This window comes from Erinaceus europaeus, chromosome 7 (assembly GCF_950295315.1).
Source record: "Erinaceus europaeus chromosome 7, mEriEur2.1, whole genome shotgun sequence".
NCBI lineage: Eukaryota > Metazoa > Chordata > Mammalia > Eulipotyphla > Erinaceidae > Erinaceus > Erinaceus europaeus.
In genome coordinates this window covers 50,586,804-51,740,236 of record NC_080168.1, presented here as the reverse complement: position 1 = coordinate 51,740,236, position 1,153,433 = coordinate 50,586,804, and the positions used below count along the sequence as shown (strand labels likewise).

Here is a 1,153,433-nt window from a genome sequence, read left to right as displayed (position 1 = left end):
GTACTTGTTCATGTATGAGGTGTTAGAACCACAGGGGAAGAAGAAAAGGCATTGATTCTATTTTAAGGCTCAGAGCAGGAGAGTGACATAACCTATCTGTATTTACTCTTTTTGTTTTGCTTGTCGTTTACTGAGACAATGTTGATTTACAAGACTGTATATAATTTAGTGGTACAATTTCATACTTCTTCAAAGCATGTGTTCCCCACACCATATTCTCTAGTAAAGTAGAATCTATTGGAGCCCCTCTTTCTGCTCAGCTCACTCTTCCTCCATTTGATAACATTAAATTGAGGTCAGAGTCTAAGAGTTTGTGTTTGTTTGGCTTTGTTTCTTTATGTCCCACATATGAGTGAGATTATCTGGTATTTGTCATCTCTTTTTGACTTAGTTTGTGTAGCATAACCCCCTAAATGGTAAGATTTCATTTTTTATTAAAGTTGGCAAGTATTCCATTGTGCATAGGTATCACATTTTTTAAAACTTCAGTTATTTATTTTTGAGGCAATATTGATTTATAATACTACATTTGTTTACAATTATTTCATATCTCTTCAAAATGTATGTTTCTGAATGTATGTTTCTCTTAGAGAGAAGGGAACCGTGCTGAGTGAGAGCAAGCCAGAAGGAGAAAGAGGAATAGTGGATGGTCTCCCCCAGAGGCAGAGTGGGGGACACCCCAGGGGTGACCCTCAGTGGACTGAGCTGTGTGAGGGCAGGGAAAAAAAATGTATGTTTCTACACAAGTGACTTTTAACTTTTATTTAAAACTCCTGCAAATCCCAAATGAGACAAATGAAATTAAAGGTAGCTTTTACAGTAAGCTATATTTACTGCTGCATATATAAATAAAAAAGAATATTGTTACACTGCTGGTAGGAATGCAAACTGGTACAAACCCTATAGAAAACAGTATGGAGAGTTCTTAAATAAAAATGGCAATACTTTATGGTCCAGCAATACTACTGCTAGGCATATTTCCAAAGGACATGCAAACATATGCATATGCAGATATGCACCCTGTTGGGAAATTGTGCAGATGTGGTTGTTAGGCAGGACCCACAAACCACCATATTTCCAAGTGAGTATTATTATTTGCATATCAATCTTCTGCCTTGTTTTAAAAATGACTCCTCCACCACCACATTATCCCCTCAGGGTATTGCCCGTTCCTGCCAGCAAAAACTACAGCAACCGCAACTAAGGAAGTTCCCAGAATGCCTTTTTCTTTTCTCCACCCTCTTCCCTAGCCAATTCTGTCCTGACTTGCCACTTCCATTTTCACCCTATAAAACCCGCTGCTGTTCCTGGTTTCACCCCCTTTTTTTCTCTTCTATGTCCCATCCTGGAGAAGACCTGGAGAAGGGCTGGCATGCATAGTGGGAGGTGACCATTTTGCTAGTTCCATGTGGCCTAAACCCTATGTGCTCACACCCGACTCTGGGATGTCTGCATGAATAAAGATTTGCATTCTTGCTCCACCATGAGTTCCTGGTCTCTCTCCCGCAACACAACTCCGACAGCACCCTTATGTTCATAGCAATCCTACATATTGTTTATCTACTCATCTGTTACTGGGCACTCATATTGTTTCCATATCTTGGCTATTGTAGATAGTACTACAATGAACTTAGGTGTGTATATATCTTTCCATGATTTTGTATTTTAAAAAGACCACTCTTTAAAAATATGGAGGATGGACAGGGCAGATGGAACATGAGGAATGTCAGAAGCTAAGATAAAAAACAATAGACTATTATTGGAGTAAGAAGCTTAAGGGGAATGTGGGCTTGGATGATTGAAATTGACATATATCGGACAAATCCCACATTTTGCTTCTGCCTTATAATCCTTTTGTAATTCTTGTTGACTTCAGCCACAGTATAGACTTGTCAATTGGGCATATCAAGCCCTCCCTTAAAGTGGTTACTCCTTCTTCTTTCTCCCATCTTCCCCAACTGCACCTTATGTTCATGTCTCTGCATGTTGCTAGTTAAGCTAGAATAACTTGTCCCTTTCTCTCCTGAGGAGCTTATGTTTATTTTTCAAGACCATATTCCAGGCCTCACCTTCAATGGGACATCACTTTGGTATCTCTTTCTCCCCCCTCTGGTGTGGGCAGAGGCCCATGTGCCCCAGGACACTTTGGATTTATTTTGCCCTTGAATTGAATTTTGCCCAGAAACTGTGCCCTTAAGTAGATAGCAGACCCTTTGAGGGCAGGAGTCATGTCTTTTATCTTGAGGCATCCAGTGTGAGACTAATTTAGTATAGATTGAGTAGGCTCTCAACTAATGCTTCTTAGAGATTGAGTGAATCCAAAAATGCCTGGGTCACTTTATGTTCACATTCTACCTCTACTAGGCCTGTTCAATTCCAGTTTGAGCCCGACTCCCCACCTGCAGGTGGGGTTATCGCTTTGCAAGTAGTGAAGCAGGCCTGCAAGTATCTTTCTCTCACTCTATCTTCCCCTCCTTTCTCAATTTCTCTATGTCTTATCCATCAACAATGGAAAACAGATGGCTTCACATCTTGCAAAGAGACACCCTCCCCCCTGCAGGTGGGGAGCCAGAGCTTGAATTGGGATCCTTATGTTGATCCTTGTGCTTCCCACTATGTGTGCTTAAGCTGGTGTGCTACCACTCAGCCCACAAAGATTCATGTTTTCACATCATCTCTCTCTCTCTCTCTCATGTTGTAACAGTGGATTCATAGTGCAGGCACTGAACCCAGCGATAACCCTGGAGGCAAAAACCAAAACAAAACATGAATTTGTGGGAAAGAATCAGAACATGTAACATTGCTGCTAGGTCTAAATCTTAGAGGAAGCATCTGCCTCAAGTCTTAGCAGATTTTCTTCCCTCCCCATAATCTGTTCTTTTCCCCAAAAGATATCTGAGTACTGAACCTTCAAGATAATTAATAACTCAAAGGTTGAGGGAAGAGAGTATTACACTTTTCCTTTTTAAAAATTTTTTTTATTAATTTTTAAAAACTTTATTGGCTAGAGACAGAAATTGAGAGAGGAGAGGGAGATAGAGAAGAAGACAGACACCTGCAGCCCTACTTTACTGGTCACAAAGCTTTCCTCCTACAGGTGGGGACTGGGGGCTCAAACCTGTGTCTTTGTACACTGTAATATGCCTAGATACCTTTAAATATGAGTAACTGTTAACAATTTATAATTACGGGCTATGGAAGAAATGGCAGATTTGGGGTCCTGAAAGTCAGAAGAGAAGAAGAACCAGGAATCAGAGCAGATGACAGAGCATTTAGGAAAGTAGTTGGTTTAGATGAATCTAAAAGCAAGAAGAAAAAAAAAACAACAAAAAACCACAATGATCCCCTCCCACCCCCTACTCCCAAAAGCAATCTAAGGTGTGGAGTTGTCCTTATTTGATCTCCTTATTGCTTTAGGTGATGGTTCTAAATGTGTGCTCATGATTCTTTGGAAGTCTTTGGAAGGGTTATAACTTGAGATTAAAATCCAAGCATAAACTTGTCTTTTTTTTTTTTTTTGCCTCCAGGGCTCGGTGCCTACACCATGAATCCACTGCTGCTGGGGGCTATTTTTACCCCTTTTGTTGTCCTTATTCTTTTATCACTGTTGTGGTTATTATTGTTGTTATTGATGTCATTGCTGTTGGATAGGACAGAGAGAAATGGAGGGAGGAGGGGAAGAGAAAGATAGACACCTGCAGACCTGCTTCACTGCCTGTGAAGCGACCCCCCTGCAGGTGGGGAGCCTGGGGCTCAAACCAGGATTCTCATGCTGGTCCTTGCACTTTGCACCATGTACACTTAACCTACTGCTCTACCACCTGACCCCCCTAAACTTGTATTTCTGGGCTAGCAAGATTGCTCAGCACTTTATAACATAGGCCTCACATGCCTGAAGGTCCAGGCTTGACCCCTCCCCAGCACTACCATATACCAGAACTGAGCAGTGTTTTGGTGTCTCTCTCTCTCTCATAAAAATAAGTAAAAAACGTTGTATCTGTCAATTAATAGACAATTAAAACCTACAATAACTGATATGTATTGCATATTTTAAACTTCCATATGTTTAGTTGTGTCCTTAGAAGGTGGGAAATAGGCCTTGGTGAACTAGTAGTTCTCATCTTGGACTAGAAGCACTCATTTCTAATTTTTTAAATCTTTTCTTATATTTATTTATTTATTAGATAGAGACATCCAGAAATTGAGAGGGGAGGGAGAGTTAGAGAGGGAGAGAGACAGAGAGACACCTGCATCCCTTCTTCACCACTTGTGAAGCTTTCCCTCTGCAAGTGAGGACTGGGGGCTTTAACCTGGGTCCTTGTGCTTTGTAACATATGCGCTCAACCAGGTGCACCTCCAACCAGCCCCTCATTTCTAATTTTTACAATAAATAACAAGTATAACATTTTTTTACTTAGAGTAATTATTATTATTGCACCAAGGTTATCACTGGACTCAGTGCCTGCATGACTCCATTGCTCCCAGTGATCATTTTTTTCTTTTATCTAGATGTGGAAGAAAAGATTTTATTTTCAAGGTTGTAGAGAGAGAGGAAGAGGGAGGGAAGGAGGGAGGAGGGAGGAAGAGAGGAAGAGAGAAAAGACAAGGCTCTGTAGTACTGTTCTACCTCTCATGAAGCTTTCACCCAGTGCTTCTGTGTGGTGACCAGAGGCTTGAACCCAAGTACTTCATCGATGGTAATGTGCACTCTACCAGGTGAACCTCTTGCCAGCCCCCACTAACACTAATTTATATTTGCCATAACTCTGTGTGGTAAAATATGTAGGTATGTTCATTTCAGATGCTCAAACTGAGACTTAGACCATGATTTATACATGGTCTCATGAGTTTTACAGATACAATTAAGACGTGCTTATGAATTTTATGGTTCTTAGTCCAGTGCTTTCTTTTCTATATCACAAAGAGATCTCCAGGAGTTGGGCGGTAGCACAGTGGGTTAAGCGCAGGTGGCACAAAGTGCAGGAACCCACGAAAGGATCCCGGTTGGAGCCCCCAGCTTCCCACCTGCAGGAGAGTCACTTCACAAGCAGTGAAGCAGGTCTGCAAGTGTCTGTCTTTCTCTCCCCTTCCTCTCTCCATTTCTCTCTGTCCTATCTGACAACAACGGCATCAATAATAATTACAACAATAAAAAAACAAGGGCAACAAAAGGGAGTAAATAAAATAAAATAAAATAAAGAGATCTCCATGGGCAAAAACACATACAGAATCACAGACAGAAAAAGATGGGATATATATTAAAGATGCACTTCTGAGGAAAAACAGGAAAGAAAGAAAAGAACTGGCAGTCAGATTGGATTATTTATATTGTATATAAATAATATAAAATTTATCTTATTTATATTGAATATATGTAAGGAGTTCTGGAAGTGAAACTTGGTTATGAAATTAAACAAAGCTACACTGTGCTTAAATAACCATAATTAATTTTTCTTTTAAAAATATTATTCTGGTTGGGGGTATAGCATAATGGTTATGCAAAGAGACTTTCATGCCTGAGGCTCTCAAGTCCCAGGTTAAATCCCCCACACTGCCATAAGCCAGAGCTGAGCAGTGCTCTGGTAAAAAAAAAAAAAAAAAAAAAAAAAAAAAAATATATATATATATATATATATATATATATATATATTGCTCTGTAGATGGTCTTGTATGTATGCGGCCTTGGGTTTGGTTCTCACACTGCAAATAATGGCAGAACTCTCTCTCTTAATCACAGTAAAAATTAATTGATTAATTCAAAGTAAATTCTCCATACATTAAGAAGAGTTTTATTGGGCGGGAGGGTAGATAGCATAATGGTTATGCAAACAGACTCTCATGCCTGAGGCTCCAAAGTCCCAGGTTCAATCCCCTGCACCACCATAAACCAGAGCTGAACAGTGCTCTGGTTAAAAAATTAAAAAAAAAAAAAAAGAAAGTATCTGGGATGCTATCATGATTTGGGTTGATCAATTAAAAACCTGAGTTTGTCATTTTCATTATGTAAACACTCTAAGGCACTGAAAAGAAGCTATCGAAAAAAAATTAAAAAAAATGAAAAAAGAAGAGTTTTATTTTTTGTATTTAAGACATACCACTGATCTATAGTGAAGATTCGTTTTGAGAATAGATATTAAGAGATAACTGAAAGAGTTTTAGCTTCAAGGTTGTATTGGATTGTAAGGAAAGTAAAGATGTATTTTTCTATAATTTTCAGTGCAAGAATACATCATGACTTTCAAATAACCCAGTAGATGTAAAAATGAATCTCAAACTTCCATTTCAGGAGCAAAGAAGGGAGCATATGTGATACACACTTAATGAAAATTTTAGTGCCATTTTTGAAAGTCATTAGAATATTTATTCTAGGCAGCAGCATAACAAAGAATGTATAATTCCTGTAAGGAAATCTGCATTTATCAAACCCAAGCTGTGTTAATGTAAGCATTTAGAAACTGATCATCATCTCCTGTTTAGTTCAGTTAGAGGAGTTGGGAGAAGCAACCCATAGAGAAATGAATATTCTATGGAAATCCTTCACATAGCTAATAATAGAAATAATTACAATTTATTATTACCTAAGGATAAACAGCATATTTATTATTCTTCTATCTAATTATTATATTAGTAATTAAAATTTGGCTAGAAATTAAAAATGAACCCAACATGAAAATCAAAGGTTAAATAAGAATTCATCAAAGTTTTAAACCCACACAGATATGGATACTTAATATGTGATCAAGGGTCCAAAACAATTCAGTGTGTGTGGAGAAGGCCTCTTCAAGAAATGGTGCTGAGGATACATTGCTAGGGGTATTGAAGAACCTTTCAGGACAAAAACAGCTTGAACCTTGAATCAGCAGCAGGCAGCACCATTTTGGTAGTCACATAACAGGCTCAGTCTGGAAAGACTGGGAAAAACCTGGTCAGAAAATAAAACTGCAGTTTACTCAGACTGCGGCAGTGGGTTGCAAGAGGCCAGAGTACAGTCTGAAACAAAGCAACAGGAACCTATTCTGCCTACCCACAGTAATATGGAAAAATCTTCCCATCCCACAACATATGAACAACACAGCCACAGCACCACCTGCTGGCTGAGCAGCAGAAACCATGCCTAATCAAACATGAAAAAATTACAGCTGTTCAAATGCACAAGGAAAAATGTCTTGAGTTTGAATTCAGAAAGTTTATTATGAAGGCAATTCAAGATTCCAACCATAACAGACTGGCACAAATTCAGAATCTCAGAGATCATGAGTTACATGAGCTACAAAGAGCTACAAAACTCACAAAGAAAACTTTGAACAGAGCTACATGATGTGAAGGATACTTTGGATGGAGTTGGAGCTTATATAAGAAGCCTAGTAGATAGAATAAATCAGCTTGAGGAGAGAATATCAGGGCTAGAAGATACAACCACCACACTCTCCAGGTACAAAGCTACTGGAGAGGAAAAGTTCATGAAAAGTGAAACAATTCTCTGTGAAATAACAGACACCATCTGGAGTGAATGAAATGACATATTAAAAGTATTAAAAGATAAGAAATTCCAGCCATGAATACTCTATCCTGGCAAATTATTTTCATATTTATTTATTTATTTTTAAATTGAGAACTTCATTTTTCTTTTTTTTTTTTTTTTTGTTGGATACAGACAGAGAGAAATTGAGAGGGGAGGGAAAGAGACAGAGAGACACCTGCAACCCTGCTTCACCACTTGTGAGGCTTCCCCCCTGCAGGTGGCAGGGGGGCTTGAAGGGCTTGAACCTGGGTCTTTGTACACTGTAATATGAGCACTTAACCAGGTGTACCACCACCAGGCCCCTTCTTCTAGTCTGAAGAAGAAACTAAATTCTTCCTAAACATATAGAAACAAGGAATTAACTATGACCAATCCTGCCTTGCAAAAATTATTGAAAAGAGTCCTACATGAAAAGAAGCAAAGGAACTCTATTGCTAAATGAGGTGATCAGAAGTAGAATAGAACCAGTAACACAAACAACAGAACATGAGAAGCAAATACATAGGAAAACGGAGGGCAAAATGGACAGCAAAGTGGACAAATATTTGTGAACCAGGCCAACTATCAAAGACCTAAATATTAGACCAAAAAAAAATTTAGAATCCCAGTATTTACCTCACCTGGGAACCTAAAGGAATCGTGAGTGGGATGAGTAAGGAATTAACAGATGAATATTGGATGATTTCACATGTAGATGGAACTCAGGAGACAGAGTCAGAAAAGTAGGCCACAGGGTGAAACTTGGACTTGGTGTAGTGTACTGCATCAAAGCAAGGGGTTCTGGGGAAGGATCAGAAGTGGGGGGGCTAAGTAGGGGGTTGAGGTCCTAGGCTGGAGGTGAATGTATATTGCAGCTACCCATTACTGAGAGCAAAGAAATGGTGCCCATGTGTTGTAAACACATGTAAAATGTAAATTTAAAAATAAACAAATAAATAAATAAAGCAGGTTGAAGTTTAAAAAAATTGCTAAGATTCGCCTTGACAACCACTTTATATTATCAAGGAGAAAAAAACAAATAAAAAGAAAGAGAAATCTTTTAAAAAGCCAATGGGTTAGAGTATTGAGTTATAGCACTAATTTGAGGCCCCCTGGCTTAGCTAAATGAAATTTGAGCCAATTATGCTTCTGCATTTCTCAGAGTGATCTCTCAGTTCTTCTTCTTCTTTTTTTTTTTTCCTCCAGGGTAATCAATGGGGCTTGGTGCCTGCCTACACTGTGAATCCACTGCTCCTGGCAGCCATTTTTTTCCATTGTTGTTGTTGTTGGATAGGACAGAAAGAAATTGAGAGAGGAGGGGAAGACAGAGAGGGGGAGAAAACCACCTGCAGACCTGCTTCACTCTTTGTGAAGTGACCCCTTTGCATGTAGGGAGCGGAGGCTCAAACCTGGATCCTTGCACAGGTCCTTGTGCTTGGTGCTTTGTGCACTTAACCCAGTGCGCTACCACCCAGCCCTATCTCTAAATTCTTTTTTTTTTTTGCCTCCAGGGTTATTGCTGGGCCTCGGTGCCTGCACCATGAATCCATTGCTCCTGGAGGCCATTTCCCCCCCTTTTTGTTGCCCTTGTTGTTGTAGCTTTGTTGTGGTTATTATTGTTGTTGATGTCGTTTGTTGCTGGATAGGATAGATATAAATGGAGACAAGAGGGGAAGACAGAGAGGGGGAGAGAAAGATAGACACCTGCAGACCTGCTTTTGTGAATCGACTCCCCTGCAGGTGGGGAGCCGGGGGCTGGAACTGGGATCCTTATCCTGGTCCTTGTGCTTTGCACCATGTGTGCTTAACCTGCTGCCCGACCCCCAATCTCTGAATTCTTAATCTTATATTGTATTCATGCAGCCACATTAAAAGGTAAAGAAAGCAAGAAAGAAAGGAAAGAGAGGGAGAGAGGGAGGGAGGGATGGAGGAAGGAAGGAAGGAAGGAAGGGAGGAAGGGAGGAAGGAAGGAAGTGGTGCTGGGACTGTTTTGCTTATTTGAAGGGAAGAGGAAAAAGGAAGGACACTCAGAAGTGGAGATAGATGTAGGTGTGACTTAGAAAGGAAGTGAAGGCAGGGCTGTGGAAGTGAATAAAAATGAGCAATATAGTTAAGATATAGTCAACCCATATCTGTGACCTTGGGAGAACTATTGCTGCTTCTGCTGGAGGAGGATGGGGACACAGAATCTCATGGTGGGAATGGTGTGAAATTATACCCCAATTATCATATAATTTTGTAAGTCACTATTAAAGCCCTAATAAAAAAATTTAAAAAAAGAGATGGTGCTGAGAAAACTGGACAGCTACATGTAGAAAAATGAAACTAGATCATCATTTAGTACCACATACCAAAATTAACTAAAAAGGGTCAAAGATCTGGATATTAGACCTGAAAATATAAGGTACATAAAAGAAAACATCAGTAAAACACTTCAGGACTTTAACATCAAAGATGCATTTAGAGACTCAACCACATGGACAAGTGGTTAAAACAAGATTAAATAAATAGGGCTACATCAAACTAAAGATCTTCTACACATTGAAAGCAAACTTCACCTGAATAAATAAATAGGCAACCCAGTAATTGGGAGAAGATATTTGCATTAAGTACACACATTACCAAGCACAAGGACCCGGGTTCAAGCCCCACTACCCACCTACAGGAGGTCTGCTTCACAAGCAGTAAAGCAGGTCTTCAGGTGTCTCTCTTTCTCTCCCTCTCTTTATCTCTTCACCTTCTCTCAATTTCTCTCTGTCCTAGCTAATAAAAATTAGAAGGAAAGAATAAAGAAGATGTGTTGTTAAAGTTCGGAGGCTCCAGCAGGCCAGGCTAGCGTCGCAGCGGTAGACAGAGATAGAGATTCGAGGACACATGGCTGGGCCGGGAAGCTGTACTTCTTTATTCACGAACAACGATTCGTAAACTAAACCAAACTAATCACCACACAGATCTGTCCTGCATCCTTCTCTGGAACTACATAGCACAGGGGGTGGGGAGAAAGAGAGGCACGAAACTAGCAAGGGCTAAACCAATTCTCCTGGCAGGGGGAGAGCAAGACCAAACCATTGTGAAACACACAACAAAGATGTCTGCCAGGAGCAGTGGATTCATAGTGCCGGCACTGAGCCCCAGTGATAACCCTGGTGATAATAAAAAATATTTGTATATTATACCTCTGACAAGCATATGGCATCAAGCATCTATAAAGAAATCATACAGCTCAACAAAAGGAAAAAAAAGATAAGAAAAAAAAACAATAAGAAAGTATGCAAAAGAACTAAATAGAAAGGTTTCTAAGGAAGAGGTATAAATGGTCCACAGACATGAAAAAATCCTCCACTTCAATTATTATTGGAGAAGTGCAAATTAAAACTACACTGAGGTTCACCTCACACCTGTGAGAATGACCCACATCAACAAAACAGGAAATGACAGGTGTTGGTGAAGATGTGAGGGAAAAGGAACTCTTACACTGCTGGTGGGAATGTAAACTGGTGCAGCCTCTCTGCCTCTCTGGAAAACAGCCTAGAGACCTTAAACGAATAAAAATGGATCTAGCAATACCACTCCTAGTCATTTATCCAAAAGACGTGAAAACACTAATTTGAAAGGACATGTGCATCCTTATGTTCATAGCTGTATTAATTACTAGTAAAAGTAAAAATATGGAAGCACCTTAAATTCTCATTGACAGATGACTGGATAAAAAAGTTGTGGGACCTATACTCCATGGAATACTACTCTACAATTAAAAAAGATGATATCGTATCCTTTAGGATAAAATGGATGTAATGGAGTTGATTATACTTAGTGAAATAAATAAAGAGGTAAAAGACATGGTTTCACTCAAGTGGAATTTAGAGAACTGAAGCAAATGAACTTGCAAGACAGGACAAGACAAGACAAAAACAAAATAACAGAAGAAGTGACCAAATTCTTCTCATTCTCCTTTTTCTTCTTCTCAATGGTTTACAGTCAGTAGTAGTTGGTACATGTGTAACATTTCCCAGTTTTCCACATAACACCCTAACCTGCTACCTAGGTTCTCCTTCGCCATCAGTGTTCTAGGACCTGAACACTCTCCCCACCCTTACCCCAGAGTCCTTTACTTGGTATAAGACACCAAAAAGTGGCCAAATTCTAAGGCTTGGTAAGAACCACAGTGGTAGTTGTTGGGAGTGTGGAGACAGAGAACTTTTGATGATGGGTGCAGTGTGGAACTAAGTATATATACCCTGAAGTCTTATAATATTGTGAATTACTATTAAGTCACTAATAAAAGTTAGCTATTATTTTGTATTGTTTTAAAAGTCTTGTTCTAAAATTTTATCCATGGGGGGGGCAAGTGGTGGCACAACTGGTCAAGTGCATGTATTACAATGCACAAGGACGCAGGTTTGAGCCCCCCCAGTCCCCACCTGTAGGAGGAAAGCTTTGCGAGTAGTGAAGTGGTGCTGCAGGCGTCTCTTTGTCTCTCTTTCTCTCTATCTCCTCCTTCCCTCTTGATTTCTGACTGTCTCTGACCAATAAATAAAGACAATAAAAATTTAAAAAATAAAAAAATTATCCATTTACTAAGGAAAAATCCAAAACATCATCTGGAATTATGTGGTGTCAGGGATCAAATTTGGGATCTCACAAATGCAAATCTTACACTTTACTACTGAACCACAGTCCCAGTCACAAGAATTTATTGAATCCCGCCCCCATTTTTTCTTTTTCTTTTTTTCTTTTCTTTTCTTTCTTTCTTTCTTTTTTTTTTAAAGTAAGCCAGTTTTAAGACTTCATGAGAACTATGGTGGTTATCTTTGGGAAATGGGAGCATGGAGGACACAGAACTTTGATAGTGATTATGGTGTAGGTTGTGGTGTAATCTTACAATTTTGTAACCCAGTATTAGTCAAAAATTAAAAAATGAGGAAAAAATTTAAGGTAAATAACTTGTCCAAAATCATAGACAAAACACAGTAGGATGTATATTAGAGATATGATCTCAGTGTTCATACTCTTAACCTCATGCTAGATGTTCCCTGGAAATCTCTGATGTTGAAATGTAGGTGTGACTATTGTATCTATAAATACATTCTCTGGCTTTTAGCTGTCAATTATGTAAACTTGATCCAAACTGAATGGTTGAGTGCATTCTCTCTAAAAGTCAGTAGATGGAGCCAGTGCACTGAAAAGCTATCAGATAGCTAGGGCAGGTTTTATTCTAGGAAGTCAGTAAAGGCTGGTTCTGATTGGGAAAATGCTGAAAAAGAACAGTCCCTCTGACAGCTGTTTTTATTTTTTTTTAGTTTTTCCCTTCCTGGATAATGTCGATGAAGAAGAAGATGAGAGGTCTCTGGAGGTGTAGAGAATTGCTCAAGCCAAGTGCTATGTGGGATGAATGCATAATCAACGAATTCTGTTCTTCCCCAGGAGTGGTTTTAATAATCTCATGTGTGGTTGGGTTGTAGAAGCAGAGCACAGCATCAGCCTGCCCTGGGTGGCTTTCCTTCCCTTAGAGAGCCCAGTCCTTCACATTACGTAACACTAAGCGTACCTCGTTGAAGCTTGTGCTTTGAACGGAACAACTACAATGATTATACTTATGGAGATAATAATAATTGTTATCTTGTTATCTTACATGTAATGTTCATTGTGCTTCAGAGTTTGTAGCTGCCTTTCACTTGCACTCATTATTGAGCTGATGGAACCTCAGGCTCTGGTGGGACCTTAGCGCACTTGAAAATTTTCTCTAAGCACTTACAAATATTTACAAATAGACTACCCTGAACATACATGGGATAAAGGCAGAACGATGGGAGTGGATTGTTTTCCTCTTTGTTTAGGAAGATGAAGTGAGAATGACAACCAAAATAATATGGAGGAAAAGAAAGACAGAGGAGAGAGATAAGAGAGGCAGAGAAAGAGAGTGAGAGAGAGAGATGGAGAGACATGGTGTTTTGCAAAGGGATTTTTTAAAAATTTTAATTAATTAATTTTTTTGCTGGGGCTTGTTGCCTGCACCATGAATTCACTGCTCCTGGATGCCATTTTTCTCCCCTTTTGTTGCCCTTGTTGTAGCCTTGTTGTGGTTGTTGTCGTTGATGTTGTTCATTGTAGGGTAGGACAGAGAGAAATGGAGATAGGAGGGGAAGACAGAGAGAGGGAGAGAAAGACACCTGCAGACCTGCTTCACCACCTGTGAAGTGACTCCCTGCAGGTGGGGAGCTGGAGGCTCAAACTGGGATCCTTAGGCCAGTCCTTGTGCTTTGCGCCACGTGCGCTTAACCCCCTGCAAAGGAATTTGACTTCTATAATTAAAGGTTGGCAAGCCCCAAGTCTGCAGGGTGAGGAATAGGATGGAAACTCATGGAAAATTTGCTATACATGGTGTATTTCATCCAAAGGAAGTTTGGATGACAGATTTCTTGGGGTACCTCAAGTCTTCCATTTCTCTTTCTTTCTTGTCTCTGGTGGTGTTGGGGCCTTACACATATGTGACTTCATTGCTTCCACCAGGTCCACATTTTCATGCTTTTAAAGTGGAACATGTTTTCAGTACAATTCCAGAGTGATATTAAGATATACAGAAACTAAGCAGATAATGGAGATAAATGTTTTAGAGAATTAGAAGAGAAGACACCCCAGAAGACGTATTACTGATCTGGGGCTTAAAGGGTGAGTAAAAGTCAAGTAGAGAAGGCAAAGGAGGACATTTGAAACAATGGGCTAGATAAATGTTTATCCCTCCCCCCAGGTAAGTATTTATTAACTACCCCAAACAATAGCTGAATGGTTCATTATTTTCCAAAGACAATTTATTTTGCTTGTGAATCTGTATTTTGATCAGATTTTGGAATGTAGCCTAAGAAGTTATATAGTTCACTTCTACTCTAATATTAAACTAATCCAGATTTAAGGGTAGACTCCACATTATCAATGGAAGAGTGTTAAGTCACACTGTAAGAAGATATTTGAACACTGAAAAATATGATCTGCTATGGGCACAAAGGAATGAAACATGGCATGTTCAGGAATATTTCATAGCATAAGCATTTCTTTTCTTTTCTATCTCCTCTCTTTCTCTCTCTTTTTACTACAGCATTGTTCATCTCTGATGCATGGTGATGCCAGGGATTGAAACTGGAATCGCAGAGCCTCAGGAACGAAAATCTTTTTTTTTTTTTTTACCAGGGTTGTCGCTGGGCTCAGTGCCTGCACTACAAATTCACTGCCCAACGTCCATTTTTCCATCTTCTTTTTATTTGACAGAACAGAGAGAAATTGAGATGGGAGGGGAGGTGGAGAGGGGGAGAGAAAGATAGACACCTGCAGACCTGCTTCACCGCTTATGATGAAGCATTTCCCTGCAGGTGTGTGTATGTGGGGGGGCAGGGCTCCAATCCAGGTCCTTGAGCACGGTGATATGTGCACTTAACCAGGTGTGCCACTGCCTGGACCACTGAAAACTTTTTACATCATGATTATACTATCTCCTCAATCCAAGTATTTCTGCTTTTTTCCTAACAGAGTAAACAGTAAAGATTTTTTAATTTTTATCGGGGAGAAGGTTTTCAGGTAGACAAATACCTCAAAATTGCTTCAGTATTTTATTTTTTCAAACAAACATAATCATACTGACTTTACTTATTAGTAAGATGATCCCCCAGTTTTACTGAAGTATAATTAGCACATAATAATGTGTATTATAGCATATAACACTGTGTGAGTTTAAAGTGATGTGATAATCTGATACACTTGTATATTGCCAAATGATAACCATACTTAGGTTAGTTAGTACCTGCTAACCTCTCAGAATTACCGTATTTTTTTTTTGTGAATAGAACATGTAAAATTTACTCTTTTAGAAACTTTCAAGTATATAATACAGTACTGTTAACTATAATAAACATGATTACGTTAGATTCATAAGGCCTATTCATCTTGTAATTGGAAGTTTCTGCCGTTTGGTCAAGTTTCCCCCTTTGTCCTCACTTTGCAGTTCCCTGGCACCCTCTATTCTAATTTATTTCTGATACTTTATAGCTTTTTTAGATTCTATGTACAAGTGATATAATACAGTATTTGCCATTCTTTTCTTCACTTATTTTACTTATCATAATATTGTAAAGGTGTACCAGTCTAATAATCAGTTTAATGGGCAGAGGAGATCACTAGACTTGCATGTGCCAGGCCCTGGGTTCCTTTCCTTGCATCACCATATGCCAGAGTTGAGTGGTGTATTTCTCTCTTTCTCTCTTCCCTCCCTCATAAAATAAATAAATAATATCTTAAAAATTGTGTATGTTGGTTTATTCTTGCAACTTAGTGATAAGCCAATTAGGTCATGACATGTGATCCTTTTAGTCAGCCATCAAATTCAAATTCAAATTCAGTTTGCTAGGTTTTTTTTGTTTTGTTTTTGTAAATGTCCTTACCTGGGTTTGGTACTATGGTAGTTAATGTTAATGAATTAGGATATATCCTCTCCTCTAATTTTTTGTAATAATTTAAGAAGAATTGGCATTCTTCTTTGAGTGTTTGACAGAATTCACCATGGAAACCACCTGGTTTAGGGCTTTTTTGGTTGTTGTTATAGTTGGAAGGTTTTGGATTACTGATTAAATCTCCTTCTCATTATTGATCTATTTGGATTTTCTATTATTTTATGATTCAGTATTGGCAAGTATTATATTTCTAGGAGTTTACTGATATTTTCTAGATCTAGTTTGTTAGTATATACTATTTACAGAAGTCTTAACAATACTTTCCTGTGTTATCAATTGTAAAGTTTCCTCTTTCATGTATGATTCATGTAAGTCTTTTTTCTTTGTCTCTCTTATAGCTAAGAGACTTGTCAATTGCACTTAATTTTATTTTTTTTCCTATTGATTTTATTTCATTGCTTTTTAAAAATTGATTTAGTAATGATCAACAAGGCTGTAGTGTAAGAGGGTACAATTCTACACGATTCCTGCCACCAGAGTTCTGCGTCCCATCCCATCTACTGGAAACTTTTCTAGTCTTTATCCCTCTGGGAGTATGGACCCAGGATCATTATGGAGTGCAGCAGGTGGGAGGTCTGGCTTCTGTAATTGCTTCTCCGATGGATATGGACATTGGCAGGCCGATCCGTACTCCCAGCCTGTTTCTATCTTTCCGTAGTGGGGTGGGGCTCTGGACAGGTGGGGTTCCAGGACATATTGGTGAGGTGGTCCCTATATTTTTGCCTTCTTAAACTCTTAAGTAGCAAGAACCTTCCCCATTCTCTATAAAACCCGTATTTCTCCCAGTACTGGAACCTCTGAGCATGGCTTATTTTCTTTCATGTTTCTCTCAATTCATACCATTTGATACTTGGTTGAGAGCACACATTACAGTGTCCATGTCCTCCCCCCATTTTTGGATGGGGTTATTTTTTGTCTTGTTGTTGAGTTTGGCAATCTCTTTATATATGTTGGTTATTAAACTCTTGTCTGATGTATGACATGTAAAGATCTTCTCCCATTCTTTGAGGGGTCTCTTGGTTTGGGTAGTGGTTTCTTTTTTGCTGTGCAGAAGCTTTTTAATTTGATGTAGTCCCATAGGTTTATGCTTGCTTTAGTCTTCTTTGTAACTGGATTTGTTTCATTGAAGATGTCTTTAAAATTTATGTGGAAAAGAGTTCTGCCAATATTTTCCTCTAAGTATGTAATAGTTTCTGGTCTAACATCCAAGTCCATGATCCACTTGGAATTTGCTTTTGTGTTTGGTGAAATATAGTGGTTCAGTTTCATTCTTCTGCATGTTTCAACCCATTTTTTCCAACAACATTTGTTGAAGTGTCTCTGCTTCCCCCATTAAATAGCCTGGGCACCTTTGTCAAAGATTAGATGTCCATAGGTGTTGGGGTTTACTTCTCGGCTCTCAATTCTATTCATGTTCCAGTGCCAAGCAGTTTTGATGACAATGGCCCTATAATACAATTTGAGATCTGGGAGTGTGATGCCTTGAGTTCTCTTCTTTCTTCTCAAGATTGTTTTGGCAATTCTTTTCTGGTTCCAGATAAACATTTGTAGCATTTGTTCTATTCTCCTAAAAATGTGTTTGGGATCTTTATGGGGATAGCATTAAATTTGTAGATGGCTCTGAGTAGTATATTCATTTTAGTGATGTTAATTCTTCCAACACCTGAACATCGAATATCTTTCTATTTCTTTTTGTCTTTTTCAATTTCCTTGAGTAGTGACTCATAATTTCTAGTATATAAGTCTTTCACTTCTTTGGTTAGGTTTATTCCTAGATATTTTATTGTTTTTGTTGCTATGGTAAAAGGAATTGATTTCTGGATTTCATCTTCCTCTAACTTAGTGTTTGCATAGAGGAATGCCACTGACCTTTGAATGTTAATTTTGTAGCCTGACAGCTTATTGTATTGCCTGATGATTTCCAAAAGCTTCTGGATTCAAGATTCCTTAGGTTTTTCTATGTATACTATCATGTCATCTGCAAATAGGGAGTGTTGACTTCTTCTTTTCCAGTCTATATCCCTTTAATTCCTTGGTCCTGCCTGATTGCTATGGCAAGAACTTCCAACACTATGTTAAGTAATAATGATTATAGTGGGCATCCCTGTGTAGTACCTGGTCTGAGGGGAAATGCTTCCAGTTTTTCACCATTGAGTATGATGTTGGCTGTAGGTTTGCTATATATAGATTCCACTATCTTGAGGAATTTTCCATCGATTCCCATTTTTTGTAGTGTTTTGATCATAAAGGGATGTTGTATTTTGTCAAAGGCTTTCTCTGCATCTATTGATATGACCATGTGGTTTTTGGTCTTGCTTTTATTGATGTGGTGGATCACATTGACTGATTTACGTATATTCAACCAATCTTACATCCCTGGGATAAACCCTACTTGGTCATGATGAACAATCTTTTTAATATAATGCTTTATCTGGTTGGCTAGAATTTTGTTCAATATTGTAGCATTTATGTTCATCAGAGATACTGGTCTGTAGTTTTCTTTTTTGGTTGTGTCTCTGTCTGCTTTAGGTATCAGAATGATGTTGGCTTCATAGAGGCTGGAAGGGAGTATTCCAGTGTCTTCAATCTTCTGGAAGACTTAAAGTAGAGGTATTAGTTCTTCCTTGAAGGTTTTCTAGAATTCATTTTTAAAACCATCTGGCCCAGGACTTTTACTTTTGGGAAGGTTTTTGATAACTGTTTCAATCTCATTAGCTGTGGAGGGTCTGTTCATATTATCTAGTTCCTTCTTCTTTATTTAATTTTGGGAGTTTGAAGGTATATAGGAAATCATCCATTTCTTCCATGGTCTCTTTCTTGGTGGCATATAGTTGTTCTTAGAAGCCTTGTACAATGTGTTGAATTTCTGTGGTGTCTGTTGTGATATCCCCTCTTTCATTTATGATCCCAGTTGTTTGGGTCTTCTTCCTTTTTTGTTTTGTGAGTCTGGCTAAAGGTTTGCTGATTTTGTTCACTATATCAGAGAACCAACATTTACTTTTGTTGATCTTCTGTATGGTTTTCTTATTTTCAGTGTTATTGATTTCTGCCCTAACTTTAGTGATTTCTGTCCTTCTGGTTGCTTTAGGGTTCCTTTGTACTTCTTCTTCTAGGTCTTTAAGATGGGCAATCCAGCTTTTTATTTGTGCTTTTTCTTGTTTCCTAATGTGTCCTTGTATGGCTAGAACTTCCCTTTCAGTATAGCCTTAAATGTGTCCCAAATATATTGATAGCTTGTGTCTTCATTTTCATTGAACTCTCAAAACATTTTGATTCTTTTCTTTATTCCTCTTTGACCCAGTAGTTGCTAGGTAGTGTACTGTTGAGCTTCCACATTTTGTAACTACTACTAATCTTTTGTTGATTGTTAAGTGTTAGTTTAATTCCACTGTGGTCTGAGAGGATGATTGGGATGATTTCAGTGCTCTTGAATTTGCTGATGCTGTCTTTGTGGCCTAACATATGGTCTATCCTTGAGAATGTTCCATGTGGACTTGAGTAAAATGTATATTCTAGTTTCTTGGGATGAATAACTCTGAAAATGTCCAGTAGTTCTAGTTTACCTATTTCCTCATTTAGCTCCCTCATTTCTTTATTGATCTTCTGCCTGGATGATCAGTCAAGTTGAGAGAGTGGGGTGTTGAAGTCTCCTACTATGACTGTGTTGCTGTTAATATGTTGCTGTAGTTCTTTCAGTAGATGTTTGATGTCTTTAGATGGCTTATCATTGGATAGATAGATTGCATAGATGTTAATAATTATTAAGTCCTCTTGATTGACTGATTCTCTGAGCACTAGTGTCCATCCCTATCTTTTAAAATTTTATTTATTTTAAAGTCTATCATATCAGATATGAGAATAGCTGTTACTGCCCTTTTTTGTGAGCCATTGGCTTGTATGATAGTCTCCATCCTTTCATTTTGAGTCTGTGTTTGTCTTGTTGAGTTAGGTGGGTTTCCTGTAGACAGTATATTGTTGGTTTCTGTTTTCTGATCCATCCTCCTACTCTGTGCCTTTAAATAGGTGAATTCAGGCCATTGACATTTATTGATATCAAAGACTGAAGATATTTTAATGCCATTCTTGTATATATTTAGAGTGTTCTGACATATGGCATATTTATGGTGTTCTGACGGTTTATAGGAGACCTTTCAGAACTTCTTTCAGGGCAGACTTGTTGATAGTTGATTCTTTCAACTGTTGCTTGTCTGAGAAGGTTTTGATGCCTCCATCTAATCTGAATGACAATCTAGCAGGATACAGTAGTCATGGTTGAAAGCCTTTCTCATTGAGCACTTGATAGGTATCTTGCCATTCTCTTCTGGCCTGTAGTGTTTGTGTGGAGAAGTCTGCTGCTAATCTTATGGGTTTTCCTGTGTAGGTGACTCTTTGTTTTTTCTCTTGCAGCCTTCAGGATTCTTTCTTTATCCTTATTCATTTACATTCTAAGTAGGATGTGTCTTGGTGTCTTTAAGTCTGGGTTAATTCTGTTTGGGACCCTCTGGGCTTCTCAGACCTTTATGTCTTTGATGTTGTCTAGACTAGAGAATTTCTCAGCTATTATGTCCTGAAGAATGCTTTCTTCCCTTGTCTCTCTTTCTTCCTCTGGTAAGCCAATAATGCATATATAATTTCTTTTGAATTTATTCCATAGGTCTCTGTTAATTTTTTCAGTATCTCTTTTTGTTGGTGAAACAGACTGTAGGTGGTTTCTCAACTGCAAACTGCTGGACTGTTATCAGCCACTTAATCTCTCCCTAGGCTCCTTTCTGTCTATGAGCCACAGGTGTTTGCACTCACTGGTGATTTTTGGATTCCTTGAGTGGTTCTAATCCTGTCTTGTTGTAGTCCCAGGTGGTCTCCTCTTGCATATGTTATTTATTTTGAAGTTTTCCCATAGGTCTCTGTTGTTTTTCTTTTCAGTATCTCTTTTTATTTATTTATTTATTTATTCCCTTTTGTTGTCCTTGTTGTTTTATTTTTGTTGTTATTATTGATGTCATTGTTGTTGGATAGGATAGAAATGGAGATAGGAGGGGAAGACAGAGAGAGGGAGAGAAAGAGAGACACCTGCAGACCTGGTTCACCACCTGTGAAGTGACACCCCTGTAGGTGGGGAGCCGGGGGCTCTAAGCAGGAGCCGTATGCCGTTCCTTCCGCTTTGTGCCACACCACTTGCACTTAACATGCTGTGCTACTGCCAGACTCCCCTTCAGTATCTCTTAATCTCTTTTTTGAGATCTCTTACTTCTTTTTTAGTTTTTTCTAATTCATCCTTGATCTTGCTAATTCTGTCTTCAGCCTCATTTATTCTATTCTCTCTCACTTCTACTATTTTTCTGGAGTTCATCTATTTTGTTACCCTATTTTGATACTGTTTTAGCTTCTTCAACTAGTTGTGTTCTTAGCTATTTCAGCTTTCAGCTCTCTAATAATCTTGAGATAATTAGTGTTTTTCTTACAGAGTCTCATTTGTTGTTTCTGCATTTCTGATGACAATTCTTTCAAACTCTTTACTCACTCCTGTGATTATTTCCTTAACTAGTTTTTGGATGTTGACCTCATTATTTTGTGGTTCAACCTTTGGGAGGATTTTAGCCAGACTCTTGTCCTGGTTCATTTCTCCAATATTTCTTCTTGTTGTTTTAACCACTTTATATAGTATGTTATGAGATCCCTCTCTTAGTACTTTTCAAATTACAGATCATTCTTGCCTGGATTGTCTTGTGTCTAAGTAAGGTACTTAAAGGGATCACTGTTGTGGAAATTGGCACTTGTTTCAATATTATTTTAATCCCTGAGTTGGAGCACAGTGGCTTAAAAGCCTCTTTTGTTCTTTTTCTTCCCTGTAGGCTATGGGAGCCTGAGGGTTTTAAAACTATAAATAGTCTTTTTAGCTTAATCCCTCACTCTTGACCAAGATATAAAGCAGGGTGAGGTAGAGATAATCCAGTGGTCATGCAAAGAGACTCTCACAGCCACACTGCTAGGCCACCGAGGTATAGATCTTCTCCAGAGTTTTCTTGTTAGTTAGTTCTCTGTTCCCTGGTGTCAGCACAGGGTCTCCCTGCTGCTGCTCCAGATTCTGAGGGCAGTAGCAATGGAGACTGAAAGTTGCATTTGGTGATTCTTAGGGGAGTCCTACCTTCCCTTCAGCTGTCTTTTTGTTGGTGAAACAGCCTGGAGGTTTTGTCTCAACTGGTAAACTGCCTGACTGTTACCAGCTTCTTAATGTCTCCCTAGACTCCTTTCTGTCCACAAGCCATACATATTTGTACTCACTGGTGATTTGGTGGGTTCCTAAAGTCATTCTAGTCCTGTCTTGTTGCAGTCCCAGATAATCTCCTTTGGTATTCCTCTTGATCCCTCTTTTGATTTCTTCTTTGATCATTGGTCGTTTAGGAGTCTACTATAATATAATCACATATCTTGAGTTTTCTATCTTTACTACTCTTGACTGATTTCTAATTTCTCATCATTGTGGTTAGAAAAGTAACATGGTATGATTGTAATCTCCTTAAGTTTTCTGAAGTTTTTTTTTTCTACTAATGATCTATATTGGAGAATGTGTGCTTGAGAAGATTTTGTGTTCTACTGTTGGATGGAAAGTTCTATGTTCTATTCCATTTAAAGTAGAGTTCATGTACAAACCTTTTTTGATTTTTTTTAATTAAAAAAATTGTTGTGGGGGTGGGTGGTAGCACAGTGGGTTCAGGATCCCGGTTCTAGCGCCTGGCTCCTCACCTGCAGGGTGGTCTCTTCATAAGCAGTGAAGCAGGTCTGTAGGTGTTTATCTTTCTGACCCCCTCTGTCTCTCCTCCTCTCTTGATTTTTCTCTGTCCTCTCCAACATGGACATCAATGACAACAACAAGGGCAACAAAATGGGAAAAAATGGCCTCCAGGAGCAGTGAATTCATAGTGCAGGCACCAAGCCCCAGCAGTAACCCTGGAGGCAAAAAAAAAAATAGAATTATCTTTATTTATTGGATAGAGATAGTCAGAAATTGAGAAGAAGTAAGGGGCACTAGAGAGGGAGAGAGACAGAGAGACATCTACAACACTGCTTCACCATGTGCAAAGCTTTCCCCCTGCAGGTGGGGACCGGGAGTTCAAACCCAGGTCCTTGTGCATTGTAACATGTGCTCAACCAGGTGCACAGTGGCCCCTTGATTTTTCTATCTAGATGATTTAACCATTGTTGGAAGGTGATATTGTAGTCACCCTAGCATTATTGTACTGTTGTGTATATCTTCATATCTGTTAGTATTTTAGTTACATACATAAACTCTCTCTACCTTCCTCTCTCTCTCTCTCTCTCACACACACACACATACACACACACACATACACACACTCATTCCTTCATAGTGGAATATATATATACATAACAATGGTTATGTCCTCTTGATAATTTCACCTCTTTTTATTTCTTGTTACAGCTTTTGAGCCAAGTAATTTTGTTTATTCTAAGCATATCTCCTCCTGCTTCCTTGTAGTTTTCATTTGCCTGGAATATCTTCTTCTGTCCTGTAAGTTTGATCCCACTGTATCTTTAAAACTGGAAATAAAAAAAAACTGGGGTGAGTCTTTATATGCAGTTTGTAGTTGGGTTTTCTTTTTATTCCCACTCAGTTACTTTCCATTTTTTTGCTTAGAGAACTTAATCCATTTGCAATAGAGTAATTATTTAAAATAAAGACTAATAGCACCTCATTATTTCTTTGTTGTTTTGTGATCCCTTTGTTTCTTTATTTTCCTCATGCTTCCTTCTTTTATGAATTGAGGACCATCTATAGTGACATGTTTTGATTTCTTTGTCTTTATCTTTTTATGAATCTATTGCAATAACAATATATCAATAAAAACAGTAATAACTACAACAATAAAAAACAAGAGCAACAAAAGGGAATAAATAAATAAATATTTAAAGATAAAATAAACATAACCATCCTAAAATATTTTTATTGGGGGATTAATAGTTTATAGTAAATACAGTTGTTGATGCATGTATAAAATTTCTCAATTTTGGGAGTTGGGCAGTAGTGCAGCAGCTTAATCACATGTGACACAAAGCACAAGGCCTGGCATAAGGATTCTGGTTCGAGCCCCCGGCTCCCCACCTGCAGGGGAGTCGCTTTACAAGTGGTGAAGTAGGTCTGCAGGTGTCTGTCTTTCTCTACTCCTCTCTGTCTTTCCCTCCTCTCTCCATTTCTCTCTGTTCTATCCAACATCGAAGACAGACAACAATAATAACTACAATAATAAAGTAACAAGGGCAACAAAAGGGAATACATAAATAAATTATAAAAAAGAAAAAATTCTCAATTTTCTGCAAAACACTCTCACAACCAAACCAGCCTGAGTCATCCTCACTGTCATGCACCAGTATCTGAAAGCTCCCTGCCCTACCATCAGTGTCCTTTACTTTGGTGCAATACACTGAACTCAACAAAATTCTACTTTGTATTTCCCTTTTCTGTTATTTTTCTTTTTTGTGTGATTTAATATTGGTCTACAGAATTATAAGATAACAGGGGAACAATCCCCCCCTCACCCCCCCCCCCCCACAACTAGAGATCTGTGTTCCCATTCTGTCTATTGGAAATAAGCAGTGGTTCTCCCAAGGTCACAGTATGGATTGACTATTATTTCTTTTTCTTTTTTTTGGATTGACCATTATTTCTATAAAGATCTATCTGTCTGTCTATCTCTCTACATTTTGCCCATTTTTTTCTATGGTCCTGCCTTCTCTTCCTTTCTAAGTCATATCTACACATATTACTACCTATGAATGTCTTTCCTTTTCCCCTCTTCTCTCTGGGTCTTTATGGAATTGGGTTTCAGAGCCCTCTAGTGATCTTCCCCAAACATTTATCCCCTTCTGGGCATATGGACCAAAATTATTTTTGGGATGCAGAAGGTGGGGGTTCTGACTTCTGTAATTGATTCTTCACTGGACATAGGATAGGCATTGGCAGGTTGATCCATTGCCCCACACTGTTTCTATCTTTTTATAGTGTGGTAGGGCTCTGGATAGGTGAAGTTCCAGGACACATAGTGAGGTTGTCTTCCCAGGAAAGTCAGGATGGAATCATAGTAGCACTTGCAACATGGTATCTGAAAAGAAGTTAAATTATGAAGCAGGACAAAATGTTTAATAAGTAAAAACCAGAAAGCAGGAATAGAGCAGGTGAAAATAGGGATTCTAGGGCAGTAAGCAGGTAGGAAGTCTATTTTAGGTATATTCCTAGGGGGCCATGACTTTAGTAATTTTAAGCTTGATATTTAACATGGAGGTGGACTAAGAATATTGTATGGAAAGGTATAGTCAGTGTTGAGAATAGAACTAGAAATCTGGCTTAGTGCAGAGAGTAGTTACCAAACTTGAAGAAAATATATAAATACAATTAACTGTTTACCACATCAGTCTGACCTAGGGCCCATATATATTAATATTTAACACAGGAGGCTGTAGTAACCTTCAAGTCCCTGCCAGTCTGAGCTCACAGTCCATGTTCTTAGCTGGGAAAATTTCAGTCTACATACAGTTCAGGACTAGTCTTCCTTGAGTGGAAGACTAGGCTGCCCCAGCCTCTCTTCAGAAAGTGTGGCAGTCTCTACCATTGCTACTTTTTTTCCTAATATTTCTTTATTTATTCCCTTTCTTGCCCTTATTTTTTTGTTGTAGTTATTATTGTTGTTGTTATTGATGTCATTATTGTTGGATAGGACAGAGAGAAATAAAGAGAGGAGGGGAAGACAGAGAGGGGGAGAGAAAGATAGATACCTGTAGACCTGCTTCACTGCCTGTCAAGTGACTCCCGTGCAGGTGGGGAGCCGGGGGCTCAAACCAGGATCCTTATGCCAATCCTTGCAATTTGTGCCACCTGCACTTAACATACTGTGCTACTGCCCAACTCCCCCATTGCTACTTTATAGTGAGGGCATGGTCCTGGAGAACCTCTCAAAAGGGCTTATGATGGAAGTGACCAGTGTTGGAAGTGACCAGTGATGTGAGAGAGAGATGACTATTATAGATCTAGACTCATCATATCCTAGGATGATCCTAAGGGAATCCTAGGATTCATTGACTAGGGCCCCAGGTGATGGGGTGACCTTGTATTGACTAAAAAAGCCACCATTAGTTGATCCAGTCTCTTGTCCGTTTCCAGATTTTTTAGTCCTGTCTTTATCAGATGAGCTCCTAGTTGTTAAAGCATTCAGTGCCATTTGTTGTATTCAAATTTGTATTAGTTCTATGGTGTCTGTACTCAGTTGGTGAGGAAATACAACTAGGATTTTAGTGGAGTCTAAATTAGCCTCCAGTTTTACTTCATTTGCTTGTTTGATGATTCTAATACAGGTTGTCTTAGTGACAGTAATTGTCCTTTAGTTGATATATATATAGTATGTATGTATGTATTTCCCCATATATCTCTTGGCTAAATGTATATAGTGGTTTTTTAAAATATTTATTTATTTTCCCTTTTGTTGCCCTTGTTCTTTTATTATTGTAGTTATTGTTGTTCTTGATGTTATCGTTGTTGGATAGGACAGAGAGAAATGGAGAGAGGAGGGGAAGACAGGGGAAGAAAAAGATAGACCTCTGCAGACCTGCTTCACCACCTGTGAAGGGACTCCCCTGCAGGTGGGGAGCTGGGGGCTCGAACCAGGATCCTTATGCCAGTCCTTGCACTTTGCGCCATGTGCGCTTAACCTGTTGTGCCACCGCTCGACTCCTGTATATAATATTTTTTTGTAAAGGTTATCAATGGGTTACAATAATTCTGATACTGTCAGAAGAGATTAGGAGGTATATCCTTTGTGTAGTTAGTTGAGTAGATAGAGTGAGAGAAATGAAATATGGGGTAGGAGAGTAGGATGTATGTGCTTAGCACTATGCACACTTAACCAGATGCGCCACTGGCCAGCCCCCCTTTCTTTCCCTCTCTGTCTCACCCTTTCCTCTGAATTTCTCTCTGTCCTTATCCAAAAACTAACTAAACTAAATGTGAAGCAGCACACCATCTAAGTGAGCTATTTCACTAGCTTTGTTTCATACTTCTTACTTCCTCTGGTGGATTTTTTTTATGGTTGCTAGATTTCTGTTAGGTGTTCTCTTTTTTTTTTTTTCTCTTAAAAAAACTAGCTACACTTTAAACAATATTTATTGTAGTTAGTTTTTGGATAGGGTCATAGAGAAATTGAGAGGAAAGGGAGTGATAGAGAGGGAGAGAAAGGGGGGACCGGGCAGTGGCACACCTGGTTAAGTGCACATAGTACTAAGCAAAAGGATCTGGGTTTGAACCCCCAGCTCCCTACCTGCGTTGGGGAGAGGGATGCCAAGCAGACCTGCTTCACAAGCCATGAAGCAGGTCTGCAGGTATCTGTCTTTCTTTCTCCCTCTCTGTCTCCCCCACCTCTCTCAATTTCTTTCTGTTGTATCTAATAAAAAAGAAAAAAATGGCCACCAAGAGCAGTGGATTCATAGTGCTGGCACTGAGCCCCAGCAATAACCTTGGAACAAAAGAAAGAAAAAAGAGAGAGGGAGAGAAAGAGAAACACCTGCAGCATTGCTTCACTTCCCTTTTGCGGGTGGGGACTAGGGGCTTGAGCCCAGGTCCTTGTGCACTGTAAAGTGTGCAATCTACTGGATGCACTACCACCCAGTTTTATAAGTGATTTAATAATGTTTACAAGATCATAAAGTTAGAAGGATATAGTTCTACATGGCATCCATTACCATAGTTCTGTGTTCTGTGCTGCATCTCCATCCCCCCCCCCCCCAATAACCATCATACTTTTCACAAAGTCTTGGGAACAGTTTAATTACTTTTTCTTTTTCATTCTTTCCTTCCTTCCTTCCTTCTTTTCTTTTCTTTCTTTTTCTTCAAATTCATGTATGTCAATTCTTTATATTGTACATATGACTGAGACCCTTTCATAATTGTACTTCAGAGAATTGCAGCTCATTTAGTAACAGATATAAACTATAACAACAAAGGTTCTTGAGCAAAAAGAATTGAAGGATAAAACTCTTGGACTTTACCTCTTTCCCTCTCCTCTACATTTAAAAAATGCAGAACCAGGGGGTAGAAGGTAGCACAATCATGATGCAAAAGACTTTGCTGTCTGACACTGAAGAGTTTCAGGGTCAACCCTAGGCACTACCATAAGACAGAGCTGAAAACTGCTCCTGGAAAAGGAACAAAAACAAATAAGAAATAAAGAAAAAGAACAAAACAGAATCAGGGGATAAACTCAAGACCTCTTGCATATAGGACACAATTGAGTTGTGTTGTTTATTGTTTTTTAATTAATTTAGCGAGAGAGAGAGAGAGAGAGAAAGAGAAAGAGAGAGGGAGAGAGAGGAGGAGGAACAGTAGAAACACCATAGTACCATTCTACCATCCATAGAGCTCCCTGAGGCCTTCCATGCTGTTCTCTTATAGTGCCAGGTTTCAATCCAAACCATCACTCATAAAAAAGCAAGTGCTCTACTAGTTAAGTTGTGTCTTCCCCTAAGTCCCCTTCATTCTTTTGTAAAATTCATTTTTCTATTGGATAGAGACTGAGAAATCAAGAGGAGATAGAAGAGGGAAGAGGAGATAGAAGCACCTGCAGCACTAGTTTACTGGTCATGAAATTTCCCCCTGTAGGTGGACACTAGGAGCTTGAACCCAGGTCCTTGAACATAGTAATGTATGCACTTAACTAGATGTACTATTGCTCTTTCCTGCCCTCATCGTTCTTTTTTTTCTAATTATTTTTTAAAAATTTTATTGGGGGGGTTTAATGGATTACAGCACATTTGTTGATACATGTGTATGGCTTCCCAGTTCTGTATAACAGGTGTCTGCAACATACTCTTTTTTTTTAGATTTAATTTTATTATTTTATTTTTACTAGAGCACTGCTCAGCTCTGGTTTATGGTGGTGTGGGGGGTTGAACTTGGGACACTGGAGCCTCAGGCATGAAAGTCTTTTACATAACCATTACTATATCCTCCACCTGCTACATACTCTTATTCCACCCTGCCCATCAAGGATCCTAAGCCCCACTTCACCCAGACCCCTACTCCATTCCCTCCCCAATGTCCTTTGCTTTGGTGCAGTACCCCACCTTCAGTCCAAGTTTCACCCAACCTCCCCCCTTTCTGATTCTATCTCCCAAGTTCCATCTACTTGCGGAGTCATCCCATGTATACCCCTCTCTTCCTGACCTATCCCTCCTGACACTTTTCCTTCTGTTTCCAGTGAAGGTGAGACTCATAGCTCAGCTTTGCTTGCCTTTTCCAGACTGTACTCTGACCTCGGGTTGCCCTATTCCATAATCTCTGCATCCCCACACTGCTGTCTGCTGCTTGGTGCCAAGTCAAAATGATTTCATCTACTTTCCTCCAGCTGTTGGTATAGCCTTGGCTTTAAGCCACCTCTGTCCCACCTTGCTCCTCCCAACCCCCACCCTGAACCCCTTCCCATGTACTCATTTGCATGCACCTGCCTCTCAGCGAGTTTCCTCAAACTTTTGTATATTGTGTTCTTTCTTTTACTGTTTTATCTGGTTTTCCGCCAGTGTGATCTTTCAGTCCTTGTTAGTCCTTGGCTACAGCTCTGTCTTCCTTAAACATGGATTGTCCCAGAAAAACCATCTCATACAGCTGTAAATAATACAAAAGTAGTTGAATACATAATACTCAGGCAAGAGACTACATATTAATAAAAATAATAACAATCTACTATGTGGAGAAAATAAACTAGAAAATAGCTTCAGCAAAGTGGGTAGAAAATAATAAACAATGTTGTGGCAGAATTTTTAGGCTGCCTGCCTTCTCTTGAGCCTGTATCATACTAGGTTGGGTGGGCTCTTTTTGATTTCCCAAGGGTAGCACTAGCACTCATTTGTAATCCCAGAGATTCAGGTTGAATTTCTATATGTGCTCACTAGACATCTGCCTAAACTCACTCTTGCTGCTGTAATGATTGCACCATAGGGAGCAGGCCACAGGATGCAGGTGTGCCAGTGAGGAGAAGGAGAGTTGAGGGTGCATGTGCATCAGTTGAGCAGGTGTCCAGAGATAAGGCATTGCCAACTGCACAGAATCAGGCTTCCTGTTGGCATCCCAAATGCAATTAGTACTATCCATGTCCCTTTATTGTCCTCTAAAAAGTGCTCTCCCAGTCTCTGCCCATTCATGAGTCATGCAGCTCATGACTCAGTACTTTGGATGGGGTAAGAGAAATGGGTCTGTTTGGCAACCTCTGGGGGAAACCAGGTACTCATGCACATGCTCTCACTTTCTCTGTGGTAAAAGTAATGGTTGAGAAGGTCTGTTTTGGTGTAGAATTGTACCACCACGAAGGGGAGAGATGATGTGGATAAAGTCAGACTATCCCTTTTATCCTTTTCAATATGTCCAAGCTGTCCCCCCCCCAATTGTACTAGAATTTATTTGCTGGATTCTGGAATTCAAAAAAAAGTTCTGTGTCCATGATTGATTGTGTAGATAACTTTTCTTCAGGTTATGATTGAGAGGGGCTCAATCCAATTTGTGAGCCACTGAAGGATCCACAGGCAGGTCCAGTCCAGGATTTGTATGCCTCTACTAGGGCATCCTGAGTCCTCTAGCATGTGTCCGTAAAAAATGTCCACAGTTTCCACAAATGCATTTTTTTTCATGGATTGATGTCTACTTGCTGCTGTTGGGGTTACCTTGCTCACGGAATGTTTTTGATAGTCCAGTGATATATACCTATCAACATTATTTGAAGCTGGAAAAGCACCATTTACAGTCATTTAGTCATACATTTCTTCCTCTACCCAGCATCATCAATCTACATCCATCCATCCATTCTTTCACTTATCAAATATTTATTAAACATTCATCTTTCACTGTATTATGGGATGGACTTATAAGTAATTGTTGATTCTTTGATAATATTCACAAATACCATTTTCTGAATCAATGCAGTGAATTGGAATCACCTCTCTTAGAAAATTTAGTGTGTACAAATTGCTCACCAAATGTAACAACAGTCTTCTTTAGTGTTAAAACTTTATGTTTGATTCAGCCTCTTTATCCAAAAAATAGTGAAATTTAAAAACCTCTCATTGGATACAATTTTAGAGTAATTATGATTTTCTTTTTTTTTTTAAAGATTTTATTTATTTATGAGAAAGATAGGAGGAGAGAGAAAGAACCAGACATCACTCTGACACATGTGCTGCCGGGGATTGAACTCAGGACCTTATGCTTAAGAGTCCAAAGCTTTGTCACTGTTCCACCTCCCAAACCACTAATTCTGATTTTCCATAATAGCAATACAAAAATGCTCAAGTAACCTGCTTTGTTAGATTTCTCATAAATTTCAACTTGTGGGCCCTGTTTGGTTAGAATTGTGGGTTTGTATCACAGCAGTTTTTTCCCCCTCAGTGTTATGTTTCTTTCAGTAACTGTTTTCCAACATGTTATTGGGGCTACATTATTGTATAAAATTAAAAATATATATTTTATTTATTTAATTATTATTTTAAATCAAAGTATTTTTTTCAGCTCTGGCTTATGGCAGCATGGAGAATTAACCTAGAACCTCAGAGCCTCAAGCATGAGAGAGATTGTTTTCATAACCATTATGATATCTCCCCCACCCTAAACCCTTTATCTTTTCAGGATTTTTTTTTTTTTTTTTTACCAGAGCACTGTTCAGCTCTGGTTTATGGAAGTGTTGGGGGATTGAACCTGGGACTTTGGAGCCTCAGGCATGAGAGTGTCTTTGCGTAACCATTATGCTATCTACCTCCTCTGTATAAAATTTCCAAATGAGGGAGTCAGGCGGTAAAGAAGCGGGTTAAGCGCATGTGGTGCAAAGCGCAAGGACCGGCTAAAGGATCTTGGTTCGAGCCCCTGGCTCCCCACCTGCAGGGGAGTCACTTCACAGGCGGTGAAGCAGGTCTGCAGGTGTCTATCTTTCTCTCCCTCTCTCTGTCTTCCCCTCCTCTCTCTATTTCTCTCTGTCCTATCCAACAATGATAACATCAATAACAACAATAATAACTACAACAATAAAACAACAAGGGCAACAAAAGGGAATAAATAAATATTTAAAAAAATTTCTAAATGTACGAGCAAATTGTGATTATATTTATTTTTTCTTTTACAATATTTTTATTTGTTATTGATAGTTTGTTACAAAACTGTAAGATTACAATGTATAGTTTCACAACACACCCACCACCAAATTTTGTATCCCTACCCTTCCACCTCCCAAAGATAACCACCAAAGTTCTCACAGATCATTTTTTTCTTTTCTCTTTTTCTAAAAATATCTTTATTGGGGGATTAATAGATTACAGTTGACAGTAAAATACAATAGTTTGTACATGCATAACATTCCCCAGTTTTCCACATAACAATTCAACCCCCACTAGGTCCTCCTTTGCCATCTTGATCCAGGACCTGAACCCTCTCCCCAACCCCAGAGTCTTTTTCATAAGTCTGTAGCCTTATGTAGGACGTAAGGTAGTGCATGACCTTTAATGAAGGTTTCTAGATGCTGCCATATTGTTCCATGTTCATTCTTTTGTTCAGATTTTAGGCACATGTTCAAACCTAACTGAAATGCGAAATAGAAAAATATTCTCAGTTCTAAGTAGATACAATACACCAAATCCAGTCCAAGTTCTGCTTGTTGCTTTCCCTTATGATCTTGTTTATTATTATTTATTTATTTATTTATAAAAAGGAAATACTGACAAAACCATAGGATAAGAGCGGGGTACAACTCTACACAATTCCTACCACCAGAACTCCGTATCTTATCCCCTCCCTTGATAGCATTCCTGTTCTTTAACGCTCTGGGAGTATGGGCCCAAGGTCATTGTGGGATGCAGAAGGTTGAAGGTCTGACTTCTGTAATTGCTTCCCTGCTGAACATGGGCGTTGATAGGTCAATCCATACTCCCATCCTGTCTCTCTCTTTCCCTAGTGGGGTGGGGCTCTGGGGAATCAGAGCTCTAGGACACATGGTGGGGTTGTCTGTCCAGGGAATTCTGGTTGGCATCATCTGGAACCTGGTGGTTTAAAAGAGAATTAACATATAAGCCAAATAAGTGTTGACTAATCATGAACCTAAAGGCTGGAGTAGTACAGATGAAGCGTTGGAGGGTACTCCATTTTGTAGATAGCTAGTAGGCATATTTTAGTTATATTCCAAAGGGCCTGTGGCTATAGTAGTTTTTTTCCCCTGAACCTGAAATCTGATATGCAGGTGGATCCTAATTATTGTCTGGGGAGATGATGTCATGGCTGGAAAAAGGAACAGAAATCTGGATCTGGGAAGAGAGTAGCTCCCAAATATGAGAAAGGTATATGAATATTGTTGACTGTAAACCCCATCGATTTGATGTGATCTGGGGTCCATATTCAGCTTAGGAGCCTATGTGACCTCTGCATCCCTCTAGATCTGAGCTCAAATTCTGTGGTCATCAGTAGGAACGTTCCAAGCCGCCTGAACTTCTGTCTGTGAGTGAGATCCTTTCATTTCCAACTTATCTCAGTTAACGTGATTTCTTCAAGCTCCATCCAGGATAAGGTGAAGAAGGTGAAGTCACCATTTTTAATAACTGAGTAGTATTCCATTGTATATACAAACCACAGTTTACTCAGCCACTCATCTGTTGTTGGGCAGCTAGGTTGCTTCCAGGTTTTAGCTATTACAAATTGTTCTGCTGTGAACATAAATCATGGTTTTTAGTATCTATGTTATTTAGACTAGGCTGACTTGAATAGGTATCATAGTTCTTATTCTTCTACGTTTTAATGCATAGATTATTTTTGTGAGGTTTTTATTTTCCATATTTTCACATAAAAATTAGGTTAAACTATGTAGAGATATAAAATAACAAGGACTTAAAGTACTTAGACTCTTGCTTTTGCATATAAAAGACTATCCAGGGCTGATATGTTGAGACTCTATTTCTCAAAGTTCCCAGGAATCAACTCTGACTGTTGATTTCTCTGCCTTTTTGGGTTGTAACCATTATCATAAGGAACCAAAATGTTAACTGTAGCCTTATGTAGGACATAAGGTAGTGCATGACCTTTAATGAAGGTTTCTAGATGCTGCCATATTGTTCCATGTTCATTCTTTTGTTCAGATTTTAGGCACATATTCAAACTTAACTGAAATGGGAAATAGAAAAATATTCTCAGTTCTAAGTAGATAGAACAAGGCAAACAAATACTAGGGAATACTGGGACACATTTCCCACAATATGCAACTTTTATATTAAACCACCTCCACTCATTGTGCTTTCAATGTGAATGACTTACTTGTTTAATAACTTCCATAGTTTTTGTTCTGCCAAATCACCATATCCTCCTGCCACGGTCTGGCACCGTGGTCTCCTGGTCAAGATCTCAAGATGCCTGCCTCCATGGGTGGCCAACACTATATCGTTTCTTCTCCAAAACAGAAGATTCCGGGTGCATCTGGGTGACAAGTCTAGCAGATGGAGACTTGTCTCAAGTGGCCTCCCCCAGGGCTCTGTTCTGGCTCCTACGCTATTTAATATTTACATCAATGACCTCCCAGAAACTTCTTCAAGGAAGTTCATCTACGCCGATGACATCTGTTGTGCAACTCAGGCATCAAAGTTCGACATCCTCGAGGAAACACTCACGAAAGACATGTCTCTGATATCTGATTACTGTAAAAAATGGCGACTAATTCCTAGCACTGCTAAAACGGTATCATCTGTTTTCCATCTACACCATGCCTCGGCCTCATGTGAGCTTAATGTGCAGCTTGGCGATACGAGAATCCGGCATGAAGCCCAGCCAGTCTATCTTGGCGTTACTCTCGATCGCACTGTCATTTCACAAACATCTCATAAAAACTGCAGCAAAGGTGGGCGCGAGGAATAACATCATTGCAAGACTGGCCAGCTCCTCATGGGGCGCGAGCGCTTCCACACTATGATCATCATCTCTGGCATTATGCTATTCCACTGCAGAATACTGTGCCCCAGTATGGTTCTGTAGCCCCCATGTCCACTTGGTCAATTCCAAATTATATTCCTCCATGAGGATAATTTCTGGAACCATCCATTCCACCCCGGTTCCATGGCTGCCAGTTCTTAGCAACATCGCCCCGCCAGATATTCGTCGGGATGCGGCATCATCTAAGTTCATTTCCCACGTCTACGCTCGACTGGACCTGCCAATATACGTGGATATCTTCGCCCACCCTGTCCAACGCTTGACGTCTTGTCACCCAATCTGGTCCCCTACACCTACACTGAACTTCTCTGTTCCAGTCTCTTGGAAACAGAGCTGGCAGTCAGCTGAGGTAAAGAACAAACACCTCATCACAGACCCCTGCAAGCGTCAACCCAGCTTTGACCTAGCACGTTATGATTGGGCCCTCCTCAATCGCTATCAAACAGGCCATCGCTGGGGAGCCGGAGACGACCCGAACTGCCCCTGTGGCTCCAGACAGACTATGACCCACATAGTCAACGACTGCCACCTCTCCAGATTCAAAGGAGGTCTCAAAACTTTACATCAGGCTCTACCTGATGCTGTTGACTGGCTACGCAAGAAGGGCAAACGCTAGAAGAAGAACCATATCCTCCGGCAGGCAGTTCCTCTGGTTTCTTATAGTCTTCTATCACTTTTGAGAATTATTTGAGTACTATTGAGAATAATCTTGTTTCAGCTTGTGCTCACCAGTCTTTGTTTATTGGTTCTATTAAAACAAGAGATAGATAGATAGATAGATAGATAGATACAGGGAAAGAGAGGGAGAGACTATATCACTGCTCTGTCATTTAATGCAGTGATAAGACTTCCTATATGCTAGACATGTGATCTTCTGCTGAGTCTGCCCCAACCTCTCCATTTAAAAACATCTGTCTGATATTTAATTCAAATTTATTCTTCCCTTAACTCCACAAACCCAGGTTATACTAGTTCAGAGACTGGGGGAACTACTTTCTTCTGTTCTCCTCAATCTCCCCATTTCTTCCTCTTGCTAACCTTCCTGGGAGTGAGTCAGAGATAAGACTGGGAGAAAAGGGTGGTAGCATCTCTCCTTTCCTTTGATCAAACTCACTGTTGTGGCAGGTTGCCAGGAGACCCAGTGGGAGCAGTGAGGATTTCTGTGGGACCCGTTGATGAGGTGCTATCTTGAGTGTTTCTTTGCTGTTGGAAGCCCTTTCATGGCCACCTTCCCTCTAGGCCCAACTCCCTATCTCCACTCAGGGTCTACAGTCAATGTGGCAATCCATCTTTGACATGCTTGGGAAGCAGGCATCAGGGGAGACCCCATTCCCCTACCCCCTCCTAGCTGTGTCCCTGTGCCCCACTCCATGGTGCTTTCTTCTGCTCCAGGGACTACTCAGCAAACTCCATGGCCTTAGACTGCATAGATAGTCATTGTACCTCTCTGCCCCCTTCCCTTCCTTCCTTCCTGTGGTAAAAATATATAAGCAATATTTTGTCATTTTAACCCTTTTTGAGTGTTTAATTCAGTGGCCTTAATTATATTTACAATACTGTACAACCATCATTACAATTTTCATAATGTTTTCTTTACCTAAGTAGAAATTCTGTACCCATTCCATAAAAGCTGCCTCTTTAGCTCACTCCCCCAGTCTCTGGTAACTTCAGTCTACTTTGATCTCTATGAAGTTGCTTCTTCTACATCTTCCATATATGTGAAATCATACCATGTTTGTCCTTTTTTTTCTTTTTTCTTTAAAAAAAATTTTTTTATTTAAGAAAGGATTAATTAACAAAACCATAGGGTAGGAGGGGTACAACTCCACACAATTCCCACCACCCAATCTCCATATCCCACCCCCTCCCCCGATAGCTTTCCCATTCTCTATCCCTCTGGGAGCATGGACCCAGGGTCATTGAGGGTTGCAGAAGGTAGAAGGTCTGGCTTCTGTAATTGCTTCCCCACTGAACATGGGTATTGACTGGTCGGTCCATGCTCCCAGTCTGCCTCTCTCTTTCCCTAGTAGGGTGTGTCTCTGGGGAAGCTGAGCTCCAGGACACATTGGTGGGGTTTTCAATCCAGGGAAGCCTGGCCAGCATCCTGATGGCATCTGGAACCTGGTGATTGAAAAGAGAGTTAACATACAAAGCCAAACAAATTGTTGAGCAATCATGGACCCAAAGGTTGGAATAGTGGAGAGGAAGTGTTAGGGAGGTACTCACTGCAAACTCTAGTGTACTTCTGCTTTCAGGTATATATTTTGCAGTATTTTCACATTTCATCTATATCATAGCAAATACCAGAAATTCACTCTTTTTTATGATCGGTTAAAATTTCTCTGTAGATACATACCATTCTTTGTTTATACATACCTTTTTTTTTTTTTTCCTAGCCAGAGTGCTTCTCAGCTCTGGATTATGGTGGTGCAGTAGATTGAACCTGGGACATTGGAATCTAAGGCATGAAGGTCATTTGCTTAACCATTATGCTGTCTCCCTGGCCTCTTACCCACGCTTTTAATTTTATTTATTTATTTTTACTATTATGAATAATGCTAAAAAGTACAATGACATCTTTTTGAATTCTTATTTTCAGTTCCTTTGGGTATGTATTTGGGAGTATCTATTGATATCAATATCAATATCTACTGATAATCTAGTTTAGTTTAGATTGGGGGAATGTTCTTTGTTTTTCTCTCTCTTTTTTACTGTTATGAGTAATGCTGCAAAGTACAATGATGTATTTTTGAGTTATTATTTTCAGTTCTTTGGGTATGTATATGGTAGTATCTGTTGATACCCTTACTTTTTTTTTTTTTAGAACACTGCTCAGCTGTGACTTATGGTGGTACAGGGGGTTGAATCTGGGACTTTGGAGTCTCAGGAATAAGAGTCTCTTTGCATAACCATTATTTTATCTAACCCTGCCTTCTCCTTTCTTCTTTATCAGGTATCTGAGTTCAGTTTTTTGTTTTTTGTTTTTAAATTGGGAAGCCTCCCTCCCTTCTTTCCTTTCACTTCCAGGGTTATTGCTAGGGTTTGGTGGTACCAGCACTATGAATCCACTGCTCCTGGTAGCCTTTTGTTTTTGGATAGGGCAGAGACTTGCAGCCTGTTTCACAACTTGTGAAGTGTGGGTCTGTGGGTCGTCCGTCCCCCCCCCCCCCAGATGGTGAGCTAGTTGCTAATTGCTAGTTGCTAGTCACTGGAACCTTGTTCTGGCCCCTGTGCTGAGTATTATGTACACTTAATCAGGTGTGTCACCACCTGGCCCCCTTGGGATTGTATTTCTAGGAGTGGAATTGGTGGATTACATGCTAATTCTATATTATCTTTTTTGTTGCCTTTTATTTGATAGGACAGAGAATTGAGAGGGGAGGGAGAGGGAAAGGGAAAGAGGTGGGGGGGGGAGAGGGAGAGCTGCAGTCCTGCTTCACCACTCCTAAAGCTTCTCCCCTACCTGGGGAGAAGGTGGGGCCTGGGGGCTTGAATCCTAGTCCCTGTGCATGGTAACATGTGCACTCAATTGAATCACTTTCTGGGCTCTCTATATAATTTTTTAAATGAATAACCAAATTGTTTTCCACAGCCTTTGCATCAGTAGTGTGTGTACAAAGGCCCCAATTTCTCTACATTCTCACCAACACTTGTTATTGTTCACTTTGATTATAGCCATCCCAGTAAGTACAAAATCATGTATTGATGTGGTTCTGATTTGCATTTCCTTCACAACTAATTATGTTAAGAATCTTTTCTTGTGCTTTTTGGCCATTTGTGTATCTTCTTCAGAGATATATCCTTTTCCTTCCTTCATCTCTTGCTAAGTGAATACAGGTAGAGAAGAAAGAGGAGAGTTTATCTTCAGGTTACCCATTATCATCTGCTTATGCTTTGTTTTTATTCTTACTATTACTGTTCTTACTATTTTACCAGAGTTCTGTTCAGCTGTGTTTTATGGCTATACTAGCGATTGGACCTGGGGGCATTGGAGCCCTGGGCATGAAAGGCTTTTCATAATCATTATGCTGTCTCTCCAGCCTGTCTCCTCTTCCTCATACGGCTGTTGATTGGTGAAACAGTTTAGGCCCTTTAGCTCCTGAAATTAGGGTTGGGGTACAGTGTGAGACTCTCAGGAAGACCTAGGCTTGTTTTATTTTTATTTATTTATTTATTTAAATTAAAAATATTTCTTTTTATTTGATAGGACAGAGAGAAATTGATAGTGGCAGGGAAGGCAAAGAGAGAGAAAGACATACTTGCAGTACTGCTTTGCCACTTGTGAAGCTTTTCCCCTTGCAGGTGGGGGGCTGGGGGCTTGAACCTGTGTCCTTGTGCATGGTAATGTGTGCATTCAACCAGGTATGCCACTGCCTGGCCTCTAAACAATCTTTTAAATATTACTTATTTATTTAATTTGGACAAAGGGTGAGACAGAGAAAGCTAAAGTGGGAGAGAGACAAAGAGAAGGATATATATATATATATATATATATATATATATATATATATATATATATATATATATATATAACTTGCCCCTGCTTGTGAAGCTTTCTACTCTCTAGGTGGGGACCAGAGGTGGCTTGAACCTGGGTCCTTGTGCCTGGTAATGTATGCTCTATTGAGTGTGCCACTACCCAGCCCTGTAGGCTTTTTATTTTATTTTATTTTTTTGCAGTTGAGGTTTTTCTAAGGCTTTGTGACTCTCCCAGTAGACTATATTTTCTTTTTTTTTTCCCCAGAGGATGAAAGATTAAGAGGGAGAGTCACACACACACACACACACACACACACACACACACACACACTCAGAGAGAGAAAAGAAGAAGAGACATCATTGCAGTATTTGTGAAGCTTTGCCTAGTGCTCCCATGTGGTGCTGGGGGGCTTGAGCTAGGATACTTGCAAGTGGAAAGGTGTGTGCTATACCAGATGAGCTATCTCCAGGCCCCTAGACCTAGATCTAAAAAACTGAGTCCCCAAAATCATCTCTAGGGACTCAAAAAGATCTTAACCAGGTCTTATAAAGTGCACCTATTTCATTTACGTGCAGTAATTTTCTCTTAAAGAAGAACTGGACATTCAAGTTCTACTCTATCATTTTATAGCTGAGGTCTCATAGGTCCTGAAAGGTGAAGCAACTTTGCCATGCAGTTTTCTAATTTAAAACACATTTTTTAAATGCCTGATTTATATGTCATTATGATGGTCATAAAATTGTTCCTTCATTTTTTCTTTTTTTGTAATATGGAAGGACACATTAGAGATATGACCTATTTCCATTTTTTCCCCTTCTCTGTGTGGCAGAGGCAGATTTCAAGGTGAAAATATATAGATGATTTCTAGGCTTTCTGGGTGATTATACTAGGTGAATGTAGATGAGCATTGTGCTTGTCTAGAGGTCTGCTCTTTGCAAAGTGCTATCCTATTCTGCCAGCATCCTGCCCATCAGTGAGTGGGTGTGACTGTTCCTATCAGCTGGGTGAGGACATGACCAAGTTCATCAGTAAACAACTGGCAACACTGTGTAGAGGCGATAGTCCCTCTTCTCTGTGAAGATGACCTGCCTGTCACCCCACAGAGGACCAGAAATGGAAAGAATATCAGAATGCGGAGAAAGGTACCCCAAGTCCAATCACCAGCTCCATCCCGGCTGGTGTTACTTCAGCACTTTACTTTTTATATCCTCAGTCTCCTCATCTGTAAAATGGAGACAAAAACAACCCTGACACATCCAGTTGTTGTGAGGATCAAGACAGATAATGGAATAAAAGTATTGTGCCAATGCTAAGCAAATATCAGTGATTGCCATAATCTGGCTGTCTAGGCAGGGGGTCACTGTGTGTTATAAATAAGGCTTGGTTGGGTTTAATGACATTAGGAGTTTAGGAGCAGTTCAAAGGACTCCTGCAGAGTAAACCATGGTGCATCCTTCATCCTCAGGTCTTATCCTAACCCCTAGCCATTATTATTTAGAATTCAACAAACATAACAAGCTAAGCCTTCTTGAAATATTCCCCACTTTGTAAATATAGCTTAGCTTTTGCAGTTCTTTCACCCACAGAAAGATACAACATTTATTCATTTCACCTAGCATTTGAAGGGTCAGTTTTGAAAATCTGAAAATCTTTCCAACACACAAATCCAGTCACGATGCTCCTATTATTAAAACCTTTTTATGCCCCGTGGCTCACAGGATAAAGTCCAAATGTCATGCTGCAAATCTTTTCCCTATCCAAGTCGGCTATAAATATGTAAATGAATGTATTCATCAAACACTCATCATGGGCCCTGAGGAAGTGGCTCAGCAGTAGAGTACATTCCTTGTCTGCATAAGTCCCCAGTTCCATTCTGGTACTACATAATGTGATAGAGAGGTGCTCTGATCTCTCTTATCAAAATAAGCCACTATTTTAAAGTTATTTTTAATTCTTCTTATATTTGATAGAACAGAGAAAAGTTGAGAGTGGAGGGGGATATATAGAGAAGGAGAGACAGAGAGATACCTGTAGTATTGCTTCATGCTCACAAACCCCCCCACCCCCCAAAGATGGAGACTGGGAGACTTGAACCTGGTTCCTTGTGTATGGTAATATGTGTGCTCAGCCAAGTGTGTCACCACCTGGACCCCAACATAGAAATATTTTAAGAAGAAAACAGGACCCAGTCTGTGCTTCTAGTCTAATCTCTGACCCCTCTCCCCACACTCTTGTCACTTTGTATGCCCGCCTCCTCTCACCTGCCTTCCTTTGACTGTGATACCTCAGCTGCCTGCTCTCTCTCCATGCTTGTTACTTTCACAGTTATCTTTCAAGGCCTGGATCAAAACCCACCTTGTCTGTGAGCCCATTCCTGCCATATTCTTCCTCACAGAGAGGATTAATCATTCCTTTTCTGTGCCAAAATGAGAGAGAGGGAGAGGGAGGGAGGGAGGGAGGGAGGGAGAGAGAGAGATAGATATATAGAGAGAGTCAGTCCTATCTCAACATCTTTTGTTTTATTCCCTTTTGTTTGAGATTTCCCAGGCCTTTAGCCCACAGTCATTCTGGGGATGACTCCAAGAGTATTATTTTCTGCATCTTTGCACCTTGGTGCTCAAACTCACATATAGAAACAGCAGGTGCTCAATACATATTTACTACGTGAATGCAAGATTCCATTGGAACAGCTTGACGAGGAAAACAAGAACCTGCTTGTGCTGACTGAACACTCACCAGAAATCCCTCCTACCTAGAGCTAAGGGCATTACTGCTTTGGTCTTCTATCCCCTTTGTTCAAGGCTCTAAAGATTTCCCATACTTCAGTCATTAGTAAGGCTTGAACTGGACAATAATACCAGTCCTTGGGTTACACCTCCATGTTCCTGACCTTACTTCTTGCCATCAAGGGTATTAATTGGAGATCTAAGGGCTGTGGCAGCAGGGTCCTTTCTCCTTATGTATAATATTTTAGTCATGTGACTTTGCCTGTCTCTTTGTTTTGGGACCTCTGATTTTGGAATCAGGGAGTTAGACTACACATTCACAGAGGTCTACCTCAGTCCTTATTATTTTCTTCATATAGTTGACACTGGGTGTGAATGAGGCAATCATTGCTGAGTGAGGTAAATGAAAGGCAAATAGCTATGAGTGAAGTCAGAAAGACAGCCTGTAGACTCAGTGGGAAGAAGAAAAGGGGAGTGGGTTTGGGCAGGGGTCAGCACAGAAGCCCTGACATTCCTTCAAAACCAGAATGGTTCATCAGGTAAAAGTCACATCTTGTGGTGTGTGAGACCTTGGACTTGATCCCCAATACCCCCATGGGGGGGGCATTACACATAAATGAAGCTCTGGTTCATTCCTTGAATAAAAACAAAGAAAAATCAGCTCTGTATTATTTTTCTCAGTCCAGAATAAGTCTTCTGCCTCAAAACGTAATTTCTTCAGAGTGCTGACCCTTTCCCAACATGCTCCCTAACCCTAGAACTTTTTCCTCAAATCTGATTATACAGTCTCTTAGGATAGACACCTCTCCCTTTGACTTCCTGTTACTGTCTCAGAATTTCAACATATTACTGCCAGTAGAATTTGAGTGGGAGAAAGCAAAAGTGTTAGATGAATCCAACCTTATACTTGATTGGGTGCAAAGAGGAAAGGAAGAGAATGAAAAAGAGAGGAGGAAGAGGAAACATCAGAGATGGGAGGGAGGGCAGATCTGTTGTTCTGCAGACTGTTTTTAGCAAGGAACTTTGTGAAAAAAATACGAGGTGTGAAAATTACACCCAGTATGTAGGATGAGAGCAGTTCAAGAGCACATAGTCAAATATTTTGTAAAATACATTGTATGTGTATTTTCTTTCTTTCTTTTTTCTTTTCTTTTTTTTTTAACAGAGCACTGCTCAGCTCCACATGAACCTGGAAGCTCAGAAACTCAGAATAAGAGTCTTTTGCAGAACCATTATGCTGTCTGCCCTGCCCTGCATGCTTTTTCATATGTATTTAAGTGAAAACAGACACTTATTGAATGACTATGAATAAAATATTTCAATAAATTCTAATATTTTTATTCCCCAAAAGAAAATCAAACATCTAAGTCTAACTGAGAAGGCTATGTCAAGGTGAAAGCCAAGAGAAATATTTTTTTATTAAGTGATGAAAAAGGGAGGCAAAACAGATAAATGAAATAAATAAACTATAGAAAGAGGACCCCAAATGTCCAGTATTAAGGCAATCTCACATCAGACATCATCTGGTACATATCAGCTTAACCCTTCCTCCCAGACTTCCCATCTTAACAGTTTCCCTTACGTAAGAACAGGATAACGTTGGTAGTCAGGAAAATGTTGCTCACAATTCAACTAAAGATAAGTAACAGCAAAGATATATCCAGTCCCTCGGCAAACTATGGAGGTTGCATAGCAACAACTGCCTAGTTTTATTTCTGTCACAGTATTGCCATAAGGAAGCTTTGAAATTAAGCATTTAAAAAAATTTTAAACAAACATGGTAGCGTACCTCACTGTATCTATACAAGTCACCTGTTGTCCTCTAAAATTAGAAATCAGGAAACTATTCAAAGGGAGGAGATTATTAAAAGGGGCATTAGGAAATTTAGGGTGGGGTCCTTACTAATATTCTTTCTCTTCATTGTTACTTAATCCTGACAAGAATGAGGTAAGGCAGGTCTTACTTCTGCTCTGTAGTGTAGATGCATCAAGGAATTGGGTCAAGGTCACCTGGTCAGCAGGGGACAGAGTTAGGATTTGAACATTTCCTCCACCCTTTTCCTGTCTGATTCAAGATCCAGTGTCTTCCTGTCATTTGATACCATGCTGAAGTCTACTCTGATTGCAGCAAAGACTCTTGCCCCTATGGAAGGCATCTGGGATTGTGTTTATAATAGGATAGTCATGCTTCTAGAAGAACCCTGAGAGAAATTTCGACTTAAGTCTGACTCTGTGGACTGTTGTTTCAGGGTACAGGTTTATTAGAAAACCTGAACTCCTCAAACTCAAGAGGCAATAGAGGTTAGGAAAATAGTCTCTTTTAAGGATACTTGTGTTCTGACCTATATTTGAGAGGTATCCATACTACAATTCCTGGCATTGGCACTGGTCAACAAGCAAATCAGAAATATTCAAGAAATAAGTTCCTTGTGGGTTGAGACATTTACTTTAATCATCTTTTCTTAGTTGTGTTAGTGTTTATAGACAGGAGTGGCTGAGCTCAATGAAAGGAACCCAGGTGCAGACATGTTTGAGATTCCCTGTGCTTATGAGTTGGGCATGTGTCATGGAAAGATCCCATCTTCACTTGTTGACTACCCAATGTGAGGAGGGACTTAATTTGGTAAATATTCACTGAGAACCTTTTTTTTTTTTTTTTTTTTTGCCGCCAGGGTTATTGCTGGGGCTCAGTGCCTGCACCACAAATCCCCTGCTCTGCTTCTGAAGGTCATTTTCCCCCCTTTTGTTGCCCTTGTTGTTTTATTATTATTGTGGTTATTATCATTGTTGTTGCTGTCATTGTTGTTGGATAGGACAGAGAGAAATCAAGAGAGGAGGGGAGACAGAAAGGGGGAGAGAAAGATAGACACCAGCAGACTTGCTTCTCCGCTCATGAAGCGACTCCTTTACAGGTGGGGATCCAGGGGGCTCCAACCGGGAACCTTATGTCAGTCCTTGCGCTTTGTGCCACGTGCACTTAACCCATTGCACTACTGCTCGACTCCCTGAGAACCTATTTTGTGTTTGTCTTTGTACTGAATATTGGGGTACAGAACTGTATTGCCATGACCCCTGACCTCACAAAATTCTATAGCCTAATTGAGGAGACAATTCATATAATTGGTACTGTGTTTATTACAACAGATATAATATTTCATTTGTGTTTTGTTTATTTTAATCTTTCATTAGTGATTTACAAGATTATAAGATAATAGGGGTCTAGTCCAACACTACTCCTACCACCAAAGTTCTGTGTCCCCACCCCCAAGAACAACCACCACAGTTCTTCCAAGGGCTTAAAGATGGGATGCTTACTTTCTTTTCTTTTTTTAAGTTCATGTGTTTGAATTCTATATATTTCACATATGAGTGAAAGCATAAGGTAGTTGTCTTTCACTTCTTTACTTCACTAAGCATAATCACCTCCAATTCCATCTATTTTGTTCAGAAGGACACAATATTATCTTTTTACTTTTTGGAGTAGTGCTTTATTGAGCATATGTCCTATAATTTTTTTTTTATCCAGTCACCTGCCAATGGGCATTTAGGTTGCGTCCATATTTTGGCCATATAACAGAGGTACTCTTGAAGCATATCATGGACACAAAAATAGGTGTCACTCAAGTAGGCATATGAAAAAAGGACTCCCCCCTGGCGGGGGTAAGGGTGGGAGGGAAGAACACGTGTTCATGTAAATTCTGGTTTTAGGATCACTGAGGCATTCCAGGTTGGACTTTCTGACATCATGAGACCACAGACAGTTTAGTAAATCTGGAGTATTTATTGAAGGGTGTAGGAAGGGCAGAGAGGGATGAAGTTAGAGAGATAGTTTGGGATCAAAGATGTGTGTTAGGGGTAGGAGGGTTGCTCATTCTAGGGATGATGAGGACCATGGACAGATTTATAACCAGGGGAGTAACTTGCTAAGGTTTGTGCTTTAAGTAAAACTATCTCTGTTATCTAATTAGGAACTAGACACATGTGGACAAGACTGATGCAGAAAAATCAGAGAGACACTCAAACAAGTTTGAAGCAATTCCTAAAATTTATTTAAAATCTGTTATTCTTTTAAAAATATGTTGGTATGCAAATAAGTACTGTGAGAGGCCTTTGTTTTGGATGTCCTCTGTTTCCCCCCAGATATACTGTCTGCCCTTCTCTACCCTGACTCCAGGAGCGCCACCTTCTGAAAATATCTTTTTTCTTTGGCTTCTTGTTGGGTTCAGCCAGTGGAAGGCACCAGTATATCAGAGGGTGGGCTGAGGGGGGAGAGAAGACCTTTATGACCTCCTTTATTGGTTTGGTAGTGGGTTAAAGTCATAGTTCTAGTTGGAAGGTCACAACATACTCTGCATGCTAGAGGTACAATTCTCTCTCTCTGCTTGTCCCTTCAGAGCCAGCAGTGACAGTAACTTCTTATTGTCTAAGGGAACATCACCATCTCTTTCTTATTCTTTATTTTATTTTATTTTATTAGTGATTTAATAATAATTGACAAGATTGTGGGACAAGAGGAGTACAACTCCATACAATTCCCACCACCAGAGGTCTGCATCCCATCCCCTCCATTGGAAGTTTTCCCTACTTTTTTTTTTTTTTTTTTTTTGCCTCCAGGGCTTGGTGCCTGCACCATGAATCCACTGCTCCTGGAGGGCATTTTCCCATTTTTGTTGCCCTTGTTGTTGCTGTTGGAAAGGACAGAGAGAAATCGAGAGAGGAAGGGGAGACAGAGAGGGAGTAGAGAAAGATAGCCACCTGCAGAAGTGCTTCACTGCTTGTGAAGCAACCACCCTGCATGTGTGGAGCTGTCGGCTGTAACCAGGATTTTTACATGAGTCCTGTGCTTTGCACTACATGTGCTTAACCCAGTGCACTACTACCCGGCCCCTGGAAGCTTCCCTATTCTTTATCCCTCTGGGAATATGGACCAAAGATATTTTTTTTTAAAAAAATTATTTATTCATTTTTCCCCTTTTGTTGCCCTTGTTGTTTATTGTCTTTGTTGTCGCTATTATTGTTGTTATTGCTGTCATTATTGTTGGATGGGATAGAGAGAAATGGAGAGAGGAGGGGAAGACAGAGAGGGTGAGAGACAGACACCTGCAGACCTGCTTCACCACCTGTGAAGCGACTCCCCTGCAGGTGGGGAGCCAGGGGCTCAAACCAGGATCCTAATGGGTCCTTGCACTTCACGCCATGTGTGCTTAACCTGCTGGCCACCAACAGGCTCCTGGACCAAAGATCTTTATGGTGAACAGAAAATGGGAGGTCTGGCTTCTGTAATTGCTTCTCCACTGGACATGGGTGTTGACAGGTCGACCCATACATACCTCCAGCCTGTTTCTATTTTTCCCTGGTAGGGGTAGGGCTCTGGGGAGGTGGGGTTCTTGCTTATGCTTTCTACCTTCCTGAGTCTATGTAGATAGTCCCTTCATCCAAGTTATCTTTTATTACCTCTTTGGAATATAAACCCATTTTCTGCTGGGGCTCTGTTACTGCAATCCTTACTTGCTCTTCTTAAGAAATAACTGTTTCATGAACATGCAGGTGTGAGGCAGAAATAATCAGACTCAATAGGAAATATAAAGACAAGGATACAGATTGGGAAAGTATTTTGGAAGGTGGCCAGCAGAGTGCTGAGTGATGAATGGGAGATGGGGGAGAAGAAGAGAAAGAAAATGTAGGGTGGCCTTTTGGCTTTGGGTTGAGTCTAATGGCATCATTCACCAAATCACTGATTCTAGAAGAAAGGACAGGTACTGAGGAGAATATAAATTATACCCTTTGGGTCATACTAAGTTCAGGGTGCTTTTTGGGTGGTGGGGGAAGAAGAAGGAAAGACACTTGATCATCTGTTAACTTGAGCATGTGCAGCTTGATTATTCTTTTCGATGATCCTTCCTAGCCGACTGAATCCACATGGATCCCAGTCACTTTCAAAGCCAGCAACAAGCAGCTCCTGACAGCTTTCAACCTGACCTGTTGACTGGCTACGGAAGAAGGGCAAACGCTAGAAGAAGAATTGCTACTTAGAATTTTCCCATTTACCATTGTTAGTCTTTTTCTCACAATGTTGGAGAATAATGATATGTTTAGACAGCAAAGTATATAGTTCCGGTTATCTTTATTATGACTTTGTAATATGGGAACCAGATACCTAAAAATATGGAGAACCTAAGGCAATATTGATCTCCTTAAAGGGTTCACATATGTCTCTTACAAGGTCCTTGTAAGACAGGCAGGAAGAAGCCTTAGCTACCTGTCAGTCAAGTGTGGCTGAGCTCCCCAAGTCCCTTCTTGTCTGCAGCCTCCACTTAATGGACAGGCTGTCTGCACCTGTCACAAGGTGGCAGTCCTGCCCAGATGACCCAGTCTGAAGCTGGAGGTATAGACATTAATGCCTAGCTTCAACACCCCTTTACTTCTCACATTGGCTTCAACCTTATCTCAAAACCCTTCAGCAATGATAGACTTCAGATTTCTTACCTGACCATCTAGTCACACTCAAGACAACGTGAGAGGAAACATTACTTTTCTTGTTTTATGTGGCACTGGGGATAGAACTCAGGGCTTCACACATGCAAGGTGTGTATTCTACCATTGAGCCAGTAAACCCATAGCCTTAAGTTTTTGTTAAATCTTTACTATTCCTTTCTGTTGTTCACTCAGCAGGGAAACATGCTACATTCATTGTGATTTTTCATGATATCTTTTTTTTGGGGGGGGGAGTATGTGTGAGTGTAGTCAAAACTATGGAATACTTGTCATGCATCTTTTATCTTGTATCTTATTTTATTATGTATTATTTTTTTTCATTTATGGGGGATTAATGATTTACAGTCAACAGTAAATTACAATAGTTTGTACATGCATAACACTTCTCAGTTTTCTTTTTTTAATAAAAAAATTTTATTTATGAAAAGGAAACATTGACAAAACCATAGGATAAGAGGGGTATAGCTTCACACAATTCCGACCACCTCTGTATCCCATACCCTCCCCTGATAGCTTTCCTATTCTTTAGCCCTCTGGGAGTACGGACCTAAGGTCATTGTGGGATGCAGAAGGTGGAAGGTCTGACTTCTGTAATTGGTTTCCTGCTGAACTTGGGTGTTGACAGGTCAATCCATACTCCCATCCTGTCTCTCTCTTTCCCTGATGGGGAAGGGCTCTGGGGCAGGGGAGCTCCAGGACACATTGGTCACATTGTCAGTCCAGGGAAGTCTGGTCAGCATCATGCTAGCATCTGGAACTTGGTGGTTGACAAGAGAGTTAACATACAAAGCCAAACAAATTGTTGAACAATCATGCACCTAAGGGCTGGAATAATGCAGATGAAGAGTTGGGGGGGTCTCCATTTTGTAGATAGCTAGTAGGCATATTTTAGTTAAATTCCAAAGGGCCTGTGGCAATACTAGTTTTTTTTTTTTTTTCCTTTCGTTTTTCTTTTTGCCCTGAGCCTGAAATCTGATATGCCATTGGATCCAAGTTATTGTCTGGGGAGATGATGTCATGGTTGGGAAAAGGACCAGAAAGCTGGATCAGGGGAGAGAGTATCTCCCTAATATGGGAAAGGGGGTATAAATATTGTTGACTGTAAACCCCATTGATTTGAAGTGATCTGGGGCCCATAATCAGCTTAGGAGTCTATGTGACTTCTGCATCCCTCTAGATCTGAGCTCACATTCTGTGGTCATGAGTAGGAACATTCCATGCTGTCCCAATATGGACCCATCTTCCTCAGGTATAGTGTAGAGTATGCTGTCCATCCTCTCTTCAGAGGATGGAACATTCTTTACCATTGTTGATACAAGTTGAGGGCAAGGACCCATGTGGGCCCACAAAGGGGTCTATTATGTTTTTCCTGATAGAAATGACCAGTAACAATGGAGAGAGGGATTTATTCGAGGTCTAGGCCCATCATGTCTGTTTGGGAATCTCAGGACACCCCGAATAGGGCCCCAGCTGATAGAATGCCCTGATAGTGACTGAAGAGTCATTGTTAAAGTATGCCATTCTCTTGCCCTTATTCAGCTTTTGCAGTCCTTGCTTTGATAAGGTTAGCTAGGAGTGAGTGAGAGAACTGTAATAGGAAGTGAGTGAAGAGGGTATCTAAGACTAAGTAGACACTGTTTCATTATGAACTTGATACTGACTCACTACAGACTATTGTGTATTTTTGCTTTCAGGTATATATTTTGCCCTAATTTATGGATACATGTGAATATATGCTCTATCTTACAGGACCTGGTCTATATCTAGGTTTTTGGGACTTTGTTAGGAAGTGAACCACCTGGAATGGAATTAGAGAATACCATGAAAGGAAAGGTCTCACCCAAGTAATGAGGGTGAAGGACTGGCATTCCATGCTTGACGTCTGAAGTGAAGCATGCTGAGATGGTACTCATTGTATTGATTAGGATAGGATAGGATGGAATATAATTTGGTATGATTTGAGAGAAGTCTGCAGGAAAGTGAGCCCCATTCCAGAGGGGAAATGCTTCCAATTTCATCACTGAGTATGATGTTTCCTGTAGGTTTGCTATATATAGACTCCACTATATTCAGGAATTTTCCATCTATTCCCATTTTTTTGTAGTGTTTTGATCATAAAGGGATATTGTATTTTGTCAAAGGCTTTCTCTGCATCTGTTGATATGACCATATGGTTTTTGGTCTTGCTTTTATTGATGTGATGGATCACATTGACTGATTTACATATATTAAACCAATCTTACATTCCTGGGATAAACCCACTTGGTCATAATGAACAATATTTTTAATATATTGCTGTATATATTGCTGTTCATCAGAGATATTGGTCTGTAGTTTTCTTTTTTGGTTGTGTCCCTGTCTGCTCTTGGTGTCAAAGTGATGTTAGCTTCATAGAAGCTGGCAGGGAGTATTCCAGTGTCATTAATCTTCTGGAAGACTTTTAAAAGTAGAGGTATTAGTTCTTTGACGGTTTTGTAGAATTCATTTGTAAAACCATCTGGTCTAGAACCTTTATTCTTGGGAAGGTTTTTTGATAACTGTTTCAATTTCTTTCACTATGATGGGCCTGTTCATGTTATCTAGTTCCTCTTTACTTAATTTTAGAAGTTGGTAGGTATCTAGGAAATTGTCCATTTCTTCCAGGTTCTCTAGCTTGGTGGCATATAGTTGCTCATAGAAGCCTCGCATGATATGTTGAATTTCTGTGGTGTCTGTTATGATATCTCCTCTTTCATTTATGACCCAATTTATTTGGGTCTTCTCCCTTTTTTGTTTTGTGAGTCTGGCTAAAGGTTTGTTGATTTTCTTCACTCTTTCAAAGAACCAACATTTACTTTCATTGATCTTCTGTATGGTTTTCTTATTTTCAATGTTATTGATTTCTGCCCTAACTTTAGTGATTTCTGTCCTTCTAGTTGCTTTAGGGTTCCTTTGTTCTTCTTCTTCTAGGTCTTTAAGATGGGCAATCCGGCTTTTTTTGTCCTTTTTCTTGTTTCCTGATGTGTGCCTTTATGGCTATGAACTTCCCTCTCAGTACTGCCTTAGCTGTGTCCCAAATGTTTTGATAGCTTTGTCTTCTTTTTCATTGAACTCTCAAAACATTTTGATTCCTTCCTTTATTCCTCTTTGACCCTGTAGTTTTTAAGGAGTGTACTGTTGAGCTTCCACATTTTGGGACTACTACTAGTCTTTTGTTGATTGTGAAGTGTTAGTTTAATTCCACCGTGGTCTAAGAAGATGCTTGGGATGATTTCAGTGCTCTTGAATTTGCTGATGTTGTCTTTGTGGCCTAACATATAGTCTGTCCTTGAGAATGACCCATGTTGACTTGAGTAAAATGTGTATTTCAGTTTCTTGGAATGAATGACTCTGAAAATGTCCAATACTTCTAATTTATCTATCTCCTCATTTAGCTCCCTTATGTCTTTATTGATTTTCTGCCTGGATGATCTGTCAAGTTGAGAGAGTGGGGTGTTGTTTTCTGATCCATATTCCTACTCTGTGCCTTTAAATAGGTGAATTCAGGCCATTGATATTTATTGATATGAAAGATTGCAGGTATTTTAATGCCGTTCTTGTAGATTTTTAGATTGTTCTGACATATGGCATATTTATGGTGTTCTGACTGTTTATAGAAGACATTTCAGAACTTCTTTTAGGGCAGACTTGTTGATAGTTGATTCCTTCAACTGTTTCTTGTTGCTTTTTGTTGGTGAAACAGCCTGGAGGTGTTGTCTCAACTGGTAAACTGCCTGACTGTTACCAGCTGCTTAATCTCTCCCTAGTCTCCTCTCTTTCCATGAGCCACACGTGTTTGCACTTACTGGTGATTTGGTGGGTTCCTGAAGTCATTATAATCCTGTCTTGTTATGGTCCGAGATTATCTCCTTTGGTATTCCTAGTTGACCCGGGAGAGGAGAGGAGAGAAACACAGCTGCTGCTGTTCTGTAGCTCTGCCTCCCGATATTTATCTTTTATCCCTAATAAGATCATAAAATCACAACATTTTTAATCTTTATAATTTATTGATTATTTTGTGTTTAAAACATCTTGCTGAATTCAAACCAAGCTCACCTTGTATCAAAAGGCCTGTGGTAAGCACCCTGCTTATCCTTTGACAGTATAGTTTCTTTTAATCCCCATTCAGTTAATTATCTCAAGGTCAGTTAAATTTGAGAGTAGGAAGAAGATTACTATAAAGAATGGAATCATGCTCAATAGGTTAGCACAGAGGTTCAGCTACTTGCTTGTTGTAGAATCTTAAGCAAATTACTTAATCCACTTGGACCTCATATCTTTGTGAAATTAATGTATTATGGAAAGTCAGCAGAGTTTAGTGAAAGGAGCATCAAACATAAATTAAAAATTACTGGTTCTAGTCTTGCTCTGTTTTGACTGGTGTCACCTGAAATTCCTTTAGCCTTGGTTCTACAATTCTGTGTACATGAACTCTTAGAATAATTCAAGTGAAAAAAAAGCAACCAAATCAGGGAGCCAAGAAATTGCTACCTGGTAGAATGCATGTTTCACCAGACTTGAGGACCCAGGTTCAATCTCCTAGCCCACCACATGAGAACACCCTGCAAGGAGGAATTTTCATGAGAAGTGAAGCAGTGCTGTCTTGATTTTCCTTCTTTATCTCTCTTTCCCTGTCTCTTAAACTAAAATCAAAGAACTGTCTATATTTTAATATCTAGTTTTTGCATTTATTCTTTCCCCCATTTTTATTGGTGGTTAATAGTGGGTTATAATATTTTAAGATTACATTGCATAGTTCCACACCACACCCACCACCAGTATCCTACCTCCCAAAGATAACCACCATATTTTTAAAAAATTTATTTATTTATTATTGGATAAAGACAGAGAGAAATTGAAAGTGAAGGGGGAGATAGAGATGATAGAGACATAGAGACACCTTCAACCCTGCTTCACTACTTGTGAAGCTTTCCTCTTGCAGTTGGGGACCAGAGGCTTGAACCTGGGTCCTTGAGCACTGTAATGTGTGCATTCAGGTTAGCCCCACCTGACCCCACAACCATAGTTCTTAATAGTCTTAGAAACAGTTTTTGTTTTTTTGCTTCTGTGTTTTATTTTGTTTTCTTTTTTGCAAGTTCATATGTATCAGTTTTCTAGATTCCACATATGAGTAAAACTGTCTGGTAGTTGTGTTTCATACACACACACACACACACACACACACACACACACACACACACACATTTATTATTGGTAGTTGTCTTTCATCTCTTATTTGCTAAGCATAACCATTTCCAGTTCCATTCATTTTGTCTTAGAGGATACAATATCTTCTTTTTTGATTGCAGAGTCATATTCCATGGAATATATATATCCCATGTCTTCTTTAGCCAATCATCTACTGATGGGCATTTAGACTACTTCCATTCTTTGGCTACTATGAACAAAGCAGCTATGAGCATAGGGGTGCATATGTCCCTTCAAATTAGTGTTGCAGTGTCCTTTAGATAATTGCCCAAGAGCAGTATTGATGAATCATAAGGTAGTTCCATTTTTATTTGTTTAAGTACTGTCCACACAGTCTTCCAGTTTGCATTCCCACCAGCAGTGTAGCAAAATTCCTTTTCCTTCAAGACCTCTCCAACACCTGTCATTCCCTGTTTTGTTGATGTAAGCCCTTCTCTCAAGTGTGAGATGGAATCTCAGTGTAGTTTTAATGTACATTTCTCTAATGATAAGTAAAGTAGAACATTTCTTCATGTGTCTGTGGGCCATGTACATTGCTTCTTTAGAAACTGTTTAGTTCTTTGGCCCACATTTTTTTGGACAGTTTACTTTCTATTTTTTTATATTTTATTTTTTAAAACTAATTAATTTTATTAGTGATTTAATATTGATTTATAAAATCATGAAACAACAAGGGTATAATTCCACACCATTTCTGCCACCAGAGTTCTATATCCTCATTCCCTCCATTAGAAAATGCAGTAGTTTTCTCAAGGTCACAGATATGAGTTGACTATTATTGTCATAAGTAAATAAATGTATACATATTTTTCTCTGTTGGCAGGATTAGTAGTGTATAGTCAGTCGACAGTAAAATACAATAGTTGGTACATATGTAATAGTTCTCAGTTTTCTGCATAACACTCTAACCCCCCCACCTAGATCCTCCTCTGCCATCATGTTCTAGGACCTGAGCATTAGATCTCCCTCCTCCCCTAGAGTCCTTTACTTTGGTGCAATATACTAAATCCAGTCCAAGTTCTGCTATGTGTTTTCCATTCTGTTTTTATTTTTCAACTTCTATGATTGGAATCATTCCATATTCAGCCTTCTCTTTCTGGCTTATCTCACATAACATGATTCCTTCAAGCTCCATGCAAGATGAGGTGAAGAAGGTGAATTTTTAATAGCTGAGTCATATTCCATTGTGTATATATACTACAAATTTCTCAGACACTCATCTGTTGTTGGGCACCTGGGTTGCTTCTAGGTTTTGACTATTATAAAGTGTGCTGCTATGAACATATGTATACACAAATATTTTTGGATAGGTGTCTTTTGTTCCTTAGGATATATACCCAGGAGAGAGACTGCAGGGTCATAAGGTAGGTCCAGTTCTAGTCCTCAAAGAGTTTTCCAGATTGCTCTCCACAGAGGTTGCACCAATTTATATTCCCACCAGCAGTGCAGGAGGGTTTCTTTGTCCCCGCAACCTCTCCAGAATTTGTTGTTATCATTTCTGATGTATAACATTCTCACAGGAGTGAAGTGGTATCTCATTGTTTTTATCTGCATTTCTCTGACAACTATTGACTTGGAACATTTTTTCATGTGTGTTGGCCTTTTGGGATCTCTTTTTTGTTGAATATTCTGTTCATATCCTCATCTCATTTTTAGATGGGGTCATGTTTTTTTTGTGTGTGTGTGTGTGCTGGCTTAGTTTGGTGAGTTCTTTATATATTTTGTGTATTAGCCTCTTGTCTGATGTATGGCATGTAAAGATCTCTTATTCTGCAAGGGGTCTCTTTGTTTGGGTGGTAGTTTATTTTGCTATGCAGAAGCTTTTTAATTTGCTCTGGTTCCTTTGGTTTACTTTTGTTTTAGTCTTCTTTGCAATTGGATTTGTATCATTGAAGATGCCTTTATAATTTAGATAGAAGGAACTGGGTGGTGGCACATCTGGTTGAGCACATATGTTATAATGCACAAGGACCTGGGTCTAAGCCCCTGGTTCCCTCTTTCAGGGGGAAAGCTTTGCAAGTGATAAAGTAGTGTTGCAGGTCTCTCTCTCTCTCTCTCTTTCTCTCCCTTCCCTCTCAATTTCTGGCTGTCTCTACCCTATAAATAAATAAAGACTATGTGTGTGTGTGTGTGTGTGTGTGTGTGTGTGTGTGTGTGTGTATTTAGATTTAGATGGAGAAGGGTGCTGTCAATATTCTCCTCTAAGTATTTGATAGTTTCTAGTCTAACTTCCAAGTCCTTTATCCATTTGGAATGTACTTTTGTGTCTGGTGAAATATAGTGATTCAATTTCATTCTTCTGCATGTTCAACCCAATTTTTCCAACACCATTTGTTGAAGAGACTGTTCTTTCCCCTTACAATAGTCTGGGCACCTTTGTCAAAGATTAGATGTTCATAGGTATGGGGGCTGTTTCTGGACTCTCAGTTCTATTTCACTGGTCAGTTTGTCTGTTTTTGTTCTAATACCAGGCAGTTTTGATTACAGTGGCCCCATAATACAATTTGAGATCTGAAAGTGTGTTGCTCCAGTTCTTTTCTTTTTTCTCAAAATTGTTTTGGCAATTATAAGTATTTTCTGGATTTTGGCCCATATTTTATTATATTTATTTATTTATTTATTTATTTATTGGACAGAGAAACTGCGAGGGTATGAGGTTACCGAGAGGGAGAGAGGTAGAGAGATACCTGTCGCCTTTCTTCACCACTCATGAAGTTTTCCCCCTGCAGGTGGGGGTCAGGAGCTTGAACCCGGGTCCTTGTGCACTCAGCTAGGTACACCACCTGGCCCTTGCCCACTTTTTGATTGGATTAGTTTTCTTTCTTCTGTAGATAGGTGTATGCATATATATCTATTTTTTTAGCTTTTAAAATATTTTTTTCCTCATTTGTATTAATTCTGTATAGATGTTTCATCTCAGTCACTAATTGAGTGTGTGATGATCAAATATCTTTTCCCATTTACTGAGCTGTCTGGTTATCTGTGTAGTTTGCTTTCTGTGTTTAGAAGTTTTTTTTTTGTATAGAAGCCTTTTAATTATATTTAATCCCACTTATTTACTCTTGTTTTCATTTCCCATGTCTATGGGGGTTGAGTTTCCAAATACAGTTTTCATGTGAAGATTCTTTGAAGTTTCATAGATGTTTTCTTCTATAAAAATTTACAATTTATAGTCTATTATCCAGATAAAAGATCTATTTATATTTGGGCACCAGGTGGTGGCGCAGCAGGTTAAGTGCACATGCTGAAGCAGGTCTGCAGGAGTCTATATCTCCCCTCTGAAAGGGGTCCACTCTCTGTCTTCCCCACCTCTCTCAATTTCTCTCTGTCCTATCCAACAACAAGGGCAACAAAAATAGGAGAAAATATGGCTTCCAGGAGCAGTGGATTCATAGTGCAGACACTGAGCCCCAGCAATAACCCTGGAGGAAAAAAATATCTATTTATAAAAATAAATAGGGAGAGAGAAAGAGAGAGAGAGAGAGACCTATATGGTGTGGAGAGAGAGCATGGGACCTCATGCATGTGAGTCCTGTGTTCTTCCACTAAACTTTCTCCCTAGCAATTAACGATCCATCTGTTAGCAACTAATGTATGCACTGCTTATTAGAACAAATGTTTATGACCTCACAGTGCTTTAGGGGAGGTACTTATCTTTTCACCAGGGTGCAAACTGTTGAACCAGGGCAACCATTATTTCAAGTCTCATTGCTGGAAAAGCTCAAGTTCCCAAGCTCATCACAAAATTATGGCAGGCTCTATCCTTGGTGGTCCATGGTTGGAGGCTTTAATTCTCTTATATCCAGAGTGGTATATCCCAGAGAGCTAAAGCTAAGGTAGAAGTAGACAGAGGAGGTTCACCCAAGACATTCATTATAACCTAATAATTTTGGCAGTGGCTCACTATCATTTCTACTGTGTACGATTAGTTTCATAGACCAACCCTGCTACAGTATGGGGACAAATCACACAGGGGTGTTTAGGGAAGTAAAAACCCTCACCTTTTAGCAAAAGATTAATTTCCTAGGAGGGCCCTGGAGGCAGAATGGAGTTTACTTTTGATCTGTAGGTATTTCTGAGGGAGGATCTGGTTTGTTAAGAGAGCACAACTTGAGACTACATGTCTTTACTCCTACCATTCCCTTTTGGCAACTTTTCTACTTCCCAAAGTTCTCTTTGCTAGAAAACGACTTAAAGATCATAACTAGGGTCATATGGGGAGTTATTCAGAATTTCTGAATCTGCCATTATGTATAGGAAATATACCTATTATTAGTAAATTGCTGTTTATTGTCTCTCCTATCAACCTGCTCCATGCTTCTTTATTTGTCTAGTCTCTTTATCTCCCCCTACTCCCTTGATTTCTGTCTGTCTCAATCCAATGAAAAAAGATAATAAAAAAGAAAAGAAAAGAGAAAAGAAGAGAAAGGGAGGGGAGCAAGTAAAAAAGAGCTTGTCAGTGACACACCTGGTTAAGTGAACATTTTACCACCATATTCAAAGACCCCAGTTCAAGCCCCTGGTCCCCACTGGCAGGGGGAAAGCTTCACAAGTGGTGAAATAGTGCTGTAGGTATCTCTATCTCTCTTTCCCTCTCTATTCCCTGCCCCTCTCTGTTTCTCTCTGTCTATCAAATTAAGTTTAAAAAGTATTTAAAAAAGAAAAAATAGAAAAGAAAGTCATCAAGAGAAATAAGAAAGAAGAGGCTGGGTGATAGCACAGCAGGTTAAGTGCACATGGCGCAGATTGCAAGGACCGGTATTTAGGATCCCAGTTTGAGCCCCCAGCTCCCCACCTGTAGGTGGGTTGCTTCACAAGCAGTGAAGCAGGTCTGCAGTTGTCTATCTTTCTCTTCCTCTCTGTCTTCCCCTCCTCTCTTGATTTCTCTCTGTTCTAGCTAACAACAACAACAACAACAGCAATGGCAACAATAACAATAACAAGGGCAACAAAAATGGGAAAAAATGGCCTTCAGGGGCAGTGGATTCATAGTTCAGGCACTGAGTACAGTGATAACCCTGGAGGAAAAAAAGAAAAGAAAAATAGAAATAAGAAAGAAAAACAATCAGGCAGTGAACTCAAGTTCTCTTGCATACAAGATACCATTGAACTATCTCATGGAATCATTTTTTTTCTTCCTTTGTTTTTATTTAGTAAAAGAGGAAAAGGAAGAGATAGAAGGGACAATAGAGATAATGCAGAACTGCTCTACCACCCTTACAGCTACTTTATTGCCTTCCATGGTGTTCCTTTAATGCCAAGGCTCAGATATATGGTTCTTTTTCAAGTCCTTCTCGACATTTTAGGAGGAAAAGCTAGAAGAACAAGCAGATTTCTTTTAGGAGAAAGCCTTCCTCTGGAGCAGAGGTGGGGGGAGGGATGATGAAAAAGAGGCGTGAAGAGAAAATACAAGTAACTAGCCTGCCCTCCCCACCAATACAGTGTTTTTAACAGCATGGGATAGAGAGAGGGAGAGGGAGAGGGAGAGGGAGAGGGAGAGGGAGAGGGAGAGGGAGAGGGAGAGGGAGAGGGAGAGAGACAGGGAAAATGCCTTTTGTTCTCTCCCATTTACTCTGGCTTCCTGATCTTCTCTTTTTCCCCTGTATATTTCTTGAGTCTATACCTAAATCAGGAAAGTTAGTCATGAAATGGCCATGGGCTATCCTGTCTTTTAATTTTAATTTTAATTTTATTTTTTTCTTTTCTTTTTTTTTTTATTTAAGAAAGGAGACATTAACAAAATCGTAGGATGGGGGGGTACAACTCCACACAATTCCCGCCACCCAATCTCTATATCCCGTCCCCTCCCCACTAGCTTTCCCATTCTCTATCCCTCTGGGAGCATGGACCCAGGGTCTTTGTGGGTTGCAGAAGGTGGAAGGTCTGGCTTCTGTAATTGCTTCCCCACTGAACATGGGCGTTGACTAGTTGATCCATACTCCCAGTATGCGTCTCTCTTTCCCTAGTAGGGTGTGTCTCTGGGGAAGCGGAGCTCCAGGACTCATTGGGGTCTTCAGTCCAGGGAAGCCTGGCCAGCATCCTGAAAAGAGAGTTAACATACAAAGCCAAACAAACTGTTGAAGAATCATGGACCCAAAGGATGGAATAGTGGAGATAAAGTGTTGGGGGGTACTCACTGCAAACTCTAGTGTACTACTGCTTTCAGGTATATATTTGCCCTGGTTTATGGATACATGTGGACATATGCTCTATCTCCTGGAACCTGGTCTATATCTAGATTTTGGGACTTTGTTAGGAAGTGAACCACCTGGGATGGAGTTAGAGAATACTATGAAAGGAAATGTCTCACCTGAGTGATAAAGCTGAAGGGTTGTCATTCCACACCTGAAGTCTCTGGACACAGTCTGAAGTGAAGCATGCTGGGGTGGCACTCGTTGTGTTGATTAGGTTGCGATCAGTGGATGCAATATTATTTGATGAGAATTGGGAGAAGCATATGGGAAAGTGGGCCCTATCCTAGGGTCCCAGGACTGGGGGAAGTTCAGGCTCTATAGTGGAAATGTGAGGTTCCTGCTGTCTTAGGGTTCAAGAAGATAATGGATAGTTATTGTTATCATCACATTATTTGGTAATTGGGTTAACTTTGAAAAGTCCCTTTGTTAGACATACAGTCAATTTTCCCTCCTCTCATATTAAATAAATAGTGATTTATATGACTACAATTTAATAGGTGTGTACATAAACACTATTCCCACCACCAAAAGATTGTGTCCCATCCCACCTACCCACCTCCACCCTCACCTCCCCTGCCGGCCCAGGAAGCCGCATGTCCATCCTCCCCCTCACCACAGGGTTTTTACTTTGGTGCCCTACTTTCAATTTAGTCAGATCCTGCTTTTAGTTTCCCTTTCTGATCTTTCTCAACTTCTGTTGATGAGTGGGATCATCCCATACTCATCTTTATCTTTCTGACTTAGCTCACTTAACATAATTCCTTCTAGCTCCGACCAAGATGGGTCAGAGAAGTTGAGTTCATTGTTTTTAGTAGCTGCATAGTATTCCATTGTGTATATATACCACAGCTTTCTCAGCCACTCATCTGTTGTTGGGCACCTGGGTTGCTTCCAGGTTTTAGCCATTATGAATGGAAGAAGGAGGCTCTCTTCAATAAATGGTGCTGGGAAAACTTCAATAAATGGTGCTTCAATAAATGGTGCTGGGTTGAAACATGCAGAAGAATGAAACTGAACCACTTTATCTCACCAGAAACAAAAATCAACTCCAAATGGATTAAAGACCTGGATGTTAGACCAGAAAAAAATCAAATACTTAGAGGAAAACATTGGTAAAACACTTTCCCACCTAAACCTCAATTACATCTTTGATGAAACAAACCCAGTTGCAAGGAAGACTAAAGCAGAAACAAACAAATGGGACTATATTAAATTGAAAAGCTTCTGCACAGCCAAAGAAACTATCACACAAAGAGACCCCTCACAGAATGGGAGATCTTCACATGCCATACATCAGACAAGAGACTGATCACCAAAATATACAAAGAGCTCAGCAAACTTAGCAACAAAAAAGCAAATGACCCCATCCATAAATGGACAGAGGATATGAACAGAACATTAACTCCAGAGGAGATCCAAAAGGCTAACAAACATATGAAAAACTGCTCCAGGTTGCTGATTGTCAAAGAAATACAAATAAAGACAACACTGAGATACCACCTCACTCCTGTAAGAATGGCATACATCAAAAAGGACAGCAGCAACAAATGCTGGAGAGGCTGTGGGGACAGAGGAAGCCTTTTGCACTGCTGGTGGGAATGTAAATTGATCTAGCCTCTGTGGAGAGCAGTCTGGAGAACTCTCACAAGGCTAGACATGGACCTTCCATATGACCCAGTAATTCCTCTCCTGGGGATCTACCCCAAGGATTCCATAACACCCAACCAAAAAGATGTGTGTACTCCTATGTTCATAGCAGCACAATTCATAAGAGCTATCCTTTCTTGATGGCCACATCAGCCTGGAGGGTCAGCACTAGCAGGACTGCGGGGACTGCTTTGCCCAGCAGAGCCTGGTGCTGGCAGCCTCGCTTGCAAAGGAGGGTCCTTTCTCAACAATGCTGAAGTTAACTTTTCAATTTTTTTTTTTTTTTTGTAATTCTGGTTGTCACACAGTGTAGCTCATGTACGGATGACAAATGTTTACTTTTTAAAATTAAAGGTTAAAACAGTTAAAATTAAATTTGAGAATATATGCACCCTCTTCCCCCAGACCTCAGTGGAGCTAAGGTGATATCAGGAAACAGGATTGGATAGTGAATGCCTTCCTTTTTTAGCCATGTGTGTTTGATGCCCTTTAGTCTGATGGCTGAGTCTTAAGAGAACCTACATTTGGTGTCCACAGAGTAGGGGTTTATCTGGGGCTCCAGGAAGAGTTTATGTGCATTTGGAGGACTTGAGTGTTAGTCATGGTAGTTCATTGCTGTAGTCTTCTGAAAGGGCCTAGCTCTGCAAAGCAGACTCTAGGTAATATTCTCTGGACTGGATGTGGTCCCTGGGGCCTTTTCATGACCACCTCAGCAGTTCTTGGCATGTTCTAGGCTTTTCCAAGACGGTAAGAGTATCTATTTTAGTGACTGGCCTATGCAAACTTTGTTATCACTGATGTGCTTGGGCAAACATAGCAGAATGATGTTCAGATAGTCTTCTACCTGTGCCTTGGCACTTCTGTCCTGTTATCCCCAGTACTTCTCTCTGGATAGATACCAGATTCTTAACCCTGGTCTCTCAGAAATTGCTCTCCTGTTTTATTTAGACCTTATAAAACAGGAACTGGCAGAGCTGTGGAATGCTTCTTAGCATTTCAATGTTGTTACGTTTATAATGTTATTCAATTTAAAAATAAATGTATTTTCTACTTTGCAGCTCCTATGTTCTCTTTCATTAAGCTGTTTAATAATGTCAAATGCTTAGAACCCAGATTAGAGTTTTTTACAATGGTCTCTGATTAAACCCCAATAAAAGCACAGTCAGGGAAACTCATAATGTGAGGCATGCTAACTGACTCTTAGAAGCTCAATTTACATTTTGTAAGTCTTAAATTAATTTGAGGATTATGGCTTAAACTGAAAAGCTTTATGGGTACTTTGGCAAAATATTATTAATAAGAAATAAATAAATCCCAAACTTTGATAGTTTTACTCATTCATTACTTCGCCTATTAATAAAAAATGATTTGAGACACTGTACTATAAATAATTATTTAAAACTATTGAAGTAAAAAAAAAACATAAGAATGAAGACAAATTAAGGGCATTGCATAATTGTTCTAGAAAAGTGGAGCTGAGGGAAATAGCTACTTTTAAGTCCAAGACTTAATTCCAGGTTTCTCATAGCCAAGACCAAAATAAATAAATAAATAAATAAATAAATAAAGTTATTTATCTCCCATGTTTATTATTAAGAAGTGTATTTGGACAAGTGTCTTCCTGCAGTTAAATCCATAAAAGTCATGTGATGAATCTTTGGAGTTGTTGATTAAGAAAGTGGGCACAGCTTCAGCAAAATAAGATGTTCCTTATTTAGTGTTATCTATACAAACTTTTGATTTTTACAGTGAAGGCATGGTTTTATTAATTATTTAGTTAATGAGAGGAAGAGAGAGAGAGAAAGAGAGATCAGAGCAATGCTCAGCTCTTGTTTATGGTGGTGCTAGGGATTGAACCTGGGACCTCAGACCCTTAGACATTAAAGTCTTTTGCATAACAGTTATCCTATATCCCCAGATAAAAGGCCTGGTTTTAAATCACAGTATATGGAACTATGTAGAGTTGGAGCAGTATTTAAGTATGTGACTTTCTGGTGAGATAACCTGGTATAGCATAGAAACTGCAAAAGAAATATAAGAATAAAAAGCTAAAGTCACCATAGTCTTTTTTTTCTTTTATTTATTTTCCCTTTTATTACCCTTGCTTTTTTTTATTGTTGTTGTAGTTATTGATGTTGTTGTTAGGACAGAGAGAAATGGAGAGAGGAGGGGAAGACAGGGAGGGGGAGAGAAAGACAGACACATGCAGATCTGCTTCACTTCCTGTGAAGTGATTCCCCTGCAAGTGGGGAGTCGGGGGCTTGAACCGGGATCCTTATGCCAGTCCACGTGCACTTAACCTGCTGTGCTACCACCCAACTCCCCATAGTCTTTCTTTCTTAAGCATTAGCAGTCTCCACTGGTTTTTATTAGTAATTCATAAAAGATGCTTCAGAATTGAGATTATTGGTAGGATCCTGAACTCTGGGTGGCTTCTTATTTGAAATAATATCCATGTATTTTAGAGATAAGGTGAATTGCTATTTTCTTCTACTTTTAAAAGATTCTGACTTGTCTCCCTATACAAGATGAGACATTCAAGCTTTGAGTAAATGAAAACATACCCAATAAAACTATAAATAAACACTTAGAGACTGACTGGGACTTAGAAAGCATCTGCATGTGTCTTGAAGGTTTCTGACATTCTTCTTTAGTGCACCTGGTAGCAAGCTTATACCTCTCCTGATAGTTTTTGTCACTAGTCACACTGAGCCAAGTAGGCCTAGTACAACTATCCTGTAACTGCTTAATCCACAGGAGGAAAAGTACTACATAGCTTCAAAATATTCAACTATTGCTCCTTTTTCTTTAACTCCCTTTGAAATACCTTGCTTTCTGCTTACAGCAGTGTTTCCAAATTGATCCTATGGTTCTGGTTTTTGGACCCTGTGTTCCTCTTTCACAAGCAACCTGTTGTGCATACAAATACCTCATGCTATCTTTGTTAGGTTTGGAAGCTAGCAGAAAAGCAAGCACTAGTTGACTTCACCAATGTGTCCCAAATTCTCACCTCTCTAGAACACTACCCCATTAGGGAAAGACAAAAACAGGCTGGAGGTATGGTTTGACCTGCCATCACCCATGTCCAGTGGAAAAGTAATTACAGAAGCCAGACCTTCATAAGACAGAATACATATATTCTATATCATTTATATGTAATATATAATTAGAATATCCTCAGGACAAACTATGTAGAATATGTAATATATGTAATATATAATTAGAATATCCTCAGAACAAATATATGTATGCATATATTTGCTACTAAGAATAATTTTTAAAAAATTTCTTTACTGGGGAATCAATGTTTTACATTTGACAGTCAATATAATAGTTTGTACATACATAACATTTCTCATTTTTCCATATAACAATACAACCCCCACTGGTCCTCTGTCATCATTTTTGGACTTGTATTCTCCCCCCCACCCACCTGAGTCTTTTACTTTGGTGCAATATGCCAATTCCAGTTCAGGTTCTACTTGTGTTTTCTTTTCTGATCTTGTTTTTCAACTTCTGCTTCAGAGTGAGATCATCACATATTCATCACTGTCTTTCTGATTTATTTCACTTAACATGAATTTTTCAAGGTCCATCCAAGATTGGCTGAGAACGGTGAAGTCACTGTTTTTAATAGCTGAGTAGTATTCCATTGTGTATATATACCACAACTTGCTCAGCCACTCATCTGTTGTTGGACACCTGGGTTGCTTCCAGGTTTTGGCTATTACAAATTGTGCTGCCAAGAACATATGTGTACACAGATCTTTTTGGATAGGTGTGTTGTGTACCTTAGGATATATCCCCAGGAGAGGAATTGCAGGATCATAGGGTAGGTCCATTTCTAGCCTTCTGAGAGTTCTCAGGACTGCTCTCCACACGGGTTGGACCAATTGACATTCCCACCAGCAGTGCAGGAGGGTTCCTTTGACCCCACACCCTCTCCATAATTTGCTGCTGTTACCTTTTCTGATGTCTGACATTCTCACAGGAGTGAAGTGGTATCTCATTGTTGTCTTTATTTACATTTCTCTGACAATCAAAGACTTGGAGCATTTTTTCATGTTTATCGGCTGTTGGGTAGTATGACAGCTCCCCCTGGCTTCTGCTTAACCAAGCACCGGTATGCCTCTATAGGGATTGGGTTTGATCCCATTCAAAGCTTTGGTCTATTTGCATAAATCACATTTACATTTACATAAAGCACTCCCTCCAGGGCACTGGAGGTTCAGTGATAGGATTCTCGCCTGCTCCACCCCCTCCTTGTCACACTCTGATTTTCACCAGTCACTTTTCTCTCCACCCTCTCTATATCACATCCTGTTTCCACCCTACTTGGAGAGTATAAAAACAGCTGCTCTTCTGATTAAAGACACTTGGAAATTGCTTTCTGGCTCCGAGAGTTCCAGAGTGTATCTCCTGCGAAGTTAGTGCGGCACGAGTTCCTAATCCCTCTCCCACACAACAGCCTAGATCGGCTCCAGTTGAGTTCTCTCCAACCCAGAGAGCACTAGCTCGGGAAGAAGTACCCTCAGGCTATCCCAGCATCTGGCGCCCGGAACAGGGACACGTAAGCAGCAGATTTACAAGAAGACATCCTAGATAAGTACACACCTTTTGGGTATCTGCAATATTGTGTTAAGGCACTGTGATTTTTTTCTTTCTTATTGTTTTCCTGAGATCTCTCCACCATGGAAAATCTTTTCCAAATTCTGCATTCTTTTTCCAGTATACAATTTTTATATATCTGGGACATTTTTCTCGGGGCCGCACCTTATATCCTGTTGATCATCATAGCAGCTTTTAAGGGATATATAGGGTAACCTCTCAAAAGGCTTAAGGACCTGGAGGCTGAGGTCCAAGAGATAAAGGAAGTGATCATAGAACTTAACTAGCCCCTTAAAAACAAGAAGAAGCAAAGGCCTGTCGTGATCTTGACCCACCCTAATTCCTCTGCATCTTGCCCTGAGGCCCCTATTTTGGCAGACACGTGTCCAAATTCTCCTTTGAACTCCACAGCCACTTCTTCGGCCACCCCCATTTTGGCAGAAACATGTCCAGAACCTCCTGCTGCCTCCATGGCTGCTTTTTCACCCACCCCTGTTTTGACAGACACATGTCCCAATTCTCCTGTAGCCTCCAAAACCACTTCTTCGGCCACTTGTCCAGAAGCTTCCACTTCAGTGACTCCTCCTACCGCTACACACTTATCAGAGCAAGTCCACACATTTCCAGTCAATGTTGCCCCCAATAGACAAAAACCTCAGGCCTGGTATCCATATTCCGCCACAGACCTGGAGGAACTACGCCAGGCTATCAAGGATGATGGTGTTCATGCCCCATGGACCAGGTCCATTTTACAAGGCCTGCTTCAGAACCTTAATACCCCCCAAGATTGGGGGGATGTAACTCGCGCTACTCTCCCAGGCCCCCTCTTCCTGCAATGGGAGGCATTATTTCGTGACGAATGTTTACAACAATCACGGAAAAATATTCAAAATCAGCCAGAGGGGAACTTTGATGCATTGTTTGGAACAGGCCAATTAGAAACAGGGATTCAACAGGCGGAAGCCAAGTTTCCACCGGGGTATTTTGATCAGGTACGCCTGTGTGCATTAAAAGCATGGGAGCGATTACCACCACCCATGGGAGCGGCCTCAGCCCCCATTCTCTCCCTTCAACAAGAACCTGATGAATCCCTTGCTAAATTCATTGCCAGGGTCCAGTCGAGTTTGGAAAGGAAGATTTATAATCCTGACACTCGTTTTCTCCTCCTGCGATCCATAGTCTGGGATGGAACACTTCCGCATTTTCGACAGGCCTGTATCACTCTTAAAAATGAACACCCAGATACTTGGATTATAGCTACACAGGATCTCAGATCAAGCTTTTTTCAAGGACCTATGTTACAGGCCTATGCAGCTACCTTACATAAGCAAAAAGGGGCTTGCTTTCAGTGCGGTCGCCAAGGGCATCGGCGTAACCAATGTCCAGAAAATAGACCGCGACCCTGCCTCCAGTCAGGGCAACCCTGCCTCCAGACAGGGAGTCAGAGACCACGAATGCCTTGTCCCAGATGCCAGAAAGGATTTCACTGGAGGAGAGATTCTTGGTCAAGGTTCCATAGGAACGGCACGCCTCTGCCAAATGTAAACAGGGATTTAAACTAGGTGTGGGGCTTCCCTTAGCCCCACCCCCAAGAGGGAAGGAAGCAGGTCGCCCGCTTGGTGCTGTGCCCTTCTTCCACAAACAGAAGCCCAGCTTGGGACCCAATCCGTCGCTACACCCACCACGCCAAGTAACAATAACAGAGGGTGAGCAGAAGGAGGAACCCACGGTATGTGGGAACTTCTAGCATAGAAATAACCGGCTGGAGCAAGAGAACAGCTTGAATTCAGACCCTGAGATTTTATGGACCACCCCTGTTTTAGAAAGGGGTCACCCAACTATGACAGTAAAGATTGGTAATATTCCTTTTAAGTGTTTGATTGACATGGGAGCAGATAAGACAATATTAAGACAAGCAGAGGTTCCCCAGAGTTGGGAACTCCTCCCAGGACCATGCTTACATGGTGTTGGAGGATTGACTCAGGCATTCCGCACATGAGATTCCCTTGTGTGGGAAGATCCAGAAGGGACTACTGGACGCTTTCAGCCTTTAATAGCTGATATAAGCACCAATTTATTGGGAAGAGACTTGCTGGAATCTTTAGATGTAGTGATATCCTCAGACACCTCTGCAGGACACCACACTCACTCCTGTGAGACTGCTAGACCCAACCAGCACCCCCAATACTAACTGCCACTGTTCGTAACAGAACTCCCCGCTTAGACTGGCTTTCTAATGAGCCTGTCTGGGTGGAACAGTGGCCTTTGCCTAGGGAGAAGCTAGAAATTTTAAAAGAACTCGTCCAAGAGCAGTTATCTTTGGGACACATTCATCATTCTCGGAGCCCATGGAATACTCCAGTCTTTGTGATTAAAAAGCACTCAGGAAAATGGCGCCTCCTCCAAGATCTTCGTGCAGTTAATAAAACCATGCAGGTTTGGGGTTCCTCCCAAAGGGGTTTGCCTCTTGCTTCCGCAATTCCCACAGGAATTCCAATCATAGCTATTGATATACAGGATTGTTTTTTCTCTATTTCCTTACACCCACAAGATTGTAAACATTTTGCTTTCTCTGTTCCTTCTATTAATAATTCCAGCCCTGCCGAGAGATTTGAATGGGTGGTACTGCCCCAGGGCATGGCTAATAGTCCTACTATTTGTCAAGAGGCTGTTAAATCTGCCCTTTTTCCATATATTCATAAGGGCCTTAAGGTTTTTCATTATATGGATGATGTGTTAATATGGGGAGAATTAGATACAGATCTCTCCGCCCTACGTGATTTTCTAATCCCTGCCTTAAAGAGAAGTGGACTTAATGTAGCTCCTGAGAAGATACAGCTAATCCCTCCAATATCTTTCTTAGGCTCAGAGATTTCCCTAATGCAGATTCGTCCTTTAAAACCTTGTGTTACTTTTCCTTCTAATCTCACTCTTGCTTCTTTACAAAGTTTTCTTGGAAATTTGAATTGGCTTAGGCAGTATCTTTATCTGCCTACGAGCTGCCTGCAACCACTGTTCGATATGTTAAAAGAAAACAAACAGCCCTCCTCAAAGCATATGTTAACCCCCGAAGCCTTCTTGGCACTGGAAAAAGTTAACCAGGCTCTCCAGGACATGCACCTCGTTCGGTTCTCCCCCTCCTCTCCAGTAAATCTTCTAATCTTTAACTCCACCCCCACGGTAGTGGGGGCATTGTGGCAGAAACATGGCGTTCTTGAATGGCTTCATACGCCAGTAGGCGGAGCTCCAAGACTCCTTACTGAGATTGATGCCTTACCATTTATGGTTCACCAAGGAAGAAACAGATCGGTTCAGATCTTAGGAAGGGAACCAGATTCAATCATTCTTCCCTTTTCTCTCACAGATACAGAATGGCTCATACGCCACCATTCTCGTTTTGCCATAAGTTTAATGGGTTTTCCAGGACAATTAGATAATCATTTTCCCTCTAATAATTTGATAGCTTCTTTACCTCTGTTGCCTCTACTAGTACCTAAACTTTTCTCTCGAGATCCCATCCCCTCTGCTTCCTACAGTGTTCACTGATGGTGGAAAAAAGGGAGCTGCTGCCCTTATATATTATCCAGACCAGCAGTACCTCAAACCTCTCTTTACTGAACTTCCTGATAATTCCCCTCAGTACAAAGAATTTTATGCTGTTTTCCTTGCATTAAAAGTTGTACCAGAATCCTTCAACCTTTTTTCTGACAGTGTGTATACTGTTAACTTACTTCCATGGCTTGCTCGATCTTATGTAAGAATTGATGACAACCCACTTTCTCCTCTTTTAATTCAAATTGCCTCTATGCTCTGTTCTCGAACCCAAACACTGTATGTTCAGTACCTACCTTCCCACAGCCCTCTTCCTGGTCCCCTGTCCGAAGGGAATGCTGCAGCCGACCACCTTGCCTCCACAGGAATTCTCCTAGCCTCTGTCTCTAATCCTGCTGACTTTCATTCCCTAACCCATGTTAATCTTAAAGGTCTTCGAGCTCGATTTCCTGATATTCCTCTGCCACAGTTAAAACGTATTCTTGCTACATGTTCCTCCTGTGCAGGTCTAATCAAAACACCTGCTATTCAAACTCTGGGGGTTAATCCTCGAGGTTTAAAAGCCAATGCTCTTTGGCAAATTGATGTTACCCACATACCCAACTTTGGCAAACAAAAATATGTGTTCGTCTCAATTGATACCTTCTCTAAGTTTATGTGGGCTACAGCTCTGACTGGAGAAAACTCAAAAAAGCTTATAAGCCATATGCTCTCCTGTTTTGTTGTAATGGGATTACCTCTTCAACTTAAAATGGATAATGGACCTGCTTTTACCAGCAAACAATTTAAAGATTTTTGTTCCCTCTGGAACATTACTCATACTACAGGCATTCCTTATAATCCACAGGGACAAGGCATTGTTGAAAGGGTCCATCAAACTCTTAAGGCTCAATTAAATAAAGAAAAAGGGGAAATGTACCCCCCTAATATCCAGCTGGCAAAAGCCTTAACTACATTAAATCTCTTTAATATTTACAAAAACTCAGACCAACCTCCTATTATTCATTGGCAAACACCACCCACCCTCCCAGCTATTAAAGTCAAATGGAAAGACCCACTTGATAAAATTTGGAAAGGACCTGACCCCCTGTTGACTATGGGGAGGGGTTTCGCATGCATTTTTCCACAAAATTACTCCAAGCCTGTTTGGGTTCCTGCCCACCATGTCCGGCAATGCCCACACGATGGTGCTGATATCCCTGAAGAACAAGAAACACTGCAAGAAGACTGGCTGCAAGAGGACTGGCTACAGGATGCACCCCAGGATCCATAATACAGCATGGCAGAATGAAAAAAAAATCTGATTCACAGAACTCTCCCCCCACCCCGAATGTCTTATGCTATGACTGGGCAGTTGTGTTTTGTGAGTGAGTGAGTGAAAAAAAAATTGAGTGAGTTGAGTGACCAAAATTTTTGTACGACCCATTGTGCTCAGAGTACTCTGAAAGTTAACTGACTTTATATAAAATGGCTGGATGCAGCTATGGTTTCTGGAGACGTCCAGAAACAGTCCAAAAATTGTTCATTCCCCTTTTTGATTTCTTTTTTAAGTCTTGATATAAATATGAAATGTTTAGTCTTAAACTGTGTGAGTAAAGATGGTTCAACTATGACAGTAGATCTAAATTCGCATTTGAAATGATATGTCTTATTTACAAGTTTTTCTCCTCCTGTGTGTTATAAACTATATGTTTAATATGCGTGTTTCAAGTTTGGTAAACATTAACTTAACGGTTAAATTGTAACTTCAAAGCTACATTCTTACAAGAAGAGGTAAAATCAATTCATTAAAGTAACTGAGTGTTTAAAGTAAAACTCTAAATATTCAGTGTGACAATTCATCATCTCCTAAGTTAAAATACAAATCCTCTATACAGGACATTTTTGGAGGGCCCCCAAAAATGTCCTGTAAGCTATCTTGTGGAAATTAATCCACAACAAATTTGGCATCAATCTGATATTGTAAATGTACCAAAAAAACCTGTCACTAAAATGTGTTAACTCTAGTAACCTGAGTTTGCTTAAAAACCCAATGTAAAAATAGTTAAGAATTAATATATGTGACTTAAATTAGGTATGAAAATTTTGCTATATAGAGACTGCTACATGAGGTCACATAAGATGACCTTTACATGAAATTATAAAGATACCTAAACCAATTATAATCATTGAGTTATCAATTGTAGTAAACTTCTAATTTGTTACAAAGTTTTTCATAAGTAATTGACTACAGCTATAACAAGCCTTCACATAAAGAAGCATCTGCTCATATAGAATCCCCAGAAATCCATCTTGGACCCCTGACCTCTGACACCACCCACAATTACAGCCATCCCCCGAAACCCATGATGTGACCTGACACGATCTGGAGAACCTGATTCACAGACTCCAAAGGACAAGACTTTCCTACTGCCTTTCTCTCAACCATCGGTGTCTGCTCTTCCTGCTTCTGTTTCGCCCATCATGTTTTGGCAGTTCCAGGTCACTCTCTACAGAGAAGAAAAGTTCCAGTGGCTGTCCTCCTCCATCAAGATAGATGTGTGGCATTTATTTCCTGGCCGTTGACATTGGACTGATGCTTCTATAGAACTTGCTGGACACTCCCTTTATACTGCTGGACTTCTTGAAGAATGACTGTAGCAGTTCATAGAACTTTCCGCCAGCTGACTCGGGATTTTGCAATGCCAGATCACCCCTCTAGCACCTCGGCTTATCAGGCCCCCACTACTCCACCCATCAAGCTCACTCTGTCTCTTGCTACTCTTACTTATCCCTCCCTGTCTTGTGCTAGTTCTTTTTGAAGACACTTACACGCTATCATTCTGCTTTCTTCCCAACAGGTTTCTGTTCACCCCTACACTGCTATTCCCCTGATAGAGATGAAACCTTTTACAGACATTGACCCAGTTATATATGGCCATTAAGTAAGAGGGAGATGTTGGGGAATTGTGAGGATATGGTTGAGCATGGAAGGGCTTGAGCCTGAGGGGTGTGTCAATCCTGTTAGTCTCTCTCTCCACGGAGAGGTTGAGCAAGGAGGGACAGTAGAACCCCAAAAAAGGTGTGCCTCTTATCAGTCTCCCTGCCTCACAAAGTACCCCGTACTCCTGATACTATGGCAAATAGTTAAAAAGAAAGGGGGAGATGTTGGGTAGTATGACAGCTCCCCCTGGCTTCTGCTTAACCAAGCACCGGTATGCCTCTATAGGGATTGGGTTTGATCCCATTCAAAGCTTTGGTCTATTTGCATAAATCACTTTTACATTTACATAAAGCACTCCCTCCAGGGCATTGGTGGTTCAGTGATAGGATTCTCGCCTGCTCCGCCCCCTCCTTGTCACACTCTGATTTTCACCAGTCACTTTTCTCTCCACCCTCTCTATATCACATCCTGTTTCCACCCTACTTGGAGAGTATAAAAACAGCTGCTCTTCTGATTAAAGACACTTGGAAATTGCTTTCCGGCTCTGAGCGTTCCAGAGTGTATCTCCTGCAAAGTTAGTGTGGCACGAGTTCCTGATCCCTCTCCCACACAGCAGCCTAGATCGGCTCCAGTTGAATTCTCTCCAACCCAGAGAGCACTAGCTCGAGAAGAAGTACCCTCAGGCTATCCCAGCACTTGGCCTTTTGGATCTCTTCTTCTTCTTTTTTTTTTTTTCTCTTCTGATTTTTTTTTAATTGGGGAATTAATGTTTTACATTCAACAGTAAGTACTATAGTTTGTACATGCATAACATTCCCCAGTTTCCCATATAACAATACAACCCCCACTAGGCCCTCTGAATCCTTCTTGGACCTGTATTCTCCCCACCCACCCACCCCAGAGTCTTTTATTTTGGTGTGATACGCCAATTCCATTTCAGGTTCTACTTGTGTTTTCGTTTCTGATCTTGTTTTTCAACTTCGGCCTGAGAGTGAGATCATCCCATATTCATCCTTCTGTTGCTGACTTATTTCACTCAACATGAATTTTTCAAGGTCCATTCAAGATCGGCTGAAAACGGTGAGGTCACCATTTTTTACAGCTGAGTAGTATTCCATTGTGTATATATACCACAACTTGCTCAGCCACTCATCTGTTCTTGGACACCTGGGTTGCTTCCAGGTTTTGGCTATTACAAATTGTGTTGCCAAGAACATATGTGTACACAGATCTTTTTGGATGGATATGTTGGGTTCTTTAGGATATATCCCCAGGAGAGGAATTAAAGGATCATAGGGTAGGTCCATTTCTAGCCTTCTGAGAGTTCTCCAGACTGTTCTCCACAGAGTTTGGACCAATTGACATTCCCACCAGCAGTGTAGGAGGGTTCCTTTGACCCCACAGCCTCTCCAGCATTTGCTGCTGTTATCTTTTCTGATGTATGACATTCTCACAGGAGTGAAGTGGCATCTCGTTGTCTTGATTTGCATTTCTCTGACAATCAGAGACTTGGAGCATTTTTTCATGTGTTTCTCGGCCTTTTGGATCTCTTCTGTGGTGAATATTCTGTCCATGTCCTCCCCCCATTTTTGATTGGGGTTATTTTTTGTCTTGTTGTTGAGTTTGGCAAGCTCTTTATATATGTTGGTTATTAAACTCTTGTCTGATGTATGGCATGTAAAGATCTTCTTCCATTCTGTGAGGGGTCTCTTGGTTTGGGTAGTGGTTTCTTTTGCTGTACAGAAGCTTTTTAATTTGATGTAGTCCCGTAGGTTTATACTTGCCTTAGTCTTCTTTGTAATTGGATTTGTTTCATTGAAGATGTCTTTAAAATTTATGCGGAAAAGAGTTCTGCCAATATTTTCTTCTAAGTATCTCATAGTTTCTGGTCTAACATCCAAGTCCTTGATCCACTTGGAATTTACTTTTGTATTTGGTGAAATACAGTGGTTCAGTTTCTTTCTTCTGCATGTTTCAACGCATTGTTTCCAACACCATTCATTGAAGAGACTCTGCTTTCCCCATTAAATAGTCTGGGCGGGCCCCTTTGTCAAAGATTAGATGTCCATAGGTGTGGGGGCTCACTTCTGAGCTCTCAATTCTATTCCACTGGTCAGTGTGTCTATTCATGTTCCAGTACCAAGCAGTTTTGATGACAACGGCCCTATAATACAGTTTGAAATCTGGGAGTGTGATGCCTCTGGTTCTGTTCTTTTTTCTCAAGATTGTTTTGGCAATTCTAGGTCTTTTCTGGTTCCAGATAAACATTTGTAGCATTTGTTCTATTCTCCTAAAAAATGTGCTTGGGATCTTGATGGTGATAGCATTAAATTTGTAGATGGCTCTGGGTAGTATATTTATTTTGATGATGTTAATTCTACCAACCCATGAACATGGAATATCTTTCCACGTCTTTGTGTCTTTTTCAATTTCCTTGAGTAGTGACTCATAATTTTCAGTATACAATTCTTTCACTTCTTTGGTTAAGTTTACTCCTAGATATTTTATTGTTTTTGTTGCTGTAGTAAAAGGAATTGGTTTCTGGATTTCAATTTCTTCCAGCTTAGTGTTTGCATAGAGGAATGCCACTGACTTTTGAATGTTAATTTTGTAGCCTGACACCTTAATGTATTGCCTGATTATTTCCAAAAGCTTCTTGCTGGATTCCTTAGATTTTTTTGTGTATACTAGCATGTCATCTGTAAATAGGGAGAGTTTGACTTCTTCTCTTCCAATCTGTATCCCTTTAATTCCTTGGTCCTGCCTGATTGCTATGGCACGAACTTCCAACACTATGATTGATGAATAGTAATGGTGATATTGGGCAGCCCTGTCTAGTACCTGATCTGAGTGGAAATGCTTCCAGTTTTTCACCATTGAGTATGATGTTGGCTGTAGGTTTGTTATATATAGACTCCACTATCTTGAGGAATTTTCCATCTATTCCCATTTTGTGTAGTGTTTTGATCATAAATGGATGTTGTATTTTGTCAAAGGCTTTCTCTGCATCTGTTGATATAACCATGTGGTTTTTGGTCTTGCTTTTGTTGATGTGGTGGATCACATTTATTGATTTACGTATATTAAACAAACCTTGCATGCCTGGGATAAACCCCACTTGGTCATGATGAACAATCTTTTTAATATACTGCTGTATCCGGTTGGCTAGAATTTTGTTCAGTATTTTAGCATGTGTGTTCATCAGAGATATTGGTCTGTAGTTTACTTTTTTGGTTGTGTCCCTGTGTGCTTTTTGTATCAGAGTGATGTTAGCTTCATAGAAACTGGCAGGGAGTATTCCAGTGTCTTCAATCTTCTGGAAAACTTTTAAAAGTAGAGGTATTAGTTCTTCTTTGAAGGTTTTGTGGAATTCATTTGTAAATCCATCTGGTCCAGGACTTTTATTTTTGGGGAGGTTTTTGATAACTGTTTCAATTTCATTGGCTGTGATGGGCCTGTTCATGTTATCCACTTCCTCTTTACTTAGTTTTGGAAGTTGGTAGGTATCTAGGAAATTGTTCATTTCTGTCAGGTTCTCTAGCTTGGTGGCGTATAGTTGTTTATAGAAGCCTCACATGATATGTTGAATCTGTGGTGTCTGTTGTGATATCTCCTCTTTCATTTACTATCCGATTTGTTTGGGTCTTCTCCCTTTTTTGTTTTTTGAGTTTGGCTAAAGGTCTGTTGATTTTGTTCACTCTTTTGAAGAACCAACATTTACTTTCGTTGATCTTTTGTATGATTTTCTTATTCTGAATGTTATTTATTTCTGCCCTAACTTTAGTGATTTCTGTCCTTCTGGTTGCTTTAGGGTTCCTTTGTTGTTCTTCTTATAGGTCTTTACAATATGCAATTAGGCTGTTTATTTGTGCTTTTTCTTGTTTCTTAATGTGTGCTTGTGTAGCTATGAACTTCCCTCTCAGTACTGCCTTAGCTGTGTCCCAAATGTTTTGATAGCTTGTGTCTTTGTTTTCATTGAACTCTTGAAACATTTTTATTTCTTCCTTTATTCCTCTTTGACCCAGAGGTTGTTAAGAAGTGTACTGTTGAGCCTTCACATTTGGGACTATTACTAATCTGCTGTTGATCGTTAAGTGTTACTTTAATTCCACTGTGGTCTGAGAAGTTGCCTGGGATGATTTCAATGCTCTTGAATTTGCTGATGCTGACTTTGTGACTTAACATATGGTCTATCCTTGAGAATGATCCATGTGGTTTTGAGTAAAATGTGTATTCCAGTTTCTTGGGATGAATGACTCTGAAAATGTCCAATAGTTCTAGTTTATCTATCTCTTCATTTAGCTCCCTTATGTCTTTATTGATTTTCTGCCTGGATGATCTGTCAAGTTGAGAGAGTGGGGTGTTGAAGTCCCCTACTATGACTGTGTTGCTGTTAATATATTGCTGTAGCTCTCTCAGTAGACGTTTGATGTCTTTAGATGGCTTCTCATTGGGTGCATAGATGTTAATAATTGTTAAGTCCTCTTGATTGACTGATTCTCTGAGCATTAAGTAGTGTCCATTCCTATCTTTTTAAATATGATCTATTTAAAGTCTATCATGTCAGATATGAGAATAGCTGTTTCTGCCCTTGTTTGTGGGCCATTGGCTTGTATGATAGTTTCCCATCCTTTCACTTTAAGTCTGTGTTTGTCTTGTTGAGTTAGGTGGGTTTCCTGTAGACAGCATATTGTTGGGTTGTGTTTTCTGATCCATCTTCCTACTCTGTGTCTTTTAATTGGTGAATTCAGGCCATTGACATTTATTGATATCAAAGACTGAAGCTATTTCAACGCCATTCTTGTAGAGTTTTAGAGTGTTCTGATATATGTCCTATTTATGATGTTCTGACTGTCTATAGAAGACCTTTAAGAACTTCTTTCAGGGCAGGCTTGGTGATAGTTGATTCCTTCAACTGTTGCTTGTCTGAGAAGGTTTTGATGCCTCCATCTAGTCTGAATGACAGTCTATGAGGATATAGTATTCTTGTTGAAAGCCTTTCTCGTTGAGCACTCGACAGATATCTTGCCATTCTCTTCTGGCCTGTAGTGTTTGTGTGGAGAAGTCTGCTGCTAATCTTATGGGTTTTTCTCTGTAGGTGACTCTTTTTCTTTTGCAGCCTTCAGGATCCTTTCTTTATCCTTATTCATTTACATTCTAAATAGGATGTGTCTTGGTGTCTTTAAGTCTGGGTTAATTCTGTTTGGGACCCTCTGGGCTTCTTGAATCTTTATGTCTTTGATGTTGTCTAGACTAGAGAAGTTTTCAGCTATTATGGCCTGAAGAATGCTTTCTTCCTCTCCCTCTCTTTCTTCCTGTGGTAAGCCAATAATTCATATATTGTTTCTTTTGAAGTCATCCTATAGGTCTCTCTTTTTTTGTTTTCAGCATCTCTTAATCTCTTTTTGAGATCTCTTACCTATTTTTTTAGTTTTCTCTAATTCATCCTTGATCTTGCTAATTCTGTCTTCAGCCTCATTGATTCTATTCTCTCTGCCCTCTACTGTTTTCTGGATTCATCTATTTTGTTTCCCTGTTGTGATACTGTTTTAGCTTGTTCTTCTAGCTGTATTCTTAGCTCAGCTATTTCTGCTTTCAGCTCCCTAATAACATTGAGTTAGTTAGTGTATTCTTCCAGAGTCTCATTTGTTGTTCCTGTATTTCTGATTATAATTCTTTCAAACTCTTTACTAACTCCTGTGATTATTTCCTTAGCTAATGTTTGTATGTTGAACTCATTATTTTGTGCTTCACCCATTGGGGGGCTTTTAGCTGGACTGCTGTCCTGGTTAGTTTCTCCAGTATTTCTTCTTGTTGGTTTACCCATTTTATATATTATGTTATGAGTTCCCTCTCTTAGTACTTTTCAAATTACTGATCATTATTTCCTGGATTGACTTGTGTCTAAGTAAGGTAGTTATAGGGTACACAGTGGTGGAAGTTAACAGTTGTTTTAATAGTATTTTAATCCCTGAGTTGGAGCTCAGTGATTTAAAAGCCTCTTTTATTTATTTATTTTTCTTCTCTATAGGCTATGGGAGCCTGAGGGCTTCTAATTATAAGTAGGCTTCTAACTTAATCACTGACTCCTGACCAAGAGATAAGGCAAGGTGTGGCAGAGATAGTCTGGTTGTTATGCAAAGAGACTTTCATAGCCCCACAGCTATGCCACTAAGGTATAGGTCTTCTCCTGAAGTTCCTGGTTAGATCTCTGTCCCCTGGTGTCCCTCCCTGCTGCTGCTCCAGATTTTGAGGGCAGTAGCAATGGAGACTAAGGGTTGCATTTGGTGAGTCTCCGGGGAGTCCTCTCCTCCCTTCAGCTGTCCCCTTGTTGGTGGGACAGACTGGAGGTGGTGTCTCAACTGATAGACAGTCGGACTGTTACCACTTAGTCTCTCCCTAGGCTCCTCTCTGTCACCAGCCACATGTGTTTGCACTCACCGGTGATTTGGTGGGTTCCTGTAGTCGTTCTAGTTCTGTCTTGTTTCAGTTCCAGGTGGTCTCCTTTGGTATTCCTAGTTGATCCAGGAGAGGAGAGGAGAGGAGAGAAACAGATCTGCTGCTGCTCGTAGCCCTGCCTCCAGAAGTCTCTGCAGTTTTTTTTTGACACCTGCAGACCTTTATTTATTTATTCCCTTTTTTTGCCCTTGTTTTATTGTTGTCATCATTGTTGGATAGGACAGAGAGTAATGGAGAGAGGAGGGGAAGACAGAGGGGGAGAGAAAGAGAGACACCTGAAGACCTGCTTCACAGCTTATGAAGTGACTCCCCTGCAGATGGGGAGCCGGGGGCTCGAACTAGGATCCCTATGCCAGTCCTTGTGCTTTGTGACCCCTGCACTTAACTTGCTGTGGTACTGCCCAACTCCCTGTTATTTCTTGTTAATGGGTTTTACGCTCCATTTTACTTTGCTTGGCAGTTATGCTCTTTAAAATGAATCTAGTCCCTGTAGCCTTGCTTCCTTTTCAGAGGAGCACTGTTCATGCCTCTCTGTGCTGGTGGTTATTGGCTATTTATGGTGGTCCTTGGCCTTTAGATGTAGCATTTGTCTCTGCTTCTGTCCTCATTGCCTTCTTTTCTGTGTTCTTCATGGAACCTTTCTAAAGGACACCAACCACTGGCTTGACTACCTGCTTTGAGCTACTGTGGTCATACCCCAAGGTTCCTGGTGGACAAGGACAATAATGATGGTGGTAGGGGGGAGACTATTCAACATGACATTGCAATGCTTTATAGTGCCTATTTATTCAACAGTTTCTTCTCCTTCTACATCTCCTCCTCATCCTCCTTTTGGTTTAAACACTAGCATTTTTTTCTCATAGTTCTTCTAGAGGCTGGAAGTCACAACTCAATATCCACCAGGTTGGGTTTCTGGTGACATCTCTCTTTCTGGTTAGCTGTTAGCTATTTTCTTGTTAATGTCCTCACAAAGCCTTTCCTCTGAGGTAGAGGCCGGGTTGTGAGAGGGAGATACACTTTTTGGTGTCTTAATCCTATCAGACCAGGGGTCCACCCTTAGTATCTCATTTTATTGTAGTTGCCTTCTGAGAGCCCTATTTTAAACACAAGTCACACTGAAGTTAGGACTTCAACATAGGAATTGAGAGAGGGGTCATCAAAGCAATGTGAGAGCTTAGTAAAAACTGTAGGAGCCTCCTCCCTATTTTGATTCAGGGGCTTCCTATTTACCACTGTGAAGAATCAGCTAAATAAAACATGTGCCTTACATCTTGTTTAACTCCTCCTCCAGCAAGCATTCGCCAGTGTTCCCTTCCTCCAACTGAGCTCTATTTTCTGCCACATGGCACTGACAATTTATTTGCTATTGAACTGTAGAAGACTTCACTTCTTTGCAAGACAATGTAAATGTATGTTGCACTCACTCAGTGTTTTGTAGGAGGAAAAGGGATTTATATCTATTTTTTCATTTGTCATTTTCAATAGAACAGAAAGGTTCTCTGGGGAGGTGGTGGGAAAGAGAGAGACCCTAGATCATGGTCTTAAACATGGAAAACACACGATACCCTCCAAGCCACCTTGCCAATCAGAAAGTTTTTAAAGAATTATCTTTCCTTCAGAATAAAAGAAAGCATACCCAACATTTCACAATATCACAATTTAGAAAACCCATAACAAAATTTGAGGCTGTTTCTTAGGAAAACTAGCAGATTCTCAATTCTCACAACCTGTTTTTTTTTTTTTTTGCAAGGTTAGTGAAACCAACAGTTTAGATGTGTTCATAGTAGATTTATAGTTTTAAAGAATGTTGGAGGTCATGAAAATTCTGAACGCCTATCATTCCCTTTACCTTACAGAGGAGGTGAATTAAATCTGAAGTGACATAGTCACCTGTAGCCAGATAATCTCCAGTCTTTATTCTTCAAAAACTGTTTATTTCTGCCTAATGGCTACAGTTCACCTCCTTGCTCTGCTCTTTAGACCAGGCTCAGTCTCTCCAGGCTTCAGTAGTGTCCCTTAACTCAGAAGAATCCCAGCACCTCCTGGCCCAGTGGTCTAAGTTGGAGAAAATGAGAGTGGCCTCATATATGGACTGGGGGACCTCAGAGCTCAGACTTCTGAGCCTTTTTCAAAAGGTTATGCGTGTCTTAAACATACAGGAAAAGAAAAAAAAAACATTTTAAAGCCGTTTTCATTCGTTGTCTTCAGTCTAAAAATAGGGTGACAGAGGGATCGTGGGATAAGCAGCGGGAGCAGGGAAGAGTCGGTTGCCACAGTAACCAATGAGCCATTTCTCTGCATTTGACTTGACTGTGTGATTTCTGGGAGTCCCCCCCCCCCCCCTTCCTTCTCCTATGCGTGGGGTTGGGGGTAGGTGGTGTGGGCATTTTTAGATTACATAATATGGAACCAGTTTCCTTACTTTCGGTGTCAACCAGTCTTGAGGAATCAAATGCGATTCCCTTTTACTTTGCTCCCCGACCCCCAACCCCGCAGGCAGGTGAGGGTCACAGGCTTTGCTGGGGATCAGTTGGAAAGATCAAGCTCACACCCATCCCCACCAAGAGCAGTGCTTTCCGCTAACACTTCTCCCATTTTTGACAATCTAACTCCCTGGAGATACTTCCCTTTCCAGCTCTGATCAGGTCCTTAAATGGCCTCGGCATAGCACCAAAGACCATGAGGGGCTTTCTCCGTTTGGCTCAAGAGGGAGGCAGCCACATAGGCGGGTCAAGTTGGCAAAGTCACTCTGTGGTTTCTAGCCCTCCACCCCACCTGCCCCCAATCTGCAGATCCTGGAGACCCTAGCCACGCCCACAGCAAAATGGAAAGTGCTCTGACTTTGGAGGCAGACCTATGTCTGATTGCTTAACCCACCACCTCAGGCAGTTATATGTGAGTAGGTACCCAAAGCATCCAGTTGTGTCTGATATGTATTAGAAACTGAGTAAATGTTCATTTTTCTCTTCACTCCCCCATTTTCTTCCCTCCCTAACAGGGTTATTGCTGGAGCTTGATGCCTGCAGTATGAATTCACCACTCCCAGCAGCCATTTTTCCTTTGTTTTTTTCTTTCCTTTCTATTTTTTCTTGTATACTACAGAGAGAAATTGAGAGGAAGAGCAGATAGAGAAGGAGAAAGACACCTTCAGACTTGCTTCACTATTGTGAAGCAAACCCCCCCCCCCCAGGGAGCTGAGCTCAAACCCTGGTCCTTGCATATGGTAATATGTTTGCTTAACCAGGTGCACCACTAGCACCACCACGCGTAATTCTCTTTTTTAAAATCTTGATTTTTCAAAAAAGGATTAATCTATATATATTGTTTAAATCACATGAGAGAGGTAGAGAGAAAGAGTGTATGTGTCTGTAAGAGAGGAAAGGAGAAGCTAGAACACCACTGTAGGGGACAAAACCAGGAGTCTTGAGCATGGGAGTCCTCTGCTCCTCTAGCCAAACTGTTTCTCTGACACTCTCACTCACTTTGCCAATTTCTCTCTCCTTTCATACCTCCTCCCATTCACCACTACTCCTGTGGTGCATCATTGAAGGATTACACTCTCCTGTGTCTCTTCTGAAGGATTCTGTCCTATGTGATGCCCTACCATCTTCATTCTCCTCCTGCTGCCTTGTGTCCTCACATGCTATCTCTCTAAGCTTCAGTTCTTCCCTGAGTCCTTTTCATCAAAACACATCTGCTCTTTATCTCATTCATGAAGAGCCCAGTGAATGCTTACATAGCTAACCAGGTTTAAATCAAAATGTAAAAATATGTTCAGTGTATCCAAATGGGTTAAAATGACATGTGGAAGTCCTGATTTTTACTGCTTATTACTGTAATCAGTTACAAATAAATGGAATAAGACTTTTATTAGTTAGAAATAATTTTTTAGTTGCACTGATAGAAATCCAGCCTGAATTCACCCAAGAAAAAATATATGTTATAGTACATATTATATAACATTTAAATATATGTTGATATATATTTACATATATCTTTATGTATATATTTAGGTCTATATAGTACAATATATATTGCTAAAATAAGTAAGAAGTCTAGGAGGTGACAGGGACCCCAAAGATTCAATGACTATCAATTCTTTTTGTCCCTTAATTTCACTTGTCTTGGCAAGAGACTAGCATGCTTTAATGATAACTCTTTAGTCACTATCAGGGCATTCCATCAGTTGGGGTCCTAAGTCCTGAGTTTCCCAAACAGACTTGATGGGCCTAGACTCGAATAAATCCCTCTCTCCATTGTTACTGGTCATTTCTATCAGGAACAACACAATAAATCCCTTTGTGGGCCCACATAGGACCTTGCCCTCAACTTGGATCAACAATGGTAGGGAATGTTTCATCCTCTGAAGGGAGGATGGACAACATACTCAATGCTATACCTGAGGAAGATGGGTCAATATTGGGGCAGCATGGAATGTTCCTACTCATGATCACAGAATGTGAGCTCAGATCTATAGGGATACAGAGGTCACAGAGGCTCCTAAGCTGATTATGAGCTCCAGATCACATCAAATCAATGGGGTTTACAGTCAACAATATTTATACCCCCTTTCCTATATTAGGGAGATACTTTCTTCCCTGATGCAGCTTTCTGGTCCTTTTCCCAGCCATGACATCATCTCCCCAGACAATAACTTGGATCCACTGGCATATCAGATTTCAGGCTCAGGGGCAAAAAGAAAAAAGAAAACAAACAAACAAACAAACAAACACAACTAATATAGCCACAGGCCTTTTGGAATTTAACTAAAATATACCTACTAGCTATCTACAAAATGGAGACCCCCAAACTCTTCATTTGCACTATTCCAGCCCTTAGGTCCATGACTGGCCAACAATTTGTTTGGCTTTGTTTGTTAACTCTGTTGTCAACCACCAGGTTTCAAATACTAGCATGATGCTGACCAGACTTCCCTGGACAGACAACCCCACCAATGTGTCCTGGAGCTCCACCTCCCCAGAGCCCTTCCCCACTAGGGAAAGAGAGAGACAGAATGGGAGTGTGGATCGACCTGTCAACACCCAAGTTCAGCAGGAAAGCAATTACAGAAGCCAGACATTCCATCTTTTGCATCCCACAATGACCTTGGGTCCATACTCCCAGAGGGTTAAAGAATAGGAAAATTATCAGGGGAGGGGATGGGATAGAGTTCTGGTGGTGGGAACTGTTCGAAGTTGTACCTCTATTATCCTATGGTTTTGTCAATGTTTCTTTTTTATAAATAAAAATTTTAAAAAACTGAAAAAAATTTCATTTGCCTTTGAGTGGTTTTCTCTGCATTCCAGACAGGCTTTTATCAAAATTGGTGGTGTGGTCTCTGACTGACATATTTCTAACTTCTATGATCTAAGAGATAAATCTCCTCTGCCAACTCCAAATTAGAAAATTTCAGGATAAAGTTTTGATAAGCAACTTGGTTTAGTCTCATATTCACTCTGATCAACCACAGAAGAATGTGCACCACCACAGACTATGCAATGTGTAATACTGGGGAGGGAAAAGTCAATGATGGGTTCAGAATGACATATTTCTAGTGGGGGAGGATGGACTTTCCAAGGGAAGATGGCCTTCTGTGGTGAAGCAGGAATAGTAGAGGTTTACTTCAGAAGAATCACTGGAGTTACCTGGGAGATGCAGAGGTAGGCACAAAACAAATGCAGGGTTGACTCTTAGGAAGAAGACAAGGTTCTTTCTTTGCCCTCAGGGAGCTCTGAGTTCAGTGCAGGAGGGAAAACTACAGTCATCACATAACAATATTCTGGTCAACAGTGATCCACATGACAACAGTAGTCGCTGCATACCACCTAGGCTATACCATCTATTTGTATAATCATACTTGATGACTTTTGCATATTGGTGGACTTTTCTAGTGATGTATTATCTCATAAAATATCCCTGTCATTAAGCAACATTTACCTGTAAGAACACATAGAGATCTTCCAAAATGCACATACATTGAGGGAGTATTGAGAATGAAGACATAACTGTATCCTATGGTAAATGAACTTATATTGTGCAACATCAGTGTTATAGTAAATGTTTCCCAGTGCTCAAGAAGAAAAAAAGAAAAAGTGGAGAACAAGGGGGAATAAAGGAAAAGGAAAGGCAAAAATAGCAATCTGTAACTGTGTTTTAGAAATTATAGCCTAAAGTGAATCAGACTTAGTATATATTTTTTGTTTCTTTCTTATGCTTATTCTTAGTCCACACTTGTTAGAAGCCATCAGTAAAGCACAATCCATTAATTACAAAAAAGATCAGTTTTCTGTAATCAGAATTTAAATCTTTTACTCTGTAGGAGTCTGTCTTAATTGCTTGGACCAATATGATACTCCCATATTTGAGTTATGTTGTTCTAAATTCTAGTCCTGTGTTAGATATTTAATTTTCAAATACTTGCTTCCAGTCTGTCACTTATTTATTTGCACTGTACACTCAAACATCTAAGTATTTTTTTGTTTAGCAATTGTAAAATATTACATTTAAAATTTTGATGTGCATGCATTCATTGTTTATATGTAAATTTAATTAAATTTTGTGGGTTTATCATACATATATCATGTGCCTTCCTTGCTGAATTCTCTTAGTTCTAGACAGACATTTGTAATTTCCTTAGAATGTTCTTTGTACACAATCATGTCATCTGTGTGCCTTTTATTTCTTTTTCTGCTTTGTTATACTAGCTAGAAATTCAACAACTATGTTGAACAAGAATGAGTATCCCTGATTAGTTCTTAGTCTTGGAGATAAGACATTCAGTCTTTCAGCAATGACTATAACATTGAAGTTATTATTTTTTGAGGATACTTTCTATCAAATTAAGGAAGATCCATTTTATAGTTATGACAGATTTTATCATGAATAGGTGTTAAATTTTATACGTGCTTTTACTGCATTATTTGATCATGTACATTTTATTTTCTAGCTTAGTTTGATGAATTACATTTGTTTTCAAATATTGAATCAACTTTGAATATGTGTAATCCCATACTTTTTCATTGTGTTCTTTTTACATAATTCTGGATTCTACTTGGTAATATTTTGTTGAGAATTTTTCTATTTACATTCATGAAAAATACTAGATTTAAGCTATCCTTTTTGTTTTCTCTTTTTATGATTTTTACACTATACTGATAAGCACTTTATAAAATTAATTAGGAAAGACATCAGGCAGTGACACATCTGGTAGAGCACACACTTTAAAACTAATTATGAAATATTTCCTCTTCTTGTGTTTTCTTGAAAAATTATATGAAGTAACCATAGATAAGTATGCAAGCAATAATAAACCTAATATATTTGCAATTCCTGTGCTTGAAAGTCTACTGTACAATCTTCTAGGTCCCTTGAGACATTTTTGAGAGTTATCTTGAAAGTTTTAGTAAGGGAGTGGACCTATTCAGACCTTCAAATAAAGAATGGTCAAATAACTTTGCCCATCTCTATTCTGGGAAGATTATCTTCTACTAGGTGAGGAATTTTAGGAGGAGTGAGAAAGGAACCTTCCCAGTCTTTCCACTCTTATCTGCCTATATCATTTTATTTGAATCTAGTTACTTTATTTTATTATTTTTTAAATTATTATTACTATTTTGCTTCCAGGATTATCGCTGAGGCTGGGTGTCTGCATTATGAATCCACAGTTCCTGGTGGCTATCTTTTTTCCATTATTGTTGTTGCTGCTGCTGCTGTTATTGCTATTTGTTGTTGGATAGGACAGAGAGAAATTGAGAGAAGAGATGAAGATAAAGAGGGGAAGAGAAAGATAGACACCTGCAGACTTGCATCATTGCTTGTAAAACAATCCTTCCTCAGGTGGGGAGCAGGAGCTTGAACTGGGATCCTTGAGCTTGTCCTTGTGCTTTGTGCTATGTGCACGTAATCCTGTGATATGCCATCCAGACCCCTATTTAAAAAATTTTTTTATTTGTTAGTGATTTAATATTGATTTACAAAATCAAATGTCAACAAGGGTATATAATTCCATACCATTCCCACCACCAGAGTTCTGAGTCCCCAATCCCTCTCTTGTGAGCTATAGCAGTTCTCCTAAGGTTGCAGATATGGGTTAACTATTATTCTTGAAGCTATCAGTCTATATTTGTATATTTGTATATAATTACCTTTTTTTTTTTAAAGGTACCATCTTCTCTTCCTTTCTGACCTACACATAACTCTATTACTACATCCAAATGTCTCTCTCTTTTTCCTCTTCTCTTTTCAGGTCCTGATGGAGTTGGAGTTCAGAGAGTCCTCTTATCCTCTTCCTCCTGTCACTTTTCCCCCACTGTGAGTATGTATCAAAATTATTTTTGGGTTGCAGAAGGTAGCAGTTCTGGCTTTTGTAATTGCTTCTCCGCTGGACATGGGCACTGACAGGTCAATCTATAACTCCAGTCTGTTTCTGTCTTTCCCTAGTGGGGCAGAGCTCTGGAGAGGTGATCCGGGAAATACTGGTGAGATTGTCTGCAACTTGTTGCAGTGTCTGCAACTTGGTGGCTGAAAGGCAGCAAGATATGAAGTGGGACAAAATGGTTAGTGAACAGGAACCAAAAGGTAGGAACAGAGCAGATGAGATTAGGGATCTTAGGGTACAAAGAAGCTAGGCAGTCCATTTTAGGCATGTTCTTAGGGGTCCATGACTATTGTAGATTTTTTTTTTTTTGCTTTAGTTTGATAGCAAACATGGAGTTGGACAAAAATATCTTCGAAGATGGTGTCAGAGTAGAGAAAAGGGCTAGAAAGTTGGATTAGGGCTGAGAATAGTTCCCATTCTTGAAAAATATCTATGAGTAAAATTAACAGTTTACCTCATCCACCTGATCCAGGCCATATATATGTATTTAGCATAAGAGCCTGTGCAACTTCCAAGTCCCTATTGATCTGAACTCACAGTTTATGGACACAGCTGGGAACATTCTAGGCTGCACTCATTTCAGGACCAGTTTTCCTAGGGTGGCAGGGCAGGATGACTCAACCTCCCTTTGAAACCTAGGGCAGTCCCTACCTTTGCTGCTTTATGGTGAAGGCAAGGTCCTGTGACAACAAAGCTAGTTGCTTCAGCACAGAGTTAGGTTGCACTTTTAAATTAAGTCAGTTAATATCTTTTACTTGGTGTATTCAGACAACTTACTTACAAGTTTGGGCTATTGCAAATTGTGCTGCTATGAATACTTAACATAATTATTGAAAAACTAGACATACAGCTGTTTTATGTTTTTTCTTTCTTTCTTTCTCTTTATGTTGTATTGTCTTCTTTTTTATCATTTTATGGGAGGAGTTAATGGTTTATAGTACAGTAGTTGACACATAGATACAATTTTTCATTTCACCATGATAGGTGTCTGAAAAACACATTCATCCTCAACTTATGTCCTTTCCCACCACTATGCACCAGGACCTCACAGCACCCCTGCCGCTACTCTTTATTCTCCCTGCTCTCCTTCCCCAGAGTTCTTTGCTTTGGTGCAATACTCCAAACACAGTCCAAGTGGTTTTTCTCAGTGTTTCCCCTTTTTATTCTTGTTTCTTAAGTACTGCCCATGAATGAGTTCATCCTGTATTCATCCTTTAATTTTTAGCTTGTCTCACTTAACATGTTTCCTTCAAACTCCAGGCAAGATGAGGCAAAGGAAATGGCTTCATCATTTTAAAATGTTTTTATTTTGCTGTAAGAAAAAATTCTTTTATTTAAATAAAAACATGTTTAGATGTTAACCGTGATGAGTTATACTCTAGAATGTGACAGAGTTCTCCCAAGTTTTTCTTTTCTTTTTTTTTTAATTTTTTTATTTAAGAAAGGATTAATTAACAAAACCATAGGGTAGGAGGGGTACAATTCCACACAATTCCCACCACCCGATCTCCATATCACATCCCCTCCCCTGATAGCTTTCCCATTCTCTGTCCCTCTGGGAGCATGGACCCAGGGTCATTGAGGGTTGCAGAAGGTAGAAGGTCTGGCTTCTGTAATTGCTTCCCCGCTGAACATGGGCATTGACTGGTTGGTCCATGCTCCCAGTCTGCCTCTCTCTTTCCCTAGTAGGGTGTGTCTCTGGGGAAGCGGAGCTCCAGGACACATTGGTGGGGTCTTCAATCAAGGGAAGCCTGGCCAGCATCCTGATGGCATCTGGAACCTGGTGATTGAAAAGAGTTAACATATGAAGCCAAACAAATTGTTGAGCAATCATAGACCCAAAGCTTGGAATAGTGGAGAGGAAGTGTTAGAGAGGTACTCACTGCAAACTCTAGTGTACTTCTGCTTTCAGGTATATATTTTGCAGTAGTTTATAGATACGTGTGAACATATGCTCTCTCTCACAGAAACTGGTGTATATCTAGGTTTTGGGACTTTGTTAGAAAATGAACCACCTGAGATGAAATTAGTGTGTACTATAAAAGAAAAGGTCTCACCCGAGTAATAAAGCTGAAGGGTTGTCATTCTACACATGAAGTCTCTGGACACAGTCTGAGGTGAAGCATGTTGAGGTGGCAATCGTTGCGTTGGTTAGGTTGTGATCGGCGGATGCAATATTATTTGATATGGATTGGGAGAGGCATATGGGAAAGTGGGTCCTATCCAAAGGTTCCAGGACTGGGGAATGTAGGGGCTCTATAGTGGAGATGTGAGGTTCCTGCTGTCTTAGGGTTCAAAAAGGCAAATCGATAGTTAATGTTATCATCATATTATTTGTTAATTGGGTTAACTTTGAAAAGTCCTTTTGTTATGGTTTGCTGTACAGTACCCAGTATCTTGTATATAGCTGTGCTATTGGATGCTTCTGATCTACTTGGTCTAGGCTTTTGAGAGAGTCCGCATATCAAATACACAGCCTATATATTAAAAAGATTCAGTTTGTGTTTTGAAAAACTTTGAAACATACAATTGATTTTCCTCCTCTCATATTAATTAACTAGTGATTTATATGTCTACATTTTGCTAGGAGTGTACATAAACACCATTCCCACCACCAAAAGACTGTGACCCATCCCTCCCACCCACTCCCACCCCCCACTGGCCCAGGAAGCTGCATGTCTACCCCTCACCACAGGGCTTTTACTTTGGTGCCCTACTTACAATTTGGTCAGGTCCTGCTTTTAGTTTCCCTTTCAGATCTTCTTAGTCAACTTCTGTTGATGAGTGGGATCATCCCATACTCATCTTTATCTTTCTGACTTAGCTCACTTAACATAATTCCTTCTAGCTCTGTCCAAGATGGGTCAGAGAAGGTGGGTTCATTGTTCTTGATAGCTGCATAGTATTCCATTGTGTATATATACCACAGCTTTCTCAGCCACTCATCTGTTGTTGGGCACTTGGGTTGCTTCCAGGTTTTAGCTATTATGAATTGTGCTGCTATGAACATAGGAGTACACACCTCTTTTTGGTTGGGTGTTATGGAGTCCTTGGGGTATAACCCCAGGAGAGGAATTACTGGATCATATGGAAGGTCCATGTCTAGCCTTGTGAGAGTTTTCCAGACTGCTCTCCACAGAGGCTCTACCAATTTACATTCCCACCAGCAATGAAAAAGGGTTCCTCTGTCCCCACAACCTCTCCAGCATTTGTTGCTGCTGTCCTTTTTGATGTATGCCATTCTCACAGGAGTGAGGTGGTATCTTAGTGTTGTCTTAATTTGCATTTATCTGACAATCAGTGACCTAGAGCAGTTTTTATATGTTTGTTAGCCTTTTGGATCTCCTCTGAGGTGAATGTTTTGTTCATATCCTCTGCCCATTTTTGGATGGGGTCATTTGCGTTTTTGGTGCTGAGTTTGCTGAGATCTTTATATATTTTGGTGATTAGTTTCTTGTCTGATGTCTGGTATGTGAAGATCCTCTCCCATTCTGTGAGGAGTCTCTCTGTTTGTTTAATAGTTTCTTTGGATGTGCAGAAACGTTTCAATTTGATGTAGTCCCATTGGTTTGTTTCTGCTTTAGTCTTCCTTGCAATTGGGTTTGATTCATCAAAGATGTCCTTGAGGTGTAGGTGGGAAATTGTTTTACCAATGTTTTCCTCTAAGTATTTGATTGTTTCTGGTCTGACATCTAGGTCTTTTATCCATTTGGAGTTGATTTTTGTTTCTGGTGAGATAAAGTGGTTCAATTTCATTCTTCTGCATGTTTCAACCCAGTTTTCGCAGCACCATTTATTGAAGAGAGCCTCCTTTTTCCATTTAATCCTTTGGGCCCCCTTATCAAAGATTAGATGTCCATAGGTGTGGGGATTTATTTCTGGGCATTCAATTCTGTTCCTCTGGTCTGTGTGCCTATTTTTGTTCCAGTACCATGCTGTTTTGATGATGATGGCTTTATAATATAGTTTAAGGTCTGGGAGTGTGATGCCTCCATTTCTGTTTCTTTTCCTCAAGATGGTTTTGGCAATTCTAGGTGTTTTCAGGTTCCAGATAAATGATTGTAGAGTTTGTTCTATTCTCTTATAGAAGCTTGGTGGAACTTTGATGGGTATTGCATTAAATTTGTATATGGTTCTGGGGAGAACATTCATTTTGATGATATTTATTCTTCCAACCCATGAGCATCGGATATCTTTCCATTTCTTGGTATCAGTTTATATTTCCTTGAGTAGGGACTCATAGTTTTTAGTGTACAAGTCTTTCACTTCTTTGGTCAACTTTATTCCTAGGTATTTGATTGATTTTGCTGAAACAGTAAATGGGAGTGATTTCTGGATGTCTTCTTCTTCAGATTTAGTGTTTGCATAAAGAAAAGCCACTGATTTTTGTACATTGATTTTGTAGCCTGATACCTTGCTATATTGCCTAATAACTTCCAGTAATTTTCTGCTGGAATCTATAGGTTTTTCTATGTATACTATCATATCATCTGCAAATAGTGAGAGCTTGACTTCTTCCCTTCCAATCTGTATTCCTTTGATTTCTTTCTCTTGCCTGATTGCTATGGCAAGAACTTCCAATACTATGTTGAAGAGTAACGGTGACAGTGGACAGCCCTGTCTAGTCCCCGATCTGAGGGGGAATGCTTTCAGCTTCTGACCATTGAGTATGATGTTGGCTGTAGGTTTGCTATATATAGACTCCACTGTCTTGAGGAATTTCTCATCTATTCCCAATTTTTGTAGTGTCTTGAGCATGAATGGGTGTTGGATTTTGTCAAAGGCTTTCTCTGCATCTATTGAGATAATCATGTGGTTTTTGGCTTTGCTTTTATTGATGTGGTGAATGATATTGATTGACTTACGGATGTTGAACCAGCCTTGCATTCCTGGGATGAATCCCACTTGGTCGTGATGAACAATCTTTTTGATATGTTGCTGTATCCGGTTGGCCAAGATCTTTTTAACATTTTGACATCTATGTTCATCAGAGATATTGGTCTGTAGTTTTCCTTTTTTGTTGTGTCCCTATCAGCTTTTGGTATCAGGGTGATGTTGGCTTCATAGAAGGTGGAAGGGAGTATTCCTGTTTCTTCAATCTTATGGAAAAGCTTAAGAAGTATGGGTACTAACTGTTTCCTGAAAGTTTTGTAGAATTCATTTGTGAAGCCATCTGGTCCAGGACTTTTGTTGTTGGGGAGATTCTTAATAACGGTTTCAATTTCTTTTTTTTTTTTTAATATTTATTTATTTTCCCTTTTGTTGCCCTTTTTATTGTTGTTGTAGTTATTATTGTTATTGATAGACAGGGCAGAGAGAAGTGGAAAAAGGAAAGGAAGACAGAGGGGGGAGAGAAAGACAGACAGCTGCAGACCTGCCTCACCGCCTGTGAAGCGACTCCCCTGCAGGTGGGGAATGGTTTCAATTTCTTTGTCTGTGATTGGTGCATTTAGCTTTGTAGTTCTTCTTGGTTCAGTTTTGAAAGGGCATATGCTTCTAGGAATTGTTCCATTTCTTCCAGATTCTCTAGCTTGGTGGCGTATAGTTCTTTATAGAAGTTTCGCAGGATTCTCTGGCTTTCTGTGGTGTCAGTTGTGATATCTCCTCCATCGTTTACAATTCTATTAATTTGAGTCTTCTCTCTTTTTTGTTTGGTGAGTCTGGCTAGGAGTTTGTCAATTTTGTTTAATCTTTCAAAGAACCAACATTTGGCTTCATTGATCTTTTGTATGGTTCTTTTATTTTCGATGTTGTTTATTTCTGCTCTAACTTTCGTGATTTCTGTCCTTCTGGTTGCTTTAGTGTTCCTTAGTTCCTCTTCCTCTAAGTCCTTGAGGTGTGCAGTAAGGTCGTTCATTTGAGCTTCTTCTTGGTGTTTAATATGTGATTGTATGGCTGTAAGTTTCCCTCTCTGTACTGCTTTAGCTGTGTCCCAAATATTTTGATAGGTTGTGTCTTCATTTTCACTTGTTTCCAGGAACATTTGAATTTCCTGCTTGAGTGAGTCTGACCCAGTGGTTCTTAAGGAGCATGTTGTTTAGTTTCCAAATTCTGTGACTTTTAATAATTGTCTGTTTGTTGTTAAATGTTAGTTTTACTCCACTGTGGTCTGAGAAGATACTTGGGATGATTTCAATGCTCTTGAATTTATTGATGCTGTCTTTGTGGCCTAACATGTGGTCTGTCCTTGAGTATGTGTTATGTGGATTTGAAAAGAAGGTGTATTCCATTTTTTTGTGTGAAGGACTCTGAAAATGTCCAAGAGGTCTAGTCTGTCAATCTCTTCATTCAATTCTCTTGTATCTTTATTGGTTCTCTGCTTTGTTGATCTAAGTGTGAGAGTGGGGTATTGAAGTCTCCCACTATTATTGTATTACTATTGATGTATTTTTGAAATTCTTTCAGTAGGTGCTTAATGTGTTTAGATGGTCCCTCATTGGGTGCATAGATGTTAGTACTTGTTAAGTCCCTTGGCTGATTGATCCTCTAATCATTATGTAATGTCCTTGCCTATCTTTTATTACTTTATTTAATTTAAAATCTATCATGTCTGAGATGAGAATGGCTTTTCCTGCCCTTTTTTGTGGTCCGTTAGCCTGTATGATAGTTTTCCATCCTTTCACTTTAAGTCTGTGTTTATCTTGTTGTGACAGATGGGATTCTTGCAAGTAGCATATGGTTGGGTTATGTTTTCTGATCCATCTCCCCAACCTGTGCCTTTTGATGGGTGAGTTTAAGCCATTGACATTTATTGATATTATGGATTTAATGTATTGTAGTGCCATTGTTAAAAAAAAATTTGTTTGCTCTGATATATTGGAAGTATTATAGTGATGTTCTTGTTTATAAGAGGTCTTTTAGAACCTCTTTCAGGGATGGCTTGGTGATGGTTGCCTCCTTTAACTGTTGTTTGTCTAAGATGGTTTTGATCCCTCCATCTAGTTTGAATGAAAGTCTAGCAGGATATATTATCCTTGGTTGAAACCCTTTTTCATTCAGGGCTCGATAGATATCTTGCCATTCCCTTCTGGCTTTTAGAGTTTGAGTGGAGAAGTCTGCAGATAATCTTATGGGTTTTCCCTTGTATGTGACTTTTTGTTTCTCTCTTGCAGCCTTTAGGATCCTTTCTTTATCCTTAGTTCTTCTCATTGTCACTATGATGTGTCTTGGTGTCTTCAGGTCTGGGTTGATTCTGTTTGGTACTCTCTGGGCCTCTTGAATCTTGATGTCCTTTCTGTTATTCAGGTCTGGGAAGTTTTCTTCTATTATTTCCTCTAGAATGTTTGCTTCCCCTTCCTCTCTTTCTTCTTCTGGCAGGCCAATTATACGAATGTTACTTCTTTTGAGATCAATCATATGTCTCTGTTGTTGTTTTCATTGTCTCTTAATCTCTTTTTAAGCTCTTTCACCTCTTTCTTCATTTTCTCTAACTCATAATCTGTCTGACTAATTCTGTTTTCTGCTTCTGGTAGTCTCCTTTCCCTTGCCTTAGCTTCTTTCTTTATTACAGCTATTTCCGCTTTCAGTTCTCTAATTGCCTCAAGATAATCAGTATTTTCCTTGGTGGTCTCAACTGTTGTTTACCTAATACTGCCATTCCTTTCCTCCAATGTTTTTTTCATTTCTGTGATTAATAAGTTTATTATTGCTTGCGTACTTTTCTTATCTATGGTTACGTCTGGCTGATTTGTAGTTTCTTCTGGGCTCTTGTCTTTATTCATTGGAGTAGCAGTTTTATTATTTTTTTTGATCTACCCATTTTTTTGATTTATGTGTTTCTTTTTTTTTATGCTCTGTTGTCCCTCAGTTGTTGTGTCTTGAGTATAAGTAACACTGTACTAAATACCTATATGACAATTGCACTCACCAACCTCCGGAATTACAGTAGCAACTGAAGCAACTATTGAAGCAGTTTAATCGTTACCAGTTAGCCAAACAATTTCTCCAGTCCGTGAATAAATAGTAAGCAAATCCCAGTGAAGAAGTGAAAAGAAAGAAAGGATAGCAAGAATAGACAGTTATGCAAATATACTATCCACTGTATATTCTAGGGGTAACAAGAGTGGAAAGGGAACTAGAGCAGAGATACACACATAGAGAGTCCACTCTGAGTCAGATTTCTTCCCCAAAATAATTCATGAATTCAGAAAGGCAAAGAAGAAGGAAGAAGTGTATGACAAGATAAAAAAAAAAAGAAAGAGACAAGAGAGAGAAAAGGGAAAAGATAAGAAAAAGAGCTGTAATTAAAGAGCAGTGAAAGGAAATTCCCAAATGTGTATCAGTGAATTCAAAAAAGCACACTGTTTGGTTGTGTGGGGGCTGGCGGCTGTGACTTTGGAAGCTGTAGGATTAAGGAAGAAAGGATGACAAGAATGAGAAAAAGAACGAAAAAAAAGAGAGAGAGAGAAAAAGATAAGAAAAAGAACAGTCATAAAAGAGCAGTGAAAGGAAAGAGTTTTTTTTTGTATTTATTTTTAATTATTTATTTAGCTATGTGGGGTGAAGTGGGGGGGGGGTTGGCTACTTAGAAAGAAAAAAGGCCAGAGGTTTCAGAAGGGTATAGACTTAGAATGAATTATATTCTCTGGTGGGACAGGAATTTGTTAAAGAAAAGGTGCTCCTAGCAGGGGAGCCTGCTAGGAGCTGGTCCCCAGGTACTGGTTATGGGGGGGTGGTGGGCAGGGAAGGAGGTATGCTTAAAAATTAAAAGGAAAAAAAATTTTCCCCCTTTTTTCCTACTCTAATTCTTAACCCAAATTAAGTTATAGTCACCTCCTTGGTGTTACCGCTAGGACCCCTTATTGGCTGGCCTACTAAAGGCAGAAAATCCTACCGTTTCCAGGAGATGTGGTCAGAGCTCAAGCCACTAGCAGCTTCTCAGTCCGCCATCTTCCAGGAACCCCCGGCTAGGACCTTTCTTTTTTATTTTTTAAAGTTTAATAATTTATAATTTATCTGCTAGCTCTTTACTTCACAAGTTGTGAAGACTTCATCATTTTTAACAGCCGAGTAGTATTTAATTATGTACATGTACCACAACTTTCTTAGCTACTCATCAGTTGTTGGAACAACCTGGATTTCTTCCAAGTTTAGGTTATTGAAAATTGTGCTGCTACGAATGTAGATGAACATAGATCTATTTTGCTAGGTATGTTTATTTCCTTTGGATATGTCTCCAGAAGAGGAATTGCTTGGTTATAGGGTAGATCGGTAGATCCAATTCTAGCCTTCAGAGAGTACTCTATATTGTTCTCCACAAGGATTGGACTAATTAACATTCTTTATTTTTGTAATTTTTATTTATTTATCTTCCCTTTTGTTGCCCTTGCTGTCTTTTTATTGTTGTTGTAGTCATCATTGTTGGATAGGACAGAGAGAAATGGAGAGAGGAGGGGAAGACAGAGAGGAGGAGAGAAAGACAGACACCTGCAGATCTGCTTCACCACCTGTGAAGCGACTCCCCTGCAGGTGGGGAGCCGGGGGCTTGAACCGGGATCCTTATGCCGGTCCTTGCGCTTAGTGCCACCTGCGCTTAACCTGCTGCGCTACAGCCCGGCTCCCTAATTAACATTATTACCAGCAGTTCAGGAGGGTTCCTATATCCCTGAAACATCTCCAATAATTGTTATTACTGTCCTTTTAAAAAAATTATTGATTTAATAATGATTGACAAGACCATAGAGTAAGAGGCATACAATTCCACACAATTCCCACCACCAGAGTTCTGCATCCCATCCCTTCCATTGTAAGCTTTCTTATTCTTTATCCCTCTGGTAGTATGGACCCAGAAGGTAGAAGGTCTGGCTTCTGTAATTGCTTCTCCACTGGACATGGGCATTGGCAGGAAGATCCATACTCCCAGCTTATTTCTATCTTTCCTTGATGGGGCAGGACTCTGGTTTCTGATATATGATATTCTCACAGGAGTGAAATGTTACCTTATTATTTTATTTATTTGTATTTCTCTGATAATCATGTTATTATTTTTTTGTGTGTCACTGAAATTGGTGAACTCTTTGTATATGTTGGTTATTAACCTTTTGTCTCATGTACAGCATGTAAAGATCTTCCATTCTGTAAGGACTCTCTTTGTTTTGGTGGTGACTTCATTTTTCATGCAGAAGCCTTTCAATTTGATGTAGTCCTATTGGTTTGTTTTTCTTTCCCTTGAAATTGGACTATCGTTTCCTTTACTCCACTTAGGCATTTAGAAATTTTAACTTTTTTTTTTTTTTGCCTCCAAGGTTATTGTTAGTGCTTAGTGTCTGCACCATGAATCCATTGCTCCTGGAGGCCATTTCCCCCCGTTTTGTTGGCTTTGTTGTTGTAGCCTTGTGGTTGTTATTGTTGTTGTTGATGTCGTTCATTGTTGGATAGGACAGAGAGAAATGGAGAGAGGAGGAGAAGACAGAGGGGGAGAAAAGACACCTGAAGACCTGCTTCACCACCGTGAAGCGACTCCCCTGCAGGTGGGGAGCCGGGAGCTCCAACCGGGATCCTTACACAGGTCCTTGCGCTTTGCGCCACGTGAGCTTAACCCGCTGAGCTACTGCCCGACCCCCAATTTTAACTTTTCAAAATTACGTGTGTGAGTGTATGTCCAAGTGGTTGCTCTAGGTATTACACTATAACCATATAACAACACAGTTATCTATTATTCTATCAGCTGGAGTGAAGCATAGAAATCTCATTTTCCTTTACATCCTGTTTTTTAGTTTTAATTTTTTAAATTGCCACCAGGATTATTACTGGGATTCAGAGTCTGCACTACAAATCCACCACTCTTGATGGACATTTTCTTTCCCCTTTCTTTCTTCTCTTTGATATGAAAGAAATAGGGGTAGGGAGAAGTAGTCACACACACACACACACACACACACACACACACACACACACACACACATACACACACCACTGCTTCACTGCTTCACTACTTGTGAAGCTTTCCCGTGTAGGTGGGGACTGAGGGATTGAATTCAAGTCCTTGTGCATGGTAATGTGTATACTAATATAAGTGTGCCACTGCTCAACCTCATACCTTTTTTTCTTTATTTCATCTACATATATTTAGAATCTCATTAGGCAATGTTATGGTTTTTGTTCAACCATCAGCCATAATCTACAAACATTATAACGGGAAGTTTATGTTATCTGTTTTTTTCTTATTTTATATTATTTTCTGATGTATCCTGGCTTATATTTTTAATGATTTCTGTTCTCTTTAGAGGTCTACTTTTAGGGTAGGTCTTCTCATAATAACACATTCTGTTTTCATTTTTCTGAGAATGCTTTCATTTCCCCCTTATGCCTGAAAGATATTTTTGCTGGAACTTTTTGCATTTTAAAAGTGTAACATTTTAGGGATAATACAAGGCAAAACTTAAATGGACTGTGGCCTATCACAGTAGATCCAGGATTCAGAGGGAAGGTGGTAGAGGATAGTTAGTGGGAGAGATGGGAACTCAGTGTCCTATGATAGAGGAAGATGAGGGTTTGGCAGAGGTGTGTGGATTCAGTGTGGGGAGGTGGAAAACTGGAGCCCTATGACAACAATGATCCTGATCTTGGAATCCAACATTTTCTCAATAAAGTGAAAATAAAAATGTGCAGTTTTCTTCTGACTGCTATGGTTTTGATGGAAAAAAAAAAAAAACCCAGGGTTTTTAAATTGAAAAAATATTTCAGTTTTCTGCAAAACACTCTCACTCCCAGCCTAGGTCCTCCTTCACTATCATGTACCCGGACCTGAAAGCCCCCTCACCCCCAGAGTTCTTTACTTTGGTGCAATACACCAAACTGAGTCCAAGTTCTTTGTTCCTCTTTTTTTCTATTCTTATTTCTCAACTTCTGCCCCAAAATGAGATTTTTTAAAAATTATTTTTCCCTTACAGATAATGTGTTCTTATTTTTTAAATATAGTTTCATTAGGGAAATAATGATTTGCAAGATAGCTATCACATGAGTACAACTTTTCTTTTCATGTGATAGGTATCTACATGCCATTCCCACCACCAATTTAAATCCTCATCCACCATTGTGCACTGAGTCCCCAGTACCACTCAGCTATCTCTCCTGACACTCCTCCCCATTAAATCTTTGACATTGCTTCAACAGACCATGCATAGGCCAAGTTTCACCCTGTGTTTTGCCTTTCCTTGCTTGCTTCTTTCTCTCTTTTAAAAAAAATTTCCTATCTTTTAAAAAATGTATTATTATTATTATTATTTTAATTTATTGGATAGAGACAGCCAGAAATCAAAAGGGAAGGGGATGATAGAGAGGAAGAGAGTCAGAAACACCTACAACACTGCTTCACCACTTGCAAAGCTTTTCCCCTGCAGATGGGACTGGGGGCTCAAACCTGGGTCCTTGTGTACTGTAACATGTGTGCTCAACCAGGTGTGCCACCCCTCCTTGTTTCTTAATCTAGTATTCATTATTCATCCTCCTTTTCCTGGATACAAATGCACATACACACACAGCAAGAGGGGGGAGGGAGAGAGGAGGGGAGAAAGGGAAAAAAGGGAGGGAGATGGAGAGGGAGAGAGAGAGAAATGAGTGCACCACTATGTTCTGGCATATGTGATACCAGGGATAGAATCTGGGACCTGACACATTCAAATCAAGCTCTGGCATATGTGGTAGTATTGGGGATTGAACCTGGGACCTCAGGCTTATAAATCCTGTGCTCTAATGCTGAGCTTTCTTCTTGGTTCCTCTTTATTTTCCTTACTGAGAATTTCTGTTTCTTTGCTGAAACTTACAATTTGAAAATTTGTTTCAAAAATGTTTAAAACTGCTCATTAAAGCATTTTATCATAGCTACTTTAAAATATTTGTCAAGATATTTCTAACATTTCTGTCATATGTTGCCTTTCTTCATTCAATTTGAAAATTCTGGATCTTGCTATGACAAGTGATTTCTAACTGAAATCTGGACACTCTGGGTACTATGTTATATGACTGTGAATCTTATTTAAACATTCCTTTTCAGTTCATTTTCTGATTCCACTCTATGTTGGGGGCGTGGTAAGGGTTGCCATTTAATTGCTTTCAGATGAGAGTTGAAATGCAATGCCAACTTCCTTTTCAGCTTTACCTGATTCCCAGAGGAAGGGAAGTGGCCCATCTTCAGTGAGTGCTAGAGCTCTGTCTCCATAGAATGTCCTCACAGATAATTCTACTGACAGGACACATAGCCTCCAGTAACACTGTGCAGGGAATGGTCCCATACTTGCCTCTTCTAACACTGGCCCAGCAGAGAGAAGGGTGAATACCTCCAAACTGCTGGTAGGGCTGGGAGTCCAGGCTGCCCATTAGGTTTTCACTGGTGCCAAGGGGTGAGTTTGCCTCCTTCTAGTTGGAAGAAAGTGTTGGTAACTACTTGACCTTCTTTGACTGCCTTCTGGTGGAGATGTGAAGGTGGCTCACTACAATTTGAGGAACACAGAAGTTAAGCACCCCACCCTCCTTTTTTCCTGAACACTGCTCAGGTCTGGCTTTTTGTGGTATGGGGGATTGCGTCTGGGATTCTATAGTCTCAGGATTGTGCCTGGGATTTTATAGTCTCAGGCATGAAAGTCTGTTTGTGTAACCATTATGCTGTCTCCCCCATGCTGTTCCTTTGGTTAAAGAAAATAGTACTAGTTGGGGCTTATTTTGTCCGAAGTACTGCTGTTTAAAAATTGCCCATCTTTGAATCTTTAAGTTTGGGATACTGGAGGAAAAAGAAAGTCAAAGGACTTCATTAATGCACTGTTTCTTAGCTCTCAAAGTCCAAACTGATCTGCCTTTCCCTTCTCACACCCCTTCAAGGATCTCCTTATGTCGGTTTTATAATATAATGTAGAAAGCTTTTGGTGTACTTTGTGGGAGGAATAGGGGAAAGTATGCATATTTAATCTTCCTGGAAACAGAAGCTCTCAACACACTTTTGATAAGATAAGGGAATTGAGACTTAGAGAGGTTAAATGAACAACCAGAGAACAGCTATGTTCATATCCAAAGTGAACTAAATATCCAATTTCCATTTTTGCCAGTATTTGTTTCATTTTTTCACCTGAGTGAGAATTACAGTTTAAATCTCTCCCTAACTCTGGAGTAGCTCTCAAAACTCAGAATTTTTAGGGAAATTGTATGATGAAATGATTTGTAACCATGAGTTAATGCAGCGGCAAGTTGTCTGTTAGATAAGAATAGCAACTGTCAGTGATTTATTATTTGCTTAACAAGAAGGGACATTTGGGAATAAACCCAAAATGCTGTGTCTTGAAATAATATGCTGTTTTTACTGTCAGACTTAATTTCAGGCTCATAGACTTACAGCAGATGTTTTAAACTGGTCCTTTTCATAGTCATGTTTCTCATTGTTTTTCATACAGAAGTTTTATGAAATATTTGTAACTCATTTCATTCCCTCCTTAATGTCTGAACCAAAATTTTATAGAGAATGCTGGCTGGATTGGTGGGTTTTTGTTTTTCTCTTAGCATTTCATTTAATTTTTTTCTTATTTGCAGGAGATGTTTGATATGATTTTTTTTAGTGGAGCAGAGGGCTATCCAGCTTGATGTTCAGTGAGTTTCTTAGATCTTGGTATGAAGTTTGACATTAATTTAGAGAAAGTCATTACTGTCACATTTTTCTTCCATTCTTTTCTCTCTTTCTTCTCTTTATGGTATTCCCATTATAAGTTTGTGGACTGGGAGTCTTAAGCAATAAACACTTAATTTTCATAATTATCAAAGTTGAAAAATCAGGGTGTCAGTATGGTTGGGTTCTGGTGAAAAACTTCTCACTGGGTTACAGATTGCTGTCTTCTCATTGTAGCCTCACATGAAGTAGAAAAGACATGAAGGTAGTTCTCTGTCCTCTTAAATGGGGATATCCCATTTGTAAGGGTTCCATCCCATCATTTAGTCATCTCTGAAAGACCCACCTCCAAATGCCATCATATTAGAGTTTGAATTTCAATCTACAAATTTTTGGGGAAACAAAAGTACTCGGTCCATAACAGTGTACTGAAATTAGACAAACTTTGGGTTTTTAACACTAGTTCTCCCCTCCATCTGAAATGTGCCTCATCTTACCACCCCAGTTCCTCCCATGACTGACTGTTTTGTCATCCATTTCTCAATCAACTTTACATTTCTTCACTATGATGGTTTCTTTATGTGTCTAGTTTACTGGCCTATAGTGCCAAGTTAGTCAATCAAACATTGATGTAGTTGTTACTGTGAAGGTATTTTGCTGGTGTAATTGCTATTTATAAAGCTTGATTTTATCCAGTGAATTGAACCCAGACTCTGTTCATTTGAATCATGTGCTCTACCTCTGAGCCATTTTCCTGACCCAATATTTAAATTTAATTAAAGGAGATTTCCCAACATAATATGTGTGGGCCTCATCCAGTAAGTTAAAAGATCTTTAGAAAAGGGCTGGTAAGATAGCTCACCTAGATAGTGCACCTGCTTTTTCATGCTCCTTACTCAGATTCGAACCTGGCTCCTACTGCACTGGAGAAAGCTTTGATATCTTTCCCTTTGTCTCTCTGTCTCTGTTTCTCTGTTTTTTTTTTTTAAATTAACAGTTCTATTGGGCTTTTGTTTGCGGTTTATTAATATGGTTAGGTTTATTTGGTATATAAAAACCACAACAGGAAAATAATCAGGAGTAAAAGGCTAGGTAGACATGTGGCAGGAGTTATTAGTTCGTAAACTTAGTTCACCAATATGTGCAGGTCCTGGAAGAACAGTATCACACGGATCAGACAGGAATGGCAATGGTGAAAGGCAGATGAGAAGAGAGCTGAAAGGGGAACTGTGAAAAAGGGCTGAATTCTCACCAAATGCCTGCTTAAGTAATCTCCTATGCCCACAATCCCTTGTGAGTTACAATATGTCTGTTGTGTGCTCTTGAAGTCAGCCTGACATCAGCTATATGCTAATTAAGCTCATGTCCCATAACCCCTTTTGCTCACAGTAAGTAAAACAGTGTTCCCAAGATCTCTGTATTTGGAAAAGTTGACTCAGAGCAGTGAAGCCTCAGTGATGATCAAGAAAAAAAAAAATTCTTAAGAGGCAAACAAGTTTCCCTGAGGGAGTAGAAATTCTGCCTCAAGACTGCAATATCAGCTCCTGTCTGAGAGTTAAAGCCTGCCAGTCAGCCCTACAAATTTTGAACTTGCCATGTCTCGCAACTACATAAGCAAAGTCCTTGAAGTAAATCCTATGTGTGTGTATATACATACCTCAATTTCTGTCAACCTGTATGTGTGTATATATATATATATGTATCTCCTCTAATTGCTTGTTTCTCTGTTATTTCTTTGGAGGACCCCAACCCTCTACTCTAGTCCTTTCTAGCAGTCTTTCCTCATGTCACTCTTTAGTCTATATCCCTGTTTTTTTTTCTTTCTTTTTTTATTTAAGAAAGGATTAATTAACAAAACCATAGGGTAGGAGGGGTACAACTCCACACAATTCCCACCACCCAATGTCCATATCCCACCCCCTCCCCTGATAGCTTTCCAATTCTCTATCCCTCTGGGAGCATGGACCCAGGGTTATTGTGGGTTGCAGAAGGTAGAAGGTCTGGCTTCTGTAATTGCTTCCCCGCTGAACATGGGTGTTGACTGGTCGGTCCATACTCCCAGTCTACCTCTCTCTTTCCCTAGTAGGGTGTGTCTCTGTTTTTTTCTTTTTTATATATTTATTTTGCCTTTTGTTGACTTTGTTTTTTTATTGTTGTTTTAGTTATTGTTGTTGTTATTGATGTCATCATTGTTAGACAGGACAGAGAGAAATGGAGAAAGGAGGAGAAGATGGTGGGGGGGGGAGAAAGATAGACACCTGCAGACCTGCTTCACCACCTGTGAAGCGACTCCCCTGCAGAAAGGGAGCTGGGGCTCAAACCAGGATCCTTAAGCTGATCCTTGCGCTTAACCTGCTGTGCTACCACCTGACTCCCAATCCTGTTTTTTTTTTAAATTTTTTTTTATGCCACTTATTTCTGCAAATCTCTCATGGTCAAATTTTAGTTTAATTATTGTTTGCCTCTCACATTTCCTTGCAAGAAACAAAGAAGCAGTGCTATTTTTGTCTGCTTTCTTCAACTTTTGTATCCAGTATCTGAATAAACTGATCTTTAAATTAAGTGGATGAAAGCTACTCTGCCTTCTCTCCTCTCACCCTGGTCAGTCTCCTTTACCTGCCTTGGCCCAATACTAACCTAGAGCAATGTATTCTTAATTATCCTGGTTTAATGGGCTGTAAAAATAGGACTCTTGATACCTGCTTTATCTGATAATATCACCTCTGTTTTCTTTAAGGTGCTCAGCTACCTTAGCAGAGGTTGAGAACTGGGATTCTGCAACTGGGGAGAAGGTTCAGTGGGCAGAGCATAGGACTTACAAGTCTGAGATCCCAGGCTTGACCTCTTGCACTACATTTGATGGAGTGGTGCTCCGGGCTCCCCCTTCTAAAAATAAAACAAATAAATAAATCTTAGAAAAAGAATAAGAACTGGAGTGGAGTGAGAGTGATCAGGAGAGGAGTAAGGGTAACCTTTCTTCACACAGCTTCACTGGGGGGGGGGGGGGGCTTCAGCAGGAACGCTGTGGACTGGGTCTGCCTCCTGCTTGTGGCACATAAGGGCAAGTGACCACAGCCAGGCCAGGTCTGTCAGTCTGTCAGTGTTTTACAGAGAATTGTATACTGGATCTTGATGAGAGAGATGAAACTGGTGGAACTTTCCCTTTCTTTGGGCTTTTCTTTTAATCATCTGAGAAGGCTACCCACAGGGGCAAGAAACAGCAGCAGAAAGTATAATACTACATGTCAAAATGCTGAAGGAGGAGCCATTCTGACCAATTGAAGAGACCTTTCTTGCTTCAAGGGAGCTACAGCTAAGCCATCTCCAGTGTCTGAAGGGCACCAAGGCCAGCTGACAGCATTTTTGTCAGATCAGACCTTAAGGTCTGTGGAACAGTCAGCTCGTCTGGCACTGATAACAGATTAAACCCCAAATCTCAGTGCCTTAACCCAGAAATGCTTTAATTTTTTCACATGAAGTCTATGCAGGCAAGGTGGCCTCCTTCATCTCTTGGCAGGTGACCATAGGATGGAGGAGACACACAAGCTCTCAGCAGCTTTGATCCATCAAGTCAGTGACACCACTCCCACTGACAGTTGTATGGCCTGAATCTGACTGGAAGGGAGGCTGGAAAATAGGGGAAGGGCACATGGGATATTTGATGAGCACACCCTCTGTCCCTCTTTCCTCTCCCCCTAACTCCCTCCCTTCCCCTCGGTGTGGCCACACTGACTGTGAAAGTCATATAAATCAAATTAATAGATTCAAAACAATCATTGTATTTCTACTTGTGTGTATTGGTAAATGTTAACTTGTTTACTGGATATTTATTATGTTCTAAAGTTTTCATTAGCATTTTTTTATAGTTCTTCACAAGGCTGTGGAGTGGGCATTATAAAAACTCCATCTTATAAACAAGAACAATAAAGCACAGAAAGATGAAGTAACTTGACTAGAAATGTAGATCTGGTAAATAATTTCACATGAATTTCCATCCAATATTATTTATTGATCAGAATGGGAGGTATTTGGGTACAGGGATTATTTTCTGATCATGCCAGTGCCTCTGGCAACCAGTCTAGAGCTTAGTACAAAAATAAGTGGAATAGTCATTTAAATCACTAAAATAAGAGTGTAGTATGACTTGTGGTTAATGAAGAAACTGAAGAAACTTTAGTTATTTGCATGAGAGTAGAATAGTCATGGAGTATGTCCTAGTCTTCCAAGGGGCAGGAAGAGCCAGGCACTACTAACTTGAGCAGAGAAGGAAGCTTATTTTCTTTCACAGCCCTTTTTGTCTCTTATGTTTCCTGTAACTGTTTTTAAAAATCATTTTATTGGGGGACTATTGGCTTACAGTACAGTTATTGACACATGGGTAAAATTTCTCATCACACCACAAGTATCTGTGAAACACTTTTACCCCTAACTGAAGCCCTTTCCCACCATCATGCACCAGGACCCCCCACTCTCTGCCCTCCTTCCCCAAAGTCCTTTACTTTGATGCAATATATCAAACCCTGTCCAAGTTTTGCTTTGTGTTTTCCCTTTCTGTTCTTGTTTCTTAAGTTCCATGTATGAATAAGATCATCCAGTATTTTTCTCTTTTTGGCTTATCTCACGTAGCATGATTCCCTTAAGCTCTATCCAAGATGAGGCAAAGGAGATGACTTCATATTTTTTAAAAGCAGAGTAGTATTCTATTGTGTATATATACCACAGCTTTCTTAGCCACTCATCTGTTGTTGGAAGTCTGCTTCCAAGTTTGGGGTATTACAAATTGTGTTGCTATGAACATAGGGCAAAAAAAAAAATGCTCAAAGCCACTGATTATCAGAGAAATGAAAATAAAGAATGAGATACCACTTTGCTCCTGTGAGAATGTCATATAAAAAGAGTTCTGGGGCTAGGTGGTGGCACACCTGGTTGAGTGCACATGTTATAAAATGTACAAGGACTCAGGTTTGATCCCCTGGTCCCCACCTGCAAAGGGAAAGCTTTGCCAGTGGTGAAGCAGGGCTGCAGGTATCTCCCTGTCTTTCGCCCTCTCTAGTCCCCCTTTCAATTCTGGCTATCTCTATCAAATAAATAAAGATAATAAAAAATTAAAAAAGATCTTAACATTAAAAAAGGATAGTAATAAATGTTGTAGGGGTTGTCAGGGTAATGGAACTCTCCTGTACTGCTGATGAAAATGCAACTTAGTCCAACTGTGGAGAGCAATCTGGAGAACTCTCAGAAGACTAGAAATAGACCTACCCTATGACCCAGAAATTCCTCTCCTAGGAATATATCCAGAAGAAACAAACACACCCATCCAAAGAGATCTATGTATACCTATGGTTATAACAGTGTTAGTTTAGGACCCAACATAAATACCTTTACCTTATAGGGACCTTTCCTGAATATTGGGGATCAGACAAATCTCCTTTCTAGCTCTAGGCCCATCCATTCACTGGTTCCTTTTATAGTACTTACCACAACTTTCAATTTTTTACTTACTTAAAAAAAATCTCTAACAGAAGATGAGTTTCATGAGTGAAGAATTAGGTCTGTTTTATTATTTTTTCCCAACTAGAAAAGCAAATCACAAATGTTTTGTGTTCAAGTGAATAAATAAATGAATGAATGCAATCATGTTTTCTCCTTGTTTTACACTTCAGGATTGATCATGGATGGCTGCAGGTCATCAGAGTTGTACATGGATGCTATTTGGTGGATGGGACTGGGAGAGGGAAAGTGGCAGGGGGATGCATCTGATCCAGATGAGAGCAGAGGGAGATGTGGGCATGCAGGTGGATAGTTTCCCAAGTGCTATTTGTCCAGCACAAAGTTCTGCTGCCACTATTTAGTGGATGTGTGTGTACAGTGGGAAGAGGGGTGAAATAGTCTCACCCAGAATCTCATTATCAATCACAGTTGTGCTTTTTTATTTTTTATTTAAGAAAGGATTAATTAACAAAACCATAGGGTAGGAGGGGTACAATTCCACACAATTCCCACCACCCAATCTCCATATCCCACTCCCTCCCCTGATAGCTTTTCCATTCTCTATCCCTCTGGGAGCATGGACCCAGGGTCATTGTGGGTTGCAGAAGGTGGAAGGTCTGGCTTCTGTAATTGCTTCCCCGCTGAACATACTCAACAATTTCTTTGGCTTCATATGTTAACTCTCTTTTCAGTCACCAGGTTCCAGATGTCATCGGGATGCCGGCCAGGCTTCCCTGGACTGAAGACCCCACCAATGTGCCCTGGAGCTCCGCTTCCCCAGAGACCCACCCTACTTGGGATACAGTTGTGCTTTTAAGGGAAAATGCATTCTGAGTTTAAAACTGAAGACTCTCATCAGGATCTTGCACATAATGAATTGGTAAGATAGTGCTTGTGGATATATAATACTAATTTCTCATTAGGAACTCAGAAGCTGTTTATACACTTGATGCTACTGGGAAATACAGAAAACAAGGCACATTTTCTTCTCTCAAAGGAGTGCATGATGTAGAACAGAGAAGGGCTAAGGTTTCCAGTCCTCTCTTGAACATTTGAAAAGATTAGTTCTCACTCACAGCTTTATGTAGTTCCATTATAGGAAGACTGAGGCATGAAGATAATGATAATTTAATTATTTAAAAAATACTCTTGAAACTTTATTTATTTAATAAAGCAGAGAAATTGAGATTGGAAGGGGAGATAGAGAGGGAGATAAGAGAGACACTTGAAGCACTGCTTCACTGCTAGTGAAATTTCCTTCCTGAAGGTGGGACTGGGACCTTGGGGCTTGAACCAGGTTCTTGTGCACGGTAATGTGTGTGGTTAATACCACTGCCTGGACATCATTTAGTTACTACTTTTTAAAAAAATTCTTTATTGGGAGATTAATGGTTTACAGTCAACAGTAAAATACAGTAGTTTGTAAATGCATAACATTTCTCAATTTTCCATTTAGTTACTCTTAATGTGAGCTATACACAATACAGTGACAAACCTGGGTGTCCTTTAAGCAAAACTTGCCTCTCTTATTTTGAGGTTTTTTTAAAAATATTTTTTATATTTATTTTTATTTATTTATTCCCTTTTGTTGCCCTTGTTGTTTTATTGCTGTAGTTATTGTTGTTGGATAGGACAGAGAGAAATGGAGAGGGGAGGGGGAAGACAGAGAGAGGGAGAGAAAGATAGACACCTGCAGACCTGTTTCACCGCTTGTGAAGCGACACCCCTGCAGGTGGGGAGCCAGGGCTTGAACCAGGATATTTTGAGGTTTTAAAAATACTTATTTATTCCCTTTTGTTGCCCTTGTTTTATTGTTATAGTTAATATTGTTGTTGTTATTGATGTCATTGTTGTTGGACAAGACAGAGAGAAATGGAGAGAGGATGGGAAGGCAGAGACAGGGAGATAAACGTAGACACTTTTTTTATATTTACTTATTTTCCTTTTTGTTGCCCTTGTTGTTTTTTATTGTTGTTATTGAAGTCGTCGTTGTTGGACAGGACAGAGAGAAATGGAGAGAGGAGGGGAAGACAGAGAGGGGGAGAGAAAGCTAGACACTTGCAGACCTGTTTCACCGCTTGTGAAGCGACTCTCCTGCAAGTGGGGAGCCTTGGACTTGAGCTGGGGTCCTTAACATCGGTTCTTGCCCTTTGCGCCACGACTCCCTTATTTTGAATTTTTTAAAGTAGCTGACCTCCACCAGTATCCCACAATATCTGTATAAATTTTACTAGGCATTCTGTATCTTCCCTAGTTTGTAACCTAGTGAAATACTTGCTATATTTGTCTTGGAGCTGTAGTTGGTGGTTGGCATGTTCTGTTTCCCCATAGACCATACGTCTTTGTATGTCACGGCAATGACTCATGCTCTTTGTGGTTTCCAGCCCACCTATGTCTTCCTTAGGCTTGACCCACAACAGGCTTTCACTTGCCGTTAATTAGTGGAGTTTATGCAGATTATGTTTTTTATGCTTTTTTATGCCATTCTGTTATTATTGTAAAAGGAAACAGGTTTGTCCTGTATACACTCTGGCTATTTTTAAATGTAGCAGTTGTTAACAAAATAGGAGATGCTCCCATGTCTTTGAGACACTACTGACAATTCCATACTATAATGAAAAAAGTTACATACAATTTTGTGCAAGGGATAATTTCCATTTTTAGGATTGTGAGTCAATCTCAACTAAGGAGCTCATTTTTCTTGACAGGAATGTAGACTGATCCCTATACCATCTTATAAATTGTCCAGAGTTTTAATTTGTTTGAAGTTTAGAGATGGAAATGCTCTGGTCTTTTTTCAAAAGTGTTTGGAGCTCATTTTGTGTCCATTTTCCGAAAGCAGCCCTGTAGTTAGTGTTCTTCCCTTTCACTGTAAGAGTCTGTCAGTTGACTGCCACCATTAATAACAAACAACCCAAAACTCAGTGGCTTAAAACAATGATTATTCACTTGAGAGTTTACAGATTAGTTACTCTGGGTCTGGGCGGTTCTGTTCATTTCAGCTAGTTTTCTTCCCATGTTGGGTGATCAGCTGACTGTTGAAGCAGGCAACTGGGTCACTAACTATCCAGCTAGTCCATACATGTTCTTTTGGTAACAGCAGGACAAGAGTGATTTTTCCACCATTCTACAATATCGTATCTGCTAACATCTCATTAGCCAAAGTCAGTCATGTGCTAAGGCTTAAAAAATACTACTTCAGAAATACTTGTCACCTGGAAAAATGGAATTGATACAAGAGAGGTGAGAACTGGGGCCACCAGTGCAGTAGATATAACAAACTCCCTCAGTCATTATCATGTCTTTCATACTGAAGAAGGAGAAGGAAAAGGAGGAAGAGAACGAGGAAGAGGAGAAAACTGCAGAGGAGGGTTGAGAACCTTAATTGGACTCTACTTTGGTGGACTGAGAATCATCCTCCTCCTGCTCTACCCTCAACTTTTCCTGTACAGCATGGTAGGGGGAATGGACTCAAACTAGAAAGTTGGGGTGAAATCCAGAATTTTCATATCTTTGTGATTTTTGATTAGTTTGGTTCACCTCCATAAATATCATTTGTAAAAAAGGGATTAATGTTACTTGTCTCACAGCATGTCAAGATCAGATTTGATTATTATAATGCTTGGTGTTGTGTCAATTCAATGAAGTTTCTTTTTTCTGTGCTACATTTTGGCTTTTTCTGGTGTGTACACAGGAAGTAGAACTGCTCTTTTGATTTTGTATTTTATTAAGAGGAAACTTTCATTTTCAACAAATGGGTGGCATGCATTGTAATATTGAGGCATATGCCTTGTCCACATCATGTGATTCAGAAATAGTAATAAATTCATACTGTAGGCCATCCATTATTATTTATAGTTATACCAACTCTCTAAGACATAATGCATTTATAAGATAAAGTTTTTTTCTAATTTGTTATATTAAAATTTCTTTCTATATTTCTATTGTCTTGAAATAGTTTGCCCCAGTTGAGTTGATGTGTGAAGATTCTTATTTATTATTTAAGGTCCCCATTAAGGACACAGATGTCAAAGTCTTTCACTTCATGGGATATAAACAAAGCCAAGACGTATCATCTGGGAAATTTTAACTCCATTAATGCTCAAATATGCAAGAGACTGCATTAAGAACAAATGTGTTGCATGATAAGTAAATCCGTTTCCCCCCAGTAGTTTGTTTCCAATCCATTTAGGAAAAGTGGTCAGGCAGCTTTTGAGATTTTTATTTTAATGTTAGTAAAGATGTAGTGGGACCATTAAAAATATTTGGTTAAAAAGTTTAAAGGTGAACTGATGTTATCTGGCTTTTATAGCAGATTCTTTAATGTAGTCTTCCCTGTGTAATTTGGAAGCTAAAAGCAGTGTCTGATCTACGGCCATACCACCCTGAACACGCCTGATCTCATCTGATCTCGGAAGCAGTGTCTGTATTTAAGTTGGTTTTCAATAGCATTGCGAACTCCTTCTGTGATGATCCTCAATAGCTGCCCTTTTTGTCCCCTGCCTGAGATCTACTCATTAAGGGGTGAAGGGGGATATGGGGAAGCTGTGTATTATTACTGTCTGCTGTATTTGTTAGTGAACTATGTTCAATATTATAAAGTAAATTATAATTAAATGTTTAATGCTGAATATTCTGGTAATCACTTCTTTCCATCTTTTTCTTAACCCCATACATATTATTCTTGACAGCCCTTATTCCTCTATTCTTCTCAGGTATTAAGTAGAATTGTCTGATATAGCCTTTCCTTTCATAAAAAAAATTTTTTTTTAGTTTATTTTTTTTCATATGAAAGAGAGTCCAGAATACCAGCATTGGGGGACAGAAGCAAGAGCCTCAGGTATACAAGTCCTATTCTCTATCAGCTGAAATATTTTCATAGCCATTTTCCTTTGTTTTTTGACATTTTGTTCATTGTGGATTATTTTTGTTCACGATTATTATTTGCTTATCATTTATTTTTAATTATCCCTGGGCTTCACTGCTTCTGACCAACTTTTTTAAATAGAAAAAGAGAGAGAGAGACAGAGGGAAGAAGAGCACCGAAGCATCATCCTCCATTGTGGTAGAAACTAGACTCCAACCTGGGCTTGCACTTATGGCAAAGCAGGCACTCTCCCAGTTAAGCTATCTTGCCATCTCAAAGGCGACTTTTTGAACCATGCCTAAACATATTACTTCTTTTTTTATTTCTGAGTTTGTAAGAATTACCTTAAATCTTCACCCCAGCAGATGCCCCACTCATATCCCTCTTTTCATATCCATTTTACATGACAGATTAACATGATGTTGAATTTTTTACCTATTATCAAAATAACTTCTTAGACTTGGGGTTGAGGGAATGATGCTAAGAAAGGATATTGTAGCAGGTAGCTGTTGTTCCATTACAAATCATTCCAAAACACTTTTAGTTAAACAGACTCCATATATTTGGCTCTCAATTATGGGGTCAGTGATGTAGGCTGTGTCATCTGGGTTGTCTTCATTGTCTGTAACTCCTCATGAGCTTGGTAGGTAGCTTTGCTGAGCTTGGTCAGCAGGTTTGGTAATAGACAAAAACAAGTGAGAAATTGAACTTGATCTTATAGTAACAGGCCAAAAAATTGTGTCTGGGAATAAGAATAATAGCAATAGTTTCATTAGATTTATATTTACAAAGTGTGAAGTACATGGAATAGTTAGAAGGCTCCTCTGAACTCAAACAGTGGCCATGGAAACACTGAGGAAAGTGAAATGACTGCATAGTATTAATGAAATGTTTCAATCTGGGATCATACTTTGCATTTAATCATCATGTTTCAATAGTATCCTTTAATCTGGAACAGCTTCTCAGTTTTCCTGTAATGTCTCTGACCTTGACACTTAAAACCTAACAGCTCTTTAATAGAATGTTCATAACTTTTCACTAGTAATCTCCTGTGTTTTCTTATATTACCCTAGGTTATATGCCCAAGAATGAAATTCCAGAATTAAGACATTGTTTGGCGATCCTAAACTTTTTTCTAAGATACTATATCAGTTCACAAATTCAGAAGTGTATGGGAGTTACTGTTGTGCCATATTTGTGCCAACATTTTGGCATTAGTGGATATTTTTAATATACATCTTTATGATGCAAGGGTAAGAGCATTTATTTCATTGTGGATTTAATTAACATATTCCTGATGACTAATAAGTTTGTGCACACTTTCACACATTTGGAGATTTTCTATTATGAAGTAGCTTTTCAAGCCTCTTTTTATAACAGGATTTCTTTAAATTATTGAATTTGTGGGAGATTCTTATAAATTCTGTATGTAGGTTCTTTGTCACTTATATATGATAAAAATCCATTGTATAGCTTGCTTTGTTCAGTTTCTTTATTTTTTTTAGAATTTTTTAAAAAAATTACTTATTGGCTTGAGACAGAGAGAAATTGAGAGGGAAGGGGGAGGTAGGGAAGGAGACACATGTAGCTTCACCACTTGTGAAGCTTTCCCCCTGCAGGTGGAGACCTGGGTTGAGCCTGGGTTCTGTGGACTGCAATATATATGTTCAACCAAGTGCACCACTACTTGCCCTTCCCTTCCTCTCTCTCTCTCTCTCTCTCTCTCTCTCTCTCTTCCTTCCTTAATTCCTTCTTTCCTTCCTTCCTTTCTCTCTCTCCCTCTCTCTCTTCTCTTTCTTTCTTTCTTGCCTCCAAGGTTATCACTGGGGCTGCTCCAGAGGCCATTTTTTTTGATAGGACAGAGATAAATTGAGAAGGGGAGGGGAAGATAGAGAGACACCTTCAGATCTGTTTCATCACTTGTGAAAGGACCCCCCTGCAGGTGGAAAGCTAGGGCTCAAACTGGATCCTTACACAAATCCTTGTGCATTTAACCTGGTGCTCCACCGTCCGGCCTCTACCCCCTTTTAGTTTCTTAATGGCTTATTTCACAAGTGACAGTCATTAATTTTAATATGTCAGTCTAAGAGTGATATGGCTCCTTTATTAAAAATGCAATATGTGTTCTGCTAAGACATTTTTTTCCTACTCCAGGAACAAAAAGATACCTTCTTATATTATCTCTTGAAAGCTGTATTTTTCTTGCCTTTTACATTTAGACCTTTTACATTCAGCTATTGGGTTGTCAGGAAAATCATGATGCATTTTTGCATAGAAAGACAGAAAAAAAACCACATCATGACTTTCCCAACAACCCGATATAATTCATTTTTATGTTTGTATGGTATGGTGTAGATGCGAGATTTCAATTATTTCAGAGAAATTTATTTATTATTCATTATTTTTATTTTTTCATTTATAAAAAGGAAACATTGACTAAACCATAGGATAAGAGGGGTACAACTTCACACAATTCCTACCACCAGAACTCCATATCCCATCCCCTCCCCTGATAGCTTTCCTATTCTTTAACCCTCTGGAAGTATGGACCCAAGGTCATTGTGGGATGCAAAACGTGGAAGGTCTGGCTTCTGTAATTGCTTCCCTGCTGAACATGGGCGTTGACAGGTCGATCCATACTCCCATCCATACTCCCTAATGGGGAAGGGGTCTGGGGAAGTGGAGCTCCAGGACACATTGATGGGGTTGTCTGTCCAGGGAATTCTGGTCGGCATCATGTCAGAGCAAATTTTGAAAGCTGTCCTCTCATCCTTGTTCTGCTACTACTTTTGCCATAAAATAAGTGTTCATATATGTATAGTTTTCATGTATGTTTTCTGCATTTTATTCCACTGGTCTATTTCTCTGTTACTGCCTTCATGCCAATTACTATAGTAATTACAGCAGATTTACACTCTTGATATCTGTAAGTACAAGTCAGATAACCTGTTTCTTCTTAAAAAGCATCATGCTATTTTCAGCCATTTGTATTTCCAAGTAAGTATAAGAATTTCTACATGAAGTACTAGTTATTTTATGTATTTTTTATATTATTTTCCCTTTTGTTGCTCTTGTTTATTATTGTTGTTATTGATGTCGTCGTTGTTAAGACAGAGAGATATGGAAAGAGGAGGGGAAGGCAGACAGGGGGAGAGAAAGATAGACACCTGCAGACCTGCTTCACCACCTGTGAAGCGACTCTCCTGTGGGTGGGGAGCTGGGGCTCCAACTGCGATCCTTATGCCCAGTCCTTGTGCTTCACGCCACGTGTGCTTAACCTGCTGCACTACTGATGGACTCCCGAAGTACTGTTTTTTTTTTTCTTTTTTAATCAGTATTTGACTCTTTAAATCAGTTGGGAGAGAGTTAATAACTTCATGATTTTCTGTATTCAAAATCTATGAATATAGTATGTTTCATTTATTTAGACTATACTAACTTCCAGTAATGCTTTAGTCTTACTATATTTTCCAACTTTACTGACATATGATTGACATGTAAGAGCACTAACTGACATGTAAGAGTACTGGTTTATAACACTATGTTTAGAGTGTACAACATGACTCACTTATATATTGCAAAATGATTATCACCATAGTTTAACTAACACTTCTCCAATGCCCCGCAATTACTATATACTTTTTGTTGTGAGAACATTAAAGATTATTCTCTTAGCAAATTTCTGTTATATAATATGCTATTATTATCTATAGTCACTGTACTATATATGTTAGTCCCTAAAACTTACTCATCACCTCACAAGTGGAAGCTTGTGTTCTTTGACTAACATTTCTTCATTTTTCTCATTTCTAGCTTCTGCTAGCCACTTTTCTATTCTTTTTTCCTTATGGGCTTGATGTTTATATTCCATACACAAGTAATAGCATACAGCATTTGTTGTTTTCTGTTTGACTTATTAATGTAATGTCATCAAAGTCCATCCATGTTGATGCAATACAAATGAAGGATTTTCTTTCCTTTCTTAAAATTAATTAATGATTAAAAAAAAAATCAGAGCACTGCACAGCTCTGGCTCAAGATGGTACAGGAAAGTAAAGCTGAGACTTCAGAACCTCCAGCATGAAAGTCATTTGCATAGCCATTATGCTGTCTCTGCGCCTGAGGATTTTCTTCTTTATTATAGCTGAATAATATTCCATTGTGTATATGTGTATGTATGTGCATAAATTCTACTACATGTTTGTCCATTTACCTTTTGACATACATATTGTTTCCACATTTTGGCCATTGTGAATAATCAACATGGGAATGCAGATGTCTTTTTGAAATCCTGTTTTCATTTTTCTCTTGATATATAGCCTGAAGTAAGATTGATGTGTCATATGGTAGGTCTGGTTTTTTTTTTAAGTTTTGAGGAATTTCCATGATGTTTTTCATAATGTCTGAATCAACTTATATCCCCACTACAGTACACAAGGCTCTCTTTTCTCAATATTTTGACCAATACTTGTTGTTACTGGCTTTTATCATGGTAGCAATTCCTACAGGTATGAGGTGATGTCTTACTGTGGTCTTGATTTTAGTTTCCCTAATAATGGCCATTTGTATGTCTTCAAAAATGTATTTTACATCACCTGCATATTTTTAAATTAGCTTTTCCCTAGTGAGTTGCATGAGTTACTTTCATATGCTCTATATTTATTCCTTATCAGAAATTATTTCTTTATTTGCTCTCATTCCATAGGCTGTCTTTTCATTTTTTTGATTGCTTCTTTCATAGTATAGAAATCTTTTATTTATTTTCACTTTTTAAAACATTTTTTAATTGGGGGCATTGATGGTTTATAGTAAATACAGTTGTTGATACATGTGTAAAATGTTTTCAGTTTTATGCAAAACACTCTAAGTCCCAGCCTAGGTCCTTCTTGTTGTGGTTCTACTTACTCATTTTTGCTTTCATTGCTGTGTTTCTGGTGTCAAATTAAAAAAATGTCACCAAAACAATACCAAGAAGTTTTTATTTTCTGTTTTCATCTCAGTCCTTGCTTAATTTTTATGAGTAGAATAATAGGGATCCAATTTCATTGCTCTAATTGTAGTTACCTAGTCCTCTCAAGGTTATTTAGTAAAGAAACTATCAAAACTATACAAAAAAGAAAATATGTCACCGAGTATTCTCTTCTCTCTTATTAAATATTACTTGGTCATTTATATGAATTTTATCTTTAGATTCTCAGTTATGTCCAATCTTTTCATTTTATAGTATTTAGATTATTATAGATTTGTAGTATACTTTGAAATTAGGAAATATGATACATGGACTTTGCTCTTTCCAAAGATTTCTTCATCTATTCAGGCCCTTTATAACTATATTTTATTTATATGTAAATGTTATTGGAATTTTAAGAAACATTTATTATTTTATTTTAATAAAAGAGAGAGAGAGAAAGAGAGAGAGAGAGGGAGAGAGGGACCAGAGTTTTTGCTGGGGATCAAACCTGAGACCTCAGAGCCTCAGGCATGGAAATCTTTTGCAGAGCCATTATGCTATTTCCCCAGCTCACCACTGGAATTTGGACAGCTTCTGCATTGAGTTTGTATGACTTTCAGTAAGTAGTATAAATATTTAAACAATATTAATTCTTCTGACACATGAACAAGATGTCCTTTCCTTTTCCTTGTGTCTTCTTCAGTTTCTTTCTTTTTTTTTTTTTTAGAGTTTTTATTTATTTATTTATTATTTATTCCTTTTTGTTGCCCTTGTTGTTTTATTGTTGTAGTTATTATTGATGTTGTTGTTGGATAGGACAGAGAGAAATGGAGAGATGAAGGGGAAGACAGAGAGGGGGAGAGAAAGACAGACACCTGCAGACCTGCTTCACCACCTGTGAAGCGACTCCCCTGCAGGTGGGAAGCGGGGGCTTGAACCGGGATCCTTAGGCCGGTCCTAGTGCTTTGCGCCACCTGCGCTTAACCCGCTGCGCTACAGCCCGACTCCCTCTTCAGTTTCTTTCATCTAAATCTTGAGATTTCAGTGTACAAATCTTTCACCTCCTTGATCAAATTTATTTCTGTGCATTATATTGTTTCATTTTTATTGTGATTTGGATTTTTAAATCTATTTTCAGATATTTTGCTACTAGTGTGTAGAAATGAAACTGATTTTGGTATTGGTATGTTGATTTTTTTTTTTTAACATCAGGGTTATTGTTGAGACTAGGTAGGTACCTGCATGACTCTTCCCAACAATCTTTTTTTCCTTCCTTCCTTCCTTCCTTCCTTCCTTCCTTCCTTCCTTCCTTCCTTCTCCCCTAGTCTCGCCTTGCCCCCGCCCCGCCCCTCTGCTACTGTCTCCTTCCTTCCTTCCTTCCTTCCTTCCTTCCTTCCTTCCTTCCTTCCTTCCTTCCTTCCTCTCTTCCTTCCTCCCTCCCTCCCTCCCCCTGCCTCCCTCCCTTCCTTTCTTCTTCCCTTCCCTTCCCTTCCTTTGTTCTTCCCTTCCTTTCTTCTTCCCTTCCTTTCTTCTTCCCTTCCTTTCTTCTTCCCTTCCTTTCTTCTTCCCTTCCTTTCTTCTTCCCTTCCTTTCTTCTTCCCTTCCTTTCTTCTTCCCTTCCCTTCTTCCCTTCCCTTCTTCCCTTCCCTTCTTCCCTTCCCTTCTTCCCTTCCCTTCCCCTTCCCCTTCCCCTTCCCCTTCCCCTTCCCTTCCCTTCCCTTCCCTTCCCCTTCCCTTCCCCTTCCCCTTCCCCTTCCCCTTCCCCTTCCCCTTCCCCTTCCCCTTCCCTTCCCTTCCCTTCCCTTCCCTTCTTTCCTTCCTTCCTTCCTTCCTTCCTTCCTTCCTTCCTTCCTTCCTTCCTTCCATAAAAGGGAGAGAGCAAAGGAGAGAGAGAGGGAAGATTTGTAGTACTGCTTTAGGGCTTGTGAAGCTTCTCACTGAAGCTGGTTATCAGGGGCTTGAACACAGGCCATTATACATAGTTGTGTGTGCTCAACCAGATGCACCACTACATGGATTCCAGCATATTGATTTTTTTTTTTAAATCTGAGTTTTTAAGTTAGTGTTAATGGTTTTTTAGTTAAAGGACACTTGAATATTTTTCTGTACATACATACTACTTTCCAATCTTTTATTCTTTTTTTTTTTCGTTCACCTAATTGCTTTGGCTAGGATTTCTTTTTTTTAATATTTATTTTATTTATTTATTCCCTTTTGTTGCCCTTGTTGTTTTATTGTTGTAGTTATTATTGTTGTTGTCGTTGTTGGATAGGACAGAGAGAAATGGAGAGAGGAGGGGAAGACAGAGAGGAGGAGAGAAAGATAGACACCTGCAGACCGGCTTCACCGCCTGTGAAGCGACTCCCTTGCAGGTGGGGAGCCGGGGTTCGAACCGGGATCCTTCTGCCAGTCCTGGTGCTTTGCGCCACCTGCGCTTAACCCGCTGCGCTACAGCCCGACTCCCTTGGCTAGGATTTCTAATACTGTGCTGATTAAGAGTCTTGAGGGCTTGGGAGTCAGAATAATAATTATGCAAAAAACTTTCATGCCTGAGACTCTCTGGTCCCAAATTCAATCCTCAGTACCACCTTATACCAGAGTACTCTGGTTTCTCTCTCTCTCTCTCTCTTCCTTCCCTTTTTGTACCTTTACCTCTGTATCTCTCTCATTAAAAATTGAATAAATAAAATATTTTTTAAAAAGCATAGTAAGAATGAAAACATTTTCTTGTTCCTGATCTTGGAAAATTTTCAATACTTCAGTACTGAGAATGATACTGGCTGTGGGTTTGTCTTAAACGAACTTTATTGTATTGATTTATGTCCATATACATGTTTATATAAACATATATATTAAGTTTACTAGTAATTTAATAGTAGCTTACATTATAAGATTACATGGTATAGTTCCACACTGCACCCACCATTGAAGTTCTATGCCCCCATGTTCTCAAGGATAATCACCATAGTTCTCACAAAGTCTTAGAGACCGTTTATTTCTGTTTTTTATGCTTAGCATTTTTATTAGAAAAATGTGTGTTTTGTTAAACGCTCATTTTGCATTTGAGATGATAATATGAACTTTTTAAATTTCACTCTATAGATGATTGTTAAAATAAAACACACTGCTTTTTCTCTCTTTTTTGAAATATTATATAAGGAAATCTATGTTCTATTAATAAAAATTAGTTGATTAATTATTTTTGATTTGGCAATACAAAGCTTAGGCGTTAGGTTTATAAATTCCTTTAGTTGCTTTTTTCATGTTTGTGTGTATTTTTGTTTATGAGTAATAGTAACCTGTATTTTTTCTTATCTATTTTTATTTAGTTTTGATATCAAGGATATGTAGGTCCAAAATGAGTTTCTTTTAATTTTTCTAGAAAGAGTGTGTATAAATATGGCTGTGTTTATTCTTATACACTAGTTTAAATATATGTGCATATCTTCTTGCTGAAAGGATTTAAGTTACAGATAGCAAGTTACATATTCTCATATAACACTCTGAGTAAGAATTTTTCCCCTTAGGGATCAACTCATTTCATCAAAAATGTTTCAAATTTCTTTGCATCATTTTCACTGCTATGTAATTCAATAATATTTTTATTTTATTTTATTTCATATTTTAAAATTTTACTAATGACTTAATGTTGATTTACAAAATTGTAAGATAATAAGGGTTTAATTCTGCACTGTTCCTGCCACCAGAGTTCTGTATCCCCATTCCCTCCATTGGAAGATATGGTTATATCTCTCAAGGTTATAGATATGGCTTGACTATTATTTCTTTAAAAAAATTTAATTTAATTAGTGTTTTAATATTGATTTACAAAATTACTAAATAACAGGGGTATAACTCCACACTGTTCCTACCACTAGAGTTCTGGATTCCTAATCCCTCTATTGGAAACTAAGGCAGTTCTCCCAAGGTTGCAGTTATGGGTTAACTATTATTTCTACAACTGTCTGTCTATATTTGTATATATTTGCCCATTTTTTTTAAGGTCCCATCATCTCTTCCTTTTTTTTTTTTTGCCTCCATGATTCTCACTGAGGCTTGGTGCCTGTGTTATGAAACCACTGCTCTTGGTGGCCACTTTTTTTTTTTAATTGATAGGACAGAGAGAAATTGAGAAGGTGGGGAAGATAGAGATTGACTCCTGCAGACCTGCTTCACTGCTTGTGCAGGTAGGGAGCCAGTGGCTTGAAACAAGATCTTTGCACTAGCCCTTATTCTTCCTACTATTTGCACTTAACCAGGTGTGCCACCACCCACCCTCCCTTCTCTTCCTTTCCAAATCACACATACACCTATTATTACATTCAACTCTCCCTCCCTTTCCCCTCATTTCTCTTAGGTTTCTGATAGAGTTGGGAGTTCAGAGCCCTCTATTCCTCTTCCCCCTGGGAGTATGGATCAAAATTATTTTGGGGGTGCAGAAGTAGGAGTTCTGGCTTCTGTAACTGCTTCTTCACTAGACATGGACATTGGCAGCTTGGTCCATAACCCCAGCCTGTTTTCAGTATTTCTCTAGAAATTTAGGGCACTAGAGAGGTGAGGTTCTAGGACACATTAGTGAGGTTGTCTGTCCAGGGATGTGAGGATGGAGTCATGATAGTATCTGTAACCTGGTGGCTAAAAGGCAGCAAGATACAAAGCAGGACAAAATGATTAATGAACAGGGAACAAAAAGTAGGAGTAGAACAGATGAGAATAGGGATCTTAGGGTAGAAAGAAGTGAAGAAATCCATCTTAGGCGTGTTCCTAGGGGTCCTTTCACAGTTTTTTTAAAAAAATATTTATTTCCTTTTGTTGTCCTTGTTGTTTTATTGTTGTAGTTATTATTGTTGTTGTCATTGTTAAATAGGACAGAGAGAAATGGAGAGAGAAGGGGAAGACGGGGGGGGGGGGGGAGGAAGATAGACACTTGCAGACCTGCTTCACCGGTTGTGAAGCGACTCCCCTGCAGTCTTGGGGAGTTGGGGGCTCAAACCAGGATCCTTACACTGGTCCTTGCGCTTTGTGCCACCTGTGCTTAACCCACTGTGCTACTGCCCAACTCCCCTTTTCACAGTTTTTTGCTTGATTTTGATAGTTAACATGGAGTTGGACAAAGCTATTGTCTGAGAAGATGGTGTCAGAGTTGAGGACTAAAAAGCTGGAGCAGCTCCCAAACTTGAAGAAAACCTATGAATAAAATCAACTGTTTACCCCATCCATCTAACCCAGGGCCCATATATATTCATATTTAGCACAGGAGCCTGTATAACATCTGAATCCCTGTTGATCTGAGCTTGCAGTTCATGGTCACAGCTGGCAACATTCTAGGCAACATTCATTTCAGGACCAGCTTTCCTTGTGTACCAGGGTAGGATGACTCAGCCTCCCTTCTGAGAGTGGGAAGTCCCTACCATTGCTACTTAATAGGGAGGACAAGTTCCTGAAGTGGTTCATGAGAGCTCTTATGATGACATTCTTGGTGGAAATGACCAGTGATGGTGGAGAGGGGGATCTATTAAAGGTCTAAACCCATCATATCTGTATGGGAATCCAAGGGTTCCCTAACTAGGGCTCCAGATGTTGGGGTGGTACTGACCAAAAAGGTCATCATTAAGTGAGCCAATCTTTTATTCTTATCCAGCTTTTGTAGTCCTTTATTTTTGGAATATTTTTATTACTTCAAATTAGTTCCTGTTAATGCATCCAGTAGCGAATCTCTACACTTCCTTCTACTGCAGGCTCTAAAGCAATCCCAATTCTACTTTCAGTTCCTATGTATTTGCTTATTGTGAACATTTTGTATAAGCAAGTCATTCTGGGTTCAACTTGGCATAATATTTTCATGATTCACCCATATTGTACCATGTATAGATATTTTATTGCTGAATAATGGCTGTTGTATAGATGTTTCACATTTTATTTTTTTCCATCCATCAGTTGGTAGATACTTGGATTTTTCTCCCCTCCCTTCCTACTTTCTTTTAGGACTCCCTTAGGGCTTTTTGCATGTATTATTGCAGCACTCTTGGAAGACTTTGTTCCTCTTCTTTCATTTGTTTTTCCTTCCCCCTTGCCAAATTGAGGGTGAGATGGGCAAACACCACAGCACCACTATACTGCTTGCAGAGTTTAAGTTTCCTGGTTGCATGGTGCTCCCTTGTGGTGCTGAAGACTCCTGCTCAGTCCCCTCACATGGTAAAAATTGTGTGCTTTGCTGGGTGCACTGTATCTTGGCTCCCTATCTTCTACCGTTTATTTTTTAATCACTGTGCTGCTGTAAATAAAAGTCTTTGTGTTAATATGTTTTTAATCCTATGTATCTATGCTTTGAAAAATTTGAGTCATAGGTAACACTAGATTTAACATTTTGAAGAACTGTCAGACTTTTTTTTTTTTTTTTGCCAAAGTGCAAGCATTATTTTCTGATTGCATCAGGTTTTTTTTAAGTTCCCCTTTTCTCCACACTCTTGCTAAATTTGTCATTTATTTTTTTAATTTTAGCCATTCTTGCATGTTAAGTAGTATGTCATTATGGTTTTAATTTGTTCTTCTTAGTAACTAGTAATAAGTATCTTTTTTTTTTTAACTAGTGATTTAATAATGATCGACAAGATCGTAGGATAATTCCACACAATTCCTGCCACCAGAGTTCTGAATCCTATCCCCTCTCTTGGAAGCTTCCTTATTCTTTATCCTTCTAGGAGTATGGACCAAAGATCTTTATAGGGTGCAGAAGGTGGGAGGTATGGCTTCTGTAATTGCTTCTCCACTGGACATGGGCATTGACAGGTTGATCCATACTCCCAGCCTGTTTCTATCTTTCCCTAGTGGGTCAGGGCTCTGGAGAGGTGAGGTTCCAGGACACACTGATGAGGTCATCGCCCAGGGAAGTCAGGTTGGCGTTACGGTAGTATATGCAGCTTGGTAGCTGAAAAGCATTAAGATATAAAGCATAACTAATTGTTTAGTAATCAGGAACCTAAAGATAAGAATATAGCAGGAGATTTGGGGTCTTCATGTTGGAAGAAACTAGGAAGTCTATTTTAGGTATATTCCAAGGGGCCCATGATTTTACTAAATCTGCTAACATGCAGATGGGCTAAAAATATTGTCTAGGAAGAAGGTGTCAGAGCTGGGAATAGTACTAGAAAGCTGGATTAGAGCAGAGAGTAGCTACCAAATATGGGGAAAGTATATAAATACCACTAACTATAAACTCTATTGATCTGACCTAGGCCCCATGCATCCCTGCCTGTCTGAACTCTCATTCCACCATTATAGCTAGGAACATTCTAGGCTGAACTCATTTCAGGACCAATCTTCCTTGAGTGGCAGAGTAAGTAGGTTGATCCAGCCTCTCTTCGGAGAGTGGGGCAGTCTCTACTATTGTTGTTATAATAATGGGCCTAGACCTCTAACAGATCCCTCTCTCCATCATCATTGGTCATCTCCATCAGGTTTCATTATTCTTAATAACTGAGTAGTATTCCATTGTGTATATATACCACAACTTGCTCAGCCATTCATCTGTTGGGTTGTTTCCAGGTTTTGGCTACTACGAATTGTGATGCTATGAACATAGGTATCCACAAATGTTTTTGGATGGATCTTTTTGAGTCCTTAGGGTATATCCATAGGAAAGGAATTACTAGGTCATGAGGAAGGGTCATTTCTAGCCTTTCTTGGGTTCTCCAGACTGCTCTCCACTGGGGTTGGACCAATTTACATACCACCAGCAGTACAGGAGGGTTCCTTTGTCCTTTAAAACTCTCTAGCATTTGTTGTTGCTGGAGATGTTTCTGATGTATGACATTTTCACAGGGGTGAAGTGGTATCTCACTGTTGTATTTATTTGTATTTCTCTAACAATCAGTGACCTGGAGCAATTTTTCATATACCTATTGTCCTTTTGTATCTCTTCTGTAGTGAATATTCTGTAGTGAATACTCTCCAACTTTTGAATTGGGTCATTTGCTTTTTTGTTGCTAAATTTGGTGAGCTCTTTGTATATTTTCTTATTAGCCTCTTTTCTGATGTATGGCATGTAAAGATCTTATCCCATTGTGTGAGAAGTCTCTTTGTTTGGATGATGGTTTCTTTTGCTGTGCAGAAGCTTTTCAATTTGATGCAGTCCCACTGATTGGTTTATTTATTTTTATTTTATTATTATTATTATTATTTATTCCCTTTTGTTGCCCTTGTTGTTTTATTATTATTGTAGTTATGATTGATGTCATCGTTGCTGGATAAGACAGAGAGATATGGAGAGAGGAGGGGAAGACAGAGAGGGGGAGAGAAAGATAAACACCTGCAGACCTGCTTCACTGCTTGTGAAGTGACTCCCCTGCAGGTGGGGAGCCAGGGGCTCGAACTGGGATCCTTAGGTTGGTCCTTGCGCTTTTCTCCACCTGTGCTTAACCTGCTGTTCTACCACCCGACTCCTGGTTTATTTTTGTTTTAGTTTTCCTTGCAATAGGATCTGTATCATCAAAGTTGCTGTTGAGATTTAGATGGGAAAGAATTCCACCAATATTGTCCTCTAAGTATTTGATACTTTCTGTTCTAACATCCAAGTTCTTGATCAATTTGGAGTTTACTTTTGTTTCTGGTGAGATAAAGTGGTTCAGTTTCATTCTTCTGCATGTTTCAACCCAATTTTCCCAGCACCATTTGTTGAAGAGATTCTCCTCTCTCCATTTAATATCTTGGACCCCCTTATAAAAAATTAGATGTCCATAGGTGTGGAGATAAGCATATTTTTATGTGTTTATTAGTGATTTTTATATTTTCTTTGAAAAACTTCCAAACAGATTCCTTTTCCATTCAGTTGGATTGTTTATCTTTTTATTGTTGTGTCACAAGTGTTCTTTAAATGTTTCATAATACTAGTCTCTTACCAGTTTTACAATTCACAAGTATTCTTTTATTCTATATGTATTCTCTTACTTTTTAAAAATTTCTTTATTGAGGAATTGTTTTACATTCAACAGTAAATACAATAGTTTGTATATGCATAAAATTTCCCAGTTTTCCATATATCAATACAACCCCCACTGGTCCTCTGTCATCAATTCTGGACCTATATTCTCCTACCCCACCAACTCCAGAGTCTTTTACTTTGGTGCAATACACCAACTCCAGTTCAGGTTCCACTTGTGTTTTCTCTTCTGATATTGTTTTTCAACTTCTGCCTGAGAGTGAAATCATCCCATATACAACCTTCTGTTTCTGACTTATTTCACTTAACATGATTTTTTCAAGCTTCATTAAGATCAGCTGAAAATGGTAAAGTCACCATTTTGTATAGCTGAGTAGTATTCCATTGTGTATATATACCACAACTTGCTCATCCACTCATCTGTTGTTGGACAACTGGGTTGCTTCCAGGTTTTGACTATTACAAATTATGCTGCCAAGAACATATGTGTACACAGATCTTTTTGGATGGGTGTGTTGGGTTCCTTAGGATATATCACCAGGAAAGGAATTACAGGATCATAGGGTAGGTCCATTTCTAGCCTTCTGAGAGTTCTCCAGACTGTTCTCCACAGAGGTTGGACCAATTTACATTCCCGCCAGCAGTGTAGGAGGGCTCCTTTGACCCCACAACCTCTCCAGCATTTGCTACTGTTACCTTTTTTGACGTATGACATTCTCACAGGAGTGAAGTGGTATCTCATTGTTGTCTTTATTTGCATTTCTCTGACAATCAAAGACTTGGGGCATTTTTTCATGTGTTTCTTGCCTTTAGGACCTCTTCTGTGGTGAATATTCTGTCCATGTCCTCTCCCCATTTTGGATGGGGTTATTTGCTTTCTTATTGTTGAGTTTGGCAAGCTCTTCGTATGTTTTGGTTATTAGCCTCTTATCTGATTTATGGCATGTAAATATCTCCCATTCTGTGAGGGGTCTCTTGGTTTGGGTAGTGGTTTCTTTTGCTGTGATGAAGCTTTTAATTTGATGTAGTCCCATAGGTTTATGCTTGCCTTAGTCTTCTTTGTAATTGGATTCGTTTCATTGAAGATGTCTTTAAAATTTGTGCGGAAAAGAGTTCTGCCAATGTTTTCCTCTAAGTATCTGATAGTTTCTGGTCTAACATCCAAGTCCTTGATCCACTTGGAATTTACTTTTGTATTTGGTGAAATGTAGTGGCTGAGTTTCATTCTTCTGCATGTTTCAACCCATTTTTTTCCAACACCATTTGTTGAAAAGTCTCTGATTTCCCCACTTAATAGTCTGGGCACCTTTGTCAAAGATTAGATGTCCATAGGTGTGGGGGGTTACTTCTGGGTTCTCAGTCCTATTCCACTGGTCAGTGTGTCTATTCATGTTCCAATACCAGGCAGTTTTGATGATAATGGTCCTATAATACAATTTGAGATTTGGGAGTGTGATGCCTCGAGTTCTGTTCTTTCTTCTCTAGATTGTTTTGGCAATTCTAGGTCTTTTCTGGATCCAGATAAAAATTTGTAGCATTTGTTCTATGCTCCTAAAAAATATGTTTGGGATCTTGATGGGGATAGCATTAAATTTGTAGATGGCTCTATTCATTTTGATGATGTTAATTCTTCCAACCAATGAACATGGAATATCTTTTCACTTCTTTGTGTCTTTTTCTATTTCTTGAGTAGTAACTCATAATTTTCAGTATACAAGTCTTTCACTTCTTTGGTTAGGTTTATTCCTAGATATTTTATTGTTTTTGTTGCTATAGTAAAAGGAATTGATTTCTGGATTTCAATTTCTTCTAACTTAGTGTTTGCATAGAGGAATGACTTTGAATGTTAATTTTGAAGCCTGACACCTTAATGTATTGCCTGATGATTTCCAAAAGATAATTGCTGGATTCTTGCTTAGGTTTTTCTATGTATACAGTTATGTCACCTGCAAATAGGGAGAGTTTGACTTCTTCTCTTCCAATATGTATGCCTTTAACTCCGTGTTCATGCCTGATTGTTATGGCAAGAACTTCCAACACTATGTTAAGTAATAATGATTATAGTGGGCATCACTGTCTAGTACCTGATCTGAGGGGAAATGCTTCCAGTTTTTCACCATTGAGTATGATGTTGGCTGTAGGTCTGATACATATAGATTCAACTATCTTGAGGAATTTTTCCATCTATTCCCATTTTTTTGTCGTGTTTTGATCATAAAGGGATGTTGTATTTTGTCAAATGCTTTCTCTTCATCTATTGATATGACCATGTGGTTTTTGGTCTTGCTTTTATTGATGTAGTGGATCACATTGATGGATTTATGTATATTAAATAACCCTTGCATGCCTGGAATAAACCCCACTTGGTCATGATAAACAATCTTTTAAATATATTGCTGTATCTGGTTGGCTAGAATTTTGTTCAATATTTTAACATCTATGTTCATCAAGAGATATTGTTCTGTAGTTTTCTTTTTTGGTTGTGTCCCTGTCTGCCCTTGGTATCAAAGTGATGCTGGCTTCATAGAAGCTGGAAGGGAGTATTCCAGTGTCTTCAATCTTCTGGGAGACTTTTAAAAGTAGAGATATTAGTTCTTCTTTGATGGTTTTGTAGAATTCATTTGTAAAACCATCTGGTCCAGGACTTTTATTCTTGGGAAGGTTTTTCATAACTGTTTTAATTTCATTAGCTGTGATGGGCCTGTTGATATTATCTAATTCCTTCCTCTTTATTTAATTTTGGAAGTTAGTAGGTATCTAGGAATACGTCCATTTCTTCCAGGTTATCTAGCTTGGTGGCATATAGTTATTCATAGAAGTCTCCCATGATATGCTGAATTTCTGCGATGTCTGTTGTAATAGCTTCTCTTTCATTTATGATCTGATTTACTTGGGTCTTCTTCCTTTTTTGTTTTATGAGTCTGGTTAAAAGTTTGTTGATTTTGTTCACTCTTTCGAGGAACCAACATTTACTTTCATTGATCTTTTGTATGGTTCTCTTATTTTCAATGTTATTGATTTCTACCCTAACTTTAGTTATTTCTGTCCTTCTGATTGCTTTAGGGGTCCTTTGTTCTTCTTCTTCTCATCTTTCAGATGTGCAACCAGGTTGCTTATTTGTTCTTTTTCTTGTTTCCTAATGTGTGCTTGTATGGTTATGAACTTCCTCTCAGTACTGCCTTAGCTGTGTCCTAAATATTTTGACAGCTTGTGCCTTCATTGTCATTGAACTCTTGAAACATTTTGATTTCTTCCTTTATTTCCTGTTTGATGCAGTAGTTGTTAAGTAGTGTACTGTTGAGTTTCCACATTTTGGGGCTATTACTAATCTTTTGTTGATTGTTAAGTGTTAGTTTAATTCCACTGTGGTCTGAGAATATTCTTGGGATGATTTCAGTGCTCTTGAATAATTAGCTTATGCTGTATTTGTGGCCTAACATATAGTCTATCCTTGAGAATAACCCATGTGGACTAGTCTGAAATGTGTATTCCAGTTTCTAGGGGTGAATGACTCTGAAAATGTCCAATAGTTCTAGTTTATCTATCTTCTCATTTAGTGCCTTCATGTCTTTATTGATTTTCTGTCAAGTTGAGAGAGTGGGGTATTGAAATCCCCTACTATGACTGTGTTGCTGTTAATATATTGCTGTAGCTTTTTCAGTAGATGTTTGATGTATTTAGATGGCTTCTCATTGGGTGCATAAATGTTAATAACTGTTAACTTCTCTTGACTGACTGATCTTCTGAGCATTAAGTAATGTCCACACCTATCTTTTAAATTTTAATTTATTTTTTAATTCTATCTTGTCAGATATGAGATTAGCTGTTCCTGCCCCTTTTTTGTGGGCCATTGGCTTGTATGATATTTTTCCATACTTTCCCTTTGAGTCTGTGTTTGTCTTGTGAGTTAGGTGGGTTTCCTGTAGACAGCATATTGTTGGTTTGTGTTTTCTGATCATCTTCCTACTCTGTGCCTTTTAATAGGTGAATTCAGGCCATTGACATTTATTGATATCAAAGATTGAAGATATTTCAATGCCATTCTTGTAGAGTTTTAGATTGTTCTGATCTATAGCATATTATGGTGGTCTTACTATTTATAGGAGGTCTTTCAGAACTTCTTTCAGGGCAGGCTTAATGATAGTTGATTCTTTCAGCTGGTGCTTGTCTGAGAAGGTTTTGATGCCTCCATCTAGTCTGAATGACAGTCTAGCAGGATACAGTAGTCTGGGTTGAAAGCCTTTCTCGAGCACTTGATAGATATCTTGTCATTCTCATTGGGCCTGTAGTGTTTGTGTGGAGAAGTCTGTTGCTAACCTTATGGGTTTTCCTCTGTAGATGACTCTTTGTTTTTCTCTTGCAGCCTTCAGGATCCTTTCTTTATCCTTATCCCTTTCCATTCTAAATAGGATGTGTCTTGGTGTCTTTAAGTCTGGGTTAATTCTGTTTGGGACCCTCTGGGCTTGTTGAACCTTTATGTCTTTGATGTCTAGCCTAGAGAAGTTTCAGCTATTATGTCCTGAAGAATGCTGTGTTTCCCTGTGTCTCTTTCTTCCTCTGGTAAACCAACAATACGTATATTATTTCTTTTAAAGTCATCCCATAGGTCTCTGTTGTTGTTTTCAGTATCTCTTAATCTCTTTTTGAGATCTCTTACTTCTTTTTTAGTTGTCTCTAATTCATCCTCGTTCTTGCTAATTCTGTCTTCATCCTCATTTATTCTAGTCTCTGTCCCCTCTATTGTTTTCTGGAGTTCATCTATTTTGTTACCCTGTTCTGACACTGTCTTAGCTTGTTCAGCTAGTTGTGTACTTAGCTCAGCTATTTCAGCTTCCAGATCTCTAATAATCTTGAGATAATAATCTTGAGTTTTCTTACAGAGTCTTATTTGTTGTTTCTGCATTTCTGATGAAAATTCTTTCAAACTCTTTACTCACTCTTATGATTATTTCCTTAACTAGTGTTTGGATGTTGACCTCATTATTTTATGGTTCACCCTTTGGGGGGCTTTTAGCTGGACTCTTATCCTAGTTCATTTCTCCAATATTTCTTCTTGTTGGTTTAACCATTTTATATAGTATGTTATGAGGTCACTCTCTCTGTATTTTTCAAATTTCTGATCACTCTTGCCTGGATTGACTTGTGTCTAAGTAAGGTACTTAAAGGGTTAACATTTGTGGAAATTGTCAGTTGTTTCAGTATTATTTTAATCCCTGAGTTGGAGCACAGTGGCTTAAAAGAAAAGCCTCTTTTGTTCTTTTTCTTCCCTGTAGGCTATGGGAGCCTGAGGGCTCTTAAACTATAAATAGGCTTCTTAGCTTATCCCTCACTCCTGACGAGGAGATAAAGCAGGGTGGGGCAGAGATATTCCAGTGGTTATGCAAAGAGATTCTCACTGCCCCACTGCTAGGCCACTGAGGTATAGATCTTCTCCTGTGTTTCCTGGTTAGTTCTCTGTCCCCTGGTGTCAGCACAGGGCCTTCCCCCTGCTGCTCCAGCTTCTGAGGGCAGTAGCAGTGGAGACACACAGTTATATTTGGTGAGTCTTAGGGGAGTCTTCTCCTCCCTTCAGCTGTCTTTTTGTTGGTGAAACAAACTGGAGTTGGTGTCTCAACTGCTAAACTGCTGGACTGTTACCAGCCACTTAATCTCTTCCTTGGCACCTCTCTGTTAATAAGGCACATGTATTTGCACTCACTGGTGATTTGATGGGTTCCTGAAGTTGTTATTATCCTTTCTTGTTGTGGTCCCAGATGATCTCCTTTGGTATTCCTAGTTGACTGGGGAGAGGAGTGGAGAGAAACACAGCTGCTACTGCTCCTTATCCCTGCTTCCAGAAGTCCTGTCTCTTCTTAATTTCTTGATAGTGTCCTTTAAAATATAATGTTTTTGATTGTGAAGTTTAAATTAAATTTTCTTTGTCATCTGTGCTTTTGCTGTTACATTAAAAATCTGGTTCCTAATCTGAGGTCACAATGTTTTCTTTTTCTCTAATAAATTCACAGTTTTGTCTGCTACTTTTAGATTCATGTTCTATTTTAATTTAACTTTTTTATTTTTATTTTTTTTCCTCTTCCAGGGTTATTGCTGGGCTTGGTGCCTGCACCATGAATCCACCACTCCTGGAGGCCATTTTTCCCCCCTTTTGTTGCCCTTGTTGTAGCTTCGTTGTGGTTATTATTATTGCCCTTGTTGACACAATTCGTTGTTGGATAGGATAGAGAGAAATGGAGAGAGGAGGGGAAGACAGAGAAGGGGAGAGAAAGATAGACACCTGCAGACCTGCTTCACCGCCTGTGAAGCGACTCCCCTGCAGGTGGGGAGCCGGGGGCTCGTTTAATTTAACTTTTATGTATAATGTGAGAGGGGAGTCCTAGTTCATCCTTTAGCTTGTGGCTATTCAGCTGTCCCAGCATCATATGGTGAAAAGATTATTCATTCCCCATTGAATTTTCCTTAGTTGAATATCAGTCCACCAAAAATGAAGGAGCCAATTTCAGTACTCACAGCTGTATTCCATTAATCTTTGTGTTGTTCCTACCTATTAAGTTTCTGTGACTTTGTAGTAAATTTAAAAAGTTTTTTTAGCACTCATCCTTGCCATCTATTGAAATGGGACAATGGGCATGTTAGAATTGTCTTAATTCTGTCATTGTATGATCTTGGACAAGATACAGAGTTGATGTGAGAATCAGTTTCCTTCATCACAGGATATTAAGTTTTTAAAGTTACAAATTTTATACAAGTCCACTGTAATAACCTTTAAATGCTTCATATACATGAAATATATCTCTTGTTTCGATTCTGGTACTGTTAAAAGTTTGCTTTGGAGCCTTAAAGATATTTCAATATCAACTTTTTATTGAAAACATATATATGCTTACACAATATATGTACCCAACACACATATCCTCACACTTTATGTAATTTGTAAATGTTCTTGTATAACCATAAATTCATAAATTCATACTTTCAATATCAAGTCTCTCTAGACTAAGAAGGAGAGACAGAGAGAGACAAAGAGAGATAGCACCCCTGTGCATGTTGCTACCATGTAGTGTCATGAACCTGGGTCCTCAGGCATGGTAAAGTGTGTGTTCTACCAAGTGAATTAATTATCCCTGGATTTGAAATGTTGAAATTTTTCTTTTTAGTTTTTTAGTCAGAACATTTCTCAGCTCTGGTTTATGGTGCTGCAGGGTATTGAACACACAATTTTTAAGTCTTGGGCAAGAAAGCCCTTTTGTATAACCATTAAATTCTTTCCTCTACCCTTGAAGTTTTTCTTGATTTTCATGTTAAGTATTTTGGGTTGCATCATTAAAAATCTGTTATTTGTAACATTAATGAATATCTATGTCGTGTTTGAATCCTATAGAGAATGTTACTGTTTGCTTGTTCATTTTGGTAGGCATATTAATTACATACTGCAATATAACAAATTACTCCAGACTCAGTAGCTTGAAATAGCAAATGTTTATACATCTTGGATCAGAATCTGGGGGTAAATTAGTTGAGTGGTTCTGCCTGAGAGCCTCTCATGATGCTGCAATCCATGTGCTAGCCTTGGCTGCAGCCATCTAAGGACTGATTGGGTCCTGAACATCCACTTACAGGCTCATTCATGTTGATTTCTATAGAAGACTTTAGCTGAGCCTTGCTCAAGATATAAATTTGCCCAGAGTGAGCAATGAGAAAGTGAACCCAAGACAATGATCTCAAAAGATGCAGAAACTCCTTTTGGTCACATTCTTGTAGTGACACAGAACAGTTTTTAGCACAATATTGGAAGTAACATAAGAGTGGGAATACCAGCATGTGCAGGATGTTTGGGCACCATCTAGAAACTGGCTACCACATTAGTATTCAACCCATTTGTGTTTAGGCTGCATGTTCCTGGCTATTTTCAGTGAACTGTGTTTTCAAATCAGCCCTGTTTCAAAATCTTTGCAAGCTATTTGAATCTTTTTCATGTGCATACCATTTAGTGAGTAATCTGGGTCCTGGTTGGTGTTCTATCACATGACTTAGTTTTCAAGCTTTGACATATCATTTAGTATTATTTCACAAACCAAGGATGAGCCTAGAACTTTATCATCACTATATGGGGCCATTTTCTGAGCTTTCTCTTTGCAGTCTTCTCACACTCTGGCATCCAAAGTACTTTTTCTGGTCTTTTAAGTAGAACACAGAGTATTTGATTTCTGCACTCAGCCACATGTTTCCTGCAGCTGGATCTATATCGACATTTAAGCAGTGACACACACACACACACACACACACACACACACACACACACCATCACCACCACCCCTACTCACATCCCTACCCCCACCCCCAACAAAAAAACCACTAGTGGGGACTTTTCACTGGTGCTTCCCGTTGCTGCTGTTAGTGTCCAGTCACTACCCAAATGTCTTGCTGTTTGCTTGAAACCTTTTATGAACATGGGGGTGGGGAGTTGAGATTGGGGGAGGGAGGAAGAAAGAGGGAAAGAGAAGGAAGGGAGAAAGGTTGGAAGGGAGGGAGTGTGTAACCAGGGAATCTACCCCATTCTCTCTGACCCCTTACAGAACCCCATTCTCGCTCTTCAGAAGAGACAGAAAGTGCCTCTTGGACCTCTTCTTGCTCTTTGTGCCAGATCCATAGCTGTGGGATTTCAGTTCAGCCTGGGATTAAGGGAAGGATGCAAATGAGCCAAGCCAGGAAATTTACTACCAGATTGTTCATAATTCAGTTCTTTTTTCCTCACTCTGCCTTCTGCATTTTCAGATAACTTATCCAAAAATTTTGTCTAGGATTTTGGTCGCATTTAGTCTAGATTTACCAGATAAAGTACATGATGTTTTGTGCCTGAATACACACACACACACACACACACACACACACACACACACACACACATACACACACACGTACATGTGTGCACACAATATAAATGTATCTTAAATATTTCATGAAATATATTTTTACTGAAATCATCATTATATATCTGAAAATCAAATATTAGTGCATTATCTGTGTTTTTGTCTGCTAAATTTGGCTGTCCAAATTGAGTGGAATACAGGATAGAGTGATTTTTCTATCTTATTCAAACAGGAACTTTGTCACATTATTATTTTTTAGATTCATTGTTTTATTGTGTGTGTGAGAGAGAAGGAGGGTTTGGAGAGAAACACTAAGAGGTCAGAGCACCACTCAGCATATTCAGTGTTGTGGATTGAGCCTGGGACTCTAACATTATATCCTGTCCTCTATCTGTTGAGCCACAGCCACTCATCTTATTACATTTAGAAGTTTTAGCCTCCACTTCACCACTGATAGACTTTTAGTCAGTTTCCAGGTTTTTTCCTCTTTCAAATGATGCTATGGTGATATTCATGTGTATTTATCTTTGCACACTTTGACTCTCAGTTTCTTTATACCAAATAGGGAAGAGCAACTGCCTGTCTCAAAGGGTTGTTGTGATATCAAGTGATATAATAAGTGTGAATATGTTTAGTAAGCTGTTAAAGACTATAGAAGTTTTCCTCAGCTCTTGCCTTCTACTGAGTTGCAGTGGATTTATAAGCACACATGTTCAGCTTTCCTGTCAGATTAAAAAAAAAAATCCTTGAGTGGATGGATTTTATTTTATACTGCTTTCTAATCACCTTTATCAAATTTGATCACAGTTCTTTATTTTTAAAATGACTAAATAAATGTAGTTGAGGGGGTTAGGCGGTAGCACACCCACTTAAATACACATAGTTCTAAGTGCCAGGACACATGCAAGGAACTAGGTTCAAGCTCCTGGCTCTCCACCTGCAGGGGTGATGCTTTACAAGCGGCAAAACAGGTCTGCAGTTTTTCTCTCTCCCTCTCTACCCCCCCATCCTCTATCAATTTCTCTCTATCCTATCAAATAAATTGGAAAAAAGGGCCACAAGGAGCAGTGAATTCATAGTGCCCAAGCGATAACCCTAGAGGCAAAAAAAAAAAAAAAAAAACCAACCAAAACCAGTTGAATAAAAAAATGATATTTGTCTATATTATCTAACATACTCTTCTTCTTTCAGAGCTCTCATTATTTATCTTAGTTCTCTTTCTCAAATTACGCATTTCTAAAAAACCTCATTTTCTAAAATCGTTGATCAGGTTTTTGCATGAATTTTTATCAAGTTTCCCAGTGATTCATGTCACCAGCCAGGTATAGGAATTCTTAATCTCATACAAGGTCCCAGTAGTGCAGGCCTTGGCATTTATTTTTTCTGCTGTTTCTCAGACTGGGGTGGGGGTATTATCATCTGGCCTTGCTTTCATATGGACAGGGGACTCTTTATGGCTTAAGCCATAAAGGTAGACAAGGGCAGGAATATAGCAATTATTTGAACTAATGGGTCAAAGGATGTCACCAGGATGGCCACATTGCTCTGGCCTTCCTATGTAAAAAGTTGGCCCTAACACTTTAGATTTCCCCCACAGACTGTTAAATGGCCTCAGGAGCTCTTGATCTTGAAGCTTTCCTTCCTTCCTTCCTTCCTCCCTCTTTTTCTCCCCCCCCCCCCTCTTCTTTTTCTCCAAGAAAGAAAGTCTCAAATTATTCCAGGAGAGAAGACTTTTCCTCTTAGAAGTTCCAACAACTCATTGGCTCTCATTCCTAATAGGTTTTGAGTCCTAATCCAGTGTGGCTGAGGGGGTAGAGGGTGGGGGTGGGGAGGTGCATGGAGGAGGGTGGAATGTGTTGATTGACTGAAATCACACCAGCCCCTGCTGAAGAGGGCCTATTTCTTCCAACCTCTGGGTGACAATGAGAAAAGGGTTTTTCAGAGGAAATTCAGAACACTTTTAGGAAGCAGAAATGATGCTAGGGAGCCCAACAATGACATATGTTCTCTTTGGGGAACTTCTATGTTTCAGTTTCATTTCATTTCATTTATCTACTGAAAGCACTTTATTTTTTTCTCATCTTGATTACTTAATTTTTCTGCATCAATACCAAATCTGCTTGATAGAAACCTGCTCAATGGTAGTTTTGTTTAATGAAAATGTTTTTCTAAGAGTCAAGTAATATCCTTCCAGATGCATGTAAATTGTAATTAATCATTTTTTTAAAAAAAAAGTCATTTTAACCATCCCCATTGAAAATCTCTCATCATTATACACCTTTGCATTTAATACAAATTGAAAATACCAACTTCTTTCTCCAAAGGTAGGTTTAACATGGTTGCAGGTGGATTCTCACTTTAAAATTGAATTTAATTATAATGATTTGCCTGGGCAACAATAATATTAAACTGAATAGGAAGAGGATAGCACTTTTCATTAACATGTAGAGTCAAGGCAACTGAAAGCAGAAGCTGTGGATAGAGGCCTAAAAAGAAAGAAAGAAAGAAAGAAAGGAAGGAAGAAAGAAAGAAAGAAAGGAAGGAAGAAAGAAAGAAAGAAAGAAATCACATAGACCTAAGAAGGGCCAACAGACAGGAAGAATTGAATATGCTCGCTCACTCCTTACTTTTTCTCCCAAAGTCTTTAAAAATGAAAGTAAATAAATGGTCATCAGTAATGGGGATTCAAGAAGAGGAAAAGCATAACCTATACATCCCACCTTCTATATCAGTGTCTGCTCAAGGCACAGGGAAATGAGACACTCATAGAACCATCATTGCAAATTAAAGCCATGATTTTGTGCTGCACTCTGATTTTTCTCTCCTACTCTATTTTTTGTTATTTGTAGATCATCTAAGGTGACAGCCCAATTCCCTCCACTTAACAAACACTATCTTGATCTGGTGAGGGACAGCCCTTTCTTAGGATGTACTCATGAGCCATACTGTACTGCTGCCCTGTGTTTCTGTGCAAGTAGGCTAAATTGCTTCTACCTTATTGTTCTCTGGTTACTGAGCAACCATGAAGTCTTTGCCAGTACACTCCCTCCCCCCACCTCTGAAGTTAATCTCCTTGCTTAGCATCCAGTGATTCACCATCTGGTTCTTCCACTCTCTCTTGTCTGTTCCATTTTCTTAGAACCCCCTCTCTCATCTGCCATTAGATCCTCTCCGATTCCCACTTTTTTTTTTAATTTAAGAAAGGATTAATTAACAGAACCATAGGGTAGGAGTGGTACAACTCCACACAATTCCCACCACCCAATCTCCATATCCCACCCCCTCCCCTGATAGCTTTCCCATTCTCCATCCCTCTGGGAGCATGGACCCAGGGTCATTGTGGGTTGCAGAAGGTAGAAGGTCTGGCTTCTCTAATTGCTTCCCCGCTGAACATGGGCATTGACTGGTCGGTCCATACTCCAGGTCTGCCTCTCTCTTTACCTAGTAGGGTGGGTCTCTGGGGAAGCTGAGCTCCAGGACAGATTGGTGGGGTCTTCAATCCAGGGAAGCCTGGCCAGCATCCTGATGGCATCTGGAACCTGGTGACTGAAAAGAGAGTTAACATACAAAGCCAAACAAATTGTTGAGCAATCATGTACCCAAAGCTTGGAATAGTGGAGAGGAAGTGTTAGGGAGATACTCACTGCAAACTCTAGTGTACTTCTGCTTTCAGGTATATATTTTCCAGTAGTTTATAGATACGTGTGAACATATGCTCTCTCTCACACAGAAACTGGTGTATATCTAGGTTTTGGGACTTTGTTAGAAAGTGAACCACCTGAGATGAAATTAGAGTATACTATGAAAGGAAAGGTCTCACCCGAGTAATGAAGCTGAAGTGTTGTCATTCTACACATGAAGTCTCTGGACACAGTCTGAAGTGAAGCATGTTGAGGTGGCAATCATTGCGTTGGTTAGGTTGTGATCGGCGGATGCAATATAATTTGATGTGGATTGGGAGAGGCATATGGGAAAGTGGGCCCTATCCAAAGGTACCAGGACTGGGGGAAGTAAGGACTCTATAGTGGAGATGTGAGGTTTCTGCTGTCTTAGGGTTCCAAAAGACAATCGATAGTTAATGTTATCATCACATTATTTGGTAATTGGGTTAACTTTGAAAAGTCCTTTTGTTATGGTTTGTTGTACAGCACCCAATATCTTGTATATAGCTGTGCTATTGGATGCTTCTGATCTACTTGGTCTAGGCTTTTGAGAGAGTCTGAATATCAAATACACAGCCTATATATTAAAAAGATTCATTTTGTGTTTAGAAAAACTTTGAGACATACAATTGATTTTCCCCCTCATATTAATTAACTAGTGATTTATATGTCTACATTTTGCTAGGAGTGTACATAAACACCATTCTGACCACCAAAAGACTGTGACCCATCCCTCCCACCCACTCCCACCCCCCACTGGCCCAGGAAGCTGCATGTCTACCCCTCACCACAGGGTATTTACTTTGGTGCCCTACTTACAATTTGGTCAGGTCCTGTTTTTAGTTTCCCTTTCAGATCTTCTTAGTCAGCTTCTGTTGATGAGTGGGATCATCCCATACTCATCTTTATCTTTCTGACTTAGTTCATTTAACATAATTCCTTCTAGCTCTGTCCAAGATGGGTCAGAGAAGGTGGGTTCATTGTTCTTGATAGCTGCATAGTATTCCATTGTGTATATATACCACAGCTTTCTCAGCCACTCATCTGTTGTTGGGCACCTGGGTTGCTTCCAGGTTTTAGCTATTATGAATTGTGCTGCTATGAACATAGGAGTACACACCTCTTTTTGGTTGGGTGTTATGGAGTCCTTGGGGTATAACCCCAGGAGAGGAATTACTGGATCATATGGAAGGTCCATGTCTAGCCTTGTGAGAGTTTTCCAGACTGCTCTCCACAGAGGCTGTACCAATTTACATTCCCAGCAACAATGAAAAAGGGTTCCTCTGTCCCCACAACCTCTCCAGCATTTGTTGCTGCTGTCCTTTTTGATGTATGCCATTCTCACAGGAGTGAGGTGGTATCTTAGTGTTGTCTTAATTTGCATTTCTCTGACAATCAGTGACCTAGAGCAGTTTTTATATGTTTGTTAGCCTTTTGGATCTCCTCTGAGGTGAATGTTTTGTTCATATACTCTGCCCATTTTTGGATGGGGTCATTTGCTTTTTTGGTGCTGAGTTTGCTGACCTCTTTATATATTTTGGTGATTAGTTTCTTGTCTGATGTCTGGCATGTGAAGATCTTCTCCCATTCTGTGAGGAGTCTCTCTGTTTTTTTAATAGTTTTTTTGGATGTGCAGAAGCTTTTCAATTTGATGTAGTCCCATTGGTTTGTTTCTGCTTTAGTCTTCCTTGCAATTGGGTTTGATTCATCAAAGATGTCCTTGAGGTGTAGGTAGGAAATTGTTTTACCAATGTTTTCCTCTAAGTATTTGATTGTTTCTGGTCTGACATCTAGGTCTTTTATCCATTTGGAGTTGATTTTTGTTTCTGGTGAGATAAAGTGGTTCAATTTCATTCTTCTGCATGTTACAACCCAGTTTTCCCAGCACCATTTATTGAAGAGAGCCTCCTTTTTCTATTTAATCCTTTGGGCCCCTTATCAAAGATTAGATGTCCATAGGTGTGGGGATTTATTTCTGGGCTATCAATTCTGTTCCACTGGTCTGTGTGCCTATTTTTGTTCCAGTACCATGCTGTTTTGATGATGATGGCTTTATAATATAGTTTAAGGTCTGGGAGTGTGATGCCTCCATTTCTGTTTCTTTTCCTCAAGATGGTTTTAGCAATTCTAGGTGTTTTCAGGTTCCAGATAAATGATTGTAGAGTTTGGTCTATTCTCTTAAAGAAGCTTGGTGGAACTTTGGGTATTGCATTAAATTTGTATATGGCTCTGGGGAGAATATTCATTTTGATGATATTTATTCTTGCAATCCATGAGCATAGGATATCTTTCCATTTCTTGGTATCAGTTTATATTTCCTTGAGTAGAGACTCATAGTTTTTAGCATACAAGTCTTTCACTTCTTTGGTCAACTTTATTCCTAGGTATTTGATTGATTTTGCTGAAACAGTAAATAGGAGTGATTTCTGGATGTCTTCTTCTTCAGATTTAGTGTTTGCATAAAGAAATGCCACTGATTCTTGTACATTGATTTTGTAGCCTAATACCTTGCTATATTGCCTAATAACTTCCAGTAATTTTCTGCTGGAATCTTTAGGTTTTTCTATGTATACTATCATATCATCTGCAAATAGTGAGAGCTTGACTTCTTCCCTTCCAATCTGTATTCCTTTGATTTCTTTCTCTTGCCTGATTGCTATGGCAAGAACTTCCAATACTATGTTGAAGAGTAACGGTGACAGTGGACAGCCCTGTCTAGTTCCCGATCTGAGGGGGAATGCTTTCAGCTTCTGACCATTGAGTATGATGTTGGCTGTAGGTTTGCTATATATAGACTCCACTGTCTTGAGGAATTTCTCATCTATTCCCAATTTTTGTAGTGTCTTGAGCATGAATGGGTGTTGGATTTTGTCAAAGGCTTTCTCTGCATCTATTGAGATAATCATGTGGTTTTTGGCTTTGCTTTTATTGATGTGGTGAATGACATTGATTGACTTACGGATGTTGAACCAGCCTTGCATTCCTGGGATGAATGCCACTTGGTCGTGATGAACAATCTTTTTGATATGTTGCTGTATCCGGTGGCCAAGATCTTGTTTAATATTTTGACATCTATGTTCATCAGAGATATTGGTCTGTAGTTTTCCTTTTTTGTTGTGTCCCTATCAGCTTTTGGTATCAGGGTGATGTTGGCTTCATAGAAGGTGGAAGAGTGTATTCCTGTTTCTTCAATCTTACGGAAAAGCTTAAGAAGTATGGGTACTAACTGTTTCCTGAAAGTTTTGTAGAATTCGTTTGTGAAGCCATCTGGTCCAGGACTTTTGTTGTTGGGGAGATTCTTAATAACGGTTTCAATTTCTTTGTCTGTGATTGGTGCATTTAGATTTTGTAGTTCTTCTTGGTTCACTTTTGGAAAGGCATATGCTTCTAGGAATTGTTCCATTTCTTCCAGATTCTCTAGCTTGTGGCATATAGTTCTTTATAGAAGTTTCGCAGGATTCTCTGGATTTCTGTGGTGTCAGTTGTGATATCTCCTCCGTCGTTTACAATTCTATTAATTTGAGTCTTCTCTCTTTTTTGTTTGGTGAGTCTGGCTAGGGGTTTGTCAATTTTATTTAATCTTTCAAAGAACCAACATTTGGCTTCATTGATCTTTTGTATGGTTCTCTTCTTTTCGATGTTGTTTATTTCTGCTCTAACTTTCGTGATTTCTGCACTTCTGGTTGCTTTAGAGTTCCTTTGTTCATCTTCCTCTAAGTCCTTGAGGTGTGCAGTAAGGTCGTTCATTTGAGCTTTTTCTTGGTGTTTAATATGCGATTGTATGGCTATAAGTTTCCCTCTCAGTACTGCTTTAGCTGTGTCCCAAATATTTTGATAGGTTGTGTCTTCATTTTCATTTGTTTCCAGGAACATTTGAATTTCCTGCTTGAGTGAGTCTCTGACCCAGTGGTTCTTAAGGAGCATGTTGTTTAGTTTCCAAATTCTGTGACTTTTAATAATTGTCTGTTTGTTGTTAAATGTTAGTTTTACTTCACTGTGGTCTGAGAAGATACTTGGGATGATTTCAATGCTCTTGAATTTATTGATGCTGTCTTTGTGGCCTAACATGTGGTCTATCCTTGAGTATGTGTTATGTGGATTTGAAAAGAAGGTGTATTCCAGTTTTTTGGGGTGAAGGACTCTGAAAATATCCAAGAGGTCTAGTCTGTCAATCTCTTCATTCAATTCTCTTGTATCTTTATTGGTTCTCTGCTTTGTTGATATGTCTAAGTGTGAGAGTGGGGTACTGAAGTCTCCCACTATTATTGTATTACTATTGATGTATTTTTGAAATTCTTTCAGTTGGTGCTTAATGTATTTAGATGGTCCCTCATTGGGTGCATAGATGTTAATAATTGTTAAGTCTTCTTGGCTGATTGATCCTCTAATCATTATGTAATGTCCTGGCCTATTTTTTATTACTTTATTTAATTTAAAATCTATCGTGTCTGAGACGATAATGGCAGTTCCTGCCCTTTTTTGTGGTCCGTTAGCCTGTATGATAGTTTTCCATCCTTTCACTTTAAGTCTGTGTTTATCTTGTTGTGACAGATGGGATTCTTGCAAGCAGCATATGGTTGGGTTATGTTTTCTGATCCATCCCCCCAACCTGTGCCTTTTGATGGGTGAGTTTAAGCCATTGACATTTATTGATATTATGGATTTAATGTATTGTAGTGCCATTGTTCAAAAAAAATTGTTTGCTCTGATGTATTGGAAGTATTATAGTGTTGTTCTTGTTTATAAGAGGTCTTTTAGAACCTCTTTCAGGGCTGGCTTGGTGATGGTTGCCTCCTTTAACTGTTGTTTGTCTAAGATGGTTTTGATCCCTCCATCTAGTTTGAATGAAAGTCTAGCAGGATATATTATCCTTGGTTGAAACCCTTTTTCATTCAGGGCTCGATAGATATCTTGCCATTCCCTTCTGGCTTTTAGAGTTTGAGTGGAGAAGTCTGCAGATAATCTTATGGGTTTTCCCTTGTATGTGACTTTTTGTTTCTCTCTTGCAGCCTTTAGGATCCTTTCTTTATCCTTACTTCTTCTCATTGTGACTGTGATGTGTCTTGGTGTCTTCAGGTCTGGGTTGATTCTGTTTGGTACTCTCTGGGCCTCTTGAATCTTAATGTCCTTTCTGTTATTCAGGTCTGGGAAGTTTTCTTCTATTATTTCCTCTAGAATGTTTGCTTCCTCTCTTTCTTCCTCTGGCAGGCCAATTATATGAATGTTACTTCTTTTGAGATCATCCCTTATGTCTCTGTTGTTGTTTTCATTGTCTCTCAATCTCTTTTTAAGCTCTTTCACCTCTTTCTTAGTTTTCTCCAACTTATCCTCTGTCTGACTAATTCTGTTTTCTGCTTCTGTTAGTCTGCTTTCCCTTGCCTCAGCTTCTTTCTTCATTACAGCTATTTCAGCTTTCAGTTCTCTAATTGCCTCAAGATAATCAGTATTTTCCTTGGGGGTCTCAACTGTTGTTTACCTAATACTACCATTCCTTTCTTCCAATGTTGTTTTCATTTCTGTGATTAATAAGTTTATTATTTATTTATTATTTATTATTATTTATTAATATTAATATTATATATTATTATTATTTATTATTTATTATTTATTATTTATTTATTATTGCATACTTTTCTTATCTATGGTTACTTCTGGCTGATTTGTAGTTTCTTTTGGGCTCTTGTCTTCATTCATTGGAGTAGCAATTTTATTTGTTTTTGATCTACCCATTTTTTTGATTTATGTGTTTCTTTTTTTTTATGCTCTGTTGTTTCTCAGTAGTTGTGTCTTGAGTACAAGCAACACTGTACTAAATATCTTTATGACAATTGCACTCACTAACCTCAGGAATTACAGTAGCAACTGAAGCAAGTATTGAAGCAATTTAATCGTTACCAGTTAGCCAAACAATTTCTCCAGTCCGTGAAAAAATAGTAACCAAATCCCAGTGAATAAGAAAGAGAAAAGAAAGAAGGGATAGCAAGAATAGATAGTTATGCAAATCTACTATCCACTGTATATTCTAGGGATAACAAGAGGGGGAATGGAACTAGAGCAGAGATAGACACATAAAGAGTCCACTTTGAGTCAGATTTCTTCCTCAAAATAATTCACGAATTCAGAAAGGCAAAGAAGAAGGAAGAAGTGTATGACAAGATAAAAAAAAAAAGAAAAAGAAAAAAGAGACAAGTGAGAGAAAAGGGTAAAGATATGAAAAAAAGCTGTAATTAAAGAGCAATGAAAGGAAAGGTTTTTTTATTACTTTATTTTTAATTTAATTTAATTTAATTTTTTTAATTAGCTAGGAGGAGGAGGGAGGGGAGAGTCTGTAGAGGAGGTAGGAGTAAGGAGACAAGTTCCTCTCACAGTAGATAATATGCCCACTACCCTAGCAATGAAAGATACCCTAAGAGTTAATTCTGATCAACCTAAAGGGGGGGAAAATATATGCCTTTATTTAATATTAATAGTAAAATAGAGCAGGGTAAAAATAAAATAAAATAAAAACCCTGTCCCAGATTACCTCAAACCTTGTGATCAGAGGCAGCTGATTGTTAAGAATGAGAAAAAAAAAAAAACCTCAGGACTAGACAAGGATGGCTGAAATAGACAGTTATGCAAATCTACTATCCACTGTATATTCTAGGGGTGGCTAAAGGAGGAAGGGAAGTTGAGCAGAGACACTCGCAGTGAGAGTCCACAGTGAGTCAGAATTCTTCCCCCAAATAATTCCCAAATGTGTATCAGTGAATTTAAAAAAGCACATATTTGGTGGTGTGGGGGCTGGGAGCTGTGGCTTTGGAAGCTGTAGGATTAAGGAAGAAAGGATGACAAGAATGAGAAAAAGAAAAAAAAAAGAAAGAGAGAGAGAAAAAGAAAAAGATAAAAAGAACAGTCATAAAAGAGCAGTGAAAGGAAAGTTTTTTTTTTAATTTATTTATTTTTTATTATTCAATTAGCTATGCAGGGTGAGGTGGTGGGAGTTGGCTACATAGAAAGAAAAAAGGCCAGAGGTTTCAGAAGGGTATAGACTTAGAATGAATGATACTCCCTGGTGGGACAGGAATTTGGTAAAGAAGGAAGCTCCTAGCAGGGGAGCCTGCTAGGAGCTGGTCCCCAGGGATTAGTTATGAGGGGGGGGGGGGCAAGGGGGAGGAGGTATGCTTAAAAATTAAAAGGAAAAAAAAATTTTTCCCCTTTTTTCCTACTCTAATTCTTAACCCAAATTAAGTTATAGTCACCTCCTTGGTGTCACTGCTAGGACCCCTTATTGACTGGCCTACTAAAGGCAGAAAATCCTACCGTTTCCAGGAGATGTGGTCAGAGCTCAAGCCACTAGCAGCTTCTCAGTCCTCCATCTTCCGGGAACCCTCCTCCGATTCCCACTTTTACAACTGGACTTACCCCTCAACTTTTTATTCTCTCACTTCATTTCACTCTACTTTTAATCCTCTAGTTTTTCTTTGTCCTCATTTACCTTTCCCCATGCTAACCATCTTTTATGAATGTTGGCAAAGTTAATAAATAGTATGAATGGCTTTAATGTTATTAATAGAAGCACTCAGGGGCAGGGGTAGATAGCATGATGTTTATGCAAAGAAACTCTCATGCCTGAGGCTCCAAAGTCCCAGGTTCAACCCCCTGCACCACCATGCCAGAGCTGAGCAGTGCTCTGGTATTTCTCTGTGTGTCTTTCTCTCTCAAAAATAAAATAAATAAAATACTTTAAAAATTTTAAATAAAGAAGCACTTGGTTCCTCTGAGTTGGGGCAGTCAGTACTGGGAGTTATGAATGGTACTTGCAAATGAAGGGAAGAGTTCAAAAAATCTTCTGTTTTCCCAGACATTTTCTGAAATTGCACCCAATCCTTTCACCTCTCTGCCTCACCAGACATGTAACTAAGAGATTTATGTGTAAGTGCTACACACCCTCTAGAAGTAGAAAACTTTCACTGAGTTATGTTATTAGTCTTGTAGTTTCCATCTTTAATGTGGTATTTAAAAGGATGTATTGAAATGTAATTTCAATATTCAACTGTATTCAAATGTATTTCAATATTCAACTGTAGGATTTCGTTGTCAGATACTAATTAGGTCCACTTTTAGTCAGTAGTCCCTGATCACCTTTTCTGTGCCCTCCACTCCCTCTCTCTGTCAAAAACTTTATAGACTGTATTAATAAGGGTTACAGCAGTAAATAGATGCCACTCATAGATTAGGCACTGGAGGAGAGTTCAATAAAAGACTATTTACAAAGTTCTGGAAAGCTATAAGTGAACCATGATGGCTCAAGCCCAGGCCCCCTTCACTGACCTCATGCTTGCAGGAGCAAGAGTGTGAGCAGTTCCTGGACTTTCTGTGGGAGAATCATGAAAGGAGGACTTCCAAGGTTGTGCTGTTACCTTTGCTTGAGGGGCACAGCTTTCTCCCCAATCTCATTTTCTCCCCTTAAGGTCTATGTGAGGTTTACAAGGTTTACACTCTATGAGTACCCAAAGCATTAAAATGCATACCAATATTTAAGGTCCACCTAGTAATACTACATATGATGTGGGAGGGAGAAGCTTAAACATGCTCATAGCTCAGTGTTTAATGTATTGGCACTGATTAATTTTGATAGAGGAGTGCTGTTATTTCTGCTGTACTCATGAGGAAATGCTCTAGACGACGTATGTTGACTTTTAGGCTCCCTTCCCCCTTTTTCTGTATATGGTTTCTTCAGTTTCCATTGGGGACTTAGCTCCCTCTCTCAGTCCTTGTGGTGGATAAGCATGTGGATGGAAGAGTACACCCATCACCCTTTGCCACTCTGATTGGCTTTTACAGGACGGAGGCAGTGATAGTGATAATGAAATATTATTGTCATTCGAACATCTACCCACTATTTAACATAGTATAAGTCCTCAGTCAAGATTAGCTTGATAGGGAGCATAGAGTGGACAATATAAGAATTCAAAAAAGGTGTCTCTGTAATCAACTTCCATTTGCCACTACTTAGCGAGCTCCAGGTTCTCTTGTCACACGGTTGAAAAGTGACTGAGGATCACATTGTATTTCAAATCTAAGAACTGTGCAGCAAGCTCAGGATCTGAAATTAACTTTGCCTTTATATTGTTCATGCTAGTTGCTCTTCAAGTACAATTATAATCAGAAAGTGAGCACTAAAAATAGTACCAATTCTCATTTTTCTCTCAGTGTTATCTGCTGCCAGTGTTTCCTAGGCATGCTTATTTACTTGATTCACAACAATGACTCTTTTCTCTTCTTATCCTGACAGCAATAGTTGGGTTCCATAGCAATATTCAGAAATCTTGATTACTGGTGAAGCACCGGAGGCCTCCATGGCTGTTTCCCCTTGAGAAGCTCAGCGGAAGTATTTGTCATGACGACAGTTGCCTGAACAATTTTGTGGTGGGGGAAAAAGGTGGGGGCCAGAGTAGAATTTTCCCTTTGACAATTTCAGATCTCTCCTGCCTCTCAGTAGAATGACAATTCAGCCTTTAGATTTCCCCCTGTCCTCTTGCATGGCACGTCTATGCTTTGTGTGCAAGCGTGAATTCAGTGCAGGTCAGAGGCTGGCTGACAGCTTCTACTCTTATCTGTCCCCTCTTGACATCTCTCTCACAGCTTGGCAGAAAGTGAAGGGAATTACAGGAGGATTCTGTTTATATTTTTTTTGTTTATTCCATGCTAAGATGTTGACAGAGAGGTGAATCAAAATACTATAAGGTGAAGTATTTCACCTTGGGGTGTTTACCTCTAGAATATCTCTAAGTTGCTGGGATGATGTGGGATCTTAATGGAGTTAATAGGTGAGTGCCAGTCCTATAATTTAATAATCACTCAATTCTTGTCTTCTCCTCACTAATACACCTCTTCCATTAGGAAAAAAAAATTCATCCAACCCTGAAAAACAGCAACAGGCAGCCCAAGGGCAGAGCTCTGTAATCTGGCAGCTCAGAGAAGCAGCATCTGAAACAAGCTAGAAGAGAGGGGAAGGGAGGGGAGGTGGATAAAAGGGAAGGAAAAGAACGTGAGCAAATTCAGAAACAGCAATGGAAGACAAAAAGAAGAAGAAAAGACAACCAAATAAAAGCAAGCAATTTTATATCTTGGTCTTGTCACAGGTCATATACTGAGGCAGTCACTGCTAGGGAGGAGTGAGAGGCTCAACCCTGGCCAACCACCACAAATAACATGGTTGGGGGGAGGTAGCAGTCTCTTCTGCCTGTTGGGTGGGAAAAGAGCATCAGTGTAAAAGGACTTGGCTAGTGTGCTGAGGAGCTCTGTGGTCCTTAGAGTCCTAGAGTAGCTGAAAATAGGTTTAGATCAGATTAGTCTAAATTGTTTAGAGGAGATTAATTAAAGCCTTTGTTTATTTATTTAAATTTGAAGAGAAAGTAGAATCCTTGGTGTCCTATAACCATTGTTGTAGCCAGACTGTTTTTATCAACTATTTGGCAAGTCCACCCTATTCACTATAAACTTGCTAAGACCCTGGAGCTTTCTTTATTTTGTCTTATTTTATTTCATTTATTTTTTTGATGAGTGAGAGATACAGAGAGAAGATAACAGAGACAGAAAGGAACCAGAGCACAGCTCAGCTCTGGTTTATGGTATGCTGGGGATTAAACCTGGGACTTCACAGCCGCAGGCATGAAAGTCTTTTTGTGTAACCACTATGCTGTCTCCCTAGCCCTTTGAGGCTTTCTTTACATCTAGCTATGATTCATATTGAGGACCAGACTGAGGATCTGACTGCTTTGACAAGATTGAGGCACCTTTGAAATTTCCCAGAGGGTTCTATTCTCTGTATCACACAAAGAAAAGGAGATAAAGCATTAACCACATGATCATAGAAAGAGAATTTTATGTGCATTAAAATCACTTAATAGAGACAGACTTCCCTCTTTGTTTTATTGTCCAGGTTCTTCATTCACTCACACAACATTAATTTATTGAGAACTTGATAAATGCATAGCACCACAAAACCAACAAAAATTCACTGTTTCAAGAACTACATGCTCTCAAGAGATTTTTAATTAATGTGCCCAAGACTTATGAGGTGTATTTATAGAAACAAGGTACATGGGGCTAGGTGGTGGAGCACATGGTTGAGTGCACATGTTACAATGCACAAGGACCCAATTTCAAGCCTCCGGTCCCTACCTGCAAGGGGAAAGCTTTGCGAGTGATGAAGCAGTGCTGCAGGTGTTTCTCTGTCTCTTTTCCTCTCTATCGTCCCTCTCAATTTCTGACTGTCTCTATCCAGTAAATAAATAAAGATAAAAAAATAAAAAAGAAAGAAAGAAGGCACAGGACCTATCTCTGTGTTCATAGTTGCTCTGTTCCCAGTAGCCAAAGAGTAGAAGCAACCTAAATGCCCATCAGCAGATGGCAGGATAAAGAAGTTATGGGATATATATTCAGCAGAGTGACACTCTGCAATTAAAGTAGATTATATTGTGTTCTTCAAGATAAAAATGGATGGAACTGGAGGTGATTATGTTAGTGGAGTAAGTAAGACCGCTAAAGACAACTATCAAATGGTTTCACTCATGTGGAATATAGATAACTGAAACACATGAACTTGCATAAAGAAAGAAAGGAAAAAGAAAAGGTAGCTAAGCTGTCTCTGAGACACTGTGAGGACTATGATGGTTATCATTGGGGTTGGCAGGTGGGTGAGCATGGGAGGGGCTCAGAGAGGGCATAGAATTTTGGTGTGGCTGTTTCCTTATAATCTTATAATCCTGAAAACCATTATTAAATCATTAAAAATGTTAATAATAACAAAATGAAATATGGTGCAAGAAATCTCTAGGATCAAAAGAGTAGTAGAGAAAGAAAAAAAGGAGTGAAGGGGACAGGTGGTGGTACACTAGCTTGAACATATATGTTATAATGTTCAAGGACCTAGGTTCAAGCCACTGGTCCCCACCTGCAGGAGGGAAGGTTTATGAGTGATGAAGCAACACTGCAGGTGTCTCTCTGTCTCTCTTCCCCTCTCTCTACCCCCCTCTCTATTTTTTTTGTTTCTACCCAATAAATAAATAAGATACTAAAAGAGATATTGCAAATAAGGAAATAAGGACTATAATAGGAGCTCAGAGGATGAAGGGAACCCCTGAACAACAGCATGTATTAGGTAGAATCATAGAGGAAGGGGGGCTTAAACTGAGCTTTGAATGAACTCTGAGCTAAGAGTCAGATTTGAAAAGTGTGAGGAGAGTACAAGTCAAATCACTTGGAAACCCAACAAGAGTAGAGAAGGTACAGAAGGAGAGACTGACTCAAGACTGAAATGGAGGTTCAGTTAGACTGTTACCACTTACCTCTGTGATCCTGAGAAAGTTAGTGGTCACCGTTTAGCACCATTTTTCTTTTAAAAATGAATAGTTCTTGGCTTTGAAGGGTTGTCATGACTAATAAATGAGATAATGAATATGCAGCGGTTAGTAAAGCACTTGGTTCAGAGTGAGACCTTGATTATTGGTAAATCTGATACAGTTAAATGGAATTTATCTTTTTTTTTTCCTCTGGGGAAAATAGAAAACACTCTTTCTGGAAGATGAAGATGAAGGTAGTTGTGTGAACAGTTTATGGAGAGAGAGAGGAGAGAGGCAAGGAGAGGAGGTTAGGTGTAGGAACTACAAATATAAAACAATTTTATAATCACTTTCTACCAAGTAATGATCTAGATTATGGTGGAGGAAAGTAAAAGGTAGAAAGAAAAGATAATTACTTCACTTTTCATAAATTGATGTAGAGTATAAGACTGAAAATGTTCACACTTCCAGGGTGGAGCTATGGTGACATAATCTTGGGAAGTTGTCTCTTCCTCAGAAAACAAATACTAAAATGAAGTACCTCAGTGAATTTCATCAGAGCACAGCTGGCCTTGGGATCATACTTGACTCTTTTTTATTTATTTTATTTTTTTATTAGAGATTTAATAATGATTGACAAGATTGTGGGATAAGAGGGGTACGATTCATATAATTCCCCATCCCCTCCATTGAAAGTTTCCCTATTCTTTCTCCCTCTGGGAGTATGGACCAAAGATTTTTTTTTTTAAATTTTTTATTTAAGAAAGGATTAGTGAACAAAAACATAAGGTAGGAGGGGTACAACTCCACACAATTCCCACCACCCAATCCCCATAACCCACCCCCTCCCATGGTAGCTTTCCCATTCTCTAGCCCTCTGGGAGCATGGACCCAGGATCGTTGAGGGTTGCAGAAGGTAGAAGGTCTGGCTTCTGTAATTGCTTCCCAGCTGAACATGGGCGTTGACTGGTCGGTCCATACCCCCAGTCTGCCTCTCTCTTTCCCTAGTAAGGTGTGTCTCTGGGGAAGCTGAGCTCCAGGACACATTGGTGGGGAGATTTTTTTTTCTTTATTGGGGGTTTAATGGTTTACAGTTGACAGCAAAACAATAATTATACATGCATAACATTTCCCAGTTTTTCACATAACAATTCAACCCACAGTAGGTCCTCCACTGCCATCATGTTCCAGGACCTGAACCCCCACTCCCACCTCGCACCCCCACCTCTCTGTCTTTTACTTTGGTGCAATACACCAGGAACTAAGATCTTTATGATGTGCAGAAGGTGGAAGGTCTGACTTCTGTAATTGCTTCTCTGCTAGACTTGGGCATTGGCAGGTTGATCCATACCCCCAGTCTATTTATTTTCTTTTTTTTTCTCATTTAATTTCTTAAAATTTTTTTTTTTATTTATAAAAAGGAAACATTGACTAAACCATAGGATAAGAGGGGTACAACTCCACACAATTCCCACCACCAGAACTCTGTATCCCATCCCCTCCCCTGATACCTTTCCTATTCTTCAACCTTCTGGGAGTATGGACCTAAGGTCACTGTGGGATGCAGAAGCTAGAGGTCTGGCTTTTGTAATTGCTTTTCCGCTGAACATGGGCATTGACAGGTCAATCCATACTCCCATTCTGTCTCTCTCTTTCCCTAGTGGGGAAGAGCTTTGGGGAAGCGGAGCTCCAGGACACCTTGGTGGGGTTGACTGTTCAGGGAAGTCTGGTTGGCATCATGCTAGCATCTGGAACGTGGTGGTTGACAAGAGAGTTAACATACAAAGCCAAACAAATTGCTGACCAATCATGAACCATAAGGCTGGAATAGTGCAGATGAAGAGGTAGGGGACCCTCTATTTTGTAGATAACTAGTAGGCATATTTTAGTTATATTCCAAAGGGCCTGTGGCTATACTAGTGTTTTTTTTTAATTTTTTTACCTGAGCCTGAAATCTGATATGTGGGTGGATCCTAATTATTGTCTGGGGAGATGATGTCATGGCTAGAAGAAGGACCAGAAAGCTGGATCAGGGAAGAGAATCGCTTCCAAATATAGGAAAAGTATATAAATGTTGCTGATTGTAAACCCCATTGATTTGATGTGATCTGGGTCCCATATTCAGCTTAGAAGCCTATGTGACCTCTGCATCCCTTTAGATCTGAGCTCACATTCTGTGGTCATAAGTAGGAACATTCCAAGCTGCCCCAATATCAGGACCCATGTTCCTTATTTGTAGCATAGAGTATATTGTCTAGCCTCCCTTCAGAGGATGGAACATTCTCTACCATTGTTGAAACATAGGCTGAGTCTTTGTTACGTTGACTCTCTTAATAGCTTAGTCCAGGGAGAACAGAAGCAACTGGTGGCACAGCTATATACAAATAATGTCAAAGGAGATAAATTATGGTGATGTATATGATACAGCAAATTCTACCAAAGGTATATTTCAAACTTAACCCAATTGCCAAATAATGTGATTATAGCAATAACTATCTATTGTCTTCTCAAACCCTAAGACAGCAGGAACCTCCCCTAGTCTGTTTCTATCTTTCCCTAGTTGGCAGGGCTCTGGAGAGGTGGGGTTCCAGGACACACTGGTGAGGTCGTCTATCCAGGCAAGTCAGATTGGTGTCTTGGTAGCATCTGCAACTCAGTGGCTGAAAAATATTAAGATGTAAAGCAGAACAAATCAGAACAAATTGTTTAGTAATCAGGAACCTAAAGGTAAAAATGTAGCAGATGAGATCTGGGGTTTTGCCATTAGGGTGGTGGCACACCAGGTTAAGCAGTTACTTCACAATTGATGAAACAGGTCTGCCAGTGTCACTCTGTATCTCCCTCCCTATGTCTTTTTTTTGCCTCTAGGGTTATTGCTGGAGCTTGGTGCCTGCACTAAGAATCCGCTGCTCCTGGAGGCTATTTTTTCCCTTTTGTTGCCCTTGTTGCCATTGATGTTGTTGTTGGATAGGACAGAGAAAAATGGAGAGAGGAGGGGAGAGAGACACCTACAGACCTGCTTCACAGCTTGTGAAGCGACCCCCTCCCCCTGCAGGTGGGGAGAGCTGGGGGCTCGAACTGGGATCCTTACACTGGTCCTTGTGCTTTGCGCCACCTGCGCTTAACCTGCTGTGCTGCTGCCTAACCCCCCATATCTATATTTTTTAAGTTCTCTCTGTCCTACCCAATAAAAATGAAAAATGTCCTCCAGGAGCAGGGGATTTGTAGTGCTGACATGGAGGGAGGGAGGGATAACCCTGGAGAGAGAGAGAAAGAGAGGGCGGGGGAGAGCTTGATTTGTGGTCTTCTTCATTTTGGGAGATTCTAGGAAGTCTATTTTAGGTATATTCCAAAGGGCCCATGTCTTCCCAGACAATACTTTCAGTCCACCTGCATGTTAGCTGTCAGTCATCTCTGACTTTTCTGTTTGTTTTTTTTAAAATTCTTTTCTTCCCTCCACTTCTCTTCTGTTTTCTTCCCTCCCCTTCCCTTCCTTTTCATCTCTTTTCATTTTGATGGAGAACTTTTCAGCACTGCTAATGTTGGTGTTTTGGATTGAACCTAAAATCCAAAGAACCTCAGGCATCAGTCTTTTGCATAACACTTGTGCTACTTCCCATCCCATGGGTCTATATTTAAAGAATTGTGTGGGGGGGAGGGTGGAGGTGGGGGTGGGGAGAGATAAAGTCAAGGAGTTCTATCCTTCTGATTTTTGTGTTCAAGCACTTTTATTGCTATAGTTTTATATCTATTATATCAGATGGTTTTCATGTCCAAAATACAACTACCATATCCAATATAAAGAATTGAAACATGAGAACTTAAAAAACAAATAGTCAAATTGTCTCTAAAACTTTGTGACAACTATGGTGGTTATTGTCGGGAGTCGGGGAGGACACAGAACTATGGTGGTAGATATATATCCCTGTAATCCTATTCTCTTGTAAATCATTATTAGATCACTAATAAGAAATGATTAAAAAAAAGGAGATCAGAGTATAAGCTTGAGCACAGGCTTAGCATATTATCTGGTATAGTGTGGCCACCAGCAATCTATCATACGTAGCCATCCACTTGCTATTTCATTTGCTTATTTATTTATTTATTATTATTTTTATTTAATTCTTTTGGCTCAGGAGCTTCTGGGCCTTCTTCAGATAGTGAAAGAGAGACAGAGACAGAGGGAGGGAGGGAGGGAGGGAAAGACATTATAGTAGTAAAGCTTCCCCAATTGCTGTTTGAGTGGGACTCAAATCTGTGTTTTACTCATCACAAAACAGGTGCACTGTCAGATGAGTTATCTCTCTGGCCCTGTTTGTTTTAATTTTAAATTAGTTTACAGTTTTATACAATTTTCAGGATGTAGTTTCATACCTATATGTGAATATAAGTCTAAGTACATCCACCACCAAAATTCTGTTGGGGGTGGGGGCAGGGTACTGGGCAAGGTCTGAGGGGAATCCTACCACCACCCCAGTTATGGAAGAATCACAAATGATTCCATGGTCAGGTGTGCAAAGTACATTTTTTTTTTTTTTTTTTTTTTAATCAGAACACTGATCAACTCTGGCTGATGATGGTGTGGGAGACTGAACCTGGGACCTTGGAGCCTCAGGAATGAGAGTCTGTTTGCATAACCATTATGCTATCACCCCTGCCCAAAGTGCAAACTTAAAAAAAAATTATTTATTTATTTTCCCTTTTGTTGCCTTTGTTTTTTACACATGTAGTTATTGTTGTTGTTATTAATGTCGTCATTGTTAGATAGGACAGAGAGAAATGGAGAGAGGAGAGGAAGACAGAGGGGGGAGAGAGACAGACAGACACCTGTAGAGCTGCTTCACTGCCTGTGAAGAAACTCCCCTACAGATGGGGAGCCCACAGGGATCCTTATGCCAGTCCTTGTGCTTTGAGCCACGTGTGCTTAACTTGCTGTGCTACCGCTGGACTCCTCAAACTGCAAACCTTTTGCTACAGAGAAGTAAGCTAGAAATAGAATTAAGGTTCAGGGTAGATCCTGTGGCACATTACACAAGGGCTATGAAGAGAATGGCCCTCCCAAGTGCTCTCCTTTCTCTTAAATTCCTGATTCTAGTTATACCTGGAGCCTTCCCATTTGTTCACTGAGGTTACTTGACTTTTCTATTGGATCTTGTTTTCCAGATGTGTTTATTTTTCTAAAGTCTTCCCCCGCCCCACGGTGTAAAGTACTTCCCCTTATGTTCCTGAAAAAATCCTTCCTACTACTTCCCTGGATCTACCTTTAAGTTCTTCCCCACTCAGAGAGGAATGGCAAAACAAAAGTGGCCATACATTCAGACAATCCTAGTTAACTGATATTTCAGGCCGACTATACCCCAGAACTGCCCCTAACAGTTCCAGTGCCACTACACCAAAGAGATCCCTTCATTCATCTCAGTAAATATTATTGAGTAAGTGAATGAATAAAGAACAAATGACTTTTATGTCATTAGCATAGTTGTAGAAAAACGAAAGTTATCACTGATCAATTTCTTCTTTCTTGAATTTTAAAAATATCATTATATACTTTACCCATCATGCTTATACATGGAAATTAACCTACTGCATACACAAGGTTTTGATATCAGTGTAATTTCTTTTTTCTGAAGAAATGTCTCCAACATCAATGAGTGTGACTAAAGGAATAGTTTTAGTTTAGGGACTTTTGTTTGATGTTGGTTTTTTAAAAAAGTTTGAATAGAGATGTTATGTATGCAGTGTGTTCTCTTAAAGATTACTAAAATTGAAAGCTATGCAAGTCTTTACAACTTTAAGAAATTAATCTTAAAAATAAAGATTTATATAATGAGATTAAAAGATTATCTCCATTTTTAAATTTGTATAATCTTCTCCCCTTCTCCCATCTCACCAAAAAAGAAGAAAAACTGATTTGTTTCTTTGGACAAATAATCTTTGTGAAAAACTCATCTTTGGGTTTCTGAAGTGAAAGAAAATTTTCTGGTATTATCAGAACCAGAGAATTTGCTCTTAATCAAAGACAAAATATTCACTGTCAATTTGTATGTCCTAACCTGAAACTGTTTACCCAAAAATGCCAAGTTCCTTAAATTTAAATTCACCCAAAGGTCTTGTCCCTGTTTTTCAGAGACTCAAAAAGAGACCTAGCATAATGATATCTGGACACTCACTTTTACCTTTAAGTCATCTTTGGCAGAAATTATCATGACATTGTAAAGTTCTATAGCCCTCATTTGCTGGAAATTTACTAAGATTATTTTTTCCTTTTTAGTAACAAAACAGAATCAATTCCCAGACTTGTCTTGATTGAAATAGGTGGAATTTCACCATGTGACTGTGAGCTCTTACTGAAAACAAGATGCCCTCAGGAGCATTTCAGCAGCATTCACCTTCCCCTGTGCAAATACAATGGAAAATGACTTTGTTACCTGCAGTCTTTTCTCTGGGTCCTGAATTATAGTAATTACGTAAGATTCTAGTTCTCTTAATGTAGATTTCTCATATAAAATTAGGATATTATAGTAATTTGTGGAGGAGGAGTATAGATTTTCAATGTCAGAAGAAACAAGGTTATATAATGACCAGAGCTGCCCTGCAGGACAGTGGAGGAAAAGACCTTGTATTTGGTGCTGTAGACCATCAAATACTCAGTTTCCTGAGAAATCACTTACAAGTCTCATTATCTCATCCTCATCCCGTTTGACTATAGAGTTGACATCCACATGATAAAAGCAGGGGAGCGGGAGTTGGACGGTAGTGCAGCGGGTTAAGTGCACGTGGCGCCAAGTGCAAGGACCAGCATAAGGATCCCGGTTCAAGCCCCCGGCTCCCCACCTGCAGGGGAGTTGCTTCACAAGTGGTGAAGCAGGTCTGCAGGTGTCTATCTTTCTCTTCCCTTCTCTGTCTTCCCCTCCTATCTCCATTTCTCTTTGTCCTATCCAACAATGATGACATCAACAACAACAATAACTACAACAATAAAACAAGGGCAACAAAAGGAAATAAATAAATAAATATTTTTTAAAAGCAGGGGAGCTTTATCAGTGAAATCATTACTTATAGCAACTTCTCATTTCTGATATAACACTGATCTGGGAAATCAGTGAAAGTGGGAAGAAATTAGCTTCCCTTATTGCCCTGTAAAATGAGGTGATCTTCCCAGCTGTTTCCTTCTGTCTCCCTTACAGAACAGGAGCAGGGAGGTGTCAGTAATGCATGAGTAACCCATAGGAACTATTCTTGGCTTCCATCTAGCCAGAGGTGTCAGTTAGTGGAGTCTTCCTTCCTTCCTTCCCTCCTTCCTTCCTTCTTTCTTCCTCCCTCCCTCCCTCCCTTTCTCTTAGTAATAAGGAACAAAACCCAACTCAAGGCAGCCCATGTTGGAGAGGGTGTTTATTGGATGAACAATAGGCTATATATCAGAGTCAGTTCTTCTTCTTCTAGCGTGTGCCCTTCTTCCGTAGCCAGTCAAGAGCGTCAGGTTGAGCCTGATGTAAAGTTTTGAGACCTCCTTTGAATCTGGAGAGGTGGCAGTCGTTGACTGTGTGGGTCATAGTCTGTCTGTAGCCGCAGGGGCAGTTCAGGTCGTCTCTGGCTCCCCAGCGATGGAACATAGCATAGGCCATGGTCTGTTCGATAGCGATTGAGGAGGGCCCAATCATAACGTGCTAGGTCAAAGCCGGGTTGACGCTTGCAGGGGTCTGTGATGAGGTGTTTGTTCTTGACCTCAGCTGACTGCCAACTCTGTTTCCAAGAGACTGGAACAGAGAAGTTCAGTGTAGGCATAGGGGACCAGATTGGGTGACGAGACGTCAAGCGTTGGACAGGGTGGTTGAAGATATCCGCGTATATTGGCAGGTCCGGTCAAGCGTAGACGTGGGAAATGAACTTAGATGATGCCGCATCCCGACGAATATCTGGCGGGGCGATATTGCTAAGAACTGGCAGCCATGGAACTGGGGTGGAACGGATGGTTCCAGAAATTATCCTCATGGAGGAATATAATTTGGAATCGACCAAGTGGACATGGGGGCTACGGAACCATACTGGGGCACAGTATTCTGCAGTGGAATAGCATAATGCCAGAGATGATGATCGTAGTGTGGAAGTGCTCGCGCCCCATGAGGAGCTGGCCAGTCTTGCAATGATGTTATTCCTCGCGCCCACCTTTGCTGCAGTTTTTATGAGATGTTTGTGAAATGACAGAGTGCGATCGAGAGTAATGCCAAGATAGACTGGCTGGGCTTCATGCCGGATTCTCGTATCGCCAAGCTGCACATTAAGCTCACGCAAGGCCGAGGCATGGTGTAGGTGGAAAACAGATGATACCGTTTTTGCAGTGCTAGGGATTAGTCGCCATTTTTTACAGTAATCAGATATCAGAGTCAGTGAAGAGTTTCAACATCCACTCTTCAGGAAGGGTGAGGAATTGTCTCTGGGTTTTCAATCAATATTTTATATTCACCACTGAAAGGACTTTAATTGCCCATCTTTTACCAAGTTTACATTCAGGAATTAGTTCTGACAGTGGGGATAGATTCAAGAAACAGAAAGAAAGCTAGCAGAGATATTTATCTCCAGAGAGATGGAACCAATTCTGTGAGATATTAACACAATATGTTTATGTTATAAGGCCCCTACAACTCTGCAACAAACATGGGGACTTGAGATCAGATTCCTTAAACATGCATCCCAATTCATCATTCCCTGAAGTGTTAAAGATGGCTCAGATCTTTGGGGAATCTTCACTAGCCCTATAAGGCAGCAGGTCAAGGAATTCCTTGTCACAAATGTATCAGCTACGTATTATGGCATTACAAATCACACCCAAACTTAATGGCTTAAAACAATTTTTATCTGCCTCATAATTCTGAGGATTAGAAATCTGAGATGAGTTTTGCTGGGAAGTTCTTCATCTAGAGTCATTTCTGTGACTCAGTCATCTGGAGACTTGAGTGGGGTTGGATAGCCCCACTTGAGTGGTTTCATTTAGTTACCTGCCATAGGGATTGAGTTTTTTTTGTGAATGTCTTTTTCCACTTGGTTCTTTATCCTCACTCAGTGACTCCAGTCTTCCTTAGGGTTTCACTGTGGGCTAGAGGCATCTTGAATGCTGGACTTGGAAGTTACACTATGTCACATCTACTGTGTTCTATTGATCAAAGTAAGTCATAAAGCCAGACCAGAGTTAAGGGTATGGAAATAATATTTACCTATTAATATGATGAATGACAAAGCCATGGTCTTGCAGGGATAAGCAATTATTGTTGCTATCCTTGCAACTAATTTACTCAGTTTGGGAACTTCCCACAATAAAACAAATATAAAGAACATTCACATTTGGAGGATGGGTGATAGTGCACCTGGTTAAGTGTACCTATTGCCATGCTCAAGGACCTAGGTTCAAGCCACTGCTCCCTACCTACAGAGGAAAAGTTTTACAAGGAGTGAAGCAGATCTGCAGGTGTCTGTCTTTCTCTCTCCCTCTCTTTCTCATGCTCCCCTCTCAATTTCCCTCTGTCCTATCTAATAAAATAGAAAGAAAAAGTTTTCATGGGGGGAGAGGCAAGTAGTGGTGCACCTGGTTAAGTGCACATATTATAGTGTGCAAAGACTTGGGTTCAAGTCCCTGGTCCCCATCTGCAGGTGGAAAGCTTCACAAGTGGTAGAACAGGACTGCAAGTGTCTGTCTGTCTCTTTCCTTCTCTATCTCCCTCTCCCTTCTCAGTTTCTCTCTGTCTCTAATAAATAAATAGATAAAAATGTTAAAAATTATCACTGGGAGCAGTGTATTTATAGTTCTGGCACCGAACTCCATAATAACTCTGGTGGCAATAATCAAATAAAAACAAACAAACAAATAAGCAAACAAAAAAATAAAAAACAATTCAAATCAATATCCATCTGTGGTGACAATTAAATGACAAAATATTAAAAAGTCCTTGTAAGGAGTGGATGGGATACAGATCTGGTAGAGGCTGAATTGTACTCCTCTTATCCTATGGTCTTGTTGATATTTTTTGTTTTATGTATAAATTTAAAAAAATAAAATAACTTAAAAATAAAAAGTCACTGTGAGGGAGACAGGTGGTAGTGCAGCTGGTTATGTGCACATGGTGTGGAGCAGAGCATAGGGAATAGCCCCCCCACCTCCTGCACAAGCAATGAAGCAGGTCTGCAGGTGTCTTTCTCTCCCCCTCTCTGTCTCAGCAATAAGAACAACAGCGATAACAATGGCAACAAAATGGAGGAAATGGTTTCTAGTAGCAGTGGTGCAGGCACTGAGCCCCAGTGATAATCCTGGAGGCAAAAAAAAAAAAAAGCCCCCATAAGAAATTAAGGAAATGGGGGCTGGGTGGTGGTGCACCTGCTTGAGCACACATGTTATAATGCACAAGGACCCGAGTTCAAGCCACCAGTCCCCACCTACACAGGGAAAGCTTTGCAAGCGTTGAAGCAGGGCTGCAGGTCTCTCTCCCTCTCTATATTCCACTTTCTCTTGATTTCTGGCTGTCCATATCCAATAAATAAAGATAGTAGTAATAAAAAAGAAGTTAGGAAGAAACATTTAAAATGTAAGTAATTCACAATTACAATTATGAATAGTACACATGCAAAAACATACTAGGTTGAAATTAAGAGTAATAGAGTCTGTTCTTATTCAATTATTTTTTAATTTTTTATAATGATTTACCTGGGTTATACAAAATTATAAGATGTCAGGGGTATAATTTCACAATTATACATATTCAGTATAAGTCACCATACCTTCTACCAAAGTTTTTTGTTCACCCCCCAATCCATGACCTCCATAGTTCTCGAAAAATCCACAAAACAGCTTGTTTACCACTTTTTTCAAGTTTATTTGCTTTAGTCATCTATATTCCACATATAGGTGAAGTCTTTCATCTCTTATTTCACTTTACTAATTTCATCCATTTTCTTGCAAATAATGCAATCTCATTATTTTTTTTTATCAAGTAGCAGTGTTCCATCAAATATATATCATAACTTCTCTCCAATTGTCTGTGTTTAGGCATTTAGGTTACTTATATATTTTGGGTATTATAAATAGCACATCTTTGAGCATAGAGGTGCAAACATCCTTTTAAATTAGTGCTTTCATATCCTTTAGATATATGCCTAGGAGTGGTATTGCTGGACCATAAAGGATTTCCATTTTATTTCCATCCTACTGTTTTCCATAGAGGCTATACCAATTTGCATTTCCCCACATCCTCACCAACATTTGCAGAGACTCATTCTTGTTATCAGTTTTCTCTATAAAATTTACAAAGCAATCTTCATCTTCTTTATGGGTCAAATAAGGGAATGTATCAAGCCCATGACATTGATAAGATAGACTATTGTGAACTGTAAAACTCCTATATAAATGAGAAGTCATTAAAAATAATTTAAACCCTGAAATCTTGTTTTCTTCCTCTCCTTTAGTTTGAAACAAAGAATGATCTGAGGCTTAGCTTGCTACAAAAGATATGTTTTCACAAAAAAAAAAAAATTCCTTTCATCTAAATACTTTTTGATGATTTGCCAGCAAAAGTAGTGTAGTCTATGGTTTTTCTAAGTGTACAAAAACTGTGAAATTAAAATACCAGAGAGGAGAGTAATTGGTCATATCCATATCGGGGAGGGGGAGAAAACATGTAGAAAATGAGCTTATAAGTATAAGAGATTCTTTTGCATAACAATAATTAGGTGAGATTTCTCTGTGTGGATAGCTTTAAGAGAAAATGATTTGAAATGGTAGAGTGTGCCAAGCTAGGTATGAAAGCTGAACACGCAGTTAACTTTGAAGAAGTAGAAGGAAAAAAAATTTTAAAAAACTCTCTAAAAAGCAACAACTAATTTCCTTAGGTAATGACCCCTGATGAATATAAAAATATCAGGTTTTAGAGGTGATATGGGTGGAGTGGGTGAGGACTTAATAGAGCCTTGTGAGGTCCTTTCAGCAAATGTCTGGGAAAGTAAATATGTCTTCCAGCATTTGTTATCCCCCATTGGTTCCTTATAGTAGACATTGTCAAGCATCCCTCCCATACACACACACACACACACACACACACACACTCCCCACACCCCATGAGTGCATCTGATTGGTGTATATTTCCATGCATCCTTGCCAGTCAGGACCCTGCATCAGAGTCACTGGACAAGCACTATGCTGCTTTCTCAGGAATATACCAGACTCTAGGGCATGCCTCAGCCACAGTGCAGAGGAATTGGCGGAAAAAGAAATGTCCCGATCTCCTTGGACTCTTGAGTGGGGACTAACATACTTCTACCCATAGGTCAAATCCAGACCACCTAGCTTTGCCATTTATTGTCTATACAATTTCCTTGCTACAATAGAAATGGGTAATTATGACAGAGACTGCATGGTATGTAAAAAGGAAAATGCTTAATATGTGACCGTTGTACAAAATGTTTACCACCTCTGCTCTAAAGGAATGTTTTTGGAGCACATTCTACATAGTTCCTCAAAGTGTTCCCAAGATTGAGACCCAGTTGCCAGCACTGGTATCCAGCACATGAGGGTCCATTTATCTACCTGTGTCCTTCCTCATCTTTTGTTCTCTATTCCATCACATTTTCTCCTAGGATTACTTTCTAAATAAACAACCCATTCTGGGAACTCATTTGCTTGTAAACACAAACTAGGGTAGAACTCAATACTACTTGCTAATTATTTTCTTTGTCACACTGAGAAAATGTAGCTCTACCTCACATTCTAAGGATAAAACCCAAACACATTTAAAAAAATATATAGCTGAAACACACGAGGGCTGGTGAAATAGCTCACTGGATAGTGTGCTGCTCTGCTACATGTGTCCCAGGTTCAAAGCCAGTTTCAATGGAAACATTGATGCTATGGTCTCTTTCTCTCTCTCTGTCACTCTATCTCTCTTTCTCTATCTCTAAAACAAATAAACAACAACAAAAACTTAAAACTTATAAACATATAGAACCTATCATTGAATAACTGTTTTTTTGAAATAATGTTTATATTCACTACTACTAATATATACTTATATGTTCTATTCTCTTTTGTTTTTTAAATTTTTATTAGTGATTTACAAGATTATAAGATAATAGGAGTATAATTTCTCCTACCACTAAAGTTCTGTGTTGTCCTTTCCCCTAACCCTCCCTACAGCAACCACCATAGTTCTTCCAAGATCATAGTTATGGGAATATATATATATATTTTTTTTTCAAGTTCATGTGTTTCAGTTATCTATATTCTACTTATAAGTGAAATCATCCCATAGTTGTTTTTCCTTTTTCCTCTTCCTTCTCAGATAAGTGATATTGTTCTATTCTGTTTCATGCTCTTATAGTTCATTTTAAAAAAAAAAACTAGTCTGACCAAGTGAATTGATTTCCACACAGCTCTGAAGACTCCCGGTTTTGGACCATAGATCTGTGGGTGACCACAAGCCAAACTTGAATGAGCAGAGGGTTCATAAAGCTTTGATTCAGATTGTCTGGTTAAAGAAATGCATGTTTGTTATTTAAAAGATGCAAGCAAGAATTCTTATCTGCAAAAGAAGAAATGCATTGACTTTATTCTGAGAAAAACAAAGAGAAAGAAATTAGAAAATGAAGTAGCGAGAAAACAGAAAATGTAGTCAAGATGAAGGAAGACAAGAGATAAAAGCCAAGTGAAAAAGCAAAGCTGCAAAGAACATCCCTTACTTTTCATACTGCAGAAAACTGTCTGTATTTAAAAGCAACACCAAATACTATTTGAATGAATTTAAGTGGTCAGTCTTTCTTAGATTTTTAAATTGATCTCCTATGAGCTACACTTTACGTCATTTGCATCTATTTACTCATGATTACAGGTTATCTCTTCCTTCATCTTTTTTTTTTTTAAACTTTTATTTATTTTATTTTATTTTATTTTTATTTTTCAACCACAGCACTGTTCAGCTCTGGCTTATGGTGGTACGGGGGATTGAACCTGGGACTTTGGAGCCTCAGGCATGAGAGTCTGTTTGCATACCATTATGCTATCTACCCTCCGCCCGCTTCATCTTTTTTTTTTTTTTAAGATCTATTTTATTTCATGAGGGAGAACAGAGAGAGAAATGCCAGAGTACCACTGATGTATGTGATGTTGGAGAAAGAACTCAGTCCCTCATTCTTGCAAGTCCAGTGCTTCACTGCTATGCTGCTGTTGAGTTGCTGATCTCCTTCTTAATACTGTGTAGATTCTTCTACCTCTCTAATAGCTACTTCTTTTTATCTTTTGTTAGACTGTTTTCCAATATTTACTCTTGACTGTTGACATTATCCAAGGATCATTCCTTAAACTTCTGCTTAATTTTTTCTGCTACATGTTTTTTGATCAATTTCACTTACCCTCATGACTGAATGATCATTTTTGTGCTCTGATCTGCAAATTAAATACCTTCAGCCTGAATTCTCTCATGCTGATTTGTTTAGTTAATTATCTATTTAGTCTCTAGACTATAGAAATTTAGCCCATCCTAAGCTGTATGCACACCAAGTCTTCTTCGTTTTCTCTATGACCCGTGTTCTTCCTTTTTATGCTCTAATACAATCATTAGATCAGAAATCTGGAGCCTTCTTATCCTCCTTTTATTTTACCTCTCTACCCAAGTGGTCTTAGCCGTTTTGTTTTTCCACCAAGGTTATTGCTGGGGCTCAGTGCTTGCATGCTTCCACTATTTCTTGTGGCCTTTTTTCCTTTTAGATAAAAAAAAAAAGAGAGAGATAGAGAGACAGAAGGAGAGACACTGCAGTACTGCTCTACTGCCCCTCTGCTCATGAGACCTCCCCCAGCGAGCACTTTCAAATGGTGACTAGGGGCTCAAACCCAGGTCATTGCTCATGGTGACACATGAACTCTTGTCTTCCTGGTTAAGTAGTTCAGACAACCACTACTGAAGTTCATAACTGTCCTCAGCACCAAAGTGAGTCCTTCACACACAGCAAGACACCAAGAACAACCTCCTGTGTGCTGAAGCTCACATATATGACTGCTACTCTGGGAGAAGCAATGGTGGATCTTCAGTTCCCTTCTACCTTTTATATCTGGAAATGCTTCAGAATGTATAGATTTTAAATTGGGGCACTGCTGAGAAGTGGTTTGGGACACAAGATAAAGGGAGGGAGGGAAGGAGCGGGTGGGGTTGGGGGGTGGAATGGCTGTGAGCACCACAGGTAGTCTGGTAGCTCTCTCCTTTGTACACTGGTGGATCATATACAAAGTGATCAACCATGACAAACCACATCTTTCATGAACCATGCTTTCTTGCTTCTCTGAGCATCCCTCTTCAGTCCCCTTCTGTCCTCTGTGCCAACCTTGTTGAATTACTTACCTACAATTTTGTGACAGGGCTTGATCATCGCATGCCTATGTGCCTTTGCATAAACCCATCTCTAGGTTTAGAAATCTATCTACCTTCTTACAGTTGTCTTCTTGGCAGACTTTATTCTCAAGACCCTAATGCACCGATTGCCACTGAGGAAACTGTGAGATTTCTGTCCTTCTCTTACACTACTAATTTTCCTAGTACTCATCTGTTGCTTAGTAGCTGCAATATTTGTTTATGAGCCTTCCCCCTTTGCTACATGGTGAGCTCCTTGTTTCTCCTCTATCTTTATCCTTTTAGTGCCCTGCCTTATGTTGGGCTTATAATAGGTTCTTTTTAAAAAATATTTATTCCCTTTTGTTGCCCTTGTTGTTTTATTGTTGTAGTTATTATTGTTGTTGTTATTGATGTCATCGTTGTCAGATAGGACAGAGAGAAATGGAGAAAGGAAGTGAAGACAGAGACAGGGAGCAAAAGATAGACACCTGCAAACCTGCTTCACGCTTGTAAAGTGACTCTCCTGCAGGTGGAGAGCCGGGGGCTCGAACCAGGATCTTTACATCGGTTCTTGTGCTTTGCTCCACATGTGCTTAACCCGCTGTGCTACTACCCAACTCCCTCTTTTTTTTTTTTAATTATCTTTATTTATTGGATAGAGACAGCCAGAAATCAAGAGGGTGATAGAGAGGGAGAGAGACAGAGAGACACCTGCAGCACTACTTCACCACTCGCAAAGCTTTCCTCCTGCAGGTGGGGACCGGGAGCTCAACCTGGGTCCTTGTGCATTGTAGCATGTATGCTCAACCAGGTGCACCACCACCCAGCCCCTTATAATAGGTTCTTAATTCATATGGAGTAGAGAAGATGAAAGCTTCTATAAAGTATGGGGCCTTGAGGCAGTAGCATCAGTGAAATTGCTTACAAGAGACATAAAGAATCAGATCTCTTGTAATAGAGATGCCGTTTGCTAAATTCCACCGTATGGAAAACAGAACTATATAGGCAGGTTCCAGCTGTGTTCCAATTCACAGCCTATATTCCTTGTCATATCTAAACAATTATTGAGCAATAGCAGCTTCCTACATTTCTACATTCAAAATATCCTTCTAAATAAATTCTGTAGTTTAAAATGGTTTTGGACCTTGACTGGATACAATTCATATGTATATGTATATGTATATGTATATGTATATGTATATGTATATGTATATGTATATGTATATGTATATGTATATGTATATGTATATGTATATGTTGCTGGCTTGCTTTGTTTGACTGTGAGCTTTGTTGATGAAGGAAACCGTGATGAGATTGGGGATGGGAGAAGGGAAAGTTGGCCATCTTTCTGAACAGAGAATGAGGAGGAGTGAATTGGTTTCCTAGGAGATCAGGCTCTTCTGTATTTAAAGTTTTTCCACAGAAAGATTTCTGTATTGGTGTCTTCTTAGTCATAAGGAGTTTACCATCATTGATGTAGCTTGGAATTGCTTTTGATCAGCAGCTGCCAAAGGTGAGCCTACTCATCTGGTCTTTGCTCCTATTTCCTCTGCTGGAACCTAGTAAAGGTAGATAATACGAACTTCAGTGAGAATTTTAGTTATTTAACTACCTGTCACTAGGACAAGAACCTTTAACAGCAGACTCATGGGTAGATCCTAGACTCACTCCCCCTCCCTCCCAATAATCTCTATAACAGTTGCCTGCCTCCTTTCTGAGTTTCTTCCTCCCACCAGATTTTCTCAGATTTCCTGAAAGGAAGTAATTTCTTAGCTCAAGGACTTTAATATCCATGGCATCTTCCTTACATAAAATAGCTTGCCTTCAGAGGATGAGATGCAGCTCTTTATCAAAGAGAGATTGTGCCACCTTGAGTGATAAGTCTTGTGATCTCTCATGAGTCAGGTGATCAAACAGAGCCAATTTCTTTGTTCACAGCTTTTGTATCCTTTTGGTTAGTTAGAGATAAGCCATGGAGTCTCAGGTAAAACTCTGCATGGGGTTACTTGGTCCTAATCTGTGTTTCTTCAATCTATGATGAAGACCACCCTCCTCGGGTCTAAGAGCATCTGTACAGACTCCACTAAGGCATGAATCTGCAGTAAGCATGTTTCCCACTATCTGTCCAGACTATATCACTCTTCTCTGAGGATTATTCTCCCTCCCTACTTTGTTCTATAAGTACCTGAACTCAGGTATCCATGACTCAACCAAGGAAGAATTCTAACTCAAACTAGACTAGGCTATTCTCCCTGCCAGTGTGCTTGAGTTGAGACCAAGAAATGCTAGCTTCTGTCAAAGCTGGTTCTGTGGTTGGAGAAGAGGTAAAGTTGAAAACTGTACAGTAGCCATCTAGGGAGTGGGAAAGATAGGAGAGAGACACAGGTAGAGTAAGACTGAAGAGAGGTGGGGATATTTGGTGCTGTTTGTGCAAAGCCTTCAATGAATGTGCTTGCTATTGTTCTTGGTATTACATTTCAGGTGGCACTGAAAACTGAAGGCAGAGAGGGCCATTGAAGAGAAAAGGACTGTGGTTGGTAAAAGCCTTGTTTAGGGGGCCAGGCGTTAGCGCAGAGGGTTAGGTACATATGGCACAAAGCACAAGGACTAGCATAAGGATCCAGGTTTGAACCCCCTGGCTCCCCACCTGCAGGGAGGGTTGCTCCATGGACCGTGAAAACAGGTCTGCAGGTGTCTGTTTTTCTCTTCCCCCTCTCTGTCTTCCCATTCTCTCTTGATTTCTCTCTGTCTTCCCGTTCTCTCTTGATTTCTCTGTCCTGTCCAACAACGACAGCAATAACAACAATTATAATGGCAACAGCAATGATAAACAACAAGGGCAACAAAAGGGGAAGAAAAGCGTCCAGGAGCAGTAGATTTCGTAGTGCAGGCACCGAATCCCAGCGATAACCCTGGAGGCAAAAAAAAAAAAAAAAAAAGCCTTGCTGACCTACTCCCCCTCTTTTTCTTGTATGGATTTTGGAATAAGAAACCAGAAATTGACAGCATTGTCTTAGCAAATGATGCCTACTATGAGCTGGGCATTTGTCAGGACCCTTTGTGTTAAAAAAAAAAAAAAGGTGAAAAATTTACTCCATGTCCAGATTCTCCAAGTCCTGGATATCCTCACCTAGGATACCTGCAACATCTGGACTCTGCCTAGAGGGCTTGCCCAGGTTTCCCCTGAAATTCCTGTAATACAGCACTTGGCCAATGATATGAGTCTTTCCTTCCAAATGCAGTAGGATTTCTGCATTTTCTCCTATCAAGAAGAGCCATGGACTTTCTTTTCCTGGGTTTTCCAGTTAGTTAACCACAGCCCATTCTTTTGGTTTACTTTCAGCTACTTATTGTCCTTCTGTGCTTCCTCTAGATCAAAGGCTGCAATGTTCTAGCTATTTCTCTCTTCAGTGTGAAAGCTGTGATAGAGCATTTTACTGAGGCCTGTTCAAAGGTGCTTTAGCATATATATATATCTTGAGATCTTTGTCAGAACCAGATCCTTTTTCTGGGGGAAGGCAGGCCCTGTCATCTAACTGGAGTTGTTACCTCCCCCCCCCCCCATGCTACCCCTCTCTGGTTCCAAACTGCCATCTGTGCACCACCCAGAGTCCCCTTTTACCTTTCTTTGGTCATACCAATTGCCCTCTTTGTCCAACATGCAGCTTTCTTCCCCATCTTTTTAGTTCCTTTTTGCCTCTATCTTCCCCTCTCTTCATTGCAGGGTAATCAGATTGAGCTGTGTATTCACAATTGGCCTCTGAGTTCTTACTGCTGGCCCCTCAAGGCAGAAATTTCAGGAGGGGGAGAGTAATAATGGCCTTGCTCAGAAACATATCAAGGGACACAGAGAGAGATGTGAAAATTGATAGTGTGGTTGAGAGTACCAAATACCTCTAGTTTGGGTTGTATTATGTTGGCAAAATACTCTGCAATGGAACAACATTTAGCGACAGCTTTGGAGTCAAGATTCTGATCACTTAATACTGGCTGGGGATGGACTGTGTATGAACATATACAGAGAATTCAGGAAAGCTGAGAATGTTGCTGTAATTTGTTAATACCATAGAACAAATAGTATAAAAGTTATGCTAATTTTAGTAATTTATGAGAATGACTTACCCTTTATAACTAATTACTGTCTGCACCGTAGCTATTATACACATCATTAATAGGTGTCAGATTAATTTTGCTGTAACTTTTATTTGATCACAGTGCTGAATCCCATAGCTCCATATTCAGTCTTCTTCTCACCACCTTCACTGATTCGAAGAAATACTATCAGAGCCTGATGGTGTGTGTCAGTCTGTTCAGGCAGTTCAGTCTGTATTTAATATGAGCATGCAAACATGGTGAAGCCATTACTTACTTATGTAACAGTGTTTTGTATTTGAAAGTGATAATCGATGGAACAGTATGTTTTCCTGTACATTGCTAAAAAGATCCAGCTCGCTCTCCATTCCCTTACTCTAGAGCTAGTGGGTAGTGGCCACTTGCTGAGCAGTGCATCTGTAGAACATTTTCCTCTTTGTCGAAAGTTCGGGTGGGCAGTGCTGCTACAATTGGGATGGTGGTCAAAGTTAGGCCTTTCTGTCACGGAGTCATCAGGTCTTGGAGTTTTCTACATGGAGTTGGGAATGGGCACAAGCTCAGACTCCAGCTGAGGGAAAGATGACTGTGAGTGTAACAGTGACTTGGGAGGGTGGACTACCTCATGAGCAACAATGAAAAGGAAAAAAGGGGGGGCACCAGGAACAGTGGCTTTGTGGTGCAGGCACTGAGCCCCAATGATAACCCTGGAGGCAAAACATAAAAAAAAATAAAAGTATAATGCAAAGTCTTTTACTTTAACATTTGTCTGAATTTATGCTTCCAGGTTTTTTGTTTTATGCTCCAAAGTTTTCAGAGCTAGGCTCCCTGGTATCTTGACTCTTGTGGGTTCACGGAGGCTCCCATAGGTATGGGTTCTAGTAGGGAGGCTGGTGTTCGGTCTCTGGGCTGGTTTGATTTCAACTATTTTTATATATTTGACATTCCAGAAAATTTTCACTTAAAATGGGGGAGTGCTCTTTTGCTCACCATTAGAAAAAGAATTACTGTTCTAAAGGATTTCTTTTTTTGTGGCAGCTTGCTTCCTGAGACAAGAAAGTGGGGCAAGCAGAACTCTACCGAGATCTTGTCTAGGAACAGGACTCATCTGCCAAGCACACTTTGTAGTTAGAGACAATCCCTAGAACCTCAGAGTCTCCTATACCCTAGGAAGCCAGCTCCTAACAAGGGCAGAGGGCAGAGAGCCCCTAGGAGCTTGACAGCCTCGAGATTATTTTATCTGCCACCTAGCTCTTATCCTCTTGTCAGGCAGGTTTCTCTCTGCTGCCTGAGGCAGCTCCTGCCAGATCCTCCCTCTGTCACTGATACTTGATCCTTAGGGCTAGGCTGTTGGCCTTCTCCAGAAGCAGCTGCCAGGTTGCTTCAAGTCAGAGACTACCAATTCGACCTCTTTTAGCACCTTAGTTTCTCAGTTACTCACCTGGTTCACAAAGGCAGGAGGAGGTCAGAGAATTCCCAGACTTCAGCTTCTAGGTTCCTTGTTCTTCCCTTGAATATGACCACATTAAAATTGATTGAATAATCCTGAGTAGTTGCATTACAGTTCTGCCCTATTGACAGTTGACTATATAATCTTAAAGCTTCTAATTATTAATTGGTACATTTGAATAAGCATAAAGCTATTGTCAACACAGAGAATGGAAGTGAGGTATGCTATGAGGGAACTGAAATTTGAGAACTGTAGTTTTGACAGTAAAACTCAGTGTATGATATCTGCCACTTTTACAACTTGTTCACTTTGAAGATAAGCCTATGTATGGATGCCTGGAGGTTCACATTGTCATGTATCAAGTAAAATGACTAGGCAGAGTCTCAGAAAGAGGCAATAGTATCACATAATTTTCTTTTATTTGTTTATTTATTTATATATTTTTAAATTATCTTTATTTATTTGGATAGAGACAGCCAGAAATTGAGAGGGAAGGGGTGATAGAGAGGGAGAGAGACAGAGGGACACCTGCAGCCCTGCTTCACCACTTGTGATGCAGATGGGGGACGGGGACTCGAACCCAGGTCCTTGCACACTGTAACGTGTGTAATCAACCAGGTGTGCCACCACCTGGCCCCTCTTTGTTTGTTTATTAGTGAATTACCAAATTACAAAATAACAGGGATATAGTTCCATACCATTCCTACCACCAGAGTTCTGTGTCCCCATTTCTCCCACTGGAAACTGCAGTGATTCTCCCAAGGTCACAGATATGGGTTGACTATTATTTCTATAACTGTCTGTCTGTCTGTCTGTCTATCTATCTATGTTTTTTTTCCCATTATTTTTTCCCTATGGCCCTGCCTTCTGTTTCTTTTAAAGTCACACCCACACCTATTACTACTTCTGAGTAGGTATAGACTTTTAGTCCCAGGAATCTCTCCCTAAGTCCCTTTGTCATAAACTACTCGTGTTTTCACTCACCTGTGGCTTGGTGGGTTCCTAGTCTTACTCTGTCTTACTCTGTTGCGTTCTCAGGTGATCCTCTTTGCTATTCGTAGTTGAGCCAGGAGACACTATTACTATTTCTGAATGTCTTTCCTTTTTTCCTTTTCTCTCTGGGTCCTGATGGAATTGGTTTTCAGAGCCCTCTAGTCACCTTCCCCAGGTACCATGGTGCTCCCATATGGTGCTCCAATGTGGTTCCAGGGTTAGAATCTAGAGCCTCACATATGGTGAGATGCATACTCTAGTGGGTGAGCTATCTCCCAGTCCCTTCAAATAGGTTTTTTGTTGTTCTTACTGGGGCTTTACTATTCTGTGTTTTTTTTTTCTCTGATAGAATGAGAGAGATAGAAGCAGAGGAAGAGAGGGAAAAATAATACAGCACTGAAGCTTCTTCTAGTATGGTGGGGAGCCGACTCAAATCTGGGTTGTGCATGTGGCAAAGCAGGTGGACTATCCAAGTGAGCTAACTTTGCAGTTATCCAAATAAGCTATAACATGCAGATAGACATGTACCTCAGGGTATATTAAAGGTTAAACCTAGAGGGTCATGTGTTATGGGTGACAAAAAACCAGATGGACAGGGGATAATTGTTACTAAATATGATGGTTATTGCATTCCTTTCCAGGTGTTGCTTTAACAAATTACCACAGACACCAGTGGCTTAAAACATTACAAAGTCATTGTCTCATGGATAGGGATATCATAAGTCCCAATGAATCACCTGGATCTAAGATTGATGTGTCAGCAAAATTTATTTTCTTCTGGAAGCTCTAGGGGAGAATTCCTCTCATGTTTTTTCCAGTTTCTAGATATTGCCCACTTATCTTGACTCCTGGTCCCTTCCAGCTCACAATGGCCAACCTTTGCTTTCATCCTCACTTTTCCTCCCTTATTTTGAGTTTCCTGACCTTGTGATAACATTGGCCCACCCACGTAATCCAAAACAACCTCTTCATCTCCAGGTCCTTACTTTAATCACATCTGCAAGGTCAGATTTACAAATAGATGTCTGGGTGGGGAATGTAATTTGTTGTTGTTGTGGTCCGGTGTCGGGCTGCACCACAGAGAAGAGAGAGGAAGTCCAGAACAAGTGGGGTACACAAATCTTTATTGTAGGATGGGGGGTGGCTCAGGCCACGTGGAGTCAGCCAACAATGGCCGTCCCCACTACCTGACCATGGGGCGAGAGAAGGGAGAGAGATCTGAGAGAGAGGCGAAGGAACCGAGAGGGGGGGGGAGCTGAGGGCCCAGAGAGAGTGAGGGGGGGGTGAGGGGGCTTTTATTGGGCGACAACCAGGGGTGACATGTGGGACCAGGATTGGTTGAAGGGGGCACTGCTAGGATTTCGTGGGGCGTGGTAAAACCTGGGGGCGGAGACTGCATCAGAATAATTCCTCAGCGTTATCTCCTCCTTTCCCTTTATATCTAAATGAACACAGTAAAGAAAAATGGAATGGAGCAGGCTTAAATGTTATTAAAGAGTGCCATGCTCAGGTGGGAAGATGTAGGACTTTCTGTGGAGGAGGGAAGACTTAAATGGCTGCCAACCTTGTGAGATTTATGCATCCTCCTGTGCTCAACCCCTCTTTAGAGAGAGAGACTTACCTGGAGGGACTCATCTCATAGGTTTAAGTGCAGCCTGCTCAACCATCTCTTCACAATATCTCTACATCTTTTCTATCTTTCTATCTAGTAATAGCATAAGATGGTTCAAAGTCTGTAAAAGACTATCATGGAGCAGAAACCTTTTGGGCATAAACCTAAATGATATAACAAAACAGGAAGGGACAAGTAGGGGAGTAGTAAAAACCAGTGTGAAGTGAAGGGAAGGATTGGTGTGTAAAGGAACGTTCCCTGCTTGGGGGCGGGAAGGGGCAAGGTTACATAATGAGGGGGAGGCGGGAGGGCATGACCCACCAAACAGAGGGGCTATTTGGTATTGTATAGTCCTCAAGGCAACAGTCTGTAAAGTCTGTGAATTACTCAGGAACAGGTATGTTCCCTTCCCCCCGACCTCTGAGAGAAATGGTTTGGTCCTTGCTAGTTTTGCACCCCTTTTTCTCCCCGCCCCGTATGCTAAGGACATGCAGAGTCCCAGCAGCAGCAGCGGAGAGAGGATGATGGAGAAAAGCACATGGTGTGGTGATTTGCCCATTTGTGAATAAAGATTAAACTGTGTTCTCAGCCCAGCCATGTGTCTCTGGTCATCTCTGTTACCTGCCCGTGAAGCCAGCCTGTATAAAACAACATATGGCTCCTACAACATGGGACCGGATGTACTCATCTCTCAGATAAGTGAAGACAATTTGGCTACCTATGCACTATGGCCTTCTCTTCTGCTTGTGAAGAGATCTCCAAAGGCATCTACCTTTCTTCATGAGACTGTTTTGCTGTTTCTGGAACATTTATCTCTGGACCACTCTGTGGTTTCTGCCCAACGCCAGCCCACAGGAGCCCAACGCCAGCCCGCATGAGCCGGCTTTCCGCCGCGTGGCGCGGGGCACTGGGCGTGGGCTCCCTCCACGCTGCTCGGCGGCTGTGAGCAGGGCAGCAGACATGGCAGGGCCATGGGGCAGGGCAGCGGCAGCCTGTCATGGCTTCTACCCCGGGGCACCTCGGCCCACGCCTTCTGCACTGCTGGCCCGCCCACCCTCGTGCTATGAAGTCTGGACAGATCACGGACCACCCGGAGACCACGGGCTCCCTGCCGAAACTGGGCCCCCTGGCCGAGATCTCCAGCTTGGGTCTGAAGGCAGACAAGCTAGAACACGTAGAGATTCATCCAGAGAACGCAATCTACAATTCCTAGAAGTGAAGTTGCCCAAGAGGCCACCGCTGGACAACGCACTCCCAGAACGGCTAAGACAGTATAGATCTAAATTCGTGTTTAAAATGACATGTCTTCGTAACAAAAGTTTCTCTCCTTGTATATTGAAGACCATGTGTATGTGTGTGTTTAAAGTTTGGTAACATTAACTTTAAGGTTAAGAATATAACTTTAAGGCTAAATTCTTACCAGGCAAAGTTAAATGAAAAAGGTTTTCAATGTAATTCTCATAAGGATAAAATTAACTTACATTTAAAGTCTGAGGTAAAAATTAGTTAACAATCAATATATTTTAACTAAGTTGGTCTAAACAAAACCTGCACACACCTAGGGTGTGTCTCCATCTTGAATGGGTGTAACAAAAGGTCAAATAGACTTGTTGATATGTAAAACTCTCGATTACCTTCCCTACTAGAAATGGTAGATTACACAATGGCTATGCTAATGATACTCATGCCTGAGTTTTTCTTTCCTTGATTCTCATGTTTAACTTTTCACATTCTATTGTTTAAACTTTAACCAACCTTAAAATCATTCTAAAAAAGACTTCTAATTGTAAGAGTTATCAATTGTGATAAACTTCTAACCTGCTACAAGTTTGTTTCATAGTAAGTAAATTGCAGCTGTCAAGTTCTCTACAGAAAAGCAGAATTCCGGCAGCGGACCTTCCTCATACAACACTCCACCCCCTGGCATTCTTCCGTGGACATCTGCTTTCGACTGGCACTCCTATTGGACACACTGGTACACCCTTAGACACTTTGCACAAAAGTGCAAAAGTGCTGCTATATTTCTCAAACACTGACTGCAGCCTGCCTTTGGGACTCTAGGCCATTCCCCGCCCCCATGCTATAAAATGCCCGTTGAGGCAAGTACGCCCCCCAGAGGCAGGAAATGTTTTTTTTTAAGCTGATAAAGTTTTGCCCACAGAGGCAAAAAAAATGGCCCCCTCAGGCCCTCCCTTGGCAGCACACTGGTTCTTGTTACTTGCTTACATGTTTCTCCATGTTTGTGCCAGTTTCTTTTTTGAAAATGCCTGTACGATATAGGTTTCTGTTCACCCCACACCCCTGATACTGTGGTCATTTAGTTAAAAACAGAAGGGGGAGTTGTTGCTATGTTCCCTTCCCCCCGACCTCTGAGAAAAAATTGGTTTGCCCCTTGCTAGTTTTGTGCCCTGCTTTCTCCCCGCCCACTATGCTAAGGACTGGCAGAGTCCCAGCAGCAGCGGCGGAGAGAGGATGATGGAGAAAAGCACATGGTGTGGTGATTTGCCCGTTTGTGAATAAAGATTAAACTGCGTTCTCAGCCCAGCTGTGTGTCTCTGGTCGTCTCTGTTACCCGCCTGTGAAGCCAGCCCAGATAAAACAACAGTAATTCTGCTTGCCACTGGTAGCATCATCTACTAGTTTCAGACTTTTAATAAGCAACACACTTAGGAATTATAATGGAGCTAGATTAAATTGGAAATAGAAAATAGTTATAATTTACAGTAAAGGTATGTAAAATTATCCAAGAAGAGCTTTTTTAGATAGGCAAGTAAGCCTTCACTTTAATATATTTAATGTTTTAACATCCCTGCTAGAGTTAAATCAAATCATAGAAGGATAGCATAGGTTTGTATTGGCAGTATTCACCCAAACACTGAGAGGGAAAAGGAGATTCAGATACTAGACATGGGAGATTATAGTTTTCATGGTAGCTGCCTTCCTAAAGAGTGAGAGGCACAGGACCTGGGGATGTGAACTTCAAGCATGCCAGACCCATTGGCAAGTCTATCCTACTGTGATATTACTTATCTGACAAATTCAGTCAGTAAATCCCAATTTTTACTTGCAGAATAATATTGATCCATGAGATTTTGGGAAATATTTTATCGAAAGGAGTCAGATTCATTCTAGAAAACCTGCCTATCTGAACATTTGCTGATTCAGTGTTCATCTGCAGACCAGAGGAAATGTGTAGTCATAAGGGCTGCTTTATTTGGTTTAATCCAGTGTATCACTACTTGATCACAGAAACATTACTTGTCAAAAGTTCTATTAAAATGTCTCACAGCAGATAACACATTTTGGGAAATGATGTGTTGAAGATTTGATTTATCTACTTCCTAGTGTTCTGAGTCTGGGCTCACAAAGCCACCTCTTGATCTCTTTCTGATTGGATTGGACCATAAGGAGAAAAATGTTTGATCAGGGAAACATGCTATATACCTTGTGCATGTGGTATTATATTCTCACTGTAAATTAACACATCAGCCTTTTGATATTTGCATTTGTCTCCTGTGCCTTTCAGTGTGAGTGTACGTTGATTTCACTGTCACCCAAACTTCAACTTTCTTTCAAATACCTGTCTCCTCACCACTATCAACAAAGTGAGAGTATCCAGAACTTTACTACCAGAGTGACAGGTGAAAGAAAGAGAATTTTGAACTCCAAATACCTGTCTCTGACATCATGAAAATTGCCTGGACAACTTTGAAAGATGAGTGGATCTTGAAGCTATCCCTCACAATAAAGGTCTAAGATTCTGTTTCCTTAGACAAGTACTTTGGGTTTTTATTTCCCAGTCAACTAGCTGATGAATTAGAATATCTTTTTTTTTTTTTTTTTTATGAGTGGCTCCTATGACATATATTCTAAGTACAAGTCATAAAAATTTCCCTCAAAACTTACAGAGAATTTGGGTCAATAGGATCAAAATCAGATAAAATACAGCATGTTTTGCTTTGCTTTAATTTTTTAATTATTATATTTATTGGATACAGGCATCCAGAAATTGAGAGGGTACAGGCAGGATCCTTTCATGTACACTTACCAGGTGCATCATCATCCATCCCCCATTATGTTTTAAAGTCAATCTGGAACACAAATAACTTTTATGAGAACAAGCTGATATTAAAAGAGAAAGTTCAGATAAGATAAATAAATGTTAGACAGGGTCATGAGAAAATTGAACAGATATGGAATCATTCAGTTATTACAAAATAATAACACATAGTTGTTACTAGAAATATGTAGTAAATTTCCACATTTCATAAGAAAATCAGTGAACTTAAATGAACTAAATTTAGGTAAACAACACTTTGTAGGAGATTGATAGGTTTGATTCCTGCCATCTTTCCTCTTTTGAGTTCTTCATTTACTCAAGCAGTAGAGTGCAGAATTTCCCTCTCCAAAGTTCAGTGCTCCAGCTTTTACTTTTCATCTTCTAAAAGTTCTTTCTTTTTATTTTTTTCTTTATTGGGGGATTGATGGTTTACAGTCAACAATAAAATACAGTAGTTTGTAACATTACATATACATACAGTATATGTAACATTTATCAGTTTTCCACATAACAATCTATCCCCCACCACCACCATCATGTTCCAGGACCTGAACCCTCCCTGGCACCCCAGAGTCCTTTACTTTGGTGCAACACACCACTAACAGTTCTTAATTTCCACCTCATGGAGTAAGGTTCCGGAATTGTTCTCCCTCTGCTTCTTAGAACTTAACTTTTAAGAGGGCATGAGCTCCAACAAGTAGCGACTTGTGACCTAGGATTCACTGAATAAGTTAGGATACTGGGCCATCAGGACGGTGAATAAGGGGTCCTAAGTGTGACACCAAAAAGGGGTCCTATAGCTCACACTTGGGTTAGAAAACGGAGGAAAAAGAATGGAAATCTTTTGATTATTTCTAAAGCTCACACTTCCCTGCCACCCCATACTCAGACCCAAGGGGCTGGACAGCCACTCCTAGCAGGCTTCCTGCTGAGCTATTTTCTTTACCAAGATTCCTGGCTCACTAGGAGTGTCATTTCAATCTTTTTCCTTTTTTTATTTCTCTCTCTATCTCTCTCTCTCTTTCTCTCTCTCTCTCTTTTTCTAAGTAGCTGGAGCTCTATTTGAGTGACAAAATATCTGACCAATCAGAATCTTTCCCCTGCCTAGGAAAGAATACCTGGAGGATTTTTTTTTTTTTTTTGGATACTTCTTACAATAGGCTGTCTTTGCTCAGGCTGCCTGAGCCAATCCGGAGCCCTCCAAGCTGCAGACTGACAAAGTTTTTTTACTCTATTCTGTTTTATTATTACTATTATATATATGTGTGGCCCTTTTTGCTCCTCCTTCTTCAGATTGACCAAAATTAACTGTTATTGTTTTTCCATTGCTAGATAACTGGGTGCCCTATCCATTGTGAGAGGAACTTGTTGCACTCTACCTTTTCCCTCCACTCTCCCACTCTCCCCTTTTTCCCTCCTCCTAGCTAATTCAAAAAAGAAAAAAACCTCATTCCTTTCACTGATCTTTTTTTTCTTGTTATTGTCTTCTTTTTTTTTTTTCCTCCATGGTTATTGCTGGGCTCGGTGCCTGCACCATGAATCCACCACTCCTGGAGGCCATTTTTCCCCCTTTTTGTTGCCCTAGTTGTTGCAGCCTCGTTGCGGTTATTATTGCCATTGTTGACATTGCTTTGTTGTTGGATAGGACAGAGAGAAATGGAGAGAGGAGGGGAAGACAGAGAGAGAAGGGAGAGAAAGATAGACACCTGCAGACCTGCTTCACCGCCCGTGAAGCGACTCCCCTGTAGGTGGGGAGCCGGGGGCTCGAACTGGGATCCTTACGCCAGTCCCTGCACTTTGCGCCACATGCGCTTAACCCACTGTTGTTATTGTCTTCTTTTCTTCGTTCTTACTTCTTCTGCTTTCTGAATTCACTGATACTCATTTGTGAATTATTTTGGGGAAGAAATCTGACTCAAGAATGGACTTTCTGTGTGTGTCTCTCTTCTCTACTTCCCTTTCTCCTCTTGCTATCCCTAGAATTTACAATGGACAGTAGATTTGTATAGTTGTCTATTTTTGCTCTCCTTTTTTTCTTTTCTCTTTCTTTTTCTTTTGGATATGGTTACTATTTTTTCTTGGACTGGAGGTGTTGTTTTGGATAACTCGTTTTGGTTAAACTGCATCAATCCTTGATTCATTTACTATTGTTGTAATTTCTAATGTTGGTGACTGCATTTATCATAAAGGTAGTTAGTATAATTTGGCTTGCATTCAAAACACAATTGAAGAATGACAGAACAGAAAAATAAAAAACACATCAATAAAAAAATGGTTAAATCAAGAGGAAATAAAACTGCTACTACAATGAATCAAGACAGGAGCCCAAAATAAACTACAAATCAGTCAGAAGTAACCATAGATAAGAAAAGTATGCAAGCTACTTTAACAATGACTTTTTAGTCACTATCAGGCCATTCCCCTAGCTGGGGGCCTAATTGGGGAGTCTTGAGATTCCCAAACAGACTTGATGGGCCTAGAACTTGAATAAATCTCTCTCCATTGTTACCAGTCATTTCTATCAGGAACAACAAAATAGACCCCTTTGTGGGCCACAATAGGACCTTGCCCTCAACTTGGATCAACAATGGTAGAGAATGTTCCATCCTCTGAAAGGAGGATGGACAACATACTCTATGCTACACCTGAGGAAGATGGGTCAATATTGGGGCAGCTTGGAATGCTCCTACTCATGACCACAAAATGTGAGCTCAGATCTAGAGGGATGCAGAGGTCACACAGGCTCCTAAGCTGAATATATGTGCCCCAGATCCATCAAATCAATGGGATTTACAGTCAATAATATTTATACCCCCTTTCCCATATTAGGGAGCTACTCTCTTCGCTGATCCAGCTTTCTGGTACTTTTTTTTGGCCATTGCATCATCTCCCCAGACAGTAACTTGAATCCACCTGCATATTGGATTTCAGGATCAGGCAAAAAACAATAACAACAACAACAACAAAAAAAAAAAACACTAGTATAGCTATAGGCCCTTTGAAATAAAACTAAAATATGCCTACTAGTTATCTACAAAATGGAGGACCCCCTAACCCTTCAACTGCACTATTCAAGCCATTAGGTCCATGACTGTTCAACAATTTGTTTAGCTCTATATGTTAACTCTCTTTTCAACCACCAGGTTCCAGATGCTAGCAGGTTGCGACCAGACTTCCCTTGACAGATGACCCCACCAATGTGCCTTGGAGTGCCACTTCCCCAGAGCCCTTCTCCACCAGGGAAAGAAAAAGACAGGCTGGGAGTATGGATCGACCTTTCAATGCCCATGTTCAGTGGGGAAGCAATTACAGAAGCCAGACATTCAACCTTCAGCATCCCACAATGATCTTGGGTCCATACTCCCAGAAGGTTAAAGAATAGGGAAGCTAACAGGGGAGGAGATGGGAAACGGAGTTCTGGTGGTGGGAATTGTGCCAAGTTGTGCCCTCTTATCCTATGGTTTAGTCAATGTTTCCTTTTTATAAATAAAAAATAAAAAAGAAAAGTTTGCAAGCAATAATAAACCTAATAATCACAGAAATGAGGACAACTATGGAGGAAAGGGTTATCAGAATTATGGAAACAACAGAGGAGACCCTCAAGGAAAATACTAGCTACCCCGAGGTAATTAGAGAACTGAAAGCTGAAATAGCTGAACAAAAAGGTCAATTAACAGAACAAGCAAATACTATAACTGAACTCAAGAAAGAAGCTGAGGAAAAGGAAAGCAGGCTAACAGAAGCAGAAAACAGACAGAGCCAGACAGAGGATGAGCTAGAGAAAACTAATAAAGAGGTAAAAGAGCTCAAAAAGAGATTGAGAGAAACTGAAAACAATAACAGAGATATATAGGGTGACCTCAAAAGAAGCAACATTCGTATAATTGGCCTGCCAGAGGAAGAAAGAGAGGAAGGGGAAGTAAACATTCTAGAGGAAATTATAGAAGAAAACTTCCCAGACATAAACAACAGAAAGGACATTAATATTCAAGAGGCCCAGAGAATCCCAAACAGAATCAACCCAGACCTGAAGACACAAAGACACATCATAGTTACAATGAAAAGAAATAAGGATAAAGAAAGGATCCTAAAGGATGCAAGAGAAAAACAAAAAGTCACATACAGGGGAAAACCCATAAGACTATCAGTAGACTTCTCCACTCAAACTCTAAAATCCAGAAGAGAATGGCAAGATATCTATCGAGCCCTGAATGAAAAAGGGTTTCACCCCAGGATAATATATCCTGCTAGACTTTCATTCAAACTAGGCATCAAAACCTTCTCAGACAGACAACAGTTAAAGGAGGCAACCATCACCAAGCCTGCCCTGAAAGAGGTTCTAAAAGATCTCTTATAAACAAGAACATCACTATAATACTTGTCATATATCAGAGCAAATAAAACATTGTAGAATAATGGCACTACAATGCATTAAATCCATAATATCAATAAATGTTATGGCTTAAATTCACCCATTAAAAGGCACAGAGTGGAAGGATGGATCAGAAAACACAACCCAATCATATGCTGCTTGCAAGAATCCCATCTGGCCCAACAATACAAACACAGTCTTAAAGTGAAGGGATGGGAAACTATCCTATAGGCTAATGTACCACAAAAAAGTCAGGAACAGCCATTCTCATCTATAACACCACAGACCTTAAGGTATATAAAGTAATAAAAGATAAACAAGGCCATTACATAATGATTAGAGGATCAATCAGCCAAGAAGATTTAACAATTATTAATATCTATGGAACCAATGAGGAACCATCTAAATACATCGAACACCTACTGAAAAAACTACAAAAATACATCAATAGTAATACAATAATAGTGGGAGACTTTTTAAAATATTTGTTTATTATTTATTTTTCATTTTATTGCCCTTGTTTTTTATTGTTGTAGTTATTATTGCTATTGTTGTTGTCATCCTTGTTGGATAGGACAGAGAGAAATGGAGAGAGAAGGGGAAGACAGAGAGGGTGAGAGAATGATAGACACTTGTGAAGCAATTCCTTTGCTGGTGAGGAGCCAGAGGCTCGAACCTGCATACTTATGCCGGTCCTTGCAATTTGCGCCATGTGCACTTAACCCACTGCACTACCGCCTGACTCCCAAAGAGTGGGAGACTTTAACACCGCACTCTCACACTTAGACAGATCAATGAAGCAGAGAATCAACAAAGAAAGAAGAGAACTAAATGAAGAGATGGACAGACTAGATATCCTGGACATTTTCAGAGTCCTTCACCCAAAAAAACTTGAATACACATTCTTTACAAATTCACACAGCACGTACTCAAGGATAGACCACATGTTAGGCCACAAAGACAGCATCAACAAGTTCAAGAGCATTGAAATCATCCCACGTATCTCCTTAGATCACAGTGGAGTAAAGTTAACATTTAACAACAAACAGAAAATTACTAAAAGGCACAGAATTTGGAAACTCAACAACATGCTGCTTAAGAACCGCTGTGCCAGAGAGGCACTCAAGCAAGAATTCAAATATTCCTGGAAATAAATGAAAATGAAGACACAGCTATCAAAATATTTGGGACACAGCTAAAGCAGTACTGAGGGGGAAACTCATAGTCATACAATCACATATTAAAGAACAAGAAAAAGCTCAAATAAATGACCTTACTTCACACCTTAAGGACTTAGAGGAAGTGGAAAAAAGGAACCCTAAAGCCACAAGAAGGATGGAAATCACTAAAATTAGAGCAGAAATAAACAACATCGAAAATAAGAGAACCATACAAAAGATCAGTGAAGCCAAATGTTGGCTCTTTGAAAAATTAAACAAGATTGACATCCCCCTAGCCACACTCACTAAAAAAAGGGGAGAAGACTCAAATGAATAGAATTGTAAATGATAGAGAAGATATCACAACTAACACCACAGAAATACAGAAAATTATTTGAAACTTCTATGAAGAACTATACACCACCAAGCTAGAAAATCTGGAAGAAATGGAAGAATTCCTAGAAACATATGCCCTTCCAAAACTGAACCAAGAAGAACTACAAAGCTAAATGCACCAATCACAAACAAAGAAATCAAAACAGTTATTAAGAATCTTCCCAACAACAAAAGTCCTGGACCAGATGGCTTCACAAACGAATTCTACAAGACCTTCAGGAAATAGTTAATACCCATACTTCTAAAGCTTTTCCACAAGAATGAAAATACAGGAACACTCCCTTCCACTCTCTATGAAGCCAACATCAGCCAACCCTGATACCAAAAGCAGATAGGGACACAACAATAAAGGAAAACTACACACCAATATCTCTGATGAACATAGATGCCAAAATATTAAACAAGATACTGGCCAATCAGCTACAGCAGTATAACAGAAAGATTGTTCATCATGACCAAGTGGGATTTATCCCAGGAATGCAAGGCTGGTTCAACATATGTAAGCCAATCAATGTCATTCACCACATCAATAAAAGCAAAACCAAAAACCACATGATTACCTCAAGAGATGCAGAGAAAGCCTTTGAAAAAAATACAACACCTATTCATGCTCAAGACACTACAAAAATTGGAATAGATGGAAAATTCCTCAAGATAGTAGAATCCATATATAGCAAAACTACAGCCAACATCATACTAATGGACAGAAGCTGAAAGCATTCCCCCTCAGATTGGGGACTAGACAGGGCTGTCCACTATCACCATTACTCTTCAACATAGTATTGGAAGTTCTTGCCATAACAATCAGGCAAGAGAAAGAAATCAAAGGAATACAGATTGGAAGGGAAGAAGTCAAGCTCTCACTATTTGCAGATGATATGATAGTATACATAGAAAAACCTAAAGAATACAGCAGAAACTGCCGGAAGTTATTAGGCAATAAAGCAAGGTGTCAGGCTACAAAATCAATGTACAAAAATCAGTGGCATTTCTCTATGCAAACACTAAATCTGAAGAAGAAGACATCCAGAAATCACTCCCATTCACTGTTGCAGCAAAATCAATGCAATACCTAGGAATAAAGCTGACCAAAGAAGTGAAAGATTTGTATACTGAAAACTATCAGCCACTATTCAGGGAAATAGAGACTGATACCAAGAAATGGAAAGACATCCCATGCTCATGGATTGGAAGAATAAATATCATCAAAATGAATATTCTCCCCAGAGCCATATACAAATTTAATGCGATACCCACCAAAGTTCCACCAAGCTTCTTTAAGAGAATAGAACAAAAAGCACAGTCTTTTATCTGGAATCAGAAAACATCTAGAATTTCCAAAACCATCTTGAGGAAAAGAAACAGAAATGGAGGCATCACACTCCCAGATGTCAAACTTTATTATAAGGTCATCATCATCAAAACATCCTGGTACTGGAAGAAAAATAGGCACACAGACTAGTGGGACAGAATTGAAAGCCCAGAACTAAACCCCCACACCTATGGACATTTAATCTTTGGTAAGGGGGCCCAAAGTATTAAGTGGAGGAAGGAGGCTCTCTTCAATAAATGGTGTTGGGAAAACTAGGTTGAAACATGCTGAAGTATGAAACTGAACCACCTTATCTCACCAGAAACAAAAATCAACTCCAAATGGATCAAGCACCTGGATGTTAGGCTGGAAACTATCCAATACTTACAGAAAACATTGGTGGAACACTTTCCCACCTAAACCTCAAGGACATCTTTGATGAAACAAACCCAATTGCAAGGAAGACTAAAGCAGAAACAAACCAATGGGACTACATTAAATTGAAATGCTTATCCACAGCCAATGAAACTATCACATGAAAAAAGAGATCCCTCACACAATGGGAGAAGACCTTCACATGCCATACATCAGACAAGAGACTAATAACCAAAATATACAAAGAGCTCAGAAAACTTAGCTCCAAAAAAGCAAATGACCCCATCCAAAAAGGGCAGAGGATATGAACAAAACATTCACTTCAGAGGAGATCCAGAAGGCTAACAAACATGAAAAATTGCTCCTGGTTGCTGATTGTCAGAGAAATGCAAATGAAGACAACGCTGAGATTCCACCTCACAGTTGTGAGAATGGCATACATCAAAAAGGACAGCAGCAACAAATGCTGGAGAAGCTGTGGGGACAGAGGAACCCATCTGCACTGCTGGTGGGAATGTAAACTGCTCCTCTTGTTTGATTGTTTGCTAGCCTTAGTCTAGGCTCTCATATGATCAGAAAAAGTTCCCCTCCACTTTTGGAGAGAAGAAAGGAGAGGCAGTTGAACACAGTTCATGAGACATAGACCATAGTAAGGTAAGGACTTATTAAAAGTTGAGTGCCTGGTTGAGTGCACACGTTACAATGTCAGGAACTAGGAGTCTGGCAGTAGCACATCAGGTTAAACACAGGTGGTGGCAAAGCGCAAGGATCGGCATAAGGATCCTGGTTCGAGCACCCTGCGGGTGGGTCACTTCACGGGAGGTGAAGCAGGTCTGCAGGTGACTATTTTCCTCTCCCCTTCTCTGTCTTCCCCTCCTCTCCATTTCTCTTTGTCCTATCCAACAAGGACAACATCAAGAACAACAATAATAACTACAGCAATAAAACAACAAGGGCAACAAAAGGGAATAATAATAATAATAATAAAACAATGTCAGTGACTAATGTTCAAGCCCTGGTCTTCCACCATAGGAGGGAAGCTTCACAAGTGGTGAAATAGTGCTATATAGCTCTCTCTCTCTCTCCCTCTGTCTCTCCCTCTCTATTTCTCTGTCTCTATCCAGTAAATAATAAATAAAAAATTTTAAGTATTGGATTGATACAAGATCTGAATTAATTAGATAAAGACATATTTTCTTAAGAAATACTTTGTTTGCATTTTCAATCTTTTGTGCATAAAAGCTTCAAATTTAATATTGTAATAATATTTCTATTTACTTTTGTTTTACAAAAGATATGGTTTAAAACAAGGAAAAAGGCATGTGACTTTAATCGTGCTAGATTATAATCATTAAATATTGTTTTCACAACATTAAAAATTATATAAGTAGTAAAATGATTCTAGAGCAACAGATGTCTGTTCCAGAAAATAGAGAACTGTATTTTTAAGTGCATTTATAAAGATTTATTTATTAGAGTTCTTTTTAGATAGATCAGACATGCTTGAAGTTCATCTTTGAAAATTCAGTTGTTTTAGAGTTATAACTTTGAAAATTGAAATCTCTATTTTTAAATTTGGTGTTGGAACTTGAATGCAGGTTCTCATGGTAGTGCGTTACCTCTGTCGTCTCCCTAACCCAACTTTTTTTTTTCTTTTTAGAATGAGAGACATAGAAACAATTAGAGAGACTGAGAGAAAGAGAAGGGGTGGGGGAGCAAAGCAACATCTGTATGTAAGGCCAAGGTTCATCTGCTGAGTCACTTGCCCAGCCCCTGAACTTCTCTTATTAATCTTAGAAGTGGTAATACTTTTAAGTATTCATTTCCCCCCCCCCTCTTTCCCTCTCTCTCTCTTTCCCTCTCTCTTTTTTTCCCTCTCTCTCTCTTTCTCTCTCTCTTTCCCTCTCTCCTCTCTTTCTCTAAATAAGAAAAAGATGACTCTGGCAACAAACGCTAAACTTAATTCAAGTGCTTAAGAAAAATTTTCAGGTAAAGACTTCTTAAATTTACATTTCTGTGTGGGATGTGGTTATGGTTATCAAACACATGTATGGAATTCTTTTTTTTTTAAATTTTTTATTTAAGAAAGGATTAATGAACAAAAACATAAGGTAGGAGGGGTACAACTCCACACAATTCCCACCACCCAATCCCCATAACCCACCCCCTCCCATGGTAGCTTTCCCATTCTCTAGCCCTCTGGGAGCTTGGACCCAGGGTCATTGAGGGTTGCAGAAGGTAGAAGGTCTGGCTTCTGTAATTGCTTCCCCGCTGAACATGGGCGTTGACTGGTTGGCCCATACTCCCAGTCTGCCTCTCTCTTTCCCTAGTAAGGTATGTCTCTGGGGAAGCTGAGCTCCAGGACACATTGGTGGGGTCTTCAATCCAGGGAAGCCTAGCCAGCATCCTGGTGGCATCTGGAACCTGGTGATTGAAAAGAGAGTTAACATATGAAGCCAAACAATTTGTTGAGCAATCATGGATCCCAAGCTTGGAATAGTGGAGAGGAAGTGTTAGGGAGGTACTCACTGCAAACTCTAGTGTACTTCTGCTTTCAGGTATATATTTTGCAGTAGTTTATGGATATGTGTGCACATAAGCTCTCTCTCACAGAAACTGGTGTATATCTAGATTATGGGACTTTGTTAGAAAGTGAACTACCTGAGATGAAATTAGAGTGTACTATAAAAGGAAAGGTCTCACCCGAGTAATGAAGTTGAAGGGTTGTCATTCCACACGTGAAGTCTCTGGATACAGTCTGAGGTGAAGCATGTTGAGATGGCAATCGTTGCTTTGGTTAGGTTGTGATCGGCGGATGCAATATTATTTGGTTTGGATTGGGAGATGCATACGGGAAAGTGGGCCCTATCCAAGGGTTCCAGGACTGGGGGAAGTAGGGGCTCTATAGTGGAGATGTGAGGTTCCTGCTGTCTTAGGGTTCAAAAAGACAATCGATAGTTAATGTTATCATCACATTATTTGTTAATTGGGTTAACTTTGAAAAGTCCCTTTGTTATGGTTTGCTGTATAGTACCCAGTATCTTGTATATAGCTGTGCTGTTGGATGCTTCTAATCTGCTTGGTCTAGGCTTTTGAGAGAGTCCCCATATCAAATACACAGCCTATATATTAAAAAGATTCAGTTTGTGTTTTGAGAAACTTTGAGACATACAATTGATTTTCCCCCTCTCATATTAATTAACTACTGATTTATATATCTACATTTTGCTAGGAGTGTACATAAACACCATTCCCACCACCAAAGGACTGTGACCCATCCCTCCCGCCCACTCCCACCCCCCACTGGCCCAGGAAGCTGCATGTCTACCCCTCACCACTGGGTTTTTACTTTGGTGCCCTACTTACAATTTGGTCAGGTCCTGCTTTTAGTTTCCCTTTCAGATCTTCTTAGTCAACTTCTGTTGATGAGTAGGATCATCCCATACTCATCTTTATTTTTCTGACTTAGTTCACTTAACATAATTCCTTCTAGCTCTGTCCAAGATGGGTCAGAGAAGGTGGGTTCATTGTTCTTGATAGCTGCATAGTATTCCATTGTATATATATACCACAGCTTTCTCAGCCACTCATCTGTTGTTGGGCACTTGGGTTGCTTCCAGGTTTTAGCTATTATGAATTGTGCTGCTATGAACATAGGAGTACACACCTCTTTTTGGTTGGGTGTTATGGAGTCATTGGGGTATAACCCCAGGAGAGGAATTACTGGGTCATATGGAAGGTCCATGTCTAGCCTTGTGAGAGTTTTCCAGACTGCTCTCCACAGAGGCTGTACCAATTTACATTCCCACCAGCAATGTAAAAGGGTTCCTCTGTCCCCACATCCTCTCCAGCATTTGTTGCTGCTGTCCTTTTTGATGTATGCCATTCTTACAGGAGTGAGGTGGTATCTTAGTGTTGTCTTAATTTGCATTTCTCTGACAATCAGTGACCTAGAGCAGTTTTTCATATGTTTGTTAGCCTTTTGGATCTCCTCTGTGGTGAATGTTTTGTTCATATCCTCTGCCCATTTTTGGATGGGGTCATTTGCTTTTTTGTGGCTAAGTTTGCTGAGCTCTTTATATATTTTGGTGATTAGTTTCTTGTCTGATGTCTGGCATGTGAAGATCTTCTCCCATTCTGTGAGGGGTCTCTCTGTTTGTTTAATAGTTTCTTTGGATGTGCAGAAGCTTTTCAATTTGGTGTAGTCCCATTGGTTTGTTTCTGCTTTAGTCTTCCTTGCAATTGGGTTTGTTTCATCAAAGATGTCCTTGAGGTGTATGTGGGAAAGTGTTTTACCAATGTTTTCTTCTAAGTATTTGATTGTTTCTGGTCTGACATCTAGGTCTTTGATCCATTTGGAGTTGATTTTTGTTTCTGGTGAGATAAAGTGGTTCAATTTCATTCTTCTGCATGTTTCAACCCAGTTTTCCCAGCACCATTTATTGAAGAGAGCCTCCTTTTTCCATTTAATCCTTTGGGCCCCCTTATCAAAGATTAGATGCCCATAGGTGTTGGGATTTACTTCTGGGCTTTCAATTCTGTTCCACTGGTCTGTGTGCCTATTTTTGTTCCAGTACCATGCTCTTTTGATGATGATGGCTTTATAATATAGTTTAAGGTCTGGGAGTGTGATGCCTCCATTTCTGTTTCTTTTCCTTAAAATGGTTTTGGCAATTCTAGGTGTTTTCAGGTATGGAATTCTTTTATCTTTACAGACTTGTGTGGGAAATTCAAGAAATAGGTGACTTGATATCTGAATGTCTTATACTTTTTCTAGTCATAGGATTGAAGTGTCATGGTCATGTGCTGTATCAGTTTTGGTTCTTCAATAAGGCTTTCTATTTTTTTTTAATTTATTTATAAAATAAAAATATAGATAAGACCATAGGATAAGAGGGGTATAATTCCACATAGTTCCCACTACCAGAGTACTCAAGGATAGACCATATGTTAGGCCACAAAGACAGCATCAGCAAATTCAAGAGCATTAAAATCATCCCAAGCAACTTCTCAGACCAAATGGAATTAAACTAACACTTAACAATCAAAAAAATATTAGTAGTAGTCCCAAAATGTGGAAGCTCAATAGTACACTCCTTAAGAACTACTGGGTCAAACAGAAAATAAAGGAAGAAATCAAAATGTTTCAAGAGTTCAATGAAAATGAAGACATAAGCTATCAAAATATTTGGGACACAGCTAAGGCAGTACTGAGAGGGAAGGTCATAGCCATACAAGCACACATTAGGAAACAAGAAAAAGCACAAATAAACAGCCTGATTGCACATCTTAAAGACCAAGAACAAGAAGAAACCAAAGGAAACAAAGGAACCCTAAAACAACCAGGACAGAAATCACTAAAGTTAGGGAAGAAATCAATAACATTGAAAATAAGAAAACCATACAAAAGATCAATGAAAGTAAATGTTGGTTCTTCGAAAGAGTGAAGAAAATCGACAAACCTTTAGCCAGACTCACAAAACAAAAAAGGGAGAGGACCCAAATAAATCGGTCATAAATGAAAGAGGAGATATCACAACAGACACCGCAGAAATTCAACATATCATGCGAGGCTTCTATGAACAACTATATGTCATCAAATTAGAGAGCCTGGAAGAAATGGACAATTTCCTAGATACCTATGAACTTCCAAAACTAAGTAAAGAGGAAGTGGATAACATGAACAGGCCCATCACAGCTAATGAAATTGAAACAGTTATCAAAAATCTTCCCAAAAATAAAAGCCCAGGACCAGATGGTTTTACAAATGAATTATACAAAACCATCAAAGAACTAATACCTCAACTTTTAAAAGTCCCAGAAGATTAAAGACACTGGAATACTCCCTTCCAGCTTCTATGAAGCCAACATCACTTTGATACCAAAAGCAGACAGGGACACAACCAAAAAGAAAACTACAGAACAATATCTCTGATGAACATAGATGCTAAAATATTTAACAAAATTCTAGTCAACTGGATACAGCAGTATATTAAAAAGATTGTTCATCATGACCAAGTGGGGTTTATCCCAGGCATGCAAGGTTGGCTTAATATATGTAAATCAATCAATGTGATCCACCACATAAACAAAAGCAAAACCAAAAACCACATGGTCATGTCAATATATGCAGAGAAAGCATTTGACAAAATACAACATCCCTTTATGATCAAAACACTACACAAAATGGGAATAGATGGAAAATTCCTCAAGATAGTGGAGTCTATATATAGCAAACCTACATTCAACATCATACTCTATATTGAAAAACTGGAAGCATTTCCCCTCAGATCAGGTACTAGACAGTGATGCCCACTATCACCATTACTATTCAACATAGTGTTGGAAGTTCTTGCCATAGCAATCAGGCAGGAGCAAGGAATTAAAGGCATACAGATTGGAAGAGAAGTCAAACTCTCCCTATTTGCAGATGACATGATAGTATACATAGAAAAACCTAAGCAAGTATCCAACAAGAAGCTTTTGGAAATCATCAGGCAATACATTAAGGTGTCAGGCTACAAAATTAACATTCAAAAGTCAGTGGATTCCTCTATGCAAACACTAAGTTAGAAGAACATGAAATCCAGAAATCAATTCCTTTTACTATAGCAACAAAAACAATAAAATATCTAGGAGTAAACCTAACCAAAGAAGTGAAAGACTTGTATACTGAAAATTATGAGTCACTACTCAAGGAAACTGAAAAAGACACAAAGAAGTGGAAAGATATTCCATGTTCATGGGCTGGAAGAATTAACATCATCAAAATGAATATACTACCCAGAGCCATCTACAAATTTAATGCTATCTCCATCAAGACCTCAAACACATTTTTTAGGAGCATAGAACAAATGCTACAAATGTTTATCTGGAACCAGAAAAGACCTTGAATTGCCAAAACAATCTTGAGAAGAAAGAACAGAACTCAAGGCATCACACTCTCAGATCTCAAATTGTATTATAGGGCCATTATAATCAAAACTGCTTGATAATGGAACATGAATAGACACACTGACCAGTGGAATAGAATTGAGAGCCCAGAAGTGAGCCCCCACACCTATGGACATCTAATCTTTGACAAAGGTGCCAGACTATTATATGGGCAAAGCAGAGTCTCTTCAACAAGTGGTGTTGTAAAAAATTGGTTGAAAAATGCAGAAGAATGAAACTGAACTACTATATTTCACCAAATACAAGAGTAAATTCCAAGTGGATCAAGGACTTGGATGTTAGACCAGAAACTATTACATACTTAGAGGAAAATATTGACAGAACTCTTTTCTGCATAAATTTTAAAGAAATCTTCAATGAAACGAATCCAATTACCAAGAAGACTAAGGCAAGTATAAACCTATGGGACTACATCAAATCAAAAGCTTCATCACAGCAAAAGAAACCACTACCCAAACCAAGAGACCCCTCAGAGAATGGGAGAAGATCTTTACATGCCATATATCAGACAAGAGGCTAGTAACCAGAATATATTAAGAACTTTAAAATCCCAACAACAAGAAAAAAAAAAAGCCCATCCAAAATTGGGGAGAGGACATGGACAGAATATTCACCACAGAAGACATCCAAAAGGCCAAGAAACATGAAAAAATGCTCCAAGTCTCTGACTGTCAGAGAAATGCAAATAAAGACAACAACGAGATGCCACTTCACTCCTGTGAGAATGTCATACATCAGAAAAGGTAACAGCAGCAAATGCTGGAGAGGTTGTGGGGTCATAGGAACCCTCCTACACTGCTGGTGGGAATGTAAATTGGTCCAACCTCTATGGAGAACAGTCTGGGGAACTCTCAGAAGGCTAGAAATGGACCTAGCCTATGCTCCTGCAATTCCTCTCCTGGGGTTATATCCTAAGAACCCAACACACACATCCAAAAAGATCTGTGTACACATATGTTCTTAGCAGCACAATTTGTAATAGAAGCAATCCAGGTGTCCAACAACAGATGAGTGGCTGAGCAAGTTGTGGTATATATATACATACATATATATATATATTTCTCAGCTATAAAAAATGGTGACTTCACCGTTTTCAGCCAATCTTGGATTGAGCTTGAAAAATTCATGTTAAATGAAATAAGTCAGAAACATGAATATGGGATGATTTCACTCTCAGGCAGAAGTTGAAAAGCAAGATCAGAAAATAAAACACAAGTAGAACCTGAACTGGAATTGGCATACTGCACCAAAGTAAAAGACTCTGGGGTGGCTGGGCGGGGAGAATACAGATCCAAGAAGGATGACAGAGGACCTAGTGGGGGTTGTAATGTTATATAGAAAACTGTATGCTATGTATGTACAAACCATTGTATTTAATGTTGAATGTAAAACATTAATTCCCCAATAAAGAAATAAAAAAACATGCCTGAAGCCATAGACTATACTAATCACATATGATAACATCTCCATATAATAATTTTACTTTTATGAAGTAATGCTGGTTTATGAGACTGTATATGCTTTAGGTAGACAATGTCACCTTCCTTCAAATGGTCTGTTGCCAACCACACCATGTCCACCACCAGGATGTCAATCTCTCTTTTCCTACAGTCCATTGGGCCCCCATTGACCTCCCTGCTTGGTAACCTCAAGTCTGCATTAGAGTCTTAATGTTTGTCCTACTTTGACTTCGTTCCTTTTGACTAATTTCACTAATTCCAGCTACTTTGTAGAAAAAGGCAAGATTTCATTTTTTCTTATATCTAAATAGGATTTCAGTGTGTCTAAATATCCAAACCTTTTCTTAATTATTTTATTGGAGAGATAATGATTTAAAAGCTAGTTTGATGGGGGTCGGGCTGTAGCACAGCGGATTAAGCACACGCGAAGCGCAAGAACTGGTTAAGGACCCCCTTTGGAGCCCAGGCTCCCCACCTGCAGGGGAGTCACTTCTCAAGAGGCGAAGCATGTCTGCAAGTGTCTATTTTTCTCTCCCCCTTTGTTTCCCCTCCTCTCTCCATTCTCTGTCCTATCCAACAACGACGACATCAATAACAACAAAAATAACTACTACAAAAACAAGGGCAACAAAAGGGGAATTAAATAAATATATATAAAAATAATCAAAAAGATAGTTTGATTTAACAGACAGTTAAATTTGTATACAATGTCTTACTTTTCTCTGTGCATCGCTTGGACTCAGTGTTTATGCATTTCTACCATTCCCAGTGGGTTCTCTTTCCTCCTCCTTCTTCCTCTTTTTCTCCTCCTCCTAGTCTTCCTTCTTCTCCCCCCCCTTCTCCCTCCCCCTCCTCCTCCATCTCCTCCTCCTCTTTCTCTTCATTCTTTTAATTTTTTCCTTAATTTTATTTATTTATTATTGGGTAGAGACAAAGAGAAATTGAGAGGAGAGGGGGAGATAGAAAGAGATAAACACCTACAGTCCTACTTCATTACTCGTCAAGACTTACCCCTGTAGATGGGGACCAGAAGCTTGAACTATAGTGTATGTATTACCCAGATCCACTTCCACCTGGCCTCTATTTTTTCTTTTCGTTTCTTCTCTTTTATATACCTTTCTTTTCTTACAGACAGTGCATGAGAGACAGAAAGGGAGGGATAGAGAGAAGGAGAGACACCATAGAACTGATTTCTCATTCATGAACTTTCTCCTTTGCGTGATGTTCCCATGTGGAGGCTTGAATGCAGGTCCTTGCACATGGCAGAGTGTATACTCTACTGGGTGAGCTATCTGCTGGTCACTGAATCAGTGCTTTTGTGTTCCTCAGATAAGCTACCTAGGATCGGAATTGCTGCATCATATTTTAGTTCCATTTTTAATTTGTTTTATTTTGCCACCAAGGCTATTGCTGAGTGTCAGTGTTTATGCAATGAATCCAGTGCTTACAGCAGCCCATTTTCCTTTCCACTTTTTTTTTTCCCTTAATAGAGACAGAGAGAAAGGGAACAGAGAGGTGGGGAGACATTGTTTTTCTGCTCCTGAAGCTTTCCCTCCAATGTAGATGAGGACCATGTGATTGAACCCAGGTCATTCATTGCTCATGGTAACATGTGTACCCTACTGGCTGTACCATTACCTGGATACAATTCTATTTTTAATATTTGAGAAATATCAGTTTTGTTCTGTGTAGAGATTGAACCAGTTTACACTCACATTCACACCAACATTGTACAAAGGCCCCTTTGAAATGACAGTATTTCAACTTACCTTGAATTAAATAACATTCAAAAACTCTTAGTATATATCCTAGAAAACATAAAATTACTCATGTAACTTACGTTTAAATTTCCTCTGAACAGTGGTGGTCTTATGGCATTGTGCAATGCAGCATTTTATGTTTGCAATTTAGATATATTTAAATATTAGTATATTCATTGTGTCATTTGTTTTGTGCAAGTCTTCTCTTTTTAAAATACTTTATTTATCTTGGGGGCTGGGTGGTGGTAGCACAGCGAGTTAAGTGCACATGGTGCTAACTGTAAGGACCAGTGTAAGGATCCTGGTTGGAGCCCCTGCCTCACCACCTCCAGGAGGCTCGCTTCACAAGCAGTGAAGTGGATCTGCAGGTATCTTTCTCTCCCCTCTCACTGTCTTCCCCTCCTCTCTCAATTTATCTCTGTCCTATCAATACAACAATAACAACAACAACAACAAGGGCAACAAAATGGAAAAAATAGCCTCCAGAAGCAGTGGATTTGTAGTTCAGGCACTGAACCCTATCAATAACCCTGGAGGGGAAATATATATATATATATATATATATATATATATATATATATATATATATATATATATATATATATGGAATACAGGCTGGGGGGCACTGAGACCAGAACACTGCTCAGCTGTGGCTTATAGTGTTGCAGGGGATTGAACCTGGGGCCTTGGAGCATCATGCATGAAAGTCTTTTAAATAACCTTTATGCTGTCTCCCCAGCCTTTGAAAGTCTTCCTTGATGTTTTTCCTTCTTAATCAGAGAAGATAATTTAGTGCAGCCTTTTATTAATAAGCTAGTGTCATTTTTATGAATCACTATTTTGTTATTGCTCCTAGATTATAAATTGTAGTGCTTTTGCTTTCATAAGAAATGGGTCCAGGTTGATGTATGATAATAGGCAGAAATTTAGTTGTATTTTCTTCACTGTTTGTAATGGTTTTTTAGCATACATGTATGCTATTTCCAGTGTAACTTCTGTGTCCCTTATAATTTTAGAAAAACCTGGTCACCTCCTAGAAGTATGAGACAAGCAGCTTATGAGGTCTGTAAGCTTTCATGGAAGCAGGCTCTGCTTTTTTTTTTTTTTTTTTCTGTACATATAGTCTAGGAGCTTTATGATAACTGGTCTCACACAGTAGAGACTTTTTTGGCTTTTGGATTAGTGGCTATAGACAAGATATTACGTTGCTGCCAGAAGTCTTCCTAGTAATATCTTTCCTGCAGCATGCAGCATTTGCAACACGACATTAGAATTTTTGTGTCCACATGCCGAGGAAGCCATGAAAATATATGAGATTGATTGGAAATGGCTAGAATTATTCTATTGACTCCTGTTTTTGTAAGACAGTGATATTGGCCTAAGCCACCGTCATTATGTGGCTCCAAGTCTGTAGCTAGCAGGCAAATACGGAATGAACTATGCAACACGTGAAGTTTGAACATAGGTTAGCAGGTGGATGTAGCTATTGTTGCTTAGGTATTCACTAGAAGGCTTTCTTCACATTCTTTACAGCTGGAGTGAGGGCTGTTTTGTGTTCTGCTGTTATTTCCCAGCAGTCCCAAGCTCTGTTGCATTGCTTAATGCTGTGCTTCGATATGTTTTTATAACATTTATCCTGCTCTGCTTGCTTGTGATTTTTCTAACATCAGCTTTCTTGTACAATAGCTCCTCAAGTGTCCTGCTGTCTTTCATTCTCTGCATACACACATTCCAGGGGAACGTCAATACGAGGACTATTTCAATGCCCAGACAGACGAGGTTCCTTATGCTGGTGAGAGATCAGATTTTTAAGTTAACATTCTTAGAGCTGGGAAATTAATTGTGCCCTAACAAAGGACATCTATTATCACTCATACAACACTACAGTATACATATCTACTCATTGGTAACTTCTATTATCTAAGTAAGGAACTATAAGGAGCCTTGTGCTGTGCTGCTGAATTGAACTGAGTTGACAGTACTGCTCAAGAAACTCTGTAATGTGTGCAAAACATACAGATCTTGAAGAAAAACAGGAGCTTAGCATTCAGTTACACTTAGTTCATGGATCTTTAGTTTGTAAAGTTAGAATAAGAGAGTAATGCTGACTTCACTGTGCACTTGGTTTTTTTGGTTCATAAAGACACAATGCCATTTTTCACATTTTTATCTACCTCTTTATCAATAACTCTCAGAAGTAAATAGATTTGTTTTAAGCTTAGATCTGTTTGTTCCTCTCTTTTGTCTCTCTAAACAATTTGTGATAACCCCATACTGACTACTTTATTCTCTTTCCATGACACTGGAGGCTGTGTGTAACCTTGATATTACACTTCAGTAGGGATCTATTTTAAATGCTATAAAAAGAAGAGCATGGCACTACTTTGTTTTATTAGTGTTGTGGAGCAGGGACGCTTGGATATTGTCTATTATTGGGTAACTGTATAAGTCAACATTACTATAAAGCAGATAATGTAAAAGATCATAATTACTTACGCTAATAAATATTTTTTATGTATGCATTTATAGGTCAGTAGGCTTTCAGGTGGGGTCGGACTGAACTTGGCTGAGTTCAGTTGAGCTTGGCTTTAGACTTAAAATTGGCAAGAAACCTGTTCTGGCTTCTTTTATTTAAGGACAAGTAACTAGCTTGACTTTTAAAAAGTTTTTTATTTATAAAATAGAGACACTAACAAAACCATAGAATAAGAGGGGTACAATTACCACCACCAGAACTCTGTATCCCAACCCTTCACCTGATAGCTTTCCTATTCTTTACCCCTCTGGGAGTATGGACCCAGGGTCATTATGGGGTGCAGAAGGTGGAAGGTCTGGCTTCTGTAATTGCTTCCCTGGTGAATATGGGCATTGGCAGGTTGAGCCATATTCCAAGCCTGTCTTTCTCTTTCCCTAGTGGGGCAAGACTCTGGGGGAATTGGGGCTCCAGGACACATTGGTGGGGTTATCTGCTCAGAGAAGTCCAGTTGGCATCATGTTAGCATCTGGAACCTGGTGGCTGAAAAGAAAGTTAACATATAAAGCCATACTAGTTGTTGACTAATCATGAACCTAAAGGGTAGAATATTGCAGATGAAGATTTGGGTTCTCTGTTTTGGAAATAACTAGTAGGTCTATTTTAGTTATATTCCAAAGGGCCTTTGACTTTAGTAGTTTTTGCCAGAGCCTGACATCTGATATGTGGGTGGACCCAGGTTATTGTCTGGGGAAATAATATCATGACTGGAAAAGGGGCTAGAAAGCTGGATGAGGGAAGAGAGTAGCTCCCAAATATGGGAAAAGTATATAAATATTGTTGATTGTAATAGTGATAGATTATGTCAATAATTGTGCAAGAATACAATCAAGTCAAGATACTACATGTAAAACCTCTGCCACTATATCATTTAGCAAAGTTAGTCCTGTGGCACAAACCAACATTAGTAGGGCAAAACAAAGAAAAAATATATTTGATGCTGTAGAGAGGTATTACAAAGTCAGATCATACAAAGATTTTCAGCCTTTAAAGTGTGAAGAGGTTAGTGAATCCTCTCTGAAAAAAAATTGAATGAAACTGGACAGATTTTCTGTTTCCATATTTTATTACTAGTTTAACAAAGTTTTACAGAATTATGGGCTGGGTGGTGGCACACCTGGTTGAGTTTACATGTTACAGTGTGAAAAGACCTGGGTTTGAGCCCTCAACCCCCACTTGCAGGGAAAAGCTTCATGAGTGGTGAATCAGTGCTACAGGTGTGTCTTTTTCTTTCTCTCTTATCTTACCCTTCTCTCCTGAATTCTCTCTGTCCATATCAAATAATTAATATAAATAGATAGACAAAAAATAAACAAGTGTAACTCTTGCAGGTGTAATTTCATATGCACATATAATGTGTAGGACTCACCACACCCACCACCAAAATTCTATGCCTCCCCTGATAACTACCATAGTTCTGACAAAATTCAAGAGTCAGTTTGTTTGCCACTGATTTTTATTGAAAGTTCATTTGTTTTAGTTTTCTGTATTTCACATACAAGTGAAACTATCCATTAGTTGGACTAAAATTTCTTTTCTTTTCTTTTATATATATATATATAGAGAAAGGGGGATATAGAGAGGGAGAAAGAGAATGAGAAAGAAGAAAGTCACCTGCAGACCTGCTTTGCTGCTTGTGAAACATTCCTCCTGCAGTTGGGGATCAGGAACCTGAACCAGGATCCTTCACATGGTAATGTGCTCATTCTACCAAGTGCCTCCCTCCCCACCCCCTGTATTAGATTTTTTTAAAAACAAATCTTAAATTCCTTTACTGGGGGATTAATGTTTTATAGTTAACAGTAAATACAATAGTTTGTACATGCAATCCTGCGTAAGATTTTAGTTATCAGAAATTTCAGGGATATGAACATTTATGAAAGAGAAGTAATTGAGAATTCTTTTGCTTATTTATTTGTTTGTTTTGCCTACAGGGTTATCACTGGGGCTCTGTGCCTCCACTACAGAGTCACTGCTCTTGGAAGCCATTTTTTCCTATTTTATTGTATAGAACAGAGAGAAATTGAGAGAGGAAGAGGAGATAGAGGAGAGACAAAAGTAGACACCTGCTTCACTGCTTGTGAAGCTTCCCCTCTATAGGTGGGGAGACTGGAGCTTGAACCTGGGTCCTTGCGTGGGTCCTTACATTTCATACTATGTGTGCTTAATCCTGTGCACCACTGCCTGCCCCACAAGAATTCTTTATTCTTGAAAAACTAAGAATTTCAGGTAGAAACCATGGGCGTATGCAGCTTGTTTGCTTAGAGCTGCTTCCACATTTCCCTCAGCACAGGTTACTTGGTCAAAGTTGTTGTTTTATCAGGGTGACGCTAGATGTGAACACAGCAGTTGCTTCCTGAGTGGACAGACTCAACTTGGGGTTTGAGGGAAATAAAAAAAAAACACCCATGGCTTTGTCATCTGAAAGTAGTAAACTAGGTAGGAAACAAATGGGATAAACATGTATAGCCTAGCTAGCTGAAGGTTCTAATGCTATTTGGGGAAAGTGACAGACCAGTTAGTAATTTAGTAGGAGATTTTGGAAATGAGAAAACCATAAAAGGCCTCCATTAGCCTTCCCCACTTTCCTGGATTAGTGGAACTATACACTATGCATATGTCCAACAGAGACTAGAAAGAATGCAGTGTATTGTATGCCGGTGCTTACTAGAGAAGAAGACCAGCTTTGAATTTATTTCCCAATGTACACATAGATTGATTGACAGAAGTTAGAAATGCTCCTAGATTTGAGGTGTTTAAGAAAACTTCTGCATAAATCATCAGTTTTTCATGAAGATATTACTTACATGGGAGAGTGAGCCCTCATAAGAAAAGATAGGCAATAATTTAAAAAACCTGTAGTTTCAAAACCTAAGTAGACCATCAGGATCTGTGCCCAGTGAGCAAGACATATTCTCCAGTTGAGGTTTATTCAACTTTTATGTATATAACAATGAATCTGAGTGAGCAAAGATTTTAAATTTAGCAAAGATATCAAAGTATGTAGAAGAATTAAAAGGAACTGTGGTTTAGCCTGCAGCAGAACTGGAGAAGATATTTTTGTCTCAGTGGTTGTGTTGTGTCATATGACTCCTAAGACAGTGCTACTCGGGCCCCAATATTTTACGATTTTATAAACTTTTTTTTTTTTTTTTTACCTCCAGTCACCTGGGCTCAGTGTTGGTACTATGAGTCCATCACTTCTGGCAGCCATTTTTTTTTCCCTTTCTTTTCCCCAACCCCCATTATTTTATTGGATAGGACAGAGAGAAATTGAAAGAGAGGGGAAAGAGAGAGGAACAGAGAAAGATAGATAATAGCAGACCTGCTTCACCCCTTGTGATTGGTCCCCACAGCAGGTGGGGATCAGGGGCTCAAACCCAGGTCCTTGTGCGTAGTACTATGTGTGCTTAACCTGGTGCCCCACTGCCTGCCCATCCCCCCCAAATTATTATTTTTATTTTTTTGCCACCTGGGTTATCACTGGGGCTTGGTACCAGTGCTATAAATCCACTGCTCCTGGTGGCCATTTATTTCTCTTTTCCTTTCCTTTCCTTTCCTTTCCTTTCCTTTCCTTTCCTTTCCTTTTCTTTTCTTTTTTCTTCCTTCCTTCCTTCCTTCCTTCCTTCCTTCCTTCCTTCCTTCTTTCCTTCCTTCCTTCCTTCCTCCCTTCCTTCCTTCTTTAGTCTCTCTCTCTCCCTCTCTCTTTCTTTTTGGTTCCAGGGTTATCACTGGTGCTCCATGCCTACACTGCAAATCCAATGCTCCTGGGGACCACTTTTCCCTGTTTTATTGGATAGGACAGAAAGAGATTGAGAGGGGAGGGGAAGACAGAAAAGGGGAAAGAAAGAGACACCTGTAGACCTGCAGATGGGGCCCGGGGGCACAAACCAAGATTCTTGCGCAGGTCCTTGTACTTTATGAATTTAACCCAGTGAGCCACCGCCTGACTCCCACCATTTTTTTCTTTCTAATTTTTATTCAGTAAGACATAGATTGAGAGAGGATGGGGAGATAGAAAGAGAGAGCCTGTTTTGGGAGATACCAGCAAGCTGTAGCAAGGCAGAGGAAGAATACAAAGATGGTGTCCCTGGTTTGTCTTCCCAGATATCCCCTATGTAGGCTCTAGATATGTCACAAAACCAAAGTTTGTTCTTTAGGCTACACAGAACAATTGGGAGTGTGTTTCAGTTCTTTCTCACTTCTATGCCTTGTGGTTGATGTATTACCAAAAATTGGTTCTCAAATTGCTATAGACCCAGAGAACACAAACCTCCTAGACTCCAGAGCTAAGCAGGCAAGAGGCACCCCTATCAGATAGCACTTGCCAATGTTGGGTAACCAAATATAAAACCTGGGGTACAAGATATGGGAAGAGTTCCTCTCCAAGAAATGCTGATGCTCTAGAGCTTTGCAGAATTGAGTACAAAGGTAGTATCTGCTGAAAAGAGAGAAAAAATTGATAGAGCTTGCTGGCTTTAGCAAGGAAGGAAGAGAGTGCAAAGATAGCATTCACTAGAAGAAAAGAGCAAGTGAAATGGACTTTAATTCTGTAGCTCAGGTTATCCATGATCTTCTAGTTTACTGCAGCCATTTGTGTTGTCACAATTCTTGCAGTGACTGTGCAAAGTATAAGTGCAAAGTATGCTTGTCTTATAGTTTAATCAGTCTATCCCTGAACTTCTATATAGGCTATGTCTATCATTACCTAAACTAAGTTATTAATCTTTAAGATGCACAAGGGGAAGAAAACAGAATACACAGAGACTTTGTGAAGACCTTCCACATCTGTGTGTGTGTATGTGTGTGTGTGTGTGTGTGGCATGTCCAAAAACCATCATATGTGAGTGTATGTGTAGTATTATGCATACTCAGCACATTAATTTTTTCTACAGAAAATTTATCTCCATTTTCTTTTACCACATCTTGAATAGAATGCAGTTAAGCTTGTCACTATTTTCCTTAGGTTAAACATTTATACTCTTGAATACAGTTATGAAGCTGTCTCTTAGCTTATATAGTGTGCAAGAATTATCTAGTTCTTTTCATTTATCTTTATCCTATTTCCCAACTGTGAAATATTTTCATTCTAAGAAACACTGTCAAATTCATGGCAGGCTTCAGGGGTACAAAAGTGGGGTTCCTGTGTCAGGAAATAGCACTAAAAGGTAGACTAGAAAAAGAATATTATTCTTCCCAAGGGTCCTTGTATTTATCCACACATTTTAAATGATGACAGCAATAATAACACCATTTTGCATGGCAAGTGTCATTTGAGAAATGTAAAAACACTTAAAATTTGAACTGAACAGTGGGATCTGGTTGTTTTGCACTTCAGAAAGCTGAAAACTTAAAAATTGTTGATATCTTGACTTTTATTTTCTGAAATGTAAAGATCCCTGACTTCAATAATGTACAGGCTATGGCATTCACTGATAAGTGAGGCAGAGTTAAGGGCCCATTGTACTATAAGATTTCTGGTTACTGTTCAAATATATATATTTTTATTTTATTTATTTATTTTAAAAGGGAGACATTAACAAAACCGTAGGATAGGAGGGGTACAACTCCACACAATTCCCACCACCAGATCTCTATATCCCATCCCATTCCCTGATATCTTTCCCATTCTTTATCCCTCTTGGAGTATGGACCTAAGGTTATTGTGGGTTGCAGAAGTTGGAAGGTCTGGCTTCTGTAATAGCTTCCTTGCTGAACATGGCCGTTGACTGGTCAGTCCATACTCCCAGTCTGCCTCTCTCTTTCCTTAGTAGGGTGGGTCTCTGGGGAATCGGAGCTCCAGGACACATTGGTGGGTCGTCTGTCCAAGGAAGTCTGGTCGGCATCATGCTGGCATCTGGAACCTGGTAGCTGAAAAGAGAGTTAACATACAAAGCCAAACAAATTGTTGAACAATTATGGACCTAAAGGCTGGAATAGTGCAGACGAAGTGTTGGGGGGATACTCACTGCAGACTATTGTGTACTTTTACTTTCAGGTATATATTTTGCCTTAGTTTATGGATATATGTGAACATATGCTCTATATCAGGGGACCTGGTCTGTATCTAGGTTTTGGGACTTTGTTAGGAAGTGAACCACCTGGAATGGAATTAGAGAATACTATGAAAGGAAAGGTCTTACCTGAGTAATGAAGCTGAAGGGTTGTCATTCCACACCTGAAGTCTCTGGACACCGTCTGAAGTGAAGCATGCTGAGGTGGCACTCGTTGTGTTGATTAGGTTGTGATTGGCAGATGCAATATTATTTGATATGAATTGAGAGGAGCATGCAGGAAAGTGCTTCCCACCCTAAGGTTCCGGGACTGGGGGAGAATATAGGTTCTGTAGTGGAAATGTAAGGTTCCTGCTGTCAAGGGTTCAAGAAGACTTTCGGTATCTCTCTCTCTCTCTGGTTTGGGGTGGTCTCCAGGGGAAAGGTAACAGGCTGGTTCTTTCTAGCTCACAACAGGGGTGACACGAAATAAAAGACACCAGGGGACTCTTAGTGTGCCTAGAATCCGTAGAATCCTAGAATCCATAGAATCCATTTATTAGCAAAGTGGACATGAGTTAAATAGAAAAACAACGAAGGGAATTATTGTTGAAATATGTCAGAAATTACAGGTTTCTTAACGGTTGGCATGCCCCTACGGTAGGGGGATGGTATGACAGGAATTAATGAGATACAAGACAGTTATTCTCCATGATGCAAGCAACTTAATTATCCAAAGGTATTTGAGAGAAGCATAGGGGTTAAACCCATAGGGTGAGACAGAGAGAAGATGGATATCAAAAAGCCATATAGTTTGGAATTTCTCTCATCTGGGGTCTGAGGTGTGTGATGAAGTGTGTGATAAGGTGTGTTCTTCTGTGATCAGAAGGTGACTCTGAATAAGTGAATTTGCTGCCATGTGGCCTGCAGTTAATGGAGGGAAGTATTGGGGTTTCTGTGGGCTTGAGAGTCAAGAAGGAAAGAACCAAGTCTGAGTTTCCCCCCTTTTTCTCACCTCTGTTGAGAGAGACTTACCAAGAGGTTATCTTCTCAGACCTCCATCCAAGGATGGGGGTGGTTCTCCCTAAGCTCTATCAGGCTTACACATAGTACCAACAGAAGACAATGGATAGTTATTGCTATCATCACATTATTTGCTAATTGGGTTAACTTTGAAAAGTCCCTTTGTTGGAATTTGCTGTATAATACCCAACATCTTGTATATAGCTGTGCTATCAGTTGCTTCTGTTCTCCCTGGTCTAGGCTTTTGAGAGAGTCAACATATCAAAGACTCAGCCCATGTATTAAAAAGATTTAGTCTGTGCTTTAAAAAGTTTGAGACATACAATTGATTTTTCCCCTTTCATATTAATTAAATAGTGATTTTTATAACTAGAAATTAATAGGAGTGTACAGAAACACCATTCCCACCACCAAAAGTCTGTGTCCCATTCCACTCCCCCTCAATACCCCCCGCCCTGGGAAGCCTAATGTCCACCCTTACCCTCACCCCAGGGTTTATACTTTGGTGCCCTAACCCAGATTTAGTCAAATCCTGCTTTAGTTTCCCTTTCTGTTATTTTTTCTGAACTTCTGTTGATGTGTGGCATCATCCCATACTCATCTTTATCTGACTTAGCTCACTTAACATAATTCCTTCTAGCTCCATCCAAGATGGGTCAGAGGTGGGTTCATTGTTCTTAATAGCTGTGTAGTATTCCATTGTGTATATATACCACAGCTTTCTCAGCCACTCATCTGTTGTTGGGCACCTGGGTTGCTTCCAGGTTTTAGCTATTACGAATTGTGCTGCTATGAACATAGGTGTACACATATCTTTTTGGTTGGGCATTATGGAATCCTTGGGGTATATCCCCAGGAGAGGAATTGCTGGGTCATACGGAAGGTCCATGTCTTGCCTTGTGAGAGTTCCCCAGACTGAACTCCACAGAGGCTGAACCAATTTACATTACCAGCAGCAGTGGAGATGGGTTCCTCTGTCCCCGCAGTCTCTCCAGCATTTGTTGCTGCTGTCCTTTTTGATGTATGCCATTCTCACAATTGTCAGGTAGAATCTCAATGTTGTCTTTATTTGCATTTCTCTGACAATCAGCAACCTGGAGCAGTTTTTCATATATTTGTAGCCCTTTGTATCTCCTCTGAAGTGAATGTTTTGTTCATATCCTCTACCCATTTTTGGATGGGGTCATTTGCTTTTTTGGTGCTAAGTTTTCTGAGCTCTTTGTATATTTTGGTTATTAGTCTCTTGTCTGATGTATGGCATGTGAAGATCTTAACCCATTCTGTGAGAGGTCTCTTTGTGTGATAATTTCTTTGGCTGTGCAGAAACTTTTCAATGTGATGTAGTCCCATTGATTTGTTTCTGCTTTAGTCTTCCGTGCAATTGGGTTTGTTTCATCAAAGATGTCCTTGAGGTTTAGGTGAGAAAGTGTTCCACCAATGTTTTTCTGTAAGTATTGGATAGTTTCCCGTCTAACATTCAGGTGCTTGATCCATTTGGAGTTGATTTTTGTTTCTGGTGAGATAAGGTGGTTCAGTTTCATACTTCAGCATGTTTCAACCTAGTTTTCCCAACACCATTTATTGAAGAGAGCCTCCTTCCTCCACTTAATACTTTGGGCCCCCTTACCAAAGATTAAATGTCCATAGGTGTGGGGGTTTAGTTCTGGGCTTTCAATTCTGTCCCACTAGTCTGTGTGCCTATTTTTCTTCCAGTACCAGGATGTTTTGATGATGATGACCTTATAATAAAGTTTGACATCTGGGAGTGTGATGCCTCCATTTCTGTTTCTTTTCCTCAAGATGGTTTTGGAAATTCTAGATGTTTTCTGATTCCAGATAAAAGACTGTGCTTTTTGTTCTATTCTCTTAAAGAAGCTTGGTGGAACTTTGGTGGGTATCGCATTAAATTTGTATATGGCTCTGGGGAGAATATTCATTTTGATGATATTTATTCTTCCAATCCATGAGCATGGGATGTCTTTCCATTTCTTGGTATCAGTCTCTATTTCCCTGAATAGTGGCTGATAGTTTTCAGTATACAAATCTTTCACTTCTTTGGTCAGCTTTATTCCTAAGTATTGCATTGATTTTGCTGCAACAGTGAATGGGAGTGATTTCTGGATGTCTTCTTCTTCAGATTTAGTGTTTGCATAAAGAAATGCCACTGATTTTTGTATATTGATTTTATAGCCTGACACTTTGCTATATTGCCTAATAACTTCCAGTAGTTTTCTGCTGTATTCTTTAGGTTTTTCTATGTATACTATCATATCATCTGCAAATAGTGAGAGCTTGACTTCTTCCCTTCCAATCTGTATTCCTTTGATTTCTTTCTCTTGCCTGATTGTTATGGCAAGAACTTCCAATACTATGTTGAAGAGTAATGGTGATAGTGGACAGCCCTGTCTAGTCCCCGATCTGAGGGGGAATGCTTTCAGCTTCTGTCCATTGAGTATGATGTTGGATGTAAGTTTGCTATATATGGATTCTACTATCTTGAGGAATTTTCCATCTATTTCTATTTTTTGGTAGAGTTTTGAGCATGAATGGGTGTTGTATTTTTTTCAAAGGCTTTCTCTGTATCTATTGAGATAATCATGTGGTTTTTGGTTTTGCTTTTATTGATGTGGTGAATGACACTGATTGACTTACATATGTTGAACCAGCCTTGGCATTCCTGGGATAAATCCCACTTGGTCGTGATGAACAATCTATTTGATATACTGCTGTATCCAGTTGGCCAGGATCTTGTTTAATATTTTGGCATCTATGTTCATCAGAGATATTGGTGTGTAGTTTTCTTTTTTTTGCTATGTCCCTAACTGCTTTTGGTATCAGGTGATGTTGGCTTCATAAAAGGTGGAAGGGAGTGTTCTTGTTTCTTAATTCTTGTGGAAAAGCTTTAGAAGTATGGGTATTAACTATTTCCTGAAGGTCTTGTAGAATTCATTTGTGAAGTCATCTGGTCCAGGACTTTTGTTGTTGAAAATTCTTAATAACTGTTTCGATTTCTTTGTTTGTGATTGGTGCATTTAGCTTTGTAGTTCTTCTTGGTTCAGTTTTGGAAGGGCATATGTTTTTAGGAATTCTTCCATTTCTTCCAGATTTTCTAGCTTGGTGGCATATAGTTCTTCATAGATGTTTCGTATGATTTTTTGTATTTATGTGGTGTCAGTTGTGATATCTCCTCTATGGTTTATGGTTCTATTAATTTGAGTGTTCTCCCTTTTTTTTTTTAGTGAGTATGGATAGGGTTTTGTCAATCTTGTTTAATTTTTCAAAGAACTAACATTTGGCTTTATTGATCTTTTGAATGGTTCTCTTATTTTTGATGTTGTTTCTTTCTGCTCTAATTTTAGTGATTTTTGTCCTTCTGGTTTCTTTAAGGTTTCTTGTTCCTCTTTCTTGACATCCTTAAGGTATGCAGTAAGGTTGTTTATTTGAGCTTTTTCTTTTTCTTTACTATGTGATTGTATGCCTATGAGTTTCCCTCTCAATACTGCTTTAGGTGTGTCCCAAATATTTTGATAGCTTGTGTCTTCATTTTCATTTGTTTTCAGGAACATTTGAATTTATTGCTTGAGTGTTTTTCTGACCCAGTGGTTCTTAAGCAGTATGTTGTTTAGTTTCCAAATTCTGAGTCTTTTAATAATTTCTTTTTGTTGTTAAATGTTAGCTTTACTCCACTGTGATCTGAGAAGATACTTGGGATGATTTCAGTGCTCTTGAATTTGCTGATTGTTGGGCAGCCCCCCTGCTCCATCCTCCATTGCTGACACTATGGCCTATTTTCATAGTCATTGTTTTGCCTGAAAAATTCCCCACCTATTCCTTTGATCTATCGATCTATCTTCTTTCTACATCGAGACCCACCCTGCCTGCAGGGTACATTAATCCTGCCAGTTAAAACCCTAACAATAGTTGCTATGGAAGTTTTCTATCTTCCTGCTCTTTCTTTTCTCCACCCCCTTTCCCAGCAATCGCTGTTCCTGACTTGCCACTTCTGGTTTTACCCTATAAAGCCAACTTCTTTCTGTTCCTGGTTTCACTCTCTTTTCTCTCCCATGTCCCGACCTGGAGAAGAGCTGGCGTGCAGAGTGGGAGGCAGCCATTGTGGTTTGGTGCCACATGGCGTATCCCGCTGTGCTCATGCCTGACTCTGGAGCTCCAGCATGAATAAATATTTGTGTTGCTACCACCATGAGCTTGGTTCCTGGATCATCTCTCTCTCACCTGCAAAGCTTGCCCAGCAGTTGAGGCTGTCTTTGTGGCCTAACATGTGGTCTATCCTTGTGTATGTGTTGTGTGGATTTGAAAAGAATGTGTATTCCAGTTTTTAAGAGGTGAAGAACTCTGAAAATGTCCAGGAGGTCTATTTTGTCCATCTCTTAATTTAATTCTTTTGTTTCTTTGTTGATTCTCTGCTTTGTTGATCTAAGTGTAAGAGTGGGGTGTTAATGTCTCCCACTATTATTGTATTACTATTGATGTATTTTGTAGTTCTTTCAGTAGGTGTTTGATGTATTTTGATGGTCCCTCATTGGGTGCATAGATGTTAATAATTGTTAAGTCTTCTTGGCTGATTGATCCTCTAATTGTTATATAATGCCCTTGCTTATCCTTTATTACTTTATTTAATTTAAAATCTATTGTGTCAGAGATGAGAATGGCTGTTCCTGCCTTTTTTGGTGGTCTATTAGCCTGTAGGATACTTTTCCATCCTTTCACTTTAAGTCTGTGTTTATCTTGTTGTGTCAGATGGGATTCTTGTAAGCAGCATATGGTTGGGTTGTATTTTCTGATCCATCCCCCCACTATGTGCCTTTTAATGGGTGAATTTAAGCCATTGACACTTATTGATATTATGGATTTAATGATATATGGCAAATATTATAGTGATGTTCTTGTTTATAAAATGTCTTTTAGAACCTCTTTCAGGGCAGGCTTGGTGATGGTTGCCTCCTTTAACTGTTGACTGTCTGAGAAGGCTTTGATCCCTCCATCTAGCTTGAATGAAAGTCTAGTAGGATATATTATCCTTGGGTGAAACCCTTTTTCATTCAGGGCTTGATAGATACCTTGCCATTCTCTTCTGGCTTTTAGAGTTTGAGTGGAGAAGTCTGCTGATAGTCTTATGGTTTTTCCCCTTGTATGTGACTTTTTGTTTTTCTCTTGCAGCCTTTAGGATCCTTTCTTTATCCTTATTTCTTTTCATTGTAACTATGATGTGTCTTTGTGTCTTCAGGTCTGGGTTGATTCTGTTTGGGACTCTCTGGGCCTCTTGAATCTTAATGTCCTTTCTGTTGTTTATGTCTGGGAAGTTTTCTTCTATAATTTCCTCTAGAATGTTTACTTCCCCTTCCTCTCTTTCTTCCTCTGGCAAGCCTATTATACGCATGTTACTTCTTTTGAGTCATACTATATGTCTCTGTTGTTGTTTTTGTTTTCTCTCTATCTCTTTTTGAGCTCTTTTACCTCTTTCTTAGTTTTCTCTAGCTCATCCGCTGGCTAATTTTGTTTTCTGCTTCTGTTAGCCTGCTTTCCCTTCCCTCAGCTTCTTTCTTCAGTTCAGCTCTTTCAGCTTCCAGTTCTCTAATTACCTCAAGGTAGCTAGTATTTTCCTTGAGGTTCTCATCTGTTGTTTCCCTAATTCTGATAGCCCTTTCCTCCATAGTTGTCTTCATTTCTGTGATAATTAAGTATACTATTGCTTGCATAATTTTCTTATCTATGGTTACTTCTGACTGATTTGTAGTTTCTTCTGGGCTTCTGTCTTCATTCATTGTAGTAGCATTTTTATTTGCTCTTGGTTTAACCTTTATTTTTTAATTTATGTTTTTTTTATGTTCTGTTGTTCTTCAGTTGTTGTGTTTTGAGTACAAGCCAAGCTATACTAAATACCTTTATGACAAATGCTGTCACTAACCTCTTTAATTACAGTAGTAACTGAAGCAAGAATTGAAGCAGTTTTACCATTACCAATTAGCCAAACAATGACTCCAGTCCAAGAAAAAATAGCAACCAAATCCAAATGAAAAAGAAAGAGACAGGAAAAAAGGGATAGCAAGAATAGACAATTATGAAAATCTACTGTCCACTGTAAATTCTAGGGGTAGCAAGAGGAGAAAGGGAAGTAGAGAAGAGACACACACAGAGAGAGTCCACTCTGAGTCAGATTTCTTCCCCCAAATAATTCACAAACAAGTATCAGTGAATTCAGAAAGCAGAAGTAGGAAGGAAGAAAAGGAGATAAGAATGAGAAAAAAAAAAAAGAAAAAATAACAGTGAAAGGAAAGAGTTTTTTTTTTTTTTTTAATTAGCTAGGAGTGGGGAGAAGGAGGAGAGTGGATAGAGGAGGTAGGTAGAGTGAAACAAGTTCTTCTCACATGGATAGGTCACCTAGCAATGGAAAATACCAAAAGTTAATTTTGGTCAACCTGAAGAAGGAGGGGGGGCGGGGAAAGGGATACATGTATATATAATAGTAATAATAAAATAGAAGAGAGTAAAAAACTCTAACAGTCAGTCTGCAACTTGGACGGCGACCGATTGGCTCAGGTAGCCTGAGCAAAGACAGCCAGTTGTTTAAAAAAAAAAGAAAAAAGAAAAAAGCCTCCTGGTAGTCTTTCCCAGGAGATGTGAGGCTCTGATTTGTCAGATATATTGTCATTCCAATTGAGCTTAAAAAGGAAAAAAAAAGAGCAAAGGGAATCAGAAAGGAAAAGACTTGGAATCAGGAATCTTGGTAAAGAAAAAAGCTCTGTGGGGAGCCTGCTAGTAGCAGCTCTCCAGCCCCCTGGGTCTGGTTATAGGGAGAGGGGTGCATTTCAGAAATAATCAGAAAATTTCCTTTCTTTTTTCTCTGTTTTCTAACCCAAATTGAGCTATAGTCACCTGCTTGGTGTCACACTTATGACCTCTTATTCACCATTCCACTGATGTCCAGGTTTCCTACCCTTTCCAGAAGTTGTTGTTGGAACTCACGCCAGCAGCTCCCTCCAAGTCATCATCTTGGCTCCACCCTCCTCAAGTATATTTTTTATTAGACAAATGTACTTGTATGGTTTTATATCATTGACTAATTTTAATGTCAGTAATTGTTTAGGGCCAGGTGTTGGTGACGTACCTGGTTAAATGCTCACAGTACAGTGCACAAGAACCCAGGTCCAAGCTCCTGATCCCCACCTGCCTCAGGAAAGCTTTATGAGTGGTGGAGCAGAGCAGCAGATACCTCTCTGTCTCTCTTCTTCTCCATTTCCCTCTCCTCTCTCAATTTCTCTCTGCCTCTATCCAATAATAATTTTTTTAAAAAAAGGAGTACTTTGCTCTCACAAAGAGATTTTAGCTACAGTAGTACTTTCTCATAAAGGGGGTGTATTGCAAGTGATAGGGTACCCTTTAATCTGTTGAAATGAACAAGCTAAAACTTCAGTTCTGCACAAATGACTGCACACCAGGACAGTGGAAAGAGGGATCAACTATACTAGCAGGAGTTTCCCAGAATTAGTTCATGATCTACACATTTGGAACTCTTTCTGTTCACCTGTTATAAAGGCAAATTGTTCTAAAAGAAAAAGACTTTTGGGTTGGGCAGTGGCACCCCCAGTTGAATGTACACATTACCATGTGCAATGACTCAGGTTTGAGCCCCTGCTCCCCACCTGAAGGGGGGAAATGCTTCACAAGCAGTGAAACAGTACTACAGATGTCTCTCTTTGAACCCCCTTAACCTTCCCTGCCCCTCTCAATTTCTCTCTGTTCTATTAAATAAAATAGAAGGGAAAAAAAGACAACTGTGAGTGGTGGACTTGTAATACTGGCACCAAACCCTAGTGATAACCTGGTGGCAATAAAGAAAAAAAGACCTGGGTCCAGGTGGTAGTGCAACTGGTTAAGCACACATGTTACAGTGCAAAAGGACCCAGGTTCAATCTCCTGGCACCCACCTGCAGGGGAACACTTTGTGAGTGGTGAAGGAGGGCTGCAGGTGTCTCTCTGTCTCTTTATTTCTCAGTCTCCTCTCATTTTATCTCTGTCTCTACCCAATAATAAATAAATAAAAATATTTTTTAAAAAGACCACAATAAATTAGCCACATATCTTGGATCTCTGATATTAAGTGGAGAGAAGGAGAAGGCACTATTCTTTGTTACTCATGGCTACTAGAAGCCTGGCATGTCCCTGGGCAGCACTGAGGTGGTAAAGCAAGAGAGGGAGGGACAAATGTGTGTTTTCACATGGCAGATGTCCAGAATAAGATGTCCTAATAATTGCATGAAGACTTGTCTAAAGAGGTGTGTGTGGACAGAAATGCATTCACTGACCTTCCTAAAAAGATGTCGGCAAGTTGATGTAAACAGAAAGGGGAGCTCTGTGTCCGAATCTACTTCTTAGGACCACTAAAAATCTTTCTTTTCATTGGTGTATGTGTGTGTGTACAGATCAGAGCCACACCATTTATGAAGTTCTCTTTGTTTTTGTCCTTCTCCTCTTCCTTTTTTTTAAAAAATTTATTTTGTTTATTAAAGAGAGTGAAAGTGAAGGGCCAGGCAGTGGTGCATCTGGTTACATGTTCACATTACAGTGCATAAGGACCCAGGTTCAAGCCCCTGTTCCCCATCTGTAGGGGTAAAGCTTCATGAGTGGTGAAGCAGGTCTGCAAGTGTCTATTTCTTCCCCTCTCTATCTCCCCTCCCTTCTCAATTTTTGTCTCTATCCAATATTAAATAAATAAAATATTTTTCAAAAGAGAGTGAAAGTGATAGTAAGGGGGAAGATAAAGTGAGAGAATCAAAACATTACTCTGGTACTCATTTTGTTTTTATGCAGTGCTGTAATCAAACTTGGGATGCTTTGCTGCTGAGTCACTTATACAGCCCCAAATATTTTATTCTCAAACTCTTGATTAAAGTCCTTTTAACCTTCTCCTCCTACTTAAGTATCCTATGAGCTTTTGCTGGGTTCAAAAGGATTATCAAAGCATATTTGGTATAATAAAGTTATTGAAGCATGTCCTTTGCTCTTGTAAAACGATATTAAAATGAAAATGACCTCTCTCTTGCCTCCACTTTTCTGTTGCCCACTTCTGACTGGTAGCTTGTTGATGAATTTCTTCTCAGTAGGTATTTATTTAATGACCCAGAAGTAATTTACACATACTGGCACTTGGTAACAACCCATCTTATCCCAAGTTTCTTTCTTAAAACATAACAATTTATTTATTTATGTCTCTCACCAGGGTTACCTCTGAGGCTCGGCAATGGCATGGCTGCATGGTTCCTGATGACAAGGCTTTTTCTTTCTTCTTGGTAGAGGATGAGAGACAGACAGAAATAGTAAAGGAGAGAGAGAGACAGAGAGACAGAGGGAGATCCAACTGTAGCACTGCTTTACCACTTATGAAACTTCCCCGGGCAGGTGGGCACTAGAAAATATATATATATTTGATAGAACAGAGAGAAATTGAGAGAGGTCAGAGAGATAGAGAGAGGGAGAGAAAGACAGACACTTGCAGACTTGCTTCACCATTCATGAAGCAGAACTCCCCAGGTGGATAGCAAGGGGCTCAGACCTGGGTTCCTTGCACTTGGTAATATGTGCACTTAATCAGGTGTGCCACCACCCAGCTCCTGGCACTGGAAGATAGAACTCAGATCCTTGCACATGGTAATGTGTGTGCTCTGCTCAGTGAGCCACCACCCAGCCCTTAAATCATAACATTTTAAGTCCATGCTGCCAAACAATAGTGATAAACTTCTTTAGTTAAAAAGAAAAAAAATAGTGGTCCAGGGGGTGGCGCAGTGATAAAGCTTTGGACTCTCAAGCATGAGATCCTGAGTTCAATCCCCCATCCCCTGTAGCACATGTGCCAGAGTGATATCTGGGTCTTTCTCTCTCCTCCTATCTTCCTCATTAATAAATAAATAAAATCTTTAAAAAAAAAAGAAAAAATATCCAAATTATACTTGTGAAATGTTTATTTATATATAATTTCATGTAGGTTCTAACATAACAAATAGCTATTTTGTTAAACATAGTATTTAGATCATTCAATTATTTCAAGTGACTTGTCTGACTCATTCTATATCCTCTTACTCTTCCCCAAACCTACTGTGACCTCATGCATGTAAATGAGACACAGAAAAATAATTCACTGAGGGAAAAAATCTAGCCAAGCTAAAGCTAACAGCTTTTCAGAATAAATATAATAAAAATCTTTTCTCTGCTAAAGGGTGATATACAGTATTAGAAAAGACTATTTTAGGTGAGATTATATTGCATTTTATGTGTTTTTGACGTGGGAGTTATAGAAATTGTTACTAATTCTACTTCTTTTTAAATTTTATTTTATTAGTTATTTAATAATGATTTACAAGATTGTGGGATAAGAGGGGTACAATTCCATACCATTCCCATTACCTGTATCCCATCTCCTCCATTGGAAGCTTCCCTATTCTTTTTTTTTTTTAATTTTATTATCTTTATTTACTGGATAGAGACAGTCAGAAATTAAGAGGGGAAAGGGTGATAGGGAGAGAGACAGAGGGACACACCTACAGCCCTGCTTCACTTGTGAAGTTTTCTGCCTACAGGTGGGGAGTGGGGGCTTAAACCTGGGTCCTTGTACATTGTAATGTGTGCACTCAACTAGATGCATCAACACACGGCTCCAAGCTTCCCTATTCTTCATTTCTCTGGGAGTATGGACCAAATATCTTTATGGGGTGCAGAAAATAGGTGGTCTAGCTTCTATAATTGCTTCTCTGCTGGACATGGGCGTTGATAGGTTGATCCATACTCCTAGTATTTCTCTATATTTTCCTAGTGGGGCAAGACTCTGGGTAGGTGGGGTTCCAGGATTCATTGGTGAGGTTATCTGCCCAGGGAAGTCAGGTTGTCATCATGGTAGCAACTGCAACTTGGTGGCTGATTAATTCTACTTCTCTAAGGAATAGGGAGGAGAAGCAATCCAGAGACATGGTTTCACAGGAGGAGCAATGCCTAGAAGGGTTAGGTGAAGCACACAGGACCAGAGAAGCATTCATATAGTTAAAATCAGTGCATCTCTTACTCTTTTTTTTTAAATTTTTTATTTATAAAAAGGAAATACTGACAAAACCATAGGATAAGTGGGGTACCACTCTACACAATTCCCACTACCAGGACTCCGTATCCCATACCCTCCTCTGATAACTTTCTTATTCTTTATCCCTCTGGGAGGATGGGCCCAGGGTCATTATGCGGTGCAGAAGGTGGAAAGTTTAGCTTCTGTAATTGCTTCCCTGATGAACATGGGCATTGGCAGGTTGAGCCATACTCCCAGTCTGTCTCTCTTTCTTTCCCTAGTGGGGCGGGGCTCTGGGGAAGCGGGGCTCCAGGACAAATTGGTGGGGTTATCTGCCCAGGGAAGTCTGGTTGGCATCATCTTAGCATCTGGAACCTAGTGGCTGAAAGAAGAGTTAGCATATAAAGCCAAAGTAATTGTTGACTAATCATGAACCTAAAGGCTGGAGTATTGCAGATGAAGATTTGGGGAGTCTCTGTTTTGTAGATAGCTAGTAGGCCTATTTTAGTCATATTCCAAAGAGACCATGACTATACTAGTTTACTGTTGACTGTAAACCCCATTGATTTAATCTGATGTGGGGTCCATATTCAGTTTAGGATCCTATGTAACCTCTGCATACCTCTAGATCTGAGCTCACATTCTGTGATCATGAGTAGGAATGATCCAATCTGCCCCAATTTCAGGACCCATCTTCCTCAAGTGGAAAATAGAGTATGTTGTCCAGCCTTCCTTGATAGGATAGAACATTCTCTACCATTGTTGATCCACATTGAGGGCAAGGTCCTATAGGGGCCAACAAAGGGGTCTATTGTGTTGTTCCTGATAGACATGACCAGTAACAATGGAGAGAGGGATTTATTTGAGGTCTAGGCCATCATATCTGTTTGGGAATCTCAGAATTCCCTGACTAAGGCCCCAGCTGATGGGGTAGACTGATAGTGATTGGAGTCATCCTTAAAGTAGGCCAGTCTCTTGCCCTTATTCAGTTTTTGTAGTCCTTGCTTTGATAAGTTTAGCTTTGGAGTGACTGAGGGAAGTGTAATAGGAAGTAGGTGAGGAGGGTATCTAAGTGTAAGTAGAAACTATTTTATTAGGAACTTTGTGGTGTCTTTTAAGGTATTTCTATTTGCTTGCTTCATTTGTTGACTCACTGTTGACTATTGTGCACTTTTGCTTTCAGGTATATATTTTACCCTAATTTATGGATACATGTGTATCTGCCCTATCTCATAGGACCTGGTCTATATCTAGGTTTTGGGACTTTGTTAGGAAGTGAACCACCTGAAGTGGAATTAGAGAATCCTATGAGAAAGGAAAGAAAGTTCTCACCCAAGTAATGAGGCTGAAGGGTTGACATTCCATGCCTGATGTCTCTGGACACTTTCCAAAGTGAAGCATGCTGAGGTGGTACTCATTGCATTGATTAGGTTGGGATCAGCAGATGCAATATAATTTGGTATGAATTGAGAGAAGTATTCCGGCAAGTTAGCCCCACCCTAGAGGTTCCAGGACTGGGGGAAATATAGCCTTTATAGAGGAAGCAGGATGTTCCTGCTGTCTTAGTGTTTAAGAAGGCAATAGTTATTGCTATAATGAAATTATTTGGCAATTGGATTAACTTTGAAAATCCCATTGTTAGGTTTTGCTGTATCATACATGACATCACCATAATTTATGTCATTTGACATTATTTATATATAGCTGTCTTTTATTATGAAGTAACGCCACCGGTTGCTTCTGTTCTCCCTGGTCTAAGCTTTTAGAAGCATAGATGGGCCTAGAACTCGAATAAATCCCTCTCTCCATTGTTACCGGTCATTTCTATCAGGAACAACAAAATAGACCCCTTTGTGGGCCACAATAGGACCTATCCCTCAACTTGGATCAACAATAGTAGAGAGTCTTCCATCCTCTGAAGGGAGGATGGACAACATACTCTATGCTACAGCTGAGGAAGATGGGTTGATACTGGGGCAGCTTGGAATGTTCCTACTCATGACCACAGAATGTGAGCTCAGATCTAGAGGGATGCAGAGGTCACACAGGCTCCTAAGCTAATTATGGGCCCCAGATCACATCATATCAATGGGATTTATAGTCAACAATATTTATACCCCCATTCTCATTAGGGAGCTACTCTTCCTTGTTTCAGCTTTCTGGTCCTTTTCCCAGCCATGACATCATCTCCCCAGACAATAACTTGGATCCACCTGCATATTGTATTTCAGGATCAGGTGAAAACAACAACAAAAACACTAGAATAGCTACAGGCCCTTTGAAATATAACTAAAATATGCCTACTTGCTATCTACAAAATGGAGGACCCCCCAACACTTCATCTGCACTATTCTAGCCTTTAGGTCCATGATTGCTCAACAATTTGTTTGGCTCTGTATGTTAACTCTCTTTTCAGCCACCAGGTTCCAGATGCTAGCAGGATGTGACCAGACTTCCCTGGACAGACAACCTACCAATATGTCTTGGAGCTCTGCTTCCCCAGAGCCCTTCCCCACTAGGGAAAGAGAGAGACAGGATGGGAGTATGGATCGACCTGTCAACGCCCATGTTAAGCAGGGAAGCAATTACAGAAGCCAGACCTTCAACCTTCTGCATGCCACAGTGATCTTGGGTCCATACTTCCAGAGGGTTAAAGAATAGGAAATCTATCAGGGGAGGGGATGGGATACAGAGGTCTGGTGGTGGGAACTGTGTGAAGTTGTACCCCTCTTATCCTATGGTTTTGTCAATGTTTCCTTTTTATAAATAAAAAATTAGAGAAAAAAACAAAGAACAAGTCATTATTATAAATGTATTAACAATCTGAGACCACTGTTAAAATTCAGTCTGATTATTCGTTTGAAGACTTAAATGCTTATATTGAAGTGCCTATGGTCTGTGCATTAAAAGGTTTAAGACATTCAATCAGGTTTTCTCCTCTCATAATAAATAGTGATTTATGAGACTACAAGTTAATAGGAGTGTACATCAACTCCCTTCCCACCACCAAAGGACTCTTTGCCCCCCCACACACACACACATACAGTGAAGCTGAACATCTACTCTCACCCTTCACCCAGAGATTTTTACTTTGGTGCCCTACTCCAAACTCAGTCAGATCTTGCTTTTAGTTTCCCTTTCTGTTATTTCTCAACTTCTGTTTGTGAGTGGGATCATCCAATACTCATCTTTGTCTTTATGACTTATTTCACAAATGAAAATGAAGACACAAACTATCAAAATATTTGGGACACAGCTAAAGTAGTACTGAGGGGGAAACTCATAGCCATACAATCACATATTAAAGAACAAGAAAAAGCTCAAATAAACGACCTTACTACACACCTTAAGGACTTAGAAGAAGAAGAACAAAGGATCCCTAAAGCAACCAGAAGGACAGAAATCACTAAAATTAGAGCAGTAATAAACAACATCGAAAATAAGAGAACCATACAAAAGATCAATGAAGCCCAATGTTGGTTCTTTGAAAAATTAAACAAAATTCACAAACCCGTAGCCAGACTCACTAAGAAAAAAAGGGGGGGGGGAATACTCAAATAAATAGAATTTAAATGATAGAGGAGATGTCACAACAGGTACCACAGAAATCCAAAAAATCATGCAAAACTTTTACAAACAACTATATGCCACCAAGCTAGAGGAAATGGAAGAATTCCTAGAAACATACCCTTCCAAAACTGAACCAAGAAGAACTACAAAACATAAAAGCACCAATCACAAACAAAGAAATTGAAACAGTTATTAAGAATCTTCCCAACAACGAAAGTCCTGTACCAGATAGCTTTACAAACGAATACTACAAAACCTTCAGGAAACAGTTAATACCTTAACTTGTAAATCTCTTCCAAAAGATCGAAGAAACAAACAACAATACAAAAACCCAGGAGTATCTCTTCATTTTACCTGACTGAAACTCTGAACATAGCCCATTCAGTCCACTTATAGGCCAACTGAGTCCTGTTGAGGCCAATCTAGTCACCAGTCTAGCGAGGTACTTCTGCATTTGGGCAAGAATTTAAATTACCCTGTTTAAAGTTGGAATTGGTAACCTAGCCATTATTTTTGAGCCCATTCCTACAGGCAAAATGTACAGTGAGGAAGCATTACTTCTAGTGGGCTAGACCAAGCAGTGACCATGGATGTTGACTGTTTTCTTTGTGGAGTTCTTGGTCACCGAGTGGTATTCTTATACCCAAGATTTTTATGAAAGGTGGAAGGAGATTTTATTCTTACACCAAAGACTTTTATGAAAGGTGGAAGGAGAAAAGCAATATTTATTTAACATAAGAATTAAAGTTAAGTTAGTGCATGAATAGAAAAGACCTTTCAATTGATATGAAAAATTCTCTTGCCTGTCTTCTTTCTCTCAAGTCTGAGTAACACTGAAACTCATATGTAACAGAGGACACCAACAAATAATTTTTCAAGAACCCTTTTTTAAATGTCTTAAAAGTAAAAGTAGGTAAGATAAAATGGATTTCTCAAACCATCAGTTAAAACAATGCCAGACAAGATTTTTCTATGGACACTTATAGAATATTTAAATAAACTACTCTTATATTAAAAATAGTTTTCTTGGGAGTCAGATGGTAGCGCAGTGGGTTAAGCACAGGAGGCACAAAGTGCAAGGACTGGCATAAGGATCCCGGTTCAAGCCCCTGGCTCCCCACCTGCAGGGGAGTCGCTTCACAAGCAGTGAAGCAGGTTTGCAGGTGTCTATATTTCTCTCTCTCTCTCTCTCTCTCTCTCTGTCTTCCCCTCCTCTCTCCATTTCTATCTGTCCTCTCCAACAACGACGACATCAACAACAATAACTACAACAATAAAACAAGGGCAACAAAAGGGAATAAATAAATAAAATATTTTTTAAAAATAGTTTTCTTGATTGTTTTTCTTTTTAGTTTTTCCCCTTTATTGGGGGATTAATGTTTTACATTTGACAGTAAATACAATAGTTTGTACATGCATTACATTTCTCAGTTTTCCACATAGCAATACAACCCCCACTGGGTCCTCTTTCATACTTTTCCAGGACCGGTATTCTTCCCCCTCTTCCCTGTAGCCACCCCAGAATCTTTTACTTTGGTGCAATACATCAACTTCTTGCTTGTTTTTCAAATGTGATTTTAATAATTGAACATGAGTAAAAAATTCACACTTGTGGATTTTTTAAACATCATCCTTAAACTTTATAATTTAGTTTAGAAGTCCTGAACCGTTCTGATGCTTATATATTTTCATTATTTTACACAATTAAATAATTTACTATCCAGGCTGGGTGGTGATGTACCTGGTTGAGCACACATGTTGCAATGTGCAAGGTTCCAGGGTCAAGGTCCTGGTCCCCACCTGCAGGGGGAAAGCTTTGCAATTGGTGAAGCAGTGATGCAGGTATCTCTCTGTCTCTCTCCCTATTTATCTCCCCCTTTCCTCTAGATTCCTTGCTGTCTCTATTCAATAAAAAATAAATATAATAATAAAAAACTTATAAAAATTTAGAAAAAAAATACTATCAAGTTCAAGATGAATGTTATATATAACATGTGGGGAAGCAATTACAGAAGCCAGACCTTCTACCTTCTGCAACCCACAATGACCCTGGGTCCATGCTCCCAGAGGGATAGAGAATGGGAAAGCTATCAGGGGAGGGGGTGGGATATGGAGATTGGGTGGTGGGAATTGTGTGGAATTGTACCCCTCCTACCCTATGGTTTTGTTAATTAATCCTTTCTTAAATAAAAAAAAAAAAAGGAAAAGTGAAGTTTAAAGAAATGTTTTGCTATAGATTCTTGGAATTCTCAGGAAAAAAAGGACTCCTTTTGAAAGTGGGGTGGGGACTCTTTAGTGGAATGGAGACTACTTCTTCTGCATAAATAGGGAGACAGTCTTTATTTAGATACAGTGGTGATGAGCTAGGGTGACAGCATAATGGTTCTGTAAATATTGTCTGCTTGAGGCTCTGAGGTTCCAGGTTCAGTCTCCAGCTAAGCTTTCTCTTTGTGACTCTCTCTTTAAAATAAGATAAAGAAAAATATTTTAAAAGTAGTGGAATATTTTAAAAGTAGTAGGGGAATGGGTGTATAGTAGAGAGAAGGGAGTATTTCACTGTTAGGATAGGTCATCTCTTCTTGAATTTTGATTTCTCTCAGATCCTACCCTACTCACTAAAGTTAGCACTAGGAAAGAAAGTGGTAAAATAAAGAGAACACCGGAAAATGTAGCTTAAGTCCCATTATATGTCTTTCTGTGTACAATTTCAGTGAACAATATGTCTTTGAATATATAGCATGTCAATTTATTTTTTTAAAGTATTTTATTTATTATATTTTTGAGAGAGATGCAGATAGAGACAGAGAGAAATACCAGAGCACTGCTCAGCTCTGGCCTCTGGTGGTACGGGGGATTGAACTTGGAACTTTGGAGCCTCAGGCATGAGAATCTGATTAAATAACCATTAGGCTATCTCCCCCACCCAGCATGTCAATTTCTATTCCCTACACTTGGCTTCTGGTAGCCACTTTGGCTCTGCCCCTTCTATTTTAAGCACAAGAACTTTATTATATTTTGGTCCTTGAATATGATGGTTCTTTGCATGTGGTTAATTTATTATTTATTCGCTTATTTATTTATTTTGCCTCCAGGGTTATTGCTAGCACTATGAATCCATGGCTCCTGGAGACCATTCCCCCCCCCCCCCCATTTTATTGGATAGGACAGAGAGAAATTGAGAACGGAGGGGAAGATAGAAAGAGAGAGAGAAAGATAGATTGTGCATTGAAATGTGTTCACTTAACCAAGTGTGCCACACCAACTTGCCCCTCCCAAAATTTTATTTTTAAATGCTGAGGCATAGGGCTGGAGAAATATCAATAGCTCACTTGGGCAGTGAACTGCTTTGCCATGTGCACCAGCCCTGAACTGTTGAATCCTGTCCCTATCTCATTGAAGAAGTTTCAGTGCTGTAGTCTCTTTTACTCTCCCTGCCTCTCTGGCTTTATCTGAACAAAACAAAATAAAAACTGAGAGATATAACTGACATGATATTCCATTAGTTTCTGGTGTATAATATAATGATTCAGTATTTGTAAATATGGCAAAATGACCACTACAAGGAGTCTACTGAACATCTGTCAGCATATGTAATCACATTTTCCCTCTTATGATGAGAACATTTAAGACCTACTTTCTTGGCTACTTTCACATATGCAATAAACTATTATTAACTGTAGTCAATGCACTGTACACTATGCTCACTTGACTTAATTACTTTATTGCTGGATTTTGTGCCTTTTGGCTCCCTTCACTTACCTCCCACCCCTCACCTCCAGCAATACTAATCTGTTATTGGTGACTTCATACATATACAATTTATATAAATACTTAGAAACTATTTTAAGAAGCCATTAAATTAAAAAACACAAATTCATAATCACATATTTAATAGCTACATAACAATTAAATAGATAAATATATGCCTATAACATTGAGCCAAATGACAGATACTAAATGTGTTATAATTAAGGTATAGACTAAAGGGTTCTGAAATAGTAAAAGCTGTTAAAAGGCTAATACAGAAGAAGAAAATTGAATTTTTATTAAAGGTTTCAAATCCAAGTTCTTTTCTAATTAAATGGATGGTCATTTGTTTTTAGATGTCAAAGGGCAAGGCAGAACATAAAGGTGAATGTTCTGGTTTAACATATTCTAAGATCCGTGGTGTCATGGGCAGATGCACACTTCTTGAAAGAAGAGAAAATCTATACTGTGATAGCATGCATCTTTAAAAGGTCTTAATTGAACTGATCTATTGTTGCTTCTGCAGTCCTGTTAATTAATTGTTCTCCCCTTGTTTTTCCTTTAGATGTTGACACTGTTCCAAAGTTGTTTAGTTTCTAATTTTAACGTTTATCATGCCATCAAATATGGTTTCAGAGTACAGGGAAACCTCATTCATGTTGACCTTACTAAAATGAAATTTGCGATAATTTAGACAAGACACATTTCAGTTTTTGACATATAGGCATCCCAAGACTACTGTTACTTGATTAGGCAAACTCTGGGGCTAAGATTTCTCAGGAATAACAGAGATTCTGAAGACCAGGCCTCTTCAACCTTATCTCTTGTTTGCCCACATGAATTGCCAGTGACTGAAATTTACCTCTTACTGGTAAGGTTTTGTTTTTAACACAAAAATATTTTCAAGGAAGCACTCTCAACCAGAGGTCATAGTCAAGACACTGCCAAGAAATTGTGGTGTGCTTGATCCAGGCAGTGCTTGTGACTTTCTCCCAGAATGTAAAAGCCTTTTGATAAAGCATTTACTTTTCAATTCACCAGAGCCCCCATAGGTCCTTCTTTATTTGTTTGAGCCCACTGCTTTTTCAGCCACACAGATTCAGAGCCATTCCAAAATAGTCCCCATTGTTGTCTTCAGTAATGTCTAAAATAGCATATCTTATCCAAAATGTTCGCTGTCACCTATTTTCTGATGCTTTGCTTATGTTTATTAACATTTTGTAGACATGGCCTGGCTTCTTAATTGAACTGTAACTGCTTGAGGACAGGGTTAGATATTTAGTCATTTTTGTATCCTCTAAGCTGCATAGTTTAATGTCTTTCATTTCATGACTATTGAATGACTGGCTAGTAGATAACTGAGTGAAAAATAATGATCTATTCTGGCTATTCTATATAGTCCTCAGAGCATGTGGTTTATGGCATTTGGTCTTTCAATCCCTCAGGTCAGAAATGGTAGTGGTATCGGGACAGGGCATGGCACTCTAGATTCTTAGAAGGGACATAGAAATTAAGATGTGCAGGCATATATGTGTATTCATTCAGATAAATTTCAAATAAATGTTTTTACCTGGACTTTGACCTTTAAGAGCTAAGTGCTTAAGTGCTGGCATATTATGTGAGCCCATCTAGTTGAAAAAAATAGTAGGATTATAATCTCCAATCCCCTGTGAAATTAAACTAGTTCTGACTGGTGGGTGGTGGAAGGAATGAGATGTTATTGCTTTTAGAACAAAAAATCTAACTGCCAGTTCAAGAAATGTCATCCCTCTCCTTCCTTTTGGCTGCTATGTTGGTAACACATGTTGCTGTGGAAGTGATGTAACATGGAAGCAGCAGAGAAGGTCTGCCGATTCACAGGGAACTGTGTTATTACAGGACTGCTTGAATGTGCTGCAGATTTTGAGAGAGAGCAAAACTGACCTCTTTTTGTGCTAAGCTTTTAGACTGGGGCTTTCTGCTTCAGCATAGTTGTTACTATCCTGACAAATTATTAATATTGGGACCTGACATGTTAGAAGAACCATCAAGACTGTGTGTATCTATATATCTCTATCTATACACACACATTTTTTGTGTGTGTGAAGCCTGGGGCTTGCTTACACACATGCAGACTTCACTGCTTTCAGACTGACTTTTTCATTCAGATAAAGGAGGGGAGAGGTGGGAGAAGACTGATGATAATGCAGGCAATTTGCCTGGTATAGTACTACTACCTGGTGCTGTGTTGGGGTTGAACCTGGTTTGCAAGTATGACCAGGCATGTGCCCTACCCAGTGAGCTCTCTAAAAACATTTTTTTAGTCTTAGAGATAGTTCACTTGGTGAAGCACACACCTTGCCATGGAGAGAACCTGAGTTCTAGGTACCACATGAGAACATCATACAAGGCATCTGGTGCCAGGCATTGAACTTGGGAACTCACAGGTGTAAAGCATATGCTCTGGCTGATGCACCACCTCCTGGCTCCTGGAAGAACCTTCACTGGCTGATTTAAGAGTGAGGCTATTGAGGGTGTGGCCCCAGATTCAGGCAGGACCATGGCCAGGAAGGCAAGCTTTCCTCATTGTCTCTGTTCCTTAGTTTTCTTAGCAATAAATACTGCGGGTTAAGACAGCACCTACTTCTAGAGGGTGCATGAGTGACTTAATTAAGGCAAAGTGTTAAGGACAGGGCCCTAGAATAGTGTTCACAGAAGCAGTTCATTAGTACTGCCAGTCAGAAAATTCTCTTGAGATGATGACTAAACTAGTATCTTTGGTCTCCTATCAGCAAATTTGCTTCTCCTGTACCCTTAATCTGAGTGGCATCTCAACACTTCAGCTATTCCTTCCAAAAGCTGCAAGTCTTCTCATGCTCCACCACCACACTCATCCAGCCAGCTGATGAGACCAGAAAATCTAAATAAATAAGCACAAGTATATAATATTTAGAAAATATATTGTTTTCTCTCTTCTTATCGCCATTGTCATAATTCATTACCACTGCCTACAGTACAGCAATAGACTACACCCAATATTCAAAAGGCAGAATAATCACAGTGGAAAGAGCACATATTTCCATCATGCATTCTAACTGTGAACTCTGCCTCTTCCTCTTGCCAGTTGTGAAATTTTGGGGAAATTACCTAATCTCATCACCAGAGCTTTTTTTTTTTTTTTAAATCTATGTAAGGAGATAGCAATACTTACTTCATAGGATTCTTGAGATATTGATGATATGACATGATTAAGGCAAAGCACTCAGTACATCACAGGGAATCAATCATTCTTAATTTAATTCCCTTTTTTTCATTGCATTTGGCCAAATTGTTGCCAACATTACTTTCCCAAAGTCAAAGCCAGCTTAAATTCTTCTCCTCTTCCAGAACCACACAGTGTAAAATAAAACCAAGACCGGTTAGTATGTAATTCAGTAATCTTCAGAGCTCCTTTTCTTAAATTTCTCTATTGGGGATTTAATGTTTTATTTTATTTTATTTTAAATTTCTTTATTGGGGAATTAATGTTTTATATTCCACAGTAAATACAATAGCTTGTACATGTATAACATTTCTCAGTTTCCCATATAACAATACAACCTCCACTAGGTCCTCTGTCATCCTTCTTGGACCTTTATTCTATGCCCCCACCCCGGAGTCTTTTACTTTGGTGCAATATGCCAATTCCAGTTCAGGTTCTACTTGTGTTTTCTCTTCTGATCTTGTTTTTCAGCTTCTGCCTCAGAGTGAGATCATCCCATATTCATCCTTCTGTTTCTGATTTATTCCACTTAACATAAATTTTTCAAGCTCCATACAAGATTGGCTGAAAACAGTGAAGTTACCATTTTTAATAGCTGAGTAGTAAGTATTCCATTGTTTAGATATACCACAACTTGCTCAGCCACTCATTTGTTGTTGGACACCTGGGTGGCTTCCAGGTTTTGGCTATTACAAATTGTGCTGCTAAGAACATATGTGTTCACAGATCTTTTTTGGATGGGTGTGTTGAGTTCCTTAGGATATATCCCCAGGAGAGGAATTGCAGGATCATAGGGTAGGTCCATTTCTAGCCTTCTGAGAGTTTTCCAGACTGCTTTCCACAGGGGTTGGACCAATTGACATTCCCACCAGCAGTGCAGGAGGGTTCCTTTGACCCCACAGCCACTCCAGCATTTGCTGCTGTTACCTTTTTTGATGTATGACATTCTCCCAGGAGTGAAGTGGTATCTCATTGCTATCTTTATTTGCATTTCTCTGACAAAGACATTTTTTCATGCCTTTTTTCTCAGCCTTTTGGATCTCTTCTGTGGTGAGTGTTCTGTTCATGTCCTCTCCCCATTTTTGAATGGGGTTATTGTTTTCTTTTTATTGAGTTTGGCAAGCTCTGAATATATTTTGGTTATTAGCCTCTTATCTGATGTATGGCATGTAAAGATCTTCTCTCATTCTGTGAGGGGTCTCTTGTTTGGGTAGTGGTTTCTTTTGCTGTGCAGAATTTAATGTAGTCCCAAAGGTTTATGCTTGCCTTAGTAGTCTTTGTAATTGGATTCCTTTCATTGAAGATGTCTTTAACATTTATGGGGAAAAGAGTTCTGCCAATATTTTCCTCTAAGTATCTGATAGTTTCTGGTCTAACATTCAAATCCTTGATCCACCTGGAATTTACTTTGTATTTGGTGAAATATAGTGGTTCAGTTTCATTCTTCTGCATGTTTCAACCCATTTTTTCCAACACCACTTGTTGAAGAGACACTGCTTTCTCCATTTAATAGTCTGGACACCTTTGTCAAAGATTAGACATCCATTGGTGTGGGGGCTTCCTTCTGGGCTCTCAATTCTATTCCACTGGTCAGTATGTATATTCATGTCCCAGTACCAAGCAGTGTTTATGACAATGGCCCTATAATACATTTTGAGAACTGGGAGTATGATGCCTTCAGCTCTGTTCTTTCTTCTCAAGATTGTTTTGGCAATTCTAGATGTTTTCTGGTTCCAGATAAACATTTGTAACATTTGTTCTATGCTCCTAAAAAATGTGTTTGAGGTCTTGATGGGGATAGCATTAAATTTGTATATGGCTATGGGTAGTATATTCATTTTGATGATGTTAATTCTTCCAACCCATGAACATGGAATATCTTTCCACTTCTTTGTGTCTTTTTCAATTTCCTTGAGTAGTGACTCATAATTTTCAGTATACATGTCTTTCACTTCTTTGGTTAGCTTTGCTCCTAGATAATTTATTGTTTTTGTTGCTATAGTAAAAGGAATTGATTTCTGGATTTCAACTTCTTCTAACTTAGTGTTTGCATAGAGGAATGCCACTGACCTTTGAATGTTAATTTTGTAGCCTGACACCTTACTGTATTGCCCGATGATTTCCAAAAGATTCTTGCTGGATTCCTTATGTTTTTCTGTGTCACTGTTAACATATTGCTGTAGCTCTTTCAGTAAATGGTTGATGTATTTAGATGACTTCTCATTGGGTGCATAGATGTTAATAGTTGTAAAGTTTTCTTGATTGACTGATCCACTGAATATTAAGTAGTGCCCATCCCTATCTTTTTTTAATTTTATTGATTTTAAAGTCTATCATGTCAGATTTAAGAATAGCTATTCCTGCCCTTTTTTTGTGGGCTGTTGGCTTGTATGATAATTTTTCATCCTTTCACTTTGATTATGTGTTTGTCTTGTTGTGTTAGGTGGGTTTCCAGTAGACAGCATATTGTTGGTTTGTGTTTTCTAATCTATCTTCCTACTCTGTGCCTTTTAGTAGGTGAATTCAGGCCACTGACATTTGATATCAAAGATTGAAGATATTTTAATGCCATTCTTATAGATAATTAGAGTGTTCAATCTATGGCATATTTATGGTGGTCTGACTGTTTATAGGAGACCTTTCAGAATGTCTTTCAGGGCAGGCTTGTTGATAGTTGATTCTTTTTTTTTTAATGCTTAATTCTTTTATTTTTTTAAATTTATTTTTATCTAAGAAAGGAGACATTAACAAAACCATAGGATAGGAGGGGTACAACTCCATACAATTGCTACCACTCAATCTCCATATCCCATTCCCTCCCCTGATAACTTTTCCATTCTCTATCCCTCTGGGAGCATAGATCCAACGTCATTGTGGGTTACAGAAGGTGGAAGGTCTGGCTTCTGTAATTGCTTCCCTGCTGAACATGGATGTTGATTGGTCGGTCCATACTCCCAGTCTACCTGTCTCTTTCCCTTGTAGGGTGGGTCCCTAGGGAAGTGAAGCTCCAGAACACATTGGTATGGTCTTCAGTCCAGGGAAGCCTGGCCGGCATCCTGATGACATCTGGAACCTGGGGGCTGAAAAGAGAGTTAACATACATAGCCAAACAAATTGTTGAAGAATCATGGACCCAAAGGTTGGAATAGTGGAGAGGAAGTGTTGGGGGGGTACTCACTGCAAACTCTAGTGTACTTCTACTTTCAGGTATATATTTTGCACTAGTTTATGGATACATGTGAACATATGCTCTCTCTCACAGAACCTGGTTTATATCTAGGTTTTGGGACTTTGTTTGAAAGTGAACCACCTGGGATGGAATTAGAGAATACTATGAAAGGAAAGGTCTCACCCGAGTAATGAAGCTGAAGGGTTGTCATTCCACACCTGAAATCTTTAGACACAGTCTGAGCTGAAGCATTTGAGGTGGCACTCGTTGCGTTGATTAGGTTGTGACTGGCAGATGCAATATTATTTTATATGAATTGGGAGAGGCTTGCGGGAAAGTGTGCCCTACTCTAAGGTTCCAGGACTGGGGGAAATATAGGCTCTATAGTGGAAATGTGAGGCTCCTGCTTTCTTAGGGTTCAAAAAGACAATGGATAGTTATTGTTATCATCACATTATTTGGTAATTGGGTTAACTTTGAAAAGTCATTTTGTTAGGGTTTGCTGTATGGTACCCAGTATCTTGTATATAGCTGTGCTATTGGTTGCTTCTGATCTACTTGGTCTAGGCTTTTGAGAGAGTCTGCATTATCAAATACACAGCCTATATATTAAAAAGACTCAGTCTGTGTTTTAAAAACTACGAGACATATAATCAATTTTTCCCCTCTCATATTAACTAGTGATTTATATGACTACACTTTACTATGAGTGTACATAAACACCATTCCCACCACCAAAAGACTGTGTCCCATCCCACCCACCCACCCCGACCCCCCGCCAGCCCATCAACTGTTGCTTGTCTGAGAAGGTTTTGATGCCTCCATCTAGTCTAAATGACAGTCCAGCAGGATACAGTAGTCTTGGTTGAAAGCCTTTCTCATTGAGCACTTGATAGATATCTTGCCATTTTCTTCTGGCCTGTAGTGTTTGTGTGGAGAAGTCTGCTACTAATCTTATGAGTTTTCCTCTGTAGGTGACTCTTTGTTTTTATCTTGCAGCCTTCAGGATCCTTTCTTTATCCTTATTCATTTACATTCTAAATAGGATGTGTCTTGGTGTCTTTAAGTCTGGGTTAATTCTGTTTGGGACCCTCTGGGCTTCTTGAACCTTTATGTCTTTGATGTTGTCTAAACTAGAGAAGTCCTCAGCTATTAGGTCCTGAAGAATGCTTTCTTCCCCTGCTTCTCTTTCTTCCTCTGGTAAGCCAGTAATGCATATATTATTTCTTTTGAAGTCATCCCATAGGTCTCTGTTGTTGTTTTCAATATCTCTTAATCTCTTTTTAAGACCTTTAAATTCTTTTTAAGTTGTTTCTAATTCATCCTCAATCTTGCCAATTCTGTCTTCAACCTCATTTATTCTATTCTCTTTCCCCTGTCTTATTTTCTGGAGTTCATCTATTTTGTTATGCTGTTCTGATACTGTTTTAGCTTGTTCCACTAGTAGTGTTTTTAGCTCAGCTATTTCAACTTTCAGCTCTCTAATAAACTTGATAATTAGTGTTTTATTCCAGGGTCTCATTTGTTGTTTCTGCATTTCTGATGATTATTCTTTCAAACTCTTTACTCCTGTGATTATTTCCTTAGCTAGTGTTTGTATGTTGACCTCTTTATTTTGCTTCACCCTTTGCTGGGCTTTTAACTGGACTCTTGTCCTGGTTCATTTCTCCAATATTTCTTCTTATTGGTTTAACCATTGTATATAGTATGTTGTGAGGTCCCTCTCTCAGTATTTTTCAACTTACTGATCACTCTTGCCTGGTTTGATTTGTCTCTACATAAGGTAATTTAAGGGTTCACAGTTGTGGAAAATGACAGTTGTTTTAATATTATTTTAATCCCTGAGTTGGAGCACAGTGGCTTAAAAGCCTCTTTTGTTCTTTTTCTTACCTGTAGGCTATGTGAGCCTGAGGGCTTTTAAACTATCTGTAGGCTTCTTGTCTTAATCACTGACTCCTGCACAAAAGATAAACCAGGGTAGGGCAGAGATAATCCAGTGGTTATGCAAAGAGACTCTCACAGCCCCACCACTTGGCCCCCAAGGTACAGATCTTCTCCTGAGTTTCCTGGTAAATTCTCTGTCCCCTGGTGTCAGCACAGGGCCTCCCTGCAGCTGCTCCAGATTCAGAGGGCAATAGCAATGGAGACTCACAGTTTCATTTGGTGAGTCTTATGGGAGTCCTCCCTTCCCTTCAGCTGTCTTTTTGTTGGTGAAACAGCCTTGAGGTTGTGTCTCAACTGGTAAACTTCCAGACTATTCCCAGCCACTTAATCTTTCCCTAGGCTCCTGCCTGTCCATGAGCCACAAGTGTTTGCACTCACTGGTGATTTGGTGGGTTCCTGAAGTCATTCTAGTCCTGTCTTGTTGCAGTTCCAGGTGGTCTCCTTTGGTATTCCTAGTTGACCTTGGAGAGGAGAGTAGATAAACACAGCTGCTGCTGCTGCTCTGTAGCCCCACATCCCCAGATATCCTTTAATACTCTGACTATACTCTACCTTTCCTTTGCATCCCTGTTCTTGTTTTATTTGATTGCACCTCTGAGATTCTGCCTATGCTTTTCCTTCAGCTTATAATGGTCTCACGCCTTCTCTTCCCATCATCAAATCTGTTCCTTTTAAGTTCAGAATTGGTGCCACACCCAATATTTCCTTTATCCCTCTGTGTATCAGATCTTTTTTGTCATAAAAGTCTGCACAGTTAGTCCCTACCCTACAGTACACTCGCTTAAAATACCAAACATTTATTCTCATAGATCTATGGGTTGATTTAAAATTGAGATGAGCTGAGCTGAGCTGAGCTGAGCTGGGCTGGGCTATCTCAGCTTTACTCTGCACACTTGTTCTTTCCTCCTAGGACACACACATAAGCTTAGACATTTTCTTCTCATTGCCATAGTAGAAGTTCAAGAGCTCAAGCAGAAACATATTGTCTTCTTGAGACCTTCATGATAGCTGGCAGTCTTAGCAATCTAGCCTCATTCTGTCTGTTGAACAACACATTGCTAACACCTAAATTAAAGTATGTCTCTCCCTCAGCTGGAGCACTCACAAAAGTACATGGCAAAGGGTGTGGTTATATGAAGAGATGAGTAATTAGACCACAGTTGATTTGGAATGAATATGTCTTACTTCTGGTTTTTATTTTATATTTTAGATAGAGAGGCAGAGCAGAGACTGAAAGAGACCACATATAGCACTGAAGCTTCTTTCAGTGCAGTGAGGGATTGGCTCAAGCCTGGCAAAGCAGCACACCATCCAAGTGAGCTATTTCATCAGCCCTCTTCTGAGGTGTTGTAAAATTCTCCCTTTCTTGTAGGGATTAAATATTTCTGAAGTTTATGATCTCTTTATTTACATGTATCTTTGTTTTTCTTTGGTCTATCAAAGTCTAGAAGGCAGGGCTGTGTTTTACTAATTTGGTTTTTCCAACAGTACTTAGCACTTGCTTCACATATAGCAAGTGCTTTTTGAATTAGCATTTTTAAAATTTTGAATTAAAGTAACTACTTAGGAGTATGTTTTATTTATCATCTTGTTAATTGAAATTTGTGAAAAGTTTTTTGTTGAAAGAGGAAATTCAGAGACTGCTCCTAAATAGTGATTGACAGATTTTTCTCTAGAGTCACTAAATAATTTATGAATCTATGCTCAGAGCAATTGACCAATGAATACATTTTTTTTTTCATTTTGCAAAGAAGGATATTTGGAAAGGTTAGTGAAATATGTTAATAAACATGGATGAAGGCATAGGGGGCATTTGTAAGAAGTGAAAGAATATACATTCTGAAGTGTTTTAAAAGGATGTAATAATTTTTATAGGTTAAGAAAAGTGCCTTGTAGGAGCTGGGTGGTAGCACACTTGGTTAAACACACATTACCATGCTCAAGGACCCAGGTTCAAGATGCTGTCATGTCATTGATATGGGGATCTTTTAGTGAACAAAGCTATATATACTACTGCACTAATAGCATTGTCAACAACAAATATATTAAAATTCATTTTCAATATATTTTACTCTTAAGTTATTAGAAACTAGGAGCAAAGGAACATAGTCTTAAATTATTATCCAAAAGCTTACTTAGTAATAATAAAGAGGTAAGTAAACCTTTGTGACTGAGATATCTGGTAGATGCCTTTAGAATTAATAGTCACATTCAGTATCATCATAATGGGATAAACTGGCATTAAACTATCCCAGATATAACACACTAGAGAGGTTCACAGTCTCATCTCACCAAAAATGTTTATCATTAATCTATTTGTAGGAGAAAATGTAGATTGTGAAATATTCTGTAAGCTAATTGGCCCAGACTTAAAAAATGTCAGTCATGAAAGACCTAATGAGAGGGAGGGACTATTCTTGAAGAAAGGGTGTTAAGTGCCTGGTAAAGAACATTTATAAGATATCTGTCAACTCTGAACATTGATGTAAGTTTAGTTATGATATCTTTATATTGGAGAATATGAGGGTAAAGTGTGTATGTGTGGTCTGTTTTGTACTCGGTGTGTGAAATGCTTGTCTGTTATAGTGGGATGTCAGTTTGTAACAATGAACTAAAAATTAAGAGGTAGCTATGTCAGTGAGCCATTTTGAGCAGTGAGGGTTAGTGCTGTGCTGTCATGTTCAATTAAAAGAACCAAAAATAGTGATTTTTAGGAAGTGAGAAACAGAACAACACATCCTAGATGGAAACAACCTCCAAGCACAGAGCTGGCAGGGCATTAAGAAGTGGCAGTAGAAAGACCTCATTTTCATAACATACTACTCTTGATATTTCTTTGAAGATACGTACCATTCAAGATTCTCTCCTGAGGTATTTAACTGGGAGCTGGGAGGCTAATGGCACTCAGGTCCTGGCTCTTCGGTGGACTTAACTCTGTGGCCTTGGGCAAGCCACTTAACTTCTCTATGCTTCAGTCTCCCTCTCTTGTAAAATGGGAATAATACCTACTGTCATTTGACGCGGCAGCAGCGGGACACAGAAAAAGGAGGGTTGGAGCAGAAAGGGAACACAATCTTTTATTCACGCAGGGACCTCAGGGTTGAGGTGGGAACGCAGCAGTTCGGGCCACGTGGAGCCAGCCAAGAATGGCTGTCCCCTGCTATGGGGCCAGGCAAGAAGAAAGGGGAGAGGTAAGGGAGAGTAGGTGGGCTTTTTAGGTCAACACCCCAGAGTGACATGTCGGGACAGGATTGGTTGGGGAAAGCACCTGAGAATATCACGGGAAGTGGCAAAACCTGAGGGCAAAGACTGCATCTGCATAATTCCCCAACAACCTACCTCACAGGGTTGTTGTGGGGATTAATTCGATATAATGTCTGTAAAGTATCTAAGGTTCTTGAAGAAGGCACTATATAAATACAAAATATTAAAGCTGGTTTATTCGTGCTGAAAAAAAAAGAAGTGGGATAACTAGATTATATATGGGTGTTCTATTTTTAATTTCCTAGAGGCTCTCCATACTGCTGTCTATAATGGCTGCACTCCCACCAGCAGTGTACAAGTGTTTCCTTCATTGCACATCCTCATCAATGCTTGTTGTTTCTTGTCTTTTGGACAATATCCATGCTCACAGGTAGAAGGTAATATCTCACTTTTGATTTGCAGTTTCCTGATCATAAGAATTGATTTGGGCTGCGTGGTGGTTCACCTGAATGAGCACACATGTTACAATGCACAAGGACCCAGATTCAAGCTCCTGGTTACCACCTGCAGGAGGAAAGCTTCACAAGTGGTGAAGCAGTGCTTCAGGTGTCTTTCACCCACTTTGTCTCCCCCTCCCCTTTCTGTACTTCTCTCTGGCTCCATCCAATAAATAAAATAAAATATTTTTAAAAGAATTGATGAGCATCTTTATGTGATTTCTTTAGAGAAGAGTCTATTTGTATCTTCTGACCACTTTTAAAGTTTAATAGGTTTTAATTGAAATTGTTCATGTTTTTTTTTTGTCATTGAGTCATACAATTTCTTTATATGTTTTGAATATCAGTCCTCTATCAATATATGATTTGCAAATAAATATTTTCTCCCACAAAATAGAATGTCTTTTCATTTTGAAAGGCATTCATTTTCTTTTGCTGCACAAAAGCCTTTTTTTTTTTTAACTGGACCACTGCTCAGTTTTGGTTTATGGTTGTGCCAGGAACTAACCCTTACACAAAATATCCCTCTCCCTCTCCCTCCCCCTCTCCCTTTCTCTCTGCCTCCAGGGTTATTGATGAGGTTCGATGCTGGCACTATGAATCCATGACTCCTGGCAGCCATTTTTGTTCTTGCAGGAGCTAAGCGATGCTAAAAATAACAACATGCACATTCTTCTTTTTACTTTACTCAGTTAAAGAGATACATGCATGCCCATGCTTGCTGAAGCATTAGTTTTATTAACATTCAAGAGTGGGAAACAACATGAGTGCCCATGACAGATACTGAGTAAAGAAGACATGGTCTTAACGTAATGGAATACTATGCAGTCATAAAAAAACAAAACCCTGCCATTTGCAACAATATAGATGGACCTAGAAGATAATATATTTAGTGAAGTAAGCCAGAGACAGGCAAACACTATGTGATTTCACTCATGTGTTACATAAACAAAATGAATGAGCTAAGTGAAACAAAACAACTTTGGGGACCAAATTAGGGCTACTAAAAGGGAAGAGAAGTTGATAAATCTGGTAAAAGGGGTCAGCCCGATCCTGAAGGGTAGAGTTGGGCCATTGATGGTGAATTTAATATAGTCAAAATATACATGTGTTGATTCATATTGATGTATACCTGAAACCTGTGTAATTCTATACATCATTGCTATTTCAATGAAAGCAAAAACAGAGGCTGAATGTGTGTTATGAAGATATTTAGAGGCGAGAGCCAAGTTGTAGCCAGGCTGTAAGGGATCCAGCATGTCAGAGGATGACTCTGATCTAAATCCCATTAATGGGTATTGCTGACACAGTGACCCTGTTGAGAGTTGAAGCAGGGTCACTGTAATGCAACTGCTACAGAAGCATAGAAAGTGCTTTTTGAAGTTTTTATTGACTTCATCCTTTAGGTCCTCTTACAACTTGATTTATTCTTCCAGGTATTTCTCTGGGTGTTGGGAATGTAGGAAACAAAAGAGACCAGGACTTGTCCTCAGGGAACTTACACCAAACTGTATGGATCCTGGGACCTGTGAGGAATTAATACCCTTCGCCTCCAGTGGGTGTGTCAGAGTCCTTCTGAGGCACTAAGGTAGGTGTGAAGTGTGTGTGTGTGTGTGTGTGTGTGTGTGTTTGTATAATAAGATGCAGTTCAAAAAACACAACCTCACATTTATTTGGAGCTCCCACTGCCTCCCACATGTGGTCTTCAACGCCCCCCCCCAAAAAAAAAAAACCAACACATTCTGGCTTCCCTACAGGTAGTTACTTCACCTCCTTTCAGGCTGGAGACCCTTGTTCTGCTTCATCTTTCTTTCCTGTATTCAAGCCCCACAGAAAGTCTTCAAGGCACAAAGACTTGTCTTCTTGTCAAAGGCAAGGGCACAGGTAGTTGGGCAAAGGGGAGCCAGAAGACTGGGTCAGTGGAAGCCGCCATGGAAGGCTGAGGCCTGTCTGAAGGAGTCAGATGAAGAATCCGTGAGGAATAAAGGCCCACATGGATGGGAGGCAGATCTAAAGTAGAAAAAGAATGTAGGGGCCATGGATGCAGAGCTCACAAAGAGAAACCTCAAGGAATTTCAGAGGAGGACCTGAAGCCCAGAGGCAGAAGGGAACTAGTAAAAAGAGAGAGAAAATTTCTTTCCATTTTGTTGGTTCATTTGCATCATGCTCTGACTACTTCTGGCAACAAGATGTCTCAAGCTACTTTCAGATAAAGACAATCTCCCATCCATACTGGCCACAGCGAAAGAAACCAGGGCATCCTCCTCGAGAAGTTTGAACAATTTGACAGTGAAACATCAGAAGAGTTCATGTTCTCTCAAATGGGAAGACTAAAGGCAGACCCCCCCCCACCCTAAAATTGGTCTCTCTCTTTACTCTCTACTCTCTCTCTCTCTCTCTCCCTCTCGTGTGTGTGTGTGTGTGTGTGTGTGTGTGTGTGTGTGTGTGTGTGTGTATAAAGATCTGTTCAGATAAGATCAAAATTCTATAGGATTTCTTCTAAAAACCCCAGCTGGGTCAGATACAGTGTTGTCATATCTTTGATATGTTAGAGGGAGAGAGAGAGAGAAAAAAAAAGACAATTAATAAGGCAGTGCCAACTCTAGCTGTGCTTAATAGGGGGTTGTTTCCATTCAGGGTGTGTTCTTGCAGGAGTTGTGTGATGCTAGAAATAACAGTGTGCACACTCTTCCTTTCTCATTACAGAGAACACTTACTATCACATCATGTCTTCCAGCTCTTGCTTTCTGGATTCCATCACTCTTCTCTCTGGAGCTGCCTTATTTAAACCTCCCTTCTTTCTCTTCTCTCTGCCCCTATGGTGTAATTTTGAGAAATACAGGGCCCACTTGATTCAAGACACGTTTCTCTGGGCACACAGTGTACATGTCTGGAAGTGCAGTGGAAAAGGGAGACCTTTCTCATTGTTGGAGGACAGGCAGGTCTTCAGAGGGAGGAAGGCTGTTTAACCAGCCCTTTGGAGAAAAAAAAAAAAAGCCTGCCTGAGTTGAATAACTAATGTCATTATGATAAGAACAAAATAGAGATTCTTTTAAAAGAGTAATGATGGTGGAGTTGGTATCTTAGTATGCTTATGAGAGTTATTAAAATTGAATGCCCAGCCTGTTGTTTCTTGTACACTCTAGGAATTGCGAGCAAAAGAAGATGAATTAGATTCAGGCAAAGACATTAATATGCATGTTGTCAACCGAACCCTTAATGAATTTTTTTTTTCAAAGAGGAAAAAAAAAATCATAGGGCTATTTTCTTCAGAAATCAGGAAGTGTGATTCGCATGAGGTACTATGAAGAGGCAGACTGACTTTGAAGCTAATGTGCCTTCAGTGTCACAGTCCTCTCAGATGGGGATCATCTAAGGCTGTGGGAGAGACCCCCATAATGTGTCCAAATAGTTGGGTAAAATTTGCAAATGCAGCATTTTTTTTTTTTTTTTTGCCTCCAGGGTTATTGCTGGGGCTCTATGCCTGCACTACGAATCCGCTGCTCCTGGAGGCTTTTTTTCCCCTTTTGTTGCCCTTGTTGTTTATGGTTGTTGTTATTGCTGTTGTTGTTGTTGGACAGGACAGAGAGAAATGGAGAAAGGAGGGGAGACAGAAAGGGGGAGATAAAGATAGACAACTGCAGACCTGCTTCACTGCCTGTGAAGTGACCCCCAGGTAGGGAGCTGGGGGCTCCAACTGGGATTCTTGTGCCAGTCCTTGCACTTAACCCATTGTGCTACTGCCTGCTACTGAAAAGACATTTTTCTGGACATTGGAGAGTGAGAAATAAGTGAAAAGTTATAAACTGTTGTTCGGGACATATTTTAAGAGTCCTAATTTTATCTACTTTTATTTAAGAACCAAGAGAAATGCAGATAATAATTAACGGAATTAATATAATACAAATAAGATGAAGACTTGTGCCAACCATAGAAATCAATCTGACACTGGAAGTGAATTGCAATATGTTTTTTTCCAAATCATACAGAAACTACAACCCTTCAAAAAGAAAAGAGAAGTTTTGAAAAGAAGTAATGAATAGCCACCTGGATTGTTTGATAATCCAGTTACCTAAGAAGAGTGAATCATATGAACATACTAGGAAAAATTTTAAATTCCTGGCTGATTTGAGACAGAATACAAGCACAGACGAAGATAATGAGAAACTTGTAGTACATTACAAATTGGTTAACAAATGTCATCAATTCAAGGGACATTTAAGATTACTTACTGTGCACACACACAGACACACACACACACACACACACAAGACCCATGAAAACTGACATCATATATAATGTGTATATTTATATATTTTTCCTCAAAATTGACAACAGCACTAAAGATTGTACATTGCAGTATTGTCAATAAAAGTTAAGTCAACTTAACTTTTTCTAATTGACTGGTACTGGAAAACAATTTTGCAGATAATCAAAGAGTAGACTGAATTCTTTTTATTATTTCCATAGAAAATGATATGACAGTTCATATATGGAAGAGTCTGAATTAAAAAAAAAACATAGAAAAGCAAGTTCTACAGAAGATCCAGGCAGCAGTTAATACAGCTATTTATTTTTAAGTCTGTGGGATTTACAAGTATTAAATAATTTTTTTTTTTGTAATTGTAAGCTTTAGGCCCTAACTTTTGGTACTCTTGTTTGATTTTAAAGATGCTGCATTATAAGTATAGCTTTCTTTCTCTTTTTCTTTCTTTCTTTTTTTCATTTCTTTCTTTTTTCTGACTGGGTTATTGTCAAGAGTGTTTGTAGCTCTTGGGATTCTGTCTTTGGGTCAAGTGAGCTGGTGGGGAGCTGCTGGAGGTCACCAGCAGCCTGGGGCAAGGGTTTTTAGCTTAGTAAACAATGCTGAGCAATATAGTCCCACTGTAAGAGTGTTGCTTTTTGTGTTGCTCAGGAATTAAGAAGCAACATACTTGCAGCACTGAAAAGTGGCAGTTCAAATTTCAGAGATCTAGCTGCACTTTAAAACCATTTTAAGCCACCTAGGTGGTGCTATTGATAGATGGATGGCTTTATAAGCATGAGGTTTGATTCCTACCACCATACCTACTGCCCCCCCCCCCACTTTCTTTCAAATATGTAATTTATTTTATTTTTTAATGAAAGATAGAGAAAGAGAGGAAGAGAAATACACACAACAGAGCAGCTTAGCTCTGGTTTATGGTGGTGCTAGAGATTGAAACTGGGACCTTGGAGCCTCAGGCTGGGTCTTTTGCATAACCATTAAGCTGTTTCTCCTGCCCCTTCCCCCCCTTCTCCTATTTAGAAAGGTTTTTGACCCTCAGAGAAAAAGGTTGTTCCTGAGAAGTATAGGTGAGTGTCAGGAGTCTGAAGACTAAGGAAGGGAGCTCTGCCCCCATTGTATGGGCAGTAATCAATAAACTCTCACAAGCAGCCTGCTCCTAAGAATTAGCTGCTCCAGAGAAAGCAGTTTCTAGTCATAAATTTAATAATTGTTGCCCCCCCATGCATGTCTTGAGTTGTGCCAGGTGCTGAGAACATATGAATATCCAAGATGTTAGTCTGTCTTCTAGTTGGGAAACAGGAGCTGAATTTAAGAATACACCTTTTATTATAGGTCAATAATAGTCTTTTCATATGAGTGGCAATTTTTTTTTTTTTACTATTTATTTATTTCCCCTTTTGTTGCCCTTCTTGCCCTTGTTGTTTTTATTGTTGTTATTATTATTATTGTTGTTGTTGTTGGATAGAACAGAGAGAAATGGAGAGAAGAGGGGAAAACAGAGAGGGGGAGAAAGAGAGACACTTGCAGACCTGCTTCACTGCTTGTGAAATGACTCCCTTGCAGGTAGGAAGCCTGGGGCTGGAACTGGGATCATTATTCTAATCCTTGTGCTTTACACCATGTGTGCTTAACCCTCTGTGCTACCACCCAACTCCCATGAGTGGCAATTTCATATCATTGGCTGTCACTAGTTTCATATGGTTCTACACAAAGAGTTGACAGAAGTATTGTTTTCCTTTTGGATCAGGTCTTCATAATGCAGGACCAAATGCCCAGTTACATACCAATAGCATCCATCACCATAGATTTTGATAAAAAGATTCCTCTACATACTTTCAACTGCAGGCAATGGACTAAGGTGGGGGTGAGGTATCAATTCTTAATTGAAAGTCATTGAAATGGTAAAAAAAAAAAAAAAAAAAGAGGGCTGGAGAGATAGCATGATGATTGTGCAAAAGACTTTCATGTCTGAGGTTCAATTCCCTGCACCACCATAAACCAAATTTGAGCAATGTCCTGGTCTATCTCTGTATCTATCTCATTAAAATAAATATAGTAATAACAAAAAAGAAATGATGAAGGAAATCAAGTCAGGCTTTGATGCTCAAGAACATCCTCAGAGGAAATGGAACTTGAGCTGAAACCTGAAGAGAAAGGTGGATTTGGTCCAAGGCTGAAGGTCTAATAGTACATACTCCCTTCTACTCTTGCAAAAGGGAACAGACTGGAGTAGAGTTTTGGGGTTCAGGAAGGGCAGAAAAAAAAAGAATGGTTCAGTTTTGGTGAAGGGGACTGAAGGTAGGAAGGGGTAGGTGGGTTCTGAGATTTGGGAAGGTGGGGAGAGACTGATTCAAGGTCAACTCTCCAGGGCTGGCTGAGTGGTAATGAAAATCTTGTTTGTATGAGCACCAAATAAAACAAGAAAGTCCAAAATAAGTAGAAGATCACAAAATCAAACAGAATACCATAAAATAGTAGATACACACACACATGTCTACCCCTCAGGGAACTTGGACCTCACTCTGGGAGGCTCAGAGCAGAGCATTTCTGGAAAGTCCCATGGACCCTTGGCTTCACATCTGCAGCCTTCCTGGAATCCATGTTTCAATAACTGGAATCTGCACAACCAGGGGCTTGGGTTAGCTGACGTGTGCCAAGGAGCACAGCACCTGTGAGGTGGTTCTAGCTCTTCACAGAAGTGGAATGACAGTTTTACCTACTCCATCTTAGAAATAGAGCTGTGCTATTACAGAGAAATAATTTACAAAAAAACCCTGTATTTGTGTGAATGTGGCATGGCTTCATGTGTCTTAAAATCTTGACAATCAAAGATTGACTAATAACAGCTCACATGTGTTCTTAGGGTCACCTGCTCTGGAAATATCAGAGTTCTGGGCCTTTGATTAGAAGCACACCACATAGTACCACGACTGGTGTCAGCTCTGCCCCACCCGTAAAAAAGCCTTCACTATGATCATATTCTGAAGTTTAGAAAGGCTCTTGGACCAGAATTAAAAAAAAAATACCCAAAACAACAAATGCGCAGAGATTGTCACATTTAACTTTAACAAAACACACGGAAGACTATTAAAATGTAAACCAGTTTGGGGGCCAGGCGTTGCTTCACTTGGTTAAGCACACACATTACAGTGCTCAAGGGCCCAGGTTCAAGCCCTTGGTCCCCACCTGCAGGGGGAAAGCTTCATGAGTGGTGAAGCAGGGCTGTAGGTGTCTCTGTCTCTTTCCTTCTCCATCTCCCCCAATCCTCTCGATTCCTCTCAATCTCTAACCAATAATAAATTAACATTAAAAAGTTAAAAAAATATATAAACCAGTTTAAGAGGATGAGAAACGAAAGGACATTTCTTTTTTTTTACAAGAGGTGGGCTTGCCAAGTGCCTTGGAATCTAGCTTCCTTTAGGAATGGCACTTCCTTCATCCTTGCAAGTTCTACAAATAACAGGAATCTACTTTAATAACCAAAGGACTCCAAGCTCCTCACCAACTGCAAAGCGAATACCAATATTGATACATTGTCTGTGCCATACAATGCAACCCTAAGTTGGGTTTGTTGCTTTGTTTTCCAAGTCCACCTTCTGTGCTCAAATAGATCTTAAGCTCAGCTCCGGGACGTGCAGGGAGTGGAAGGTTGCCTGGGGTCTCCAGTTCCTCCCTGCAGAGACTCTTGAGTTTGGCAGGTCCCCCCCAACCCGTGCTGCCCCTCCTTGCTGCTGTTCCCTACCGTGGCCAGCAGGAGGCGCCACGCACTCGGCTTAAACCTTTCCCCCACCTTCCTACCCCACTCCCCCCCCCCCCCCCCCGCCCTGCACATGACGTGGGAAGCTGCCTCCGCCGGAGTCTCTGCCACTGGAGTGAGGAAGTCTGAGGGGTTTGGGGGTGGGGTGGGGTGGGGGGAGTGGAGCCCGACCACGCGCGCGCACTCACACCCGGGGCGCAGCCACAGCTCCCGGGCTCCACGGGTCCCTTCTCCTCCCCCAGAGGCGAGTGCGAGAGGTAGGTGTGTGTGTGTGTGTGTGTGTGTGTGTGTGTGTGTGTGTGTGTCTCCAGAGGCGAGTGCGAGAGGTGTGTGTGTGTGTGTGTGTGTGTGTGTGTGTGTGTGTGTGTGTATTAGGTGTGTGTGTGTGCGCGCGCGTGTGGCACGTTTTGGAGAGTGAGACCCAAATCCAGTCCAGGCAACCTGTGCGCCCCCACCCCCCGCCCTCCCCCACCCCCACCCCCCGGTGATTAATGCCCATTTTCCGCCTCTCTCGTCCTCCCCTCCTCTGCCTCAGCAGCGGTGCGCTCCACTTGCACAGCCTGCCCCCGCCCGCTTCCCTTCCCCCGGCTCCCAGCCTCGCCAACGGGAATCTGGGCTCCTGCCTCTCCAACCCCCCTCCTTTTTTCTTTCTTTCTTCCTTTCTTTTGAAAAGAAGTCTTCCCCCACCCCCTCTTTCAGAATCCACTTCCTTCAGCTTCTTTACCTCTAGGAATTCTAGGGCCTCTGCTGGGTTGAAAGTGCTCGCTAGGGGTTTTGGGGCTCCCCAAGATCCAGAAGTGCTGGCGTCCTAAGGCATTTTCCTGGGTTTTGCAAAATAGATGCCTGGAACTTCCACCCCCCCCCCATATTAGCATCCCTGCTTTGCAGGATCCGCGAGCCCTCGCCGGCTCCCCAGCCCGCAACCACCCCTCCCCTGGGATTCAGCTATTGCTGGGGCGCTCGGAGCTGGTACGTAAATAGATGCTTTGGAGCCTCGGTGTTGGGGTTCTTGGGGTTAGGGTGTCCGGAAGGGTCGAAGCCACGGAGCCGTTAAAAGCAGCCTGGCATTCATTAGGCAAAGCCCTGAAATCCTGCAGACCCTGGCACCTGCTCATTCATTTGGACGTGCCTTGAAAAAAATGAACAACAGCAAAACATTTTTTTAGGGTGGAAGGGATCTCTCAAGCCCTTTTTTTTTTTTTTTTTCCTTTTTAAGGGGTTCCTCCCCTCGGCCGGCAGAGAGGCTGGGCAGGGGCGCCCCTGGCCTGAGCCACGCGGCGCGACCATCAGTCCAATCGACACGTTGCAGGTGAAGCCCGTGGCTGGCTGCACATCAGCGCGGCGGCGGCGTGAGTGTGAGCGGGGGTGAGTGTGAGTGCGCGCGGGGGCGCGAGCGCGCCGGGGGCGTGTATGTGAGTGTGTGTGCGCGCGCGCGTGTCAGGGTGCCCCTTCCAAGAAATGCCCAGTGTGCACCCCGTGCACCATCAGAACCCATTGAGCACCAGCCCGAGGCGGGAGGAGGCGCCGCCGCTGGAGGCGATGGGCAGAGAGAGACAGACATGTCAGCAGCACTGCAGATGGGGCTGGGGGCCGCACTCGCTGGCGAGTTAAGTGTGAGACCGTGTTTCTTTCTGCGCGTGTGTGTGAGTGTGCGGGGCTCCGCGGTGCGGCTTCTCCCTCCCTCTCTCCCTTCCTCCATCCTCTTCACTTGCCTTCTTCGTTTGCTCGCTGCTCCCTCCTCCCCTCTCTCCTCTCCCATTCAGGTTGATTTTCCCACCTCTCATCCATGCCTGTCCCAGGAATGGTATAGCCAGACCTTTCCTGAATTATTTATAGATCGGTGCCAGCTGTTTTTTGATTCCTTTCGTGTGCACTCTGTGGGGAATGCGGGGTTCCCTCCTCCCTTTCCCTTAACACGGTTTGGTCGCTTTTTTCGGAATGCATTTTGCTCACCTTCAGGGACCACTCCAGTCGAAGCCTGACCGCCTCTTCTTTCCCCCTTAGGAAGGGGACGCTTTGGGAATGACCATGCTCCACCGAGGGACAGAGCCGGCCCCGAGCTTCTCGCCACAGAGCCTTCTCCACTGAAGCTCCAAAAATCCAAAACAGTAATTGCCAGAAGAATCTAAAAAAAAAAAAAAAAAAAAAAATGCAGCCAGTAACCTCACATGCAAAGGGAAGAATTTGTCTGGATTCTGCATTGTGAGCTGCTCTCCATGCCCTGAATTACCTTTGAATTTTTTTCCTTTGAATTTGCATCTCTTCAAGACCCAAGATTAAATTCACACCAGATTGGATTTTAAATTACCTTCCTTTCATTGACCCTTCGTTTTTCTTATGTGGATATGCAAGCAAGAAGTGGAGACTGGACACCCCCAACATGCTCACTCCCTTAATCTGTCCGTCTAGAGGTTTGGCTTCTGCAAACCAAGGTAGGACAAATTCTGTTTTATTTTCTTCTCACCTATTTATCTTTCTCTTCAAGTCCCTCAAGTGGATTTTTCTTTTTGCGAGCTAAGGAGATACTAAAATAATGCAGTTTGAGGAAAAAGTCTCCTTACAAAGGGGGAATCTCCCATGTTATTTTTCTTTCCTTCCTCCTCAAACAGGTTTTGGGGTTTTCGAGGCAATGGGGCTGGATATTGTTGGGGCTGAAGATGCTCCATGGCATCTATGGTGTGTGAAATTGTGCAGACACGGCCGGGAGACCTGTGTGATTTTTCAGTTAAATGGCATTTTATTCACCGAGAACTAATGCTCGGATTATGATGGGGATATAGCATCCTTTTTCTTTTCCTCTTCTGTTTTTTTCTTCAAGCTGGCCTTTCCTCCTTATCACTTTCATGCCTCTTTCTCTAGCTCTCTCTCTCTTTCCAGATATTCTATACCCTTAAAAAAATAAAAACAATGACTGAGATCCCTGTGCTTGTTGCCCAGAAGTCCACTTGCAGTCTATAGGGTTGACACTGGGCCCAGGGAACCCGGGAGGCCTACTGCAGAGAGGGAGAGGGCTAGGTGGGGAAGCTGGCTGACTGAAGAACACCTGGAATTGAAGGTTGCTGCAGGTTAAGAGGACTTAAATGCTATGTTTGGAAAGAAAACATTCTACCAATATTCTGCTTTTAATTTGTATTTTTCTTCTGTTTGCTATTATTTCTGAGCTGTAAATTCCTCCTTCTGTCTACACATCTATTTATACCCACACATCCTCCAAGCAAACTGTTACTTCCACACTCTTGCAAAATGGCTATCTTGCAGAGTTCTAAAATGCTGTGCATGTGGAAGGGGTGCAGAATTCGACACGTGAGTCTTTGTGTTAAACAAAGAGATGTGCCTTTTGCATGTTTTGGTCCTGAACCCTCAAAATAAGATGGAGACTTGTCCCTCTCTCCCTCTCATCATTTTTTAAAATACATTAAATGTGGTTAGGCAGTATTTTTGTGTACTTGAAAAGAGAAATAATAGGAGAAATGGAAAAGACTTAGCTAATGACTCTTCAGCTAGTCCAAGACAAGTCCTGGGGAAACCAACACACCGAGGGGCTGGCAGGTTGTTCTGGGACACTGACTTCTCCTCTCCTAGGTCCACTGACCACACAGCCGCAAAGTCTGGAGGCACCCAAATGCTGGAAGCAGGTTGCCACCAAGATCTTCCAGATCATGTAGCATAATTCTTTGCATCCATAGTTTTGCTGAAAATGTTCTGACCCCCTAAGTCTCTTCTATTCTAGCGTTATTGTTGTTGTAGTAATAATACTTTGAAATAATTTCAAATACTTAAGGCATATGGGGGGAAGTGGCAGAAGGTCCTTGACATGCAATGTGATAGAAGAGCTTGGTCTCTCGTTGTTCTGCAAAGATGGATGTGATAATTCACATTTACCACTCCCATCCCTAGGTTGAGATTTCCTTCTTGGGAGCGGTTACTGCTGAACCACTGATCTGTAACCATGGTGTCATCAGAGCTAGAGGGTGGGATCCCACTTGGTGTTATGTGCTCAGCAGGTCTGCAAATAGCTGAGGTTATCTGGTGTGTGCTCACCTCAGAGACACCTGAGCTTCTACTCCTATAAGTGGGAGGACAAACTCTTCATTTTACTTCATAGAAGAACAGGGATAGTGGCATGAAGCCAGCCTCATGGGCCATGATCTCACATGCACAGAGGAGCAGGGTGAGGTAGGGACCCATTGCTGGCACCCAGTAGCTCCTTCAACATGTAGGTTGGTGCTCAGGTCAACGGGAGACACTTTGAGGGGTCTCAGCCATGTTCTTCTTGAACACTGATGGGACTAAGCCAGGCACAGATTTATCTGGTCCTGAGACCAGGCCAAGAATATGAGGCTAAACAGGAGAGGGTGCTGAAGAAAAGGAGGAGATGGTGGTGGGAAAGCCACAGGAGAGGAATTCCAACAGGGCAAAGCTGGGTAGGATTCTAGGAGGGATCGCCACAGGTGGCTAGCATTCTTCCCATTACCAAGGCCCTTTGGGGGACCCTTATGAAGAGAAAGGCAAGTGTTCCCCTTCCTCATGAGCAGATTCTACTGTGACTCAATGGCATTCTGGGCTCCTTCCTTAGGCCCATTGTTCTCTCCCCTTCTTTTCCTCCTAGCACAAAGGACTCACTGGGTTCTATTATGACTTCTCCCCTCCTGCTACCTCTTTCCAGTGTGGGCTACATGACAGAGAAGTGTGGCTGCTGGTGGGAGGACAAGCACACTGAATTGTAATCGAGGAGGCAAAATGGTGTGGCATTAGGAAAAAGCAATGATGGGTGATGAAGACACCCAGGGAAGCTAGGTAGAGAAGATTAGACAGGCGATTTCAAGGACATCAGAGGACTATGGCTCCCTTCTATGTTCTTGTCTCAGGTGTGGCCATGTACGATGATCTGAGCCTGAATGACAGGGCAGCATAGAGGTGCTGTGAGGCAAGGAGCAGGGCGTGCCCCTGGCTCATTACATTTCCTCTCTCCAGTGGTTCCAGCCTCAGGAAACCTGTCTGTCTAGGGTCCTGCTTTGCCACTGTGCACTTGTAGTTCATGGAAGGGGTGGATGCTGTCAAGAGGATAAAGGGAGAAGGCAAAATAAAAAAGAAAAAGAAAAAAGTCCCTCTAGTCACTACTTTGAGCAGCAGTACCCAGTCAGTGCTTTGCTTTTCGCTTGAGTGGGAAGGGCGACTTCTTCTGGTGAAGGGGTGAACAGCAAGCACCTGATTCTATTCCTCCTTCACCTCTAGACAGAAGAAGCCTTTTAAACCTTGACCAAACTGACCTTCTTGTAGGAAAAGAGGCAGGGGACACATGGTCTCAATGGGTTGTGTAGGCCAGGGCATGTGACAGGGAGAAGCATGATGGAGCGGGTCCTGCCCTTGGCTACATTCTCCCATCTTCTCCAGGAAGATGAAGCACCTAGGATATAGTGTTCAGGGATCTGACAAGGGCCAAAGTGAATATTCCGTTGACAGGCAAGTGCTGTAACATGTAAATGGAGACAGAAAAGGGCCAGGTTGCATGTTAAGAAACCTTAGCAAAACATGTCAGCTAGTTGAAGCCAAGGAGAGGAAGCCAGAGTAGAAGTCACTGTTCTCAAGGTTGGAAAACTATTGTTTGGAACAGGATCCATCTTTCTCAATAATGATGTCTTGGTCTAATGAAACAGCTTACCCTGTGTAATTTGTTGGGGTCAGGAGTAGATAAACTGGAAGAATTAACTTCCCTATTGCCACTCTATACTCTCCCTAAACATTCCAGAAATGTCTTTCTCTTAGTCAGCTAGGATTCCAGTCTCTGATCCTGTGCATACCATTGGATACAGGCATCATTACCCCCTGTAAATATAGATCAAAAGTGTTAGCAGTCTAATGAACTGTCCACATTTATTAAAGTGCATCCCCTCTTTGAAACCACAAGAAGTCTTTAGGGAGATTAGATTAGCGGCCAAGTTGATATCATTTTTCAGAGGGATGTGGAAGACGGAAGAAGAGGATATAGCTAGTGGGGCTGTGGGAGTAAGCCCTGGGAGAAGGTGGGTTTTGAGGTCCACCTGTGGCTGATAATGGTGTTTTTGGCCACAACACAAAGATTTTTGGGATTTTGTGAACCCAGAAAGACCGCTGCAGAACGCTTCTGCTATGCTCTCCTAGCACCTTACTTTGTTCACTTTCTGGTGCTTTCCTCTGAGACTAGCGGGCCCTGGGCTTCTGTTGAAATGCTCTGTGACATCTCTAAGCAGAGAGTGCCTGTCCTGCCTTCTGTGCTTATTTTATACTTAGTCTTAATTTTATTTATCTGCCCAGTTTCCTTAGGAAGTTTGTGAGTTCCTCAAGGGCAGGGACAGATATTTTATTCATCTTGGAATCTTTGTTTTTAGCATGGTGACTAACCTGTCATAGATATGCAAAATGTTGAATCAAGAATGAAGAGAAGTAGTAAAATATCAAACAGTCAAGATTGCTATTTATCATTCTAGTGGGCATTGGAGTGGCTGTATTCGATGACATTAAGACTATCAGGGCTCTGTGACACTTGGTAAGCACCTACTCTGAGGGTCTTATTTAAAAGATAAAGTGACTGAGATCCAGGAATAGGTGATTTACTACAGGTTGGGTAGATGCTTAATGCCAGTGTCTGTGCTAGAATTAGATGTGGATTCAAGCCGTTAGGACCCACCTGTAGGGAGGAACCTTCATAAGTGGTGAAGCAGTACTGCAGGTGTCTCTCTTTCTCCTCCTTCCTTTTTGGTCTCTCTCTGTATAAATAAAATAAAATATTTTACAAAAGAATTACGTGTGAGGTTATCTGTGAATTTTGAGTGTCTTTGTTATGTCACTACTTAGTGATTCTCAGGCTTTATTGCATATGGGACTCAGTTGTGGGTCTTATTAAGTTGCTGTTTTTAATTTACTAGGTCAGGGGTGGGGCTTGTAATTCTGCAGTTCTAATAGTCTCCCAGGTGATGCCAAAGTATCATCATCTAGACCATTCTTGAACCAAATTCTATCAGTGCATCATAGTTACCACTGGCAGTTCCACATACATTTTCTACTTTTAAGGTTGCCAACCTTTTTTGCTTTGTTCTTCAAAAAGAAAAAAAAATCAGAAAGGCACCTCTATATTTAAGTTCACCCATCTCCTTTCTCTCCCTCTTCCACCCACATCTCTTCCCCCCACATCTCTTCCCCTTTCAATCCTATGTGTTTTTGATGTGGGTTTTCTCATCATTGATTCTGTTCTTTCTTTTTATGCTCCCATGCTTCTCGGTTTATTTATTAATACCCCCTGATATCTTTCACACTGCATTTTCTCTTTTAACTATATTTATGTATTTTTTACTCTCCTCAGTTATTCAACACATACTTGTTAGGAACCAACATTTGTCAAATATTATCTTATGAAAAAGAATGAATTCTAGTCTGTTCCAGTAGCTCATGATTATTGGGGGAGATGTGTTTGAGAGGTTCTTCAGATACTTAAGATCTAGATGTATATTGGTAAAAAGGCTAGAGGGAATGAGATGAGCCTCATGGAGTGGCTGAAATTTAAGCTATACCTTGAAGAGTAAATAGTTTTGTAGGAGAAGAAAAGAAGAGTCATTTTAGGAAGACAGAGAATGTTGAGAGGCAAGCTGGGGTCAAAGGCTAAGCCTCCTGGACTTTCTCCACCTCTGTCCTGTTCTGCCCCCCTTCTTCCTCCAGTCAGTCTTTCCCTCCTTCCCTTCCTTACTTCTATCTTTCCTTCCTCCCTCTCTCCCTTCTTTAACTTGGTGAGAACAGCAACACAGGAACATGCTGCTTCATCAGTTAGGATTTTTATTTTCCAAATCATGAGTGCAGAGAATAAAGTCAAGGCTTTCTGGAATACCCTGACTTTTAGAAGAAGCCTGTAATATCTGCTTTAGTGATTCTCTGGTTAATAAGCCCTAGAATTGCTTATTAGGATCACCCATAGAATGAGCAAATGACACAATTTTCATCTTTGGCCATGGGGTTGCAACTAACTTTGTAGATGGCCATTATAAAGAAAGGGACAGCTGCTACCTGGTTTGTAGCCAAGGAGAGAGCTCGACCATGTCTCAGACCCTGCTCCTCAGAATGAAGGCCCACCTAGCCCCATGTGTTTGCCACTCAGGCTCCTCTGCTTTTTTGAGTGGCAGATGGAGCCAGGGAAACTGAGGGGCTGAGCTGCTCCCTCCCAGAGAATGTACAGACATTTGGGGAAGAGCCTTTCTAGAAAGGCCTGAGATTTCTGAAGCATCCTTCATGGAGAGGCCCAGGCATAGAGATGACAGCTTCAGGCACTGCTTGACTAAACTGGAGCATCGGTGCTGATGGGAGGCTGGATTCGAAATGGCTGTCCTAAATTTTATTGATAGCTGTTTCTCCTTCCCAGCTCCCCACTCCTTTTTCCCCCTTCCTCTTTCACCATTCCTGGCTATTTTGTAGTTTCTGTTCATTTCATTGGCAAAAGGAATCTAAACTAAACTTGGTGATGTTTTGGAGAGAATGTGGTGCCACTCGCTGCCTTCTGAGACTGATGGTCCAAGGTAACTTGGGTTATGGTGGTGGTGAAGTCTCAGTAATAAGTCTGTGCTGTAGGGATGAGAGGGGTGGGGAGAAGCAGAGTAGACCCAGAAGGAGAGACAGGCTCCAGACATTGATCCTGCATGGAGTCCAGGTTGAGAAAGTGGGGAAGACTCTGTAGTAGAAAGCTTTCTAGATTAGGACAATTTGAAGTTTCGATTAATTAACTCAGTCGACTCCCCAAAGGCCAACTCTGCTCCATACACGCCACCCTCCATGTCTTTGTTCACTGCCTGATTCAGACAGCAAATTTCCTCCTGTCTAGTTAAAATTTCTCATTAATCTTTATATAGATGCTCTCGGGGCATCATCTACTTAGACTTTCTTAAATCAGATGCTGTTTTTTTTTTTGAGAGATGGGATTTTTTTTTAAAAACAATGGCTGGATATGAAAGTCTGCATTGTTCCGGAGGGAAGCTGGGAGCCTAAGAAGAAACTGGAAGATTGAACGACATCTTTAACCTATCCTCCCAAAGCTGACTGTCCATGGTGTAATACTGTGGATGCTGTGGACCAACCCTCCTTGCCCCAGGGCCTTAGACTGGTCACTTAGCAGCTTCCTAGCATATTGCAAACCTGTGTGTGTATGAGTGTGTTTGTACACTGACTTATCCACTCCTTCAAGTAGTTAAACAGAATCTGCAGCACACTAAAGGTGTTTGTGCAATCTAGGTGTGTGTGTTTGATAGAAATAGATAGGAAGTTTGTGGGGGTAGATAGCATGATGGCTATGCAAAGAGACTTACTTGCCTGAGGTTCCAAGAAATAGATAGGTAGATAGATAGATAGATAGATAGATAGATAGATAGATAGATGGATAGAGATGGGGTGGTAGGAATGTTTATGCTGAAAGGTCCCTTGGAAATTCTCAACCCTCACTTAAAGCTGAGAGAATAGTCTCTGGTGAATCATACAGTCCAAAGACACATACACATGGCACTGGCTCTCCCTGCCCCTGCAGTGCCTCCCTCTCCCTCCACAGCCCCGCCCCTCCTGTCCTTGTGGCATTTGCACACATTTGCATACACACATCCCTAAGTACAGAGGGGACCAGGGCATTGCTTCCTTGATAGGCACTGGATCTTCAAAATGTTAAGTTGGGTTGCAGAGATAGCTCATCTAGCAGAGCATGTCCCTTGCCATGTGTGCAACACAGGCCTAAACCCAGACACTACATGGGAGATACCACAACATTAGAGGAAGCTCTGATGCTGTAGTGTCTTCCTGTCTGTTACTGTCTGAATGAAACAGCAGCCCAGGATCAGTGAAGTCACATATGCATGAGGCTCTGGCTCTGCAAAAAAAAAAAAAAAAAAAAAAAAAATTCAGCTCCTACCTAGGAGCTGCCTGAATGACTGAACAATAATGGAGAAAATGGTGGCCTTGAGTATGAGAAGCTCACATTTGCTTCTGCTTGTGCTATTTTACTTGGTAACCATGTATAAACCACTACTTGGGGCCTTCGCTTTGGCCTTTCTGAACTGGTGAGTTGTGCTAAAACAGGGCTTTTGCATCCAGGTTCAAGACAGAAATCACCTGCTGAGCTTCGCAGCTATAAGGACAGAAACCAGAACCACCTACCACGAAACAGTGATGCCCTTGCTCAGGCTGTAGCCCAAGAATTAACATCTTCCAGGGAGCCTGATTTGTGGTCACTGAATGAGTTTCCTGGGGTGTTCTGATGGAGTGCCATGCTGGAGAACCAGCGGGCAAGGCAGCTGACAAGGCCTCTGTTAATTCTACAAATAACAGAATTCAGCAAGTTGATGTGTGGAGTGAGCCCATCACTGTTGTTAGCCTAGTAGAGCGCCCCAGAGGCAGAGGCTGAGGGAAATGGAGGGACAAGTGCATGTGCAGTGGCCCCGTGCCATCTGGCCCCTGTGTTGCCCTCTCTCAACATGGTGGCCCCTGACTAGGTGTAGAAAGGTAGAGCTGCCCCGTACCCTGGAAACAGGTGTGGCTGTGAACTAGGGTGAGTGGCCCTGGGTTCTGCAGACCTCCTCTGTCCTACTTCGTCAGCATCGAGGATGCCCCATTTCTGGTTTCTGGGAGAAAAAAAAAGGCTCATTTTGCTTCTTTGAAATACTGTAAATGCAGGAAAACTATTAATAAACAGGGCTGGCTAAGAAGACCCTGATTGACTAGTGAGGGGTGTGAATGGTGCAATTATCTTCATGCTGGTTGGGGTTCACTAGCCATGTCACCCTCCCTCTTGGTGCCTGAAGTAGAATATTGCAGCACAAAGAGGAGGAAGAGGGTGGGAGGCATTCAGCGTCGCTTCTCTCTGACTGTAACTTTAATCACTGATTGTTAGGCTGGCTGGGTGAATAGCTTTCTCACATCCTTCCCTTTGGGTTCCCTCCTTTCCCCATTTTAAAATAAATGTGAACTTAAATGTGCATGAGGTGAGGAAAAAAAAATCAGACTTATGGAACAGTATACCTTTATAGGGACAAGGAGAGAGAGAGAGAGAGAGGAGAAGAAGAAGAAAAAGAAGAAGAAGAAGAAGAAGAAGAAGAAGAAGAAGAAGAAGAAGAAGAAGAAGAAGAAGAAGAAGAAGAAGAAGAAGTATGAGTTCATTCTTGTGCACCTGCTGAAAGCAGTTGGAGATGAGAGGCTGGTAGTGTGGTTGGGACTCTTGGTGGTGTTTGGTAGGTATGTAGAGATATGAGGCACCAAATCTTTTGCTAGTAATAAACATTAAGTGTACTCGTTGGTCTGAATTTCCTCACGTCCGTGTTTGACTCTATGTAAGAAAAACATCCAAGTCACTGGCTACTGCAGCCTTTTTCTCTGGGATTATACCACACAGATCAGCTTTATCTTTGAGTTCTGTGGGTCCAGGATTGATGTAAGGAGAAAGTTTTAGTCCTTATCTGATTTTGTTCCTCTCTGGGTCCTGGCTGTTCCTTCTGCTCACCTAGTTCTGCAGAGAACCCTGCCCTGATCAGCCATGGCCCCAACTGTCTGATATCATAAGCTGATAGACCAAAACAAACAAACAAACAAACAAACAAACAAACAAAGCCTGCCATGGCCCAAATACTCATACCTGGACTTACATGAGTTTTCTTGGGTAGGAGAATGCACACATCTTGTATGTTTGAAAATCAAAAAAGACACTGGATGAATTTTCTTAGTGCCTACACATACACGGGAAATCATTTTGTTTGTTGATTAATTTGTCATTTTTCATGAGAACAAGATTCATGCTTTCTGTCACTCTGTGTCCCTTGGTGCTTGGCAGAATGTTCTGTGCATGTGAACAGTGCTCAGCAAATGCTGGTTGTCGATAGAGATGAGGACAGAAATGATTGTGTGCTTGGAGGATAATGTGAATGGTTCCATTTCCTAGCCACCCAAGCACCTCTTGGTGCTTTTGGGTGAATTTTCCTGGAATTGAATAGATGAGATTATTTTGGGTGCTATCTATAGGCCAGCAGCATGAAAACATACCCAGATTTTAGTGCCTCTCTTCTTTGTTCAGAGAGAGTATTTCTTCAAAATGCTCTCACTCAACACTAGTTATATTTTCTACCTTCTGACTCCACGGGTAACACTGTCCTTTCTTCAACATCTATTTCAAAGGCTGTCTCACTCATGGAGTTTCACATGATTTCCCCAACTAGAAACAAACCCTCCCAATTTGGTTGTCTGTGTATTATTCTTATTTTCCCTCTGTAGTACTTTCCTTATGATGAATTTTGGGACAGATCCCTTAAGGGCATTCTCACCTATTATTTCTCAGCCACTTTTACTGTGATGGACTTTCTGGAGTAAATAGGATTGTGATTACTCACCTTCTCTTCTTTTTATTGTGTACCTATCAGCATAACATTTGAAGTTGTCTCTGAGAATTGTGAATGCTCTCTCAGTCACCATAGCAGGGAATCTGGTTTATTGGTTAGCATGGATGCAAGTTAGGGAAGGGAGTAAGAAAGTTCTGGATTCAAGTAACTGGAATTCATAGATAATGTTAGAGACAAATGGTAGAATGAAAATGCTAAGAGTTATTGATGTCAGTCCCAATGCAATGATCATTTCTAAAGAATTGCCTCACTGTTGCTTTCAAGATAAATTTCTGATGAAAGACTCTTGGTCCATACTTGAAGATCTGGGGTGCTGGAGAGATGAGGGGAACACAGAGATGCTATAGAAGGAGGGTGGTGCCTGGGTGGAGGGTTGGATGTACTAACAAATATTTTGGGGAGATGTGACATTTTAACCCAGAGACAATACAGTCTTGGAAATAAGCATTTTCTCAGTAAGAAAATGATAGAAACAAAGACAAGAGACAGAGAGAGAAAGAAATTGGACCTTGAATTGTAAGTCAGTATTTGTGATATGCTCATTATAACCTAGGTTATGTTAGCCGATAATCATTACATATATTTTACCACAAGACTCACATTATTATTCCTATTTCTCAGATAAACTGTGAGAGTTAACGGGCAATATGTGGGTCCTCTGATTCTGCTCCTTGGCTCTTGATGTCCTAGAGATCCCTTTATGTAGAAGATCAGAATTGATGAAAGTAGGAAAAACCATCTGATCAGCATGCGTTGGAAGCTTCGGCTCCAAATGACGTTCTTAGAGCCCTTCCCTCTGGGCTTAGCTCTTGGCAAAGGGTAAAGTTGTTTTCCAATGAAAAACTGGATCCCAACAAAATAGCCAATTTCTGGACCTTAATTTAATTGAGTAAGGACAAAAGGTGAGAAATTCATGGCACTGACAACAGGGATCTCTTTCATTTCTTGTGATGGCTAAGGTTCATTTAGGTAGTGTCTCCTCAGCTGAGTCCAGCTATTCTGTAAATACATGCCATCCATTACTCCCACACTTGGAAACTGCTTCTGTTAAGGGGAAACAGCCCTCATCTCTCTCTCTCTCCCCTCATTTTATCCTGGACTCTTTGGAGACCTCCCATTTTCCTGTACATACTTTTTCTCAAACCAGTTTGTATATTTTGAGTGGAGAGATGAGCAGTCTGGAATATTGCCTGTGGCTGGGATTTTATTATTCACAGGCATCAATATTGTTATTCTTTGACTTACACATGCCTCATCCCATAAAAGTATATGAGGGAACTTGTTTTGCTTCCAATATCTTTATCAACTCTTGACTTGGAGAGCTACTTTATACAGAATAAATATTGGGCTGTTGGAAAAGTCATGATGTATTTTTGTATGCTTTAAAAAATTTATTATGCTTTTATTTATTTATTATTGGATAGAGACATGGAGAAATTAAGAGGGGAGGAGAAGGTAGAGAGGGAAAGAGACAGAGAGACAGTTGAAGGCCTGCTTTACCACTCATGAAGCTTTCCGCTGCAGGAGGGAACTGGGGAGGGGGCTGAACTCAGGTCCTTGTGCACTGTAGTGTGTGCAGTTAACCAGGTGAACCACCACCTGGCCCCTTTTTCTATGTTTTTCTGTGTGTCATGACTTTTCTGACAGCCCAGTGTGTTGCGTATACAAATTATACATTTAAACCTCTAGGGGAGAGGCTGTGTCTTGGTGCCATATAGAGTTCTGGACATTTTCCACTGACTTGCAGAGATGTTGTGAGGAAGGAACTCCAGTCAAGGGACCAAGAAACCAGTCTCCCACCTCAGCCCTGTCTCTCCTCACAGCTATGATTTAGGCAAGACATGCAAGCTTGCTGAACCTGAGCTTTCATCTGCAAGGGAAGATAGTTACTATGCTGTGGATTGGATGAAGAAATGTGAAGAATCTCCTTAAACCAGAAGTTTTAATAAGCACAGACTCAGCAGTATTAATTAATAACTCTACCCTGCTTGGAAGAACAGCCTTGCAGTGACCTTCAGTGCAGTTCATGCACTCTCAGTGGGCAAGAGGAGAGAAAATATTTATGGGGAATGGGCCGAGGTGGCACAGTCACTGTATTCTGAACTCAGAGTGGTCCTTCAGCCCTGTGATCTGTATCTTTTCATCTTTGGTCTGTGTCTCCTTCTTGAGGTTCTATTTCATAGCATTTAACTAGTTTTCACTCCAGCTTTATGATCTGCAGCTTGGCAGTAAATGTTTATGGTTGACTTGAATGGCCAGAGACTTAGGAAACACATTGTGTTGTGTCCAGTTGCACATAATGGGGGCAGTGGAGGGTAGAGGTGAGGGTATAGGGCAGAATTTGAAGGGTGGTAGAAACTAGATATTTGTGGACCCTGTTATCATTTTTTTCATGGGACACACCCGAGACCTTCATGCAGAAACACAGCAGAAATTATTGTTAACAGAAGGTAAAGTGGAGTGAACTTCTGGCATTTCACATCTCAGCTGCTTCCTGTCACCTTTTAGCTTCAGTTTTCCTAGTCTCTTCCACTGGTGACTTTTCAGGGGGGCTAAGAGAACAACTGCCTTCCTCCTCCTCCCCCCCTCCTCCTCCGCCACCTTCACTGCTGTCTGGTGTGGTGGCAGGTGCAGAGAAAGTCATGTTTGGCAGTAGGGGGTCAGGGACCAGATTGTCAGGCTTACATGCCTGCCCCTTTTTGATTGGTTTCTCAGGCAAATACCTTTATTTTTCTGCACACTCAGGTTCCTTCCTAGAAAATGTAGTTTCAAACATCTTGGCTTTTTAGTTATTGTATTTGGTGACTATTTCACTTTGATCAGAACTTGTCACAGAGTAATTATCAACAAGCATAAATGACTATGATCCCACTGCACCCCTGCCCTAGGCCCCAACACTGCAAACCTGGATGATAAGGCTGCAGTGTAGCCTCATGTCCATGATGTCCTTTCTGATTTAGAATGTTCCAAGTCAAGACTGGCTTTGACTTCTTTGAGTATCTCACCAAATCACAGCTGGGTAGAGAAGGAAGTATAGTCATCAACTGACATGCTCTTAGAATATTTGGAGAACATGAATTCTTAGTACCAAATAAAGGAAACATGTAGGAGATACTCACAAATAGGAAACAACTGTAACTTTGGACCATGAACTGATCAAGCAGGATAAACCAGAAAGCTTTAAGGAAACCTGCAAACAAACATGTATTTCGAGAAAGTCAGAAGAGTTTTTCAATGAAAGGAGACAGACATAGACATGTCATTTTGAATGCTTCTGTATAAAAGTTCTTCTTAACAGTTCTTTATTCTGTCCTACTCTTAGACCCCACTAGGAGCAGAAACTTGCACTCCCGCTTCACAGATGAAGACCTTGAGGTACAAAATGCTTTAGTGATTGTCCAAAATTATGTAGTCACAATGAAGAGGTGGAACTCAGTCCCAGCTCTTCGGAGTGCAAAGCTTGAGCTCACTCCTGTCTCCTGTTGTCATGGAGTAGCCAGAGACTGCCAGTTACCTTGAGTGAAAAAGCTTAGAGGAAGTCTAATTGAATGAGCAGAGAATTTATTCATAAAAGAAAAATACCACTGAAGGGTATATGAACATATTTATAAAAAGAAAAGGTTGTGAACCCGAAAAGGCAAGGCCAACATATTATGCAAAAGGTTTGTTTAATGGTCTGAGGCAGGAGAAATATTACTATTGACTTCCTTATACACATTCTTGTTTAACTCTGTTCTTACTTTCATAGAAATACATTTGTCTCTGGTTACTGACATATAGTCATGCATGTGTACAGACATGTATACATCACCTGGAGTCTAGCATGGCTCAGGGAGCACAAGACCAAGATAACTCTGGAAAGCATTTTAAAGCATTTAATTAAGAAGAGTAATATCAGCTCTCAAAGACATATTCTAAAATGCTTCCAAGTAGGAAGTAGTTACAACATGGCCAGTGACTACCCCTTGAGAAAACCACTGAGGACTAGACTAATATGTGAGGACCAGCTTATAGACCTTTTTAAGGAAGCATTTTTAGCCTGAAATTGCAAACTCATAAGCATACATATGAAATAGGAAGAGATAGGCACGTCCAGTAGGACATATCACCATGTACAAAGACATGAGCTCAAGCCCCTTGTCTCCAGATGTAGGGGGAAGCTACAAAGCAGTGAGGCAGTGCTGCAGGTGTCTCTCCCTCTCTGTGCCTCCTTCCCTCTCAGTTTCTCTCTATCGCTATAAAAAAAACTGGAAAAATTATTAAGACTCACATCCCCCTTCCCATTAAATGGAAGAGACCAGGCCCTCTGGCATGACAAAATGTCTTTTTACAGAGTAAATTCCCTTTTACCTGTGGTTTTCTGAGGACAGCTTGGCAGGCTGTAGGGAACTGAGATTATAGTTTATGAAAAGGCAACCAAAGTTTTAGATCAGACTCCCTCTGAGATCTTAGCTTCTATTTATGTCTTTATTTTTTTTTGTTTTGGGGATCAAACCAAGGCCTTTATACATGCAAAGTATGTGCTCTGTTGCTGAGCTACATCTCTAGCACTGAGATTTTACATTTCTCCTCCTCCTCTACCTTTTTCTAATTGGGGATTCATATCCACACCAATCGATAGCTCCTAGTGGACTTTAGCCCCCTCCCCCACCTCGCTTCTCCCCCTAGATAGAGGGTAATAGACAGGAAGAGAGCTAGAAAGTGATGAAAAAACACTACAGTACTGCTCTACCAATCATGCTGCTTACACTGCACATGTGCTCCCATGTGATAGCTAGGGGACTCAAACTCAGGTTCTCTCACATGGTAATGTGTGGACTCTGGTGAGTGAGCTCTCTGCTGGCCCAAGATTCTATTGTTTAAATAGGGGAAGTGGGATAAAATAAGTAAGTGGTACAAAAATGAAGAGGTGGATGGTGGCTGTCAGGGCACTTGAACTTGGCCTTTGTGACTGTCCTCGACAAGAACAGAAGTTCTGTGCCTGCCTCTCAGCAGGTAGGAAGTGGACCAGCTCCTGGCTGAGGTGTGAAGGGTTGTCTTTGCACCTGTGTATGTAGATCCTGCCTCTGTAGGCCATGCTGCCACTACACTCCCTTTATCTTTGCCACCCTCTTGCTCCCCACTCTTACACACACACACACACACACACACACACACACACACACACACACACACACGATCAGCAGTTCTTAAAAAGTATCCTTTTGTGTAACATCTAAAGTTTCACACAGAGTCTCAGGAGTCCTGCGATCCCTGAAGCCCGTTTGTGAGTGCCAGACTAAGAAGTTTTGCTCTAGACTCTGAGCCTCAGACCTGGACAGCCATCCTCCAGGAGGGTGGGGAGCCCAGGGAAGTGTTGTTCTTGAGACTCTAGCTCCTTTGTTCCTTCAGGATTAACCAGCATGTTTATGAGGATTTGCCTCTGTTCTTCTCTTTTCCCTTCCTTTTAAGTTTTTTGAGGATCCACCCAAAACAAGTTGACAGGAGGAGAAAAATGAAAGTAAATATGTATAGAATCCTCATAGAGATGGGATGAAGAGAAATGATAAAAGCCTTATGTCCCTTTTATACAGAAAGAATTGAAAAGAAAATCAGTTTTGGCATGTAGGTTAGTGAGAAGTATTAAAATCTGTCTGCATAGCCCTACCTCTCCATTGCTGGCGGCCAGGATGCCTTCCACCTGCCCCTTCTTGGGAGGGCACTTTTTCACAGGGGGAAATTCATCTTTTTCCAAAGACAAAGGAGTGTTTCACTGTTGTTTTTCACTAGCTGTTTCTTAAGTCCTTTTAGCACAGAAAAATCACCATACCATTGTGGTACATTATAGGCTGGTACCTCATCAACTGCCAAGCACAAGGCTCTGTCCTCTTTTTGCTGTGCAATAAGCCACACACACTGTCCTCAAAGAGTTGAGATTTGGACCAAAAGAAGGAGGCAGGTTTGAATTGTTTTTAAGATGGTAAAAGCCCAGTGATGTACACACTCTGACCATCTGGTCTACCCAGGACCAAGCTAGCATGGCCACTTGGGAGTTGGGATTCAAGAGCTTAGGAAGGAGTGAATGTTATTCAGATGCAAGTGACATGAAGGAACACTGCCTTTACCATTCTATATGTCAAGATCTTCCAGACCTGACATCTTGGCTTTTGTGTGAACTCAGAACCACTATTAGCCAAAAGTGAATTCTCCCTGAAGTGAGAGTTTCCTAAGATTTTTTGTTAATAACCTCCTTCCTGCCCAATGTAATGTGGATTGGTGGAGATTCCCGTCTTGGCTTCCATTACTGAGAGCTTTGTCTCCACTTCCTTTGGGTACCAGGGGGGTACTTCTTTGCTAGGGTTTCCAGGCTGGGCCTTCTATGGCCTTTGGACTCAAGGAAAACTGAGATTTTGGAGGCAAATACTCAAGCCCCATTACTGATGTGTCTATGAGAATACAAAGCCAGATGTCAGATGCCAAAGGGGCTTGAGAATCCTAGATTTGTCACGGTGCCACTGAATGGCCTTGCATGGGCCACTTTGTTCCTTGGCTCTCCATATGTCTTTTCTGTTACGTGTAGGTCATGGAAAGGTTAGATGAGATCAGGTGTAGAAAAGTGCCAGTGTGAGCTGTCAGAAAAGCTCACTTGGTATAGTGTGCTGCTTTTCCAGTTTTGATCCTGGGAACTTAAGTGCTGTGGTTCCTTTCACCCTTTCTCTCTGCCTTTCTGTCTCTTTGTCTTAAGAAAAAAGTGCTAGGGTACTGTAGGGGAGGGATATTGGGGCTTTGGTATGGCAGGTGTAGTGTTTATACTTTGAAGAGATATGAATTGTGTCCCTAAAAGATATATAGTCTGATAAACCAGCATTACCTCAATTAAAAAATCAATAAGTCTCCTGAACTGAGCTCCCTCACCTCTTCCACCTGCATCTTGGCTGCATCACTATGCTTTGTTAGTCAGGCAGGACAAAGAGAAGTGGCGGTGTTTGCCTTCCTCTCTGTCTCCACCTGAATGTCCATCCTGATCTGCTCCTCTTGGTCCTCCACATATCTCCCTTGCAGAGAGGACAAAACACCTAGAAGCTGCATCTGCATGTTTGCTTAGGAGGGCCATTTATTCTGAGAGAGTGATGTTTGTAAAATCTGGTGGCCTGGGGTGACCTCTGGAAATGGGAAGTGCTTCCACATAAGCCCTGGAATGAACCCTGTCAAGGGGGGACCTTCTAGAGAGATCTGGGGGGTCTTGAATGATTAGAGACAATAGCAGATGCAAGGAAGGAGGGAGCAAAAGAGAAAAAGTATGGCAAAGGCAGAGGCAAGTGTCAAACCCAGGACATCAGCTTCATATTCAGTCCTGTTCTCTTTGATGTTTCCTCCACAAAACAAAATGACATGAAGGAGAGGAAACAGAAGAGGAAGAGTTAGAGGAAGAGGACTGGTAAAGTGGAGCGGGCTGGGATGAATCTCCACTTCCTAGGAAGAGGCTGGGATGAGGAGGCTGGTGACCAGGGCACTGTTTGCCATCCCCAGGGGAAGGCGCAGTGCCCAGCAACCCTCCACCCTCCTCACTTGGCTCATGAGGGACCCTCAGTAGTGCTGGCACTCTTCGGGGGAGGGTAGAAAGCCACAGCTGTTCTGCCATCCTGGAAAGTTTTGTCTGGACTCAGGGGAGTATGTGTGACCTCTCAGTGGAGGCCAGCCAGGCTGCCTGCCTGCCAGCCGCTCCTGGGGCTCTCTTGGGTGTCACTATCACCACACTAAACCAGCCCATCATCCTGAAGACAGCTGCTGCTCCATAGCTTGCTGTAGGTGTGCTCTTTGTCTTTCCTGCCTCTGAATGGTGACAGACAGACATTTTGGGAAGGCATACAGAGTTCTGAGTTCTCAGAATGTCAAGCATTCTTGGGACATCAATAAGCCCCGCATGTTGCTTCAGTGTGGGGTTATCCCAAGGGCATCTGCTGGTGGCCTGGGAAGTTCAGGGTTAATGCCATACAGAAATAGTGTAGTTGACTAGAGTTTGAGTTCTATGACTGCAAGCTGGTGGGATGGTAGTCTTTGCAAAATCCTTCTGAGAGAGAGAGAGAGAGAGAGAGAGAGAGGGGAAGGGAAGGGAAAGGAAGGGAAGAGAAGAGAAGAAAAGAGAAGAGAAGAGAAGAGAAGAGAAGAGAAGAGAAGAGAAGAGAAGAGAAGAGAAGAGAAGAGAAGAGAAGAGAAGAGGTGTCTACCGCTCAACCATGAGTCCCTGGTCATCTGTTACCTGCCGGTGAAGCCAGCCCGGCGAAAACAACAAAGAGGGAGGGGAGGGGAGGGGAGGGGAGGGGAGAGGAGGGGAGGGGAGGGGAGGGGAGGGGAGAGGAGGGGAGGGGAGAGGAGAGGTGAGGAGAGGAGAGGAGAGAGAGGAGAGGAGAGGAGAGGAGAGGAGAGGAGAGGAGAGGAGAGGAGAGGAGAGGAGAGGAGAGGAGAGGAGAGGAGAGGATGTAGTGATTTGAGGCTCAGGGGCTGGTATGCCTTTGGTCCCATCTTGGGGCTTGCAGTGAGGTGGGTGGAAGGCAGGAACAGCCTTCCTCTGCTCACTCCTGCCTGGTGCTTGGTGCCTGGTGCCTCTGTACCATTGGGCTCCAGCCCAGATGCAGCTGGAGGACAGAGCTGCTGCCAAGTGAAGCCGTGCTCCCTGCTGCTCGCTGTGTGTGCAGGAGCCAGCTCTGGGCACGTGCATGTGGGCGTGTGTGCCTATGTCAGTAACAGCAGCCGAGCCCAGCCTGAGAATGGGAGCTAGAAACCATCCCTTCACAAGGTGTGAGAAACTTTAGCCACTGCTCTGAGGACAGCACTGCTTCTGATTTCTTACTTAAACACCATCTGTGTTCAGGTCTAGCTGGGTTGGAGAAACTACCACTCCACCCCCCCTTCCACACCTGCTCCTTTGTCTCCCTGTGTTGAACTGTGTCTGGCTGCTGGCTGCTCTGGGGAAGGAAGATGAGCCCTCCTCCTCACTCCACCCTGCTATTTCTTCAAACTCCAGGCCCTTCTTGCTGGCCAGTCCCAGGGCCCTGCTTCTCAAAGGCATAGCTGACCGATGAAATAAATGCTGTCAGCCCTTTAATTTTATGTGCAGAGCTTCTCACACAAAAATAGCTGCTATTAAATTCCTCATTCAAAGTGGATTGTTCAGATTGCCCAGAGGGAAAGAACTTTCTTTAACTTTAATAAAGCAAGTGTTTACTCATCTTCTCAGTTAAAACAGTCAACAGGCTTACCCTTTTTGAAACATACAGTAGCAAAACCTTGACATCTGTCAAATATAGGGATCTCACTGCCTTCCATGGTATGTCTTGGCAAGCCAGCCAGGTTGCTTCCTCAGCCAGTCTGCATCGCACCTCTGGGCATTCTCCTCCAGTCTAATGTCTCTCTCCTCCCCCTGGCCTTACCCTCCTGGTCTTTGAGCTTTGTTTCCTCTGCTTCCCTCAGAAGGCTTACCCTGGACATGTTCAGGCTCCTTGGTGTGTCCCTCATGCCCTTCTGTGCCATCTTGTTTCATCTCACTCTCGTAATTTGTCCCCATCAACAGAGATACATCAGATCTGCCTGTTTTGTTCTGCCACTCATGCTACTGAGGACAGATGAGGAAGTCTTCAGAGTTCTCCCTTCCAGAACACTGTGATCACCAAAAGATAGGGTGACAGTCATTGTGTGTGAACCCCAGAATCACATTGCCTCCTGAGCCTTCTCCTTCATCATGTTCACATTTGATGGTCTTTTACTAGGAAAATTTACCTCTCTCTTCTATAAATGAGATTCCAGTTTCTGGAATGGTACCAGTGCCTTAGACAAGGCACTTTTCAGGGGTTACTCTCTCCCCAGGCTCCAATAAATTCTATGGAGTCTGCCTTCAAAGTGCATTTGCGTATAAGTTATCATCCACCCCAACCCCCTGCCAAAACAAACAAACAAAACAAACAAACAGACAAAAACAGACAGTGTCAATAGGCTTTGGGAACTGAGAAGATGGCTCGGCAACAGAGCCTTGCATGTTCGTGAGTCTCTAGGTTTGATTCCAGGCACTACATATGGTGGAGCAGTGCTCTGTTCTGTCTCTTAAAAATGAATAAGTGGGGGTCGGGCGGTAGTACATTGGATTAAGCACACATAGTATGAAGCACAAGAACCTGAACAAGGATCCTGACTTGAGCCTCCAGCTCCCCACCTGCGGGGAGGGGGGTTGCTTCACAAATGGCCAAGCAGGTCTGCAGGTGTTGATCTTCCTCTCCCCCACTCTATCTTCCCCTCCTCTCAGTTTCTTTCTGTCCTATTCAATTAAAAAAAATGGAAAAAGTGGCTTCCATGAGCAGTGGAATCGTAGTGCCAGCACCAAGCCCCAGTGACAACCCTGGAGGCTAAATAAATAAATGAATAAGTAATTTTAATTAATTTTCTATTGCCAAAGCAGTGTTCTCTTTCCTGTCTTTTAAAAATAAACAAGTACATTATTAATTATTATTATTATTACTACTATTATTGTTATTATTACCAAAACACTGCTCAGCTCTGGCTTATGGTGGTGTTAGGTATTGAACCTGGGACCTTTGGTACTTCAGGCATGAAAGTCTTTTTGCATAACTATTATGCTATTTCCTCAGTTCATAAATTCATTAAATCAAATGAATTAATTCCTTTAAATTTTTTTTAAATTACAAAAGCTCTGGTTAGCTCTGGTTTATGGTAGTGCCAAGGATTGCAACTGGGACCTTGGAACCTCAGGCTTAAAAGTCTTTTGCATAACCATTATGTTATTTCCCTGACTCTTAAGTAATTTTATTATTTTGATTTTACTTATTTAACCAGTGCACTGCTCACCTTTGGTTTATGGTGGTACTGGGGATTGATTCTGAGAACTGGGAGCCTCAGGCATGAAAGTCTTTGCAGAGACTGTATGCTATCCTCCTGGCTTTAAATAATTTTAAAAAGTCATCAACCTTGGAGCCAAACTCCATGAAGTTGTCTGTTTCTGGTCATTGCACTTTTGAAAAATAGTGTTACCTCTCATAGTTCCAATTTCCTTATTTATGTAATGGGAATAGTAGTAATAGTAATAACAACAACACAGCTATTCCAAAACGGTATTTAAAGGCTAAATAAGTCACAAAGTGCTTAGCACAGAGTTTGACCTTGTGAGTATGCAGCCAGTGAATGCTAGATGTAGTGAATCACTCTCTTCTTTTTATGTTTATTTATTTATTCCCTTTTATTGCCCTTGCTATTTTATTGTTGTTATTGATGTCATTGTTGGATAGGACAGAGAGAAATGGAGAGAGGAGAGGAAGACAGAGAGGGGGAGAGAAAGACACCTTAAGACCTACTTCACCGCCCATGAAGCAGCTCCCCTGCAGGTGGGGAGCCAGGGGCTTGAACGGGATCATTATGCTGGTCCTTGTGCTTTGCGCCACCTGCACTTAACCCACTGCATTACTGTCCTGTCTGACTCCTGAATCACTCTCTTTCTTTGGTTCGTAGATAGGGAACCTCTCAGGCACACTTGGCAATGTCTGGAGACAAGTTTGGATTTCCTTTTGGGAGGGGGCAGAAAGGAGGCTGCTATCATTCTCAGAGTGGAAGCCAGGGCAACTCTGAGTACCCCATAATGTACAGGATTGTAAGGTCCAGGGACACAATTTCAGACACAATGCCCCACAATCTTCTATGTCAAGGCTGGAGACACCACTCTTTATTATTGACCCCAGTCTGTGCCTCAGCGTTATCTCAAGCTGTCATCTGACACCCATTTATGGTTCTGTTATTTTCATTCCCTCAGTCTTCAGTTCTTTGCAAAAGGCATAGAGTCCATTACAAGCTAATCTTAGTGGTCTCCAAATCTACATTTTAAGCATCCTGATTGTGTCTCTACCCCCAGCCCCGTAGAAGACCCTACCCCCAGCCCCGTAGAAGATGATGCTGGAAAGACAGGGAAGGTCTGGTGTTTGTGACCCTTCTTTATTTTGATGGGCTCCCTTCCCCCACCATTTTCTTGGGTGCCGGTGACACACTGTCCAGGCATGAGCCCTCTTCCAGTCTTTACCACTTCCTGCCAGTTTCTCCCACTGTCATGGCTACTGTGCAGAACAGGCTACTCTTGGCTTCCCGCCACCCCTCCTTGCCTCTGTCCTCCACACAGCTGCTGGGATTGTCTTCCTTAAATACTATTTTCCTCTGCTCAAGAATCCACAGTGGCTTTCTATTACTGCTTATTAGCAGGAGGAAATCCCCCACCAGGCCCTCTATGGCCTGACCTCCCTTTCTCCCTGGGCAGCCCCTAGCAGTCTTGTGCCCCTTCCTCCCTGGTAGAAGCTCACCTGCCTGGGCTCTTCTGTGTCCCTGTCCCTATCCTTGTCACCAGTCCTTGGCACACAATTGCCCATCCTGGAAAACCACCTCTCTCTCCCTTTTGCTAAACTGTAGCCGTCACCTCTTTTCAAAAACTGGCTCAAATCAGAATGCCTCTGGGAAAACTCCCTGAATCACCCACCAGATTCTATTCTTCAATCTCTCATTTTGGTCTTAGGTGCTTATTATACTCAACCTACATTAATTTACACCTTCTGGTGTGTATTTTAAAAGCTTTTTCAAATATGTTTAATCTCCTGTCCCTTCTTTGGCTAGTACCTCTTGTAGTTTTATTTTCAAGCTAATTCTCATAGCCCATATACTGTGCAATGGCCATAGCAGAACTTCCATAAATGTTTTTAAATCAGCCTGCCCTCCTCTTCTGGTAACATTGGTGGTGGATAGAAGAGCAGTAAAGGGTGACCTTGAGTTTGCCAGGCACAGGGAGCACAACAGCCCTGGACAGTGTATCCCCAGAAGGGCAGAGGTAGTCCAAGGCAGATACTCCCTGCCCACTGGCATCTGCTAGTGTCCCCTTCACGGGGACAATGAAATGTGGGTTTCCAAGCATTGCACACTCTAGGTGCTTCCAGTTATACTTGGGCAACACCAGGCCATTGTTCTACATTGTGTAGAAGACTTGGCCACTGCAATTCATTTTCAGTCTGTTTTTTTGCTTATGAGGAAGATGTCAACATTCCATTATGCAGAGAAGGAAGTGAAGGCCAGGAGCTATTTGGTGATTTGCCACTGTGGCTCGGGACAACTGTGAATTCAGGGTTCTATTTATCACAAAGTTTTCAGGGTAACCCACCCAGTTCAATGCCTTTATCTTATAGATTGCCTTGCTAAGTGATTCCTGATGGCATTAGATGAACTCAACAGTGCTCTACTCACTTTATCACCATTTCACCAGCAGGGGTCGCCCGAATTGATATACAAGTCATTTTCATCAAAACCTTGAGCCCAACACTGCCCAATACAACTTTCTGCTGTGATGGAAATGATCTCTGTGTCTGTGCATGTAAGGCTACTGAGATGGGAGAATTTACATATTCGTCACCAGCAGCAGGTGGTCTCTGTGGGTACTGTGGGTACTGCAGTTGTGGGCTGGCTCACTATTTGCTCCTGCTGGTCAGATTTAGGGACTGGCTTGATCTGGTCTCACCATCTCTGGGGGCTGACTGTCCACCATTCTCCACAGAGCCTGGTTCACCTGTGAGAGGGGGAAGAGTGAGGAGAGAGCTGACTGTTCTCCTGGCGGAAGTACTTGGGAGAAGAAACCTCTAATCCCCAGGCTCCTATATTCCTAGCAGTTTAACACCTAGCCTGTGGGACTTTACTTCTTCCCCTTGGGAGGTGGGCTGAGGTGGGTAGTTGTGGCCTTGTGGCAGCCCATGTGGTTCTTATTAAGAAAATGTACATGATGCCTCTGTCTAGTTTCCACTGAGAAATGCCCCCCAAAGTACCTGTGCTTGAAGCCTCTTTCCCAGCTCTTGTCTCTTCTTCTCTCAGGTATCACTAAGTGAATAGACATGACTTTCTTCCCATAGTCTGTATTGTGTCCAAGGCCCTACTTGCTATGTGTGTGGAGACTGGGCCCCCAGAAGTGAGTCCCCATGACTATCTGCCTGCTCTAGAGGAGAATCAGGTGGAGTATCAGAAAACCAAAAGCCCCTGGAGACTGGCTGGTGAAAGCCACCAGACTAAGGTGGGCTGGCTTGGTCTGACTCACCCTTTCTCTGCCTCTTTCTTTCCCATTTCTTCTTCATAAATTCTTTTCATCTTGAATTGCAATCTAACTTATTTCTGCCCACAAGAAAAAATGCAGGACCCTCTTTTTTTTTTCTTTTTCCCTCCAGGGTTATTGCTGGGGCTCTATGCCTGCGTACAAATCCACTGCTCCTAGAGGCTATTTTTTCCCCTTTTGTTGCCCTTGTTGTTTATCATTGTTGTAGTTATTATTGTTGTTGTTATTGCTGTCACTGTTTTTGGATAGGACAGAGTGAAATCGAGAGAGGAGGGGAAGACAAAGGGGGAAAGAAAGATAAACACCTGCAGACCTGCTTCACCACTTGTGAAGCCACCCCCCCTGCAGGTGGAGAGCCAGGGGCTTGAACTGGGATCCTTAGGCCAGTCCTTGCACTTTGAGCCATGTGTGCTTAACCCACTGCGCTACCACCTGGCCCCCAGAGCCCTCTTTTTATCTTATTTATTTATTATTGATTGTATAGAGACAGAGAAATCAAGAGGGAAGAGGGAGATAAAGGCAGAGAGGAAGAGAGACACCTGCAGCACTGTTTCACCACTCATCAAGCTTTAGCATATGCGGGCAGGGTATAGGGGTTTAAGTCCAGGTCCTTGTGTATTGTTGACATGTGTGTTCAACCAGGTGTACCCTGAACCCTCATTGATCCATGGGATATAAGGTACTGGCAAGCTGTCACCCATGGGAAATTGAGCCTGCATATTGTATGAACATCAAGGGTGGAGGAAGAAAGAACTTTCCTTAAAGTCCAGAGCACGTATGGAGTCAGAGGGAGGAATCTGAACTCAGAGTCTGTGGCTCTGGAGAAACTGCAATAAGAGAACCTTGAGATTAACTATCTAAATAACAAAGATTTGTCTCATCAATGGGAAGATTTCTCCATTCACTCTTTGTTGCATGGACCTTTGCAGCAAAGTGGGAGTTTTTCCTTCCACGGCTCCCAAACTCAGTGGAGAGACCCTGGGAAGGACTTCCTGTCCTGTTGGTGATGTTGAAGCCCATTGTTGGGCAGACAGATGTGATGCTGTGACAGACAGCCGGAGCCCATACGGAGCAGTTGGAGGCAGTGACTAGGAGAATAAGCACTTGTTTTCCACTGAGGCTTTTTAACAGAAGTGGGTGGGATAGACCAGGGCAGCTGAGACAGGGAGGAAGAGCTGTGGCCATGCTAAGAGATCTTTGCAAACTTTTCTCTGAGGAATATGTATTTTAAGAACATAATTCAAATTGCCATGCATACTCTGGTAAGTCTGAGATGCAGTTGTAGCTGTCCCCTTCCTGTCTTGCATGGCTCCTGACTGCCAGGACAGTGAAGCCTCCACAGCCTCCTGCTCACTGCAGCCCTTTCTCCTCACTCCTCTTCTGTAGTCTCTGGGCTCCACACACACCCTTCATAGACTTTCTTGTCTCCATTCAAGTGGGTCCCATCAGTCAAGTGCATCCCCTAGAACCTCTGCACCCCAGCTCTGCCAGAACTTTCCAAGGTTCTATTGCAATCTCACCTCCTCTAAGATGCCTTCCGTCACTCCCAACCCTTCAGCTGCCTCCTGCATGTTTAGGTAGGACTCTGTATTCTTCATGACTCCACAGTCTTATTTCAGAGCTTTTATAATGCCTGACTCCACCACCTGATGGCAGTCCCCGAGGGCTGTGTCTTTTTCATTTTTACAGGCTGCATGGAACCCAGAAAAGTGCACCACATACAATAGAGCATTGGATGAAACTTCTCATAGTTCTGTAGCTTGAACTCGCAGCTATGTGCCTTTATGTCTTCATTTGCCTTTCAGCCTGGTTTATCCTTTCTTCTATTCTTCTCTGTTTTTGGAGTTGAGACTTTGCACAGGCTTGATTTTATCACTTTCAGATTATTTTTTTTTATAATACAGAGGAGATAGAGGGAAAGACACACAGAGAAAAAGAGGTGGAAAGACACACAGAGTTTGCTCCGATGCCATGACACTTCCATGTGTTGCTGGGGTTAGAAGCTGGGCTGCACACATGGTCATGCTCTCTGGTCCCTGGTTCATCATTTTTGCATTATGTCTGACCTGTCTGGACCCAGATGTGGAATCAAGCTGAACAGGAGGCCTGCACCTGTGTTGCTGGTGTGTTCTGTTCAGCTCATCTCAAAATCACCCCAGCAGAACTCATCTTAGCCAACTAGAAGAAGTGCATCTTGCATCCTTTTGAACTTATTCCGCTATTCCTTGCTCTTCCACATTATCAGAGTAAGGTTTTTGGGCTAGAATAGCCTGGAAAGAATAGGGGTAGTGATTTAGGCTAGATTCTGTGCCTGCCCTGGACATGATGAAACATCAGCTATTATTACCCTTCAGCAGCAGCAATACCATTTCAGAGAATTGGCTTTGCGTGAACGTTACCCTACACTATATTGCTAAAGAGTATTTGCATTTATTTATTGGCCATATCCACTTTGAAGTAACCAGACACTTGTCTACGAGGGCATATGTGAATACACTAGTGAGAGAACACAAGAGTATCTCCTGAAAGGCATACATTCATTATCTTACGTATTACCTCTTGGTGCAAGGTAGGAAGTCCACCCTAAGCTAGAGGAAATGCAAAAAGAGAGACACAACCTCACCCCAGAATTTTATTTTAGTGAGAAGGAACTTCCCCCAGGCTTCCTTGACCTCTCATTTCAACAAAGGTGTAGATTCCAATTGGGGAGGACAATAACTTTTCAGGTTGTGCTGAACCAAATCTCCTGCAGATTCACTCTCCTTTACTAGTTTCATCCCATATACCTGATTCTGAGTCTTCCCAACTGAGGCCCTGAAAATCATGGAACTAAGACAAGCAACCCCACTATACCCTGTCTAGATTCCTTACCTGCAGACTTTGAGAACACCATAAATGGTTATTTCATGCTACTGAGTTTAAAAAGGGTTTGCTTATGTAATCTTCCACAAGAGGAACACAAGTGACCAGGATGTTTGTTTAGGCCATGTGTACATACTGTCTAACATGTTGTGTCTATTAAAAAAAGACAAGCAGAACTCGAAATTAAAAATGGATGAGATAGAACTAAATCTAAATAAACATTCTACTGTTGTCTCTCCACATTTAAGGAATGACTTTGCCCAGATCATGAGGTGTTAGAGACCGCATGTTACTCTACATATCACATACATGGCCAGAAGAGGATGTACTATGAGATTTCAGCTCTTTGAAAGGGCTTATCACAACTTCAACAATCTTAGAGGAAGAAACATTGAGAGGCAGTGATAGAGAAGGGGAAGGTGGATTGGGGAGGTGCTCAGGGATGGTGCTCAGGAAGGACAGAGACAGGTGAACTTAGGAGGGGTTTCTGTGAGGTGACAATGGGAACCCTAGATGGGGTGGATACTTATTCTGAAGCAGTGCCAGGTTTTGAGAGTTATTAGTTTCATTTCCATGAGGCTATTCATAAGGGCCATTGCTACATCCCAGCATGGGTTCTGTTTAAGGCTTAGTTGTCCGTTGGGCAGGGATGTTGTGTTACAGTTCCACTGGCACTTTGGGAACCATTACTGAGAGCTTATTCTAGGGCTGAGTGCCTAGAATATTCAGAAATTTGAATATTTCTAGGATGAAGTAGCATTAAGCCTTTTTATCTCTCATTGTAAAGAAGCTCTACTGTTTCCTGTTTGCACACAGATTATGTGCATGTACTTAAGAAACAAACAAACTTAGGCCTTAATGTGCATTTTTATTTTAAAATCTTTTTATACATGTAGAGCTTTTCCTTCATCTCTTCCCAATCCCAAATGCTATAAAAATCTTTGGAATTCTTTTTCCCTACTATTCCACATATGTAGATCTACTGTTAATATAGTGTGTGTTTATATATAAACCCCATTCAGATAAACACAGCTAATCTGAGAGTAATGTAGGAACCAGTAAAACTGGGTATCTTCTTTTAAAAAATGATGTATTTTTTATTTTTATTTAAATTTTTTAATTATCTTTATTTATTTATTAGATAGAGACTGCCAGAAATTGAGAGGGAAGGGGGTGATAGAGAGGGAGAGATATAGAGAGACACCTATAATACTACTTTACCACTTTCCCCTTTCTTTCTTCCTCTCTTTTCTTTCTTTCTTTCTTTCTTTCTTTCTTTCTTTCTTTCTTTCTTTCTTTCGTTCTTTCTTCCCTTTTTATTCTCCTTCTCCTTCTTCTCCTTCTTCTTCTACTCCTTCTCCTCCTCTCCCTTCCCTCCCAACCCTCTCCCCTCCCCTCCCCTCCCCTCCCGCTCCCCCTTCTTCTTCTTTTCTTCCCAGTAACATCTACTTAGTACCTCCTTACTGTGAATTCCCTTATTGGAACCATGCAGGTACACTAGCTGCACTGTGCAGTGACCAGCCACCATTCAGGCTTGACTTTTATAGGTAAATCATTCTTTCCCTGCCCTGGAGGAGCTCCCAGTTGAAAGGGAAGGGCAGCCAGATGAGCTGATAATTGTGTTCTGTGTGGTGAGTGCTGTGATCTAAGGGGCTTTATAGAATGCTGTGAGCAAGTGGGATGGTCACTTTGTTCCCATGAAGTCTTCCTAGAGTTTTGACAAATGGGGGCAATTACAGAGCTCTACCAACCATGAATCACATGTGCTTGGCTTTTGGGTGCAGTGAGCTTTCTATAAACAGACTGGGTTATTCAACTTGAAAATACTGTTAAGGAGACAAGCTAATTTGCCCAAGGGGACCTCTTCACCCCTTTCATTTAGGCTAAATGCTTTGCACATTTGATTTTCTTATTTGGTGGCAGGATTCCTGTTTTCCTCTGGAAAGGATTCTCTATAGCCTATCTCCCAAGTAGAGAGACAATTTGTGGGTTCACTCCATATTTTTAGTTTGTCTACTTTTTTTTCTGGCCTTGATCAGCCAACATAGAGGAGGTCCCATGTACTATGTCTTGAGTTGTCAGATTGGATGAATCAAAACATAGGCCTCAGTTAAATTGCAAGTTTGTCTACTTGCACTAAAAATATTTGTTGTTTATCATAAAAATTCCAGTGTCATTGGATATCTGTATTTCCTCTGGAAAACCACATCAGTGCCTGAACTTGACCTCACTCTTTTTGGAATGTTCACAAAGGAATTGGAAGTGTTTGTAACTTCTAGTTCTAGAAGTGCCACTGTGGAGTGGAGATTTTGTCCTTTTTTTTTTTGGGCCAAACTTAGATTTTACTGTGTTGTGTTTAGCTCGGCCTGTGCTGTGAATCATTGCATCTGTGCTGAACTCATTTCTAATATGGACTCTGGTGATATTAAAAATCTGGTCTGTGGTTGAACTGCTTCTACCAAACGATATTTCAAATAAACTTATTTTGCTCCATAAGCTTGTATTGGAAACTCTTTTAAAAAATTGTGCCTGAAACTGAAGTCCAAGGCCGGAATGTAGGTCTAGGTATCAAAGGGCACTACAGGGACCAGAGACAGCTAGTAGGGTAGATCAGAAATTTATTTTGTTAACTTTGCTGTTGACTTGGTAAACTGGATCCCTTGGTGAATAATTTATAGATATGTGGAAACCATATAAAATCAACAACAGGGGTATGGGTGGTAGCACAGGAGGTTAAGGTCACATGGTGCAAGGACCAGTGTAAGCTTCCCAGTTCAGACCCCCGGCTCCCCACCTTTGGGGGGTGAGTCACTTCATGGGCGGTGAAGCAGGTCTGCAGGTGTCTGTCTTTCTCTCCCCCTCTGTCTTCCCTCCTTTCTCGATTTCTCTGTCCTATTCAACAACAACATCAAATTATTTTTCTTATTTCTTTATTGAGAGATTAATGGTTTACAGTCAACAATAAAGTACAATAGTTTGTACATCCCACCTGTTTTTCTGTCAGCATTGCAATAATTTAATGACATTGGTGCTCTTGTCATTCTCATTTCTGAGGGAGGATTAAAGAAGTCAGAGGATCAGCCCAAGGTCACCTAGCCACTAAGTGGCCAAGCTGGGATTTTGAACCCAGGTTAGCCTGAGTGTAGAATGTCCATCTCCAACCACAAAGCTGTGCTCCACACTGATTAATAGCTCCAATATTAAGGGATGGCTTCTTGTTTTCCTCTAGTCATCTGTCGGTTGTTCTTGGGTTCTATAATAAACATCATGATCAAAGGTAGTTCCAAAGCCTGTTTCCTAATGTTTAGTTTGCTGTTTCTTCTGGATTCCTCATCAATTACATGTAGCAAGTGTAAGTGGATTTGATTGGCTTAGTTTTTACAAGTTCTGTCCTGCAGACAGAGTGCACAGTCTGGTACATATTAGAAGGGTAGGCATTAATACAGTGCTGATTTCCTTTGAACTTTGTTGTGTCATGTCTTGCTTGGAGGGGAAGAGAGTTTGATTAAATCTCCATCAATTTGCACTACATTGAATACACCTTCTTCCTTTTGGGGGCTGGAGGATTCTAGGGATCGAGCCCAGCACTTCATTTATTCAAAACATTCAAAACTCATTGAGCTATGTCCCCAACCTCACCATTTTCTTAATATTGTGATTTGGGATCTTACTCAGCAATGCCTGAAATGTACATGAAGAGAAAAGATTGTCAACAATTTGGGGTCCACTATGGGATACTAGACACCTAGGCATAGCTATTGATGATAGCGTAGATGTCACATGTGGTGTAACCATGAGATGGGACTACACCAGGTTCAAAGGTGAAGCAGCCATGTTAGTGGCTTTAAGTTGACTGCATCAAGTCCCTACAAATTCCATGTTTTGTCCTTTAAAGACTTCAGGAGGCCTTCTTGTTCCTCTGGTTGAGTGTTCAGATTGAGGTCCTTAGAAATCTATAACAACCCTGGGAAAAGGGCGAGGAGCATCTCTGCGGTTGGTTTCAGAGTACCTGGAGAATGTAGGAGAGCGTGGTGTTGGAATATTTGGAGGCACTATCTTTGAGATTTTCTTCACAGCTGCAACTTCTGAGCTGTCTCTGATAACTTTCACCATGCGGAGGTTTGCTAAATGTGTAGGTTGATATGTAAGCTAGCTTTCTGAATGGTCATTATCCAGGTCTAGATCTTATTTAGCCAGCAGACTCAACCCTCATGTGTACCTGTGAGTGATTTTGGGGTTGATGCAGGGATCTTCCGGTGTCCAGAAGCCTCACAGATATTTCTGCCATTTCCTGGTGCAAGGACGAAAAGCCTAGTTTTCTGGGGACCTGGGATGGAGAGAATGTAATAGGACCTTTTGGAGCCACATCTAAAAATAATGATTTAACCAAATTCTCTTCCACTAAGCATTTAGTTTTTTAAGAGACACTGTGGTCTTCTGCTGCATGGTGAGTCTATGACCCCTGCATCCTCTGACTAGCTGCAATCACTTTAGAGTAACCAGAATGCTAGTGAGTCCAAAGGGCCCATCTGACAGAGTTCTCATTGTTACTGTGCTGTCCGTACATTCAGGATGCCAGGGTGAGTGCCACATCTTGGGTGCACCATCTTTGGTGGACTGATGGGATTGACATAGTTGACTTCCAGAGGAACATCAGCTGTTTTCTAACTAGCATTACAGTATCTCCTGAGAAGAGTCCAGTTCTCTTAAATCTCTGCTCACCTTCCCTCTAGAAACATGGCTCTTGACTGGCGGCCTTTGTCAAGTCACCAGCATTGGCTGTGCCACCACCGACTGAGTTACAATCTTTGGCATCAGAGCTGAACCGGATGACTCTGGCAAAAATGAATTTGAGAGGATGTAAGAATACAAAAAAAAAAAAATCTAAGGCCTAGATCTGTAGGGCTGGTTTTGTCTGTGAACAAAGCGAAATAGAACTTCTTTGCTATTTACAGTGCTGTCTCAGCAAGACACACTTTCCAGCATTTTCTGTTCCCCTGGAGGGCTTGCAAAGGTTTGTTGTTCTTTCATGCAGTACATTTTTGAATTTAGTGTTTAAGCATATGGGGCAGGGTTGGATTGATCCTTCTGAAAAGAAAGCATTTACCTGAAGGCTCCCCCTGTGGCAGGGACTCTCTTTAGGTTTTTTTGCTATGAGGCAATATGGCTATATTTGCCCCAGAATCTTCTGCTTTGTCTCCATTCAACAATTTGTCATTTGGTATTGCACTTGCTCATATGATATAGCCTGGGGTATTCTCTTCTTCCTCAATCAAAGCTTTGCTATTTTCAACTGAGAGATAATTTTTTTTTGGTTGGGGGGACTGTTACAAACTTCTTCATTCAAATAGAGAGGGGAGAGACATAATAGCACCGGAGCTTCCTCCATTGCTATAACCCCTCTCATGTGATGATGGGGCACAAAACCTGAGCTGCATGTATGACAAGGTATGAGTCCTACCCAGTGAGCTGTCTCTAGCCTGATAGTTGGACTTTGATTAGTAAATGTCATACCTTTAGGGTCTTGGTAGAGCTAGCTTCACTTTTGCTGTGGTTTCCTAGTAGACACATCCTGAAAAGAATAAAAGAACAATTCCTAGGGGGGCCCAAGTGGTGGTGTACCTGGTTGAATATACACATTACCAAGTGCAAAGACTTGGGTTTGAGCCCTCAGTACCCCCCTGATGGAGAAAGCTTCGTAAGCAGTGAAGCAGTGCTTCAGGTCCCTCTCTTTCTCTCTCCCTCTTAATTTCTCTCTGACAAATAAAAGAGAGAGAGAGAGGGGGAAAAAAAGGAAAAAGAATGGCCACCAGGAAAAGTGGATTTGTTGTGCAGGTACTAAAGCCAGGTGGCAATGAAAAAACAATTCTGTTAAAAAATGTGCTCCTACCTGAGCTCTGGGCTAGGCCAATCTGCCTAATGGGAAGTCTGTGATATGTGCAGAACATGGTGGGAGACATTTGGAGAAGACTTCATGTTTTGTCCTCAGCTTTGCTCTATGTCAGCGAGACTTGCCTTGGGGAAATTTTTGATGCTGTCAGATAAAGTTTTGGACTGTTATCTCAGAGGAGAGCCAGTGGGGAAGACCGTAGAAATGTTTTTTATGCTGGGGTTTCATCTTGTAAAGGAGAGGGTAGAATGGGTTATTGAAAATATAACATACAGATTGGAGAATATCCTAGGAGGTGTTGTGATATGCTTTGTAATGTGAAATGGGATTGTGAGTGCATGTGTGTGTGTGTGTGTGTTTCTGTTTCTGTATATGTCAGAAAACATACATCTATGGGGCTGTGGTGTCCATTCTGTACATTAACCAGCCCTCCAATAAGCCCTGGAAAAGGCTGGGGCATGGACTTGCTTCCTGTAGGGCAAACTGCTTACTCTCTCCTATGGGAGGATCATGAGCAGCAACATGGAATCAGAGGAAAGTCAGCCTGTATCTCTTAAGATTCGTCAAGTCTGGGCAAATAGACACAAAATAGATTATTAAGAGCAAAGATAAAAAGAACTCTTATTTATTTATTTATTTATTTATTTATTTATTTATTATCAGAGCACTATTCAGCTCTGGCTTATGGTGGTCCTGGGCATTGAACCTCCAACCTCAGAGCCTCAGGCATGAAAGCTATTTGCATAATCATGATACTTTCTCCCAAGCCAAAAAGAATTTTATTAACATTGTACCTACTGTACACAGCCCCACAGTTCTCAGAAAGCTCACTCATGTGGTCCCAGGCATCCATTTAAAAAGCTTTCCAGAGGGGCCAGGTGGTGGCACACCTGGTTGAACGCACACATTACAATGCACAAGAACTCAGGTTCAAGGCCCTGGTTCCCACCTGCAAGGGGAAAGCTTCACAAGTGGGGAATCAGGGCTGCAGGTGTCTCTCTGTCTCTCACCCTCGCTATCCCTCCCTACCCTCTCAATTTCTGACTGTCTCTGTACAATAAATAAATAAAGATAATACAAAAAAAAAGGCTTTCCAGAGTAGGAGATCTGGGGAAGAAGAGAGGGTGATGGTTAATGTGATATAGGTTCCACCTTGTCCAGGAAGAAAGGGAGCGTCTGTGAGCATGTCAGCCCCAGGCCTTGGTTCTGCTCTTGGTTGTCTCTCAAGATCTGTGCCAGGTGGCTCTGCAAGGGCATCCATGCTCAGTGTCCTCTGTAGACAGATGCTCCTTAGAAGCCTTTATTCCCAAACTAATCTACATTTTGCCTCAAGGTTGTGTCTTATGAATTTGATCCTTTTGCCAAAGACATTTGGGAGTAACAGGTATTTGCTCTCCTACAGCAACATGTGTCCAAGATTGGTCCAGCACCAGGATAACTTCTCACAGTGGCCCCAGACTTGGCCTCTCCTGTGACCATAGATAGTGAGGGGACATGCACATGACATACTCGCTGCACTGACCAGACCATACGCAGCTGGGAAAGCAACAGGTCTACTATTCGACAAGCTCTTAGACAGCAAAGTTCAAACTGGGGAACAGATACTTCTATAAGCGTGTGAAGATTTTTTGAGGGGTGTGGAAGCCTGGATGATTTTAAGTTTTCAAGAGTATTATTTGTTAAAGTCAATTTGCAAGAAAAAGTCCTACTTTCATGGTTGCCCTTTTCTCACTTTACAGAAGAAAAATGTAATTCTCTTTTTGTCCAAAATTTTTACCATATGCATTGTCCAAAGTTGAAAGTACTGCCAGGTGGCCACATATGGAGATAATTAGCATAAAGTGTGGGGGCTGGTTGGTGGCTCACCTGGCACATTACCGGGTACGAGGACTGTGGCTCAATCCTCTGCTTCCCACATTCGGGGGAGTTGGGGGGGGACTTCACAAGTAATGGAGCAATGCTTTTTTTCATCCCATCTTTCTTCTTTTCTGCCTCTTACCAGAGAGAGACTCAAGGGAGAGACAGAGTCAGAGAGAGATAAATGTCCATGGGGAATGATGATGTTGTGCTGTAACGGAGCCCCAGCAATAGCCCTGGTGAAAAAAAACACCAGAAAGAAATATTAATATTAGGAAACTTGCTTAATTCAAAGTACCATAAACTACTTCAACATTTATCTTGTTAAGAGATATATTTATATGACTTTTATATTTATTTTTAAAATTGTGTTAAGAGACACATGACACTGAATACACATTTCTATCTGTGTTTAGTACTTCTCTGTCAAAATTTGAAATCCAGTTACATTATTTTCACCAAATGTTCACAAACAATTGCAATACTATTCAGAACAATTAAACACTTAGGACTTTATGATTGCAGGAAATACAAAATGATCATGAGCTTCAACTAATGTATGTATTATTGTTGCAAAGAATTATGTTAGACTTATCACTAAATTACTTTCCAGCGTAATAAATATTACATTATCAAATTTTTCAGAAGGAAATGAGAGAGATAAAGACTAGAAAAAGAGTGGAATGATATAAAATACATTGCTATTAAAGGGCACTTAAACTTGTAAGAAGAATGGTGTTGATATCCAGTTATTACTACATTTATATTCCATTGAATCCATTTTAAAGGATGGTAGCTGATTTTAAGATGTTAATATTTACTAAGTATATGTCCAGTATTGTATTCATTGCAGTTGTTTAAGTTACAATAGAAACTTAAATATTACTTTAAACAGGCATGGGAGGGCATAGTTTTTAAAATCACTTTATGGGGGGAGTTGGGCGGTAGTGCAGTGGGTTAAGCGCAGGTGGCACAAAGCGCAAGGACCGGTATAAGGATCCCAGTTCGAGCCTCTGGCTCCACATCTGCAGGGGAGTCGCTTCACAGGTGGTGAAGCAGGTCTGCAGGTGTCTATCTTTCTCTTCCCCTCTCTGTCTTCCCCTCTTCTTTCCATTTCTCTCTGTCCTATCCAACAACGATGACATCAATAACAACAGCAATAATAACTGCAACAATAATAAACAAGGGCAACAAAAGGGAAAAATAAATAAATAAATAAATATTTTTAAAAATCACTTTATGGGGACACTAATGGCATATAGTATACTTGTTGACATATGGGCATAATTTTTTATCTCCCCATGATAGGTTTCTGCAAAATGGGAGTATGTAGTTTTTTAGCTGTTTGATAACTTAGAAAAAAGTTTGAGCTGACATGATAATTCACCTCAATAGTGTATCTGCCTTGTCATGTGTGCACAACCCAGGCTCAAGCCTGGCCCCCACCATACTGGAGGAAGCGACGGTACTGTGGTGATTTTCCCTCTCTTTCTGTCTCTCCATCCATCTATAGAAGTTGGCTTGAAGCAATGAAGCCCCTGAAAAACAATGACAAAAATATTATTTGGAGGTGGGCAGTGGTGCACCTGGTTGAGTTCACACATTATCAAGTGTAAGGCCTTGCTCTCCACATACTGGGGCAATACTTTATAAGCGATGGAACAGGTCTACATGTGTCTTTCTTTCTCTCTTCCTTTCTTTCTCTCCTCCTCCCATCTCAGTTTCTCTTTCTGTCCTATTAAATAAAATAGAAAGAAAAAAAAAAAGTCCACTGGAGCAGTGGATTCATAATGTTGGTACCTAGCCCCCTTGATAACCTTTGTGGCAATAAATAAAAAGTGAAGACACTATCCATTTCTAACCTCAACTAGTGTTTGTTTATGTATATATTACCAGGACATTTCACTGCTCTGGACCAACTTTTCCATTAAAATTGCCTAGAATGTGAGAGAAGAGACTGACAGAGATGGAATGGTACCAAAGCATCCTTCCTTTCCTGTACCTCCTTAGCAATCCCCAAGTGGTGTCAGGGCTAATGTTGGGCCAGTCTTTGGTAAGGCAGGCATCCTGTTCAATAAATGATTTCTCCATCCCAATATTTATGTATTTAAATTAGTTTCTTTTTCCTCTTTTCCTTCTTTTTAAAATTTAATTAAATTAATTTTTTTATTGCCACCAGGGTTATCACTTGGGCTTGGTGCCAGCAATATGTATCCACTGCTCCTTCAGGCCATTTCCCACCCCCCATTTTATCTGGTAGGACAGAGAGAAATTGAGGGGGAAGGAGAGAGAGAGTGAGGGAGTCAGAGAGATACCTATAGAATTGCTTTACCACTCATGAAGAGTACCCCCTGCAGGTGGGGATCAGGGGCTTGAACCTAGGTCCTTGCATATGGCATTGTGTGCATTCAACCAGGTGTGCCATCACCCAGCTCCCAATTTTAAATAGTTTCAAAACTCAACTTTCCTTGTTTTCTTCGTTGCCCAATGTTTTTGATTCCATGCCTCCATGAAGTGGTCGGTATGATGCTCTGGAGTTTCCCACGGGCTGCTTACTTCAACCTCAAGTCAAGCTACTTCCTCTATCTCCTTACCACCACCACCACCATCACCCCACCCCCACCACTGGCAACACACACACTATTATAATATGGACAGTGTTTTGGCATCTTAGGCTACCCTCTTTGGCATCTGGACAGCAAGTCCTTGGAAGTGAATCTAGTGATAGATGGTTTACTTCCAAGTACAGATGCATCATAATGCTTCTGAAATCACAATCAAGTGAAGAACCAGCTCTCTAATCTCATAGGCTTCAGTTGGGGTTGGACTGACCTGTTTTTACCATGGCCATTATACTGTTGATTTTCTCCCTTTAACAGAATGGCCTAATTTAGCATTCATGGGTGCCTGTGGCTCCTCTGCAACTCATTGCTGGTGTCCTGCTCTGTGGAAGGGCTGGCTCTTCAGAGAGGAAAGGAGAGGTATTGCATGGGGAGTCTGCTGTCACTGTGCTCCAGGACTTAGCACTGTCCTAACAAGTAAGACAGAGGCTTGGTGTTGGCAACTGTAGTTGGGTTCATTTATTTTATTTGACAGTAAAGAGAGAAATTGAGAGGGAAGAGGAGATAGAGAGGAAGAGAGACAGATAGATACACCTGCAAACCTGCTTCATGGCTCATGAAGTGTCCTCCTTGCAGGTGGGGAACCTTGATCCTTATGTGTGGTGATACGTGTGCTTAACTGAGTACACCACCACCCGACCCCTGTAGTTGGGCCCTCAAAAAAGCTTTCTGCAGGATTTCAGACTTCAGTAACACCCAGAGATGCAACAAGAATCTGTAGTGATACAGAAAACACAGCTTTCAGTGAAGAAGGGCAGGCTAGTTGAAAAATTTTAACACCTCATAAAAATGCTTCTAGCCCTGCCACTTCTTACTCTTCCTGATATGACAACAACCATACATGGATTAAGTGATTGGAACTGGAAGAGTATTGGGTACTGAGTTTGCATTTTATTTGGTAGGGCCAGGGTTGTTGGTTGGTTATGCACATATTTATTTTGTCCTCCCACAGTTTGTTTTGACCTTAGACCTATAACTCCATGCTTATTCTTACTGTAAGTTTAGGAATGTGTACTGACCCTCTTCTTATTGAAAAATACAGGATACAGGGACGTTTCTTTTCCCAGCCACAGCCATTTGAGAACTGAAGTGATGTATGATAAACAGATCACAGTTAACAGAACTATATAATGTAACTCACCCAGTAATCCAGAACTTGGTAAACTTAAGACTGTAAACATGTGATAAAATAGATAATGGAAACACTGGTCCATGCCATGGCTTTCCTTCTTGGCTGACAACTTAGTTTCATGAAAATTTTTTTTAATCTTTATTTATTTGTTGGATAGAGACAGCCAGAAATCAAGAGGAAGGGGGAGATAGAGAGGGAGAAAGAGAGAGAGAGAGACTCCAGCAGCACTGCTTCACCACTTGTAAAGCTTCCCCCTGCAGGGGAGGACCAGGGGCTTGAACCCAAGTCCTTGTGCACTGTAATGTGTGCTCAGCCAGGTGTGCCACTACTCAGTTATGAAACTTAGTTTCTTTTGTATTTTTGATTGCCTGTCATGGTCTGAGAGTTTGGTAACTGCATGAAAAATACTTGAATAATTATGTAAGTTGTAACGTGCATTTAACCGGGTGTGCTACTGCCCAATCTCTAATTATATAAATTGTAAAAGCAGTAATCTTTATTTTATTTTTCTTGGTGTCAGGGCCTTGCTCTTGTGGAATGCACTGCTCCAGGCCTGTCTTATTCAACTGGGGTTGGGGAGAGATAGGTGTAGGGAAAGAGTGAAAGGGACAAGGAGAGAGAGAAAGAGAGAGAGAGCCCTATTGACTACATGAAAGTCCTCCATTCATGGAATTTCCCCTAGTGTCCTGGTGCTGCCAAGTTGTACCAGGGCTTGATCTTGGGACCTTGTATGTGGTCACTTGTATACTCTACGGGTTTGCCTATTTCTTGGCCCTTTATCTCTTAAAACTGAAAGAGATGCTTCTTTTTTGAACCCAGGAGAGATCTGTGTTCATATCACTGCTCCTCACTATCATTGTGACTGTGGGCAAGCTCTTTTACTTTCCTGATACTCAACTTTAATCCTTTGAAAAATCAGAGTTGGAATTTGAGAGGGCTGGATGAAGTGAGTGTGAAATCCCAAAGTGGTGCTTAACAACCTGAGCTATTATTACCATTTTACTCGAAGGCATCTTATTAAGTATGTCTCCATTCATTGGCTGTGCTAGAAATTGACATTGAAAGGTGGATACTGGACCATCCAGTTAAAATAAGGTCAAGACACAGTCTTAACCTTAATACAGTGTCTCAGGCAAGGGAATGATTGCATAACTCTACTGTTGGGAAGCTATATTGGGGTAGTGCTTTGGGTATTTAGGCTATTTAATGGTGATTTGTGTGACTGAGATAGTGGCCTTGGAATTATCACTCTCTCCTCAGCAGTATTTATCCAGAGAAGAGCTTAATGAAATCCTTGAAGATGCTTCCAGGAAATGGGTGAATGCAGTTCAACACATGATGTCTTGGATTTGAGAGTGATATGAGAGAAGATGGAGATGGAGAAAAAGAGATAAGGTGGGCATGAGTAGGCCCATCTGCATAAGACTTAGGCTGTACTCCCTATGTTGTCTTTTTACAGATAGAAAGACAAGAATGCAAATCTGGGCATACTGAGAAAGGAATTTGTGTTATTAATTCATTCATTCCTCTAACAGATACTTATGAGTGCCCACCATGTTCCCTGAGCTGTTCTGGTACATTGAAGCCCAAATCTTCTCATCAAGATTGTGCTGTAATGGGAGACACAGTAAACTGACAAATGGGAATGTTATCAGCGAGTGGTATAGCTGAAGAAAGATGAGGAGACAGATGGTGGACATTTCTTTCTTTCTCTCTTCCTTTCTTTCTTTCTTTCTTTCTTTCTTTCTTTCTTTCTTTCTTTCTTTCTTTCTTTCTTTCTTTCTTTCTTTCTTTCTTTTTCATTAGACTGGCCAGGAAAGGCCTTTTGGATAAGGTGACTTGAGTAGAAACTTGAAGAAAGTGAGGCGGAAGGTGGGTCAGGGTCATACAGATTTCTGGAATGGGAATGTCTTGGGCAGAGGGAACATCAAGTACAAAGACCTGGAAGCAGGATTCCGCATATTTGATTATTAAGAGAATCCAGGGGGCTGTGACCAAAGAGCAGTGCGGGAACAGGCTGCGGTCAGAACTATTCAGGGTCAGTTGCTGGGCTTCATTGGCCATGGTAAGAACCTAGGACTTTATTCTAAATTGAGCAGGAGCCAGTGGAAATTTTGGGTAATATGTGACATAATCTGACTTAATAACCTTAATTATCATCCCTGTGAATGAGGCAACAAAATAGCTCATTTGGATAGTGTGCAGCTCTGCCATGTGTGAAACCCAAGTTTCCACCCATGGTGGAAAAGAAAAAGAGAAAGAAGTTATGCATTGCAAGCATAACCCCACTGATTGCATCTCAGACATGAAGGGGAGAGCAACTGACTTCAAGATGGGTGGTGGTTTCACTTACACTCGGAATTTTTTTTTTTTTTTTTAAGTTTTATAGGACAGAGAGAAATTGAGAGCAGTGGAGGAGGTAGAAAGGGAGAGAGACTGAAAGATACCTACAATACTCATTCATCACTCATGAAGCTTCCCCCTGCAGGTGGGAAGTAGGGGCTTGAACCTGGGTTCTTGTGCACCCAAACGTGTAATCAACCAGCCCCCCCAATTATTTTTTCAATAAACATACAATTGATTCCTGAGCCTGATGTAGTTGAAAATACCATAAATGCATTTTTCCTTATTATTTTATTACATCACTTTCTTTTCTTTGGTTGATTTTATTCTGACAGGGCACTCCTAACCAAATGTTGCTCATATTGGCCAGTGGTTATTAGTTAGAACTTTAGATTAAAACTAGACTTTCATTTGATCTTTTTAGCTTGATCTTCTTTTCTCCTTATTGATTTTTATTTTTTCCATAACAGCCTTTCATCTATATAATTTTTGAGCTTATTTTTAAATTTTATTTATTTATTTTCCCTTTTGTTGCCCTTGTTTTCATTGTTGTTGTAGATATTACTGTTGTCGTCATTGTTAGGACAGAGAGAAATGGAGAGAGGAGGGGAAGACAGAGAGGGGGAGAGAAAGATAGAGACCTGCATATTTGCCTCACCACCTGTGAAGCGACTACTCCCCTGCAGGTGGGAAGCTGAGGGCTTGAACAGGGATACTTGCATTTTGTGCCATGTGCTACCACCTACCACCCAACTCTCAATCTTTGAGCTTTTAAGGACCACTACAAATTCCTACTTATCATTCCTGTGTTATCATGATGTCCTTGTATATCTTCAAATGCTCGATCTCTTCAATAATTTTTCATTTACTTTTTTTTTAAGTGAGGTGATGCTGGTTTGTAATACTTTTTTTTTTGTGTGTGTGTGGCTACAGTTTTACACCTCTTTAATGTGCATTGCTATGTCACACACACCACTCCAGCACAGGTATTTCTCTCTAGTCATTGGGTCCTTTTCCTTTACCATTACCACTCCCCCCCCACCCCCCGCCATCTTATAACCTCAATTTTGCTTGAGTCTTTTTCTTTACACTTTGTAACTTTGGGCAGAATGCTTAAATTTGGCACACTTTTCTTTCTTATCCTGAAAATGGAATAATGATAAGACCTACTTACGAGGCTGTTTTGAGGAGCCAGTGAAATTACATCCTGGAAGCTGTTCAGCCAAGTCCATCCACAGAGCAGTTATCAGTGATAGGGCTATTCACTTTGTTGGTAGGTGGGGTGTACTGGCACATGTTTGAGGGGAGATGTGAAATTGTATTCCTGAGACAACAACTCTTTTGTGAAAGAGCATTTCCCCAATTAAAGAAAAGCAATGGGACCATTGTTCTGCTTTTTCCCAGGGGAGAAGGAGCAGCTCTAAAAGTACACTGGGCCCCACTCCCAACCTAGGCCACCTCCTTCTGGGGAGATACTCCCAACTTCCCCATACACACAATGAAGCATGGCAGGGAGTCCCTTGGTGGAAATATGAGAGGTTGGGTACATGATCAAAGTGAGAGTCAAGCAAGGTTACACTGGAAGTGGTGCTCAGAGTCCTGTGTGATTTATCCTCACAGGAAGACATGATAATGAGATTGATTGTGCTCCAACCCCAAGTTCAGTGCTGTGCTCGCAGCAGGCCCTTGATAAATATTTGTTGAGGACCTTTAAAGTGATCATCGTCTCTACTGAAAAATACAGCATTGTCTTGGATTTATTTGATTTAATGCATCCAGTCCTGATCCTTACATTTTTACATGAAAGGAAAAGTTGGGAATAAGTGACTTATCTTGAGACTTCTTAAAAAACAAATGGCTATTACCTAATTTAGACCTGTCAGGACCTTGTTAATTAATTTGCTTCATTTTATTTTTCCTACTATTCATGTGTACCCTGGGTTGAGATGTTGTTTGTACAGAGATTAAGTCATGAAAGAGTCATTTCCAAAAGATTTGAGTTTTCATGAATTTTGATAAGAAATTCTAGTCCTTTAAAATTGCAAATGAAGGGAGTAGGGTGTTAGTGCAGTGGGTTAAGCACACATGGCTCAAAGTGCAAGGACCAGTAGTAAGGATCAGGGTTTGAGCCCCGGGCTCACCACCTACAGGGGAGTCAATTCACAGGTGGTGAAGCAGGTCTGCAGGTGTCTATCTTTCTCTCATCCTCTCTGTCTTCCCCTCTCTCCATTTCTCTCTGTCCTATCTAACAACAATGACATCAACAACAACAGCAATAATAACTACAATAACAATAAAAAACAAGGGCAACAAAAGGGAAAATAAATTAAAAAAAATAAAAAATGAAAAAATGCAAATGAATTAGATTCAATCGTACTGCTTGGTTGTGCAAGTTATGTTCCACATCAGCAAGCAGCTGAGCCTGAGATTGCTGGTTTGACAAGGGAGTATGGTCTCTTGAGTATGGCAAGAATTTTTCTCTCAGATTCCAGGGCAATTAAAGTGGAAGGGGGTGCTACTTAAAAGAGTGATCAGCAGGGGCATTTGAAACTCTGGGCTGACCTCTCCAACATCCCACCCCCCCCACCCCCAACCCAGCAGGTCAATTCCAGGTCCTCCTGCAGGACCACCCCCGTTAATGAAGCCTGTTTTAGACGCTGTGGTTTTGATGAGAGAAGGAAAAAGGTTTGCATTTGGAAGTGGATCAGCAGTGTCCCCTTTTCCAAGGTTTGTGAGAGCACAGAAGATTGAGTGCTCTGAGGTGCACAAGCTTGGATGGATTGTGTTTCACACATCTGCACTGGCTTTGACCTTTTGCCCAGGAGAGGGCAGTAACATACTAACTTTTAAGCAATTCCAGTTATTCTTTTTTTTTTTTTTTATTTTTTATTTAAGAAAGGATTAATGAACAAAAACATAAGGTAGGAGGGGTACAACTCCACACAATTCCCACCACCCAGTCCCCATAACCCACCCCCTCCCATGATAGCTTTCCTATTCTCTAGCCCTCTGGGAGCATGGACCCAGGGTCGTTGAGGGTTGCAGAAGGTAGAAGGTCTGGCTTCTGTAATTGCTTCCCTGCTGAACATGGGCGTTGATTCTTAATAGACACTTCTTCTTCTAGCGTTTGCCCTTCTTCCGTAGCCAGTCAACAGCGTCAGGTTGAGCCTGATGTCTGCTTGTTGCTGGCTTTGAAAGTGACTGGGATCCATGTGGATTCAGTCGGCTAGGAAGGATCGTCAGTTTCCCCAATAAATGGGTACTCACGGGATGCACCACGAGAAGGTCGATCCAATGCATCCCTGATAGAGCCTGCCTGGGATGAGTCACAGTTGAGCCTCATTTTCTTTCTCACTTGATCAGCATTCCATCTTCTGTTTAGTTGTGCTCAACCTTTGTCTCCCTTGTTCTGTACACACACATGCAGATGTGGAAGTGCCATTTTCCATCCCTTCACAGGAAGCACACATGTTGGTTGTCTGCAGTGATGATCTCTATTTGTTTCTGTGAGTGCTGTAGGCCTTAGGCGCCTTACCCCAGTAAACCAGCTTTAAGGGCAGATTATGCACCTCTGTCTCAGCTATTGAGGTAGCTTTCCTATCCCTGATTTTTCTAGAAATCATCTTGCCTACCTCAGCATTTCCATCTTCCTCCCGCCAAACCTTATATCTTCAATTTAGAAGCAAAAGGCCATGCTGATTTTCTTGCCTTATTATAAAGGGTTGAAATGAGAGGACCTGTGTATTTTTTTGGTTGTTTTGTCCCCTTGCCCATCATCACTACAGGATGATTTGGCGGCCTGCTCCAGCTTTACCATGTGTGGTACCCAGGGGTATCTGCTTTTCTTTGAGAGAACTTTTTAGCCCCAGGGTCTGTGAGCAGTTGCTAGCATTTTTAGCTTTTGACTAAGTTCAGTATGGGAACACAGTGCAGTCTCTTAATTGCTAAAAACAGGAGACACTGGAGTAGAAAATAGCCCCCGCTATCTAGCAATTCTGTTTTTATCATTCTGAATGATTGGTGTAGCTTAGCACAAGAACCATGAAGAGAATCTCTTCCCTACTCCCCCCACTCCCCCACCTCTTATAGTCAGGTTGGGAGTGAACCTGCCCTCCCCAGCTCAGTGGTACCACAGGAGGCATACGTTGATGAGGAAAGAATGTGACAATGCAGGGAAACTGGCAAAGAGACAAGATGGTAGACAGTGAGTGTTGGGAAGTGAGGAGGTTGATGAGGTGGTAGGTGGTTACTGTGCACTGGGCCTGGTGGAGGGGGGGAGAGAGAGAGGGAAGAAGAGAAAGAAGAAGAGGAGGAGGAGAAGGAGAAGGAAGAAGAGGAGGGGGGAAGAGAGAAGAGAGGAAGAATGGAGGCCAATGACTTATTTAGCAAAGCAGCTCTAGGCTGCCCCCTTACCTTGACTGGCCATGCCCCTTACTTCAGCTGTTGAGTTTAATGGTTTCTGCCCAGGGGGCCTCCCTGACTTCTAGGAGTTGGCTTCACACTGTTGAGCTTCATGTGTTTCTAGTACTCAGCCTACACTTCCCTTTGCTCAGTCTCACCCCATTATCTCCTAGTCACACCCCTTGTGCCACCCCCATAAATCACTCTCAGCTCCCACTTCATCACTTTGGGAGTTGGGAGTTTTTATCTGTTTCTTGATTTTTTTGGGGGTGGGGTGGGGTGGGGAGTAGGAAGATGAAGGAGAAAATGAGTACTGGGGAAAACTGCCATCTGGCTGGGCCCCATGGAGCTCTTGCAAGGTGAGGAGGCCTATACATTCTGCTCTGCCATAAATCACAAAATAGTCTGAAGGGAAGCACATCAAATGTGCCTGAGAGCCTGCATCCCTCTCCAGCAGATGCTGTGTCTACCAGCGGCACAGAGCTGTGAGAGCCAGGCCTTGTTGCACATGGTTCATGTCTTGCTTTCATTTATCATGGTGAAACTGTGACCATCTCAAGGGACTGCTGGAATACTTTGATACTATAATTTGGGCATCACAGGCAGACTCCTAAGCTTGTAACATACACTGACCCTCCTCTCTCATCCCTGGACTTCCTGAGGTTGCTCCCCAGTGCCTCCCTTGAGGCTGGAATGAATGTGGAGGCACCACAAACCCTTGCAGTTCAGTGTTCTCCAAAGACAACATTCAGAGTTGACAGGGATTGGCCTAATTTAGTTGTTTTGAAGTATTTTTTAATTTTGTCTGGTTCCTATACTCTTATTTTTTTTTCTTCCCTGCTTGGATGTGAATTGGTCAAGTTTGATGGTAATGGCAAAAAGAGGAGAGAAACCTCTAATTACCTTTATATAAAAAAATTAAAGGAACATTATATCTTAAGTTCCAAGGCTGGTAACTTTTGTGGATATTGCAGCTTTGATCTAAGCACTCTTTTAAATCTACCCCCCCCTTTTTTTTTTACTCAAACAATATGCTTGTGAGCTTTATACATGTTGCTGTATATGACCAATCAATTTCTTCTTATTTAGTAGTATTTTATTTATCAATATATTATACCTGTTCACCTATTTATAGAGCTATGGATTGTTTCCAGTTTTAAGGATTATTTAAAAAGTTGCAAAGAATATTCATGTCCATATCTTTTTTATGAACATATGTCTAGGAGTGAAAATGTTGGGTTATATAGTTTCATGGCTTAGTTTTATTTATTTTTACTATATTTTTAAGTCTTTATTATTTACTTATTAGAGACAGAGAAATCAAGAGGGATGGAGGGAGAGAAGGAATATATATATATATATATATATATATATATATATATATATATATATGGAGAGAGAGAGGAGGGAGTATGTGTGTGTGTGTGTGTGTGTGTGTGTGTGAGAGAGAGAGAGAGAGAGAGAGAGAGAGAGAGACCTGCAGAACTTTTTCATGGCTGGTGAAGCCCCTCTCCCCAGGTAGGGACCAGGCCTTGAACCTAGGTCCTTGTGTGTGGTAATGTGTGTGCTCAACTGTATGTGCCACTGCTCGGCTCCATAGTTTTATTTTAATCCTTTGCCTTCAACCTGAATATGCTTTTATATTTCAGATGCATTCCTTTAAAATAGCATGGTTTAGTCTTGATCTTTTATGCAACATATTAATCTCTGACTTTAACTGGAAGGTTAGCATGTTTATATTTAATATAATTACTGATGTGCTTGAGTTTATGTCTGCTGTCATCCATTTCAAGTTCATTTGGCTCTTTTGTTGTTCTTTGTTTCTCTGTTGTTTCTTACCTCATTAAAAAAATAAATATTGTGGTCCAGGAGATGGCTCAGTGGATAAAGCCTTGGATTCTCAAGCATGAGGTCCTGAGTTCAATCCCTGGCAGCACATGTACCAGAGTGATGTCTGGTTCTTTCTCTCTCCTCCTATCTTTCTCATAAATAAATATTCTTTAAAATAAATAAATAAATATGGTTTAATATTTTCCATTTTATTTCTCCTGTTGACTTTTTACTGGAACCTCTGATTATTATATTTTTAGTTGTTGCCCCTAGGTTGAAAGTATTCATTTTTAATTATGGTAGTCTAGGGCTAGGGAGATAGCATATTGGTGATACAAAAAGACCTGTCTTTCCTAAAGCATCCAGGGTCCTAGGTCAATCTCTAGAGCTTAGCAGTGCTCCAGTAAAAGAAAATAAATTAATTTTGGTAGTCTGTTTAGAGTCAATATTGAATCCATTGCATTTGTATATTCATATTCCCTTTCTTTAAAAAAATGATTTGTTTGCTTATTTGTTTATTTTGCCTTGAGGGTTATTAACAGTTCTCCATGCCTGCATTGTGAATCCACAGCTCCCAATGGCTTTTTTTTTTTTTCTTCCTGTTTCATTGTTAGAGAAGAGGGGAGGGAGAACAAAAGGACAGAGAAAGGTAGACACCTGCAGACCTGCTTCACCACTTGTGAAGTGTCTGCTTTGTAGGTGGGGAGCAGGGGCTTGAACCTGGATCCTCATGTGCATGACAGAATGTGCCAGCTACTGCCCCCCAAGATTTCTTTATTTACTTCATTATTTTATGAGAGAAGGAGGAGGAGGAGGAGGAAAAAGACTTATATGTGTAGTGCTGGGCCTCAAACCCAGGGCCTCATGCAGGCCAGATATACACTCTACCTGCTGAACCACTCTCCTAGCCACTACAAGGAAATGATCGTTTACATTTTTAAAAAATTAATTATTTTTGAAACATTTATGTGTTCATTTGCTGAGGGAGACTGAGACCAGAGAGCCACTCTATGTGGTGCTTTGCCTGGCATATGATCTATCTACTGAGCTCTCTCTCTCTGGCACACCACTTCCTACTTCACACTTTCCAATTCCTGCTTCCTGTTTTCTAATTCCTGCTTATCACTTCACAAGTGTGATAATTTTACAGCAGTAAAGTTTCTGTTAGCTGTCTGCTTTGTCCTCTGTAATATTGTTCTCCCAAGTTTTGTTTTTAAACTGCAAACCTTGCCTAATACTATAACTATTTTGATTTAATAATCAGTGTTATTTTATATACATTTTGAGTAAGATGGCAACATAATCTTTTATGTGTACTCATTTATTTTCTATTTCCGGTGCTATTCCCTTCCTCCTGTAGACCTTAGACTTTTTAAAAATTTTACCTCCAGGGTTATTGCTGGGGCTTGGTGCCTGTACCACAAATCCACTGCTCCTGGAGGCCATTTTTTCCCCTTTTGTTGCCCTTGTTGTTGTATCGTTGTTGTGGTTATTATTATTGTTGTTGTTATTGATGTGGTTGTTGTTAGGACAGAGAGAAATGGAGAGAGGAGGGGAAGACAGAGAGGGGGAGATAAAGATAGACACCTGCAGACCTGCTTCACCGCCTATGAAATGACCCCCCTGCAGGTGGGGAGCCTGGGGCTCGAGCCAGGATCCTTATGCCGGTCCTTGCACTTAGTTCCATGTGTGCTTAAACCGCTGCGCTACCGCCCTACCCCCATTAGACTTTTTTTATTTGATGCTATTTCCTGTTAGCCTAAAGATTACTCTTTCACTCAGCTTTTATTTATCTGGAAATGCCTTTATTTTATCCATATTTTTAAAGGATATTTTGCTGATAATAAAATTCTGAGTTGAGAGATTTTTCTTTTAAAACACGAAAGATATTGTTCATTGTCTTCTATTCAGTACTCATTTTCTTTAGGTTTGTTTTTTGAAGTTTGATTTTGTTACATCTATGTGTGATTCCCTTTATAATAGAACTGTTCAGCCTTTTGGAATTGTCAACATTTTTCATTGCACTTGGGAAGCTTTTGATTATTTTATTTTAAAATAACGTTTGTTTCAGTCTCACATTTTATCTTTAAGTTTTTATTTATATTTATTTTGTGGAGCCACTGCCTTGCATATGCATGATGTCAGTGCCGCCATGCAAGAATTTATTTCAGATAGAAAGATGGAGAAGGAGAGCGTCTATCTTTATCTCCCCCTCTCTGTCTTCCCCTCTTCTCTCCATTTCTCTCTGTCCTATCCAACAACAATGACATCAATAACAACAACAATAATTACAACAATAAAACAAGGGCAACAAAAGGGAATAAATATATAAAATAAAAAGAAACAGTTTCAGTACAGTGTTAAAGGTGTCACCCCAAATCAATAGATGAGTCATATAGTTAACTTGGAAGTTAGGAAGAGGGTGTCATTGTCTATTCCCCACTCACTAGCAATGTCCAGTGAGGAACCTGGACCTTTTGGATATTTCTTGTCCCAGTCAAAGCCAAAAAGATGTCTCCCAGGGAAGGGTTGTTACACCATCTGAGCCTCAACCAGGTGTGTTGTTAGTTAATCCAGAGAGTCATCCTCAGTTTTTTCAAGGAGAGGAACTTGATTCCATTGCTTTCATCAGAGTACTTTTAGTTTTCTTTAAGTAGATAGAGGGTAAGAGACAGAGAGGAAGAGAGGGACAGAGAGGAGAGACACCACAACACTGCTTTACCACCCATGAAGCTACTCCTTTTGCATAGTGCTTCCATGTACTGGCCAGGGACTCAAACCTGGGTCTTTGTGCAATTCATAGTAAACATTTTAGCTTAAAAACTTCCTTCCTGACAAAAAAACATCCTTTAAATGAGTTTTGAGGTAATGTGCAGAACTGAATAGAGCACTTCCCATATAGCCTGTCTTGTGCAGAATATATCAGGAAAACGATTGCTTCTATACAAAGTATTTTATGCCTATTATTGCAGCCTAAGATAGATAGCATTTCCTTTCTTGACAACCACATTGAACTTTTGATTGATATTAAGTTATCATCTGAGAGCTCTAAATCTTTAACACCTTATTTCAAAGCTATTTCTTTATCTTTTTATTATATAGTCTTTTTTTTTTATCCAAGTGCTGGATTGGATGGTTGTCATCGTTTCATTTCATTTTGTTTGATTGACTTGCCAAAGTCCATTTTGGGTCCAAATTCTGTCACTCAGAGTTTGATGTCATCCATTTATAAGCAGATTCCTATGCCACCAGCCAAGTCATTAATAAGCATGTTAGTTGGTTCCAATGTTTTGTAAAATGGGTGGGTATAAATTATAAGTCATTGCTAGATAAATATAGATACACAACCACACTTTTACAAAATGCAATTCAACAGTGGGGAAGACGACCCCATCAAGTGAGAAAAGTGTGGTTCGTGCTGACTGGAGATCAGAGCTGTGGATGCTGCTGTCACCTGTGTGTGCCCACACTGGGTCTCTAGAGCTTCACCCACAATGTGCTGTTCCATGTTCTCATCCAGTTGTGGACCTCCCTGACTGCAACATTGTTTGCAACCCTTTTCTCTGTTGTGTTCTCAAAGATTTCATGGGATATGTGGCCAAATGCCCCATTCAAAGCAAAATTCCTTATATTTGTATTTCTTTGAATTACTAGTCTGGTAAATCTTATTAGAATAAGATAGAATAAAATTCTACATGAAAAACAAAGTACTTAATAATTTGTAATAATACTGGTTAGTATATTGTGGGTTAGCACATGTGTTCTCATTCACTAGTCACAGGAACCTAGTATTATTACATGTAATACTTTATTTTGCAGATGATGAAATTGATCATAAAAAAATCCTTAGTAGTTGACCCTAGATTTCATGACTGCTCATCAGTGGTGTGACTTGGATTCAAACCACTGATACAGGAGTCTGAGAATGGGGTCTGGGCATCCTGTTGTGCAGGGATGATGGCTGATAGAGAAAAGTCATGGACACTTGGAGCTTTCTTTGTTTAGGCCTAACTTGGTGGCACAAAGTGTGTAGCAGAAGGCTGTAAACAGCTTTCAATAAGGGTGGACAGCTTTGTTTCCATCGTTAGGACTGGAGGTGAGCAAAAACCATGCTGGTAGCCACCAAGTTGCAGATGGAACCTGACTTTCCTGGGCAGATGACGTCACTGATGTGTCCTGGAGTCCCACATCTCCAGAGCCCTGCCCCACTAGGGAAAGGTAGAAACAGGCTGGGAGTATGTATCGACCTGCCAACACTCATATTCAGCTGAGAAGCAATTACAGAAGCAGACCTCCCATCTTCTGCACCCCATAATGATCCTGGGTCCATACTCCCAGAAGGCTAAAGAATAAGAAAGCTTTCAAGGGAGGGGATAGGATGCAGAACTCTGGTAGTGGGAATTTTGTGGAATTGTACCCCTCTTATGGTTTTGTCAATTTTTTTTATTTTATAAATAAATTAAGTAAAAACCATGCTGGTGGGATGCTAATGGATGTCAGAACAGTATCAGAGTCAGGGCTGAAATGGGCCAGTAGCAACATCTACTAATTTCTGATGATCACTTATTTCTCTTTTCTGTGAAGAAGACACAACATTTGTTTAACAACCTGAGTTTTTAGTAAATCTGTACAGGTTAGGACTAGTCACAGTTTGGAAGCATCATTGTGATACTGTTTATTTTACAAAATAAGATTGTATTAAATATGTCAGCTTCTGCTTTAGAGGCATAGTCCTTTCAGGAAGAATGATGATGATTTTTGACCCAGTCTTCAGGACATTTAAATATCTTTAAAAAGATTTATGTATTTACTTATTATGAGACAATCAGAACATCACTCTGGCACATGTGATGCCAATACTTAAACTTAGAACTTCATGATATTTTTATCTATTTATTTATTTATTTTTGGTTTAAATTTTATTTTTAAGCCTTTTATATATCATGAGATGGAGTTTCTTCAGAGAGCGAGGAAAAACTAGAAAGCCACTTTAATATATGTGCCATCCAGAAATTGAGGATCCTTAAATATCTGAGTCCTGTACTCTGCCAAATGAGCTATTTTCTCAGCTAGGTCTACATTCTCCTTTCTTCCTTTCTTTTTTATTTTTTTATTTTATTTATAAAAAGGAAACACTGACAAAACCATAGGATAAGAGAGGTACAACTCCACACAATTCCCACCACCAGAACTCCATATCCCATGCCCTCCCCTGACAGCTTTCCTATTCTTTAACCCTCTGGAAGTATGGACCCAAAGTCATTGTGGGATGCAGAAGGTGGAAGGTCTGGCTTCTGTAATGGCGTCTTTAATTGCTGAACATGGGCATTGACAGGTCAATCCATACTCCTAGCCTCCCTCTCTCTTTCCCTAGTGGGGCAGGGTTCTGGGGAATCAGAGCTCCAGGACACACTGGTGGGGTTGTCTGTCCAGGGAAGTCTGGTTGGCATCATGCTAGCATCTGGAACCTGGTGGCTGAAAAAAGAGTTAACATATAAAGCCAAAGAAATTGTTGACCAATCATGAGCCTAAAGGCTGGAATAGTGCAGATGAAGAGTTGGGGGGTGGGTGTCCCTATTTTGTAGATAGCTAGTAGGCATATTTTAGTTATATATTCCAAAGGGCCTGTGGCTACACTAGTTTTTTTTTTTTTTTTTTTTTTTTTCCCCTGAGCCTGAAATCTGATATGCAGGTGGATTCAAGTTATTATCTGGGGAGATGATGTTATGGCTGGAAAAAGGACCAGAAAACTGGATCAGGGAGGAGAGTAGCTCCCACATATGGGAAAAGTGTATAAATATTGTTAACTGTAAACCCCATCTATTTGATTTGGTCTGGGGCTCATATTCAGCTTAAGAGCCTAGGTTAACTCTGCATCCCTGTAGTTCTGAGCTCACATTCTGTGGTCATGAGTAGAAACATTCCAAGATTCTCCAATATTGACCCATCTTCCTCAGGTGTAACATAGAGTATGTTGTCCATCCTCCCTTCGGAGGATGGAACATTCTCTATCATTGTTGATCCAAGTTGAGGGCAAGGTCCTATGTGGGCCCACAAAGGGGTCTATCATGCTGTTCCTGATAGAGATGACAAGTAACAATGGAGAGAGGGTTTTATTTGAGCTCTAGGCCCATCATGTCTGTTTGGGAATCTCAGGACTCTCTGAATAGGGCCCCAGCTGATGGAATGGCCTGATAGTGACTAAAGAGTCATCATTAAAGTATGCCATTCTCTTGCCCTTATTCAGCTTTTGCAGTCCCTGTTTTGCTAAGGTTAGCTTTGGAGTGAGTGAAGGAAGTGTAATAGGAAGTAGGTAAGGAGGGTACCTAAGTCTAAGTAGACACTATTTCATTAGGAACTTTATACTGACTCACTGCAGACTGCTGTGTACTTTTGCTTTCAGGTATATATTTTGCCCTAATTTATGGATACATGTGAACATATGCTCTATCTCACGGGACCTGGTCTATATCTAGGTTTTGGGACTTTGTTAGGAAGTGAACCACCTGGAATGGAATTAGAGAATCTTATGAAAGGAAAGGTCTCACCCAAGTAATGAGGCTAAAGGGTTGACATTCCATGCCTGACATCTCTGGACACAGTCTGAAGTGAAGCATGCTGAGGTGGTACTCTTGTGTTGATTAGGTTGGGATAGAACCTCATGATTTTAAGTCCTATTGCCTTTAAGTCCATGCTGCCTCCCAGACTTTAAAGGTCTTAAAAGATAGATTTAGGGGGTCGGGCGGTAGCGCAGTGGGTTCAGTGCATGTGGCGCAAAGCTCAAGGACAGCATAAGGATCCCAGTTCAAGCCTCCGGCTCCCCATCTGCAGGGGAGTCGCTTCACAGGCGGTGAAGCAGGTCTGCAGGGTTCTTATTCTCTTCCCCTCTCTGTCTTCCCCTCCTCTCTCCATTTCTTTCTGTCCTATCCAATAAGGATGACATCAATAACAACAACAATAATGACTACAACAATAAAACAAGGGCAACAAAAAGGGAATAAATAAATATTTAAAAATATTATTTAAAAAAGATAGATTTTGAATATTAGGCAACTTGAACTTAAGACTTGACTCTATACTTTTTAAATGAGAACTTGGAAGACTTTCTTAACCTTGAATTTATTCATTCCCAAACGTGGGAAAAACAGTAGTATTTATTGTATAAGATACAGTTGTGGGAACTGGATTAGTTAATGTACCAGTATATCCTAAGGACTCCATGAACACTTGCCTTTGCCGTTGATATGCTAGTGTTTTGGGCTTTAACCTAATGCATTTATATAAGTGATTAGCTGCAACTTTCCTATGTCTCTTCCCATATATGGTTTCAGTTTCATCTCAACTATGTCTGCGCTCTCCTTTTCAGTTTGAAGAACATTCTCCTTGGTAGAAGAGATGAAAAGTAAGATAAAAATTGAGTTCCTCTGCTTTCTTTCTGTCATCTTTTAGCTTTCTATCATCATACAAAGCTGTTTCTATCACTTCCTGAACTATTTTCTTTTGAACACAGCTTCTACAAATCTTCTACCATTTCTCACAAGCTTTAACCCCCTTTCTTACATGTTTGTTCTTATGTTTTCATAACTGCCCTGTTTTTATATATTATAAGCACATTCTTATATTTAATACACCTTGTTATATAATTGAGTTTAACTATAGGACTTTCTGAGTAGCCACACTATCTCTTTTAAATGTCTTCTGCACTGGAATTATTGGCTATTCTATAGCCAAAATTAAATGACTTAGTGCAGTGTATCTCTTTTGAATTATATTGCCTTTTTAGAACTGTCTATAAACTTGATTTAATTATTTCCAACTTTTAATTTTTCTTATAGTTTAGTAGACATTGTCCTACTAGATTATAAGTCTCCATAGTATTCCCTTTCCTAACTGATTAAAATAAATTAGTGGGTAGAGACAAAGAGAAATAAAGACAGAAGGGGGATAATGTGAAGGAGAGGTAGAGAGACACTTGCAGACCTGCTTTACTGCTTGTGAAGTTTCTCCCCCTGCATGTTAGAATTGGGGGTTGGAACCCAGATCATTGCATATAATAACATGTACCCTGAACCTGGGATGACAACTCCAGCCCCCCTAACCTCTTCAACTTTCAGTAGAATGTTTTCATTTTCTCATAAGAGAATTATGAGTTCTCCATAGATACCTAGAAATGGATAGGGAAACTTTTTTTCTGCCCAGGGCCAGTTGGGTATTTAAAACATCATTTGTGAACCATACAAAATTATCAGCTTAAAAACTTGCATTTAATGTTGCTATGAAAAAAAGTTCCCAGATTTTATTGATTTTCTAGTTCAGTTTGTGGTTGCCTCAGAAGGGTTATATGGCCATATGTTCCCCACTCCCAGTCTAGAACTTGGATTGACAAACTGTAGCTTCAGGTCAAATCTGTCTGCTGTTTGGCATAGTAAATAAAATTTTATTAGAACACTGCCACATTCATTTGTTTACAATGCTTACATATGATACATAGGCATACTATTGCATACTTTTGTATTCAGGGGCAAAGTTCAATAGTTGAAACAGAAGCACTGACCTTGTAGTACAGTAAGTGAAATATCTACTGCTTGTCACTTTACCAAAAAAAAAAATCTGGATGGTCTGTTATTAGGGCTACTATGAGAAGGCAAATAACCCCCCTTACCAGCTCCAATATTTTTCAGTCATCAGGGGAATGCAGCTGTCAGAAGGAAAAATCAGATGCCCTGTTTTAAAAGAATTAAACTTCTAGCACGGCTAAATAATTGAAATCTAGTATCGCTAACCTATCTTGCCATTCTGCCACTTTTGTGATCTCTTCCAGGAAATATTTTCAATATCCTCTGTCAGGCAGAGAGGCTTGGCGGGCTGCTCTTACTCTGATATTCTTTCTGTCTTGTTTTATCTCTCATCCAAATGCTCTCAGTCATGTATCCTGGGTTATGAGCTGCATACAACCCTGCACTTTCTTAAATGCTTTCCATGCCAGTTTGTCTTTTCGCAAAAGCAGGCAGAGCAGGGTGTTTAACTGCCACAGACTGGCTTTGCTCTTAGGTATTAGTTATTGGGTGTTTTTTCTCATGCAGGTGCCACTGCAGGACAGATAGTTATCACAGGAGAACACTGGACAAGGTGGCCTTTGACCCATGCTGTCAACTGGAGAAGGGAAAATATATCCAGGAAAGAGGCTGCTTCTGCTTTCAAGAAGGAGAGGGAACATTGTTTAGTTGTCAGTAACCTGGACCATAAGCAAGAGAAGAACCTAGAAGTTTTATATGTATCCAGGAATATGTGTTGTGTGTGTGTGTGTGTGTGTGTGTGTGTGTGTGTGTGTGTGAGAGAGAGAGAGAGAGAGAGAGAGAGAGAGAGAGAGAGAACACATTGAGTATTGGAGCAGGTGTAGCTCCTTGAAAATGCTGGATTCTCATGGTCCCCTGGCCCAGCCATTCTATCTCTGTCACCTCCCCATTTTCTATGTTCTGAATTTGCAGTCCTCTCCCCTGTCTGGACTGAGCATGCTCCCGCTGGATTTATTTCTTCTCTAAATCACAGCTTCATGCACCAGGAATTCAGCATCCTTCATATTCTTGCCTCTGAGTTTTGGTTACTAAAATGTATTCCTTTTATGTGCTTCTGTTTTCTTTATGTGCAAATCCTTCACATTAAAAGGAAGAAAATATTTTAGCAGGGAAGGAATTATGAGAAGAGTTAATGGATTAATGTAAAAGACAGTCACTCGGTATTGTAACAATAGGTCATTCACAGTACTTACTGCAAGAGCCATTAAAATCATCAACAGGTCATTAGTGCTGACTTTGAACTAGCTCATCAAAACCTCACTATTAATAGCTTCAAAAATTATTTGAGAATGCTTGAATTCTAAGAGTCAGGAAGTAAAGGTGGAGCAAGATGACTCTTGAATTCCCATAGTTTTAAGGTGCCAAGGGAATTTCAGGGTGTTCAAGGTCTTTTCCCAAAAAGTAGGTTGTCACCGGAGGCCAGAGGATTGAATTGGCTCATAAAACATTTCCTGGTGCAATTGTCAGGCTGAGATGAAGCAGATGAGACACTGGTCTGCCCTGAGGAGCCATGCATGCACTTCAGTGCAATATGGTGGACATCAGACAAGGAAGCTTTGCTGTGAATAGTCTTTCAGAAAATATTTCATAAGATGACACTTGTTCTGCTCTTCTGCAGTCCTGTCATGACATAACACATCTCATTTTTGTAGGGCCTTTTCTAATACCATCCTCCAAAATTTACCCCATGGATTTCTTCCTGTTGGGCCCACTCCATCGAAGTATCAGGTGCAAGGATTTTTCAGAAGCCAAGTGCTGGATAGGTCAAGTTCCAAAGAAGGCCTTAAGTTGATTCTGTGGTCAGAGTCTGGCAGGTGCTGGGAGCTTTCCAGGAGAATCCAGGCAGACCCTTGGGCAAGGCCAGTGAATTGCTATGGTTTCAGTTTCTGGAAAAACTGTCTTTTCATTGAGGGTGTGTTTTTCAAATCATGTGTGTATCAGCACATACCTGGATTTAGCTCTTCAAATATGACTGCAGCAAAGATTGCATTTTTCTTTGAGGTCTTGGGGGGTAAGTTAGTGTTTCTCTCATGTTTCATTTTGTCTTTATGATTATGGAACTTATTTATTTATTTGTTTGAGATAGAAATCAAGAGGGACGGGGGAGATAGAGAGAGAAAGAGTAAGAAAGGCACATATCAGCACTACTTCACCACTCATGAAGCTGCCCCATCTGCAAGGGGGAACCTGGGGTTTGAATCAGGTTCTTGCACATTATAACATGCTTGCTCTACTGATTGTATCACTGTCCAGCCATATTATGAAGATTGTTTTTTTTTTTGCTTGTTTGTTTTATTGGATTGAGTAAAAGGACATCAAGATGGAAAAGGGAGATAAAGAAGGAGAAAAAAAGATCCTTCACTTCTTATGAAGCTTCCTCTCATGCATGTAGGGACCAAGAGTTTGAACCTGGATCCTTACACACTGTAATGTGTGTGCTCAACCAGGTCTGCCACCACCCACCCCTGATGATGGTTTTAAAGAAGGTTTTATCCTTGTCCTGGCTATAGATAGGTTAGAATAAGAAAATACCATGTTCAAACCCCAATTTCAAATATTTCACTGAGACATTTAAGGAAATTTAGAAAGAAATTTTAAAAAAATTTAAAATTTCTAAATTTAGCATTTAGAAAGAATAATACCTTTCTAGAGATGAATAGTGAAATGAGCCTCATGAACTTTAGAGGAATGTGGGGTAGTTGTCAGCAGAGGAGAGAATTCAGATGTAGGTAACAGCACAGATAACCTTCTGGGTCTCTGCCCCTTCTCCGATTTGGCTTTGCCTTCTCAGAGGCTGAATCCAATTTATCATGCTAGTGGCTCCTACTGATCTGGATTGGATTGGCCTTGGGCTGCCTGGCAAGAGAAAAACAATGGGAAGGTGAGATTGAGTGGTTTTCTTCCCTCCTGTACTGTGTGTTGAGAATAGCTATCTTCCTCTTCCAAAGACTACAGCTCCTGAGAGTAGTCCTCCTCACAGCCATGATGCTGCTAGAAGCTATCACTAGCTTCTCACCTTGACTCCTGGGAACCTAGGGCTACTAACAGCTTCCACCATTGTCATGCCTGGGGCGTTAGATCACCCTTGTTGGTTGCCCCAGACTTTGCCCACACCATATAAATAAGCTCTGAAACTCTTCTCAACTGACCCATTTGGAAGCATCCTCTGTTTTCTGTTGGAACCCACCCTGATTTCTGCCTGTACACAATATGCCTGCTACCATGTTCCTCCTCTCTATATGTATGGTTTTGACCTCTGGTATGTCTAAAGCATCCTTCAGAAACTGGCACTAGAGTCCCCCAAAACCATTGATCAGAAATTCTGGAAAGAAAGAACATGGACTAGGATTTCCTCTTCATTGTAGTTTGGGAAATTAATCTTGAACCCAACCACTCAATTCCTTGTACTGAAAAGAAAATTCTTTTTTCCCTCCTAAATTCTCTCTGCAAAAGAATGGCCCTTTTAGTTGTTGGAAAGGTAGCTTCTTCTCTTGATCTCAAAGCAGTGTGGGTGAATTGCCATGAAGACTGTGTTTATTGGGTGACAGCAATTTATTGAGAGCCCCACCCTTGGTCTTCACTTTCCCTTTGGGGCCTGGATGACTGAGATTTTTATGACCAGCTAGGATGATGCTTAAGCATGTAGTGGTTTAGCCTTTAGCAAAGATGGTGACCTCCTTACATGCTCTCTGCCCAAGTGAGAAGTGGGCAGTGCTTGGCCATTGGAGACAAAGCTGGTGTATCTTTAAAATTCATCCCCTTACCTTAGATAGCCTGACTCATTTTTATTACATGTTTTTAAACTTCATTGTGTATTTATACTGTTCTTGTTCTCGTCCTCTCTCTCTCCCCCTCAAGTATGAATCTAATAACTCAGACAATGTTCCATAGAGGTCACTCATGGTGATTGTGCTTTGCTAATATCTGGTGGGGTGTACTTTGTGCAATACAAAACTTTAATGGCATTTAAAAGTATCTCACCTCATTGCAATGTCATGTCTGATTCTCTGCTGTGACCTTAGTTCTAAGGTTACTTCTTAGTTCTGTTGTGTAAAAACTAGAATTGTTTCTTTTCTTTTCTTTTCTTTTTTGTCAAATAAATGTCAATGTGAATATTTTTCCAGGTTGAATCAAAACACTGTGATTTTGAAATTGCTTGCTTTATCCACAGTGGTGTTCTGTATGCTAATGCCTGAAAAGTATTTTGAGAATTGCTTAAGGGTCAGAGAATCAGAATATGTTCCCCAGATTTAGTAGAAACCGCAGCTCTATTAGTTGGGCTGTCTGGTTGCACTTCACGGCAAGTGACATTGACTAATATAGGGGGAAAGAAGCATTCGTTCTGAATGGAAAAGAAAGAAAGAAAAAGCGATGGTACTTCCAAGGACTTAGGCAGCAGGAATTAATAAGTATTTTTCCTTTGAGATATATTGCTGGAATAAATAAATACTTGTTTGCTCTGTGTTTCCTAAAGTCTTCCAGTACTTAAGATTCAGATGCCAGTGACACACTTGGTACAGTGGACATATTACAGTGTGCGTGGACTCAGGTTCAAGCCTGTGGCCCCCACCTGCACGGGGAAGCTTCAAGAGCAGTGAAGCAGTGTTGCAGGTGTCTCTCTGTCTCTATCTTTATCTCCTCCTTCACTCTCAATTTCTCTCTGTCTCTATCCAAGACATAAATAAGTAGGTTGAGTTGGAATCTGACCAACGTGGGATGGTGAAATGATGCTGTGGTGTCTCCTCTTCATCTCTGTCTTCCCCCGCTTTAATAAATAGAGAATGAGGAGACTAGATTAGGGAGGTCGCTCAGCAATGGCACACATGAATGTATACAAACCTTTTCCAACTTTACCTAGAAAACTTGCATTAGGGGGCTGGGCACTAGCACACCAGGTTAAACACACAAATAGTACAAAATACAAAGATCCTGGTTTGAACCCCTGGCTCTCCACATGTGGCAGGGCTCACTTCACAAGCAGTGAAGCAGGTCTGCAAGTGTCTGTCTTTCTCTCCTCCTCCTCTCTCAATTTATCTCTGTTCTAGCCAATTAAAAAATTGAAAAGAATGGCCTCCAGGAACAGTGGATTTGTAGTGTCCTCACTGAGCCTCAGTGATAACCCTGGAGGCAAAAAAGAAAAGAAAAGAAAAGAAGAAAAGTAAAGAAAATTTGCATTAGGTGTTTGCCAAGTGAACTGCACTGTCAGGGAAGTGAGAGAAATTTAATGCGTCTGGAGGGCTGGGCAGACAGACAGAACTCAGACCAGGCAGGCCCTGTGGAAAGCCTGGCTAGTTGTACCATGGCCATCATTCTTGTCTTCTTTCTGTTTTCATATTTCCCTGCCACAAATCAGGTCTCCTTTATGTTCCACAGAATTGTTGAGGGGTTGGACTCTAACCTATATAAAAGGGCCTGAAGAAATCAAGCTTGCTGGAGGAAGCTGAGCTCTCAGGTACCAACTGATTAAAAGCAATGAACCAAAATAAAAAATGGCAATAATAATAATAATAAATAAAATAATATTTTTCCCTCCAGGGTTATTGCTGGGCTTGGTGCCTGCACCATGAATCCACCGCTCCTGGAGGCCATTTTTCCCCCTTTTTGTTGCCCTTGTAGTTGTAGCTTCGTTGTGGTTATTAATATTGCCATTGTTGATGTTGTACATTGTTGGATAGGACAGAGAGAAACGGAGAGGGGAGGGGAAGACAGAGGGGGGAGAGAAAGATAGACACATGCAGACCTGCTTCACCGCCTGTGAAGCGACTCCCCTGCAGGTGGGGAGCCGGGGGTTCGAAACGGAATTCTTACGCCGGTCCCTGTGCTTTGCGCCACATGCGCTTAACCTACTGCGCCACTGCCCGACCCCCTAATAAATAAAATAATTTTAAAAAGATTTAGATTACAGGGAGAGGAACTCTTTTTGGCTTAGCATGGAACACCTTATTTGTTGGACCCAGGGACACCTATCCACAGGGGCTTGTTTCCTAAAGCACAACTTGGGTGCTGTTACCACTGAGGGGAGAGTGGGTACTTGGCAGCTGAAGCCAATGGATGTGCATTTCAACATTGTTTTGGTTTATCTCTCTTCCATATAATTAGCTAAGATGTTAAATAAAACTGGACTGAATATGGGAATCATGGGTTTCCCAACAGGCACTCCTGACTAGGTCCATTATTATTGATGATTTGCATTTGACTTTATTTGAGTTCTCATCTTTGTGTGGAGGTTTACACTCCTGCCAGCTCTGGTACTACAAATCTACCACTCTGAGTGGCCATTTTTTCCTTTTCCTTTTATTTTCCTGCCTATTATACTTGATAGGGCAGAGAGAAATTGAGAGGGGAGGGGAGATAGAGAGATTCAGAGAGAGTAAGAGAAAGAGAGACACTTGCAGACCTGCTTCACGGCTCGTGAAGTGTCCCAACTGCAGGTGGGGAGCAGCAGAGGCTTGAACCTAGGTCCTTGTGCAGGGTACCATGTGCAATTAGCCATGTGCATCACACCCAGGCTCTGTCAAGAATAAACTTTTCATGAGCTGCTCTATCAGTTCCTTTAAAAAATAATTTTATCTATTTACTTATTATTGGATAGATACAGAGAGAAATTGAGAGGGAAGAAGATAGGAAGGGAGAGAGAGGAACACCTGCTACCCTGATTCACCACTTGTGAAGCTTTCCCCCCACAGGTGGGGACCAAGAGATTGAACCTAGGTTCTTGTGCACTGTAATGTAAACACTTAACCAGGTGTGCCACTGCCTGTCCCCCTTTATATCAGTTTCTTTCCTTCTCTCTCTCTCTCTCTCTCTCTCTCTCTCAATATTCTCATTGACTGTGTGCTCCTCTCTACTCAGAATATTACCCAAGGTAACAATTCAGTTTGGAAGATGGCCATGTGGACCAAACACCAGCTTTTCCTAGTCAACTTCTGTTGTATGAGTGAGGGCATGAGCTAGGACAATCAGGGCACCCTGTGATCTGCCATCCTGACTAATGAATTGGAGACACAATTTCTATTTCAAATGACCTGCTGAAGCACTTTCGTGTTCTCTGAACCATTGAGGAAAGATGGAATTAGACTCAGTGTAGTCACATAATCCAAGCACATTTCAGGCTATTCAAATCCAGTGAGCACTGGTAATGAGAACAGCTAATATTTATGGGGGAGCTTATTATGTGCCAGATGCCTTGTACTTTGCCTTGAACCTTCACCCAACCTTATCAACCCTAAAAAGCAGGTGCAGTTATCATTCTTCATGATGCAGAACCTAAGGCTTAGAGACAAAATAAGTTGGCCAAGGTTGTACTTTTAAGGATATGCATTTTAATGATTCCACATTGTCAATCCTTGGATTAGCTATCTAGCCATGCATCCATCTAGTCACTGATGCTTCTATTCAGTGAGCAAGTCATGTATCTAGCTATTGCTTCAGATGGAGGCATACTGTACAGAATACATAGCTAGTTAGGCATGTGCCTTCCCTTTCATGAGCGACCTTACATTCTAGAAAAAGAGAGAAGCTGGTTGCAGAAACTCAGTCAAACATTATGTGCCTTGCTTGTGCTGTTCACAGAGTGCCTTCCTGGTGCTGCTGCATCATGTGGAATCTCCTCTAGAACAGCAGCACAGACGTGTAGGTAGGCAGGCATATGGGTGAAGGAAGAGAAGGCAGACTGATGTGCATTGTGCCCCAATTCTTCCACTAAGATACTGGTAATTTTGGAGGATAGAAACATGTGCTTCAGGTCCTAAGTGTCGTGCAAGGTGAGCTTCTCCAAGAGTTATTTTTTTCTTCAGTTTTGTATTTTATCTTGAAACTTTATTATTAGTTTGTTTTATTTTAATTAGAATACTGTTAAGTTTGGTTGGATTAGAATTTGATTTCTTTTTATGCCAGTTGTGTGTATGTTCATGTTTGCATGTATCTTTTTCTTCTTCTTCCTCCTCCTCCTCCTCCTTCTCTTCTTTTTTTTGCCAGATAGAAGTTAAGAGACAGAGTGAGAGAGAGGAGGAGAGGCACTAGAGCACTGCTCCATCATTCGTGAAGCTTCTCTTTTACATGGTGCTCCCATATGGTGGCTAGGGACTCAAACCCAGGCCCTCAAACATGGTAATGTGTACAGTCTACCTGGTGAACTGGCTCTTACCCCTAGCCCCCCCCCATTTGATTTTAAAATGTCCTTCACTCCCTACTATTTCAATGATTATTTAATATAAAAATAAACTTCTAAAAGCAGATGAAAGCATGACTCATGTAAAAGTGAAAATTTGGCTCAAGAGTCTGTACCCCATTTCTCTGTATTCCTTCTCTGCATAGCCACTTCCCTCAGGTGGGTACAAGTACTCTGTTTTGAGAAGCTGGGAGTGAACTAATAAGTGTGGATTGATTCACAGATGCCACCATGGCTACTTTGACTAGGGAGTGGTTTAATGCAGGCGATTCAAGGCCTAATTAATCTTTGTAGACTGGGGGAGTGAAGGCCAGGTAGTCTCCCTTCAGGAGGAATGTAAGTTTATGGACTGCACACATCTCCCAGTGGTAGAACCTGGTTAGAAAGGCTATCACAGGCATGGGGTAGAAGCTGTTTCAAGGGTTTTCAGACCTAGTGTGAAAGAGAGCGAAAAATGCTCAGTGTCCACAGACACTAGGTACCCCACATGGTTAAATTGGACCTTTTGGCTTAGGATGAAGTAGTAAGATCCAATGTCTTTTTTTTCCCCTACTGCAGTCTATCGTTTATTTTCCTCCTCCTCTTCTCACCTTCCTCCTCCTCCTCCTCCACCTTCTGTCACCAGGGTTATTGCTGGAACTTGGTTCTGGAACTATGAATGCATTGCTTCTGATGACCATTTTTTTTTCTTTCTAATTTTTTTTCCTCCAGGGTTATCACTGGGGCTCAGTGCCTGCACTATGTGAATTCATTGCTCCTGGTGGCCATTTTTTCTATTTTATTGGATATGACAGATAGAAATTTCCAGGGGAGGGGGAGACAGAGAGGGAGAGAGAAAGACACCTGCAGAACTGTGAAGTGACCACCCCCCCACAGGTGGGGAGCCGGGGCCTCAAACTGGGATCCTTATGTAGGTCCTTACACTTCATACTATGTGCACTTAACCCAGTACACCACTGCCTGACCTCCGTTCTTTTTAATTTTTATTAAATAGAACAGAGAGAAATTGAGAGAGGACAGGGAGATAGAGAAAGACAGACACCTGCAGACCTGCTTCACTACTCATGAAGTGGACCCCCCCCACACACAGGTGGGGAGTAGGGGCTTGAACCTTGGGCCTTGTGCTTGATAATATATGAACTTAACCAGGTGTACCAGTGCCCAGCCCTCTTCTTTCTTATTTTCTTTATTTAATTTTTTAGAGGCAGGAAAGAGAGGGAGAGAGAGAGGAAGAAGGAGAGAGGGAGGTAAGGAGAGAGAGAGAGAGAGAGAGAGAGGGCGCCAAGACCACAGCACTAAAGCTTTCTCCAATGTGGTGGGTTTGGGCCTCAAACCTGGGTTGTACATGTGGCAAAACAGGGCACTATTCAGGTGAGCTATTTCACTGGCCTCTTATTTTCTTGATGTCAGGGATTGGACCTAGGGCTTTATACATGAAAAGCACACTCTCCAAATGAGTTACATTCCCTGCCCTCAGTCTGATATATATTTTTTAACTCATCTCCCTTTTTATGTTTTTGTTGCCACCAGGATTATTGCTGGAGTTTGATACCTGAGCTATCTACTTCTCCCCCCTACCTTTTTTCATTTCATTTGATAGGGCAGAGAAGTTAGGAGGAAATGGGAGATTGAGAGGGATAGAGATACTTGCAGACCTGCTTCTTGGCTCATGAAACTTTACCCCTGCAGGGTGAATCCAGGTTCTTGGACATGCAAACTGTTTGCTCTATAGGGTGTGCAATGGCCAGTTCCCTGAACCCCTCTCTTTGAGAAACCTAAGTGCCCAGAAGTAATACACATAACATAGTTGATAAAATTTGATTTTATACACACTCTCTCTCTGTCTCTCTCTCTCTCTCAACTTCCCCACTTTCTTCTTCTTGACTCGCACACTCTCTTCATATAGGAATAATTGCAAGGTAGGGAGGAGAAGCCTGAGTCTCAAGACTGTGCTTGAGTTCCTTTAGGATTTTTTTTTACATCATCTTAGCCCTATTATTCAGAGATGAGTTCTTAAAGGGAGACATGAGGTGAAAAGCTGTATTGATGGGAAGAATTTGCACTTATCCACTTATCCCTCTGTGGGATTGTGATCTTCCTTCTATGGTTATAGGACTTGAATGCCAGTTCATCTGCAGCATCACTGACATCATTTTAGGGGTAAAGGTGTGTTTTCCTTTCATTCCTTAGCTCCCATCAGCATTTGGAATGGAGGGCAGGTCTGAGGTAGGGGTGGGGGTGAAGACCCTGCTCAAGAAGACTTGATCTTAAGTTCCAGTTTTTTCAACAGGATCTTGGCCAAGAGCTTTCTTGGGTTCATTTTGCATGCCTCCCTACTTTTTGAAATGAAACCCACCACTTTTTACTCAAAGGAATTAATTTAAATTGGTTGGCCACCTTGAAAGACTATATCATATATTCTTTGTTATTTTTAGAGTTGTCATTAACCTGTAAGAAAAAAAAAAGCTATATGGCCTCTATCTGGTTTCTTTCATGTCAGGCGGAGCCTTCATTTCCAAATTGTTTGGGCTATTCCAAAGGTATGCATTAAGGAATGCTAGTTTAGAAGAGCTTGGGTTTATCAAATCAGTGAGGGGCATGAGTAGTTTAGTTTGTATGGATATTTCCTTGGAATCTGCTCTGTGGATAACCATAGTTTTTGACCTTAAATGTCAAGTACCAAACTTGGAACATAAATTCTCTAACTTGGAATACAGGAGTTAAGGAAGGGAGACCAGAACTACTTGTCAGTTTATAGAAAGATTTCATTATATGCATGTTAATATGTGGAAAATAGGAAAGTAAATGTAGACTTTGGGTTCTGCATGTGCTGGAAATGAAATTCAGGCTTCTTGTGGGAATTCCCTAGAATGGAGCAGTGAATGCAGGTGGATATCTGTCATTACCTGGAATTAGGAATCTCTATTTCTTTTCAGAACAAGGGAGGTATTAAATAAGTAAAATATAAGTTAGTCGGACTGCCGATAGTATTGAGTGGGTGGAAAGATTGAGAAGTATTCTGGGGAAAGAAAAGCTGGCTTTCAAGCTGATTTGTTTCAAGAGAGATTACAGGAGAAAGTGAATAATGAATCTTTATCCAGCTTTCATTTGATAGTCTTTCATTTTAGAATTACAAATTCTGTATGAAAAAAGATACCTCAATTTCAGAATGGGTTGTTTATGAGTCAGTTTTACAGATGTGGTGGGATGGAGGGTGAGAACCAAACAACTACCTTTCCTTTAATGTATCTCTTTCCTCTTCACCAGTGTCTCACTGCAGAATGTAAAATGACTAGAAGATGAAAAGGAGTTGGGATGGGGCTTCGCTGTCCATGGGTGATAACTAAATGAGGGGTCAGAAGCCAGGAGTTAGAAATGCTGTGTGGACGTTTTATTTAATAAGTACAAATTTCAGACCACTAGACTTGTATTAATGACTATATGAGTGCCTTATTAGATACAATTGAAGTAAGGTGTGTTGACTACTATCTTCCATATGATTTCACTTATGCCAGATTTTAATCTTCTCATTAATGCTTTGAGGCATGGCTCCCCACTTTTAAAACTATTTAATTTATTATTTTTTTATTTTATTGAATAGAGACAGAGAGAAATCAAGAGGGCTGGGGAGATAGAGTGGGGAGAGAGAGAGAGAATGACTGACTTAATGTTTTAGCGCTTGTGAAGATTTCACTGTGCAGGTGGCAAACGCTAGAAGAAGAAGAAACTGTGCAGGTGGGGACCAGGGACTTGAACCCTAGTCCTTGCTCATGGTAACATGTACACTCAGCCAGGTGCACCACCATCTGGACCCTGACTTTCCCCTTTTTACAGACTGAACATTGAGGTCCAGAGGAGTAAAGCAGCTTGCCTTTGTAAGTGCACACAAAGATGAAAGGGTGGACCTGGTAGCAGAAGCTAAATCTGGTGGATGTCTGATGCTTTTTCTTCACAGTGCTACTCAATATAGTTCCAGTTTCTAGGGTCCTGAATTCTATAATTTTTATTGCCAGCTGATCACTGTGATGTCTTTATTTGGGAAAAATCCACCCAGCATGTCCAAAAATGCCTGGTGAGGTGACCTAATTTATAAGAAGATGCCAAAAAATGCTACAAAAATATCTGATATATCTTAGCATATGGAATAATGAGAGAGTGGAAATAAACATTTTATATATTCTAAAATTATTATGTAAAATGAGATTTCCTTACATTGTGGAACAAATGCTTTTCAGCCCACAATTACAGCCAGGTTTTGAAAATATGTATTTTATAATATTCTATAGTTTCATGTGACTGTCCTAGCTTCTTTCATATGTTGGGGTAGGTAATGTACCTTCATATAACTTGGTTTCTTAAGCCTGCCAGAGAAGGTCAGTGTTAGGAACCTAATGGTATACCAGGAAAAGCTAGCCCATATTGACCTGGGTCTGGCCTGTCCCCTATTTCTTCTTCTGCATTACTCTGCTGTGCTGTACTTTAGCCTCCTGACATGGCTATCATGTAGCATCTGTTACCATCTTAAAGGCCCTCTACTCTGCCCAATACAGCTAGCCCACCTTACTGGGGGCCACCCCCTTTTATAGGCTGTGACTTCCTAGCCTGTGGTGCGTGGGTACTTGTAGCAATAGCACCAGGTCTTTCCCAAGAAGCAGCAAACACCACTCACACAGACGCAGGGTTGCTGGGACTTTGTAAAAGAAGCATCTGCCTGGTTGAGTAGGTCTGGTGGTATTTCATGAGCATGACCTGATTTGGAGCCTCCTCATCAGGCTGTGAACCGGAAGAACATGATGTCCTTGAATTGTTCCATGAATTTGGAGGATAATTTACAGGGGGGTGGGGACAACTGGGAAGACTTTTGCCCCCCTGTGCTTTTGCCTTCTTATCACATACTTTTCCTAAAATGTAGCTTCCCTCTCCCCTCCTTGCCCAGTTTATTTCCATTCATTCTTCAAATCCTAACTAAAAAGTTTCCTCTCAGAAAAGCCTTCCTCTTCCTTGACTTTCCCTGGAGGACGTGCTGCTCTATTCTGTGTTTGCCTGTGTGGACCATGTGGGAATCATTCATTCATAAATTTGCCTCTGACTGAACTTGGTGCCCGATCAGTACCTGTGCCATCCTGGCACATAGTAAAGCCTTGATTTTTTTTTTTTTTATTCAATCAGGTGAGCACACGGGCATTCCCTTTTGTTCCCAACTTTTCCTTGGATTGGACTGTTGGGTTTGGTTTTTTTTTTTTTTTTTTTTTTTGTCTAAATTCAGTGGTTGAAACCCATCTACATTACCCCTCTTGACACCCTGGAGTAAGCTCACAAAACAGTGTGAGACTTACACCTTCCAAAGAGAGGATGGGGTGTTTCTCAGCCCCTTAGTGCCAATCTTAGTTTGGCAAAGATGTTAATTTGTGTCTCATTTCAAACTTGACAGACTTTCTGATGGAAAATAAAAGCTAACTTAATATTCTTTATTGCTTCTTGAAATCTGATGTTGGCAGGATTAGTGTAAAAATATTGTGAGGTAAGGTCATTTGTTATGGATTTTGAATAAGTGAAATAGAAATGCCAGAGATTTTATTTTCAAAAAGGTCCCCCATGTTTTGTCCTTCATCTTTCATTAGTTCACAGGCTTTGCATTACTGACCTGAAAGCATTGTTTTGGTAAGGACCCCACAAAGTAACCCCTCAGGGGCTATTCCTGTGATCACTACAATTGATATATATATATATATATATATATATATATCTCCTCAGATTCTGTGAACCAGGGGAAATGTTAATTTAACACCAGTTAAAATAAGTCTTCTAGTTGCCTAATGGTTGGAGGAGTCACAGGAAGCCTTTGAGTGACCCTATTTTCTTGCTCAGTAAGTTTGCCTTGATCGAAGGTACATGTCCAGCTGAAGATAACAGGTAGTTGGAAGGTTCAGAGGTCTTGCTCAGGAGAGTTGATGGCAGTAGCATATTGGTGACATTGGAGGGGACTTTAGGCTGCTGTTTGGAGTCCATACAACAGACATTGGCCATAGGTGGCCATTTACATTTAAATTAATTACAGTTAAATGAAACACAGATTCAGTTGTTGAGTGGTATTTCAAGTGCTCTATAGCCACCCATGGCTGCAGTTGAACATGACAGGCCTAGATTGTCATCGCTGCAGAGAATCTCACTGGACAACACAGCTCCAAGGACCTAGGAGCCTGTAATATTACTTCTGCAAAATGCCTGGTTTCTCCAGAATGGCCAGAAGCAGTCCTGGGAGGCACAGCTTAAAATAGAGAGGGAGATCAGCTAATGGCTGTGGTCGCCTGTGGCTGGGAATGGATCATGCCTTTCGGTAAAACTAGCAGATTGAGGCATACCTGGTGGAGAGGGAGGAAGTGGAGCTGTTGAGACTCAAGTTGAAATCTAACTAACTTCTGGGACTACCACATATCCGAGCCTGTGTTGGTTGCTTTTGTCTTTGTTACCTTATTTCTTCTCTAAGATGGCTATTCTTTTCAGATGAAGACAGGGTCTGAGTTGATACTTCTAAGTTTGAAGTTCAGTTCTTTTCTGGTCTTTAGATTTAGAGAGGAATAAGGAGCAGGTGGGCAAAGGATTGATGTTTAAAAAGGTAATCAGTAATTTGAAGATGTTGACCCATTACTCCATCACCTCATATCTGAGAGCCTGATTGGCTCTCAGGCACATTTATTTTCTGAAATAACCCATGTTTTGTTAAGGTAAAGGAAGATACTCCATTAAAACCTGGTTTTAAAGACTAGAACCTTCTAGTCAACCCCTCTGATGCCTTTTCCTGTACCATCCTTACTCCCACACAACCCAGGACACACGTGGAATGGGAGAAGTGGGATGGAAAACAGTAACTGCATTGTGGCTCACGTTAAGAGGACTTCTAGAAACTTCTATGCAATGTGCCCTTTGAGGACAAGCTGTCCCAATAAGGTACTGAAATTATAGTACAAGATTTAACTATTAGGTTTAAGGCTGACAATAAATTTCACTTGAAAAGTTTAATGAGTGGAATAGAGGTCACCCAAATCCAGAATTAAAGGTGAGAATATACTGATGATAATAATTATGTAGCAGGTACTGTTTAGTGTACCAGTGGTCTAAGTGTTTTGCTTAGGCTAACTCATTTAATCCTTCCAACTACCCAATGATGTGAGAGTTGTTCTAGGTGAAGAAACTTAGTTTGGGAAGATGAACTGTTCAAGATCACAGTGTGATGAGGTAGCACCTGTGCCATCTAGATGACCCAAGGGAAGGGAGTTGATGGAAATGCATGAAGTCCAAGGCAGTGATGCAGGTGGAATGGTGGATAGTTGGAGTGAATGTCCAGATTGTGTCCTCTGTACCCATTGAACAACCACACCTCTAGGAGATCCAGCCTCACTCACTTGCAGGTGACCTCTTGCAGTCTAGCAGAGTTTGCAACAATTTGCTTTTCAGATGTTGAAGCAGAGGCCCAAGAAGAGGGCATGACTCACCCCAAGCTTCACAGAGTAACTGGTAATATCAGTAGGCCACTACCTTTGCAACCCTTTCCCTGCTCATAATATAACAGGCTCAGATCCTTCTTGGGATAGCTGGTTCTCAAAGGGAGTGGTTCTCAAAGAGGAAACTTCATAGACGTTTCTGGAAATCTTGTGTGAATCAGAGAATAAAAATGGTCTTCTGTTGTACATTTCACTTCATTCCCATGTATTATGTGGGAGTATGATACAAGAAGGTCATCAGGAGTGTTGAAAAGAAGGCTCCAGTCTTTAAAACCATTCATCAATGCTATTTATTCCCATGCCTTAAAACACATTTCAGAAAACAAAAGGGAATGTGGTAAATTTTCAGGCACTGAAAATTTGAGTTTTCTTCCTTTCATGAGGCTTGCTTCTCATACCAGAGCTACTTCTGGCTCAGGAAGAAGGAGGGCTTGGTTGGAGACCTGTCATTTCTTTCTGACAGGCCACTGGAGAATGAGATGAGGCACTCTCAAAGCCCCATGCATAGGGCTCCCTTTCTAGTTGGCAGCACCAGGTGCCTGTCTGCAGAGATCAGGAGAAGGGACTAAGGCTGGCAATGCACACCCGACCCCTCCTCTGTTACTTCTTGCCTCCTCTCCTTAAGAGGCCCTATAGAGACACTAAGTTGCATTTTCCAGAAAGCATCAATGTCAGCTCCTGCCACAGCACTTTGTGAAGGGTGACATATTCAGCCCATTTTACAGACAAAATGGAGGCATTTAGAGACCAAATCACACAGAAAAAAAAAAGTAGTTAGACCCCAGCACCTCCCCCACCCCAATCCAAAGTCTGTTCTCTTTCTACATTGCAATTGCCTTGACTCTCAGAAGGATTGTTCCAGTTCAGACAGCCCTTGGTCACCTGGTTTTGGCATATCCTCAGCTGCATCCCTAGATCCAGAGCTCACAGCAGGAGAGTCCTCCTGGAAGCCCTAGAGTTCTCCCAGAAACATGGAAGGTGCGTTCTGCCCAGTGGATAAATGTGTATCTTTGAGAACAGCATTCACTTCTCATAGTGTTGCTTATGCACCATCTTCTTTAGATGTGGATCATGTTTCCGACCTGGGCCAGTTTACCCCTCCTTAGGCAACCTGGTGGTCCCCCGCTCCCGGGAGGTCACCATATTGATGCCGAACTTAGTGCGGACACCCGATCGGCATAGCGCACTGCAGCCCAGAACTCCTGAGCTCAAGCGATCCTCCAGCCCCAGCCTCCCAAGTAGCTGGGACTATAGGCGCACGCCACCACGCCCGGCTAGATGTGGATCATGTGAAAGTAGTTCACTTCCCCTCATGCATTGTGGCTCTCTCATCACCCCTTTTTCTTCTTCTTTAGACTCTCCTGGGCTCTATCATGCTGCTGCTCTCTCTTTTTTCTCTAGGGGTGACAGGAGACCCTGGCTGGTTAGTATTCCCCAGCTGTGGCTGTGGCTGTGGCAGTGGAGCTGTATGTACCCAGGGTGTATGCCGGTCAGAAAAGGAGCTGCAGCATCAGCTCCACCGCATGCTTCCCAGGTGGGACAGGAGCCCCAGGGGCTGTGAATGGGAGCCATGGGCAGGCTTGCTCCCTGAAGCCTGGGCCCTGGCCCTGCCTCGGCTTGGTGTGACTGAACTTTGTCCTGATGGCATGGGCAGTGAAGCCTGCCATTTCTGAGCTAGCAGTTTTCTTAGGGGAAGATGGAAAAAGCCAGAGAAGGAGAAGGAGGAACTCGGCAGGTGTGAACAAATATGGGGCTACTTTGCTCTGTGTGCTGAGAATTCTCCTCCTCCTGCAAAGGAGAGTGAGCAGAGGCTGAGTCCAGCTACCAGCCTGTCACTGTGGAAGGGGGTTTAGGGGGAGGCTGGTGTGTATTGGGGTGGGGGGGGGGAGGTAGGGTCAGAGGAGCTTCAGACCTGACAAAGGAAGAAGAGCTCATCTTCCATCCTAGTTATGAGAGCCAAGGAGCTCTCCAGAAAGCCAGAAGCTGTGATTTTGATTTATTGCCTTAGTGAGCAGGTAGCAGAGGAGAGCTGTGGCAAAAATAATAAACAGTGGCACAAACTGTCCAAAGACAGTGGGCCACTTCCTGTATCCTGGGCTGTGGGGCTGGGAGGGCTGATCAACTTCAGAGACTGCTTTCCTGGCAGAGGCCCCCTTGCTGCTCATACCTAAGGTTCCCTCCTCCTGGCACCTCCCTCCTCTACTTCTGCCAGAGGATTGGTATCTATGCTCTGAATCTGATCAAGAATGAAATATTTCAGTGGTCATTCATTCATTCCTTTATCCAAAAATGCTTTACTTTATTTTAGGCGTGTTATCTCATGTCTTTATTACTTTTTTTTCCTGATAAATTTTGTGCCAGTTGCCAGAGATATAAAAAGCATAGGAGGCACTGTCTTTCTGGAATTGCTTCTGATCTAGCTGAAGAGGCTCACACAAGATTCAACATGGTCCCAGGTGTCACAGTAGCCTTCCCTTCGGGTCTCATATGAGGACAGAGAGGGACTTGGTGGAGGTCCAGCCCAGGGAAATGCAGAAAGGCTTGGAAACACGTATCTGGGGAGATAATTCCTAAACTAGGCAGATGGGAGAGGATGAAAATGTCTCATAGATACCCTTCAGCATTATTAAGGTGCCGAGATAGGAGAAAGCAAGGTGAATGCAGAAGCTTCTAGTAAAGGACAATACATCAATGGTAGATGGACTCCTGAGGGATCCCACCTCAACAGGAAGACTGTGGAAACTACAGGTGGCAAAGATCATTCCATGTCCTGCTAAGGGTTTAATTCAGAGTGTCTCCTGAAGGCTGCAAGTAGCCACTGAAGGGTCTTTAAACAGAAGAGTGAGGTGGTGAAATTTACATTTTTATTTTATTTTTTAAATTTTTATTTATAAAATGGAAATATTTACAAGATTATAGGATAAGAGGGGTACAATTCCACACAGTTCTTACTCCCAGAACTCCGTATCCAATCCCCTCCCTTGATAGCTTCCCTATTTACATTTTATTAAAGATCTTCTTTGGCAAATGGTATGCGGGGGATCAGTGCTCAAAGTGATATGAATTGGGGGTGAATTGTGTGGTAACCCTGACAAGAGAAACAGCAGAGGAGGGGAAGGATGGAGATGGGGGACCTGGGGAAAGGGTTCTGCAGTGGATAAGAGGAGGGTTCCTGTTCTTTAGAAGCTAGAAAGAAAGGTGCCAGAAGACCACACAGTGCTAAGATAATTACGGCCCACCTTCACCACTTCCTCAAACAGGGCAGCTCCAGTTTTCTTCTTTTCTTCACATATGAATATTTATTGTTAAAAATTCAGAGATATCAAAATACAACATAAGGATATCAAAAAATAAAATCTATAAGACATAGAATGAAATTTTATTTAAAGAAATAAAAACAAATATATTCCTAAGCAGAAATAATTTTTCTTGCTGCCAGGTATATACAAACAAGCATAGTCCACAATAAAATTGTTAGAAGGCAATGAAATTAGATATGGTTTTGTGCATATGAAGTTGATAATTCCATGGTCATAGCTAAGAACATTCTAGGCTGCACCTCATCTTAGGACCAGTTTTCCTTGAACAGCATAGTAAGTTGACCAAACCTTCTTTCAGAGAGTGGGGCAGTCCCTACCACTGCTGCTCTACAGTGAGGGAAAACCCTGGAGAGGCCCACAAGAGGGATTATGATGATGTTCCTGGTGGAAGTGACCAGTGATAATGGACAGAGGGATCTACTAGAGGTCTAGGCCCATCATATCTATATAGAATCCAAGGATTTCCTGACTAGAGTTCCAGATGGTGGAGTGTCCTGGTATTGAGCAAAAGGACCATCATTAAAGCATGCCAGTCTCTTGCCCTTATCCAGGTTTTGTAGTCCTTACTTTATCTGCTGAGGTTAGATGTCAAGTGATTGAGAGAAGTGAAGCAGGGGGTAGTAGAGGAGACTTTGTAGGCCTAAGTAGTAAATATTGTATTAGCTACTTTATGGTGTCTTCTTTAGGTCTTTCTACTTGTGTGCTGCATTTATTGAGTCTAAGTCTACTCAAAGCAGACTATTGAGCACTTTTATTTTGAGGTATGTAACTTTCTGTAACAATGGATGCATGTCCACATGTACCCTGTCCCGTAAGCCTTGGTCTATATCTAGGGTCTGTAATTTTGTTAGGGAATGTGCCATTTAAAAGGGAACTAGGGAGTCCCAGTGTTAGGAAAGGTCTCACCAGATGGTTGGTGCTGGAGGGTTGACATTGAAGGTTTGGCATCTCTGGATACAGTCTGAAGTAAAATGTGGCGTGGTAGCATTGGTTGCATTGATTTAGTTCAGAAAATTCAGTTTTCATTTGCATCTAAACTCCTTGTAGCAACATTTATTCCTTTTTGTTGGTTTTGCCTTTAGTGTTTTACTGCTCCAGCCTTCTTTATTTTACCCCTTCCATTAGATACAAATACAGAGACATGTGGAAAGACAGAGAAAGATATTATGGCACTGAAGCTCCCTTCAGCAGAGTGGGACCAGACTTGAACATGGGTTGTGTGTATGACAGAGTAAGCTCACTATCCAAGTGAGCTATCTTGTGGCCCTAATTATTATTTTTTGACATTTTTATTAGTGATTTAATAATTATTTATGAAATTATAAAACTACAGGGGTATAATTCCACACCATTCCCACAATCAGAATTCTATGTCACCATTCTCTCCATTGGAAACTGCGGTAGTTCTCCCAAGGTCACAGATAGGAGTTAACTATTATATATATTTGTCCATTTTTTCCTATGGTCTTGCCTTCTCTTTCTTTCTAAGTCACATCTACATTTACTGCTACTTCCAAATGTCTTTCCTTTTTTCCCTTTCTCTCTCTGGGTCCTGATGGAATTGGAGTTTAGAGCCCTCTTGTCATCTTTCGATAGCATTGTCCCCCCTCTGAGGGTATGGAACAGCATTCTTTTGGGGGTGCAGAAGGAGGGAGTTATGGCCTCTGTAATTGCTTCTACACTGGACATGGACATTGACAGTTCAATCCACACACCCATCCTGTTTCTATTTTTCCCTAGTGGAGTAGGGCTCTGGAGAGGTGAGGTTCCAGGACACATTGCTGAGGTTGTCTGCCCAGGGAAGTCAGGATGGAATCATAGTAGAATCTGCAACTTGGTGGCTAAAAGGCAGCAAGATACAAAACAAGACAAACAATAAAATTAAATATACAGGAACCAAAAAGTAGGAATGGAGCCTATAAGAATAAAGATCTTGGGCTGGAGAGAAAGTAGGAAGTTTATTTAAGGTATGTTCCTAGGGCCCATGACTTTAGTAACTTTTGCTTGAGTATGATATCTAATGTGCAGGTAGACTAAAAATATTGTCTGGGAAGATGGTATCAGAGTTGAGAAAAGGCTAGAAAACAGGATTAGGGTAGAGAGTAGCTCCCAAAGCTGAAGAAAATTCTTATTAATACTCTGGAAGTAATTTAGAGCTACTTGTGTGTGTCCTATCAGTTTTATAAGCTCTTCAGTGGAGAGCATGCACTTGTTTATTACTGCCAGGGTTTCACTGCTCCAAGCTGACTTTTTCCAGACTCAGACCTGAAGTGTGCATATAGAAAAGTAGTGCAATATCCAGGTGAGCTATTTTGAGAGCCCAGATTTGTTTTATTACTTGAATAATATGGGGCTGGAGGGGGAATGGCATAATGGTTAAGCAAAAAGACTCTCATGCCTGAGACTACAAGGTTCCAGGCTACAATGTTCAACACCACCATAAGCCAGAGTTGAGCAGTGCTCTGGTAAAATAAAAAAAAATATGATGATGATGATGATGATAATTACGATAATGATATGGACAGGGAGAGAGAAAGTCAGAGTACTTCTCAGCACATGTATTGCTAGAAATCTAACCCAGAGCTTAGGCATACAAGTCCTGCATTCTACTAACTGTGCTATTTTTCCTGACAAATACTTGAATTTTTGAACATATTAGAATTCTGCTTTGGATTTCCTAAAATATAAGAAGCAGTATTTGTTGTCTCTTAACCTCCAATAATTAGTCAACATGTGTTTAGAAAGATCCTTCTATGAAGGTAGTTGATTTTTAAAAATTTAGTGTCCCCTTTCCTGATGTTTATGAGTCAGAATAACTACCATTAATTTCCAGCATCCTTTTCTATCTCATATTCACTTTCGCTGCACATTTGGGTTTGTTACTACTGTGTATGCCTGCATGCCATATGACCTTCTTTTCTTCCTTCTGGAGTCTTATCAGTCTTATTTTTTTACAACTTTTAAGGTTCTATTGAGGTAGCAGTAGTTCTTTAAATTTTTTTTTTTAGGGCATGCATTCAACACTTTTTCTTGCTAGATGTTATCACACCATGCCCAACATCAAAATATTGATAACCCTCTACTGAAGTCTCCTGGACCCCTTCTACCCTTACAAATAACTCCCCTCCTTTGGTTACTTCGGTTCTGCAGACAAAGGGCTTGTTTCCCTTTGACTTTGTTCACTTGTTTTATTTTCCTACCCCTCACATATATGTGTGATCATCCAGTATTTGTTCTTCTCTTTCTACTTTGCTTATTGACCATCTGTGTTGTTGTAGTCTGTTCCAGTTTAATGACAGTGAGACACTAGCTATCATGCCCCTAAATACCATGTATATTTACAGTGTGTCAGCAGGATGGTGCTAATTGTTGCCATGCTCCATCATGTTAAGAACAGTGTTCATGATTTTCTGTCCTCCCCTTCCTCACTTTAGAGGGTTCCTTTTCTCACTGCAATAGACCTTTGATCTCCCTGCATTGCACCCAGGTTAGCATTTGTCACAGATAAACATAAACTCCCTGGAGTGGCTAGTGTTCATCTTTAGCTGCTTTGGTTAGCTTCACAAACCAGTTCTAGGTTTTCCTAGGGACTTCTATAAAAAGTAGTATATCAACTTATGAAGCCCTCTTTAATGTGGCTCATCTGTGCCCTGGGAGTGTGGTACTCCAGAAATTTGCCCATGTGCTACTCTATCATCAATAGCTTTAGTACAGCTTGAAGATGGTAGAAGGAGAGAAAGAAGTGACTTGCATTGCTTTCTTGGAACTTGTGCCATTACTGAGAACACTCAGTGCCTGTTTGCACTAAGCATGGTGTGAACACAGACTCCTGGGACTCCTTCTCCTGGTCATTTTCACTCCTTCTCAAGCCTTTTCCGATCCTGCTAAGGTGGCCCTCCTCTCCTGGACCAGCTAGCATTGTATTCTGTGTTGTGTGCTTAGTATACCACTTTGAATGCACTTTCTTCAATTCCAGGTAACCACTCAATGCACTAGGGTGCATTTTGTGAGGTTTCAGCTAGGGGACCTGACTTGAAACATAAAAAACAATAGAAAAAAATGGTGGTTTTTAACTTGGCGGAGAGATCAGGGCAGGATACAAGGGTTTTTCTGCAAGTATTGTCATGTGGAAGGGGATCAAAGCTCTCTATGTTTCTCTAAGGAACAGAATGTGGGGAAAGGCAAAGGAGTCAGCTCATTGTAAGGAAGGACTTGAACATATGATAGCTAGGTAGCTTTCCTTCAAAATAAAATTTATGGAGTTTAAGTCCACCAGCTACCAGTTGTTAGCCATATAAATTTGGATAGATTGAAAAATATATATTTATAGAATGGAAACACTGACAGGACCATAAGATAAGAAATTAAGAATTTAGTAGCATGTTGTTTCTATATGATCAAACTAAAACAAAAGGATACTGAAAGAATGAGTTTAACAAAAATAGAATATTTATCAAAAATATGTTGATATTAGCTGTGTTAATAATGTTAGAAAAATAGACTTTAGACAGGTCTCTTCATTTTTTAAATTTAATTTATTTATAAAATAAAAAGTATCAACAAAACCATAGGGTAAGAGGGGCACAATTCCACACATTTCCCACCACCAGAGTTCCACATCCTATCTTCACCGGAAGCTTTCCTATTCTTTTTTTTTTAATATTTATTTATTTCCTTTTGTTGCCTTATTGTTGTAGTTATTATTGTTATTGTTACTGATGTCATCGTTGTTGGATAGGACAGAGAGAAATGGAGAGAGGAGGGGAAGACAGAGAGGGGGAGAGAAAGACAGACACCTGCAGACCTGCTTCACCACCTGTGAAGCGACTCCCCTGCAAGTGGGGAGCTGGAGGCTCGAACCGGGATCCTTATGCCTGTCCTTGTGCATTGCGCCGTGTGCCCCTAACCCGCTGTTCTTTATCTCTCTGGGAGCATGGACCCAGGATCACTATTGGGCACAGAAAGTGGAAGGTCTGGCTTCTGTAATTGCTTCTCAGCTGAACATGGGTGTTGGCAATTTGATCCATACTCCCAACCTGTTTCTCTCTTTCCTTAGTGAGGCAGGGCTCCGGAGACATGGGGTTGGTTCCAGGGTACATTGCTGAGGTCGTCTGCCTGAGAAAGTCATGTTGGTGTCATGGTAGCACCTGCAACTTGGTGATTGAAAAAGCATTAAGATATAAAGAAGAAAAAATTGTTTAATAACCAGGAACCTAAAGGCAAAAATATAGCAGATGAGATTTGGAGTTTCCATTTTGGAAAGTTAGTAGGTCTATTTAAGGTATATTCCAAGGGGTAGACAGGTCTCTTTAATGATTAACATTTTATTTTACCAGTGAGTATACTGTTTTTAGATTATATGACCCTAGTAACATAATTTAAAACTAAATGATATAAAATTAATAGTTGCCAAAAGAAATATAAAAGCACTCACAATTACACTAGGAGACAAAAAATACTTCTCTCTCGAACAACTTATCAACATATTATGGATATAAAAGGTTTAATGAGTATGACTAACAAACTTTGACATTACATATATTCAAAGCACTGCAGTAAAAAGCTACAAAATACAAATGCTTTCAAGTTTATTTCTATCATTGAAATGATGGATCACTTACCAGACTTTTAGTCATATCTCAGTGAATTTGAAAAAAAGACCTTGTTCTTTCTGAGAACAGTATAATTAAGCTAGAAGTCAATAACAAAAGGATAAGTAGAAAACTTTATGTATTGTGGATAAAGAACTCATGTATTAAGTCACTATGATAGAAGTTTAAGAACTAATTTGAATTTAAAATAGAATACTGTCCATATATGAGGGGGGTATAGAAGACAATTCTTAGAGGGAAATGTTCTTTATCAGTTATATTTAAAAATAAAAGATTGGGGTCTGGGCTGGTGGTGGCACATCTGGTTGAGCACACACACTACAATGTGCAAGATCTTTGGTCCCTGCTCTCTACCTGCAGAGAGGGTACTTCATCAATGGTGAAACAGGTCTGCAGGTGTTTATCTCTCCTCTCTTTTTAATTTTTTTCTTCATTTATTTATTGGATAGAGCAAGCCAGAAATCAAGAGGGAAGGAGGAGTTGAGACAGGGAGGAAGAGAGATACCTATAGTACTGCTTCACCACTCAAAAATCTTTTGCCCTGCAGGTGGGTACTGTGGGCTCAACCCCAGTCCTTGTGCATTATAGCATGTGCACTCAACCAGGTGCAGTACCATCCAGCCTCTCTTTCTCCCTCTCTATCTACCCTTCCTCTCTTGATTTATCTCTGTCCTATCAAATAAAATAGAAAACAGTGGCCACAAGAAGCTGTAAATTTATATTGCTGGTGATAAATAAATACATAAATAAATAAATACCATGGGTTCAAGCCCCAAGTCCCTACCCACAGGAAGGAAACTTCACAAGAAGTAAGGAAATGCTGCTGCTATCTCTACTTCTCTATTTTCCTTCTCTCAATTTTTCTTTATTTTTTATTTAAGAAAGGAGACATTAACAAAACTGTAGGATAGGAGGTTTACAACTCCACACAGTTCCCACCAAAAACAATACAATATCTAGGAGTAAACCTAACCAAAGAAGTGAAAGACTTGTATACTGAAAATTATGAGTCACTACTCAAGGAAATTGAAGAAGATGCAAAGAAATAGAAAGATATTCTATGTTCATGGGTTGAAAGAATTAACATTTTTAAGACATCTTCAATGAAACGAATACAATTACAAAGAAGACTAAGGCAAAGATAAACCTATGGGACTACATCAAATTAAAAAGCTTCTGCACAGCAAAAGAAACCACTACCCAAACCAAGAGACCCCTCACTGAATGGGAGCAGATCTTTACATGCCATACATCAGACAAGAGGCTAATAACCAGGCTAATAATAATATATAAAGAGCTTGCCAAACTCAACAACAAGAAAAAAAATGACCCCATCCAAAAATGGGGAGAGGACATGGACAGAATACTCACCACAGAAGAGATCCAAAAGGCCGAGAAATACATGAAAAAATGCTCCAAGCCTCTGATTATCAGAGAAATGCAAATAAAGACAGCAATGAGATACCACTTCACTCCTGTGAGAATGTCAGACATCAGAAAAGGTAACAGCAGCAAATGCTGGAAAGTCTGTAGGGTTAAAGGAACCCTCCTGTACTGCTGGTGGGAATGTCAATTGGTCCAACCTCTGTGGCGAACAGCCTGGGGAAATCTCAGAAGGCTAGAAATGGACCTACACTATGATCTTGCAACTCCTCTCCTGGGGATATATACTAAGGAACCCAAGACACACATCCAAAAAGATCTGTGTACACATATGGTCTTAGCAGCACAATTTGTAATAGCCAAAGCCTGGAAGCAACCCAGGTGTCCAACAACAGATGAGTGGCTGAGCAAGTTAATACACACACACACACACACACACACACACACACACACACACACACACACAATTGAATAGTACTCAGCTATAAAAAATGGTGACTTCACCATTTTCAGCCAATCTTGGATGGAGCTTGAAGAAATCATGTTAAATGAAATAAGTCAGAAACAGAAGGATGAATATGGGATTATCTCACTCTGAGGCAGAAGTTGAAAAACAAGATCAGAAGAGAAAACACAAGTAGAACCTGAACTGGAGTTGGTGTATTGCACCAAAGTAAAAGACTCTGGGGTTTGTGGTGGGGGAGAACACAGGTCCAAAAAAGATGACAGAGGACGTAGTGGAGGTTGTATTGTTATATGGAAAACTGGGAAATGTTATGTATGTACAAACTATTGTATTTACTGTTGAATGTAAAACATTAATTCCCCAATAAAGAAATTAAGAAAAAAATAATAATCATCCCACCCAAAATTAAAGAAAATATAAGATAAAATTAATAAGCTAGACATCTATCTTATGAAATTAGAAAAAGGGAGATGAAGCAGTCTAGGAAAGTGCAGAAGGAAGTAATTAGGGTAAGAATATAAATGAATCAGATTGATAATAAGCTGACTAAAGATTTATTTTTGAAAAATTTTTTACAAGTGTCTAGTAAGGTTGATTACACAAAAATGACAAAGGGCAAACATAGTCTAAGAAGTAACAATGAGGCAAATATTACATGCTCCTAAACTCACTATTAAAACTATATGCTAATATACCTGAAATTTAAGTGGAAAACTAATTAGCAGATATAACTTAATCAATATTGATTCACAAGTAAATAGAATATCTGAGGATTATTATAATCTTTAAAGCATTTAATAAGTAGTAAAATAAATCTTCCTAAGAAGAAAATGCCAGGCTTAGATGGCTTATCAACAAGGCTTGTCAACCATTAAGGGAAAGAAATTCCCTTCTAATAGTAAACTCTTACAGAAAATATAAAAAGAGATGGTAGTGGGGAGGGCAGTAGTGCACCAGATAAGCACACATAGTATGAAGTGCAAGGACCGGAGCAAGGATCCAGTTTTGAGCCCCTGTCTCCCCACCTGCGGCAGGGAGGGGAGTCACTTCACAAATGGTGTCTCTCTGCCTCTCTCCCTCTTTATTTCCCCCTCCCCTCTCAATTTCTCTCTGTTCTATCTTATTTAAAAAAAAGTGGAAGAAATGATAGTGGATTCTTAGTGTTGGCACTGAGCCCCAGTGATAACCCTGGAGGTAAATAAATAAATAAATACATGGAGATGGTAACCCCTAGGTGTGTGTGTGTGTGTGTGTGTGTGTGTGTGTGTGTGTGTGTGTGTGTGTATGATGAAAATGAGGCTTACCTAGTATCAACACAAAAAATTCAACAAGGACATTCTGACAGAAATAAATTCATAGTCCTATTGCACTTGTGACATAGATGCACAATTATTAGAAAAAAAAATCAGTGAAAATCAAATCCAGCAATGTGAAATGTTCTGTATCATGACCAAGCATTTTCTCATGAGAGCAATATTGGTTATAAAACCAATTAACTTAATTTAGCTCATTAACAGATTAAAGAAAAAGTATGTTGTCATTTCAATAGATGCATGAACATTAAAAATAGTCAATATTCATTTATGATAAGCTCCTGTTAAACCAGATATAGAAGAGATCATAATTTTGACAAATAGTATTTAAAAATGTATAACACATACAACAATTAGCTGAGAAATGTGGAAAGCATTACTTTTTAAAAGTAGTTTAATATTCACTTAAATAATTATGAGATAACAGAGTTATAATTCCACACCATTCACACCACCAGAGTTCTGTTTCCCCATTCCCTCCACTGGAAACTGCAGTACTTCTCCCAGTGTCACAGATATGGATTGACTACTTCTGTAACTATCTGTATTTGCCCATTTTTCCTGTGATTCTGACTTTTCTCTCCCTCCCTCCCTTCCTTCCTTCCTTCATTCCTTTCTCTCTCTCTCTCTTTCTCTCTCTCTCTCTTTCTCTCTCCCTTTCTCTTTTTTTCTATCTCCAGGGTTATCACTGAGGCTGGGTGCCTGCATTACAAATCCACTGCTTCTGGAGGCCATTTTCCCCCCATTTTTTGTTGCCCTTATTGTTATTGTTGCTTTTGTTGTTATTGCTGTTATTGTTCTGGGATAGGACAGAGAGCAATGGAGAGAGGAGGGGAAGGGGCCTGGTGGTGGCACACCTGGTTGAGTGCTCGTGTTACAGTGCACAAAGACCCAGGTTCATGTCCCCAGTCCCCTCCTTCAGGGTGAAATGATGAAGCAGTGCTGTAGGTGTCTCTCTTTCTCTCTCTCACTCTCTCTCTCTCACTCTCTCTCCCTCTCTCCCATCCTTCTCATTTTTGGCTGTCTCTATCCAATAAATAAATAAATAAAACTTAAAAAATAAATCTAAGAGAGAGAGAGAGAGAGAAAAAGAGAGAGAGAGAGAGGAGGAGAAGACAGAGAGGGGGAGAGAAATATAGACACCCTGCAGACCTGTTTCACCGCTTGTGAAATGACCCCCCACCCCCTGCAGGTGGGGAGCCAGGAGCTCAAACTGGGATAATTACCCCAGCCCTTGTGTGCTTTGTACCATGTGTTTTTAACCTGCTGCACTACTACCCAACCCCCTTCTCTTCCTTTCTAGGTCATACCTACATCTGTTGTTATTTCCTAATGCTCTCTCTCTTTTCTTTCCTTTCCTTTTCTTTCTTTCTCTTTTTTTCTTATTCTTTATTTGGGTTTTGATGGAATTGGAGTTTAGAGTCCTCTGGTAATCTTCCCATAACATTTCCATGCTTATCCATACCCCTCTGTGGGTATGGATAAGCCTACCTTTGGGGGTGCAGAAGGTGGGAGTTTGGCTTCTGTAATTGTTTCTGTGGTGGACATGCACATTGGCAGGTTGGTCCATACCCTCAACCTGTTTCTATTTTTTCCTAGTGAAGTAGGGCTCTGGAGTTGTGAAGTTCCAGGACATATTGGTGAAGTGGTATGCCCAGGGAGACCAGGATAGAATCATAGTGTAATCTGCCAATTGGTGGCTTAAAGGCAATAAGATATAAAGCAGGACAAAATATTTAAAAGCCAGGAGCTCAAACGTAGGAATAGAGCTGATGAGAATAGGGATCTTAGTGTGGAAAGAAGCTAGAAAATCTTATTTAGGTATGTTCCTTGGTGCTCATGACTTTAGTAATTTTTGCTTGAGTTTGATAGCTAACATGCAGGTGGACTAAAAATATTGTCTGGGAAAATAGTGTCACAGTTGAGAATAGGCTAGAAAACTGGATTAAGGTCAATAGAAATTTCCAAACTTTATGAAAGTATATAAAGGTTAAATATTTAACCCAATTAACCTGACTCAGAGCCCATAATGTAAAGATTTAAAAAATTAATGATGTAATATTTTACAAAGATATGCAAATATATAAATACAAATGAATAAAGAGTTTCTGATGGTGTGTTGCACCAAAGTAAAAGACTCTGGTGTATGGGGAGAGTTCAAGTCCTGGAAACATTATGCCATTGGAGGACTTAGAGGGGGTTATGTGTAAACTGAGAAATGTTACACATGTGCAAACTACTATTGTTTTTTTTTTTTTTTTTACTGTTGACTGTAAACCATTAATCTCCTCAATAAAGAAAAAAAAGTTTCTGAGACAGAGCCTCACTCTATATACTTGATAAATATATGACAGATGGGAAAGGATTGATTTTTTCATTATTAGTACCAGGAAAATTACATTTCTTTATAAAAAATGAAATAAATTTCTTACTTGGCAACATATTCAAAATCAATTCTAGGTGAATTTTTGTCGTCAAAGCCAGCTATAAAACTATAAACCTCCTAGAAGAATATCTTCTGAACTTAGAATAGAAAAATAATTTTATATAAAGCAAAATATTTTTAACATTTTGAAAAGCTTGATGTGTTTTGTAAGTTTGATATGTTCAGCTACATTAGATTTGTAACTTCTTTTTTTCAAGTAACACTTTAACGAAAGAGAGGTCACAGAGTGGGAAAACATTTTATAAGATTATATAATGGACAGAATGCTTTCAGCATTTATTGTACAGTTCAGGAATAGCTAGGAGGTGTAAAGACAGCTTGATAAACTGATAGCCTTCCCATTGGAATTTTCCCAATTCTTTATTCCTCTGGGAGCATGGACCAAAGTTCTTTTTTTTTTCTTTTCTTCCCCCCCACCAAAGTTCTTTATGGGGTGCAGATTGATTCTACTGTTCAGTATATAACCAACAATCACAATTGGGCTTAATTACATTAAGTTATGTAGAATTCAGTTTATCAAGCTGTCTTTATTCTTCCTAGCCACATTTCAAGTGTTCAGTACTCACAAGGTCTGACTACACTGGATAGCACCAATTTTTATCTCATTTGTATAAACTTTTCACAATATAGAGAAATGAACATTATTACATAGATTGATGTAACAACTACTTGGTATTAAAATGTACATTTAAAAGGCTCTAATAGGCCCATCCTAGAAGATTCCTGAATGACCAGTAAATTTATGAAAATATGTTAACTTCATTAGGATACAGAAGAATATAAATTAAAACCACTCTAAGTTGCCACTTAACTGATTGATTCAAGTATTACATAAATTAAAAGTACAGAGTGAATTGAGATATACTTCTATACCTATAAGCTTATGAAAATGTAATGGACTCAACTGAAAAAATAGTTTGGCACTATCTATTAACTTGAAAATAAATATAAGGGAACTGGGAGATGGCTCACCTTAGGGAAGTTCCATGAATGGGCCTGTAGTATAGTCGCTCCCTCCCTCTCTTCTTCCCTCTGCCTGTCCCTCTTGCTCTTCCTCTCTCTTTTAAAAATTTTATTTATGTATTATTATTATTTTTGTAATTTTTGTTAGTGATTGATAAAATTGTGCTATAAGAGGGGTACAATTCCATACAATTCCTACCACCAGAGTTCTATATCTATATTATTCTTTTAAATTTTTTATTTATAAAAAGGAAACATTGACAAAACCATAGGATAAGAGGGTTACAACTCCACACAGTTCCCAACACCAGATATCCGTATCCCATCCCCTCCCCGATAGCTTTCCTATTCTTTATCCCTCTGGGAATATGGAACCAAGGTCATTGTGGGATACAGAAGGTGGAAGGTCTGGCTTCTGTAATTGCTTCCCCTTTGAACATGGGCATTGACAGTTCTATCCATACTCCCAGCCTGCCTCTCTCTTTCCCTAGCAGGGTGGGGTCCGATCTGGGGAAGCGGAGCTCCAGGACACATTGGTGGGGTTGTCTGTCCAAGGAAGTGTGGTTGGCATCATGCTAGCATCTGGAACCTAGAGGTTGACAAGAGAGTTAACATACAAAGCCAAACAAATTGTTGACCACTCATGTAGGACCTAAAGGCTAGAATAGTGCAAATGAAGAGTTGGGGGGGGGGTCCTACATTTTGTAGATAGCTAGTGGGCATATTTCAGTTATATTCCAAAGGGCCTGTGGCTATACTAGTGTTATTTATTTATTTGTTTGTTTGTTTATTTATTTTTGCCTGAGCCTGAAACCTGATATGCAGGTAGATCCTGGGGAGATGATGTCATGGCTGGCAGAAGGACCAGAAACATAGATCAGGGAAGGGAGTAGCTCCCAAATATGGGGAAGGTGTATAAATATTGTTGATTATTATTTATTTGCTGTGATCTGGGGCCCATATGCAGCTTAAGAGCCTGTGTGACCTCAGTATCCCTGTAGATCTGAGTTCACATTCTGTGGTCATAAGTAAGAACATTCCAAGCTGCCCCAATATCAGGACCCATCTTCCTCAGGTGTAGCAGAGTATATTGTCCAGCCTCCCTTCGGAGGATAGAATATTCTCTAACATTGTTGATCCAAGTTGAGGTGGCACAGCTATATACAAATAATATCAAAGAACATATCCCTATGATTCTCAATTGAGCATGGGATTTGACAGGTCTGTCTATACCCCCAGCCTATTTCTATTTTAGTGGGGTAGGGCTCTGGGGAGGTGGGGGGTCCAGGACATGTTTGTGAGGTCATTTGCCCAAGGAAGTCAGGTTGGCCTCATGGTAGCATCTGCAACTTGATGGCTGAAAAGCATTAAGATATAAAGCAGAACAATACATTTAATAATTAGGAACCTTAAGGTGAAAGTTTAGCATATGACATTTGAGGTCTTTATGTTGGAAGGAGCTAGAAAGTCATATCCTCAACTCTGACACCATCTTCCCAGAAAATACTCTTAGCTCACCTGCATGTTTAGCTATTGGGCTTAGTCAAAAATTAGTAAAGTCATGGGGAGTATACCTAAAATGGACTTCCTAGCTCCTTCCCACATGTTATTATTATTTTAATGAGTGGAAGACACATAAAGAAAGACACAGAAAAACCAGAGCAATGCGTTGCTCTGGCTTATAGTGGTGCTGGGGATTGAAGCTGGGACCTCAGAGCCTCAGGCAGAAAAGTCTTTCTGCATAACCATTGTGGTGTCTCTCTATCTCCTCCTCTATGTCACACTTGGATGGATGGATGAAGAAAGGAGGGAAAAGAGGGAGGGAGGTAGGGAGGGAGGAAGGGGTGGAGAAAGGAAAAAGAAGGAAGGAAGGGAAGAAGGAAGGAAAGAAGGAAGGAAGGAAAGAAGGAAGGAAGGAAGGAAGGAAGGAAGACAGGCAGGCAAGCAGGTGAAGGAGAAAGGAGGGATGTCTGCCAGGAGCAGTGGAATCATGCAGATGTGCAGCCTGATTGTTAACTCTAGCAGCAAAAAATAAAGTAGAATAAGTAAAGGATAAGTTTGAAATGCATATGGCGTGACAGGGGTGTAAACATATAATATACCTTATGAATCCTGTAAGTGGGTGAAAATCATATAGAGAACCTTGTGCACTATTGTACTAGGATTCTTGGGCAAAATTTTATTAGGCAGAATAGTTCCACACTGGAATCACCTTAAAGATCTTATGTAGATTCTATTGTAGGTACATAAATTAAGAGTATGAGCACAGGATGGAGTAGAATATAGTAAATAAGGTAAATGAATCACAGTTGCACCCAACACCATGGCCCAATCTAACAAATGTTATAGAGTAAAAGAAGCCAAATGTGAAATAATATATATGATTTTATTATATTTATGCAATTTTTACAGTAATTTTTTTTTGCCTCCAAGGTTATTGCTGGGGCTCAGTGCCTGCACTGTAAATCCATTGCTCCTGGAGGCTATTTTTTTTTTAAAAATTTATTTATAAAATGGAAATACTGACAAGACCATAGGATAAGAGGGGTACTGTTCTCACCAACAGAGCTCCATATCCCATCCCCTCCCCTGATAGCTTTCCTATTCTTTATCCCTCTGGGAATATGGACCCAGGGTCATTATGTAGTGTAGAAGGTGGAAGGTCTGGCTTCTGTAATTGCTTCCCCGCTGAACATGGGCATTGGCAGCTCAATCCATACTCCCAGCCTGTCTTTATCTTTCCCTAGTGGGGCAGGGCTCTGAGAAAGCGGAGCTCCAGGACACACTGGTGGGGTCATCTGTTCAGGGAAGTCCGGTCGGCATCATTTTAGTATCTGGAACCTGGCTGAAAAAGAGTTAACATATAAAGCCATACAAATTGTAGACTAATCATGAACCTAAAGGTTGGAATATTGCAGATGAAGATTTGGGTTCTCTGTTTTGGAAATAGCTAGTAGGTCTATTTTAGGTATATTCCCCATGACTTAATTAGTTTTTGCCTGAGACTGACATCTGATATGCAGGTGGACCTAGGTTATTGTCTGGGGAGATGATGTCATGACTGGAAAAAGGGTCAGAAAGCTGCATCAGGGAAGAGAGTAGCTCCCAAACAGGGAAAAGTTTATAAATATTGTTGACTGTAATAGTGATAGATTATGTCACTAATTGTGCAAGAATACAATCAAGAGAGTATATGTAAATTGACTGAATGTCTCAAACTTTTCAATACACAGACCATAGCCTGGAGGCTATATTTTCCCTTTTGCTGCCCTTGCTGTTTATTGCTGTTGTTGTTGTTGTTGGATAGGACAAAGAGAAATTGAGAGAGGAAGGGAAGGCAGAAAGGGAGAGAGAGAGAAAGATGGACATCTGCAGACCTGCTTCACCACCCATGAAGTGACTCCCCATGCGGGTGGGGAGCCAGGGGCTTGAACTGGGATCCTTAGGCTGGTCCTTGTGCTTCGCACCATGTGCACTTAGCCTGCTGCGCTACTGCCCAACCCCCTCTTTACAGTAATCTTAACCACACTACCTAGAGATGTGTCATTAGGTGAAAACTGTAAAGAAAGGGTAGGAACTAACTTTTATTTACATAATACAGAAAGCAAAAGAGAGAGATAGAAAGAGACCAAATCACCAGAGAGATAGAAAGAGACCAAAGCACCAAAGCTTCCTTCAATGCAGTGGGACTCAGGCTCAATCCTGGTTTGTGCACATAGCAAAGCAGCACATTATCCAGGTGATCTGTATTGCTGGCCTGAGAAAATTATCATTATCATACCTATGGACTGATGGTCTCCATCAATGAGGTGGAAGTTTATAAACAGAGAAGCATGCACAGGGGCCTTAGGGCTAGTTATAATATTCAGTCTTTTCATCTGGGTGGTTATACACTTTTCTTTAGAATTACTGGGAAATGTGTACATAGTCTGAAATTTTGTTTGCATATAATTTAATAACAAGAAGAAAGCAAACCCTAAGCGGCTTAGATTATCTTGAGTACAAGTTTAAATGTTTATTAATAAGAGAGAGACTGAGAACCAAGGCATCATGTCAGCATATGTAGTTCTGAGATGGAACTCAGGCCCTCACTCACCACAGCCCTTTACTCCTCCTTGTTGGCACCTCCCTGGCCGCTTCTTGAGTGTATTTGGAAAGTTAAGTTACACTTGGGGAAATGTGGAGTTGCACCTCTGTCACAGCAGTTGTGTAAATCAATGTTTTCTCAAAAAAAGTAACTAAAAAAGAATTTACATAGAAAGGGTGTTTGTGAGTGGGATGAGTAGATCCAACAAGCAGATGGCTGTAGGATGGGACCACCATGTGGAGGATGTGGGAGTGGAGATACATGCCTGCTTGAGTCCTTTGGGTAGTGCCTGTCCTCTGAGGGAGGGTGGGGGGTTGGTGGGCAATCTGACCCTTGAGTAGGCTGAGTGCACATCATGTGGGATCTTCCTAGAGTTGAGACTGTTCTGAAATCATCCTTCAGTTTTGTAGACACACTGTCTGCAAGGCACATCTGTAGATTTCTTGAAAGAAAGCATGGCCTTTGTTATGTCCCTATTAGCATCAGACTAAGAAGAGTTTTCAGCATCTTAACATGATTTTGTCTACACTCTTTACAGGACCTAACAGAAAGTGAAGATTTGGCATCTTCCCTGCTTGATGTATTTAATTACCGAAGGATCACTTTTTAAAAAAACTTAATATTTTGATATAAAAATAAACATACCCAATATTTCTAGATCTCTTAATGTGTTTTTGGCATTTTTGACTATGATGCTGTGTTGCCTCACAGAGCTGCTTGGGGCAAAAGGAGACATCCTTTGGACATTTCTGCTCATTTTCATTTTCATTTGGATTGAACATGGCTTATGTAAGGCACCTCTCCATTGCCCTGCTGCTAAACTGTCTTCAACTTGGCACTTACCCATTTACTTTGCCAGGTCATAGTGTCTTGTCTTATTTCTGCTGAATATTATCCTTTTTTAAATGACTGTTTTTCCATTTAAAAGAAGCTACTATTTCTCTTGTTATTGGGATTTCACCACTCTGGGATATGACTTTTTCATATAGAAAGAGACAGAGTGAGAGTGAAAAACTACCAGTGCTCCCCCTCCCCCCCAGTGCTATGGTTCGGAACCAGGCTGGGTCATGGGAATGGTAAAGCAGACACCCTCTCAGGTGAGCTATCTTACCAACTATACAACTAGTTAATTGACTTTGAAAGAGTTAAGGGCCACTCATCAGTTTAGTTGATAGGGTTTTGAATTTAGCATCCAAATCCTGAATACCACATTTTGAGTTGCTTTCTAATTTTTTTCTTGTATTGTCTTCATTTACTTATTGGATATAGAAATCCAGAAATTGAGAGGAAAGGGAGTGATAGAGAGGGAGAGAGAGAGACACCTGCAATACTGCTTCACCACTCACAAAGATTTCCCCCTGTAACTAGGGACTGGGTACTCGAACCTGGGTCCTTGCATATTGTAACATGTGCTCAGCCAGGTGCAACCCCATCTGGCTCCACATAATTGCTTTCTTACTTTGTCTTTACCTCATCAGCTACTTTGACCTGAAGGAAATTATTGGCTTCTCTGAATTTTGACTTTCATCATTTATAAATTGAGGAGAATAATTGTTATGTAAGCCAAACACAGTGTCTGCCAAGTCATAATGCTAGGTGACTGGGAACAGTAGTAATAAGCAGCAGCAATGGTAGTCATTGCTATTGTTTATAAGAATGAGCCAGGAAATATAACAGGCAGACAGGGAAGATCACATTTCTGCTTGGCTTCTTCCATTCTCTCCATATCTGGCAAGCAGTTGGTCTGGTGACTACACATGCCAGCAAAAAGAAGTTTCCTGTGTTTAAAGTTAGATAGGTGCATCCCGTGAGTACCCATTCATTGGGGAAACTGACGATCCTTCCTAGCCGACTGAATCCACATGGATCCCAGTCACTTTCAAAGCCAGCAACAAGCAGCTCCTGACAGCTTTCAACCTGACGCTGTTGACTGGCTACAGAAGAAGGGCAAACGCTAGAAGAAGAAGAAAGTTAGACAGGCATGGGTTTGAATCCTCACCTTGCCATTCACTAGACCTTTGACCAACAATTTAAGCAGTCTCTAACAAGCTTTGCTATTAGGTGCAATTATAAGTGGCACCACATAGAAGCAGACGTTAACTATTCAATAAGTGATTGGTCATTACTGCTATTTCCCTGAGGTGTAATTTTATTAGACCTGGGAGTAAAGTCATTGCATTTGAGTATCTGGCCCTGATAGATTCTGTTTGTTTGCTGTGGGTTTGGCTGGCTGATGAAGGAGGGGAGGGGAACACTATGAAAAAAAAATCCCTGTGTGTATTCATCTTTTTTCTTTCCCATCTCTTTCTCTCCCCTCATTTAATAACACAATCCTGGAGGGTCAAGTTAGCACACCTGTGAAGGTGACTATTTTACAATTTGCAGGACCTACATTCAAATCCCTGGTGCAATTTATGGGAGTACTGTGGCATTGGGGGAAAGCAGTCTCTCTGTCTCTCAAAAAGTTGACTCAAAGTGGTGAAGCCTCAGATGACAAAATGAAAACAATGAAGAGGCTTGGGGACAACAAACCTCATTACAGAGCTAGTGCTGGTTTGAAGGTAGCTTTTATTTTGAAGAGAATGACCAATAAATACTAAGTATTTTTATTGTGGTGAAAAGCACTTGGCATGCAATTTATCATGTTAAGAATTTTCTTTTATCATTTTATTGAGGCGTTAATGGTTTTTAATGTAGTTTTCCTCATGTGAGTACAATTTCTGATCTTCCCATAATAGGTATCTGGAAAATATTCTCACCCCCTTTTCCACCATCATGCACACCAAGGCCCCAAAGCCCCTCCAGTCTCATCCCTGTTCTCCTTCCCCAGAGTGTTTTGCTTCGTTGCAATACACCACACCCAGTCCAAGTTTTACTTTGTTTTTCCTTTTTATTCTTGCTTAAGTTCCACCTGTGAAAGTTGTGCAACAAACATCTAGATTTTTTTTGACATCTTTTAACACTGAGACCCTATGTTCATTGCATAAAAATCCTCTAGCCTCTCCCCAACCTCCCACTTCCAGCCTTTGGCAATGGCCATTTTGCTTTCTTTTTCTAAAACTCTTACCACAGCAGTTCATCATCTAAATTGAAGCATGCAGCAGTAATATTTTTACAACTGATTTATTTCACTTAGCATAGTACTCACTGTTCATCTATATTGTATATGTTTGTCTTTCTTTAGCTTGTAAGACTGAATAATATTTCCTTGTATGTGTACATCACATTTTATTTATCCATTTGTCTCTTATTTTATAATTTTTCCTACCAGTACTTTGCACTTGTACAATTCATTGTTCCCAGCAGTTTTTTTCTTTTATATATCTATTTCAGATAGAAAGAGACAGAGATGGGGATAAATAGCAAGAGAGAAAGAGAGACTAAGAGAAAGAGAAGAGACATCATAGCATTGATTCATTGTTTTTTTTATATTCATTTATTTTCCCTTTTGTTGCCCTTGTTGTTTTTATTATTGTTGTAGTTATTATTGTTGTTATTGATTTCATTGTTGGACAGGACAGAGAGAAATGGAGAGAGGAGGGGAAGACAGAGGGGGAGAGAAAGACACCTGCAGACCTGCTTCACCACCTGTGAAGCGACTCCCCTGCAGGTGGGGAGCTGGGGGCTCGAACTGGGATCCTGATGCCAGTCCTTGAGCTTCATGCCATGTGCACTTAACTTAACCCACTGAGCTACTGCCTGACTCCCCAGCACTGATGCATTGTTTATGGGGCTTCCTCTAGGTGCCAGTGCATGGTGTTTCCATACAGTATTGCGTGGCAAGGTGTGCACTCTTTTGGATAAACTAACCTACAGCCCCTCCATTCACCTCTTGATAGACATTTAGATTGTTTCCACCTCTTGACTACTGTGAATAATACTTTAGTGAATGTGGGAATACATTTATCTGTTCGAGATACTAGTTTTAATTATTTTAAATATATACCCAGAAGTGAGATTGTTAGATTGTGTGGTATGTCCATGTTGAATTTTTTGAGGACTATATGTGTGTATGTATGTATGCATACCTCATATATATTTTGGGTGGTGGGAATGGAAAATGGTGCCACATTAATAAAAAATTATGAAATTTGCTGGAGCTGGAACCATTTCACATTTCCATTGGAAATGCACAAGTGTCAAATTTTCTCCTTTTGTCTACATCCTTGCTGACAATTGTTATTTTTATGTCTTATTAATATAAAACATATAGAAACTGTACTAATGAATGTGAGCTTCTTGTGCTTTTAATTTATATTTCCCTGATGATTAGAGATGCTGAGATCTTACTCATGTTTGTTGGTCATCTAATTTACTTTTGTTATCTTTATTTATTGGATAGAGACAGCCAGAAATCAAGAGGAAAGTGGGAGAAAGAGGGGGAGGGAAAGACAGACACATGCAACACTGCTTCACCACTTGCAAAGCTTTCCCCCTGAAAGTGGGGACCAGGAGCTCAAACCTAGGAACGTGTGCATGTGTGCTCAACCAGGCACACAACTACCTGGCCTCTTCTTGGTCATTTTATATCTTCTTTGGGGAACATCTATTCAAATCCTTTGTTCATTTTTTAATTGTGTTACTTATGTTTTCTTGTGGAACCCTGGAGTTCTTTATTCTGCATATTAACTATTTGTCAGATGTGTGACTGTTTTCCCCATTACATAGATTGCCTTTTACTTTGCTGCACTGGAGTTTGATGTCCTTATTTTTCCTTTTGCTTCTTGTGCTTTTGGTGTGGTAGTCAGTAAATCCTTAGCAAATCAAATGTCATGAAACTTTTCTCAAGTTTTAGTTTTCTTTCTCAAAATTATTTTGGCTATTCAAGGCCCATTGAGATTCCATATAAATTTTATTGTTTCTGCCCCCAAAATACCATGGGAATTTGTTAGGAATTACACCAACTCTCTAGATTGCTTTGAGTATATGGATATTTAACAATATTAAGCCTTTCAATTAATATTTGTATCAAATGAAAATGAGCAGTTACTCATTTTTATTAGTTTCAGGAGTATTTTGTAGATTTCAGTAGATAGGTCATTTACTTCCTTAATCATATCCTTTCTTATTTTACTATAATATATAGTATTGCTTTATTAATTTACTTTTCAGGTTGTTCATTGTTAGTATGTATAATTACATAAGATTTTTGGTGTTAATTTTGTGTCCTGCAACTTTGCTAAATTTACTTATTAGTTATAAGAGCCTTCTCTGTTATCTTTAAGGATTGTCTAAATATATAAGATTATGTCATCTGTGAGTACAGATAATTTTGCTTCATCTTTTCCAATTTAGATGACTTATATCTGGTTTTCTTGTCTGTTTTCTTTGGCTAGAACTTCCAGTCCTAATCTGAATGTGGTGAAATTCTTGCCTGGTTTCTCATTTTATAAGAAAAAGTTTTCAGTTTTTTCTCCATTCAGTATGATGTTAACTGGATTTTTCATATATGTCCCTTACTAGGTTGAAGTAGTGGTTTTTTTTTTTTTTTTATCTTCAGTGTGTTGGGTGTTTTTATTATGAAAGAATGTTGAATTTTGTCAGGTTTTTTTTTTTGGTGTGTGTGTTGAGGTGATCATTTGTTTATTGTTCATTTTTTTAATGTGATGATTGATTTCATTATCTTTAGATGTTTAACCATGATTATGTACCATAATGAATCCCACCTGGTTGTGGTGTACAATCCTTTCAATGTTCTCATTTGGCTTGCTAGTGTATTGCTAAGGATTTTTGTGTCAGTATTCATCAGGAATACTTGTACGCATCTTTGGTTTTGATAGTAGAATGATGTTGGTGTTATAAAATGAGTCTGTATGTGTTCCTTCTTCAATTTTGGTGGAAGTGCTTGATAAGTATTAGTATTAATTCTTCTATAAACATTTGATAGAATTCTCTATAAAGTGATCTAATTTTTGTTTGTTGGGAGGTTTTTTGATTTCTGGTTTAATTTCCTTACTAGTTATAGGTCTGTTCAAATTCTCAAACCAGGATCCTTAAGCCAGTCCTTGCACAAGGTGCACTTAACCTGCTGTGCTACTGCCCACCTCCACCCTCTGGTCTTCCTTTTTAATGGAAGTGTTTACCATTGTAAACTTCTGAGTACTGCTTTGACTGCATCCCATACATTTTGGCATTTTGTGTTTTCATTTTCAAAGATGATCAAACAATGTGGACTAGATATAATACACTGGGAAAATTAAATAATCTAGTCATACTCAATTGTTGTAGTTTTCCAAGAAAAATGTGCTGTCACTTCTATTATTTGTCATCTATTTATCTCTGGAGCAGACATTTAAAATTAACTAATACATTATTTGTATTTTTGAATTTAAAATACGTATTTTTAAATTTTAAAATCTGTATTTTTCATTTAAAATCTATATTTTTAATTTAAAACCACCTAACACATTATCCGTTTTTCCTGTAGGGAGAACCCAATACTCAGGGAGATAAATGTCTTGCCTGAGACCTCATAGTAAGTTAGAGGGTCTTAGGTTGCTGACTCAGTCTTTGTTACTTAGCAGTTAAAATTAGTTAAAATGCATAAGGCTTTATGAAACCTTTATTATTAGTAAGGAGGTTAATGTCTTAATTTGTACTCTTGTCAAATATTCAAGGTCTGAAAGTCCCTTCACTGATAATCTTATCTACTCTTCACCACAGTGGTGTTTTATCTTCCCTGTGCCTATTCATTGGTTTTGCTGGTACAGTGTGTGAGTGGTTCTATAGAGTGGGGAGCCTTTTATTTAGACCTAAGAGAAAAGGCAGTGGTGTGGCTCAGGTAGTTCCTACAGCAGAGTTCTAGCTGGACTTAAGTGGTGATTTCCCTGCACAAGAAAGACTGACTAATGTGCAAAATATTTCTTGGGAAATATGCTTATTTGGTGAGAAACTTTTCGAACACATCTGGCTTTTCCTTTGTTCTTGTCTATCTAAGAGTTGGGGGAGGTGGGGAGACAGCAAGATGCTGCTGCTTTTTAGGGTGCTCAAGAAGAACAGGGGAAGGAGAAATATAAATGTTTGCATTATTTTGAATAAACAACACCCTTATCATTATAGTCATTATCAGAAACAGTATATTTGTGGGGGCAGATGTGCTGGGTACTTTATGAAAACTACATTTACATACTTTAACTTATTTAATTATCACAAGAGTTGTCTGCAAGGGGATAGAAGCCCTTCATTTTAGAAAGGAAAAACTTTGGCTCAAAAATTGTACATTGCTTACTCAGCTAGCACACATCAAAGTCAGGCTAGTTCTGGCCACAGTCCTTGCTAGATAGTGAAATATGTGATACAGAATTTAACTTGCTCATAAAACGATAGTAATCTTTTTGCAGAGACTCCTGAGAATCTCCCCCAATAAGTTTATATTTCAAGGACTTCATTTGTCCTCAGGGCTATGAGATCACCATGCAAATATGATAAAATGGTGGAATGGATCTTTTTGGTATGCTTTGTGGAAATTATTGCCATATAAGTCATACAATAAAGTCATTTTGAGGGTATTTCAAATTTTACAGACACTACTATGACTCTAGAAAGAGCACCCATATTTTCTTCTCTGTGTGGGGATCCTTTGCATGCCCTCACTGGGCAGTGGTGATACTGCAGACTCTCTGAAGGATTTACTCTATCGATTTGCTCCTTCCATTGGACACACTCTCCTCTTATGATTCTCTTCCAGCTGTCTGCCTGGATCTTTAATTACAGTCCTCCAAAGACATGTCACAGCCAAGTGCATCTTGCACCTTTGCTTTGTCAGCTCTGCACGCCTGTCCCATCTTCTTCACTATAACTCATTTCCCTTGGCACAGTTTTGCTGTTCTTGGTTCTGACTTTACCTCCAACTCAAGGAGTCTCTATGTTGGTGGAGTCCTCTGTTACACTTCTCCTCTTCTCTGAAGTCACACCAGGAACCTTACTTTGTACATGTTGCTTTCTATTGTATTATCACTAGTGAGTTGAAAACATTTGCATCAGAATTTGCCTAGATAGTATAGGTGAAGCCTAATATACATACTTATATATTATAATATAACATACACATGTATTTTAGATAAAAATCTCACTGATTCTAAGAGGACTTTATGTTCTCTGCCGAAGTGTGTGTGTGCATGCATGCACACGTGCGCATACGTTGGGACCCTACACATATGCTGTAGCACTGCTCCTGGTGGCCATTTTTTCTCTTTTAATTTCATTGGAGAGACAAGGAGAGAGCATAGGATAGAGAGAGGAGGTACACACCCCTATGCTATTCCACCTTTCAATTTCTCTCTGTTATGCCAAATTGAAAAAAAAAGGAAAATGGAAAAAAAATGGCCACAGGAGCAGCAGATTTGCAGTGTAGGCGCTGAGCCTCATTGATAGCCCTGATGGAGGGGAAAAGAAAAAAGAAAAGCTTTTTCTGAATCCTCCAGTAATAAGCTTACTAAATCCTCTTGAGAAACTTTCCATATGCTAATCACAGTCACCAAGAGCCACAAAGTAGGAACAACTAATCTAATGTTGTCCAAGAGTAGTAAAATATTTATTATTGGCTGAGCCCAGTTTGCATTATTAACCCTCTTTTATCTGTCATTTTGCAAAAACTTCTGAAATTCTAGGTTTTTCACATTTTGGAAATAACTATTTTGGCTTTAGACCCCCCACAAAACAAAAAACAAACAGTAATAACAGAACAAACAGAAACCAAGCGCTGCTTTAGTTTCCCCTTCTAATTTATTCTACATGAGTGTTTAGTGGCCACCCAGGATAGTTACACACAGATCAAAGAGATTAGCTACTGACTTCCAACAGTTTTTGAAATCCTACCATTATCTAAAATGAGTGGAACTTAAGAAACAAATATAGAAAGGGGAAACATAAAGTAAAACTTGGACTGGGTTTGGTGTAGTGCACCAAAGCAAAGGACTCTGGAAGAGAAAGGCAAGGAGAGTGGGGCTAAGAGAGGAAGGAGGGCTTTGGGGTCCTGGGACATGGTAGTGGAAAAGGACCCAAATTGAGGGTGAGAGTGTTTTTTAGACTCCTATCACGGGGAGATGAGAAATTATGCTCATGTATCAATAACTGTACTGGTAAACCAGTAACCTTCCAATAAAATGATATAGTATCTATATTTTTTCAAAAAGTGCTCTTTTTCTGGTAGGGTCAGAGTTGGGTGTAACTGCATCGTCATTTCTGATTTTCACTTTTTTTTTTACTGTGATAGCACTAAGATGTAATCTTGGCAGTCAATGGTCAAGAGTAGAAAAACTCCATCTTGGTAGCTCACTCACTCTGTGCTTCTGCCTGGCTAGGAGACTTGTAATTTATTTGGGTCTCAGTGTCTTCATCTGGCAAGAGAGGGGATTGAACTCAGTCAACTCCTACCATGCTTCTTTGCTTTTATATTCTTTAGTACATGTGTATAGGCAGCACACATATTCGTGAGCTTTACACAACACACTCTCACTGTAAATGCACTCCACTTTAAATAAACTTGATAATTCAAAATTAAATCATAAATCTCACATTACCAAAATGATTCACAATGTGATTTCTTTAAGTCAGAAGTAGGGGATTTATTACCCTAGACAGATTTATGCAGTTTACTTAATTTTAGTCAGCTAATTAATTCCTGCACCACAACATGGCCTTATAATATTAGTGGCAGTACCTAGAAGGGGACAGAAAGAAGCTTATACTTTATTAATCTATTTCTCTGCCTCGTTTCAATTTCACTCTTCATTTCTTAATTAAAAAGTTTCTTTATTAATTAATGAAAGAGGAAAAGGAGAAAGAGACAACCAGAACATGACTCTGGCACTGCAATGCCAGGGCTTGAACTCAGCACCTCATACTTGAGAGTCCAATGCTTTAGCCACTGCACCATCACCAGGAACACTCAGTTTTACTCTTCTTCCATTACTTACCTTTTGTTTGTTTGTTTGTTTTTTGTTACATGACTGGTGTGAATGCATGAAATGCATGTAGTATATATTTTTATACATCTTTTTTTAATTTTAATTTTATTATTTTATTATTTTTTATTTTTTTCCCTCCAGGGTTATTGCTGGGCTCGGTGCCTGCACCATGAATCCACCGCTCCTGGAGGCCATTTTCCCCCCTTTTTGTTGCCTTTGTTGTTGTAGCCTCGTTGTGGTTATTATTATTGCCATTGTTGATGTTGTTTGTTGTTGGATAGGACAGAGAGAAATGGAGAGAGGAGGGGAAGACAGAGAAGGAGAGAAAGACAGACACCTGCAGACCTGCTTGTGAAGCGACTCCCCTGCAGGTGGGGAGCCGGGGTCTCGAACCGGGAACCTTACGCCGGTCCTTGAGCTTTGCGCCACATGCGCTTAACCCGCTGCACTACCGCCCGACCCCCCCTTTATACATCTTTATTTATGAAAGCAGCACTATTCATTGTGGCATATTTGGAATAAATGGAAAAGTTTGGGTAGGGAAATCACTCAAATGCCAACAAAGATAACTGCTGCTAACATTTTGGTATATTTTCTTCCAGCGTGTTTTTATGCAGTTTTATATAATGGAATCAAACCACTCTTTATGCTTCTTTTTTAATTTAGCATTACAGCACAAGGGTTTTTCTGTGTTATTAAAAACTCTTAGTAAACATAATTTTTAGGTTATTTAGCATTCTGTCATGTAGCTATAGCATAATTTACTTAACCACCTTCTTACTGTCAGCCATTTAATTACTTTCAATTCTTCACTATTATAAATGATTCTACAGTGTACATTTTTGGTGTATCAAGCTTTTCTGTCTGTATTTTACATTATTTCTTTAGATTAGATTGCCAGAAATTGAATTACAGGTCAAAGGTATGTACATTTTTTTAGGCTCTTGATCCATAACAACAAATGTCTTTTTCTAAAGTGTTTTTTTTTTCTTAAATCATTTTACACTTCCTGGAGCTATATATGAAGGAATTTTTTCTAGAATATCTTTAACTACTCCATTCTAAAAGCTAAATTAATTTTTTAAATGATTTGGTATGTCAAAATTAAACTCTGCAATCAGGTTAATTTTTGCTCATCTTTTGTGAATTTTCTGCTCATATCTGTACTATATTTTGAGCAGTTAGAGTTATGAACATAATTTTGCATCATCAGCATATAAATCAAATAAATACATATCTCCTGCCTTTAAAATGTCACATGAAATTGCTCTTTTTTTGCTATTTGTTGATTGTTTTTTTAACTGGCCATTAGTGTCTCAAAATCAAAATGTTAAAGAATTGTCACGACACGTTTCTGAGTAGATGACGTTTAAGTACTGTGGAGACTGCAGGATAAATGTAGAGCTGAGTTGTATGTGTAACTGCTCAGACACAAGCCTTCTAAAGCAAGTGACCTATGTTCACAAATGCCTTTTCATAGGTATCCAGGTAGCTCATGTGTGAGATTTGAAACCTCAAACTTTTCCAGTTTGGTATTAGTTGATACTGGTTGTTTCTTCTTTACTTTTGTGAGGGGAGAAATGGGCAAGGGTAGAGGGTGCATACTGGGACTGGGGCACCGCTCATTTGTAACATACAGTGCTGAACCTGGGGTCTGTTGTGTGCAAGTCCTGTGATCTAACGCTTAGCTTTCTTTCCCTCCTCCCTTTGCTGAAAAATGATTATTTGTTGATCATAATTAAATCAATTTTAAAAATTAAAAAACGATTAAAGACTTTAACTAATGTTTCCTGCCAGTATTTGGGTATATTATTTTATTGGAATCACATATTTTCAATGTTTCTTTTTTCATTTGACATCTCAGTTAAGGATTTTTTCCCTATGTTCCAAGAATACCATTTCTAATGGTTCCTGCTACCCCCTCTCCTGTCTTCTGCATCATTCTTCACCAGTACAAGAAAAACAAGGAACCCACATTCCTTATCAGTGGTCAGCCACATGATTAGAAATTGATGTGCATGCAGGCTCCATGAATATTTTATTGATAACAGTGGTGAAATAGTGTGTGTTTCCTTTTTTAAAATATGACTGTTCTGATGTAATTCAAAAGCTGTTCAGAACAATTTAATCAAATCTATTTGTACAAAAGCATTTACCTATGAGCCAAGTGTCAGCCATTAATCATCTTTGATCAAGTCATTTGAATATTGAATAAAGCCCAGAACCAACTGACAAGTTCTCAAGGGATAGAACATGTTGTCAGTCAGGTTACAGCTCAGCTATGCCTCGGAGCTCTGATCCCCTGACTTTTACTCTGATCTTTGAATCCACTAGTTCTACGAAAAGGACTGCCCTTTGACATATCTGATGAATCCATTTGGATGTCTTTCTGGGGGACTGTTGGGTTATCAGAAAAGTCATGACACGTTTTTGCATAGAAAAACACATCAGGGTGCCAGGCAGTGGTGCACATGGCTAAGCACACACATTACTGTGCACAAAGACCCGGGTTCAAGCCCCTGCTCTCCACCTGCAGAGGGATGCTTCACAAGTGGTGAAGCAAGTACTTCAGATGTCTTTGAGTTTTTCTTTGGCTCCTCCTCCGTTCTTGATTTCTCTCTGTCTTGATCCAATAAAATAAAAATGAAAAGAATAAAAGGCCACCAGGAGGAGTGAATTTGTAGCAAGGACACTGAGCTCCAGTGATAACCCTGGTGGCAACAAAGAAACAAACAAACCTGCCACATCATGACTTTCCCAACAATCCAATAGAACACCTTCACTGCTTCAAAGTCCTCCGAAAGCTTATATGACGCTTGCAACCTCAGTGAATCTTAGGATTCCTATGGGAAACCCTGGTGCCCGCCATATTCTCAAGTACCACTAGAAATTAATTAGAGAAGGGAAGTAGGAGGGGGGGGGGGGAGGGAGGAGGAGAGAGAGAGAAGGAGAGAGAGAGAAGGAGAGAGACAGAGAGAATAGGAACCTGAGCAGCTCTCTGGTACATGTGACACCAGGGACTAATCTCTGTGCTTTGTATTAGCAGACCCTGGGAGAAGAGACCCTGGGAGAGGAGACCCCAGGAGAGGAGACCCTGGGCGAGGAGACCCAGGGAGAGGAGACCTTAGGAGATTAGTATGTCTGCTTTGTATTAGTAGACCTGGCACCCACTTCATTGTGCCACCCCCCAGGTTACCTACAAGTGCTTTATACTTGCATAGAGAAGTGCCTTTATTCCAAGGAGGCAGAGGCAGCATTGCCTATGCTACTTCTGCAGAATCAAAAGGAATGAGAGAGTTGTAGCAGAATAGGGAGAATGGGAAGGTTAGCTTCCCGCCAGGTTGCACAGTGCTCTGCTTTACTGTTCTGTGTGTGGATCTTGGGTCATTACCAGCCCTCCTGGATCACTTAGGGGATTTAATTTATCTGTTCCTCTGCATAGGAAGTAGAGATCTAGGCCACATGATATTTCATTATGAGTATTTAAAATAATTTTTTTAAATAATATTCTTTATCAAGGGAGTGGGACTAGAGAACCATGAGCATATCACATTAAATTTGACATACACACATGAAGTACAAATTAGAACTGGGCCACTGGGAGATGGAACTTCTGACTCTTTTCTTCCCCGATGCTATTAGGACTCTGAATGGAAACATTTTCTGAGAGTGAATTTAAGGATTGCACCTCAGCTCTTTGGGACAGTTGTGTTTAACCTGTGAAATTCCAGTTCAGTTAATTTCAACAGTTCTCTATAAATGAGTCACAGTGATGGTTTTTCTGGATTTGAATCTGGTCTCTGTCCTTTCAAAACCATGAGGTCATGAAAACTATTATTGTCTTGAGGATCCAGCGACCTGTTTAAAAAGACGAGTGTGAAACGTGGTGTATGGTGTACAATAAGGTCTGAATATTCTTTGTTATTATATTATACACTTTTAAAGGGCAAGGATTGTTTTTTCCCTTATGTTTTTGACTGCTTACAAGAGGGTCATGTACATAGCATGCAGGAAATGGTTGCATTTCACTAGCCTCTTTAGTAGCTTATTTTGGGCTTGGGCACATCTTTCCTTGTAGGCTTGGTGATAGCTGTGGTGATGGTGGTGGTGGTGGTGGTGGTGGTGATGGTGGTGGTGGTGGTGGTTCTGGTGACCTGTGTAAGAGACATGTAATTTACTATTCTGAGGCTGGTCAGAGGCTTCGGTATTGCAGGTGTCAGTCTGACACCTTTACCAGCACCATTGTAAATTTCCCTTTAAAAAGCTTTGTAAACTGCATCTTTTCCTCTTTAGAAAGGTTGTGTGGTTGCATCTGTACAGTAGGTGAGAACATTTAAATTTAGAATTACTAAGGAGGCTGTCAGATTCCATGAGGTTAAGAATAAAATTCTAAATTGGCATTGAGGTAATGTGACCCTTCTTGCATCTGTAGCAACCTACTGAAAGATACTAAATGATGTCTTGGAATGACCATTATAGGTTTAAATGTAATTCAGTGGAGCTTGTAATTTTCTTGGGGCTTTGAAGCTTAGTGAAGTTACAAGATGGTCAGGACCTAGAAGGGAGGAGGGGGAGAACATTGATGCAGGAAGTGTGAGGAAGATGCTCTTCCTTCTTGAATACGAATCACAGTCCCATTAAAAGAAAAATGCCAGTGTCCTGGCATAAAACACAGATTTGCATATCATTCACATGCATTTGCATACTGAGTTCAAGAGGCTCTATCTTCAAGTATGTAAAATACATCGTGTAATCTGCTGCAATTGTGTTCCAATCCAGTATCCAGGGCATTGCACAAGTGAAATATATAACACATTTAAAAATCACATTCCAGAAGAGGAGAAATAGCAATCAGCCAATGGTGGCTGTGTGTCAGCAATACCACCAGGGAGCCAGAGCTTGTGTGGCTTAGCTAGAGTGCAGGATTGGGAAAGCCACTGCCCTGCGTGTCCATGGCCTTCTCACAGTATCTCCTCTCACCACCAGTAAGCAGAGACACTAAGTAAAAAGAATTTTCTGGGCAAATGCTACTTGCTGACAAGTCCCCTAGCATTCTTTTCAAGCCAGATCATTGCCTTTCTGAAATGAACATTCTACCTGCAGAGGCATCCTGCTTTCAGGGGTTTTGGAGTCTCTGGAGTGTCCAGGTTTCAGACAGTGTTGCTCAGTATACTGCACTCTTTCAATGGGAAAAGTCTGCCTGGTAATTGAATGGCACTGCCTTCTCTTAGGTCATATACTGTGTACAGGGCACTGTTGAGCAGGTTTGTAGATCAGGCCTTCACCATTCGATCTTATGAGCTCTTCCAATTTGGTCTTAGAATACCTTTAAGCTGGTTCGGGTGCTAACAATCAGATAAGTAGTGATAAGGGGCATCCTAATCCTATAGTATCTACAAGCCTTCTCACAGTATCTTCTCTCACCACCAGTAAGCAGACACTAAATAAAAAGGATTTTCTGGGTAAATACTACTTGCCAATAAAACTCCTAGCATCCTTTCCAGGCTAGATCATTGCCTCTTTGAAATGAACATTCTACTGATGTCACCAGCCACATGGAGTGGGTGACCAGTGGTCCATCCATCAGTCAGAAGGAGATGGTTTAGGCTCTACAGTTATCAGACTCATGACAGGGTTTCAGAAGCTTTTCAGACTTTCTTGAGAGTAGTACATCCCGTGAGTACCCATTCATTGGGGAAACTGACGATCCTTCCTAGCCGACTGAATCCACATGGATCCCAGTCACTTTCAAAGCCAGCAACAAGCAGCTCCTGACAGCTTTCAACCTGACGCTGTTGACTGGCTATGGAAGAAGGGCAAACGCTAGAAGAAGAAGAAGTACATAGGAGATTCAGAGAATAGAAAGTCCCTAATAGAGGTTGCCTTTTAGAAATGATGGTTGGGGAAACTTTATATGATTTTAAAACTGAAGCCATTGGAGAGAAGACAGGTAAGATAAGAAGTGATTTTTTAAATATATTTTAAAATATATATATATATATATATATATATTCTCCCTTTTGTTGTCCTTGCTCTTTTTTATTGTTGTTGTAGTTATTGTTGTTATTGATGTCATCATTGTTGGATAGGACAGAGAGAAGAGGGGAAGACAGACAGGGGGAGAGAAAGAGAGATGCCTGTAGATCTGCTTCACAGCCTCTGAAGTGATTCCCCTGCAAGTGGGGAGATGGGGGCTTGAACCGGGATCCTTACGTTGGTCCTTGAGCTTTGTACCACATGTAGTTAACCTGCTGCACTACCACCCGGCCCTCAAGAAGTCATTTATAGAGGAGGCAGTGGGGTGTTGGGAAGCAAACTATCCAGGAAGGAGGGAAACTGATTCTTCACCAGCACTAGGACAGTTTCTGGAAAATCTTTTATTTTATTATTATTTTTTAATTTCCACCACGGTTATCACAGGGCTTTGTGCCTGGACAATGAATCTACCACTCCCAGTGACCATTCCCCCCCCCCCATTTCTTCTTTCTATTTTACTTGACAGGACAGAGAGAGATTGAGAGGGGCGGGGAAGATAGGGAGAAAGAGAGACACTTGCAGCTCTGTTTCACAACACTTGAAGCTTCTTCCCTGCAGATGGGGAACAAGGGCTTGAACCTGCATCCTCTTGCATGATAATGTGTGCACTTAACAGGCTGTGCCACCACTTCCCCCCACCCTCCAAAGTGAACTTGTCCCTCAGATTGCACATCTCTGTACTTGTTATCACTGGGTATTTTAGCTTCTTGGGCTCATATCTATTATATTTGTGAGAAATAAGCTCACTTCTTTTTGTCATTTGAGTGGAATCCAGATGTATTCCTACATTACCAGTGCAAAAAAATCCACCCTCAGTACCATCCCATTAGCATTAGGAGGATGAGAATGTGAGCATATTGGAAAAATATGGCTTTGGGATGGTCTTGAAGCAACAGAAATGCTTTACTACTATTGACATTCAGAATGTCAACGTCCTCATCTTTTTTCTTTCTTATATTTTATTTGATTGGAAAAAGAGAAATTGAGAGGGGAGGGAAGGTAGAGAGGGAGAAAGACACCTGGAGACCTGCTTCACCTCTCTTGTAGCTCCTCCCTCCTTTATTTGGGGAGTGGAATCTTGAATTCAGGTCCTTGTGCATTGTAATGCTTACTTTCAACTAGGTGTGCCTATTGCCTGCCCCCTCTCTTCATCTTAAGCTAATTCACTTAACTTTAACTTCTTGATCTTGGCTTGTCCATTTACAGAATGGGTGTTTCATACCTTGTTGAGGCTTTGTGAAAACTAATTAGGTAAAGGTTACAAAGTACTTGGAGAACAAAGCACTAAATGTTATTAATTTGGGTAATTTTACTGTGCTTACCTAAAACTCTCCCAGCAGACTCAGATATAAAACCTTTTTTGAAATACTGTATCCCATGCTAATAGATAGATGGACAAATTGTTTTCTTTGCTTAGAAATATTATATAGATTAATTTTGGGGCTAAGCCCAGTTGTCTCATTTCATATCCATTCCACTCATTTCTGCTTACTCTCCCATTTCTCTACCTTCTCTTCAGGCTTCAGAAGTAAGTGCCTGAGAGCTATTGGTCCAGAGAAGCATTTATTACCTCCATCCCTTTTCAGATTATTCCAAAGAAATAAGATACATGATAGTCACAAACCCTCAGTCTCATTACTCATTTTGCATAATTATTATTTGTCCTGGGTGAGTTGGTAAGTGTAAGTAAGACTGAAATAACTCCCAATGTGTTATGAAAGCAGGTCCCTTTGACTAAGAATGGAATTATTCTTTTAATGGTTTTGACTTCTTTTATTTTTTCTGCTTTTTTCATTATTTATATTGTATTTTATTTATTTGTTTGTTTTAATTTATTTTTTATTTAAGAAAGGATAAATTAACAAAACCATAGGGTAAGAGGGGTACAGCTCCACACAATTCCCACCACCCAATCTCCATATCCCATCCACTCCCCTGATAGCTTTCCCATTCTCTGTCCCTCTGGGAGCATGGACCCAGGGTAGTTGTAGGTTGCAGAAGGTGGAAGGTCTGGCTTGTGTAATTGCTTCCCTGCTGAACATGGGCATTGACTGTTTGGTCCATACTCCCAGTCTGCCTCTCTCTTTCCCTAGTAGGGTGGGTCTCTGGGGAAGCGGAGCTCCAGGACACATTGGTGGGGTCCTCAGTCCAGAGAAGTCTGGTTGGCATCATGCTGACATCTGGAACCTGGTGAGTGAAAAGAGAGTTAACATACAAAGCCAAACAAATTGTTGAACAATCATGGACCTAAAGGTTGGAATAGTGCAGATGAAGTGTTGGGGGGGTACTCTCTGCAGACTTTTGTGTACTTCTACTTTCAGGTATATATTTTTCTCTGGTTTATGGACACGTGTGAACATATGCTCTATCTCAGGGGAACTGGTCTATATCTAGGTTTGGGGACTTTATTGGGGAGTGGAACACCTGGAATGGAATTAGAGAATACTGTGAAAGGAAAGGTCTCACCCGAGTGATGAAGCTGAAGGGTTGTCATTCCACACCTGAAGTCTCTGGACACAGTCTGAAGTGAAGCATGCTGGGGTGGCACTCATGTTGATAAGGTTGTGACCCACGGATGCAATATTATTTGATGTGAATTGAGAGATGCATGCAGAAAAGTGGGCCCCACCCTAAGGTTCCAGGACTGGGGGAAATATAGGCTCTGTAGTGGAAATGTGAGGTTCCTACTGTCTTAGGGTTCAAGAAGACAATAGATAGTTATTGTTATCATCACATTATTTCCTAATTGGGTTAACTTTGAAAAGTCCCTTTGTTAGAGTTTGCTGTATACTATCCAGCATCTTCTATATAGTGGTGTCACCGGTTGCTTCTGTTCTCCCTGGTCTAGGTTTTTGAGAGAGTCAACATTTCAGTGACTCAGTCTATGTATTAAAAAGACTCAGTCTACATCAATAGTAATACAATAATAGTGCAAGACTTCAATACTCCACTCTCACACTTAGATCAACAAAGCAGAGAACCAACAAAGATACAAGAGAATTGAATGAAGATATTGACAGACTAGACCTCTTGGACATTTTCAGAGTCCTTCACCCCCAAAAACTGGAATACACCTTCTTTTCAAATCCACATAACACATACTCAAGGATAGACCACATGTTAGGCCACAAAGATAGCATCAATAAATTCAAGAGCATCGAAATCATCCCAAGTATCTTCTCAGACCACAGTGGAGTAAAACTAACATTTAACAACAAACAGAAAATTATTAAAAGTCATAGAATATAGAAACTAAACAACATACTCCTTAAGAACCACTGGGTCAGAGATTCCCTCAAGCAGGAAATTCAAATGTTCCTGGAAACAAATGAAAATGAAGACACAACCTATCAAAATATTTGGCACACAGCTAAAGCAGTACTGAGAGGGAAACTTATAGCCATACAATCACATATTAAACACCAAGAAAAAGCTCAAATGAACGACGTTACTGCACACCTCAAGGACTTAGAGCAAGAGGAACAAAGGAACCCTAAAGCAACCAGAAGGACAGACATCACTAAAATTAGAGCAGAAAAAAACAACATCGAAAATAAGAGAAGCATACAAAACATCAATGAAGACAAATGTTGGTTCTTTGAAAGATTAAACAAAATTGACAAACCCCTAGCCAGACTCACCAAACAAAAAATAGAGAAGACTCAAATTAATAGAATTGTAAATGATGGAGGAGATATCACAACTGACAACACAGAAATCCAGAGAATCATGCGAAACTTCTATGAAGAACTATGCGCCTCCAATCTAGAGAATCTGGAAGAAATGGAACAATTCCTAGAAGCATATGCCCTTCTAAAACTAAACCAAGAAAAACTGCAAAATCTAAATGCACCAATCACAGAAAAAGAAATTGAAACCATTATTAAAAATCTCCCCAACAACAAAAGTCCTGGACCAGATGGCTTCATAAATGAATTCTACAAAACTTTCAGGAAACAGTTAGTATCCATACTTCTTAAGCTTTTCCATAAGATTGAAGAAACAGGAATACTCCCTTCCACCTTCTATGAAGCCAACATCACCCTGATACCAAAAGCTGATAGGGACAGAACAAAAAAGGAAAACTACAGACCAATATCTCTGATGAACATAGATGCCAAAATATTAAACAAGATCTTGGCTAACCAGATACAGCAGCATATCAAAAAGATTGTTCATCACGACCAAGTGGGATTCAACCCAGGAATGCAGGGCTGGTTCAACATCCGTAAGTCAATCAATGTCATTCACCACATCAATAAAAGCAAAGCCAAAAACCACATGATTATCTTAATAGATGCAGAGAAAGCCTTTGACAAAATCCAACACCCATTCATGATCAAAACTCTACAAAAAATGGGAATACATGGGAAATTCCTAGAGATAGTGGAGTCTATATATAGCAAACCTACAGCCAATATCAATGGACAGAAACTGAAAGCATTCTCCCTCAGAACAGGGACTAGGCAGGGCTGTCCACTATCACCATTACTCTTCAACAAAGTATTGGAAGTTCTTGCCATAGCAATCAGGCAAGAGAAAGAAATCAAACCATAACAAAGGGACTTTTCAAAGTTAACCCAATTAACAAATAATGTGATGATAATATTAACTATCGATTGTCTTTTTGAACCCTAAGACAGCAGGAACCTCACATCTTCACTATAGAGCCCCTACTTCCCCCAGTCCTGGAACCCTTGGATAGGGCCCACTTTCCCGTATGCATCTCCCAATCCAAACCAAACAACATTGCATCTGCCGATCACAAACTAACCAAAGCAACGATTGCTACCTCAACATGCTTCACCCCAGAATGTATCCAGAGACTTCACGTGTGGAATGACAACCCTTCAGCTTCATTACTCGGGTGAGACCTTTCCTTTAATAGTACACTCTAATTTCATCTCAGGTAGTTCACTTTCCAACAAAGTCCCATAACCTAGATATACACCAGTTTCTGTGAGAGAGAGCTTATGTGCACACGTATCCATAAACTACTGCAAAATATATACCTGAAAGCAGGACTACACTAGAGTTTGCAGTGAGTACCTCCCTAACACTTCCTCTCCACTATTCCAAGCTTGGGATCCATGATTGCTCAACAAATTGTTTGGCTTCATATGTTAACTCTCTTTTCAATCACCAGGTTCCAGATGCCACCAGGATGCTGGCTAGGCTTCCCTGGATTGAAGACCCCACCAATGTGTCCTGGAGCTCAGCTTCCCCAGAGTCACACCCTACTAGGGAAAGAGAGAGGCAGACTGGGGGTATGGACCGACCAGTCAACGCCCATGTTCAGCGGGGAAGCAATTACAGAAGCCAGACCTTCTACCTTCTGCATCCCTCAACGACCCTGAGTCCATGCTCCCAGAGGGATAGAGAATGGGAAAGCTATCAGGGGAGGGGGTGGGTTATGGGGATTGGGTGTTGGGAATTGTGTGGAGTTGTACCCCTCCTACCTTATGCTTTTGTTCACTAATCCTTTCTTAAATAAAAAATTAAAAAAAAAAAAAAAAAAAAAAGAAAAAGAAGGCCAGGAACCAAGAATTTTTGACATGTGGGAGGTACCAGCTCTGCCAAAAAGAAATAAATAATAAAAAAATAAAAATAATTTCCTCCAAAAAAAAAAAAAAAAAAAAAAAACACTTTCCCACCTATACCTCAAGGACATCTTTGATGAATCAAACTAAATTGCAAGGAAGACTAAAGCAGAAACAAACCAATGGGACTACATCAAATTGAAAAGCTTCTGCACATCCAAAGAAACTATTAAACAAACAAAGAGACCCCTCACAGAATGGGAGAAGATCTTCACATGCCAGACATCAGACAAGAAACTAATCACCAAAATATATAAAGAGCTCAGCAAACTTAACACCAAAAAAGCAAATGACCCCATTCAAAAATGGGCAGAGGATATGAATAAAACATTCACCTCAGAGGAGATCCAAAAGGCTAGCAAACATATGAAAAACTGCTCTAGGTCACTGATTGTCAGAGAAATGCAAATTAAGACAACACTAAGATACCACCTAATTCCCGTAAGAATGGCATACATCAAAAAGGACAGCAGCAACAAATGCTGGAGAGGATGTGGGGACAGAGGAACCCTTTTGCATTGCTGGTGGGAATGTAAATTGGTACAGCCTCTGTGGAGAGCAGTCTGGAAAACTCTCACAAGGCTAGACATGGACCTTCCATATGATCCAGTAATTCCTCTACTGGGGTTATACCCCAAGGACTCCATAACGCCTAACCAAAAAGAGGTGTGTACTCCTATGTTCATAGCAGCACAATTCATAATAGCTAAAACTTGGAAGCAATCCAGGTGTCCAACAACAGATGAGTGCCTGAGAAAGCTGTGGTATATATACACAATGTAATACTATGCAGCTATCAAGAACAATGAACCCACCTTCTCTGACCCATCTTCGACAGAACTAGAAGGAATTATGTTAAGTGAACTAAGTCAGGAAGATAAAGATGAGTATGGGATGATCCCACTCATCAACAGAAGTTGAGTAAGGAGATCTGAAAGGGAAACTAAAAGCAGGACCTGACCAAATTGTAAGTAGGGCACCAAAGTAAAAACCCAGTGGTGAGGGGTAGACATGTAGCTTCCTGGGACAGTGGGGGGTGGGAGTGGGTGGGAGGGATGGGTCACAGTCTTTTCGTGGTGGGAATGGTGTTTTTGTACACTCCTAGTAAAATGTAGTCATATAAATCACTAGTTAATTAATATGAGAGGGGGAAAATCAATTGTATGTCTCAAAGTTTCTCAAAACACAAACTGAATCTTTTTATTATATAGGCTGTGTATTTGATATGTGGACTCTCTCAAAAGCCTAGACCAAGTAGATCAGAAGCAACCAATAGCACAGCTATATACAAGATACTGGGTACCATACAGCAAACCCTAACAAAAGGACTTTTCAAAGTTAACCCAATTAACAAATAATGTGATGATAACATTAACTATCGATTGTCTTTTGGAACCCTAAGATAGCAGGAACCTCACATCTCCACTATAGAGCCTCTACTTCCCCCAGTCCTGGAACCCTTGGATAGGGCCCACTTTCCCATATGCCTCTCCCAATCCGTATCAAATAATATTGCATCTGCCGATCACAATCTAATCAACACAATGATTACCACCTCAACATGCTTCACTTCAGACTGTGTCCAGAGATTTCACGTGTGAAACGATAACCCTTCAGCTTCATTACTCAGGTGAGACCTTTCCTTTCATAGTATACTCTAATTCCATCTCAGGTGGTTCACTTTCTAACAAAGTCCCAAAACCTAGATATGCACCAGTTTCTGTGAGAGAGAGAGCATATGTTCACATGTATCCATAAACTACTGCAAAATATATACCTGAAAGCAGAAGTACACTAGAGTTTGCAGTGTGTACCCTCCTAACACTTCCTCTCCACTATTCCAAGCTTTGGGTACATGATTGCTCAACAATTTGTTTGGCTTTGTATGTTAACTCTCTTTTCACTCACCAGGTTCCAGATGTCATCAGGATGCCGGCCAGGCTTCCCTGAACTGAAGACCCCACCAATGTGCCCTGGAGCTCCGCTTCCCCAGAGACCCACCCTACTAGGGAAAGAGAGAGGCAGACTGGCAGTATGGACCAAACAGTCAATGCCCATGTTCATCAGGGAAGTAATTACACAAGCCAGACCTTCCACCTTCTGCAACCCACAACTACCCTGGGTCCATGCTCCCAGAGGGATAGAGAATGGGAAAGCTATCAGGGGAGTGGATGGGATATGGAGATTGGGTGGTGGGAATTGTGTGGATTTGTACCCCTCCTACCCTATGGTTTTGTTAATTTATCCTTTCTTAAATAAAAAAAAAAAATAAAAGACTCAGTCTGTGTTTTAAAAAGTTCTAGACATATGATCAATTTTTCCCCTCTCATATTAATTGAATAGTGATTTATATGACTACACTTTAATAGGAGTGCACATAAACACCATTCCCACCAACAAAAGACTGTGTCCCATCCCCACCACCCACCCCCACTCACACCCACCCCACTACCTGGGAAGCTGAATGTCCACCCTCCCCCTCACCACAGGGTTTTTACTTTGTTGTCCTACTGTCGATTTAATCAGATCCTGTTTTATTTTCCCTTTCTGTTCTTCTTTCTCAACTACTGTTGATGAGTGGGATCATCTTAGACTTTCTGACTTAGTTCACATACCATAATTCCTTCTGGCTCCGTCCAAGATGGGTCAGAGAAGGTGGGTTCATTGTTCTTAATAGCTGCATAGTATTTCATTGTGTATATATACCACAGCTTTCTCAGCCACTCATCTGTTGTTGGGCACCTGGGTTCCTTCCAGGTTTTAGCTATTATGAATTGTGCTGCTATGAACATAGATGTACACATATCTTTTTGATTGGGCATTATGGAATCCTTGGGGTATATCCCCAGGAAAGGACTTACTGGGTCATATGGAAGGTCTATGTCTAGCCTTCTGAGAGTTTTCCAGACTGATCTCCACAGAGGCTGTACCAATTTATATTCCCACCAGCAGTGCAGAAGGGTTCCTCTGTCTCCACAGCCTCTCCAGCATTTGTTGCTGATGTCCTTTTTGATGTATGCCATTGTCACAGGAGTGAGGTGGTATCTCAATGTTGTCTTTATTTGCATCTCTCTGATAATCAGCGATCTAGAGCAGTATTTCATATGTTTGTTAGCCTTTTGGATCTCCTCTGAAGTGAATGTTTTGTTCATATCCTCTGCCCATTTTTGGATGGGGTAATTAGCTTTTTTGTTGCTAAGTTTGCTGAGCTCTTTGTATATTTTGGTGATTAGTCTCTTGTCTTATATATGGCATGTGAAGATCTTCTCCAATTCTGTGAGTGGTCTATTTATTTGTGTGATAGTTTCTTTGGCTGTGGAGAAGCTTTTCAATTTGTTGTAGTCCTATTGGTTTGTTTCTACTTTAGTCTTACTTGCAATTGGGTTTGTTTCATCAAAGATGCCCTTGAGGTTTGTGTGGGAAAGTGTTTTACTAATGTTTTCCTTTAGGTATTTGATAGTTTCTGGTCTAACATCCAGGTGTTTGATCCATTTGCAGTTGATTTTTATTTCTGGTGAAATAAGGTGGTTGAATTTCATTCTTCTGCATGTTACCCCCTGTGTTTCCAGCATCATTTATTGAAGAGAGTCTCCTTCTTCCATTTAATCCTTTGGGCCGCCTTATCAAAGATTAGATGTCCATAGGTATGGGGGTTTATTTCTGGGCTTTCAATTCTTTCCACTGGTCTGTGTGCCTATTTTTGTTCCAGTACCATGCTGTTTTGATGATGATGGCTTTATAATATAGTTTGAAATCTGGGAGTGTGATGCCTCCATTTCTGTTTCTTTTCCTCAAGATGGTTTTGGCAATTCTAGGTGTTTTCTGGTTCCAGTTAAATGATTGTAGTTTTTGTTCTATTCTCTTAAAGAAGCTTTCAGGAACTTTGATAGGTATCACATTAAATTTGTATATGGCTCTGGGGAGAATTTTCATTTTAATGATATTTATTTTTCCAATCCATGGCATGGGATTTCTTACCATTTCTTCGTGTCAGTTTCTATTTCCTTGACTAGTCACTCATAGTTTTCAGTATACAAGTCTTCACTTCTTTGGTCAACTTTATTCCTAGGTATTTTATTGATTTTGCTGAAACAGTAGATGGGAGTGATTTCTGGATGTCTTCTTCTTCAGATTTAGTGCTTGCATAAAGAAATGCCACTTATTTTTCTACATTGATTTTGTAGCCTGACACCTTGCTGTATTGCCTAAAACTTCCAGTAGTTTTTTTGCTGTATTCTTTAGGTCTTTCTATGTATACTATCATATCATCTGCAAATAGTGAGAGTTTGACTTCTTCCCTTCCAATCTGTATTTCTTTGACTTCTTTCTTTTGCCTGATTGTTATGGCAAGTACTTCCAATACTATGTTGAAGAGTAATGGTTGTAATGGATAGCCCTGTCTTGTCCCCTATCTGAGGGGAAATGCTTTCAGCTTCTGTCCATTGAGTATGATGTTAGCTGTAGGTTTGCTATATATGGATTCCACTATCTTGAAGAATTTCCCATCTATTCCCATTTTTTTTGTAGTTTTGAGCATGAATGGGTGTTGGATTTTGTCAAAGGCTTTCTCTGCATCTATTGAGATAATCATGAGGTTTTTGGCTTTGCTTTTATTGATGTGGTGAATGACATTGATTGACTTACGGATGTTGAACCAGCCCTGCATTCCTGGGTTGAATCCCACTTGGTCGTGATGAACAATCTTTTTGATATGCTGCTGTATCTGGTTAGCCAAGATCTTGTTTAATATTTTGGCATCTATGTTCATCAGAGATATTGGTCTGTAGTTTTCCTTTTTTGTTCTGTCCCTATCAGCTTTTGGTATCAGGGTGATGTTGGCTTCATAGAAGGTGGAAGGGAGTGTTCGTGTTTCTTCAATCTTATGGAAAAGCTTTAGAAGTATGGGTACTAACTGTTTCCTGAAGGTTTTGTAGAATTCATTTGTGAAGCCATCTGGTCCAGGACTTTTGTTGTTGGGGAAAGTCTTAATTACAGTTTCGATTTCTTTGTCTGTGATTGGTGTATTTAGGTTTTGTAGTTCTTCTTGGTTCAGTTTTGGAAGGGCATATATTTCTAAGTATTTTTCCATTAATTCCAGATTTTCTAGCTTGGTGGCATATAGTTCTTCATAGAAGTTTCGCATGATTTTCTGGATTTCTGTGGTGTCAGTTGTGAAATCTCCTTTATCGTTTACAATTCTATGAATTTGAGTCTTCTCCCTTTTTTGTTTAGTAAGTCTGGTTAGGGGTTTGTCAATCTTGTTTAATTTTTCAAAGAACCAACATTTGGCTTGTGTCTTTGATGATTCACTGCTTTGTTGATCTGTCTTCATGTGAGAGTGGGGTGTTAAAGTCTCCCACTGTTATTGTATTACTATTGATGTATTTTGTAGTTCTTTCAGTAGGTGCTTGATGTATTTAGATGGTCCCTCATTGGTTGCATAGATGTTAATAATTATTAAGTCTTCTTGGTTGATTGATCTTCTAATCATTATGTAATGACCTTGCCTATCTTTTATTACTTTATTTAATTTAAAATCTATTGTGTCAGAGATGAGAATGGCTGTTCCTGCCTTTTTTTTTGGTCCATTCACCTGCATGATAGTTTTCCACCCTTTCAATTTAAGTCTGTGTTTATCTTGTTGGGTCAAGTGGGATTCTTGCAAGCAGCATATGGTTGGGTTATGTTTTCTGATCCACCCTCCCAGTCTGTGCTTTTTAATGGGTTAGTTTAAGCCATTGACATTTACTGATATTATGGACTTAATGTATTTTTGTGCCATTATTCAACAATTTTTTTATTTGCTCTGATATATTGCAAGTATTATAGTGATGTTCTTGTTTATAAGAGGTCTTTTTGAACCTCTTTCAGGGCAGGCTTGGTGATGGTTGCCTCCTTTAACCATTGTCTGTCTAAGAAGATTTTGATTCCTCCATCTAGTTTGAATGAAAGTCTAGCAGGATATATTATCCTTGGTTGAAACCCTTTTTCATTCAGGGCCCGATAGATATCTTGCCATTCTCTTCTGGCTTTTAGAGTTTGAGTGGAGATGTCTGCTGATAGTCTTATGGATTTTCCCCTTGTATGTGACTTTTTGTTTTTCTCTTGCAGTCTTTAGGATCCTTTCTTTATCCTTACTTCTTTTCATTGTAACTATGATATGTCTTGGTGTCTAAGATCAGGTCTGGATTGATTCTGTTTGGGACTCTCTGGGCCTCTTGAATCTTTAATGTCCTTTCTGTTGTTTATGTCTAGGAAGTTTTCTTCTATAATTTCCTCTAGAATGTTTACTTCCCCTTCCTCTCTTTCTTCCTCTGGAAAGCCTATTATATGAATGTTACTTCTTTTGATATCATCCCATATGTCTCTGTTGTTGTTTTCAGTGTCTCTCAATCTCTTTTTAAGCTCTTTCACCTCTTTCTTTGTTTTCTCTAACTCATCCTCTGTCTGACTAGTTCTGTTTTCTGCTTCTGTTATTCTGCTTTCCCTTGCCTCAGCTTCTTTCTTCATTACAGGTATTTCAGCTTTCAGTTCTCTAATTGCCTCAAGATAATCAGTATTTTCCTTGGGGTCTCAACCTAATACTGCCATTCCTTTCCTCCTATGTTGTTTTCATTTCTGTGATTAATAAGTTTATTATTGCTTGCATACTTTTCTTATCTATGGTTACTTCTGGCTGATTTGTATTTTTTTCTGGTCTTTTGTCTTCATTCATTGTAGTAGCAGTTTTATTTGCTCTTGATGATTTTATTAATGTGTTTCTTATTTTTATGTTCTGTTGTTCCTCAGTTGTTGTGTTTTTATTACAAACAATGCTATACTAAATAACTTTATTACAAATGCAGTCACCAACCTCAGAAATTACAACAATAGTAACTGATGTAAGGATTGAAGCTGTTTAACCAATACCAGTTAGCCCAACAATGTCTCCAGTCCAAGAAAAATTAGCATTCAAATCCAAATGAAAAGGAAAGGGAAAGGAAAATAGGGATAGCAGGTATAGGCAACTATGTAAATCTATTGTCCACTGTAAACTCTACCGGTAGCAAGAGTAGAATGGGAAATAGAGCAGAGACACACAGGAAGAGAGCCCACTCTTGAGTCGGATTTCTTCCCTTAAATAATTCACAAATTAGTATCAGTGAATTCAGGAAGCAGGCGAAGGAGGAAGGAAGAATGAAGACAGGGGAAAAAAAGAAAATAAAAAAGAAAAGAGAAAATAACTTAAAAAAAAGAGCAGTGAAAGGAGAGTTTTGTTTTTTTTTAATTAGCTAGGAGAAGAGAGAAGAGGGAGAGTGGATAGAGGAGGTATGAAGAGTTATACAAGTTCCTCTCACAATGGATAAGACACCCAGTCAACTAGCAATGGAAAGTATACTAAGAATTAATTTTGGTCAACCTGAGGGAGGGGGGCAGAGGAATACGCATATATATGATAGTAAAAAGCCCTAGCAGTGGGTCTTCAGCTTGGACAGCTACCTGTTAGCTCAGGCACATTGAGTCTAGATGACTGATTGAATAAGGAAAAAATAAAAAAAGAAAAATGAAAAAAAAACAGAAAAAAAAAAACCTTCCAGGCTGTCTTTCCCAGTTTTTCTTCAGATATTTTTCACTGCAATTGGGCCTAAGTCCCTTACTCAGAGAAAAAAAAGATAGCCAAGGTATTACAAAGGAACAGGGTTAGGGTTGTATTGGTACCCCTGGTGAACCAGGAATCTTGGTAAACAAAGCCTGCTAGCAGCAGCTCCCTACTCCTTGGGTCTGGCTATGGGGGGGGGGGAGAAATAATAAAAATTTTCCTTTCTTTTTGCTCTAATTTCTAACCCAAATTGAGTTATAGTCACCTCCTTGATGTCACACTTAGAATGTCTTGTTCACAGTCCTGCTGTAGGCCAGGAACTGATGCTTTGTAGCGGTTGTCCTCAGAGCTCAAGCCAGCAGCTGCTTCAGAGTCTCCATCTTGGATTCTGAGTACAACTTTTAATTCCCCCTAAATGCATAGATGGATAGCTATTGCTGATCAGAAGTCTTACCCATAACACGTTTTTGCATGTCTATTGTAACAGCACCATGGACCATCTACTGGTGTCGGTGTGTGTAAATTTTGATTAGCTGAAATTTTTTTATGTTATGTCTTTTTACCCATCTTTTGGTGAAGATTCTACTTACCAACATAAAATAGACACATAGACCATTTATTTAGTTCATTTGTTTCAACCATTCATGAGCAACAGAGTATTTGTGGGTAAAGAAAACGATGGAAAACGATGTTGATTGCAGATAGTGAATATATAGATAAATGAGTTGCTTCATTTCGTTCCAGGCTATAATTATATGGAGATAAAAATGATGCTTGAGTGTTCTTTCCATTCTTTATAAAATTATTTTTAGTCATAAAGAATATTCAGAATATATATTTCAAATCTTTGAGTGTAACCTGACACTGTTTGTGCAGTTAAAATATAACTAAAATATAAGCTCCCCTCTCCTTTATTTTTTAAAGGTTTAGTATACTTATATATCCACACAAACTATTAAGAGCATATTAGTAATTTTTTGAGAGAAGACATATTTATGTGAAATATTACTCACATATATATCTCAATATTTAGGTTTTAATTTTTATTGGGGGTCGGGCGGTAGCACAGCATGTTAACTGCATGTGGCGCAAAGCTCAAGGACCAGTGTAAGCATCCGGGTTTAAGCCCCTGTCTCTCCACTTGCAGGGGAGTCACTTGACAAGTGGTGAAGCAAGTCTGTAGGTGTCTATCTTTTTCTTCCCCTCTCTGTCTTTCCCTCCTCTCTCAATTTCTCTCTGTCCTATCCAACAACGATGACATCAATAACAACAACAATATCTACAACAACAATAAAAAGATAAGGACAACAAAAGGGAAAACAAACAAATAAATATAAAAATATTTTATTTATTTTTCCAATAACAAAAAAGCTACTGTGGGAGGTAGGCAATGAATTAAAATTGGAAATAAATGTTTAATGAGCACTTCTTGATGTATCTTATATCTGAATGCTTCCACCAGTAATTGGTGTGTAACCCTATAACATAGACTAAGGTTTTGTATATTTTATTGTAAGTGAAAATTGGGTGAATTAGTAACACTCTTAAGGTGGTTTTACTTTATGTTACAAAACAATGCTCTGTATTTGCCTTTAAAGGTGAAAAAAAGAAAGAAAGGTAACAGAAAGGTATGAGCAAGCTATTGTCTAGGAAGCAGGGCAAAAGGGATCATCTTCCTCTTGTCTGAAATTATCTTATTTCCATACTGTAGTATCTTTGTTTGTCATTCCTTTGGTTACATGGCTACACATAGACTGGCTTTATTTCTGTACCCAAAACTCTTATCATGTTACTGTTAAAATTTGACATACAGCAAAAGAGGGATCATCAGTGCCACCCTTCTCATGGCTTGTATGACTTCATTAGTGAAATAGAACTGTGGAAACGAATTTTCTAGGTGACTCTGAAGTCACTATGAGCAATAAGAAGACATTTGTATCTGTTAAAGTAAATTGTTTTAATGTGCTTTGATCATGCAGATTGATTTATAACTTAGAAAATACTTTGTGGGTTCTGTTCATAGGCTGTTGTCAAGATGTTTGGAACATGGAGTATCATTTCTTATGCAAAATATTCATTCCTACTAGAAAAAGAAAATTAGGTTTTTAAATGGTTTCTGACTGTTATGAGATAATAATATTAAAAATAATTAAAGTCATTATCTGTTGTCTTTTGATAAAAGTAGACAGAGATGGCAAATAAAGCAGTTTCAGAGGGAAAATAAAAATATTTTGAAAACTTGGTATAGAGACACGTTTAGCTATAGAACTCTGTATTTTTATGTTTGGTAGTTTGGTTATAGATTTTCACAAAAGATAAAATTATTCTTTATTCTTTTCTTTGATAAAATTATTCTAAGTCAAAAGCTCCATTTTAGAAATTGTAAAATAATTTATTAGACTGGCTTTTGGTCCAGCTTTTCAGATTTTAAAACTTGTGTATAAAAACACATAGTTCCTCACCTACTTCCTATTATAGTTCTCTCACTCACTCCAAAGCTAACCTTATCAAAGCAAGGACTGCAAAAGCTGAATAAGGGACTGGCATACTTTAATGATTACTCTTTAGTCACTAACAGGCCACCCCACCAGCTGAGGCTCTAATCAAGGAGTTCTGAGATTCCCAAACAGACATGATGGGCCTAATCCTCAAATAAATCCCTCTCTCCATTGTTACTGGTCATTTCTATCAGGAATAACACAATAGACCCCTTTGTGGGCCCACATAGGACCTTGCCCTCAACTTGGATCAACAATGGTAGAGAATATTCCATCCTCCGAATGGAGGACGGACAACACACTCTATGCTACACCTGAGGAAGATAGGTATTGGATATTGGATACTGGAGCAGCTTGGAATGTTCCTAATCATGACCACAGGATGTGAGCTCAGATCTACAGGGATACAGAGGTCACATAGGCTCCTAAGCTGAATATATGGGCCCCAGATCACATAAAATCGATGGGTTTTACAGTCAACAATATTTATACCTCTTTCCCATATTAGGGAGCTACTCTCTTCCCTGATCCAGTTTTCTGGTCCTTTTCCCAGCCATGACATCATCTCCCCAGACAATAACTTGGATCCACTGGCGTATCAGATTTCAGGCTCAGGGGCAAAAAGAAAAAAGAAAAAAAAATAGTATAGCCACAGACCCTTTGGAATATAACTAAAATATGCCTACTAGCTATCTACAAAATGGAGGCCCCCCCCCCAATACTTCATCTGCACTATTCCAGCCTTCAGGTCCATGATAGTTCAACAATTTGTTTGGCTTTGTATGTTAACTCTCTTTTCAACTACCAGGTTCCAGATGCTAGCATGATGCCAATCAGACGTCTCTGGACAGACAACCCCACCAAGGTGTCCTGGAGCTCCGCTTCTCCAGATCCCTGCCCTACTAGGGAAAGAGAGAGACAGGCTGGGAGTATGGATCAATCTGTCAATGCCCATGTTCAGTGGGGAAGCAATTACTGAAGCCAGACCTTCCACCTTCTGCATCCCACAATGACCTTGGGTTAAAGAATAAGAAAGCTATCAGGAGAGGGGATGGGATACAGAGTTCTGGTGGTGGGAATTGTGTGGAGTTGTACCCCTCTTATCCTATGACTTAGTCAGTGTTTCCTTTTTATAAATACAAAATTAAAAGAAAACACATAGTTATCTTCAGATCATTCAAATCTTCAGATATAGAGAAGTGTGAGCCCCAAATTCTGGTCCTCAGTATATAGATTCCCTTGAAATCCAGAAATCAGAATGCCGATTTTTGCTTACTTCTGATGTCCAAAAAGTTAACATAGATCCCACAGTGTTTCAGTTTTAATAGAAGACCCTATTACTCAACTAACAAATACCCCTTCTCCTTCTGTGGAAAGAGTTGCAGGAAAATTTTTAAATAATTTTTAAAATTAAAACAAATTTTAAAAATAGATTTTTTATATATGTCATACCTGTAAGTGATCAAATATATGCAGGAAAATTTATCTACATATATTTCCATTCTTTTATGACAAGGATCCTTGTAAACTGTAACATGTACTCTACCAGGTGCATCAAGACCTGACCTTATTATTTTTAATTATTAATATGTCTAGGCTATATGATGACTATGCAGATTTTTGAAAATACCACACGGCTAAAAGAATGTCATATTTAGGGAGGTGGGTGGTGGCACATCTGGTTAAGTGCACATATTACTAAGCTCAAGGACCTAGGTTTGAACCCCTGCTTCCCACCTGTAGGGGTACACTTCACAAGCAGTGAAGCAGGTGTCTGTCTTTCTTTCCTCCTTTCTCTATTTCTCTCTGTTTTATCTAAAAAAAAGAAAAGGAAAAAAAGAAACAAAATGGCCACTGGGAGCGATGGATTTATAGTGCCAGCATGGAGCCCCAGAAACTGAAGGCAAAAAAAAAAAAAAAGAAAAAAAAAGAAAAAAGTCAAATATATTTGTCACCCTCCACTGTTTAAGAGTCAACTGAGCTACCCAAATATTTATGAGTTAGAATTTGTTCTATGGTTTCTGTCGTGGTACTGTAAACCCTAGATCATTTGGTTGAGAATACTGAAGTTCTTGGAGCAAGCTTGGTTTTGGGGAGAACTTATTACAGAGCTAGGAACATTGGCTTCACCACGAACCCATGTGGGTTTGGGGGTGAGTGTGAGGCAGCAAGAAGCAACCAAGGCAGCTGCCTTTTGGTCCACTCTCCCCACTGGCCGCGAGAAATCTTTTATTGGCTACTGTCTGTGTCTCTTTTCTTTCCTTATGCCACCTCGTCTTCCCTGCTGCTCAACAGCACCCCTCATCTCAAAATCACTTACTCCAAATGACAGCCTTGGCTCCTGGCCACCTCTTCCACCTCACAAGTTTTGTCCACATTAGCAGATTTGCCATCTCTGCATTCAAATCCTGGTTCCCCCACTGGTTGAGCTTGGTCAGCGGCCCAGTCCTGGAGCAGTGAGTTTGTAGCGAATGGGGGGATGTGGCACTGTGGGGACAGATGATCGAGTGTGTGCTCCTTCTGAGGCAGCTTGAGGTGAACTATTCTGTGGCTGTTCAGAGTCATGAAATGAAGTGATGAGAAGCACTGGCTTTGTAATAATTCTGAGATGAACTGATCTAGTCTGTTTTTGTTTTATTCCATTAAAAACAGTCAGTTGTGACCACAGTCTGGAAAATTGCTCTGAGCCTAATGGACTGGGCTGATGATCTAGACTTCTTTGCACTCATCCCATGAGGCCTTTTCTACTTAGAGTTTACAGTGGTAAACTGGAGTACATGTAAAGATGCAGATTCCCAAATCACATATCTAGAGATTCAGAGTCATCTTTTTGAGTGTCAGGGTTATGTATCTGAAGGCTATGCCAAGTGCACATAAGTTTTTGAGGCGAGTTGCTTGCAGATTATATTTGGATAAATGTTACGCTAGATGTGGGTTGTCTAATAGGCCAGACCTTGCCAATCTTTTCCCTTCTTGTACATGAATATTCTGCTGAATAAACAATTCTGAAAGCAAGTTTCCGAGGCTCTTGTTTAAAATTTGAGAGTAGCAGGAATTGGGCAGTGGTACACTCAATTAAGCACATATAGTACTATGCACAAGGACTCAAGAAAGGACTCGGGTTCAAGCCCCTGCTCCGTATCTGCAGCAGGGCCATTTCACAAGTGGTGAAGCAGATCTGCAGGTGTCTATCTTTCTCTCTCCCTCTCTATCTTTCCCTCACCCCTCTATATCTCTCTGTCTTATTGAATAAATCGCCACCATGAGCAGTACTGAGCCTCGGATAACCCTGGAGGCAAACAAACAAACAAAATAAAGACATTGTATCATCTTTAGGGGACCAGGTGGCAGTGCATCTGGCTAAGTGCACACATTAAAGTATGCAGGGACTTAAGTTCAAGCTCTTACTTGTAGGGGGGAAAGCTTCATGAGTGATAAAGTAGGGCTGCAGGTGTTTCTATGTTTCTTTCCCTCTCTCAGTCTCACCCCTCTCCTATCAATTTCTCTCTGTCTCTATCCAATAATAAATGAAATGAAAGGATTAAAAATAAATAGAATAAAAAATAAAATTTAAGTTGGTGACTAAGTGGTAGAGCGCAGACTTTGTATGCCCAGGACTCTGGGCTTGATTTCTGACACCATATGTAACCAAATGGTATCTGGTCTTTTTCTCTCTCTCATTTAAAAAAAGAATACTGTCTCTTTTAGGAAAACTGGCAGATTCCCGAGCCAACAAGTAAAAGTCTAGATTAAGTTTTTCTTTATTAAAAAATTGTTGAAGTAGCATTATATTTGATAGTAGGGAATTACAGATGTGCATCACTGAAAATCCACATGTGTACAGAGTGTATTCAGTTTACCACTGAAAATCCAACTTTACCCTTCACTGTAGAGCTGGATTTTTTAATTGAGGAAAAGTTTCATGACTATTGTTTTTTTAAAATTTATTATTAAAAGGAAACACTGACAAAAACCATAGGATAAGAGGGGTACAACACACAGTTCCCACCACCAGAACTCCTTATCCCATCCCCTCCCCTGATAGCTTTCTTATTCTTTATCCCTCTGGGAGTATGGACCAAGGGTCATTATGGGTGCAGAAGGTGGATGGTCTTGCTTCTGTAATTGCTTCCCTGCTGAACATGGGTGTTGACAGGTTGATCCATACTCCCAGCCTGTCTCTCTCTTTCCCTAGTGGGGCAGGGAACACATTGGTGGGGTCGTCTGCCCATGGATGTCCGGTTAGCATCATATTAGCATCTGTAACCTGGTGCCTGAAAAAAGAGTCAACATATAGAGCCAAACATATTGTTGACTAATCATGAACCTAAAGGTTGGAAAAGTTCAAATGAAGAGTTGGGGTGGGGGGGTTCCATTTTGTAGATAGTTAGTAGTCATGACTATTGTTACAGAGATGCAGTTTCACATCTTCCCAAAATACATGTCAGAATACCCCTACTCACCCCAAATTGCCTTCTTCCTTCAGTGAATCCTCAACACATTTCCATCCCTATGTATCCCCCCCCTTTTAAATTCTTGTTTCTGCTGAAATAGACCTGGGCTTATTAATTTTTTACCCTGTATTTTCCCTTTGCTTTGTTTCTGAAATGCCACTTAAGAGTGATATTATCCAGTACATGTCCTCCTTAGTACATCACCCTCCAGTTACACACATACTGTAGCAAAAAACAAGATCTCATCCTTTTGTAAAGCTGAGTAGTATTCCATTGTGTGTATACCACAGCTTCCATATCCACTCACCTGCTGTTGGGTATTTGAGCTGTGTTCAAATATTAATTGTTTTTTTTAAATTTTTTATTTAAGAAAGGATTAATGAACAAAAACATAAGGTAGGAGGGGTACAACTCCACACAATTCCCACCACCCAATCTCCATAACCCACCCCCTCCCATGATAGCTTTCCCATTCTCTAGCCCTCTGGGAGCATGGACCCAGGGTCATTGAAGGTTGCAGAAGGTAGAAGGTCTGGCTTGTGTAATTGCTTTTCCGCTGAACATGGGTGTTGACTGGTCAGTCCATACTCCCAGTCTGCCTCTCTCTTTCCCTAGTAAGGTGTGTCTCTGGGGAAGCTGAGCTCCAGGACACATTGGTGGGGTCTTCAAACCAGGGAAGCCTAGCCAGCATCCTGGTGGCATCTGGAACCTGGTGATTGAAAAGAGAGTTAACATACGAAGCCAAACAAATTGTTGAGAAATCATGGATCCCAAGATTGGAATAGTGGAGAGGAAGTGTTAGGGAGGTACTCACTGCAAACTCTAGCATACTTCTGCTTTCAGGTATATATTTTGCAGTAGTTTATGGATACGTGTGAACATAAGCTCTCTCTCACAGAAACTGGTGTATATCTAGGTTATGGGACTTTGTTAGAAAGTGAACTACCTAAGATGAAATTAGAGTGTACTATAAAAGGAAAGGTCTCACCCGAGTAATGAAGCTGAAGGGTTGTCATTCCACAAGTGAAGTCTCTGGACACAGTCTGAGGTGAAGCATGTTGAGGTGGCAATCATTGCGTTAGTTAGGTTGTGATTGGCGGATGTAATATTATTTGGTTTGGATTGGGAGATGCATACGGGAAAGCGGGCCCTATCCAAGGGTTCCAGGACTGGGGGAAGTAGAGGCTCTATAGTGGAGATGTGAGGTTCCTGCTGTCTTAGGGTTCAAAAAGACAATCGATAGTTAATGTTATCATCACATTATTTGTTAATTGGGTTAACTTTGAAAAGTCCTTTTGTTATGGTTTGCTGTACAGTATCCAGTATCTTGTATATAGCTGTGCTATTGGATGCTTCTAATCTACTTGGTCTAGTCTTTTTAGAGAGTCCGCATATCAAATACACAGCCTATATATTAAAAAGATTCAGTTTGTGTTTTGAGAAACTTTGAGACATACAATTGATTTTCCCCCTCTTATATTAATTAACTACTGATTTATATGTCTACATTTTGCTAGGAGTGTACATAAACACCATTCCCACCACCAAAAGACTGTGACCCATCCCTCCCACCCACCTCCACCCCCCACTGGCGCAGGAAGCTGCATGTATAGCTCCTCACCACTGGGTTTTTACTTTGGTGCCCTACTTACAATTTGGTCAGGTCCTGCTTTTAGTTTCCCTTTCAGATCTCCTTACTCAACTTCTGTTGATGAGTGGGATCATCCCATACTCATCTTTATCTTTCTGACTTAGCTCACTTAACATAATTCCTTCTAGCTCTGTCGAAGATGGGTCAGAGAAGGTGGGTTCATTGTTTTTGATAGCTGCATAGTATTCCATTGTGTATATATACCACAGCTTTCTCAGCCACTCATCTGTTGTTGGGCACCTGGGTTGCTTCCAGGTTTTAGCTATTATGAATTGTGCTGCTATGAACATAGGAGTACACACCTCTTTTTGGTTGGGTGTTATGGAGTCCTTGGGGTATAACCCCAGGAGAGGAATTACTGGATCATATGGAAGGTCCATGTCTAGCCTTGTGAGAGGTTTCCAGACTGCTCTCCACAGAGGCTCTACCAATTTACATTCCCACCAGCAATGAAAAAGGGTTCCTCTGTCCCCACAACCTCTCCAGCATTTGTTGCTGCTGTCCTTTTTGATGTATGCCATTCTCACAGGAGTGAGGTGGAATCTTAGTGTTGTCTTAATTTGCATTTCTCTGACAATCAGTGACCTAGAGCAGTTTTTATATGTTTGTTAGCCTTTTGGATCTCCTCTGAGGTGGATGTTTTGTTCATATCCTCTGCCCATTTTTGGATGGGGTCATTTGCTTTTTTGGTGTTAAGTTTGCTGAGCTCTTTATATATTTTGGTGATTAGTTTCTTGTCTGATGTCTGGCATGTGAAGATCTTCTCCCATTCTGTGAGGGGTCTCTTTGTTTGTTTAATAGTTTCTTTGGATGTGCAGAAGCTTTTCAATTTGATGTAGTCCCATTGGTTTGTTTCTGCTTTAGTCTTCCTTGCAATTGGGTTTGATTCATCAAAGATGTCCTTGAGGTGTATGTGGGAAAGTGTTTTACCAATGTTTTCCTCTAAGTATTTGATTGTTTCTGGTCTGACATCTAGGTCTTTGATCCATTTGGAGTTGATTTTTGTTTCTGGTGAGATATACTGGTTCAATTTCATTCTTCTGCATGTTTCAACCCAGTTTTCCCAGCACCATTTATTGAAAAGAGTCTCCTTTTTCCATTTAATCCTTTGGGCCCCCTTATCAAAGATTAGATGCCCATAGGTGTTGGGATTTATTTCTCGGCTTTCAATCCTGTTCCACTGGTCTGTGTGCCTATTTTTGTTCCAGTACCATGCTGTTTTGATGATGATGGCTTTATAATATAGTTTAAGGTCTGGGAGTGTGATGCCACCATTTCTGTTTCTTTTCTTCAAGATGGTTTTGGCAATTCTAGTTGTTTTCAGGTTCCAGATAAATGATTGTAGTTTTTGTTCTATTCTCTTAAAGAAACTTGGTGGAACTTTGATGGGTATTGCATTAAATTTGTATATGGCTCTGGGGAGAATATTCATTTTGATGATATTTTATCTTCATATCCATGAGCATGGGATATCTTTCCATTTCTTGGTATCAGTTTCTATCTCCTTGAGTAGCGACTCATAGTTTTCAGTATACAAGTCTTTCACTTCTTTGGTCAACTTTATTCCTAGGTATTTGATTGATTTTGCTGAAACAGTAAATGGGAGTGATTTCTGGATGTCTTCTTCTTCAGATTTAGTGTTTGCATAAAGAAATGCCACTGATTTTTGTACATTGATTTTGTAGCCTGATACCTTGCTATATTGCCTAATAACTTCCAGTAATTTTCTACTGGGTTCTTTAGGTCTTTCTATGTATACTATCATATCATCTGCAAATAGTGAGAGCTTGACTTCTTCCCTTCCAATCTGTATCCCTTTGATTTCTTTCTCTTGCCTGATTGCTATGGCAAGAACTTCCAATACTATGTTGAAGAGTAACAGTGACAGTGGACAGCCCTGTCTAGTCCCCGATCTGAGGGGGAATGCTTTCAGCTTCTGTCCATTGAGTATGATGTTGGCTGTAGGTTTGCTATATATAGACTCCACTATCTTGAGGAATTTCCCATCTATTCCCATTTTTTGTAGAGTTTTCAGCATGAATGGGTGTTGGATTTTGTCAAAGGCTTTCTCTGCATCTATTGAGATAATCATGTGGTTTTGGCTTTGCTTTTATTGATGTGGTGAATGACATTGATTGACTTACAGATGTTGAACCAGCCTTGCATTCCTGGGATGAATCCCACTTGGTCATGATGAACAATCTTTTTGATGTGTTGCTGTATCCGGTTGGCCAAGAGCTTGTTTAATATTTTGGCATCTATGTTCATCAGAGATATTGGTCTGTAGTTTTCCTTTTTTGTTCTGTCCCTATCAGCTTTTGGTATCAGGGTGATGTTGGCTTCATAAAAGGTGGAAGGGAGTATTCCTGTTTCTTTAATCTTATGGAATAGCTTAAGAAGTATGGGTATTAACTGTTTCCTGAAAGTTTTGTAGAATTCGTTTGTGAAGCCATCTGGTCCAGGACTTTTGTTGTTGGAGAGATTCTTGATAACGGTTTTAATTTCTTTGTTTGTGATTGGTCCATTTAGATTTTGCAGTTTTTCGTGGTTCAGTTTTGTAAGTGCATAGGTTTCTAGGAATTGTTCCATTTCTTCCAGATTCTCTAGCTTGGTGGCATATAGTTCTTTATAGAAGTTTCGCAGGATTCTCTGGCTTTCTGTGGTGTCAGTTGGGATATCTCCTGCATTGTTTACAATTCTATTAATTTGAGTCTTCTCTATGTTTTGTTTGGTGAGTCTGGCTAGGGGTTTGTCAATTTTGTTTAATCTTTCAAAGAACCAACATTTGGCTTCATTGATCTTTTGTATGGTTCTCTTCTTTTCGATGTTGTTGATTTTTGCTCTAACTTTCGTGATTTCTGTCCTTCTGGTTGCTTTAGGGTTCCTTAGTTCCTCTTCCTCTAAGTCCTTGAGGTGTGCAGTAACGTCGTTCATTTGAGCTTTTTCTTGGTGTTTAATATGTGATTGTGTGGCTATAAGTTTCCCTCTAAGTACTGCTTTAGCTGTGTGCCAAATATTTTGATAGGTTGTGTCTTCATTTTCATTTGTTTCCAGGAACATTTGAATTTCCTGCTTGAGTGAGTCTCTGACCCAGTGGTTCTTAAGGAGCATGTTGTTTAGTTTCCAAAGTCTGTGTCTTTTAATAATTTTCCATTTGTTGTTAAATGTTATTTTTACTCCACTGTGATCTGAGAAGATACTTGGGATGATTTCAATGCTCTTGAATTTATTGATGCTGTCTTTGTGGCCTAACATGTGGTCTATCCTTGAATATGTGTTATGTGGATTTGAAAAGAAGGTGTATTCCAGTTTTTCATGGTGGAGGAGTCTGAAAATGTCCAAGAGGTCTAGTCTGTCGATCTCTTCATTCAATTCTCTTGTATCTTTATTGGTTCTCTGCTTTGTTGATCTGTCTAAGTGTGAGAGTGGGGTATTGAAGTCTCCCACTATTATTGTATTACTATTGATGTATTTTTGAAATTCTTTCAGTAGATGCTTAATGTATTTAGATGGTCCCTCATTGGGTGCATAGATGTTAATAATTGTTAAGTCTTCTTGGCTGATTGATCCTCTAATCATTATGTAATGTCCTTGCCTATCTTTTATTACTTTATTTAATTGAAAATCTATCATGTCTGAGATGAGAATGGCTGTTCCTGTCCTTTTTTGTGGTCCATTAGCCTGTATGATAGTTTTCCATCCTTTCACTTTAAGTATGTGTTTATCTTGTTGTGACAGATGGGATTCTTGCAAGCAGCATTGGTTGGGTTATGTTTTCTGATCCATCCCCCCACCTTGTGCCTTTTGATGGGTGAGTTTAAGCCATTGACATTTATTGATATTATGGATTTAATGTAATGTAGTGCCATTGTTCTAAAAAAAATTTGTTTGCTCTGATATATTGGAAGTATTATAGTGATGTTCTTGTTTATAAGAGGTCTTTTAGTACCTCTTTCAGGGCTGGCTTGTTGATGGTTGCCTCCTTTAACTGTTGTTTATCTAAGAAGGTTTTGATCCCTCCATCTGGTTTGAATGAAAGTCTAGCAGGATATATTATCCTTGGCTGAAACCCTTTTTCATTCAGGGCTCGATAGATATCTTGCCACTCCCTTCTGGCTTTTAGAGTTTGAGTGGAGAAGTCTGCAGACAATCTTATGGGTTTTCCCTTGTATGTGACTTTTTGTTTCTCTCTTGCGGCCTTTAGGATCCTTTCTTTATGCTAACTTCTCCTCATTGTGACTATGATGTGTCTTGGTGTCTTCAGGTCTGGGTTGATTCTGTCTGGTACTCTCTGGGCCTCTTGAACCTTGATATCCTTTCTGTTATTCAGGTCTGGGAAGTTTTCTTGTATTATTTCCTCTAGAATGTTTGCTTTCCCTTCCTCTCTTTCTTCCTCTGGCAGCCCAATTATATGAATGTTACTTCTTTTGAGATCATCCCATATGTCTCTGTTGTTGTTTTCAGTGTCTCTCAATCTCTTTTTAAGCTCTTTCACCTCTTTCTTTGTTTTCTCTAACTCATCCTCTGTCTGACTAATTCTGTTTCCTGCTTCTGTTATTCTGCTTTCCCTTGCCTCAGCTTCTTTCTTCATTACAGCTATTTCCGCTTTCAGTTCTCTAATTGCCTCAAGATAATCAGTATTTTCCTTGGGGGTCTCAACTGTTGTTTCCCTGATACTGCCATTCCTTTCCTCCAATGTTGTTTTCATTTCTGTGATTAATAAGTTTATTATTGCTTGCATACTCTTCTTATCTATGGTTACTTCTGGCTGATTTGTAGTTTCTTCTGGGCTCTTGTCTTCATTCATTGGAGTAGCAGTTTTATTTGTTTTTGATCTACCCATTTTTTTGATTTATGTGTTTCTTTTTTTTATGCTCTGTTGTTCCTCAGTTGTTGTGTCTTGAGTACAAGTAACACTGTACTAAATACCTTTATGACAATTGCACTCACCAACCTCCGGAATTACAGTGGCAACTGAAGTAAGTATTGAAGTAGTTTAATCATTACCAGTTAGCCAAACAATTTCTCCAGTCCGTGAAAAAATAGTGACCAAATCCCAGTGAAGAAAGAGAAAAGAAAGAGAGGATAGCAAGAATAGACAGTTATGCAAATCTACTATCCACTGTATATTCTAGGGGTAATAAGAAGGGAAAGGGAACTAGAGCAGAGATACACACATAGAGAGTCCACTCTGAGTCAGATTTCTTCCCCAAAGTAATTCACGAATTCAGAAAGGCAAAGAAGAAGGAAGAAGTGTATGAAAAGATTAAAAAAAAAGAAAGAGAGAGAGAGACAAGAGAGAGAAAAGGGAGAAGATAAGAAAAAGAGTTGTAATTAAAGAGCAGTGTAAGGAACTTTTCAAATGTGTATCAGTGAATTCAAAAAAGCACCCTGTTTGGTGGTGTGGGGCATCCTGCTAGGAGCTGGTCCCCAGGGACTGATTATGGGGGGGGGGAAGGAGGTATGATTGAAAATTAAAAGGAAGAAAAAAGAATTTTTTCCCCTACTCTAATTCTTAACCCAAATTAAGTTATAGTCACCTCCTTGTTACCGCTATGACCCCTTATTGGCTGGCCTGCTAAAGGCCGAAAATCCTACTGTTTTCAGGAGATGTGTTCGGAGCTCAGCGGCTAGCAGCTTCTCAGTCCGCCATCTTCCGGGAAACCCCCCCCCTCCAGACTTTTTTAAGCCACTTCTCAGTTTGCCATCTTCTGGGAAACCCCCTCCTCTAGACTTTTTTAAAGGATTTCTCGAAAATGAATACTAGCTCCAAGTCCTTTGATCCAATGAGAGCTATACTTAAGAACTCTTTGGATCCGCCCTCAGGGTCGCGGTGGTCCCTGAAGACTCCCAAGAGAAAGCCCCCAAGCTATATTGCTGCCTCTGGGTCCTCTGCTGGCCACCCAGCAGCGCTCTGCAACCAGCAGAGGAGCCGCCTTCCCGGGCGGAGGACAATGCCCCGTGCACCCGCCTTGCCCACCGCCGCCTAGGAAGTCTGGAGCAGCCCGCCCGCTAGTCCATGCCACCTTTACTCTAATTCTTAACCCAAATTAAATTATAGTTACCTCTTTGGTGTCACCACTAGGACCCCTTATTGACTGGCCTGCTAAAGGCAGAAAATCCTACCGTTTCCAGAAGATGTGATCAGAGCACACACTGCTAGCAGCTTCTCAGTCTGCCATCTTCCTCCAAATCTTAATTGTTATCTAGAGCTCAGTGATGAATATAATCATGGATAAATTTCTTAGGGTAAGTGATTGCTGTTCTTTGGACAGATACCTAGGAATTTCTGGATTGGGATTGATGAATCATGTAGTAGGTCTATTTTAACATTTTGAAAACTTTTCAGACTTTGTTCCACAGGGCCTGAAGCAATTTACATTCCCATTAACAGTGTACAATGGTTCCTTTTTCACTACTTTACCAGCACTTGTTTCTTTTTCTTTTGATGTATGAAATTTTCATAGGTGTGAGGTAGCATTTCATTGTTGTCTTGATTTGCATTTTTCTGATAATCAGTTATATTGAGCTTTTCCCCCCACATGTCTGTTGCTATCTGAGTTGCGTATCTAATTTAGTGATGGCACCGCTTCACAGTAGAAAATTATTTTCAAAAATGTGTGCATACAGGAATGAAGAAGGAATGGAAATTCACATATACATATTAATTTATTTTCCCTTTTGTTGCCCTTGTTCTTTTTTATTGTTGTTGTTATTGATGTTGTCGTTGTTAGCTAGGACAGAGAAAAATGGAGAGAGCAAGGGAAGACAGAGATGGGGGAGAAAGAGAGACACCTGCAGACCTGCTTCACCACCTGTGAAGCAACTCCCCTGCAGGTGGGGAGCCAAGGGCTCCAGCTGGGATCCTTACATTGATCCTTGAGCTTTGCGCCACATGCATTTAACCCACTGTGCTACTGCCCGACTCCCCCAGAATGGAAATTCTTATAGTAATGGGAAGGTTGTTTTTAATGGGATATCTAACCATAACATAGGAAGATGATCATCTCATAAGTTGTTTTCTCTGTGCCTTTTATCTCCTTTTAGTTGACACTTAAATCCATTTATTAGCTCTGCTTGCTCTGTTTCTGTGGCTTACTATTTATCCTTCATTGTCTGTCTGCTGGAGTTCCTACCACCCTGTGTACTACTGATACTGGAAATTGATGTGAAACTTACATATTTTATTCCATAAATTACTACCTATCACTGATTTCCCCCTCACCCCCACCAATATAACTTCAGTCTTCCACTTTCCCCACATTTCACTCTTATTCTTCATCAGTTTCTTATCTAGATCTATTCTCCAATGGTTTTGTTTTGTTTTAATGACCTCTTTATTATTTACAGGAAGATAGCCCGGGGATGGGGGGCCCTTTTACTGTCTGATCCTTGCTAGGCTGTAAGGAAAACAACCCACCTCCTGTGCTAATTTAAGCACATCACTCTCTTCTCAAGTTTCCATGAGTAGCCAAGTTCATAGAAGGAATCCTGAAGCAAAGGTGCAAAAAAATTCCAATAAAGGAAACACATACACACACACGCACACACACACCAACTATATATACATATTCATGACTACAACAATTTTGTCAAACTAGAAATAGTAGGATACTTCTTTGATATGAAAAAGACTGTCTTTGAAAAAATTCTACAAGTAATATCCTCATTGGCTTTGAAGAAGATTTGTTTATTTGTTTGAATGTTTATTCTTATTTTATGACAGAGAAAGAGCAGTGTGGCTCCAGGGATTTAACCCAGGGCCTCAGGCTTGGAAAGCATGCTCTCTACTGCTGAACCAGTTAATAATAGCCTTCTTGCTCTAGATGGCTGACTGCTCTACTCCTGAGATTAAGAATGAGGCATTGATTGTCTCTGTGCTCCTCTTCTGAAAAATTATATCCGAGGTCATAACCAATGCCATTAAACTTGAAAAGGAAGTGGGGAAAAAAGTGAAAAGCTGCCTTTATTTGCAAGCCTTAAAAACTTAAAAGAATGTGAAGGAGCTGTTGGTGGGAATGTAAAATGGTGTAGACCCTTGGAGAATTTGGAAATAGCTTTTAAAATTGTATTATCTTATTTATTGGATATAAACAGCCAGAAATTGAAAGGAAGGGGGAGATAGGGAGAGAGGCAGAGAGACACCTGAAGCCCTGCTTCACCACTTGCAAAGCTTTCCCCCCGCAGGTAGGGACTGGGGGCCTGAACCTGGGTACTTGTACATTGTAACATATGCACTCAACCAGGTATACCACCACCCAATCCCTTAATATTTTATTTATTGTATAGAAAAAGACAGAAAGATATTGATAGAGAAAGCAGAGATAGAGAGGGATAGAGAAAGAGGGATACCTGTACCACTGCTTCACTGTTTATGAAGCATACTTCTGAGAGGTGGCAACTAAAGTTCCTGGACTCTTATGCATGGTAAAGTGTACACTCAACTGGTGCACCACTGCCTGGTCCCATTTGGCAATATCTTATAAAATTAAAATACTGTTTTTCCTATAACCCAGCAGTCTCACCTGAAGTTACCCATCTAAGAGAAATGAAAGCATAAGCTCACACTCAGAACTGCTTGTGAATGATATAGCAGCTTTATTCATAACCACCAAAAGTGGAAGCACCCCCAAATGTCTGTCAACAGTGAGTGGAAAAATACATTGTTAATAAAATGAATAAAATACTTATATATAGAAGAACATTGAGGAGTCTCAAGAGACCTTATAGCAAGAGAAGAAAGTTAGATACAACAATATATGTATAGTGTAATTTTAATTATTGGACATTCTGGAAAAGGCCAGAGTATATGGACAGATATTTGATCAGTTGGTGTCAAAAGCCATGCAGGGATTGATTAGAAAACAGCATAGAACACTTGTTGGTTGAGGAAAATATTCTGTATGTGCATTATGGTATATAGTATACATGTACTTTATACATTTGTGGAAGTGTATAGAACTGTATACCTAAAAGAGTGGATTTAATGTATGCAAAGTAGATCTTAGTAAACTAGACTTAAGAATGAATTTTGTTATTAGTTATAATTTACATCATAATATATGCACAAATTAATAATTTATTTGTCAGTTCTATTTAATAATAACAAGCCTCCACATTTGCACAGTGCCTTTCAACATATAAGTGATGTTTAGACCTATTTTCTCTTACAAATCTCACCAGCCTGTGAATTAGGCATTCTTTTTACAATTTTAGAGATGAGTCACTTCTCTGAGGTTCATTGAGGTTAAGAGATGTGCTCAGAGTCTTATACTTCACCTTTCCAATTCCGGGACCTTTCCCACTATTTCTCAATGCCTCTTTAAAAAAAATATATAACACATATGCCAATTTTGAACACTTGTGTCATATGTAACTCACTGATCTTTTCTCTATTTCTTCATCTTTCTTCTGGCATGATTTATTTAAGAAAGAGCATCATTGACTGTGGATGAGGAGACAGATGGAAATGTGGATCATTGGTGTGAGAATGAGCAAGCATGCTCATGAGTGAGGTTCAAGGCATGAATGATTAATTAGATGTAGGGATAAAGGCTTAACAGCTCCTTTCATTAAACTGTGGATCTCAGACTGGATCAGTTATGTTTCTGTCAAGCTACATCGCTGCCTATCTGTGTAGATTCTTAAAGAAAGAGGAGACTCAAAAAGAAGATGTCATATTTTTAAAGACAGAAAAATATAGTTTGGCAAGCAGGAGAGGAAAATGATTCTGCTGCGGATATTTTGATGTGGAATGAGAGAAGCCAGAGGAAAGATGGTGTGTGCAACATGGCCTCAGATGAAGAAGAAAGGATTTCATGCCCAAGTAGAGAACGGAGCAAGGTTTGGCTTTGACCTAAATAGAAATTAGATGGGGAATGACAAGGGCACACGAAAAGCTGTTAAAACATTTTAGATATGTTAACCTTGACATGAAACCAGGGCCCAAACAGATGAGTAAAAGTGTGAGACAGGGCATCTCTTTATAGGCTAAGGATGAGAAAAGTTTGAGTCATTGGAGACTAGTAGAGAGGAAAAATGCAGGGTCATGATTCAATTCTAGGTAGAAATTAAACCCTCTGTAGAGACTGGACAAAGATAGAGAAAGGAAGAGAGTAGAGTCAGATGCATCCCAAGATATCTGCAGGTGTGAACAGAGTAGGGAAATAAATGCCGAGGTTAAATGTGAAGTGAGACAGGGAAATGGGGAAGGAACAGATGATAAATCTTGTCAAGAACTTCCAGAGAAAATTAGAACAGCAGAAAAGAGAGAGAGAGAGAGAGAGAGATAGAGAGAGAGAGAGAGAACTGGAGTTGCTCATGAACATACTGTTAGTGACTTGTGTCAAGATAGCTTTAGTAAAAATGGAGTGGGTGAAAATGTGAAGACACTCCAAAAAGAACTCTTGAAGAGGAAATTTCAAGGAAAAGACAGATTTAAAAAGCAAAATGAAGCATGGAGCAATGAAGATGGAAAGGAAGAAGCAAAATTAATGAAAATGAACACACACACACTGCCTGAGACTATTGTACTCAGAGACTTCTCTTGGCATCACTCATCTCTTCCCTGGGCACTTTCTGTTTATTACCTTCACTCACTCATTCAAAGGTTGTCCCACAGTCTCAGTGCAACTCTTCATCTTTAGGCAACGTCGGTTTTTAATTTTAATCATATTCCTTTGTCTAGGGGTATGATTCTCGCTTCGGAGAAAACAGATTTAAGAAGCAAGATAAAGCATGGAGCAATGAAAATGGGAAGGAAGAAGCAAAATGAATGAAAATGACCACACACACACACACACACACACACCCTTTCATCTATTAATTCAGCCAAAGTAGAGCAGGAGAGAATTAAAAAACTATGTTGCCTAAAGATGAAGAGTTGCACTGAGACTGTGGGATAACCTTTGAATGAGTGAGTGAAGGTAATAAACAGGAAGTGCCCAGGGAGGAGATGAGTGATGCCAAGAGAAGTCTCTGAGTATGAGGACAGTCTCAGGCAGTAACACAGGGTCACCGTATTTAGGTTTATGTCACCACAGGGAGAGGTTCATGTGGAGATGAGAGCTGTTTCTATGAATACTATTTCAATCAAAAACACTTCAGTGAATATTATTTCATGAGCACCTGGGTGTCTTAATCATTATAAAACTGGGGTCTTAACTTCTCTGCAGTGGTTGCTATTATCAGGAGGCAGAGAAGAGATTTCTATGCTGCAATAAGCCGGCCTCCTTGATTGCCCAAACAACTTGGGAAGAGAGGTCCAGTTTCATTCACCATGGAGGCAGAGGCTAAACTGGGCTTGGTGATCTGTTCCTTCCTCTCTTGCTTTTCCAGGGATCCTTGACACCTCTCCAGCCTGAAGTCCAAGCACTCAAATCCTTGCATGCATCTTTTCAGCTTCATCTCACAACTATTCTTGTCACCAGCTCTTGCTTCTGGCCAGGCCACATTGCTTGCCCTCTCTGATCAGTATTTTAACACCTCATTTTTTAATTTTTTTAAACTTATTTATTTATTTATTCCCTTTTGTTGCCCTTGTTGTTGTAGTTATTGTTGTTGTTGTTGGATAGGACAGAGAGAAATAGAGAGAGGAGGGGAAGACAGAGGGGGGAGAGAAAGATAGACACCTGCAGACCTGCTTCACTGCTCCACTGCTTCACAGTGGCCTGTGAAGTGACTCCCCTGCAGGTGGGGAGCCAGGGACTTGAACCAGGATCCTTGCACTTTGCGCCATGTGCACTTAACCCGCTGCACTACTGCCCGACTCCCAACACCTCACTTTTTTACTTCAGCTCATGCCTGGTTCCTCACCTTGGTTCTCCCTGAAATCTAGAGTGACTCATAATTTGCTTCTGGATGAAGTTGCCTTCACTACCCAAGAACACTAGAGCCTCTTCATCCTTCCATAGAACCTTGTCAGATGTGACAGTCTAGTCGTGTGTGTGTGTGTGTGTGTGTGTGTGTGTCTGTCATTGTGTCCCTTCACACTGGGAGTCAGTCTGTGTGAGTAGATGCCAAGTCTTTTCTTAACTGGAACATTCTTCACTACTCATATCAGGAGCCTCATTAAGGATTTGTAGATTTACTGGACTCATGAGGGGTCAAGAGCTGGTATGTGAAGTTCTAAGTCAAGCTTTCTGCTTTTCAAATGGAGTTTGGTAAGGGCAAGTTGGAGCCATCCCAAGTATGTTTCCGTATCTGGCCTTACAGAGCTTTGTCCTTGGATTCCAGCCCACTTGCAGCTAAGTTGAGTTGGGAGGAGCTGCACTGAACCTCTGAGGTATGAGAAAAAAGGTGCAGGATGACAGTACCATCCCCCTGCCCTGCCATTTCTATGGTGACAATGGATATGGTAAGTCAGGCCTGATGCACATGGTGTTATTTTTTAAAAAAGATTTTATTTATTTATGAGAAAGATAGGAGGAGAGAGAAAGAACCAGACATCACTCTGGGACATGTGCTGCTAGGGATCGAACTCGGGACCTCATGCTTGAGAGTCCAAAGCTTTATCACTGCGCCACCTCCCGGACCAGGCACATGATGTTCTAACAGTGTAAAAATGCTGAAATTCAGAGAAAAGACAACTAAGTACTTTGCTTTCTAAAAACTATGATGACTGACCAAATAGCAACTATGGTGCTATATTGTCACAACAAGGAACTTTCATTATTTTGGACTATTTTAATTTCTTTTTTGCATATTAAGACAAACAAGAAAAACCCCTAAAGCTAATTATAGTATATTTCCTTGAAATGCCATCTTGACTGTTTTCTTATCTTGTTCTGTTTCTTTTCTTTTTTTTTTTTGGTTTATAATTTGTCAGTATAAACTGATTCTCAGACTCATTTTTTCCCTCTCCATGAAGTAGATTTCAACCAAATAAAAGAGAGGAGAAACAGGAAGTTGGGGTTTCATTAACCAGTTGACTTTTGCAGCAGTGCCGAGTCCTGTAATGATCACATTTTCCTCTGTGACAGTGCTTTGCCTGTCTCTGAATTTTGCTTTTTCTGATAATTGCTTGCTGATTCCCAAAGCTTTTAAACTCCTCACTCTCAAAATGCTGGCCCTAAAGCCTCTGCTCTTGAAACATTCCACATGTTTATTTATCCTATCCATAGGAACAGGCACCTAAAAAGCCTCATGCTGCTGCTGCCCTATCCAGGTTCTGAGGGTGAGCAGGCAGCATTATCAGGATAGGCCAGTCCTTAATTGCCAGGTGGTGGTGAGATTTGAAACCTGCTTTTGCCATTTTGACCTAAGGGATTCTTAGGCATTCTTTTTAAAAATTATTTTATTTGATAGAGACAGCCAGAAATTGAGAGGGAAGGGGGAGAAAGACAAAAGAAACACCTGCAGCACTGCTTCACGACACACAAAACTTTTCCCTTGCAGGTGGGGACCAGGGACTCAAACCTGGATTCTTGTACTTGTAACATGTGCACTCAACCAGGTGCACCTTCCCCCTCACCCCCCGCCCCGCAAGCATCTTATGAAAGGCAGGGGGAATATGTATCACTTCTGGACCAAAAAGAAAACAGATGACATTCTCACTTTGTTTAATTTGAAGAGCATTTATTAAGAGCACTGTTTATGAAGATGTGAGCAGTGCACCAGGAAACCATGGGAACTGTTAGTGTCCTATAGTCAGCAGCAACTTGGTGTAGTCATCACCACCAGTAGTGCCTCAGGGGGAAATGGGAGTGATTTCTGAGTTTGAAGCAGAAATGTGTGGAGAAGGCCATGAACCCCCAGAGAAGGAAGCAAGGAGAATAGACTCCCCATGGCTGGTTTTCTTGTCCCATTGAGATACTGTTTCTACTATAGTATTGGAACCCCAGAACAAACCAGAGGATTGGGACGTGCACTGATGAGCTACAAAAAGGCCTACTCCTAGACCCAGGAGGAGCCAAGAAGAGAAGGTTAATACTGAGGTGGGAAATAGAGGACAGAAGATTTTGCAGAACTTTAAGGCCAGAAGAGATTATTTCACAGACTCAAGAATAGAGCCAGAGATAAACTGACTAGTTCTTTCTGAGTGATATGGCTTATTAATGGCAGAACTGTAACAGAGCCTGGGGTTCCTTACTCCCAGTTCTATGTGCTTTTCTACATCATTCTTCTCATACAGTAATTTGAGGGAGTGAGGGAAAGGAAGAAGGGTAAGAGAAATTAGAATGTTGTATTTCAATTTATGATTAATTCTCTGCTAGGTGCTCAGTTCAACACATGATGTTAGAAGGATTTAGAATTGAGAATTCAGTTATAATTGGTTATGTGGTTTAAAATGTGTACTGATGGTAATAATATAGATTTGTCAAACTAAAAGCATTTCTATGTTAAGAAATATAAGTTGCATCTAGAGTTGGTCTGATAACCAGCCAGCTCAAATGGTGTAACTTTTGTTCCTTCTTGAACTAGAGGGCCTTGTTATATTCCTGGTCTTTCATGTTCTCGGAGGCTTGCTTAAAACCCGGTCTCTGAAATGAAGTAATAACTATATTTGGGTATTGTGTTTCATCTGCAGAACCATGAAAGAACTCAGAATCCAAAGAAAAGAGAAGTAATTTGTGTGTCACACACACTCACATAGACATTGATTTACACATATGCAAAGAAACATTCATATATAGGCATTTATCAGTGAACAGTATTGACCTGAGGATGATTCTATAAAATGTGAAGACATTGGAAATAGTACTGGTGTTTATGTTATCTCCCCTCATTTTATAGCCCTTGGAGGATGAAGGAGCTAGAACAGTACTTTCACTTATGTATAGATGGGGATGGATTGGGGCAATTTATTATTGGTATTCTAAGGGGCTCATTGGTTTATTCATTAATGCTATCATCAGTATTTATTGAGCACTTATCACATGACAGATGCTCTGCTAAATACTGGAGACCAATAAAGAGGATAGATGTAACCCTGGCCATTCCTTCATTGGGGTTTTCAAGAAAAGCCATCTTACTAGTCAAACAAGTGAGGGTTGAGTTCTCTTCCTATACACCACATAGAGAGATTCATTATTTAGTGAGTGAAGATATTAATGTCAAAGATAATGACTTTTGATGTAGTCAAAGTTGTCATATAGCTTTTCACAGAATTTATGGTCTGTTTGGTATCTTGTGGTGGGAATAGGTGATGGGAGGCTAAGATTTAAATTTTATTTTAAGTACTGTTTTTATTGAATATCAGATTGTTACTTATAGACCAACATTTTAAAAGCAATTTTTTAGGTCAATAAAAATTTACTCAGCCTGGAATGGGAAAGCGGGAGGGGAAAGAGCTCTCTTGCTCCTTTCTAAGTGATTAAAGGCAAAAAGGAGCTCCTTATCTGTCTCCCAACAGAGTATTTTCACATCCAATGAATAAATATCAGCTACCTTATATATGTCAGGTGCTTTTAAGTAAATTGTTTAATATTCATAACAACTCTGTGAGGTGAGAATAATCCCATTTTATATAAAATGAAGGAAATAAGTTTCAGCTCATTTAAATTACTGTCTTTTCCTTCCACCCAGGTAAGTAAGTGTCAAAGTTAAGTTTTAGTTCTAAATCTTTGACTTTTAGGTCCTTGCATTCTTACTGTATTGTCACAATGTACTTCTGATATTTTAATATCATTTGATTGTTTTGAAATTTATTTATTTTCTTTTTTCTCCCACATCTATTTTTGTTTTTCAATTTTCATTAGAATTTCCAACTTATCTGTTAGTACTGAGCTTTTTCCTTTCCTGGCCTCCTGGTCAGGCTTAGATGGCCTTTTCTGGTGTACTACTGTAACTCTTACTGCATTACTCTGCAATTTCCTGCTTGTTTGTCTATAGTGTTCCTCTTAAAGGTTGGGTCCCATTCAGTTTTGAATCTCATCTCTACTACGTTCCCTGATTCCCTGGCGCATGAAAAGCATTTTCAGCATTTGTCAAGTGATTCAGTATCTTTCCCTCTTTTTGTATTTTCATTAGTGATTTATAGTGATTTACAAGATAATAGGGGTATGTGGTTCCACACCACTCCCACCACCAAAGTTCCGTGCCCACAAGCCCCCAGGGATAACCATGATAGCTCTTACAAGTTCTTACAGATGGGTTGGTTACTTTTTTTAAAAATTTCTTTATTGGGGGTTAATGATTTACAGTCAAAAGTAAAATAAAATATTTTGTACATGCATAACATTTCCACATAACAGTATAACCCCTACTAGGTCCTCCACTGTCACTTTTTAAAATGTATTTATAAAATGGAAATATTGACAAGACCATAGGATAAGAGGGGTACAATTCCACACGATTCCCACCACCAGAGCTCTGTATCCCATCCCCTCCCTTCAGAGCTTTCCTATTTATTCTCTGGGAGAACAGACCCAGGATCATTATAGGCCACAGAAGGTGGAAGGTCTGGCTTCTGTAATTGCTTCCCTGCTGAACATGAGTGTTGACAGGTCGATCCATACTCCCAGCCTCTCTCTCTTTCCCTAGTGAGGCAGGGGTCTAGAGAGGTGAGGTTCCAGGACACATTGGTGAGGTTGTCTGCCCAAGGAAGTCAGGTTGGCATCATGGTAGCATCTGAAACTTGGTGACTGAAAAAGCATTAAGATATAAAGCAGAACAATTGTTAAATAATCAGAAACTTAAAGGCAAGAATATAGCAGATGATATTGGGTCTCCATTTTGGAAAAGCTAGTAGGTCTATTTTAGGTATATTCCAAGGGGATCATACATGACTTTACTAATTTCTGCCTGAGCTCTAGTGAGATGGTATCATAGTTGGAAAAAGGACTAGAAAGCTGCATCAGGGAAGAGAGTAGCTCCCAAATACGAGGAAAGTATATAAATATTATTAACTGTAAACCTCTTCTATTTGATCTGGGTCCTATATTCAGTGCAGGAGCCTGTGTAACCTCTGCATCCCTGTAGGTCTGAGCTAGCATTCTGTGGTCGTGGCTAGGAACATTCTAGAACATTATAGCATTGCTCAGCTCTGGCTTAAGGTGGTGCAGGGGATTGAACCTGGGACTTTAGAGCCTCAGGCATGAAAGTCTCTTTGAATAACTCATTATGCTATCTCCCTTGCCCTTTTTTTTTGTTTGTTTTGCAAGTTTGTGTGCTTCAGTTCTCTATATTCTACATATGACTGAAATAATTCATTGCCTGTCTTTCACTTACTTTACTAAGGATAGTTGCCTTCAGTTCCATCTATATTGTCCTAAGGGACAAAGCATTCTATTTTTAATTGCTGAGTAGCACTCCATCGAGTATATTTCCCATGAATTCTTTATCTAGTTATCTGTTGATAGACATTTTGGTTGCTTCCATATTTTGGCTATTTCAAATAGTGCAACTGTGAATGTAGGGGTGCATATATCCCTTCAAATTAAGGGTTTAATGTCTTTTAGATAAATTCTCAAGAGTAGTATTGCTAGGTTTTAAGTTATTAACATTTTTATTTGTTTAAGGATTCTCCATGATGTTTCCCACAGGGTTTGTACCACTCTGCATTCCCACCAACAGTATAACAGAGTTCCTCTTTCTCCACATCCTCACCAGTACTTATTTCCTGTTTTGTTGATATAGGCCATTCTCAAAGGTATGAGATGGAATCTGAATGTAGTTTTAATTTACGCTCCTCTAATGATGAGTGAAGCTGAGCATTTCTTCATGTCTGTAGGTCATGTTCATCTTTTCCTTAGAAAACTGTATCATTTGCCTATTTTTTTATTTGATCATTCCTTTTTTCAAAGCTATGTGAGTTCTTTATTATTGTTTGATACCAACCACATATCAGATGTGTGATGTGATGTGCAAATATTTTCTCCCAGTTTCTGGGTTGTTTCTTTAACTCTGTGGAGTTTTCTTTTGATATGTAGAAAACTTTTAATGTGATATTCCCCTCCCCCCAAATGAGTCAGTCTTCACAGTGATTGTGTAAAAACAATTATTAACTCACACTGTACAGATGAGGGGTCTGAAGTTCAGAGAAGTAAAGAAGCTGAGGCAAGACTGAAGAAAAGTAAATCAGCTTTGCTCTGCCCACCACAACCCAGTATTTACAGAATACTGCTTTTGAAGGGTTACAGTGGTTTAGAATATACTTAGGCAGTAGACCAGATTACCTGTGGGTGGGGTGGGGTTGGCCATGGTTTTTCTCAACCTTGAATTTTGAGTCAACTTTATTATAGTAGATTCATTACACCTGTGTTTTTTGGGAGGCTGTCTATAGGTTTGTTGGTCCGTTCATTTTCCCCAATGTTTCCCTTCAGTATCTTCGTTTGTACCCCTACCTCCACTAGTTGAGATTTCTACACTGCTCTGTGTCTGTGCTTCTATTTTTATTACCATCACCCATTTTCACTGCTCACACCCCTTAATAGTCAGTGACAAGCCAATAATTTTTATTAACACTTGAAAATGCTATTTTGCTGTTAAACTAATATATGCAATTGCCCCAATCTGCTGCCAAATGGTAATAATCAGAGTCATGTTTCAAAAGGTTTGGATTTCAGCAGGGCTGCCCACACTGTCCTTGGAGGCATATAAATTAATTATAATTAAGAACCATGTGCAGATGTTAGAAGAGAAACTTTGAACAGTTTTGGTGTCTGCTCTTGTAGAATATTAAAGAGAAAAAAAACACGAGTGTCTGTTGCAAGTGTACAAATAGTCATCCAAGTCTGTATTACAAATTTCTATTAAAATGCACTCATAGAACATGATGTATGGGGTCCAGGTGGTGGCATACCTGGATGAGCGCACCTGTTACAATGCACAAGGACCCAGGTTTGAACCCCCGGTCCCCACCTGCAAGGGAAAAGCTTTGCATATGGTCAAGCAGTGCTGCAGGTGTCTCTCTGTCTCCTTTTATCTCATCCTTTCTTCTCAGTTTCTCACCACGTGCGCTTAACCCCCTGCACTGAGGCTGGACTCCCTCTTCTTAATTTCTGACTGTATCTAGCAAATAAATATAACAGCAACAAAAACTAAAAAAAAAATTAGAAAAAAGAACATGATTTATAATCCTTTACCAACCCTGATGCCAAGAACTTGTGTAACAGCAGAAGTTCTCCCTCTGCTCTGGCATGTAGCAGGGAAGAAAAGCTCCAACAGAAAGGCAAGAAAGACTTCATCCCAGGAAGTGTTGTAGGAATGAATGGTGGAAGGAGCTCAGGTCATAGCTCTCCTTAGACCAAATAAGAACAAAAAGGATATAATGCAGTAGAGCTGATAAAGCTTCCCCTCTGTAGGTGGGGAACTTGGCTTTGAACCCGTGTCCTTGCTCAGGGTAAGATGTATTTTCAACCACTCAGCTCCTGTTGACCCTCAGATAACTTTGTTTTAAAGTCAACTGAACTCAGAAATTGGTGCTCTCAGATTATTTCCACAATGTTCCAATTATGTTCAGTACACTAACTGCATCAGTAGGATTCAAACTGGATTTCCAGTAGCTCTGAGTATAAGTGGCATTTTCTTTAATTTGCTAGAAATAGATACTGATCTGGTATCTCAGAATGACACTAGTTAGTAGATGTGTGACTTCAGTGATTTCCTGCTTTAAATGGTGGGGAACACATTTATTGCCTTGGGTCTGAATTCTGAGTCAAAAACACTATATAAGAACAGATATTTCCCTTAAATTTTTTCTTCATTTTTGGTAAATATATGTACATATATCCTTTAATCTTATGTAGTGAAAAATCTATGTAGTGAAAAATACATATATGTAGACATGTGAATGTAGAGGGAGAGAGAGTGTGTGAGTTTCTGATATAAGCCATCTTATATTCCTGGTTTAAACTATACTTGATTGATACTGTTTGTATTGGACAGCTAATAGTGTTTAAGGCTTTTTTGCCTTTTATTCATAAGTGAGAGGGGTCTGTGATAAAGTTCTCTTGTATTATAACATCTGGTTTTAGAATTAATTTTCCTTTATGATACTGTTGAACATATGTAAGAAAAGCTCACTTCTTTTTTAAACATTATGTTTCATATATAAAACCATGTAAACCTATTTTACTTTTATTTTGGTAGAGTGAAGTGGGGTGATATAGAAAATTGGCCTTTGTTTCAAACTGATTCTTTGGAAAGTAGTAAGGTATTTTTATAGACATTATTTTTCCATATGGTATATATGTTTTTGAATTTTTAAAAATATTTTATTATTTATTGACTAGAGACTGAGATAAATTGAGAAGGATGAGATAGGGGGCAGAGAGCCACTCTTTGTGAGATCCCTAGTTTCCCCATATCTCTAATTTGACAGACTTTAAGGCATATGTATCATGTCTTTCTGACTTTACTGGTAGCTTAAGTTACTGGATCTGATTCTTAGTTCAGACGCTTTTATCTTCATTTTATTCACTGCCTATCAAACCCTAATCAAATTAAAGAAATCTCTCTAATTGGGTTGCTCCAAATGGCATCTTGACTGAATTAAAGAATGGCCCTTAGAAAACGTGACTTAATCATCTATTAAGTTGCATTTTATTCTTTTTGTTGGGCCTGCCTCAGGAGTGAATTTTCTACAAGGTCAGACTTGACCTAGCTCCTCAGATGTGCCTTACTTGATGTCCACTGATGGCAACATATAGACTGGTTCCTGCTATTGATCCCTGAGCCAGGAATGGGCAGGAGCACAGGCCACTGTGTCTTCTGCTTGCTGTGAATTGGGAACCACTCAGTTCAAGTGTCAAAGAGGCAGAGGATCTGGAGGCTACCCAACTCTGGTTCTGTCATTGGTTCTGCCCATGAACCCTGTTGTCTGAATTCATAGCATGATGTGAGGATGCTGACTTTGCTGATTCTCATCACTGACCCTGTCCTGAATGACTATTGAATTCTCCTTCATGATGGGTAACTTGGCAGTGGGGTCTGCTGCTACCCTGAAGCTATTACAATGACATCTCTCCAGAGAGATACAACAGTCAGAAAGCTAGTATCTCTTGTCCACCCCACCCCACCCCATCCATTATGAGTTCCTCTTAACATTCCTCTTAACTTCTGTCTGCCAATCTCTCACCCCCACCTCCCACATGCTGACTTGATGCTTTCATAAATAGCTAGGCTCCTTGAACAGCTTCTATAGAAACTTGAAAGTAACATCCTTTGCATCTATGGGGTATTTTATATTCTTCAAAGCACTTTCATATACATATCATGACTTGATCCTAACAAAGACTTAGGTATGTAGGTTAGATATTGTTGTTAAAATTCGTAGGCTCTTGCCGGGCGGGTCTAGCTTCGCGGTGGTGAACAGAGACGCGGAGACAACGGCTGGGCGGGGAAGCTGTATTTCTTTATTCAGGAACAACGATTCATTAACTAAGACAAACTAATCACCAAACAGAACTCTGCTGTCTCTTTGCGGTGGCGCAAGCACTCTCTCTTACTCTCGAACTCAGGAACTCTAGAACTCTCCTTTACTCTCGAACTCTGCAACTCTTCAACTCTGGAACTCTTCCACTGTGAAACTCTCTCTTACTCTCGAACTCAGGAACTCTAGAACTCTCCTTTACTCTCGAACTCTGGAACTCTTCCATTGTGAAACTCTCTCTTGCTCTGTAACTCAGGTACTCTCTCCTACTCTCGAACTCTTGGAACTCAGGAACTGTGTCCCTCTGGAACTCTGGTACTTCGGAACTCTCCAACTCTCGCACTCCCGAACTCTGGCGGGGGTCCCTAGGGGCGGGGCCAAGCGGGCCCGTGAAATTAACTGGACTGATCTAATTCTCTTGGTGGGGGAGAACTAGAACCCAATGTAAAGCATACAACAAGATATAATATCCTGATTTCATCACTGAGGAAATAAAGAAAGTGATCAGTGAGCTTCCTGTCCTTTGGTACATATTGATGCTATGATATGGTTTGTTGGGGGTAGTCATTCACTCACTCACTTACTCACTCACTCAGACACTAAGATATACTGAGATGTATCAGAATAGAAAGAGCAAAGTTGGGGGACAAACTGTGGTCTGAAACTTGTTACCATCCTTTATTAGCTGTTGTATTAAAGATCAAGAATATTAGTCTCCTGCTTGTGGTTTAGGGAAGATTATGACCGTGTTTACATAGGATTTAATAATACATGATATTTAGTTTGGCAGTATTTATATCTGATATGTGATAGATCATAGGTAAAATATTACTATAAACATATGATGTATAAAATAGGCTATCTTTATTGACAGAAATGGTCAAAACATTGACAATAATGGTAGAAACTCACTGGCTACCATTTATTGAATCCTTTTCTATTGTACCCAAGGCCCTTCTAGACTCTAGGGATACTGCTAGAAATAAGACCAGGTATTTTTTTGTGTATCTTTGTTAGACTGTGGTCTTGGAAGATGACACCTGCATTAGTTGCATGCCTAGCGCAAGAGTGATGTCTGATAAGTAGTAGGTGCTCAATATATGCTCTCAAAACTGAAAAAGTCCCTGCTTACCAGAAGATTTCGAGCTCATCAAGATAGCTGGAATGACAACAGAAGACCATTGCAGGCATTGAAATAGACACATACAGACAGACCATGGCAAGAGCCCAGAGGAAACAATGCTCAGTTCTTCTGGGGGAGGGGAAAGTTTGGCACAGCGGAGGACACATTCACAGAACAGGTGCATTACGACTAATTGTGGTCTGTCTGTAGGAGAAGCAAAGCCAATTTGCTTATCTTGGACTACATGCTTTCTCTCAGCTCACCCCCTTCTAATGTGTGAAATTGAGTTTGTATTCAGAGCAGCTTCTTGTTTGTCTCGAGGTCCCTCTATTACTGGTATCTCCCGTAAATAACGTATTGCTTTATAAAGTGTTCTGCTCTGTCCTGGGTATAAAAGAGACACTCAGTAAAACCAAATTCTATTCTTTGAGTGTCACAACTAGCCACTGCATAACAAAGTATAATATATTGTGTGAGAAGAAACAGAGGCACACAGGAGATATTTTAAAGAGAGCAAATAAAACATCAAAGTGGGAGAGTGGAGAGTGCATTAAAGTTAATAAACTGTCATGGCAGAGTAGCCCACTTTTCAATGTGCAGGAATCTGATTTAGTGACTTGTAACTGTGAGATAAGGATTCCCCTCGAGTGAAGTTAGCCACTGATTTTGCCAAATTCTGAATCTTTTGGTTCTCCTTGAGATTCAGTTCGTAAGTTTAACAGGTGAACATTGGTGTTTTGCCAATAACTCTTTGAGATGAAGACTCAGTACTGCCCAATTTGGTCTCTTGTTGCTTTGCTGTAAACTCCCAGGGTGCAAGGGGGGATTTAGGTCCCACTCTCTGACTTCAGGTTGTGGCTCACTTGTGCAGATTTCTAAGACTCATGCAGTCACTGTTTCCACAGAGACATGACACCAGAGAATTGTCTGGAGTAAACTTTGTGCAATTGTGAACCATCAAGAGATAAACAAAACAGTCGATACAGGTCTCCTCTTTGGCAGGACTGAAGGATGACTACAGCGACCAGAGTTCCAAAATGCTTTCTGCCAAGAATGGGCTGGATTTTGTGCTTCTTTAGCCACAAAATGTCCCCACCATACACCCTAATTATTAATGCCCTTTAGAGTGAGCCTGAGCAATTTCTTACCTTTTATCCACTAACACTCTCCATTGTTGCTTTCATCTAGTTATCTAAGCTCTCAAAGTATTGATTCCTTGATCTGGCCCCTCCCCTTTTATTCTTCAAACAAGCAGGAGATATTAAGAAGCATTTTTATTTTTTAAGCTGTATTTTTATCCTTGGTTACACTCTCTTTTAGTGGAAAATGAGAATCCCTACTTCTGGTTTTGGGTACAAATTGTAGAAAATTTCCTTGGAGTTAAAAATGCAGTGTTTATAGATTGGGATGCTGGTATTATAGTATTACTGACCTTGGGAAAATTGCATAACTGTTTTGAGCTTCAGTTTCTCCATTGGAGAAATGGAAATAAAATGACTAACATATAAGCTTTCTATGAGGACCAAAGAGATTGCATTTGAGAAAATGCCTAATGCAGTGCACAGCCCATAACAGATGCAAAACAAATGATTGTTCAGAACAAATCAAAACAACATAAGCAGGATCAATTCAATTTAAATCAGAGGAGTTCTTACAGCTTGGAGAGAAATGTAAAGACACACTGGCTAGAGAACTACATCCTACTGATACTCATAAGATGGTATGAGGCCAGGGGCAGCTGTGGAAGTGAAACGACAGGGTTTGTTGTAAGTAAAAGGCAGTGGTGAAGTTGGTCATTTTAGAGAAGTCACTGTTAGAGGATGACATCCGAAAAGAAAGCTGAAACATTTCTAAAGGAGGCTTTGACATAACTGCAGAGAGCAGTAGCAGTTGTCCAAACCAACATACTCTTGATGCATAAGCAAATCCGAGTGAAACTATTCCTGGCAATAGTTGATGCCAGAGGAAGGGGGTTCACTGTGAAGGAATGCAAATTGACCTTAAAGTAAGAAGATCTGGGTTCTGGTAGTCTCAATTAGTTTATGGTCTGAGACTTCTTAGTTTCCTTGAGCCTTCATTTCCACGTTTAAGAGAAAAGCTACCTTATTTCTTATGTTCTCCTCACCTGGTTATGGTAAAGAGCAACTTAAATTAAAAAACATTTTTTTGTTCATGTTTATTGCTGCCAGGTTTATTGATGGGGCTCTGTGCTGGCACTACAAATTCACTGATCCTGGAGGCCATTCCACCTGCCCCTCCCATTTTACTTGATAGGACACAGAGAAATTGGCAAGGGAAGGGAAGGAGGGAGGGAGGAAGGGAAGAAGGGAGGAAGGGAAGAAGGGAAAGGGAGAGAAAGGGAGAGAGAGAGAGAGAGAGAGAGAGAGAGAGAGAGAGAGAGAGAGAGAAGGGATACTTGCAGACCTGCTTCACTGCTTGTGAAGCTTCTCCCTTGCAGGTAGGGAATAGGGACTTTAACCTGGCCCCATGTCTGTCTGTATTTCCTTTCTTTCTTTCTTTCTTTCTTTCTTTCTTTCTTTCTTTCTTTCTTCCTTCCTTTCTTCCTTTCTTCCTTTCTTCCTTTCTTCTCTTTCTTTTAGAGTAAATTGTATTATGGCATTATGTAAGCTTCAGGTGCACATCGTAAAAAACCAGCATGCATACCAGCTACAGTCAACTTAGTATTACCCACAGCTCTTTTAATTAAGTAATTAAGAGTCAGATATATATAGAGGCATGGAGCAACTTTTGCTGTAGAAAATTTTATTTGGGCACTATCCTCTGAGGTGAGTATGGAAAAAGCAATAGGAGCATGGAGTGGGGTGTCTGCAGCTCTTATACCCAGATTACCATATTGCAGCTGGCCTCTGCTAAGCCCACTTGGCTGCTTGTTTTGCTGGGCCTCTCCCATTCTCATAGGCCTGTGATGGAAGGTGGCTGGAACAAGACTTGCCCCCCCACACACACCTCCAGTCCCCTTGCGGACGCCAGTGCTTGTGCATTTGGCAAGACTGCTTGGCCCACCTGCAGCCTCCTTGCCTTGTCTGTTTGCTGCTGAAGCCTATAGCAAGAGCATCTTTTATTCTGCTCAAGGATTCCTGATGCTTTTGAATTTCTCCACTCTCCTCAGCTCTGTTGAATAGACATGAGAGATAAGAGATGGGACCAGAAGACAGAAGTTGGTTTTGAAAGGTAGTGGTCACTTGGTTGAGTGCACATGACACAATGTTCAAGCCTTCAGTCCTCACCTGCAGTACAGTAGTGCTGTAGGTTTCTCTTTTTCTCTCTAGCTGTCTTCTCCTCTCTTGATTTCTCAATCTCTGTACAGTAAATAAATATATTAAAAAGACAAGCGGGGGGGGGGTTGGGCAGTAGTGCAGTGGGTTAAATGCATGTGGTGCAAAGCACAAGGACTGGCGTAAGGATCCCGGTTTGAGCCCCCGGCTCCCCATTTGCAGGGGCGTCACTTCACAAGTGGTAAAGCAGGTCTGCAGATGTCTTTCTCTTCCCTTCTCTGTCTCCCCTCCTCTCTCCATTTCTCTGTCCTATCCAACAATGATATTAATAACAACAACTACAACAACAATAAAAACAAGGGCAACAAAAGGAAAAATAAATGCATAAATATAGAAAAAAAGACAAGCTAGGCTTGATAATCTGTAACAGCAGGCAGGTAAGGCCGCTAGCTTGGAACCCCAGCCTCCCTAAACACAGGTGGTGGTTGTGGGCCAACCTTTAATCATTTTCTCTTTCCTTTGAGGGAGTGGACGAGTTGAAGATGAAGCTCCAAGCGGAGTGCTGTTCTCCCAAGTTCTGGTTGGTGCTGGCGGTCCTGGCTGTGTCAGGCAGCCAAGCACGCTCTCAAAAGAGTGCCCCCAGCATCGGCATCGCAGTCATCCTTGTGGGCACTTCGGACGAGGTGGCCATCAAGGATGCCCACGAGAAAGATGACTTCCACCATCTCTCTGTGGTTCCCCGAGTGGAGCTGGTCGCCATGAATGAGACTGACCCAAAGAGCATTATCACCCGCATCTGTGATCTCATGTCAGACCGGAAGATCCAAGGCGTGGTGTTTGCAGACGACACTGATCAGGAAGCTATTGCCCAGATCCTCGATTTTATTTCTGCACAAACTCTCACCCCCATCCTGGGCATCCATGGGGGCTCCTCCATGATAATGGCAGACAAGGTAAGAGGGGCTGGGCAGAGATTGGCTGGGGGGGGGGGCTACAATGAGGGCTGAGAAATGCTTTCGTCTACCTTCCAGTCATGACTAAAAGAGGGAAGGGTGCTTGGGGTGAGTGGAGAGACCAGGATGCCTGTTAAGTGTTTGGGCACACATGAAAGAAAAAACTTACACCTAGAAGTTCCTGTGGCTTTGAACAGGTTCCTGTGTCTGCTTGTAAGTAGATTTACCAAAATGACCAAGTGGTATGGAAGCTTATAGATCTGTGATAAACTTGGTAATAAACTTTGTCAAATGTTTCTTTAAAAGCATTAAAGTCTGCTTTGTTTTTATCCATAATTCAAGTTCCCTTCTGCTAGCTACCAGGGTTTCACAAATATCAACCAAGCAAACCCCTTAAGGCAGGTAATTTCTAGTTTTTAGTTTCAAAAATATTAACAGGGCAGGGACTATGTGCTAAGGTGCAGCAGGTGGAGCTGTGTAGATGAATGGACTACAATCTGCAACACCTGTTTCGGTCGCATTCCCCCCGCCTAGACCAGAAGGCATGGATTCTTAACCAACTGTTGCACATTAAAATCACCTGGTGAGCTTTCTCCCAGCAGATACAGATGCCTAGGCCCCACCTGTGAAGGCGATCCTGTGCCTCAGGGCTCTCAGCAGAACTCCAGACAGTTTTTTTTATGCCATTTGGACTAAAGACTGCTGTTGTAGGGTCTCAAGTGAATCCTCTATTCTCCTCCATTGAGGAATATCTTCTACCCCCAAGGAAAAGTGTTTTGCTCGTGGCTGTCTGGTTTTCCTGTTGCTTCTTTATTCACGTGGGGATTTGCTTTGCTTTGCTGATTATTGCCTGTTGCTTGCACACAGCACCTCTCACATGTGACTTGTCTTCTGCTGTCATACAGTCTCAGAATGGTTCGATTCACAAGTACAGTATCATTTCTCCTCACTTTGGCTTTTTTCTTTATTTCTAGCTTTGCATTTTCATCTTATATGTTTCACATCTTGAAAACTGTCTTTTGTTTAGGGCTTAAAAGAAACATATTGTAAACAGATTGAAACCTCACACACACAACAGGAGCTTGCTCCTTGGCCAGCGGAGAAGCACCTTAGCACAAGGTTTAGCAGTCAGTAGCATCTTGTGTGATCGCTAGTGCCATCTGTGGGCAGCAGGCAGGGATGACTAGTGTTTCTTGAGGAGCTCCCTGTATTCAGTCTAGGAAAGAGCAGATGGAAAGTACTAAGTGGAGGGACTTCAGGATCATGTGTGAAGGATACTGTTCCATTCTTTACCTGGACTCAGGTAAAGATGTTAAGAAACATGTTGGTACAAGTTGGCCATGCTGAGGAATGAGAGGTAAGTTAAGCAGGATGGAATTAAATGTAGGCTGACTTGTAAAATCCCATTGAGATCTTGCCTTAGATTTTTTTAGACCACTGTCCCGAGTAAATTATTTTTTACTAGTGGCATTTTGAGGGCACAGGATTGCACTGGAGTAATGCCAAAGTGGATGAACCAAATTTTAAAATCATAAGTAAATGTGTGCTTATTTTGAGTACAACAGGTGAAAGTGTTTTTTTTTTTTTCTCTTGCTTAGGTTACAGTGAAAAATGAAACTTGTGTTACTTTATTGAATGAACTGGATTACTTCTCTTAATAAACACATAGGAACAATGTGTAATACTAAGAAGGTGCAGACCATGTGGAGACAAAAGGCTCCTTTATTTATTGGTATATTTATCTCAGATGCTTTGCTAGTATTTATCACTTAGTACTTTGACTGCCTCCCCTTATTTCTTTTAAAAATTGTTTATTTTTATGAATGAGAGACTAGATCTGTTTAGCTCTGGAATATGGTGGTGCTGTGGACTGAATCTGGAATATCCCGGGACCTCAGACATTCAAGTCCTATGCCTTAATGAGATACCTTCTCAACCATTTTATTTAATATTCTTAACCTGGTGATCTTAGTCTTATTATCTATCTGTATTTTACACATTCGGAAACTGAGGCTCAGAGACTAAATGATGTATCCAAAATGATGCAACCAGCTCTCACACTCACCCGGATGTGATGCAGTTTTATCCGGTAAAGCAAATGATTAGAGGTCTGGATAGCTGGCGTTCTCGCACACCTAAAATGATGCAACCAGCAAGTGGTAATCAAGATGTTGACTTTGCTTATTGACTTCTCAGGTCATGTGCTCTATTGCCTTTCCAAGTGTAAACTTGTGGTGGTTCCATATTTCTGCCTATTGTTTCCTCCTGTCAAATCATTTTGGTAGATGTTGTATGACTAAGAATAATATACCCTTTTGATCATATTGGCAGTCCTGAATTGATTGGGGGAGAGAGATTGTTGACAATCCCATGGATAAGTCATTGGCTTAAAATCAGGCAATGATTCTTTGGCTATTTTATAAATTGGCCTAAATCTATAGCTGACTAAATCAATTGCTGACATTTATGCAAATCCTGTGCTCTGCAGCTGAGGCACCACCCCAACCATCTAGCTGACTTGTGACCTGAAGAGAAGTTTCTAGGGAGTAGGTAGAAAGAGGACAAAGAAAATTCCTGATACTGTGCAATGTGGAGAGTTGAAGGCTCAGTGATTAAGGCATAGATGTCTGAATGGTGGCTCAGTGGGAACAAGGGGCTCTGAGAACAGTGGTACCACAACCCTAGCCACTGGTTGAAGGGACCTTCAAGGCATGAATGATTTGCATGATGGCAGAGAAATAAGCTTTAGAGGCAAGTTTCAAATAATAAAACACTTCTAATTCAAAATCCAACCTTGATTTAATAGAAGCTTCTTTTAAAGCAGCATGACCATATTTTACAAGCACAGAATGAGGACACAGAGTGTGACAACAGTGAATCAACTATGGAGCAATAAGACAACACATTTGAAATAAGAGCTAGTGCTGAAAATCTAAGAAACATGGCCTAACACACTTAAAGCATAATTTTTAAGGGGTAGCCACCATCTGAAGGATTATAAATCATCCTTCCATTTTGTCTCTTCCTTGTAGGAGATGGGTAATCATTGCTCTATATTAACTTAGTTTAGTATGTATGTGACATGTAAAATCTCCTTATTAAATGTCTTTGTGCAAGACTGCACTAAACTATCCAATTCAGGGGACTTACAATGAAACAAAGTAGGGATAGTAAGATTTTTTATTCTGTTTGCTTGGTGGAAGCTGCTAAATAATAATTCCAGAACTGGCAGAATACACACATTTGGATAGTGTGCTGCTTTGCCACATGTGCAGCCCAGGTTCTAGCTCAGCCCCTCCACTGCATTTAAGGAAGTTTTGGTGCTGTGGTCTCTTCCCCACTCTCTCTGCCTTTCTCTCTCTCTAGCTAAAAAGATTCTAACTGATTTGGGTATATATGATAGAGCCAGGGCCTTGCCGGTGCAATTTCACCACACCAGGCTGCTTTATCATTCAGACAGAGAGCTAGAGAAAGAGAGCCAGAGAGACCACAGCACTGGAGTCACAGCATTTCCAATGTGGTGCCCAGGGTTGGAATGGGGGTAGTAGACTTGGCAAGGCACACATCTTACCTAATGAACTATGCCTCTGGCCTCAAACTGTCTTTAAGTCCCTGTTAATTTTTTAGGTTTTTAAATTTTTTTTCTTACAAAAATTGAGAGGCAGGAGTTCAGCATCTGGTCACTGAACTTATATTCATTCCTTTTCATAGAATAGCTCACCAGTTCACATCTGTGATCTGCTTCCCTAAAAGGAAATGCCCCTCATCTGTGGCAGTAAAGAGCATAGGACCTAGTAGAGAGAACAGTGGAAAGCTCAGAATCCGTAGGTAGAGCTAGTTTTATCCACCACTTCCTAGATGGGGGGCTCTGGATTGCTTACCAGCCACTTACTATAAGCCTTGGTTTCCTTGCCTGTGTAATGGGGACAAGAATCTGTCAACTACAGAGTAATTGTTGATTGTGATAATACACTGAGTGCTTTGAGTGGTCAGCACAGTTGAAGGTTATATGGAACAGGTTCATTTTGCAGGGGAGAAAAAAAGTGTAATTAAAGAGCCAAGCATGTGGCTCAGTGGTAGATTACAAATACTTCACATGTAGGAAGTCCCAGGCCACTTTGACACCAAAAAATAAAGAAATTACCTTAGAGATTGAATAGCAATTATGGCCTGTTAAAGACACCTTTGCACTGGGGACCAACCAAGAAGTTGACACCCAGGGAGAGGCCTGAAATGTGGATGAGAGCCTTGGTCTTGCCCCATCAGGGAAACTGAGGAGGCTCATCGACACAGCCACACCACAGCCTACACAGGCCTATTTGGTGATAGAAAAGCTTGCACTCAGGAAAAACTGCTAGGCTCTTGTAACAAGACTGTTTAGAATAGTAACAGAACCTGTTTAAAAATGTATGAGGTGATTTTTGGCAGTTCCCCACCTGAGTATAAAGAGTCTATTTTATTTTGCCTTGTTATAATTGCTTTTATTCTCCCTGAGATCCTGGATTCAGGATGCCAGTCTGAATCCAAATAATGAACTGAAAATAGACATATTTCCAAGTCTTTCTAGGAGACTGTCCTGTTGATTTGCCGAAGTCTTGCCTGGTTTTTCAGATTTTAGCTCAGAGAGGTAAAGTAACTAATATAGGACATGATAGCATATGAGTGATGGAACTGGGGTTCAAGTCCCAAAGGTGCCTACTTTGAAGACCATGTTTCTGCCTCATAGTGCACTGAAGACAGTCTGTTATCTTTAGCTTGGAAATTTGGGCAAACACATAATTTAAGCTACATAACTCAATTTATGAGATTTAAATTTTGTTTCCTATGATTCACTTAATATTTATTGTTTTACTTCTTGGTCATCATTGAAGCATCAACATCCCAGGAAACTTTTTTTTTTTGGTACAGAGAGAGAGTCAGACTCCATAGCACTGAAACTTCCCTTAGTGCAGTAGGGGCTGGGCTCGAACCTGTGTCATGTCCATGACAAATCAAGTGTACTGTCTCAGTTGTCTTCCTGGGCCAACTTAACATTTTAAAGATAAATAATTTGGAATGTCCTGTGTAAGCAGGCATTTTAGGTGAGGGGAGTAGGAGTGGTGATACAGAATGACAGCCACTGACCCCTGTTTTATCTCTGGTGTTAGGATCAAAGAGATTGATTGATTTGGACAGGAGGTAGGAAGGGAAGCAAAGTAGATATTTCCAGTGATCAGGCAAGAAGAACATGGCTCCCTCTCTTAATGCTGCAGGAATGGAGGTGAAAAGGGCCTGCTGAGCAAAAAGGTCTAGTAGGGAGCGAGATGGGCTGATCAGGGTAAAGTTCAGTGCCACAACATGTGTCATGCTCCAAGTCTTGTCCCTCACTAAAGTCCCCCTGGAGTCTATACTCTGTATTCCATCACTTTGGTTCTTTGTAAATTGCTTGGCAATACAGAGCAATGATTTGAACAATACTCATTTTCTGTGCAGAGAGCCCCATTTCAGAATTGAACCAGGACTTCTGCTACCATTTTTCCTCGCTCCTCCATGACAGACCTTCCCCCACCCCCTCAGCATGTTTGGAGAAAGAGATGAGGGTTACCACAAGTGCTTACAGGTCACTTCTAAGTAGACACTTCCCTTCTGTTTGCTTACATGATCCTGAAACCAGAATGGCATGCTGGCTGCTGATATACTTTGACCCTCATTTTTGGTGTCATTTAATTTTTTACTTTGCTATTTTAGTTGTCTCATGGTATTCCTTGGGATAGAATAATTCAAGCATAAACTGAAACATTAACATGTCCCAGATGAAGAGAATGAAGACACAGAGATAGAAACAGCAAGAGGGTAGCAGAGCTAAGATAACAAGATAGTGGTGCCAGTGCCAGGCATTATGTGAATGAACATTTTAATTCTTACGTAATCCTGTGAGCTAAGAAGTAGTATTTCTTTTCAGTTGATGGAAAAAATTAAATCTGAGAGAGTTTATGTCCCTTTTCCAAAGTCACATAGCTAGTAAAATAATAGGGCTTAGTTCTAAATCCAAATAGATTTGACTTTCAAGCTTTATGGTTGCTTTTCTAGTCAGTGCCATGAGAGGGGCATGCAAGCTAGAATCACCGTCTGCCTGGAAGTTGGTTTCTTCCCCCAGTTTTCACTCAAGCTGTGCTTTGGGGAGAGGGTGGGTGTGCTCTCCAAGACACCATGGATAGATAGTACAGTAGTATAGCCCTCAAGTCTGTCTGGATTCCAGACCTTTCCACCTGCTAAGGTGCAATGTGTCCCTTGCTAGCCAGTACATCACATTCTTTGCAGAGTGGAGCTAGAGTTTACTTTGAAGAGACTGGCCACTTGGAAATCCAGGTGCTTGGAAACTAAGGCCCCTGGAATTGCTTTCGGTGATCAGAAATTCAGGCGCTCCATGTTAGAAAGCACAAGAGCCACTACTTAAAAAAATTGAAATAATGTCACATTACAACATTACATAAGTCTTAGGTGTGTCATCACTGAAACTCAATATTCTTATATACTGTTAGATTTACCACTAAAAATCTAGTTCTATCTTTTACTGTACAGTTGTCCCTATTAAATCACTGGGGTTAGGTACCTGCATTATGACTCTACTGTTCCTGGCAGTCACACTTTTAACTTTTGATGGTGAAGCACGCACACACACTGAGGTATTACTCAACCACTTGTGAAGTTTCCCTCATCGACTCCCCCAGGTGGGAGCTGAGTGATTAAACCTTGGTCCTTGCACGTGGTAACTTGTGCTCTACCCGGTGTTTTTATTTACCTTGTTTGCCCTCTGCCTTCCCTCTGGCAACAGATAATTGATTTTAGAGTCTAAAAGTTCATGTCTGTTTCATTAGTTCGTCCATCTTCTTTACTTTGGTTTCTTTTTGTATATTTGAGTGAAGCTATGTAATGTTTGTCTTTATCTTATTTCATGAGGGTATAATATCTATGCACATTCTTGCAAATGACAGGACTTGATCTCTTTTAAACCTGAGTTGTATTTCATTCTGTATATATTACACATCTTCTTTACCCACTCAACCAGTTCATGGGAATGTAGTTTTCCCCTAGGCTATTGCAACTAATGCTGCAGTAAACATGGGTGTGCATGTGTGTGTATGCATATATCTTTGAATTAATGGTTTTGGTCTTTTCTGGATAAATACCAAGAAGTAGGACAACTTGATTGTATAGACTATACACTTAATCTGGGATAGCGGTGTGGAGGGGTTAGAGTAGGGGTAGTGAACTTCCTTGCTGCTCACCATAGCAAACCATTAATTCTTACATGCTCTCCAGTGAAGTAAGAGTGTATCACTGGAACATGGAACCGCAGTGTGCTGGCCACAGGACCAGGAGACTGGAGCTCTGTGCATTTCTAGTCATGAAGTCTTACTTATGCTCTTAAAGCTCTCTGGGCCTCAAATTTTCTATTTACAAGATGGGGACAAACATAACACCTACTTCTGAGGTAGTAATAAGCCTTATGAACAATGTGCCCAGTGCTTGGTGAACTATTGGCTGATAGTGACCACTAGCTTGTGTTTTCATACTAGACTTTAATCTAAGTCATTGAAAGAAAGGAATCTTATTTTTTTCCCTGTTATGTGCTGCCCTTGTGCTGTTCTAGGTGGTGAAGGATAGCTGAGTGTGTTGTATCTCTACAGAGATGCAATCACCAGTGATCTCACCATACTGATACCATAGTTTATAAATCAGAAACATAAGAGCACTGAAAAAGAAAATACAACAGAAAAAATACTGCTCAAATCTAGGGTCACTGATAGATTTAAAAGTTGATATAGATGAAACAGTGAATTGTTAGATCAAAGAAAGATTAAATTTACTTGGACGTGGAAATGGGTTACAGATACAGGAGGGCAGTTAAGTTATTGAATGTCACTAGCTATTTTCAGTAGATTGCATTGATACTGCTGAAATGCTCCTTGGATTGCAACTTGCGCACCATAGAATTTTATTTCCTTATCAGCATCTTCTGTGATTCTGTCTTTTTGCCTCATGCTTAAATGTTAGCTCTATATCCTATTCAGAGTTATATTTTGACTCTGTGATTTAGGAGTCTCATAGGCATGAGAATAATATTAAAGGCTAGTTTCACTCCGTTTTCAGAAGACAAAAAATTATCGCCTATTCTATTTTACAGAAACAAAACCTGTCTACATTACCATGGGTTGTTATGAGTTCTAGGGAGGAAGATAACTGACATTGCCATTCATTAGTTCTGGCAAGCTATGAGCTAGTCACCTGATCTAAAGCTAGATATTTTTTCTGGATTCTAGTGACTTTATATGATCTTATGTTATTTCACTCATTTCTTTCACTGAATTTGTCTACATTTTACAGATGATGAATTTGTTCATCAGAGATCAAAGGTCAAGATGTTTAGGTAGTAACTTGCTCATCATGGCTTCATCAAAAGAGCATTTGTTGATGTCTCATAGCAGTGTCCAAACATGGGTGGCTCTGGAGCAGATGGTTCACTGACACAGTGACATTGGATTGGTCTATGAGAGTCTCTAGTTTTGTGGTGTCTCCCTGCCTCTAGCCTTCACTCCTATACTCAGAAGATGGGAAGACTGGATAAGAAAAAGTCTTCCCCATCCTTGACCTTGAGAACCCAGACAGGGTCATATGGGCAGCCCTGAGGGATTATGAGGCTCCAGTGGGGGTGGCAAGGGAGCAAAGGCTGGGAGGTCCACAGACTGTCACTCAGAGTAAGGAAGTGAATGCCTATAGTTCACAACAAGTCTGTGGCTTGAAAGCACAAACAGCTCACACCTACCACATCAGACCTCTTTGGGGACCCATTGTTCAGTCTCCTTACACGCCCTCCAGAAGCAGGATCTGCTCTCAGGAGTGACTTTTTTTTTTGTCTCCAGGATTATTACTGGGGCTCAGTGGTGCCTGCCCTATGAATCCACTGCTCCTGGAGGCCATTTTTCCTTTTTTGTTGCTCTTGCTGTTATGGCTATTGTTGCCATTGCTGCTGTTGTTGAATATAACAGAGAGAAATCAAGAGAGGAGAGGACAAGGGGGGGAAGACAGACACTTACAGACCTGCTTCACCACCTTTGAAGTGACATCCCCCCACCCCTGCAGGATCTTTATGCCAATTCTTGAGCTTTGCGTCATGTGCGCTTAACCTACTGTGCTACTGCCTGGCCCTCAGGAGTGACTTATTTTTTTTTAAAAAAAAATATATATATTACTTATTTTTAATAAGAGAGGTACAGAGAGACCAGAGCACAGGTCAGCTCTGGCTTATGGTGGTGCTGAGGACTGATCCCGGGGCCACAGAAGCTTTAGTCATGAAAATAGGTTGCATAACCATGCTGTCTCTCCAGCCCAGGAGTGACTTCATTTTCTTTGCTGATTTATCAGTGCTTGTCTCCTTGCTGGCATAGTCCCTTTGGCTCAGTGATTCCCAGGAGATGTTTGGAAATATACTGGAGGAGGTATTGGTCTTTATGACTGGTAATGTGTATGCATGTTCAAACGCACTTCCCCTGGCATCTGAAACCAAGGAGCCAGGCCCATTAAGTGTTATGCACCAGCACCCAACACACAGGAGCATTCTTTCCACTGCCTGTATCACAAATATCATAAACAACAGTGCTGGTGAAGGTGTACAGAAAAAGAAACCGTTAGGCTAACAAAGCAGCTCATTTGGATAGTATGCTGCTTTGCCAATTCCACACCTAGATATCTACCAAAGACTACAAAACTACTAACTCAAAAAGATGTATGCCCTTGTGTGTTCACCGCAGAGCTAGTTACAATAGTCAAGTATGGTAATAACCCTAGTGCCCAATGGCAGATAAGTGGATAAAGGCTTTGTGGTATAGATAAAATGGAGTACTCCTCAGCTATAAGAAAAGATGAAATCTTGTCATTTGCAACAACATGGATAGAATCAGAGGTTATGCTAGGTAAAATAAATCTCTATGAGAAAGATAAATACCAAATACCTCATTCATATGTGGGATATAAAGAAATCAAGGGCAAAATAAAATGAATCAGAAACCAACCGTTAGGTTCATATTGCAGAGCTGAGTTTGCCATAGAGGGAAGCTTAAGGGGGCCACATAGTCAGGGAATTGTAGCACTTTTGTGGCATGACAACTTAACTTTTTGAAGAGACATAAGTCTCTTGAAACACAGCTATGTAAATTACTGCCTGGCTTGACCCCACCTCTCCCTCTCTTCTTTTTGTAGTCCCACTCCTCCAGGGGCAGTCTGCAAATTGCTGTTTTCCCTTCCTCAGTCTCACTTTCTATGAAACATCAAGTCCAAGGCCTTTTCAAGTGTTCGGTGACCTCCTGCAATAGTAGTGAGCACTGCTGATTCTTTCAATGCTAATCCAAAGGCTTATGACAAGGGGAATTTGACTTGTCACAGGCTTGGTGACAGTGAGTAAAACTTTGGACGTGGCACCATGTAAGTGGGGATGTCTAGTGAGCAGCAGGGCTAAGAGCAAGTTGAAGAGAATGTTTAGGGCCAGACATGGAGAGCTCTTTAATAAGGAGAGGGGGCTGCATCCCAGTGGTAGGGGAGTTGCAGAGAATGAGCACTGGCTGAGCAGAGTGAGTCAAGGACAGAGCCTGCAGAGCAGTGCCAATGAGGGCTTGTCAGAAGAGCTGGAGGGGAGAGAGTAGTCAAGACAGTTATTAGAAGAATCATGCAGTGGTGCACCTGATAGAGTGCACATGGTACAATGTGCAAGGATGCAGGTTCAAGCCCTGGTCCCTACCTGCGGGGAGGAAGTTTCCTGAGCAGTGAAGCAGTGCTACAGGTGTCTGTTTCTCTTTCTTCCTCTTTCTCTTTATCCCTTTTTCCTCTTCCATTTACCTATCAATTTTTCTGTTTTTATCCAATAAAAACAAAAAGAGAAAAGAGAGAAAATTATTAGATGAGACAAGAACAAGAAGTAAGGAAAGGCATTCTCAAAACCAAGAAAGAGAAGAAGAAAATAATTGTTCGGTCTGGGGGTCCACACCAAGCCCCCCCCCCGCCTCACCACAGTGACACACACAGTAAGAAAGCCTTTCCTTAGAGCAGCCTCTTCACCCTCTCATTTTGACACAGCTTCTCTGCTCCCTTTGGACTGTTACCTTCCTAGGAATTTCCTGCTCTGCCTGTGTCCTGTTCCTGCTATCCTGTGACCAGTGCTGTGTAGTAGGTGCACTGTGAGCCAGGGCCACTTTGCCTCATGTTATGCCAGAATATGCCAGAGTGCCTGGTGCAGGGCAACAGCTAATACATATTAACACACCTTTCTTTCTATCATTTCTCCCTTTTTTTCTCCCTTCTTTTCTCCCTCCCTTCCTTTCTCCCTCCCTTCCTTTCTCCCTCTTTTCCTTTCTCCCTCCCTCCTTCCCTCCCTCCCTTTCTTTGCTTTTATGCCAGAGATCCAACCCATAAATTCAAGGCATACCGTCTACTGGGGAATTGAACTCGGTCCCCTTCCTCAAGGTTACAGCATCACCTTCTGCACTCCATATGCACACAGTCCTGGGTGGAATGGTGGCCCTCCCAAAGGCGCTGCCCATGTCCTAAATCCCAAAACCTCTAACTGTGACATAATTGAGACTCTTGTGATGAGATAATCTTAAATGAGCATGGTGAAGACTACATCCAGTGATTTATATGTGCCCGAAGACAGAGACACAAAAGTGAAGGTCTTTAAAGGGAGGCAAAGGCTGGCTCACTGGTCATTCCAAGACCAGGAAGCTGCTAGGAGAGGAGAAGATTCTCTCTGGTGCCTCCAGAGGGAGCTTGACCCTGAAACTTCCAGTCCAGGCTTCTGGGCCCCTAGACTAGTAGAAAGCATATTTCTCTGGTCTTGAAACTGCCTGTGTGATGTCTTATGATGGCCACAGGAACATGAGGCATGCCTCATAGTTAAGAGGACCAAGACAGTGCCTATTTCATTTTTTTTTGTATGCCCAGAGGCTATCATATAGCATGTCTAATAAGCCCTTAATATATAGTTATTAAATATATGGATGGATGAGTTATTTCCACACAGCAGATGTCAGTTGCAATTAAGAAGAAAATGCTTTAAAGCCACATGAAAACAGCTGATGGGATTAATTTCTGCCTGCTGCCAGATACATTCCTTATCTCTTTCTGGGCTGCTATCTCATCACCCTTTCTTTCCTCACATCTTCCAGGTACCAGCAAACAAACTAACATATCTCGAGGTACAGCACTCCCATCTGATCCATCCCTAGCAGACAGAGATGGGGAGAGGGCAGTCCTGTCTTAGGAGTGTGGTAACAGCAGCTGAGTGGAGCTTTCACCATGCACATAGTAGGGTGTCAGCGATCAGCTTGACCTCACTCAGCCTTCACTGACAAGAAAGAACAGAAAGAACTAAACAGTTTTCTTCAAGTTTTGAAAGATAAACATATGCAGTTCTGGTAACATGCTAATCAGCAAAGTTAACACTAGCTCAGTACAATTAAGTTTCCAAAGGTAGTCCCCAGAGATTTGGAAACTTCCTTTAGTAAATAACACCCTTTCTTGCTTATTTATTCATTCAGTTAACAGTTAAAAAAATATTACATGTCTTTTGGATATCAGCAACTGTTGTTCACAGTCCTGGAGATAGTCACTAAGAGAGACAGGATGAAGGGGCATTGACTGATGATAAGCAAATGTCCTTAAACTAACAGTATTACTGGAGGGGCAATGAGTGCTTTGCTGAAAGTAGCATGGAGGAAAGAAGTCTTGTGGGTTTATTAAGGTAGGCTTGTCAGGGAAGGGATCAGGGGAGGTGACATTTGAGATTTGTATGGTAAAAAAATATTTAAAAACCTGAGTAGCAACATCTTGGCAGAGAAAACAAATGTGAAAGTCTGGAGTGGGAACATGTTTCTTTCCTTCTTTCTTTCTTTCTTTCTTTCTTTCTCTCTCTCTCTCTCTCTCTTTCTTTCTTTCTTTCTTTCTTTCTTTCACCAGGGTTATCACTGGCGCATGGCACCTGCACAGTGACTCCACCATTTCCAGTAACCATATATTTTTCTCTTTTCCTGATAGAACTAGGAAGAGAGGTAGAGACACCTGAAGCACTGCTCTACCATTTGTGAAGCTTCTCTTTCTAAATGTAGGGATTGGGGGCTTGAACCTGGGTCCACACACTTTGCAACATGTGCTCTTGACCAGGTACACTACCACTTGAACCCCCCCTTTTTTTTTATGAATAGCAGATGGTCAGTGGAATTAGGATATAGGGTAGAGGAAGCAGGGAGAGCAGTGGAAGCAGTGGCAGGAAGTAGGGTTGAAAGGTACTCTGGACAAAATTGGGTGTCTTTCAGTTTGTTCTAGAAGGTGTTGGGAAGAAGTTATGTGACTTAGCATCTGTTCTGATGGAAGCAACTAGTTTAGTGGTGGCCCGACACCTTAGAGCGATATTTAATATGGACTCCAACTTTCAGAAATCTCATGAACTCTTCCATGTTTTGTGGCTTCTGTGATTGATTTTTTTTCTCACCTCTGTGATGAAGTGCACACTCATCAGCTTCAAAGAACTGGTACCAAGTGTTTCATTACCCAACAGGTACACATATGGGATGGAATACGTGGCTACTGCTTTCATTTCTATTAGTATTGACATTCAAATTCCTTTTGAATTAAGCATTTTTTTCTAATACATTTGTCAAATATGATCTACTCTTATTTTCTGTTTTTAAAAAACTTGTTACCAACTTGCGAGCAAATCAGCAAAGCAATGTGGGAAGCAATTGATCTGTACTTACATCGTAAAGCAGCAATAGCTGCCTCACATTCCTTAATTTTACTTTTTATTGTGTTATCTTGGCTCACAGTGCTATATCACATCAAGAGTACAGCTTCATACTTCTATATATGTTTGTGTGTGTGAGTCAGTGTACCTACCACCAAAGTTGTAGTGTTATCTTGCCAGGCTAGCTTTGCGGGTGGGAGACGACCAGGGACTCATGGCTGAGCTAGGAATGCAGTTCAATCTTTATTGATGAGTGGGGATGCAGTTCAACAATCTAATCTCATCTAATCTCTCTTCATTAGAAAGCCCTGTCTTTTATGTCTCCTGAGGTGGAAGTGTCAGGAAGAGAAAGTAGGTAGGATAGGGGGTGGGGATAAGAAAAATAGCAATAGCGTGTGAACCAGTGGGGATTAAACCAATGAAAACAATGATTATGTAAATAGACCAGAGTCAAGCAATGCAACAGAAGGGGTCTTAGAAGAAGCAGAATTTAAAAGCATACCAACATTATCTCACTGTCAAATGACTCCTCTCATCCCCCTTTTATGCCACCACAGTTATTACCAAGCCAAAGAACGTGTGTGTGTTGTCAGTTCATTTTCTTTATATTACTGCATGAGTGAAACTCATTGCTCATCTTTCACTTTCTGACTTATTCCATAATCCTGTATTAGCATAATCACCTGGATTTCCAGCTATTCCCCCCACCCCAGATTTCTTCACCTTGGAGTTCTTGGTGTTCTTTTGCATTTAGGTCTCATGACCAATTCTTGGTTCTTGGATGTGGTGGCAGCCTGATTTCACACCACCTCTCTCCTAGTGGGAGTGCTGGAGCAGAGGAAAGGGTCCTGGGGGGAATGGAGCAGCTAGGGTATGATTCTGTGGTCAGTGGTCTGGGCACTAAGAATAGGAAGGCAGTATACTGGCACAGTTGATCAGTGGAGCCTGCCTTGAGTGGAGGGCTCCTAGCACACCCCTGAGTCCTCAGGGCCTGCCACCATGTGTCATGGGTGCCTTCTGTTGCCTTGGCAACGTGTTGTCCAGAATTGCAGGGAGCAGGAGACCTCAAACTTTGAGCATCCTGTTGCTAGGACAACAGACTTCATGGGAAACCAGGCTTCTCTGTGGTTTCTGCCTGCTGCTGCCACCCACCCCTCCCGCCTTCTCCACCCTCCCTTCATCTTTGCTGCCTTCATCTGTATTCCTCATCTCTCTGCCTTCATGGTTCTGTCTGCACAGCCTTTCCTGCTCCCTCCAACCTTTGCCTCATCACTCACATCAAAGCAAACACTGTAACTTCTCCCAAAATAAAGCTGCATGACATCAACTAAAGGGATGACTGGAATGAAGGAGTTAAATAATACCAAGAATAGAGGAAATAGAGTTTTGAATTTCTTCTACTTGTTAGTGTATGACAGTGGTTCTTAAACCACCTCAGTAGAACTGAGAACCAAGAGGAAGTTTCATATCATTACCGCTGTTAAAAAATACAAACAACAGCAACAAAAAATCCCACCAGATTCTCCAATCCTATTCCCAAGGATTCTCAACTAGTAGATTTGGAGTAAACCTCCAATAATTGCTGTGTTCACAAACTTCCTTTGAGGGAATTGAACTACAGCCTGGTTAGTGAGCCACTGTGACCTGTCATCTAGGTCATAAAGTCTGGTGATGGATCAGGAGTTCTCTTTGTGGTCTCCAGGACCGTGTATTTCTTACTTACTTGTTTGTTTACTTATTTATTCATTCATCAGATAGAGATAGAAATTAATATCATGGGAGAAAGACATTTGAAGCACTACTTCACCACTCATGAAGCTTTTCCCCTGCAGCTGGGGACCAGGGGCTTAAACTCAGGCCCCTGGGCACTGTACTGTGTGGACTTAGACAGATGTACCACTTGGTCCTCTAACACAATGTCTTCATGTGGCTGCCCAAGAATTAGTAAGGAGGGAGAGAAGTTGGAGAGGAGAAGAAACTACTGGAGATGCAGAGGAGATGGAAGAAGAGAGAAAGGGAGGGTGGGAGGAGTGGGTTGGGGAGCTAAGCCTCAGAGGTCAGGCTCATCACCCTCTTGTTTCTGCTTTTCAGTTGGAGCAGGAGCTGTTTAGTATCTTTGTCTAGATTGATAAGCATCGTTTGGCTGGCTTATAAAAGACCAGGATGTGGTTGATCTGCAATATCAGAAGAAAGCCCTATTCTCTACCCCTTCAAAGAATGCAAGTACCCACTACATGTTAGCGCTGTTTTTACTATGAGATAGTGCCTTCCACAAATTTAACCCATTTTTTTTTCTAAAGGACTGTAGAATTTAGGCAGTAGGATTATCCCACATTCGCTGCCCTCAAAGAAACTGAGGGTCAAAAAGGTAAGGAATTAGTTCATGGGGGGCCGGGTGGTAGTGCAGCAAAGCTCAAGGACCAGCATAAGGATCCGGGTTCAAGTCCCTAGTTCCCCACCTGCAGGGGGGTCACTTCACAAGTGGTGAAGCAAGTCTATAGGTGTCTACCTTTCTTTCCCCCTCATCTCTTGATTTCTCTCTGTTCTATTCAAAAACAATAGCAGTAACAATTAAGGGCAACAAAAATGGGAAAAGATGGCCTCCAGGGGCAGTGGATTTGTGGTACAGGCACCAAGCCCCAGTGATAACCCTGGAGGCAAAAAACAAAGAAAAAAATCCATGGCCATGCTCAAGTAGCAACAAGAAGGTTGGTCTCATGATAGCACCCATGGCCATCAGTAATGGGTTGCCTTCTCTCGAGCACTTGCTTTTCCTCAGTCTTCTTGGTACAGCAGCCCAGGATGAAAGGGACTGTGCCAGCTGTCCAAGCAGGGACAACTGAGACAGAGGCAGAGCTTCCCCTTCTCCAAGTCAGTTTAAAATCTAAACAAAATAAAGGCTCTCAAAGAGGAATGAGAGTTCCTCAGCCAAGAAGGAAAGATCATTAGAAAATGACATGGGGGTTCGAGTAGGGAGTGAATTGTTCATGTGGCTTCCTAGTCTGCTGTGACTGACCATCAGGAGACCCACTTCTTTCCAAACTCCCAACTCTCATGTGGACCTGATACCACAAGTCCAGGTCCCTTCCCAGTGGATGTCCTCAGACTCTTCAATGATGTTTTGGTGCTGATAAACACTTTGTATTCACTCCACTGTGTGTCAGAAGGTGGAAGCATATGCAGTCACCTCAGTTTCTGATGAGAAGCTGACAAAGAAGGTAGACAGTATCTGCTTCCTGGCTGATAATAGGTCTTGGAACATGTCTTACTCTTGAGAATTCATTGAGAATGACCTGTAACTAGTGAAAGCTTGGGTCTATTTCCTAGAGGTGGTATCCAAAGGCTACTCCAACTGTTTCACCCCACCGTCTTCCTAATGAACCTTCCATTTTCCTGGCTTTCAGTGCTCGCTCTTCCATTAGTTTCCTAATGCTCGCACGCTTGTTTGTGTGCCCCAGTGGTAATCAGACATGTGATAGTTCTCCATGTCAACGTGGAGGGCCAGGCATCAGGGTGGACTCAGCAGTGTGTGGGAGAGGCAGTGTAAGAGCCATTTCCAAAGCAAGTTCTAACGGTTGTCTCCTCTCATGTCTGGGGAAGCACCCAGCATATGAAGAGCCTGGGGCACTTATGCTGATATGGATAGAGCCTTTGAAATCAGATGGGAATGTGAACCATGCTCATGGTAAAGGGCTCACATTTCTAGGTAGGATGCCTGAGTGAGATGTTACTGTAAATTCTTTTAATCTCTTAAGTCTGATCCTGTGAATAATTCTCCCCTTGGACCCACTGGTCAGTCTTCCTGGAGTCTCTGCTCAAGCTTTCTCCACATGGCCCTTGTGAATGGCAATCATAAATGTGTCTCCTAGTCTGAATGAATGGTTCTAGAAGCGAGAATGGATGCTGGGAATGGGAACAAAGAACTTTATCTTGGAGTTGGAGCCCAGGGATACAGGTGTTGGTATGCTTCTAATTCTGCTTCTAAGACCCCTTCTGTTTTGATCATCACATTAGGTTCGCTTGCATTGCTTAATGCTGTGGTCTATTTACATAGTCACTGCTTTACCTGAGACCCACCCTGCCTACAGGGCATTGGCTTAATCCCACTGGTTCGCACTCTTTTTTTTTTTCCACTCTGCCCCCTCTCCTAGTCACATCCTGTTTTCCACCATTTAATCCCCACTGGTTCACGCACTTTTTCCCTTCTCCCCACCCCCATCCTACATACTTTCTCTTCCTGACACTTCCGCCTCAGGAGATATAAAGGACAGGATTTTCTAATGAAGAGAGATTAGATAGATTGCACTGCATTCCTGCTCATCAATAAAGATTGAACTGCGTTCCCAGCTCAGCCATGAGTCCCTGGTCGTCTTTCTCCCGCCCGCAAAGCCAGCCCGGCATACAGGGATGTGGGTAGAAAGTGGATATATAAAATTCTCAGAACCAGGCAGGAGGGGGAAGTTAGGGAACTAAAGCTCAGCCCACCTTCAGTAGTTAGCCAGAGCTGCTCCAGCTGCAAGCATATAGGCCAAATAGGGGCACCTGTTGAACAACAGAATGTAAAGTAGGGCTGCTCTGAAGGCTAGAAGGAAGAGGGTGGCTGGAGGCCCACTTCTTGTATAGCTCATTGGCAATACCACCTATCCAGGGAACTGCATTAGATGAAATGGAGAGATGGCAAAAGTTTTCTGATGAATGCTGTGGTCTCTGAGCACTATTGCTCTCTGAGGCACACCAGTAACTAACTGCTAAGCAAAGCCATGTGGTATTTGAGGTCTGGAAGTTCTCTCTTTACCTCCTGAAGTTCCTGTGCCCAAGAAGGGTGAATGGCCAACCAAAGGGAGAATTCATAGTGCTATAAGTAGCTCCTGGTGTCATTGTAGATCTCCTGGAGATCAGTCTCTTAAGTGGTAAGAAGGTCAGACAGATGCAGACTTTCTCTGCTTCTCCCTCTCTTGGTGGATTCTACTCTTGGGCTTGCTTTCATCTGGTAGAGATCTCCCTGTCACCACAGTCATTACAGAAGGGGCTTTTTAATGCTTCTCAGACTTAGAAGTATCTGGCCCTGGTTTCCTGTCTGCAGGGAGGTAACATTAGGACTCAGGTAGGGTTCATTTTGGTATTTAGAGGACTTCCAGGTATCAACTATAGTCTCCGGTGTCACCCTGATTCTGGATGGCTAGTCTTAGGGAAAAGGATTTCTGTTTCAGCAGTTGTTTTTCACTTTATTCCTGAATGTTCTTTTCCTCTTGCAATAGCTGACACCTTCTTTAGTCACCCTTTACCCTTATTCCGTCTCCTGGACACCTCGATGACTCCCTTCTCTGCCCCTACAGCTGTGGCTTCTCCAAGACTCCCTATCACAGTGCTAGGCCTGTTCACCATGTATGTCCAATACATGCTCTGAGAGGTCCCCATTTCCTTCTAAAATAAGCAGCAGGTCTATAAAATGAAGTCATTGTCAGGGTACAAATCAGAAAAAGCGAGGGATGTGTGACCATTTCCATGGGTGTTAATATTTGAGTCAGAGGAAGAAATGTGTGTTAGTGTAATTTCACACACCATGTTGGACCCTAAGAGAAATACATATTGGAAAGAGTCTTAATTCTTAGAAATCATGATACTCACAGTGAATATCACTAGTTGTTAACAGGATGCTGGATGTTGCAGGGAAACTTTCCTACATACAAACATTGAGGGACAGGCACCAGGAAGGGTGTTATGTCCCGGACCCAACAGGGGACAGACAGGACAGAACCCATCATGTAGCCTTGGAAAACTTGCCAAATATAATGCTGAAGGCCTTTCAAGGGAATTGATTAGGAAGTAGGAGAGGAGTCAAGCAGAAGTAGGAGCCCAGTTTAATGGATGAACTTAGAGGATTTGTTGACCATTTTTAATTGTCCATACTACAGAGAGGGCTCACATCCTGCCTTCTGCACTAGGAACTCTTGGCTGCCTTTTACAGTACCCAGACACTTATAACCTGTCTGTGTTTAACTCAACTCCTACCTTGTTTGTGTTGGGACCCTACTTTTGTTTTCCCTCTTTTGGATTCTCTGACTTCTCTATCTCTATGTCCTCCTTTCCTCCTCCCCCCGATGGTCTCATTTCTGGTTCAGGCTGCTCTGTCCTTCCCTCACCTTGTCCTCACCCCTGTCTCCTGTGACCCACTCTTCCACGTGACTTGTGCTTTATGTGGTGCATGCAGCCATCTTCATGCTTCATCCTGTCAGTGCCCAGCTCCCTCAATGGCTTGTCTCTGGACCTGGCATAGTTTAAAGTTCCCAGGTGATCTGTCCTGGACTTGCAGAGCTGTCAGACATTTGTTTTACAGTCTGTGGCAAGTTGACTCAGTTGGTTAAACTAGGCATTGAATGAGTCCAGCCAAGGATATCTGCCGTTTCTCTGTAGAACTCTGCTAGCTCTCTTCATTTCAAGACAGATGATTCCATGCACATGTTCACAGGGGTCTGGCTAAACCAATTGATCCACTTATTTAATGAAATACTAGTAATGGCTTTATAGATACATATATTTTTAGTGAAAGTTTTAAATTTTGAGATCACAATATAATCACATTTTTCAAAGTATTAAAAGAGCTTGTGCTCAATATCATACCCAGAACTCAGCCCTAGACAGATCTGAATGCTGAGCCCCTATTTCTTCCTGATTGGTCAATGACCTTAGTCTAGCTAACTTTTCTGTGCCTCAGCAGTGAATCAGGGATGCCAGTAACATTTGCAACATGCGTGTGGCATCTATTATACCCTCTGTCTATATTCTCATCTCACTAGGAATAATCTATAATACTGCTTTCCATTTTATCTTTTAATTAATGTATTTCTTTTTTTTCTCTCTCTTTTTTTTCTTTTTTGCCTCCAGGGTTATTGCTGGGGCTTGGTGCCTGCACTACAAATCCACTTTTCCTAGAGGCCATTTTTTTCCCATTTTTTTGCCCTTGTTGTTGTTATTGTTGCCATTGATGTTGTTGTTGTATAGGACAGAGAAATCAAGAGATGAGGGGAGACAGAGGGAGAGAGAAAGATAGACACCTGTGGACCTGTTTCAATTCTTATGAGGCAACCCCCCTTCAGGTGGGGAACCAGGGGCTTGAACCGGGATTCTTACTCTGGTCCTTGCGCTCCATGTATGCTTAACCTGCTGTGCTACCACCAACCCCCTCTTTTTATTTTATTTTACTATTATTTTTAAATACTTATTTATGTATTCCCTTTTGTTGTCCTTGTTTTTTTATTGATGTAGTTATTGTCATCATTGTTGGATAGGACAGAGTAATAGAGAGAGCAGGGGAACACAGAGGAAGGGGGAGAGAAAGATAGACACCTGCAGACCTGCTTCACTGCCTGTGAAGCAACTCCCCTGCAGGTGGGGAGCCGGGGCTTGAACCAGGATCTTCATACAGGTCCTTGCACTTTGCGCCACCTGTGTTTAACCTGCTGTGGTACTGCCCTGCTTCCTCTTTTTATTTTTTAACCAGTGTCTCCAGAACCTCCCCTCTTATGCTTCTCCTCAGTGCTTTGTGTTTCTCTCCATTTTCCCTACCCATCATGTTCATGGCCCTCGCTTGCTTTCTTTGTCATTATCATTGAACTTCCACTTACTTGTTTCTAGTCCATTTTCCCTGTCATTCACTGCTTGGGGCCCCTTTGTGGTTTTGGAGAGAATGTGCAGTCCTTATTTATTTAGAATCATGGGAGAATAATCACGGATTTAATTGCTTTTTTTTTTTTTACATAAATCCTAACAGTGATCTGAGCTAGCCGGTGGTGGTGGTAGTGGAGCATGCCAGCAGGCACAACAAATGTGAGGGGAAGGGAAGTATGAAGTGGGGAGGCAGTTAAAAAGAAATTATAGTTGATTGTATCTCACTTGTCAGAGGACTCGAGAAAACCACAGTAAGTTATTACAAATACCTCAGAATAGCCCCCAACACTGGAATCAGAGGATAATAACTGAGGATAATTTTGCAAAAACATTTTAGACCATAGAGGCCAGATAGTGGATACTGCTTATTTTTGACGGTGTAAGTGAAATTTTTTCCCTCTGTATTCTCAACTGGCTTGAGTGGAAATACTCATTTGGTGGCAGTCAGGATTATAGTGGAAGGAGCTTAGACTGAGCTAAGGGTCAGGAGACCCAGTTCTGACCATTGCTTTATAACCAACCATAGCTATTTGACTGGTCAAGTCCCTTAATCATTATTAGTCTCACTTGTTTCATCTGCAAAATGAAGTAAATGGGTTTTATAACACACAGGTTTCACTAAAGGAGGAAGAAGCAAAGCAACAAGATGGGAAAGACTGAATTTGAAGAGCTCGGAGGCTATCATGAGAAATTTGCAGTAGTGAGCTTCAAAAACCAGGCCGATAATTCATTCTTGAAGTTTCTGACAGAACGTTTATGAGTAGAGAAAGTTCATTAAAAGAGAGGTTAGCATTTGTATGGAGGTTGTTTCTTCATGCAGGAAGGAGCCATGTGAGCCACACTGAAGAGTGTGTACTAACAATAAGCAACCAGTGGTGTCAGCTCAGTACTTGTGAGCTTAGCAGAAGGTAAGAGGGTTAAATTCTACGTAGACCTTGGTTGATAAAATTTCAGCTGAGTGAAGATATAGCACTCAGCATGAATAAAGGTAACATCAACAGAGATGATGAAAGGAAGTGGAAAAATAGGAGAATACATGTCTACTGGTGAGTTTAATAGCTCCCTTTCTGACTGACTTTGAGGGAGACATGAGTGTAGCTCTTTGCTTATAGTGAAGAAAGACAAGGAAATTCCCAAGAAAGGGGCACCCCTTTCTCTTCCTAGTCCATTCACTCCAGTCCTTACTCCTGGGCAGAAATATGCATTAACTCCTGACTTTGGGGCAGTGGGTCAAAGACCATCCAGTCCAACACGAATCTCATTGAGTGTAATGCACTTATTTCATTGCTGAGGATTTGCCCAAGAAAGATGAAGTAAGTACCTGTCCAGGGGTCATGCTACAGCTCTCTCCTGAAGGTCACCTCATTTTCCATATTACTAGGCTAGTGTTTACCTTAATAAACATCACCTTGTCTGGTAGCACAGCCAATAGGCAGCATGACAGAAGGAATCAATGCCTTTCCCCACTAAGGACTATACATTATAGGAAAAGGCCAAATTGAAATTAGGAAGGGGGGAGTGCATCCTGGTCCCCTCAGGTTTGTGCCACATGTGCTCTGAGGTGATAGATTAAAAGTGCATTAGTGGATCAGCAAGATATTGAGAAAAGTAAATGTCACTGAATAAATCTTTGGACTATGTATGGTAGAAAAACCTGTGTATTGGGAGTTGTGTGAATTTGCAATAATCATAGTAAGGCAGATGGAGAGCAACTTTAGGTAAGATAAATTTTATCTGGTCGAGGCTCTTTAGAGATTAAAGAATGCTTGTGAAACTAATGTCCCCTAACTATCTGCAAGTTCTACATTTGTCTTCCTTCCCTACCAACATGGTGCTGTGACATTACCCCTTTCACATCTCATCGTGAAGCATCCCTCTGAGATACCTAGGAAGGAAGGACTCAATATGCTCAGAAATTTTTGTGTAGCTGTGTGTTCATACTGGAAAGGAGTAGAAAGACCAGCAAGAAACTTCATAGTATATGTGATTGGAGGTTAAATATACATACATATATGTATGTACACACATATAATATTACACCTTGTAGCATCTCACAGCTTCCTAAGTGAATTTGGGTACTTTGTATAAATTTGAATCAACAGAGTGTAAGATGGGAAATACCCTGGTGTTGTCTGTCTGAAAAATGAGAACTATTCTGGCCATCTCTTTTTCAAAGAACAAAACTAAAACTCCATGAAGTTCATTGATGTATCAGACACATTATAAGAAGGGTCTAGGACTACAATCTAGGTCTTCTGACCTTCAGTTTAGAGTCTACAGAGAAATGAACCAGGAAGCCACTCTGGAGAGCATTTGTTGACAAGAGGCAACCTGCAGTGCCAGCTCAGTACAGAGCACTAAGGCAGAGGGTTGGCCATGGGAATTCTTTGTAGACCTTGGCTGATGAGATTTAAGTTGTGTGATAAGTTTAGACAGGACATGAAAAGATCAAGAAGTTCCATATAGGAAGATGAAAAGGCATGAGTATTTTAAGTCATTATGCAGAGGGATTGAGACATAGTATTAGGGAGGTTGGATAGTATCTAGGATGGAAAGTTTAAGTTAACCTGTGGAGGAATTTTAAAATTAAGGGTTCAAACTCAACATGAGGGTTAAAACTCAACATGAGGGAACAGAAGGTATCAGCTATCAAGCAAAACTAGTAAATGTAAGGCTACAACCTGTCTTCTTTGAGGGTGGGGAAAGAGGCACTATGAAATCTTTTTACACTGTAGTAAATAAAATTTAAAAAAATCTTTTTACCAGCATTCACTTAAACCTGTTCTGAGCAAAGCCCAGAATGGGCTAGGCCTTTCCCCCTTCATTAACACTTCATTAAGTTTTGTCAGATACAAGCCTCCTAGCCAGATCTGGCAAGGGACTCTCACTGAGGTGATAATGAGGAGAAAATGTACTAGGTTTCTGGCCTACCCTACAGCTGTTGACTGTAGACTAGAATATATTTTGATAACATTGGCTTTACCATGGATTTTAAAGATCACTTTTCACTCCACAGGGTAAATAGAGGACATAGGCACAAATAGAAAGAGATATGGAGGCAGCAAATGCATAGCATGTTTCAGAGAATGTGTTGCAAACCAGTTTCATAAATCTAACTTGAATTGGATCTAGCAAATGATAGGATCTTGATAGATTTGCAATTTCTATTTAAAAAATATCTTTTCAAAAACAGATACTTTGGTATGGCTTTTGAGATGTTGGTGCTTTTAGGCCTAATCGATGTCCTCTGGCTATGGAATATTTATCAGCTAGGAGACATTCTTTGTATTAAATAGTGTTCACCTTCCAGTAGCTCTTCCCAGTACTCCTAAAAGTTCTGTCACCCTGGTTTAATATGCCACAAAAGGCTGAAGGTGCAGACATTTTAAGAGAAGAATGTATTTAATCTTTATAAACTTTGAAGAAGCTTTTGATTTAATCATCCACAAATAATTGGAAGCATTTTAAAGCTAGATTCAGTGTGAGTGACACCTTGCAGTATTTGATGTGAATATAGTTGGCTAGAAGGTAAATATTTCATGATCAGCAATCTGATGTAATTCAGGGGACAGAGGGAGGCAGAGAGAGAGAGAGAGGGAGGAGAGAAAGAACATAAATAACAGTGAGTAGTGAAACAGTGTTCAAGGTGATTCTCTATGGTTCAGTTAGATACTATGTTTTCTTTTTTAAAAGCTGCATTATACCAACAATAGATTTCCATAAAAAGAGAGAGACCACCCCAGTATGCTGGCCAACACCTAATCAGAGGAGGAGTTGGGAGGGGAAGATGATTAACATTTATGCAATACTTGCTATGTATACGAATTTTCTGGTTTATTTATTTTTAAAAGAATTTATTCATTTATTCATGAGAAAGGCAGAGAGAGAGAAAGAACCACACATGACTCTGGTACATGTGCTGCCAGGGATTGAACTTGGGACCTCATGCTTGAGAATCCAGTGCTTTATCCACTGCGCCACTGCCCGGACCACTGTTCATTTATTTTTTATTGCCATCAGGGTTATCACTAAGGCTCAGTGCCAGCACTGTGAATCCACTGCTCCTGGTGGCCAATTTTTTCTTTCTATTTTACTTTACAGGACAGAGAAAAACTGAGAGGGGAAGAAGGGGAGAAAGATAGATACCTGCAGAATGCTTCGCTGCTCATGAAGCACCTTCCCTGTAGGTGAAGAGTGGAGGCTTGAGCCTAGGTGCTTATGCATGGTGATTTGTGCACTTAACAGGGCATAGGTTACTGCCTGGCTCCTGAGAATTTTCTATGATATATCATTATAGTTCTTATTTATTTTTTTGCTGGTGAAAATCTAACACGTCTTAAGATCTCACTTTCACCTTATTTCCATAATGAACAGTAGAAGTTGCCTTTCTTATCAATATTTTGATGATTTCATCAAACTAACTTATGATCTAGGATACATGTACTCAAAATGAAAATGTGCCCATTGTGTGTTAAACTTGAGTGATTTGTAGTGAAGTTGGCGAAATAGATGGGATTAAATAGGATTTTAATCCATAGTAACTAGCAGAATGCTTCACTAAAGGAGAAAATGGCATAGAAATTAAAGGATCAAGTTAGACAAATTTAAGACCTGGGAAACCATCATGAAGAATTTTAGCAGTAGTTATTGGTAAGAGGCATCATCACCATGAACTACTGATCTCCAAAAGCTAGCCTCACAGGGCTAAGAAAATTATGCAGATAGTAACTGCTGGTAAAGAAACTGGCACTTTGTAGTAGTCACCCCACAAATACTAGCTGAGTTAAAAAAAAAAATAAGCCAAATATGCCGTCATGAAAATCACAGATGATTGAGCCTACCAGCTAGCCAGTGGAGAGGGTGTAATGGAGTGTGGCTTCTGAATCCCTTAGTCTCCCCTGACCTCTGTGGGGCTAGACTCTCCCCACACTTCCACTTTTGTCCAGAGTACTCCCATCTTGTTAAAAACTTCAGTGCTGCCAGGCAAGCACCTTCCATCTTCTGATGATTAGAGGTCTCTTGGCTTTTTGGTTTGCGAGCTAAGTATTATTTAATAATAATGGTTATAGTAGCTTGATATTTCAAAGTGAATTTCATTTCTCCAATTAAATTAATATATTTAAAATCCTATACCATATTTCCTTTTTGTTACTATTTTTATGGAGACATGATTGACAAAATTGTACGTATTTATAGTGTACAACCTGAAATTTTGCTATCCATGTGCAGTGTGAAGTGATAATCACAATCAAGCTAATTAATGTATCCATTGCTTCACATAGTTTCCATGTTTGTGTGCTTGATAACAAATGAAATCTATGCTTTTTAGCATATTTCAAGTGCATCACATTACTTAATTACTTAAGTCTTCAGAACTTATCTTATGTCTGCATCTTGTATTCTTTTTTATCCCCCACCTCCTACTATATAGTTGCCACATAATTTTTTAAAGATGTATTTATTTATGAGAAATAAAGTACATTTCTCAGAATCAAACTCAGGATCTCATGCTTTGGGGTCCAGCACTTCATCCACTGTGCCCCATCCTGGACCTCATATTGAACTGTTTTTAGAAGAGAGGAAATACAAGGTAAAAGAAAAAAAAAAAACATGGGGGAAATGCATGATCTCTAAATAAGGGACAGTCCTTCCTGCTCATTACACTTAGCTGTATCAACAACTACCACATTGTTCTTATTTTTCTCTGTGGGCCAGTGATAACTTTTATTGTAGGTTGTCATTGATCCATGAACCCATGTTTGGAAAGCACTGGTGCAGATATTATTGCCAGAGGCAGTGTTACCAAGAAAATTACTTCTAAGAACTGTGGAGCCAAATGCATTCCCCAAACTGCTGGTCTGGAGTCTGACAGGGTGGGGGCACTGCTCAGAAATTTCAGTGCACCCAGGAGCATGCATAGAGTCTCTGGGTGGACCATAATCTCCTTCAGTGACTGACTGATGAGGCTCGGGGCTCAGTGGAGTAATCGATGGACTCTGTCTTGACTTCAATGGGCTTTTTGTTTTCTGTCTTGTGTGATATATTCATTAGTAATCCAAGAGAATAAAAACTGGTCACAACTTTCTAGCTAAAAGGTTATTTCAGAATTGTGTTCTGAGAGAAAGAGCTCACTGTGCAAGCTACACATCCTGGGTCAGGGTTCTGGCTCCATCTCCCAACTGGCATATGCTCTCTTCTTCATGTCTCTTCTTCATTCAGGTCTGTTTCCTTACCCAGAAGGTGAGAATCTTGTCATTTGGGACTTGCCAAGTTATTTGTGTTAAGAAGAAAGTATACATTTGCCCACATATATGGTGCTTATGCCAAGAAAGTTGTGCTTCTTTGCTTAAACACTACATCAACTCATTGATATAGGTATCTCATGCCACTCCAATGCCTGCTAAAAAGAGAACCATGTTACTTAATAAAATGTACAGAATAGGCATTATGTCATCCTTGTATGAGGAATGGTTCTCCTGCACTTCTTGCTTCTAACCAATATGCCCTGTACCCTCCTACCCCCGGTTCAGGCTGAAGAGATTGCTCACACATTTGCTTTTTAGAAATGTGTAAAAAATAATTAGCACAAAAATCCAAGATTCAAGAGAAGATAGGTAAAACCCCCAGGAGATGTAGCATATCTGATAAAAGCAGCCATTAGTATTATTTAGATTTTTTTTCTTATTTTAAATTTATTGTTGTCTTTGTGGAGTCAGGATTTTGTACATGCAAGTTTCACCCCTCCAGACCTCTTTGTTTCTCTCAGATAGACAGAGACAGAGAGAAACAGCACAGCATCAGATCTCCTCCATTGTATGATGTTTGGACTCTAACCTGAGCCTCATGTTTAGCAACGTATGTTTCCTACTGGGTGAGCTATCTCTCTGGTCCTAAAGACCAAGTGCACAAAGAAATACTTCAGTGCAGTTTGGACTTTGAAAAGTAGAAAGTGACCTAGCTTAAACAGAACACATACTTTACTGAGTGCTTTGTATTTTATTTTATTGCATTTGATTATAGTACTTACTGAATCACCAGATTACCTTAATGATTTCTATTTATCAGATTACTTTAATGATATCACTTTGAATTTGCTTTCAGCCTGTGAAATAAACATTAGCTCCCTAGTTTGCTATGGGAGAACTCAAAAGCCAGAGGGGGGTACATGATGGCCAGGGATACACATGGAGTAAGAGATCCCACTGGAATATGAACCAGGTATTTTCAGTTCCTAATCATAAGATTTCTTCTGCACTGATATATTCAATCATTCTGCTTCCTAACACAGAGTAAAAATCAAACGTACTTTTCTCAGCTCTGAAATCTTTCTTACTGCCCCCTCCCATTTCAGTTAGATGACCTTGAATACCCTTTCAGCTGGATGCTTCTAGTATGCCTTGATTCTTACAGAACCAGCAGTTTTCAGCAGGAGCAAAGCTGTTGATATGGGAAGGTGAGGTGGGACAGAACTGAGAGATATAGAAAGAAATAGAGCACTGCACTATGCTGGTCTTCTTAGAAAAGCTGTGAACATACCTTCCAGTCTGAGCTCCAAGTGGTTCAGTCCTTTGCTGCAGAAGGGTATTCTTCCTCTAGCTAAGAGGAGAGGACCATTACCTACCACTAACAGGTTCACATTCAAACACATTCCAGTTTCTAAGGAAAAGCAATAGACATATCTGCAGACCTTCTATTATGGATATTTTGATGTTCACTGACTGAGCTGTTCTGATCCCTTCAATAATATCAAGCTTTGACCTGGTTTATGGTCATAGAAGATTTTTTAGTACTCAATTGATGATGTTGGTGGCTTTCAGTAGTCCAGGTTCAAGGGCTTTTCTTGTGCTTGTCCTGGTTTCCCTGAGGACTGTGGATGACAAAGGCATAAATCTAAGACATGTGGTCATAAGACTTTTCTCTGACACCTCGGTCTTCCGCTTACCTCTGCCTGATGGTGCGCCCTTGGACAGATCACTTGACTCCTGAGCCAAAGTCCATAAAATAACAACGGGTGACGTAATGGTGACAGTGCACTAACACAGATGAATGTGCTGCATTAAGCTGTATGCACTCTATTCACGCTATTCACGTTCCTGTTCCGCTTCAGAGGAGTTGAGAACTTAGCGCTTTCATCACAGCAACTGTATGCGTGGCGATAGTGGTTGGATTTCACGTGCTTAAAACAATTTCCACCATCTGGAAACATTTCTAGGCCCAATCAGAATAGTCTGTGACTCATAGTAAAACTGCTCTAGAGACCCATTGTTCTCACTTTATTTTTATTTCATCTTATTTAATAATTTATTTATTTATTGGCACCTGGGCTATTGCTGAGTACCTACATGATGAATTCACCATTCTCGACGTTCATATATTTCCTCTTTGTGTTTAAGAATTATTATTTAGGGGGTTGGGTGGTAGTACAGCAGGTTAAGCACATATGGCGCAAAGTGCAAGACTGGCTCGATCCCGGTTCAAGCCCCCTGCTCCCCACCTGCAGGGGGGTTGTTACGCAAATGGTGAAGCAGGCCTTTCCCCCTCTCTGTCTTCCCCTCCTCTCTCGATTTCTTCTGTCATATCCAACAACAACATCAATGGCAACAATAATGACAACAAGGCAATAACAAGGGCAACAAAATGGGAAAAAAATGGCTTCCAGGAGCAGTGGGTTTGTAGTGCAGGCACTGAGCCCCAGCAATAACCCTGGAGGCAAAAAAAAAAAAAAAAATATATATATATATATATTATATTATATATAAATATATATTATATATAGGAATATATATATATATATATTTGATAGGGCAGAGGGAGGGAGATTGAGAGTGGAGGAGGAGCTAGACAGTGAAGCCCCCCCCCATGCAGGTGAGGGCTAGGGGTTTAAACCCAGGGCCTTGCACCTGGTAATATGTGCATTTAACTGAGTGTACCACCACCACTTGTCCCCCTTACCCAGCTACTACTTAGCCTTTAAACTTTGTCCAGAGTTTTGTGGCCAGTTGTGCATACTACCATGTAGAAACTTTTAAACAGTGGAGGTACAGCCTGTCATGCTACTGTAGAAATCACTGGATTCATGGCCATCTCTCTCATAGATCCACTCTACTTTATGCACACACCTGTCCCCCAGTTCTGGGGCTGACTTCACCCCAAAGTGACCAGTATTGTAAAGAACATGGTCCCTGATGGCACTGTTTCTGCCACAATGGCAGACGAGGTGGGTGTAAAGGTTGGCTATAAAACTAAGTGACTCCGGTCTTGATGAGCTCCTTAGAGCTGTGCTTCCAAGAAAGTCACATTGTCATTGGAGATGAGCATTGTGTGGTGGGGCTCTGGGAATGACATGGCATGGGGAAAAGATGGCTTTATGCATCTTCTGTTAACAAGCTGTCAAGAGTGCACTGGTCTGGCAGTGCTCTGGAGCAAACAGCTGCCCTCTCCAGCCTCACCTTTCCCCTCCTCTTGCCTGTTACAAAGCTCCGAGGCCATGTAAGAAATCTTCCCATTATACTTATTCAGTGACTACTGGCTGAATGAGTGCTATGATCCTGTTAATTCTTGAATATGTGACTGGAGAGGAGGTGGAGCAACTCAGGGGAAGAGGGACAGGTAGAAATCTTGCAGGAAGGGGAGTTTATGCAGGTGGCCAAAAGGTTGGCATTGTAACTGCAAGAGGCCATTAAACTAATGTGATGAAACAGTGTGTAGATAATCCAATTATGGCCCAGGTTAATTCAACAGAGCAATGAAAAAGAACTAGAAAAGTAAGATAGGAAGAATGAGTTTGGCAAGAAAAACTGCTAGAGCCTTGTGTTCCAGTGGCTTGGGGGTGCTTCAGATGTGGGACCCTCTGGATCTGTTTGTCTCAAGGAAGCACCCAAGGGAATGTCAGTTGGTCCACACTGTTTTGCCACATCTGGCTGGGCTCCAGGCTTTGTTCTAAGTGGAATTTTATGTTTAAAGTCTGTTAAAGGACTTGTGACTTTTCTCTCCCTTTCCTCCCCATTTTCTATTTTCCCCATCCCTCCCTGCTCTCACCCCTCTGATCCTCTGATCTGCTGCCTTTGCATGTTTAATTTTGATACAAAGAAATGGTTCCAGTTTTCCTCCTGTAGCTCCTTCCTAAGTTTGTAAATTCCTTGGTATTTCATGGAGATTGAGTTATAGAAAAGACAGAAAGGCAGTGCAGGATCAACTCGTGTGGTATTCAACAAATAATGTTCTGCTGACATTCTCTCTGATACCTATTTCTGCATTTACAGGCTCAGTTGCTGTAAGTTGAATAGCTATAATGGGTATACATATTTACAAAACATTTTTTTTTAATATTTTTTATTTTTTCCCTTTGTTGCTCTTGTTTATTGTTGTCATTGTTATTGCTGTCGTTGTTGGATAGGACAAAGAAATGGAGAGAGGAGGGGAAGACAGAGAGAGAGACACCTGCAGACCTGCTTCACCCCCTGCTGAGTGACTCCCCTGCAGGTGGGGAGCCGGGGGCTTGAACCGAGATCCTTACACTGGTCCTTGTGCTTCGTGCCATGTGTGCTTAACCTGCGCAGCTCCTTGGGTGTACATATTTTTAAGATATTTACTGCTGAACTATCTTCTACAAAGGTCAATCCAATTTATTACTTTTACCATGAATTTGAGTGTTTATTTCCCTCACAGTCACCAACACTATTTTAATTTTAAAAAGTCACTCTGACAGATAGAGTATCTCATTATTATTTGAATTTGAATTTTTTGTCAGTGAAGTTGAGCAGAGCATTCTGTATTCTTAGGCAGGGTTGAGAATGTACTGCAAAGAATGTAACCAGTCCCCCCCCTCAACTTAATCACCCACCTTATCACCCAGTCTTACTGGCCCACACTTGCCTAAGTGGCTATCCACTGCCCCTCCTGGGCATACTTGGCCAAGCAACCTCTGCTCATCCATGGCCCACTGCCCTCTGTCCCACCTCCATTTACAGAAAGTCAACTTCACCTTCAAGGCTCCTCCAAAGAGAACACTTTCTTCTTGCATTTTGTATTTAAATAATCTTCAAAAATATTTATTTTTGTTAGAGAAAAGTAGAGAAAGAAGAAAGTGATTAGAGCACTGCTTAGTTCTGACAGATGATGATGCCGGGGATCAAACCTAAGTCTTCTAGAGCCTCGGCCATGAAAATCCTGCTCTAAAGCTAAGCTATCCCTGTGACCCAAAGATAAAATTTTGATTTGCTCAAGTGAGTTTTCCTGAAGAGCTTCATTACTGCTCCCCGTGGGTATGGTCTCTCCCTCACAAACTGTCCAGTGATCACCTACTGACTTGTGCTACAGTGACTTGCATTCTTGACTGCATAGGTCCAGTCACAACAGTCTTTTTTAGATTCTTATATTTGACTTTGAGCCTTCTGATAATATGGCTACTGCATGAGCTTCTCCCTCTACCTGGGATGCGTTTTCCACCCTTGGGCCTCAACTGGCAATATTTACCTTCCCTGATGAGGTAGCTGCCTCTAAATACCATGTACCTCACATTCCTAACACCAGAGCTGGAACTTTAGATTTACCCATGATTATTTAATGACTCCATGTACATGCTACCTACATGAAGACGGTAACTTACTTTCATTCTACTGCAACTCCAGTGTCTAGAAGATCTGTAACACATGCCCAGAAGAAAAATTACTGAATTCAAACGATTGCATTTACTGTTGAATATAAAACATTAATTCCCCAATAAAGAAGTTTAAAAAGAAGAAGAAAAATTACTGAATAAATAGGAGGGAGAACAAATGAGACAGAGTGAAAATGTGTGGTCTGCCATGTGGTACATAAATGACCACTGATAAAGGTGTAGTTATTTTGTGATTGCAAGCTGCCTAGCTCTATTCTTGGCATGTGTCATGGTATTGAAAACTATTGTCTCTTGAAATGAAAGTAGATGGGAGATGTGAACCTGGATTGGCACTTGAGTGTATCATAAATCTGAACTTAGAAGATGGCTTGTCAGTGAGACAGCTCACAGTTTCATTCAACTCTTTCAGAGTTGTAATGGGAACATGTAAGAGTTGTTAGACACTTGTGCAAAGGAACAACCACACTAAGCCTGCCTGAGGACAGTCATTACAACCCTCAGAACTGTCTTCCTCTCTTGTCTCCACAAATGTTTTACCTTTTTCTTATCCTGGTTTTACTCTATTGCTTTCTCCCGACTCCTAAATCTGGTTCTTCTGGCTAACAGAAAATGTGTTCTGCTATAAATTCAGTTATGTGCTGATTAGTGTTCCTGAATGACCCCTGAGTCTGTGATACTCTAAATTCTCAGTTCCTCTCCTGTGGCTTATTTTTAATCGGGGACTAAGATGGGCCTGTCACTATATTGCCTTTTGATAGGTAACTTTTAGCAAGTGGCAGGTAAAAGTCAAACAGATGACAAGAACATTTTAGCAACTGAAGAGGCCCTACCACCCAGTCTCACCAATTCCAGCTCCATTACACATACACAAAGATATATCCCAGAAGATAAAGGGACTGACTCTCCATAGTATCAGGCCTTGCTAGGGACAAAGCAGGTAACAGATCCTGCCTACAATCCCATGATTCCTCCCTTATAGAACACACAGAGGGAGAAAATGGTGGTATTGATGTCTCCTGAGTGTGAGCTCAACTGTGATTAGAAGACCTGCTGTCTTTTGCTTTACTTGTGCTCCCCCATCCACAGGCCAAGGCAGGAAAAGGAGGGAAGGTGAAAGCACGGCCTAACTGCTAATGTCTAGGTCTAGAAGAAACCCTCCATGGGAAGTTCCATCAGCACTGTAGGTCAAGCAAAGTGCCATGTCATGTTCCTTTCAGGCTTACCACTGAGAACATCCGCTTTGACACAAGTGTGACCTCCACAGCACACTCTTTCCCTCTTTTCGGCCTCACACTAGCAACCCCTGACATTGCCAGGGTCCCTATCTTGTTACCCTGTCTGTTGCTAGACCTGCTGTGACAGCTCCCGCCCGTGTACCCAGTTAATTGTGTTGATGCTTTCCCTTCACCCCTTTCAGGGGTCAAAGACAGGCCATGTTTCACCAGGCCCTTGTGTTGTCTAAATGGGATATGCAGGGAAGGAGAGAGTGGCTGGCTCTAACTAAATCTCAAATGGCTGCTTAACAGCAAAATTGTAGAAGCTGAGATCCCTCCTTCCAAAAGCAATCACCAGTGAGCTTCAGTTACTGTTAGCCACTAGCATCCTTGGGAAAGCTTTAAAATAAACCTCACAAGAAAAATGACATCAGATCTACAGCAGAAGGGCCCCAGGCATGGGAATTTTACCTGCTCATGTGCAGGTTACTTGATGCACCTGTGCTCTAACCTAGGGCCAGAAAGATTTTTTTCTAATGCCCTTCATGTGCCAAGGTCAGAGGACCAGGAATGACAGAAAAGTGCAATCTGCCTCACCTCTCCCTTTCTCTGTCCCATTACATCACAGACTCTAGAGCTAGCCACCATCTCCACATCAGATGTAATCCTGAAGGGAAAGGATGTTTCCACCCCCACCGCGTGCACTTAAGCACTGACTTATTTCTGTCCTGACTCTCAGAGAACTGTCTTGATTTGAAGTTCATACTTCCTAGGATCCAAAAAAGTGAAAGGGAGAAGACAAGGTGTGTGAGCTTTGGTTCATCCTGACACCTGTTCATTGTGTGAGCTATCCCTGAAAGGAGGATGTGTCTGAGATCCTATGCTTAATGTCCCAGCTGCAGCCCTCTCTGCCTCACCTCTTCCCATTCACAGCAGATACTCGCTTACTCTGAGCCCCACCTGGACAGAAGAGCAGCCAGCCCAGCTACTCCCACCCCCAGTAGAAAGGGCTTTGAGGCTACCTCCACTGCATAGCCCCACATGGAAGAACAGAGTGGGAGTGGGAATTGGGGAGGTGGGCGAGAACCTTGGAAAGTCCTCAAAAGGCTGTGCCACCCAGCTCTGGGGACTGGGACTCAAATTAGCATTCTGGGGGAAGGATTTAAGGAAGCAAAGGAGTTGGTTGAGAGAGAAAACAGACCACATTAACAAAAAAAAAAAAAAAAGAAAGAAAGAAAAAAAAAAAGAAAAAGCAGCAGGAATATGTCCTAATTTGGAGAAACAGGCCACATTGCCATGGCAACTCTGAATCTCCACCAGGCAGCCAGGCAAGCCTTCAAACATCGTGTTAAATAGTTCAACTCTGAAAAAGAAGAAAGAGAAGAGTGTAGGGGGTTGAGGGAGAAAGAAGAGGCCTACAGCCTGCTGTGGGCCAGATGGAGATGCTTCCCAGGGCCTGGCCATCCTCCAAGGGCAAGTTCAAAGAGTTCTGTGATTTGGGCAGTTGGGGCCTACAGGCAGCTCACCTGTGTCTTAAGGCAGGTGCTCCCAAGCCACACCTAGCCTATCACACCACGACAGATCTCAGAACAGTCTCTCTCACATTTGTGCTGTACTCAGGACTCTTTTCAGGATCACATAGGAGTTTGTGGACCCCTGCAAAAGCAAAAATCAACAACAATGGAAAAAAAAAAAAAAACGGGACAGGGATCAGCAACCCTGAGGGCTGAGGAGAGCAAACATTTGGTCACACCTAAAACCCATTCATAGTGCACTGGCTGTGAATTCTGGTTGAAGAGGAAAACTTTATGTAAAAAAATGAAAATACCACCTGGACCCCATGCCTAATTGAAGTGCTGCCATGTGTGGTGCTTTGGGATCAAGCTAGTGATGACAGGAAGTCAGGAAACAGTTTACCAAATGTCTCTGAGCCTTTGGAAAATATGAATAAGAATATAAAACTGTTCTTCCATCTGGAATGTTAATTACTAAAATGATGCACTTAATGTTCAACCTTGCAACTAGTTCTCAGCCACATTGTCTTCTGCATTACTTCATTTTTCTTAAAAAAGAATACTAACTTTTAAAAAAGTTTCTTTCTTGATCTGGGAAGCCACCCAGTAGAGAGCATGCCTTATCATACACAAGGCTCTCCCTGGGTTTGATCTCTGGCACTACGTGGGGGTACTGTGGACAATACTGGAGCAACTCTATAGGTGGTAGGGCAGTGCTATGGTGTGTCTCTGTCTCTCTATCCCTCTAGCCTTCTCAAAGAGAATAAAGAAAATTAAGCTAAGATACCACTTAGGAGTGCTACACATGAATGAGGCCTGGGGTCCTTCCCTAGCACCACATAAAAATTATCCTATGAGGGTCCAGGTGGTGACACATCAGTTATCTGCACATATTTCATGTGCAAGGACCCGGGCTTGAGTTCCTGTTTCCCACCTGCAGGGAGGACACTTCATGAGTGATGAAGCAGGTCTATAGGTCCCTCTCTCCTGTCAAATATAATAGAAAGAAAAAATGACTAAAAATAGCCACAGGGAGTGCTGGATTCCTAGTGCCGATTCTAAGCCCCAGCAGTAAACATGGTGGCAAAAAAAAAAAAAAAAAAAAAAAAAAAAAACACCTTATGGTGGAGGAAGTGGCAAGCTGGCACCAGATGTGAGAAGATGGGAAACTGGGCACATGGGTCAGCAAGAGTCTTTACAATCAATGTTTCCCCAATACAGTGATCCATTAGAAAGTAACCAAATAAGTCTCACCCGTAAGTCCTTCAGACTTTCTTGCAGCTATTACTTGAGTCTCTCCAAACTCATGGGTCCCAGGGAGGTGAGCCTTGCTGGCTGCAAATATAGATATGTGGGAGGCTCATCGCTCAGGTGCAAGTCTTTTTCAGATTTTTTCTATTTGTGATTTAATAATGATTAACAATATTATAAGATAACAATTCCATAGTCATCACCACCAGAACTCCATGTCTCATCCCCTCCATTGGAAACTTCCGTATCCTTATCCCTCTGGGAGTATGGACCAAAATTCTTCATGGGATGTAAAAGGTAGGCTTCTGTAATTGCTTCTTCACTAGACATGGATGTTGGCAAGTCAGTTCATACCCCCAGTCTATTTCTATCTTTCCCCAGTGGGATAGGGCTCTGGAGAAGTGAGACTTTGGGACCCATGAGTGGAGTTTTGGGGCACATTGATCATCTGCTCAGGGAAGTCAGGATGGAATCCTAGTAGTATCTGCAACTTAGTGGCTGAAAGGTGGCAAGATATAAAGCAGGACACAATGTTTAATAAACAGGAACCTAGAGTTAAGAATAGAGCGGATGACCTTAGGGGGCTTTATGTGGGAAGAAGCTAGGAAGTCTATTTTAGGTATGTTCCAAGGGGCCAATGACTTTGATTTTTGCCTGAGCCTGATAACATACAAGTGGGCTAAAAGTATTGTCTGAAAAAAATGTCAAAATTGACAGGACTAGAAAGCTGGATTTGAGTAGAGTAGCTCCCAAATAAATACCATTAACTGTTAACCCAATCTATCTGATCTAGGGTCCATATATATTCATATTTATCACAGGATCCTGTGTAACCTCTGAGTCCCTGTCAGTGTGAGCTTGCAGTCTATGGTAGGACCAGTCCTCCTTGAGTGGCATAGTAAGATGACCAGCCTCTCTTCAAAGTGGAGCAGTCCCTACCATTGCTGCTCTGTAGTGAGAGAAAGGTCCTAGAGAGGCCCACGATAAGGCTTATCATAATGCCCCTGATGGAAATGACAAGTGATGGTGGAGAGAGGGAACTACTAGAGATCTAGGCCTATAATATATATATATATGTATATAGGAGTCCAAGGATTCCCTGACTAGAGTTCCAGATGGTCGAGTGGCCTGGTATTGAGCAAAAACGCCATCATTAAGGTATGCCAGTCTCTTGACCTTATCCAGCTTTTGAAGTTTATACTCTATCTGATGAGGTTAGACTTAAAAGTGATGGAGAAAAGTGAAGTAAGGGGAAGAAGAGGAGGGTATTTAGGCCTAAGTAGTAAATACTTGATTAGGTACTTTATGGTGCCTTTAGATCTTTCTACTTGTTTGCTGGACTTTCTGGGTCTAAGTCTACTCACAACAGACTATTAAGCACTTTTACTTTGAGATATATAGTTTCTCTTAACTTATGGATACCTGTGCATTTGTACCCTGTCCCTTAGCTCCTGGTCTATATTCAGGGTTTGTAACTTTGTTAGTGAATGCACCAGTGTAGGTTCAAACCCTGCACCTTTCAAGAGAAATCTTTCCCAGTTGTGTTCCAGGGAAGGTGTTTCTGGCCCAATCGTGTCCCCGCATTTCCCACCCACTGTGATGTGGTTTCCTTCTTGCTCTATGTGCAGCTGGCAATTCATGGTGGCCATGGGAAAAGTGAGCTCAGGGCCTCCTAATGTTACTACCAGCATGAGTCCCTACCTGTCCCAGTCTCTGCACTGTCAGGACCCTGGGTTCTCCTGAAACAGAACAGAGTCACAGAGCAACCCCTATAAGCCAGCAACAGAAGGAAAGGCCGCTGACTCCCAGTCTTGCTTTCACCCAGAGGCCAAAGTTGGGGAGACCACTGCTGTGGGGACAAGCATTCCCTTCTCACTCAACCACTACCATGAAAGCTGGTATGGTAGTTCTTAGGAAATGGCTAAATTTTCCTGGACTCCATTTTCATTTGTGAGTACCCACAGGCCTGTTTTTTTTTTTTTTTTTTGTTTTGTTTTGTCTGTCCTTCCCTTTTCCAAGCTTGTTTTTTTCTTCCTACTGAATTTCAGTCCTCCTAGTTTATCATATTTATTGAGTATAGTCTCTGTTATCTCTCTTCTGGGTTTCCCTAGCTACTCCCGTGTCTTCAGGCCCAGCTGGCCAGCACTGGCATCTTCAGCAGCAAGGAAGGCTATTGGCTCCCCACTCAGAAGAGATCACTAGCAACTAGTTCACATTGCCATCTTTCTACCCAAGTCATTGGTATTTGGGACAACTTAGTATGTACTGCTTAGTCAGAAGTCAAAACCTGCTTGCTTTACTCTGTAGCTGTGATAAGTGTCAAGAGAACTGATAAAAACCATGATTTTACATACACTGGGATGTCCCACTATGCCTCATCTTCTCCTGCAAAAAAGGAATTCTCTAAGCAGACCCTTTTAGGTAGAATTGCTGCCTGGTGTTTAAACCTGTCTCAGTGGGGGCCAAGGATCTTACTATTATTTGGCTTAGTTTCTTAACTTGAAGCAGTCTACATATACACATCTGTCTAGATATATCCATAGAAATTGGATTGTACTATTATATGCATATATGTACATATACATATATGTAATGAATTCTATAATTGGTTTCTTGAAAAATCAGTGAACATTTTTGCATGGAAAAACAGAAAAAGATGTCACAACTTTTCCAACAATGCATTATTGTGTGTATATATGTATGTTGTGTGTGTGTGTGTGTGTGTGTGTGTGTGTGTATAAACACATATGTATATAAACTTTTCTTGTTCATTTTGATAAGATGTTCTCAAGATAAATTGCTTTAGAGAAAATTTTGGCTTTTCCCTTTTATCTGCTGTTTCTCTATAATGCTAAGTAACATTAAGAAATGTGTTCTGGGGGTCGGGTGGTAGCACAGCGAGTTAAGTGCACTTGGTGCAAAGCACAAGGACCCACGTAAGGATCCCAGTTCAAGCCCCTGGCTCCCCACCTATAGGGGAGTCGCTTCACAGGCATGAAGCAAGTCTGCAGGTGTCTATCTTTCTCTCCGCCTCTCTGTCTTCCCCTCCTCTCTCGATTTCTCTCTGTCCTATCCAAGAACAAATGACCTAATCAACAACAATAATAACCACAACAAGGCTACAACAACAAGTGCAACAAAAGAGAAAAAAAAATGGCTGGGAGCAGTGGATTCATGGTATACGCATGAGCCCCAGCAATAACCCTGGAAGCAAAAAAAAAAAGAAAGAAATGTGTTCTTTGATTTCACAGAACTATAAACCTTAGAAGTCTTAAATTGAAGAAAAAAAAAGTACCCCTCAAGGTGAAACCTGGACAACTTAAGCTTCTTTGTTTCAGTTTTTGTACTACTATGAGTTTTATTATCTGGAAGAGTGAGTATAAGTCAAGTCACAAAAGTAATATAATTTCATCTGAACAAAAGCTAACTTTGTTTTGCTTTGCTTTTGAACTTTTCCCTGAGTTAGACTCATTACCTTTGACTTCTTTCTATAATGTGTCCTGATTTTTATCAGATGTCTAGCTTGTATGAGTCTAGAAGGAAGGAATCTAGCTTGTTGACAAACTTCAGCCATTTTTTGATGACACAGTGGCGACTTTACCATCTCTGTCAGATAGCAGGTCTCCGGTGCTTTGGATTGTCACATGCTCTTGGCTCACCACCTTCCTTGGCCAGTCATACACCCCCACCCACCCTGATCCCCACACCCACAAACCACATACACTTCTTTACTCCATTACTTTCACATAATGAGCTGGAAAAGGAGGGCACACTTTCTTTGAGCTGGCTTCTTCAAGACAGACAGAGACCACTTTTTATGGAGCCTTCTAACCATTAGCATGGAACTTGCTTGTTTCAAGAATGTCATCCTCTCCCCTCCTCTGAGTCCAGGCATCTTGTCATTGGAGACACATAGGGAGGTCTTTTCTTTTTTCTTTTTTTTTTTTTTTGGGGGGGGAGGACTTTTCTGTAGTCTGGACAGGCACACATATTCTGTCCAATGTTCTATTCCCTCACATGTCTCCCTCTGGGAGTCCAGCCCCACAGAGGATTCCAGTTTTAATTTGGCTAGAGATAAATCACAAATACTCTACCAAGACAGTAAAATCCACCTTATCATAAAGACTTTGCAGGTTTGTCTGTTAGGCCAGCATTGCAGGTGATGAAGCAAGAGTAGGAGCCTGGGAAAAAGAATTGGAAGGAAAGTCATCAGCAACTTTCAGGGCCTGGTGCTATCCTTTATCAGCCTTGATCACAGTATTCTGTCAATATTCTGAATTTCAATATACAAATGAACCCCATATTATTTCATTCAACAGATACTGAATATAGAGAACACTTTTCTAGCTAAGTGGACATTTAGGATTGAAAAGATATGTCTCAGATCTGATGGGATTTATAGCTTCTGCTCTTGAGGATGACCAGACAATCAATGAGCAATGATTTCAGATAGTGGTAAGTTCTGCAAAGATAATGCAGTGGAATCTTTTGATACAGAGTGGCCAGGATGGTGTTGGTAGCTTTAGATTGTTTATGTAGTGAAGGGATTAGTGAGGCGGTAACTGAAACAGATGAAGAGAAGAGGTCACAGTGAGAAGCTCTGTAATAGGAGCATCCTAGGAAAGGGTAGCAACAAGGATAAAGGCTCTGATGTGGAACTTTACAGAGGAAAGAAGGCAACTGTGGCAGGAATATAGTGAGGAAAGGATAATTATAGGAGCTGAGGTCAGGAAAAAGACAGGCAGCAGATCAAATATACTTTTGGTAGACTTTTGACTTAACTCCACATGTAATATGAAAACCCATTGAAGGTTTATAAGAAGAAACAATATTATCTGACCTAATGTTAAAAATAGAAATACATATACTTGTAGCCATAATAAGCAAATAAGATAATCCTACTACAGAGAATAACTAATTTTAGACATTGGGGAAAAAACAACACAAGACTGTTATCCTAGAGAATAACCTAAGAAGTAACCTAAGGGGTAACCTAAGAAGAATTCACTAGTCTCCCTGGGTTAAAGAAGCATAGATCTGGCCTTTGGGAGACCAACCAAGATTTTTGTGGGATAGAATACCTAAAACAAAACTGAGCTCTAGAATTAGGCATAGGGTTCCTCCTGAGTCTTTGTCCAAATATCAATCTGTATCCATTTTAGGTGGTAAGACTGGACATGAACAACTTAAAAGGAAATAATTATTGCAGAATTCATAAAAATAATTCCCTGAACCTTCATAGGGTCAAGGATCATTCTAGTCTCCTTAAATCTGAGTGAAAAAACTGTACTGGATATTGGGGGCATTCATTAAAGATTACAGAAAGACCATATCTTAGACTAATGTGAAGATAAAGCTTTTTTTTTTTAACCTACAAGTAACTCCTTGCTAGAAAATCACTTCTAAATGAGCTTTCTTCAAAAGAGATTTACTCATTAGATTAACTGTTACTAGGCATACTTACTTCCAAAACAGTTGAAACACATGTAGAACTAATACAGATGGTCAACTTACAAGTAAATAACACTAATGGAACTGATATACATATGATCAAAGATGTAAATGAAGATAGAATAAGGAGAAAAATGAGAGATGATTTTAGATACAGTGCACTTGAAGAGGGGGAACCCTCAATATTTTAATTTAAAAAATAGAATTAACAGTAAAGTAGATATTGTAATGAAATAGAAGAGAAACTCCAAAGCATAACAGTAGAAACTATGTAAGATGAAGTACAGAGAAAAAAGAGAAAAATGTAAGTAACTTCTATGACATACAGGACATCACTCATTCCAGCTTGAATGTGATTGGAGACCCATAATGAAGAGGCAAAGAAATAAATATAGAAAGATTTAATGCCAAAGTAGAATCTCATTTAATGAATGCTACATGAAACTGTTATGAAAAATAATGAAAGGTATAAGTCTGCAGATCCAAGAACTTACATAAATCCCAGAGAAAACATAAAGAAAATTATACTAAGGCATGTCATGAAAAGATTGTTGAGAGTTAATCATTAAGAGAAAAATCTTAAAACCAGAGAAAAAGATACATCAGAGGGTCAGATATGAGACAGCAATACTTTATGAGAAAAGATACAAGCCAGGAGAAAGAACTCGAAATACTGGAAAAGAACTGAATTAAAAATTCTGTAAGTAGGGGGGAAAAGTAAATTTGATAAAATAACAGCTTCTGTGGGAACAAAATCAGGGTATATTTATATTTAAGAAGTGTTCAAGTTCGGAGCCCAGAGAAGGGCATGTATCTTGTCATGCACTTGGCCCAGGTTTGAGCCCCAGTATATTATGGAAGTGCCATGACACTAGGAAAAGCTCCTGTGCTGTGCCGTGTCTTCCTTTTACCTCTCTGTATCTATTTGAGTAAAAGAATCTTGAGAGTGATAAAATCATACATATGCCAGACCCTGATGGAGAGGTGAGAGATGAGCAATATTAAAGTTTTGATGACAGAAGGAAAAGGTGCCAGATGGAAATTTTTCTCTGGGCAAAGGAATGAAGAACATCATAAATAGTAAATATTTGGAAATCTATAAACATTTAAAAATATCATTAACGGAGCTGGGCGATAGCACACCTGGTTAAGGACACACATTACAGTGCACAAGGAACCCAGTTCAAGCCCCTGGTCCCCACCTTCAGGAGGAAAGCTTCATGAGAGGTGAAGAAGGGCTGCAGGTGTCTCTGTCTCTTTTCCTCTATCTCCCCTCCACTCTGAATTGCTTTCTGTCTCTACCTGATAATAAATAAATAGGACTCCAAAAAATATATATATTTACATATTCATTAATAATTACTCAGCTAAAACAAAATAACAATGTTTAGTAACATATATAAAAAATACTGGAGCATGGGATAAAAGGATGAAATTTACTCTTGTAATTTTTTGTGTTGTGATATAACATTATTTGAAGAAATATCTAATAATTTACAGGTATATATTTGTAAATATTTTTTGTTTTTTATTTAATTTTACAAAATTACATGTCAACAGGGGTTTAAATCCACACCATTCCTACCACTAGAGTTCTGAATCTTCAGTCACCCTATTGCAAGCCACCACAGTTCTCCTAATGTTGTAGACATGGGTTAGCCATCATTTCTACAGCTGTCTACATTTATATAAAACTGTCCCTTTTTTCTTCCTGATCCAAGCCTCTCCTCCCCTCCAAGCCACTCATGACAACAGTACCTCCAGATGTACCTTTCCTTTTCCTTCTCTCTCTTGGTGCTGACAGAGATGGAAGTTAGAGCCCTCTTATCTTCCTCCTATCACTTCTCCCCTGCTGAGAGTATAGATCAAGGTTGTTTTGGGGGTGCAGAAAGTAGGAGCTCTGACTTCTGGAATTCTCTGCTACACATGGGTGTTGGCAGGTCGATCCATAACCCCAGTCTGTTTCTATCTTTCTCTAGTGGGCCAGAGCTCCTGGGTGTGAGGTTCCAGGACACACTGGTGAGGTCATCTGCCCAGAGCAGTCAGGATAGAATGATGGTAGCATCTGTAACCTGCTTCCTGGAAGGTGATAAGCCATTAATAAATTGAGACCAAATGGTTAACGAATAGGAACTAAAATGTAGAAATAGAGCAGATGAGATTAGGGATCTGAGGGTAGAAGAAATCTACATTTTAGGCATGTTCCTGGGGGCACACAACTATAATAGTTTTGCTTGAGTTTGATAGCTAGCCTGTCTTTCCCTACTAGGGAAAGAGACAGGCTGGAAGTATGGATTGACCTGCCAATGCCCATGTTCAGTGGAGAAGCAATTACAGAAGCCAGACCTCCCACCTTCTGCACCCCACAATGATCCTAGGTCCATACTCCCAGAGGGACAAAGAATAAGGAAGTTATCAAGGGGTGGGATTGGATATGGAACTCTGGGGGTGGGCACTGTGTGGAAATGTACCCCTCAATATTTCCATTTTTTAAATACAAAATAAATAAAATATATATTTTCTGAGAGAATGGTGTCAGAGAAAAATGCTAGAATGTTACGGCAGTGGGTAGTTCCCATTCTTTAAAAAAAACTCTGCAGATAAAATTAACTATTTACCTCCATCCACCCAACCCAGGATGTGTATATATTTATATTTAACACCAGAGCCTGTGTAACTTAAAAGTCCCTATTGGTCTGAGCTTGCAGCTCATAGTCACAGCTGGGAACATTGCAGGCTGCACTTATTTCAAGACCAGTCTTTGAGTGGCAGGGCAGGATTACCCCAGCCTCCCTACCAGCACTGCTTTATGGTGAGGGCATGGTCCTGGGAGGGCCCACAAGATGCTGCTCCTGATGGAAGTGGTTGAGAGTGGGATCCATAGGAGGTCTAGGCCCATCATTTATGTGTGGGAATCCAAGAATTTGCTAACTAGGGTCCCAGATGAGGCGGTGTGATACTGACGAAAAGGGCCATTATTAAGTGGGTCAGTCTTTTGCCCTTACCCAACTTTTGTAGTCCACTCTTTATCTGAAAACCTTAGACTTTCTCCATGTTGTTTAAGCATTGAGTGCCATTTGCTGACTAAGCCAGAATTAGGTTTTTGGCATCTGTTTTCTTTGGGCCTTTCTGCTAGACTTCCCAGCTAATTTGGTCTAAGTCCAATCAATTAGAGAATTTATGATGCCTTACTTAGACACTTCAACCATTATTGGGCACTTTGCCTTTGTGTTATATAATTGCCCCTTGCTTATGGATACATGTACACCTGTACATAGTCCCCTAAACCCTAGCCTATATCTGGTATCTGTTATTAGTTAAATGATGTGTCATCTAACTTGGATGTAGGTAGTCTCATGTGTTAGGAAAGATCTCATCAGATTTGAAGAGTTGCAAGGTTGACTTCTCAAGCTTGGTATCTCTGGTTACCATGCACAGTATGATTTCAGTAGCAGCATAATGGCAGCACCAGTAGCAATTTGGTTGAAGTCAACAGAGGTTATATGACAGTAAGGAATCATAGAAAAGAAATATTAAGAAGTATGGCCATGTCCTAGAGGTACCACGACTAGGAGAAATGAGAATCTTGAGGATACAAGGAGTTTCTTATAGTCTTAGAAAGAGTTTAGAATATCAATAATTATTATAACCAGGTTAGTTGGGGATTTGTTTTCTATGATAATCCAACGGTTAGTATCTATATTAATATACTAAGCTTCACTATGCTTTGAACCCTTTTAGCAGTATCTGAACCTCTTTGTATTTTAAATACAGAGCCAAATGATCTTGATCTGCCTGGCCTAAAGTTGTAGTTGATTTAGATGTTTAAAGAGCTATATTTGCTGATACATTTAGAACTCCTTGAACAATTTAATCCCATTATCAGAGTTTGATCATCTTGCAGATCTAAGATATTAAATGTTTAGACTAAAGCAAATATTTGTGCTTAGGGCTATGGTCTAGGCAGTTAGGGAACTTAAAATATTGAATCTATTCCCCCCACATATGATTTATGATAATATAAATCAATAGGATTAAAATTTCATACCTTTCCCACCACCAAAAATCTGTGCCCTCCCCTCCTCTCCCCTAGGTAACCACTACAGTTTTCCAGTATAAATATGGGTTGTGTTGTGTCTGGTTGTTTATTTTAAGTATGTGTGTTCAGTTCTCTAAATTCCAATATGAGTAAAACCATCCTGTGGCTTTCCTTTACCTCTTTGTTTATTTCGCTAAGCATAATGCTCTTGAGTTCATCCATTTTATCCCAAAAGATGCAAAATAATATTTTTTATTGATGAGTAGTACTCCACTGAATATATGTCCCATAACATTTTTTACCCAGTCATCTGTCAAAGGACATTTTGGTTGATTCCAAATTTTAACGATTGTGGATAATGCAGCGAATAGATGGTTTTTAATCCATTTAGCTACTGAGTCTTGGGTCATGAAAGCTCTGTTTCTTGTTGTGTTGTTGCCTTAAATTCAGAATACTAAGAAAAACCCTGAACCAAATATTGGGAGGTTTAAGCTCCCTTCTGCCACTACAAACTACATTCACTGTCCTGCCTGGGCTCTGGGTTGATTGTGTTGGTGTTTCAACCCATGCCCCTTTATGCCCCAAACATGTACATGAGCACCCACTTAAGGATGTACATATTTCAGCTGTAGATTATGGTTCCATTGGGTCTCCTGTTGTATTTAATTGTTTTAGAGAGAACATGATCTGACCACTGCTATTCCATAAACCACTCCTCTCTATATTTGTAAATCATAAGCAGCAAAATAAAGTAGAATAGCAAAAGGTCTATATTGGAGATAACATAAAACTATAAGGAACAATGTATCCAAGAAAATAATTTAAAAAAAAAAACAGAAAAAGGAACAAATTCATAATACTTAGAAAACAAATATCAAACTGGTAGATGTAGATGGACATATTCATAACAATACTGAATATAAATTACTACATGCTTAATAAAAAGGCACAGATTTTTAGATTAAATTGCACAAAGAACTAAGTATATGCTTTGTATAAGAAACTCAAATTAAGTATATACATTATTAAAGACAAAGATGAGACAATATATGGTATGTAAATACTAACTGAAAGAAATCTGCATAGCTATTTAAACATCAGACAAAATAGATTCCAGGGCAAAGGGGTGTTATCAAATATGAAGAAAACCTTTTTTATAATAAAAAAGGAACAAAATTTCCTATATCTTAATCATATATGTCTATATATTAATAAATCATCCACTAAAATTTCTTTATATGAACAAATGACCAAGGATCTCTTGTTGTTGCATGGACCAGGCTTCATTCCTGGCACACAGTCAATTAGTTTATCTGTCTTGTCTGCCTCTTGTCTTTGCTTCTGTGGAATACCTTTCTTCCTTCTGACTATGCCTTCTTCCCTAGCCCCAGTCATTTTCTCTTGTTCAACTAATCTGTGACAACTACCCTGTCATTTGGTATTCTTTACATGGGATAAATGTTCATATTATATTTATTGGGTTGTCATAAAAGTCATGGTGTGCTTTTGTGTAGAAAAATATAGAAAAAATATATCATGACTTTCCTGACAACCCAATATTTTTATTCCTCCTTTTTTTGGATAGAGACAGAGAAATTGAGAGAGAAATTGAAGGAAGAGAAGAACAGAGACATGCAGCATTGCTTCACTACTTAGCTTCCCCCTACATGTGCATGATGATGCCTTGTTTTAACTCTACCTGTTGTACCACATAGTAACAACATTCTCTGAAATGCTGAAAGATGCTAGTTAAAGTTTGGGGCCAGGAATGCCATTAGGCAAGTATATAACAAGTAAAAGGAAAGAAGTTCCTCCCTCCTGGGGCTCCTTCACTCCAGAGTTTCATTTCAGAAGAGAGTGGGTGTGCTGAAAGGGTATGGGGGGCTACCTGTGAGAAAAGGCTCCTTCAATGGGGCCCTGAACAGTCAGCAGTGAGTTTTTCTTATGAGGCTGTGATTAGGGTAGAGTAGGGATGGGGTCAGATAAAGTATTGGAAATATGGAATGATACAAGAGCAGAGGCACAGGGATGAAAGCGCAGGGTATGTTTTAGGCACATCAGGTGGTCTTGGGTAAATGGCAAAATGTTGCATAGTAGGAAGTGAAAGGAGGATGGAAAAAACAATAAAAAAAGAAACATACTGGTTGGGCTAGATTGTGATGGGCCAGGTATGTAATTCAAAGGAGTATGTCCCTCATCCTGTGGACCCAATAGAAATGATCAAATTTCTATTTCAGAATAATAGAAAGAAGGGAACGATCACATTTATATTTTAGAGAGCTCTCCTTGGAGGTAGTATGGAGGGTGACTTTTTTTTTTTTTTTTTGCAGGCAGGGAGAACTGTCATCAAGCTCTTGAAATAAGCAGCCAGAGAAAGGAAAGTTCAAAGCTACAGGAAAAAGAGAGGAAAAGGATAACCTTTTAGATAATTAAAAGGTGGAATAATAGCATCTGCTGATCAAGTTCTCCCTGACCTCGGTCCATTTATATATGAATGTGATCAATATGATCTGGTCTCATAATGTAAGCATCATTTAAAAAGAAGAAGAAGAAATGAATAGGACATGACTCCTGCTGAGAACAAGCTCAAAGTTTAATGAGAAGGGTTGGCATTTAATAGTTAAAATCAGCACAGTGTGTACAGTAGCAGAGGCAAGCAATGTGTACTACTGGAGTACAGAGAAAAGGGTTTTCTAAGAAGTTCTGTGAAGGAAGGTAAGTTCAGTATTTTACTCACTGTGTCTCTAGTACTTAGTTGACTAGGGGATCCTAATAGGGACTCAGTAAATGTACATTGGACAAATATTTGACCTCATTTTGCTGACTCAGTAGATGTGGCAACTTCTCCTTTTGATTGTTTTCTCTTGGCTTTGAAAATTGAAAGGGTCATATTGCTGTACTACTGGCTTATTTCTCATTCCCTTCCATCCACTATCCTTCCTTCCTTCCTTCCTTCCTTCCTTCCTCCTTTCCTTCCTTCCTTCCTTCCTTCCTTCCTTCCTTCCTTCCTTCCTTCCTTCCTCCCTTCCTCCCTACCTCCCTACCTCCCTACCTCCCTACCTCCCTGCCTTCCTCAATCAATCTTTCTTTCTCCCCTCTCCTTTCCTCTCTCCCTCCCTCTCCTCCTTCATTCCTTCTTACCTTTCTTAGCTAGGTCTCCCACTTGTACAATTCACTCCTAGAATGATTTTTATTCAGGTAGAAGGGAAGAGATAGCACAGCACTAGGACTTGCATGGCACTCCCATGTGACATTGAACCTGAATCTCCCACATAGAAGGAACATGCCCTACTGAGTGAGCTGCCTCTAGTCCTGCCTCCTCTTTTTACTTAGGCTCATGCACCTTTTATCAAGCACTGTTAACTTCTGAGAGAATTAACTAGCCAGATTAGGGTAATAGAGCCTTTGTTATTCCTTGGAATTTTGTCAGATTCTTTTTTTTTTTTTTTTTTTTGGTAAAGACCTGCTTAAAGCAGATAAAAGGGGAAAACATTGTTTAATACTTGGGCCATAAAGACAGCTGTATTCACTCAGAACCAGGATCCAAGGCAGAAGACCTTCTGAAGAAGGTGAAACTGAGGCCAGGAAGCTTATGTTGCTTGTCAGCTACTCCTGTTTGTTCACCAAGACCCCCCCCCCATTTAATTTGTCAACGTCAGAAGCTGAGGATTTCATTTTATTATGGGAAGTAGACTGAGTACCCAATCTCTTAATTGCAATGATGAAATCAAATAAAATTTGAAAACATTTTTTTATTGTCGTAGTTATTATTGTTGTTGTTAATGATGTCACTGTTGTTAGGACAGACAGAAATGGAGACAGGAGGGGAAGACAGAGGGGAAGAGAAAGATAGACACCTGCAGACCTGCTTCACCGCTTGTGAAGCGACTCCCCTGCAGGAGGGGTGCCGGAGGCTCGAACCGAGATCCTTACTATGGTCCTTGTGCTCTGCGCCACATGTGCTTAACCTGCTGTGCTACTGCCTGACTTCCAAAACATTTTTTTTTTGTAGTTCAGTTGTTAAAATCTGACCTAATCTGAATTCATTTGGCAATAACATGTGGTCTACGAACAATTTATAATCTTAAATTAATTTGAAAATGACTGTACTTTTGTGGGAAACATAGCTATGTGTTCAGTTAGTCTTGTCCTAGACCCCGAGGGTAGTGCAAAGCCAGAGTTAACAAGTGTATCTCCACCCTGTTACCTTTAAACATTTGAACACTTGGGAGGTATCAAGTACATCCTGCTCTTAGATACAGGAATGTGGACTTAGATTTTCCTTAAAAAATTTTTTTTTTATTTATAAAAAGGAAACATTGACAAAACCATAGGATAAGAGGGGTACAGCTTCACACAATTCCTACCACCAGACCTCTGTATACCATCCCCATCCACTGATAGCTTTCCTATTCTTTAGCCCTCTGGGAGTATGGACCCAAAATCACTGTGGGATGCAGAAGGTTGACAGATTTTCTTTCAGATACTAGTGAAGGCTTTGTATGACTGTGAGCTGAGTTTGTAAGATGCATGGAACTTTGTTTTGGTTCTCTGCTGGAATTTGTATTATCCTCCAAGTTATTTTGCTTGGATTTCTCTAGTAAAAACCAGACTGGACAGCTTCCACAATAGAAGCATAATCTCTCAAAGTTTTGGAGTTTGGCAGCTGAAGATGTCAGTAGGTTTTGTCTCTAGGTTTTGTCTCTCCCACGGCCTCTCTCCTTGCTTTGCAGATAGTCAGTCACCTTCTGTGTCCTTACTCAGTCTCACCACTGTTTCTATGTGTTACTGGTGTGTCTGGGTGTTAGTATCTTATCTTGGAAGGACACTGGTCAGTATAGATTAGGGTCCACTTTCTGAATGGCCTCATTTGAATTTAGTTGCCTCTTTGAATTCCTTGTCTCCAAATAGCCACATTCTGAAGAACTGAGGATAAAGCCTTCAACATCTGGATTTTAGAAGGACTTAATGTTAATTGAGGTAAGCTAGAAGAAGGATGAATACTGTATGATCTCACAGGTGGAGCTTAAGAAACAAGGAAAGAAAGGGGAAATGTGTGGTGAAACTTAGACTAGGTGTGTTGTATTTTGACAAATGACTCTGGGGAGGAGGGGTAGGAAGGGCTAGAGAGGGTATTGGGGACCCAGTACATGATGGTGAAGAAGGAATTAAGTTAGTGGTGGGAGTAGTGTGTATGGAGAAATAAAAAAAGATGTTTAACATGTCAACAACTGCCCTGTACACCACTATGTCCTCAATGAAATGATTTGGAAAAAAAAAAAAAAAAAGACAATAAGGACCCAATGCCTCCCATAATGCTCATACTCCCATAGAGTTGTAATCTTTAAAGGCTACAATGAGCATAGAATCTTATTTTGACTAAATGGGGGGTGGTGGTCTCAGGGTCAGGGCTACCAACCCCCTAGAGTGTAATAGGAAGCCCTTCCATCTGAGGAATTATCTGCCCACGTGGCTAATAGCTCCCTTGGTACAAAGCCTTAGTGCAGGATCCAAAGGAAACCTGGGACCAGTCCATGGAATGGGGTTTTCAGAACAGTTGTAACTCTTTATCTTGATTCTGATATTGGAGGTTAATCCAAAACCTCACCTATGTGAGACATGTGTTCTACCACTGAGCTCTATCCCTGGCACCATATGGTTCTGTTAGATACAAAGTTGAGGCAATTTCAAGGTGTTTGGTGCTTTCTTAAAACTGCACCTATTCTTTCCTCTTCACTTGATTTCCTGCTTGGCCCCTCAGACTTCCTGAGTTTTCAGAACAGATGGGATGAACATACAACTTAACTCTTTGTGTTTGGGGTTGCCATTTTGGCTCTTGTGTCTGTCTCTAGGAATAATGAGATTTACACTTTCTATGTTTCTCCAGCTCACCTATGACTCCTAGACTGAAGTAACACCCCTTTTTAAAATAAACCCTGCCTCACTTTTAAGCTTAGAGTAGCATGAAATTAGGTGCAGACAGAGCTATGCATAAATGCTCAAACACCCAGCGGGTGAAGGAGTGCCCAGAATCATGCTTCTGGCAGATGCAGGTTCTTTCTGGATTGACCTTCAGTTCCAACATGCCCCCTTTTCTGTTTATGACTGGATCACATGTTCCTTCCTGGGTTTCGGTGAAACTGGTGTGGGGTTCTCCAACCCCTTCAAGTTTAGGATACCAAGATAGATGCTTTACAAATCTTGCCACATGCGGTAAAGCCATCATAGGCTGTTAATTTAATTAGAAGCCAGTGCATTATATAAATGCTCAGAATATCCATAAAGTGAGCCTATTTTATATGCATTCACTGCCCAGCCAGCCCCCTATTTATATTTTCTTGAATTATGCTGAATTATTCAGCTCTCTTTTTACAATTCTAACATTCAGGAGAAACAAAAGAGCTGTAACAATTGCCACTACAATATATAAATACAAATGAATAATTCAGTATGCCTGTCTTATTTTACTTGCCCTTGTCTAACTGATCACTGCTTTGCTTTCCATTACTCAAAACTTAGCAAGGCAGGCAAGGAGAATTTCCAAGTGGAGAATAAAGCCATAGTGCCTTTGAGTAGTTTGCCCCAGTAGACCCGTCCCTGAGTCACTGGAAACTCAGGCCCTGTAATCCTCTTTGCTTATGTATACAGGCTCCCCCTCCTTTCTCCTCTGTCATCAGCTCACTCTGAAGAGTTCATAAACTCATAATCTTTCTTCTTTTTTTCCTGCAGGGTTATCACTGGGGCTCAGTGCCTGCACTATGAATCCACTGCTCCTGTGGCCATTTTCTTGATATTTTGTATAGGACAAAGAGAAATTGAGAGAGGATGGCAAAGAAGAGAGGGATAGAGAAAGATAGACCCCTTGAAGACCTGCTTCACTACTTGTGAAGTGACCCTTCTGCAGGTGGGGAACCGGGTACTCAACCCAGGATCTTTGTGTGGGTCCTTGGTGCTTTGTACTATGTGCACTTCACCAAGTGTGCCACCGCCTGGCTCCCTTCGTAAGCCTTTTTCCAATTATAAAAATGTAAAGCTCTCCTCTATGATATTTCCTCCCAAACATTTCCCAGCCATGGTAACTGCAGGCTCATCTTAGGTAGAACACTTTGGTTCCTGGTACATCACACAGTATCTCAAGTTCATGTTCATAGTTAGAAAAAGAACAAGAAGTGGAACTAGCCTTGACAGGACCCTTGCTGCTATCCCCTGGCTGGGCCAAGAGTCTTTCTGATGTGGCTTGTCAGGTTACCAGGTACCTGATGTCCAAGAGATGGTCTGTCCTCTCACTTATTCTGGCTCACTGGAGGTTTCCCCAGCCTCTGGGGGGAGCTGGTGGCAGAACTAGACTCCAGGCCAGTGCACCACTGCCCAGCTAGCTGTCACTCACCCCCTCAAGAGGTTAGAGAAAGAGGTTAGATAGCCTCTGCCTCATTCTGTTGGAGTTGCCCCTTCCCCTTTATTTTATTGGGGGGTGGGCATTTAGTGGTTTATAGTACAGTTGTTGACATGAGTACAATTTCTCAACTCCCTGTGATCAGTGTCTGCAAAACACTCTCACTCCCAATGTAGGTCCTTTTCCATCTCCTACCTGATTCTAGTCAGCTAATTTGTATTTTACTTTCCAGATCATGACCAAGTGATGGAAAGGTGAATAAAAAAAATCCTACCCAATAAAGACTGGGAGAGCACCTCTTGTACATTCTAATAGTTAATTAAGTCTTTCTCATTTGTATGCTGCCTTTCAGGCAGATCAGGCAAATGGGGTAAACCCATCTCTTTATTATAATATGCTACCTGACTCTCTCTGTGTGCATGTATATATATGATATATGATATATATATGTATATATATATGTATATATATATATATATATATATATATATATATATATGATTTGTATTTGCAAGTTCAAGTTTGGGGGGTTGTAGGTTTTAATTTTTCTCTTCTCTACCTTATCACCTCCCTCCCACCTCCAATAAAAAAAAGGAAAAAGCATATGATTTTTTTCTCTCTGCTTGCAAGGACTAATTAATGTATATTAATATCCCCAGGCAAAAGCCTGCTTATAGCCCCACTTTCCCAGCATACCCTTTAATCATTTGTGAGGGGTTGGGGGCATGTGATACGGAGGTGGTGGGTGTTGGAGCAAAAAAGGGAGTGTAGCTTCAGTTTCAGAGGACCTGGAGGCAGAATCACAGAGCTGTTTCCATGGCAGTGCTATGGCAACCAGGTTCTGCTGCTCACTCCTTCCCAGAGTGAGCATGGTTCATCTAGCAGGAGCTCCAAAAGGACTGGTGACATCTTCTCTGGACTGTGACTTGATCTTTGTCACCCCAGTGCAACCTATCATTTTGCCCTTTTAGAAGTGTATGTGTGTGTGTGTATAGAGGGGAGGGGAGTGGAAGCAAATAGGAGCCCAACCCAAAACATGGGTAGAAACACTAAATCTTAAATCTCCTTTGCATTTTCCAGTAGGATGGAGAGAAAAATTAGTTTTACTATCTACCAGTATTCATTTTCATATGCATTCACTTTTCTAGCTTCCATTTTGTAGTTTTATCAAATCCCGCTGTATTGTTGATATCTGCATGTGACACCTATTTTTCCTAATCTGTTGGGTTAAGGGTGCAGGACCAGTCTATTCAGGAACCGGTCATACATGGAGGTTTCATCATTTGTACATCTGGAAGCCAGAAAAGCAAGATGGGTTTTCTTCACTGGGCAATAACCTCTGAAGTGTGTGTATTGTGGCAGTGGGTTTGCAATGTCATGTCATACATGGAGAACTACAGAGAGAGAGAGTATGTATGTGCATGTGTATACACATATCAGGTCTCGGATAAGTTGAGGCACACTTGAAATTATTACCTGCTTTTGTTATTTTCATGGAGAGGTGATTGTGTAAGGAATGTCACTAAATGAAGCACATGGCTATAAAACCCAGAAGAAAAATGCTAAGGCCTACAGATACATTTTTAGAATGGGAGTTACAAATAAAGACATCTTCTAATCTACTTTCTCCACTTCAAAAATAGACATAGTGGGCTTTTATGAACACCACTCAAGATTGTTGGCAGCAAGAATTTTGTTAGACTTTGAAAACTGGCAATTTTTATTTAATTTTTTTTTAGCTTTTCCATTTTTCATAAGCATTCCCAAAGGCCATTATTAGACTATGAACACCTCTGTTCTACAGTCTTTCAAATATCTCTAGTACATATCCCCAGATCTCCCCTCTCTGACTCCTTTTCCCTCCTCAATAAACAACCCACCTTAATTTTTAATTATTTCCTGCTCAAGGAATTTGTGAATCCCTTGGTACTCAGTGATTGTTTTATTCTTATGGTGTCAGGGATTCCTGTGTACTTTTTTCTTCATTGTCTGTTCTGAATGGTGTCTTGCACTAGATTTAGTGCTGAAATATTCCCATTGTGCTATTTTTTTTCATTTGAGAAGTTTTATCTTCTCAAATGTCTCATAGTTTAATACTAGTTTTTGCCTTTTGATCAGAAAGTACTTTGAGTGATACCTAGACATTTGCTGCCCACCCAATTTTGTCTCTCATTTATTCAGCTAACATTCATTCTTCTGTTTGTTCTCCATTCATCCTTGCTCTCCTCCGTGTAGCTGCACACAGGTGGTGCCTATGTCCATAGCCTTGTGCCTTGTATTGGTCATACCAACGGCGCCTAAGGTATATTACATAGATCACAGGATTGTTCATCTTCTCCTGCTTTCTTCCTGTCAGTGGGTAATTTCAGCAATTTTTTACATTTTTAACTCTAGATAAAGGTTCGGTATAAAAAGATCCTGATAAACAAGACTGACATTTAAAGAGATTTTTAAAAAATCAAATGAAAGTTAAGGAAAGAGTTGGATAGAATGTTGTTCATAGGCAGGAAAAACTAGAAAATTAGAATGCAGACCCTTTTGGCTCTCTGAAGTTTCTGCAGTGACCAGTAGAGTTGTCAGTAGTCACAGGTTACAGTCTAATTCAAACCCTTGAGTTTCTAGTGAGCCACATATCAAGTGTTCAGTAGTCAAACATGACTGTCATATTAGAGAACACTTTATAGAGCATTTCTATCAAATTGAAAGTTCTATTGATCAGTGCCACAAGGACAGGGGAATTCAATCATGAGAAACAAGCTGAAACGTGAATTTAGGGTTAGGGAAATATCTCAAGACAAAGGCCCAGATTTGAATTCTAGCTCTATTTATACCAGTGAGTGGTCTCTCTCTCCTTCTCTCTCTCTCTCTCTCTCTCTCTCTCTCTCTCTCTCTCTCATAAAATGAATGAATGAAAGACATTTTTTAAAACAGAGTATGAACTCCCTTATGACTACTCCTAATGGTAGAAACAAGACTTAGTGACTTAGAAGGGGCTATTTATTCACTGAAATATATTAGTTCTCTTTTTAGTTATTAAGCCTTGGAGGGAGCTGTTTCCTAATAGCTAGTAGCCTCAGATAAATAGATCACAAATCCCAGAGCATGAACAACAAAGATCACACTGACAAAGATGACTCATGTTTACTTGTGGTAATTCTTGTTGCATACCATCTTAGCTAGCCTAATGACTGAATGTCACCTTGAAATCTGACCTGTTCCCTATGCTCCCTATGGGCCTTCTGTTGGGGTTGTGAGCACCAAGGACCACCCTGGGGAGGAAACTTGTCACCCAACTGCCTTTTCATAGCTTTTGAAAGTGCTTTTTGAAATTTAGGTGTTAAGTTTTCTAATCAAGATACATTCCAGTTTACCTGGAAAACCCAGACATTTGATACCAACTCTAAGTGCTGCTTCCTGCCTTAAGACATCCCCCCCCATATTTTATTTATTTATGTAGAGGCAGGGATAAATTGAGAGGAAAAAGGGATAGGAAGTGAGAGACACCTGCAGCACTGCTTCACCATTTGTGAAATTTCCCCTCTGCAGTTAGTCAGGGGCTAGAACCCAGGTCCGTGTGCATGGTAGCATGTGCACTCTACTGGGTGTGCTACCAACCAGCCCTGCCTTAAGACTTTCGTGCATGAACACATCTTGCTCAATTCATGCAATAGAAACCACTGGGAGGGTAATTTCACATCATTTTCACATGAGTCACTGCCCACACTGTTTCAAAAATCCCACTGGTCAGTGCAGGGGAGCACATGTGCACAGGTGCACAAGCACTGCCAGTCTAATGACTGGCAAATGTCCCCAAAGGAGAGGCTGCATGCCTTAATTCAAGCCAGGCAGAGGGAAAACAGAAAAGGATCTCAAGCAGAGGAACTCTGTACCTCTTTGTGAGATTGAACATACTTTTGTTAACCAGTGTGTGCTTACTTCAAAATAGGAAGGCATTCTAAACTCTACACTGCATGGCTTCTGTATCTTACTGAATGGTACAGTCCCAGGGAGTTAGGTAGGATGAATTCTGAGTTTTATAAAAGATCTCTGGTAAATGTCTTAATCTTTCTTTCTATTTAAAATTTTACTGGTGATTTAATATTGATATACAAAATTACATGTCAACAGGAGCATAATTCCACACTGTTCCCACCACCAAGTCCCTCCATTGCAAACTACTGCAGTTCTCCTAAGATTGCAGACATGAGTTAACTATTATCTCTATAAATATCTATATTTGTACATACTTACTCCCTTTTTCTTCCAGATCCAGTCCTCTCTTTCCCTCCAAGCCTCATATAACCCTACTATTATACCCAAATGTCCCTCCCTTTTTCATCCTCCTCTTTGTGGGTCCTGATGGAACAGGAGTTCAGAGCCCTATTCTCTTCCTCCTGTCACTTCTACCCACTAGGAGTATGGATCAAAATTGTTTTTGGGGTGCAGAAGGTAGGATTTCTGAATGCCTTAATTTTTCTGACCTTTAGTTTATTATGTTACAAAACCTCACAGATGGTTGTTAGGAAGAAATGAGAATCTGTTAAATGCTGATAGATAGTAGGTGCTCATTAATTTTACCAGTCATTCTTACTATTACTTTGCTGCTACTATTGTTATGGCAGCCACAAAAGTCTTTACCCTCAACCTATTTCCAACTCCAATACCAGGAGTCCCACAAGTGCTGTCATGGTTGAGAACTACAAAATCCTCACATGCTTGCGCTACCATCTGGTTCTCATTTTTACCCGCTCTCAATCAATCCTTATATCACAATTCTGACATTTAGTATTTAAATGGATGACTCTTTAAATAGCTTTATTGCTTGGTCTTTAGTTTTCTTGATTTCAGGTTTTTTAATCTTTATTTTCTGCATAGAGACAGTCAAATTGAGAGGGAAGGAGGTGATAGAGGGAGCGAGACAGAGAGACACCTGCAGCACTGCTTCACCACTTGTGATGCTTTCCCCCTGCAGGTGGGGGCCAGGGGCTCGAACCTGAGTCCTTGCACACTGTAACAGTGCACTCAACCAAGTGTGCTATCACCTGGCCCTGATTTTCAGTTTTACATAAAATTTACCCAAACTTCTCAATTGGTTTCCTCATTGTTGTCAGTATTCCAGTTCCTCAGCCTTTTACAAAATGCTTTTAGTGGTCACATTGACAAGTCCATGATTTTCCTATTCACAAATGGCTATATGGTTTTAAATGCCCGGTGTTTGTGATGGACACGGATCAACGTATCTATCTTACTTTTTTCCTACTTCTCTACTTTGCTCCTATTTCTTTCAGACAGTGTGGTTTGATCTCTTGCAGCTGGCTCAAAGTTAAGAGTACAATGCTAAATTCTTCATTTCATTTGCACATTTTATTTATTGGATTTTATTCTATTCTTCCTTTATTGAATGCAAAAGCACTATAGCAGAATTTTGCTTGTGGAAAATGTTCCAAGTTCAAATAGATTTTAGCAGAGATGAGAAGGTGGTAAATGAAAAAAAAATCATATGTACAGATGAATATAGAGGTTGAAGAAGGCAGTGAAAAATGCAAGTATAATAGGTGAATAAAATTCAGTCCAAATGCCTGATCCCAGAAGTTATGTCAGTTAACATTTTGCTAAGAATTATGTTCCCATGTAGAAATAATGTTAACAATTTCCTTGCAATTTGTTCTGCCAGGCATACCCCTACAAATGGCATTACAGTGTCTTGTACACAGTTTTGGGCTTGGCAAATATTTGTTGAATTGATTTTTATGGTAATCAATAACTGGAAAAAATTAGCCCCACCTATGAAAACCACTTTGAGGCATAGAACAACTGTTGAGACTTCATTAAAACTAGCCATGGATTATGGAGCCTTTAAAGAATCTAAAGAGAGCTGTAGGTGGTATCTACATGCCACATTCTGTGTGCATTTCCTGGGTTCCTTGACTTCTTTTTATTTATTTATTTATTTATTTATTTATTTATTTATTTTCCCTTGTTTTTTAGTGTTGCTGTTTTTATTGATGTCTTTGTTAGAAAGGACAGAGAGAAATGGAGAGAGGAGGGGAAGACAGAGGGGAGAGAAAGATAGACACCTGCAGACCTGCTTCACCACCAGTGAAGTGACCTCCCCCCCTGCAGGAGGGGAGCCAGGGGCTCAAACCAGGATCCTTAAGCTGGTCCTTGAGCTTAGCAGCACATGCACTTAACTGCTGAGCTATCACCAGACTCCCAGTACCTTGGCTTCTATCATTAACTTATGCTTTGCATTCCTGCTTCATAGTCAGGAGTTTCTCTTAAGATCATCCCTACTCCTCATCTCCATTGTAAAATGACTTCTGCATCAAGCTCCAAATCAGAAGTCTTAGTGTCATTACCCACTCTCTTCCTTCTAACCAGGCTAATGTGCTGGTTTCCAGATCCTGCAATTTAGCATGCTAATCCCAAGTTATTCTATCATATAAAGGAAAATGCCTCTGGTAGCATTCAAGTAAGCAGTACAATCTGAAATGTTATTGTGCAGATGTATACATGTTTTTAGCAATTGTCACCACATTTTTTACAGGGCTGGTTGATTTGTGAATGGGGCCTCTGCTTTGCAGAGTGGAAAGAGGAGGGAGAGATTGGTTTCTGTACTGCCTCCTGTATCTTATCTGGAAATTTCCTTATGATCTTCTTGATGTCCAATGTCTGTTTACTAAAGTTGGGCCCCTGTTTCCAGCCTGTTACCATAAGTGGCAGTGGTCAATAATCAGGTGATTGAGTCTCACTCAGTATTGTCTGATGCATTTAACCCAACTCAGTGTGATAGGCTGCTGCAAAAGTATGTATGCTCCACTTACCAGTGAGGGTGGCCTTACAAATAACCACATAATCTATGGCATTCATTCCACAAATGTGTTATGTGCCCATTGCAGGCTACGTAGAAGGGTTGTCCCTGTTTTGATGAAACTTGTGCTTTTGTCTGAAAGACAGATAGTAAACTGTTAACATAAAAATACAATGTGTAAAGTATCAGTACTGTGAAGAAAGGGAAGTCTGGCTAGTGTAAAAGCATAATGGATAAGGTGGAGAAAATGGGCAAGAGTAGCCAGAAGAGAAGGCATTTGAGCAGTGGCCCCAGGGCAACAGAAAAAGCAAGTGCTTTCTAGGTTAACAGAACAATGAGCAGAGAAGCCGCAATCAGGAATGTGTTTGGAAGTTGGCAAAAAAAAAAATGAAGAGAAAAAAAAAAAGAAAAGAAAAATCTGTGATGGTGGGAATTGTACCTCTCTTATCCTAAAGTCTTGTCAGTCATTAAATTGAGAGAGGGAGAGAGAAGACCTCCTGACCGAGCAGATCAAGTAGGAAAGGGAGCAGATGAGGCCAGAGAGGCAGACCGAGCTATGATGCCTGGACTGTATTCTCAGTGTGCAAAAAAGGAAACAGAGTGTCTTATGACCATTAGAAAGAGTAAGCTCAGTGCTGATCGAATTCAGATAGTGGCAGAGGGGCACAAAAGTGAATCTGGAGACTAGCTTAGACAGGTATGTACTACTCCATCATCACTAAGCCTTGTCTTGTAGTAGACCTTGCCTTTTTCTATGTTCTTTTCCTTCTAACAGTGTCAGGTGTGTGTGTGTGTGTGTGTGTGTGTGTGTGTGTGTGTGTGTGTGTGTGTGTGTGTGTGTGTGTATTTTTCCCTTTTTCCCTTAGACCAGGGAAGTGCTCATCTCTTGCTCTGAGTGGTACCAGGAATCCAAGTCTTGTGCATTACTGCTGTGCCAGCTCCCTGGTTCTGTTCATAATGTGAATTAGTGTGTGTCTCCTAGATCATCAGTCACCCACTCTGTTTATATATCTTTTCTGTTATTGTGAGAAGGTTGGGCCTAGCTAAATACACATTTCTCTGACAAGGATGCTTTGTTGTCAATGAGGGGATGCCTTCCAGCTCCATTTTACCTGTTGGCTGAGGTTAGCCTGGACCCTGAATCTGGGGCCCCAGAGTACCAGTGCAAGAGTCACCCATGGTTATAAGTTTGTCTTCTCTAGGTCAGACAGCTCCCTGTAACTTAAAGGGTGAAAGATTGTGCATTATTCTTCAGCTTCTTAAACTTTCAATCAGGGGAGCAGTCTGCAATGTGCAGGCTAGTGGGGTCCCTGAGTCCATATCAGTCTTTTTCAGAGGATGTGGACATGGAAGCAGCAAGGGTCCTCAGTGGGGTGTCCTACTTCATGCAGCTTTTGGTACCTTCAGTTTCCCTATGACTTGCCTAACTACAGAAATATGTCTTTGGCTTAATGTCTGCTTGTAATAATATGAAACAAGGAGGCTAATCAAAGGCCCTGTGCTGTAAAACAGGGATTCTAAATGACAAGATTAATTTCCGTAATCAAGCAGCTTAATTTGGACACTTTCCCCTCCTCTGTTGCTGATTGAAATTGAGGAATAGTTCACTCTTCTGGTCTGGTGAAGCTCACTTACAGGGATGGGGGATGGGGGCAAGGTGACAGGCCAGAAAGAATTGGAGGGAAGAGGAGGGACAGGATAAGAATGAGGATGGAGTGAAATGAAATCTCAACAAGGGTGGAGAAGGGACTGACTTGCCTTAGCAGAGCTGGTGTGAAACAGTTGCATCATTTGTCTGCATAACCACTGCTCACCACAGTGGAATGTTTCTACTGGGCATGGGGGGTCGTGGTCCTCATGCAGATTCCACCAGCTGGAACATGCTTGGGCAGAAAGAAGCACACCCTAGGAATCTTTCAATCCACCTGCTCCATTTAGCAAATGGCCCCAGAAAGAAGGAGGTTCTGTGCCTTGTTTGGTAATATCAAGCACCCCAGTCAAATTTCAACACAGAAAGTCAAAAAGCTCAAGAAATCTCATGAGATTTGCAGGAAAATAAACAATAATGCCGTGATGGGTTTTGCATTTGTATTAAGTATTATAATGCACAAGACACTCACAGTATGTTTAGTGGCCAGCCAAGATGCTCAAATAAAAACTTGAATTCAGTTTTCATATCTTTAATGACTTGCATGCTTATTGTCTCTAAGTAAAGCAAACACTCCACCATGGAGATTCAAGCCTCTTACTCTAATGCTGAGTTAGCATTGAAGTGTGCTACTTTGGGTCCGGGTGGTACGCCTAAGCGCACATAGTATGAAGTGTGTTACTTTTAAGAGAAAAAAATACTCCAATCTTATATCTTGGGGCAACTGAAATTTGACCTTCAGATTTTTCTGGATCCAACCCCTGTAAGTTATGAGATTGTTTTCTGCTAACCCAAGAGCTCTGGTTTCCAGTGGGGGATGTGGTGAGATGAATGAGTCTGTGGGCAAGAAGCTGAGCTGCTGTAGAGTTTAGCATTGATACTGAATCTGGCCCTCCATGAGTCACTGCGCCTTTCTAGACTTTGTTTTTTTAATTGTACAGTAGAGATGGCAATACTGGTCTGCCTTGCAGAAGAATAGCAAGAGACTATAAAAATCTTTCCAAACACAAACTACTCAGTAAAACTAAGATAAAGTAAATTGATGCCTCAGTAAAATATATTCAGAGAAAATTAAACCAAGGCCAACTCAGAATGCAGTGAGTAGAGCCCACTGTGCATATTACCTGAGCCCTCCTGACCAGGATATTAGAGAAGCATGGTTGCCTCCATTTGTTCATCCATTTAGAAAGCATTTATAGAGTACTCATGATGGGCAAGGCATTATTGCTTCCAGACCTAGCTCTCAACCTCATGGAGTTTAGGATTTATTAGAGTAAAGATGACATAATTCAGAGTATATAATATAAATCTCTGAGAAACTCTGTAGGAGATGTAAAACTAAGTGATATATATGAATGCAGAGGGAAGTTTTAATTAGTGTGATCAGAGCAAGTGCTCTGAAGGAGGTGGGGATGGATTCTCTGTGTTTCCATGGGGAAAGACAAGGGCAAAAATGAGTGCAGTCTAAGTGGAGGCACAGGCAGGAGCAAATGGGAAAGTGTAATTTTCAAGAATGAGCAGTTCACAGGTCTCATTTTTTGGTTTGTATGAGAGGAGGAGAAAGGGCTTAAAACAGGTGTAGTTAGTTATGGAGAACCCAAAATGATTGTGGAGAACCTAAATGGAATGACAACTGAAAATATTACCAAGGCACTGGGTTATGGGAAGAACAGAATGACTGTCAATTTAATAAAACGCCAGTGATGCACAGCAGAGTGCACAAAACAAGCCACAAAGAAGCAATGAAAAGGTTTCGTATCTAACCGTGACAGCTCACCAACAAAAGAATCTATAGAGATCTAGAGGGGACGCTTTAAGAGCAGTGAAGCAGGGCTGTGGGCATTTCTCCCTCTCCTCCCCTCTCGACCTCCTTTTCTTTCTAGAGTTCTGAAAGAAAGAACCTGTAGAGACCATAAGACACAGGGAGCTCAGAAAGAAGCAGCAAACGTTTGACAGGTTCATATGCAACCACCTAGGAATGCATGTTACAGAAAAAGGATACAATTTGGCAGGTTCTGAGAAGGATGAAGATGGGCAAATAATGAATAAAGCACTTAGTGAAGTGTCAATTTGTGTTGAGCATAACATAATTCCATGTACATGTACTGTACTTTACATGGAAGCTGAGGAGCAGAAAATGACTGGTTGAGACAAACATAACTGCAGGTTCACAGGCAGAAAGGTAAATGCCCACCGCAGTAAACTTTCTGCATTCATTTAGACTTGATGTGGAAAACAGCATGTGAATGGTTGTTCATTTTTAGCTCCCTCTGTCCCCACCTCCACCTTTCTCAGGATTTAGGGTGCTTTGTGGTATGCTAGATTGAAAGTGACAGAAATCTTTTTAATAGTATTTTTATTTGTTTGTTTATTTTTAACCAGAGAACTAACTGCTCAGCTCTGACTTATGATGGTGCAGGGGATTGAACCTGGGACTTGATGGAGCCTCTGGCATGAAGTGTATTTTTATGCTTGTTCACAATCCTGCAATTTTGTTTTGCTTTTTTCAACAGTGTAACAATTGCTGCTTTGGTTTACATAGAAAACCCTGTGGTTTTGTTAATTAATACTTTCTTAAATAAAAAAAAGAAAGAAAACTTTAAAAATCTATTATATTATTATGCTGTGCTTGTGCAAACAACTCTTGGTTTCATACTTGAGCAACACCATTTTTTTTTAAGCAAATGCTTTTTTAAAAACAGTGCTTCTTTTTTAAATATTTATTTCCTTTTGTTGTCCTTGTTTTATTGTTGTAGTTATTATTGTTGATATCGTTGTTGTTGGATAGGACAGGATAGGACAGAGAGAAATAGAGAGACAAGGAGAAGATGGGGGGGTGAGGAGAGAGATAGACACCTGAAGACCTGTCTCATGGCCTGTGAAGTGACTCCCCTGAAGGTGGAGAGCCGGGGCTTGAACCGGGATCCTTACGCCAGTCTTTGTGCTTAGTGCCACGTGCACTTAACCCACTGCACCACTGCCCAACTCCCAAGTAAATGCTTTTTTAAAAAATATTTATTTATTCATTTGTTAAAACAGAGAGAAATTGAGAGATGAAAGAGGGATAGAGAGGGAGGGAGAGAGAGAGAGACATCTACAGACCTGCCTCATCGCCCTTGAATTTCCCTCTCTGCTAGTGGGGACTGGGGCCTTGAATTTGGCTCCTTGTTCATTATACTGTGTGTGCTCAACCAGGTGTGCTACTGCCTGACTTCTATATTTCTTCTATCTGCGGAGGATAGATTCTAAAGATAGGATCCTGGATCCTAAAACTAACTTCATCAAGGTATCATTGCATTACAACATGATATGTTTCAGTTGTGCCTCAAAGAAAATCAGAGAGAGAGTCCTTTGTCCTGCTTTTTACCCCACCCCCCAACTCCAGCCTTCTCTTCTGATAACTGCTAATTGATTTTTACACTTCGAAAGTTTGTTGTTGGGGTTAGGCCTTGGCACACCCAGTTGAGTGCTCATGTTACCATATGCAAGGACCCAGGTTCAGTCCCCCAGTCCCCCCAGTCCCCACCTACAGGGGATACTTTATAAGTGTTGAAGCAGTGCTACAAGTATACCTTTCTGTTTCCCTTTTCCCTCTTGTTTTCTTCCTGAGTATACAATAAAAATAAGTAAAAAATAAACAAAATATATAAAAGCCAAAAGTTATATTACTGAATTAATCTTTTCTTTATATACCATGTGTCAACAAGACATACTATGTCTGTGTTTGTCTTTGACTGTTTTATTTCTCTCAGCATATATAGTAATTAGAAAAAAATAAAAAGACTTCACAGGGGAACGGCTTGGTGTGGGTTTAAAACAAGGTTTATTACACAGTGGTTATTTAGGTATAGTAAAGAAGCAGATATTGGCTAGTCCTTATGGGAAGAGAGGCATGAGTCTTTTACACTAGTTTTTACCAGCTGAGCTATACATGTATGTACAGGTCCTGGAAGGTATGGCCATGGCAGGTCCTGGGGAGCAGAACATAGAAAGAGAAGTGTGAGCAGCATAGTGTGAGCAGCATAGAAAGAGAAGGAGCAGCATAGAAAGAGTGTGAGCAGCATAGAAAGAGAAGGAGCCGGGTAAGAGTGCTACAGCAGAGTCCAGGTACATGTGTTTAGTCTCCTGGTAGAAGCAGCACAGCCAGGTCTGAGAGAAAGGGAAGCATATAGGAAAAGAGGCTGACTCTACTCAGCTCACGATTAAGTAAGTTAGGACGCACCCATAGTCCCTTAAGGGTTTGTATAAGTTCGAACTATGCTGTATGCTAATTATGTTTATCAGCCATATGCTAGTTATATCCATGTCCCAACAAGCATAGACTCGAACCTGGATCCTTGTATGGGCCCTTGCACTTAGTACCGTGTGCGCTTAACTGGTTGAGCCACTGCCCAGCCCCCCACTTATCACATCTTTAGCCTGACAGTTTTTTTTTAAATCAGTGGGAAAACCCTAAATCTAGGAAGCAAGTATTTTGGACTAGATGGTAGGCAGTGAGATGGGATTTGAAAAATGATGTCTGATCTCCATAGTTACCAGTTATCCTCTTCAAGGCCATGAATACTTATTTACTATTTATCTTATTTGATAGGACAGTGAGATATTGAGAGGGCAAGGGGAAATAGACATCTTCACTAGTGAAGCTTCCCCCACTGCAGGTGGGAATGGGGGCTTGAACCCAGGTCCTTGTGCAGTATCACCTATGCATTCAACTGGGTGTGCCACCACTTAGCTCCTACAAGACCGTAAAAATCAGAACTTCTGTATGCATAGATCCCAATCAGTGCCTAGCATGTGAAAGGCATGCTGTTCTGTTTAAATTGGAGTATAACTGTAATTATTTTTGCTGCTGCTAAGTCAGTGTTATACACAGTGGAGAAAAATGGTAAGAGGAAAATCCAAAGCAGACATCATCTCACCAGATTTTATCATCATAAACAGTTATCAGTGAGGGCAATGGAAAATACAAATGTTGAGGTCAATACTATGCATCTTGCTTGTAGTTAACCTTTTCTATTTGTCACAGTACAGCAATCATTCTTGTCTGAAACATCCATCTACATCATTTCTAAGAGCTGCATAGAATTCTGCAATGTAACCCAATTCCCCAAGGGTTAGTATTTCGCATTAGTTTTAAATCAAGCAATTTTACAAATAATATAATGATGATATACTTGTGGAGAAGTCTTCTTGTTTTCATTTGATTATTGCCTTTGGTATAAATTTGCAGAAATGGATTTTTTTTTTGGTCAAATAGTGTTAACATTTCATGGCTTTGGCTATATATTGTTAAAATTGATCTCCATAAATTGTAAACAAGTATATGTGCTTCTCAATGCAGAAGAATATTCAGCTCCTCAACTTTCGCAATGAAGAAAAAATCTACATATTTAAGAAGGTAAAAGGTTATCATTACTTAGCTTTCTACTTACTTGATTTATTAGTGAGACTGAACTTTTTAAATATCTAGATCAGCCACATGATTGGTATTTTCATTTTGTGAATTCTGTTAATATGATAGATAACTCTCCAGTGGCAGCTATATGGTTTTTTTCCTGTGTGTCTTCATGATTTCACCTAATAAAATATTTAAAAATTATTATTTTATGGGCTGGTTAGTGGTACACTTGGAAGATCACACACATTGTCAAGCACAAAGCTCCTGCTTCAAGTCCCCAGTCCCCACCTGTGGGGCAGGGGTGCTTGATGAACAGTGAAGTAGTATTGTGGGTGACTTTTTCTCACTCCTTTGTCTCTCCCTTCCCACTCAATATATCCCTGTCATTATAAAAATATTATTGATGAGAAAGTGAGAGACACCAGAGTGCCACTCTGGCATATGTAGTACCATGGAATCTATCTAGGCATCTGTTCGCTGACTACTCATCTATTCACTGACTACTCAAGGACAGTATATTTACAAGTCTGGATAGACTTCAGGCTGTTTCCATGCAAAGTCACAGTTGATTCTTTCTTTGTACCCTGAGCACTTGACACGAGGAGGACTCAGTGAGCTATGTGAATGATTGGACTTCAGCAAATGCAAGAAAGGTGTCAGCAGAGGAGGCAGACTGTTCCCTCAGCTGCTTGTGTGTAGTAGCACTTTCTGACAGAATATGCCTTTGCAGTTCTTATCTTCTGACCACCCCATAATGATAAAGATATAGTGATGAAGGGGGGAGGGTATTGACATTAAACAATTTAAATATTATGACAGTTTCTGATATGTCAGTGGCTAATTGTGATAGAAAATGTGGCAATGTATTATCTAGTCCATGTCTGGGTGACTTTTGCACATTAGGGCCTATATAATGTGCTTAATTTACTGAACTCACTTATACTTATTATACATTATATGTATTGCTTGCCTACTGTAAGGGACAGATAGCCTTAAAACTCTCTAAATTATTAGACATTCAGTCAGAATCTAAAGAAATTAAAAGGAGGAAAATAAAGCCCTTTGAAGAGTACATTCTTCATTTGTATAAGCTACTTCTTCTAGCGTTTGCCCTTCTTCCGTAGCCAGTCTACAGCGTCAGATTGAGCCTGATGTCTGCTTGTTGCTGGCTTTGAAAGTGACTGGGATCCATGTGGATTCAGTCGGCTAGGAAGGATCGTCAGTTTCCCCAATAAATGGGTACTCACGGGATGCACCACAAGAAGGTCGATCCAATGCATCCCGTATAAGCTGCTAATGTTTGCTTATTTACTAGAATATTCTCTTTAGATATATGTAACCAATATAATCATATTGCATTATATACCATTTACGTACATGTTTACATTAAAATGACATGATATTTAAAAGATATCCATGAGAGGCTGAGTAGTGGTGTACCTGGTTGAGTGCACGCGCTACCATGCACAAAGACCTGGGTTCAAGTCCCCAGACCCCACCTGCAAGGGGGGAAGCTTCATGAGCATTGAAGCAGGTCTGCGGGTGTCTCTCCCCCTTCTCCCCCTTCCCCTCTCAATGTTTATCTTTATAAAAATTGAAAGGGAAAAATAACCAGGAATTTTGAATTGATTGTGCAGGTCCTGTACCTCAGCAATAATCCTGTTGGAAATAAAAAATAAAGTCCATGTGGACTGAATTTCTGACAAATACTTGGTTTAGTTGGATCATGGACCTATCAGTTTTATGACTCATGTTCTTGCTATACATTTATAAACCCGTGACATCTATTTGGATCATAAGTAGAAGTGACATTGATTAAGAAATAGGTTTTTTTTTTTTCATTTCAAGAATATTTCCCCAGTTCACCTTGCTGATTTCATCTTGTCGTTTTCATGCTTGTAGATGTTGAATCTTTGTGGAAATCCCAGGGCTGGGCACAGAGAGACAGGTGAGACAGCTATTGGAGAGCTATGCAAATGTGTAACTGAAGGGAAGTTAGAACTTGTAGTGACTAGGAAACAATTATAGAAAAGAGTGATAAACATGGTCATCACTGGATAATGAGTCAAGCTGAGATTAGTAAAAACCATTACTGAAGGTGGGGCTGGGAAAAGAGAAAGAATCTGACTGGGCCTCACAGTTGAGTACACATTATTAATATTTCCACCCTGACGTTGGATGAAAGAAGGCAAGTACAGCCTGTAAAAGCTGATGCCAAGGCAGCAGAAAGTGGGGTAGGTCTTTGAAATCAAAATGGAGGCCTATAATAGGTAACTCATCAAATCCCAAAGTGTAGCTTGAGGGAACATTATTTCTTCTTCCCACTGTGTAAAGTATAGGATATTGATTCAGGGAGTACACACTAGTGGGGTGTGAGGGAGCTGCTTGGTGTTACTGGTATCAGAGCTCTTAATCTGCTGGAGATCTTTCATCACCATTGATGGGGCTGGCTTGTATTTTTTCCTAGGGTCCTCTGGGAGAACATGAGTATTCTGGAGCTATGACATCTTCCAGGCAAGCCTTCATGATTGGCAGCTTTTCATACTAGGCTCCTAAGTTCTCTTCCTACTCCTGCTTAACACATTCTCCTGATGTTTCTCTCTCCCTCTTTCGCACCACAGGGGGCATCTTTAACTTGCCTGCACCCCTACCATCTTCCAACAGTCACTTTTTCACAGAAACAATCCCTGATGCTCCTGACCATCTTCCCTCCTCCTTCCCACCCTACCTCCCCTCCCTCGCTCCCTCCTGCTGACTTGTTATTATGTACTGCAGCTGCCCAGAAGATTTTAAATAGACCCATAATGGCACAGCAGCTTTGCTTGGAAGTTTAAATATAACCTTCCTGTTAATCTTGTCTGTGGCAGTGGCAGGAAAGGCACCTGGAGAAGAAGGCAGTGGGCAAGAAGTGGCCTGGGGTTCTCTTCTGAGATCATGGCTGAGCCATCTCTCAGATGGCTTGTTGTGATCTGAATGAGTGGCCAGCCAGCCTTGCCATGGCAGTGCCTGAGTAGATCTGGTGCTAGACTGACATCCATAGAAACACTGAAGAGACATGGTGACCAGTGGTGAAAGCCCAACAGTCCTCTCCACCCTCTGCCAACATATCAAGGTGTCACCCTGTGCTTCCCTCAAAGGTAGGAAACCTTTGGCCTTGTGTGAGACCTGGAATGGAAAGGGTTAATGAGTGTCAGTCAGTAACATCAGTTCTAAAGGAGTAGGTATATAAACCCCAAGGGTGTCTGGCTCCAGTAGAGAGAACCCAGATAAACTTCCAGGGCAAGTGGTAGGAGGCTGACCCAGGAAAAGGGGATTGTTCTAGGTTCTGGCCCCAGTTCACAAACCTGTCCGTTTTTTTCTTGGATTTAACAAATGTCATACCTTAATAATAATTCAGTCATCTAGTGAATATTTATTGAGTGCCAGCACTTGTGCAAAATGCTCTCAGATCAATGAAAGAAAGAGGCCATAGAGAACTGAAGCACCTTGTTAAATTTAAGAAAGTGTTAATGTTGGGATGATAAACTGTTGAGAGCAGAGATTTTTCTGGAGAATATGACCTCATCTCCATCTGTTTTCCTCTTTTAATTTTTATTTACTTATTCCCTTGTGTTGCCCTTGTTTTATTGTCGTAGTTATTATTGATGTCGTTGTTGGATAGGACAGAGAGAAATTGAGAGGGGAGGGGAAGACGGGGAGAGAGAGACACCTGCAAACCTGCTTCACAGCTTATGAGGTGACTCCCCTGCAGGTGGGGAGCTGGGGGCTCGAACTGGGATCCTTACACCAGTCTTTGCACTTTGTGCCACCTGTGCTTAGCTCGCTGCACTACTGCCTGACTCCCATGTTTTCCTTTTTTTTCAGTGAAAAAAAAACTTTTGGGTGTATTGCTTACATAAGGGTGGGAAGAAAATAGATAAAATACTTAATGGGGGAATCCATGAAGTGTTAAAAAAAAAACTACCCTAAACTTTTAGTTTTGGTAGGATAGGTAAGGTGATATTTCTAATATGAAGGCAGTTTACTGCATCAGAGATATATTATTAGGATTACTGGGTCATAGACATTCAGCTGACCAAAATATGTATTATCATAAGCATTTGATCTTCATCCACTGTTCCTGATTCAGAGGCCCCCAAAACCTTGGTATTTCCCAAGTGTTGAAGAGTGGTAATGGTTACATGAATGAAGGGACTTGAGGAAGTCTCTGAGGATGAGGGCTGGTTGTTAAGGCAACCAAGCACTTGATTGGAGGGTTGTAACTTATAGTTCCTTTCCTAGACTTCTGGGAAGAGAGAGTACTGGAACTTAAGCTCTGTAGTCAGTCATGCCTAAGTGATATAGCCTCATACAAGTCCAAAAGTAAGGGCCATGGAGAGCTTCTAAGTTGGGAAACCAGAATGATTACTTGTTTCACCTTGGAAGACTCTAAGCTCCGTGAAGACAGAAATTCCTTTGGGACCTGGCCCTGTGTTTCTCTTCATCTGGATGTTGATTCACATCCCTACTATCCTCCTCCTTAAGTTGTTGAGGGTAGTGGGCAAGTGGGTTTCCTGAGTCCTGTGAGCTGCCCTAGCAAGTTAATAGAATCTGAGGAGGAACACCTCCAATTCAGAAATTGTCTGGGATTGTAACCTTCCTCTGTGGGCGTGGGCAGTCTTAGAAAGCTGAGCCCTGCATGAATCTGACACTTGGAAGTACCTAATGTTATTCTCATGACAAAGAAGAAACCATAGGTACAGATTAAATGGTTCCCCCTAGGTCAACTAGCTAAATTGCAGGGCCAAGACACCTATCTCTACATAAGACTATACATACATACGGATCTGAGCTGCCAGAGGGACATGGTGAGGAATGAGCTGTCCCAGGGGGTGGGTCCAACAGACTTTAGTGGAGAAATATGGGTGCTTTGATGGTGGATATGATGTGGTAACATATTTTAAAGAGTTGTGAAATTATAATTCTGAAACATAGTCAGTCTTGTAGTCTAATATTACCTCAAAGCCCAATATGATGCTACTTGTTTCCATCGGTGGAGCCAATATGATGGATATCATATTGCAAACATTGAGACAAATCCTTTTACCTTCCTTGCCACATTGGTTCTGGCATCCCAGAACTATTTCTCAAGTATCTTTAGTTCAAGATAACCAATATTTCAAAGTAGCATATTTAGGGGATTTCTTTTCCCCAAACTGACATTTTCTTAACTGTATGAATGATATCATTTGTTCTTCTTGTAGCACTGCAATCATATATTTATGTTACAGTAAACACACAAAAATATTTTGACATCCTAGTGAAGATACTTTTGAGATAGAGGTGCAAGTGAGAAATAGGTCAGGTGATCAGAGCAGGTTCCAGTCAGCACTTTGTGCTGTTAAGGAAACACACCAGGCCTCAGTAGACATGTCTTGATTATTGGAAGGCATCCCAGTTCCTAGGAATTATATTTGGGAAATGCCTGGTTGAGGTAGACATACCCGGGAAAACAAGGAGACAGCTCAGGGAGACATCAGGCTAGTCCAAGTATTGTTGATTGCATGTACATTTTTGAGTTTCCTACTAAGAATACCATCTGAGAAACAACAGCATCAGTATTGAGGGGACCATGTAGAACTGCAGACCTGGGAGTCAGGCAGTAGTGCAGCGGGTTAAGTGCACGTGGCGCAAAGCGCAGGGACTGGCATAAGGATCCCGGTTCGAGCCCCAGGCTTCCCACCTGCAGGGGGGTCGCTTCACAGGCAGTGAAGCAGGTCTGCAGGTGTCTATGTTTCTCTCCCCCCTCTGTCTTCCCCTCCTCTCTCCATTTCTCTCTGTCCTATCCAACAACAATGACATCAAGAACAAAAATAACTACACAATAAAACAAGGCCAACAAAAGGGAAAGTAAATAAATATTAAAAAAAAAAAAACTACAGACCTCTGAATCATAGCTGTGACTTAGAAATGAGCTGAGTATGGTTGAATAAAGAGAGGTTTTCACAAGCTGGAATCTAAAAGGTTTTGGAGGTGGAGGATAAAATGATGGCAAAGAATGGGACATAACTAGATTATCACTATAATAAAATAGCAGAAGGATTCCCAGGAAAGCATATCATCAGCTTATGTCTTCATGAGGTGAAAGACTTAAACCTTTAAGTTGGACACTATTCTAAGGATAAAGATCACTCCAGGTCATTTTTAATGTTTTTTAAAAATTTTTAATATTTATTTTCCCTTTTGTTACTCTTGTCGTTATTGTGGTTGTAGTTGTTGTTGTTGTTGATGTCGTCGTTGTTGGGTTGGATAGGACAGAGAGAAATGGAGAGAAGAGGGGAAGACAGGGGGAAAGAAAGACAACAATAGACCTGCTTCACCACTTGTGAAGCGACCCCCCCCTACAGATGGGGAGCCGGGGGCTGGAACCTGGATCCTTCAGCTGATTCTTGTGCTTTGCACCACGTGCTCTTAACCTGCTGCGCTACCACCTGACTCCCTATTTTTAGTGTTTTATATTCATCAGATAAGTACATTAATTCATGTGTCATGAAACTCTGTTGCAATTTGTTTATATACTTGTTTATTATCTTTATTTTTTTTAATTATTTTGAGAAGGCATTGCTTTACATGGTTGTTACCCCAAAGACACAGTCTTAATTCACCCCCTGAGAGCTTTCACTATACCTTATCCTCCAGCCAGTAGTCATCCTTATCCATCATAAGCCACTGTACTCCCAACTTCCTTTAGCCCCCCACCCCATGGGTTTTTGGATCTGCTGCAAGGGAGCACTCTTCACTAACAATTCATCCTGCATTGTCCCTTGCTTGGTTTCTTCATTTTTTTTAAATTGGGGGGACTCATTACATGCTGGTAGAGGAGGACTTAAATTGACGGTGAGATTGGTGTGAAGACCCCTGCCATGGAGAGATAAGAAATTGTACTCATGTGGCAACAGCTATTTTTTATAAAACCTTATTTCCCTAGTAAAATGGTACATTTTTGTTAATATTTTTGTGGTACCAGGGAGTGAACCAAAGACTTCCCATATGAATGGCACCTCTACTGAGTGGCCTCTCCAATGCCATTTTCCATTCCTTGTTGTAGAGCAGGTTAGAGAGGAAGAAACAGACTAAAATAGATACTACAACACCACTCCACCATCCACAGAGTTCCCTTGGTGCTCCTATGTGGTTCTTGGGCTTAAACCCAGGACCTCATGTTTAGAAAAGAGCACCTTCAACTAGAGCATCTTCAACTGAATGAACTATCTCCCAAACCCATAATAACTGTACTTAAAATAGCTGGACTTTACAAAAAATAATTTTCCCTCCAGTTCCCTGAAGTTGGGCCTATTTGTGAATGGCTGGACAGGTCCTATTCATATTTTTAGAACCATTGGTATTTTTCAAAAGTGTTAGCACAGTCACGTCTAACATTAGTGGGGCAGAAGAAATCAGTTGCTGCTCAAACTAATTTATCTTTTTTCCACTGTCATTTCACTAGAGATATAATTGATAAGAAATTTTAGTCATGTATTTGTGGCGCTGAGTGAGAAATACAAAAAAAAAAAAATCATGGATTATCCTTCTTTAAGAGTCTTGCTATCTAAATATGGAGACATGGAATTGTGTGTGTGTGTGTGTGTGTGTGTGTGTGTGTGTGTGTGTGTGTGTGTTTGGGGTGGGTGGAGGTCATAAAAAGCTCTCTGAAAAAGACAGACAGGCAGTCAGAAAAACTAGGACCTTCTTGGACTAGTTTTGCCACTAAGTTTTTATTCTTGAAAAATGTTATTTTCCACAGGCCTCAGTTCTTCATCTTTGAGAGTGAGAAGCCTGAGGATTAGATGATGTCCTTTTTAGATGCAACTTTAAAAGGAAAAGGTGGCAAAACACACAATAAAATGTAGACTACATGGGGTCTGTTACAACAAGGTTAAGAACTGGGAATGGGGTTGGGGGGCAGTTGAATGAGCATTGGGGACCCAGTGCAAGATGGTGGAAGATGGTGGTGAGAATGGTATGCAGACACCCATCAATGAAAGATAAGAAATTTTACAAGGGAGGGGAGGGGATAGTGAGTTCTGCTCGTGGGAATTGTGTGGAATTGTATTCCTCTTATCCTACGGTTTTGTCAGTTTCCATTTTATAACTAAAAAATAATAATTAAAAAAAGGTACTCATGTGACAGCAATTGTTTTGAAATAATCAGTCCCCCAAGAAATTAAAAGAGAGGAAGGAAGAAAGGAAAGAAATAAAATGAGGAATCTAGATGGATGAATGTTGAGATATTCCCTGGGCCTAGGGTTGGTTCTCACACCTGCAAGGCGTGGAGTTATGGGTGGCAAGGTTTAGGGACCAGATGACAATGATGAGCTGTGCTGCTAAAAGCCTGTTTTTATCAGGAAGTCTTTCAAATAGGCTGATTTTTCTCCTTTCTTTTCTTCTCTTTTCTTTTTTCTTTTCTTCTCTGTACAAGATGACAATATTTGTATGGCTAATTCCCTGCACTCAAGATAAATAGATTTTTCAAATTAAAAAGGTCCTAAAAGCCTTTCTGAATTGGAGAAAGCTTACCTGGTCTTTTGCAAGCCCAGCTGCAGTGGGTTCAGGCCTGTGCCCTGATGTCACAATCGTGCTCCCTTTTGATGCCTTTCCTCTACTCACAAAGTGAGGCTTCAGTCCCAGGATTCCCTGATCTCCCAGGCTGGGTATAATTGAGTGGGGAAGGGGCTCAAAGTCTGAAGGCATGGTGTTGAGCCTGGCAGGTTTCTTGTCAGTCAAGTTTTCAAAACATATAAAGCAAATATCACTCCACAGGAAGGTTCTACATTTTCATCATCTGTCTCTGACAGTACCAGAAATAAATGTACCTTTAACAGTCAGCAACATTGACCTCTTACTCCCTGTCTGTCTTTAGAATAAAAAAGACTTTATCCGCATCATTACCTCTTGAATTCTTTTTTTTTAATTTTTTATTTAAAAAAGGATTAATGAACAAAAACATAAGGTAGGAGGGGTACAACTCCACACAATTCCCACCACCCAATCCCCATAACCCACCCCCTCCCATGGTAGCTTTCCCATTCTCTAGCCCTCTGGGAGCATGGACCCAGGGTCATTGAGGGTTGCAGAAGGTAGAAGGTCTGGCTTCTGTAATTGCTTCCCCGCTGAACATGGGCATTGACTGGTCGGTCCATACTCCCAGTCTGCCTCTCTCTTTCCCTAGTAAGGTGTGTCTCTGGGGAAGCTGAGCTCCAGGACACATTGAATTCTTTACTTATTTTTATTTTATTTTATTTTATTTATTTATTTTTGTCTCCAGGGTGTCGTGCTAGCTTCACAGGTGGGAGAGAGAGATGACCAGGGACTCATGGCTGAGTGGTACGCAGTTCAGTCTTTATTCATGTGGAACGCAGCACAATCTAAGCTATCTCTAATCACAGTCTTGTCCTTATCTCTCCTGAGGCGAAAGAGTCAGGTCCGAAGAAGATGTACATAGGATAGGGGGGTGGGGAGAAGGAAAAGCTCGAACCAGTGAGGATTAAACCAATGCCCTGGAGGCAGGGGGTGCTTAGTTAACAGTGGTTATGTAAATAGAATACAGTGCCAACCAGGGGGGATTAAACCAATGAAACAGAAGGGGTCTTAGAAGCAGAATTTAGAAGCATACCAACAATTCCCCCTTTCCTTTTAACTAATGGCCATAGTATCAGGAGTGTGGGGTGAACAGAAACCTATATTGTACAGGCATTTTAAAAAGAACTAGCACAAGACATTGAGGAACAAGTAAGAGAGCAGCAAGAACCAGTGTGATGCCAAGGGGAGGCCTTTCTTGCCTCAAAGGGCAAGGCCTATCAGGCTAAAGGACGTTTCCTGCCTCTGTGGGTATCTCTTGCCTCTGGGGACATTTCATGCCTCAAAGGGCTTTTCCTGCCTCTGTGGGGAGGACCTAGCAAGGAGGGAGGGGTGTGGCCTACAGAGTCCCCAAGGCTGCTAGCTGCAAAGTCCATGGACTGCTGTGGTCAGTCTTTGAGAAACCCAGCAGCGTAAAGGGAAACTGCTGTAAAGTTGTGTAAAGTGTCCAAGAGGTGTGCCAGTAAGTCCAATAGAAGTGTCAGTCCAAAGCAGATGATCACAGATGAAATGCCAGGGGATGAAATGCTGCACGTCTGCCTTGATGGGGAAGATCAGTCACCGGAATTCCACTTTTCTGTAGAGAGTGAGTTTTGGAGTCTGTGAATCTGTTTCTTTAGGTTGTGCCAGGTCACATCATTGGTTTCAGGAGGTGCATTGTAGTCATGCCATCTTGTGGGTGATGTCAGAGAACAGGGGTCCAAATTGATTTTCAGGGATTCCATTTGAGCAGATGCTTTTTCAGGTGAAGACTTGACAGCTGTAATTCACTTACTTGTGAAACAAAACTTGTAGCAGGTTAGAAGTTTACTATAATTGATAACTATTATAATTGGAAGTCTTTTCTAGTATGATTTTAAGGTTGTTTAAACAGTTTAAACTCAATAAAATGTGGAAAGGTAAACAGAAAAGCCATGGTTAAAAGCCTCAGGCATGAGAATCATTAGCATAACCATTGTGCAGTCTGCCCCACCCATACTCATACAGTTTTCAGGATTAAACATTTCTAAGATGTAAAAAATCAAGAGAAACAAAAACAATTTTTGGACTGTTTTTGGATATCTCTAGAAATCACGGTTGCGTCTAGCTTTTTTTTTTTAAAGTCAATGTCATACAAAAATTTAGTCATTTAAATCACTCTTTTACAAAATGCAACTGAAAGACAGCAAACTTAAGATATTCAGAGAGAACAAGGGGGGAATCGAGAGAAAAGCTGTAGGCAGCTTTTGCTTCTTTAACCTTGAACCAGATTATCCAGAAATCACCATGTAGCATCATGAGTCCCCGGAGGGCATCCTAGTCCAAAAAGCTCCTCACAATTCCATTTAGGGTGCTTCTGACAATTTCTGCTGGATTGCTGCAGCCACCAATCTTTAAAAACATCTTCCCATCGAAGAAAGAATCGAATCAGGAGAGTAGAACTAACTACGTGTCTCCATTCTTGGGGACCGCCAGGGTAATGGAGAATGCTCTTCAAGTTAGAGTAGTCTTTCTCCACGGGAAACATGCGAGAGGAAGTTCAGAAAGTCCCAGGGGAAATCTCTGTGCATCTCCCAAGCTCTATGATCATGGTCATAAGGAACCAAAGTTTCCCGGCCAGGGAACCAAAGTGTGGCCCAGAGTGATGCAGCAGAGGCAGCGGCGGGACCTGCGTTCTCATGGACTCAGCGGCCAGTAGTGGTCCGCTGGTCAGGCAGCGGGGTCCGCTGGTCAGGCGGTGGCTCCAGCAGCGACGCTGAAAGCTGGGAGGGAAGAGACACAGAGAGCAAGAGAGCGGCAGGACCGTGTGCCGCACCCGCCTCGCCAACTGCAGCCCATAGTGGATAGGTAGCCAAACGACTTTACTTATCTGGTGGATGGGTGGATTAGGTCCCACGTTGGTGCCGGTCCCTGTTAAGGTGACATTGTGCTGGGCTGAGCTTCACCGGTGGGAGACAGAGACGACCAGGAACTCATGGTTGAGTGGTACGCAGTTCAGTCTTTATTCATGTGGAACGCAGTGCAATCTGAGCTATCTCTGATCACAGTCTTGTCCTTATCTCTCCTGAGGCGGAAGAGTCAGGTCCGAAGAGGATGTATGTAGGATAGGGGGGTGGAGAGAAGGAAAAAACTCGAAACAGTGAGCATTAAACCAATGCCCTGGAGGCAGGGGGTGCTTAGTTAACAGTGGTTATGTAAATAGAATACAGTGTGAAGCAGGGGGGATTAAACCAATGAAACAGAAGGGGTCTTAGAAGCATAATTTGGAAGCATACCAACACCAGGGTTATTGCTGGGGCTCAGTGCCTGCACCACGAATCCACTGCTCCTGGAGGCCATTTTTTTTTCCCTTTTGTTGTGCTGTTGTTTTATCGTTGTTGTGGTTACTGTTGTTGCTATTAAACTCCTGAATTCTGAAAAATATAAGGAATCGTTTTTTTCTTTTATAAGCCATTTCTTAATTTGTGATTAATAGTGGTTTACGAGATTGTAAGATTCCAGAGCTTCCACAGGTTACCCACCACCAAAGCTCTCTGTCCCTACCCTCCCAATGATACTAACCATAGTTCTCATAGTCTTAGAAACATCCCTTTTTTGAGGGGTGGGTGGGAAAGTTCATGTGTGTCAGTAGTCTAGATTCCACATGAGTCTCTCTACTTATTTTGAGAAGTATAGTCACCTCCACTTCTTCTCATCTTGTCCCATAGTATGTAATTATTGATTGAGGAGTAATATTTCATGGAGTATATTGGATTGATGGAAAAGTCATGACACATACAGAAGCCAATTCTTCCATTTTCTGCACCTCATAATGAACCTGGGTCCATATTCCCAGAGAGATAAAGAATAGGAAAGCTTCCAGTGAAGGGGGTGGGATATGGAACTCTGGTGGTAGGAAATGTTTGGAATTTTACCCCCTTAGCCTATAGTTTTGTTGGTATTTTCTATTTTTTTATTTTATAAATAAATAAAATTTAATAAAATAGAAAAATATGTTATGAGTTATCCAATAACCAAATATATAATAAAACTTCTTTATCTAGTCATCTGTTGGTGGGCATTAAAGTTGTTTCCACCTTCTGGCTATTGTGAATAATGTAGCTATGTTCCCCACCTGCAAGGAGGAAGCTTCATAGGCATGTATCCTTCTCTTCCTCTCTCCTCTTCCTTCTTAACTTCCATCTGTCTTTATCCAAAGTAAATAAAATATTTTTAAAAATAATGCAGCTATGAACACAGGGGTACATAAGTCCCTTCAAATTAGTGTTTTCAAGTCCTTTGGATAAATGCCCCAGAGTGGTATTGCTGATCACAGGGTAATTCTACTTGTATTTTTAAAAGAACTTTACATACAGTTTTCCAAAGGGTCTGTACCAGTTTGCATTCCCACCAACAGTGTAACAGAGTCCCTTTTTCTCCACAACCTCATCAACACCTGTCACTTCTTGTTCTGTTGATGTAAGCCAAAATTATGTTTTAAGTGTCTGTTTTGCAGATGATAAAACTGAGGCTCAGGGTTCCTTTGAGGTAGCATAATGAGGTGTATAGCAAGGTCAAATACAGTTCTTCCAAATGTAATCCTCCCCCCTTTCTTTGTCACTACACCAGTGAGGCTTTCTCTAAAAAAAACCAAACCCATGTTTTCACGATGAGATCTATTTTCTTATGTCTACTTTGCACTGCGCTCTTAAATTTAGATATCCTGACGTCCTTTTTTTTTTTTTTTTAACCTTGTTACATCACTACATCAACTAGTTAACTCATTGTCCATGAAATTTCATTAGGTCGTTTCTTCCCCCTGCTCAGTACATACTGGTTCAGCTTTTTTTTCTCTAAGTGGCACTTGTTCCCATGAACTTTACTGTCTTGGTTATGATCCTGCCACAATTATGTACTTTAATCATTCCAAATTCTGGTGGGGGAGCCAAGTCCTGATTACTCTTTTAATATGGAAACACAAACAGTGTATGTAACCATGGGTCCGGTGCCTCACCCAGACATCAGAGGAGCTGGCTCCAGGCTGTTTGAGTGTATGGGGCATGGGGAGCAGCCCCTTTCCTGCCCACGCTGGCTGGCAGCAGAGAGATGGACATACCTGTGGTGCTGTCTGGCTTCTGTGCCCAGGAAGACAGGGTGGTTCAGTGTCCATCTGGACTCGAAGCTCACCTCCTGGGAGGACAAGTGCTGAATTAGATTGTCATGGCTGAACAGAAAAGGCCATTTGTGTGTTCTGAGGCTTGGTGAGAAGGGAGGCACTTGCCAGCATTTTGCTGAGTGAAATCTTCCCACTCCATGCCTAACATGATTTAATTTTATCCTTATTCCCTCTTCTGATTACTCCATTGTCTTAAGCAACTTTGAGAGAAAAATGGCATAGCTGTCAGACCATTGTGAAGAAATTTCTGGCTGGATATGTGCTAATGTCAAATCATTCTTTTTCCTGGACATCACTGAATCTTTGTGTCCTCTTGGGTTTGGAAGGAGGAGGTGTGATAAAGTTGGAATTAGCTAGTGGATGGTAGTTTGTTCTGGTGATAGCTCAACCTTCGTGAGCTTTGACTTTACCAGAAGTAAACCTGTTTACTTTGCAGGTATACCTTCCTCGCTTGTTAGGGAGTAAAATACTTAGATTACAAAGAATGTAAAACCTATGCCTACCCCAAATTCTGCTTGAGAGCAGAAGCATATTGATTGTGTTCACATGTAAGGATATTATCAATTTAAGGTGCCCACTAGAACATCATTCAATTGTGGGCCACAAAGGACCTACTCATCCTGGTGGTTGGCACAATAGTTGCTGGGACTAGATTACATAGGCAAGGAATGAATTAAAATACAGAACCACTATGGTAATGTCCTTAGTGCTCATTTCATCCTTTTGAGAAAAGGAGGGCATTGAACTCAGTTTTGATAGGAGGGCAGGTGTTTTCTTGAGTATTAGAGATTTCTGAATTGCACAACTTTATCATGAACATTCGAGTTCAGTTTGGGAATCATTTCAGTGACACCTGTCACATATCCAACTAGGACTGTGATGTGTAATGGTGACTTCCTAGGCCTGACCATTTAGTGCATGTGTGAGATCACTCACTGTGCACACTGCTCTAATACTTGCTTCCTTCTTTTCACAGAAACCACAGTCCTCCACAAAGTTACCACCCACTAGAATCACTGGGGAATGTTAGGAGCATGCCACAGATTCACAAACTGTTCTGGGACTACATTTACTGAGGCTGGCTGCCATTTTCTGGTTATCTCCCTGACACAATTGCCTTTACCTTTTTTTTTTTTTTTTTTTTAAACTGGAGCTCCATGCCAGTACTACAGATCCACCTCTCCTGGTGGCCATTTTTTCCCTTCTTATTTTCCCTTCTATTTTATTTGATAGAATAGGGGGAAATTGAGGGGGGTTAGATAGGGAGACAGAAAGAGACACCTGCAGGCTGCTTGCAGGTGGAGAATGGGAATGGGGGCTCCAAACCAGCTCCTTGTGCATGGTAATGTGTGCACTCAACCGAGTGTGTCCTCACCCAGCTACCAACATTTCCTCTTGTTTGTGTGGCTGGTTCTTCCACTGAGTTCCATGGTGTTTGCCTTTGTACCATGCCTTCTTTCAGACCACATTGTTGCTTTTCTTTTTCTCAAAATTTTGACTGGTGCTGACACTTCATGCTCATGATGTAATTCCTCCAGGGCCAGCATTTTCATCCTTAGAGACACAGAGAAGGAGAGGAATAAGGAAAAGATAGGCAGAGAAAGAAAAAACACTAATCACACTGCTCCAGTATCTCTAGGTGCTAGACATAGTGCTCCCTTGTGTTCAAGGCTTATGCCCAGGGCCTCATGCTTGGTAGTGTGCAGGCTTTACCTGATGAGATCTCTTTCAGCCCCAGAACAATTCTTTCATTGTGTTATATGCCATTCCTCAAAACTGGATGTTTGTGATAGAATTTTTAAAAAAGTTTTTTAAATATTTATTATTTTCTCTTTCATTGCCCTTGTTGTTTTTATTGTTGTTGTAGTTATTGATGTTGTCATTGTTGGATAGGACAGAGAGAAATGGAGAGAGGGGAAGACAGGGGGAGAGAAAGATAGATACCTGCAGACCTGCTTCACCGCTTGTGAAGCGACTCCCCTGCAAGTGGGGAGCCAGGGGCTTGAACCAGGATCCTTAAACTGGTCCTTTTGCTTTGTGCCACCTGTGCTTAACCTGCTGCAGTGATAGTTTCTTCTAAAGGTTTTTATGCAACAGCTCTTGATTTTTCATCCATATCTCCTTCATCAGTCCTTGAGGACCTAGGTGAGGCTGAGAGAGGTGAAGATACTTGCCATTGTGGGGTTTCTAAATGGCTCCTCCCATCCTGAGATGTCAGATCTGTTAATAGACTGGATTTATGTGATTCCTCAGGTCAACTAAAGTTCTTCCCCAGGATATTTCTTCTATTATTTTATTATTTATTTAGTTTTTACTTCTTAATCTTAGTCTATCTCAGTATCAATGAGTAGGTAAGGGGACACAGAATTTGACCTTCACAGCTCCCAAACCAATGACTACCCTATAGCAAGTGGCAGACTTGCCTGCAGTGGTGGTCAGAGCTGAGGCTGATGAGAAGAGCACTGGCCTGCAGTCAGATTCACCTTCCAATTTTGATGTTGACAACCCCAACTGAGCAGCCTCATGCCAATACCCTAGGCCTCTCTGAGCATCATCTGTACAGTAGGCTCAGAAATTCCTCACAATGTTATTGATTAGATGAAAAGCTGCTAATAAAGAGCTGCATTGTTATGGTCACCTCTGAAAATTACTGGTGTCCTAACAAGAAATGGAGCACAATGTATTAACAGTGGTACCATCTCCTGGACTCTTATTATCAGGATTTCTGTGAATCTTTCACAAGAAATAGAACATTGACTCTTTTTTAAAAAAAGATTTTATTTATTCATTAATGAGAAAGATAGGAGGAGAGAGAGAAAGAACCAGACATCACTCTGGTACATGTGCTGCCAGGGATTGAACTCAGGACCTCATGCTTGAGAGTCCAGTGCTTTATTCACTGCGCCACTTGCAGGACCACAACATTAATTCTTGTCATGAATGAATTCCACTTAAGTCCCTTCATCACCCCCTGCACTTTTTTTTTTTCCATAGCTAACTCATCCAGACATCACAGTAACTGCTGAATGCTGGGGAGGAGACAACTTAATGCTGAGAAGTTTTTCTGGCCTGCACAGGCTATAGAGCAGGCTTCCTGAGGAAGTGGGGATCTGGTTTATGCAGAGTTGAGTTAGGGTGATGTAACAGTCTAGACATATATAGAAGCTTTCTAGGAAAAGGCCATGCATATTTATGAGGGAGGAAGGCGAGCATATTCAGTTGAGGAACATATAAGCATGTGCTGCATGTATAGAAAATGGTGGAGGAGCTTCCTGGGGGTGTTTTGATAGTATGGTAACAAGACATATTGCTCAAGGAAAGCTCTTTTATCTCCATGGGGAACTTCTTTCCAGTCAGGTGCTTGGTTTTCTTAGCAGCAAAAGACATTTTTATGTTGTTGTTGTTGTTTGGTTTTGTTATTTTTTTCTAAATAAGACAAAAAAACATGTTTCTGAAGGGGCTATCACATGTCCAAACTGCATGCTTCTTAAAAAGCAAAAGAAAGTCCATCTTAGTTGTGATGCTATAGGAAGTAGGTACAGGGTTTGCATAAAGCTTTGATGGTTAAAAAGAAAAGTTTTGATGGCTCAATTACAGCTGTTCTATGGTGATTGTACTGAAATAAGAAAGACACCCCCCACACACACACACAAACACAGGCTTCCCTCAGCCACCCCCTTTCCCAGGCTCTAGCCCTGTCTCCTTTCAGACCTGCTGTTTTGTCTCTGGTGATGGGCCTGTGTGTTCCTGCTTCCCCAAAAGCCCATCTTTATTCTGCCCTGTTGTTAAATTTCGGACGGCTCTTGCCGGCCGGGCTAGCTTCACGGCGGGTAACAGAGACGCGGAGACAACGGCTGGGCAGGGAAGCTGTATTTCTTTGTTCAGGAACAACGATTCATAAACTAAGACAAACTAATCACCAAACAGAACTCTGCTGTCTCTTTGTGGCGGCACAAGCACTCTCTCTTACTCTGGAACTCAGGTTCCTCTCTTACTCTCAAACTCAGGAACTCTCTCTAACTCTGGAACTCTGAAACTCTCCAACTCAGGAACCCTCTGGCCCTCTCTCTCTTCCCCTCAAACTCAGGAACTCTGTCACTCTGGAACTCTGGAACTCTGGCACTCAGGAACTCAGGAACCCTGGTGGGGTTCCTCCGGGGCAGGGCCAAGCGGGCCAGCGAAATTTAACTGAACTGATCTAATTCTCTTGGCGGGGGAGGGCTAGAACAAACCAATGTAAAGCATATGACACTGCCCTTTGCTCCTGCTTTCTGTGTCAGTATGTCAAGTCTGGTCTTCCCCAAACCACACTGCCTGCCTTGGTTCCCGCCCTTAGTGCTGACAGTTCTGATGTCACATTAGCAGCTTCAACTACAGATGTGGGCATCTTGTCTAAAGCTACATATTTCACCCAGACCCCTAGTTCTGTGCATTTAGTAAGTTACTTTCAAGTGATAGAAATGGTGAAGTACAAAGTGCAGGACCCATGCAAGGATCCCAGTTCAAGCCCCTGGCTTCCCACTTGCAGGGGGGTTGATTCACTAGCAGTGAATCAGGTCTGCAGGTCTATTTTCTCTCCCCCTTATCTTCCCTTCCCCTTCAGTTTCTCTCTGTCCTAATATATATGTATGTAGGAGAGTATGGCTTTCAGGAGAAGTGGATTCATTTTGCAGGAACTGAGCCCTAGTGATAACCTTGGAGGTGAAAAAAAAAAAAGACTAAAGATATGCTATTTTATCAGAATTAAATGACAGTGAGTAGATCTGCTATCTGTTGAGTAGTTCATTGGTTTGCCAAGCTCTACTGCATGGCCCTCAGTCTTTAAGGCTTCCAGCAGTCCTTAAATTTGGGCACCATTGTGATTACTAGTTTGCAAGACAGGAAATTAAACCTAACAGTGCTCTATTGTCCCAGTATTCAGTCACTAGCAAGCTCACCTAACAAGTAAGGTATTTGCCACAGAACAATTCTTCACTATAAGGTCTCTTGAACTTGTGAAGGATTCTCCTAGGGGCCTAGGAATTAGGTACTTTAAGTTAAAGCATCCTTTATCTGCACCCAACAACTTTAAACTTCTGCCATCTTCTGAACCCTTTGTACTAGGACACAGGAGGCACACATATTATGTTGCAGTAAGATTCTTTGTAGTAATTGCCACTTGGAACCCACTGGTGACAGAGCCACTGTCACACTGAGTCTCAGGGACTGTTGTTCTAAGACCTTGATATGAGTGCTTTGCAGGTTGTTGCTACATGTAAGAATTTATAACCTCGAGCCTGCAAGACTGTAGGTGAAACACCACCTGACTGCTCTCAAATACACTCTTGTTTAATGAGATTTTAACATGTATATTAAAAAAAAAATCCAGATTCTTTAGGAAGTCTTTGGAAAGTGCTTACAGATGTTTAGCTGGGGCTCACCTGAAATATAGACCAGCCACTAATCAGCTGATAAGTAAGTTAAGTGAGTTTGCCATCTGAAGGAGGGTTATTGCTCTCTGGCCAATTCCTTCTACTTGCCTGCAAACATTGAGTGCAGAAGGCTTGATGCTCTGTGCCAAGGGTAGTCTCACTTGGAATAAAAAAGAATAGTCTCTTGGCAGAGAAGGTAGCTCCAGCAGTCTTCAGAGTTCACCCAGAGGGGCAAGTAATGAAACCTCAGAAACACACCCTCTCTACCTGGGAGAGTGGTTTAGCTCCTCTGGGGCACATCCTACAGAGAAAGCCAAGACTCCTCCAAGACAGGAAACCAAAGTTGATGAAAGAGGGACATGAGATAGTACACCTAATTGGCTCCAGGTGAGAAGCTCTTATGTCTAAGTAACTTGAGAACTTTCTGCAAATCACTCCATTTTTCTATCCCTTGGTTATCTCATTTTTAAAATGAAAATATTGGAATAATGACCTCTACGTTTCCCTTAACTACAGAAATACTATGGTTCCAGCAAGTTCATGACAAGAGTTGAATATATTAGTAAAATTTTCATGATTGATTTTATAATCAGTAGAAGAAAAATGGATAATTTTATAGTATGTTTGCTAAAAGCAGTTATATTTGCAGTTAACTTTCTACTGAATGCAGTAGTGATCACTTGAATGTTCCAAGAGTCCAGTTCTGTCCCCATAAACTCAGTGTCTTAAGAATGTTGAGTTTAGGGAGTTGAGCGGTAGCACAGCGGGTTAAGCACATGTGGCGCAAAGCAAAAGGACCAGCATAAGGATCCTGGTTTGAGCCCCCGGCTCCCCACCTGCATGGGAGTCACTTCACAGGAGGTGAAGAAGGTCTGCAGGTGTCTATCTTTCTCTCCCCCACTCTGTCTTCCTCTCCTCTCTCCATTTCTCTCTGTCCTATCTAACAATGATGACATCAGTAACAACAACAATAACTTTAATGACAATAAAAAAGACAACAAGGGCAACAAAAGGGAAAAATAAATAAAAGAAATTACAAAAAAATTACAAATAAAGGAATGTTGAGTTTATAGAAGAATCAAAGTTAAAGACATAAACTCAGGAGGGATTCAAACCCAGAAACAGTCTTCAGATTACTCTGAGGGAACTGGTCCATAAACTGGATCCCGGTGTGGAGAGTTTGTGAGGGGAAGAATAATCCATAAAGTCAAATCAGCTAACAATGTGCATTCTGCTCTGGTGTTAACTATATGTTGAGGCAGGTTATGACATTTCTTTTCTTTTTTTTTAATTTTTTATTTATAAAAAGGAAACATTGACAAAACCATAGGATAAGATGGGTACAGCTTCGCACAATTCCCACCACCAGAATTCTGTATCCCATCCTCTTCCCTGATAGCTTTCCTGTTCTTTAACCCTCTGGGAGTATGGACCTAAGGTCATTGTGGGATACAGAAGGTTGAAGGTCTGGCTTCTTTTATTGCTTCCCCGATGAACATGGACATTGACAAGTCGATCCATACTCCCAGCTTGTCTTTTTCCCTAGTGGGGAAGCGTAGCTCCAGTACACATTGGTGGGGCTGTCTGTCCAGGGAAGTCTGGTCGGCATCATGCTAGCATCTGGAACCTGGTGGTTGACAAGAGAGTTAACGTACAAAGCCAAACAAATTGTTGACCAGTCATGGACCTAAGGGCTGGAATAGTGCAGATGAAGAGTAGGTGGGGGTCCTCCATTTTGTAGCTAGTAGGCATACTTTAGTTATATTCCAAAGGGCCTATGGTTATACTAGATTTTTTTTTCCTTTTTCTTTTTGCCCCTGAGCGTGAAATCTGATATGCCAGTGGATCCATGTTATTGTCTGGGGAGATGATGTCATGGCTGGAAAAAGGAAAAAGAAAGCTGCATCAGGGGAGAGAGTAGCTCCCTAATATGGGAAAGAGGTATAAATATTGTTGACTGTAAACCCCATCGATTTGATGTGATCTGGGGCCCATAATTATCTTAGGAGCCTATGTGACCTCTGCATCCCTCTAGATCTGAGCTCACATTCTGTGATCATGAGTAGGAATATTCCATGCTGCCCCAAATAACATGTCTTTTCTATCTACACTGTTTACTGATTCTTATAACAACTGGGAGGTGGCCAGTGCCTTGAACCTAGAGGTCATCTTCCTTGTATCTATCTTCATGGTGGTTGGTGAAGGTCAGAGTCCCCACTCCTTTCAGGAGGTGTGGAATGCAGCCTCTTTACACAGCCTTACACATATGTCTAATAAAGATGGTGATGGCTTCAAATATATATATATATCCCAAGGGTTATCACTGGGGCTTGGTGTCTGCACTACAAATTCACTTCTCCTGATGGCCATCTTTTTCCCATTGTTGTTGCTATTGTTGTTGTTGCTGCTGCTGTTGTTGAATAGAACAGAGAGAAATTGAGTGAGGAGGGGGAGATAGAGAGGGGAAGAGAAAGATACGTACCTGCAGAACTGCTTCATTGCTCATGAAGCATTACCCCCCTGCAGGTGGGGAGCTGGGGGCTTGAACTGGGGTCCTTGCTTGGGTCCTTCCACTTCGCACTGTGTGCTTAACCCAGTGCGCTACCACCCAGCCCCTGTGTGTACATATTTTAATAATTCATGGTCTCTTCAACAGGAGCAAAGTAGGCACCTTCACTCACCTTCTGCCTTCCTCTGATGTCCCCTGACCTGGGTAGGAATCTGTACTTCCATCCTCCCATCTGAGCCTCTCTCCAGCTGCCACAGTGACACAGTAACGCTCCAGATGGATCCTGATATTTTTTGCTTCCCTCACTGTCCCTTGGCTCTGAGATGTTCTGATGTTAGTTCCCACTGGTTTGCTGCTCAAGTGTTCTCCTTGGATTTGCAGCTGAGAGGCAAAGGGCCATTCTGAAGACTCCTTCCAGTGAATCTGAGGTTAGTTGGTGTTTGCAGGCCACCTGAGACTAGTCATTGCTCATGACTTTGGCTCAATGGGAGAAAGTCTTTGATTTCCAAGTGATATCTTAAAGAATTTTTGGAATGTGATACATTTGTTGACCGGGGAATGATGAACCTTGATAGTAAGATACTAAAGTTAGATATTTATTCTTAGAAATGTGGGTTCCTTGACACCAAGGGTGTGGTCACTGGTGGAGCAAAGTACCTGCATGTTAAACCCTACATTGTATTGCTAGAATAATGCTCTGGTTCTGTGGCATTCTCTCATTAAATGCGTCCTTTATCTTCTAAAAAAAGAGTCGGGTTCAATTTCATGTCAACTGTCCATTTCCCCTTTTCTCTTCCATCTCTGCAGGTGAATAAAAGGAATCCTGGGGGCTCTAATTTACAAGTGATTGCTCCCACCTGCCCAAATTTGATTATCAAAAAGGTCGAGCCTGCTACATGCCTTGAAGTCAGTAGTCTTAGGCATCTATCAACTCGAGGAGAATAGGAGCTATGAAATCCATAGCTAATTTGTGACCATTATGGAAACGCACATTTCTCTTTCTCCCCAGGATATCTCCCTCTAGCTGAGCTGGCTATTAATTGTGTTTCATCTCCCTAGTCCTGAAGCCCTATGACAGAGGTGCTAATAAACTATACCATTGCACAGTGGGAGGGGGCTGAGGGAGGAGCATGTGGCTCTGTTCAGTCAATGTTAGGGGAAAGCACATGTGAAATAGTGCTTTTTTAAAATAGTGCTTTTGAAATAGATGTTTTTAGGCACAACCATCACACTGGAAGGCATTTGTGTAGGCTCAGGACAGTCCTTAGCTCAGGACAGACCTACTCGCCACTACCTGCTTTTCTCCTAGGTTATGTCCAGCAGAATCTCCTCTTCCTGACAATCCCTGGAGACTAGCAATGCATGGCTGGAGCCTCAGGGTAATGTCCTAAGTGCACCATCTTTTGAACAGACTGCTTCCATAAAGTTCAGAAAGTTTTTAAAATCAGACTTAATAGATACTTTTCCAGGCTGAGCTTAGGCGCCTAACGGGTAGATGTTTCATCCTGTTGCTTGCTAGACCTGTTTTTATAGATCTTTGGGGGGGGGGGGAGAAAAGACACCATCACCTCTCAGTTGAGTGGGAATTTGGGAAGGGAGAGGATGAACAGGAACAGCAGGGAAGAGCTGTCTCTCAAAGGCTCCTTGGAGGAGGCAGATTATTGTAACACTCTTTTTGCCTTTGAAGCCTGCATTTGTTGCCTCTCTTTTGTGGAGAGTTTCAAACTGGGAGGACTGAGTACTCTTGAATAGATGCATTCTCCTGTTCCCCCTGCAGCCCCTGCTGCTCCCCTGCCTGTAGTGCCCAGCAGAGGGCCAGGGGTACGTACACCAGTCAGACAAGCAGCTTTCCTTTCTTCCCCCTTTGAGTCAGTAAAAGAGCTATTTCTGAACTCACATGCTTCACCTTGGTTTGTATTAACCAAAGTTTAATTTTTTCCTTTCTTTCTGTTCCTTGTTTCTCCCCCCTACACTCCCTACACACACACACCAACCCTGATACTTGTATGCAAAATTTGATCCATTTCTGGCTCACTAGGCCTCTTTTTTAAAAAGTATGTATATTCTCTTATGAGAGAGTAAGAAAAAGACACCTAGACCAGGGCATATCTCCACCTTGTGCTGTGCCAGAGGTAGAACCCTGAGCCCCACATGTTTGGTGTGTGCACTACCCACTGAGCAACCTCTCTGACCCCCCTTTGGCCTCTCCTTGTTCCTGAGACTAATCAGCACTAGCTAAATGAAGACCTGTCTTCCTGAGTATGTAAGTGGATCTGCTGGCACCAGGACACTGCTCAGGTTGGGGTTTTCTGTAATTGTCTTAACTATTCTTGAAAGCAGTTTTATTCAGCTCTGAGACACTCATTGGAAGAGCAATGTAAAGTTTAACTACCCACCCCATCCCCACCTCTAAGTGGGGAAGTTTCATGAGTGGTGAAGCAGTACTGGATGTCAATTCAGTCTGTGTCTGTCTCTGTCTCTTTCTTTCTGTCTCTCTCCTTTGCTATCATCCCTTCCTCTTCAATTTCTCTCTCTATCCAAAATAATTTCAAAAAACTTTTTAAATGACCGGTGTATACAGTCAGGTAGAATGAGACCAGTATGTTTAAAGCATTAGGACCACATATGGGAACACAGCTGGGTAGATGGAAATTCAGTTGTCATGTGTATTAATGCAATAACTGGGTGGAATTTTCCTCACATTTGAATTAAGATAAGCCCCAAATTATTTAATTTGGTTTTAGACTTAATTTCTTGTCTGTTATCTGAGCTTTGGCATCTTGACTGGACAGCTCTGTGTGATTACAGCAACAGGAGAAAATGAAATGTTCCAGTTTGGTTGAGTTGAAGCATTGTAACTAAAAAAAAAAAAGATGAAGAAAAGAAAAAAAGGGCAGAAGCAAAACTCTTAAACTCTGCTGGGGAGGAGATCAGTCAACAACTATATTTTCCTGGGTGGCAGGAAATTAACATAAGATTGGAGGATTCAAAATATTTTGATTCAGGATCCAGTGTGACTGATGACACCATGGCCCTGGGCAAGTCGTTTAGCTGCTCTATGCTTTAGTTTAATTTATTACAGTAAATACGGGGAGTTTAAATAAAAACAAGATGGAACAGAGCCTGGATTCACGTTCTAGCGCTGCCACTTAGTAACTATATGATATTTGCCTGATTAACCTTTTGAGTCTAAATCTGCTTAATTATAAGATTGTGGATTGTAGACATAACAGCAAGGCTGTGGAATGACTTTGCTAATGAAGAGAGAATATCTGTAGCATGCTAACAGTGCCAGCTCATAGTACATGCTTAATAAAACAGCATGGTTGGTGGCGTTATTATTATAGCACTCATCACATAGCATTCTAGTGAAGCACTCACTCCACTTTATAGAATATGTGACTTTGGTGAGGTTTTGACTGGTGGGATACCCCAAGCCTCAGAAAAAGATTGGAAAGCATAGGTAGAAGACATGTTTGTCACTGAATGCAGGGCATGTGTGTTTGTGATAGGAGAACATATTGGGTGGGGCAAAAATGGCAGAGCTGTGATTGACCTGAATACTGCCCACATGAAATTCTGTGCAAAACTGGAAAGGTTGAATATTTGAAACATGTGGCATCACAACACATGCTTTATAGTGATAACTCTTATCTGTTATGCAGGTGAGGTTAGGAAAGAATGACCAATGGTAAATCAATAAAATTGAATTTAGCAAAGGTAAATACAAGAATAAAGAACAAGAAAGAATGCCAACAGAACAGCCAAGGACTGGCTTTAATAAAGTAGTTGAGAGGCTAGGAGAATGTACTGTATGGATACAGCACATGCCTTTTAAAGGATCACTTTTATTGGGAGGTTAATGGTATATAATGCAGCTGGTAGGTATGATTTCTCATCTCCCATTGAAAGTTCTCTGCAGAGTACTCTCACCTACAACATAGGTCCTTTTCCATCATCATGCATCAGGACCCCAAGGTTTAGAACACATACCTTACAGTGCATGAGGCCTTGTATTTCATCCCAGGCACCACATAGGAGCACTGGTGGACAGAACCAGAGGAAACTCTATGGATGGTAGAGCAATATTGTGGTGTCTCTCTCTGCCTCCTTCTCTCAGTATATAGAACTTTAAATATTGGACCACAGAGGCTGTTCCATGGTGTCACACATGTGTAAGTGTGTGGTTCATTTCCTTGTTGTGGCATAAAAGAAAAATTGAGAAATAAATGAGGACTTGCATAAAGTAGTAGCAAGTAAAGGTTAAGGAGAAAGGACAAAGTTAGAAATAATTAAGATTTAATTAGTGATAAAGGCTGTCTAAAGATTTTATTTTACATGAGAGAAAGTTTCACATGAAGGAGAGAGAATCCAGAGAATCTCACTGGTACATGGGGCTCTAGGGATCAAGCCAGGAGCTCCAGGTATGTAAGTCAGGTTACTGTGTGATCAGAAAATTTCCCCAAGCTGCAGCTAAGTTTTTTTCATGTTTACTTCTTCTTTTGAATTACATTATTAGAAGATAAAACAGATCAGTCATTTAAAAACAAGGTTAGTAATGAAGAACACAGAAGCCACACTTAAGGAAGAGTGTCAGTTTGTTATTGCATAATCCACTGTCCAAACACCAGCTACAAATGGCCCCCTTAGAAGTCTGAGAGGCAGCCAGACAGTCTCTTTGGGCTCTCTTGTGCATTCCTGGTAGTTTTGGTTTGGGATGGCTTCTCTGGACAAGTGGGCAAACTCCTCTCACATTTAGTGTTGGCTACCTGCTATCAATCCAATGTGACCTCTGTTGGAGCAGCTGGTCAACTTCCTATGTGTTTGCAGTCCTTTATCAGGTTGGCCACAGCTCAGTCTCCAAGCCTGGCAGGTCTCCGAGGGAGAAAGCACAAGTGTGCAGGGCCTCTTGAGGCCGAAGCTTGGGAGTAGCGCTGCTACACCAAATTAGCCAAAATGAGTCATTGGGCAAGTTTGTTTTAAGAGGAAATAGACTATTTGCCTTGGTGGGAGAAATTGCAAAGTCACTTCATAAAGGCATGGATCCAGGGAGGGTCATCAATCAAAGCCATCAGTGCATTCAGTCCGTGACACAGGGACCGAGCTATTGTATTCAGCAGTGAGCATTTACTGAGTCCTTCCTCTATTTCAGCCGTCACTCCAGATTTTCCCTGTCTTCAGGAAATGTCTTACTGTGCAGAGAGACCTGCACCCCATACAGTTAGCTAGGACACAGAGAACACAGTCCTTTATCAGTCTTACATTCACTCCTGCTTGCCTCTGGGCAAATCATGAAAATTTGAAATCTTCAGAACATACCTGCCCCAGCTCTCACTCTCATCTACACCAAATATAGCCAGCAGGTGGGTCCTAAGAGTTTCACTAAGAGAGAACTTTTTTGCTTATTGAAGATAATTTAATTGCACTCCTTTTCTCTGATCACTGATTATAGTGAAGTGTATTTTGTCCCAGGGAGGAGCCTAAAGCCTCCTGCCAGCCCCCCAGGATTCCCCCAGATCTCAGCCAGTTGCCTTTGTCCATGTGCCCCAGATCTCTGTGCCTAGATCATGGTGTCTTTATTGCTTTTTGAAATCTTCAGCATTGAAAGATTTCTCTCTGAACATCCCCTTAACTCTGCCCATTACTTGGAACAAAGGGCTGCATTTCCCCTTCCTGCCAGTCAGATTTTTCTGAAACTCCATTCATGCTCATGTTCCTCTTGGCCTATATTTTGGACATCAATAGACTGTTCATCACCCATTACTCATGGAACCCTGTTGCCAATAAGAAGAAAGATGGTGTACATGGAATCACTCCACCCCAATCTAGTCACTTCTGTATGTGTGGTAGGTGCAACTGTTTTCAGTGTCCTTACCTTTTGAATCTTGAAGTGGGAGAAGACTGGACTAGATCCAAATGAGAATTCACTGACTGGAGCAGCATGAAGTCAAGAAACTCTTCCTGTTTTTGTTTTTTAGTAGCATAGCATAAATTTGTTTGACCTTTAGTTTTTTAAAAATTTGATAGAGTATACAAATTATAGTTAGTTCATGTGATGGCCATTGTAAAAATAACTCACTTGATCTGTGGACCAATGTAGTTTTATAAGTGACAGCAGTCTTACATTACACTATTGGTGCTCACTAGTGTGTGTGGGGGGAGAGGGTAAGGGGGCTCTTGAGTGCTCACCCAGCCTATACCCCTTCTTGTGAAAACTGGACCAGATCCTTATCTACATCTGTATAGGCTCAAGATGGACTCCCTCCAGGCCTCCCAGTTCAGTGCTTAGATCTGCTGCTGAGCTGCAGCTCTGCCTTGAAGTGGAGAGATCAGATGAGGTGAAGAGGGAGACTGGGAGACAGAAATATATGGGTGGCCTGCATGGAGGGCAGAGAGCCTCCTAGATTTGCTTCCTGAGAGTGAGAAATAGTTCAGAGGATGCCCTCGGTGGAGCTCCACAGCAGTGAGAGAGCCTTCATAGCATGGTTCAGAAGCCTGGTCTCTGACTGCTGGGGGGCTGAGAGGAGGTGAGCCAGTCACAGGAGGAAGTCTGAGTGTGAGTGTCGAGTGTTCTTGGAACCTTGTGAAAGAGAGAGACTCAAGTCTTTCCCATTCTTCTCCCCCTGGGTCCCAGCATAGGCAGGAGAACTAAGCAGGACTCACCTTTCTCTGTGGCTCGTTTTCTCCTGCCTGCCTGCCTGGCTTACTGACCTATGCTTTCTAATCATGAGAAAAAGTGAAGCCCCTTCCATCAACTGAAATAAACTCCACTCTGGTATTGTCTTCAACTTCAGCAGCTTAAAGTCCAGCATGTAGCTCTGCTGACATGATAGTTCCACAGCCCTTGGCAAGAGGAGGCTGGCCTCCAATAGCCAAATGAATGCTACCTCTGGGCTGGGCCTGAGTGCCCACAGTTACCTCAGGGATGTGAGCAGGCAGACAGGTTTCTTTTATTTATGTTTCACTCCATAAATGCCACAGTGATGGAATCCCAGGAGGCAGTCAAAAGGCCCTTTAGTTCAATGTCTCTCACCAGACAGGGACCCAGCTGGCGGCCTTAAGACTAATAAAACATTTTCATTGCCAGGGTCCATATTGGGTGGCCAAAGGCCTCTAGACCATCCAGATTGCAAAAGCCTCCTTTCTGTGAGTCCAAGCCTCCAGCATGGTGGTTGCCATTTGGAGGGCCACACTCTACTCTCTGGAGTAATTTTTAACAACCACCGCCCCCAAGCCTTCAACTGGATTGCTTCCAGGTAAATTATGAGGATTTTCAGGCAGTTCCCAAATTCTCTTTTCTTTAAGCTAAACAGCCTGAATTCCTCCAGCTGTCTGTGAAATTCAGAGATGTTTAGATATCTCATCCTGGACCTTGGATCAAGTCATGGTCTGTAAGCTGGACATTGTGTTCTGTTTCCCACTGTATACAGCAGACCGATCAATTCTCTTCTTTAAATGTTGTTCTTCTATGAGGGGATTAGGATGGTCTTCGCTGTCTCTGCAGCCTGTTTTCACAAGCTTGCTGTTATCTAAGACCCCAAGGAAGTCCAGCCTTGCTAGTGCTCTCTGTGTGTGACAGATTTCAGTTGAAAGCAGTTGAGCGTTTAGTGTAGGTAGGCCTCTTCTTGTGTAGCCTGACCAAATGTTTTCAAAGTTTGAACCCCCCGCCCCGAAAATTCCTTTATCCATTACATATCTGCAATGAGCTCATTTACATTTTATATTTATAAAATGAAGATATTGACAAGACCATAGGATAAGAGGGTACAGTTCCACACAATTCCCACCACCAGAACTCCATATCCCAACCCCTCCCTTGAAAGCTTTCCTATTCTTTTTATCCCTTTGGGAGTATGGACCCATGGTCATTATGGGGTGCAGAAGATGGAAAGTCTGACATCTTTAATTGCTTCTCCACTGAACATGGGGTTGGCAGGTCGATCCATACTTCCAGCTTGTCTTTTTCTTTCCCTGCTGGGCAGGGCTCTGGGGGAGGCGGGATTCCAGGACACATTGGTGAGGTCATCTGCCCAGGGGAGTCAGGCTGGCATCATGGTAGCATCTGGAACCTGGTGGCTGAAAGAGTTAGGATACAGAGGTTTTTTCTCTTGGTTTTTTTTTTTTTTTTTTTTTTTGGTAAAGTCATCAAAGTGTTCTCCAAGTTGCTGATGACATGCTGACTGGTGGTCTAGGAGGTCACTCAGCAGGCAGAGCACAGGACTCCAGTGAATTAGGCCTTAGATTTATCCCAGCACCATGTATGCCAGGATGGTGGCTATGTTCTTTCTTTTGGGCTTAATATTAAATAAAGTTTATGAACAAACCTTTAAAAACCTTGAAGTGATTAATAAACAGGCTCCAGTAAGTTTTATTTGGGTCTTCAAGAAGGCTGTCCCTTATGGTATGTCTTCACTTCTTTAAAAAAAAAAATTATTTTTCCCTTGGGACGTGGCTCTGGGGAATTGGGGCAGGCTGGGAGTATGGATGGACCTATCAACGCCCATGTTCATTGTTCATCGGGGAAGCAATTACAGAAGCCAGACCTTCCACTTTCTGCATAATGACGCTGGGTCCATACTCCCAGAGGGATAAAGAAGTGGAAAGCTATCGGGGAAGGTATAGGATATGAAATTCTGAAGGTGGGACTTGTGTGCAATTGTACCCGCCTTATCCTATAGTTTTTGTCAGTGTTTCCAGGATTTCATAAGCATCTTTCTTTCTCCTTTCACCACTATTGGGTTGAAATTTTGACTCAGAGAGACACAGCAAGGGGGAGAGACACCACAGAAGTATAGCTATGGTACACGTCTGTGGTGCCAAGACTTGCACCAGGGCAAGGAATGCACCCTTCCCCATGAGCTACCTTTCTGACCCTCAAGCACATCTGTGTTGAGTGTCCTGTTAAAATATCTGGTCATACCTGTGATCAGAAAACATTCCTTCTGAAAAATAATAAAATACAGGTACATAGCTTGTGTACAAAAATGCTTCCACATTTCTTCTCCTGCTCCCCCTCCTTCTCCTCCTCCTCCCTTTTCTTCTTTTTGTCTCCTTTTTTCAAGTTTCAGAAACTGTGTCATGACATGCATCTTTTATATGTATACAAGCATCTTTTATATGTCTTGGCAAAATCCACTATTTAAAAATTATTTATTTGAGCCAGGTGGGGGCACACCTGGTAAAGCGCTCACATTACAGTGCGCAAGGACCCAGGTTCAAGCCCCTGGTCCCCACCTGCAGGGGGAAAGCTTCACAAGTGGTGAAGCAGGGCTGTAGGTGTCTCTCTGTTTTTCTTCCTCTCTATCTCCCCCTCCCCTCTCAATTTCTCTTTGTCTCTATCCAATAATAAATAAAGTAAAAAAAAGATTAAAAAATATTTATTTATATATCAGTGATATAGAGTCAACCAGAGCACCATTCTGGCAATGCAATGCATAAACCCACTTTTCCTCCAAACCTTGAAAAAACAGTAGCTCCTTTTCTCTATGAATACTATCAAATAACCTGCCTCTGCAAATATTTTTGCTGTTAGATTAGTATCTCTAACTCTTGAGTTCTCCTCTAGAAACAGCACTTTCTTTTTTTTTTTTTAATTGGGAAGTTAATGGTCTATTATATAGTTATTGGCACATGGGTACAGTTTCTCATCTTGCCATGATAGGTGTCTGCAAAACACTCTCACCCTCAGCCTAGGTCCTTTACCATCATCGTATACCATAACCTGAAAGCCCCCCTCCCCAGATCCCTCTTGCAATCCTTCCCAAGTGTCCTTTGCTTTGTTCCAGGACACCCAATCCCAGTCCAAGTTTCATTTTTTGTTTCCACTTTCTGTTCCTGCTTCTTAAATTATGTCCATGAGTGAAATCATCCCATATTAATCCTTCTCTTTCTGGCTTATCTCACTTAACATGATTCCTAACTCAACTTTCTTAACCACTTACCCATCTGCCATTGGGCAGCTGCATTGCTTCCAATACAGATGTGAATGTAGATATATATATATAGATCTCTTTGGATAGGTGTTATTTGTTATTAGTGATTTAGTAATTATCAGCAAGATTCCAGGATTCTTAAGAGGGTTACAATTCCATAAAATTCCCACCACCAGAGTTTCATATCCCATCCCCTACCTCCATTGGAAGCTTCCCTATCCTTTATCCCTCTGGGAGTATGAACCAAGGATATTTATGGGTAAATATCTTTATTGCAGAAGGTGGGAGTTCTGGGTTTTATAATTGCTTCTCCGCTGAACATGGGCATTGACAGGTGGATCCATACCTCCAGCCTGTTTCTGTCTTCCCCTAGTGGACTACAGCTCTGGGGAGGTGGGGTTCCAGGACACATTGGTGCAGTTATCTGCCCAGGGAAATCAGCATTTCCCAATCAGCATTGGTAGCATTTGCATCTTGGTGGTTGACAAGCATGAAGATATAAAGCAGAACAAATTGCTTAGTAAGCAGGAACCTAAAGGTAAAAATATAGCAGATGATATTTGGGGTCTTCATGTTGGAAGAAGCTAGGAAATCTATTATAGGCATATTCTAAGGGGCCTATGATTTTACTAATTTGCTTGAGCCCGACAGCTAACATGCAAGTGGGCTGAAAGTATTGTTGGGGAAGATGGTGTCATTTGAAAATAGGAATAGAAAACTGGGTCAGGGCAGAGAGTTTCTCCTAAATATGGGAAAAGTATGTAAATACTCTTAACTGTAAACCCCATCAATCTGATCTAATGTCTATTCAAATGTGTGTGAAGATGTGACATGGAATCTCATTGCTCTTTTTATTTGCATCTCATCTCTGATCATCAGTGAGACTTGCTTTGAATCGTGGTGGTGCCAGGGATTGAACTGGCCCTCCAAGTCTGTTGCATAAGCTGCTATTTACTAGATCCTCTTTTTAGCTTATTTTAATATGTATACCAGACAGTCTAAAATGATATGTGTCTCACATCATATTCGTAGAAATTCTATGTTGTTCTTGAGCTTAATTCTAAGGACGGTTGTTTAACAACAAAGACATTTTGGTGGCATCCATAGAGTGCAAGCAGGATGAAGAAAGCTAGTAGAGCAGAGTGGCATCATAAGTTGACTTGGATTCCGTTGGAAGAAGAGCCTGCTTACAGGGTCAGTTACGCCTAGAAAGGAAGGCTACAGATTCAGTCATGAGTAGCTTTTAAGAGATTCATTTGTAGAAATTAGCAAGATTTTGACTCAGCCATTTGATTGAGTCTGAAATTCTATCACCTTACTCTGAATTCATGTATTCTAAGTAAAGGTATAATTGAACATTATATATCCAATTACTGAAAATATTTTGTTCTTATGTTTTATCAGTTCTCTAGAGCAGGGGTGGGGGAACCTTTTTTTTTTTTTTTTTTTTTTTTGCCAAGAGCCGTTTGGATATGTATAACATCATTTGTGGGCCCTACAAAAGGGTTAACTTAAAAATGAGCACTTGATGCTGCAATGAGAAAAGCTGCAGTTGCCTTGGTAGGGCCAGACCAACTATAGCCCATGGGTCACTCTCCAGCCTCAGTGTAAAGTGTCAGTGGTTTCTCTTATTGATTGAAATATTTATATCAGAAAATAAATTAGCATTATTTTATAAAGTTGAATATATATTTTTGCCAAATTACTCAGCACCTCCATTCTTATGTATGCACTCTAGAAAAATTCTTACACTTGTCAACCAAGAGATATATACACATGAATACTCACAGAAATATTATGTGTAATTACAAAAAGGGTAGATGAACTCTATGCCTACTTACAGAGGAATAGAACAATTAGGACATATATGTACAACGGGATACTACAAAAAATGAATGCAATATAAGCTTTACTCAACGTAACAGGAGTCTCAAAAGTATAATATTGAGCAAGAAAATCCACTCACCAAAGAATAGGTACAGTATAATCATGGTTATACAATGTTAGGAATAGAACAATTAGGACATATATGTACAATGGGATACTACAAAAAATGAATGCAATATAAGCTTTACTCAACGTAACAGGAGTCTCAAAAGTATAATATTGAGCAAGAAAATCCACTCACCAAAGAATAGGTACAGTATAATCATGGTTATACAATGTTAAAAGAGAGGAAAATGAAGCAAGATGTTGTTTAAGAATATATCTGTGCATAGAAAATTCTATAAAGAACAATACTGAATCATAGAGGTCATAGTATCTGGTTTTGTTATTTTTCTGACTTTTCTAAAACTGGAAGAAAAAGAATTGGTTTCCTAGAGACCAGAAAAATCTGTGAGCACTGGTCATGGATCAAAATAGAAAACTGAAAATGAACAATCAGCAGAAGGCTAAGATAACCTAAAATCATAGATTTGGGATGACTTTGCAGCAGGGAAACCTGGGGAGAGGTGGAACCGTGTTTTCAGCCCAAGAAAATGAAATCAAGTGCAGTGTTCTGCTGATGTATGCTGGACCAGGGTCATCTGTACTGTGCAACTGAGGACTTTAGGAACTGTTTCTGTCCTGGCTGATAGCCAGCAGCTGTGGGGATACTGGAAGTCCCTGCATGGTTCTCACCTCAGCTTTCCCACCACTGGTCTGCATCGGAAGTGTCTGCCCCAGACAGCAGGGCCCACACCTGCTGTACCCAAAGCTACTCAGTTTCCTCTTGGAGGAGGCATGTTTGTATTGTAACCTGAAAGTTCTCTCATTTCATATATGCATCATCCTGTCATGAGATTGAAGAAAATTGTGTTCCCCAGAAAACCTTTCAGGAGGGAAATAGATTCTTCAGAAGAAGCAACTTGAAGAATGCAACGGGGGTAGGATCTAAGAGTTTGGAGTACTTCAGAGTAGAGTAACTGTTTTGATTGATATGAGGAAATTAAATGCATGAGCATATAATATAGATAATCTGTGAGGATGTATAAAATTTATATATGGATAAAGCAATATTCAGGAATGGAAAAATACTCATGTATAGTCATATTTAATGATTTATTTCATGTATTATATGATATAGTGTTCAAATAATATATCCTCATATAATAATAATCACATAATATCTAGTGTATGTTCATATTATTCATTTAGTGGGCATAGTATATAATAGATGTAGTATAGAAGCAAAAAATAGTAATTATACTGCCTATCATCTAATCTGTAATACTAGGGAGATTATAGAAGAAGAGGTGAGAACAGCAGTTTGGACTAGCCCTGGAGATGGTACATGCTCATGCCATCCATAATGTAATACTGTCTGAACCTATCCCAATTTTTGTATAAATAAAATATCAAATTTATTTGCATAGAGGCAGAAACTGATATGGAAGGGGGAACTAGAGAGCTAAAGAGAGAGAGAGAGAGACACCTGTAGCACTGCTTCATCACTCATGAAACTCCCTTCACCCCTGTAGGTGGGGGTTGGTAGCTGAACCTGAATACTTAAAAATGGTAATGTGTGCTCAACTATGTGTGCCACCACCCAGCCCCAATGAATCATACGTACAGCTTTCTAACTCATGGGATGGAGAAAACATTAGCTCTGTTTTTATAGAAGACACTTAAAACTAATAAACTTGAAGTTTCTTTTGGTCTGGGTGGAATTAACAGTCAGGGGAGATAGGAACTTGGTTAGAGACCAAGAGAAAGTAAACCACAGGAATTGTAGAGTATTGTAAGGATTATATAATCCTTAGAATCGATACCTGGCCAAATCAGTAAGATTGCCCAGGGAGGAGACATGACACCACATAAAAGGTAGAGGATGCACACATATTTTGCCCCTTAAATATCTGTTGCACATATCCTGAATCTCAGTGTCCTTTGTCCCTTTCTTTCTCTTCTCTCTCTCTCCTCTCTTCCTCTCTCCCGTGTGTGTGTGTGTGTGTGTGTGTGTGTGTGTGTGTGTGTGTGTGTGTGTATTGAGCTTCTGTTCATAGAATCAAAAAGGGCAATTCCCAAGGTGACCTGGATTGAAATATCCATATCCAGAGGGTTTTTCTGTTTTTGCTCCATGTCAGGACAGAGACAGGGCCACTAGGTTAATGGAATGGGGCTTCAGATAATCTTGACGTTAAGAACACTGGGACTCCCATTAGCGTGCCTTTTGCTTTCTCCTTCTAGCGTCCCTGCTCCCTATCCTCCCCTCCACATCATCAGACATTTTTCAGCACAAGAAGTTGAAATAAAGCTCCATTTGTTCAAGTACAAAGTTTGGGGGCAAGGGGGTGAAAGCATACAAAACTGTGACTATGTTAGCTTTAAGAAGTTTGGGGAGTTCATTTCTCACTGTCTTCTTTGCCTTTTGTCGGTATGCATGTTGCTTTTCTCTTTTGATTTCATTTTGTTCTCTGTTCTTAATTCTAAAGTTTTCCGTTTATTCTCTCATCTCTAGTCTAATCCATATTAATTTCAGCTTCAAAAATTCTATAACTTTGCATTCATGTTAATATAGTTCTATTATTTTCCAATAATATGACAAGAAATTAACTAACACATGTCCAGTGTAGTATATGATCCTATTAATTTGTATTCCTCTGGTAACTTTCAAGGACTCAACATTTCTTCTCTCTATAATTACAAACTAAGCAATTGGAATTCCCAGCTAGCCCTTTTGTAGAATGGGGGTGTCATTTTATGTGAGGAAATAAGTGTGTGGCTAATAAATATTTAAACAATGCTTGGACTCACTTTAATGAAAGTTGTGGAAATCAAGACACTAGCATGTCACTTTTCACCTGCCAAATCAGCAAACATTTTACATAATCTACAAACATAGTGGGTTTAGTAAGATCAGCATTTCTACACACTGTTTACAAGTGTGTAAAATGGTGTGACATGATTGGAAAATAAAAGTGTAAAAATTTACTGATGAGTTTTAGAAAGTCAATATTCTCTACCAGCCTTTCCAGATTCTTTGTCCAAGGAACTCTCTTTCTGACAGCAGATGTACAAAGAGTAGCACAAGCAAGTAGATTTCTCTCAGACTAGTTACTTGGCTTCTAGTCTGTCTGTTGCTGTTGAGTAAGTGCTTCACAGGCATCATCTCATTGACCTGTGCAGGAGGTGTGTTGCTCACCCATTTCATAGTAAGGAAACCATGGCCAGTGAGGCTCAGTAACTCACCTACAGGTAAAGCCCTGTAGGTGGTTGAGTTCTCTTGCCACCTAGACAGTATTCCCACTCCAAGCCCTTGCACCATAATGAAGAGTAATGCTTACATGATGTTCTTATAAAAATTTTTGGGGAATTAATGATTTATAGTCAACAATTAAATATAGTTATTGGTATGTGTGTAAAATTTCTGTTTTCTGGAAAACTCTCACTCTTCGCCTAGATCCTCCTCTACCATTATGCATCATAACCTGCATACTAGTCCCTTACTTTGGTGCAGTATACAAACCCAATCCCAAGTTCTGCTTTGTGATTCCTCTTCTGTTCATATTTCTCAACTTCTATGAGTGAAATCACCCCATATCCATCCTTCTCTTTGTCTTATCTCATTTAATATGATTCCTTTAAGCTCCATCTAAGGTGAAGTGAAGAAGGTAGATTCATCATTCCTGAGTGGTGTTGCATTGTGTATATAGATCACAACTTTCTCAGCCACTCAATTGTTGTTGGACACCTGGGTTGCTCCCAGGTTTTGGCTGTTGCAGCTTGTGCTGCTATGAACATATATATGCACATGTCTTTTTGGATGGGTGTGTTTGGTTTCATAGGATAAATCCCTAAGAAATGAATTGCAGGGTCATAGGGTAGGTCTATTTATAACCTTTTGAGAGTTCTCCAGACTGTTCTTTATATTGTCTTTTCACTCTGGGAGAGATACCACTCTGGAAAAACTTAGGCAAGAAGCTCCCTGTATCTGTGCTTAGCCTCCAGCTCTGTGCCTGGCACTTATAGGTACCTGATAAATATGGGTGAAGCTTTATCATCCTCAGAACCTATCTTCACTTCTGATTTAACATTTCTCACTCCTAGAATTTGCCTCTTATCCTATTAGTATCTGACAATAATTATGACCATCATTACCACTACTATTCCCCCATTTTCTTCTCTTCTATGAATATTTTCTTAACTCTTGAAGATGTATGAGCCCTTCTTTTTCTAAATCCTTTAACACTTCTTTTCATTCAATCTGTGGTAGTCATATCATTCTTTGTCACTTGTATATCAAATGTCAGACCATGAAGTCTTTCTGATGAGGGATCATTTCCAGAACAGGGTCTTTCATGTAGTATGTGCTCAGCAATGATCTAATGCATGTTGTATATTTTAGGAATAAATATATGAGGACATATTATTCACAAAACACCCACAACTAGATTTTTTTTTTTTTTTTGCCTCCAGTGGCTGGGGCTCAGTACTGGAACTACATGAACTACAAATCCACTGCTCCTAGTGGCCTTTTTTTTTTTTTTTTAATTAGATAGGACAGAGAAATTGAGAGGGAAGGGGAGGAGAAGAGAGAGAGAGAATAACACCTGCTTCACAAGCAGTAAATGTCTGCAATCTCCCCACCCCCCGCAGGTGGGAACCCCTGGCCTCAAAAGTAGCCTTGTGCTGGTCCTTGTAGTTCATACTATGTGCACTTACCCCAGTACGCCACCTCCTGGCCCCTTCGTGGCACCATTTTAAAAATGGCATTTACTCATACTTTGTACATTTGACTTGGCAAGATTATTAACCCAGTGGGTATTAATCCCTTCTGCTAATGTCTCTTTACCTCAATTAAGGCCTGTAAAATCAGATTAAATGTCTGCTCTAGACTCAACAATTTAAGTATTCCCATTTTCAGTCTTTCTAACTCCCATTCCAGAGATAAGCAGTTCTCTGATAAGTTGGCTTGGAACCATGCTGGTTTCTGAGTACTGGACAAATGAGCTATAATTAACTATCTGAAAGATCACGTTTTCCTCATTATACATTTTCATTTTTTTAAATAAAAATATACTAGCAAAATTAACTGAGTTGAACCTAAAGTGGTCATACTTTTATTTCATAAGCTTAACTAGGTTAATTCATGTTTGTACCAGTTATCAGCTGTAACGGAAAGCTGGGGGTAGAAGGGCCCTGTCACAGCTTTTATTTTTTTAGTTATTAAAACTTTTCTTCACCCATTTTCACAAGAATTTCACTCTTACCTAATGTCCAGGCCAGATTGTTCAAGGACACAAGGAGTTTACTAAAGCCATAGGTCAGCTTGATTCTAGACCACAGATGGAGAGAGAACCAGAAAGTCTGAGTAATAGTATATCCAGATGTCCCCCATACTGTAGTTTGTTTTGAACCCCCAGTCATTTGAATAGCACTTGGTTGTCAAACCATTGATGCCAAAGCAGGAATATTGACTCTGCTTGGAAGGACTTCCACACCCAGGCTGATCCTATGTTAAAACTGATTCTCCTTCATGAACTGGACTTCCTTGATCACTTAAGCTGAGCTGGGTTGACATTCCAGATTCCCCACTGTCTCATGGAGAGTTCCCCCATTTTCCTTCCCTGCATAGAGTCAGTTTGAACTATATCCATCTATTGTCATCAGTCTCAGATTTACATTATATATCAATCAACAGAACCATTGGCTCATTATTTATTTTGGATAGAGACAGAAATTGAGAAGGGAGGGGGAGATAGGCAGGGAGACAGACAGACAGAAACCGATACACAATTGCAACACTGCTTCACCACTCATAAAGCTTACTTTCTGCGGGTAGGGACCTGGGGCTTAAACCCGGGTCCTGGCACATAATGACATGTATATTTAACCAGATGTGCCAAGCACAACCCTGCTACTTAGTTCTTTTCCTACCTTTTCTCCAGTGATCAATATTCATGTCAAAGGCAATCTTTTTGCTAGCTTCCAAAGTCTTTTACTTACTGCCCAAGAAAAGAGATGTTCATTTGTCTTTGGACACTTCTGGGAAGATTCAAAGTTCTTATCCATTTTTTACTAAACAATGTTAAATTCCTTCTCACCATAACTTTGTTTGCCTACCTCATATGTGTAAGTTTTCCACTTACAAATCTTTCTTAGTTGACTGTCTTCTGCCTTTTTATTGTTGCTGAGACCTCATACATGTGCAGCTCCACTGCTCTGGATCAACTGTGTCAGATAGAGAGGGAGAGACCCCATTGTACTGAAGCTTTCCTTAATGCATTCACGCTCCCCTGTAGTTTACTGGGTTGCATACATGGCAATGCAGACACCCTGCTAGTTGAGCTGTCTTGCTGGCCCACTAGTCCTTTCTTTTTGCACATGCAATATTGTGCAGGTGTGTGCGTGCACACATCTATATCTGAGCACACTAGCTATTTCAGAACATGCAAAAACTGAATTTGGGGGGACACACAAACAAAAGAATTTAAAGAAATTTGTCTTTGTCAGAGAGCTTTGCACTTTCTACATGGCTGGATAAGAAGAAATTTACTAAGTGTGTGTGTCACTCACTCACTGAGCACATAAGGCACCAGTCATTTCTATAGTCTGACCATTCCCTCCAAGCCAGCACTCTACCTAGACCCCAGCCTTTCAAGAGTTTGACATGCTGGTATTTGAAATTCACCTATAGATATAATCACTGATGTCATGACACTGTCCCAAGAATATGCCTCAGGTAAGAATATGCCTTAGAACATTTATTTCTCCATTGAGGGTGTGAGTAAGAATGGAGGTTGAGACTTGACTAAATGAGGCTATATTAGTTGGAGAGGTGGGAGTGGTTTTGACAATGAAGAGTAGCATTTGAAAGTACGATTATTTTTGTAGACCTGTGAAGATATCTAGAAGTCTGTTGATTTGTGAAAGGAAAAGAATTGTTACAACATTGCTGGGTTGCCTGTGATAGAAATTTGCTGTCTTAAGTTATTCAGTTATTTCTAATTTCAGTTTCCCATTTCTGCTTTATCTCATCTTGCTCTGAGTTCAAGTATTTACTCTGTGCTAGCATTAAACATTTCTTTCTCAGTAGGAATTATTTTGCATACTTTATGTGTGTGCCTAGAGAGTTCTATGTTGTAAAATTCAGATTGGCTAACATTCGATGGATACATGCCAGCTGATGAGGTTTCACAGAGCCTCAAGGGAACTAGGTAAACCTTAAAGAAGTGTGAACACAGGTAAAGCGCAGGTGGCGCAAAACACAGGAACCAGTGTAAGGATCCTGTTCGAGCCCCCGGCTCCCCACCTGCAAGAGGGTCGCTTCACAGATAGTGAAGCAGGTCTGCAGGTGTCTGTCTCTCCCCCTCTGTCCTATCCAACAAATACAACATAAATAACAATGTAAGTACTTTCAAATAAGACTAAATGTAAGATATACTTTCACATAAGACATAACTTAAAGATGACTGTTATAAAACAGAAATTTTACCATCATGAATATTCTTCAGATGCCTGGCAAGAGAGGGAAAAAAAGCGAGGAGGGAAGGAGATCATAACTGTCCAGTAGAGTGAATGACTTCAAGTCGTGGGTAGCTGGTGGGGCCCATTACAAGACCTAGAAAGGCAGAGTGTCCTTATGTACTGAGAAAGGAAAATTTAGGGAAACCCATGATGTTCCATGTTATACTGGAGATCCAGAAAAACTTATGCCTAGATAATCAGGCCCCTAAAAATGATAATTTGTCAACTGCAACAGTTTGAAAATAACTATGCTATAAAAACTTCCCATTATTGTTTTGGTGATTCTATTCAGTGAAAAATAGTTTCACATTTAAAGAAAGAATGTGAGAATCTACTATGTGCCAGGACTGCCCAAGGCACTTTCATATTATTGTTCCCTTTAAGGCTTTTCCCTGGGTAGTGAACATTTGTAGAGCTGTCTAGAGGCTAGTACTTGTAGGCTATCTGGAGGCCATTATACTGGTGATTAGAAAGCAAATGTCTACCTGTGTGGGAGGATAAAGTGGGGGGAGTTTTGATTGGGGTGGAACTGCAACTCCCAGGGGTTAAATTGCTGTTTATTTTCCCTTCATCTCAATGCTAATAATTCTACAGTTCCTCCCACACTCACCCCAATTTCAGTAAAACCTCAGCTATTCCAGGAACTAGTCTTCTGGCAACTATTCAGTTGCCCTTTTACAGAGGGGAAAGTTTACTACTTTCCCTTTTTATAATCCAATAGATTATGTTCTTACAGATGGGTCATTGAAATGCCTGGGCATTTCGAAACGTTTGTGATGGTCAGCGCTGGTTCTCCCATCTTTAATTCATGAAATGGTTTGAAGAGAGTACAGATCATCTTTACATGCAAACCTCGTTCAAGGCATGTTGATAAGGCACCTGAGACAGCAGGGCAAGGTGGGAGAAGTTTCCTTTCAAGCCACAGTAGAGAAGAAGATGTAGTTAACTTATAGAAAGCAGGAGTAAGATTCAGATTAGTAAAAATTTAAGCAAAGTAGAAATTCTAGATGAAACACCTGCCTTTCTTGACTCTTAGACTCTGAGCTGATATTGTAAGATAGAATCTCCCCAATTCAGTAGAAGTCAATGTGAGTCCAGTGGCCTTGGAGCATGTGAGAATGCTCTCATAGCTGAGTGCTGTGTGGCCCTGCTCGTTATTTATTTTTTTTTATATAGTCAGTGGACAATCTGTGAAATTTGAGTTAACAGTGCCAACAACTAGGTTCTTTTAATTACTTTGGGGGCATTTTTGAATCTTCCCAATGCCTATGAAATGGATGTGGCTTTGTCAGCCTCTGTTACTTGGCTGGCTGAAGTGAACAGTCCATATCTTTGAGTAAACTGAAAATTGACCAGGACATTATTTGCCATTATTTCCAAGTAACTTGTACGTTCTTGCTGTGCCCATTTCTGTGTGACCTCTGGCTTAGGTGTTGGAACAGAACCAGTGTCTGGGTAGATGGAAGGGCTGATGGAGGATAGAGGAGAGGGACCGTGTGTTCTGAAATCTTTCATGGCTGCACCTGGGAAGGCAGGAAGCACAAAATACTGGGTACATATACAGTTGGCTCACTATCCTTCAGGCCTGTGTAACAGAACGCCACACTTGGATGAGTAGTATAGCCAGCTAGTAAGTGGAAACAGAATAGAGAGGAAAAAGCCTAGGGGATGATCATGAGTGAAAGGCCAATTTGGGTTACTGAAGGAGGAACTCTACCTTTCCAGCCAGTCCAGCCCAGACTCTGAGCCTGACTCTCACCAAAGTGACATCATGGGGGCAGGGGAGGGGGGGGGTTGCTTGTGAGGAAAGTGGAAGTTGTAGGATGATGCTATAAAACAAGAAAACAGCACATTCAACACATTCAAGCCTGCCTCTGTATTTTTAGTTAGGCTTTTTTTTTTTTTTTTTAAGAGCAAAGCCCAACAGTTATTTCAAAACCTCTCTGGACCATAAACAAAAACAAAATAGCAGGCAGTTTCTTCTGAGGAGTTAGGAGGAAACTAGAAAGCTGTGAGGCCCCAGGACCCCTGGAGGGTTGGCAGGCTGCTTGGTCTCTCAGGGACTCTGGTCTGTGTTTTAAACTCTGCTTCTCTGCTGTGTTAGCAGCCTGTATGCCAGACCTCCTCTGCCTTCTGGCAGCTCCCTCATAGCTACTGGAAGTGTTCCTGACCTTGACTGGTATGGCCCCTGGTCTGTTTCATGTCAAGATGAAGACCTGCCCATTCATTCTTTCATAGCTTTGGACTTAGGTGTCTGATGAGCTTAGTTATTCTCCTTTCCTCTCCTCTCCTTTTCTCACCTCTCCTCCTCTCCCCTCTCCTTCTCTCCTCTCCTCTTCTCCCCCTTCCCCCTTCTTCTCCCTGTCCCCTCCTCCTCTTCCTCCTTCTTCTTCTCCCTGTTCCCTCCTCCTCCTCTTGTTGTTCTCCTCCTCTTTCTCCTCTTCCTCCTCCTCCTCCTTCTTCTCCTTCTTTTTATTGATTTCATAATGATCGACAAGACCATAGAATAAGGGAAGTACACAATTCCCACCATCAAAGTTTCATGTCCTATCCCCTCAATTAGAAACTTTGATCTGGGGCTGATATTAAGCACAGGAACTTACTTAACCTCTGCATCCCTGTAGGTCTGAGCTCACATTCTGTCCTCATAACTAGGAGCCTTCAGCTGTGGGGTGGGTTGCTTTGCCTGGGTCCTACTTCTGGTTGCCAGAACCTGAGCCCTGCAAAGAGAGCTGAAAATGCAAGCAAGGGAGACTTCTCCCAAGGTGAATGGGAGTCCTGTGATGTGACAGCCAGTCAAATCAATGGGCCAAGACTGCTGATTCTAGGAGTCACTCATTCAGAAGTGTGGAAACTCTTTTGGTTCACAGTTTACAAATAAAATCAGGTAGTTGGGAATTTTACAGTGCCCAGAGCTGTTGGAGAATCTTTGAAATATGTGTGAAGAAACTGAAAGCAGAGTTATTCTTGCATAACAGGAGAGGATTAAGTACCTGAGAAATGAATTTACCCCTTTCCCTGAAGATTTGAATTTTGAAAGCTTCCTATGATGAGGTAATATGGTTAATGGATTTGTTTGGGAGGACACCTTTAGGGACACTGTCTTTGCACCACTGTGGAACTCAGGAATATAAGACATAGATCCTTAGGAGTCAAAGAACTTTCCTTTTTCTGTGATGCATAATTTGCAAATGGAACTAATTATTTTTGGTAAGTTTCATATTTTTTATTTTTATTTACTTATTTTAAATTTTTTTATTGGGGAATGAATGTTTTACATTCAACAATAAATACAATAGTTTGTACATGCATAACATTTCCCAGTTTTCCATATAACAATACAATCTCCACTAGGTCCTCTGTCATCCTTTTTCTGTATTCTCCCACACACACACACACCCAGAGTCTTTTACTTTGGTGCAATATGCCAATTCCAGTACAGGTTCTACTTGCATTTTCTATTCTGATCTTGTTTTTTCAACTTCTACCTGTGAGTGAGATCATCCCATATTCGTCCTTCTGTTTCTGACTTATTTCACTGAACATGAATTCTTCATGCTCCATGCAAGATCGGCTGAAAATGGTGAAGTCACCATTTTTTATAGCTGAGTAGTATTCCATTGTGTAAATATACCACAGCATGCTCAGCCACTCATCTGTTGTTGAACACCTGGGTTGCTTCCAGGTTTTGATTATTACAAATTGTGCTCCTAAGAACATATTTGTACACAGATCTTTTTGGATGGGTGTGTTGGGTTCCTTAGGCTATATCCCCAGGAGAAGAATTGCAGGATCATAGGGTAGGTCCATTTCTAACTTTCTGAGAGTTCTCCAGACTGTTCTCCACATTTACATTCCCACCAGCAGTGTAGAAGGGTTCCTTTGACCCCACACCCTCTCCAGCATTTGCTGCTGTGTTACCTTTTCTGATATATGACATTCTCACAGGAGTGAAGTGGTATCTCATTGTTGTCTATATTTGCATTTCTCTGACAATCAAAGACTTGGAGCATTTTTTTTATGTGTTTCTCAGCCTTTGGGATCGCTTCTGTGGTGAATATTCTGTCCATGTCTTCTCCCCATTTTTGGATGGGGTTATTTGTTTTCTTGTTGAGTTTGGCAAGCTCTGAAGATATTTTGGTTATTAGCCTCTTGTCTGATGTATGGCATGGAAAGATCTTCTCCCATTCTGTGAGGGGTCTCTTGGTTTGGGTAGTGGTTTATTTAGCTGTACAGAAGCTTTTTAATTTGATGTAGTCCCATAGGTTTATGTTTGCCTTAGTTTTCTTTGTAATTGGATTTGTTTCATTGAAGATATCTTTAAAATTTATGCTGAAAAGAGTTCTGCCAATATTTTCCTCTAAGTATCTGATAGTTTCTGGTCTAACATCCAAGTCCTTGATCCACTTGGAGTTTACTTTTGTATTTGGTGAAATACAGTGGTTTGGTTTCATTCTTCTACATGTTTCAACCCATTTTTTCCAACAGCATTTGTTGAAGAGACTCTGCTTTCCCCATTTAATAGTCTGGGCACCTTTGTCAAAGATAAGATGTCCATAGGTGTGGGGCCTCATTTCTGGGCTCTCAATTCTATTCCACTGGTCAGTGTGTTTATTCATGTTCCAGTACCAAGCAGTTTTGATGACAGTGACACTATAATACAGTTTGATATCTGGGAGTGTGATGCCTCCAGTTCTGTTCTTTTTTCTCAAGATTGTTTTGGCAATTCTAGGTCTTTTCTGGTTCCAGATAAACATTTGTAGCATTTGTTCTATTCTCCTAAAAACTGTGGTTGGGATCTTGATGGGGATAGCATTAAATTTGTAGGTGGCTCTGGGTGGTATAATCATTTTGATGATAATTCTTGCAACCCACAAACATGGAATATCTTTCCACTTCGTGTCTTTTCAATTTCCTTGAGTAGTGTCTCGTAATTTTCAGTATACAAGTCTTTCACTTCTTTGGTTAGGTATACTCCTAGATATTTCATTGTTTTTGTTGCTATAGTAAAAGGGCTTTTTTTTTTATTATAAGTAGGCTTCTTAGCTTAATCACTGACTCCTGACCAAGAGATAAAGCAGAGTGAGCCAGAATCCAGTGGTTATACAAGGAGACTTTCACAGCCCCACTGCTAGGCCATGGAGGTATAGAACTTCTCCTGAGTTTCCTTGTTAGTTCTCTGTCCCCTGGTGTCAGTACAGGGCCTCTCCCCTGCTGCTCCAGCTTCTGAGGGCATTAGCAATGGACATTCACAGTTGCATTTGTTGAGTCTTAGAGGAGTCCCCTCTTCTATTCAGCCGCCTTTTTGTTGGTGAAACACACTGGAGGTGGTGTCTCAACTGGTAAACTGCTGGACTGTTACCAGCCACTTAATCTCTCCCTAGGCTCCTCTCTGTCTACAAGCCACACGTATTTTCAGTCACTGGTTATTTGGTGGGTTCCTAAAGTCGTTCTAGTCCATCTTGTTGTGGTCCCAGATGATCTTCTTTGGTATCCCTTTATTTTTGGTAAATTTTAAACAATTTTTTGTTTATGAGCAATTAAGCATCAACATGTAGACAAGGACACTGCACCTGGAACACATCAAGTTCAGATTGTGTCCTTACCCTCTTTTTTTTTTTTTTTTTTTTTTTTTAGTAGAACATGAATTGTACTCTGGTAATACTAAGGAATTCCATTGCTACCATAAACTCGTAACTTTCTTGGGCTAAAAATAAAAGCACTTCTTAAAATATTATTTGCTTAATCAGCAAGAAAATAACAATAAGAGAGAATTATTCTTCTTTATGGAACATGGAAGCAGTTTTGACATCAGTTGCATTTAGGTAGATGACTGTATTTTGAAATGAATGGGCCACAGAGATTATGAATTGAACTGGAGAGCATTTCATGTCAGGCTACTTTTAGCAATCTACATAGATTTAAATGTGCAGTCCTGGGCCCTCTCTATGTATGGAACATTAAAATGGTGGTGCTCCTGATCAAGGCACACAATTATTGAACTCCAATGGAGAGTCTGAGAGAAAAGGCTAGTTGTAAAGAAAACAGATATGTTGAGGAGGTAAGGACTCAGAATTATCATATCCCTAGCTTCCATGAAGGAACACTGAGAAGAAAACTTAGTAAAATCAATTTGCAATCATTGATAAGGTATTTTAAAAAAAATTTTGGTATCCTGACTTCATAAAGCACAAGTCCTGTCTTACAGTCTAATCTTCTGAGATGAATATGAAAGGCTAGGTAGATCAAGGAGAATGATTTATGTGTAATACATTTACTGTAGAGTGTTTGAGACATGCACTCTAAGGTTTATCCACCAACTGTCTGAGATAGTGGACATCAGAGGCTCATTGTCCATCAGAAGACAAATCCAGTTCTGAGTTCAAAGTCAGTGTCACTTACGCTTCTGTTCACACTCTGGTGTTTGGAATTCAAATGCATGAACAATACGTTTGCTCAGTGCATAGTGGTTGTGGGAGAACTAGCAAAGAGCTAAGCATAAAAGCTTTAAAAATATCTTTCCAGCTATATTGACCTCTGTTCTCATCAACACTTTTACACACACTCTAATCCACACATAATCATTTAGTGGAGGAAAGTCATCCATTATTTTGTATATTTTGATTTTATCTTTCACTTAGCACACTTGGGGAATGAGCACATTGCAGGCATTAAATAAACATTTAGCATACAGATGAAAAAGCATAAAGTACTAGTTGTATGGTATTCTAAAGAAACAGCTGTTACCAAGTCCATTGTAGTTAAGCAGTGCTATTGTGCTCTATAGGATGTATAGAAGTCAAGTGTAAAGAACTTACAATCTTAGTTCTACAAGCACTGATCTTAGTACTAGTAGGTAGGCCTTAGTTTTAGAAAGTTGTCATCACTTTACAATTTAGACTTAAAACAAAAGGCATAGATGGTTTGATGATAGCTACAGAAGTGACTAACAGATATAAATTTGATGGGCTGGGCTCTGGTGCACCTGGTTGAACATGTTACTATGTACAGGGATCTAGGTTCAAGCCCCCAGTACTCACCTGTAGTGTGGGGAAGCTTTACAAGCATTGATGTTGTAAATTAAACTTAATACTTGATGTGGGATTTGTGGTTGCTTGTGGCGCATATAGAAGAATTCACAGCGGGAGCTGGGAACTGGTTTAATACAAGGTTTACTAGGGTGAAACAGGTAAAAGGCAAAATAAACAATTATCATCAAGGGTTAAGCGTACGCTAGGTCTATAAAGTCTGAATATGGTTATCAAAGTTTAGTCCCATAAGTGGCCTCCCCCAGGGCTCTGTTCTGGCTCCTATGCTATTTAATATTTACATCAATGACCTCCCAGAAACTTCTTCAAGGAAGTTCATCTATGCTGATGACATCTGCTGTGCAACTCAGGCATCAAAGTTCGACATCCTCGAGGAAACACTCACGAAAGACATGTCTCTGATATATGATTACTGTAAAAAATGGCGACTAATCCCTAGCACTGCAAAAATGGTATCATCTGTTTTCCATCTACACCATGCCTCGGCCTCGCGTGAGCTTAATGTGCAGCTTGGCGATACGAGAATCCGGCATGAAGCCCAGCCAGTCTATCTTGGCGTTACTCTCGATCGCACTCTGTCATTTCACGAACATCTCATAAAAACTGCAGCAAAGGTGGGCGCGAGGAATAACATCATTGCAAGACTGGCCAGCTCCTCATGGGGCACGAGTGCTTCCACACTACGATCATCGTCTCTGGCATTATGCTATTCCACTGCAGAATACTGTGCCCCAGTATGGTTCTGTAGCCCCCATGTCCACTTGGTCGATTCCAAATTATATTCCTCCATGAGGATAATTTCTGGAACCATCCGTTCCACCCCGGTTCCATGGCTGCCAGTTCTTAGCAACATCGGCCCGCCAGATATTCGTTGGGATGCGGCATCATTTAAGTTCATTTCCCACATCTTCGCTCGACCAGACCTGCCAATATACGCGGATATCTTCACCCACCCTGTCCAACGCTTGACGTCTTGTCACCCAATCTGGTCCCCTGCGCCTACACTGAACTTCTCTGTTCCAGTCTCTTGGAAACAGAGTTGGCAGTCAGCTGAGGTAAAGAACAAACACCTCATCACAGACCCCTGCAAGCGTCAGTCAACCCGGCTTTGACCTAGCACGTTATGATTGGGCCCTCCTCAATCGCTATCGAACAGGCCATGGCCGGTGCCCCGCTATGTTCCATCGCTGGGGAGCCAGAGATGACCCGAACTGCCCCTGCAGCTACAGACAGACTATGACCCACATAGTCAATGACTGCCACCTCTCCAGATTCAAAGGAGGTCTCGAAACTTTACATCAGGCTCAACCTGACGCTGTTGACTGGCTACGGAAGAAGGGCAAATGCTAGAAGAAGAAGTCCCATAAGATAAACAATTATAAGCTCTGGTAAAGGTTGCTCATGACTGTAGAGGGGTCTAAAAGTTTACAGGCTAGCAGAGTCACACGTATTCAGTTCCCAGGAGAAGTAGACATGGCGGATGGATGCCTGGGGCACCTCTGCTGAGAGGCATCTGACTGGAAGAAGAAGCCGCAGCCAAAGAGCCTTGAGTTCTGGCTGCTGTCCTTTTAAGTCTATTCAGCCTACCCACAATGCTTTGCACACCAGCAGTCTGGATTCACCTACAGCCCACCATGCACCTGCGCAGATCACTGCACACTCTGTCAGCCTTCTGTCGCCAAAGCTGACGTCACCACTGTGTTGGGGCATATAGCGTCACCACACAGTGAAGCAGTGCTACAGGTGTCTTTCTCTCCCTCTGTCCCTCCCTCTCCTTCCCATTTAAATTTATCCTTCTGTCCTATGAATTTATTTATTTGTTTTTTTGCCAGAGCACTGCTCAGCTCTGGCTTATAGTGGTATGGAGAATTAAACCTAGGACTTTGGAGGCTCAGGCATAAGAATCTCTTTGCATAACCACTATGTTATCTACCCCTAACCTCAAATATAAATTTTAAAAAATAAAGAAAATAAATTTAAAGTGACATAAGCTTGAGGAATTGAATGTTTACTGACTTCAGACCCAACTTTATTCGTAATTTCTCTCAAGATCACTTTCTATTGGTGAAATGGATAAAGTAGCAGAATTCACTTAATAAGGGCATGAGAATCAGTTGCCATCATGTAGGCATTATACCTAGTACACTTGAAGTAGCTCAGTGATATTACAAAAATAATAAATGAAGGGGATTCTTTAGACTAAGGAAGATCATGCTGAGAGTATCATAATAACTTGGACAGTGATGAACCATTATTCATCTTGACATCAACCTGATTAATTTCCATGAGATTTTTGAAGGTCTATTATGGTGCTTATCATAAAGGAAAGCATAAGAACCAGTGTGCTTAATCTGTAGAATAAAAGATTCAAGACATACAAGAATTTATCTAAGTCAATATTACTAGACTCTTTGGCCTATATACCTGAGAAATAGAATTTTCTTTGAAGGGTTGGGAAAAATCATTCTCTCATATTCACTCATGGTGCTGTTTAAAGCTGGTTTAACGTCTCCTCAAGCGACTCTGCTTAATGTCTCTTCTTTGTGATCTTATGATGACATTGTTCAACAGAGAGCTTGAGCTGCACTTATAAACTATCAACACGCCAGAACCTTTCAGCAGTTCCAAATTGACATGAAAATGCTATTGTCAAGCCATGAAGACACTCCCATTTTGTTTTGTAAGCATAGATTGGAATTCCCTGTCAGCTACTGTAAACCTGATAATATCAGGTGAGTTTTGCCGCTGCCAGTTACAAAGATAATGAGACTATATATAAGAATCGTAACTGTCTGGGATGATTCATCTGTAGACAGAGACCCTACTGTGAAGGATCCAGATCAGAGATTAATGAGTGCTAGCAGCTAACAATGGATGTGCACTCCAAGGTGTCTGATGAGGATGAGTGAATGGATAAGCGCTGAGCTGCTTTCTGTTAGAAATGCCAAATGGGCGTTGAGCTTCCTGTTTGAATGTCTCCACCAGGGGGACAGTATCCAAATGAAATGAGATGAACTATTGAAATGTTGGAAAAACAGGAGGAAAGGGCAGGAGAGAATTTTGGGGTCCTGGTGCATGATAGTGTACTATGACTGTACTGTCAATCATTACCCCCCAAGTAAAAACAAAAAAAATATTGGAAACCACTAAAGGTGGTTTAAGAAACCCACAACTAGCCATCAAAATAAGAATAAACAAATGAGTTATTTTGTTAATTTATTATTTCTACAAAAGGGTGGACTGGCATAATATCTCACTTGGAAACTGTGTTGCTTGGCCCCCAACATACTGAAGGAAGTGTTGGTACAGTGGTCTCTTGCACTCTTTGCCTCTTTCTCTAAAGAAAAAAAAAAAAAAGAAATGGGAAAGGTCGTGAGTGATGACCCTATTTAGTGGATCTCCTAGAGTCAAAATGAGATGCTGATAGCATTTCAGTTCCCCCATAACAGGAGAGGAGAAAGGAAACTCAGGTTGGGCTCTGGGTGTAGTCTAGTTAACTTTATCCAGGAGGTTTTTATCTATGGAACCAGGACTGCAGGATCTAAAGGGACACAAAGAATGAACCACATTTGAAGCATCTATATCTTCCAAACCAAGTATTCCTTCTGCATATAAATACGTGGAAAGAGGGGGCCAGGTAGTGGCACACCTGATTAAATATATGTGCAAGGACCCATACAAGGATCTGGGTTTGAGCCCCTGCTCCCCACCTACAGGGGGGATGCTTCATGAGAAGTGAAGCAGGTCTGTAGGGTCTGTCTCTCTCCCTATCTACCTTCCCCCATCTCAATTTCATTCTGCCTTGTTGAATAAAAACAGAAGAAAAAAGGGAAAAAATTCCTATCCAACAACAATGACATCAATAGCAAGAACAATAATCATTACAACAATAAAACAAAGGGCAACGAAAGGAAATAAATATTAAAAAACAATTTTAAAAAGGCCACTGGGAGCACTGAATTCATAGCACTGGTACTGAGCCCCAGCAATAACTCTGGAGGCAAAAAAAAATGAGAGGAATAATTTCTGGGAATATGGGTGAGAGTATGGTTAGTAAGCTAATTACATGGCTATCTCTAGATCAAATTAGGAGTTGGCTATGAGTTCTAGTAGATCTTGTCATGTTATCAATTCTATTAACAGATTTCCTTTTTTTTTTTTTGTGCTGGTTATCAGTAGCTATGAGTGAGCTAAGGCAAAGAAAGGGAAGAGTTGATTAATCCTGGGAAGGAGAGAAGTCTTCAATATAAGGTGAACAAAGACTTAGCTTGAATAACATTATATAGGACATCAGTTTTACTCTGTGGCAGGACAGTGTGGGTTTCACATTACTAACTGGGAATAACTATCTATGATAAAACCTTTCTTCTAGATCTGGAGATAGTTTTCCCCAAGATAAGGGTTATTTCTGGAGTTCTCCTTCAACACAGGTGATCTGCATTCTTTAAGGTTATTGTAACCACACCTCTGAACCCACAGGGTCTCACTGACCTCCATTCCAGATACCAAGAAATAACAAAGGCCTGCCCTGACCACCCTGAAAAGTCAGTCTGAACATTGGGGTGAGGGGCGTGGAGGGACAGTCCTACTGCAGAGGTCTGACGTAATAGTAGACAGAATAACATAAACCTGTCGACTGCAGTGTGCTAATTATCTCTCTGCTCAGGAAAGATAGGCATGCCAGGCCTCTGCTGTCATCTGTAGACTCAAAGAGCAGGGGCCAGTATCAAGAATATCACAGGACTCAGGGACAGGACAGTAGGTGGGAGTTCTGTGTAGGACTCTTCCTCATAGCAACTGAACTTCAGACTGTGAGGAACATCTGAGTCCTCTGGACTGGGCCCATAGCAAGACTGTTGGTAAGGGAAAGCTGCTTCTGGGTGGCCCTGTTTATATCTGACCAGGTCCATCCACATCAGCTTAATGGTCTTGGCTCGACCTGCTTAAAGATGGTGGTGCAGGGAGGCTCAAGTTCCCAGTCTTGCAGGCCGGCAGGTGCTGACAAGCTGTTGATAATAAATCTATATATTTTTAACCTGCTTGTATGCAGTTTGATTTCCATTTCTGGGGCTCTTCAGATTATGTTGCCTATTTTAGACTGAAGACCAAATTGGTCTGGGAGATGTGAGTGCATTCAAATCTGTACAGATTGTGAACAGCCGCACTGTGCTGTGCACAAGGAAGTGGTCTTCAGTGTCTCCTGTTTAGGAACCTAGGAGGACCCCCCACACACACACCGCCCACCCCCCCACCCCACCCCCCCACACAGGATGTTGCTCAGAAGCCTTCTTTCTGTCATCAGACCAATGGCTTGTTAACCTGTGCCAAAGGACTGTGGCTGACTAAATGGGACAAGGACAAAGAGCCCTTTATTTTCCAGGGATGGCAGGAAGGCAGCATGCTCATGAACACAATCACTGAATCAAGAACTAGTGGGTGCTTTTGTTATCCTCTGCAGCTTAATCAGATGTAAAATGCCTTTCTGCCCTGCCCTCTTGTGGACTCCTCCCCATGTCATGTCTCTAAATACTACCATTGCTATATGAACATGATGTTCTGATGAAATCCGATTGAGGAGATGGGAATGTGCATTTGTTTGGGACAAATGTCCACCTTTTTCCTCTGAAAAATGCTGCTGGTACGTCAAGTACCTTCATCGGCTTGTGCTTAACCCTGTTCTTTAATAATGATTGCAATTCTTTTGTAAAGTGGAAATGGAAAGATTTCAGTGGCATAGGAAATCTGGGGTTTAGTATTTCACATGTAATGAAAAATGTCATGGTCTGTCTTCCTTTGGTTATATAATTTCAATTTATGATGCTTTCCTTCTTATGCTGTAAAATGTCCCGGTCAACATTAGTGCTGCCTAAATGCACAAGAACAATTTAGTGTGGTATGGATAAGCCCACTGCCTAATTAATCCTATTTAACATTTCTTCAGTTTTTCTCTACCCATTTTATATCCCTCGATTTTCCCCATTACCTTGTCTTTTCCCCGTTCATTTATTAAAAAGTACATTTATTCACTCACAGAACTTGATTGTTGCTGAACTCGTCAGCATGTTCTTTTATCTGGAAGAACCTCTTAATAAAAATACAAGCCAACCCATCTGAGAATTGTTTTGATGTGCATAATGGAACAGGCCATCGACAGGAATTAATTTAAGATGAAATGAAATAGGCTTGTTAGGGTTTTAACAGTCTTGATACTTTACAGAGAAGCACAGGCACACCCTAGAAGTTCTCTTAGTGTTCTCCGGGCCCTTTGCTTCCTTGCTTAATTCTCTAATTCGTTTGGATGTTCTAAGGAGCAGGAGTCTGCCTTTTTGTTCTTCCACTCTTATTGTCCTGTCTATTGCTTATAGTTTCCTTCTTGTTATAAAACTGCTCAGACCTAGAATGTAAAGAACTTTGGAGACATCCTTAAAGTAAATGCCTTTAGTTGTTTGCTAGATATAGCTAAAATTCAGTGTTCGAAGTAGATCCAGTAGGGATACTCAATGAGGAAAATGGAGTAAAATGCAAGGAGAATGCATAATCACCTGAAGGAGCAGATCAGGAAGAGAGCCAATTTCCACGAGTTGTGTGGCTGTCCAGAATGGCTCTCGAACTCACCCAATCTGTTTTGAGTTTCTGTTCATGGTCTTTTGAAAACTTAGAGTGTTTTCCCTTTTGTACAAGGGTTTACAAAAGAATGATTTGGTATTTAGCAGGCAGGAAAATTCATAGGACTCCCACCAGTATGTTTCCATGTGTTTCTGGTTAATGGCCAGGCTGGAGAACAATGGGCATTTCCTCATTTTGCAAGGCGTTGCTGACAAAACTCTGGCACTATTTAAACTTACCTCAAATAGCTAACACTGGTTATAGTTATGGGGGGGGGGAGTGATGGTATGGAACCTGAATTCCTAGTCAACAAAGAAGAGGGCCTCTTTGAGTTGGGGGGGGGGGGGAATCCTTCCCTTATTTGAGGAAAGGGAAGAGATTCTTTTTTTTTTGTTTTGTTTTTTTTCTTCCCAACAAGTTTCCTTATCTCTATGCTCAGTGTGGAAAAGGAGGAGAAGAAATACCTAGGACTTGTCTTTGGGCAGCTGGGGTACCTTTCACCTTCACCCCATCATTTTCACACTTGCTTTCTAAATCTAGTTGTAGTGGCAGCCTGACAGTCTTTGTTTTCTGTTGGACACAGGTTCTCCCCAAGAACTGCATTTGGAAGGACAGAAGGATTTTCTCTACTCATATACTAGTAGGAGGGACTAGAGAGAAAATCAGATTTATATAATCATAAATTACAATTAATATTCTAGCAGGCTCATAATCCCTGTGGCATTGCAAATTTAAAGGTCCCTTTCTAGGCTCTGTGTTAGAGAAGTGACCAGACAAGAACCATGTCTACACTCTATAGTTAGAAAGAAGGAATAATTTCCTAAATTAACATGCTGAGTGAGTATTCATACAATGTGTAGGATGTTAGGTGGTGATGCATGCTCCAGAGAAAAGAGGTAGAGGGGACTGCCAGGTGGTCCTCCAGTAGAGTGCACACATAATCGTGTATAAGGATCTGTTTCAAACCCTAGGCCATCACATGGGGTGTGCGTGCATGCACATGTGTGTGTGTGTGTGTGTGTGTGTGTGTGTGTGTGTGTGTTAGTGAAGGGGCTGCACTAACAGTGGAGCAATGTTGTAATGTCTGTCTGTGTTCCTGCCTCTCTTTCTCTCTCTCTCTCTCTCTCATTCTCTAGAGGCAAGAAAATACTTGGCCACTGGGAGAGAGAGTTCTGCAGACATCAAGCACCAAAAATAATCCTGGTAGAAAAAAAATAAGATAACTTGTAACAGGATAGAGAATTAGTGGCAGCAGGAGAGAGCAGGCTTTCAGCCATGGAGGGGTAGGGCTGGACCTTGTGGAGAAGTTCTAGCATAGACTTGAAAGAGGAGCATGTGTTAGACCTGCCTGTTTAATCGGGGTATTTCTGGTTAATGGCAAAAGTTTCAGGTGGAGGAAATCACCAGAATAAAGGCCTGGAGCTGGAGAGTGCCTCCATGTTTAAGGCAATGAGTGCAGAGCAAAGGGAGAGGAAAGGCCCAAGGAGAGCCTGGGGATCAGGTCAAGGACTTTGACTTTTTCTAAACTAGCTATTTCACCAGATGTATTTTTAAAATATATTTATTACTGCATATAGAGAGAACGAAATCGAAAATAGTGGGGAAGCTAGAGAGGGAGAGAGACAGAGAGACACCTGCAGCCATGATTTACCACATGTGAAGCTTTCCCCCTGCATGTGGGCACCAGGGGCTTGAAGCAGGGTCTTTGCACACTTCTTCTTCTTCTAGCCTTTGCCCTTCTTCCGTAGCCAGTCAACAGCGTCAGGTTGAAAGCTGTCAGGAGCTGCTTGTTGCTGGCTTTGAAAGTGACTGGGATCCATGTGGATTCAGTCGGCTAGGAAGGATCGTCAGTTTCCCCAATGAATGGGTACTCACGGGATGCACCACAAGAAGGTCGATCCAATGCATCCCCTTTGCACACTGTAATGTGAGTGCTCAACCAGATATACCACTGCCTGGCCCCTGCCCTAGATTTATTTTTAAATCCAATTATCTTGATTTGCCAAGGGCTTACAATACTATAAAGTGTTACAAGTACAGCCTCATTTTATTTACAATAGCTCAAACTGAAACAACCCAGAAGTCCATCAGTGATTGAATTTTAAAAGCCCAGTTGTGGCAAATCCACACCATGGAGAATACTCAGCAGTGAAAAGGAATGAAGTTTTGATTTATGTGAGAGAAATGAATGTTGATAGAGTTGTGTTGGAATAAAGAAAGCAGACACAACTTTATCAACATTCAATGCCATCTCCTGAGTGGGTGGACAACCACCCACATTGCCATGGGGATTATCAGCAACAGGGATAGTTAATCCTTGATTACCAAAGTGAATCTGGGTGACACCTAACAGGAATTTAATATACTGCTTGTTCTTTCCAGCAAATATGTTCTGAGACAGATCAGAGTGGAAAAAAAAAAAAATCCCTGCTTTTCTTTCTTATTAGCAAATAAACACCAGATATACCAAAGTGAAGAGGTCTCTCAACACAGTGATTCCAGATATGGGTCTAATGTACAATCGCATCTTTCTGTCTTCATCTCTTGTCTCCTTCCTGCTGGCCCTTTTCTGCAGGAATATCTTAATATACTTTCAAAGGGGGCTGGTGCACTTGGTAAGACACATATGACAATGCATAAGGACCCTGGTTTACATACCCCTCCCCCGTCCGTACCTGCAGGGGAGAAGCTTTGTGAGCAGTGGAGTGGTGCTGGGTGACACTGCTGTCTCACTTTCTTTCTCTCTGTTTTCAAAGGGCCAAGACTAGAGCTCAGTAGGTCACATGCACTGCATGTATGAAATCCTGGGTTTGTGACACCCCTTCTCCTATGTAAATGCAGGAATTTTCATGGCAGATTCAAGAAGTTCATACATACAATAAATTTGGTTGTGAATCTTCTCCTGGTGGAGAAGGCTGCTCCTAGAAACCCTGCACATCAGCAGTTTGTTATGACATTAGGAGAGGTGAATGTATGCAGGCAAACTTGGTGAGCCACATGTTGAATTATATCCCTGTCCTTCATTGTCAGGATGACTCGTCCTGCAGGCCCTGCGGTGCATGCTGGTACCTACAAAGATGGATGCATGGCCACCAAGTCTTTCCGCTCCATGCACATATGGAGATTGCTCTTTGATTTGTGTTGGTAGCCATAATTTGCACAAGCTGTCACTGCCTGCAACTTATAGTTAGCCCAAAGCTTTGTTGAAAAAGAGCTATCCCATTCCCGATTGCTGTATACCAAATGAATGTGTCAACTAAATGAATAACACAGGGCCACTCATTATGCCGGGAAACATTGGCCTGAGCTATAACTCTTGTCTTTTGATTTTCGTTCAGTGCCATAGATAAAATGGCTACATAAGGCATCCTTATTTAATGAAGGATTGGCAAAATTACAATGTTCAACTGGGCATTGATAGGAGAGAATAGTCAGTAAAGGGGATGATTGGGGAGGACGACAGAATTAGAAGGTAGGTTGAGGATAGATATGGTGGGGGAAGATGGAACTATTGCTTGTTTTCCCTCTTTCCTCCTTTGTTTACTTTCTACCCTGCCTTGGCTTCCTCCTCATAGTAGCTGGCAGCTACTTTAGGAACTCATTTATAATCATGGGAGAGTTTTAAGACAAGACTGAAAGAGAAGAGGGTCAGGTTGCTATATAATAGATTGGTTTTCTTTAAAATTCAATCTCATTAGCATGGACTCATTTAACATGCTATTTTTTTCCCTCAAGGCTCTCTCTCACTGTGTGTTTGAACCAGCTGTGGTTTCATGGTTGCTGGAACTTTCTGGGTACTCAAGAACCTCCTTGAGATAAGATCTGTTCATTTATCACAGAATGAGTGCACTGACTTCATTTATGTTTGAGATCCTTTTCCTCTGAAACCTGCACACTTTAAAGCGTGTTTGGAAGCTTTTGCCACTTGTCATGGCCACAGGGCTGGTGAAATTTTGAGAATGTGGCTCACGTGAGAGTCTCCTAAATTCTCTTCGACTGGAATTATAGCAAGGAAAATGCATGATCTCCTGAAAGCAATATCCTTTCTGCTGGAATGGTTGTCAGTTGGCCTTCTTTCCCTGTAGTAGCAAGTCTCTGTTGGCCTCTGACAAGTGCTGGAATAATTAAGCTGTGCTGTTCTAGACTCCCACTATATCCTCTAATTTAAAGAAGGTCAACTTCACCAGAAGGGCAGTGCTATATCCTAATAGAAGCCCAGGAGCAAGGGCTGCCCATGGTTTAGAACAGTCATTAACTCCCTGTTCTAATCTAAATTCACTCCATTACCCCACCCACCTTTCTACCTCTATCCTACCCCCAACTTTTCTAAATTTCATAGTCCTCTGAGGCCTCCATGTAAATGTTGTATATTTTAATAGTATTTTAAATTAGTGATTTAGTAATTTAGCCCACTATCAAACCAGGGGCTGTGGACACTAGCTGGAAAGCTTCCAGTGCCTGTTCTGTTCAATTGCAGTGCCCCCCCCCAAATACTTGATAATTTCTCAGATGTGCAACTATATGTTCCTGAATTCAGAAATCACCATCCAATTTTGTTTCAAAGTCCAGGATCTTGAAAGTGTCCTTTGGAGCTCTAGTCTAGGAGATAAAAAGGAAAATGGGTCCTTGAAAAAGACTAATTTCTGTAGCCTGGATTGTTACAGGATTGAAAGAAGCCCTCTGACAGGGAACACAGGCAAAGAGAGAGATGCCGTGGTACAGGGGTTGTCAGGTAAAGCAGGTTGAGAAGGGAGGTCAGGGCCCGGAGGCTCTTCATTATCTGGTGTCAGATTCTTCTAACCATAAGATAGAAGTAAAAAGGAAGGACTTGAAATCTCTAAACACCAAGATAAGCCTTGCTTAAGTTGGTAGACATTTAAAATGGCTTCTCCCTCAAAGGGAAGCAGAAAAAACAGAAGGTATTCAGAATTGGCAGAGGTGTGTGTGTGTGTGTGTGTGTGTGTGTGTGTGTGTGTGTGTGTGTCACGGAGGTCAGTGAGAATCTGTGGCATTATTGAATAAGAGATGGAACTGTCTTCTCTCTCCAAACTGCTCTAAAATGAAGCTTAAATATCTATGGTCTTGAATATAAAAATATATATAAAATTTCCTTATTGGGGAATTAATGTTTTACATTCAACAGTAAATACAATAGTTTGTACATTCATAACATTCCCCAGTTTCCCATATAATAATACAACCCCCACTAGGTTCTGTCCTATAATTTTCAGGATTCTCCCAGATGCCTCTTTTCCTTTGCCCCACCAACCCACCAAGCCAGTGTACCCATACCACCCCATAGCTCAGTTGGAAGGGTAGATCTACATTGGGATTTTTTTTTTAATTTCCTTATTGGGGAATTAATGTTTTACATTCAACAGTAAATACAATAGTTTGTACATTCATAACATTCCCCAGTTTCCCATATAACAATACAACCCCCACTAGGTCCTCTGTCATCCTTCATGGACCTGTATTCTCCCCACCCACCCACCCCAGAGTCTTTTACTTAGGTGCGATATGCCAATTCCATTTCAGGTTCTACTTGTGTTTTCTTTTCTGATCTTGTTTTTCAGGTTATGTTTACTCTGATTTAGGGATGCACTTGGACAATGGAGATGTTTGAAAGTCTCAAAAGTAGAACATGTGGGCTAGGGAATGGTTCAGTGGTAGAGCACAGCCCTTATATGAATGAGTTTCCAGTTCTAACTCTCAGCACCATTATCTGGTGTCAGATTCTCCTAACCATAAGATGGATGTAAAAAGGAAGGACTTGAAATCTCTAAATACCAACCCAAGACTTGCTTAAGATTGTAAACATTGAAAATGGCTTCTCCCCAAAGGGAAGCAGAAAAAAACAGAAGGTGCTCAGAATTGGCGTGTGTGTGTGTGTGTGTGTGTGTGTGTGTGTGTGTGTGTGTCTGTCTGTGTGTGTGTCTGTGTGTGTGTGTGTCTGTGTCTGTCTGTGTGTGTGTACATGTGTGCTCCTGTACTAATTTCACAGTAAAACCTTCCCTGAACTGACTGATATGAATATACTCAGTCATTATTCCACATTATGTGAGTCTTTATCTGTCTTGCTAAAGATATTAGCAGATTTGATTTGAGAAACCTGCCTTAGGTTCTTCACCCAAGGATTTTAGACAAGGACAGTACAGAGCTATACTGATTTTTCTCTAGGACCCAAGAGGTAATTTTTAGAAAGGCATGACATATATCTGCAATTAGCATGTGTCCAAGTTTAAAGGAATTATGTGAGAACTTAAATAATAGACATGAACCTTTATAGCCACATGATTCAAACTCCCCCACCTCACCATCCTTGGTTTGATTTCTCTCTCTTTGTTGTTCCCTACATTCCCCCTTTATAGGATGAATCCTCTATGTTCTTCCAGTTTGGCCCTTCCATCGAGCAGCAGGCATCCGTCATGCTCAACATCATGGAGGAGTATGACTGGTACATCTTTTCTATTGTCACCACCTACTTCCCTGGCTACCAGGACTTTGTAAACAAGATCCGCAGCACCATTGAGAACAGCTTCGTGGGCTGGGAGTTGGAGGAAGTGCTCCTGCTGGACATGTCCCTGGATGATGGAGACTCAAAGATCCAGAACCAGCTCAAGAAACTCCAGAGCCCCATCATTCTCCTCTACTGCACAAAGGAAGAAGCCACCTACATCTTTGAAGTGGCCAACTCAGTAGGGCTGACTGGCTATGGCTACACATGGATCGTGCCCAGCCTGGTGGCAGGAGACACGGACACAGTGCCCTCAGAGTTCCCCACAGGCCTCATCTCTGTGTCCTATGATGAATGGGACTATGGCCTCCCTGCCCGAGTGAGGGATGGAATCGCCATCATCACCACCGCTGCCTCTGATATGCTGTCTGAGCACAGCTTCATCCCCGAGCCCAAGAGCAGCTGCTACAACACTCACGAGAAGAGGATATACCAGTCCAACATGCTCAATCGGTGAGTGGACTGGCAGAGGTTAGAGGGCAACTTCCATGAATGGGCTGGGAGGCTCAGAAACAGTGGGAAAGGGGATTGATATGTTACCATGTGCAAGGACCAGGGCTTAAGCCCCCAGTTCCCATCTGCAGGCCAGAGCTTCACAAGTGGTGAGGCAATGCTGTAGTGTTTCTCTCTCTCTCCCTCTCTCCCTGTCCCTCTCCCTCTCCACTTACCCTCTTGATTTCTGTCTCTACCCAATAAAAATTAAGAAAAAGAAAAAGTGATAATGGTAAGAGCAGATCAAAAATGTCAGTGGACAGAGGAGAAAGGCTGTGCTCTGGCCTTGTGACAGGTGGTGACAGAGGTCAAGTTTCCTTATCCAGGGCTTGCTGAAATCTGCTCCTGTCCACAGAAACACAAGACATTGGCCTCCACTTAGTGAGCACTTACTATGCACAGGAGTTGCTCTAAGTGTCTAGGCAGTTTGACCTCATTTAGTTTTCAAGGCAACAACTCTTGTCAAGCAGGTTTTTCAAATTGCTCCCATTTACAATGTGAGAGTGATCACTAAGTGTCAGTTCAAAGTGTAAAAGGATGTAAGTTGTCTAAGGTCACTTGCTGTGTAAGAGGTTCTGTCTGGAACTAAACCCAGATCTCACTGAGCCTATATACACCTGATCACTCTATGAGGCACAGGAGACTTCAAAGCAAGGAAGGTAGCAGACCACTTATCCTCAGAAGTCCCAGAGAGGCTGGAGAGCAGAGTCTGTGAATCTGTAGGCAAAAGAGGAAGGAAGGTTCTCCTTCTTGCTTCACTTCTCTCTGCCTTTAAGACCAAAATGCTGCTAGAGAAGTATCTCTTGTGTTGTTTTCGGTATGGCATATTCTATAAGAGGAAGACAAGGGTGGCCATCCCCTTAGGGGGACTCTGTGACTGATGGGGGTGGGTGAGGGACAGGGCAAACTAGAAGAGTCTACTGCTTGCTTTTCTTTTTTTTTTTCCTTTTTATTTATTTATTTATTTATTTCCTTCTTCATTCTTTTTTTTAAATTTATTTAAGAAAGGATAAATTAACAAAACCATAGGGTAGGAGGGGTACAACTCTACACAATTCCCACTACCCAATCTCCATATCCCACCCCCTCCCCTGATAGCTTTCCCATTCTCTATCCCTCTGGGAGCATGGACCCAGGGTCATTGTGGGTTGTAGAAGGTGGAAGGTCTGGCTTCTGTAATTGCTTCCCTGCTGAACATGGGCATTGACTGGTCGGTCCCTTGGATAGGGCCCACTTTCCTGTATGCCTCTCCCAATCCATATCAAATAATACTGCTTGCTTTTCTAATTTTTAAAGCATTTTGTTACTTGTATAAAACTTTTACATGTTTACATTATAAAAATCCAAGCAGTATAGTAGAACACAAAGGAAGTAAAAGTGACTATAATTCTGATTAACCAGAGTTGGTCATCATTGAACTGATTAATGAACCTCTGTCTGTCTTTTTTTTTTTTTTTAGCCAGATCTCCAATCAGGTCTGGTTTACAGTGGTGCAGGGGACTAAACCTAGGACCTTTCCACACACATGGAAACACTACTGTGCTTGCTGCTCAAGAACCTGATTTCCTTTCACTCATTGATATGTTTTGGACCTCCATTAAAAATTTATTAGGAACTCTCTCAGACACACATAGATTAATTTAGTGGATCCAAATACATACTCAAGGATCCAACATCTCATTCAAGAAAGAAAATGTTATAAAATGTACTCTAGGAAGGTTGGAATGCATTTTGTGGGAGGTTGAGTTTATTTGCGATCTGTACTTGACTCGTTTCTAGGAGTCAAATTAAGTTCCTAATTCAGAGTTAGATGCAGCTGTAACCCCACTCTACCATTTGCCCACCTTGAACTCCTGTTCTTTTTGCTACTCCTTCCTTGCCACTGCTGGTCTGGTAAAGCCTGTCTTGGTTTTCTTCCTGCCCTTCTGGTGGTTTTGTCCCAGACTTTTTGTCATATTCCTCTTCCTTTGTGCATCTCTTAAGTATTGGTGCTTCTGAGGATTTTTCCCTAGACCAATTCTCTTTGCCTCTCCATTGGCAAGGATACAGTAAATGTCTGAAAATTTCCCCCTCAAGTTGCCATATCTGGCTGAAACCATGTCCAGCTTTGGCTTGACTTACTTGTTCTTTTGCCTGTGAGGGACTTCAGAACTTACATCTTCAAACCTTAGCTGCTTTTCCTCTCCAATTACCTTCCCACCACCTGTGAAGAATACATCAGATTACCAAGCTGCCTAAAACAATATAGCCAAGGCTTCATTGATTTTATATCACTGGCACCTCATGGCCAGTGCTGCTATTTCCATAGGTTTTCCCCTAGAAGTTCTCCCTCTGGAAGTTTTCACCCCCCTCTACTGCCTCGGCCCTCTTTGCTTACCCACACTGCCATATTCCTCTGGAATAGCTTCCAACTGCCAGGTCTGCTTTATTCAATCTCCACTGCAGCCACAGGGATCTGAAATGAAAATGTGATTTCATCACTCTCCTGTTAATAGCTTTCAGTGGTTTTTCATTGCTTCTATAATAAAATCACATCTCCTTAATATGGCTTAGAAAATCTTGCCCAACAGAAGCCCTCCCTCTCTCCACACTTGCTTCGTCTCCTCCCAGAACCACACCACATTCCTGCAGTACAGACCTCACCTCAGGATGTTGACAGCACAGGCACCAAGTCCTTGCTCAAGTCCAGTTCTTTCCTCTGTCTGAACACAATCCCCAGGTTCCCCTGCCCACAATCCACAAGTACTCCTTTACCATCTCCCAGTTGTCTGGTTCCTTATTCTCTGAACTTTAATCTTAACACCACCAGGAAGACTTACTGAGCCTGGACTCATGCCGTGGTGTACACTATCACTATGCTAAGTGCTTTCTCATTAATGCCACTTGGCCTCCCAAGAAAATGGTCAGACTATTGTAATTAGCTGCTTTGTCCTCTTGGCCCCAGAGCCTGGGAGATAGCATAATGTTTATACAAACAGCTTGAGTGCTTAAGGTTCTGATTTAATGCCTAAGGTTGCAGGTTCAATCCTTGGCACCACCAAAAGCAAGAGTTAAGCAGTGCTCTGGCAAAAATAACAGTAATAAAATAAAAATCTCACTATCCCTATACATTCTTTGATAGCAGTCACCTCTCCTATTCATTTCTGTGCCCACCACCCCTGCCACAGCATGTGACATGGGGAAGCCAGTAGGAGGAGTAAATGCTGGCCGTCAGGACCCTCCCTGTGCTATCTCCAGGACTGACTGCTGGAGCTTTTAAAAACTATGTTTTTTACTTCTGTGTGTCGATGTGTTTTTCTCAGAGCTGAAATTAAAATAGGAATCAGGCTATTTTACCAAAAGCTTGTCTATTAAAATCAAAGTTCACAAGGAGTATCACATCTACAACATCTGCCAAACATAAGGAATTAAAAAGCCTTACAAACTCTCAAAATGGCCCAGGAGTGAGTGCCTGACTCCCAAGAAGCTTCCTTTAGGTAAATGACAATCTGCAGGTAACAATACTTCCCATTTGGTTCACTACACACTTGTATGTAAGTGGCATGTGTTAGCCTCTAGAACTTTGAACTCATAGCCACAGAATCCTTATTGCCATTGCTCCTGATTACTGAGGAGGCCCTTAGGGCTCACCACATCTGCTCACCTTCTCCTCAAGCATGTGATCCTGTAGACTATTGAGAGACTCCCCCAGTGCCAGTGCAGGCATGAGAGAGGCCACGGTGGACAGGCAGTGGTACACCTGTTTGTGCACACATTAGCATGCACAAGGACCTGGGTTTGAGCCCCCTCTCTCTACCAGCAGGGAAGAAAATTTATGAGAAGTAAAGCAGTGTTGTCAGTGTCTGCCTCTCTCCTTATCTGTCCCTCTTCTCTCAATTTCTCTCCATCCAATTAATACAGAGAAAAAAAATAAAGGAAAAAGTGGGTGCTGGCAGCATTGAATATCTTGTGCAGGCACTGATAACCCCGGTGAGAAGAGAAAGAAAAAAGAGAGGCCAGCCACTGACTGATTTCCTCATGTGCTAACTGGAGTGTGTGTGTCTTTAGACTTTCACAGTAAATAAGCATCTTAGTATTTTGTCTCTAGCAGGGCCTAACTTTTCTGGGGCTCTAGTCTACCTGCCTGCTGTCTTCCCTGTCCTGCCCATGTATCTTCTGTTTTTGCACGTATGTATACACACACACACACACACACACACACACACACACACACACACACCTCAGGGTTCTAATCTCTTGGAAATATTTTAAATGTGTTTATCAAAACCCAGATAGGCTCTGGGGTATCTAAGAGAGGCTTTAAGGAGTATGTGTACACACATACACACACACACACACACACACACACACACACACACCCCTCTCCCTCAGGGTTCTAATCTCTTGGAGATATTTTAAATATGTTTGTCAAAACCCAGATAGGCTCTGGGGTATCTTAGAGAGGCTTTAAGGAGTTATTTCCCAAAGTTTGAGCTACTCTCCAGGGTTACGGGGTGGAGGACAAGACAAAGCACTGTCTGGGGACTTCAGTTAGCCATGCACCTCCCCTTAGTCCACTTCCCCCTCCATCTTCTCTTTCTCCCCTTCTTCTGACCTAGAAATATCCCCTTCCTCACTTGGGCCACTCTTTTAAATAAGCATCCTAGCAGCCACCCTTTGTAGTCACAGCAAGTGATCATTGTTGCAAATGGCTGCCTGTGTCATGTGAGGATTTTCTGCATTTAGGCCTAAGGCTTAGCTCCCTGGAACAGGAAAGGAGAACTCCCCTGGAGGGAGGATCCTGGGCTGGGGTAGGAGGAAGAAGGGGAGGAGAAGGGAGGTCTCCCAGCCTTGGGGTGGCAACTAAACATAGAACTGGGAGGAACTTACCTCTCACCTAAAAACCTCAGAAGTCTCCTGAGTACAAGGGAAAGCTCTCTGCCTGCCCAGATGTTGGTTTCCTTTCCAACTTAGGGGACAGAGGCAAGAGGGTGTGTATGGTAGCCTTTAATTCCAAAGAAACACTTATTTGAAGTGACTCACTTGTTATCAAAAGATGTTTTATAATGACACATGAACATAGGAGGATTCTTAAAACAACCTCTTTTAGTTCACTATCAGATGAACTTAAAAAAAAATAAGGTATCAGTGCAGAATGTTTCTGATAATATGCATGAATGACACTTAGCTACTGGACAAGATTTTTTTTAATTTAATAATGATTGACAAGTCTGTTTGCTAAGAAAGATACAATTCCACACAATTTCCCACCACCAGAATTCCATATCCCATCCCCTCCATTGGAAGCGTTCCTATCCTTTTTTTATATATATAAAAAGGAAACACTGACAAAACCATAGGATAAGAGGGGTACAACTCCACACAATTCCCACCACCAGAACTCTGTATCCAACACCCTCCCCTGATAGCTTTCCTATTCTTCAACCCTCTGGGAGTATGGACCCAGAGTCATTATGGGATGCAGAAGGTGGAAGGACTGGCTTCTGTAATTGCTTCAGCTCTGAACATGGGCACTGACAGGTCTATCCATACTCCCAGCCTGCCTCTCTCTTTCCCTAGTGGGGCGGGGTTCTGGGGCATTATAGCTCCAGGACACAATGGTGGTGTTGTCTGTCCAGGGAAGTCTGTTGGCATCATGCTAGCATCTGGAACCTGGTGGCTGAAAAGAGAGTTAACATATAAAGCCAAACAAGCTGTTGACTAACCATGAACCTAAAGGCTGGAGTTGTGCAGATGAAGAGTTGGGAGGGGGGCGTCCTGCATTTTGTAGATAGCTAGTAGCTAGTAGGCATATTTTAGTTACATTCCAAAGGGCCTGTGGCTATACTAGTTTTTTTTGTTGTTGTTCCTACAGATGAGCACAGAATGCGAGGTCAGATCTACAGGGATGCAGAGGTCACATAGGCTCCTATACTGAATATGGGCCCCAGATAAGATCAAATTGATGGGGTTTACAGTCAACAATATTTATACACCTTTCCCATATTTTGGAGCTACTCTCTTCCCAAATCCAGCTTTCTGACCCTTTTTCCAACCATGACATCATCTCCCTAGACAATAACTAGGATCCACCTGCATATCAGATTTCAGGCTCAGGGGAAAAAAAAAAAACCAGTATAGCTTTCCTATTCTTTATCCCCCTGGGAGTATGGGCCCAGGATCATTATGAGGTACAGAAGGTGTAAGGTCTGGTTTCTGTAATTGCTGAACCTAGGCATTGGCAGGTAGATCCATACTCCCAGCCTGTCTCTCTCTTTCTGTAGTGGGCAGGGGTCTGGAGAGGTGAGGTTCCAGGACACATTGGTGAGGTCATCTGCCCAGGGAAGTCAGCTTGGCATCATGGTAGCAGATGAGATTTGGGGCTCTCCATTTTGGAAAAAGCTAGGAAGTCTACTTTAGGTATATTTCAAGGGGCCTGTGACTACTAATTTTTGCCTGAGCTTGACATAACATGCAGGTGGGCTAAAGGTATTGTCTGGGGAGATAGTGTCAGGGTTGGAAACAGGACTAGAAAGCTGGATCATGGAAGAGAGTTGCTCCCCAATATGAGAAAAGTATATACATATTGTTAACTGTAAACCACATCAATCTGATCTGGGGCCCACATTCAGGAGCCTGTGTAATTTCTGTATCCTTGAAGGTCTGAGCTCACATTCTGTAGTCATAGCTAGGAACATTCTAGGCTGCACTCATTTTAGGACCCGTCTTCTTTGAGTGGCAGAGTATGTTGACCCAGCCTTCCTTTAGAGAGTGGGGAAGTTGTCCCTACCATAGTTGTTCCACATTGAGGGAAAGGTCCTGTAGAGTCCCACAAGAGGTCTTTTGATGTTGTTCCCGATGGAGATGACCAGTGACAGTGAATAGAGGGACCTGTTAGAGGTGTAGGTCCATCATATCTATGTGGGAATCCCAGCACTCCATGACTAGGGCCCTCAATGGTGGGGTGGCCTGGTAGTGATCAAGAGAACCATCATTAGAGTTTGCCAGTCTCTTTCCCATATTCAGCTTTTGTACTCCTTACTTAATCTGACAAGGTTAGCTTTAGAGTGATTGAGGGAAGTGAAATAGGAAGTAGGTGAGGGTGGGATCTAGGTCTAAGTAGAAACTATTTGATTAAGTACTTTATGATATCTTTTTTAGGTCTTTCTACTTGCTTGCTGCACTTACTGAGCCACTGCAAACTATTGTGAACTTTCACTTTTTTATGTTTAACTAGTGCACTTTTACTTTAAGATATATATTTTCCCCTAACTTATGGATAGATGTGCACATATGCCCTATATCATGGGCCTTGGTCTATATCTCAGTTCTGAGGCTTTGTTAGGAAGTGCAGTACTCAAAATGGATTTAGGGAGTCCTATGAGCTAGGAAAGGTTTCACCAGAGTAATGAAGCTCAAGGGTTGACATCCCACGCTTGCCATCTCTGGACATCATCTGAAGTGAAACTTGACTCTTAAGGGGCTTACAATAAACACACACAAACCAGTTACATTTGGATTTCGATTCACAGAAGATAATTTTGTCACATATAACTATCCCAGAATCACATGGAACATACGGATACTAAATCACAATTAGTTACTTATCTGAAATTCAAATTTACAAGGGCTCCTGTTACACCATTGCATTTTTGGCAAAGTCATGAAATATTTTTTCTATGCAAAAATGCATCATGACTTTTCCAATAACCCACTATTTGCTAAATGTGACAACCCTACTTGGTATACTATAGAATTAGCTTTTCCATGAAGATTTTAGCATTCAGGTATTTGTGTCTTATTAGTAGAAGCAGTACAGTGTTTCCAAGCCATGCCAAGAGTTTTATTCCAGCCAGAAGCTTTGATTGTGACTCTTGGAGAATTTCTTAAAGCACAGAGTCTCACAGTGAAGGATCTTCATAGTTGTTGAGAGACACCTGAAGATCTTTTGGCACCAGATGATCATAGTGTTTCAGAAGTGATTAGGCCCGTCTTCCAACACCCTTCTTTATTCCCGAGCTGGAGACAGAATTGTTGGCTCTTAGCTCTCTCCTTCATCACTTCCAGGGGGAGCAAGCAGGTGCTGGTGAGCTTCCTTCCCACATGCTCTCTCATACAAGTTTAGTCTGTCTCTGCCACTCAGGCCATGGCTGGCTTACTGCCCCTAACCGTGTCTCCAACACCACTACCCTCCTGCTCTCCTGGTAGGGCACTTGGGAACTTGTAGAAAAAAGCAGATGTGACTTGACAGGACAGGATCTCACCCTGCAAACCTCTTGTGACTCTCCCCTATTCCCGTTTCCTACACAGAATCACATTTTCTACTCAAGCTTTGTTTTAACCCTTGCCCTGATTTCTCTGTCCTTGTGAAAGGCACCATTGCAAAAGTTTGAAATTTATCCCCTTCATAGACCAAGTTTTTCTTTCTTTCTGTTTTTTTTTTTTTAAACTATAAAGACAGGAACATACAGAGGAGGGAGATACTCCAGCTCTGGAGCTTCCACCGGTTCCATTGTAATTCTCCTATGCATGGAGGGAAGGACTTTAAGCCTGGGCTTCACTCCCTGCATGCAGGCACCCTATTTGTAAAGCCACTTGTTTGTTTCCTGCTTTGTTTCTTTTTTTTAAAATATTTTATTTATTCCCTTTTGTTGCCCTTGTTGTTTAATTGTTGTAGTTATTATTGTTGTTGTCATCGTTGTTGGATAGGACAGAGAGAAATGGAGAGAGGAGGGGAAGACAGAGAGGAGGAGAGAAAGATAGACACCTGCAGACCTGCTTCACTGCCTGTGAAGCGACTCCCCTGCAGGTAGGGAGCCGGGGTTCGAACTGGGATCCTTATGCCCGTCCTTGTGCTTTGCGCCACCTGCGCTTAACCCGCTGCACTACAGCCCGACTCCCCCTGGCTTTGTTTCTTAAGAGATGGGTATAACTGTGGAGAATTCTGCTTTGATAGGTTCTTCAGGAAAGAGTTCTGATCAAGAGGATCTTTCCAGAAGATGCTGTCTTCACTCACCTCCAAGCCTCAACTCTTCTACACCCTCTCAGAAGCTTGGTGCTGGGATAGGGTGGTAGTGCACCATGTAGAGCTCACCCATTACCATGCTCAAGAACCTGGGTTCAGGCCACAAGACCCTGAGCCCCACTGCAAGGGGGAAGCTTCACCTGGTGGTAAAGCAGTGCTGCAGGTGTCTTTCTCCCTCTCTGTCTCTCCCATCCCTCTCAATATCTACATCTGTTTTAGAAAGGGGGGAGGGTCAGGCGATATAGCATGGCAGCTTAAGCACACATGGTACAAAGCTCAAGTACCAGTGTAAGGATCCTGGTTCAAGCCCCTGGCTCCCCACCTGCAGGGGGATTGCTTCACAAGCACTGAAACAGGTCTGCAAGTGTCTTTCTCTCCCCAGTCTGTCTTCCCCTCCTCTCGGTATTTCTATGACCTATCCAACAACAATGGCAGTGATAACAACAATAATAACAGCAACGATAAAAACAAGGGCAACAAAAAGGGAAAAGATGGCTTCCAGAAGCAGTGGATTTATAGTTTAAACTTAGTTTGTTAGAATCTTTGTTTATCACAAAGCTTATCACACCCTTAGGGCAGCTATAAACAAGGGTGGGTACACAACTTAATTGATCTTTCACTTAAAAAGCTAAGATAAACCTCATAGCTTAAATGTTTAAAAATAAATTTTTACTGTTACATTTATTTTAGATGACAATATTAGACTAAATAATTTTGTTGAATCACATCTGCTGAATAAAAAAAATTTATCAGGCCAGGAATATCATGTTTAACCCTTTATTCCTGGCAAGGCCACTGCTCTACCCTGACTGGGTCATTAGAAAGCCAGACTAAGCATGGAATTTGTTACAGTGGCAGTTGGTATTAGGGTGCTGGTGATATTTAGAATTCTCACAAGTATGAGAGACTGCAGAGGCATCTAACCACGCCTAGAGATCTCAGAAAATCTCTAACTAATGAACTGATGCTGATATTAGCTATCAGAAGGACGAAACTGTCTTATATTTTAGTCTGGTAAAGGTGTGCCAACTCTACAAGTCAGGATCTTTAAAATCACATTCAGCTTAACTAAATCTTATTTAAAACTTAAAACAAAATCTAGTTATTTCAGAGGGTTAACACACATTAGTGAAAACAAAGTTAGCACACAAATTTAAAACAGACATTCTTGGTGAAAAAAAAATTTTTTTCTTAGCTCACAGCCACTCCCCCCCCACCCCACCCCAGGAGGGGTGGGTGTGGCTAGAGGAATGATTGACTGCAGTCTTTGCCAATCTGTGGAGCAGGAGCTCTGTGATGTGATTGGCTGCACGGATAGAACAGGCGGGCTTAGTTTACCACCACGCGGAGAAAAAAATTTTGGAAGTTTCTTTTCTGGGCTAAGGTACATTTTAGATTTTTAAAGAAACAAATCATTAAATTGCTATCAAAAGTGTGTGCTGGTTCTCTAATAACCTTTAAGTTAAAGAGACCGTCTTGTTTGATTGATTTCTTTCTTTCTTTAAAGAATAACTTGCTAGCCAAATAATATCTCACTCAGAACTGGGTTAACGTTTTCTGAGGGCTCTGGCCGTCACAAAAAAGCTTTATCTTTTGCGTTTTCCTTTTAAGCAGTAAATAGCAGTTTTAAGACCATGCCTAGGTCCACTTTAATGTCTGATTGACTCAGAAATTAGGAGAGGGTATAGAACAAAATGCCACAAAAGTGGGAGAGGAAAAAATTAGGTCAGACTCATTTAAGATTAAACATGGGAAGGACACTCAGTTTCTCAGAGCCTGGCCAGGGTTCTGATCTGCTGAGGTTCCTTCTCTGTGTCCACTCCACGAGCTTCCCTGGAGCTTGAAGGATAGGGAGAAGGAGAGAAAGATCACAGGGACTCAAACGAGAGCCTCGGGGTTACTTTCTGATGTACTTTGGTACTGCTTCTTGATTTCCTGGAGTCACGGTCCTGATCCTCTACAGTTGGACCAGCATTTTTTTCAACCGGGTGCTTGGGGTCAGGAAATTCTGCCCCACGCTATGGGCGCCAGATTTCGGGGTGTCTCTCTCTCCTTCTCCGGCAGGGTGTCCTCCAGGGGAGAGGTAACGGGCTGGTTCTTTCTCGCTCACGACAGGGGTGACACGAAGTAAAAGACACCAGGGGACTCTTAGCGTGAATCTAGAATCTGAGTCCTTGAGTCCCAGAATCCTAGAGTCCGTTTATTAGCAAAATTGACATGAGTTAAATAGAAAAGCAATGGAGGTAATTATTGTTGAAATATGTCAGAAATTACAGGTTTCTTAACAGTCAGCATGCCCCCAAGGTAGGGGTCTGGTATTACAAGAATTGATGAGATACAAAACAGTTATTCTCCATGACACAAGCAACTTAATTATCCAAAGGTATTTGAGAGAAGCACAGGGGTTAAACTCGTAGGGTGAGACAGAGAGAAGATGAATATCAAAAGGCCATATAGTTTGGAATTTCTCTTGTCTGGGGTCTGAGGTGTGTGATGAAGTGTGTGATAAGGTGTGTTCTTCTGTGATCAGAAGGTGACTTTGAATAAGTGAATCTGCAGCCATGTGGCCTGTGGTTAATGGAGGGAAGTACTGGGGTATCTGTGGGCCTGAGAGTCAAGAAGGAAAGAACCAAGTCTGAGTTTCCCCCCTTATGCTCACCTCTGTTGAGAGAGACTTACCAAGAGGTTATCTTCTCAGACCTCCATCCAAAGATGGGGGTGGTTCTCCCTAAGCTCTATCAGGCTTACACATGGTCCCAACAGTGGTCAAACAGAGATGTGAAGGAAATGGGAATCAACAGCCCCATTTTCCATTTTTTAAGGTGCATGTACTTTCATGAGAGAGACAGAAGTCTGTTGGACTCTAGCATATGGTGGGTCTGGGGACTGAACTGGGACCCCTGGAAATTTGTCTGGAGCCTCAAACTTGCAAATCTTTTGTTTGTTCATTTATTTACATGTGGTATGAGGGAATGAATACAGAGCCTTTTGCATGTGTGATACCTCTGAGCAGCCTTCCTGGCTCAATTTTCTGTTTTTATTTATAAAGAGAGACACCATGGCACTGCTTTGCCATCCACGGAGCTTTCCTGATGCCATCCATGGTGCTCCCATGTGGCCTCAGGGCCTCACATATGATGGGGCACATGTTCTTTTGGGTGATCTATCACCCAGCCCCTCTGTGCCTTTAATTTAAGATGTATTTGATGAGAAAGAGACTGAGACTAGAGCATCAGTTTGGTCACATAATGTACAGGAATCTAGACCTGAAGGCTCAGGTTTACAAAACATAAGCTCTGCTGAGCCGCCTATCCATCTGATCCATCTTCTCAGTTGTGTTGTGGAGGTGGGGTGGGAGATAGAGTCCTGGGTTAGGCCATGTGATGCCAGGTTCTGTCTTCATATGTTAAAATTTTTTTTTTCATTTTCCCCAGAGCACTGCTCAGCTCTCATTTATGGTGGTGCTCAGGACTGAACCTGGGACCCACGAATCTCAGGAATGAAGATCTTTTTGCATCACCAGTATGCTAGCTCCCCAGCCTCAGACTGTCTTGTATCTGCCTCAGGGACATGGATCTCAGGTCCTTCCTTTACCATACTGCCACCAACTCTTCATGGAGATTTGATTGACTTGGAAGACAGCTTGGTGCCACTCCAACCCCAGCCTCATGCTATATGCCTTCTGAGTAATGAGATGGTAGAACAGTGAGTGGATGCTGAAAGTGTGTAAACCAGACCTCAGGCAGGTGCTTATGCCAGAAACCTCGCATTCTAGTTCATGACACAACTGTGCAGAGCAGGCTGCCTCTTAGCTGGTTGACCATGGTCTGGACAGAATATACCCTGGCCTGGTGGTGTTTCCTTTGTCCCCCCTCTTCCCTGCATTGCTCCTGTCCTGATTCTTACACAAAGATGCAAATATAGTTAATGGGAATCATTGGAGCTGGCATTATTTAGGAATGAGTGGGAGTCATGTCTCCATCTGCTATCTTCCCAGCAGAGGATAAAGGCTGGCTGGGTGGGGGAGGAGTGTATGCTGGGGGGTGTGAAGGAGCTGCTAGAGAACTAATGTCATATGTGACTGAAAGGGGCCAAGCAAAGCCTGAATGAGGACAGGACCATATGGCCAAGGGCAGTTTCTCCAGAGTAGAGTTTGGCTTTTCAGCATGTATAAGACCTCACCCACTTGAAAGACAGTGGTTTGTACTTATTTGTTTCTCCTCTCTTGAGGCTGATGCACATGCTCAGGTGCCCACTTTTGGACAGAAGTTCTGAGACATTCTGTGGCCTCGGAAGATTTGGACCAAGTGGGATTTTTGGCATGACTGACTTTCAAAGTGGTGACAAAGGGATCTGAACCAACAGACAGGTTGAAGGTGGTGGCAGCTGGAGCAGGGCTTCAGGCTCCATCTCTTCACTCTCATGGTTTCATCAGTGGTGCTTCCTCTTCCAGAAGAGCCTGGCAGGGTTAGTGTACCCAGATTGGCATGGATCTTCAAGCTGGGCTGGCTGGTCACACGTGAAATAGTGACTACTGACAGAGAGCTCCCTGCTGCTGAAATCTGTTCCCTCTTGTCCAGTTTCCAGTAGTGGCAGCTGGCCTGAGGGCTGCCCACCATTTCCCTCCCTTTCTCTGGCCATCCCTGCCCAGCCTTTACTCCCTTCATTCACTAATGCTCCACTTGACTTTCTTCAGTCCATTTTATCTTTATCCAGAGAACTTGCCAAATCTTGACCTTTTTGTGCCTCACTTTTCTCTGTTTTCACTGAAAAGCATTAAAGGCTCTTTTGCCTCTGGCTTTTCATGTCCACAAGTGACCCGATGTGTAGCTGTTGCCCAACACACACTCGTGTGACACTGTCGTACTGTGTGGACATTAACGTCTGTCCAGTGGAGAAGAACATTATCCAAGATTGGATGTGGACACGCTTCCTTGCTTCTTCATCTCACAGAGGCCAGAAGCTGTGCAGTTGATTTTATGGAAAAGGTTAGGTATGGGTAGACACTGGGAGAAATCTTTTCAAGTAGCTATCCTGGAATTGGCTTTGGCAAACAGGTCTTTCCTTCCAACCTAGTCCCATTATTGAGGTCCCAACAGCTGTGGGGATGGTTGCTAAGTAACACTAGTACATTTATTGTTTGGGCAAGAAGGCAGACCTGATAGGTAGGTCTATACACTTTTTTTTTCTGTTCTTTTTTTTTTTATTTAAGAAAGTATTAATTAACAAAACCATAAGGTAGGAGGGGTATAACTCCACACAATTCCCACCACCCAATCTCCATAACACTTTTACACTTTTAAGGAGTCTATAAGCATCTTATTTTTCTAGTTAAAAGATCTCCCCTGACCAAGCAATAGAAATAGCTGTGCATGTCACATTGTGACAATATTGTGTTAATGCAAGTAAGTCTTAACTCACAATTCTCTAAAAGAGATCACAGTTGGTGTCCTGTTGAGGATTTGTGTCAGATAGATTTAATAGTTGACATAAAATCTAATGATAAAAACAGCAAGCTGTTCATTATTATGGCTAACAATGATGGTAATACAAGTGACCATTTTCTAGCAAACAGTCTACACATATTTAATTTCATTAAACATCATTACAGAAGGCTGCAAGGATTTCTATTCCTAGTGTGAATGTGGTTATCAGTTGATGGAAATAAAATATTTAATGCCTTTTAATTTTCTCAACATTGTTTGTATTTACCCCTTTGCCTGAGTAAAATTGTACCCAGAATCTTTTGGCAGGGCAAAAATAGCATAGTAGTCATTATAAAATAATTTGCTGTCATATAGATTTTTATAATTTGTCAAATTTTTCTGCTTTTATGTAGAGAAAATTGCAGGGGTGTGTGTGTGTGTGTGTGTGTGTGTGTACGTACGCATGCACACATGTGAGATTGTGTTAGAAACTGACAGGAGAAACTGAGTGACACAGTGCCATTTTGGTCATTGCTGTGCTATTGCATCTCATGTATTAACACACTGATATACTTCTTTTCCCAGGGAAAAGGAAATCATATATTCATTGACCTGATCTATAATAGAATGTCTCTAAACACCATAAAGAAAGCAGAAAAGAGTTGAGAGCCGAGAGCACTGGTACAAAATTCTTAGTCTAAAAATGAGTGTGGTTCTTATTAACTCAGAGCTTTTCTATGCTTTTGTATACAAAGTTCTAAGAGGCTTCTGAGGGAGTCTTATGGCATCAGGAACCTGACTTAACCAATATGCATGTAGATAATTGGGTGGTCTGCCCAGAGCTGGGGTGGTGACTGAATGATGCCAGGACCCAGATTCCTATTGGAATTATGCATTTTTTGTTGTTGTTCTTGCTTACAAGGTATGACATTCACTGTCTTAAGATGTCTGCCTAAATTGTTTGAAGAAACAGAATGAAATTGGAAAGTAAGGAGGGTAAGAGTTTATTTTTTAAAAGCAACTGCCTAGAAGTCCCCCACTTTGCATAAAGCCTATTGGTCAGAAGTCAGCGGTCTCAAGTAGCAGCAAGGAAAGCTGAGAAGTTTAGTTTTTAATTTCATCAATAGTCACTCAATTAAAAAAAAAGAATCAATGATTTTTAACTACATACCTGAGAGACAGTGAAGGGTATACCATTGGTAGGCAGCTGGCAGTGCCAGAAATACCTGATTATCTGACTTCTCAGATGGCCACTCAGAAATAGCCTAATGGGAATCAGGAAAGCAAGCTGAAATATTTCAACAACCAGTTAACAAAAAAGAAAAAAAGAGGTAAAGTACAGGGCCTGTTAGGAAAACCCAGCAGAAAACCTTGAAAGGCACATTATCTGAGACCATTTGGGGCAAAATGTGATAAATTCCCCACACTTCATGTAACCCTCCCCCAAAGGCTTCTCTGTCTAGAGAAAAAGCATAGTCATTGCAAGATCATCAGTGAGAGGTTAAATTATATTGATTATCCTTGGTTTTAGACATTAGAGAACTTTATAATACCTTTCTGAAATTTTCCACTTAAAATGCTTCCTATAATCAGGAAAAAGCTTAGCACTTTAAAATACTAAGGTTCAGCAATTTAGAAATTTTACTTTGAAAAGGTGATTGAGTGAATATCATGTGCCAAGTGCTTTATATAGTCTTGTGTAATCTGAAAAGTACTACGCTATTACCTGCTTTTTTAAAAGAAAGAAACCAAGATCCAGGAAGAAAGTCACTTGCTGACTTTACTCCCAGTTAATGTTGGGTTTCAAATCCAGAGTCTGAATTCCAGATGTGCTTTGCCTCACCTCATCAATTCCTCTGGGGAGGTTTGAGTCCATTACACATGACTCTGATGTGTGCAAACCCCTCACTAACCCATGGGGCAGGCTGGTTCTTTAACCAAGACTCCCCTTTCTTAATCCTTCTGCTGAATCTTTGTCCCAAAGACTAGACTGAGCAAACCATGGCTGCTCAAGGTGTCCCACTCCAAGCCTGTTTCCTCCTGCATTCTGACATCTGTCACCTCTCTGGTCCTGTAAGTTCCTAAGTTTGTCAACCTACACAGAGAGGAGCAACATGTAGAGTCCTTGAACACTTGAAAATCTTGGGGAAATAAGTAAAGACAGACTCTCTCACTTCCCAGAGGTTCTAGAAAGAATATTGTGCATACTGCCAAGGACATGTAATGAGACAAAGCATGAACTTGGCCTCTGTCGTGATCTACAAATGTCCTCCAGGGCTGCTGTCTTTTTTGTGACAGGTCAGACTAGTTTGGATTTGTTTAACTCAGCCAGAGATTAGGGTAAACTGCAAACAAGGCAATTGAGAGTGAAGGGCATGTGGCACTTGGGAGGCCACTTTCTGGACCTCACAAACTGACACAGTGTTCTATTAATGCCCCAAGTCCTGTGCTTGGTGCTGCACACACAGCAGCATTTGTGAAGAGAATGAGAGTTCTTCTAATTTGCTGGTTTGGATTTTTTTAAAAAAATTTTATATTTATTTTTCCCTTTTGTTGCCCTTGTTTTTTTATTGTTGTATTGTTGTTGTTATTGATGTTGTCCTTGATAGCACATAGAGAAATGGAGGGGAAGACAGGGGAGAGAAAGATAAACACCTGCTGATGTGCCTGTTAAGCGACTCCCCTGCAGGTGGGGAACCAGGGGATCGAACCACAATCCTTATGCTGGTCCTTGCGCTTTGCGCCACCTGCACATAACCCACTGCACTACTGCCCACTCCCCGGATTTACTTCTCTTGTAACAAACTGAAGTCCCTTAATGAGTCCAAGAAACAAAGACAGTAATTTCAGAATACATTGCTTAAAAACAGAAGACATTTCAGGTGCTTCTGACACGAGGCCATGAGGGATGAAGGGGGGCGGAGGGAGAGGGAGATACCCTGGAGGTGAGGAGACAAGAAGCTTCCCACTCTAGCTGATTCCAGCTTAATTGTTTGACCTCTTTATCATGGGTTATTAGCCACCTGCAAATGCAAAGCTTCATAAAAGAATGTTCTATCAAAACATGCCAGAGCCCCCCTCCTCTACATGTACACACATGTACTTTGTGTGCTCACTCACCAAGTTTAAAAACAGGAAACCTGGGGTTGCCATAGCTCCCAGTGCCACTCAGTGCCTCCCTATGACTTTGATGTGATCTCACTTCAGAACAGGGTTTAACAAGGATCTGGCTTAGAGCGGCCTCTAGTGGCTCAGTCCTTAAATAAGTAGGTCCTTTCAGGAAACATTCAGCCCAATTCCAAATTAACCCATGCCAGCCAAGCTGAGTGCAAGCGCACAGGGGTGGTTGTGTGAGTGAGTGAGTGTGTGTGTGTGTGTGTGTTCTGAGCCTTTTTCCAGGTGTTTCATTTTTGCAGAATCTGTCCTTCCCATTGTTCACAAGTAGCAAACTCTTGGTTCTTGTAGCATACTCTGATGGGTGGGGGTAGTCCAGGAGCACAGCGTTACAGACTGGGTGCTGGGATGACTAGAAGCTAGCTCAGTCCTTTGCTTCTGAAATGAATCATCAGGTTCTGACAGCAAAGCTTTGTGTATCTCCAGTTTCCCGTGCCCATACTTCTCAGACCTGTTAACACAGCAGAACTTCTTGGGAAACTTTAAATCAGATAGAGATCCCAAGTCTCCCTGCAAACCATGAGATTTAGTCAGACAGCAATAGGATAGGGACCTGGGAACTGACCTGATTAATTCTAAAGGGCTGCCAGGTTGGGAAGTACTGTTGGGCCACTACTGTTGTCTTGGCCTCATTGTCCAGAAAGTACAAAATACAGAGACAGTGTTTGTATCAATTTTCACTTGGTGCTTATGAAGAGATTCCTTTCTTTGCTTCTCCCCTGTTGGCTATTCTGAATAGTGTGCTCCCTGTTAGCACTAAGAAATTCAATTTGGAAAGGGGTGAAGAAAGGATTTTACCAGTGGCAATCCTCTAGAAGTTGGTATAGATGCCCCTATGGTTCTTGACCCTTTCCCCCCAGCTCTGTGCACCTGGCACCTGTTTGATGCAGAGGCATATGTGTCTGGCAGTAAAACTGGAGCAGCAAAACGAATCTGACTTTAAATGACATTTTACTCCCCCATGCACGTAGATTACAAATCTAAGAAATAGAACTTGAAAGCTTCAAATTTGACGTCTGCTGGCTTTGATGGGAAATTGATGCTTTGTTAAATTTCGAAGCACACAAGTGGCTTTAAAATGAAAGTTATTAGAACTAGAAAATGATGCTTTTTGTGTTACTCTGCTGTTATTGCATTTAATAGAATTGCTCCCCAAAGTGCCACAGAGTAAAAGAGAAAACAGAGTGGAGAATGAGGAAGATGTAGGTTGGGGGGTTGTTTAGGGAAAGAGAAGAAATGGTGGGCCATACAACTTCACAACCTCTCCGCCAGAGGCTGGCGAAGACCACCTACCAGAAGACCAGAGGAGCTGGGCCAAGAGTGTTCTGGCAGGGACTTACTCCTAGTTTCATAATGTGTGATATGAAATGGTTCTAAAGGTTGTGGACCAGCACAAGTGTTAGGTCAAAGTGATATTCATTGTGTTAACAAGGACATAATTTTTAAAAGACAAGGGTAGTATTATTACCCACCTGATTAGATACTGTGTGACACAGGAAACCTGTCTAGTGGAATAAGGAGACAGAAATGTTACCTGGGTGCTATCTATCATAACTGTGGTTTGTGATTTGCTAGTGCTACCTTTAACCCATCTGTCCCCCACCCAGCCATCTCACCTACATTTATCATGAAGGTGCCTGGCTGAACAGATGGTATTTTGTATCATGTCCTTAAGGCCACCAGACTTGGGCATAACTGAATGGTATTGAGGACAATTGTTCCTATTCAAACTCCCACTCCCAGATCTGGCATTTTTCAGCATCTCAGCATCTCATCACCATAAGCACAATAGGAGGAAAGTGCTGTCAGGTGCAAGGCATATTTGCTGCTTGCTATACCACACATGCTCCTCAAGCTGCGTCAGGCATGCTCTACTACTGAACTGGTCCCTCAGGATTGGGCTAGCAATATCTTGGTAGGCAAAAGTTCCCATTTTGCTTGTGTCCAATGACTGCTACTACAAGCAGGATTGTGAGTTGGGGGACGGGACGAGTGGGATGGGGGGTGGTGGCAAAGTATAATGAATATTTTCCAGATTTCCTGTCAGAAACACACAAGGCTCTGTTGGCTTCTATGTTGGAGGTTGTAAGGGTGAGTAACAGATGGCAGAGCAGACACACCATGAAACTCAACACTTGTGGACCTGTGAGGCATAATGGCTGAGGGCCCATGGCCATTGTAATGGCCCTGGTATATTACCAAGGTGTCCTTGTATTTGCTGGTGTTGTTTTCATCTTGACAGAGGTGATGTAAGCTTCATTTCATTATGACTGGTTGGTATTGTCCTAAGAGTAGGGCAAAGAAGGGCATGCAGGAGTTCACCTCTCCAGAGGTACTATGCTGTAGTGCACTTCACTTATGAGTCAAAAGGGTAACCCAGAAACCCAACTGGCAGAGCCAAGGGGCCAGTAGAGAGCTGAATGGACATTCAGGAGCACTGGGACATATTTCATCTATCTCTCCCCAAAGGTAAAATTGGAAAAGGGGGGTGAAGAAAGCAAGCACTGCCTTTGTAGTCTTGTGGGCCCTGTGTAAAGGACACACATGCTAAGTCTGTCAGCCTCAGCAGTGACACGTGCTTCAGATTGTGATCTTGTCCCCCTGCCCAAAAAATGTTTTTCCACTCCTTCTGAGGGCTGGAAGAGGATTCTGTTTCTCCATACCCGGATATACCAGCTGTTGAATCAGTCCCTCTGGTTACTGTGAGCAGCGGGGAAATATGTCTATGAAATGAAATAGACAGGAGACAGAAAGCACAGGACATGTCTAAAGGGAGAGAGGCATTGCAGAAATAATTAAGACCAGGGCTTGATCCTATCTAGCCTTAGCACTGAGCCCCTGAAAACAGAGCCCTTTCTCCCCAGATTAGCCACAGTGGTCTAATCTTTACTGATGAAAGAAAGACAGAAGGGAAGCCTGCCTTGGTGGCAGCATAAGCCTTGATGAGAAATGGAAAACCTAGCTTTTGTGAAATGAATTCAGTTATGAAGAGGTGGTCTAACTCAGGTGGGGTGTGATCAGAATTCCTCAACTACACTCTGCTTTCCTTTATATTGGGGGGAAAGACATGGATCTGGGCAGGATGGCAAAATCCCCAGCATTTGCTTCCAGCAAGAAGTTTGAAGAAAGGTATTGACTGGTAGTTGTGTTGGGTGATGAGAAGCTTTTGCCTCCAATTACCTTGGTGCTTGCTTATCCTTTTGGGAGATGGACATATTGTCCTGGAAGATTGAAAAGGGGCCAGCATGGCTTCTCAAGTAAGGCTGGCAATGAGGAAGACTTTGTAGCTCTAAAGTCACTTGATTAAACAAGATTTCAGTATGCTGCATAGTATTCCATTATCTGTATACACCACAACTTTCTTAGCCACTTATTTGTCATTGGGCATCTAGGTTGCTTCCAATTTTTAAGGTTGTTATGAATTATGCTGCTAGGAACATAAGTATATTTATAGTTCTCTTTGGATAGGTGTATTTGTATTTGGATAGGTGTATTTGTTTCTCTTTAGATAGGTGTATTTGTATTCCTCTCCAGGTAAGGAATTGCTGAATCATAGGGTATGACCATTTCTACCCTTTTGACTAGGGAAAAGAGTGAAAGGGATGAGACAGAGGGGTGTTGAGGTCCTGGTGTAAGTTGGGGTGGGGAAAGTATCTGGGGTGGAGGAGTAGGTGTCTTGCAGACACCTAGACACCTGTCATGGGGAGGTGAGAGGTTGTACTTAAGTGCCAACAAATGTACTATAAACCATTAGTCCCCCAATAAAGTATTTAAGAACATTACATATGCTGCAAATAACAAAGAACAGGATGTCCAGAATAAGAAAGCTAATGTCCACACCACTCTCAATGGCTCCTTTTACTCACTGGATAAAATATAAACCCTGGGGGGCAGTTGGTGGTTAAGAACACATATTGCCATGCACAAGGACCTAGGTTCAAGTCCTGGCTCTCCACCTGCAGGGGGAAGCTTCACAAGTGGTGAAGCAAGTACTGTGCCTCTCTCCCTCTCTGTCTCCTCCTCTCTCAAATTCTCTTTCCTATGAAGTTAAAAAAAAAAAAACAGCAATAATCCTTGTGGCAATTGAGAGAGAAGAGAGAGAGGGAGATAATTGGTTCCCAAACAAGCCATAAACAGACACTTGAGTAACTGGGTAAAATTCTTATGACTGGAGTTCTGTTTTCATCTTCCAGGTCACTACCTAACCCCAGCATACACATACACACTATGATTCAGCATGGTAGAAAGACATGCTTGGCCATTCTTTCAGTGTGAAAGCCTGTCACTCACTGCTCCTCGCATCTGCATAGCCTCTGCAGTGCCTCTCTCCTCCTGCTGAGTCCATGAATGTGCTCTAAGATTCCCCCAGGTGGCACCTCTATGAAATCTCCTCTCACAATTCCAGGCAGGATTAGTCATCTTCTGTGTGCCCCTAGCACCCTGTGATCATATCTCTATTATAACACTTAGATGTGCAAAAGGTTCAAATTAAAAGTCTATCTAGGAGTGTCTAGGACTGGGAGCATCTCATTCATTCCTGCAGCCACCCTGGGACTCACTACACAGGGAACTTACACATTTCATTGAATGAAAGTGTAAATAAGTCAATAAAGACAAGAAAGTTGGGGCTTGTGAAGTGAAGAAGTCATTCTTTAAAAAAGAATAATCCAACATATTCTTTTTCATGTATGACAATTCCTTTCTGTTTCACTGACATTAGAATGAAGGTTTTGGACTCATTCTCAACATTTGCTTTATGTGCAGAGTGTCCACTTGAGTTTTTGCTTCTCAAGAAGGCCCCTCCTTCATCCCACTCACTTCATATTTGCAGTCAGTCAGACAACAGTAACTCTCACACTTGCCCCTGACTTAAGTCGTTCTTTCCTCTCTACTTCATGGTCACCATGCACGCTGGCTTGGGCCTACACTTCTGCAACAAACTGCTCCCTGTCTTTTGGCTTTAATACCACAAATATCACTTCACTAGCTACTAGCATTTCTCAGATGTCATTCAGACAAATTTACTTGTGTAATTAAGAGCCTCTGAGGGAAATGTTTTAGCTAAATCAAAGTTTAGCTAACATCCATTCTGAATCACGTCAATCTGATCTCAAATTACTTTCCAAAAGGGGTATCCCTCTCCCTCTCCCTCCCCCCTCCCCCTCTCCCTGTTCTCTCTCCTCTCTCTCTCTCTCCCTTTCCCCCTACCTACCTCTCTTTCTCATTTATTGAGAATTCTTTAAAAATTTGTTTTAAAAAAAGTCTTGTGGCCCAGAAGGTAGTCCAGTGGCTAAAAAATATTAGATTCTCAAGCATGAGGCCTTGAATTCAATCCCTGGTATAGAATGTGCCACAAAATTGTTGTGTGTTCTGTCTCTCTCCTCTTTAATAAAGTTTTTAAAAAATATTTTATTTATTTTAATGGGAAAGAAAGATACACACATGGGGTTGGGGGAGAGAGAGAGAGAGGGAAAAAGAGAGAGAAGTAGAGATACAGGCAGAGTAGAACAGTGCTCAGCACCTGTTCCATCCCATGAGGCCAGAGCCCAGAACCTCACCCACACAGGGCATGTGCCCTTGCTCCTTAACCACCTCCCCCAGCCTACACTGTTGTCTCAGCTTGCTCCCTTCCATTTACCACCCAGACCCCAGCCCTGTGGCCTCTGTGGACAACAGGACAGCTACTAGGAGGTTGGAGACTGTGACTGTGTTTCCATCTTTGCCACTGAGGGAGCCCAGAGGGGCAGGGAGAAGCAGTTCTGTAGGCCTCTTGGCTGAGTAGTCACCTGTCAGCGGCAGCCCCCCTTTAGATTAGCCTGAATTTTTCCTTGAGCTAAACTTTAGATTCACTTGATAAAGAAAAGGAAATGGGCCAGATTTGATTTTCTTTGATTGAAAAGGTTATTCACAGTCTGGTTACCCCATTCTGGCTTGTCTGAGTTGCTAATTCTACCTTCTTCACAGGACCACTGTTGTTATATAGCTGTAAATTTTTTTAAAAAATTGTATGAGATTCCACTGTTCCATATGGACTTTTTCATATAGTGGCAGAGATAGAGGGAGAGAAAGAAAGATACCATAGCACTGAAGCTTCCTCCAGTGCAGCAGGGGCTGAGCTCAAACCCAGGTCACCTGTATGCAAACCAGGTACACTATCCAGGTGAGCTATCTTGTCCATCCCTAAGCTTGAACTTTGATGATAATTTTCATGAAGCAAGGCAATTGGCTGAGAAGTGTGCATGGCATCGTAAGTATGAGATCTTGTGTCCCACACTTGGCATAACAGACAAGAACAACAATAAAATATAACATCATAGATGTTCTGATGTCTCTCTCATCAATAAAACAATTATAGACCACCTGAAGATGAGCTGGGTAGATGTTAGAAACACATCTCTAGCTTGTCAACTCACCTTATTTGACTGAGCACTACTAATGGATTTTTCCAGAGAAACCAAGGCAGGATTTTCGTGATAACCTCATGCACCTTGCCCTCCACAATTTATCTCCATCTCAGGAAAATGGAATTGTTTCCCTTCTCACTGCATGTGTCAGAACTTTGCAAGTCATCTTTGATTCTCTCCACTCCTCTCCCTTCAGCTCTCCAGTTCTGTAGCAAAATGCATCACAAATATCTCTACAAATATCCCAATTACCCTATAGTTCTAACCATTTCATTGTGTATCTTTAATGAAATTAGTCTGTACAAATTTCATCTAAAAATATTAGTGTGATAAAGAGTGCATCAGTAGACTGGCAGTGATATATCTGGTAGAGCACATATGTTAGTTTGCACAAAGACCCAAGTACATGGAGCCAGTTCCCACCTGCAGTGGGGAAGCTTCATAGGTGGTGGAGCAGTGCTAATGGGAGCCCATCTCTGTCTCTCACCCTCTATAAAAATAACCACCAGGAATGGAGTAGTGAATGCAGAAAGCCCTGCCAATGACCTTAAAAAAAAGTATGTATCAATAAAAGGTAGATCACATCAGCTTTTCACTACTAGGTGTTTATATAAAGAAATTTAAACAGGTGCAAATGATCTGGTCTTCTGCTTTTCAAAATAGTCTATTCTTGAACTCCTGATGGAATGTGTCATAGAAAACCCTGGAGACTAGATTTAGGTCATTTAACTGTAGGCTGGCAAGCAACCATGAGAAAAAATTGATGAAATGGTTATTCTAAGGAGATGAATTCTCTGAGAGAATGGGAGACAGTGACCAAAGTTGGGTAGACAGGTCAGATCCACTCCCAAGTGCAAGATGACAAAGGCCAAGATGCCTGTGGTCACAAGTATTGCAAGAGAACCTTGAACTATGAGAGATACTTCTTTCATATTTGATGATGTCCTAGAATGAGGCAGTGCGGGATTTACAATCCTCAAAGCTGGCTCTGAAGTCTTAAGGTAAGAATGATGGTGATGAATCAATGGAAATTGAGACGTTGAAGTAGGAACCTGCTTTGCACAAAAGATGCCTTCACTTCTGAGCTGAGAATGCAATGTATCCACGAGGATTCATCACAGGACCTGCAATGTATAGACTGGAACATGAAGCTGTAGACTGAACTTCATCAGTGTGGTTTTGATATGATATGGTCATCAATGGCCAAGCAAGAGAAAAATCAGTTCTCTCAGAAAACTAGCACATGATAGAGAAGAAGAGACTCCAACTGGGCCTTAAAGACCCAGTACAGTAAGAGACAGTGAGTGTTAAGCTAAGGCCACAGAGCTAGAAGGACAAAGAGAGAGGGTTGTGGTGGTCACCTCTGTGGAGGCAAGTGATGGAAGCCAGAAGAAATAGCTTTTAAAGGAAAGGAAGGCATCACTCCTGGCACATGTGTTGGAGAGGTCAGGTGTTTGTAAGACTTGTCTTTATCTCCTCTTTTGTGCCTATCATTAATCAAGGACTAATTACTAGGATTTCCAATTATTTAAGTCAACTGCCTAATTTTTTATAATTTTATTATTTTTAGAGTAGCTTTGGGGAAGAATCCTTTCTCTCTTGACTACCACATGTGGGGAAAATATGGAGTGGAAGGAGCTTAATGTTGTTGGCTGAATGGTGTCAGGAGCTTAGAGGGGCCTCTCAGCATCCTTCCCCTTTACTTGGGAGCCAAGTGGCTATGGCCAAGGTACCTAACATTTCTTAGCCTTTTAACTTCTTGCCTTTTGTAAAAGCAGAAATAACCCTAAAATCACCCTCTCGTGCTGTTGAACAAATAAGTGTGCATGCAAAGTAATTAGCAGAGGGCTTGATTCAGTGTTCAAATATCATATTGATGATTTTTGTTGTTGTTATGTTACTCTGCTTGTGGTTTTGTCCCTTCTCAAATTAGCATTAACATCTAAGAATGAGATGGAAAACTGTTTAGAAAGAATTAGCATTACAGATTGTATTTTCCTTCCCCCATTTTTCTCTTAAGGACAGATCACTTCCTTATTGTTATCACTAAACTTATTGTTTAATAAGACATAAATCTATATAAAATCTTGACAGTATCTTGCTTCTGAAACTTCCTTACCGTGAGGTCCCAACACTGACTTGTCCAGCACATTGTGAGAATACATTTTTGAGGAATGCTGAGTCTAGGGTCCAGAAGTGCTACCTGAGAAGAGGAATTAAGTGATGGCTTCTTTAGGTATGAAATGTTCTACTGATGTCAGAATGGAAAATCATCCAGAAAGAAAGAAAGGAACAAAGAAAGAAAGAGTATCTTTTTCTCAGAGAGCAAAGAGGCATGTGCTGATAATTTCAATTTTTGCCCAGAGACATTGGCATTTTCTCTCTGGGGGTGGTTCTTCTGTTTCCAACAGTGTTCCCACTGCATACCATGTGTTCCCTCCTCCCACCCCCCTCCCCATCTGTCTTCCTCTTTGTCTCGCCCACCCTACTCCTGAGTGTGCGCTCCCTCTCCCTCTCCCTCTCCCTCTCCCTCTCCCTCTCCCTCTCCCTCTCCCTCTCCCTCTCCCTCTCCCTCTCCCTCTCTCTTTCTCTCTCTCCCCCATCCTTCCCTCCCCCCACAGGTTATTTCTCTCCAGTAACAAAATGAATTCTGTCTCAGAACAGAATATTACTTTTCTTAAACCAATTCGCCATCTCATCAACACTTTCTCTTCTGGATGTCCTGAAATAGACCAGAGATCTGAGAAACAGCCCTTCCTACATAACCTGTTATACTTCTTCTGTGTTGCTTTGTCCTCTGATCATTTATATCATACCTCTTGTTTTCTACAAGATACTTCCCTAAGATTATCTCCTTCCATTTTTCTTCCAAGACCATCTCACCATGAAAGGACTAATCACATTCCTAGATTGATATGACCTTGCGAATTTTCATCATTTAAAAACAAGGGCAGCCCCACCCTGGGAGGTAGCATGGGGGCACAGCTCTGGGATATATAAGCATGCCATCCTGAGTTTAGTCCCTGGCACCACATGTGCACAAGCAGTGAACTGGTTCTCTTTCAATAAATAAATACATAAAATATTTAAAAGGTACCTTTAAAAATGGAAGACAGAGAACTACACACAAGTGTAAAGAATAGAAGAATGCAGATCTGAGGATGAATTTGGACATGGGGGAAGATAGCCTGAACAGTCAGGTGAAGCTGTAGGAATGGAAATATATTATTTGGAACAAATTTACCATAGTTGACATGCTGTGCCAAGCGGAACTACTTAACATTCCCCTCCCCATGAAAAGAGTGAATGTTAGATTATTGTTAGCTTGTTTAGCATCTTTTTTTAAGTGTAGGTAGCTAGTGCCAAATAAATGCCAAACAAAAGCAAAACATCTGTCTTGGACTTTAAATTTCTATCTCTTACTCAAATGAAGACAATTCCACTGAAATGAAAATTCCATTGTATTGTATGGTTTGTTAGTTTGAGAGGACACTTACTATTTTTTTAATTTTATTTATGAAAAGGAAACACTGACAAAACCATAGGATAAGAGGGGTACAACTCCACACAATTTCCACCACCATCACTCCATAGGGAAGAGAGGACACATACAGAGAGGATTTGACTGCTGGATGTTGAGGAAGACTGAATTTTCTTTTGAGTGATTAGCTATTAGAAAATAAGTAAATAGGGGCCAGATAGTGACACACCTGGTTGAACACACATGTTACAGTGCACAAGGACCCAGGTTCAAGTCCCTGATCCCTACCTGCAGGGGGAAAGCTTCAAGAGTGGTGAAGCAGTGCTGCAAGTGTCTCTCTGTCTCTCTCCATATCACCCCTTCCCTCTCAATTTCTGGCTGTGTCTATCCAGTAAATAAATAAAGACTAAAAAAATAATTAAGAAAACAAGTAAATGAGGGACCAGGCAGTGGTACACCCGGCTCAGCGCACACAGTACTATAGAGTGCAAGAACCCACACAAGGACCCTGGTTCAAACCCCTGGCTTCCCACCTGCAGGGGTTGGGGACTTCAAAGCAGATCTGCAGGTGTATATATTTCTCTCTATGTCCCCCTCCCCTCTCAACTACCCTCTCTCCTATCCAATGAAATGGAAAAAGTGACTGCCAGGAGCAGTGGATGTGTAGGGCTGACTCTGAGCCCCAACAATAACCCTGGAGGCAAAGAAAAAGAAAAAAAGAAGGAAATGACTTTATGTAAAAAAAGTTCATAGAGAATTAATTACTAGGAAAGTGATAGGTTTTTTAATTTTTTTTTATTATTTTACTGTCTTTTGTTGCCCTTGTTTTGTTGTTGTAGTTATTATCGTTGTTGTTGATGTCATTGTTGTTGGATAGGACAGACAGAAGTGGAGAGAGGAGGGGAAGACAGGGGGAGAGAAATATAGACACCTGCAGACCTGCTTCACCACCTGTGAAGTGATTCCCCTGCAGGTGGGGAGCCGGGGCTTGAACCGGGATCCTTATGCCGGTCCTTGCGCTTCACGCCAAGTGCGCATAACCCACTGCGCTACTGCCCGACCCCCTTTATTGGACTTTCTAACCAGATTTGCTACATGAGTTTACAGATGACTGTTGGTAATAGTAATGATACTAAATTATATTCCGTCCATCCACTCATCCACCCATCCACCATTTATGGAACATTGGCTGTGTACATAGTTAGTGTTATGCTCTGTGGGAATAGTCTAGATATTAAAGCATATCCAGGGGATGCAATAATCAACATTCCTTCTCTGGGCCTTTTCTCCATATTTTCTTTCTTAAAATAATCTTTGAAGGCAAGAATTACAACCCTCTTATTATCTCCTTTGGGATTAGATTGCCCACAAGACAAAATGTTACTCTGAGATTTTAAAATAACTTGATTTACTTTCTGTTTTTAATATGTCAACTGCAACATTCTTAGGCAGAGGGGGAACCCCTTTGGTGGATAAATCATTAAGTATCAGAAAACTATTAAACAGTTCTCAAATATTGCATCTAAGGATTTCTTGACTTAAATATCTCTTCCCACTTTCTGAAAATTACTGACTTCCACATGCCAATATTAGTTTTGCCCAATACACAGCACTGAGAAGGCTACATGGAGTATTGTTCTTGGGGCATAGCCTGCCTATTCCGTGTCCTACCATTTCTTCTATGCTATTATCCAGAATTGTTAGTAATCAAAACACGGTTTGCACTTCCCAACCTTTTACTCACAATGTCACTCTTCCTGGCAGCACGTGTTCTCACCTTGAAAAACAATGCCCACCAGAATCTATATTTTTGTCATCATTTCACAAACTCTTCCAAAATAATGGATACAACACTGATTTTTAACAGGACTAATCACCATTATGATTGCAATAATATAATTTCTAGACTACTTAAGAGTTTGCAGGGTGCCCTCCCATAGACCATAGACATTTTAAAAAATTTATTAGTGATTTAATATTGATTTACAAAATGTCAACAGGGATATAATTCCACACCTTTTCTTTTTTTTCGCCTCCAGGGTTGTTGCTGGGTTTCTGTGCCTGCACTATGAATCCACTGCTCCTAGAAGCCATTTTTACCCATTTTGTTGCCCTTGTTGTCGTTATTATTGTTGTTGTCATTGTTCTTCTTGTTGTTGATGGATAGGACAGAGAGAAATGGAGAGAGAAGGGGCGAGAAAGACAGACACCTGCAGACTTGCTTTACCAATTGTGAAGCAACCTCCTCTGCAGGTAGGGATCCGTGGGCTTGAACCAGGATCCTTAAGCAGGTCCTTGTGCTTTGTGCTATGTGTGCTTAACCCACTGTGCTACCACCTGCCCCCTAATTCCACACCTTTCTTTCTCACTACGAGTTCTGAATCTCCAGTCCTTCCATTGCAAGCTATAGCAGTTCTCCTAAGGTTGCAGACATGGGTTAACTATCTGCCTACATTTGTATGTAATTGCCCCCATTTTCTTCCAGGTCCAGTCCTCTCTTCCCCTCCAAGCCACTCATAACCCTATTACTACATCCAAATGTCCATTCCTTCTTCCTCCTCTCTCTCTAGGTCCTGATGGAGCTGGAGTTCAGAGCCCTCTTATCATCTTCCTCCTGTCACTTCTCCCCCACTGGGAGTATGGATCAAAATTGTTTTGGGGGTGCAGAAGGTAGGAGTGATCAGATACAAGAGCTGAAGGGGCATGCTGGGGTATCAGATCTACTAAAGGCAGAGTTACAACCAGGACAACCCAGTTCAAAGCCCAAAAGAGCCTTGTGCCGACTCTTACATTTCCAAATGTCTTTTCTACACCTTTGGGAAGATGACAATCTACTGTGATAATATCATTCTACAGAACAATTAACTCATGAGGAACCACCATTGAGACATACCTATAGAAGTGAAGACCATTGTGCATGGCCATAACCATGATCTGAAAAACAGTGACCTTGGTATCACCCTCATGCCAATCCATATTTTACCTTATCTCTTCTGAAAATGGAAGGAATGGGTTAAATACTCTCTAAGGTTAAGAACACAGATTTAAAGCTAGATTTCCTCACCTGATTTAAATTCCAGTTCTGCCACTTTCTAGTTGTATGACCTGAAACTAGTTACTTTATCTTTTTTGAGACTCAGTTTCCTCATCTGAAAGAAAAATGGAGTTAACTGCTATGCCTGACTTAGAGAATCTTATGAGTATCAAATACATTCACAGTTTTAAGCAATTAAACAGTTGTATGGTTCAGGATAAATGCTACATAAATGTTTCTTAAATTAAAATTAAAAAAGATCCCTTCAGCTCTAGAGCATTGATTTTTTTAAAATTTTTTTTAAATATTTTATTTAATTTATTTATTCCCTTTTGTTGCCCTAGTTTTTTTTTTTTTATTGTTGTCATCGCTGTTGGATAGGACAGAGAGAAATGGAGAGAGGAGGGGAAGACAGAGAGGAGGAGAGAAAGATAGACACCTGCAGACCTGCTTCACTGCCTGTGAAGCGACTCCCCTGCAGGTGGGGAGCCGGGGTTCGAACTGGGACCTTATGCCGGTCCTTGTGCTTTGCGCCACCTGCGCTTAACCCGCCGCGCTACAGCCCGACTCCCGAGCATTGATTTTTTTTGAAGCTTGGTTATTACGAGGAATAGAAAGAGAAAGCACAGTTTATAAGGGAAATGGTTTAAAAGAAGAATGCTGAAATGGCAAAGTATTATGACAACTTCAGCAGGAAAGTCAAGAAAGGGATACAGTATAAAAATAAATTAGCCCTGCCACTGGTATAGGGGGATATTGATAGACAAAGATCCTGATAGGAAATCACAGGGTGCAGGGATTGGGTCTATTGCTTGAGGCTTTGCTGAAACAAAGCAGAGAAATTGAAGCTAGATAGGGTGAAGACCAGCAGAAAAGTCAGGTCTGGTCAGATTGCTTGGAGCATCTTTGTGAAGCTGCTGACTTCTCCTTGCCTACTCCTATCTCCCCCACCTCTTATGGTTGTGGGCTCCCTCATTCTGACACTGGATCAAGGTGATCAGACTCAGAGTCTAGGGAAGTTGGTGCTTCTCTTTGAAAGCCTTTGGGCTGTCTTCCATGGAAATCGTATTTCCATGTCTGGTAACTACTGACTCTTAAGTAGCGGGGAAAAGGAAAATAAAATGTTTGCTGCATTCCTGCTCTAAGGACATGACCTGGAAATTGGTAGGGTTAACTAAACCCAAGCTACCAGGCAGCAGAAGCTGAAAGGTGCTGTGTATCTAATCTGCTTGGTTTCCCTCATACTTGGTCAATTCCTAGCTCTTGCTTATCTTATTGCACAAGTTGCACCTTCCCTCATAGGAGTTGAACTTAGAATCAGTTGTTTAAAAGAGGGATCCCGGGAATTGGGCAGTAGCAGAGTGGATTAAGCACACATGGCAAGAAGCACAAGGACTGGTGTAAGGATCCTGGTTTGAGCCCCCGGCTCCCCACCTGCAAGGGGGGTCGCTTCACAGGCGGTGAAGCAGGTCTGCAGGTGTCTTTTTCTCCCCCTCTTTGTCTTCCCCTCCTCTCTCCATTTCTCTTTGTCCTAACAATGACATCAATAACAACAATAACTACAACAACAATAAAAAACATGGACAACAAAAAGGAAAATAAATAAATTTTTAAAAATTAAAAAAAAAAGAGGAATCCCAAGTCTTGATTTCCTTATCTGTATGACAAGGGAGCATCTTGAAAATACATGGTGAGGATTAAATCAAACAAAATGTGTGAGCTCATCGAGTATCATGCTGGCTTGCTCCTGCCCTTCTCTCCCTCTCCCCTCTCACCTGCCCACCCCTCTCCTCTCTTCTCTTCCCACCACCTGTCCTCTCATTCTTTCCCTTTTCACTGTGTTCAAAGTGACAATCCAGTGACTAATTTCTGATCCTCACTTTATTCTCCACAAGGGGACCTGATCCCTCCAGGGACACAGTAAATCTGAGGCTAGGTAGTGACTGTGGATGGGGGAAACTATCCTGGGAAATGAGCCACCAGAAACAGTGGGAGAAGTGATGATGGCTTTGGGTAGGCATACAGCAAAAGAGATGGCAACCACAGTGAGTCTGCATTATTGCTCTGTCTGGAGGAGCTGTTTGCCCTTAACTGCCACCAATATTCACTGATCCAGGTGAAGAGAGAAGGAGTGGGCCTGGTGGTAGCACAGCAGGTTAAGCTCACATGGTGCTAAGAGCAAGGACAAGCATAAGGATCTCAGTTCAAGGCCCCGGCTCCCCACCTGCAAGGGGTCGATTTACAAGTAGTACAGGTGTCTCTTTCTTTCCCCTTCACTGTCTCCCCTCCTCTCTTGATGTCTCTCTGTTCTACCCAACAACAATGACAGCAATAACAGCAATAATAACAACAACAACCATAAACAACAAAGGCAACAAAAGGGAAAAAAAATAGCCTCCAGGAGTAATGGATTTATAGTGAAGGTACTGAGCCCCAGAAATAACCCTGGAGACAAAAAAAGAGAAAAGGGAAGCAGGGATTTACTGTTTCTTGAGGACCCACTACATCTACTACCTAGATACTATGGTAGAAAGCCTCAGTACTCATTGGATTCAGCCATGAGTCAGAAGCATACTCAGAATTTCTTTCTTACCTGCCACCTCTCTTTAGAAGCATCCAGCCTTTTCTTTGTGTAAGGAATCAAAGTGGGAAGCAGTCTTGAGGGGCATAAACTAAGGAGTATGATAGTGACAGTGGGCAGGAGAAAACCAATGGAGAGAGCTTTATGGAGCTGTGACACTTATAGTTGACTATTATCACTGGGACTTTCTAGGAGAGTTAACAAAATGTCCTTCTAAATACAGTCATGTGACTGTTGATCTACCAGCCATACCTCCACAATCGCCTCAATCTCTCTTGCAAGGTTTGTCAATGCATTTCCATAATCCCCACCTCCTTGTTTGGTCACCAACCCAGGAGCTTATGAGGAATGTCTGTAGTAAACAAGGCCTGGGACCATGACCCTCAATTCACGAGAATGGCTCCTAGGCCAGTACATTCCATCCCCTGCTCTGCTCTCTTAGACATACTCCACACCCACCTCTCCTGTGCCACTGCTCTCTGGATCTGTTAGCCAAGTTTTTCTGTGACTGCTTCTCCAATATGTAAGTTGTTTGCTTCAGGCTCTCAGTCCCCTTCTAAAGAATATGTTGTCCAGTTGTAGCTCTGACTTAGTTATTGGCCTGGAAACAGTGAAGGAAGACAGACACAAAACTGAGAGAACAGGAGTTAGATTGAAAGCCCCCTTCCTCAGATGAGATCTTTGTATTATAAGATCAGCTTCTTTCTTCTGGCAAGCAGAAAGGAGCTCCTCTTGGCTTCAGAAAGCACATTTCAGGGCCATCCTTCCTCTTCATCAACCCAAATGACCCACATGAACCTCAGACTCCCATTCTTTTTCTGTTGGACATTTCACATAAGAGACGTACCAAGGTTGTACAGTTGGTTTTCATTCGCAGCACTGCCACTGGTGCCACTGTCCCCATTCATCCGTGGATCCAATTATCAGCAGCTCACTCTGTGGCTACAGGAAATGCTATCACCACAGCTAGAAAGCTGCCTGCATTTCACAGATTGACTTGAGTGGATAGTTGACTGACTTGACCCTTCCAGTTTTTTTATTTTCAAATACATTGGCCAAGCCAGCCAGTTGCTGACTAACTCAATTACCAAAGCCACCACACAGCACAGTGGATGACTTCAGCTTCTACCTCAACCCAATCTACCATGGATGAGTGGTTCAGTGTGTGTGATACCATCCCATGCCAGGATTAGAACAACCCCTCTCCAGCAGAGGGTCTTCACTTCAGAGCCCTGACATAAAGGTCTGGATTCTGGATTCATTGCTAGTGTGAGTGATCTTAGCTCAAGTTTCCCTGAAGATAGAGACTTGGGCAATACCTTATGTATAAGCAGTTTTTTTTTTTAAAAAAATTATTTTCCTTTTTGTTGCCCTTGCTGTTTTTTTTTTTATTGTTGTTGTTATTGATGTTGTCGTTCTTAGGACAGAGAGAAATGGAGAGAGGAAAGGAAGACGGGGAGAGAAAGATAGACACCTGCAGACCTGCTTCACCACCTGTGAACTGACTCCCTTGCAGGTGGGGAGCCAGGGCTCTAACAGAGATCCTGATGTGGTCCTTGCACTTTGCACTATGTGCGCTTAACCCACTGTGCTACCGCCCGACTCCCTTTATTTTTATTTTTTAAGTAATTCCAGAGAGCAAGAGTTAGACACCAGAATAATGAGATAAGAAAAGAGGAGGTTGATACAAAGACCCATAATGAGCTTGAGAATTGCTGAGGACAAGTAGTCCTGCATCCTCTAAGGAGTCGTAAGGCCCATGTCTGAGGACTGTTTATTAGAAGATAAAAACTCATTCATAGGCTTCTGTTTTCTCTCTCACACACTGCTTGCTGTTCCTTCACAAATCTAACATGTCATGGCAGGAAAGGCACTTCAGGGCTAGGAGGAAGACTGCAGTGGTGTTCCTGAGATGAGGGAGAGCAGGGCTTGTGTGGGGGTTATACCCATGCTCAGGTCCTGCCTGAGCAAGCTATATTCCCAGTTTAACAGTTAAACTTCTGGTTTGCCTGCCTCGAAGCAGCTGAAGAACTCTCTTTGAGTCAGCAAAACACCCACGAGGACAGAGCCGCAGATCTCAAATTGTGACTTGGTGTCCTGCCCAGCACCCCTGCTCCACATTGTACTATGCTAACTTTCTCCCACTCCAAAAGCACTTCACACTCAGTCTTCTCACTTCCAACCTAAACCCCCCCCCCCCCACATACACAACACTAAACCACACTCTCAGGTGGCAAATATGCCACACAATTCATTGAGAAAATGGGATCATCTTGCCAGGAAGGCCCTGATTTTTATATCACCAAAGCTGCCAACCAGCTGCATCTGCAACTCAACCTTTGCTACTGCCTTTGCTCCAGGTTCCTTGAGGGGAGCTCTTGGCAACTTGACACCAACTCTGCGAATCACCAAGCCCTGAGAAAGCCAAATACCTGGACTCCAGGTCTCTTGAAGGGCTAAACTTTGGGGTCCAGCTTTTCTTTGACTTTCTTAAGGACTTGGCTATGCCATCCTTTCTACTGTGCTGCCTCTAACAGCTCAAGTTAAGTCCCAGTGCCTCCTGTATTAAAAATAAGTTATCTTAAGCCTTTTCCTATCTCTTTTTCCGTTTTTCTGAGCAAAACTTGAAAGTTGCACATCACCACATTCTCTACTTCTCACCTCCCAACCCTTTCACACTACATAGCCAGAATGCTTTCTATGACTCTTGCCAAAGTCACCAAGCATTATCCTCTTGCCAGATACCATGCTCACTTCACTGTCATCTTGTCCTCTACATACCATTTAACACAAGTGGCAACTTCCTCACTGGAATATTCTCTTGTCTTGGTTTTCATGTAGCCACACTCTTGGGACTTTACTCCTGTCTCATTGGCCAGTTCTTTCAATCATCTTTACTACTCCATGTTTCCCCTCTCCTCTTATAAATGCCAACTATTCAAAGAAGCTCATCTCAGGCTCTCTTCTTCCTCTTTTTCCTCCTCCTCTTCTATTATTATTACCACTATTATTGTTTTAATCCCCCCTGGGTTTCCGAGGTGACAATCTAGTTTGTGGCTTTGCAAATCTTCTGTCAGTAGTGACTCTTAAGAAGCCATTTTCACCTCAGACCACTCCTCAGACAGGCCTCGTGGCCTTACAGACATTTTCTCATGGTATCTAGAAAGTACCTAAAACTTAACATGGCCAAAATAGAGATTTATCTCTCCTCTCAAATTGCTCCTTCTTTATTCTTTCTCATATAATAAATGAACACCAAGTTCACCTGGTTTCTCAAGTTTGCCTTTAGCTGCTATTTTACTCCACTCTGTATTCAATCACAAGTGAGTGCTTTTGAGCTTGTCTTGTAGTTGTCTAAGTGGATTTACTTCTTTTCCACAAGTCCCCCTAACCCAGAAGCCAACAATCTTTTTAAAAAGTATTTATTGGAGCCAGGCTGTGTTGTACCAGATTGAGCACACAGGGATCCAGGTTCAAGCCCCAGGTTCCCAGTTGCAGGAGGAATGTGTCACAAGTGATGAAATATTACTGCAGATTTGTCTGTTTGTCCTTTCACCTTCAACTTCTCCATCTCTATAAAATAAAATAATCATTTTTATAGATAGGGAGAGAAGGGAAAAAGGGAGAGGGAGATAGAAACACACACACACACACACACACACACACACACACACACCAGAGCATCCTTACGACTGATGCATGCAGTGCTGGGTATTGAACTTGGGACCTCACACTTGAGAATTTGGTGCTTTTATCCACTGTGTTACCTCCCAGGTTATCAGATGCCAACAATCTTTCAGCATACCCACTCTTCTGGGTGTGTTGCCCACTTCCCCTGGCCCTTGTGTTCCAGATACCTCTACTTTTGTTCTGTTCTTGGAGTATGCTGCACCTCCTCCGGCCTCAGGATTCTTGAACAAGCTGCCCCCTCTCCTTGGTGTGTTCTTTTAGACAGCCTAATCCTGTCACTTGGAGCTCCACTTAACTGCTCCTTGCTAGAGTGGCCTTTCTAGCCTACCCTGTACACTCTCTATTGTGTGTCTTCAAATAATCAGAGTACTCTCATTAATTGCCTTTTTATTGTCTCAGTTTTATGGTTGTTGCTTATTGATTACCTTTCCTCCCTTTAGAATTAAGTGTCAAAAGTCCTAGGTTTTATCTAACTTATCTGTTCCAAAAGCACTTATCATAGTACATGACACACAGGATATACTGAAGGAGCAAGTAAGAATTGTGCTTCAAAACAAATTCTGTAGTCTTGTTCCTTATGGCTAGATTGTGCCTCCACCCTCTTCCCCAACCCAGGCATTTTTCTGTGTGGAAATTCTGGGAGCCCTTGTTCCTAAGATATTTGTCTAGTCTGCCAGGAAAAGGAAAAAAAATCAAGGACTTCCATTCATATTTAACAGAGGTGGTGGGGTATGGGGATGAGTAATATATATGTGTGTGTGTGTGTGTGTGTGTGTGTGTATATATATATATATATATATATATATATATATATATATATAACAAGACTTTATGTGTTACATTTTAGAAATACAGTCTCAGACCTTCTCAAGTGTGTTACTACAGCACAATCATTAATATAGTGCCAATATCACTCCACAGCAATACACTGTGCCTCTCACCCTCTCTCCTCTGGTAACCTTAATTCTGTAGTCAGAATCCCAGAGTTTATCTTCTGTTCTCTTGCTGTGATTCCTTTTATCTTACATGTGAGTAAATTCATGTGTTTTGATTTCCTTCTGACTACATTTAGTATGACCCTTTTCAGCTTCATCTATGGTTTTGGAAATGACAAGATCTCATCTTTGCTTTCAGCTGCATGATATTCCATTGTATGGATACACTATCTTTTTTTCACCATTTATTCATGGTTGAGAGCTTTTTCTCTTTAAAAATAATTTATTTTATAATTATAGAGTTACAGAAAGATACTGATATAGAACAAGGGAGAGACTGGCACACTACTCAGCTCTGGCGTATGGTTTTGCTGGCGATTGAACTTGGTTCTTTAGAGTCTCAAGCATGAAAGTCTTTTCCCTAACTATTATGTTGTCTCCCCAGCCCTTGAGCTGCTTCTATACCTTGGCTTTTGTAGATAGTGTTGCAGTGTACACAGGAGTTCATAGGGCTTGTCAGCTGAGTGGTTTCCTGCTCTTTGGAGAGAAACCTAGGAATGGAATTGTTGGATTATCAAGCTACTCTCTGAACAGATGTGTAAATTATAGTTTAATGTGCTGTGGGCAAGCAGTCACAAAGAGATAATTCTCCCAACAAATTGAAAACTTTTTCCTTAAAGTTCAGGATGGCTTTTGACCTAGTTTATGGTACTCCTACACCATAGACTCCAGGTATGTTAGTATCACTCTGTCTTTTCCTTCACAGTAAGTCCTATGTGGTGCTAGAAAGGCTATTGTTTTTAATTGAAGATGAAGAAAATGGAAGATTGCTTGATTGGACCAAGGAGTCAGACTCTTTGTGACAGACACTAGGCCAGTAAAATCTGGGAAGTGACTTAGCCATGGGATTATCCACATAAGTTTTTTATTTTTAATTACACAAAATCACACTGACCCAACATTTACTTATGTGTTCATTAGTCCCAAAGATTAAGGTTCATTCTCTTCTTGTTTGCCTGTCCCCTCAACTCATACTGTGAATGAATTACATCATCCTTAGGGTGGGCTTTTTATGCTGGAATGTTGTGATGAACCAGTTCAGAGAGTTAGAGGCAAAAGCCCTAGGATATGACTGGATGGGGGCTTTTGCTAACGAGGGTGATTGCCTTTCCATATCTATGACATAACATATGACTTACTTTGATCATGTGGCCCAAGATGGATACATTCCAAGAGGGTCAAGTTCATGTGAGAATAGATTTCTGAAGTAGATGCAATGTCTAAAGCCCTAAGAAGCTATGTGAACTTCACATCTGTGTTTGGGGCCAGTCAATCTTTATGCATGAAGTACAGCCCTTTAGGAAATGAGTGAAAGTAATGGTATGACTGTCAGAATCCCTGCACATCTCCTATTCAAAGTGGCAGCTATGTCACTCCCTACAATGATCTGGTGGTAAGCCAGTATGCTGTTAGGAAGGGCTAGTCTTGTCTTGGCTGGAGCTCTACATCCAGAGAAATGTTTGCTGAAATCTACTGGAGAATCTAAGCCTTCTGTTCTAAGAAGGCACTATGCTGTGGCAGTTGCAACAAAGCACAGAAACAATTTGTCAACCTGAGTATCAGGCTATCCCAGGAGTGCTAGTTTCTTTTGGTGTGGAAGGTAGGCATAGGTCGGCTGCCAGCCTCTGGAAATGGAAGGGGTGAGGGTGATGGTTGCCATTGTGGAGAGGTTTTGTGTAAGAGTAGGGGTAGGGGTGTGTGGGTAGTAGCCTCCAGCCCAATGAGGTGACTGACCTGAAATTCAGCTCTCGTGGGAGCACAATGGGTATTGTGTACATGTGGTCTGGAGTGGGGGGCTTGCTTGGGATGGGTGTCTTCAGTTACCACACACGAAGGGAACCAGTGAGTATGCCCTTTTTAAAAGTCAGTACCCCAATGCCGCACAATCAGCCATAGCCCCATAGTGTACTAGCTTTCTCCTCTTCACTGAGCTCAGCCCCACACACCTCTGAGAATCGGCCTCTATCCAGATTCTTGAGGGCTGGGGGAACTTCACAGCTATGATTCTCTCCTTAAAATACTCTCAGCCAAATTTCTCAAGAATGATTATCCTGAGAGGCTTCCTCTCCTCACCTTGAAGGAGGAAAGAGGGGGAAGAGCAGCAGATGTGTGGCAGGCGGGCAGCAAGAGGTACTCCTCAGGGAATGGAAGATCTCCCACACTCTACTGGAAAACTTACCAGAGTTGCTGCAGCCGGTCCCTGCTAGAGAGAGAGAGAGAGAGAGAGAGGTTGTGTGTTGTTTCTATGGTCTTCAGTACATGTAAGTACTATGTGTGGTATCTCTGTATGTAGTAGTATATGAATTGTATGTATGATATATGTGTGTCAGTAGTATAACATGAATGGAATTTGCATGTGTGTATGGTAAGTGTGAATGTTGTATGTAGCATCTGTGTATGATGCTTGTGGTATTTTTGAATGTTGTGTATGGTGAGTGTGTGGGTGTGGGGGAGATCCCAACATGTTCTTCTGAAGTGATCATACCAAGAATAATGAGAAAGTGTTTATCTGTGTGGAGTAAAAGACTCCCCTTCTACAAGGTGAAGCAGGGCTCCTCATTCTAGATTCAGGAGGAAAAGGAAGCCTTGGAGGAAGAGAAGGATGCTGGGACACCTGGGAAGAAGTGCCCCAAAGCATCCTTTCTGGTTGAGGCTTCTGACATCTGCCTGTGCATTCTCTGGGACTTGTATGTCCGCTTCCTGCTATAATGGAAACTGTGACCACAGGGGACATGTCCCCCTACCCCCCCACCCCACCCCCCCCCAGGGATGAAAAGAAGGAATCATGAGTTTTACTAAAAGGAGTCCTTTCTCTACTTTGAAACTCCCAAGTCAGCCCTGGCAGTGCTCACACCTCCACCCCCAGTGCTTTTGTATTTTCTCTTGATTTATCATTTGGAAGGCATAAGGAGAGTGGTTTCTGAGGGTGGTAGAGGGACCGGAAACCATTAAGAATAAGTTGGCCATCTGTCATGGTTTTGAAAAAGAGAGATGGTTCTTGTGGGATTTCTCAGTTCTACCTAGTTGTCATTCAACAGCTATTCTCTGAGTGCCCTCGGGGTGCTGGGAGGCCCACTGTATCAGCAACGTGCCATAGTACTTCATGGTGCTGTGGTGTTGGGCCTGTTTAGCTTTTGGATGGGAGTTTCATAGTCACAGACCAATGACAGCACTGGCCATGGCAAGAGAGGAATGGAGCCACAGGGGCACTTGGCAGATCTAAGTCCCCTGTGTTTTCTATTCTGCTATAGAATATTAGATGAACACCATTCACAGAGGACAGAATAATCCTTCAACTGGAATTATGGAAAACAAAACATTCTTTCCTTAAAAGCACTTCTCCCTCTCTCTTTCATCTTCATCTTCCCTGAAAAATTTGGTGTTGATCTTTTACATGGAGTACTTCTTACCTCAGTGTGTCTCGAAGTGGAAAGATCTCATGGCTGAATGATGAAGGGTCTGGGATGATGATGAGGTGAAAAGAGTAAGGTATGTAGCACCAGAAAAATGGCGGGTGGGGGTAGATGGCATAAAGTTTATGTAAACAGACTGTCATCCCTGAGGCTCTGAAGTCCCAGCTTCAATACCCCACATCACCATAAGCCAGAGCTGACCAGTGCTGTGGTTTGGAAAAAAAAAAAAAAGTGGTGGGTGAGGGTCTCTATGAGAGCCTGAGGTGGGGGCAGAGCTTTGAACATTAGCTGTTGCACTAATACTGCCAAAACCCCATGCCCTCCATGAAGCCTGCTCTGACTTCACAATGACTTCCTTTGTCTGAGCCTATATAGGCTCTGTGTGAGGTTTGCTGATTTAAAGAGGAAAATTAGATAAGCTCTGTTCTAATCCCCAAGGAGTGTTTATTGGTGATGGTCTAGGTGATTGATCATTTCTGTTTCCATTGTAGGAGACAGGCTTGCTTGCTTCTTCCCTTTCTCTTTCTTTTTTATAATATTTATTTATTCCCTTTTGTTGCCCTTGTTTTATTGTTGTAGTTATTAATGTCATTGTTGTTGGTTAGGACAGAGAGAAATGGAGAGAGGAAGACAGAGAGGGGGAGAGAAAGATAGACACTTTCAGACCTGCTTCACCGCTTGTAAAGCAACTCCCCTGCAGGTGGGGAGCCAGGCCTCGAACCGGGATCCTTATGCCGGTCCTTGCTCTTTCTTTCTTTTTATCACTAGGACTTCATATCTTTTCATCAATGTTTTCAACTAGGAAGAGGGGGAAAAACACAGGGAAACAGGAAGGGGAGAGAGGGAAAAACATCACAGCTCCAGTTTCTTCCAGTGCAGTGAGGGCCAGGCTGACAGTGGTGACAGAGCAAAAGCCTCCCCCTTGAGGATATATATCGTTTTTCAACCCTGAGCATAGGGATTTGTGACAATTAGCTCAATCATTTGCAGCTTGCTAATTAAGGTCAGAGAAATTATTTATGATAAGATACTATAAAGTAAGTCAAGGGAGCACGGGAAGAGACACACCACCATCTCTACTTTATACCAGGACCATATTCTTCCATTGTCATAGTCCTCTTGGTTAACATTTTCTGGAAATTGACATTAAAATGAAGATGGGGGCCAAGTAATGGTGAATTCATTTGATCTCATGCCACTATGTTCAGGGAACTGGGTTCAAGCCCTCAGTCCCCCACCTATAGAAGGAACTTTTCATGAGTGGTGAAGTAGTGCTGCAGCTATCTCTCTCTTTCTCCCCAAAAGTTTCTTTCTTCTATCAAAAATAAAAGGAAAAAGAAAAAGAATGATTATCTGGAGCAGTGGATTTGTTTTGCAGGCACCAAGCTTCAGCTGTAACCCAGGGAGAGGAATGAAGACATAGAAAATAACTTGATCTTTTTTATTCATTTAATGGTTTGCAGTATGACTGTTGGCATATGGGTAGGTGTCTGCAGAACACTCCCATCCTGGGAGTCGGGCTGTAGCGCAGCGGGTTAAGCGCAGGTGGCGCAAAGCACAAGGACCGGCATAAGGATCCCGGTTCGAACCCCGGCTCCCCACCTGCAGGGGAGTCGCTTCACAGGTGGTGAAGCAGGTCTGCAGGTGTCTATCTTTCTCTCCTCCTCTCTGTCTTCCCCTCCTCTCTCCATTTCTCCTAGTCCTATCCAACAACGACAACAACAATAATAACTACAACAATAAAACAACAAGGGCAACAAAAAGGGAATAAATAAATAAAATAAATATTAAAAAAAAAAAAAGAACACTCCCATCCCTTAATTTAGGTCCTTTTCCTTCATCATACGCCAAGACCCCAAGGCCTTCTTCACCTTCTCCATGCCTCTCCTTCTCCTGAGTCTTTTGCTTTGATGCCAAACACCCCACCCAGTATGTACTGGGTTTAAACAGTATGTACATGTTTAACTTTGTGTTTTCTTTTTTTGTCCTTGTTTAAGTTCTCTCTATAAGTCAGATCATGCAGTATTTGTCCTCTTATTGGCTTATCTCACTTAACATAATGCCTTCCAGTTCCATCCAAGACAAAGCAAAGGAGATGACTTCATAATATTTCCCCTTTGTTGCCCTTATTTATCGTTGTTATCATTTTTGTTGTTGCTGTCATTATTGTTGGATAGGACAGAAAAAAATCGAGAGAGGAGGGGATGATAGAGAAGGGGAGAGAAAGACATACTTTACCACTTGTGAAGCAACCCCCCTGCAGTTGGGGAGCCAAGGCCTCAAACTGGAATCACTGAGTCTATCTTTTCACTTCTTGTCATGTTCACTTAACCCACTGCACTACCGCCCGACCCCCAGACTTCATAATTTTTTAATTAATTTAATAATGGTCAACAAGACCATAGGAAAAGAGGGGTACAATTCCATAATTCCACACAATTCCCACCACCAGAGTTCCTTATCCCATCCCCTCGATTGGAAGCTTTCCTATTCTTTATCCCTCTGGGAGCATGGGCCCAGGATCATTATGTGGTGCAGAAGGTGGAAGGCCTGTCTTCTGTAATTGCTTCTCCACTGGACATAGGTGTTAGCAGTTGATCTATACTCCCAGCTTGTTTCTATCTTTTCCTAGGAGGGCAAGGCAAAAGTGAGGTTCCAGGGTACATTGGTGAAGTTGTCTGCCTTGGGGAGTGGGGTTGGCATCATGGTAACATCTATAAATTGGTGGCTGAAAAAGCATTAAAATACAAAACAGAACAAATTTCTTAATAATCAGTGACTTAAAGACAAAAATATAGCAGGTGAAATTTGGGGTCTCCATTTTATAAAAAAGCTAGGAAGTCTATTTTAGGTATATTCCAAGGGGCCCATGACTTTACTAATTGTTGCCTGAGCCTGACAGCCAACATGCAGGTGGGCTAAAGGTATTGTCTGGGGAAATGGTGTCAGAATTGAAAATAGGACTAGAAAACGACCTGGGCAGAGAGTAGCTCCCAAATATGGGAAAAGTATATAAATATTGTTAACTATAAACCCAAAGATTTTATCTAGGGCCTATATTTCAGCACAGGAGCCTGTATAATCTCTGCATCTCTGCAGGTCTGAGCCCGTGTTCTATGGTTATAGGTAGGAACATTCTAGGCTGCATTCATTGCAGGACTCATCTTCAAGTGACAGAGTATGTTGATCCAACCTCCCTTTGGAGAGTGGGGCAATCCCTACCAATGTTGACCCACATTGAGGGCAAGGTGACTTAATAATTTTTAACTGCTGACTAGTACACACACACACACACACACACAGAGATACAGGTATAAGTATAGATATAGGTATATACCAATCATCTGTCATTGGGCATTTAGGCAGCTTCCAAGTTTGGGCTATTATAAATTGTGCTACATTTATAGGTTTACATAGATCAAACATAGGTATACATAGATCTCTTATGATAGTTGTTTTTGTTTCCTTTGGATAAATCCCCAGGAAAGTAATTGCTAGGTCATAGGATAAATCCATTTCTAGTGTTCTGGGAAATATATATGTATATATGTGTGTGTGTGTATATATATATATGTGTGTGTATATATATATATATATATATATATATATATATATATATAATTAGCTAGAGGCAGAGAGAAATTGAGAGGGGGATGGGAGAGATACAGAGAGGAAAAGAGACAGAGGGACACCTGTAGCACTGCTTCACCACTTGTGAAGATTTCCCCTGCAGGTAGGGATCAAGGACTTGAACTCGGGTTCTTGCACATTGTAATGTATGTGCTGGCCCCCTCTGAGAATTTTCTACACTGCTCTCTGCAGGGTTCAGGTCAATTTGCATTCTCACCAGTGGTACATTGAGGTTCCTTTCCCCCATATACTTGTTAGTATTTATTGTATCTGTCTAGAAAGAGCTTGCATATGCAAACACATATGACATTATTAGAACCAGCTTGTTTTGTTTTTCAGTCAGGAGGTCAAATTTTAGAATATTCTTTCAGAATTTGTATCATCTTGAACTGTTGATCTGAAAACTCAGGAGTTTACATCTTTCAGAGTGCAGCATTTGGATTTCTTAAAATGTGATTTTTCTGGGGGCCCCAAGGTAACACAGCAGCTTAAGTACACATGGTGCAAAATGCAAGGACTGGCGCACGTATCCAGGTTTGAGCCCCTGGCTCCCCACCTGCAGGGGGGTCACTTCATGGGCAGCAAAGCAAGTCTGTAGGTGTCTTTCTCTCCCCCTCTCTGCCTTCCCCATATTTCTGGATTTCTCTCTGTCCAACAACAGCAGTGGCAACAATAACAGCAACAAAAGCAACAAAATGGGAAAAAACATCCTCCAGGAGCAGTGGATTCATAGTGAAGGCACTGAGCCCCAGAGATAACCCTGGAGGCAAAAAAAAAAAGTGATTTTCTTTTACCTGTGCAATAAGTAATTATTTCAGTATTCAGAGAAACAGTCTGAGGAGGTTTCTAGTCATGCATTTTCTTACTCAAAACATTTTCTAGGTCTTTGTTGCATGCTACTTGTCTTAGTAAGTAATGAAGACAATTCTTTAGTTTTGATGTAGCTCTATTTCTGAAACTTTGACAATTAGTACTTTATTAATTCCAACTATAAAGAGAAAATATTTCTCAATCCAATGTTAAGTATTGCATGCTGCTAGTGTGTTCATGGAATTTACGTTCTACCATATTGGTGTTATTCTAGACATGAGTGTGACTTGCAGGATGATAACCAAGAGGCTTCAGAAAAGTGAATGAATGAATGAATATATAGTGACTATCCTCAGACCAGTCCACACTACCAGGTCATTGAAAATAATTGACTTGGGAGGCAGGAGATGACAAAGTGGGTAGAACACACCCCTGAGGTCCTGGGTTTGATCCCTGGCACCACATGAGAGAATCATGGATAGGGCCATGGATGGTAGAGCATTGCACTGCTGTCTTTTACCTCTCTTTCTCTCTCTTCCCTCCCTCCCTCCCTTGTTCACTCTCAAAAGTACTGAATAAAAATTGGGCTTGTTTTTGTAGGATTATGCATACATAAGACACAAGTTTCATTCCCTAGCATGTCACAGGATTTTTTGGGGGGGAAGGGTTATCATGTTAATAGCATCATTGTCTTCATTACTGTTGCCCTTACAACCATTACCACCTCACCACTGTCGTCACTACCACCACCTCATCAGTGTCTTCAGCATCACCACTGCCCCACCCTCCCCCAGTGCTAGAAGACCATAGTATCCAGCAATGCCTGAGGCACTGTGGGTGAGAACATTGACTGAGACCACTGTCTTCAGGAACTTAGCACCTAGTTTAATCTTGAGGATGTGGTGATAGTGCCCAGAAACATCTTTCTTCAAATTCTGAAATCTCCTGACAAAACTCTTTACCTTGGTTCTTTAAAGAACTTTGGACTTATTTGTCATAGAAGATATTCTCCAGACATGTGATCTTTCCAACCCTCTTACCCTGGGGGGGGGGGGGGGGGGCGGCTTGGTGGGTGGCCAGGTGCCCTCCCAGAATTTCCCCTGGGTCTGAGATTGAGGCATTAATGCTCAGGACTCAGCAAGGCTCAGAGAACGGGGGCATTTTTATGGAGAAGATTCCAGCTCCTTTTCAATAGAGGTTGGAGTCTAGGTCGGCTTTAAATCACAAGTGTAGATACATAGTATTTCTTAGAATTATTTTTTTTTTAAAAAAGTCCCTAGAGAAGCTATTTGTCTCTAGTTTCTATTAAAAAAAATTCTTTGTTTAAGAATCTCCTCCATATCAAGCCTCTGTTGTGAGCTATGCCCCCCCCCCCCCAGTATCAGAGGAAGGATCTCACTGACTAGAGATTTGCTTTTCTTCTGTTTGCTGGGACTTGTTAAAAGAGCTGACTGCAAACAGATTTTTACTGCCTCAGTGCAGACTTGCATCAGGTAACACCCAATCAGACCTGACAAGCTGACATCTCCTATTCATCTAGACTGATGGCCAGGGGAGGGACAATGGGAAGGAGAGAATCAGATTCCTACCCCCATCCTGGGAGACAGACTTTGGTTGAATAATATAAGGGCCCATTTTTATCAGAAACTCCATTTCTGAGTTGGAGTTTATGATATTCTTTTTGTGGAGTCTAGGGCTAGAAAAAATATCTGCTTTGCAACTGCTAAACAGAAACTAAAAATTACATAGCCTTCAGGTCATGAAGGAGAAACAGGAATGAGTCCTTAGGAGGAAATAAGAAAACATCCTTATAAAACATGAGTGACACATTGCTGATACTGATTTAAAAAAAAACAAAAAACGAGCAAGTCCAGCGGTAGCACAGTGGGTTAAGCTTACGCGGTGCAAAGTGCAAGGACTGGCGTAAAGATCCCATCCTGGTTCGAGCCCTGGCTCCCCACCTGCAGGGGAGTCACTTCACAGGCAGTGAAGCAGGTCTGCAGGTGTCTATCTGTCTCTCCCCCTCTCTGTCTTCCTCTCCTCTCTCCATTTCTCTCTGTCCTATCCAACAACAGTGACATCAGTAATAACTACAACAATAAAACAAGGACAACAAAAAGGAATGAATAATAAATAATTATTAAAAAAATGAAACAGGGCCAGAGAGAAAGTTGAACAAATTAAAGCACAGGATCTACATGCCTAGTTGACAGGGGTCCCAGATTCCATTCTAGACACCACTAAATGCCAGAGCCCAGCAGTGCTCTGGGGTCTCTCTATTTCATAAAAAATAAAAGTAAAAACAGCAACTAGATTCCAGGCTGTTTACTTCAAGAATTTCCATCAACATGGGGACTGAAAATACTGACTTCTTACTTTACAAGTAAGACTTGTGACTTCATACTTTACAAAGAATCTGTTACAGGCATGAATGATTCATTCCTGGGAAAGGAGTCCATAACTGCTCTGTCACTCAAAGACTGGATACTTCTTTCTGTTGAGATGATTTGCAGCATAACTAGACTCCCTTAACTCTTTTGGAAAGAAGTTGGTGCCTCTTTAGGTAGAAACCACACAGTGCTTGGAGCACCTTTACATATGTGAGGTTTAAAGCACTAAGATCAATGTTCTTTCAAGATAGCTTGCTGAAATTATTAGGGTTAATGGGAATGGTGATTTGGTGGAATGAAATCATCCGTGTTGGCTAATTATGTTTGCTAAGAGTATAAACATCAAATGAACAGGGAGTGAAAATGAAAAAGCCAAGTTATTAACTTAGGATGCTTTTCAACCAAAGATAGTAAAGGAACTACCTAGCATTTCTCAAATGCACTGTAAGTTTCTTCTAGTTGACTCTGTTACCTGTTCTGATTTTTGAAAATTGCTTGTGTTCTACCTCTGCATGTGGCTCTCCAAGTCTTAGTATCTCACCTCACAAACACAGGTATGTTCAGCAAATACTTGTTAGAAGTGAGCTACATTTAAATAAGGAAATCTTTGCACTGGAATGTATTTTTGAATATAAAGTAATCACCAAGAGGAGCAATGTCTAAGAGTTGCCTTACAGTGTAAAGGTGACAGGAACCTTAAGAGATATTGACCGTATTAACTGAGGTTTGACTGTTTTGTGCTTAGAAAAAGTATGCCCTAAAAGTGATGAAAAAGATATTTCAGAAGTTGATAGGGTCACTTGGCTTGATGTGGCTGGAGAGGCTGCTCAGTGGCAGAGTACACACCTTACTGCCTGAGGCCCTAGATTCTTTCCTCAGCACTGCATGAAAGATGGAGCAGTACTTTGGTTACTTTTTCTCTTTTCCTTTGTCATTCTCATGCATATACACAGAAAGATAAGCTTGACCTGCAACTCTAAAAGATCTTGTTGAGATAAACTTCTAAAAAGAAAAGAAAAAACAAAGAACACTAGGTGTTTAAACATATTTATGTATGTAGTCAGTGAGCTTTGACAAATACTTTGATGGGTGAAACCCACACCTTTGTCAAAATACAAAGTATTTGTGTTGCCTCATGCCCTTTCCTGTCAACTCAACGTCTTTTGCCACAAAATACTTTTTCTTGTTTTAGAACTGTATATAAATACATTCACACAATATATGTGAATGATTGTGAATTCAAAGCATGCAAATTATTTTGCGGCTGACTTCCTTTGCTCAACACAATGTTTTAATTTACCCATGTTGATGCATTTACCAATAGTGTATTGCTTTTTGAGCTAAATAATAATCTTTTGTATGGCTAGACATGAATTTGCATTCTGTTATGAACATTTGTTTTTAGTTTTAACCTATTATGAATGAAAATATTCTGAACAGTTCTGTTCATATCCTTTTGTTGGCATTTATTTACTTTCTATTTGGTAAATACCCTGGAGTGGAATTATTGGGGCATAGGATAGGTATGTGTTTCACTTTGTAAAGCATAGCCAAATCATTTTTCTGAGTAGTTCTATCGCTTTACATTCCCACCAGACGTGTATGAATGTTTCAGTTGACAGAAGGAATGGCACATAAGAAATTGGAGAACTGAAATAACAAATAGGGAATACTGGGAAGTAATACTTGTAGCAACAGCTGTTATTTCTTGAGCTATGGTTGAGGTTATCAGAACAGACTCCTGGAGGAAGATATATTGGTGGTGCCCCCTGAGTCTGGTAGGTACTTATAGCTCCAAGAAGAAAGTGCTAGCCAACTACTCTTGTTCTCATTATGTATCTCTTACCTTCAGTATCATGATTCTGGTCACTGAATTCCTTTAGTGGGTATTATTTTCTTTTTCTTTTTTTTTAAATTATGGCTATTATATTTTTAGGTTCTAAAATTTCCACTTTATTTCTTTTTTTTTAAAGATTTTATTTGTTTATTTATTTATTTATGAGAAAGATAGGGGAGAGAGAGAAAGAACCAGACATCACTCTGGTACATGTGCTGCCAGGGATTGAACTCAGGACCTCATGCTTGAGAGTCTAGTGCCTTAGCCACTGCACCACCTCCTGGACCACTCCACTTTATTTCTGTTTTGACTTTTTCCCCCTCAAGGGTTCTCCTGATTGCTTTTCTGAACATTTTTCTGATGACTGCTTTAAAATCTTTGCCAGACAATCTCAATGAAGTTATCATACAGTTAAGTCTGATGATTGTCTTTCTTCATACAAGTTGGAGTTCTCATGACTTTGTGTATGTTGAGTTACTTTGGATTGCATTCTGCATATGTGTAACAAAATGTTATGAGAGTCTAATAAGCCCTGTTTAAAGTCACTAGTTTAGTTATATTGGGTTGTTGAAAAAGTCATGATGCATTTTTGCATAGAATATATGTCGTGACTTTTCTGACAACCATGTACTTTTAATTCTCCCATTTTTCCTTAACCTGCCTGTTAATAAATGATTTTCAGAGGCCTTAATTAGCTGATACATACATTTTTGTCTAGGTTTTGTATTTTTGTTCAGCAGGAGAGAAAAAAAAGTTAGCAAATGTTTGGCACATTTTCTCTGGAACAAGAACCAGTAAGTTTGGATTCCAAAAGCATCTATTCACAAGGTAAAAGAAAATCTACACATTCACATACATACCTAGATTTATCATTTATCATTTGTTTCCCCATTAAAGTTTAAGCTTAAAAGGGCAAAAATCTTTTTCACAACTTTCAGTTTAAAAAGCACCAGCTCCCCCAGCCCCCCTGGGCATGAGCTAAAATGCCATAAAAAAGTTTAAGTGTTAGCTCCACACTCTGCCAGCAAGCAGGTATGGGCCTTCTTAGAACAGCTACGCATGTACAGGCTATTGTATTTTACTGCCAACTGTAAACCATTAATCCCCCAACAAATAGATAAAGAAAAATAAAGAGGAAAAAAGTAAAATTCTGTTTATGGATGATAGCTATTTTAGCTAGGAACCTCTAAAGAGTCCTGAGGAAAAGAAAGAGGGCAAAATCTTTGCTATGTCATGAAATATTTCAGAATGAGTGAAGAATAAATGAACACATACGGAAGAGTACAGTATACTGAGCAGTACTGGAAAAAAGACAATTAGAATGACCAACGCATTGACTTTGTACAAGCTGATTAAACTCACTCTGTGAGTATATCTGTGAGTATTACATGAGAAAAATTTTATCTTTATTGGATAAAGAAAGCCAGAAATCTAGATAGTAGGGGAGATAGACAGGGAAAGAGACAGAGAGACACCTACGGCACTGCTTCACTGCTCATGAAGCTTTCCCTCTGAAGGAGAGGACTATTTTATAGGGGGACATATAGAAAGTGTTTAGCACATGATAGCTGTTCTAAAATTAGAGCGTCAATATTTTCTCTCCATCCTTCTTCCAATACAGGAAAAGCATACATTTAAAATTTCACATCAAGAAGCTAGTCAAATGGTAGGCTTATTTCACGGGACAGTTTATTCTTTGTAAATAAATGACAAAGGAAAGCAGGAACACTCCACTCCAAAGTGTCTCCCATCTTCTCTATATATGAAAATGGGCTTCACCTGGGAAATGGTAGCATCATGGTCTTTGAAGTTAAGTAGATTTCACAGGTAACTTTTGTTAACCTCCCTCATGTTTAAGCCAGTACTCTGTGTACGGTGGGGATAATAATACTTCCTCTCACAAGACTGTTTTCAATGTGGCAGGGTGAAATTTATGGGGAGAAGACGACAGAGGCTCAACTCTTTCCCCAGCCTGTCAAAGAAAATCTTCTAATTGCCAGCTCAATTCCAAAACCAATTCTGATGGGAAAAGGCAAATTGGCAACCTTATTAGTTTTGCTCTTGTTGACCCTTTGGTCTTGTCTAGTTGGGTGAGGTGTGACACAGTCTGTCTGCTGAGTCACACTCACTCTGTCTTCCTCCCACCACATGAAGCCTATGACTTCTTTGTGCCTGCAAACCCAAACACCTCATCCATTAGGCTTCTCATTATGCTTAGAAATTCAACTTGGAGTTGGGTGGTTGCGCAGCAGATTAAGCGCATGTGGCACCAAGCCAAAGGACTGGTGTAAGGATCTCGGTTCAAGCCCCTGGCTTCCCACCTGCAGGGGAGTCGTATCACAGGCGATGAAGCATGTCTGCAGGTGTCTATCTTTCTCTCTCCCTCTCTGCCTTCCCCTCCTCTCTCCATTTCTCTCTGCCCTATCCAACAATGACGACATCAACAATAATAACAATAACTACAACAACAATAAAAAACAACAAGGACAACAAAAGGGGAAATAAATATTTAAAAATTTAAAAAAAAAGAAATTCAACTTGGGGCTATACCAGACCAGCTGTCCATCAGAGTCCTGTGTAGCTCTGGGAGAAGTCGAGTCCTAGTGCTATGACTCAGAGATCTTGCCCAGTGTTTCACCTGCTCCTAATTCTCACTGCATCATCTCTCAACCAAAGCACTATCACTTACATTCTTTCTTTTCAGTTCTTGGATATAAATATCCCCAATAGCATTTCCAAAAGTCTAAGTTAGTCAGAATTGTTTTTCACTCTGCAAAGGGTGAAGGGTTGGAGTAGACAGTGGGCTTAGGCAAAGAGGTTGTTGCCTATGATTGTGAAATTGCTGGAAGTTTCTGAGAGCTTTTCTCTGCTTGAAAGCCTGGGTCAAAGGCAGAGAAAGGCATTAGGGGCTGCATGGGCCTGGGGAGATAACTCAGATTCCTCCCACTGCCACTGACCACAGGGCTTCTACCTGGGGGGCTCTGAGGGGCTGGTGTGAGTGGGCCTAGAGGTATGTGGGGTGCAGGAAGGGCCACAGGTATAGTGCCATAGGTGGGGCGGGGCACTGTGCATTTCAGCTGGGGAGTGGGAGGTCTTGTCAGCACTTCATAGAGAGAATGGTAGCTGAGCTTGCAATATTGATGATGGTCAGCACCTAGAAAGTCAGATGCAGGATGTTGGGCACTGGAACCAGGCCAGAGACTTTCATGGGGAGCACACGTGAGACTTACGTGGGTAGCACTGATACTGGTATAGTATAGAGCCACAAGGAAAAGCTGGGTTTTAGGTCTGGGGCAGACATCTTAGGGCAATGGAGAATGTTCTTGGCTGATTGAGTGCTGACTAGGTCACTGGAAAAACTTTTACTTTCAGCCATGCCATTCCCCATTGGGAAAGCAGGAGCTTATTCATTTGTCTTTTAATCTTCACAGTGCAGGATATGATTGTATTGGAGGATAGGACTTCTTAGGATGCCTGTTCAGTACTTAATTCTGCCACTAAGCCCTGCTTTGCCTTATTGATCCCCATCCTTTTTCCGGTTCCAATAGATCTCTATGCCCAAGAGATGCCAGTAAGCGTGCAGGGAGAGCCATCGTCCCTCATATTTGGCTGGGACCACTGGAGGTCATTGTGTTGGTCTGGAGATGACTTCCAGGGTCCCCCAGGTAGCAGCATTTAATATCTCCTTGAAGTACCCCAAAGGTGGAGACTGATAACCTCCCTCAGAAAGCTCATCCTAGCAATTAATCAGCTGGAGGTCCTGCCTGCTGTCTAATTGCAATCTCACCTGGTATAATTTAATTTACTTGCTCCTGTTTAGTCCACAGTAGGCCTAGATAGCAAGTGATCATGGCACCACCGGTAACAGCCCCTCCTGAGCTTGAAGACACTCTCATCAGTTCTCCATAGCCACCTCCCCCAAGATGAAGTGACTCTAGTTTCTTGCTTTGTTCACCAAAGAGCTTGTCTTGGTGTCTTACAGCATCCTTCAGTAAAAGCCTTTGATCATTTTGAGTTTTCTACATTATTTAAACACAATTATTAGTATTGTGAACTGAAATTTAGATGGAGTGCAAAATGATTGTGCCAGCAAGCAAGTTCTTAGTGACCTTCAATGGTTTAGAACCTCTTGAATCAGTCTAATAGGTTTGGCTGGTGGTAACACAATCTTTTTTTTTTTAAGAATATATATATGTATACACACACATATATATATATATATATATATGGTGTGTGTGTGTGTGTACAGAGAAAGCAAAGCAAAGAGTGAAAGAGACCACAGCATCAACAGTTTCATTTAGTTGGGTGGAGCTGGGCTCAACCTGGGTTGTGCACATGTCAAAGCAACACAATATGGAAGTGAGGATTTCACTATTGTTACTATTTTAACAGACTTGATTTCATTGTGACTTACTTGCATTTCTTTGCAATCTTGTAAAAGGAACTAAACTCTTTCTATCTAGGTTACTTTGTTGTTGTTAGCAGGGCTTCAACACTCTGGCTTGATGTTTTTAGATATAGAGAAGAGGATAGTACTGATGCTTCCTCCAGTGCATTGAGGCTTGGACTTTAACCTGGGATGTGCATAGAACAAAACAGGTGCATTATCCAAGTGAGCTATTTTACCTACCTTTGAAGTGATTGATTGATAAAGTGATTGATTACCAGAGCACTGCTCAGTTTTGTGATTTCAAGAATTGAGCCTGGGAACTCAAAGTCTCAGCATGAAAGTCATTTGAATAGCCACTATCTCATCTCCCTGACTCTGAAGTCATTTTTAAATTACAAACTTAAAGAGAAGGCACTATGTCTTTTTTTTTTTTGGGTCTAATCAATTTAAGATGGTTTTCTCTAGTGTTTTTTTTTTGGGGGGGGGAACCATATCTAAAGACTCCGCAATAGTAGACAAAGTGATTACTGTGAAGAACTCTGAGTGTGTGTGGCATTTATTTTCTGATGAAATGGCATTCCAGTTTATGGAGAGGTCAGGGAGCTAATAGGCAATGATATAAGTCAAGTTGGGAGGGCTGAGGGGGAAATAGAACGCTCACTAAATAATGCATGTGCCAAGTACTGTGAGCTACTGTGGCTTCACAGAAAGGGCTAGAGAAGGCAGATTGTTGTCAGGGAAAGGAAACAGAGTGGGAAGGGTGGTAAATCCAGGTACTTTGTGATGACAACTGGGGTGGGGTGGGGCTCCTGGAGCCTGAGGGGAGCAACCCAGGGAGGTGTCAGTTACAGAGCTACTTCCATTGAGATGCGTCATCAGGGCTTGATTTGTAAGGCAGACAGCAACTGACTTCTCAGAATTTAGGAGCTAGGTTAGAGAAGAGGATAAAAGCACGTGTGCCTTACTTGGGAAAGGGATCGATACTGTTATGAGTATTCATTGTGAAGCTTCCACAAGATCCCAGACACAGCACTGAGAAGTCATAGGGTGGTGGTGTCAGGGACAGAGGTGCACTTGGAGATGGGGGCACCCAACTAAGGGAGTTTGTGGTTACCTCTTGGGGTGGGGTGGCACTGGAGTAGTGTGATAGCTGAGAATGGTCTTGCTGCTGCAGGCTCCCTTTCCGAGTTCCTGAAGCAGGTGACAGCAGGACAAGTGCTACCTGAGAGTCATTGGAGGTGCTGGGAAGACTGTAGGGCAGGGATGGCCTCTGTATCTTCCTCAGGGCTTGGTCTTGCCCAGTCTTCTTTTCTCACCCCTCTCTATATTTTTGCCCATCAAATTTCTTGCTGAGACACCACACCTGCAATACTTTACTGCTTCTGAAGGACACTCCTCCTCTCCACCCATAGATAATAAGTGAGAGACAGGAAGGGAAAGAGGATGGTTGAGTGAAGGTGAGCTACCACAGCACCGCTCTACTGCTTGTATGCTTCCCTCGTGAGGGGCTCCCACAAGGTGGCCAGAGGCCACAAACACAAGTTGTTACTCATGGTGAGGCATACACTCTACCCAGTAAACTAGCTCCCAAGTCCATCTGTCTCTCTCTCTCTCTTTTTTTTTTTTTTTTTTTTTTTACAATTTTAGTAATCTTTTTTCCCTTTTTGTTGCCCTTATTGTTTATTGTTGCTGTTGTTAGATAGGACAGAGAGAAATTGTGAGAGGAAAGGAAGACAGGCGGGGGGGCGGAGAGAAAGATAGACACCTGCAGACCTGCTTCACCACTTGTGAGGCAGCCCTCCTGCAGGTGGGGATCCAGGGGCTTGAACTGGGATCCTTAAGCTGATCCTTACACGCTTCGCACCATGTGCGCTTAACCCACTGCACTACCACCCGATGCTCCTCTCTCTCTCTCTCTTTTAAAGAATTTAATTTATTTTATTTTTGAGAGAGATGGACACAGAAACACCAGAGCACTGCTCAGCTCTGGCTTATGGTGGTGCGGGGGATTGAACCTGGGACTTCGGAGCCCCAGGCATGACAGTATCTTTGCATAACCACTATGCTATCTACCCCTGCCCTGTCTCTCTCTTTTTTTAAAAAAAATTTACTTATTTACTAAAGAATGAGAGGGGCTGGATCATGGCACACCTGGTTGAGCACACATGTTACAGTGTGCAAGGACCCAGTTTCCACTTGCAATGGGGAAGCTTAGTGAGTGGTGAAGCAGTGCTGCAGGGGTCTCTTTGTCTCTCTCCATCTCTCTCCCCCATTCTCTCTTGATTTCTGGCTGTCTCTATCCAATAAATAAATAAATATAATAAAAAATAAAAAAAGGAGAGAATGAGGGATCAAACCTGTGGCCTGGGGTCTGAGGCACACAAGTCCTGTGCTGTAATGCATTGAGCTACTTCCTTAACTGCACTTCCACTTTTGTCTTTCTTTTAGCCCATTTTCTTCTATTCCAGGCTTGGGCATGATGGGGCTCCCTGACTGGGTCTAATTCCCTTCAAGGTACCCAATCCTGGGAGCATAAACCTCCCAGCCCGGGCATCAATACTTTCATCACCAGCACTACTGTGCCTTCTCTTCCTAGAACTGGAGAGGCATCCTTGATGGCCTGTTACTCTGCCTCACATGAGTCCTGCCTGACTCTTATTTCTTCCCAGACTTCAGAAACCCCCTTCCACTACATCTGCCCCCTCCTATCCACTGTCCAGCAACCAGTGAATACATGACTCTATGCCAAGATGGACTCTGTGCAGGTCCATGTTTGAATATGAATGGAGTTGTGAATGGAATGGCTTCAAGGGTTTGAATAGTGAAGAGTGTGCATGTGTCCATGTGCATGTGGACAGATGGGCCAGGTGGGGATAGGCAGACATGAATCACTTAACTGTGGTCAACTTCATTTGAAATAAAGAAAAGCCTTCACCACTCAAAGGAATGCTTCTGGAGGTGTGTATCCACTTTAGTGAATTGAATAAAAGTTTAATAACTAATAAAATATTATGAGTTTAAAAAATAATCTAACTTCAATGAGGTGTGAAATTAAACCCCTGAAAACATAGGCAGTTCTGTATACCAACGCTACCTCAAGAAGTCAATTTAAAATAAGGTGCTTGCACTGCATATTCTTACCTGTTTAAGTCCAGAGAAAATACTAAGTGAAAGTAGATCTGTGCCACTGCACATAATGTTACACATGTGTTTGTTTGTTTTTCACCACATTCATGTATACAAGCTTAGGAAATCTCTGAGAAAATGGGCAAGATAATGTGGCCACACCCCCTTCCCAGAAGTGAAATTACTTTCCTCACCTGCATTTTTCTCCTTTCCACAGTAAGCATATGGCATGTGAACAATGAAATAAGCAAGTCGTGAGCTGAAAAGTGCATCTGTGGAGCAGCACCGAGGCAGGAGTGCAGTCACATCCAGATGCAAGAGGGCTAGAGACTCACTGGTCTTCTCCTCCCTCCTCTCCTCATGGGCCTTACTGGACTGGGGCCACTTTAATGCAAGACTGCCTGCTGCACAGAACTACCTCCAAAACATCCCAATTACAGATTTTCATGAACTCACCCACACCCCTGGGAGGGTGTAGCAACCACTCACAGAATAGCACTTACAGACAAAAGATTCACAAGGCATCTTTGTGCAGTCCTCATACTACTATCCTATCCTTGGGAAGGGTAACAGTGACGATGCTCTGCCTGGATCCAGCTCTTTCCTGCAGGTTGCAAGCGGCAACCCTTTACCAGGGGATGAGGGTGGGGGTGGGTTGGCTGCATGGCAGATATGCTCTCCTCCTAGGGTGGCAGTGGTCTTCACACTGAGTTTCTGCCTATGAGCACATAGGACCACAGAAAGGGAGTTGCAAACAGCAAATTTGGGACTTCTTGCATAAGAGGTCAGCGAAAGCTCTGAATCCAGAGAAGCTGGCCAGCCTGAAACAACAGGACATTAAGCTAAGGAAAGGGGGGATCAGAGAGACAAGGCCAGAGAGGAGGAGATGGGACCCCAGGACTAGACTTCCAGCTCTCAGAGGGGGGCTAGGATCTGTATCCACAACCACTGGGTAGAATTCCCTTCACTTCTTTCAGGGTCTCTCCTCACAGTGTCTCAGAAGTGAGTTGAAGCCTAGGTTTCCCTTGGAGCTTCTTTCCAGGGCATCTAAGCTTGTGTTCACTGTGAGTGCCCCCCCCCATAATTACTGAGATTAAGTCCTGTATGCCCACAGTTCTGTTTCTTGACTTAGTTCATAGTACTTAAGACAACTTCTGTTCTAGATCTTTCCCTCTATCACTAATTCAGAGTCCCAGCCTCCAGACATCAAAAGCGAGTAAGGGAAGCTCTAGATCTCCTACCTACAGTGCCACGTGCAGCCACTGGTTTTGTCACATGGTTAAGAGCTCCTCCATCAAAGAAGCTTTGAAGTTATAAAATCATCAGAAAATGCTGTGAGATTCCCTCTTGGAGGAAAAGACCTTGGAAGATGTCTTTTTGAACTAGCAAGACTATAGACATTTGATGATTTAAATTCTTTTTCTTGGGGTATGATAGAGCAGCTGAGGAGAGGCTGGGTTGAGACCCATGGGAAGCAGTTCCCAAGAATGTTGGTGGGAGAACAAGATGGAAGGGAAAGAAATCCTCAAATTATGAAACTTATGATATTGGACTGTCAGGAATGTCATGATGTATTTTTGTTTTTCTATGCAAAAATATATCACGGCTTTTCCGACAACCCAGTATAAACCTTCACTAATGTGAAAGCTTGTTGGTAGATAGTTGAGAGCCCCTTATTGCTGAAATTATTAAATGTGGAAAAGCTGTTTTAGTGCTTGCATCAACCAGTCTTGATTTGTGTAGCAAAGATGCCAGGCATGCTTGATAGAGGAGTGCAGAGGAGCTTTCCAAGAGGACACCAATGAGTGTGCTCTGAGTTCCTGTAAAACTCTGCTCTGCTTTGCACCTGTCTTTTGTCCAGAGGATCCTGAACTGGAATGGTGTTTAGTAGACTGGGTAGACTTCCTGCCTGGGTCTTTGAGTGTTAGATGTAGGCAAAGCCCCAGAAGTTGATGAGGTATTCACTATGTATTCTAGCCATGCAGTCCTGGATTTCTCCAGTCCTCAACACCAAAACACACCTTCTCCTGTGAGCAGGCATGGACAGTGTGGCTGTAGTAAGTTCTCTTAGACTAGACTAGATGATGCAACTGGTGAGATGAACACAGATATTAGCTAGACAAAAATGCTGTGTAGTAGGAACTGTCTGTTTTATCAGCTACCTAATCTTCAGATCTAACACCTAATGTTGTGTGCTATTAGTGAAGTGAATATCAGTAATTAAAGCAAATCTGAAGTATTTCTGAGACCAGTGGGGTACTTGAGTAATGAGCACAGCTGCTTTTTTCCTACTTTGGTTGGATCACAATGACCCTGTAAAATTTCCAGTTCCCAATCTTAAAATCATTAGTTCCTCCAAGGAGCTCATGAACCAGGGCAGTGACCTCACTAAACTCATGAGACTGAAGGTGTGAACTGAAGGTGTCAGCTAGTGGTATACACTTTCATTGTCAATGGTGCAGATCCCCCCAAAGCTATTGGTTTAAAATCATAATCATTTAGCTTATAGCTTTTTAAGAGCCATCTTTCTTTTCTCATTTCTTTTATTCGATAGAACATAGAGAAATTGAGAGAAGAGGGAGAAAGAGAGACACTTATAGCCCTGCTTGTCAACATATAAAACATCCCCCCTCCTGGTAGTTCTTGCATATGGTCATGTGGGCATTCAGCTCACTGCACCACCACAGGCCCCTTAGCTAATAGTTTTGCCATTTGGGAAGAACTCTGCAGGCACAGCTTATTTTTGCTGTAGGTGTCATCATTCCAAGTGCTTAAAGAAAGTTAGAGGATCTACTGGGTTGTTGAAAAAGTCATGACATACTTTCTGCATAGAAAAATGTGTCATGACTTTCCTGACAACCCAGTTGTTCCATAGGGCTCTCACACATGCTGCCATGCTGGTGCTGGTTGTCAGTGTACAGTAACAAGGACTTGGTTTTCCACGTCCCTCCAGTAAGTGCTTGGGCTGCCACATTGTCATTCTTCCTGAAGTCTGTCAAAGCTGCTACAGGTAGAGGGAAAGGGGAAGTGCACAGGTTACTTCTTGATGGACAGAATTTTCAAGAAATTGTAACCATGTGTAATTAATTCCAAATGATTGCTGAAAAATACATATGAAAAATATTTCACACATTTTTCATGTGTGAAGTCCTGGACCTGAACCCCAGCACTACATGCAAGTACCATAGACAGCACCAGGGTGGCTGGGGGACAAAGCCCTGCCAGTGGTGGAGTGGTGCTGTGGTGTTTTCTCTTCCTTTCTGTCTGAGAAAATTGGCCTAGGAGTAGTGGAGTCCTGCAGTGGCACTGCAAACACACACACACAAAAGCTGATACTGTGTGTTCATGGTACTTTCTTCCTTGTAGACTAGTTCCACAATTAGTTAAATTACAATTTCCCTTCCACATACTGGCAAGTAAACATAAAATCTAAGGAAAACCAGTGCATTTTTGTCAATGCACACAATGTCCTCAAAAAAAATTCTACTGTGCACACACCCCCTTATCTTCTCCACACTGACTGTATGTCCTAGCTCTCTAGAGAACTCCTCTTCCATGAACCTGCTAGATTCCATTATCAGCTCCCAAACTCCTCAGCACATTTAGAAATATAAAACAGTGGTCAAAGGGGCAGGTGCCAGGAAAGTTTTGGTGCATCCATGTCAGCTGCAGTGCCAGCTGTCAAATGTATCTGAACAAGACTGTTTTAAGGGCTGGGGAGATAATATAATGGTTATACAAAAAGATTCTCATGCTTGAGACTCTCATTTTTTTTAAGTTGTCACTGAAGCTTTACTGCTGCTCTAGGGTGGCTTTTTTAGAGAGACAGAACCAGACAGAACAAAACATGGAAATTTCCTCCTTTAAGGTGAAGGTTGGGTTTGAACCTGGGTGGTACAAAGCAGCCTCAGTCTATATGTAACATATTTTGCCAGCCTGAAGTTCTTCTTTTATAGGCTTCATAGATTCACAGATTGCTTATACTCTCAGAAGTAATACCCAAGATGTCGCATTTGCACCACAGGTAGTGAATCAGTCACTTAAAGCTAATACCTTGATAAAAATTCGCAGTTTGGGCTGGCTGAATAGCTCACTTGGCTAGTGTGCTGCTTTGCCATGTTTGAGTCTACCCAGTTCCCCACCATGTTGAAAGAAGCTTTAGTACTGTGGTCTCTGCTTCTCTACCTAAAATTTTTCATCGTCTCTATTTAAAATAAGGAACCAAAATAATCTGTCTCGCCAACTCAACTTTGACTTAAGAGATCCTTAGACACCACTGCTTGCTTGCTTGCTTGCTTGCTTGTTAGGGCCAAGCATGTCCTTGTTTCCTTGTTTCCTTGCTTCCTTGTCTCTTTGTCTCCTTGTGTCCTGTGTCCTCATCTGGTTTCCAACACCACACAGTGACACGGGGGTAAACAACATCTCAGGCCCCTCTGCCCCAGGTCTGCGCAGTAAATGCCACCACAGGTTGGGCAGAGTCTGGGGCTCCCAGCTTCATGCTGCTCTGTGCATGAAGGATAGGGTCCATCTATCAGGATAGGGTATTGGGAAATGAACCCAAGATTTGGCCACCTCCCTGACCCAAGTTTTATTGTTTTTGTTTTTTTTTTTTCTTTTTCATTTTACTCAGTAGGACAGAGAGGAATTGAGAGGGTAGGGGATACAGAGAGGGAGACAGAAAGATACCTACAAACCTGCTGCATCGCTTATGAAGCATCCCCACTATAGATGGGGAGCAGGGGCTTAAACCCGAGTTCTTGTGAATAGTATTATGTGTTTAACCAGGTGTACCACCACCACCACCTGGCCCCTTATTCTGTATTTTTTTTAGAGAAATACCAAAGCACCTACCCACCATCCCTGGAAATATCCTCTCCCTCACCACTCCCATCTGCCCATGATGCAGGAGGAGTATGATTCCAGGGATTGAACCCATGGCCTCATGCATGGTAAGCATGCACTTCACCTGATGAGCCATCTCCCATGCTCAATAGTTTGTTTCTTTTCTTTTTTTTTCATTATTATGGGGATTAATGGTTTACAGTAAACAGTTGTTGGTACATGTGTAAATTTTGTTAGTTTTCTGCAAAGCACTTTAACCAGATCTCTGTATGCCTATGTTCCTAGCAGCACAATTTGTAATAGCTAAAACCTGGAAGCAAACTAGTTTATTTCATTAGAGTCAACGTCTCTCCATTTGTTGAACCACTTGGTTACGGTCACTGATAAACTGACTTAATGAGGCATGGTACTCATTCCACAATACATAGATAGACAACAAGATTAAAATTGGAAAGATAATTGAAAATTCACTTACATCCCAACTGCCTTAAAAATTATTTGAATTTTTTTAAATATTTATTTTATTTATTTATTCCCTTTTGTTGCCCTTGTTGTTTTATTGTTGTAGTTATTATTGTTGTTGTCGTTGAAATGGAGAGAGGAGGGAAAGACAGAGAGAGGGAGAGAAAGATAGACACCTGCAGACCTGCTTCACCACCTGTGAAGCGACTCCCCTGCAGGTGGGGAGCCGGGGTTCGAACCGGGATCCTTATGCCGGTCCTTGTGCTTTGCGCCACCAGCGCTTAACCCGCTGCACTACAGCCCGACTCCCAAATTATTTGAATTTTATTGTAGCCTTTGGCCTTGCATATCTCTATTATTACACAATTACCATGATGGCATACACCCAACTTTTCAGTGTGTTTTAAGACATCTTTTACTTTCCCCATACTATATTAGTAATTTTTATTCACACTGTAATATTTGTTTGGATAATTAAAGTAAATTTCTTTTATTTTTAAAATATTTTTGTGCATGAAAATGATAAGTGCACACTCTTGAAAGATTTGGAAATTTACATAAATATAGCTAAGACTTCTGTCACATGCAGAGATAACACTGTTACATTTTGGAGTATTCTCTTTCTGCCTTTAAGAATATATTCCAAATATATTTTGTTTATATAGGCATCCATGGCATCTTATTGTGTTATGAAAAGTGAAATCACGCTATCAAAGCATTACCTTCAGGTACTCTTGGCATGCCACCACAGAAAGCATCTTTCTGATTCTCTGCTTTTCCATAGGGACTTGGTTTGGGGTGGTTTCAATTTTTTAGCAAGGCAGGAGTTTGTTGAGGTTTTTGAGACATTCCTAAATGTGAAATGACTTCCTCTCCTTCCTGCTTCCCCCTTCACTTAAAACTGCATCAGAACAGAGCAGCACGTGCATGCTCTGTGTTTACTGCCTCATGGAGCAGGGAGCCAGGCTCCATGATGAACTGGAGAGGTGACCTCCAGCTACAAGATGTAGCTGGAAGCCACTATGCCCTTCTGTGCAAGCCTCTCCTGTGGAAACACTGCACACCTGTGGGCAGGGTCTGTTCACCATCCCCCAGGAAAGACAGAAATTCCAATTTTCTCTGGTACTTTGCTTCATGGTTCAGAGGCATGGAAGTTTAGTATAAATTGGGTTGAGTTGGTGGGAGCTTATTCATTAGAAATAAATACTGTACAACATAACAATATGCATTCTATAGGATCTGCAGTCTGCTTTAATTAACAATGAAGTAGTCGAGTTGATATAGGCTATGTTCATTTGATCCAGTGCAATATTTCAAAAATGTGAAAAATGTGATTATTGAATAGAAACAGAGAAGGGGTAGATAGAAAGAGAAACACCTATAGAATTTTTTCACTGCTCAGGCAGCTTCCCCCCTGCTTGTGGGGACTGGGGGCTTGAACTTAGATCCTTATGCCTTATAGCATCATGGTATACCACCACCACCCCCAAAATGTGAAAAGCTTTAAAGCCATAGCAAAGTACATAAAATACAATCCCAAGTACCTTGTTTCACAGCACAAATATGGTGGCTCTCAACACTGGTCTCATAGTCCTTAGAGCTCTACAACAAGCTACATCCCGTTGATTAGAGGTGTATGGAAAGAGCATTATCCTTCAGTACAGTTTTTTTTGGGGGGTGCAGGTTTCTGAGGTGAGTTTTGGAGTATGAGCACTGGGCCATCCTTCTGGCCTGGCCACTCCAGTTCTCACTTTGAAGATGTCACTGTCAGAGATGAAGACCTCAGGGACTGCAGCCTTCACAGGAGAGATCAGGCAGAGAACACAAAGCAGATGGTGTCAGAGATTCTGCCCAAGTCAGCACTTGCACAGCCACTCATCTGTTGTTGGACACCTGGGTTGCTTCCAGGTTTTGGCTATTACAAACTGTGCTGCTACCGGCTGCTTCTTTTCTCCCTGGTCTAGGCTTTTGAGAGAATCAACATATCAAAGACTCAGCCTACGTATTAAAAGGATTCATTCTGTGCTTTAAAAAGTTTGAGACATACAATAATTTTTCCCCTCTCATATTAATTAAATAGTTATTTAAATGACTATTTCCTTGGACAGACGACCCCACCAATGTGTCCTGGAAGGGAAAAGAGAGAGGCACACTGGGAATATGGACTGACCAGTCAACGCCCATGTTCATCGGGGAAGCAATTACAGAAGCCAGACCTTCCACCTTCTGCAACCCACAATGACCTTGAGTCCATACTCCCAGAGGGATAAAGAATGGGATAGCTATCAGGGGAGGGGATGGGATATAGAGATCTGGTGGTGGGAATTGTGTGGAGTTGTACCCCTCCTATCCTACGGTTTTGTTAATGTCTCCTTTTTTAAATAACTAAATATAAATAACATTTAAAAAACCAAATTGTGCTGCTAAAGACATATGTGTACACAGATCTTTTTGGATGGGTGTGTTGGGTTCCTTAGGATATATCCCCGGGAAAGGAATTGCAGGATCATAGGGTAGGTCCATTTTTAGTCTTCTGAGAGTTCTCCAAACTGTTCTCCACAAAGGTTGGACCAATTTACATTCCCACCAGCAGTGCAGGAGGGTTCCTTTGACCCCACACCCTCTCCAGCATTTGCTGCTGTTACCTTTTCTGATGTATGACATTCTCACAGGAGTGAAGTGGTATCTCATTGTTGTCTTGATTTGCATTTCTCTGACAAAGACTTGGAGCATTTTTTCATGTGCTTCTTGACCTTTTGGATCTCTTCTGTGGTAAATATTCTGCCCATGTCCTCTCCCCATTTTTGGATGGGGTTATTTGTTTTCTTGTTGTTGAGTTTGGGAAGTTCTAAATATATTTTGGTTATTAGCCTCTTGTCTGATGTATGGCATGTGAAGATCTTCTCCCATTCTCTGAGGGGTCTCTTGGTTTGGGTAGTGGTTTCTTTTGCTGTGCAGAAACTTTTTAATTTGATGTATTCCCATAGATTTATTCTTGCCTTAGTCTTCCTTGTAATTGGGTTCGTTTCATTGAAGATGTCTTTAAAATTTATGCGGAAAAGAGTTCTACCAATATTGTCCTCTAAGTATCTGATAGTTTCTGGTCTAACATTCAAGTCCTTGATCTACTTGGAATTTACTTTTGTATTTGGTGAAATATAGTGTGGTTCAGTTTCATTCTTCTGCATGTCTCAACCCATTGTTTCCATCGTCTGGCTCTTTGCTCCCTGCCTGCCTTCTCCTTCCTTTTCTAGTTTTGATAAGAATTAACCAGTTTTCCATTGACCTTGAGGTCCCAAGGTAGTGATACAGTGGGCCCTCCCTTGAAATTGGTCTGCTTCTTGGCATGCTTCTTCTCTTCCTCTTCCTCTCCGTGAGGTCAGGTAGGTAGGATGCAGCTCAGTCCCTCTGCTTCACATTCCATACCCAGCCTCTGGGTCCAAAATAGTCTCTTAACTTATCCTCCCGCTATCACTCACCCCCTCCACTCTACCCTTCAAGTTCACATTGTCTCTCTTATCTATACTCTGAGCCCCTCAAGTTGTCTTTATACCAAGCATTGTTTTCCTTAACAAAAAAAAAAATTTTTTTTAATTAGAAAGGCTAATTAGATCACTTATCTACCCTGCTGGAAAACTTACTTATGTGGACCCAGCATCACGTCTAGACCTTTACAAATGGCTTGAATGCCCTTCACAGCCTGGAACCCTGCCACTGTTTCTCTGCACCCCTTGGCCTGTTCCCCCTCCTTCAATCTGTCCCATGGCATCTTCATCCCTAAGGCCACTTGCCTTTGCACACACCCCCACCCCTGCTGGAGAAATGAGTTAATTTCTTTTGAGACCCAGCTACAGTAACTCTCCCATGAAGCCAGGACACAGGGGCATGACTCCCCTCCAGTACTCATGCTCAGTTCCAGGACTTTTGTGTTGTATTTGCAGTGACCACTGCTCACACTGCCCTTTATTGTTGTACTGTACTCCTGAAAAATATGGCAGTGCTGGGGCACCTGTGGGGGAGAGGCAGGGACAGGTGAGAGGAAAACACAGGTTCTCTTTTATTTTTATTTATCTATTTATTTTGCATTATCTTTATTTATTGGACAGCCAGAAATCAAGAGGGAAGGGAGTCATAAGGAGGGAGAGAGAGAGAGAGACATCTGCAGCACTACTTCACCACTTGGAAAGCTTTGCCCCTATAGGTGGGAACTGAGGGCTCGAACCTGGGTCCCTGAGCACTGTAACTTGTGGGCTCAGCCAGGTGCACCACCACCCAGCCCTCCACCCCCAAATTCTCTTATTTCCTTCATACGTGTTGTTTTTTTCTCTCTGTGTATCTCTCCTTGGTTAACTGAGTGGGACCACATAGAAATATTAGAGGCCCTTTGCTGTTTTTCATAAAATCTTAAGCTCTTTGTTTATTCTCTTTAACGTCACTTGACTTTCTATCTTCAAGGAGAAGACAGGCAGAGAGAAACTCAAGGCATAGAAAAGAGGCTTAGATATTGTGCATATATTTTATGTAGCATTTATTTATTTGTTTATTCTATGTATCATAGGTAAAGCAGACACACACATACACACACACACACACACACACACACGGAGTCTGTTTTACTCATGGAAAAGCTTTCTTCACTTTCTATAGCTCTGCACAAAGGGATGGGAGAAAATTATCATATCTTACCAGAAAAGAACATTTATTTTTTACTCCTCGGATCTTACCTGTTCCTGTGCTGCCTGTTTGAGGACTAAAATCCAGGGAAGAATGAGCATGTAGGCAGCAATATTAAGTTTACATATATTGACTGATTTCTGTTTATACTCCAAAGTGTGAGAAAGTGCTAGTGTAGTAGGTTTAAAAAACTAACTTGGAGATCAATTTTACTGTCATTCTGACTTTTATTGACATTATTCTTTGATAGAAGAAGCCACTTTTTCTCGCTTTGGCAGCACATATACTAAAATTGGAACGATACAGAGAAGATTAGCATGGCCCCTGCGCAAGGATGACACGCAAATTCGTGAAGCGTTCCATATTTAAAAAAAAAAGAAGAAGAAGAAGAAGAAGCCACTTTTCAGAGCCTTAGTTTTCTCACCTATCCCATGGGCTATACCTGTGACAGGTGAAAGCTTGAGAGATACAGTTGGCTCCTCATCTCTGTTTGTCATGTGTGACATAGATAAGGCTTAGTTAACATCTGTTGAGTTAACTTGAGTTTGTTTCTGTAGGGTGCCTCACATTTCACTTTTTTCCCTTTATTTCTTTTATAAGGAGGTTAATGGTTTACAGTCCAGTTGTTGGCACATAGGTACAATTTCTCATCTCATTAAGATTGGTTTCTACAAAAAAAAAAAAAAAACTCTTACCTCCATATTAGGTTAATTCATAGCATTCTGAGAGTTCTCCTGACTAGAGGAGACATTAATTTAGGGAGATAATCTTCAAATGTGGGGCTGTATTGATCCAAATGAGTTGGATGGTGTCACTTAAAGACAAAGCAACCAAATTGTGAGATAAGTGACAGAAAGGGTTCCTTCAGATTTATTGATTTAAAAAAACAAACTAGAAAGCTGATAGACCTCAAAGACTTCCACCTGCCTTCCTCCTCATTGTCCTTAGGTAATGCTGAATATGGAACCCAGGGTCTCACACTTGAATTGCAAAATGTGTTGTGTCCATGGAACCACCTCTCTGACCAGTGACTTTCCTGATTTTTCTGGCAATTATGTTGTAGGGATGTACTCCAATGGACTGATAATAGAATAAATAGTGCTTCTATGTCTCTAAATATTAGTCAGTTTGCTCTTACACCTAATTTCCCTCACTGTCTTAACCTTCTAGTAGGAAGTGACCCTATTCCCCCCCTCCACGCTTTCAGGGGAGCAATTCCAGAAGCCAACTCTGCTGGTCATTGCAGGGCTGGTCTCAGACTCAGTTTCCAGTGCAGAATAACCTCTCTGCCCTGCTGAGTGCAGATGGGCAGCTCTCTGCCAGGGTAGTAGTTCTGCCTCCTGGGAAAGCTCATCTGTTTTAGTGAGATGGCGATTCAGGGGTTTCCAGAAGCCTGGTAGGAGGATTCTGAGCTGGGTCTACACAGAAGGATGCTCAGGGAACTATAAGATAACACCTTCTGGAACTCCATCCCAGGTAGAAGTATCTTTACCTCTGGAGTGTGGTCCAGGAACCCACTTTTGAAGTCTCCAGGGTGAGCACCAGAGACCCAGCACTGGTCCTCGGTAGATGCCGTTGTGGAGGATATGTCCTGGGGCTTCCCATGAATGCTCTGGGGGACCCAGGAATCGTGGGCTCCTGGTGGATCTCACAGGTGATGCCCTAACACTCTAAAGGAGTGTGAATACCTTGAGAAAAGAGCTTGCCCAGCACCTAACTCTTCCAGGGGTTTCATCCTAACTTCTTTTGCATAAGTCCCTCCCTCTACCATGGGGCTTGGCTTCCCCAGTGGACACACAGTCTAGACAATGGATCTTTGTGTCCATCTTGACAGGTTTAGTTTAATCACCTTCAGGGGCAAGCCCTACCCTTAGAAATATAAAAATAAATATTTTCCGCTGTCTACTTTGCTGGAAAAAGTAGGGAAAGCAAGCAGATGGCTGTAGGGAAATGGTTGACCTCACTGTGACCTGACTGGGGTTCTTCACCCCTCAGCCCTGCCCCTGCCCCTTCCTGTATGGAAGCTGAATTGTCAGTGGCCATGCTGTGGTTGCCCTCTTGCTTCTTGGTGCTGGGGGTCTGGTTAGAGAGAGTTGAGGAACAGGGCATGCTCACACTGAGAATTTACCACCTCTGATGGGGTTTGGCCATTGTGAAGTTCCTGGCTTCTCTTTTCTCTAACTCCTACTTCCTTGGATCTTGACTTATTTTGGCAGTCATTTGGTCCCAGGATGCAGTTAACATGAGGGCAGGAGCCATGCTAGCTGCTTTATCTCCTCCCTGGTGTGTGCTTCTCCCTCATATTCCCTCTCCACACCCCAGTGTGGTCCTCTCTTTGCCGAATGCAGCCAGCACTGCATTTCTGCCAGTGATTCTGTTTCTCTTCCATCCTAATTGCAAGGAATGTGTGTCAACTTGATCTAATCAGTTCGCCTAGCAGTGACTAAAGAGAGGCAAGGAACTTGGGTTAGATGCTAAACTTTTCTTGGTCATGCTAGGGTGCCCAAGAATGTGAGGGAACTCAGGCAAGGACTAATCCCATCACCTACCCTTTGCTGTCTCTAGGAGTAAGCTTGTGAGGAGTTGTAAGGCTTCTTTACACACCTTTCTGATTCCCACCTGCATTGCTGCTACATATCCTGGTGTCTTCTATCAAGGAAGAAAGACACCTAACCTGTTCTCAACTCTGAACTTCCCGTTCATGAAATACCCACCTTGCACTTTCACAATGGCCCCCAGCTTCACTGCACATGGGGCAGTGCTGGAGTGTCAGTAAGTGAGCAAGATCCTAGAGTGACTTCAGAACAGCTGCCCTTATTTCCCTTTACTCCTACTGTGGTGGGGGGGGGGAGGGGGAATATGGGGGGAAGGGCAAGGGAAGGCTCAGTGTATACCTACTTAAGCATGTGATAAGAGAAAAATGGCACTCCCCTCTCCTACTGAGGGGATTTTTAAGTTTTCTCAAAAATCAAAATATTACAGATAAACAATAATTTTTGGTTTCCTATTTTCTGTCTCTCATTTGCATGTTCCTCCCCCCTCACCAGGTTAATCATTCAAGCACTTGATGCCTACACAATAACTCCACTGCTCCTGTTGGCTATTATTATTTCTATTGTTATTTTTATAAGGAGTGAAGGTATGAGAGAGGAAGTGTGTGTGTGTGTGTGTGTGTGTGTGTGTATGTGTGTGTGTGTGTGTCAGAAAGAAACAAGGAGAACTGCTGCAGCACCTGTGAAGCTTCTCCACTGCAGGTAGGGAACAAGGATCAGGGACTTGGACCATGACAGTGTGTGCAATGTACACTGTTATGGAAGATGTAACAGGGAGGACTTTCACAGGGAGAAGTTAGGATTTATGCAAGAGTAAGGTCAGCCCCACTCTGTCTCACATTTAAAAAAGACTGCAGGTATGTGTACTTAGGATTTTACTTTTTCCTAAAAACCAACCTTTGGAGGAGTTACTTTCTACCACAGGGAATGAGAACTTAGTGCTAGTATTAAAATTGAGTGGTGTGTGTCTGTGTGTGTGTGTGTGTGTGTGTGTGTGTGTGTGTGTGTGTGTGTGTGTGTCAATATGACACGTTAGGGATGGATGTTGTGGGGGTGGGAAGTGAGAAAGCTACCAAGGAGGCTTTTCAAGACTAGTCTTCTGGAAGTTCAAAACAAATCAATAAGTATTTATTGGATACTTAACCAGAAGCAGAACACTAATTTGGATTCTGCAAAGGGTAATGGAAGAACAAGGTGTGATTCCTAGCTCCCAGCAGTCTGTCAGGGAAGGCGAGATGCAGACAAAGGAGCAGCACAAAGCAAGTCAGGTCACCAGTCCTTGACATGCTGAAGTGGAGTTTGGAGACTAGAAAGGGCAGCAGGAGAGGAGAGAGGGGTTCTGGGGTGGGTAGAAGAGTGTGGGGGAGATGGTAAGGTTTAATCTGGGTTCATAGCATGAGGGAGAAAGGTTTGGATGAACCCAACAGAGAAAAAAAATGGAAAGGGAGAAAAGTACAGGTAGTGTTTTGGGGATGGAGAAGTAGCTGCTTGTTGGGCTCTGCGAGGGCTGATAGAGAAGATGAGAGAATTGGCAGCATGACTGTGGACTGGGCTGGCAGGGGACCTTGAGGCAGAGCTCAGCTGTGGGTAGTGAGAAGCCAGTAGCCACTTAGCACAGGGAAGCCTGACTGTTAAGATGCTGAAGGCTGAGTGGGGTTCCCCTGAGGATACCTGGAGATGAGGGGATGAATTAGGCCTGGTCTGGGGTGAAAATTGAGGCAGTAGAAAGGAAGATAAATGCATAAATCGTTTTGTAGGAATGGGAATGTTTTCTTCTGAGAGAGACAAGTTGAACATGGAAAGCTAAGAAGGGGAAGGTTATAAGACAACAAAGAGGGTCAAGATAAAAGCAGAAAGTGCAGCTATTATTACTGAGAACCTACTGTGTGTCAGGCACCAGGCCAAGTGCCAGGTAAGAATGAGCTCTGTGGAAAGAGGAATCAGAAAGAAAGCCATGCCAGTGATTGCATTTCTAACACTGAGCATTTCTAACAAGGGAAGATGGACGACAGTGAGAGAATGAAATGAGGGCAGCAGAGCTAGAACCAACACTCAGGTGGGTACCTAGACAGAGAGTTGGCATCCGAATAATGGCTGACAAGAGCAAGGGCCCTGCACTGGAGTACCATGAAAAAGCCTTCAAGCACCAGGACTGGATAGTGGCACAGGTGGTAAAGCGCAGAGTTAACATGTTCAAGGACCCATGGTCAATCCCCTGGGTCCCACCCAATGCTTTGAAAAGGCAGGACGAGCACCAGGAATCTGTGGCTTTTATTGTCCTCCCTTCCGTAGAGCCTGTAGCAATTCATTGTAGTTTCAAAAAAATTACTTGAATGCTATATCTGAAGTCCAAAGAGAGCTGGGGTATTATTGTGTCAAACTGGGGCAAATGTGCATTTATCCCACTTTAACCAAGCCAAGTATTGGGTTGTCAGAAAAGTCATGACGTATTTTTCTATGGTTTTCTATGTAAAAATGCATCATGACTTTTATGACAAGCCAGTAAGTACTCCAACTCATGTGGTCTGACTTTTAAATGCTCTATGAAGGCAGTCCTGGACTTTCATGACTGAATTCCTCCTGTAGCATGAGGCTGAGAATTAATTCCTCTCTAAGTCCAGTCAAGCTCCTGGCTCTGTGGTCTGTCTTCTGTTTTGCTGCAAGGCAATTTAATTCTATCTCTTCACTTTTGGGATATATATGTGGGGGGGGTGGTGGAGTAATGTCCATGAAAGTGACCAATTGACAGCCTCTGGAGATCTGGGCTCTCTTCTTATTCTCTGGACATAGTTCCTGCCTGGCACTGGGTCTCCAGTCTTTGTAGGGGCTATGCTGTGTGTTTCACCCTCACCCTCAAAGACTTCCCTTTTGTTGCCAGCATGCAGGACAATTAAAACCTATGGATGGTCCACTGGCTGGTGGTTGAAATCATGATTGAGAGCCCAGTGACCAGGAGGTAGCACAGTGTTGGAATCTCAGGCATAGGTCCTGAGTTGGGTCCTTAGCATCTAATGAGCTAGAATAAAAGTCTGATTCTAGCTGTCTTTCCTTCTTTCTCTCATTAACAAAAATATTTAAATGATTAAGAGCCTAGGCTTTGGAATCATAATGATCTGAGTTTGGATTTTAGTTCAACTGTGCTAGAAGTTTGAGACTTCTAACCATTCTCCTAACCATTGCTTCTCTGGAAGCATTATTCTTAGTATGAACACAGTTTCAGAATAAACTCAGAATTAATGAAATTAACTTCCAGTGCCACCAACCTTGGACAGTCCTTATATCATCCGTGATTTTATAGTATTGCTGTGAGATTTTAAAACAATGGTAAGCATGTGGAATAGAACTTGGTATGAGTTCATTAGATGGTGGTATAGTTAGAAGTTGTATTTACTTATTTTTTTATTTTGTTTTGTTTTGGCTTTGGTTGGTTTCTTAATTGAGTGGCCAGCAAAAATGTAACTTCTGAATAATTTCACTTTAGCTAGAAGCCATATAGTTCACATACCTTAAAGAGACAAAACTCTGGAAGGAGAAAAATGTCACTCAACTTGTCTTGTATATAATATAAAACTGGCATTTTAGCTGAGAATGCAGCTCACAAGAGCATCCAACTTCTCCCCTCAGTCATGCTGTAAAGAAGAAATTGTAACAGAGAGGTAAAAACTGTGCCAGGAGTTCAAAGCTCTAAGAGCTTTTCTCACCGGAGCCCCAGTAACCTGCTCACATTTGATCATGCTGAGTGGGACCTCACCTCAGAACCTTCATTCTGGTTGGAGGTGATTGCAGATGCTAGACTGGGAACCAGAGGAAGATAGCAGGAGTGGAATGCTGGGTCTCTAGATGGCCCCCCAAATGTGGGAGTGTCAAGTGAAAATGGGCAGGAAAGGACAGAGAACTCACCTGAAAAGTCTTTAGGAGACACAGAAAAAGATCAGCCTACTTTATACAGTACATCAGCAAGGGAAGGAACTTGTTGGAAATTTGAGGATGCTGACTGTCTGAAGCTGTGTAATGGCAAGGAGAGTACAGCTGGAGCAGAAGCTACTGATTTCATTTCTGTTGATCTTTCTTTGTGAATCTCTAGTATCATCAGAACAATTTCAGTGGGATGACAGTGAGTGGCAAAAAGTGGCAAAAGCAAGCATCGTAAGGGTTAAAGAGTCAGGTCTAGTGAAGACATTACTTTTTTTTTTTTTCAGTTTTCTGTCAAAAGAGGTGGGAAATGGAATTGCTTTACAGAAAAATTTCAAATAAATCTTTCTGACCTACCCTGATCAACAAAGAGTTAATGGTATAATACATGGTAATTTCAGAAGCAGTAAAGAGCATGTTTCCATGGAAACATCAACCTACAGAGGGAAGGAGCTAGGATCCCCTGACAAAGAAGGAACAGCCAAGCCCTAGCCCCCACATGGTAGAGCTGGGGGAGATGATTACAGGTTCCTTTCAGCTCCCCTGGGAAGATGCAGTTGGGGTTCTGGGTGCTATCCTACTGAGGACCAGGAGCACAGGAAGTGGGCTTTGCTTTAAATAAACCCTTGCCCTCAACCCAAAGTGAGGTTGAAGGGTCAAGTCCCTTTTAGAATTCTGAGGAACATCACTATTGTGTCTTTCAGGAACTCACTAAATTTAAATAAATTGACAAACAGGAGTGCTCCTCTCCTGACCTCTCCATTCTAACCTGGTCTAGAAGCAGAGCTTTGATTTTGAACAGTGGTTAGAAAAACTCTGGAAGCAGGTGTGTGCTTGGCAGATCATCTTTGTCCACCTTTCATTACAGTTTCCATCTCAGTGTATTTTTTCTCTTGGATTAAATAGATGTTTGACCTCAGCTATGATATGAGGACTATGATATTCCTTTCATTGCTAACTACTGGGTTGTTAGAAAAGTCATGATATTTTTTTTATTTTATATGTAAAATATGTCATGAATTTTCCAACAACCCAAGAATATGTATTTCCTGCTCCCATATGCCTAGCCCAACCAGACTCAGAAATCTATCCCCAGAAGGCACTCTGTGAACCAACTTCTTGTAGCTCACTAACTTCCAGACATATTACTTTATCCCTCCTGTACTTGTGCCACTCTGAATTGATATTGTCTTCTCTTGGACCCTAGGCTCAAGAAATCATTTTATTCCTCTATGTGGAAGTGCTTTTTCCATGTAGCAGATGTGGGATTCTGAAAGCAGTGCTGTGTTTTTGTGTGCATAAGCATCCCCACCATACTTTGTAATTGTAGTACCATCTCCACTAAGACATAATTTTCACTCAGGCTTCTCAAGACTTCTCTCTCTTGGGAACCATCTCTTGCCCCTGGGATAGCCTCTGTATTTCCCACTCAACATAATTGCTTTTAGAATCCTCCACTTAAAGATCCACTATTACTGGAAGACTTGATTTATAACTCCCCTTTCCCCATGTATGGTCGATCCTCAGAACTTCCTGCCCAGTCTCTGTAACTGAAGCCATCTTGCTTTGCTCACCTCTTATTTTTTATTTATTTATTTATTTGCTACCCTTTAAGAAAGTTGTTGGAGGGAGTTGTGAAATTCACCATATGGTGGCTATTGAGGGACTTGGGGCTATGTGTAGACGATTGTCACAGTGCTGAGTTTGACTTCCTGAGGTACAAAAGAAGGGGAAAGGAATTTCAAAATAGAGAAGAGCAGATTGAGGAGATGAAGAAAGCTCAGAAGGGAGAGAATTTTCCTTACTTCCTCTTGATATCACACCCAAGTCACTTAAATTCTTGACCATGAATTTCTCAAGTACATATGCCCACAGTTTCTTTCAGCTGTGTCTGCAAGTTCACAAGAAGAAAAACTCTTGTGGTTAAAGTTGAATTTCTAGAGAAATCTTCATCAATCACAGCCTGGCAGGATTAGCCTAGGTCCTGAGGAGTGTTGCTGGCTCATGCGGTGAGAGAGATGACAGAGAGGTGGGCCTTCACCTGAACATTAAAAGGAAGCATCAAGAGGAGATCCCAGCATACACACTGAACATCTAGCCCTTGACCTGTGTCCACTTCTCTGGAGAGCTCCCACAGTTTGATCACCTACACACTTTCATGTTCAGCACTGAGCACCTCTCAATGCAAAAGGAAAGGAATTCTTTTTGGTACTTTTAGAAATAGGAGGTGATTTTCATTTATGCACAGCACAGAAATATGAACTTACAAAGGAAAAATAAACCCAGTGACAATAATGTAATCCAAAAGAGTCCCTTGGGGAGTTTCACCTAAGTTCCTCTTGTGTCTCCAGGTGTCATGTGGCATCTTAACAGCTCCCCCCCAGCAGAGGGGACAAAGGGACATGAAGAATGCCTGCTCCATGGCTGTCTTCTATGAAAAGGGGGGGGGAGCCACTTTGGCATTCAGCTCATCTGAATCATGGTTGTCACTGACCCTCTGAGGAACATGCAGGCATGAGTGGGCCTCTCATTTTAGTGGGTGAGGGGTGGGGGAGGGAGAGGTAGGGGGAGAGAGAATGAACCCAGAGCACCAGTCCAGCACCTGAGATCAAACTGGAACCCCAGGCATGCTGATCCTGTGATCCACCAGCAGAGCTACATAACTGGATACCTTCTGAATGAATTTTTAAAAGAATTCCAAAATCTTCAAATTAGGGTCCTGGAAAGTCAGGACTGGGATCCATTTTAAGAGTTCAGGTGGGTGTTCTCCACTAAAATTATGTGGCAGTGAGCTCATCTTTTGCTTTCCTCAGGACCCAAACTTTATGTGAGGTTGTATGATTAAGCACTGCAGAGAACCTCCCAGGGGTGACTACTTACAATAGACAGAACAAATTTTCCCAAGACTGAAGAGTCTGGTTTTTGTGGGACTGAGAGGAAAACTGCTAGGTTGGTGATAGTCTAGAAACATAGAGATCAGGGATTTGGGATCTGGACTCTGAACTCATGGTGGCAGTAATCTCCCCTGACCTCATGTGTGTCCAGTTCTAACTGTAAGAGATTGGACTCTGAGCCTAAACTCCCTGCAGGCCCTGATGTTCTGATATCCCAGCAGTATAAAAGTGAGGTGATCAGGGGCCAGGTGGTAGTACAGTGGGTTAAGCACACATGGTGCCAAGTGCAAGGATTGGCATGAGGATCCTGGTTCAAGCCCCTGGCTCCCTACCTGTAGGAGTGTCGATTTGCAAGCAGTGAAGTAGGTCTGAAGATGTCTATCTTTCTCTCTGCCTCTCTGTCTTTCCCTCCTCTCTCAATTTCTCTCTGTCCTATACAACAACAATAAGAATAACAATAACAATAAAGGCAACAAAATGGAGAAAATGGCCTCCAGGAGCAATGGATTTAGTACAGGCACAGAGCCCCATAGATAACCCTGGGAAGCAAAAAAAAAAAAAAAAAAAAACATGAGGTGATCATAGTAATATTATTGGCAGTGTTTGTGCATGCATACAGTTAGGTTATAAACCCTTTCTGCATCTTGATTCATTTAATCCCTACTACAGACCTATAAAACTAGTGTTAGAATAGTTGACTGTTTATGGTGAATAAACAGTGAAAAAGAGGTAGCCTGATAGCTTCAGAACTGGGGAATCCAGGGTATGGTATGGTCACACCACATGACACCACACCACACCATACTCCATTTTGTCCTGTATATATGTGTGTTCTGAGTGCAAAGCCCATTTCTTTTTTGCCGGGCTAGCGTCTCAGGTGGAAGGGATGATCCAGGAACCAAGCTCTTGCCAGTAGCAATACAAATCTTTATTCATGGGGGAGCCCCAGAGTCGGGAGTGAGTGCAGCAGATTAAGCCACGTGGAGCCTGCCACTGCTGGAGCCAGCCGCAGAGGCCTGTGTCCACCTCCCAGTCTGCACACTTGACCAGGAGGGACGCTTAAGAGAGAAAGGAGAAATGGAAGTGGCTTTTATAATACCATAAGTGGGAGGGGCTGGAAATGGTAGGGACTTCCCTAGCAACCGTTGCCAGGGATTCAGCTGGCTGGAACCAGCAACACCCTGTGGGGACTCAGGAGGGTGACCTTTAATCATTTATAAGACAAAGCAGAAGATTGGTATGTAGATAAAGGGGCAGGCCATACTAGCATGGAAATAGGGTGGTTTGTGGGCCCTGCCAAGCTTGACCACATCTACACAATTTCCCAACACCTTTTTCTTTCTCTCTCCTTATTTTTTATTTTTACTTTTTTTTTTACCAGAGCACTGCTCAGTTCTCACTAATGGTGAGGGGGATTGAACCTGGGATTTTGGAGCCTCAGGCATGAGAATCTCTTTGCATAATCATTACACTATCTAAACCCCACCCCCAGCCTCAGCCCACAAAGCACATTTCTTTCCTCTTTGCTAAACATACTCTGTTTCAAGCACTTAGTGTCATTGTCCAGGCTTTCTCATTCATTCAAGAGTAGGACAGAATCTGGCTGACAAAGAAAACCTCCTGGGTTTAATCCCAGACAGAGTGATGATTGAGTCCAGAGGAGAAATTTACTTTGAAAGTGGACTGAACCTTGATCCCACTTGCTGAAAAACTCCAGATGTGTAAATAGGAGGCCATTGTGGCTGTTAGCAGAGCATCTTAGAGTCCTCTTTGACTTAGCATCTTTCTAGAGGAAGAGTCAATGTTCCCCACCTTACACATGAGCAATAGTTGTTAGGTAATTGACAACAGTGCTCCTGTCCTCTTTGACTTCACGTAGACAGAACCTATGGCATTCAATTATATAATGCAATCTGGATACTAGATCTCACAATATTTTAATTGCTAGGCCTAGGAGGTTGAGTAGACTTTTCCACTGAAGTAGATGGTGAATTGACACATCACCATTTACCCCTCAAATGAACTCAGTTCAGCCCAGCTTCCTCAAGGGCCATAATCCTCACCACCAGCAAGAGAGGGGAAGTATGTATATTAAACTTGTAAGTCAGTCTTCAAGATCATTTAATCTGTATTTTTTTAAATTTATTTATTTTTATTGTTGTTATTGATGCCATTGTTGTTGGAAGGAAAGACAGAGGGGGAGAGAAAGATAGACACCTGCAGACCTGCTTCACCGCTGGTGAAGCAACTCCCCTGCAGGTGGGGAGCCGGGGGCTCAAACTGGAATCCTTACGCCAGTCCTTGCACTTTGCACCATGTGCGCTTAACCCACTATGCTCCCATCCGACTTCCTTAATCTGTATTTTTAAGTTAGCATCACAGTATTAGACTTTAAATAACTAAGATATGGACTAGCCCAAACTTGAACTTTTTATGATTTGTGAGAATGGTTCGCAAAATAAATTAATAGTATAAACACCGTTTCAGAGAAAATGTTTAATTCACTGGGAGACACTCTATGTTTAAACCATCTCAAGTAATTATAAATTAAATTACAGTCTGTTATTTAAATTAGTTTTTCCTGAGATTCTTTGCTAGGCACCATTCTACAGAAGTTAGAGAAAAGGACTGTATCTGACAGTTCAGGAGACCGATATTTCTAATTGCTTTGTTCAGGATGCACAGCTTAATATTTTTTTCTTTGTGGCATTGTATGTCAAGGAAAAACTTTAAAGACTTCAAATCACCTTTCCTTACATCAGCCATTGTTAGCAAAAATGAAATAATATTCCTGTCTTGAGAAGACTGTCAACTTAGAACCTTTGGGCCTAGGATTTGCATAGAGATCATCTGACTACACTTTCCTTGCTCTTTTTTCTTTTAAATTTATTTTTATTTATTTATTATTGGACAGAGACAGGGAGAAATTAAGGGGGAGATAGAGAAGGAGATAAGATAAACAACTGCAGCCCTGCTTCACCACTCATAGAACTTTTCCCTTACAGGTTGGGACCAGGGGCTTGAACCTGGGTCCTTGTAATTGTAGTGTGTGTACTTAACCAGGTGTGCCACCATCTGGCCCCCGCTTTCCTTGCTCTTCAACACCACCCTGCACCGCCTGTTGATGTTGGTGTTGGTGGTAATGGTGGTAGAGTGTGTGTGTGTGTATATGTGTGTGTGCAGTATGTACTATTACTTTCAGTTGATCTGGTTTTTTTTTTTTTTTTCTGAGTCTCCATTTTTTTTGACCAGCCTTTTGGGACCATTGGCAAAGTCATTCACTTGAGCATAGAGTATTTTACCAATGACATACTTCTAGGCTTCTCTCCAGAATGAACTCATTGGGCTGTGCACTGAGAGGTGGTTCTCTGGCTGTGGTTCTCTGGCTGTGGCCTCCCACATTGGTCACATTTTACTGAAATGATCATTTTTCAGATTCATTTTAAAAAATATTTTTAAATATTTATTTACTTTCACTTTTGTTGCCCTTGTTGTTTATTTTTGTTGTAGTTATTATTGTTGTTGTTGATGATGTCGTAGTTGTTGGATAGGACAGAGAGAAATGGGGAAGATAGAGGGGGAGAGAAGGACACCTGCAGACCTGCTTCACTGCCTGTGAAGCGACTCCCCTGCAGGTGGGGTGCCGGGGATCAAACCCCGGGATCTTTACTATGGTCCTTGCACTTGGCGCCATATGCACTTAACCCTCTGCGCTACTGCCCAACTCTCTCAGATTCATTTTTTAATATTTAGAGATTATATATATATATATATATATATATTTATATAATTTTATCAGTGAACTGCTCAGCTCTGCCATACGGTGGTGTGAGGGACTGAACCTTAGGACTTGGAGCATCAGGCTTGACAGTCTCTGCATAATCATTATGCTATCTCCCCAACTCAATAATTGGATATCTCTAAATTGGATTTCTAAAGACTTCTGTTTAGCCTACCAAAATATCACAGTAAGCATCTGATATTCATGCATCTTTGCCCCCAATACTGATTTCTTCAGCTATTTGAGCAACTTCTTAATGCTTAATAAATGCCCAACAGTTCTAATCTTGAGGAATTATTTCTACTATTTTAAAAATATTACATTTACTTAATAAGGGAGATACAGAGAGACAGAGACCAGAGCACTGTTCAACTCTAGCTTATGGTGGTGATGAGACTTGAACCTGGGAACTCAGAGCATCAGGCATTAAAGTCTTTTGCATACCTACTATGCTATCTCCCTAGCCCTATTTCTGCTATTTCTAGAGCAGGTATGCCTATGGCATGGTAATTTCTAAAAAAAAAAAAAAAAAAAAAAAAAAAAAAAGACTTGAGACTTGTGGCTTTCACATTCAGACAGTGGAGTTTGATGATATAATGGCAACAGTGATGATCAGTTGAAATGTAGAAACAGGAAGAATGAGGGCAGTTTCCCTGTAGCTTCCCTCATCAGAAAAGTAAAATGGTTTGGAGAAGGCTATTGAATAGATGAGGGTGCTGACATTCTAGAAAATCAGTGGCACTCCAGACACACAGTTACGGAGTTAGAGATTTTTCAGAGCTAGAAAATTGTAAGCATAAAATCAAGAACTCTTATTTTTTTAAATTTATTTTTTATGTAAGAAAGGATAAATTAACAAAACCATAGGATAGGAGGGGTACAACTCCATACAATTACCACCACCCAATTTCCATATCCCATCCCCTCCCCTGATAGCTTTCCCATTCTCTATCCCTCAGGGAGCATGGACCCAGGGTCCTTGTGGGTTGCAGAAGGTGGAAGGTCTGGCTTCTGTAATTGCTACCCCGCTGAACATGGGCGTTGACTAGTCAGTCCATACTCCCAGTCTGCCTCTCTCTTTCCCTAGTAGGGTGGGTCTCTGGGGAAGCGGAGCTCCAGGACACATTGGTGGAGTCTTCAGTCCAGGGAAACCTGGCTGGCATCCTGATGGCATCTGGAACCTGGTGGCTGAAAAGAGAGTTAACATAGAAAGCCAAACAAATTGTTGCACAATCATGGACCCAAAGCTTGGAATAGTGGAGAGGAAGTGTTAGGGGGGGTACTCACTGCAAACTCTAGTGTACTTCTGCTTTCAGGTATATATTTTGCACTTGTTTATAGATACGTGTGAACATATGCTCTCTCTCACAGAACCTGGTCTATATCTAGGTTTTGGGACTTTGTTAGAAAGTGAACCACCTGGGATGTAATTAGAGAAAACTATGAAAGGAAAGGTCTCACCCGAGTAATGAAGCTGAAGGGTTGTCATTCCACACCTGAAGTCTCTGGACACAGTCTGAGCTGAAGCATGTTGAGGTGGCAATCATTGCGTTAATTAGGTTGCGATCGGCAGATGCAACATTCTTTGATATGGATTGGGAAAGGCATGCGGGAAAGTGGGTCCTATCCTAAGGTTCCAGGACTAGGGGAAATATAGGCTCTATAGTGGAGATGTGAGGTTCCTGCTGTCTTAGGGTTCAAAAAAACAATCGATAGTTAATGTTATCATCACATTATTTGGTAATTGGGTTAACTTTGAAAAGTCCTTTCGTTAGGGTTTGCTGTACAGTACCCAGTATCTTGTATATAGCTGTGCCACTGGTTGCTTCTGATCTACTTGGTCTAGGCTTTTGAGAGAGTCTGCATATCAAATACACAGCCTATATATTAAAAAGACTCAGTCTGTGTTTTAAAAACTTCTAGACATACAATTAATTTTCCCCCTCATATTAATTAACTAGTGATTTATATGACTACACTTTACTAGGAGTGTACATAAACACCATTCCCACCACCAAAAGACTGTGTCCCATCCCACCCACCCACCCACACCCCCCACCCTCACCCCCCACCGGCCCAGGAACACCCCCCACCGGCCCAGGAAGCCGCATGTCTACCCCTCACCACAGGGTTTTTACTTTGGTGCCCTACTTTCATTATAGTCAGATCCTGCTTTTAGTTTCCCTTTCAGATCTTCTTTCTCAACTTCTGTTGATGAGTGGGATCATTCCATACTCATCTTTATCTTTCTGACTTAGCTCACTTAACATAATTCCTTCTAGCTCTGTCAAGATGGGTCAGAGAAGGTGGGTTCATTGTTCTTGATAGCTGTATAGTATTCCATTGTGTATATATACCACAGCTTTCTCAGCCACTCATATGTTGTTGGGCAGCTCTTATACCCTGAACTGTGGTCTTTTATAACTTTGCTGTCAGTGGGTGGAGGTGTAAGCTGAGGGTAGTAAGAAAGCCCAGCATATTGGTGAGAGGAAAAGCTGGACAGCAGTGAGAACACCTGGGCTGTTACCTGTCTTGTCATCTGATCCTCTATACTAAAGCCCTTTCACAAATGCAGTCAGAAACCTCAGAAATTACAACAATAGCAAAACAGCACCACCAGTCCAAGAAAAAAAAGCAACCAAAACCAAAAGAAAAAGAAAGAAAAGAAAAAAGGGATAGCAAGAATAGACAGTTATGCAAATCTACTGTCCACTGTAAATTCTAAGGATAGCAAGAGGAGAAAGGGAAATAGAAAAGAGAGACATGCACACACACACAGAGTCCACTCCAAGTCAGATTTCTTTCCCAAAAATAATTCCCAAACGAGTATCAGTAAATTCAGAAAGCAAAAGGAAGAAAAGAAAAAGACAAAAAAGGAGCATTGAAAGGAAAGAGGTTGTTTTTTTTTTTGTTTGTTTTTGTTTTTGTTTTTAATTAGCTAAGAAGATAGAAAATTGAAAGTGGTGGGAATAGGGAGAGTAATAAATTCCTCTCACAAAGGATAGGACACCCACTCTCCTATCAATTGAAAAAACAGCAGTTAATCGTGGTCAATCTGAAGAAGGAGGAGGGAAAGGGGACATGTGTATATAATAGTACTACTAATAAAATAAAATAGAGTAAAAAACCCTAACAGTCAGTCTGCTGCTTGTGCTGCTCTGGATTGGCTGCAAGTAGCCTGAGCAAAGACAGCCAATTATAAAAAGTATCCAAAAAAAAAAAAAAAAACCTCCAGGTAGGCTTTCCCACACAGGGCTGAGGCTCTGATTGGTCAGGTGTTTTGTCACTCAAATAGAGCTCCAGCCACCTAAAAAGAGAGAGAGAGAGAGAGAGAGAGAGAGAGAGAGAGAGAGAAGAGAAGAGAGAGAGAGAAAAAAGAGAAGGAAAACAAAAAAGAAAGAGTCTTGGAATGATAGCCCTGGTGAGCCAGGAATCTTGGTAAATAAAATAGCTCAGCGGGTAGCCTGCTGGAGTGGCTGTTTAGCCTCTGAGGGCTGTTTCTGGGGTGTGGGGGAGGGGTGAGTTCAGAAATAATCAAACCAAAAAGATTTTCCTTTCTTTGTCCTTTTGGCCTGTTTACCATCCCAAGAGTGGGTTATAGACTTTTTTGGTGTCACCCTGACCACCCCTTGTTCACCCTTCTACAGACATCCCAGTATCCTACCCTATCCAGAGAATCCCACCTTGTAAGTTGCTTCTGTTTAGAGCTCATGGTAGCTGTTGTTTCTACGTTGCCATCCTGGCTCTGCCTGTCATCTGATCTTCTGAAGCCACACAGTCCTTCTGCACTTCATCTGATTCAACTGGAAATAAAAATGAGATGAGCTTCACATCTTTCATAACTACCATAATAGACATTTTTCTTTTTAAATCTCGCACCTTGTAAAGGAGATGTGGAGAGCAAAGTGAGTGTTGTGAGGCTCTGTTGGATCCCCCCCTTCAGAGCATACGGCTAGATCATTGCTGTAGTTGCTGATATGGTGCAGTGGATGGGTTCCAGTGGCACAGAATACATAAAAAAAAAATGGCACAAGCTTATACCTCAGTTTGACCCCACAAAACCCCCTGGAGTCTGACCTTGGCCATATGCAACAAAGGTACTGGCTCTGAGCCATCGGGATTCTGACCTTCCTTGACAAGGAGTCAAGCAGGAAAGGAGATGAGTTTTATTTTCACAGTGTGTATTAGGGACCTTCATAATCCAAGGCATGATCCATGGCATGAGAACACACATCGGGGCTCTGTTAGCATCTTGGTAGCCGTGTCTTCTATTGTAAAATGAGGGCTGTCAATGGATAGTTTCAAAGTCTGCTTCCAGCTCTAGCAATCTGAGGTTCTCTATCCTACCAATACTTTAAGAAACAGAGTTTAATTATATATATATATATATATATATATTTTTTTCCCTTTTGTTGCCCTTGTTGTTTTTCACTGTTGTTGTACTTGTTGTTATTGATGTTGTCATTGTTAGGACAGAGAGAAATGGAGAGAGGAGAGGAGGACAAAGGGGGAGAGAAAGAGAGACATTGCAGACATGTTTCATGCCTGTGAAGCAACTCCCCTGCAGGTGGGGAGCCGGGGGCTTGAACCAGGATCCTTATGTCAGTCCTTGTGCTTGGTGCCACATGCGCTTAACCCGCTGAGCTATTTGCCCGACTCCCAAGAATTTTTTTTTCCCCAGCATTATTGCTGGGGCTTGGTGCCTTTTGTATGAATTCACTTCTCCTGGTGGCTATATATATTTTTCCCATTGTTGTTGCTGCTGCTGCTTCTGTTGTTGAATAGGACAGAGAGAAATTGAGAGAGAAGGGAAAGACAGAGGGGGAGAGAAAGACAACTGTAGACTTGATTCACCACTTGCAAAGCAACCCTCTGCACGTCGGAAGCCAGGGGCTTGCACCAGGATTCTTGTGCTTCAGACTATGTGCAGTTAACCCAGTACAGTACCACCCAGATCCGGAGAATTTTTATATTTTTTATTTTGTTAGAGAAGACAGAAATTGACAGATGGAGGAGGAGATAGGAAGAAAAAAAGAGACACCTGCATACTTGATTTACTGCTCACAAAGCTTCCCCTGCAGGTGGGGACTGGGATCTTAAACCTGGATCCTTATGCATTCTAACATGCATTTTTAAAGAGGAAAAACTGAGCATGAGATTCCAAGGTCACTTGACCAGATGTGACCACACTCCAATTATTTTGCCATGCTTTTCTTAGTGATGGGTGGATTGGTTTGGTCTGATCATCAAAGGGCATGCTTGCTCCCACCGTGTGTGTATTTGAGCTCCTCACTAATAGGTGAATGTTAGCAAGTCAGAGAAAATTACTAAAGAAAAAAAAAGAAAAGAAAAATAACAGTGTGAATGTCTGATCTAGATGTTGCTAAAGGGTGTGAGGATGTGGATGATTAAAGGCTGTTTGGGAGAAGAGTATTTTATATACTGTCACACAATTTTCCTCTATTTTGATGAGTGTAAAGCATGAGAAATGCTTAGAAAGAATAAAATAATAGTCCTATAGAGTTGGGAGATGGTGAACATGGCAGAAAGAGAAGAATATATAAGGAGAACTAGAAGGGTCTAGAGCAGGAATAGCTACAAAAATTTATGGAGCAATTATATTATCCATGAGTGTAGTTTATTTTCTGAAAGTTGGGGTTTTTCAGCCGAGACACTCAATTCCATATTGTCCCCTTCAAAGAAGTCATCTTGAGAGACTTTGTATTTATTCCATTCATGGTACTTATTACTTACTTTATTTTTGGAACTTCTCTTGTTATAATTGCCTGCTGAAATGGACACTTTCTTTTTAAATATTTGCAATGGTATTATAGATAATGTCAAAATTGTTCAGGGCCTTGTCTTGTGAAAGGAGAATGTTTAAGCTAAGTAATTTATTTCTCCCTTCTCTCTCTCTCCTTGTCTCTTTCCCTCCCATTTTCTTTCTTCCCTTCCGTCTCTTTCTCCCCCTTCCTTTTTCCCTTTTCCTTGTTTACTCCTTCCTCTCTCTTTTCTTCTCTTTCTATCTTCTTTCCTCTGAACCTTTTATTTCTTGAGAGAGAGAGAGAGAGAGAGAGAGAGAGAGAGAGAGAGAGATTAGATTCTCCCTCTATCCCAGAGCACTGCTTAGCTCTGGCTTGTGGTGGTGGGGATTGGACCTAGGGCCATGGAACCTCAGGCATGAGAAACTGTTTACATAACCGTTATGCTACCTTCCCAGACCTGAAACTAAACTCTTTAGCATAAGCCTTCTTTAAAGACTTTCAGATATAATTTTTTCTTTTTTTGTCATCACTGGGATTTTGCCACTCCAGGTTGACTTCTTTCATATAGAAAGACAGAGACAGAGACAAGAAGGGAAACATCCCATAGCACCTAAGCTTCCCCTAGTATGGTGGGGACCAGTCTCAAACCTGAGTTACATGTATGGCAAAATAGGCACCCTACTAGGTGAGTTTCCTTGCTGGCCCTCTAGACACTGCTTAAATTCTGCTTTGTTAGTCTGAAAATATTTTACTCTGTGCTTCTATAGCTGTGTCCCCCAGAGTGAATTCTGGGACAATAGACTGTGAAAGTTGTGGGCTCCAGGAGACCTGGACACAAGCAGCCCTGAGTTGAGCACCCTGCAGGGAAGTGAAAAAACATTGAATTGAGTCAAGGATGTGGCTTTCCATCCAGAAGTATCCTGAGAAGAGGCATCATGGAGATAAAGGCAGCTATGCAGCCATGGCTTGTGGCAAGTAGATGAAGGAACTGAGAGCAAGCCTCAGGAGGCCATGATTGTCAGGGTGGGGTTGCAGAGAAAGTGAGGGTGGGAATTGTGTCTTAAGGTGTTACCTCTGTTTCTGGCTAGCTGGGGAGTGAGGTGAGCATGGGGGAGGGGAATGTCAAACAGAGTTTAGCCTTTCTGTGCTTTGTCTTCTTATCTGTCAAGTTAAATGACCTTAAAGTTTCTACAAAGTTGACAGTGTGCATGTATTTTATCACTGTATGAATGAAGTCATGGTTTACAAGACAGTTGTTGCCACATGAGTACTATGTTTTATCTCCCCCAGTAGAGGCCTGCACATCATTCCCACCACCAGCGTTAGTCCTCTGCCATCATGCAGTTATCCCCCAACGACTCACCGTATGTTTTTTATTAATGATTTAATAGTGGTTTTCAAGGCTATTAGATTATAGTTCCATACTGAATCCACCACCACAGTTCTGTGTCCCCACCCTCCCAACAATAACCCCACTCTCCCAACAATAACCAACAATAACCTCCCGACAATAACCCTAGTTCCCAGGAAGTTTCCTCCTCTTCCTCCTTGCAAGTTCAAGTGTTTCTATTAGTTTGATTTTAAGAGACACATGACCAGTGCCTTGAATTGCTTGTAGAGTTCATAAGGAGAGAAGGGAGGGTTAGACACCTAATACTAAGGCAGAGACTAGGGTTAAGTATTGCAGGGTAGTGGACCAGATTTCAATGTGAAGTAAAAAACTGTCTGAGGGAATGAGATAGCTGTGTGCAGTGGTAAGCACCAGAAGAGCTGAGAGGCCAGCTGTTAGGATGTGGAGGAAAGGAAGCTTAAAGTGCAAGGGGTTGTGGGAAAGTTGGTTATGAAAGTCTCTTTTAAGCTTCTGCAGAGTGGGTAAGGGAGGTTCCTGTTCTCTTGAGGGCTGCAGTGTTCTGGATGTTGTCTGTGAAGCAGCGAGAGTGAAATGTGGTTCACAGTGTCCAGTCACTTTTGTCACTCTATCCCAGCTTCCTCAGTGCTTAACCTAGTGTTACCTGACAGAATCAAAAAAATGGTCTCACTTAGGACTGAGGAATAGATACATATTTCTGAAGCCCCAGGTCCTGTCTCTGGTACTGCATAATTCCAGTGCTCTGCATTCTCTCCTTCTCTCTCCCTCTCCTCTGTCGTTATCTCTCAAGTAAATAAGACTCTTCAAAGAGCCTCACAAGTTTATTGAATGAGAAGGCTTCAAGGTAAACCTTTTAAATTGTCACCTGGTGCATTTGTCTTCTGTCAGCATACTGCAAAACTGGTTGGCCACATCTTCTGGACCCTTTCAAACACTGATGGCAATTACAAGATTCCCCACATTTATTTATTTATTTATTTATTTATTTATTTATTTATTTATTTAGCTTCTTAGCAGAGCTCTTAGACCCAGGACTCCAGAGCTTGTAATATAAACACAGAGCTAATTGTTATTGACTCCTTGAGCCAGGCTGGCACAGGAACATTAATTACCAGTGGCTGCTATACTACACTGGCACAACTGCAGTGACAGGCCTATGGGAATTCCCTGCAAGAATGCTTTGCTCCATCAGGCTGGAGCAAGGGGCTGGGGAGAGTTGGATGGAGGCAGGTGTGCAGGGGAAAACACTCTAAGGGGTCTGACTGAGTTTTCTTCTAGAGCTCCAGCTAGTTTAAGCCTCCTTACCCAGAGCACTCTGGGAAATAGCTCTTCTGTCTCCTCCCAAGGATTGGGGTGCCTATAGTTTTTTTTTTTGTTGTTGTTGTTGTTGTTTTGCCTTGCTCCTTGCAAGTTGCAAGAGTCCTATTCTCAGGTGTGGCTCCTGGAATCACGTCCCTGCCTGTTGGACTCTTGCAGCTCTAAAAATCTGGGCAGGAACCTCAGTCAGAGTTGAAAGCCTATGCATGTTTTGGAGGAAGGACTCTGAGCCCCCACATGCTACCTTTGTTGGTAGCAAGTTGTCTGCCACACACTTTCTCTCTTTTTCTCCTCCTCTCCATCTCCTTTTGTGGGTAATTATTAAGAAAAGTTTGCTATGCATTAGGCCCCATGGTCACGTACCTCATTAGGTTTAACAAACCTGGTCTGGGGAGGTAGCATGCTTGCATGTCAGTGACTATAGAGGCCACAGGTTCAATCCCTCATACCACCATGTTCCAGTTCCATAGCTGAGCAGTGTTCTGAACTTTCTATCTCTCTTTAAAAATAACAAATATAAATATATATTAATTTTAATTAGTGACTTATAAGATTATGGGAGTTTGGAGTCACACCAAAGTTTTTTACCACTTACACCCCTCCTCCATAACCTCCATAACTCTCAAAGGCATAGGGACAGTTTGCTATCCCCCCCTTTTTTCCTTAGTTCATCTGTTTCAGTTCTCTGTTTCTTAAATGAGCAAAACTATCTCATAGTTGTCTCTGACCTCCTTCCTTATTCACTGGATGTAATCCTCTCCAATTCCATCCATTTGTCCCAAAGGATACAATATTGACTTTTTAAGTTGCAGAGTAGTACTCTTGTTGAAAAAAATGTATATCCCATAACTTTCATTCAGTCATGATGGGCACTTAAGTTCCTTCCACCACTTGGCTATTGTGAATCAAAATGCAGCTACGAATATAGGGCTGCATATATCAATTTGGATTAGTATTTTCATGTTCTGTGGACATATACCTAGGTGTGGTATTGCTGAATTATAAGGTATTTTCATTTTTAATTAAGGACTCTTCATACTGTTTTCTATAGGGGCTACACCACTGTACATTCCTACCAATAGTGTAACAGAATTTCTTCTCCTCATCCTCACCAGCACTTGTCATTTCCCATGTTGTTGTTATTGATCATTCTTCAGATTTGAAGTAGAATACCATTGTAGTTTTAATTTGTATTTCTCAAATGATAAGTGAAGTGTAGCTTTACTTCATAGGTCTTCACTGGAGGACTTTTTTTTTTTTTAAAGTTTTTATTTATAAAATGGAAACACTGACAAAACCATAGGATAAGAGGAGTGCAATTCCACACAGTTCCCGCCACCAGAACTCCATATGCCATTCCTTCCTCTGATAGCTTTCCTATTCTTTATCCCTCTGGGATGGACCTAGAGACATTATAGGGTACAGAAAGTGGAAGGTCTGGCTTCTGTAATTGCTTCCCTGCAGAGCATAGGTGCAGACAAGTTGATCCATACTCCCAGCCCATCTGTCTCTTTCCCTAGTGGGGAAGGGAACTAGGGAGGTGGGGCTCCAGGACACATTGGTGGGGTCATCTGCCCAGGGAAGTCAGGTTGGCATCATAGTAGCATCTAGAACCTGGTGGCTGAAAAAGAGTTAATATATAAAACAGAGCAAATTATTGACTAATAATGAACCTAATAACAAGAATATTGTGGATGGAGATTTGGGGTCTCCATTTTGGAAAAAGCTAGTAGGTCTATTTTAGGTATATTCCAAGGGGCCTATTATCCAACTAGTTTTTACCTGCACCTGACATTCAATATGCAGGTGACCTAAGCTATTGTTTAGGGGGATGGTGTCACAGTTGGAAAAAGGAACAGAAAGCTGGGTCAGAGAAGAGAATAGCTCCCAAATATGGGAAAGGCATATAAATATTGTTAACTGTAAACCCCACCGATCTGATCTGGGGCCCATAGTCAGCACAGGAGCCTATGTAACCTCTGCATCCCTGTAGATCTGAGCTCACATTCTGTGGTCATGGATAGGACTGTTCCAGGCTGTGCCAATTTCAGGACCCATCATCCTCAGGTGATAGGTAGAGTATGCTATCCAACCTCCCTTTGGAGAATGGAACATTCCCTACCATTGTTAATTTACATTTAGGGCCAGATCCGATAGGGGCCCACAGAGGGGTCCATTATGTTGTTCCTGATGAAGATGACCAGTGACAGTGGTGAGAAAGATCTGTTAGAGGTCTAGGCCCATCATGTCTGTGTGGGAATGCCAGGACTCCCTGACTAGGGCCCCAGGTGTTGGAGTGGTCTGGTAGTGACCAAGCAGTCATCATTAAAAGTATGCCAGTCTCTTTCCCTTATTCAGATTTTGTATCTTTACTTTGTCTGACAGGATTTGCTTTGTAGTGATTGAGGGATGTGTAAGAGGACTTCTAGTTAAGTCTTTTGGCCACATTTTTATTGGGATGTCTGTTTTATTGTATTGAACTTTACTATTTTTTACCTGTTTGATATCAATCCCTTGCCATATGTGTAATATGGAAATATCTTCTCCCAATTATAAGTTGTTTTTTTTATCCATATGTAATTTTCGTTCAATGTGTACAAGCTTTTAAATGTGATATAGTACCAGTGTTGTACATTCCCTTGCCCTTGTGTTGAGTCTCTGAATATATCTTTGAAATTAAGGTCCCTAAATGTTTTACCAATGTTTTCTTGTATTTATTTTATAATTTTAAGTCTAATGTCCAGGTCTTTGTTCCATTTTAAGTTGATTTGGGTTTATAGTATTTAGTGATGTTCTGGTGACATTTTTCTACATGTGGCTATTTAGTTTGCTCAGTACCATTTGTTGAACAGGCTTTCTTTTCCCTCACTGAGTGGTTTTGGCCCCTTTGTCATTTATTAGATGGGCACATATGTGTAGGTTTATTTCTGAACTATCTGTTCTGTTCTACTGATTTGAGTGTCTGCTTTTATTCCAATACTACATTGTTGTAATTATTATTGCTTTGGAGTATAAACTAATGTTGGGGATCATTACACCTCCATCCCTCCTATAGGGAGTACTTTGACTATTGAGGATTATTTTTGGTATTGTGTTTCAACACAATTTTTTGGATAATTTGTTCGGTCTCCTTGAAAAATGTCATTGGGATTTTGATAAATTCTATTTTGACATACTCTATAGATAATTTTTGGTAAGATGTCCATTTTAATAATTATTCTTCTTCTGGTCCATGAACATTGGGCATTCTTTGTGTCACTTTCTATTTCTTTGAACAATGTCCCATAGTTTTCACTATAAAGATCCTTCACTTTATTTGTTAGATTCACTCCAAGTCATTTTATCTTTTATGGCTCAACTGTAAATGGAATCTCTTCCTTTATTACTTTTTTTCTATGACTCATCATTTGTGTAGAAATGCCACAGACTATCTATGACAAGACAAGACCAGCTTTAAAAAGACTGTTTTAGATATAGTAAGTTAGACACAACACTCATGGTAACCACAAAACAAACAGAAAAAATGGAGCAGAGTTCCATAGAAGGTACAATGAATTCAGTGAAAAAATGACTGTATAGAAGACCATCCACACATATGACAAAAAGAAGCAAATGGGCAAAGAAACAATAAAAATATGAAACAACCAGAAAATAAAAATTATAATGGATATAAGTGAGCCACATGTGTCATTAATTATCCTAACTGTTGAAGAACTAAATGATTTTAATAAGTTGTACAGGCCTGATAGTGTAGGTTTCTTTATTTAGCTCTCCTCCATTTTTTTGCAGATAGTAGAAAAATTGATGTATATAAGGCTAAGTAATTTTCAAAGCTTTAGATTATAGTCAAGCTCAGAACCCTTACTGTGCATTATATCATCTGTCCATGTTGTTCCTGTTCTGTAGAAAATTGGGTACTGCTGTGGATTTCAGTGGAGCCAGATTTCAGTGTTGCTGTATCTACGTGTCTGCTTCTAACCACATCCTATCATCTCCTTGGCATCCCCCTTCATACTTTTAACCTTCCCTTGATTTTGTCTTTACAGGTATCTGATCAATGTTACTTTTGAGGGGAGAAACCTGTCCTTCAGTGAAGATGGCTACCAAATGCACCCGAAGCTGGTGATCATCCTTCTGAACAAGGAGAGGAAGTGGGAGCGGGTAGGACATGTCTTTGGCTATTCTCCAGCAAAGCTGAGGGCTTGAGCTGTAAAACTTTGCAGCATGTTCAAGGAGAACAAGTCCTTGGTTTGGGTCTCTGGGATAGGGAACTCATGATTGATACTTTAAAAACACAGGAGAAGCCATTCCCCACACTTGCTTCTTCTCTGTCTTGCTGCTTTAAAGAGTTGACTTCTTTTGCCATTTTTTATTGGTTAGTGTTCACAGAATCATAACTGCTTTAGTGGAAGAGTCTGCATGTCTCATATAGCAACAGAATCAGTCAGCAAATAATTAGCCATTTTTAATGCATTGTAAACCCTAGTTGGTGAGCAGACAGCCTGAATTTGCTATGGATAGGTCTCTGCCTTAACTGTTGATACATTCTTCTCAAAATCTCCCAGTGCTGCTGACTGCAGTGTCTGACACTGTTGCAGTGCATGCCCGATGGCCTGGGTCCAATTCACAGATCCTCTGCCACTCAGGACAGTCTGTGCCTTCACTTCTCCATCTGTAAAGTGGAGAGAAGAATAACAATACCATGATCAAGAGTTGTCAGGAGGGTTGCTCTCATTCACACATGTCAAGGAATGAGAAAGGTAGGGCTCACCAAGAGGTCTCAGTAGCCTCTATCTAGCTTGCACTATGATGTCTTGTTCCTAGCTGAATGTGACTATTCCCCAGAAATATCAGCACTGAGCTTTCTGCAAGTATGTGCTGCAAGGTGTGTGTGTCCATCAAGATACTCTGAGGATAAATAAGTTTGGAAGATGCCACCTACTTTTTGTCATTCAGCAAGGGTCTCATGCCGACGACAGAATCTAGTAGCACTCAAAACTTCAGAGGAATCTAACGGCAAAGAAATATCCTTAATGTTCTTGAAGCTGGCATTTCCCCAAATTAATTTCTAGCAGGACCCTTTGATGATGATGATGATATCTATATTCTGGGGAGCACACCTTGGGAAATAGTGGTTTTAGGCCATATCTGTAGACACGATAGGCCACTGGGCTGAGAACAGGTTTCTTCTTGCTGGTATGACCAGAGTGGAAAGATAACTGTCTGTTTATAGAAAAAGCAGCCAAGGAATGAGGTCATATATCCACTTTTCAAAATTGCAGTCTTATTCCTGTGACCCTGGGATGGGGATGTGACTATTGCCTATGAGCCTGGATGAGTGTTGGTTAAGGTTCCTCCCCCTGCTGAGTTAGCATTTGGTCAGAAATGGTTGTTCTCCAGCTCCTTCTCTTCACTCCAATCAAGATGCTTCTCTGTCGCTGTGGAAGAAACATAATTTAACAAGTGTGGTGGAGGGTGGAGGGTGGTGGTGCACCTATTTTCGTACATAGGCTGCAATATGTAAGAACCCAGGTTCAAACTCCCATTCCCCACCTGCAGGGGCAGTACAGAACTGCAGATGTCTTTCTCTCTATATATCTCCATTTCCCTTCTCAGTGTCTCTCTATCCTATCAAATAAATAAAAATTATAAAAAAGAAAGAAATGCACTGGAATGTTAGGGCATAGTGTGTGTGTGTGTTAAGAGGAGATATTAATATTAGAGTGTACTTATATCAGGAAATGTCCAGCTGGGATGACTTTTTTTGCCTCCAGGGTTATTGCTGGGGCTCAGTGCCTGCACCATGAATCCATTGCTCCTGGAGGCCATTGTTTTCCCTTTGTTGCCCTTGTTGTTGTAGCCTTGTTGCGGTTGTTATTGTTGATGTTGTTCATTGTTGGGTAGGACAGAGAGAAATGGAGAGAGGAGGGGAAGGCAGGGGGAGAGAAAGATAGACATCTGCAGACTTGACTTGCTTAACCACCTGTGAAGCCACTCCCCTGCAGGTGGGGAGCCGGGGGCTCGAACCTGGATCCTCACGTCAGTCCTTGCACTTTGCGCCACGTGCGCTTAACCTGCTGCGCTACCACCCAGCCCCCCTGGGATGGCTTTTATGCAGTTGTCTCATGGTTGCTGTGTCAGAGATGGGCAGATCATCATTGTCCAGCCTTAGAGACTCCACTGACTGTCTCCCACTTCTCAACACCTGAATCCTAGGTTATGGGCCCAACCCTTTCCCAAACTCTCCCCATTGGGGGTTTGAGCCTTTGCTCTCCTTAGAAACTATTCCTATACTCTGGCTCTTGTGTTTATTACTTACTTTTCAGAGAATCTGAGAACTACATGTATTTCTTAATGGGTCACTCATGTCTTTTTTAATGGGTCACTCAGTCCCTGGTGCTCATTTTAATCCACTCAAATCATGTTGGGCATGGCTGCTAGAATGAACTTCCCAAGACACAATTCTGGTGCCACTCTTTCTCTGCTCAAAAACTGTTCAATTTCTGTGGGGTATGGATTGGGCTCAGCCTCTGTCTGTTGTTGCATTTGAAGTTCCAGTTTACCCTTCAAGGCCCATCTTCTCCTCCCTTTTATTTCCCACATCACCACATAGCTGCCCTGGCCTCCTCTCTTTTTCCAAGAAGATGCCTAGCTATGTTTTTCTCTGTGTAAAGTGTACCTTGATGTTTCCATTTCCTGGAATTAATGAGCCTTTACCACAATGACAACTGTCCTTTGAAGCTTCCTCCTACCTGATCTTTGATATGGAGGCTATCACGCTCCTGTCCTGTGGCCTTTGCCCATACCTCTGCAGCCCTCCCACTTGGTCTCTACCTGTGTTCCAGTTTCCTGGACTGGCTTCTGGGGGCAGGATCCATGACCCCCACTCCAGCAGCCTGCATAAGTGCCCTGCAGAGAGTACTTCAGTAAATGTGCATGGATGAATGAAAATCATCCCATGATACATGAGTCTAAAATCTATGCAGCAGAATCCAGTCAATGCCATTGCTGTTGATACAGTAGCACTTGGGTGGGGTAGGGTGAATGCAGATAAAATTCTTTATGTCAACTGATTGCATTTTCATGGATCACATATATGTTTAATTTATTTTTTATGAGAGAGAATGCACATAAATACTCTATTATATACAGTGCCAGATAGAAAGCCAAGGTGCTCACTGAGTACAAGCATGTGCTCTGCCCCCCAGCAACCTCCCCTGCCCACAGAGACAGTCTGTTAAATGTACTAAGAGACTATGTTGTGTAAAAGGGTTCTGTGGTGAATGTTACTCTAAAGCACTTGGGGAGGTGTTAGAATCATAGAGTAGAACATTTTCTTATTGACCCAGAGCTCCCAAAGCCTGTCAGTCCCCAAACTTGGAGGCTGAATTTTTTTAAAGCTTACTTGTGGGTCTAAGAGAATATCAGACAAGGTTCTGGGCATGTCTGGAATGGGATACAGTTGCACCTTGTGGTATGATGCTTTTCCTACCACTGCTACCAAGTTCTCAGGAACCTAGTACCACTGGCAAAGGTTTCTTATAGCCCATAGAAGACCCAGTATCTGGGAGTGGATCCCAGTGAGGGGCAAGCACCAGAGTGAAGGTACAGAGAGGAGAGGGGAGACAGGGAGAGGCACAGGCAAGGAATCTGGAATTGTGGGGGCCAACTTGTAGAACAAATGAAACTAACATCCTCTTGGCTTCCAGTTATGCCATGTGCCTTTTCCATGTTTCTGGATCTTTCTCTTCTCCTATCTCAAATGATGGTATGCAACTCACAAGACACCAGTTGTAACATCTGGGATTGGAAAGGACCATTGTAAACAGGCAGGCACTCAGAATGGCTACTGAGTGAAGCTGGGGCACAAAGCCCAATGGAGCCCAGCTGGTTTTTCAGGACACTGGCTCCCATGGGTATATTTGTCATTCTTGTCACTTATATCCATCCCATCCCCTCTGAAAACCTTCCCTGATGGCCTGGACCAATACAGCAGCACTTAGCTTTCACAACAGTTCACTAGGACTCTCCTCTATGTGAGGCCCAACTGTGTTTGGCTTATTAGCCTGCTTGTTTATCTTGGGCCTGTTTATATTGGGACAGTTGTTCCCTGGGGGCCCAGGACTTGTTCACTCCAGAATCCCAGTTCTTAGAGAACTAGCCCACTCCCAAAATAATTGTTACATAGAACATTGGCCAGCCATTTCACTCTTGCCTGAAAATCTCCATCTAGACAGCGAGATTGCAGAGATGCTCCACACCTTATTGCCCACTGAGAATGGGAGCCAGGGATTGTGTGTGTGTGTTGGGGGGGGGTGTAAGGGTGGGGAGGAGTATTGTCCTTAACTCAGCTGCTCAAGACTGGCTTCATCCATTCTTGACAAGAAGTCTCCAGTGAGACTCAGAGACTCATAGCTCTTGTTCAGTATTCAGAAGTCATCTCAAAGCTGCTGTCTTACGAGAAAGGAGGAGAGAACAAGCTAGTGTATCGCTCTGACATATGCAATGCCAGGGATTGAACTCAGGTCCTTATGCTGTAAAACTCAAGGCTTTATCCACCGAGCCACCCCCTGACCCCAAGCTCTTGTCTTACAAATGTGTTTCTTTTTGAAAGATGTGAAGTCAAGGCAAACTGGCCCCAGGGTCTGAGCCAGGCCTAGAAGTCAGGAAGGACCAAGTTCAGTCCCCAAGTGGCCCCTCATCAGTAAACTTGAGTCTGTTTCCCTCTTGTAAAGTTGGGCTTGATACAAGGCTGTTAGGAAAATCATAGGGGATTTTATAGTAAAGTAGCAGTTAGTAGTGACTGAAACATAGCCAGTATTCAAGAAATGCCAGTCACTAGTGACTTTGGCAGTTGTGCTTGGGCATGATTAAAAGCCAGAAGGCACCAAAGAGCACCCAGTAGAAAGAATGTCCTCTTGCTGTCACCTGTGGTGGCACCAGGCTCCTCCCCAGAGCAGTTACTGTCCTAGTGTTTTATATATTTCCTCCAAAAAATACTCCAAGCACACACACGGTATATATTGAGTTGTCAGAAAGTCATGACACATTTTTGAATAAAAAGACATAGAAAAATAGATCATGACTTTTCTGACAGTCCAATATTTATTCAACCTCTTTAAAAATATCACCTGTCTTTAGGAATCTTTACTGGAATCCTAGATGGGTAGCCATGAAAGTGGTGAGGAAAGGGACTAGAAGAGTAAAGAGATCTCCAGGTCAGAAATAATGTCTCCAGAAAGCCAAGTTCAACTTTCTGGGGAGTAGGGATATGGAGAACATTGTAAAGAAACACACACACACACACACACACACACACACACACACACACACACACATTGAGAGAGAGAGAGAGAGAGAGAGACTCCTCACACAGAGCATGGCAAACTAGAATGGACAAGGATGATTTTTAAAAAAGCATGTGATATGTGTACAGATAGTTCATCTGTCAGTCTCTCTGGACAGGACAAGGGGGCAGCTGTGTACAGTTGGATTAAAAATAGTCTAGCACAGAGAAGCTGTATCCTGACTTTGGTCTTTGTCAGAGCCTCTCATGATTGCTTTCATTGCTATTGCTCTCTGCTTTCATTTCATCATCCCTAAAATGGGGGTAATAAAAATGAAAATGCAGAGGGGGTGTGTTCTGAGTAATGACTTCAAGAAGTGATGACACTGCTTTTTTCACGCTGTAAGACACAAACAGGACTTAAAGGGACGAGGCAGGGCAGACTCACAGGAGAGCACGGGTGGCTGCGTCTCCGCTTGTCTTTTCCCCACAGAGACAAGAGGTGGGGGGTGGGGGGCAAGTGGTGACACACATGATTAAGAACATACACTACAGTGCACAAAGACCCAGGTTCAAACCTCCCCCCGTTCCCACCTGCAGGGGGAAAGCTTCATGAGTGGTGAAGCAGTGCTGTATGTGTCTCTCTTCCTCTCTCAATTTCCCTCTGCCTCTATCCAATAATAATAAAATAATAAATTTTAAAAAGGAAAATAAATCACTTAAAAAGAAAGAGACAAAAGGCAGACTTCATAAACCCTCTCTTCTCCCTCCTAAAATGTTCTTCTGATATAGATGAAAATCATGGGCTCACCAACCCTGGTTATTATCTTGGGCCTACAATACTGTGCTATCGCAGCCCAATCCACCAGGAGTGCTAGAAGCAGAAATACTGGGTCAACATCACTGGGCTCAGGCTAGAGTGCATGGACTAATGAGTGAGCCAGCTGGAGAGGGAGAACAGTAATAAAACAAGAGAGGGAATACCCCCAATAAACCACAGCAGTACCATCAACTTCCCAAGACAAAATGTTATAGCAGCATCTGGAGCCGGGGACCAGTGAAACAGGTTAGTGGCTACTTCCATGAACCTTTGGCAGCAAGGTAAGCAGGAGGGTGCCTGAGCATCACCCTGAGCAGATTCTAGAATGAGCAAAGTGGGGGTCGATGGGGGTGTGGCAGACAACACTTGAAAGCTGTTGACTGACAAAACAGCCTCTTCATGGTTATCCTGTATGTACACAACACCCCCCCCCCCAAGAACCACTGGGATTGGTCTCTCACTCTATGTGATCAGCTCCGTGTAAGACATAACTGAGTACAATGAGCGGTGCTCAGATGGGCCTGAACATGTCTGTCTATACTGTGTTCTGCCTCCCAGCAGCCCCCCCACACACCCCCAGAGTTGTGTCAGAAAACAGTGTACAGGGTGACTGCGGAGGTGAGAAAGCACTCCACATGCAAGAAGTGTTTGTTCTGGCTCTCCTAGTGCCTTGCCATTTGACAACAGGCTATTTTTACAGACTTTGAAGCAAGCCCTGATATGCATCATTGGATTAAGGGATTAGAAAACAGGACCCATGGAGAAAGTCTGTGGGAATCTGGGTCATTAGGAGAAGAAGAAAAGGCAAGGAGGTGATGGCTTACTCTCTTTAAATGTATGAAGAATGATCATACTGAGAGTTGAGATCAGCTGCTCGCCAGCACCTCTGAGACAGGACCAATGTAATGGGCTTAAGATCAAGCAGGGGGGATTTACATGAGCTATAGGGAGAGTCTCCTGACAGGGAGAGCTGTTGAATAAAAGGCTGCTGGCAACACAGTGTGGGTGACTTTGGGAGTTGGAGAAACTGGGTCTGCCTTCCTCTCTGAAATGTTCATCCCTAGAACAACAGTGCATGAGCAGTGTTGTTTCAAGAGGCTGCTATTCTGCCTTTCTCTCCCACCTCACCCCCTCAGTAGTCCCACACGTAAGTACTGAGCACTTGTCATGAGCCAAACATTTCTTCCACCAGATAAACCTAGTGGCCAGTGGTGAAGATGGGCTGATTGATGTGACACTTAGCATTTCTAGAAACAAAGGTGATTTTTTTTTTAAGAAAGGAGATATTAACAAAACCTTAGGATAGGAGGGGTACAACTCCACACAATTCCCACCACCCAGTCTCCATATCCCATCCCCTCCCCTGATAACTATCCCATTCTCTATCCCTCTGGGAGCATGGACCCAGGGTCCTTGTGGGTTGCAGAAGGTGGAAGGTCTGGCTTCTGTAATTGATTCCCCACTGAACATGGGCGTTGACTAGTTGATCCATACTCCCAGTCTGCCTCTCTCTTTCCCTAGTAGGGTGGGTCTCCTTATCTTACTGTTTGAAGTAGTCTAGTAGTCGAGTGACTTTTTTCATGTTGCTTGGTAAGTATGGACACCATGATACAAGATCATATATTTACGTTGTTTTTCCAAGTGATGATCATCAAACATCCATGTAAGCATTCCCTTCTTATTCTTTGGGTCCAGGGACCATAGCCTGCCCTGCACCCTTTTTGGAGTATTTACTTGCACCCTTTCAGATGAGGCTTAGGAACAGACTGCCAGAGACCAGCCTGGAGGAGAAGGAGGTGGTGTGCCTTTCTCCCTTGGAAGTCTCAACACCACAGTCAGACTCAGCCCACAGTGTGGGCCTGCCCCCACCCCATACCCACCACCCAGCTACATTTGTAAAATCATTCAGAGAAGAGTAGGACCAATTGGGGGAATAGACTTCAGAAATGTCATTTCCGAGAGGTTAGCTATCTTCATGTGCTTGTCATCAGCCACTGAATGAAAAGTAGAAAAGCCCAAGATAACCTTGGTTGACTTTGCCTTTGAAGCCTCTACATGCTAATGAGAAGAAAAGGTAGAACGGAACCCTGAGACAGAAGACTCTGCCTTGGCTTCCAGAAATCAGAAAGAGGGAATTACCCCTAGTCCCAAATAAAAAAAAAAAAATGCTTGCATTTTTTTCCTTTATTTTATTTATAAAAAGGGAACACTGACAAAACCATAGGATGAGGGGTACAACTCCACACAATTCCCACCACCAGAACTCCGCATCCCATCCCCTCCCCTCATAGGTCTCCCATTTTTAACCCTCTGGGAGAATGAACCCAAGGTCACCAAGGGATACAGAAGGTGGAAGGTCTGGCTTCTGTAATTTGCTTCCCTGCTGAACATGGGTGTTGACAGGTCGATCCATACTCCCAGCCTGCCTCTCTCTTTCCCTAGTGGAGCGGGGCTCTGGGGAAGCAGAGTTCCAGGACATATTGATGGGGTTGTCTGTCCAGGGAAGTCTAGTTGGCATCATGCTAGCACCTGGAACCTGGTGTCTGAAAAGAGAGTTAACATACAAAGCCAAACAAATTGTTGACCAGTCATGAACCTAAAAGCTGCAGTAGTGCAGATGAAGAGTTGGAGGGTCCTCTATTTTGTAGATAGCTAGTAGGCATATTTTAGTTATATTCCAAAGGGCCTGTAGCTATACTAGTTTTGTTTTTTTTTTTTCCCCAGAGCCTGAAATCTGATATGCAAGTAGATCCAAGTTATTGTCTGGGAGATGATGTCATGGCTGGAAAAAGGACCAGAAAGCTGGATCAGGGGAGAGAGTAAGCTCCCTAATATGGAAAAGGGGTATAAATATTGTTGACTATAGACCCCATTGATTTGATGTGATCTGGGGCCCATATTCAGCTTAGGAGCCTATGTGACCTCTGCATCCCTATAGATCTGAACTTACATTCTGTGGTCATAAGTAGGAATGTTCCAAGCTGCCCCAATATAAGGACCCATCTTCTTCAGGTGTAGCATAGAGTATGTTGTCCATCCTCCCTTCAGAGGATGGAACATTCTCTACTGTTGTTAATCCATGTTGAGGGCAAGGTCCTATGGGGGCCAACAAAAGGGTCTACATTGTTGTTCCTGATAGAGATGATCGGTAACAATGGAGAGAGGTATTTTTCGAGATCTAGGCCTATCATGTCTGTTTGGGAATCTCAGGACTCCCTGAATATGGCCCCAGCTGATGGGGTGGCCTGATAGTGACTAAAGATTCATCCTTAAAGTATGCCAGTCTCTTGCCCTTATTCAGCTTTTTCAGTTCCTGCTTTGATAAGAAGGGCTTTGGAGTGAGTGTGAGGGGAAGTGTAATAGGAAGTAGGTGAGGAGGGTATCTAAATCTAAATAGACACTATTTCATTATGAACTTTATACTGACTCACTACAGACTATTGTATAATTTTGCTTTCAGGTATATATTTTGCCCTAATTTATAGATATGTATGAACATATGCACTATCTCACGGGACCTGGTCTGTATCTAGGTTATGAGACTTAGTGAACCACCTGGAATGGAATTAGAGAATACTATGAAAGGAAAGGCCTCACCTGAGTAATGAAACTGAAGGGTTGATATTCCACATCAGATATCTCTGGACATAATCTGAAGTGAAGCATGCTGAGGTGGTACTCCTTGTGTTGATTAGGCTGGGATCAGTGCATGCAATATCATTTGGTATGAATTGAGAGAAGCATGCAGGAAAGTGAGCCCCACCCTAGAGGTTCCAGGACTGGGGGAAATGTAACTTCTATAGAGGAAGCAGGAGGTTCCTGCTGTCTTAGGATTTAAGTGAACAATAGATAGTTATTGCTGTACTCACATTATTTGGCAATTGGGTTAACTTTGAAATATCACTTTGTTAGAATTTGCTGTATCATACACAACATCACCATAATTTATGTCCTTTGACATTATTTGTATATAGCTATACCACCGGTTGCTTCTGTTCTCCCTGGTCTAAGCTTTTTTTTTTCTTTATTTATTTCCTTTTGTTGCCCTTGTTGTTTTATTGTTGTAGTTATCATTGATGTTTTTGTTGTTGTTGTTGGATAGGACAGAGAGAAATGGAGAGAGGAAGGAAAGACAGAGGGGGAGAGAAAGACAGACACCTGCAGACCTGCTTCACCACTTGTGAAGTGACTCCCCTGCAGGTGGGAAGCCAGGGGCTTGACAGGGATGCTTATGCTGGTCCTTGTGCTTAAGCTACTTGTGCTTAACCCACTGCGCTACTGCCCAACTCCCTGGTCTAAGCTTTTAAGAGAGTCAACATATCAAAGACTCAGCCTATAGTCTGTTCATTAAAAAGTTTGAGACAGGCAGTCTGGCAGTAATGCAGCAGGTTAAGTGCATATGGCGCAAAGTGCAAGGACCTGCATAAGGGTCCCTGTTCGAGCCCCCAGCTCCCCTCCTGCAAGGGAGTCCTTCACAGGCGGTGAAGTAGGTCTTCAGGTGTCTGTCTTTCTCTCACCCTCTGTCTTGCACTCCTCTCTCCATTTCTTTCTGTCCTATCTAACAACAGTGGCATCAATAACAATAATAACCAGAACAATAATGAAAAACAAGAGCAACAAAAGGGAAAATAAATATTTAAAAAATTTAAGTTTGAGACATTCAATCAATTTTCCCCTCTCATATTAGTGATTTGTATTACTACAAATTAATAAGAGTGTACATAAACACCATTCCCTCCATGAAAATACTGTCCCACCCTATCCTCCCCTACCCCATCCTCCCCCACCTCTTGAAGCCAAACATACACCCTCACCCTCAAACCAGGGTTTTTACCTCGGGGCCCTGCTCCAGATTCAGTCAAATCCTCCTTTTAGTTTCCCTTTCTGTTCTGCTTTCTCAACTTCTGTTTCTGAGTGGGATCATCCCATCCTCATCTTTGTCTTTCTGACTTAGCTCACTTAACATAATTCTTGCTAGCTCCATGCAAGATGGGTTAGAGAAGGTGGGTTCATTTTTCTTAATAGCTGCATAGCATTCCACTGTGCATATATACCACAGCTTTCTCAGCCACTCACCTGTTTTTGGGCACCTAGGTTGCTTCCAGGTTTTAGCTATTACGAATTGTCCTGCTATGAACATAGGTGTACACATAGCCTTTTGGTTGGGTGTTATGGAGTCCTTGGCGTATATCCCTAGGAGAGGAATTACTGGGTCATATGGAAGGTCCATGTCTAGCCTTGTGAGAGTTCTCCAGACTGCTCTCCAGAGAGATTGGACCAATTTACATTCCCACCAGCAGTGCAGAAGGGTTTGTCTGTCCCCACAGCCTCTCCAGCATTTGTTGCTGCTGTCCATTTTGATGTATGCCATTCTCACAGGGGTGAGGTGGTATCTTAATGTTGTCTTTATTTGCATTTCTCTGACAAATCAGTGAGCTGGACCAATTTTTCATGTGTTTGTTACCCTTTGGATCTCTTTTGTAGTGAATGTTCTGTTCATATCCTCTGCCCTTTTGCATATGCAAAAGGAAATTGTTGGGAGCAATGAGAGACATCACGGGAAAGAAAACCATTCTCATTGCTATATTTTCCAGGTGCACAGCCTTTACTGTTTACACTACACTTCCTTGGGGAAAACATTCACAATTATGACCCTATGGGTTCAATGTATGGTGTCTCCTAAGATTTTCCTCTTTCACAGTTTTGATAACATGAACCATTTGTCTTCATTCACCCCAAAGGGAGGGGAGTTGCCACAAATACCAGAATTCTGGTGCGTATTCCAGCCTTTCTGTATTAGGGTACTGGGGGGAAAATCTTTCCCTGTCTAAGGGCTAGAAAAATGTACAGTTTCACAACAGTCTGGCCTGGAACTAAGGGACCTGGGGAATGTTTGACTGTAACATATTTGACACTTAAAGCACCTTACTTTCAATGGGATTCATGAGGAGTTTTTAACATGAATGATCTCATCTGACTCCTATTAAAACTTTGGGTACATGTGGCGCAAAGTGCAAGGACCAGCATAAAGATCCCAGTTCGAGCCCCCAGCTCCCCACCTGTAGGGGAGTCGCTTCACAGGTGGTGAAGCAGATCTGCAGGTGTGTATCTTTCTCTCCCCCTCTCTGTCTTCCCCTCCTCTCTCCATTTCTGTCTGTCCTATCTAACAACGACATCAACGACAACAACAATAATAACTACAACAATAATGAAAAACAACAAGGGCAACAAAAGGGAAAATAAATATAAAAAATAAAAATAAAACTTTGGGTAAGGGACTGGGTGGTGGCGCACCTGTTGAGTGTGTTACAATGCACAAGGACCCAGGTTCAAGCCTGGGTCTCCCACCTGCAGGGGGAAAGCTTCATGAGTGGTGAAGCAGTGCTGCAGGTGTCTCTCTTTTTCTCTCCTTCTCTACCACCTTCTCCCCTCTTGATTACTGGCTATATCTGTATAATAAATAAAAATAATTAAAAACTTTGGGTAACAGTTACTCAGGTTACTAGAGGGAATATAGAGAGCTCACATGGTTTACTCAAAACAGATCATGAGTGTCAGCTCTTGGCTTCATCAGTTCCAGCAGGCCTTTTGTATGGGTTCTGCTAGACCTTCAGAATCAAAGTATGACAATGCCAGGAGGAGGGTTTTGTAAAGGAGAAGACAAATGTCACCATGGAAATATGATATGTTATCTATGAGCCTTTAAACTATGTTCTGAGGTGGACAGAGTACTTCATCATGAGACTGGCTATATTCCAGGTCAACATTTTCCTGAGATTAACAGAAATGAAAAAGGAAGAGGTGGTCGAAGGCAGAGAGGAAGGGAGAAGGAGAATTAAGAAGGATAAATATAGCAACCAAAAAAAGTACCCTGCATCTGTGTATCTCCACATCCCTGCACCTGCTGCCTATTCGTAAACATACATGCACACATGGGCGAATTACAGAGTCAGATGTGGAACCCTGTCTCTTCACTGAGAACCGCAGCAGCCATATTTCTTTCAATACCTGGTCGCAGCTACCTATGGGGACTACAGACCAGGTTTAATTGCATAGAAGGAAAGCGTTCTTGTCCTGTTAAAGTATCTTCCCATATATAGCTTCCTCACAGCCCCATTGATCAGGCATCTGCTGGAAGTGCAGAAAAATGGTGGACATGCCTTGGGGAGTCTAAAATAGCTGACCTACAAAAGAGTCCTTAAATCTTGGTAGGAGAGTGACATGAAATTTTAACTTTGTTTTTACATAAAACACAATCAACCAAATATTTTATGAACTCAACTATCTGAGAGAGAAAGGAGTTTGGGGACCTCATAAAACAAGAGGAAGTCTCATTAAAAAAAAAAAAATATATATATATATATATATATATATATGTATATATATATATATATATGGAGGAAATGGTAGGCCCAAAATTTAACAAATAATCTTGAAGTTCTGTGGTTCATCTTTGTTACTGCAGCATTACTATGAGTGTGACTGTGGGTTTCACTGTGGGGCATTAGTTAAGAGGGATACATTTCTTTCTTTATTTTTTTTCTTTTTGTTTCTTTTTCTTTTTATCAGTGATCTTTATTAATGATTTATAGACAATGGAATTACAACTCTCAGGACAGGGATGAGTGAGTTCAGGGAAAAAAAAGGCCTGTCCTGGTTTAAAATATAAATGCTCTAACTTGCTTGTGGTACATGTAAGTTAAAGACTTGAATAGTTAAAAAGCACTGTCTTTTGATTGTTCACTGCAGTTCACTTTGAAGACTTTAGGGGGTAAGCTGAGAATTCTGAGTGTGGTCTTCAAAATGCATCCATTTACAGACCATCCATTCTCCATGGTACTGAGTTCCCAGCTCCCCTTAGGGTGGTGTCTGAGGTGCTTTTTTCCTGGTTAAAGAGCTTTCTGCTTGTCAGATAATGGAATGAGAAATATAAACTTTTAATGCCTTACATGGATTTATGTATTTCGTTCTGGTGGCATTTTGTTTTGGTTCTGGTATATTTTTCCCTTTGCAAAGGAACCAATATTCCTAAGTGAAGGATTATCCTGGAAGGCTTCATTGTCATGCTCTTTCAAGAGAAACATGAGCGAGCCAATGTCACTTACCTGGGAAAGGAAGGGAGGCTTTAGCAGAAGAAGAGCTCAGCTGGGAGAGCAGGGAAATGAAGGGAAGGGGCATGGGGAAATGAGAAGCAAAGATAAGACAAATGTCCGGTAGAAAGCAAGAAAAGAAAACTGCTTAGTGATTAAAGAAAAAGCAACAGCCAGTATGCAGAGAGCAAGCAAGATGGTTTCAGTAAAGAAAGAGTACACAGGGGCAGGGGATAGATAGCATAATAGTTATGCAAAAGGACTCTCATGCCTGAGACTCCAAGGTCCCAGGTTCAGTCCCCTGTACCACAGTAAGCCAGAGCTGATCAGTGCTCTGGGGGAAAGGTGGAAGCTGTGGTTGCCAGGGCAGGAAATGGGTCACAATTTGATTAGAATTCACATCTTCAAGGTGGTGCAGGTATCTGTCACAGAGTGGAACTTCCCATATCCAGAGAATTATGTAGCACTTGCTTCTCCCTCCTCAAAGATCAAGCCAGCCTTTTCTCTTTCGTCCCTTTCCACCTGCAAGCAGACTCTCCCAGACCAGCAGGAGGAACACTTTTCTTTTTTTTTTCCTGTTACCAGAGTTTCCACTTTTCTCAGACAACTTACCTCTTCATTCAGCCAACTTAGACTGAAGGGTTTCTCAGTGAAGGGACTGTGCAGTTACTAAGAGGAGAAAATACAAGTAAGCAAGATACCCTGTCCTCAGGACAGTCTCTCAAGAAAATGACACAGCCATAACACAGTAGAATGATTTCTGGTAAGAAGCCACTAAAGTGACCACAAAAGAGCCTCCCCTCTTATTTTACTCTGCAGGTGAAGGATTGCCCCTGCACTCTGGTTTCAGTTGTTTTTTTTTTACCACCAGTGTTAGAGCTGGAACTCAGAGACTGTACAACTCTACCACTATTACCAGTGGCCACTTTTTCTCCTCCACCTTTCCTTTCCTTTCCTTTCCTTTCCTTTCCTTTCCTTTCCTTTCCTTTCCTTTCCTTTCCCTTTCCCTTTCCCTTTCCCTTTCCCTTTCCCTTTCCCTTTCCCTTTCCCTTTCCCTTTCCCTTTCCCTTTCCCTTTCCCTTTCCCTTTCCCTTTCCCTTTCCCTTTCCCTTTCCCTTTCCCTTCCCTTCCCTTTCCCTTTCCCTTTCCCCTTCCCCTTCCCCTTCCCCTTCCCCTTCCCCTTCCCCTTCCCCTTCCCCTTCTTCCCCTTCCCCTTCCCCTTTCCTTCCTTTCCCTCCTCTCCCCTCCCCTTCCCTCCCCTCCCCTTTCCTATTTCCTTATTTTCTTCCCTATTTTCTCCTTTCTTCCTCTTTCTCTGTCTCCCTCACTCACTCCCTTCCTCCCCTCTCTCTTTTTTTTTTTCTGTCTTCATCTCCACAAAGGGGGGGGGGGTAATTGAAGTGCATACCTACTGCTTAGGAAGGTATGAACTTTCTCCCTGCAGGGGGCTGAGAGCCTGAACTTCAGTTGTGGTATTGTAACAGGTGCATTGTACTAGGAGTAACACCACCCAGCCCCTTATGCTCTGGTTGAAATGCAGTGCTCAGAATAGTAAGAGCCTTGTTTTCAGAAGTCAAGAAATCATGTTCCACACTGAGTAATGACTCTCTTTTATGTAACAATATTTGTTATTTGTGCCTGTTTCCAGAAGGGTAGTAGTTATTCATTAAGGAAAAGTTTAAAATAGTGAAGGTACATGAATAAATTAAAATTCTATCACCTAGATAGAATTTTTATTTACAGTTGGGTTTCTATCATTCCAACCCAATCCCTCTCTACTATAAGTGCATTTTATAAAATAAAATTGGGAAAGTGTTATGCATGGTATTTTATAATTTTCATTTCCTTTTAACAGTACACCTAGGGTTGTGTGGTGGGGGGAGTGGCTCACAAGTGAGGATCTGGAACTGATCTCCAGCACAACTTGAAATGACAGGGGCATGCTCTGATTGGTATCTCTCTCTCTTTTTCTCTCTCTCTGTAAATAAAGCCAGACACATTATGAATGATAGACCATTAGAAATTCCATTATAATAGAAAACATTTAATGGCATGGAAGAGTAGAGCACTACTTACCCATTCATCTGTTAGCTATTGCTTCTGAGTTATTTCCATTCACCTGTATATCACATGTGCCTAGTGTTCTCTGTCATTCTGTTTAGAAGAATTGCCTATCTGTATGTCACTTGATCACTGTCACCCTACAGCCTCACACATGCATGAAGGTCAGAATCCTGGCCAGAGCCCCTGGGTCTGAGCGTGAATGAGTGGGATATAGGGAGGCCCCTTCCCTGTGGGTGGTGGCCCTCTCCTTCCTCACTTCCCATGAACATCTGGAAGCAAGCATACCAGCAGGTGTTTGGGGCAGTGCCAGGATGCCAGCTTATTCTGGCTCTCCCCACATCACAGAGCACAAACCCCACTCCCCCCACCCCAGGCAAGCATGGCCCCTGGGGACTGGCATGGTAGTTGCAAATCGACCTCCTGATGCTCTCCCTAAATGCCTTTTTAAACACACTCAATAATAGATGAGCACCTGGGCTCCTCTTCTTGGAGGCAAGCTCCAGCAGCTTTCTGCAAAATGAAAAAGCTATTTGCCCCTCCAGAGAGTTGGTCCTTGGCCCCATCCCCAACTCCCTGGGACACCATTTAATACCAGGCCACTGTAGGACAGAAAGTGGTTTGCCTGATGAGCTTTGTTGCTCCATCTTTGTTGCTTAGTTGTGTCACCTTCCCTCTGAGCTGGACCCAGTTGGAAGGCCATCTTTGCCCCCCCAGTCAGTTGCCTCAGACCTTTTCTGGGGCTTGGCTCTGCCTGCTGTATCTGTCACAGCCTACCTCAGGTCAGTGTCCTCAGACCGACTACTCTCATTCAACCAGCCCAGCATAGATTCTTTTTATTATTATTATTATTTTATTTATAAAAAGGAAACATTGACAAAACCATAGGATAAGAGGGGTACAACTCCACACAGTTCCCACCACCAAAACTTCTTATCCCATCCCCTCCTCTGATAGCTTTCCTATTCTTTATCCCTCTGGCAATATGGACCCAAGGTCATTGTGGGATGCAGAAGGTGGAAGGTTTGGCTTCTGTAATTGTTTCCCTGCTGAACATGGGCGTTGACAGGTCGATCCATACTTCCAGCCTGCCTCTCTCTTTCCCTAGTAGGGTGGGGCCCACTCTGGGGAAGCAGAGCTCCAGGACACATTGGTGGTGTTGTCTGTCCAGTGAACTCTGGTCGGCATCATGCTAGCACCTGGAACCTGGTGGCTGAAAAGAGAGTTAACATACAAAGCCAAACAAATTGTTGATTAATCATGAACCTAATTCTGTAAAAGTGCAGATAAAGAGATGGGGGGTCCTCTATTTTTTAGATAGCTAGTAGGCATATTTTAGTTATATTCCAAAGGGCCTACACTAGGGTTTTTTTTTCCTGAGCCTGAAATATGATATGCAAGTGGATCCAAGTTATTGTCTGGAGAGATGATTTCATGACTGGAAAAAGGACCAGAAAGCTGGATCAGGGGAGAGAGTAAGCTCCCTAATATGGAAAAGGGGTATAAATATTGTTGACTATAGACCCCATTGATTTGATGTGATCTGGGGCCCATATTCAGCTTAGGAAACTATGTGACATTTTCATCCCTATAGATCTGAGCTCACATTCTGTGGTCATGAGTAGAAACATTCCCAGCTGCCTCAATATTGGCCCATTTTCCTCAGGTGTAGCATAGAGTATGTTGTCCATCCTCCCTTCAGAGGATGGAACATTCTCTACTGTTGTTGATCTGAATTGAGGGCAAGGTCCTATGGGGGCAACAAAGAGGTCTATTTTGTTGTTCCTGATAGTGATGACCGGTAACGATGGAGAGAGGGATTTGATGTCTAGGCCCATCATGTTTGGGAATCTCAGGACTCCCCAAATACAGCCCCAGCTGATGGGGTGGCCTGATAGTAACTAAAGAGTCATCATTAAAGTATGCCAGTCTCTTGTCTTATTCAGCTTTTGCAGTTCTTGCTTTGCTAAGGTTAGCTTTGGAGTGAGTAAGAAAACCGTGATAGGAACTAGATGAGGAGGGTATCTATGCCTAAGTAGACACTATTTCATTAGGAACTTTATACTAACTCACTGCAGGCTATTGTGTACTTTTGCTTTCAGGTATATATTTTGCCCTAATTTATGGATACATGTGAACATATGCCCTATCTCATGGGACCAGTTCTGTAGGTTTTGGGACTCTGTTAGGAGGTGAACCACCTGGAATGTAGAGAATCCTATGAAAGGAAAGGCCTCACCCAAGTAATGAGGCTGAAGGGTTGACATTCCATGCCTGACGTCTCTGGACACAGTCTGAAGTGAAGCATGCTGAGGTGTGGTACTCATTGCGTTGATTCGGTTGGGATCAGCAGATGCAATGTCATCTGATATGAATTGAGAGAAGCATGCAGGAAAGTGAGCCCCACCCTAGAGGTTCTAGGACTGGGGAAAATACAGGCTCTATAGAGGAAATGGGAGGTTCCTGCTGTCTAAGGGTTAAGAAGACAATAGATATTTATTGCTATAATCAAATTATTTGGCAATTGGGTTAACTTTGAAGTATCCATTTGTTAGGAGTTGCTGTATCATACACAACATCACCATAATTTATGTCCTTTGAAATTATTGGTATACAGCTATACCACAGGTTGCTTCTGTTCTCCCTAGTCTAGGCTTTTAAGAAAGTCAACACTCACGAAAGACATGTCTCTGATTCTGATTACTGTAAAAAATGGCGACTAATCCCTAGCACTGCAAAAACGGTATCATCTGTTTTCCATCTACACCATGCCTCGGCCTCGCGTGAGCTTAATATGCAGCTTGGCGATACGAGAATCTGGCATGAAGCCCAGCCAGTCTATCTTGGTGTTACTCTTGATCGCACTCTGTCATTTCACGAACATCTCATAAAAACTGCAGTAAAGGTGGGCGCGAGGAATAACATCATTGCAAGACTGGCCAGCTCTTCATGAGGCGCCAGCGCTTCCACACTACGATCATCATCTCTGGCATTATGCTATTCCACTGCAGAATACTGTGCCCCAGTATGGTTCCGTAGCCCCCATGTCCACTTGGTCGATTCCAAATTATATTGCTCCATGAGGATAATTTCTGGAACCATCCATTCCACCCCGGTTCCATGGCTGCCAGTTCTTAGCAACATCGCCCCGCCAGATATTCGTCAGGATGCGGCATCATCTAAGTTCATTTCCCACGTCTACGCTCGACCGGACCTGCCAATATACACCGATATCTTCGCCCACCCTGTTCAACGCTTGACATCTCGTCATCCAATCTGGTCTCCTGCGCCTACACTAATCTTCTCTGTTCCAGACTCTTGGAAACAGAATTGGCAGTCATCTGAGGTAAAGAACAAACACCTCATCACAGACCCCTGCAAGCGTCAACCCGACTTTGACCTAGCACGTTATGATTGGACCCTCCTCAATCACTATCGAACAGGCCATGGCCGGTGTGCCATTATGTTCCATCACTGGGGAGCCAGAGACGACCTGAACTGCCCCTGCGGCTACAGACAGACTATGACCCACATAGTCAACGACTGCCTCCTCTCCAGATTCAAAGGAGGTCTCGAAACTTTATATCAGGCTCAACCTGACGCTGTTGACTGTCTACGGAAGAAGGGCAAACGCTAGAAGAAGAAGAGAGTCAACATATCAAAAGACTCAGCCTATGTATTAAAAAGACTCAGTCTGTGCTTTAAGATGTTTTAGACATATAACCAATTTATCCCCTCTCATATTAATTAGTGATTTACATGACTACAAACTAATAGGAGTGTACATAAACACCATTCCCACCACCAGAAGACAGTGTCCAATCCCACCCCTACCTCCCTGCCTCCCTAGGAAGCTGAAAACATCCACCCTCAACCTCACCCCAGGGTTTTTACTTTGGTACCCTACTCCAGATTCAGTCAAATCCTCCTTTTAGTTTCCCTTTCTGTTCTGCTTTCTCAACTTCTGTTTCTGAGTGGGATCATCCCATCCTCATCTTTGTCTTTCTGACTTAGTTCACTTAACATAATTCTTGCTAGCTCTATGCAAGATGGGTTAGAGAAGGTGGGTTCATTTTTCTTAATAGTTGCATAGCATTCCACTGTGCATATATACCACAGCTTTCTCAGCCACTCACCTGTTTTTGGGCACCTAGGTTGCTTCCAGGTTTTAGCTATTACGAATTGTCCTGCTATGAACATAAGTGTACACATAGCCTTTTGGTTGGGTGTTATGGAGTCCTTGGCGTATATCCCTAGGAGAGGAATTACTGGGTCATATGGAAGGTCCATGTCTAGCCTTGTGAGAGTTCTCCAGACTGCTCTCCAGAGAGATTGGACCAATTTACATTCCCACCAGCAGTGCAGAAGGGTTTGTCTATCCCCACAGCCTCTCCAGCATTTGTTGCTGCTGTCCATTTTGATGTATGCCATTCTCACAGGGGTGAGGTGGTATCTTAATGTTGTCTTTATTTGCATTTCTCTGACAATCAGTGAGATGGATCAATTTTTCATGTGTTTGTTACCCTTTGGATCTCTTTTGTAGTGAATGTTCTGTTCATATCCTCTGCCCATTTTTTGGATGGGGTCATTTCCTTTTTTTTTTTTAATTTAAGAAAGGAGACATTAACAAAACCATCGAATGAGAGGGGTACAATTCTGCACAATTCCCATAACCCGATCTCCACATCCCACCCCCTCCCCTGATAGCCTTCCCATTCTCTATCTCTCTGGGAGTATGGATCCAGAGTTGTTGTAGGTTGGAAGGTCTGGCTTCTGTAATTGCTTCCCCGCTGAACATGGGCGTTGACTGGTTGATCCATACTCCCAGTCTGTCTCTCTCTTTCCCTAGTAGGGTGTGACTCTGAGGACGTGGCGCTCCAGTACACATTGATGGGGTCGTCTGTCCAGGGAAGTCTGGTCAGCATCCAGAACCTGGTGGCTGAAAAGAGAGTTAACATACAAAGCCAAACAAATTGTTGAACAATCACAGACCTAAAAACTGTAATAGTATAGATGAAGTGTTGGGGGTATTCCCTGCATGCTCTTGTGTACTTCTGCTTTCAGGTATATATTTTTCCCCTAGTTTATGGGCACGGGTGAACCTATGCTCTATCTCAGGGGACCTGGACTATATCTAGGTTTGGGGACTTTATTGGGGAGTGGAACACCTGGAATGGAATTAGAGAATATATGAAAGGAAAGGTCTCACTTGAGTGATGAAGCTGAAGGGTTGTCATTCCACACCTGAAATCTCTGGTCACAGTCTGAAGTGCAGCATGCTGGGGTGGCACTCATTGGGTTGATTAGGTTGCAATCTGCGGATGCAGTATTATTTGATTTGAATTGAGAGAAGCATGCAGAAAAGTGGGCCCCACCCTAAGGTTCCAGGACTGGGGGAAATATAGGCTCTATAGTGGAAATGTGAGGTTCCTGTTGTCTTAGGGTTCAAGAAGACAATGGATAGTTATTGTTATCATCACATTATTTGGTGATAGGGTTAACTTTGGAAAGTCCCTTTGATAGGGTTTGGGGTATAGTACCCAGTGTCTTGTATATAGCTGTGCTGTCAGTTGCTTCTGTTCTCCCTGGTCTAGGCTTTTGGGAGAGAACATATCAAAGACAGCCTATGTATTAAAAAGACTCAGTCTGTGTTTTAAGAAGTTCTAGACATATCATCAGTTTTTCGCCTCTCATATTAATTAAATAGTGGTTTATATAATGTTTACACTTTAATAGGATTGTACATAAACACCACTCCCACCACCAAAAGACTGTGTCCCATCCCTGCCAGCCACCCCTGCCCCCATACCCTCCACCGTGATGGGAAGCCCAATGGCCACCCATCCCTTCACCACAGTGTTTTTACATTTGTGCCCTGCTCTCGATTTAATCAGATCCTGCTTTTAGTTTCCCTTTCTGTTCTTCTTTCTCAAATTCTGTTGATGAGTGGGGACATCCCATACTCATCATTATCTTTCTGACTTAGCTAACTTAACATAATTCCTTCTATCTCTGTCCAAGATGGGTCAGATAAGGTGGGCTCATTTTTCTTAATAGCTGCATAGTATTCCATTGTGGATATGTACCACAGCTTTCTCAGCCACTCATCTGCTGTTGGGCACCTGGGTTCCTTCCAGGTGTTAGCTATTATGAATTGTGCTGCTATCACATAGATGTACACACATCTTTTTGGTTGGGCATTATGGAATCCTTGGGGTATATCCCCAGGAGAGGAATTACTGGGTCATATGGAAGGTCTATGTCTAGCCTTGTAAGAGTTCTCCAGACTGCTGTCCAGAGAGCTGGACCAATTTACATTCCCACCAGCAGTGTAGAAGGGTTCCTCTGTCCCCACAGCCTCTCCAACATTTGTTGCTGCTCTCCTTTTTGATGTATGCCATTCTTACAGGAGTGAGGTGGTATCGCAATGTTGTCTTTATTTGCATCTCTCTGACAATCAGCGACATGGAACAGTTTTTCATATGTTTGTTAGCCTTTTGGATCTCCTCTGAAGTGAATGTCTTGTTCATATCCTCTGCCCATTTTTGGATGGGGTCATTTGCTTTTTTGGTGCTAAGTTTGCTGAGTTCTCTGTATATTTTGGTGATTAGTCTCTTGTCTGATGTTTGGCATGTGAAGATCTCCCATTCTGTGAGGGGTCTCCTTGTTTGTGTGATAGTTTCTTTGGCTGTGCAGAAGCTTTTCAATTTGATGTAGTCCCATTGGTTTGTTTCTGCTTTAGTCTTCCTTGCAATTGGGTTTGTATCATCAAAGATGTCCTTGAGGTTTAGGTGGGAAAGTGTTTCACCAATGTTTTCCTCTAAGTATTTGATAGTTTCTGGTCTGACATCCAGGTCTTTGATCCATTTGGAGTTGATTTTTGTTTCTGGTGAGATAAGGTGGTTCAGTTTCATTCTTCTGCATGTTATAACCCAGTTTTCCCTGCACCATTTATTGAAGAGAGCCTCCTTCTTCCATTTAATACTTTGGGCCCCCTTATCAAAGATTAGATGTCCATAGGTGTGGGGGTTTAGATATGGGCTTTCAATTCTGTTCCACTGGTCTGTGTGCCTATTTTTGTTCCAGTACTAGGCTGTTTTGATGATGATGGCATTATAATGTAGTTTGAGATCTGGGAGTGTGATGCCTCCATTTCTGTTTCTTTTCCTCAAGATGGTTTTGGCAATTCTAGGTGTTTTCTGGTTCCAGATAAATGAATGTAGTTTTTGTTCTATTTCCTTAAAGAAGCTTGGTGGAACTTTGATGGGTATCACATTAAATCTGTATATGGTTCTGGAGAGAATATTCATTTTGATGATATTTATTCTTCCGATCCATGAGCATGGGATGCCTTTCCATTTCTTGGTATCAGTCTCTATTTCCTTGAAGAGTGACTCATAGTTTTCAGTATATGTTGGTATGTTCCCTTCCCCCCGACCTCTGAGAAGAATTGGTTTGCCCCTTGCTAGTTACGCGCCCCATTTTCTCCCCGCCCCCTATGCTAAGGACGGGAAGAGTCCCAGCAGCAGCAGCAGCGGAGAGAGGATGATGGAGAAAAGCACATGGTGTGGTGATTTGCCCATTCGTGAATAAAGATATACAGCTTCTCAGCACAGCCGTGTGTCCACGAGTCTCTGTTACCCACCCGTGAAGCCAGCCCGGATAAAACAACATATGGCACCTACAACATGGGACCGGACCTGCGCATCTCTCAGATAAGTGAAGACAATTTGGCTACCTATGCACTATGGCCTACTCTTCTGCTTGTGAAGAGATCTCCAAAGGCCTCTGCCCTTTCTTCATGAGACTGTTTCGCTGTTTCTGGAACATTTATCTCTGGACCACTCTGTGGTTTCCGCCAAATGCCAGCTCACAGGAGCCCAATGCCAGCCTGCATGAGCCGGCTTTCCGCCGCATGGCACGGGGCATTGGGCACCGGCTCCCTCCACGCTGCTTGGCCGCTGAGAGCAGGGCAGCAGACATGGCAGGGCCATGGGGCAGGGCCGCGGCAGCCTATCCTGGCCGCCACCCCGGGGCACCTCGACCCGCGCCTTCTGCATGGCTGGCCCACCCGCCCTCGTGCTATGAAGTCTGGATAGATCCCAGTCCCCCCAGAGACCTCGGGCTCCCTGCCAAAACTGGGCCCCCTGGCCGAGATCTCCAGCTTGGGTCTGAAGGCAGACAAGCTAAAATACGCAGAGATTCATGTAGAGATCGCAACCTACAATTCCTAGAAGTGGAGCTGCTTAAGAGGCCACCTCTGGACAACACACTCCCACAACGGCTAAGACAGTATAGATCTAAATTCGTGTTTAAAATGACATGCCTTCGTAACAAAAGTTTCTCTCCTTGTATATTGAAGACCATGTGTATGTGTGTGGTTAAAGTTTGGTAACATTAACTTTGAGGTTAAGAATATAACTTTAAGGCTAAATTCTTACCAGGCAAAGTTAAATGAAAAAGGTTTTCAATATAATTCTCATAAAGATAAAATTAACTTACATTTAAAGTTTGAGGTAAAAATTAGTTAACAATCAATATATTTTAACTAAGTTGGTCTAAACAAAACCTGCGCACACCTACGGTGTGTCTCCATCTTGAATGAGTGTAACAAAAGGTTAGACTTGTTGATATGTAAAACTCTCGATTACCTTCCCTATTAGAAATGGTAGATTACACAATGGCTATGCTAATGATACTCATGCCTGAGGTTTTCTTTCCTTGATTCTCATGTTTACCTTTTCACATTCTATTGTTTAAACTTTAACCAACCTTAAAATCATTCTTAAAAAAGACTTCTAATTATAATAGTTATCAATTGTGATAAACTTCTAACCTGCTACAAGTTTGTTTCATAGTAAGTAAACTGCAGCTGTCAAGTTCTCTACAGAAAAGCAGAATTCCAGCAGCTGACCTTCCTCATACAACGTTCTACCCCCAGGCATTCTTCCGTGGACATTTGCTTTGGACTGTCATTTCTATCGGACTCAACTGGTACACCTCTTGGACACTTTGCAGCTTTCCCCTTATGCTGCTGGGTTTCTCAAAGACTGACTGCAGCCATGCCTTGGGACTCTAGGCCCTTCCCTGCCCCCATGCTAAAAAAATGCCCGTTGAGGCAAGTACACCCCCCAGAGGCAGGAATTTTTTTTAAGCTGATAAAGTTTTGCCCAGAGGCAAAAAATGGCCCCCTCAGGTCTTCCCTTGGCAGCACACTGGTTCTTGTTACTTGCTTACATGTTTCTCCATGTTTGTGCCAGTTTCTCTTTTGAAAATGCTTGTACAATATAGGTTTCTGTTCACCCCACACCCCTGATACTGTGGTCATTTAGTTAAAAACAGAAGGGGGAATTGTTGGTATGTTCCCTTCCCCCCGACCTCTGAGAAGAATTGGTTTGCCCCTTGCTAGTTTTGCGCCCCACTTTCTCCCTGCCCCCTATGCTAAGGATGGGTAGAGTCCCAGCAGCAGCAGCAGCGGAGAGAGGATGATGGAGAAAAGCACATGGTGTGGTGATTTGCCCGTTCGTGAATAAAGATATACAACTTCTCAGCCCAGCCATGTGTCCCGAGTCTCTGTTACCCACCCGTGAAGCCAGCTCGGTTAAAACAACAAGTATACTAGTCTTTCACTTCTTTGGTCAGCTTAACTCCTAGGTATTTTATTGATTTTGTTGCAACAGTGAATGGGAGTGATTTCTGGATGTCTTCTTCAGTTTTAGTGTTTGCATAGAGAAATGCCACTGATTTTTGTACATTGATTTTGTAGCCTGATACCTTGTTATATTGCCTAATAACTTCCAGTAGTTTTCTACTGGATTCTTTAGGTTTTCTGTGTATACTATCATGTCATCTGCAAACAGTGAGATCTTGACTTCTTCCCTTCCAATCTGTATTCCTTTGATTTCTTTCTCTTGCCTGATTGCTATGGCAAGAACTTTCAATACTATTTTGAAGAGTAATGGTGATAGTGGGCAGCCCTGTCTAGTCCCTGATCTGAGGGGAAATGTTTTCAACTTCTGTCCATTGAGTATGATGTTGGCTGTTGGTTTACTATATATGGATTCCACTATCTTGAGGAATTTCCCATCTATTTCCATTTTTTGTAGAGTTTTGAGCATGAATGGGTGTTTGATTTTATCAGAGGTTTTCTCTGCATCTATTCAGATAATCATGTGGTTTTTGGCTTTGCTTTTATTGATGTGGTGAATGACACTGATTGACTTACATATGTTGAACCAGCCTTGCATTCCTGGGATGAATCGCACTTGGTCATGATAAACAATCTTTTTGATGTGCTGCTGTATCCGTTTGGCCAAGATCTTGTTTAATATTTTGGCATCTATGTTCGTCAGAGTTATTGGTCTGTCATTTTCCTTTTTTGTTGTGTCTCTATCTGCTTTGGGTATCAGACTGATTTTGGCTTCATAGAAAGTGGAAGGGAGGGAGTCGGGCTGTAGCGCAGCGGGTTAAGCGCAGGTGGTGCAAAGCACAAGGACCGGCATAAGTATCCCGGTTCAAACCCCGGCTCCCCACCTGCAGGGGAATCGCTTCACAGGCGGTGAAGCAGGTCTGCAGGTGTCTGTCTTTCTCTCCTCCTCTCTGTCTTCCTCTCCTCTCTCCATTTCTCTCTGTCCTATCCAACAACGATGACAACAACAGTAATAACTACAACAATAAAACAACAAGGGCAACAAAAGGGAATAAATAAATAAATAAAAATAAATAAATAAAAATAAAAAAAAGAAAGTGGAAGGGAGTGTCCCTGTTTCTTCTATCTTATGGAAAAGCTTTAGGAGTATGGGTATTAACTGTTTCCTGAAGGTTTTGTAGAATTCGTTTGTGAAGCCATCTGGTCCAGGACTTTTGTTGTTGGGGAGATTCTTAATAATGGTTTCGATTTCTTTGTCTAATTGGTGCATTTAGGTTTTGTAGTTCTTCTTGGTTCAGTTTTGGAAGGGCATATGCTTCTAGGAATTCTTCCATTTCTTCCAGATTTTCTAGCTTGTTGGCGTATAGTTCTTCATAGAAGTCTCGTATGATTTTCTGGATTTCTGTGGTGTCAGTTGTGATATCTCCTCTATCGTTTACAATTCTATGAATTTGAGTCTTCTCCCTTTTTTGTTTAGTGAGTCTGGCTAGGGGTTTGTCAATCTTGTTTAATTTTTCATAGAACCAACATTTGGCTTCATTGATCTTCTGTATGGTTCTCTTATTTCCGATGTTGTTTATTTCTGCTCTAATTTTAGTGATTTCTGTCCTTCTGGTTGCTTTAGGGTTCCCTTGTTCCTCTTCCTCTAAGTCCTTAAGGTGTGCAGTAAGGTTGTTTATTTGGGTTTTTTCTTGTTGTTTAATATGTGATTGTATGGCTATGAGTTTCCCTCTCAGTACTGCTTTAGCTGTGTCCCAAATATTTTGATAGGTTGTGTCTTCATTTTCATTTGTTTCCAGGAACATTTTGTATTTCCTGCTTGAGTGTCTCTCTAACCCTGTGGTTCTTAAGCAGTATGTTGTTTAGTTTCCAGATTCTGTGACTTTTAATAATTTTCTGTTTGTTGTTAAATGTTAATTTTACTCCACTGTGGTCTGAGAAGCTACTTGGAATGATTTCAATGCTCTTGAAATTATTGATGCTGTCTTTGTAGCCTAACATGTGGTCTATCCTTGAGTATGTGTTGTTTGGATTTGAAAAGAATGTGTATTCCCATTTTTGGGGGTGAAGAGCTCTGAAAATGTCCAAGAGGTCTAGTCTGTCCATCTCTTCATTTAATTCTCTTGTTTCTTTGTTGATTCTGTGTTTTGTTGATCTGTCTAAGTGTGAGAATGGGGTGTTAAAGTCTCCCACTATTATTGTATTACTATTGATGTATTTTTGAAGTTCTTTGAGAAGGTGTTTGATTTATTTAGATGGTCCCTCATTGGGTGCATAGATGTTAATAATTGTTATATCTTTTTGGCTGATTGATCCTTTAATCATTATGTAATGACCTTGCCTTTTATTACTTTATTTAATTTAAAATCTGTTGTGTCAGAGATGAGAATGGCTGTTCCTGCCTTTTTTGGGGACCATTAGCCTATAGGATAGTTTTCCATCCTTTCACTTTAAGTCTGTGTTTATCTTGTTGGGTCACATGGGATTCTTGCAAGCAGCATATGGTTGGGTTATGTTTTCTGATCCATCCTCCCACTCTGTGCCTTTTGATGGGTGAGTTTAAGCCATTGACATTTACTGATATTATGGATTTAATGTGTTGTAGTGCCATTGTTCAACAAGTTTTTATTTGTTCTGTTGCAAGTATTATAGTGATGTTCTTGTTTTGAGAGGTCTTTTAGAACCTCTTTCAGGGCCGGTTTGGTGATAGTTGCTTCCTTTAACTGTTGTTTGTCTGAGAAGGTTTTGATGACTCCATCTAGTTTGAATGAAAGTCTAGCAGTATATATTATCCTTGGTTGAAACCCTTTTTCATTCAGGGCTCGATCAATATCTTTCCATTCTCTTCTGGCCTTTAGAGTTTTGGTAGAGAAGACTGCTGATAGTCTTATAGTTTGTCCCCTGTATGTGGTTTTTTGTTTTTCTCTTGCAGCCTTTAGGATCCTTTCTTTATCCTTACTTCTTTTCATTGTGACTATGATGTGTCTTGGTGTCTTCAGGTCTGGGTTGATTCTGTTTGGGACTCTCTGAGCCTCTTGGATCTTAATGTCCTTTCTCTTGTTCAGGTCTGGGAAGTTTTCTTCTATAATTTCCTCTAGAATGCATGCTTCCCCTTCCTCTCTTTCTTCCTCTGGCAGACCAATTATACAAATGTTACTTCATTTGAGATCATCCCATATGTCTCTGTTGTTGTTTTCAGTGTCTCTCAATCTCTTTTTAAGCTCTTTCACCTCTTTCTTAGTTTTCTCTAGCTCATCCTCTGTCTGGCTATTTCTGTTTTTCTGCTTCTGCTAGTCTGCTTTCCCTTCCCTCAGCTGCTTTCTTCATTACAGCTACTTCAGCTTTCAGTTCTTTAATTGCCTCAAGGTAGTTAGTATTTTCCTTGAGGGTCTCATCTATTGTTTCCCTAATACTGCTATCCCTTTCCTCAAAGTTGTTTTCATTTCTGTGATTAATAAATTTATTATTGCTTGCATGCTTTTCTTATCTATGGTTACTTCTGGCTGATTTGTAGTTTCTTCTAGGCTCTTGTCTTCATTCATTGTATTAGCAGTTTTATTTGCTCTTGATCTACCCATTTTAATGTGTTTTTTATTTTTATGTTCTGTTGTTCCTCAGTTGCTTTGTTTTATGTACAAGCCACACTATACTAAATACCTTTATGACAAATGCAATCACCACCCTCAGAAATTACAATAGTAACTAAAGAAATGACTGAAGCAGTTTAACCAATACCAGTTAGTCCCACAATGTCTCCAGTTCCAGAAAAAATAGCAACCAAATCTAAATGAAAAAGAAAGAAAAAGGAAAAAAGGGATAGCAGGAATAGACAAGTATGCAAATCTACTGTCCACTTTAGATTCTAGGGGTAGTAAGAGGGGAAGGGGAAGTAGAGCAGAGACACACACAAAGAGTCCTCTCTGAGTCAGACTTCTTCCCTAAAATAGTTCACAAATAAGTATCAGTGAATTCAGAAGGCAGAGGGAGGAAGGGATAAAGGAAGACTGGAGAAAAATAGAGTAAAGAAAAAAGAAGGAAACAGAAAAAAAAGCAGTGAAAGGAGAGTTGTATATATATATATTTTTTTTAATTGGCTTGGAGGTGGGAGAAGGGTGATAGTGTATAAAGGAGGTATGAAAAGTGAGACAGGTTTCTCTCACAGTGGGTGATAATTCTTGTTGTCTAGCAATGGAAAGTATACTAAGAGTTAATTTTTGGTCACCTGAGGGGGGGAAGGGATATGTATGTATATATAATAGTATTTGTAAAATAGAACAGAGTAAAAAAAAGCCCAAGAAGTAGGTCTACAGGTTGGACAGCTCCCTGTTAGCCTATGTACATTTAGTCTAGACAACTGATTGAGAAAGAAAACACAATACAAAACAAACGTGAAAAAAATGAAAAAAAAAAACACAAAAAACTTTCAAGCAGGCTGGGTGAGGCTTGCTTGATTGCTAATTGTCACTTGAATGGGTCTAAGTCCCTTACTCAGAGGAACAACAGAAATAGCCTAGAAATTTGGAAGCAGGGTTTAATGGCACCCCTGTGGGCCAGGAATCTTGGTAAAGAAAGGAGCTCCATGGGGAGCCTGCTAGCAGCAGCTCCCTACCCCCAGTGTCTCCTTATGGAGAGAGGGGAGGCTAAGAAAAATAATCAAGTAATTTCCTTTCTTTTTGCTCTAATTTTTAACCCAAATTGAATTATAATCACCGCCCTGGTCTACCTTTAGGATGCCTCCTTGCTTGTCCCACTGAAGGCCAGGATTTCAAGGCTTTCTAGCAGTTGATGTCAGAGCCCATGGGTGCTGCTACATTCCAGTGGCCATCTTGGCTCCACCTTCATTTGCTTTTTTGTTGCTAAGTTTGCTGAGCTCTTTGTATATTTTGATGATTAGTCTCTTGTCTGATATATGGCATGTGAAGATCTTCCATTCTGTGAGGGGTCTCTTTGTTTGTGTGATAGTTTCTTTGGCTGTGCAGAAGCTTTTCAATTTGATGTAGTCCCATTGATTGGTTTCTGCTTTAGTCTTCCTTGTAATTGGGTTTGTATCATCAAAGATGTCCTTGAGGTTTATGTGGGAAAGTGTTTCACCAATGTTTTTCTCTAAGTACTTGATTGTTTCTTGTCCAACATCCAGGTCCTTGATCCATATGGAGTTTATTTTTGTTTCTGGTGAGATAAGGTGGTTCAGTTTCATTCTTCTGCATGTTTCAGCCCAGTTTCCCCAGCACCATTTATTGAAGAGAGTTTCCTTTCTCCATTTAATACTTTGGGCTCCCTTATCAAAGATTAGATGTCCATAGGTCCCAGCATATATTCTGACCCCAGTCTGCTGGGTGATCTTGGACAAGTCATTTGATGTCCCAGGGCATCTATTTACAGACAACCAAGACAAGACGGTCAGGTCACATCAAGCCCCTGGGGTCCATTCTAGTCCAGACACACTGCCTTGTCCCATACATATGTGGCTGTTCCACAGTGTTTGACTATGGCATATTTTTAGTGATGACTATTTTATTCGTTAATTAGTGACAAGAATTACTTATTTTTAGAACTTCCTTTCCTTGATGGGACAGCTCAATCAATGGGTTCCATGGTCTCCTCCAGAAGGGTTTGACTGGGAGGAGGTAGAATAAACCCTTATCGCCCTATACTACTTACTCCCCTGACCCTGCTGTGGCTGGAGTCAGGACATAGCAGGGCAACAGGGCCTCGGAATGTCTCTCCCTTGGACACAATTATATTCTTAGTGTCTTTCCATGAAAGAGATACTGGTGGGGCCAGCCAATGGCATGTCTAGTTGAGCATACACATTACAGTCTTCAAGGACCTGGGTTCATGTCCCTAATCCCCACCTGCAGAGGGGGAAGCTTCATGAGAGGTAAAGCAGTATTGCAGGTATCTCTCTCCCCCCTCCCTCTTCCCTGTCAATTTCTCTGCCTCTATCCAAAATAAGTAAATGGTAATATTAAGGGAGGAGAGAGAAACTGGTGATTGGAGTCAGGCAACAGTCCCTCCACCTCTGTGTCACACAGGCCCCCAGCATCCTCTCCTCTCTGCTTACTCAGTAGTTTCACTCATGACCACTTGTCTCATCTTCTGTAATCCCCATGGGCAAAATCAGCAATCATCTTGGTCAGGGATGTAGCTCAGTGCCAGGACACTTGCCCTGACCAGGCCCTAGAATATGTACACACACAACAAAACAAAATGAAACAATTACAAACAGTTGAGAGAAGGCAAAGTGACACTTCCAAACACCTTTTCTGTTTGGAAGTCGTTGGAGGGTTCCAGGAACAACTCATATGTTCTGTTCTGATTTATTGTTTATTCAGCCACCAATTTTAATTAGTGCCTGCAATGTATTAGAGACTGTCCTGGCAGATGGAGAAGGTAGGGCACAGACAAGGAACAGTAAGGTGCTGCAAGAAAGACTAGAAAAACAGGGCCTTCTTCAGCAAGGCTGGGGGCCAGTGAAGACGTCGCCCTGGGAAGAAAGCAGGGAGATGAAGCAGAAGGAGTGGGAACTGTAGTTCATGACAACCTTATCCAAAAGAAGGTCTCAAAAGCCACCGACCCCTTGGCAGATGGACAGTACAGCATCAGGGATCAATAGCACTACCCTAGCAGGTCAATGCTGACAGGCCGTGCACTGTGCTTAGCAGACTCTTCACATTAACTCATCTTAATCTTCTCAGCAGTCCCATGATATCAGTGTGTGGTTTCAGAGGAAGGAACTCCAAGAGACCTGGAGAGGTTCCAAGGTTGTCAGAGAGTCACACAGTTAGTTAGGCAAGGAAGCCAGGCTCTGAACACACAGTGGGGCTCCAGGGACTATAGTGGGTCTTCCATTGAGTGTGACCCAAGGGAATATCCATGAAACCCCCATCCAGACGGGTGCTATGTGATGGCATAAGCCCAAGTACCCCAGGGTCTCCTTCCCTGGTGAGTCTTACCATGCTCAAACCCAAGCTTCCCACCCAGGGTTTATAGGTTAGCTTTGATCTTATGGTGGGCCATGTGGTTCCACTATGGGCCCCGGGAGGGTCAGCAGAACAACCCTGAGAAGAGCAGTGGCTGCTGGTTATAGGTTTTCAGGCACTTGGGAAGAGAGAGCGCCCTCCATGGCCTCTCCGAGCCTCTGGATAACTCTAGTTCTGATTGCCTGGAGCATCATCGCGTGCAACCAGAGCAGAGTGGTGCAGAGCACACCAGAGTTGGACTCTGGAGCTTTTCCAGAACATTTCACAGTTTTAGCCACAAAAGAGAACAGTCAGCAAACACCAAAATAAACCCTCAGAAGCAGAAGCTGTTGACTCAACTGGCAGAAGCAAGTTTGGGATGGCCATGCTAAACATGCCCTGTCTCTCCCCCTGTGCTACTCCACAAGACCCTTCTCTAGAGAGTTACAACTGGAAAGCAGTGACAAGACCTTCTGAAGTATTATCCAGTGTTGAGGGCCAAGCCGTGTTCAAGCCCCAATCCCCCCCTGCAGGGGCAAATCTTCAGGAGCAGTGAAACCGTGCTGCAGATGTCTCTTTCCCTCTCTGTCTCCTCCTCCTCTGTTTCTCTCTGTCTCTGTTCACTAAATAAACTTAAAACTAAAAAGAAAGTAAAAACAAAACAAAACAAAACAGAAAACCTAGCATCATGACAGCATAGAGAGCTGTTGATCTTCAGATCTTGGTTTCTCGGCATCTACAGAGTGTTATGCCTACCCCCTTCCCCCAACCCAGGTTCTCTGCAAAGAACCATAGGAGCTTTTCTTACTCCTGGCTGCCACTTCCTCCACCCACCTTCCTTTTATCTGTCTTCCTCCCTTCCTTCCTACTTTCCTCTCCCCCCCCTTTTTTTGTTTCATTTACTTATTTGATAAAGGGTGAGTGACAGAGAAAGAGACACTAGCACTACTCCACAGCTCATAAAGCTTCCTCCCTGCAGGTAGGGATTGGAGATTTGAACCTGGGTTCTTGTCCATGGTAATGTGTGCACAGTATTTGGATATGCCACCTTCTGGCCTCACGTCGTCCTCTCTTCCCAGCTCTAAAGTTAGCCTCTCAGTAGATGGTCTATCATGCCAATTCCAGAGGCAGCCTCACCCTCTCCACTCAGGCTCCTCATAGCACCTTCCTCAGTCCTATGTGGTAATGAACAGCATTGGTAACTTGTGTTCTGCTTTGGGGTCTTGGAGAGAATAGACCTGAAACACTAACACAGCCTGTTTGCTTCCAGAGTCAGTGTAAGAAAGAGATTACAAGAGTTAATGCAATTCCTTGGAGGTAGGGGGTGATTTTTGGCACTGTCAAATCCTGAGTCCTGTGTTGTTGGGTTCAACATGTGGACAATGTAATGTAGAAGCTGTAGGCCTCTGCTGTAGAGAAGGGGGTGAATAATTATATGTCCAGTGCCTGGTTAAGGCAAAGCTTTCCTGCTTCAAGGGGGCAGAGGCAACTTCATTTGATCCAGTGGACTATCACTCAGCCTTCAAAAAGGGAAATTATATAGTATTCAGCATTGTGGATGAACCTCAAAGACACACACTGCATGACTCCATATATGTTAAGTAGTGAGAATGTAAATGTATAGAATTGAAGTGATAAGCATTGTTTGCCAGGGCCCAAGGACATGGAGTGGAGAGTTACCACTCAGTGAACACAAAGATTGTGTCACACAGGCTGAGTCACTCCTGCTGTAATGACTATAGTCAGCAGGCACACAGAATTTCACTAGCATGGTGGGTCTTATGTAAAGGGCTTCGTACTCCTACCTCCTTTTATTTATTTATTTTTGTTTTTCTGTTTTCTTGTTGAAGAGGACAAAGAAATTGAGAGAAGAGAAGGGAGAGGAAGATAGACATCTGCAGCCCTGCTTCACTGCTTGTGAAGCATTCCCCCTATAGGTGGGAAGTGGGGCTCAAACCTGGGTCCTTGTGTATAGTAGTATGTACACTTAGCTGGGTGTACTACCCAAGAAGAATCTTTTTTAAAGTCTATTTTTAGTAAAGAATTTAATCAAATGTATATGACTAATGCAAAACACATGCTCGAAGGACAGAATGGAAGTCATCTGCGAGGTAACTGATGCTATTCTGGGTGCGTCCATCCTAATGGCCCATGCTTAGGCCACCAGTATGTGAGTTGTTGCCTTCCTGGCTCCTCTCTGAGAGTTTTCACTGAGGACCCCTCCTTATTCTCCCCAACCTCTTCTGTTCTCTTTGTCTTCCTCTTCCTTGGCTGGCTCACCTCTCATGCTTACTCTCTGCCTGCATTACCTATAGCTGGGTGCCAGGCTTCCATTCTGATCTGCTCCTCTTCCACAGGCCTAAAACTGTTGACTTCCAAGCCTGTCTGCTCAGATCTTTCTCCTGTGCCTGGGGGTTGGTACACACCAAGCCCCCTTCTGGAAATCCTTTGCTTGTATTGGACTGTTGGAAAAGTTGTGATGTATTTTTATGTTTTCTTATGCCAAAAAAAGTCCCATGACTTTTCCAACAGCCTGGTACATCCTGTAGAGACCTTGTGTCCACCAAAGGCAGAGCTCATATCATATCTCCTGCCCTGTCCTCACGTGCTTCTCTCCTTGTACCTCTGTCAAGCCCACCACCACAGACAGGCAAGGCTCATGCACGTATCCTAGACCTTCCTTCTCCTCTGGGTCGCCTTTCTTAACTGCCTTTGCCACCTCCTGCAGGAATTACTGTGGTTGCCTCCCTTCCCTGACTCTGCTTAGCCCTGCGCTAACCCATCCTTCACATAGTGTCAGAGGGCTCCTTCTGGAGCAGCAGATTATTCCTGTCAGTGGGCTGCAATAGCTCCCCAGTGATGTAGAGATAGTAACACAGAGCCCATGTGAAGGAGCTTTGACTTTCATTTCCCTGCCGCAGACTCCTGCCTGCCTTTTCATCCCCACTTTCTGCCCTCCCTCCACCTGTGTCCAAAGTCCGAGCCATCAGACACTGCTGTGGTTCTCTGAACCACCTCTCCTCCTGGACCCCTTTGCCTGGAAAGGTTAGCTTTCCTCCCCACTGCACACTAAGTCTTTATTTTTTCCTCCAAGGTTATTGCTGGGGCTCAGTGCCTGCACCATGAATCCACTGCTCCTGGAGGCCATTTTTTCCCCTTTTTGTTGCCTTTGTTGTTGTAGCCTTGTGGTTATTGTTGTTGTTGATGTCGTTCATTGTTGGGTAGGACAGAGAGAAATGGAGAGAGGAGGGGGAGAGAAAGACACCTGCAGACCTGCTTCATCGCCTGTAAAGCGACTCCCCTGCAGGTAGGGAGCTGGGGGCTTGAACCAGCATCCCCATGCCGGTCCTCGCGCTTTGCGCCACATGCGCTTAACCTGCTGCGCTACCGCACAACCCCCTCAACTAAGTCTTAATGACTCTTGAAAGCGCGCTTCAGGAGTTGCCTCCTTTGACAAGCCTTTGCCTGACCACCCTGCAGGTGTCATGAGGGAATGAGTGGGTATGTTCCTGAGCTGACACATACCTTCAGCCACACGCCTGTCACATGGTGCAGAGGCTTCTCATTTTCCCTTGTCTTTCTGCTCCAGACCACAAGTCCCTGGAGAGCAGGAACTGAGTCTTAAGTTCTGCTATACTTTGTGCATAGTGCAGCCTAGAAGATAGTAAATACTCAGTACATGCCAAATGAATAGATGGAATCCTAAGTAGCTTCTTTTTCATCCTCGCAACTCCCCACTGGGTAAGTACCTTCTCACTTCTATAGATAAGGAACCCAAGACCTGCAGAACCTAAGCAGTATGCTCAGGACTTTATACTAGCCTCTGTTTCAGTTCTAGGGTTTCTACCAGCATCTATAAAATTACTACCAACCAACTAACCACTTAGAATACACAGAGCTGGGGAATCGGGCTGTAGTGCAGCGGGTTAAACGCAGGTGGCACAAAGCACAAGGTTGGTTCGAACCATAAGGATCCCGGTTCGAACCCCGGCTCCCCACCTGCAGGGGAGTCGCTTCACAGGCGGTGAAGCAGGTCTGCAGGTGTCTATCTTTCTCTCCTCCTCTCTATCTTCCCCTCCTCTCTCCATTTCTCTCTGTCCTATCCAACAACGACGACAACAACAATAATAACTACAACAATTAAACAACAAGGGCAACAAAAGGGAATAAATAAAATATTTTAAAAAAAAAGAATACACAGAGCTACAATTATGTGCTTGGCTTATTGGGGAATGTAAAGCTAGTATCACCATCCCCTGAAGAAGTTTACATGGACGTATTTGTTTCCCTCTTTCTTATTGTTTCTCCCTCCTCCCCCCCAAAGAAGCAGAATTTCTAGATTCTTCTCCTGCTGTGCTGGGAGGAAGATATTAGAAGCCCACTTGGCCATGAATAGTGGATGATGGAGGATAGAGTTGCTGGTGAGGACCTGTGATTCTGACTCCTCTGCATACTTCTCGGCCTACGTGTCCTTGCTCAAGGAAATTAGGGCTTCTCCTTTTGTTCTGTCTCTTGTCAGCTTAGCTTAGGGCACTGTCCCTACCATGGGTTAGGAAGTTGAGGCCAGTCCAGGTCTTGCATTTGAAGACAAGCATGTCTTCTTGCTCTCTCTTTCCCTTTCCCCTTGCATTTTTGGACATGCTTCAGAGTGGACTTCCCTCTCACTTAGCAGAAGGATCACATAACTGTGGAATGATTTGAGAGATAAAAGATCAGGAAGTAGGAACCATGGCAAGTTCATTCCGCAGTTACTCAAAAAAGAAAATTTTTTTGAGCACCTACCATGTGCTGGGCACTTATCCAGCATTTCAGAATCAAAAGTCAGCCACAAACAAAAAGACAAGAAGCTCTGCTCTAATGGAATACTCATTCCAGCTCAGAAGGTTGGAGGGGTTGGAGCTAAGTGAATTATCTGACATGTTTCCTAGAGATAAATGCTAAGGAGTAAAAGAAAGCCAGGATAGAGAGATGAAAGATTGCCAGGAATGTGGGGACATTTCGGGGAAATCTTCAAAGAAGGCCTCATAGAGAAAGTGGCAGAAAATACCTGAGAAGCTGAGGGGGTGGGATGGGATTTTCTGACCTGAATGAAGTGGCACATATTCCTCCTGTTTTCCACTTGATGGTTATGGGGTGTATTTCCTGGTTCAGAAATCCAGAGGAAAGAAAGGGATGCTTGGCACAACTGAGTTACTGACTATCTCAGCGGGAAAGTAAATTAACATCCCATGAAGGAGATTACTATCATCTTAAGAACACACACATTAATGTCTGTTAATATTAAGTGTATCATATGGGGGGGGGGAGAATAGGGCTTGTGGTGGGCCCCCATGAACACTGGGTGTTACTTGCTACTTTTTAAAGAAAGGACACAGTCATGTGTTGCATCTTTGAATACTTTGAATCATACAGTTCCCACCTGCATGAGGGAGCTAAGCTGCCAGAGCTGGTAGGGTGCTCAGATTCTGTATCACAGGCACTTTATTGACAAGCCAGAAAGTGGGACTGGTGCTTGCGTAACTGTGCAGTTCAGTCGATGGGGAATCTGGGCCTCCTGGCCTGGGCTCTTTCCCTAATGGGGCAGGGCTCTGGGGAAACAGGGCTCCAGGACACATTGGTGGGGTCGTTTGCCCAGGGAAGTCAGGTGGGCATCATGGTAGCATCTGGAACCTAGTGGCTGAAAAAGAGTTAAGATATAAAGCAGAACAAATTGTTGTCTAGTTATGAACCTAAAGGGAAGAATATTGCAGGTGAAGATTTGGGGTGTCCATTTTGGAAAAAGCTGGTAGGTCTATTTTAAGTATATTCTTAAATATAAAGGGGCCCATGACTTTGCTACTTTTTGCTTAAGCCTCACATCTAGTATGCAGGTGGACCCAAGTTATTTTCTGGGGAGATGGTGTCAGAGTTGGAAAAAGGACTAGAAAGCTGTATCAGGAAAGAGAGTAGCTCCCAAATATGGAGGAAAATATGAATATTGTTAACTATATACCCCGTCGATTTGATCTGGGGCCCATATCTGGCTATGTTAATGTCTAATGGCACATGTGGTATAGAGCAGAATCCAGGTTCAAGCTCTGGGTCACCACCTGCAGTGGGGAAGCTTCATGAGCAGTGAATCAACGCTATAGGTATCTCATTCTCCCTCCCTTTCTATCCTGCCTCCCTTCCCTCTCAATTTTTCTGTCTTGTCAAATAAAAAATAAATAAAATGGGTGGGTGGGAAGGAAAAATGTAATGGCTGCTGGGAGCAACGAGTGGTAATTCTGGTGATAACTGAAAAAAAATTTAAAGAGGGCTTTGTGTGCCTGGTAGAACACACATGTTCAAGTGTATAAGGACCTGGGTTCAAACCCCCAGTCCCCACCTGCAAAGAAACTTCACAAGTGGTGAAAAAGTTCTGGAGGTCTCCCTTTTTCTCCCTCTCTCTCTCGCTCCTTCTCCCTTTCTCTTTGCCTATTCCCCCTTCTCTCTCAATCTGTTTGTCTCTATCAATGATAAATTTAAAATATATAAGAAAAAATTTTAAAAATTAGTTATTTCAGTCCACTGTGTTAACCTTCCCAGGTTATTCCTGCTCACCCTTAACTCCATTCCTCCCTTCTGTTGTGGTGTCACATACCTCACTAGGAAGATATTTTGATGCCGACGTGCTAGTAAGTGAAGGGAGACACTGGATTCTCGTGAAGCGTCAACACCGGGCTCCTCCAATTCCTTGGCTCTTTTTTTTTAAAAAAGTTTTTAATTATCTTTACTTATTGGATAGAGACAGTCAGAAATCAAGAGGGAAGGGGGAAGTAGAGAGGAAGGGAGACAGAGAGACACCTGCAGCCCTGCTTCATCACTCACAAAGCTTTCCCCCTGCAGATGGGACCAGGGGCTCAAACCTGGGTCCTTGTGCACTGTAACATGTGTGCTCAACCAGGTGAGCCACAACCCAGCCCCAATTCCTTGGCTCTTAAGGGCTTAATTTAGTAATTTCCCTTTCCTTAACTAGACAACCAGATCCTCTAGGGCAGAGATCTGCTGCTTGGACAGCAGATTGTCGAGATGCAGTGTGTGCTTTCAACTGCCTTTCTCCGAAAGGTGCCTATGACAAGGCCCAGGGATGCCTATGCACCTTGCAGCCTCCTCATCTACTCCTGCCTGTTGTCATGACCATCATGGGAGGTGACAGTTCTAAGGACCTCCATCAGACAAGCTGTTTCCTTTGTGGTGTGGGAGAGAATTTGACTTTCTCAGAGTTCTTAAAGCAAGAGACGGTCTTCCCCTTAGGCCTTTCACACTAGCCACCCGGGTGTCTAAGTGACTGCTTAAAGTGGGGCCTGTGGCCTGCACCAAAGGTGGCAGCTTTCACATGTCCAGGGGCAGATGTTTAATTACTTATCCCCCTGCTCCTTTCTCTCACTGTGGCCTGTGTCTCACTCACCTTTCCCCCTCCCAGTACCTCTAGCATGGTGCCTGTTGTGAGTTGGGTCCTCAGCTGTTTGGCGAGCTCTTTCTAAAGTCTAGCTTTCAAAATTGAACATTCTAATAAACAAACTATGTTCGGGTTTCTACTACTCCCCATGTACTCCCTTATAACCAGGCATGTCAAAATGTCGATACACCTAAGTTTATTACAGTTCCAGTAATTTAACCGAGGCAAATACCTAGTACATCCCAGCTCTTCCCAAATGCAGACAGGCCCAGCCAAGCCTAGGCAGGGAAATCTCAGCCTTTAGAAGCCATATCAGCCTCATAGCCCTCAAGATATCTGAACCAATGCTCCTAGCCTTGTAAAGTTCAAAGTCAGCCTGCCTCCTGTGTTCTTTCATGCAACCCAACCAAGGCATTGAAGCAGAGCTGTGCAGGATTCACCTTACTCAGCATTATCAGAAAGTATGGAGCCTTATTCATCAGCCCTGGGCACCAGCCTCTGGGGTATTCCCAGTGGGAGGATCATTATTGTGATCCGGAAACTTGTGTGAAGTGGAGCAGTTCTTTTTTGGTGGTCATTCATTGAGTTCCCCTTGTGTGTGGGTGGGAACCTATCTCCACAGCTACTTGGCTGGCCCTTCCATTCAATCCACCCTTGGGGCTCCTCCTCCCCTCTTTTTCTTGGTGAGAAGTGGGCAACATTACTCAACATGATGGCTAGAGAGGGGGGCATAGGGCAAGCAACAAGCTACTTGTGTTCTTTAATTTTGGACTTGAAGATCATACACATTATGGGTTTAAAAGTATCAAATGCCAAGCTGTCACCCATGCATGACAATACCCCATCTGTGCCAGCTAATGAGAAGGGGAGTGTGGAAAGTCAGCATGGTATACTGGAGGACATTTGACCTTTGAGCTTTAGGGATTCCTACGTTTAACTGTAAGTTCAAAGCTACCTTTCATTTGTTTGTGACCTTGAGCAAAACCAGTTCAGTTCTTGAAAAACTCATGCACAGAAGTTCTCCGAACCATGCTTTACTCTTCTGTGAAACACAAGTGATAGATGTATCCATTTTTTGTTTGTTTTAAAACAAACTTCTCCAAATCTAGTGACCTGCACAGTACACACTTCCTTTCACTGCTTCTAGGGATCAGGTATATGTTTATCTGGGTCTCTATTCAGGGGTTCATGAGGCTACAGTCATAGGGCTATACTCTCCTCTGAAGGATAAAGTGAGGAAGGATCCACAACAAAGCTTATTCTACTGTAGGCAGAGTTTATTTGCTCATGACTCTGGCTGAGAGGCTCCATGGATGTTGGCTAACGGCAATCACCAACTTCTGGAAGCCTTCTCCATAGGCAGTTGATAATATATACTGTTTACTTCTTCAAGATCAGATGATCTCTCCAGTCTGTATAGAAGACATACCTTTTAATCAAGGAAGTGACAATCACTCTTTTGTTATTGGGTTGTCAGAAAAAGTCATGATGTATTTTTGCATATAAAATATGTTAAAATATGCGATGACTTTTTCAACAACCCAGCATTAACACAGCCAAATTAAAGGAGTAGCACCCTGTCAACCTGACCATCTCCATTGGCTAACAACACATCCTGGGGAGGAGATGACATAAGAGAATGGATCTGTAGTAGCCATAGAGCACACTCAGTTGCTGTAAGGGTCTGCTGGTAATCTGTGGAAAGTGTAGAAGTATATCAATTCTTGTGAGATTCTCAGAACACACTAAGGCATTTGTCCTGAGAGTCTTAAGGAAGTGGAAGCAATGACAGTGCATAGGGTTGGCAGAGGGAAAATGGGTAATCCAGAAAGACCCAGCAAAGAAGAGAAGCAGATGCTTCTGGTCATAGCCTGTTATTAGAAACATTTCATATATTAGGTTGTTTTTTTTCCCCTAATGTCAGAGAGAGGAACATCTGTCACTAGACTATGATTTCTGCTTGTTCAGGTTCTTGCTATTTCTTTCATGTAGCAGCAATTACAGACTATTCCCTTGTTTATTAGTGAGCATTTTTTTTTAAGACAGCATTTAGTGTCTAAAGTTGACTGTCTGGAAGAATACAAATTTATAGGGTGGAATGATGCTTTTTGAATTGCTTCTCATTTGTCTCAAGTGTGTGTCTTTCTCTTTACATTTCCACAGAGTCCTCAGCTGTGCCCATAGATTCTCTCTTGTCTCTCCTGCTGTTTAAACATTTATTTGTGTAGACCGTGCCTGGCAGGAACATTCAATAGAATGAAAGAGACCAGTGAATTGAAGAGTAGAAATGTGAAAGGAGGTCAGGGAAAGACGGTGCTGGCATCGTTCCTCCCACCTGGTGGCCTTGTCTAGTGTCAAGTGGGAAAAAACATGGAAAAGTCAAGCTTGGGTAAAAGAAGAGGAAGGGAAGAAAGAAAGAAAGAAAGAAAGAAAGAAAGAAAGAAAGAAAGAAAGAGAGAGAGAGAGAGAGAGGAAGAAAGAAAAAGAAAGAAAGAAAGAAAGAAAGAAAGAAAGAAGAAGAAAGAAAGAAAGAAAGAAAGAAAGAAAGAAAGAGGATGGGAATTGGGAATTGTTTACTTTTGTGTAGAACTTTGTATCAAAAGTTTGACTTTAAAGAAGTATGATTGTTTTATGCACTTAAAGCCAAATAACTTTAGAAAACAGGCTTTACCTATTCCTTAATCTGTTGTTCTCAGTGCAAGATAATGTAGAATTACTTTTTTTCTCAATCAGCTCAGTTGATGGTCATTCATGATTGAAAAAGAGACAGTTCTACTTTGTGTGACCAGGCATTTGAGTTGATTGCCGGTATAATGGATTGTGTTCCTGTTCTGAGCATTTCTTAGACTGAGCTGGAACAGTACATTCATTGGCCCAGGAAGCCTGCTCTATGTAAAGATCACAGAAACCTCTGTTCTTAGAAACCCAAGTTCAAGTCCCAACTCTGCCACAATTAAGCTCTGTGGCTCTGTGACCCTGAGACATTCACTGGACAAGTTTCGCCCTCAATTTCTTCATTTTTCAAGTGAGATTTGTGAAAGAGGATCCTGCTTGCTTAGTAAAACAAAAAAGTAGCAAACGTCAAGACATCTCACATTTAGCTAGCATTCAGTCAAGCATTTGAAAATGCATGGGAGGGAGTCTGGCGGTAGGTAGTGCAGCGGGTTAAGCGCAGGTGGCGCAAAGCACAAGGACCGGCATAAGGATCCTAGTTTGAGCCCCGGGCTCCCCATTTGCAGGGGAGTCACTTCACAGGTGGTGAAGCAGGTCTGCAGGTGTTTTTCTCTCCCCCCCCCCTCTGTCTTCCCTCTCCTCTCTCCATTTCTCTCTGTCCTATCCAACAACAACAACATCAATAACAACAACAATAATAACCACAACAACAATAAAAAAGTGCGTGGGAAAGAACACATAAGCTAATAAGGACACATTTTTGCCAATTCTAGGCAATGTGAAAAGCCAGTTTAGCCCTTATTCTGTCAGTGTGTCTAAAGTTGTGATATTACATAGCATGTCATGGGACAAGCTTCCAATCAACAATTTATCTCGTAATTTGCTGCTGAGAATAATTAGGTCCTCAATCAAGAAAGAATCACAACCTCTCAGCCCGGGAAGGCACATTTACAGTCATTTGATGAGAACCCCTCATTTGCTGATGAGGAGAAGGTCTGGGCTGACAGAGGTTGTTGACTCACACAAGATCATCACCTAAATGATGGGACTAAAAGCTCACTGTACACTCTCCACCTGTTCCACATCAGGACTGAGTCTGCAAGTGAGTGACTCCCTGCAAACGAGGGAAAAACAGGCATTCTTATGCTGAAAATAAGATTTTTTTATTCAAAAAAGAAAAGTGTGTTTTGAGCACTCGTGTTAATCATGTAATTTTACTTGTGTGGCCTCAAATGGCCAAAAATGTCATCAGTTCAACCTGAGTGATCCCAGATTCTAGAGAGGCTTTGATGTTCAGGCCTGGACTTCATTAAGACACCTGCTCACACATCCCTCTTGACAGGTAAACATGCGGAAATGGTGTTTCACAGGGCTTAGCCCCAATCCACTTCTAGTTAAGATTGTCACCAGTGGTACGGGTGCAGCCCCAGCATACTCATTAAGTGCATGGATGAGGCTGCATTTAAAGCAGAGGCGAAAGTCTTGGGGGATGTGATCAGAATTGGAAATGACCTCAACAAATTGGACAAGTAATCAGAAACTAACAGGATGAAGCTCAGTAAAAGACAAGGGCAAAAAGCAAGTAAAAATAAAGGCAGGGAAGTGGGAACGGTAGATGAGACTCACCAAAAGCTTTGCTGTGGGCAGTGGCTCTATATCCTCCAAGTGTGGCTATGTGGTCAGGGTCACCCTGCAACATGGTGCAAGTCACCTGCATGTGCCTGGATCCTATACTTTATGCAAAGGAGAACCATGAGGAACTATCATTCTTTTTTACGTCATCTCCAATGCCTCACTGCTCCTAAACCAGGAAGATAGACAAAGAAGCACCAAAGCTTCCTCCATTGTGGTAGAAGCCAGGATCAAACCTGGGTCATGCACATGGCAAAGTAGTGCACTGTCCATGTGAACTATTTTGCTGGATCAAGAACTATGGTTCTTAGATTTAGGTGGAAGGCGAGTGGTTCTCCTACATGGTTCTACTTATGATAGAATTATGTCCACCAAAAGGAGCCTTGCCTTGTCTAAGAACTAATGGTAAATACTGCTCAAAAATGTTTTTTAGATGCTGGGTGGTGGCATACCTGGGTGAGCACACATGTTACAATGTGCAAGGACTCAAGTTCAAGCCCCCGGCCCCACCTGCAAAGGGAAAGCTTCATGAGTGATGAAGCAGGTCTGCAGGTATCTCTCTGTCTCCCTTACTATCTCCCCCTGGCCTCTCAATTTATGACTGCCTCTATCCAATAAATATAGATAATAAAACATTTTAAAATTGTTTTTTAAACTTCCAATTTATTTTAAACCTCCTCATTTATCTCTGACTCTCTGCATAGTGGTGAGAACAGCCCTCCCTTACTCAACCTGCTAGCTGAGCAGCTTGTTCTCAGTCCCCATTTGGATCCTGGAGGAACTGACTCTTTCGGAAGACATGGTTGGTCCTCAGCCGTTATTCTGTGATCCTTGATCAGTGACCTTTGATCATCTGTGCCAGTTTCCTGGCCACTCCTGTCCACCCATAATGTACATGTCCATCCAGGTTCATTCTGCTCATTCATAGACTTATGTGGGCAGAACTTGACCTTGCTTTACTTCTTGCAGAAAAACAAGTCACCTGCTTTCAGCATCTTCCGAGTCTGTTATCGTTGCCTTCAGGTATTGAGAAGTGTCTTTGTTACTAGGCTTCCTGTAAGACTGTTTTGGTTGCCTTGTAAGCCACAGTGTAGAGAACAGGGTCAGGGAAGATGACCTTGCCCGGGATGCTGCATCTGTGGCTCACACTCATTGAAGGTGGACATTTGCTCTGTCTCTTTAAGCTGATCTTGCAAGACTCCTTGCTTTGTTTTCCTTCATCTTTGGCTCAGGTCAAGGAGTGCATAACTTTGATCTGGGTTTGGGGGGGGGGGGGTGAAGACAGAACAGCAGATCTTTCTGAAAAATAAAGATCTCCCTTTTAACTTCGGTAGAAAAATCTAATCTTGTGTCTTTGAAATTCCCTTTGCTGTTCAGGCTGCACACATTTATAGGTAGGTGGTAGCATTTTGGTCCCAGACACTTCCAACACTGTTATAGTTGGTGAAACTACTGACTGCTGTATGCAGCACATACAGGACTTAGTACACAGAGAAGGAAGTAAGCGTTACCATTTTTGGAGGACTGTTTGAACTGGCATCTTACTCTAACACAGTCTCTGTGTATGTAATAAGGGTCAAATCCTGGACGTGAGGGAAACTATCGTCAGTAAGCTGTTTCTCCAAGGTCCTGTTCACATTTAGATTTGTTTGTTCACTTAGGTGAGGCTGTGTATCATGATTATCGTAATCATTTTGAATAAAGGCTGAGGAAGCCATGAGCCACTGCTATAAATGCAGAATGTAAATGCCAAGACTTAACTAAAGACAGAGCATCTCATTTGAGAAGATGAACTAATGTTTTCCTTCAGGAAATATATACAGGTGCACAAGTAATTTGCTCATTGTCCTTTTCTCGTGCTCTTATTTTTAACCCACTCAATATGGGCCATGAGCATTAGGACTAAAATATACAGAGAGGTGTAATTCTGTGTATTTTATAATTCTGAGTGAACCCCCTCCCCTCAGATGAGCTTCCCCTCATCAGTTGCTCAGGGGACCCCTTTCTGCTCCCCTACCTGGAGCCACCCACCCTCTCCCTCCTTAGCTCCCAGAACACTCAGATGGGGGGGGGGGGAGTGAGGTCCTGTCATATGATCTGTGTCGTTACAGGTCTTCTGCCTGAAATCCTCCTCCTCTAACATTCAGGTGACTTTCACTTTAATCAAGGCTCCAAACAAATGACCTCTATTGACACTTTTATATCTTCACTTTTTAAGACTAATTTTCACAAGAAGGAGAGAGACCAGGACAGAATTCAGCTCTGGTATATGATGGTGTTGGGGACTGGGCCTCAGGCACGCAAGTCATAGCTGTTAATCTCCTCAGTACCAAAAGGCTTACTTTCTATTTTATGAAAACCACCCAGATCACTGCTCTGTCATGTGTGGTGCCAGGGCTGAAACTCAAGGCCTCAGGCATTCAACTCACTAAACCATCTCCCCAACTGTACAAATGACTTCTTTTAAATAGGATTTCTCTGAGCATCCTGTCTAAACCCCACCATACTCTGCCCTTGTTCCCAACAGTAATTTTCTTAGTAGCCGTTTTGTCTGTATCTGACATATACTCACATGTATGATGTATCTGACATCTGTTGACATGTCTTATACATATGACATATATATTGACATACATACTGACTTTTACTGCATATCTGCTTGGTGTCTTTCTCCTGGAGGGCAAGAAACTACCTTATTCACTTCTATTCCAGTACCTAAAAAGTTCCTGTTTCCTGATAAGTGTGTGAGACCATTTGTTGAATGAATGACTGAACAAAAGCTTGTGTTTTAATCATAACCATAAGTACATGAAAGTTCTTCCTAAGCTTCTTTCTCCACCATAACTCCTCAAAAACATGAAATACATCTAGTAAAGTGCCAGGAAGCTCAAACACTCACTCATTTCCTCACCAAGGCTGGCTGCCTTGATGAAGCAGAATATATTGCTTCAAGCGAGCAAATAGCTGATTCAGGCCATGGTGTTGTAGCTCTGCTAACCCTCCTGTGCTCACAAATTCAACCTTCTGACTATTCCTTCAGCCTATTGTTTCCCATCAACTTTGGGTGTCTCTTGATTCAAATTTAAATATATATATATATATATATATATATATATATATATATATATATATATATATCTTTGCAGGAAAAATTCTGGGGGAATAAAAATCCAGATGTGTGCTGTTGTTCCATCTCCCTCAGCTCCTCCCAGCCTCCTGAACTGATCAAAGGTGCCTGGGGACCTGCTGGCAGGATAGTGGGGAGAAGAGAAGGGACAGGCCTCTATTCTGCACCCAAAGAGGGCTCTGAAAGAAGGTCTATTGATTGCCCTTCTTTGCAGAAATCAGAAAAAAACAAAAAGCAAACAAACAAAACAAACCAGCACACAAGTGCCCCTTTTTGTTCCAAGCCCTGTTTGGGACTGCTGGGTTGGTTTCCATAATTCTGTTCTTCTTAGAAAAGACCTCTCCCCAGAGTTCTCCACAGTCTCTCTCTCCATATATATATATTTGTCTCCAGGGTTATTGCTGGGGCTCAGTGCCTGCACTATGAATCCACTGCTCCTGGAGGCCATATTTCCCATTTTGTTGCCTTTATTGTTACCCTTGTTATTATTATTGTTATTGCTGTTGTTGTTGGATAGGACAGAGAAATTGAGAGAGGAGGGGAGGGGGGAGAGAAAGACAGCTGCAGACCTGCTTCACTGCCTGTGAAGTGACCCCCCCTGCAGGTGGGTAGCCAGGGATTTGAACCTTAATCCTTACGCCAGCCCTTGGCTTCGTTCCATATGCGCTTAACCCACTGTGCCCATCACCCCACAGTCTATATTTTTAAGCCTCCTTTTTAGCATCCATATCCTACCAGACCACAGAACGAACACTTGTGCTGAGTGGAGCAGTTGGTGTCCTGCTTTTCTGGAGCCTCTCTTGGCCCAGGCACCTGAATGAAATTCATCACTTCTTCTAAGTGCCAGTCCCAAAGTGGCTATTATGCCTGGGCATGAGGCAGTGAGTCGTGGCTAAAAGGAGGCTGAGAAAGAAGTCAGAGCAACGTCATTTGAAGGTTATTGCCCCTCTCTTGCTGGATTACCATAGCCTCTCAGTAACTCTCAGCCTGGAATGAACTGTACTGTTTCCTTCCACAGAGCTCTAGAAAAACCAAGGAAGTGGGATCTTCAGAAATTACAAAAGCAGAAGCTGATGATGGACTGTGGAAGTAGATAAACTACTAGAGCCCAAGGCCTTCTCAAGGCTTGCTTGTTCTCCCTTTCCACCACCCCCTCATAAAATAAACCTTTAAATAAAAGAAATGGGATGCTAAGAAAGACGGCAGGTATATATAACTAGCCCAGCCTCACCTCTCTCTAGTCTTACACCTCCCTCCCATGCCCCCAGACCTGGACTAATACCACAGAGATGGCAACTATTCCCCAAAGCATGTTTGTTCCTCTTATGGGTCTGTGATGGACTCTTTTCTAGCTTCTCTCAGTCAGGTGTGTTTTCCAGACTGAGGTCATCTACCTCAGCTTGAGCAGAAGCTGAATGTCACTTCCAGGCCTGGCCCACAAAAGCTTCCCATGCAAGCTTGTGCAGACCCCACTTGTCTGTACTCAGCTGGGAAGGGAAGCTTCCATGGGCACCACAACAGGCTCATGTTGGATACAGTGGTGTCTCCACTCACCTGGGTCCAAAAGACATCATGGGTGAGGCTGCCTCCTGATGTGGCTGGAAATGCAGTGCTACAAGGCTAGAGCCACTGTTCATGCTATAGGCCACTTGGCAAAGCACTCAGCCTACCATAGACAGGTCACAGATGGGCAGTAAAGTCCTTTTTCAGAATGCCTGCTCTTCTGTTTGATCAGTGGCTCCTTGAAAGTAGAATCAATGTAGGTGTTCTCTGTACCATGCCAGGGCCACCCACAGATCTAGCCTGGGCCAAATGCCCTGTGTCTATTTGTTGGTCAGAGAGCTGGCTTCTGCCTTCTTTCCTCAGGTGAGTTCAAACGTTCCCAGGGACAGGGCCACATCATCTGGAATTTTCACTGTACATTAAGGTTCAGCATCCTTGTGAGGGTCTAGTGTGTGTAACAGCTCCAAACTGCCATGGTCAGCCAAGTGTGACACTCATTATTTATTACTCATAAATGGATTATCTGCTGAGACTCAGCTCTTCCATCATTCTGGCACATTCTTCCTGTCAACAGCTGTGTGGTAGGCGCAAGAAGGGCCCTGTGCCAGGACAGGATGAGAAGCAGGTGGGGGTGGGTCTGGGGGAGGGTGCTTTTTGCCTCTGCTGGGTCTGAGTTGTGAATTCTGCAAGCCAAGAAAAGATTAATTTGTTTTAACTATTATATGCATCTTATTATCTGTTAAGAGACATATTTGAGAATTGGCAGTATTTAAGTTAAGACCAGGTATGACACTAGAAAGACCAGGAGACACTAGAAAGTTTTCTTTTTATTTCTCTTTGTCATTGCTGAGACTTCACCACTCTGGCCTATTTTTTTCTTATATAAAGGGGAAGACAGAGACAGAAACATAAAGAGAGGGAGAGAACCACAGAACTGAAGTGCCATGAGGACTGAGACTTGAACCTGGGCCATGTGCCAGGTGAGGGGGCACCTTCCCAGGTAAGATTTCTTTATGGCTCTAGAATATTCCCAAAGCAGGCCCTTGTCAGCTTGGCACCAGAGCTCTCTGAGGAAATGGATGGTGTCTCACACCTGCCAGCTTGCTACAGGTTTACAGGTAAACATGACAAACCCGTGAGAAGCCCAGGTCAGAGCCCTGGCACCACATGAACATGTCATGGTGAGTGCTAGTCCAGTGCTGTGGCTCCTCTCTCTCTTTCTCTACCTCCCCCTTCCCTCTCTGACTCTGAGTGAAAAATAAATAACAGCCCAGAGCAGTGAAATTGCATCTGCACAAGACCTCAACTTCACAAACAAGCAAGCAAGCAAATACAAAACTGATCCAGTGGCTCTGAAACTTGAGCACACATCAGACTTGCTAAAGCCCTGATTTCTGTCTGGTTCTGTCTCCATGGTCTTGGACTCAGCAGGTCTGGACTGAGGCCTGAGAATGTGCATTTATATTAAGTTCCCCAGTGTCCTAGCTTCTTCATCTTGGGCACTACTGGTCCAGCCCCCACCACAGCCTCACACTAAGTGATGAACTTGGAAGAGGGCAGCAGCCAGTGAGGAGCAGGGTTCCAGGTGAGAAGTGTATCCTCAACCCAAAAGCCATATAGAAGGGGTCAGGCAGTGGTGAACCTGGGTGAACACAGAACAGTGTGCAAGACCCAGGCCCTATTGTGGAGGAAGGGGGCTTCACAAGAAGTTAACAGTGCTGCAGGTGTCTCTCTCTCTCTCTCCCTCCCTACCTCTCTAGCTACCCCTTCTCAGTTTCTCTCTGTATCTACCGTAAATAAATAATTTTTTTTTTAAATCCAGATACTGTTTTGTTGGAAAAGTCATGATGTATTTTTCTATTTTCCTATGCCAAAAAGAAAAATGCCACGACTTTTCTGACAACCCAGTAGAAACTCAGATGGAAGAGTGACATTTCACAGTAACTTGGAGAAATGCCAGCTGACCCCATGACACATTCCCCCATCCCCACTCTCTCTTGCTTCTCCAGATATGCTTCCTCATGTCCCCATCAGTGCTAGAAGTGGTGACATAGAAGAGTGCTCCATAGCAATGATGCTGATTAGAATAATGAGAGTGAAGGGAGTCGGGCTGTAGAACAGTGGGTTAAGTGCAGATGGTGTAAAGTACAGGGACCAGCACAAGGATCCTGGTTCGAGCCCCGGGCTCCCCACCTAAAGGGGGGGGGGTCACTTCACAGGTGGTGAAACAGGTCTGCAAGTGTCTGTCTTTCTCTCCCCCTCTGTCTTCCCCTCCTCTCTCCATTTCTCTGTCCTATCTAACAACAATAGCATCAATAACTACAACAATAAAACAACAAGGGCAACAAAAGGGCATAAATATTTAAAAAAATAATAATAATGAGAGTTATCTTAAAGATGGCAATTAGGTATCCTGCCTCAAGAGTCCTGTGAATTGGTATAGGACAGGGTCTGAGAACCAGCATTTTTGCAGCTTTTCAGGTGACTCTAATACAGAGCTGGTAGAAAGCTATTGATGACTTTCAGGCCTGTGTCTAGTATTAGGCCCTCACTTCCATGTAATTCCCACCTTGTCTGTTTCTTTCTCTACCCTCTGCCCAGACCCAAATCCTCAAGCCTCACATGACTCTGCCTTGATCTCTCATGTCCTTCTGTCTGCATATTGTGCCCTAGCTGTTGTGTGACAGAACACTTTGATTCTGCATTAGCTTCCTCTGCTGAACTGGGTAGAGAACAAGTCCCAAACAAGCACAGAATGCACATGAATTCAACAACAGTTTATCTCCCAGGGAATGCCCACTGTAGACACAGAAATGCAGACATTTCTGGAGTGTGATCTACAGAGTCACACACAAGTGTGAACAGTATCTGCTATGTTTAATAAACTAGGCTCAACACTATGCACTTTCAGTCAGCCCAGCCCTATTTTACTGTGATTCCTAGAAACTTCACACATATTCTATATGAACAAGCAACTTAGGGGAAAGGATAGTTGTGTCTTCCCCAAGCACACAGCTGTCTTTTAGGAAGCAAGAATGAGTGGAAACTCAGAACAGTGGCTTGCTGCAAGGACTTCTCAGATACTGGGAAAGTAATGGAAATCATGTTGCTGGCTTTGTTGAGCAGGGTGAGTGTGGCTGTGGTGTCCTAGGTGGGTGACTTGTGCTTGGCACTGGTTTACAGTTCCCAGGTATGAGTGGGGTGCCACCAGGCTTCATTACCCTTCATCCTGACCCTCTGTGGTTAAAACTGGATGCCCTGGAATATTCTTTCCAGTATTATCAAGACTGCAGTGCAATCTTGAGTCTATAGGACCTTTATAGTTAAGTTGTCATTCACAATGAGTTTTTTTTTTTTTTTTAACTCAGTGGCTTGAGTCAAGCTGAGCAGTTAGTGAAGGGAGGGGACACCGGAGGGAGGAATTAATTAAATTCCACCATGTGCTTTGGTCCTAAGGACATGGCTGGGGCCGGTGCCCATCTGTTAATTGTTTCTCTGTGTTAGGCATCTATAAGGGCCCCTCCTCTGCCTCGCCTAGGCTGATTATCTAGGCAGTGTTTGTAAACAGACATCATCTCCCCTAGCACATTTTTTTAAATCATGTTTCTTCTGTCATGAGCTGGGGACCCATTCAGTGGAGAACTACCTGGTGGTCAGTTGCCTCCCCTGCAGGCTGAGCAGGAGGCCACCCAACACTGTGGAAGAAGCCTCTAGACTATGGAGGTGGGTGGATGAGGATTGGGGCCTCAAGATAAGTACCTGGCACCTCAACTTGTCCATTTCCCAGTCTTCCTCTGACTGTACTCAGCTAACATAAGAGAGTAAGGTTGTTGGTATGCTTCTAAATTCTGCTTATAAGATCTTCTGTTTTGATCATCACATTAGGTTCACTTGTATTACTCACGATGTGGTCTATTTACATAATCACTGTTTTGCCTGCAGGGTATTGGTTTAATCCCCACTGGTTAGATGGAAGCTTTCTATGTTCTGTTCGTGCTCTTTTTTTGCTCCGCCCCCTCTCCTAGTCATTTCCTTTCTCTTGTCACTTCCAGTGAAAAGATGCATAAAAGGCGATGTATCTGATTAATAAACGAGATACTGCTTCCCAGCTCAGCCATGAGTCCCTGGTCGTCTGTCTCCCACCCGCAAAGCTAGACCGGCAAATGGCGCCCTGGACAGGGACTGACATAAGGTCATGCATGGCATGAATGAGGGAATTCATACATGCTTTCACTCCCACACAGAAAGACAGTTTGCCAAGCCAGCACTCAACCCCAAGCCATCCCTGCTGACACATTGCACTTCCACTCTTACAGCCTGTCCTGTGAGGAGAGAGGCAGAGGAACTAGGGAACCTGAATCTGAGTAGTTTTAGTGACTGAAGCCTGTGACCTGGCTGCCCAGGGGAGATTGTAACCACAACCAAGAGCCCACTCACAGGCACCCATCAGTCAGGCAGCTTCCTGCTTAGTGGCAAGCAAGTGGAAGCCTAGAGCATGACCATGCCTTTGTAGAGCCTTGGTTTCACTTAAATGTGTGAGCCTCTGCCTGTGTCCCACATGCTGGGATATGGTTGAGGGCTTGGTTTGGGTGCTCCTGAGGGGTCATTTTGGAAAGACATCAGGTCAGAGAAGAAGATGGTGCCTGGGACTCAGTAATTTGACCCCTTTTCAGTCCCACAGTGGGACTCTGGGGTGTCAGGGCTTTTTTTCATTATTTTACTTACTTTATTTTAATGAGGGAGGGCAGGCTCACAGAGAAAGACCAGGGCACTGCTCAGCTCTGCTTATGGTGGTGCCGGGGATTAAGACTAGGACCTTGGAAGTTCAAGCATGAAAGGAGCACAGAGAAATTAAATAACCATTTTGCATAACTATTAGGCTGTTTCCTCAGCCAGGGGAGAGACAGTCAGGACTCACAACATTTGAATCTGGAAGGAAGGCAGCAGATTCTTCAGGAAAACATGTTGAGTCTTCCATCCTGCACCAGCCTACTTAGCAAACTATATTTATACAAAAATTACTATCATTTAATAGAAAAAAAACAAATTAAAAGGAACATGATGTTTTTTTTCCCAAAAATTATCAGATGGTTTACAAAATTAAAAGGGTCATAGATTTTTATTCTTTGGTTTGTTTTTATTTATATCTTAATGAAAAGTCACTTGCGCATTGCCCCCACCCCTCCACCTCCACGTAATATACTGAAACAAGTCAGATTAATATTTGAGAAGCTGGAGCTCTCAACTTCTCCCTTGCCAGTTGTGCAAGCAAATAAGGATAAGGATGTTTCTAAGTGGAAGTCAGACATGTTAATAATGTGAGCCAATGCTTCTAGTAGCAGGAATAACTGTAGTAATGAGGGAGATACTGAAAAGAAAAATAGGAAGTGCTGCTATAAAACTTGTACAGGCACAGAGAGATGAAATAACACACCAGAAACCACACAGCCAGCTGCTTACTGCAGGAAGACTTTTGACAAGGCCTACAGGTATGGGTTCCGTGGAGAAGGGAGGTGAGGGGCTGTTCCTACTCCTCTACAGGGAAGGAACAGAGGCCTCATGGCTCAGTGAGAAAGCTCACAGACACTAGAGTCACATGGATTGGGAATCAAATCCAAACCCCTCAATGAGCATCAGTTCCTTAATGTGTTTTGTGGGCATTGGCTGCATCTACCTTTGGGGATGCTAGTGACAGCGGAAGACTATGTTGTGGGAAGTGTCTGGAACATGGCCTAGCTCTTAACAGCTACATTTGCTTTAATATAATCGCATTTCTGTCCATACTGTTGTCTGATTGCCCATGATGGTCCTCTGGGGCAGCGGGAATCAGCAGCCTCCTTTCCAGGCACCTGATTATCCTGCACCCTGGTCCTTTCTGTCCCTTCCTCTCATAGGAGGTAGCAAATAGGCAAAGATCCCCACCAAAGACCACCAGGCTCCCTTGGAGAGACAGGGCTCAGCCAGGAGTAGTAACCAAGGCCTGCAGACATGACTCATGTCTCAGGCTACTGGGTATCACAGGTGCCAGGCCAGAATGTCTGGGTGGGTGCCCCGGGAGTGTGTGCTCAGAACCACCTGGCTCCATCTGGATAAGTGCCCAGGCAATAATAGGCCCAGGCAGCCAGGGATCAAATCTGAATATGCAAATAGATTTCAAGTGCTAGATTCCTAAACCTAGCATCACTGCATATGTAAATGACTTGGAGATGGAATAGAGAGCCTTGCCAGCGGCCTCATTAGATACTGTGCAGCTGTAAGACCACTGCACTCCCAGCAGACCTCTGGAAGTGGAGTCTAGCAGGACTGAAGACCAAACAGAAAGGAGAAGAGGCAGCAAGAGGAAACATCCATTTCCTTCTGGTGCCTCACACAGAAGAAAAGTAGAGTGATAAGGACTAGGGCCTGGGTGGAGTATATAACACCTCCCATCTGTCAGTGATTTTCTGAGCACAAGATACAAAAAGAGGACAATTAATACAGTTCCTGTCCTCCAGTGCCATGTAAAGACACATTCATAGACAGAAACCTGGGTATCAGGCTGTAATTAGCATTTGACTGTGCCAGCCAAAAAGAATGGATCCCCCATAAAACAGCAAGGGAGGTCACAGGACAGAGCTGCGCCCTCTGGGAAGGATGGCCAGGGGTGGTGCTAGAAGTGATGCAGCCTGAGGTAGAGCAGGGTGCAGATGTGGAGGTGGTGACCCAAAAGAAGAAGAGTGGCTCTGAGCACAAACAGGAGCCAGAACCCAGGAGACAATACCAGTTCTGTTGTTGAGAAAGAGACCTCTCCACCCTTTGTGGTGCTCTATTTGTGAGTGTCTTTTTGGTTTTTCTGCAGTGCCTGGGATCCAGCTCAGGGCCTGATGTGTGCAAGGCCTGTGATATACTTCCCAAGCCCCAAGAAGATGGCTTGGAGAACAGGCTTATTTTAAAAAATAAAGACAGGAAATCAAATGATCTATTCAGAAAGATATTTCACTCCTAAAGAAAAAAAGGAAGTGTAATTTTTTGTGCACTAAAATGTGCCAAAAAAAAAAAAACCCAACCCAAACAGAAGCCAAACCTCCAGTGAGCACTTAGCTGACACCTGCCCTTTTGCCCTAGGAGTTGCCCTGGAAGTGATGAGAGAGACAAGAGTCTCAGCAAAAGTGGGCGAGTGGGCGAGGGCTATGGCCAGAGAGGAAGGAGGACAGTGGCAACAGCTCCGGGGAGATCAAGGAGAGCAACAGCAGAGCAGTCAGGTTTCCATGAATGGTGAGAAAGGCTGAGTGCTGGGAAGATGTGCGCGGTTTTGTGCTCTGCTGATGGGAACTGCAGTGAGTAGACTTCACAGAAAGTGTACTGGCACCACCAAGAACATTGGGAAATGCAAATATCTTTTGATCTGCTTCTGCCTGACTGGGAGTTGATGCTTTGGGAGTACCAGATATGGACTATGGGTTTTGGTTAAATGTTTAGGGAGATGGCCTATTGTCAGCAGTACCCTGAGTAAATGTAAGCGTGGTCACCACTGTGGACTCCTATATAGTCCCTAATGGGAGTTAGCCTTGCATCTGTGAATCAGAGGAAAGCCCATGGTGGAAGATGAAGGGGGAGGGGTATCACTGGGTTAAATACACATAGCACAAAGTGCAAGGATCCTGGTTTGAGCTCCTGGCTCCCTACCTGCAGGGGAGTTGCTTCACAAGTGGTGAAGTAGATCTGCAGGCATCTGTCTCTCTCCTTTTCTATCTCCCAACCCTCTAAATCTCTCTCTTGTCCAATAAAAAAGAAGATGATGAAAAAGCCACCAGGAGCAGTGGATCCATAGTGCTGTCTATAACCCTGGAACTAAAAAAAAGAAAGAAAGAAAGAAAGAAAGAAAGAAAGAAAGAAAGAAAGAAAGAAAGGAAAAAGAAAAACAGATGAAGTGGGAGAGGTGAGCTGCAAAAATAAATGTGCATTATGACACAATTTGGAAATGTACACTCTCAGGCATCTTTCCTTCATATTCAGCTGACCCTTAAGCAAAAGAGGTGGTTAGAGGGCTGACCTCAGCCTGTGCAATGGAAAATGCTGTAATCTTCCATTCTCCTTAAACTTAACTAGTGTCCAATCTGGGGAAAGGAGATGTGTTTTTAGTAGCTCCATAGAGCCCCAAATCCTCCACTGCCTCAGTCCCACAGAGTTGGCACTTAACAGCTGCAACTTCTGCACCCAGGATTTCACCCAACAGACCAACCAACATCTCTTGTTCTGTTGTTGGTTGAATCTGTGAGCCCCACGGATAAAGCTAAGTCATATCTAAGTGGATCCTCACTTCAGGTTCAACTCATGGTGTCCAAGGGCCAACTGTGTGTTCATTTTTTTTTTGACATTTTTTTTTATTAAAGAAAGGATTAATTAACAAAACCATAGGGTAGGAGGGGTACAACTCCACAGAATTCCCGCCACCCAATCTCCATAACCCACCCCCTCCCCTGATAGCTTTCCCATTCTCTATCTCTCTGGGAGCATGGACCCAGGGTCATTGAGGGTTACAGAAGGTAGAAGGTCTGGCTTCTGTAATTGCTTCCTCGCTGAACATGGGCGTTGACTGGTCGGTCCATACTCCCAGTCTGCCTCTCTCTTTCCCTAGTAGGATGGGTCTCTGGGGAAGCTGAGCTCCAGGACACATTGGTGGTGTCTTCAATCCAGGGAAGTCTGGCCGGCATCCTGATGACACCTGGAACCTGGTGACTGAAAAGAGAGTTAACATACAAAGCCAAACAAATTGTTGAGCAATCATGGACCCAAAGCTTGGAAAAGTGGAGAGGAAGTATTAGGGAGGTACTCACTGCAAACTCTAGTATACTTCTGCTTTCTTACTTTGGTGCCATACTCCAAACTCAGTCAATTTCTGCTTTGCGTTTCTACTTCTTTTTTTTTTTTTTTTTACATGCATAACATTCCCCAGATTCCCATTTAGCAATACAACCCCCACTATTTCATTCATCATTTTTCATGGACCTGTATTCTCCCCACCCACCCACCCACCCACCCCCAGAGTCTTTTACTTTGGTGTAATACTCCAATTCCATTTCAGGTTCGACTTGTGTTTTCTTTTCTAATCTTGTTTTTCAACTTCGGCCTGAGAGTGAGATCATCCCATATTCATCCTTCTGTTTCTGACTTATTTCACTCAACATGATTTTTTCAAGGTCCATCCAAGATCGGCTGAAAACGGTGAAGTCACCATTTTTTACAGCTGAGTAGTATTCCATTGTGTATATATACAACTTGCTCAGCCACTCATCTGTTGTTGGACACCTGGGTTGTTTCCAGGTTTTGGCTATTACAAATTGTGCTGCCAAGAACATATGTGTACACAGATCTTTTGGGATGGATGTGTTGGGTTCCTTAGGATATATCCCCAGGAGGGGAATTGCAGGGTCATAGGGTAGGTCCATTTCTAGCCTTCTGAGAGTTCTCCAGACTGTTCTCCACAGAGGTTGGACCAATTGACATTCCCACCAGCAGTGCAGGAGGGTTCCTTTGACCCCACACCCTCTCTAGCATTTGCTGCTGTTACCTTTTCTGATGTGTGACATTCTCACAGGAGTGAAGTGATATCTCATTGTTGTCTTGATTTGCATTTCTCTGACAATCAGAGACTTGGAGCATTTTTTCATGTGTTTCTCGGCCTTTTGGATCTCTTCTGTGGTGAATATTCTGTCCAATTCCTCCCCCCATTTTTGGATGGGGTTATTTGTTGTCTTGTTGTTGAGTCTGGTAAGCTCTTTATATATGTTGGTTATTAAACTCTTATCTGATGTATGGCATGTAAAGATCTCCCATTCTGTGAGGGGTCTCTTGATTTGGGTAGTGGTTTCTTTTGCTGTGAAGAAGCTTTTTAATTTGATGTAGTCCCATAGGTTTATACTTGCCTTAGTCTTCCTTGTAATTGGATTCGTTTCATTGAAAATGTCTTTAAAATTTATGCGGAAAAAAGTTCTTCCAATATTTTCCTCTAAGTATCTGATAGTTTCTGGTCTAACATCCAAGTCCTTGATCCACTTGGAATTTACTTTTGTATTTGGTGAAATACAGTGATTCAGCTTCATTCTTCTGCGTGTTTCAACCCATTGTTTCCAACACCATTTGTTGAAGAGACTCTGCTTTCCCCATTGAATAGTCTGGGCCCCTTTGTCAAAGATTAGATGTCCATAGGTGTGGGGCCTCATTTCTGGGCTCTCAATTCTATTCCACTGGTCAGTGTGTCTGTTCATGTTCCAGTACCAAGCAGTTTTGATGACAATGGCCCTATAATATAGTTTGAGATCTGGCAGTGTGATGCCTCCGGTTCTGTTCTTTTTTCTCAAGATTGTTTTGGCAATTCTAGGTCTTTTCTGGTTCCAGATAAACATTTGTAGCATTTGTTCTATTCTCCTAAAAAATGTGCTTGGGATCTTGATGGGGATTGTGTGTTCATTTTCTATGACTGCAGAGAATGGATACCATGCACAGGATGCTCACTTGGTTATGGGGACAGGAGGGAGCAGTGACTGTGGGAAACTACAGACGAGGTCCTGTGAAATGCTGCCTTTAGCAACCATTGGAGCTGACTCTGAAGCTTCAGAAAGAGACAAGGGAGCTAGTGCTGTTCTCTTTGGGAGTCCAAAGACTATCCAGGGCCAGAACCTGGACCCACCAGGCCCGCAGAGCCACCACTTGGGAGCAGAGTGCCAGGCACGCTGGAGACCCTGCCTGTCCCTGCAGCTTACACAGGGAAATTGCTTGTGGCTTCAGGTTGTGCATCTAAAAACTCAGATAAAAGCTTAAAATAAGCAGTGAGAGTTTAGTGTCTGATCCAGATGTCATTTCTAGCAAGAATCAAAAATGCTTTGATTTCTGAAAAATAACCTCTGACACCTAAAGAGGTGGTAATAATTGCCTTTGTCCCAGGAGCCAAAAAGATGCCTCTTCCTGCGGATGAGAGAAGCAACCAGGGAAACTAGGGGCCTTTGCTCTCTGTGCAGGACCTTGTCTACTTTTCTGCAGTCCTGCCCTGCCCAGTCGCCATTCCTTCCTGAGATGACATGGTCACCCAGGGCACAGGCTTCAGGCTCTCAGAGCGAGTGTTGTCTCCATGCTGGTTTGCCTGCATGGCCTTGTCAGAGAGCTAATTAGGACCAATTTCACTGGTGGCATGGAGCAAGCCTGCCAGCAGAAGCATGGATTTGAATTCTCCAGTCACCACAGATGGGTTGGGTGGACTTTCCACAGGGAAGGTTCTGGAAGAACAGGCTGCAAGTTTGTGAGGAGAAACTCAGCTGAGCAGGTGTTGAGTTTGTACTATGAGAACCCAACCAGAAAGACTCAAAGTGATGCCACGTTCTTCTGAAGAAACTAATCAGAGACTTTTTCTCCCCTTCTTGAGAAAGATGATTTTGCTCCTCCAGAGATCATCTGGAATGTTAGCACAGCAGAGAACTGCATCTTTATAGACAGATGTTGTTGTTAAATGTGCTTGGGGTAACGATGTTTGTTCACTGCATCTCTCTGAGGAATATGAATGCCTAACGGCCTTCCCTTCATTATTTTTTAAGGTCTGGCTTTCTCTGGATTGTATTTTGATCCTGACCATAAGAGTTTCATTCAGCTCTCCTCACTGGACTCTTTTCTCAGCTAGCCCCTGCCAGCCTCATTTTCTGATAACTAGATGTGCAGGCCGACACTGCCATCCTTGGGAGCATCTCAACTCTTCCCTTCCCTGGCCAGGCTCCTCTTTCTCTCTGGCTAGTCTCCACATCCTTGAAAACTTCCCCTTTTTTGAAAAATTGCTTGAAATATACCATTTTTCTACAACCTAGTCCTGTTTTACTTTCTTTTGTCAATTTGCTTCCAACTACCTTGCTCCATAAAGAACTTGAGGTAAGACTACACATTTTATTTTTCTCTCTTTATTAGGGTATTAATTAATGGTTTACAGTCAATAGTAATAGTTTGTACTATTATATTTTATATATTATATACAAAATATATAATATATAAAGTATATATTATATATATTTATATGTGTAATATATAAAGTATATATTATATATTTTATAATGTTATATATAATATATAACATTTCTGTTTTACATATAACAATATAACCCCCACTAGGTCCTCCCCTGCCATCATGATCCAGGACCTGAATCCCTCCCTCCCCCAGTTCAGGGTCTTTTACTTTGGTGCAATACACCAAATCCAGTCCAAGTTATGCTTAATGTTTTCCCATCTGATCTTGCTTTTCAACTGCTGCCTATGAGTGAGATCATCCTATATTCACCCTTCTCTGTCTGGCTTATCCCATTTAACACGATTCCTTCAAGCTCCATCTAAGATGAGGTGAAGAAAGTGAAATCACCATTTTTTTTTGCCCCCAGGGTTATGTTTGCCAGTTTCATGTTACCCCCAGCCAAGTTCAAGCCATCAGCCTGCCACCTTTGAATCATGAGTTAGGAAGAGAAAAGCAGTCATTCTTGAGATGGAAGTGAGCTGTCTAGAGCGAGTGTGTCTGCAGGGAGGAAGATGCCTGCCACTAGTGCCTCTCATCTGTGAAGGACCATCCTTGGCCTTTCCATGTAGACGTGAAGGACTGTGACCTCAGTGGGAAACATAGGCTGGACCCACTGAGCTGTCGCTTATATGTCAAGGCCCAGTTCTGAGAGGATGGTCTCCCTCAAACTTTCCTCTGACCACTTCTGAATCACTTCCACCCTGAAACCCTGAGCATCTTTATCTATTCCTTTTATGAAGGTCATTACCAAAACCCAATTGGATATTAATCAGTAGAGAAGATAGGCTCTCTGTCCTTGGAGGGCAGAGACTGTGCTTTGCTCTATTTTTCAGAGCAGTAGTTCAGTGCACTGATCTCATCTGTAAAGTGAGACATAGAATAACAGTTGCTATCTCAAAAGCTCACTATGGTGATGAATGGGTTTCATGATATGCTCAGTGTCTGGCAGGGACTGAGGCCTCAGTGAACAGCACCTGTGCCTAGCACATCATTGGCTGCATTGGTCCTTGTGGGCTGAATCACAGCAAAGTGAAGCAAGGTCTGATCAGAAGGTAGAAAAGGGAAGGCCTCAGAGGAGACATATGAATAAGTCATTGCTGGAGAAGCAAGAAGGATACAGTAAATAAAATCAGAACTTCTCAAGTCAGGGTGGGCCCTAGCTATCCAGCTGTGCTGATGAGCACAGAGCACAGTGGAATCATCCATGCTCCTGCCACCTCAATGCTGGGCACTTTAAGTCGATCAACATGCCATTCGTGGTTGCAATTGCTTTTACACACCACTGCTAATTGAAGTATCTCCTTGTCTATACTCTGCAGCTGCATCTTAAAAACAATTCTTAAATGCCAGACTTGAGAGCATAAATACTGTTCAACTGTATCCCATTTGGTTCAGTCTGTTATTCCAATTAATTCCTCTCACTTCCGACCTTGATTCTGCAGTGCAGCTTATCTTCTGTCTAGTTTTGTGCTAGCTGCTTCAAGAGCTGGACTCCTACCTTGATTCCTGAAACAAGACACAGGACAGGCCACTTCTAAGTGAAGAGTCCCCACATCATGAGACACCTCTTTTATTGTTGATGCATTCACCGAACAAGTTTCTTTTTTCCCATTTGGATGCCTATCCCTAGCTTTCTCACATCTGTCAGGGTACACAATGACCTGTCCTGTGTTCTGGCTCACTCACAGGTGTCATAAATGGCCCAGCCAAAATGCTATGTTTGCAGAATTTTTGTTTCACAGAAAAGAAACTATAGAGAGCTCCTATTATAGATATAGACAACTTCCTTTCCTACCTTAAAAAATGGGGTCCCTATCTCAAAATTGTGATGCTCCATCCAAGATGAGGTGAAGGTGAAGGTGAATTCATCATTCGTAGTAGCTGAGTAGTATTCATTCATATATATCACAACCTTCTTTTATTATTATTTTCCCTTTTTTTGCCCTTATTGTCTTATTGTTGTTATAGTTATTATTGTTGTTGTTGATGTTTTTGTTGTTGGATAGGACAGAGAGAAATGGAGAGGGGAGGGGAAGACAGAGAGTGGTAGAGAAAGATAGATACCTGCAGACCTGCTTCACCGCCTGTGAAGTGACTCCCCTGCAGATGGGGAGCCTGGGACTAGAACCAGGATCCTTATGCAGGTCCTTGCACTTTGTGCCATGTGCGCTTAACCTGTTGTGCTACCGCCCGACCCCATATCACAACTTTCATAGCCACTCATCTATCATTGGTCACCTAGGTTGCTTCCAAATTTGGGCTATTACATGCCAGGCTAGCTTCGCAGGCGGGAGAGAGAGACAACCAGGGACTCGCAGTTCAGTCTTTATTCATGTGGAATGCAGCGCAATCTAAGCTATCTCTAATCACAATCTTGTCCTTATATATCCTGAGGCTGCCAGTGCAGATCAGCTTATCATCTCTCTCCAGAGCCTGTTAGAGAGGGAAGTCCTGGTGAAGTACTTCTGATGATTCTGGTGACAGAGCAGCTGTATATATACTCGCCAAGTAGGGTGGAAACAGGGTATGACATAGAGAGGGTGGAGCAAAAAGAGATTGGTGGAAATCAGGGTGTGACAAGGAGAGGGGGAAGAGCAAAAAAGAGAGTATGAACCAGTGGGATTAAACCAATGCCCTGGAGGCAGGGCAGTGCTTAGTTAACAGTGGTTTATGTAAATAGAATACAGTGTTAAGCAAGGGGGATTAAACCAATGAAACAGAAGGGGTCTTAGAAGCAGAATTTAGATGCATACCAACAATTACAAATTGTGCTGCTATGAATATAAGTGTACATAGGTCATGTTAATTGAGATAAACTGAAAAAAAATATGAATATGGAACGATCTCACTCATAGGCAGAACTTAATAAACAGGAACAGAATGGAGAAACACAAAGTAACACTGGTTTGGTATATTTCACCAAAGCAAAGGATTCTGGGGAGTGAGCACAAGAAGCTGGGCTGGGGGAGGTGGGACTGTGGGACCCTGGTTCAAGATGGTAGAAAAGGACCTAATTGTGAGTGAGAGTGTTTTTCAGACACCTATCATGGTGAAATAAGATATTAAATTAAGGGGGTAAAACAGTAGCGCAGCAGGTTAAGCGCACATGGCACAAAGCGCAAGGACCAGCGTAAGGATCCCCGTTCGAGCTCCCAGCTCCCCACCTGCAGGCGAGTCCCTTCGCAAGTGGTGAAGCAGGTCAGCAGGTGCCTATCTTTCTCTCCCCCTGTCTTTCCCTCCTCTCTCCATTTCTCTCTGTCCTATCCAACAATGATAACATCAATAACAACAATAATAACCACAACAACGATAAAACAAGGGCAACAAAAGGGAAAAAAATAGCCTCCGAGAGCAGTGGATTGATGGTGCCGGCACCGAGAGCCCCAGCAGTAACCCTGGAGGCAAGAAAAAAAAAAGATATTTAATTCATATGCCATCAACTATACTGTAAACAATCCCCAAATGAAAGGATTTTTAAAAATGTATGAAGTTAACAGTATCAAGGTAGAATAGGCTCAGCACAAAAACCTGACCATCCCAGTGAAGAAGTTTCAACACAGCTCAAAGGTCAGTGGGTGTGTGTTGAAATGTGGAAATAGGATTATGTGGCAAAGTGACATTGGAAGAAGAGTCATATATCTGGCAACAGTGTCCCCACTGGACTCCAGAAGGAATCTTATATGACTTGATTTTATTTTCTCCAGTGACCCTAGAATGGACTGCTAGACTACTAGACTAGAATAGTAACAATAAAGACAATTTCCCAACCTTTTCCTTTTTTATGGGGGGTGGGTGGGTGGAGGTTTAATAGTTTATAGTATAGTCTTTAACATACTCCCCAGGGGAGTATAATGAGTTTGACACTGGGTGGGTAGGGCTACTTATCCTGGGTCCTTGTTACAAAGCCCCCCTAACCCAAAGGCCCCTTCCTTGGGCAGAAGAAATTCATATCTCACATGACTGCAAAGCTGTGAATAGTTCTGATTTTGGAATAAGTAGTCTAAGCAAAATGAAGTTCAGACTTGCTCTAGAATCAGGACCAACAGTGCAGGCAAGACTGTAACAGAAAGGAAGGCAAATATTGATTCCCTGCATGATTCGTAACCCAGAAGTGAAATAAGGTTCATACACTTAGAAAAGCTAAGTAGCCTTTGGATCAGTGCCAATTAATGATAGTCCAGGGCACTTTCAGGATTAAGAGGAAACCATCATGTCCCTGTGGCTCTTCAGGGGCTCGGAGTTAAATAAGCACAAGGCAGACTGGCAAGAGAAATAGTAAAGAGAAATTTACTAATAATGTGTACACACCCCTGAGCACATGGGTAAGACCCCAAAATTCTGAGTTTTAGGCACCATCTTGAAATAACTTTGCTCAGTAAGAGGACTTTGGGGAAAAAGATGAAGAGAGTCACTTAGGAAGGTCACCAAACATGGGCACAGGAAAGCAAAGGCATATCCTTCTCCACTGATCAGCTCTTCCACTCAAGGGAGATGTTCACACCACACATTTATTTCAAAGCCTTTTCTAGTCTGCCCTCAGGGACACTCCCCTATCATCTTTTGTCCGAGACAGACTGGGGGGGTTCTGCCTCCCCACCTCCCCAGCACCAAGCCTCTGACCAAGTTATAATGATTCAATTAAAGGAGAGCAGTACCTATGCAGACTTAATTTGGGCCAGGAAATGGGCAGCACATGGGGACAAGCTGGAGAGAGTTCCAGACCACAGCTAGCTGGGGGAATAAGTCATAATCCAAGTGTGGACAAATGGAGAAACCTAGAAAGGAGGGGGAGGCTATATTAACAAGGTCTACATTGATTTTCCTAAAATTTGAGCAAGTGTTACTAACCTGCTGCTGCCTGTTGCTTGATGTATTTAGTAAGCTAAGCAGTTTCCTAGCTCTGGAGCCTCATCTGGGCTACTTGTGGGGGTTGCTGGCTGGAGGAAATAGTAGATCAGGAAGATGCAGAGCTTGTCATCCATGAGTCCTCATGGTGACTAAGGACATTGAGATACAGAAAACTGAAAGTATTTTTGTTCAGTAAATGCAGTAATGGAGTGAGAGCAAGACTCCACTAACATAACCATGCAGATTCTGGTATAAAAACCAGATTTATAGGATTTATACACCTGTGTTCATAGCAATACTGTTTGTGATCATCCCAACTTAGCAACAACCCAGATGACCAATGGCAGATGAGTGGCTAAGAAAGTGGTGGTGTATATACACGATGGAATACTACTCAGCTGTAAGACGTGGCATGTTAAGTGAGGTTAGCCAGAAAGAGAAGGACAAATACCAGATGATCTCACTTATAGATGGAACTTAAGAAACAATAAAAGGGGAAGCACAGGGAGGGTGAAACTTGGACTGAGTATGGGCTAAGGCAGTAAAGCAAATGACTCCTGGAGAAAAGGCTGAGGGACCTATTGGTGACCCAGTAAATGGTGATGGAGGAGAACTTAAGTTGGAGGTGGGCGTGATGTACAGACACCCATCACAGGGAGGTAGGAAATTGTATTCATGTAACAATTGTCTTCCACTATTTCCCTGATACTATTTTTAAAAGCCAGAAAAGCCCAGCTCTTTATCCTAATGAGAGGCAGCGGCACCCATGTGTAGGCTGCCAAGGGGGCATCTTTTTCAGACCCCAAAGTTAGGATGCACAGTCTTCACAACATAAGTGGCTGCTCCCAGAGATCCATCTGGGTTCTCTGGGGCCCCTATCCAGCCCCACAGGTCCCCAGTTACACTGACCATGGCCTTCACCCCCCAGTGCAGTCACCCTCTCTGTCCTTTAATCCTGACCTAGCATTTCCTTCCAATTCAGATCCACCAGCCCCTCCAATGGCTTCCCACTGGATCCCTGTTACAAGCCAAAACACATCCTTTTGGTTCATTTGCTTCAGTCATTCTGCTGACCTTTCCAAAGCTATTTGCTGCTCGTACTCCCATGCTCCTTGTTACAGCAAAGTTAGACACAAACAAACAAATAAACCCACAGTCATACCAGGCAGGAAGCACTGGCTGGCTCCCAGAGCCTGGGCTAGGCTAAGGTGCTATGCAAACACTTGTTCATGCTTCTCAGTGCTTCACTCAGTGGGTACCTGGTATTGGGTAGAGTGGTTCTACCTTGAACCACCAGGCTTAGCAGGGGCCCCAGCACATAGCAGACTCTCTCCTAATAGTTGGTGAGGAAGTGAAAAAATAGTATCTTGGCCTAACTTATTAAATGTAGACAGTGCTACAGTATTCTTGTTCTGGGAAGATGCCCTCTGAGTATTTCCTCTGGTCTGTACCCACTTGCTTTGGGTTAGCAGATTCCTGGGTGATGCTAAGAGAAGCTGTGGTGTCTTTCCAGTGGGTTTCTGAGTGTTGCTTCTGTACCTTGCAGGTGGGGAAATGGAAGGACAAGTCCCTGCAGATGAAGTACTACGTGTGGCCCCGGATGTGCCCTGAGACAGAAGAACAGGAGGATGACCACCTGAGCATCGTGACCCTGGAGGAGGCCCCGTTTGTCATTGTGGAAAGTGTGGACCCTCTAAGCGGAACCTGTATGAGGAACACAGTCCCCTGCCAGAAGCGCATCATTACTGAGTACGGCTCCTCCCCCAGGGCTCTGGGTGATAGAGTACAGCTGTTAACTAACACCTGGCAGGCCTGGCACCTGAGGCATAGAATGAACAGGGTCCTGTGTCTGACTTTGGGGTGCTGTTGAGGTGTGGAAGTACAGACAGCCCTGTGGTCTGATCTCTGGTTCTGTCCAGATCATGACCTGAGTTTGTGGTCTTGGCTGGCTGGTCTCAAATAGTGGGACCCAAGTTTAGAGATTTAAGTTGATCCTGGTGCTGGAATAAGTTGTGCTGGACCACCATGTCCCAGAGCTTGGGGATTTAGGCCATTTCTGGAAACCAAGACCCTGATGAGAAGTCAGGACAGTGGTGGGAGAAGTCTGGCAAGACAATAGCATGTCCCTGAGCTACTGGTAACATGTCTCTATGGGTCTCCAGGACTGGCATGATGGGTAGAGTCAGTATGTGACAATTTATCTAGATGTATCTTTGACAGATCTACATTTTCCTGTTAAGACATTTTGATTCAAAGGAACAGTAAAAGTTGTCAGAAAAACTGGGCTAGGTGGGGTAAAAGAATGAAGCCACTGCAGTCCACAGTCCTGACTTACTCCCTCACTCAGGTCTGAAATCAATGTTACTGAAGCTGTGAAGTTAAGTTTGGGGCTTTAATGACAAAGGCTAGTACTTTGCTTCCTGTCTACTCAGTCTTTTTTTTTGTTTGTTTCTTTAACCGGTTAGAAATAAAACAGATGAGGAGCCAGGTTATATCAAAAAATGCTGCAAGGGGTTCTGTATTGACATCCTTAAGAAGATCTCTAAATCTGTGAAGTTCACCTATGACCTTTACCTGGTAACCAATGGCAAGCATGGGAAGAAAATCAATGGGACCTGGAACGGGATGATTGGTGAGGTGAGTGCCCTGCCCAGAGACCAGGCCCAGGCCCACCCTCTTGTGCCCATTCAATGTGGGAAGTGCTCACTTTGTGTGTTTAGACAAGTATGGGACAGTAGATGCTCACTGCTCTTTCCACCCTGCCTGTGGTGTTTCTCATTCCTGTGATGGCCCTGGGCTTCTAGAATGTTTCTCACTGGAGCCCTGTGCCTTCCTTCTCCCCCAGGTGGTCATGAAGAGGGCCTACATGGCAGTGGGGTCACTGACCATCAATGAAGAGCGGTCCGAGGTGGTGGATTTCTCTGTGCCCTTCATTGAGACTGGCATCAGTGTCATGGTGTCACGAAGCAATGGGACCGTGTCGCCTTCTGCCTTCCTGGGTAAGCACCGTGTCCCTCACTGTACAGGAGATGGGTGGCAGGATGGGTGTGAAAGTGGCAGGGGAAAGAATGCTTGGCCAGGCCTTTGGATAACCTGCCAGCTTAACTCCATCAAGGACTTAACTTGGGGACTTCAGATCTATGTATCCTCCAACAGAAAAACTGAAAAGCCCACACTAATATAGGAAGGCATGAAAGCCTATAAGGACAAAGCATGGCACTGGTCACCAGGAGCCCAGCTCTTACCTCACCCCCGATACCCACCAAGCATTTTACCTTGAGCAGCCTTAACCTTGTCCTTGCCCCATTCTGGAACTCAGTTTTCTCCTCTGCACAAGAAGGTGTTGGTGACTAGCTGAGCTCTGTGACTGCTTTCTGCTTTAGTAATTTCTAACTCTGAATATCATGGCAATACCTATTTATTTTTAATTATCATTAAGAACTGAGTTCAGTGCAATCAAGACAGGTTTTGCTGTTTTCATAAGAATGTTTCTGACACTTGCTGATAGAGCTGATCTTATGCTTCCCTCCACCCCACTCTTCCTCATACTGCCATGTACTTCCCCAACTCCAGCATCATGTAAATGTCAAAAGCTTTCCATATGATATAGGACTGAGTGAGATATGGCCAAGATTTCAACTTGATGAGGGCTTTCATGAACTCCCCCCTCCCCACATACACACAGCATATTTTATGCAGGGGCTGTGAGAGTGAGGAATGGGAAATGAATGTCACCTTGAACTTAGGGAACTCAACTTGGAGACAGGAAGCTGGGTTGGAATGTAAACCAACTGGAACCCTTGGTCCAGTCACCACCTCTCTAAGAAACATGGATATTTTTTTTTCTTGAAATGAGGAACAGTGACTAATAGTTCTTTAAGCTCCATCCAGAGGGGGGATTATTCAATTAATGCACTACAGAGTAGAGTTCTAGGTTCCATGGGAAGTTTTCCATTAATCACTCAAGTTTCTCAGCTAACCTTCTCACTACAGTGAAGCCCTGTCAATTTGATATGGACTGTTATTAGATAACATACTATGTATCAATCCTCATGACAGCCCAAGTACTTTATTTTCTTTTTTCCCCCTTTATAAGGATAATTGGAACATTAAGCAGTAGAAACCAAATTACATTTTCATTTCTGTCAGTGTGGCATAAAGTTTAAGTTCTGAGCTGGAAGTGGTAGTGATATGGCCATGCATGAAAACAGAGAAGTGGTAGAGTGAGTGAGTGTGTGTGTGTTTTTGTGTGTGTGTGTGTGTGCGTGTGTGCGTGCGTGTGCGTGCGTGCGTGTGTGTGTGTGTGTGTGCATGAGCGAGAGTAGCAGTTTCTTAATTACAGGGGTAAACGAAGCCCAAATGTACTGAATATCTACCTATAACATGACATCTACATCCTTACCTTTTTTGTTTGTTTGTTTTGCCTCCAGAGTTGTCACTGGGGCTTGTTGCCAGCTCTATGAATCCACTGCTCCCAGTGGCCGTTTTTTTGTTTTTTTCTTCTTTTTCTTCCATTTTATTGGATAGGACAAAGAGAAACTCAGGGAAGGGGGGACATAAAGGAGAGAGAAAGACAGACATCCGCAGAACTGCTTTACTGCTTGTGAAACATCCCCACTGCGGGTGAGGGTGCTTGTGCCAGTCCTTGTACATAGTACTATGTGTGCTCAACTGGGTTTGCCCCACCTGGCCCTATTCTTACAAATCCTTTAGTGATATTATCTCCTTGAAATATTATCATACCCTTTTATGGCATGGGAAACTGAGTCCTAGGTTAAGCAACGTTCCCACAGTTTCCAGCTAGTGCCTTGCAGAGCCGAGGTTAGAAGTCTGTATATGGCCACCTTCAGACCTGAGATAGACACAGACCGGGACTATTGCAGAAACAGCTCCTAAATCAAGAACCAGTGTGCTAGGCAAAGACTGGGAAGTGGTGGAGCATGAGAGAGAAATCAGGCTTCTGCCCCAGTATGAGGGCTTTTCTACACCTTAGAGACCTTGGACTTTGCTTATTCCCTCTCACCTCAGTCTCCTCTGAAGACTTTGCATCTCTCACAGCAGCTGTGTGCCAGATCAAGGTCCTTTATAGGGTCATTAAATGACTAGGTTTTTATAATTCCTTGGGGAACTCAAAAGTAGAATAGATTTCAAAGTAAGAAAGTATTTTCAAATTTCCAGCCAGTTTGTCCTTCTTTTTCAACTTCTTTATTAATGATCTGGGTGATGGAGGAAACAGTATGCTAATTCACTACGTTATGAGTCTGCAATGTGACGTGACAGCTATAAAGGCCAGAACTATTTTAAGATGCAATTGTGGGAGCAGTGTATTATGGGACAGAAAAATGATCATGCCCATTTAAAAGTCTTCTGAGATGGGTCTCCTTCGATGGACAAACTGTTCAATTTCTGGCCACCATTAAGCTACAGATATTTAGATAAACTATTTCCAGGATTTAGCAAAAATGATTAGTGAGATCTTCAAAATGTGTGTTGAAAATTCTTGCAACTTGGCCTTGTCCCATCAGCCCTGTCACCTACCTCCAGGGAAAGAGATAGATTGTTTTGTTAATTACTGCTGAAGTCCCTTGTCACTTGCTGAGTTCCCCACTGTTACAGATACTAATATTAACTTAGACTCTCATGTCTTAATAGTGTCTAATAAAATAAACCTTATCACAGTGGGTTGAAAAGTAAATATAGGTTGGGAAGTTTAAGAGAATTGAGGCAAATGAACAAGGAACTTACACCTTATACATAATTATTGCTGAACCAATTCAGGCCTGGAATTGTGCCTCATTCAATTGAGAATGAGTTTGAACATGAGGCTTAGAAGCACTGTACTAGCTTCTCTGTGTGGTAGAGCCACATAACTAAGCAGACAACACTTACCAGGAGCCAGTCCTGTAGGATTTACTTACTCCATGTCTAGTACTTCTTCCAATCTCTGTTTACCAGGGGAACCAGATATTGGCCCCTAACAGCAGAAACCACTTCTACAGTTCCTAAAAATTTGAAGGCAGAAGGCTGAGGATCTTTCTCATATGTCTGAAGGAAAAGAGCCCTTGGGGCTGGGAGATAGCTAGTGCCTTAGAGAACAGGCCTTGTATGCCTGCTGGCCCAGCTTCCATTCTTAACACTGATATCCCAGTGCTGAGTGATGCTGTGATCTCTTTCTGCCTCCCCAACGTTTCTCATAAAAGTACATGAATATGTCTTTTTTTTAAAGAAAAAAGAAATGTTGGCATGCTCCTCAAGGGGATGGACTCCTCAGGCAGAGCTCTGAGCCCTCCCCAGCCCAGGCCACCTGGTGCTCTGGGGGGTCACACACATCGTGGTCTGCTTCCCAAATGAACATGGGACTCCATGAGTTACTCACACACACAGATGTGTGCTGTCCCATCTACAGAATGCACCTTAGGCTCTGGCTGAGCTGAGAGAATGCATAGGCATGGTGCATTTATTTAGTGATCCTGCCTCTGGTAGGACTTGGGATAACCCTGCTGTGGCCCTCCTCCCACAGAGCCCTTCAGTGCAGACGTGTGGGTTATGATGTTTGTGATGCTGCTTATCGTCTCGGCCGTGGCTGTCTTCGTCTTCGAGTATTTCAGCCCCGTGGGGTATAACAGGTGCCTCGCTGACGGCAGAGGTAAGTAAGAGCCATGCTGCTGTTGTCCAGCGTTCCTCCTTTGTTTCTGAAAACATGCTTGAGTCCTCTATCTCCTGCTTGGTGACTGACAGGAAAGACCCCAGTTAAGTTGCTGGCTTGAATCTGTTGTCCCCTCCCTGGCTCCAGCCTCTCCCAGCTCCCTTTCCCCCTTGGGTAATGGAGAGGAAGGAGGCAGTCAATGCCAGCAGCCTGAGCCAGTCAGAGAAGCTATTCTGATAACCCTGGGCAGTGAGCAGTCTGGCTGCACAGATGGACTAGCTGGAGAGATTATACTCACAGAGTAAGAATAAAAAAAAAAACTAGGCCTCCCTAGTGCCTGTGTTCTCCAAAGCCAAGATCCCCTCTGGGGAGCCAGAACCCTTAGAGTGTGTGCCTGGCTCAGCCCCTCTGCCAGGCAGCATAGCAGATAACTGAATCTCATGGTGAGAGACCAGCTCCCACTGGCAGCTACTCCTGTGGACAGTCTACTTTCTTGGGTGGGGCCAGAAGTGTGAGGGCCACCTGGGGCTTTGAGGCATTAGGAGGCATCACAACATTTGCCAAGTTCCCAAACCTTTGCAGTTAGCTCTCTCAAAACTTCCCGGGGAGCATTAGGAAATACTTCTCCTCTGAGACCCACCCCACCAAGAGCTCATGCTGGTAGGCCTCTTGGCCCTTAGCCCCAGGCCACACGAAAGAATCCCCTATGAGAAGCTTGTGAGACAAAGGTACTTGGGCCTCTAGTGTCCTAGTGGGGCTTGCACCCCTGAAGGTTTGTAGAAGAGAGGCTTTGGAGTACAATAACCTCTCTACCCATGCCAGTTCCTTAGGGATCATGAGAATGAAGAGGTGATAGGCAGCAGGGCTCTAACCTCCCTCATGCTTCTGCGGGACTCCTGGGCCAGACCGTGAAGTCAGTGCACACAGTTGCTCTCTTGGCCAGAGACAGCACTGGGTACCAGGTGGGAGTGAGCACCAAGCAGAGCAAGCCATAAGAAGTCAGGGCCGTCTCTATGTTAGGTGGCACTTTAAGGATGGCCTACCATTCTACCCCAGGTGTATGAGGCAAAGCCAGGGACTCTGTGACATCCCCACAGGCTCCATGTTTTTCTTTACAGATGCTACTGCTGTGGACACCTGTCAGTGGGTGTTGGCAGCAGGGTGGGATCAGGGTGGTCTCTGAGCCCTTTAGTCTAAGTGATGGGAACCAAACAATGAGCCTTTCTTAATCTCAGGGGCATCCAAAGGCCCCTGGCATGGACGTGAATGGGACTAGAGACTTGTGGCAAGGACGTAAAGCCCCACACAGTCTCTAATGATCTTTGCTGAACTTGAAATGCCTCAGAATACAGATTTTAGGAATGACAGTAATCAGCACATAGATAGGGATTTTGTTTGTTTGTTTTGATCACCATCAAGGTTATTTATAATTAGGGCTCGGTACCTGTATGATAAATCCACCACTCCATCCTGGTGGTCGATTTTTTTTTTTCTTATGGGTGGGGAGACGCTTGCAGAACTTGCATTTGCTACTTGTGAAGCTTCACCACTGCAGCTGGGGGGTGGAGCAGGGGCTCAAACCCCAGCCCTTTCACATGGTAATGTATGTGCTTAATCAGGTGTAACACTGCCCAGGCCCCTGTCATCCAGTTCTGATGTGGCCTCAAGGGCTTCTAAGCTACCCTTGACCCCCTGGCCACGTCATCACCATCAGGTACAGTAAAATTCCCCCCATACCCAGACCCCTGGCAGAGAAGAGTCCCAAAGTCTGAGTCTCTGTTGGTGGGTTCCTGCTGTGAAAATTTGCAGCTCTAGGTCTTTGTTGATCTCAGAGTCTGTGATTCTGTCCTAACCAACTGTCCTGGTCTTTTCACACCAGAGCCTGGCGGCCCATCATTCACCATCGGCAAAGCCATTTGGTTGCTCTGGGGTCTGGTGTTCAACAACTCCGTCCCCGTGCAGAACCCGAAGGGGACCACCTCCAAGATCATGGTGTCGGTGTGGGCCTTCTTTGCTGTCATCTTCCTGGCCAGCTACACTGCCAATTTAGCGGCCTTCATGATCCAGGAGGAGTACGTGGATCAGGTTTCTGGCCTGAGCGACAAAAAGGTAAGAGAAGCACTTGCACAACTTCCTGTTTCCCTCAGTGCTATAGTCTCCTGTGCTGGTAATTCCCCAAATGTGTAAACTTCTCAAGTCCTTTCCTATGTTCCCTTCACCTGTGATACAGGGAAGGAATCAGTTTCCCTAAGGCAATGTTATTACTTCAAGTTCACCTTGTGGGAGGCTTGTACAGAAATGCCCTGGGCTACAAATGAGGAGTTTGTTGTGCATGTGTGACCTCTCATAGAGTGTGTTCAGAGGAGGTCTGTCAGTGCTGGGGTGCCCATAGGGTGTGACTAGGGAACTGCCCTGTGCACCCACAAAGAGGGCAACCTTTGCTGGCCTTCAGTATCCTCCTGGCTCTGCCTTTTCCTCTGCACACTTGTGTATCTGGCCAAGTTCATCTCATTGTGTGTGAAGATGTGCCTGAGGTGGGACTCCTTTGAGGCAGCCGCCGACCTGATCACTGAGCTCCTTGTAGTAGATGGAGGAGGCAGTGTGTCTGCTGCTATAGTCTTCTCTGGGTGAGATGTAACTCCTATGCTAAGTAAGTGGGGGTTGGGGGGATGAGGCATCTGTGTCCCCAGAAGCCACTTCCTCGGACACCAGGATGACCTAACTATAGTGAGAGCAGTGTCCTCTAGAGTTTCCAGTAGGCTCACAGATACGCCCAAATAACTATCCACTGCAAGATAAGGACATGGCAGGGCATATGAGGCCTTCCCAGAAATCCATGTGTGGCTTTGGTCTTGGTGCAGCTGATCCTGTCCTCAAGCCCACTACTGCTGAGGCATCATGGAGGAGTGTGCAGTAGCTGAGGAAATGTGACTTCAGAGTGGTGGTGAGGGCAACCCTCCCTGCAGTTCTGGGCTGCTGATTGGTCTCCTTCTTTATCAAGTTTCTGGTCATTACTCAGGGTACCCTATCTCTCTTCCTCATTGGCCACTAGCAATGACTGGATGCTTTCTCTCTGAAAGTAGCATAGCTGAGGAGACAGAGGTTGGGCTTCCCTCTGTGGATTTGACAAGATGAGTTGTTGTTTTGAGCTCTTAGACCAGAGCAGCTGTCACCTGCCTGTCTTCTGTGCCTTGAAAGTTCTGTTCTGGAAAACTGAGTCTCCTTGGTTCTTGGCCCTGTTGCTTATGGAGCCAAGATCATGCCCAAGGCTTGCATCTTCACTCAGCAACTCCCAGTGACCTTCAGCAGGGAGCTCCTTGGTTCCTGTGGCCAGCCAGTCACTGTCCCTCTGTCCTGACTGTGTTAGTACATTCATCCCACTTTGCTGTCTGTGCCCATGCTTGACAGTCTCCCTCTGACCACGAGAACCATGCGACCATCACACGACTATCAGTGAAAGCACGTCTCTGGGGAAGGGTGGTGAGAGGCTGTGTTCAACCAGACAGTGGACTTAAAAAACAGGGAGAGAGCAGGAGCCCTCTAGTAGCACCTTCATCTGAGGGTGGTGACTGCTCTCATTACAACATGTAGAAATGACAAAATAGTAAAGTGTAAGCATCCTACCAGGAAGTGTCAACATAATTTACATAATTATAGAAAACACATCAAAAACTAATGACAGCTAACTGCCTATCAGTATACAGTAACAAAAAATAGTGATTTCTCCCCCCCACCACCACCAGGGTTATCATGGAGGCCCAGTGACTGAAGGTTCCTTGTGACCATTTCCCCCCTTTTCTGTTCTTTCCTATAGAGGACAAGAGACAGACAGAGAGATACCAGCAACACTGCTCCTAAAGCTTGGGTGGGGACCAGGAGCTTGAACCCGCATCTTTATATAGTAACTAACAGGCACTGAGGTGTGACAATACCCAGCCCCCAGAGTATGCAGAAAGTATACTGAAAACATCAAAATTGTTACTGTGTTTACCTTAAACCATCTAATGAAAGCAGTCTTGGGACTGACATTTCATGACAGGAAGGTATGTTCCAGGAACTAAAGGAAGAGGAGTTAAGAATAAGGTTGTCTAAACAGTCACACTGAGAGCAGAAACGAGGTGATTTTGAAATGTAGTTGACTTTTCAGTGTAGTTAAATGTTTATCAAGTTGAGTAACTTTGTAAGTGGAGAAGGGTTTCCACACTTACTTAAACTGTCTTAGCCGATGGCCCCTCCAATGCAGGTTAAATCCTTGTCTTCAAGTACTGTTGAGGGAGCATATTTGTAGCCATGAAGTTTAAGATTTTTCCACAATTAATCTTCACTTTTATGGCAGAAACAGAAGCTCCCAGAGCAGCTTATTTATGGAAAGCTACAGAATCTGAATGCTGACTAATGTTTCCATGGAAACCCATTTCAAGGCACCCTTTGGCTGGGGGCTTCCATTCTGCAGGGGCTAGTTACTTGGGTGAAGTCAGAATGACCACAGTACAAGCCAACAGTACACTGGGTCAGCTGGTGCTAGGTGCTAACAACAGTGTCACTGAACTGAATTGTCCACTGACTCCCCAGGGGGAAGAGGGTGGGAGGAAGCCAGTAACATCTTTCTTCTCTGAACAAAGGGCCCACAGTACTGAACAGCCCCCCCCCCCCCATTCTGATGGTCTTTGCAGTTTGCAGTCTGAGGGCAAGGAGCTTGGGCAGAGTCTCGGTGTTTGATGAAGCACATCTGATCTTCACATCAGTGCTATCATCTCCATTTTGCAAATGAGGACATGGAGCCTGGGAAGCTTAGTGACTTCCCTAAATCCACAAGTGATCAAATGACAAAGCCCCTAGATCTGAGCCTCTTTATTTGTAAGGTGCCCCCTTGTAGTGCTTCTCAGGGAGTCAGGACACTGCAAAGTGTGCTGGACCCCATTCAATCCTCTGTCCTCACTGTTAGTGACCTCGTGGGACCAGGTCCACTCCTGACCTACTAGTACTGCTGCTCCTGGAAATAGTGGCTGTGGCTATTATTAGAAGATGACATCAGCAGTAGCACTGTAGCATTTCCAGCTCTTGGAGCCAGGCACATGCCTCCCACTGTCCCTGCTGCCTCATGTCCCAGTAATGAGCCATCTTCCTCTCTGCCTGGCACAGCCCTGCCCTCTCCTCCTCCCTGACACTCCATGATGTCTCACAGGCCACCTCCCACCCCAGCTCTGTTACACCACGGGGGCCTCTCCTGGGTTCCCCAAAGATACATCCACCTCCCAGCCCTTGGCTCTCAGAGATATGACTTCACTTGGAAAACAGATCTTTGTAGGTATGATCAAGTTAAAGATCTCAAAAGGAGAGTCCCAGATGGCCCAGGTCGGTGGCCTGCTCCAACACCCAGAGTCCTGCCCAGAGGCAAAGGGCGCTGTGGCACAGCCAGGCCGCGAGGGAGGGCCAGGACAGAATGCAGCTGCAGCCAGGTGACCGAAGCCGCCAGAGCTCCTGCCACTTCTTAACGGTGGACTACTGTGCTGTAGAACTGTGGGGGAATAATGGTGTTACTTTAAGCCTCCATAGTTGACCAAGTTCACAGTAAATTCTCATGGCAGCCCCAGAAAATCAGCGCTGGGTCTTGAGTGGCTGCCCATATAAACTGCACCCTGAGCAGGCTGCCTGCCAGACCTGGTGCTTCTGTTACTGGCCTCCATCTGCCACCCACGTTAGCCTCCTAGCCTCTCCTCCTCACCCGGTGCCCCTCCTGTTTCTCTCCTTTGCCCAGGTGGGCCCCTCTCCATCACCCTGAACAACAACAGAGATGTACTCACATGCCCAGGGAGTCTTCTCCATGTTACTTAATTTTATGGTGGCAACAAAAATCCCTGGTGTGGCCATGTGTCCCTTTCTCCTGCCCTGAACCCCATTAGTGGCAGTGTGGTGTGTGTAACTCTCATGTAGCTTCCCCTGGGCCTCAGGGTGGAAATGTCAACATTTAAAGGGCCTGAGGACATGCTTTTGTGAGCTATGCTATTTGTGTGAGTCTTTTGAGGGATGGAGTAGGATGGATAGTATGCCTGCACCCTGCTCATCTTCTAGATTGTGCTGTAATGTTCAAACATGGAACTGGAAGGGACTTGATTTGCCATCAAAGGTATACAGGTGGGCTCTCTCTCCTGGTGGCTGAGAGACCTACCTGTCATCTTAGCTATGGTTCTTGTCACAAAGGTGTGTGGATATGTTTGTCTTCATAGCTCCATCCTTCAAAATTGCATAAAGACCATGAGAAACTGGACTGGTAGAAACAAAACAACACAAAGAACATGCATTTCCAGGGGTGATGCACCTGGCTGAGCACATATGTTATTACAACATACAAGGACCTAGATTTAAGCCCCTAGGCCCACTTTTATAAATAAATATTAAATCACTAATAAAGAGATAGAAGAAAAGAAACAAACTAGTGTGACCAGGAATTCGTAATTACCCGCTTGAACTGAACTGGACCCCAAATGAAAGTCAGCAGTACTCTGGCACTGTTTCATTAACAAGATCAAAGAACATAGCATGTCTTGCTGTATTTAAACTTCAGCTCTCTCAGCAAGCAAAGCTATGGATCACTTCCTTGAACTGGTCAGAGCTCCAACTGCCACTGTGCTTCCATAGTGGGTGGCTCCCCTCTAGTTCAGAGAAGCAGGTGGCTGGGGGTCTCAAATAGAAGTTGAAGGATGCTGACAGCCAAGCTCTCATAGAAAAGCTGTTTTATACAGCTAACTGTCAAAGGCACTTCTTCATCCTGAAGGCGATTCACATCTAGAACAACAAGATTCCTCAACATCCTTTTCTCCCTGGTTAGAAGCAAAGATGACAAACATTCAAGGAATTGAGCCTTTCTGTGTTCACTAAATCTTGACTTGTGGGCTCAGAATTTATTAAGAGTTAGTGTTTCACTTCTGGACAACTGAGTTGGAGTCCTTTGAGACAAATTAGTGTAGTCAGGAGAATTTATGTGTGGCCAAAAGCACTAGGCCTGAAATGAATCAGGTATTAGAGGTTCAGAAATGGGTTCACAGTAGAAGTTGTGACAGAGCTGGCTCTGGACTTCTGTGGCCTTTAGGCTCAGCTCATGTCCCCTCACAGCCCCCTGCCATAATGATGGTGTGAGTGGACAAGAGCCTCGGCAGGCTGTGCAGCCTGGTTGGTATGTTTCTGGAACCTTTCCGAATAGCTGGATGTGTGCTAGCTAGGCCAGATAAGGATGGGGGGGGGCAACTCAGGCATTTAGTTTATAAGCCCATACCAACTGCTTCTTTCCAGCTGACTCAGAGAGCCAGAAAGACCCCTGAGCCCCCTCAGAACCAGTCCCACATCTCCTCTCCTATGATAACTCAGTCCCTTTCAGACACTTGGACTCAGAACATCAGGGCATGAGGCCATGCCAGTAGGCTCCTCAGTACTTCTTCCATGGAGGGAAGAAACAGCAGACAACCCAGTCCCCATTGTGCAGACAGTGGATTTTGAGAACCTTGTTCTAGAAGGTGCAGTCAGGGAGGGAAGGTGGGGTTTCAGGGTTCTCTCTGAAAGGTGTGTGTTGGAGTAACTATTTTTTAAAAGATTTTTTAAAAAAATATTTATTTGGGAGTTAGGCTGTAGCGCAGCGGGTTAGGCGCAGGTGGCATAAAGCACAAGGACCGGCATAAGGATCCCGGTTCGAACCCCGGCTCCCCACCTGCAGGGGAGTCGCTTCACAGGCGGTGAAGCAGGTCTGCAGGTGTCTATCTTTCTCTCCTCCTCTCTGTCTTCCCCTCCTCTCTCCATTTCTCTCTGTCCTATCCAACAATGACAACAACAATAATAACTACAACAATAAAACAACAAGGGCAACAAAAGGGAATAAATAAATAAAATAAAAAGAAAAAATAAAAAAAGAAAAAAATTTATTTATTATACCCTTTTGTTGCCCTTGTTTTATTGTAGTCCTCGTTGTTACTGATGTCATCGTTGTTGGGTAGGACAGAGAGAAATGGAGAGAGGAGGGGAAGACAGGGAAATGGAGAGAAGAGGGGAAAATGGGGAGAAAAAGATAGGCACCTGCAGACCTGCTTCACTGCCTGTGAAGTAATACCCCTGCAAGTGGGAAGCCGGGGGCTTGAACTGGGATCCTTACACCAGTCCTTGTGCTTTGCACCATCTCTGCTTAACCTGATGCACTACCACCTGACTCCTTGGAGTAACTATTTCTACTGTGAGGACACGGAGTGGCTGTCAGAGAAAGTGAGGACTGAGTGTGGATATGAAAGTCACTTGGGGGCATGGAGGTGACTTCATGGTCGAACACATGCTCTGTAATGTGAGGCCCTGGGTTCGAATCTCAGAGCTACAAGAAAGGCAAAACAAATTGAAAGTTACAAGGGGTGAGCAGTGCTCTAGTTCTTTCTCTGAGTCACTTGGTGGGTGACTCTTGCACACTAGTTGGACTGCTCACTGAAAACTAAAACTACAGAAGATGGAGCTCCCCAGAATACCACGAGGCTGGGGAGGGCTGGAGGATGTGACTGGAGAACGGGTTTCCGCTCCCTTTCTCCTGCTCCTCCCCACAACAAGGAAGATGCAGGGAGCTGGTGTTGGCTATATAGTCTGTCCCTGGCAGGTGGCCCAGTGCTGTCCTAATGATTCAGATCACATCTCCTGGCAAGCAGCAAGTCAGGGATGGGGAAGGGCAATTTGGAGGGTCCACTGCCTTCAAGTTCCTGCTCAGTGGGAGGCAGAGGAAGCAGATCTGCTGGAAGGGCTCCTGGGTAGAGAAGTTGGGTGGCCAGTCAGGTGCTCACTGAGACTGTGAGAAAAGGAGAGAACTCGACTCTGAACACCTGCCGTGTCTAGAGAGTGTCAGTGCCAGGCTAGCACAGAAGCCTCCCCCCCCCCCCCCCCCGCATTCCAGAGAGGACAAAAACCAGAGTCCTGGTCCTGTAAGAGCCAGATACACTTTGGCTTTTGCTGCTTGGCTCAACACTACTCACCAGGAGACATAGCCTGGCTTATCGAACTGTTCAGTGAGCACTATGTACCTCCTTTATCGCTGGTCTTAACATTACTACTTTTTATTCTCATGCCCATTCTTTCAGACAGAGGTCACTAACATCATTTCACAGAGCAAGCATTCAAATCAGGGCTAAGTGCCTCCACCAACATCACACTTCTAGGTGGTAAGGAGGTCAAGACTTAGCCCTAGACAGCTGACTGCAAAGCCTGTGCTGTGCTGCTGTGTGCACTGCAGCAGCTTTGAGTCCCTTGTGAGGACAAAGAGGGTACAATCCTAGAAGCTCTGTCCCCTGTCCTGAGTCACCCCCCCCCCCAATGGCTTCTTGAGTTGTCAGGGGTGACTGGAGCCCGAGGCCCATCGAGAGAGGATGGACCATTCTCTCCCTATCTGGGGTGCCCAACAGCCTAGAAGAGATGTGCTCACCCAAACCCCGGACTCTCCAGTGTATTTATTGCTGAAGGGGGCTGACTGCAGGAATGTATCTCAGACACTGGGTGTGCTGGGCGCCATGACTTTCTCTGCTAGGAAGTCGCCCGTGTGCTTGCTTACTCCAGTGAGTGAAGCAAAGATCCCCTCTTCAGGAGAAAAGAAAGGGAGTGACCAAGAAGAAAGGATGGAGAGGTGAGTAGGCCTATTCATCCATGCACTGGCATCTGAGAAGGGACATACGGCAGGATTGGGGTTTCCTGTTTCGAGGATCTTTGAGGGTAGGAGACTCTGAGCAGATTCCTCTGTAAACCACTTGATACTGAATTCCCTGTGTGGTTAATCCCTACAAGCTTCCTCACCAGCATGTGAACCACCCTGAGCTAAGCAGAAGGAAGCAACAAAGTTTCTCACAAGGACTGGATGCCAACAGAACCTGAGACAACAGAGGCTCAGCCTTGTTCTGAGCACTAGGGAGACGCTGACCTGGGCGTCATCCTCAGGCTGGAACAGAATGCAAGGCTGGGCTCTAATACAAAATGAATAGGATAACAAGCAGCATGACCTTGGGAAGAATAAATACACAGCTGCAAATCTTGGGGCAGAGGATCTGGGGGAGAAGCCCTTCCCTCAGTCCACAAAGACAAAGGCCCTTGAGCAAGAAACACCAGCCCTACACCCTCTGCAACCACCTAGGATGCAGCAGCCCTTGCATGTGCATTTCGAGACTCAGAGCACTGGCAATTTTCTGCTTTCTCTTCTGCTCCTTATATAAGCACATCATGTTAATTGTGGCCAATTCTGTCCCTGTCCCTTTCTCTCTGCCAGTCAGGGCTGCGGGAATGGGCACAAGGCACTGTCACCTGCTTCATTATGCAAATTGATAACCCAGCACAGAACAACAAGGCAGCCAAGCTCAGGAGCTCTAGATTGCTAACTAGAAGTCTGGGTGCCAGGGGGGAGGTTTTAGTCCTCTGATGCCACAAAGGGACAACTCAGGCGAGGCCAAAGCCAACACCCTGGGCCTCTGGCACATGGAGAGGTCCACCCTGGCCTGAAAACTCACCATTAGATCTGATAGGGCTTAGAGTCCAAGCATTGTAGAGAGAATGACTTGCTTCCCTAAACCCCCTTACCCTGGCATCTGGCAGCCTTCTACAGGGCATGGTGGGCCTCTGTGAACATGGGGTCCAGGCTGACCATGCACTGAAATGACACTGCACACCAGCACACACACGCGTGCAGCCACAGGAAAAAGTCACTGATGCAGCGCACCACACAGAGCACACACATCACGTAGCTTAAGGACCCAGGTTCAAGCCACAGTTCCCACCTGTGGGGGAGCTTCATGAGCAGTAGAACTAGGCTGCAGGTGTTACTTCCTGTCTTTCTCTTAGTCTGCTGCCTTATCCTCTTATCAAAAATAAATGAAAACAAAAACAGAAAACAAAGCTGCTAAGAGTGGTGGAGTTGTTGTGCAAGTATCAAGCCCCAGTGATAACCCTGGAGGCAACTACAAAGAAAAACACAAATACAAAAAAGAGGCTACTGGGCAGAAGAGCTCACTGTCTGGGATTCTTGTATCTGGATGAGGCCTGTGCCATAGGACCTCTTTCTGGTCGCCTCCCTCACTTACCCCCAGCTCTTCAGAATCTCCTCCTGGACTGGGTGGTCACTAAAGAGAGACTTTGAGCACAACTGTATATTGTCACTGGTCTGCCAGGGCACACAGCAGCATGGCCATTTCTGTCTGGTTGGTCACTGCAGAGGGACACCCAAAGAAAAGCATAACTTCCCTGTGGCCCAAGGGCTAGAGAAAGAATCAGAGTCAGGCAGGGAAGGTGGTCCCTGCTACTGGCCACCAGCTCAACTGACCAGGTGCAGGCACGGGTGCTGTGAAGAGGAGGTCCAGGTGGTACAGGGGCCAGGAAGCTTGGCCTGGGTGAAGTGAAGGCCAAAGAGAAGCCTGCACCCAGGCAAGGGGAGCCCTCTTCTCCAGTCCCCCAATGGGCCCCCTCAGCCCCTCTCCATCCTTCCACCAGAATCACTTCATTCACCACAGTGTAAGCTCCTTAAGGCAACAAGCAAGCTCTCAGTGACTGTTTCTTCCCATCTGGGAACAGGGCCCCGTCCACTATAGCAGTGCATGAAGTGAATGAATGTTCCCAGAACATAAACTAATAATATTAGCACTCAAGTCCTGCTCTCTGATGGATTAAATTGCCTCTAATGAGCTAACCACTTACAGTATTGTTCCTCTGGGGAAATGGCTTGCTGTCCCTGAACAGCTGATTTAGAAATGAACTATTCAGGACAACATGTTCATAGGTTGGAGGCCCTACTCATTTAAAATTGCATTTCCAGAGCCCCAAATAAATTAACCTTTGTGTGCTGTGTTCTTCTGTGGTGTTAGCTACTGTGGCCTGCGTCCACTGTAATCACTGTGTCAAACCACAGCAGTACTCCCAGTCCTGAGATGGAGGCCCATCATTACAGTCGGGGCATTCCCTGGGCTAGATGCCTTTCCATCTTTCTTCAGTTGAAGTATAAAACACAGTGTTAGTTTCAAGTCTACAACATGGAGAGTCAACACTGGTCATTCCACTGTGGGAAGAGTCTGCTTCCCATCTTTTACCAGCAACTTCTGGGTTTATGGAGCCATGCTGATGAGAGTCTCCAGGCTGCACTTTGCAACTCATTGTCTTATTATTTTGCAAGTGGAAGCCTGACTCTCTTAGTCCCCTACACCCAATCAATTCCCAAACTCCACTTAATTGGTTACTGCCAATCTGTTTTCTTTCTCTCCTATATAGTGTTTTTGTTTGTTTGTTTTCAAACTGCATATGGGAATGAAATCACATGGTATTTTTCTCTGTCTTATTTCACTTGGCACAATAACTTTTTTCTTGGGATACATTCACTTTGTCACTAATGACAAGATTTAATTATTCTTCGTAACTAAGTGATTCTCTATTTTAAGTACTCACCTAGTTGATGGATGCTTAGGTTGTGTCTGTATCTTGGCTATTGTGAACAGTGCTGCAGTGGACATGGAGGTGCAAATACCTTTTCAAACTAGTGGTAAAAATCCAGAAATGGGGTTATCATAGCATGTCTAGTAGTCTTAGTCTCAATTGTTCTTGGAGGGGGCAGGAAGTAACATGCTATTTTCCATAGTAGTTGTACAAATTCACATTCTCACTATCATTGCACAGAAATTCCTTTTTCTCCTTATTTGTTTCCCAAATTTGTTTTTTGTCCTCTTACTAATAGTCTTCCTAACAGGCCTTTCCCCCCCCCCACCATTCTTTTTTTTTTGTCCCTTTTGTTGACCTTGTTGTTTTATCATTGTTGTAGTTATTATTATTGATGTTGTTGTTGTTGGATAGGACAGAGAAATGGAGAGAGGACAGGAAGATAGAGGGGGAGAGAAAGATAAGAACCTGCAGACCTGCTTTACCGCTTGTGAAGCGACAGCCCCCCTCAGGTGGGGAGCCAGGGGCTCAAACCAGGATCCTTATGTGTGCCTAACCTGCTGCTCTACCTCCCAACCCCCTTCCCCAGTATTCTTATTTGTGATTAATAATGTTAAAGGATAATTATAAAAGTTACAGTGTAATTTCACACCACACCCACCAAAAAAGTTCTGTATCCCCACCCTCCTACCTTCAAAGATATCCACTGAAGTTCTCACCAAGTCTTAAGAAATAGTTTGCTTGCTTTCCTCCACCCCCTTGGAAGTTTACGTATATCAATTCTCTAGATTCCACATGTGAGTGAAACCATTAGGTAGTTGTCTATCTTTCTTCTCTTTACTTAATTCACTAAGGATAATCCCCTCCAGTTTCATCCATTTTGTCCTATAGGACACAAGAAGATCATCATTTTTGATTGGAGAGTAGTATTCCATGGAGGATATAGCTCATAACTTCTTTAGCCAGTCATGTATCTATGGACATTTAGGTTGCTTCCATGCTTTAGCAATTGTGAATACCTCAGTTATGAACATGGGGATGCATATGTCCTTTGGAATTAGCGTTTGATTGTCCTTTGGAAAAATGCCTAAGAGTTATTGCTTGGTTGTATTTTTATTTAAGAACTCTCCATCCATCCAGTCTCCCAAGAGGGCTGCACCCCAAACAGGCTTTCTAATAATAGTTGAGAACTTGTCACACCTAGTATAGATTTTTAGTTTGAAATCAGGAGGTGTAGTGCCTCTGGGTTTATTCTATCTCAGCATTGCTTTGCCCATTCAAGACCTTTTTTGTCTTTCTGTACAAAATTTACTATTGTTCTATTACTGTAAAAATTTCTATGTTGCATAACAAGGCACTATAATGGGAACTGAACTGCATCTTGGGAGCAATACATGTTCTCACGATATTAGTTCTTCTAAATCATGAGCACTAGACACCTTCCCTTCCCTGTGTGTGTACTTTTTAGTTTTTTCCATCAGTGTCCTGCAGTTTCCATTATGTAGGTCTTTCACTTCTTTGGTTAAATTGATTAGTAAGTGTTCTTCTTGATGCAGCAACATGATATTCTTGTCTTTCATGCAGTGCTGGGGAATAAACTCATGGCCTTGTGCATACATGATGCCTGGATACCTTTGTGTGTTCTCCTAGGTCTGTTTTTTTTTCCTATTTATTTAGGAAGGGGGGGGAGAGTGGGACAGAAGGAGAGAAAGAAAAGAGATACCATAGCACCCATCCATGGAGACCCCCTCTGGTGCTGCCCATTGCGTTCTTGAGGGTCTCATGCTTGGTAAGATGCACATTAAATATCAAGGTTCTCCTGGACAACCTAGATTTTTTTTTCTTTTCCACTGCTGGGGACTCTTTTCTTTCAATAACAAATAGAAATGGGGAGTGGAGGAAGAGAGAGAGAGACCACAGGGCCACTCCACTGTTCATGAAGCTTTCCCTTATACATGTGCTTCCATATGGTTGCTGGGAACTTGAACCCAGGTCCTCTCAAACATGGTGAAATGTCTGCTCTACCAGGTGAGCTATCTTGAGACCCCTGGGATTGTTTTCATAGTTTCTTTCTGGTGATTTGTTATTTCTGTATAGAAAGAGTGTGTGGCTGCATGTAGACCGTGAATTCTGCAGCACTGTTAAATTTATTACTTGATCTTTTGGTTAGTCTCTAGGCTTTTCTATATATAAAATTGGGCCATGTGCAAATACTAATAGTTTTAGATTTTCCTTTCTCACCTGGATGCCTTTCATTTCTCTGTCTTGCCTAATTGCTGTGGCTAGTAAGTCTAGTTAATTTTTACCCAGTGTGTCAAATTTTGCCAGAGATTTTCTGCATCTATCAAAGAACCAGCTCTTGTTTTTTTTTTTTAGAAAAAACAGAAAAACTGATTTTATTTCTATTAAATAAGCCTAAACCAGAAAACTTGTTTTAACTTTTCCTTTATAAGATGTGCTGCTAACTACACATTTCAGTCTTATCTGTTTCTCCCTTCTATACAATAGATTTCTTCAATTTAAACTACCCCCCCCCAGGTCCTCCTCTGCCATCATGTGCCAGAACCTTTCTTTTATTTTAAAGAGAGAGACCAACCAGAGCACGGTTCAGCTCTTGCTTATCGTGGTGCAGAGTATCAAACCCGGGACCTCTGAGCCTCAGGTCTTGCATAACCATTATGCTAACTCCCCAGCCTCCCCCACCCGGCCCCATAATTTTATTTTTCCCCACTGGGGTGTTGTGCCTGTGAGACTTCTTTCCCCTTCTCTCTCATTTAACCTCAGAGCGATAGGGTCGGCTACATATCTCTCTTATATAGTGAGCTGTTATGCCATGTGTGCGAACCAGGTTAGAGTCTAGCTCCCACCGCCTAGGAGGAAACTTCACTGCTGTGGTTATTCTCTGTGACTATCTGAAAGTCATCCCTTAGCGGTGAAGCCAAGGAGACGACAAAAAAAAAAAAAAAAAGAAAAAGAAAAATCAATTTCAGAGAGAGGGAGAAAAGACATCACAACACCACTTCACCACTCCTAGAGCTTCTCTCTGTGTCATGCATGATGCTCCCATGTGGTGCCGGGGATCGAACCCAACTCACACCAGGAGGACCTAATCTCTGTTGGGTGAACTATTCCATCTCGCAGCCCACCCGGAAGTGGTCTCATCTGGCCAAAGTGGATTACCTGGGCTGCAGCGAACTGAGACTCCAGGTTCAGGGAGCCCAGGGCACGGGGTCAGTGCTCTCAGCGCCATGAATGCATTCAGGTTCTGCCAGAACCAGCTCTTGTTTACACAGATCTCTCCTACTGTCCTCTTCCTCTATTTAATTTTATTTCTACTCTCTTCTTGGTTATCTTCTACTACTTTTGGGTCTCCAATGTTCTTTCTCTAACTCTTCTAATGTGTAGTGCTGGGTGGTCAGAGAACCCTTGCTTCCAAGAGGCAATCTCTGCCCTGAGCACCCCCCTTACCCAACCTCCCCACACACATACACTGCATTGGCTCTGCATGCCTTACCTTTTCATCTCAAATTACTTGCCCCTCAAAATTTGTAGATAGGAGCAACCTCTGCTTTAGAGAAGAGAAAAATTGAGGCTAGGTCATTGGAAAGCTCTATGATATGGCTGGGCCCAAACTTTTCTGGTGTCTTGATTTCCTAACTGGAGGGTGAAAGTGTTACCTGCACTGGAGTTGTGGCGCCTGCAAGGAGCAGTGTTCCATACAGGCTCAGCCCCTTTAGTGCCTGAAGCCTCCTCTCGGAGTCTGTCCTATCTCTGGCTGACTGATGTGTGGTCGGAGGCTGTAGAGAAAGCACTGCTAGCCCAGCTCAGAGACAGCAGTGTGGTTCTTTCCTCACCCTCCCATCAAGCACCATCAAGCTCTCCATCAAGCTTCTCCTTTGAGCTTTACTGTAAGTTATAGGTGACAGCATGCATACATATCTGAAGCTGTTAATTAATACCTACTCTGTCCAGCTTGTTTGACTAAGCTTTGATAAAAGAAATACTGACATCCCGTAAGTCCCTTAAGCCATCTGGGAAATTCCAATTGTGAAGTGAGATGTGGGTTTGAGGGTGCCTGAGATGCCAGAGACTTTGTCCCTAGAGCTTTTCTTCCAGCACCCAGCCAGTGAGCCCTGTCTCCATGCCTGACGTCAGGTCGGGCATCTGACTGCCATGCTCTGCTGTGCGAGCCGCAGAAAGGTACCAGTGTTCCCCCTCAGCCCAGCCTCCCCTCCCCTGCATCTCATCACCCAGCAGACAGGCCCTGAGCACCCACTATAAACCAGAACAGCTCCTCATGAGAACCTTACTCAAGCACACCTGTGAACGCCGGGCTCAGGGTCCAACCACACCACCTAACACAGATGAGCCGGCAAATGGCAGCTGCCCCGGGTGAGCCTGGAGGTGCTGGATGAGACCAGCACCTATGTTCTCACTCATCAATCACCAAGAGTCCCTCCGAAGTCCCTCTTACCCTCCTAAGCCACTGGGGCAACCTGGATGTTGCCCATGCAGGGAGGGATCTTCTCCCTTTCACAGGTGTTCTAAACCCTGTATTGTATGATCTGCCAGGCTGGCTTGCATGCTTCTTTCTTCCTATTTTTTACTTAATAAAGTTTGAATATAGACAGAAATTACAAGGGAAGGAGGAGAGCAGAAGAGAGTGATAGCTGCAGCACTGCTTTTACCACTCATGAAGCTTCCGTCAAGTAGGTGGTATCCAGGGGCTTGAACCTAGGCTCTTGCGCATGGTAACTTGTGCTCCATGTATGCCACCCAGCTCCATCTGCCTGGATCAGTCCTTGTATTTTCTTCACTTAGCATAGGACCTTGTACACATAAGCAAAAAATCCAGCAAGCGTGTACTGGATGGTTACTAATTACCCTGTTGGTGGATTTGCCAGATTTAGCAAATGAAAATCCAGGGCACCTAGTTAAATTTGACCTTCTCATAATAAATGTGATTTTGTATAAAAATGTCCCCAAATGTCCTGGAAACCTTCTGTGAGGTGCCAGAGATGTAATAAGGCTGCCCTGGTCTTCTGACTTGGTAAGAGAGTAGACAAACAGACTTCAAACACAAGATGGCAAGTACAAGAACACAGAAATGTCCCTGGAAGCTCCTTTTAGGTTAAATCAACTCAAACTTCTAAAGAAAGTTTCACTCTAAGACTTGCTAGCCTCATTTTTTTTTAAGAGACAAAGAAATTGAGATGGAAAAGATAGAAAGACACCTGCAGCACTGCTTCACCACTCATCAAGCCCCCTACTCCTCCCCCGCAAATGGGGACCTGGGACTTGAACCCTGGTTCCTGCACATGTTACATGTGCAGTCTATTCAACATGTCCCACCCAGCTCCCTGTCCTCACTTTTAATAATTTTCTGAACTTCCTCAATCTCACTTGTGATTTTTATCAGCTACATGTTAATCACAAAGCCCATCTACTGACTTATCCTTCCTCCCTCCCACACTGCTCTGGAGCTTCAAATCCCAGGCCACTGATCTGAATGGCGACACTGCGCTGTCAACTCAGGCAGCTTGTGGTGCACTAAGACACCCCAGTCGTGGCTGACTCTGCTGTGGAGAGAGAATCTGTTCCTGTCCTTTCTTCCTCTGGGGGCTGAGGCTTCACACCCTGTGCTGGTGACTTTACACACTTCCTAGCTGAACCTCATCCTCTTCATCACCCCTTGCATCATGCAGGCTTATTGTTCTCCTGAGTAATTCTACTTCCCAAAGGACCATGATCTAATCCAAGGTAGAGCCATATACAGATCCAAAAAGTGAGTTTCTCCAACATTAGAGAAAATTAGGCCTTTCCTTGAGTGGTTGGCAAGTTGCCCACATCCCCAGCTCAAGCTGCTTGAGGATACACTGAGCCCTAGTCAGCACCCACCTGCCCTATCATGGGGGCCTGTTGGTTGAGCTCTGTCCTGATTCAGTTAGCTGGTTCCTGGTTTGGGATTTATAAAATGATTTTGAAATAGGCTAGCATTTTTCTGACCCATTGATACCTGCATTTGGATCTTTCAAAGGGCCTGGGATCTTAACATTTTTTCCATGGAGCTCAATTAGGGGACATTTATATATTGATTGGGTTGTCAGAAAATTCATTCTGTTTTCGTATTATGCAAAAGTGAGACAGGACTTTTCCAAAAGCCCAAGACACCCTGCTGAGAAAATGTCCCATTGGTGTACATATTTCCCTCCCAGGCAAGGAGCTGAAAAAGCCTGAGTATGGAAGGACTGAGCTAGACTATTTGCTTTTTCATTTTTACAAAATTTTTTATACTTATTTATTCTCCCTTTTTGTTGCCCTTAATGTTTTTCATTGTTGTTGTAGTTGTTGTTATTGATGCTGTCATTGTTAGGAAAGAGAGAGGAGGGGAAGACAGGAGGAGAGAAAGACACCTGTAGACCTGCTTTACTGCTTGTGAAGCACTCTCCTGCAGGTGGAGAGCCGGAGGCCCAAACTGGGATCCTTACACCAGCCCTTGCCTTTATTTACAGCCAGAAGTTGACAGAATGGGGAGCTAGACACCTGCATCCCTACTCCACCACTTGTGGAGCTTGAACCCAGGTCTCTGCACACTGTAATGTAAGCTCAACCCAGGTGTGCCACCACCTGGATCCTAGAATATTTTCTCAAGAACATATTGCAATTCATCAGTAAGCTATTCTGCCAATAACTCTATCCTTCCAGCCCATTTATAATCTTAGAGAAAATCTTTCTCAGAAAAATCTCAGATTTTAACAGGAAAATCAAATGGAAGTGTGTGCAGCTGATGCAAACTTGGTTGCTTATCTGAAAAGTCACAGCAGACTAAACGTGTGGGCTCTGGCTCAGAGAGGGCCATGTTTCTGAGACACATGGTCTGAGACAGTTTTCCCAGGACCAGCAGTACTGTGTCCCTAAGACATTCCACATTTAGGATGTTCTGTAGACAGTCAGATAAGTGTCTGAGCTCTGATCTGGAGGAGATTCTCAAATAAAATGTTTCTTCCCTGTCTCTCTTTACATTAATTCAGATTACATGTTATGTGACCTGGCAATAATGTTTAACACTCATACCGTTTGTCTCTCTCTGCTGGAGGGCGGGAAGTCTAGTCTTAGTTCACTGGTGTTTACATATCATGGGAAATAGAACAGAGCCTAGCAGAGAAAGGTGCTCCAGTATTTGTTGATAAATGAATCGATCATTTGGCCAGTGAATGGATGAAACAATAAGACAGCTACATAATCCACACAGTGTTCATCACACAGGTTAAGTCTTTTTCTTCCTTTCTCTTCCTTCCTTCCTACTGTCCTTCCTTCCTTTCTTTCTTTCTTTCTTTGCCATGTGGATTTGAGAAACAGTAGAAAATAGCTGTCTTGGTAGCTGAAGGAGAAAAATGTAGAGAAGAAGTACTTGACATTTTGAGTCATGGAATTCGCTCATCTTGTGCTTTCCACTCCTAAATCATCTAAATCAAGTAGCCATTTAAGAAGGAAACCGAATAAGTAAAGTCTCCAATTGTACTGCCATTGTGACTAGTCAGATGCTAGATTACAAAGCAGACAAATTCAAGACTTGTGTAGCTGACTGTGTCTCAAACCACGTGAAGAAGTGCAGTGGCCCTGGCCGTGAACCCTGTGCCATCCCTCCTTACTGGTACCCTTAGTGGTTCTGCCAACCCCCTAGCCCCGCCCCCCCCCCCCAGCTCTCTCCCTGACTAGCCTGTGGGGTGGAGAGCAAGAAGTCTAAGTGATTGTGTCACATGACAGCAGGTCCAGGAGGCATGAGGGAGGCCACCTGTCACACACAGGATAACTTCAGGATATGACTCAAATGCCCTGGTCCTTATGCCCATCATTTCACTTCATCGCCTGGTTACCATAATTGTCTAAGCTCTGGTATATTTTTTTGGTGTCAGAGAAGTATTTCTATGCACTGTCAAGTCCTGAATTTGACAAGCTCTCTTGGGTTCTCAGATCTGATACTGATTTTGAAGGGAAAATGGAGATGCCAGGAAAGATGTCCTCAGTGGCATGAAGATGAGTTAACTCTGGCTTCACCAGAGATTCCCACAGAGACTAGGTCTTAGAAGCCATGGGTGCAATTGAGTGCTGTAGTGAGGTGGTCACTCTGCACAGCTGCTGTGTACATAGCATGACCAGACCACCAGTGGTGTTGAGTTCATTCAGGCATATGTGAGCCTACTAAGTGTCAGGTTCTAGTGTAGACACTAGAGGTGCTATAATGACCAAAATAGTAAATATATATATATATATATATATATATATATATATATATATATACATCTATCTATCTATAGCTATCTATCTATCTATCTATCTTGTCATTATCATCAGCTGCATTCTGGAGGAGGTATGGGTGTGCAGAAAATCAGAGGCTGTGATATACAGCATCAGCAGGAGAGCCGTGAAGGTTTGTAGAGATGCTGGATGGATGCTCCATGGATGGAGTCTGACCTGAAGTCAGTGTGTCTCTAGGGCTTCCTTGGAGGAGAGTGTGTGGAGGGTGGGCTGTGGCTGCTATGGCTCCTGGGGACATGCCAGTGTGGATGCCAGAGCGGACTCTGCCTCTTCCTGCTTCCCACTCCATGCTTCCAGGCAGACCAGCTTCTGTCAGTGCGCTGTCTTTACTGTTTCTCCATGGGTTGCCCCTTTACATTTTCCCCACAATTTGTCCTCAACAGTGTCTCCTGTCCCCCTCCCCTACTCTGTCTCTGAAGCCGCCCTGCTCTAGTGGGATCATGGCAGCTTGCTCAATGCTCCCCATCCACACATGAGACATTCTGACTTCAGGAGGACCCCATGCTCGGGTCCTCCTGGTCTCAGCTCATGGCCTTGTCTCCCTGTGTACCCTCTTACACCCTTCCTCTCTGAGCTTGGTCAGTCTGTGTGACCTAGCGCTGCTGCCTCTAGCTCCTCTCTCCCAACGATGATCAAACCCCTCTCAGCGTCCACAGCCCTGCACACATGACATGTGGGGACCCTGGGTCTGAATTTGCTGCCACTGGTTCCCAGTGTGTTGCCCCCCTCCCGGCACTTGCCCCTTTGTACATTTTCTCCCTTATGTGACTTGCAAAGTCATATCGACCTCACAGGGTGATTGGGAAGCTTAATGAGTGGTTTGTATGAACTGGGGTGCAAGAGCATGGGATGGCAGCTGCTGCTAGTGCCATCATCACCAGTAAAGGAGATGTGGGAGTGGCTGCTGCCCCTCCCCTCAGACACTCACTGCAGAGCTCAAAGACCTCTGTGGATTATACCCCTAAAATGTGCTCAAGGGTGTTGTTTTCTGAGCATACACCCAGGACATTGTGCCGAGTGTCTGACTTGTAATGTCTAGGAACTGACCCATTTGTTGAGCTCTTCTAGCTCAGTGACCAAAGCTTGGCTCATTACCAAGAGCCATGAGGTCACTGTACTTTTTTAGGAAGTATCTGTTAAGGCTTATGTCTCTAATTTTGTTAAAAAATATGTAAATGGATGAGTGGATGAAGATTTGGAATTGGAGAAGCCATGGTGCCCCATCTGGTAAGCACAATGCTCACAGGGTACCCAGACAGTCAGGGTGACAGGAGGTGGAGAAGGCCTCTTTTTTAAATTGCCACCAGCATTATCACTGGGGCTCATGAATCCACTGCTCCTGGTGACCATTTCCTCCCTCCCTTTTCCCTTTCCTTTCCTTGTTTCTCTTTCTAATTCTTATTGCACAGGACAGAGAGAATTAAGAGAATACAGGGAGATAGAGGGAGAGAAAGATTAGACCCCTGCATGTTGGGAGCCGGAACTCGAACCCAGGTCCTCGTGCTAGGTGATTATGTGCTTAATCTGATGTGCTACCACCTGGCCCCTGAGAAGGTTTCTATCTAGGGTGACCCTACCTCCTGGTGACCCAAAGTGCAGAGCCTCCCCCCCTGCCCCTCTGGGTGCCTGCAGGTGAGTGGCATCTGGGTATCGATTCTTTGTGGCTCAAATGTGATACAGGAGTCAAAGAATGAGTATTTATGCATCCTATTGTGAAGCTCTGAAGACAGAGCCTCCAGATTTAGTGTTTCCTGCAGGAGAGGTCAGCTAACAGGAGGCCCTGCTATGCTCTCCATCCTACAAGGTCACAGGAAGTGCTGGGCTTAGTCCCCCAAGCACTCTCCTTGCTCTCCCCCTTGGCAGCCATTGTGCTGGGAGAGGAGTCCTGAAGCAGAGGGGTCTTCTAGTGTCTAAGGACAGAATGCCTCCTCTGTCTGCCATGTCCTGTACTGCCTCCCTGCCAGCTCAGATCCACCCTCCTCCAGGAAGCCTTCCAGAGAGCCTATGCTGGGGGAGCCCTTTTGCTTCTGGAGTCTGGGAGTCTTGGTATGAGTATTTTGTATAGACACATGGATATATATCTCCAGAGGCTTGCTCAATTGGTGTGCACATCTTTCCAAGTCTTGAAATGTAGAGGTGGTATCTGGTAACATTTCTGTTGCCCCTTATGAAAGCCCCTGTATCCCCAGGCCTCAGGTCAGCATCATAGCTGGGGCCCCTCAGCTCCAATTTCTCTCATTGTTTCCAACCTCTTCCTACTGCCACTCAGGGCTTTTGTGAACATAAGCACCTAGTGTGGACCCTTCTGCCAGGATTCCCAAGTGGCTGCTATACCTGCCATGTTCTTACACTGTGATGACACTTTGTCTGGGTTGGGGGTTTATATGTCTGAAGCCCCTCAAAGCCCAGACCATGCCCTGAGTCACTGTGCAGAGGTGGAGCTGGGTACAGAGAAGGTCAGGTCATCAGAGTTGCTCCAGGTCCCATGCTCCCCAGGAGCAGGGCTGGGACCTCAGGCCCAGATGCTCAAGGTCTCAACTTTAAGCTCCTTTGCCAGGAATCCAGCTCCTGCCCTGTCTGCCAGGCTCTGATAGTCTCGTGCCTGGGCTCTCCCATCCCGTCTCTGTACACTGCTATCTCCATCTAGAACACTCTGAGCTCCTCTTGCCCATGCCTGCTTCCAGTCTCAGCCCCACAGCTGGGGAGTAAGTACCATGGGCAGAGCTCAAGACTTGTACACACCAGTCTGCAAATAAATGCATGTTTAAAATGAAGTCAATCTCTGAGAGCTCAGCCCCAGTGCTGGCTTGTGTGACACCATAGCTCATGCCCCGCAGCCTCTGCCCTCTGCTTCTGGCTCCCTCCCAGGCCTTTTCAGGACAGTAGCTCTCAGCTTGTTCTCCCACTACCCTCATCCAATAAATATAGTAACCGTTTCATTTTCTTCATAATGTACATTTGCTCAACTTGAGATCATTTGTGTTCCAGTTCTCACTGCTGCCAAGCAACCTACCCCGTCATTGTGGGCCTAAGCCAGGATTTCTTCCTGGTCCCTCACCCTGCCATGAGTCAGTATCTGGGCAGCATATGAAGGGCTGCTTCTGTCTGTGGCGCACTGACTGAGGTCACTCAGTATTGGGTAGGTGAGCTTTCCAGGTGTGTGCTCTACTACTCCTTGTCCTGGCCACAGAGCACCTGCACATGGTGGTTTCACAGGCTGGTGGGCCTCTTGCAGGGCAGTGCCCAGAGACTGAGGTCAACACTGCAGCTTCTGGGTCCCTGGCCACAGAGCCCCCAGCCCTCCAGTGCTACTTCTGCAGGAGACCTAAGCATGTAGACCTCACTGCTCATGTCAGTGGAGGCTAGGACTTGGGCTGACTTTAGTGTGTTCCCTTTGAATCAGTGAGATTACAATGGTTCTGCATTCTTACAGTGTCCTCCTTGAGTGCAGGATATTCCTCTTCTGTGACATCTCATCCCAGCAGCAGCATAGTTTCTCCATGTGAGAGCTACAGTAAGCACCAGCTGAATGTCCTGCATGTGTGGAATGACAGAATGAATGAATGTTTGTATACTCACTGGTAAATGTGGACTTTGTGGAAACAGCCCACCTTTCTCCACACACTAATAGATGCTCTGCCAATATTTGCCAAGCAAATAGATACATTTTAATTATTACAGTTAAAGCAGGTAACTGTTCTCAGGACATGCATGGGTGTTAAATATGAGTGGCTTATTATTAATGGACTAATACTTTGTGCATAGAGAAATCAATTAATGTATTTACACAAATAAAATCAAGGGGCTCTGACTCTGTCCCCCCTGCTCTCTCCTCTCATCCTGTGACCTGATAGCCTTACTGGGCTGCCTAGGGCTTCCGTTTCCTCATGTGTGAAATGGAACTGACCTGTATGGCTTCTTCCCTCCTGTGATTATATTTCAGAGTCTGGGTAACTCTCAAACAATTTCAAGTCCCAGGAAGCTAGCTCTATGTTGGCCAAGGATGCTTTAAAAGCAGACTGGGCTTTGTACCCCACTGCTGCTTTCCTTGGTGGGTAGGTATTTTAATGGAAAACAAAAGTGGGACCAGCCACATGACTCCCTTGGGGCAGTGTACTTGCTTCAGCTCTAGCATGACTCAGGCCCCACCACACCGCATACAAGAAGGGTCAGTGCTTGGTGCTGTGGCAGCTTTCTCTCTGACTGAAAATGTTGCCTGGAGTGGTGATCCCCCAGTGATGGACAGAAGTGGAAGGAAAGGTTAGTTGTTTCTCAAGGTCAGTCCTCCATGTTTTATGGGTTGTGACAGGGCTTTTCCCTCCTCCCTGGAGCACCACCTCATAGCCTGGGCCACATGGCAAGAACATTTATTGGAAGCATCAGGATCTGGAAAAGTTTCCCTTTTCCCCATTGGCCTAGCTCAATGTACAAGTCTCCACAGTTATGAATTTTAGAATTCATTAATATGAGAGAGCTGCAGAGTGAGACCAGAGTATTTCTCAGTTCTGATAGTGCCTGGGATTGAACCTGGGACCTGAGGCATGGACTTTTACATAATCATTATGCTGTCTCTCCTGGCAGTTTCTTTAAAACTTGTCTTTTATTTAAGCTTCACAGGTCTTACCAAGCTGGGACAAGAAATTTCAAAAGGAAAGGCAAGTTCACTTCCTCTTTGGCTAATTCTGGGGCAACACAGGCTCCCTGATGGCCCTGGACTGGCCTAGTTTAAGGAGCAAACTAGAAAACTCAAAACACGTTTTGAGTTTTAGCATTAGAACTGGGCCCCTAGATACAAGTAGTCGTGCTTGAGACCCTTTCATATGACTGATCTTGTGCTAATAGTTTTCTACACACTATTTCCCCATTATAAATAGTTCTCCCCCAAAAAGTGGAACTGTGAAGATGTAGCCACGCTCACACAGTTGTTCAGAGACAGACACTGCCTGTCCCCAAGGTTTTGCCTCCCCCGAGGATGGTGCTGTACCTAAGAACCTTGCTCGTGTATTGTTCTTAGATTTCTTTAGTGACTTATTTTCTCCTCATTGGGGGCTTTGTCTTTTCATAATGTAAAACTGTATTATTCAGAGAAGTTCCTAATTTTCATTAAGGTCGATTTATCTTTGGGAGTGCTTAATTGTGCATTTGGTGTTGTATGTAAGAAGGTTTTATCTATGAATACAAAGATTTCCTCCTGGAGACGCTCTCATTTTAGGATTGCCACTTAGATATATGATCCACCTTGAGTTCCTTATGTGTATCTTAGGAGGTTTGAAATGAGGTTCTTTTTGACTTTTGTGTCATAAATGTTGCTGGACAGCTGGTCTGCTGTGATGGCCTCTCTTCTATCTCTGTGCTGCTGTCGCCTTGTCTGGGTCCCTGCATCTTCCTACACTGTCAAGTCAGGCCACTCTAGTCCCCCAAGTTGGTTGTCTTTCAAAGCCATCCTGGGTATTTTATTATTTCTTTAGTTTTTATTTATTCACAACTTATTAAAGAGCAATCTAAAGGTAAGTAAGGTAAACCTGTAAATCAGTGCTGTTACAAGTGGTATGAAACATCAGTCTACACCAGAGTCGCAATGGGCATGATTTTACTTTTTGCTGGGTAAAGGAAGTTGCTTGGCTGCAGTGCTACGTACTGTGTGGCTTCTGCTCTGCTTCTGACTTGGGACATCTCCTTTGTCAACCCTGCAAAGTACTGTGATTGTTGACTTACGACATTGGGTGTTTCCCAGGTATAATCTGAATCCTCACATCTGAAGGGACAGGAAACAAAAGCAGACCAATCTGTACTCGTAGGGGTCAGTTTTAATTATCAAAAGAGTTTCTTGGGTGGCCACAAAGGCAGTGTTTTCTCATCCATTTGCCAAAATTTGCATCTATAGAGTCCTAACCTGGCTCCGGATGGTGTCAGCCATACTCAAAGTCGTGGCCTGGGTGCTGGCAAGGAGCCCCTGGCAGCTTTGGAAGCAGATACCTGGGAAAAACAGGTTAGGACACTGAGTCTCTAAATCAGTGAGGACACTTCTTCATGAGCCCCAGGGTCCGACACTTGATGGTGGCCAGTCAGGCTGAGGTCAGCTTGCTCAGGGCAGAGAATGCACATGGGTGTAGGTGTGTTTTGATAAAGGCACCTTGGCAGACTCCTGGTCTCCACACTACTCCTCAGGAGGCAGTAAAGATGTCCAAGGTGATTCTTCTTTAAAAAGATGTTCTTAATTATCATAAGGGTTAGTGTTGGTGCCCAGTGACTGTGTGAGGAATCCACCACTCCTAGCAGCAGCCTTCCCCCCTTTGTATAGATAGAGAGCAACACTTCCAGCACTGCTTCACCACTCATGAAGCTCCCCCACCACAGGTGGGGACCAAGGGCTTGAACCCAGGCCCTTGCCCATGGTAACAGGTACATTCTGCCAGGTGCATCACCACCTGGTGGTCCCTGGGCCTTCCAGCTTAATGACAGGCCCTGTGGATGCTGGTTGAAGAAGAGTCCAGGAGGGACTGAGGATTTTCCTGTCCTGATAGCATCTGCCATTCCAGGTGACGGGGGGGGGGGGGGGGGGGGCTGGCTGTCAGGTGAGTTACAGTGTCTACCCTGCAGGTAAAGTTAATTTAGAGCCTTGCTGAGAGGGAGAAGCCATCTCAGAACACATAGGACATGCTGTTGGAGCGGCAACCCCACCACTGCTTTCCAGCCAACCTGGCTCAGCCTGGACAGTGTGGGAGCTACTGGCCAGGGGTTATGCCCAGGGTCTGCCCATCCTTGTGGCAGGGTATCAAGTTCATTCAAACATCTTTGTACACATCTTGACCCCAAAAGTCTCCTATGATCATCCATACCTCACTTCCCCATAAAACCCAAGAGGCCTTCCTTCAGCACAGCATTCACTGCAAAGGCTCATAGGTAGGCACCAACCTCCCTGCTCTTCCTTCCTTTCCAAGCAGCTCTGCCTCAGTGCCTGACCCATCCCTAACCAGAGGGTGCTCATTGTTTAGAGGCTTATGCAGATCACACCTCTTCCCAGCAGGATCCTTTTAAGAATTCTGGGGAGGTGGCTGGAATATATATAGCTTCTGGGGTTCCAGGTGTAACTTGAAACTGGCCCCTGTGCATAGAGCAGGGTGCAGGGTTCCATTCTCTTACTGCCTTCACCAGCACTGATGTACATGGCTTTTCCAGCCTCTGTCTCTCCCTTCCCTTTTGCTATCTGAGGTGGTGAGCTATACCATTAGTGACAACTGACAATCCCTTGGGATGGTGGCCCTCAGGGCTCCTGACTTAGTTTCTTCATTTAAAAAACCATAATCTTTAAAAACAGAATTAGAGACTCACAGCGGGTAAAAAGCACTGTGGTAGGTCAGCCAGGAGCTCCTGGGGCCTCATCAAGTGCTGTGGTGGCCATGTGAGCACCAGAATGCCACTCCTGCTACCCTGACCTTTTGGACCATATTCTGAAAAACTTTGTAGCACCTCAGATCAAGGAAAAGAGAATGACTCTTACTGTGTTGACAGGTTAGATTTTTAAAATACATTTCCAAAGTGAATGATAGGATACTGAAACCTGTAAGGTTTAAAATGTCTACACCATCTTCCCTGTGTCAGGGCATGGACACAGCCCCACTGCTCCATATCCCCATCTGATTCTGGGTGAATGAGGAGACGAGTACTCTAAAGAAAATACAGAATGTATGCATCTGGCCCCCATGGCACTGTAGGAAGCTTCAATGCTGTGTGTTCTTCTACTCTTTTTCTGCCTCCCCTATCTTAAAAAAAAAAAAAAAAAAGAAAAGAAAAATCTAAGGGATATTTATTGACCACTTTGTAAAAACTGCTATGCCAAGCACTTGCTATCTTTTAATCACAGCACTTTTGTCATCTCTGTCTGACAGAGGAGGAAGTGGTGCACAGAGAGCTCCTGTGACTTGCCTAACCCCACACAGCCCTGAGAGGCAGACTAGGGCTTAACATCATCTAACACTGTAACTCAATCTTGAGGACTAGCAAAACTGGTTTCATTTGTTTTGAAAGTAATCAAATTTGTAGTGTGAACTAAATACAATGACTAAGCACTGATGACCATTCTGGAGTGGACTTGACAGAACAAACAACTGCCAAAGGGTTTCCTTAAGAAATGGCTTCTTTGAGTTCTATTCTGAACTGGGGCAGGAATTGGACTGGAGTGAAATATGAGTTCATGTCAAAGGGGCAGATGAAACAAGGCCATGAAGATATTAATGAACACAGTATATGCCCAGGAAGCAACATTCAGACTTAACTCATTGTGGGGCAATAACCAGAAGTAGAGCTGATGTCAGGAGGTAAAAATCCAAGAGATGTACTCTCAGTTCTAAAGAGAGGGAAGAAACAAAAGTATATTTCATTTTATAACTTACCAGTAACTTATATAAGAATTAGGAGCATTTAATACATCAGGACAAGAAAAAATTTCTTAGCAAAATACGTTTGATACTCAATGAATTATTTTCAGGAGAATGATGTTGCTCAACTCATTAAGGTCCCATGGCCTCGACAGCACAGTGACAATGTATTGAATCCCCCAAATTAAAGGGCTGAAAGCAGATTTAACACATTTTTCAGAAATTTATGATATGACTAGTCTATCTCACAGTTAAGTCCTTCACTGGTATTGTGCTGGGTACATAAAGGGGTAGGCGAATAGAAAGCTCTCAATGATGTGTATTAAGTTGAGTGGAACTGAAGTCCACTTTCAGATAGCAACTGCTGCTCCTGAGTGAGGGCCAATATATTTGGAGAAATATAGTTGGGCCCCTTCCATGAAAATTCACTAATCCTAATTTCATTTCTATTCACATTCTCTTCCTCTCTAGTTCCAGAGACCTAATGACTTCTCCCCACCTTTCCGGTTTGGGACTGTGCCCAATGGCAGCACAGAGAGGAATATCCGCAATAACTATGCAGAGATGCATGCCTACATGGGCAAGTTCAACCAGAGGGGTGTAGACGATGCCTTGCTCTCCTTGAAAACAGGGTAAGAACTACTTCCAAGATCAAAGTCTCTGATACATTTCTCAAACCCTACAGCAGGCTATGCCTTACAAAGTTAAAACAAAGGCAGCCTCATTTGTTCTCCATGAATTTCTTTTTAAAAAATAAAATTAGAGGAGAGAGAGACAGACACCTGTAGCCATGCTTCCCCACTCGCAAAGCTTTCCCCCTGCAGGTAGAGACCAGGAGTTCAAACGCGGGTCCTTGTGCATTGTAACAGGTGTACCACCACCCAGCCTCTGTTCTCTATGAATTTCCAAGTGGACAGTAGAATTCAAGCCAGTGTAGGAAGATTCCTGTACTGTTACTTATTTTTTTCATCTTTACAAATGATGTTCTACTTGCATTAGTGGAGGAAAAAGGGTCATGTGTCATGTATGAAATTAAGACCTGATGGAGAGAAAAGGAAGAGCTGTTAAGACAATGGATAGCCAGAATATGCTGACTGACCTCCATTCCAGCTGTTACCGGCATTCCTGGGTCAAGTTCCTGAATGCACATGTGGACTGACACTCCCAGCACTCATCCAGCCTTCAGAAGCCATGGCTGTGGAATAAAAAAGACAATTAATTGCCACAGGTATCCCAATCAGTGGGGCCTTTGTAAGTGATTTCCCAATTGTGATGGGAACTGGCAGTGCTTGCACACAGACCCACGTTTTGGAAGAGCCACCCAGATGCCAGGTTTCTTATTACTGTTGGTTCAGGGAAGGACCACTTTGGATTGCTTGGCCTCTGGCATACCCACAGTGCTATTATCTGCATAGTCAATCTGAACTTTTCCTTTTTCTCACCTCTGATGTATTTAAATGTGGTCTGTTAATGTTGGCTCATGCCTTCCTGTGCATCCCCCCCCACACACACACACACTATACAGTCCTTCCTTGTGCAGTATAATACAGGGAGTAAGGTTCTTAGATAGCCAGGGATCTGAGAGGTTTGAGTTCCTGCTTCCTCTTATTTCTACACATTTGCTCCTAACATAAGCCTGTGATCCCACAACCCAACTCCTGCATCTCCTTCAGATGTGTCCCTACATTCTTCCCCACTCCAGACAGCAATGAACTGAGAAATGAAAAATGTTATATAAATCTAACCCATGCTATTCGTTGTTATCGTTGTGACAGTTACTTTTCATTATTTCAGTTATTATTTTTATTGATTCCCTCTTACTCCTTCTCCTTTGCAGACACAGCTTATGAGTTGGCTCCAGGCCCAACTAGCATTCTCATCACTCCCAGTGGGAGGGAGAGAACTCCTTTCAGCCTGAAGTCACATAAAGAACAGCCCAGGATTTAGGATTAGGTTCTGGCTACATTCCAGCTTAAACCCTACTTGGAACCCATTTTCCCCATAGTTTCTGGAACCTGTTTCTTATTAGTGGCCCCATAGGTAGCTTTGTACTAAATTGCTCCTTGGACTTGTGTTTCTTTGATGCTTGCTCACACAGGAAGCTGGATGCCTTCATCTACGATGCAGCAGTGCTGAACTACATGGCTGGCAGAGATGAGGGCTGCAAGCTGGTGACCATTGGCAGTGGAAAGGTCTTTGCCTCCACTGGATATGGCATTGCCATCCAGAAAGATTCCGGATGGAAGCGCCAAGTGGACCTTGCCATCCTGCAGCTCTTTGGAGATGGTGAGTTCAAGACACAGCAAATGCCAGTGTGGCCTGACCAAGACATTGACTCTTCCTAGCAAACCACCCCGATGACTGGGGTGTGGATTCATTTCTGTAAGCCCACCTTAACCAAGAAGCAAAAGCTGAGTAACTTAGAAAACTGTCTCACAGGGAATCGGGCATTAGTGCAGCGGGTTAAGCGCAAGTGGCGCAAAGTGCAAGGACCGGAGTAAGGATCCCAATTGGAACCCCAGCTCCCCACCTGCATGGGAGTCACTTCACAGGCGGTGAAGCAGGTCTGCAGGTGTCTATCTTTCTCTCCCCCTCTCTGTCCTATCTAGCAATGACAACATAAATAACAACAATAAAAAGACAAGGGCACACTGACAGAATTCTGAAGGAAGCAAGAGAGATTCTGTTCCAGGACTTGCCCCTAGAGCATGGGGGCCTGCTGGCACCTTTTGGCATTCTCCCCCTGTTACTGTCTGATTTTTCCTCTTTTAAGGACATCAGTCATACTGACATCTACTCCAGGGTGACCTCATTTTACTAGTTACATTTTACATTGAGTTATTCCCAGCAAGGCCACATTCTAAGGTAAAGTGGGTTAGGAATCAACATAGTAATTGGAGCAACCACCGTTAAGAGATCAGAAGTCTAAGATCAGAGTCAGTATTAGTTCCTGCTGAGGGGGAGATAGTGCCAGGGCTTTGCCCTAGCGTGTGGGTCAAAGGCTGTGGAATGACCCAAGGAGTGACATGTACAGTGCGTGTGTTTCGGAACCCCCAAATTTGCTGCTTCCAGTAAGCAAACAATTCTGTGTCTCCACTACCCATATTACTTTTTTATAGTATTGGTAGATGTGCTCAGACCCTCAGGGATGAAGAAAGTGGTGTGACAGACATTGCAATCCCTACCTAGATGGACAGCGTTTGGGGATACATGTTCAGAGAAATGGCAGCAGACTCAACTCTGCCCTTTAATCCCCACAGCTGAAGGAAGCAGGCCCAGGGGCCTTGGAGGCAGAGCCCATAAGCCATTCCCCAGTGTGAGATGCTGCCTTACTGTGAGAATCTCTCCTCCTAGTTTGTTATAGCACGTTCTCTATACCTTTCTCTTTGCCTCCCAGAAGCTAATCTGGTTACAGATGAGTAGCCTGACTCTGGCCCCAATGGACATGAGCCATGCGGCTCTCTAAGTTATGTCTGTAAAATCTCTGCTGCCAGGAATGAGTGAAATAATAGGCCAGGGAGCATAGCTGGATTTTCAGACTGTGGGTTAACCTGGCTGCTCCACTAGTTAGGAAAATAATAGTTTGATCCAAGAAATGGGGCAGGGGAGTGGCTTGATGGACTCACATTGGGAAAAGAAAAGAATTACAGCTGGACCTTAGCCAGACATTCTGGCATAAAAGTGTCAGTTTAGCACAGCTATGACTTAAAACAGTGAGAGCACCTCTATCTCTGAGGAAGACAAGATGATTATTTGCAAAGATCGCCCAAGCTCTAGTGGATTATACAAAGTGCACATCCTGAAACAAACTGGACCCCCTAGGATGGGCAGGCATCTGTCTCCAGTGTTGCATGTCTAGAAGGAAATGCATGGTAGGCACAGGGCTGCTTTACCTCCCTGTGGTCCAGTGTGCAGGGAAGTAGACAAAGCCTCAGCAATATCTCGAAGCAGTGTAAAAGCAGACAGGCCTCATTTTTATCAAGCTAACTCTCCTCCTTTCCTCGTGGATTAGTATTCTACCTCCAAAGAGATCTGTGAGTGGAAGGGTACCTTGGGAGTTCTTGGGTACTTGTCTCCTTCCACCAACTTTTTTTTTCTTTCTGTAGAGCCTGGGACACATTGTCATTCATATTAGAGAGAGGCCCCACAGCACCAAAGCTTGGGATCTGCGCATAGCAAAACCCACACCACACCACCACCACCCCCCCCCCCCCCGTGGCCCTACTTTGCACATTTTTAAAAGCAGTTTTCTGAATTTACTACCTCACTGCCTTTGTACAATGTTGTTTGGTTGGACTGTTTTGCATACCTTTCCCTAAACATGTCTGTGTTCTCCCTCCACCCTCTTGATGCCCAGAGTGCCTTTTCATACAGCACAGATTACAATTCACTCACACACTTCCAAGTCCTGCCTCCTTCATCAAAACAACACACTGACTGACCAGAATGAACACTTGTCATCTGTGTGTGGTTTGTCATTCTGATTACTTATATACCAGCTTACGCCAGAGTACAGGTGGTATGTGATATTACTCTACTCTCCCTTATCTAGGTTTCCATTGGCTACTTGGGTGCATTAAGATATAATGACCTTAAGAAAATTACTGTTCCTGTTCTCCATTAATGTCCTTGTCTCTCTGTCTACTGCCCCTCAACCCTGTCCTGTCCCCAGGGGAGATGGAGGAGCTGGAAGCTCTGTGGCTCACTGGCATTTGCCACAATGAAAAGAATGAGGTCATGAGCAGCCAGCTGGACATTGACAACATGGCCGGGGTCTTCTACATGCTAGGAGCAGCCATGGCCCTCAGCCTCATCACCTTCATCTGCGAGCACCTTTTCTACTGGCAGTTCCGACACTGCTTCATGGGGGTCTGCTCAGGCAAGCCCGGCATGGTCTTCTCCATCAGCAGAGTAAGTGCTCTGGCCTGAGGCTGGCTGGGGTGTTCAGCCTCCTTGTGCTGCCAAAGCAAAGCAGCAGCAACCACGTTTATTTCCCCAGAGGTTAGAGGATAGCATCTCAAGTGGGAAGAAAAAATAACCCAAGCAATGCTAATTTTCCTTTAAGAAACAACTTTCCCCGGGGTTTGGGCATTTGGTTCTCAGTAAGAACTGGCAGATCTATCAACATGAAAAATGTGACTTTTTACCAAGTGTCTTTCACCACCATTGGTTTAGGCCATGTTGATAATTTAAGCCTTTTTTAAAAGTCATATTTCTAAAGTGAGAGTCGTATACCTCTCCTAATCTAGCACACAAGGTCTATTCATTGGTAGTGTCGATGTTCCACTGCATGGTTGAAGCCATGCACGAGCTAAAGGGAGTTAAAGAGCTTTAGAAGCAACTTCAGAAGCAAGCCCTGACCCATAAAAAATTTACATCTCAGAAAGTCCCTTAATTGGAACGAAGTCTAACTCTGAAATCATTATTTAGGTCTCTATTTCTAATTTAAAGCAAACATCCAGAACATAGTTCTGGATGTGAAAACAGAGGGTCACAGGCAAGAGCTAAAAAAACAAGAAAGTGAAATTATTCTGCTTTGTTAATGAAGTCACTGGACTCATTCATGAGAGGTGATCTCAAGTGTCCTGTTAGGCTAGAGATCTAGATTCAGATCTGACCAACTCAAGTGGTGTTGTGTAAGAAAATGGACTTCTCATTATATTGTTAGACTTTCATCATTTTCCTGCAGCAGTTTAGTGGTAAAGGACACTTTCTCTCTGGCTGTGAGTGGATTCAGGGCATCTGGTTACCTGGCAGAGAACCTGTGGCCCCTGAGTCCCAGAAGGGTGATGACAGTGGCAGCGTGGGGCCTGAAGAGACATGCTGGCCTTGCTGCAAAGACCCTGGATTTGGGGACAGTGAGGCTCACTCCCCCTTTTTGCCCATGTAGCTTCCACCCCTCTGCTAAGCTCTGTCTTTAAAATGGTTTGTAGAGATGTGAATTTGCGAACAAGCCTCATCTGCAATGATAGACACTTGTTAGGAAGCAGATTCATCTGCATTTTGAGACAGCGAGCAAGACAACTGAACCCAACCCTCTTTCTTCAGGGAGTTCTCAATCAATAGTAGTTTGTTAAACTATTAATTATTTATAAGATCTTTGTGTGAGAAACTAAGAAGGAAACCAGAAGCTAAACAGAACCAAGTAGAGACTCCACAAGGGAATTTTTTTGTTCCTCTTTGGGAACTTGGTGTCCATCCCAGTTCTTCCCTCCCACAGTGCAGGGCACAGCAGGAGGAAAATCCTTTTTTGATGCTGGAGCTTCCTAATTATTTCTGGAATCTGGTTCCTTCTCAGCTCAAGAAGAGAACTACCCCGCTGAGATTTGGTGATCACAGTCTGCCCTCCATTTCCCCGGGGGGGAGTGGGTGGGAGGGAGCATGGCAGCTGGTAGCCCTGAACCAGCGGGCTCTCCCTGTACAGCGGCCTTCACTGGCAGAAACTAGCCATGTTCTGTCATAGGCTTCTTTCTACTCACTGGGGCCCTGTGGCCACCTGGCCCTGACCCACTCTCTGTCCTTTATCCCTCAGGGCATCTACAGCTGCATCCATGGGGTGGCCATTGAGGAGCGCCAGTCTGTGATGAACTCACCCACCGCCACCATGAACAACACACACTCCAACATCCTGCGGCTGCTGCGCACCGCCAAGAACATGGCCAACCTGTCAGGTGTCAATGGTTCCCCACAGAGTGCGCTGGACTTCATCCGCCGGGAGTCCTCCGTCTATGACATCTCTGAGCACCGCCGCAGCTTCACACACTCTGACTGCAAGTCCTACAACAACCCACCCTGCGAGGAGAACCTCTTCAGTGACTACATCAGCGAGGTGGAGCGGACCTTCGGCAACCTGCAGCTCAAGGACAGCAACGTGTACCAGGACCACTACCACCACCACCACCGGCCGCACAGCATCGGCAGCACCAGCTCCATCGACGGGCTCTACGACTGCGACAACCCGCCCTTCTCCACGCAGCCGCGCGCTCTGGGCAAGAAGCCGCTGGACCTGGGGCTGCCAGCTGCCAAGCACGGAGGCGTGGGCGACCTATATGGCAAGTTCTCCTTCAAGGGCGACCGCTACGGCCACGACGACCTGATCCGCTCTGACGTGTCGGACATCTCCACGCACACGGTCACCTACGGCAACATCGAGGGCAACGCGGCCAAGCGGCGCAAGCAGCAGTACAAGGACAGCCTCAAGAAGAGGCCTGCCTCGGCCAAGTCACGGCGAGAGCTGGACGAGATCGAGCTGGCCTACCGCCGCCGGCCGCGCTCACCCGACCACAAGCGCTGCTTCCGGGACAAGGAGGGGCTGCGCGACTTCTACCTGGACCAGTTCCGGCCCAAGGAGAACTCACAGCACTGGGAGCACGTGGACCTGACCGACCTGTACAAGGAGCGCGGGGCCTCCGACCTCAAGCTGGGCGCCGGGGACAAGCTGCCGGCCGGGGTACCCGCACCCTGGGATAAGAGCCTGGCCGCCGACTGGGACGAGCGCACGGGCGGCGCCAACTTCTGCCGCAGCTGCCCGTCCAAGCTGCATGGCTTCCCGTCCTCCGCGCCGGGCCAGAACTCGGGCCGGCCCGCCTGCATCCGCTGTGAGGCCTGCAAGAAGGCCGGCAACCTGTACGACATCAGCGAGGACAACTCGCTGCAAGAGCTGGAGCCTGCCGTGCCCCTACCGGTGCCCGCCACTGGCGCGCCCAAGTACCCGCAGAGCCCCACGCACACCAAGGCGCAGAAGAAGGGCCGCAACAAGCTGCGGCGCCAGCACTCATATGATACCTTCGTGGACCTGCAAAAGGAGGAGGCCGCCCTAGCGCCGCGCAGTGTGAGCCTCAAGGACAAGGGCCGCTTCCTGGATGGCAGCCCATACGCGCACATGTTCGAGATGCCGGCCAGTGAGGGCGCCTTCCCCAACAGCAAGGCGGCGGGGCCCGCTGGGCACCACCACCACAACAACCCCGGGGGCAGCGGCGGCGGTGGCTACATGCTCAGCAAGTCGCTCTACCCTGACCGGGTCACCCAGAACCCTTTCATCCCCACTTTCGGGGACGACCAATGCTTGCTCCACGGCAGCAAATCCTACTTCTTCAGGCAGCCCACGGGGGCGGGGGCGCCCAAAGCCAGGCCGGACTTCCGGGCCCTCGTCACCAACAAGCCAGTGGTGTCTGCTCTTCATGGGGCGGTGCCCGGCCGCTTCCAGAAAGACATCTGTATAGGGAACCAGTCCAACCCCTGTGTGCCTAACAACAAAAACCCCAGGGCTTTCAACGGCTCCAGCAATGGGCATGTTTATGAGAAACTGTCTAGCATTGAGTCTGATGTCTGAGTGATGGGAGAGAGGTGAAGGTGGGTCTGGGCTTAGGGGGTGAGCTGGGTTCCCATGGGCTCCTTTCTTTTATCATTTCTTTCTGGGATCCTGGAGTTCTGTTTCCTTCCAAGGGCAACCCAACGGCCAGCACCCTCTCTCCCCATCTTCCCCTCCAGGAGAGGACAGAGGGCTCACACCAGGGGGGACTGTGGGCAGAAGTGCTGGGTGAGAGCGTCCTCCCGCTGGGACGGACTCTTGGCCACAGCCCTGAGGCATCCAAAGGAAGCCATGTGCTGAGCATGGGGAGGAGGCTCTCTCTGAACTGGTCCGTGGGTCTTGGTGAAAAGCAGGAGCATCTGATTAAGACCGGGTAACAGTGCTTGGGAGTGAAGAGGCCTTTGCTGGATAACTTGTTGCTTAAATGACATCTGCTTAGTGATCGATCCTGTGCTGGGGGAGGGTGGGAGGCCATGCGTGTTTGTATATAAGCCAAACTCTAGGATGGTTCACTTCCCGGAGGCTCTCTAATGGGGAACGGGAACAAAAGGCCATTGGTGGTTGCTGGAAAGTCCACCCCAGCCGGCAATGTCCACAGTGCAGCCCAGGCGAGGCCAGAGGAGTCTGTGTGTATGCGCATGCACACCCTTATGCCTGAATGCAGTCTGTATGTACACGTGTGCAGTCAGGGCCTTCACTTGCCTCACTGTCAGCTTCCACACCCGAAAGCAGTTGTTTCCTTTGGCTTATATACAAACAGATGGTCACGTGTTACTTGGATGTGGGCTAACTCTCCCTTCAACCCTCCTAAGAGATGGAAATGCAGGTTCTTCACATAGAAGATTCTGTGCTCCTAACAAGAGCAAGGAACAGAAATAATTTCTCTGTGGTGGTCAGTGCTATGGATCCACTTTGGCCAGGACTTTCCAGGATGCAGCAGTCAGGAGCAGACAGGCCCCTCTGCCTATTCTTGAGAGCTAAAGGCTATTAAAGCTTGGTTGTGCCTCAGCCAAGGTTTGGGGAGAAGTCTGGGATACCCTGTAGGGTCAGGTAAGTGAGAGAGGGGGATGTTTTCAATGCTTTGATCCCTTCTTACTTAACCTGAGCTGGGAGGGCAGTTGTGAGGAGTGAGCTTGCTCCATGAGCATAGCCTAGGAAGTTTGGACAGAAGAGACGGGAATGCAGAGCAGAGGGACTATTATTAGGCCGCCCCTTGGGTCTGGCTCCCTGGAAGCCCTTCCACCTTGCCCCCATCCCTTAACAGACTGTACCACACAAGAACAAATCTGTACATTTGTGTGGAAAAATTCCAGGGTGGAAGGTCCTAGTTCAAGTGATGCCACCTTTGCTACAAGTTGGAAACTTGAGAAGGGGAAAAGGAGTGTTTGTCAACTCCTGGTCCTGAAACTTGGGGTAGGGGTGTTCCAGGCTAGATCCACAGCCTGCTCCTACTGTCCCCTTCCACAAGGGGCCCCAGAGCCTGGGGTCTGCATGGAAGCTTGACTGTGGAACCTCCATGTTACACAGAGGACACACAAACCAGAAAGGTGCTCATCCTCCTCTGGAAGGAAGCTGCCATGTCTCTTCAGTCACATCCTCCAGGGCTGTTCTCTGCCTTCCCCTTGGCCCAGGGCCCACTTCCTTTCCTAACTGAACTCTCCCTACCCTCCTCTTTAATTTGAAGCCAACTGAAGGCCTTGACAAGCTTTGTTTTCTTTCTAAGATGAACCTGGGGGCAAGGGGCTGAACCTCTCACAGATTTGGAGAGAGGAGCACAGAGTGCTTTTCCTTAGATTCAAGGAGAGACGCAGAGCGTAAGGGTAGAGGGTGAGGTGTCCGCAGGAGGAAGAGGGAGAAGGGCCATAGAAACCATTGCTTCCCCTGACTCATCTCAGGTCAGGGAATCATCCCCTTACTCTTTCTCTTACCTTACCCCCCCCCTCAAATCAAAAACCAAACCAACCAACCTAGCGAACAGCAATCTAGAACAAAGGGGGCTCTGCCGGTCCCCACTGGTGACCGGAATCAAGATGGCGTTAATTTCATATGTAAATATTTGTTTTCTAATTAATTTTGTATAGATAAAGTGTTCTCTTGTGAGTATTCAGGGTGTTGGGCTGGAGGGAGTGGGGTGGGGATGGGACAATGAGGGGGAAAATGTTTTGTTATGGGCTTTTGTTTTTCATTGGGGGAATTGTTTTGTATGGATTTTGATTCAGGGTTTCTGGAAAGAGGTAAATGGAAGCCACGGGTGAAAAACAACGCAGGGAAAGTCATTTGTGTTCATGCCTCCCTGCCTCACCAATCCTATTAGGCTGTGATAAACACTTGCTTCTGATGGCCTGGGTTTGTCAAAGAAAGGGTCCCTTTGGCTGCAAACAGACTCCAGGCCCAGCTCCTGACTTCTCAGTAGGCCCCAGGTGACAAGTATCCTGTGCATTTTCAAGCCAGCCTGAGCACCTGTATTTTCTCCCCCTGCACCAAAGTAGGAAAGGTTCCCCAAAGAGCTTCAAGCAGAAGAGAAGTCACATTGACCTCTCATACTTGCAGTAGCTGAGAGGGTTTGGAGGATGGATCCTGACATCTCCCAGTAGCCTCTTGCTGTCCAACAAGCATCTCTAACATCCCTGGCACCTGGGCACAATCTCTTTCCCTTTGTCCCCCCCCCAAAGCAGCACTACAAGCACACCCCAGAAATCCCTGTATTTTCTGAGGCTTGTGTTGTCTGGCTGCAGAGAGCCAGCATAGTACATGCTTCTCCCCAGCTCCCACCCTTTTCCAGAAAAGATGGACAGATCTGCTCAGAGCTCAGTGGCCAGGCTATTGTTTTCTTAGAAAGCCTGAAGTTGGTCTTAGAGGTGGGAAAAGTAGGTGTGGGGGAGTGGTGCCCACGGTGACTTCTATTTGCCTTGACCTCATTTCTGCCATCAGGAAGGTGCTCTTGCTGGTGTCAGGTACCCACACCTGGCCTAGTGGTAACCAGACACACAGTCTCTCTCACAGAACGGGTGGCTTTGTGAAGGCACCCACAGGATGAGATTTCCCAGTCTATTTATGAGACACCACATTACAGTTTTCCTCTTCTCCTATCATCAAAAGCTAGCAACTAGATAATTTTATTTTTCTAAGCCCTTTATCTGACCCCAAATGGTCATTTCTCTTAACTAGATATTTGAAATGGGACCAAGTTAAGATATTCAGTCTGCTCAAGAAAGCTACAGGAAAGCCAAACATCCCCAAATTCTAGCAAGGTGAGCAAGAAGGCAGTAAGCCCAGCTCCATCCACCACAGCCACCCTCAGTAGCACCCATGGGTCCAGTGTTCTTCTGAACCCAGCTTGCTCTGCCTCCTCTCTCATGTCCTTCCACCATAGACATGGGCCCTCCCCATCCTGTCAGTGGCAGTGGTGATATCGCAGCACTAATTGAGTTGGCCAGAACACGTGAGGACAGCAGGCTTGCTTCCCCTGTGGACCCTCATCAGTAGGTGGGAAGTCTTTTTGATCCAGCTTCCCCAGTCCTGGCCACATGCCACAAGGAATTCAATGGGGGAGGAGAGTAGAAAAACCCTAAATGACCCCCATTCAGTGCTGGCAGTGTTACTAGTACCCAGATGCACATGCACACAAGGAACCAGCTGTCTACACCATTCAGCAGCTTTCATACAGCCAGTCTTCCGAGGCCACTGGGAGTTGCCTAGTTGCCTGGGAAGAGCAGACACTGTCACCCCAACTGCAGTGTGCTGGTCACCTGCACATCTAAGCCAAGACCAGGGTGTATGTGCCTGTGCGAGATTTCTTTGGTTTTGAGTTAATTCAAGATTTAGGGACAGAAGTACCGTATCAAGTCATTAGGAGACACTACTCCAGAATTCACTGTTCTTTTAAACCCTATCTCTTCAAAAAAAGAAAACTGCCGTCACTGCTTGCACTGTATGTTTGGTGTGCTCAGAATGACTCAGGTGTGGGAGAGTGGGCTGGGCGGCTGCAGTGCCAGTGAGGAGGGGCATTTACTGTGAGCCCAAAGCCATATCCCGCAGCTCATGCTCAGCAGGCTGCCAAATGCTTGGGCAATGTCTGAGACGTGCCCTCAGAATGAGGGGATGAGCAGCAGTGCCAGGGGGACAGTAATACTGAGGTGGGGACATGGCCCATTGTGTGGTTCAGAGGTCCTGAGCACTCCTTCCCTCCCTCACCCCTTCCCACACCAAGTTGTTCCATTAGCACTGAGCTGCTTACCTGTCATTTAAATGGAAATCCCAGGAAAGGTGACATATTAAGCCATATTAGGGACTTGTACATTGAAACACCTAGTTTACATTTAAGATTCTCATTGCTTTTCCTGGGACTAAGTTATGAGGCAGGAAAAGGAGGAGAGAGCAAAGAGAAGCGTAAGTAATAGGAGAGAAGGCAGGCCCAGTTTCCAGAATGTGAAGAGATCTAAACCCTACTTCACTTCCCCCCTGCTCTCATTTAAAGCTTAGAGGACAACAGTATTGGGCCCTGAGCCAGGAATTCTCTCAAGCAAGAGGTAGTGTGTGTGTGTGTGTGTGTGTGTGTGTGTGTGTGTGTGTGTGTGTGTGGTTTGTAAATTTGGAGGTTCAGTACCTTGCAGGGCAAGTTAAGAGCTTCCATTCTCCCTATAGAATATGGGAGACTACTAAGTAGGCAGCCAGGAAGATCAAATCAATGTTATAATAATCAAAAAGTTACTGTAATTATCTGTTCTGTCCCAATTAAATGAATCTTCTAATTAGCAGAGTTGTTCTGTATTCTGTATTTTCCCCCTTCCACAATGGGGACCTGGTGATGCCAATACATGCTAGGAGTTAAGCAGCTGCACCAGGTGTGACTGAGTGTGGATTCTGTTACAGCCTGAACAGGTCAGTCAGAATGCTGCTCACAGTGATCCTAGGTCCTTTTGGGGCCTCAGAACTATATAAACCGATAGGAAATCTGAATATTCCCCATTTCCATCCCATTATACTCCCAGCTCTGTCACGTAGGCTCCTCTGGGTTCTACTACATCAAGCATTGATCAGCCTACCTGTTCTCATAACAAAGAACCTTTGTGAAAACCTCCCAGGCAGTGCTAGTCCATGCCTTGAGGACATTCATGCTTTGTGTGCCCTCTGACTTAGGCTGTAAAGCAAAGGAAAAGATGACACTCCCCCCCAGGGGTGGGCCAGGGCAGCAGTCCTAGAAGCAGCAAGAAAGCTGGAAATCCCATGCATTTCTCTGCCTGAGTGTCAATTGGCATCCAGCTCAGAACTCATCACAGTGAGTTCCTGGCACCTTCTGTGTTTTCAAACCTCACTGCTGGTGTGAGGAGGGTGAGAACTAACCAGGCAGGGGCGGGGAGTGAAAAGCAAGTGGATGAGTGGAATCCCATTGCCTTGGGACGCTGGTGTGTAGGCACTGTTTTGGCACATGTGAGAGAAGTGGAGCTCAGTGCAAAGATGAAGGAAGGGTGTAATTCAAAAGCACAACACTAAGGCTATCACAAAGCTGTTATTTTAAAGGTTTGGTTTCTACACTTTAAACCTGAACTTCTATTTCTAATTCTTCTAAGCACTGTGATCTAGTGGGTGGAACAGATCCTAGTTACTATGCAGGAGGAAAAACTAAAAGCTCTAGTTAAATATGTTAGTGCAATTAAACCAGTCTCTACTGAGCACATACTATGTCCCTGGGCTGGTGCTGGGAAGAATATGCAAGATTTTAAAGTGGAGCCTATTATAATCACATATACTACGTGAATTCAAAAGTACAAAATACTTAAATATATGAATTGTATATGTATGTGTAGGTAGGTATAACTGCCTAGATAAATATATCTATACAGGCAGGTTTAATTTTTTAAGGCTTGGGGGGGGTGGGAAGTGAATCAAAAACAACCATTCCTGTCATTTAGAAGCTACTGCAGAGGTTCACACCCCAGGGCCTCTGGTGGAATAATTCCACCTCCTGGAGCTGAAGCCTGAAATTCCCTCTCTAACACAACCACACCTTTCCTGGGTTTCACTGTCCTTCAGGCCCCCTCCTTCTCAACATACCACCCCTCTCAGCTCCAATGGTGTATTCACCCTTACCAACCCTACTCTCTCCTTAAGTAACTATACCAAAGAGCACAAACTTCAACCATTTAGTTTCTGCACCTGTGCCAGCTTGGAATTTCCTTGACACTTCTCCAGTGTGAACTCTGTGCCACATTCTCCAAGTATTTAACTTGGTTTTCATTTTCCCCTCCCCTTTTCAACAGGAAATCTTCCATGACATCTTCCCAGTGCCCCTGCCTCATGCTCTGACGCCCACCTGCTGGCCTCTGCTGGGTCCACTCAGCTTCCTCCAGACTTCTATCTACATTCACCTCAAAAGCAAACCTCTAGATTCAGTTCGGCTCTGCTAATCTTTCTGCTTCCTAAAGTCTTAAAATGGTAGTCCTTCTTAACTTTCTCATCTGCTCATGTTTTGACCTTTCAAACTAGGCTGGACCTGGCATTAACTACTGAAACAAGGTCAAGGCCACTTCCAATGGGCTTACTGGCTTTAGAAAACAGATACCTACACTTGCTATGGGGAAGCAGCCAAGCAACCTGCTCCATGTAGTTTGGATCCTTGGTGCTCTGGATCTTCTCCCCCCACCCACCCCAAACACACCACTTCCCTTCAGCATGGATGCGCTACTGATGTCTCACCTCCTCTTCCTCCATGCCATGCATCTGTCTTCCACAACTTCGACTGAATGAAAATCTTTACTTTAGACCCTATTTCCCACTCCAGCTTAATACATAGTTTCCCTAGCCATCTCCTATATAATATCATGCTGAGTCAAGTCTATGAGTGTCGCTGAAAACCAAGACAAGCTTCATGTTCTCTCATCTGTTTAATGCTATGACCAATCTCTAGCCAATTCTGCCTCATCCTACAAACTGAATCATTTAGAGATTCTGTTAAATCCTGCCCTTCGATGCTTTCTACCATTTTTTTTTATTCAGGCTGTTCACTCTAGTCTGTATTATTTTTCTTACCTCCTAACATTGCTCCAGATTTCCCATTTAAATTGGTTCTTTTATGTATTAACATTCTCCAATTAAGATGAAAGCCAACCTCTGCATGGGCTTCACTTGCCACAGCTCACTGGAGAGAATACCTGTCATTCACTGTGAGCAGCCCACGGCCAAGACTGGTCATCACAGGCTTGTCTCGTACTTTTCACCAACTGATTTTCCCTTTACTCTTTCTGTAAACCCTTCCGTCCTGAACCCCAAATTCCCATCTCCCAATTCCCCTTCTCATTCTTTTCTTGCATATTTCCATCTCCTACTCAAAGCTTCAAAAGATCAGAGCTACCAAATCCTTCATCACCCATCTATAAAAAATAAAAAATACACATTTCCTGAGTGCCTCTACCTTCTACTAGAGTGCTGGGACTAGACACCACATGAGCCTGCTAGCTGACCAATTCCTGTGCCAGGGGCCCAACACCCAGTCCTATCTCCTGCTGGCACCCACTGTGCATCTTGGATCTAGAAGGCCCTATGCAAGCTTTTGAAATTATAGATGCTAATGGAAGGGTCACTTTCCTCTGCCCACAGGATACCTTCTCCAGTTTGGTTCTGTCTTTCTACACCACCTGATCCCATACATGGCCATAACAAGATGGGGACTTGGATCTTTCAAGTCTTGCTACAGTTCTGCTGTCTGTTCAGGTTAGCAGAGCAGACAAACTCGGAGTCCTACATGTGCAGAGAGGGTCCTGGCTGGTTACTAGGGGTTGGGAGCTTTCCACAACCAATACTTCACTGCCTGACTGGGTCTCTTCCAGCCCACCCTGTGCCTGGAGGGGTCTAGCTTTCACCTACTCTGTAGCCTTAAAAAAAATAAATAACACTTGCTATGCCAGAGGGACGCTGTCACCACTCAGGCTCACGAAAAGCATGGCTATGACCCTCCTGTAATCTGGCAGACTTGGTACTTTCCACCTGAATCTGGGGAAGGGAGTAGGGGTTGGCTAGACTTGGGTGAGCTGTGAAAGCTGCTCATGACCTCCTCTTGGTCATTTCTTCCTGAGCTCTGAATTCTCGATCATTCTGAGACTCTTCTGTGGGGCAGCTTCTCCCAAGGGGAGAAAGTTGTGTGAGCTGGGTCCTTTTCCTCTGATCTGCATGTTTCCAAGGACAGCAGATTAGGGCTTGAATGAACCAGATGAGGAGAAATGCAGATCTCCAAGGTAGCTACTCCCACTCACAGCCCCCTTACTCTCCAGGCTGTCTGCCTTAGCCCTTCTCCCATGGCAGCTGCCATCTGTCCCCTGAAGACACTCTTGAGCTAGTCCTGTTCTTCTCTTCCTGCTGCTCTGGAAACTGGTGGTGTTGCCTTCTCCATAAATCTCCTGTCATGCACTATGAGTTATTCCCCTTGGGGAGGCCTCTTCTGCCACAGTGTGCTAATTTAAAGCATGCTATAGAGAACCCAGCTCAAATAACTTATAGCTAGTGACAAGTCTCTTCTTCAAAAAGGGGAACAAAGTTCATTTTTCATCATGACAGGAGGGACAGAGGAATTATTGTTGGCAAGGTGGGCAAAATGTGACAAGTTGAGAGCCACCCTAATGAAAATTAAAATCTAAGTCTAGGGGGAAATTTTTCCTTCTCAATGTCCTGCTGGGTTTGTATCATCCAGCTCTTGGAATGGGGAAAAGTAAGGCCTTAGGACAAATTCAGCTCACTATGAGGACCGAGTGTGTCAAACAGTCTTGTGATAATTGGTGGGAGGGTGGGAAGAAGCCTTGCTATGAAGAAAATTCATGCACTTCTGTTGTTGAGCCAGTCTAGAACAAGTCTCCATAAGGTAGTTTTACCCATGAAGTGTTCATGTCTTTTTGTTATTTTATGGCTTGCTCTATAGGTCAAGGAGGGAGGAAGGGAAGAAGAAATAACCCAAAAGACTAGAAGGAGCCTTCCTCATGGCACAGAGTGAGAAGCCTGCACCTGGATCTCTCAGCCCCTGGGTGATTGGCTTGGGTGGTGGTTTTGGAAAAGAGCAGACTCCAAAGTGGGTGTATATCCCTTCAGCTGTTTCCGGGAGTCAAAGCATACTCAGACTCAGAGTCCATCTGTCTCTCGGGAGTGACTATATGGAGGACAAGATTATACTTACTCTCTAGTCTCTCTAAGCAGAGAGGCAGAGGAGAGGAAAGATATTGTAAGAAATAAATGTGTGCTGAGGCCCACACCCTGGTAGATTTGAGGCTGTGTAGTCCAGTGGCCTAGAGCCCGGGAAAGGGACAGGAAAGTAGCCAGGAAAGCAGGGGCCTTACATAGCTGCCTCCCCAGCCTGATGGTCCCTCCGGTGAGAGTATTGGCCCCACGCAAGTCGCCCTCAGTGTCCACAGTGAGTGAGGCCACACATCAACACTGAACTGTGGTGTGGTCAGCTGCCCACGTTAGTACCACCTATGCATTGTGAGTGATCACTGTCTCCTGAAACCAGAGACCATTTGCAGGTTCCCTACTGCATCTGTGATGAAAGACCCATCTGCCAGCCAATTCGAGGCCAGGCTGCTGCTTCCGCTCAAGTTGTGGGAGCAGTAACTTAGGAAGGGCTTCTGAGCACATGTACCCTGACAGCACAACTTCACCTTACTCACAGGATCCATCTGGCTTGTCCATCTTCCCAACACACACACCAACAGGCCTGGACCATCCATCCCCATATCTTCACAAAGCAGCCTGGATGCCCAGTGTCAAACTAGACACCTTCCTGAACTGAGAAGCAGCTTTTCTCATGCTCTGTCTGGCTTGCAGGCTGCAGCCAGTTGCAGGGAAAGAGGCCGTTTTCCTTGAGGAAATGGCCAAATTGGCTTTAGCTTATCCCATTCACCCTGTGGAGCTGTGTGATCTTCTGGTGTCCAGTCAGTACTGAGAGGATACTGGCAGTGGGGCTGGTTTGGGTCAGCCCAGAGTGAGAACAACACCTTAGACACTGCCTCTGAGTTCCCTTGTGGAAATTAGTGAACCTCAAATGGCAGACTCCATTCACATATTAACATGAGTTAGTAAGAATTAGAGTATTCACATATAGAGTGATTTTTTTTCTGAAGGTTGCATTATACCTCTATAGAATTACTGCCTTAGAGTCTACATGAAGGGAGGTGTGAGTTGGCAAAGATTAATAAATGTCTCCTGAGAATTCCTGTGAAAACTTTATTTTGTCCTGAGAGTCCCTCACAGTAAACTGTCTCATGGGAATCTGGCAACCATCTCCTCTCACAGCCCACCTGTTCATTGATGGATGGTGTCAAGCTTAGACTTTCCAGAGAGGAGAGTTTTCGCCTTTGGGTTGTGCCATAGCATTGATTTTGTTCATATACATGCATCCTACATATACCCAAAGTTCTACTAAAGATGGGGGGGGGGCACTTGATTTCATCAGCCCATCCTATTCCTAGAGAAAATGGAGAAGTCCTTGAATGGCAGAGCAGAGCCTCTACACCCTTGGCTGCACTGCTGGCACTGCCAGAGCCTGGGAGAGGGAGGGGCGGGGCAAGTCTTATTTCCCAGCATGGGGGTGGGGTGAGGAAGTTACTAAATTCAGCTCAGCTTAGAATCAAGTAAGCTACAATGACCCTTTCTCTCCTGGTTGCTTCCCAATAAGCCACAGACAATCCTGATGCTCTAATGGCTTTACAGGTATGGTGATACTTCTTACTACAAGTGACTGGGCATTGGAAGCAACTTAGTCTCCCCTCTGGTGACCATCCTGTTACGCCACAGCTAGAATTATTGAGGAAGGTAGAATGAGAGGGTCCATGGGAATACAGAGATGTGAAAGAGAATGATAAAGCATCAAAAGTCTTAGTACCAAATGCTTCAACACAAGGCCAAGGCCTTGTCCCTGTGGTTTTCCCAAGGGAGAGGTGATGGCCACTATGGACTGTGTTTGCAGGGATGGTGACTAAGGTGCTAGTTGTGTGTGTAGAAGCATTTGGAGGCAGTTACTGTCATTTTTCTTTGTTTCAAGGTGTGATGTGTGATGGGGTGTTCTGGCTCTGGGTTTAATGTGCTGATTATGTGAACTCTCCTCAGTCTGTGACCATTGCTAAGTATTTCACTTGGTGGACTGTTGCATTTTCTTTCCCAGTCACTAATGTGACTATCAGAAAGAGTGAGAAGTTAGAGGGAAAAAAATCAGTTATATGCAGACAAGAAACTTTAGGATAATCTTTGCTGAGCTGAGAAAAATCTAGAAACCACAACGGGAGGAGTTGGATAGGCTGGTTAGGGGTTAAGAGAGGATGCTACAGACAGCAAGATACTCTGGTTCTTTCACAGGAGGCTGGCTTCCTTTCCCTCTCAGCTCTGTCTGTAGGAGAAGCTGAGCTGCTACCTACTTTGGAGAGAGGGAAAGGCTTCCTCCCTGGGAGACATTGATAAGCACTGCACCTTAACTCACTCGTCTAAAATGTCTGCAAACCCTTAGGGCAGCTGCTATCAAGCAATTCCAGTTGTCTGATTGCATTTACTTCAACTGGGAAGCTAGAAACACTGAGGAAAGCAAGATAAGATTTTGGAAGAGTCTGCTGAAACTCATCAGAAATTTCTTCGAAATTGGGGATAATTTTGGTATTATGTGTGCTTAACCAGGTGTGCCACCACTGCCTCCAGGAATGATTTTTGAGCATAAAGTGAGGTCACCTCTAAGAGAGGAAAGATTTTAAATAAAATCACATCTTCCCATCCCTGGTGAAAACATCAAGTTTCTAATCTGATTACTATTTTCTTCAGGAAGAAAACTGGCAGATTCTATTACAAACAAGCATTTTATAGATTGCTTTAATCTGAGGTCTTACACACATTAACATGCAGTCTACTGACCTGGACCTGCACTCTTAAGCTGTTAAGACTGCCTTGAAGGACAGCAGACTGTATGTTCTGAGTAAACAAACAGAAGTGAAAAAGTTATTACTTCCTAGTAATCAGAATCTATAAATTTTCTATCTACAAGGGATTTGGACAAGAGAAAGAAAAAGAAAATAGAGTGTCAGTGAGACTTGAGGTCATCTCTTAATTAAAATAAATAAAATCAAGAGCATGACTTCAATTAGAAAGGATCATGGAAAGTAAGTTCTGCTTTTTTCAAGTAGAAATTGGTTTGAGAGTTAACTATCAGATTCTCTTTAATAGATTTGTTGGAGCCTTTTGGGGGAGAATCGGAGTGCATTTTGGAGAGTTGATTAATCAGCATGTGTTGACAGTGTATTATTTAGTGGGTAGAAATTCCCTGCCAGGAATTTCACAGTGAACTACATAAAGAAGTCTGTGTCCTCGGGTAGCTTACATATTGATGTGAGGAAAAGACTAGAAATACGGAAAAAGAGTTCATGTTAGATTTCTCCAAGTGCCACAGATAGAAGCAGTGAAACGGATGTAGGAGGGCAGCATGGACATGGGGGTGGAGAGGAAAACTTCCTATGATAAGGAACACTGAGCAGAAGGCTGGGAGGGAACGAGGGAAGAGCCTTGGGGATTTCTATTTGAAAATGCTTCAGGCAGGCAAAGAAAAGCGATTTGGAAAGAAGCTGCAGTCTAGCAACAGATTTAACATGCTTCAGGGTGAGTCTGGAAGCCAGTGAGTGAATGAGCAGCTGCTGGGGGTGAGGGCAGAGACATGGCTTTGACCATAAGAGGCCACTAGGAGGCTCTGAACTTTTATGTAGATGACAAAGGTTCTGAGTAAAGAATGGTATGGCCCAACTTCATTGAAATGACAAGGCATTGTGACTGCTAAGGATAATATACCATGAGAGGTGCCGTAAGCAACATGAGAAGTTTCAAGAGCTTTATAAAAGAGGCTTTCAGTGATCCAGTGATCTCACTGGGCTAGTACTTGATAGCGGAGTAGGTCTCAGGATTAGTGGGGGAGGTGGTAAGAGTGGTTGGGTTAAGGAAATATTTTATAAAAATGTTTGCTGACTGGTGAAATACCAAGTAAGAGAAAGAAAAGAAAGGATGATCCTAGAAGTTTTGTTCTCAGCTACTGCACATTTAGGGTCATGCCGGATAAGCTTCGCGGGCGGGAGACAGAGACGACCAGGGACTCATGGCTGAGTGGTACGCAGTTCAGTCTTTATTCATGTGGAACACAGAGCAATCTAATCTATCTCTAATCACAATCTTGTCCTTCTCTATCCTGAGGTGGCAGAGTCAGGTCCGAAAAGGATGTACGTAGGATAGGGGGTGGGTAGAAAGAAAAAGCGCGAACCAGTGAGGATTAAACCAATGTCCTGGAGGCAGGGGGTGCTCAGTCAACAGTGACTATGCAAATAGAATACAGTGTTAAGCAGGGGGATCAAACCAATGAAACAGAAGGGGTCTTAGAAGCAGAATCCAGAAGCATACCAACAGAGTCACCATTAAGAAGACAGAACCCAACAGGAGAAGTAGACTGGGAAGAGCACCTAACAGAAGATGTCTGAGGAGGCATCACCTGATTTCCAGATAGAAATGCTGCCTGTGAAGTTTTGGGAAGAGTTGGAGCCTGAAGTCCTAGGCTTAGAATCCACAGGCATTTGGATGGCTGTGAGGGTAATGGTGCTGGGTCTAGGGAGTGCAGACTGAAGAGAACTCCTGGGACTAAGCTGGGGTGGGGAACAATCAGAGTCCAAGGAGAAGAGGAGGGGCCAGGGGTAAGCAGGTGCTCTAGTGAGCAGGGCAAGGCCATCCAGAAATATGGAGGCCATTCGATGATGACCTGGTAAAGACCTGTCTCAGAATGCTAGGCTTAATTAACAGAGTGGGAGGAGGGAAAGTGGAGACAGTAAGGCAGCTCTTAGGGGTTTCTGACAGAGAGAACAGAGGAATAGCAGCAGGTGGCTTTTGGTTTGCTTTTGGTACCAAGCATCAAGCTCAGGGGCTCCTACATGCAGAGCATGCACTCTCCTACTCCTTCCATCCCTGAGCAAAGAGCAGTAGCTGGTAAAGTAGTGGTGGACTCAAAAAGGGGCTTATTTTAAGATGTAATAGCAGCTGGTTTTAAGCTGACCAGAATGACCCATCGAGGCAAATGGGTGATGCTCAAAAAGATGGTACATTTTCTGGAGCGAGGCCTTTGATGAAGTGAGGGTTCCAAGCCCTGCTTGGGGGTAGGCTGTATGAGCCTCAGAAGGTCTGCAGAGCTGTGAGAGGGAGGCTGTGCATGTGAGCACTGATACACACAGGTTGGCAAATATGGTGACCTGGGGCCTTTTCTGCCTCCACTTCTCAGTGAAAGACAAGGCAGTGTTCAGGCTGAGAGCATGGAAGTATGGGCACTGGAATTGTGGGCAAAGAACACAGACAACCAGCAGGAATACTGAAGAGACAGGAAAATGGGGGAGTCACAAAGGGTGGTATGAAGGACATACTTGAGGGTCTCTTCTTACAGTCATGATTTTGAGAAATTTATATTTCCTTCAGCTACATCCATCTGCTTAGAGTACAATGACAGCAGCATGGGACACAGAGTTAAGGGAAACTGCAAAGGACTAAGAATGGGCCTGCTGGCTGGGTGAGGAGAAAAGGGAAAGAAGATCTTTAAGGGCTGCAAGGAATGAAAGGGGGCAGTTATAGGTCAGCCAATTATGGACTCGGATTCCATAATTAGTCTTGGAATTAGAAACTGAGCCTGAGGGTGAACTCTAGGCTGAGATTTCAGAACTGCAGTTATTGGTGGTGGTACATCTGAGGGCATGTGTGTGCATTGGGGTGGGGGCTGGGATGGGAGGTTACTGAAATAGCAGAGGTAAAGGAACTGAGAGGCTGGGCTGTGGGAATGTTATGTATGTGAAGCCAGGGCAATTCAACAGCTAAACTACACCTGCAGGTAAGGGGAGCGGCTGGTGAAATTTGCTGTGCTTCAAGGCTGTTTCAGACTCAATGAAGAGAAGGCAAGTGGTATGCCAGTGACCAAAAAGAGCACCCCATAAGCTTGTGGCCTGAGGAAGGCCCATCACTCAGGAAGGCTCCTAAACCTGGGAGGGAGAGCTGGGGTTCAGTGAGAGCCAGAGCAAGCAGGTGGCTTTTGGGATCACAGCTGGAGACGTGTCCTGGATGTGGGGGAGGCTGTTAGAAGGGTCAGTCAGGGTGGGAATTGAGCTCAGATAGATGAGTGACTGCTGTCCTGGACATTTGTCGGATTGAGGCTGGGGGCAAGTTTGGCCACCAGCATGTGACTCCAGAGTCCTGGTGTCTGTGTTCCTAGCTTCCCCCAGGGTCTCCTCTGCTTTCTGCAGCAGGCCAGAGCTGATTTTTATAGGTGTCAGCAAATGTGGTCATAGGTTAAGACTACTACTCCACTATTTGGCCTGGGGGTGGGGGGGTGGGGGGGGATGGAAAGACACTTTTCCACAGTAAATCTTGTCTTTTCCAGGCATCTAACTAAAGTTACTTCCCTTGAAGGAGTGATTCTCTGGCCACCTTTCTCTTCATCTATCTTAAAGTCACAGTATAAGTGGAATGAACTTTGTTTCTGTTCCAATTTAGCTAAATCAAGGTTTTCTCTGGTAAATGTCATTTGGTACTTTCTCTGTTGACAGAGCAGCAGTGGCATAAGAGCTCGTGGAAACTGTGAGAGGTACAATGTAAGGAAAAAGGAAGGCAAGAACAGAATGGGGCTGACCAAGAAATCTGACCTGGGGAGGCAGAGGAGAAAGCCACTGTGTTGACATTTGGAGACTTTGCAAGAGTAACCCAGAGTAACCCAGAGACTGGCCCCACAAATATTCCACACAGTTCTAACACAGATGATATACTGCTCCCATTTCATTTCCTGTGTGTGTGTGTATTGGGGGGAACACCTCAATGAGAACAGACAAATTACTCAACCATCTCCACTGAACTCATTCTCCACGCAGTTGCCCTACTCTGAGCAGGACACAAGTTTGATCACAGCCATTTTCTTCATTCGACTAACCCTGCTCCTCCTGGCTCCTGTAAGGTCACATCCTAAGTCCTTGTCTTGGAAGGAGTGTAGCAGCTAATCTGAGAGGTGAAACTATACTTTCTGCACTGAAGTTCTACAGAGCCCATGGAGGGAAGGGAGGAGAAAGCAAGGGAAGCCAGCCAGGGTTGGTCTGGCCATGCTCCCTCAGCTTGTAACTGTGCAAAGGAGCAGCAAACAGCATGGCTCCCACTGCCCCCACCACACAGACTTCCCCCTCCTTCAGGCTCCCTCCCACATGGTGAGTTGGGAGTTTATGAGCGAGGAGAGGGGAATGGTCTTCATAGGAGCGGACTTCCCAGTGACCATCCCAGTGTTAATGCTGAGTAGCCCAATATTAGGGATGATTTCAGGGAGCTAGAAAGTCCAGTGGGGTCAGAGAAAAGGCAGACCCTTCCTCCACCTACAAGAACCAGGGCTCCCTCCTGCTGTCAGTCACACTCAGCCACTAGGACTGGAGCAAGTGTGTGAGGGCATGCGCATGTGTGAGTGCTGGGGTGACAATGGGATGGGAGCCACACAGAAGCTAGAAGCAATGCTCAGTGCCCTGGCAGAGGGGACCCCTTCCTGGCACTCCCCGAGATGCCATCCCAGGGAAAGCACAGCTGACTCTGGCTCGCCTTGAAGCTGAGGCCACATTCCACCCTCCCCAGGCCTGCCCTCCTTCCTCTTGACACTCAGATTCCCAGCCCATCCATCGCCAACTTCTTTTTTTTGTCTGTAAATATATTTTGGACGTGCAGGGATCTATTGAGATACTGGAGTGGGGGGAGGGGTGGATGACTGGGTCTTTTTATTTTTTCCTTTCTCTTGAATTTTGGTGTTTGAACTTGAAAAAAAAATAATTACAAGTATATATATATATATATATATATATATATATATATATATATATATATATAAGCAAATGACTTACCTTTAAAAATAAGTTGATTTCATTCTTTTCATTTATCTTGTTTCTCATTGGGGTTGGGTGGGGGTGGGGGGGGTCTTTGGGTGGAGGGCTTTTTTGTGAGATGTATAGATTTCCAGTTTGGACTTGTTCAAATGATGCAGGAACAAAAATTTAAATGAATTTAAAAAAAGACACACATAAAAACAAGAAAAACTTTGTGATGTATAAAAGCTGTAAATAGTCAAAGACTTTCTCTTTTCTAATGGCAAATTATTTCTGTCACTTTATATTCAAAAAAATAAAGAAACCTACCACAAATTATCAGGGTAAAAAAAAAAAAAACCTCTGGTATCAGAGTTGTTTCTGCTGTTCTTTTTGCTTCTTTTATGGTGATTCAGGAAAAGCTTGTTCAAGAGACTGTTGGCAAAGGGGCCTTTTTTCTAGCCAGCTTCTGGTTTCATGGGAGGGAGTCTGGTTCTGATGATTCTCTCAATGGGGCTGCGGGGATTAGAGAACTATGATCATAAAGCTACATCTAGACTCCACAAGTTCTGCCTTTACTAGATAATTTAACTAGCAGCTACTTTCTTTCCACTTTTCAGCATGGAAATTTGAACCATATTCTAAATCCAAGCTTGCCAATGATAAGTCTCATTTCACCATGTTGCTGATCCATCTCCCCATTCTGCATTTCTGAGCAAATTCCACAGTTGTCATTTACTATCTAAGTATCTCAGTGTGAATCTCTGAATAATAAGTCTGCTGTAACTACAATGCCATCACAACATCAAAGCTTTCAAAAAATTCTTGATTGCTAATTTCTACTCACTGCACCAGAAAAGGACACTACTAGGAAAAAACACACAGGTCAACACCCTTAATGAATACATTTTCCCCACCTGTTGAGAGTACAATGAAAGAACCCTCTTACAATCCAGTGGGAAGTGCCCTGGGGTTCAAGAGCTGGCCTGACAGGTATAGGTCAGTCACTGCAATGCACCATGCTAACAGAATCACAATCAGCTCAACAAATGTAGAGAAGTGCTTGCCAAAATTGAACATGCATTCATGAAAATAAGTATCTCCTTAGCACAGAAGTAACATGTCTTAAGACCATCTATAAAGACCCTACAGCAGAGATCAGGCTCAGTCAGGCAAGGTGATGAAAAGTGGAAAGTGTGGCTCTAAGATCAGGACCAAGACAAAGATGCCATTGCACTACCCCCAGTCAGCGCCTGCTGGCTCTGCAAGCCAGAGCACTCAGAAAGAGGGAAAAGCAGGAGGAAGAAGTAAAACTCTCTATTTGCAGATGACATGGTTTTTATATATTTAAAAAAACAATTGAACCAATGAATGCAGTAAAAATATAGGGTTAAAATGAACAAAATCATCAATTTCTATAGACTGCAATCAAGTTTCTGAAAAAGATATATCCCCATTTATATTTACATCCAAAAATATGTGAAAGCAATAAATCTAAGGTTAAATGTCTGTACAGTGAAATCTACAAGCTTTTCTTTGGGGTACTGGTGTCTTGTGCATGCACAGTTTCACTGCCCTGGGCCACTTTTTCATTCACATAGAGAACACAAAAACCAAGAGAGAGATCAGTCTCCATTGTCACAGCCCCTCCCATGTGGTGTCTGGTTTCAGTGCCATGCATGGAAACATATTCCCTACTTGGTGAGCTGTCTTTCCAGCCCTGCAAGATATTGATAAAAAAAAAACTGAGGACACAAAGGGAAAGATGTCCCATGTTCATGGACTCTGATTTCAAACTGCTTCAAATTTAACACTGCTTTTTTGTCATCATCAGCAAATAAAGCCCACACAGTCAACCGCTATTTCTCAGATTACTTTTGCCTAAAAGTTCATCCCGAACCTCTTTTCCCTTCTGAGTCTTCTATATGCCATGGAGTTTCCACTGTTGGGTTATGTTTATTGCATCTTCATGCTCATGATTGACTTATTCCTTCCTCCTCTACTTCCTGCAAGCATACTTACTCTGTAGCATACTCCTCTACTGACACCAGAAAAAACAAGTGACCCTCATATTTTAACGACAGTGCAGTGCACTTCCAGGAACTGGCAGTCACACACTGACAGAAGTACGTAAGGTGGCTCTCATCACAAAGTTCCTGAGCTCCTCCCAAGTCAAACAAGAACAACAACTTGGTCTGGGTTGGCACCCTGCTTTGTGAGCATTACATTTCGAAGGTAGCCTCTTCAACCTCCTCTCATTCCATCTACATTTCTGATGTTATATGTGGTTACTGGGAGGTTTTTGTTACTATACTTATAATTATAAGTGAGTTATAATTATCTAATTGATTCTAAAATATTCAAATGATATTTGTGATGATCAAGGAAAACAACAGGGGGCTTTGGGGTCCTGGTGCATGATTATGGAAGAGGACCCAAGTTGGGGTTAAGTGTGTTTTGCAGACATCTATCATTGGAGAGATCAGAAATTGTACCCATGTGTCAACAACTGTATAGAAGACCATTAAGCCCCATGATTTTAAAAAGGAATAGCACAGAAACATTTGGCTTGCCAAATGAAAATGCTACAGCACAGTTCTATACCAATTAACTTAGAGCCCTGTGTCCTCCCCATAGTCCTAGTTCTGGTAAGGTTAGTGTGAGAGAGCAGCTAGTGAAAACCCCTCTTGTGAGTAAGGGGCCCCAGGACCAATGAGGTCAAAGCCGACCTGGGAAGGAGGGGCTTCCTCAAGGACTGTTCTCTCTGGGGAGCTGTGGTCTCAGATTCTCTGGGAGGGCTCCTGTGCTTTCTTCTGTACTATAAAAACGAGTTTTGCTCCTTGGACATTCCTGAAAGTTGATGAAGGCTACACAAAGCCAGATTTCTTCCTGGATGGACTGATTCTCCTCATGCCTGGAAGTATTTCCTTAAAGTTCAAATATATAGGAAAGGATTCCTTTAAGTCACTGGGTCACAAAATTGCTTTGGCTAGAATCTCAAAGGTACACAGCGAGGCTGTGTGTGTGTGGTGTGTGTACACATGTATACTTTTTTTTTAGGCAATATTCAAAAATCAGACTTGTTTTAAAAAAAAGTGTTTGGGAGAAATGACTTTCACACCTAAAAGTGTCCATCTGCATTCTATGGGGATGCCCAGGAAGGGCACAGTTACAGCTTCAGGCCCAACTTGAGCACATGAACACACAGGACACACTGCACTGACCAGGTCACCCTGCAGGAATTCTATGTCAGATGTTTCTGTCCTACAGTGCCTGCTTCACCCACCCTGGACCATGTTAATAAGCTCAGGGCACCTGTCTCCTTCCTGCCTCTGTGCCCCCAGAGTCCTATACTGAGGGACCGGCAGCAGCAAAAGCACCCCTTCCATGTCCCTTCCAAGATCTTCCCACACTGTTCCTGGACTCCCATTCCATTCTACTGTCCTTTCAGAAAACTAAGAAAATCCATTTTAAAATGTTATTCTCAGAAAGCAACTTCTTGTAGTATCATATTTTTTAAAAAGACTTCTTAAGCAGGTTGGCACAGGTTTAAAACAAGGTTTATTACATTAAGGTGCAGTAGTACAAAGGGTTTATACAGCAAGATAGACAATTATTGGCAGAGATAAGAGTAGACCAGGCCCAGGAATCCATAAGTTACCAAAGTTAAGCTCCATGTGTTCAGTCTCCTGGGAGAAGCATCAAGGCAGGTCCTGGGAAGCCAAGCTGGCCTGAGTGCGCAAAGCATGAGCAGAGGGAGGGTAAGAGGAGCCGGACTTCCGACTCCTGGAAGTTAAATCACTTGGTTTACACAAGTCCATCAGCCTGATGTCAGCCATATGCTAATTATGTTCTCATGGTCAGCCTCACCCTATGCTAATCAAGTCTCAAAGTCCTATTCAAGGGCTGTGTCACAACACTGTAGCTCTGAAAAAAGACTAAGGAGACAGGGAAGTCTAATATAAGGTGGCTTCTCCTTCGGATCTAGGGAGCCCGTACGCACTGTGATGCTACAATGCCATTTAGCACCAGAGATTTCAGTTTCTCTACTTCCCTCCCTTCTCTCCCCTCCTTCCCTCCCAGAGGCTGTCCTGCCCACCCTCCCCAGACACACTCACTAGAGCAGAAATTCAGGCATCTGAGATACACTAAAATGTTGGTGCCTGGGCCTCACCCCCAAGGATTCCACTGGGTTCCCACACAGGGAGCCTTGTGTCAGTACATAGCTGAGATGGTGTCCTCCCACCCTCCTGCTTTCTGCACATGTCCCTGAATCAAGGGGTGGCTATGGGAATGGCCCACTGCCTGGCCGTCTGCACCATTCAAGGTCATATAGTCACAAAGGCACTGAAGATCAGGTTTTCTTTCTCAGTTGTGAAATTAGAGTTACTATTTGGGTCTTATCACATGTGGCAGAGTGATTTTTATCCAAGAATCTGTCCAGCTTTCAGAGGGGAAGGTGCTGCCCTGTTGGCTAGCCCTCACGCTCACTGTCTATGCCCCAACTCCATGCTGGGCTCTCCATTGCTCAGGCTGTCATCTCAGCAACCCTATCTCACATGTTGCCACTGGAGTCTGGAAACACTCACCAACTTTCTGGAAGCCTCACAAGCATGGGTGAGAGCTCACCTGAGAGTTGCTTGTGTGGAGAGAGCAGACAGATCTATGAGATCTGTGCTGTGCTGACACTGAGCATGGAGCTACTCCGGAGGTGGCAGAGGAGACAGGATGAGGGTCAGGCCATATGTTGTCTAGAAATGACGTGCTAGTAACTAACCTATGTCTGGTGCTAGTCACTTATCACCAGAGTTGCCAAATCCTGTTCCTGTGGACCCTAGAACACTGCCTTTTGTCCTATGTGTCACATTTGGTCTCCAGAGAAATTTCTGAAGAAATGGTCTCTGCAAGTGGAGGCCACCACCATCTCTGTCACTACAAATGCTTTCTGCTAAGTACCAAATAATGTCCAGCTGTGGGCTAACATTTACTGGTAGTGTCTGATTTGCTCTTCATACTTCAGAGATGGAAGCTGAGGGTAGTGAGGCTAACGAGCTGGCTGGAAACAGCACGAGTGGACAGTCACCTTGCCACCCAGGACCTCCAGCACAAAGCCAGCCTTTACATGCTGCCACAGAGCTGTGTTGTGATCTCTCATAAGAGTTGTTCTTTTTAGAAAATGCAAACAATTTTGTGGCAGCCTTCCTTCCCACTACTGCTCATGTGAAGAGGTTTTTCAACTCTAGATGCAGATGACATTTTGCGGCTTTCTGAAAACACAGATGCTAAGTCCTCATGGGGGGTGCTAACATGGAGCCAGCTTTGGGAACAAGTCAGCCCAAAAGAGGAGGGGAGGCAGGTACAAAAAGCTATAGCCCAGCAAAACTGAGGAACTCACAACACAGAAAGCTCACAAAGTCCTCTGGGTCAGTTACTAATGCATCCTCCATGTACCTATTATGAGAGCAGAGCTGGAGCCCCTATTCTGACTGCCAGGCCAGCAGAAGGCACTGGAGACACTGGAGATGGGAGGGAAGGCCTCTCTGGGAACAACTGGAACCAGCCCACACTGTGCTGGGAAAGGGCCCCGCACTTGCACCACCGGGACAGTTTCTTTACTGCACAGGGAGTTGTCCGTCCTCAGAATAGGGGCCCTTCCTGCTCACTGTTCCAGGCCCAGGCATGCAAGCCCTGCTCTGCAGAGCTCTTTCACCCTTCAGGAAACAGTTACTTAGGAGGAAATGCTCTGTTTCACCAATGTTTCCTGAGTCCAGAATATCACTGCTGAGCAGCCTCCCTAGCCAACTTTCTCACTGTTTTCTGGAGGAGAGGGAGAGAGGGAGTGTCAGGAAATTGTGAGGATGTGGTTGAGCTCAGCGGGGCTCACAAAGCACCCTGCATTCCTGATACTATGGCCTATCTACAAAAATCACTGTTTTGCCTGAAAGATCCCCACCCATTCCATTCCTTTGATCTATCTTCTTTCTACCCTCAAAAACCTCCCTAGTATTAATCCTACCAGTTAAAACCCTTGCAACAGTTGCTAAGGAAGTTTCTACCTTCCCAGCCCACTTTTGCCTCTCTCCGCCCCTTTCCTAGCCATTTCTGTTTCCGACTTGCCACTTCCGGGTCTGCCCTTTAAAAGCCTTGGCTCTCTGATCAATAAATATATATTGCATTGCCTCACTGCCACATGTTTGGTTCCTGAGTCATCTCCCTCATGTGCTGATTGAGTAGCAGCCCAGGCTGGCTCCGGTCAAGTTCTCTCCAACCAAGAGAGTATGCACCCCAGAAGAGGCACCCCCATGCTAGCCCAGCAAGGGAGGGATGGAGGGAAAGAGAGAGGACATACCATACAACACCCCCCCATACTCCATGCCACTCCCATGTGGTGCTGGGGCTTGAACCCAGAACTTCACACATGGTAATGTGTGTCTGCCAGGTGAGCAATCAGCCCAACTCCTTGATTTTCCCTCATCAGATTGTAGCCTTGATCCTGTCCTCCTGATCAAACCCTGACAGGCACACTGGGTTGCCTGAGAATCTTGCCCATGTCTTTGCCACTCTGTCACCAGGTTAGCACAGGCTCACTAAGAAGCCCAGAGACGTGTGCCCCCCCCCTTCTCTACCAGTAGCAGAAAAGCATTCTGGAAAGAATCCTACTGGTTGGCAGAATGTGAGGATCCAGCCTGACTGAACATTTAGGCTGAGGGAAGGATTCCTGAGCTGAGAATGACTTGCTCTGATGTCTAAGGCTGGACTTCTGCTGCCCTACATCACAACAGCAGGAGAATTCAAGTCAGTTCATTTACTAGATGAACATAATTAGTATTTCCTGACTATTTTATATAGAATATTGTATTTACACAGAATACCTAATTCATAATTTATTCTCCATGTGGCTTGATGTAATTTAGGTAAGAAGATGTTGATGTGTGTATGTTTCATATCTACTCTGATGATTGTGGTGGCCGTGAGGAGAGATGGGAAACCCTGATATTCTGCATTTTTTATTCAGGAAAATGTATTAAAAAGTTGGTAAAAACACAGCTCTGAGGGACGAGTGTTTCCAGAATTTGGTGGAGAGGATCCTTGGACAGGACCCATGTGAAGAATCACAGGAAAAGCAGATCTTGCTACTGCTTCTGCACCTCTCTCTTCTCTCTCTCCCCTCCCTCTCATCACAAATACACACACACACACACACACACACACACACACACACACACACACTTATTGAGTTATCTACTATGTGCCAAACACTGTTCTCAAAATTCCATCTACCTCATGGCACAGAGCAGAGGGCAAGCCCTGCCCTCAAGGAGCTCCAGCTGGTGTGATGCTAATCTATTATAGTTACAGAAGACAAAAATCAGTGCTATCAACATCTGCAACTTGGGGAGCAAACCCAGTTGCCTCTCTGGCCAACAGACAGCACACTAGCCTGGCCAGATAGTGAGTCAAAGGAGCCGTTCTCAGGTCCAGCCACATCATAAGGTAGGTGCTATTACTGTTCTCCCTTTCTCCATGAAAGAAGAGAAGGCTCAGATAGGGCAAGGCTCTTTTCCAAGAGCCTTGGAGTGAGTTAGCGACAGAATTGGGACACAGTTCTGTCTGATTTCACAGCCCTACAACACCCACTGCTCTCTAATATGGAGAAGACACTCCCAGAGCAGCCTTAAAGTGCAGGCTGAGCTGAAAAATGGCATGTGGAAATCTTGGATAAAGGGCCACCCTAGTAACACAGCCACTGCCTTTGGAGGGTGCCCAAGCTCCTGAGGGGCCTACTCCTGGGTGACAAGGAGCTCTGGCTCCAGATCATAAAGGTGGGAAGAATGAAAGAACACAGGCCTTTGGGAGTAAGCTCACTTATTCAAAAATCAAAGATACAGAAACAAGTGTTGGCAAAGCTGTGGAGAAAAAGGAAATTACACATTGCTGACAGGGGTGCCCATGGGTCCAGACCTACTGTGACTCAGGAGATGGCACAGCGGATAAAGCACTAGACCCTTGAGCACATGGTCCTGAATTTGATCCCCAGCACCTCGTGTCAGAGTAATGCTCTGGTTATCACTTCCCCTCTTGCTTTCTCATTAATAAATACAACTTTAAAAAACAGACCTACCATATGATCCAGCACCCCCCTCAGTGAGATGGTCTGAGAAGCTTTCTGCATGCCTGTGTTCACTCACGCGCTGTGGCACTGTCATAGGAGCCAGGGTGTGGAAGCAGTAAGCTGTAAGCTGTGCACACAGTGCGATACTCTCTGCTCTAAGGAAATGGGAAATCCTGCCATCTGCGAAGGGAGCTGGAGGTGGAGGGAGCTGTTCAAAGTAAGATACACACAAGGAGAAGGTCCAAACTGGACGACCTCACTCTTATGTGGAATTAAAAAAAAAAAAAAGCAAGGGAGTAAAGTTAAATGATAACAAGCCTTGGGTCTGAGCAGAGAGCTGTCACTAAATAGGGAAGGAGTGTCTGGCGACAGTAAGCTGTGGTGGAGAGGTGATGCTGCTCTGTGTGTGTGTGGGGGGGGGTTGGTAACAGACATTTGAAGAGGTGTGAAAAACTGTGCTCCTAAATGTACAGTTTTATAAGTCAATATAACCTCAAAGGAATTAAAGAAAAGTTTAAAAGTAAAGAAGACCATTTCTTTTCAGTAAACAGTCTCCTAGTGGTGGACCTGCCCACCTCACACTTCTCTGTGGTCTCCCACACCAGCAGCACCAGCATCATCTTTCTCCCCACCCTGACCCACTTCTTTCCTGCGTGCTGTGGAAGGTACCAGGTATCGCAAGCATTCCCTTGCTAGTGCTTTCTCCCACAAGGAGCATCCATGCCTACGCACTCCAGTGCCTCCGTCCACAGGAACTCCTCACTCACCAAGACTCACCAGTGTCCTCCCTGGCTCCCTTCTCCTTCAGGCACAGCTAAGGCCATACTGATGTCCACCCACAGTGGTTGGGACTCCTCCACTTTTTGACATCATGCCCCGAAGTATAAAATGAAGGCTCCCAGCTGCCAGTTCAAGTTTGGACACCACTGCACCAAGGGAAGCTTGGGCGCTAGAGTGTCTATCTGAAAAAGCTGGCCTGTTGTGAAGGCCAGTGACGACCAAATAAATAAAACCACACACATACATACAATGAAGTTCCTGCCCTACAGAGATATCTGTAAGCTATCAAGAACCACATCAAGAAACTAGGCACAGAGCTTATCTTCCATTTTTACCGAATATCTTCCAAATAAATGAATTGGTAACTAAGACAGAATAAATGAGAGGCTAGCACCACGGTCCCACTGACAGAGAAGTTGTTCAGTCCATGTGTTATAAGTGACAAAGAAACCTCAACCAAGAGATTTGGCACTGAGACAGTTTGACTTCTCTAAACTTAATTATATTTCTTCTCAATTGCAATTGTCTTAACTAATCCTCCAGCAATTCTGTAGCTGGGTTACATGTAACTCAGATGGGAATAAGTCATTTAACTTATGCTCAACACTGTGTAATTAAACAGCAGCTTCAGTATGTTATTTCCCACGCACACCAGTTAGGGAATTTCTTTTTAAAGGAAATGGATCTTGGACCCGGGATTTGGGAGAAGTGGGGCAGGGCTGAGAATTACCATCACTTCCAGCTAAGGGAGGCAACAGAACACAGCAGTGAGAGAGGCTGTGTGTCAGTCTGTGGTTCTCAACTCCTGCTAAGTTGTACAGATATTGTAGGGGATTCTTGTGATGAAATAAACCACAGTGCAAATCCAACACAAAATGCTGAGAACATATAAGTTTGTGGAACCTTTATTATAGGTGTGTGCACTTACAGCTCAGAGAGTAATATTTCTTACTGTAGATCACTGTGAGAATAGGACCATTATTGAATTTTACTGGAAATCTACTGTTGTCAGCTCACTGTGTGACATTAGAAAACTACTTAGTCTTTCTAAATGCTAGATACTTTTCACATTATTATGATTAAATGTATAAAAACATTTAAAATACTTAGAATAATGCTTGTTAACAAACAGAAATTATATAGATTTGCAAGGAAAGAAGAAAAGGGAGAGAAATTACAAGGACAACCAGAAAATAATAAGGTTCAATAAGTTCAGTCAACAAACTCCTGATTTGCAAATGAGAAAAAAAATCCCAATTCAAAGAAAGTGACTGATAAAATTCCATGCAAATGGAATGGAAGGAAAATCTCAAATAGCCACAATTTTATCAGACAGAATAGTCATGAAAACAAAAACTAATAAAAAGACAAAGGACATTATACAGTGATAGAGCAATCAATGCAACAAGAGGAAATATCAATAGTTGTGCCCAACAAAGAAGTAAAAAAATTAAACAAATATCACCATACCAAGATGGAAATATTTACAGCAAGTTAACAGTAGAAGGCTTTAACATTCCACTCTCATAAATGGACTGATTGTCCAGACAGAAAATCAAAAGGGAAATGTCAACACGGGGGCTAGGTGGTGGGGCACCGGCTGTACAAACACATTACCATGCACAAGGACTGGGGTTTGAGCCCCAGCTCCCCACCTGCAGGAGGTACACTACAAGAACTATAAAGCAAGTCTGCAGGTATCTCTCTCTCTCCCTATCTCTCCTCCCTCTCAATTTCCCTTTGTCCTGTCAAATGAAAGGGGAAAAAGGGGGGCAAAGAAAAGGAAAATTGGCCACTGAGAGCAGTGGGTTTATAGTGCCAGCACTGAGCCCTAGCAATAACTCTGGGGGCAATAAACAACAACAAAAAATAATAATAAAAGAAAAAAAGAAGTGTCAGCTTTAAACAATATATTGAATATATCTACAGCTCACTCATCCCCTAACAGCAAAATAGACATTCTTCTCAAGACACATGGAATTCTCCAGGATAGACACAGGTTAGGCCACAAGTGAGTTTCAGCAAATTCAGGAAAAATTTTGAAACCACACCAGGAATCTTTTCCAACCAAATAGGAATGAAACTAGAAATAATTACCAGAGAAGTGGAAAAAGATCCCAAAACCACAGACATACTACTTAAACTTTAGGTCAACAAAGGAGATGTGGAGACTATAAAGATAGATTTGTTTTTTTAAGATCTTACTTATGTGTTAATGAGAAAAATAGAAGGAGAGAGAGAAAGAACCAGACATGTGCTGCTGGGGATTGAGCTTAGGACCTCATGCTTGAGAGTCCAATGCTTTATCCAGTGCGCCACCTCCTAGACCACCCAATGGAGATTTTTCAAAAGCATTATTGATAAACTCTTCTCAAGGATAATCAGGAGAGAAGGTTCAAATAAAATCAGAACTGAAACAGAATGTTATAGCTAATAATAAGAACACAAAAGATCACAGAAGACTAGTGAGATGTGAATATAAGCTAACAAACTGGACAACTAGGATATGCAGATTCCTAGAAATAATCTTCAAGGTTGAATCAAGAAAAAACAAAAATCTGAATGCAATTAGAAGTAAGGAAACTGAATCAATAATCAAAGTTCTACCACTAGAAAGATAAATGTCCAGGACTAGATGACATCTCTGGAGACTGCTGCCAAATAATCAAAGGAGGCTTGGTATTTGTCAAAGGTTCAAGAGAAATAAAAATGGAGAAAGATAACCAAACTCATTTTATGATACCAGCACAGATCTGGTAACAAAATCAGACATGCAAAAGATGATCATACTTGACAGGAGACTGAGTACCAACAGAATCCTGTTTAGCAGTAAAAAGATTAAATCCTGCCATTTGCAAGAATATGAATGGACCCAAAGGGCATTACCCTTAGTAAAATCAGACAAGACAAATACCATATGATTATCTCATATGTGTATATAGCAAAAACAAAAGAATGAGCCAAATAAGACAACAGCAAACGTTTAGACTTTCAGGCCAACTAGTAAAGGGCTGATAATATAGTTCACTGAACAGTGCACCTGCCTTGTCATGTGCACAGCATAGATTTGAACTTGGTTCCCACTGCACTGGGGGAATCCGGTGTGGTGATGGTATCTTTCTGTCTCTCTCTCTGCAAAAGTTGATGTGGAATGGTGAAGCAGGGAAGCAATTACAGAAGCCAGATCTTCCACCTTCTGCAACCCATAATGACCCTGTGTTGTTTTCGCTGGGCTGGCTTCACGGGCGTGTAACAGACGACCCGGGACTCATGGCTGGGTTGTACGCAGTATCTCTTTATTCATGCAGGATGCAACACAATCTATACCAAGCTAAGCTAAACTAAACTAAAAACTACAAACAATCTTGTCCTTATATATATACTAGCCCAGTAGGGTGGGAACAGGATGCAAGGCAGAGAGGGTGGAGAGAAAAGTGACTGGTGAAAATCAGGGTATGACAAGGAGAGGGGGCGGAGCAGGCAAGAATTCTACCACTGAACCACCAATGCCCTGGAGGGAGGGTGGTGCTTGTTAACAGCGGTTATGTAAATAGAATGAAGTGGTTATGTAAATAGAATGAAGTGGTTATGTAAATAGAATAGTGTTAAGCAGGGGGGATTAAACTAATGAAACAGAAGGGGGTTTTAGAAGCATACCAACAACCCTGGGTCCATACTCTCAGAGGGATAAAGAATAGGAAAGCTATCAGGGGATGGATTGGGATATGGAGATCTGGTGGTGGGAATTGTGTAGAATTGTATCCCTCTTATCCTGTGGCCTTGTCAATATTTCCATTTTATAAATAAAAACTTAAAAAAGAATATAGCAGATTTGGGGTCTCAATGTTGGAAGAAGCTAGGAAGTCTATTTTAGATATATTCCATGGGGCCCATGACTTTACTAATTTCAGCTAACATGCAGGTTATATCTTGTATTTATCTTTTTTTAAATTGTTGATGTAGTTATTATTGTTGGATAGGACAGAGATAAATTGAGAGAGGAGGGGAAGACAGAGGGGGAGAGAAAGATAGACACCTGCAGACCTGCTTCACCACCTGTGAAGCGACCGCAGGTGGGAAGCCAGGGGCTCGAACCGGGATCTTTATGCCGGTCCTTGTGCTTCATGCCACCTGTGCTTAATCCACTGTGCTACCGCCCAACTCCTATATTTATATCTTAATGCATTTTCAGCCACCAACTTGCAGATGCTACCATGACATCAAACTGACTTCCCTAAGCAGATAATTTACCAATGTGTCCTGGAACCCCACCTCCCCAGAGCCTTGCCCTTCTAGGGAAAGATAGACACAGGCTGGAGGTATGGATTCACCTGTCAACACCCATGTCCAGTGGAAAAGCAATTACAGAAGCCAGACCTCCCACCTTCTGCACCCCATAATGATCCTGGGTCCATACTCACAGAGGGATAAAAAATAGGTACCACTTGCGCTTAACTTGCTAACGCTACCACCCAACTCCCCAGAGAGGGATAAAGAATAGGGAACTTTCCAATGGAGGAGATGGGATATGAAACTCTGGTGGTGGTAACTGTATGGAACCATACCCGTTATCCTACAATCTTGTTAATTATTAAATCATTAATAAAAATATATAAATGAATGTTTAAAGAAGAAATGAAGAGAGATTCCATGCTCATGGAATGGAAGAATATTAAAATATCTACAGTACTCAAATCTTCAGACACAATACAATCCCTTCACAATTTCAGTGACATTCTTTACAGAAGTAGAATAATGTTAAAATTTGTATGGATCCAAAGTAATCTTTTTTTTTTTTTTCCTCCTCCAGGGTTATTGCTGGGCTCGGTGCCTGCACCATGAATCCACCGCTCCTGGAGGCCATTTTTTTTTCCCCCTTTTGTTGCCCTTGTTGTAGCTTCGTTGTGGTTATTACTATTGCCCTTGTTGACGCAATTCGTTGTTGGATAGGACAGAGAGAAATGGAGAGAGGAGGGGAAGACAGAGAAGGGGAGAGAAAGATAGACACCTGCAGACCTGCTTCACCGCCTGTGAAGCCAAGTAATCTTGAGCAGCCAAAGTTATCTCAAGAATGAGCAACAAAGACAGAGGCATTATACTTGAGCACTGCTTTCAAACTTTAGCAATCAAATAGTATAGTATTGGAATAAAGGCAGAGGCCCAGACCAATGACAAGGGAGAGACTATGGAAGTGAACCCACACCCACATGGTCGGTAACTTATAACAAAGGAGGAAGCAAGCTACTGTTTGGGAAGATCATCTCTTCACTGAGTGGTTCTGGGAAAACTGAACAGGCGCACGCTAAAGAATAAAATTAGCCCTCACACCTATAGTCATCTAATTTTTGATAAGGGGCCCCACTCTATTAAATGGAGAAAGGAGAATCTCTTCAATAGATGGTGTTGGAAAAATTTGGTTGAGATATGAAGAAGAATGAAACTAAACTACATATTACCAGAAACAAAACTCCAAAAACCAAAGTAAACTCCACATTATTATAATTAAGTGTATAAAAACATTTAAAATACTTAGAATAATGCTTCTTAGAATAATGGATCAAGGACCTGGATGTTAAACCAGAAACTAATCAAATACTTAGAGGAAGATATTGGCAGAAAACTCTTTTCTATCTAAATTTTATGGGACTCTTAGATGAGACAGACCCAAATGCAAGAAAGACTAAAACAAAAATAAACCAATGGGACTACATTAACTTGAACAGCTTCTGCACAGCCAAAGAAATCACCACCCAAAGAGACCCCTTACAGAACGGGCAAAGATTTTTATATGCCATATATCCTAAGGAGTCAAACACATTCATCCAAAAAGATGTGTGTATACCTATGTTCATAGCAGCACAATTTCTAATAGCCAAAACCTGGAAGCAACCCAGGTGTCCAACAACAGATGAGTGCTGAGCAAGTTGTGGTCTATATACACAATCGAATACTACTCAGCTATTAAGAAAATTATACTAAGTGAGATAAGCCAGAAAGAGAAATAAATATGGGATGATCCCAGTCACAAACAGAAGTTAAGAAAGAAAACATAAAACAGAACTTGGACTAGGTTTGAAGTATTACACCAAAGTAAAAGACTCTGGGGGGGGGGTAGATTTTTAAGCTCCTTTGTAGAGAGGAGGGACACAGATCCATGGTGCTGGCAACAGTGTTAATCTATGCTTCTATTAACCTATAGTCTTATAAATCACTATTTAATATGTCAGGGGAAAAAGACTGAATGTCTTGAGTTCTATAAATGCATAGATTTCATTTCTGAGTATATATCCTTTAGTCTAAACATTTAAGGTTTCAAATTTGTTGACTGAAAGAATTTAAGAACATTTACATTGTTAAAGCATTTCTAATAACTTCATTTTTTTAAAATACCAAATTACCTATAATCTTAGACCAGGTATATGAGAAACCATCATTCCTGTCAGTATCTAAGATACAGTTATTTATAAAAAGCATTAAATGACATAAATCATGGTGAGGTCTTATTAGTAAATCCTAACCATGGGCTTTTTTTTTTTAAGTAAGCCAAGCTCCCAAATAATTTTGTTATAGTAATTATCTATGACCATCTTAAGCTATAACACAACAAGAAACCTTTCTTATTCTCTTTAAAAATCTGTATTTCTCCCAGTCCTGGAACCTTTGGGACTTTGCTTGTATTTCCTCATGCTTCTCTTGTTGATCTCGTCCCCTGTGATAATGCCTTTGCTGACCTCAACTAAACCAATGTAAACAGTATCTCCACACCATTCATTACTTCAGATTGTATCCAGAGATGATGAGTCTGAGATGTCAACCCTCCAACTCCAACAATCTTGTGAGATCTTTCCTAACACATGAGACTTCTGGTTCCATTTTAAATGGCGCATTCCCTAACAAGGTTACAAATTCTAGATGCAGACCAGGGACTAAAGGACAGGGTATATGTGAACATGTATCTATAAGTTAGGGTAAAATATGTGCCTCAAAGTAAAAGTTCTCAGTAATACGCTTTGAGTAGACTTAGACTCAACAAATGCAGCAAGAAAGTAGAAAGACCTAAAGAAGACACCATAAAGTACCTAATTAAATATTTACTACTTAGGCCTAGACACCCTCCTCTCCTAGCCCTACTTCACTTCCATCACTTTAAACCTAACCTTGTCAGAAAAAGTAAGGACTACAAAACCTGGCTAAGGGCAAGAAACTGGCAGAGTTTAAGGTTGGCCTTTTTGGTCAACTGCAAGCCACCTCATCATCTGGGGCCCTAGTCAGGGGATCTTTGGATTAACACAGCTATGATGGGTCTAGACCTCCTATTAGATCCCTCTCTCCACCATCACGAGTCTCTTCCACTAGGAATGTCATCATAACCCCTCTAGTGGGCCTCTCCAAGAGCAGTGATTCCCTTCTCTCCAAAGGGAAGCTGGGTCAACCTACTCTGCCACTTGAGGAAGACTAGTCCTGAAATGAGTGCAGTCTAGACTGTTCCCAGCTGTGACCATGGAATATGAGTATACATGGACCCTGGTCAGATTGATGAGATTAACAGTATATATTTATATACTCTTCTCATATTAGGGAGCTACTCTCTGCCCTAGTGCAGCTTTCTAGTCCTATTCTCCATTCTGACGTCATCTTCCCAGACAATACTTTCAGTCCACCTTAATGTTAACTATCAGATCAGGTAAAAATTACTAGTCATATGTCACATGGAACATACCTGAAAAAGACTTCCCAGCTTCATCCTACACAAAGACCTCTAGCTTCATCTGCCCTATTTCCCACCTTTGGGTGGCTGTCTACTCAACAATTTCCTTTATATCCTACTGCCTTTCAGCCACCAAGTTGCAGATGCTACCATGATGCCATCCTAACCTCCCTGGACAAATGATCTCACCTATGTATCCCAGATCCACATCTCTCCAGAGCCCTACCCCACTAGGGAAAGAAACAGGCTGGGGGTATGGATGGACCTGCCAACATCCATGTAAAGCAGAGAAGCTATTACAAAAGCCAGACCTTCCACTTTCTGCATGCACCCCATAAAGATCTTTGGTCCATACTCCCAGAGAGGGATAAAGAATGAGGAAGCTTCCAACAGAGGGGATGGGACACAGAACTCAGATGTTGGAAACTGTGGAACTATACCCCTGCTATCTTACAATCTCCTTAATCATTATTAAATCACTAATAAAAAAAACTTAAAAAAAGACTAAAATTAGACCACTGTATTTTACTACACAGATAATAACTACAAATGAATCAAACTCTTGAATATAAGGTTTGAAACTATAAACTCTTAGAAGAAAACATATGCAGCAAACTTCTGGACATTGGTCTTAGCGATGTAGTTTGGTTAAGACAGGCATGGTAAACAAGAGCCAAGAATCCATGTGACTACATCAGACTTAAAAGATTCTGCACAGTGAAAACTTAACAAAACAAGAAGGAGGCCCACTAAATGGGAAAGGGTATTTGAAAATCATGTCTGATCATGGGTAATAATCAATGTATTATTTTTTATAAAAAAGTCTAATCTAACTCAAGAGCAAAAAAAAATCCAATTTTAAAACGGGCTGAGGTTCTGAATAGATATTTTCCAGAGAATACGTGCAGATGGCAAACAGCTATAGGAAAAGGTGTTCAACATCACTAATCAGTGAAATGCGAAATCAAAACCACAGTAAGACATCATCTCACATCTATCAGAATAGTCATCACTCATCAGGAACAAAAAAGGAAAACAGAAGTGTTTGTGAGAACATGTGGAAATGGGGACACTTATGAAACGTAAATTGAATAGCTAGTATGGAAAAACAGGATCGTGTATCCTCAAAAAAAAATTAGACTCAGACCTATCAAAGGATCCAGTAATCTTGCTTCTATGAATTTATTCAAAATAAATAAAATATAATAGTTCAAAAAGCTATTACATTTTTATATCTACTATATCAAGATTTTGGGGGGAAAGACATATTTCACTGAAAGATGGATTGGTAAAGATGTGGTATACACAATTCAGTGGAATACTACACAGTTGTTAAAACTATCTTGGCATTCTGCAACATGTGTAGAACTTGAAAGCAATTTAAGTGAAATAAGACAAAGAAATCAAAACAGCACACGACTGCACTTATATGTGGAATATAAAATTTAAAAACAAAAAAGTTCAGGTTCAAAGAACAGACTGGTAGTTTCCAGGGGTGGGGGACACTGTTTGGGAGTTGGGAAAGATCAATAGCTACAAACATACTCGTCTTTCATATTTTATTTCACTGAGCACCATCCTCATTGGTGGACTCTGGAGAAAATACAGTGTTCTGACTAACACATGAATATAGCTGTCATGCTACACAACAGCAGTGGGGAATGTTACCAGCAGTATCTGTTATGAGAATGAGATGAGTTAGTGAGTGGCACATCTGTGCACTGCTGCATACACAGCAAGCCCAGTATCTGGACTGAGAAGACTGCACAGCCAATCATCTTACTTCACTGGACATAGAAGCATTGCACGGAACTCTCACTCCTCAGCCTGGTCCACATGCTCTGTCATCAGACCCCATGGCCTCGCCCACTGCTGGCCCTTCCCTCAATGGAATCCTTGGCTCTCACCTTTAACTTCAGCCCCACCATTCTCTCCTCTTCCTCCAGCACTCACTGGCACTTACTACTCCTTTCACAATCACTCTGTACAGTGCAAAAAACATTTAAACACCATTGTACTCTGAAGTAAAACAACTTTTTCAGAGAGAGAGAGGGAGGGAAACAGAGCCACCATAGCACTTCAGCTGGGCTCAAAACTAGGATGTGCATATTACAAAGCAAGCACACTGTCCAAGTGAGCTGTCTTCCCAGCCACTCAATAAAAGTCTTGAATAATCAGACTTGTGTGGCTCTCCACTGCCCCAGGCTTCATCCTGCACCCCTCCCCAACCCCTCATCCTGCGCTGTCAGGTGCAGTGACTGACTCCTCTCTCACTCCCTTGTTCAGCACTTCCAGAGGTGTCACCTTCTCCAACAGAGCATACTTTGTTGGCTTAGTGGCTGTGGCACTCAGTCTTGATGTTCCTTCCTCCATGTGCCATTTCACAGACACTAGCCAGGGCAGCTCAGCCTCTGTGTCAGTTCAGAGCAGCTCCCCACACCTCCTCTGCACAGGCTCACCCCAAGCGCTGCATCCCATCTCAGTATCAGGGCACTAACTGCACTGCAGGTCAACTCTGTTAAGTCTTTGTGACGAACCTACACGCCTACACTCCAATTGCTATTCGCTCCAGCTCTTTATTTGCAAGCCTAGCATAGCGGGAAGCATTCTGTGTTGGTATGTTCCCTTCCCCCCGACCTCTGAGAAGAACTGGTTTGCCCCTTGCTAGTTTTGCGCCCTGCTTTCTCCCCGCCCCCTATGCTAAGGACAGGCAGAGTCCCAGCAGCAGCGGTGGAGAGAGGATGATGGAGAAAAGCACATGGTGTGGTGATTTGCCCGTTCGTGAATAAAGATTAAACTGCGTTCTCAGCCCAGCCGTGTGTCTCTGGTTGTCCCTGTTACCCACCCGTGAAGCCAGCCCGGATAAAACAACATATGGCGCCTACAACGTGGGACCGGACCTGCGCATCTCTCAGATAAGTGAAGACAATTTGGCTACCTATGCACTATGGCCTTCTCTTCTGCTTGTGAAGAGATCTCCAAAGGCCTCTTCCCTTTCTTCACGAGACTGTTTTGCTGTTTCTGGAACATTTATCTCTGGACCACTCTGTGGTTTCTGCCCAACGCCAGCCCACAGGAGCCCAACGCCAGCCCGCAGGAGCCGGCTTTCCGCTGCGTGGCGCGGGGCACTGGGCGTGGGCTCCCTCCACGCTGCTCGGCCACTGTGAGCAGGGCAGCGGGGCAGGGCCGCGGCAGCCTATCATGGCCACCACCCCAGGGCACCTCGGCCCGCGCATGGCTATGAAGTCTGCATGGCTGGCCTGTCCGCCCTCGTGCTATGAAGTCTGGACAGATCCCGGACCACCTGGAGACTGCGGGCTCCCTGCTGAAACTGGGCCCCCTGGCCGAGATCTCCAGCTTGGGTCTGAAGGCAGATGAGCTAAAATACGCAGAGATTCGTCCAGAGATGGCAACCTGCAATTCCTAGAAGTGAAGTTGCCCAAGAGGCCACCGCTGGACCACACATTCCCAGAACGGCTAAGACAGTATAGATCTAAATTTGTGTTTAAAATGACATGTCTTCGTAACAAAAGTTTCTCTCCTTGTATATTGAAGACCATGTGTATGTATGTGTTTAAAGTTTGGTAACATTAACTTTAAGGTTAAGAATATAACTTTAAGGCTAAATTCTTACCAGGCAAAGTTAAATGAAAAAGGTTTTCAACGTAATTCTCATAAAGATAAAATTAACTTACATTTAAAGTCTGAGGTAAAAATTAGGTAACAATCAATATATTTTAACTAAGTTGGTCTAAACAAAACCTGCGCACACCTAGGGTGTGTCTCCATCTTAAATGGGTGTAACAAAAAGTTAAATAGACTTGTTGATATGTAAAACTCTCGATTACCTTCCCTATTAGAAATGGTAGATGACACAATGGCTATGCTAATGATACTCATGCCTGAGGTTTTCTTTCCTTGATTCTCATGTTTACCTTTTCACATTCTATTGTTTAAACTTTAACCAACCTTAAAATCATTCTTAAAAAGACTTCTAATTGTAATAGTTATCAATTGTGATAAACTTCTAACCTGCTACAAGTTTGTTTCATAGTAAGTAAATTGCAGCTGTCAAGTTCTCTACAGAAAAGCAGAATTCCGGCAGCAGACCTTCCTCATACAACACTCCACCCCCTGGCATTCTTCCGTGGACATCTGCTTTCGACTGGCACTCCTATTGGACTCACTGGTACACCCTTAGACACTTTGCACAAAAGTGCAAAAGTGCTGCTATATTTCTCAAACACTGACTGCAGCCAGCTGCCTTTGGGACTCTAGGTCGTTCCCCACCCCCATGCTAGAAAATGCCCATCGAGGCAAGTACGCCCCCCAGAGGCAGGAAATTTTTTTTTAAGCTGATAAAGTTTTGCCCACAGAGGCAAAAAAATGGCCCCATCAGGCCCTCCCTTGGCAGCACACTGGTTCTTCTAACTTGCTTACATGTTTCTCCATGTTTGTGCCAGTTTCTTTTTTGAAAATGCCTGTATGATATAGGTTTCTGTTCACCCCACACCCCTGATACTGTGGTCATTTAGTTAAAAACAGAAGGGGGAATTGTTGGTATGTTCCCTTCTCCCCGACCTCTGAGAATTGGTTTGCTCCTTGCTAGTTTCGCGCCCCGCTTTCTCCCCGCCCCCTATGCTAAGGATGGGCAGAGTCCCAGCAGCCGCAGCGGAGAGAGGATGATGGAGAAAAGCACATGGTGTGGTGATTTGCCCGTTCGTGAATAAAGATTAAATTGCATTCTCAGCCCAGCCGTGTGTCTCTGGTCGTCTCTGTTACCCGCCTGTGAAGCCAGCCTGGATTAAACAACAGTTCTGGGTCACAGAGCCTGCCAATGGCTACTGGCTGACATGTCAAGCCCTCAGCAAAGGGCTGGAGAGGCTCATGGCTGAGAGCATTGTTACCTCTCTCTGCTCACCACCACCATATCTAAACCATGGGGTACCATCAGCTTACCACCAGTTACATTCCTAAGTCAACCTACTTCCCTCCACCTCTGCTCCTATCTGCCAGTGCACTCTCGACATAATTTTCAGAGAGGGGCTGATAGTGGCAGTGAAGGAGACACTTCACAGCTCCACAATCCTTGGCGGTCCCTTGGTGCTGGCCACAGTGCTCCTATGTGGCGCCGGCAAGGCATATGCTTTGCCCACTTAACCATCTCCCAGACTCCAAGTCTTGACATTCCTGCTCTTCCTATAGTTTATTCTTTATAAAGTAGCCAAAATTAATTTTAAACACATAAAAATATTTTACATTCCCTAAAAAAAAAAAAACCCTTTTGTTTCCATTCATGACATACATGGCATCACCAACTCCTTAGCCCAGTTCACAATTTAACAGAAGCAACACTACCCCCTCTCTAAACCACGAGACTCCCTCCCTAGCTCATGTGTTTTATCTGAACCAGCTTTCTGTCTAAGTCTCAGGTTTTTTTCAAGTTCGCAACCACCTTGTACTTGTTCTTCCTTCTACGTGGATGATTTCCCAGCTGTTGTCCCCACAGGACTGGTTCCTTCGATCCTTCCATCTCAGCCTCAGTGTCAGTCACTGGCACCTAGAACAGGCATTAGTCACCACTGCCCCAACATATTGAGCCTCCGGATGGTACTCAACCATAAGGTGTGTGTTTACTTAGTAGCTCTGTTGAGGTGTAACTGACAACCTGAGCTATTTCAAGTATACCTGATGATTTGATGTATGAACACATTGTGAAAGCTTTCTTTCATCTCATTCATTAGCACATTTGTCACCTCAGCTGTATAGTTTGGGGGAGGACATTTAAGCTCCCTCTGCAACTTTTCAATTACATGACGCTCTTGTCCCCACATTATGTGTGTGAGCTTCAGCCAGTGTTCAGGTCAGGGCTGAGAGTTGGAGCCCTTTCCCCAGCCTGTGAGGCACTGCCTTTGGGTGCTGCCTCTGCTGCACTTCCTTCCTGGCTTTCTCCAGCCCTCCCACTATATCATGGCTCTGGACACCTACTCAGTCCAGCACTGCTCACTGACCCACTGGGGCCCAGAGCCACCACACTCAAAGGAGCAAGTGAAGCCTTGGCTCTGGGGCTACATCACTCAGGTTCTGAGGACATAAAGTGTGTTCTCATCACCTTCCTTTTTGCAGGCTCAACTCACACAGCTCACACTCAGAACCCTCTCCTCCCCGTGACTACCACCACTGCCTCTAGCCACAGCCCTGCCTTGATCCAGCTCATCATCCACACTACCATCTCTGTCCAAACTATCACTGGATGGTTTTCCTGCCCCAGATCTTCATATATTCTCTCAGTTTATAAAACAAAGTTCTAAATCCTTTCCCTGAGCCTAAGTCCCTTTCAGGGTGACTATGAAGGCAGCCTCGGTACAGAGACCTAAATTGTCTCTGGGTCTTCAGCTAGAACATTCCCAGAGGATTCATGCTACCTTTCCTTTACAGTGTAAGTGATTTCTTAAGAGTGAAGCAAAAAATCCAATACCAGAGGTCCCCACAGTGGTGCCCACTGCCCACCACCCAGCACCCTGAGCCAGGCACCTGGGACAACTACACAGGTGCCAGAGCTGTAGTCCAGGGCTCCAGCTGGCAGGTTCACTGCTCCACACACACCAGATGCTTCCATAAGCAATTCAGTGGGTTTACCAGGGCTCCCTGATCACTTCCTTTGGAGATTTTGAAAAGAGTGAATTCTCCTTCAGTTCTTTTGATATGAATCCTTAAGAGTGAGATGGAAAAATCATCTGTGAAGTCTTGGAGAGAACAAACACACAAAAAGAATTCTAAGTCTGTAAGTCTGGCCAAGAAAGATATAAAACAAGGTAGAAGAAGCCCTCCGGGAGCAGGAGCACTAACCCTGTCAAACATCCTGTGCAGAGTTTTATCAATTATGTGGGCTTCGGGCACAGCATATCAGGGGCAGCAGAGACAGATTAAGGATGCCAGCGTCACAGCTGCTGCTGGCGAGGCCACCCATGGAAGTAGCACTGCTCCCAGCACTGACTGACTGGACTTCACAGCAGTTACCAGGAATGTGTGACTGTCACCCTGTGTCCCAGATGAAGAATCTCAGAAATGGGGTCAATAGGGTGAAGCTGGAACTTTACCAGGAAATATAACTCTAGAATCCAGTCTTACTATTTTTTGCAACAAAGCCCAGGAATAGGCTTCAGGTGTGTATTATAAACCCATATCTCTAGGTACTGTTTTCCTTAAGTCAGAGATAATGACTACACTTCCTGTATTTTTTCATCTATGACATAGAAGTGACAGCCATATTCTCCTGGTCACTGTTGTGAAGTCCAGCCAGTCAGTGCTGTGTTACAAGTCCCAGTATAAACTCTCCAACACTAGTTACTGCTGTTTATCCTATTACCTCCTGACCCCACTACCTCTCTCTAGTGTGTGTGTGGGGAGAGGGTGCTTGTGCGTGCATGTGTCTCCCTTCCCTTTCTCCAGACTCCTTTTAAATAGAAAATGTGGCAGTTCCAGAAGTTGGTGAGTGTCTTCTTAGGGAGAGTCACACAGTGGCTTTGGTGTTTGTTCTTGGAGAATGTGCAGCCATTTTGAGCATCAGTGTCCTCCTGCAGGGGCTGGAGGTCAGGGAACACCTGCCCCTCCCAACAAGGCAAGGCTGTGGTGCAGTGACCATGACATCATTTATATAAGGTACTTGAAATGGCTCTTGCTTTCTGTGAGGCTCTCAGGTGCCAGTTACTGGTGTTCTTGGTAAATAAGAGTGGGCTTCATCCAGGACCTGCCTGTGTCCCTACATTCTAATGACTTGATCTCCCACAAGTCAAGGAGCTGGGCCCAGCCCTGTGCAGGAAGTGGATGCATGGGCTCATGAGATGAGCAGGAATGTGGTGTCTTTGTTGATTTTGGGTTCAGGAAAGAAGGCAGAAGGGCTAGTTTAAGGTAGGAGGATGTGCAGCCCAGAGAATTCAGGCCCCCGAGTCTCTGGACACTGGCCAGGCAGCCCTGTGGACACTGCCAGAGCTGTGGCTGGCTTCTTGTTGCCCCTCCTGGTGTGGGACTGAGAGGAGAAAGAGGGCTTGGCCTCTAGAACCCTGCCTGTCCTAAGACATAGCCATTTCCTCTAGGCCTGAGAGTGAGACTTGAGGGAGCAGAGACAGTGGCAGTGCCTCACATCCATAACTGGACTTGGCTCTCCTGGGAACAGAAGAGGTGCCTGTCAGCTCCTCTCTCCCCTTGGCACGACTTCTGGGAGGGCCCCTACCTGGAGCCTGCAGGCAAAAGGAACCCCATGTTTGTTTCAAGTGGTAGAGGGAGGATTCCTGTGTGCCTTTCCCTTCTTGCTCCTCCCCGACCCCACACTGGTAATAAATGCTCTGGGCTTTTGTTGTCTGACATTACCTCAATTAAAATTTTAGATAGGAGTCTGGTGAAGAGAGAGCTCACAGCAAACAGCTGACCAAGTTCTGTGTGAAGCTGAGAGAGGCACATCCCCTATCACACCCACCAGAGGCATTTCTGAGGCAGGAATAGGAAACTCTGAATTTGTTCTCTCTACAAGGAGCTGGGTTGCTTATATTTTGCTGCAAAAGATTTCAGGCCATTGGGGACATGTCCTGTTGTTCCCTGGTTCATGCCCACCCTGTGTGGACAGCCCATGTGTGCTGTTAGCTTTATGAGAGACAGAATGAAAGAGACCAGGGCACTGCTAGGCTCTGGCACAAGGTGGGCTAGAAACGGAATGTCAGACATACAAGTCCTGTGCTTTAACTCTGAGCTGCCTGCTGGCTTCATGGCCCTTTGGAGCAGGTTGCCCAAACACTCTTGACCCTGGCAGTGTACCAGCTTGAGCCCAGGCCTCTTCCTGCTATAAACGCTGCTATAAAACATCTCAAGTCTACAGACACCTTCACTTGAACATGCCCTTCCTGCAGCCACCAGGAGCTTGCTCTCATTGCAGAAAAACAGAAATTTCCACAGGGGCTCAGGAGTGAGTATTCCCCTTATCTGGTGCCTTGGTCTTCCACTATGACTGTGGCTTGTGGAGGCAAGAACCCCAGGGAGTCTGTGTGGTTGTGATGCAGGGCTGGGGAGAGAGAGGACTTCCTCTCCCTGACGCTGTCCTCAGTCACCCATCTGCGAACCCAGTGCAGGCAGGCAGATTCCCTCACCCCCACCTGCCTCACAGGTCTGCCCAATCACCCAGCAGCATTACAGTGGGGTTCTGTAAGCACACTTCCCATCTTCCCACCTGCTGCTTGTTGACACAAGGCTTCAGGAGACCTTGCTCCCTGAAAAGCAGGTTTTCTGAACTAGGTCTACCCATGATCTGCAAGTCCCCACCTCCCTCCATCAGGGTGCAAGAGAGACGCAGACCAAGGGCTCCTATATTCACCTGCTCTTTCCATCTCCCCAGCCACACCAGGATGGGAAGGCCCACTGTACAAAAGTGCAGAAAGGGGGGGTGGCAGTGGTAGCACAGAGGGTTAAGCAGAAGGACCAGCGTAAGGATCTCAGTTCGGTTCAAGCAGCTGGTTCTCCACCTGCAGGGGGGTCACTTCACAATCGGTGAAGCAGGTCTGCAGGTGTCTTTCCCTCTGTCGGTCTCCCCTCCTCTCTCAATATCTCTCTGTCCTTTCCTGCAACAACAGCAGCAATAACAACAACAATAATATCAACAACAATGATAAACAACAAAATGGGGACAATGGCCTCCAAGAGCCATGGGTTCATAGTGCAGGCACCAAGCCTCAGCCATAATCCTGGAGGCAAAAAAAAAAAAAAAAAAAAAAGCGCAGAAAGCATATATGCCACAGTCAACAGTCTCAGGAATCAGAAACGAATCAGTGACTCACTGTTTGGGCCACAGGCTGTCGTCCACTGGGACCCCAGGAGCAGCCAGTCCGCTGTCCGAGTCTCCTTCCAGCTGCTGACCTCAGACAGCACTTTGAGAGTCTCCTCTTCCCCTTCATCGGCTCTCATCCTTCTCTTCCAGTTTTTCCAGATAAGACTTATCCTACTTCCCCTCAGTCCTTTGTCTTCCTTTCTTTGCCCCACACAAAACAAAAACATTGCTCCTTTTAGCATGTCCTCCTTGGCAAATGGCAGCCACTTGCCCAGGAATCTATGCAAAACCCTCCAGGTTATTCTAATGTGAACAAAATAGGTATTTATTCTATCATGAGTGCATATGAGAATCACCTGTGGGACTTATTTACTCTGATGTGTTTTTAAGGCAGAGGGTCTGGGCAGAACCACAGAAATTGTATTTCTAAGAGGTTCCTGAGTGGTGTTGACCTTGCTGATCTGAGAAAGCTATCACACTTTGGGAACTTCTTTGCCAGAAAATCCTTTTACCTTTGTCTCCCAATCAACAGAGGACTGACCAGGTGCCATTGACTTCTGTCTCCATTCTGGTTTAATCTCGCTGCTGCCATGGGCCTGCCCCAGCACACGTTTTTGCCATTCTTTCCTGAGCTACTACAATCACCTGCAACCCGGCCTTCCTGCCTCTAGTCTTGGTCCCTTCAAAACCTACTGCTAGTGAAACAATAGAAGTCACAGATCTATTAACTATCGATTGTCTTTTTGAACCCTAAGACAGCAGGAACCTCAAATCTCCACTATAGAGCCCCTACTTCCCCCAGTCCTGGAACCCTTGGATAGGGCCCACTTTCCCATATGCATCTCCCAATCCAAACCAAATAATATTGCATCTGCCGATCACAACCTAAGCAATGCAACGATTACCACCTCAACATGCTTCACCTCAAACTGTATCCAGAGACTTCACGTGTGGAATGACAACCCTTCAGCTTCATTACTCGGGTGAGACCTTTCCTTTTATAGTACACTCTAATTTCATCTCAGGTGGTTCACTTTCTAACAAAGTCCCATAACCTAGATATACACCAGTTTCTGTGAGAGAGAGCTTATGTGCATACGTATCCATAAACTACTGCAAAATATATACCTGAAAGCAGAAGTACACTAGAGTTTGCAGTGAGTACCTCCCTAATACTTCCTCTCCACTATTCCAAGCTTGGGATCCATGATTGCTCAACAAATTGTTTGGCTTCATATGTTAACTCTCTTTTCAATCACCAGGTTCCAGATGCCACCAGGATGCTGGCCAGGCTTCCCTGGATTGAAGACCCCACCAATATGTCCTGGAGCTCAGCTTCCCCAGAGACACACCTTACTAGGGAAAGAGAGAGGCAGACTGGGAGTATGGACCGACCAGTCAACGCCCATGTTCAGCGGGGAAGCAATTACAGAAGCCAGACCTTCTACCTTCTGTAACCCTCAATGACCCTGGCTCCATGCTCCCAGAGGGATAGAGAATAGGAAAGCTATCATGGGAGGGGGTGGGTTATGGGGATTGGGTAGTGGGAATTGTGTGGAGTTGTACCCCTCCTACCTTATGTTTTTGTTCATTAATCCTTTCTTAAATAAAAAATTTTAAAAAAAGTCACAGATCAGCCCTCATGTCTCCCGTCAGCAGTGTCCCACATCCCCGAAAGAACAAAGCCCAGCTCTCTTAGCATGGAGTGCAAAGCCTTCTCCTCATTCCCCAGAACTCCACAGGCTGAAGCTCTGTGGAAAGACATTCCCAGCACATAATCTGACTGGTTTCCTGCTCTTTCGGATGTCCTCACTTTTCTATTCTTCCTGTTTGTATATCCTGGTTCTCAGTTCAGCTCCCCATTGTTCAGGAACCTTCTCTGCAACCCCTCAGGCTGCCCTTCCAGGTCCCCCTGCACAGCTCAACACAGTTTCTTGGCACACTGTTTGGAAACCGTCTCCGTGTGGCCGCGTGTGGCAGGAACCTCATCACCAGTACCTAACTCAACAAATGCTTCTGAACTGAAATTCCTCTCCCAATCCTTCTCTCTTTCTACTGGGATCTGTCCCTTCTCTTCCCCAGATCCCTTCCCTGTGAACTTCACAAAAGCTATCAGAGACCTTAGAAGGAGCAGTAATGGCCAGGCTTTAGCTCACCAGTTGTCTCTGCCAGGCACTCTGTGAAGTCTAGTTATATCTTCTCCTGTGTTGTTAATAAAACAACACCTCCACTTCCCCCATATCAGCCTTCCTCTTCAAACAGTTTTATAACTGTAGTGCTGATGATCTAAATGGAACCCTATGAGGTGAGAAGAGGCCACACAGAGATTAATGTGGCACATTTAAAGGGCAAAACCCAAATCAGATGCATTTCTTTTGCTGTGCTCATGAGTCACTGGGGCTGCAGGAATCTTCAGCTCTCTGCAGAAGTTGGCATTTCTACTACTTTATTTCCTAATAAAGTCGGGTTTGTCTGTGCTGGTTTGTGAGCTTCTGGCCTCAGAGAAACTGAGCAGAGATAATAGAAATTAGGCCTAACCCCTAATATCCAATGTTTTCTTTACTCCCCCGCCCCCAACACAGCCTTTTTCCTCACAGGGAAATAAATGACTTCCTGGTCATTTATTTGGCATTAATGGACAAATTAATACTAGAAATGGAAATAAGAGAAACTGGGTAGGGGCTAAAGCAATATCTGGCATGACATTTTTCAAATAGGCAAGATGAATACATTTTAGAAATTAATCAAACAACTGACAGCATTTCCTTAAAATACTTTATGTGCACAATACACACTTCACATTCTCCTATAGGCATATCCAAATATCACAACAGTGCATATTAAATAGCAGACTGGGATAAGAAGCCCTTTAGGTGTATCAGTATTATTACTCTCATTATTGTTATTATTGCCAACTTGAATATGCTTTATGAGAATCATTATTTGCTTGGAGAGAAGTTTGCAGGGTTTGGCAACCTTCCACTGTGCTTATGAATGTCTCCATGTGAGACAGCAGGGCCTCTGGAGGCATGAAGGGTGAGTTATGCTGACAATTGGCTGGAAAAGGACCCTGCTTATCATCACAGTGTCTCTGGCCAGGCTGCTGAATCCTTTGGCCATTAACTATCTGAACGGTTTGTCCCACACCTTCCATTTCTGAGAAATGATCACTGTTTTCTGCACTAGGCTGTCAGATGTTGAGAGACTAACAAGTGGACAAGTGGAGATACTCAAAGATTCTTGCCTGTGGAAACTGTCTTGATCTGGAAGCATCAGTGGGGCCAAGTAGTGGTAGACCTGCTGAATGCAGGCGTTATCAAGTCCCTGGTCCCTGTCTGTGAGGGGGCAAGTTTCATAAGTGGTGAAGCAGCATTGCAGGTGTCTCTCTCCCCCCCATAATCCCCTTTTCCCTCTCAATTTCTGTTTTTGTTAAATAAATTATATATTAAAAACATAGAAGCATCAGACACAAGGCAGGCTCTGGGTTCTGATTTTAACAGCTTTATGAGGAATGGCTATTGTTGCTGGTCTCTGAATGCTCATGGAAATGCGACTCAAAGGGGTAGCATGGCCCTTTGTTCTAATAGACCACAGCCTTTCTCAGATGGCTTTCAGTAGGGCCACAGCTGGATGTTGATGAGAAAACTCAACCAATGGGAAAAAGGGTAGATGAACAGTGCTTCACCATGACTCTTTTTAGTTTCTTGAGAATTCACCTTGGCTTTTCTAATTAATTCCCAGCCTGGAGTCCTATTACTTTTCTGTATTTGAGTGTTTTGGTTTCTAATTCTGGATATGTAAATATGAATGAGGAAATGGCCACCAATAATTTAGTGTTCTCTGGCATATGGGACATTGACCCAAATAACTAGGATCTCTAGAGATGTGAATAACAAGTAACAGCATTCAACCCACTTGTCAAGGCTCCTAAATAATGAGGCACAGGTAACTTTACTTATGACTATGTGGCCAATATAAACCGTTTAGAAGACCTCTGTAAAATTTGGCAGGTAGGATAATCCCAAACTCAGCAAAGGGATATTTTAAAAATCCTAACTTTAATAACAAGATTTTACTTTGATCCTAATAAATTGTATGAATTTCACTGGTTTTTAATGTTGTCTTTTAAATTTAATTCCATGCAGCTGAAGTTGAGCTTTTCTGTGTGCTGGGGCAGAACCCCTCACTGCCCTTCACAGGCCCACCGGGCAGGCTTTAGGGTGCCGACCTTCTGGCCTGGCCATAAAATGCACGTGGGATGATGTCATCCCACTCATGACAGGAAGGATGAATGGTGATCTCCAAACCACTGGGCTTCACAGAGAACAGATGAATAATCTGGGAGGAATCCTTGACTTTTGACTCTACTGCTACTTCCCACAGTCCCTTCTCCTTTTCCCAATTCTGAAAACCAGATGTATTTTAACAAGGAGCATTAAGAACTACATTTTAAGGAGCACTTATGATTGTTATACTCATTGTATATGTTTATATACCCTTTAGCCTCATTAAAAATAATAATATAGGGCTGGACCATGGTGCACCTGGTTGAATGCAAGTGTTACAATGAACAAGGGCCTGGGTTCTGGTTGGTGCTCACCTGAAAGGGGGAAACTCACAGGTGGTGAAGCAGTGCTGCAGGTGTATTCCCCTTCCCTCTTGATTTCTCTCTGTCTCCATCCTATCAATAAATCAAATAAATATTAAAAAATTAATAACACTGAGGCACAAAAAAGTCCAGTGACTTCCTCAAGATCACATAACTAATAAGTGAAGGAGGCAAGACATGGAGCCAAGCAGTCTAACCAAAAGACATGAATAAGCCGCCTCAGCCTCCCCAGTCCCACTGCAGCTATTTCCTTTGGCTGCTGAAGAAATGGAGAATTCTGCATCTTCTTTGTGGGATCAAATGGTGGGACAGGTTATGTTCCCAGATGCTGGGGCCAAAGGTCATGTGTTTGTGGCCCACTGTTCAGAACACACAGGAAAAGTTCCCATGAGGCTATGGAAGCCAGCCTTTGAGATAACCCCAGTGGTCCCTATTTTGTCACTCTTAGTTGTGCCAGGCTTGGCCTATAGCCAGTGGCACTTCCTAGGAAGGTGATAAGGGTGTGTGGCTGTGCCAAGGCTGCCCTCTCACATTCACTGTCTCAGATAAGGGTCGCTGGGCATGGTCAAGAGGCTCTGGGGCTGCCTGGGAGGAGAGGAGTAGCAGGAAGCAGAGACCAGCAGCAAGCATCCAAAGGGCTGTTGGGCCTTAACAGGATATTCCAGTCTCGTGCTAAGCCCCGCCCCCGAACTCAAAACTCAGAAGTCAGAACTCAGAACTCAAAAAGCAGAGTTTGCTAAGAACTGGCAATGTAGCCCCCTCACAGAGAACCCAGCTGGGGTCTGAGCTGTAAGTAAGAGTCTGGTGTAATAAATTCTCATAGCTGCTGAAACTAAGTACCACAAACTATGTGGGTTCTAAAGACAGAAGTGCTTTCTCTGACTGCCTGAGTCCAGGTGTCCCACAGGGCCCTGTTCCTGCTAAGGCTCTGGGGAGGAGTTCCCATTTGTCTTTCCTAGTTTTGGTGGTTTATGGAAATCCTTGATTTGTTTGTCTTATAACTACTTCTACAGCCAGGATTTTTTCATTTTTAACATGGTACTGGTCATACATGTGTGATACAACCTGAGCAGCCTACAGGACCATTTCTTTATCTCTATATTGAATACCTACAAAGAGGGAGACAGTGAGGGAGACACAACAAAGCTTCACTACACTATCCATGAAGCTCCACTGGAACCCAGGGCCACATGCACAGTAAGGCTTGGGCTCCATTGTTTGTGTCTGATATTCTCTCCTAAGTCCAGATGACCCTCTTTTCATCAGGACACCAGACAAAGGATATAGGGTCCACTCAAGTTGAACTTGACAGCACCTCAAATAAGAACATGCTCACAGGCTTATGTGGACATGAATGGGGTGTCACTATTCATCTCAGAACCCCAGACATGATCCAGTTGTCAAACATGCCCCTCGTTGTCATCTATTCTGGGCAACCTGGTCCATGAATGTGGGGCCTGTGCCCTTGCCCCTCGATGGACTCAACACCCTTTCCTTCAGCAGAGCAAGATCCTCAACACTGGCACCTCTGCCTTAGATTCACCCTCCAGTCTCTCTAAACAGGCTGCTGAGCTCACTGAGGTTCCTGACAACACACTGACCCGTCATCACCACAACCTCTGCCTGGTGAAACCAGAGTCTCTGGTGCCAACTTGCCTGGCCACACACAAAAAGACCAGGCGCTCTGCGGAGACTTCCCTCCATTCTTCCAGATCCTTCCTGAAAGGCACTTGCTTCCGCACCTTCCATCTCTCTGACATCCCCACGGTGCTGTGTGGGCCACTGCCACCTCCCTCAGGGCTATCTGTAGTTACACAGAGTGCTGCTGGACTGTGTGGGCTGAAAGAAAGATCTCACATTGAGTCAGGGGTGCAGGGGGCTGTGTAGCCCGCCTGAGGCATGCAGGCTGTCTACTCTGCCTGCAGCTTTCTCTCAGCACACTTCTTTCCAACTCAAGTGCCTATCCCAGCCAGAAGTCCAACCCAGGCTCTGGGTTCTGATTTTAACAACTTTATGAAGAATGGCTATGGTTTTTGGTCTTGGAATGCTCATGGAAATGTGACTCAAGGGGTAGCATGGCCCTTTGTTCTAATTGTAGACCACAGCCTTTCTCAGGTGGCTTTCAGTAGGGCCAAAGATGGGAAGCAGGGACTCTGCCTGCTTGCTCCCCAGGCCATACACTGCTGGGTTTCTGGCTTTATTTTTGCTCTCTGGTAATTCCAGGTAAAACCAAGGTGAGCAGGCAGCACATGAGCTAAAGCTTTGGGTTCTCCCTTCTCACATATGCAAAACCCCAAGATGTAGTCTAGTGCCTTCAGGAAGAGAGTGCCATCTAAGAACTCAAGTGAGCTGGGAGCCCTGGAAAAGGAGAGGGGAGACTCTACACCCTTACTATCCATTTGAAAAAGACTGCAGACCCCACTTGAGAGTGGGCCTGAAACTCTAAGAGCCTGGATCTTCTCAGAGGACCAGGGCACTTTCTGTCCTGGGTCTCACAGTGGCTGTGGGAGGCCTACCTTCCTCAGTACACTGTCCATGTGGAAGTCATTTCTCCACCTCAGGGGTGAGGCCAGGCAGCACAAAGAGAGGACTAAACAAGTCAGCAAACACCCAACCTCAGGGTCCCTACATCAGTCCCAGCTAGAAACATCTGGCTCTTCTACAGTGACAAAGCTATGAATGACTTTTGTCTACCTTTGTAAAAAGAGAGAGGAAAGTTCTGAGAGGAAAAGGAGAAGGGTGGATGAATGGAGACCTAGGTGTTCAGCTGAGGAGGAAGTGGTGTTCAATAGGAGGCAGCGGAGCTACAAAGACGCACCCCTTAGTAGTCTGGAGATACCGTGTCACTGCTGTGGAGATGGTATTCTCCCTGGGGTTGTGCATGGTCAGGAGTACAGGGGAGGCTGCCAGGAGAGACAACCACTGTTGACCACAGTGCTAAGGACAGGGTCCAAAGAGACACACAATGCGAATGACCTGAATAGTTCATGTGGCTGAGAAGAAAGCCAAAACAGGAAGTAGGAGCCCAGTCAAGACATGCTTTTCAGGAGTCAGGGCTTTTGGAGAAGACTCTGAGAACCACCAAGATATTCACACACAACTGTGGACAGATTGACTCACTTCTGTGTGACTGACTGTGGGCAAGAGTCAGATGGATCCTGCTCAGCTTTGCTGTTCTCACCACAACGGCTTCGGTGGCCGAGTCTGTGTGCTATTGCATCATACCTGCTTGGCATCTGCCTCCCCCTCCAGAGTGGCATCAAAAGCAGACTTTGGGGTTCACTTTGTGCCTTCCTTGACAAATGTCTGCACTGTAGTAGTAAATGTATAAATAGAGATGCCTATTGTTTTTAAGAAACCACAAGTCACCTTTCTCAGTAGAGCACAACAAACACTACAAACCTGTGTTGTGTTGCTTTAAAACTCACTGGTAGTTGGTGACAAGGGCGAGAGCTGCTTGAAAACTGAAGGAAAATAAACAGAATTCCAGAATGCAACTTCATTTCTCTGGAGCTCTTACCTGGAATCTTGAAGAGGACCGCTGACTCTCAGAGCATGGCTTCTAGGAAGACGAGGTGCTAGGTGTCACTATCCAGACATCTCTGTCTCCAAGGGCTCCTAGCTGCGACCATCTCTTTCTACAAAAGACAGATGCATGTGATCATCAGCATGGCTGGAATCCAAAGAACCACAGATGAGTGTTTCCAAGACACATTTCTCCCTTATTTTGTAGTGCGTGAAATCAGAATGATTCTCATCAGCACAGTATCTGATGAACTTGGGTAGAGGGGTGCAGAGGGAGGGGCAGCAGCAGCACCCCCACACTATTCATAACCAGTGCTTGTACAAAGCTCCCTTGTCTCTCTGTGCCACTCCTGCTTCACTCTGCTGGTTGTCGTCCCTCCGGTACATGGCATGTACTGCCATTTGGCTTTGAAATGAAAAGTCACAGTGTATGCACAGAAAAGTACTGGAACCAAACAAGGGGGGCATAGTTTCAGTAATTCTGAAGCAGATGTTTGACACTGGAAGGATGACCACAAGTCATCCGTCAAGTGCTTTACAAGGCATGGGAAGGAAGACATCTTGTAATAGACGTGGGTTTGTTATGTCAGTTCATTGATCTGTGCACAAAAATCAACACACAGCAAACAGGGAAGCACCATTTTCAAATTTTTCAGAGGTTTCAGCAGCTTTGAAGAAAATCCCAAAAAAATAAGAAATCTTGCATCCCAGTGAGCCTAACAGTGCAGAACCTGACACTGTGTGGAAACACAGATGTCAGTAAATGAGTTGAAAACAATTTTAAAAAGTCAAAATTTTAATATGGAGCAGTCTCAGGAATTATTTACCGAGCTGCAATTTCCTACTTTTTTTTTTTGAGGAATAACTGACACACACCATTTTGTCAATTTAATGTGTACAACATACTGCTTTGACTTATGTATACATACTGTGAGACAGTTGCAAATTAAGTTTAGTTAGCATGGGATAGAATTGAGTTGCACATTAGTTGTCCACACCTATGGACAACTACTCTGTGACAAAGGCTATTATATGGGAAATCAGAGTCTCCTCAACAAATGGTGTTGGAAAAAATGGATTGAAACATGCTCAGTGAAACTGAGCCACTATATTTCACCTAACATAAAAGTAAATTCCAAGTGGATCACGGGCTTGGATGTTAGACCACAAACTATCAGATACTTAGAGGAAAATATTGGCAAAACTCTTTTCCGCATAAATTTTTTTATTTTTTTAAATATTTATTTATTTTCCCTTTTGTTGCCCTTGTTGTTTAACATTGTTGTGGTTATTGATGTCATCGTTGTTGGATAGGACAGAAAGAAATGGAGAGAGGAAGGGCAGACAGGGAGGGGGAGAGAAAGACAGACACCTGCAGACCTGCTTCACCACCTGTGAAGCTACTCCCCTGCAGGTGAGGAGCTGGGGGCTTGAACTGGGATCCTTAGGCCTGTCCTTGCGCTTTGCATCACCTGCACTAAACCCACTGCACTACCGCCCAACTCCCTTCGGCATAATTTTTAAAGACATCTTCAAGGAAACAAATCCAATTACAAAGAAGACTAAGGCAACCATAAACCTATGGGACTACATCAAATTAAAAAGCTTCTGCACAGCAAAATAAACCAATACCCAAACAAAGAGATCTCTCACAGAATGGGAGAGGATCTTTACATGTCATACATCAGACAAGAGTTTAATAACCAAAATATATAAAGAGCCTGCCAAACTTAGTAACAAGAAAACAAATGACCCCATCCAAAAATGGGAAGAGGACATGGACAGAATATTCACCACAGAAGAGATCCAAAAGGCCAAGAAACACATGAAAAAAAAATGCTCCAAGTCTTTGATTGTCAGAGAAATGCAAATAAAGACAACAATGAGATATCATTTCACTTCTTTGAGAATGTCATACATCAGAAAAGGTAGCAGCAACAAATGCTGGAGAGGTTGTGGGGACAAAGGAACCCTCCTTCACTGCTGTGGAGAGCAGTTGGGAGAACACTCAGAAGGCTAGAAATGGACCTACCCTATGACCCTGCAATTCCTCTCCTAAGGATATATCCTAAGGAACCCAACACACCCATCAAAAAAAAAAAAAAGATCTGTGCATACCCATGTTCATAGCAGCACAATTTCTAATAGCCGAAACCTGGAAGCAACCCAGGTGTCCAACGACAGATGAGTGGCTGAGCAAGCTGTGGTGTTGCTGAGGAGTTATTCTGATGCAGTCTCTGCCCCCAGGTTTTTCTATGCCCCGCTAAATCCTAGAGTGCCCCCTTTCAACCAATCCTGGCCCTACACGTCACCCCTGGTTGTCGCCCAATAAAAAGCCCCCTCACCCCTCCCCTCTCTCTCTCTGGGCTATCGGCTCTCCCTCTCTGAGGTCTCGCTCCCTGCTCTCCCCCCGTGGTCGGCCATTGCTGGCTGGCTCCACGTGGTCTGAACCCAACCCCCCCCATCCTATAATAAAGATTTGTGTACCCCTTTGCTCTGTACGTCCGCTCTCTTCTCCGCGGTGCAGCCCAACACCAGACCGCCGCAACAACATCTGGCGCCCATCGTGTTCCGTACCCACACCATGCCCGGCCTGAGGTCTCCGAAACCGCCCAGACACAGGTAAGTGGCATCCGCCCACTTCTGTGGCCCCGCGTTTCCTTTCACCATGGGAAATTTCTCGTTTTATGAGGAGGTGTCCCAGTCATTATCTCTTGACCTGGGACAGATTCCCGCTGTCATAAAAGGTTTAATTTTCGCTACCCCTTGGATTTTTTTAACTGTGTCGCCACTTTCAAGATATGTAAAACGTGGTATGCCATAAGGATAAGTGACCTTGAGGCTGAGGTACGAGAGTTAAATCACATGTGCTTAAGACTTAGACATCCTAAGCGATCAGCGGCTAAACCCAAGAATTCCGTTCCCACAGACACGCACACGTGTTCGGACGCTCCTCCTCTGGCCCCGCCCCCTTCCACCCCGGTTTCAGCTCCGCCTGCAGCTTCTGCGTTTCTGAACCCCACCCCTGCCCCTGCCATCCCAGTTTCAGCTCCGCCTGAGGCTTCTGCGTTCCTGAACCCCGCCCCTGCCCCTGCCGTCCCAGTTTCAGCTCCGCCTGAGGCTTCTGCGTTCCTGAACCCCGCCCCTGCCCCTGCCGTCCCGGTTTCAGCTCCGCCCCCGGCCCCTGCTGCCGCGGTTTCAGCTCCTCCTGCAGCTTCCGTTTTCCTGACCCTGCCCGCGGCCCCTGCTGATACGTCACCATTAAGGGACCTAGTGGCTGAGATACGAGAGCTAAAGGATATTTTTTCAGCATTTAAGGATTTTAAACCATGTGCAGTCCACCCCGGGAGCTCCGTCCCCGTAGATATGCATTTAGTCTCCCCTGTAGCCACTACAGCAGTTTCTACGGAACTTTCCACTTCTGTAGCTCCCTCTCCTGTGCCATCGGACCAAATCCACACATTCCCGGTAAACTTGGCCCCTTCTAAACAAAACCCTCAGCCGTGGCAGCCATATTCCTCTGAAGCACTTAGAACACTCAGAAAAGCAGTCAGAGAGGACGGAATGCATTCTCCATGGACCAAGTCCGTCTTGAGAAGCTTTTACTAGCATTTAAATACACCACAAGACTGGAAAGATCTGGCTCGTGCTGCACTCCCAGACCCACTCTATCTTCAGTGGCAGGCATGTTTCCGCGATGAGTGCTCTAGGCAATTGCAGGAAAATAGTAACAAACAGGTAGAATGGAATTCTGATGCTTTGTTTGGAGCAGGAGCTTATGAATCTGGAGCTCAGCAGGCAGAAGCCAGGTTTCCAACCAGTTATTTTGAACAGGTACGCATCTGTGCAACACAAGCATGGGAAAGGGTGACCACACCTGATGTAGATCCATCAGCTCCCATGAACTCTTTTCACCAAGGCTCTGATGAGTCATTGGCGAGCTTCATCTCAAGGGTGAAGAGAAGCTTAGAGAGAAAGGTTTATAATCCTGACGTCCGCAAACTACTCCTGCGCTCTATTGTCTGGGAAGGCATGACACCACAATTCCGTCAGGTATGCCTTAATCTTAAACACCTACACCCAGATAATTGGATTCTAGCGACACAGGAACTTACATCAGGCAATTATGGGGCACCCACTACGACGCAGGTCTATGCAGTTGCCCCATGTAAGCAAAATGGGGCCTGCTTTCAGTGCGATCGCCAAGGACATTGGCGTAACCAATGTCCTGATAAGTTGCGACCACGCCTCCAGTCAGGGAAACCACGCCTCCAGCCAGAGCAACCCCGCTTTCAGTCAGGGAGCCACAGACCACGTACTGTTTGTCCAAAATGTCGTAAGGGGTTTCATTGGAAGAGAGATTGTTCGTCCCAATTTCATAAAGATGGTTCGCCCCTGAATGGTACAAATTCGGGGCCTGAGATTTTGTGGACCACTCCTGTTTTAGAACAAGGTCACCCTTCTATGACAGTAAAGATTGGCAATATTCCTTTTAAATTTTTTATTGACACGGGGGCAGCAAAGACGATTTTAAGGCAAGAAGAGGTTCCCCAAGATTGGGAACTCATCCCTGTACCCAGTTTACATGGAATAGGAGGGATGACGAGAGCATTTTGCACATGAGACTCGCTTATGTGGGAAGACCCAGAAGGTTCTACCGGACACTTCCGCCCTTTGGTAGTTAATATTAGCAGCAAATTACTGGGCAGGGATCTTTTGGAATGTCTTAATGTTAGGATATCCACAGACGCCTCTGCAGAGCATAAAACTCATTCCCGCGATACCAGGTCTATTCAGCACCCCCAATACTAAATGCCACTGTTCGTAGCCAAACACCCCGCTTAAGCTGGCTTTCTAATGAGCCTGTCTGGGTGGAACAGTGGCCTTTACCTAGGGATAAGCTAAAAATTTTAAAAGAGCTCGTCTGAGAGCAGTTGTCCTTGGGACACATTCATCATTTTCGAAGCCCATGGAATACTCCTGTCTTTGTGATTAAAAAGCGCTCAGGAAAATGGCGCCTCCTTCAAGATCTCCGTGCAGTAAATAAAACCATGCAGGTCTGGGGCTCCCCCCAAAGGGGTTTGCCTCTTGCTTCTGCAATTCCCACGGGAATTCCAATCATAGCTATTGATATACAAGATTGTTTTTTCTCTATCCCCTTGCATCCGCGAGATTGTAAATGTTTTGCCTTCTCTGTTCCGTCTATTAATAATGCCAGCCCTGCTGATAGATTTGAATGGGTGGTGCTGCCCCAGGGTATGGCCAATAGTCCTACAATTTGTCAGGAGGCTGTTAAATCAGCCTTTGTCCCATATATTCATAAGGGCCTTAATATTTTTCATTATACAGATGATATTTTAATATGGGGAAAATCAGATACAGATCTCTATGCCTTATGTGATTTTCTCATTCCTGCATTAAAGAAAAGCGGCCTTAATGTAGCCCCTGAGAAGATACAGCTAATCCCTCCAATATCCTTCCTAGGTTCAGAGATTTCTCTAATGCAAATTCGTCCCTTAAAACCTAATGTTACCTTCCCTTCTAACCTTACCCTTGCTTCTTTACAAAGTTTTCTAGGAAATTTAAATTGGCTTAGGCAGTATCTCTATCTGCCCACAAGCTGCCTCCAACCACTGTTTGACCTGTTGAAAGGAAACAAACAGCCCTCTTCAAAACGTAAGTTAACTCCTGAGGCCTCCTTGGCACTGGAAAGGGTTAACCAGGCCCTCCAGGACATGCACCTTGTTCGATTCTCCCCCTCCTCTCCGGTAAACCTTCTAATCTTCAACTCCACCCCCACAGTAGTAGGGGCACCGTGGCAAGACCATGAGGTTCTCAAATGGCTTCACATGCCAGTAGGAGGAGCTCCAAGACTCCTCACTGAGATAGATGCGTTAGCATTCATGGTTCGCCAAGGGAGAAATAGGTCTGTGCAGGTCTTAGGGAAAGAACCGGATTTAATCATTCTGCCCTTTTCTCTCACAGATACAGAGTGGCTTATACGCCATCATTCCCGCTTTGCCATAAGCTTCGTGGGGTTTCCAGGACAAATAGATAGCCATTTTGCTTCTAATAAATTGATAGCTTCTTTACCTCTTCTGCCTCTACTAGCACCTAAACTTTTCTCTCGAGATCCCATTTCCTCTGCTCCTACAATATTACTGATGTTGGGAAAAGGGGAGCTGCTGCCCTTATATATTACCCAGACAAACAATCTCCTAAACCTCTCTTTACTAAGCTTCCTGATAATTCCCCTCAGTACAAAGAACTTTATGCTGTTTTTCTTGCACTAAAAGCTGTACCAGAATCCTTCAACCTTTTTTCTGACAGTGTGTATACTGTTAACTTACTTCCATGGCTTGCTCGTTCGTATGTGAAAATTGATGACAACCCACTTTCCCCTCTCTTGATTCAAATTGCCTCTATGCTCTGTTCTCGAACCCAACCACTGTATATTCAACACCTTCGTTCCCACAGCCCTCTTCCTGGTTCCCTGTCCGAAGGGAATGCCGCAGTTGACCGCCTTGCCTCCACAGGAACTTTCCCAGTCTCTGTCTCTGATCCTGCTAATTTTCACTCTCTAACCCATGTTAATCTTAAAGGCCTTCAAGCTCGATTCCCTGATGTTCCTGTATCACAGTTAAAACATATCCTCGCTACATGCTTTTCTTGTGCAAGTCTCATAAAGACACCTGCTATCCAGACCCTTGGGGTTAACCCCCGAGGTTTAAAAGCTAATGCTATTTGGCAAATTGATGTCACCCACATACCAAACTTTGGCAAACAAAAATATGTGTTTGTCTCAATTGATACCTTTTCTAAATTTATGTGGGCTACAGCTCAGACAGGAGAAAGTGATAAAAAGCTTGTAAGCCATATGCTCTCTTGTTTTGCCGTTATGGGGGTCCCATTATTTTTGAAAACAGACAATTCACCTATGTTTACAAGCAAACAATTTAAAGATTTTTGTTCCCTCTGAAATATTACTCATACCACGGGCATTCCCTACAATCCACAGGGACAAGGCATTGTCGGGAGGGCCCATCAAACTCTGAAGGCTCAACTAAATAAAGATAAAGGAGGAACATATCCCCCCAATATCCAGCTAGCAAAAGCCTTAACTACATTAAATCTCTTTAATATTTACAATAACTCGGCCTTACCCCCTATTATTCTTCACTGGCAAACACCATCTACCCTCCCATCTATTAAGGTCAAATGGAGAGACCCACTCGATAAAGTTTGGAAAGGGCCTGACCCATTATTGACCATGGGAAGGGGTTTCGCATGCATTTTCCCTCAAAATTTCTCTAAACCTGTCTGGGTTCCTGCCCGCCATGTCCGACAATACCCGCAGGATGGCGCTGTTATTCCTGAAGAACAAGAAATACTACAAGAGGACCAGATGCAGGATACATCCCAGGACCCGTAATACGACATGGCAGAACCTGCAAAATCTGGCTCACAGAGACCTCTCTCCTACCCTTTCCCTGTATGTCTTATAACTGGCCAGTTGTTTTTGTGAGTGAGTGTGTTAAATGACAAAAAAAAAATTTTTTGCATGACCCATCTGCTTGGAGTACTCTAAAAGGTAATTGGCTTTATATAAAAATGCTGGACGCAGCCAAAGTTTCTGGAGACATCCAGAAACATTCCAAAAATTTTTTTCTTTCTCCCCCTTTTGAATTTTATATATAGTTTTGGTATATATGTAAGTGTTTAGTCTTAAACTGTGTGACTAATGACAGATTTAAATTTGTTTTTAAATAATGTGTTTTTATAACAAAAGTTCTTTTTCCTCCAGTTTGTTATAATTAAATGTTTATGGGTATGTCTCAAGTTTGGTAACACTAACTTAACGGTCAGAAGTGTAACCCTACAGCTACACTTTTACCAGACAAGGTAAAAATTAATTGTTAAGGTAACTTACTATTTAGGTAAAACTCTAAATGTTCAACATGACTATTCATTCCCAAAACTAAACTATATAAATTTTATATACAGGACACCTTTGAAGGGCCCCCAAAGGTGCCCTGTAAACTATCTTGTGGAAATTAATCCACAACAGATCTGGCATCAATCTGGCACTGTAAACGTTAAAATCATTGTCACGAATATGCGTTAACTCTCTAAGCAATTTGAGTCTGTTTAAAATACATATTTTAGCTAAAATTGGTCTCAAGATCCTGCGGTAGAGGCTGCTACAGGAGGTCACATTAGATGACCTTTAAATAAAATCATAAAGAGATTCTAAACCAATTATAATCATCGAGGTATCAACTATAACAAACCTATAACTTGTTACAAGTTCAAATTAACCACGAGAAGCAGATTGTTTGTGTTTCTTTCACAGGAATCCCGGAAAAACCATCTGAACCCCTGCACACCCTGACGTCACTCACTAGATGGCACGACTACCGTGGCACACCCCCCGAAACCCTAGATGTCACTCAACACGATCTGAAGAACCTGATACACAAACTCCAAGGACAGAACTTTCTTCATGCCTGGTTACCGTTCCTGCTTCTGACCTGCTTGTTACGTGTTGGCAGTTCCAGCTAGCTATCTACAAAAGAGCAACATTCCAGCGGCTGACCTCCCTCATGCAGCGTTGCATCCCCTGCCAATTCTTCCCCTAGCCATCTACTTCGGACTGAGACTTGTATCGGACTTTCTGACATACCCTATATACATTTTACACAATTTTGAAGCAGCTTATTTCCCTTCACGCTGCTGGTTTTTCATAGACTGATCCTGAGTAATTCATAGACTTTACAGACTGTTGCCTTGAGGACTATACAATGCCAAATAGCCCCTCTGTTTGGTGGGTCATGCCTCCCGCCTCCCCCTCATTATGTACCCTTTCCCCTTTCCCCACCCAAACAGGGAATGTTCCTTTACACACCAATCCTTCCCTTCACACCACACTGGCTTTTACTTCTCCCCTACTTGTCCCTTCCTATTTTGTTATATCATTTAGGCTTATGCCCAAAAGGTTTCTGCCCCATGATAGTCTTTTACAGACTTTGTACATCTTATGCAATTACTAGATAGAAAGATAGAAAAGATGTAGAGATATTGTGAAGAGATGGTTGAGCAGGCTGCGCTTAAACCTATGAGATGAGTCTCTCCAGGTAAGTCTCTCTCTCTAAAGAGGGGTTGAGCACAGGAGGACGCATAAATCTCACAAGGTTGGCAGCCATTTAAGCCTTCCCTCCTCCACAGAAAGTCCTACATCTTCCCACCTGAGCATGGCATTCCTCTAAAACATTTAAGCCTGCTCCATTCCATTTTTCTTTACTGTGTCCATTTAGATATAAAGGGATAGGAGGAGATGTTGCTGAGGAGTTATTCTGATGCAGTCTCTGCCCCCAGGTTTTTCTATGCCCCGCTAAATCCTAGAGTGCCCCCTTTCAACCAATCCTGACCCTACACGTCACCCCTGGTTGTCGCCCAATAAAAAGCCCCTCACCCCTCCCCTCTCTCTCTTTGGGCTCTCGGCTCTCCCTCTCTGAGGTCTCGCTCCCTGCTCTCCCCCCGTGGTCGGCCATTACTGGCTGGCTCCACGTGGTCTGAACCCAACCCCCCCATCCTATAATAAAGATTTGTGTACCCCTTTGCTCTGGACGTCCGCTCTCTTCTCCGTGGTGCAGCCCGACACCAGACCACCGCAACAACACTGTGGTATACATATGCAATGGAATACTACTCAGATATTAAAAATGGTGACTGCACCATTTTCAACACATCTTGGATGGAGCTTGAAGAAATCATGTTAAGTGAAATAAGTCAGAAACAGAAGGATGAATATGGGATGATCTCACTCACAGGTAGAAGTTGAAAAGCACGATCAGAAGAGAAAACACTAAGCAGAACCTGGATTGGAGTTGATGTACTGCACCACAGTTAAAAAAAAAACTCTGGGGTGGTGATGGGGGAAGAGTGCAGGTCCTGGAAAAAGTTGACAGAGGACCTAGTGGGGGTTGTATTGTTATGTGGAAAACTGGGAAATGTTACGCATGTACAAACTATTGTATTTACTGTCAAATGTAAAACATTAATCCCCCAATAAAGGGAAATATTTTTTTTTAAAAGTTTAGTTAGCAGCCACTACTTTATAAAAATACAACGTGAAATTTTTTTCCTGGCGATGATAATTCAGGGTTTAGTCTCTTCACAACCATCATGTTGACCATACAGAGATGTCAACTGCAGTCACCATTTTGTCTATTACATCCATTGGGCTTATTTCTCTTGTAACTGTAGGGGCAAAATTAGATTGAGATGAGCCCTGGAATAGCAGCCCCATGGACATTACAGAATTCCCTGGGAGGCCTGGTCTTAGTCTACAGAAACTCCAGGGTGGTTTCAGGTTTTGATAACTATCAGCAGAGAGAGAGAGGAAGCGTAGATGGGGCCTTAGAAAGAAGGAAGAAATATCTGGGGAACAGGACCAACAGGAAAGAGCCAGGTAATTTAAATGGACCAATCAAAAGTTCATTGCAGGTAAAGACAGACTGGGATGTCAAATGCCAGAAAGAAATTAGCAAGTCTCCATTTTTCTCCAATGGCCCTTGCATGTCTGTGCATGAGCGATTTTTTTTTCCTAAATAGAGTTTGCATTGCCTGATCCATAGGGGCCCCTAATTCTTTGTGGAAAATTACTGTGAAGAGCCAGATACTATTGGAGAGAGGGGCTCATGATACCTACAATGTAACCACATTTCTATTTTTTATCCACCTTCCTCCAGTACATTCTCCCTATAATTACACATTAGTTTTTCTATTTCGTGTATGCACTTAAGTAATAGTAAAACACTTCTAATTATTTTTAAATAAACTAAAACACTTTTTAAAGTAATAAACAGTGTGTCATAATTTGACTATATGGTATGCCAGGTCTGATCTAATAGGGAGCATTATATTTTGGACTTGAAGCATTCTTCTTTTGCCTTAAGTTTTCAATAATTAATTTAGATTCCTACAGATTAGTCACATACTTTTAACGTGTTTCAGTGGTACAGACATAATTAGCAGATTGGTGGAATTAGCAGAAATCTGTAGACAGCTGCTTTGTCTCTAACTTGGGGATTTTCTGTGGTGACAAGTTGTGAAACTGTTTTAAATGTGGAGTTCATGATAAAACCCTGGCAGCTTAACTCTTGCCAAAGGAAACTTAATCTTTTTTATGTAAAAAAAAAAAAGGTTCCAGTCATGAAAAAGCACTGCCTCACACTATAAGTGTCAGAGGTAAGACCTCTGTTGTTAACTCTAGTATGTAAGATCTGAACTCCTAGTTACTCAGCCAAATCTACCAAGTTTCTTTGTGGGAAACTGGCATGACTTCATTACAAGAAGGCAAGCTTGATGCCAGCCAGGATAGTCCTACCTGGTTCATTCTTGCCTTCCACTTTACCTAGCATGGTGTCTGCACTGCCAGGCAGTAAAGAAGCGAGTGGCAATAAGCCCTGCTCTGGCTGCTGGGACTCATGCTGCAGCTCCAGTCCTCCCAGAACCAGTGCAGGACCAGAGAAAAGAGCAGGCAGTTTGTCTCTGGCAGTTGGCATTAACAGCTACTCACCTTGGGGGAAGATTCATTTGTTTAGGGAAGAGCACTCAGGGAGAACAAAGATCTGTCTGGGAGTGCTGAGAGATGCTCCTTGTGAAGAGGTGGGACAGGCACTCTTTTAGCAATTCATTAGACTAATTCCAGACCCCACCTACCACAGAAGATGGAATTCCTTGTGTATTGTTGGTGCTCTGAGTGGACGTTTTCAGAGTGCCGAGACTGGGTAAGTAGAGACTGCAAGTAGCAAATGATAATCATATATCTGGTGACATAACTAAAGGCACATACAATGTTTAAGATGCTGTACAATAGGGGGCCAGGTGGTAGTACATTGGGTTAAGCGAGCACATGGCACGAAGTTCAAGGACCAGCATAAGAATCCTGGTTCAAACTCCAGCTCCCCACCTGCAGGGGAGTTGCTTCACAAGCGAAGAAGCAGGTCTGCAGGTGTCTGTCTTTCTCTTCCACTCTCTGTCTTCCTCTCCTCTCTCCATCTCTCTCTGTCCTATCCAACAGAAATGACAGTAATGACAGCAACAATAACAACAAGGGCAACAAAAAATGAAAAAAAAATGGCCTCCAGGAGAATTGGATTTGTAGTGCAGGCACTGAGCCCCAACAATAACCCTGGAGGCAGGGGAAAAAAAGATATTGTACAATAACAGTAACCACTAGCAATGCATGGCTGTTAGAATCAGAGTTTAAATTGAACACTTGGTCCCTCAGCCATGCTCGCCACATTTCAAGTGCCAGTGACCACTGTGGCTAGCAGCCATCACGTCAGACAATGGAATGTGTCGGCAAACACTAGAAGAAGAAGAATGGAATGTGTCCATAGCTGAAGAAATTCTATTGGGTAGCTGTGCTTTAGACTCTACTCTTAAGAAAAAAAATGCTGTTACCATGGAAATTGTTACAGACCATCTATCAAAATGCTGTAGGATATCTTGATTCTTACCCTTCTTGGTAGGAATCAAGAAGTTTTGTCAGCAGGGTGACAACATGATGGGCTGGAAAGAGCACCATTTGGAATATCACAAAGGCATTTTAACTCTTCCTGGAATACGAGCTAGACAAGTTTGCTCAAGCAAGTCACTTCACTTCCTCCCTCCTCAGTTTCCTTGTCTGAAAATGACTGGGTTGAGCTGAATATGGAGATCATTGATAGCGTGATTTTTGCCACTGTGGTTTCACTGGGGCTTCACACCTGTGTCTATCTATTGCATCTGAAAGACTTTTTTTTCCCCCAGATAGCATGCAAAAGACAGACAGAGAGAGAGGCAGAGAAGAAAGACACTACAACATCCCTCCACTATTTGTGAAATCCCCCCTTTGTGTGGTGTTCCCATGTGGTGGCCATGGGCTGGAATCTTGAGTCCTTGAGCATAGCAAAGTGTGTGCTTTATGTGGTTAGGTACTTAAGCCCTGGCCACCACAGGAGACTCATATGATAAGAATTCCAGTAAACAAGCCACCTTTCACTTGGCAGCTCTGCACAGCTCCAGTGTTGAAAAAGTCAGCATGGTAAGCAGTACTACTATAGATTGAACTTCTGTGACTCACCTTCCCTAACTCATATATTGAGATCCAAATTTTCAAGTAATAGTAACAGGAGGCAGGACCTTTAGGAGATAATTAGGTCATGAGGCTATGTAGAACCCTCATCAAGAGATTTTTGCACTAATTAGAGCTTAGAGAGCTGTCTTGCCCCAGTCACCAAGTGAGGACAAAGCAACTATGTAGGATCCAGGAGGTGAGCTCTCACCAGACACTGAATCTGCTGGTACCTTCATCTCTGGTTCCCACAGAATGGTGAAAAGTAAGTATTTACTGTCAAAGTCACCCAGTCTATGGTCACCTAGCTACAGCAGCATAAAAAGAACAACACACTGGACCTCCTGGTATGGCATCCACCAGGAAGTTCAAATCCCAATGATTACTCTCCCTCCTGAGGGCCCCAGTGATGTAAAGCCTTCTTGGCACTTACTTTATTGCACTGTCTTCTCTAATCTGTGTAGATTATGAGTTGAAAGTGGACTGGTTTTTTTCATAATTATTTCTCAAGTACCTAGCACAGAGGGAGGACTCAAAATATTAGTGGATGTCTGAATAAAGATGGACCAACTGTTGATCTTTAATGTGCTTGTGATTCAAGTCCCTTTTAGAAAGAAAAGTGTTCTGTAAAGTGCTAGTAGTTCCTTGGCTTCACATTTTTTTAAAAAATTTCTATATTGGGGAATTAATGGTTTACATTCAACAGTAAATACAATAGTTTGTACATGCATAACATTTACCAGTTTTCCATATAACAATACAACCTCCACTATGTCCTCTGTCATCCTTCTTGTATCTGTATTCTCCACACCCACCCACCCCAGAGTCTTTTACTTTGGTACAATACACCAATTCCAGTTCAGGTTCTACTTGTGTTTGCACTTCTGATCTTGTTTTTCAACTTCTGCCTGAGAGTGCGATCATCCCATATTCATCCTTCTGCTTCTGACTTATTTCACTTAACATGAATTCTTCATTCCAAGATGAGCTGAAAACAGTGAAGTATCATTTTTTATAGCTGAGTAGTATTCCATTGTATGTATATATATATATATATATACCAAAACTTGCTCAGCCACTCATCTGTTGTGGGACACCTGGGTTGCTTCCAGGTTTTGGCTATTACAAATTGTTCTGCCAAGAACATATGTGTACACAGATCATGTGGATGGGTGTGTTGGGTTCCTCAGGATATAGCCCCAGGAGAAGAATTGCAGTATCATAGGGTAGGTCCATGTCTAGCCTTCCGAGAGTTCTCCAGACTGTTCTCCATAGAAGCTGGACCAATTTACATTCCCACCAGCAGTGTAGGAGGGTTCCTTTGACCACAAAACCTCTCCAGCATTTGCTGCTGTTACCTTTTCTGATGTATGACATTCTCACAGGAGTGAAGTGATATCTCATTGTTGTCTTGATTTGCATTTCTCTGACAATCAGAGACTTGGAGCATTTTTTCATGTGTTTCTAGGCTTTTTGGATCTCTTCTGTGGTGAATATTCTGTCCATTTCCTCTCCCCATTTTTGGATGGGGTTATTTGTTGTCTTGTTGTGGAGATTTGCAAGTTCATTATATATTCTGGTTATTAGCCACTTGTCTGATGTATGACATGTAAATGTCTTCTCCCATTCTGTAATGGGTTTCTTGGTTTGGGTATTAATTTATTAAGCTTTGCAGAAGGTTTTTCATTTTATTTAGTCCCATATGTTTATGTTTGCCTTACTCTTCTTTGTAATTGTATTCGTTTCATTGAAGATGTCTTTAAAATTTATGAGGAAAAGAGTTCTGCTAATATTTTCCTCTAAGTATCTGATAGTTTCTGGTCTAACATCCAAGTCCTTGATCCACTTGGAATTTACTTTTGTATTTGGTGAAATACAGTGGTTCAGTTTCATTCTTCCGCATGCTTCAACCCATTTTTTCCAACACCATTTGTTGAAGAGACTCTGCTTTCCCCATTTAATAGTCTGGGCACCTTTGTTAAAGATTAGATGTCCATAGGTGTTGGGGGCTCACTTCTCGGCTCTCAATTCTATTCCACTAGTCAGTGTGTCTATTCATGTTCCAGTACCAAGCAGTTTTGATGACAGTGGCCCTATAACACAATTTGAGATCTGGGAGTGTGATGCTTCCGGTTTTGTTCTCTTTTCTCAAGATTGTTTTGGCAATTCTAGGTCTTTTCTGGTTCCATATAAACATTTGTAGCATTTGTTCTATTCTCCTAAAAATATGGTTGGGATCTTGATGGGGATAGCATTAAATCTGTAGATGGCTCTGGGTAGTATATTCATATTGATGATGTTAATTCTTCCAACCCATGAACATGGAACATCTTTCCACTTCTTTGTGTCTTTTTCAATTTCCTTGAGTAGTGACTCATAATTTTCAGTATACACATCTTTCACTTCTTTGGCTAGGTTTATTCCTAGATATTTTATTGTTTTTGTTGCTATAGTAAAAGGAATTGATTCCTGGATTTCAACTTCTTCTAACTTAGTGTTTGCATAGAGGAATGCCACTGACTTTTGAATGTTAATTTTGTAGCCTGACACTTTACTGTATTGCCTGATGATTTCCAAAAGCTTCTTGCTGGACTCCGTAGGTTTTTCTATGTATACTATCATGTCATCTGCAAATAGGGAGAGTTTGACTTCTTCTCTTCCAGTCTGTATCCCTCTAATTCCTTGCTCCTGCCTGATTACTATAGAAAGAACTTCCAACACTATGTTGAATAGTAATGGTGACCGTGGGCAGCCCTGTCTGGTACCTGACCTGAGTGGAAATGCTTCCGGTATTTCACCATTGAATATGATGTTGGCTGTAGGTTTGCTATATATAGACTCCATTATCTCGAGGAATTTTCCATTTATTCCCATTTTTTGTAGTGTTTTGATCATAAAGCAATATTGTAAGGTTTGTCAAAGGCTTTCTCTGCAACTATTGATATGACCATGTGGTTTTTGGTCTTGCTTTGTTGATGTGGTGGATCACATTGATTGATTTACGTGTATTAAACCAACCTTGCCTGACTGAGGTAAACCCCACTTGGTCATAATAATCAATCTTTTTAATATACTGCTGTATCCAATTGGCTAGAATTTGTTCAATATTTTCACATCTATGTTCATCAGACGTATTGGTCAGTAGTTTTCTTTTTTGGTTGTGCCTGTCTGCTATTAGTATCATAGTGATGTTGGCTTCATAGAAGCTGGAAGGGAGTATTCCAGTGTCTTCAATCTTCTGGAAGACTTTTAAAAGTAGAAGTATTAGTTCTTCTTTGAAGGATTTGTAGAATTCATTTGTAAAACCATCTGGCTATTTTGGGGGAGATTTTTGATAACTATTTCAATTTCATTAGCTGTGATGGGCCTGTTCATGTTATCTACTTCCTCTTTACTTAGTTTTGGAAGTTGGTAGGTATCTAGGAAATCGTTCATTTCTTCCAGGTTCTCTATCTTGGTGGCATACAGTTGTTCATAGAAGCCACACATGATATGTTGAATTTCTGCGGTGTCTGTTGTGATATCTCCTCTTTCATTTACTATCCAATTTATTTGGGTCTTCTCCCTTTTTTTTGTTTTGTGAGTCTGGCGAAAGTTTTGTTGATTTTTTTCACTCTTTGGAAGAACCAACATTTACTTTCCTTGATCTTTTGTATGGTTTTCTTATATTCAATGTTACTGATTTCTGCCCTAACTTTAGTGATTTCTGTCCTTCTGGTTGCTTTAGGGTTCCTTTGTTCTTCTTCTAGGTCGTTAAGATGTACAATCAGGCTATTTATTTGTCATTTTTCTTGTTTCCTAATGTGTGCTTGTATGGCTATGAACTTCCCTCTCAGTACTGCCTTAGCTGTGTCCCAAATATTTTGATAGCTTGTGTCTTCATTTTCATTGAACTCTCGAAACATTTTGATTTCTTTCTTTATTTCCTCTTTGACCCAGAAGTTGTTAAGAAGTGTACTGTTGAGCTTCTACATTTTGGGACTATTACTAATCTTTTGTTAATTGTTAAATGTTAGTTTAATTCCACTGTGGTCTAAAAAGATGCTTGGGATGATTTCAATGCTCTTGAATTTGCTGATGCTGTCTTTGTGGCCTAATACATGATATATCCTTGAAAATGACCCATGTGGACTTGACTACAATGTGTATTCCAGTTTCTTGGGATGAATGACTCTGAAAATGTCCAATAGTTCTAGTTTATCTATCTCTTCATTTAGCTCCCTTATGTCTTTATTGATTTTCTGCCTGGATGATCTCTCAAGTTGAGAGAGTGGGATATTGAAGTCCCCAACTATGACTGTGTTGCTGTTAATATACTGCTGTAGCTTTTTGGTAGACGCTGATGTATTTATATGGCTTCTCATTGGGTGCAAAGATGTTAATAATTGTTAAGTCCTCTTGATTGACTGATACTCTGAGCATTAAATAGTGTCAATTCCTATCTTTTTTTATCTTATCTATTTTAAAATCTATTGTGTCAGATATGAGAATAGCTGTTCCTGCCCTTTTTTGTGGGCCATTGGCTTGTATGATAGTTTTCCATCCTTTCACTTTAAGTCTGTGTTTGTCTTGTTGAGTTAGGTGGGTTTCCGATAGACAGCATATTGCTGGGTTGTGTTTTCTGATCCATCTTCCTACTCTGTGTCTTTTAATAGGCCATTGACATTTATTGATATCAAAGTTTGGATATATTTTAATGCCATTCTTGTAGAGTTTTTAAGTGTTCTGATATATGTCCTATTTATGATGGTCTGGCTGTTTATAGGAGACCTTTCAGAACTTCTTTCTGGGCAGGCTTGGTGATAGTTGATTCCTTCAACTGTTGCTTGTCTGAGAAGGTTTTGATGCCTCCATCTAGTCTTAATGACAGTCTAGCAGGATACGGTATTCTTGGTTGAAAGCCTTTCTCATTGAGCACTTGATAGATATCTTTCCATTCTCTTCTGGGCTGTAGTGTTTGTGTGGAGAAGTCTGCTGCTAATCTTATGGGTTTTCCTGTGTAGGTGACACTTTGTTTTTCTCTTGCAGCTTTCAAGATCCTTTCTTTATCCTTATTCCTTTCCATTCTAAATAGCATGTGTCTTGGTGTCTTTAAGTCTGGGTTAATTCTGTTTGGGACCCTCTGGGCTTCTTGAATCTTTATGTCTTTGATGTTGTCTAGACCAGAGAATTTTTCAGTATTATGGCTTGTAGATGCTTTTTTTCCTTGCTTCTCTTTCTTCCTCTGGTAAGCCAATAATGCATATATTGTTTCTTTTGAAGTCATGCTATAGGACTCTGTTGTTGTTTTCAATATCTTTTGTTCAGCTAGTTGTGTTCTTAGCTCAGTATTTCAGTTTTCAGCTCTCTAATAACCTTGAGATAATTAGTGTTTTCTTCCAGAGTCTCATTAACAAATGTATTTCTGATGACAATTCTTTCAAACTCTTTACTCACTCCTGTGATGATTTCCTTAACTAGTGTTTGGATGTTGACCTCATTATTTTGTGATTCATCCTTTGGGGGCTTTTAGCTGGACTCTTGTCCTGATTCATTTCTCCAATATTTCTTCTTGTTGGTTTAACCATTTTATATATTATGTTATCAGTTCCCTCTCTCAGTACTTTTCAAATTACTGATCACTATTTCCTGGATTGACTTATGTCTAAGTAAGGTAATTGAAGGTTTCACAGTGGTGGAAGTTAACAGTTGTTTCAATAGTATTTTAATCCCTGATTTGGAGCTCAGTGGCTTAAAAAAATATTTTGTCCTTTTTCTTCCCTGTAGTCTATGGGAGCCTTCTAAACTATAAGTAGGCTTCTTAGCTTACTCTCTGACTCCTGACCAAGAGATAAAGCAGAGTGTGGCAGAGGTAACCCAGTGGTTATGCAAAGAGACTATCACAGCCCCACCACTATGCCAGGGAGGTATAAGTCTTCTCCTGGTTTCCTGGTTAGTTCTCTGTTCCCTGGTGGCAGCACAGGGCCTCCCTGCTGTTGCTCTAGATTCTGAGGGCAGTAGCAACGGAGACCCAGAGTTGCACTTGGTGAGTCTCAGGGGTGTCCTCTCCTCCCTTCAGCTGTCCCCTTGTTGGTGAAACAAACTGAAGGTATTGTCTCATCTGATAAACTTCCAGACTGTTACCAGCGACTTAATCTCTCTCTAGGCTCCTCTCTGTCCACCAGCCCCATGTGTTTTCACTCACTGGTGATTTGGTGGGTTCCTGAAGTCGTTCTAGTCCTGTCTTGTTGCAGTCCCTGGTGTTCTAATTTTGTATTCCTAGTTGATCCAGGAGAGCAGAGGAGAGGAGAGAAACACATCTGCTGCTGCTCGTAGCCCCTGATATGCTTCTTTGGCTTCACATTTTTAGCCAAAGATTCTGTCACTCCTACAAGTGATGATTACTATAGTGCCAAACAAATGAGTCAAATGTGATGAGTCAAACACATCAAATGTGTTTTGATGTGTTGCAATAATAATAATAAATCTTTTTGAATTAAAAAGTGTGAGGAGGGGTTCTAGACTCTCTTAGAATCTGTAAACAAAGAAATCTATTCAGGGGGCTGGAGAGAAAGCTCACCAGGTAAGGCACGTGCCCCACAGCCCAGAACCATGGAAGAGAGTCATCACCAGCAGATGATCTGGTGCTGTGATGTCTCTGTTTACCTGCATACAAAACAAGTCTGGGAGAGGTGACACTATCTAGGCAGATGCCCAGTTCCAGGGGGATGTCAACAGGTCTGTTAATAAGCCATACAGGCAATAGTTTTCATTCCCCTGCTGAACAGTCAAGAGTCAGTAGCACTATGATGGTTCATCCCTCTTCCTTCTCTTTCTCTCTGGAATTTCTGAAGGAAATCAGAATTTCCAAGTGACATGAAAATGAATGAAGTCATGAAAGCTGTTTGTCAAGAAGCCCTTCCTGCAAGAGTCATGCTTCCCTCTCCCAGGACACTTCAGTGAACCGCATGACTGCAGCAATGACCTTGAATCCCTGATGCTTCTTCCTGGATATGACTGCGGGCAGGAAAGACAGACAAAGAGACAAACTGTTATAGACAGAGGCCACTGCTCTTGCCACCTACCTTCCCTGACTTAGCAAGCAGCCATCTGCTTCACTGTATAGGTAAGTGGCCTACATCCTCCTCCTTCAGCCTGTGCTGGCCCCTCTTCCAAATGGAAGCACTCATGGAAAGCTGCTTAGCTGCACAATCAGGCTGTGTGGGCCCTGGGTCTTGGCCTTTCCTGTGTCTTCACCTGCACATGGCTGCCAAGAACTACAGGCACACTGACTTTAACTGTCCTTTCCCAGAGGCTGCTTTTTCTCTAGTGACAGACTCTGCTGAGGCGTTTTTTGAGCTGAGTCCAGCAGACCCAGAAAATCTGGTGAATGAGAGAGCCAGGCTTTCTGGCAGGAAAAAGGAAACCGGCTTTCACACTCAACGAGAGGCCTATTGCAAATGAAGTCCAGGTGCATCGTGCCCTAGCTGAGAAAATGCCAGGCTAGCAGGAAACCAAGTTTTGATTTCCAGAACAGCTGAAGAGACAGTGCTAGTCACAGTCCTAGTCATTAGAATGGCCCTTCAGCCCAGCCTGTGTAAGGCACCAGGCCTATGAAGGAGCCAGGCGGCAGACTCATATCCAGGCGATGCTTATACAAGAGCCTGCTATTACAAGGCAAAGTAGGTGGAACCACCCATGCACCCCTCCACTTTCAGCCTTCACCACAACTGTGTCCCTTCAGAACCCTGCTGGGAAATTGTGCAGATGCAGTCACATCTGCCATGTTGTCCCCTCAGGCTACTGCTAGTTCCCGTGAGAGTTGGGACATTCTCGGAGTGCCTGTTCTGCCATGTTGTGCCCTCAGGGCATTGTCTATTGCCCGCAATAGTTGCAGTGCTTTGGTTACTCCTCCCCCTTCCCATTCTCACGAGAGTTATTATCCTACCCTGGAGTGCTATGGTTACTCCTCCCCCTTCTCATTCTCGCGAAAGCTACTCCTATAAAAGCCCTTCTTCTTCTGCACCTCTCTCTCTTGCCGGCGCTCCACTTGGGTGTTTACAAGCAGGAAAGGTTACTGCATGAAGCAGCCATTTTTGCTACCTCCATGTGGCCCAACCTGTTTCTCTCGCACCCAACTCTGAGGTGCCAGCACAAATAAAGATTTGTGCTTCCTCTTCGCTCCGGACCTCCTCTCTCTCTTCTCCGCGGCACAGCCCGACAGAACCCTCTTCCAGTCTGCCCTTCATGTTCATTTGCACCGTCTTGCCATCAGCTATAAATACTGGCACTAGGGGTGAATGCTGAGGTGACGTGCCCATGGCCCTGTGCTGCTATAGGAGTCTTGGTTGCAGATCGCCTTGGGTTGGTAATGAATGGATCAGACTGGAAGTGAATGGAGACAGGATGCAACAAGACTCATCCCTCCCAGGTCTTCCCACTTCCTGGGACAAGACTCTTGGCCACTGAGGTAGCACCGAAGAACTGCTATGGTCTCAGCTGAACACCTGAGCACTGATTTGCTACTCCATGAACCAACCAGTGTGGGGTTGCAAATTTAAGAAGATAACCCCATTTTTCCAAGCTGAGGGAAAGTGTGTGAGTAGAAGAGGCCTGCAGCAGCACCCAGGCGTTGCTTTCCATGTCCCCTGCATAGTTTAACCCCACTAGGAAAGACTGTCCTTAAGAATCTGAAGTTGTCCTTGGAAGGCATTACACTGAGTGAGATGGGCCAGAAAAAAAGGAGGAAGAGGAAGAGGAGGAGGAATACCCAATGATTTCACTTACAAGGGAAAATTAAGAAGCAAGGACAGTGAGGGAAAACATTAGGTGAAACTTGAACTGGAGGTAATGTATTTACTAAAGCAATGGACTCTGGAAGGAGGGAGTGGAAAAAATAAATTTTAAAGGGGTGGGTGGGTGGTGGCACACCTAGTTGAGCACACATGTTGCAATGCACAAGGACCCAGATTCAAGCCCACGGTCCCAACTTGCAGGGAGAAAGCTTCAGGAGTGGTGAAGCAGGACTGCAGGTGTCATTCTGTCTTTCTCCCTCTCTACCACCCTCTTCCTTCTCAATTTTGGCTGTCTCTATCCAATAAATAAAGATTATTAAACAAAGTTTTAAAAAGGAGGGAATGGGGGTGGGCAGGTGTTAGCGTAGCAGGTTAAGCGCACATGGCAAAAAGCACAAAGACCCGCATAAGGGTCCCGGTTCAAGTTCCGGGCTCCCTACCCGTAGGGGGGTTGCTTCACAGGTGGTCAAGCAGGTCTGCAGGTGTCTATCTCTCCTCTTCTCTGTCTTCCCCTCCTCTCTCAACTTTTCTGTCCTATCCAACAGCAACAACAATAACAGAAACAATGGTAAACAACAAGGGCAACAAAAGGAAAAAAACAGCCTCCAAGAGCAGTGGATTCTTAGTGTAGAGCCTCAGCAATAACCTTGGAGGCAAAAAAAAGAGGGAATGGGATGGCATAGAGGCATTGTGGTCCTGGGGGTAGTGATGGAAAGGAGTTAGTTGGGCAAGAAAGTGTCTTGCAGACACCAATCATGGGGAGATGAGACCTCTGTGTCAACAAATATATTATAATACTACCCCCTCCATGAAGCAGTGGGGGAAAAGAAAAATTATAATTACTGAACTCAAATTTATCATTACCTGTGACTCCATATGAACAAAATATGCTAAGAGGAGGATACTGTTTTGGTGGGACTGGCAAGTTTGGCCTGGTGGAACAGGAGATGGAGGAAGTTGAAGTGGGGAATCTGGATATTCAGAGAGCAGCCAGACAAATGACTACCTTCAGGTTTCATCTACTTTCAGTTCTTATGTTTGCACTGGATCATGAGCATTTTCTCTTTATTTTACCACCCCTACCAGTATAATGTGGGCTTCCAGGAGGAGGCTAATGCTTTCTCTCTCTGTCTCTCTCCCTCTCTATCTCTCTCAACCTCTCAATCTCTCTGTCTATCGGAGACTTCTCATGACAGGAAGATGTCCTGAAAACCTGAGGGCTCTTTGCAGCTGAGGCAGCCAGGCCCTGGTGACCATAGCACAGAGTGTATCAACAGAGAATCACAACTTTACAAATAACTACTGCAAAGCTAGCAAAGGATTCCAAGTCTTCTTCTAGAATGATTTATGTGATGTCATCAAAAGATTTTCCCAACGTTGGCCTCACACAATAGCAGACATGCTGAGCTCCTATTTTTCCCACTTCACAAATGAGGAAATCAAGAAATGAAGGGATGAGGTGGTGGTGGGGATCATTGACTGTCTGCGTACATGTGTGTGTGTGCATGTGCATGTGTGTAACTTGCCTAAGGTTCTGCAGCTAGAAGAGGGTCAGGCCTGACTCTTAACTCTATGCACATTAACAATAATGTTCCTGAGCTGATGATAGTTTAGGTAACACACCTGAGGGCCTTTTTAAAAGCTACAAGGCATGAGAGGCATGTGTGTGTGTGTGTGTGTGTGTGTGTGTGTGTGTCTGTGTGTGTATGTGTGTGTGTGTGTGTGTGTGTGTGTGTGTGTGTAAGCCACTCTGTTATTTACTCTACAATTTCTTTTCCATTAGGAAAAAAAATCCCTTGCCTTAAAAAATCTTACCTGGATCATCAATGGGGCTCTGTGCCTATATGATTGCTCTGCTTTCAGCAGACTCTTTTCTGACTTTTATGTAGAGGGTGAAAAAATATTGAGAGATACATAGATACAGAGAGACACAACAGCACTATTTCACTGCCTGTGAAGCTTATCCTGAGGAAGCACCTCTATGTGATGGCCAGGAGGTCAATTCTGGGTCCTCACATGTGGTGAAGTGTGGGATGTACACTGTGAGATATATACTGGTCCCTACAAAATTATTTTAAATGAAAGAATTGTTAAGTTTTTTTTTATTATTACTTAAGGCACAACAACATACATTGTAATTAAAATGGAACAAAAATGCATATATGTCACTGGTTAAATGGGAAATCTACATAACACACTTTTGCTAGGTTTTGCAGTTGCCAGAGCTTAACTACTCTGAGTTGAGTTTTTCAGATAGAAAAAGGGAGACAGGGAGCCGGGCTGTAGCGCAGCGGGTTAAGCGCAGGTGGCGCAAAGCACAAGGACCGGCATAAGGATCCCGGTTCGAACCCCGGCTCCCCACCTGCAGGGGAGTCTCTTCACAGGCGGTGAAGCAGGTCTGCAGGTGTCTATCTTTCTCTCCTCCTCTCTGTCTTCCCCTCCTCTCTCCATTTCTCTCTGTCCTATCCAACAACGACAACAACAATAATAACTACAACAATAAAAAAACAACAAGGGCAACAAAAGGGAATAAATAAATAAAATAAATATTAAAAATAAAGAAAGAAAGAAAGAAAGAAAAAGGGAGACAGAGCAACACCATATAGAACCAGAGCTTTCTCCAAAAGCACTTTTTTTTTTTTTGGAGGGGGGGAGGCTGAAATTCCTCTCTCTGACAACTCTCTTCAACTTCCATGAAAAATACACAATGGGCTGCAGTGTGATCAGCAAGCTCCACTATGGTCATGGAAGACTTGATGAAGCTAGATACTATTTTATACTGGGTTTGGGGTGGGGTCCTGCCATCCCACTTCAGATCACCACCGGCACAGACTTAGGACTAACTACAAACTAATGCCCAGCTGGCTGTGTATCCATTTTATACTTTATATACAGGGAACTAGATAGTGTGTATGCATTTGTATCTGATTTCTTTTGCTCAGTATTACAGATCCACTTAAGGCTTGTCCACTGGTTGAGCAGAGCAAACATATGCAAAGTATTTCACTGTGTGAAATAACAGTATTTGTTTAACCATTCTATTACTGATGGACTTAGGACTGTTTCTAGTTTGGGAGCAGAGATGCTAGAGACCTCCTCATCCTGGTACCCACAGACTTGTATTTTGTTGGGTCTAATTCTAAAAGTAAATTGCTGGGTTTGAATAGTATGTCACATTGAGCTTGAGTAGATGGGAGCAGTTTTACAAGTGTTGTATAAATGTATACTTGCTATTGAAATGTTTGGGAGTCCAGTGACAACCTCCTCAGAATACTTAGTACTTTAAGACTTTGACTTTTAGTCATTACGGCGCTGTGTGGTGAGACCTCCTTGTGGCTTTGAATTACATTTCCCTGATGACTACTAAGGCCAAGTGGTTATGAGCCACTTAGACAGCCTGTGGAGCACTACTCAAGCCTTTCACCCATTTTTCCAGGCAAACAGTTATCATTTTATTCATTTGTGTGGTTCTTTCTATATCATGGATATAAAAGGGATATAAAATCAATTGTAACTGTGTTCTCCTGGTTTGCATTTTCTTTCTCTCAATCAAATTTCTGATGAAAAAAAGCTCTTGCTTTTAATGAATTTCAATTTATAAAATTCTCCTCTTATTACTTGTTTTTCAGTTTACTTCTAGTAAGCCCTTGCCTGTGTCAAGATTATACAGTACTTTTACATTTCTTTCTAGATGCTTTGTACTTCTGCCTTTCACTTTTAGAAAGGCTGCTCATCTGCAGTTGACGTTGCATGTGGTGTAAGATGGGGGAAGAGTCATTTTTTCCAATTAATGCAGCACTATATGCTAGGACTGTTTTCTCTCCACTGTGCTCTGATGCTGCTTCAACCATCCATCAAGTGACCTCATGTTCAGTCTGTTCCTGCACTCTGTTCTGTTGTATTTGTCTATTTGTTTATCTGTGTCAATACCACAGTGTCCTACTGTATTTTATCATCAGCCCTACGACTGTCATGTGAGGCTTCCAACTTGGTTCTTCCAAGTGTCTGGCATTTTCTCATTCTTCTCCAAAGCCACATAACTTTAGAATCAGTATGCCAGTTTACACACACACTCGCCAGAATTTTGACTAAGATTATGTTGAACCTATAGTTAAATTTATGGAGAATTTATATTCTTTAATATGTTAATATACTAGCATAAGCATCACATACATTAACTTTCATATATGAAAGTCTTTTAATTTGCTTCAAAGTTTTAATTTCTAGTAAAGTTGAATTGTACAATGTCATAAGACTTAATTATGAGTGTTTTATTATGTTGTAGAACCTTTATAACTGTTAATAAGATTTCATTTAAAATATTTGTGGCAAATATACAGAGTACAAATGATATTATTTAGATTGTGAGTCTAGCATTTTTGTTGATTTTATTTAGTAATTCAAATAATTCATGTATAGATACTCTCAAGTTTTCCATATACTCCGTGATGCTATCTGCTAATGATGGTTTTATTTCTTTTCTTTCAGTCTTATCTTTTCATTGTCTTATTGTCCTGGCTGGGAGCTCCACCACCTTATGGACCATAAGTAATCAAAGTGACCACAATTCCCAGGACCTGGGAGGCTTGGCAGTTGTTAAGCGTCTGAGTTAAAGCAGGGTCTCCTCTCTTCCCAGGTCAGAGACAGGAGCTTTGGTGAGCTATGAAATCAGATAAGGAGGGGAAGGGGATTCTGATGCAATGAGCCTAGTACTTCTGCCTACAGAACCTTGTGGGAGCATACCCTGCAGGGATCGGCATTCCTAGGGAGCCTGCAACCTGGCCCTGGGGGTGGTCTCCCACACCTGCACTGCTACATGATAGGAAGGGGGCTCTTCACCCTGGCTTCTCCTCACTGTGCTTAAATGATGCCCAGAATCTCAGTGGGGCCTGGTGGGAAAGTCCCCCAGGGAGTGGGAAGAGAAGAAAGATGAAGGAACCTGACATACGGACAGAGTAACTTATACTGGGTTCCAACACTGTTGTTCCCTGATATCAATGGAAAGTCTCCAACCTGCACTATGGTCAACTGTGACTGTGTGGAGGGAGTAGGGGTGAGTCACTCTGGTATGTGCAAGTCCATTCCCTTTCTTCTGGTCAGATCCAGTGACTAGTTTACAGTGAGAAGCTCACACCCTATGCATACTCTTCCTTATTTACTTTGCCACCAGGATTATGACTGGGGCTCAATGCCAGTACTACAAATCCACTGCTTCCCACAGACATTTTTCCCTTTTTAAAATTTTGTTCTATTTATTTATTTATTTTTACAGAATAGGAGAGAAATTGAGAGTGGAGAGGGAGATAGAGAGGGAGAGAAAGAGGATCACCTGCAGACCTGCTTCACCACTTGTGAAGTGTTTTCTTCCCCCTCCACCACAGGTGGGGAGTGGGGGCTCGAATCCAGGTCCTTGCACATGGTGTGGGCTCAACCAGGTACACCACTGCCCAGTTCCTTTCACACCCTCTCCTGCCCATGTCTTGTCCACACTCAGCCCTACTCTGATGCTTCTGCACATTTGCAATCATGCTCTGAGCTGGCTGTTTGCCCACTTTTATACTTTATATACAAGGAGATAGACAGTATGTATGCCTGTGTGCTTGACAAGAAGCTTGCCAAGCTTCTCTGTGCATAGTATTTCATAGTGTGAATAACAGTGTATACTTAGTCCCAGGCACTGTAATGCTGTGAACTGAGTCAGATGGGTGGCCCCTTCAACATCCCCCAGAGCTGGACCACAGAGACCATTACTTTCATACTCCCCGGGGGAAAAGCCTCCAGAAGTCCTGCACCCAGTTGGCAATGGACAGGGCAGGACAGATCACAGGGCTACTCTCCTTTTGGCCTCACTTCCTGTCACCTCAGTGTGCTCTGTACTGGGCTGCTTTTATTTGCTCAGAGCCTGGAAGACCAGGCAATGAGCTATGAGGAGAGGAGGTACCCACAGGCTGCAGTGCTGCAGAGAATAAGCCGCTACTCTTCCTCAGGAGGGAGGGAAGCACAGTGAGGGACATGAATGGAGAGGGGGCAGTTATGGAGGAGCTGGAGCTAAGGAGGAGGCCTCCATGCCTTCCTTCATATGCATTCCTCGCATGACCACCAGACAAGAGCTGGGAGTAATTAATTTTTATTCAAAGAGAGCTTTTTTTTTTCTTCATCTGCAGACATTGTGTTCTGCTTGTGCTGTGACTACAGAGTCTCTAGTGCAATTTTGGATTTAATTATAGCCCTATTTCGAGGGAATAAAAAAAAGTTCTATGTCAGAAGCACAGATAATTGTCGATGCCAGGTGGGACTGAGATGACATTCTGGGGCTCAGAGCAGTTGCTTCCTTCCGGCTGATTCAGTTCTTACAACTGCTCAGCTGGGCTGTGCCAGGGCCAGGCCGCCCTCCCCCCCCCCAGTTTTGGGGCCTACGTGAGCATGGTGCCCAGAGGGGGTGAGGGAGACGTGACTTCCAAGTCGTCATGCAGACCAGCTTCTGACCCTGCTCCCCAACCCTCTGCTGCCATCAGGGTGGGCTAGCCGGGAGTCTGGGTCTCCCACATCCACTCTGGTTCTCAGGATCAGACAGACTGGGCCCACTATAAGGTGAAGGGGCCAAATTTCTGAAGGGTAAGCACTGCAAACTGAGGAAGTGACTCCCAGCGTGGCAGGACATGAGTAGGAATAGAATGGATGGAGGCTTGGTGCTGCTGGTCTAGGAACATGGTCTCATGAAGTTAGAGAGAGGGGGCAGAAAAATACAGACAGGAAAAGAGAGATCAGAGTACAGGGCATTAGTCCATCTCAGAGGGTCTCAGGACAGCAAGAGGGGTAATCCAGACCCAGGGTGATACATGGTAGGTGGAAGGATGCCCTGGGGTGAGAAATGAAAGAACACAGCTAGGAGCAGACATTCAGACACCTCCTTGGCCAGACAGAAAGGTATGCAGAGAGGTGACATAGGATCTGGTTGGAGATGAACAAGAAATTTTATTTGGAGGAGTTATTTTCTATGGGATAACCTTGATTAGGTTAGCTTTCTGTTTCTACATAAGACCTCACAATGTATGTCCTCTTTTAGTGGTGAACAGTCAATGCTTGAAAATGATAGCAGAGGGAGAGAACAAAGGTTAAGGATCATGTAAGCTGAAGCCTCAGACTGCATCAGATAAAGGGAGGCTGGGCATTTAAAGGCTGCTGAGGAAGCAGGAAGGGAGTGAGGTGCTCAGTCATGGAGGATAAGAGTAAGTATAGCAACTGAAGCCTTGAAATAAAGAGGGATGTGTGCTGAGGTTCTGAGAAGAAAAGACAAAAGAAGAGGAGAATGGATGAGAATATAGCCTTCCCCAAGCCACTGGGGTTTCCTGTGCATACCTATCCCCTTGCACTGATTGGTAAAAAAAAAAAAAAAAAAAAAACCAGACAGTGTGAATTATTGCATGTGTACTGTCTAGTCAATGAATTGTCACTGATTTCAGGAAGGGGCTCTGACAATGAAAGCTCTTCTGTGATCATGTTTTATTTGTGAAACTAAGAAACCTTGACTTCAAAAAAATATGTCACAAGAGCAAGCATTTGTGGCAAAGGCAAAAACAGACCAAGGAAGCAATAATAGAAGTTCAACCTTGAGATAAGACAAGCAAACTTGACCATGAGCAAAGAGCTAAATTCAAGACCCCAAAACCACACAGGAGAAACAAACACAAGAGAAAGCTTTATGAATGGTGGAGTGGTGCCAGCTAACTCTCCTTCTCCTCTCTCTCTCTCTGAAATTTAAAAAATCCACCAGGATCAGTGAACTTGCACATGCATGAGGTCTCAACAAGGAAAACTGAAAAACAAAAAAGAAAGAAGTTCAAATTTTTTTCATTTTAAAAAGATAGTTTTCCATCAAGAATGTCAAAAGTAAAGTCAATTTTACAAAAATGATAGGGGTCTGGTGGTGGTGCGCCTAGTTGAGTGCACATGTTATAATGCACAAGGACCCAGGTTTGAGCCCCCAACCCCCACCTGCAGGGGGAAAAGCTTTGTGACTGATGAAGCAATGTTGCAGGTGTCTCTCTCTCCCTCTCTCTTCTGTCTTGATCTCTGGCTGTCGCTATCAAATAAATAAAGATAATTTTAAAAAATTTTAAAAATTGATGATATGTGGGCAGCTGTAAACCCAGTTTAGGATTATGGAGAGTATTTGCTGGAAAGACAGGACTGCCCTTTCTATAACCATCTCTGAGATAGAGGCCCTGCACACACCTCATCACTGTGAGCTGCTGAGATTTTATCATAGTGCTTTGCAGTACCAGCTTCACCTTCTGGTAAATGGAAAGCAGTAGCCAATGTGGTATTTTTCTAGGACCCAGGAAATGGGCCTTTTGCCTCTTAACACAACCCTCCTCTCCCTTCCTGAATTCCCTCCCAGGGAACACAAATGTTCTGACTTGGGATCAATTTATTTAACAAGTTTGCAACTTCAAGATGATGTGAAAGCAACATGGGTCAGTAAACAATGCACTTAATCACTGTTTGCTCCCTGGTGCAAACACTCTCCAGGCTAGTGCACTTTAGCTGTGTTAGTAGAGAGAAGCCATATAACTACCCTGCTTTTCACTCAGAGTACAGTACCCAATACCTTACATAAAATAGTCAGCAGCCCTTCACAGAATGGAATCGTGTCCAATAACTTTCCTACTTCAAGGGTACTGAGCATGGAAGGTGGGGGAGGATGAGCTAATCCTTAAGTTAGCTGTGTTAATCGTACTTTCCACTTAAGATATTTAATTTTCTCTGTCTGTCTGTCACTGGAATATACCACTCCAGGATAACTTTTTCAGATAGAAAGAGAGAAACGGAAACAGAGACGTAGTGGGGGGGGGGGGCACTGAAGTTCCACCTAATACGGCAGTCTAGGTTTGACTCATGGTGTGTATGTGGCAAAGCAGGTCCTCAGAGCAGAATGGAAGGTGGGTCACAGTCAAGATGTCCAATCTACCCTGCAGAGAGAACTGCCAGGCACTAGGCCTCTCCCCCAACCCCTCTCCTGGAAAAATTCAGCTCTGCAAATCCATTGCCTCTCTGGAGAACACCTACCCAGACTTGGGAGAGTAAGGAGTGACAATGGGAGGGTCTGACTTGGTGAAAAGTCAGGAGAATCTAATGGCTCATCCAAGGAAAGACCCTCAAGCCAGCCAGAGCTGAGCTTCCTTCCTTCCTCTTTACCTCTTTCCTCAGTAACATCCTGGTTGGGTTCCCTAATCCAGCACCCAAAGTGAGGAAAAAGGAACTCTGGTACACTGTTGGTGGGACTGGAAAGTGGTCCAGCCTCTGTGAAAAGCTGGATGGAGAGTGCTCAAAATGCTAAAAACAGATACACAATATGATCCTGCAATCCCACTCCTAGCCATTTTTCTGAAGAACACAAAATCACTAATTAGAAAAGACATATGCACACCCCTGCTCATGGCAGCACTTTATAATAACCAAGTTACAGAAACAGCACAAATGTCCATGAAGAGGTGAGTAGGGAGATTCTTGGGACTGAGAGACCATATCTACTGAGGAGCGACTGATAACAGTCCAGCAGTTTTCCAGTTAGGCGTCACCTCTGGTCTGAGATTTATCAACAAACAGACTGCTGATGGGAGGAGAGGATTTATCACCAAATGCAACTGTGAGCTTCCATTGCTACTGTCCCTTGGAGGCTGGAGAAGCAGCGGGGAGGACCTGTGCTGACATTAGGGGCAGAGACCTAATTGGGCAACCCAGGAGAAGACATGTACTCTCAGTGGTCTAGAAGTGGGGATGTATACTGGCAGTATTTCCACATTATTCCCCTAATGAATTCAGAGATGCGTTGAATAATTGCCTCAGAACCTACGAAGTACAAACAGGATATTTTTTTTAGAAACTTACAGGGCCAAGGACTGCTGTTTGGCTCTGGCAACTGTCTGAGAAGCCGAGTTGGGCCTGAGGCTTTGGACCCTTGTTGTGTAGGAGTCTCTTTGCATATCACTGAGCTATCTCTCCCCCACCTTGTTTTATCACTATGTTAAGAGTGAGTAATTAACCTAAAAAATCCACTTATAGTTAAAAAGCCTGCAGGTTCCCATAGCTTACAGGGAAGATAAAAAACAAAAGAGGGTGGTGGTCTGGGAGGTGGCACAGTGGATGAGGCACTGAACTCTCAAGCATGAGGTCCCAAGTTCGACCCCCAGCAGCACATGTACCAGTGTGATGTCTGGTTCTTTCTCTCTCTCTCTCTCCTCCTGTCATTCTCATTAATAAATATATTTTTTTAAAAAGAACAAAATAGGGTTTAACAGCCACCAAACTTCACCTCAAGGATTGAGAAACATTGAAACAACTGTTAACTGTGAACTCTTTAAGTACTTTACTTAGACACAAGTCAATCTAGGCAAGAGTTATCAATGGACTGAAAAGTACTGAGAGAAGGAACTCATAACACACCACATACAATGGTTAAACCAAAAGGAAACACTGGAGAAATGAACTAGGACAAAAGCCCAGATAAACCCCCACAAAGGTAGAAGTACATAGCAATGAGGACAAGTTCCAAACACTAACTGAGGCATTAGTCACAGGAGTGAGGAAAAAGTTTGCAAGTAATATCATCAGAAATGGGGAAACAGCAAATGAGACTCTGAAAGAAAACACTATCTCGAGGTAGTTAAAGAGCTGAAAGCTGAAATAGCTAAGAGCCTAACAAGCTAATACTGTATAGAAACAGTAACAAAATAGCTGAGCCACAGGAAACGACAGGAGAGAGAACAGAATAAATGAGGCAGAAAACAGAATTAGCAAGATTGAGGATGAATTAAAGAGAACTTAGAAGTAAGAGATCTCAAAAGAGATTAAGAGATACTGAAAAAAACAACAGAGACACATAAGATGACTTCAAGAGAAGTAATATATTCGGCGGCCGGGTGGTAGTGCAGCAGGTTAAGTGTATGTGGTGCAAAGCGCAGGGACCGGCATAAGGACCCTGGTTCGAGCCCCCAGCTCTCCACCTGCAGGGGAGTCGCTTCACAGGCAGTGAAGCAGGTCTGCAGGTGTCTCTCTTTCTTCCCCCCTCACTGTCTTCCCCTCCTCTCTCCATTTCTCTCTGTCCTATCTAACAACAAACAACATCAACAACAATAATAACCACAACAGGGCTACAACAAGGGCAACAAAAGCAGAAAGAAAAAAATAATAATGGCCTCCAGGCCATCTGAATGCTTGTGTGAGCACAAAGGGAAGGCTAAATGGGTTGTGAACAACAGCCCAGGAAACCACTGAACACAGAATCTCAGGCTAGACCTTTCACTTCCCTGCAAATGGTAAGTGCATTCTGCTCTCAAGTCATGGGAGAGTTATTAGATTCTGTAAAACAAGAGTCATAAATATTTCATTAAAGATACATGTTAAATCTCTATCAAAAGGTGATGAAGAAGTTAGACATTAGCCTGATCTGGTTGATATGGAGGGAGGTTATGGGTAATGAGTGGGGCAGAGGAAGGAATTTCAGCCTGCAGAACTTGGGGAAGGCTTCCTTGGAAAAGGGAGGATACACCCTGAGTCTCTAAAGGGAGGAGAGGACAGAGGCACAGGTTCCTCCCTTCCTTCAAGGTGAAGAATCCCTCTCACCTTCTATCTGACAAAGGGCTAATAGCCAAGACATGTGAAGAGCTCATAATGCTCAAAAACAAACAAACAAAAACAATGAAGTCACAAACTGGGGAGACAGCTGAACAGACACTTGAACAAGAAGGCCTCCAGATGGTCATCAGAGGTGTAGGAAATGACCATTTGTTACCAGGTAAATGCAAGTGAAAATAATGGTGAGGCACACTTCAAGTTTGGGAGAACAGTCTACATTTAGGAGACCAGAAACATAAGAGTGCAGGAAAAGGAATGGAGAAAAAGAACTCTGATGCACTGTTGGTGGGACTGGAAAGTGGTCCAGCCTCTGTGAAAAGCTGGATGGAGAGTGCTCAAAATGCTAAAAACAGATACACGATATGATCCTGCAATCCCACTCCTAGACATTTTTCTGAAGAACACAAAATCACTAATTAGAAAAGACATATGGGGAGTCGGGCATTAGAGCAGCAGGTTACGCGCACATGGCGCCAAGTGCAAGGACCTTCCTAGGGATCCCAGTTTGAGCCCCCTGCTCTCCACCTGCAGGGGAGTCGGTTCACAGGCGGTGAAGCAGGTCTGCAGGTGTCTTTCTCTCCCCTTCTCTGTCTTCCCCTCCTCTCTCCATTTCTCTCTGTCCTATCCAACAACAATGACATCAATAACTACAACAATAAAACAAGGGAAACAAAAGGAAATTTTTAAAAAGAAAGAAAAAGAAAAGACATATGCACACCCCTGCTCATGGCAGCACTTTATAATAACCAAGCTACAGAAACAGCACAAATGTCCATGAAGAGGTGTGTGTGTGTGGGGGGGTATGTCAGACATACATGTGGAAAAGCATTCAGAATGGATATCTCAGCATGCCAGTCTTGTATTGGCTACAGGATTATGCAATCCATAGGTGGATTACTGTGTGTGGCCAGCAAAGAGCTGTAATTCCTCTAACATGGATAGGTGTCCATGGAACCCAAACTCTGGACACCATAGTACAAGCCAGTATATCTGCTACCTGTTGTGAATGAGGGGTACATAATTTACTAACCATTGCAGCCATAAAACTTCCTCAGATCCTTTTAAGAGTGCTACTTAGGAAAGAACTTAAGTGTCGGAAGACATTTCTGGCCTTACCTAAGCCTGGAACCCCATGCAGATTTCCCCCTTCATTAGTTCCTCTTATCAAACTGTTTTTGCTGAAGCAAACTGTCTTAAAATTCCTTTGGCTGACCTTGAAAGGAACTAGTAAAAGGCAAGTAGGCAGGGTCTCACCACTTACCCTCCATCTTCAGGAAGTAAGTTGGTGTGAGCCAAGCTGGGCCTACTAAAACCAGACCTGAATCTTTAGTAATTATTTATTCATCCTGTAGCAGAGACTACAAGTCACCTCACACATACACAATGGAACACTACTTACGTTGCCTTTTGTGACAACACGGAACTGGATGATTTCACTCAAATGTGGTGTGGGAAGAAACAAAGTGGGCCAGAGAGAGAGCTCACTGAGTGGGCATGGGCCTTTGCCATGTGCAGCCCAGGTTTGAGCTCAGGTACCACATGGCAGGTTCTATGACACTGCAGGAAGCTCTGGAGCCTTGGTGTTGCTCCTTTCTGTGAATGTCTTTCTGACTGAAAAAGAAAAAATAAAAAAGCAGTATGGAATGCTAAAATCATGTATATGCAAGACTTTGGCTATGAAAAAAGAAGAGAAGAACAAGTAACAACAGCAGTAACAACAAGGCTAGGAAGAAAGTCAAACAACAAACAAACCTTGGATTCTGTCTGCAGAACTGGCATTACCAAAGTTGGGAGGAGGAGTAAAAGGGGTGGGGAGTTTCAAGGGTGGTGGGGGAAGGACATTAGCAGTTCATTGTGATATATGTTATGATATATATGATATATATATAAAATACATATATGATATATATGTATTTTGAGGAGATGTGGTTGTACCCCTAAAGCATATGCATTTCTATAAGCAAATGTACCCCCACTCTTACAGACAAGGAAGCCCTGTCTCCCCTCAAATGCTTCAGTGTTCCCCACCCTACACAGGCTAGCTATAAACCACATCTCTCCATTATCACCCTGTATGGGGGGATCCTTGAAGAGGGAGTGGCAGGGGCCTGACAGTGGCACATCTGGTAGGGTACACACATTATGATGTTTGAGGACCCAGGTTCAAGACCCTGGTCTGGTCCCCAACAGCAGAGAAGAAACTTCGCAAATGGTTGAGCCACTGCAAGTATATATCCGTCTTTCTCTCTGTCTGCTCCCCTGCTGCCACCACCACCACCACCACCACACAGACACACACACACACACATACACACACACACACACACACACACACACACACATACACACACACACACACACATACACACAGAGAGAAAAAAGGGAGGAAATAGCCACTGGAAACCATGAAGTTGTCAGGCCTCTGTGATAATCCTGGTTGTTGGTGGTGGTAAAATGATGATGATAGGGAGTCAGGCGGCAGTGCAGCGGGTTAAGTGCACATGGTGCAAAGCACAAGGACTGGCATAAGGATCCCGGTTTGAGCCCCCAGCTCCTCACCTGCAGGGGAGTCGCTTCACAGGCGGTGAAGCAGGTCTGCAGGTGTCTGTCTTTCTCTCCCCCTCTCTGCCTTCCCCTCCTCTCTCCATTTCTCTCTGTCCTATCCAACAACAACATCAAATAATAACTATAACAATAAAACAAGGGCAATAATAAGAAATAAATAAATATTTTAAAAAAAGATGATGATGATGACAACAACGATGACCATGATGAAGAAGAAATAAGGGGCTGGGTGGTGATGCACCTGGTTGAGCGCACATATTACAGTGCACAATGACCCAGGTTGGAGGCCCCAGTCCTCACCTGCAGGAGGAAAGCTTTGCAAGTGGTGAAGCAGTGCTACAGGTATCTCCATCTCTCTTCATTTCTATCTCTCCCTCCCCTCTAGATTTTTGTTTGTCTCTATCCAATAAATAAATATAGATACAAAAAGATTTTTAAAAATAATAATAAGAGGAGGCCACTGCTTTGATGTTCTTTTTGCTTTGTGTTTTGTTCCTTTGTTTGTTTTACCTTCAGGGTTATTGATGGGGCTTGGTGCCTGCACTACAAATCTACTGCTCCTGTAGGCCATTTTTGCACTACAAATCTACTGCTCCTGTAGGCCATTTTTGCACTACAAATCTACTGCTCCTGTAGGCCATTTTTGCACTACAAATCTACTGCTCCTGTAGGCCATTTTTTCCATTTTGTTGCCCTTGTTGTTATTACTGTTGTTTGGTAGGACAGAGAGAAATCGAGAGAGAAGGGGAAGACAGGGAGGGAGAGAGAAAGATAGACACCTGCAAACCTGCTTCACCATTTGCAAAGTGACCCCCCTGCAGGTGTGGAGCCGGGGGCTTGAACTGAGGTCCTTACCCTAGTCCTTGGGTTTTGTGCGATGTATGCTTAACCCATTGCGCTACTGCTTGGCCTCTTGTTTTGAGATTCTTAGAGTCTTAACCCATTGGACTAATGACTTTTAGTTTAAAAAAAAAAAAATCCCAAAAGGTAGATATTATTCAGCTTGGGTAACTGTGCTGAGAAAGGCTCAGTGTGATGAAAAGCAGAGGCCTGGTGATGCTGGGGTCACTCCAAACTAGGGAGTTAGTTTCGCCTACCAGATGCTACGACAACAGACAGAAAGTACTGGAGGACTTACAGTCCTACGTCACTTTGCTAAGTACTCCTCTTGCATCATCACCTCCCTCAGGCCCCACTCCACTGCAGCCCTCAAGAAATGCTCTACTATAGTTCTCAGGCTCCCTGTGCAGAAGAGATGACAGTGACTCCTGTGACATGCCACAGCTAGTAGCAGAAACTCCAGCTCTAAGGCCAAAATCCAAACTCCCAAACACATTCTATGCATAGAGCCAAGTGTGAGTGCTACTTTCTTGAAGGTCATCTCAAGGTCACTTGGGGCCAGGAGGTGTTATACTGGGTAAAATATATATGCTACTGAGACCAAAATCCAGGTTTCAGGTCTCTACCTGCAGCAGGGAAGCTTCCCAAGTGGTGAAGCAGTGCTGGAGATTTCCAGATCTCTTCCCCTCTATCTCTATCTCTGTCCTACATATAAAAAAAAAAAAAACTTAGATCAGTGAATGTTTAGATAGTTGTCTGGAAAGATGAGACTCTGGAAAAAAGTAAAGCAAACCTCACTTCCTATGTGCACCAGAGAGCTGGAACCGCAGAGGAGACTGTCTTGGTGGTCACCCTGGCAGAAACAACACTAGACCCAACCAGTGGACACTCTTCTACCACCAGTTTTGGACAGGAGAAGCCCTCTGGGAGTCAGGTTCAACCTCTGAAACAGGAGGAAGTACAAACAATGTTGTCTAAGCCCCTGCCCCATAGTCTCAGGACTCCACAGAGTCCCCTCCTCCTGTGAGAAGGTCTTCAACCTTCTCCTCAGCAGGTCTTTGGAATTCCGCTCCAGGGCAGAGTGGATCCCTGCCACTAACCATTGGGAGACAGACAGAGAGGATGAGTAAAAGGGAGAAAGACATCTAGAAGCCCCCATCCTTTGGGGGTGTTTTTTTTTCTTTAACTTTTCTTTCTGGCAGCCAAATAACACATCTTGTCTCAAAGAGCCTTTCTGGGTATATAATTTAAGGCCTAAAAATAGATGGCTGTTATTAACAAACACACACACTCACACACACATACATTTTTCTCTCTATTCAAACATCAGCAGAAATATTGCAGATCAAGGAGATAAGTTGTTTAAACTGGGAGGCACCTTTTTCTCTCCTCCACCAGCTGGCTCGAAGCATCTGTCTCTTCCTCCGCCTTTTAGTCTCAACTTATTCTATTCTTCTAGGTTTTATTTCCATCCCTGCCCTGCTCACGATGCTGACTTCCACCTGCCATGCTCTTTGCTGTGATTTTCTGTAACACTTGATTATTTCCTCAAACTCTTTATGACTCTGTCTTTCCTCTATTAATCACCATCCCTCTGATCCCCTTTAAAAAAGTGGGTTAAAACTTTGTAGGTTTTAATTCCATCTGAGCCTGGATACACAGAGATAGTTAAGGGTTTAAGAGTTCCACATCAAAATAAAGCTACATCATGAAGCTAGAATGCAATGTACAGCATGGTGACTCCACTTGATGCTGTAGTGTGTATTTGAAAGTTGCTAAGAGAGCAGATCTTCGGAAGTCCTCATTACAAGAACAAAACTGGCACTATCTACAATAGAGACATTAACTAGAATTGTTTTGGTAATCATCTCCCAATATATCCAAAAATCAAATCCATATACTGTGTGCCTGAAACAAAGGCAATGCTATATGTCAATTCTATCACAATTTTCAAACAGGAAAGATGGTAATGACAACAAAATCTACTTGTAAACCACTATGACAGGAATACTGAAGAGAGAGGGTCATTTTGGTGGCAAACTGATGGTTTCATAGATGATTAGTACATTAAAATTCACATTTATATGGCACAATCCAGACTCCAAATTAATTTTCATGCAAGTATGAAGAAGCACACAGCTCTGTGCACACACAACACTGCTGAGTGGCCTGTCTGGCCCAATTTTTCTTCTCTTTGAGAGAAAGCAGGGGCACAGATACAGAGATACAAGAAACCAAAGCACTGCTACACCACAGTTGCTCCCACATGGTGCCAGGGACCCAACCTAGAGCCTCATACACAACAAGATGTGTGCTTTACCTAACAGGCCATCTTCAGCTGATCTTCATAGCAATGGAGTGGAGAGCATGGCACCCTGGACACCGAGGTCTCCTCCCCCTGGCAGCACAGCCTGTCAGTGGCAAACCCAGGCAAAGTTTCACAGGCCTCTCAAAAGGTATTTGGGCATGTGCCTGATCACTCACTCAAAACTCACTTCATTGACTGAGCATTATCTACTTGTCTGCTTTCTCCACTCTTCTGGAAGGCCTGTGTTAACATTTCCAATGCCAAGAAAATACATGGGAAGAAGGGTATAAACCTGTCCTCAGTGGATAGGTGGATAGTGAAGGCCAGGACAGATGCCTAGAGGTATGTGGGTCTCTTCCCACCAAGGCCAACGCTAGACTTAGTGGTGAGTATGATGAGGGCTGTGGGGACACCTCCTCTCACCCCACCATTCTAACTGCCTCTGGGCTACCTTCCCACTGCAGCAGTGAGGCAGGATTCACAATTTCCACCTAGCCACATGGCCACAGTCCCTTGGCAAATGCTTTCCTGTCCCTCCAGACCAACTCGCTCAGTTCTAGTGCTCTCAACCCCACGCTGCAGCCTGCCCTGTTAGTAATTGGCTTTTTCAGTGGTCATACCTAAAACTGCCTCATTCCTTAAAAGACTATTAATGAAAGGCCTCCCATATGCCAGACATTTTCTCACCCTTAAAAGATTTACACTGGGGGGCCAGTGTAAATAGCACAGCGGGTTAAGCACACATGGCATGAAGTGCAAGGACCAGAATAAGGATCCCAGTTTGAGCCCCCAGCTCCCCACCTGCAGGCGGGGGGGGGGGTCACTCACAGGTGGTAAAGCAGGTCTGCAGGTATCCATCTTTTCTCCCTCTCTCTGTCTTCCCCCTCTTCTCTCCATTTCTCTCTATCCTATCCAAACAACAGCAATAGCAATAACAATGACACCAAGGACAACAAAATGGGGAAAATGGCCCCAGTGATAACCCTGGAGGCCAAAAAAAAAGGATTTACACTTCAATTTTTGTCTTATTGATGAAGAAATGGAAGCTCCATTAACTTAGATCATTCATCAGAGCACACAGTCAGAAGTTAATAATACATGTTTCTTTTAATAAATGAAGGAAAGAAAGACAGTGTAGGTAATGAGTGACTGACTGGCCCAGGATTCAAGGCCAAACCTTTCTCTAACTCGTCAAAAATCTCTGCACTACACTATCCTCTTCTATTCCAGTTTTAAGAGAGCATGAAGAACTTATGAAGTCATCAATGAACTGAAATATCAATCCCTACTCTCCAGACATATTTAATCATAATTCTTTAAAACAATTTTAATTTTTTTCTCCCAGTGAGAATAAGAAATAATATGCATAGTGCTTATCCCTGATGTGATTTTATTTACACACAAGGGAAACTCTTATTAGTTCCATTTTTCAGGCGAAGGCAGAAGCTACTTCCTGCACAGGAGGCTCTGGGGCTGAGAGGCTTGGTCTCATGCACCTGGTCCCTCCACTGACCCAACAGACAAAGCACTGGTGCTCCCACCAGGCTTCTTTCATTTGATTTCAGAAAGAAATTAGTGCTCCTGTCTCCAGAAGTAGTCTTGGGAGCGGCAATGAAGGGTGTCAGTGTTGCCTTCCATCAGAAGCTCAGCTACCAGTGGGCACAGTCCATTAGTGCTTTCACACGCTGCCTGCTGTGATCTAGGATCCCTGGAGTTTCACAGTATAATGAGCCTCTGATCAGGTGAAGAAAGGTGAAGTTATTCTCTCTCTTGTTTGGGTGTGAACTATGCTCGCAGCCTTTTGCCCCTGTTGCTCCCATGTGCTCTCCTTGCTGCTCCAGCCACACCTGGCCTCCTCCAGGAGTCACCTCTGAGCAGGGGCCCTTCTCATACCACCCCTCCCAGTCACGGTTTCCCTCCTACTCAAGACAGTCAACACACTTCATGCATTTAGGCTGTTCACCGCTTGGTTTTAAGACTTGTATTTCTTAGGTATTTTGAAGATGCAGAGCTGAGGAATGAACTAGGCCCTCATACATGCATGATTATGCAAAACTGGGGGGGAGCCTTGATATTTCACTCTATATTGTTCAGAGACAAAAACTAGTAACTGGAGAGACACCGAAGCACTGCTCCATTACCCAAAGAACTCTGTTTTTAATCTCTGACACTCCCAGGTGGTGCTTCGGATCCAACTGAAGCCCTCACACATGGAAGGTATGTACTCTACCCACTGAGCCACCACCTAGGCCCCCAGGTTAGAAACATATATAAAATACAGACCTGAACACTAGAGAAACATAGCAATTGACAAGCAAATACATTTCAATGCCTTGAAAACTGGAAACGTATGAATGCCATCTATTATAGACCTCCATTAATATATAGCTAGACTTCCATTCATCTAAATTAACCAGAACAAACATTCCATTACTCAGACTTAGCAGACAGCAGAGGCTCTGGGCTCTGGACAACTGGGCCAGTATCTCTTGGAGAGCAGTCATTAGTGAGAAGAGGTCAGGCCTGAGGACCAAGTAGTGATGGGAGGAGCCAGTGAGCCTTCAGCCCCACACAGCCCCACAGCCAACAGGCAGGGGTTGACTCAGCCACAGCTGTCTTCAGAGACATGGGCAGCAAATGTGGGCCCACCTGCCCTCGCCTGCCTGGAAACCTAGTGGGGGTTGGATTGTTATGTGGAAAATTGAGAAATGTCCGAATGCACAAAAAATTGTAATTTACTGTCGACTGTAAACCACTAATCCCCCAATAAAAAATAAAAAAGATTGTTGTTATAGCTGTAAGACTTCAAGATAGAATTATTAAGCAATAACTTCTCCCAAGGTCTGCATAACAGATTTATCTTTTCCTGGAAGTTTGTATGACAGGCTTCCTGTAAAAGTGTTTATATGTAGAGCAAGATGGAGTCTGTAATGCTTGCTCACTTACTAAAGTAAATGTGAGTGTGTGTGTGTGTGTGTGTGTGTGTGTGTGTGTGTGTGTGTGTGTGTGTGTGTAGTGGTGGTAGTGGCATAATGGTTATGCAAAAAGTTCATGTCCTAAGGTCTGATGCTGAGGCTCCAAAGTCCTAGGTTCAATCTCCCATACCACCAGGAAACAGAGCTGAATAGCGCACTGATAAAAAACAAAACAAAAACAACTAAATGTGCTTTTGTGTGTGTGTGATGTGCAGTATCATTCTTGTGGAGTTTTTTTTTTTTCTTGCCAGATGGTAATGCCTTATGGTAATGCAGGGGACTGAACCTGGGACTTTGGAGCCTCAGGCATGAGAGTCTCTTTGCATCACCATTATGCTATCCACCCCAGCCTCATTCTTAACTTTTGGTCATGTTGCTATCTTTTGAAAGTGCTGTAGACAGACCTCAGGAAATCATACAAAAGAAGTATTTTTTAAAAGTATCTTTTGATATGTAGATGATTTTAAACTAAAAGTGCAATCCCAAAGCAAGGTCCTGAATTCTCTGAGTCATTATCTCCCTCATATTAATTTGCTTCTTTCTTTAAAGAAGCAAATGTGGAATCCTCTTCCCTTACTTGTCTATCACCCCCATTTCTCCTCCCCACATCCTGACTACATAATCCTGAATTTAAAACACTCCTCACTAACCTACATCTCACTGGACTTCCTCTGTGTGTTAATATATATTTGAACGTGCCCCCTTTCTTGACCTATCTAATATTATTTGGATTATCTATCTACTTTGAGAAGAACCCAGAGTGACAGAGGACACTTCTCAGAGCACCAATATTTTTGCAAGCTTCACAAGGATGAGACACTAACGCAGGTGACTCTCTGTGCCTCTCCCTATCTACCTTTCCTCTCTCAATTTATCTGTCTTATTAAATAATATAATAATAAATGTAAAAAAAAGATACATGCAAACTTCCAAAATTAAAGAAAGAGGAACTAGAAAATACGATCAGGCCAATCACAGACAAAGAAATTGAAACAATTATCAAAAACCTTCCCAAGAATGAAAGTCCTTGACCACATAGTTTTACAAATGAATTCTACAAAACCTTCAAGGAAGAGTTAATACATCTACTTTTAAAATTCTTCCAAAATATTAAAGACACAGCAATACTCCCTCTAGCTTCTGTGAAGCCAACATCACTCTGATACCAAAAGCAGACAGGGATACAACAAAAAAAGAAAACTATAGATTGATATCTCTGATGAACATAGATGCTAAAATATTGAACAAAATTCTAGCCAGCCGGATACAGCACTATATTTAAAACATGTTCATCATGACCAAGTGGATTTATCCCAGGGATGCAAGGTTGGTTTAATATACATAAATCAACCAATGTGAACCACTACATCAATAAAAGCAAGACCAAAACCACGTGCTTTTATCAGTAGATGCAGAGAAAGCCTTTGACAAAATCCAACATCCCTTCATCATCAAAACACTACAAAAAATAGGGATAGACAGAACATTCTTCAAGATAGTGAAGGCCATATATAGCAAACCTACTAGAGCTGGCATCATACTAAATGGTGAAAAACTGGAAGCATTCCCCCTCAGATCAGGTACTAGGCAGAGTGTCCCACTATCACCATTATGTTCAACATAGCATTGGAAGTTCTTGCCATAAAAAACAGGCAGGAGCATTCCAGGCTGCTCCAATATTGACCCATCTTCCTCAGGTGTAGCATAGAGTATATTGTCCATCCTCCCTTTGGAAGATGGAACATTCTCCACCACTGTTGATCCAAGTTGAGGTTAAGGTCCTATGGGGGCCCACAAAGGGGTCTGTTTTGTTGTTCCTGATAGAGATGATCCATAACAATGGAGAGAGGGATTTATTCGAGGTCTAGGCCCATCATGTCTGTTTGGGAATCTCAGGACTCCCCGAAGCCCTGGGGTGGTCTGATAGTGACTAAAGAGTCATTGTTAAAGTATGCTAGTCTCTTGCCCTTATTCAGCTTTTGTAGTCCTTGCTTTGATAAGGTTAGCTTTAGAGTGACTGAGGAAAGTGTAAGAGGAGGTAGTTGAGGTTGACCACAGAATGTGAGCTCAGATCTAGAGGGATGCAGAGTTCACACAGGCTCCTAAGCTTATTACGGGCCCCAGATCACATCAAATCAATGGGATTTACAGTCAACAATGTTTATACCCCTTTCCCATATTAGGGAGTTACTCTCTTCCCTGATCCAGCTTCCTGGTCCTTTTTCCAGCCATGACATCTCTCCAGACAATAACTTGGATCCACCTATATATAAGATTTCAGGCTCAGGGGGAAAAAAGAAATGAAAAAAAAAAAAACTAGTATAACTAAATATAACTAAATATAACTAAATAGACCTACTAAATATAACTAAATATAACTAAAATAGACCTACTAGCTATCTACAAAATGGAGACCCCCCCCCCCCCCCCGCAACTCTTCCTCTGCACTATTCCAGCATTTAGGTCCATGATTGGTCAACAATTTGTTTGGATTTGTATGTTAACTGTCTTTTCAACCACCAGGTTCCAGATGCTAGCATGATGTCAACCAGACTTCCCTGGAAAGACAACCCCAACAATGTGTCCTGGAGCTCCACTTCCCCAGAGCCCTTCCCCACTAGGGAAAGAGAGAGACAGGCTGGGGGTATGGATCGACCTGTCAACGCCCATGTTCAGCAGGGAAGCAATTACAGAAGCCAGACCTTCCACCTTCTGCATCCCACAATGACCTTGGGTCCATACTCCCAGAGGGTTAAAGAATAGGAAAGCTATCAGGGGAGGGAATGGGATACGGAGTTCTGGTGGTGGGAACTGTGTGAAGTTGTACCCCTCTTATTCTATGGTTTAGTCAGTGTTTACTTTATATAAAAAAAAATAAAAATAAAAACAGGCAGGAACAAGGAACTAAAGAGATACAGATTGAAAGAGAAGAAGTCAAACTCTTAACAATTTGCAGATGACATAATAATATACATAGAAAAATCTAAATAATCCAGCAGGAAGCTCTTGAAAATTATCAGGCAATATAGTTAAGGTGTCAGGCTACAGAATTAACATACATAAGCCAGTGGCATTTCTTTATGCAAACACTAAGTTAAAAGAAGAAGAAATCCAGATATAAATCCCTTTTACTATAGCAACAAAACCAATAAAATATCTAGGAATAGACCTAACAAAAGAGGTGAAAGATTTGTATACTGAAAATTATGAGTCATTATTCAGTGAAATAGAAAAAGACACAAAGAAGTGGAAAGACATTCCATGTTCATGGGTTGGAAGAATTAACATCATCAAAATTAATCTTTTTATTTTTAAAAATTTTAAAAATATTTTCTAATTTCTTTATTGGGGAATTAATGTTTTACATTTGACAGTAAATACAATAGTTTGTATATATATATATAACATTTGCCAGTTTTCCATATAACAATACAACCCCCACTAGGTCCTCTGTCATCCTTCTTGGACCTGTATTCTCCCCACCCACCCACCTACCCCAGAGTCTTTTACTCTGGTGCAATATGCCAATTCCAGTTCAGGTTCTACTTGTGTTTTCTTTTCTGATCTTTTTTTTTTTTCAACTTCTGCCTGAGAGTGAGATTCCCCCAAAATTGTCTTTTTTATTTTTAATCAGAGATAAGCTTTGGTTTATGGCGATACAGGTGAACCTGGGAGTTCAGAGCCTCAGGCATCAGAGTTTTTTTTGCATAACCATTATGTTATCTACCCCCACCCAAAATGAATATACTATCCAGAGCCATACACAAATTTAATGCAATCTTCATCATGGTCCCATCCAATTTTTTTAGGAAAATATAACAAAAGCTACAAATGTTTATTTGGTACCAGAAAATACCTAGAATTGCCAAAGCAATCTTGAGAAGAAAGAGCAGAACTGGAGACATCACATTCCCAGATCTCAAACTGTATTATATGACCATTGTAATAAAAACTGTTTGATACTGGAACATATCAACTTACATTGAAAATGGATTCCAGAAGAATTTAAAGACAGGTGCTTTCTCTGTTGATCTCACAGCAGCCTATGACATGGTCTGGCACCGTGGTCTCCTGGTCAAGATCTCAAGATGCCTGCCTCCATGGGTGGCCAACACTATATCGTTTCTTCTCCAAAACAGAAGATTTCGGGTGCATCTGGGTGACAAGTCTAGCAGATGGAGACTTGTCTCAAGTGGCCTCCCCCAGGGCTCTGTTCTGGCTCCTACGCTATTTAATATTTACATCAATGACCTCCCAGAAACTTCTTCAAGGAAGTTCATCTACGCCGATGACGTCTGCTGTGCAACTCAGGCATCCAAGTTCGACATCCTTGAGGAAACACTCACGAAAGACATCTCTCTGATATCTGATTACTGTAAAAAATGGCGACTAATTCCTAGCACTGCAAAAATGGTATCATCTGTTTTCCATCTACACCATGCCTAGGCCTCGCGTGAGCTTAATGTGCAGCTTGGCGATACGAGAATCCGGCATGAAGCCCAGCCAGTCTATCTTGGCATTACTCTTGATCGCACTCTGTCATTTCACGAACATCTCATAAAAACTGCAGCAAAGGTGGGCGCGAGGAATAACATCATTGCAAGACTGGCCAGCTCCTCATGGGGTGCGAGCGCTTCCACACTACGATCATCCTCTCTGGCATTATGCTATTCCACTGCAGAATACTGTGCCCAGTATGGTTCCGTAGCCCCCATGTCCACTTGGTCGATTCCAAATTATATTCCTCCATGAGGATAATTTCTGGAACCATCCGTTCCACCCCGGTTCCATGGCTGCCAGTTCTTAGCAACATCGCCCCGCCAGATATTCGTCGGGATGCAGCATCATCTAAGTTCATTTCCCATGTCTACGCTCGACTGGACCTGCCAATATACGCGGATATCTTCGCCCACCCTGTTCAACGCTTGACGTCTCATCACCCAATCTGGTCCCCTACGCCTACACTGAACTTCTCTGTTCCAGTCTCTTGGAAACAGAGCTGGCAGTCAGCTGAGGTAAAGAACAAACACCTCATCACAGACCCCTGCAAGTGTCAACCCGGCTTTGACCTAGCACGTTATGATTGGGCCCTCCTCAATCGCTATCGAACAGGCCATGGCCGGTGCGCCGCTATGTTCCATCGCTGGGGAGCCAGAGACGACCCGAACTGCCCCTGCGGCTACAGACAGACTATGACCCACATAGTCAACGACTGCCAACTCTCCAGATTCAAAGGAAGTCTCGAAACTTTACATCAGGCTCAACTTGACGCTGTTGACTGGCTACGGAAGAAGGGCAAACGCTAGAAGAAGAACTGGAACATATTTGCATATGGAACTGAGTATCCTGGTAGAAAAGGAAGGCAGGGCATGTGGGTAAGAGAAAATGTATTTCTGTTGGGACTCAGGAGATATGAAGTTACCAGTATTGCACTGTATTTAGAGAGCACTTAGCCAGATATTTCATTTGGTTTGAGAAAGGTATAAAGCATTTTTGGTGGTTCTCTCTCCCCCATCTTGTGACTGTCCCAGTAATGAGTTCACATGAGGCAAGTGAATAGGAGGGAAGACCAATTTACTTCCATGTGCACAAAGACCCAAGAAGTAGAATCTAGTGCATGATGAGAAATAGGCAGTTCATGACATTTCTAGAGACTTTTTAAAAATTCTTTTTAATATTTATTTTCCCTTTTGTTGCCCTTGTTTTTATTGTTGTTGTAGTTACTATTGTTGTTGTTGATGTCGTCATTGTTTGTTAGGACAGAGAGAAATAGAGAGAGGAGGGGAAGACAGAGAGCGGTAGAGAGAGACACCTGCAAACCTGCTTCACCACTTATGAAGTGACTCCCCTGCAGGTGGAGAGCCCGGGGCTGGAACCAGGATCCTTATGCTGGTCCTTGCGCTTTGTGCCACATGCGCTTAATCTGCTGCGCTACTGCCCAACTCCCGACAAAGACTTTTTATAAGTATGTGAAGAGCAGTGAGGACAGTCTGGAAAGTTTTATTGTGGCCAGCTAAGTCAGTGAGCCAGCAGGGCTGGATCATACAGTTACCCTCCAGATGTCTGGAATGGCAACATCTGCCTCTGTACTAGGATGTGCTTCATGGAGGGGCTGCTTTCTGCCTTTAGAAGCTCAGAGAAAAGATCACATTCTAGAAGAAAGGGAGGCTTAGGGTGGCATGCATTTGCCAATCATTTCTGCAATGGGAAATAATACATTGCTTTGATATCTCTTGGGATGTTTTGATCTGGGATTTCACAGACAAAGGGACACTGAAAAGATATTTTGCCTGATGTTCACCACAACTGATGCCATGCCCTAACAGTACCAGCAGGATGATCCTGTCATGGATTGCTGGGCCCCAGCCGAGGTCTCTTGGAGGGATGGGAGGGCAGCACTTGGCTCTTCTTTTCCAGTACAGGCTGAAGGGAACAGGACCAGTCATCAGGGCCTGGATCTTCACTTCGGGAGAATTGTTTAAAGGTCCTTAGCTGAATTTTTTTCCATGAGAGTCTACTCATTGGAGCCATTGCCACTGTCATATATATATATATATATATATATATATATATATATATTTTTTTTTTAATGAGGGTTATTGCTGAGTGCCTGCATAAGTTCGTGGTTCCACATGGCCTTTTGTTCTATTTATTTATTTACTTGATAAAGACATGGAAATTGAGAGGGAGAGAGAGGGAAAGAGAAAGACACCTAAATCACTGTTCCACCACTCATGAAGCAACTATGTAGGTGGGGACCAGTGGCTTGAACCTGCTCTTCCCACATGGTAATGTATGCACTCTATCAGGCGCACCACCATTCAGTGGAGACTCTTTACTCCTGTGAGTGTAATCCTAGAATGCAGCTGCTGTCTCTCCCTGACCTAAACCCACTCCCTGACCCTGAATGGCCCTATACCACGCATTCTCAGGTTTTACTTTTCCCTGGAAGATGTCCTTCCCCATCACCACCCTTAACTCCAGCCTGCACCAATGGGATGGTTGCTCTCCTTCTCCTCTAGGTACACAAATTAGTGGCTTCAGTATCCCAGCACCCAGCTCAGTGTCCTGCATGGTGGTGATGCTCAGGTAATGTTTGTTAAGCAGCTGTTTGTTTGGTGTCAAGTGCTGGTGCATGTGCTATGAGGAACATGGAAGCCTTCCCAAGTCCCATCTCCAAAAGCCTTACTCAGGCCCTGGATGTGCTGGCTCCCAAATGGATGCTCTTGGGGTAGTCTATATTCTGTGTTCTTTACAGGAACATTAAAAAACAGATTCATAGAATTATGTTTGTGTCTGCAGTAAATTTAAAACTCAATTGGAGGGCAAGTGATATCTTTACAGATACTGACTTCTGATTCATAAACTTGGTATATCACTCCACTTACTTGGTTTCCTTTTTTAATGTCTCTCAATAACACTTTATAATTTTCTCTGAGGATGTTGGGGACAAAAAAATGTTAGCATGATTCCCTAGAATATCATCTTTTTTATGATAATGTAAATAGTTGCTCTTTTATTTCATTTTCAATTTGTTGTTCAATTATATGAATTAAATTTATTATTTTAGTACTGAATGTGAGTACTACAACCATGTCAAGCCCTCATAATAATTATTATAATCATGCTATGAATTATTTTAGATTTTATACATATAATTATATCATCTACAGATAGTGAGCTTGTTCCCCACTTTTCAATTTTTATACCTTTCATTTCTTCTTATTGTTCTACAAAGCCAGCAGGAAACTCCAGAACAATGTTGACTAGAAATAGCAATAGTGGGATTTTTTTTTTGTCTTAATCTAAATTTCCAAATGAGAGCTCTCAAATTTTCAATGTTTATCATGATTCTTGAAATAAGATTTTAGATGTTAAATTTTGATTAAAGAAATTTCATTTTATTCCTAATTTGGTAAGTATTTTATCAATGAGTACGAAATAAATATTCAGTGTGACAATTTATGCAACTCTGTGATAAGCACACCATTTTCCCCCTGCTAATGTAGTAAATTACATGAAGTACAGAAAAACTCAAATTAGTCATGATATATTTTTTATATATTGCTGGATTCCATTGACTAATTGTAGTTTATGTTTCTGCATTTATACTCATGAGTGAATTGGGCTTTAATTTTCCTTTTTCATTTTGTTTTTGTTGATGTTAGAATCAAGATAGCATGCAGTATCATGAAGCATAAGGGAAGATGTGCCCTTTAATTCTGTTGTCTGAAGTTATGTGCACAAGTTGGAAATATTTTTCTCTAGAACATTTATAGAGCATACTGGAAAAACCAACTGGGTCAAGAGAGTTATGGATAAGAATTTGTTGTTTTTACTAAAGGAAAAATCCAATACCTTATTAAGAGAAAGATTTTGATGCAATTATATTTCTCTAAGAAGGTATGCATTTCACATTTATTTTCAAACATGATGGTATTGAGTTTTTCATACATTTAATTATCTTTCCAATGTATAGTGTCTGTAGCAGTGTCTGCACATTTTCACTCCTGCTATTGATGACTTCTAAATTTCTTCTTTCCTTGATTATCTCACCAGACATTTCTTAACTTCACTCATATTTTTAAAGAGTCAATTTTTAGTTTTGTTTGTTCTCCTGATTATATTTCTACTTTGTTCTTTTGCTTATTTATTTATTTATTTATTTATTTATTTAACCAGAGCACTGTTTAGTGCTTGCTTATGGTGATACCTGGGATTGGAACTGAGCTCTCAGAAGCTCAGGCATGAAAGCCATTTTGCATAACTGCTAAATTACCTCCCACCTTGGGGCACAACTCCATTAATTATCTTCTTATACTACTTGCTTTTGTCCTACTTTCTTTAGTCTAATGTTGCTTTGTTTCCTTAGTGTTATACAGCTGGCATTTCCAGCCTTTTTTTTTTTTTTTTTGTCAGGACTAGTGTAAATACAGCCATTGGCACACATGTAAAATTTGTTTTCTGCAAAACATACCCCAAGCCTCCTCCACTAACTGAAAGCCCCCCTACCTAAGTCCTTTACTTTGGTGCAATACATCAAACCTAGTCCAAGTTATGCTTTGTGTTTTCCCTTCTGTTCTTATTTCTCAACTTCTTTCTATGAGTGAGAACATCCCATATTTATCCTTCTCTTTCTGGCTTATCTCACTTAACACAATTCTTGCAAGCTCCATCCAAGATGAGGTGAAGATGGTGAATTCACCATTCCTGAGTGGTGTTCCATTGTGTATATATAGGCCATAACTTTCTCAGCCACTCATGTGTTGTTGGACACCTGGGTTCCTTTCAGGTTTTGGTTATTACAAATGGTACTGCTATGAACATAGGTATACACACACACCTTTTTGGATAGGAGTATTAGGTTCCTTAGGAGATATCCCCAGGAGAGGAATTGTAAGGTCATAGGATAAGTCCATTTCTAGCCTTCTAAGAGTTCTCCAGACTGCTTTCCACATAGGTTGGACCAATTTACATACCTACCAGCAGTACAGGAGTGTTCCTTTACTCAAGCAACCTTCGAGCACTTGTTGTTACTATCCTTTCTGAGGTATGACATTCTCATAGGTGTGAAGGAAGTGGTGTCTTACTGTTGTCTTTATTTGCATTTCTCCGACAATCAATGACGTGGAGCATTTTTTTCATATGTATGTTGGCCTTTTGGATCTCTTCTTTGGTGAATATTCTGTTCATATCCTCACCTCATTTTTGGATGGGACCGCTTTGTAGTTATTGTTGCTGAGTTTGGTGAGGTCTTTTTATATTTTGATTACTAGCTTTTTGTCTGATGTATGGCATACAAAAATCTCCCATTCTGTATGGAGTTTTTTTTTTTTTTTTTTTTTGCCTCCAGGGTTATCCCGGGGCTCAGTGCCTTCACTACGAATCTACCACTCCCAGAGGCTATTTTTTCCCATTTTGTTGCCCTTATTCTTGTTATTTTTGCCACTGCTGTTGTTGTAGAATAGGACAGAAAGAAATTGAGAGAAGAGGGAGAGACAGAGAGGGGGAGAGAAAGATAGACACCTGCAGACCTATTTCACCGCTTGTGAAGCGACTCCCCTGCAGATGGGGAGTCGGGCATTGAACCAGGATCCTTGAGCCAGTCCTTGTGCTTTGCATCATGTACATTTAACCTTCTGCACTATCACCCAACCCCCATGGAGAAGCTTTTTAATTTGATGTAGTCCCACTGGTTTATTTTTGTTTTAGTCTTCCCTGCAACTGAATTTATTATCACTGAAGTTGCCTATAAAATTTAGATGGAAAAGAGTTCTGTCAATATTTTCCTCTAAGTATTTGATAGTTTCTGGTCTAACATCCAAATTCTTGCTTCATTTGGAGTTTACTTTTGTGTATGGTGAAATGTAATGTGGTTCAGTTGAACAAAACCTACAAATGTATATCTGGAACCTGAGAATACCTAGAAATAGCCATATTATCCATTGGGATAAAACTGAGAGTCCAGAAGTAGGTCCCCACACCTAAGGTCATCTAATTTTTGACAAGGGGGCCCAAACTATTAAATGGAGAAAGGACAGTTGCTTTAACAAATGCCATTGGTAAAATTGAATTGAAATGTGCAGTCTTCTTTTTTAACTCCATGGATGTAACATTATACATTTTCCTCTATACTGCAATTCTTGATATTCTGCTAGCTAACTGCAAGGAAAAGGGAAAGGGAAAAAGAAAAAGGGAAAGGAAAAAGAAAAGGAAAAGGAAAAGGAAAGAAAGGAAAAATACTAAGTCTTAAACTGTAGCATGGCAATTCTACCCCTTTTGTGTTCCATCATGACTGGTTTTAGGCTACTAGAGTGCTCATGACCAGCTGGGAAACCCCTGACTATTTAATGGTTACATCTTGCACACCAAGTCTGCACACCATTGCCTATGTCTTCAGTGGCATTCTCCATATAGCTTAGTTCAAAATATCCTCTAATTAATACTAGAATTCTTTTCTAGCTAAACTTCAATTCTTTAGCTGTGTCAAAATTTCTAATCATATGGAACTATTTCAGTTAACTTTATTTTTTATTTTTAGCATAATTGCATTTTTATTGGATATCATGCTACCTTTGACTTCAATTCAGTAAAAGTTCTTATGATTAACTCGTTCCAGAAATAACTGATTTTTATAAATAATATATATGTAATGAAAAGGAATTTGTTATTATTATTTGAGTTGTGTGGCACACCATTCTACATTCATATATTAGATAAGGTGCTTTATTTTTCTTTGGGGGTGGGTTTGGCTTAAAGCTTCCATGTCATCATGATTTTTCCTGCTGAATCTTCCTATGATCAAGAAGAGCATATTGAATTTTTTGAATTTGATATTTTTTTCTTCCGTATTTCTTATTTTTATTTTAATATATCTAAAGCCTTAAGGTGTTTCATATATTATAAATTTTAAATATGTTTAAAGTACAACATGTGTTATTGTGAAATTACCTCTGGTAATGTTTAGTGTATTTTGTTTCATACTTATAAAACCTTCTGAGATAGTTTTGGGGTGATATTTGCTCATGATAATTTGTTCATTCTTTTATCTTTTTGTTTCTTGATATTTTAGACACTTCTCTTGAAAGAAACATTTTCAGGAAAGCATGCATATGTGAATACACTTATGCAGTTGTTGGAAAAGTCATGATGCATTTTTTTTTGCATAGAAAAATGTCATGACTTCTTTTCAACAACTCAGTATATATGATATAGCCTGTAAATCAGTTGAGTTTATTGTTGCTGTTTTTTAATGAAAATCTTGATCCTGTTACTTTTTTCTAAATCCTAATACTGTTAAGGGTGAAAATCTATCATCTTGGTGCTGGGGAGATACAACACACTTTCATACCTGAGGCTCAAGATCCCAGGTGTACTGCCATAAGCCAGAGCTGAGCAGCACTATGGCCAACAAATAAATCTACCTTCTTATTTGTGCTAATATTTGCTCTACTTCTTATTCATATATTTTCTGAAATACCTTCTTTTGGTTTTATTTTTCTATTCTTTTTTCTTTCTCCTAATTAGGAGGTTATATATTCTCTTTTTTTATAGAGTTAACCCTAGACTTGTAACGTACATACTTAATTCATATTACTTAAAACTATGTTTACCTCCCTGGGCAGATGACCTCACCAATATGTCCTGGAATCGTGCCTCTCCAGAGCCCTCTCTATTCCACTAGGGAAAGACAGAAACAGGCTGGAGGTATGGATCAAATGCCAATGCCTATGTCCAGCACACAAGCAATTACAGAAGCCGGAACTCTTCCTTTCTGCACCTCAAAAAGAATTTTGGCCCATACTCTCTAAGAGGAAGAGAAAAGTTAGGGGAAGATGACTAAAGGGCTCTGAAACCCAATTACATCAGGACCCAGAAAGAGAAGAGGGAAAAAAAAAATCTTTTTTTTAGACCTATTTACAAGAGAATTTTTCAAGTTGGCCTTGGTTCACCAACTTGACTGTGTCACTCTATTTTGCTCTCCCCATTCTTTTGTCTGGTTTTCCCTTTTGTTATGTTCCTGGTTCTATTCTAATACTGATCATCACATTAAAAGTTGGGATTCCTTTGTCTCTTCCTTTCATGTTGGACTACTCTAAGAACTTCTTGCAAGGTAGGGTTGGTAGTGGCAAATTCCTTCAGTTTCTGAATGTTTGAAAAGATCTTAATTTCTCCCTCTTACTTGAGGGATAGATAATAGGATAATTTGTGGCTGACAATTCTTATCGTTTAATATTTTCAATATGGCATTCCACTCCTTCCTTGCCTCTAGAGTTTGTGATGAGAAATCCAATGAAAGTCTGATGGTTCTGCCTTTGTATGTGACTTTTTTCCTTTCCCTGGTAACCTACAATATTTTTCCCTTGTCCCTAGTTTTGGATAGTTTTTTTTTTATAATGTATCTTGGTGTGCCATTTTGGATTAAAAAATGTAGGTGTTTGTTCACATTCTTAGATTTCTATATTCTGAATATTGCTCAATGTGTAAAATTCTCTATTAAAATTTGGGGGGGTTGGGCAGTAGCGCAGCGAGTTAAGCGCACATGGTGCAAAGTGCAAGAACCAGCTCAAGGATCTCAGTTCAAGCCCCTGGCTCCCCACCTGCAGGGGGGGGTTGCTTTATGAGCGGTGAAGGAGGTCTGCAGGTGTCTGTCTTTCTCTCTCCAACTCTGTCTCCCCTCCTCTCTCTATTTCTCTCTGTCTTATCCAACAACAATAGCAACAACAACAACAAGGGTAACAACAAGGGCAACAAAATGGGAGAAATGGCCTCCAGGAGCAGTGGATTCATAGTGCAGGCACTGAGCCCCAGCGATAACCCTGGAGGCACAATTTTTTTTTCTTTCACTATGTTCTCTACTCCTTTTTCTTCCTCTTTTTCCTCAGGGATTCTCATCACTCTGGTGTTCATTTACTGATGGAGTCTATTATCTCTTTAAGAAGTGCTTTATTTTTCTTAAACCTTTCCTCTCCAAAAGTTTTCGATTCAGAGTGTGTGGTGGATGTGTCTTCTACTGTTGATGTTCTCTCCTCCACCTGGTTAACTTACTTCCCAGGCTCCTTGCCTCCACCTGAACTGCATTCAAGGTGTCCTTTAGGCCCTGCAGCTGTTTGGAGTTTTTTGTTTGTTTGGTTTTTTGTAGTACTTTGTAATTCTTTGGTGAAATGATTGCTTAGTTCTTGAATCTCAACTTTAGTCTCTTGAATTGATATCATAATGAGTTTTCTAAACTCTATCTCTTGCCATTTTTTCTAGATCTATTTCTGTCTGGTCATTTGGGGTTGAGCTCTTCTATGGTGGACATTTCTGGGGCTAGTCAAGCCAAGAAGGGAGATTCCTGCAGTCTCCCCTAGTCCTTTCTTCTGCTAGTCAACTGGGAGTGTTGCTGTCTGCTCCTCCCAGGCTTCTTCCATCAGTGATGCATGTCATAATCTACCCTGTTTTCCAGATGTCCAAGTCCTGAGGCATTTCTAACTTCTGAGATGAGGAGGAAGTGGGCCAAGGTGGAGTTTTCTCCTGGGGTACCCCAGAGTCCTACTGCCAAACATCACTGGAATTCAGACTGAGTGGAGCCCAGACAAGTCATCCCTGCTTTCCTTCTCCATCCCACACCCATTCTCAGTACAGCAAGGCAAGTGACAGGCATCTAGTAACCTGACTCCGCCTGTATGCAAGAACCCTTTAGGCAGGCCTTACTCTAATGCTCAGCTTCTCATGACCCATGTTAGCACCAGATAAGTCTCTAGAAGGAGAAGCAACACAGAGAGTCCACCTGAAACCCTGCAACTTCTTGCTGGCAACAATATATCAGAACCCCCAATGGGACACCTCCCTGACCACCCAGGCCACTGGATAGGTAGCACAGGCAGGGCCATCTGTAACTGATGGGCCCCTGTGCTGCCAAAGAGACTGTCTGCACCTGAGCCACTCTGCAAGGCCACCCTTGTGACTGCTGCAGCTTGCTTCTCACTGTTTCTGAGTCTATTTAACACCTTTTCAGCCTGCCTTGCTGTGATGCATACAGTCTACCTGTTAACACAGTGAATTGAGAATCTCAGGGTGACTTCCAGTCATCATGGGTATAGTACAGTGCATCAGTCACATGAAAGCAGACAACAGTGCTGCTGAATGTTAAATGCCAGGACTCTGCTATGCCGAAGGGGAAGCTGTTCTGTGGGAAGTGGTTTGGTCCAAATGTCTGGTTCATGCACTAGTTTCCACAACTGGGTGGTTTGTACAACAGGGATTCACCTTCCTATAGCTCTGGAGGCAGAAGTCCAAATCAGTGCAATGGCAGTGCTGTTTCCTCAAAGGCCATGATGTGGGAGCCCTTCTAAACCCTATCCTGGATTCTTGAAATTTCAGGGCTCCTTGGCTTGTAGGTGGTGTTCCTGTATCATCAGGTCATCTTCCCTCTGCACATGACCAAACTCCAAGTTCCCTGTCTATGAAGACACCAGCTATAGCATAATGGGTTCTACCCTACTGACTTCTCCTCTGCAAAGAGCCAATTCTCAGGTCATATCACAGGACATCGTAACTTTAGGTAGAGGGAACAGATTCGACCCGTAACAACTAGAATTTGAGCATCTGCAGCTTCAGGACACGGCTGAAAGAGTGGCTGGTGTAGCACAGGTCCCTGGTTAGCACACAAAAAAAAAAAGGATAGTATATGTCCTCCCTGCCTCCCTAGACCCCTCCCCACTAGGGAGAGAGACAGGCTGGGAGTATGGATTGCCAATGCCCATGTTCAGTGGGGAAGCAATTACAGAAGCCAGACCTTCCATCTTCTGTACCCCATAATAACCCTGAGTCTATACTCCCAGAGTGATAAAGAGTAGGAAAGCTATCAGTGTTGGGAATGGGATACGGAGTTCTGGTGGTGGGAACTGTGTAGAATTGTACCCCTCTTATCCTTGGTCTTGTCAATATTTCCATTTTATAAATGAATTTTTTTTAAAAAATCAATTCATAAAAAAGATACATATGCACAGTGTATCCACATCTAACCCCCCAGTGTACTCTCTGTGCTATTCACCAGTCAAGTCTATGTGTTTGGGAAGTGTTGGGACTATGCGTAAGCCTGATAGAGCTTAGGGAGAACCACCCCTGTCCTTGGATGGAGGTCTGAGAAGATAACCTCTTGGTAAGTCTCTCTCAACCGAGGTGAGAAAAAGGGGGGAAACTCAGACTTAGTTCTTTCCTTCTTGACTCTCAGGCCCACAGAAACCCCAATACTTCCCTCCATTAACTACAGGCCACATGGCCACAGATTCACTTATTCAAAGTCACCTTCTGATCACAGAAGAACACACCTTATCACACACTTCATCACACACCTCAGACCCCAGACAAGAGAGATTCCAAACTATATGGCTTTTTGATATCCATCTTCTCTCTGTCTCACCCTTCTGGTTTAACCCCTATGCTTCTCTCAAATACCTTTGGATAATTAAGTTGCTTGCGTCATGGAGAATAACTGTCTTGTATCTCATCAATTCCTGTCATACCAGCCCCCTACCATAGGGGCAAGCTGACCTTTAAGAAACCTGTAATTTCTGACATATTTCAATAATAACTCCCTTCGTTTGGTTTTCTATTTAACTCATGTCCACCTTGCTAGTAAACGAGTTCTGAGCACACTGAAGAGCTCCCTGGTGTCTTTTACTTTGTGTCACCCCTGTCATGAGCGAGAAAGAACGGGTCCGTTACCTTTCCCCTGGAGATCACCCTGCCAGAGACCTGACAGGGGAGGTGACAATTGGCCTGGCAATGCTGATGTGGCATGTCTGGTACTTCCTGGTGTGGCAGTTTGTGACAGGCTTCTGAATCCTCTGACCAAGAAGAGAGAATCCTGGTCAGATGAACTCCAGAGAAGGACCCTACAGCCTGCACCAGCCTCCCAACCTCAGGCAAGAGGTAAAGCCAAGTATTTTGAATTCTGCAAGCCTGAATCTTTGGTGCCAGCTTTCAGGTGCCAGGAGAATTACAAAGTCTGCAGAAATCTAAGAGGAGACTTTGAAACATGTCCCCTTCACTCAGTTATCACCCAATCCTTCATCAAGCCTGAGCTGCAATTTTTAAGAAACATTACAGGGGACAAGTGCAAACACCACTGCTGAGCAAATGGCTTCATGCATAGATAACAGTGATGATGATGGCCTGGCTGAGCCATGGCACTGATGTCTCCATGCTGGCCAGAGACTCACAGGAAATGGAGTGTCTTAAGCCATCATTTTAGCAAGTGTCATATGAGGCTGAAACTCGGTCAGAATGGGAGCCAGGCTATAGAGTTCACTGTTACCCCCACAGACTTTTCCTATATCCACTGCAAGTCAACTGGATAAATGGGCAATATGATCATTTCCTATCAAGCTCACAGTCCCGTGCTTAGGAATTGATTCTTCACTCTGCAAATCATTCATTTTAATGAGAGAGATGGAGCAAAGCACTGGTGCTTCACTTGTTTTGTCCCTTTTGTTTTTTATGTGTAGCCAGGCATTTAACCCAGGGCTTTGCATACATAGGGCTCTGCAGCTGAACCACTGCCCAGCTCCAATACTGCACCTTCATAACTCTTGTGACCTCACAGATCCCATGAGAACAAATCTTGACACTCTGTCTGAACACAGTAAGCTGTCAATGGATAAGCTTTGCATCCTAATTAGTAGGGTTTTTTTTTAATTTGCAAAAAAAAAAAAAAAAAAAAAAAAAAGCCAATTCTCTGCACTGGCCATGGAGGCTGAGACTCTCCCTGCCCACTTTAGAGAGAAGTTGATAGAGCCCCCTTCAGATCCATCTGCTTCCACCTGCATGTGGTGCATACTCTGGGGCTGCAATGAGAATGTGAATTTTTCTAGAAACATCTACATGCCAATACCTAACTCAACAATCAAAGACTGAAACTGCTATTCATAACTTTGACCTCAGACCTCTGCTTCACTTGGACTGCAGATTCCTCAGAGAGGGAGGGAGGCAAGACTTGTCAGCTCTCTGTCCTGTTTCTCCTCAATCTCTTTCTCTTCTACTATTTGTCCCTCTGTGTCCTCTCCCCATTCCCTCCATGAAGTACTAAACTCTTTTTCTTTCTGCCTAAATAAGAAAGGGAACCCTATTTGGAAAAAGGTCAAGGTCTATTTAAAATTCCTTACAGAGGTATTCTGCATCTTTCAAGAAAAGTGAGACTAAAAATTGCCCACCACTGGTATTTGAGTGGAAATTACTCATCAAGACTGAAAATCAAGAAGTGAGGTAGAGATGAAAGGAGACTGGAGGAGGAAGAAAGAAGAAGAGAGGGAGAGGACAGAAGAGACAGGAGGAGGAGGGAGATGAGCACTTATTAAGCAGCTCTGGAGGGCAAGGTGACAGTTGGAGACAGGCACACAGGAGAGAGCCATGCTAGGAACAGGAGGTAAGGGGGGGGGGGTGGCAGTACCTGATGGACGGACAGGGTTGCTATGAGAAGTGAATGAGTGCAGCTGGGCGGCAGTCAGCTGCAGGCCCCCTCACTTACCCTTTGTGTTGGCCTGGCTTTGTTAGTAACTGTCTCCATTTGGTGAGATCTGAGTCAGCTGTTAGCACTATGAACTTAACTGACTCAGATCTGTTCTATGCTGCTTTATAATAGTGTCCGTTTAGCAGCCAGGGAGGTTGCTCAGCAGGAAGATCACAGGACTTGCATGCATAAGGCCCTGGGTTCAACCTAAGGTAGGAAGCAATCACTGGGCTCCATAGTGCATGCTATTCCCTCAGGGTGACACTGGCATTTACTGCATCTTGATCCTCAATGTTGGGACGCTGAGTTGTTCCCTGCTATTTGTGGTTATGGAAAACATCACAGTGAAGACATTTTCATTACTGTCTGGTCCTGGGATGTCCACAGCACACAAGAATGCTCAGATTATAAGCCTTACCAGTAAAATTCAACAATGCTGCTTGTGGGGCTGTCACAAGCTTCACATTATGGTGTGGCTGCATATCACAAAGCACAATCTCCTTTAAGAAAGGCACAAGTTCACTGAGAATTAACTAAGTGTACATGATATCTGGATGTACCTGCTGTTTAAGAAGCGACCAAGGGGGCAGGATAGGGCTCACCCAGTGGAGTGTGTACTTTGTCAGGCATCATGCCCTACTTCCAGCCCCAACTTCACAAGGGAGCACCATGGATGCCCTGGAGTTGTGGTATCTCCTAACTCCTCTATCTTTCCCTCCCTCTCCAGAAAAGAACAACACAACAAATGACCCAGAGAGGACTTCTGGGATGGAGCTATGATGACCTAGTCTAGAGAAGCTGGCTCTCTGCCAGAAAAACAAATATTATAATAAAAGATCTAAACAAATTTTATCAAAGAAATTTGATTTCTGGCTAAGAACCAAACAGCACTATCTGAAGGTTGATGACTGCCTGCAGACAGCAGAAACAGGAGGGGAATGAGGGAAAGACTTCAGCAGAAATGTGGCTGCCAGGCATCATGCATCATATTTGTAAATGCTTTAAATCCATACCTATGCAAACTGCTCAGGAACCAAGTGGTTTAGTAAAAGGAGCTAGGGACTGCTATTTGGAGCTGCAGAAGTCCCAGGTTCTTGAGTGAACTCTAGGGAAACACCTAGAGGAACCTAGTAACTGAAGACTATACCTTTATGGCAGCAGGGAAATAAATCAAATTCTAAGGTGTCCCAGCTGCTGTACAGAATCTGGTGAATGATATTAGACTACCCTGCAGGCCAGAAAAGTGACTTTGAAATCACATCAGAGTTCCCACTTTCAGTACTCAGTCTAGAAAGAGATGGAGGCCTGGGATCTTCCCTTTCCTCCCCACTTTCTGACTAGGGGGCATCAGATGCCATATTACTTATTACTTATTCAAAACTCCTCCTTTACCTCCATAACTCCCATACAAAAGCAGAATCCAGTACCACTTGCAAGCCAACAACAGAAACCAAAACAAATGGGTAAAGCTAGGAAGGTTCTGGTTTTGAACAGCCAAGAGCTGTGACAGACACTTCATGATGCAGATACAGTGGGGTTGTCAGAGAAAGGATTTAGGAACTATATTATCGATAAATTAAAGGAAATACAAACTATTCAATTCAATATATAGAAATGAATTAGAAAAATTTATGACATCAAAGAGTCACTTGACAGGTAAATGGAAAATTTGAAAACAAAGTTACAGGGTGTGAAGGACACTTTGAGTGCATTCCAATCTCATATAGTGATTCAAAGAAGTAGACTTACCCATATAGAAGAGAAAACATAATAAATAGAAGACAGATTGGCCATACTCTTTGATTTCAAAGTAGACAGAGAGAAAAGATTTAGGAAAAATGATGCAATTCTTTCCCCCAGGGTTATTAGTAAGTCTTGGTGCCAGCACTACACCTCCACTGCTCCTGGTGGCCATTTTTTTCTACTTTATTGGACAGAAAGAAATTGTGTGGGGAGGGGTAAACAGGAAGGGGAGAGAAAGATAAACACCTGCTTCACTCCCTGTGAAGCGATGCTCTTGCAGATGGAGAGTCAGAGACTCCAACCTAGATCCTTGTGCGGGTCCTCGGTCTTTATACTATGTGTGCTTAATCTAGTGCACTACCACCCAGCCCGCAATGATGCAACTCTATAAGAGAGAAAAGACTTTATCAGAAAAGTAAATATCAGAATTACTGGGTTCCCAGAAAGAAAGGGGGGGAGAGGAAACAGAAACCATGTTCAAAGAAATAATAGTGGAAAAGTTTGCAAATCTGGGATATGGTCAGGAGGTAAATGTTCAAAAAGCCAAGAGGACTCTCAAATTCCTAAACCTTATTAGACCTACATCAACACACATCATTGTGAAATTACCAACAAAGATAAAAAAATTATTACAAACTTCCAGGAAAAGCAAGAAAACAAGTTATAAGGGCAGTAGACTTAGACTCACATCAGATTTTTCTGCAGAAACCACAGAAGCCAGGAGAGAGCAGAATGGTACATTCAAGGTTTACAAAACAGCAACTTCCAGTCACACTTACTTTACCCTATGAGACTATCCTAAAAAGATGATGGAGTCATAACCATAGAGGTAAAACAAACAAACAAAAAAAGATGATGGAGCAACTAAACGAAATGATTCTGCCATTACCAGACTTGCCTTGCAAGAGTTACTGAAAGAAATGCCACAGAGAAAGAAACAAGGACTATTAGCTCTCAACAAGGTGATACACAGTAGCACAGACCCAGAGGCACAAGTTAAATGAATAAGTAAAACTTTAAAGCATGAGAGGGGAAGAAAAGATGGATAGAGAAAGTTCAAGCAAATAATGGTGAGACAAAAATAGTTTTAAAGGACTTTGAGGGGGCCAGGAGGTAGCACATCTGTCTGGTTAAGTGCCCACAGGACCCAGATTCAAACCCCAGCTCATCACATGAAGGGAGGAAGCTTCATCAATGGTGAAGAAGTACTACAGGTATCTCTTCTTATCTCTCCCTCTCTATCTCTCCTACCCCTCTCAATTTCTTTCCACCCTATCAAATTAAAAGAAAGGAAGGAAGGAAGGAAGAGCCACCAGCAGCACTAGATTTGAAGTGCAGGCATTGAGCCCTAGCAATAAATCTGGTGGCAATGAGTAAATAAGTAAATAAATAAACACATTATTTAAAATCAATTTTGATGTATTTATATATTTTATGTGTTACGTATAAGTTGCATATACTTTTATATATAACACATTTATTTGTTTTTTTATCTCAGAAGCTGTTGTTACAGTTCGGGGCTCCAGCAGGCCGGGCTAGCTTCGCGGTGGCAGACAGAGACTTGGGGACAAACGGCTGGACAGAGAAGCTGTATTTCTTTTTTCACGAACAACGATTCATAAACTAACTCAAACTAATCACCACACAGATCTGTCCTGCATCCTTCTCCTCCAGTGGCTCCACCAGAACTCCCGAACTACGTAGCATAGGGGGCGGGGAGAAAGAGAGGCGCGAAACTAGCAGGGGCTAAACCACATCTCCCAGTGGGGGGAGAGTGAGACCAAACCAATGTGAAGCATAGCAACAATTCCCCCTTTTCTTTTTAACTAAATGACCATAGTATCAGGGGTGTGGGGTGAACAGAAACCTATATCGTATAGGCATATTTTTTTAAAAAGAAACTGGCACAAACATGGAGAAACATGTAAGTGAGTAACAAGAACCAGTGTGCTGCCAAGGGAAGGCCTGAGGGGGACCTTTTTTTTTTTTTGCCTCTGGGGGGCGTTACTTTCCTCCACGGGCATTTTCTAGCATAGGGGAGGGTGAGGCCTAGAGTCTCAAGGCAGCTGGCTGCAGTCAGTCTTTGAGAAACCCAGCAGCATACAGGGAAGCTACTATAGTTTTGTGCAAAGTGTCCAAGAGGTGTACCAGTGAGTCCGATAGAAATGCCAGTCCAAAGCAGATGTCCACGGAAGAATGCCAGGGGGTGGAACGTTGTATGAGGAAGGTCAGCTGCTAGAATTCCACTTTTCTGTAGAGAACTTGACAGCTGCAATTTACTTACTATGAAAAAAACTTGTAGCAGGGTAGAAGTTTATCACAATTGATAACTATATTACAATCATTAGCATAACCATAGTGCAATCTAATGTTTTTAATTGAGAAGGAATTTGAGAATTTTACATATCAATAAGTCTATTTAACCTTTTGTTACACCCATTCAAGATGGAGACACATCCTAGGTGTGTGCAGGTTTTTTTTTTAATAGACTAACTTAGTTAAAAAATATTGATTTTTAACTAATTTTTACTTCAGACTTTTAATGTAAGTTAATTTTATCTTTATGAGAATTACATTGAAAACCTTTTTCATTTAACACTGTCTGGTAAGAATATAGCCTTAAAGTTATATTTTTAACCTTAAAGTTAATGTTTACCAAACTTTAAACACACACGTAAACATGGTCTTTAATACACAAGGAGAGAAACCTTTGTTACGAAGACATGTCATTTTAAACACGAATTTAGATCTATACTGTCTTAGTTGTTGGGGGGTGGTCACCATCTGGAGGTGGCCTCCCATGCAGCTCCACTTCTAGAAATTGTAGGTTGCGATCTCTGGACGAATCTCTGCCTATTCTAGCTCGTCTGGCTTCAGACCCAAGTTTGGGATCTCTGCCAGGGGGCCCAGTTTCGGCAGGGAGCCCACGGTCTCCAGGTGGTCCGGGATCTGTCCAGACTTCATAGGAGGGCGGGCAGGCCGGCCGTGCAGAAGGCCAGAAGGCGCGGGCCAAGGTGCCCCGGGGTGGCGGCCATGATAGGCTGTAGCCCTGTCCGCCATGCCCACTGCCTTGCTCCCAGTGGCCGAGCAGCGTGGAGGGAGCCCGCTGCCCAATGCCCCGCGTCACGCGGCAGAAAGCCGGCTCACGCGGGCTGGCGTTGGGCTCCTGCGGGCTGGCGTTGGGCGGAAACCACAGAGTGGTCCAGAGATAAATGTTCCAGAAACAGCGAAACAGTCTCGTGAAGAAAGGGCAGAGGCCTTTGGAGATCTCTTCACAAGCAGAAGAGAAGGCCATAGTGTATAGGTAGCCAAATTGTCTTCACTTATCTGAGAGATGCGCAGGTCAGGTCCACGTGGGCGCCATTTCACGCCAGCGCCAGGTGTTTAGCGCTGCAATGTCATGGGTTCAAGCTGCCCCTTTGGGCCCAGATCCTGGGGAGGAGGGAGACGTGTTTGATGAGGACGCTGACGAGTCACTGGTGGTACAGAGGGAATGGCAGAGCCACGTGCAAAGAAGAGTCAAAGAAGGTTCCAGAGAGAGAATAGGTGCTGGCAAAGCAGTTACCCTTCAGCAGGGCTTCAGTCAAGGCTGTAAGGAAGGTGCAGAAGTTACTATGAACTGTGGGCAACTCAGAGGAACATTGAGTTCGACTCTGCCGCCGAAGGAGAAAGATGGAGGAGCACATTGCCCGCTGGTGAATAAAGATTAAACTGCATTCTCAGCTCAGCCATGTGTTTCTGGTCATCTGTTACCTGCCCGTGGAGCCAGCCCAGTTAAAACAACAAGAAGCCAAATCCAAACACATTTAAATGCACAAGTTTTCTATATCTTTTAAATGTCATTTTCTTTCTAATACTTTTTAATTTTTCCTACATTATTCTTTTGTTTTTCTCATCCTTTTCATCATATATAATACCCTGTAGTTCTCTGTAATTTGATGTTTGTGTTCACAGACTCTTGTTATAATAGTTTATATCTGTTATCAAATTACCTGCCTTTTTCTGAGGGACAACTATCAGATGTTTTGCTCATATAGGCAACTGAAACAGATGAACTTGCTAAAAATAAAAATGAAGTAGTCAAACCATTGCTAAAACTTCATGAAAACTATAGTGGTTATCCTTGGGGGGAGTGATGAGAGCCAGAAGGAGCGGGGAGGACACAGAACTGTGGTGGTGGGTGCATGTGGTATCAGGAATCTTTTGATCTTGCAAGTCACCATTAAATCATTAATTTAAAGCAATGACCAAGAGAGGCCACTCCACAGTGGTACTGCACATATGTGAAGTTCTGGGTTCATTCCCTAGTGCTACCAAGGTAAGAAAAAGGAAAGCACCTATTCTGTCCTCACAGTATACCTACAATAAGTACTCTGAGCTCTTTTAAAACGTGTCCATGCAAGGATGTGATAAGAAAGCACAGAGAAGATGAATGTAGGTCTGATGTTTTCACCTCTTAGAGCCTGAGTGCCTACTCATCCTTGAGTGCACCCCACCCCCTCAGAGTAAAACTACATTTCAGTGCCATCAACTGCCTACCACACGGGAAGGAATTAATGGTGGGAAACAAGTGAGCCCAAACTGTCAAAGGGAGGGATGAGAGGAGGGAATGGCAGGAAAGAGAGAACTCCCAGAACTGGTGTTCAGGTCTGCTCATAAGACACCATGTCAGAGAGGGGCCTAACCAGGTGTGTCTGAATGAGAAGGCCCCAGAAACAGGCCAGAGCCCCTGAGTCCAGCGTGTGGGCAGGACATTCAATGACAGGCCTTCCTGCTGGCCTGAGTGGCAAGGTAGACACACACCTGGAAGCACACTGAGCTGACTGAGGAAGACATAGTTCTGTTCAACTCTCCACCTGGCAGATCTTAGTGAGCCACAGGGCTCAGCACACCCAGCACCAGAGCTCCAGTGCTTCAGAGCGCCTCTGCCCAGCCTCCAGCCCCTCCCTCTCCTCTCTGGTAACCACCATAGTTTGCACTGAGGCCAATAGTTGATTGGTTTTCAACTTCAGTACTGCTGTTATCATGAGGTGTTGGTACATCTCCCTGTTCCATCAGAGGGACTGATTCCCCCATCCTTCCCTTAGTGCTCCACTCTTCCAGCTTCTGAGTCCCCAAATCTGCTATGATAAACCACAGTCCACTGAGGTTTCAGCCTATACTGTGCCTTGCTTTGTTTCTTAGATGCTATCGACATAGAGTTACTTTTGATGTTTCTTGCCAGTGGATTAGCCTTGTTATTTATCGTGAACTCCCTCTTACCCCTGCTCCAGTAGCTATCTCTCACTCTGATGTACTTCACTTACCATAACCACCACAAGTTCCATCCATTTTATCTCAAAAGTCACAATATCATCTTTTTATGATGGCAAAGTAATATTCCACTGAGTATATATTGCTCAACTTCTTTACCCTGTCAATTGTTGACAGGTATCTGAGTTTAATAATGCTGTTATGAATGTAGGGGTAAATATAGTCTTTTTATAAATAAATGCCCCAAACCAGAGGAATAAGCAGGGCTTAATTGTTCCTTGGAACAATTAAGAAAAGTCTGAACAGGCATGCCACATGGGTTTGGATTAAAGGCAGAGGCCATCAGCAGTCTGTGATGGCAGCAGTGAGGACAAGAGCAGGGCCCTGAGCCAGTGTGGTGGTCCACAGAACAGGGATCAGAGGCTGTGTGGGGGTGAGGGAGGTGCTAAGGATGGTGAGTGTGGAGGGGTCAGAGAGGCCTGTCCTTGCTCAGGAGCCTGAATCCAACTGTCACTCCATGGGGAGTCTTCAAAGCTTGGACTCATGGCCAGAAGCCTGTTATCTATACATTTCCCACCACTCTCTCTGGGGCCCCACTGAACTCTGGGAGGCCCTGAGTGGTTATGGCCTCTTGTTCTGCCCCTGTCAAGACTGAAGCACCTGGCTCTGTCCTGCTGTGTCCCCTGCTCCTGACTGAGCCACACAGTATCTGAGTGCAAGAACCTCCAAGATGACTGAGCCCCAAGTCTCCTGGAGGGTGCAGAGGAATCCAAAGTGCTGTGGGAGAGCACTGCCCAGGAATGCAAAAGGTGTCCCCAGCTGACAGATGGCCCCTGAAAGGGCTCCTCTAGCTCCAGTAGACTGGGTGTGCCCGGGGCAGAAAGAACAGGGAATGAAAAGGCCAAGGTCTCTGGACAGTTATGAGCAAAGAACAGAGAAAACTCCCTGTTTCCATAACCCAAGCATCAGAAAGACCTTGTGGATGTGAAGCATCCCTGGGTGCTCTGTTCACCTAACCAAGCCTATCTAAGCAGTGGCTATTTCCACAGCCTGTGCCACACTCTCTGAGATGTCAAGTGAATTGTCACTGCCCCTTCTCCAGAAGCATGTTGTTTTCAGTAGGAAATGAGGCCTTTGCTCCAACCTATGAGAGCAGGAGTTGATTTCCACCAGTGTGGGAGGAGGAAGTGGTGGGGCAGTAGAAGGCTTCAGGAAGAAGGGGGCACTTGAATCAGGGAAAAGGCTGTACTCAAGGCAGGCAGAATCTGGGCAGGCATAGGTGATGGGGACAGGAAGGTCATGGCCCAGAGGAGGGAAGGACCCTAAAGGCTGCTCGAGAGCACAGACACAGCTACTCAAGGAATAAGTGTGTGAGTACAGAAGAAGTGGGGTGATTGAGTGGGTGTTTATGGAGCAGGAAGGAGTAATGAGAAGTTGTGTTGTGGAAGCCACACTTCGCATGAGCGAGCAGACTTGGTTCTAGGGAACAGGAGGCGCCCAGAGGTTTCGTGTAGGATTGGGGTGTGACAGCAGCTGTGCTTCAGCAATTAATGGCATCTGTGAAGCGACCTGAGTGAGGCAGACAGCCCGTTTGGGAGGCTGCTGCAGCAGCCCAGACAAGAGGTAATAAGGCCCTGAATTAGGGCAGCAGCAGTGGGAGTGGGTGGGGACAGCTAGGCGGAAGACAGAGCTGATGACAGGCTGGGGTGTGGGAAGGGAAAGAGGACCAAAGAGACCAAAGAGGTTCTGAGCCTGGGAGAAAAAGAGAGTGGTGATGCCTTTAACCAAAATAGGAAGAGAAGGTGCAGGGTGAGGGGGTGACAGGCTCTGTGTGGATGTCTTCTCCACCTTCATCATGAATCAGTACCATCCGGAGGTGGTGAGCAGGCTCACTAGCCAGGTGGCAGTAGTCCCCATTTGATGCTCCAGGTCAGGACTGAATTATTCCCAGAATTCTGATGTCAGACTAAGGCTAACGGCGCTGCACACAGAGGATATTCATGGAAAAAGAAGATTCTGCTTTAATAATGATTTGAGATAAAACCTGTCAGTATGCTTCCTTTTCCTCATTATTAATGAATTAGTAGACACTCAGACCTAATAAAAAGGACATAAAAGGCTCTTAAGCATCCTTCAGATCTTCTTCACCAGTCATTTTCATTTCAGCACACTAGAATTTCCAGTTTTTAAATATTACATGAGAATAGTATTTGAGTAGAACTTGAACACTTGGTTTCAACAACAAGAAAGTGTTGAATGAGCTCTCTCTGTGGACTGATGCTCTACCAGTTGTTGCAAATGTCTTGATAGGAAGGAAGAGAAGGAGAAGGAGAGGAGGAGGAGAAGAAGGAGGAGGATCCCCCCAGGATGGAGGCCACAATCTAAGAAGCAGACAAACTAGTTGATGAACAACTGTAAGCTCATGCACCAGAACAGAGATGTGCACAGCCAAGGAATGGGAATGTCATCTCTTTCCTCCTTGGGAAGGGGTGAGGGAAGACTTCACATAGAAGTGACACCTGACCACAGATCTAGAGGATTACTGTGGGACAGTGATAAGAAATCATTCTGAGCAATGATAGGAGAAGGAAATGAAGTTAATTGTATCACTTGAGAGAAGAAAGGAGAGAGGAAAGACAACAGGGGCCAGATGGTGAAGGGCTGTCACTGATATCAAATTCTGAGAGCCAGACTATTGTGAGAATCTAACTGGATGAGCACGCTATCCGGATCACTATGGCAGCACTGCAGAGTATCTCTAGAGAGACGGTACGGTTTGAGGGGATATGTAGGGATATTGTCACAGTCCTGGTGACAGTAAACGTTAAAGGAGATAGGCAAGAATAAAACACAGGAGGTAGTGTTAGTCTTAAATCAAACCAGTTGGTTAGCTGAAAGAAGAGAGTGATCTAGGTTAAATCTCAGATTCCTGGATGATGATCCTACACATAGAAAGTGACAACCTGGGAGTCGGGCAGTAGCGCAACGGGTTAAGCACAGGTAGCACAAAGCACAAGGACTGGCGTAAAGATCCTGGTTCGAGCCCTGACTCCCCACCTGCAGGGGGTTCGCTTCACAGGTGGTGAAGCAGGTCTGCAGGTGCCTATCTTTCTCTCCCCCTCTCTGTCTTCCCCCTCCTCTCTCCATTTCTCTCTGTCCTATTCAACAATGACGACAACAATAATAAATACAACAATAAAACAACAAGGGCAACAAGAGGGAATAAATAAATTAAATAAATATTAAAAAAAAGATAGTGACAACTTAGGACAAAAGAAGATACTGAGCTCTGGTGTGGACATGTTAACTTAAAGCTGTTCAGTGCCATCCAGGTGTAGCTGTCAAAATAGATAAAGGGATGGAAAGAGGAGGTGGATGCAAGGGAAAGACTGGAAGAGAACAGTAAGCTGGGGGGAGAATCAGACACTGAGTCAGGGAACCAAGTAGAGAAAGGCAGGCCCACATCTACAGAGAACCCTAGCAGCAGGACTGTTGTGGCATGTTCTAACCAGGAAGAGATCAGACAGAAACTGGTGAAGAAAGACAGTTAAGAAGAAACAAAGTATGAGTCTAATTTACCTAAAAGTTGGGCTAAGAATGGAAGAAAAAAGAGCTTAAGGGAGAGGGGAAGGACTCTTCATTTACTACGGTGTGGCTTGTGCTCTCTAAATCAAGCAAAGCCCATTAATATTTGCTGAGGTAACATGCGTCCCTCTTTCTTATTCCTTTCCATTCTCCTAAAGCACAGATACATATATTTATATTTTAATTTCCACTGTGTATCAGATAATGTGCTAGGATTTTAGATGTTGAGGAAAACATAGCAAACAGCATACAGGCTTCATCCTTGGAAAAGTGTGTCTAGTGGGAAAAGGATACATAAACAAATGTATCTAACACAGTGAGACATATGCTATAAATCAACATACACAGTCAGTGGTGAATCAGGAATGGACTCTACCAGCCCATCCCCTACTTTACACTTCTTGACTATACTGTAACAGCCTGAAACCAGTCATGGTGGACGTATTTACATAGTAAGGATTGGCAAAGGTAAGCCATAGTTTTGTCCTAGAAAGATTGTAAACATTCACCATTCAACCACTGGGGATAGTCAACATGTATGGAGAAGTAGAGTAACAGGAAAAAGAAAAGGAAGATATTATCTGAGAGGGAAGGAGCTTGACAAATGGGCAGATGTTTTACTGCAAATGAAATCAGGGAAGAATCTGTAAGTGGAAGGAACAGTTCATTTAACTCCAGATGTGGGCAAGGTATGAATTGTTGAAGAGATGTAACATAATGAAAGGACAATGCAGGAAAGCTCTAACCTTGGAAAATACAAAAATGATGGGCATTAACCCAGACTGTGCGAGGACTTCAGTGTCAAGCTTAGGCATGAGGTTATATATTCCTCGTTTCTGTCTCTGGAGAAAAAAAAAACTTCAAATGGAGATCCTAGGAGCACTCATTTATGAATATCACAAGATTCAGGTGCCTGAGTACCATTTTCCATTAAGAGAAATAAGAATTTTTTTGGAAGAAAAGACTTATTACTAGTAAACAAACAGCAAGATGAGCTTTAAACATCTTGTTCAACAACTAAGAAACATTTCAGATACAGGGCTGGGGGTCACATCAAAAGATACCCAATCTGGAGCAGTAGCAGATCTCTTTCTCTCCTCTCCTCTCCACTCCTCTCCTGGATCAACTAGGAATATCAAAGGAGAACACCTGGAACCGAAACGAGACAGGACTGGAACGACTACAGGAACCCACCAGGTCACCAGTGTGGCTGGTGACAGAGAGGAGCCTAGGGAGAGACTAGGTGGTTGGTAACAGTCCGGCAGTTTGTCAGTTGAGACACCACCTACAGTCTGTTCCACCAAAAAGGGGACAGCTGACGGGAGAGGACTCCCCTGAGACTCACCAAGTGCAACTCTGGGACTCCATTGCTACTGGCCTCAGAGTCTGGAGCAGCAGCAGGGAGGGACACCAGGGGACATAGATCTAGCCAGGAAACTCAGGAGAAGACCTATACCTCGGTGGCATAGCTGTGGGGCTGTGAAGGTCTCTTTGCATAACCACTGGATTATGTCTGCCACACCCTGATTTATCTCTTGGTCAGGAGTCAGTGATTAAGATAAGAACCCTACTTATAGTTTAGAAGCCCTCAGGCTCCCATAGAAAGAAGAAAAAAAGAGGCTTTTAAATCACTGAGCTCCAACACAGGGATTAAAATACTATTGAAACAACTGTTAACTTCCACCACTGTGAACCCTTTAATTACCTTACTTAGACACAAGTCAATCCAGGAAATAGTGATCAGTAATTTGAAAAGTACTAAGAGAGGGAACTCATAACATAATATATTAAATGGGTAAACCAACAAGAAGAAATATTGGAGAAACAAACCAGGACAACAGTCCAGCTAAAAGTCCCCCAAAGGGTGAAGCACAAAATAACAAGTTCAAAATCCAAACATTAGCTAAGGAAATCATCACAGGAGTGAGTAAAGAGTGTGAAAGAATTGTAATCAGAAATTCAGAAACAACAAATGAGACTCTGGAAGAAAACACTAACTATCTCAAGGTTATTAGAGAGCTGAAAGCGGAAATAGCTGAGCTAAGAACACAACTAGCTGAACAAGCTAAAACAGTATCAGAACAGGTTAACAAAATAAATGAACTCCAGAAAACAGTAGAGGGCAGAGAGAATAGAATCAATGAGTCTGAATACAGAATTAGCAAGATCGAGGACGAATTAGAGACAACTAAAAAAGAAGTAAGATATTTCAAAAAGAGATTAAGAGATGCTGAAAACAACAAACTATAGGATGACTTCAAAAGAAACAATATATGCATTATTGGCTTAGCAGAGGAAGAAAGAGAAGGAGAGGAAGAAAGTATTCTTCAGGCCATAATAGCTGAAAACTTCTCTAGTCTAGGCAACATCAAAGACATAAAGATTCAAGAAGCCCAGAGGGTCCCAAACAGAATTAACCCAGACTTAAAGACACCAAGACACATCTTATTTAGAATGGAAAGGAATAAGGATAAAGAAAGGATCTTGAAGGCTGCAAGAGAAAAACAAAGAGCCACCTACACAAGAAAACCCATAAAATTAGCAGCATACTTCTCCACACAAACACTACAGGCCAGAAGAGAATAGCAAGATATCTATCAAGTGCTCAATCAGAAAGGCTTTCAACTAAGAATACTATATCCTGCTAGACTGTCATTCAGACTAGATGGAGGCATCAAAACCTTCTCAGACAAGCAACAGTTGAAGGAATCAACTATCACCAAGCCTGCCCTGAAAGAGGTTCTGAAAGGCCTTCTATAAAGTCAGACCATCATAAATAGGACATATATCAGAACACTCTAAAACTTTACAAGAATGGGGTAAAATATCTTCAATCTTTGATATCAATAAAGGTCAATGGCCTGAATTCACCTATTAAAAGAAACAGAGTAGGAAGATGGATTAGAAAATACAACACAACAATATGCTGTCTACAGGAAACCCACCTAACTCAACAAGACAAACACAGACTTAAAGTGAAAGGATGGAAAACTATCATACAGGCCAATGGCCCACAAAAAAAGGGCAGGAACAGCTATTCTCATATCTGACATGACAGACTTTAAAATAGATAAGATTAAAAAAGATAAGAATGGGCAATACTTAATGCTCAGAGGATCAGTCAATCAAGAGGACTTAACAATTATCAACATCTATGCACCCAATGAGAAGCCATATAAATACATCAGCGTCGACCAAAAAGCTACAGCAGTATATTAACAGCAACACAGTCATAGTTGGGGACTTCAACATCCCACTCTCTCAACTTGAGAGATCATCCAGGCAGAAAATCAATAAAGACATAAGGGAGCTAAATGAAGAGATAGATAAACTAGAACTATTGGACATTTTCAGAGTCATTCATCCCAAGAAACTGGAATACACATTTTACTCAAATCCACATGGGTCATTCTCAAGGACAGACCATATGTTAGGTCACAAAGACAGCATCAGCAAATTGAAGAGCATTGAAATCATCCCAAGCATCTTCTCAGACCACAGTGGAATTAAACTAACACTTAACAATTAAAAGATTAGTAATAGTCCCAAAATGTGGAAGTTCAACAGTACACTTCTTAACAACCTCTGGGTGAAAGAAGCAATAAAGGAAGAAATCAAAATGTTTCAAGAGTACAATGAAAATGAAGACACAAGCTATCAAAATATTTGGGACACAGCTAAGGCAGTACTGAGAGGAAAGTTCACAGCTATACAAGCACACATTAGGAAACAAGAAAAAGCACAAATAAACAGCCTGATTGCACATCTTAAAGACCTAGAAGAAGAACAAAGGAATCCTAAAGCAACCAGAAGGACAGAAATAACTAAAGTTAGGGCAGAAATAAATAACCTTGAGAATAAGAAAACCATACAAAAGATCAACAAAAGTAAATGTTGGTTCTTTGAAAGAGTGAACAAAATCGACAAACCGTTAGCCACAATCACAAAACAAAAAAGGAGACGCAAATAAATCAGATACTTAATGAAAGAGGAGATATCACAACAGACCACAGAAATTCAACACATCAAGTGAAGCTTCTATGAACAACTATATGCCATCAAGCTAGAGAACCTGGAAGAAATGGATGATTTCCAAGATACCTACCATCTTCCAAAACTAAGTAAAGAGGAAATGGATAACATGTACAGGCCCATCACAGCTAATGAAATTGAAACAGTTATCAAAAACCTCCCCAAAAATAAAAGTCCTGAACCAGATGATTTTACAAATGAATTCTACAAAACCCTCAAAGAAGAACTAATACCTCTATTTTTAAAAGTCTTCCAGAAGATTGAAGACACTGAGTACTCCCTGCCAGCTTATATGAAGCCAACATCACTCTGATACCAAAAGCAGACAGGGACACAACCAAAAAAGAAAACTACAGACCAATATCTCTGATGAACATAGATGCTAAAATATTGAACAAAATTCTAGCCAACCGGATACAGCAGTATATCAAAAAGATTGTTCATCATGACCAAGTGGGGTTTATCCCAGGCATGCAAGGTTGGTTTAATACACATAAATCAATCAATGTGATCCACCACATCAACAAAAGCAAGGCTAAAAACCACATGGTCATGTCAATTGATGCAGAGAAAGCCTTTGACAAAATACAACATCCCTCTATGATCAAAACACTACAAAAAATGTGAATAGATAGATAATTCCTCAAGATAGTGGAGTCTATATATAGAAAACCTACAGTCAACATCATACTCTATATTGAAAAACTGAAAGCATTTCCCCTCAGATCAGGTACTAGACAGGGATTCCCACTATCACCATTACTATTCAACATAGTGTTGGAAGTTCTTGCCATAGCAATCAGGCAGGAGCAAGGAATTAAAGGCATACAGATTGGAAGAGAAGAAGTCAAACTCTCCCTATTTGCAGATGACATGATAGTATACATAGAAAAACCTAAGCAAGTATCCAGCCAGAAGCTTTTGGAAATCATCAGGCAATACAGTAAGGTGTCAGGCTACAAAATTAACATTCAAAAGTCAGTGGCAATCCTCTATGCAAACACTAAGTTAGAAGAAATTGAAATCCAGAAATCAATTCCTTTTACTATAGCAACAAAAACAATAAAATATCTAGGAGTAAACCTAACCAAAGAAGTGAAAGACTTGTATCCTGAATATTATGAGTCACTACTCAAGGAAATTGAAAAAGACACAAAGAAGTGGAAAGACACTGCATGTTCACAGGTTGGTAGAATTAATATCATCAAAATGAATATACTACCCAGAGCCATCTACAAATTTAATGATATCCCCATCAAGATCCCAACCACATTTTTTAGGAGAATAGAACAAATGCTACAAATGTTTATCTGGAACCAGAAAAGACCTTGAATTGCCAAAACAATCTTGAGAAAAAAGAATAGAACTGGAGGCATCACACTCCCAGATCTCAAATTGTATTATAGGGCCATTGTCATCCAAATGTTTGGTACTGAAACAGCAGTAGACCACCCAACAAGTGGAATAGAAATGAGAACCCAGAAGTGAGCCCTCATACCTATGGACATCTAATCTTTGACAAAGGGGCTCAGACTATTAAATGGGGAAAGCAGAGTCTCTTCAACAAATGGTGTTGGAAACAATGGTTTGAAACATGCAGAAGAATGAAACTGAACCACTGTATTTCACCAAATACAAAAGTAATTTCCAAGTGGATCAAGGACTTGGATGTTAGACCACAAATTATCAGATACTTAGAGGAAAATATTGGCAGAACTCTTTTACATATAAATTTTACACACATCTTCAATGAAACAAATCCAGTTACAAAGAAGAACTAAGGCAAGTATAAACCTATGGGACTAAATCAAATTAAAAAGCTTCTTCACAGCAAAAGAAACCACTACCCAAACCAAGAGACCCCTCAAAGAATGGGAGAAGATCTTTACATGCCATACATCAGACAAGAGTTTAATAACCAACATATATAAAGAGCTTGCCAAACTCAACAACAATAAAACAAATAACCCCATCCAAAAATGGGGGGAGGACATGGACAGAATATTCACAACAGAAGAGATCCAAAAGGCCAAGAAACACATGAAAAATGCTCCAAGTCTCTGATTGTCAGAGAAATGCAAATAAAGACAAAAACGAGATACCACTTCACTCCTGTGAGAATATCATACATCAGAAAAGGTAACAGCAGCAAATGCTGGAGAGGGTGTGGGGTCAAAGGGATCCTCCTACACTGCTGGTGGGAATGTCAATTGTTCCAACCTCTGTGGAGAACAGTCTGGAGAACTCTCAGAAGGCTAGAAATGGACCTACCCTATGATCCTGCAATTCTTCTCCTGGGGATATATCCTAAGGAACCCAACACATCCATCCTAAGAGATCTGTGTACACATATGTTCTTGGCAGCACAATTTGCAATAGCCAAAACCTGGAAGCAACCCAGGTGTCCAACAACAGATGAGTGGTTAAGCAAGCTGTGGTATATATACATAATTGAATACTACTCAGATGTAAAAAATGGTGACTTCACCATTTTCAGCTGATCTTGGATGGACTTTGAAAAAATCATGTTGATTGAAGTAAGTCAGGAACAGAAGGATAAATATGGGATGATCTCACTCTCAGGCAGAAGTTGAAAAACAAGATCAGAAAAGAAAACACAAGTAGAACCTGAAATGGAATTGGCATATCGCACCAAATTAAAGGACTCTGGGGTGGGTGGGGAGAATACAGGTCCAAGAAGGATTCAGAGGATCTAGTGGGGGTTGTATTGTTATATGGGAATCTGGGGAATGTTATGCATGTACAAACTATTGTACTTACTGTTGAATGTAAAACATTAATTCCCCAATAAAAAGATTAAAATTAAAAAAAAAAAAAACACAAGTAGAACCTGAAATGGAATAGACGTATCGCACCAAAGTAAAAGACTCTGGGGAGGGGGTGGGGGGGGTGGGGAGAATACAGGTCTATAAGGATGACAGAGGACCTAGTGGGGGTTGTATTGTTATATGGGAAACTGGGGAATGTTATGCATGTACAAACTATTTTATTTACTGTTGAATGTAAAACTTTAATCCCCCAATAAAGAAATAAAAAAAAGATGCCCAATCTACGTGAAAGAGCTCTCAAACCTAGGCCTTGTGAATATCAAAATATATAATTTATAATTGTCTATATCCCATAGAGTAAAGGTTTTTACAGATGAAAATAAATACGCATTCCTTTAGAAGAGTACCAATGAACAGAGAAACTATCAATGAATATCAAAACTAGTGGATTAAGGTTTGATAAAATATAGAATATTTCCATGTCCTCTAACAAGTTCTCCATAAATTACTTACTAGTTGCAAAGCAGAAAATGAAGTTCAACAGAAATGAATACAGGCAACTGCCTCCTTAACCAGTTTATTGGCATCACCAATACTGGGAAAAGCTAATATCACAGGCAACCAAAATGATATTCCTGCCCAAAATGCCCAGCCTGCATGAGGGAACATCAGACAAAACCAAACTAACAGTGACATTCTAAAAAGCAACCATCATGAACTGAAAAAAAAAAAAAGTCAACGTCAAGGAAAGACAAAGCAAAGTCAAGGAGTTGTTCCAGATGAAAAGGTACTAAAGAGGCATGCCTGCCATGTACATGTAGTGTGTGTGTGTAATCTTGGGCAGAGCCTTGGAGAAGGGAATCTTAACAAAGAACATTGAGGAGGGTGGGAGGTGGTCTACTGGCAAAGCACAGGACCTGCACACATGAGGTCCCAGGCTCAGTCCCAAGCACCATGTATGAGTGTAGTGGTACTCTGGTGTCTCTCCCCCACCGCCTCCTTTTTTAAAGTATCACTTTTAGGGTAACTAATAAAATCCTTAGTATGGACTGCGGAGTCCATGAAATGCACTGTCAGCCTAAACCCATTATAGGATTTAGCTGAAATGAGTCTTATCTGGAAAAAGCTGACTCTGGGGATACCAAAGCTAAAAAGAAGACTCCAATGACCTGTTAGCTCAATGAGGGAGCAATACCTAAGAAACTGAGCAGTGCCAAAGCCAAGAAAGATTCTATCAGCCAGGTGGCTAAGGCAGTGGGGAGGATGAGAAGGACAGACATCTCTCATCCCTGGGCAAGGGTGGGGGGAGTCAGTGGCAGAGAGCAGGATTTGCCTGCTGAAAACCTGTGGTCTTGGACTTAATCCCCAACAGCACAGGCATCAAAGTGATATTCTGTTCCCTCTCTCTCTCTCTCTCTCTCCCTCTCCCTCTCCCTCTCCCTCTCCCTCTCCCTCTCCCTCTCCCTCTCTCTCTCTCTCCCTCTTCCTCTCTACATAATGCTCCTGAAACAAGTAGTCAAGTCATAAGCACATACTTCATTAGAAACACTGAAAAAGGAATGTGAAGAAGTGAGTAAAGAGGGAGGAGAAAGGGTGTCATCCTAAATCCCACATGCCAGGCCTGAGGTCTATAGCTTTACAAGGTAAACACTGTCTACTCTTGTAACTTATTCTGAATGAGAATGCAGGAAAAGAGCTCTGATGCCCAGGTTTCAGGCACTAGAACTTCCCTGCTGGGGCTGTGATAGGCTAACAGTGCTAGATGCTCAGCTACCTGTGAGGCTGAGCCCCCAATTTGAGAGGCAGATGGACTGGGCTCAAACTGTTCCAGGCCTATATCAGAGTCTGACTATCAAGAGTCACTTACATAGCATTGCTGCTTCCCATCTGCAAAATGTAACCTAAGCCTGAGCCAAGGGCATGGTGGATTGGAAGCAGGAAGAGTCTGGAAGGAGCAATGTAATCTCAGACTCAGTTTGGCTTCAAGAAGAAGCAAAGCAATAATCCTTTGTGTTGGTTGGAATAAATTTACTTCAAAACTGGGTGACATATTTTGCCCTAGCTCCACCTAAACCTAATTTCTCTCCAGGGCTTAGCTCTTTATGAGGTCTGGCCCCTATGAAAGGCAACAGAATTTAGAAATACATTCTCTTACAGAAGCCTCCCAGGACACAACTCAAATATACACATCAACAAAATAAAAATCAGCACATGTTATCACCCTTTGGGGTCTCTGGCAAAAAGTCAGGACTATAAAAATACTGGTAATGTTGACTGAATTTTTCTGATTATAAAAGTGATAGGTGCACATTAAAAAATTTAACATTCAAAACCCATAAATAATATAAGGGGTAATAAAAAAAAACCCATAAACAACTTAGCGTCTTGCTTCCAATCTCTCTATATGTAAATAAGATAATGGGATCACATTATCTGAATCCAATTTTAGATCTTATTTTTTTATCCCTTACACTATACAGTGAGAGTTTTCCAGGGTCATGAAATGTTCTTCAGAAACAATGACTTGTAATAGTTTCATAAAATTCCTTCCTATGAATTCAACACAATTTATTTAACCTTCACCCATCTGAGGACATTTATACAGCCCAGTTCCTGTTTTTCTCTCTGACGAATAATGGTGCACTTGAGTATTTCTTGATGAAATGGTGATTATTTCATTATGGCAGGTTCCTAGAAGTGAAATTACCAGGTCAGAGATAGCAGGCTTTCAGTGGCAAGTAGAAAACAAAACTCAAACTGACTTAAAAAATATATAAAGGGGTTTTGTTTTCATGTGTAAATCAGGTTTGCAGAGGAAGGTCAAATCTTAAATTGATTGATCCAGAGATCTGATGATCTGATCAGGGATATATTTTCCTTCTCTCTCATTTGCTAGCTAGCAGCAATGGCAACTCTCCAGGGTGGACCTCCTCAGGACTACAGGATAACTACCAGCCATAGTCAGGACCATAGATTTCTCAGGTGCTAGTGCAAAATATACAGCTCTGTTTCCACATTCCAAGCTAGAAGTTGGAGATTCCTCCTTGACTGGAGCAGACTTCCAGATCCAGCCACAAACCAATAATTCATGCAAACACTCTGTCTGGCATGAGTTAGAGATTGACTACTGGGGGTAGGGCGGTAGTGCAGCGGGTTAAGTGCACGTAGTGCAAAGTGTAAGGACTGGCTTAAGGATCCCAGTTCGAGCCCCTTGGCTCCCCCCACCCCCTGCAGGGGAGTCCCTTCACAGGTGGTGAAGCAGGAAAAAAAAGAAAGAAAGAAAGAAAGAAAAAGAGATTGACTACTCATGAAGAGGAGAAGGGGAGCAAATTCCCTCAAACTAATTTGAGAATAGATTATGAGTCTATATCAAATTTAAAAGCTTCTATTAAATTTACAAAGAAAGGGACTTCCACAAGGATAAAAAAGCAACAGTAATTGGGAGAAGATATTTGCACATCACACACTGGACAAGAGCCTGATATCAAGCATACATGTAGAAATTATATAGCTCTGTAGCACAAAAACAAGGAATTTGACTAAAAAATGGGCAGAAGATCTGAATAGACAATTATCTAAAGAATACATATAGATGGTCCACAGACACATGTAAATATGCTTCATGTCACTTATAATAAATAAATTCAGTTAAAACCACAGGGAGTGACTAGTGTTGGCAAGGATATAGAAAGGAACTCTGGTACACTTGGTGGAAATGCAAACTGGCACAGCCTCTATGGGAAACAGTATGGAAAATTCTGAAGCAAAAATAGAAACAAACGTCATTTGAAATACAACACCAGTAAGTGATTTAATCATGGTTTGCAAAATTTTAAGATTACAGATACTTAGTTCCATACTGAACCTACTTCCAGAATCCTATGTCCACTGTCCAGTGGTAACACTAAAAATGGAAATAGCTTAGGGCCAGGCAGTAGCACACACGGTTAAGTGCACATAGTGCGAAGCACAGGGACCAGAGCAAAGATCCGGTTCAAGCACTTGGCTCCCCACCTGCAGGGGGGTCACTTCACAGTGGTAAAGCAGGTCAGCAGGTGTCTATCTTTCTCTCTCCCTCTTTGTCTTCCCCTCCTCTCTCAATTTCTCTGTCCTATCCAACAACAACAGCAGCAACAACAACAATGGAAAAAAGATGAACACCAGGAGCAGTGAATTCGTAGTGGAGGCACTGAGCCCCAGAGATAACCCTGGAGAGAAAAAAAAAAAAAAAAAGAAAAAGAAAAGAAAAGAAAAATGAAGAAAGAAAGAAATAGCACTATCCCTCAGACATCTGCAAATTGTGAAAAACACCATCATAAAGGAGTTTATGCACTCCTAGATTTATAGATAGATTATTCATAGTAGCCAAGGTATGGAAATAACTTAAATGTTCCTCAAGGGAAAACTAAAGGCATTATAGGACATATATATGCAAAGAGATATATTTGCACTTAAAAAGATTTCAATGTATCCTACCCTTTGGAACAAAATGGATGGAATTGGAGGGGATTAGTGAGATAAATAAAGAGGTAAAAGACAACTATAGGATAGTTCTGTTCATATAGGAACTATAGGTAATTAAAACATAGAAACCCCCCCCCCCAAAAAAAAAAGTAGCCAAACTGTTTCTCAGATTTTGTGAAATTTGGAGAGTAGAGGAGAAACAGAACGTTGGTGATGGGTATAAAACTATACCTCTGAAATCTTATGTAAACCATTATTAAATCACTAAAGCAAACAAACATGACTTCTGGGGGTTGGGAGATGACTCACCCTTCAGAGCACACACTTCACCATACCCGAGGACCCAGGTTCAAGACCCAGCTACTGCATGGGAGCACCTGCATGGGGAAGCCCGAAGATTGTGTCACTCTGTCTATCTATCTCCATCACTCTCCATCTAAAAAAAAAAAAAAAAAGGACAGATGAAACAAAATAAAAGTCTATAGAGGAATAGAGAAAAATCAGAGCCCCAGTGATAACCCTAGTGATAAAAAAAGAGAGACAATAAAAAGAAAAAAAGACTGATTCCAACTTGATAGACTGAAATAACTACTATAGCCTTATATAAATATGTATTTCTTTATTATTGTGTGCTTGTGACCAGTCAGGATTTCAAAACTTGAAAGTTAAACTCTGACTATAAATATTTTGAAGAATTCCAAGTCTCAAGCTGGCCTATCTCAAGCCTGGCCACCTGGTAATAAAGATAATACTTATCTGCCTCTACCCATGCTTTCTCTAGTCCTAATGTACCTTTAGTAAGCACCTGGAGAACATCCCTAATGGCTTTAGTGTTCTCAGCAAGACAGTTGTCAACTTGTCCTCAAAAGTCCCACTGGGACTAAAACTCTTAGATTGAGCTCCCAGTGAGAGGGAAAGTGCTACTACACCTAAATACTATGCTTCCAGCCCAGTTCTCTGTCCTATGCAGGTAAAAACAATATTCCTGCTCCCCAGACCTCGCCACTCTTCAGATGCCTTCTTAGCTGCTCAGCCTAGACCAGTACTTACCATTATCACACAGTCTGACTGCCTATAAGACCCATTCCACAGTTAGGCTGGTGTCTCTAGAGCTGCCCCTAATGACTCTGACTTGCTCTAATCATTCCAACTCACCACTGAATCCCATTCCAAAGTCTTGAGAGCAAAGTCCCAAGTGCAAATACTATATATTATAAAGATCTCCAGTCAGTGACTGGCCACGGTAGTGAATGGCTGTATATTTCAGACACCTGGGGTCTTTACTACAGGCCTGCTTTAACACTTTTGAAGACATGGAGATCTCCTCCTTCACCATAAATCACTTGTTGATCCTTTGTGGGATATTCCTCAGCTAGGTTTCTGTCTTTCTGCAGGTGAAGTGTGGAAAAGAAGAAAAGATGTCTTATCATTACGAGGTAGAAATGGACTCCAGCATCCTTTTTCCCTTCCAGGTAAAGCACAGGGAAAGAGAACCCATCAAATATGTGTGCTATCAACAATAAAAGCATATACTACGCTGAGTTCAGATTTAGCTGCTAGCACTTTCAAAACAAGAAAAGAGACTCCAGAGTGATTTGAGAGAAGACTACCAAGATGATGGTGCAATGGCTGCAACTCTAGGACTTATTCCTTCATGCCTGGAATGGTGCAGCTAGCAGGGACATTAGTGAACATTTTCCTTATACTTTTCAATAAAAAATGCCAAACCTGAACTAGCATAAACCAGACATGTCCTTCCTTCCTAAGAGCAAGAAAGGCTAGGACAAACAAATGCAGAAGAGTGGCACTGATGTTCTGACAGCCACATATTCATCTGGGGCTGTGTGAAAGGACAGTCCAGACTGACTCCACAAAAGAGATATCCCTGCACTGAGCCTTGGAAGGTGGACATGTTTCTGGCAGACACACAGGATGGGCTGGGATAACTAAGAAGGAGAAAAGTTGGGGCAAAGTCAGGAGGCACGGAGCATCCTAGCAGGACTCAGTGTTGCTCAGGCATAGGTCTTAAGGAATGAAGCAAGAAATAGGGCTTCAGAGGGATTGGAGAAGTGACACACCTGGTAAAGGGAACATAGTACTATGCATAAGGACCTGCTCAAGAATCAAAGTTAGAGCTCCACTCCCTACCTGCAGTGGTAACTTCACAAGTATGGAAGCAGGTCTGCAGATGTCTCTCTGTTTCTCTCCCTTTTTAAAAAATATATATTTACCCTTTTGTTGCTCTTGTTTTTTTCATTGTTGTTGTAGTTATTATTGCTGTTGTTACTGATGTTGTCGTTGTTAGATAGGACAGAGAGAAATGGAGAGAGGAGAGGAATACAGAGAGGGAGAGAGAAAGATAGACACCTGCATTCCTGCTTCACCGCCTGTGAAGGGACTCCCCTGCAGGTGCAGAGCTGGGGGCTCGAACCAGGATCCTTAAGTCAGTCCTGTGCTTTGCACCATGTGTGCTTAACCCTCTGTGCTACCAGCTGACTCCCCTCTCTCCCTTTTTATCTACCCTCCCCTCTCAATTTCTCTCTGTCCTATTGAATAATAATAATAATAATAATAATAATAATAATAATAATAATAATAATAATAAAAAGCCACTGGGAGCTGGCACAAAGCCTCAGCAATAGCCCTGGGTGCAAAAAAAGAAAAAAAGAAAAAGAAGAAGAGAGAAAGAAAGAAAGAAAGAAAGAAAGAAAGAAAGAAAGAAAGAAAGAAGTAGGGCAGCAGAAACCAGCCAAACAAGCAAAGAGGGATTGAGAACTGTGAAGCAAAAAGAAAAGGACAGTAACACACAGTTCAGATATGTGTATGGAGATAGAGTGAGGCACCATGCTGAAGGGAAATAGGAGAACCATGCTACATACAGCCCAGGAGTAAGACTGAAGAAGGAGGCATGTGAGCACTGGAGACAGCTGGGAGGTACCAGACTCAGTTACTAGTTAGATTAGGAGGCTAGAGGATAATGAGAAAGGCTACTAAATCATTCATTCATGCACTTATTCAGCCACCTACTTATGTACCCAATAAATATTTGAGTGTCTGCTAATTACTAGTTAGGCTCGAGGGATACAAGCTAGTCATGATCTCTATCTTTATGAAACTTACAGATAATTAAAGAAGTAATAACAATGAGAGTGATTAGTGTTATGATAAAAGAAGCGCAGAGAGATTAGAGGGTGATTAATCTTGATTGGGGACAGATAAAATCTAGCTGATATAAGAAAGCTGCATTGAAGTTCCTCAGGTAGAGATAAGAGTGCTCAACAACAAAGTGTTCTTCACAGAGAGCAGTCACTGGTGAAAGCGTGAGGGAAAGCAGCCTGGCACAGGTGGGCATGTGGAGGAGCAGCCTGGCTAGAACAGAGCATGGCCAGGGAGGCAGGGGAAGAGGCCCAGTCAAACTGGTGAGTGGTCCTTTTGTTTTGGTCTGGCCATCCCTGTGAGAAGACAATTCCAGAGTTCTGTCCAGAGCTATCATGCTCTGTGCGTCCCCTCTAGTCAGTGACCATATACTTCCATAACGCTATTTAAAAAAAATTTTTTTTTCATAACGCTGTTTTAAAGTTATGTCAGAACACCAACCTGCCTGGAGAACCTCCATATCTTCTACCTCTAAAGGTCAGATGGCGTGGCCAGAGGAGAGAAGAGAAGTTGATGGAACTCAGGTCTAGGTACACAGTGCCATTATTTGGGCTAGCAGCTGACTGGGTATGCTGTGAGGCAAGGGTAGAATTAAGAAGATTTCTGTCCTTCTGGTTTTGTCAATGAGTGGGCTGTAGGGAGAGGGAAGAAAGGAAAACTGCCTGGAGAGTAGGAATGAATGGAGCACTTTAGATGTGTCCCATCTGAAGCATTCATAGGGCATCTAAATGAAAATAACTCTAGTAAGAAATGAGATTTCTGCACTCAGGAAATAGTTCCTAGATTGGAAATCTAGGCTTGAAAGATATCAGTAACGAAATGAGCAAAATAACTCACAGAAAAGGAAGAGCAACAAGCTCAGAGCAATTCCTAAGTCAACCAGCATTTGAGGGAAAGGTAGAAGAGGACCAGGAGAATGAAGGGGGTCATGGAGGGAGGGAGAAAACCAAGAGACAAGCCATCAAGTATGAAATCCCAGCAGCAAGACAAGAGTGGATTTGGTAGGAAAACAGGAAAGAGATGCTGATCAGTGGGATTCAGTTAATAAAGAGAGAGAACAGAGCTACGGAAAAAGGGTGTCCAAGAGGGTGGCCTAGAGTAGTCAGTGTGAGCAGGCCCAGCCCTGCAGCTAACTAGCTCACTAAACAGGAAGTCCTCTCCCCAGCAGAGCAACTGGTGAGTAGGAAGCTCAGAGCACACACCTAGGGCCCCAGGGCAATGGAGAAGAGGGCTGGGCATTGAGATGGAGAATTCTTCTCCTTATCATAGGAGTAGAAAATGATTACTTCCTTTCCCAGACAGTGGAGGACAGGGACCCTGTAAGGAGGCAGCGCTGGCTGAGACACCCTGAAACTTTGCAAGAGAGATGTGTTCAACTCTAAGGGTCAGCAGCTGGATGCAACCTCCAGCCCAGCTGCCAAGCTTCTCTTGGGTCTTAGGTCTCCAGGAGAGACATGAAGATGGGCGGAGGGGCAGCCCAGAAATTCAGGCTGCAGCCCAGACCCCCCTAGGACTGAACATGAAGCTTCCTGGAACAGCTTAGTGGGAAGTTCTAGAACGAGTAACAAAGCCCATTCTTACCCCAAGGAGCAGAGCTTGGTAGAGGCCCCAGGACTTGCCTGATGGAGGGATTCTCCTGGGGAAGGGCCTGTGTGTGCTGGTGGTAGAGAGAGAGGAGCAAGGCGGGTGAGATCTTACAATGAGGAAAACCATTACTGCCTTTGGAACTCCCTCAACTTTCAGAGATTTATGGCCCCCAAGGCTCATCATTAGACAGCAAATCTAATCACAAAGCACTTGTGATCAGAACATTGAAAAGTACCCTGCTCCCAGTCTGTGAGCTGAGGAAGTTCTAGGGCTGTTTCCTACCTACATTGTCATGGCAACCAGCACGGAGCCTGAGCAGTATCCTGGCTAAGTGCCCAAGCATCTGGTAGGCAGAGAATGCTGGAATCTGTGCAGTGGCTTATTGAGCAGTCAGAGCTCGGCGGGGGGTGCACCGGCAATAATTGTATTTTTTCCAGTTCCTGCTTCCACCTATGTTCTGCAGAACCTCCTTTTCCTAATACTGAACATGCTTGGGCAGATTCCACACTTTTTGTTTGTTTGTTTGTTTAGAAAGTACAGCTCAGGTTAAAGTGTCAGCAGACTTTAATCACTGGACTTTGAGCTATGTGCTTGTTTCTTGGGGCTGCCAGAAGAAAGTGCCACAAACTAGGCCACCCTCTTGGACACCCTTTTTCCGTAGCTCTGTTCTCTCTCTTTATTAACTGAATCCCACTGATCAACATCTCTTTCCTGTTTTCCTACCAAAACTTAGAATGTCAACATTGTGAGTGACACCATTCTAAAGACTCACAGTCCAAACTCAAGGCTGCCAGAGCTATGCTCCCTCTGAAAGAGTTAGGGAAGGCTTCTTCCTGCCTCTTCTAGCTGTTGGCAGCCCCCAGTGTTCCTTGGCTTGTGGCAGCACCCATAGTCTTGCAACCTTCATATGGCACTGTCCCCTGTCTCTTCACAGCACCCCCCATGGGTGTCTATGCCCATATTTCCCTCTGTATGTAAGGACCCCAGTTATAGTACTAAAGCCCACCTTACGAACCTCATTCAACCTGACTACTTCTGTAATAACATCTCATTCTGTGAATATGGGGGTTTGGGCATCAGCAAGTCTTTCAGCAGACACAATTCCACAGAGACCTAGGGCTTTGATCTGGTACTGAGACACCCTCTTGCTCCTTGCTGATTCCCAGGGATTCTGAGGCATAGAGAATGGACAGAAGAGGACAGGGCCTTACACATTTAGCCACTGCTGTGGTCCCCTCACTACTGGTCTGGCTGCTTCTCCAGCTTACACAGATGGGTCACTGGCCCTCCCCAGAGCCCTCCATGCCTACCCACAGCACATGCCTTCTGTATAGGAGACCAGCTCAGGCTGCTCTATTCTAACCCTCAGAGCTAAGAGCAAATTCACTTCCCCTTCTTGCTATAAAAACCTAGTAGGCTTTGTGCCACACAAACCAATTCCAAAACAAAAGAAAGCATTTCCCTCACTACCCTGTTATGTTTAACATGTGTATAAATATGTTACAGGGGGTCAGGTGGTGGCTTACCCAGTTGAATGCATACATTACCATGTTTAATAGCCTGGGTTCAAGTCACCAGTTCCCACTTGAAGGAAGGAAGTATCACAGGCAGTGAAAGTAGTTCTGCAGGTATGTCTCTCTCCTTCTCAATTTCTTTCTAAACTATGTAATAAAAAAGAATGAAGAAAAAAGTTGCCACCAGGAGCAGTGGCACCAAGCACCAGCAATAACCCTGGAATGAATGAATGAATGAATGAATGAATAAATAAATAAATAAATAAATGTTACGCATGCATGTATAAGTAACATATATTATGTTTGCTATGTGCCAATATCTTATTTGTTCCATATTTTATAGTACAGGTAATATTACACAGGTGTGTTATGTCTGCTACATTCATACAGCCTATGGTGCAGTCTAAGTTACAACCGCAGCAGGTAACAGAGATAGCAGACAAATCAACAGCAGATTGCTGTCTTACACAGTGAGGAAAACTTAATATTGATACCAACTAAGAACTAGAAGCAGCATCTAGGACACCAGTTGTTCTTGCCTTTACTACTTTTTTTCTACAGCTGATAGTGATTTTGAACACCATTTTCCTGAAGGAGAAATTTCTTTTTTTTTTTTAACTATCTTTATTTTCTTATTGGATAGAGACAGCTGGAAATTGAAAGGACAGGGGAGATAGAGAGGTAGAGAGACAGAGAGACACATACAGCACTGATTCACCACTTGTGAGGCTTTCCCCATGCAGGTGGGGGCTGGGGACTCGAACCCAGGTCTATGGACACTGTAACATGTGTGCTCAGCCAGGTGAGCCACCACCTAGCCCCATGAGAAACTTCTCATAGAGATGGCTGATAAGTACTAGTCATATGTGCTCATGGTGAGTGGGCACCACAAAAAGACAGCACTTTAATGGATGACTGCCACCCCCTGCTGACTTCCGCCAGGACCTGTTTCCAGTGCTGGTGAAGACATCCTGGTTTTCCCCACACCTTGTCACTAGCCCTGTCTCACAGGAAAGTGCTCAGGCCAGGAAGGAGCCTATATGGCATGAGGCAGCTAGTAAGATCTGCTGCTGGAAGCTGAATAGTGGCAGGCCTAGTGGCATTTAAATCCTCACTCCAGAACTTCCTGCTTCCCTCCACAACTTCCCTTGACAACATGTGCATGCCTCCACCAAAGGCTATAACACAGGGGACTCTCCTAGACTACTTCGCAGAGTTCATCATTTTCCTTCACTCACACAAATATGCACCCACACAAACACAGAGGGCACTAAAATCATCACTTAGTTACTGTTTCTTTTACACCAATCTGGCAGCCCACTGCCTCTGGCCTCTAAGAGATCCCACAAATTTGAATCCATCTTCACTGAATTGAGCTGTAGTTTCTGCTAATAATGCTAAATTCAGAGTGGAGTTCATCAATATTTTAGGTATAAACAAGGGTGCAGAGGACAGAGAATCAAAAAAAAAAAAAATGACACACAGAGAAAGTGAAAAAAACTGTCCCATTTTAGAGAACCCAAGGGTGGAGGAAACGGGAACAACCATCACATGAATTTTTTCAACCTCTCATAGGTCAATTTGAAGTACTGAGGCTAGAGGAAAAAATATGTCATGTAACAAAATCCAAGGGCACTTATAATTAGCCTCATCAGCATTTGTGTTTTGTTCAAAGCATCTATGAACATGAATTTGGGAGAGCAGCAGAAAGAAAAGAGGGAGCAAGTAGCTGACAGAAGGGAAGAGGGTAGGCTTAAATAGGGAGCCAGATAACTTGTGTCCCAACTTCTTGGCCCTTTCCCAAGAAGAGTCACCTGTCAGTAAAGACAACCTTAGTTAAAGGTTCCAGCAAAGCTTCTTTGATTTATTTATCTCTTTTCTTTTTTTATTGATTTAATAATTATTGACAGGACAGTAGGATAAGAGGGGTACAATTCCCCACAATCTCTATCACCAGCGTTCTGCATCCCATCCCCTCCACTGGAAGTTTTCCTATTCTTTATCCCCCTGGGAGTATGGACCCAGGATCATCATGGAGCGCAAAAGGTTCATGAGAAAAAGAGAGAGAGGGAGGGGGGAGGGAGAGGGATAGAGGTGCAAAAGCACAGGCAGAGATAGAGCATTAGATAAACATGAGATTTTGGAGGTAGCATTTGTTGGATTGTCTAGATTTTTTATTTTTTATCTGTTGTTGTTTGTTTTCGCTGGGTAGAAGGCCCATATGTTGCAATGAGAAAAGCAGTTTGTTTCTTTTTGTGGTGGGACTAGGCAGAGGAAAGAGGAAAGAAGGGACTGAAGGCTGGCAATCACAGTCTAGTATATTTTTTAAAGATTTATTCTTTTATTTTAATGAAAGAAATCAGGAGGACCTGGTTGAGAGCATTTGTTAACCATGCACAAGGACCCGAGTTTGAGCCCTCACTCCCCACCTGTAGGGGGTAGGATCTGCATATCTGCATATCTGCAGGTATCTCTCTCTTTGTCTCTCCTTTATCTCCCCCTCCCCTCTCAATTTCTCCCTATCCTATCTAATGAAGAAGAAAGGAAGAACGGAAGGGAAATGGCCACCAAAGCAGCACTGGGCAAAGGAAACATACTGCTCTCAAGTCCTTGATGTCCTTTCCTGGGCAATTGGATGAGTGGGAGCTGTAACTTACAATTCACATGCTGGAGCCTCATATAAGAAAGAGAGGAGGGGCCAGGTGGTGACGAACCTGGTTAAACGCACATGTTACAATGCACAAGGACCTGGGTTAGAAACCCCCAGTTCCCACCTGCAGGAGGAAAGCTTTGCAAGTGGTGAAGAAGGGTTGCAGGTGTCTCTCTGTCTCTCTCCCTCTATCTCCTCCTTCATTCTTGATTTCTGGCTGTCTCTAATAAATGAATAAAGATAAAACAATTAAAATTAATTTTTTATTATTAAAAAATAATTTTAAAAATTAAGAAAAGAAAAAGAGAGGAAGCACACTTGCCCTGAGTGAATGACTGAAATAATCACAGAAAACTCTTTCCTTCTCCTCCCCACCCCTCTCTCATGCATAGCACATTGCTAGTGGTACCTCCCATCTTGGTCATTCTCAGTGTGATGTCAATGCAAATTCACTAAGTCATTTTCATTTTCCAGGAGATGTAATAGGCTGTGCCAGGTCCCTAAGAGTAATCCAGAGGTGGTTAGTATCAGAATTCTTACAGATAGAAAAATTTACTCTTGGGGTAGGGGTAAATAGCATAATGATTATGCAAAGAGACTCTCATGCCTGAGGCTCCTAAGTTCCAGGTTCAGTCCCCCACACCACCAAAAGCCAGAGCTGACCAGTGCTCTGGTAAAAAAAAAAAAAAAAAAAGAAAGAAAGAAATAAAATGAAAAATTCACTCTGGTACATGTTGCAAGGAGAGAAATTTGATATGGACTCCTGTAAGATTATAGCACTGAAGACAAGGATGAAGCTGGAACCTCAAATATAGGTTGCTTTCATTCTTCTCCCATTCGCATTATTTTTGACAATCTTAGTTGCATATCTATCAGCCTTTATGGCCAGGGAGAGCTTTCACAAATTCAACCCAAGCCACTCTTATCATAGCATAGATATATGTCCTAAGGCAATGATCATTCCCAGATAGGATGGTATTACAAAAACCATCCCCTTCAGTTTTATTTCTGTTTTCCATGCTCTTAGTCAGCTTTCCTACTTACTGGATACTAAAAATTTCTTCCTATTCTAAACATCACTGCAATCCTGGAGGCCAAAAATTTCCTTACATGCCAAATTAAGCTCATTATTGCAAGGGCTCAGTGCCTGCATTACGAATCCACTGCTCCTGGAAGTTATTTTTTCCCTTTTTGTTGCCCTTTTTATTTATCATTGTTTTGTTATTATTATTTTTGTTATTGATGTCATTGTTGTTGGATAGGACAGAGAGAAATTGAGAGAGGAGTGGAAGAAAGAGAGGGAGAGAGAAAGATAGACACCTGCAGACCTGCCTCACTGCTTGTGATGCGACCCCCTCCCCCTTCGCAGGTGGAGAGCCAGGGCTCAAACCAGGATCCTAACGCTGGTCCTGCACTTCGTACCATGTGTGCTTAACCCACTGCACTACCACCTGCCCCCTTAAGTTCTTTTTAAAAATATTTTAACTTATTATTGGATAGAGACAGAGAGATATTAAGAGGGGAAAGGGAAATAGAAAGGGAGGGAGAGATGAGGAAAGGAAAGGGGGAGAGGGAGAAAGAGAGATCTGCAGCTCTGCTTCATCACTAATGAAGCTTTGCCCCTGCAGCTGGGGACCAGGGGCTTGAACCTGCATCCTTGTGCACTGTGATGTGTATGCTTACCAAATCAAGTTCTTACCAGTGCATCAATATTTGATTCTGAAAGAGATAAAAATGCACGGGGAGACTTGTGGAGGGTTGGCCATGGAGTAGCCGCCACCACAAACAAGGTAATGAGAAGTCACCTAAAACCTCACCATACTACAAGTGTGACTGCTAAAGAAACACATTTGGTCACAAGTGGGTGCAGTGGTGAGAGGTCAGTGGGCATAAAAGGAGAAAGAGATTTTCAGGACATAAGGTGCTGGCAGCTGGTGCCATCTTGGTACTTGCATAGCAGAGCACATGGGAGGAGGACAGTGGGTAATTTCTGGGTGCTTAGCCTGTGACCTCAGGGCCATCAGGATATTGAACTGCTCTTGTGAATTCACTACTATGCTAGGAAAAAATGCGGCTGAAAACTAAAGCCCTGAACTCTATGCAGGCTGATGCAGTGGGCTTAAAATAAATCCACCTTGTACTTTGAGCACTCAGAAGGAAGCAGCTCTCCCAAGCTACAAATTTCCAACAGCCAGATACTGGATGAAAGATGACAGTGAGACCGTACTCAGCCATACAAACAATAAAACGGAACATAGAGCAGAATCTTCTATTCACACACTCCTCACCACCACAACGATGAATAAAGTACCAACAGAGCCACCTGCTGGCCCAATGACAAAGATCATGCTAAATGAACAAGCTGAGAAGCAACCAGAGATGGCTATTGGGAAAAAAAAAAAAAAAAAACATTTAGCTAGGTAAAAAATAGTGGTTTGGGGGAATGGGCGGTAGCTCAGTGGGTTAAGCACACATGGCGCAAAGCGCAAGACTGGCATAAAGATCCCAGTTCAAGCCCCCAGCTCCTCACCTGTAGGGGGGTTGCTTCACAAGTGGTGAAGCAGGTCTGCAGGTGTCTATCTTTCTCTCCCCCTCTCTGTCTTCCCCTCCTCTCCCTCTCTTTATTTCTCTCTGTCCTATCCAACAACAACAGAATGGCAACAAATATCAACAAGGACAACAAAATGGGGGAAATGGCCTCCAGAAGCAGTGGATTCATAGTGCAGATACTGAGCCCCATCAATAACCCTGGAGGCAAGAAAAATAAAGTGGCTTTATTAGTCCCCTGGAAGCCATAGTAGCAGTTTGGCATTCTACTATAAGGGCCATAAATAAAACTAGGTTACACTGAGAATAGCCAAAAGAATGGAAGGAACCTAAATGCTCACTGGCAGATGATTGGCTAAAGAAGTTAGGGCGGTATATACTCCATGAAATATCATTCTGCAATAAAAAAGATACTATGTTTCGTAGGATAAAAATGTCTGAAACTAAAGGTTTCAAAAATAAGAAACAAATAAGTTTCTTAACAAATAAGAGATAAAAGACAACTGTTGGATAGCTTAACTCTTATGTGAAATTTAGAGAACTGATACAAATGAACTTGCAGCAAACAAATCACCAGAATCATACAAGCTGCTTCTAAGACTTATGAGACCTATGGTTATCTTTGGGAGGAGGGAGGGTGGGGACTCAGAGCTTTGGTCGTGGGTACTATGTTACAATCTTACAACCCACTATAAATCACAAATAAAAATGGTTTGAAAAAATGAAGGGGCAAAATATAAGCTCCCACCTTCTAGAAGCTTGCAAACCTGAGAGCTCTAATTGTTAAATCACCAGGTGATAGGATTATTGAGTCATTTAACACATCCAGTACTTTTCCTAACCATGCACACTACGCTGTTAATATTTATCTGTGGCAGTACAGTGGGCATGCCACAGGCCAGAGGTATGTCCAATTCTCACACAAGCTACCTTTCTTTCCCACTCAAGGGACCATGTCCAAATACATGTCAGTGAATATAAAGTTGTTATTTGGATAAATTAATGTGCTTTGAGTTGTTACAATAAAGCAAACCATTTTAAACTTCTATGCTTTGCTACTGTTAGCAAGAAGACTTCTGAAATGCCATAGCTGTAAAGCAGTCATCTAATATAATTTCCCAACAAGTTTGGATTAGTTTTTCAGTGATTTTCATGATAAAGCTATATATATGTGTGTGTGTGTGTGTGTGTGTGTGTGTGTGTGTGTGTGTGTGTGTGTGTGTGTGTGTGTGTGTTGGTATTCTTTGTGTTGGTTTGGTCCCCTTCCCCCTACCTCTGAGAGATTTGGTTTGGCCCCTGCTAGTTTCACGCCCCTCTTTCTCCCCGCCCCCTATGCTAAGGAGGTCCGGAGTCCCAGCAGCAGCCGCTGGAGGAGAAAGATGGAGGAGCACATGGTGTGGTGATTAGGTGTTGGACTGTTTGCTCTCTCATGAATAAAGATTAAACTGCAGCTTCTCAGCCCAGCCGTGTGTCCTCGAGTCTCTGTTCACTGCTGCGAAGCTAGCCCGGCCTGCTGGACCCCCAAACTTTAACGACATATATATATATATATATATATATATATATATATATATATAATCAAAAAGTTGCAGAAGTAGCAGGTTCCTTGTCTAACAGGACCTCTCTCTTGGCCTATTCTTAATCTCCCCACTTTGACCTCCAGTGTAGAATTGTCAAGGCATCTCTACCTCTCAGTGACAAATGCATTTCCAACTCTGTTTTGACAAGAGTTTACTCCATCTTTGTGACATCTAATTTTCCAACTCAATGTAACTGTAGCTTAGGCTTCTCAGGTCTACATTTCCTTGCCTGGCTTCTGCTTTGAGTCATAATCATCCTTGACCTAGCTTGGGATCTGAACATTTGTCTGTGGAAGTCCCTCCTGGAAGTACTTCCTGGAAGATAACGGCCACCCTAAAATTAGACAAGGGTCATGTTTGTCTTTGCATTTTCAGTACCTAAGTTTCACATCTGGCAGATAGAAGATGTTCATCAAGTGTGTGTGTGTGTGTGTGTGTGTGTGTGTGTGTGTGTGTGTGTGTGTGAGAGAGAGAGAGAGAGAGAGAGAGAGAGAGAGAGAGAGAGAGAAATCATCCTGTACCCTTTTGGGTTCTTCAGAGGCTAGACAAATAAGCAAGTTTCAGACAGAGTGGTAGAAGAATAAGAAGAAATTTATTAATAACATGTCTGCCTCCTACACACATGGGAGAGACTCAGCAAAGCTGAGTAATTCCTGTTGTGGTCTCAGACACCATCCTGAAATAGCTCAGCTATCAAAGGTCATTGGGAGGGGGGGGGCAGTCAGTATGGGAGGGTATCGGGAAAACACAGGCAAACAAAGGAGTACATATTTAAGTTTTGTATTCCCCACTGATAAAGTATCTACCACTACCACCACCCCACAATTGGGAAAGACATCCTTAAAGGAGATACTTACAAGTAAGTATTTCTAAGACAACCTTCTCCCTTCATGTTCTAGTCCATGAAATTAACCTTTTACATTTACTTTGGACTAACAAAATTTTACTCCTCTACATTACTTGGCCATTTTGAATGGCTGTCAATGACCACTCTAAAGCCTTCCATCCACTTAGTTCCTCTTTGGTAGACTTGACGCTTTTCAAATCCACTCTTTACCCCGACACCTGAAAACCACTCTAAAATATCATGCTCCTGCGCAGTCTTCAGTGGCTTTCAGCTGCAGGGAGGATAGTATGTATACTCAGCAGCACATCTGTCAGAGATATGATCTGGTCTTAATCTCCTTCAGTTTAATTTCTAACTATTCCATTTTCTAATTTTTTTATCTGCTCTAGCCAACCTGGATCATTCATTTTGCTCTGACACATACTTTTCCTTCTCTGCCTCTACACGTTTGATTATATCATACTTCACTCTCTCTCCCTGATAATGTCCTTCATCTTCCATCATCATCTCAGTTAATCCCACCCATCCTTCAAATACAAACTTACATCCTGTTTCTTCTGAGAAGACTACCCTCCCAGTTCACCGTTTGAACAACTAATGCTTTTATTATCTATATGCTTCTTTGAGTAATTAATCACACAATGCCTCCTGACACCTTCTATGCTGCTTTTGACTGGAGCTGTTATTTATCTCTCAGAATGTTAACTTTTCACAAAGTTATGTCTTGTCTCTGTAACTAGATCACAAGCTTGCCAAGAGAGAAGACACTGACTTAAAATTCTTTGTATCCCCCACAGTATTTACTACAGTATCTTATACATGGTAGACACTCCTTAAATATGTTAATTTATTCTCCCTAGCTATCTAAGTCCAGCTGAATACCAATTTATTCATAAATCCTTTTCCTAACACTGTAGCACACATCTATTTTCCTCTCTGAATCTCACTGTACTTACTCCCTTGTTGTACTTGTCTCTGTCAATGAAATCTTGTGTAAAAATGTGCTCCTCCTACTATTACACATACTGTGTTTCTGGAGAATAAGACCATTACCCTAGAACTCCCCTACATTCTTTTTTAAAAGATTTATTTATGTATTTATTAATGGGAAAGGGGAAGAGAACCAGAGTAGCACTCTGGCACACACATTATCAGGGATCATACTCAGGACCTCAAGTCTAAGGATCCAACACTTTATGTACTGCACGATCTACCAGGCCACAGTTCCCTATCCTCCTGAAGGACTTGAGACCAAAAAAGATTTCAATGGATATTTGTTCACTGATCTAAAATCTTTAAAATAAATAAATAAATAAATAAATAAATAAATTTCAATTAGGTATTGTCTACCAAGATAAGACATTAAAAACATGAGGTTTACAGTTAGCCATATTTATATACTTCTCCCATATTTGGAGTGACTCTCTGCCCGGATCCAGTTTTCTAGTCCTATTCCCAACCATGACACTATCTTCCCAGAAAAAACTTTTAGCCCACTTGCACGTTATCTGTGGGGCTCAGGCAAAAATTAATAACATCATGGGCTCCTTAGAATATACCTAAAACAGACTTTATAGCTTCTTCCAACATAAAGATTCCAAATCTCAACTGCTATATTCTTACCTTTAGGTTCCTCATTATTAAACAATTTGTTCTGCTTTATATCTTAATGCTTTTCACCACTAAATTACAGGTGCTACCATGACACCAACCTTACTTCCCTGAGCATAAGACCTCACCAATGTGTCCTGGAACCCCACCTCCCCAGAGTCCTACCCCAGTTGGGAAAGATAGAAACAGACTGGGAGTATGAATTGACCTATCAATGCCCATGTCCAGCAGAGAAGCAATTACAGTTGCCAGACCTCCCACTTTCTGTACCCCGTAATGATCCTGGGCCCATACTCCCAAAGGGATAAAGACTTCCAATGGAAGAGATGGGATACAGAACTCTTGTGGTAGGAATTGTATGGAATTGTACTCTTCTTGTCCCACAATCTTATTGATCATTATTAAATCACTAATAAAATTAAAATTAAAAAAATGCCCCAGTGAAACTTGAATTGGTTATGAGTATTAGATTAGTGTTATCACAAAACTTGATCACTTTTAGTAAGTACCACCATGATTAGTATCTACTTAGCAATATTGAAACAGACCTAAACAAGCATAAAACATATAATGTGTTTTGAGGACTTCCTTAGACTATAATGTGAATGACTTGTAGTGCCATTTCCACACTGTTAGATGTTCCTTAAGATGATGTGTTCAAAAGATAGCTTAAGGGTCTGGGCAGTGGCACACTGGATTAAACACAAATAGCACTAAGTGCAAAGACCTGCACAAGGATTCCAGTTCGAACCCCTGGCTCCCCACCTGCAAGGGAGTGTGGAGGGTCACTTCACAAGCAATGAAGTAGATCTCCAGGGGTCTCTCTTTCTCTCTCCCTCTCTATCCCCCCTCTCAAATTCTTTCTGTCCTATCCAACATAGAAGGGAAAAAAAAGCCACCAGGAGCTGTGGATTCATAGTGCTGGCACCAAGCCCCAGCAACATAACCCTGGAGGCAATAAATAAGTAAATAAATAAATATAAAAAATAAACCTAAAGACCTAAGGGACCAGATGGTGATGCACCTAGTTAAGTGCTCACATCGCAATGCGCCAAGGACTCAGGTTCAAGCCCCTGGCCCCCACCTATAGGGACGAAGCTTCATGAGTAGTAGATCAGGGCTGCAGGTGTCTCTCCCTCTCTGTCTACCCCTCCTCCCTCAATTTCTCTCTGTCTCTATCCAATAATAAATAAATAAAATATATTTTTTTAAAAAGGCTTAAAAAGCTAACAGGTTATATCACCTACTCCCCAAACACTTTACATTTTATTTGATAACAGACTTATTCATTGAGCCACTCTTAGACACTAAGATAGCACTAGTTCTTCATTGTACAGAAATGGAAAAAGTAGAAATGACCATACAGGAAGATCACACACACAAAGAAAACACTCCACCAATATTTAGTATCTAAATGAATTGTATTTCCAGACTTTCCTCTAAAGAGGAACTTTAAACCAGTCAGTCAAGAGTTTCCTGGTCAGCTTTACCAAAACTTTCTTTGCAGGTCCTAATTACCTTGCCCTCCCCTCTTTTCAGATGATAAAGATCTTCCATTTTGTACAGCTCCTTGCAGCATCTATGGGGTGCAGCCTGATTCATGAATCATTTAACAAAGCCAACTACATCTCTAAATTTACTCTGATAGGTTCTGTCTTTCATGTCTTTGATTTTTGTTTTGTTTTGTTTATTTTTGTCACAGGGCTGGTCAACTCTGAGTCATTTTTTTTTCCAAATAGAAAGAAAGAGGTAAAGACAGGAGGGAGGGAGGAAGGGCTAGAAGGAAGTCACTTAGCACCAGAGCTTCCTGTAGTGTGCTGAGGACCAGACTCAACCTGGGTTGCAAGGAGGACAAAGGAGGAACACTATACGGTGAGCTATCTTACCAGTCCTGACTTCTGTTTTTTAACATGTCAAAAAGGAGCAGCAGAAGGTTGACATGGTGAAAGCAGAGTGAGGAAGAGGGAAATGACAGCAAGAATAGGTGATCTTTAAATTACTTCCCCCATGGAATTTGGAGTTTCCATTCTAATCTGCATAGGAGATTGCCCACAGACTGAGAGTGAAATGTCAGCGTTAGCTTCATGGGGATGCAGAGCCATAGGATTCCTTGATTTCTGGGAAGAAAGTTTCTCACCCAGGAAAAGACAAACAGAATGTGATGGAAAAAAAAAAAAAAAAAAAACAGGTGTGGGACGTAGGCCTCAGCAGCGGAGACTCTAGAGCTAGAAGACAGGGTGTTGGCAGAGAGTGACAGTAGTGGAAGGCAAGGCACTGAGTCAGTCAGGGTGGGTTGAATACCCAAATACAGGAGCAATGTGTGCATCCCAGTGCAGACCTGCTCATAGAACGATTAGGGTCTCACTGTGGAGAATACGATGGGAAACCCTCCTACATGTCCTTAGAAAAAGGGCCAGGAGATTGCTCAACCAGTAGAGTGGGGCCCTTGGTTAGTGCCCTGGCACCACATGAGAGCACTATGAGCAGCACTGAGTTAGCTCCATGGATGATGAAGTGGTGTTTTTGTGACTTTCCCTCTCTGTCTCCCTTCCTCTATCTGAAAATATAGACTGAAAATTGTGCTGGGAAATAGCTCACTACAACCATGATTACACAATATCCTCGGTTCATCCCTAGGCAGTATGTATCCCCCCCCCCAACACACACACACACCATTCAGCTAGCTCAATGTACCTCTGTAAGTGTGGTGTGGGTGAGTTCCCTGGAAGGGAAGAACAGTGTTCTGACTCCTGAGAGTGTGTTGGCTGAATTGAGAAAACCTGAGCCTGTCCAAGGAGCTGAGTAAAGACATCTGCCCAATGCAGATGGGGAAACTGAGGCTCCAAGACTGCATGCTGACTTCCCAGAGTCACGCTGGAGCAGACTGATGAGGTCTTGCCATGCCCAGATCTCATGTTCTTCCCACTCCAACGTGCAGTGTCCTTAGATAGCTTAACCTAGAATGTGGTAGTTACTCTAAAATTTCCAGGCTTTTTTAATTTTTTATTTTTACTTCAAAATTTGCAATGTTTTTTTTTCCACCACCCTGACTACCTGACTACAAGACCAAAGCAACACCTGCATATCCTCAGAACACAGAAAGCTGACAATAGAAAAGTAAAACAAACAACCCTTTGTGACTATAGTTGGGGAGACAGGGGAAATGTCACGAAAACCCTAGACAACAGAGAAGACAGACTACTGTCTGACTGTAAAGACAGGAAAGTTTGAATGCAGCTTTCACTGTCTTCCTTCATGTGTTAGAGAGAGAGAGAGAGAGAGAGAGAGAGAGAGAGAGAGAGAGAGAAAGTTGGAACGGGGGGAGCAGAGGCAGAGGCACTGCTCCCTGAGAGACACTATACAGATACTGGCCAGCAGCAGCAAGCCTGTCAAATAAGAAAACATGTTTCTAAGAAGGCATGTTTATTGACAGAAACAAATTCCCATCACTGTTTTTTGTTGTTTTTTTTTGCAAGGCTGGCCTCCCTAACAGAACACCTGAACACCCAGAGGTTGGCAGCAAGAGACATGAAGCTGAGCCTGGGACTGCTGTGCTCCTGGCATCTCAGGGAGCTTACCTGAGAGAGCCCTTCTGCAGCAGCTGGCTGGACTTAATTCCTGCATTTCTTACCTTGAGCTGCAAAGAGGAACCAGCACTGATGAGAAGAGCCTGCATTTCCTGTAGTTTGTCTCAACCATTTTTCTGAACTTAAGTTTGTTTGAGGAATTTTTTCCCTGAGGGAGAAAGAAAAGATGTTCCTTCTCATGAGCTAGCAAAGACACACATATATGGAAGTTTTGCAGAGAAGACGGCAGGGGGTGAGACAAGGCTGGAGTGGCAAAGCAGAGACCACCTGGACCTCTTGCATCAGGGAGACCTGGACCTCTGCAGACAGAAAAGCACCCTCCCCAGGCTGCGCTTACCACCTTGCTCAGAGTGGCACAGGGGTCCCACACCAGGATCTGATTCCCACAGAGAGAGGAAGAGCTCTGTGCACAGGGCTGGCAGGCCTAAGACCTCAGGCTCAATCTCAAACTGTAGTTGCCAGAGCCAATCAGTATTCTGCTCTCCCTCTCCCATAAAAATAGATGGACACATCTTAAAAGCCCTGCAGGCAACTCCTGCCCCACCCTGGGCTCACAGAGACAGGCTGGGAGTATGGGTTGACCTGTCAACGCCCATGTTCAGCGGGGTAGCAATTACAGAAGCCAGACCTTCCACCTTCTGCACTCCATAATGACCCTGGGTCCATACTCCCAGAGGGATAAAGAATAGGAAAGCTATCAGGGAAGGGGAGGGGATATGGAGTTCTGGTAACTGTGTGGAGTTGTACCCCTCTTATCCTATGGTTTTTGTCAGTGTTCCCTTTTTTTAAAAAAAAATTTAATTAAAAAATAACAACAATGATAAACAACAAGGGCAATAAAAGGAAAAAAATGGCCTCCAGGAGCAGTGGATTCATAGTGCAGGTATTGAGCCCCAACAATAATCCTGGAGGCAAAAATAAAATCCCTGAGTATGCTGGTTTAAAAGGCATATCCAGGGGGTTGGATGGTGGCACACACAATTAAACGCACATAGTACTATGTACAAGGACCCACTCAAGTGCCTGGGTTTGAGCCCCTGCTCCCCACCTGTGCCGGGATGCTTCACGAGCGATGAGGCAGGTCTGCAGGTGTCTATTTCTCTTTATCTCTATACTCCCCTCCTCTCTCAACTTTTCTCTGTCCTGTAGAATAAAATGGGGGGATGGCCATTGGGAGTGGTGGATTCATAGTGCTGGCACTGAGCCCCAAAATAACCCTGGAAGTATATAAATAAATAAATAAATAATGATAATGCACCATCTTAAAAAACTTATCTTAGAAAAAAGAAGGGGAAAAAAACGTCCACACTCAGAGACTGAAGTAGGCTCTGTGCACTCTCTGCACTGGGTTGCAGGGCTATGTGGAAATCAGATCCTAGTGTGGGACTCCAATACCACATGAGCAAGGCAGGAAGCACAGCCCTGGGAGGGTGCTTCTGGAGCTCTCCATCTGTCATTGGTGTCCTGCGTCTGCAGTGCTGGAGATGACTCAACCACACAGGCTCCTGTCTTACAGTTTCTTTTACTTTCTAAAGATTTAATAGAAGTGGTTAAGAGGAGTAGTTTATTAGGAGAATGCAGTCTATATGCAGAGAGAGAAAGAGATAGGTAAAGACAGAGACAGAGATAGACAGGCAGAGGCCAAAGAACTATGTCAGTCTGTTTGTTGCTGAGGGCCAGACCTAGGACCTCAAGCATGCAAATACTGTATTCTCTGCTACACAACCACCTGCTTGGCCACTTCAAGTAAATATCCCCCAGCTCACTATAGACCTTTCTTATACTCCCTTCACTCCTGTTGTCATCCTCACCCTCTTCCCATAAGAAAACCTCAGTTCTGTTGCCAGTGTCCAGTGATTTGATTTTGTTTTATCCATTTACCAATTGCACACATGAGTGAAATCCTACAATACCTGTCCCTTTCCTTCTGACTAATTCACTTAGTATAATCCCCTCCTAGTTTTATTCCATTTCACTGCAAATGGAAAAAATGTATATCTTATTTTTTTTTACAGCTGTAGTCCAATGTGTGTGTACACCACCTCTTTATCCAGTCATATATCAATAGCAACTTCAGTGGTGTTTATGCCACAGCTATTCCAATAGACATTGGGGTGAAGATAAGTTTTTGAGCTAATCATTTCATACTCTTCAGAGACACCCCCAGGTGGAATTGCTGGATCATACAGTAGCTCTACTTGTAGCTTGTTGGGAAAGGAAGCTTCAGACTGTTTTCCAAAATTGTGATACCAGTTTCTATCCCCACCAATAGTGCAGAAGGGCTGCTTTCTCTTCATACCCTCTCAACACTCTCCACTGTAGCTTCTTACTTAAGTAATTTACACCCCCCCGCCAAAGTACCTGTTCCACATTCCACTTGTTGGTTACCTAAATCAGCTGGGAGTGGTAATGATTCTTAAACCAGAGAAGCTATGTTGTGCCAGGTGGTATAATTTCAAGTGTGATTATTATATCTGTTGTGACCCTCTGCTAGCTCAAGCCCTGGTAAGAACTAATAGTCATGTTTTCAGAAAAGAGATCAGAGATAATCCAGATGCCAGGACCTCCAATTTTGTCACCTGCAGACTTGATGTCATCTGAAGGTACAGCTGTGACTTCTCTAGTTTTGTGAGGGTGTCGCTGGTAAAATCCTATCTCCTCTTTCTTTTCAGCAGATCTGGGGTCTTGTGCATGGGTCATTTTTTCAATTACTTTGACAATTACATAGAGTTAGCAAGAGAGACATCACAACACAGCGGATTCCTCATTCACCATAGTACCTTCTATGTGGTACCAGGGCTTGAACTTAGGTTGTCCAGAAGATATTCATTCAGTAAATCAGCCATTTGGTATAAGCCTTACATGATCAATGTCCACTGGTTGGGACATAACCCTCAGCCCTGCCAAGCAGAGCAGGAGGCAGTCACCCACATCACTGGCCTCCTTCTAGTAGACTGCTGTAGAGAACCTGCAGTTGGGAACATGAGGGAAGCAAAAGTGGTTAATCAAGGTCTCAATCTGAGTGAAAGGCAGGGCCTCTGCCCTCCCTCCCCCATCTCAGCAACAATTCATTTCTGGTAAGATATGAGGGACCGTTTCTCAAACGTTTGCTTCTCCTTACTTTCTTTCTCAAGAGAAGAAAGGCTGCTGGAAGTAAAGGAATGTGAATGGCACCACCCTGAATAGTTACTGGAGTCAAATAGACGCTCTGGAAGGTTATTTGTTGTTGTTGTTGTTTTGTTTTTTGTACTCTGAGCTGAGCAGCTAGAAGAGAGGAGACAGCTTCAGAAAAGCAATTGATCTCAAGAAAATTTCCGTGGAAACTTAGTTTAAAATTGGCTTGGCTCAGAACCCAGCCTCACTGATTAAACACCAGCAGAAAGACAAGAGAGTGATGATAAATCACCATGGATCCCGTTTGGGGTAAATGTCTAATTGGTGCCACAAGGTAGAACCTATCTTCCTCCACAGCTTTATTAATCATCCGGAAGTGGTTCGAACGGTATATTCATGCTCAACTGGGAGCTAGTACAAGCAAAAGAGCAGGAGAATAATGATACAAATAGTCTAAACAAAGCAGAAAATAGCCCCATGACATTCAGCCTAGAAAAATAAACTTTAAGTTTTTTTTAAATAGGGGAATAAAGGCAGGCAAGGGAATTGAAAAGGAAATACCTCGTGGATAAAACAAACTCAGAACTACTCAGGTAGAACAGGCAGAGTGCAGACCCTTGGATTGTGTGCAGGATTTTCAGAAGTCAGAATCCAGAAGAAAGGTGGGAACAGGCCAGCGCCAGTCCTCCAGCACGACACGCACACTGGTCCTTAGTGTGCCTGAGAAGAAGGAATGTGAGTGCATGCAGATACTGCACAGTGGCAAGGGCTCTGCAGCTGACACTTGGCAAGTGATGGTCCTTGGGGGAGAAGTCAAGAACTTAGAGATTAGCACCTGATTGGTGGTTTCAAAATGGATGCTCTGAATGGATCATAAATGCCCTAAACCCAGTGACAAAGCAGATCCAGATGAGCACAGCAGACCTGGGTGCAAGTCCTGTGCAACTACAAGTGGAACATTCTTCTGCAGAAAAAAGCTAAGAGTATGCTGAGAACACACAAGGAGTGCTTTTTAATTAATTAATTTTTTATTATCTTTATTTTCTGGATAGAGACAGCCAGAAATCAAGAGGAACGAGGAGATAGAGAGGGAGAGAGGGGGCCAGGCAGTAGGGCATCGGGTTAAGTGCACATAGTACAAAGTGCAAAGATTCCAGTTCAAGTCCCTAGATCCCCACCTGAAGGTTGGGAGGGGGTTTGCTTTACAAGTGGTGAAGCAGGTCTGCAGCTATGTATCTTTCTCTTCCCTTCTCTATCTTCCCCTCCTCTCTCAATTTCTCTCTGCCCTATCCTATTAAAAATGGCCTCAAGGAGTAGTAGATTCATAGTGCAGACACAAACGCCCCAGCTATAACCCTGGAGGAAAAGGGGGGCAGAGAGACACCTCCAGCCCTGCTTCACCACTCACAAAGTTTTTCCCTGTGCATCTGGGAACAGGGGACTCAAACCCAGGTCCTTGAGCATTATAACATGTATGCTCATCCAGGTGTACCATCATCTAGACCCCTAGGAGGGCTTTTAATGAAAATTGTTGGAAGTGGCTGAATAAATTGTAAAACCACTAGGGGCAGCCAGTGGCCACCCTTTTAAAGTAAAAACATTACCATGGACACAAGTTCAGTCTCTGCTCCTCAACTGCATGAGGAAGCTTCTTTTTTTTTTTTTTTAATTTTTTATTTAAGAAAGGATTAGTGAACAAAGGCATAAGGTAGGAGGGGTACAACTCCACACAATTCCCACCACCCAATCCCCATAACCCACCCTCTCCCATGATGGCCTTCCCATTCTCTAGCCCTCTGGGAGCATGGACCCAGGGTCGTTGAGGGTTGCAGAAGGTAGAGGGTCTGGCTTCTGTAATTGCTTCCCCGCTGAACATGGGCGTTGACTGGTCGGTCCATACTCCCAGTCTGCCTCTCTCTTTCCCTAGTAAGGTGTGTCTCTGGGGAATCTGAGCTCCAGGACACATTGGTGGGGTCTTCAATCCAGGGAAGCCTAGTCAGCATCCTGGTGGCATCTGGAACCTGGTGATTGAAAAGAGAGTTAACATACAAAGCCAAACAATTTGTTGAGCAATCATGGATCCCAAGTTTGGAATAGTGGAGAGGAAGTGTTAGGGAGGTACTCACTGCAAACTCTAGTGTAATCCTGCTTTCAGGTATATATTTTGCAGTAGTTTATGGATACGTGTGAACATAAGCTCTCTCTCACAGAAACTGTTGTATGTCTAGGTTATGGGACTTTGTTAGAAAGTGAACTACCTGAGATGAAATTAGAGTGTACTATTAAAGGAAAGGTCTCACCCGAGTAATGAAGCTGAAGGGTTGTCATTCCACACGTGAAGTCTCTGGATACAGTCTGAGGTGAAGCATGTTGAGATGGCAATCGTTGCTTTGGTTAGGTTGTGATCGGCGGATGCAATATTATTTGGTTTGGATTGGGAGATGCATACGGGAAAGTGGGCCCTATCCAAGGGTGCCAGGACTGAGGGAAGTAGGGGCTCTATAGTGAAGATGTGAGGTTCCTGCTGTCTTAGGGTTCAAAAAGACAATCAATAGTTAATATTATCATCACATTATTTAATAGGGTTAACTTTGAAAAGTCCCTTTGTTATGGTTTGCTGTACAGTACCCAGTATCTTGTATATAGCTGTGCTATTGGAAGCTTCTAATCTACTTGGTCTAGACTTTTGAGAGAGTCCGCATATCAAATATGTAGCCTATCTATTTAAAAGATTCAAGTTTGTCTTTTGAGAACCTTTGAGACATACAATTGATTTCCCCCTCTCATATTAATTAACTACTGATTTATATGTCTACATTTTGCTAGGAGTGTACATAAACACCATTCCCATCACCAAAGGACCGTGACCCATCCCTCCCGCCCACTCCCACCCCCCACTGGCCCAGGAAGCTACATGTCTACCCCTCACCACTGGGTTTTTACTTTGGTGCCCTACTTACAATTTGATCAGGTCCTGCTTTTAGTTTCCCTTTCAGATCTTCTAAGTCAGCTTCTGTTGATGAGTGGGATCATCCCATACTCATCTTTAACTTTCTGACTTAGTTCACTTAACATAATTCCTTCTAGCTCTGTCCAAGATGGGTCAGAGAAGGTGGGTTCATTGTTCTTGATAGCTGCATAGTATTCCATTGTGTATATATACCACAGCTTTCTCAGCCATTCATCTGTTGTTGGGCACCTGGGTTGATGAGGAAGCTTCTTAAGCAGTGAAGCAGTACTGCGCTCAGTCGCTTTCTTTCCCTCCATCCTCCCCTCCCTCCGTCCTACTCCCTATTTCTGTTTTTGTTTGGTTGGTTTGGTTTTTTGCCTCCAGGGTCACTGCTGGGGCTCTGGGCCTGCACTACAAATCCACTGCTCCTGGAGGCCATTTTTTTCAATTTTGTGGATAGGACAGAGAGAAATTGAGGGCAAATGCTAGAAGAAGAAGAAGAGAAATTGAGAGGGGGAGGGGAAGACAGGGAGCAAGAAAGAGAAAGATAGACACCTGCAGAAATTTCTTCTTTGCTGCTTGTGAAGTGAGCCCCCTGCAGGTGGCTTGAACTGGGATCCTTGTACTTTGTACTATATACACTTAACCTGATATACCACCACTCCGGCCCCCCTAGCCTATTTCTGTTTCTATCATAAATAAATAAATGTAAAAGTGGAAATAGCCACTGAGAGTGCAGCGTGTATGTGCAAAGCATGCCTAACATACTGCTGTTAGGAAGTGGGGTTTGGGGAGGCCCTGAGATCACTAGGGTGGGGCCCTCCTGAATGGGGTTAGTGTTCACATAAGAGAGGCCAGAGGAATACTTCATCCCTTCTGCCATACAGCAAATAGGTAGCTCTATGAGCCAGGAATTGAGAAGTGAATTTTCCTACCTCCAGTGAGAAATAACTCTCTGTTATATAAGCCATTCAGACTGTGGCTTTCTGTTACATACCTGGATGACAGTCAGAAAAAGCAACTCTAGAGGCCTCTGCCACCAACATATACCAGATCCTTGACCCCTGGCTAATCCGAATGGGCTAGTGACAACTCAAGCTATCCCCAGTTTCAGTAGTTCAATACAATAAAAGCTTATCACTTGTTTATATGAAACTCGGAACAATGTTCCTGTACTACAGGTAGCTCTCTTTTAAGACATGATCCAGAGACCCACCTCCCTTCATATACTGGCCCTGCTATTTTCAGCACCAGGCTGCCGTTTTCCCTGAGCTCAGAGGATTCTGCACAGGAGGTGACCCCAGACCTCAGGGGGAGCCTGATTCCTGTTTAGATTATTGGTTAAGAGTCTGTTCACAAAGTCACATGTAAGTGCCAGAGCTGCTGGAAAACAGTCAAATTGTGGGCATGGGTTTACAGAAGCACTAACCACTTTCTGCTCAGCTCTCTGCACCCAAAAAATTTTCAGCCCCTCACTGGGAAGATAGATGAAAGAGGAGTTTTAAGGCCATAGGAAAGAGAAGATACAAGTGTGTATTCATAAGGGTTCATTATCTATGAAGGTTAAAAACAGGAAAGAAGTGGCAAGGGGAGTCATCTGTTCATGTTCACCCAGGACTTTAAAATAGGGTCTTAAGAGGAAACAGGTCTTCAGATATCACCCATCCTGAGGAGTTTGTCTCTAGTAGGCCAACTCAGTGACATGTGTCCTCATGAAAAGAGGAGACAGAGACTGAGAAGACACCCTGTGAGAGCAGAGACAATGCTCAGGGTTGCCGGCACCCCCAGCAACCAGGCAGAGCCTTCAAGGAAGGATGTCCCTGGATTTTGAACATCTAGCCTCCAGGACTAAAAGAAGAAAGGTTTCTGTTGTCCCAGGTTTGTGGTCCTTTGTTAAGGCAATCCCAGGAAGCTCACAATCTATCCACATCCAGGCAAGGACACCCAAGGTCCCAGGAGAAGAGTGGCCACAGGACTGGGGCTGAGAGCACCACACAGAATGAAACCCTTGTTTGAAGCCATCTATCCTGAAGGCAGACTACAACTGGTATTTTATTAAACCCAGATAAGTAGCCCTCAAGCCAGAGACATGATTTGATACAGATTTGTTTAAATTGGAGGATTACTTATATCAAGTCTTCAGATATTGAAAAATTAAATTACATCTTTCATCAAATATTTACTTAAACCTTTCTGTCTAAACAATAACCACATGAATGCTTAGTGGTCCACAAAGATCCTGGTGGAATCTGACATTAGATACCAATCTTTCTGTGTCCAAGGCACTAGGACAAGTCATTAGGTGGCTCCTCTGTGCCAGGCACACTAAGGAATGGGAAGGGGGCTGGGAAACAGTGGTAAAGCCATTCTCCAGCAGGAAATGATCACTGTCCTTGCTAAAGTCTAACACTTTCCCAGAAAGTTCTCCTCTCCCCCGCTCTCATAAACTAGCCCTTTGGTAAAACTTTCTCAGTACCCTGAGTCTCCCCGATGCCATCAACACCATGTCCCTGAAATCCTAGAAGGGACTGGCTTGTGGGGTCCTCCCCCTCCTCAAAGGTGAGAAGGGAGATATGGTGAGACTCTAGGTATCTGAACCCCAAAGAAGGACATCTGGCAGCTGAGGGAGACAGCACAAGGAAAGCAGAGGAGTATCTGAGCACTTTAAGGCCAGCTTTGTGTCTTGCCTTTAAGCTACTTACTACACTCTCTGCCTGAATTGCCCAAGGTTGCTCTTCAAGGGAGGGACCCTGGGTTCTGGATCCCAGTTCCAAAACCTCCTCTAGTTGTGCTCCCACAGCCCAGGCCCAGTGCTACCGTGGAGATGTCAGAAGAGTGGCAGAGGGGACCAGCTGCCTACATGGATCTTCCACACAAATTGGGGTGCAGGTGCTTGATCTAGACCAGTCCCCACATGTTCCTGAGTAGAATAATCCACAGTGGTGTTTATGATGCAGGTTCTGCTTCTTTCACCTTCTGTCTGACCCCTTTCCTGTAACCAGTAGGATGATCCCTTCTCCCCAACCCCATTGGGCTTCTGGGCTTCCTAAGCCAACTCCAGTCCTTTGCCCTCACTCAGTTCTCCTTCCGCCACTGCTGAGCACACACACACAAACATCCGTAGTCTGCAAGAGGTGGTCCTGGGGTACACTGAGAATGTGTAGGCCCCCTTCAGCTCAGTCACACCCTCTAATCTGGAGTATTCATACCTTGTACCCTGGGATTACTACACCACTCTGTCACCTGAGCATCCCTGCCTCCTTCCAGTCCCCCAAGCATCTCTCTCCTCCTGTGCCTGTGCCCCCTAGCTTGGGCTGCTGCTGACTCTGTGACTAAAAACTTTAATGAAATCACCATAAAAATCCACTGTGAGGTGTTTTCCTGAGCCACCATCTGGGTTAGTGGAGCTGTTCTGTGATCCACTCAGCACCTCAGGAAGCCTGACAAAGAGGGGGTGGGTGGTGACATCTGTACGCTGGGTGTGACAGAAGTGGAATATGGAGAAGAGAGGTGAGGAGACCAGTTTCTACCACCTCTTCTCTGATTGCTTTTCTGGGTTTTGCTGTTCTGCCAATGCCCCTCCTTTGGGTTTAATCCTCATCGGGTGATCCTGTGATGCAGAGACAGAGACAGTATTCAGAAAACAGGGCTGCAGCTTGAGCATCAAGGCTCTTAAAGGCACCCTGAGACTCAGGGACCTCTGTGGAGAGGCAGGGAAGATGTGACCCTGGTGAGGGCATCCTGGGCAGGGCAGGAACTCTGCCCTAGAGAAGGGGGGACAGGACTACAGAAGATTCAGGATGTGTGTGTATGTGTGTGTGTGTGCGGGGGGGGGGGGGGGGGTCATGAAGAGCCCACTGCAGCACAACTGTGCTGGGCTCTCCAGTGTGGAAGCAACAATTGGCCCCTCCTGTAGATGCCTTTGGTGAAAGGTGGACTAACTTACCAACAGGGGCCCTAGAGGTAGAATGGAGATCACCTCAGAGGGCATTTCCCTGTGAATCCCATCTGTCCTCTCAGACCACACAGCTCTGCAGGCCTTTGTTCCTCCCAGCCCCGTAGCAACTAGGCTGACTAGCCTTTCCTGCTCCCCGACACTGGCCCTATAAGGTTTTTTTTAAATTTTTTTATATTTATTTATTTTCCCTTTTGTTGCCCTTGTTGTTTTTTTCTTATTGTTGTTGTTGTAATTATTATTGTTGTTGTTATTAATGTCATCATTGTTAGATAGGACAGAGAGAAATGGAGAGAGGAGAGGAAGACAGAGAAAGACACCTGCAGACCTGCTTTACTACCTGTGAAGCAACTCCCGTGCAGGTGGGGAGCCGGGGGCTCAACCAGGATACTTATGCCAGTCCTTGCGCTTTGTGCCACATGCACTTAACCTGCTGCACTACCGCCCGACTCCCCCTACAAGGGTTTTTAAGTCGAGACTGAGAGCACTGTGGGTGCAGCTCAACTCTGCTAAGGAAGTGGAGATGCTACTAATAAACTGAGTCTGGATTTTTCACCTGATGCCTGCTTTTCTTGGTGCAGCCTCTGAAGAGTCCAGCAGAACAGGGTGGAGCTTCCTGCACCTGGACATTTGTGGCCCTCTAATGTAACAGCTGTGTGTCTGTTCCCCCCAGCACACCAGGCCCTCCTCCTCCAGCAGACATAATTTAGTAATGACCCTTCCATATATGGAATAAAAATCACTTAAGAAACTGGAAAGAAGCATTTTTCTCATCCCTTTCAGTTCATTTTTCTTTTTTAAAAAAATATTTTTATTTATTTATTCCCTTGTATTGCCCCATTGTTTTATTGTTGTAGTTATTATTGTTGTTGTTATTGATGTCATCATTGTTGGATAGGACAGAGAGAAATGGAGAGAGGAGGGGAAGACAGAGAGGGGGAGAGAGACAGACACCTGCAGTCCTGCTTCACTGCTTGTGAAGAGACTCCCCTGCAGGCGGGGAGCCGGGGGGCTCGAACTGGGATTCTTCTGCAGGTCCTTGGGCTTTGCACCACCTGCACTTAACCTGCTGTGCTACCATCGGACTCCCCCTTCCACTTCATTTTTCATTCCTGTCTCAGATAAGGGAGGCAGAGCTGTTTTAATTATGTTTGCAGTGAGAGAGTATACAGTTCCAGAGCTCCCGTGGGGCTGCTGAGTTTTCCTGGGAGAGGAAAGTAGAGCTTCTCTGTGACTGGAATGATGCACAGGACCTCAGCTGAGTTCGGGGCTGAGCCTGAGGCACAGCACTGAGAAAGCTGGTGTCAGTGCTCAGTGCAGAGTCACAGTGCTGTAGGAATTGCTCTGGCAATGCTCCTGAGACTGTATCCAAAGGAGCAGAAATGGAATGAGGCACCGTCCAGGTCTGGTCAGCAGGTCTGGCTCTCTTGAGTTAATCAGGACTTCCAGTGTAACCCATCTGTGGACCCTCTCACCTGCCAAAACACCTTCACACCTATATCTCAGGGAAGCCCCTTGTAAGCTAGGTCAGGCAGACTGAGTTCTATTTTACATGTGAAGAAATTGAGGTACAGGGAGATGAAGGGAGCAAAGCATACATGTTCATATACAGGCACACCAACATGCATACACAACGACACACCCATACACACATAACACAGCAAAACACAGGCACACAAGGATCACAGTGAAGCTTCGGGACTAGATGCTAACATGGTAGTGGCCCTGCCCTTCCTCAGTAGCACTGCACCTGTGAGTGAAACATCAGTCACCTTTGATTTACTCCTTCTGTCCACTGCTGCAGTCAGTCACAAGGAGAGAAGCTTCCTTTGCATGGCCTTCCCCCCTCCCTCAGATTTTAATCCATTGTAGATGCTCAGAACATTCTAGAAGCTGCCTGTATCCCTTGGTTTTTGGCTCCTCCACCCATCTTCACTACATTGGATAAAGTTCTTCTCACACTGCTGGCCTTGTCATCTGCTCCCCTCTCTCCCATGCTTAAAAGCCTTTATCACTCCACTGGGCCCACCCAGGCACTGCGGGGTAATCTCCCTATTCTCAGGTCAGCTGATTGGCAACCCTACTTCATCTACAACCTTAACTTCATTTGCCATACAATGCAACATATTCACAGCTTCCAAAATTAGTACCTGGGCATCTTTAGGGAGCTGTCTGTTTACCATAATCCCATATGAAGTAAAAGTAACTTCACAGCATAAAATAAGTATAAAGAGATTTGGCAGAATATCTTTTCCATTTACCTTTCCCAATTACTACCTCAGTGATTTCTTTAAAAAAAGAAGGGGAGATACAATGTCCAAAGTCATCCCCTTGACTGGTCCTGCTATGTGGTACTCTGAGTATGTGTCCCTTCTGCTGTGGGACAACTGAAAGGAAAGAGGAAGACATGCATGCTTGCCATCTCTCCACCTCCCATGATTCTCACTCTGGCTCTAGATAGGAAGAGAGGCCTGAAGAAGATGGGAAAAATAGAGCAAACACACCACCCCAGGGAAGATAACACGAGGATCAGCCAGAAAGCAATGGATGGGTCTAGACCTTCAGCAAAATGGTGAACACATTCCAAGGCTCTATCCTGACCATAGACAGTAGCCATGACTGGGTCCACCCAGGCTGGTGGGAGCCCTCTGAGCCAGGGAACAAAGTTCTCACAGGCCAGAGACAGCAGTGAGACAATGATGGGTGGGCTGAAGAAGCAGCAAAGATAAAGCCATAGTCCTATTCCCATTAAATAAATGTTTTTCAGTTTTTATCATAATTAAATGTTTCTAAAATGTTAATGGAATAAATTGAACTTGATTTCCCCATTTTCTCCAGATCCTGCAATTATGCTAGAGGCCTGTCTTGAAAGGATGCCAGAGGGTGATGGATTAACTCAGAAATAAATCAAATCTCCCCTGCTCCAGAGTTAGGGAAATACAATAAGCATTCCACCCTGCCTGTGTGATGGAAGAGTTACCCGCCATTTGGGCAAGCAGCAGCCTAAGGAGTGAGCTTGCTGCTGTAGACTGCTGAGCCCTACCCTGCCAGGGCCCAAGCATCTTCTGGCTCAGCACAATCCAACAAAAATGGGCCTGGCTGCTTTCTACCCAGGGCTTCCACTTGCCAAGCCTCCCTCCCAGTAAATATCGAGCTAGCAAGCTCTCAGAAATGAGTTGGGCGTGATGCCAGCCAGACTTCCAGCTTGCCAGGATGGGGGTGCCCAGGGCCAGGCACCTGCTCCCTACCCACTGGTGGCATGGGGCTTTGATGACTGGGGAAGGTGGGTCTCTCTTTGGGTGGGCTTTAGGGGAGCCAGCACTCTGCTCTCAGGTCTGAGTCAGCACAGAACCCCCACCTGATCCTAGAAATACAGATAATCCTTAGCCTGTGATGGCTGGACTTATCACTACTGGACTTTATGGTGGTATGAAACCAACCTGCATTCCCTAGGAACCAGACTGGGAGTTCTGATTTCCATCTTCCTGGGGCTAAAATACTTGGCCTGATACTTTCTTATGGTGCTGGGCCAGGTGCACGGCTCCTGTCAGCCATGATCATGAAGGCAGACAGCCCACACTCCACAGACCGCTTTCCTTTTTCTGCAGTCTTCTCTACAGCACATGGGAGCTTCTGTGTGTCACTATGAACTTGGCCTTGTGTGAGATGGTGTTGCCCAGTAGTGGGTGAGTATGAGTGTTCTGAGCAGGTCTGCGGTGGAGTAGGCTAAGCATGATGTCTGGCAGAGTAAGGCTATTAAACGCTTGTCACACATCAAGTTTTCAGCCTGTGGTAGCACTGTAATGGGAGATGTGTCTGTACTGGGCAGCCAGGGAGGTGGCTCAGTGAGTCGAGTGTGTGCTTTAGTCTCCCTCTTTCTCTGTCATAAAATAAATGAGTATTTTAAAATATTTATTTATTTTCCCTTTTGTTGCCCTTGTTGTTTTATTGTTGTAGTTATTGTTGTTGTTATTGCTATCATTGTAGTTGGATAGGACAGAGAGAAATGGAGAGAGGAGGGGAAGACAGAGAGCAGGAGAGAAAGATAGACACCTGCAGACCTGCTTCACTGCTTGTGAAGCGACTCCCCTGCAGGTGGAGAGCCGGAGGCTCGAACCAGGATCCTAAGCAGGTCCACCTGCACTTAACCCACTGTGCTACCACCCAAATCCCATAAATGAATATTTTTTAAAAGATCTGTACTGAAACCTCAATGTGGGCTCGGAGAGAAGCCAAACAGAGCCCTGGTCCATTTTCAGGCACAATGGCCTTGGCCCCCCACTCTTTAAAATGTTTCTTTTCTCTTCTGGAACATGAATGCATGATTTACTGATAGAAATTCCAGTGTGCTGCATAGAACAGGGCTCAAATAAAAAAAAAAAATCTGATCTGTAGGGTCAGATAGCTAACAATAGTGTGTCAGAAGATATATTTTCTGGTCAGGATATATTTTTCTGGCCAATAAAGCCTGCTGGGTACAAATACTGGCATCCCCCATCCACTGTGTTCAGGAGAGCCAGGCTTGCCCAGCCTCTGTTCTCCAGGAGGACTCCATGCCAGTGAAGTCCCAGGAGTCTGGAGTCCAGCAGAGCCATTCTTCTCAGAGGCAGGGCAAGTGCCCTTCTTTTTCTGTTTTCTTTCTTCCTCCATTTCTCCTTCCTTCCTTCCTTCCTTCCTTCCTTCCTCCCTCCCTCCCTCCCTCCCTCCCTCCCTTCCTTCCTTCCTTCCTTCCTTCCTTCCTTTCTTTCTTTCTTTTCTTTCTTTTTTCTGCATTATCTTTATTTACTGGATAGAGACAGCCAGAAATCAAGAGGAAGGGGGTGATAGAGTGGGAGAGACAGAGACATCTGCAACACTGCATCACCATTCGAAAAGCTTTCCCCCTGTAGGTGGGGACTGGGGGGCTCAAACCCTCATCCTTGTGCACTGTAACATGTGCACTCAACCAGGTGTGCCACCACCTGGCCCCAGCAGCTGCCTTTGTTGAGCCAGTGCAACCCACCTCCTCACCTGGGGCCTTAAGTTCTTGGCACTCCCTGTTCACCCAGGCCACATACTGGGAATGTGTCACAAGGCACAAGAACTAAGAGGGAAAGGCTAGAGGAACAGAGGAAGATCACTTGGCATGTACCAAAGTAGGATCTGGGAGGAGATGAGGGTACCTGCTCCAGGCCTCTTGGTGAAGGGAGTCCAGGTTTACACAGTAGAAAGCAAGGGGTTTTATTAGATGGATTAGCAGGGAAGTGGAGAGGGGAGGAGGAAGAGAGAGGAGGGGTGGGTCATTCCTAGAATTCATAAACTGCAAGGCAATTCTCTTCTGCTTTAGGGAGTAAATGTGGGAGAAAGAGGTGTAGGACAAAAGAGCTTGCTTGAGGCTCATACAAACAGAACACAGAATCCAGAGGAGGCCAACTGGAAACAGCAAAGTGTGTCCCTGCTCTTTTTGTCCTCCCCCCTCTCCAGGTTCACCTGTGCCATGTCCCATCCTCATCTGGTCAGAAGAGTCCCTGGAACACACACTAAGAGCAGAGTCCTTAGTGGTGTTTCTCAGGCCGGCACATGCATTAGACTCACTCCAGGAATCTAAAAAATAAAAATCTTTGGTGCCTAAGCCACACCTCAGACCAATTAAATGCGACCTGGGGCTGGAGCCCAGGCATTAGTCATTTGAAAAGCTTCCCAGGGAGCGGCAGCTTTTAGCCCAGCTGAACACCACTGTTCCTGAGTACCCCAGAAACCCACAGAACCCAACTCTGCAGGCACCGGCCCTAGAAATGAGTATGTTTAACCAGTGCTGAGTGATTACAATGATTACAGAAGCTGGGGGATGCTGCCCTGTTGAGACCGCTCTCTCTCTCCTTTTCAAGCTGCCCCAATGCTCCTTATGGTAACTTTGTTTGCCAGAAACTAAGGGTGGGAAAGGTGGTGTGCCTTGAGCTGGTGGGGCACTGGGGGGGGGTGAGGGGAAGTCCTTGGGACTTCTGGAGCCTGACAAACTGGCAAATGAAGCAATTTTCACTTGACACTGAAGACAGCTGAAGCATTTCCAGGAAGCCAGAAGTCACAGCAGTTAGAAATGCCCTGAGTACCCCAGGCCCTGAGGAGGGGGCAGGCCCACAGCCCACCCCACCCCCTTTTATTCTCAGACCCCACATCCCACCCAGGACTCCAAGCCCAGTGCCCAGACAGCAATTTCCTCCCAGCCTCCAACAGTCACAAGCCTCAGGACAAATGTACACCGAGCAGCCTGGCTCACCCTCCTCTGTCTGACACAGAAAGAGGCCAGGAAAGCTGAGAATGGGCCTGAGGACACTGGGGCAGGGAACTCTGGATGTCAGGTGCTAAATGTGGTGAACCGGAAGTGGGGTGAAGGCTCTGGGGGAGAGTAATGCTTTGACCCAAAGACTCCCCACTCTAGGAGAAAGGCACATGTTCTAAAGACAAATGACCACACTAACTCCACTCAGAAGGGATTGTTCTGAAGGTATAAACTATGATGCTTCTTCAGTAATGAGCTAAAAACTTGCTAGCAAGTTCTGTCCGTTAAGTGTAAATATGAGAAATTAAATAGAAGTCTTGTAAAGGACAGTTATGTATTCTTTATGTGCATGTACATTTAGGGGAATAAAAACCTATGATCCTTCAAAATATGTCTTTGGTAAAATAGTAAATTTGGAGGGAAAGATATAGGCTTTTCAGAGGGAAGGAACAGTTGAAGTCTCCAGGCCTCTGTGGGGAACCTTTCTGACACCCCCTTCCTTCTTTCCAAAGTCATTCATGGTACTGAAGGTATTTAATGATGGAATCTAAGGGTACATGGGGAATTAATCCAAATTTGGGGTCTCTCCCATGGGTACCATAGGTGTGCATGTTATTATTAAATTTCCTGTAGGCCAACAAGATAGCTCACCTGGGAGGTTCCCTGCTTAGCCATGTGTGCCATCCAGGTTTTAGCCTGGTTCAACTCACTGTGGGAAGCGTTGGTGTTGTGGTGTCTTTCCCTCTTTCCTTTTCTCTCTGACTCTGTCTCACTCTTCCTATCTGAATCAACCAAGAGCAGGTAAGCCCTGTTAGCAAAAGTTATTAATAATTCTCTTATATTTTTTTCTCTTATCAGTCTACCTCACAAGTCTGACTCTCTTGTCTAATCTATTAAAAACTCAGAGGAATACAAAATGGTTCCTCTCCTACTCCAACATAATTTATTTATATAAACAGAGAAAACTCAGTCAGTAGAAGACACAAGGCTCAGGACAGGGCCCAGCCACCCAGGAATAGAATAGCCCCATCTGTGCTCATGCACAGAGAAAGGGAGACTGCCCACCCTGCCTTCTCTCCTAGAGAGGGCAGAGCCCACCCCTGAGCAGCCAACTCCTTCCTGGCAGGTTACCTCCTCTGACAGGAATGCACAGAAGATCACAGAAAGGCCCCTGGAAGAACCAAGACTCAGCTTCTCTGTCATCTTGCCCTGTCACTGCAAGTCCTCTACTGTGCAGACCAAGCCTTCTCATTCTGAAAGGATTCTCCTTTTTTGTTGAGGATAACACCCAACTACTTCCATTCCCTTCCTGTGTTCCTGACCCAAACTACGGCCATATCCCACCTGGTTTCCTTGCTCACATATCTTCACCCCTAAAGGGAGAGATGCACCTCATCAAGGTGTTGCTACAGAGTGCCCAGCATTATTTCCTGTTTCATTGTTCCTGTTCACCTACTCTTAACAAAGATTAGCTTAAACCAGCACACACCACAGAGAGGCCTCAGTCCAGCCTCACTACAGCAGCAAATTATCAGTCTACCAGAGTAATGCTAGATCCACTGGAACCAGATGGGGAGAGGGGCAGTGCATATAACCCAACTCTGGGAAATTCCCACCCAGATCATGGAAACCTCAAATACCACTCTCTGTGTCCAACTCTTTAGCCCTCACCCTCCAAAACTCCTACCCCTTTTTCTGCTAAAAGAAAACATAAAGGGATGAGCTCCCCTCTCCTTCCTTTCTCAAAGAATATCTATATCCATTCCTTCTCCTTTCTCCTTCTTCCATTCCTCCTTCCCTCCCCTCCTTCCCTTCCCCCTGCTCCCATTTTTTAAATAGAGGCAGAGAGATAGAAAGAGAAAGAGACCACAGCACTGAAGCTTTCTTCAATGTGGTGAGGGCTGGGCTAGATGGGATGCACACATGGCAAAGCAGTGCACTAAGTGAGAGGGAACTTTAATTCGGGGAGGGGGTGCGGGGAGGGGGTGTCTGTAACTCTCCTCTACCTCACAGCCACTCCCTTGACCTTTCCTCTTTCATTACCCCATCAAGTTTATTAGGCAAGGCATCTGATAAATCCAGAACTAACATTTCTAGATAGCTACTATCATTGTTTTTTTTACATTTATTTATTTATTCCCTTTTGTTGCCCTTGTTGTTTTATTGTTGTAGTTATTGTTGTTAGATAGGACAGAGAGAAATGGAAGACAGAGAGGGGGAGAGAAAGACAGACACCTGCCGACCTGCTTCACTGCCTGTGAAGCGACTCCCCTGCAGGTGGGAAGCCGGGGGCTCGAACCGGGATCCTTACGCCGGTCCTTGTGCTTGCGCCACCTGCGCTTAACCTGCTGCGCTACCGCCCGACTCCCCTTTTTTTTGCCTCTAGGGTTATCGCTGGGGCTAGGTGCCTGCACTACAAATCCACTGCTCTGTTTTATTGGATAGGACAGAGAGAGACTGAGAGAGTAGCGGGAGTTAGAGAGGGAGAAAGAAAGACAGACACCTGCAGATCTGCTTCACTACTCGTGAAGCGTACACCTTGCAGATGGGGAGCAGGGGCTTGAACCCCAATCTTTTTGTGGGTCCTTGCATTTCATACTATGTGCATTTAACTGGGTGTACCACTGCCCTGACACCTCTGCTATTTTCAAAATAGTGGCCTGCACTTATTTCAAATACTCCCCTCAGCCCCAAGTCAATGCAACTTCTCTGAAATTGTCTCTGGGAATTGCAGGGTGTGGCATACCAGTGAGAGCACTCTTCCACTGTTCAGGACATGAGGGTCTGAAACAATTCTCAGCTTCCACTGGGAAAGATCTGGAAAACTCAGTACACTCGGAGTAATCAAATTAAGAATTAAAAACAAATAAAGAAAGCATACTAGGAACTTATCCTAGGGAAGTAATCCTGGATGTATGAAAAGATTAAGTGAAGGGAATTTCCAGGCCAGTGAAAGGAGCCACATAAAAGATCCAGCAAGAGAAATAACTCAGCTATCAGTGTCTGAGTAAACACAGCTAACCCATCCCAGCCAGGGAATATTGGCATATTAGGACCTCCACAACTGAAGGCCTTGAGTTCTACCCCAGCACCACCTATAGCAGAGCTGAGCAGTGCCCTGGTCTTAGTTACCTTTCTCTGTCATAAAGATAGGTTATAAATCTTAAAAAAAAAAAAAAAATCAACAGGGCATGAATCAAACATGGACATTGTTTATTCAATTTCAGAATGAATTGGGTAAACTCATCCACAGAGAAGTGAAAATAAGTGATTTAACGCAAGTACATTTTAGGAGAAAGCTTCTATTTTTACAGGTATTTAGTGTCCATTTACTGAAGGCTGATAGAATGAGTTTATTCACAGCATGGCCAGAAATAAGGTGAGTGTGAGTCCTGCTGTGTTGCCTTTCCTCTCTTCACTTTCCCTGCTCTGTCTCAAGGTCTGCCTGGGAGTGAACAGGCTGCTAACTGCAGATGGATGGACATGGCTTTAGATTCCTTTCCCAGGTTTGAGAGGAGAGGGGAGGCACTCTTAAGCATGCACAGTGTCCAGGTCTCAAGCTTTGCTAGCATATGGGCCCTTAAAGGGGGCTGACTGAGTGCACATGTTACCATGCACAAGGACTCCCATTCAAGCCCCCAGTACCCACCTGCAGGCAAAGCTTCTTGAACAGTGAAGCTGCAGGTGCCCATCCCTTTCTCCTCTCACTCCCTCTCTCTCTGTCTCTTTCCCTCTCAATGTCTCTCTATCTCTATCAAAAATAAATGAATAAATAAAATTTAAAATGGGCTCTCTCCTCACCTCTCCCGGATCAACTAGGAATACCAAAGGAGACCACCTGAGACCAAAACAAGACAGGAAAAATCACAAATAAAAAGCCTGATTGCACATCTTAAAGACCTAGAAGAAGAACAAAGGAACCCTAAAGCAACCAGAAGGACAGAAATAACTAAAGTTAGGGCAGAAATAAATAACATTGAGAATGAGAAAACCATACAAAAGATCAACAAAAGTAAATGTTGGTTCTACGAAAGAGTGAACAAAACCGACAAACCTTTACCAAAAAAGGGAGAAGACGCAAATAAATTGGATAGTAAATGAAAGAGGAGATATCACAACAGACACCGCAGAAATTCAACATATCAGGTGAGGCTTCTATGAACAACTATATGCCATCAAGCTAGAGAACCTGGAAGAAATGGACGATTTCCTAGATACCTACCATCTTCCAAAAATTAAGTAAAGAGGAAGTGGATAATATGATCGGGCCCATCACAGTTAATGAAATTGAAACAGTTATCAAAAATCTCCCCAAAAATAAAGGTCCTGGACCAGATGGTTTTACAAATGAATTCCACAAATCCTTCAAATAAGAACTAATACCTCTACTTTTAACAGTCTTCCAGAAGATTGAAGACACTGGAATACTCCCTGCCAGCTTCTATGAAGCTAACATTACTCTGATACCAAAAGCAGACAGGGATACAACCAAAAAGAAAACTACAGACCAATATGATGAACATAGATGCTAAATACTGAACAAAATTCTAGCCAACCGGATACAGCAGTATATTAAAAGACTGTTCATCATGACCAAGTGGGGTTTATCCCAGGCATGCAAGGTTGGTTTAATACACGTAAATCAATCAATGTGATCCACCACATCAACAAAAGCAAGGCCAAAAACCATATGGTCATATCAATAGATGCAGAGAAAGCCTTTGACAAAATACAACATCCCTCTATGATCAAAACACTACAAAAAATGGGAATAGATGGAAAATTCCTCAAGATAGTGGAGTCTATATATAGCAAACCTACACCCAACATCATACTCAATGGTGAAAAACTGGAAGCATTTCCACTCAGATCAGGTACTAGACAGGGATGCCCACTATCACCATTACTATTCAACATAGTGTTGGAAGTTCTTGCCATAGCAATCAGGCAGGAGCAAGGAATTAAAGGGATACAGATTGGAAGAGAAGAAGTCAAACTCTCCCTATTTGCAGATGACATGATAGCATACACAGAAAAACCTAAGGAATCCTGCAAGGAGCTTTTGGAAATCATCAGGCAATACAATAAGGTGTCAGACACACTGACCAGGGGAATAGAATTGAGAGCCCAGAAGTGAGCCCCCACACCTATGGACATCTAACCTTTGACAGAGGGGCTCAGCCTATTAAATGGGGAAAACAAAGTCTCTTCAACAAATGGTGTTGGAAACAATGGGTTGAAACATGCAGAAGAATGAAACTGAATCACTGTATTTCACCAAATACAAAAGTAAATTCCAAGTGGATCAAGGACTTGGATGTTAGACCAGAAACTATCAGATACTTAGAGGAAAATATTGGCAGAACTCTTTTCCGCATACATTTTAAAAACATCTTCAATGAAATGAATCCAATTACAAAGAAGACTAAGGCAAGTATAAACCTATGGGACTACATCAAATTAAAAAGCTTCTTCACAGCAAAAGAAACCACTACCCAAACCAAGAGACCCCTCACAGAATGGGAGAAGATCTTTACATGCCATACATCAGACAAGAGTTTAATAACCAACATATATAAAGAGCTTGCCAAACTCAACAACAAGAAAACAAATAACCCCATCCAAAAATGGGGAGAAGACATGGACAGAATATTCACCACAGAAGAGATCCAAAAGGCTGAGAAACACATGAAAAAATGCTTCATTTTCTGATTGTCAGAGAAATGCAAATAAAGACAACAATGATATACCACTTCACTCCTGTGAGAATATCATACATCAGAAAAGGTAACAGCAGCAAATGCTGGAGAGGTTGTGGGGTCAAAGGAACCCTCCTACACTGCTGGTGGGAATGTCAACTGATCCAACCTCTGTGGAGAACAACAGTCTGGAGAACTCCCAGAAGGCTAGAAATGGACCTACCCTATGATCCTGCAATTCCTCTCCTGGGGATATATGCTAAGGAACCCAACATATCCATCCAAAAAGATCTGTGTACACATATGTTCTTGGTAGCACAATTTGTAATAGCCAAAACCTGGAAGCAACCCAGGTGTCTAACAACAGATGAGTGGCTAAGCAAGTTGTGGTATATATACACAATGGAATACTACTCAGCTGTAAAAAATGGTGACTTCACCGTTTTCAGCCGATCTTGGATGGAGCTTGAAGAAGCCATGTTAAGTGAAATAAGTCAGAAACAGAAGGATGAATATGGGATGATCATACTCTCAGGCAGAAGTTGAAAAACAAGATCAGAAAAGAAAACAGAAGTAGAACCTGAAATGGAATTGGCATATTGCACCAAAGTTAAAGACTCTAGGGTGGGTAGGTGGAGAGAATACAGGTCCAAGAAGGATTCAGAGGACCTAGTGGGGGTTGTATTGTTATATAGGAAACTGGGGAATGTTTTGCATATACAAACTATTGTACTTACTGTTGAATGTAAAACATTAATTCCCCTATAATAAAAAAATAAAAATTAAAAAATTAAAAATTAAAAATAATTTAAAACAGCATCTCAAAGGTAGAATGAACATGCTCTCTTATTTATTTTTATTATAATCACTAGGGGAATAGCTCAGGACTTTGCACACCTCTGAGCAACCATCCTGAGGAAAAGTTTCCTCTTTTAAGAGAGAGAAGGGAAGAGACAGCAAGAAGCGACACCCTTCCATAGAACTCGGCCACTCCCACCCATGGAGCTCCCATGTAGTACCAGGGCCAGGTATGTGCTGGGGTGATAATGGTATGTGCTGTACAGTGGATCAATCTCCTGGCCTCTGGATATGATCTTCAAAACAGTGCCCGGAGGCCAAGTAGTGGTACAAGCATTAGAACACACAGTACCATGTGCAAGGACCCTGGCTCAAGCCCCCCATCACCATATGCAAGAGGGAAGCAGGAGCAGTGAAGCAATACTACAGGTGTCTCTTTTCCCCCTCTCTATCTCCTCCTTCCCTCTCAATTTCTCTTTCTCTATTTAATAAGTGAATAAGATATTAAAAATCGTCATCATGGGGGCCAGATGGTAGCACAGCGGGTTAAGTGCAGGTGGCACAAAGCCCAAGGACCAGAGTGAGGATCCCGGTTCGAGCACCCGGCTTCCCACCTGCAGGGGGAATTCCCAAAATGCCCCATTCCCAAAGGGAGCTGGACATCCTACTCTGCTACGTGAGAAAGACTGGTCCTGAAATGAGTGCAGCCTTGAGTGTTCCCAGCTGTGACTAAATACTGTGAGCTCAGACTGACAGGGACTCAGCGATTGTATAGGTTTTTGTGCTAAACATCAGTAATAGGGCCCCAATTTGATTATTTGGTAAACAGTTAATTGCACTTATATATTTTCTTCAAGTTTGTGATCAGCTCTCTTCCCTACTTCTGCTTTGTATTCCTAGTTCTACCCTCAAATCTGACACCATCTTCTCAGACTATATTTCTAGTCCACCCCCATATTAATTATCAAGTTCAAGCAAAGATTATTAAGACATAGGATCCTAGGAACATTCCTAAAATATACTTCCTGGCTTCCTTCCATCCTAAGGTCCCAACTTTCATCTGCTCTATTTCTATTTTAAGGTTCCTGTTTTTAAAATATTTTGTTCTGCTTTCCATCTTACTGCCTATCAGCTCCCAAGTTCCAGATGCTATTAAGATTTCATCCCAACCTCCCTGTGGAGCCGACCTCACCAATGCTTCCTGGAACCTCACCTCTCCAGAGCCCTATCCTACTACGGAAAGATAGTAACAGGCTGAGGGTATGCATTGACCTGCCAATGTCCATGTCCAGCAGAGAAGTAATTACAGAAGCCAGACCTTCTGCACCCCAAAAAGAATTGTGGTTCATGTTCCCAGAGGGATAAACAATAGGGAAGTTACCAATGGAGGCATGGGACACAGAACTCTGGTGGTGGGAACTGTATGGAATTATACCCCTATTGTTTTACAATCTTGTAAATCAATATTAAATCACTAACAAAAAATGAAACAGATAAATAAATAAATGTTTCTCAGAAAGAGAGAGAATGCAAGAGTGATCTGGACATAAGCTGGGAAATGAACTAGAGATGGAGAACAATATCTGAAAGTTGGAAAGCAGGCCAGTAGCATTTAAAATTTTAAATTCTAACTTGGTGACTGACATCATTGGAGGATGGGAAATGGGAATGATTTGGTCCAAAGGCATTAGAGAAGATCACAGAAGAGATGGAAAGAGGAAAGGGAGAATGCCGCTATGGGGGGACAAAGTAGCTCAGTATTTTACAGAGTGTGAGACCAGGGAGGCAGGCCCAAGGGTCTAGAGGGCCTGCGAAGGGCCAGGTCTGTGGGATCACAGCAGAGGGAGCCCCTATGAGAGCTTATCTTGGGGATAGGCAGTGACAGTCACACAACCTGCACATAGCTCTCCTACTCTCTGCCACATTTTTTAGAGCCCAGTGTTGGCAGAGCCACATTCAGAAGTCAAACTTGATAATTGATGCTGTAATCCCCTGGATTCCCTCATTAGCAGCTGCTAATGGCTTGTGTGTTAACTATTCAATTAGGGCTCTAATAGGCCCATTGTAAATGACATTCCTACAAAGGGAAAGGAAGAGCTGAGAACTGTGAATGATGACTGAAGTCAAGGGGAGGGTCCCTGCCAGCCCAGCACCCTCCTCATTGCTCCCCCCCCCCACTGGGTCTGGACTAGTAGTCCCCAGGTCAACCTGGCAGAGAAATATTGCTTTGAAAAGGAAGAGGAGGGACCTAGGAGAACTCCTAGCCAAGAATCTGAAGACTTTCTTTGCTGCAAGGAAAGACTCTTTCTAAGTGAAAAGACTAGATTTGGTCATCCTGTCCTGCCTTGATTTGTTCTCACTCAAATCTAGAGCCATAACCCCACCTTGCAGTCACAGCTCAGAGCTATACTCAAAGAAACTAGGAAGAACTCAGGGAGATGCTGATGCAACCACTGTCTCCAACATCTGCCCTGGAGCCCTGCTCTGTTTCCACTTCATGTTAACCTCTCCCCACCCCCGCCACCCCACGATCTTCTTTTTTGAGAACACAGTCTAAGGTGTGAAACTTGCACTGTTTGTCAGGTGGACATGAGGAAACTACCAGACCTGGAACGTCCTTCCAAGCAAGGAAGAGATCCACAGGACAGACTTGTGTGTGCCCTCCTCTCTCTGGAAAAATATAACCGAGAAGCAGCCAATTCCTCACAAGCAAACCTCAGATGTCACTGGTAGCACGGATCCCTAGTCAGAGGGAGGCCAGTGTGGCTTTCTCCAGTGGAGGGTGGAAAAGAAGTGACCACAACATCTTTTTTAATTTTCCCTTTTCTGAAAAAGTGTTATATTTAATTTTTATTCATTTTTATAGAGACGGAAAAATTGATAGGGAAGGGCGAAAGAGGGAGAGGGAAAGAGAGACACCTGCAACACTGCTTCACTGCTTGTGAAGCTTCTTTCCAATAAGTGGGGCTGAGGGGCTTGAACCTGGGTCCTTGCACATGGTGATGGGTGTGCTCTGGAGTTACTAACTAGCTGTATCACACTTCTAAACCAGCCACTTAGTTGATCAGTAAAAATGCAGCTTGTCAGACACATGAAGAAATGCTCTACTTCACTTATTATTAGAGAAAGGCAAATTAAAACTAAGCTGAGGGGGGGTCCAGCAGTAGCGCAGCAGGTTAAGTACATGTGACGTGAAGCTCAAAGACTGGCGTAAGGATCCTGGTTCGAGCCCTGACTCCCCACCTGCAGGGGAGTTACTTCACAGACAGTGAAGCAGGTCTGCAGGTGTCTCTCTTTCTCTCCCCGCCCCATCTTCCCCTCCTCTTTCCATTTTTCTCTGTCCCATACAACAATGATATCAACAACAAACAATAATAACTACAACAACAATAAAAAACAAGGGCAACAAAAGGGAAAATAAATAATTTTTAAAAATAAAAAAAAACTAAGCTGAGATACAGTCTCACACCTGAGAGAATGGCTTACATCAGCAAACCAGGAAAGGACAGGTGTTGGAGAGGTTGTGCAGAAAAGGGGACTCCACTACACTGCTGGTAGGAATACAAACTGGTACCGCCCCTTTGGAAGGCTGTATGGAGTCCTTATACAAATGAAAATGAAATTACCTTATGAGCCAGCAATACCACTCTTAAGCATTTATTCAGTGGACACTCAAGCACTAATCTGATGAGACATATGCATCCCTATGTTCATAGCTGCAGTATTCACAATAGCCAGAGTGGAAGCAACGTAAATGCTGGATATATATCCACGTGCAATACTACTCTGCAATCAAAAAGATAATATTGTGTCCTTTGGGACAAAATGGATGTAACTGGAGGTGATTGTGCTTTGTAGCAAAATAAGTAAAGAGATGAAAGACAATTACCAGTTGTTTTTTTTAAAGATTTTTTATTTATTCATTCATGAGAAAGATAGGAGGGAGAGGGAAAGAACCAGACATCACTCTGGTACATGTGCTGCCAGGGATTGAACTCAGGACCTCATGCTTGAGAGTCTAGTGCCTTAGCCATCTGGACCACACCAGATGCTTTTATTCATATGTGGAATCTAGAGATCTGATTTACGTGAACTTGCCAAAAAAAATCCAAACAGACGCAAGAAAACTGTAATATTTATGAAAATTATGGTGGTTATTTTTGTGAGTGGGGAGGGTAGGGATACAGAACTTTGATAGTGGGTGTGGTGTGGAACTACACACTGTAATCTTATAGTCCTGTTTCAAACTACTAATAACAAATAAAAAGTTTTTTAAAAACAAATGCAGCGTGTGGTATTTCCACAAATTATGTTCAATAGAAAATTCAAAAGCATCACCTCTAACTGCTCTCATTTTCACTTTATTTTTTATTCTTTCTATTCTCTCTTCAGAAAAAAAAGATCGGGGTCGGGCAGTGGCGCAGTGGGTTAAGCGCATGTGGCGCAAAGCTCAAGAACCGACGTGAGGATCCCGGTTCGAGCCCCCAGCTTCCCACCTGCAGGGGAGTCACTTCACAGGCGGTGAAGCAGGTCTGCAGGTGTCTTGTCTGTCTTTCTCTCCCCCTCTGTCTTCCCCTCCTCTCTCCATTTCTCTCTGTCCTATCCAACAACAAACAACATTAACAATGGCAATAATAATGACCGCAGCAAGGTTACAACAACAGGGGCAACAAAAGGGGGGGAAATGGCCTCCAGGAGCAGTGGATTCATGGTGCAGGCACCGAGCCCAGCAATGACCCTGGAGGGAAAAAAAAAAAAAGATCATATAACTATGATACATATTTTCCTTGAAGCATAAAATAGCCTCCCTAGTCTAGAACTAGTCTTTCGGTTCCTATAACCAACCTTCCCTACCTTCCCATAAGCCTTAGATCCTTCAATGCTCACCTAGACCCAGGGCTAAACTTTGGGATTACACTGCAAAGTCATTTCCACAGAAGAGCCAGAAACTGGGAACCTAACCATGTCCTTCCAGCTCTGCCTGTCTTTCTCACCTCCATTTTTTCTTTTTCTAGAACTGAAAGGAAGCTTGGGATCTATAGGTCCACACAGTCCCTAGGCCTGATGAGTGTAACAGCAGTCCAATCTACTGGACCACTGGGCAGAAATAGGAGCTAAAAACCCCACAGGGAACTTTTTCTAAGATCACTCAGAAATGAGGATGAAGAGCCAGTAGAGAAAACAGATGACGCAGAATGAGTGGAGAGTCGTAGAAACAGCAAATTAAGAGCTCTAACGAGTCCTGCAAGCACTTGTTATATCTCAGACTCCCATTCGAGTCCTATCTAGAGGATGGAAAGTGCCGTGCTCATCATGCTATGATGACTGTCAGAGGAATGAAGCCCCATGCCTTTCCCGACAGCCCCAGAGCCCAGACCTGCTGACCATCTTCATAAACGTATCCAGAAACAACCCATAGGAGGGCTCAGGATCTGCACTTGTCCTTTCCGAGTTGGGGGCACTGGGAAACTCGCCCACCCCACAGATCCCACAGACCATGCTAAAGCAAAACCAATTTGTAACTACACTGTTCTGTCTGCCCAGGAAACTAACAGGGAATTTAGCAAAAGAATATTAGGAGGCTATATGAGTGAACTGTGTTACCATTATTCCCAGAGGCCCCAAGAGAAGATTATGTGACAGACAGTAAGTGGTGTCATCCCAGAGTCACAGGAGCTGCTAAGTAGAAAAGAAGAAGCAAGAAGACAAGCTTAGAAGTCAGTACAGGCTGGTTAGTACAGACTGTAGAGCAAGCTTCAGAATGGGGAGGGAGTGGAGAAGTGTTTTTTGTGTTTTTGTTTGTTTGTTTTGTTTTATTTTTTTGCAAAGCAGAGTTAAGGTGATGCAACCATCTATACATATTTATCAGTTTTGCAGCAAAAAATCATGCCTAGTTATGTGGGTGAATGGTAAGCATAAAAAACTGAGGAACTGAAATAAGCAAACGTAATCTTGTGTCACACGTACAGAAAATGGCAGTGTTTTTTGTATGATGGATGAGTGGACAGGGCAAAAGGGCCCTGGTATACAACCTCTACTGACCAGGCCTGTCTAGCCAGCCATCTGGAGTCCTTCTCAGTGCAAAAACTAATTGTAAGGTTCTGTCTTGGTCTAATCAAATGGAAAATAAAAAGCAGGCAAGGACTGGTCACATCACCAAACTACAAGCTTCTGGTGAGTGTGGTTTTTACTCTCCTAATCCTAGAGAAGTCACCCCCTTTTAAGGTGAAGAAAAGGCAACTCAGAGTTGCAGAAAGTTTGGATCACTGGATTATAGTGGCAACTATGTGAGAACAGTAGGCTTGCAGGTGTTGTAGAACAGCAGAGTTCTACAGTGGCCCCTAGCTAGTGTCATGCATATGACTATGCTACTCAAATGATAAAGGGACCTGCAGATTTAATTAAGTTATCAATCTCGGAGGTTATCCATGTAAGTCTAACCTACCACAGGAGCACTTGAAAAGCAGGGAGTTCCTTGGCGTATTGCACCAAAGTAAAAGACTCTGGTGCGGGCTGGGGGGAGAATACAGGTCCAAAAAGGATGACAGAGGACCTAGTGGGGGTTGTATTATTATATGGAAAACTGGGAAATGTTATGCATATACAAACTATTGTATTTACTGTCAAATGTAAAACATTAATTCCCCAATAAATAAATAAAAAAAAATCAGGAGTTCCCTCTAGCTGGCAGCAGAAGTCAAAGAGAAGACAAATGTGAGAGGGACTGGTGTGAGGGTGGGACTCTCTGTCCCACTCTCACCCACCCTCTTTTTACTTTGATGGAGATAAATTAAGAAGAAAAGACATATACAGGGGCCTAGGTGATGGCATACCAGGCCAAGTGTACATATCACCATATGCAAGGATCAGGGTTCCAGCCCCTGTTCCCCACCTGCAAAGAGGACACTTCACGAGCAGTGAAGCAGGTCTGGAGGTGTCTATATTTCTGTCTCCCTATATATCCTTCCCCTTTCAATTTATCTCTGTCCTGTCAAATAAAAAAAAGTAAGAGAGAGCTACCTACAACACTATTTCACTTATTCATGAAGCACCCTCCCTCCGTGCAGATCAGGACCAGGGTTTGAACCTAGATCCTTGTTCATGATAATGTGTGCACTCAACCAGGTGTACCACCTACCAGCTCCAGAGACAGTCTCTGTTGCTAAGATGGAAGGTTCATACAGAATGATCTGAGGACAATGACCTTTAGAGATCAAAAGCAGGCAACAGGCAGCAACCAGCAAGAAAGAAATGTCAGTCCTATTACAATAAGGATTCCATATTCAAAGCTGATCCTCCAGATAGCAGTCCAACCCAGTCAACACCTGGATATCAGCCTTAGAGATTCTGCCCAAGAACCCTACTGCTCTCACTCAAAATATAGAATACTGAGAAAATGAATGGGTGTTTTTTTTTCCCTCCAGGGTTATTGCTGGGCTTGGTGCCTGCACCATGAATCCACCGCTCCTGGAGGCCATTTTTTCCCCCTTTTTGTTGCCCTTGTTGTTGTAGCCTCATTGTGGTTATTATTATTGCCATTGTTGATGTTGTTCATTGTTGGATAGGACAGAGAGAAATGGAGAGAGGAGGGGAAGACAGAGAGGGGAGAGAAAGACAGACAAGACACCTGCAGACCTGCTTCACCGCCTGTGAAGTGACTCCCCTGCAGGTGGGGAGCCGGGGGCTGGAACCGGGATCTTTACGCTGGTCCCTGCGCTTTGCGCCACATGCGCTTAACCCACTGCACCACAGCCCGACCCCCGAATGGGTGTTTTTTAAGCCACAACACTTGGTAATACGTTACACTGGGATAAAATACAATCATTAACTCTGATCCTAGGTGCAATTCTCTCCTTGCTGAATCAAAAGCCAGCATCTTGGATTTGGGCTAAGGGGTGATATTTCAAATGAAAAAGTCTAAAACAATGCAGATTTTTCAAGTTTAAAGGTTGGAAGCCTGAGTCCTTGAGTCTTGCCTGGCATTTGCCATCTGTGTGACCCTGATGAAGACATACAGTACCCCACTGTTTCCTTACCCATGAGATGATGACTGAACCCAGCAATAGCTCTCTGTTATGCTCTAAGAAAGCTTCCACGGTCATGTGGGTGAGAGGTGAACAGGCCAGGCTCTAGACCTTCACTTGAGAGAGACATGTTCTGCTCTGAGCTGATCTACACAAAGGGCTTCTGGATCAGATTTCATTAGACGTGCTTCTATAGCCAAAATGAATTTTTTTTTTTAAATCACTGATTTGGATAATGACTGGGTTCTTTCCTATCTCTCATGTTGCTGCAAAAACAAGGGTAAAGTTACTTGGGCCAGCAGTTCCATGGGGGATCTGTGGAGAAATGGAGGTGTGGGCTCTTCTACACCACCAAAAGCTTTATTGACCCATACTTCCAGAGGGGAAGAAATGGTAGGGGAAGATGACCAGAGAGTTCTAAACTCCAACTCCATCAGGACCCAAAGAGAGGAAAGGAAAAACAGAAGGACACTTGGAAGTAGTAATAGGTGTGGATGAGACTTGAAATGGAACAGTGGGCAGGACCATGGGAAAAATGGACAAATATATATAGATATAGACAGATAGTTATATAAATAATTGTCAACCTATATCTGCAACCTTGGAACAACTACTGTAGCTTCCAATGGAGGGAATAGGGATATAGAACTCTGGTCGTAGGAACAGTGCAGAATTGTACCCCTGTTATCTTATACTTTTGTAAATCTGTATTAAGTCACTAATAGAATTAAAGTAAAACACTCAGAACAGAAAGAAAGAAAAGAAGAAAGGAAGTAAGAAAGAAAAAGGTGTGAGAAGCACAGAACTTTGGTGGTGGTGTGTGTGTGATGTGGAACTATAATCCTAAAATCATGTAAAGCTACTTCTCTGAAAGCTCATGCAGAACCTGTAAACAACTGCTGTGACCAGTCAGATGCAGGAACAGGAATCAAGTGACCAGAGCTGAGTGGTGCTTTTCTCAGAAAATAAATATTGAGCAATTGGAGAGTAGGTCCATCAACTAATCTGCTTAACATAAAAAAAGAAACTCCTGGGGCTGGGAGATGGCACACCCAGTTAAGCACATATTTTACTGTGCACAAGGACCCATATTCAAGTACCCACACCCCGTCTGCAGGGGGGAAAGCTTCACAAGCATTGAAGCAAGTATGCAGGTGTCTCCCCTTTCCCTCTCTACTCTCCTCTTCTTTCTCAATTTCTTTCTGTCCTACCTAATAAAGAGAAGAGGGTTTGGGGGAAGAAGGAAGAGTGTTTATTGGAAGCAGTAGATTTTTAAAAAAATATTAGTGATTTAATATTGATTTACAAAATCCCAAGATAACAGATACAATTCTGCACTCTTCCCACCACCAGAGTTCTGGATCCCCTACCCCTCCACTGTAAGCTACAACTACAAGCTTGCAGATATGAGTTAACTATATTTTTATATATTTGGCCTTTTTTTTTTAGGTCCCATCTTCTCTTCCTTTCCAAGTCACACATAATACCTGTTGTTACATCCAAATGTCCCTCGCTTTTTCCTCCTCTCCAGTTACTGGTGGAGTTGGAGTTCAGAGCCATCTGGTCATCTTCCCCTTATCATTGTACCCCCACTGGGAGTATGGATCAGAATTATTGTTGGGGTGCAGAAAGTGGGAGTTCTGGCTCTGTAATTGCTTCTCTTATGGACATAGGTGTTGACAGATCTTTCCCAGCCTGAAGCAGTGGATTTGCACTGCAGTCACTGCTGCAGCAATAATTCTAGTGGCAATAAAGGAAAAAAAAAAAGCTAGCCTTGAGTCATTGCATTTTGGGGTCCATCTAGTGGAGCAATTTTTACCACTGTGTGTTAAGCTGTTTGGACTTCCGTCATAAAGTACTACCAACCAGGCAGCTTATTAACATTCATTTACTTTGCATAGGTTTGGGGCTGGGAGTCCAAAGTTGATGCCAGCGGATTTAGTATCTGGAGAGAACTCATTTCTAGTTCCTAGAGCCCTCCTCTGTGTTCTTATCTAGTAGGAGAGGTTGGAGAGTTCTCTAGAGTCTCTTTTAAAAGGGCACTAATCCCAGTCATGAGGCCCCACCCTTATGACCTGTGTCTCTCCCCACTACACCATCAATTAGGGATTAGGACTTCAGCATACACATTTTAGAGGGTTCAAGTATTCAGTCACATCATTAATCCTGTGAAGTGGATGACATGATTTAATAGGTTAGGAAGTTGTAGCCCTACAAATTTAGAAGGTTTTTTAATTTATACAACATTAGGATTTGAATGTTAAGTCATGACATGATTTGAGCTACATTATGGATTATACATTTGGCTTCCAGAAGTTCAATCTCCCTCCCCTAGAGAAAAGAGGGGGAAACAGATGGCTTTTAAAATTTTAAACCACATTCCCCCCCCATTTTGTTTTTAGTGATTTAATAATGCTTTACATGATTTTTTTTTTTGAGGAGCAGACAAAGCAAGTTTTAATTAGCCTGTGAGAGGTGACTCTCATGGCCCAGAGTGTGTGAAATATGAGAGCCACATTATGGGGTTCTGGGGGATGCCTTTTGTAGCCTTTCAGTTCTGGGTGTCTGGAAATGGCTCACATCAAAACTACTCACATTCTTCTGTTTGTTTTTTTTTTTTAATATATAAATTCTGACTTATTTTTACTTCTTTTTTATTTTTACTTATTTGATAGGCACAGAAAGACATTAAGGGAGGAAGGAGTAGATAGGGAGAAAGACAGAGAGACAACTGCAGCATTGCTTCACCATTTGTAAAGCACCCCCCACCCCCATGTTGAGACCTGGAACTTGAATCAGGGTCCTTGGGCATGGTAGCATGCATGTGTGCTCTACCAGATGTGCCAGCACCCAGAGCTTGGTCACATGGCTCACCTCATTCCAAAAGAAGCTAGAAATCAGTCCATGACTGGATATAATCACTTAGGTACAATCCTGCTACCCTGGGTTTGGTGAGGAGTTAGCGATGGTTTCCATCATTAAGCACACAGAAAAAGTGATTAAACTGAGAAGCTGTAACTGGGCCTCTCCCAATAGACTCAGCTCTCCTAATGAAGTGGGTTTCTGTGGAGGGTGGCTGGAGGGGCCCACAGACCTCTCCTCTCCTTAGAGCTTTCTACAGCCACTTTTAATCCACTTCCCCTAAGTGACTCTCTTTGGCAACACAGCCCCTTGCTGAGACTGGGCCCATCTATAAGCTCATGCCCCTCTCAGACCTCAATCTTCCCTAGTTCACAGTCTGCTGCCCCATGGTCTGTCTGGAATTCAACCACTTGAATCTTGTCAGCCCTGTTCTCCATCAACCAAGGGCTCCAGTGAAACCATGCCAGGAAAGCAGCCAGCCAGCCACAGGCAAGGTTTCAGAAAGATGTGCCAATTGCAATAACAGAAGACGCAGTTCCCTTGAATAACTTTGTTAATATTAGGAAATTAGCTCCCTTGTTCCTTATAGTGGTATTGGGTAATAGAGCACAAGAGCCAGTGACAAATTAAAGTGACACTCAACTCATAAACTGCACAATTATGGAAGGGCAAGGTCCTACTGCTGAAATCTTGGGGTTTCTGGAGGCTCCCTTCCACTGAACCTGAGTAGCCTTAGGAATATCTGAAGGCAATTTTCAGGCAACTGCTGACAGTGCACTTTTACACAAACATTCTTGGAAGCCCCAGTTCAGAAAATAGCTGCTAAGAGCTGAGTCCTGTAACCCTGGCTCTATTTATCCCTCTCACAAGCTTGGAGTCCTATATGTGTCTGTGTGTCCAATTCTGGGATAACAAGAGGCTGGTGGAACCCACAGAAGTGCAATTTAGCTCTAGAACCAAGCATGAGAGCATGGCAGATGGTCATCAGCTAGATGAACAGTTAACAGAAATCAGCTTTGGACTCAGGTATGAGGAATATGTCCCTCCTAGAGCATGAGGGTCCCCATCCCTCTTGAGTACTGCCCTCATGATATATTTGCACATTTTAAAAAATATCTTATTTCAGGAAGGGGAGAGGGAGAGAAAGAGGGAAAAGGGTTGGGGGAGGGGAGACCAAAGCACTGTTCAGCTCTTCTTTATGGTGGTGCTAAGGATTAAACCTGGGACTCAGAGTCTCAGAAATGAAAGACTTTTTGCATCACCATTATGCTGTCTCCCCAGCCCAGATTTCTTTTTATTCATTAATTATTCAATAGAGACAGAGAGAAACTGAGATGGGAGGTGGATATAGAGAGGAAAAGATACAGAGAGACACATGCAGCCCTACGTCACCACTCATGAAGCTTTCTCCCTGAAGATGACCAGGAGCTTGAACCTGGATCCTTGCACACTTTAATGTGTGTGCTAAACCAGGTGCACCACTGCCTGGTCCCAAGATTTCCACATTTTAAAAGAGTGTTCATTTCATCTCAAGCTTCCCCATTTTTTTCAATTTGTCTTAAGGAAGGATGAATCATCAAAGGCAAAATGTATTCAGTGTTGGGACATCCAGGAGAAGAAACAGCTGGATACCCCCGCCACACACACACACACACACACACACACACACACACAATCACACAGCTGAGACAGTAACTCCAGCATCTAATCTCAGGACCAGCTCCACAGGACAGCAGGTCCTCTTACTGCAGTGAGAAGATCATGTGACAAAGGTCACCAGTGAGTCCAAAACAGGGTGCTGAAGTTTGAAGAAGTGTCTTGCTTCTGTGAGGGCAGATACAAACCCCCAATTCCCTCTAACTCTTTTTCTTTCAGATGAGGAAATGGAGGAGGTAGGGTCCAGTCAGCAGGAGGCTGAGGCCAAGGTCAGAACCATGCCTCTGCTCACTGGATCACTGGGGAGACACACCCTTGTGTCTGAATGCACTTTAAAGCTAGCACAATAAAGTACAACAGGAAAACTGCCTCCTTAGTGCCCTTTCACACTGAGGGTCCACCTCTCTCAGTGCAATCTTAAGAGGCAGTGTTTTCTCAGCCATCCCCCTCCTGCCTCATGCACATGGAGTCTGCTGTTGTTGCCCTGCCCCTCGCTCCCTGCCTCTCTGAACTCCCACTTTTCCTTGATGCTCAAGTAACATGCAGAACTCAGGGGCAGGGGCCCTCTCATTGACTGTCAGGAATCAGGAGTCATTCCCTGACACAGTGAGACTCTTAGAACACTCAACATGACTGCATAAGCCTTACCACCAACATCCACCCAGACTAGGAAGATGGGGGGGGCACATGGACAGGGGACTTGAGAGAGAAACTAGAGGCTGCAACTAGAGGAAATGTGAGGTGGCAATGCTTGAGAATCAGAGGGACAGGTATAGGTGGCAGGGACATCACCAAAGGGCTGTCACAAAGATCACAGAGACTTTCTAGAGGGTTCCTCCATTAAGTCTGCAAACAATCCTCACCCTAGCCCCAACAGCACTCTCCCCCTACCCCCAGTTTTCACTCTGGGAGCACTTATACTCAGGGGAGGACTCTCAGCCTTTGTCTGATACTAAGAGCTGCAGGAAGCACTGGCACCAGCCACCGCACCCTGACTCAGCCCCGGGCCCTGGCCGCCTGCTTTTGCAGATGCGGCACTCTGGGTTCCTGGTCTCTCCAGGATGATGACAGGGACTGGTCTGAGCAAGCTGCTCAGGTACACTTAGAATCTGCATGGACTGAGGCTACCAGCCTGCCAAGTCTGGAGAAGGGCAGGGAGGCCCCACTTGTGGCTCCTGTGTCCCCCACACCAGGGAAAGCACAGCCTCAGAACTCGACACAGGCCCATACAGAGGACCCCGCTGCCCTTTCCCAGCACCAACCAGGACCAGGATCATGGGAATAATGGAGCAGCCTGAAAGGAGACGGGACCCAGACAGCCAAGGCAGCAACAGGTGCCAACAGAACAAATGAGTACATAGGAGAGTCTTTAAAGTTTTCTCTGTAGCATGAAGACTTGAGAGATGAGAAACTGAGGCAGATACTGGCTTAAACACTGGGCATTTTTCACAAAGGGTAATCTGTCTCAGTTTCTTTTTCCCCTTGGAAAGACATAAATAAAAATCATATTAATACTGTAATATAGGGAGTCAGTAGGTAGTGCAGCGGGTTAAGCGCAGGTGGCACCAAAGCGCAAGGACTGGCTTAAGGATCCTGGTTCGAGTCCCCGGCTACCCCACCTGCAGGGGAGTCGCTTCACAGGCAACTGTGAAGCAGGTCTGCAGGTATCTATCTTTCTCTCCCCCTCTCTGTCCTCCCCTCCTCTCTCCATTTCTCTCTGTCCTATCCAACATTGATGACATCACAACAATAATAACTAAAACAATAAAGCAACAAAGGCAACAAAAGGGAATAAATAAATAACTTTTTAAAAATACTGTAATATAGTAATAGTTGAGATAAGGAAGGTCTGGTTTAAAATATCAAAAATAAGAGACCATCTTCTAAGCATCAGCAAAATATAGCTAGACAAAGTATTTTCGGCTCTGTTATTAAAGCCCAACTTCTCAGGACTGGGATATATTAAAAGCTCAGCATAATGGTTATGCAAAGAGACTCTCACACCTGAGGCTCCAAAGTCCAGGGTGAATCCCCCATACCACCATAAGCCAGAGCTTAACAGTGCTTGGTAAAAAACAAACAAACAAACAAACAAACAAACAAAAAAACACCTCACACTTTACCATCTGTGAGGACCAAGGTCTGAGTCCCAACAACATATGTGGAGACCATGTGCGGCAACAGGAGAATCTTGATGAACAATGGAGCAGTACTATGGTGCCTCTACTACTCTATCTCTCTCTACTCTTCTCTATGTCTCAAAGGAGTCCACTTAGAGAAGTAGAATCATGCAGATGTCAAGTCTAGACACCAAAATAGATAACAAGGTAATAGCAACTTCTTAAATAAAATAAATAGCTTAGTCAACAATAATGACTTGCCTCTGAAAAAGTCTTTTTTTAATTTCTTTATTGGGGAATTAATGTTTTACATTGACAGTAAATACAACACTTTGTACATGCATAACATTTCCCAGTTTTCCAAATAACAATACAACCCCCACTAGGTCCTCTGTAATCCTTATTGGATCTGTATTCTCCACACCCAACCACTCCAGAGTCTTTTACTTTGGTGCAATAAGCCAATTCCTGTTCAGGTTCTACTTCTGTTTTCATTTCTGAGCTTGTTTTTCAACTTCTGCCTGAGAGTGAGGTCATCCCATATTCATCCTTCTGTTTCTGACTTATTTCACTCAACAGGATTTTTTCAAGGTCCATCCAATATCGGCTGAAAATGGTGAAGTCACCACTTTTTACAGCTGAGCAGTATTCCATTGTGTATATATACCAAAACTTGCTCAGCCACTCATCTGTTGTTGGACACCTGGGTTGCTTCCAGGTTTTGGCTATTGCAAATTGTGCTGCCAAGAACATATGTGTACACAGATCTTTTTGGATAGGTGTGATGGGTTCCTTAGGATATATCCCCAGGAGAGGAATTGCAAGGTCATAGGGTAAGTCCATGTCTAGCCTTCTGAGAGTCCTCCAGACTGTTCTCCATAGAGATTGGACCAATTTACATTCCCACCAGCAGTGCAGGAGGGTTCCTTTGACCCCACACCTTCTCCAGCATTTGCTGCTGTTACCTTTTCTGATGTATGACATTCTCACAGGAGTGAAGTGATACCTCATTGTTGTCTTGATTTGCATTTCTCTGACAATGAGACTTGGAGCATTTTTTCATGTGTTTCTAGGCCTTTTGGATCTCTTCTGTGGTGAATGTTCTGTCCATGTCCTCTCCCCCATTTTTGGATGGGGTTATTTGATGTCTTGTTGTTGAGATTTGCAAGTTCTTTATATATTCTGGTTATTAGCCTCTTGTCTGATGTATGGCATGTAAAGATCTTCGCCCATTCCGTGAGGGGTCGCTTGGTTTGTAGTGGTTTCTTTAGCTGTGCAGAAGCTTTTTAATTTTAAGTAGTCCCAAAGGTTTATGCTTGTCTTAGTCTTCTTTGTAATTGGATTCGTTTCATTGAAGATGTCTTTAAAATGTGTGCGGAAAAGAGTTCTGCCAATATTTTCCTCTAAGTATCTGATAGTTTGTGGTCTAACATCCAAGTCCCTGATCCACTTGGAATTTACTTTTGTATTTGGTGAAATACAGTGGTTCAGGTTCATTCTTCTGCATGTTTCAACCCATTGTTTCCAACACCATTTGTTGAAGAGACTTTGTTTTCCCCATTTAATAGTCTGAGCCCTTTGTCAAAGATTAGATGTCCATAGCTGTGGGGGCTTACTTCTGGGCTCTCAATTCTATTCCACTGGTCAGTGTGTCTATTCATGTTCCAGTACCAAGAAGTTTTTATGACAATGGCCCTATAATACAATTTGAGACCTGGGAGTGTGATACCTTCAGTTCTGTTGTTTCTTCTCAAGGTTGTTTTGGCAATTTTAGGTCTTTTCTGGTTCCAGATAAACATTTGTAGCATTTGTTCTATTCTCCTAAAAAATGTGGTTGGGATCTTGATGGGGATATCATTAAATTTGTATAGGGCTAACTTTATAGCCTGACACCTTACTGTATTGCTTGATGATATGCAAAACATAATTACTGGATTCCTTTAAGTTTTTCGATGTATATCATCATGTCATCTGCAAATTAGGAGAGTTAGCCTTCTTCTCTTCCAATCTGTATCCCTTTAATTCCTTGCTCCTGCCTGATTGCTATGGCAAGAACTTCCAACACTATGTTGAATAGTAATGGTGATGGTAGGCAGCCCTGTCTAGTACCTGATCTGAGTGGAAATCCTTCCAATTTTTCACCATTGAGTATGATGTTGACTGTAGGTTTTCTATATATAGACTCCACTATCTTGAGGAATTTTCCATCTATTCCCATTTTTGTAATGTTTTGATCATAAAGGGATGCTGTATTTTGTCAAAGGCTTTCTCTGCATCTATGGATATGACCATGTGATTTTTGGTCTTGCTTTTGTTGATGTGGTGGATCACATTGATTAATTTGCGTGTATTAAACCAACCTTACATGCCTGGGATAAACCCCACTTGGTCATGATGAACAATCTTTTAATATACTGTTGTGTCCGGTTGGCTAGAATTTTCTTCATTAATTTAGCATCTATGTTCATCAGAGATATTGGTCTTTAGTTTTCTTTTTGGTTGTGTCCCTGTCTACTTTTGGTATCAAAGTGATGTTGCCTTCATATAAGCTGGCAGGGAGTATTCCAGTGTCTTCCAACTTCTGGAAGCCTTTAGAAGTAGAGGTATTAGTTCTTCTTTGAAGGATTTGTAGAATTCATTTGTAAAACCATCTGGTCCAGGACTTTTATTTGGGGGAAGATTTTTGATAGCTGTTTCAATTTCATTAGCTGTGATGGGCCTGATCATGTTATCCACTTCCTCTTTACTTAGTTTTGGAAGTTGGTAGGTATCTAGGAAATCGTCCATTTCATCCAGGCTCTCTAGCTTGGTGGCATATAGTTGTTCATAGAAGCCTCGCCTGATATGTTGAATTTCTGCGGTGTCTGTTGTGATATCTCCTCTTTCATTTAGTATCTGATTTATTTGCATCTTCTCCCTTTTTAGTTTTGTGAGTCTGGCTAAAGGTTTGTCAATTTTTTTCACACTTTGGAAGAACCAACATTTACTTTCGTTGATCTTTTGTATGGTTTTCTTATTTTCTATATTATTGATTTCTTCTCTAACTTTCGTGATTTCTGTCCTATGGTTGTTTTGGGATTCATTTGTTCTTCTTCTTCTAGGTCTTTAAGATGTGCTGTTTATTTGTGATTTTTCTTGTTCCCTAATGTGAGCTTGTATGGCTATGAACTTCCCTCTCAGTACTGCCTTAGCTGTGTCCCAAATATTTTGATAGCTTGGGTCTTCGTTTTCATTGAACTCTCGAAACATTCTGATTTCTTCCTTTATTTCTTCTTTGACCCAGTAGTTGCTAAGGAGTGTCCGGTTGAGATTCCACATTTTGGGACTATTACTGATCTTTTGTTGATTTTTAAGTGTTAGTTTAATTCTACTGTGGTCTGAGAAGATGCTTGTGATGATTTCAATGATCTTGAATTTGCTGATGCTGTCTTTATAGACTAATATATGGTCTATCCTTGATAATGACCCATGTGGACTTCAGTAAAATGTGTATTCCAGTTTCTTGGGATGAATGACTCTGAAAACATTCAATAGTTCTAGTTTATCTATCTCCTCATTTAGCTCCCTTGTGTCTTTATTGATTTTGTACCTGGGTGATCTGTCAAGTTGAGAGAGTGGGGTTTTGAAGTCCCCAACTATGACTGTGTTGCTGTTAATATATTGCTGTAGCTCTTTCAGTAGTCGTTTCATGTATTTAGATGGCTTCTCATTGGGTGCATAGATGTTAATAATTATTAAGTCCTCTTGATTGACTGATCCTCTGAGCATTAAGTAGTGTCCATTCCTATCTTTTTAAATCTTATCTATTTTAAAGTCTATCATGTCAGATATGAGAATAGCTGTTCCTGCCTTTTTTGTAGGCCATTGACCTGTATGATAGTTTTCCATCCTTTCACTTTGAGTCTGTGTTTGTCTTGTTGAGCTAGGTGGATTTCCTGTAGACAGAATATTGTTGGGTTGTATTTTCTGATCCAACTTCCTACTCTGTACCTTTTAATAGGTGAATTCAGGCCATTGACCTTTATTGATATCAAAGATTGAAGATATTTTAACACCTTTCTTGTAGAGTTTTAGAGTGTTCTGATATATGTCCTATTTATGATGGTCTGACTGTTTATAGGAGACCTTTCAGAACTTCTTTCAGGGCAGGCTTGGTGATAGTTGATTCCTTCAGCTGTTGCTTGTCTGAGAAGGTTTTGATGCCTCCATCTAGTCTGAATGATAGTCTAGCAGGATATAGTATTCTTAGTTGAAAGCCTTTCTCATTGAGCACTCGATAGATATCTTGCCATTCTCTTCTTGCCTGTAGTGTTTGTGTGGAGAAGTCTGCTGCTAAACTTATGGGTTTTCCTCTGTAGGTGACTCTTTGTTTTTCTCTTTCAGCCTTCAGGATCCTTTCTTTATCCTTATTCCTTTCCATTCTAAATAGGATGTGTCTTGGTGTCTTTAAGTCTGGGTTAATTCTGTTTGGGACCCTCTGGGCTTCTTGAACCTTTATGTCTTTGATGTTATCTAGACTAGAGAAGTTTTCAGCTACTATGTCCTGATGAATGCTTTCTTCCTCTCCTTCTCTTTCTTCCTCTGGTAAGCCAATAATGTGTATATTCTTTCTTTTAAGTCATCCTATAAGTGTCTGTTGTTGTTTTCCGTATCACTTAATCTCTTTTTGAGATCTCTTACTTCTTTTTTAGTTGTCTCTAATTCATCCTCGATCTTGCTAATTCTGTCTTCAGCCTCACTGATTCTATTCTCTCTGCCCTCTACTGTTTTCTGGAGTTCATCTATTTTGTTACCCTGTCTGATACTGTTTTAGCTTGTTCAGCTAGTTGGGTTCTTAGCTCAGCTATTTCCGCTTTCAGCTCTCTAATAACCTTGAGATAGTTAGTGTTTTCTTCCCGAGTCTCATTTGTTGTTTCTGCATTTCTGATGACAATTCTTTCAAACTCTTTACTCACTCCTGTGATGATTTCCTTAACTAGTGTTTGGATGTTGACCTCATTATTTTGTGCTTCAGCCTTTGGGGGGCTTTTAGCTGGACTCTTGTCCTGGTTCATTTCTCCAATATTCCTTCTTGTTGGTTAACCATTTTATATGTTATGAGGTCCCTCTCTTCAGTACTTTTCAAATTACTGATCACTCTTGCCTGGATTGATTTGTGTCTAAGTAAGATAATTAAAGGGTTCATAGTGATGGAAGTTAACAGTTGTTTCAATATTATTTTTATCCCTGATTTGGAGCTCAGTGGCTTAATAGCCTCTTTTGTGCTTTTTCTTCCCTGTAGGCTATGGGAGCCTGAGGGCTTCTAAACTATAAGTAGGCTTCTTAGCTTAATCACTGACTCCTGACCAAGAGATAAAGCAGGATGTGGCAGAGATAATCCAGTGGTTATGCAAAGAGACTTTCACAGCCCCACTGCTATGCCATGGAGGTATAGTTCTCCTGAGTTTCCTCGTTAGTTCTCTGTCCTCTGGTGTCAGCCCAGGGATCCCTGCTGCTGCTTCAGATTCTGAGGTCAGTAGTAATGGAGACTCAGAGTTGTACTTGGTGAGTCTCAGGGGAGTCCTCTCTTCCCTTCAGCTGTCCCCTTGTTGGTGAACAGACTGAAGTTGGTGTCTCAACCGATAAACTGCTGGATACCAGCCACTTAACCTCTCCCTAGGCTCCTTCCTGTCCACCATCCACACAACTTTGCACTCACCGGTGATTTGGTGGGTTCCTAAAGTTGTCTAGTCCTGTCTTGTTTCGGGCCCAGGTGGTCTCCTTTTGTACTCCTAGTTGATCTGCCTCTGACACAGTCTTAAGAAGGAAGAATGCTTAGAGAGAGACAGCCTCTGTTTTTGAGTGAGTCTCTGATGGGGCACAGGGAGGGAGCTATTCTAGTATCTCTCTGCCTCCCATGTGACTTAGATTGCCATGGAGTGCATCTTGGTCTTGCTGCTGCTAACATGTGGAACTACCTACTTCCACATTAGATGGCACATCATCTAACAAAGTTACAGATAGTAGATACAGTCTAGGTTAGGGTACTGGGTACAGGTGTACATGTATCTATAGGCAAGGGGCAATTATAGAACTCAAAGTGTTCTTAATAATCCTCAGTGATTAGACTTAGACCTAATAAACCTGGGATCCTAGTTGAAGTATCTAAAGAAGACATCATAAATTCCCTAATCAATTAGACTTAGTCCAAATTAACTTTGCAATCTAGAATAGAGTCCCAAAGAAGACAGAACCCAAAAACCTGATTCTGGGTTCAACAAATGATACTCAATGCTTAAAAAACTAGGAGAAAGTCCAAGGTAGTCAGATAAAAAGAGGACTACAAAAGTTGGATAAGGGCAGGATACTGGCTCACTTAATAATGGCCTTTTCGGTAAATAACACATTACCTCATTATCTGGGGCCCTAATCAGGGAATCTTTGGATTCCCACAAAAATATGAAGAGCCTAGACCTCTAACGGATCCCTCTCTACACCACCAATCACTTCCATTAGGAACGTCATAATAAGCCTTCTTACAGGCCTTCCGAGGTCCTTGTCCTACCATAAAGCAGTGATGGTAGGAACTATCCCAGTCTCTGAATGGAGGCTGGGGCATCCTTCCCTGCCATTCAAGGAAGACTGGTCCTGAAATGAGTACAGCCTGCAATGTTCCCAGCTGTGACCATGAGCTGTGAGCTCAGACCAACAGGGACTCAGAGCTTACACGGGCTCTGGTGCCAAATATAAATATATAGGCCCTGGGTAGGGTGGATGGGGGTAAATAGTTAATTTTAGTCATAGATTTTTTTCAAGAATGGGAGCTACTCTCTGTCGTAATGAAACTTTCTAGCCTTTTTCTCCACTCTGACACCATTTTCTCGGACAGTAATTTTATCCAACTTCATGTTAGTTATCAGTGGATTTGTGGTGCAGGCACCGAGCCCCAGCAATAACCCTGGAGGCAAAAAAAAATCTTAAATATTCATTAAAACCCAGCAAAATATAAAGTCCTAACTTGGATCTGGATAAAATGAGGCTTTCGCTTCTGATTCAGTATGGTGTCATTTCAAAATTCAGGCTCCTTGTCACGACTCAGATCTGAGAGGGTGTGGGGGCCCTCCTGCATCAACTAGACTCCAGTTTCCAGCTTCTGAGCAGGGACCAGCTCTGTGCTACAAGAGGACTGTTAAGTTCCTACAGCTCTAGAACCTTCTTCTAGCTTCTAGATCCATATACTTGCTAAAGAAAAATTGTCAGAATATATCACCAATCTAGTTAAACCCACCATACTCTCTGTACACGTAGAAGCCAAGAATCACAGCACAACTCGTCTGACCTTGGAGAAGGGCCACACCCTCTATGACAGCGCAGGACACAGTGACCTGAGACAGAGCACTCATCAATCACAGATACAGGCAGAAGCGCAGTCATCCAAATGCCAAACCCCTGTCCCAGGAGTACAGAGTAAAGGGACAGCTTAAAGGGCAGGATGACCCTGCTGGCTGGTCTCAGTGGACAGATAACACTGAGCAGGGACACACTCTGTAGCAGTCACCATGTCAGAGAACTCCAAGATACTTGCCGTGACCTCCCCTCATATATACTCTCTGTGCAACGCCTCCACACTAGGACCCTAGCTTTGGACAGGACCTATCAGAGCAATCTGAGGGATGTTCCAGGCTTAAGTTCTTCCCAGGCTTACAACTTCAGTTCAACTCTTGAAAAAAAACTGACCTAAACACTGGGTTTATCTGTTTTTCAGCTCTGTGCATCCATGTCCAAATAGAGATCTTTATTCTTTGCTATCTCTGAAATTGTCCCCTCTGTGTGACAAGAGCATGAGGCTGGGAAACTGGAGTTCAGAGTTTGACTCTTAGCTCTGCTATGCATGCACTGTGACCATGAACAAGTCATATGACTGTGAACAAGTTATGCGCCTTCTCTGGCCTGCATTTTCTCACCAATGAAACACAGCAACAGAATTCTAAACTCATGATGTTTCCTACTCTGGGCTCCCAAGGCATGTTGCTCAGCTTTCTCTGCAGACATTAGGATCCATCTATTTCCCAACCCTTCCCCCACTGAACTATGAGTTACTCAAGAACCAGGACAGTATCCTAACTATCCTTCTTCCCTCTATGCCTAGAAGGTGGAAAGAAAGAAGTCACAAGAAAAGTTGACTAGGAGAAAGCTTTAGGAGTGGTGAGATAGCTCAGCACCTTAAAACAAAGGAATCAATCACATATCTGGGGTTCCAGGTTCAATTCCCAGCACTGCCATAAGCTGGAGCTGAGCAGGTATATTTGTTGCTTCCTTAATACTGTGGCCGATTTCTCCAGTTCCTGTGATCCATGCACCTGCACCCAAGAATGGGTGGCAGTCACCAAGATCAACAAAAAGAAAGAGAGAGCAAGGAGGAGTTAAGATTTTTTTGTGTGTTATCTTTATTTATTGGATAGAGACAGCCAGAAATCGAGAGGATGGGAGAGGTAGAGAGGGAGAGAGACAGAGAGATACCTGCAGCCCTGCTTCACTACTTGTGAAGCTTTCCCCCTGCAGGTGGGAACCAGGGGCTTGATCCTGGGTCCTTGCACACTTTAATGTGAGCGCTAAGCCAGGTGTGCCACCACCCGGCCCACCAGGAGTTGAGATTTTACAGGGCATGTTTATTAAGGGCAGAGTAGCCCTCCCTGGAGGGAAGGAGAAGAGAGGCTCCTTCAAATAAATGGGAGTGGGTCCTCAGATGAGGATCATACTGGGGGAAGGCTGGGCCCTTATAAAGAGCTCCATTATCTCTTTGGTCTGGGTGGAGGCTTCACAGGCTGGGCTCATATTCACTCAGTCAGTTCCTAATATGGCCCTTCTAAGAGTTGCATGGAAATCATATCCTCTGCACAGCTGGGTATGTGGCATCTTCTGAAGATTGATGAATGTTATCTGCTTGATTCACTGGAACATCTCCAGCATGGTATCTTTTGATAAACATGGGGACCAAAGAGTTCTTGGTCTCTGCCTGGAGCTCCTCTCCCTGCCTACTGTCACTGTCCATTTTTTGACTCAATACTATAGAGTAAGCTTCAGTTTTGATAAGAAGGAAAGGGACAGAATTTGTATAAACATCATTTTTTGAAGAAGGGAATGGTATAGGACCAGCCTTTGTTGAGCTTCTATTAAGTAGAACACTCATCACACACCATACATAAAATATTTCTTCCAAAACTCTCAGTTTAAACATTCTTACCTGGGCTGGAGAGAGAGCATAACAGTTATACAGACTCTCATGCCTGAGACTCTGAGGTCTCATTTTCAATCCCTAGCCCCATTAAATCCAGAGCTGAGCAGTGCTCTAGCCTCTATCTCTGTCTGTATCTCTCCCATTAATGTAAAATAAATAAAATATTAAATAAAAAAACATTCTTACTCTAAATCTGAAGCAACTGAGAGATTCCACTAACCCAGGTCAGAGACTAGAACTGGAAATGCAGCCCTGGTCTCCTTCTCGCCTTTTATCCTGGACCTTAACAAGGGAGCCGGTCTCCAGGAGAACTCTCCAGGCACCTAGAAGATGCTCAGCCGAGACCCGCTGTCTGAGTGTGGGGGCCCCTCTTTTGTTAGGTGGGATGTGTCTGTGATACCCACCTGAACTGAGAAGGAAAGGGGCTGAGAGGACTGGGAATGAGATGAGAGCAGAGCAGTTTTGTCACAAGGCCTTAGAATCCATTAATTGAGATGGAGGCAGGGCAGAGCCCTTACTGGGTAGGGAGCAATAATGAGGAAATATCCTCAAGGAAACTCAAGGTCTCGGGAACCTCACCCTGCACAATATGCTAACACTCTAATTTGCATCATCACTCAACCTAGAGGACACAATTGTTTTCCCAATGCTGGAAGGTCACATTATTCTTTCTTGCTCTGGTGCCCCTCAAAATAATGTCAGGGGAGCAGACAGAGAAATCTTTATTAAAGCCTCAAATTAGAAGGGCTCCCAGCTCTGCAGGCCTGAAGGTGCTTGCTGCCCGGCACCCTGGCCCATCGGGCTCCCACGATGAGGCCTGGAAGGCAGACATACTAGAATTAACGTGGACTGCTGCACCCTAGCCTATAGCACCCCACACCTGAGAAAGGCTCTTTGGTTCTAGTTAATTTATCTTAAGCACAAATAAATTCCAAGAGCCAGCAGAGCTAATGTCTGCCTCGGGGGAGAAAGGGGAAAATAGTCAATCATCTGTTCAGAGGGTGCCTGAGGACTATGCCTGAAGCTTTTAACCTGTTGGGAGCCTCTTCAATCTCTCAGAGAGAATGGGCTGGTGTTTCTGCAGGAGTGCTGCCAAACACCAAGGATATGCATCTCTGTCCAGGAGTGAGTTAATACCTGTCTGCAGGCTAAGTACCAAATATAGGGCACACTGCACTTAGTTCTTTCTAAACAGGGTACGGTTGAAATAGCTGGTTGGGGTGGGGCTGTTTGCAAGCCACTGATGAAACACACATCAGGTCCTAATACTTCACAAAGGTGGGCTTTGTTATAAGATGCCCTTCACTCCAAGATGCTATCCAGTGGTCCCCAAACTTGAATTGCCTTTTTTCTGCTTAATTGTGTAGTGGTTTTGGGTATCCAGTCACACTCAACAAACCCTTATTGAGTACCAGCTAGGATAGGTAGGACATTCATGGTTTAAAAAGGGACTTACAGCAAACCCACCTGGTTCTGAAACTCTTCTAAGCCATGAACCATAACCAATGAGTTTGAGCAAGCTGATAACATTCTGTGTGTAGACTACATGTAAAATAGGAACAGCTGTTGTTAAAATTCGGAGGCTCTGGCCGGGCTGGCTTGCTTCACGGCGGGTAACAGAGACGCGGAGACAACGGCTGGGCAGGGAAGCTGTATTTCTTTATTCAGGAACAGCGATTCATAAACTAACACAAACTAATCACCAAACAGAACTCTGCTGTCTCTTTGTGGCGGCACAAGCACTCTCTCTTTTTCTCTCGAACTCAGGAACCCTCTCCCTTACTCTCAAACTCAGGAACTCTGGAACTCTCGTACTGGGGAACCCTCTGAAACTCTTCCACTGTGGAACTCTCTCTTACTCTGTAACTCTGAAACTCTGAACTCAGGAACTCAGGAACTCTCGGACTCAGGAACCCTCTCTCGGGGTCCCTTGGGGCGGGGCCAAGCAGGCCCGCGAAATTAACAGGACTGATCCAATTCTCTTGGCGGGGGAGGGCTAGAACAAACCAATGTAAAGCATACGACAAACAGCAGTAGCTTATTTCTAGGGCTGGGCAGTAGCACGTCCAGTAGAATACATGTTACAAGATCCCAGTTCCCACCTGAGTGCCTCTCTTTCTCTCTCCCTCTCTATCTTCCCCTTCCCCCTTGATTTCTCTCTGTCCTATCAAATATAAGAAAGGAGAGTGGAAGAGGAAAAAATGGCTATCCTAAGGGCAACAAAAGGTAATAAGTAAATAAATATTTTTCAAAAATCTTAAAAAAAGGCTGTCCTAGAGCTCCTGTTATTCAGGCTACTGAGGTCCATAGCATGAGGAGACACTTTGTGAAGGGAATGAACTTGCTAGTGGATAAAAAAGAACAGAGGACACATACACCAGAGATTTGGGGAAGCTTTACAAACTAAGACAGGATTCATCCAAAACTTTGGTGTATGGATAGTTCACAAGGTAAACTAGAGGGCTACATGCAGCCTTTGAATAAAAAATCATCTTGGGGCCGGGTGGTGGCACAACTGGTAAATTGAATAAGTTACCATGTGTGAAGTTCCAGTTTAAAGCCCCAAAAAAGGAAAGAAAATTCTATCTAAGGCCAGAGAAAGAGTTCACCAGGTGGGGTATATGCTTTACCATGCAAGTGGTCTAGTTTTTAGTACCAGCACCACATAGAAGACGCTGTGACACTGGAGGAAGCTCTGGTGCTATGGTATCTTTCCCTCTCATGTTATTCTAGCTAAATTTAAAAGTAGCCCAGATGAGTGCAGCTCCACAAAAATAGTGCATATTATGTGCATACATTATCTTGCATTAAATTTTTTATCTTGAGAATATTATTATACAGGAGTGTTTTTGGTTTATTTGTATCACCAGGGCCTTGCATGTGTGTGATCCCACTGTTCTCAGGCAGAGCCTTTCATTTTTCACTTTAAATTCTGAGTTGAAGAGCGAGACCATGACACCTTCCACCATCATGGAGCTCTGATGTAGTGCAGGGGCTCAATGCAGTCCCTGTGTTTTGAAGAAGACCAAGATACAATTTACTGCTCCCAACTCGACTGTGCTAGCAGAACTAAACAAAACTTCTAATCAGCTAAACCCAGTCAAGATAACAGTACTAACTAGGTACTGTCAGGGCAGCAATGAAATCATCTGTCTCTCTCTAGATTCTTGAGTGACCAGGCAAAAAAGTAAGCATGAGATCAAATGACAGGAGAAAAAATAAGAAGAAATATATTAGTAGCAGCACATACACCTCCTGTACAAATGGGAGAGTCTTATCACATGGTCTTAGAGATGATAGGTTGATTGACTGATTGATTGCCACACCATTATATGGCTGGGACTTGATGCCTGAATGACAAATCTATTACTCCCAGTGGCCTTTCTTTTCTTTTAGTTGATGGACAAAGAAATTGAAAGGGGAGGGGAATATAGAGAGGGACTGAAATAGACACAGTGCTGCTTTACCACTAAAAACCCTCCCCCCTGCAAGTGGGGACTGAGGGCTTGAACCCAAGGACTAAGGGCTTGAACCCAGGTCCTTGCACATGGTAATATGTGTGCTCAACTGGGTGCACCACAGCCCAGCTCCAAGACCACTTTTATAAATAGCTTGGTTAGCAGTCAAAATACAGGGAAGAAGGAAGGAATTCCATTAGGAAGGCTACCAGAAAGCACATAAATAAGCAAATAAAGGCATACAGATCTAAGTTCTGCCTTCGCCACTGAGTAGGTCTTCCAAGGCACACATTAAAGGGAGATGTTCAAATGACTTTATCCTATCTTCAGGAATCCTCCTGTGAAATGAACCCTTTTCCAAAAGAAAATATTTTGGGATGGCATATTTTTACTCCCTACAGTACTAAGCATACCAAGATGTGTCAGTTAAACCCCAGACAACTTGCAAAAACACAAGTGAAAATGGTTGCTTTACACTAATTGATTGGCTGTTTTGCAACAATGACTGACACCAAGAAATTAATACCAGAAGTAATATTTTGCTGAAACAAAAATGTAAGCTATTCGTAACTAATTTGAGGACTAAAGGCAGGCAATAAGGAAAGAGTTGTTAAGGATGCAAAACAGTAGTCTATGTGGTGCAGTGGTAAATTATCAAGTGTAGTGACTCCTGCAGTATATGAAGAGGCAGAAATGTTCCTAACAAACATTTAGTGTGGGCTGAAGGAATTCTGAGGCAGAACATTGAAAACTGTTTGCTCCTAATTGCATTTGATAAGGTACTACATGAAAGTGATTAGGTCAGAAAAATACTAACCAGCTTGCAGGCAATATTTAGAGGAAAATTACAGGGTTGAAAAATCAAAGTACTTATTACAAAAGGTGCTGCCATTGTGACAGGGCCTCAGAGAATAGGCCATAGCCAGTTGTGTCCAGTAAAACATGAACTCAGGGTAAAACTCAAACCACAGCTGTGGCTCTAACTCTTGCTTTAATCTTTGAAGAGATGTGGGATAAGAACCTAGAAGATGCTTTCAACTCATTGGAAGGATAGCAAGCATGACGCGGACTGATAGAACAATTGAGAAGATGACCCCTCAGAAGCATGTAGTATTTAAGTTGCTATAATTTAAATCTAGAACAAGAGAAACAGGCATCAAAGAGGGGAAAAAATGTACATACTTTTTGGCACTTGTGCTGATGCAAATCAAATCCTACAGGAAGAAGGGAATCCCAAAGGGTAGAGACAAGGAGAATAAGGAACAAAGGATTCCTGAATACAGGAACCACGAGAGCCTACTAGAGTAGGATTTCTATCTTCCACGTGCTACAAACTGACAACACTGTCCCAGCAGATTTTAGTTTCTGTGGTCCAATGACTGTGCTAGTGTCACAAACATTCTTGCCTTCTTAAGCTTAATTTACCACAGGCTTTCCCCCTGTTCTTAAATAAGTGCCATATCTCTTCCAGTCTCAATATATACTCACCCCTCACCTCAGGAGTCCCCACCAGGCTTGTCAAGTCATGGCACACAGCAGTTTAGCAAGTAATCACTTGCTTTCTCTTCCAGATTTCATGGGGAAAACTGTTTCTCTTCCCCATTGATATACAACACATTTGTATGCTTTTCTTTGAGTTGTATTCCAATAGAAATCTGAAATGTTCTCCTAATGAGACTTCGTTTCTCGTTTGGTTATGAAAACAATGTGACTTGCATAGCTACTAGTTCCAGGAGGATGAAAGCCAGGTAGTGTTGGCTTGAACCCATCCTATCGTCCATAACTAGGCCCAGTCAATCTTGGATTAGGTCAGACACAGCCTAGTGGGACCCACAGATAGATAAGCAAGAAGAAATGCTCACTGTTAGGCCACCTGAATAGCTACTTACACGGTAGTAGCTTGCTGATATACAGAGCTACAGTCTACATTTTCCAAATAAATAAGAAAATAAACATCCCAAACTAGAAGCTCTTAGTTTTGTTTTACAAATGAGTGGGCAAAGATAGCAGAGTTACAACTCTAGCTCACGCCAGAATAGAGCCTCTGGGGATGCTGAAAGAGGAGAGCTCAAGTCCAATGTGGACACACTCCCTCGCCAGGGAGGCTGCTGATCTGACCCAAAGGGAGGCACACAGCAGACAAGACCAATATAACAGGAACAAAAACATAGGCTTCTAAGGCTTGAGTTTTAAGTTTGGTGGTGTTGAAACAATGCAGCTTCTAGGAGGGAAGAAGACAACTTGCCATAGAAGGTCTTTGGACCGATTTGCAGCTAGATCCGGCTTATTCAAGGTGGTCTGGCCATAGACTGGACAGGCCACCAAGCCCAGCCTCCTAGCCCGACTAAGTAAGCAGTTTCCTTTGCCAGTGCAGCTCTACCCAGTGAGATGCTGGAGGAACACCCCAAAGTGGCAGCCAACTGAGAGACCAAAGCTTAGCTGACCACTTGCTTTTGAGGTAGCATTAATTCACAAGATTATAAATGTTGTGCAAGTCCAGTTTCACATGTATGATGCTATACCACATCGATTACCAAAGTACCTGTATCTCCTTGTCAGGGCCCCCTGCTCCCCCCTCCACCCTTGCATCCAAGCCCTCCCCACCCTGACCTGTGTAGTCTGCGTAGCCTTTTCTTCCTCCCTTGGACTTGGCTTGTTTTCCTTGCTTCGTCTGTTTACCTCCTATGGATGAGGTCATTCTCTAACACCTTCATTCTCCTGTTCAGTCCAGCTTGCTAAAGCTCCTCACAGGCCATCTCTGACTGTTCCCTCAGACTTACTCTGTCTCATTTAGTGACCACTCGAACCCACACTGGTGGGCTGCCCTCTTGGTAGTGCCAGGTACCTTCCCACACAGCAGCTGGCTCTGGAGACTTCTGGGGCTACTTCCACAGCAGCTGCGGCCTCCCTGGCCTAAATCAAGGTAAGTATTGCCACTGCAGCCAGGCTATATGTCCCTCTTTAGACAAGCACAACCCCAAGCTTAAGGGTGTGACAATGTTCTTTCAAGTCCTTAGACTTAGTTGCCATTTTCCTTCAGTCTACAGTAGTAGCTGATTTCTTTAACCTGCTACTTCTGAACCCTTTAATAGTGGAAAGACATTTTAAAGTAGATATCAGGAAACATAAAAAATACTACAAAAATATATATAGAACTGAAGGTCAAAACTTCTCAAACGACTAAAAACTATCTTCCCTACATCAGCCACGAAGAGTAAGAAAACTGACACATAATAACAATATAAATTAAATAGTATTTTCAGAAGAAATATATATTTAAACCCAACATTCAAAATCTCATTACAGAATATGGAAAAAAAACAAAAACAAGATGAAATGTTAACTCAATTCAAGGAAAAAAAAGTTCTCAAGTGAAAATGGTGTGTGTGCATGTGTATGTGCGTGTTTTACTATGGCCTCATGCATGTGAGATATCACTGCTCCTGGATCGACTATTTTATTCTTTTTATTGCAAACATGTAAAGGGAAAAGACAGAGAGTGCAAGAGACAGGACAGCATCGGAGGCTGCTCAGCATGATAACATGAATAATGCCAGGCCCCAAGTTCCTTCCCCTACCTCCATAAATAAATAAAGGAAAAATGGAGCTGAATATACATATTGACAGAACCTACAACTACCACAATATCCCCCAAAAGTCCTGATACCAAGTAATTAACACTATGATACATAGCCTGGAGAGATTATTAATACATTATGTTTAATGAAAATAATTTTCTGAATCCTCAGTAACAAAGTCTATGCAATTCTCAATTAATACAAAGGTAAATTGGTATTTTTTTTTCTTCCAGGGTTATTTCTGGTTTTTGGTGCCTGCATTACGAATCCACTGCTTCTGGAGGCCTTTTTACATTTTTGTTGCCCTAGTTGTTATTATTATTGTTACTGTTGTTTTTGTTGTTGTTGTTGGATAGGACAGAAAGAAATCAAGAGAGGAGGGGAAGATGAAGAGGGGCAGAGAAAGACAGACACCTGTAGACAGACCTGCTTTACTGCTTGTGAAGTGACCCCCCCGCTGTCGGTGGGGAGCTGGGGGGGGGGCTCGAACTGGGATCCTTATACTGGTCCTTGTGCTTCGTGCCATGTAAGCTTAACCCACTGTGCTACTGCCCAGCCTCTGCAAATTGGTATTTTTAACATATCACAAAACTACAGAGAAAAGAGCTCTATGAATTTAAAAGAAAGTTTGTCTTTGTTTTGTTTTGTTTACCACCAGGGTTACTGCTGAGGCTCAGTGCCTACAAGGACTCCAGGTGGCCATTTTTATCTTCCTTTCTTTCCTGTTTGTAGACAGAGACATTGAGAGCGAGAGAGGAGAGGAGGTAGAGGGAGAAACCTGCAGCATTGCTTCACCATTATGAATCTGCCCCTGCACCCTACCCCAGCAGGTGGGAAACAAGGGCTCGAATGCTGGTCCCTGCACATGGTAACTTGTGCTCTACCAGGTGTGCTACCACCTGTCCCCTAGGAGGAGAAGGTTTATCTTCACCTACACACAGTTTTCTTTTCTCCTATAATTTCAAGGAAACTAACTTCATATAAATAAGAACATGAAAAAAGTATTAATGTTAAAACCCACACAAAGTAATTATAAGGAAAAAAAGTAGAATAATATTTGTTCTAGGAAACAAAATGTTCACAAGGAGATTAAAACAGTGACTCTCGACTTCAGTACAAATTAAAAGGCATTTAAAAAGTGATAAAATACATAAATGAATAACATAAATCAGAACTAGCAAAAATGCTATAAATGAGTTAGCAGAAAGTAACAAATGATTTGTTTTAAAACAAAAAAGAACACACAAGTGAATAAGCACAATAACCCACTGCTTAATGGAAACAGAAGGCGAAAAGGTGATGAAAATTTTTAAATCAAATAGGAATGAAGTAAGAGAATTTTGAGATAAAGAAACAAATAGTATAGCCAGCAAAACAGCTCCCCTTGACAGTGCTTCTGCTTTTTTTCTCATACACACAGTCCAGGTTTGAGCACAGCCCCACTTCACTGGAGGAAACCTCTTTGTCTCCCCCATCTCTCTCTCTCTCTCTCTCTCTTTCTCCATATATATATGAAAAAGACAAATTAGTTTAGAGTGGTGAAGCTCTGGAAATGCCAATGAAAAGAGAGACAAATACTGATGACAGGCAATGAAAATCTACTACAGAGGCAATAGGAGTTCTTGAAGGAAACCAAAACAAGAAAACATAGCAAATAAAAAAAATATTATAATCCAAGAAAATTTTCCTGAAATTGAAAAGAAAGAATTAAAATGTAATTACATATTGAAAGAATACAACCCAGTGTGGAGGTAGATTGCATAATGGTTATACAAAGAGACTTTCATGCCTGAGGCTACAAAATCTCAGGTTCAACCCCCCATACCACCTTAAGCCAGAGCTGAGAAGTGCTTTGGGGAAAAATACAACCCACCTGAGAATTTCAAATTTCAAATGAGCAAGAATAAGACATGGTTGAGTCATTATTTAACTTAAAATGAAAAAATTCAAATAATAACCAGATACCACCCCTACCCACTTCAAAAAAAAAAACAAGTGAAATATAAAGGAGAGAAAAGTAGATTGTTACATTTGCCAGAATTTTTTTTCCTCTAGGGCTATCATTGGGGTTCAGTGCCTATACTACAAATCCACCGCTCCTGGATGCTATTTTTTACTTTTTGTTGCCCTTGTTATTGTTGCCATTGCTGTTGCTATTGTTGGACAGGACAGAGAGAAATGGAGAGCAGCAGGGAAGACAGAGAGAGGGAGAGAAAGGTAGATACCTGCAGACCTGCTTCACTGGTTGTGAAGTGAACCCCCTGCAGGTAGGGAGCCGGGGGCTCGAACGCTGTGCCGGTCCTTGGGCTTTGTGCCATGTGTGCTTAACTCTCTGTGCTACTGCCCAGCCCCCCAAAAAATGTTTTATGTCAGATTTTTAAAAGTCACTTACAATAAATGGATACTCAATTAACCTTCAATTCTTAAAAAAAAATACACAAAGTAAAATAAGAATGTTGCACTATTTCCAACAAATTCAAGAAACTTAATACAGGTGAAAATTACAGCATATAAATCATACATAATATTTAAATACCTACTATTTAAAAACTAAACTCAAGGGGGCTGGGTAGCTCAAGGTGCGAAGGGTAAGGACATGGTGCAATGTGCAAGGACTGGCATAAGGATCTGGTTTGAACCCCTGGCTCCCCACCTGCACAAGGGTTGCCTTAGAGGCCGTGAAGCAGGTCTCCAGGTGTCTTATCTTTTTCTCCCCCTCTCTGTCTTCTCTTCGTCTCTCAGTTTCTCTCCAGACTATCCAACAACAACAACAATAACAACAAACTGGAGAAATTGGCCTCCAGGAGCAGTGGATTGGTTGTGCAGTCACCGAGCCCCAGCAATAACCCTGGAGGCAAAAATAAAAAAACTAAACTCAAATAAAAATTAGTGGAATACAAAATATAAACACTAGTGATGGAATCAGAGAAATAAAACATAACACAAAGACTTTTCATTAGGTAAAACTAACTTTCAAGGATGAAGCGCACAAGCTGTACATCCTGAGAACAGGCCTCAGACAACCAAAGCGACCAGTGCAACTACAGTGACTAGAATCTTAAATACAATATAGTCACTTGAACAATTGTGACTGAGGACTGTAATAAAAACTCTGCATGGAAAGTCATGGCGGGAGACAAGGTAGTGACTCACCCGGTTAAGCAGTTCACATATTACGAAGAGCAAGGATTTGGGTTCAAGCCCCAGCTCCCCACCTGCAAGGTGGAATGCTTCATAAGTGGTGAAGCATACCTGCAGGTCTCTCTATCTTTCTCTCCTCTCTGTTTCCCCATCCTCTCTCAATTTCTCTCTCTCTCTTATCTAATAAAAAAAATTAGAAGAAAAAAAGTAAAAATGTCTGCCAGGACCAGCAGATTCATAGTGCCAACACCGGACCCCAGCAATAACCCTGGTGGTGATAAAAATTAAAAAAGAAAGTAATGGCTGGAACTGACCACACAGAATATAGCTAACAAAAATCAGGGGGAAGGAAAATGTGCAGTACATGCACAATACTGCCAAATCTCTTAGGAATCACTTTGGTGGCATTATAACTATGAACATTTAGATCATACTTCTAAATCAGGAAGGACCTATTCTCAAATAGAAGGTTAGATGTTGAGACTTACAAGGACACAACTGCCCCCCAAAAGAGTAAGAAAAGACTGATACTCTTGAAAGCTATTGGGGGAGGGGGTGGGATATGGAGATTGGGCGGTGGGAATTGTGTGGAGTTGTACCCCTCCTACCCTATGGTTTTGTTAATTAATCCTTTCTTAAATAAATAAAAAAAAGATAAATAAAATCCTTTTAAAAATAATAACAAAAAATAAAAAAATTAAAAAAATAAAAGACTGATACTCTTGATGAGGCTTTCTGAAAAATCTCAGAGCTGACTCCCAGCAGCTCCAGAAAGAAAAGTTTTGAGACATTAAGGAGAGGCAGCTGGCTTGGAGTTCTGTTGTGGTGAGGTGAGGCTGGGATGATGTTCCCAGTCTGGGGCTCTCATGGTTTGAACTATCTAACTGTGCCAGGAGAGGGAGCAGGCAGCTCTGCTATGGGCTCACCCAGCTGTGAAGCCAGACAGAAAGAAGGAAAAGCAAAGTTGGGAAGTTGTCAGCAAGCATCAGAAAAAAGAGGCAGAATTCTACTTATATTCCCTGCATCCCTGGAAACCTGAATTTCTGCTATGGAAGAAACAGGCTACATATCTTAGTGTTTCGTGTGTGTGTGTGTGTGTGTGTGTGTGTGTGTGTGTGTGTGTGTGTGTGTGTGTGTGTGTAACTATGTGTACATATATACACATACATATTATAAAAGTGAGATAAATGTAATATAGTAAAAGTTCTGTAGCTCTAGATATAATTAGAAATATCAGTAAGATTTCACATGGTAGTTCATGTTGATACATATTTTAAACCATATAGTTTTTTGTTAATATATTTATTTACTAACTGAAAATTCATAGAGACTATGATTAATCAATGACAACAACCCTCCCAAGAGCTCAAATTACAAGCTTAGAATATGATTTTTCACTAAGAAAAACAGAACTTGGAGAAATGACAGATTTCAGGCCTGAGGCATGAGCTATAACCATGGTATATTTTTAATACCAAATAGCAAGAAGTACAGCTAAAATAAACCTCACAGAGCATATCGAAAACCAAATCAAATAGGCTAAAGATGGAATACTTGAGCTTTACCAGGTTCAATAATGTTATAGACTTAAACTAAAATCTCTAAGTTTGTATGGATAGTTAAGCAACTAAGTCGTCATAATGAAATAAGAGAATTGGGAGTCTCACAAGATATCTCACCTGGGAGGTGCTTCCTTGCCACATGTGCCAACTAGGTTTGAGCCCAGTCCCTGCTATACTGGGATGTACTGGGGGGGGGGTGCTTTGATGCTGTGGTGTCTTTCCCTCTCCCTCTCCCTCTCTCTCTGACTTTTTTTTCAAAAGTTAGCCTGGTACAGTGAAGTCCTGGTGAACACAGAAAAGAACTAGGGCACCTCACTTTGTATCTCCTAGTGAGGGCATCGATGGACCTAGGGTGTAAAGGTGATGGACAGTGTGTGCCTCTGGAGGAAGAACACACCGATGCCTACAGATTCCCCTAATGAACAGAGCCTGTCTGGTCAAGCCTGTGCATCTAGAGGAATATTTACAGAACTCATAGGAGAGGTGAACATGGTGGTGACTGGCATCACAGGTCTGTAATCAAAAGCATTTCATACTTGGCCATCTACATGGTGGAGTCCAGGCCCACCACAAATCAAGTGTAAGTAAAAATAATGAGGGTGGAGACAAACCTGTGGATTAAAAAAGCTGCTTAATTACAGAAGCCAGACCTTCCACCTTCTGCACCCCATAATGATCCTTGGACCATACTCCCAGGGGGATAAAGAGCAGGAAAGCCACTGGGGTCAGATGGTAGCTTAGTGGCTTAAGTGCAAGAACCAGCATAAGGATCCTGGTTCCCCATCAGTAGGGGTGTGGCTTCACAAGTGGTGAAGCAGGTCTGTAGGTGTCTATCTTCGCCTTCGCCTTCCCCTCCTTTCTCAATTTCTCTCTGTCCTATCCAACAACAACATTAATGGCAACAATAACAATAATGACAACAAAATGGAAAAAGTAGTGGATTTGTAGTGCAGGCACTGAGCCCCAGCGATAACCCTGGAGGCAAAAAAAAAAAAAAAAAAAAGACTAGGAAAGCTATCAAGGAGGGGCTGGGATATGGAGTTCTGGTGGCTGGAATTATGTGGAATTGTACCCCTCTTATCCTATGGTCTTGTTGCTGTTCCCATTTTATAAATAAAAATTATATATATAATCTGCTTAAAAGACATACCCTGTTTCAGTGATGCTCAGGGGTGCAGAGAGGGTGCCAAAGCTATAATGAAGATAGTGATTTTGATTATAAAGTGCTTGCCTTCATTGATCCATGTTTTTGTGGCTTTCCTAGATCTATGTTTGTTGTAGCTATAAAATATTTTAAGTGGAACAAGTGAGTTAAATGCTTATTCAGTAATTATTTTATTTGGGACATATCATGAAAGTTCTTTAAATAGAATTAAAGTAGAATTTAAGAACTAAAATTCTTCAATTTAAAGTGGGGTACAATTTGAGGTGGGGTTCCTGTGCTGTTACTAGCTATGAAATCTTTGGGCCTCAAAATCAACATAATAAAGCTACCTAGCTAATGGGGGGCTTGCAAATTGTGGGCATCATGATATGCACTCAGAAAAAAGCATGGCTCACAGTAATCACTCAGTAAGTGTTCTTTGATGTTGTTCTTGGTGTAATGCATGTGTGTGTGTGTGGGGGGGGGGGGTGACTGGGACTTTCATCTTGTTTGTTTGCTATTTTCTTGGTCACCAAACACAGCATGATCATTCTGGGATGACTTTTTCCATATAGAAAGAGAACTATAAAGGGAGAAAGACATTATAGCACTGAGGCTTCCTCCAATGTAGTGGGGGCTCCGAGCTTGAACCTGGGTCGCCATATAACAGGTGCACTATCCAGGTGAGTAATTTTGCTGACCCTCATCTAAGCACCTTTTCATAGTTCTCTGACAACTTCATATATATATATATATATATATATATATATATATATATATATATATATATATAATTTTATTTATTTTCCCTTTTGTTGCCATTGTTGTATTTTTATTGTTGTTTTAGTTATTATTGTTGTCAGATAGGACAGAGAGAAATAGAGAGAGGAGAGGAAGACAGAGAGGGGGAGAGAAAGATAGACACCTACAGACTTGCTTCACTGCCTGTGAAGCGACTCCCCTGCAGGTGGGGAGCTGGGGGCTCAAACCGGGATCCTTACACTGGTCCTTCTGCTTTGTGCCACATGCGCTTAACCCGCTGTGCTACCACCCAACTCCTCCTCTGGCTACTTCTATGGCACCTCTTTTAATATTCACTTTTAATATTCATTACTGAAGGTTTATTTCTTCTCATCTGCCCCAACTGTAGTCCTGAGAAAATTCTAACTTCAGTTCTTTAAACATGTAGTGCTTTGGGATACACAGGAAAATGGAAAGTGTTATAGATTTTCAGACTGTATTAAACCAATGTAACTTACTGCCTAACTGCAGGATTGATGGGAACCAGAGAATTTGTGGGAGCATGTTCAGCTACAGGCTACTATGCCTACCACCCTCTCCACATATCAAGAGAAGATGGTTAAGCTAACACTGCCAAGTAGAATTCATATCAGGAGATAAAGCCACAAAAGCAATTACCTTCTCAGCATACTTTCAACTGTCACATGCCAGATTTGTGACAAATCTGTTCCTTGTATAATATATCCATAAGCATGTATGTGGACACACATGTAAAATGATGATTTATTACATATTACACAAATTAGGAGTTATATTTATGTATTACAAATGCATACAGAGAGATTTGCTAAATGGGGTTTTGCTTATTTGCAGCTCCAAGGCCTCCTGCATGAGGGATTTCACTAATCTCAGGTCAATGCTTGTGTTTCAAGAGAAATTTAGAGATAGAAGAAAGAGAAAATGAAAAAGACCTCTGCACCAGTGCCCTAGTGTCATTCATGATGTTGCCATGTAGAGCCACACCTGGGTATTTCTTCTTGCTGAAAAATACATTCTACTGGGTAAGTCATCTACCAACCTTAACCTTTTTTTGTTAGAGAGATGAGAGACAGAGAAGAGATACCACAGCACCACTCCACCATTTGTGGATCTCCTTGGTACTGTCCATGATGACCCCATGTAGTGCCAGGTCTTAAATCCAGAACCTTGAGAATGGTAAAGTGTGTGCTCTACCATGTGAACTATCTTCCAGCCCTAAGGTGAAGTTTTGTTACATAATGTGTATATATTTGTCAAATGTCTTATTCATATGTACTATATGTGCACTATACTATATATACTATACTATATATATAATGATATATATACTATATATCATTAGTATCATTCATATGTACTATATATGTACATTTATAGACATGCACATATCAACATATGAAAAATGAAATTCTATATTGTATGTGTGCTGCTCTCATTATTTATTGACTCAGGCATTACACATGTACATGTAAGGCAAAGTTATAACATACATTTGTCAGTTCTGTTATTTATATACTCCCTATGCATCTATACACACATATATGTGAAGGAGTTTCACTGTACTATGAGTAACAGTTGTGTGCTCAGAGTGTGTGTGGTGTGTAGACACACAGCAGACAGCGTCTGTCCAATGAGTGCTACTTCCTGCTCACTGTGCTCACTGCCCTATCCCAGTTCCAGCAGCAGGTAGGAAGTTTCCCAAACTGGAGTGCTTGGGGCATAAGGGGTCAGCAGTGGGAATGCTCCTCTCCTTTTCTGGCACCTCCCCTGACTCCCCACTGTCTGGGGCTCAGCCACGCCCTCACTCTCCTCTACCTGAACCTCCACAGCCAGCTCAGCCCACTACTGCTCTCCTAGTCAGGTAGGCATCTTCCTCTGCCATGAGTCTGCACAGTGCTTTCTTCCCACTTGCACTGTGTCAAGCAGCATGAACCTCTTTTCTTTTTGACAGGGAATATGATCTCCTTGTAGCTGGGTGACTTACTCACAGTTCACCTGGCAGAGCTGGGGCAGAGCAAATGTGGGAGCTGGGATCCCCCCACCCCAACCCTGCACACACTGTGTTCTCTTGTGGGAGGCCTCTGGCAGACTGGCCCATTCACCCACATGCTCACTCCTCTCTCAGTTAGGTAGTTTATTTTATATATGCAATCTAAAAAGTATACAAATTATTACTTCTCCATGACTGATAGAAAAGGGCTATAAAATACAATGCAGACTAAAACAAGGACTAGTCAGACCTTTTTAAAGAAAATGAAACCAGATTTGCAAAAGGCCATCATCTTAAGCAAATACAGATCAGCTTCTAAAACTCTATCAATACTTTTCATCCTGGGGCAGCTTTAATGTCATCATTCAATCCATTTGTAATGAATTTTAAAAATATTTCAAACATTTTATAAAACACAAGGATACTATAATGAACATTTGTGTACCCAATACTCAAATTTTAACATTTTCTCCACATCTGCTTCTGATTCCTCCCCGCTTTGAAGTACTTGATGTTTCCTGTGTTCTTATGCCTGCTGCTCCCAACCCAAAAAAGCAGGCCTCTTAAAAGTGACGTGTGTCTTTCTTCCCATGTTTTATAAAATATAAGTAGCATTTAATTATATACAAACTTTACACTTTCATCACCCTATTTATGACACCGTGAACTTTCTGTTTTCACCCAACATCATGTTTTTGAGATTTTTCATAAGAGACTTTTCCATTTTAAAATCTAACAATATTTTTGAACTTGTTCCTATTTTAATTGGTGTCTTTTATTTTCCATTATTTTTTGTTCATTGCCTCTCTTTTCCTGCTTCACGTTAAAGATTTCCATAGACTTATACTTCTTAATTTGCTTATTTGGAGCCTACAGATATTTTTTCTATTATTTTAACAGCTATTTCAATATTTCAAACAAACATGTCTGTATCTGTTGATGAAGCTCAAAATTATTTCTACCCTCCTCTTTAACAAGAAAAATACTTCACTATGCTTTACTATCTACAAAAAAATCACCCTCTTCTGCTAAGACTGATCCACACTTCTTTCATATTTTGCTGTTACTTTTACATAACACATGGTTCAGTGCATTTCACTAGCTTGGGCTCCTATTGCTTCTTGACTCTAGCTTCTTGACTTCTCAGCAGTGGCACCCTTCATGTTTTGGAAGGGATAATTCTCTCATGGGCAGTGTGTCTGTCTTGTGTATTGTACAAAGTTTAACAGGATTCCAGGGCAGCCCCCAAGTCAGGACCAGCCTTATGGGGCAAGTTGGTACAGCAAGTAGAGTAGTGAGGAACATTAAAAATATCTCCAGAGACTGACAAAGGTCCTTCCAGAAGCCAAACTCCCCCCAGTTAAGAATCACTGTTCTAAAAAGGCAACCTAGCAACTAGAAGAAATATGCACATCATATACCCAACAAGGTGTATATAAATAACTTAAAAAAATTTCATTAGTGACTTAATATAGATTTACAAAATTATAAGATAACAGGGGCATAATTCTACACTGTTCCCACCACCAGAGTTCATTGGAAACCACAGTAGTTCTCCCAAGGTCATAGATTATGGGTTAATATTATTTCTTTTTTTTTTTTTTTTTTTTTTTGCCTCCCTGGTTATTGCTGGGGCTCGGTGCCTGCACTATGAATCCACTGCTCCTGGAGGCTCTTTTTTTTTCCTTTTTGTTGCCCTTGTTTGTTTATTGTTGTGGTGGTTATTATTGTTATTGATGTTACTGCTGTCATTGTTGTTGGATAGGACAGAGAGAAATTGAGAGAGATGGGGGAGACAGAGAGGAGAAGAGAAAGATAGACACCTGCAGACCTGCTTCACCACTTATGAAGAGACCCCTTGCAGGTGGGGAACCAGGGGCTTGAACGGGGAGCCAAGGGCTTGAACCTGGATCCTTGAGTCTGTCTTTGTGCTCTGCACCATGTGCGTTTAACCCGCTGCACTATCACCCAACCCCCGGGTTGATATTATTTCTACAACTACATATATATACTTATTTTCTCCATGGTCCCATCTTCTTTTCCTTTCTAAGTCAAACCTACACCTATTAATACTTTCAAATGTCCTTCCTTTATTTTTCGTCTTCTCTCTCCAGGTCCTGATGGAGTTGGAGTTCAGAACCCTTTGGTCCTCCTCCCCTATCATTTCTACCCCCACTGGGAGTATGGACTAAAATTATTTTTGTGGTGCAGAAGGTGAGAGTTGAATAAATCTTAAAATTCAACAACATACTATACTAATAAAAATAAGTAAAATACCTGAACAGACACTTATGCAAAGAAGACACATAGATGCCCCACAAACACAAGAAAAAACATTCTACATTACTTAGCATTAAGGAAATGCAAATCACAACCACAGTGAGATGACACCAACACACATTTGTGAGAAAGGCCTACAGCAAAAAGATTGGAAACCATGAGTGCTGGTGAAAATATGGAGAAAAAAAGAACTCTGGGACACTGTTGATAGGAATGGGAACTGGTGTAGCCCCTACAGACAGTGGTATGGAGAGTCCATTAAAGAAAATGAAAATACCCTACAATCCTGCAATATCCATCTCCAAGGTTTTTATCTGAAAAACAGAAAAAGACTAGTTTGAAAATATATGCAACCATTACTGCTATGTCTACAGGAGTTTTGACAATTCACAATAGTCAAAACATGCAATCAAATTAAAAACCTAGAGCTAACTGGTCTAGAAGCTGTTGAATGGGCATGCATACATACACTCAAATAGAATTGTGCCTTTGCAGATAGAATGAAGAGACTATACCAAGTGAAATAAGGAAAAGACAAATACCAGATGGTTTTACTCATATATAGGACATAAATAATTAAGGCAAGCAAACTGGCACAACCCAGGAAAACTAAATCTTAGCCTTGGTAAAATCTCTAATGGTTACCTCAAGTTTCTACAGCACAGTATGCCAATGTCAAATTAAAAATAAAACCACTGTTTGAAATTAGATGTTTAGTAGCTTTACTTCTTTATTTCTATTTTTTTATTCTTTTTTAAAAATTTTTAATGTACTTTATTTTTTTATTTTTTTTATTTGGATAGAAATTGAGAGGGAAAGGTAGACAGAGATAGCTGGGGTAAGGTGGTGGGGCACCTAGTTGGGTGCACACATTATAATGAGATACCTGTAGCAGTATTTCACCATTCATGACACGTAACCCCTACAGGTAAGGGCTGTGGGCTTGAACTCCGGTCCCGTGTTCTATAATGTGTGCAGTTAACCATGTACACTACTACTCCTTTCTTTTTCTCTTTCTCATCCCCACCCTCCTCTCCTCCCTCTTCCTAGAGTGATCTGGATTGTTTGTGACCTAAAAAAAACATTCCCTTCTACTTTACACTCCTCAGCCTTACCAGCTGTGTCTAGAAACAGACTTCTTTCTAGTCTGTTATTATAGCACTATCAGGTGGAGGATCAAGCCTTTCTCCCAATCTGGAAAGTGTTTAGCTGCTATCCTCTCAAATGCTGGTTCTCTGCCATTTCCTCTTTCAGAAGCCCTATCACACGTGCTGTTACCCACATTATGTAACAGTCTTGTCATACTTTTCCTATCTGCTCACTTCTAGACTGCTTCATCACCTAATTTCTTCACAATCTCCCTATGTCTGCAGTGTGGACTTTTTTCTCATCAATATAGGCTGTCCCATTTCAATGGCTACAGTGTTTTTTTTCTTTTATCTTTATTATTTTACTGTTGTTTTGCAAGTTTACTAGAGAATACATTTATTATTTTAATTTTTCCTTTTATCGCTTTGTTGGGGCTTAATGGTTTATAGTACAGTTGTTGACATGAGTGTGACTTCTCATTTCCCCATGACAAATATCTGCAAAACAGTCTCACCCCAACATAGTTCCTTTTCTATTATTCCCCAATACCCCAATGCAACCCCCAGCCCCTGAGCCTTCTCCCTGCTCTCCTTTCCCAGAATTCTTTGCTTTAGTGCAATACATCAAACCCAGTCTGAGTTTTACTTCGTGTTTTCCCTTCCTGTCCTTGTTTCTTAAATTCCACCTATGAGTGAGATAATCCAGTATATATCTTTCTCTTTCAGGATTATCTCACTTAACATTATTCTTTCAAGTTTGTCCAAGATAAGGCAAAAGAGATTACTTCATCATTTTTAACAGCTGTGTAGTATTTCATTCTATATATATAGCACAACTTTCTTAGATAATTTTTTATTGTCATCCAGGCCATCGCTGGGGATTGGAGTTTGCTAATGAATCCACCACTCCCAGTGACCATTCCCTTTTTCCTCTTTGTTTCTGATAAAGGTAGAGAGAAACTGAGAGTGAAGTGAGTGATAGAAAGGGATAAAGGGTATTACAAATTGTGCTGCTATGAACATGGTTATACACTTTTTGGATGGGTATGTTTGGTTCCTTTTAGATATATCCCCAGGAGAGGAAATGAAGGGACATAGGGTAGGTCTACTTCTAGAGCCTTCTGAGAGTTCTCCAGACTGCTCTCCACAGGGGTTGGACCAATTTACATTTCCACCAGCAGTGCAGGAGGGTTCCTTTGACCCCACACCCTCTCCAGCATTTGTTGCTGCTACCTTTTCTGATGTGTGACATTCTCACAGGTGTGAGGGTGCTCAACAACAGATGACTGGCTGAGTAAGTTGTGGTATATATACACAATGGAATACTACTCAGCTATTAAAAATGATGTTTTCACTTTCTTCACTTCATCTTGAAGGAATCATGTTAAGTGAGATAAATCAGAAAGAGAATGATGAATCTGGGATGATCTCACTCATAGACATAAGTTGAAAATTTCTACCATGACACCAACCTGAATCCCCTGGTCATATGACCTCACCTATGTGTCCTAGAACCCCACCACTACAGAGCCCTACCCCTCTAGGGAAATACAGGAACAGGTTGGGTGTATGGATCGACCTGTGAGCACCCATGTCCAACAGAGAAGCAACTACAGATGTCAGACCTCCCACCTTCTGCACCCCACAGAGATCTTTGGTTCATACTCCCAGAAGGATAAAGACTAAGGAACCTTCCAATGAAAGGGATGGGATATGGCACTCTGGTGGTGGGAATCTTGTCAATCATTATTAAATCACTAATAATAATTTTTTTAATATTTTATTTTTATTTATTTATTCCCTTTTGTTGCCCTTGCTGACTAATAATAATTTTTAAAAAGAAGTTGAAAAATAAGAAATTCAAAGCAGAACTTGGACTGGGATTGGTGTATTTAAACAAAGTAAAAGACTCTGGGGTAGGGAGAAGGGTTCAGGTCCTGGAACATGATGGCAGAGGAGGACCTAGAGGTAGTTGAACTGTTATGTGGGAAACTGAGAAATGCTACACATGTACAAATTATTGTATTTTATTGTTGACTATAAACAATTAAACCCCCCAACAAAGAAACAAAAAAAGGGAGAGGGGCCAGGTTCACCTGGTTAATCATACACATTACAGTTCACAAGGACCCAGGCTCAAGTCCCAGACCCCACCTGCAGGGGGAAAGCTCCACAAGTGTTAAGAGTGCCGCATTTGTGTCTCTGTCTCTCTCTCTCTCTATCTCTCCCCTTCTCCCCTAAATTTATGTCTTTATCCAATGATTAACAAATAAAATATACTATACAAAAATAAAGACGTTAAAAAAAGAAAGGGAGAGAGAAAGACACCTTCAGCACTGCTCAACCACTTGTGAAGGCCTCCCCAGCAGCAGGGGCCTGAACCCTCAGTGGCCATGTTTCACTTCTTAGATTTCCAATTGTTTGTTTTTATAAACATCTCTTCCTACTTTGCTACTTTCTTACTCGAATGTGTCATTTCTTTATTTGTTAAGATTCTGATCTAGCCTGCCTTAACATCTTCTTTAGCTTGCTCCATTATTATTTTCATTGAATTCATCACGATGAGGTCATTTCCCATTTAGCTATTGCTTTGCCTATTACTTAGTGCTATGTTCCCTTCATATTTGGGACATTTTAGTTTGCAACCTTGTTCTGAAAGTCCTGTCCCTCCCCTCTCTCCTCTTCCTGAATCCTCCCTGGCCTAGGAGTTTTGTCTTTGCCTCCAAGAGTGCTTCTTATAAAAACAGTGCTCTGGCCACATGTCCTGGATCAGTCTCTCTTGCTTTGGGTCCTGGGTAGAAGTCTTGTCTGCCTGCTCCCACCTTGCTGTGAACCAGAGTCCCATGGAGGCAGCCAGGTAAAGCTGAGTTAGCCTCCTTTTCTGGGTGGCAGCCCTGCACACAGACCTCACCAAGGGCAAGGACCTCTGCAATGGTGGAAGCCTGCTGGGGAGCTATTTTTGGACCCCAAACTCAGCAGGCCCTCAGTTTCAGCCCACTTTGCATTTAGTGTGTTTTCTTTCTGTTGCAAAGAGATGTTTATCTTGTGTTTGAACATTGCTTCACTTTTGAAATGGTCTCTTTGGAAAACTTTCTATGTGTAGAAAATAAGTGAAAGGCTTCAAAGGGTGACTTTTCATTTACATCTTGACCAGAAATTGCTTAAAGCCCTTTATAGCCTAACACTACTTATCAGCTTTATCTCGGGTCTGATTGCACAGAATAAAATATAATTAGTCTCTCAATGTAGGTTAAACCCTACTGTTTGTCTTTTTCTCTGAACACCCTCAGTTTTTCTGCTTCCCTGGATGCCACAGGTACACTGAATTCTTAACTATTCCCACTAGTAGTTTCACAACACTAACCTTGCCTCACTTCATGAAAGAATTCATTCTGCCTGTCACATAATTGCTTTTTCAATGCCTTTTTGCCCTTCCAATGGCCAGCTCCACCCCCAGACACACCCAAATTCCCATGATCATGAATGCATCACAGGGGCATTTTTTTCTTTACTTCAGTGTGAGCCTGATCCCTGGTGGTCTCCAAATCCACACTGAAGTACATGTGCAATTGTGGAAGGTCCTCCTTCTCTGTAACAACACAGCCTTTTATGAACCAGCCTGACCCAAACACAAGGCTGTTTTACCATGGAGTCTCTAACTCATTCCCACCTCAGACTGACACCACAGTCAATCTCCCCACACCTCTATGTGAGCTCTAGATTAATTTCCTCTCTGTTCTCCGGCCTTCATTTTGATGTCATCCTGAAAATGTATTTTCTCTGTTAGTGTTGTTTCACTGATTGGTTGAAATACTTCATTGGTTTAATGAGCACTGAAATCACCCCACACTCTAGATTTATATTAGGTTCTAGTATATGAGAGTACAGCAATGGTCCAAATGCCAATTCTTCTAGCGTTTGCCCTTCTTCCGTAGCCAGTCAACAGTGTCAGGTTGAGCCTGATGTAAAGTTTCGAGACCTCCTTTGAATCTGGAGAGGTGGCAGTCGTTGACTATGTGGGTCATAGTCTGTCTGTAGGCGCAGGGGCAGTTCGGGTCGTCTCTGGCTCCCCAGCGATGGAACATAGCGGCGCACCGGCCATGGCCTGTTCGATAGCGATTGAGGAGGGCCCAATCATAACGTGCTAGGTCAAAGCCAGGTTGACGCTTGCAGGGGTCTGTGATGAGGTGTTTGTTGTTTACCTCAGCTGACTGCCAACTCTGTTTCCAAGAGTCTGGAACAGAGAAGTTCAGTGTAGGCGTAGGGGACCAGATTGGGTGACGAGACGTCAAGTGTTGGACAGGGTGGGCGAAGATATCCGCGTATATTGGCAGGTCTGGTTGAGCGTAGACGTGGAACCGGGGTGGAACGGATGGTTCCAGAAATTATCCCCATGGAGGAGTATAATTTGGAGTCGAACAAGTGGACATGGGGGCTACGGAACCATACTGGGGCACAGTATTCTGCAGTGGAATAGCATAATGCCAGAGATGATGATTGTAGTGTGGAAGCACTCGCGCCCCATGAGGAGCTGGCCAGTCTTGCAATGATGTTATTCCTCGCGCCCACCTTTGCTGCAGTTTTTATGAGATGTTTGTGAAATGACAGAGTGCGATCGAGAGTAACGCCAAGATAGATTGGCTGGGCTTCATGCTGGATTCTCATATCGTCAAGCTGCACATTAAGCTCACGTGAGGCCGAGGCATGGTGTAGGTGGAAAACAGATGATACCGTTTTTGCAGTGCTAGGGATTATTCGCCATTTTTTACAGTAATCAGATATCAGAGAGATGTCTTTCGTGAGTGTTTCCTCAAGGATGTCAAACTTGGATGCCTGAGTTGCACAGCAGATGTCATCGGCGTAGATGAACTTCCTTGAAGAAGTTTCTGGGAGGTCATTAATGTAAATATTAAATAGCGTAGGAGCCAGAACAGAGCCCTGGGGGAGGCCACTTGAGACAAGTCTCCATCTGCTAGACTTGTCACCCAGATGCACCCGGAATCTTCTGTTTTGGAGAAGAAACGATATAGTGTTGGCCACCCATGGAGGCAGGCATCTTGAGATCTTGACTAGGAGACCTCGATGCCAGACCAAATGCCAATGATACACTGAAGATATTTGTAACCCAAAAACAACATGATTATAATACATTCTGGGAATCTGGGGGAGATTTTAGTCATGGAAGAATGGGAGCTCACAATGTAGTCAATTAATAATGTGACTAGTGTGGTATAGAATGGTTTCCCAGAGCTTGACCTTTGTCTTCATGCTCAGTCACCCACTGATGAACTTATTCCAGAAACACCTCTCAGGGCCTAACATGTGTTGGGCATGTGTTGGTGATGTGGGAATGAGCAGGCCGACCACTTCCAACAACACTCCATCTAGAAGAATGGGTCTGGCTGAGCAGCTGGTAAGAGTTTAGAATCCAGGATTCAAACCTTCCTGTCAGGTCTCTGGCGGGGTGATCTCCAGGGGAAAGGTAACGGACCGGTTCTTTCTCGCTCATGACAGGGGTGACACGAAGTAAAAGACACCAGGGAGCTCTTCAGCATGCTCAGAACTCATTTATTAGCAAGGTGGACATGAGTTAAATAGAAAACCAAACAAAGGGAATTATTATTGAAATATGTCAGAAATTACAGGTTTCTTAAAGGTCGGCTTGCCCCTATCGTAGGGGGCTGGTATGACAGGAATTGATGAGATACAAGACAGTTATTCTCCATGACGCAAGCAACTTAATTACCCAAAGGTATTTGAGAGAAGCATAGGGGTTAAACCAGAAGGGTGAGACAGAGAGAAGATGGATATCAAAAAGCCATATAGTTTGGAATTTCTCTTGTCTGGGGTCTGAGGTGTGTGATGAAGTGTGTGATAAGGTGTGTTCTTCTGTGATCAGAAGGTGACTTTGAATAAGTGAATCTGTGGCCATGTGGCCTGCAGTTAATGGAGGGAAGTATTGGGGTTTCTGTGGGCCTGAGAGTCGAGAAGAAAGAACTAAGTCTGAGTTTCCCCCCTTTTTCTCACCTCTGTTGAGAGAGACTTACCAAGAGGTTATCTTCTCAGACCTCCATCCAAGGATGGGGGTGGTTCTCCCTAAGCTCTATCAGGCTTACACATAGTCCCAACACCTTCCCAAGTAAGTGAGAACTTCAAGCCAGTAATCCCATGTCTCAGGGTTCATAGCCTTCTCAGCTCTGGTACTTCCCACTGACACTGAAAAAGCATTGGCACAAATCCAAGGAACTGTGGATCTGGGAGCATATCTCAGTGGGCAGAGCATAGGTTTGAGAATTAATCCTTGGCATTGTACACACTGAATAGTACCCTTGTCCCTCAATCTTTCTCTCTTCAAAAATAAACAAAAATTTCTAATAAATAAATTTCTAGAATTTAAGAGATTATAGATAAACAGACAGACAGACAGACAGACAGACAGACAGTGTGGGGTTCTCAAGGAGAAAGCAGCTTGGGAGCACATTTGTCTGGTGTCATCTCCTAGCAAGCCTCACCAGCCACCTGATGGGGTAAGCTCCCCCAAGTGGCAATAATACTATTATTATTGCCTCTGAGACAAGCAACCTGTTAATGTTTTCCTGCTGTGCATGAACCTTCTGTTCTCAGTGACCAAGACTTGCTCCTAGACGGCCAACTCAAACAATAGCAGAAGCCAAATAGGTTATTCAGTTACAAAGAGAGGGTGTGTGTGTGTGTGTGTGTGTGTGTGTGTGTGTGTGTGTGTGTGTGTATTTCTCTAGTAGAAAATATATGCTATCTATAAACATGCATTCTCCAATTTTCTTTTTTTTTTTTTAACCAGAGCACTATTCAGCTCTGGCTTATGGTAATGTGGGGGATTAAGCCAGGGACCTTAGAGAGCCTCAGGCATACAAGTATTTGGCATGACCATTATGCTATCCCTCCCTCTAGTCCAATTTTCTTACTAATGTGTGCACTTAACCCTGCGGGCTACCACCTGGTCCCATCACCCAATTTTCTTAACCAAAGCTTACCTTCTATTAAAGTAAAGTAAGTAAAATGGACACAAGACTTGAAATACTCCAGAAAAAAAAGAAACCACTTATGCTATGTAAGCAAAATAACCTAGCTTATTCTATGAACATAGCAAAGCCTATCTTGGGCTACTTCTTTTAAGTGTCTTCTAATAGTAATAAGCAAAACTTGTCATCTTCCTAAAATGATACAACATAATTACTTCCAACCAATGGAAAACCCTTTGTAGTAACCAGTCAGTGTAAATGTTAAATGACTTATTTAATTTCACCTTATAAGCCATCTTGTAAGCTCACATTTCTGAGCTTCAGATTAGTTTCAAGTTTGAAGTCTCTGTTCAGATACAGCTTATTTCTAGATCCACAAAATATACATATCAAATAAAGGTCTCTCAATTTTCATTTGCCACTACAAAGACTCACAAGATCTCAGCTTAAAATTCTCCACGTGGGCTCTACCTGTACAGAGTGGACATTGTGAGCAAGCCCCAGCCTGTCCACCTGTGTACACGTGGGTTCCACTGGGCAAAGGCACTGAGTGGCACAGAGCCAACTGCAAAAACAGCCCTCCACACCAGATGCCCTAAGTGTTGTGAGTACTTCTGACCTGCCAGGGGCATTTATTTACCCATTGTACACTATTTAAAATGTCCAGCTTGCACATTGTAGAAAAACTGGCCAGAAGTCCAAGTCAATGTTGCAAGTATGACTCATTCAGACAACTCCCACTTCCGAGACCCAGGAACAGTGTCTGGATTCATGGGGAACTCAGCACCCTTCTACCAGATGGAGGAGGAATGCACCCACTGCCAGGTGGTGGGAGGGCCTCCAAGGAGAGAAGGGCTGTTTCTTGTAACCAGACCTCCTTCCCCAGCCAGAGCTTGTCACAGATGGGGTGCAGTGTGCCTTCTGTCTGCTGCAGCCTGGACACCATGTTCTCAACAAATCCAGCAATAAATTAAGAGCAGACCTGGCTCCCATGACTTCCCTTTTGCAAAGTGTGTGTTCATTCATTGCTATAGTCATAGTCCTGTCCCCCACCTCACTCCCTTTCTCTCCATTTGGACATCTTCACAGATTGCCTGAGGAAAAAAATTCCACAGAACCTGCCTTGTGAACATCTGGAGAGCATCTGTCTGCCATCGTGTACTGGTCTGCAGGTGGTACTGGGGGGAGAGAGTTAATACCGCTAATGAATAAGCCTAATTGATTATTAAGTACTATTAGCCTGGCAATAATACCTCCTTGGAAGTCTGCCAATCCCCACACTTGGTTAAAAGGAATCCTGACTTTACCTAGGCTCAGTGCATGCAGGAGGGTCAGAATGGCTCAACCAGGAAGCTGCAGGGATGATCCCTGGTAAACCTGAGTGACAGGAGTGTTGAAATGCACCACTTGCTTTCCCAGGGGCTCCCAGGCCTCTGAGAAGACTGCTCTCCAACAGGACATTCTCTGCCACCTCTCAGGGCTAACCCTCGCCTCCTGCTCCTGGGTGTGAGCAGCTGGCTGTCAGGCTAGGAGAAAGAGTCTGGATAGCAAACAACACCCTCACCCCAAGATTTCTTCCTTCTTTTTCCTCCATAAAAATTCAGAACACAAGTTTCAAAGATGGCATTCAGATTAAGGAGTAAAGAAGATTTTGGGTAAAGAAGATTACCTGAGTAGTATAGTTTGATTCTTTTATGAGGTTCTAGAGAATGGGCTAAGAGTTCCTGGACCAATTTTTCAAATTTTATATAGTGGGGGGGAGACATCAAATCACCACTTTACCATCCATGGAGATGCCTGCGTGTTTCCCACAGTATTCCTAAAGAGTGCTGGGTATAGAACCCAGAGCCTCAATAAGACATGTGTTCCACCTGCTGAACTATTTCCCAAGTCAAATAGTGTTCTGGAGGAGAAAACTGTTGTCACACCCATACATTATTGTTATTTTTTTTACCAGGCCCTTGACCATAGCTGTTCCACTGCTCCAGAAAGATTTTTTTCTCCCTTTTTTCAGTCTCAGTGACAGAAAGACAAAGAGAGACACCACAGCACCCCATGACCATTCATGGAGCGCCCCCCCTCAGAGCTATTCATGGTACTTCCCTGTGGTGCCGGGGACTCAAACCCAGGACCTTGTGTACACTTCACTTGGTGAGCTAACTCCTGGCCCTATGCCATGCATTCTTTACACAAACATTTCTGAAGATCTGTCATAGTTCAGGCACTGCTAACTGTTGCATTAGGAGCAGCACTGTTGTCCTACAAACTGTAATCCAGTAGGGGAGACATACATGAGAAAGCCTCCACTTTCTGCAAAACAATGGACTAGATATAGGCTGTAAGGGCCTTCTGCCACTAAATTCCCTGGGGCAAAGACCACTTTGTAACTGGACTCACAAGAAGTCTCCGGTCATTACTCATATCAGCACTCCCCAAAGCACCCTAAACATGAGCTGGACTGGCTGGTGGGCATGGAAAGCTCTCAGCAAGCGAGAAAGTTGAGCTTCTCTAAGAATATCAGGATTGGGCCAGCTGCCAAATGGGGAAATGAAACCTGGCACACTTTCAGGTCACTAAAAGGAGCTCCACAGTCACAGGTCTGTAGAAAATCCCACAAAATTAGATACAGACCCTCTCTGGAAGAAATATTCTTGACTTTGACTCTCAGGATTCCCATAGCCACATAATAAGCAAAAGTAAGCTCTCTATCAACTGACACCATGACCAAGATCCTGGGTCACATAGCAGAAAGACCCACTCATGAAACCGGAAGCATTGGCAGATGGGTAGTAAACGCAGAGTTCTGCAAGCTCCTAACATTCCAAAGTGTGGTGTGCTTTTACAAGGAATCTCTCCTTCACAGAGAACAGTAGAGTATGAAAAAAAGTGTCTGGTATAAAAATTCTGGATTTGAGGGCTAGGCAGTTTCTAGTTAAGGAAGTCTTCTATGCATGTCGGTGCCAGAAAAAAATAAAATGCCTGTGATCTAGTGCCTGAAGACCTTGAGATTCAACACATCCACAGAAGCTGAATTTCAGTGGCTAATCTTTGTACTACACAGGGGATAAAGTATAACTTCTGGTCCAGTGGAAAGCTACAGCCCTTCTGGCTCTGGGAAATCTGAACTACAAGTTCTGACTATCTCACAGCTAGACTGGACAGTTCAGTCCTACTTACCACTTCACATTTAGCTAAAACAACAGATTTAGACCTCAAGAACTTCCAAAATAAAAGGTAAAGTATTCCATTTGAAATACCTATATATGTAATGTCTATAGAAATAATGGACTTACAAAGTTGAATGTATCAGAATTAAATACCAAAAAAGAAACAAAACTTCAGAATAAAATGTTATCTTTATCTATATTATCTTTAATTGTTTATTTATTGGATAGAGACAGCCAGAAATCAAGAGGGAAGAGGTGTTAGGGAGAGAGATAGTGAGACACCTGCAGCCCTGCTTCACCAAACACAAACCTTTCCCCCTGCAGGTGAGGAATATGGGTTCTAACCTGGTTCCTGGTTGCATTGTAACAAGTGCACAAAAGAATACACTACACAGCAGACTACATAATATATGTCTAAAAACATCTACTCAACTGTAATCTACAGATAAATAAATCATCCATAAAATCCCATGGGGTAGCAAGGAGATAGAAAAAGTGAAAGTCCAAGCATTGTAGAAGAGAAGATTTAATATATGCTTAATCACAATTGTAAAGGGAAAGAAAATAGAGAAAGAAAGAGAAGTAATATTTGAACAGGTAATACCCAAGGATTTTCTAGAACTAATAAAAGGGATCAATCTACAGATTCATCAAAGCACAATGTATCCTATATAGGATAAATAAAAAATAATTCAAACCATACATAAGTCTATGAAACTACAGAACACCAAATACTTCCAGAAAAAAAAAAAGGCAAATTATGGGAGTCGGGCGGTAGCTCAGCAGGTTAAGTACAGGTGGTGAAGAGCACAAGGACTGGCATAAGGATCCTGGCTCGAGCCCCCAGCTCCCCACCTGCAGGGGGGTCGCTTCACAGGCAGTGAAGCAGGTCTGCAGGTGTCTCCCTTTCTCTCCCCCTCTGTCTTCCCCTCCTCTCTCCATTTCTCTCTGTACTATCCAACAACAATGACATCAATAACAACAACAACAATAAAAAACAAGGGCAACAAAAGGGAATAAATGAATAAATATTTTTTAAAAAGGTAAATTACAAGTTTCTATAATATTTATTTTAGTTTCTTCTGGACTTTACATACATTGTCACTACTTGTTACTACCATTGTCTTTGCAAGGCCTCTCCATTGATTGAGGGTTCCATTCATTAATCTAACTTCTGTATGCACATCCTATATTCCCAGTATCTGCTCTGTCTCACAGTCACTTTAAGTGAAACTTTTTTGTGTCCTTGCACAATGTACAATGTTAAATCATGGACATATTTACTATTAACTCAAAAAATTGTATTGAACCACAGATCACAACCTATTTGCCCCTTGCAGTGTTTTCTCTCGATCTGTGTGTTTTTTAAAGTATGGATTACCTAGCTCACTTACAATTCCTTCTAGCTCTACCCAAGATAGGTCAAAGACTCATTATTGAAACATGAAATGAATTCAGCGGAACCTAGCAGCATCTTTAAAATGTAACAGACCATAGTAGAAAACACATTTCTAACAACTCATAAAGGAGTTACTATTTCCTATACTTCTGTTACTTCACTTTTAAATGAATACAGACACACACACATACATTCTGTACCACGATCCAGTATGCACACATACACAAACATACAAGTGTGTTTATTCACATGTGTGAATGCTGGTTTAAGATACCTTGTCTGTTTCTTAGAGACGCACAATCAAAGAAGCTTAAAAATTGCTATTCTAGGGGTTGGGTGGTGGCACACCTGGTTGAGTGCACATGTTACAGTGCACAAGGACGCGGGTTCAAGCCCCTGATCCCCACCTGCAGGGGGAAAGATTTGTAAGTGGTGAAGCAGAGCTGTGTCTCTAAGTACTCTCCATCTCTATCATTCCCCTTCCCTCTCAATTTCTGGCTGTCTCTATCCAATAAATTAATTTTAAAAATTTCTATTCTATGGCTATTAGCCAAAAGGCAGGACACATGTTGAAAAGCATGTGGAGAGAAGGGAATTCTTGTGCACTACTACAAATGCAAACTATTAAAGTCATTAAGGAAAACACTATGGGGATTCCTCAAAAGTTTATAAATTGCAAGTATCCAAACAGTCCAAGTTATTTGTGCTAATTTATCTAAAAAGTACACAGACATTAATTTAAAAAAATTAGGTACACCTCTGTTTACTGCAAAATTATTTACAACAGCAAAAAAACTGGAAATAACCTAAGTGTCCACACACTGATAAGTTGGATACAGATAAACTGAATGTGTGTGTGTGTGTGTGTGTGGGAGGGGGATACTACCTGTCTATTTAAAAAGAAATTTTTTTCCATTTGCAACAATATGGAGTTGTTCTGTAAAATGATAATTTACATATGATTTTCCTCATTAATTGAAATGAATCTGATGGAAAAAGAGTAAGATTTCATTATATCTGATCTACTTATTTGATCAAATTTTTATTTGGTGTATATCAATGTCCAATCAAAGTGGATGAAAGATCTAGATATCAGGCCAGAAACTCTAAAACTTATAGAAGAAAATGTCAGTGAAACTTTGTAGGATTTTCACATCAAAGATGAATTTGGAGACTCAACCCCCTGGGCATGGGGAATGAAAACAAGAGTAAATAAGTGGGATTAAATGAAACTAAAGAGCTTCTACACATGAAAAGCAAACTACACAAGAATAAACAGGAAATCCAGTAAATTTGAAAAGATATTTGCACACCACACATCAGACAAGTGACTGATATCAAACATCTATACAGAATTGGTACAGATCTACAAAAGAAGTAAAAGTAATCCAATAAAAAAAATGGATATCCTCCTCACCTACTTCCTATTATACTTCCCTCACTCACTCCAAAGCTAACATTATCAATGCAAGGACTGCAAAAGCTGAATAAGGGCAAGAGACTGACATACTTTAATGATGACTCTTTAGTCACTATCAGACCACCCCGTGAGCTGGGGCCCTAGTCCAGGAGTCCTGAGATTCCCAAACAGACATGATGGGCCTAGACCTCAAATAAATCCCTCTCTCCATTGTTACTGGTCATCTCTACCAGGAACAACAAAATAGACCCCTTTGTAGGCTCCCATAGGGCCTTGCCCTCAACTTGGATCAACAATGGTAGAGAATGTTCCATGCTGTGAAGGGAAATTGGACAACATACTCTATGCTACACCTGAGGAAGAAAGGTCCTGATATTGGGGCAGCTTGGAATGTTCTTACTCATGACCACAGAATGTGAGCTCAGATCTACAGTGATACAGAGGTCACATAGGCTCCTAAGCTGAATATGGGCCCCAGATCAGATCAAATCAATGGGGTTTATAGTTAACAATATTTATACGCCTTTCCCATATTTGAGAGCTACTCTCTTCCCTGATCCAGCTGTCTAGTCCTTTTTCCAACCATGACATCATCATCTCCCCAGACAATAACTTGGATCCACCTGCATATAAGATTTCAAGCTTAGGGGAAAGAAAGAAAAAAAAAAACTAGTATAGCCACAAGCCCTTTAGAATATAACTAAAATATGCCTACTAGCTATATACAAAATGGAGACCCCCCCAACTCTTCATCTGCACTATTCCTCCCTTTAGGTTCATGATTAGTCAACAATTTGTTTGGTTCTATATGTTAACTCTTTCAACCACCAGGTTCCAGATGTTAACAGGAGACTAACTGGACTTCCCTGGGCAGCCGACCCCACCAATGTGTCCTAGAGCCCCAGTTCCCCAGAACCCTACCCAACTAGGGAAGGAAAGAGGCAGGCTGGGAGTAAGGATCAACCTTCCAATGCCCATGTTCATTGGGGAAGCAATTACAGAAGCCAGACCTTCCACCTTCTGCATTCCACAATGACCCTGGGTCCATACTCCTAAAAGGATAAAAAACAGGAAAGCTATAAGGTGAAGGAATGGGATACGGAGTTCTGGTGGTGGGAATTGTGTGGAGTTGTACCCCTCTTATCCTACGGTTTTTGTCAGTGTTTCCTTTTTATAAATAAAAATTTAAAAAAAAAAAAAAGCTAGACCTGTGGACATGGCTTGCTCACTCTCTGCCCATGTCAACATGTGAGTAGTAGCTCTCAGGGGCTTCTCTCCTCTCTCTCTCTCTTTATGTCTTTCTCTTTCTCTACCTATATGGGCTTCCTTTCAAGATGTGAGTAAGGGGCATCTCACTCTCTGCTTAGGTCATCATGTGAGTAAGCTGCTTCTTGGACTCTCTCTCTCTCTAGCACATGGCCCTAGGTAAGTGTCCCATCAACATGCAGGACACCTCTCTCTCTCTCTGTCTCTCTCTCTGTCTCTCTCTCAAAATCTCTCTCTCTCTCTCTCTCATTGGGCTCTGGCCCTAGGTGAATGCCCCATCAACATGTGAGTAAGAGAGCTATGGGGGCTTCTCCCTCTCTTTCTCTGTCTTACTCTCTCTTCTGGCCTAACATGGGAATGTTCTCAGTTTTCTCAAATAGAGGCCAGGTGGTGGCGCACCTGGTTGCGCACATGTTACAGTGCACAAGGACCCAGGTTCGAGCACCTGGTCCCCTCCTGCAGGGGCAAAGCTATACAAGTGGTGAAGCAATGTTGCAGGTGTCTATCTGTCCCTCTCCCTGTCTATCACCCCCTTCCCTCTCAATGTCTGTCTGTCTCTAACCAAAAAACAAAAATAAATAAAATAAAAATAAAGATAATTTTCCCAAATAAAGTTTAAAATTCCTGAAAAAAAATTGGCCAAAGAACTAAAGACAGTTTTCTAAAGAAGAGATACACATGGCCCACAGACATATGAAGGAATGCTCCATCTCACATATCATTATAGAAATGCAAATTAAAACCACACTGAGATACCATCTCACACCTGGTTAGAGAATGACAGGTGTTGGTGAAAGCTGCAGAGAAAAAGGAACTCTGCTACACTGCTGATGGGAATGTGAATGGGCACAGCCCCTTTGGAAGACTGTATGGATAGTCCTTAAAAAGTGAAAATGGTGGGGGGGGTCAGGTGATAGCGCAGCGGGTTGAGCGCACGTGGCACAAGGTGCAAGGACTGGCTTAAGGATCCCAGTTCTAGCCCCCGGCTCCCCAGCTGCAGGGGAGTCACTTCATAGGCAGTGAAGCAGGTCTGCAGGTGTCTATCTTTCTCTCTCTCTCTCTGTCTTCCCCTCCTCTCTCCATTTCTCTCTGTCCTATCCAACAACGAACGACATCAATAACAACAATAACAACCACAACAAGGACAACAAAAGGTGGCAGGAAATGGCCTCCAGGAGCAGTGGATTCATGGTGCAGGCACTGAGCCCCAGCAATAACCCTGGAGGCAAAAAAAAAAAAGTAAACATGGAATTACCATATTATCCATCAATACCACTCTTAGGCAATTATCCAAAGACCACTGAAACACTAATTCTAAGATATATATGTTCCCTTATCTTCAAAACTGCATTATTATTCACAATAGTCAAAGAGTGGAAGCAACCTAAATACCTACCAGCAGATGACTGGCTAACTAAAGCAGACAATATTGTGTTCTTTGGGACAAAATGTATGGAAACATAATGGAGGTCATTATGTTTAGTGATAAGTAAAGAGATCAAAGACAACTACCAGATGGTTTCACTCATATGTGGAATCTAGAGATCTGATACTCATGAACTTGAAGGGGAAGAAAAGAAAAACAGAAGCAAGCAAACTATTTCTAAGACTTGTAAGAACTATAATGATTTTGGGGAGGTGGGAGGATGAGGATACAGAACTCTGGTGGTGGGTGTGGTTTGGAACTATACACTGTAATCTCACAATCTTGTAACCAACTATTAATAACAGAAAATTAAATAAAATGAACTAAATGAAACAAAAATACACTTTTAAACTAGAAAAGTACCCTACTATCCTATAAGATACACCAGAGCCACACAGGAATCAGCTGCTGGTTTTACCTAGGTGGTGTTCAGGGTTACACAGGATGGGAGCTAGAGTCTTATAGGGGAGGTAAATTTGTGTAGACTACTGAAAACTAGGTATTAATTTTCTATTGATAGGTGTATGAGAGAACATCAGATTTGGGGGAGAAAGAAGGTCATGAAAGAAATCACAAGCAATGAAAGTTCTATTTTCTTTTTTTTTATTTAAGAAAGGATTAATTAACAAAACCAAAAGGTAGGAGGGGTACAACTCCACACAATTCCCACCACCCAATCTCCATAACCCACCCCCTCCCCTGATGCTTTCCCATTCTCTATCCCTCTGGGAGGATGGACCCAGGGTCATTGAGGGTTGCAGAAGGTAGAAGGTCTGGCTTCTGTAATTGCTTCCCCGCTGAACATGGGCGTTGACTGGTCGGTCCATACTCCCAGTCTGCCTCTCTCTTTCCCTAGTAGGGTGTGTCTCTGGGGAAGCTGAGCTCCAGGACACATTGGTGGGGTCTTCAATCCAGGGAAGCCTGGCCAGCATCCTGGTGGCATCTGGAACTGCAAACTCTAGTGTACTTCTGCTTTCAGGTATATATTTTGCAGTAGTTTATGGATACGTGTGAACATAAGCTCTCACAGAAACTGGTGTATATCTAGGTTATGGGACTTTGTTAGAAAGTGAACCACCTGAGATGAAATTAGAGTGTACTATAAAAGGAAAGGTCTCACCCGAGTAATGAAGCTGAAGGGTTGTCATTCCACACGTGTAGACTCTGGACACAGTCTGAAGTGAAGCATGTTGAGGTGGCAATCGCTGCGTTGGTTATGTTGTGATAGGCGGATGCAATATTATTTGGTATGGATTGGGAGATGCATACGGGAAAGTGGGCCCTATCCAAGGGTTCCAGGACTGGGGGAAGTAGGGGCTCTATAGTGGAGATGTGAGGCTCCTGCTGTCTTAGGGTTCAAAAAAAGTTCTATTTTCTAAGGCAACCTTAGGTTATTTAGAATTAATGTAGCCCAAGGTATTGGAGAACAAGAATCCAATTATGAAGAACTACAAAGTCATCCTGAGGAGCTGGGACTTTATCCTATGAGTTCAGAAGAATTTTAGATGGGAGTGGGATATAATAACTTTTATTATATCCCAGGAGTAATTTGACAGAGTAAATGTTAGTTCAATTCACCTAATCTGAAGGAAGCAAGTGGCAGCTTAAAGAGAACCAGGACTTGCTCAGAGGATAGCTTCAATTTCCAATGTATAACATACTGGATAACATATAGCAATCAACAAACTAGTCAAGGAAGAAGCTTAAGACAGGACTAAAGTGAAGGAAGATGACCAGGATGCCCAGGTGGCCACTGAAAAGTCTGTGTCAGTGTGTCACAGGCTGGGGTTGCCATGCTGACTCCACAGGCCAAGTGGAACTTTTAAGTTTCACTCCTCTGAGGGGTGTCCTGTCTGCCTACTTCAAGTCTTTTTGAGAAACAGAAACTAATAAGCTTGTTAGTGGAGAATATTTTGACTCTATTTTTAAATGAGAAATATTATGAATATTTCTCATTTTTCATAATAAGAAATCTAGTCCCAACAAAATAGGAAGAAAAGCAGCTCTGGGAGAGTAATGTCTTTTCCCAAGATAGGTTGGCAGTTTGTTGTGTGTGGAGAAAAATGAGAAATCCCCCAATGAAGTAAATGCCATAAGGGAAGGATGGCAGAGAGAGATGCAGAGAGGGGGGCAGAAGGAGAAGCTAGTAAAAAATAAAATGTCTCTGGAGTATACATGAAAGTCCTACTGGGGAAGATGGAAGAGTATTTTGAACAAAGGAGAGAGTTTCAGATGAACCCCCAAAAAATAATACCCAAAAGGGATTTCTCTATATAGTCCTGCAGCCAATCCTAGAATGTCACTGCTTTCATTCATATATTCACTCACATGCATTATTTGAGAGGCATGTAATCACCAGATACATAAAGATGACTGAAAACCCATCCTGACCTCAAGATGCCAGCTGTCTACTGTGTATTCCGAATTTAGTTTGTATGTGCCAGGGCTGTTTTCTCAACATCTAACACAAATAACAGTGCAAAAAGCAGATAAAGGAATGGATGTCAGATGAATAGTGGCTCTAAAAATGCTCAAATACCCATGAAAAGTTTGGTAGGAGCGTTTTGATAAAAGTTCCTGCACACTAGTGAAAGGGAGGCTTGAAGAATGAGTGGAACTGTCCAGACCGTAACAGCCAACTAAGCCCAGCATCAATCTTGGCAGATCCCCAGTAGTGTGGTCTGTTGATGGGAACTATGGGAATCCTTTGATGAGGGCAGTGTTCCTGTGAGGTTGCTATTAATAAGAGTAACACAATCAGATTTAAACTTTTTAGAAAGCACACTCTAGGACCATGGGGAGTGGATTTCAGCAGTGAGCCTGCTGGACAGCACCCAGTAGGGAGAGTTGAGAGCAGTGTCTGTGGGTAAGCCCAGCAAGACAGGGCTGTATCTTTAGAATCAAGGATCTGAGGACCCACAGGTACAACCTAAAGTAATTTTAACAGCACTGAAAGCTCTGGCTTGAGCAGTTTGTACTAGAGAAGTGACTTTATGTAATGGAAAGTGTTAAAAAGACACAAGGAAACTGTCTCCCTAAAAGCAGGGCTGAATACTAAAGGGAATGGAGAAAACCAAGGAGCTGCTCTGTCCTAAGCCCTGATAGCGGAGAATGTGACCAGGTTTGGAAGTGAGGTCTCTGCAGAGGTAATCAAGTCAAGAAAAGGCTGCTAGGGTAGGAACTAGCTCAATGTAGCCAGTGCCCTTATAAAAAAAGCACACCACCACATGAATACAGAGGCACAGGAGACATGCCATGGTTCAACAGAGATGAAGATAAGCATGAGGCAGGTAGCTACAGGGATCCAAGCCAGAGAGAGCTGCCCTGCTGAAAGACACCCTGTGGGCCTTGGATATGACACTTCAGAAAACTAACACAGCCAACTTAAAAAACAGCAATACTTGACAGACAAAAACCTGCACTCACCAGGTAGAATATATGCCATACTATGCAGGTTCAAGCCTCAGTACCAGATAAGAGTGCCACAGCAAAAGGGGAAGCTCTGTGCTGTGGTCTCTTTCTGTCTCTGTTTGAATGAAAGAGTAGGCCTGGAAGCAGTGAAATGGTGCATGTGAGAGGCCCCAAGTTCAAGACAAATGGTCTTCTGTTGACGAGAAGCCTTACCTATAACATGAACAATGAATACCCATGTTGCAGATATACACAATGTATACAGATAATGTATACAGATATACGCTATGTAACTACGTTACAGACACACACACAAATATGCACACATATGATGTTCTTATAATAAAGTAAGCTAGAGAAATGAAAATGTTATTCAGAAAATAATAAGGAAAACACATTTACAAAACTGCATGACACTTAGTGATACTGTAAGTTCAGTATGGCTTCTGTTTTTAAATCAATGATGTGAACTCACACAGGTCGCTATCTTTGTTCAGCTGTGCTTCCTGCCTCTGAGCTCACCAACTCCATCATCAAAGCCTTCTCCCCGAGTGGGAGTCACAGGAACCACTGTGTTCCATGTGCATCATACACAAACGTGTGAGCCAGAGGTCTACGAGCTCTGCCACTGCTCGTGCAGGGCATAGCTCCTTGCTGATCTTGGGGCTGGATCCTCTGGCAGGTCTTCAGCCTTGGGCATTCTATCATACTCTAACGTCCAAGGTTCAAATGGTGGGCAGAGCTGGAGGGGGAGCCTAAAAATTTGAGTATGGCCTGTTTTTCTAGCTCCTCCATCTGAACCAGACTCATAATGTTTAGTCTTTTCCAGAAGGCATCTCAACATACCTGTTTTACATTTCACTCCATTCAGAAAAAAAATGGCATCCTCATCTTCCCAGATGACCTCTCCAGGATCTGGGAACTCTGGAGTGTGTCAGCCTTGACCTGCAAGAACACATCTCTGAGAACTTCCTGCTCTTCTTTCAGAATGATGGAGAAGAACTTCTGAGTTCTCAGCTAGTTCCTCTCTCATCTCTTGGCCTTCATAAATATGCTATTGACCCTATTAACGCCAGAAGCTTGTAGTCATGTTCCCACTCAGTTTTGTTTTTTGGCTAATACCCTGGAGACTTATAAGAGACAGTTTTCTTTGTTCTAAGGCCCAGAGCAGAGATCAGCAACCTCCATCCAGTGGAATAAATACATCCCAAGGCATTTTCTACTTGATCCTCTAGCCAAGAGCGGGAAGAGAATACAGAAACTACACATGTCCAGAATAGTCCTAAATATTTACTATTTGACTCTTACATAGAATGAAGAAGAAATTCTTCTGTCAACTTCATAAAATAATTGAGAATGAGAGTCTCTATTAGTTTAACTTCTGGATATACCCATAAACAGGGAAGCACTAATTCAAAAATATATATGTAGCCCTATGTTCATCACAACATTATTTACAATAGTGAAGATTTAGAAATAGTCTAAGTGCCCACTGGTGGATGACTAAATAAAAAATATGGAGCTTATCCACACATACCCATCTATTTAACAAAATTGAATCCTGTCATTTGAAGCCACATGGCTAAAGCTGAGGGCACTATGCTCAGTGAAATAAGTCAAATGGAGAAAGACAAGCACATGATTTCAATTATAGATGGCATATAAATGAATGAAACAATCAGATAAACTTAATAACACAGAGATAAATCTTAAACTATGAAACCAAGTATTGGGTACTAAAAGCAAAAGGGACAGTGGATTGGGTTAAGTCAGATAAAAGGAGATAACTGGGAGTCGGGCAGCCAGTTAAACACATGTGGCGCAAAGCGCAAGGACCAGCTAAGGATCCCGGTTCAAGCCCCTGGTTCCCCACCTGCAGGGGAGTTGCTTCACAGGCGGTGAAGCAGGTCTGCAGGTGTCTGTCTTTCTCTCTCCCTTTCTGTCTTCCCCTCCTCTCTCTATTTCTGTCTGTTCTATCCAACAATGATGACATCAGTAACAACAATAATGACTACAATAATAAAACAACAAGGGCAACAAAAGGGAATAAATAAAAAATTTAAAAATACAATTATAAAAAAGATGACTTTGTGCAAAAAGGATAGAATAAGACTATGAGGAATGAATCTAATGAGGAAGCTAACTTATAATGATGTAAGTCTGAAGCTAATGATGCTATAAGACAATGCTACTTCAATAAAAAGGTATACATTTTTAAAGCTCTAATAACACGTTAGTTCAGTCAAATTATCCTTCTCCAGAAGATCTGGGAATTCTCATGACAAGACTCTGGGACTCAAGAGTGTTGGGATGCTATTCTGATTTTTGTGGCATCAGGTAGGATTCTGCAGGTAACACCCAGTCACAGACTGCAGCTCTACAATAGCCCAATGTCAGGTCTAAGTCTCTACCTCCTGGGCACCAGGCCTAGAGAGGGATGGACAAGGCTATCCTAGCCTGATGGAAGAAAAATAGGGGCAGTGCCCTAGAGAGATGTGCCACCAGCCTCAGTGCAGAGAATATCTGCATCCAGTCCCAGCCTGGAAAAAATATCTGGAAGAAGCCAGGGTCCTTCCATTACATACAACTGTCTGTGAACAGCTGTGCCCCTCACACTACTCCAAACCTAATTCCAGCACACTTCAGATGTATGGGCTGTGGCTGGCCATCCCCCAGGGGGTGCACAGCAGTCTCATGTGCAGACACAGCTGCCTAGCAGCATGAGCAATGCCTGCCGTGGAGGCTGACACTAGTGAAGGCCAAAGACCCTGGCAACAGCTAATTAAAGCCACCCACTGTCCCATTCTTCAGGCCCTCGGGACCCCCTCCCAGGAAAAAAGTCACATTATTTGTTAATGTATTCCCAAATGCCTTACTAATGAATACCATGTCAAATTCTCAGGTTCTTCTCTCTATACAGATCCCACCCCAAAGGAATGATGCTCCCTCTTGGCTCTGAGGCCTTGCCTTCAGGTCCACATCCTGCACACAGCATAGGCTGCTGCGGCTCTTTCTCCCCAAGCCTACATCAGTCTCACTGTGCACACACCTGTGACCACACACTGATCCTTCTGTCTATGGCAGCACAACCAAGACAGAGTGCACTGCTGGAATTTAAACACCTTGGGACATGAATGGCAGTGATTAATAAGGACCAGGTCATGTTGCAGCCCGTTTGTTACTAGTCCTCGTCTGGGGGCTCTGGAGCTGTCATGGATACACTCCCACCATCATCTGGGGGGCCTGCTTGTCCTGTAAATGAAGCTGTTACTTGCTTTGGGCCCTTTTCTCCAGGCCCAGAACCTTGGCACTAGCAGCACTGCTGTGGAACACAGAGTACCCCATCCTGGGAGCCTCTGAAGGGGCTGCTCAAACAATGCCAGTGCTCTGGACTCAGCAGAGGTAGTCTGGGGAGGAGAATTCGAGTCCCTCACTGCCCTCCAGAGGCCATGCTCTCCTCAGGCCAGCTGAAGCAGCCTGTTTGCATATACTCCCACCCTTTTATTCCAGAATCTCAGCTTGGTTCTGATTTCTCACTTGCAGGAAAATGAAATGACTGCAGTGAAATGATGGACACCATTCAGGGGATATTCCAGGTGGGAGTTAGCCTCCAGCTTGCTCAACAAGCATATGGTTAATCTAGGGATAGAGTCCAAGACTTCTAATACACAGTTTGGACTATTCATGCTGTTGGTGAGAGGAATCTGTGGTCAGTGTTATCAGGGAAGTGAAAATAAGCGCACTATAGAAACAATGCCTTGATGTGATGCACTGACTGCTGTGTGTACTCAGGCTGCATCCCAGGCCTGGAATGGGAGGGGGTACTGCCCTAGCCCACACAGGGTGCACAGGTCTCTGCTCATCACTGAGGCACTGATAAAGGCAAAGCCTTCTTCCAGTTCCCCCAGGCACCCACTGGCATCTGACCCTGCACATCGAATTTCGAGACTATACCACCTGCATTTCCCAGACTAAGTAGATTGGCCCTGCTCTCCAGGGCAGAGCCTTGCTCTGCAGCATGTTAGCATCTGGGCATAAATAACCTCAAGCTGAAGTAGGAGAGCTGATGGGAATTTAAATAACATTTCCATAGACACAGTTTGCTTGAGTTATCAATGAACCACCCAAGCTCTCTGTATCAAAGAGGAAAATGATCAATAGCTATATATAATCTCAATCTCTCTCTCTCTCTCTCTCTCTCTCTCTGTGTGTGTGTGTGTGTGTGTGTGTGTGTGTGTGTGTCTGTGTGTGTGTGAAGAAAAGGAAAGAAATTCTGCACAGAGAATATCATTTATATGCAAATATATTTTTAAGAAAAGGCCAGCCATGAAGTATGTTGTCAGGCAGCATGGTATGGAATTTGCTGTGTCAATTATAAATTTGATGTTAGGTGACATTTATCACACACCTATGTAACCTAGATATGTGTCATTCTTGTAACAACAGCCTGAAAATTCATGCTGGATATCACAATCTTTAAAACTAATGACTAAAGCATTTATTTCTTCTTCAGCCTGGTTTTCTCTCTGGCCTTTTCCAGAAGCTTAGAGAATGCCCACATGTTCACCAATTCTCCCTTGTTGGTCCTTATCCCTTTGAAAGACATTCTGCTTGACAGCTTAGCAACTAGCTTATTTTTTAAAGATTTGTTGTTATTTATACCATATGAAAAGCAGAGCTTCATACAAGTGAGGGAGAGAGAAGGCAGAGCACCACTCCTAAACATGCAACATCAGGGAGTGACCAGGAGCCTCAGGCATGCACCTCCTGACTTGCACTGAACTACTTCTAAATACAGCTGAGCTAATCTCACAGCCTAGGTCCTTCCCCACCATCATGCACAAGGACCCGAAGTTCTCCCCTCCCCACCATAGTCCTTTACTTTGGTGCAATACACTAAGCCCAGTCCAAGTTCTACTGTGTTTCCCTTCTGTTCTTATTTCTCAACTTCTGTTATTGAGTGAGATCATCCCATATTCATCCTTCTTTCTGGATTATCCAAGATGAAGTGAAGGAAGCGAATTTTCCTCATTCTTAATACTAACTTTTCATTATTTTTAATAGGAGGTTTTTTTCTTTCAATTTTTCCATTTATTTTAAGAATACTTAGTGTTTTATTTTATGAGATAGAGAGAGAAATAGAAAATGATACACAGAGAGAGTAAGAGATGAGGGCAATGATCAGTTCTGGCTTATGGTGATACAGGGAGTCAAACCTAGGACTTTTGAACCTCAGGAATTAAGAATCTTTTTGCATAACTACTAGGCTATCTCCCCTGCCCCATTCATTTTTATGAAAGAGACTAGAGCATCACTAGGCTTTGGGACATGTGATGCAAACCAACTTCTGAAATGCCTGGTATTCCAGTTCTCCATGGCCTGCTTAACCCCCAGGGTCTTTGTCTCTGTGGACAATCTCACCACAGATAAGGATTATCTGGAAACAGTAAGAATTTACTTTTTCTCAGTTCCATATACACAAAGCTTAAAGAAACAAGTAATGTCAAGAGGCAGGTTATTAAAGTTGGCATTGCCTACTGCCCTCCCCTTCTCTTGTCAATGTCCTCCTATCCACAAGCGGACAGTCACTTGCATGCTAAAGTTACAGTTATACATATATTATTTCATGTGTTTATAAATACATAACAATATATATAGGTTCCCCCCATGTCAAAAGTATAACATTCCTATAAAACTTTTCTCAAGCTGAAAACAGTGTAAAATAAAGAAGCAACTATCATCACTTTATATGAAAAAAGGTTAATATTCCTAGACTCAAAAAGTAACCTATCAAATCACATCAAATAACACATAAAACCTAAAATAAAACAACAACAAAACTAAAAATAGCACTGACATATGCTAGCAGCTGGAATGATGTGATACCATAGTCTATATAAAGCAGGTTCCCTGGCGAAGGGCTCTATACTGTACGGGGGTGGGGGCACTGGGTGGGCTTCTCTCTGTATATCAACTGTGGCTAACTACACAGAAAACATTGCTCTTTTGCTTTCTTCCTTTTGTCATCAGAGAAAAACTCTGTGTTTCTTTCAGTTAGGAAGAACAAGTTCTGATGCATACAACTTATAAAAGCAAAGTGATGTTAGTTGTATAACGTAAATTTTCAAAAAGCAGAAGATTCCTGTATCATTTTACATATACTGTAATGAATGCTATCTGTTTTTAAGAGCACAGGCACACATGCATGTGTGCAGACAACTCACTGCACCCACCTCCAAAATCCCTGTACCACTGCACCAAGAAGAATCTTCCATCTCTGCCCTTTTCTTACTGTTCCCCAGTGAAATGATCTTAACAAATAATTTCAATCATGCTAAAATGTAGCACTTTGTTTTAAAGTGCTATGGGGGGTGGGGGAGGAGATCCTAGCTTCTCCTGCAATCCTCAGGCCTCCTCAGTAGAAATTATAGTTCTGTACTCTATGTATCTTCTATACTGTTACCCTACAGATTCTCTCACCCATGGTGAGTTGTAAAAACTTCTTTAGTTCAGTATCTTTCTCTTTCTGGATTTTACCCACTTATTTCATTATTACATATCATTTGCTAAGAAAACGTATCTGAAAAATACCTTTACTGTACCCATATCCTAAATTTAGAGTTCCACTAGGTTTAGTTTCTGCATTGGAAGTCATTTTCTTTAGAAGCTTTAAGGCATTTCTCTATGGTCTTCCCAGCTTCCAGTGGTCTCAGGAGATATCCAATGATGAGCTGACTGAACATTTTTTGTGTGTGAACAACCTGCCCCCACCATACACACACAGTAGGGGGATGTACTGAGTGTCAAACCTCTTGTCAGTGTTATCTCCTTCCATTTGATGACAGTCAACTGTCTCTTTGATCATATTTTCTTCTGAGTTTTCCCATTCTCTTTTTGGAGATGCCTATATTTTATTTAAGTGTGTTTGACAGGAAGTTTCCTTCTTTATCCTTTCTTATTATCACCTCTTTATCTCTTGCTTTATTGGATAGGGAGAAATTTTCTTAATATTGCCTTTCAATTTCTCCAGCTTTTAAATTTCTGCCACCATTTTTTAAATTTCTTTATTGGGGTATTAATGTTTTTTTAATTATTAGGGGATTAATGTTTTACATTTGACAGTAAATACAATAGTTTGTATATGCATAACATTTCCCAGTTTTCCACATAACAATACAACCCCCACTAGGTTCTATGTCATCCTTTTTGGGCCTGTACTCTGCCCCCTACCAACCCCATAGTCTTTTACTTTGCTTCAATACAACAACTCCAGTTCAAGTTCAACTTATGTTTTCTCTTCTGATCTTGTTTTTCAACTTCTTCCTGAGAGTGAGATCATCCCATATTCATCCTTCTGTTTCTGACTTACTTCATTTAACATGACTTCTTCAAGCTCCATCCAAGATGGGCTGAAAATGGTGAAATCACCATTTTTAATAGCTGAGTAGTATTCCATTGTGTATATATACCACAACTTGTTCAGTCACTCATCTGTTGTTGGACACCTGGGTTGTTTCCAGGTTTTGGCTATTACAAATTGTGCTGCTAAGAACATATGTATACACAAATCTTTTTGGATGGATGTGTCGGGTTCCTTAGGATATATCCCCAGGAGAGCAATTGCAGGATCATAGGGTAGGTCCATTTCTAGCCTTCTGAGCGTTCTCCAGACTGTTCTCCACAGAGGTTGGACCCATTTACATTCCCACCAGCAGTGAAGGAGGGTTTCTTTATCTCCATAACCTCTCCAGCATTTGTTGCTGCTACTTTTTCTGATGTATGACATTCTCACAGGAGTGAAGTGATATCTCATTGTTGTCTTGATTTGCATTTCTCTGACAATGAGAGACTTGGAGCATTTTTTATGTGTTTCTCTGCCTTTTGGATCTCTTCTGTGGTGAATATTCTGTCCATGTCCTCTCCCCATTTTTGAATGGAGTTATTTGTTTTCTTGTTGTTGAGTTTCTGCCACCATTTTTAATCTCCAATAGCTTTTTGTTGATCTTATGGAATTTTCTGTTCCATACAACAGTGTCTTCTTATCCTATAATCCTCTTATAGCTCTGAAAATATAAAATATTCTAAATGTTCTTGTATATGCATAAGCTTTGCCTCCTCCAAGTTGTCTCAATTTTCCATATGGACTTGTGCTCATCTACTGCTTTAAGGTCAGAGCCTTTACTCTTAATCACATGGAGATCTTGGTGCTCTATGGATCATGAAAGTGTTAGCAGAAATATAGATTGAAAGCTCTAAACCAGTGAGTAGGCTCTAGATCATGGGGGTTATTAGGGAGAGAATTAGCTCATTTGACATTCCTTCCCACTGACACCCACCCTCTAAACTTCTTTATTTTTTCTTTTCTGTGGTGTTGGGACCTTGTGCATACACATGTACAGTTCAGTCCTTCTAGTGATGAATTTTTCATAATAGGATAGATAGACACACAGGCAGGCAGACAGAACCCTACAGAAATGTTCCACTATCTGTGGAGTTTCTCCTGTTGGCATCCATGTTGCTCCATGTGGTCCAAGAGTTCAAAGCCAAGACTTTGTGCACAGTAAAGCATGCACACTAGTGGGTTAAGTATCTCCCAGCCACTCATTCCTTTCTTAAGCCAATCTTTTTTTATTTTAAAAATATATTTATTAGATAGAGACAGAGAAATTGTGAGGGAAGACAGAGATAGGAAGAGAGAGATACCTGCAACACTACTTCATCTCTCATGAAGCTTCCCATTTGCAGGTGGGTACCAGAGGTTTTAACTCAGATCCTTGAGCTCTGTGATGTGTGCATTCAAAAAGATACACCACCACCCAGTCTCTCTCATTCATTTAAAAAATATTTTATGTAGTTATTATTGGATAAAGACAAAGAGTAATTGAGAAGAGTGGGGAGATAGAGCAGAAGAGAGACAGAGAGACACCTGAAGTGCTACTTTCCCACTCATGAAGTTTTCCCTATACAGGTGGGGACCAGAGGCCTGAACCAAGGTCCTTGTGCACTTGTGTCCAATGTGTGTGCTTAACCAGGTGAACCACCACCTGGCCTCTCTCATTCATTTTAAAAAAGCATGTGATTCATATAATGTTAGATAGAGTGTACACATGAACAGAGCACTGTTTAGCTCTGGCACATGGCAGAGCCAAGCACTGAAGCTGGGTTGTCTAAGGTCTCAGACATGCAGCAAGTCCTGTACTGTTAACATTGAACTACTACTTCCCCAGCCCTAAACTTTCATTCTACATTCTCCACTGTGTCTTCTTTTCTCTGGCTTTAGTGACTTCCTGTTTTTTGTTTGCTTGTTTTTGTTTTGTTTTGCTTTTTGTTTCGTTTTTGATTTAATAATGATCGGCAATAATGCAGAATAAGAGGGGTACAATCCCACACAATTTCCACCACCAGAGTTCCTTATCCCATCCCCTCCCATTGGTAGCTTTCCTATTCTTTATCTCTCTGGGAGCATGAATCCAGTATTACTATGGGGTGCAGAAGGAGGGAGGTCTGTCTTCTATAATTGCTTCTCCACTGGACAGTGACTCCTTGTGTTCTCTCCTATCTGCCAGGGTAGGAGAACTAAATGTCTAGCTGCTTTTGTAAGACTTTAGACCTATAACTGGTCTCATTAAGGACTCACAACCAGTCTTCTGTTTTCCTTCACACCTACTTCTATAGTGACACCAATTTTCTGATTCTCTGGAGAGCTCTTCAATGAAAATGCAATTACTCTTCAGTTTTTCCCCACTTGCTTCCCACACATCCTCAGGACTGTGAAGTCAGTTATCACTTATCCAACTGGCTTTCAACTTCAAAAATTTAATTGTCATTATGTCGTACCACTTGTATTTATGAGTAAATATAAAATCTCTATCATCTTAGTGGGGTTAGAAGAATTAAAATGCACGCATATGGTCAAACTCTTGATCAAGAAGTGGACTTCTAACAATTCCTCAAGTGATCTGAAGGTTTGGCCTAAGAGAACAACAACTCCAACAGGAAATTTTCTAAAAACTGAATTATCTGGAAATCACCAGCTATATTAAACCTTACAAGAAAATCCAGACCTCTCCTACATGAGGATCCTAGTCTTCACTCCCTTTCAATCCACAGAGAGAAAAGTTCCTCTTCCCTAGTCGAATAGGAGGAATTAACTTCAGTGAGTATCTCCATCCTTACTCAAGTGCTATAATCTGTCTTGGTGATTCAGAAATGGCAATACTTTCACATTGCACATGGGAGACAATAAGATTCCAGAACTGTTAACGCTGGGTCAAGCCAGCCCAACATAGAACTTACTCCATCTATTTTCCAGTCTGAGTTTCCTCCCATTCAGGGGTCCCAATAAACAAATACTTGGGACCTTCCACAAAACCTACAGCAATTTTCTTTTTTTTTTTTTCATTAAAATTATACTTCTTTCTTTCTTTCTTTTTAATTTTTTTATGTAAGAAAGGATTAATGAACAAAACCATAAGGTAGGAGGGATACAACTCCACACAATTCCCACCACCCAATCTCCATAACCAACCCCCTCCCATGATAGCTTTCCCATTCTCTAGCCCTCTGGGAGTATGGACCCAGGGTCATTGAGGGTTGCAGAAGGTGGAAGGTCTGGCTTCTGTAATTGCTTCCCCGCTGAACATGGGCGTTGACTGGTCAGTCCATACTCCCAGTCTGCCTCTCTCTTTCCCTAGTAAGGTGTGTCTCTGGGGAAGCTGAGCTCCAGGACACATTGGTGGGGTCTTCAATCCAGGGAAGCCTGGCCAGCATCCTGGTGGCATCTGGAACCTGGTGATTGAAAAGAGAGTTAACATACAAAGCCAAACAATTTGTTGAGCAATCATGGATCCCAAGCTTGGAATAGTGGAGAGGAAGTGTTAAGGAGATACTCACTGCAAACTCTAGTGTACTTCTGCTTTCAGGTATATATTTTGCAGTAGTTTATGGATATGTGTGAACATAAGCTCTCTCTCACAGAAACTGGTGTACAACTAGGTTATGGGACTTTGTTAGAAAGTGAACCACCTGAGATGAAATTAGAGTGTACTATAAAAGGAAAGGTCTCACCCGAGTAATGAAGCTGAAGGGTTGTCATTCCACACGTGAAGTCTCTGGACACAGTCTGAGGTGAAGCATGTTGAGGTGGCAATCGTTGCATTGGTTATGTTGTGATCGGCGGATGCAATATTATTTGGTATGGATTGGGAGAGGCATATGGGAAAGTGGGCCCTATCCAAGGGTTCCAGGACTGCAGGAAGAAGGGGCTCTATAGTGGACATGTGTGGTTCCTGCTGTCTTACGGTTCAAAAAGACAATCGATAGTTAATGTTATCATCACATTATTTGGTAATAGGGTTAACTTTGAAAAGTCCTTTTGTTATGGTTTGCTGTACAGTATCCATTATCTTGTATATAGCTGTGCTATTGGATGCTTCTAATCTACTTGGTCTAGGCTTTTGAGAGAGTCTGCATATCAAATACACAGCCTATATATTAAAAAGATTCAGTTTGTGTTTTGAGAAACTTTGAGACATACAACTGATTTTCCCCCTCTCATATTAATTAACTACTGATTTATATGTCTACATTTTGCTAGGAGTGTACATAAACACCATTCACTATTAAACAAACAGAGAGACCCCTCACAGAATGGGAGAAGATCTTCACATGCCAGACATCAGACAAGAAACTAATCACCAAAATATATAAACAGCTCAGCAAACTTAGCACCAAAAAAGCAAATGACCCCATCCAAAAATGGGCAGAGGATATGAACAAAACATTCACCTCAGAGGAGATCCAAAAGGCTAGCAAACATATGAAAAACTGCTCTAGGTCACTGATTATCAGAGAAATGCAAATTAAGACAACACTAAGATACCACCTCACTCCTGTAAGAATGGCATACATCAAAAAGAACAGCAGCAACAAATGCTGGAGAGGCTGTGGGGACAGAGGAACCCTTTTACATTGCTGGTGGGAATGTAAATTGGTACAGTCTCTGTGGAGAGCAGTCTGGAAAACTCTCAGAAGGCTAGACATGGACCTTCCATATGATCCAGTAATTCCTCTCCTGGGGTTATACCCCAAGGACTCCATAACACCCAACCAAAAAGAGGTGTGTACTCCTATGTTCATAGCAGCACAATTCAAAATAGCTAAAACCTGGAAGCAACCCAGGTGCCCAACAACAGATGAGTGGCTGAGAAAGCTGTGGTATATATACACAATGGAATACTATGCAGCTATCAAGAACAATGAACCCACCTTCTCTGACCCATCTTGGACAGAGCTAGAAGGAACTATGTTAAGTGAACTAAGTCAGAAAGATAAAGATGAGTATGGGATGATCCCACTCATCAACAGAAGTTGAGTAAGAAGATCTGAAAGGGAAACTAAAAGCAGGACCTGATCAAATTGTAAGTAGGGCACCAAAGTAAAAACCCTGTGGTGAGGGGTAGACATGCAGCTTTCTGGGACAGTGGGGGGTGGGAGTGGGTGGGAGGGATGGGTCACAGTCACAGTAATCATTTTAAGAATCAGCTTCAGGGGCCAATTGGTGGTGCACCTGGTTGAGTGCACATGTTACAATGTGCACCTGGGTTTGAGCCCTGGTCCCCACCTGCAGGGGAGCAAGCTTCCCTAGTGGTGAAACAGTGTTGCCAGTGTCTTTCTCCCTCTCTCCCTATCACTCCCTTGCCTCTCAATTTCTGGCTGTCTCTATCCAATAAATAAATAAAGATAACAATTTTTTTAAAGAATCATCCACTAATATATGGAAGATGGACCAGAATTCCTGTTTACAGATCAGAAGTGAGGGAACAGAAGAACTTGACTCTGGTAGTAAAGCAGATAAAAGCAGATGGTAAAGCAGATAAAGTGTTAAGACTCTCAAGCATGAGGTCCTGAGTCTGACCACAGCATAGCATGTGACAAAGCACTGTTCTGGTTCTCTCTCATTCATATTCATATATACATATATATGTATATGTGGATACACATATACATATATTTCCAGACCATACATATGTATTCTAAAGTCTTATTCTTACAAAAGCAGCTGGACGGTTAGCTCTCCTACCCTGGCAGATAGGAGATAACACAAGAAGTCACTAAAGCCAAAACAGAGACACCGTGAGAAAATAAAAGACACAAAGGAGAATGGAGAATGAAAGTTTAGGGCTGGGGAAGTAGTAGTTCAGTGTTAGAGTATAGGACTTGTTTCTTGTTCAGTGTTAGAGTACAAGACTTGTTGCTTGTCAGAGACCTCAGAGAACCCAGCTTCAGCCTATATATTGAAAAGATTCAGTTTGTGTTTTGAAAAACTTCGAGACATACAGTTAATTTTCCCCCTCTCGTATTAATTAACTAGTGCTTTATATGATTACATTTTACTAGGAGTGTACATAAACACCATTCCCACCACCAAAAGACTGTGACCCATCCCTCCCACCCACTCCCACCCCCCACTGTCCCAGGAAGCTGCATGTCTACCCCTCACCACAGGGTTTTTACTTTGGTGCCCTACTTACACTTTGATCAGGTCCTGCTTTTAGTTTCCCTTTCAGATCTTCTTACTCAACTTCTGTTGATGAGTGGGATCATCCCATACTCATCTTTATCTTTCTGACTTAGTTCACTTAACATAATTCCTTCTAGCTCTGTCCAAGATGGGTCAGAGAAGGTGGGTTCATTGTTCTTGATAGCTGCATAGTATTCCATTGTGTATATATACCACAGCTTTCTCAGCCACTCATCTGTTGTTGGGCACCTGGGTTGCTTCCAGGTTTTAGCTATTATGAATTGTGCTGCTATGAACATAGGAGTACACACCTCTTTTTGGTTGGGTGTTATGGAGTCCTTGGGGTATAACCCCAGGAGAGGAATTACTGGATCATATGGAAGGTCCATGTCTAGCCTTCTGAGAGTTTTCCAGACTGCTCTCCACAGAGGCTGTACCAATTTACATTCCCACCAGCAATGTAAAAGGGTTCCTCTGTCCCCACAGCCTCTCCAGCATTTGTTGCTGCTGTTCTTTTTGATGTATGCCATTCTTACAGGAGTGAGGTGGTATCTTAGTGTTGTCTTAATTTGCATTTCTCTGATAATCAGTGACCTAGAGCAGTTTTTCATATGTTTGCTAGCCTTTTGGATCTCCTCTGAGGTGAATGTTTTGTTCATATCCTCTGCCCATTTTTGGATGGGGTCATTTGCTTTTTTGGTGCTAAGTTTGCTGAGCTGTTTATATATTTTGGTGATTAGTTTCTTGTCTGATGTCTGGCATGTGAAGATCTTCTCCCATTCTGTGAGGGGTCTCTCTGTTTGTTTAATAGTTTCTTTGGATGTGCAGAAGCTTTTCAATTTAATGTAGTCCCACTGGTTTGTTTCTGCTTTAGTCTTCCTTGCAATTGGGTTTGATTCATCAAAGATGTCCTTGAAGTGTAGGTGGGAAAGTGTTTTACCAATGTTTTCCTCTAAGTATTTGATTGTTTCTGGTCTGACATCTAGGTCTTTGATCCATTTGGAGTTGATTTTTGTTTCTGGTGAGATAAAGTGGTTCAATTTCATTCTTCTGCATGTTTCAACCCAGTTTTCCCAGCACCATTTATTGAAGAGAGCCTCCTTTTTCCTTTGGGCCCCCTTATCAAAGATTAGATGTCCATAGGTGTGGGGATTTATTTCTGGGCTTTCAATTCTGTTCCACTGGTCTGTGTGCCTATTTTTGTTCCAGTACCATGCTGTTTTGATGATGATGGCTTTATAATATAGTTTAAGGTCTGGGAGTGTGATGCCTCCATTTCTGTTTCTTTTCCTTAAGATGGTCTTGGAAATTATAGGTGTTTTCACGTTCCAGATAAATGATTGTAGTGTTTGTTCTATTCTCTTAAAGAAGCTTGGTGGAACTTTGATGGGTATTGCATTAAATTTGTATATGGCTCTGGGGAGAATATTCATTTTGATGATATTTATTCTTCCAATCCATGAGCATGGGATATCTTTCTATTTCTTGGTATCAGTTTCTATTTCCTTGAGTAGCGACTCATAGTTTTCAGTGTATAATTATTTCACTTCTTTGGTCAGCTTTATTCCTAGGTATTTGATTGATTTTGCTGAAACAGTAAATGGGAGTCGTTTCTGGATGTCTTCTTCTTCAGATATAGTGTTTGCATAAAGAAATGCCACTGATTTTTGTACATTGATTTTGTAGCCTGATACCTTGCTATATTGCTTAATAACTTCCAGTAGTTTTCTGCTGGATTCTTTAGGTTTTTCTATGTATACTATCATATCATCTGCAAATAGTGAGAGCTTGATTTCTTCCCTTCCAATCTGTATTCCTTTGATTCCTTTCTTTTGCCTGATTGCTATGGCAAGAACTTCCAGTTATGTTGAAGAGTAACGGTGACAGTGGACAGCCCTGTCTAGTCCCCGATCTGAGGGGGAATGCAGCTTCTGTCCATTGAGTATGATGTTGGCTGTAGGTTTGCTATATATAGACTCCACTATCTTGAGGAATTTCCCATCTATTCCCATTTTTTGTAGAGTTTTGAGCATGAATGGGTGTTGGATTTTATCAAAGGCTTTCTCTGCATCTATTGAGACAATCATGTGATTTTTGGCTTTGCTTTTATTGATGTGGTGAATGACATTGATTGACTTATGGATGTTGAACCAGCCTTGCATTCCTGGGATGAATCCCACTTGGTCGTGATGAACAATCTTTTTTATATGTTGCTGTATCCGGTTGGCCAAGATCTTGTTTAATATTTTGGCATCTATGTTCATCAGAGATATTGGTCTGTAGTTTTCCTTTTTTGTTCTGTCCCTATCAGCTTTGGTATCAGGGTGATGTTGGCTTCATAGAAGGTGGAAGGGAGTATTCCTGTTTCTTCAATCTTATGGAAAAGCTTAAAAAGTATGGGTACTAACTGTTTCCTGAAAGTTTTGTAGAATTCATTTGTGAAGCCATCTGGTCCTGGACTTTTGTTGTTGGGGAGGTTCTTAATAACGGTTTCAATTTCTTTGTCTGTTTTTGGTGCATTTAGATTTTGTAGTTCTTCTTGGTTCAGTTTTGGAAGGGCATATGCTTCTAGGAATTGTTCCATTTCTTCTAGATTCTCTAGCTTGGTGGCGTATAGTTCTTTATAGAAGTTTCGCAGGATTCTCTGGATTTCTGTGGTGTCAGTTGTGATATCTCTTCCATCGTTTACAATTCGATTAATTTGAGTCTTCTCTCTTTTTTGTTTGGTGAGTCTGGCTAAGGGTTTGTCAATTTTGTTTAATCTTTCAAAGAACCAACATTTGGCTTCATTGATCTTTTGTATGGTTCTTTTATTTTCGATGTTGTTTATTTCTGCTCTAACTCTAGTGATTTCTGTCCTTCTGGTTGCTTTAGGGTTCCTTTGTTCCTCTTCCTCTAAGTCCTTGAGGTGTGCAGTAAGGTCGTTCATTTGAGCTTTTTCTTGGTGTTTAATATGTGATTGCATGGCTATAAGTTTCCCTCTCAGTACTGCTTTAGCTGTGTCCCAAATATTTTGATAAGTTGTGTCTTCATTTTCATTTGTTTCCAGGAACATTTGAATTTCCTGCTTGAGGGAATCTCTGACCCAGTGGTTCTTAAGGAGTATGTTGCTTAGTTTCCAAATTCTGTGACTTTTAATAATTGTCTGTTTGTTGTTAAATGTTAGTTTTACTCCACTGTGGTCTGAGAAGATACCTGGGATGATTTCAATGTTCTTGAATTTATTGATGCTCTCTTTGTGGCCTAACATGTGGTCTATCCTTGAGTATGTATTATGTGGATTTGAAAAGAAGGTGTATTTCAGTGTTTTGGGGTGAAGGACTCTGAAAATGTCCAAGAGGTCTAGTCTGTCAATCTCTTCATTCAATTCTCTTGTATCATTGTTGGTTCTCTGCTTTGTTGATCTGTCTAAGTGTGAGAGTGGGGTATTGAAGTCTCCCACTATTATTGTATTACTATTGATGTATTTTTGAAATTCTTTCAGTAGATGCTTAATGTATTTAGATGGTCCCTCACTGGGTGCATAGATGTTAATAAATGTTAAGTCTTCTTGGCTGATTGATCCTCTAATCATTATGTAATGCCCTTGCCTATCTTTTATTACTTTATTTAATTTAAAATCTATCATGTCTGAGATGAGAATGGCTGTTCCTGCCATTTTTTGTGGTCCGTTAGCCTGTATGATAGTTTTCCATCCTTTCACTTTAAGTCTGTGTTTATCTTGTTGTGACAGATGGGATTCTTGCAAGCAGCATATGGTTGGATTATGTTTTCTGATCCATCCCCCAACTCTGTGCCTTTTGATGGGTGAGTTTAAGCCATTGACATTATTGATATTATGGATTTAATGTATTGTAGTGCCATTGTTCAAAAAAAAATTTTTTTTTGTTTGCTCTGATATATTGCCAGTATTATAGTGATGTTCTTGTTTATAAGAGGTCTTTTAGAACTTCTTTCAGGGCCGGTTTGGTGATGGTTGCCTCCTTTAACTATTGTTTGTCTAAGAAGGTTTTGATCCCTCCATCTAGTTTGAATGAAAGTCTAGCAGGATATATTATCCTTGGTTGAAACCCTTTTTCATTCAGGGCTCGATAACTTGCCATTCTCTTCTGGCTTTTAGAGTTTGAGTGGAGAAGTCTGCAGATAATCTTATGGGTTTTCCCTTGTATGTGACTTTTTGTTTCTCTCTTGCAGCCTTTAGGATCCTTTCTTTATCCTTACTTCTTCTCATTGTGACTATGATGTGTCTTGGTGTCTTCAGGTCTGGGTTGATTCTGTTTGGTACTCTCTGGGCCTCTTGAATCTTGATGTCCTTTCTGTTATTCAGGTCTGTTATTCACGTCAGTTTTCTTCTATTATTTCCTCTAGAATGTTTGCTTCCCCTTCCTCTCTTTCTTCCTCTGGCAGGCCAATTATACGAATGTTACTTGTTTTGAGATCATCCCATATGTCTCTGTTGTTGTTTTCAGTGTCTCTCAATCTCTTTTTAAGGTCTTTTACCTCTTTCTTCATTTTCTCTAACTCATCCTCTGTCTGACTAATTCTGTTTTCTGTTTCTGTTAGTCTGCTTTCCCTTGCCTCAGCTTCTTTCTTCATTACAGCTATTTCAGCTTTCAGTTCTCTAATTACCTCAAGATAATCAGTATTTTCCTTGGGGGTCTCAACTGTTGTTTCTCTAATACTGCCATTCCTTTCCTCCAATGTTGTTTTCACTTCTGTGATTAATAAGTTTATTATTGCTTGCATACTTTTCTTATCTATGGTTACTTCTGGCTGATTTGTAGTTTCTTCTGGGCTCTTGTCTTCATTCATTGGAGTATCGGTTTTATTTGTTTTTCATCTACCCATTTTTTTGATTTATGTGTTTCTTTTTTTATGCTCTATTGTTCCTCAGCTGTTGTGTCTTGAGTACAAGCAACACTGTACTAAATACCTTTATGACAATTGCACTCACCAACCTCAGGAATTACAGTAGCAACTGAAGCAAGTATTGAAGCAGTTTAATCACTACCAGTTAGCCAAACAATTTCTCCAGTCCGTGAAAAAATATAGCCAATTCCCAGTGAAGAAGAAAGAGAAAAGAAAGAAGGAATAGCAAGAATAGACAGTTATGCAAATCTACTATCCACTGTATATTCTAGGGGTAACAAGAGGGGAAAGGGAACTAGAGCAGAGATACACACATAGAGAGTCCACTCTAAGTCAGATTTCTTCCCCAAAATAATTCACGAATTCAGAAAGGCAAAAAAGAAGGAAGTGTATATAACAAGATAAAAAAAAGAAAGAAAAAAGAGACAAGTGAGAGAAAAGGGAAAAAATAAGAAAAAGTGCTGTAATGAAAGAGTAGTGAAAGTAAATGTTTTTTATTACTTTATTTTTAATTTAATTTATTTTTTTTAATTAGCTAGGAGGAGGAGGGAGGGGAGAGTCTGTAGAGGAGGTAGGAGTAAGGAGACAAGTTCCTCCCACAATAGATAAGATGCCCACTACCCTAGCAATGAAAGATACCCTAAGAGTTAATTCTGATCAACCTAAAGGGGGGGAAGATATATGCCTTTATATAATATTAATAATAAAATAGAGCAGGGTCAAAAAAAAAAAAAAAACCCTGTCCCAGATTACCTCAAACCTCGTGCTCAGAGGCAGCTGATTGTTAAGAATGAAAAAAAAAAACCCTCAGGACTAGACAAGGATAGCTGAAATAGACAGTTATGCAAATCTACTATCCACTGTATATTCTAGGGGTGGCTAAAGGAGGAAGGGAAGTTGAGCAGAGACACTTGCAGTGAGAGTCCACACTGAGTCAGGATTCTTCCCCAAAATAATTCCCAAATGTGTATCAGTGAATTCAAAAAAGCACACTGTTTGGTGGTGTGGGGGCTGTGGCCTGTGGCTTTGGAAGCTGTAGGATTAAGGAAGAAAGGATGACAAGAATGAGAAAAAGAAAAAAAAAGAAAGAGAGAAAAATGAAAAAGATAAGAAAAAGAACAGTCACAAAAGAGCAGTGAAAGGAAAGGGTTTTTTTTTTAATTTATTTATTTTTAATTCTTTAATTAGCCAGAGGTTTCAGAAGGGTATAGACTTAGAATGAATGATACTCCCTGGTGGGATAGGAATTTGGTAAAGACAGAAGCTCAGCAGGGGAGCCTGCTAGGAGCTGGTCCCCAGGGACTGGTTATGGGGGGCAAGATTTGAATATGCAGAAATAAGTGGGAAAACATCCTCTGTTGAGGAACATGGTGTATACAGAAAGGGAGGTATTTATGAAGAGGATCGGGGCACAGAGGGTGAAGAAGTAGAGCTGAGAGCAGATATATTAGAAACATCATGGCCAAGCCTGAATGGGTTGCATCTGGAAGCTTCACCCCTTGAGGGCTTAACAGAGCTTGTGCACTGGGTGGGTTGTGATGGTGGTGAATGAGTTAACCCTCTAGAGGACGGACCTGAAAACACACAACAAGGAACTGAAAGGTCACACAGCTGTGGCCATCATGCAGAGAGGACAGATCTTCATTCTCTCCTATGTGGATTACCTGCCAACATTCAGTGAATCTAAATACTGGAAACTGAAACTACATATCTCCAGCTACTCGAGACAGAGGGAAATTTGCTGTAATTGGTGAAGTGTGGGGTGGTGAAAGGTTACATGTCCTGAAATGTGACATACTGGAGGTAGCTGGAGACTCGAGAAGGATCACAACACATTACATATCAAGTTCTAGAAACCTTCCCCTTTCACATTCAGATTCACTTTAAACAATTATTTGGTGACTGGTTATGAAAAGATGACATTTCATTAAACAGGAAAGACTTCAAATGCTAAGTAAGGTAGCTGAGCTCAGGAAAGGACCCCATAACAATTACAATTCAGAGATGTGTTTAGCTCTCGCTGTTGTCATCACAAATAGCATCTGCCAGGGCACAGGGAGCTGAGGAATTCAGCTATAACCATCAGCAAGTTTAACTCTCGATCTGCCTGCCTGAGGACTGAAACCATTTGAGTAATGGGAGCACTTTTAATAAATGCGATTTATGACAGAATAAAGATGTCATTCCCAGACCATTGCTATTTAAAACATTTTTGCATTGTGTATTCATTACATTTTTACTAGCATCTCTGGCCATCACTTTCTTCTTCTTTTGTGTTTCCTAGTCCCATCTCTCTTCTGCTCAGCATGCTGCTGTCTGTGCCAGAACAATTTTCAAGATTAGGCCCTGAGGTGTCAATTCCCTTCTTTTAGTAGATTCCCCAACTAACTTGTTAATCTCCTGCTCTCTCATTACTTTCTCCCTTAATGACGATAGGTAACAATGCTCTCTAGAGATGATCCTACCAACACTGATATTTCTTCCAAATGAGAAGAGTAGGCATCACTCCAGATCATAAAGAATACATTTATTTTAAGGTACAGTGGAGAGAACACACCGAAATTAAAGTTTGCTTAATGAGGGGCTTAAGAGTTTGCAGAAATTGTAGTTTGTGCAAAAGGCCTCAGCTTCCTGCCAGCTGCAGGCTTCCTTGCCAGGTGCTCTGGTTCAGTTTTTGCAGAATCTGGCTCTCAAACCTGGTGGGACCCCAGAACCAGAGAGAGCTTAGATAACAGTTCCACTCTGGATACTGCTCCTCTCTCCAGGGCTGTTCTTGGAGTGTATTTTCTCTCTGACATCTATCTCTTCCTTTGCCACCCACACCCCTTTATTTATTTTTAGAAATCCTTCTTTATAGATTTAGAGAAGAAGAGAGAAATCAAAACACCATAGCCCAATCCTTGGAGTTCCTTTTGGCACTGTTTGTGGGATTGAATGCAGGGCCTCACCCAAAGTCAGGCAAATGCTTTACCTGCTGAGCTTCTGCTACCTGTCCTCATTTGATGTATGAAATCTATATCACTGTCTTTTTGCTATTGTATCTATTTTCAGACAGTGTAAAGTGAAGGGAAGTTTGTTAATAATTTCAGAAGAAGAATGAGATCAATTATGATTTGGTTAGCTTTGGTTTGATTTTTTTTTAGAGACAGGGAGACAGAGACAGAGAGAGGAAAAGAGAGCACAACATCAGAGCTTCCTTCAATGTAGTTGGGGCCAGGCTTGAACCAAAGTTACACGCATGCCAAAGCCATGCACAATTCCAGCTATTCCACCAGTCAGAGAAGGTCAGTTATGAAGTTGTCCCCAAACAGGCATAGTAATAGCAAAGGCATGCAGAGTTATGTTCTGTTCTCTCCGCAGACCAGATCTTCCTGAGAAGAATCCTTCAGCCCAAAGGTAAAACTCCATTCCAACTCCAAAGTCTCTCCTAAGAAAATTATTTCTTTAGGGCAAAATATATACCTGAAAGCAAAAGTACACAATAGTCCTCACTAAGTCAGTATAAAGTTCATAATGAAACAGAGTCTACTTAGATGTAGATACCTTCCTCATCTACTTCCTATTATACTTCCCTCACTCACTCCAAAGCTAACATTATCAAAGCAAGGACTGCAAAAGTTGAATAAGGGCAAGAGACTGGCATACTTTAATGATGACTCTTTAGTCACTATCAGACCACCCCATGAGCTGGGGCCCTAGTCCAGGAGTCCTGAGATTCCCAAACAGACATGATGGGCCCTTTCTGCATTGTTACTGGTCATCTCTACCAGGAACAACAAAATAGACCCCTGTGTAGGCCCCCATAGAGCCTTGCCCTCAACTTGGATCAACAATGGTAGAGAATGTTCCATGCTGTGAAGGGAAGCCGGACAACATACACTATGCTACATCTGAGGAAGAGGAGTCCTGATATTGGGGCAGCTTGGAATGTTCCTACTCATGACCACAGAATGTGAGCTCAGATCTACAGTGATACAGAGGTCACATAGGCTCCTAAGCTGAATATGGGCCCCAGATCAGATCAAATCGATGGGGTTTACAGTCAACAATATTTATACACCTTTCCCATATTTGGGAGCTACTCTCTTCCCTGATGCAGCTTTCTAGTCCTTTTTCCAGCCATGATATCATCATCTCCCCAGACAATAACTTGGATCCACCTGCATATAACACTTCAGGCTTAGGGGAAAGAAAAAAAAACTAATATAGCCACAAGCCCTTTAGAATATAACTAAAACATGCCTACTAGCTGTCTACAAAACAGGGACCCCCACCCCAACTCTTCATCTGCACTATTCCAGCCTTTAGGTTCATGATTAGTCAACAATTTGCTTGGCTCTATATGTTAACTCTTATTTCAGCCACCAGGTTCCAGATGCTAGCATGAGGATAACCAGACTTCCCTGGACAGACAACCCCACCAGTGTGTCCTGGAGCTCCGATTCCCTGGAACCCTGCGCCACTAGGGAAAGAGAGAGGCAGGCTGGGAGTACAGATTGACCTGTCAATGCCCATGTTCAGCGGAGAAGCAATTATAGAAGCCAGACCTTCCACCTTCTGCATTCCACAATGAACTTGGGTCCATATCCCAGAGGGTTAAAGAATAGGAAAGATATTCAGGGAGGGATACGAAGTTCTGGTGGTGGGAGCTGTATGGAGTTGTACCTCTCTTATCCTATAGTTTTGTCAATGTTTCCTTTTTATAAATAAAATAAAATAAAATAAAAAAGACCCTGCGTCCATATTCCCAGAGGGTTAAAGAATAGGAAAGCTATCACGAGAGGGATAGAATATGGAGTTCCAGTGGTAGGAATTGTGTGGAGTTGTATCTCTCTTATCCTACGGTCTTGTTGGTGTTTCCAGTTTATAAATAAAAAATTTAAAAAAAAGAAATTTATCTCTTGCCAAAGATATATTTTGGGATGGGTGAAGACAGATCACTGATCCTTACATGCCTATCTTTTGAACCTATCAGAAATTCCCATAATTCTTAAATGGACTGGCCAGCTATCCCCAGAAGTAACCCCTTAGTTCTGAGAACACTTGAATCTAATTAAACAGTGGGGTCCAAACCCTTGAGGTAGTCCTATGGGTGAGACCCATGAGGGAATCTATGCCATGCAAACTTAAGATCTGTTCCGCATCTTGTCTTATCTCTGAGCCCCTAAATATTCTTCTTTCTCCCTGGTCAGAAGTTTTGACCTCAGTGATTCTGGTCAAGGACCCCCCATTTCCAGAAATAGTGGCATTCCTCATCTGTGTCCACCATGGGCAGTGCACCAAGTGTTTGACACTTATCTTCCATTAAGGAAATGTACACCATCCCATGAGGTATATGGCCCTGCATGTATGTAAGATCACCCACTTTTTCTTCTCAATGCTGTGGGGTCCATATCAGGAAAGCAGACTAAACTGTGCCCAGAGAGAGATGAAGTGACCTCCCAGCAAGCAGCAGACTTGTCCCTCACCTCCCCCGGATCATGGCTGTACCCTTAAGTCTGAGGTGAGTGTCATCCGTCTGTGCCTTACAAAGTTAGATCTGCTAGTAGAGGCTCCAGAGAGGGCAGAGGCGAGTAGTTTTATTCTTCAATTGAGAGAACAGTGACCAGTTTCAGATGGAGAAATCACTTACTCTTGGAAAAGCTCATTATTCAGTCTGGTGGTGGGAGTCAGTAGTCTGGTAGCAAGGCAGAGCATCTATTGGTTGGGCAGGGAGCTTTTGGCTTGAAGCAACAGAAGCACATTCTTCCTAACTTAAACTTAATGAGAGAAAACACTGGAAGAATAGACACTAGATCCCAAAATAGAAGAAATGCATAAAGGTGCCAAACAGATTTGCGAAGGGCAGAAGCCAGGGCATCACCAGTAGTCCTGGTAACTGGAGCCAATTGATGGTCTTGTCAGGGTGCAGCCGTAGGAGAAATTAGCTCCAACTGTTTTCTCCATCTGCTAATGGCTCCAGGTTCCAGGAGAGAGTCCAGTTGGAGCATCATGACTGATGGTCCCACAAAGAAACATAATTGCAAAGTACTCTGAGAATATCAAACCAGTTATCACTTCTCTCTTTGCAGCTGATTACATTGCAGTTGTTTTCCATCCTGCCCACCCATCTAGCACCAGCCCTCTCCAGAAGTATCTTTCCCCTCTACACTGCCTGGAAGAGCAAGTGCCAGTCCACCTCTGGGATAAACCCTAAAGTTTTCCCTCCTACCTGCTCCTCCTTGCTGCCCAGACTTGATGCCTCCTGATTTCTAACCAAGTTTTAGCCATAACAATTGGAGGGAAGTACATGAAATCAATCTTAGTCCTATTTCTCAGTCAGTGTTGCCATGAACACACAAAAAAGAAAGAAACAAGAAAAGCAGAAAGGAACCACAAGTGTGTATCACACCCCGGTGTGCACAAGCCCCTCTCCCATGGGTGAAAGCAAGCCCCTCTTCAGCCCTGCCCATGTGGACTCAGTCCAATAGTCTCCAGGATGACCTGGTCTTTTGAGCAGTCTGGTTTTTCTTCAGTGCAAAAACTGTGGCTTAGATGGAACTTGGGGCAATTATGCTCAATAAAATAAATCAGGCAGCTAAAGACAATTACTGGATGATGTCACTCCTACATCAAGACAAGCAGACAAACTGGCAAAACACAACAAAAATAGCTCTTAAACTCTGAGAATCATGGTGTTTGGAAGAGGAAGGGGGTGGGTGAGATGGATATAGGATCCTTTTGGTAGTATGATAACAGCAGAGCTTTGGTTGTGCGTGTGGTGAGGCTTATCCACTTAGAGAGGAGTGCAGTTTTACTCCAGTCTGTATGGCACTGTAAACCAGGGTAAACCAATACACATTTAAATCTAGGATGATACTTCCTTTCGGGTATGGAGCAACAACATGAGGGCAGAAAATTTTAGCTGAAGTGGTACTGTTTCCCAAGCTGAGTGTCAGGTACATGAGTGCTTTACGCCTCCTTTTTGTTTGCTTATTCCAAGTATTGGGTTGTTGGAAAAGCCACAATGTATTTGTCTACTTTTTTTATACAGAAATGCATCATGACTTTTCCAACCAGCAATATTTCATAATAAACTCTTTTTTAAAACTTTATTTGTTTGATAGAACAGAGAGATAGGGGAGAGAAACAGAGACAGCTGTAGCACTACTTCACCATTTGTAAAGCTTTCCCCTTGCAGGTGGGGACCAGGGGTTTGAACCCAGGTCCTTGTGCATGGTAATATGAACACTTAACCAGGTATGCCACTCCTCAGCCCCTTAAACTACTGTTTAAAGATAGAAGCACCAGGAAAGTAGCAGAGAGAACAGGTAAGATACTACATCATAAAAGACTTCCTTTCCTCAGTCCAGGGAGGGAGCAAAAGCAACCGGTAGCATAGCTATTTGCAAATAATGTCAAAGGACATAAAATATGGTGATAGTGTGTATGATACAGCAAACTCTAACAAAGGGATTTTGCAAAATTAACCCAATTGCCAAACAATGTGATTACTGCAATAACTATCTATTGTCTTCTTAAACCCTAAGACAACAGTAATCTCCCACTTCTTCTGTAGAGCCTATGTTTCTCCCAATCCTGGAACCTCTAGGGTAGGGCTCACTTCCCTGCATGCTTCTCTCAAGTCATATCAAATGATATTGCAACCACTGATTCCAACCTAATCAATGCAATGAGTACCATCTCAGCATGCTTCACCTCAGACTGTGTACAGAGACATCTGGCATGAAATGCCAACCCCTCACCCTCATCACTCAGGTGAGACCTTTCCTTTTATGGTATTCTCTAATTCCATTCCAGGAGGTTCACTTCCTAACAAAGTCCCAAAACCTAGATATAGACTAGGTCCCGTAAGATAGAGCATATGTTCACATGCATCCATACATTAGGGCAAAATATATACCTGAAAGCAAAAATACACAATAGTCTGTAGTGAGTCAGTATCAAGTTCATAATAAAATAGTGTCCACTTAGACTTAGATACCCTCCCCACCTACATCCTATTACAGTTCTCTTACTCGCTCCAAGATAACCTTATCAAAGCAAGAACTGCAAAAGCTGAATAAGGGCAAGAGACTGGCATACTTTAACGATGACTCTTTAGTTACTATCAGGTCATTCCACGATCTGGGGACCTAATCGGGGAGTCCTGAGATTCCCAAACAGACTTGATGGGCCTAGAACTCAAATAAATCCCTCTCTCCATTGATATTGGTCATTTCTATCAGGAACAACAAAATAGACCCCTTTGTGGGCCCCCATAGGACCTTGCCCTCAACTTGGATCAACAACAGTAGAGGATGTTCCATCCATCAAAGGGAGGCTGGACAACATACTCTATGCTTCACCTGAGGGAGATGGGTCGATATTGGGGAAGCATGGAATGTTCCTACTCATGACCACAGAATATGAGCTCAGATCTAGAGGAATACAGAGGTCACACAGGCTCCTAAGATAATTATGGGCCCCAGATCACATTAAATCGATGGGATTTACAATCAACAATATTTATACCCCTTTCCCATGTTAGGGAGCTACTCTCTTCCCTGATCCAGCTTTCTGGTCCTTTTTTCAGCCATGACATCATCTCCCAGACAATAATTAGGATCCACCTGCATATCAGATTTCAGGATACAGGCCCTTTGAAACATAACTAAAATATGCCTACTAACTATATACAAAATGGACAACCCACCCCCCAACACTTCATCCACACTATTCCAGCCTTTAGGTCAGTGATTGTCCAACAAATTGTTCGGCTTTGTATGTTAACTTTTCAGCCACCAGGTTCCAGATGCTAGCAGGATGCAACCAGACTTCCCTGGACAGACAACCCCACCAATGTGCCTTGGAGCTCTGCTTCCCCAGAGCCCTTCCCCCCTAGGGAAAGAGAAAGACAAGCTGGGAGTATGGATCGACCTGTCAATGCCCATGTTCAGTGGGGAAGCAATTACAGAAGCCAGACCTTCAACCTTATGCATCCCACAATGATCTTGAGTCCATATTCCCAGAGGGTTAAAGAATAGGAAAATTATCAGGGGAGGGGATGGGATACAGAGGTCTGGTGGTGGGAATTGTGTGAAGTTGTACCCCTCTTATCCTGTGGTTTTGTCAATGTTTGCTTTTTATAAATAAAAAATTAAAAGAAAAAGAAAAAAAAAAAAGAAAGACTTCCTTCAATGCGGTGGGGGCTGGGCTTAAACTAGGTTGCACACACGGCAAATCAGCCCACTATCCAAGTGAGCCTATTTCACCAGCCCCATAATAAGCTACTTCAGAAAAAATTTTTCTAACAAAGAATAAAATAAATAAGGCCTGAGTCTGGTCATTTTACACAGAGGAACATAATCCCTCTTTGGGCTACATATTTGGGTGCCTTGTAACCCCTCTGATCCCCTCCTTCCTATGGTCTCTGAGCTCTGTGGGAGCACTGTCTTCCATTTCCTTCTCCTCTTTGGTCTCAGTCTCTGTCATGCATCTCTCCTCCTTTCTTTCCATCTTTATCTTGGGCTTATCTTTTTCTCCTGTGCTGCTGAGTTGAAAACCAAACTCCAGAGGCCAGGGAGGTGGCTCTATGATAAAGCATATGCTTTGCATGTGAGAAGCCTCGGATTTGATTGCTGGTACCACATTAAACCAGAAACAAACAGAACATCACAACCTCACAACCAGCACAGAGGTGTTCTGGCCTCTCCCTCAGTAGAAAATAATGGCCCAACCTCCAGAAAGACACGGCCAAAGCTGATGAGCAGCCTGGCAGCTCAGCCTTTTCTTCATCCCTGCACTCCACCCTCGCCTGGGCCCCAGAAGACCTGTGGTCTGCAGATTTCCACTTTTATCACTTGCTTCTTCACTGAGCCAATTTCTTCATGTATCACCAGGGAAATAAAACCTACAGTGAAAATGATAGTATTGGTTTCCCATTTTACTTTATTGGTAATGAAATCACAGACCTTCTTCTCACAGAAAAAGCCCTACATGCTTGAACTACAAACACCTACCAATTCAAACCTGAACTCATTTTGGATATTCTTAAACTCAGAATAGTTTGTACCAGGCAAGGCAGAAACATCAGGGGAAAATTAAAATCTGATGAAAGCAATCTGCAAAAGGCTGCCTAACCTGATCTTCTGCACTGAGAATTCTGGAATAACAGGAGAGGAATTGCTGCAATGTTTGGGGAAGAATGTATTAAGATGAGGCATCAATAAAGAATTTAAGTAAAATTGATGTGGGCAGATGGGAAAAGAGTGTTTAAAGTCAGCTCACACCACTCACTTGTTATGTGCATCATGTCATTTAACCTCACTGGACCTCATTTTCACTGTTTATAAAATGGAGAAGAAAACACTGAAGTTGATGATTTTTAACATCTCTAACTCTGAAATTCTATCACTCTAATCATGGCTCAAAGATTGTGGCTAAAGGTAAAACTGTTTAGAGGGGTCTTCCCCACAACCCTACCAGGAAGTGACAGGCAATGTAGCAGTTACTATGTGGAGTCTTAGAAAGCATCTGGCTCCTTCCAGAACTCTCTGCATTCTCTGATTCCAAGGGAGTCAATGCACTTGACCTCTAGATGACTTGCCAACCCTGAGCCTCTCTTGCCCTACCTCTGCACCCAAGCAAATCACTGGAAAGAGGGCAGCTTAGACAACTATAGGTGTCAAAGAAAGCAAGGGGAATCAGTGTCATGATGCCCATGTGGACTGCTGAAAGCAGTCTGTTCATGACTCTGCTGGTCTCTGCTAAACAGAAAAGTAGCCCAGGATTTCAGAATGGACAGGTCTTTAGGATTAGAAGAAGTCAGAGACAGACTTCCCCCTTAGTGCAAAGTTTTGTTAAGACTGAAAGGAGATTTGGGGCTGACCATCTGCCTATCTGCTCTCAAATTCCTATCTTCTTTAAAAATTTATATATTTATTCTTGAGATATATATATATTTAATGAGAGAGAACCAGAACTGACACATTTGGTTCCAGGGACTGAATTCAGGGCCTCATGCATTTATATCCTGTGCTGTGCCACTATACTACCTCCCAGGCTGCTGCTTATTCCCTGATTTTTCAAACTTCTTTGCCAATTGTCTTCTTGCATGGCTCAGCTCAGCAAAGGCTCTAGCAGAAGACAGTAGAATAGAAAGACATAATATCTCCTTGTCCACTTGAGTGGTGGGGTGGGGCCTCAGTTCTAAGGTCTGGGTAGGGTGCTCCAAGTCTCTCTCTTAGCTCTATTTATACCTTTCCCTCCCCTTATCAACTCCAGTCCTAGAACTCACAGTAGGTTGTCATTGTTTATAATCTCAGAGCTGTCTCACTTTCCCCAAGTTGATGTTGACCTCTTCTAGCACCAAAGAGATACATTCTCCTCGTTACACATGTCAGGCCCCAAGTCTGACCTGACACTGTACATGCAAAACATGTCCCTCCATTACATAAATAAAACTTTTAAAAATACATATACTTGATTTCCAGATTATTATTTTATTTTCTTTGCCACTAGAGTTATCACTAGGGCTCAGTAACTGTACCATGACTCCATCACCCTCAGAAACCATTTCCCCTCTTTTTCTTTTCTTCTAATAGAAACACAGAGAAAGAGAGAAGCAGAGACAGAGACACACCTGCAGCACTACTCCACCACTTGAGAAGCTTCTCTCATGCAGGTAGGGAGCAGTGGATTGAACCGGGGCCCTCACTCATGGTAATGTGTATGTCCTACCCAGTGAATCACTGTCCACCCCCAGATTTACTTATTTATTTATTAATTTTGAGAGAGAGAGAAACCAGAACACCACTCAGTGCTAGGACTTTAACCTGGGCCTTCACACACAAGCCCTGTGCTCTACCACTGAGCTAGTTCCATTGTCTAAATGAATCTTTATTTTTTAAATGAATCTTAAGAAATAATAAAAGCACAGCAGTTGAGATCACAAAACTTGTATTAGGGTTTAATCTAGCTGTCCTATTACCTTGTAGGAATTTCATTTGTTTGTTTGCTTTTCTATATTGTTAATTACAAAAGCAATTTTCCTGATCAAACCTAGAAGTCAGTGGTACTAAAACAGCAAATAAAAAAGGCCCAGCCGATCTAACCAAAACATAGGCATGTAGGCTAGGTGTGTGTTAAGGACAGATGGGCAGGTAACCAACCTCAAGGATCAGAAGCTGACACTCAGGCATTGTCCACATGTGAGCACACTCTAGGTACAACTTTGTTCCTGGTGCAGTTCCCAGAGTCACTATCCCTGAAAGCCCTCTCCCCTAAGGGGGGCTAACCGTCAATGCACTGGCTCCAAAGATGAGGAGGTCAACCCTGACTTCACCAAGGATAGTGAGTCAGGGTGGGCACCTCCCTAAGTGATATGCCAGGCTAGCTGAGAAACTTCAGGTGAATTTTCATTTGTATCTCTGACTGCTTGAGACCAGAGCAGTCCACTAGGATAAGCAAAGGGACTGGAGAGGCTGGCCACCCAGAGATAGGTCTCATCAGAACCACAAAGCCTTTCCCACAACCCTGAGTGTTGTTTCCTGGAGGAGGAGGAGGTGTGCCTACTGCAATCTGCAAACACTTTCAAACTCTGATATCACTGGATACTCACAAATATTAAAGAGAGAGGTTTTTTCATTCTGAAAAATGACAAGCTAGCAGGTGGCATAGATTAAAACCAAATCCAAGTTTTCCAAAACCAGTGTCTGTATTCTGTGAGGGACATATGGGAAGTGGCAGTGAGGGATCAGGAGAGATTGCCAAGAACATACACAGAGAAGACAGGGTTGTTGCAAGCAGAGCTCAGCCTGCATGTCTGTCTCAACAGTGCCTGTAGTACTAGACACACACCTGGCATTCACATATCTGTCTATATTATGAGCTAGGAACCAAGTGATACTCCACTTTCTCCAAGGTCTATTGGAGCTTGGGGTCTATCTATTAAAAAGTAATAATAATCCCAACACCTATGGGCATCTAATCATGATAAGGGGGCCCAAAGGATTAAATGGAAAAAGGGGGCTCTCTTCAATAAATGGTGCTGGGAAAACTGGGTTGAAACATGCAGAAGAATGAAATTGAACCACTTTATCTCATCAGAAACAAAAATCAACTCCAAATGGATCAAAGACCTAGATGTCAGACCAGAAACAATCAAATACTTAGAGGAAAACATTGGTAAAACACTTTCCCACCTACACCTCAAGGACATCTTTGATGAATCAAACCCAATTGCAAGGAAGACTAAAGCAGAAACAAACCAATGGGACTACATTAAATTGAAAAGCTTCTGCACATCCAAAGAAACTATTAAACAAACAGAGAGACCCCTCACAGAATGGGAGAAGATCTTCACATGCCAGACATCAGACAAGAAACTAATCACCAAAATATATAAACAGCTCAGCAAACTTAGCACCAAAAAAGCAAATGACCCCATCCAAAAATGGGCAGAGGATATGAACAAAACATTCACCTCAGAGGAGATCCAAAAGGCTAGCAAACATATGAAAAACTGCTCTAGGTCACTGATTATCAGAGAAATGCAAATTAAGACAACACTAAGATACCACCTCACTCCTGTAAGAATGGCATACATCAAAAAGGACAGCAGCAACAAATGCTGGAGAGGCTGTGGGGACAGAGGAACCCTTTTACATTGCTGGTGGGAATGTAAATTGGTACAGCCTCTGTGGAGAGCAGTCTGGAAAACTCTCAGAAGGCTAGACATGGACCTTCCATATGATCCAGTAATTCCTCTCCTGGGGTTATACCCCAAGGACTCCATAACACCCAACCAAAAAGAGGTGTGTACTCCTATGTTCATAGCAGCACAATTCATAATAGCTAAAACCTGGAAGCAACCCAGGTGCCCAACAACAGATGAGTGGCTGAGAAAGCTGTGGTATATATACACAATGGAATACTATGCAGCTATCAAGAACAATGAACCCACCTTCTCTGACCCATCTTGGACAGAGCTAGAAGGAATTATGTTAAGTGAACTAAGTCAGAAAGATAAAGATGAGTATGGGATGATCCCACTCATCAACAGAAGTTGAGTAAGAAGATCTGAAAGGGAAACTAAAAGCAGGACCTGACCAAATTGTAAGTAGGGCACCAAAGTAAAAACCCTGTGGTGAGGGGTAGACATGCAGCTTCCTGGGACAGTGGGGGGTGGGAGTGGGTGGGAGGGATGGGTCACAGTCTTTTGGTGGTGGGAATGGTGTTTATGTACACTCCTAGCAAAATGTAGACATATAAATCAGTAGTTAATTAATATGAGAGGGGGAAAATCAGTTGTATGTCTCAAAGTTTCTCAAAACACAAACTGAATCTTTTTAATATATAGGCTGTGTATTTGATATGCAGACTCTCTCAAAAGCCTAGACCAAGTAGATTAGAAGCATCCAATAGCACAGCTATATACAAGATAATGGATACTGTACAGCAAACCATAACAAAAGGACTTTTCAAAGTTAACCCAATTACCAAATAATGTGATAATAACATTAACTATCGATTGTCTTTTTGAACCCTAAGACAGCGGGAACCTCACATCTCCACTATAGAGCCCCTACTTCCCCCAGTCCTGGAACCCTTGGATAGGGCCCTCTTTCCCGTATGCCTCTCCCAATCCATACCAAATAATATTGCATCCGCCCATCACAACCTAACCAACGCAACGATTGCCACCTCAACATGCTTCACCTCAGACTGTGTCCAGAGACTTCACGTGTGGAATGACAACCCTTCAGCTTCATTACTCGGGTGAGACCTTTCCTTTTATAGTACACTCTAATTTCATCTCAGGTGGTTCACTTTCTAACAAAGTCCCATAACCTAGTTATACACCAGTTTCTGTGAGAGAGAGCTTATGTTCACACGTATCCATAAACTACTGCAAAATATATACCTGAAAGCAGAAGTACACTAGAGTTTGCAGTGAGTACCTCCCTAACACTTCCTCTCCACTATTCCAAGCTTGGGATCCATGATTGCTCAACAAATTGTTTGGCTTTGTATGTTAACTCTCTTTTCAATCACCAGGTTCCAGATGCCACCAGGATGCTGGCCAGGCTTCCCTGGATTGAAGACCCCACCAATGTGTCCTGGAGCTCAGCTTCCCCAGAGACACACCTTACTAGGGAAAGAGAGAGGCAGACTGGGAGTATGGACTGACCAGTCAACGCCCATGTTCAGCGGGGAAGCAATTACAAAAGCCAGACCTTCTACCTTCTGCAACCCTCAATGACCCTGGGTCCATGCTCCCAGAGGGCTAGAGAATGGGAAAGCTATCATGGGAGGGGGTTGGTTATGGAGATTGGGTGGTGGGAATTGTGTGGAGTTGTATCCCTCCTACCTTATGGTTTTGTTCATTAATCCTTTCTTAAATAAAAAAATATTTTTAAAAAGTAATAATAAGATAAAAGGCAAATGTCATTGCACTCACCCCAACCTCATAAACTAATATAATCAACGCATTCATTTTACACATGACCATGATGTCATTTATCCAGTGCCACAGTCTGAATGATGCTGGGCCAGTCTAAAGCCCAGGCACTCTGGTCTAAAACCCACAATCTCTCCAACCCACTCTGGCAAGGCATGGTGAGAAAGATTAGCTATTTAAAAAATCATTACTTCAGTGAACCTGCAGTATAGAAAATCCACCTGTAATCTGTTAGCTTTCTATTGCTCTGTGACCTGTCACCACCACCTGAGTGGCTCACAGGCCACAAGTGACTCAGAAACATTTGCTGGCTGCACATATGAATAACAGAAGAACACACCACTATTTGGATCAAACAAATATTGATGAAACTGAGAATTAAGATCTGATAGTGGAGTCAATTTAATACATAGGTCATGTAGAAATAAATGGCTTTCTATGTGTCCTAAGATGTAGCAAATGTCTTAAGATTCTATTGCTTATCTCTCCTCAAGAGAAAAGAGTTCAGCTGTAAGGATCCATTCCTTTACTTTTTAAGAGTCTCCATGACCAAGTATATCTCTAAGGCTGAGAACAATGGTGTACTTGGTTAAACGAAGAGAGATCAATCCTATCATCTTTGGATACAGATGATATAACATATGCAAATTATTGGCACAATAATATTTTAGTCACCAACAGCTGGAAGCAACTCAAGTGTGCATCTATAGAGAAATGGTTACATGAACTACGATACTTCTACACATTTATTTTAAAAAGAATAAAGAAATTCTCAGTGTATTATTATACATGACCTCTAGGATATATTGTAAAGGAAATTAAAAAAGGGTAGAAAGTGTGTATAATGTCAATGTTTGTGTAAAAAAAGGATCACTAAAAATGTGTGTTTGTTTCTACTTTATTTAAAGTAGCCCTTGAGAAATACACAGGAACCTAAACAAATGCTTACAGAGAGTGAACATGAGTAAGAAGGTGGGTGGTTTGAGTGGGAACATGGTGAGAGTAAGACTTCTACATACAGATCTACTGAAATCACTTTGGGTCTTGAATGTTGGAATATATTAACTAATCATTTGTTTCATTTTTATTTGAAAAAAGAATCCAGAAAGAAGATAGGAAGACACCAAGGAAAAATGATAAGGCCTAGAATTCCTCTCCCTTCTTCAATCTCCCTGAAATACGTAAAAGCTTCTAGACCCCACAGGCGTTCTTTTCCCGCCTTGCTTCATGCCAGAACTACTGTGCCTCCCTCAATAATCTCTCACCTTCCTCAGTCACCCAAATGTTATCCCTGGAGAGCAGAATCCTCTTTTTCTTCCCATGGCTCCAAACATGTGAAAGTACTTTTAAAATGAATAAATCTCTGTTAAGTGCAATTGAATTTTTCCTACTGACAAATCTAATTCTGCTGTCCACATCCTGAGCATGAGCCAGGGATGTCTCCTTCCTTTTCTGCAAAATGAATTTTTAGAATTGACTGGTAGTAAGAACACACTTATTGACTTCTGAAATTGGCTTCCACATTCCCATGGTATAAAAAGGACAGGATACTCTATGCCCTCACTCTGGAGCAGTGAGGAAGGACACAGTAGTCATCTTAGGTAAAGGAGCAAGTAAACTGGGACAGTTAAAGGCACTTGCTTTCCCTCAAGTCTGGAAGTATGAAAGTGAATCAGCAGCAAAAGGTTTATGTAAGTAGAGATAAAAAGCCCACAGGGGCCAGGTGGTGGCGCACTTGGTTGAGTGCACATGTTACAACACACAAGGGCCTGGGTTTGAGCCCCCAGTCCCCACCAGCAGGAAGAAAGTTTCCTGAGTGGTGAAGCAGGGCTGCAGGTATCTCTCTCTCTTCCTCTTTACCCCCCTCCATTTCTATCTCTAACCAATAAATAAACAGAGGTAGTGAGAAAAATAAAAAGCCCACAATCCATAACCTAAAACAATGACATAACTCAGGTTTTGTTCAACCAGGTACCCCGTCTATAAAGGACAATATATGGACACAAGATTCCAGAGATTCTTTCTTTATTCACTCATTTATTTATTGAGTACCATGCTCCAAGTAGGACATAAGGTGCTGAGGCTTCAGCAGTGAGCCCTACTATCTATGCTTAAAGTCAACTAGGCACTCATAGCAACATTACCAACCATCAATCCATTCATACTTTCAACCAGTTCCTGAATCTACTGGAATAAACCAACCACCCTCTTGGGGCATGAGATGGTGGGAGCTGGGGAATGGTGTTCAAACCAGTGTTCCAGTCAGAAACCTAGAATGAATCATTGTAGTGACCCAAAGAAGACAAATCTTTTTTTTTAATTTATTTGAAAAACGGAAATATTGACAAGACCATAGGATAAGAAGGGTACAATTCCAAACAATTCCTATCCCCAGAACTCTGTACCCCACCCCTTCCCTTGAAAGCTTTCCTATTCTTTATCCCTCTGGGAGCATGGAGCCAGGATGATTATGGGGTGCAGAAGGTAGAAGGTCTGGCTTCTTTAATTGCTTCTCCACTGGGACATGGGTGTTAACAGCTCGATCCATACTCCCAGCCTGTCTCTCTCTTTCCTTAGTGAGGCAGGGCTCTGGGGAGGCAGGGCTCCAGGACACATGGTAAAGTCTTCTGCCCAAGGAAGTCAGGTTGGCATCTGGAACCTGGTGGCAGAGTAAAGAAACTGGAGGGCTGACATTCCATGCCTGACATCTCTGGACAGTCTGAAGTGAAACATGCTGAGGTGGTACTGGTTACATCTATTAGGCTGAGATCAGCAGATGCAGTATCAATTTGTATGAATTGAGAGAAGCATGCAAGAATATGAGACCCACCCCAGAGGTTCCAGGACTGGGAGAAATGTGGGTTTTATAGAGAATGTGGAAGGTTCCTGATGTCTTAGGGTTTAAGAGGTTACTGTTATAACTAAATTATTTGGCAATTGGGTTAACTTAGAAAACCTCATTGTTAGGATTTGCTGTATCATACAAGACCTTACCATAATTTATGTCCTTTAATGCTACTTACATATAGCTGTATCTTATAGAGACACCACCAGTTGCTTCGTTCTCCCTGCTCTAAGTTTATAGGTGATTTAATATTTCAAAGAAAAAGTCATTATTAGAGATGTATTAACAATTTGAGCCCACTATTAAAATTCAATCTGATTACCAATTTGAAGTCTTAAGTGCTAAGACTGAAGTAGTATATACTCAAAACTATGGTCTATGCATCAAAAAGTTTAACACATTCAATCCATTTTCCCCCTCCTATTAATTATGAGACTATACGTTAATAAGAGCATATATTAACACCATTACCACCACCAAAGGTCTGTGTCCCTCCCCCTCTCTTCGCACAGTGAAGATGAACATCTACGCTCACCGTCCACCCAGAGATTTTTACTCTGGTGCTCTACTCCAAACTCAGTCAGATTCTGCTTTGAGTTTCCCTTTCTATTCTTCTTCCTCAACTTCTGTTTATGAGTGGGATCATCCCATACTCATCTTTCTCTTTCTGACTTATCTCACTTAACATAATTCCTTCTAGCTCCATCCAAGATGGGTCAGAGAAGGTGGGTTCATTATTCTTAATAGCTGAGTACTATTCCATTGTGTATAGACAACTTTTAATGGGCATATGGCTGCTCATATCAGATACCTGACCCTTGACAGAAAATCCTAGGCCCATTATCTGAAGGTCAAGGCTGCTGATATCCTGGTCAGGCACCAGGCAGAAAAAAAAAGCCTCTTTTGTGGGAGGCCTTGAGAAGGAGATGGGTGGTGAAGAACGCTCCAGAGCATGAATACACATGTTCACGAAGCTCCCCTATCCTTTCATTTACTTCTCTCACACTTCCGATTGCCCTACTGTAAACCACCCCCTATTCCATTCCAACCACTTTATCCTCTTAAACACAATAAAGCAGAGGGGGAAGAGCACAGTGCAGCCTTGCCTAGCACACTCTGAGCCCTTTCAAGGTAACTTTTAAAGCTCACTGATATGTTTTCAGATATACAAAATAGTGACGAGTCTCCACTGGGTATCAGAAAAGGTTACCTTAACATTTCAACTTTCAAAGCCTGTACAGTACAAAAATCAGGAGGTTTTATGCAGATATCATCGAGGCTTTGGTCACTGCTTCACCAAGTGAGCCTGAGGATGGCAGTGGACGTTCCTGTGCCTGGATCATCCTGCTTGGTCAGACAGGAGTAGTCATGTCCATTTTGACATATAAGGAGAAAATCTGTGATGTAAAAAGTTCTGAGGAAGGATAAATTTTCCACACATGTGCAATTTTAAAAATTGGAATAGAATTGAATGATAAAAAAAAAGTAAGTCTACTGGGGATGAGTCTGAGAAGAACATTCTCAAGCAAGAACTAGGGGGTGCCTGGAAAGACAGGTTCAATAATGCTGTCTGGGTGGTTTCAAAGGCTGCCATGTTCATAATCTGTGATCACAAGAAATTGATGTAGGTCTAGAATATCTTCCTATGTGGAAATTGTTGTTTTGATGCCAGATGCAAGCATGAAACACAAAAGCAGCGTGCAAAGTTGGGGCAGTGCTTGCCGACTGTATAACTACTTCTGAGTATTTTTAGCTCAGCTCTATCTACCACTTCCAAAGTAGTTCACAAGAGGTTCAGATATATTAAAGGCTTAGGAAAAAGCCTTCATAAATAATCAAAAAGCATATGTGGCATCTAGAATAACTCAGAGATGCGCTGGCAGCGCTTTATGAGCAAATAAATACATATGACAAAGATATTGACATTGGGTCAAAAAAATTCTCTGCTCTGAATAAACAGAGGTGCAGAGTAACACAGGGTAGGTAGTTCAGGGACGAACTGCTCCATACACCACGCAGCCACAGACGCAGGGCACTTCTATAACTGCTTTTCATAAGCCACTCAGTCATACTTACTAGAAGTCTTTGAGACTCTAGCACTATTGCAGGTAGTTAGAATTCATTATCAGTGTACAAGACACAGTCTCCACCCTCACAAAGCTAGTATACGTGAAGGAGAAAAAGAGAAACAAGCAGACAATTATGTGCTACTCATGCTACTCAGACTGTATCAGAGGAAGGATATTAAAAGAAAGGGGTTTAAGAGAAAGAGACACTATCTTACTTAAAAGTGGTCTTGGAGGTTGGGCAGTTAAGCATACATAGTACCACACACAAGAGCCAGCACAAGGACCCAGATTCAAGTCCCCACTTCCCACCTGCAGAGGGACACTTCACAAGTGGTAAAAAGCAGGTCTGCAGGTATCTTTCTCTCTCCCTCTCTAACTCTTCCTCCCCTCTCAAAAAAAAAAAAAGAAAGAAAAATAAAAAATGGCCACCAAGAAGAGTAGTGATTCGTAGTGTCAGCACAGAGCCCCAGCAATAATCCTAGTAGCAAAAAAAAAAAAAAATTTAAATGGGGTCTCATACCACTTCACTCCTGTGAGAAAGTCATACATCAGAATAGGCAGCAGCAACAAATGCTGGAGAGGTTGTGGGGACAAGGAACCCTCCTTCACTGCTGGTGGGAATGTCAATTGCTCCAACCCCTGTGGAGAGCAGTCTGGAGAACTCTCAGAAGGCTAGAAGTGGACCTACCCTATGACCCTGCAATTCCTCTCCTGGGGATATATCCTAAGGAAACTAGCATACCCATCCAAAAATATTTCTGTATACTTATGTTCATAGCACCACAATTTGTAATAGCCAAGACCTGGTGTACAACAATACATGAGTGGTTGAGAAAGTTGTGGTCTATATACATAATGGAATACTACTCAGCTATTAAAAATGGTGAATTCACCTTCTACACTCCATCTTGGACAGAGCTTGAAAGAAATCACGTTAAATGAAATGAAATGTAAGAAACAAACGGATGAATATGGGATGATCTCATTCATAGACAGAAGTTGAAAAATAAGAACAGAATGGAATACACAAAGCAGAACTTGGACTAGAGTTGGTGTATTGCGCCAAAGCTATGTCTGCCCAGTTCCTTTATCTATAAGATAGACTACTGTATCTTGTACTTTAATTTAATCACTGATATTAAATTAATAAAAAAATCAATAAAAATAAATTATAAAACAAAAAATCAATGATAATTGTTCTGGGGTGAAGGCTCAGGGGACTCAGGTCCAGGAACATGATGGCAGAGGAGAGCCTATTAGGGATTGAACTGTTATGTAGAAATCAGAGAAATGTTATGCATGTACAAACTATTATATTTTACTGTCAACTGTAGACCATTACTCCCCAATAAAGAAGTGTTTTTAAAAAGGTGATCTAAAAGGTCCCTCTGCACAGGTAACAAGTGAATAAAAAGTGAGACGGTGGTTTCACTCATACACACATATATAAAGAAAACAAACAGATAAGATAAATAAAGCTGAACTATACTTTTTGATAGTAAGAACAGTTAGTAGTGCCAAGAGGAAAAGGAAAAGGCAGTAGACAAATCAGGACAAAGGTGACAACTGCCTGGGGAAGGACGGAACTGAATGTTGAGAAGTAAACTTAATGTACTATACACATGCTGATTTTCAGTGATGCATGTCTGAAACTTACATAATGATAGTTTTAAATTTTATTAATTTTATATGACATAGAAATTGAGGGGTGTAGAGAGGGAGAGAAAGAGACACCTACAGTACTCATTTCATCACTCGTGAATCTTCTTCCCTACAGATGGGGACCAGGGGCTTAATCCCAGGTCTTTGTGACCCATAACACGTATCCAACCTGGTCTGTCACTGTCCAGCCCCCATAACTTCATTATGTGTCGTTGCTTCAAAAATATTTTTTAAGTGATGGAGTGAGCTGGAGAGAGAGTCTTATCTTCAAGACAAGAGAAAGACAACAAGCATTACAAAGACATTTGACTGTGACCATACTCTCATTGCCAGAGAAAGCCAGAGAGGTCTTCAAAAGGTGTGTGCAGGTGGGTTTGTTCTCATGTACCTGTGCCAGTCCCGTGAGAAGAACTTTCCTTGGCAGCTGCTGCCCCATGTGCATGGAGCCAAGAATGAAGTCAGGTGAAGTGCCATCTGAGACCTACCCACACTGAGGGGAGAAATACCAGACCACTAGTTTGAAGCAGAACAAGAAACTACACTCAGTAGTTTGGATGATCTTATCTTACCAATCCCAGATGTATTAAAAAGAAGTGAGTTGGGGCTGGGCAGTACCACAGTGGGTTAAGTGCTCATGGTGCAAAGCGCAAGGACCAGTGTAGGGATCCCGGTTCGAGTCCCCAGTTTGAGCTCCAGGCTCCCGACCTGCAGGGGGGTCACTTCACAAGCACTGAAGCAGGTCTGCAGGTGTCTATCTTTCTCTCCCCCCTCTGTCTTCCCCTCCTCTCTTGATTTCTCTCTGTCCTATCCAACAACAACAACAGTAATGGCAACAACAACAACGTTAAACAAACAGCATGGGCAACAAAAGGGGAAAAAATGGCCTCCAGGAGCAGTGGATTCATGGTGCAGGCACCGAGCCCCAGCAATAACCCTGGCAAAAAATAAGAAATAAAAAATAAAAATGACCCTATGTACATTTCTTATAGATTACTCTTGAAGCCTTTGGGGTTCAGAAAGCTTTACTATTTAGCATTAGCCGGCTCTTAAAGGGTGCAGGACAGCTGCAAGATAGTGCACAGTCCTAAGATAAAGAGCAAAATATGGAGGCAGAGTGGGAACTACTTGATAAGGGTGATTTGTTGAGGATGATCAGATGTGGCCTCAATAAGAATGGGATCTGGGAGTAAGATGTAATGGTGGAGAATAGTCACTTTGATTTCTGGAGAAGGGCATTCAAGAAGAAATAGCTTTGGGGGAGGGAGTACTCCTGCAAATTCACAAAAAACAAGGAAGACAGAGTGGTGGAGTGGAGTAAGAGTATGGGGACAAAGGACTAAGGGGTGGCAGGGAGTGTAGGGGACAGGGGGATTGCAGGTTGAAAGTGCAAAGTTTAAACTGTGAAAGCCCATAGCCTGGCTTCATTTCAAATGTGTCACTCAATCTCCAAAGCTGTGACTAGGACAAATAGAAGCAGGGGATGAGTGGGGAGCCTATTACAGAGATCCAAGGGAGAAAAGATGGCAGCATGGTACTACACTAAGAGGGGACACACTGGTCCTACCATGTCTGGCACTGGGACAAGATGCTGCCCTGCCCTGCCACATCCACATTTGGAGTGTGTCCTGCCACATCCTTGTCCAGGGTGGCAGGACACACTGGACTTATCTGTTAGAAACTTTTAATGGTGCAGAGCAGAGGAAACCAAAACACAAAGCAATATTGCTTTATTTCCAGAGTGCTACTCTTGTGCTGACCTGAGACAGACAGCTTAGAGGAGAAATCAATAGAATAAATGTAAGTGGCCTATCTATGGCATCAAGTGGTAGCTTCAAAATAAATGCCTACATACTTGTAAAATCACTACAAATACAATTGCTCAATACCTCAAAGAAAGTTTTAATACTTGATTCCCTTTAGCTGCTGTTATCACCAAGCTATAGCCAAAAACCTTCAGTCTCATAAACTTGAATGTTTGATTAAGTTTTAAGAAATCTGTGACCTAGCAAACTAACAAGGGCTATAGGGAGCAAACACTGAAATTAAGATAATCAAAATTTGACTATCAACTTGGGTTTAGAGGACAATAAACTCTACTAGAGGACTGGAAGGTATATGAGGAGGCTGAATAAGAAGAGAAATGGCTGTGTCAAGTAAAGAGTCACAAGAGTAAGATGCTCAAGTTTGATTCGGAGTCATAGCTGCGAGTTCTCCCACAAGCCTTTAATACTGCTATAAATTGGACAGCACTCCCATTTCACTTCCACTATAGGACAGAGGTGGTTTTAAAGTTTCATGTGACTGTGCTCATATCTTGCTGCTACTGAATACTTAAGACTCAGTACAGCAGAGTGAAGCCCAGGCTTCTCTGTGACTTCACGTTTCTGGTGCATGTGAAAGTCAAAAATTGTGCCTACCTCTGGAGCTGGCCTGTTACTTGGCTAGTTGGTTACAGATGCAGTGTGCACTGGTCCCAGAGCAGGGGTCCCAGCAGCAGACGGCTCAGATGAGTTTTCTCTGAGCCCTTGCCTTTACAAAGCCAGACCCCCATAAAAGTGACTCCCACGAAGGCAGCTGAGCTATTCCAAAGCACTCCCAGGGGTTACTTCAGTGACTTAGTGACCAACAGAAGAAGAGAAATCTGAGATAAGACCAAAAAAAAAAAAAAAAAGGATGGCTGAAATGGTTTTTCCAGGATGAAAAGAATTTTGAGAACAAGGGAGGGTAGAATAGAGATCAGCAGGTGAAAACATAGAAATCTGTCCAACAAAGGAAAGAGACTTCTGAGAGAATTATCCAACAGTGAAAAAGTCTTCCTTGAAAAGCATACAGGGAAAACTACTGAGGGTGTGTTTCCTTCTCCTCTCCTTTTGCTTTTGACATTTAAAAAAAACAGTTGGGGGCCAGGTGGTGGTGCACCTGGTTGAGCGCACATGTTATAGTGTGCAAGGACCCTGGTTTGAGCCCCCAGTCCCCACCTGCAGGGGGAAAGTTTCACAAGTGGTGAAGCAGTGTTGCAGGTGTCTGTCTCCTTCTTTCTCTGTCTCCCCATTCCTCTGAATTTCTGGCTGTCTCTGTCAAATAAATAAAGATTAAAACATATTTAAATTAAAAAAACAGTTTTGAGTAAATTCCATCATATGCCTGGCACTGTGCTTTTGACTCATGCCTTGCCTACATGGTTACTGTCCCCACTGGACATACGAAATGCTTGAATCTCTACCCCACCCTTACTACCCTGTTTGGAGCAAATGTATTTAAAATGCCTGAAAGGGAAAGGGGAGGTGAATTTAAAAATATTACAGACAATATTTCTACATTGGGGAGATGAGTAGATCAGAGGAAATGCTATAAACTTAAATCAGCCAAAGATATATATATGAAACTGTTGCTTTTTTTCTAAGTTTGAAGCAATGATATTCAAACATTGGACAAACGGTAGTAAATGCTCTTCCTCATTTCACACACTTTGCTGTTATAGAATGCAGCCTCTGTCTGTCCAGAGCAGCAAAGAGTGTTGGTTCTTGGCCTTGCTTACAGAAGACAGACACAGAGAAACTGCCATTCTCTTCTCTATCAAGCTTCTTGGGGAGTCTACAAAGACAACTTCCCCTGAAAGCTACAATTACCATGCCTTTTTCCTCTTCAAAGGAAGACTCCTGTGTCTCTTAACAGAAAGGGCTTCACTCAGAGCCCTAATGCCTCTCCTGTCTCATCCTCTCCTAGGAGTGGAGAAATTCCCAGGGAGCTCAGAAACCCATAGGCCACATTAAGGACACTCGAGCCAGTCCTTACAACTTCTGTTCCAAACTCCATGTTTTGTAGGCTGTGGGTCTCAGTCTCAGAGGGGCATCTTCTCTTAGGCTATGGGAAGGCACTAATTCCACAAGAGCTGGCCAAAATGAATGGACCACCAGGCTTCCTGCCCCCATTTCTACTTTTTTGATGTCCCTTCATTTTCTTCCCTGGAGACTGGTCCCTTCCCCTGACACCTCTACCCAGACCTCTTAGAACTGTCAACCACAGAACCATTACTAAGCAGAGTAGGCAGTATGAGGGGGTGCTGAAGTGAAGGGCCCTCTTGATCTTACCACCATTAGCAGTGCTGTTGAGCAGGAGAAGTAGGGAGAGGCTTTGGCTAATTGGCCAGAGCAGTGAAGAGAATGGCTGTGATTACCACCCCCTACTTGTTCTTTTATATCCTGTCTACATGGGTCCCCCCAGCCCAAACTAAAAGTGAGTCTCCCCTTGGCCCATCACAGCTTCCCCACCAGACGAAGCCATTACTGAACTGTTTCAGCCCACCCTTAGCAATCATTTTTACTTAAAATCATTTCTTATTTTCAGCCTGGTTATTAGCCATCAAGTGCTGGGATCAGGCTGGCCGATAAATTAATTGGTGCTCTGTGTTCTGTCTCCTTATGCTTCTTAGCACAGGGCGCATAAAGCAAGCAGGCTCACACAATGGCAAACAGGCTCTCGTGGACAGAGGCTTCAGGTCTCCATCTCACTTGTTCTCCAGGCTGGAGGGTTCAGGGTGAGCCCAAAGATATTTTCTGTACAATCAATGTAAGAGAAGTCATAAACAACTTCCATCATCAGGCAACTTTCCCCTGCCTTTTTGGAGCTGTTTAACTTCTGAAAACCTGAATTCCTCCTTTTATGTAATTTTCTTATTGGAGGTGAAAGGGTATCTACATGGACAATAGAGCTTTTCAAAGACCCTGGCCATTTGGGTTTTAGCAAGTGATACTCCCCAGTCCTATATGTAACTCTGTTCTAGGAAACACAACAGAAGAGCCTGGGATTCTATTTGGGGTGCTACCTATCATAAGAGCGTAAGGACGCTCATTCAAGTATTAAATGAGCTGCCCCAGGGCCAATCTTATTGAAATAAAGGACAAAAGTGACACCTTCCTTTTCCTAGGAAAGCAGAACTTTTTTGGTATTCTCTTCAGACATAAAAGTAGTGCCAACTCATTGAGGACTTCCTCCAAGACTAAGTTCGATTAATTCCTTTTCAAACTTAAAGCTCTGATGGCTCCACCCTACACTCCAATGAACTGGCAAACTCCCTAGTCTTCGCAATCTGGCCTGCCTACTTTCCCATCTCACTTAACAGTCTTTGTTTACAAAAACTAGTCAAGCTGAAGGATTCCTGCCCTTCTCTAATTAAGTCCCACACTTTGCCACTACTAGTCTTTCTTCAAGCTGCCTGGGAAGCTTTTCTTGCTTCTCAGCTGGTCCCTGCAAGGCCACATCCCACTGCACATCAGAAGCAGCAGGAGATGGAGACCAACTCAAGAGGCAGTGACTGGGAAGGATAGAACAACTCATGACAAATGGGCCTGGAGTAAGACTCTAGGAAGGCAGAGGGAGCAATAACACATTTCTCTCATCCCCCTTCCTGTTCATAAATTACTCTCAATCTACTCCCCTCAGAAGTCTGCTCTGTTGCTTTCAGACTGCTTTTTCTATCTTCCCATATCTACTGGTCACACATGGCCTTCTCAAGCTCTTATATTTCCTCTCAGTTAATGTCCACAAGTAAGTACAAAGGATCTTGCAGTGAATACTGACCCCCATGGAGGGGCAAGTAGTGTGACTGTATCTGCTCACCCACTGGACTGACGCTAATTGCTCAATTCCATTCTGCTCAAGTACAACTAATGAGATAAGGACCATCAACCATCACTTGACTGAGCTTCTGCTGAGAGGGAGGCAATCTCATAACAGCAGCATATGACTTGGGCAAACTTCCTAAAAGTTACCAGCCTCAAAAACTCAGTCCAAATTCCAGCTCCATCTCAAAGCTTTCCCTGATTCCTCCATCTAGGTATCAGCTCTCCTCTTTCTGAATGCCTCTGTCACTTCTTCTTCTAGCGTTTGCCCTTCTTCCGTAGCCAGTCAACAGGTCAGGTTGAAAGCTGTCAGGAGCTGCTTGTTGCTGGCTTTGAAAGTGACTGGGATCCATGTGGATTCAGTCGGCTAGGAAGGATCGTCAGTTTCCCCAATGAATGGGTGCTCACGGGATGCACCACGAGAAGGTCGATCCAATAGGTGGTGACTTGATGGCCTTCTTTCCCCTCTACCTTGTCCTCTAACAGATCCTTCATCCCCTACCAAGAAGCAAGCACTGATCCAGGCTCATTGAAGCTACACAACACACCCACCTTGCCCTATACTAGTACGTGGAGAAAGAACGTTAGGGAGATGGGTCCCTAAGAAGTCGGCCAGGGTCATCTGGTGAAGTGGTGAGTGGTGGCACTGCTCCGATGTTACAGGATTCTGCTGGCTTTGGGGCAGTACCTGGTAAAAAGCTGGATGAAAGATACAGTACTCGAGGCTGGAGTAAGCTGATCTAAGCAGAAAGAGAGGAGCAGCAAGATGAAATGTAAATGTGGTTGGAGCTTGGGGCAGATTCCTAAAAAAAACCTGGGCTTAGTCTGAAGTTCCCAGGAGTTGTCCTCACTTCTGTCCTTGGGAAGCTTAGCCTAGCTCAGGATATTGAGCTCCTTGACTTAGTGTGGTCACAGCCTGCCAGTAGCCAGTGAGGTGTGGACTACACCGCCCTGTATCTAAACCTCTGGTATGATGATAATTACTTGTTAAATGGAATTTTCCTCAGTTGTCAGCATGTCATCTTCTTTGGCATCTATGAGAATCCCAAAGTCAGAAACCATGTAGCACTGCTTTCTGAATGTCCTACTAGTCCCTATCACGGAACATCAGTTCTAAAATAATGTACTCATTAAATAAATTAGAAAGTGCCCACTGTCCTATCCCCACGCTCAGGTACACCAGCATCTGAAGCATATTAGTGATAAAGGAGGCACTGCTGCCTAAGTCCATGAGGATGGCAACACCTTCCTCTGTCTGGTACCTGAGCTCTCCTCGCCTATTCCATCTACATGGCTGGGCCCCGTTAGGCAGCATGGATAAAGGCAAGTGTGTGTGTGTGTGTGTGTGTGTGTGTGTGTGTGTGTGTGTGTGTGTGTGTGTGTGTGTGTGTGTGTGTGTTTATCAAATAAGCCTAGTATCTGACAAGTTCCTGGAAGAAAGAAATGAGGGGAAACCCTTTACTACATAGACTGAAGGGGATGAGTCTCCCTATTTCTTGGTACAAAACACATGAGCAACGTTTCTAGAATCCGTGCTGCCACATGCTCAGCACAAAGGTTTGGTGACTTGGCTGTATCCACCTGCATATGGGCAATGTCAGCATCCTGGGAAAAGCACACTGGCATTCAGAATGGAAGTGGGACCAGCATCCTGAGAGTTTTGTCTAACCAAGCTTCCCAGTGACTTCCTCAAGTGTGTCCTCAGGGTTGAGAAACTGCTTTCTCCACATTCCAGGAGGCTCTGGATCTTCAACACCCAAACTCATCTCTCAGTCTCCCTCATGCTCCTCACATATGTGCCATCCCAGACTGGCAGGGTTGGGCCCTGAGTATAAATGACGCTTCACCCCACCCTAATGACAAGCTCAGTGACAAGTGCCAAGGCCATATTGGGGGCACCACAGGTGCCCACCCCAGCTTACACTCACCCAGACCCCAGCAGCCTTTATCTTTCCAACACGCTTGGCATTTGACAAATCTATGTCCCTTGGGACCATTCATCTGTGACATTCTCACAGCATGTCTTCTCCTTGTCAACATGACACCGGGCAGGAAGCTCTTCAAAGTGAAAAAAAAGATACCAGAGCACACAGGCCTGCATGCACAGGAGGAGGAGAGGAGAAAAACCTCGATAAACCTCAATGAAAAGGTAGTGTTGAATTCAATGCCAGGGTAAGTGGGCCTCAAAATAGTTAACAGTAAAGCAGCAGCATCTTCCTTGGATAAAGAAACTGGAGGCAGAGGATGGTCAAAGGATAGAGCTGTGCAAAGGACAGAGTACTGAACTCTCAAGTACAAGGTCTCAAGTTTAAGCCCCAGCATCACAAATACCAGAGTGATATCCTTGTTCCCTCTCCTTTCTCAGTAATAAAAAGATAAATATTCAGATTCAAAGCCCTGTTCCCCACCTGTGGGGGCAGGGAACAGCCTCATGAGTAGTGATTATCTGACATACATCAGATATAATATCTTTGAGAAAAAAAAAGATTTCAACATAAATTTAACAATTCTTCTCCAGGGAATCACAACTGTTCATCATCATAATTGAAACATTCAAAGAACATTTCTTGAAAAGCAAATATCCTGGTAAGACAATAAAGTTTTTAGAAGGAGACATAGACAAATATCTTCATGACTTTGGATTAGGCAGAACCCCCAAATTCAATCCAAAAAAGCTAGAAGTAAAGGGAAGAAAATCAATACATTGTACTACACTAAAACTGAGAATTTTTATCCAAAGATATCATAATACAGTAATCAAACATAAGCTACTGGGCAGAAGATATTTATAACAGACTTGCCCATCAAAGTGTGTGTGTGTGTGTGTGTGTGTGTGTGTGTGTGTGTGTGTGTGTGTGTGTGTGTGTGTGTGTCAAGAATACATAAAGAACTACAAATTAGTAAAAGAGGGACAGATAGCTCAGTGGGAAAAAATAAAGGAGAAAAGGGACTACCAACTGGCCACATGGCACACAAAGGTGCCCAGCTTCATGAATTGACTCAAGTTGGCTTGGCTGAGATGTTAAGAGGCAGGAAATACTGATAAGCAAGAAATTCAGAGAGTTGGGCAGGGACCATATCATGCAGGCACTATGGGACTTTGCTAAGGGTTCAGGATTTGACCCATACAGCAGTGAAAAGTCATTTAAAATCTAGCCCAGTTTTCATGAGTTTAAAGGCTCCATCATGTCTGTTTATCTAGGCCAGTCCTCATTTGCAGCAGCGCCAGATGTGCTGTCTCCTGAAAAGGCTCCCCTGAGCTTCCAGAAGGCATTTTTGACTTTTCCCCTCCACCATCTGTCTTTCCACCACAGAACCCCATTATTGAGTGATAGATGGTGGTTGGCAGGAAGGAGAGTTGTGTAGTCCAGTGGAGGGTGGCCAGGGCTGGGAGTCTAAAGTTCTGTCCTTCTCCTGACCTCTCAGGGACTCAGAGGAAGTAGAAAAGTCCAACAGTCTGCATCTTCAGTTCTGTACAACACACCTGAGCTGGCCTCACAACCCTCAGATGGTGGAGATATAACTGAATTAAAGATGTGAACTGGGAGGTTCCAAGTGCTGAGGAACAGCTGGACCATCTAAGTAGGAGACACTACGATCATCATCTCTAGCATTATGCTATTCCACTGCAGAATACTGTGCCCAGTATGGTTCTGTAGCCCCCATGTCCACTTGGTCAATTCCAAATTATATTCCTCCATGAGGATAATTTCTGGAACCATCCGTTCCACCACGGTTCCATGGCTGCCAGTTCTTAGCAACATCGCCCCGCCAGATATTCGTCGGGATGCGGCATCATCTAAGTTCATTTCCCACGTCTACGCTCAACCGGACCTGCCAATATATGCGGATATCTTCGCCCACCCTGTCCAACGCTTGACGTCTCGTCACCCAATCTGGTCCCCTACACCTACACTGAACTTCTCTGTTCCAGACTCTTGGAAACAGAGTTGGCAGTCAGCTGAGGTAAACAACAAACACCTCATCACAGACCCCTGCAAGCGTCATCCTGGCTTTGACCTAGCACGTTATGATTGGGCCCTCCTCAATCGCTATCGAACAGGCCATGGCCAGTGCGCCGCTATGTTCCATCGCTGGGGAGCCAGAGACGACCCGAACTGCCCCTGCAGCTACAGACAGACCATGACCCACATAGTCAACGACTGCCACCTCTCCAGATTCAAAGGAGGTCTCGAAACTTTACATCAGGCTCAACGTGACGCTGTTGACTGGCTACGGAAGAAGGGCAAACACTAGAAGAAGAAGTAGGAGACAGAGTCACAAGGAAGCTATGAGCACTGCAGAGGACCCAGGAGGTGCTGCCCATAGGCAAGGGTGAGTCTACACCTATCTTCTGGACTCCAGATCAATGTTTCTGACTATACATGGGAGCACAGAAGCTGAAGGGAGGTCACTGCATGCCAGGGGCAGACAACCATTTCCTTTCTTTGGTAACAACCTGACTTGGGCAGAGTCTCCAACTTAAGGGAGATGGCCTGCTCACAATGTCACAACTAGTGACATGCAGCTCTTCCCATCTAAGAGACTGGAAGAAACAAGAACTATCAATATTTGGTCTGACAGTAGATAGTCTTCGAAATTCTATATAAAAAAACAACTTTGATACAAGGGATCTGGAATTGACAACACTAGAAGTCTAGGTGTTTGATATTTGGAGCTTATGGGCCAGGGAAATAGCATAATTGCTACACAAAAGACTTCCATGCCAGGGACTGGGTGGTGGTGCACCTGGTTAAGCACACACAGTTCTAAGTACAAGGACCTGTATGGATCTAGGTTCAAGCCCCTGGTCTCCCCACCTGTAGGGGAGACATTTCGTAAGTGGTGAAGCAGGCCTGCAAGTTTCTATCTTTCTGTCTCCCTCTACATCTATATCCCCTTCCTCCCCCAATTTCTTTCTGTCCTATCCAATAAAAAAAAAATGGAAAAAAAATAGCTGCCAGGAGCAGTGGATTTGCAGTGCCAGCACCAAGCACCATCAATAATCCTAGAGGTAAATAATAATAATAATAACTTTCATGCCTGCGGCACAATGGTGGCTAGTTCAATTCCCCAACACTAACATAATCCAGAGCTTTAACTTTTTAAGGGACTAAACTGATACTTAGAGATAATGAAAGTATATTTGCAAGGGCCAGGGATAAAGTTCAATGTGTTAGAGCACTAACCTGCATGCCTGAGGCTGCAGCTTAATTCCTGGCCCCAGTAAGTGCCAGAACTGAGTAGTGTTCTGGTCATCTCCCCCCCCCCTTTTCTCTCATTCTCTGTCTCATAATAAGCAAATCCTTAATAAAACCAGTTACATATGCACCTGCCACACACTGGCCTGGCCCATGTATTGGTGCCCTGCAGTTGGCAGGTCAGGAAAGCTAGTTAGCAAACAGAGAGCTGGGCATGTATGCCAGATCTTGGGTTCATTTCCCAGCACTACACATGTCAGAGTGGTGCTCTGAAATCTCCATCTCTCTCTCTCTCTGTCTCTCTCTCTCTCCTCACCTGCCTCCCTCCTTCCCTCCCTCCTGCTCTTCCCTTTCCTCTCCCTCTCTCTCACTCTCTGATGAAATAAGTAAAAATAAAAGTAAATATAAACAAAATAAAATTGGCCAAGAATATATCATTGGTCAGGTACTGAAGTTTCCTCCCCCCTCACACATGCCATCAACCACAGGCATAGAGAAACTGATTAAGAAAGAAAACTAAGCACATGTCAGAAAGAAACAAAGGTCTTGTGAGAAGAAACACATGGTTACAGGAGAGGGAGCAGAGCTTGGGTCACAGGGGAGGGAGCAGAGCCTGGGTCACAGGAGAGAGAACAGAGTTTGGGTCATAGGAGAGGGAGCAGAGAGAACAGAGTTTGGGTCATAGGAGAGGGAGCAGAGCTTGGGTTTGATGATCTGGGGTTGCAGCTTTTATGCAATGCTGCTCTATCCACCCCACACCATTTGTCTCCTTTCTGGACAGCTCAAATACAGGGTGGTAGAGCACCATACACAGGGCTCACTTTGCTAAAGTCATGCTTGTGTGTGCCAAACATATTCCCCCATAACTTCTCACACTGCCAACTCCTGCAGCAGACTCTTTTCTGTAGTCAACACAAAGATAAATGTAAAGAGTGACCCTTTCTCGAGGAACCCAAATTCTAAATGAATGAAAGCTGAATTAATGAAGTGTTACAAACATATCATAGTCATGGGCTTAGCTCTGCAAATAGCAATTGGCAATTTCACTAATTGGGGTCACATCTGGCCTATACTTCTCATGTCAAATGCAGCCGGTTATGTGAGAGAGGATCTTCATTTATCACAAGGCTGCATTGCTTATACATCTGACACTGTGCTGGAGTTTCCTGGGAATGTCTGAAATGCAGAGTCTTGATTCTAGCAAGATTGTAAATGAGACTTGGGCAACATGTGTCCAGTGTGCTTAAGTGGATAGCACATGACCTAAAGTATATCTAATGTGCAAATATGTTTCATTCAAATGAGTAACTTACCTGGCTAGATTCAGGGACAGTGTTTAGATTTACCTTGCTTAACCCAGGCCCTAGCAGTGTGTCATCCTGATGTTCCTGACATGCCATTGAGAAGTCTTTTAAAAAATCCTTTCTGGCACAAAAATAGGCACATACAGATATGCAGACTCATAAGTGCTCATGAGGTGACAGGTCTGTGCAGAGACTTAATTATACTGATGGTATCAGAGGTATATACACATGGACAAGCTCATCAAGACGTGTACATTAGCTGTATGTAGTTTTTGTATTTTGATCATACTTCAACAAATTATGTGTATACATAAAACAGTATTATAATAAATAAAATTAAACTGTATAGTATAAAATATATCTGTACATTCAGTGTGTATAATATATTACACATCACATATGTGAATTTGCGATTTAGTTAAACCACATACTACATATGTCTCTATGTAGCACATTACATATAGTATTCATGTATCACAGACACACATACATATGTCTATATGATATATACACACACTATATATTCTACCTACAAATTTGAGCAAATAGAGGTTGTATAATGATATATAGTGAATTAACATTCATGAAATTTTAGGATTTGAAAGTTATTTGACAATTCTACATATTATTTATGATTTTATGACATTTTTCAATGTGTAGAAATGATAAATACCTAACTCATAGTGTTGATTACTTCTAGCAAAATAAAGAAAAGAGAAATGAGATTGGGGATAAGTACCTAGTGAATCTGAATTGTTACCTGTAACACTTACTTTAATAAAATAAATTCTCCTGTGAAGAAAAGCAAGTGTCTATATCAAATATGGAGGTCACATACACAATGACCCTAGACACTCTTCAGTGGTTAAGACATGTCAGAACTGAAAGCTTGGAATCCAGTACAAGCAGAAACATTGTGCATTGACATCTCACCTTGCATTAGTACTAGAGCCTTCATAATGCTAGATGTTTTTAAAAATCACAAGCAAAGTAGGAGATATATATATAGATATATATAGATATATATGTACATACATAGAGAGGGGGAGGGAGGGAGAGCACGCAGATGTCAATATCCACTTTCACAGATGAAGTACAAAGACAGAAAACAGAAGTAGAAAGATGAAGAACTTAATTTTTCCTCAGTTGCCAGTAATCTCAAAAAATGCTTCCTCTGCCCGGTCATGTGCCTCCTCAGTATGAAACCAGCCCCCTCCTTCTAAATGCAAAATAAGTATATACATATATGTGTATTTGTGTATGTAGGCATATATCCCCAAACAATGTAGGGGGATAAACACCTGGCTGGAAGCTGGAAGTGATTCTTCCAATACAACTGCTGACTTGAAATTGTCAGAAAGTCAAGTACAGTGAGTTCTCACTTAATATTGTGTGTAGAGTATTCTCAGAAATCATGAAGTAAATTAATAGCCCAGACCAAAAGCAGGTCCTAAAATAATACTGTTGTGCTCAACACTGGTGCGATTATTTTTTTCTCATTTAAATAACAAGATGATATTGAATGAAATGACACTGAAGGACTTGCTTTGGTCTCTTCAAATCCACATGTATTATAACAGGGACACTACAGATAGAAGGAAAGTTAAGTTTACTCATAGAGAATGAAACTAATACTCCTTTTGCTTTCTTTTGTATTTTTAGGTCTACTTATCTGTTTTGTGGGGGAAGCACCACTCTGTTATATGTGGTGCTGGCAACAGAACCAGGGCCTCAGGCATACAAGGAATGCACTCTACCCACTAAGCCCCCTCCCTGCAACCATATTCTTCTCTGCAGTTGAAAAATAATTCCTGGGAGTCGGGCTGTAGCAAAGCGGGTTAAGCACATGTGGCGCTAAGCTCAAGGACCGGCGTCAGAATCCCAGTTCGAGCCCCCGGCTCCCCACCTGCAGGCAGGTCCCTTCACAGGCAGTGAAGCAGGTCTGCAGGTGTCTGTCTTTCTCTCCCTCTCTGTCTTCCCCTCCTCTCTCCATTTCTCTCTGTCCTATCCAACAACAACGACATCAATAATGACTACAACAATAAAACAACAAGGGCAACAAAAAGGAATAAATAAATAAAATTAAATTTAAAAAAAAATTTAAAAAAAAAGAAAAATAATTCCTGTGCTGAGTACCATCCGTGTACTCCACAGACAGGGATATGTACCCCAGGGAGGATGAGAGATGCCCAAAGTACATCATCAATGACAGGTCTATCTACACATAAACAGATGATGGGTAGACAAGTTGGTAGATAAAAATTTTAAAACAGGAAGCAGGCCTTGCCCTTGAAGGGTAGGGGTGGCTAAACTGAAGGAAAGAGAGTCTGTGAAACAGAAGAAATTTCAAAAAGGAGGCAAAACCAGACATCCAAGGAGCTGAGGAAGGAGTAGGGCAGATTTGCAAAGTTGCAAGCACAAGTAAGAGGACCAGGGACAAATCTCACAGCTAAGGCAAGAAACACACAGGCCATCACAAGAGTGTAAGACAGGGAACATGCCTGTCAGAGTTAAGATTCTCTGCTACTGAAGAAAAACAGAGTTCCATCATCAACAGAGGCCAAAGCCACAGACCTGTGCTCAAACAGCAAGGGTTTTTAAGGAGGGAATGCGCCATGCCCAAGTTCTACCTAAGTGGTGGCAAGGGCTCGGGTCCTTGTCACCGAGCTGTGCCAGCCAAGGGGAAAGGCACTTTAACTCTGTTGTTTTGCACCTCATCTTCCAAATTTCTTCCCACCCAAGAGCCTACAGCTGTAGTGGAGGAAGCACCCAAAAAGATCCAATTTGAAATGGCATGCAACGTGCAGCTTTCCACTAGGAAGACTGAATCTCCTTACTGTATCTCTCCCTTCTTAAATGGGCAGGTATGTAACTATGTGCACTGCACCCTCCCCAGTAAGCTCCTAGCTGATCTTCCTTTTCTCTTTCCCAATGGCCCCTGCCATGGCTGAGATGTTTAAAGAAGGCATCTGAAGCTATGGAGAGAAGTCATTCAGTCTTTCTGTCTCTCTCATGTTTATAGAAGGCACATATGTTGTTATTATCTTTTTGACCTCTTCTCCTATCACTTTCCTTGTCCCTCTCTGTGATGCCTACCTGACTATCTGCCCAGTCTCTGAAGAACCCAGAGGGCAGGTCTCCTCAGACCCTGACACCAGTATTCCAGACAGGCCTCTGAGCTACTAGTTAAGTACAGGAGTACAAACTCCAGAACCAGAGGGCTCACCCTCTCACCAGCTCTTTGAAAGGCCAGGAGAGCCTCCTGTCCTCAGTGACAGAAACAACTTTGTCTGAGTCCTGAATATAGCAGAAAGAACCCTAAGCTGGGACCCTGCTTGCCAAAGTAAGTGTCAGAGGGGCCAGGATGCATTCCAGCACCAGGGTCTTCCATTCTCAGTACCAGTCAGCCTGCTGGTCAGAAGCACTACACATTAGCGAAAAGTGAAAAATGCTGGTGAGTAGGCCCTTCTTCTGAGTAAAGGGCAAAGAATTTCACTAAGGTGACACAGAAGAGCTAGAAGAGTTCTAATCTATTCTCTGGCTAGGTTACATGGGTAATGATGAGTCTTTCCCAGATTTCAAATGGCAGTGAAAGTATAGATACTTAAACCCTCACCTATCCTAAGCTTCAATGACACTTCCTCCCCCTGGTTTCCTTCTTGCCACTCAGTCTCCTCCACATACCACCCCCTTCATCCCATCTTTAATTAGGTCTAATTAATCCTGTCTTTCTTTTGCTGCCACTATGTGAAATGCCTGCTCACCACAGTCAGTCTCACCCATGCCCATGGCTTCTATTAGCACATGGACAAAGGGGTTTTCCAAACCTACATCTCTGGTCTTAACTCTGATCCTTTACCGCATGACAGACCTCATATGCAGCCTAAAATTAGAACCTTCTATGTGCCCTCTGACCCTACCATAAGCTTCTGCTTTCTGCTCTGTCCCCCTCCCAGGGAGAAGCATTAGCACTCCTCTAGCTCTTCTGTGTCACCATAATGAAATTCCTTGCCCTTTACTTGGAAGAAGGGCTCACCCACCAGCATCTTTCACTTCTCCGTAATGTGCAGTGCTTCTGACCTGCAGCCAGCATGCTAACTGGCACTGAGAATGGAGGGGTGGGAGAGAAAGACAAGTTTCCTGTTCTTGAGAGATAAACCACAGTCAAGGAAGTGAGTACTGTGTTCAGAATGTGGCCATGCTATGAAGGTGGTCAGGGAAGGCATCAATACAGGACAAGCAGTGCTTCTCATAGGAGAACCTAAGGGAACAGCCACTCCAATTCCAAGGCCAGTCATGCAAAGATTACAAGAGAAAGAGCTTACAAATCCAAGTATGGCCCCCAACACCACCCTGGGAGGGACAGGCTGAGGTGGGAGTGACCACAAGCATACTGGGGTATAAGGTGGCCAGAGGCCAGATCACAAAGGGCTTTGGGGGCCATTCATGCCATCCCTGTGACACATTTAAGAGGCAGGGATTTGCTTTGATGTATAGGAGCTCAAAGCACTGCACCAGGCCTGGTGACCGCCCAGAGAAATGGACAAGGGGGAGCAAGTGTCAGGGTGAGCCGACAGGACCTGCCAAGGGGCTGGGGGTTGGGTGATGCGGGGAGAGGAGAATCAGGAATGAATTTGGGCTTCTGAAGTAAACAACTAGGTGGATGGTAATGCCATTTCGTGAGATGGGGACATCAAAGGAGGAACAGGGCCAGCTGGCAGCTGAGTGCAGCAGGGAATTAAGAGTTTTGTTTCAGATCTGCTAAAATGAAGATGCCAATGAGACATTCTGGTGGAGATGTCAAGTTGACAGTTGGAGAGAACAACCTGGAGCTCCATGGGGAGAGCTCCGGGATGGAGAGCTATTCAGCAGCCAGCACTGACGAGACGAGACGGCAGCTATGCCAGGGAGCACACAGGTGAGGGGCCAGGGAGGTGAGACAGAAGAGAGACAGGAAAGGACAGGGGGAGTGTGGAGAGGAGGCAGAGGGACTCCATAACCAGTCCTGAGGCTTTTACGCCAGGTGGCCCTACTATCTAAAAGGACAAGTCAAGAAAAGTGCATGAGACAGAAGGCAGAAGAAAACCGAGGAGAGGATGATGTTAGAAAACTCAGAAGACTGCTTCATGAAGGGTAGAAGGGTCATACAGGGCTCAACCTGTTCAAGAGACCAAGGTAAGGCCAGAGCCCAATTGCAGAGCTTGGGGAGGAGGGGAGGAAGAGTAATCTCAGCTAGCACTGCTCTGAGCCAGACAGCAGTAAGTCATAGGGGAAGAGAAAGGAGCAGGGTATATAGACAAAGCTTCAGATAAGTTCTGTCATCAGTGAGGCTGTAGGTGGAGAGGCTGGGAGCAGCAGCTGAAGCATCCATAGAGGTGGAGAGCAGTGCACCACGATTGAACTCTCAAGAAGGTGAGAGGCAGATGCAAACAGCACTCAACAGAGAGGAGGTGTTGGCCTTTGATGAAGGCCCAAGAAGGTGTCCCAGAAGAAGGTGGATGGAAGCAAGGATACACACAAGAGGACTTGGTGACTGGGAAGATGAGCAGTGCAGGGAGGCCATCACGGTGAGCAAGTGTGGAGTAGGGGTGAGGTAGAGGGTGCACAGGCAGTCTAACGCCCTCCCCATGGCTCTCTTGTTCTTCCTGCTCCCAGAGTCCTGGACCGAGCTGGGACCCTAAATGTTTCCATACCATAACTCTGAAGCCCCACTGCCTGAAAGCCACCTGGGTGGGTGTCCAGAGCACCCCACCACCTGGGCCAGCCTGCCTTCCCATGCTCACCTCCAACATGTCCCTCATTCTATATTCCCCTGAAGCCCTGCAGCCCCCTCTTCACTGCCCTCAGTGCTAGAAAGCCATGTGATGTTTAGTTCTCTTCGAGCTCTTTTTACTGCCTGACATATCCTCTTGCAGAAGTCCAGTCCATTCCTTAGTATCCTACTCATACCCCACTCATCTCAGGAAACTTACTAAACCCTTCAAACAGTATTTATCTCCTGGAGCACTCAATTATTTCTAACTTATTAAAAAGCAAGTGTCTTGTATAAAATTTATACAGGTATATTTGTTTATATGTGTGCTAATTTTTGGAAGGGAGGAAGGCATCAAGGGGAGGAGAGGTGAAGGGAGGGCAGAAGAAAAGAAGCGGGAAAGTGGAGTCCCCCCTCCTAGTGTTGGTTTTCTTCTCTGGGTTAACTAAAACTGTTCAGCAGTGCCCCCCAGCGCCTGGAAAGAGCCCCAGGGAGCCCCAGTTTCTGTCACTGACTGCTTTTCATGCTGACTGGCACATGCTTGTGCTCCCCTCCTCTCCCTCTCCTTTTGTTCCCCTGTGCCTCCATCTTACATGATAGGTAACTGCATCACAACTTAAGCAACAGCTTAATGTCTGAAGACTTGTGTGTGTGTGTGTGTGTGTGTGTGTGTGTGTGTGTGTGTGTGTGTGTTGGGGGGCAGGATGGTCTGAGAGAAACAGAAAAACAGGGCAGAGGTCAAAGCCCACGCTGAAGGAAGCGCCTGCACCACTTCTGGGAGAGGAGATCCTAGCAGAGGCCTCTTGTTCAGGCACAGTGAAGCACTGGGAATTGGGCCAGGTCTGTGTGAGGTGAGCCAAGTGGCTGGAGTGAGCAGTGAGCTGCGGACAAGTACAGGACAGGTACAGGGTAGAGCAGGGCAGAGCAGAGCAGAGCAGGGCAGAGCAGGGCAGGACAGGGCAGGGCACGCTGCCTCCACTGTGCAGAGCTGCCCTTCTAATGAAGGCGGCCTGGGGGAGCTTGGCCAACAGCCCACAGGCCCTGTCCCCTTCAGCAATCCAGGACCCGCTCCACTGGAGTGCTGCTCGCTATTTGCTTGGGAGTCTGGGCGGGAGAAACTAGATGCCTGATCTCTTTCCCAATCCTGCTCTCCAGAAAGCACTGCAGAGCAGCAGCCTGATTAATGCTGCCACTGATATGGAAGACTCTGATCCCCACCCCACCCCCCCCCTCCACAAGCAGCCACTGCCTGCGCCCCTGCGGAGAGGCTGCTCCCGCTGCTCGACTGCGACCTCTGGCGGACAGCGTAGGATCGCACAGAGCCACCAAAGCGGGTGTGGGACCGGAAGCCAAAGGAAAATTTACAAAGAAAATGGGGTGAGACACATGCACTCCCAGATGGTGCAGGGCAGGCAGGTAGAGGGTGGGTAAAGGGAAAGCCAGTTTTGCTTACTTATAACCTAAACATAAAGGAAGAGAACAATCTGTCTGGGGACTGATGGTGAGTTGGGAGGGTGGCAGCAGAAACGTGAAGATCTGTTTATATTATAGTTGGAATGGAATCTGCTTAATATGATGCCTATGCAAAATAAGACTTTTAAGTTTCTCCCTGCTCTCAACTCTGCTCTCTCCGTTCTTTGGAACTAGTAGGCTCTGATCCGACATTCTCTTCTTTTTTAAACATTTCAATTTATTTATTATTGGATAGAGACAGAGTGAAATTGAGAGGGGGAGGGAAACAGAGAGACACTGTACCCCTGCTTCATCACTCATGAGCTTTCCCCCCTGCAGGTGGGGACCAGGGGCTTAAATCAGGGACATCAAGCACTGTAATATGAGCGCTCAACCAGGTGTGCCACCGCCTGGCCCCTCAACTTTTTCTTCCTCACTCCAACATGCTGTCCTGAGGAAGCGACATACATTCCAGGAAGAAGACTGGCTTGCATTTCCTCCCGTGTGTCTACTAGCCTGAGGAACAAGAGCCAATGTAAGACAGTCATCAAGAGACTGAACACTAGAGAGAGACAGCGTCTTTCCTGAGCTGTGTGACCTTGAGTCCCTTGCTTGTATCCCTCTGTCCTCCCTTTCCTTGTACATGAAGCCCAGGCAGAGCAGACAGCCCTTCCTGGATGGTACGAGGGAGAGGCAGTGGAGCAGGGCCCTGCCCTCATGTCCAGCTTCACAGTTTCTGTGCTACATTCCCTGGCCAGGCTCCCTCTGGGCAGCACTGTGAGGAACTCTGTTTGAGCAGGCAGCTACAGACCTGCCATGTCTCTGGCCCTCACCACCCTGGACGGTGGGATACACAGCCCTGAGTCCATGCCTGAATGCACAAGTAGACCAGGTAGCCCCTGCAAAATGGTGCGTGTGTGTATAGATATGTTTGTGGTGTGCAGGGAGCTTCTTGGCATGTAGCCCATCCCCAACTGGGATGAAGTCTGATGCCTTCAGCCAGCTCTTAAAGCTACGGATCAATGCCTTCTCCTTGGTGCTAGCACTGCTAATAGGCAGTGCTTCTTCACCATGCAAGGCTAGGAACTGGCACAGAAGACAGTCCCCAGGAGCACAGTCTAGGATGCACACACAGGATAAACTGAATAATAAACAATAATTATCAGTGGTATGTGTAGGGTCAGATGAATTTACAGATGGAGGGGAGAGAGCATAATGGTTATGGAAACAGACTCTCATGCCTGAAGCTCCAAAGTCCCAGGTTCAAATAAAACATTTTTTTAAAGGGGCCAGGTGGTGGCACACCTGGTTGAGCGCAAGGACCCAGGTTCTATCTCCCAGTCCCCACCAGGGAAAAAAAGCAGGGGAAAAGCTTCACGAGTGGTAAAGCAGGGATGCAGGTACCTCTCTTTTTCTCTCCCTCTGTATCACTCCCTTCCCTATTTCTGGATGTCTCTATCCAATAAATAAATAAAAATAATAAAACAAAATTTTAAATTCCCAGGTTCAATCCCCTGCAGCTCCACCATAAGCCAGTGCTGAATAGTGCTCTGGTAAAAAAAATAAATAAATGGGGGGGGGGGACTGGCAGTAGTGCAGAGGGTTAAAAAGCACACATGGTGTGAAACACAAGGACCGGCTTAGGATCCTGGTTGGAGCTCCCAGCTCCCCACCTGCAGGGGGATCGCTTCACAAGCAATGAAGCAGATCTACAGGTGTCTATCTTTCTCTCCCTCTGTCTTCCCCACCTCTCTCAATTTCTCTCTGTCCTATCCAACAACAACAACAATAACAAAAAAACAACAAGGACAACAATAATGGAAATGGCCTCCAGAAGCAGTGGATTCACAGTGCAGGCACTAAGCCCCAGCGATAACCCTGGAGGCAAAAACAAATAAATAAACAGAATTCACCAAACACCACAGGAAATCAGAGGGCAAATACTGGTTCAGATCACAAATGGGGGCTTGCATCGGCTCCAAGAGCTCTTCCAAAAGACTCTTGCATGTTTGCAAGCCTACTCTACACCCATCTTCATGGGACAATACTGACTTGCAACTACATTTCTTAGGGTGAGCAAGATGGTCATGCGTGACTCCTTATCCATTCATTCATCAATTCACTTACATAACTGTGCAGCCATCTATCTATCTGTCCAACCCTTTGTTCACTGGCTAAGGATTATATTTAGCTATTGTCAAATGCCCAGTGTTGTGTCCTGTGCTGTGAGTACAAAGTAATGATGCATTTCCTCTCTGTCTGCACTACCCTCCTCAGTTCTGTCCCACCCAGGGAACAAGATACCCTGAGATTCATATGGTTCATTCCAGTGCAACAACAGGGCCCCCCAAGACTAAGCCACTTCTCTCAGCAGCTGAGCTTCCTTCTCTCACTGAGTGTAATCACTCAGGCTTGACAAATCCACCAAGTCACTTCCCGAAGGAACAAAATGACTAGGGAGCAGAGTACTGAGCCCTGAGGGTCAGACCCAGAGATGGCAGGCCCTTGCCTTCCACTAGATGCTCAGAACCCACTCACCTTTCTGAGGGCCCCACACACGTCACACCCACATGCTCACTGTTGTAAATTAACTTTAAAAAGGGGTTGGTTAAAGGCTGCTTGCCATGTGTGAAAGGATTCACAGCAGGAGCTGGGAACAGGAGCTGGGAATACAAGGTTTATTAGGGTGAAACAGGTAAAATGCAAAATAAGCACTTATCATCAAGGGTTAAGAGTACGCTAGGTCTATAAAGTCTGAATATAGTTATCAAAAGTTTAGTCCTGTAAGATAAACAATTATGAGCTCTGGTAAAGGTTGCTCATGGCTGTAGAGGGGTCTAAAAGTTTACCAGCTAGCAGAGTCACAAGTGTTCAGTTCCCAGAAGTAGCCATGGCGGAAACTGGCGCACTTCTGTCAAGATGCTTCTGACCAGGAGAAGCAGTAACTGCCAACGAGTGCCAGTTCCGGCTGGCTGTACTTTTCTTTGTACACCAGCACAGCCTGGATCCGCCCACAATCCACCATGCACTTGCACAGACCAAGGCTCACATCAGCACTGTGTCGGGACTTCCATCCATGGTCGCCAGTATACTGTGTCACCACAATTCCCCACTTTTGATTATAGACATGGACAAGATGTACAGTCTGTATAAGCATAGGAGAAATAAGCAAATCTTCAATGATTCTAGGGTTACCCCTGCAAATTCTGCCTTCACCCCCAGAGAGCAGGCGCAATAACTAGGTATCAGATAAGGCCCTGTTAGCCTGAAGACCTGTGGTCTGGTCTAACCCCAGAGATGGTCCACCGCTCAGGGAAGCTCAGAACAGAGACTTACAGAGGTGTTCCCAAGTTTAAGTAGCTCACGGAAGGCAACTGTGGCATATGCAAGGTGTTGGACTGTGGCAATCTATGCTTCTGCTTGTGTTCTTGTGAGGAGTTCACAGATAAGAGGGGCTTAACTGCTCAGCATGGGTCCAAACAGGACCTGTGAGTGAGAAACTAGAACAAACATACCCTACGCCTTAAGTTAGTAATTTTATGTCAATCATAAACACTAGACAAATCATGAGGCATCTGCTGGAGAAAGAATAGCTCTGTGGAGAAAAGTAACACTTAGCAGCTAGCTAATTAGAATTATGCAGTACAAAATTTAAAATATATAAAGCTCCTTGTATTCTCTTCATGTCTGAGAAATAGCCCTTTAAGCGTACATACGGTGTTCCACAATTACTCATCTAGTGGGGTAGTAAGGCATACGAAATGCATGTTTAGAAGAAATAAGCCTTAATCTAGAAACATATTTAGGGTCATAGTCAGTCTAGTAAGGAATACCTCAGCAGCAAAGGCAGAGAAAGTGTTCACAAACATGGATTGCTTTCTGTGCAACAGTTGGCATATATAAAGCCTGTAACAGTGTCCACAGAGATAGGAATACATTACAACTTAGCAAACTGAGGGATGTGTGAAACATCTATTTTTCAGAATCAACATTAAAAAAGTATACTGAGTTAAACACCCATAAAGGGAGGAGTCACACCAGTCTAGGCATGAAGAAATAATGGCTCGTGCTATATCAGAGAAATATCCAATCATTTAACTAGAGCTTAGCACTTAGGTAAAAGAAGGACTGGGAATTAATAGCTGGTCAGTATATGTCCTGCATGGTCAGTACCAATAATTCTAGAATGTGCTTGAACACTAGAGAAGTTAAGTAGAGCACAGTAGCAAAACAGCAGTAAAAGTTATGGGAAGAGGACACAAAAAAACTGGTGGATATAGTTTCTTTTCTTTCACTTTTGGTTAAAAGATACAGTTGTGGATAATAGCATACCACGATCAACAATGGCTTTAGGATAAACTTGTGTCAGTACATACACACATACATACCTCATCTTCACATAAATCAATTCTCCATAAAGAGATTAGAAGGTTAAAGGCATAAGTCACACAGTTAAGCAATCTTAAGATTCATGCCTGTGATAAGTGGCTATCCTAGAGTTATCCAATAGTCCTCATTGCTTTGCAGGCCAGGGAGCCAGGGTCTCACTTATTGTTATCTGGCAGAGAATTACCTCCTGCATAAGTTCTGGATGGACAGTGGATTGCCCAGTGAAAACCTCTTTTACGAGTGGGCATTTGGTTAAGGGAGGTTTTAAATATCTGTCATCTCCAGATATCTTATAATCAAACTGTTTTGAGATTGATTTTGCAATTATTTTGTAAATGGCCCTCACTATTACATTTAAAACAACTCTTATTTTGCATGGGCTGTACTGAGCCCACCACATATGTGGCCTGATTAAATGCAGCCATAACATGTACTTTATGGGTTTGAGTCTGTACCTCAGTACATGCTTTTATCATCTGAGAAATACTTAAATCTAGATCCTCAAGTGGCCCAAGAATTCCTTTACAATCTTGGTTTACATTTTCATAGGCTAGTCGCTTAATTAAAATTCTGGCTGCTTCTTTATTGTCTACTTGTCTACTGATAACTTCTTGTAATCTGTCCACAAATTCTCTGTAGGGTTCTGTGGCTTACTGAATAACAGAGCTGAAAGACTCTACATGAGTGCTAGGTAACTTATTACTTATTCTGACTGCTGATTACACAGCAGGGTGCCTGTCATTTTTTTTTCTAATGTTTATATGTTCACTGGGAGAAGTAACAGCACTCTCACCCACTAACTGACTGGGTGAGATATCTCTGGGAACCTGATCTGGCCAAACTTTATATTCCATCTTAGTTCCTTCTCCTGTAGGGAGCATGGGAAAAGCATTAAATGTAAGGCCTCTCTCAATAGGAATTTTTCTGTTAAAACTGGTAGCAGGCAAATCTGGGTCTATTGTGAGTGAAGGCAAAGGAGGATGAGGAGTTAGGAAGGTGTTGAATGAGTCACCTGGCACAGGAGGAAGAGGTGCTAGTTGTAAGGAATCAGATGTAACATTAGAAGAAGGGGAGGAGCAAGGAGAGGAGAAAGGATTTCCATAAATTATAAGTGGCACCATGCCATTTCTCCCCCCCCCCCCTTCTTTGCTAAAGCCATGGATAGCCAGACATGGGCAAGCCTGTAAGGTAGCTACAGGCCCGACAGAAAAATGAAAGAACGTTTGGGTTTCAGGCATGACAGAAACAGTTTGTGTCTGAGAAGAGGAGGAGGAAGGAGAAGTGGAATTGGAAGCTTGAGGAGGATTTAGGGAATAGTCCTGCGAAGAAGCCTGTAATTGATTTAGAGCAGAAAGGCAGAGCTTATAAGTCCGAAGTTGTTTTGCTGTGACTATACCAATATTTTTTAATAAATAATCTCCAATTTCAACTGATATAATTGTATTCTTGGGAAGAGGTCCAGAGACCACCTCTATAACATTTAACAACTTTCTTAATTCTTGGATGGAACACTGAATTTTACATATCTTTAGAGTTCCTTTCAACTGTCTTCTTTAAAATGTAATATACCCTGTCAGTCAAAGTTCAGGGCACCAGTATGCCAAGCTAGCTACGCGGCAGGAGACAGATGACCAGGGACACACGGCTGAGTGGAGAAGCAGTATTTTTTTATTCACGAGCAAACAGTTCAAAAAACTAATCTAATCTAATCACAACCCCATTCTGTCCTGCATCCTTCTCCTCCGGTGGCAGCGTCAGGAACCAAGGAAGTATGTATGATAGGGGGCAGGGAGAAGCAAGAACCGTGAAAAGGCAAGGACTAAACCAAAATCTCCTGGAGGCAGGGCGAGTGAGACCAAACCAATGTAACAGAATGACCATGTAAATAGACTACAACGTCAAGCAATGTAACAGAAAGGATCCCAGAAGCAGAACTAGAAGCATACCAACAATTCCCCCTTTTCTTTTTAACTAATTGACCATAGTATCAGGAGTGCGGGGTGAACAGAAACCTATATCGTACAGGCATTTTCAAAAAGGAAACTGGCACAAACATGGAGGAACAAGTAAGTGAGCAACAAGAACCAGTGTGATGCCAAGGGAAGGCCTGAGGGGGGCGTTTCTTGCCTCTGTGGGCTTCTCTTATCAAGCTAAAGGACATTTCTTGTCTCTGTGGGCTTCTCTTGACTCAACAGGCGTTTCCTACCTCTGTGGGCATTACCTAGCAAGGAGGGGGTATGGCCTATAGAGTCCCAAGGCAGCTGGCTGCAGTCAGTCTTTGAGAAACCCAGCAGCATAAAGGGAAGCTGCTATAGTTTTGTGCAAAGTGTCCAAGAGGTGTACCAGTGAGTCCGACAGAAGTGCCAGTCCAAAGCAGATGTCCATGGAAGAATGCCAGGGGGTGGAACGTTGCATGAGGAAGGTCAGCTGTTGGAATTCTGCTTTTCTGTAGAGAACTTGACAGCTGCAATTTACTTACTTGTGAAAAAAAAAAACTTGTAACAAGTTAGAAGTTTACTATAATTGATAACTCAATGATTACAATTGGTTTAAGTATCTTTATAAATTTGGAAGGTCTTTTTCATTTTATTTTAAGGCTCTTTAACCAATTTAAGCGCAATAAAATGTGGTAAGGCAAAGAACCATTGTTAGAGCCTCAGGCATGAGAATCATTAGCATAACCATTGTGCAATCTATCTTACGCCTGGGCTGGTTCTACCTCTAAATGAGAAGGTATTTGAAAGCTTTATATATCAATAACGTTATTTAACCTTTTGTTACACCCGTATAAGATGGAGACACACCCTAGGTGTGCGCAGGTTTTTTAGACCAAGTTAGTTAAAATATATTGATTTTTAACTAATTTTTACCTCAGACTTTAAATGTAAGTTAATTTTACCTTTATGAGTATTATGTTGAAAACCTTTTTCATTTAACTTTGCCTAGTAAGAATGTAGCCTTAAAGTTACATTTTAACCTTAAAGTTAATGTTTACCAAACTTCAAACACACACATAAACATGGTCTTCAATACACAAGGAGAAAAACTTTTCTTACGAAGACATGTCATTTTAAACACGAATTTAGATCTGTACTGTCTTAGTTGTTCAGGGGGTGCATTGTCTGGCGGTGGCTTCTTGCCCAACTTCACCTCCAGGAATTGAAGGTTGCGATCACTGCACAGATCTCTGCGTATTCTAGCTCCTCTGCCTTCAGAGCCAAGCTGGGGATCTCGGCCAGGGGGCCCAGTCCCGGCAGGGAGCCCGTGGTCTCCGGGTGGTCCAGGATCTGCCCAGACTTCATAGCAGGAGGGCGGGTGGGTTGGCCATGTAGAAGGCAGGCGGGTTGGCCATGTAGAAGGCACAGGTGCCCAGGGCGGGGGCCAGGATGGGCTGCAGCTCTGCCCGCCATGTCTGCCACCCTGCTCCTGGTGGCTGAGCAGCATGGAGGGAGCCCACAACCAATGCCCCGCGCCCTGCCGTGGTGAGAGGCTCCTGTGGGCGGGCGGCGGGCAGAAACCAGAGTGTGGCCCAGAGTGAAATGTTCCAGAGACAGAGAAACTGTCTCATGAAGGAAGGGCAGAGGCCTTTGGAAACCTCTTCATAAGTAGAAAAGCAGCCCATAGTGGATAGGTAGCCAAACATCTTCACTTATCTGAGGGATGGACAGGTTAGGTCCCACGTTGTGGCACCATATGTCAGTCAAAGTTTAGGGCGCCAGTATGCTGGGCTAGTTTCGTGGTGGGAGACAGACGACCAGGGACACATGGCTGAGCTGAAAAGCAGTATTTCTTTATTCATGAGCGAACGATTCAAAAAACTAATCTAATCTAATCACCACACAATTCTGTCCTGCCTCTCTCTCCTCCAGCGGCAGCGTCAAGAACCAAGAAAGTACGTAGGATAGGGGGCAGGGAGAAGAGATAAGCACAAAGGCAAGGACTAAACCAAAATCTCCCGGAGGCAGGGGGAGTGAGACCAAACCAATGTAACAGAATGACCATGTAAATAGACCACAACATCAAGCAATGTAACAGAAGGGATCCCAGAAGCAGAACTAGAAGCATACCAACAATACCCATTGTGGCAGTTTAGAAAGGGTGAGATAAGAGAAAGCTTAAAATTAATTGTCAGTCACTTACCAAGAATTAGCATATGTTTGGTGGGTCCCTAATCAGCTTAAAGTAAAGTGGTAAAGGGCATGGGGGTAAAAAGGAAAAATAAAATAAATAATAGTCAAGGAAAAATCTGCCTTGAGCATAAAAACTAACAATAACAAAAAAAAAAAAAGGAGTGGGTAACCATAGAAACACGTTAGAGCAGATTAAATTCAGAGTCACATGGGGGTGGGGTTAAAACTTGGAAACACTTTTTGGGACCCACGGGTGGGGGGGGGGGATCAAAGTGGACCATACATAGTAACTCAAGATGCGGCATAGAAAAAAAAAAAAGTGGGTAGGGTGAAATTAAAGTCAAACTAAAATAGGGGTGGGACAAAAAATTGCAACAATTTGAGGTGCCATTTGTTCTAAATTAACTTAAAAAGGGGGTTAGTTAAAGGCTGCTTACCATGTGTGAAAGGATTCACAGCAGGAGCTGGGAACAGGAGCTGGGAATACAAGGTTTATTAGGGTGAAAAAGGTAAAAGGCAAAATAAGCACTTATCATCAAGGGTTAAGAGTATGTTAGGTCTATAAAGTCTAAATATAGTTATCAAAAGTTTAGTCCCATAAGATAAACAATTATCAGCTCTGGTAAAGGTTGCTCATGGCTGTAGAGGGTTTAAAAGTTTACCAGCTAGCAGAGTAACAAGTGTTCAGTTCCCAGGAGAAGTAGCCATGGCGGAACCTGGCGCACCTGTCAAGATGCTTCTGACCAGGAGAAGTAGCAACTGCCAACGAGTGCCAGTTCCAGCTGGCTGTACTTTTCTTTGTACACCAGCACAGCCTGCATATGCCCACAGTCCACCATGCGCCTGCACAGACCACTGCATACTCTGTCGCCAAGGCTGACATCAGCACTGTGTTGGGACTTCCATCCATGGTCGCTGGTATACTGCATCACCACACTTCACCTACTGCCTTTCACTGCTACCTCCTTAGTGGGATCTGTGACAATTCATGCTCTTTAAAATATTTTCTGGCATGTATTCATGTGGTTTTTAGTGGTGGCTAAATGCTGTATAATTATGTCCCAATTCATCAGGCTCCTTAACAGGCAAATGCCTTTTTTCCCCAATAAGTTTCTCTGGTTGAGACACCAATAGGCCTTGTTGCCACGGAAACCAGAACATCCCTTTCCTTGTTTAAATGGCATGTTGTAAGCAGTGTGAGTATACGCGCACACACACTCACATGTGATAGCTGCGTGTTTTTCCAGCCCCTCTTCCCACTCTCACCTCTACTAACCCACCTGGCAAATGACCCACCTCCCTGACTTCACATTTCAGAATAGCTCTCCACCCCACACCCCAGCCCGCTTGTCCCCTTCTGCCTTTCAGTGTGCCTCCACCTCCCCCTACCCTTCCATCTGGTGTTCTCAGCTGTTTCAAAAGAAATAGCAGTTGGCTGTGCATGATATTGCAGATGAGAGGGGGGAAAAGAGTCATTGTGGAAGCATAGCTCTGTAAAGAGACTTTGGCCAGTTAAGAACTGCAGGCTGGGAGACTCCTGGCCTGGCACAGCCACAGTCCCAGCCACAGTCCTGAAAGAGCTTGGGGCTTCTTGGGAGAAGCAGCCAAGGAGACAGCAAAGGCCCAGCTCAGCTCAGCTCAGCTCAGAAGCCAGGGGCGCAGCTCCCAGCAGCACAATCTGCTGCCACTGCTCCCAGGCACTGGGCTTGGCAGAAGGGCTGGTGGAGGCAGGGAGGGCTCTCTTGACATTCACTGCTTCACTCCTTTATTATACAGACATTTACTGACTGCTCAGTGTGTTCTGGTTACTGGGGATCCAGAGAAGGTGGGTCAACAAGTATCAGACCTGCTCACTCTAGGTGACTGGAAAACAGCTTGGTGAGAAGCTGAGCAGTGAGGCACACATCACCATGACCAAGGATGGGGTTCAAGAAGGAGAAAGCTTCATAAGTGGTGTATCAGTGCTGCAGGTGTTTCTTTTTCTCTCTCCACATGTTTCTCTATTTATCTTGGCCTCTACCAGAAAAGGAAAGGAAAAAAAAAAACACCAGGAACAATGGCATCGCTGTTTAGGTCTGCGTCCCAGAAATACCCCTGGTGTGTGTGTGTGGGGGGGGGGGTGTTGGGGGTGACACATGGTATCACCAGGGGTTTGAGCTCTGCACAAAAACAGATTTACATTTCTATCCCCAGCTGCCATTTCCTAGTTGTGCCCATAGATAAATGACTACACCTCATGCCTACAAGTACTGTCATGGCAACGTTCTTCTGATGCCTAGGGAGCAGCATGAGTATGTATGAGCCTGCTGCTGGACACACAGTTCATGCACAGTGTGCTGGCCACCAATGCTGCCTTGCCCCTGCAGTCATGGGCAGCATCCTCAGAGACTGTGCTGACACACAGAGGCAGGCAGAGTGGAGAGGACATCTCCTATATGGAAATTGTGTAAACATTCTACTCAGAAGGACCAGTGTATGCAAAGCCTGAGGCATGACTACATCAGTGACACAACTCTAGGGTCAGGAACCCCACATATTTGCCAGGGTACTGAGGACACTCATCACTTGCCCTCCAACTACTAGAAGTGATCAGAAAGAATTCAGACTCAAATGCAGTCGCGAGCATAGGTTTTCCTTGGGCTACAGAGAAGCCAAAGGCACAGGGCCCTGAGCCTTTCCTTGCTTTAGTGACCAGTGATGCCAGTAGACCTGCCAGTTCCACTTATCAACTCACCCTGGATTCACCTTGCCCTTGGCCTTCCAGAGCCTTCTGGGTCAATATGCCAGCTACCTGACCTTGAACTAACCACTGATATGGGGGGAGGGGGCCAAGATGGAAAAGGCAGGCCCGGTAGTGCTTGTAGCTCTTGGTAACAGGGCTTGAGAAAGGATGTAAAGGGACAGCTGACTAGCATCTGCCACTAGTGAGAGAAAAGGTTGCCATGTGGAGGGCATCAGAAACAATGGAGCCAAAGCAAATGGTGGGTAGACCAGACCCAACTCTGTGACGGAGCCTGTGCAGGAGAGGAAGGAAGAGGGGACTGAGACAACTCAGAGATGAAATCTGCTGTGCTTGGGAGTTGGGAAAAACAGCAAGTCAGATAGGACTGGGTGCTCTGGGTTTGGCCTTGTGAAAAGGGAAACAGCAGAACTGCGAGACGTGCTCTGGGTCACCTGGTCTATCTACCCTCTGTCTCAACACTGAGCAAGCATTCCTGAACTTCACAATCTAAAATTACGCCACATTCTCTTGGTTTAAAATAAGACAATGGTCTCTCTAAAAATCTGCTCAGGTTTCCAGAATCAGAAGGAGATGGGAGCTGCCTGTATGGATGGGGCCCCATGAGCCAGACTCCCATGACGTGTCAACACACACACACACACACACACACACACACACACACACACTCACACACATGCATGCACAGCTACCCCCTCACCAGGGGTCTCCCTCCATTTACAATGCTACTCACTTTCTCTTAAGAACTCTTACGGAAGGGGGATTTTTTTTCCCCACTGACTGGTTTGCATTCTGCATTCTTTCACAATTAAAATGAATTACTTCTATAATTAGAAAAAGACATGAATATACACATTTTTCATGGACTTGATGGAGCTTCTGAAGATATATATAGGTACAATATTTTTAACTTTATGGGGGGGGGGGGGCAACAGACAGAAGCCAGTGCCTTATACCTGCAGTCAAACATTTTTAAAGGCAAATAGGGAAACATAAAGACCCTACTAGGCACAAGGTATTAACAATATTATAGTTTCAGGGGGCAGGTTGTAGCACACTATGTGAAGTGCACAACATATGAAGTGCCAAGGACCCACACAATGATCTAGGTTCCAGCCCCAGGCTTCCCGCCTGCAGGTGGGTCAATACACAAGCAGTGAAGGAAGTCTGCAGGTGTCTTCCTTTTTAGCCCCCTCTCTATCTCCCCCTCCTCTCTCAATTTCTCTCTGTCCTATACAATTTTTTAAAAATGGAAAAAATGGCCTCTAGGAGCAGTGGATTAGCAGTGCCAGCACCAAGTCCCAGCAATAACCCTGGAGGCAATATTGTACTATTAGTAAAATATTAGTAGTAGTAGTAGTATATCCATTTACCTTACCTCATTGGCCTACACCTAACTGGAATAAATATGTTCAGTCCCTTTCATGCAATAGGAAGTTACCATTAAGGTGAGCTGAAAAACTTGCCAGAGGTCAGACACAGAATCAGTGGTTAGTGAGTATTCACGGTCATGCCTGCAGACTTTGAAGACTCCTGCAGAGCCAGCATGTATGCTAACGAGGTGGAGGTGGGGGTGGAGGAGGAAGAGACACGTCATGGATCAGGGCAGGGCTTGATCACCTCACGTTAAGTGAACACCAGTATCAGGCTATGTGCCATGCTTCTTGCCCGTCCCTCATCCTCCATACCTCCCAGCCTCCATTTTCCCCTCTTTCCTGCCTCATCTGAGTTTTAGTTCTCTCTTCTCATAGCTCTGAACCTCAACTATTCAAGTAAGTAAACCAGGTTAGCTGCTACCAGAGTGTGTTTACTTCATTAAACCTGATCAGCCCATGACCCTCTGATTAATGTTCAAGACAGTTGGGGGGAAAAAAAAAAATCAAAATAACGGATTTCAGGTAAAGAAAAGGGAGATATTTTGGGTGATGAGATTAAATTATTTGGTCTCATTTTACAAAGTAATGACAATATTAATTGGTGCATAACGCCTGCCTATATAACAAGTATGCAATTTGAGAAGCTTGGCATATGTAGTCAACCTGAGCCAACCTCACTTGCCTCAAGAGAAACAACTCAGCTGCCATGCCCAAAAGCTCCTCCTGTGAGCTAAATGAACCAGGATCCTTATGATGGTCCTTGCACTTCACACCACATGCGCTTAACCCATTGCACTACCGCCCGACTCCCACTGAGGGCATATTCTACAAAGGTTCTGGTTAGGAAAATACATTTATACTTCATGTGGGCAGGCAAATGGCACACTGGAAAATGTCAGCAAATGGAGTTCACTGCCCAGGCCACAGAGGCCACATGTAGATGTCACCACTCACATCTGGTGAAGACAGAAGAGCAGAGCTGAGGAGACACCCCACTTCAGACAGATGTACAAAATATGGATTTGGAGCCCAAATCTGTGGTGTGGGAAATCCACATTTGAGATTGGTCAGACTAACAAGTATTCATGGTCAGGGATCCACCACTAAACCTTGAAGACAAGGACAGCTCACTAACTTTGATGTCCCAAATACCCTCATAGTTCCCAGCACAGTCCAAGGACAAGTGGACTGAAAGAAGTGCTGAACCCTGATGAGGTGCCTGCTCTCCAGGAAATGCTGTCTGGGTTTGCACTGCAGTGGTGTTCTTAGTGTGGGTAGTCAAAAAATACAACCTCTCTAGAGGGCGCTGGGTAGAGAGGATCTAATAGAAACTGCCTGGGAAAGAATGCTCACTGGGACCTCTGCATTGTGTAGACTTCATGCACAGAGCCCCCCACTGCACCCCATGTCCTCTGCAGGGCTAGGTTTTAGTGGGGAGGCAGCCACACACACCAACAGATGACAGGAAGGACACTAAGTAGCTGCTCACTGCTCCAGCTATGTCCTCTCAGTCTGGTGGGTGGACCATCAAACTCAACCATGACCTCATAGCTTCCTCCTCTCCAGCAAGAGCCCACGTGAGGGACCAATGGCTGGGAGGACCATGTTAAGTGTGTGCCTGGCTAATCAGGACAAGGATGCATGCACTGGGGTTCTGATGATGAGTGGAGAGCCAGGCTTCTTGTAATCTACTTCTGTGCTGAGCTCTTGCTTTTATCAGAGTATCAACCTCTATTTTAGAACATGTCCAGAGAATGCTTTGTGGAAAAGAAAAGACCATAGAATGTAAATAGAAGGGAGATAGCAAGGGAGAGAACAAAGAGTAGAATGATAGAAGAATACAGAAGAAAAAGACAGCTTCAGAGAGGCTAACATAGGTTGGAGGCTACTGAGGCGAGCAGTGCTGACAAATGGAGTCTGTAAAGCCAGTGGAGAGCCTACAAAATAGTAACCATGAAAGGAACATTCTGCATTGATGAACGTGCAGGAAGGGAAAACACACAGGGCAGAGGGACTGAAGGTGTGAGCATGCAGAGATGGAGAAAGCAGACCCCAGCAACCTGGCCTTATGTGCAGCTGAGAGTGCCCTCTACTGTCTCTCTGAGTGGAAGTGCATATGGAGCTGGGACAGATCTGTGAGGCCAGGACTAGTATCCTCTCCTATCCGAAAATCCTTGGAGACAACCCCGAGTCATAAGAGCCTCCTTCAGTTCCACTCTTTCTCCAAGAATAAGCATGTCCTCTGGTGTAGGAGCAGATGGCCAGGAGAGGGCATGGACTTTAGAAGCCTTCAGAGGCTGGCTCTGCCCAGCAGCTCCTCTGCCACATGTACAGGCCAGGCTCCAGAAGCAGAGCCAAATGAGGTGTATAAAGTGTTCCCATGAGAGCAGAAGTGCATGGTGGCTCATACACTCTTCTCCTGAAGAATTTTATCAACACTTTATTTTTAATTTACTATCTTCCCAATCTGTCCTCTGTTCAGTAAAAGACGAGAAAGATAGTACCTGAATGATGGCGGAGTTTCCTTATGCTATTGTAGACATTAGGTTTACTGTGACAGTGTGCATCCCTGAGTCTTTAGTACAGACAGGAAACTAAAAGGCACAGGGTACCACATAAGTGAGTTTGAGCACGGCACTAGTCTAGCTTCTGCATTCAAGCTGAGGACACCAGCAGAATGAACCAGTCTGCATGAGGTCACTGTGGATCAAATCCAAGGGCCTCAAGGGAGAACCCGGGTCTTCTACTTCTCTCCACTTTCAAGGAGGAGGTGAAACAGCACAGATAATATTCTCAAAGTCACACAAGAGTAATTATCTCAAGAGATGAAGAAGGCTCAGTGTGCAGAACAGAGGAGTTTAAATCAGTCCTTTCAGTTGCCCCAACTCATTCCTTTGGTCTACCCCTCTCTTGCTAAAGATGATGACAGCACCCAGGCCTCCCCTTGAGGATTGCTACTCTTTTAGAGGGCAGATGAGGTCCACCGGATGGCAGAGGAAAGGGGTCACCCCAATTTAGGAAAGTTGACATCAGAAGTCAGACTGAACTCCTCTAGAAACCCTCTGAAGGGTGGTGATCCTTCTGGTGCCTCAACAGTTTCTTGGGAATCCTTTCTCCTTGCAGGGTGCTGACCACTCGTGGAGTCACCCAGTCTCTGCCTGTTGGTTTGACGTTCTTTGTAAAGATCCTGTTTGCTCAGCAGGCATGCACAACACCAGGACCAAGAGCTCCAAGGGCCCCAAAGCTCTGAATATCTGAGTGAGGGGAGACATACTGTACCTCTCCCCTGTGACCCAGAGACCAGTAAGTACCCAATCTAGCAGAAGAGCAAAGGGCATCAACTCAGACAAAGATGTAAGCCAAAACCACAATGATACTGTAATCATCCTGATGAAAGTTTGTTTTTAATTATTTGAATTTAGTGAGTGCTTGCCAGGATGTGCGTTAAGTGTATGTTTACATGTGCATATAAGTACACACATACACATACATAATTTATTATTCACTGAAATTCCACAAGAATGTATTATCATGTTCCACTTACAAATGAAGAAACTGAGTCACAGGAATCTAAAAGGCAAGTCCAAGATCTGATATCAAGTCAGCAGCTAAGCTGGGTAGGTCTAACTTCCCAGACCATGACTAAGAACAGCCAAATACCATGGCTGACCCTACTACTTTTTCAGGCCCCACAGCATGAATGCCCACAGTCACATAATGCTGCACATACTTGCTACTCTCACTGGGGTGATTTCTCCTAGCCAGAACACACCAGCAGGTCAAATGACACATGACTGGGAATCACTGTGCAGCCCATAGTCTGGAAAGGAGAGCAGATGGGGGCAGAGTGTGCACAGAAACCTGCTGGGGTCTGATTCCAAGGGAAGGCACCACGGCCATGTGAATGACTTCCAGTATGCTTTGCCAAGAGTCAGATAATAAGAGGGATGGCTGTGGAAGATAGTTGGCAAGAGCTGAAGCTGCAAACCACCTCCCTGCCTTTGGTTATAAGTCTTCATTTTTAACAGGATCAGTCTATTGGACCTGGGCCTGGACATGGACCTGGACCAGGACCAACAGGGGTCTGGTACAAAGGTAGAAAGTAAAGGCCAAGGGTATCCTTCTTGTGAGAGAGCAGACCTAAAGTATTTCTGAGCTTGCAGCAGGGACAAGGGACTGACCTTGATCCCAGTTTTGCCCAGTATGATCCTAGAAAAATCACTGATTACTTTGGAACCTACAATAAGAGAATACAGCCCCTAGCAACTCTAAAATGTCTAGTTCTACTCTGAACCTATTAAATTCTCTATGTAAATGTATCCTCTCTGTGGAAATCAAAAGCAAAGGTATCCCTTATGATAAATAGATCAACTCAATGGTTTGGCCCCAAAGCAGACCATATTGGTGCAAGCTGGCCATTCGGAGGCATAAAGCAAGGGCTCCCTTCATTTCTGCAGGATGCCTCTAGCTGTAAGTATGTAAATGGCCTAATCTCACTGGCTTGAAAACATGGAATGCTATCTCCAAGAAGTCCAGAGGTAGCCAGCTCCAGAAAAGAGAATACTTTCTTTCTGTCCCTCCCCTCTGCCATTTTCCAGGTGTAGTTCTGTGTTGAGAAGCAGGTCATTCAAAGAATCATATTTTAGCCAACAAGCTGCAGATGCTACCATGATGCCAACCTGACTGCCCTGGGCAGATGAACTCACCAATGTGTCCTGGGACCCCACTTCTCCAGAGCCCTAACCTACTATAGAAAGACAGAAACAGGCTGGGAGTATGTGATTGACCTGCCAACACCCATCCCATGCCCAGTGGAGAAGCAATTACAAAAGTCAGAGCTCCTACCTTCTTAACCCCATAATAATCCTGGATCCATATTCCCAGGGATAAATAATAGGGAAGCTTCCAATAGAGAGGGTGGGATACAGAACTCTGGCAGTGGGAACTATGTGGAATTGTACCACTCTTATCCTATGGTCTTATCAATCATTATTAAATCAATAACAACAATTTTTAAAAGAATCACAAAAGCAAGTACAATACAGCCATTCCTTGTAGATACTGCAGATTTGGTTGTAAAGCAAATGCAGCAATCAACTGCTGGTTACATGTAGTGTCTAGGCAAACAATGACTAAAACACAAATGAGCCTTTTTGATTTCCCAACCCATCTAAAAGTATACTTATGGGAAGGGCTAGATATCATAATGGTTATGCAAAGAGACTCTCATGCCTGAGGCTCCAAAGTCCCAGTTTCAATCCCCTGTACCACCATAAACCAGAGTTAAGCAGTACTCTAGTGAAAAAATTAAAATTAAAAAAAAAAGTCTCTTAAAAAAGTATACTTATATTTGTCCATACAAGCAGGTTAAATTGTGATATTGTTACAATAAAAAAAAAAAAAATCAAGGTTCCAGAGGCGGGGCCTTGAGCTGCAGCAGATGTGTTTCTCTCCTCTGCTCTCCTGGATCAACTAGGAATACCAAAGGAGACCACCTGGGACCTAAGCAAGACAGGACTACAATTACTTCAGAACCCCACCAATTCACTGGTGAGTGCAAACACATGTGCCTGGTGGACAGGGAGAGGCCTAGGGAGAGACTAAGTAGCTGGTAACAGTCCGGCAGTTTATCAGTTGAGACACCTCCAGTCTGTTTCACCAACAAGGGGACAGTGAAGGGAGGAGAGAACTCCCCTGAGACTCACCAAGTGCAACTCTGAGTCTCCATTGCTACTGCCCTCAATCTGGAGCAGCAGCAGGGAGGCCCTGTGCTGACACCAGGGGACAGAAAACTAACTAGGAAACTCAGGAGAAGACCTATACCTCTGTGGCATAGCAGTGGGGCTGTGAAAGTCTCTTTGCATCACCATTGGATTATCTCTGCCACACCCTGCTTTATCTCTTGGTCAGGAGTCAGTGATTAAGCTAAGAAGCCTACTTATAGTTTAAAATCCCTCAGGTTCCCATAGCCTACAGGGAAGAAAAAGCACAAAAGACGTTTTTAAGCAATTGAGCTCCAAATCAGGAATTAAAATACTATTGAAACAACTGTTAACTTCCATCACTGTGAACCCTTTAATTACCTTACTTAGACACAAGTCAATGCAGGCAAGAGTGATCAGTAATTTGAAAAGTACTGTAGAGAGGGACCTCATAACATAATATATAAAATGGTTAAACCAATAAATACTGGAGAAATGAACCAGGACAAGAGTCCAGCAAAAAGCCCCCCAAATGGTGAAGCACAAAGTAATTAACATCCAAATACTAGTTAAGGAAATCATCACAGGAGTGAGTAAAGAGTTTGAAAGAATTGTCATCAGAAATGCAGAAACAACAAATGAGACTCGGGAAGAAAACACTAACTATCTCAAGGTTATTAGAGAGCAGAAAGCTGAAATAGCTGAGCTAAGAACACAACTAGCTGAACAAGCGAAACAGTATCAGACAGGGTAACAAAATAGATGAACTCCAGAAAACAGTAGAGGAGAGAGTGAATAGAATCAATGAGGCTGAAGACAGAATTAGCAAGATCAAGGACGAATTAGAGACAACTAAAAAAGAAGTAAGAGATCTCAAAAAGAGATTAAGAGATACTGAAAACAACAACAGACACCTATAGAATGACTTCAAAAGAAACAATATACACATTATTGGCTTACCAGAGAAAGAAAGAGAGGGAGAGGAAGAAAGCATTCTTCAGGCCATAATAGCTGAAAACTTCTCTAGTCTAGACAACATCAAAGACATAAAGGTTCAAGAAGCCCAGAGGGTGCCAAACAGAATTAACCCAGACTTAAAGACACCAAGACACATCCTATTTAGAATGGAAGGGAATAAGGATAAAGAAAGGATCCTGAAGGCTTCAAGAGAAAAAAAAAAAAAAAAAACGTCACCTACAGGGGAAAACCCATAAGATTAGCAGCAGACTTCTCCACACAAACACTACAGGCCAGAAGAGAATGGCAAGATATCTATCAAGTAGTCAATGAGAAAGGCTTTCAACCAAGAATACTGTATCCTGTTAGACTGTCATTCAGACTAGATGGAGGCATCAAAACCTTTTCAGACAAGCAACAGTTGAAGGAATCAACTATCACCAAGCCTGCCCAGAAAGAAGTTCTGAAAGGTCTTCTATAAACAGTCAGACCATCATAAATAGGACATATATCAGAACACTCTAAAACTCTACAAGAATGGCGTTAAAATATCTTCAATCTTTGATATCAATAAATGTCAATGGCCTGAATTCATCTATTAAAAGGCACAGAGTGGGAAGATGGATCAGAAAACACAACCCAACAATATGCTGTCTACAGGAAATCCACCTAACTCAACAAGACAAACACAGACTCAAAGTGAAAGGATGGAAAACTATCATACAGGCCAATGGCCTACAAAAAAAGGGCAGGAACAGCTGTTCTCATATCTGACATGATAGACTTCAAAATAGATAAGATTAAAAAAGATAGTAATGGACACTACTTAATGCTCAGAGGATCAGCCAATCAAGAGGACTTAACAATCATTAACATCTACGCACCCAATGAGAAGCCATCTAAATACATCAAACAACTACTGAAAGAGCTACAGCAATATATTAACAGCAACACAGTCACAGTAGGGGACTTCAACACCCACTCTCTCAACCTGACACATAATCGAGGCAGAAAATCAATAAAGACATAAGGGAGCTTTATAAATGAGGAGATAGATAAACTAGAACTATTGGAGATTTTAAGAATCACTCAACCCAAGAAACTGGAAGACACATTTTATTCAAGTCCACATGGGTCATTCTCAGGGACAGACTATATGTTAGGCCAAAAAGACAGCATCAGCAAATTCAAGATCATTGAAATCATCCCAAGCATCTTCTCAGATCACAGTGGAATTAAACTAACACTTAACAATCAACAAAAGATTAGTAATAGTCCCAAAATGTGAAAGCTCAACAGTACACTCCTTAACAACTAATGGGTCAAAGAGGAAATAAAAAGAAGAAATCAAAATTTTTCGAAAGTTCAATGAAAATGAAGACACAAGCTATCAAAATATTTGGGACACAACTAAGGCAGTACTGAGAGGAAAGTTCATAGCCATACAAGCACACATTAGGGAACAAGAAAAATCACAAATAAACAGCACGTCTTAAAGACCTAGAAGAACAAAGGAACCCTAAAGCAACCAGAAGGACAGAAATCACTAAAGTTAGGGAAGAAATCAATAACACTGAAAATAAGAAAACCATACAAAAGATCAACAAAAGTAAATTTTGGTTCTACGAAAGAGTGAACAAAATCGACAAACCTTTAACCAGACTCACAAAAAAAGGGAAAAGACCCAAATAAATCGGATACTAAATGAAAGAGGTGATATCACAACAGACACCGCAGAAATTCAAAATATCATGCGAGGCTTCTATGAACAACTATATGTCACCTAGCTATAGAACCTGGAAGAAATGGGCAATTTCCTAGATACCTACCAACTTCCAAAACTAAGTAAAGAGGAAGTAGATAACATGAACAGGAACAGGCCCATCACAGCTAATGAAATTGAAACAGTTATCAAAAATCTCCCCAAAAATAAAAGTCCTGGACCAGATGGTTTTACAAATGAATTCTATAAAACCTTCAATGAAGAACTAATACCTCTACTTTCAAAAGTCTTCCAGAAGATTGAAGACACTGGAATACTCCCTTCCAGTTTCTATGAAGGCAACATCACTTTGATACCAAAAGCAGACAGGTACACAACCAAAAAGAAAACTACAGACCAATATCTCTGATGAACACAGATGCTAAATTAATGAAGAAAATTCTAGCCAACCAGATACAGCAGTATATTAAAAATATTGTTCATCATGACCAAGTGGGGTTTATCCCAGGCATGCAGGGTTGGTTTAATACACGTAAATCAATCAATGTGATCCACCACATCAATAAAAGCAAGACCAAAAACCACATGGTCATATCCATAGATGCAAAGAAAGCCTTTGACAAAATACAGCATCCCTTTATGATCAAAACACTACAAAAAATGGGACTAGATAGAAAATTCCTCAAGATAGTGGAGTCTATCTATAGCAAACCTACAGCCAGCCAACATCATACTCAATGGTGAAAACCTGGAAGCATTTCCACTCAGATCAGGTACTAGACAGGGCTGTCCATTATCACCATTACTATTCAACATAGTGTTGGAAGTTCTTGCCATAGCAATCAGGCAGGAGCAAGGAATTAAATGGGTACAGATTGGAAGAGAAGAAGTCAAACTCTCCCTATTTGCAGATGACATGATAGTATACATAGAAAAACCTAAGGAATACAGCAATTATCTTTTGGATACCATCAGGCGATACAGTAAGGTGTCAGGCTACAAAATTAACATTCAAAAGTCAGTGGCATTCCTCTATGCAAACATTTAAGGTAGAAGAAGTTGAAATCCAGAAAGCAATTCCTCTTACTATAGCAATAAAAACAATAAAATATCTAGGAATAAACCTAACCAAAGAAGTGAAAGACCTATATACTGAAAATTATGAGTCACTACTCAAGGAAATTGAAAAGGACACAAAGAAGTGGAAAGATATTCCATGTTCATGGGTTGGAAGAATTAACATCATCAAAATGAATATACTACCCAGAGCCATCTACAAATTTAATGCTATCCCCATCAAGATCACAAACACATTTTTAGGAGAATAGAACAAATGCTACAAATGTTTATCTGGAACCAGAAAAGACCTAGAGTTGCCAAAACAATCTTGAGAAGAAACAACAGAACAGGAGGCATCACACTCCCAGATCTCAAATTGTATTATAGGGCCATTGTCATCAAAACTGCTTGGTACTGGAACATGAATAGACACACTGACCAGTGGAATAGAATTGAGAGCCCGGAAGTGAGCCCCCACAACTACGGACAGCTAACCTTTGACAAAGGGGCTCAGACTATTAAATGGGGAAACCAGAGTCTCTTCAACAAGTGGTGTTGGAAACAATGGGTTGAAACATGCACAAGAATGAAACTGAACCACTGTATTTCACCAAACACAAAAGTAAATTCCAAGTGGATCAAGGACTTGGATCCACTTGGACCACAAACTATCAGATACTTAGAGGAAAATATTGGCAGAACTCTTTTCCGAATAAATTTTAAAGACATCTTCAATGAAACAAATCCAATTACAAAGAAGACTAAGGCAAGTATAAACCTATGGGACTACATCAAATTAAAAAGCTTCTGTACAGCAAAAGAAACCACTACCCAAACCATGAGACCCCTCACAGAATGGAAGAAGATCTTTACATACCATACATCAGACAAGAGTTTAATAACCAACATAAATTAAGAGCTTGCCAAACTCAGCAACAAGACAACAAATAACCCCATCCAAAAATGGGGGGAGGATATGGACAGAATATTCACCACAGAAGAGATCCAAAAGGCCAAGAAACACATTAAAAAATGCTCCAAGTCCCTGATTGTCAGAGAAATGCAAATCAAGACAACAATGAGATACCACTTCACTCCTGTGAGAATGTCATACATCAGAAAAGGTAACAGCAGCAAATGCTGGAGAGGGTGTGGGGTCAAAGGAACCCTCCTACACTGCTGGTGGGAATGTCAATTGGTCCAACCTCTGTGGAGAACAGTCTGGAGAACTCTCAGAAGGCTAGAAATGGACCTACCCTGTTGGTATGCATGAGACCCCTTCTGTTTCATTTGGTTTAAATCCCCCCTGCTTAACACTATTCTATTTACATAACCACTTCATTCTATTTACATAACCGCTGTTAACAAGCACCACCCTCCCTCCAGGGCATTAGTGGTTCAGTGATAGAATTCTCGCCTGCTCCACCCCCTCTCCTTGTCACACCCTGATCCTCTCCTTGTCACACTCTGATTTTCACCAGTCACTTTTCTCTCCACCCTCTCTGCGTCGCATCCTGTTCCCACCCTACTGGGCTAGTATATTTATAAGGACAAGATTGTTGTTTGTAGTTGTTAGTTTAGTCTAGCTTGGTATAGATTGTGCTGCGTCCTGCATGAATAAAGAGATACTGCGTACAGCTCAACCATGTGTCCCTGGTCATCTGTTACCCACCCGTGAAGCCAGCCTGGCGAAAACAACATAGCCCAGCGAAAACAACACTACCCTATGATCCTGCAATTCCTCTCCTGGGGATAGATCCTAAGGAACCCAACACACTCATCCAAAAAGATCTATGTACACATATGTTCTTGGCAGCACAATTTGTAATAGCCAAAACCTGGAAGCAGCCCAGGTGTCCAACAACAGATGAGTGGCTGAGCAAGTTGTGGTATATATATATGAATACTTATCAGCTATAAAAAATGGTGACTACACCGTTTTCAGCCGATCTTGGATGGAGCTTGAAGAATTCATGTTAAGTGAAATAAGTCAGAAACAGAAGGATGAATATGGGATGATCTCACTCTCAGGCAGAAGTTGAAAAACAAGATCAGAAAAGAAAACACAAGTAGAACCTGAACTGGAATTGGTGTATTGCACCAAAGTAAAAGACTCTGGGGTGGTTGGGTGTGGAGAATACAGATCCAAGAAGGATGACAGAGGACCTAGTGGGTGTTGTATTGTTATATGGAAAACTGGTAAATGTTATGCATGTACAAACTACTGTATTTACTGTTGAATGTAAAACATTAATTCCCCAATAAAGAATTTTTTAAAAAATCAAGGTGAGAGCCTTACAGTTCATCTGTAAGGTCCTGCTCAAGGAGAGGCAGCAGAGAAGCTGGGCTAGTTGTGCACTTGGTAACTAGACAAATACAGCTGTTTGCTTCCCAATACCCACCTTCCCCTTTTCCTCAACAGCATAAACCTTAGTGTTTAAGTGGTAGCTGGTTACCCAGAATAAAATTACATTTGCCAGCTTCACATTTTTTCCAATTTTGAGTTGTTATGCCATTGCACTGTAATGGAATGTAAGGAGAGGATGGCTGTATGGAATGCTGGCAAGGTAGCTCAAATGCAGCTAACTGAATGTGGAGATCTGCCAACTCTATATTCACTTACCTTCTTCCCCCAGCTTGTAAATGTGATGGCTGGGTCTCCAACAGCTACCTTGGACCATATAAACCTTGAGGATTTGGTAAAGTAGAAAAATAAAAGATACTGGAGTTTCTTTTGCATCCAGAGACACAAGATCTGCCTAAAAAAGAGCATACCTTCATAAGTAGGTGGTGGTGGGAAGCTCTCTTGTATTTAAGTCATTATTTACCTGGTCTGTTGTTTACAATTAGTACAATTCTTAACTGAGACAGCCATCAGCAATGAATGTTCCACCCAGGATTAAAATCACACAGATCAGTTTATTGTCTCAATTGGGAGGACACAGGAAAAATAGAATAAAGCAATGATGTTTTTAGAGTCATGAATCTTAATGCAAATCCTGGATTGGTCACTTGTGACCTATTTGACCTCTGATTCCATTTCACTTCAGTTTCATGGTCTGAAAATGAGCTGGCTATTCCTGTTACAAAGGAGGTTATGAAGACTGAATGAGAAAACAATTGCAGATGACTTCATCATTGGGAAGTAGGAGATTTTAAGGGTGGTTTAAGGTCCTGGTACATGATGGTGGAAAGGGACCTAAGTTGAGGGTGACAGTGTTTTGCAGACACCTATCATGAGTTGAGAAAATGTACCCATGTGTCAACTGTACTGTAAACCATGAAGTCCTCAATCAGTATCTGTATCTCTCTCTCTCTCTCTCTATCTATCTGTGTTGCAGTTATGTCTACCATATACATGACATGTGGTGGTAAATGTTAGTCATAGAATCTTCAAGCCTTAGAAGTCATGAAACCTAAAGGTCTCATTTCTATAAAAGAAGAAACTAAGAGATTCAAAGGTGAAATCAATTTCCTAGAGGGTCTCTGGGCCCCCAGCTGGAAGCAGCTGTCACAAAGGTTCACCACAAAGCCTCCTTCCTGTGTGCCCTGAGTGGCATGGAACTGGCCCTGAGCCCTGCTGCCCCTAGGTTCTCCCCTGGACACGCTGCCCAGGTCTCCTGGTGAGGGACAGATGTTCAGTCCTAAGTACCACCCACCACTAGGGTCATGTTCTTTTCCTGTACCAATATTGTCAGTCACATCATGTGATACTACTTTAATTGCTGTCCTATTTTTGGAAAAATAGATAAACATAAGCAATTTTTTCTTAGGATTTTGTTGTTGTTGTTACTGAAGCAAAGTATTCAGTAAATAAAGCCTGATCTGTATGACATTTTGCACAAATAGCAATGCAGAATGAACAATGTAATAGGCTCTGAACTTTCCTAGGTGTTCTATTCAGTTCTAAAATGATCTGTTTTATTAATTCCCAGTAGATTTCCACTGACATTAAAACCAACCACCATTTGAGAGGCCTCTGGCAGCTGTGATGAGAAAACGCAAACACCATGCCAGCCTGTGTGTGTGTGTGTTCAGAGGTGCAGTGCAGTCAGCTTTCCCTTATGCATGTTAGTCACATGCACCATCCAGGCCTGGGGCCCCTGCTATAATCTAAGCTCCATGGAACTGACTCACAGCTTTGCATGGAGTAGGAAAGAATCCAGCCTGCCCATGCTCAAAATACCATACACAGACATCTAAGGGCAAAAGTCACCACAAAGGTGAAATAACCAGAAAGCTTATTGTCTAAAGGTGGTCGTGTAGACCAGTTTGGCTAGGACACTAGACAGACCACAAGCTGGACACCATAAGCAAAGACAAGGTGTGCCAGGGCCACCAACACAGAATACTCCTTCACCCTAGAAGCCTACCCAAGGGGGACTGTATGCTTACAGAACTCCCCTCCCCACCCAAGAGCACAGTTGTAGGCAATGATGAAAGGCTGAGAGAGAGCAAACATTACATAATAGTTCTACTTTGGATTTGTCCATGCTTCTCCACCACTGAGATCAGAAAGCCTAAGTAGGTAACAGTCCCTGCTTCCAGGGTGGGGAATGGAGAGGACAGCCATTGCTTCCAAGATAGACTGTAATCCCACTAGAGGTGAATAATGACTAAGGACATTATCCATAAGCCCTCCATGTTTCCTATGAAGAATCTGACATCAGGATGGCCACCTGACTCTCATTTAGTAGCCAACAGCACACTTCAGCCTGTGTGCATCAGTGAAACAAAACTTTAAGCCTCTGGCTGCTCAGCAAATAATCCAGCTCCACCTTCAAGATTCTTTGGGATGTTTGCACCGAAACTGGGGCTTTCCACCTAGCATCTCCAGAGCCAGATCTGCCTGGGGTCAGCAAGATCATGTCTGGAGGCAACCTCTGCCTGGGGGGTGAGAGTGCTTACTCACAATGGGAGTAATATCCGCCCCCCTTATTATTTTTTAATTATTTTTTTATTTAAGAAAGGAGACATTAACAAAATCATAGGATGGGGGTACAACTCCACACAACCGCCCCCCTTATTACAGCAGCAATAAACATCATACCCAGCTCCATCTCTCCACCATCAGCCCAGTCACCCACATCCTACAATAAGATGGGGTGTCTCTAGAGTATAGGATGAGCCCAAGTAGGTACTGGTCCTCAGGGATTTTCTCTTCCAGGGGTGAACCCTTCTGGACTCTGATATTCCCTGATATGGAACCCCAGGCATCCAACTCAAGAAGAAGCCCCTGGGATCTGAGATCCCCTGAAGTGTGCCCAGGATGGTATTCAGCTGCAGTCACCAGGCTGAAAGAGGCCAGTGGCAGTTCTCAAGAGCAAGACTTCACAGAACGGGCAGGGGAGCAAAGCGCTTCCTCAGCCCTGCCAGCCCTCAGACAGGCTCTGAGCAGGGTTGGACACACAGAGCCCACCCATCCCACCCCTCTTCTTTCTGTCCTCTCTCTCCACACTGCCTGGCCACAGAAACACCTTGTTCTCTGAAACTGTTGCCCTCCATGTGGACTATCTCTGTGGTTAGTCCTATCTACTCCCAGTACCAAAAGAGACAGGAAAGAGAACATGCCTCCCGGTCACAAGCTCCATCACCTCATTACAACCTCCTTCTTTAGCCAAAACCCATTTTCCTTCTGAAAGAAAAGAGTGGTTAGCCAGGAAGCTGGTTCAATGGTAGAGTGCAGGACTTGCATGTGTGAGGTCCCAGTCTGATCCTAGCACTACCTGAGCCAAAGCAGTTATCCATTCTGTCCGTCTGTCTCTCTTATACATGAATAAATAAATTCTTTGTAAAAAGGAAAGAAGTGTGCTCTTGAGATTATTGCCTAGGCCCTTTGCATCCAGTATAAATGTTCTTCCCAAGGTCCCTCACATCAAAAGCAGATCCCACTGCAGCAGGGGATAATAATGGATTTCAAGTCTGGATCTCAGTGGCTGGAGATACAGGGTATGGATGTTATCACTGATAACTAAGTATTAGATAAAGACTTAGCACACAGAGCCACTTCCCTAAGACAGAAAAAAAAAAAAAAAAAAAAAAAAACAAGGAGCAGCAGGGCACTCTGGCTGACTCCCTCACCCCACAGCTGGTGCTCTGTTCCACTCATGCCCCATAAGCTTCTCCAATGAAGTAGTCAGACAAGCTTCTTAGGATATATGGGCTTAAGGAGTTGGTCAGTAGCACAGCGGGTTAAGCACATGTGGCGCAAAGCACAAGGACCAGCGAAAGGATCCTAGTTAGAGACCCCGGCTCCCCACCTGCAGGGGAGTTGCTTCACAGGCGATGAAGCAGGTCTGCAGGTGTCTATCTTTCTCTCCCCCTCTCTGTCTTCCCCATCTCTCTCCATTTCTCTCTATCCTATCCAATAACAACAACAATAAAACAAGGGCAACAAAAGGGAATAAACTTTTTTTTTAATAAGGGTATACGGGCTTGGTGGGATGTCCTTGAACTCTGAACTCCAATGTCTTTGACAACTGTGGTGCCTGACATCCCCCACCCCAACAACTCATCCCCCAGTTTCTACTCAGCAGCTATTGTCACAAACACATTCCAAAACTTGTTTCTGGATGTTCTGAGAACGTGACATCCAATCGACAGTCACCCAGATCTCTGCCTTCACTGCCTCATCCCTGCTGCTGTGCATGCCTGGCCATTTCGCTATGTATTAGCACTCCAGATGGAGGGCTCACAAGAGTACTTGTGAAAATCTGATGAGTCAGTTCTGCTGTTGTCTGAAAGCAGTGGTGAAAGATGGCTTATAAATGAAGGCAAAGCAATTAGCTTTGAGATCTGTAGCTTTCAATTAACCTTATTTCCTCACAGATAATTAAGAATTGACAATAGTTATTTTCTCTGTTACCATCTCTAGAAAAGAAATTTGTCATTTCTGCTCCCAACTTCATGGTACTGACCAGGAGCCATAAGTAAGCAAGCCTGTGGTCAGCACTGGAACCCAGACAGGAGACGAGCTGAAGGCTTGTGTGGCCATGGTGAATGGAACCCACCTCGGCCTCCCCTACACAGCCTTCTTCTATAAGGAGACCTACCTCATAGAATTCACAACAGTCCAGGCAAAATACAACAAATACACACTTAAGAGGAGAAGGAAGGGCCAAATGTACACAAGACCTGCAAATAAGAGGGAATAAGCTGGACTTGAAAGTCTATAAGGTGTGAGGTTCTAGTAGAGGGGACTGTACCTTGACACTTCTCTACTTACGTTTTTTCTATTTTAGGCACCCTCTCATGCAAAAGTCTCTGCTTTCTCACCAGGTACAATATGTACCTTCTGAACTACCATCTAAATCACCACCAGTCTAGAAGCTCTCCCCATGTACGGGGGATGCACAGAAACCCTTTCTGTGCTGACCAACAGACACAGACTCCTCCCCCTTGAGGAGAGTTGGGAGTTGTGAAGAAAACCTCATGCAAACAGTGAACTCAGAAGTCCTCAAGGAAAAATCTTTCCAGGTCACTCCACTAGCCCATTAGCCTCCAAATCCTACCCGACAGTAAGCACTGTTCACCTAAAAAAAAGAAAGGGTCTTTTTTTTTCTAAAAGAAGAATTTCTAATTCCAATTTTCCTCTTAGTGATGCTGAAGTGATTATTTGTAGTCTGTCATGCTTTGTGAATGAGTAATTATATTATCAATGCTTTTAAATCATCAAAATTAATAACAGCTCAATGGCAGCTGACAGTTACTGAGTGGTTACTAAAATATATTATTCTGAAATTATGTTTTGGCTTATTTTAATTCTTCAAATAATTCACTCTGTTATTACTCTTGCCATTCCCTTTTTCAAAGGTAGGTAAGCTGAGAAACAAACTCAACAGGCAGTATTTGAGCACAGCAAAATCACCCCAGAGGCTGTGAGCTGCATTCTACCTAACAATAAGGCAGCCCCCTCTCCATGGTAACAGGCCAGTGAGCTTTCCAGGAGCCTGAAGAAGTCTTCCCAATTCCATACCTCTCCTTGTCCTCTACCTTCCTACTCATTTATCCATCCACAGTCCTTATCCTGAACATTTTATTCAAATAGATGAAAATATATAGATAGAAAAAACAGAGATACAAAAAGTAGAGGCGAAAGAAAGAGAAGGTGTAAAGAGTGGGGGCAGGGGCCAGAAAACAGATGGCCTATGGTTCTCACTCTGGAGGCAACTATGATCCAAGAACTCCCTGAGTGTCTTTTCCTGGAACAAGTTCAGTCTTAAGATCTTCCACAGTGCCTGAGTGCCAAAATGCTTGGGACAAAAAAATACAATGGTGCACACTCCTGCCATCTTTTCTGCTCTTCCCTATGGACTATCTCCTATGCAAACATTCTCCCTTTTGGTCAAAGAACTGAAGGAAAAAGACAAAAAGGAATCTGAGAACATTAAGCATCAAGAGCATCCTTGGAACTCACCAACATGTTATCAGCTACTCAGAGACTTTACACAGTCATTGCATCAAGTGCTAAATATTAATTCAAACATATTAAACAGGATCAACTTTTACTGAGGACCTTCTACATACTGAATATTTAATTCTTCTAGTAGCACTACATTGACATTATGATTACTGATAATCTGTATGACTGATTTCTTTAAAAGACACACTGAGAATATGAGTTATGCCCAAATTCAAATTATTAAGAAGAGGATGCATATAAATCAAAGTTATCTGATGCTATAAATCCTCATTCTTCTCTCTGCTTCACTGTCTCAAGAAAGACAGAAAGGTATAATCATTATATCTACCCCTAGTGGCCTTGCCAGATCCTTCCAGCATCTGTCAAAATTAATCTGGGTGTGTGTGTTCATATGTTCCTAGGACAAAGTGGCCCAGATCCACTGCATCTATGATGCAACATTCATGGGGGGGGGGGAGGCTGGGAGTCAGGTGTTAGTATAGCAGATTAATCACAGGTGACGCAAAGCGCAAGGACCAGCATAAGGATCACCGTTCGAGCTCCTGGCTCCCCACCTGCAGGGGTGTTGCTTCACAGGCAGTGAAGCACGTATGCAGGTGTCTTTCTCTCCTCCTCTCTGTATTCCCCTCCTCTCTCCATTTCTCTCTGTCCCATCTAACAACAATGATATCAATAACAACAATAACTATAACAATAAAGCAAGAAGGGCAACAAAAGGGAATAAATAAATATTTTTACAAAACTTACAACTTAAGAGATTAAGGAGCCAGGAGATAGCTCACCTGGTAAAGCATACAGCTTCCCATGTAAGAGGCCCTAGGTTAGAGCCCTGGCACTATATGGAAGTACTACACTGATCCATGGATGATGGTACAGTATTATGATGTCTCTCCCCCTCACCCCTCTCATGCACTAAAATAAGTAAAAAAATTAAGTTTGCCTGGGAGCAGTTGCATCATGCATGAAGGAGGCCCTGGCACTGCACAAAGTAAGTTAAGGCAGTTGTTATTCCAGCTCCTGAATCCTTACATTACTTTTTCACCCTATTTCATAAGTGACACTGAGGAACTGTGCTAGGCATTGGTAGTTCTAGCATATTGTCTTGTCAAGTTCTCTCCAGTTGACCCCATGCTCCCTGCCTTCAGAAGGCTCAGTATCCCACAAAGACCTAAGATATGTTATCAGGGCACTAGAATGTGAATAAACATTAGGAGATCAGGGGCTGGGCAGTAGTGCAGCAGGTTAAGCACACATGGCACAAACTGCAAGGATCCTGATTTGAGCCCCTGGCTCCCCACCTGCAGGGGAGCCACTTCACAAGTACTGAAGCAGGTCTGCAGGTGTCTGTCTTTCTCTCCCCTTCTATTTTCCCCTCCTCTCTCGACTTCTCTCTTGTCCTATCCATCAACAACGACAGAAATAACAATAATAACAATGATAAACAACAAGGGTAACAAAAAGGGAAAAACAGCCTCCAGGAGAAGTGGATTCATAGTGCAAGCACTGAGCCCCAACAATAACCCTGGAAGCAAAAAATAAAAAAATAAACATTACAAGACCACCAAGTCCTGAGCCTAATGATGGCAGCACAGAGAAGGAGCTGGACAGCGCCTGTATGTCTAGGCTGAACCTTAAAGAACTGAAAGCATCCAAACAAGCAATGTGTGATCCAGCTTGCCTGGATGATCTGTGAGGGTGTTTTGGATGAGATGAACATTTAAATCAGTGAACTCTGAATAGAGCAGATTGCCCTCCATGTGAGTAGGCCTCATGTAATGACTCAAAGGCCTGAATAGAACAGAATATTGACTGTCTCCCAGCAAATTCAGCCCTGCCAGAAGACCACCTTCAGACTAGAACTACAGCTCTTCAACCTGCAGATTTCAAATTTTCCTGCCTCCTTTATCAAGTGAGGCAATCTCTTACAATAATTCTCTTTGGACATCCTCTATTGTTTGTGTTTCTCTGGAGAACCCTGACTAATACACAATGAGATAAGTGCAACCCTAGGAGAGGGAACAGCATGTGTAAAAGCAGAGAAGCTCTCTGGCAGTGCTGGGCAGTTACAAAGCAGTTCAGTAGTTTCCTTAATCCTGTTCTGGAGCCCAAGCATGTGCAACTACTACTGTCAGGAAGGATTACTCTGGATAAAAAATACTTTTGGGACACAGTTTTAACATCAGAACCCTCTGGGGGGAAATGTGCATCAATTAAGATTCCCCAGAAAAAAAGAAACAGCAGGATGTGTGAGATCGGATCCAAAGTTTCGCCCACCCGCAAGATACAACTAAGCAGTGTCAGGATCAGGTCTCCTGGACCTCTCTGAGTCACCAAGTCTCCTTAATGCCATGTGAATGCTGCTCCTCTGTCACGAATCAAAGCAGGAAATTCATGTGATGCCTGAAATGTTTGTCAAATTGTGGGTGTTTGGTGGCACAGTGTCTAAAGCAATAACATTGGAAGCCTGAGGTCCGATTTCTGACATCACATATGCTGGAGTGATGCTCAGCTTCTTTCTCTCTGCTCTATCATTCATAAATAAATGTGTTTTTAAAAAAACTGAATTCTTGTACAAATATCTGGGAAAATCTACTGATTTGAGCACATTCTTCAAGAGATTCCACAACTCACCCTCACCCCAAAATAAATTATTTAGAACATGTGCTTAAAGCAGGGGAGACTGCCTAGTGACTTTGCACCTGACTTTTGTCCTGAGGACCTAAGGTCACGGGCTCAATTCTCGGCACCATCTTAACCCAGAGCTAAGCCCTACTATGGTCTCTGTCTCACTAAAATGCAATAAATAGGGCCAGGTGGTAGCACACCTAGTTGAGTACACACATTACATGTGCACAGACTCAGGTTCAAGCCCCAACTCCCGACCTGGGGGTGGGGGGAACCTTCATGATTAGTGAAGCAGGTCTGCAGGTATCTCTCTGTCTCCCTCCCTTCTCAATTTCTCTCTGCCCTATCAAATAAAAAAATGAAAGAATAAAAAATTAAATGACGACTAGGGAGATAGCATAGTGACTAACCCAAAGTCTTCGATGCCTGAACCTCTGAAGTCCCAGGTTTAATCCCTATGTATCACTATAACCCATGGAACCAGGGTGGAACGGATGGTTCCAGAAATTATCCTCATGGAGGAATATAATTTGGAATCGACCAAGTGGACATGGGGGCTACGGAACCATACTGGGGCACAGTATTCTGCAGTGGAATAGCATAATGCCAGAGATGATGATCGTAGTGTGGAAGTGCTCGCATCCCATGAAGAGCTGTCCAGTCTTGCAATGATGTTATTCCTCACGCCCACCTTTGCTGCAGTTTTTATGAGATGTTCGTGAAATGACAGAGTGCAATCGAGAGTAACGCCAAGATAGACTGGCTGGGCTTCATGCCGGATTCTTGTACCGCCAAGCTGCACATTAAGCTCACGCGAGGCCGAGGCATGGTGTAGATGGAAAACAGATGATACCGTTTTTGCAGTGCTAGGGATTAGTCGCCATTTTTTACAGTAATCAGATATCAGAGAGATGTCTTTCGTGAGTGTTTCCTCAAGGATGTCAAACTTTGATGCCTGAGTTGCACAGCAGATGTCATTGGCGTAGATGAACTTCCTTGAAGAAGTTTCTGGGAGGTCATTGATGTAAATATTAAATAGCATAGGAGCCAGAACAGAGCCCTGGGGGAGGCCACTTGAGACAAGTCTCCATCTGCTAGACTTGTCACCCAGATGTACCCGGAATCTTCTGTTTTGGAGAAGAAACGATATAGTGTTGGCCACCCATGGAGGCAGGCATCTTGAGATCTTGACTAGGAGACCACGGTGCCAGACCGTGTCATAGGCTGCTGTGAGATCAACAAAGACAGCACCCGTCTTTAAATTCTTCTGGAATCCATTTTCAATGTAAGTTGAGAGGGCCAGGGCTTGTTCGCAGGTAGATCTTCCTGGGCGGAAACCAGCCTGGGCGGGTGATAGGAATTTCTCTGTAAGATGAGAAATACGTGACAGAAGCAGCCTCTCAAGGAGTTTGTAACACATGGAGAGGAGAGAAATTGGTCTATAGCTGGCGGCCAGTGTTGGGTCTTTCTTTGGTTTCAAAACCGCTATAATCTGCCAGTTCTTAGCAACATCGCCCCGCCAGATATTCGTCGGGATGCGGCATCATCTAAGTTCATTTCCCACGACTACGCTCGACTGGACCTGCCAATATACGCGGATATCTTCGCCCACCCTGTCCAACGCTTGACGTCTCGTCACCCAATCTGGTCCCCTACGCCTACACTGAACTTCTCTGTTCCAGTCTCTTGGAAACAGAGTTGGCAGTCAGCTGAGGTAAAGAACAAACATCTCATCACAGACCCCTGCAAGCGTCAACCCGGCTTTGACCTAGCACGTTATGATTGGACTCTCCTCAATCGCTATCGAACAGGCCATGGCTGGTGCGCCGCTATGTTCCATCGCTGGGGAGCCAGAGACGACCCGAACTGCCCCTGCGGCTACAGACAGACTATGACCCACATAGTCAACGACTGCCACCTCTCCAGATTCAAAGGAGGTCTCGAAACTTTACATCAGGCTCAACCTGATGCTGTTGACTGGCTATGGAAGAAGGGCAAACGCTAGAAGAAGAACTGTAACCCAGAGCTGAATAGTGCTAGTGTTGTGACCCCAATAGGAGTTTGGGACTATTAGCATACGAATAACATCAGCCTGAGGCAGGACACACAGAGAAGGGAAGGTATAAAGCACTTGACTTGGAGCAGGTCGCTCTCTTTGGCTGCTGCTGCTTCTCCTGGTCAGATGCATCTCGACGGAGGTGCGCCAGGTATCCACCATGGCTACTTCTCCTGGGAACTGAACACATGTGACTCTGCTAGCTGGTAAACTTTTAGATCTCTCTACAACCATGAGCAACCTTTACCAGAGCTGATAATTGTTTATCTTATGATAACTATACTCAGACTTTATGAACCTAGCGAACTCTTAACCCTTGATGATAATTGCTTATTTTGCCTTTTACCTGTTTTACCCTAATAAACCCTGTATTGTTTATCTGGAAGGTGGCAGGCATAAAGTGAGACAAAATGGTTAATGAACAGGAACAAAAAAATATATAAGAGCAGATGAGACTAGGGATCTTAGGGTAGAAGAAAGCTTCCCACTGTGAATCCTTTTACGTTCCGCAGCAGCCCCCACTAGCCCCTTTTAAGTTAAATTACAACATGCTAGCTTTAAAAAAAAAAAAAAAAAAAAAACAGTGTGGGCCTAGACCTCTAATGGATCCCTCTTTCCACCACTGGTCACTTCCATCAAGACATCTTGTGGGCTTTCCCAGGACCTTGCCCTCACCATTAAACAGCGAAGGTAAAGACAGTCCCAATCTCCAAAGGGAGGCTGGGGTATTCTACCCTGCCATTCAAGGAAGGCTGGTCCTGAAATGAATGCAGCCTGAAATGTTCCCAGCTGTGACCATGAGCTTCAAGCTCAGACCAACAGGGACTCAAAGGTTACACAGGCTCTGGTGCCAAATATAAATATATACATGGACCTTGGGTTAGGTGGATGGAGGTAAATAGTTAATTTTATCCACAGAATTTTTAAAAATATTTTATTTATTTATTTATTCATAAGAAAGGAGAGAGAGAATGAACCAGACATCACTCTGGTACATGTGCTGCCAGGGATCGAACTCAGGATCTCGTGCTTGAGAGGCCCAATGCTTTATAGACACTGCACCACCTCCCGGACCACCAGAATTTTTTTCAAGAATGGAAGCTATTCAACTACCCTAATACAACTTTCTATCCCTTTTCTCTACTCTGACACCAATTTCTCAGAGAGTATTTTTATCCAACTTCAGACTAGCTATCAAACTCAAGCAAAACTATCATAATTGCATTCCTCCGGGAACATGTCTAAACTGGACTACTTAGCTTTCTTCTACCCTAAGATCCCTAATCTCATCTGCTCTATTTCTACTTTTCTATCCCTGTTCATTAACCATTTTGTCTCACTGTATGCCTTGCCACCTTCCAGACACCAAGCTGCAGATGCTACCATGATTACATCCTGACTTCTCTGGGCAGATGACCTCACCAGTGTGTCCTGAAATCTTGCCTCTCAAGATCTCTGGTCCACTAGGGAAAGATATAAACAGGCTGGGTATGAATCAACCTGCCAACACCCAAGTCCAGGGGAGAAGCAATTACAGAAGCCAGAACACCTACCTTCCGCACCACCACCCCCACCCCCCTGCCAAAACAACCTTGATCCATACTCCCAGTGGGGGAGAAGAGATAGGAGCAAGAAGATAAGCGGGCTCTGAACTCCAGCTCTATCTGCATCCAGAGAGAGAAGGAAAAGGAGAGGGACATCCTGAGGTAGTAATGGTGTCATGAGTGGCTTGGAGGGGAAGAAAGGATTGGATATGGAAGAAAAAGGGGGTAATTATGTATAAATGTAGACAGATAGTTGCAGAGATGATAGTTAGCCCATGTCTACAACCTTAAGGGAACTGCAGTGGCTTCTAGTGGGGTGACTGAAGATTCAGATCTCTGGTGGTGGGAATGTTGTGGAATTATACCCCTGTTAACATGTAATTTTGTAAAATATTAAATTACTAACAAATTTTTTTAAATAAATAAATAGAATAAAAATATCCAACAGTAGAAAGAATAAATAAGTAAAAGGGAGGAAGAACAAAAAAATATCAATGGAAGGTAGCATAGTGGCTAAGACACTAAACTTCTAAGTATGAAGTTCTAAATTCAATCCTTGGCATTGCATGTGTCAGAGTAATGCTCTGGCATGCACATACATGAACACACACACAGAATACTTGATTTAAAAAAGGGAACATACGTCCAATGGGTCAAAGATCATTCAGATCAGATATGAAAGGAAATACCAGAGGTACAACTCTGAAGCCCAGGAAACTTGACATATTATATGGTTCAATGACTTTCCAAATGTTCACTGTGGAAAGTGAGTGCTAATGTGCTATAGCTTCATCTACCATTCTGGTTTAGGACTCTTCCCAAAGAGGCCATATGAGCATGGTTCCTTTCTTGCTGCTAAGATAGCACCAGGATTAGGGGCTGGGCAGTAGAAGACCTGGACTCAACCTGGAGGTGACACTGACACCTCGTGCTGTGACTGACAACTCACTCCACTATCCTAAGTCTTATTCTCTGCAAGGTTTGACTGGGGGTTTGACTGTCATGGTTTTGTCAGTGACTGAATGACTGTCACCTGCCTGTTGGTGGCATTGCTTTGGGCTGCTCATCAATGTTCTGGGCAGAGGACACTTTAGGCCTCTCTGCTCGATGTCCCTCTCACAGTGCTAGACAGATTCTGGGTACCCTCTGCTACTAGGTGAGACAGCATGGAGTGGCTAGAACTGGAGAAAGACCAGTGGCAATTTGACAGAATAGTCTGAGAAATCCTCTGATTATTATTTATACCTCATATGATTCAGTAAGGCTGTTTAAAAGAGTCTTCCACAAAAGGTGAACTGTAATCATTTTTATTAGCTATGCCACATCTCACACATTAGCTGTATTTTACACATCAGGAACTCAGCTACTACAGTGAAACAGACAGTTTGATATAATGAAAAAAATTAGATTGGGAACTCTGAGACCTGAGTCATGATCTCGGCTCACCCATTTAACTAGGTACTTAGACAACTGCAGTAAGAGCAAATGTAGAGATTCACTATCTGTCCTCCATGAGAGGGAACTCCTCAGAGTCAAAAGCCTTTTCCCTTCCTCCTAGCATCCTGGCTTCAGCACAATATCTATGGAACTGCAGGTATTTAACTCATGTGCTGGCTGAATGGACAAAGAGATGGATGAATGAGCAGTTTTCTTTCTGTCTCAGTTTTCTTACCTGCCTTGTGTACAAGGTGGTGTTTCAGTTTTGTTTTTGTTTTTTTAATTTGGGTTTATCCCTATTTATTTTTCATTTATAATTCAGTTTTATATTTTATTTTTCTAAACTTTTTGAGACATAACACTTATTACTATATTTATTTACTGAATAGAGACAGCCAGAAATCAAGAGGAAGGGGCAGACAGAGAGAGAGAGAGACAGAGCAACACCTGCAATACAGCTTCACAACTTGTAAAGCTTCACCCCTGAAGGTGGGGACTTGGGGGCTTTAACCTGGATCCTTGCTCATTGTAACGTGTGCTCAACCAGGTGTGCCACCCACCACCTGACCCCATAATGCAGTTTTTCAGAATTTTTTTATTTTATTTATTTATTTTTTGCCTCCAGGGTTATTACTGGGGCTCAGTGTCTACACTACAAATCCACTGCTCCTGGAGGTCACTTTCTTCCCTTTTGTTGCTCCTGTTGTTTATCGTATGTTGTCATTATTGTTGTTGCTGGAAAGGACAGAGAGAAATTGAGAGAGGCGGGGAAGACAGGGGGAAAAGGAAGATAGATACCTGCAGACCTGCTTCAACACTTGTGAAGCCACCACCCCCCCTGCAGGTGGGGAGCTGGGGGCTCGAACCGGGATCCTTACACTGGTCCTTGCCCCTCGAGCCATGTGCGCTTAACCCAGTGCGCTACCGTCTGGCCCTCTCAAAAGTTATTTAGGCAACACTGGTTCACATGCTGCATTTTGTTTGTTGCCTCTAGTCACTGGGGCTTGGTGCCAGCACTACGAGTCCACCACTTCTGGCAGCTATTTTTTTTATTAGATAGGACAAACAGAAGTTGAGAGAGGATGGGAGACGGAGAGAGGGAGAGAAAGACAGACAACTGCAGACCCTCTTCAGCACTCATGAAGTGTTCCCTCTGCAGGTGGGGAGCGAGGGCTCGAACCTGGGTCCATGTGTATATCCTTTCATGTAGTACTATGTGCATTTAACTGGGTGTGCCACCGCCTGGCCCCCTACACTGTAGGTGTGCAATTAAGGTACAATTTCATATTTCTTCCTGATGTATATCATCACACCCACCCAAAGTGCCAATAACCCTCCACCAATGTCTATTAGTTAGACAAGCAAATAAGCTACTCTCTATAATATTTCATCCAGCTCTAATATTAGAAGAGACAGATGATGATATGATAAAAACTATTTTCTGCTAGTGAACAAGTGGCTGAGAGCAGGCCAAGTGTTGAGGTGTCAGTCATCCCAGATTAGGTCTGAATCTTTGTATTTTGATCCAAATGGACAGTTAGACCTAGTTTTAATCATGTTAGACTGAAGGAGGTATCTAGATGTTGTCCTCTACTAACCACAGGTTACTCTACTAGTGATCATGACACTCAACCATCTTAGTACGTTTATCCGTGTTAACTGTGATTGATACAGTACTAGGTCTTTCAACGCACTATAGCACTGAGCAGCCTCCCAGACTCAATTTTTTAAAAAGTGTGAAAAAGAGAGAGGGAGAAGGGACTGGGTGGTGGTGCACCTGGTTGAGCACACATGTTACAATGTGCAAGGACCCAGGTTCAAGTCCCCAGTCCCCACCTGCATGGGGGAAAGCTTTACAAGTGGTGAAGCAGTGCTGCAGTGTCTCTCTGTCTCTTACCCTCTCTTTCCCTCCCTTCCCTCTTGATTTCTGACTGTCTCTATCCAATAAATAAATAAAGATAATAAAAAGAAATTAAAAAGAGAGAGAGAGGGAGAAACAGAGAATAAAAGGAGAGATGTCAAAGCTCCTCTCCACCATCCATGGAGTTCCTTTGATGTCCATGGTTTTCCCATGTGATACTAAGAACTGTACCCAGGACCCCACATACTGTAAGGCAGGTTTTCTATCTGCTGATCTACCTCCTGATCCCATCACTAACTCTGATTTTATGACCAATAAAAGCAAAGAAATAAAAAGAAGACAATGAGCAAGAACATGGATCAGAGGAAAGACTAGATGTCAGAAAGACATCCTGCTTAAGATTACTTGCAGATAAAGGAATTTAGGGTTTTCTGTAGCTCAGATTAAGTGAACTGCTCCTCATTACCCCAAAGGCACATGACTCCAGTCATCTCTTCACAGCCTGGCACAGTCCCTTAACCTGATTCTCCTGGCTGGGCTAGATCAGCTGGGGGGGGGGGGGGGTCACTGGTACAGTGCTTTCATTCTCCTCTCTAGAGCTGCCCACAAGCCTCCAGCTGATGGAGCTCTTGGATGCTTCAAGGAGACATAGTTGATCCTGGATTTCTTTCTTTTTTAAAAAAATTTTATTGTATTATTTATTTATTTATTTTATTTATTTTCCCTTTTGTTGCCTTTGTTGTTGTTGTCGTCGTTGTTGGATAGGACAGAGAGAAACGGAGAGAGTAGGAGAAGACAGAAAGGGGGAGAGAAAGATAGACACCTGCAGACCTGCTTCACCACCTGTGAAGCGACCCCCTCCAGGTGGGGAGCCAGGGGCTCGAACCCGGATCCTGATGCCAGTCTTTGCACCACATGCACTTAACCCACTGTGCTACCGCCCGACCCTTCTTTTTTTTTCCCCCTCAGGTAAATTAAACCTTATTAAAAACAAAATATGTTAGGAAAGAGAGAGAGAAAAAAAAAAGGAGAAAGAAAGACAACTGAAAACTGGCTTACATATTGCTCACATGTTAGTCCCGGGAAAGAATGAGAGAGCAAGGGAAGAGAGACTGCCAGGGTTGAGGTCAGGGCCCAAGAGCCCGAACGCATTCAGGTTCCCGCTTCTAAACCCAGAATCCCACCTATACCTTCTAAGGCACACCTGTAACCACTCCCACCTCTGAATGGTAACTTCTATAACTTCTCCCTCAACATTCCCCCCTCTAGGAGCATGGACCCAAAACTCTTTTTGGGATGTTGAAGGATGGAGTTTCACACTTCTGTAGCTGCTTCCTGCTGACATGTGGGCAGCTGCCTGGATGATCCATACTCCTAGACAGACCTGTAGTATTTACCTAGTAGGGTAGGGTTCTGGAGAGATGAGGTTTCTGGACACTTCATGTGGTCACCTGTGCAGGGAGGTCAGAGTGGGGTCGTGGCAGCATCTGAGACCTGATGGATGTTTGAAGTCAAGGCCCAAGTGACCCTGGATTTCTAAGAGTGTCCTCAGGTGTGAGGACAAGCGTGCGGATGTAACCCTGTCACATGCCTGTCTCTTTTCCTCTCTATGTCCCCTCTCCCTCTCAATTTCCTACTGTCTCCATCCACTAAATAATATTTTTAAAAAGTGTTTTAAAGAGGGGGTTGGGCAGTAGCACAACAGGTTAAGTGCACATGGCACAAAGTGCAAGGACCGGCTTAAGGATTCCAGTTCGAGCCCCTGGCTCCCCACCTGCAGGGGGGTCGCCTCACAAGCAGTGAAGCAGGTCTGAAGGTGTCTATCTTTCTCTCCCCATCTCTGTCTTCCCCTCCTCTCTCCATTTCTCTCTGTCCTGTCCAACAACAATGACATCAGTAACAATAGTAATAATAGCCACAACAATGATAAAACAACCAGGGCAACAAAAGGGGGGGAAGCCTCCAGGAGCAGTGGATTCATGGTGCAGGCACCAAGTCCCAACAATAACCCTGGAGGCAAAAAAAATGTTTTAAAGAATAACATTAAACCACTACATCACCACACACAAAAGTAAACTCCAAATGGATCAAGGACCTAGATGTTAGAACAGAAACCATCAAATACTTGAGAAAAATATTGACATCACTTTATTTCATCTAAATTTTATTGGCATATTAAATAATACAAATCAATTTGCAAGGAAGACAAAATCAAAAATAAACTCATGGGATTATATCAAATTGAAAAGTTTCTGCTGCTGTAGGGATCCCAGTTAGAGCCCCTGCCTCCCCACCTGCAGGGGAGTCGCTTCACAGACAGTGAGGTAGGTCTGCAGGTGTCTATCTTTCTCTCCCCTCTCCATTTCTCTCCTCTCTCCATTTCTCTCTGTCCTATCCAACAACAACATCAATAACAACAACAATAATAACTACAACAATAAAACAACAAAGGGCAACAAAGGTTAAAAAAAAAGCGGCCTCCAAGAGCAGTGGATTCATAGTGCAGGCACCGAGCCCCAGCAATAACCCTGGAGGAAGAAAGAAAGAAAGAAAGAAAGAAAGAAAGAAAGAAAGAAAGAAAGAAAGAAAGAAGGAAGGAAAGAAAGAAAAGGAGAAAAGTTTCTGCACAGCAAAAGAAACCTCTATCCAAACAAAAAGACTCCTTACAGAATGGGAGAAGATCTTTACATGCCATACATCAAACAAAAGACTAATATCTAAAATATATAGAGTTCACCAAATTCAGCAACAACAACAACAAAAATGGCCTCACTCAAAAGTGGAGAGAGGATATGAACAGAATGTTCACCAAGAGGAGATCTAAAAGGCCGACAAATATATGAAAAAATGTTCCAACTGATTAACTGTCAGAGAAATGCAAATAAAGACAACAATGAGATACCACTTCACTCCTATGAGAATGTTATATATCAAAAATTATAGCAACAACAAATGCTAGAGAGGTTGTGGGGATAAAGGAACCCTCCTGCACTGCTGATGGGAATGTGAATTGGTCCAACCCCTGTGGAAAGCATTCTGGAGAACTCTCAGAAGTCTAGAAGTGGACCTACCCTAGGACCCTGCAGTTCCTCTCATGGGAATATATCCTATGGAAACAAACACACCCATCCAAAAAGATGCGTATGGGGGGGGGCAGGCAGTAGCACAGTGGGTTAAGCACACCAGGCACAAAGCACACAGACTGGCATAAGGATCCTGGCTCGAGCCCCCGGCTCCCCACCTGTGGGGGGGGGGGGCGGGTAGCTTCACAAGCAGTGAAGCAGGTCTGCAGATGTCTATCTTTCTCTCCCCATCTCTGTCTTTCCCTCCTCTCTCGATATCTCTCTGTCCTATCCAACAACAACAACAGCAGTAATGGCAACAACAACAACAAAGATAAACAACAAGGGCAACAAAAAGGAAAAAATAGCCTCCAGGAGCAGTGGATTCATAGTGCAGGCACAAAGCCCCAGCAATAAAACCTAGAGACAAAAAAAAAAAAGTGCATATACCTATATTCAGAGCAGTACAACTGCTAATAGCCAAAAACTGGAAGCAATCTAGGTGTCCAACAACAGATGAGTGGCTGAGAAAGTTGTATATATACACAATGGAATACTACTCAACTATTAAAAATAATAAATTTACCTTCTTCTCTTCACCTTGGACAAACCTTGAAGGAATCATGTAAAGTGAGTTACATCAGAAAGAGAAGGATTAATATGAGATAACCACAATCATAGACAGGGGCTGAAAGACAAGAACAGAAAGGAAAACATAAAGCAGAACTTGGACTGGGTGGGGGGTTTCAAGTCCACCATAAAGGGTTGGGATAGGGGTGGGTGTGGGGTCAGAGACCTTTGGTGGTGGGAGCGGTGTGAAACTATACTCCTAGTATCTCATAATCTTATAATCCACTATTACTTCAATATGTTAAGGGGAAAATAGATTGAATATTTCAAGTTATTTAACTTCCAATTTAATGGGCCATGATGAGATTTTTTTAATGAAATAGACTACATTAGGATATGATAGATTAGAGGGACTCATACATAGAGCAATAAGTAAGTACTATTTTGTCAAATTTCATTTCAGTTAGTGTATGTAAGTATATGTATAAAATGTATTTCTTACACTGGACAAAGGTAAAAACAATTCATAAAATTCTGACTTAGAAACTTCAAGTCTAGATATTTTAAGATATATTAACAATATAAATGATTTTGAAGATGAAGGCTTTTGAGATTAGAGTTTGAGTTGACTACCTAAATAGAAAGTGAGTACAGACAAGAGAAATGTTAGAAGTCAGAGATAGAAATTTATGATTCATCGGCAGAGAAATCATATTTGAAACCACAGCAATGAATAATATGATTACTAAAGGAGAAAGTGCAGGTAACCCAGGGAATGTCAATGATAAAGCCTGAGGCCATACAATATGTGGGGGGGGGGGGATGGGGAGATAAAAAACCTGAAGCATGTTAGAGAAGGGACTACCAGAGTTTCAAAGATCTAATCAAGAACAGAATTTTGATAATGTCGGATGTTGTCAAGAGTCAATGAAGAATGGGTAAATTAATAAAAGGTCGCTTAGTGTAGCAACTTGGAGGACATTAATGGTACTCTGCAGATAGTGGACATGCAAACCAGGGTGGTTAAAATGGAAAGGCTATATATTCTATAGTGAGGGGAAGGATAATATGAATATATAATCACTTCCTTCCATTCCCTGCCATCAGTTGTTCCAAGGAATGGTGCTTGAATTCACTGTCACCCAGTTTACTTGATTATTCATCTAGTTCCTAGACTCTTCTTTTCAAGATATATTTTTTTATTTGTGATTAATAGTGGTTCACAAGACTATGAGATCACAGGGCTGGGAAGATACGGTTTGCATACTTTCATCTCTGAGGCTCTGAGGTCCCAACTTCAAGTCCCAGTACCACCATATGTCAGAGTTGAGCAGTGCTCTGATATCTAACTCTCTTTCATCAAAAATTAATAAAAGATTTTAAAAGATTTTGAGATTACAAGGGATAGTTCCATACCACACTTGCCACTTTTAAAGCATCTCAAATTATTCCTCTAAGTGCTGATCATTTTCAAATCTAAATGTTTTTCATAGTCTCAAAACAAGGTTGTCTTAGTCAAGAGATATATATTTTTATTCCCTTTTGTTGCTCTTGTTTTATTGTTGTAGTTATTGATGTCGTTGTTGTTGGATAGGGCAGAGAAAAATGGAGAGAGGAGGGAAAGACAGAGATGGCAAGAGAAAGATAGAAACCTGTAGACCTGCTTCACTGCCTGTAAAGGGACTCCCCTGCAGGTGGAGAGCCGGGGCTCAAACCGGGAGCCTTATGCCGGTCCTTGTGCTTTGTGCCACCTGCACTACTTAACCGCTGTGCTACCGCCAACTCCTAAGGGATATGATTTTAATGATCATTGCCACCAAATGAATCCTGAAGCTGTGAAGGGACTCCTGCTCCTTCCCACCAGCTTCATCCTAGGAACCTGTAAGTGTGAAGAGGCTGTTGTCCTGTTTCAAGAAACCACTGAATGGGATTTGTGGTTATGCAACACAACAGTAAGGCTAAGAGAACAAACTGGGAAAAAGTAACGGCCATGTGGATCTAAGACTTCTCTGAATAGTAAAAGTAGCTAAAGAAGATAAGGCAATACATACATGGTGGGAGAGTACTCAGCTACTGTTGTTGAGCCAGATGTTGTTGTGCGCGGGCCGCGGAGAAGAGAGAGGGGGTCCAGAGCGAAGAGGAAACACAAATCTTTATTTGCTCTGGCACCTCAGAGTTGAGTGCTAGAGAAGCAGGTTGGGCCACGTGGAGGTAGCGAAAATGGCTGCCTCACGCAGTAACCTTTCCTGCGTCTGAACACCAGAGTGAAGCACTGGCAAGAGAGCGAGGTGCGGAAAATGAAGGGTTTTTATAGGAGTAGCTTTCACAAGAATGGGAAGAGGGGAGGAGTAACCATAGCACTCCAGGATAGGATGATAACTCTCGTGAGAATGGGAGGAGGGAGGAGTAACCAAAGCACTCCAAATATCACGGGGATATAGACAATGTCCTGAGGGCATAACATGGCGGAACAGGCACTCCCAGAATGTCCCAACTCTCATGGGAACTAGTAGCCTGAGGGGAAAACATGGCAGATGTGAATGCATCTGCACAATTTCCCAGCAAGTTACAAAAAGATGAAATTTTGCCATCTGCAGTAAAATGGAAGGAATGCAATATAAGGGAACAATGCAGATGAATGGAAAAACAAAACTGTAAAGATAGTGGACACAGACAACCAAACAGAGGGGAATATGGTGGGATGGGAAATGAGGTGGAAAGATGTTGGTGGGTGCTTAAAAATTGTAATTAAAAGATAAATTAATAAAACAAAAAGAATGAAAGAACCACTGAATCTTATATTAATACTGCAAATAAAATTGAAACACCGTAGCCTCATTTCTACCATTGGGTTTTGTCTGCTATTTTGTTAATTCACACACATGCATGCATAGTAAAAGTGAAAGGACTACCTTCCTTTGGTGCAAAGGCTGCCCTGCTGTTTTCTGGTTTTGTCCCCTTCCTCTGGTCTCTGAAATCTGAAACCAGGGTCCAGAAGGAGGCTGTGCCAACTAATAGTGGATCACAGAAGATGGCAGGGTTGAATCAGAGACCCAGGAATTCTGGCAGCAACCTCATCTCTTTTTTTTTTTGCCTCCAGGGTTATTGCTGGGGCTCAGTGCCTACACCATGAACCCACTGCTCCTGGAGGCCAGTTTTTCCCCTTTTGTTGCCCTTGTTTTTGTAGCCTTGTTGTGGTTATTATTGTTGTTGTTGATGTCATTTGTTGTTGGATAGGACAGAGAGAAATGGAGAGAGGAGGGGAAGACAGAGAGGGGGAGAGAAAGATAGATACGTGCAGACCTGCTTCACCGCCTGTGAAGCGACTCCCCTGCAGATGGGGAGTCAGAGGCTCAAACTGGGATCCTTACGCCAGTCTTTGCGCTTGGCGCCACGTGCGCTTAACCCACTGCGCTACCGCCCAACCCCTGCAACCTCATCTCTTATCCAGCTTTACCTTGTTCTAGCCAAAGCTGCCATTTTTCTACAACCTAAGTCTTCAGTAAAGTTTCTTAACTATGACAAGCTATCACAATCTTATAACTCATTTTTCAGGGGGTTGCAAGGTGCTGGGAGCTCTTCTTAATGCCTTACATATCATTAACTCCATAGTCCACATAGAAACTCGATAAGGAACTGTTATTATCACCACATTCTTCTGCAATAGAAACTAAGCTACATCGTGCTTAAGTAACTTGTCTGGGATTACACAACCCCTAACAGTCAGAGTCTGATTTTGGACTCATGACATCTAACTACAGAGCTCACCATCTTGACAGAGACTACATGCCATAGTTTGTGTTAGTGTTGCCTTAGTAAGGAAAGACAACGTCTGCAATGACATTTGGGGTAGAGTGGACCACCGTCTTAGTGTGCCATGGAGAGAAATTGTGAGTGATTCTCAGCACACAGCTTGGCAATAGCACAGGAGGTAGGTTGTAAACAATTCCTGGTTGTCTATCTTTTTATCTCCCACTCCCCTCTAAATTTCTCTCTGTCCTATTCAATGATTAAAAAAAAAAAAAAAAAAGAAATGGCCACCAGGTGCAGAGGATTCAGCACTATGCCCCAATGATAACCCTGAAAACCCCAGAAACCCTCAATAAGGTTCCTGGAGTTCCTGCCATCCTGGAGAGGTCTGCCACTGGGAGGATTTGCACAAGAAAAGGATGGGGTCCACCTCTGCAAAAGGTGTTAACATTATCAGATGCTGGGACACTCAGTAATTGGCTGTGATGGATGTTAAGCGCGCCCATCAGTTTCTGATACTCTTTCCAATGCCCCTTTGAAGGACAATCCAGATTTTCACTCAGTTGCCAGGTTCCAGCTCATTTTCAATACTCATTTTTGACAAGTCAGCAAGCTGAGTCTGTGGCACAACTTTCCCTCCTCTATCAATATTTCTTCTAAGGCAGATTTGCAGCCTTCTAAAATACTTTCCTATTGGGACATAATTACATTAAGCCACAGATTAGTAGACCAGACCAAAATGAAATCAATTTTCCCCATTAATGAAAAAAAAACATGTATTATTATATTTTTGATCAAGGTAACTGAAAACAGAGGGAGAAACAAGAAATTAATAAGAGCAGTTAGTAGTCAATTCAGCAGAGATGAAAGTGTTATTAGTCTAAAACAAATACTAGTTAGAACAATATATGGTCAGTTTGTGTCTTCGGAGGAGGAATGCTAATGAGAAACTCAGGTTTGGAAAGACAAGATAAATGCCTACTTCCACCCAATCCCAAAGAAAATAAGCTGCTTATCAGGCTTGGTGAGTCTTGCTATATGGTCAGCCTTATTAACATATCTTAATTGGGAATTAGGCTATGATGGGCAGAAAACATTGTAGGTTAAAAATTTGGAAGACAAATTAATTCATTGACATTCCCAATGCACATTTTATTCTTAAAGTGTTAGCCTTTCTTTCCCTCTCCCCCTGGCCTTACTCATTTTGTCTTTCTTCTACTTTCTTTCCTGTTTGCTGTCCCAGTCCCTTCTTATCCACACTGACATTTGTGATGCATGTCCACAGTTACCAGAAGTCTTTGTTTTATTTGTATCCCTGTTCTGTTTCATAACTATTTAATCTTTATGATTTTCCACTCTCATTCATTTTTTGTCTTTCCTGCTTTCTCCTCCTCTCTTCCTCTCTCTCTCTGTTCCTCCTCATTGCTCTGTCACTCAGACACACTAGCTCAATCTCACACAAAAATTAGCTTACAATAAAAATGTCACTGCTGCTGGCAAATTCCATCCATGTGGTACATGTGCAGGGACTTGAGATTGCACTGAGACTGGAGGCCTCACACAGCCTATTGCTCCAAGTTGCAAATACTTTCCTAACCCTCTCCCACTCTCTCTTATCTCCTTAGGGTAGAACTGGAGGACAGACTGCTGCATACAGACTTTGCCTTTGGCAAAGACCACAGGACATTAGAAGAAACAGCCAGCACCTGTACCCACAGCTACCCCTACAAGTGGTTTTGCTTTGCTCTGCAGTTGCCTGGCTCAGAACACCAGGTGCACAGGTGGGTGGCCTTGAACCAGAACCAGGGGAGACCAAGGCAGCTGTTAAACTTGTCTCCTATACAGTCTCCTAGTGGTACCTTTGGGTGGCCCAAGACTCCTGTGAGCCCTGGGTTAGATCTTACCATGTGTGAGGCCCTGATTAGAGGCTCAGTACCACGTGAGTGCACCATCAGTGATGAACCATGGACTTCTCACATGTCAGTTCTGTGTGTGACCACTGCACGATCTTCATGACCCAGTGGCTGTGAGTTGGTGCAACTTTTATTTAATGTGAGTCTAGTCTTTCTTGCAGGAAACAATGATAACTACTCCCTAAAGTTATTAGGAGAATGAAAGGAGATACCAGAATAGAATCACAGAGGTTCAAAAGTGTTTGCAATTCCCATGAGTGCCAGCTGGAGGAAGTACTGATGGTTGTTTCAGGCCCCTCGGTTTGGGGGAGGTTGTTACATAGCAGTGGGAAACATGCTTTCTACTACCTATTCTTCCTCTCTTAGGCCAACTAGACTACTTGTCTCCATGACACAGATCATTCTGCTTCTGACATAAATTTAGTGGCTGAAGTATGTTCTGAGGACCCATCCACAGTCCATATTGCCCTTTCTCATGTCACTGACCAGTGACCCCTTTCTGCTGGTAGCTGGAAATGTCTTGGCTTCCTCACGAAGCTTCACTGGCTTTTAGGGGCCCACAAGACACTGTGGAGGTGAGTCCTCACATGCCTCTGTAGGCCCCTTACTACCATCACAGAAGACATGAATGCTGAGAGATCTGTGTGGCTTCCAGGTGTCTAACTCAGGTTTGAATGGCAGAAGGCAAGCAATTTGAAGGGGACCCCTGCAGTCACTGACAGGAAGGTGATCCCCCAAAGTACTAATTAGCATGGGTGTCTCTGAAGTATGTAGGTCTGAAAGGAGGTTGCCTGGGGCTCGAGAACCTTTATAAAGTGAAAGCCATCAGCACTTTGGGGCCGGTACTGCCTGTGCTTCTTCATAGATTTTTTTGTTTTGTTGTTGTTAAATTTTCATGTTAGGGTTGGCTCTCGTTAACCTGGGTCCTCAAGCACAGGACTTGCATCGTGAGGTCCTGTGTTTGGTCCCTGGCACCACATCAGTCAGAGCTGAGAGCAGTCTCTATCTCCCTGTAGATGTTAGCTGAGGGCCCTGGTTGGACTAGTTTCCTATAAGGTAAAATGAAAGGTACGTTCCTCACAGTGGCCTATAGACCTGGAATCCTTTCAGCTTGGAAGGCTGAAATTTGGTTTGTTCATCTTTATCATTTAGGATTCAGCTCAGTGACACCTTCCCAGAGAGACTTTCATTTATGAAGCAGCCTATCTAAAACTTTATTTGATTTTATTTTTAATTGTATGTATGTAAGAGAGAAATCACCTTATATGCTGAGATTTGAACTCTGAGCCTCCTACATGTGAGATTAGTGCTTGATTGCCGAGCCACCTCTCTAAGCCCCAGTCTGGTTAAATGGAATCCTTTCCACTTCACCTTCCCTGTTCTGTGTGTCTTGCCTCCACACTTACATCTTGATACTCTTCATCACTGTCTCCATTATTTCACTTGTTTGTTCCCTTAGTTTCTTACTTCCATTTGCTCCTATGGCACTTGATTTATGAGACTAGTACTTTTTCACTTGCTATAACTCAAGTCCATGTAGTAGATGCTCAGTAAGTATCTTAAGCAATGAAATTTCAGACTTGCCTCACTATAAAAGGAGGCTGTGCAGAGTCACCATGTAGAAGTCCTCCCGTGATCAGAAACAGTTGAGAAACACCAAGCACATGTTCCAAGTATACATCAAGAACTCAGTATCTGTATTTTCCATTTTGCACAGGTTGTAGTTCACCAACTGTCAAAAAAAGTGGTAAGAATTCCATGCCTCTAACCCTGTTTGCCTCCTGGACTACCTTATGCCCCATCCCACTCTTCATCATTCCCTCTGTCCCATGTCTGTACAGACATAACCCCTACCTTTTTGGTCCCTCCCATAGTAGTTAGTGTAAGTCTGCCCCCTGGTGGTCACTTCAGAAACCAACCTCTGATTGATTTCCTCTCCACACATTCTACTCCTCCTTCAAGTAGACATTTTTGTAGGCTTCTGATTGCTCAAGCCATTACTCTGCTCTGCACACCCAGTAGTGCTCCCTCATATAAAGAACAAGTCTTGTAACCTCATCCTGGCATTCCAGGCCCTTCAAAATTTTAGATCAACCCAGTTGTAGTCTTTTTTCTTCCTCACATTTAGATGTGCAGGCCACAGAAACACACTTCTTCTTTAGTGCTGTGCCCATCTTGACTTTTCTGCTGCCCTCACCCTGTAGTTTGATCACCCCTGTCAGCCAGCGCAGAGCCTCTGTCTTCCTTTCTGTGCCTCCTGCTCCTCCTCCCCTGGACCTACAGCCCAGAGTTACTACTCATCCTCCCAGTGACAGCTGTAGCTTGTCTTAGCATCGCTTTTCTTTCTCACAGATTTGATTTTGCCAGGCTTGTGAGTTTTTCAGGACATGATGGTGTTTGATTTGCACTAACACAAAGAGATGAGCATGGTAGCTCATTAATATTTGCTGAGGAGGCCAGTGAATATCCATATCCAGGCTGGGTACCTCCTTTCCCCGTGCCCAGCACGCTGTCTGGGCCCTCATGCAATTAAGAATTGTTGTTTTGAATCTGATTGATTGATTGATTGATTTGGTGTCTGGTACTTGTGTCTGTGTGATTTTGCTACTCCTGCAAGACTATGTGAAAATACACACACACACACACACACACACACACACACACACACACATATTTACTCTCATTTTAGATTTCAGATGAGATTGGACATGTTCTGGGTAGTATGGCTATAGACCCCTCATTTTAGATTTCAGACAGAGGGAGAGAGAGAGAGAGGGAAAAAAAGAGATATACATCAAAGAATCACTCTACCGTTCATGGAGCTTTCCCTTCGTCTGTGTATGGTGCTCCCATGTGGCACCAGGGGCTTGAGTGAGCTATCTCCCGGTGCTGGGGCAGGATTATTGAAAGTGGAGCTGCCATGGTAATCTGGGAGCCATCATTACGCTAAACTGAGTGTCACATCTCCACTGCCATTCTGTGAGTCTTGGTGTCCTCAGGGGAGTGACATGCAGTCTGATACCTTGTCTGTGGTGTGGGGGTGAGAGTGAAATGAGGGACTTGGGATAATGCCTTCTGCACATTTTCAGAAAGAAAAGGTGGAGTGTTCAAGTTCACATTATTAGGATATCAATCACACATGTGTGGGAAATTGTATTCCATAAACACTACTTCTCTTCCAAAATTTAATTGAGTTTAATTTTTCTTCAGTTTGTTTTGTCTTCCAAGGTGACTGCATATTGCAAGTAGTTAAGACAAACATGACTGATGGCTGGGATCCAGCCTCTTCACTAAGCTTGAGGCAGAGACTCATATAGTATCAAAGGGGCTACACAGTACTTGAGATTAAGCCACTAGAGACATAAATGGTTCATTATTTCCAAGCCATTTTCTTTTTTTTTGTTTCCATTTTTATTTGTGATTAATAATGGGTTACAAGATTTTAAGTTCCACACCACACTCATCACCAAGCCAAGTAATTTTCTTATGTTTTCTTTTACCTTTGTTTTTTGTCTTTTCATTTTTTATATTTTATTTATTTCTTTATTTATTGGATAGAGAAAGAGAGAAACTGAGAAGAGAATGGAGAGATAGGGAGACACACTTGCTTCACTGCTTTTGAAACTCCTCTCTGCTGGTGGGGATCAGTGGCTTGAACCTGGGTTTTTGCACATGATAGCTTGTGCTCAGCCAGGTGCACCACTTCTCAGTACTTTATGTGTCCTTATCTTTCTGTTTTGGTTTTCTCACTTAGAATTAGGAAATACCAGCTTTCTAGTATTTCCAAGGGTGCTGTGACTTCTACTGTGCTTTTGCCTCTTGTGAGGACTTTTACTTAGCACAGAAGACAATTGTTCTATATTTTTAGGTGTCTATTTTTTGCTCACCAGGCCCTCTTCCTGTTTCAGAGAGGGCAGCAGTCTCTAAGTTTGAATTGTCCACGATCTGTGTGGAGGTCCCAACAACCCTACTTGGGGGGGTGGTGTTGTCCTGATCAGTGAGGGCCTGGTGGGACCTCCTGAACCACTCTTTGAGCCTATCTCTATTTCTAGGTAAAAGAATAAAGGAAAACACTTTATTTCTTTGCTGGAAAAATTGTTTTATGGGAGACACACACTCACACACCCCCAGAATATTGCTCTGTTGCATTGAGCCCAGGTTTTCATGCATGTGAATTTTGCTCTCCACTTACTTAGTCACTTCTCTGGCTACATCTCTTTTTTTCCCCTTTATGCAACACTGGGGAATGAATGAACCAAGGGTCCCTTTCATGTTCAGTATTGCTGAAAAGCCTCCCTGGACCACATTTCTGTATCTGCAAAGAGAGAAGGAGAGACAGGAGAAATGAGAGAGACACCAGGATACCACTCCATCAGTCCTCAGCACCACCAACAACTAGAGCTAGTTGGGGCTACAGTCCAAAAGCAAACAAACAAATTTAGAAAATAACAAGACTCATGTAAAGGCCCAAGCTATCACACATGATGTGCTCTTCCTGCAGGGAAAGAGGAAAATCAGAGGTTGTGGGAGTCACACTGGTCAATTCTAGCCCTCATGATAAACACAGTAATCCCTGCTTACCCATGGGGAATCCATCCTACGACCACCAGATCACAGATAGTACAGAAATCTACCTGTACTTTGTTTTTTTCTATAATCACATAACTATGATAAAGCTTATTTTTTAAATTAGGCACAGAAAGAGACCACTGATAAAAACTAATGAGAAAGTAGAAAATAGCAAATATATACATTAATAAAATTTACATGAATGTGGTCTCCACATCAATGAGAAAAAACATGTAGAGCAAGTCAAATTACATAAAGTGAGAAAGAAAGCCACCCATAATTATATATCTAATTTTACAAAGGACTTCTGACAATGTAAATCATGTAAAGTAAAATCACAGCTAAGATGGAACTATTATATGTGGGCAAATTACTTAGTCTCTTCAGATTTAAATTTATCATGGAATTGATACCAGTGAATCACTAGCAGAATTGTTATAAGGATGAAATGAATTGATAGTTGCAAAATTCTTGTGACAATGCCTGGAGTACAGTATTTCCAACTAAATGCTTTTTATAAAGAATTCAGTAAACCTGCCAACAAGCCCATCAATGAATCAGGAGCATGGCTAGCCCTCCAAGTTCTCATTTCTGTCTGAGTAACCCAACAATATCAGTTACAGTGAACCTGCCTGTACTGTTTGTCTACATCAGTTTTGACCTGAAAGAGTGTGAGGGCATCTGTGCATGAGAGCTGGTGGTCTGATGACTTGCTGGTGTGTCTCTCGATCTCCACCGTGGACCTTCTGCCTGTCGTTTTTCATGTTCCCTGTGCCCTAACCAGCGTCCAGCTCACACGCATACACAGACACACCCTTGTGATACTAATAATGCTATTTTTAATAATGACATAGTGGCTTCCAGAATGGCCTGGAGGACTCCTGGATGACTTCACAGGCGGAGCTGCGACACCAAGACTGGGTGGGTCTTCCACCCACCCCAAGAGTGCTATTTTTAACCTGGGGCAGGAAGATGACTAGTTCTTTCCAAAGGCCAGCTAGGAACAGGATGGCTGTGGCTCTTCGGAACTAGGGAAAAATATGCAGGATGAGGAAAATCATCTACCCTTTTCTACCTTTGTCCCTGGCTACTGATTTCAGTTTGCTCATATTTCCTTCTTTCAGGGCAATAAATATAAAGAAACAGGAAAAGATTTGAATGATATTCACAATCATGAAAGTGCACCAGGTTTTTTACTGTATCAGAAAGCCTGCTAAGGGGCTGGGAACAGTGAGACGCCGGCAATATAGCAAAAGCAGGTCAAACTTAGTTATTCTGCAGCAAAAATCACATTCTTACATAACATAATTTAAGACAACATGCCAATTTTACAAAATGAGAGGAACTACCACTGAGTATTGAGATGATCTTAGGAGACTTTTCATGTAATTTTTAATTGGTTTGGCTGTTTCCTAACTCACTAATAAAAGGATTATATTAACATGACCATCTTATACCTGTTTTTTTCCTAAGTAAAATTGAAATTCTTTTATAATAAAACTGAAAGAACAGGCTGCCAATTTTTCATTTCCCTTTCTCTGCCTACAAATCTATCTCTACCAAGTGACCTTGATCAATCCTCCTTTACATGGGACTTAACCACATGAACAGCATGTCTGATCGAGTATGAGCAGGATGCTTATGTGTTGGCATAAAAACCCTGGTGGAGTCGCCAGTGACTCCCAGTGAGGAACCTGCCACCTTTCAATACCTTCCTGCAGAAGTGGTATGTGTCCTGCAAATCAGAAGGCTAAGTCTTTCCCTGACACCTAGTGTCAAAGCATGATATAACAGGCTGCAAGCCAGCCACTCATCAGCATAAGAGTGTCAGTCTCCTTTTTTAAGCAGTTTTGTAAACAGCACTCCATAATGGTGGGCTCTTGGTGACTCAGCTCTGCAGTGAGTCCCTCAGAGAGCAGCTGCCAATCTCCAATGATGCTCCCCAAAGGTAAAAACTGATTACATTCTTTACTCAAATTAAGACTTACCGGGACAGGTGGGAGACAGTTCACTCAGGCATGTGACCTGCCCAACTCAAGTTCAGGCACCACATGGGAGCACCATGACGCTGGGGGAAGCTCCAGTGTTGTGGTATCTCTTCCTTGGCTTGTCTCTGTCTTATCTAATTCTGAAATAAAAAAAAGATTAAAAGATCAGCTCAGAAGCAATGGAATTACACAAGTGAGGTCTCAGTGACACAATCATCATCATCAACAGCAGCAACTTTATTGATCTTACTAAACCAAGACTGACAGAGTATCCTCTTAAATATCTTCTGATTTAACAGAAAATAAAAATCATCATCACTTAGGGACCAAGTTGAGCACACATGTCACCTTGCACAAGGCCCAGGGTTCAAGCTCCCGGACCCCACCTACAAGGGCAAGCAAGCTTCACAAGCAGTGGAGAAGGGCTGCAGGCTGCAGGTGTCTGTCTGTCTCTCTCCTTTTCTACCTACCCTTTCCTTCTGATTTCTCTGTCTCTATCCAATAAATAAAATATTTTAAATCACCACTTATATGTTGATAAGCATGCTTCTTATTGAAGATCCTTACCAACCCACTCTACCTTAATGTGACCTTTTTTTTAAAAAAAATTATATTTATTTTCCCTTTTGTTGCCCTTTTTTTGTTGTTGTTGTTATTGATGTCATTGTTGTTAGAGAGGACAGAAAGAAATGGAGAGGAGGAGAAGACAGAGAAGGAGAGAGAGAGAGAGAGAGAGACCTGCAGACTTGCTTTACTGCCTGTGAAGCGACTCCCCTACAGGTGGAGAGCCAAGGGCTCGAACCAGGATCCTTACGCTGATCCTTGGGCTTCGAGCCACCTGCACTTAACCCACTGCGCTACTGCCCAACTCCCAATGTGACCTTTTTTCCTTGATTTCTCTGACATGAAATTTTCACAGAGTGCACATTACATGTCAGCAGGTGTCAATGCAAAAGACAGTGGGGCTAGGGGAGTGGGATCAGGGGAGCTTCTGAGTTCTGTCTGGACCTCTGCTAACCAGCAACAGGGTATAGTGGTACACTCTATTTCTTAGCCTAGCAGTCACTGGCCTACTCATATTCTTCTTCTTCTAGCATTTGCCCTTCTTCAGTAGCCAGTCAACAGCATCAGGTTGAGCCTGATGTAAAGTTTCAAGACCTCCTTTGAATCTGGAGAGGTGCCAGTCATTGACTATGTGGGTCATAGTCTGTCTGTAGCCGCAGGGGCAGTTCAGGTCGTCTCTGGCTCCCCAGCGATGGAACACAGCGGCGCACCGGCCATGGCCTGTTTGATAGCAATTGAGGAGGGCCCAATCATAACGTGCTAGGTCAAAACCGGTTGACGCCTGCAGGGGTCTGTGATGAGGTGTTTGTTCTTTACCTCAGCTGACTGGCAACTCTGTTTCCAAGAGTCTGGAACAGAGAAGTTCAGTGTAGGCGTAGGAGACCAGATTGGATGACGAGACGTCAAGCGTTGGACAGGGTGGGCGAAGATATCCGCGTATATTGGCAGGTCCGGTCGAGCGTAGATGTGGGAAATGAACTTAGATGATGCTGCATCCCGACGAATATCTGGTGGAGCAATGTTGCTAAGAACTGGCAGCCATGGAACCAGGTTGGAATGGATGGTTCCAGAAATTATCCTCATAGAGGAATATAATTTGGAATCGACCAAGTGGACATGGGGGCTACGGAACCATACTGGGGCACAGTATTCTGCAGTGGAATAGCATAATGCCAGAGATGATGATCATGGTGTGGAAGCGCTCGCGCCCCATGAGGAGCTGACCAGTCTTGCAACGATGTTATTCCTCACGCCCACCTTTGCTGCAGTTTTTAATGAGATGTTCATGAAATGACAGGGTGCGATCGAGAGAAATGCCAAGATAGACTGGCTGGGCTTCATGCCGAATTCTTGTATCGTCAAGCTGCACATTAAGCTCACACAAGGCCGAGGCATGGTGTAGATGGAAAACAGATGATACCGTTTTTGCAGTGCTAGGGATTAGTCGCCATTTTTTACAGTAATCAGATATCAGACATGTCTTTCGTGAGTGTTTCCTCGAGGATGTCAAACTGGGATGCCTGAGTTGCATAGCAGATGTCATCGGCGTAGATGAACTTCCTTGAAGAAGTTTCTGGGAGGTCATTGATGTAAATATTAAATAGCATAGGAGCCAGAACAGAGCCCTGGGGTAGGCCACTTGAGACAAGTCTCCATCTGCTAGACTTGTCACCCAGATGCACCCGGAATCTTCTGTTTTGGAGAAGAAACGATATAGTGTTGGCCACCCACGGAGGCAGGCATCTTGAGATCTTGACTAGGAGACCACGGTGCCAGACCGTGTCATAGGCTGCTGTGAGATCAACAAAGACAGCACCCGTCTTTAAATTCTTCTGGAATCCATTTTCAATGTAAGTTGAGAGGGCCAGGACTTGTTCGCAGGTAGATCTTCCTGGGTGGAAACCAGCTTGGGCGGGTGATAGGAATTTCTCTGTAAGATGAGAAATACGTGACAGAAGCAGCCTCTCAAGGAGTTTGTAACACACGGAGAGGAGAGAAATTGGTCTATAGCTGGCAGCCAGTGTTGGGTCTTTCTTTGGTTTCAAAACTGCTATTATCTTCGCACGACGCCAAATTTTGGGCATAGATTCAGATTCCAAGATGTGGGACAGGAATGAAGTGAGCCACTTCTTTGCCGCGGGGCCCAGGTTAAGAATGAGTTCTGGGGTGATGTTATCATAGCCAGCAGCTGTTCCCGCTTTAACCCTCTTCAAAGTGTCTTCCAGTTCAGACAGTGTAAAGGGAGAGAGTTTTGGAGATGGACAAGATAACCGGAAGTGGGATGACCACTCATGGGAAATTTCTCTTTTCCAGACTGGGTCGATCTTAGCACGTCCAACTTGAGTTAGGTGACTGGCCACTGAGTTTGGAGATACGGGAGGATGGGAGACGGGAGAGAGTTGGCTACCGGCACCCAGACTATGAAGAAGCTTCCAGGCCTTCCTACTTGAGTGGTGAAGTTCAGACTTTCCGTGAGTTGTTGCCAGCGGGCTTGGCGTGCTGCATCCAGGGAGGCAATGAGATGGTCAGCCACATCTGGGTCGCCCGACTCATCATACTGCTTTAGTAGTTGCTCGCATTCAGCATCAAGACAAGGCATATAGTTAGCACGTCTCCCACGAGGAATGGCTTGGGAAGCTGCTTTGAAGATGGCTTGGCGGAAGGGATAGAGGGGATAGAGTTAATTGGAATTGCAGGAATAGATTTGTTGGTAAGATCACTGAACAGACGCCAGTTTGCTTTCCGAAAGTTCCATCTTAGTTTCTCCGAGCACAGAATCAGTGGGAGCTGGAGACCAATGTGGATGATAGCTGGGCGGTGATGACTGTGTGGGAAGACCTTGAGAACTTGTCTCGTCTCGTAGCGGGAAAGGCTTGGCCGTTGACTGTGCTAATCCAGCACAGGTCGGGTGACAAGTCTTTATTCCATCTAGCACTGATTCAGTCGGCTAGGAAGGATCATCAGTTTCCCCAATTAATGGGTACTCACGGGATGCACCACGGGAAGGTCGATCCAATGCACCCTACTCATATTTTGGTCCTTCCAATACTGCAGCAGATGATACCACTTGTCTTGGAAAGGTACTGACAGACCAGCAGTCTGTCAGAAATAGAAGACTAGGCTCACTGGGCAAAACACCTGCCTTGCCATGTGTGGCCCACAGTTGAGCCCTGGCACCACCTAGGAGGGGCTGTGGCACAAGGGGGCAGCTCTACTGCTGTGGTGTCTCTCCCCTTTACTCTAAATAGAAAAGTGGTCTTGGGGTGGTGAAACTGCTCAACAGCAGCATCTGTGATTGTGATCTCTATAAGGGACTTGAGTCATCTGTGGTATAGATGCAGGTGGTTGAAGGAGTTGTGAGGGGGAGACCTTCTTGAGGGTCAGACCATGAATGCTAGGGGAAGGGTGGCAGGATCGTGTGCACAGCTGCTTGCAGCTGCTTGCTCTCACCCAGACAGCCCACTGGAATCACTCCAGAGTCTCTAGGATCCTGCTGTGGCTCTGCCTCTCCTGCCAGCAACTCCCCTATAGGCATCCCCCATATGCCCTATACTTTAAGGCCACCCAGTCTCCCCCTTTTAATTTTCTCAATGAGTGTCGACAGTCTGCAGGGAATCAGGCAGTGTGGCCAGCTCTCCAGAGACAAGGTAGAAAATTCAGGTACCTCCAGTCTAGGGACCTTCATTCACTGCTGATTAAACTGAGTCTCAGTTGTCTTGATGACCTGAAATCAGAGTTCCTCAAACTGTCATTTTTCTGCCTTGCATCCCTAAGGTCTCTTGACAAGTAAGGTTCTCCTGTTTTCCTTTTGGATTTTTCCTCCCTCTCTCTTTCAATAGCCTCATTGTCAAGTCTGGCCAGAGGTCCCCATTTCTGACGCCTGGTCTGTAAGTCAGTCCAAGGAATTTGTGGTCCACAGGCAGGCGAGACGCAGGGTGAGAACTGGCCCTCCCTCTGCAGCCACACTGTCCCTGCATGAAAGGGGGCCTGTGGGGTGCATGTTCTCTCTGCATTTTTGGCTCAGGAAATGCCACCTGAGTTCCTTTTGGAAGGTTCTCAGTGACTATCTCAGGTAGGCAGCTGAGCACTATCTCAGGTAGGCAGCTGAGCATATGCCTTTGAGCACTTGCCTCCAAGTTCATACAGGAAATAGCAAAGCAGCACACTTCCTGGAATTAAAGGGGTCATGTTAAGCAAAATAAGCCAGAAAGAGAAAGACATATAACCAGTGACTTCACTCATATGTGGGAGATAAGCAAAGCAGGGTCTTCTGGGAAGATGGCCCAGGTTCAATCCCAGCCGCCACCATAATGAGGGAAGCTCCAGCACTGTGCTGTCTCTCTCTCTCTATTTGCCTTTCATTCTCCATTTGAATAAAAAAATAACAGACTATAGTGGTTGACTTACACTTACATACACATGAAGTACCAGCTCCACAACAGAGAGGAGAGTGGGAGAGAAAGAGAGAGATAAAATAAGACTGGGACAACAGAACTGAGGTTATCAGAGAGGAAAGCTGTAGGGGGCATGATGGAGGAGGGAGCCCAACAAATGGCAGCAGAGGGATTTTTGTTACTTGGGTTCTAGTCACAGTGTGACAACTGACTTTTGAAGAGGTATGAAAAAAATCTTGAGTGGCTGGGTGGTGGCACACCTGATTAAGCAAAAGAGGATCTAGCCACCACCTGCAAGGGGGCAAGTTTATAAGCAGTGAAATAGTGCTATGGATGTCTTCCTCTCTCTCTCTCTCTCTCTCTCTCTCTGTCTCCCTCTTGATTTCATTAATGCCCAACCAGTATAAATAGCTTTGAAGACTGACTTCTTCTATATTTTATTTATTTTACTTTAATGAGATGGGAAGATAGATAAACAAGAGCACTGCTCAGTTCCGACATATGGTGGTGCTAAAGAATGAACCTGGGACCTCAGAGTCTCAGGCATGGAAGTCCTTTGCATAATCATCATGCTGTCTGCCCAGCCCCAACTTATTTTCTTTATTATCCTTCAGAGGTGAAATTTCAAGTTAGCATATATAAACACTACATACTCAGTGAATAAAGATGGGTTTGTCTAAAAAATGATTTTTAAAAAAAAATTGCTGAACTCATTTAGAAGAAATCATTTTTCCAGTTCCTTCTTATTTTACATTTCAAATCTCGTGACTCCAGCATATGTTGGTGAACCAAATGGTGCTGAGAAAGATGCTATCCTTGAAAATGAGCATTAAAAAATTTTAAAACACAGGCAGTGCTTTTTATTTCATTTTGTGACCCAAACTTCTTTTTCAACAGAACAAACTATGTGGGTCACCACCAGACCACTAGAAAAGCTACAGAAATCAGGTATCATGGAGAAAATTCTGATACAAGCAGAAAGAAAATTACCAGTCCCCTGGTTAGCTGGCCTGAGAGGTTTATCTCCACATGCTTATGGTATACATGTCAAAGACAGTGGCTCAGGCCTGCAGGGAGAAAAGACATTTATAAACAACTAAACTTCAAGAAGTGTGATTTGAAAAACAACATTTGTCCCTCTCATCCAAAGCGTCTCATCGTTCACTCCAGGGAAGCAGCAAGTACTGATTTCTGCCATTCAGCCTCCTGCTCTGCCATTTATCATCATATACCTCACTGACACCCAGCATCAGAAAACCAGCACTCGCCAAGCTTTCTCATAACAACACATAAAAGAGCTACAGGGAAAGCAGAGAGTTCAGTTAGCTTCATTAGTGTGTTGTGATGCCTTTCTCAGCCAATCAGCACCTGAGGTCAATCTAGTGGCCACTGTTCTCCTGAGCCATTGGTACATTCTAACAAGATCCTGGCAGAGCTCCTTCCTCCTAACTAGCTCATTGTAGTGTTTGTTTTGTTTTGTTTTGTTTTTATGAGATACCAAGGATGAACCCGGAGCCTCACACATGGATAATACTGCTGAGATAGTGCCCCAGTCCAACTTTTATCCTTTATTCTTTAGAGACAGAGGCAGAAAGAGAGGAGAGACCTCAAAGCACTCCACCATCCTTGGAATGTCCCTGTGGTGCTGTCCATGGTGCTCCTGTGTGGTGCTGAGGATCCAATCCAGAGCTTTAACCACGGAGAGCACTAGCTCTAACAATAACCCCTCTCTTGAGCCACCTGATCAAAAATTTTTCTGCTCAAACTTGTCTAGAATTCTCTTTTTAGATTACCCAAAAAACATTTGTTTGAAAAAACATCAAAACTTTACTTTTGGGTGGGGGAGACAGCATAGTGGTTATGCAAAGAGACTTTCATGCCTGAGACTCCAAAGTCCCAGGTTCAATCCCCCAACACCACCATAAGCCAAAGCTGAGCAGTGCTCTGGCAAAAAAAAAAAAAAAAAAAATCATTAAAAAAACTTCACTTTTAAATCTTTGTTTATTTAATATTGGATAGAGACAGAGAAATTGAGAGAGGAGGGGAACATAGAGAGGAAAAGAGACAGAAAGACACCTGCAGCCCTACTTCATCACTCATGAAGCTTTCCCCTTACAAGTGGAGACCAGAGGCTTGAACCTGTGTCCTTGTGCACTGTAATGTGTGCACTTAACCAGGTGTGCCACTGGCTGGCCCCAACAACAAAACTTTAGATATTGCAATAGCAGCAAAATCACCCATTCCTTCACCAGAAGTGTTTAAAAACCAATCACTTTTTCTCACAGAACCAAGACCTATTATTGTCTACCAAGTCTATTCCTCATGAAACTCATTTAACCAAAGAAACTAGTAGCAATCTCCATTTGGAAAGAACTTTGAGAAATCAAATGGTAAAGCCTCAAGTCCTCACAATGTACACATCTAAAGCCAGAGCAGAAAATGAGTTAGTTTCTGGTTCACTAAAAAATTCAAAGGACTGTTACAAGCTGCCCAGAATTCTAAATGGGTTGTTTTATAGAGAGCTTGCCCCAGCTTCACAGAAGTGTGATGATTAATTAGTAACATTTGCCAAGGGTGCAGGAAAGGGTCAAAGGTAGAGTGTGCCCTGAATTATCCAAGGCAGAGGCTGTTTTCTTAGGTTCCCTCACAATCTCCCTCCATCATGCATGTTGCGGCTCTAACTCTCCATTAACTATCCCCTTGTAAAAGCCTTTCAGAATCATGTCCCACCTTACTCTTCCATTACAGAGACATCAAAACACCTTTTCATCTTTCATCCTAGGACCTATTTCCCAGCCCTTTAATCATGTCTGTTGCTTGTCTCCACCGCCAGTCCAATTTCTTCACATCCTTTGAACAATGGTGACCAACAAAGAACATAGTCTTCTAATTCAAACCATAACTTGACTAATTCATAATATGGAGAAATGACGGCCCCTCAGTTCACACTTCCCCATACATCCCGGTATGACATGCAGTTTTCCACAATATCAACTGATGAGTTTCCAGGTCAGGCCACTGTTACTTGTACTCAGTCAGATTTGACTCCAGATCTCTCACTACAGAGACTGATACTCAGAGCCTTAGCATACAAATGACTTACCCCCACCAAAAAGGACAATCCTTTAAAATGAAGGCAGAAGTTCAAAGGATAACTTGGATTTTTTTAAGGTAACATCTGTGATTAGCATACTGAATTAAATCAGATATTAACAAATTATTTTATGAGATACCAAATATTTAAAACTCCATTTTAAAAGTGCTCTGTCCACTATGCCCACCTCACCCAAACTACCTTGCTTCCCTTGAGGCACAGGATCCAGGTTGCAACTAACATCAAAAGAAAGTGTGGTGCTGAGGAGATAATTCAATGGGAGCGTAAGGCCCTGGGTTTGGTTCCTGGCCCCACATATGTCAGAGTTGTGCTCTGACCCCAAGCAAGCTGACCCAGGATGACAGCAATGCCCTGAGATGATATACTTAACTGTCTGAGAGACATGTGGGAAACACACAGCCTCCATGGGAGTGACAACTGGCGGGGGGGGGAGTCTCAGCAATGTTGAAGAGACGTCTAGCACACTGGAATGGAGCCCTTAGAAATGATCCGGGGAGCTCTGCAGAACTTAAGGGAGAACTTCCTGAAGGTCCAGCTGGCTCCTGCCACTGAGCACAACTATATCTGTGCTATCATCTTCCCCTCAGAAGAATTCGCCCTCCAGCTTCCCTGTTTGATAAACTGTAGTTTGCTTCCCAAACACCCTGCATCATAACAACTTAATAGTCACTGTGGCCTTCATGAATTCTTGTAGTATTGGGTGGTATTACCTAGATAGTATCCTTCTTAAAAAGATTAATATATTTTATTAGAGGGAGAGCTAGAACACTAGCCCATCATCATATGCACTGTGGGAGATTGAACCCAGGACCTCAAGCATACAAGTTCTGTGGTCTACACTCTCACTGTGCTTTCCCAGATACTAAATTGTGTCCTTTATAGTCTTACTCCCATTTTATTTCTTTCACTAACCACTGAAACTATCTCCCTGCCTTCTTTTTCTTCCCCCAGGATCCACTCCACCAGCTGCCAAATCCAACCTCACAGAACACACTCCAATTAGATCACCCCTGATAAATTATTTAATAATTCTCCCTGATCCCACCAAATCAGTTTAAAATTTCTAACTCTGAGAGTCAGAACTTTCTGCAGTGAAGACTCCAATCTACCTGCTCCAGGTACCCTCTTCTTCACTGCTTTTGTTCAAGGCCTCCTTCTAAGCTAGCCTCCCTCTCCCTGTTGCATGCACAGCTTACAAACTTAAATCCACCCTTTGAGCTCATCTCAAATGTTCCTCAAATGCACTGGCCCATGAAAAAACAGCTGGATGGAGGTCAAACACCTTGATCTATGGCAGGGATCACTCTGGCTCATGCCTATGGGGTACAGTGTATAGGAAGTCCAGGGATGATGTCAGGATGCACCGCGGAGAAGAGAGAGAGGAGATCTGGAGCAAAGAGGGAGCACAAATCTTTATTCGCATGGGCACCTCAGAGCTGGGTGAGAGTGCAGTGGTTTGGGCCACCAGGAGGTAGCAAAAATGGCCACCTCCTGGACCACCCTCCCTTGTGTCTTATCACCAATGTGAAAAGTGAGCAAGAGAGAGGAGCGGAAAAAGGGACTTATAGAGCAAAAACCGGGAGTGACAAGCCAGGACAGAATTGGTTGGGAAGGGCACTTCAAGAATATCGTATTAACTCTCGCGGGAACTGGCACTAGTCTGAGGGGACATCTGCACAGCATCTCCCCCTTTCTTTCTACCTAATGGCCACAGTATAGGAAATTTAGAGTGGAGCAGGCTTAAATGCTTTTTAAGGAATGCCATGCTCAGGTGGGAAGATGTAAGATGTTTTTGTGGGGGAGGGAAGACTTACATGGCCGCCAACCTTGTGAGATTTATGTGTCCCCCCTGTGCTCAACCCCTCTGTAGAGAGACTTACCTGCAGGGACTCATCTCATAGGTTAAGCTCTGCCAGGCTCCACCATCTCCTCACAATATTTCTACATCTTTTATCTTTTAATCTAGTCATCTCATTAAGATGGTTCAATGTGTCTGTAAGAGACTCAATCTGTGACAGAGGAACAGTAGTATAGGGGTGAGCAGAAACCTTTTGGGTATAAACCTGAATGCTATAACAAAACAGGAAGGGACAAGTAGGGGAGCAGTAAGAGCCAGTGTGATGCCAAGGGAAGGCTGTTGGGCAAGGGGGTGTTTCCTGTCTCTGGGGGTGTCTCATGCCTCTGGGGGCATCTCCTGCCTCTGGGGGCAGGACCTAGTAATGAGGGGTGTTTCCTGCCTCAAAGGACAGGACCTGCAGGTGGGAGGGTGTGGCCTGCCAATCGGAGGGGCTATTTGTCGTTGTATAGTCCTCATGGCAACAGTCTGCAAAGTCCATGAACTACTCCAGGTCAGTCTTTGAAAAACCAGCAGCATGAAGGGAAGGAAGCCACTGTAAAATTGTGTAAAGTGTCCAAAGGGTATACCAGCAAGTCCAATAGAAGTCTCAGTCCAAAGTAGGTGACTAGGGGGAGAAATACCAGGGGATGAAACACTGCACGTCTATCTCCATGGGGAAGGTCAGCCACTGGAATTTTGCTTTTCTGTAGAAAGTGGGCTGGAACCGCCAAAGCGTGACAGGAAAAGCAGAAGCAGAAAGGGCAGACAGGCAATAAGAAAGTTCTGTCCTTGGAGTCTGTGAATCTGGTTCTGCAGATCATGTCAGGTCATATCATGGGTTTCAGGGGATATGCCACTATAGTCATACCGTCTAGTGGGCATGTCAGAGTGTGCAGGGGTCCAGATGTTTTTTCCCAGGATTCATGTGAAAGAAACACAAACAACCTGCTTCCTGTGGTTAGCAGGGCATCTTGATTCAAAAATTTTTATAGAAAAAGAGGTTTGGTGCCTTAGCCAACTGAATATTGGGGGGATGTATCTCCCCTTATTTCTTTTTTTACTTAATTGAGCCTAGGTGTTTGGCGGGCCTTTTCAACAACCATTTGTCTTTGGGGGTAGTAAGGGATATCTGTGGCATGGGTGATGTTATAAAGGGAAACATATTTAAATTGTTGGCTGACAAAGGCAGGCCTATAGTGGCAAGACGAGATACACCAGTTAAGTGTTGAAGATTATGTGAATGTTGTTAATTCACATAGGTTGTCTATGGAGGGACTTCTTAGTTTAATACCTTACCATATGAGCAGATACTTCTTCATGTGAAGGCTTTGACATAGTTGTAGTCAATTACTTGTGAAAAAAAAAAAAACTTTTAACAAGTTAGAAGTTTACTATAATTGATGATTCAATGATTATATTTGGTTTAAGTATCTTTATGATTTTGTTTAAAGGTCATCTAATGTGACCTCCTATAGCAGTCTCTACAGCAGGATCTTTAGACCAATTTTAGTTAAAATATACATTGATTTTTTAACCATTTTTATTTTGGACTATAAACAGACTCAGGTTACTTAGAGAGTTAAACGCATGTTAGTGACAATGGTTTTAATATTTACAGTATTAGATTGATGTCAGATCTGTTGTGGATTAATTTCCACAAGATAGTTTACAGGGCACTTTTGGGGGCCCTCCAAAAGTGTCCTGTATAGAGAATTTGTATTTTAGTTTGGGGAATGTATTGTCACATTAAACATTTAGACTTTTACCTTAAATAGTTACTTTTAGCAAATTAATTTTACCTTGCCTGGTAATAAGGTAGCTTCAAGGTTACACTTTTAACCGTTAAGTTAGTGTTTACCAAACTTGAAACATATCCATAAACATTTAGTTATAACACACAGGAGGAGAAAAACTTTTGTTATGAAAACATATCACTTTAAAAACAAATTTAGATCTGTCTTTACTCACACAGTTTAAGACTAAGCACTTTACATATATACATACATATATACCAAGACATATATAAAAAAAATCAAAAGAGGAAAAAAAATTTTTTTGGAATGTTTCTGAACATCGCTAGAAACCTTGGCTGTGTCCAGCATTTTTATATAAAGTCAATTAAGTTTTAGATTATTTTGGTCATTTAACACTCACAAAACACAACTGGCCAGTCATAGCATAAGATATTCAGAGAAGGGGTAGGAGAGAGGGCTCTGTAAGCCAGATTTTTCAGATCCCGCCATGATGTATTATGGGTCCTGGGGTGCATCCTGCATCTAGTCCTCTTGCAGTATTTCTTGTTCCTCAGGGATAGCAGCGCCATCATGCGGGTATTGTCGGACATGGCGGGCAGGAACCCAAACAGGTTTGGAGTAATTCTGTGGAAAAACGCATGCAAAACCCTTCCCCATGGTCAATAGCGGGTCAGGCCCTTTCCAAATTTTATTGAGTGGGTCTTTCCATTTAAGCTTAATAGCTGAGAGGGTGGATGGTGTTTGCCAGTGAAGAATAATAGGAGGTAGGTCCGAGTTTTTGTAAATATTAAAGAGATTTAATGTAGTTAAGGCTTTTGCTAGCTGGATATTGGGGGGTACATTCCTCCTTTATCTTTATTTAACTGAGCCTTAAGGGTTTGATGGGCCCTCTCGACAATGCCCTGTCCTTGTGGATTATAGGGAATGTCTGTGGTATGAGTAACATTCCAGAGGGAACAAAAATCTTTAAATTGTTTGCTGGTAAATGTAGTTCTATTGTCATTTTTCAGTTGAAAAGGTAAGCCCATTACAACAAAACAGGAAAGCATATGGCTTATAAGCTTTTTAGAGCTTTCTCCCGTCTGAGCTGTCGCCCACATAAATTTAGAAAAGATATCAATTGAGACAAACACATACTTTTGTTTGCCAAAGTTGGGTATGTGGGTGACACTGATTTGCCAAAGAGCGTTGGCTTTTAAGCCTCGGGGGTTAACCCCAAGAGTTTGAATAGCAGGTGTTTTTATGAGACCTGCACAGGAAGAACATGTATCAAGAATATGTTTCAACTGTGCTAAAGGAACATCAGGAAATCGAGCTCAAAGGCCTTTAAGATTAACATGGGTTAGGGAATGAAAGTCATCAGGATTAAAGACAGAGACTAGGAGAATCCCTGTGGAGGCGAGGCGGTCAACTGCAGCATTCCCTTCGGACAGGGAACCAGGAAGAGGGCTGTGGGAACAAAGGTGTTGAACATACGGTGGTTGGGTTCGAGAACAGAGCATAGAGGCAATTTGAATTAAGAGAGGGGAAAGTGGGTTGTCATCAATTCTCACATAAGAACAAGCAAGCCATGGAAGTAAGTTAACAGTATACACACTATCAGAAAAATGGTTGAAGGGTTCCTGTATGGCTTTTAATGCAAGGAAACAGCATAAAGTTCTTTGTACTGAGGGGAATTATCAGGAAGCTCAGTAAAGAGAGGTTTAGGGAACTGCTTGTCTGGATAATTTGTACCATTCAGGGACGTGCCATCTTTATGAAACTTGAACCAACAATCTCTCCTCCAATGAAAACCTTTCTGACATCTAGGACAAGGTGTCCGTGGCCTCTGGCTCCCTGACTGAAGGCGGGGTTGCCCTGACTGAAGGCGGGGTTGCCCTGACTGGAGGCGTGGTTGTCCTAACTGGAGGCAGGGTCGAGGCTTATCTGGACATTGGTTACGCCAATGCCCATGGCGACCGCACTGAAAGCAGGCCCCGTTTTGATTATGTGGGGTAACTGCATAAGCCTGTGTCATAATGGGTGCCCCATAAGAGCCTGGTCTAAGTTCCTGTCTCACTAAAATCCAATTATCTGGGTGTTGGTGTTTAAGACTGAGGCATGCCTGACGGAATTCTGGAATTATGCCATCCCAGACAATAGAACGCAGGAGGAGAGAACGGACTTCAGGATTATAAATCTTTCTCTCTAAGGTTGACTGCACCCTGGCAATGAAAAGTTAGCTAGGGATTCATCAGTTTCTTGGCGAAGGGAAAGAATGGGGACTGAGGCCACTCCTGTGGGTGGGGTTAACCTCTCCCATGCTTGTGATGCGCAGATGCGTACCTGTTCAAAATAACTGGCTGGAAACTTGGCTTCTGCCTGCTGAATTCCAGTTTCAAACTCTCCCTCTCCAAACAGTGCATCAAAATTCCACTCCATCTGATTCTATTTCTCTGGGATTGCTTTGAGCATTTATCACGAAAACATGCCTCCCATTGCAGGTAGAGGGGGTCTGGGAGCATAGCACAAGCTACTTCCCTCCAATCTTGGGGGGTATTAAGGTGTTGGAGAAAGCCTCATAAAATGGACTTGGTCCATGGAGCATTAATTCCGTCATCTTTAGCTGCCTGCCTTAACGCCTTAAGTTCTTCAGAGAAGTATGGATGCCACACCTGAAGGTTTTGTCTATTGGGGGCCACATTTACCAGGAAGGTGTGGACTTGCTTTGATAACGAGGTAGCAGTGGGGGGAGGAGTCATGGAAGTGGAAGCCACTGGAGGAGCGGAGGAGCGGCAGAGTGGCAGCGGCAGCCAGAGAAACTGAACACATGTCCAAAACGGAACTCTTGGGGCAAAATGAAGAGGGCTTAGGGTAGGCAAGCACCAAGACAATATCTCTTAACTCTTGTATCTCAGCCTCAAGGTCTCTTAACTTTTTGGCAGGGCGCCTTATATATATCCCGAAAGCTGCAAACATAGCCAAGAGGATCCATGGTGCAGCCCCAAGTAAAACATCTCCGAGATAGAAAGCCTATCCCATGAGAAAAGAATAGAGGGTTTGGGAAGCCTCTTCATAAAATGGAAGGAATTCCATGGCGGAAAGGAACACAGAGCTGCAGAGAGTCAAGCGGCTGTATACTTACCTGCATCTGGGTGGGTCGTGCCCCACGTTGGGCGCCAAGTGTCAAGCTGCACCGCAGAGAAGAGAGAGAGGAGATCCGGAGCAAAGAGGGAACACAAATCTTTATTTGCACGGGCACCTCAGAGTTGGGTGAGAGCACAGTGGTTTGGGCCACAAGGAGGTAGCAAAAATGGCTGCCTCCTGGACCACCCTCCCTTGCGTCTAATCACCAATGTAAAAAGTGGGCAAGAGAGAAAGGGGCGGAAGAAGAAGAGCTTTATAGGGCAAAAACCAGGAGTGACAAGCTGGGTCAGGATTGGTTGGGAAGGGCACTTCGACAACATCGTATTAACTCTCGCAGGAACTGGCACTAGCCTGAGGGGACAACATGGCAGAACAGGCGCTCTGAGAATGTCCCAACTCTCGCGGGAACTGGCACTTGCCTGAGGGCACATCTGCACAGCAGGATGATTTTAATGGGGGTTATGAATGCTCTAAATTGTATAAAAATGTGTGTGCGCACACAAACACACACACACTCACTCCTTCAGAGATGACTTTAAATCCTACAAAGATTTAGAAGCACCTGCCTAGAGATATATTTACTTCTCAGTGCCAGCTACATTTCACCTGTATTAAAACCCCTTATCTAGTTCCCCTCCAGAGAATGAGCACCAGGGGCACAGGCTCTGTGACCTACTATGATATGCCAGGACCTCCTCAGCACATCTCATGCAGCATACTGCTCATCTGCTCACTGCCAGGAATAGTGCCAAACATCAAGGATGAGAAGCAAAAGACGGGTTACCTGTCCTCACAGAACTCAGTCTACTGAGGGAGCCAGTCAGTAAAACCCACAAGTCAATATTTTGTGGCAGGCAGAGGTGTAGCTGTGAGTGATGGAGCACTGGACTTACACACAGCATACATGAGGCCCCACATCCAATCCCTGGCACTGCATATGCCAGAATGGTGCTCTGGGATCTTTTTCTCTGTCTCTCATAAAAATTAATAAACCAGGCTGGGGAGATAACATGATGGTTACACTAAATAGCTTTCATGCCTGAGGTTCCAAGGTTCCAGGTTTAATTCCCAGAACCACCATAAGTCAGAACTGAGTAATGCTTTGCTTAAAAAAATATACATAAATACAACATATATATAATAGGTGGTGGCACACTCAGCTCAGTTGTATTTATATACATAAATACAACATATATATAATAGGTGGTGGCACACTCAGCACATTACCACATGCACAAGGAGCTGGAACTAACCCCCTAGTCCCTAACTGCAGGGGAAAACCATGAGCAGTAAAGTAGGTCTGCAAGTGTCTCTCACCCTCTCTACCTCCCCCCCTCCTCTCAATTTCTCTTTCCTATCAAATGATAGAAATTTAAACAATTATAATAATAGTAAAGGAAAACAATGGCCTCTCGGACCAGTGGATTCATCATGCAAGCTCCAAGCCCCAGCAATAGCCCTGGTGGCAAATAAAAATAAACATATGAATAAATTCATGTCAAGTGAAATAAGTCAGAAACAGAAGGATGAATATGGGATGATCTCACTCTGAGGCAGAAGTTGAAAAATAAGATCAGAAGAGAAAACACAAGTAGAACCTGAACTGGAGTTGGTGCATTGCACCAAAGTAAAAAACTCTGGGGTGGGTGGGGGGGGAATATAGGTACAAAAAGGATGACAGAGGACCTAGTGGGGGTTGTATTGTTATACGGAAAACTGGGAAATGTTATGCATGTACAAACAATTGTATTTACTGTCGAATGTAAAACATTAATTCCCCAATAAAAAAATTTAAAAAGAAAAAAAACATATGAATAAATAATATAAATTTCATGAAACTGATGAGAGGGCCATAAATAAAAAAGATGAGAAACAAAAAAGTGTTGGGATGGGAAAATTATATACACAGGGCCACTGCTATAGTGCAGGAAAGAATTCGACTTTCAGTGGTGAACTTAATATAATATGCACATACATACTGCAATTTATATAATGATACAATGCAACATTGCTTCCACATAAAATTATCTTAAAAATAGAACACACTAGCAGTTTAGCTTGCCATACAGTTTTTCAAAGATATATTTATTTTATGTGAGAGATACAGGCCAAGAACACTGCTGGGTTCCAGTACATGGGGCACCAGGGACTGGCCCCAGGGCCCTACCCATGAAAGTTCTGCCCTATCCACTGGGCCACCTCTCTGCTGAAGACATTAAGTTTTCAATATCTAGACACATTGTGTGCAGTCTTCTGTGCTCTGACCTGGAGTCCCACAAAAGTCAAAGTGGAGCCTGGTGGAGACTAGATAAAAAGCCATGCCTCTGATAAGCTTACCAATGAAGACACAGAGGCAAAAGGACTGAATGGGTTATATTTCTTCCTTATAAATAGGACAGCTATAAAGCATACCTGAGAAACTAAAATATCATGAGAACTCAAAAAAATAGTAGGTGGTAGTCACAGAAAGAGAGACAAGACTCCCTCCTCAGCGTCAAGAAGGGCAACTGGGAGGAATGGGAAAGCAGAGGGAGGAATTTAAATTGAACAATTCAGAATTGTCCACATTTATCTCTTATCTGTCCTTCCAGAAGCTCTGGCAGGCATTAAGTACAATGAGAGGTAAAGAATCTGAATTACTCTGGAGAAAGAAATTTAAATCAGTTCAAGTATGCCATGTAGAAGTGAATTTGGTTTATGGCAGGGGAGGGGGAATGTAGATTTAAAGATCACTGCCAGGAAGATTCTATAATAACTTCAAAAAGAAAACAGTGACTCTGTATCAGATTAATTAACGTAATCTGTTCTACTCATATATCCAGTACTCTCATTCTCAAACTTGATTTTGCATGCCTCGGTACCTTAGAAGCCATTGTGAAACTGTATGCAAATACTCAAAACAGTTTTAATTTTGACTCATCTTAAAAATCATGAAGACATGTACCCTGTATCCATATTTTATTAGCGGGAGGAGTTGTGAAATCAGAACTAAAATAGTAAGATTTCATCATGCCTAAAAGCCTGTCAACTACGAGACAAAGGCATCAGAATCATTCTAAAGTTCCCTGGCAAACTGAATCTAAGCCATTGGTGAGGTAATAAAAGAAAAATCAGGGCTGATTTTGAACCATGAGATGAGGGGTGGAGCAGGCATCCCCAGCTTCACAACACCCAGTTGACAAAACTCTGCATATTCTTACAGCCAGACTGACTCATTCAATGGCAAACTCTGAAGGAAACGAGGAGAAAACAAATCCCTGGCCTTGTCATCAGAAGACGACTCCACATCTACTCTCCAACCCCCTCTCAGCACTTACACCCACCCCTCTTTCCAAGAAGGGTCTGCAGGGGCCTGAGGTTCCAGACGCCAGCATTTCAGTGAATTCATTTTCTACAAATACAGTTAACAATTTAGCAATCGTCCATCCAACTTATCTTCCAGACTGGATTACAAACTTTTTGGGGCCCCATAGGGAAAATAGCTCTGAATGGTGTCTATGAAGAATTCCATACGCTCTGAGTTCCAAACCACCAACTTCAGGAAAAGAGCCTTTGAAAGCACTGCAGCGTGTTCTTGCTTCCCCACCCCCTTTCCTTGGTCCATTCAATTCCAAATATAATAGAGTCGTCCCCTCCACCTTCGGGCATGTGTCACTCACAGACACTCAGGCTTGGTTGGCAGTTCACGTAACAGACCCCCTGATAAATGACGTTCCCATGAGCTATTTATTCTACTAAATTTTGAATACCGTCACCCATTTTACCCACCTCCCCAGCTGTTGGCTCAATCAGATGTGCCCCTGCCCTTTATGTATCTACCTGACTGGGCCATGATGTCCAGAGAAGTGGTCAGATACCACCAGGTTCCAGATGCTACCATGATGCTAATCTGACTTCCCTGGACAGACAACCCCACCAATGTGTCCTGGAGCACCACCTCCCCAGAGCCCTGTCCCACTAGGGAAAGAAAGAGGCAGGCTGGGAGTATGGATCTACCTGCCAACACCCATGTTCAGCAGGGAAGCAATTACAGAAGCCAGACCTTCCACCTTCTGCACCCCACAATGACCCTGGGGTCCATACTCCCAGAGGGATAAAGAATAGGAAAGCTATCAGGGGAGGGGATGGGATACGGATGTCTGGTGGTGGGAATGGTGTGGAAATATACCTCTCTTATCCTATGGCCTTGTCAGTATTTCCACTTTATAAATAAAAATTTTAAAAAAGGTGGTCAGATACTGTTCTGGATGGCCTTATGTCTATAGATGAGATGGACCTTTAAACTTGTGAAATTTCAGCAAAGCACACAACCCTGGGCAATGCAGGTGGGCCTCCTCGGCTAGACAACTGAAGACCTGGACGGCACTGATACCCATGCACACGGGCAGAATTCTGATATCAATCTATTCCTTTTACTTAGAAGCTTGGGGATTTGTTTTGTTTTCAAACTCCACAGATAACTATTATTTAAAAAAAAAAAAAAAAAAAAAAGGATGGGGCCAGGCAGTAGCACAGTGGGTTAAGCGCACGTGGCGCAAAGTGCAAGGACCGGCATAAGGATCCCGGTTCGAGCCCCCGGCTCCCCACCTGCAGGGGAGTCGCTTCACAAGCCGTGAAGCAGGTCTGCAGGTATTGCTCTCCCTCCCTCTCTATCTTGCCCTCCCTTCTCAATATCTCTCTGTCCTATTCCCCCCCCCAAAAAAAATGGGGGCCAGTTGACAGCTCACCTGCTTAAGCACTCACATTATCGTGTGCCAGGACCGGGTTCGAGCCCTGGCCCCCACCTGCAGCGGGAAAAAGCTTCTCGTGTGGTGAAGCAGGGCTGCAGCATCTGTCTCGCCCCCACGTCTCTCAATTTCTGTCTCTATCCAGTAAATAAATAAATACGGTCGGAGTGAGTGGGGACCTACCGAGACAGGACGATGGCGTCGTCCCTGCAGCCCGGGCCGTGACGGTCCCCCGCAGCAGCCATCCTGGGTGTCGGGATCGGGAGTGATGGCGAGCCCTTGCAGTAGGCGCAGGGGCGCGGAGGCCGGGCAGGGGGAGCAGCAGTCGGGGTGCCCTCCAGGGGCGTCAGGCCAATGTCAGGGCACCAGGCATTGGCAGGCAGCGCTGCACACATGTGCTGTGGGCAGAGCCCTCTCGGAGCCTGCAGACTTTGTCTCTGGGTCCGAGACGCCCCCCCTGTGGGAAGCGAGAAGGGTGGGCTATCCACCAGGGGTGTCTGTGAGCCCCCGCCGGAAGCACCCCAACTCCCCAACACACGGTTTACAGAGCAGTCACCCCGGCTTCCCGGCTCCTGGGCCGCAAGCAAGGCCAGCTGCCCGGAGCAGGTCCCGCAATCACCCAGACGGTTCACTCCAACGTTGTCGTTTAAGTTTCCACCGTGGCTCCTAGGAGTTCACCCTTGTCCCTCAGATCCTCTGGAGCGTTTATTTTACCTCAGGAACTAGGCTTCTTCTTGCAGCTCCAAGATGGCGCCTCTACAGTCGCGTGTCTTACGTGCTGGCACGTGGCAGCACATGCGCATGCGCCCTGTGGCGGACTGGGTGGCGTGAGCCCTGCCTTGTGCTCCCTCCCCGCCCCCCGGGGGTTCCAGTCACTGGAAAAGGAGTGGATATGACCCAGTGCTTCCCAGGACAAAGGTATTGTGTCTTTTATTTATATATATATAATTCATTTATTCACGAGAGAGAGAGGGAAAAAAAACTGCTGAAATTTCACTATGTTAAACATTCATCTCACCCATAAATACAGGAATATCCAGAACAATATCTGACCAGGGCTGCCGATGTGTCTCTTTTCCTCTCTCCATCACCCCTTCTCTTCTCAATTATTCTCTGTCCTTTCAAATGAACAAAAATTTTAAATCAACCACTGCAGGATGGAACATCCTTCTCAAAGAAGAAGGCAATTGTCTACCAAATATATTAAGAAATAATTTAAAGGAAGTCTAGGGGAGTAGAAGGGAGTCTAGGGAGGGCAGAAATGTCCTCAGGACAGGTGCTGGAGAGCGACACCTGCAGACCTGCTTCATGGGTCTTAGTTAAGGAGTTTGGTGATGTGCTTGTGACCAGAAACAGGCTTCAGGAGGTTAGCCCTTGCATAGGTCACTCAGCCTAAGGTCCAGGTGGTGTCCTCATGCATGGTTTAGCCTAAAGACATAGTTTTAGGGGCCGGGCGGTGGCGCACCCAGTACATAGTACACGTACTACCAAGCGCAAGTACCCGTGCAAGGCCGGTTGGAGCCCCCGGCTCCCCACCTTGGGGGCGGGGAGGGTCACTTCACAAGCGGTTAAGCAGGTCTGCAAATGTCTCTCATTCTCTCTCTCTCTCTACCTACCCCTCCTCTCTCAATTTCTCTCTAACCTATCCAATAAAATGGAAAAAAATAATGGCATCCAGGAGCAGTGGATTCATAGTGCTGGCACTAAGCCCCAGCAATAACCCTGGAGGCGAAAAAAGAAAGAAAAGAAAAACAGGACATAATTTCCACCCAGTACTCCAGCACCTTCCCTGAGGACATTTTTGGCCTGTCTCCAGTAGCTCCTACTCCCCCAGGCTTCCTTTAAATCATTTCTTTGGGGGGAGGGGGGTTTGGTAGCATATGGGGTTAAGCTTAGTAAGAAGCAAAGATCCCAGCTCCAGTCCTCTGCGGGGGGGGGGGGGGCGGGGGGGGGGCGGGGGGGGCGCTACTCACTAGCAGTGTAGCAGGTCTGCAGGTGTCTTTCTTCACCTCCTCTCTCAATTTATCTCTGTCCTATTTTTTTAAAAAAATGGAAAAAATGGCTGCCAGGAGCAGTGGATTTGTAGTGCAGGTACCAAACCCCAGTAGTAACCCTGGAGGCAAAAAAAAATTCATTTCTTTTTATATTTGGTAAGCCATTGCCTTGTCCTTTGAGAAGAATGTTCCACCCCGCAGTGGTTGATCTTTTCTTAATTTTATTAGTGACTTAATGTTGATTTACAAAATTATAATATAACAGGGGTATAATTCTGCAGTGTTCCATATCCCCATCCCCTCCATTGGAAACTACAGTAGTTTTCCCAAGGTTGCAGATATTGGTTGACTATTATTTCTTTTTTTAAGCATTTTTTTAAAAAATATTTATTTATTTACTTAGTCCCTTTTGTTGCCCTTGCTGTTGTTATTGATGTCATCGTTGTTGGCTAGGACAGAGAGAAATGGAGGAGGGGAAGACAGAGAGGAGGAGAGAAAGACAGACACCTGCAGACCTGCTTCACCACTTGTGAAGCGACTCCCCTGCAGGTGGGGAGCTGGGGTCTCTAACCGGGATCCTTACATGGTCCTTGGGCTTTGTGCCATGTGCGTTTAACCCACTGCGCTACCACAGACTCCCTACTATTATTTCTATTTCTATATTTGTCTACATTTATATATATTTGCCCTTTTGTTTTCCTATTGTCTTGCCTTCTCTTCCTAAGTCACACCTAACATTTACTACTACTTCTGAATGTCCTCCTTTTATTCCTCTTTTCTCTCCATATCCTGATGGAACTGGAGTTCAAAGCCCTCTGGTAACCTTCCCCTAGCATTTCTCCCCCTCTGGGAATATGGACCAAAATTCTTTATGGGGTGCAGAAGGTGGGAGTTCTGCCTTCTGTAATTGCTTCTCTGCTAGACATGGGTGTTGGCAAGTCGATCCATACCCCCAGCTTGTCTCTGTCTTTTCCTAGTTGGGTAGAGCTCTGGAGAGGTGAGGCTCCAGGACACATTGATTAGTGAGGTCATTTGCCCAGGGAAGTGAAGATGGAATCATGATACCATCTACAACTTGCTGACTACAGCTGTGGTGTTTGTGCAGATGTCTCAGCTGTAGTTGGTGAATTTTGTTAAGTTTGACAGTTATAGATATTTGTTGTTTTGGGAAAGAGTCTGATCTGGTTGCTGTTACTCTATGTCCATGCCTCCCAGAAGCTGCAGTGGTTGGTTTTTTTAAAAAAATATTTATTCATTTGATAGTACAGAGAAAATTTGAGAGGAGAGGGGGAGATGAGAGAAGAGACACATGTAGACCTGTTTCATGGCTCATGAAGCTTCCCCCCTGCAGGTAGTGACTTGAACCTGGGTCCTTGTGCATTCTAACATGTACATTCAACCAGATGTGCCACTGTCCAGACTCTGTGATGTTTGACTTTATGTGTCTACTTGCCTAGACTGTGGTGTCTAGCAAAGTGGTCAGATATTATTCTGGATAGTCCTGTATTTTATGGATGAGATGAACATTTAAATTAGTGAAATTTCAGCAAAGCACATTGCCCACCACAATGCAGGTAGGCCTCAGCTAATCAGTTGAAGACCTGAATAGCACCAATATTCCCCACATGGGCAGAATTTTGACAGCATATGGTCAAACTTGATCTTGAACTGGGGCCTAGATCTTCCTTTGATCTCCAATCTGCCAGAACTCCTGTAGAATCCATGACTGCTTCCATAATCATGTGAACTAATTCCTTGAAAATCTCCTTAGGTAAATAGACACACTGACATTCTGTTGGTTCTGTTTCTCTGGAGAATCTAAATAAGCCCCCCACTCCCCATCTAGGTCCTCAAAGTGGAAGATTTTGAGTTGGTAAGAGAGGAAACCTTGGATGGGGTTGGAGATTTGTCTGGGGTTCTGCCTAAAGGCCAGCAGGGAAATGGGGAAAAGGGGACACTCTCAAGGTCTGAATCACAACTGGGTATCTAGCCTGAAGAAAAGTATCCCAGGAAGAACTAAAGAAGGAAAGTCAGCTCTTCTGATAGCCTCCCACAAGCAGTCTAGGAAATCAGATAGGTGGGGGTTGGGAGGTACTAAGATTTAATGCAATATGGTTAGTTGGATTTACCATATATTGAAGTTTTGTTTTCAGGTTCCATTGTCTGAGACCATAGGGGACTTGAGTCCATGTTAAGTCTGTTCTCATCTTAGTGTTGGCATGATGCTGGGGCACACAGTCCCAGTACTGCTTTTCACTATGAACTCCAGTCCTGACTATTCACAGGGAGCAGTGAAGCCTTCCTTCTCTCAGAGCCATGCAGATGTGCCCCAGTTTATGCCAGGCACAGGCTCCTGCAAATTCATGTGACATGTGCCTTTGTGAACTGTGTTTTGTTTTTTGAAGGCATAGTAGAGGAGTCGGCTATTTCAAAGAAGTTTACTAGTATCTCATTGCTTAATGGCATAAGCCATTCAAGACAGAAGATCATAACCTCTTTCTAATGTATTAGCTTGAGAAGTTCCATTATTTGCTTAAGAGTTTTAATTAAAATGAGATGAAATTACATTTAATAACATCCGGTGCCTGAAAGTTATTGTAGAGATGTCTAATATATTGCCATTAAGTCGCTGAATGTCTCCACTAAATGCCAAGTTGCCCAAGTCCTGCTGACTGACAGCTTAATTAGGAATAAATGTCACTGTTACTGATATTTCTGTACAATTTTAGAAAGAAAACATTCATGCGGCTAAGGGAATCAGAATCTGCTTTATTTTCCTAAAGTTATAAACATTTGTATCAAAATATTTACAATTATAGTATATGAAATATCAATCTATTAAAGAAGCCAAATACAGTACTAGAACACCCATCCATGTAATGCAAATTATATGAGGAATAAATGTCATAGAAACAGAGTACAAAGGAATACATAGTCCACTCCAGTCCTAGTCTGACTTTTGAACAGAACATGAGTATCTCTTTTGGATATATTTGATATTTCAGTATGCTTCTCCACAGAAGATAACCACCAATAATCATATAATAACTGAAACCCTAACTAAAACTCACCATTCCATAGTGTTTGCTTGCTAGTCTCTACCATAGTCCAGACCACCTGTTGACCATCCCCTCAACATTCCCTTAACCAGAATGGACATAAAGAAATATACTTAGTAAAAAATCCTTTTGCATAAATACCAGCTATCATGGTATAAGAACCCCTAACAGGAAAGAATGTACGTAAGAATGGGGATGAGCAGAGAGCTTGGGGGAAGAAAGGTAGGCAAGATGTCTCAGATTCTTCCTATGGAAGATCTTCTCAGGGTCATAAAGGAAATGTCTCCCCCCTACCTATCCTCCACCAAAAACATATAATAATAATAAACCCCTTTAGACAGAATCTGAGATAGCTTAAAATAGCTGCTCCAGGCCAGAGCAATGCCTGCTTAATCAGGAAGAACATACTACTTCTGATTCCTACACAGAACCACTCCTGTGATGACAGCCAGTTCCATTCTCACCTGGCTGGATGGCACAAGAGTTTCTGCTTTTTCCCTTTAAGAACTGTCTGCCCCCATCACCTCTATTTTTTTTTTTATTATCTTTTAGGAGTTTTTCATATTGTTCCTGGGAGCACACGCCCTCTGCTCTTATCATGATTGGAATCTAGCATGCTTAATACTTGACTGTTATATAGCACCTTTCACCTGAGCACTTGCTGCATCATTCTGGTTTGTGAATGTTTCAATAAGCTTCCAGAATTTACCTGCTTGGGAAGGTGAGCTCTCCAGCCAGTGTCACAACTAGAGCTGCCACTGAGGCCGGGAAACCCCACTCCCTAATTTGGGTAATTATAGACAAAATTTCTACCCAAGCTTATAATTTAGAGGGACAGTCAGGCTGTGTTAGAAGGTATTCTATCTCTCTCCTCTGGTGGATATGGGAAGACACTGAGGCGATGCTGTAAACATGCCCCCCAAGTAGCAGTGTGGTAACACTGCCCTTCCATGCCATAATTTGCATGGCATTTTCTCCACCCAATTGGTCCTTTGTGGATTTCCAGAAACCCTCAGGTGTGGCCTTTGGTTTTAAGCAGGAGGCCCAGAAGAGTCAGTGGCAAGAGATCTCCCTATGGGACAGCTGCAAGGGCAAGTTTGAGGTCTATCCTTCCATTCCTAAAAATGCTCGGTCTCTCTCTCTCTCTCTCTCTCTTTTCTTTTTCTCTTGCTAGCTCGCTCACCAACCCACCAACTTGGCCTGCTAGCTCTGTCTCTTCCCCCCCTGAAAAATTGCCCCTCCTGAAAAAAATTAGCCCCCCTGAAAGTGCTGAACCCCACAGAGCTAAAGATAAGATCTAAAGAGGACCAAGGGTGGGCTCGCTGGCCAGGGCCCTCTCGCATGGCCTGGACATGAATGTAAAGGTTTGCTTTGGATTCAAGGGTAGGGTGGCATTAGGACAAAGCCTTTTCAGCCCAAAGACAGGCTCTGCTGTTGCTGGAACTTGTACCGCTGCTATTTCCACTTGGAGCAATGGGTCTGAAGGCCTCAGCACCAGGCCCAGAATCTAGCTTCCAAGTGGAGACAGAGGGGGCATGGCAGTTGGGAGCCCCAGACAGTGTATATAGCTGAGAGCAGCCAGAAACCCAGCCTGGGCACAGGAGAGAGGCCCTCTGGCCATGTCAAGGAGGCAACCAAGCACTAGTCAACTACCTTCCCCACAGCAATGCAGACCTCCTGTCTAGAAGCTCCTCACTAATGGTCTGGGTGTCCACTATCCTCCCCCCCCACCCGCTGACTTCCCTCCCATCCCCCTCCCTCTCCAGTTTTTGCCTGCAGAACAAGTTCTGCTTCCCTCCCAGTGATTCACCTGCTCCCTCCTCCCACCCCCAAGGGAGAGGCCCACACACTAGAGGGGGCCCTTATTTTTTTCTCAGGACCATGTAGACGGTGCCAACCAGGAAGCTGAAGCAGAAGCAGATCCAGGCCAGGATGAAGGAGTAGCCGTGGTGGCTTTTCACGTAAGGGTTTCGGTCCCCATTGGCGAAGCGGTTCGTGTAGATAGATGCCCCCACCAGGATGCACAACCCTGCAGGGCAGAAAGAGAACTCATTTAGATTGTTACACACACACACACACACACACACACACACTCTAGAGTGAAGCAAAAAAAAAATATATATATATATATATATTAAAAAGGCAATAGGAAGACAAAATTTCCCTTCCTGGTCCCCCAAACATCATTCTAGGACTGGAGAAATGGCTCAGGGACAGAACACATGCCTGGCATGCTGGTGGCCCTCCCTGCAGGCAGTATCCATCTTTGCATCAAAATGAAAAAGAGCAGGGGGTGGAGTCATGATGGCAACTTAGAGATAACACCTGGTGCCAGCTCTGAAAAGAAGCAGCTTTCAACCTGGGATTCTCAGGAGAGGCCACCAGGTTCCAGATGCTACCATGATGCCAGCCAGACTTCCCTGGGCAGAGGACCCCACTGGTGTGTCCTGGAGCCCCACTTCCCCAGGGCTCTGCCCCACTGGGGAGGGAGACAGATGGGCTGGGAGTGTGGATCGACCTGTTGGCGCCCATGATCAACAGGGAGGCAATTGCAGAGGCCAGGCCTTCCACCTTCTGCACCCAATAATGACCCTGGTCCATGCTCCCAGAAGGCTATCAGGGGAGGGAATGGGATGCAGAGTTCTGGTAGTGGGAATTTTGAGGACTTGTACCCCTCTTATCCTATGGTTTTGTCAGTGTTTCCATTTTAAAAAATAAAAAATTTTAATTTTTTAAAAAATGAAAAAGGGAACTGAAAAGATAACTTACCGAGTATTTACTGTGAACCACCTGCCAATACTGTGGCCCAGGCTCAAGCCCTGGTACCATATGCAAGAGCTGTGTCACCAAGGACAGCTCTGAGGCTATGCTGCCTCTCCCTCTGCCTCTGCCTCTCTGCCTGAATGCAAAAAGCAGCCCAGAGTGGGGGACATTATGCATACACAAATGCCTAGTTCTACCCCCCCACACAATTTTTTTTCTTTTAATTTAAAGAAGAAGAAAACCAGTAGTGGTGTTGACCATGCCCTAAACCAAGCCCACTTGCTGTGCTAGGAGATGAGAGGTGTTGCAGTCTCCCATTTGCAGGTTTTGGAGGGGTTGCCATACAGAACCTCCTACCAGCTTTCTCATATGAAACCCAGTAACTAAAGTCAGGTTTCCCAGGGGTAGAAGAAAACACATCCTTCTTTCAAACCATGAGCCTTCGAGAAGATTAAGCAAGGGGGGAGGGAGGGGGGCAGACAGTGGTGGCAATGCTAGTATGCACTGCAGGGGCCTCATCTCCTGGTTTGTCAGGTCATTCGCTCATCTGCAACTCTCCCAGCAGAAACTGAGGGCTACTCACAGCAAATCAGCATGGTGGCTCCCGAGAGGAAAAAGCGGTTCCCCTTCTCCATGGTGAAGAGCTGGAAGATGAAGACCAGGAGGGAGATGACAGAGAAGATGATGGAGAGGATCATGAAAGCCTGCACAGCCTTGATGGCCTCTGTGAACACAGGGAAGAGAGCAGGGTTTTAGGCTACCAGACCTCCACATTAGGTACCCCTGGCCCACACTCCCCTGCTCACCCAAGAACACATGCTCCAAAACATACCATCATTTCCATAAGGCAGGACTCCATTGCAATCACCATCTGTGCAGTTTTTCCAGAGGCCTACGGATGACTTTCCATGATCTGAAACCACCCAGACCTGTAGCCAGAAGGAAACAATATGCTGATTTAAAAAAAAACAAACAAAAGGACCAGGTGATGGTACACCTAGTTAAGAGCACACATTATAGTGCACAAGGACCTGGGTTTGAGCCCCTGGACTCCTTTTGCAGGAGACTTATCTATATTCAATAATAAATAAATAAAACTAAAAGCAAGCAAAGCAAACCTGCCCTCCTGCTTGGAAATTTAAATAAATAAGTAAATAAATAACCCAGTTTGTGCAAGGGCAATGTGTTGAGCAAGGAGCCAGACAGGAACATAAATATGGCTCAGCAACCAAGCTCTGGTGAAAGTAAGGTTTGACTAAAAACCAAGTCACCGTGGTCCTAAGTTAAAAAGAGAGAGGTCATGTGACCAAAAAAGAATATATAATAATAATCGCCTCTCCTCCTTTGGCCCATAGTCTTCATCAATTTAAAAAAAAAAAAAAAAAAGGAAGTGATTTTACCATAGCAGTTGAAAAGCCTAATCCTCTGAGAAACAGAATGCTTGCTTGGATCAGGAAATAAGTTTTTAAGTATCCACATTGCACATCACTTAAGTAATGTCAAGTAAGGACCATCAGATCCTTTCCTCTATACAGACCCCAGTTTGTCATAGTGTACAAAAGTGGTTTCACAGTAAAATGGCACAACAATAGCCATGCAATGAAGGACAGCAAAAAACAGAAAAATTCTTAAAATGTGAACTGGTTCTACGCGGCCATCTGCCCCTCCACCTGGCCTGAGAAAAGCAGTAGTCCCTCTGGAGTGAAAAGCAAAAAACCCACGGCTGTTCATTCAAAATGCACAGCATAGGGGGAATCCAGGGCCTAAGGCTCCAAGGCTAGAGATTGAACCCAGAGCAAAGCTGGTATCTGAGAAACTCAGGGTAGGTGAGTCAGAACCAGAGTAGGAAGAATCTTGCCTTCTCACAGCTCCACTGAAACTAGCCCTGCTCGTTACCACACCTACCAGGTGAGGCCAGACTCTTCCGTCTCAGCTTGAAAACCCATGTATTCCTACCACTGAACTGGAAGCACCTTCATTTGCTTCCTGATTCTTGTCTCCAGGAGCCTGCTAACTGGTTTCCCCTGAGAAAAGCACATTGGAAGCAAAACTGGGCACTGCTTGCTGCCACTAGAGGTCAGGCTAGCTCAAGGCTCTGAGAGAAGACTTGCTCCCTTACTGACAATTTTTCTCTCGTTGTCTAGTGTGCATGCAGTGGGATCCGCTTTACTCCTGCAAAAATTCCATTTCCATATGCGACTCTCTGCTCAAAATTTGAATTTGTCAGCCAGGCAGCCAAGCCAAGCCTTCTTATGGCCTCAGCCCATCTATCCTTCCACTCACGTTTCCCAGAAATTGCTTTTCAAGGGAAGAGGGGTAGAGAGACAAGGGGATTGCTGTGATAGGAGGAGGATGCTGGCGCTTTGGCAGTGAGGCCAGTACACTCACAGAGGTGTGGGCTGTACTCTCAAAACTTTACACCACTGTAGCTCAGTGGAAAAATCAATCAAATTTGCTTAAAATAATAATAATGTTCCCTGGAGGAAGGGAAACTCTGTTCCTGTCACCTGTGTCCTCCTGTCCTGAACAAAACTGCCCTTCCCATCTGGAAGGCATCTCTCTATCCACCCTCACCCCTCTTTTACCCACAGAAACCCCATTCATCTCATCCCATCCACAAGCTGCATCTCTGCCCAGAAGAATCTTCTAGACTGAAACGGCCTCCTCCCATCCTCCTGCACTCCACTCTCAGATGAATGAATCTGTTGAAGCCAGAAAGCAGGAGACAGAGTGGGCTGGGTGGCACTTCACCAGTGGGAAAGCATGTGTTGGCTGCACCTCTCAGCTGGGTGGCTCAGCCCAGAAAGTGATGACGAACTGAGAGTAAAAGCACTGCAGTTGTTCATCTGGGGGTGCAACACCTGCCTCCCACAAAGCATGGGGGTGCACTGGGCAGAAGGCTTAAAGCCAGGGCCCCAGTCCCAGAGTTAGCACTGTGTGAAGAGGCAGCAGCTCCTGTCTCCTCCCACCTTGGGCAGCAGAGCAGGACCATCTCCTGGCAGCATGCTGGGAACAAGGAGCAGGGTTTTCCTCATGGATTCTTTCTAGTAGACACTCTTACTTCCTTGTTATTTCATACCAATGTGAAACTCTGTCTCTCTCTCTCTCCCCCCACCCCCACAATAACATGTCAGGGAAGGCAGGGAGTGTGGCTGGAGCAACGGGTCTTGAATGAAGGAGTTGGGGGCAGCACTCACGTTGGCGATGGTGCACACGAAGAGCATGACCACAGTGGTGATGTGGATCATGGAGATCCCCAGCAATAAGACGAGCATCTTGGCTTCTGGATGCTTCTTGAGTTGAGAGTTCTGGAGAAACAAAGGAGGCAAGAAGAAGTGACCCTCAGGTTCAAGGAGGGAACCTGGTTTCCCCACACATGTGGGCTGTCTGTTAAGATCAGCCATCACAACTTCACCGGGCATTCCAGAAGACCCCTAACTAGCCTGAGTGCCCTCAGTACCTGGTGGTCTATTTATTTGCTACAGACATAAACACCCTCCAGTTTCTCGGGCATGGGTAACGTGCCCTAATCCAGCCTGTTAAAACACGCACACACCTTTTATGGTGATTCACTATTTCATTTTGTTTGGGTTCTAATTCTTTTTGACATTATTTATTTATTTATTGGATAGAGACAGAAATTGAGATGAAGGGGGAGATAGAGACCTGCACAGTGCTTCACCACTCGAGGAGCTTTCTCCCTGCAAGTTGTAACCAGGGGCTTGAACCCAGGTCCTTGTGCACAGTAACAAACATGTGCTCTCAACAAGGTGCACCACCACCTAGCCTCTGATCCTTCTTCTTTTCTTTCTTCCCTTTTAAAAAAAAAAAATTATTTTCATTAACCAGTTATCAGCTTTGGTTTATGGTAGTGCTGGGGACTGAACCTGGGACCTTTGGTACCTCCGCCATGAATATCTTTTTGCATCACCATTCTGCTCTCTCCCCAGCCTGGATTTTGACTCCTCAAAGACCTTTACATGCTGTGATGTAAGAGAGTCTCCCTCCAGCTTCCACTAGAGAAGTGTCTCTGCCTCTGTCAGAATGCTCACGCACCCACTCAAGGGTCATCAAGGAAGTGGGTGTCTTCTGCAGAAGAGAGCAACTACTCAGGGCCCACGGACTTAGCAGGCTGTTCATCTGCCCTCGATGAGACACAAGAACATGAGAGCCACAACGCCTACTACCATACTGCTGCTAGGTATTCAGTAATCATAAGGAGCTGCTCACACTCCAATGGGTGGAGCACCTACAGATTGGAAACTCCAGGCTTGCACTGCTGGCCCTGAGCCTCTGAGCCATGTATACCTCCAGGGAGGGACTCTGCCACTGGTCTGGGGACTCTCTGTAGAGATTCCTGTGTGACACTTCCTACTGGAGCTTTCCAAGCGTGCAGCTTGAGATACCCTCCAGACAGACCTTCTCTTTGTGGGTGAAACTAGAGAACTAGAGGCAGCAGAACAGGGGTGCTTGTGTCTCTGGGGGGAGACTTAGAGTAGCAGGGCTTTGGGCTGTGCATGGCTACACAGGTGCCAGCAGGAAAGGGAGCACCACAGTACAGTGGAGAGAAATGCCAGAGAGAATGAAAGCAGGCGGGACAGAGGCAGGGCTAGAGGACTGTGCTCTCACACCCAGGATAGTCACCCTGCGGTTCATAGGGACCTCAGGGGACGCTGTCCCCACCTAGAGGAGGTGACAGAGCACACCCTGTTGCTGCCCCTTGTCATCTCTTGACAGATTTATTTGCCAAGTTAGAGAGGGAGAGGAATGCACCCCACCTAGTTTAATGGAAGCTTGGGGAGTCCCTGAGTCATCTGCAGATAGTACCAGGTATTTGTTGAGGGGCCTTTTATCTCCTTGCACCCTCCCATCCAGTTGTAAATCTGGAATGAGCTCACAGAGGGGCTGGCAAAAACAGCTCACTTGACTAGTGCACTGCTTTGATATTTGTGCGATCTAGATTTGAAGCCAGCCCCCACTACACTGAAGGAAAATTCAGTGCTGTTGTCTGTCTCTCTCTCTCTCTGTCTCTCTCTCTCTCTGTCTCTGCCTATCTGCTTCTCCATGTCTACCAATAATAAAAATAATGACAATAATAATGATAATAATCCCCAGTCTGGGGCCTGGTGCTCCCCCTCCTCATAGGAATGCAGTGGAGGGCAGTCATTTCTGAACACTTCCACCATGGGACTTGGCTGCTCTGAGTTTCTTGGTGGCATGTCTCACTCAGACAGTGATGGATGCCTCCTGCCAGCCTCGCTCAAATGCCATGGGCTGTGGCCAGGGAGGTGGCCCACTGGGTAAAGCATACACCTTGCAAACCAGAAGCCCCAGTTCAATCCCTGACACTGAACAGACTCCACTCTCAGATGAATGCATCTGTTGAAGTCAGAAAGCAGGAGACAGAGTGGGCTGGGTGGCACTTCACCGGTGGGAAAGCATGTGTTGGCTGCACCTCTCAGCTGGGTGGCTCAGCCCAGAAAGTGATGACGAACTGAGAGTAAAAGCACTGCAGTTGTTCATCTGGGGGTGCAACACCTGCCTCCCACAGAGCATGGGGGTGCACTGGGCAGAAGGCTTAAAGCCAGGGCCCCAGTCCCAGAGTTAGCACTGTGTGAAGAGGCAGCAGCTCCTGTCTCCTCCCACCTTGGGCAGCAGAGCAGGACCAGCCTCACCTGGCAGCATGCTGGGAACAAGGAGCAGGGCTTTGTGTACTGCTGAGGGGACAGGGAGCAGGCAGGTGTCCATAGAGAGAAACAGAAATGGGAGACTTGGGCCCTCTGCCAGCCCTCCCCTGCTCTTTCTGCTAGTTCCCTTCCCTGTGTCATCCAGAGTTCTAACCACATTTCTCCTTTTCTGCTCAGCTGGCCCAGGTCCAGCAAGCAGCCCAGGACTTGAACCCTGCTCCATGAGCCATTTGGTTCTGGGCAAAGCTCTTTGCTAAGAGAAATGTATAATCCTGAGGATCTTGACCCATTGCTGGTGACTGTGGCTGCCCTTGGGGAATGTAGGGAAAAGGTGGAACAGCAGATCCCTTACTCAGATCTTTATGGACTTCTTGCCTCCCTCCTCCCTCAAAATGAAAGAATCAGAGGAACAACCTTTGCAAAGAGTGTGAAACCCTGAGTCTGTGTCACAAGATCTCTGTCTCTGAGCAAGATGGAAGCCAGCTGTGAGATGAGATGGTGACTGACACTTAAGAGACATGGGGGGGGGGGGGGCAGGACAGGTGACAGGGTTCCAGGGTTGCTAAATGGGATTAGATCACCTCTCCTTTTCCATCTGTTTGTGGGCCTGCTCCAGGAGCTGGAAGCAGTTATTTAAGGGAGCTCTGGGGCACAGTGATTGAGACCAGAACAGCCCAGAGCCTACTTGCTCTGCCAAGGAAATGCTGGTGGCAAATCCTGACTTGAGTCACTGAAGAATCATCGCCCAAGCGCCTGGGGTAGGACAGAATCAGAAAAGGGCCAGTAGGCTGCCTGAGCAGTGGGGAGTCCCTAGGTCCAAGGTCCCCCACCCCCAGACAGGGAGCCGCCCTCTCCCAGATGGTGGAGAAGCTCCTCTTGGGGAGCTGACTGGCCAGGGAGCAGAGGATTGAGTCACTTCTCTGGAGGTCTCCACCAGCCTGGGCTTTCTCCCTGCTTGGTGAGACCATGAGTTCTCCCTCTATTATTCCACATACATTCCTCACTTTCCATTCCCCTCCTAGCCTGGGCAGTGGCACCAGCCTCTCCCATGAGCCTCTCTGCCACTCCTCTGCCATCCTACCCCAGCCCACATTACTAAAGAAAATGTTCTAAGCACCTCTAAGCACAGTCTAGTACTAGGAATTTGCTTCTCAACCACTCTGCCCCCAACTCCCCCCCTGCCCACGCGTGCACACACACACACACACACACACACACACACACACACACACACACACGCACTACGAAGTTTCTTTTATTCTTTCAAGAACCACCTATCAAAAATCTTTTTTATTTATTTATTTATTTTCCCTTTTATTGCCCTTGTTTTTTACTGTTGTTGTAGTTATTGTTGTTGATGTCGTCATTGAGAAATGGAGAAAGGAGGGGAAGACAGAGAAGGGGAGAGAAAGACAGACACCTGCAGGACCTGCTTCACCTCCTGTGATGTGACTCCCCTGCATGTGGGGAGCCGGGAGCTCGAACCGAGATCCTTACACCGGTCCCTGCACTTCAAGCCACATGCACTTAACCTGCTGTGCTACCACCCAACTCCCAAAAATCTTTTCTTTTTTTTAATTCCCACCAGGGTTATCACTGGGACTCAGTGCCAGCACTACAAATCCACTGCTCCCAAAAGCCATTTTTCCCTTTTTTTTTCTTTATTAGATAGTACAGTGAGAAAATGAGAGAGGAAAGGAAGATAGAAGGAGAGATAAAAGAGAGAGAGAGAGACCGTATATCTACCTCACTGCTCATGAGGTGCCTCCCTTGCAGGTGCAGAGCAGAGGGGCTCAAACCCTGGTCCTTGCACTTGGTAATATGTACACTTAACCTGGTGCACCTCCGCTTAGCCCCCTCAAATCTCTTTTCTAGAAGCTCAAATACTGCCTCCTCTTCCCAGGTACAGAGGTTAAAAGTCATCTTTTCCCCTGCTATGTTATAACCCTTACACAACCTTTTGTTAAAATGACTTGTTAGAGACTAACTGCTAACAGTCATTTTTGTGAAGGCTTGGCTGCTCCACCCCTAAGATTCTAAGTTCCCGAAAGGAGATGTTTGCTTATGATAAGTACCAAATAAGCATTTGTTCAGCGAGAAGAGAAAATATGTGGATTTTTATTTGGTACAATAACTACGCATCTCAGTGGAAATGAATCTATGTCCAGTGACCTTTATATGTGCCATTATATGCCACAAAACTCTGGGGTAGGGGCTTTCCCTCATTTGTATGCATAAACACTATTTTTTCATTATTTGAGCAAGTATTTACATACTACTGTGAGGACATATTGGGCATCTTGTCATATGTGAATTCTGTGTTATGTAAATGCCAATATCAATATGCAAATATTCCCCAAGAAGCTTATCTTCCCCAAATCATAAGCAAGTCACAGCACAGTGCTGAGACACTCCACAGTCTTTTCACTGATTGATGTTTTCCCAACAGGGAAATCTCCAGCTCTCTCTGATAATTCCAAACCTGCAGAGTGCTTTCTCACGCCAAAGATATGCAAAGAGCCTCCTTCTGGGCACAGGAGTGGATCAAAGGCAAAGCCACGCCTGCTCATGAGAAGACATGAGTCAGCCAGGTCACCACACTGCCTTCCCCAGTGTGACACCCAAAACTTTGCGAGCGCGCGCATACACACACACACACACACACTTTCCTACTTCTCCCCAAAGAGCAGCTGTGTGGGGAGGAACTGGGTGGCTCCCAGAAGTCCTCATCCCCACTCCACAGCAGAACTGCACCACTTTGCTTGGCTTGTCTTGGATGTGGAACCTTGGAGCAGGCCAAGTGAATATCTGTTTCCCACAAATGCAAAAAAAGGAAATCTCTCTTTGGGGAGCAGCCATGGAGCTGGTGTCCAGTGGAGGACGAGGCTGAGATTCAAGCCAGGCTGAGTGGATGAGACCTTGGATGAGCCATGGTGGACAGGGTTATTGTTGTTCTGGGTCAAGTGTACTTTTCCACTCCAACTATTGTTTTACCATCACAGAGGGGAGGGAGGCATTCATATCTCTATGGGAAACATGGGGAGTGAAAGGATCTCATAAGGCTGTTTCCTCCCACCTCTAGACAGCTGATGGCCTGTGCAGGAGGAAAGAACTTTTCAGCAGACACAAGCTACCAGGGCCTGATGCTTTTCCTGTCTATAAGCCCACAGGCTGCAGGAAAAACAATGATCTTTTTTTCCTGGCTCCCAGGGGAAGGGGACTGACCCTGGTACAGGCTAAATTTGAGTAGCATTTTAAGTTCCCATCCTGGTGCCTAGGGACTGGCCCACTCCATGTCTCTGTGACCTGTAGCCTTGCAGGGTTACAATGCAGACTGTAGACTCATGCTCACCACCAAGGCAAGTCTATATGCTTAACCTCTTGCTACTTTTTTTTTTAATGACTTCAAAATCAGATCTATCAGGGACTGGTTGGTGGCTTACCTAGTAGAGCACAAATGTTGCCATGTGCAAAGACTTGGGTTCAAACCCTTGAGCAGGGGGCCAAGCTTCATGAGTGGTAGCTCTCTTATCTCTCTCTCTCTCTCTCTCTCTCTCTCTGAAAAAAAATGGCTGCTAGAAGTAGTGGAGTTATGCAGGCACGAGTCCCAGTGGAAACCTTGGTAGGTGTGTGTGTGTGTGTGTGTGTGTGTGTGTGTGTGTGTGTGTGTGTGTGAGAGAGAGAGAGAGAGAGAGAGAGAGAGAGAGAGAGAGAGAGAGAGAGAGATTCTATGTTTTATTTTTATGAGAGAAAGCAGAGCACCACTCAGATCTGGCACATTCTAGGGATGCAGCTTGGGACTGCATGCAAGCAAGTCCTGTTCTCTCCTGCTAGGTGATACCCCCTGTTCTATAAGTCCCTCTTGTCACCCTTTTATGTAAACCAAGAGATTGGGGTAACAAAACAGACTGTAAGTTTCTCTGCCAGAATCCAGGAAATGCCCCCACCCCAGGACTACAGACAGCACAGTCTTTTTTTTTTTTTTTCTGTCCAAGGCACACACAGAGAAAAAGCAGCCGGCCCTTCCTCCCTCCCTCCCTCCCTCTCTGAGACTCCTTGTCTCCTTCATGTCCGGGAGGGGGTGGATCTGGGCAGCATCCGCAGGCCTGGGCCACCTACAACCCCAGACCAACCACAGCTGCTGGGGCCATCAGGGCCATCCCTGAGTGAGGACAGAAATGACAGTGGTCCCTTGCCTCTGACTAAAGAGGCATTGCCTGGCCACTGGGGCATCTTCAAGGGAGAGCTTGCCAGGGTAATAGTGGGGCTCAGAAGGGAAGCAAGGTGTGGCAGGCCTAGAGGCACTAGGGTGGGCCGACAGTAGATGGCGGCAACATGCTTTGGCCAGCACAGCTGGGGGAGGAGGGGTGTGGGTAGGCCCCTGCAGTCAAAGGCACCAGAGTAAGGACTGGTCCTCCTGCTGTATCTACCTTTTGCAGGCAGCTGGTTTAGAGGCTTAAAGGTCCAGAGACTTCCCAGGCCTGCAGCAAAGAAGAGCTCAGAATCCAAGGCCTCCACCAGGTGTCCCCCCAAGACAGACTGATGCTGAACTTGGAGTTCAGCAGAAGTTCTAGAACTTCTACCAGTACTATCCATCAAAAGAGAGCCATTTGAGGACTGCAGGCCATCTGAAGCTTGAGCCAGATCCCCCTCATGCCCACCCCAGGCCAGTGGGATGGGGGGGGGGGGGTCCTGACTGTGAGACAAGAAGATCAAGGCAGAAGGTCAAGGTCACAGAAGATCAAGGAGATAAAAGGTCAAGGTCACATACTCTGTGGAAACTCAGATGGCACCAAAGCCCAATGCACAGCTGGACCAGAAGATTCTTCACCCCAGGGACAAGGGACAGAATCTTTGAACTGTCCTCAGGACTGAGCCAAAGCAAGGAGGCTAGGTAGGTCCTCCCATAAGAGGGTAAGAGGGGGAGTGGAAACCTCCATGCATGACTCCCTGTCTCTTCCCACCAGCTCTTCCTCCTTTCCCTCCCTCTCTTAAAAAAAAAATATATATATATATATATATATATATATATATATATATAATTACTAAATAAGATACAGCTATTTGGAAATAGCATTAAATAACACAAATTGTGGTGCAAATGTTAGCCAGGGGCTTTCAAAATAAACCAAATTCCCAAATAACTTGGTTATAACAGTAATTATCTATTGCCTTCTTAAACTCTTAAGTCAGCAGGAACCTTCCCCATTCTTTATAAAACCCATATTTCTTAAAGTCCTGGAACCTCTGGGGCTCTGCTCATTTTCCTTCATGCTTCTCCTGATCCATACCTTTTGATACTACATCTGTTGATCTCAACCAAACCAATGCAACCAGTACCACCTCAACATGTTTCACTTCGGATGGTATCCAGAGACACTAGGCCTAGGATGTTAACCCTTCAGCTCCACCACTCTGGTGAGACCTTTCCTAGCTCATAGGACTCCTCAAGTCCATATCAGGTGGTGCACCTCCTAACAAAGGTACAGAACCTAGATATAGATCAGAGCCTATGAGATAGAACACATGTGCACATTTAACCATAGGTTAGGGGAAAATATATACCTTAAAGTAAAAGTGCACAATAGTTTCCAGTGACTCAATACATGCAGCAAGCAAGTAGAAAGACCTAAAAACAGAAAAGACACCATAACATACTTAATCAAATAATTTCTACTTAGACCCAGATACCCTCCACACCTACTTCATATTTCACTTCCCTCAGTCACTCCAAGGCCAACCAGATAAGACAAAGATCCTAGTCTTCATGTTGGAAGAAGCTAGGAAGTCTATTTTAGGTATATTCCAAGGGGCCCATGACTTTACTAATTTTTGCCTGAGTCCGATAGCTAACATGTAGGTGGGCTTAAGGTATTTTCTGGGGAGATGGTGTCAGAGTTGGAAATAGTACCATAAAACTGGATCAGGGGGGGAGTCGGGCTGTAGCGCAGTGGGTTAAGCGCAGGTGGTGCAAAGCACAAGGACTGGCATAAGGATCCCGGTTCGAACCCCGGCTCCCCACCTGCAGGGGAGTCGCTTCACAGGTGGTGAAGCAGTTCTGCAGGTGTCTATCTTTCTCTCCCCCTCTCTGTCTTCCCCTCCTCTCTCCATTTCTCTCTGTCCTATCCAACAATGATGACAACAACAATAATAACTACAACAATAAAACAACAAGGGCAACAAAAGGGAATAAATAAATAAAATAAAATATTTTTTTAAAAAATTAAAAAAAAACTGGATCAGGGAAGAGAGTAGCTCCCAACTATGAAAAAATTATATATATACCATTAGCTGTAAACCCCATCGATCTCATCTGTGGCCCATATTTAGCATAGGAGCCTATGTAACTTCTGCATCTCTGTAGGTATGAGCTCATATTCCATGGTCATGGCTAGGAATATTCTAGGCTGCACTAATTTCAGGAACCGTCTTCCTCGAGTGGGAGAGTATGTTGACCCAGCCTCCCTTTGGAGAGTGGGGCAGTACAGATGAGACAAAGATCTCATCTGTTCTATTCTTGCCTTTAGGTTCCTAGTTATTAAACAATTTTTTTTCTGCTTTATATCTTAATGTTTTTCAGCCACCAAGTTGCAGATGCTACCATGATGACAACTTGACTTCCCCTAGGCAGACGACCTCACCAAAGAATCCTGGAATTCCACCTCCCCAGAGCCCTGCCTCACTAAGAAAAGTTAGAAACAGGCTGGAGGTATGGATCAACCTGCCAATTCCCTTGTCCAGTGGAGAAGCAATTATAGAAGCCAGATCTTCCACCTTCTGCACCCCTAATAATCCTGGGCCTATACTCCCAGAGGGATAAAGAATAGGAAAACTCAGACTGTTAATGAGAATAATCATTCTCCTTGGAAAAATAAAGACATTTTTAAAATGAAAAAAAAAAAGAATAGGAAAACTTCCAATGGAAGGGGTGGGATATGGCACTCTGGTGCCATATGGAAATCTCGTGGTGGGAACTGTACCCCTCTTATCCTATAGTCTTGTTGATCATTATTAAATAAATAAATAAAAACATTTTATTACTACTTTTTTTTTATGAGAGACTAGAACATTGCTGAACATTGATGATGCTGGTGAGAACCTGAGAGTTCAGAGCCTCAGGCATGAAAGCCTTTTTGCATAACCATTATGTTGTCTCCCCAGGCCCTTCTCTTTCTCCTCTTTTAGGCCTCTCCATTTACCCCTCTCCTGTCTACCAACACAAAAGCCTCTGGGAATACTTGCAGTCCTCCAGTGCATCCTTCAAGCACCTTCTCTTTCCTTCTCTACACACCTCCAGGGCCACGCCTGCAGTCTCTCCCTCCTGGAGAACAGGGTGTGGCCTCTTTCCCAGGGCCTGGCTATGTCTCATGGTGGATCCCTCCTGCTGCCATTGTCTTAACTTTCCCCAAAGTCTGTTCCTCCTCCAGGGAGCTGACACCCCACCCCTTCCCTTCCTTCCAAGCCAGAATAGATCTCTGATGAGTGGTCACAGCAGAGGAGCCTGGGCCTCAACTCTCCACTGAATGAAACCTGCAGCCTCCTTTCTATTTCCTACCCAAATTTATGAGCTAAGACAGTGGCTGCACGAGCCCTGAAGAGCTGTCAAAACAGAAATGGCAGGAGCTTCCTCTGAATGGCAACAGCAGGCCAGTGTTGCAAGGGGCTATGGAAGCCAGTAACTTTCAAGACAATTGATCTGTCCTGGGTTCCCAAGGGGTCCCAACTCAGCCCTCTGAAGCCGACCCCAGGATTGTGGGGGTTTTACTTGTTTGTGTATACTTCAAATTCATCCTGAGAAATTTAAAATTTAAAGATTACAGATTTTGGGGGTGGGTGGTGGTGCACCTGGTAGAGTATACATATTACAGTATGCAAATACTTGGGTTCAAGCCCCTGACCCCCACCTGCAGGGGAGGGGATTAGCTTCATGAGCAGTAAGGCAGGTCTGCAAGAATTTCTGTTTCTCCATCTCTATCTCCCCATTCCCTCTCAGTTTCTAGCCAAAAAATATATATATATATTTTTTTTTTTTTAAAATTAAAAGCAAAGATTACCAATTTTAGGCAGTACTTACTTTATGAGAAAGACTAGAACACCTTCAGCAGAGGCAGGATTGAACCTGGGGCCCAAGATATGCAGGGAACGTGCTCTACCCGCTCAGCAGCTTTCCCACCCTGGGCCGCTGGCCCAAGATTTTTTCAAGTCCTGCCAAAGGGAGGTTTGATTTCAAAAACCCCACTAGCGGAGCAGGTTTAATGAAACAGGCTCAGAAAGCATAAAAGGAGGCCCAGCCCAGAGGCTGAGGGCGGGCAGAACAGAGGCATCCATCTTAGGCATCCATCTTGCCATGGCAAGGGCCGTTTCCATGACAAAGAAGAACATGCTGACCCAGATAGCACATGAAAAGGAGAAGAGAAACAGCCACCCTCACAAGAGTGTGCACACCATTTCAGTTCCACTGAGCCTCCCAAGTGATACCAAGCCTGGGCCCCAGTTCTTCAGTGCTAAAAATGAGTGAGCTGAGGCATGTGAGTTTAGGTGTGGGGTGTTGCCAATCTAAGCAAATCCCTAGCGGGAACCATATTGGAACTCCCTCAGAGACTGACCAGTGATTCCAGGACATCCAAATAGAATTGAACACGCAAGTGCTGGAAAAAGGTCAGTGAGAAAATATAAAAGGGAGTGGAGGAAGGTCAGAAAATTCCAGTGAAAAACTACGAGCCTTTCTACAGAAACTGCTATCTGGGCAGTGGGGTGACAGCTCTACTTGTGGTTATAGGTAGTGGCCGTGTGAAGGTGTGGACTCTGTGAACTCTGGACCAGGTGATGGCACAGTCCCATGAGGTCAGGCTGGAAGCCCATGCCTGTCACCTACCAATGGTTCAGCACTGATCTAGGTGGAAGGACTGGGTGTGTCTCTCTGGGTGAGAACATCTGAACGCCCCACGTGCGTCCAACACACAACTAAGTCAGGCGGGATGTTCATGTGGTAGGCAAAAGAAGGAGCCATGGAGCCAAAGGCACAGGTTCAGAGAGTGGAAGAGCTCAGAAACAGCCGTTGCCTGACAGGGTAGGGAAGAACATGGCTGACCAGGGGCATGACTTTGACATGTTAAAAAAGACTCTCCACTTGGGTCTTACACCAACAACACCCCAGCTGTTCTGAGCCTGGTTCACTAAATATTAAATAAAGATTAAGCCTTTTTTGAGGCCTGGGTGCCCTGCACTGGAATACAACGAAAAGAACAGAATGGACTCTTCAGGGTTGTCTCAGATTTGCAGAAACAATAGTAAAGTACAGAAGGCACAGAGAAGCCAGACTGGCCATGTCTCAGACACTCTGCCAACCATGGCCGTCCAGCTAAGGGGGGGGGGGGAATCACAGGAAGGAGGTGAGGTGGAACCTGAGGTGCTGAGCACCCACCTGTCTGGAAGTTACAGAAAATAAAAAGCAGCCATCAGTTTGAGGTGGTGCAAGAACTCAATTTCTGCAGGATGGAATAAGCATCTTTAAGAAGTCCATGAGCAGAATCAAGGACAGACTGTAGCTAACCTTGCCTCAGGCCCTTCTCTGGTCTCTTCCCCACTGAGCTCCAGAAACTGACAGAAAAGCATTGTGTTTCATCTGTGGACTTTTCTAGGCCTCTGACTATTCTCTCCAGGGGTGTCCAACACTAGTGGGTACACCCAGAACCACCTGGATCAACCCAAGAGGGTCTGTTCAACAGGGTTCGCAGTGGAACCAGCTCCTTAACTTCCCTCCCCCTGCCCTAAGTTTGGGTGCTCCCCTGGCAAAAACCAGCTGGGCTCCCCTGGGGTCACAGGAAGAAGCAGGGAAACCACAGTCCCTTCAGTGGTCCGTTGGTGGAAGGAGACAGCTTTCCCTCTCTAAGCTGGGAAGGAGGAGATCTATTTCAGGTTGGGATCTGGACTGGGCTGGCCCTCCCTGGCCTCCCACCAACTCCCAGGCAGCCTCAGACAATATAAAATCCGGGGGGGGGGTCTTCTGAGTAGGGTGCCAGACCGGATGTCCAGCAGCCCTCCAGAGGTCTCTGCCCCCACCCCATCCTGCAGAGTTTGGGGTGGGTCCCACCAGGAGGCAGCCAGCAGGGAACAGATGGGCCCCTTCACATGCCAGTTCTGTGAGAGACCACAGCTGGAAGCCAGAGCCACTGCCCCACTTAAGGAAGCCTCTCACCCCTTCCTGCAGGGAAAGGGGAAAAGCTAGCAGGGAGTCTTTCAAATGGCCCTCAGAGGACCAGAAACAGCGTGCCTTCTATTCTCTCATTTCTCCAACTCCAGACCAATGTAAAAATACTGCAAATCCATGTGATTCAACAAACCTCCTGGGACTACATATTCTCCTTGCTGAGGGAGTTAAACACCTCTTGTAAACTGTCGCCTGCAGGGAACTCTAAGGAGACTTGTCCCAGCTTCCCATATCCTAGTGCCAGTAGCTCAATCATGACTTCCCTAATCCACCTCTATGTCCTCTTGACAAAACAAATATTTTCAGCCATCATCAGAGTTCTCTGACTTTTGACAAGTCGCCCAGGCTTTTACTAACCCCCCCTCACACACACTCCAGGGTAGTCTTCCCTGGAGCTTTGCCTTCACAAAGTACACAGACTGGTTCCCTGTCAACCCTTCCGCCCAACTGCCTTTCTGAAGGAAAAGCCAGGTTTCATCAGACAAGTTGAATCCTGTCACCTTCCTTCCCTTGTTTACATGGTGGGAAGACTCTTGGCAAACTTTGTTGAAATGGGCTGTGCCCCAGCCAGACTGCTAGCCTCCAAACACTGAGAACAGAAAGTAAGAGTCTTCTTCCTTGACCCAAAATCGCTTACACACACACACACACACACACACACACACACACACACGTGCCACTGCCGTCACTGCCTTCCACGCAGAGAAACCCCACGCCCAGCTCACAGGGTACTCTTTTTCTGCTGTGCCATCTTTCTGCTCAGCATTGAAATCCTGCTGTCCTTTCCTAGGGTGGCCACACAAAGCCACTCAATTACTTCTCACTGCAGCAGAGGGAGGCGCCCTGCCCCACCCTCTCCAACCCAACTTCCCTCCCATCTGTCTCACCCCCATGTTCCCACATCTGGCTGGGGGAGAAATAGCTCAGGACTAGCTATTTCGCCAGCTCCTGCTCCAGCAAGAGAAGCCCTCCCAGGTTTAGCTGAAATACTAGTCCTTCCTTCCTTCCTTTCTTCCTTCCTTCCTTCCTTCCACTCTCTCTCTCTCTCTCTCTCTCATTCTTTTCCTTTCTTCCTTTCTCCCTTCTTTGCTTTTTGCCTTTTCCCCTTCTTTTCCTCCCTTCTTTCCTCCTTTCATCTGTCATCTTTCTCTACCTCTTTCCCCCAAAACAAAGTTTTCTTGAAACACACCAACTTCCCTCCATCCCTCCCATGAGTGGGAAAACACTGAGATTCATGTAGAAACACATGAACAAACAAAAGTGTTATAGAAGCAATGACCCCACCAAAAAAAAGAAAAATTAATGAAAAAACAGGTACTTCTCCACCAACCTCACCAACCACCTCCCACATACACACACCCTGAGGGAAACAAATAGCCTGCCCAACAAACACCAGAACCAGCTAAGAAACAATTCATGTCCAGTAGCCATGTGAATCAGAACCGAGGGATGGGACACATCTGGCTGATTTGTCATTTTAAAGGCATGTAGCGTTTCCACCATAAAGAATAACCCCTCCTGGTATGTTCCAAAGTCCCCTGCCCTATGGCATGGTCCGAGGGCACAACACAGTGACAGCCCAGCCCGTTTTGATTTCTCTGGTCTCTGGTCTCTGCTCCCAAGCTCCCTCCCTGCCTGGCCAAATAGATTTTTCTGAGCCTTTATGGAAAAAAAGCTGCCTCCATCTCCACCTTGAGCCAAAGTGGTGAAGACTCAGTTTCTGGAGAGTGGGAGAAAAGAGCAAAAACCCCACAAAGTTGCAGAAGAGAGAGTGCTGGAGTCAGAGGAGGAGAGAGCATTTCAGAGCCATCCTACCTGCAGAGATGACAGGTGACCGGCCGGTGGCTGGGAGAGCAAGAGCGGGGCTGTGTGGCTCTTCTGGAGCTCAGGGACCAAAATGAGGGGAGCACCCTGCCTCCAGCGGTTATAAGTTTCCTGAGCTGGTGTGCCCCGGGTGTGTGATGGGTGGTTTCTTTTCCCTGTGTTTTAAAGGAGTTTCTATGAATCAGTCGAGCTTAAAAAAAAAAAAAAAGACTTGTGGGTTAGCTACGCCCTGGTGGCTGGCAGGCATTCAAGAGGGGCCGGGCAAGCCGTCGATTCAGAGAACCCTGCCAGTGACTCACAGTGGAAAAAGTAGTGACCCGCTTCCAGTGAGTAAGAGGACTCCCACAAATAGGCCTGTTTACGGGTTCCCCCCCAATGTGCCTCCCCCCAGGGGCCTTCGTTGCCATGGACATGGGGCAAAACACCAGCTCTTTGTGCTGACTCTCATCTGGGGCCTGAGACTGAAGGGACACTGAAACACCAGCTAACCAACCCCCCTCCAGGCCCCTGCAGAAGGGTAGCCCTCTCAGGAATGACCAAACTTATCACTCAGGCATTTCCTCCTCTGACCCAGGGCACGGTCCTGTGGGTGCCCCTGAGGCAGAAGGGGTATCCCCCCAAGAGAGCTCTGGGAACACTGACTGTGCAGCAAAGAGCTCATTCCTTCCTCAGCTACGCCCAGGAGGACTATGCGCTAGGGAGGACTTCCCCAGAGAGAACTTTGCCCTGTTGTAAGTGAGCGCCGGGCAAGGGTCAGAGCAGATGCTTGTGGACTGGGGACACCTCAGCCATCAGTCCTAACAGCCTCCCTTCCCAGGAAGGCACCCCTAGGGGTGCCAAGACACCAGAGTGCAGGCCCTGCTGTCTACTTATGTCTAGCTGTGTGACTTGGGGCAAACTAGCCTCTTGGCCTCAGCATTCACACACAGAAAGTGGGAGCAGAGGGCGATGACAGGCAGAGAGCGGTTCTCCATGCCTGCTGTGGGCACCAGCTCTAATGATTATTACAGAGAAGAAGCCCCTCCCTGGAGCTGGAGTTGACAGTGCTGGGACACAGTGAAAAAGACCTGGAATCAGGTGTCCACTCCACAGGGCTCTGCTCCTATTCCCCAAGACAGTGGGACAACCTGTCTCACTCAGCTTCTTACAGCTTACTTATCACCTGACACCTCTGTAGGTCCCCAGTAGCCAAGTGTGTGTTGTGGGGTGGGGGGTGGTGGTGGTGACAGAGATGTATAACTAGAATGTATAGCTCACTGGGATAGTGCGCTGCTTTGCCATGTGCACAACCCAGGTTCGAGCCTGGCCCCCATTGCACTGAAAAAAGCTTAGGTGTAGTGGACTCTCTCTCTCTCTCTCTCTCTGTGTGTGTGTGTGTGTGTGTGTGTGTGTGTGTGTATGTGTGTCTGTGTGTCTGTGTGTCTGTGTATATGTGTCTTAATTCTCTCTCTCCCTCTCCCTCTTCCTCTTTCTCTCCATGCAGGAAGAGGGGATGGACTGCAACTGTTCACCAAAACAGTGATCAAACCAGGTGGAAATATCACAGGTGTGTTTGAATGGCTCTGGTTACTTTCCAATAGTTTCCAAAACTTCTGATATGAATCTAAATGACTAAAGCTTTTAATTTTCTTTCTTTATTCTTCTCACTCTCTCTTTAGTGGTTTATTTAGTGGTTTATTTATTTGTATAAAGACAGAAATTGAGAGGGAAAAGGGAGGGAGCGGGGAGAGAGAGATACCTCAGCACTGTTTCACCGCTCATGAAACTTCCTTCCTGCATATGGTGACTAGGGGCTTGAACCTGGATCATTGTATACTGTAGCATGTGTAGTCTACCTAGTGCAAAACCACCTGGTTCTAGGTTTTTCTTAAATATTTTTGTTTAAAGATATATCTGTTTATTTTAATGGGAGACACAGAAAGGGCAAGAGTGGGAAAACAGCAAAGAGATTACATGCTTGAGGCTCCAAAGCCCCAGGTTCAATCCCCAGCACCATCATAAGCCAGTATGGAGCAGTAGTCTGGTAAAAAGAGAGAGACAGAGAGACAGGGACAGAGAGAATAGAGTATCACTCAGTTCTGTTGCAGGGTGGTGCCATGGCTTGAACCCAAGACCCCTGAGTCTCAGGCACAAAAAACTGGCATGCAATCAATGGAGCTATCTCCAAGGCCCCTAACCCCTAAGTGATTTTTTTTTTTTACTTCCAGGGTTATCGCTGGGGCTTGGTACCTGCATCACAAATCCTCTGCTCCTGGAGGCCCTTTTTTTCCATTTTTGTTGCACTTGTTATTGTTTTTATTGTTATTGTTGTTATAGCTGTTGTTGGATAGGACAGAGAGAAATTGAGAGAAGGGTAAGACAGAGAGGAGGAGAGACAGACACCTGCAGACCTGCTTCACCAGTTGTGAAGTGACTCCCCTGCAGGTGAGGAACCGGGGGCTCGAACTCAGATCCTTACACTAGTCCTTGCGCTTCGCACCACATGCTCTTAACTGGCTGCACTACCGTCCAGTCCCCAGTGATTTGTTTTTATAAGAGCCCAAAGCACAACTCAGCTCAGGCCTTATGCAATGATGGTTGGGGATTGAACCTGGGACTTCTTACACACACGTACTGAGTTGTCTCTGGCACAAAAAACTGGCATCAATGGCATGCACCAGCTGCCCAGTCCTGCTTGGTCTTTTGCATGACATATTTTCAAGTGGACAGATGAGGCTATTACACACACACACACACACACACACACACACACACACACACACACACACAGATTAGATGCTGAATTGTCACAGGCCCCTCAGAACTAAAAGCCATCCCTGCAGGGATGAGTCAGGACACATTTTTCATAGAAAGCCCAGGCTGTAACAAAATATTGCATCAGCATATCATATCTGTCCTCACCTCTTCTCACCCATGGTTATAAAAATGCCTGGTGGACAGCAGCCCCTCCCATAGTTGAGGGTGAGTGGCCTGGTATCCAGCAAGGGAACCCCCAGGGAGGGGAGGGATGAAGAGGATGGCTGCTGACTGGGGAACCCCTAGGGCTGGGTCACTGACCCTGCTTCAGCCGCAAGTGCTCCCCTCTCTCCTGCAGCTAGAACAGAGGGCTGGGCCCCAGGTTAAGTCTGGGGATCTGGAAAACAATGTCGTCTCGTTGCATTTTTAAAAATTGATTTAACACTGATGGACAGCCAAAACATAATGTGGAAGAATAGTCTGCATAGTTTCACACCTACACATGTGTAAAAGATATGCCACACCCACCGCCAAAGTTCCCGTGTTTCACAGGAGAGGACGCTGCCACACTCCCCTCCCACCCGCCCTCCCCACCCTCTCCTGTAACCACACTGTTAGTTGAATCTGTTCTTTTGTTGCATTTTGCCAGCTTACTTGCAATAGTTATTTATATTCCTCACAGGAGTGTTCAATAAATCGTCCAGTAACTGTCTCTCACTTCCTGGCTTATTTCACCTCCAGGAGCTTATTTCGCCTCCAGGAGCTCCAGTCATTGTATTCCAAAAGTCATAGTTTCATCTTTTTAACAACAGAGCAATATTCCACAGAGTGCATACCTCACAGCACCTTTATATCCTGTCATCCATTGAGGGGCTGAAGGACTCAGTCATACCCTCTCTCTGTGGTAGCAGCCTGATCTTGGCAGTCAGCCTTTCTGCTCTGAGCTCCCTTTCCCCTCATTAGGTCACTTGGACACAAGGATTTTCCACAGAGCGAAAGAGCCGGCATCGTGCCCAGGGAAACAGCTCAGTCAGAGCACAGGACTTGCAAGCAGGAGACTCCTGGTTCCAGCCCTGTACCAGAGTGGTGTTCTGGCCTTTTTCTTTCATGTGAAACTCTCTATCTCATAGAAAAATAGATCTCAAAAAAAAAAAAAAACGGGGGGGGGGTGTGGTCAGGCGGTGGTGCAGTGGGTTAAGCGCATGTGGCGCAAAGCACAGGGACCAGCATAAGTATCCCGGTTCCAGCCCCCGGCTCCCCACCTGCAGGGGAGTCGCTTCACAGGCGGTGAAGCAGGTCTGCACGTGTCTATCTTTCTCTCCCCCTCTCTGTCTTCCCCTCCTCTCTCCATTTCTCTCTGTCCTATCCAACAACGAACAATATCAACAATGGCAATAATAATAACCACAACGAGGCTACAACAACAAGGGCAACAAAAAGGGGGGGGAAATGGCCTCCAGGAGCGGTGGATTCATGGTGCAGGCACCGAGCCCAGCAATAACCCTGGAGGGAAAAAAAAAAACTGGTAGGGCTCTGATAGAGACACACCTGGCAGAGCACACATTACCATCCCCAAGGACCCCAGTTCAAGCCCCCACCCCCCACCTGCAGGATTGGGTCCAGCCCCCACTGCATCACACTGAAGGAAGCTTCAATGCTATAATCTCAATCTCTCTCTCTTGCTCTCTCCCTCTCTCCCTCCTTCTGTCTCTTTGAGGGAGAGCAACTACAGACCATGGGTGTGGGAGTGCACTCCCAGCACCCAGCAAGCCCCAGACACTGTCCTTTATAGGGGGGTTTCTGATCACAAAATGTGACTGGTACAGGTTTGAGCTAAAGTCCAACAGTGCATGACAATAGAAGAAAAACAAAACACTAGAGGCAGATGACAAGCTGGCAGAGGGTATATTGTGCTAACACTGACTGTGGGCAGGTGGCAGACTGTACACCCCTGAAGACCACAGTCTTTCAAATTACTGTTTTTCCCCACACAACACTCTATAAAGACGAAGGGAAACCTTGTCACCCCCTCTCTGAGAGAAGGACTGTGAACAGTTCGATCTCTCTGTGTACCCACATACAAAGGCACTGTGTCCCAAGACAAGTAAACAAGTGGCACTAACATCTGCTGTCATCACACAACAGAAGGCCACAAGTGACTTCCTGGCTCAGACCCACAGTCTCCTCCATCAGTAGAGGCAGAACCACATCATCATTTGTCATGGCTCTATAATATTCTGTGTATCTGCCATGGAGGATTTCAACATGCCCTGTTAAAAGATAATGGATATTTACATCGCATTGATTTTTTTGTCACTATAGATAATGCCCTGGTGACTCTCCTTGTACATCACGCATCTGTACATGGAGTGAATCACTGCCCTCTACTGAGTATTCTGCCCCCCACCATCCCCATTCATTGGTTTGGCATTGGCCCTGACTTCACCACTCAGTGGTGTCTAGTCTTAGAAAACTTACCTAAGTTGTATGTGTGGGGGGTGTTCAAAGAGATGGTCTCCCCAGTAGAACACACACTTACCATGTGCACACACCCAGGTTTGTCCCCAGCCACCATGTGGGAGTACCGTGCAAAGGGTCAGTACTGTGGTGTCTCACCTCTTAGTCTTTACTTTTCCCACTTTATCCAGAGAAAGAGAGAGAGAGAAAGAGAGAGAAGCTGGTGACACACCTGGTTGAGGACACACATTATAATATACAAGGATCTGGTTTCAAACCCCTGCTCCCCACCTGCAGGGGAAATGCTTCATAAGTGGTAAAGCAGGCCTGCGGGTGTCTCTCACTTCCTTCTCAGTTTCTGTCTCCATCCAAAATAAATATATAATTTTTAAAAAAATATTTTTTAAAACTTCTATTTTTTAAATATATTATATTTACTTATTAGAGAGAGACAGAAATCAAGAGTGAAGGGAGAGGTAGAGAGAGAGAGAGAGACAGAGAGACATCTGCAGTACTGCTTCACCACTTGCAAAACTTTCCCCTGCAGGTGGGGACTGGGGGTTCTAACCTGGGTCCTTGTGCATTGTAACATGTGCATTCAACCAGGTGTACTACCACTCAGCCCCCTAAAAATCATGATTAATAATTTTTGAAAGAGAAAAGCAAAGGGGGAGAGAGAGAGAGAGAGAGAGAGAGAGAAACTAACTGACACACCCAGATCCTAGCCTTTACCATCCTGAGGCCCCCTACAGCAGTCCCACTTGATAGTAACCCTCCCAGTCCTGAGGCCCCAGAGAAACATGGGTAAATGAAGGCCACCAGCTCTTCTTGCTTCTTCTTTCCCTTTCCTCTCTTTAACTGACAGCTCCTGCCAAACCCGAGGCCAACAGGGGCTACAAGCCCTTGTGATACAGGCTGGGTGGCTGCCAGGAGCCATATCTCTGAAAGCCTCCTCAGTTCTGGTTGACTCACCCTGGGCTGCTGGGGCAAACCCAGGTCCCTGAATTCCAGGCTCATGGCATTATTCACCCATGTTTCATGCTTTCATTCAGCCTCAGGGTGGGGACCTTGGCTAGTTCCACACAGAACTGATAGGGGTGGTGGGAGAAGGGGGCCCAGTGGCCTGTCCCCAGCAAACTGGCCTCCTGGCCCTGGGTGCCCTCAATGCTGGGCCCACCCTCCACCAGGCCTTTCCAGCCTCAGTGCAGAAGCTGTAAAGTGTAAAGGTCCCTGCTAGTTGGTGGCCAGGTGGCAGCCACAAGAAGCCTCAAGGCATGGCCAGCAAGGCTGAGGTGAGCCCTGGGCATGAGCTGCTGAGGACAAGGCCTTGGGACAGCACACAGGACTCAAGGCCAGAGTGTGTACACTGCTGAGTAGAGGTTCAAATCATAGCAACAGAGAAAACCTACCTCTGCAGAGCAACTGACAGACAGGAGTTCCTCACACTTCAACCTCTATGTGGAAAAAAAAAAAACAAAAAAACATTCAGATTTCTTGACTGATTTTCATGACAGGTACCAGAGCACTGCTCTGGCATGTGGTGGTGCCAAAGACTGCACCTAGCACTTCCGGGGCCTCTGGCATGTAAGCCCTGTGCTCTCACACTGGGCTATCTCCCTGGCCCTTTTTCTAGAGTCAGCAACCTGGCTCACAGGGATAAGGTGCCAGTTTTGCCACTCAAGACCCACATTCAAGCCTGACACCCCCTCTGACCTCTGCTGTCTCGGAGGACACTTTGGTGCTTTGGTGTCTTTCCCTCTCTTTGTCTCTTTGTGTCTCTGTCTCTCTACCTGAAAATATCATCCCAGAATGGTGCAACCTGAGCAATAACAAAAACTAAATTAAAAAAAAACTAAACATTTTAAAATTACAAAAGATGTATTTCTTTTTTATGAAATAGAATGAGAGAGAAAATAGCATTATTCAACTCTGGCATATGGCAGTGACCCAACCTGGGTCCCTAGGCCCTTGGTCACACACAGGTCCCGTGCTGTCACACTGAGCTATCTCCCTGGCTTCTTTTTTTTTTAAATTTTTTATTTATAAAAAGGAAACATTGACAAAACCATAGGTTAAGAGGGGTACAGCTTCACACAATTCCTACCACCAGACCTCCGTATCCCATCCCCTCCCCTGATAGCTTTCCTGTTCTTTACCCCTCTGTGAGTATGGACCCAAGATCATTGTGGGTTGCAGATGGTTGAAAGTCTGGCTTCTGTAATTGCTTCCCTGCTGAACATGGGTGTTGACAGGTCGATCCATACTCCCAGCCTGTCTCTCTCTTTCCCTAGTGGAGAAGGGCTCTGGGGAAGCGGAGCTCCAAGGCACATTGGTGAGGTTGTCTGTCCAGGGAAGTCTGGTTGCACCCTGCTAGCATCTGGAACCTGGTGGCTGAAAAGAGAGTTAACATACAAAGCCAAACAAATTGTTGAACAATCATGGACCTAAAGGCTGGAATAGTGCAGATGAAGTGTTGGGGGAGTCTTCCATTTTGTCGATAGCTAGTAGGCATAGTTTAGTTATATTTCAAATGGCCTGTAGCTATATTTAGTTTGTTTGTTTGTTTGTTTTGCCTGAGCCTGAAATCTGGTACTCAGGTGGATCCAAGTTATTGTCTGGGGAGATGATGTCATGGTTGGAAAAAGGACCAGAAAGCTGAATCAGGGAAGAGAGTAGCTCCCTAATATGGGAAAGGGGTATAAATATTGTTGACTGTAAACTCCATCAATTTGATGTGATCTAGGGCCCATAATTAGTTTAGGAGCCTGTGTGAACTCTGCATCCCTCTAGATCTGAGCTCATATCCTGTGGTCATGAGTAAGAACATTCCATGATGCCCCAGTATCGACCCATCTTCCTCAGGTGTAGCATAGAGTATGTTGTCCATCCTCCCTTTGGAGGATGGAACATTCTCTACCATTGTTGATCCAAGTTGAGGGCAAGGTCCTATGGAGGCCCACAAAGGGGTCTATTTTGTTGTTCCTGTTAGAAATGACAAGTATCAATGGAGAGAGGGATTTATTCGAGTTCTAGGCCCATCAAGTCTATTTGGGAACCTCAAGATTCCCTGATTAGGGCCCCAGTCTCCCTGGCTTCTTATGGAAGCTTTTAAGAGGCTACTATGGATTCGGGGTGTTCAGGAAGCAGGGGGGAATCCAGCTTCGGGAGGGGCTGCTGACTGCCACCTGTTCCCAGTGTGGCTCCAGGCTCCTCTGGATATAGCAGCCCCCAAAGGCTCTTCACTGAGGACAAAGAATGGAAGCCCAGAAGGCCTCTATGTCAGAGGTGTCCATGGGATGACGCTTTCAACCAGGGGCATCTAAGGACACAGTTTGATTCTCTTCTCACAAGACAACATATGTCACTTTCAGAGTAGGTGAAGGAATTAGCACTAAGGGGTTTTGTTGCTTATTTGTTTGTTTGTTTTGCTTTATTTTCAAAAATTACAGTGGGGCCAGTAAGACAGGTCTCCTACATGGGTGCCTGCTTTGCCATGCAAAGACCCAGGGTCCAGCCCAGCCCCCACCACACTGGAAGCAATGGTGTCACAGTTTCTTTCCCCCCTCCCTCTGTCTGGCTCTCTCTTTCTATCAGGAAAATTCATCCCAGAGTGGAGAGGAGGCCCTAACAAAGACACAAAATAATAAAATATAAACTGATGGGGCCTGGGGAGGTAGCTCAGTGGTAAAGCACATGCCTGGTCTGTATGAGACCCTGGGTTCAATTCCCAGTACTGCATAAAATGGTGGAGCAGTGCTCTGGTTTCTCTCTCTTTCTCTCAACTAAAAGAATGGATGCATACAGGTAGCAAGCGTTGGCACATGTTGAGAATACCTAATACCTTGCTCTAGGACCAGAGGGAGAAGAAGTTTTACGAGCAGTGACACAGTACTGTGGTTATCTCTTTTTCTTTCTCCCTCTCTGTATCTCCCTCCCTTTGCATTTTCTGTCTGTCCTTTCTAATAAAAAAGAAAAAATGGCTACCGGCTGCGGTGGATTCCTACTGCTGGCACTGAGCCCCAGCAATAACCCTGGTGGCAATAACACACACACACACACACAGAGAGAGAGAGGGAGAGAGAGAAATGATAGTTAGAAAAAGACAAAAGGTGATGACAGTGATAGTGAGAACTAGAGTGGCACACATGTGGTTGCCTCAGGGATAGTGAGGTTCCAGTCAGGAAAGGGGCTGCCATGCTGGGGACTATGTGTGAGGGGAGCAGAGGGCTGCAGAGAACATCCTCTCAATGGGAGGGGGAGAGTCACCTGTGGAGCAACACAGAAAGGAAGACTTCAGCACTCCAGGGTGCAGGAAAGCCTAGATGGGCAAGCCCTTCCTTACTTACTCCTGGGGCTTGCAAAGCAGCCAGTAAAAGATTTACTTATTTATTATGAGAGAGAGAGAGAGAGAAGAGAGAAGAGAGAGAAGAGCACCAGAACATCAGCATCAGCTCTAGTGGAAGGGGGTAACTGAATCAGCAAGTTGAAGCAGGCAAGTTGAAGCTCTCACAGGCTGAACTATCTCCCTGGCCCATTCCCCAAGGGGAATGGGTAAAACAAAATCCTGGGGGTTCTGATCAGGGAGGTGGTACAGGTGGTAGAGCACAGCAATTTCATGCTTCACTCCCTTTCACTGTACATGACAGAGTGGCACTCTGTGCTGTCTCTCTCTGAATTGCTCTAATTTTTCACAGTATTACTCAACCCCTTCTTTTGACAGGCATCTGTGGGGTTCCCTCAGGAAGCTTAGCAGCATGATTACCAGTACACGGCGCTTCCCCTTGGTCAACCTGCTCCATGATAAGGTTTGCAGGGTGGTGTGAACGCAGCTCATTTAGCTCAGCATCGATGAGTAACCTGGCATTACAAGCTGGGGTTCATGTCATGAATACTGCAGCACCCAAGAAAGGATGAGGGGCCAGGCTCCAGAGCAGAGGATGTGGAGGCACCACCATATGCCTGTTCCTGATGACCCCGGCTGTTCACAGAGGTCAGGACTGCAAGAACCGAGTATGTCATAGCAGTGAGCCAGCTTGGCCCTGAACAGTCCCTAAACTGCAAGCACCCAAAGAGATCAGATCACAGAGCTCAAGAAACCCACAATCAAAGACTAGTGAGATAGATCACTGGGATAGTGTGCTGCTTTGCCATGTGCGAGTCCCTGATTATTCAAGCTGAGACCCCACCATATTGAAGGAAACCAGTGCTATGGTCTCTCTTTGATATTCTCTCTCTCTCTGTCTTTCTCTCTCTGTCTCTCTCTCTTTCTCTAAAAAAAAGAAACAAAAGACAAGGGGCCAGGCAGTAGCAACACGTGCTTAAGCACATGTTACCATGTATGAAGACCCAGTTCAAGTACCCAGTCCTCACTCGCATGGGGGGGGAAGCTTCATAAGTGGTAAAACAATGCTGCAGGTATCTCACTATCTTCCTTTCTCTCTCAATTTCTCTCTGCCTCTATCCAAACTAAACAAAATAAAATAATTATTTTTAAAAAGAAGCACCATGGAGCCTGGCAGTGGTGTACCTGATTGAATGCACACGTCACCATGTGCAAGGACCCAGGTTCGAGTCCCAGGTCTACACCTACAGAAAGAAAGCTTCACTAGTGGTGAAGTAGTGCTGTTGGTTCCTCTCCTTCTCCCTTTCCATCTCAATCAATTTCTGTCTTAAAAAAAAAACAAAACACCAAAACATTCAAGAAACCCACAGTCAGACTCCACTTTCCTAACTCCCATGTGCATTTCTGTGTCCCCACTCAGCATAGCCTCCCCCTAACAGGGGGCCTCCTGAGCCCTCCTTTTCAGCCAAGACCTGGTCTTCTGGCTTCACACCCCTCACCTCCCCTATATCCTCCATGCCTGCAGTGGCAGCTTGTGCAAATCATTTCACAGGCCCTGAAAATGTCCAAGAAGTTAGAACTTGGGTGGTGGGTGCAGTGAGTCTTCTCATATACAGAGGTGTAACACTACAACCCTGAGATTCTGCAGCACTGAAAAACCAATGCTGAAATTAATAAAAAGAAAAAAAAAATCAAGGGGGAGGAGGTGGGGAATAGCTCACACTATGCCACACATGCAGGCCTGGGTTCAAGCCCCAGCCACCACATGGCAGCACTGTGAGATGGGAGAGCTTTATGAGCGGTGGAGTACTGCTGTGGTGGCTCTCCTTCTCCCTCTGTCTCTCTCTCCCCTTCTGTCTCTCACCTTCTATCTGAAAATAACAATGACAATAATAATAAAGGAGAGTCTGCCACGAATCATGTAGGCATGAAACCACAGAAGCAAATAAATAAGTAAACAAATAAGCAGATAAACAAGAAAGAGATGGAATGTGCTGGAACATGACTCTTTAGGCACAAATCCTCTCTGCCTTGATTTGCTCATTGTTCAAATGGGGACAACACCAGCTGCCACCTCCGGGGTCACCCAGAGGAGCAAGGGCAGAACACACTTGTCGAGTTCTGCCACAGGGCCTGGCACATAGCAAGGGCTTAGCAGGTGCTACCCAGCTGGCTGCTACTGTCCAGCCCTTCTTTCCCCAGAAAAATGCTGCTCTACCTCCAGAGCCAGTCCCACTGCCACTCAGGGGCTCAGCCTGCCCTGTCCCTCCATCTGCCTTCAGTCAGGTGAATAGCACTCCCAAGAGCCTGAGGGTCCAGCCTGCCTGTCTGTCCCTCCAGATGGCACCAACCACACCATGTCAACTTTAGCTGCACTGTGACAGTACCACTGGGTCACCCTCACCTCTTAAAGGTCCTAAGATATCTTCTAACATCCAGGACACTATAGCTACACAGTTATCTGGTTGTTTGTTGTTGTTTTGTTTTTTTCAGATATAGACAGAAACAGAGAGAGAGAGAGAGAGAGAACACCATAGTACCAAAGCTTCCTTCAGTGCTGAGGGGACCAGGCTCAAACCTGGGTCATACACATGACAAAGCAGCGCACTGTTCTTGTGAGCTTATTTACCAGCCCAGCACAGTGTTTCTTGAGTGAGTTGAGTTGTCTTGGGCTGTGGGAAAAGTCCTGACATATTTTTATATGTTTTCCTATGCATAAATGTGTCATGACTTTTCAATGACAGTCCAATATGTAACCACAGAAACAGTCATAGGATCGAACAATTTTCTCTCCCAGAATTCCAGACCACAGAGATTGTCACATGATGTCATTGGCCACCTAAACACAAAGACAATAAAAAGTAAAAGAAGGGTCCAGGAGGTGACTCGTGCCACATCACATGCTGGAGGTCTTGGATTCAACACCTGCTACCACATGGGGGGCACCAAGGACAGAGACAAGTAAGATTCCATGGGTGGTGGGGTGGTCCTCTGGCCACTCTCCTTGTCTCTCTCCTACTCTCTCATTGTTTCAAAAATAAAAGAAGCTGTGGCAGGTGGTGTCACATCTGGCTGAGCACACATATTACCGTATGCAAGAACCAGGGTTCAGGCCCCAGGTCCCAGCACTTGTCCATTAGATGGATGGCAAGGTCTGTTAATAAGGTCTGGCTCAGAGCCAGAGCCAGAAGGAAGTGAACCTCCCTGCCCCCACTGGAAACAAATTCACTCATCTCCTATCTACTTTTTTTCTTTCCTTCCTTCCTCCCTTCCTCCCTTCCTTCTTTTCTTCTTCTTCTTCCTCTTCTTCTTCTTCTTCTTCTTCTTCTTCTTCTTCTTCTTCTTCTTCTTCTTCTTCTTCTTCTTCTTCTCTTCCTCCTCCTCCTCCTCCTCCTCCTCCTCCTCCTCCTCCTCCTCCTCCTTCTTCTTCTTCTTCTTCTTCTTCTTCTTCTCTTTCTCCTTCCCCTTCCCCTTCCCCTTCCCCTTCCCCTTCTCCTTCTCCTTCCCCTTCCCCTTCTCCTCCTCCTCCTCCTCCTCCTCCTCCTCCTTCTCCTTCTCCTTCTTCTTGTTTTTTTTTTTTTTTTGCCACTAGGGTTACCACTATGGCTCAGTACCTACACAAAAAATATGTTGCTCCTAGTAGCCTCTTCTCTCTTTTCTCTCCTCCCTCCCTTTCTTTCTTCTTTCTAATAGGAGAGAGAGAAAGAGAGAGAGCGAGAATGAGAGAGAGAAACCTGCAGTATTGCTTCATCTTTATGAAGCTTCCTTCCCCTCTCACAATCTATCCCCCACCACACACACACACACACACACACACACACACACACACACACACACACACACACACTGTGCGGGTGGGGACCAGGGGCTTGAACCCAGGCCTTTGCACATGGTGATGTGTGTGCTCTACCAGGTGTACTACCATCCAGTCCTTCATTTCCTATCTTTAGGAATTTGCTTTTTACAGACAAGGAAGCAAAGAGGAGGAGGAAAAGGAGGAGAAGGAGGAAGGAAAAGAAGAAGGAGGAGGAGGACCAAAGGTTGGGGAGGGTAAGAAGGGGGTGGAGAAGGCAGTGGGTCCAAGCACTGTAAGACTGGTTCTTAATTGGGGCCCTATTGCCCACTAATCATGAGACAGAGACGCATTACATAACCTCCCTGAGGCTTGGTTGCTTCTCTGCAAAACAAAGATAACAAGAACGCAGGCCTCACACAAGGTTTTAAGAGAGGAAGGCAGGCTGATGCACGTGAGACGTGGGGCCCTGCGTGTAATAAAGGCTCAGAAAATGGTGAAAAGCAGTGAAGGGCTCCTGAGTCCCAGTAACCACCTACTTGAGCAGCAGAGTCCTGGACTGCCCGCACTGGGAGCCAAGAGGTCAAGGTCACTAGCACAGGCTCTGCTTGGTGCCCAGGCCAGATGGTGCGAAAAGGTGAGGGATGCTTGAATCTCTTTCACCTTGTGGACATGTCCTGTTGTCCTCTGCCTCCTTACTCACCCCAGGCCATGCTCCCCACTTGGCACGTGCCTTCCTGACTGGGACTGTAAGGTTTGTTGCTTCCCTACCACATGCTCCCTAGTAGAGGAGGGAGGGGGCTCAGTCCTCTGCTGTGGCTGATCTATCCTGATCACTTAGAAATCGTTTGCTTTTATAAAGACAAAGAAGCAAAAACAAAGACAAGTGGGTGCAGAGTGAGAGGGGACCCCAGGGCCAGCTCTCCTGCCTGGTAAGGAAAGTCTAGGGGTACAGGGCCCAGGGCTGACTCCTGGTCAGCCTCCCCCTCCCTTTCTTCCTGGGCCCGGTCAGAGTGTGCAACCACACACCTGAGACTGTTGGGTCACCTAGCAGCCCCATGAAGTCACTGACCCCAGGCTGAGCGGCCTCTGTGAGTGTACTGGGTCTCTGAGAAGACTGCACACCCCTCAGGGGTGCCCTGTCATGTCATGTCACAAGGCTCTAGGACACTGACAGGTACAGTAATGGGCCCCACTTGCTGGATGTTTCCTGTCTACCTCAACCGCTTCCTTCACACCTGCCCTCTTTAGTTTGGCTGTGGGTTTTTTTTTTTTTCTTTTTCTTTCTATTTTATTTGATAGGACAGAGAGAAATTGAGAGGAGAGGGGGAGATAGAGAGGGAAAGACAGAGATAGACCTGCAGATCTGCTTTACTACTCTGCATGTGGGGAGTGGGGGCTTGAGCCCCAGTCCTTATGCATGGTCATGTGTGCACTAAACAGGGTGCACCACTGTTCAGCCCCCAACTTATTATTATTATTAGTAGTAGTAGCATTAGCAGCAGCAGCAGCAGCATTTAACCAGGACACTACTCAGCTCTGGTTTATGGTAGTGCAAGGGATTAAACCTGGAAGTTTGGAGCCTCAGGCCTGAGAGTCTCTTTGCAAAACTATTATGCTATCTCCCCCACTCAATATTGGTTGTTTTTTTTTTTTTTCTATAGAGATAAGAGGCAGAAAAAAAAAGTGAAAGTCACCACAGCACCAAAGCTTCCTTCAATGTGGTAGGAACCAAGCTCAAACCTAGGTCACACATGTGGCAAAGCAGTACATGGCCCAAATGAGCTATCTTGGTGACCCAGGTATTAATCTTTATTCTTTAGTTGTGAGAGAGTGTGCCAGAGAATCACTGACATATGCAGTGGTAGAACTGAACCCAGGGCCTCCTGCGGGCAAACCCAGAGCTTTAGCACTGAGCCACCTCTCTGGCTGTTATGTTCTCCTTTTATACAGTGAATGTCTCTAGTTTAGAGACTCAGAAACTTGGGCTTAGGGGAGAAAGCAACACTCAGGTCACAATGGAAAGGCATGGCCAAGGGAGACCTGCTCAGCTACCCCTGCACCTCGCCAGCACCAGCAAGGGTGTGTTGGGGGGGAGGGAGGAGGGACTGCCCACCCCACTGCCTCCAGTGCTGAGGGGAAGACCCAGAAGGCTACCACAGGGCATAATCAGGCAGTAGCATCTTCTGGTGGTCTTCTTCTCTTCTGTCTTTGTGTGTGTGTGTGTGTGTGTGTGTGTGTGTGTGTGTGTGTAGCTGGTGCATGAACCCAGGGACTCATGTAGTTTTCCTGGCCCAGTATTGTGTGTGTGTGAGTGTGTGTGTGTGTGTATCCAGGTCCCTACACATGCACAATTTCACTGCTCCAGGGTCACTTTTTTTTTTCAGACAAAGAGATAAAGACACAGTGCCCAAGTTTCCCCTGTGCCATGGCACTCCCATGTGATGCGGGGCTCCCAACTGGGCTGTGTACGTGACAAGGTGCATTCCTTCCTCAGTTAATGATTTCCCCAACCCCTCAACCTTTTAACTTTTTTGAGAGAGACAAAAGAGGAGAGGAGAGATAGAGCATGACCCCTCCACCAGCCATGAGGCCTCCCCAGTGAGACAGTGCTTCATGTGGTGGTGGAACTGGAACTCAGGGCCTCAGGCACAGTGGAGTGTGCCCTAATAAGTGAAGACAAGAGAAGGAATTTAGTGCCTGGGACAGAATGTCAGCATAGTGGTTTTTGAGCCTGGCAACATTTCTTCTAAGTAGAAGAGGTGTTTTCCACTTGACTGTGCATGCAACCTGGCCCTGAAGAGTCATCTGCAGATACTCTCCCTAGACCCCTCTGCTTAAGTACTTGGCCAGTCTGAGCCAGGCAGTTTCAGTAGCTACGCCCTTCATGCTCCTACTCAAATGTCACCTTGTCAGTAGGAACTTCCCAGATCACTTGTATTGCTTACAAGACAGATAGGAGAACCACTCCATCATGTGTGGCACCAGCGATGAACCCCAGGGCCTCAGGCATGCAAGGCATCTGCCTGCTGAGCCACCTCCCCAGTCCCTGGGTCACCTAGTCTAAAACTGCAACAACCTCTCCCAGCACCTTCCTTTTGGCCTTCTTCTCCTGCTAAGTCCTTCCACTCCCCAGCTGGCTCTGTGTCCTCCCTAATTCCTGTGTCATCACCGCCTGCCTCTGGGTGGGAGCACAGCCTCCTGAGGGCAGCATTTACTTCGGGCTAGTGCTCAAAGCCCCATTCCCCAGAGCTGGCTGAATGCTTGGTTTGCTGTTGTTTTCAGTTCACTTTAGCTGAGTTTGTTCTTGCTCTAGAAACACCTACAAAGTCCTCAGAGGCTGCCAACAGAGCTCATGCATTCTCTGCTCCCTAGGGAAGCTGAAAGACCTAGCTGCCTGGCTGAGTCATAGATTAAGACAAACGGAGGGCCATCAGCCATCTGCCCACCATTCCATCCCTGTGAATCTATTTCCAGGGAGGACATGGATCATCACAGCAGTGGGTGAAAGTGAGGAACCTCATAGCAAAAGTGGATTTCTGGGGGGGGGGGGTGTCTCTCAGTTCAGGATCACAATCACAAGCCTGAGGGTCCCTGTTCAATCCCTGTTACTCCATGTGCATGAACTCATCACTGCTCTGGCCTCTCTTACTCTCTAGCTTTCATAAAAGTAAACAGTGATGGGGACCAAGCAGTGGTGTGCCTAGTAGAACATACCACAATGGGCAAGTACCCAGGTTCAAGCCCCCCCAGTTCCCACCTGTAGAGGGGAAGAATCACGATTGATGCAACCATGTTGCAGGTCTGCAGGTGTCTCTTTCACCCTCCCTCTCTCTCTTTTTAAAAAAGATTTATTTATTTATTCCCTTTTGTTGCCATTGTTGTTTTATTGTTGTAGCCGTCGTTGGATAGGACAGAGAGAAATGGAAAGTGAAGCAGAAGACAGAGAGGGGAAGAGAAAGATATACACTTACAGACCTGTTTCACAGCTTGTGAAGTGACTCCCCTGCATGTGGGAGCCAGGGGCTTGAACCGGGTCCCTTAAGCTGGTCCTTGCGCTTTGCGCCACGTGCGCTTAACCCTCTATGCTACTGCCCGACTCCCTCACCTCCCTCTCTATCTTCCCTTCCCACTCAATTTCTCTTTCTCCATGGATATTGATTTTTTAAATATTTATTTTATTTTGATAGGACAGAGAGAAAATAAGAGAGAAAGAGAAGACAGATATAAAGAAACACCTTGCAACACTGCTTCACCACTCCTGAAGATTTCCCTCACTCCTCACGCTGCAGATGAGGACCAGGGGCTTGAACCTGGTTCCTTGAGCACAATAATGTGTGTGCTCAGTCTAGTGTGCCAAAGGCAACTCCTTGGTTTCTGTCTCTATCAAACAAACAGTGGCAGGGATGTGACTTAGAGGTAGGGCCCTGTATTTGTATGCAGGAAGATTTGAGTTTGCTCCCTGGCCCCCCATATGCTGGAGTGTCACTCTGTATTTTCCCCCAAAAGCCGGCTGATGCCAGGTCAGCAGGGAGGATTGACTGATTCATAGGTAGTGAGGACCAGCCCTACCTTTGAAATCATGGCCCCAAAAGGACAGGGCTACAAGACAGCCCCAAACAGAGCTGCAGTGAATACGCGACAACCCACACTACCACCCATTCCTCTTGGCTCCCCAAATTCAACCCCAGCTTTGCAAGAAGCAGACACGTTCCTCCTCCTGCATGCATAAGTCTTCCCCAAAACAAAGGGACCAGGAGGCAGAGCTGAGCATCATTCCTGCTGCTGTTCCTCCTCAGCCTGCAAAGAAGAGCCTTTCGCTTCCTGTACCCTGTGACTGGGTGCGACTGGGCCTGGCTTGCATGGTGCAGCCAGCGGGACCACACGTGTCTTCAGGTCCATGGGCAGGATGGATGCCTGCGACATGCACTGTGCACAGGCCCAACCAGGGAGAAGTGACTCCCGGGGGGGGGGGGGGGAGTCACATGCACATGTTCACACACGTGTGTACACAAACCCACGTGCAGAGCCAGTTCTGCTTGCCTCCTGGCCCTCCCAGATGGGCTGGCTCCTTAGGCAGTGAGTGCTGGGGTGTTGAAATCCAGCAGGAGGGGCCGGCCTTGACCTTCAGAGGATTCTCAAGGTGCAGAGTCAGAGGATTAGCCCCTCTGTCCCCACCCCTAGCTGTCTGGAGTGGTGGTGGTTAAGACAATGAAATCATCGTTCTCTCCTGGCTTTTGGTGGCTGCTATTTATAACCATGTTGAAAGCCAGGCCAGCTAGAGGGGAAGGTAGCTTAACCTGAGCGGTGAAGACCAGTTTTCTGGCTCAGGAGCCCCTGGGCCACTGGGCACAGCTTCCTGTTTCCCAGGGAGGCTGTTCCCATTGCTGGGGGCAAGGCTGCCATTCCCTCACAGAGTTTTACAATACTTGAAGGAAGGTGAAATCTTTAGCTCTGCCAGACAGCTCAGCCTTCTTAGTAATTATTTTCCCTTTGAGGGAAGAGGAGGAGACAGCAAAAGAAGGGGGTAGGCAAAAGAGGCAGCAAAGAAAAGTCCCCTTGAGTGGGACAAGATATACTGAAAGCTCTCCCATCTGTGTCCGTTACTCACCCAGCACTGGCCTCCCAGGCTACAGGAGGCTCTGTTCACACTTAAGAGCATCTGGCAGGCTGGTTATAAAGCAGAAGTGTCAGGGAAAATCACAAGGCGTGTGATTCTGACATGAGTCTGGGTGAGAGCAGGGTGACTGGGACCTGCCCCCCACACCCCACAACTGGGGAAAGGGTCAGTCACCCAAATTCAAATTCAGCTGACTCTTCACAGGCCTTGCAGAGTTCACGAGAGAGAGAGAGAGAGAGAGAGAGACATCACAGCACCAAAACTTCCATCATTGTGGTGGAGGTGGGGTTCAAACTTGAGTTGTACACATTGCAAAGCAGCTATTGTGATTGCTACAACCCAGTCTTCCCTTTCTTTCTTTCCTTCTTTCTTTCTTTTCTTTTCTTTCTTTCTTTCTTTCTTTCTTTCTTTCTTTCTTTCTTTCTTTCTTTCTTTCTTTCTAAGAAAAGGAACCAGGGGCCAGATGGTGGTAGTGCATCTGGTAGAGTGCACAAGATACAATGCTCAAGCAGCCTGGGTTCAAACCTAAACCTGCAAGGGTTAAGTTTCACAAACGGTGAAGTAGTGCTGCAGGTGTCTCTCCCTTTCTATCTCTCCTTCCCCTCTCAGTTTCTGTCTATATCCAATAAATAAATAAATAACATGGTTTTTTAAAATAAAATACTTGGGATCCAGGTGATAGCCATGCACAAGGACCTTGGTTTGAGCCCTGGCTCCCCACTTGTAGGGGGGTTACTTCACAAGAGGTAAAGCAGGTCTGCAAATTTCTGTCTTCCTCTCTTCCTCTCTATCTTCCCCTCCCCTCTCAGTTTCTCTCTGTCCTGTCAAATAAAATAGAATGGGGGGGGGAAATATCTGCTGGGAGCAGTGGATTCATAGTGCAAGCACTTATCCCCAGCACTGAGCTTGGAGGCAAAAGAAAGAGAGAGAAAGAGAGAGGGGGGGGGGAGGAAGGAAGGAAGGAAGAAAGGAAAGACTTAAAATGTTTTTTAAGATTTAAGTATCAATGAGAGAGGGAGTGAGAATGAGAACATACTCTGTACAAGCAGTGCTGGGGATCAAACTCAGGACCTCATGTTCACAAGTCCTGTGCTCTACTGACTGGACCACCTCCCAGATTTCCAGATGTGCTATTTTACAAAGAGGATATCAGCCTAACTGAATTCCACAGGCCCAAGTGTCTGTCTATTACCTCCAACATCTTTACTGTGCTGGCAGGGCCTCAGTTTCCCCATTGGGAATACACGTCTTTGAACTAAGGGTTTTCCAGCTTTAAAAAAAAGCCACGTTTTAACAAAAGTCTGCTCAACCATTACTCCTCAGACCATTGCTTCCCTTTGCCTTTCTTTGTCTGCTGAGTCCTGCTCACTGCCCCTCACTTTACTTCCTTCCCTCCTCCCATGTGCCACACTCCTACAACTTGTAAGTGTCCTCAGGCCTGATCAGGATGGTTGCTCTCCGATTCTAAGCGACTCCATAGGGATCTTCTCAGAGTAAAGAGTTCAAG

General features: G+C 42.4%; 2 protein-coding genes, 1 long non-coding RNA gene and 1 other non-coding gene across 7 annotated transcripts; 2 read left to right on the top strand and 2 right to left on the bottom strand.

Annotated features, from left to right (window-relative positions):
- The first annotated feature begins 244,916 nt into the window (after nt 1-244,916).
- Nucleotides 244,917-739,502, top strand: GRIN2B (glutamate ionotropic receptor NMDA type subunit 2B). 4 transcript variants are annotated; one of them, XM_060194403.1, is made up of 14 exons: nt 244,917-245,002; nt 246,750-247,177; nt 401,938-402,366; nt 531,223-531,821; nt 624,860-624,974; nt 692,456-692,658; nt 693,375-693,546; nt 693,755-693,908; nt 697,430-697,555; nt 699,435-699,664; nt 727,141-727,301; nt 728,768-728,955; nt 731,342-731,580; nt 733,202-739,502. In XM_060194403.1, the coding sequence occupies exons 3-14, from the start codon at nt 401,956-401,958 to the stop codon at nt 734,999-735,001; spliced, it is 4,398 nt and encodes a 1,465-aa protein (XP_060050386.1). In that variant the 5' UTR covers nt 244,917-245,002; nt 246,750-247,177; nt 401,938-401,955; the 3' UTR covers nt 735,002-739,502. The 4 variants fall into 4 exon arrangements, with proteins under 4 accessions (XP_060050386.1, XP_060050389.1, XP_060050388.1 ...); XM_060194405.1 differs by lacking the exon at nt 244,917-245,002 and adding an exon at nt 245,614-245,714; XM_060194404.1 differs by lacking the exon at nt 244,917-245,002 and having other exon boundaries at nt 246,598-247,177.
- LOC132539594 (U6 spliceosomal RNA) lies at nt 599,490-599,592 on the top strand. The gene has a single exon (XR_009550935.1). It is a non-coding gene; the product is annotated as a U6 spliceosomal RNA (small nuclear RNA).
- On the bottom strand, nt 726,414-778,494 carry LOC132539416 (uncharacterized). Its single transcript, XR_009550700.1, has 3 exons — nt 778,262-778,494; nt 727,769-727,864; nt 726,414-726,638 (listed from the first exon to the last, which is right to left on the bottom strand). It is a non-coding gene; the product is annotated as an uncharacterized LOC132539416 (long non-coding RNA).
- Nucleotides 778,495-1,112,184: 333,690 nt separating this feature from the next.
- Nucleotides 1,112,185-1,126,528, bottom strand: EMP1 (epithelial membrane protein 1). Its single transcript, XM_060194402.1, has 5 exons — nt 1,126,510-1,126,528; nt 1,118,455-1,118,565; nt 1,116,090-1,116,186; nt 1,115,841-1,115,981; nt 1,112,185-1,114,523 (listed from the first exon to the last, which is right to left on the bottom strand). Exons 2-5 carry the CDS (start codon nt 1,118,530-1,118,532, stop codon nt 1,114,357-1,114,359), a joined length of 483 nt encoding a protein of 160 aa, XP_060050385.1. The 5' UTR covers nt 1,118,533-1,118,565; nt 1,126,510-1,126,528; the 3' UTR covers nt 1,112,185-1,114,356.
- Nucleotides 1,126,529-1,153,433: the final 26,905 nt, after the last annotated feature.

Bases quoted from the DNA above. Each gene is read 5' to 3' on its own strand.
- GRIN2B (XM_060194403.1), top strand. From the start codon at position 401,956: ATGAAGCTCCAAGCGGAGTGCTGTTCTCCCAAGTTCTGGTTGGTGCTG. The intron at 531,822-624,859 runs GTGAGTGGACTG...TTGTCTTTACAG, and splicing joins CAGTCCAACATGCTCAATCG to GTATCTGATCAATGTTACTT. The intron at 697,556-699,434 runs GTAAGTAAGAGC...TTTTCACACCAG, and splicing joins GTGCCTCGCTGACGGCAGAG to AGCCTGGCGGCCCATCATTC.
- EMP1 (XM_060194402.1), bottom strand. From the start codon at position 1,118,532: ATGCTCGTCTTATTGCTGGGGATCTCCATGATCCACATCACCACTGTG. The intron at 1,116,187-1,118,454 runs GTGAGTGCTGCC...TTCTGGCTACAG, and splicing joins TCGTGTGCACCATCGCCAAC to GTCTGGGTGGTTTCAGATCA. The intron at 1,114,524-1,115,840 runs GTGAGTAGCCCT...TCTGCCCTGCAG, and splicing joins AGCCACCATGCTGATTTGCT to GGTTGTGCATCCTGGTGGGG.